The 1153433-nt window shown below is 43.0% G+C and overlaps 2 protein-coding genes, 1 non-coding gene and 3 pseudogenes across 3 annotated transcripts; 3 read left to right on the forward strand and 3 right to left on the reverse strand.

Moving 5' to 3' along the window:
• Window positions 1-22570: 22570 nt before the first annotated feature.
• Window positions 22571-31203, reverse strand: LOC126184108 (uncharacterized). The gene is made up of 2 exons (XM_049926471.1): window positions 31200-31203; window positions 22571-22980 (listed from the first exon to the last, which is right to left on the reverse strand). The coding sequence occupies exons 1-2, from the start codon at window positions 31201-31203 to the stop codon at window positions 22571-22573; spliced, it is 414 nt and encodes a 137-aa protein (XP_049782428.1).
• A 9822-nt stretch (window positions 31204-41025) lies between these two features.
• Window positions 41026-946045, reverse strand: LOC126183546 (uncharacterized). Its single transcript, XM_049925619.1, has 13 exons — window positions 946024-946045; window positions 683794-683891; window positions 575411-575552; window positions 487731-487795; window positions 374592-374843; window positions 333927-334202; window positions 313413-313548; window positions 124659-124796; window positions 105827-105891; window positions 83075-83155; window positions 66901-67101; window positions 61729-61938; window positions 41026-41522 (listed from the first exon to the last, which is right to left on the reverse strand). Exons 2-13 carry the CDS (start codon window positions 683867-683869, stop codon window positions 41401-41403), a joined length of 1764 nt encoding a protein of 587 aa, XP_049781576.1. The 5' UTR covers window positions 683870-683891; window positions 946024-946045; the 3' UTR covers window positions 41026-41400.
• On the forward strand, window positions 73263-73380 carry LOC126185597 (5S ribosomal RNA; annotated as a pseudogene).
• Window positions 392940-393057, forward strand: LOC126185898 (5S ribosomal RNA; annotated as a pseudogene).
• Trnat-ugu (transfer RNA threonine (anticodon UGU)) lies at window positions 456557-456631 on the forward strand. Its single transcript has one exon. It is a non-coding gene; the product is annotated as a tRNA-Thr (tRNA).
• A 148659-nt stretch (window positions 946046-1094704) lies between the features above and the next one.
• On the reverse strand, window positions 1094705-1094822 carry LOC126186117 (5S ribosomal RNA; annotated as a pseudogene).
• Window positions 1094823-1153433: the final 58611 nt, after the last annotated feature.

Here is a 1153433-nt window from a genome sequence, read left to right on the forward strand (position 1 = left end):
GCGATTACTACAGTCAACATTGTCAAAAGCTTTCTCTGAGTATACAAATGCTAGAAATGTAGGTTTGCCTTTCCTTAATCTATCTTCTATGATAAGTCATAGGGTCAGTATTGCTTCACGTGTTCCAACATTTCTATGGAATCGAAGCTGGTCTTCCCTGAGCTCATCAACTACCAGTTTTTCCATGTGTCTGTAAAGAATTTATATTAGTATTTTGCATCCATGACTTATTAACGCAAAATGGTTAAGCATTGTTAATTTTCACACCTGTTCACACCTGCTTTCTTTGGGATTGGAATTATTATATTCTTCTCTAACTTCACCTGTCTCATACATCTTGCTCACCAGATGGTAGTGTTTTGTCATGCCTGTGTCTCCCAAGGCTATCAGTAGTTCTAATGGAATGTTGTCTACCCCCAGGGCATTTTTTTTTACTTATATCTTTCAGTGCTCTGTCAAATTCTTCACACAGTATCATATCCCCCATTTCATATTCATCTACATGCTCTTCCATTTCCATAATATTGCCCTCAAGTACATTGCCCTTGTATAGACCCTCAATATACTCCCACCTTTCTGCTTTCTCTTCTTTGCTTAGGGCTGGTTTTCCATCTGAGCTCTTGATATTCATACGGGTGGCTCTCTTTTCTCCAAACGTCTCTTTAATATTCCTGTAGGCAGTATCTATCTTATCCCTAGTGATGTATGACTATAAGTCCTTAGATCTATCCTCTAGCCATCCTTGCTTAACCATTTTGCGTTTCCTGTGGATCTCATTTTTGAGACGTTTGTGTTCCTTTTTGTGTGCTGCATTTACTGCATTTTTATATTTTCTCCTTTCATCAGTTAAATTCAATATCTCTTCTGTTACCCAGGGACTTCTACTAGCCTTCATCTTTTTATCTACTTGATCCTCTGCTGCCTTCAATTTCATCTCTCAAAGCTACCCATTCTTCTTCTACTGTATTTATTTCCCCTTTATTTGTCAATGGTTCCCTTGTGCTCTCTCTGAAACTCTCTACAACCTCTGGTTGTTTCAGTTTATTCAGGTCCCATCTCATTAAATTCCTACCTTTTTGCAGTTTCTTCAGTTTTAATCTACAGTTCACAACCAACAAATTGTGGTCAGGGTCCACAACTGCCTGTGGAAATGTCTTACAGTTTAAAAAATTGGTTGAAATGGCACTGAGCAGTATGGGAATTAACTTGTGAGGTCATCAATCCCCTCTTACAGTTTAAAACCTGGTTCCTAAATCTTTGTCTTACCATTATATAACCAGTCTGAAACCTTCCAGTGTCTCCAGGTCTCTTCCATGTAAACAACCATCTTTCATGATTCTTGAACCAAGTATTAGTTGTGATTAAATTATGGTCTGCGCAAAATTCTACCAGATGACTTCCTCTTTTATTCTTTTCCCATAGCCCATATTCACCTACTACTTTTCCTTCTCTTCCTTTCCCTGATTTTGAATTCCAGACCCCCATAACTATTAAATTGTCATGTCCCTTAACTATCTGAATAATTTCTTTTATCGTATCATACATTTCTTCAATCTCTTCATCATCTGTAGCACTAGTTGGCATATAAACGTGTACTATTGTGGTAGGCATGGGCTTTGTGTCTATCTTGGCTGCAATAATGCATTAACTATGCTGTGTATAGTAGCTTATCCACACTCCTATCTTTTTTTTCACTATTAAACCTACTCCTGCATTACCCCTATTTGATTTTGTATTTATAAACCTGTATTCACCTGACCAGAAATCCTGTTCCTCCTGCTACTGAACTTCGCTAATTCCCACTATATCTAACTTTAACCTATCCATTTCACTCTTTAAATTTTCTAACCTACATGGCTGATTAAGGGATCTGACATTCCATGCTCCGATCCATAGAACACCAGTTTTCTATTTCCTGATAATGATGTCCTCCTGAGTAGTCCCTACCTGGATATCCAAATGCACGACTATTTTACCTCCAGAATATTTTACCCAAGAGGATGCCATAATCATTTAACCATACATTAAAGCTGCACGTCCTCAGGAAAAATTACAGCTGTAGTTTCCCCTTGCTTTCAGCCATTTGCAGTACCAGCAGGGTAAGGCCGTTTTGATTAATGTTACAAGACCAGGTCAGTCACTCATCCAGACTCCTGCCCCTGCAACAACTGAAAAGGCTGCTGCCCCTCTTCAGGAACCTGTTTGTCTGGCCTCTCAACAGATACCTCACCTTTGTAATTGCACCTACAGTACGGCTATCTGTATTGCTGAAGCTTTTTGTAACTTTGATCTAATTCATTAAAGGTGGCTGAGAGCTATATAACTTGCCAATTGATTGTCATGAAATCAGCAATTTTATTCAGTCTGTTACCATTAGTTTTCAAGAAGTTCATTAAACAATGATCTATTCATCTTATTCTTTAATAACTGCTGATATGTGGCAAAGGTATCTATCATGTGGTTTAGTCCAGTCAATGTGACAGTAACCACAAGAACTTGCTCTTCGTATAATGATGATATCTGCTTGGATGAAACTTCCATTTTATCAATGTGTTGCTCATAAAATGAAGTGCCTGCCTCATCCAAAGTGCAAAATAGAATTTTTAATTTCCCCAGCAAAGCTGAAACCATATCTTCTAATTCAACTATCATGTCATGTGAGGAGCTCCACTAATAATTGAGACTGCTCCAACTATGTTTTAAATCTTTCTATTTAAGTGCCCAGCATCTTACAAGCTGCTACAAGTATATTTCAATTTATTACACATTGGAAACATTGCTGTACAGCTTGCTCCTGAATCATTTCTATTTTGGTCAATTTATTTTCCAGTTCCCTTAAGTTAATGTGTGTAACAATACTTTCCAATTAGTACTTTGTGATATCGGCTTGCCCTGTACATTGGTAATGTATCATATTTGGTGAATGATTAATCAGTTTTCATTCTTTTGGCTCTTGCATAGTGATTTCATATAATTCTTTTATAAATATTATTGTCCATAGTATCTCCCTGAGTAATCTCATCATGGAACTGTAATTAAAACATGTTGCTTTAACCTATTTTCATTTCCATGGAGTATATTGTTTCTAATTTTAATTTAATATTTGCTTGGTTTTTCATTTATTGCCTCATATGATTCTTGCTCTTGTGAATTTAGTTTTTCTCTTCTCACTATTTTGTCAAGTGATGTAACTTTATCATTAATTTTAAGATTTATCACGTTTGTGTCTTATTACAGTTTTCCATTTTTTCCCTTTGCACACACTGCATTTTCTATGTTGTTGTCCAAGTTTTCTTTATCTTTTGCTTATAAATGTAATCATTGTAAGAGCATCCAATTCCATTTATTTCCTTTTGAAGTATTATAGGTATGTTCTATACATTAGTTCAAACAGCATATACATGTAAATACATACATACTTCATGTGGCACCATACTGGGCATAGCAGAGGGCTACCTTGTACTACTGCTAGGCACACCCTTTCTTGTTCTGCTTGTAAATGAAGTGAAGGAGAAATGACTGTCTATATGCCCACCATATGAGCCCTGATTTCTCTTATCTTGTCTTTGCAGTTCTTATGCAACATGTACATTGGTGGCAGCAGAATTGTTCTGCAGTCTGTCACAAATGCCAGTTCTCTAAACTTTATCAATAGTGTTTTGCAAAAAGAATTTCATTTTCCTTCCAGGGATTTCCATAATACTTATGTGTCAATTCCAGGAAGAATGATTGTTTGAGTGCCTCTGTGCATGCTGTAATTATTTTAATCTTATCCTCATGATACCTATGTCAGCAATATGCAGGGGCTTGTTATATATTCCTAGAGTCATCATTTGAAGCTGGTTCTTGAAACTTTGTTAACAGACTTTCTTGGAATAGTTTACCTCTATCTTCAAGAGTTTGCCAGTTCAGTTTCTTCAGTATCTCTGTGACACTTTCTCACGGATCAAACAAATTGTGACCATTGATGCTGCCCTTCACTGTATATGTTCAATATCCCCTGTTAGTCCTGTCTGGTATGGGTCCCACACAGTTGTGCAATATTCTAGTATCAGTCACATGAGTGATTTGTAAGCAATCTCCTTTGTCGACTGATTGCACTTCCCCAGTGATCTACCAATAAGCTGAAGTCTGTCACCTCCTTTAATCACAACTGAGCCTATGTGATCATTCCATTTCATATCCCTGCAAAGTGTTACACCCATGTATTCGCATGAGTTGGTTGACACCAACAGTGACTCATTGATATTATAGTCACAGGATAGTATGTTTTTTTCATTTTCTGAGGTGCACAGTTTTACATTTTTGAACATTTAAAGCATGTTTCCAATCTCTGCATCACTTTGAAATCTTATGAAGATCTGACTGAATACATATTCAGTTTCATTCAGACAGTACTTCATTATAGATAATTGCAACATTTTGCAGAAAGTTTGACATTATTATTAACATTGCATGCTAGGTCATTAATATACAATATGAGCAGCAATGGTCTCAACACACTTCCCTGTGGCACATCCAAAGTTGCTTCTGCATCTGACAATGACTCTCTATTAAAGATAACATGCTGCATACTCCCTACCAAAAAGTTTTCAATCCAGTCAGCTACACTTCCCTAGAATTCTCCCAGTAAACTGAATTTGACCATTCTTCTTACCTACAAATGACCTTGTGTTCTTGTTTCATTTCATATTGCTTTGCATCATTACCTCTAAATATTTAATCAATGTGATTGTGTCATGCTGCATATCACTTACATTGCAATTGAATGTTACAGGATTGTTTTTGTTATTCATCTGCATTTATTTACATTTTACCACATTTATAGTATGCTGCCTTTTATCACACCAAAATAAATTCTGTGCAATTCATCCTGTATGCTTCTAGTCACTCAACAACAACAGCACTTTCTCACATACTACAGCATCATCACCAAGCAGTCATACCTTGCTTCTCACCCTATCTATCAAAAGATTTATGTACTAAGAGAACAAGAACATCGTTATCATGCTTCCCAGGTAGTACCTTGATCTCTGATGAACATGTGCTATCTAGGACAACATACTGGGTTCTGTTACTTAAAATGTCTTTGAGCTGCACACATGTCTGAGAACCTATTCCATATTCTTGGACTTTCATTAACAATCTGCATTGTGGCACTGTATCAAACACTTTCTGGAAATCTAGAAATGTGGAATCTGCCTGTTGCCCTTCATCTGTGGTTGGCAGCATATCATGCTAAGAAAGGGCACTCTAATTTTCATGAGCAATGCTTTCTAATTCCTTGCTGATTTAAGGACAGAAGCTTCTCCATCTCAAAGAAATTTATTATATATGAGGTGGAGTGGAGTATGAAGTATTCTTTCACTTTGTTTGTGAACATCTGAGGATTCCAGTTCTGAATCCAAGATAGGGATGCATAGTGTATATGGAAATTGTTTTTACTTCTAGCAATGTGGTCATGCATTGCACAATTCATCCTAAATTTCCTTGTCTTATTAATCACAAATACTATTAAAGAGCCTAAGTATTGACATATGCTTGTAAGAATCCCTAGGTTTCTGAAAAAGTTTTAGCAAGATATTCAGTAATCAATTTTACACAATATACAGGGCTACTATAAATAATTCATTCATTTTCAAAGCTCTATATTTTCCAAAGTATTCAAGTACAAGTATTGTTAATGGATGAATAGAACTTTAAACTCACTGAGTTTGCATTTTGCATCCTACAAATGTCCTACAAGTAGGTTTCTGGTCACATGTCCAACCACTAGTCGAGTTTGTTCAGTACCTTATGTAGCAATAACCTGTCAATGGCCATAACAGCAGTACTAACGAGTTCTCCAAGTTGTTCCAGTTGTCTTGGGGGGGGGGGGGGGTACAAAACACAGTCCTTAATAATGTGCCACTAAAGGAAAAAGTCACAGGGCATTAGGTCAGGTGATTTTGGGAACAGAGCCCCATCATCTTCACCACAATGCACAATCCAGTGATGAATAAGTTAGTCATTTAGGTAGTGACCAACATTAATGCTGCTATAATGGGTTGCCCCATTTTGTTAGAAGGTGAAATTCTCAGTATCAGTAGTCAGTTGTGAAAATAACAATGACAGTTACACACAAGGTAAGAGGTACTTGTGACAGTCTTCTCACAGGAGAACTTTTCCTCATTCTCTCCACAGTTGCATCTGGCTCACTTGCTTGACCAGTACTTTTCTGTTTGCAGAGACTGGTGTCCCTAAATTGTTGATACCAATGCACAAGGCTCTGTTTACATGATGGTTCGCTTCCATTATTCCTTCAAAATGCACGCTGCACAATTTAACAGATAAACATCTAGCTTATTCCAATACACAAAAAGTCTTTTCTTGCTTTGTCACCATTTTGTCAGCTATGAAAAAATGGCATCTCCTCTACACTTTTACTTGAAGTAAACTTCATTGTTTTGTGACTACCTATAGTGTATCATTTCCTAAATCTACTTAACCAGTTTGAAGAAGACTTCAGAAATGTTCATCTCAGTTGCAATTTGGAGGAACCAGTCTCATGGATCTCCCTTGATAATGGTGCATTGCCTCTTGTGAGCAGCCCTAATGATTCATATCTCAAGAAAACTCCTCTTAAGAACTGTTGTTCATGTTGTTTATTCAGGTTCAGAGGTTTATGTTGGTAATTAATAAGGGATAATGGAACTGTGTGGCCACCCTAAATACTAAATCTTTTGGATAGTTTTACTTTCACAGTTTTGCAAATTTCACTTTGGCATGTGTTTATTAATTTGTGTAAAACTTTCTTCCATTTATACAGGTCACACTCAAATTTTGTGAAGCAAAACTAGGTTTACACACTGCTTAAGATTAATTGTTAAACATTCACTCATACCTGTTCTGGTCCAGTTCTTCAGTGAAAGTTTGAATAAAGGTGTGTTTCCATCTGAATTAAAATATACAATAGTCAAGCCATTGCACAAAAAAGGTAGTATTGACAAAGCCAAAAATACTGACCCATTAGCTTAATTCCAATCCTAAGCAAAGAATTAGAAAAGATTATTTCACTATGGTTAGAAAACTTTCTTGTCAAAGAAAAAGTGCTATGAGAAACCCAACATGGTTTTAGGAAAGGCTATTCAACATCACCTGCCATATGTGATGTAGTACATATGATACTTATGAAATTAGATGAAAAGGAAAGGGTGGCATGTTTGTTCCTAGATTTATCACATGCATTTGACACAGTATCCCATGAGCTGCTACTTTAGAAACTGGAAACTTATGGTATCAGAGGAATAGCCAAAAGTCTCATACAATCATACCTAAAAGACAGAAATCAGGTCACACAAGTCACACACAAAGTGAAAATCACACACAAAGTGGGCAACATTATTAAGAAGTCCAGCTTCAGTCCAGCTACAGTAAAGTATGGTGTGCCCCAAGGGTCAGTTCTGGGTCCTTTATTGTTCTTACGATATGTTAATGATCTGCCAATAGAACACAACAGCAAGATACTTAACTATGTGGATGACACAACCATTGTTAACTGGGGAACCAACGAGAATCATTTGGCCCAAAATTGTTCTGGTGCCTTATTTGGATTCAAGAATTACTTCCAAAACAATCACTTAAGCTTAAACATCAATAAAACAAATCTAATGGAATTTCAAATACACCAAAAACAAGATGAAATTCCATGGAGTGTTGTGTCTTATGATGGTTCATAAATAAAATTGAAAGATAAAACTTCCTTCCTTGGTGTAATATTAGATGAGCATCTCTCTTGGGAGCATGCTTTAGTGTATCCATACTTCACATATGGAATTGAAGTAAGGGGATGTGCTCCTGCCAAGCATGTAAATAGGGTATTAATCCTGCAAGAAAAGGCTGTTACAATCATGTGTAAGCTTAGATATAATGAGTCCTGCAAAGCAATTTTCAAAATTAAGAAACTACTAACACTCTCATTGTTATATATTTATAAAGCTGTTCAGCTGATGCTAAAATACAAGCAGTACAATCACCTAAATAGTGAAGTGCACATGTACAATACTAGGAGGGACGATTATCATAGTATTAAGAAATTCCTCTCAGAGGAGTAGAATACTTACAATGAGTAAACTATCCAAAACAAATCTGTGTATTTATCCATGGAGAATAAATAAATAAATAATAAACAATGAATATTAGTTCAGTTTTAATTCCATTGTGGACACTCGTGCTACCAGAAAAGCAACTGGTTATTACTAAAGATATTAAATGAGTTGTAAATCTGAGTGAACAGTAACTTTGGATAATTGTTTCAGAGAATCTATCAATGAAAATTGAAATTTGCGTTACAAATTATGATCACACCAAGTCATGTTATCTGTTTACTGATGCACGAATGACCAACGATATGCACCAGCCATGTTGTGCGTGTGCACTCTGCTACAGCACCAGTAACATGTACAATTTTTCAGCTGCCTGGTGAGGTACAAATCTGGCGGTTTCCAACATTTTTTTAAAAATAATTACAGTGCATCTTACGAGTTAAAATTTTGGCAGGATCTTTCCTTCATAGAATTCTTCCTGTATTAAAAATTTCAGTGCATGTTTTGAAATGACAGATTGGACCATTCCCTTTTGAGTTCATGAGATCAAATACTGTTTTCTCAGTAGAGATGACTTTAGAAAGCTAAACTGAGCAGTTATTACACGCTTATTATCAAAAAGTGGTTAAGTATTTTGATGTCTATTACCTTCTAAGAACTTGTAGATGTCAGAGCAGTTGTTGTCATTTTAAATACTGGTTTTATCTTTAATATTTGCTGTTAGTGTATCATTGTTAGTCAGTTATGTATTCTCAAGTTGTCTTTCAGACTTTACTGTCTTATACTCATTATTTTCTTTAAACATCAAATGTTAGTTGTGTGACTGGGAATAGGATGACTCTTTCACTTGACTTGTAAATTAAATAGCAGTCCTTGCTACTTTGACAATATGTAGTATTAAGTGGCAAATATTAGCATATGGTTGGTCAGGTTGTATGTGTGAGCCGTTTCTAAGGTAGCTATGGGTCTGAAGTTATACAGTTTTTTTAAATATATTATGGTATAGTCTTTTCTTATCGTTCTTTTTTGTGTTTGTCTGAAAATTGTAATGGTTCCTCTCTTCAGTGTGCATTTGGATTTTAAGTTGATTTAAATGCAGCTAAATTTTGTTTTAGCTATCAAAGACATGACCCCCACCACTACTTTACATTGAAGCCACAGTGCTCAGTTTTCCTAAGTAGAATTTTGTGATCTACACAGTCAAAAAAGGTCCCAACTGGTAATATTTTGTTGTTTATCGCTTTGAGAGGTTGGATGACATAAGAAAAAATGGGCTGTTCAGTTGAAATACCCTTTTGAAATCCAAACTGATTTTTATTAATGTTAATGTGTTTATTAAGATGATCCATGATTCTCTTGTACATAGTTTCTCTTTGATTTTTGGAAAGACTTGTTAGCAATGAAATCTGCTTGTAGTTGAAAACATCAGCTTTATCACCTTTTAAGAACAACAGTCTGACAATTGATATTTGAGTGTATTAGGGGCAGTATCTTGATTTAGAGACTCATTAAATATGTGACAGAGAATTGTAAGAATAAATTTACAGCAGAGCTTCAGAACTTTGATAGATATTATATCATCCACACCAGTGGCATTTTTGTTTTTTATTTAACTTATTACATTCTTAATCTCATTGTTTGTGATAATGGTTACATTCATCTTATTAATTTTTTATGCTCTGCTTTTTGTAGAAGGTTCATCACCTCATTCATACACCCTTCACAATCAATTTGATCAACTACTGTCAAAAAGTGGTTGTTAAAGATATTGGCAACTATTTCACCTTCATCTACCATACTGCGATTATGACACACTTCAATACTGTCTGTATCCTCTGAATGTTTTCCCATCTCCTTCTTTAGCACCTTGCAAATTGTTTTTATTTCATTGTTGGAGCTGTCAATTTCAGATTTAACGAACATGCTCTCTGAATTTTTCATCACATTCCTTAGGATGCTACAGTATAATTTGTAGTGCTACCTATTACAAGGTTTATTAGAATTTCTGAGTTAAGTATAAAGCACTCTTTGTCTTACAGGATTTTTGTTTCAATTTATGAGCTATTGCCTCCTGCAACCACTCATGCTGGTAGTTTTTGAAGTTCTCTTAGAAAATACAGCTTCAATTCATTTAGGAATCAGTTAAAGTTATCATTGACATTTTTAGCCTGATATACCAAATCCCATTCCGGCTTCTGCAAATGCTTTCTGAATATTTCCAGATTTTCACTGTTGAGTAATCTAAAGGATCTATTGACAAAAATTACTCTAGTTAGCAGGGCTTACAGTGTTGCCTGGACAGATGAGTTCCGACTTTAGTTGGTAAGAGCTATGGAATGAAGTTGTCAACAAGGCATTGTGCAAGCTGGTGATTGAGCCATAATGGTGTGGGCTGTGTTTACATGGAATGGACTGGATCCTCTGGTGCAGCTGAACCAATCATTGAGTGGAAATGGTTATGTACAGCTACTTTGAGACCATTTGTAGCCATTTGTGTACTTCATGTTCCCACAAAATGACAGAATTTTTATGGATGATAATGCACTATGTCACCATGCCACAGTTGTCCTATTGCTTTGAAGAACATTCTGGACAGTTCAAGCAAATGTTTTGACCACCCAGATCACCCGACATGAGTCCCATTGAACATTTATGGGACATAATTGAGAGGTCAATTTGTGCTCAAAATCCTGCACCAACAACATTTTCGCAGTTATGGAAGGTTATTGAGGCAGCATGTATAGGGACAGCATGGCTCAATATTTCTGCAGGGGACTTCCAGTGACTTGTTGAGTCCATACCATGTCAAGCTGCTGCACTACCCAGGCAAAAGGAGGTCTGACACGATTTTGGGACATATCCCATGAGTTTTGTCAGTGTAAGTTTGCTTCTTATTATTTCCCCAAGTGTTATAGTGAAAATGCTTCAGCTGTTTTGTTTATTGTAGAAGACAAGCTGTTTGTGGAATTCAAAAGAAGATTTCTGTGACTTTGAGATTCAAAAGCTTTACTTAGGTAGCATTTATACTCTTTGGGATTCAAATGAAGGAAACAATATTTTCAGCTTTCTTCACAGTTGAAAAGCCTTATCTGGAGCCATACTGAAAGTAATCAAGAATGCTATTCACTGATAGAGGATTACAGATTTAGAGATGCAATCAGTGCTCTACTACTTTTGATAGGGTTGATATTAAGGAAATAGTGCCATATACAGTACAGTAGGAAGATAATGATGAAATCTGTAGTGATGTTGGAGTGTATAGAATGCAAAATTTAGTAAACACCTTTGGCAACAACAATGGCTCAGCCAGCTGGGCACAGAGTTGAAATGAGACTGGATGACAGATACAGATACAGATTAGTGGTTCAACTTCATGCCGAAGTTCACCAATCATAGCAGCTGCTAAGTGATGGCATGGCAGTCTCTCAGCAGTGCACAATGAGATGTTTTCAGTGGGTGACAGATCTAGAGAATAGGCTGGCAAGGGAAAGAGCTGAACACCTTCTGCACCATTCTCTTCAGAGCTTCCATACATGGATATCTCCACTAAATGCTGTTCACAGAACTGAAACTCATCTGAACAGATACCACTTCTGTGTCCAGTGCTGTCATTAACCACACCACTGTCAGTACACCCCTCTCATTTGCCACATCTTGCGAAGCTGCAACAGTGGTCACTGTGCTGTCAGTGGTACTCCAGACCTCATTGCACTATACATGTGCATACTTGTCTTGCTGCAAACAAGCCCTTTTCCTCATTCAAAACATGTGATGTGGCTGTATACATTCCTTTATGGCAAAGTGAACATGGCACTAATCACATGAGGCCATCAAGATCCTGCAGCGTGTCAAATATGGCTGTCTTGAACTCGTCAGTTCCATATTCACATCATAGACCCAACCAATGTGATCCAGCAGTATCGTGGAACAATCAACCACAATCTCAGGGGGCAATGCCCCTGCTGTTTTCAAGTTCTGATGTATGCTGGTAGATATCTCTCCTTCTTACACAAGGTACAACACAATATTCTTACAAACAGCCAACATTCAAATGGTAAGTCAGGGTGTGAATCGGACATTCAAAGAAGCGAAGATTCCCCTTGAAAATGCCCTCTGCAGATGGAGATGAAACGTTGGGCTTTAAGATGACATCCATTCAACTGTGGCATAATAGCCCGGAACATTTAATTAATTGTGACATTTCCAGCTGTGAAAGTTTACATTTTACAATTATTTTTCAATGTTACTTATTTGCACCTCTTCCCATTTTTAGCAACCTTGTGCCAAGGACATGCATATTGTGTTCCAAAATTTTTGTTGCTTTTAGTGGGATATGCTGATGCTACAGTATGTAACTATGAGCAAAATCCATGATTTTCACACGTTTTTGTGTGACCGCTTATGCTGTCAACAGAAACTCCAACATGATTTGCTGCAAGGCATACAGTGCAAACACAACAGATCTGGCCCCAGTGGCAGTGAGGATAACACATCAATGTTTGCATGCTGGGTAGTGGGTTCTGATGGGACAGAATTGCACCAATGCCATACAGGAACATGCCATAGGCCATGGTTACAGATTTACCCAGTGTAAAAGAAGCAAAAACCAGGCAGGGAGCGCAACACAGATACTTCCTGAGGGACTGAGAATCTCATTGACAATCCACAGACCAGACAAACTTAATGCCTTGCTGAATGATCTTAGCATAATATGAAATCTTGTCTGAAAGACAGTCAAGTTCCTTCAGATGCTTGGGCACTGGCAGCTTGATGACAGCTTTGATGAGGTCATCAAAGGGATAAGACCATCTTTCCTAAGCATATGTTTCAAAAAATGCACCTTTGAGGAGAGAAAACTGCACTTTTACAGCTTGCAATGAAGACTATTCTTCAGAAGGGACTGGAAAACCATCTGCAGGTTTTGTAAAGCTTCCTGTCATGTAGAGCCCCATAACCCACATGTCATCAGGGTAGTTTATGTGACAGGGAATGTACTAAATCAACTGTTCCAAATATTGTTGATAAATTCCCAGTACAGATGAGATTCTGAAAGGCAAGTTATTAAACTGATAAAGCCCAAAGGGGGGTGTTGAGTACCAAGAATGTCTGAGAAGCTGATTCCAAAAGCAGCTGCAGGTACGCATTGCACAAGTCCACTGGCGTCAGCAAAATATGCTGGGGTGACACATGCAGGCTGTTGGAGGTGGCCCAGTCCAGTAAAAACACAGGGGCTTCCAGTGACTGATCCATAGCTAATTGTCTCACAAACAGTTGCTAAATGGCCTACCTGATAGTATAACCCATGCATGGCCTTCAAATGCAGGCAGTCTTGGCAAACATGTACCAGCAGACAATCAGGACAGAACTGCTAGCTTGCCCTGTGAGTGAAAGGACAACAATGCTGAAGGTGCCAAAGACATAAAGATATCACAAACAAACATTACGATACCTCACCTCAATTGACACAAACTTGCTTAGCTCGACTTGGGTGAAGGCAGCAGTGCCACAATGTCACTCTACTGGAATTACCAATGGTGTCGATGCATGGTGACTCAGTGGACAGAAGGCAGCTTTTTACGATGCGCACCTACTTGTGCTGCCTGCCAGCTGTTGGAAAGGACATACCCTGCCATCGCTGCCACCATAAGCTCATTCAATTCTACAGTCTGAACAACGTCAGCTAAAGAAGGGTTAGATAAGGTCAATGTCCTAATTAACACCTCAGGTTGTTAAAGAGACAATGATGTGCTGAATTAGTGAGTCTGCATATGCAGTAGCACACTTGAGTCACTCAAAATAACACTTACACAACAATCTCTGCAGATCAGTGATCCAGGTTGCATTCGGTTGCCCAAGTTGCTTGTGGTGATGGTTAAACTGCAATTGTGCCACCACCATGTTCGTTTGATTTTGAAAATACTGTGTAAGATGAGTTTCTTGGGCTCAGTGATGGGCTTCAAATTTTGCACGTCATGTAAAGCTGCACTGCTGGACAATAACAAGGTGACTTTATTAACTGGATTAATGATACGCCTTACCTGGCAGTGCAGCAAGAACTACTGCAGGTAATTTTCCCACCTTTCTGTAGACTCAGTGAAACTGGCAAATGGTGTCAGGAGTCACTTGTGTGGCATGGGTACAAAGGAATTCTGCATCTGGTTTAGCAGCCCCTGAATCTTCTCATACTGCTGCTACGGCTGCTCCTGCCAGCAGTTCAGGTCAATGGTGGCTCAAAATAACAGTATGAAAAGGGAAGGAAAAAAATAAATGTGTCACAGGCATAAGAACATCCTCGTCACCATTTTAGTATCCGCACAGGTGTGACAATGCCACTTAACAATGCTGTTAGCATAGTGTACAGGTTGACAGAGACTCAACAACAAGCCAGGGAACAAAATCCTACAGGTGGAAATGAAAACTTGCCATGGAAGTCAATCTATAGGGAAGCAGAAAGTCCAAAGAAAAGAAAATGGTACAGGTGAGGTCTGCAGTAGTTGAACACAGCATTAGTATTGCTGCACCAGGCTTACTGTCACTATCCCCCCTCCCCCTCTCCCCATGGCAGTTGCCCACACTAGTCCACTCTGCTACCCATGCTAGCTCATCTGTCTCCATCGGTGTGTCCACTAGTTGGATTCTGAGAAACTACTGAAACTGAAGAAAGCTGCAGAGCACCTGTCAGATTCTATAGAGAATTTGTAGCTGATAAACAAGTATTTGAATCACAATATACCAAACATTCCTTGGACAAAAAACTATGCTGAGTAGTTGGAAGAAAGCACAAGTTGCATCCATCTACAAGAAGGGTAACAGAAGTGATCCTCAAAACTACCATCCAATATCCTTGATATCTATTAGTTCCAGATTCTTACAACATATTATGATCTCAAATGTAATGAGGTATATTAAACAGAATGGCCCCACTATGTCAGCCAGCACAGATTCTGAAAACATCAGTCATGTGAAACCCAACCTGCACTTTTATCACATGAAATCCTGAAAGCCAGAGATCAAGGCATTCAGGTAGATGCAGCATTTCTTGACTTCCAAAATGCATTTAACTCAGTACCACACTTATACTTATTATTGAAAGTGTAATAGTATGGCTCATCAAGTTAAATTTGTGACTGGATTGAGGGTTTCTCAGTAGGGAAAATACAGCATAATATCTCGGACAGAGAATCATTGACAGATGTAGAAGTAACTTAAGGCATGCCTCAGCAAAGTGCATTGGGACCCTTCCTGTTCTTGTGACAATTTTAACAGAAACCTCAGACCTTTTGTGAATGATGCAGTTATCACTACTGAAGAACTGGCTGAAAAATACTGCTCATGGATTCAGCCAGATCATGATAAGACTCCAAAGTGGTACAGACATTGGTAACTTGTTTTAAATATTCGGAAATGTAAAACTGTGCTCTTCAGAAAATGAAAATATGTTGTCTCTCATGATTACAATTTCAAGGAGTTATAACTACAGGGTGTTTCAAAAAGGACTTTACAACTTTGAAAATTCAAATAAATTAATTCATGGTACATAAGGAAGTGATTGTAGTGCCAATTTGTAGGGTAATACATCAAGTTTATTTATTTATTTTATCCACCTTTCAGCATTAACATACAATCGATGTCATCAGAAAAATTACAGCTATTTGTACATTATATTTTACATAACAAAATATTACATGGTAAAAATATAGCAGTGTTGTACCCTATTAGCTTACAAATGCCTCTACACCCATGTCTATACATAACAATAAGCCTTAATTTATCAGTAAATTAGGTCATCTTTACCACTATTCTGAAAGTATTCTATACTATAGAAAGTATTTTCCTTCATCCACACTTTGGTTTTAGTTTCGAAAATATCCAGTGAAAACAATTGAGACTGTAAGGGTAAAGCGTTGAAAAATTTTATGCTTATGTATTCATGGCTAGATTTGGTTTTCTTAAGCCTGGTTGTGGGTATATCAATCATATTTGTTTGTTGAGTATTGTGTTGGTGAACAGATTTCCTTATAGTGTAGTGGTTTAAGTTTTCTTTTACATTTAATAGGCAACAATATATGTAAAGACATGGGTCTGTGAGAATATTTAAGTCTTTATCCCTTAGTTATAGGTGGAGACTTTAATCTAGCATCCATTGACTGTGAAAATTACAAGTTTATCACAGTGGGCAGAAGCAAAGATTCGTGTGAAGTTCTTCTAGGAGTGATCTCAACATACAACCTTGAGCAGTTGGTTAGAAAACCAACTCAAGATGGGAACATATTAGATATCTTGGCGACAAACAAACCTGATCTTTTTGAGGAAGTTAATCTAGAAGAAGGTATTAGTGACCATAATGTCGTTGTGGTTTCTATGTCAGTGGAAGTTGCAAAAAAACCAAAGAAACAGCGTAGAGTTTTCTTTTTTGGGAAAACAAATAAAAGTGTCAGTTATGAATATCTTCATAGTCAGCTCCAAGCATTCACCATGGGACACAAAGATATTGAGCATCTTTGGTCGGAATTTAAAGGTATTGTCCACCATGTGCTAGAAAAGTATGTGCCTAGCAAAAGTATAGGGGAGGGAAAGGATCCACCTTGGTACAACAAACATATTAGTAAGTTGCTGAGAAAGCAGAGAATTTTGCACAGTTGTTTTAAACGTAGTCACTGCCCCACTGACAAACAGAAATCTTGCAAAATCAAAGTAGCTGTCAGAAGGACAATGAGATATTCTTTTAATGAATTTGAAAGCAATATTTTATCTGCAGATTCTAAAAATAGCCCCCAAAAAAATTTGGCCATACTTAAAAGCTATGAACGCTACAAATAATTCAATACCTTCTCTTGCTGACAGTATGGGTAATGTAACTCATGATCATAAACAGAAGGCCGAAATTCTAAACCTAGCTTTCAAAAACTCATTTACAGTAGAGGACTGCTGCACTATTCCCCATTTCAATTATCAAACAAATGAAAGGGTGGTTGACGTAGTGTTTAATGTATCTGGGATTGTAAAACAGTTAAGATCTCTAGACACCAGGAAGGCATCTGGCCCAGACAGTATCCCCATAACATTTTGTGTTGACTATGTTACAAATATAGCACCATTCTTATCCATCATATATCAGAAATAATTGAAACAGCAGAAAATTCCATGGGACTGGAAGAAGGCCCAGGTCATAGCAATCTATAAAAAGGGTAGAAAATCAGATGCACATAATTACCGGCCAATTTCACTGACACCGATTTGTTGTAGAATCATGAAACATATTTTGTGTTCAGACATAATGACCTTTCTAGACTCTGAGAAGCTTATCTGCAGAAACCAGCATGGTTTTAGGCAACAGCGGTCATGTCAGACACAGCTGGCCCTCTTTGTGCATGATATACACTCCTGGAAATTGAAATAAGAACACCGTGAATTCATTGTCCCAGGAAGGGGAAACTTTATTGACACATTCATGGGGTCAGATACATCACATGATCACACTGACAGAACCACAGGCACATAGACACAGGCAACAGAGCATGCACAATGTCGGCACTAGTACAGTGTATATCCACCTTTCACAGCAATGCAGGCTGCTATTCTCCCATGGAGACGATCGTAGAGATGCTGGATGTAGTCCTGTGGAACGGCTTGCCATGCCATTTCCACCTGGCGCCTCAGTTGGACCAGCGTTCGTGCTGGACGTGCAGACCGCGTGAGACGACGCTTCATCCAGTCCCAAACATGCTCAGTGGGGGACAGATCCGGAGATCTTGCTGGCCAGGGTAGTTGACTTACACCTTCTAGAGCACGTTGGGTGGCACGGGAAACATGCGGACGTGCATTGTCCTGTTGGAACAGCAAGTTCCCTTGCCGGTCTAGGAATGGTAGAACGATGGGTTCGATGACGGTTTGGATGTACCGTGCACTATTCAGTGTCCCCTCGACGATCACCAGTGGTGTACGGCCAGTGTAGGAGATCGCTCCCCACGCCATGATGCCGGGTGTTGGCCCTGTGTGCCTCGGTCGTATGCAGTCCTGATTGTGGCGCTCACCTGCACGGCGCCAAACACACATACGACCATCATTGGCACCAAGGCAGAAGCGACTCTCATCGCTGAAGACGACACGTCTCCATTCGTCCCTCCATTCACGCCTGTCGCGACACCACTGGAGGCGGGCTGCACGATGTTGGGGCGTGAGCGGAAGACGGCCTAACGGTGTGCGGGACCATAGCCCAGCTTCATGGAGACGGTTGCGAATGGTCCTCGCCGATACCCCAGGAGCAACAGTGTCCCTAATTTGCTGGGAAGTGGCGGTGCGGTCCCCTACGGCACTGCGTAGGATCCTACGGTCTTGGCGTGCATCTGTGCGTCGCTGCGGTCTGGTCCCAGGTCGACGGGCACGTGCACCTTCCGCTGACCACTGGCGACAACATCGATGTACTGTGGAGACCTCACCCCCCACGTGTTGAGCAATTCGGCGGTACGTCCACCCGGCCTCCCGCATGCCCACTATACGCCCTCGCTCAAAGTCCGTCAACTGCACATACGGTTCACGTCCACGCTGTCGCGGCATGCTACCAGTGTTAAAGACTGCGATGGAGCTCCGTATGCCACGGCAAACTGGCTGACACTGACAGCGGCGGTGCACAAATGCTGCGCAGCTAGCGCCATTCGACGGCCAACACCGCGGTTCCTGGTGTGTCCGCTGTGCCGTGCGTGTGATCATTGCTTGTACAGCCCTCTCGCAGTGTCCAGAGCAAGTATGGTGGGTCTAACACACCGGTGTCAATGTGTTCTTTTTTCCATTTCCAGGAGTGTATAACAGGCTTTAGATACCGGCTCCCAGGTTGGTGCCATATTTCTAGACTTTCAAAAGTCATTCAGCGCAGTTCCACACTGTTGATTGCTACAAAAAGTGCACGCTTACGGTCTATCTGATGCCATATGCGGTTGGATAGAAAGTTTTCTAACAGATAGGGAGCAGTATGTCGTCCTGAATGGGGTGACTTCAACAGAAACAAGTGTAACTTCAGGTGGGCCCCAGGGTGACGTAATAGGTCCTCTGCTTTTTATGATTTACGTAAATGATCTGGTTGATGGTATTGACAGCAGCCTTAGACTGTTTTCCGATGATGCTGTAGTCTACAGGAAAGTAGTATCACATGAAAGTTGTTAACAAATTGAGAATTTGCAGAAAATAAATGCGTGGTGTAATGACTGGCAGTTATCTCTCAGTGTTAGTAAGTGTAACCTACTGCATATAACAAGGTGAAAATCCCCATTAATGTATGAGTACAAAATAAATGCCCAGTATTTGGAAGCGGTAACGTCCGTCAAGTATCTGCACGTGACTATTCAAAATGATCTCAAATGGAATGATCAAATTACACAAGGGTAAGGGGAACTCTAGATTGTGGTTTATTGGTAGAATTCTGAAGCGATGCAGTCCTTCAACAAAAGAAATTGCTTACAATACGTTAGTATGTCCAGTCTTGGATTATTGTTCATCTGTATGCGACCCTTACCAATTGGGTCTGATTCAAGAGATCGAGAAGGTCCAAAGAAGAGCGGCAAGATTCGTGACTGGTACATTTAGCCATCACAAGAGCCTTACAAATTTCATAGAAAGTTTGAAGTGGGACACACTTGCAGATAGATGTCACGCTAAAGAGAAGGGGATGCTCACTAAATTCAGAAATCCAACCTTCACCGAGGATGTAGAGCATATATTATTACCAGAGAAATAAGAGCTCGTACTGAGGCAATCAGATAGTAGTTTCTCCCTCGCACGATCTGCGAGTGGAACAGAAGGGGAGGGGGGGGGGGGGGGGGGAATATGACTTTGGCACGAATTGTGCCCTCCGCCACACATGGCTTGGACTGCTTGGTGGCTACCAGAGTATATATGTAGATGTAGATGTAAGGTCTACATGGGGTCTTGTTGTCAGTGATTCCATAAAGACATCTAATTGCTTTTTACTGCCAAGTGAAAATTTGTTTGACTCTCGGGGGTGTTACCCCGTAAAGAATGCCATATTGTAGATGGCAGTGAAAGAAGGCGTAGTATGACTGAAGTAATAAATCTTGTGTAAGACATGTGTGTAGATAGGCTGGTAGGTACATAATTCGTGATAACTTTTGACGTACATAATCTGATTGTGTGTCCCACATTAATTTTGACTCAATGTGTATTCCTAGTAGTTTAACAGATGATAACTTAGTGTTACTGTTTGATAGACTGAAGATTATCTTGACAGTCTTTTCATGATTCATAGTTAACTCATTAGCTTTAAACCAGGCAGATATTTTGAGACATTCTTCACTTTCCTCCATCAGTTTGTTTATATCCTTTCTGGAATTAGCTAATGTTGTGGCATCAGCATAGAGGATAGATTTACAGGGTAAGTTACTCAGAAAGTCATTCACAAATAATATAAATAGTAAAGGGCTAAGCACTGAGCCCTGGGCAACACCTCATTTTATACTTAAAGTCTGTGACTTTTGGCCATTATGCTTTACAATTTGTTTTCTATTGCTGAGGTATGACTCAGTTAGTGAGAGTTCAGAGTGTTTGATTCCATAGCAACACAGTTTATCTAATAATAATTTGTGGTTAACTGAGTCAAAAGCCTTACTCAAGTCAATTGGAATGGCTTCTGCAGATAATTCTGACTCGAATGAGCTTATTACAAGAGAGATAAGGTTTTCAATTGCTTTGACTGTTGATAAGTTTGACCTAAATCCATACTGAGAAACATTAAATATATTATTGTGTGATAGGTGTATGCATATATGCTGCAGTATGCAATATTCTATTATTTTTGAGAGAATAGGCACAAGTGGAATTAGTCTATATTTATTGATACAGGACTTGTCACCCTTTTTGTAAAATGGTATGACAACTGTCTTTTTGAGACATTCTGGAAAGTGTCCACTAGGAACATCCAGTGTATCAGTATGCAAAGAGGATATGATATGAGATCTACATTTTTTTTTTTTAATTACAAAGTTTGACATGCCATAAACAGCTTCAGATCTGGAGTATCCTATTTTAGAGGGTGCTTTAATTATATCAATTACTTTTACTTCTCTCCATTTATAAGCTGGCACTATGTTTGTAATGTTTTGTTGAAAATATTTGCCAGATGTGGGGTGAAAAATAGGTGTATGTGTAGAACCCAATTCTGGTTGCCCTGAGTTGAGAGGCTAAGTTTGGCAGAGTTGACAAAAATGTGACTGAAATCATCAGCAGTGATGTTAGCAGCATTTGTGTTTTCTTTATAGTTTATATCCATACCTAACTCTGCTTATATTGCTTTCCATGCAGCCTTACATTTATTGTGTGATTTTTTAATTAAATCACCATTTGCCTTACACTTGGCTATTTTAATTTCAGATCTGTATTTTCTTTTCAGGTTTTTTGTAAGTTTCTTTATCTACTGCTCCCTTTTTGACCTTATCATGACAAGTAGTTACCAATAGTCTCTATTTTTGTAATTGAGGTGAAAACCACTTCTGTAAAGTTGAGTGGCTAGGTTTCCTGACTTTTTTTAACCAGTGGACAGCATGTAGGGAAGATTTCAGAAATGATTTTGAGGCATGTGCTGAAGGCGTCATCAACATTTCTGGAGGAATGCATAACAGTATTCCAATCTATAGACTTAAGTTCTTCTCTATACTTGCTAATATTACTGTCTGTAAATAGTCTCACACACTGAGTTTGTTCCTGGTCTTCTTTTGGTTTTTCAGTAATTAGTTTTACCCATATACCTCTTTGGTCCAACAGGTAATCGACATTAAATAAGCCTAGCTCAAAATCACATTTGTATACATTTGTTATTAGATTGTCAAGACAGGAGAAATGTCTTGTAGGACTTTCATTAGCATAAAAGAGATTATAGGATCTAATCATATGTACTAAATTAACATTTCTGGCTGTCATTTTCCTAATGTCTATGTTCAATTCCACGAAAATTAATATTTTGTATTTAGTATACTTTTGTATACTGATTGCAAGTTTTTTCTAAACATTCTATAAATTGTTCTACATTACTTTCAGAAGTGTGATATAAAGATACAGTTATGAGCTGTATACTAGGTATAATCAAAGCAGCTGCTTCAAAAACACCTTTAACACATAAGTCACTAACTTCAAGAACAGAAAACTTTAAGTCTAGATCATTGATAACATATATGGATGAACCCCCATAAGATTCACTAGGTCTGCAGTAGTATGTAGCTAATTTGGAACCTGATGGTACATACAGTTTTATATCTTCTTCGATTAACCAATGTTTTTTTGTACATAAAATCAGTCTTTTGTTACTTTTTAATAGTATACCAAGCTCATCAGCTTTATTTTTTCAGAGACCTGACATTGAAGTTCAGGAATAAGATAGAGTTTTTGTCACAGCAGGGGAGGAGTACAGTATTATGGGGCAATGGAGAACATTTAATTGTTTTTCTTACCCTGGAATCTATGTTAGGTGGTGGTTGGACTTCCTAGGAATAATCCATAAAAACATCTTCATTTCTCTTTTGTAATTTTTTGGGTCTGCTTGAAACACAGTTGGAAGTTTCTTTCACTTCACTGTCAACAAGTTTTATAAGAACATGTTTTCCCAAATCATTTGGTGCCACTTCATCATGAGACAAAGGTGATACTTTACTTACTGTGACTGATCTATTCTTTTCTGCTACCCCTGAAGATGATGGAGGAGGAGCTGGTTCTGTTTCTGCTGGTTGAGAAGTTGGTTTAGTTGCTGCTGGTGGAGAAGTTGTTTCTGCTATTACTGGTAAAGGAGTTGGATCTACTACTGCTGGTGTGGGAGATGGCGCTGCTGCTGTAGGAACTGGTTCTACTGATGGAGGAGTTGCTTCAGCTGTTGCTGATGGTGTTTCTTTTGCTATTGCTGGTGAAGGAGTTTGTTCTGCTACTGCTGGGGAAGGTAGCTTGCTAGTGCTGAATCGTACTCTAAGGAGCACTAGTGGCAGTTGAATTAAAGATGGCTGCCTTCACTGGACCCGATCATGCTAGCAGTGTGTTTTGGTTTGAAGATTCAAAGTCGGTGACCACAGTTCAGCATAATTTCTGTACCAAGTATGCTACAGGTCCTCCTCGTAGGCTCACAATTTATGAGTGGCATAAATGTTCTGTAGAAAAAGAGTGCTTGGTAAGACATGGAAAATCATCAGGTTGTCCAAGCACATCTAGTGATGTCATTGAATAAGTTAGATAATGTTTTGTCAATAGCCCTACGAAATTGATCTGGTGTGCATTTTGCAATCTGCAAATCCCACATATGGCTGTTTGGAGTGTGTTGAGAAACCATTTGCATTTGAAACCATACAGATTGATGATCGTACAAGCAATAAAAGACACTGATAAAATTGCTTGCAAGAACTTCTGTGTGGATATGTTAAACTGATTGCATGAGTATGAACATTTCTTGGACAAAATCATCTTTTCTGATGAGTCGACTTTTCACTTAAGTGGCAAGGTTAACACACATAACTGTAATATAAGTGGCAGTGAAAATCCACACAAACATTGCAACATGTTTGTGATAGCCCTAAACTGAATATTTTTTTATGCATGAAGCAAGAACAGTGTATGGCCCTTTTTTTCTGTGAGAGAACCATCAATGGGATAGTGTATCTGGATATGTCACACAATTTTTGATACCACAGATCAGTGTGGATGACCAAGAATGATATGTTTACTTTGTGCATGATGGTGCAGCACCCCACTATCTGGCTGATGTCTGGGGATTTTCTCAGTGACCACTTTCCAGGTCAATGGACTGGCCATCATGTGCTGACTGCATGGCTCCCATGTTCCCCAGAACTGGCACCGCTCGACTTTTTTTATGGGGATTCATGAAGGATATCGGGTTTTTACCTCCTGTGCTGGCTTCTTTACCTGAACTCAGAGCAAGAATTAACACCGCCACTGAGTGAGTTGCACCTGCAATACTACAGCGAGTTTGGGAAGAAATTGACTTCCGATGGGATGTGTGCAGGATAACCAATGGAAGTCACATAAAACATCTTCAGTTTATGGTGAAAAAACTTGATATGTTTCCCTACAAAATAACACTAAACCCAGCTGTATATTTTCTTTCAATACTTTTTTTAAGTTGTAAAGTTCTTTCTGAAACACCCTGTAGAATCAGTCAACCCATGTTAATACCTGGCTGTAAAAATTTGTAGGGGTATGGAATGGAATGATCAATCATAGGTAAAGCAAGCGGAGATTTTAATTGATAGAATACTGAGAAAATGCAATCAGTTCACAAAGAAAATTGGTTACAAAAAATTGTGCACTCCCCATCCTGCAATATTACAGTGTTTGTTGGACCCATACCAGATAGGATTAATAAATGATATCAAATGTGTACAAAGAAAGGCAGCACAGTCACAGGGTTGTCAACCCCTTGGAGACTGTCAAAGAGATGCTGAAAAACCTGTTCTGGCAGATCCATGAAGACTGATGAAAACTATCCTGTGAAAGTTTACTTACAAATTTTCAAGAACTCACTTTAACTGAGGGATGTAAGCATATACTACAACAGGCTGTGTGTGTCTATCCTATAAGGATAACAAAGATAAGATAAGACTAATTACAGAGCATACAGAGGCATTTAAGCACTCATTTTTCCTGCTGAGTGTAGGTGTAGATGCAGAGAAATTATATTTTTTAAATGTTACAAGGAATTGTCTGCATGTTTTTGTGTACAGTATTGAATTTTGTCAACTCAGTTCCAGTGGTGCATATTGTATCACCACCACTCATAAGATGAATATTCAGTACATCTGGTGTTTTATTAACATTATCTGGAACACTTCTCCTCAGTTTAGTATTCACAACATTCTACACAGCTATACCTTTATTGTGTGAGTTGTCATTATCATTGACCCTACACTTGGCTGATCTAGTTTTGGCCATTTATTTTCTTTTTCACTATATGTATATCATGTTACATACATCACGATTCTCATATTTGTTATAATAAATCCAAACTAATACATATTCTATATCTTTGTAGGATAGGCGTGAATCACTAATACATAGACATGGAGCTATGTTTACTGTAGTAGATTGCCTTATTTTGTTTTTGTAGCATAAAGCAAAAAAAAAAAATTTAATTTCTGTGAGGCTACAGATACAATAAATTTATCTTCAACATTTACTGTAGCTATTGTACGAGGAGGTACAGGAGTACCTAATGTTCCTGGACTTGAAAGCTTTGTTGATAGAGACATTATTGCTTACCGTACCTACCATACGGCTGAACTTGCAAATAAAGACTTTGGTAAATCTGCCTATATGTCTACCTCTGCATTGTCATTGTATACACGTAACAAAAGAAAAATATCTGTTAATGAGTCTGTATTCATTTGGGTTAAAGGTAAAGGAGTATGTGAATATGTAAAATTTGTTGGTGATTGTACTTTGTATTTTCATAAATAAAGTGATCTGTAGCGTAGCTGAAAACCGGACAAGGGTACATCTAGGATCTGTGAATTAATATGACTTTTACAGGGTTGGGCCAATAAAAGTGGCCCTGATGAGTGGATACGATTGGATGTGAATGTATGCATATAACCACACTCTGTTACTTCCAACATGATGGAGCAACTGCCAAAACAGCTAGGCAGATCTTGGAGCACATTTACACACTCTTCATGCCTGACAGAGTTGTTAGCAGAGGTCAGTCTGGTCGTGGTCCCAGCTGGCCACCCTGATCACCTGACCTGTCAGTGTGCGATTACTTTGTGTGGGGAGCCCTCAGGTCTAAGGTGTATCACACCAAACCTCATAGTCTTCAAGAACTGCAGCAGAACAATTTGGATGATATTGCAGCAATTCCAGCAGTCCAACTTTGATCTACCTTCAGTAATTTGCTGACAAGGGTCCAAAAAGTCCCAAGAGATGACTGGTAGTCACTTTCAACATCTGTGATAGTCAGGTTAATACTGTATAAGGGTTACCCAAAAAAACTGGAATTATTTTTTAAAAGCTATATATTTTAAAATTTTTGCGAAAAAACCTTATCCCCTTGAAAATACTCTCAATTACAACTAATCTATTTGTCCCGTTGGTGCTTCCACTGTTCGAAACATTTTTTGTAGTCACCTTTAGAAATGACTGACAGATCCTCCCTCATTTTTTCCTGACTACTTCAATGTTGTTGGATCAGCATCCTTTCGTGACTCTTTTCATGTGTGGAGATAAGAAAAAGTTGCATAGAGCCAGTTCAGGCAAGTAAGGTGGGGTAGCAGAGCCATGCCATTTTTAGCCAAAAACTGTCTAACGAAGATGGCTGTGTGTGCAGGCACATTGTTGAGGTGGAAGAACCAATCTCCTGTCTGCCACAAATTGGGTCTTTAATTCACTGAAATGGGCTCCAAGATAACCCATTAATCTCTGACAGTTTATCAGTTGTTTGTCAATGGTCTGTGAGCACAACCTCTCAAATTTTTTTCAATATTTTTGTCGATTTGGGAAACCAATGGACGTTCAGAATGAGGTTCATCATCAATCAACACGTCGCCATTTTTAAATGAAGCAACCACTCATACACTTGAGTTTTTCCCATAGTGTCATCTTGGTAAGCTGTAACATTAAAACAGTTTCAGCAGCATTTTTACCAAGTAGGAAACAAAATTTCATCGCTGTACACTGTTCATTTAAACTTACATCTTAAAAAATAAAATAAGACAAAATAGCAGTAGCAAAAACAGTCACTGCAGATGAACAGAACAAGTCAGGCCAACAGCACAACAACACAGGCAGCACTGAACTAACAAAACTTGCATTATACTCACCTAGTGGCAGAAATGTTTACTAGAGAAGTATTATTCCCCCCCCCCCCCCCCTCCCCGGGTATCCCCTCATATTCCTTTCCTCTGCTTTGTTTCTTTGTACACTGGAACTCTATTCTCTGCTCTCACCCCATCCTGTATGTAGTTGCTTAACTAACTCCTGTTATTAAGAACGTTTTATCAGTCAGGAGCCTTATTTATTTTATTTTTATTTATACCATGCGATCTGATGGTACTCAGTGTGTTGCAGATGTTGGAAAATATCAGTTAACATTGTTAACATATATTAACGTAGGACTATAGTATCCTAATGTATTATATTGCTCAATGTTTTCAATTTAACACAAACAGCAAGATTACTATTCTAAGTATTCATTTACAGAGTAAAAACAGTGACACAACAAATATGACTTCACGGCTTTGCTAAATTTTATGTTGTCTTTGATGGACTTAATACTATTGGGAAGATTGTTGAACAGTTGGAGGCCCATGTGGAAAGCTCCCTTTTTACACAGTTGAGTGTTTGTACGTAAAACATGCAGATTTGTGTTTTTCCTGGTGTTGTGTTCATTTATTTCATTATTTTTTACAACTCTGGAGTCAGTTGGCACTATGTGGTTTCTGAAAAATTTTAGAGTCACGAGAATGTAAGGATTGCCAACTTTCTGAAGATGGGTTTGCAGGAGTCTCTGGGTTTGCTCCCAGTAATAATCTTTATTGCTGTCTTCTGGATTCTAAATGTGCTCAGAGCAGTTGGAGAATTTCCCCAGAATATCACATCATATTTTAGGTGGGCTTTTATGTAAGCATAGTATGCGCTGGTTAATGTTTTCAGGCTAGCACACGATATCAGTACACTCAATGCATAACAGCCAGTACTAACTCTGGCATTTACCTTTCCTGTATGTGTATTCCATTTCAGGTTATCTTGAGCCCACAGACCCAGGAATTTGAAAACAGTGTCGGTATCTATTGGCTGGTTATTTACAGTGACAAATGGCTGAGAGGAATTTGCATTTTGTATTGTGTGAAAGTTCATGGAAGCCATCTTTTCGGTGTTGATAGTTAATCTGTTGATTTTTGCCCAGTTGCTGAGTTGTTCAGTGGCCAAGTTCACAGATTTTTGCACAGCCTCTGTATTCTTCCCTTTGAGGAGTGCAGTTGTGTCATCAGCATCAACATTCAGGCTCAAGTCATTAATATACAGGAGGAAAAGAAGGGGTCCCAATACTGAGACCTGTGGAACACCTTGCTTTACAATTTTATTACTTGATAGTATTTGGTTATCGAGTTGCTTTGTCTATTAGTATATTTCATGCTGACTCTCTGCATCCGATTGGTTAGGAATGTAGCAAGCCAAATATTGTGTTCTGTGATACTGTTAGATATGTGAATATTAATTTTTAAGTTTAATCATTACCTTTATAGTTTGATAGGAAATCACTATTGAATATCCCTCACATTTTCAAAGAAAGATAATTGCCTTGTATGATTGTTATGAACACAATACAGGTCATGTGATCTTAACACAATGAGGAGACGAAAATGCTTCAGTGCTGCAGCCTGATGCGAATGTTCATATCCCCATAAATTAAGATTGTCATGTTACTTAATTTTTCACTGTATAAAATCATTCTCTCTAAGGCCTGTGTAACTAGTTCACTGTCAATATATGGAGAGAGGTATGGGTCTACTATTTTGAGTTTTAATGTGTGCAGTAATGTGGCAGCTGCTTTGTGAACATTAACTACACATTAATGAAACTATACTGTAAATCTATTCCATTAGCTATTACAACAAATTGAAGCACCATCATGCTTTTTAAAAAAATTAATTTAGTTTAACCCATAATTAAATCAAAGTAAGGTAGCATATATAATTATGACTGATTTTCATATAGCCACAGTTCATCAATATACATATACTGTTTTCATTACTTTCTAACACAACACGAATTCATCAGTCTTATAACAGGAATTATTGAAGTGCAGTGGCTGGAAGAACAGGTTACTGTCAGATGAGTAGAACATTATAAACACAAAATCAAATAGGCAAAAAGCAAGAGTAGGTCTCGTAATGAATGAGATTATATGGATGCAGTTGCATTATTATGAACAGCATAGTAAATAGATTATCATAGCCAAGACAGACACAAAACCAAGACCCACCACAATGCTACTAGTATATCTACCTGTATACTATATAAATATATATTGTGATGAAGGACTGGAATTTGATAGTAGAATAAGGAAGAGAAAGAGAAACAGTTGGAGAATGTGGACTGGGGGAAAAGGAATGAAAGGGGTGCCTTATATATAAATTTTGCATTGAGCACAATTTATTCTTTACAAATACTTGGTTTAAGAACCATGAAAGAAGGACATATAAGTGGAAGAAACACGTAGACATCGGTAGTTTACAGATAGATTATACAAGGGTAAGACAATAATTTAAAAACTACATTTACAAAATGACAGAATGTCCAGGGGCAGATGTGGAATCTGGCTATAATTTCTTGGTTATATGCTGCTGACTGAAACTTAAAAAATTGGAAGTAGTAATAAATTAAGAATTGGGACATGAATAAACTGAAACAACTAATACTTGTTGACAGTTTCAAATGGAACATTAGGTAATGACTGACTGAAATGCATGAAATAAGTAGATTAGAAGATGAATGTGCAGCTTTGAGAGATGAAATAGTGAAGGCAGTAGAGGAACAAGTAGGCACATGGCCAGGCCCAGTAGGAATTCTTTTGTAATTCATGAGACACCGAATTTGATTGGGAAAAGGAACAAATAATATAAAAATTCAAGTGAAGCAGGCAAAATGGGAGTACAGACATCTGAAAAATGAGACTGGCAGCATATGCAAAATGCCAAAGCAGAAGCAGCTGGAGGAGAAATTCAAAACTGTAAAAGCATGTGTGACTGTGGGAAAGGTAGATGCCACTTACAGTAAAAATAAAGAAACCTTTGGAGAAAGAGAAGAGATGAATGAACATAAAGGGCTCAGGTGGTAAGCAAGACTAAGCAAATAAGGGACAGCTGAGAGGTAGCAGGAATATCCTGAAGGGCTAACTTGAAAACAATATTATGGAAAGGGTGACAGAGGGAGATGTGAGATATGATATTGTGAGAAGAATTTGACGCCGTAATAAAATACATAAGTTGAAACAAGGCATCTAGAGTAGATGACCTTCTCTCAGAATTATTGAGATCCTTCGGGGACAATACCATCATGAAACTATTCCACCTGGTATGCAAGATATAATTATATGTGGGGAGAAGTTCTAGTCTTCCAATGTTTTGGGAGAACAGCAGTGTTACTCCTGGTGTCATGGCGTGAAGAGCTGTCAAGTGCAACTGCAGGTCATGCAAATCTGATGGCACAACAGTACCTCATGGACATCCTGTGTCCTCATATGTTGCATCTCGCGCAACAGTAGTGTGATTCCATTTTTCAGCAGGACAATGCTCATCCATTCATTGCACTGGTCTCTATGAACTGCATGTGTGATGTTGAGGTATGCCCATGGCCAGCAAGATCCCCAGATCTGCCTCTAATATAACATGTGTGGACCAGCTCTGACATCAACTATGCCCTAGTGCCAGTATCTGGGAAGCCAAGGACGAGTTAAGACAACTTGCCTCAGGAAAGGATACAACAGCTTCATGATACCCTTCCCAACCAAATCAGTGCATGCATTCAGATCAGGGGGTGCAACATGATATTGACACATGGGCTCACTCCATCAAGTTCTTTGTAAATTTGACTTGATTTTATAATCACTGACAAATTGTCTCATACACTCTTAACCTGTGAAGTTTAATTTTGTTTATGCCTTCCCCTTTTCTGTGTGCTTCATTTTCTTTTGTCAGGCAGCATATTATATGGATCAGGTATGTAGCTTCTGGAAGTATAGTTCTCAATAATTTTACTTTAAAAGGTCATTATAATACTCTGATAGCATATGTTACTGGCACACCACAGTAAAATCTTTTAACTGCATATTCTTGTGCAAAATTTTAGTGACTCACATAAAAATTTTGAAAAGCCAGAAACAAATTAGTACCTTAGAAATGAACTGGATATGATAGGCAGCACAAGGAACAGTGATTCAATAGAAACATTCAATATCTATAAGAAATTACCAACAACTTGAGTTTAAAAATTCCACTTTATTTGATGATTTTTCTTTATTTTTAAAGTGATATATTGCTCAGTACACTGTAGGACAAACTTTCCTTTGTGCCAATAACAATAACGGATGACACATCAGTACCAAATATTTTTTCTCACCCATGTTCAGACTTTGTGATCTTGCAGAACAAACTGCCACATTTCTGATTCAGTATTTATGATGATATTGGGAAAAGAGAAGTCAGCCTCCTGGGATTACATAAGTGATTTAAAACAAGAAGTGGTTACAGTGTTAATTTGTACAATATTAGCAAATATCAAGATTTGTTTTTAAAATGAGTAGAATAGAACACCACAAAAAATTTTGTGTAATTCACAGGCTTTGACATGGATGTTTACTTTTGCATCATTTATATCATTGAATAAAGGCTAAAAATGGGCAAGTAGTTTTCAGTCTCTAAACAGAAATGTGCAGCAGTAAAATTATTAATAACAGATTATTGTGAGCAATTTAAACACAGTTTTTTCTGATCATTTTTAACTTACAGGAAAAATATAAAAGTTGCAGGCTGTTCCACCATGAATTCATTCAGCATTTGTTTTACTCTTCCTACTCTCCTTTTCATTTCACAGGGATGATGATGTCAATAAAACATAATCACAGAATTTGACAGAAGACAACAATATTTTTACAGAACTCTCTTCTACTGTTCATATGAAGATTATTTATCCATCAAATAAAGTCACTAAAATTTATTAATACTCTTTCAATAAGAGTACATACAATTGTATGACAAACGTAAGTATAAATTAGATAACTTTATGCAATGGTAACAAATACAGTACTGATAATCACAGGAGCCTCACATTGATGTATGCAAATTGCAGTAGGTATGGTGATTGTGTAATATGGTGTGGCATGTCTTTTGACTCAGTTGACAAATTTAAGACTGATGTGTGGATATAAGTCATTACAATTTGAAAGTAATTCTGCTGTAACTATGCTCATGTTATACCACTCTATTTATATGAGTTTCACAGCAGTACATGTGGATGACTTTTCTAACAAGAAGACACATAGAACAGTAGGATTAAATGTGCAGATGCTTGTCATATGATGTACTGTAGAAACAGTTCTATTTTACAGTTAATTTATTTCAAAGTCTGATTACCAGGTGCCCAAATGTTCTGAGGTACTTCTACTATTAAAAAAATAAATCTTGTGAAGCACAATACTACCTTGTATGAATAAAAATCTGTGCATGTCTTATCATCTTTATCATACTTCTTAAATTACTGTTCTCCATTTAAGCTGATTGCCAAGCAATTCCATCACTTAAAACTGCAACATCAAAAAATATATTCATTCTGCTGAATTATAACAGAGTATGGGCTTGAGTTTATGAACAATTCAGCAACATTATTTGCACAACATATTGTTTATAAGCATTAAGTGTTCAAAGGAAATTTAAATCAATATGTTATAGAGTAAAGAAAGCATTCATAATTTGCACAACTATAGTGATGCATTTGCATGAAGCATCTTGTTCATGTGGATAAAGTCTCCACAAAACTCTCTCACAAAATATATGCACACATACATTGTTTCAAATAAGATAACTTTAACACTGGATCAAACCATGTCATGCAGTGCATTGTTATGAAGCTCAGTAACAGTGTTATCCCTTCTGCATTACACCAGAAATGTGCTTAATTTTGTACAAAAATTCATGCGTACTGCAAAGGTGAGTCATAGTGTCCAAAAGTAAAATGATAAAATTTTTATATTGCTTTACAAGCTCATGCTTAATGGGTCAGAGCAAGAGAATTTTTAAAATACTCAATGGGACATAAATATTAGGTGTTTGTGTTTGAAAAATATCAATTCAGAAAAGAATGACACTGCTAAAAAAGCATACCAAAAACTCCAGCAACAGAAGCGTAGACTATATTGACAGAAGACAGAAAAAACTAATTTTCTAGTATTGCGTTATGGTTTCTCTGTCCACAGCTGACAGGATAATATGAATGCAGGGAGGTTCAGAAATATGGCAGATGTAGTATAGAGATTATGTCACTCACATATTCAAGTCAACAGATGTCTGTGAAGCATAGAATCAGTGAAAATGAAATGAAGCTGTTATTTTTATAAATTATTTTCCCTCCTTCTATTTATATGGTTTTTCCTCAATCTTGTGTCTCCTTTAGTGCTGAACATAGAACTTGGACTTCTGACAGTTCATTACTAATTTGGAGTTGGTGATTGTTACAGTTTCAATAAACCACATGAATGGAAAAATTACGAGTAAGATCTGAGTGGTGCTTGTTGTTATAGTATTCACTAATATGTTTTAGAATGCAGTTTCTTTTTTTAAAAAAGAAAGTGAGGCATATGAGGGTCATGCAATGGAAGCAAATAACTTTTTACATAAATTGAATGGATAACAACAATATTCTGCAGTATGTTTCAATAAAGTGAAGGATACCACAGTTGTGTGGCTGAAATATGACTGTTTCTTTACAATGATATCAGGACTCATTGGAAAACTGCTTGATGAGTTTTTAAGAAACACAAGTGTCTATTTCTGCTAGTACATTAGTGGTAGCAATAGTGTGATACCATAAATAGCTCATTTTACTGTTATGTCATACTAGGATAAACATTACTCTTTTTATCAGTGTGTGATGATAATTTAATTTTGCAACAGTAGTATACATGATCTTCCAAGGGTGCTATTGTAGCTGCAGCAGCTGTGAAATATCAAAATGATGAGGACTTTTGTCAGTGATGTGATTTCTTTAGTAATTTGTAATGAATGGCTTAAGACCACAATCATAATTTATAATATCATTTAACCTATATGCAGATGTTCTTTGTTTCCAAGTTCAGTGACTAGACAGCAATGTCATCATGTACACTTTTCTAAAAAAAGGAATCATATAATATTGCAGAGTATACCAATAACACTGTGATTATTTCAAAATTGGGCTAGAAATGGAGTTTCACTGTCCATTACATTGACATTCAAGTACCTTAAAATCAGATTATATGATAAATCAGATGAATTTCTTGACAAGAAATTGTTGCTGAAGAGAATGAATATGTGAAACACAATAACTATTAAAAATTATGAAAATTTGAGATGATATGGAGTTCACTATCATTTTCTGATGGTCTCAGCATGATAACCAGCAAGGATGTGAATGAACCAGTGTTGTTTCTGTAGGCCACAAAGCTTGATTTCCAATTCATGTTAGAAAAGGGGGAAGGTAGTTAGCATCTATTGCACTACATTTAAATGTGCTCATGAAATACAAAGGAAGAAGTCCACTGGCTGTTGTAATATGAAAGCAATGTCTTAGTAAAATATTGCTTTCCTATGTAGAATGTATGACTATAGTTTTTATGTTCTACAATTCTGTCAAAGGCACTATATCTAGACAAAAACCTGTGAAGATTTTTCACTTTCAAAAAGTTATTTGTTTGCTTGAATATTCATCATAGATTGCAACTATCTGCTGGACAGAGACTCAAAGCTAGGAATGACTTTGAGATGCCATGACCTTCCAATTTGACAAACAAAATCAGAGGAATGCAACTATCTTGGTCCAAATGCTAATCTGGCACATAATTATAAATTGTGATGAGTATTCAGTGTAGAAGATAATGGGATGTACCATAAATATCTAATAACATTTTAAATATGTTTCAGCTTCAACCAACCTTCATTGCAAAAACAGCAAACTGTAGATGATTATTAGAAAATTACTAATATAAGTAAAACATAGACTCACAATTGTGAATACATATATTTGAATGCAAGAAATGAAGTAATTACCCCCACTGAAAGATGAGACCAAATTTTTTAAGGAAAGAACAACATGATTTGACATCAACTGAGAAGGAGCACAAAAATGAACTATGGAAAAATATTAAATTATAGGTTTTAGAGCTTGCATGATTTAAAAATGGCTCTGAACATTATACTAAATAGAGGAAGCTCTATACAAAAGGGGATCTAGCTTTTATATTTAGGACACTTACAGACAGTTATTTCAGCAGCACTTGAGAGATGTAGTTAAGAAAGTACACAAATATGGATATTTGGAAAAGATGTTTGACTTTCAACTCTCAAAGGAAATTGTAATGTAAGTATTCGTTTCAAGAAATAGGGAAATGGAGAGAGATGTGACTGCGTTTGTACACTGTAACTAGGGAAAAATCATTTTTATGCAACAGAAATCATGAAGTTAATCTCAGACACAAAGAAAACTTGCCTGCAACATCCAAATTTGAACCTATTGCCATTAATATTTTTGTTACTTCCTGGCTATTTGTTCACACAGAACTACCAATAAATGAGAAGCAAAGAGCTGTTTCTAATTTAAAGAACTGCACAAACCAGGTTTTTTTCCCTTAGAAGTTGAGTTAAAAATCTTATAACTGTTGTTCTAGGTAGAGTTTTGGTAAAATTTTAGTTTCACTCAAGAATCAATTTCCATATACTGCTATTAGAAAGGTGCAAAAAGAAGATGTACATCTGTTTAAGACTCACAGGTTTCATCATCTGAACACTATTAAACTTTTGTTATTCTCTGTATTTCATTATACTGCATGTAAACAAGATGAATGAGTACAGTTCTTCCTGTATGTTTTTGTTTTAAAAGTTTACTTTTAATTGTATAGGAATTATTAAGACTGAATTTTTTTTAATATTATGATTGTTGCATATTTAAAAAGAAGCTTGAAGCTAAAACATAAGTTTTATTATAAATTAATTTCACCTGCTCGTGACAGCAATAGCAATAGCATTATTATTCACAACTGTTCGTCAACTTCTGTCATCAAGATGTTCACGAAATCTGCACTCTGCATTCCAATGTGTAGAGCATGGCCCTGTCAGTGTGCATATTACAGGACTGTAACACTACCCCACCATCTTCATTTGTTTTATTAAGGGGAGTTAAAAGAAATGCCTGTATATGCTAAGAAGGCCTCTTTTGGTTATAAGTTGCAATAATTGCACTTAATGCCTTTTTGTGACTAAATTTATGTACAAGTGAGCAACAGTACTTACAAACATGTAGAATTAAGATATATTTATATAATTTTAAGAACCTGAACATTTAGACCAAAGTAATAAATAGAAACTGCTCTTATAATTTCCATGTATCTGTTTGAAACCAATAATATATCTGCTTTTCAAATGCTATATTTTCTTGGCAAAAAACTGCCTCAATTCATACCATTACACTTTAGTTAGACAAAAATCAAACAAGCAAGTTTTAAATATGAAATGTGATAGATAAAAATGTCATGGTCTTTGGCAGATCCATTTAATAACCAAGCAATATTTTCAATTTTTTGAATATTGTGAAACTGAAGGATTAAATGGGGTGGGGGAATGAATGCATGTTATGTAATATGGTAACAAGGCTATTTCAGGTGCAGGGAAAAACAAACAAAGAAATAATAAGTTCAGAAGGCTATGAAAAGTAGGCCTATGTTGTTAATCAAATAGTCAGGATATATTACATGCCTGTAAAATTACAGAGATACTAAGCAGGAAATGAGAGGTGTCATGAAGAGAAGAAATAGGAAGGTAGAATATACAAAAAGAAAATACCATGCCAGAAGAATAAACATATAGACATTTATACATTTGGAAATATAACACCACAGATAGAAAGAAGGCATAGTACAAGTACAAAGCTGAGGACTCATATGTGTGAAAAAGAAGAGACCTGAAGTTGGGAGAGAGGTGGGAGGTGGAGGTGGGGTGAAGAGCAGTGACATGTGTGTATACAGTATAAATGGAGCAAGCAAGCATACATGGATGAGCAATCACAGGGGAAGAAGACAGTGGATTGGAATTGAAGACAACTGAACAATGGAAGTGAACAGGAAGGGTATGGCATATACATATCAGTAAATACTGAATCCAACTCCATATTGATGGTTAAGTATGTGCTGCAGGCAAGTTAGAGACCAGGAGTATCTGAAGTACCAAATTTTGATTCTTTCCTCACCTGTAACAGAGCTACTAGGGAATACATGAGCTCTTACCCATATTGGACAGAAGTACAAATGATGTTAGCTATACACTTCACTGGAGACATCTGTAACTTTGGTGATCAGTACCACTAGTTAAAGTGAGAGTCTGGAAACTGTGCTGGTAATGACAGGGTACATGATACTCTATGAAGGAGTAACATCTATATTATGTCATAAATTTTTTGAAGAAATTTGCATCTGAAGTCATTGAAACATTTTGCTACAGTTGCCATGTCTTCTGGTACCATACTTGAGAAAATTTTGAAGGCAGACTTCACACAAATGTATCAGCTCTGCTTCAGTGACCATGTATCATTGTCATAACTATTATTGTCAACAATAGGTATTTAGATATTTTCTTGTTTATTCCAGCTTCTTGTCCAACCTCTGAATACTAATATTCATACATTTAAAATCTCTGACCATGTAAAATGTTGCACCCATGGCATAAATTCTTTGCTGTTTTCTGATTATTAAGTAAAGTTAATAAAACAATAGCTGATATCAAGAAGAGAATGTCATATATTTTGCAATGTATCTTTACCATCATGCCTGTTTCATTTTGCATCAGCATAACATCACTGGTGATTCTTATAGTACAATGTTCGCGGTTGAACATTGGCTGTAGAAATGGAATTGCCACAAAGATATTACAAAACCACAAATTTAAAACAGAATAAACATGTATTACATACATGAATACTCTACGAATATGATTCAAAATGTTCTAGCAACAAAACCTGCATACCGAGCAGATAATATGACATAACATACTACATTACCTTCAAATAACAAAGACAAATATCATGCACATAAACAGAAAAAGATTATTAAAATGCTAGGCTATATGTTTTGGTCCATGCTCAATGAACTGACATTTAACTCCATTAATAAAGCAGCCTACATATTTGAATTTGAAATGAAGTTTCAGAAGAAACTAGGAATGCGGGTTTGAAAAAGGAGGCAGTAAAACTGAGATGGGACATTTTAGTAAAATTGTAATCCAAATATCTTTCCTTCAATGGCAGAGACATCAGGCACAATAATTTATTTCATTGTGCTTGTGTTTACTCATTTTGAGTTAAATCACACAGTGAGATTAGCTTTCAAAAATTATCAGTACAGGAATTTAGTGAACTGAATATGGGCTCCACCTCTCAATGTTAATGAAACACTCTGTTCAATGTACACATATAAAAAATGTAGATTTCACACAATATAATGTTGCCTATGAGTAGAACATACATTCTTGTCCTCAAAATCAGATGTGCCAATCTCTTTCCTCCAAAAGGGTAGCCAACTAAGTTGTCTGCCTGTGCTGAAACACCTAACAAACAAACCACTTGGTGTGTCAACTTAAAATGCTTGCACCAGCCGGTGTGCCACATGTGTTTATGCTTTCAGTATTACTATCACTAATTCTGTCTTCAACATCATGGCATTGTAGTCACAAAGCAAAGTAAGTGCAGGGAGAGTACTTCAGAGTCAGGCACATGGGATTATCTGTAATGCCACTAAATTTGTATTGAATAAAGCAAATTAGAGAATTCAGCACATCCCTCACAGTGAGATCCTCACAATTGCTGTCCCATGTGCAGCCACGGGGCAGCTAAAGGGCATGTTATATTACTTTTAGTCTACAAAAGCTTGCCCAAGAATGATTTCTTTCATATGGTATTAAACCTCAGTGTTTGTTACTTTCTGAGTTAGCTGCTAGCATAGGTCTTGTAGCCAGTTATCATGCTTGATTGTCATAAAATAGTCTTTCATATGTATGGCCACACAATATTCAAGTAATTGCAATTTATAACACAAACTTGATGTACACTGAAATGAATTCTGGGAAATCACTATTGCACATTTATATCAGCATGATACTTGCCGCGTTAAACCAACACTTGTACTTTACAATAAGGAAGTTACATTCATGTTTTGAATCCAATTACCATTACTACTGCATCTAAAAAGACACACTTTCTCATGTATAATGCTGTACAGTAAAAATAAAATGAACTCTCCTTCTTTTATTGAAAGATAAAGTTTTACATCCATGAAGAAAGTGTACGAAATTTAAACTGTTTCTTCATAACATAATTACAGTGCTTCGTAAACACACAGCTGTGTTGTTTCAAGGCACAATAGGTAATTTACCTATGCAGAAACATTGGATATTAGTTTCCAGCAATGAATTTCACAATGTATTTCATTCAGACAGATACTGACAGCAGACTCTGATAAAAGACAATCTTATTGTACCTAACACATTGGTTACAACAAATCTTAAAATTAAGTACACTCAGAAAAGAAAATGTTTGTAGAATCACTTTGAATATAGGTGGAAAGCAGTGCTGAAACTTGGTGTTTGTATTACAAAAACCACTGAATTCACAGCTCATCCCTTATTACAAACAACATAATTGTTCTACATACATTTCTGGTGAAAAGAGCTGAGAATGGTGCTCAGATGTCTTGTGCACTGTGGTATACACATGAGAAATCATCATCTGTAATCTACAGTACATAAAGGAAATTAGTTTTACTGTTAACCACAGCTGCATGTAGTACTGAAACCAGTTGCTTAATGTTACACAATGATTCTGTTTCATATCATGAAGCAACTGAGGAGAATCAGTTCTTTACATGCAAGATATGACCTGTACATCATGATCTAAACATTCCTGTGGGAGGTCAGCATAAAACTGGTCTCATTCAACAACCAAGGACAATTAATTCTCTATATACAAAATGCGACCAATAAATCTTGATTAAAACATTTATGCAGCATTACAGCATGAAATGTGTATGGCTTGCCTCCTTAATACTATGATATGAGAGGGCTATGAAAGCTGGATGTACAGACTCTGTTTACTGACGGTCAAGAGCTTGTGAAAAATTCCATAATAATTACAGTTGCAGAATGAATTTGGTTTAATTTTGACAATGGGGCGAAGAACCTGTTTTGATGTTCATAGAGCACTTTTTAAAATGCAAAAGGAACATAAATCACAAAATACAATATGGGTTATACACTATTCTGTCTACAAATGTGTTATTCTATAATGAAAAACAAATGGGATGAAAAAAATTGAAAGTACTCACAGAAAAAAAAAAATTCCATTTAATGTGGCAGTGTGTGTACAATGAAAATTCTAATGTGAAACGACTTCAAACTTACAAAGCAAATTTTATTAGAGCACTGTTCACAGATTTTTGCTCCAATGAATGTTTGGTTTCTGTGATGACATATTTTCAGTGCAAGGTACGAAAGTTTTTGCAAACTTGTGACACAGTTTGGTTACATACGGCCCTGACAAGCATCTTGAAAGTTATCTTCTCAGTAAGCATATACAGTAAATAGTAGGGAGTTCACCTTCTTAGAAGAGTATGTTCTGGGGTTATTAGAAAATATGCCCCAAGCAAAAATCATGTCAGTCTTGCAATTGTTTTTCAGTCATTCAGGTCACACCTTTTATGTAATGCAGCAGAAGAGCTATGCCTAAATAACTGATCTTTTTTTTTTGTAAATATATTCTTCTTTCTATGATTGATTTATTCCATTTAAAGTCTGCATTTTTGTTAAATCCAAACAAATACGGAATGTGCTCAACAAAGCATAGGTCAAATAACTCACACAAATCTTATAATGTTAATTACAATCTTTTGTATTTACATTTGGTACTATTTAACAATAGACTATTGCTGCAGTGTGTGTGTATATATGCTATCAGACAAACAGCACTGTACACAACTGATGTAAAAATCAGCTTTGCTGACAATTACATTTCATTTTTTGTTAAAGACATTATTTCTCATTCATATTCCTCACTTTCTTTTATTCCCACACCAATATTTGCTCACCCCTTTCCCTTCTCTCTCTCTCTCTCTCTCTCTCTCTCTCTCTCTCTCTCCCCCCCCCCCCCCCCCCACGCACACGCACACACACACACACACACACACACACACACACAATATTATATATTCTGTAGAATCACAAAATTTTGAGTTCCAGGAAGAGAAAAGCAGCAAATAGTCTCCAGACAAATTATTATCAACTTCCATACTCAGCTAATTATGTTTTAACACTGAAAAAGTGGTAATCAAGTTCATGTACAATGCCCTTATTTATTCACTCGCCATAATTTGTCACCTGTTTTTACACATTTCTATGTTGTTCAGCAGAAGGTTGTCCATAAAAAGAAGGGTATCACATCCAAACATCCACATATTTTTAATTGCCTTACATAAGTCACTTAGCTTTCTGAACCTTCACCTTATTATTTAAAATACTAAATGTATATTTCTTGATCACCTCTCATCAGAGTACTGATATACAGCAAAAATTCCAAAAACACCTGTGGCCAAAAGTGTGGGTAGCGATAATGATATAACCACTGTAGATGGAGCTGAGCTTGTTTCAAGACACCTTCCTGTAACAGAGAAAATATTAAATATGAAGTGAGCAATATATGTGGTCAAACTAGTAGTCTGCTAAAATTTTCTACGCATGCGCTGATAACAGTACTTGTTATTCAACATTTTGTAAGTTACTAATTACAATTAAAAACAGAGAATATATGTGTACTTTTAACTAAACTTTTATCTTTCAAACAATTCAAAACCCATTACTTGCACAGAATAAGCATATTTACACACAAGGCAACACCATAGAGTTTCTTTCATTTTTATGTTTATTTTCTTATGACTCCCAGTTTTTCAGTATCACAAGTCTGTTATAAGGCTGAGGGCTTTTGTGGTTGTTATCATTTATAAAAGTTCCTATACTTTATAGAATGTCATTCTTCCTATGACTTTTTTTTATCAATATTTCAATTTCTCTATGTGAACCTCCTTCTTGGTTAGCATTTGCTATAATGATGTGTTTTGTCACTTTCCACATTATTTAAAAGGTGATTTTTCCATGTTTTTTGGTTCACTGCAAGTCCAGTCAGTGCTGAGTTCTGACTGTTCTGGTTGACACACAGGCAGTCAGAATGGAACCAAGATTATCTTTTCATAATTGTAGAAGCTGTCTGCACTGCCTACAATGGGATTTGATTGTAGGCATTAGGACTTTGCAACACATAGCCATGTAGCTAATGAAGAAATCTGTGATAGCTGAAGATATCAAAGAATGCATGCAACGGGTCAATTTCCTTCTGTTCTGGAAAAATGAACAAGTCTATGGAAAATGAAACTTTCATATAACCAGTTCATCCTTTCATTTGTCATTTTATTAGAATGGCCATTCTGTCTCTTACTTCACAGACTGGTTTCTTTCATAACACAGACACCTTTAACTAGCTACAATAGCATTAGAAACATGGTGAGGAAATTTCTGACAGAATGTAAATAATTTAGGAGTAAAGGTGGTCACTAACTGAATAGTAGAAGCATTGAGTTGGAGCTGCAGTCAACCATTGTACTGCTCTACTGGATTCATGGCTTACAGTTACTAGACTACTTCTTAATGCAAAGAAGACTGTAGGCCTAACATTTCTTACAGTCCAGAACAGAAATCCCCCCATCCCAACTATACAAATAGGTGGAAATAGTACTGAACTGGAAAATGTAACTAAATTTCTTAGAATATCTGTTTCTGACACTATAAGCTGGAAGAGGCACACTGACAGCTAGCTATAAATTTAAGTAAAGTATGTTTTATGCTTCAGTGAGTCAGGGAAGTCAGGAGTATAAAATCCTAACATCAGTGTAACATGATCTTTTTCACTCAATCCTAACATATGGCCTCATATTCTGTGGCCAAAGTTCTGAGTCCAATAAAATATGTAAGCTCCAAAAGAAAGCTGTCAGGAAAATGTTATTTAAAACGCAGAGAGACTCATGTAAACAACTATTCCAAAAACTAGATATTCTTCCACTTCCATACCAGTACACATTGGAGATACTAAGTTTTACCAAGCTAAATACTGGCAACGTGAAGCAGAATCTGGACTACCATCAGCACAACACTAGAGGGAAATACTTGGTGACTACTGGGCAACAATCCAGCATGTTTTAAAATAAGTCTTAAATTAACATTGTTGAAATACTCTTTTTATAACTTACATGAATATTTTTAATGTGATTTTTTAATGTACTATATTTGCACACTTATCTTTCTGTACTATAATTTATCTTCGAAATGTAAACTTCAATAAGGCCTAGCCAACTGTTAAAAATTGATCTACTTGTATGCACTCATTATATTTACGTAGTAAATCTTAACTACTGTATAAATTATGTAATGCTTATCTGTACTTAATCTGATTTTGAATGTATCCTCAAATTTTAATTTTAATTAGGCTTAGTTGACCTTAATTTTTGAACAACTTGTGAGTATACTAATACTATAACTTGGAATCTATAACTATCATACAATTGTGTAAGTCTAGGTGTATTTAATTTGGTGTTATGTATTTTTAAATGTTTAACTACTATAATGACTTGTCCCATATCATGTACTACTCTCTGTACACAAAATGATTCAGTGGATCAATAAAGAATGAATGAACAGGTACACAAAAAAGAACAAAGTTTAGCTATTTTTTCATTCATTTTTATGTATCTGTCAACGATACAATGCTTCTAAAATAGCAATGAGTAATGCCTGTACAAGACATAGTGGTACACATTCCAACCAAATATTTCTTGACAACAAATGTCATATTGGTGTTTACCTCTGAATAATATTTGAAAAAAATCATTTTATATTGCATGAAAAAGGCGGATGTCACTCTAGCAGCACTGTTCAACAAAGATTTTTTGCACCAATCATGGATGGGCCACTGAAAGAAAGAATGTGTACTGGTATGTAAACTAGTAAGGACAGCAGTTAATATACCCAGTACGGAAAAGAACATATTTCTTTATACATGAAAACAATAGCACATAGAAAAAGTCTATGGAATTGCATCAGACTTGGCACACAGCTTCCACATCAGAAGACATTCCAATGATTCTGACTTGGTTGTGTACCATTCACTCGCACTTTACCAAGTTTGACAGTTACACAAGAGCATTCTGTGACATGGATCTGACACAATTGTCCTTGCATCTGCTGAGCAGCAGCTTTGCCACTGAGGAAGACTGACATGTAATACACCTGTGTGCATTCAGAGGGAAGCACATAAAGTTGTGGCTCCTTTTGATATATTTCACAACATGTAGGTCATTCAGAAGTAATCACTGCACTATACTGGAACCTGTGAATGAGAGAAGATGTATGCCATCAACAGATGGGATCAGAAAGATTTGCATGGATAACACCAACAGAGTAATCAGTCATTGAGCAGAAGGATGTGTATGACCCATCATCCTCACTCGCAGAAGTTCAGAGAGTAGATGAGCACTCAATGAAATGTCCCAATAACCTGTAGTATGACTGTTGTACATCAAAATGAAGGACTATGCAATGTTGATCATTACAATTGTTATGCTAGGAATGGTAACAAATAGCAAATTTTAACTTATTGCATATATATAGTACAGTAGGAAGATCATGTCATTTTTGGGGTGTACAGGGTGCAAAATTTGGTACACAGAGCTGCAATCTCTGGCAGAGACAATTGCTTTCATACAGATAAGCATTGCATCAAACCAAATTTGGATGACAGATATGGGTACATCATTCTGTGCTGTGTCATCTCTGTGCCAGTGTTCATCAAATGATAGTGGCTGATGAGTAATGGTTGTGGCAGTCTCTTGGCAACCCATGACCAAATGTTTTCAATGGAGGAGAGGTATGGAGAATGTGCTGGTCAGGGCAACAATCTGACACCCTCAGTATCGAGGTAGATCAGGACGGCATGGGAAATGTATGGTCTTGAGTTATCATGTCAAAAGATAGACATAGAGCCTTGGATATAAGACACAGCCACAGACCCTAAAATACCATAAATATTATGGCGTGTTGTACACATTATCAACTATACAAACCACAGATGATTGTACTGTGTATCCATTGTCACCTCATACATCACACTATAGTCTGATTTAAAGTAGTTGTCACTTGACAGGCAACGGGCTGCAGGGCTCCCGCTACCGATAAACCAATGGCAGCCGGCGCTGTCGGCTGCCACTGCGTTGCCACTTCGCACTGCTGAGCTGACTGAGGCATTGTGACAGCCAGTCCTTAGCGAGCCGTTGTAGACGTGCGGGTGAGAGATTTGAGTGACTGATAGCTTCTCGTGTTTACAATGTCTGATGAAAGCAGTCACAAGAGAGGGAGGCCAAGGCTACACACTCCTCGGAAACCTCCAAAAAGTGGCGGACATGGCATCGTTATACGCGTGAATACGTGTGTTCCCTAAGAGACTATTTTGAGAGAGAGAGGGATGCAGGGGGGGCTCTCGTTCCTTTGGATAAGGTGGTGGAGCGAATTGCAGCTGCTCTACAAGTTAACGAACGAACAGTAATAAGAATCTGCAAGCAGAAATTCAGGAAAAAAGGCTCAAGTGAATCATCTAAATTGGAGACACCTGGGAAAAAGAGGAGCTAGGGAAGAGGGTCACAAAACTTGACTCTTTTCAGGAAGATGCCATTCGTCTTCAAATATACACATTTTATTCCAGGAAGTAGTATCCAACACTCAAAAAACTACATGCCACCCTCACAGCGGCTGACCTGTTCCAGGGTAGTAAATCGTCTTTGTTGCGACTCGTGAAAATGTTAGGATTCCGCTATAAATCCATCTCTGGCAGAAAGTTACTAATAGAATGCTAAGATATTGCAGCCTGGCGATGCCGCTTTCTTAGAGAATTAGTGGGGACAAATTTTGATGATATCGTTTGGCTTGATGAAACGTGGGTGAATGCAGGACACAGTTTAAACAAAGGCTGGACAGACGGTACCATCAGCGGTAGTATGGCAGCTCCAATCGGCAGAGGAAAAAGGATAATTGTAGCACATGCCGGAAACTCAAAAGGTTTCATTCCAAATTGTCTGCTGCTATTCAGTTCAAATAAGACCTCCGACTACCACGAAGAGATGAACCACAATACTTTTGTGAAATGGTTTGAAGACTGTGTGCTCCAGAACTTAACAAAAAACTCTATCATTGTTATGGATAACGCTCTTTATCACTCAGTAATACAAGATAAAGCACCCAAAAAGGCGACGAGGGAAAACGACATTGTTAGCTGGTTATAGAAACATAAGGTACAGTTCGACAGTAATTTGACAAGGGCAGAATTATTAGAACTTGTATCGCAACACAAGCCAAAGAACTCGATTTACATTGTGGATGAAGTAGAAAAAGATTGCGGGCATAAAGTGCTCAGATTGCCTCCTTACCATTGCCATTTCAACGCAATAGAGCTGTTTTGGGCTCAGGTTAAACGGCATATCGCTGCAGAAAATGAGAAATTCACATTAACTGAAGTGGAACGCCTTTTGATGGAGGCAGTTGAAATTATGACATGGGAAAACTGGCAGAAGGAGTGATACAGGACGCATGGAACAATGAAGGTATCTTATAACAAAGTGTCGAAGACTTGATTGTATCTGTCAATACGAGCAGCGACACGAATAGTTCCACTGACTGTGACTCTGAATTAAGCGGTGTTTTCGCATTGTCTGATTAGTGTGTAGTGTACTTACTGCCATTAAATATTGTGTTTGTGAATTTATTTCGATTAATTCTTATTCTTGTTGTGAGACTAAGAAATACTGTTTGGCCAGCTCTCGTCACCTCCTTACTGTAAGTTAGACTGTATTTTAATTCTATTTCATTTTGTATATACACCAAGATGTTATTCAATGTGTGTAAGAGTTTTCGAGATTTTCAATCTAAAGAAGAAAACTTTTACGGAAGCGAAAATTTCTCACACTTCAATAGTTAATGTAACAACGGCCCTAATTAAAATTAAGGAAAGATATTTGATATGCTTATAGATACCACTGAGACCGATACTGTACGTAAATTTCAAAATATTTACATAATATTTATAGGAGATAGAGTTTTTAAACATCATACTTGTTTCGAGTTCAGTACTGATAGGGTTGCTTAAAAACGCTGTTTTCAGAAATTTATATACAGGAAACGTAATGCACTATGAAAACTTTTAAGGGTTCTTTGCTGAGTGCATTATTTTGGTAATGAATGGAAAAAATTATTTTGCTGTGACACCAATAGTTTTTCAGTAATGACGTGATAAGTTAGAAGCTGTTTGCGAAATCGAGAATTTAAATGGTTTCAAACAAAATAACGTAACTCTTGTCCTAATTAAAATTAAGAATAGATATTTGACAGATTGAGAGACATTGTAGAGATATACATCATATGTGGGTTTGAAATGTTTAACTTACTATTTGTAGAAGATACAGGCTTTAAAACGATTTTCTATCGCCGGGGGTAGCGATGCGCTGAGGCGGCTGACTCCAGCCTGTGCTTGACGTGACAACGCCGCAACTTCGCAGCGCAAACGTCAAGTGACAACTTCTTTAAATCAGACTATAGGTGCTGGGCCAGTATGAGCATGATGAATGCAGTCATATGGATACATTCATTGTACTGTACTCAGAACTAAGACTTATCTACAAATAACAACACAGTGCCAGTCCTGCGTCCAATGATGTCATCGGGAGCATCACTGCTGGTGTGACCTTTTTTGCTGTTGTGTCAATGGAAACTGCAACAATGGTTATCATACCAACAGTCTGTCATGCTCCAGACATCATTGCACTGCCTATTTGAATACTCATCCTGCTACAAACAAGCCCATTTCCTGACTCAAACTGCATGATACAGCTGTATGATCCTGCACAGTGAAGCAAATAACATCTCTACACTCTCAGGCACTATTTACATGGGGCCATTGAGATCCTGCAAGATATTCAGTACAGCCCTTCAGAACCCATCAATTTCATATTCATGTGACAGTCCTGTGATCCCATCCAACACAAGTAGCAATATCACATAACAAAAAATCAGTCTCAATAGCCCACACCTATGCCTTTGTCAATTATGGCATGTACTGGTAGACATTTCTCCTTAAACAATGCATAACACAATCTTCTGACAACCAGCATTCAAATCTGATTTCTCAATGGAAACCTGCTACATAATTCTTATATAAAGAACATAGATGGTCTTAATTCTACCTATGCTGCCCAGTTACACTGAAATGCTTATCATTTGCACTTATAAACATGTAGTACATTACATGCCAATTTGATCTTTGTTCCATGGTGTTCATGGTATTGTAATTTTAGTGACCAGCAGAAGCCTGATTTGATGCAGCTCTCCACACTAGTCTATCCTGTGTAAGACTCTTCATCTCTGCATGACTGTTGCAGCCTACATCATTTTGGACCTGATTACTGAAACCAAGGCTACTGGTCTCTGTTACACTCGCTCATTGTGACAATAAGCAGTAAATAATCAGCAACCACATAATGCAACTGAATAAGAAATATTTTATTACTCAAGTAGTAGCTCTTCGATTAATTCTGCTATGTTCAATTTCAACTCATGCAAGCACAAATAGAATAAAGACATTTAGTGATAGTTAATCATTAATACAATTTATAGAACTAGATCATGGGCTCTGAGTGTGACTCTGACATTATGTCAATCTCTGAAGGAATTAATGTCTGACAGCTGCATCTTCCTGGCAACATATACCTCAACTCATTGTGCATTGCTTAATATTCTCTGCCAAGATCTGATTACTTGAAAATGATGACTGAATGAAAGAGATTAGCATGTCATTGCTGCCAGTAAGTCCAGGCACTGTAACTGCATGATACTTCAAGTCAAAATATTGAGGAGATCCTGATCTGACTATACAGTAATGTATCAAGATGGTCAGACCATAGAGATAAATCTATCTGACTGCAGATAATTTCTTTAGTCACTCTCAGTGGATTTGCAGGAAGTTACTTGCATACAACTAGACACTGATGTGTTGCATAAACTCACTTACATATTACAAAAACAGGAAAAATGCAAAAAAAAAGTCTACATTGGAAAATTAATATGCAAATGAAATATGCTGAAAAACATTCACATCGCTATTTGCAGATTTCATCACCTTGTTTTGAAAAACAAAATTATTTCAAATGTCTAGCATTAAACTATAATTTAGACAAATTCAAAATACTAGAAATGTGAATCATTAGGCAAATATTTGTCCCATGAAACACTACAGAAGGTTGGAAATTAGGTAGTAATGACAAAATTTACCAAAACACAGAGACCATCAAAAGTAATAAGAAAGGGAAGACTTGTATTTTCAGATATTTATTTCACATCCATGCCAGCAGATTAACCAAAAAGATCTTCAAATATTTGTAGAATAAGAAGTCAACAAGAAGTAGGATCTATGAAGTGAAAAGGATTTAGGAAAAAATAATCTGAAGGCTGAAGAAACAGCTGACACAGAAGTATTTAGGGAAAAAGTATTGGGTATAGAAAGATTCCAAAGCATACGGGTGAAAAAAACTGGTATGAAGTGTTCAGATGACAGGAAGAAAAAAGTAAGTGAACAGGTGAAATAGTACTGGAAGAAAAAAAAGAGAACCATGAATAAGGAATTGACACTGACCCATCTGTGAGGGGGGAGGGGATTCTTATGTCAGATTCTGGATCTTTGGAGTTTAAGTGAAGTTTAAGTCATGTGCCTATGCACTCTTGTAAGCAATTACCTGTTACTCTCGTACATTCTGCAGCCACACTGCACATTCCTTCTTGAATTAATGTTCCAGATTTTAAAACCATGTGTTGAACAAACCTAAATGTCATTCTTATGGTAATCCATATGGTGAAAAATTATGATTGCAATTCAGGTGACAGGTGGTAAACAATTTCTTAGAGAAACAATACAAACGAAACTTACTGCACTATCCCTGAAAATGAAATCACTTGTCAGTGAAGTAGGTCTCACTTTGTTAACCACATTGCACAATAGTGTTCAGTTTTCAGAAAATACTTGTATGTACACTGACCATTCCTGTGAGCCCTTAGTGGCAAAATGTCAACTTGCAGCTCAAAGGCAATATAATGAAAAGTTTCCTAACTTAGAACACATTTTTATCTTTACATGAATGTGAACAGGTTTCTTGCAGTTTTTAAATGACACTGCACATGTTTACTCTAGGGCAAAGTATTTGGAGATACACTCCCAGAATATTGGGTGACATCATCTCCAATCACTGCTTAACTACTGTATCATAAAACAAACGCTAGGTACTTGGCAGAATACTAACTGATGAGACATGAATGGGCTTGGCCATTCTAAACTACTAAGGAAAAAGCTGCCATGTTGACTACTGACTGTGCTGTCATGTATTGTAGGCAGATACTCTCAAATACACCACTCCTTGAAGCCAAGGACTTAATTCCTGCACACTGAAAGTTGCTGCAAAATTTATGATTTTGCATACCATTTTTATCAGTTATTGTCTACAACATTTTCAATTTACTAGACTGCATTAACACAGAATCTAAATACTAATACAGAACATATTTTTGTCCTCCAAGTGATTGTGAAGCTTGTCGCTCTAAGCGCATCCATCTGTTGCACTGTCAGTAGAGCAGGACATGTTCTCCTATTGGAGACAGACAATTGTAGCTGAACTTAATGCTGTGGGTGTGGAGGTGCTAACAGAATCACACTCCTCCTACTGAGACAATAATTAAGACTGATACAAGAAATCTATAAGGTTTGTTACATAAGCTTTTATTAAAAAACTATCTGCAAGATTACAAACAAGAATAGATTCAGACAATTCATTTATGAGACCTACCAACCTAAAACTCATTGATTATTTTTGAGATGTCCATATTTTCTAGCACTCATGTTGAACAGAAAGTTCAATGTTATTTGTCCCACAATGACCTTGACTTCATTCTTAATTCCTCTTTATTTTGAAAAAAGAATGTTCACAATTTGCAATTTCTAATCATATGAGTGAGAAAAATCTTCATTACATTTTCTACATGAGCAAAACAGCAGCCAAAAGAATTATCAACCATGAGGTGTTATAACCTCAATTTGTTAGTGTTATGAGCACATTCTGAATCAGTTTCAGCTATTCCAGTTTTCAGAAGTTCAGTTAATTGGACCACTTTCTACTCAAAATTATTTTCAATATTTCTGGAGTGATTTTGAATAAATTTAGATGCAACAATCTTGATTTTGTATGGTGGGTGTGTACCTAAATGAAATACAAATGTAGCCTTTAGTTTAGAGTATGCTTCTTTTTTCTTGATGATTCATCTTTGATTACAAGGAAAATTTCAATTCACAATTTTATAAAGTTGGCTAAAGATTTATAACATCATAATGATTCAAACAATCGTTGATCAAGCTTTTGATCATACTGCTTTTGCCATGAAATATCCACATGATAGTGAGTCATTGATAGCCAGAGATGTTTTTACCTTTGTGCTTAAAACTAGCAAATACTTGTATTGGATCTATGATGTATGCATGTAAATGTTTGAATAACATATCTGAAAATTTAAAAAACTGAAATGAAACACAGATGGCCTGAAACAGCAGCAGTATCTTATTCCACAATAAAGCCACAGTTCCTGTTTCCAACATTTTTCTGGTGTTCAATAGCCCTTAAGTTGATGGAAAACATTCTTTATGCCAGTATGTCAGTCACTGACATCTGAAGAACATTCCTTCTAGTGTCAGATAATCTTCCAGGAAGAAGAAAGTGATAGTCACAAATTGACAGTGTGTTAGCTGGAAATTCTCATTAATGGGTAGAAGCAGAGAAGAATGTACACTGATGGGAAAATAATTGCAGGACCAAGAAGGAGTTGTGCGACATAAGCAAAAGTCAGTACCCGTGTTGCTACATCTGAAAGACAATGTCTACTCAGATTTCACACCAGTCGCATAAGAATGGTGCTAGTAGCACTACTATAAGGATGCAAATCAGGTTTGTTTTAAGTACACACTGTAATGATCAGTAGGGTTAGTTACCTTTGAGATTACATGTGACGAGCTGACATTAGTCAAGAATGCCCTTAAGGTGACAAAGTCGCCATTATCAACAGCTAACTGATTTTGACTGAGTTAATGTAACAGGGGTATGAGAAGCTGGATGTTACTCCTGTGGTATTGCAGAAAGAGTTGGCAGGAATGTAGCTGCTGTATATGACTGCTGACAGCAGTGGTCAGTAGAATGTATGGTCACAAGAAGACTGGGCTCCAGATGGCTATGTGGCACTACCAAGAGGAAAGAATATTGTCTGATGTATGGTTCTGGTACATTATACTGCATTGTAGCAGCAATCTGAACAGAAATTGGCACCTCAGTGACACAACAAACTGTTACAATTTTGTTACTTCATGGATAGCTCCAAGCCAGATGCCCTATAGCCTGCATTCCATTGATTCCAAACCACCGCCATTTGCAACTTCAGTGGTGTCAAGCGAGAGTGCATTGGAGGGCAGGGTGGTGGTCTGTAATGTTTTCTGATGGAAGCTGTTTCTGCCTTGGTGCAAATGATTAGCGTGTGTCAGTTGGAAGGACGCAATGGAGGGTCTACAAGTTATCTGCCTGCATGCTAGATGCACTGGACAAACACCTGCAGTTATGATGTGAGGTGCAGTTTCACATGAGAGCAGGAGCACTCCAGTGGCTTCCCATGTACACTACAAATCTGTACATCAATCTGGTGATTCAACCTGTTGTGCTGTCATTCATGAACAGCATTTCAGGAGGTGTTTTACAACAGGAAATGCTCACTCACATATCACTGTTGTAACTCAACTTCCCCTACAGAGTGTTGACATGTTGCCTTAGCCTACTCCATCACCAGATCTGTTTCCAATTGAGCACACATGGGACATCATCAGATGACAACATCAGTGTCATCCAAAACCAGCGTAAACCATCCCTGTAATGACTGACTAAGTGCAACAGGCATGTAACTCCATGCCCCAAACTGACATCCAGCACCTATACAACACACTGCATGCATGTTTGCATGATTGTACTCAACATTCTAGCAATTACACTGGTTATTAATGTATCAGCATTTCCTATAGTTTATCATGCACTTACATTATCCTGTAATCCTGCAATATTAATCACTTAAATAGGTTCCTAGACAAATTTATTCCAAAAATTTCATTACTCTACATTATTTTTTGGTGTTGTGATCTTTTTTGCATTAGCATATAGAGACTTTAATAATCATTAAAAAATAATACACACATCTTCTAAATAACTATCAGCTGTACATTTACTTACCAATATCAAAGGTTCAATGACTATAGTATCAGTGAGACACAGTTAGAGTCGGTCAACTATACAAATACCTGAGTGTAGTAGCAGTTTATACAGGAATAGAATGCTCATACAAGCTTAATCATGGGTAAAGCACGTGGTAGTCTTTAGTTAATTAGTAGAACACTGGGGAAGTGCAGTCAGTCCACAAAGGAGATAGCTTACAAATCACTCATGCTACCCATCCTAGAATATTTTTCAAGTGTATGGGAGGTGTACCAGGTAGGACTAACAGAGGATACTGAATGTATATGTAGAAGGGCAGCACAATTGGTCACAGGTTTGTTTGGACCCTGGGAGAGTGAAAGGTTTCAAGAATTGGCTTTAACTGATACTTCTAGGAATGTACTGCAACTCCCTAAATATCCTAAATACTGCTCCCATATGGATCATGAGGACAAGATTAGAACAATTACAGCATGCACAGAGGCATTTAAACAACCATTCTTCCCATGGTTGACATGTGAATGGAATTGGAAAAAGCCCTAATGACTGGTACAGTGGGATGTTTCCTCTACTATGCAGTTCACAGTGGTTTGCAGAGTATTAGTGTAGATGTTTATTTATTTATTTATATCCCATAAATCCAATACTGCGAGGCGTCCGCATGGATGTAGGACATGTCAGAATTATTACAAATAATACAAAAGGAATACACAAAAGTACCTCTTGCAAGAGGATATCTGGTATAAGACAAAATGCACATTAATAGGTACAGAAAAAATTAGATTAAAAAATATGGTAGATCTTAGTAGATAAATGAAATACACTGTAATGTTAACATTGATTGTGAGTATCGTAATGCACAGTAGCACATCAAATTAGTAAATGAAAAAATGAATTACAGTTAACTCTAATGAAATATTCTTCTACCAAATAGAAGGAATTATCTAATAAATACTGTGTGAGCTGTTGTTTAAATTTGGGAAGCTCATGGATAAGTAATTTCAGTGATGGTGGGAGAGCATTGAACACCTTGCAGCTCATGTAATGGACTCCTTTTTGTACAATAGTAAGGTTTTTTGATTCGTAATGGAGGTCTATCTTCCTCCTGGTATTGTGGGTATGGTATGAGTCATTGGTTTTGTACAATTGTCCATTTTTACCAATGAAACATAACAGGGAGTAGATATATTGGCATGCAGTTGTCAGTATCCCTAATTTTCTGAAAACATTCCTACAAGAATGTCTAGGCTGGACTCCACTCACTATCCTAATAACTCTCTTTTGGGCAATGAATATTTTTTTGGATAGTGGCGGATTACCCCAGAAAACTATGCCATACAGTAATAATGCATGGAAATAGCTAAAATAAGCAGTTTTTGTGGTGTCTTGGTCACATACAGTGGAAATAATATGAACAGTGAATGTTGCTGAGCTGAGTTTTTTGTGGAGGTGCAAAATATGTTCAGATCATTTTAGACTGTTGTCAATGTGTACACCCAGAAACTTGGTTGACTCAACTTGTAGTAACTCACTACCATTCAATGTAATACTTAATTGATCCTCAACTTTTTCCCTTACTTGGAAATGCACAAGCTGGGTCTTATCAACATTTAGTGATAACCCATTATTTACAAACCAATTACATACTTCACTAAAGACAATATTCGCCAATTCCGCAAAATTGAGGTTGGGAGTTTTGTTGATGAAGATAGAGTTGTCATCAGCAAAAAGAGTAAAGTGAGTTTTAAAGCTAGTATGCAAGGGAAGGTCATTGATAAAGATGAGGAAGAGAAGGGGGCCAAGTACAGAGCCCTGAGGAACACCGCAGCCAATAGAGCCCCAGCTAGAAGACACAGAGTACCCCTCAGAATTGTTCAACATGACCTTCTGCTTTCTTCCAGCTAGGTCGGATTTAATCCATGAGCCAACTGAGCCATATATACCATAATATTCAGCCTCTGCTAAGAGGGTTGGATGATGTACCTGTGTCAATAATTAAGAAAATTGCTCCATGTGTTGTCAAATCTATAGTGCACATAGCAAACTTGACCCTTAGTGAAGGGATATTTCCGGATAAACTTAAAATCTCTAAAGTGCTACCTCTATAAAAAAATGATGACAGCCACAAAATAAAAAATTACCGACCTATATCTCTCCTCCCAGCCTTCTCCAAAATACTTGAGCAATTAATATCTAGAAAAACATAAACTAATAAATAACAGTCAACATGGTTTTCGAGCAGGGCACAGTACAGAAACAGCCATATTGGACTACACAACAGAAATAGTAAGAAATTTGGAGTCAGATAAACATATTGTTGGAATTAATCTAGATTTATCCAAAGCCTTCGATACTGTGAACCATGTAATATTACTAGGGAACTTGAAGCAATAGGCATCAGTGGTACTGTTAAAAAATGGTTTGGATCTTATCTGCAAAACAGGTCACAAGTTGTTGAGCTGAGGTCATCCAACAATCTTCACAATTTTAAACTCATATCTGAACCAAAACAAATTGAAATAGGTAGATTAACAGTATGAGAGAAAACACTAAATAGATATTTATACAGAATAGAAAAAAATTAGATTTTTATACCACTAGTTGAAAGTAGTCCAGGTACACATTTTTTTTTTTTCTCTTTGGTCTGAAACTGTGAATAACACTTGATTTCTGTCTGCAGGTTATGTCCAAACTGTGACATATCATGGAACATAATCTGGTTAACAATGACAAGCCAAGGTACACAGGATCACTGAGATGGAAATAAGTACTATGCGCACAGGACAAAGTATTCTGTTTTCAAGGGGGAAAAGCACAGAAAGAAGAGAGAAGGTCTTTACAGTTATGCAAGGCTGTTCAATAATAGAGTTATGACCATTGCTTCAACAGTGTTTCTGAGTGAGATGGATAGCACAAACAGGTTTAAAGTGGATACTATCATCTTTTAACAACTCAAGGACTAAATAATGGATAATCACATAAAAGTTGCACATATAGTACATGAAGGAACATGAGCTGTATATGCAGAGAATGAGTTGTAACATGTCAAGATCATGTGCCTCTTTGAATCTGAGTTTCTTTTCAGAATTGTAACACAAAATTAATATAATGATTTATACATTATACAACAGCAGTAAGACCTGTGGTTTTTGAAAATGAGAAAAAACAGAGATTTACACCAGTCAGCTCATAATCTTACTCCTACAAAATAATGACCTAACAATTACTTGTGAAAAACAGGTGATCTCATTTAAAATTCTGTAACTGAACATTTTTAGTGATCTCATTGTAATCCTATTGCAAACACTCCTAAGGAGTAAGATCATGAGTTTCTGCACATTATCTAAGTATCAGGCACAAGGAATATGAGTTGTTTATGTCTAGTATTAATGCACAAGCAGTTACACTGTTCTAAATACAAGTGACATGTCACAAAATGTCACAGACAAATGACAAGAACCTGCCATACTGACCTATCTATACTGGTTGTCAAATGGGAGATTATCAATGTTGTTTTTCCATGATAATCTACCACAATTACTGTAATGTCTGTATCACAGAGCTTTCTCAGTATGTGGCTTTGTGACATATACAAAGCTTGCATGACTTTGCCAAAAAAATTTACTAATGCAAGAAATGATTTATTTTGTGAATCCAATAGGTGCTCAAAATATTGTCTTGGTTTCAACATTGCATATGAGTAATTACTTTCTAAACATTTTTAGTTTGTTAAAAATTGAAATACTCAATATTCATGTCACACAATAATATTTATTTTATATTTCATTGTGAACCAGCTTCCAGCTTTCTAGGCCATCATCTGACCTAGTCAAAAGCCAGTTCACAGCAAAATGTAAAACAAATATTACTGTGGAATGTTAATACTGTGCATTTAAGTTTTTAATATGTTCATGTTCCTCAAAGTACTGATGCTATATTCCATTAATATTTTACATTTATTAAGCACCATTAAATGATTCAGTAATACAGCTCAATGCATAAGCACATGGGCTTCAATTATGTTGATTTCCATGTTAAGTGAAATTATACTGAAGATATCATACTCAAATTTTCTAAGTTACATTAGTTTGACTCCAGTTTTTCTGAATTAACTATCAGAAGTTCCCCAGTACCTAAGGAATTGGGTAACTGAGGGAATGCTGGAAGAAGGACAGAGCTTAAAGCCACAACAGTGATTCAGACTATTCAAATTGAAGAAATCAGTTCTTTAATGCTCAACATATGTTTGGAAAAAAATTGAAGTAAATAAATTGCACACTTAGAATTTAAGTTCCCTGATATAGTGCTCACATGATCTAACAACTACTTATGAAAAACAGTAGTTCTTCTTTCAAATTCTGTAATGGGACTTTTTTAAATGGTAACATTGTAGTCTTATTGCTACAACTCAGCACTCTGTTCATGGCTTACAGCACATTCTTGTAAATATTGAAGAGAACCACTATTTCACCCACATTACTTGTAGTTGGACTAGCATTAGCACCAGTCCTAAAAGTTCGTTCAGCTTGCATTTTATGAATAATAAATATCTATATCATAAAATTAAAAGATTTTGGGCCACTATATACTTCTGCCATGAAACTGTCCAAGTGACCAGGATATTGTCAATCTTGATTTCAATAAATTGGAAGAGTAATGTAATCACTATTCCAGGATTTTACCATTGCTCAAATTACTAGCATACAGAACTACTAGCTGACTGCTGTTGCAGTGATGACTTGCACAGATGTTTCAAAATTAATTATGAATCATTATAGCTCCCATTAAGAAGAAGAAGAATGTGTCATACTAAAAACCTACAATGTTTATATTTCTGTAAGGAAAAAAATTACATGATGCACACCATAGGACACATTTAAAATGTCAATACATACTGATTGGGAAAGCTGGATCTACATTGTATTTAGTAGTGGAAGTTGGAAACTAAAAATTTCAGCATTCAACTACAGAGGAAGATCACACTGACAAATCCAAATGGGTTAAACATTAGACCATGAAAACTTCACAGAAATTTGTTGAGACACTATGTAAAGGTACACCATGGCTCAACCTAAAAGTAGTGAAAGGAGCATAAAGCAGGTTTCACAAGAACAGCACTAAGTAGGCTAGATTATCACTAATCTTAACTCAACTGAATTGCTGCTATCAGATTTTAAAATTATTCTCATTGTCAGACAGTTTCACTATTTTTTGTTTGGTGTGAGCATGGAACCAAGATGTAAACAAAACTCATGTCCTTTTGTACCACATTCAATTTGTTTAATAAACTAGAATTACAATGAATGTATTCTTCAAACATTTGAAAATATGCACTATTTTATGTTAACAAAATATTATCCCCAGTGATTTAAAAAATGCTGCAGAATCATGTGCATCATTTAAATGATATTATTATTTTCAATTAAAAAGTACCAATGGGCAATTCACTCCATATTAGCTGTGGTGCTCGTGATGGTGCAGGGTCCATAGTATGTGCAAATATGAATGAATTGCCTCTAAACTGTAATCAACATGCATTACTGATATGCTCTTCCTTGACCTAAAAATTAGTTCCTTCTGGAAGTGTCATCATCAATGCAACAACTTTTTTGTCAAATAATGTATCTGCACAAGCTCTTTGGCTTGACAACTGTGACCAACATATTCCATTCAACATATCTGCAGTTGTTTAACTTTGCTTGTACCATAACCAGATAACATACTTGGCAGATGCAATACAGTCTTCCAACATTCTGGTCAAAGAAGTTGTCATTTGTGAGTGATTTCTAATACCTCCATACATTTTATTAGATTTAAGAATGTTTCCATATCTTGAAAACTCTTATTAAGTACAGAAGCTAAGTTACTAAAAGATTTTCATAAATAAACTTGTTTTAAAGACAATTTCCTTTAGCAGAGAAAATATGAAACACAAAATGGCTAATATCAGTGATCAAATTAGTAACTTGCCATAAGTTTATAAATTATTTGCTGATAATGGTATTTATTATTTAACATTTCATAAATTATTAATTATAACAAAAAGCAAAGATCATGTAGGCTTATCTCTCCACCATTATCTTCAATGAACAGTTTGAAAATACACATGCAATGGCAACAGCTTAACATGAAGCAAATAAATGTCCTTTTTTTCCATGCCACTAATAGGATTTGATTTCTTTGAGATCTAACAGAATTATTTTCATTCAATTTACTCAGTACTGTACCATCTCCAAAAAGAATATTCTACCAATGGCTGGCACTGCACAAACATATAATGTCCAGTAATCCTCTACATTATATATGGGACAAACAAAAAGTTTCCATTTGAGGACATTGCTGCCATGTATATGCAACCCAGCACAACTCTGATGTGGATATATAAGCACCAAAATGTAGGTAAGGGGTTAGTGGAGCTGTCAAATGAGAATTTTTTCATCACCCCTTAAACTTAAGTTAAAGATATTGTAATAAATGGTCTGAAAATTATAATAAAAACAACAACAATAATACTTTCCAAGAGCCAATCAGTTAAAACAGTCCTCATTTGTTGATGATATCTGCACCACAATGGCCACTGAAGAAGTGAACTGATGAATGTTCTCAAAAAACTTAATTTTTTCATTCAGTAAGTACCTTCTTTCCATATGGAATACTTGCTACCATTTGATCTTGGAATACATGGCAAATGTACCTTTTCTGATTGAGATTCTTGATGCAACCAGCCTCATTACCATATTTCTGCCTCTCATTTATCCTACTAGTGCACTTCACAAACAGGTTTACTATATTATTAAACACTGTTTGAAAATTGATAAATCATCTCAAATACATCAACACTTAGGACAAAATAGAGGCTTCCACAAATTAGTTCGTTATTGTTTACTCACTGCCACCTGTCAATCTGATATGTAGATCTTTTTTTCCTACTTATGTCTAGATGAAGTTCCATTTTTTAATTTTCATTTAGATAACTGTAATTGTAACAAATATCACTGTTACTGTTTATGGTTAGTGAATGTACCATAATGAAGTGAAAAGCTTTTGTATTGCCAGAGAAACCTGTTCTAGGTTAAAAGTCCACTTTTTTCATATAATCTTTTTCAGGTTAATGCACTTGGACCAACTTTTTTTCCAAGGAATAGATTCTTTTCCTGAACCGTAATTATGGACTCTTTTCAACAAGTCACTGTTGCCATCTTCATTTTACTAAAAAATGTTTTCTGGGCACAAATTAATTTAAATATATCAAAAGCTTAAAGCCATAGGTTGGTTAATCTGGTGAATAGGGTGCATGTTCCTACAATTTTTATTTCAAATATTTCAGCTTTCTTATTGCCAAAGCATTTTAGAGTGTAGGTACATTTTTCTAGTGAAGATGTTTCTTTTCACCCAATTGATCTTACAGACAAGTATTTGTCAGTTACTGTTTTCCTTTTCAGAGTAATCAGTGCTAACAACTCCTCAGTAACACAAAATAATTAGTCAACATATCCAGCATGTGTAACTGACTTAATCCTTTTTAGTGCCAGGTCTCTACCTTGCAGCCAGCATTTTGATGGCCATTTTATTTCTGGCATGAAGTGGTGGATGCACAAACAAACTTATGCACAAAATCAATTGGATTCTGCTCAAAATGATCTAACAACTGTGAATAAATAGTTTCTGCATTTTCTTTCAAACAGCATTCAACAAAGCTTTCTCATAGTTAATTCTTCAAAATATACTACAGTCTTTCTTCTGAAATGCCTGCTCTATCAAATACTTAATGGATCCTTAATAATGTATTATCCAGTACTATCTTACAACTTTTCTCATTATTTTATCTATGGTTGTAGTTCAACCCAGTTTTCCGAAGTTGCTTTAGGCAAATGCTGGGATGGTTCCTTCATCAACGCCATAAGCAACCACCTGTCCTATGCTGTTAAAGCATACTTATATATTTCATGTATATTTATGTTTGTTGTATTATAATGATAAATCCTATATCGTTTTAAACAACCCCTAAATGAATTTATGAATAAATAATTTTAAAAAATCAGGCATCTATTTATTAACTGTTGGAAACAAAGGCTTTGGGCACAATCAACCTCAACTTTATATGCATTTATATTCATAATAACTATTAAAAACAAAGAATTCTGTGACACTGCAGTATTTCAGCTTATTCTTTCAATGAAACTGCACATAATATAACTACTAAATAAAAATCATATACAAGAATATATGGCACACACAAAATTAACAACAGACTTACATCATTGATGAATATGTACTAGCATAACTTCATATGTACCAATCCTGTTTCTATGTTAGGTGCAGCAATTTTCTTGTTCACCTTGTATTGCATAATTGTGTTCAGGTACATTTCTGAATTCTGTCTTTGTGATGCTGAAATCACCAATTAGCAGAGTTACCACATAAATGGTTGATTACCTGTGCTGGTGACATTGAAGGCTAAAGAACCACCAATTCCAGGTGAAACAGCACGTGTGCAACTATCAGCACTAGATGAGAAGTGAACAACTCCATCCACCTCACGGTACATGAAGCAAAGCCTGCGAGCACCATGCGATGTGCGGCTTAGAGGTGTAGTTATCAGGAAATTTGTTCCATTGTCTTCCCAGTGTCCATGACATGAATAGGCTAAAAAAAGGATCAAACTGCATTTAGTTTTAAACAAAAATTAGATCTTTCATAGCTAAAAAGAAAATCAAAGAACAAAAAAATGAAATTTTCACTCGGCAGTGGAGTGTACACTGAAATGAAACTTCCTGGTAGATTAGAACTGTGCACAAATGAGATCCAAACTCAGGACCTCTGCCTTTCATGGACAAGTGTTCTACTGACTGAGCTACCCAAGCATGACTCATGACCCAGTCTCACAACTTTACTTCCACCAGTACCTCACCTCTTACCTTCCTAACTTCAGAGAAGTTCCTCTGCAAACCTTAGAGGACTTCTGGAAAAAAGGATACTGGAGAGACATGGCTTAGCCACAACCTTGGGAATGTTACCAGAATGAAATTTTCATTTTGCACTGGAGTGTGTACTGATATGAAACTTACTGGCAAATTTCGAAAAATCTGTGAAATTTATGTTTGATGCATTAGAATCAGTTTATCATTCTTGCTATATTTGTATTATTTGACTGTAATAACAACATAAAGCTAATCAGATATTTAGATGAAATGAAGCATACATGGATCTTCAGCACACATACAATTTTACACAATAAGTTATGTTGTTTTATGAATTTTAGCTGTTACTGAAATACTGATCTGAAAAAGCAGCATGAGAGCAATATTTGAATATCTTCCCTTGTAATACACAAGTTGAACTAGGGCTATGGTTCTATCCAAGACATGCACAACAGTCGTACAAGTTATAGAGGCCATGTAAAAACACCCTTGTCTGCCAGCGAAAACAGATAAAATAACTTTTAATCAAATGACTTATTAAGCAAAGATTGTAATGCTGTGAAATTTATGCAGACACCTCACATTAAGAAAGTTTTATCAGCAACTATCAGCATTTGAGAACCTGTAAGTCTAGAAATGGTGGTAGCAAGTCAGAGTGTGCTCATTGCATACCAACAACTTGTTAATTGCCCTGACTGACACTTTTAACTTCCTAGAATTCCAGTCTTTTCCATTCTTGTTATGTTTCATTCATTTGCAATTTTTGGTACCTTGCCTGGTCGATTTCTTAAGAATATCTTTTCTTCTTATTTGCAGTGTAGGAAAAGATAGATACCCACATATTGTAAAGACAACACGTTAAGTTGCAGACAGCTTATACATAAGCTTTTAGATGCAGCCTTCATCAGAAAAAGAAAGACAAACATAAACCATTTATTCACACAAGCAAAACACCTCTTGCACGCATGATTACCAACTCCGGCATCTCAGATCATAATACTGATAAAGTATGGTCTGAAAGCTTATGTGTAAGTGTCTTTTAATTGTGCCTGTCTTCAACTTAACATGTAATCTTTAGGAAAGTGGCACTGTATCTTTTCCTAAATTGTTGATATCCGAACCTGGCGTTTCCATTGTTTTCTTCTTATTTGTTAAATCAAGGAAATTAAAACTCAAAAAGCTACCATTTTGTCACCTCTCATTCATATGTTTGTCTTTTACCATGGTTTGGTAAGTAAAAGTTCTTTTTACTGCCCTTGTTCGACTTTACTGAGCAAAGTGGAACAATTGTTACAGCATTGAAGAAATGACACTTCATTCAAATGCCCATCTGACTACTCAGATATAGGTTTTCCATTTCTTTCACAAATCATTTACGGTAAATGTCAGAATGGCTCCTCTGAAAACAACATGGTCAATTTTCTATCCCATCATTGTACAGTTAGAGCACTTGCTTGGTCTCTAAAGATTTCATCACTAAGTGAACATTAACACTAATCTTTCTTACTTCCTTTTGATTTAACTTTTATAATGATTCTACGTTCAAAATATCTGAGAGAAATTTTAGGCCTTGATAATACTCTCAAATATATACACAATAAATGCAATTAAAATTTACATTAGTAGCATACTGGTATTAAAAAAGTGAGTGAGAGGAAGTTTGTAATTTGCAAATAAATTATAAAAAAGATTCAACATCACTGAAAAATTCTACTGCATCTGCCTAGCTGCCAAAACCTTGCACCATCAGATTTCTATTTATAAGGCAACTCAAGGTTTCATTTTATGGTGTCAAGTTTCCCACAATGATAAACAAAAATAAATGGGTAAACCTGGATTACTCTTTAAAAACCATGAAATTTCTACAACCTCCTCAAAACTGCATTAAAATTTCCCCTGTAGATAATCCTGGCTCATTCATGAGATTATGAACCATAACTTATTATCAAACTCCAGCTGAGAGCTTTTAAGTCACTCTCATATCTGATTTACATGTATGCTACTTGTGTTGAACCGAATCTGAAGTAACAGAAGGTTTGCAGTAACTGACTGTTCTGCTGGTTCTTGGTAGAATATTTTATACATTATGACTGAAGAGGCACACGGCACTGGTATACTATTTTACAATACCGAATATTACATCAGTGACATGCATTTTTAATTCATAACAGTGAATTTATTTTGGGTCCCTAGTAATATGGGACACTGAAATAAATATCTATGAAATGGATTACCAAAATTGTCTGAAGCTATTGGAATTATTGTTTCGAAAAGAAAGCACAATAGGGAATATCCTTTCACAGCTTAACAGCTGCAAAACATCTACTTTAAAGACACACAAAAAAACTGATTTTTGAGCACTGTACTCAAATAAGAAGTAGCGGCATGAAGATTTGGAAAACTGACAATTGTCAGGACAGTGGTGTGCTGATGCCATGCCCTTCCATACCGTGTCAAAATGATACCACTCACAGGATGACCTGGCAGCTGGTCCACATCAAATGGCCTGTCAGAGTCAGAACATGTAGCCAGTACATCAATATAATTACTTAATTAATTCTCATATGATTCAGTCCTGAATAAATATTACTTTTCTGTCTCTTATGTATGTACAGTATAAGTTGAATGACGTCATAATCACTGAAATAGGATTCCTGTTATCTTGTTCATAAAACTGCCAATTGTTTGTTGAGAACAAAGATTACTTACATTCTATATAAGACTCTTTGAGGCAGATTAGAACTCAACCTGAACCCTTGACTGCCACAGGCAATGTTCTCATTGACTGAGTCATCCATACACAGAGTCCAGCTGAAAATATCACCCTGGTAGTGCTTATTGAAGGGCATGTGGGCAGCTCTCCAGTCCTCTGGCTGTTAGTGTCAGCTTTCCAAATCGGAACCACTACTGCTCTTTAGGGTAACTCTTTAGTTGTTTTTGCAAGAACCAGTCACGGGTGTTCCAGTCATAATTTCAAACTTGGCAGTCAGCACCGCTATGCACTTGGCTACATAGGCAGACCTAATGTCACAAAATTAATTATTAAACTGTGTTACTCGGTGTTCACAAATATCTTTACAAACTTTGGCTACACAATGCTTACACCAAATTAAAAAAAAGTTCATGTGATAATATGTTCAAAAACGTTCTGTTCTTGAGTTATTAATGAAAGTTCACAGTTTAGGTGATAGGAGCTCATTAATACATGAACTCATGATAAATGCTGAAAATATCCTCTTACTTCTAAACATACATACACTCATTGAATCATGGATTGTTGCTCACTTCCAAATACATCTTGATGGTTTCGAATGGTTTTGAAGGCTACCATGGCTCGTCAGTGAAGAGTTTATGCATCTGGGTGGTCTACTCCCCAGAACAATTACTAAAGGTAATCCAAAAGACTGAGATTGGGGCAACATGCAGGCCATGGATCAGGTTCTCCTCTACCTATCCATCTGTAATGCTAGAGGCCAGCCACTGCATCTTGAACACTTATACTGAAATGTGCTGGAGTTCCATCACGCATAAACTACAGGTTTCTTCCTATTTACAGGGGCACATCTTCTAGTAGCTCTTGAAGGGTGTTCTGAATAAAGTCCCCGTAGACAGCACCTGTAAGATGCGGTGGGAGAATGTATGGTCCTACTAGACGGTCACCTACGTTTCCAACCCAGTCATTAATCTTAAACTGATGCCGATGTCTTGCCTATACTGTAGCATAAGGATTGCATTAGGCCCACATGTGTTGGTTATGAAAATCTGTTATTCCATCTCTTTCAAATGTTGCCCCATTTGTAAACAAAACTGAAGATAAAAACAATGGATTGGCAGTTTGTGTAACAAACCATCAACAAGTGTAAGACCTGCACACATTGAAGATGAGGCAGATATATGAGCTGCTTGTGAAGTATCCTCCATGCTGAACTTGGACATGTACCACATGCCAGGGCCAGACGTTTTGCACTTCTTGGACAGGTCATAAAATATGCTCTTCCTGGACAGGCGTATGAGCAAAAAATAATCTTCCTTGATTGATAGTCTGTGGTGATAGAGATCCTACCTTGACAATGCAATGCAATGCAAGGTTGGATGGCTTGGCTATCTTCAATCTGGAAACATCATGTTATGCAGCTGTGCAGCCTCATCTCCATTACTATTTGTGTGGCCATACATAAAAACTATGTCATCCAGTTCACAAAATTAATATCTGACACATTTGAATGGAACACTTTTAGTTATTCAATACCTATGCACACGTACACAATGGACATGCTGAAGACAGATGAATGACAAGTTTAAACAAGTTTTGCCTGGCAACACAAACCCACCTAGGATACAATGAACATGATGTTTTTGGATCGTATCTGGAAAACTGTTGATCATCAGCTTTCATGTGAAAATGAAAGATTTTCAGACATATGTTAACATGAACTTTTTTCTTGTTTTGGTATAAAGAAACTGCCCAAAAGTTTGTAAAAGATTTTGTATGACAAATGAATGTATTTCTTTGGGGTATAGGAAGAAGGCAATAAAGGCTTTGACACACACACACACACACACACACACACACACACACACACACACACAGAGAGAGAGAGAGAGAGAGAGAGAGAGAGAGAGAGAGAGACAGACAGACAGGCTAACAAGCAGATATTAATGTAAGTTCTCCTAAAATCATACTTACTAGAGACAAAGTCTTCATCAGCACAATCTGATCGAAACTCCATGGTGTGCCCCGCACTGCAACCAACTACAAGGCTGGTGAAGTCAGTGTCATCCCCATCACAAGGGCTGTCCGGAAGGTCCCTCTGGGTGCGCAGCCTATTGACACCCGTCACCGTGAACTCTCCCTGGTATGGGCACGCTCGCTGCTCTGGGAACGCCGCTGCAGACAGACAATCCAGTCATCAACTGTGGCTGGTAGTTTGATGTATTCACATATGGAGAGAAAAGCTGATCTCTAATATATACCTCCAACAGAGTCCCTTAAGTGTAACTCAGTGGGTAAGTGTGAGACTACAAATCTTAAGCTTCACAACTCTTGGTCAATTCCAAGATTTTTCTGTTCCATATAGCTTTTTTCACCTCTGTCAACTGTCTATTTATGTGAAAAATGCCAGTTTGCACCATGGTACAAAGTCTGTGCTAAGTTGTAGGACCACCACTATTGGCTGGTAAGCCCAGCTCAGAAGTTTGAGGAAGACTAAGTCAAATGACCACCTTTAAGATTATGTTTAATAAAGTACCAGGATAAACTCAAACAAAACTTTGGATTAAGGATGGAATTACTTTGATAAATAACAGATCTCTCAGAACCTCTAATTGTCTTGGACAAGTAGATGCATTCCTGATTATACATGACCAGACTTCTAATATTGTAATCATGTCTGACTGCTATTTTGTGTATTTTAAATGAGTTTAGCTCAATATAATGCATGTAACTCTTCAGCAAGAGCAGGTTTAATTCTCGAGAGAAGCAGTTTGACAACACCAGTTTCAGAATAACTCGACAGGGAGTGTGTGGTGTAGTTAACCTGAGGCAGTTTTACTGAAAGACAAATCTGTGTATTTGCCTCTCGAGTGTTAGCTGCTACAGGTAAAGATCAAATTTTGAGAGCCGACATGAAACACAGTTTTCACAATATGTGACACATTATTCAAAAACTGAATTCACATAAAAAAAAAACATGTTTTTGGCGTGAATTTGAGGCTTCATACAGAGACACTCTCACTGAATGCATTTCTACTCAGCACTGGTATTTACCGGTGTGTGTTGACATCTGCTGACAAAACACAAATTTTAGATATAATATACAGTAGCAAAACAATGTTGCATGTGGCTGCAAGGTCAGTTTGATATTAATGTAAGGAAAAGGGGAGGAGGACCAAGAGAAAATTGAGCCAGTGTGGGTGTAGGCCTAATATTCATCAAACTTTCCCTGACCACTCACAGTAGTGGGGTGTGAACACAGGAACAGTTATCACCAGCACATAGACTGTCCAAGGGAGATATGCTATGCCTGCTATCCCAACACCACGCTAACAGTGGGATGACCGATATTTGTCCCTAGGACTTAGCTACTCATGCTGTGCATGCACACAGTGCACTTTCCTCCTATTGTACCCTCATCCATTTAACAGAGGACTTCTCTTGGTGTGACCATAGTACCTCAAGTGTGCAGTCCCAAAGCAAGTGTAACACATACTTTGTCAAAGTGCCTTATTGACATTTTCGTTTTTAAAAATGGCACTACAAATTTCTTATCAACTCTCATAGTAGCATTCAGCAAGACTACTAATGTTCTGTTACTTCTATGCCGTCTTTCCCACATGCAGATGTGTGGTAGTTTCCATACATCACTAGTTCATTCAAGACACTATTTTTTTGAGGAATGTGCAGAGCACCAGTTCGTCTCAGCGGACAGTGGTCTACGTTTACACCCACATCTACAGTAGACAAGGCACCCCTGTGGCAAAGGTGTCAGTCTCTTATTTCACCTTCCCTGTTCCATTGACAAATGGCGTCTAGGTACAACAACTGTCAATAAAGCTCTGCATTAACTCTATACTGAGGTGACAAAAGTCATGAGATACTTCCTGACATCGTTCAAAAAAATGGCTCTGAGCACTATGGGACTTAACTGCTGAGGTCATCAGTCCTCTAGAACTTAGAACTACTTAAACCTAACTAACCTAAGGACATCACACACATCCATGCCCGAGGCAGGGCTGGAACCTGCGATCGTAGCGGTCGCGCGGTTTCAGACTGTAGCGCCTAGAACCGCTCGGCCACTCTGGCCGGCGCTGACATCGTATCGGACATCCTTTTGCTCGATGTAGTGCAGCAACTCTATCTGTATGGCTGGGATTCAACAAGTCGTTGGAAGTTCCCTGGCGAAATACTGAGCCTTGCTGCCCCTCTAGCCGCCCATAACTGCAAAAATGTTGTCGGAGCTTAAGTTTTTGCACGATTGACCTCTAGATTCTGTCCCATAAATGTTCGATGGGTGGCCAAATCATTCGCTCGACTTGTCCAGAATGTTCTTCAAACCAATCGCGAACAGTTGTATCCCAGTGACATGGCGTATTGTCATCCAAAAAAATTCCATCGTTGTTTGGGAAAATGAAGTCCATGAATGGCTGCAAGTGGTCTCCAAGTAGCCGAAAATAACCATTTACAGCCAATGATCGGTTCAGTTGGACCAGAAGGCCCAGTCCGTTCCATATAAACACAGCTCACACCATTATAGAGCCACCACCAACTTACATAGTGCCTTGTTAACAACTTGGGTCCATGGCGCAGGGAGTTTGCGCCACGCACAAATCCTACAATCACTTATTACTAACTGAAATTGGGGATCATGTGACCAGGCTACGGTTTTGCAGTCGTCTAGGGTCCAACCGATATGGTCACGAGCCCAGGAGAGGTACTGCAGGCGATGTCTTGCTGTTAGCAAAGGCACTCGTGTCGGTCGTCTGCTGTCAAAACCCATCAACGCTAAATTTCGCCGCACTATCCTAATGGATACGTTCCTTGTACGACCTACATTGATTTCTGCGTTTATTTCACGTTGTGTTGCTTGTCTGTTAGCACTGACAACTCTACACAAACGCCGCTGCTCTCGGTCGTTAAGTGAAAGCCATCGGCCACTGTGTTGCCCATGATGAGATAATACCTGAAATTTGGTATTCTCGGCGCATTGTTGACTCTGTGGATCTCAGAATATTGAATTCCCTAACGATTTCCGAAATGGAATGTACCATGTGTCTAGCTCCAACTATCAATCCATGTTCAAAGTCTGTTAATTCCCTTTGTACAGCCATAATCATGTCGGAAACCTTTTCACACGAATCACCAGAGCACAAATGATAGCTCCGACAACGCACTGCTCTTTTATACATAGTGTACGCAATATTACCGCTATCTGGGTATGTGCATATCGCTGTCCCATGACTTCTGTCACCTCAGGGTAACTGCTCTGATTTTCTCGCCACCATCATTTCGCAAGATGTATATGGAAGAAAGAAATTCGTTACCCGACTCTCCGCCTCTGGGTAATTCAACAGTAAAGCTCCCCCTTATGCAGAATGCCTCTCCTGTAGTGTTTGTCATTGGAGTTCGTCGAAAATTTCCGTAACGGTATTGCGCCGAGTAAACAATCCCTTGACGAAACAGGGAGCTCCTTGTTGGATCTTCCTTATCTCCTCCGTTAATTCATTTTGATAAAATTCACAGACCGACGGTGTCTTTGTCGACCGCACTCGGCAATCCGCTCCCCCTCACTGCTCCGAGGTAGGAGAAACATTTAAACAGGCCGCCAGCGCGCCATGCTCTTCAAGGCTCACCGTCTTCCTATGGGAGGTGCTACGGACGCCGCCACCGGACACCGTCTTCTCATCCATCCACAGTCCGCCCCCAGTAGATGAGTGGTCAGCGCGACGGAATGTCCATCCTAAGGGCCCGGGTTCGATTCCCGGCTGGGTCGGAGATTTTCTCCGCTCAGGGACTGGGTGTTGTGTTGTCCTAATCATCATCATTTCATCCCCATCGACGCGCAAGTCGCCGAAGTGGCGTCAAATCGAAAGACTTGCATGCGACGAACGGTCTAGCCGACGGGAGAACCTATTCATACGACATTTACATTTATTTCCATTCACAGCACGGAAATGTATCCGTCCGCGCGTCTTTTAAGACGCAACATACCGAGCTCCGCCCCAGATCTCGTAAGACTTGCAGTAAGAGAAGTACTTACTAGCACGACGGTATTGAGTTTCAGTGTTTGAAATTGTTAGCAAGTGATCAACAGTACTGCACAGACAATTCAGTGACTGATGTGTGATAACCAATGTGGAACAATCAACCCAGAAATCTAAACTGTGTATAACGTACGTTACTTTGTACATAGCGTAAATAAATATATAAATGTTTTATTCATGTAGTGAATGCCTGCAGTTTTCCACGCGACCCCGTATCAAATATGAATACAACAAACCATACAGAAGAATCTTTGCGACATTTCTTTTGTGTTTTAAATGACATCATTTCGCTTTTCTCTGTTACTGTTTTTATTTCACTACTGCAATTTCGTGAACTGCGCCATTTTCTAGCACATGATTTTATATTATGTCATAGAAATAGGTTGAAAATAACCTCAGTGTGCGACTGTATTACTGTTGAAGGTAATATAGCCATTGGTCGTCATTAATGACGCTAGCAGACCTGTTAACATGGAGGTTGACGTGTGGCAGAGATAATAGAGAAAGGTCTTACGTTAATTTACTTTTTTGATTAAAAAGTAATATTCGCAGGAAATATAAACAATGGCAGGCGTCTTGGATGAAAGTGATGGGCCTTTACGCAACGGATATGAACATTTAATTTGATAGCATCGTTGTCGCGTTTGGTCAACGGTAACAATTTGCATACAGTTTAACTCTGAAGGAAAAAACGTGAGTAGGTAGATGTGAACCAGCGACGTAAGGTACAAGAAAATAATGAAATACCCATTCATTATCAGTGGCACTAAGATGCGTTAATATATGGATGAATAATCATAGGCAACAATTTGAATGCCAGGAAAACGTAGTATACCCAGAAACAATTCACTCGCACTCTAAACGTACTAGAGCTGACGCGAAAGAAGTGGAAACATCTGTCATCTAGCCAATCGGTTTCTTGTGTGAGTACTAATGTACACCAACGAAGAGAAGGTAGGAATGCTATGGAGAATATATGTTAGCAGAACAGTAATGACCAATGTTCATTTTTCTTGTGTTTTTATCCGTTTACTGTCACTGCAGCAAGTGGTCGAGTCACGTTACCCTAGATACCTGCACTGTATGCTAGCACGGGAGACTCAAAGTCAGTTTTTTTGTTACGTTTCTTATAACGTCATGTTTACGTGAACGGTACACTGTGATACGCTTCTGGAAAGGCTTGACGAGAGGAAGTGGACTAGCAAATAAAACAGGGTGCTATTTAAAAGAGACATACTGCTGTTCATGTCTTCGTAACGAACAAAATTGTAAGAAAGGCAAACATGCCGGTTAATGCTCCCCTGGTAGCTAAACAACATTTGCTTGATACATTTTTTATTTTGCTCCTGGACAAAAAGCGATTTGTGGTGGCAACATAAATGGGACGCTCTGTACTTCTACAACATTCCTGTCAGTGATCTATTACCTCAGCAGTGTATATCCGTATACTGAACTTTGACTAGCGACTAGGCGCCGTCCTATTGGTGGTAGTATGCCCGTCCTTCCTCCGAAGTTATAACGCAGCTAGTTTATAGGTTTGGCATTCTTCTTTCACATTAACAAAACACTGCCAGAGGTGAAACGCGCGATAAGTGGTAGAAAAAAAAAATCACGGAACCATCAGCGAATCGAACAAGGGACAGTTGACAATGCAGCCCGGCACTTCATTTCTATTACATTCTATTCAATAAATAAAGTTATTTACACAATCACATCACAGTAACAAGAATAAACTCATTTAATAGATTATGTACGCTGTAAAGCATTTACACTTAGTCTTCGGCATAAAGGTTTTGTAACAAACTTAGATCCAGTCTTGAGTAAGGTCCTCGGTGACTAGTTTGTGTGTAAGGCCCTTCAAATGTAGACAAAAGTTTCAGCGTCCGTTGTAGAGGCAATACACGGAAATATAATTCCAGTCCAGTACAGGGGATAATTCTTTCTCGAGTGACTAGTCTGTTGTAGGGTTACGGTTTAGTTGACAGTTAAGTCTTCGTGACAGGTTATTCGCACTAAGTGAGCCACGAAAGCAGCTGAAATCTCTGTAACTGGATTTAACTACAAGCACAGTCCAGTCAGGAAGATAAAGGACTGGAACATTTTATATAGGCTTAGGCAGCTTTGACAAGCCACAAAATATACACTGACGAGCCGAAACATTATGACCATCTCCTTAATAGCGTATTGGTCCACCTTAGGAACGCAGTACTACAGCAATTCAGCCTGCCACGGATTCGGCAAAGCCTTGGTAGGTTTCCGGAATTATGAGGCAGCAGGTGTCTACCCACGGGCAAAGGCCTTGCCGCAGTGGATACACCGGTTCCCGTCAGATCACCGAAGTTAAGCGCTGTCGGGCGTGGCCGGCACTTGGATGGGTGACCACCCGGGCCGCCATGCGCTGTTGCCATTTTTCGGGGTGCACTCAGCCTCGTGATGCCAATTGAGGAGCTACTCGACCGAATAGTAGCGGCTACGGTCAAAGAAAACCATCATCACAAGCGGGAGATCGGTGTGCTGACCATACGCCCCTCCTATCCGCATCCTCAGTTGAGGATGACACGGCGGTCGGGTGGTCCCGACGGGCCACTTGTGGCCTGAAGACGGAGTGTCTACCCACAGATCACGCGATTCCCGCAAATTACGTGCTTGTGGTTTGTGGGTGTGTACCTGGAAGCCGATAGCGACCAAGATGTTTTCAAATCAGGAGAATTTGGCAGCCAAGACATCAACATGAGTTAACTACCACGCTCTTCATATCATTGTTTTTAATTGTGGCGTTGTGAGACAAACAGTTATCCTTTTGGACGATGCCAAGCTGTCGAGGTAGACATCAAACATGAAGGGATGCAGGTGTTCCGCGGTAATGTTCACGTAGTGCACAGCTGTCGTGGTGAATTCGATTACTACTACAGGTCCCATGGAAGTCCAGTCGAATGCATAACATCGCCCCACGTTTTCTACCCTACTCTGCGTAAGTACTCGTAGAACACAGTTTATGATCACTCTGGCGGTGATGCAGAGACCAGTGGAACCAACAGGCGGTCCCTAAGATCGATGTTGGCGGCATTTACGAAGTTAAAGGCTAACCAACAATAGGTCCAGAGCGTGGCCAAGTCTCTTACGCGTACGCAGCATTCCAGGGCGCAATGCAAATCACAAACTTAATGCAGACAAAGTCACAACTCTACTGTTCAATGGCGCGTAGCCAATGCTTCCAAGACTGGCAAGAGACTTGGTGGCAATTGTCGAGCGGCAGAATTTACAGGCGGTTTCGCATCAGCGGACGGCTCCAAGTGATATGCTTGCCGCGGCGGCTCCTCGCGCGGGAGCAAGCTCCGGTTGGAGTACATTGCCCAAGTATCTCAAATGGCTCTAAGCACTATGGTATTTAACATCTGAGGTCATCAGTCCCCTAGACTTAGAACTACTTAAACCATAAGGCCTGCGTCCGCAGCGCGGTGTATGTTTTGGACAGCTGTTCGCGTGAATGATGGCATACGCGGATGCGACCATCGACCTAGTGTAACAAGAAGCGTTATTTACCCTTCCAGGTGACACGTTTCCTGTGACCCACGGTCCAATCACGTTGATCCTGTCCTCACCATAGCCATATATAATGCGCAGGCTATCTAGCATGCGGCCATGGGCTCGCACCACAAACATTTAATATAAAAATAGTAATTGTGTTAATAATTTGGTGCGGGTCCTGTTATAATCGTGAAAGACGGAAACATTATTTTTTGCATGGGATTATTAAGCTGAATTGTTCAGTTAACAGCTGTTACGAACCAAGTCAGCATCCGCCTCTGAAACTCCGCTCTGCCTCGCGTCAAATTCCCAGTCACCCCATCCAACACGTGACACTTCAGGTGACAATATCACTAAGACTTTTCAAAAAATGGTTAACGGAATTTTAGTTTGAAGTAAGTTTTATCTTGCGGAAAGCCAATTTCTTCCATAATTCGTTTCATACCAGAAAAACTCAAAATTTTATTTAAATTCCTGTCGTGAGACCCGGATTCTTCAGTTCGTGAAGCTGTGGAAAACCATTTTCAAGTAACTTTGTTCGTTAATAAGATACTGCTGGAAAGTACTGTAACTGAATTAAGTGTTTTTAAAATTTGGTTTTTGTTGCATCTCATTCGTTATCTGGCATTTGCTCAACAAATATGTTTGCTTACAGCTACAATCTGTTCTTTTTTAAAATCAAACAGCGTACTAATTTTCGTATGGACATGAACTTCAGCTTTTTGTTCTTTTTTTAATATTGTATAGTTGTCCATAGCCGTTGATAAATCATGTTGAATGGTTTAATGATTTCAGTTCTTCTCATTTCTTAACCTCATCAGTTCATTAAATCATAAAGAGGGTAGTAAAACTTTGTAGACGTAAATGGAGAACCTTAAGTGATGCCCTATAGACTTCTGCTGCAAAAATTTGCCCTGAAATGCTATTTCTTATTGCTTATTTATTACAAATTTATCCCCAGTAGGCCTGCATCACAAGTTCAGCCCAGACGTCTGCAGACCCTGAAGTACGGCTGTGGTGCCCATGACGATGTCGTTTAGTTAAAATGGTTCAAATGGCTCTGAGCACTATGGGATTTAATATATGAAGTCATCAGTCCCCTAGAACATAGAACTACTTAAAACTAACTAACCTAAGGACATCACACACATCCATGCCCGAGGCAGGATTCGAACCTGCGACCGTAGCAGTCGCGCGGTTCCGGACTGAAGCGCCAAGAACCGCTCAGCCACCGCGGTCGGCTGTCGTTTAGTCAACGTGGGAACACGTAGGGGTCATTTGCTGTGGAGCTACCTGTTCGACATTTCGCGCTGAACGGTGTGCTTCAACGCACTTGTCCCTGCACAAGTATTGTACTCTGTCGTCAGATCTACCACTGATTGCCGCCTACCCTGCTTTACAGAGCGGGCAAACCTCCTACCTCCACGTTCTGTTTTGACAAACAGTTTCGGAGCCTCATCGGCACCATCTTCAGGCCCCTCAGATTTGGTATGAGGCGTGGACGTCAAACATCTTGTTGCCTACATGTGGTTTCACCGTACTTGAACCACTTCCCACAGATGCTCAGGACAGAAGCAGTCGGGCAGACAACCAGATTTACCATTAGCAGTTTCCTAGATGCTTTTCCCAGGTGCCGCGCCAAAACAGTTTGCCCTTTGTCAGTGTCACTTACGTCAGTGTATTTCTCCACTTCTGGTCTGTATCGTCGTCATTACGTATCCCTATTCATATGCTCCGCTTGTACAGGGTGTCCCAGAAATGTTGCGACGAACTTCTAGAGCTTGTAGAGGGTGTCTCGCGCAACAAATCGAGGATAGACACCCGTGTTCGGAAATGTCATCTAACGACGTTACAGAGTTTCGAAGGTATAGGCGCCGGCGGTAGCACCAGCCACTAAGGCAGCCCTTCGGCAGCAAACGTGATTTTGTACGTTGACGGAGCACAGTCGGAACGTCTCGTAATGCTGTTTATTATTCGGTGATAGCGACTGATTGCCACCATCGTCAGTGGTGGAAAAGATGGAGCTAGCTGCTGCGTACAAAAGCCTTGTCTCCTATGAAAGCTATAGTCTGTTGCCTCGGAGGATGACGTTTTAGGACATGGGTTTCCATCCACAGTTTATTTTCCTTCTTGAAACCTCTAAAATCTCCAATGTCTTTCGCTATACAGGAGGAATATAAACTGCGGATGGAAACCCGTGTCTGGAAAATTCTTTCACTGAGGTAACAGAATATCGCATTCGTAGGAGACAAGACCTTTCTATGAAGCAGCTAGCTCCATCATCTCCACCGGTGATCTTGCCAGTCAGTCGCGATCACTGAATAACGAACGATATTGATAGACGTTCCGCTTACGGTTCGTCAGCGTACAGTCACGTTTGCTGCCGAAAGGGTGGCCTAGTGACAGGCGCTGGCGACTTATGACTTCGACATTCTGTAGCGTCGTTAGATGACGTTTCCGGACACGGCTTCCTGCCATCGATTTGTTTCTCAAGACACCCTCCACAACCCCTCGAAGTTTGTCGCAACATACTGGGACACCCTATATACTTTCATTGCGGCGCCACCTGGCTGCGTCGTCATCAGGGCGGCATTCAGTCTCGCAGTGGGCAGTGATCGTAATGTTTGTGCACATGAGTGTACATCCAGAAGGAGTAAATTTAGTGAGGTGCGTTTTTCTTTAAGTTATAGCGCGCAATGTAGGTAATTTTCTGACCTATACAAGTAATTTTTAATATTTTTAGGTACTGAATCATGACATCGATTTTTCTTTAAATCCAACTGTATACTTTTCTTCTGAGGCATCAGAAAGAGCCTCTGAAGAAGACTTCAGGGACACAACATGTATGGACTTGAGCAAACAGTAACAAGATAACACCGTCCGCAAACCACTGCCTCACTTTCAGGAGAAGAGATCTTGCTAATGTCTGGCTTCCTGTACGAAATGTATGGAAACACGTACGTCAGGTACTATATGTGTGTATGTTATTAATACACTCACACCGCGCGCTCAAAAGGTTGACCTTGGACATACAATACTGCACCTTGAATGTCGTATGGACACAGGTCCATGTTATACGTCATTTCATGTCTTCAGGAGTCGTCGGTTTTCCTCACAGACCTCTTGTTTTAATCTTCTCCGCAGATAAAAGTCCAGTAGAGTCCGAGCCTGGCGAGCGTACGTGCCATTTCGTATTTTCAGAGCTACTGAGCCAGCGGCCCCCAAAAGTTCTGTTAAAAATATATGTATAATCAGCGAAGAAAAAGTTTAAGTTCGAAAGCTGTACACTCGAAAATCGTTATGCCAATCAGGCAAAATATCCATGAGCATTGAGGCAATCATCCTACCGATACACTACGTTGAAGATACCTGTTTGGTAAAACACCATGTCCTGCTGTGTGATAAAGTTCGTAACTACCTGCCGCACATCCTCGTTCGACATGAATCGTCGACCCTTCCAAACCTTTTTAAGGGACTGAAGACTTGATAATCACATGGGCGAGATTAAGACTACGGTGGCGGGTGTGGGAGGGGGGGGGGGGTGCTCAGCTCAAGTGCCACCCACTTGAGTTGGCGTAATGGATGGGGCTGGCCTCCCAGATCGACCGGCGTCTTGTGTCGAATCGCAACTTGGCACACCATACCACAACGGTGATGGGCGATGCACATTACTCATTCTCTGATGCATGTCTACTAGTGTTTTTCCTTTGGTAGCCAAGAAAAGAATAACAGCACGTTGGTCCTGTTTGGGCGCAATTTTAATAATATCGCCACCGTTCACGTTTCTGCATTTGCCGCACGCACTGTAACGCAGCAAATTATTACGAATTGTCAAATGGTTCAAATGGCTCTGAGCACTATGGGACTTAACATCTATGGCCATCAGTCCCCTAGAACGTAGAACTACTTAAACCTAACTAACCTAAGGACATCACACAACACCCAGTCATCACGAGGCAGAAAAATCCCTGACCCCGCCGGGAATCGAGCCCCGGAACCCGGGCGTGGGAAGCGAGAACGCTACCGCACGACCACGAGCTGCGGACAATTGTCAAATCAAATGGCTCCTAGTACTATGGGACTTAACATCTGAGGTCATCAGTCCCCTAGACTTAGAACTACTTCAACCTAACTAACCTAAGGACATCACACACATCCATGCCCGAGGCAGGATTCGAACCTGCGGCCGTAGCGGCAGCGCGGTTTCGGACTGAAGCGCCTAGAGCCGCTAGGCCAAAGCGGCCAGCTACGAATTGTCATATTGCATGGAAAATGAATGATCGTATGACATTGCCGGCCGGGAGGCTCCATCCGGGGATGTTCGGCCGCCGAACACCAGTCTTATTACAGTCGACGCCACATTGGGCGACTCGCGTGCCGGTGATGAGGATGAATTGATGATGAGGACATCACAACACCCAGTCCACGAGCGGAGAAAATCTCCAATCCGGCCGGGAATCAAACCCGGGCCCGCTGCATGGTAGGCAAGCACGTAACCACTCAGCTAAGCAGGCGGACATCTCGCATGGAAAGCGTAGCTTGCCTTGGAGCCGGGAGGAGAACAGATTTGGTTCTGACGCTGGCTACTGAGCACAGCGAGCCGTGTACTTGCTTAATGCTGTGTGCAATACGTTACACATACGCTCTATGACTCTGAAGAAGTACTATTAAATATTAATCGATCTTCTTCGTACTTTGTATACCAAATTCTGTGGATAACACAACTATGCAGCTAAAATTGTAAATCAATAACTTCGGTACTTTCGGAGATATAAGTTTCTACCTAAAACACATAAAAACTGTGGAACGGAGTTAGAGACTGTAGTGTATTCATGTATAATATCAATTGAAACTACAACCAAGAGGATAGGTTCATATAATCCAATTTTCTGGAATATTCTTTGGTTTCGTTATCATATATTCCTGACCTAATTAAAAGTACTTTGGAAAATTATTATTTTATCGTGTTTTGGTTGTGTGAGTGTTTTGGAGACACAGAGGCTGAATGAAGGTCATATATAAAGTGAGAATGTGATATTTTAATAGAACTATGTAACTGTATGCGTGAGAAAATTGTTGTGCAAGAGGGGAATTTGTGTCGTATGTCAGAGTGAGCTTGATTTTGTAAAAGGCAGCCAGAAGGGGCGTTAAGTATTAAATTTTTAGTAATTTATTTTGTGAAAAGGAATCGTATTTTGTTTTCATTAAATTTTATTTAGTTTCGGAATTGCGGAATTTCTAATCAAAATTACTTGTGTAATCCGATTGGCTGACATTTGAAATTCCGCGAGTATAGAAGTGCTCGTGATGATCTAACTGGCTGCCAATAGGAATTCAACATTTACCGTGCGTTTGAGTAAGGCTTTATGCCTCAGGCCTACGAGTCCAGATAGTCGTTCTGTAGCCGACTTCTAGTACACACCTACGTGAAACCGCGCTGATTAAATTTGTACCAAAGTGAATAAATATGCACGTTTGAATGGTTCTCGTGTCACTGACGAAATATGTTTCCAGTGTTGAGTAATTTGTGAAAGTTTGAGCTTTGCGAGTGGTTTATTATAGAAGATATTCGCGTGTGAACATTTCACGTCGTCCAAAAACTCAGTGTGGCGTGTTTCGTGCAAATTATGAGACATTATAGCGAGCACTTCTTTACAAGAAGCACACTGAACGACTGAATGTGTTAACTCGCAAGTAGTCATGGGTCAGTGACTGTTTATGACGTTCAAAATATCGGGTAGGACTAAATGGCGGCTTTCGGGTGTGAACTTGTCACAGAGACAGTTAGTAACATTGCATAACTGATGCTGAGGTGTTAAATACGGACTTGATAGCCATTTTCCGTATTTTAAAGACAATAAACCATCTTAAAGGAAATTTTAGACATTTTTTCAAACGAGTCATGCAAGAATCCCGAACGCTCAATAGTTTAACCAACTTTCAGCTGCTTCCGCGGTGGACTGGAGTTACTTAGCCTTTGCGTGGTAGGTATTTAGTCGAAGTTTCGTCAACGCAGCTTTTGTTGGATAAACTAGTATCTACAATCGCAGAGTGAATGGGCTTACATACCACAACGGAGTCGAGCTACGTAGCATATACAGCTATGCCTTCGTACGGAAACGCTTTAATGGCCCCTTACAATTATCTGTGTGGAATGGACAAAAAATTCACCACGTTGGTCCCACATGTCCAGTGTAATGTGTTTCAGTAACACTGACAGGGTATCTGTTACGAACTGTAGCTTCAAATGGCTCTGAGCACTATGGGACTTAACATCTGAGGTCATCAGTCCCCTAGAACTTAGAACTACGTAAACCTAACTAACCTAAGGACATCACACACATCCATGCCCGAGGCAGGATTCGAACCTGCGACCGTAGCAGTCGCGCGGTTCTGGACTGAAGCGCCTAGAACCGCTTGGCCACCGCGGCCGGCTGAACTGTAAGTACTTGCGACTATTTACAACCTCATCAATAAAACAGGAACCAATGCTGAGATTCTTGAAAACCATACACTAATAGGCGAAGTCTGTAACTTATGCACTTATGTCATCCAACGTGGGTCTGGAAATGGCTAGTAGTGCATATTCAAAGATTGATTTGTTCATGTATTCTAAATGATGGAAATAAGTGGTAAGTACCTATGGGACCAAACTGCTGAGGTCATCGGTCCCTAGGCTTACACACTGCTTAACCTAACTTAAACTAACTTACGCTAAGGACAACACACACACACACACCCATGCCCGAGCGAGGACTCGAACCTCCGAAGGGGGGAGTAGCGCGCGAACCGTGGCAAGACGCCCTATACCGCGCGGCTATATATAATGTTTCATCCACAAACAAGATCTTGTGTAAATAAACTGCATAACTTTGGAATAACTTTAACCGATTTGGAACGTCGTTGCCATGAAGCAGTTGATGGAGTGAAATGGGGAAAGGATGAAATGCGTTCGAGTGTAATCTTCGCAGAACACTCCTGTGGCTGATCCCACACATACATTCAAGCCACTTTTAGTGACATGTGGATTGTGTATCGCCACTGCTAAAATGTTAGCTGCATTTCCTCCACAAACTGCTGTTCTTGGTACATTTTATTCTTCATATTTCCAGTTTTCTTGAATTTTGTTTCGTTAATAACGTTTCCCAGGTCCGTGAGGGCTTGCCACTATCAGGAGACCTTTCAGAATACAACTACACTGCTGCTATAACAGTTTGGCTGGTTTCACCATAAAGGAAAACCATAGCCCGTTTTCGACTGTCGGCCATATTGTGGAAGTTTGAATAGTTACAACAACAGAGCACAGAATGCTGAGTTTCAGGTGCCTAGCAAAATAAACGACCCATACCTCAGTTGCGTGTCAGCTTACATTTGGTACAGTACAGCAGATGATGTGGGACCGCTTATCCTGACAGCGGTCAGTGGTTTGCTGTGATGTTATCTTATAACTATTTGATAAAGATCCACACACATTATGTCAATGAAGTCATCAACGAGGGCCCTTTTCAGGGTTACGAAAAAACTGACGTAATGCCTATGGAAAAAACAAATTTGCGTCATAATTCTGCATCTAAAACATTTAAAATTACTTGCAGGACAGAACATTCACCACACTGTCCGTCATAACATAGCGAAAACAACAGTGCGATATGTTTAAACCCCATCCCGATATGTTTACACCCTCTGAATATATTTGAGGTCTTAGCTGCATCATCCTGTATTCTGCCACTGAATTTTAACAAATCGTACCCAAAACGAAGAGTTTTTTGATGGATGTTCGATGCACTGGCTGCTGGAAACAACATTTTTTTCATTGGACGCAAAATATAACAAACAAAAAAAAAAAAAAACACACACACAAAATACGAAACGTTATCTTCAGAATGACGAGATCAAATCTGACGTCCGTACGGTTTTTTCTCCATCAGCCAGTCACAGCACACCGCCAACAGTGCGTATAGAGTCAGGCGTGATTAGAACGACAGTAACGAATGGCGATTACTTCGTAACGGGCTGTTCCAGTTCGCGTGCCCACCGGCGGGCACCCTGGCATCCACGAACGCAGGTGGACAAATAGTTGATAACGCGGTCAGACAGCCTACCTGCAGCAAAGCCTCCTTGGTGCTGGTGGGCCATCGCATGCGCAGAACGCATGCATTATAGTCGCCTGACCGGTAGCCTACTCAACATACGTCTGCCCGCTAGCAAGCGGATGGTCGCCCGGAAGTACCCCTTCCCTATGAGACAGCGATGGACTTTCAGAATAACGTAGCCGTTACTTTTACAGGCCTATTGGCTGCACACTGGCAACAGTGTCCCTCACCACTACAATTTGTTAATCACAAAGTTGTTTTATTCGAGCTCCGCACACAGTTTTGCTATTGTTGGGTCTGTAACGGTGGTAATGGAAGGGGACAGAACGCAAGTATCCCAATACTCTGATCGTTAACAGACCTCTGCCGATCCAGAACTATGGAACGCAGCAAACAAGACATGTCTGACAAATTTATATACAAGTATTTAATGCCCAGGTCTGAAGTATCCACCAAATGATGCTGCTGCGGTATACTTACTGACAAGAGTGACGTACGGAAGAGACGATTTGTTGAAGTGAGACACAGAGCAAGCATCCTCTGGCCTCCGAGAATGGCCTCCTGAAACATGAAAAGGTACGGTCACCATTATCTTTTCAGTGACCACTGCAGATAGAAAATTCTAAATGGGACCGGAAGCATATAGGGTTCAATAATGATAACCATAATGACTGGCACAATATAAAGTAGAAGAATGGTGATTATTCTGCGGGACTTGTTTAAACAGCCATAACTTTGTTAGGTAAAGAAGACTTAATTCGATTGGTAATTTGTTCTTCCTCTAATGCAAATACAACGTTATTGCAACTGTTTGTTCAATGCTACACGTAGTTTTTTTAGAGTGTTGTACATTTTAGACTTTCGCCCCTAGCCAGATCTGTAATAGAAGTTTATCATATTTTCTTAATCCATTTTGAAATGGTAACACTCACTTTATGTGTGCTGTAGTCTTCTTCTGAAATTATTATAATTATTTCAGAAAAGTAAGATTATACAAAATGTGAAAAACTGTTCACGTTACAAAACCATGTACCGAGGAACAAATTGAACTCAAATTTAAAAGTGTTACAACCAAGGAAGTATTGTCAGCACTGTTTTTATTAGACTATGTGTTACTTTATTTCTCTACTACACACCGATAGCGAGTAAGTGAAATTAAATTAAGAAGCAAGTAAAATCAATTTAAGAAGAAATATTATCAAAAACCAGTTACAGGTTAAAAACATATAGGAAACAGAAGCTATTGGCAGCTAACACAAATTTACAGTTTCAAGACACTGAAAATTGTTAGGTCGTTAAAGAAACTCAATTCATTTACACATTTCACGTGTTCCGTTGTAGAGCACTTCCTTCCGTTTCAAGGTACAAAATGGTGAACGACCAACGAAATATAGCATAATTGTCCACACCTTACGTACTAGTTTTTACAGAATTTTACTCACCATAAAACCTTGTAATGAAAAATTAACAATATCCTCGAAATAGTTGTTATATGTTACACTGAACTTAAATATGTAATATGAGTAATATTTACAAACTCTGCACAAAGCACAGTCTCATGTTCACAACAACAAAACAGTACAAAATTTAGGAAACTGCTGATGGAGATTTCGAAGGGTTGGCTCTGAGCACAATGGGACTTAACATCTGAGGTCATCAGTCCCCTAGAACTTAGAACTAGTTAAACCTAACTAACTTAAGGACATCACACACACCCATGCCCGAGGCAGGATTCGAACCTGCCGACAGTTGAAGAGGGTCGTAATGTGTAATAGGCAGACATCTATCCAGAGCATCGCACAGGAATTCCAAACTGCATCAGGATCCACTGCATGTACTATAACAGTCATGCGAGAGGTGAGAAAACTTTGATTTCATGGTCGAGCGGCTGCTCATAAGCCTCACATCATCCGGTAAATGCCAAACGAAGCGTCGTTTGGTGTAAGGAGCGTAAACATTGGACGAGTTAACAGTGGGAAAACGTTGTGTGGAGTGACGAATCACGGTACATAACGTGGCGATCCGATGGCAGGGTGTGGGTATGGCGAATGCCCAGTGAACATCATCTACCAGTGTGTATAGAACCAACAGTAAAATTCAGAAGCGGTGGTGTTATGGTGTGGTCATGTTTTTCATGGAGGGGGCTTGCACCCCTTGTTTTGCCTGGCAGTATCACAGCATAGGCCTACATTGATGCTTTAAGCATCTTCTTGCTTCCCACTGTTGAAGAGCAATGGCGATTGCATCTTTCAACATGATCGAGCACCTGTTCATAAAACACGGCTGTGGCGGAGAGGTTACACGACAATAACATCCCTGCAATGGACTGGCCAGCACAGAGTCCTGACCTGAATCCTATAGAACACCTTTGGGATGTTTTAGGACGCCGACTTCGTGCCAGGCCTCGCCGACCGACATCAATACCTCTCCTCAGTGCAGTACTGCGTGAAGGATGGGCTGCCATTCCCCAAGAAATCTTCCGGCACATAATTGAACGTATGTCTGCGTGAGTGAAAGCTGTCATCAAGGCTAAGGGTGGGCCAACACCATATTGAATTCGAGCATTACCGATGGAGGGCGCCACGAACTTTTACGTCATTTTCAGCCAGGTGTCCGGATAGTTTTTATCACATAGTGTATTTACGGAAACAAGTTAGTGAGGCAGTGCAGAATCACAAACTTAAACGTGGAGAACATCTGCATGGGTACTCTGCAGATCACATTTAAGTGCCTGGGAGAGGGTTCATCGAACCACTTTCACAGTAATTCTCTATTATTCCACTCTCAAACACCACGCGGAAAAAACGGACACGTATTTCTTTCGGTGCGAACTCTGTTTCTCCTTGTTTTATTATGATGATCCCTTCTCCCTGTATAGATCGGCGTCAACAAAGTATCTTCGCATTCGGAGGAGAAAGCTGATGATTGAAATTTCATGAGAAGATCCCGCCGCAACGAGAAACGTCTTTGTTTTTAAGATGTCTACCCCAAATCCTGTATCATGTCCCTGACACTCTCCCCCTGTTTCGCGATAATACAAAATATGCTGCCCTTCTTTGAAGTTTCTCGAATTACTCCGTTAATCTTACCTGGTAAGGATCGCACACCGCGCAGCTGTACTCAAAAAGAGAACGGACAAGCGTATTGTGAGCAGTCTCTTTTGTAGATCTGTTGCTTCCTGTAACTATTCCTCTAATAAAACGCAGTCTTTGGTTCGCCTTCACCAGAACATTTTCTGTGTGTCCTTTCAAATTCACGTTGTTCGTTACTGTAATTCATATGTATTTAGTTGAATTACGCTCTTCATATTTGACTGGTTTATCGTGTAACCGAAGGTTAACGGGCTTCTTTTAGTACTCATGAGGGTGACCTCAGACATTTCATTATTTAGGGTCAATTGCCAATTTTCGCACCATACTGATATATTATCTAAACCATTTTGCAATAGCTTTCCATTTTATGACGACCTTACAAGGCAATAAACGACAGTATCATCTGCAAACAACTTAAGACGACTGCTAAGATTGTATGCTAAATCGTTTATAAAGATGGGGAACAGTAGAGGGCCTATAACACTACCTTGGTGAACACAAGAAATCACTTCTGTTTTACTCCACCACTTTCCGTCTATTATTACGAACTGTGACCTCTCTGACAGGAAATCACGACTGCAGTCGCGTAACTGAGACGATGTTCCATAAGAACGCAATTTGATTACAAGCTACTTGTGAGGTATGGTGCCAAAAGCCTTCTGGAAATCTGGAAATACGGAATCAATTTGAAATTGCCTTTCTTCAATATTGGTGACCTGTGCAACTTTCCAGTAATTGGATACGGATCTTTCATCGTACGAGCGGCTGTATATGATGGTTAAGCAGGGAGCTATTGTATCAGCATTCTCTCAAAGGAACCTAATTGGTATACAGTCTGGACCCGAAGACTTGCTTTTATTAAATGATTTAAGTTCCTTCACTACTCCAAGGAAATTTGTTGAATATTTACTTCGTCTTCTATGGGGATGGAATTTCGGAAGGATGTGTTTAGTACCTCTGCTTTACGAGGTGCATTCAAGTTCTAAGGCCTCCAATTTTTTTTTCTCCGGACGGGAAAGAGATAGAAACATGTGCATTGTTTTAAAATGAGGCCGCGTTCATTGTCAACACGTCCCAGAGATGGCAGCATCGTACGGCAGATGGAATTTTACCGCCAGCGGCGAGAATGAGAACTGTTTTAAATACTTAAAATGGCGACGTTTTCCTTACTTGAACAGCGTGCAATCATTCGTTTTCTGAATTTGCGTGGTGTGAAACCAATTAAAATTCACCAACAGTTGAAAGAGACATGTGGTGATGGAGTTATGTATGTGTCAAAAGTGCGTTCATGGGTGCGACAGTTTAATGAAGGCAGAACATCGTGTGACAACAAATCGAAACAACCTCGGGCTCGCACAAGCCGGTCTAAAGACATGATCGAGAAAGTGGAGAGAATTGTTTTGGGGGATCGCCGAATGACTGTTGAACAGATTGCCTCCAGAGTTGGCATTTCTGTGGGTTCTGTGCACACAATCCTGCATGACGACCTGAAAATGCGAAAAGTGTCATCCAGGTGGGTGCCACGAATGCTGACGGACGACCACGTGGCTGCCCTTGTGGCATGTTGTCAAGCAATGTTGACGTGCAACGACAGCATGAATGGGACTTTCTTTTCGTCGGTTGTGACAATGGATGAGACGTGGATGCCATTTTTCAATCCAGAAACAAAGCGCCAGTCAGCTCAATGGAAGCACACAGATTCACCGCCAACAAAAAAATTTCGGGTAACCGCCAGTGCTGAAAAAATGATGGTGTCCATGTTCTGGGACAGCGAGGGCGTAATCCTTACCCATTGCGTTCCAAAGGCCACTACGGTAACAGGTGCATTCTACGAAAATGTTTTGAAGAACAAATACCTTCCTGCACTGCAACAAAAACGTCTGGGAAGGGCTGCACGTGTGCTGTTTCACCAAGACAACGCACCCGTACATCGAGCTAACGTTACGCAACAGTTTCTTCGTGATAACAGCTTTGAAGTGATTCCTCATGATCCCTACTCACCTGACCAGGCTCCTAGTGACTTTTGGCTTTTTCCAACAATGAAAGACACTCTCCGTGGCCGCACATTCACCAGCCGTGCTGTTATTGCCTCAGCGATTTTCCAGTGGTCAAAAACAGACTCCTAAAGAAGCCTTCGCCGCTGCCATGGAATCATGGCGTCAGCGTTGTGAAAAATGTGTACGTCTGCAGGGCGATTACGTCGAGAAGTAACGCCAGTTTCATCGATTTCAGGTGAGTAGTTAATTAAAAAAAATGGGAGGCCTTAGAACTTGAACGCACCTCGTAGCAGCACTGTCATCGATAGTATTTTCATATCTGTCACACAGAGAAGGCACTAATTGTCTTGCCGCTAGCGTACTTTACACATGAACAGAATTTCTTTGGATTTTCTTCCAGGTTTCGAAACAGAGTTTCGTTGTGGAAACTGTTACAAGCATTTCGCATTGAAGTTCGCGCTAAATTTCGAGCTTCTGTAAAAGATCTTGGAGATTTTGCATTCGTTGAAATTTGGCAGGCTTTTTTCGTTATTTCTGAAACGGTGTTCTGACCTGTTTCGTGTACCATAGGAGCTCTCCGTCGTTTGTTAATTTATTTGGTATAAATCCCTCAATTGTTGCCGATACTATTTTTTTGAATTCAACCCACATCTGGTGTATATTTACCATTTTTAATTTTGAATGAGTCGAGACTGTCTCTCAGGAAGGTGCCAAGCTAATTTTTATCTGCTTTTTTGAATAGATATATTTTCATTTATTTTTGGTGGATTTGGGTTACGGCATTCAGTTTCGCTACGACAAATGTGTGTGCACTAATCCCTCTATCCGTTTTGATGCTTGCTATTAGCTTAGGATTATTTGTTGCTAAGATATCAAGTGCCTTTCAACAACCGTTTACTATTCGAGTGGGGGATCGTGAACGAATGCTCGAAGTTATTTTCAGAGAATGCGAATGATGTTTTATGTGTACCTCCGGATTCAAACATATATTTTCGCCAACATATCGAGGATCCATTGAAGTCATCACCAACAGTAATTGTGTGAGTCGGGTACGTGTCTGAAATTAGACTCAAGTTTTCTTTAAACCTTTCAGCAATAGGGCAGTTGACTGTTTTCTGGAAATTCTCTCAAATGATTGATTATGTCATTTTACGGTCCAAACATACTTTTTTCCTGTTGAATTTCAGTGTTATTCTATAAAAACAGCAATGAAATTCAAATAATTTTAAAGCCCGCTAAAACGCCCCATTAGAAACATGTGATGCCTATGATGTCACTGGCTAGCTTGCTGCTCCTACTGTCATAATGCTAATTCACGGTGATGTCTTGTTTTGGAGTATACATTTCGGAAAATGGGTTACAAATGATGTGTAGTACTATACTGTACAAATACATCTATAATAACTCCTCCTGAATAGTTGTTTTTGAGTGTTGCAGAGAATGAGAAGATGCACTATGTGGGTAAACTGTCACCACATAGTCGCACAAGTTCACTAATTTAATTAAAACTGTGTTGCGCTGTGAAGTTAACATTAACGTACCTCCGAGACAGGAGGATAGTGTCATTCAACGAAATGACAGTCTCTCATATGAAAACCAAATCACAATCACGTAACTTCACCACACCGATCAGAAACAGAATATTGTTGTGTTTTCCTTGCTGTTTACATCCATTTACATTTGCAATCTCTGTTCGCGCACTTTACGTTCAAAAAGATATTTTCTAGTTAATGTGACCACACATTTTTTGCTTTATTATAAACAATGTTTTTATCTTCGTATCGTCCAGCTAGGACTCTTATTGCTTAAACGTTTGCAATTTCGTCATCTTACACAAAAGATGAAGTAGGTCTGCTTCAGACGCCAACGTTAGTTTACACTCACAGACATCGCAGCCCTTACGTTCGTGTCACCTGCATGTTGTACAAGCTTCGTATCTCTCCATATAACTTCATCGTCCTGCACCTCGTTGTACTGTGAGCGTATGGTAATTTCTTCAGTACTAGCAACGCTTTCCAAAAAGGTGAATTGTTTGTTCGCAAAGTAAATGCGTTTATCCTCCGTTGTCCATTTCTCAGACTAACACTAAAGTGAAGCTCTATATATAACACATCCAACAATCGAAACAACTGTTACAATCAGTTTTTGGAAACACTGTTTTCGTATTTCGTGTAGAACTTTAAAAATATATGACCCTTAGAAGATTCGAACATGATCTTTTTATTTGCAGACGGATGTGTTATCCGTTGCGCCACCGAACGCCTGAAAGAAAGAAGTTTCTGCTGAGTATCTTCTAGAGAGGAAATCAGTCCAAAGTTTCGCCTAGAATAATTTTATTGTGCTTTGGGTCCTAGCTCATGACTGATAGTCGACAATCTAGCTATAATATACGGACCCATTTGCAAAAGTTCTACAATTACTTATTTCTGAGGGATTTTAATGATATTGCAGGGATTAGGGAGAAGAATGTCCGTCGTTGCACATATCGCCGCTCTAAATGGGTGGAGCATAAACCCATCAACTTTCGCAGGGCTTCCACTATCACTGTTCACAAAATTCCTTTCTATTGTTACTTAAAAGTTATAATTGTGTTTTCCATCACTAAATAGCTAAACGGTTTGCAGAAAAAGTACGTAAAAAACTCAAAACTTTGGCTAACGCTCCTGTAACACCTGTATAGCTTAGTCTTGCTCCTAGCCTGTGACGTCACCAGAACATCAGCCAATAACAGAGTATTTTGATCACGTGACCAGGTGTTGATATTTAATGGTTTTTAAGCTTTAATTACATAAAAATAACAGAAATGTTGTGAAAACATTGGTCTAAATGCTATTTAAATGTTATAATCAATCAGAATAGCAAAAATACGAACCACATTTTTAACACAGGAAAACAGCCTATTGTATCATCTGAGTTGTGGGTCTGTAAAAGGATCGATTATTATTTTATTCCAGTTGCCAACAATGACCTCTACCCATACTAACTCACAGGAGTACTTCAATTTCGCTACAAGATAAACTACTCGTGACAGCAACAAACACGTCACCCCCAACTGTACTTAGCCCATCCTTTCTTAACACTGTCAGGTCTTTCGCAAAAATGTTGGCTGATTTTTATCTCCGGCTTTAGCAAGCTTTCAGTGTCAATAACGATTTGAGCATCAGTGGTTTCTATCATCGCTTGGAGCTCTGGTGCTTTCCCAACACAGCTACGACAATTTACAACTTTTATACCGTTGGTTCATAGATCTACTTTCTTCCTGTGTTCGACCTGCACCCTTTGAGACAGACCCTTTATGTGTTTCCCCGAAATCCTCTAATCCTCTAGCCCACGCCATACAACCCTGCTACCCGTGTAGTCGCCTCCTGCGTTTAATGTACCCTGACCTGTTCTGATCCTAGATATCTTACGATTTTATATCCGAAGTTTCCTGGAGAAAATGCGTAGTTTAGGAGTGATGATGTCTCTGCCAAAAGTAAATCGTGATTATTTCTGCCCGGGTTCACGGGTTCGATTCCCGGCGGGGTCAGGGATTTTCTCTGCCTCGTGATGACTGGGTGTTGTGTGATGTCCTTAGGTTAGTTAGGTTTAAGTAGTTCTAAGTTCTAGGGGACTGATGACCATAGATGTTAAGTCCCACAGTGCTCAGAGCCATTTGAACCATTTGATTGTTTCTGCACTCCATGTATTTTGAACCCACACGTAAGGAAAGATACAATTTATACACCATATTAGGCAATGACAACACTGCCGAGAAGTTTTTTATTGGTCGCGTAACTGATTACACAGTCAAATTATCTCTTACATATAAAATATTCTGCGGCAGGGTGCGATGTAATACCATTCGCAGATTAAAGGTATCATCAGCGCATTAACTACCCACCATAACGGACAGTTTCAGTCATTTCTTTGAGACACGTACATTCCCACTTACTTTTTAGAGTGGCCTAATAAAACTTTTACCAAAGACAGAAACAAAAATTGATCTATTGATTGTGCACCAATATATCTTCTTCCAGGATCCGAAGGCACTCGAACACGTAGTGCCTCATAAACATTTTACCAAGTGCTTAATGACGAATGAACTATTTGACTCCCATCAATAAGTTTTGCAAAATCATGAAGACCGCAGTTGTCCCGTTCAGAATGATCTAAGAGATGGTACTGTCCATGACTCACCAACAATCTACTATACTGACCCATTTAGATTTCAGCAAAGCCTTCTATTTGGCATACTAATTGCAAAAGTGAAGCACTTATGATTCTTTGCCACTGCTCAGGAACGGTTTAAATTGTATCTTACAGGGTACCAGATTTTTATAACGAATGGAAAGGCAATATGCGCAACTGAGAGACATAACATGAAGTGCCCCACGAAAATCAGCATTAGGGTCGTTCTTATTGTCCTGTATATTAGTGACAAATACTGATGAGCCAAAACATGGCGACCACCTGCTTAATAGCATGGTGGTCCACCTTTGGAACGCAATACAGCAGCGATTCAGTGAGACATGTATTCGACAAGTCCTTGGTACGTTTCCAGAGATATGTGGCTCAAGATATCTATGCACACGCAATTCCCGTGGATAGTGGGCGTGGAGCTGGCGCACGATATAGTTTCAGATGCGTTCTGTCTGGTTCAGACCAGGCGAATTTGGAGGAGAAGACATCAGTGTGAGTTCACAATCATGTACTTAAAAAAATGTAGCACGATTATACCACAGGTCTTCTGGATACCCAGTTGAATGTCCCCCCCCCCCCCCCCTCCAATAGCCCCCGCTGGTTTGCATCCGTGGCACAGTGCATATTTTGAGGCGACATGTTTCCACTGATCCCGTGTCCACTGCAGTTGTTATTGACGATCTTGTTGGTCAACACGGGAACAAGTAGGGATCTCCTTCTGCAGAGTTTCGTGTCCAACAATGCACGATGAACGATATGCTCTGTAATATTTGTATCTGCCACAACGTTGTACTCTGTCGTCAGATCTGCCACAGATCGCCGCCTGTCCTGTTTTACAAGGAGGGCAAGCCTCCGAGCTCCACCTTCTGTGATGAACTTGGACGTAACACCTTGTCGCCTACTCGTGGTTTCACCACTCTTCAACCACCTCCCACAGATTCACACACCAGTTGATCAAGTACTGCCGAGGTGCTCGGTCGCAGGCATCAGGCTATACCAATATTCCCTTTGTCAAAGTCGTTTACATCAGTGGATTTTCCCATGTGCGGCCCATAATGGCGCTAGGGTGATTTTCCATTCATCTCTGCTCATATACATGGTTATTCAGCAATGTTTCGACGAATTTCGAATGATTGTAGAGGGTGTCTTGAGGAACAAATCGAGGATAGGAACCCGCGTCCGGAAACGTTATACAACGACGCTACAGAGCAGCGAAGCTACAGGCGCCGGCGCCTGCCACTAGCCCACCCCTGTTGGCATACAAAGTACCGGCCGCTGTAATCGAGCGGTTCTAGGCGCTTCAGTCAGTAACCGCGCTGCTGCTACGGTCGCAGGTTCGAATACTGCCTCAGGCATGGATGTGTGTGATGTCCTTGGGTTAGTTAGGTTTAAGTAGTTCTAAGTCTAGGGGACTGATGACCTCAGATGTTAAGTCCCATAGTGCTTAGAGCCATTTGAACCATTTTTGCATACAAAGTAACGTTCGGTGCCAAAAGGGTGGCCTGGTAGCAGGCGCCGTCGCCTATAGTGTTATCGGTCTGCAGCGTCGTTAGATGACGTTTCTGACAATGGTTACCACCCTCGATTTTTTCCTCAAGACAACCTCTACAAGTCCTCGAAGTTTGTCGCAACAGTTCTGGAACATCATGTATACACTTTGTCTACTGCATCACGTGTCTGCATCGCCACCAGGCGGCATTCAATCTGGCGGTGGGCAGTGGCGATAATGTTTTGGCTCATGATGATACGAGGGTAATCCCAAAAGTAAGGTCTCCTATATTTTATAAGTAGCCAGCCGGAGTGGCCGTGCGGTTCTAGGCACTACAGTCTGGAACCGCGTGGCCGCTACGGTCGCAGGTTCGAATCCTGCCTCGGGCATGGATGTATGTGATGTCCTTAGGTTAGTTAGGTTTAAGTAGTTCTAAGTTCTAGGGGACTGATGACCACAGCAGTTAAGTCCCATAGTGCTCAGAGCCATTTGAACCATTTTTTTTGTAAGTACAGAGGCCTGTTTATTTCTACAATGGTTTACATCAGATTACAGCCTCAACATTTAGCTATTTTTCGACATAATCACCATTTCTGTCGATCCATTTTTGTAGACGCTGTGGCAGTTTTTGTATGCCCACGTCATACCAGCTCACCGCCATGCTCTCTTCTTTCACCTCGTCGTCGGAGCTGAGTCGCTTTCCGGCCAAATTTTCTTTTAATTTAGGGAACAGGTGATAATCACTGGGCGCCAAGTCAGGACTATAGGGTGGGTGGGTGATTATGTTCTACTGAAACTGGTGCAGGAGAGCAACGGTTTGCCAAGCGATGTGTGGGCGAGCGTTGTCATGGAGAATGTGTACGCCTTTGCTCGACATTCCTCTTTTACGGTTCTGAATAGCCCGTTCGAGTTCTTTCAGAGTCTCACAGTACCTGTCAGCGTTAATTTTGGTCCCACTGGGCATAAAGTCGATCAGCAATACCTCTTTCCGATCCCAAAAAACGGTTTTCATGATTTTACCGGCAGACTGTGTTTGTTTGAATTTCTGTGGCTTTGGCGAAGAAGGATGCCGCCACTGGCGTGATTGTTGCTTGGTCTCAGGTGTATAGTGGTATGCCAAGGTTTCGTCACCTGTGACAGTTGAGTCCAGAAAGTTGTCCTGTTCCGCTGCACAGCGGTGAAGAAATGCGAGCCGGCCGGTGTGTCCGAGCGGTTCTTGGCGCTTCAGTCTGGAACCACGCGACCGTTACGGTCGCAGGTCCGAATCCTGCCTCGGGCATGGATGTGTGTGATGTCCTTAGGTTGGTTAGGTTTAAGTAGTTCTAAGTTCTAGGGGACTATGACCTCAAATGTTAAGTCCCATAGTGCTCAGAGACATTTTTTTGAAGAAATGCGCGGTAAGCACCAACTCGTTGCCGCATGTGGTCCTCAGTCAGCATGCGTGGCACCCATCTTGCGCACATCTTCCGGTAGTTCAATGTTTCCGTCAAAATTCGGTGATTCGGGAAACCTCAGGAACCAACGTGCAGAGATCATCCAGGGTGATCCGCCGATCTTCACGCATACTCTGCTCACCCTTCAACACTGTCTCCTCAGAAATTTACGGTCTCCCGCTCCTTTGTTGGTCGTGAATTTCGGTCCGACCAGTTGGAAACTCTCTACACCACTTACGAACATTTTTGACACCCATGCACGACTCACCATACATTTCCGTCAATTGGCGATGGATTTCAATCGGCGCAGTGCCCTTTGCTTTCAAAAACCGAATAACTCCGCGGAATTCGCACTTAGTGGTAATATCCAACGGGAGCTCCATTCTCAACGGCTGCCAAACCAAGACTGAGCGCCTCAGCGCGGCGTGCGCATGTTTACACAGCGCGTGAAACTCTCTTTATAACAGTGTGACCAACTGCTACACAAACAGAGTTCTGTACTTATAAAAAAAATAGGAGACTTTACTTTTGGGATTACCCTCGTATTTCTCTTTGGGGAAGATCATAAAACGTTATTCCACCCAGAGTGTTAAGTTGCCGCTCGTGCTGAAGTTGACTCTCCGCGTACAAATGTATTTTTTTTTCTCGTCCGAATTCTGCAAATCGGCCTGGAACGCCGTACATTCGTTCGAGAAATTATCTGCAAGAGTAGCTAAAGTGGGGATATATTGCAAGTATTTTCAATATGGAAACATTTATATCTTTACTGTTCCGGTGCGACCAAAAATTTAGGAAATTTACAGGAATGACGTTCATTACTTTAATTCGCATCTGCGAAATAAATTTAGTTTTTCATAGATCCACTATCTGCAACAATAAAAATATTTATCTCTCCTAAAACAGTACTGCATGACCACTACAATTTCTCTTGCCAAATTCTCGGTATAAACATTAGTTTATGCTTCATCGTTACTTCGTCGACGATACATTGTCAATCCGTAAAGTCTGTCAGTGATACGCTTGGAGGTGAGAAATAGGAACGGAGATATTTAACTTTAAAATAATATTCGATATCATTCAAAACAGTGCTGTCTTGTCACAGAAATAAAAACAGGACAGTTTGGAACATAGACGACGGAACATACACGCGTAAGTAAAAACATAAACAGCATCATATGTTTTATAGAAAGTAGGTTTCGCTATAAAAATATAGCTTTATCGTTTCTGGAGAACAGAGATTCACTTGACTGGACGACGTCCTGGTATAAAATATTCTTGGTTTTCTTGTCGCGTCAAGTCTGGGGATTTTGTATGATTGACTACATTTTTAGTTCAATAGCTCACACAGACAGACTCAAAACTGACTGTTTACAGTAAATATGGTCGACGTGCAATGGTGGATGGTGTGAAATGGTTCTGAGCACTATGGGATTTAACTTGTGAGGTCATCAGTCCCCTAGGACATAGAACTACTTAAACCTAACTAACCTAAGGACATCACACACGTCCATGCCCGAGGCAGGATTCGAACCTGCGACCGTAGCGGTCGCGCGGTTCCAGACTGTAGCGTCCAGAACCGCTCGGCCACTCCGGCCGGCTCATCGATTTAGGGAAACCACAATAAACACAAATCTAGATTGCCAGACGAGGCATCGAACAGGTGCCCTCCCAACTGGGAGACTAGCGCTCAAACCCCTGCATCACCTGGATCGGAATGCTAGGAGATACGATTCGAGCTAACGAGAATGTAACTGATAGGAGCTTCATGTACCATTTTTACGTTCTATGTTGCAGTTCTAAATCATTTTCAGTCTATGGATCGCTGCTTCCAATGGGTCGCATTTAAAGATTTTTCTATCAAATGGAAGTCTTCAACATAATGTGCGTAATGGGTGTTGTTTGCTGCACTGTCGCCAGACCTGATTTTACTGACGATTTGATGAACTGTTACTGCTTCAACTAAACTACTGTATATGCGTATTTTCACGATATCCATGCAGGGTGTTATGGCTGCTAACAGAGTGAGCAACAATTCATACATATGCAACGCATCTCAGATTCGATTTAAATTTTATAGTCATTACGTGGTTTCATTTTACATAATTTCTGCGGCCGGACACAGATATTTGCTCCGTAAAACCGATTCTAATGGCGTATCATTAATCGTTAACCACTGATTATGCAATATCCCGAGGAGAGGCGGCAAAATTAATAAAGTTGGTTGGAGTACACGGACGCTCAACGGTGCAGCCACGCGAGTAAATATAATATTTCAAAGCGGTCGTTGAAGAGCCTATGAAGCCCCTAAAGGCTTTTTATTAATTAACTCGCACAAGTGGTTATCCAAAAGCACTGAATGTAGAACGGCTTTTTTTTCGGCTCACGAAAATAAACACGACAGAAGTAGGACCTCGGGAAACCTCTCATTGTCATCGATGGGTAGGCAGTGATGTCTGAAAAAGAGCAGCTAATAAATGGGAGAGGGCCACAGCGCACCTACACCGCTGAAAACGGCCGCGCAGGGCGCGCGCGCACTCCCTCACACTCACACTCACTCACTCACACACACACACACACACACACACACACACACACACTAATTCATCGCAGTGTTGCCAAGTTGCTGCGTATTACGCGTACTGCTCTCATCCTTTTTGACAGCTAGGTCATTACCGATGGATAAACTAACTTCAAAAGTTTACGGGCAGAAAAATTTTGCGGCATGTCTATTTTAGTGAAACATACAAGTTTCTCATAAAGGTACTATGTGTCCATAAATTAGTATCCAGAGAATAATTTTGCAAGAAAAGAAAATTTTCGATTGGAAACACGCTTCCTCATGCTAACGAGCGAAGCACCACAAACGAGGACTTTTTGTATGCAATTTACAGCCCTGTATACCCTTCATTCATTTGGAGAGGACATTAAAAATAGCGAGCTTTGAAGATGGGGCTATGTATCAGCTCAAGTCGTAAGAAACGAAATTCTCCGTGCTGGTTTCACATGTCTGCCTGTTCGGGTAAGCATGGCTCGTGTTGTGTGCCCTTCCCCCCAAATGCCCCAACGCAGAGCGCGACGGCACGCGCAGCGTCGCTGCCTAGCGGTATGTGCTGAGAGGCGTGGGCCGGGAGCGTGTATCAATGTATCGTTCTACTGAAGTAAAAAAATGGTTCAACTGGCTCTGAGCACTATGGGACTTAACTTCTGAGGTCATCAGTCGCCTAGAACTTAGAACTACTTAAACCTAACTAACCTAAGGACATCACACACATCCATGCCGGAGGCAGGATTCGAACCTGCGACCGTAGCGGTCGTGCGGTTCCAGACTGAAGCGCATAGACCCGCTCGGCCACACTGGCCGGCTCTATTGAAGTAGCTGAACATTATACAACGTGTAAATTGTACTACGTATACATCGTGCACGAATTTCAATGAATTTTTATGTTCACTGGTGTAAAAAGAAAGACGTGTATCGTTCAAGATACGAAAAGTTTTCTGTTTCTTGAAAAACTTAGTCATTCAGATGTATACGTTCTCTCAAACTCATCAAATTAGTTACATCAGTACTGGAGATTTTAGAAACCCTGTCACATCTGGGATGAATTTCTGAGGACGCCCATCCCTCCGTTGCAATTCATCATCTATACAGTCGAAACTTCGAAGGCAATTACAGCCGGAGGGTGTGGCCGTGCGGTTCTAGGCGCTTCAGTCTGGAACCGCGTGACCGCTACGGTCGCAGGTTCGAATCCTGCCTCGGGCATGGGTGTGTGTGATGTCCTTAGGTTAGTTAGGTTTAAGTAGCTCTAAGTTCTAGGAGACTCATGACCACAGATGTTAAGTCCCAGTGCTCAGAGCCATTTGAACCATTTGAAGGCAATTACAGCGTCAGTTTGTATATTATTTTTACGAGTTGTATACAGGAGCGACTTATTTTCAGTTGTTTGCGTGGTTACTATCTTGATTTTTAAATTTCTTGCGTGTTTGAGCACTTACTGAGCAGTTTCTTCCGTTTTAATAGCCGTGTACCGTACTCGTCGTATTGAACAGGCCTTTGTTTGTTTTAGTTAGAATAGATCAGAGTCAGTTAGACCGTCACAGAGATAGCTCCGTACGTTCCTGCAACAGATAGTGCAAGTACAACATTTTTTGTGAATTATTTTTACGAGCTTCAAATAGGAGCGACTTGTCTTCAGTTATCTGTGTCGTTACTATTTGAGAGTACATTTCCACCATCTTTAGTATGGACAGGAGCTGTGACTGCTGTATTCAGATGCGAGCTGAGTAGATGATCCATCGCCCATAGCTCAAGGCAGTGTAGCTTTAGCCACACAGCTTGCACCTGTTGCCAATGAGCATCACTGTGAAGGGCCGGACGTGGGGATCCAAGGAACGTGCAGCATGCCTCACGTGTCCCCTGATCGGTACATTATTGTGGCTGCGTCGGGTACTGCCCGCACTGACGTTCACCCCTCACCCATGATTGAATGGGGAAGGTCATTCCAAGGTGTGACAGGCAGCGAAAGGCTTTCTTGGGGGGGGGGGGGGGGGGGGCTTTGGAGGGCCTCCCTGAGTCGTCTGACGAAGAGGTTTCGGGCGCTCTCTGTGGCTGACAAAAGTCCCTAAGCCAGTTGCAGCCTCAGATGCGTAATATGGGGATATGGCTGCCAAGGAGGGGAAGGAATCCAGTGTGCACTCTGTGTGTATACTGAGAGAAGTCATCCCAGATGCGGAAAGGCTGCTTCTGGATACCATGAAGAGCACTGGGTGCAGCCAACTGCAGGTGGTGCCTCACGTCGATACTAATAATGTCTGTCGCTTTGGGTCGTAAGGGATTCCCTGTGGTTTCGGGCGGCTACTGAAGTGGCAAAGACTGCCAGTCTTTATTCCGACATGAAGGCGGAGCTCACCATCTGTAGCATTGTCGACAGAACCGACTGTGGTCCTTTGGTGCAGAACCGAGTAGAGGGTCTGAGACAGAGAATCAGACGGTTCTGTGACCGAGTACGCTGCTGATCCCTCGACTTGCACCTTTAGGGTGGTTGGTTTCCAGGCTCCGCTTAAAAGGATAGAGGTACACTACACACAGGAAACGGCTACACGGGTAGCGGGAGGTATGGGGAAGAAACTGGGCGGCTGTTTGGGTTAGACGGTCTCGGGAAACTACAGAAAAGGGTGCCAGTCTAAAAGGGTCCGGGGAAAACACAGTACGAAGGTAGACCTAGCAACAATTGGTTTTGTAGTTGTAAATCAGAGCTCCAAGGGCTAACAGAAAGCCTTGAAGCTCAAATTATTATAGGTATGGAAAGCTAGCTAAGGCCGAAAATAATTTCAACCGAAATTTTTACAAAGGAATAACCGTGTTCAGAAAATATAGATTAAATATAGTTAGTGGTGGAGTGTTTATTGCCGTCAGAAGTAGTTTATCTTGTAGTGAAACTGAAGTAGATAGTTCCAGTGAGTTATTATCGGTATGCGTTGTACCTGAGAGCCGGAAGCAATTAATAATTGGTTCCTCTTATTAACCCCCGACAAAGATGATACACTTGCTGAACAGTTCAAGGAAAACTGGAGCATCATCTGAAATACGTACCCCACTCATACAATTATAGTTGGTGGTGACTTACATCTACTCCAGAAATGTTGGCGAAAATACATGTATAAAGCCGGTGGTAGGACGAAATCGTAATGAATGGCTTCTCAGAAAATTATTTTGAACAATAAGTACAGAGACCCGTTCGAATAGTAAATGGTTGCGAAGACATACTTGACCTCTTAGCAACACATAATCGTGAGCGAATAGGGAGCAAGATGAGGGATACAGGAATTAGTGACCACAAGGTTATTGTAGCGAGACTGAATGCTATAACATCCAAATACACCACAAATAAACGCAAGATGCATCTATTTAAAAAAGCAGAATTCGCTTGAGCTTTCCTAAGAGACAGTCTCCACTCCTTCCAGTCTGACTATGTAAGCGGAGACCAGATGTGGTTTGAATTCAGAGAAATAGTATCGATGATAATAAAGAGAGATACACGAAATAAATTAATGACAGATGGTACTGATCCCCCATGGTACACAAAACAAGCTAGAACACTGTTGCAGAAGCTACTAAAGGTAAGGCCTCCAATCCTGATTGTATACCAGTCGTGTTTCTTTCAGAGTATGCTGACACGATAGCTCCATACTTAGCCATCACATGCAATCACTCGCTCGTCGAAAGATCCGTACCGAAGACTGGGTAGTCGCACAAGTCACGCCAGTATCCAAGAAAGAAACAGGAGTAATTCAGTGAATTACAGACCCATAAGACTAATGTCCATTTGCAGTAGAATTTTCGAACATATACTGTGTACCCATATGACTAACGTCGATTTGCAGTAGGATTTTCGAACCTGTACTGTGTTCAAACATTATGAATTACGTCGAGGAAAATGATTTATTGGCAAACAGCCAACACCGATTCATAAAATATCCTTATTGTGGAACACAACTAGCTCTTCATTCTCAAGAAATTATGAGTGCTATCGATCGGGGCTTTCAAATTGATACTATAATTTTAGATTTCCAGAAGGTTTTTGACACCGTTCCTCACAAGCGACCTCGAATCAAAGTGCGTGCCTATGGAGTATCGTCTCAGTCGTGTGACTGGTTTAGTGATTTCCTGTCAAAAAGCCACACTTCGTAGTAACTGACAGAAAGTCATCGAGTAAAAGAGAAATAATATCTGGCGTCCCCCAGAGAAGTGTTATAGGCCCTCTGTTGTTCCTGATGTACATAAACGATGTAGGAGACAACCTGAGCAGCCCTAGGGATTGGGTTGATTTGGGGGAGGAGAACAAACTGCGAGGTCATCGGTTTCATCGGTTTCGGGAAGGAAGTCGGCCGTGACCTTTCAAAGGAACCATCCCGGCATTTGCCTGAAGCGATCAGGGAAATCACGGAAAACCTAAATCAGGATGGCCGGATGCGGGATCGAACCGTCGTCCTCCCGAATGCGAGTCCAGTGTGCTAACCGCTTCGCCATCTCGCTCGGAGCAGCCCCCTTAGAGTGTTTGCAGGTGATGCTATCATTTACTGTCCCGTTAAGGCATCAGATGATCAAAACCAAGTGAAAAATGATTTAGACTAAGTATCTGTATGGTGCAAAAAGCAGCAGTTGACTTTAAATAATGTTAATGGAAGATGAGAGGTCATCCTCATGAGTACTAAAAGGAATCCGCTAAATTTCGGTTACACGATAAATCGCACATATGTAAAGGCTTGCCCCATTTTTAAAGCCATTAACATACATACAAAAACATCCTTGTTGGTTCTTCACATTTGATGTTTTTTTCTGTGTGCCGGTGTTTCGAACCGTTCTGGCAGATGGCAGAGCCGTAGTACAGCGTCAAAATAACGTCTACATACGACTCACGTTACAAGCAGCGTGCTGTTATTGAATTCTTATGTGCAGAAAAAGAAACCGTGGTGAACATCCTTAAACGTTGGAGTGCGGTGTATGGCGATGCTGCAATTGATAGGATACAGTTGGGCGATGGGTAAAGAAAGTTACATCTTCAGGAAATGCAGAAACAGAGCTCCATGATCAGCCATGCTCAGGACGTCCTGTCACAGCCACTGCTACAGACATGCTACAGTTGTCGGCCAGCATTGTAAGTGCGTCTGCAATGATCGAGATTCTCGGATATTCAAAGAGATGCTCACGATGGGTTCCACGAATGTTCACAGCGGACCACAAGATTCAAAGAAAGGCCGTTTCATCTGAATTATTGGAACGTTTTGAGACTGACGGAGAGAGAGAGGCCTTTCTGTCACGGATCGTTACGGGGGACGAAATCTGGGTGCACCACTTTGCACCGGAAACAAAAAGGCAGTCCATGATGTGGCACAACAAAAGAAGGAATTCAAGACAACCCCCTCTGCCGGGAAGGTCATGGTGACAGCCCTCTGGGATTGTGATGGCGTCATTCTCGTGGATGGGATGGCAAGAGGATCAACCATCAATTCATAGGCATACTTGAAGACTCTGAATAAACTCAAGAACCGTTTCCGACGTGTTCGATCGGACAAGAATCCAGCAGAAATCTTACTCCAACACGATAATGCACGCCCACACACATATCTGAGAACCCGAGAACACATCACCAAATTCGGTTGGACGTCATTGCCTCATGCACCATACAGTCAAGACCCTCGGACTTCCATCTCTTTGGGCCGCTTAAAGATTCTCTACAGGGAACAGACTTAGAAGATGACGAGAGTGTCAGTCATGCAGTGAAAACATGGCTACGCCTACAGGACAAGAGCTTTTACCAGCAGGAATACATGCTCTTATGCTCTTCCACAACGTTGGCGTACGGCCGTAGAATGTGATGGAGACTACGTAGAAAAATAGACATGGACAAGACATGTTGATGTATATTGTCTCCAAATTGTGACTCTTAAAGTAGATATGTTCTGAGAAAAAAATGTGGGGCATTACTTAGTGAACGACCCTCGTACTTATGGATTAAGATTACGAATACGTGAACTGGAATGATAACATAGATAATGTTGTGGGGAAAGCAAACCAGAGACTGCGATTTATTGGCCGAACACTTACAAAATTCAACGTCTACTAGAGAGACTGTTTACATCACGCTTGTCCGCCATCTTGTGGAGTACTGCTCTATGGTGGAGATCCGTATCAGAAGGACAGCTCGTTTTGTATTATCGCGAAATAAGAGAGATATGCCACGGCCACGTATATGATCCTCGAATTTGGATGGCAATCACTAAAACAAAGGCGTTTTTCGTTGCAGCAGGATCTTCTGATGAAATTTCAGTCACCAGTTTTCTCCTCAGAGTGCGATAATATATTGTTGCCGTCTACCTACATATGGAGAAAGGGCCATCATAATAAAATAAGAGAAACCAGAACTCACAAGCAAAATTTTAAGTGTTCGTTTTTCCCGCACGCTGTTCGAGAGTGGAACGGTAGAGAAATAACTTGAAGGTTGTTCGATGGACTCTCTACCAGTCACTTAATTGTGAATTTCGGAGTAATGATGTAGATATAGATTTAGATGTATAAGGATCCAGTTCAGAACATTTTCTGCAAAGTTGGGTCGAATACTTTCAAGAAATTGGGAACATGGTACCTCACAGGGAAAGACAAGTTCAAATATTTCGGTGAGATTATTTATCCGGCATTGGTAAATTGGGAAGTTAACGAAGGAATAACTGAAAAATTACAATGAGCAAACAAATTCAACTTGGGCAGATGTAATAAAAAAATCCAGTTTCAAAGTGATAAACTACTACATTATAATTTAGCTGTTAAAATAGAAACATTTTATACATCTGAAACTGCAATAATTAGAGGCGTATCTTAAATAAAAAAAATCGAAAAACATGAAAGAAAAATTTTAGATACATCTTAGAGAAAAAATGTGAAAATGTGATTTAGATGATGAAGAAATTAAAGGAAGTCTACGTAGCTAGTGAAAAATCGCAGATAGAATCCCGAAATAGCGACTGAAATTTTATGGTCGCTTACATAGAATAAATACAAGAAGCTACCTAAAAAGTTCTTAACTTCGCGTTATCCCAGTAGAAACGAAAACAACAGATTAACAGAAATACAAAAGGAAACTGGCATACATTAAGATACCTTTCAACACAGAACATAATTTCGAACCATAACTAACAACCAAAAGCTTGATGGAAAAGAAGTGCTACATACATTCAAATGCTGTCTTCGTTGAACACAACGAATTTTTAAAAAATTAAAAAAGAATATAGGTCACCTTCATATACCATCAAATCTATCCGAATTCGGGCTATAACATAGTCAGAAGTTAACAGTGCAAAAGGCTGTGACAAAACGGCTAAAGCTATACAAATTTCTGGTCTTACAAGAAGTCCAACTGAACTATAAACCAAATCATGTTAAATTTTCGTCGGGCACAGTAACCAGGAAAGATAAAGATTACAGTTCCTTCACCCCCTTGTTTTTAGCGATGTATATTTTAATTTCATTCCGATATCATAAATAGCTACTATATCTGGAACTGGGTTTATGAGGATCCTATTCTTCTAGGCGAATATCTCAGCTATAAGAGCATGTAACCGCAGCTCTCATGTCCAGCAATGATGTGCTAACAGCGTATAATTTCCTTGATGTCATTAAACTGCATTCTAAAGCGAATGATGTGGAATGTAACTGAAAGGAGAAACGTCACACTGGTTATCGAAAGTCAGTCAGTTTCCTGATGATAATTTCCCAGATAGGAAAACAAGGGCAGAGGTTTAACGGCCTGATATAATAACGACGTGCAATTGAAGAGGCTGTACCACCTGTAACAAGAGGACTTGATCCACAACACACTGAGTGAATTCATTATTAAACTCGAAACTGTGATATTTACATGAGATTCCCATATAGAACTGTACTGAAACAAGTAAAACTACCTCGGAATCAAAGTCTGAAGGTAGGAAGACCAGGGTTTAGCGTTCCATCGACAACTAAGTCATTAGAGATGGAGCGAAAGTTCGGATTGGGAAAGATGGGGAAGGAAACTGGACGTGTCCTTTTCGAAGGATCTATCCCTTAGGCGATTTAGCAAAACTGTGGAAAACTTCAATATGGATTAGCGGACTGGTATTTGAACCGCCGTTCTCCCGTAAGCTACTTCAGTATTTCAATACTGCGCCACTTCGCTAGCTATCAGTGTATGATATGCAACAAAACGTGTCGCTGCATGTTTTGCGCGACTACACTGATGTTACAAGTACTTTGTATTTTATTAACGAAGAAAATATTTACAGACAAGTTCTCAACGCTTCACAGTGAATAAGATTCTAGATCATGATTCAAGTAAATTTTTGGTAATGCCAGGACGATATGGCGTATGAAATAAACAGGGAACTGAGAGGAGTACAGAAGAAGAATTACTGCCAACCATTCTTCAAATTGAGACTGAAGCTGATACGATTCCTTATAGTTCCCATTTAAATAGCTTCCATTTAAATATGGAATCTTGTTGTGTACTCACCTGTCTGCAGTTCAATGACGTGCGGGTCCCTCCGGTAGAACTGCATACACATGTAGCCGCTCTGGCTGCAACACAGAAACACGGGCTATTATTAGTTGTCATAAGCCAATATACCACCAAATCCACCTATAAAAGTATTGCAAGTACATAATTATCTCGCAGAACAACAGGATGACTGGATGCCACAGGAGGTACACAATAGGAAATGCGAAAAATGTTTTCTTAATAGCCGGCAAATATTTTGACTGCGGTATCTTCAATAATGTATGTAAACTGAGTCAGTTGTGAAGGAAACAACGGGGATATTTGGAAAGGGATCTGAAGTTCAGGAACAAGAAATTAAAACTTTGAGGTTTGCCGACGATATTGTAATTATACCAGAGACAGCTACAAAATTTTGAGAGCAATTGAAAGGAATGTATACTGTCTTGAAAAGAGGTTAAAAGACGAAATTTAACAAAAGTAACACAAGGGTAATAGAATGTATACGAATAAAATTAGGTGGTGCTGGGGAATTAGGTTCAAAATGAGAGCCTGTAAGAGGTAAACGATTTCTTTTATTCGTACAACAAAACAAATGAGGTTGACCGAAGTAGAGAGGATATAAAATGGTGACTGACAATAGCAAGGTAAGCATTTTTGAAAAAGATGACGTTATTAACATCGACTACAAATTTAAATGTTAGAAATATTTTCAGAAACTATTTGTTTGGAGTGTCTCCTCGTACGTAAGTGAAATTTGGGCGATAAGCAGTTCAGACAAGAAAAGAATAACGGCTACTGAAATGTGGTGCTACAGAAGAATTCTGAAGATGAGATGTGTGGATGGGATACCTAATGAATAAGTTGTTGTTTTGTGGTCTTTAGTCCGAAGACTGGTTTGATGCAGCCGTCCATGCTACTCTATCCTGTGAGAGCCTCTTTATCTCCAAATAACTACTGCCACCCAGATCTTTCTGAATCTGCTTACTGTATCATTCTCTTGGTCCCCCTCTACGAGTTTTACCCCACAAACTTCCCTCCAATACTAAATTGGTGATCCCTTGATGTTTCAGAAAGTGTCCCATCAACCGATTCCTCCTTTTGGTCAAGGTGTGCCACAAATTTCTTGTCTCCCCAATCCTATTCAGTACTTCCTCATTAGTTAAGTGATCGAATCATCTAATCATCAGCATTCTTCTGTAGCACCACGTGTCGAAAGCTTCTATTCTCTTTTTATCCAAAACGTTTATCGTCCACGTTTCACTCCCATACATGGCTGCACTGCAAACAAATACTTTCAGAAAGGACTTCCTAACACTTAAAGAATTTCTCTTCTTCGGAAATGCTTTTCTAGTCATTGCCAGCCTATATTTTATATCCTCTCACTTCCCCCACCATCCGTTATTTTGCTGCCTTAAGTGTCTCGTTTCCTAATCTGATTCCCTCAGAAACACCTAATTTAATTCTCCTACATTCCATTGTCCTTGTTTTGCTTTTGTTGATGTTCATCTTATATCCTCCTTTCAAGACGCTGTCAATTTCATACAATCGCTGTTCGAAGTCCTTTGCTGTCTCTGTTAGAATTACAGTGTCATCGGCAAACCTCAACATTTTTATTTCTTCTCGCTGAACTTTAATTCCTATTCCAAATTTGTCTTTTGTTTCTTTTACTGCTTGTTCAGTGTACACTAGGTAGCCGCACGGTCTTGGCGCTTTGCCACGGTTCGAGCAACTCCTCCCGTCGGAGGTTCGAGTCCTCCCTCGGGCCGGGCATGGGTGTGTGTGTTGTCCTTAGCATAAGTTAGTTTAAGTTAGATTAATTAGTGTGTAAGCTTAGGGACCGATGACCTCAGCAGTTTGGTCCCATAGAACTTACCACAAATTTCCAAAATTTCAGTGTGCATACTGCATAACATCGAGGATAGGCTACAACACTGCCTCACCCCCTTTTCAACCACTGCCTCCCTTCCATACCCCTCGACTGTTGTTACTGCCGCCTGGTTTCTGTAGAAGTTGTGAATAGCCATTTGCTCCCTGTATTCTACCCCTGCTGCCTTCAGAATTTTAAAGAGAGTATTCCAGTCAACATTGTCGAAAGCTTCCTCTAAGTCTACAAATGCTATAAATGTAGGTTGGCCTTTCCTTGACCTATCTTCTAAGATAAGTCGTAGGGTCAGTATTGCCTCGCGTGTTCATAAATTTCTTCGGAAAACCGTAAAATAAATGTAAATGTCGTGTAACTAGGCTCTCCCGTCGGGTAGACCGTTTGCCGGGTGTAAGTCTTTCGATATGACGCCACTTCGGCGACTTGCGCGTCGATGAGGATGAAATGATGATGGTTAGGACAACACAACACCCAGTTCCTTAGCGGAGAAAATCTCCGACCCAGCCGTGAATCGAACCGGGGCCCTTAGGATTGACAGTCTGACGCGCTGAACACTCAGCTACCGGGGGCGGACTCCACAACCGTTGTAACTGGTTCTTGATATCCTGAATTCTGGCACTGAGACGGACTTGACGTCCGAGCCGGTCCCACACATGTTCTGTTGCCGCCAAATCTGGTAATCTTGCTGGCCACCGGAGTATCTGAACATCGCGCAGACAGGTCTCAGAGACACATGCGTTGTGTGAACGAGCATTGACCTGTTGAAAAATGGCATCAGAATGCTGTCGCATAAGAGGTAACACATGAGGACGTAGCGTGTCCGTGATGTACCGTTGTGGGTCTGAGTTCCCCCAGTCACTACCAACCATGACCTGCGGTCATGCCTGAAGGCTCCCCACACCATTATTCCAGGAGTAATTTGCAATAACGAGACTTCTTCTCAGGTCACCGCCGTGCTCGCCTACCAGCCGTCTGTTTTGGTGTTAAAAACAGCCTACGTTTGGGATGGTAATTCCCTAGTCTGGCTGCTTCTATTGTCCCCCCTAATGGTGCCGGATGACATAGAATGTTGCAGGGAGTCAATTACCTTTTCTCGAATGGCACGCGTAGATGTGGAGGAGTTACGATGTGCTTAGACACAATACAGCAGGCCTCCCTAGGGGTCAGACGTGATCTACCATAACCTTGACGACGACTATGCTTACCTACACGGCCCAAGCAGTTCATCACCGGGCCACTGTCACATTCAAAGGACCCCACAAATGTGGATATATCAGTATTCGATCAGCCGCCCAAATGGAGACCCACAATGAGGCCCCTTTCAAACGCTGTCAGGTGCTGAAACGTTGTCACTAGTCTGAAACTAGTGTCAAGTTCGTGTTGTGATGAAGACGAAAAACAATGAAGAAGCTGTAACCTGGTGCAGGGCATATAGCTCGAATAGGGCCAATAAGCCCGCCAACTTCGACGTCTATGCATGATGTCGGATCACTAGTAATAGTGTCAGAAGTCATAAAACACTGTTGAGAGATTTGGAATTTAATTAGGATAATCGAGCAAGGTCTTGATATTAGGAACTTTACGCTATCATTTATTCTACGCTTGCCAATCAATACTGGGCAAATAAGTTTTCTTTTACCACCAGTATTAGATTCGTGTACCTCTAGGCCGAGCACCGCTACACAAGTGTTCATTAGTAGTCACAGAGGTGGACGAAATACTAGTAATGGGTAATGGCAAAAAACGGCTACATAGCGTGCCACTGAATGTTTGTTGGGTTAGGGATTTCGCTGAAGTGAAATGAAGCCCTAGGTAAAGGAACTTCGGGTTGTGAGGGGGCCAGAGAGCGGAGATCACGCCTGCGGTATTATGCAGAATGCGGGCTGCAGTGTGGTCTTAGCGCCCTTTGCATACAGACCGTAGGCTTTGAAAGAGAAGAGTTCGCTTTAGCAGCGCTTTGAGTTGGAGGTTTTGGTCTCTTGCCGATCCAGCAGGCCGACAAACGCAGATAGGTAATGACTGTATGTTTTCATTTCTGGCCTTACAACTTTCGCAGCCGCCGGCGGGTGCGTGCTTCGCGTTTTTGTGCCAGAGTGAAAGGGAAGTAGATGCCCGAATCTCTCTTTAGCCCTTCGGTAACAAAAAGCAGATAGAACTCTTCCAGAAATAGTAATGATTAGGTGTACAGCGTTTTTTGTTTTCCGTTGAGGTACAACTTGATGCACGGTTATTCATATCGTAAATGGACAGAGGTCATCCCATTAACTAAACAGCAATAGACATTTGAGACTCAGAGATAAAATTACTCGGTGCCGTTTATTATCGATCTTCAAGTTCTAAAGTTTATTATTACTGACAGTGCTCATTTCTATGATGTTCCGTGAATTCGTTTTTATCAGCAACCCGTACGAAAAGGAAAACGTAAATGATGTTAGGTTACACTTAGCTGTAACTCCTAGTAAGATGTTTTAAAGCGACATTAGTGGGGTGATAAAAGACTTCACGCACACAGTAACAAAAAATAAAATTAAGGCCACCATGAAAATATACCATAGTAATGCACATCTGAAAATCCCATGTTCCCGTGCCAACGATGTTTTACACCTTGGCTTTCGCTGAATACAATACAAAACATGTACTTCTTTTCTACATTCATGGACTGCAGTGAGTGACAACATGACAATTTGACTACAGAATAACTGAACCCTTTCGTTTGTCTCTCTCTGATTATGGTATGAACATTATCCCAGTTGCGAAATAACATCGCACCGTTCCTAAAATTTCCCCTCGAGAAATGATTACCAATCTTCTTGACCTCTAACTCACTACATCGCATTTACTCAGCTCATTGGCTGTCGGTGGATACGTGAAGCGCAAAATTCATTATCCCTGATACCGGTAAAGACAATGCGGATAGGATGTTGCTATATCGAGCCGCCATGAAAGATGAACCCAGTAAGGAAGGCTGAGAGGCTGTCCAGTATTCTCCAGTGATAGAACAACGTGTTCAGGGGATATGGAGCGTGGTGATGGTAAACTGATGCACCCCTCCGTTGTAATGCAAAACATTTTCGAGTATTTTGCGTGAGAAACTTGTTATTTAATCAAGACTTGCACCATGCTCACTTTCGGAGAAGGATCTGCAAACCGATTCGTTTTATAAGATACGGCTTTTCCGAATATACTGTCATGCTCAAAAGTATCCAAACAACCTGAACTACGTTCCGCCTGATTTGTATGCAACCCCAATAACGTAACAGCCTGTCTTCTGCTCTGTTTTCGGTACAGTCGTTTGACTGTACAAAATAGGTACTTCAAGAGACCCCTGGAGAAAACTGCCCCGTGTGGTTATTCATCCAGACGTAAATTTATACCACGATGATGAAAATATGAAAAACATGTTATTAGAGATGACACTGCTTTAACGCTTGTAAATGAAATTTATTACCAAAAATGCCATTTCAAAATGCAAGTATCAACTCAAAATTGCGTGACGAAATTTTTTGTACTGGAATGGCACACGGAACTCCAATCCAGCAATTATTCTCCCGGTTAACTAACCACGACAGATCTTAAATGTGTTTCTGTCAGAAGTAATAAGGTGTGCCTATGTTTAAACTTGAAATGACGTGGCATAAAGTTTCTTGTTGGACGGGGATTCAGAACCAGCAATTAGTCGTAGTAGCTCGTACCTTTCTCAACAGTCTTCAGTGAGGCACCATGTCAAACGCTTTCCGGAAATCTAGGAATATGGAATATGCGTGTTGTCATTCAACCATGGTTCGCAGGATATCATGTGAGAAAATGACAAGCTAAGTTTTGTTCGATAATTGCTTTCTAAAACCGTGCTGATTTGTGGGCAGAAGCTTTTCCGTCTCAAGAAAACTTATTATTTTCGAACTGAGAATATGCCAAGGATTCTGCGCCAGACCTATGTCAAAGATATTGGACTGTAATTTTGCAGGTCTTATCTTTTACCCTTCTTGTACACAGGAGTCACCTGCGCTTTTATTCCATTCGCCTGGGACTTTATGTTGGGCCAGAGATTAGCGATAACTGCAAGCTAAGTAAAGCGCCAGCGCCGGACAATACTCTCTGTAAAACCGAAATGGCATTCCATTCGAACCTGGGAACTTATCTGTTTTCAACTCATTCAGTTGTTTCTTTACAGCAGGGAGGCTTATTACTACCTCATCTGTACGGGAGGCCGGGCGATGGCCAAACGACAGACTCCTGCGGGAACAATTTTTTTAAACGAGAAATTTAGAACTTCGGCTTTACTTCTGCTATCTTCTACTGCCACAACAGCCTGGTTAACGCGTGACTAGATGGAAGCCTTAGATCTGCTTAGCGATTTTATATGAGGCCACAATTTTCTACGATTCTCGGTCACATCTTTTTCTAAGGTATGATGGTGAAGTTGTTATATGCTTCACTCATCGATCTTTTTACAGACGTACGAATCTCTACTAACCTTGGGCTGTTGTCATTTGCGCGTTCTCTTTTGAACCGAGAGTGCAACAGCCACTGCTCCCTCAGTATTTTCCGATTTTGTTATTAAACTTGATGGGTCTTTACCGTCCTTAATCCGCTTACTAGGCACATACTTCTCCAGAGCACTGTTAACAATCTGTTTAAAATTTGCCCAAAATTCCTCCACGTTCACCATACTGGAACTAGAGATGTTAATTCATTGTCTAAGTGACATGCTGACAACTGTTTATCTGGCCTTCGTAGCAAAAATACTCCCCTAACCTTCAGGATGGGTTTATGAACTTTGGTAATCATTGTCGGTGACTAACCTCTATCTCTATAATGACACTTCCAGTAAGGTCGGGCCTGTTTGTTGCTACAAGGTCTAAAATATTACCTATGCGTGTGGGCTGTCGAGCTAGCTGCTCTCGACAGTTTTCGGAAAACGTCTTCAAAAGTACTTCACCGGACTGTCTGTCCGTACGACCTGCAGTCAATCCATAGACGTTCCAGTCTATACTCGGAGGGTACACTCGCCTCCAACTACTATTGCATGATATTGAGATTTCCACGCTACTGAGCATAGACTTCCTTCCTATGGTTCCAAAACTGTCACGGCGGAATCGTGTGGCCGGTAAAAACATCCGATAATTACCTACACCTGTTACACGTGTCCAAATAACTTCACAGTCAGAAACAATGTCGATCTCGATACACAGAACATTTCTGTCGTCTGTAATGAACAGCCCCCTCCTATCGTGCCTAATCTGTCTTTTCGATGTATGTCCCACGCCTCGGTAAATATTTCGGAGATTTCTACTTCGGGTTGCACCCAGCTCTCGGTTTCGAGAATAATTTGAGCGCACAACTTTCCTGAAGGGCAATAAGTTCGGGAAACTTGTTAAAAATACTTTGAAAACTACTGTCAAATTTTTGAGAGTCGAATTGGCTTCACTTTGCACGCCGTCTGATTTCGGTCTCTGTGTATCGACTGGCGAGCGTTCATAAGAGGATCTCAAATTACCGCCATGTGTGCTCCACAAGTAACCTGTTACTTGGATAGCTGCTTCCTTTGCGTAGTGCACCCTTGACCTATCAAGGGGAGTGTTACAATTTTCCACACCATAACGCAGGTTCAGGAATCTGCAGCCAAAACCGTCACAGATTCGACGGAGTTTTTGGTTGAAATTCGACCCTGATCAGCTCTGTGAACGTCGCTGCAAATTGTGAGCTCTGCTTGCACCCTGTGCGCGAGGCCAGCAGTCTTCACCACTTCCGCTGGCTGTCCGTACGAACCCAGCATGGCCTCAGAACGCAAGCGACAGACGTCGCTGGTGCCGACGTGAGGCACAACCTGCAGACAACTGCACTCTGCATGTTCGATAGCCGTAGGCAGGGCCTCCTTCAGATGTCGGATGAGGCAGACGCTACTTGCCTAAGGGGCTCCATAATGCGCCTAAAATTGGAACTCCCGATAACGAGAAACCCCTCCTGCAATATGCTTGCTCGGGCCGTGATGAAGGGGCAACCAGTCCACACAGAGGGTGAATGGTTAGTATAGACGGTCAGCCTCCACAGTGATCCTCCGCCTCGAGCGACGCGATCGATTTACCACCCGGCACTCACACTGCGGTGAAGGCGGATCCAACACGTCGGGTGCACTGTAAGATACCTCAGCAGCAGAGCCCGTTGGCGAAACAAGCGGTACCTGGAGTATTCTGTGCGATGCGCGAGATTCTCAGCCAGCGCTACACACTGAGGCAGCAGCCTGAAGGCTGACCGTGGCCAAAAGCCTCTCCAGCCGTTAGCGAACTGCGGCCAGCTCCTGCCGCGTCCGCACACAACATGCACACAACCTACCCATCCTAGTGCTACTACCTTAAGAATAACCTGTAAAAGCACACAGAGAAAGCTAAATCTATAACTTGATACCCTCCTGATGTGTCACCAACCGAGGCTAACTCCTTACTGAACTGTGTAGCTGACTGTTCAAAAGCAATACAACTGCTCTACAGACTGCACGAATATACACTTTACAGTTACTAAAACGCAAAATTACACCTCTTAAATACAAAAATACGCAAGAAATTTAAGAATTAAATTATGAAGAAACGCAGAAAAATCTAACGTTTGCTGCTCAGCTGGTGCGTCACAGGCGGCAGCTGAAGCTCGAGGCGCTCTCGAAGATTCTGCGATTGTAAAACTCTTCTCCGATTAAGTCCAAGTTCCCCTTCTATCTTTCCATCAATGGCTACTTGCATAAAGCTGTACTTCTTGTTCCGATAGATGGTAGTTATGACATCAAGAATTTTATCAGCGTAGTAAAGTATCTCGTGATGGATCACATGAACAACCCACGGGGTCTTTATCAGGCTGATATACATTCACTATTCAAACAACTTCAGTCTGTCCACGAATGAAATTTTGTAACTGTCCAAGATTCTACTTAATACAGTAGTATCCATAACGGAGCACTTCACAATTCGCCAGCGTATGGTAAACTGAAGGTCGCAGTTACATGTAAAATATTTAAGTTATTGAAATGCTACGCGTGCAGTGCCAATTTTAGTTTTTATTTTTCCATCATGATCTCATTTTCCTGTCAGCCGGCAACCTCGATATTTGATGAATGATGAAATTGATGTAGGTTGCAGTAGTTACTTGGAGATGAAGAGGCTTGCTCAGGCTATACTGGGATGGAAAGCTGCATCCTGTCTTCGGAATGAAGACCACAACAGCAACAGTGATGACAACATGTACATCTGCACTCCGCAAGCCACCTTGCAGTGTCGGACATAGTGCACATAGTGTACCAATCTTATCTCTCTCCTCCACTTTCGCTCCTGGTCCCCTCCACACAGCATTCACGTATGGCAGGCGGGAAGACAGGCCGTTGGTAACCCGTCGCTTGCACCCGAATTTGTCCAATTTTAGTGTCGAGGTCTTTACACGAGCTGTATGTTGGCGAATTAATGCGTTTGTTGACCCATTTTCTTGTGTGGGTGATTCGAATTTTATCAATACGGCTCTCTGTGATGTACGTGCAGTCTGTTAGGAGATTCCGTGACAATTTCAAAGTGACTCAACAAACCCGAGACGAATCGTGCATATCTTCTTTGAATCTTTTCTATCTCTTCCGTTAATCGAATATGTTAACGGTCTCAGAGCGATAAACATTGCAGGGAGAAAAATGGCTCTGAGCTCTATGGGACTTAATATCTGTGGTCATCAGTCCCCCAGAACTTAGAACTACTTAAACCTAACTAACCTAAGGACATCACACACATCCATGCCCGAGGTAGGATTCGAACCTTCGACCGTAGCATTCGCGCGGTTCCAGACTGAAGCACCTAGAACCGTTCGGCCACACCGGCCGGCCTGCAGGAAGATTCAAAAAGATTTATCCAATTTAACAAGGCTATGTCTTCAGCATGAATTAAGATAGAAAGCTGGATTGAATACTACATAAGACTAGAAAGTTTTTATTGTCCAAAAAACCATCCTGTTTTACAATGATCTAGGTTTTGCACGTATGCATACACAATCTTGAAATACTCCAAGTTCAGAACGATTTCACGAAACTTTATACGTTTGTAACTTCCAGGAAGATTATAAATGTATGCCGGACCTGATCTCGAACTTAGGAACTTTGTCTTTCGTGGGTATACGCTCTACCAACTGAGCTATCCAAGAACGACTCACGACTCGCCCTCACAGCTTTATTTCTGTCAGTACCTCATCTTGCACCTTCCCAACATGTTGCTGTTTATGACCATCATGGAGGACTTATAGCAGCTCAATCCTGTATGGTTTGAAACACAAACGTCGCCACGAGGCAAGCAAGACAGACACACGAGGAATGGCTCAATCTCGGCAGGCACGATGAGTAGACTTCTGAAAACTACAAGCTGAACTCTTTTGAATGCGCCCCTTGTCTTAAACGAGCACACAGATCTCAACCTACACAAACAACCAGTGCTTTCAAAGTGTTGGTACCATTGGCAAATGATTTGAACTGTAAGCGTTCATGTGCTCTCGGTGAAAATCATGCCTCATTGTGAAACTGAATTGCACCCGTTAAAACGGAGAACTCGACAGGGAGGCTCATTTCGGCAACGATATGAAATTACAATCGTGTCCAAGGTATACATTTGGTTTAGATGCGCAGGTTAAAATACACGTCATGCTCCTGTCTTCATTCATGCAGAAGATACAGCCTTGCGAAATCAGATAAATCTTTTTGAGACACCCCTTAAAGTTATTTATATTTGCAGTCAGCTGCCAGATTTTGCACCATACACAAGTCCCTTTCGATTATGTAACACTTTTAACGATATTACTTCGTTGAACATAACTGCGTTGTCTACAAGCAGCCTATCAGGTATACGGACGTTGGCTTCCAATGCATTTATATATGTCGTGTGCCGGACGTTGTGTTGTTCCTTAATATTTCAGACTACGGGCAGAAAACAGCTGCGCTAATATGAAAATGGAGCCTAAACTGACTGAATTGCGAATCGCAGTCCACTCCGACGCTGGAGAATTACCTGGCATAGCGAATAAACGAGAACGGAAAGGTGCCTTGTCTGTACGCAGTACCGCATTCCGTCAATTACCTGGGAGTATCGAGACTCGCTAAACCAGTCGGCCGCAGAAACCCGGAGACCATACCGCACTATTTCACAATGCACTCGTCCAATGCAATCTCTGTTGGTATTTTGTTAGTGCTGCTTGCCTTATTTACCAATTCCACTATGTTCCATTGTACGATGCTATCGAAGTTTTCCTACGAAGTCGACAGGAGTGTAGCGCCACACCTTTTCCGGAGTTAATCATTCTTAATCCACGAACCACGGATATTGGCGCGTTAGGGTTGCTAACTTACTTCAAAACACGCATTGCCGTACCGTATCTGAAGCCATATTGGTAGGGTGTTATGGAGAGGAAAAACTAACAAATATGGTTCCTAAAGAGGGGCAGCAGCCTTTTCAATAGCTGCAGGGGCAACAGGCTGGATGATTTACTGATCTGGCCTTGTAACATTAGCCGACATTGCCTTGTTATGTCGGTATTGCGGACGTCTGAAATCAAGGAGAAACTCGAGCGGTTATTTTTCCTGTGCAAATTCAGCACTATCGTACGGTCAATAACGAGGGCATTCTCGTGAGTAAAGGATTCCAGAGGTAAAATGGTGAGGAAGAACATGCGAGTATGTAATTACAGAATTGTCAACATAAAACCAAATGAGGGTAATCCAGGAGTAGGTCGAACAACAAAATGGGAATGTGGGTAAACTACTGCGAACATCATAATGAACGGATCATTATAGCCAAGATTGGTATGGAGCCAATACCAACGATAATAGTATAAGTATACAGTGTGTGCCTACTAGCTCCACGGATGTTGAACAGTTTGAAAATATTGACGACAAGATAAAATAACTGGAAGCTTTCTGATACATTGTATAGTGGGAAGACGGAGATTTAATAACTGTATTTTAAATTGTAAAATAGGTCTGGACACTGAACACGATTTAGTAGTTACAAAATTCAGATTACTTGCGAAGAACTTACAGAAAATTACAAAATTAAGGAAATGGGTATTGCGAAAGTTGAACCAATCAGAGATTGTTGAGAGTTTGAAAGGGAGCATTAGACGACTAACTGAAATAGCGAAAGAAGTAGAATAGAAGCTGAGTGGATAGTTTTGAGAAATGAGATACTGACGGCAACAAAGTAATAACTAGGAAAAAAGAAGCAGTTCAGTATGGATCCTTAGACAACGCTTGAGATCTTCAATTTAATTGATGAAAGGAAAACTGATATCGTTGAAAAGTACAAAACTGCAAAGCACGAATGGTTAGCAGAGAAACGATAAGTTATAAAAAAAAAGCAAACATGATAATGGAAAATATAGAGGCCACTTACAGGAAATTAAAAAAACACCTTTGGAGAAAAGAGAAGCAGCTGTGTGGACATCAATAGCTTATACCGTAAGACACTACTAACCAAAGACAGGACGCCTGAAAAATGGAAGGAATAAGAGAAACAAACTTGAAAAAATATCATCGAAAGAGAATAGGATACAGGCGAAGATGTGATAGAGGACGTGTTACTGCATAGAGAATCTGGAATAGCACTGAAAGACGTAAGTCAAAACAGGGATTGGGGTATGTAGCATACCCTCACGATTATTAAGATCATTGGAAGGACCAACCGTGATAGACTTGCTCCAATCGGTGTGTAGGACAAATGAGATAGGTGAAATATCCAGAGCCCTCATTAATAATATAATAATCTGAATTTAAACAAAATGGTTCAAATGGCTCTAAGCACTACGCGACTTAACATCTGAGGTCATCAGTCCCCTAGACTTAGAACAACTTAAACCTAACTAACCTAAGGACATCACACACATCCATGCCCGAGGCAGGATTCGAACCTGCGACCGAAGCATCAGCGCGGTTCCGGACTGAAGCGTCTAGAACCGCTCGACCACAGCGTCCGGCTCAATTCCAAAGAAGGCAGATGCTGACATACGTGCATCAGTTAAATACCGTACCATCAGTTTAATAAGTCCTGCAAAATATTAATGCGAATCATCTTCATAAGAATGGAACCCCTATCAGAATCCTACCTGCAGGAAGACCAATTTGGGTTCCGTAGAAATGCAGGAACTCGCGAATCAATACAGACCCTACGACTTACGTCAGAAGATATGTTGAAGAAAGGCAAATTAACAGTTACAGCTCGCTTCCCACGCCCGGGTTCCCGGGTTCGATTCCCGGCGGGGTCAGGGATGTTCTCTGCCTCGTGATGACTGGGTGTTGTGTGATGTCCTTAGGTTAGTTAGGTTTAAGTAGTTCTAAGTTCTAGGGGACTGATGACCATAGATGTTAAGTCCCATAGTGCTCAGAACCAACCAACAGTTACAGCATTTGTTCATTTAAAACAAGCTTTTTCCAATGCTGAACGCAATACACTCTTTGAAATTGGGAAGTTATCAGGGAAAGAGTAGAAGTAGTGAAATGCTATGTGCAACTTGTACAGAAAAACCAGACTGCAGTTATAAGAGTCAAAGGACATGAAAGGGAGTACTAAGCAAGGAAGGGAAGGCTGACAAGTGGAAGGATTAAGAGAAACGAACTTGATAGTCAGAAAAGCTATCTCGTCAATAATAGACATTATGAGAACCATGACCATAGAATAATTATGAAATCGGTAATTTGAAACGACAACAAGCCGAAACCTACAATAAAACGTAGGATGGTAATTGAGAAGGCGGTGAGACGGGTTGTAGCCTATACTCCAAGTTATTCAATATGTATATTGCATAAACAGTAAAGGAAATCAAGGCGGAATTTAGATTTCAAGGAGGAGAAATAAATACTTTTAATATTTATCGATGATATTATACTTCTGTCAGAGATAGCAAAGGGCTTGGTGGATCAGTTGAACAAAATGAGTGCTGAAACTTCCTGGCAGATTAAAACAGTGTGCCGGACCGAGACTCGAACTCGGGATCTTTGCCTTTCACGGGCAAGTGCCCACGAAAGGCAAGGGTCCCGAGTCCGAGTCTCGGTCTGGCACATAGTTTTAATCTGCCAGGAAGTTTCATATCAGCGCACACTCCGCTGCAGAATGAACATTTCATGCCGAAATGAGTGCTTTCTTCAACAACATCGGCAAAAATAGAAGAAGGGCAGTGGAGGGGGTACAGCCGAATTAAATCTGATGATAATGAGAGAATTGGAATAAGAAATGAAACTCTCAAAATAGTAGAGGAGTTTTTTTGTTTGGAAAGCAAAATAAATGACGACGACCGAAATAAAGGGGATGTAAAATGCAGACTGACGATAGTCAGAAACGCTATCTCGTCTAAAATAGACATCAAAAGCGCCGTGGCCATAGTATAATCATAAAATCCCTAATATGGGACGGCAGTCAGCCACAACGTACAATAAAACGTAGAATGGTCGATATTAAAAAAGTTTTTCGAAGATTTAACATTACTCAAACAGTGCAAGTGGCACATTGTGGAAATTTTAAAATATGTAACGGAAATACGCGATGAATGCGTTATACGGAAATATAGAATACGTAAGCTGTCGCCACATTTCACCTTTTGTTAACCTTAAGACCGTATCACGCACGTTTGTGCTAATCGGAAATAAATCTGTCCTTTAGAGTTTAACGAATTTTAAACATTTTTAAAGATTTATCGTAGTACATAAAACCAATAACTACTACTAAACGGGGCCACAGAAGAAAAGTAAGAAAGTCTCTGACAGCCATCTCAAGATGGATTTGTAAGAAATTCGAAACCGTTAATGGTTTAATTTAAAAAAACTTTTTTAAACCATACTTGCGGCTGGTTGCTGTTTCAGATCGTAAACCATACATGTAAGAAACTCGTTCGTGAAAAAGAAGTTCGTTACGACGTTACGACTGAATATAAATTTAAGTGTTAAAAAGTCTTGTCTGAAAGTATTTAGAGTGTTGCCTTACACGGAAGTGAAAGGAGCACGATAAGCAGTATAGACAAAAGTAAAATACAAGCTTTTGAAATGCACTGTTGCATAAAAATGCTGGCGATAAGATTAGTAGATCAGATAATTAATGAGGAGGTACTGAACAAGATAGGGGAGCAAAGATACGTGTGTCACAACTTGACTAATAGAAGGTCCCGGTAGACAGCACACAATCCTGAGTTATCAAGGAACCACCAGTTTGACAATGGAAGGAAATTTTTAGCGTAAAAATTATAGAGGGAGACCAAGACTTGAACTCTGTAAGCACGTTCAAGTGGATGTGTAGGTTGCACTAGTTACGCAGAGATGGGTAGACGCACAGGATAGACTATCGTTATGAGATGCATCAAACCCGTCTTTGGACTGAAGACCACAACAAAAGTCTATAGTAGTTAACTGTCAAATGTAACTTGTTTACGTAAGAATTATGAATAAGAAACAAGAAGTAGTTTTGCTCTGTCTAGAAAAAAATTTTGCTTAAAATGTAATTGCATTTGTGCAACCAACACAGTGACGTCAAAACAGTATGGAACAACGTTCAGTTCAAGTGTATCGACTGACGGTGACCAGAAGCAGCAAGAGGAACTGTTCGTGATAGCTCAGAGGTCAGGGTTCGAATCTCCAGTCTAACACAAATTTTCATTTGCCATGCCGTATTCGCTACCTTGCGACTTCATTATTTCTGGATGGATTTCACAGTTATCATTTCGTATCATTATACTTCATCTTCATTCTAATTGAAAATTCAATTGATATAACGCAGTAACATATGAGTGTGCCCTCGGAGGTACAAGAATGTAGTTGTTGGATATCGTATGTATTCGTTACAGTGTAAAAAATATGCCCCAAGACTGGAGGTATCGTTTCGTTACTGCCTGAAACGTTTAGTTACTCATACGTTTTCTTCCCTGCGCACGGTTCAAGCCCCACTCGGGCCGAGTCAGTACTTTTCGTTTACGGTCAAATATGTGAGCGGAGCGAATCAGAGATTCCGTAGAAATTACGCAGTGGCTTTTTACCCGAATGTTTATGGCCAAACGAAGGATGGGAGATGGACAAATGGGGGATCAAATTGAGCTCCGTGAAGTCAGTTTTGCAAAAAAAGATTTAATTGTTTGAAAGTAATCATGGTAATTAAGAAAAACTCAATTAGTGGTTTGAGGGAAAAATGAAATATTTCACGTATAGCTGCTACTAGTTATCTAATTGAAGTGTATATTGCATCAAATCACAGCAATAAACCGCAACTTCTCTGTTTTCCCTTGATCTATATATACCGATCAACATTTAAATATATTATAATTCTTATTTTTTGAACAAAACTTAAATTAAAAGAAATTGTAAAAGAGTGGTCGAATATTTTGTAAAATGAGTCCTCTAAAAGTAAGAAATAAAACAGATCAAAGAAACATTAACGTGCCTTTCAATGGTGCTCGAGAGTATCTACAGTAAATGAAATGCCGATTGAGAACGTAAAGGTCAATGTTTCACTTAGAATTATAAAGGGTACTAGAGGATATGTGTGGTGGAATTTCACTCAATGGTTTCCTTACATCAGTAACGTATGAGCAGCTCAGCTACTGTACACGATTTCGAGCATCATTAAACGGCGTGTCATGTTATTCTGGCTGACTTTTAGACAAATCATTTCACACAGCATTTGACTTTTTCTTCGGTTTTTTAAATTACAGTAGATAATTCATTACTCTCCGCGCACCTAGAGGGATAGAAACACTTCGTCACTCACGTATCTCCTTCCCCAAATATAATTCATGCCGACTTGGTAGTTCTCGAACTCCTCCAATTTCTGATTCTCAGCAGGCCAAGTCGGCATTGACGCAGATTAGCGAATACATTTTGTCACTCTCCATGTTTTCTTTCCTGCACACAGTTCGCGTTCTGCTCGACGCGAGTCGGCAGTATTCGTAAGCTTCCAATTCCTTACCCACAGGTACATTTCGTTAGTCCTGTAAATTTAAATTGTCGTGTGCGCACAGTAGATAAGAGTGAGTGACTTGTGCGTGAGCTGTATGCGTCAGACATCAATTATTTCGATCTGCTTACGTTTGTTACAAAGTTATCAGCTCGACTGTAAAATTGATTTGATCTGTGCCGAATGGAGCTATTATTTCTATTTTACAATGATTCGTTATACTGTTTATACACTACTGGCCATTAAAATTGCTACACCAAGAAGAAATGGAGATGATAAACGGGTATTCATTGGACAAATATATTATACTAGAACTGATATGTGATTACATTTTCACGCAATTTGGGTGCATAGATCCTGAGAAATCAGTATCCAGAACAACCACCTCTGGCCGTAATAACGACCCTGATACGCCTGGTCATTGAGTCAAACAGAGGTTGGATGGAGTGTACAGGTACAGCTGCCATTGCAGGTTCAACACGATACCACAATTCATCAAGAGTAGTGACTGGCGTATTGTGAAGAGCCAGTTGCTCGGCCACCAATCACGGGACGTTTTCAATTGGTGAGAGATCTGGAGAATGTGCTGGCCAGGGCAGCAGTCGAACATTTTCTGTATTCAGAATGGCCCGTACCGGTCCTGCAACATGCGGTCGTGCATTATCCTGCTCAAATGTAGGGTTTCGCAGGGATCGAATGAAGGGTAGAGCCACGGGTCGTAACACATCTGAAATGTAACGTCCACTACATCTACATCTACATCTACATGCATACTCCGCAATCCACCATACGGTGCGTGGCGGAGGGTACCTCGTACCACACCTAGCATCTTCTCTCCCTGTTCCACTCCCAAACAGCACTGTTCAAAGTGCCGTCAATGCGAACAAGAGGTAACCGGCACGTGTAACCAGTGGCACCCCATACCATCACGCCGGGTGATACGCCAGTATGGCGATGACGAGTACACGCTTCCAATGTGCGTTCACCGCGATGTCGCCGAACACGGATGCGACCATCATGATGCTGGTAAACAGAACTTGGATTCATCCGAAAAAATGACGTTTTGCCATTCGTGCACCTAGGTTCGTCGTTGACTACACCATCGCAGGCGCTCCTGTGTGTGATGCAGTTTCAAGGGTCTCCGAGCTGATAGTCCATGCTGCTGCAAACGTCGTCGAACTATTCGTGCAGATGGTTGTCGTCTTGCAAACGTCCCCATCTGTTGACTCAGGGATCGAGACGTGGCTGCACGATCCGTTACAGTCATGCGGATAAGATGCCTGTCATCTCGATTGCTAGTGATACGAGGCCGTTGGGATCCAGCACGGCGTTCAGTATTACCCTCCTGAACCCACCGATTCCATATTCTGCTAACAGTCATTGGATCTCGACCAAGGCGAACAGCAATGACGCGATATGATAAACCGCAATCGGGATAGGCTACAATTGGACCTTTATCAAAGTCGGAAACGTGATGGTACGCATTTCTCCTCCTTACTCGAGGCATCACAACAACGTTTCACCAGGCAACCCTGCTTAACTGCTGTTTGTGTATGAGAAATCGGTTGGCAACTTTCCTCATGTCAGCACGTTGTAGGTGTCGACACCGGCGCCAAACTTGTGTGAATGCTCTGAAAAGCTAATCATTTGCGTATCATAGCATCTTCTTTCTGTTGGTTAAATTTCACGTCTGTAGCACGATATCTTCGTGGTGTAGCAATTTTAATGGCCAGTAGTGTATATGGTCGCTTTGACGACAATTTAGCAAATTTTCTCATTGTATAGTGCAATAACCATGTAGCGGAAATGAAACAAACAGTTAGAGTTTTACAGAGAAGATCCAGAAAAAATCCAAACGTGGTTTGTGTCGAGAGTCATCTTCAGTCATAGGAGAGCCCACAACAAATTAAAAATACTGTTATACGTAATGCAATTCAGTAACGAAAGAAACGAGTAACGAATGCTTTCTATAATACTATACAAAATTTGGTCGTTACTTTGACAGTCCTGTAGAAGACAGCTTGCTTACCATCCGGTGGTGAAGTGAGCGACGATCTGCGCCGTGTCGTGCGTGACTGCGCGCAGCTCGCTGCAGACGACTCTCATCTCGTGCCCCGGCTGCGACAGCTCCATGGACAGCGACGGACCGCTGCTGGGCGCCGGGAACCTGCAACCATCACTGCTTACTACCCATACACGGAAAAGTTAGCCGACTTCACTATCTTAATACTGCCATTTCGCTCGCTGACACTCACAGCCAGAAGTATGCGTGGATAACAGAAATTCTGTCTGCATCCACATCGCATTTCAGAGTGCGTCAACTGCTTCTGCTTCAGCAGATATTAAAATTTTGTAAACCATTTTAACTCTTTCTGCACGCTTTAGATTTGACGGTAGGCTCGTGCCTGGCCTGAGCTTTCTCTACTGACGTTGGACCTCGTTATTTACATTCCACTGACTGAGGACATAGAGACCAATCACGACCACAGTTAGATACAGCATAGACTGTCATATTCTTAATACGTTCCATAACTAGCAGTTTTCTGTTGTAGGAATCAGCTTGGGTTTCGAAAAAGACGATCGTGTGAAACCCAGCTCGCGCTGTTCGTCCACGAGGCTCAGAGGGCCATAGACACGGGTTCCCGGGTAGAAGCCGCGTTTCTTGACTTCCGCAAGGCGTTTGATACAGTTCCCCGTAGTCATTTAATCAACAAAGTAAGAGCATATGGACTATCAGACCAATTGTGTGATTGGATTCAAGAGTTCCTACATAACAGAACGCAGCATGTCATTCTCAATGGAGAGAAGTCTTCCGAAGTAAGAGTGATTTCAGGTGTGCCGCAGGGGAATGTCGTAGGACCGTTGCTATTCACAATATACATAAATGACCTTGTGGATAACATCGGAAGTTCACTGAGGCTTTTTGCGGATGATGCTGTAGTATATCGAGAGGTTGTAACAATGGAAAATTGTACTGAAATGCAGGAGGATCTGCAACGAATTGACGCATGGTGCAGGGAATGGCAATTGAATCTCAATGTAGACAAGTGTAATGTGCTGCGGATACATAGAAAGAAAGATCCTTCATCATTTAGCTACAAAATAGCAGGTCAGCAACCGGAAGCAGTTAATTCCATAAATTATCTGGGAGTAGGCATTAGGAGTGATTTAAAATGGAATGATCATATAAAGTTGATTGTCGGTACAGCAGATGCCAGACTGAGATTCATTGGAAGAATCCTAAGGAAATGCAATCCGAAAACAAAGGAAGTAGTTTACAGTACACTTGTTCGCCCACTGCTTGAATATTGCTCACAAGGGTGGGATCTGTACCAAATAGGGTTGATAGAGGAGATAGAGAAGACCCAACGGAGAGCAGCGCGCTTCGTTACAGGATCATTTAGTAATCGCGAAAGCGTTATGGAGATGATAGATAAACTCCAGTGGAAGCCTCTGCAGGAGAGACGCTCAGTAGCTCGGTACGGGCTTTTGTTGAAGTTTCGAGAACATACCTTCACCGAGGAGATAAGCAGTTTATTGCTCCCTCGTACGTATATCTCGCGAAGAGACCAAAAGGATAAAACCAGAGACATTAGAGCCCACACAGAGGCATAGCGACAATGTTTCTTTCTACGAACAATACGAGACTGGAATAGAAGGGAGAACCGATAGAGGTACTCATAGTACATATGGATGTAGATGTAGATGTAGAACTGGAATGTTATGAATTTGCCTGCGAAACATTTCCGCAGCATTGGGAAGACAAATGAACGGAAACGGAAAACTCTGTAAGGTAAGTTTGCTTCCGATGGGCCGACTCGATTTCTCTGTGGGTATTGACGATAGGCGTATGCTAGCGGCCATTAAGTGTTCCTCGTCCTGCCAAAGATTCGCCATATTAATGGTGAGTTGTTCCACGAGACGCATGGAAACAGTGAAAAAGCTAAGATTTGCACTATGTTCTTGTAACTGACTAGTATGAATGATTGCTATATCGTAGTGATATGGTAATAGTGATTAAATTTCTGCAGCCATCATTGGAACATTACGAGTAATTCACACCATTTTGTCATATTCACAATGTAAAATTACGTTTTGTGGGCGGAGACTAGGCGCTGTTAAGCGATGCAATGTGAGTTGCCTTGAACCACCTCGAATTTTGTCTAATCTTAGACCTAGGTAGGCCACAATGAACAAGATTTAAGTAATGGTTTTAATTATATGTTTTCTAACAGTTTGCAAATGTTTTAGTAATCAGTCAAAGGTTTTTTTACCTTCGTAGGCGACTTTTTTACTTTTAGCCTTTTTGGTTTCTTACACATATTATCCGGTTTCAGATGTCAACAAAAACTCACAAAAATAAAAAAAAATATGAGGTGCGTGTAACATTTAAAAGGTATATTATACCTGATTCACGAAAACTGCAAAGCCCAATGAAGGAAACCAGTCCCCCTGATTAAGCCGAAGGCATATGTTTTTATTTTTCAAATATTTAATTAAGTCGGTATTTATGAGTTCTGTGTCTACTACAGTGAAATGCAGAAGATAATGTTAAAGTTAAACCGAAAACAAAATATTTATTACAGTATCCGAGTTTTTTTTTTTTTTTACTAATTTTCTGCCGACCAGAGTGGCCGAGCGGTTCTAGGCGCTACAGTCTGGAACCCCGCGACCGCTACGGTCGCAGGTTCGAATTCTGCTTCGGGCATGAATGTATCTGATGTCCTTAGGTTAGTTAGGTTTAAGTAGTTCTAAGTTCTAGGGGACTGATGACCAAAGAAGTTAAGTCCCATAGTGCTCAGAGTCAACTAATTTTCTTTAGGTAGCCCATTGATAGCAACCTTTCCCTACGTGCCAAATCCAACATTTCACAGGACAGTGAAAAAAATAATGTATCTCTCTTTGCACATAACTGATTTGTATCCAAAAATTGAGAAGCTATTCTGAAACCGCAGATTTATGCTGCTCACAACATCACCGCAAAACGTAATGAAAGAAATTAGGAAGTAAATACTTTATTAAGAACGTTCTAAGTGCCATACCAGGGAGCTGACTGATTGTAAGTGACAATAAGAGTGTTTTTACAAGTTAATTCTTGAAAAGAATAAAACAACGACCAGCCACTGTTAATAATGCTATTTAGTTACACAAATAGAGTCGTTGCTGGTTTCGAACCGACCGGTTCATCTTCAGACGGTTGTTCGTGTTAATATTACATTTGCTGTTTTTTCTTCAACAACGAATCTAAACAAAAACAACCGTAATTAGAACGTGATCAACCGTCTGAAAACGAACCTGTTGGTTCGAAACCGATAACGACGCTTTTTATATAAAAGTACGGTGCAACTCCGCATTTTACTCATTAGCAAATCACTTGCAGAGGTGAAAGAAGCGGTAAGTGACAGGGAAAAACCTGGAACCGACTGGGGATCAAATTCCAACCTTTGGCAGTCTCATACCTGCTGATTCACACTCAGAATACACTCATATATTAAGCAGCGACATACACATATACTGAACAGATTGTCACCATGACAAATACAGAAGTAACTATCTATTATAATAAAGTCTCACAGAGAATCAATATAATTCTTAACAAAGCAATAATCTTAGGAAAACTGCTGGCAGTTTATGGATGATGTTTCTGACAATTGAATATCACACTACAAACAATGTAAATTTTGGCAAATGTATGAACAAACCAAAAAAATCTGATTTCAATGGACTCCTACAAATTAAAACAATTCTAAATGTAATGTTAATTTGCACTGCGAGTGTGTAATGCATATATGAATGAGATTTAAGACAGGCATTTATTAAATCCAACATAGCACACAATGATTTCACTGAGCGTGGTGTACTTCCTGATAGTAAACCAATTGATTCGTGAATGGAGGGAGATACGGTTTCTTATACACGTTGAAACATAATTTCGAAATTATGCATTTCTTACGCTGCAATGTCTAACCTAAAGTGCACCCAACACAAAGTATCTATCGCACAAATTTTATAATGCAAAATAGAATAATTACATACAATTGGTCAACTAATTTCCAAACAACACAATAACTATGATAGGTCAAGGAAAGATAATCAATTCATCAGGAACCTGCATTGTGAGGCTGAAAGGTATGAAAGAGTAAATATTTTTAATTTAGTGGATCGAGAAACAGGGCAGAAAGAAAAAAAAATCAGGCAGAATGGAAATTGTGGTATTCAACCTTTTATACAAGAACTGTGATACTTTCTGAAATGATAGCTTCAGAAATAGATGAAGTCTTGTTCTATTTGTAAATAATACTTTTTTTATTGGTGTGATGTGTGTTTTGTATTGTGTTGTGGTGAAGCTTAGTCCTTTAGAACTTCGATGATGAATGTTGTTTGCTCCACGTCCCACCGTGGGAACGGAGGACCAGTCACATCCTAAAAACCCTGGATATTTCACGATAGGCCAACGGCAACATGCAGATCCACAATGATGTCCATTACAGACTCTGTCAGCTGCTGGTAGTATTGTCTCATATGTGACGACGGCATTCTCCGTAACCATTGATGCCCAGCATGTATATAACATGGCGAACGCACATTATATACTTTATAAGAACACGCCATAACAACACTAATGGACTTGGTGGCAGTCTTAGCCGTCACAAATAATTTACTTACCTGTTGTAGGCATCTGATGTACGACCATTATGGTCTTGGTATATATATCATTGACTATCGAGATAATGACAGGTATAGGGAAAGAACTATTTTTGTGAATAACAGCAAAATTGTAATTACAAATAAAACACAACACTTTCTGATAAATAAAAAATTAAACTCTCAGGGGTGTTTAAAATTCATTAGGAATTAGAAAACTGATACTGAACGTCAAGAAATCAAACAACATGAATTTCAGTTTGAAGATGGAGTGTAGTACGGTAACATTAAATGTAGATGATAATTCGAGAGATCATGTCATTAGCACAAAATGTTTAGGGTTAAATACTGACTGTCGGCTGAAATGGAATAGAGCCCTGTCGTCTGGGTGTAACAGTGAGTGCCTCTTAGTTACGCACTCAGTCCTTAGCTATGGTATAATTTTTTTAGAGCAAGTGCACAAAATATGGTCAAAACAATTACAGCTATAAAATCATCGGGCTCATTCTAAAAATCTGTTTAAATAATTAGGGATTCTAAATGCACCATTTGAGTACATTTAACAGTCCATCATCCACTTTAAGAAAATAACTGTAATTATTACACTAACGGGCCTGTTCATGGTAACAAATGATATACTGAAGTTTAAAAAACTCAAAACAATATTTTATACCAGTAATCAGACTGCACATTTAATTAGAAAGTAAATTGTTACGGCGTAAAGTCAGCACCAGCACGACAAAGAAGAGACGGCTGTGAGAAGAGGTCAGCCAATTTCACACTGACCGACCTCCCTTCCAGGACGGCAACGCGACAGCAGCGGCCCCTACGTGAAGAGGACATACCGGTAAGCGCCGCGCCCGGCTGGCGGCAGCTCACTTTGATAGCAGCGTCAACGTTAGCCACTTCGTTCGGAATCTCTATGTAGCACAGACTTGGGTTTGTCTATTCTGAAGAAGACATTATTTTGTATGTCGCCCTTTGCTTGCGACATATCTACCAAAGTTAATTATTGTCTCTTGTCTTATTGCAATAAAACTCATTAATACGAGTTGTTTGATTGTTTGTATAGCGAACCGAGTATGCAGGATTCCTACTGTAGACACAACATAAATGAAAGGGATAACTGATACCGGCATATTTCAAAATGTAGTTAAAGCATACCTCTTAAGTAATAAACATTATGTAGTAAAATACTACTTAAATAAATCAGGGCTTTGTAAAAATATTACCCTTTCATCTCTCAACATAATTTCACAGTTTAAAGCATATTACTGGAAAACTATATGCCAAAAAACTATAATGGAAACTGATACACGCCTTTCATCTTTTTGAGCTCAGTATGTTCTTCATCATCAAGTGATTCTGTCACAGTTGTTGCGCATACTCACAGGAACTCACAAAGAACCAAAAAAGATAATGTAGCGGCAGGGTACAACCATCGTTTCAATTTCAGACAAAAGGATGTATGTGTAGTGGCACGTAACAAGATCTGAAAACGTAGTGTTAACAGTAGTTTTGGAATTAACTTGCCTTCAAGCGAGGAAGAGTCTGTGTGTGGGATGGTACATGTTTAGGTGCCACATGATTAGGTGGATGCATAAAACTCCTTGTTTTTTCACGAGTAATTATGAATATGGGGAGCCATGAGATTCATAGAGGTCATCACACCACTATGCTTACGCGCGTGTCTTCTGTGTTTTGCACGATAGTCCAAGTATGGAGGTTTGATAGGAAGGAAGGATGGAAGATTAGTGTTTGACGAAGGGAGAAAGGAAGGATGGAAGATTATAGTTTGACCTTCTGTCGACCATGAAGTCATTGGAAATGGAGTATAAGTTTGGGTTGGGGAAGGAAATCGGCCGTTTCTTTTCAAAGGAAGCATTCCGGTATTTCTCTCAGGTGATTTAGGGAAACCACGGAAAACCTAAATCTGGACGGCTGGAAAGCGATTTGAACCGCCGTACTCACTGATGCAAGTCCAATTTCTTGCTGTAATGTCACGTAGCTCGTTGGATGACTAAACGTCCTTGTGCTATTCTTGTTCTGTGTGGTTACCGACGAATATGGGATCAAATGAAGGGGTGATACCCGGCGCCTACACCAGCAGGAGCACCCAAACAGTCGTCGAGCTTAACGTTCCCCAAGGCATGGAGACGGGTTTGCTGCGATCGAGAATGTCACAGACCATCACAACATGTAACACGGCAGAGAGATTTGTAATTTAATCCTGGCGACTGGCGCAAGGTGTGGCTATCAGGAACCTCATCTCTCTCCCGTCCTATTGCTAGCCAAATACTGACGAAACAAAAACTATCCTCCACCACAATACGAATTGGCTGCCTCTGTGGTTTTTGCCATGATAAAATGTACTCGTATTGTTTTCCGAGGCGAACTGGCTCACAACTATCGTTACCGGCCTTAGGCATACTGAATACTGTCAACGGAATGGAGTTTACGTTGGAGAACGTCGCGCAAATGCTCTATCGGCGACATATCAATGATTCTTACTGGCCAAGGAAGGACCTCAACATGACGCAAGTAGTCCGTAGAGACACATACTGAGTGTTGAGGAGCGTTGTTCTGCTCAAAGGTGTTACCAGGATAATGTCACACAACAGGTAACATACGAGGACACAAGGTATCTGAGACGTACGTCTGTGTCGTCAGAGTTCTCTGATTCAGTACCAAAGCCGACCTGGAGACCTAGTGAGGTGGCGCAGTGGCTAGCACACTGGACTCGCATACGGGAGGACGACGGTTCAATCCCGCGTCCGGCCATCCTGATTTAGGTTTTCCGTGATTTCCCTAAATCCCTCCAGGCAAATGCTGGGATGGTCCCCTTGAAAGGACACGGCCAACTTCCTTCCCCGTCCTACCCTAATCCGATGAGACCGATGATCTCGCTGTCTGGTCTCCTTCCCCAAACAACCCAACCCCAACCTCGACCTGAAGTCATACCGGATAACTACCAGCCAAATAGAACGGGTATCTCTCACCAAAACATTGGCATGTCCTCTCCGCTGGGAGTAGCCGTACTCGCATACGATGGTAATCCACGTTTTTCAGAATCGAAATCTAATGCTGAAATGATGCGATGCCACTCGTTGCCAGTCCATGCCTTCTGGGTACGGCTCCACACCAAATTCAGTCATCTATGTTGTTGGTGTTAACATCAGCCTATGCGTGGGACTGCTGTTGAGTAATTGAGCCTCTATTAGTGTCTGACCAATGGTGCGGTACGACATGGTATGTTTTAATGAGTGCACTACCTGTGCCCAGACTGCGGAGTGAGGTGTCGAACGGTTACGATGTGCTCCGCACACAGTTCAAAGATACACCAGTGGTGTGATAAGGTTTGGTCGACCAGAATGGGAAGATGGTTGTAATAACCGAAACCAGTAGAGCATAAACATACAGTACTACAGCTGAAGGCACAAACATATTTCTTTCAAAATACATACATCAAAAAATGTTCTGCATCACCTCGGTTCCCAGAACTCGGGAAGAAAGACGTTGACTATGGATATTGTAGCACACACACACAGTCCCTTTGACTGTTCAGAGATGTCACTAAACCCGCCCAAAGATTTAAACAACCATGCATGAGCAGCGCCTACTACGCGGAGGGTGTCCAACAGCCGATCAGTTCCAGTCATTCCACCAGGAAGAAGCTACACGGTTCGTGTTGTCTGTAGTTCAACCATGCCTAGACGGTCAATACCACGGCTCGATCGCGTCCGCATTGTTACTTTGAGCCAGGAAGGGGTCTCAACAAGGGAAGTCTCCAGGCGTCTCGGAGTGAACCAAAGCGATGTTGTTCGGACATGGAGGAGGTACAGAGAGACAGGAACTGTCGATGACATGCCTCGCCTAGGCCGTGCTACTGGGTATTAGGGGTACCGGTGTGTACAGAAATCTGGATCATCACCTTTGAAGGTCTTTTAAATTTCATGTACTGTTAAAAAAAATAAGAATTATAATATATTTAAATGTCGATAGACTTCCTATTGTTATTAAGAATATTCACACATCAAAAGTTTTGCATCACATCGGTTCAAATGGCTCTGAGCACTATGGGACTTAACATCTGTGGTCATCAGTCCCCTAGAACTTAGAACTACTTAAACCTAACTAACCTAAGGACATCACACACATCCATGCCCGAAGCAGGATTCGAACCTGCGACCGTAGCAGTCGCGCGGTTCCGGACTGAGCGCCTAGAACCGCTAGACCACCGCGGCCGGCTCACATCGGTTCCTAGAGTTCCGGAACCTGTACAGAAAATTGGAGTAGAGATCAACATAATCATCATTTCCGCTCTTTTCATTGCTCATGGAAACAATACATTGCATGTTGTACCACCATACAGCGAGACCTTCAAAGGTGGTGGTCCAGATTGCTGTACACACCGGTACCTGTAATACCCAGTAGCATGTCCTCTTGCATTGTTTCATGCCTGTATTCCTCGTGGCATACTATCCACAAGTTCATCAACAACACCCATATCCCCATCGAATGTCTCTCCCATATCCCTGTCGAATGTCTAAATATCTTGCAGTCAGGAATGTGAGGTGTTGTATGTGGAACGCAAAATGTGTAGCCCAACTGCGGATTTAGCCGCTACACTAACACACGTAGCGCAATTCAATAGGTCAACGTAGAAACCTTTGATTTTAAGACGTTGATCACGCCTATTTTATTGTTCTTCTTTCCAAACTGTTACGCACCTCTTGACTTCCGGTCATGGCTGGCGAAATCATTCCACTAAACAGAAAGTAAAGTGTTTACTTTAAAAACTAGTTCACGCAGACCAAACATAAAAGAAAAGTACACAAATACCATTTTGCAGCAGCAAGTCACACGCTTCAGTCTCCAGGTGGCACATTACCAACATTCAGGTGGTAGGCCCGCAAAGAAAGCACAATGCCCACATTGTCACTACGTCCAGCCTCTGAAGCATAGGCTTACTAAACCTCATACCGATAAAATCATACAGATTTAGTTACGAATTGAGTAATAATTTTATACAGTAAACCACAGAGGGAGTAATGGGTATAAGTGCAGATATTTTTATATGTGGTACCTTAATAAGTACACACATAAATGTGTTGGTAGTTTTTTCTCTGTGTCGAACAGTCTTCCCGTAAAACGCGTCACATAATTTACTACCGGATGTTTTCTGCAAGGTCGTAACTGCACCACTAAGTGGACTACATCTTTCAGTATAGATTACCCGTTTTGCGCCCACACTTCAACACCTGACTTGCTGCTCAGTGGAAAATAAGCATTGATGACTTGCTCTTGCCACGTATACTTGCAGGTACTAACCGACCTAAAGACTTGTTACTCTTATTATTCATCTGCAAATGACGTAAATACTGATGTATTGTTCAGTACACCATCTTCAGTCACCAATAGAAATATCTGCATACCCGTTACACCCTGTATAAGGAGGTGACGACAGGCTGAAATCAGACCCTGTATGTGGCATGTAGTAAATATCAGAAAGAAAGGATCTTAAATGTAACTTGGATAAAACAAGTGTCCTTGTCCATTCTTTAATCAATTCAATTAACGTGCGTATTTAACATTTTTACAGACCAAATATGAGCACACAGATTTCTCGTTTTTCCCCTTATAACGTCACAAGCTAATTTTTACTTCAGAAATTACGCAGACCACCGGCGCGTTTCCACGAAACAATTAGGAAAAACTTTTTCAATTTTTCGCACCGGCCTCGTATGGTTATGCATTTGAAGCTGTTTTAAATTCTGTCACTTGTGACGGCACCCTTCCCCTTTTCCAATAACCCAAGCGCTCCACTGAATGGTCAGCAGATATGTACAACTTGCACATTTTTATTTTTATTACAGCGTTGGAGCGCTGGTAAATTCTGTATGATTGAATTCTGCGATTTGATGCATAAGTGAGTGCCTTATTTCCGTGACCCATCGTCTGTAAAGTCACGATGTTGCATGAACTTCGCCATATCAGAGAGACGGAACTGACAGGAAATATTGCAACGGAGTTCAATACAAAAACTCCAATAATAAGTTTTACAGTAAAAGAGATATCAGTGAACCTCAGTTATTTCGACGATCAATAAGAAGCAGCCTCATGAAATCAGGCTAGAAGGCTTTGTGGCGGTAACTTCTCTACTTAGAGCAGTTTCTATTTCTGATTTCGAAGAGGGGATGGCGAAAAAGGGAAAGGTACTGTGGGAGGTCGTTACAGTGTTGTGTATGAATTCATTCATTAAATCGTTAACGCATATGAAGGACATTTCACATACGTGCCCTTTCGAAAATATTGCCCTTATTTTGATTATTTTTGGTTTTATTTTACAATTAAGTTTTTTTCAGGTTTACTCTTTCATTTCCTGCTAGTCTTGAATGTAAGCCAACAAACGTTAGCAGATATGCAGGTGGGGCAAATTTATTTTGAGTAATTTATTACATTTTATCGATGTTGCCTATTATCATGCTTGTTGACTACTGATGCAAAACAAAGCGTGTTAGCTTTAAGTAGGTGATGTTGCCAAAGAACTACAGTGAGGGTGGTGTTGCGCATACTAGGTACATCATCACTTTCCTTCCCGTCCCAAAAGCGTTCAGGTCAGTCGAAAATACTTTTGTCTCGTGCGGCTCCTGATGTGTTTCAACATTATGTAGCTCTCCTTTGATGTTTTCCGATATTTGTTACAAAAGTTGATGTTTATGAGTTGTTCCACTGCTTGATAAAACGAGTGTTCCATTCACTACGTTCAACTGGCCGTACACACAGATTTGCCTCAGGTTAGGAAAGTAGATGCTAGGTGGTGCTTCTTGACACATCTGTTCACGCGTATGTGCATCTACATATTTTAACACAATCCGCCATTTGAATATCAGTCCATTCTTAGAAATTCTTTAATGCACCGTGTGCATATAAAACCCTTATCAAGCAAATTAAATTTTTGAATCGAAATGTAAATAGAATCTTCAGACATGGAATTGCATTCTTAAATGCTGTCTTTAATACTGTTTTGAAGCACTCGTAATTATGTCTACCTGCCGTAGCAATCCTGTGTAATGAAGATCATGCATTCTGCATAAGGGCAAGTTTGAACTGGATTGCGCCTAAATATTATCGCACGTAAGATCAAGTCAGTTTGAAATGTAGACCTAGCCCTGGTGGCAGCACTGGCGTATTTATGCCCGAGATGCACAGGGTGTGCGAAGTAAAACTCGCCAGGACGATATTACGTGCACCTTACGATAGGCAACCTAACATACATTATCCACACCCGCGGTAGATGATGTAAGTTCGGTTGTCTGTCTTAAAGTACATGAAATATTTTCTGGGCCAGTTTTATTTTGCCCACTCTTTAGTAACAGCATACACTCCAGCATTCTTACAAGTGAAGCGCTCACTCGGTACACGTCTGTACGCCTGTGCCCTGCACAGTACAGTGATTAAAGGTTGGCTAGCATTTTTGTTTTGGCACACTACTGCTGTACACAGCATTTATTCCCAGTGTAATGTTTATGAACCCATGTTTCATCCGAAATAAATCGTTGGCCTCTTTAATTCTCATGCTCAATTTTTTCGTGAAAATCTCACGAACCTAATCCTATAGTCAAAAAGTTTTCTCAGAGTATAGTTGCTAGCCTTGTTCTGTGATATAATTTTCACAAAGTTTGTATTTCGTTCTATTGTTCGTAACAGCAGTGAAATTGCTGCCTAACAGCAGTTACACGTAGCGTCTATGGGATATTTATCCTACGCATGTTGCTTCTTCCCAAGTGTTAGCCCAGCTCGACAGTGCTTAACTTCAGTGATTTGACTGGAACCGGTGTTACCACTGCGGAAAGGGCGTTGGCAAAAAACTGTAATTATACAAACTCAAATTCTGTGACAGGGCAAGTGAAACTAAAGGTACTGAAATAAACGAAAAAAGGGGCATGTAGGTAGGAGTTGTAATTTACAACGTGGTCTCCATGGCATTAATAGCAGTATCTGCAGTTGGAAGCGGCCAGCAAGGGAACTCTGTCTTGATGATTGAGTACTTGGTTCAAATGGCTCTGAGCACTATGGGACTTAACATCTGAGGTCATCAGTCCCCTAGAACTTAGAACTACTTAAACCTAACTAACCTAAGGACATCACACACATCCACGCCCGAGGCAGGATTCGAACCTGCGACCGTAGCAGTCGCGCGGTTACGAACTGAAGCGCCTAGAACCGCTCAGCCACCGCGGCCGGCGAAGATTCAGTACTGAGCTTGGGCAAACGGACACGTGTTTAATAAATTCTATCATTTCCAGATAGTTCATCTTCCTCCCATCGTGACCCTTACGTAAGAATTGATGTTGTACCTTCTGACTGTGGACGTCTTTACGGAGGTAGCCTGTAGACAGTACCTCATTTTCTAAGTCTGCTATTTCTTGTTCCTTCAAGCGAGAAGATATTACCCTTCCAGAATGTCTTCATAAAGTAAAAAAGCTTCAGTTTATTATTGTGGACACTATTCTAACGTATAAGGTAACTGTTTTCGGCTTCTGCAGAAGGACGTGAAAAAGAGTCTCCACGAGAGCTTACCATCTATCCTCAGTCCCAAAGGCAGGCGTCTGGTGCTTCGCTAGTGGCGCCACCACTGCACAGCACCGCGAACCTAAGGCCCGTTGCAGAGTTACACGAATGGTCCGCGCTCCGCGATTTTTATGATATTTTATCTGTTTATTTGGCCTTGCTAGTAGCATCTAGATTTAGCCATCAATAATGCATAGTTACAGTGTACATAGAATTGAATAAAATAATACAGAAACGCATATTTACAAGTAGAGAAACCTCAAACCGTCACAGCTGTGTCGACCATATTTCTGCAACAGTTGGTTTAAAATGTAGTTAACATTGTATTGAGTTACAGTTCACACCATTCCTGAAATATTTTCAGAAGCAAGACGGAAAAATGTAATACGTACGCCATACGTACGCCAGATTGCGCGCAATATTATTAAGGAACTTAACAAACACTTTACAAAGGAGAATGTCTTTGGTAAATAAAAGAGAAGTAACTGATTGAGGAAGGTGGTATCCCATTCTCAGTAATGTCTTCAGAAAGTCCAACTGTTCGCAGAAAAATCTGGGACACACAAACAATATATGGTTGACATCAGCTTCCGACTCAGGATCACACTCACATGCTGGCGAAGCGTAAACGTTGATCCGATGTAGAGGTTAAGGAAAAGAGGCATTATTGAAGCGAAATCGTATGATAGCAGAAATCGTATCTCGGTCCAAATGTGTCCTTATGAACCACGGCTGTGAAGGAATCCGAGGTTGGAGCACAGCCTAATAACCGCTTTTAATTTGCTGGGAAACGTTCCATATCTCTTGCCATTGTTGGTTTGCGTGACCATTGACCTCACATATGTCGTCTGTGTAAGGTAATTTGAGATGCAGGACAGTGCGTAAAGATGTCGCTCGCTTGGATAATGCATGAACTTCCTCATTATATAGGATACCTACGTGGGAAGACATCCACAGCAAACGGATTATCCGCCCCATTCGTGTACTTCGAATACGTTCTGAAACCACATCCGAGATATAGCAGTTAGTTGTTTTGTTCCGTCACCGGCGTTGATTATTTTTAAGGACACTTCGAGAGCCGGACAGAATTAATATCCTGGGGAAGGAAGTGGAAGAGACTAACTTAAGAGCTTCCAGAAGTGCCACTGTCTCCGCCGTGAATATAGAAGATCTTGGGGGCAGTTTGAAGGTTTTCCGGATCTGAACCTGAGGGCAGAGAAATGCACATTCGGTATAGTCTTCCTGCGGAATTTTGGATCCATCAGTAAACACACAGAGAAAACAAGGCCACTGAGCTGCAACGAGATGACTGAATCCACTACTGACATTAGCACTTCCCAAACATTTTATATTAAAATAACAGACTGGAGTATGACAGCCGAGTGTACGAAGATAGTAGTCAAAAAGACGCAAATGCGATGAACATCGTATAGAATGTATGAGAGGTGACGAAGTGCCAAACTGGTGCAAACGGCAGGAGCTTTATTCCTTCTGTAGGAGGCAGTCCATAGTCGGTAAATGCAGTCTCTACTTTGGAAGATGGAACTGTCAATCCTCAAGGGTTTTTCCCTTGCTTCCACTAAAAGAGCGTTGGTGGGCTTCTATCGCATAGCCCCAAGACAGGTACGATTGGCTTTGTACTGAAGAGTACCTATGCTTTGTGGTACAGTTGACAGCCATAGTTTTATGTTAGCAGAAGAGCCAACACCGTGTTACGGGTGGAGGCCGAAATGCACGCGTTTTAGCTCACGCAGGTTGGCGTGAGGAGGGAAGAACTATACTGACGTGAGGTCTGGAACATGACAAGGAATGGCAATTCAGAAAGCGGACGTAATTAGTTTGATACTTAAGTTTAATCTATTAATGATGAACGTCGCTCTTGACGGTACATGATTCACAATATTATCTGTTCAGAATACATTCTTGAAGATAGTAATTATAGTAACTGAATATGGCGCCTTGCTAGGTCGTAGCAAATGACGTAGCTGAAGGCTATGCTAAACTGTCGTCTCTGCAAATGAGAGCGTGTGTAGACAGTGAAACATTGCTAGCAAAGTCGGCTGTACAACTGGGACGAATGCTAGGGAGTCTCTCTAGACTAGACCTGCCGTGTGGCGGCTCTCGGTGTGCAATCACTTATAGTGGCGACACGCGGGTCCGACGTATACTAACGGACCGCGGCCGATTTAAAGGCTACCACCTAGCAAGTGTGGTGTCTGGCGGTGACACCACACATAGTCTAGCCGAGATCGAATAACCCCCAGTACTCTGGTGCGCTCCTCACCACACAGGGGTAAGTGATCGATTTACATTTAAGCCTTCTTTACACTTGGTAAGAATGGATCGGATGTGAGGCGCCCAGCTTAAACGAGAGTCAAAAATCATCCCCAGAAATCGTGCGTGAGATTTTATGTGGGTAGTGTACTTTCCACACATAGTGTGACTATCAATGCGAGCCGATGTCGACTTGTAAAAGCGGACGACTACTTATTTCTCAGCAGAAATCTCCAACCCATTAGTAAATGGCCACTCGTCAATGTATGCAATGGTTGTGAGTAATGCCGTTTTGGCCCGAAGATACGAAGCAGCAATACAATAAAGACAGACATAAGTCACCATACTGCAGTATTTTTGTTGGGGAAGTGATTATATGCTACAGACCATGCGTATACATGGTACACTGGAGGGGGCTTAGAATTGCACCCTGAGGCAAGCCCTGGGAAACAGAAAAAGGTCCGATCATGTTTTTTTTTGCAACGGACGTAGCGCTCTTTGTTCCATGCGGTTGGTAGACAAATGTTCGAAGAAGGCTTCACACAGTTGTGCGGACGGTCCGTGCACGACGGAGCCGTTCGCATCAGTTACATACATAGAACCAAGTTATTGCGTGCACAATGCTGCGGATACCGCGCGCAGCAGAAAACAGAATATCTCATTTCAGCAGAAGCAGTCCACTAGCGTAACAATACAAGTATAATGTGAGAAATTTCCAGGATGTCTAGTCACGTCGATACCGACATAATAATTAGTCATGTTGAAAGTAGAGCTGAAGTATGGGATTCATCGCATGGGGGCTGCAAGAGCCGTTTGAAGGCCTGGCAAGAAGTCAGTGCAAATATAATGCTCAGCATTGAAGTTTTGAACGAGGCAGATCAGAAGAAATGTGGTAAATAGACATATGTTTTACTTGTACTTTGACTGTCTTTCTATAAGAAATACAAAGCATTAAAATTAAAGAATTACATTTACAAGTTCAGTTTCTGCATAGCACAATGGATAATTACGTAGAAAAATTGCACACAACCGCATATGTCTGTCTTTGAGATAGGTGGCCTGTGTCAGTGAAATTATGGCTCTAAGCACTATGGTGCTTAACATCTGAGGTCATCACTCCCATAGACTTAGAACTACTTAAACCTAACCAACCTAAGGACATCACACACATCCATGTCCGAGGCAGGATTCGAACCTGCGGCTGTAGCAGCAGCGCGGTTCTGGACTGAATCGCCTAGAACCGATCTGCCACAGCGGCCGGCCAGTGAATTTTTGATTCCTGTCAGGACACAGTTCCTGTACCAACAAAATGTTCTGCAAACTTATCTCGTACAGTCTTATCCAATCTACTGACGGGTGCAGTTTCCGCCACGTCTTCGAAACCGGTTACATACAGGGTGTCTTCAAAGCTGTATCTATCTCTTACTCGAACAAAACTACGCAAAAGGGAAAACGTTTTCACCATAGATACTGTTAGATAAAGAATGACATTCAGAGGTCGGTGAAAAACCCTCCACTTATGACTTAACATTCCGGGAAATCAGGTAATTAAAAACCTCCCTTTTTGTGAGTCATGATTTTTCGCGCATACAACCTTAACACATGTTGCGATAATGCGAAGCCTTCATATATCACAAGAATATATGGCACTAGGGAGTCGTGTTTAGCTGGTAGTGGCTTTGGTGGGGTAACACTAATGTACCTTGTCCCATTTTCCCCCAAATCACGCTGTTTTTAAAGACATTTGAATCACAGTTCCTTCAGTATCCTCCGACATCAATTAATGTGAAAGAATAGTTGCTCACAGATGGCCATGAGAACAATGGAGAAATAATTCTAGTAACTGAAGAAGAGTGACCACTTTTGATAGGTTTTACAGGACGGCAATGTTTTCCATCTAGAGCCCTGATGCAATGAGGAAAATCGGCGACATTAAGAAAACCACTGCTAATATCGTTCCATTTGTCTCTTCAGGGCTATGGCATGCATTCTTCTCTTAACACAATCCAGATAGTGGCACATACTTGCCTCGTAATCTGTGCAATTGTTGATGCACCCATTAAATAAGAGTAATCCATCCATGTGTTTCCGCTTCCAAGATACCTGTAACGTGTAGGGGTGGGGGGTTAAAGGGACCAGTAACGTGTAGGGCATATATTTGATACTCAAGTACGTTCGCAGAGGAAAGTAAAGTTAAATTTAGATGCTATGTCGGCTAAGCTGACATAAAATCTTAGATGTTATCCTCTGCCGGCTGGAGTGACCGAGCGGTTCTAGGCTCTACAGTCTGGAACCGCGCGACCGCTACGGTCGCAGGTTCGAATCCTGCCTCGGGCATGGGTGTGTGTGATGTCCTTAGGTTAGTTAGGTTTAAGTAGTTCGAAGTTCTAGGGGACTGATGACCTCAGCAGTTAAGTCCCATAGTGCTCAGAGCCATTTGAACCATTTTGCTATACTCCTTAAAATAACAGGTGTATGTGTCCTTAGTAATAAAATACATATTGGAGTTGTTCTTGTTATTTTAGTTGACAAGATCCAGACGAGATGGAAAACTGCACGGGATGCCTATTTTAAAAGCCGTAGTAAAATAAATCAAATGCGGTCCGGATCAGCAACAACTAAGAGACCAAAATACATCTACCGTGATCAACCACATTTTCTTGATTTCACCGTGAAGCACCAACAGAGAATAATTTTGACTTACAATCGGTAGTGCAAGATAAAGATTATAACAACGATGCAGTCGCAGAAAACAGTCGAGATGAAACCCTTGAAGAACAAACGGATGACGTCTGACCGGACGTCAACGCCGCAGAACTGTCCTCCAAGAGAAAGAGGCCTACCAAGAAAACAAAATTTGAAGATAATTTGCTAACAGTATTGAAAGAGAGTAAGGAACTGGAGGAAGTCGATGACCAAGAATTCTTAGCGTCGCTGTTACCCTCTTTGAAGACTTGAAATCTGGATCAGAAGCTATTATTCCATAGCTAGGTACTTCAACTGCTTATGTCGATTAAGCAAACAAATCATACTAACTTAAACATACCCTCCCCCCCTCCCAGCTCTTTCTACTATCCACTGACCTCTTTCACCTATGTTCCATCTTCAATACACTAACAGTATCTTAATCTGTCTATGCTATATCACGAAGATCCGTCCGTACAGACGCAAGTTACGACTCCACATCCCCCTCAAGATCAATCAACGTCGACATCATCTTGGGAGACGACATAATAATTATAGGAATCCAGTTGTACTACAAGTATAAAATTGTATACTACCAAATGTAATACATAGTTGTAGTAAAGCTTTGAATCATTAAATATCTTGTTGCTGATACTCGTTCTGTCGAAGTAAATGGTATCTTTTCGAGATTTTCAGGTGTTAAGTTGTCTTGTAGCTTGTACCGACAAGCTAGTCAAAGGAACGAATAGACATACGAAAACGCGTACAAAATTTGTCTTCGTCGTTGCGCAAATCGGAATTCATTGTGACGAACGCTCCTTTCGTGCATCTTTGTTCCACCATAGGATGCACTCAAGACCTTCTCTCTCTCTCTTTTTGTGTATCAGATAGGCTGAAATGACGTAATTGCAGCAGGCTTATTTCTGTGCATGCGATCAAACAGAAGGATGTGCTAGAGCACACGTCGCTCGACTATACAGAACCGTGAGTATCCGCTCTTCAGTGTAAACCATTGACGGGGTTCGCCAACAGCGTGCGGAGCCGCATCATCCAAGTGTGCAACAGGCCTGTCTGCGTGAAACTGGGGAGTTTTGTGTTTTTTTAGGAATTAAGATTTTTACCTATTACATATGATCCAATATTTGCTTCTCTGCAGATTGTGAATCCCTACTGAGTAATATATGACTGATTTACAGGAATGTGAAGATTGCCTTTCCCACACCAGAAAATTTAGGCATCGGAATACTGCAGAGTGAAGAAATGACGACCTTTTTCTACAAACAGAGGTGTACCAGTATTCTTTAAACAAACCAACTCCCATGTATGAAACAGCATAAAATCTGATTACAAATTAGCTGATGTGTTAAATATTTGCCTTTAAGAAAGTAAGCGAGAAAAAGTTTACAAAAGATTTGAAATTATACTTCGGTGATGTTTAAAGTTGCTAAGTGCTCTCAGTATGAAACAATGGATGAATATAAACTGGGTACATTTGTGCGCCATTTTAAGCAAATACTAGTTTTTCACGCATCTCAATGTTTACGACGTCGTATCTCGTGAACTGTGTGTTGCACAATGACATAATTTTGCAAGTAAATTCAGTGATATATATATATATATATATATATATATATATATATATATATATATATATATATATACTAAATGCACAGTGTGTTACGAATAGTGTTATTAGTAAAGAAGTAATAAATTAAAAAAGCCTTGCCTGATACAGCAGTTTGACTGCACGAACAGCGAAATGCAGTAAGCGATAAACTTTTTTTCTTTCATCATTTTGTGGAGGATGTCAGCGAGAAAATGTTTCGTAAATGTTTGAAATTAAATATACAGTTTATTGGAAACCACTAAGTGCTCTCATTCGGAAATACTGGATGAATGAAGTCCGTGTACTTGCGCGCCGTCAGTTACGGTGCCTCGAAACACACACACTTTCCAAATGTAATACTTGTCTTATGGTGTTAAGGGACCTGTACACGTTCAACATTTACTGACAATACTAGTTTGTTAAACGCTGAATATACTGAAGTGACCTCACACTATGAATGACATTGATGAAAATTGTCAGTTGACATGACAATTTTACAAGGTTAAGATATCGAACACCCAAAAGAAAACGTGTGCTGCAATTATATTAGCTATAGCTTGCAGTCAACAGTAAACAACGAAAAAGAGGAAATGGGTCCGCGACTGGTTGAAAAAAGGAGCGACTGGTGACATGTTAATTTACTGACTGAAATCAGAATCACAGACCCGAAAGATTTCATAAATTACTTGCCGATGAGTTCTGCATCGTACGACAAGTTATTAGTGTTGATACGAGATAAAATAAAGAAGCAAAATACATTAATGAAAGAGGCAGTCACATTAGTCAAAAGATTAGGAGTAACTTCGAGATGTCTGGTGACGAACGGGTCATTCTATTGTTCGAAGTTTAGTTCTGTAATGTCAGCAAACACAGTAAAATTATATGGAAACCTGCGAAGTAGTTATATCTGCCTGGCAAGGATCTGTTCAGGCAATTGCCATAAAACTTCTTTTTTTACGTTTAGTGATAACTTGGGTGAAACTACCATGTATTTCGCAAACCTCTTACTTGTCACCGCAGATATACGACGCATTTTTCGAAATGGAAACGTTTTTCAGGTTCACAGCAATCTATATTATATTTTCAAATTAATGAAGTAAGCAGTGTCATAGAGAATCCTCAGTTAACCATTCCAAAGTAGCATATACAATGATTACCCTTGTAAAGGCCTAATTAAAAATCTTTTGTGATAAAAGACTCATCAAAAACTGAATCTGACGTATCATATACACAACGACGAATCTAAAAAATAAATAGGGCACACTAACGCCGCGTGGCTGGTTCCTGAAGTTCTGTCATCATCTGAATGGACAATATTGTCAAAACGTCAATAATTGACCTCACGCGTTCAGTATGTATTGAGAATACTGAAAATATTTTGAGGTCCACTTATACTGCTCATCAATATTTCTAGTATTGACAATAAGACAATATGAGCCCTCACATGATCAATATGTTGACAGTTTGACGATATTATTGAACGTGTGAGGCCCCTTTAAACATTAACTTAAGATTATACCTCTCTTAATCATTATATTATGACAGCATTTAAAGTTTTAAAATTCTGACAATAATTACGTGAAATACTGAAAATCGAATTTTTGTTGCCCCTACGATGCAACTGGTACCTTGTTCCGAATTCCAGGTTCCGGTATAACGTTTTAGTAACACAGATAAGTGCAAAATGCAGGACGTGCTCACAGATACAGTGACTAGCCAAAACATCAAGACCACCTGCTTAATAGCATGTCGATCCACGTTTGGAACAAAATACAACAGCGATTCTTCGTGCCACGGACTCGACAAGTCCTTGTTAGGCTTCCGCAGGTATGTGGTACCGGAATTCTACGCACAGGTCCGTAAATTACGGATCTGTGGTTTGTGGCCGCGGACGTGGCGCCAGACAGTGTGCCACATGTGTCCCAGCCGTGTGCCAGAATGATGACGTGTCCGGGAACGACCATCACCCTAATGTACAAGAAACGTGATTCATCCTACCAGGCGACACGTTTTCATTGATCTACGGTTTAATCTAAACATTCCTCTATCCACTGTAATCGTAACTTACCATATCGTTGGGTCAACATGGAAAATTGTAAGGGTCGTCTGCTGCGGAGCCCCATGTTCAAAAACGTGCGCTGAGAGGTTTGCTCCAAAACACTAACGCATGAACTAGTAATGTAATCTTGCATCAGATATGTCATCGTTCGCCTTCTATCCTGCTTTACAGATTGGGTACCTCCACGCTGTGCGAAGAGGCGTTTACGTCCAACAATATCTTGTTCCCTACTTGTAGTTTTACCAAGCTTCAACCACCTTCCATATACGCTCCCGACAACAGGATGCGATCAGCAGAGTACCTTCGCCGTTTCCGAGATGGTCGTTAATAGGCTCGGGGCCATAACGATCTGCCCTTTGTCCAAACCGATTACGTCAGTGGATTTCACCATTTCTTAATGATCTTTGCTTCGTGGGGGACCACACTCATACAGAATTCATTGAAAGAAAATTCCGCCATTTGACTGTTAACTGTTCATTTATTTTACACTCTCGTGCTTTCGTCTTAGTAGCCATTCCCAAGTGGATGTCGAAGTATTAAAATATGTCTGACCTGTCTGTGACATGTCATCGTCAAAAAAACATATTTCTGCTCTTTCATACCAGTTGTCGTGTTACAGGATCCGGGACATATAGATGATGATGATGATGATGAAGATGTGTGGTCTGACGGGCGATCAACTGCGCGGTTATCAGCGCCCGTACAAATTCCCAACTTTTGCTCAGTCCAAACTCGCCACTTTCATGAATGATGATGAAATGATGAGGACAACACAAACATCCAGTCATCTCGAGGCAGGTGAACATATGTAAGATATGTAATATGGCTGACACTGCGCCCAATGAGAAACCATTAACATACAGTATGTCGTATAACAGCTAATATATTCCTGTGACCTGCATTCATCACTTCCATTCATCAACAGTGAGTTGATGAACAGAAGCGATGAACGCAGGTCACAGGAATATATTAGCTGTAAAATTCGCAAGACTGCATATCAGTGGTATCTCACTGTGCACAGTGCTAGCCACATGATGTACCTTCGATATGTGTTCGTATCCTGTAATACGACAAATAGTCTGTTGGTGATGTTGTTGTCGTCTTCAGTCCAGAGACTGGTTTGATGCCGCTCTCCATGCTACCCCTATCCTTTGCAGGGTTCATCATCTCGAAGTACCTACTGCTACCCACATCTTTTTGAATCTGCTTGGTGTATTCATCTCTTGGTCTCCCTCTACGATTTTTTTCTTCCACGCTGTCGTCCAATACTAAATTGGTGATCCCTTGATGCCTCAGAACATGTCGAACCAACTTATCCCTTCTTCTAGTCAAGTTGTGCCAAAAATTCCTCTTCTCCCCAATTCTATTCAGTACCTCCTCATTAGTTACATGATCTATCCATCTAATCTTCAGCATTCTTCTGTAGCACCACATTTCGAAAGCCTCTATTCTCTTCTTGTCTAAACTATTTATCATCCATGTTTCATTTCCATACATGGCTATACGCCATACAAATACTATCAGAAAAGATTTTCTGACACTTAAATCTATACTCGATATTAACAAATTTCTTCAGAAACTCTTTCCTTGCCATTGCCAGTCTACATTTTATATCCTGTCTACTTTGGCCATCATCAGTCACTTTGCGCCCCAAATAGCAAAACTCATCTGCTACTTTAAGTGTCTCATTTCCTAGTCTAATTGCCTCAGCATCACCTGATTTAATTCGACTACATACCATTATCCTCTTTTTGCTTTTGTTGATGTTCATATTATATCCTTCTGTCAAGACACTGTACAATCCGTTCAACTGCTCTTCCAGGTCCTTTGCATTCTCTGACAGAATTACAATGTTATCGGCACACCTCAAAGTTTTAATTTCTTCTCCATGAATTTTAATTTCTAATCCAAAGTTTTCTTTTGTTTCCTTTACTGCTTGCTCAATATACAGATTGAATAACATCGGGGATAGGCTACAGCCCTGTCTCATTCCCTTCCCAACCACTGCTTCTCTTTCATGCCCCTCGACTCTTATAACTGCCATCTCGTTTGTGTACAAATTGTAAATAGCCTTTCGCTTCCTGTATTTGACTTCTGTCACCTTCAGAATTTGAAAGAAAATATTCCAGTCAACATTTTCAAACGCTTTCCCTAAGTCTAGAAATGCTAGAAACGTAGGTTTGCCTTTACTTAATCTATCTTCTTAGGTAAGTCGTAGGGTCAGTATTGCCTCACGTGTTTCTGTAGAATCCAAACTGATCTTCCCTAAGATCGGCTTCTACTAGTTTTCCATCCTTCTGTGAAGAATTCGTGTTAGTATTTTGCAGCTGTGGCTTATTAAACTGATAGTTCTGTAATTTTCACACCTGTCGACACCAGCTTTCTTTGGGATTGGAATTATTATATTTTTCTTGAAGTCTGAGGGTATGTCGCCTGTCTCATACAGCTTGCTCACCAGATGGTAGAGTTTTGTCAGGGCTGGCTCTCCCATAGCTATTAGTAGTTCTAATGGAAAGTTGTGTACTCCCGGTTCCTTGTTTCGACTTAAGTCTTTCAGTGTTCTATCAAACTCGTCACGCAGTATCATATCTCCCATTTCATCTTCATTTACGTCCTCTTCCATTTCCACAATATTGCCCTCCTGTACATCGCCCTTGTATAGACCCTCTATGTACTCTCTCCACCTTTCTGCTTTCCCTTCTTTGCTTAGAACTGGTTTCCCATCTGAACTCTTGATATTCACACAAGTGGTTCTATTTTCGCCAAGGTCTCTTTAATTTTCCTGTAGTCAGTATCTATTTTACCCCTAGTGATATATACCTACACATCCTAACATTTGTCCTCTAGCCGTCACTGCTTAGCCATTTTGCACTTCCTGTCAATCCCATTTTTGAGACGTTTGTATTCCTTTTTGTATGCTTCATTAACTGCATTTTATATTTTCTTCTTTCATCAGTTAAATTCAATATCTTTTCTGTTACCCAAGGATTTCTACTAGTCCTCGTCTTTTTACCTACTTGATCCTCTGCTGCCTTCACTATTTCATCTCTCAAAGTTACCCATTCTTCTTCTACTGTATTTCCTTCCCCAGTTCTTGCCAATCTTTCCCTAATGCTCTCTCTGAAACTCTTTACAACCTCTGGTTCTTTCAGTTTATCCAGGACCAATCTTCTTAAATTACTACTTTTTTGCAGTTTCTTCAGTTTTAGACTACAGTTCATAACCAATAAATTGTGATCAGAGTCCACATCTGCCCCTGGAAATGTCTTACAATTTAAAACCTGGTTCCTAAATCTCTGTCTTACCATTATATAATTTATCTGAAACATTCGAGTATGTCCAGGCCTCTTCCACACATACAGCCTTCTTTCATAATTCTTAAACCAAGTGTTAGCTATGATTAAGTTATGCTCTGTGGAGAATTCTACCAGACGGCTTCCTCTTTCATTCCTTACCCCATTCCATATTGACCTACTACTTTTCCTGTTCTTTCTTTTCCTACTATCGAATCCCAGTCCCCAAAGACTATTAAATTTTCGTCCCCCGTCACTATCTGAATGATTTCTTTTATCTCATCATACATTTCTTCAATCTTTTCGTCATCTGCGGAGCTAGTAGGCATATGAACTTCTACTACTGTGGTAGGCGTGGCCTTCGTGTCTATCTTGGCTACAATAATGAGTCCACTACGCTGTTCGTAGTAGCTTACCCGAGCTCCTATTTTGTTATTCATTATTAAACCTATCCTGCATTACCCCTACTTGATTTTGTATTTATAACCATGTATTCACGTGACTAAAAGTCTTTTTCCTCCTGCCACCGATCTTCACTAATTCGCATTGTATCGAACTTTAACCTATCCATTTCCTTTTTTAAATTTTCTAAACTACCTGCCCGATTAAGGGATCTGACATTCCAAGCTCCGATCCGCAGAACGCCAGTTTGTTTCTCCTGATAACGACGTCCTCCTGAGTAGTCCCCGCCCGGAGATCCGAATGGAAGACTATTTTACCTTCTGAATATTTTACCCGAAAGGACGCCATCATCATTTAACCATACAGAAAAGCTGCATGTCTCGGGAAAAAGTACGGCTGTGGTTTCCCCTTGCTTTCAGTCGTCCGTTCGCAGTACCAGCACAGGAAGGCCGTTTTGGTTAGTGTTACAAGGCCAGATCAGTCAATCATACAGACTGCTGCCCCTGCAGCTACTGAAAAGACTGCTGCCCCTTTTCAGGAACCACACGTTTGTCTAGCCTCTCAAGACTATCTGTATCGCAAGCCCCTCCACCATCGGCAAGGTCCATGGTTCATGGGGGGCGGGGAGGGGGCGGGGACAATTAGTTTAAGACCAGAAATATGTTTTTTCGACGATGGCATGTCACAGACAGGTCAGACGTATTTTAACACTTCAACAAGCACTTGGGAATGGCTACAAAGTAAAATAAAATGAACAATTACCAGTCAAATGGCCGAAATTTCTTTCAAAAATTTCATCATTCGTGGACCGTATCATCCTTAGAATGATTCTGCGTTTTTGTCTGCTCCATTTACATACTTCTGCTACCGCATCACGCGCCCAGAATGCCAGGAGGTGGAATTAATTCTTGTGGTGTGCAGTGGTCATAATGTTTTGTCTAATATGTGTATATGTTCGTCAGCCTGGAGGGAGTTCTAGAATATAACACAAAGAAAACAATGATAGTAGTAAAGCCAAAAATTTAGTTGTGTAACGCATCTCAAAAACGTAGGCAATTTGAAGGCAGGAAAGGCGAAAGGATAGGAACAGATTACTTACTTGAAGAGTTGAGGAGATGAAATATTTGCTGCCAAAGCGGAAACATGAATCACAGCAGAAGTGCAAAATGAATAGTTTTCATTCCCTCTTTCAGAGTCTGCTGTAGACAAAAAAAGTAAGCCTTCAGACTCAGCATGCAAACACGAGCCACAAAAAGATATTCACATAAACTACTCGTGTGCTGGAACGCAAGAGACGCACGGCCATGATATCTTTAAGTGTGCACACCGGAGCCGCATAAGCAAATGCAGCAAGGCACCTACAAACGAACGCCATTCTCCCTACATCCAAGTATTGTAAGAGATATCATTGAGTGCAGAAGCTAACACAAGAATAGGCAGCAGCACTTTATTGTTGATTAGCCGACGACGTTTATTGACTTAAGGTGAAATTTTAACCCTACATTTTTATTACGAATACTATAATTTTAGACTGAGGTTCACAATACATAAGGGGTAGTGATAGTTTTAATTATTACATGATTAATTATGGAACTTCATTTCATCGAGGTGATAACTGAAACTATATGACTACCCCATATAACTCTTAGTAAAGTCAGTGCGACGAAGTGGTGGGTTCAACGTTATTTTTATGCATTCAGCCAGTTAAATTACAGATGGAGAGCGCTTACGGAGTTCGTACTTTGGTGTCAGTAGCAACAGATTTTGTCTTGTACGAAACTTATAAATGTGTACTTCAGATCGAAAACCGCCCCTGAATTAATTTTAATCTGCAACTGAGACTGCACACTACACACTACGAATAGCGACATTATTGTTGCCAGATATGAATCTGTAAAATCCACGCTTTTATCATCTGCTACAGTTCCAAATTTGGTTTACTGTTAACATCGTCACAATAACAGTGAAGATTAGTTGCAAGCTATAGAAGAGGAGATGGGGCGTTCTTCGCGGTTAGAAATACAGAAAGTTATACGGATAATTAATTGAGTTCTTCTCAGTTTCCACTTTAAATTGGAATAGAGGTGCAGCTTTCTAATGTACAGGCTAGCAGTGATTTAATTAGCCCAGAGTATCTAATGGCAGCCCGGCTTTAATTACACGTCGCACGGCACTCAGAATCTATCCGCTCCGGGATTATTAAAACCTTGACTACTATTGTTCTGTTGTTTCGAATCAATACGGCTGCTATTATGGCGGGTGGTTGGGGAATGAGTTTTTTTGTAGTCTCTCCGTATAAAATCGCCAGCGGGGAAAATAAGAGCTGTTGCGAGCAGCATTGCGCCACCGAGATGCGCCAAGGCGAAAGCAGCGGCCCTCTAGTGCTACGTGTTTAGTTTATTTCCGTGCATCATAACTGCTGCCTCTCGTCAGGATGTCGAACGAGCCAGTATAAAATTATGTCTTCTCAGGAAAAATATCATGACACGCTAATCATTTACATGACTGTCTTTTACATTAATCTTACGCCGATTTTGATATATTTAACTACATGGGCACAATTCTCTCTCTCTCTCTCTCTCTCTCTCTCTCTCTCTCTCTCACACACACACACACACACACACACACACACACACACACACAATGGATAGTGTAAATCGTTTCTTCTTCTAGTATTATATTTATGAATGTTACTGTTCGAACGTTGATGAAATGTTAAAAACAAACTTCATAAGAGTCTAAATGTACTGTGAACCTGTTGTCAGTGAGTCCAGTTGTTTAAAGAACTGTCTACAAGAGGACTTGAGTGCTTACTACAAGATTACCACAAGAAAATGCGGAAGGATACAAACATATTTTACAACATTGTGTGCTGCGTGCAGTAGAGAAACAGTTCGGAGACTATGACTGTTTGCATCAGCATGACAATACACCTTTTAATAAAGCAGCATTTGTGAGGCAATGGTTTGTGGACACCAGCATTTCTGAAATCGACTGACCGGCCCAGAGTCCCTACTTGAACCCAATGGTACACCTCTGGAATGAGTTAGAACGTCGACTTCGCTCCAGACCCCAGGAACGAAGATCCCTACATTCTCCGGTTTCGGATCTTCACGAAGAACGGACTACCATTCCGTCACACACATTCAAATACATCACTGAAAGTGTCCCCAGCGGATTTCAGGCACTCATAAAAGCGACGGCTGGCCACATCCCATATTAATGTTCACTAACAGAGGAATGAAACACAAAGAACTACATAGCTGTCAGCCTGATCTCCGTAATATGCTCAGTACTCACTACGATAATAGTTAAAGGCGTATAAAAATGAGATTGTAATCAAGTAAAGGCACAAGATGGCTTTAAAAGTGTATATAATCTAATTTGAGGCATGTACGCAATTATAGAATAGAGCTACGAGTGTAATTTACCGCTCTGTTTGAGGTTCAGAGATATTGAGAAATCTTTGGACTCGGTTTTAACGAATAACAGTGAGTGTACTAAAGAAAATATAGGGTGTAATGGGTATAATCATAGATGTTTCTGCTGGTGACTGAGGGCGGTGTACTGAACAACATGACATCAGTTCAAAAAAGGGTTCAAATGGTTCTGAGCACTATGGGACTTAACTTCTGATGTCATCAGTCCCCTAGAACTTAGAACTTCTTCAACCTATCTAACCTAAGGACATTACAAACATCCATGCCCGAGGCAGGATTCGAACCTGCGACCGTAGCGGTCGGGTGGTTCCAGACTGTAGCGCCTAGAACCGCTCGGCCAACCCGGCCGGCTAATGACATCATTATTTACATCATTTTTAGACTAATAATTACAGCATATGTTTTTAGGTTGTTTAGTGCCTCCAAGCAAATGTGGCAAGAGCGAGCCATTAATGCTTATTTTCCCCAGGACAGCAGGTCAGGTGTAGATGTGTAGGTGCAAAACGGTTAGTGTATACTGACACAGTTACAAAGGGGAGGGGGGGTCTTCAAAGGGCTCTGAGCACTATGTGACCTAACATCTCAGGTTATCAGTCCCCTAGAACTTATAACTACTTAAACCTAACTAACCTAAGGACATCACACACATCCATGCCCGAGGCAGGATTCGAACCTGCGACCGTAGTGGTCGCGCGGTTCCAGACTGATGCGCCTAGAACCGGTCAGCCACACCGGCCAGAGGTGCAGTTACGACCGTGCAGGAAACATCAGGTCATAAGGTTTGCGACGTGTTTGTGAGAAGACGGTTCGACGCAGAGAAAAAAACAACCAACGCACGGATGTGTTTTGTGTGTGTGTGTGTGTGTGTGTGTGTGTGTGTGTGTGTGACAGAGAGAGAGAGAGAGAGAGAGAGAGAGAGAGAGAGAGAGACTGCTATAGTAAGGAACTGGAAGAGGAGCAAGGCAGGGACATTCCGTATCATCGAGACTACAATCAACATTCCTTGAGCAAATTTCTAGATCCATGAAATGGGTTAACGACAACGTATCTGATCCATCTTCATTTTGCTGACGTCACTGTAGTGTTTCCCTCTAGTGCAGATAAAACTAAACAACGAATGGAGGAAGTATGTAAATACGAAAGAGATTTATTTTGCAAAGAAATACTGTTGCCAGAATAAGAGTGGCCTGGACGTTGTGCAACAATCTTAAGATTATACAACGACTATTTAACATACTGACGAGGCTTCTCCGGTCCATAAGGTGACACTGTAATACGTTCACACGTTCGGACAGGCTGAATCAGACGTAACCCGTGCTGTATAGGCCGTTATCTGATCGGTCGCACTTTCGAATACGCGCGCCGTCAGTTACGCCACCGCGGCACGAGGGCGCTGCCAGGAAAAATTACGCAGCTGCCAATGAGATAGAAGCATCGCCACTCCGGAGCTCCGGCGGCGGGTGTACTTAAGTTCGAATGCTCATCCACTGACACCATTTTGTGTCCCTTTCAGTTGAATAACATTTACAGACTTTCACGGTGGCCAGGGCTCGATATATTCTGAACAGACATTGTATTGATTAGTGACAGATTTCTAAATTTTTTGTATCTGTATATGTTTCTACATTCAGATCCAGTCTTAGTAACTGACGCTGCAGTTTCAGCAACAAAGTAATGTATTATTTTTGCTGTTTGAAGTTAGATGTAGAACAAATCAATATCTGAATTTTCTGTTCATGACCGGTATCTGTTCCTCGCTCCTGTATTAAAAAAAGAATCACACAACGTGCAAGGAAGTCATAACAGACTAGCGATGCCTACAAAATCACAGGTGAATGACGTCACGCATTTTTTTCATTAGTAGGAGTGTACACCTACCACCTCCTAGTGAAATTACTTCCCTCAGTAAGCCCCAAACCCAGCACTGCGAAGTAGTAATTGCAAGATTGGACGAAGTTTTTGAGAGTCAACCACACGTTATTGCTGCAGACATAATTTTTTCCGGCCGCAACGTCGTAGTGATCAATGCTATAAAGAATGGATTACGGAATTGCAGGGCATGCCTAGAGACTGTAATCTCAGTTGTGTCTGTGGTGCAACTTTTCAGGATGAAATACTTCGCAATGCTATTATTCTGAATCTGTCAAATCAGAGACTGAGGGCTGAAATTCCAAAGCGTCGCAACGATAGCCTTAAGGAAGTGCTTAAAGTAAACGCTACACGCGAAGTTCAAGATTTAGGGTAGCAAGATTTCTGTCTACCAGTTATTGTTTCACTTGATGGAAACATCCCACGCCACAGCCACAGCGCCGGGCCCAGGACTCGTAAGTCAGCACCGCGTAAACAAGACCAGCCACACTACATACAGAGTTTGCCGCCCCGGCGCAACGTTGACTACATTGCCCCAACTCCGCGCAAAGCGAAGTCATGTGGGAAATTCTATGCAACTCATGATCGGAAGAATTGCTTCTTCAAACAAGCTCAATGCAAATTTTGTCATCGTACGGGACATACAAAACCAGTCTGCCTGCAAAAGACTAGAAAGCACTCATCTGTTTCACGCCACAATAACGCAAAGCAGGAAGGGATGGAAAGCAATGTAATTTCGTGTTCAGATTCTGCGCCTCCTGCTGCTCAACAATAAGACAAGCGAAGACGCAGAAAACGCGCACACACGCGTTTAATGCAAACACTAAACACTTCAAAAGGACTCTCCCAATCTCCAAATTCACGAAAGCGCCGTACTGCGCAGGTGTAAACAGTTTTCCAAACACAGAATGGGCAATTGCATTCAGAACATGCATCGCAGACTGTGGATTACATTGCAAATTTATAACCAGTCATTGCCTTTTCAACTAGATACCGGCTTCTGCCACGTTGCTTAACCTAGATACATAAGAAAAATTGGCCAACCGCCTTTACAAACATCTCGTATGCATCTCACTGCCTACAACGGAGACAGCATTTCAGTGCTTGGTACGTGCCGCTTTCCTGAAGAATACAAAACGCGACTAAGGAAGTCCCTTTCAATGTAGTCCGCTCCCGCATGAGCCTAAATATTTTCGGCATGGATGCGTTTGATTCCTTCGGATTAAAATGGTTCAAATGGCTCTGAGCACTATGGGACTTAACGTCTGAGGTCATCAGTCCCCTGGAAGTTAGAACTACTTAAACCTAACTAACCTAAGGATATCACACACATCCACGCCCGAGGCAGGTTTCGAACCTGCGACCGTAGCGGTCGCGTGGTTCCTGACTGTAGCGCCCACAACCGCACGGCCACCGCGGCCGGCTGCAAATCAGTAACCCTGTGACAAGTATCAAAATTTGTTCGATGGTACTCTAGGATGTGAAAAGATTTTTTCGCTCATATTATGCTGAAATCTAATGCGCAACTCAAATTTTGCCTCGCACGCCCTGTGCTGCATGCATTACGCGAGACTGGAATCCGTCGGCGTCTTAAAACCTATTTCAGCAAGTCAGTGGGCATCACCCTTAGTCGTTCTTCGTAGACCAAATGGGAAGATTCGTCTTTGTGTCGATTTCAAACACACGGTAAAATCACAGGTAGTCATTGATTCTTGCCCGCACGTACTTATGGAGGAAATTTTGAAGCGCCCAGCGGTAGAGCAGTTCTCAAAAATTGAACTTACAGAAGCCTATCTTTAATTACATTGGACAAAGAGACAAAGGAAATTTTTGTTGTGAGTACTAATATCTGCTTGTGTGAATATTAACGCCTACCTTTGAGAAGTGCTTCCACGCCTGCGTTGGTTCAAAAATATCTCTAACAAGTATCGTGCAAGGTAGTTTTAACTACCTTGACGACATAATCGTCTCCAGACTAATACCAGGGCACCACCTTATAAATATGTACTGTTTTTTTTTTAAGTTTTAACTGAGGCGGACGTCAAATGTAACTTGCAGAAATGTTCTTTTTCAACACAACGGTTGAATACTTAAGACATATGATGGATGGCAATGGTGTTCGTCCTTCGACCAAACATTTTCAAGCAATTCAGTAGTTGCCTTCTCCTAAGAATTTAGGTGAACTGCAAGCTGTTCTTCGAAAATTGACTTACTACATAAAGTTCATTCCTAATACGGCGCAAATTGCCACGTCTCTGAACCACTTCAGACTTAAAAGTGTTCCGTTCCATTGGACAAAACACTGAGATCAAGCTTTTAAAAGACTGAGAAACGCATCGCTTTGTCAACTTTGCCTTATGCACTACGATCCGCTCAAACCACTTGTGCTTGTAGCTGATGCCTCGTCCCATGGCATCGGGGCAGCTTTATCCCACAAAACTGGCAAAACAGAACGCCCCATCGAATTTGCTTCCAAAATTTTGAACAGTGCTCATATTAATTATAGTCAGCTGGAGAAGGAAGCACTGTTTGTAATATATGGTGTCACCAAATTTCATCATACCTGTCTGGCCGAACATTTTTCCTGGCCAAGGACCATAAGCCTTTGACTGCACTGTTTCATCTACCGAAACAAGTTCCCGACCGCACGAAGCAAAAGCTTCAACGATGGTCTCTATCACTGTTATATTACCAGTATAAAATTCTGTATTGCCTGATGGCGTAACACGCAATCGACGAGACATTGTTTCCTTACCTGTCGGCATGGATGCAGCATTCGACGCATCGGAAGCTGCTTGTTTACATATTGATTCTTCTGATTCGCAAGCACTGGATTCTTTTCCTACTGATTAACGGTGGAGCATAACCAATCACTACGTGCTAAAAAGTTACATTCGCAAAGGTTGGCCGTGCTCTCAGAAATGTATTCCCTATCGTTTAGTGCGAAGATACTTCGTCCACGGCAACAGTTTATCTCTTCCGAATGATGTGATTCGGCTTCACATGGCTAACGAACAGACATGAGTGTCAATCCCAGCCTCGTTGCAAAGGCAGGTGTTAAGTCTTCTACATAGCGGTATTGGGGAACAATTCGCCCTAAGCAACTAGTGCGCCAGCCTTGGTAGATAAGCAAGTAGAGCGTGTGACGGCAAAGTGTCACCCTTGCGCGGACGATCAGGCAGCTCTCCGCCAGGAATTTTTCTGCTGACGACATTCAGATACTCCATGGCAACCCCTCCATATAGACTTTGCTGGACCCTTTTTGCAAACATGTTGGTTAGTTATCGTCGATCCTTACCGCAAATACCCTTTTGTTATCTCTAGGCATTCGTCGAATGCCGCTAACACTACCAAGGAGCTCGCTTCTGTATTTTCTATCGAAGACTTCCCACAAACAATTGTTTCTGACAATCGACCTGCTTTCTCTTCAAAGGAATACTCACAATTTTGCCAACAAAATGGATTACAGCATGTCAGGGCGGCATCTTTCGCCCTACAGTCTAACGCCGAGGCCGAACGTTTCGTTCGAACGTTCAACACGAATGTCAAAACTTCGAGCTTCACATTCGCGTCAAAAGACCGTAATGATTTTCTTGGTTCATATTGTACTCTGTATGCTCCTGTCATTTCGCCAGCAGAACGTTTGCATGGCAGATGCCATCGCCCCGTGCTGCATCTGCTTCGTCCTTGCCGCTCTGCTGCAGCCTCAGGCTTCACCACGAAGTTTCACCCGAACGCCAGAGTTCAATATCGAGTGTACAACAAGCCACGTTTATAGCAATCCGACACTGTTCTTAGATCAGCTGGCAGAACGCGTCATACTATTCCCGGGAGCGCAGGCACGCATCGGCGTCACCAAAACAGCTACGGCTGTGTGAATTGAGTGATCCTGCTGTAGATCAAACTGTTTGTTTTCTTCACTGTACGACGCCCGACTGCCGTGACGTAGCCACATCCGCCCGCTGCAACGCAGCCTCCTACGTAGCTTACCGAGCGTGGCCGTTTCGCCGTTGGAAGTCTACGCCTGCCCACCTACGACGCCGTTGCAGCCAACGCCGCAGTCCGTCTCTTCCAGACACCGACGCCGCCGCCATCGGCTAGTCCCTGGCAGCACCTTTCATGTTCCTACCTGTGCCGTCGAATGCGCCCTGCGCCTGATTTTCCGGGGCAGCTTCCCTGGAGCTCGCAAGACGCAATGTCGGGAAGCGGGTTGGTCTTCTCAGCCCCAGCCAAGCAACTAGCCTCATCACTATCCCCCGTACCATCCGAGTTGGGTGGGGAGAGGCGCGGTATCGGCCATTACACGGTCGCCCGCACCGTCAAGTAAGCGCGCTGCCAGTTACCCCGCTGATGTTTCGTCACGGCGGGTGTACTTAAGTTCGAACATTCATGCACTTACTAACGTTTTGTGTGTTTGCCCATTGAATAAATTTACAGACTTTCATGGTGGCCAGGGCTCGACATCTTTTGAATAGACGTTATATTGAAGAGTGTCTATCTGTATCTATCTGTATATATTTCTACATTCAGACTAATGTTAGCAACTGACGCAGCAACTTCAGCAACAGAGTTATGTATTATTTTTACTACTTGATATTAGATGTAGAATAAATTAATACTTGAATTCTCTGTTCATGAACGGCATCTGTTCCTCTATCCTGTGTCCACTACAGAACCACACAGCGTGCAAAAGGAAGTCATAACAACCTGAAGAACGTAAAAACTGAGGATCCAGATATCCCAATACCGCTCAGATCAGAAACAACCAGCAGAACTGAACACACGAAAGGGCGGAAACTGTCACTCGAACAAAACAGAAAATTTGTTACGGTAAAGATGCAGCTGCTCTTTGTTAATATTCTGAGACAACGCACTTCTGATTTTCATTTGGTCAGCTAACAGACGTTGTGATTTAGTCAGAATTTTCTGTATACTATCTCATACGTAAGCAATTTTTTCTGGTGTTTGGATTCGTTTTGCGTAGTTAAATAATGACTTACGAGATATGATATTGTGAGAAGAATTTGACAGACCTAAGCCGAAACAAGACCCCCGGAGTAGACTACAGTCCTCCTTGGGAGAGCAGGCCATAACAAAACTATTCCATCTGGTCCGCAAAATGTATCAGACAGGCGAAATACCCTGAGACTTCAATAACTACGTAATAATTTGAATTCCGAAGAAAGCAGGAGCTGACAGGTGTGAATTTCACCGAAATATCAATTTCATAAGTGATGAGTGCAAAATATTAACACGAATTATTTACAAAGGAATGGAAAAACTGGTAGAAGTCGACTTCTAGGAAGTTCAGTTTGGGTTTTTAAGTAATTCTAAATTCTAGGGGACTGATGACCTCAGCAGTTAAGTCCCATAGTGCTCAGAGCCATTTGAACCATTTTTGAACCAACGAAGAAGTACTGAATCGAATTGGCGAGAAAAGAAATTTGTGGAACTGACTAAAGGAAGGGATCGGTTGATAGGAGACATACTCAGACATTAAGGGATCACCAGTTTAGTACTGGAGGGAAATGTGGCGGTTAAAAATTGTTGAGGGAGACCAAGAGGTGAATACAGTAAGCAAGTGCAAAACGATGTAGGTTGTAGTAGTTATTTGGAGATGAAGAGGCTCTATGCTCAGCATAGAGTAGAATGGAGAGCTGCATTAAACCAGTCTTGGGACTGAAGATCACAAGAACAACATCTAATGATCGCTCTTATGCTTAAATTAAGATTCCACAAAATACCGAAAATACACTGACGGAAAAAATCGCAACACCCAAAAAATGATTAATGTTGAGATAAGTCACTGCAAATGGACCTGCTGGTACATTAATAACCGATGAAACCGCCAGAATGTTGAATGCAAGCATACAAACGTGCATGCATTGTATTGTACGGTGCTGGATGTCACTTTGTGGAATTCAGTTCCATGCCTATTGCACGTGGTCGGCTAATATAGGGACGGATAATGCTGTTTGGGGATGGCACTGGAGTTGTCGTTCGATGATGTCCCATATGGACTCGACTGAAGACAGGTCTGGCGATCCAGTAGGCCAAGGAAAAATGTCGACACTCAGTAGAGCATGTTGGGTTACAAAAGCGGTATGTGGGTGGGTGTTATCCTGCTGGGAATCGCCGCCTGGAATGATGTTCATGACTGGCAGCACAACAGGTACCATCAGCAGATTGACGTACAAATTTGCAGGCAGGGTGCGTGGGATAACAACAAGAGTGCTCCTGCTGTCATAAGAAATCACATCCCAGACCATAACTCCAGATGTAGGTGCAGTATGTCTAGCACACAAATTGTTTGCAGGCCCTCAATTGGCCTTCTGATAACCAACACACGGGCATCGCTGGAACCACGCGGAACCAGCTTTCATCATAAAACACAACTGGCACGACCCTGCCCTCCAATGAGCTCTCACTTGACACCAGTAAAGTTGCAAATGGCGGTGGTTTGGGTCAGTGGAATGAACGCTACAGGGCGTCTGGCTCGAAGCTGTCCTTGAAGTAATCGATTTATGACAGTTTGTTGTGTCACGTGGTGCCAACTGCTGCTCAGATTGCTGCTGCAGATGCAGTACGGTGCGAAGGAACCATACGCCGAACAGATGATCTTCCCTCTCGGTAGCGCTAATTGAGCGTCCGGAGCCCGGTCTTCTTGCGGCAGTACATTCTCGTTACCACCGCTGCCGCAATCATGTACTGTGGTTGCATTCCTGCCAAGTCTTTCCGCATTATCGCAGAAGAAACATCCAGCTTCCCGTAGCCCTACTACACGACATCGTTCAAACACAGTGAAGTGTTGATAATGGCGTATTTGTCGCCTTAAAGGCACTCTTTACTAACATCAACTCTGCACATCCATTACATTATTTAAAGCAAATCTAATTTGCATCCCCATAGTGGCGCTACTAGTGCCACTCTTATGCGACCGGCGCGAAATTTGAATAGACATCACGTTTCAGATGCACAAACACGGTCACCAACTTTCGTTTATGTCGCACAGCTCCTTCTTGGTGTTTCAATTTTTTTCCGTCAGTGTATTTTCCAAGCCAGTCGTATTTTGGCCACCCTGTACTTTTTGATGCTGTACTGCAGTGTGTCTGAAGCCTGTTGCTCATTACGGATACTTACTGTAATGTCCCGAATCAAAAAACATGCTAATGCAAGCAAATCATGACGTAACAAGCTCATGTCATGAATTTTCCTACCTGCAGTACTGCAGTCTGTTTCACGTCCGAGAGTTTGATGGATAGCCGTATCCATTAGCTGGCATAATCAGGCACATTACGGCCGAAATGTGTGTTCAATTTGATTTGCTGCAGGTAACAATTAGTCATCAATTGCGCTTCGTTGAGTGCTTTGAAATTCGTCGTTTTACTTTTCGTGACGCTCATATTTTCCTTGGTGCATTATCATAATGACAGCTATTATGTCCTCTCTGTCTGAAGCATCTGCTGTGATAATATTAGAATAATATATCTACGTGCAAGCAATGAATGTGTATATTTCATATACTTTTTTTACGTAAATAATGTTCTTTTTCTTCTGGGATCGTTCGCCATGTGGAAAAGTGGGCTAATCATGGGCAATCAAACGTCGGTAACGCGACTGGAAGAGTCTTGTGAACCGTCTGTGTGGGATTCGTGTCTACTCTGCTCTGTGCGTATTAGTATTTTAACTGATGGTCTGTTTTCTTTCTCAGATGTAGATAACGCACCTGCCAGGCATTTGCCTGCAGAAATGTGGGAAACTACTTAAAATCCTGTTAACCATTTCTTGGTTAAAACTCCTTTTGCATGTATTTAAAAAATAAGTCATAGTTGTTTGAGACTTGAAAAGGAATCTGGAACCATATAACTTCATTTAAAAAATAAAAGAACAAAAATTGTCTTCCTTGACGATCAGTATTACACTTTCACCAACAATTTCTTTTAGTTTGACTGATTTTGAAAATGAACGTAGCTAGCTCGATGTTTCCATTTGAACCTAGGATTTCCAAAGTTAATATTTTGTTTGTAGAAACATTTTGTTATTATAGAATGGAAAATATGGAAAAAGTGGAACAAATCAGTATCAGAACATATTTGTTGAAAAACATGAAATAATTCACACAAATTTTCGACATAAATTAAGAAAGCTTTTGACAACGTTGACTGGCACACTCTCTTTCAAATTCTGAAGGTGGCAGAGGTAAAATACAGGGAGCGAAAGGCTATTTACAATTTGTACAGAAACCAGATGGCAGTTATAAGAGTCGAGGGACACGAAAGGGAAGCAGTGGTTGGGAAGGGAGTGAGACAGGGTTGTAGCCTCTCCCCGATGTTATTCAGTCTGTGTATTGAGCAAGCAGTGAAGGACACAAAAGAAAAATTTGGAGTAGGTATTAAAATCTATGGAGAAGAAATAAAAACTTTGAGGGTTGCCGATGACATTGAAATTCTGCGAGAGACAGCAAAGGACTTGGAAGAGCAGTTGAACGGAATGGATAGTGTCTTGAAAGGAGGATATAAGATGAATATCAACAAAAGCAAAACGAGGACAATGGAATGTAGTCGAATTAAGTCGGGTGATGCTGAGGGAATTAGATTACGAAATGAGATACTTAAAGTAGTAAAGGAGTTTTGCCATTTGGGGAGCCAAATAACTGATGATGGTCGGATTAGAGAGGATATAAAATGTAGACTGGCAATGGCAAGGAAAGCGTTTCTGAAGAAGAGAAATTTGTTAACATCGAGTATTGATTTAAGTGTCAGGAAGTCGTTTCTGAAAGTATTTGTATGGAGTGTAGCCATGTATGGAAGTGAAACATGGACGATAAATAGTTTGGAAAAGAAGAGAGTAGAAGCTTTCGAAATGTGGTGCTACAGAAGAATGCTGAAGAGTAGATGGGTAGCTCACATAACTAATGAGGAGGTATTGAATAGGATTGGGGATAAGTTTGTGGCACAACTTGACTAGAAGAAGGGATCGGTTGGTAGGACACGTTCTGAGGCGTCAAGGGATCACCAATTTAGTATTGGAGGGCAGCGTGGAAGGTAAAAATCGTAGAGGGAGACAAAGAGACGAATACACTTAGCAGATTCAGAAGGATGTAGGTTGCAGTAGTTACTGGGAGATGAAGAAGCTTGCACAGGATAGAGTAGCATGGAGAGCTGCATCAAACCAGTCTCAGGACTGAAGACCACAACAACAACAACAACAACATGATACTGATATAGCACATACCATTTTCGTTTCATATTGTATGAAGTATGCTGGGGCATGAACAGGAGTTGGACGAAAATATGAAAACATCTCGAGAAATACATGCGTGAACATAAATCTAGATTTTAGCCAAGCCTGTAGGTTGCGCTGTTGTATTTGACCATGAACGGTATCTGTGCTATGTCCTCAATGCGTTACAGGCACCACTCGTGGTCAGAATAGTGTTCTGTGTAGTTGTGAGTGCATTATGTCGGGTCTAAGTGAATTCGAACGTGGGTAAATTGTTGGTGCTCGTGTGGTGGATGTTTCCGTAACCAAGGGAGTCGAAGTGTCTGATCATTCAAGAGGCACCGTATCAAAGATTTATACCGCATACAGGGTAAGCTGAAAAACATTATCCGGTAAGTCACAACGCGGACGACAATGTGTGTTGAGTAATCGAGACGAACGGTCGTTGAAGAGGATTGTGAGGAAAAATGAAGAGGATGAGAGCTGGAAAAGTCACTGTAGAACTGAATGTCGCATTTGCAAACTCTGTCAACATCAAAATAACACGAAGGGAGCTCCAGAAGCAAGGATTTGCAGGGCGAGCTGGATTTCCAAAGCCACTCATCAGTGATGCAAATGTCAGTAACGTCGTGCCGAAGCCATAAAACTTGGAGCAATGGAAAAAAGCCATTTGGCTAGATGAGTCTTGGTTCACAGCGTCGTAACTCTGGCCGGGTTTACTTACGAAGAGTGAAACATGGAGTGAGTTCGATGATAATTTGGGCATCCATACCGCGGTATTCCACGGGTCCCATGGATACTCTGAAACGTAGCATTACTGCCAAGGATTATGTGACATTTTTGGCTGTTCAGGTCCATCCGACGGCACAGTGTTTGTTCCTCAATGGTGTTGCTGTGTCCCAAGACGACAGGGTCATGTTCATACAGGGTGAAAAGTATTTAAACCGACAAACTCTGGGAGGTTGTAGGGGACATCAAAACAAATATTTTTCCCTAATGTCATTTTTTTCCTATGAGGATTATTTAAACCGGTGGAGGCCGTATTACGCTCATCAGTTGCTATTACGATCTTCAGTTGTTAGAGGGCGTATTACACTCTTCAGTTGTAGGCAAATGCTGTCCACCAGTGTAGTAGTGCATTGTCTCTGTTTAGTAATGGAGCGATACACCTGGAGTGAGTACACTGATATGGTTGGTGCGTACTACGTAGCGCACCACAACGGACGAGCTGCACAGCGGATTTATCAACAACAATATCCTAAACGCCGTATCCCGCATCATACGACCTTTGCTGCTGTGTACCAACGTCTGCGTGAGACCGGATCACTTAGCAGATTACCTGGGCAGGGACGCCGTCGCACGGTAAGAACGCTGCAATTTGAGGAAGCTGTCTTGCAGCATGTGGAGCGGGATCCTTGAATCAGCACTCATGCAATTGCACGTAACATGGGGACGAATCAGACGAATGTAAGAACAGTCCTTAGAGAGCAATTGTTACGTCCATTTCACTTACAGCGTGACCACAACCTGGAACCACTTTATTATCCACCCAGATCACAGTTTCCGCAGTGGTACCTGGAACAGTGTGAAATGCATGCTACATTTGCATCCTCTGTGTTGTTTACCAATGAAGCAACGTTCGTGCGTGATGGAGTCTTCAACATGCACAATTCTCATGTTTGGAGTGAGAATAACCCACATGCCACAGTTACCAGCGCTCATCAAGTGCGGTTTTTGGTTAATGTGTGGGTCGGTGTTGTTGGGGACTGTTTAATTGGGCGGTATCTGCTACCTAGGCCATTAAATGGCAGGCACTATTACAATTTTCTCTCCAGAGCATTGCCAGAATTGCTGGAAGACGTCCCGCTCCCTATAAGACAACGCATGTGTTTCCATGACGGGGCGCCGGCACATTTCAGTCGACGTGTGCGTCGATTCCTGGACCGACGGTTCCCAGAAACGTGGATTGGCAGAGGTGGTCCTGTACCATGACCTGCTCGATCCCCAGATCTCCCCCCTCTGGATTTTTTTGTGTGGGGAGAGATGCGCAACCTTGTTTACGCAACTCCTGTTGCATCGGAAGAGGATCTGGTTGCCCGGATAGTAGCAGCAGCAGCAGGAACAATTCAGGATACTCCTGGGGTTTTTGCCCGTGTCAGACAGTACATGATCCGACGGTGTAACTTTTGTTTATGTGTCAATGGAGGAATTTTTGAAAATCTACTGTAATTGAAATTGGGTTGTATTAATTTGTTGTCTCTTGGTGATAAAAAAATGGAAAAGTGTTTGTTGGTTTAATTAATTTGCCGCCAGAGATATCTTCGTCTACTGGTTTGAATACTCCTCATAGGAAAAAATGACATTAGGGAAAAATATTTGTTTTGATGTCCCCTACAACCTCCCAGAGTTTGTCGGTTTAAATACTTTTCACCCTGTATAGCTTGCGTCGTCCAGGAGTGGTTATGTGAACACGAGGATAAGTTGAGGCGTCTCTCCATGGTCACTACAGTCACCAGATCTCAATATTATTGAGCCTTTCCGGTCTACTTTTGGAGAGAAGGGTGCGTGATCGCTGTTCACCTCCATCGTCTTTACCTGAACCTGCCACTATCTTGCAGGAAGAATGGTATAAGAGTCTTCTGAATACCATACAGGGCCTGTATTTATCTATTCCTAGACGACTGGAAGCTGTTTTGAATTTCATTTTTTTTCCTACACCATTTTAGGAATGGCAATTTGTTGTTTTTTTGGAGTTCCAACATTTTTGTCCTCTCCCTTGCACTTTACTCTGGCTTCAAAAGAAGTACAAACCAGCAGAATTACAGAAAAGAATAGTATTGTTGCAAAATAATGTTTGTGAGGTATAAGGAAAGACAATTACTCACTTCAGACGGTCTTGGAACAGAGAAGATGATGATTTGCTTTGATTTTCGTGAAACAGACGCATTGTGACAGCCATCAAAGAACGCCGCCGTACTTGATCGTTCGCAGCTTCTTGTATAACCAGCCCATCTTCCGTAGTAGTCTCTTTCAGGCACCAAATAGATGTCGCTAGATGGTAAGCCTCAGTGCACAAAACCCCGAAGTACTTTCGTAAGGGATATGTGTCCCATCAACTACGAAAGGGTTCACATGTTTGAGGTCGTTAAAGGTGGAAGTTCATGAAAAACACACATTATTTAAAAGGTGCACCAAATCCACAATTTTGAAGGCACGGCACTGAGATTTTGTACCATGCTTTCATGAAGTTAGCGCATTTACTGTTAATTTCCTAGGATTATCTATATTTAACTTTTCATGAAATTTAAAAATTTTATTTTCAACAAATAATATACGAGAGCTATTCGGAAAGTATGGTCCGATCGGCTGCGAAATTGAAACCGCAGTGAAAATGAAAAATGTTTTATTTGCAACAGTTTGATACACCTTCCAGCTGTTTGCCTACATAGTCGCCACTCCGACTTTATACATCAGTCGTAGCGTTGTATCAATTTCTCGCAATACCCTCCTCATAGAAGGCAACCGCCTGTGCTTTCCGCCACTTCTGTAAGCTGGTCTGCAGTTCGTTGCCTGTGCCAACATGTTGTCCTTATAGCCACCGGTTCATGTGAGCAGAGATGAACATCAAAGGGAGCCAAGTCCGGGGTAACTGGTGGGTGCTGAAACACTTCCCACGGAAAACGCTGCAGTGTGCGTCGAGAATTGCCACGAAGAAGAGGGTACGGGTGCGGTAGGTGTAGTTGCATGAAATCAGGCGAAAGCTCGCAGCGAGTACCCATTCTTGTCGGGAGACACTATTGTGCTAGGCATATTTACGTGCTCACTGTGCGCTCAGAAATGAAAAGAGCGATGTGACGCGATCGACAGGCATACTACAGACACTGCCCAACACATCTGTGCAAAGTTTCATCGGATTTCCACTGTCGTTTCCATTTCGAATTCTATCGGACCTTACTTTCCGAACAGCTCTCGTATGTACCTTTTCTCAGCTACTATTCAAGAGATCGCTACGAAATTTTCTCTGTTTCATCTCTTTGCATACTGTCAGCTTCTGTCGTGAGGTTTTTTGAGTATAACAAATACGAGAATTTTAATAAGTTTTAATTATAATTCTTTAAGTATAATCCTCTAAATACAATAAAAGTCATACAAAATTTCAAGCAATTTGTCCCATATCTCAGCTTGCGCTCAGAATTTCAAAATTTACTCTTTAGACAATATTTACTGGGTTTATAGAAATACGTGTAGAAAATTTCAGAATTCTATCCTCCATAGATTCTGAGAAAAAGGCACATAAAACATTAAAAAAACGTAATTTCAGGAAATGCAATTTAAAGTTCAACCTAATGTTTATTCTTCTATCACCTTTTTAGAAGAGGTCGCCTTGCTCTTCAAGGTTTCTCTTCTGGTTTATTGTTTTCCTTTACCATATCTTCACCTGACTTTTCAGCTGCAGAGGGGCCTATAAATTTATTTTTCTTACAGCCCATTCTCTCGAATAGCTTCATCCTCCCTACGTTCCCGTCATCAAATACAAGATCTGCATCATAAGTTGCAATTCTCACAACTGCAGCAGATGAAAATGTGGTTGTAGGACATCGTTTCCATATGAGTGAATTAAGAGACTCATTTGGATTTTGGATTTTGCCATGAACACACTTTTTTATTAGTTCGGGATTAACAGCCTTCTAGACGTATCCCATGTAAGTTTGCTTTTCCCTGAGCTTGTATTGAAGTGTTGTTTCAAAAAGTAGGCGTGACTGGAATGTCGCGCTATACATTTAATTATTTTTCAGGCTCTTCGGATGCGATTTCATTATTGAAACTCTAGGAAATTATTGTCCACGAGTTCTACTCATAAATAAAAAATAAACTGAAGATTGACGTTTTCAGTCAATTTCATGGATGTCCCCCATTAATAACAGGAAGAAGTATTTTTGTAATAATGGTTCCATTCCATGCTGGGCGCCTGATACAGGACCGGTTATGAATTTCTTGAAGTAAGACAGTCTCGGTTTTTTTATTTATAGGGAATGACGCATTTCGCCCTTTTAGGGCAGCATCATATTGATGTAAAGATTAATGTGGAAATTCAACATTCGTCCATTAATGCCGACATTTCCTCTAAATAAAAGAGATTTTGCAACCGAGACTGTCTTATTTCAAGAAATTCGTAACCGGTTGCTATACCAGGCACCCAGCGTGGAATGGAACTATTATCTTAATGACATATGTGGGCATTAATGGACGAACGTCGGTTTTCCACACAAGTTTTTACGTGAATCTGATTGTGCCCCAAAAGGGCGAAACGCGTCATTTCCTGTATATAAAGAAGATTTTGCAACCGAGACTGTCTTATTTCAAGACAGTATTTTTGTTTTGCATTTGGTAATGTTTACGCGTTGTTAGAGACGCTAGGCATTGGTCGTTTGTCGAGGTTCGTACCTCCGACACGCCGATGCCATCATCCATCCATCGGAGAGCATCGCTTCACTTACTAATCCCGCGTTTGCCACGTTGCCAATCGAGCTGTATTAGCTCTTTTTGTGCTGTTTGGTTTTTTGCTAAATAAGCCGTAGTCAGTCAGCGCTCAGATAGCTGCCCAAACCCTTTACATATCCGCGTGTAGTCGGACGCAGGCGCGAGTTTGGAGGGAAGCTACAGTCGCGGCCGGCTGAGTGGCGGCGTTAATCTGTGCGAAGCAGCTTTGGAGTGGCCAAGTGTAAGGACTGGGCACTTGTATAATCCCGCACGGCAATGTTTTCGCCCGGCCGCTGGAGGTGGCTGCGAGGAAAGTACGGTCGCACTAAGCTGTAGGAACAACCCTAGCCCGCCCCGGTCCGGCTCGCCTGCCGTGCTGCGATATAAAACTCTCGCATGCCATTAACGTAAATTCAAACTCCTCTCCGGAAACTTCGTGCTTATCGGATTCATTGTGGGGCTAGAAATTTCACTGCACGATATTCACAGTTGCGAGACTGGCAAAGTTATTGTGGAAAGAGAGAGGAAGGGGGATGGGGTGGTGGGTGAGGGAGAAACAGGGGGAGAAACAGCAGGGGAGTGGTAGTCCGAGAAAGTTCAGCTTACAGTCTTACAGATCTTGCTGATAGTCGCGGGATTCTCTTCCAGCGTCTATGCAAAACAGTCATATCCTAAAGAAATTTGTTGGCAAACATACTTCTCACTCTGACGTGTTGACATACACATTCACAGTGTATTCGCTGCTGTTTCAAGAGGTAACTCTCAGTTTCTCATTACAGGGTGGCACACGAATAGTTCACAGTTTTTACCTCGAATAAAAATTGTACCTTTTGTTATATTTCATTCAAATTTCGCTCCAACGTGTTCCGTTTCATGAAAATGTCTGTAGATCTCACGTTACTGCAATATCGCCAGTCCCTTGTTTCGCAATTAGCTTTTCGCTGTGGCTAAGCATGGACGTCTATCTGTTCAGCAGCGTGTTAAGGCAGTTGTCTTTTATGCTGAATTGAAAAGTGTCACAGCAACGCAAAGGGGCTTTAGAGCAATATTCCCCTCTTTGGGTTCCATCAGGGAACAAAATTCTCCGATTAACGATAAAATTTGGAGAAGAAAGGAAACGACCTCGGGCACCGGCTGTTCGTGGTCTGGGAAACATCCCAGCGCTACGAGTCACCATTCAACGAAATCCAAACAAGTCATCTCAGCGAGCAGCAAAGAAAATGGGGATATCTCGTCGTTCTGTAGAAAAAATTTACAGAGTGATCTCAAGTTCTTCCCTTACATAATGACACATAATGACTGTGTTACAGAAGCTGACTGAGCAGAATAAACAGAGAAAACTGGAGTATTCATTATAGGCAGAAGTAAAATATTAAGTAATGGAAATTTGTGGTAAGGTCTTACTGGGACCAAACTGCTGAGGTCATAGTTCCCTAACCTTACACACTACTTAATCTAACTTAAACTAACTTACGCTAAGGACAACACACACACCCATGCCCGAGGTAGAACTCGAGCCTCCGACGGGGGGAGCCGCGCGGACCGTGACAAGACGCCTCAGACGGCGCGGCAACCACGCGCGGCGTTTAAGTAATATTCAACACATGGTTCTCAGAAGAAGCTTATTTCCACCTCAGTGGAACAGTAAATAAATAAAATGTTTAACTTTGGGTAGAGAAAAACCGCAAAGTGTTCATGTTCGAGAAAAAACGACAACGTAACAACGTGGGTGGCTTTGTCCAGTTATGGCCTAATCGGACCAGAGTTTTTCAATGAAACTGTGAATGCTGACCGATGTAAGACAATGTTGGAAAAATGAGTTTGCGGCACATCTTCTTGCCACCAGTCTTCCAATGAACACACAGGGGTTCATGCAAGACGGAGCAACACCTAATGCTGTACAGGATTTTCTACAGGAAATATTCGGCAGTCGTGTGATGTTCCACCGTTACCCGCACTGCCATTATGTGGGATTTTTTTGGCCTCTTTCAAGTCCAGATTTAAACCCACGCGATTTTTTTGTGGCGATATCTGAAAGAAGAACTGTTCCCTTTCAGATCACAGAATATTATGGAATTGCGTGCCCAGATAAACAACACGAGATATATGAAGACTTGAGCCGCAAAGTCGTAAGGATATGTGTACTCGTCTTCGTGAAGTTGTCCGCTGCAGTGGAGGACATATTGAAAAAGTGATGAAGTGAAATGCATTCCCATGGCTCATACTACCTGTGTGTAAGATTTGAAAATTTTCATTTCTGAAATAAAAGTGTTACGCCAATATCAAACGTGTTAGCTATTCGTACGCCATCCTGTACTACTTATCGTGGTAATACGACTCAAATACTCTTCAACCCCTTATATTGCAGTAAAAAACATTCCCGCTTTTCTATTCGGATCTAGTCTGCGTAAAACATCGAGGTTTCCACGAAATCCTTCCTCGTCTTCATCAGGAACAACTGACTGTAATAGCATCTGCTGTGACCATTTATAGCCCATACACTGTTTGTGAGTGGCCAGCGTACATCATCATTATGTAATGCTGTCAAGATTGTGTTGATGTATGCACTTGTGGTGCCACAAGTCTCGTAGCAAAGCAAGCAATGCTCCGTTTCCTGATCTGGTGAGCCAATAGGGACCGACCGACCGCCATGTCATTTTCTGCCAATCGCGTCATTGGCTGCTGTATGGGGGGCCGCTGTCGGCATTCTTCACGTCGGAGCCGATACTTCTCACTCAAGTAGGTCCTCAATTGGCATCACAAGACTGAGAACACCTCGTTGCAGTTACACCACAAAGGAAAAAATTCCTCGCAGTATCGGAAATCGAACCCGGGTTCTCCACACAGCGGCCAGACACGCTGACCATTGAGCTATGGAGGCGCACATCATTCTCGGAGGAACATAAAAAAATTAAACCCACTTCTCTGTGCCTTTTCAACGCCGAAAGCTCGTCTTCTGCAATACTAAAATTATAGCTGCTGTCCCAGCTGAAAGTGTTCTCGCAGATTCTTTAAGTGGCGATAGAAGTATTTCAGTTTGAGGGCGTTGCTGCAGCATATATGCAACGTAGCGCGAATCCGATGAGGGTATATAAGCAGCAACATGTAAGCAAGGGACTACTGTGACATTCGTGTCTTTCTGACGTGCGTGTGGTAAATACGGAAATGTAAACGATGGTAACATTATTACCAAATGCGTCCAAACAGAACCAACGTGCTGTTATTCTTTTCTTGGATGCCTAAGGACAAACACCGGTAGACATTCATTGGAGATTGAAGAATGTGTATGGCGTAACATGTCTGTCGAAAACCACTGTTGTGAAATGATGCGCCAAGTTCCTTGCTGGACGCGATTCGACACAAGACGCTGGTCGACACGAGGGGCCAGCCTCATCCATTATGCACCAACTTAAGTGGGACACTCTCGAGCACCCGTCCAATATTCTCTCTCTCCCCCCATGCGATTATCACGCCTTCGGTCCCTTAAAAAAGCCTTCAGAGATCGGTAATTCCTGTCGGACGAAGATTTACAGCAGGCAGTTAGGGACTTCTGTACGCAGCAGGACACGGTGTTTCACTAAACGGATACCTTCAGCCTGATGCGTCGGTGCAATGATTGCCTCAATGCTCACGGCGATTTTCGCTGATTGGCATAATGATGCTGGATTGTACAGCTTTTGAATGGAAACTTTTTGATCGCCTCATATCTTCTATAGCTTACTTAATGACAATGCCAGCGTGGGACAGGATTTTAGTTTCATCAAACATTAGTTTATGTTTATTTGTGAGACTGTGCTCAGCTACCCCCGAATTCTCGATTTTTGATCTGAGTTTGGTTTCTCAGCGGTCGGTAATGAAACGGACCGATTTATTGCTACAGAACTCACAAGGAATCTCATAAATTCCAGGGATCCTGCGACTGAGAATGTCCTTAAGGAGGGGCAGCACCTGCTTCTTCTTAGGTGGTCTTACGCTCTTCTGCGAAGGACCTTACCTATCTGTTAGCAAACCGTGTGCTCACCACCTACAATTTATTTTGAGTGTGAAATATGGCTAGTGGACATCTAGAAAAATTGGAAACGAGAGAAAACATTATTAAAGAATGGTGTCTCGATTACTTAGTCTTTGGTAACACAGTCACTACGTTCCGTCTTAGAATTCGTAGCGATGTTCAGTTTAACTCCAAGGACTGCCTCAATTTCTTCTGATGAACCGTGTTTCTGTCAGTGCCACGTGGAAGGTTTTGTTAGTTGTGTCACCTTCTGCGTTTTCTCTACGGCCTGAACATTTCTTAAACAAGATCCGTACAAGAGTTTAGCAAACGTTAGCTTCCATTGTTGAGAGGGCAATTTGAGGAAAAGTGAATACTTGTTGTGGAGACGTGATAAAAGCATCACGATAAATCTTCGAATTTCTCCTTCATCGCTCCGCTACGATCAATAATGTTAACCCAGCTATTTCAGGGGTGTTCACTCCCGGCAACGAAATCTTAGAGGTTGGTGTGCTGCATGTTGCCAGTAATTTCTGTGTTGTGTCCTCCAGAGGACACGGGACACCGCCTACGTAGATGAGCGCCGAGCTGCCTATGACCCAGGTCCAACATAGTAATCGTTACACTCTAGAGAGGTCGCACACGACAAGTACTACGTTACACATCCGCCTTACGTGACACAAATAGTTCCCAAGTGGATGTGCATCCGCTAAACGTGAATATAAGCGGACACATGACTCCACTCAGGGGGTAGTACCTCAATACCGTCGTCAAACAATCGTCTGACGCTATCGCGATAGTGTCTCAGCGAGCGGGTCAGGGCTCATAAACAATATCTGCCAAGAAGAGTTAAACTGGACATTATACAAGGAGTAGTAATGGTTTTACTGGATTTAGGACTATAGTGGTGTTTAAAGAGAGATCGGTGAAAGGGAACATTGAACTATATTGCCACCACAATCTTCATACTCCAGTCAAATATTGTAACATTTCTGTCAATAAATCACTGAAATCACTGAAATATTCAGGTACAATAAAGGAAAGGTGGACTACTAAATTCACAAAAGCGTGACCAGTACTAAAACAGCACATGGTGAGCTCAAAATTGGCTATAACACAGAATTTCAACACGTAGATGAATACTTCATTGAAATTATAGCGAAAATAAATACATTGAATCTAGGCTTCAGAACACAAAAACTGCGTTTCAGTAGCCTGAAAAATCTATATAAAAAAGTCTTTTCGGGAATTGTAAAATCCGACATTATAAATCAATGATCAAACCACAAAGAATCTATTCACGAGAGAGAATTACTCTCTCCAATACAAAGATTTGCAGAGTAATTATAAGTACAAGAAAATAACAATATGAAAAAAAATTTGGATCAAGAATTAAAGATTTAATAAATTTCTGTAAGGACAACGCAGAAATCTACAGGTAAATCTCTACAGTCAGCGTCAAAATGCGTAAGCGAAGAATAGAACTCATGGTACACACAGAGAGAATAAATAGACTCAGGCTAACCCACCAGATTCACAGGTTTTGGTTATGGAAGATTACTAGGTCCAACTGGAATGAACAAACAGAAATCAGGACCGAAATCAACCAGAAAAGTCATACAAACACAGAGTCTGGAGAAAGAACACAGGAGACATAGATTAAGCAGTGGTAACATACTTACTCGTTGCATATGAAAGAATAAAGGACAAAACTGAAACCAACCGCTGTGGCCGAGCGGTTGTAGGCGCTTCAGTCTGGAACCACGCGACCGCTAAGGTCGCAGGTTAGAATCCTGCCTCGGGCATGGATGTGTGTGATGTCCCTAGGTCAGTTAGGTTTCAGTAGTTCTAATTTCTAGGGGACTGATGACCTCAGATGTTAAGTCCCATAGTGCTCAGAGCCATTTGAACCTTTTGGTATGTGTAGGGGTAACGCGGTAAACAGTGCAGCCGTTGTTACAGTGCGGGAACGGAGCGATTTATCTGACGTCCGAAAGGGCATGATCATTGGCTTTCAGGCCAAGGTAGGAAGCATTTCCGAAACGCCTAAGTATGTAAACCGTTGGTATGCCGCCGTCAAAGTATACCGTGCATGGCATAATGGCGCTATCCAAAACGGGCGCGACAACCCTTGTGGCCCACGGGCCATAGACGACAGGAGTGAACGACGGCTGCGGAGATGTTTACGGGAGAATAGACTTGCAACTGTAGAACAACTGACAGGCCAGATGAACCAAGGGGCTACCAACAGTGTCTTCTCAACGACCACTCAGCGGACGCCGCTGCGTATGGGCCTCCAGAGCGGGCGCCTGGTTTATGCACCCATGCTGACTGTGCCGTTCATCAGCGACGGAGGCTTCACTTTGCACGTCACTTAGTGATGACCTGCGGCATTTTCAAGTGAATCACGTGTTATGCTCTATCGGACAGATGGCGGCTGGTGCGTATGGCGTGAAACGTGTGAAAGCAAACACCCTGCAAAAATTGTCGGAAGGGTCCAGGTTAGAGGGTATTCCCTGAGTGATCTAGTCATTCTGGAAGGCACAAGCCTGTATCTATCCTTGTGGGCCACGTCCACCACTACAAGCAGATTTTTTTCTTGGCACGATGTCATCTACCAGCAGGAAGATGCAACGTGTCACACAGCTCGTCGTGTACGTGCGTGGTTCGAAGAGAACCAGAATAAGTTTACGGTACTTCTCTGGCCACCAAACTCACAGGATTTAAGCCCAGTCGAGAATCTGTGGGACCACCTCGATTAGGCAGTTCGCGCGATGGATCGTCAACCGAGAAACCTACAGCAGCTGGCCACGGTATTAGGGTCCACATCCCTAGCGGTACCTTCCAGAACCTCACTGACTCTCTTCCTGGACGCCTCGCACCGGTCCGTGGTGCAGAAGGAGGTTATTCAAGCTTCTGATAGACGGTCACATTAATGTGTGTGGACAGTGCATTACGAAGGGCGTAAAACGAGACTGTGTGTTGCAGTAATACTGAACGCCCACCATTGTGGGTGCGTAAGGAAGCGTAATAAACTAATAACGTTCTTACTACAGCTAAGAAATTTATCGTATAGCTTCAGCAGCATTCTAAAATGGTTCAAATGGCTCTAAGCACTATGGGACTTAACATCTGAGGTCATCAGTCCCCTAGACTTAGAACTACTTAAACCTAAGGACATCACACACATCCGTGCCCGAGGCAGGATTCGAACCTGCGACGTAGCAGCAGCGCGGCTCCGGACTGAAGCGCCTAGAACCGCTCGGTCACAGGAGCCGGCTAGCAGCATTCTCAGATAGTTCACTGACAATTTCGTTGTCCACATAAATGTATTGCCACTTGGTTTACTGAATTAAAACTGTGTTTAACGTGAATAAATAACACTCTATACTTAATCTCAGAAAGGAGTGAACGGACTGTATCAGATTACAAAATTTTGAAACTTGTGGTAAGATCTTATGGGACCAAACTACTTAGGTCATCGATCCCTAAGCGTACACACTACTTAATCTAGCTTAAACTAACTTACGCTATGGACAACACACACACGCCGGCCGGAGTGGCCGAGCGGTTAAAGGCGCTACAGTCTGGAACCGCACGACCGCTACGGTCGCAGGTTCGAATCCTGCCTCGGGCATGGATGTGTATGATGTCCTTAGGTTAGTTAGGTTTAAGTAGTTCTAAGTTCTAGGGGACTTATGACCACAGCAGTTGAGTCCCATAGTGCTCAGAGCCATTTGAACCATTTGAACAACATACACACCCATGCCCGAGGGAGGACTCGAACCTCCGACGGGGGAAGCCGCACGGACCATGACAAGGCGGCGTAGACCGCGGGGCTTACAAAATTTGCGATAAACTTACGGAACCCGTCACAATGTTTTCGTATCTAGGTTAATAATATGAAATGAGTTGAACATCTGACATAAGTAGCAGAGAAGTAATTAAATTCGTTGGTAGTGTACTGGAAATGTTTGGCGCATCTACAAAGGAGCGGCGCGCGGAGTGACCACGCGGTTTCAGGCGTCACGACACGGACCGTGCGGCCCCTCCCGCCGGAGGCTCGAGTTCTCCCTCGGGCATGGGTGTGTGTGTTGTTCTTACCATAAGTTAGTTTAAGTAGTGTGTCAGTCTATGGACCGATGACCTAAGCTGTTTGGTCCCTTAGAAATTCACACACATCTGAACATTTTGCAAAGGAGCGCCACGGAGTTGCTCATTCAACTCCAATGACAGACGCATCAAGAGAGGCGTTATACATCACGAAGAAATTTATTATTAAAATTCGGTGAACGTATGTTCCAGAAAGTCACACATATATGACTTGCTCCCAAGCACATTCCGTAAAATTCATGACAGCAAAATCAAAGAAATTCGAGCTCAAACAGGGGCTCACCGACAGGCGTCATTCCCGCGCGCCATTCGCAAATGGAATAAAAGAGATTAGTTCGCAAGGCCTCTCTGACGACGACTTCATTATAGATGAAGCACAATTTTGGATTGGACAAAGGTAGGGAAGGAAATCAGTCATGTTACCTTCAAAGGAACTAGCCCGGAATTTACTTTGAGTTTTTTACGGAAACCTCAGAAAATCAAAACCTGGGTGGCTGAAAGGGGATTTGATTGCCGGTCCTTCCGAATGCGAGTCCTGTGCATTAAACACTGCGCCGTCGCATCTGGTGTAAAAGGAGAGGGGAAATGATAATGTAAATGTCGTGTGACTAGGGCCTCCCGTCGGGTAGACCGTTCGCCAGGTGCAAGTCTTTCGATTTGACGCCACTTCGGCAACTTGCCCGTCGATGGGGATGAAATGATGATGATTAGGACAACACAACACCCAGTCCCTGAGCGGAGAAAATCTCCGACCCAGCCGGGAAGTGAACCCGGGCCCTTAGGATTGACATTCTGTCGCGATGACCACTTTTTTTTTTTTTACTATAATGAGGATGAATGATGTTGTTGAAGACGACACAACAACACCCAGTCATCTCAAAACAGGAAAAATTCCTGACCCCACTAGGAATCGAACCCGGGACCTCGTGCTTTTTTTTTATTTTTTTATTTTTTTTTAAATGTCCCAAAAGAAAAATCATATATAAAAAAGAAGGAAAAGAAATATAGGACTGAAGTGACATCCTCGTCACTTCACTGGGAGTACATCCTATCCCTCGAAACAACGTAAACCTGGGACTCCCCACCGCTTCGGGGGGTTATGAAACATGCTGCCTAGAAAGTTCGCAAAATTCGTTTTATATTTAGAGTGGCGTCGGATGATTTCGTGTTGTTCTAGTACATAATGCCAATAGTCCATGCCCGATATCAATGTCCGCGAGAGCACGTAGTGCGATGCGTGTCCACCAATCCATCGGATTGCCGAAGTTTTTTGTGAGGGGAAAAACACAGCGTCAGGGAAAAATAAAGCGTCCGTCGTGATCGTTGATTCGTCGGTGCGTCTGAGGAGGGCCATGATGCGTTGCGTCAGCCGCCAAACATCCGTTGCCTCACCGCACTGCAGAGAATGTTCGTCGGTGTCCTGCATGCCACATATAAGGCAGAGCGGGGAATCTACCATGCGAATGTCGTACAATCGTTGGCGGTTGACTGTCTTGCGGTTGATTAGTGTATACCATGACGATCGCGCTGCTGTGGTAAGGAGAGGTGTATGGACAGCTCGCCAAATCTGTCGCCAGTTTCGTGTTGGGTATTTAAGTTCGACAACTTTGCTGCCACGATGACGCCGCAAGTAACAATATATCTCACGGGTAGTGGGGAGTCTTGTAGAAGGTATCTGTAACTGAACATAACTAAAATCAACAAAAAATCGCGCGACGTGAGAAAAAGAGGGCGAGATTGTGCCTACCGCCACCGGTGGTTCAAAGGACGCGGGAAGAAGCACATCCAGGATGGCCGACGTGATGGCGTGTCGCCGTTGGTTCCAAGTGCGTAGCGTCGCTCGCAGGTATAGAGCTAGAGCCTTGTTCCGCACATCCGTGAGGTTAAGTCCTCCAGCATGGTGTGGGAGAGTTAAAGTCTTGTATTTGACCTTAAACAACATTCCTTGGCTGACATAGTATCCAAAGGCCGCCATTAATCTGTCAGCAATACCATGTGGCATTGGCAGTACCTGTGCCAGGTGCGGCAGTCGCGAGGCGAGGTGAACATTAGTGTAGTCCACCCTTTGGAGCAGGTCGTGCGTTCGGAGTGAATTGTTGCGTATGTGCAGTCGGACGTTCTGGAGGAGACGTCGATAGCTCGCCGCCGCTGATTTCCGTAGCGATCGGGTGAACAATACACCTAAGCATCGCAAGATGTCCACCGTCGTAAACGGACTGTGCAGATCGTCCAGCCCTCGACCGATGTGCATGATCTTGGTTTTATTCATGTTGACCCTGCTTCCCGCAGCTACTCCGTACGTAGTAAGAAGGGTAACCACCTGACTGACTTCGTTCTCCGACCGGACGAGTATCATCAAGTCGTCGGCATATGCACGACACGTGAAGGAGCTCGCACGGAGTCGGACGCCTGTGAGAGTCCGTCTAAGAGTCTGCATCAATGGTTCGAGCGCTATTGTAAACAGTATCATCGACAAGGGACATCCTTGCCTAACTGAGCTGCAAACAGGAATCGGTCCTACCTCCCTGCCATTGACTCTCACCGTCGAAGAAGCGCCGCGAAGGAGGCGCATGAGGACGGTAATAAAATCCTGTGGTATCGCCATGCGTCGCATGGTCGAGTCAAGGAAATCATGGTTGATCCTGTCAAAGGCACGATCAAAGTCCACCGATACGAACGCCGCTCGCATGCGACAAGCTTCCGTCAGGGAAATTACGTCACGGTATTCGCCGAGGATAGAATGTATGTTGCTCCGAACCCCTAGACAAGCCTGGTCTGGTGGTATTGTCTTGGATATTACAGTCTTGAGCCTTGCCGCCAACATTCGCGCAAAGATCTTATAATCAGTATTGAGCATCGTGAGCGGTCTAAATTGATGGGCGCTGACACTCGCTGTCGATTTCGGTATTGGTATAAGCAGTCCCGCCATGAACTGCGACGGAACGTCCGTGTCAGGGCTCAATAACTCATTATACATCAACACCAACTGGGACATCATTAAATCCGCAAATGCGCGGTAAAATTCGAGTGTCAACCCATCTGGCCCAGGGGATTTATGCACCGCACCCTTCGCGAGTGCGCCCCGGATGTCATCTTCCGTTAGGGGTTCCAATAGCGCCTCTGCATCCGGACCATCCACCTCCGTTTGCATCTGTAGCAAAATTTCTTCTCCTGTCCGATTGTCCGTCGGCGTCCCAGTGAAAAGGAGGCGGTAATGCTCCAGAAACTCAGCAGCAATGTCCTGTTGTGACGTCAAGGGCCGACCATCGTCATCATGGAGGACTGTGATTAGGGATCGGCGATTACGCGCATATCCCTTGGACACATGATGCATGCCAATACGTTCTCCATCGACGTTGTCCAAGCACCGAGGACGGATCGAAAGTCCCTCCAGTCGACGTTTTGTGATCGATAAAATGCAGGCCTGAATGCGATGGACTTCCGCTTGACGCTCGAGCGATGGGGCCATGGAGGACAGGTCGCGGAGCACCATGTAGTAATAATCAAGTGTATCTCGGAGCCATTTCGCTTTTTCCTTGCCATACGTGATGAGAGCTCTTCGTATCGCCGGTTTTGCACACTGCAGCCACCACGAAAGAACCGTACGGTGCAGCGGCAGACGGCGAGTGCAAGTCTGCCATGTTTCTTCGATCCGCTGGCGACATTCGAGATCCACCAATAAGGATGAATTGAGTTTCCAGGAACTACGACTCCGCCAGACCCTCTGCCGTGGGAGGGTTAACGTGCATAAATATGCAAGGTGATCCGTAAAAGCTGTGGGCCAACGTTCAGCAGCCAACACGTGATCTCTTAATCCGTCAGAAACATAAATCCGATCCAGCCTGCTCGCCGAGTGGCTAGTAAAATACGTGTAGCCCTCTCGCTGCCCATGGATCTTTTCCCACGTGTCTATAAGGGCCATGTCCCGGCAGATCGTGTTTAATGCGTGGCAGGAGGCTGGGTGAGTACACAGTTAAAATCCCCCCCTACCAAGATGTGGTCATACCTCCCATGGAATAGGGGGGCAATCTCCTCCGAGTAGAATCGTGCACGCGCCTGTCGATTGTCAGATCCGGAGGGTGCATAGATGTTGACGATACGAATGCCGTTCACGGTCATAGCCAAACCCCGAGCCGAAGGAAGGTATTCGAGGTCACACATCGGAATCCCTTCCCGGACTAGTATCGCTGTGCCACGTCCTCCATCTGGAGTCGGCGCTAGGTAAGTGTTGTATCCGTGCACGTCGGGAAAAGCAGCATTGCAGGTTTCCTGCATCAGCAGAATATCAACGTCAGTGGCGTAAATCATGTCCCGGAGAAGTTGCATCTTTGCAAGCGAACGTGCAGTGTTAATGTTCACTGTGCCCACCTTATATGCTTGGTTCATTGTCGTTGTCATGCTCGTGTCATTTCATTGAGAACTCCAAGGGCGTTAGTCCACTATTCGTGCTCAGAGGGGTGCCCGCCAACGGGCTGCCCTCCTTTGTTGTCGTTCCGTGGTGAGTGGTCATCATTAGGGGGGTGGCAAGTCCTGTATGTCCTCGACTGGTTCCGCCCAGTCGCAGTGGTCATCCATCCGAGAAACGTCCTCTGATGTATTTCGACGAGGCTGCTGGGACATTGGTATCCCTGACTCCTTCGTCGGCAGCGCTGGGTCAGTCGGTGTCAATGAAGAGGGACCATCTGAAAGGCAGGACATCCGGTCTCCATCTGGCGGAATCCTGTCAGCGTCCTCTAAAGGCACGTGTTCTGTGTCAGACAGTTCTTCGGCTAGGATACCTTCCGTGTCCCCTAGGCTAGGGGGGGACGTGTCACCCGAACTATGGCGACGCTTTTTGCGACGCTTCGGCGATCGCTGTTTGCGTGCCCTGCCCTCTGCTGCCTCACTGTGTTCGTCGATCGTTCGTTGGTCCGTTGCCGGCGCCACTGTCTCGACCTCTACTTCCACGCCGTGTGCTTCATGTGAATTTTCGGAAGTTTCCTCCCTCACCTGACGTGACGTTGGTCTAGGGACATTCTCCGAGTCACCTCCATGCTCCCGTAACTCGGTCGGCGCTTGCATAAACACGTCCTTGTCACGCTCCGAACTGGGCAACACCTCCCGGCGAGCCACCGACACGTACGTCATCGGCAGTTGCGTGAGAACTTCTCGCTGAGACGCGTCACCATGTGGCAGTTGCACGACGCGGCGTTGTATGCACTCCGAGCGGATATGTCCTTCTCCACCACAGCCAGAACAAGTGCGTGGCTGGCCATCGTAGATCAAAATAGCTCGACACCCGCCAATGTATAAATAAGACGGGATATGTTTAGTAAGGACGATCCGCACCTGTCGCACGCCGTTTAGCACAGGATAGGTACTAAAACTTGCCCAGCGTTCAGGCGTATGACTAAGTACCGTTCCATATGGTCGCAGCGATTCAGTAACCATCGATTCTGGCACCTCAAACGGCAGTTCAAAGATCCGAATCATCCTCACACCCAATCCTGAAGGAGCTACTGTTACATCGCTGATATGGCCATCAGAGTGTCGAAATTTAAATCCTCTTTGAGCAGCGGAGAGAGTTCTTTCACACGCAGCTTCATCGGTCATCTTTACGTACATTGTACTGCTTACAATGGACAGGTGTGTTCCAATTATGTCCGTAGCAGGTAAACGAACTTCTTCCCTCAAAAAACGCTCTATTTCGAAAGCTTTGGGTCTGGCAAATTCGTCGTCGAACGTAAATTGGAGCGTAGTCTTTCGAAAATTGTGTGCCATGGCGATCGAGTCAGACAACAACACGCGCGAGTACTGACGGTGTAAACACTTCCTCGTCCACGCGCGCCCGCGGCCGGGACAGCAGGTCCGTGCCGCGCCACCGCCTAAAGGCCGGTTCCCACTAGAGCGCGGCAGCGCGGCGTGCGGCAGCGGCAGCGGTAAGCGTTTTCCGCGTTGACGCGGCGGCTCGCGGAATTGGCGTTCCCATCTGGAAGCGGCAGGCGTTAGCGGTAGCCAATGACGGACAGCCACTGAGGTACGGGGCAGGACCCACTGAAACGCGCGGTGCGTTTGATTAACTATATCTTACACCTACATGAAGGAAAGACGAAGTTGGGTGAAGACATACCAATTTTTCATTTTCTGTACAATGTACTCTTTCACATATTTCATTATTCATGATTTCTCATTTCACCATGAACAGATTTCATGACTACCGTTCACGATTGTTCACTATCTCCTAACACATTGAAACAATGTACGACAAAAGAAATTATTCAGATAGTTAAGCGAGACAAAAATTTAAAATGTGATACGGTAGCAGGTACACGAAACAGTAAGAACACAAAGGCTAGGTGGAAGGGATGAAAGTGGAAGCCACCTGATAGAACTTCGCACAGAGCATCATTTAATCATCGCCAGCACCTTGCTTAAGAATCACGAAAGAATAATATATATTTGGAACAGTTTTCGAAACCAGATTTTAAATTGTAAGGCATTTCCTGGTGCAGACGCAAACCTGACTGAAGACTGTCAATAGCAAGGAAAGCTTGCTGAAAAAGAAAATTTGTTCACGCCGAATATAAATTCTAATGGTTGGATACTATTTTACAAAGGTATTTGTGTGGAGTGCAGCCTTGTATGTAAGTGAAACTTGGATGATGAACAGTTCTGTCAAAAAGACAATAGACGCTTTCAAAACGTGGTGATTCATAAGAATCCTGAACATTACATACGAGGATCGTGTGACTAAAGAAGAGGTACGGAATTAAATAGAGGAGGAAGAGGAAATTACGGCACAACTTTGACCACAATAGGGGTTAGTTGACAGGACGTATTATGGGGCGTCAAAGAGTGAGGACAAAGGGGTTGGGTGATACTATTCTGATAATAATCATCTGTTGAAATACTATTCTACTATTTTATCTATTAATGTAAGCAGTGAATTTACTCTTCCATGCACTCCTCCACAAAAAATTTAAACCGAAACTGAAATCAGCTGAACACCAAATCTTTCAACCACTGTCTGACAACTACTGGATTCACTTTCAACCTTCTATAACTATCACCGGCTAGCCACACACACATACAGATATAAGGAGAACAAAAATAAACAAACATTAGTTTTCAGCATATAATTCTGCAGTTTGGCAACATGTACATAAACAAACCAGACAGGAAGGGACATGAGGCGAACACACTGTAGTTACGACTTCAAATCAGAGTTTTCAGTAAAACGTCTACTGCTAGAGTGACAGAAGAAAAAAGAGCGAACATGAAAATGTGCTATGTTCCATAATCTAAGTTTTAGTTCAACCTCCAGCATGTGACCAGGTGAGGGGAAACGTATATGTCCGCCAAAAACTCGATTCACTGTAAGTAGTCAGTCATTCACGTAAAAAAAGATGTGAACTGTTTTATAATCTGCAAGTATCACATATCAAAACAAAACTGAATCATTCTAGATTCCACCGAAGATGCCTTAAAGTAAAAGGCGAAACGCGTCTTGAATCAGTAAAGTACACTGGATAAAGAAAAAAGAAAGGAAATAATCAATATCTCTACATATTTAGTAAATTACATCTTATGACATACCAGAAAATTAGTTTCGGTTTAACTTCTCATTCGACATGCTATTAATGCCGTTTAAAAAAATTCATCTATCCTTTCTGAAAAACTGTAGTTACTTTCATATCTCGGTAGATAAACAGATTTAGGATATTTATCATGCGACGAAATACATGACTTTTCACAAGTTATCGTTTGCAAAAAAACACGTTTCGATTTCTTGAAACGTTTACGAAATTTGCGGTTGATACAACCACATGGTTTACGACGAGCAGGACGATGTATCGGTCGCGTCGCGAGCAAGCCGCCTGCGGTCACGGCACAGCCCGTCCGCCGACATATCATCCAATATCTCGAGAACGGTGATAGCTATCGATCTGCTCTCAGCTTTAAAAACAATTTCGATATGTTGACTAAATTTCATACGCAATAATGTATAACCTAAAATGAACTGTACGCAAAGTCCACGCAATGCGTTTTCACCTCTGCACACTCATTAAAATTTCGTGTAAAGGTTTACGTAAATGCGATGCAGCAAGTAACCACGACGAATAACGAAAAGAAATTCGGTCCTTTATCGAGAGAAGATATCAGGCTGTAACATGGCCAAGAATCAAATTTTTCTACCGAATAGTTTCCTTGGAATCGGATGATATGTTTTTCATAGCTGCCGCCGCGTCCGCGCCAGCGTTTCGGCGGAAGTTCGTGAGGCCCGGGGTGCCGTACCTGACGTCACGCTCAGCGGGTACTGTGATTGGCGGCGCGCACCTGGAGCGCGTCACGCGGCAGCGGAAGCGGTTCGACATGGGCAAACCGCGACGCAGAGCCCGCCGCGCCTTGCCGCTGACGCCGTTTCCATGGCAACCACGCCGCTGACGCGCGGTTTTGACGCGCGGCAGCCCTAGTGGGAACCGGCCTTAAAGCAGACTGCGGACAACACAACACCCAGTCCCTGAGCGGAGAAAATCTCCGACCCAGCCGGGAAGTGAACCCGGGCCCTTAGGATTGACATTCTGTCGCGATGACCACTCAGCTATTGGGGGCAGACGGGAAATGATAATGGCGCCCGAGGTACCGTCCCATACACATCTTAAGGTGGCTTGCGGAAAATAGCAACAGACGTGGAAATGTGTGTGACTTCCATCTGTTTAATTACTCATACACACATAGAATAAGTACTAGTAGGTACTATAGAGCCGACAGTATAGCCTGGAAAGTTACTGTAATTTTTCAGAGTAGCGGCTTGTAAAGCAGGATATTCGTGTGTGGGTATTTGAACTATTAAGGGGGCAAAGCAGAGACCCTATAATGTTAAAGTATAAGCAGAAGAGATAAGTGAACATTATTTTCGATGCAGACGAGCTAGCAACAGCTGCTCGTGTTCGTAGCGACAGGTATCGTATCAAAACACACACAGCGACATCGCAGCTACAATCGCACAGCAGTACCTGATTGATAGCTAACCAGCAAAGACGTAGGTAGGCAGGTACGGAGGAACGGAAGTAGGCAGAAGAAATCAGGCAGTGTGGCTGTTGTACAATAAAGCTGAACTAGTCGAAATTAGAACAAATTTTAAGTAGTTTCTATAGACTCGAGATTGGCACTTTGAGATAAAAGTCTCTAGCCAAGGGGTAAAGCATTTGCTGATTAGAATTATTTCAAATTTTAAATGGTCACATTCGAACGAAAACTCCATCACTTAAACGCAAAAACAATACAGTTTAACAGTGATACTTGCCTATATAATTTCTCGGCTGATGCGGCTTCGCAGTAAAATCCTCACAAAACTTTTAACACACTTGAAACCATGCTATTCTCTTCTTAACCTTATCACGGTTCTCCTTAAAGCAGGTGTGCCATATTTCGGTGAAAACCGTGGCAAGATGACGGCAGTTGCTTTTAGGGTTGCGAAAACGTGTTTACTGCTCAATTAGCCCACAACGACTGTTGTTTCGCGGCGATCGGCGAGATCAATGATCGTCGAACAGCAGTAAACAATTATCTCGCCACTTTTTCGCTGTGAGTTCTCAGTTTCACTGCCATAGTGTGCTTGGATTTATTTTTTCACACTAACTCCTTAAGAGCTCGACAAAATAACGCTCCAAGCTCGCGATGATGAATTGCTCGTGTGCGTGGAGCCTAAATCTGCATGTTATTTGACGCTTCTCAGGTGGAGCAGCGGGTTCGTCACACAGACTGTCAACTCCTGAGCGGCTATGGTGACAGAGGAGGCAGGACACCACCAAAGTTTTGTTACGTTAGGGTTTCCTGGAGCAATGCTAGCAGCGCCCCCGTGGAATGCGAAAGAAACGCACGGGGCTTTGTCAGCAGCTGGTTTTAATTTGGAAATTTGTGATAAGGTCTTATGGAACCAACTGCTGAGATCATCGGTCCATAAGCGTACGCAACAACTTAATCTAACTTAAACTAACTTACTCTAAGTACAACACACACACCCAAGCCCGAGGGAGGACTCGAACCTCCGAAGGGGTTAGCCGCACGGACCGTGACTAGGCGCCCTAGACCGCGCGGCTGGTTTTAAGTAGCCAATGGGAAAACGGTAGGCAGATGACGTATTCTATAGCAATTAATTTAATCTAAAATTATATCCTAACGCAACAAAAACTTCGCGATGTGTACTTGTTCAAGGAAACAGCTGTGTGCAACACACGAGCGCTACTGCAGATTGTAGCATAATCCTTTATAAAGGAGTGGTATGGAGCGTTATCGAGAACAGTAACTCAGGGACTTTCTAAACAGAATTTTTAAACCAACTAAAATATGTCACAGTTTACTTCTTCGTGGCACTCAGGCGTTTCCTTCCGTATGAAGGAAGCAGTTGCCAACAACTAAGAGGAATAACAATTTTCCCGGTGCCACACCTTGTTCCCTGTCACCAGTCCAACTTTATAAGCAGCATGACGATCGGTTAACCGTGTTTTGTCGATTCAAACTGTGTCCTTTAAATGAACGTCTTTTACATCTCCGCTAATACCACATCGCCATGTGGCTGTATCTCCACTCCCCTTCAACATTTTACGGCCTAAAATAATATTGTGTTTCAAACAGAATGCACTGAATACTAGTCGCAACGACGGTTTACTTTCGTCAAAAACCTTGGATGCGTGCAATATGATAAGAAGCTTATCTAAAGTAGGGTAATTTTTATTAAGACATTGACAGTAAACGTGGCGCTGAATCGCGTCCTGTGCGAAACTATCCATATTTGTTATGCGTTTCTAACAAGGGAACCTCCCCATCGCACCCCCCTCAGATTTAGTTATAAGTTGGCACATTCGATAGGCCTTGAAACACTAAACACAGATCAATCGAGAAAACAGGAAGAAGTTGTGTGGAACTATGAAAAAATAAGCAAAATATACAAACTGAGTAGTCCATGTGCAAGATAGGCAATATCAAGTAAGGCATGAGCTAAGGAGCGCCGTGGTCTCGTGGTTAGCGTGAGCAGCTGCGGAATGAGAGATCCTTGGTTCAAGTCTTCCCTCGGGTGAAAAGTTTACTTTCTTTATTTTCGCAAAGTTATGATCTGTCCGTTCGTTCATTGACGTCTCTGTTCACTGTAATAACTTTAGTGACTGTGTTTTGCGACCGCACCGCAAAACCGTGTGATTAGTAGACGAAAGGACGTGCCTCTCCAATGGGAACCGAAAACATTTGATCGCAAGGTCATAGGCCAACCGATTCCTCCACAGGAAAACACGTCTGATATATTCTATACGACACTGGTGACGGCATGTGCGTCACATGACAGGAATATGTTGTCGACTCACCTAACTTGTACACTTGGCGAATGGGTAAATAGGTTCTTCTACCTTGCCCGATTTAGGTTTTCTTGTGGATGTAATAATCACTCCTAAAAAAGTAAAGAAAACATAAGCGTATGTCACATAAACTGAAAATAAAATGTTAAAATTTTCTCCCGTGGGAAGGCTCGAACCAAGGACCTCTCGTTCCACAGCTACTCACGCTAACCACGGGACCATAGCAACCGTGAACCTACTGTTTCCTTGTTGTTGCCTATCTTGGGCATGGACTACTCAGTTTGTATATTTTGCTTATTTTTTCACAGTTCCACACAACTTCTTCTTGTTTTCTCGATTGATCTGTGTTCAGTTTTTCAAGGCCTATCCACTGTGCCAACTTATAACTAAATCTGAAGGGGGTGCGATGGGGAGGTTCCCTTCTAAGTATTTTTTGTTCTAAATTATTGAATATGGTGTATAGAGACACGAGGTTCTGCTTTACGTCCTTCCTTCCTTGTACTTTTCCTTGCTAAAACGACCCGTGGGCATTCTATTTATACCCGTTGAGTCCGCTGTTCACATCAGTACTATGTAAACGGTAAGATAAGTAGAGAGGTCTGCTGTTCTTCATCCACCTCTCAAAGTAATACCGCACATTGCACACGAACTGACGCGATGGGGTATTAATTACGTACTCGGTTTTCGTTGTTGTTGCGTTTGGATCAAAACCCTGGGTCTGCGCCTTCCCTGTTTTAACAACATGATATTCACACCGAGAGCAACAGAAATAAACAAAATGGTATTAACACACAATGTTGATAGCGGAACACTCACGTTTCATACAAAACACTATAATTTGTTCAGCCTAAGTTCAACCCTAGTGTAACCAAGAGCACGCTCAGCGATTGTTTATCGCCCGCGATGTACACGCTGTAACGTCCCTGGACTTTTACACTGCTTATGATTAGGTATTCCGTTACTATTCCAGCACGAATGATACAGGGAGGCAAGCTAAATCATCGGAAGCCCTTCATTAATTTTGCTAATCATTGTGCTAAACTTTTACGTCCTATACTTCTTGATTCAAATTTCAGTGGACAATCGCTTTCTCTGTCCTGTTGCTCATTCTCGTGTGTTCACTTTCGTATGCGCTGTGAAAATGTCGGAAATTGCTTCGTTTTATGCAGTGGAACATAGGGGTGGAACACCTATAAAATAACGAGAAACAGATAGTGCTTGACATTTATAAGATATTATTAGAAAAAAAAACGTCGCTACCAATAAGACAGGCTGCAACGACAATCGCACAGCAGTACCTGATTGGTAGCTAACCAGCACAGACGTAGGTAGGTACGGCAGGTACGGAGGTGCGGAAGTAGGCAGAAGAAATCAGACAGTGTGGCTGTTGTGCAATAAAGCTGAACTAGTCGAAATAACAAGAAAATTTTAAGCACTTTTTATAGACTCGAGATTTGCACATTGAGATAAAAGGCTCTAGCCGAGGAGTAAAGCATTTGCTGATTAGAGTTATTTCAAATTTTAAATGGTCACATTCGAACGAAAACTCCAGGATTAACAACTGAATTTAGTAAAGTTTCTGTGTCGACGATATTAGGTGCGCGATAAGAAAGCTGAACACGAGTAAACTGTCCATTCCTGGCAAGACGAGAAAGACAGCCGGCCGCGGTGGTCTCGCGGTTCTAGGCGCTCAGTCCGTAACCGCGTGACTGCTACGGTCGCAGGTTCGAATCCTGCCTCGGGCATGGATGTGTGTGATGTCCTTAGGTTAGTTAGGTTTAACTAGTTCTAAGTTCTAGGGGACTGATGACCACAGATGTTAAGTCCCATAGTGCTCAGAGCCATTTGAACCATTTTTTTCGAGAAAGACGATTATCGTATAGCTGAAGGCTAATCCTCTCTTGGCGCTGATCCAAGCCACTGGTGGGGAGGCCAGCGCAGGTTAATGCGCCAGTGAGGCGATGTGCGAGACCAGAGGCTGCAAGATTAGTTTACGTTCTAAGGGAAGCAGAGCCCAGTGACGTAACAACAAACGCTGAGGAATGCATAATGCAGTCTTGGTTTCTGTGTTATACTTACGATGAACAGAGTATACTCGACACTGCAGGCGAACTGCCCCTTTGTTTTGACATAATGAGAGGCAACGAGATCGCGGGAAGTGCTTCGGGCCTAAGGCGCCAGTCCAGCGGGAACAGTTTCAGACCGACCACCGGGCAGCAGCTTCTAGAGATGTCTTTCTCGAAAAAGTCATTGCTGGACGGGACGGAGGCACTTTCTCCCGCCAACTACCCACTGCGAGCAGGGAGGTTTTCAAACTGGCAGCGTAACCATGGAACGGAACAATGCCACGAGATATCGTTTCCTAAAATTACAACAAGTAATTAGCACAGTAAGTCATCGGTTTAATAAGAAAGTAGAACGAAAATTGAAGATGGGGGCTCCTATTAAAGGGAGACGCATAACTTGACTTGCAAGTAATAAAGTATAAATTATTGTATTGCAAAAAGGGCAAGAGGCATGGGTTGTGGTGGGGGGGGATTTGGTGATCGCCTACTGCTCCAGTTCGAAATCGCGTAGTTGAGTGTAGTACGGACTCGGCATGCTAAAAACCGTGGTACAGGACTTCACTCCCGGTTGCGACTACGAAGACGAAGGATGTGGCCCAGACTGCTTAACACTGGTTGCGTAATACTCTATTTAATCGAATGTATAAGAACACACATTAATGGAGGTGTGTCCACCCTTCACATTTATGACAGCTTGAAGTCTGCTAGGGAACATTTTCAGTGAGGTGTCTCAATGACTGGCCGGCCGGAGTGGCCGTGCGGTTCTAGGCGCTACAGTCTGGACCCGAGCGACCGCTCCGGTCGCAGGTTCGAATCCTGCCTCGGGCATGGATGTTTGTGATGTCCTTAAGTTAGTTAGGTTTAATTAATTCTAAGTTCTAGGCGACTGATGACCTCAGAAGTTAAGTCGCATAGTGCTCAGAGACATTTGAACCATTTTGTCTCAATGACTCTATAGAAATGACAGTCCATTCTTCCCAAAGAGCCGCCACCAGAGAAGTTTGTAATGTTGGACGCTGAGGTCTGGAGCGAAGCCGATGTTTTCACTCATCCCAAAGTTGTTCCATTGGGTTCATTTCGGGATTCTGGACAGGTCAGTGTATTTTAGAAATGTTACACTCCATAAACCATTGTCTCACAGGTGCTGCTTCATTACAAGGTGCATTGTCATGCTGGTACAATCATCATCTCCCATCCGTTTCTCTACTGTACACACCGTTTCCTTAAGCGCAATAAGGGGCGACGCTCTAAACACGAAAAATATCCTCATATCGTAACAATAAAAATGGTTCTAAGCACTATGGTACTTAACATCTGAGGTCATCAGTCCCCTAGACTTAGAACTACTTAAACCTAACTAACCTAAGGACAGCATACACATCCATGTCCGAGGCAGGATTCGAACCTGCGACAGTAGCAGCAGCGCGGTTCCGGACTGAAGCGCCTAGAACCGCTCGGCCACAGCGGCCGGCACCGTAAACTACCTTCTCTATAATTCACTGTTGGCACTACACATAATAGCAGGTAACACTTTCCAGACATTCGCCAAACCCAAATACTCTCTTCGGATTACCACAGTGTATACCGTGATTCATCAGTCCAAATCACTCGTTTCCAGTCATCTACTGGGCAGTGGCGTCGCCCTTTACACACCACCTCAAGTTTCTCTTACCAATGACCACAAAAATAGCAGGAAACTTTCTTCGGTGTTCTGTTCTCTTAAAGTAGTAAAAATTCCTGTTATTTATTGGTAACAAATGTTTTACTGTGTCTCGCGATACAACCATCGTCATAACTGTTTGTAGGATGCAATTTCACTGTTCGGACTTTGATATGAATATCCTCAGAACTTTGATTCTTTTCTAGGTAATAACACCTAGTGGAGGAGTCTCTTTTTAAATTTTTATATTTAATATACAACAATATTTCAGAATTACCAGTTGACTTCGTAAAGTGCCATAATTAATTCACACTCCGACAAGATGTAGAGCAATGTGCGAGGGAAATGAAGGTGCGCAGGCAAACCGGACATGGTACTCACACCCCTCCCCCTACAACAACAACAACCAACCCCACAACAACAACAACGATGGACAGTTGTCACGTGACGGCAAGAGCTCTGATTCGAGAAAATCAGTTTCAAAACACGTAGTGTCCCATAACATTAGCTAACGTTTACGTTCAGTGTGTGACACTTTTTTACAAGTGCAATAAAACAGTAAGAATTCGACGGTGAGAAGTAAGTTAACGAGACTGTAACCTAACACGAGCAACTGTCGGCAGTCGCTGCGACGTTTGTGTGTGCCTTAGCCAGCAGAGAGAGGCAAGTCCTGCCGACTGGGGTTTCTCCCCGTAAGACACGAATATCCGCTAGGCGCTAGGGGGCGATCGTCAGAGATGCGACGCAGGGGAATTGGTGAGAGATACGGCGGGCACAATCGTGGAATTAGTCGCGCCTGCGGCGCACGCCAATGGCCGGAGCAGCATTGTGCGGCCGGCCAGACCTGTGTAATTACGAACATGCCGCAAACGCGCTTTCGCCACTGTCTGACAGTATCACAACACACCAGCAAGAACTTCCCAACTCCTGCAATATCGGGCACAATGAGCAAAGGGCACAAGAACGTTATTACCCTCCCCTGCGACCAGCTGTTTGACTGTGTGAAATAATAGCAACAAAATGTCACATACAGGGGCATTACAAATTATTGGACGAATTCGTACGGTTATATTTTCGTCGACAGTAAAGAAATACCAGCAGATACCAAAGGAGATTAATGTACTAAAGCAGAAACGGGTGCAGGAGCAGCCACAGCAGCAGCAAGTCATGAAAAGGCATCTAGTCTCTGGGTCGTAGCAGCTAAAACAATCATTACGGTAATAAACTACATTTAAAAACAATTAAAAATAAAATCAGAATAGAACTGGCAATTTCGGCTGAAAAAACAAAATTAATGACAAACATCAAAAATGCACCAAAATTCATAGAAACACAAATAGATAAAAATATCTTGAAGAAACTATACAACAGAACTGACTAGAAAATTTTGCAACAGAAGTAAGAGTTAACAAAATGGAGAGAGCATATGGTCTGACAAAGAATATTTATAACAAGAAATGCATATAAAAAAAACTAAAACACTACACCCATAGTGGTACGACCAGAATGTTTACACCCATGTAATGCCTGACAGTGAACTATAAGCTGGACAGAATAGAGGTACTTAAATGACGGATAGTTACAAAAATACTAGGTTCAATACAAACTACATATGGCTGGAAAATGAGAAGTAATTAGGAAATCTACAAAAATATGGAGAAAATATCAGAAGTAATGGCAAAAGGAAGAGCAACCCTTTTTGGACACCTCTGACGAACGAATTACAACAGACTCAGGAAACAAATATTCCTGTATTTCCGTAAGAAGAAATCGACAACAGCATTTATTACAGAAATAAGGAAAGATCTAGAAAGAAACAACATCAAAGAATTGGAAATAATAGATAGAAATATTTTCTAGAAGAAAATATTAAAATTAGACAGCTTTCAATGCAGAAGAAATAAGAAGTCGGGACCAACATCGACAGAAGAAAGGAAAGACACCATGGGGAGAAGATGTAAGAGTACTGGGAAAACAGAAAACAACAAGGAAAGAAGAGGATTGAACTTGTTACGTGATCCTAGTTGGTCAATACAAAAATAACAAAAAATCGTAATATTAGATATTATTTCATCTATCAATATGCAGTAGCCAAACAAAACAAATTAAAATAGTAACATCACTAATATGGTAGGATAAACGTTTAATATACCTAAAATACGAAATTTTACATTCTGCCAATACATAAGTAAACAACAAGAAACTAAATGTAAACCATTTCAATCCAGTAAATGTGTAATTAAATTTTTTTGGTTCAAATGGCTCTGAGCACTATGGGACTTAACTTCTGAGGTCATCATTCCCCTAGAACTTAGAACTATTTAAACCTAACTAACCTAAGGACGTCACACACATCCGTGCCCGTGGCAGGATTCGAACCTGCGACCGTAGCAGTCGCACGGTTCCAGACTGTAGCGCCTAGAACGGCTCGGCCACCTCGGCCGGCACGATATCCGGGAAATGCGTTTTAAGAGACAACAGGACCACGGGGACTGGTTGTGGTATTCTAGATAGGGAACATCTTGAGACTGAGAGTTCAAAGAGATTCGTTAGCTTATAATACGCTCTAAAAAAAAAAAAAAAGAGAGACGCACTACGACGGAATTGTCCGAGTAGGACGGAAAACAGTAGACAAAAAATGATTGCAGTTTCAGAAAATGTGGATTAATTATTAAACAGAAAGAGATTCATAAATTGAGCAAGTCAATAACGCGTTGGTCGACCTCTGGCCATTAAGCAAAAAGTTTCCTGGCTTGGAATTGATTGATAGAGTTGTTGGATGTCTTCATGAGGAATATCGTGCCAAATGCTGTCCAGTTGTCTTGTTAGATCGTCAAAATCCCGAGCTGGTTCGAGAGCTCTGTGACCAATGTAGGGTTTGGCAAGCACGAACACAAGCAGTCGGAACTACCGCCGTGTGCGGGCGGGCATTATCTCACTGAAATCTACGCCCAGGATGGCTTGCCATGAAGAGCAACAAAACGGAGCATAGAATATCATGGACTCAGACCATAACTCCTCGTCGTCGACTCGTATGTCGGGGCGACAGTCTGGTTTCCCACCAATGTCCAGAGCGTCTCCAGACACGTCTTCACTGGTCATCAGAGCTCAGCTCGAAGCGGGACTCATCACTGAAGACAATCCTACTACAGTCAATGAGATTCCAGGCCGGAGGCGTGTCTGGAGACGCCACAGACAGCGGTGGGATACCAGCCCGACTTTCGCCCTCCATATGGCGCAGTAACCAGTAGTGATGGTCCGGGGTGCCATTTCTTTTCATAGCAGGCCCCTTTCGTTGTCATCCGTTGCACCCTTACACCACAGCGGTACGTCGACGATATTATACTCCCAGTTTTGTTGCCCTTCGTGGCATGCCACCCTGGGCGTACATTTCAGCAAGATAATGCCCACCCGCACACGGTGAGAGTCCCTACTGCTGTCTTCGTGCTTGCCAAACCCTGCCTCGTCCAGAAAGGCCGTGGGATCTCTCCCGAACTGAGAACGTTTGGAGCATTATGGGCATGGCCCTCCAACGATTTCCGGATTTTGACGATCTAACGTATCAATTGGACATAATTTGGCACGATATCCTTCAGGAGGATATCCATCAACTTTATCAATCAATGCCAAGCTGAGTAACTACTTGCATAAGGGCCATAGGTGGATCAAGGCGTTATTGACTTGTCAATTTGCCGGCCAGTGTGGCCACGCGGTTAAAGGCGCTTTAGTCTGGAACCGCGCGACCGCTACGGTCGCAGGTTCGAATCCTGCCTAGGGCATGGATGTGTGTGATGTCCTTAGGTTAGTTAGGTTTAAGTAGTTCTAAGTTCTAGGGGACTGATGACCTCAGATGTTAAGTCCCATAGTGCTCAGAGCCATCTGAACCATCTGCACCAACTTGTCAATTTGTGAAAGTTTTACTCCTGAAGAAATCATCCATTTTTTAAAAAAAAATTTTATCATTCGTTTGTATGTACCTATACATCGCATCTACCAATGTCAGTCCCATTCGGATAATTCCTTCGCGGTGCGTCTTTTTTATGTCTTGAAATGTATTTGTTTGAATATAGCTCTCAGCTGTCTTATGTGTGTTCAAATGTTCACTATGTTCTTGAATTAAGACACCGTGATGTTTGACGTTACTGATATGTGCAGTTAGCCCTGCAAGATCCCTTCGTGCACTAAACCTGTATAAATATTTCTCAGTCTAGCGACGAGTCAGTAGAAACTGAGATAGGCGAAGTGCAGTAAGACTGGTCGTTCCTGCCCACTCGAGATTGCAAAATTAAAGTTAGCCGTTTCCTGGATTACCTTTGTACCTGCTCCGTGTCGTACTCTTACTGACGCAGACCGTAGTAGCAGATCTAGTAGCGTACTGGATTCGTTCGGAGGTGCACAGTCTGTTTGGGTATGGTTAGAAATGCGAGTAGCTAATTTAAAAAAAATGGTTCAAATGGCTCTGAGGACTATGGGACTTAACTACTGAGGTCATCAGTCCCCTAGACTTAGAACTACTTAAACCTAACTAACCTAAGGACGCCACACACATCATTGCCCGAGGCAGGATTCGAACCTGCGACCGTAGCAGCAGCGCGGTTCCGGACTGAAGCGCCTAGAACCGCTCGGCTACAACGGCCGGCGAACCGTCTTCATACTCGTCGATGTAGCACTGCTTAAGAGAGTGAGTTATTTATCTTTACTGCAACGTTCCAACAGAGCGTTAAAAAATAACACATAGATGGTGTCCAGACTAAGAGGAAGCTCATACTATGAATCTACTTTTAAGAGTTTTAATTACATCCATTACATACCTATGGTGTATGCCACGAATGCTGACATGAGCCACAGAGGCTAACACTCTTTTTATTAATGTTGACAACTGATAAGCACATTTAATTACTTGAAAATGGGCTAAGATCGAAACTGCAGTCCCGGAAATTCTAATAAAGAATGCAGTCGATGACGAATGTGATATCATTTAAAGAATTTACGAGACTGTATCCCTCAACAAAAACAATTGTGATTATTCAGCAGGTAGGATGTAGTCCTTGAACAAGCACAGGCAGAATTTCTGCACGGATCGGTGTCCCACATTGCGGTGTCCAGCATTGCGAACATTACGTGTGAACAGTCTCTATCCTCATCATTTACCGCGGATTCAGCACCTACCAGAAGAAAATGAAGGTAGACGACTGCAGTTTTGTCGTTGATAATCGAAAATCGCCTAGTAAATCCATTAATACTGTTTACTAATGAAGTCACTTTCACTCCAGACGGTATCAATACCACTAGTAATCGCTGATACGAAGAAAGTCCACATGCATTTGTGGAGTCATATTTTGTGAGTAAATGTGTGGTGTCGTGGTGAGGTATGACAGGCACTCAGTTGATTGGGCCTGTTGTGTTATCGCATTGTCTTACAGTGTCCCCTTTACGCAGTCTTTCTTGAAAACGAGCTTCTGGTATTACTGGAAGAGGTTACTTTGGCTATAAGGATGCGTGTGTTTTTTCAGCACGGTTGGTCCCTTGCACATTCTGGACCTTAGGCGAGACATTATCTAACCCTAATATTTGCCGGAAGATGAATCGGCAGAAATGTTCACGTTTCTTGTGCACCAACGTCCCCGATTCTTGTCTGTGGGGATAGTTGGAGGTGAACACTTGAGAAAAATTGATCGTTCGGATTACGAGCAGTGCTGCCCTCATAAAAGAACGCCACGAAGACGTCAGAAAAGCTACACGTGGTGTTATCAAGTGAATTCGGAACTTCATTGAAATGGGAGGTGGAATTTATGAAAATAAGCTTTGAACTTAATCAGTTACCTTTGCTTAACATCATCTGTGAGTATTCTTTGGGTTACTTTCCACGACTTTTATATCTGTAACCAAATAAATTGGACACATATCATACGGAATATTTTATTCGAACTTATCTACACTAACATCTCCTAAAATGTTTACTGTTTTTCCTGAGGCCCCCTGTAAATGGTATAAGTAAATATGGCTGAACGCGCAAAACGGCTATATGGAAGGATGGATCACACAAAACTTCGTCTGCTTGTATTGCGCGAACTACGTGGAGACAAAGAAGTTTATTGGATTAAAACTGACCACACAGGATACCGCATAACGTTCACTCAAGAGTTTCAATGAAACAAGCCGTAAAGAGCGCGTAGCAGCGGTGGTAGTAAAGCAGTTCAATTAAAAGCGGCGCCATGGCTGTGAAGGGAGGCGCTAGCGCTGGTCCCCTAGGGTGATACAATCCGCCTGGGGGCAAATAAATTATGATTGATGAATGCGGTAGGGAGGGGGTAGACTGATTCCCGCACGTATACGTCCTGTGGGGGAGAGACAAGGCGCCCGCTCTCACAAGAGATTATTTTTCTCTAAGTGCCGAGGGATAAGCAGAAATCTGGCGAGGAGACGCCAGACCCTGCGACCCACGAGTTTTGCCATACTACTGAAAAGCAACCCCTGTCGAAAGGTTTAGATCACTACGCTTCTGTTTTCGAAGAGATTTAGATCAGAGGACATTTTATTTATGCTTTGCAACTTAAACTTCTAATGATTGTTTTACACTACTGGGAACTGGGAAGTGTGTAGACTTCGATTCAATGAGAATAAGGAAGGAGAGAATAAGATAGGAGGAGGAGTTGACTATCGTAAAAATGTTCAGAATCCGAGGTGATTCTGCAGCCTCAGGTTGACGAACAGGCATCCAGTTCCCTCACTCCGTGCTCTGAAGGTGGGACATGGGACGGCCACATTCTACCAAAAACACTTCGTAGAAGCCTTTTAAGCAAGATAAGATATTCTGGCCAGTTGTCACTTCACATACTTTAGCGTGTGAATCTTCGTCAATTCAGGGGTGGCAAAACGAAATAACACTCTGTTTGAATTTTAGTTTCCAGCATTCTGATTGCTTCTTACTGTTATTTTCTGCACAGCACGCACTTTTTCGGCCGTGCCTACGTGTCAGCCTTCTCATAGGCCGTTTCCAAAATTATGCCATGTAGTGGGAAATGTTTTCTGCCTTCCTCCCCACCTCAGAGCACTATTGGTCGGAAATTGCAAAAATCCGTAGGAATAGGAGTTCGGTTAACATCTTTACTTAAGTTTTACTGAAGTCGCAATGTCAGCCACTACTGGACAGAAAGTTCCAGCTCTAGTGAAAAACAGCGAAGTTACAGAGCTTCCAGAAAGTGATCACTTCTGGCTAGGAGCTTGCAGAGTAATGACTTCTCGCTAGTTTACAGACGAGTAATGACAGAGCCTGCCCGAGGACTGATGAGGCGAGTCTTGCGGTCGCAGAGAAGTACCTTTTCACTCGAAGTCTGAGGACAGAAAGAGAGCTGAACTTGCGTACCTAGCCGCTACCGTTAATGCCTTCCACATTACGCTAAGAGTTTGGTCAGACGCGCCGTAGTTGCGATCGGTGATTCGGTACGGATGCGATATTCCTTCAATCCCTTCGGGAGCCAGTTATTCCATATCAATACTTCGCAGCCAGTCAGCTTGCTTTCAGTATGCACTTTGGCGATGTGACTGGTGTTCGATGCTATTTTTCGTGTTCTTCCTGTAACTTACTAACCACGCTTAGTCACTGTTCGTATTTGTGTATTACTCGCATAATTTTGGATTTATCGTGCCCTCTCACCTGTGCCAATTTTGTAGCTCACCATCAGAACCACTTGCCCAAGTATTTGACGTTCAGTTGTTTATATCAGCATGTAATTCATACGTTTACTTTACGGTAATAAATCTGATTGTTATAGTGACCATTTGTTTGTGTTAGGTGCCGTTGCCAGCCCTCAGACGATGGAGCAGCTGCAAGGCAGCACTCAGCTGAAAGGTTGACGAAGTCTCTGCCAGGTACATTTTTAAGGTGTTCAAAAAAGGTGTGTGGGTGACACCAATGGTGTGCCGAAGTCGGGAGGTGTTACATGGATCTTTTACAGTTTTATTCATTCAAATGTCAGTATTGCATCCCTCCATAATCACGCCACAGGAGGGTGCGAGATTTGACGGTCAAAAAAGCATAAACATCCTTTGCTGCTCGGGATTAAGTTCAAATTTCGTCAAATGGTTTTGAATGGTCTCTAGTGGTTCCACCCTGTATAACAGCAAAAAGTTGCGGTCGCACTACACTTCAAAGGCATCAGATCACATTCAATAGGGTTGCAGCTCAACGATGTCCTTAGAGTAAGGTTGAATCGTCCGGGGGTGTCAGCAGAGTCGAACGTTGTCAAGAACGTTATACTGATGCTCATCGCACTGCGAACTATCTTTATCGACCGAGAAATGTGCGGTAATCAACTCTCCAAGGGAAGGGGTAGTTTCACTTACGCTCTCATATCATCCCCTTAGGGCTTTTCGTGTCGATTTTGAGTGGCGGTATGTCTGAAACGTTTTCCTCGGTTTCCCGTAAGGAAATCGCGAGATTCCAACGTTCAGTGTCGCGGTTCTGACCTCCATCGCAGAGGTTTCAAAAAAAGGGGTGAAATGTGGGTAAGAGGAGGTGTGACGACCTTCCAATCATGTGACACGTTCATGATGGCGTTGGACAGAATTTTGGGGAAATTTGGTACCAACGTGGCACCATTAACCCACCTCACACCTCACATGAACGCCTGAGCTGTGACTTTTTTTTCGCATGTTTGGAGCGTCGCCGAGCCCGAGGGTGACGTCACAGGGCGCCACGCTTCTGCACAATTAGAGAGGAAGGTTGTACGTAAAACTTATGCTTCGCAGTGGGAGACAATTACGGGGCTTCGTAAAAGTGACGACTTTTTTTAGAGATGTAGATTAAATGATCCCACGTCTCCTTAATATGTCTAAGTGCGTTGGTGTAGTACCCATCTTGACATATTTTATTGGTCCACCCCTACTAATTATCATTCAGTAAGACGTTTCCGTTGTTATTTCCTTTAACTTGCACGATCGTATGGGATGCTTCCCTACTCTGTAGGTCACCAGAGAGCGTACTTTAGAATCACAGGGGTAAGCAAAACAGCACAACGGACGCCCCACAATGGCAACGCAATCCTCTGCCGAAATACTGCGTACACTGGACACTGAAATGTGGCCGTTCACCCGTAAATTATTTCGCAATAAAATAAGGCATTCAGATGGAAGTACTGATACGACGGCAAGGATTTTGCATACCGAGGCGCCCATAAATTAGTAACGACCATTTTTATGTTAATGGACAAAGTTAAAAATTAACTCGATAGAGAGAAATGACGGAAGAGGTATTAGAAGAAACGAGAAAAGGAGACAGTGAAAAAATATATATCGTGTTAAAATCAAGCATTTCTAGTTTTATTTTACAGTGACTGTTCCGGCTCCTTTGTCCTCAACATGTATCTGGCAACAAATTTTTGTCCCGCTGACAGACAGCCTTAACGTACGACGAAAATTTCTTTGGGTTTTGCAAATATCCTGTGGTAGAGTTCTACTGCCGTAGTTACAGAAGGCTTGTTGCTACTGATAGCCAAGCGCGTTTCAGCTAACTACGACTTTATACATCGCCCTGTAATAATAATAATAATAATAATAATAATAATAATAATAATAATAATAATGGCATCCGTCCATCCTCGAGGGATGATGGTGTAGCATGCTTGGTTCAGAGTCTGCAGCGTCTGCTGTGGCTAAAAAGTCCCACTCGAGAGTGGCAGTCCCTACTGCAGTTTGGACATGTGAAATTTGAGGGACTTCGAACAGAAGCCGCTCTGTCTCTTCGCTTTGTCCTCTTCCTGATTTGTTCCTGTGTGCGTTCGTCCTCTGAGAGCTTGACGCCGTTGCGCACAGTTACTCGCCACTTGACACGGTCATCTGCAATGCTTTCCCAGCGACTTGGATTGATTCTGGTCTTGGTCAGGTCTCTCTTGCAGACATCCTTGAAACGAAGATGCGGTCGTCCCACAGGCCTCACACCTTCCTGAAGTTCGCCGTACAGCAGCTGTTTCGGTATCCGTTCAGGATCCATGCGCCTGACATGCCCCAACCATCTTAGACGTCGATGACTCAGGAGTGCAAAGATGCTGGTTGTGCTTGCACGATGAAAGACTTCGGTGTTGGGTACTCTGTCTCTCCAAGAGATCTGAAGGATCTTCCGGAGACAGCGGAGATGGAAGCTGTTGAGTCGAGATTCATGCCTAGAAAGACTTTTCCATGTCTCACAGCTATAGTGAAGGGTGCTTATAACACAAGCGTTGTAGACTTTTAATTTAGTTTTTGTGGTAAGCAGTCCGTTGTTCCACTCTCTGTTTTTCAATCTAGCCATGACAGATGATGCCTTTGCGATTCTGTTAGTAAGTTCAGTGTCCATGGACAAGTTGCTACATATTGTGGATGCCAAGTAGGTAAAGTCATCAACTATCTGGAGAGGATTGCCATCAGTGCTAATGGATGGAAAGTTGGTAGTGCTCTGCGCCATGATCTTAGTCTTTTGAAGGCTGATGAGTAGACAAAATTTTTCACAGGCATTTGATAATTTGTTGATAATATACTGCAGCTCATCTTCTGTGTTCGCTACTAGAGCTGCATCGTCCGCATATAACAACTCACGGATAACAACTGTATTTCCTTTGGTCTTGGCCTTGAGGCGAGCAATGTTGAAAAGCCCTGTACGTGCTGTGCAAAAATCTTTGCTTCTTAAGGAGCTTCCTGATATTGTTTCTATAGGGTGTCCCATGAGTAATGGGCAATATTCGGGGATATGACAGGCAAATCGTTCGAAACAAAGAGGTCTAGTAAACATAGGTTCTAAAATGCTTACTTTAACAGCTATGAGCACTGCTTCACTTTCGATAATTTGAAACAAATCTTTTCTTCTGAAAGGTCTTTGATTTCTACGTTTTGAGAGCTGGTTGTGCGGACCAAAGTAAGAAAAAACTGTCCAGTAAACATGGGCTCTATAGTGATACCTTAAAAGCGATTAACACTGGTTCATCTTTGACACTTTGGTTCACACTTCATACACTGAACAAGTGCTCATAGCTTTTACAGTATGTAATTTAGAGCCCATGTTTAATTGACTATTTTTTTCTTGTTCTGGTCCATAGTACCTCCTTCCAACACACAGAAAGCAAAGAGCTTACGATATAAGACATTTGTTTCCCAGTATCTAAGATGAAGAAGTGCTCATTTCTCTTACGGTATGCATTTTAGAGCCCGCGTTTACTACACGTTTCTGCTTAGAATGAGTGTTCCTGTTACATCACTGAATACTGACCATTTCTCCTGGGACACCCTTTCCATTGTTGTCTATCTATACCATCATTAATTATAGCTATACGCACATGTTTTTCTAGAACTTGATCAACTATTTGCTTGAACTTACACATTTGCCATCAGTCCCCATTAGGTGAGTTAAATAAGTGTAACTCATGCCTGAAATGAGATGAGCTGATGAATATGCAATTCTTTCTGCTTACCTTCATAGCACTTTGTATTTTGATGTTAACTGTTGCTAAATCGCACCGCTGTGACTGATCTCAAAAAAGATACAAAGAAAGATTAGGTGTTTACTTTACGTTGACGACTATGTCACCACAAATGATATACAAGTTCCGGTTTGATATGCTTTGGACAGATAACTAGCCGTGGCCTTAGGAAAAGAAATCGTACCGACATCCGCCTAAAGTGATTAAGGGGTAGCACAGAAAACGTAAATCGTGATGGCCCCTCGGAGCTCGATCCCATCCCCTAGCGAATGCACTCCAGTAACCTGAACGCTGTGTCATCTCGCTCGGTTCACTGATTCTACGCGGCAAGAGAACAACCACAAAGTGATCACATCTGTTGTCCATCATTGTACCTAAGAAATTCCGTTGTTTTTAGTTGATTTAATTTATTATTATTATTATTATTATTATTATTATTATTATTATCTTGGACATGTGGTCCTACACACATAATAAATATGTATTACCGGTCACTGGGTAATTTTCGGACAAAGTTTCGTAGAGAGTTTTCTCTAACACTAAGCAATTCATATTTTTCTATTCTATTCTCCCCATTATGTCATGACCGGAGAAAATGCAAGTACTAGTCATCTTATGTTATCCCCGAATTTATTTATTTATTTAGTTTCTTTTTTACTTCTGCAGATGAATGTGGCGGTCGCTAGAAGGATCCATCTATTTCTCGTAGCCTATCTTTGATAGTCAGTGCTTCCTAAACTTATCCTCATGCAGATTTAGTGTCTACCTCAGTTGATTGAAGACTTTTATCTACGTCTTGTTTGGGCAAACTTGTTTCGAATCGGATAATTTGGCAGAATCCTGGCTGTACCATTTCTGCTGATAACAGAATTGCACATCACATGTCAATGAATTAACACAATCATCCTGTTTATCAGGCTGAGCTGTTTAATTTAAGGGCCCTTACGCATGGTTTCACTGTAATTACGGAGATCAAGTGCTGGGGGATGGACGTCTCTAATTAACACGAAACCATCCATAAGGGCTCTTCTGCAGGGCAGCACGGTTGTATTGATTAATCACGTGTCTTAACTAAGGAAAGCCTCTTGCGGATGTTTAAATACTTAACTCAACTGAAAAAATACTTGTATCAGCTAGAAAAATTCACCACGTAACTCTAAAAAATGCCAGTTTTCTTATTAGTTTCGAAGCATTACAGCTACAGTTCCAATACAACTGAAGATGAGACAAAAGAGCAGTAAAGGTCATAACGTCAAAATATTATAAAGATAAAATAAATTAAACGATACTCTCTACTGATTAGGAACGCGCTTCACTCGTGTACATGTGTAATTTATAATAGTAACACATTTTCAGCTTCAGCGATGTTAATTTTATAGTATATATTAGTACGACGCGTTTCGGCAGCATCAGACGCCTAACTGTTACTTGTACATCGTTAATTAAAGATTCATCTGAAGTGCGATAAGATTTTTTGCTGTGCATTCCAGTGATGTTTTGGTCCGAAATGTTGTTGCTCTAACTAGCACACACAAAAAATAATCTGCTCGTACTTCCCATAAATCTGTAATTAACAACTGGTATACAAATAACAGGCAGGCGTCTGATGCTGCCGAAACACATCGTGCTCATGAATATTGCAAAATAAACGTGACTGAAGCTGAAAAAGCGTTATTTTACAAATTTTATTACACAGTCGGAGACCTCAACGTATTCCATCTGCATGGGCAAATTTATACGTAATCTGTTTTATTCTTTTGCATAGGGTGCAAGTACTCTCTTTCAGGATTGCTGATGGGATATGACGTGGAATTTGTACACTACTTGTAGCAACTCCAAATGAACTGCGTAAACTGTCTGTACGTAATAAAATCAATATTCCTTTTTTTAACATCTAAAGTTTGGATGCAATAGCTTAGATTGTTCTTTTGTCTCATCTACACCCAAATTTATATCATTACACCAGAATCACATTTGTTATTCAGGTACCACTATCTTTTCTTTCCTTTCCTGCTCCATAGACGAATGGCATGTGGGAAGAATGATTTTCAGTAACACACTATATGCCATCTAATTTCTCTCTGCTGGATATCTCCTATCTATTTTTATTAATCCCACTTGGTAGGCGTGCCGTACGAAGAACAATACTGAAGAATCAGTCGAAATAATGTTTTGTAAGCCAGTTCTTTTGTTCATGGAGATGTGGTTCGTCTAATGCTGCTAAATGAAAGGCTAATTGTATTGTACCAAATACGTTTCGGTTTTTTTATTTGTGAAGAATCCTCAGTGGTTGTAATAGATGTTTTTGTATATAGTACCTGTATTATATAATAATTACAGACATGTTACTAGATCACAATTTTTGTTATTTTCTTGTTGTTAAGTGTGAAAACAACTTTTTGTTGCACAAGTTTAGTGATATTAAATTACTATTTGTTTCTGATTAAGATTTGTGACGTTGTTAGTGCATATACAGGGTGTTACAAGAAGGTACGGCGAAACTTTCAGGAAACATTCCTCACACACAAAGAAAGAAAATATGTTATGTGGACATGTGTCCGGAAACGCTTACTTTCCATGTTAGAGCTCATTTTATTACTTCTCTTCAAATCACATTAATCATGGAATGGAAACACACAGCAACAGAACGTACCAGCGTGACTTCAAACACTTTGTTACAGGAAATGTTCAAAATGTCCTCCGTTAGCGAGGATACATGCATCCATCCTCCGTCGCATGGAATCCCTGATGCGCTGATGCAGCCCTGGAGAATGGCGTATTATATCACAGCCGTCCACAATACGAGCACGAAGAGTCTCTACATTTGGTGCCGGGGTTGCGTAGACAAGAGCTTTCAAATGTCCCCATAAATGAAAGTCAAGAGGGTTGAGGTCAGGAGAGCGTGGAGGCCATGTAATTGGTCCGCCTTTACCAATCCATCGGTCACCGAATCTGTTGTTGAGAAGCGTACGAACACTTCGACTGAAATGTGCAGGAGCTCCATCGTGCATGAACCACATGTTGTGTCGTACTTGTAAAGGCACATGTTGTAGCAGCACAGGTAGAGTATCCCGTATGAAATCATAATAACGTGCTTCATTGAGCATAGGTGGAAGAAACTAAAATGAGCTCTAACATGGAAATTAAGCGTTTCCGGACACATGTCCACATAACATCTTTTCTTTATTTGTGTGTGAGGAATGTTTCCTGAAAGTTTGGCCGTACCTTTTTGTAACACCCTGTATGACATCCTGGAGTTGGCTGCGAACCCATGATGTCCGATTTTCTGCCGTTTACGGACAAATTGAACTTTGTACCTTATTTCCACTGTTTACAGTGTTTTGGTTTGGTGCGTTCACAGTATGTAGTGTTTCCAACTGTCATTCGATGTTTCTCGTTCGTCTTTTGTTTGTACTGTACTGTCTGTTTGTTGTTTAATATGTCTACATTCTTTCGTTTGTTGTGTGGGGGGGGGGGGGGGAGGGGGATGGATACCGGGTTTATTATTTGGCTGGTTATGTTCCACATCTTCGTTTGTTGTTGATTTAGTGGCTAACATGATCAGCGAGCTGTTACTTATATTGACTTGGTCGTTTATTTATTTCTTATTCACTTAAAGGGCTCTTTGTATACGAATTTTTTTCTGTAATGTTAGGAGTTTTCTGTTGTGAATGGTTGCACTAACAGTTTTCATATCATATTGTATGTTAGATGGTTCATGTCCATTCGTTAGTAGGAGTTCAACAAAGATAGAATGGCAATTTCATGTTTCGAGCTTACTATGTGCTCCTTGTATCTAGTTTTGACATTTCTGCCAGTTTCTCACAAATACACAGATTTGCAGTCTTGTCATTCAAACCGGTCTATATCAGTGCTCTGGTGTTTGCCTATTTTCTCTACAGGTGTTCGTAAATGTGAATGGAGAGTGTTTCTTCATCTGTATGTTATTTTTCAGTATATTTGTTATTCTGAGTGTTAATTTGTGTCTGTATGTTCTTGTGCACCATTGATTTTTGTTACTTATGTGATGGGTGTGCCTGTTCTGTGTGTACGTGTCTACTTTACAGTTTGTAGAGTTTGGTGGTTCTTATTTCCTCTGTTTATTTTCATTTTTATTTAACTTTGTTTTGATTCTTTGTTTGAGTCTTTGTATTTTGTGGGTGCTGAGCTGTATTGTTTTTAATACTTTTTAATAGTTTTCTCGTCGTTTCTGAAAGTATTTGTATGGAGTGTAGCCATGTATGGAAGTGAAACAGGGACGATAAATAGTTTGGACAGGAAGAGAATAGAAGCTTTAGAAATGTGGTGCTACAGAAAAATGCTGAAGATTAGATGGGTAGCTCACGTAACTAATGAGGACGTATTGAATAGAATTGGGGAGAGGAGGAGTTTGTGGCGCAACTTGACGAGAAGAAGGGACCGGTTGGTAGGACACGTTCTGAGGCATCAAGGGATCATCAATTTAGTATTGGAGGGCAGCGTGGAAGGTAAAAATCGTAGAGGGAGACCAAGAGACGAATACACTAAGCAGATTCAGAAGGATGTAGGTTGCAGTAGTTACTGGGAGATGAAGAAGCTTGCACAGGATAGAGTAGCATGGACAGCTGCATCAAACCAGTCTCAGGACTGAAGACCACAACAACAACAATAGTTTTCTCTGCTGAATGGGACTTTATTCTGCCTGAGTATCATGCGTTGGAAAGCTTGTAGTTTGTGGTTTGATGTGGTGTGTATAATTGTGTGTGTTCTGTTGACTTTCTGTACATTTTAAATTTGTGCTTATTGTCATCTTTCTTTGTTGCCATATCCAAGATGTGTATTTGTTTTTGTGGTTCTTTTTCTATGGTTAATTGGTATTTTTATGTCTACTATTTATGTTTGCATTAAGGTGATTTATTTTCTCTACTGGTTCACTTACCATAAAGATGATAATATCCACAAATATATCCCAGCAAACAACTCTGTATACTTTCTTTGTGGTGATTGTATCAAAGATTGCATTTTATATGTGGTTGATGAAACTGTCTGTCAATTTATTGATATATGGGATCCCACAGGAAGGCCATCTTTTTATGAGTAATATTCCTTTTTTCAAATTGGAAGTAATTTAGAGATTTAATTATTTTAAGAGTTTTGAGTCTATCTCTTGTATTATCTATGGGTATTTCGTTGTATGGTAGCAAGTTCTCTTCAGTTACTTTTATTTTACTATGTCTGCAGTTGGTATTGAGGTGAACATGTCCTCAATGTCAAAGGAAATGAGTGAAGCTGTTTTTGAAATGCTTAAATTTTTTATTTATAAGTTCTTTTATGTTTTTACTGATCTGCTTTTCTTAATTTCATAATGTTGTATTATAATTTTGTTTATGTATTTCGGCACATAGTATGACAGTGCATTCATGAAATTTACAACAGTCTCATAGAAATATTGGTTTGTGAATTTTGGATTGGCTTCTGAGTGATCGAGTTTGTAGATTCTTTTGTGTGATGTGTTGTTTCCATTTGTCTGTGAATAGGTTTGATGTCTTTGAGATTGTTTCTATATGTGCCTGGAAATGTACTGTTGGATCAAATTTCAGTTTGTCATGTCTGTGGAGATGAATTCTTTGGTTTTTTCCATGTATTGTTCTTTATTGATCAGCACTGTGATGTTCCCTTTATGATGATTGTGATGTTACTGGAGTGCAGTTTTTCTTAGTTTTTTGTGGTCTTATTTTCTAATTGAGATTTCCAACTCTGCTCTTTTACGTGGTGATTATGTTGTTTATTTCATTCTTCACCTGTTCTCGTGTTATCCACACATTTATAATGCTATTCTTTCGTTCCTCTTCCTCTATCTCGATGCCATCTGCCTTTTTAATCAGATTTCCTGTCTAGTGATTGCCTTTCTTGGTACTGATGTTGTGTTTGAACCCTTTTCCTAATAACTGTGTTTATTTCTTTGTTAATTCTGTATCTGTGTGGTTTATTAATTTGGGATGGAATGTGTGGTGACATGTATGTTCCACTTCATTGTGTTTATGTAGAAATTTTTGTTTACTAGTGAGTGTTTTAATTTTGCATATGTGTTTGTTCTGTTTACAGGGTGATATATCCAGCGGGTACAAATTCTAGGAACTGATCGATGAGAGGGTATGGAACAAACAAGGTTTAATGAACTAATGTCCGGAAATGCTTGGTTTCCATGCTAGAGACCATTTACTCAATCTTACTTTGTTACAGACACTGCGGTCTAACAATCGCTGTACCATGCTGCCACACCCACAGCATGCACGATTTCTTCCCAGAGGGTGGTACTGTTTCCTCATACGTCATGCCCCAGCGCCCTGTCCTGTCATAGTAATTGGCAATGTTGTGTCTGATTCAGTTCTCTTGCTGACTCACCTTGTAGTGGATGTGATACAGCATTGTACACAATGATTCCGTATTCTAATCGATCGGTTGCCGACTTGGTGTTTACTTGCGGAAAGGCAAATGGCAACGGGCTGCGGGCAGCAAGGTTGTAACAGGAGACCTATCCCCGCCGACAACAACCACAGCAGTCAATGTTTGCAACAATGTTTCGTCGTTTGTCTGACAGGGTCGATTCAGGAAGCAGGAAATCATGAATGACGTACCCGAAATGTTCAGACACCAGACTTGGAGGAAAATGTAATTAACATCGTGGAAGGCGACTGCCGTGTCAGTAGCAGGCAGTTGTTCCGCCACTACTAGGTAAGCCAGACGACCGTGTGGAACATTCTCCATGACAATTGTTATTACCCTTAACACTTACATCATGAGCAGGGCTTACTAGCGACAGACCTTCAACATCAGGAGCAGTTTTTTCACTGGTTTCTTCATCAGGCAAACACGATTCTGGGATTTGTGTCATCCATCATCGGATCTCAACCCATGCAATTTCTGGTTTCGGGGCCGTCTCAAAAGTACCGTGTATGCAGAACCCATTCCAGATGTGGAGACACTGGAGCAGCATATTCATGCTTCCTTTGACACTGTTCGTATTCAGCCTGGCCGGTGTGAACGTGTGAGACAGAACATGCTGCAGCGTGTACACACATGCGTTGAGGCACAAGGAAACCATTTTCAACACATACTGTAACTGTGGATGCATGGTACAGTGCGTATTAGACCGCAGTCTCTGTAACAATGTATTATTGAATAAGTAGTCTCTAGCATGGAAACCATGCGTTTACGGACGTAAGTTCATTAGACCTTTTTTTGTTCCGCATCCTCTTATCACACTATGGAAAAAAAATCACCTTGTACATTCAGAATTCTTACTGTGTATTGTCCAATTCTCTGTACCATTTTATCATCACTGTTTTTTTTTTTTTTTTTAATAAATGCAGGTAACATGAGATGTATTATTTTCTTGTTGTTGGCTAAAAACAACTTTTTTGTACTATAAGCTCAGTGAATGTAAATTAATATTAGTTTCTATGCATTATTTGTCATATTACTAGTGCCTATCTACCGTCTTGAGTCGTACCTAGGTCGTTTCATACCCACGATGTCCTTTTTTTTCTTTTTTGTGTTTTATGAATACATTTCAACAAGTGCTTGAGTTACAATTCCTTGAGTGTATCCCAACGAATCGTAGTCTAACATCTGATTTTGTTTTACGTGGACATTTTACAGCAGTTAATGTTTCCACTGATTTGTTACCAGTAATATAATCGAACAGTACTGGATCTCTTCGCTTGTTTATGTGCATTATTTTTAGGTGCATTGGATGTTAAATTATAGAGCTCTGAAACAGATACATAAAATAACTTATTTCGTAGCTCTATTGTAAAACTTTTTTTACACTATACAATGAAGATCAGAACTGTAAGCACCCAGCGATATGTTTCAAAAACTATAAAGATTATTTCACGTTTTATGAACACAGTCATCTTTAGATCATGTGTGCTGGCTTATTATAAAGAAAAATTACAGAAATACGATTCTAGCGAAACAGACTAATAAGACCCCCTGTAGTGCTAAACATCTATAAAAGTTTCCCAGTCTAGCCATGAGTCCCTAGAAAGTGGTACAGGCGACACAAAGTCGCCGTTCCTTCCTGTTTGACACTGCAAAAGTTAAATTAACCCTTTCCTGGATGAACTTAGAGAATTGACCCTTAGAACTCGTCCCTATCGGTTTGTGTAGTTCCCTCACTGATGTTATCCCTTGAATCAGTTCTTGTACACACTGGATTCTTTCGGAGATGCAGACAACCTACCTATGTGCTGATTAATTAATATGAGGACAGTTAATCTACTTTAAATAAATCCTGGTACGCAATTACAATGCATTTACTGACAAACACCGTAAAACAGTTAACAATCCCAATAATACCCAAATAACTTCAAAATTGCAGCAAATTGAGAGCATGACTTTCACAGAGAGCATGTCTGGATTGCATCCTAACGCTGACTGAAGAGCTTGTCACGAAACATAAATCTTTAGTACATTTCACATAACTTCGGAACTGTTCGTAACGTTGTCGAGATATTAATAATAGCCATTTGTTCCCCTATGTAAATAGTTGGCTGGATATTGGCGCGGTAGCGGCGTAGATATAATGACACTGAGACTCCTCCCAGCATTTAATATGCTCGAGGTGGCTTTTAATAATTAATATTTGATAAAGGAAGTCTTAGTTTCGCGCCGAAATATTGGAGGTCCCCGGTGTGCATAATCTCCGAGTAGGGCTCACTCTCACGGGTTGATTTGGTTTGATTCGATTTGAAGAAAGGGATAAAATGGTTCAAATGGCTCTGAGCACTATGGGAATCAACATCTTAGGTCATAAGTCCCCTAGAACTTAGAACTACTTAAACCTAACTAACCTAAGGACATCACACACACCCATGCCCGAGGCAGGATTCGAACCTGCGACCGTAGCAGTCCCGCGGTTCCGGACTGCAGCGCCAGAACCGCTAGACCACCGCGGCCGGCAAAGGGATAAAAGGAACAGCGGTCATGGACCAGTATTGCCCACATTGAAACAGGGTTTGTTATGTGGTTGCACTCTCTGTGACTTTAGTATGGCCAACCAGTACCCTTAAAGAATAGTAGGAGGCCCTTCACTATTTCTTTACTAGAAAAATTTCTTCAAGACTTGATGACCCCAATATTCTGTGTCTTTTCATCACCAACTCTTCGCACTGAAAGATCAGGTGTGATGCTGTTTCATTACCCTCACCAAATAGCCTACACTTAGGGGCGTCTTTGGCCGCGCGGTCTCAGGCGTCTTGTCACGGTCTGCGCGTCTCCCCCCGTCGGAGGTTCGAGTCCTTCCTCGGACATGGGTGTGTGTGTTGTCCTTAGCTTAAGTTGATTCAAGTTAGATTAAGTAGTGTGTAAGGGACCGATGACCCCAGCAGTTTGGTCCCATAAGACCTTACCACAAATTTCCAAAATTGGTGCATCTTTCTCTGTATCCGTCTTATGTAGGTGTAATGGGTTACTCATAGTTCTCCACACCACTGGCGTACTTCAGTGCCACTTGGTGCTGCCAGTCTCATCTCCTGTGTTCCGAACGTGAGAAGTCGTTTCGCTCGTCGCTGTAGCGTCCTCAATCGCTGCTCAAAAAAGCGAATTATTCCTGTTAACTATAGCTTCCAAACACAACGTTAAAATTAGCAAATAAAATGGTGTCTGTAATAAAAAGAACGCCACAGATTCAGTACACGTAATATTATGATCACGCATCTGCTGTGGGAACGAAAGCGTGTAAACGACAAGCGGGACAGGTGACAAGAAATGTACGGTGTTTGCAGAGGGATGGTAAATATTTTAGGAGGTGGTAGTATAGACTAATTTGAATAAAACTTTCCGTAACACATGTCCCCAATTTCTATTGGTTACAGTGATACAGCCTTTAGAATGTAATCCAAACAAATACTCACAAACGGTTTTGGGGAAAGACAGCTGATTTAGTTCAAATCCGATTTTCATATTTTCCATCTATGTAGTTCGGAATTCTCTTGACAGACCCACGTGTAGCTCTTCTGAGATCGCCTTGACGTTTTTTTATCAGAGCAAAAAATGGTTCGCCACGCGGGATTAGCCGAGCGGTCTAAGGGCGCTGCAGTCACGGATTGTGCGGCTAGTCCCGGCGGAGGTTCGAGTCCTCCCTCGGGCATGGGTGTGTGTGTTTGCCCTTAGGATAATTTAGGTTAAGTAGTGTGTAAACTTAGGGACTGATGACCTTGGCAGTTAAGTCCCATAAGATTTAACACACATTTGAACAAAAAATGGTTCAAATGACTCTGAGCACTATGCGACTTATCTTCTGAGGTCATCAGTCGCCTAGAACGTAGAACTAATTAAACCTAACTAACCTAAGGACATCACACACATCCATGCCCGAGGCAGGATTCGAACCTGCGACCTTAGCAGTCCCGCGGTTTCGGACTGCGCGCCTAGAACCACTAGACCACCGCGGCCGGCACTATTCATAATCCGAACGATCAATTCGTCTCATGTGTTTACTTTTTCTTTGATGATTTCAACTTTCAGCCATCTCCACAGGAACAAATATAAAGCGCTAAGATCCGGAAACCTTGATGACCAAGAAACGTGACCATTTCTGGCGATCCATCTTCAGGGGAATGCTAGGTTTAGATAACATGCCATCCGACGACTAGAACGTATAGGGGACCCTCCATTCTGGGAAACATACCCGCCCTTATTGTCTAAGGAACCTCTTTCAATAATGCTGTAAATAAATTTTCAAGGAAGTATAGGAAAGTCGCAAGATAGAAAGATATAGATGAAATGGCCAACAAATCAGAATCACAGCCACAGTTTAAAAATTCAATCATGTAAACTCAGGACAACTTTACAACCTCAAAACAAAATCGACAGTCGATAAATAAATCCGCAACAGCTGGAGTTTCAACGCACTGTACAAAATGGTAGAGACAACGTTGGAGAGAAGTAAGATTTTATTCGGTCAATTCCGTGTGCAGCGAATAGCGAAAACTGCCGCTGTAGACGACTTTGGTAAAGAGCAGATGTGATCGCTCACTGGCTGGGAATTAGTCTCACAGAAACAGCGGGACGTGACGGTTATGAATGTGCTGCCGACATAAAAAACTGTCGAAATGGGATTAAGATGGTGAAACAATATCAGATCTCCATGCTTCAACAAAGAGCGCCATTTTAGGCGGAGCACGAAGCTAATAAGGGTCCAACTGTTCAGGAGCTCACCATTAAACAAATATTCTTGTCAGTGTGTTTCCGCAGCAGATCCATATACGTACTATTCTTGAAGAAACTACATTATTAGCAGCAGTTTATTGTAGGTCACAAGACGGAAGTGAAATCATACGAGACTGGAGGAAGGATCAGGTCAATGCCGATTTCATGTAGGGCCGTCTGAAAGCTGAACATTGTAGGTGGAAAACTGTTGATGTTCTACAGTATTTATTTCGTTAAACAGTTTTCGATTTACAAGGCCATCATTAGACTTCAACTGAGTATCACTGTCAAAGAGGAAACAATACTAGTGAACAACACTAAGAAGATCTTTTTTAATGTTGTTCACCAGTACTGTATCCTCTTTGACAACGATGGTCAGCTGAAGTCTGATAATGGACTTGCATGCCGAAAACCGGTTAACGTAATAAATTACAACTGTAAAACATCCACAGTATTAGGCTTTTCATGTATAATACTGAAGCTATTTTACAGGGAAGCGGCGGGAAAATCACTTAATATAATTATAGGCCTATATTTCTGAATTCCATTCCGTGTAATGTTATGGAACACATTTTTGCTCGCGTACGTAAGACCTTTAACTGCGTCCCTCGGATGTCTGTTTCTTGATAAATGTCGGATTCTGAAAAGGGCAACGCGAATATTTTATAGAAGTTTACGAAATCGACCGTTCTGAGTGATAATTTTATAATTAGTTTGAATGTGACTTGCAAAATCAAATATGTCAGGTTTCTTGTATGTTTTTGTGCGCCATCTGCATAAAATACCGCGTGACAAGTGAAGTATTAAATCTTTGCCCTTTTAAACCGAGAAAATTTAGTTATGAACTAACTGGCCCATAATTATTTCAAGTAATAGGACAGAACATTGGGACATTCTCAGATTTTCAAATCCGAAACATCGCAGATGGTATTCATTCTACAGAAGGGTTTGCTTTTGATGTTGAACTTCCATATTTTATTACAAATTACCTTACTGCAGGCACTGTTCTTCAACAGGCGGAACTGAGATATCAACAAGTGGATTAAAGATTACACGCAATTTTTTTAGATTGTTTTCAGATTACCTGCTCGAGTGAGCTGCGCGCCCTTGTTCCGTGGGTGGGAAATAAATTAAGCGAGCAAATACTGTAGGAAGTGAAGAGTGAATATTGACCATAACAAACTACGTGAAGGGAAGAGTCTGTGGTTGTGTTGTGCGTTGTTGAACTCCTAACGGATTTTACATTTCCCGCAGTGAGATACAGAAATGCCGATGCAAAAAACCACCCACCGTCCTCATATTTACGTTCTCCGTCATTTCTCAAGGTGAATGTCGAGTTAGTTATTTAATACTCTCCTGTCGATATTACATTCACTAAGTCATTATAGTAGATTCAGATATTATATTGCGGTCATTTGTACTCGACATGATTAACCATATTATGGTTCGCAGCTGCATACAACTGTTAGCACGTCCATTAGAAATGATTATTTTGTGAACGATTATAGTTGTTTGTAACCAATACTATGATCAAAAGCAAAGCCGCTTCTTCGATTACCAGCCTTTATTATGTACTGTTTCAGCACTTTGTGTCACGTTTGGTACGTTTATAGGTTTCTTAGACAGACTTTAAGTCACCTAGACAGAGGATGAAGTGTGTTATCTCATAGGTAACACTATTGCATGTTATTCGATATAAAATTAATTCTTTCCTCAGTTACTTCATTTCAATATTTTTTTGTGCCATGGCCAGTTTCGGGATTTGACCCTGACCTCTACATATTGAATTCAAAGATATGCGTCAGAAGATGGCACAAGCCGAAATATTTAATAAACGAACAGTAATCTAGGAAATAACGTACTGTAGAACACCTAATAATAGCGGACTTGTACAGGTAATTTATTTCATTAATTAACAAGGGAAAACTATTACTGACCTCTACCACATATCAATTAAATGAACCAACTTTTTTCTGAAAATAATACAAAAGCCACTGACCATCATCCACAACTTAATAGCAACGTTTTCCATGGCGATTCAAGATTCTTCGGATCCCAAAGATGAGCCTACGTAGATATGTCTTCATATTATTTCTCCACGAACATCAATACTCTGCAAACCACTGTGAAGTGCATGGAAGAGGGTACCTTCACTAGGTCTTCTTCCGGTTCCATTGACGTATGGAGCTTGAAAAGACTTATCACTTAAACGACTCCGTGTGCACTATAATTAGTCTTCTGTTTTACGAGGGGAGGGCTGTGGTGTATCCTTAGACTCATCACTTAAAGGTGGTTCATGAAATGTTGTAAGTAGGGTTTCACGGTATAGTTCGAGTCTATCTTCAAGCGTCCGCATTTCAGTTTTTTTAAATTCTCTGTTATGCTCTGCCTTGGGTCAAACACATATGTGACCATTAGTGTCGCCCTTCTTTGTGTTGTTACTCTTATGGTCTTCAGTCCAAAAACTGCTTTAATACAGCTCTTTGTGCTACTCTATCTTGTGCGAAAAACTACTGCAACCTACATCCTCCTTAATCTGCTTACTGTGTTCATCTCTTGGTCTCCCTCTACAATTTTTATCCCCCACGCTTCCTTCCAATACTACAGTGGTGATCCCTTGCTGCCTTAGAATGTGTCGTATCAGCCGATCCCGGCTTTTGGTCAAGTAGTACCACAAATTTTTTGTCTCCCTAATTCTGTTCAGTACCTCTTCATTAGTTACGTGATCTACCCATCTACTCTTCAGCATTCTTCTGTAACACCACATTTCAAAAGCTTCCATTCTCTTACTGTCTAAACTGTTTACTGCTCACGTTTCACTTCCATACATGTCTACACTCCAGCCAAGTACCTTCAGAAAATAATTCCTAACATTTAAACCTATATTCGATGTTCACAAATTTCTCTTCTCCAGAAAAGCTTTTCTTGCCATTCCCAGTCTACATTTTATGTCCTTCCTACTTCGGCCATCATCAGTTATCTTGCTGCTCAAATAGGAAAACTCATCTGATACCTTTAAGTGTCTCGTTTCCTAATCTTATCCCTTCAACATCAACTGATTTAATTCGACTACATTCCATTATCATTGTTTAGCTTTTGTTGACGTTCGTCTTATATCCTCATTTCAAGACAATGTCCGTTCCATTCAACTGCTCTTCCAAGTTCTTTACTCACTGACAGATTTACGATGTCATAGGCAAACATAAAAAGTTTTTATTTCTTTTCCCTGAACTTTAATTCCAACTCCGAATTTTTCTTTGGTTTTCTTTACTACTTGCTCAGTGTACAGACTGAATAACATCGGGGACAGGCTACATACAACCCTGTCTCACTGCCTTCTCAATTAAAACTTTCCTTTCATGCCCCTCGACACTCTATAACTGTTGTCTGGTTTATGAACATGTTGCAAATAGCCTCCCTCTCCCCATATTTAACACCTGATACCTTCAGAATTTCAAAGAGAGTATTCCAGTCATTATTTTCAAAAGCTTCCTATAAATCTACAAATGCTATAAACGTAGGTTTTCCTTTCCTTAACATATCTTCTAAGATAAGTCGTAGAGCCAATAGTGTCTCGCGCATTATTACATTTCTCCGGAATCCAAACTGATCTTCCTTCCATTCTTCAGCAAAGAATTCGTGTTACTATTTTGAAAACACGACTTATGAAACTCACAGTTCGGTAATTTTCACAACTCTTAGCAACTGCCGGCCGCGGTTGCCGAGCGGTTCTAGGCGCTTCAGTCCGGAACCGCGCGCCTGCTACGGTCGCAGGTTCGAATCCTGCCTTGGGCATGGATGTGTGTGATGTCCTTAGGTTGGTTAGGTTTAAGTAGTCCTAAGTTCTAGGGAACTGATGACCTCAGATGTTAAGTCCCATAGTGCTTAGAGCCATTTTTTTTGCTAGCAACTCATTTCTTTGGAATTGGAATTATTACCTTCTTCTAAAGTCTGGGGGTACGACGCATGTCTCATACATCTTTCACACCAGATGGAAGAGTTTTGTTATGGCTGGCTCTCCCAGGCTATCAGTAGTTCTGAAGAAATGTAGTCTGCTCCCGGGGGCTTGTTTCAAGCTATATCTTTCAGAGCTCTGTCAAATTCTTTTTGCAGTATCACATCCCCCAGGTCATTTTCATCTACGTCCACTTCCGTTTCTATAATGTTACTTTCAAATATATTTCCGTTGCATATACCCTCTAGATACTCATTTCAACTTTCAGTTTTCCCTTCTTGGATTAGAACTGGTTTTCCATACGAGCTCTTGATATTCATAGAGCTGCTTCTCTTTTCCCCAAAGACCTCTTCAACTTTCCTGTGGGTGGGATGTATCTTTCTCCTAGTGAAATATGCTTCTAAATCCTTTCATTTGCCCTCCAGCCATTCACGCTTAGCCATTTTGCACTTCCTGTCAGTCCGATGTTTTAAACGTTTGTATTTCCCTTAGGCTGCTTCATTTGCTGCATATTTATATTTTCTCCTTTCATCATTTAAATTCAATATCTCTTGTGCTTTCCAAGGATTTCTACAAAGCCTTGTCTTTCCATCTCTATGATCCTCTGTTGCCTTCACTACTTCATCTCTTAAAGCTACTCATTCATCTTCTACTGTATTCCTTTTCCCCTGTTCCAGTCAACCTTTGCCTAATGCACTCTCTGAAACTCTCAGCAAACTCCGGTTCTTTGAAGCTATCCATGTCCCATACCCTTAATTTCCTAACTTTTCCCAACTTCCCAATTTTTTCAATTTTAATTTACAGTTCATAACCAATAATTTGTGGTCAGAGTCCACATCTGTCCCTGACAATGTCTTACAGTTCAAAATCTGGTTCCTAAATCTCTGTCTTACCATTGCATAATCAATGTCAAACCTTCTTGTGCTTCCAGGACTATTCGACGTATACAGCCTTCTTTTATGATTCTTAAACCAAGTGTAATCGATGATTAATTTGTGCTCTTTGCCAAATTCTACTAGGCGGCTTCCTTTTTCATTCCTTTCCCCAAGTACTTATGCACCTACTATTTTTCCTTCTCTTCCTTTCCCTACTATCGAATTCCAGTCCCCCATCACAATTAAATTTTTATCTCCTTCAAATATCTGAATAGTTTCTTTTATCTTATCATACATTTCTTCATCCTCATTATCTGCGGATCTACTTGGCAATATAAACTTGTACCACTGTGGTAAGCGTGGGAATCATGTCTATTTTGGCTACAATAATGCGTTCACTAAGCTGTTCATAGTAGCTTACCCGCATTCCTATTTTCTTATTCATTATTAAACCCCCACCTGCATTACCCCTATTTGATTTTGTCCTTTTAATCCTGTATTCATCTTACCAGAAGTCCTGTTCCTACTGCCACCGAACTTCACTAATTCCCACTACATGTAACTTCAACCTATCTATTTCCCTTTTTAAATGATCTGTCTTAATTGCCCGATTAAGGGATCTAACATTCCACGCTCCGATCCATAGAACCCCAGTTTTGTTTCTCCTGATGACGACATCCTCCTGCGCGGAATGGGAGACTACTTTACCTCTGGAATATTTTACCCAAGAGGACGCCATCATCGTTTGACCATACAGTAGAGCTGAATGCTCTCGGGAAAAATTACGGCTGTAGTTTTCCTTGCTTTCAGTCGTTCGCAGTACCAACACAGCAAGGCCGCTTTAATTGATGTTACAAGGACAGAGAACTCAATCATTCAGACCGTTACCCCTGCAACTACAGGAAAGGCTGCTGACCCTCTTCAGGAACACATGTTTGTCTGTCCTCTTAACATATACCCCTCCGTTGTGGTTGCACCTATGGGACGGCTATCTGTATCGCTGAGGCACGCAAGCCACCCTTCCGACGGCAAGATCCATGGTTTGTACACGTTCAGTATCCCCTGTTAGTCATACGGCTCTCACACACTCCAGCAGTATTCCAAAATGGGGTACACGAGTGATTTTTAAGCAACCTCCTACAAATGAACCGAAGTGTGCCACCTGCTTTATCTACGAGTAAGCTTATTTCATATCCCCAGAATGTTTGGCACCCACTTTTTTGTATAAGATGTCCTATATCAGTTATCACTCGTCGCTTTTAGTTATAGGATACTACTTCTTCCATCTTTTGAAGTCCGAAGTTTTACATTTTTGAACATTTAAAGTATACTGCCGATCTTTGCATCACTTTGAAATCTTATTAAGATCTGACTGAATATTTGTGCAGCTTTGTTCAGACGGTACTTCATCAAACATAAATGCATCATCTGCGAAAACCGAGAGGTAACTATTCATGTTGACTACAGGATCAATTAATGTTCTACATGTATACCAAGGGTCTCAGTACACTTCCATGGATATCACTTGAAGTTACTGCTACTTCTGTCGAGGATCTTTCGTCCAAGAGAACAGTGTGCAATGTATTTCTTGCCAAGAAATCTTCGATCCAGTTACACTATGTGATCAAAAGTATCCGGACACCCCCAAAAACATACATTTTTCATATTAGGTGCAGTGTGCTGCCACCTGTTGCCAGGTACACCATATCAGTGACCTCAGTAGTTACGCGAGATTTCCACACTCCTAAACATTCGTAGGTGCACTGTTTCCGATGTGATAGTGAAATGGATACGTGAAGGGACACGTGCAGCAGAAAAGCGTTCAGGCCGACCTCGTCTGTTGACTGACAGACCGCAGACAGTTGAAGAGGGTCGTAATGTGTAATAGGCAGACATCTATCCAGACCATCATACAGGAATTCCAAACGAGGATTCACTGCAGGTACTATGACATTTAGGCGGGAGGTGAGAAAACTTGGATATCATGTCGAGCGGCTGCTCATAAGCCACACATCATGCCGGTAAATGCCTAACGACGGCTCGATTGGTGTAAGGAGCGTAAACATTGGACGATTGAACAGTGGAAAAACGTCGTGTGGAGTGACGAATCACGGTACACAATGTGGCGATCCGATGGCAGGGTGTGGGTGTGGCGAATGCCTGGCGAACGTCATCTGCTAGCGTGTGTAGCGCCAACAGTAAAATTCGGAGGCGGCGGTGTTATGATGTTGTCGTGTTTCCATGGAGGGGGCTTGAACACCCTGTTGTTTTGCGTGGCTCTATCACAGCACAGGCCTAAATTGATGTTTTAAGTGCCTTCTTCCTTCCCACTGTTGAAGAGAAATTCAGGGATGGCGATTGCATCGTTCAACACGATAATTCGCGGCCTGTGGCGGAGTTGTTACACGACAATAACATCCCTGTAATGGAATGGCCTGCACAGAGTCCTGATCTGATTCTATAGAACATCTTTGGGATGTTTGGGAACGCCGACTTCGTATCAAGCCTCACCGACCGACATCGATATCTCTCCTCAGTGCAGCACTCCGCGAAGAATGCGCTGCCATTCCCCAAGAAACCTTCGAGCACGTGATTGAACGTATGCCTGCGAGAGTGGAAACTGTCATAAAGGCTAAGGGTGGCCAACACCATACTGAATTCCAGCATTGCCGATGGATGGCGCTACGAACTTTTAGGTAATTTTCAGCCAGGTGTCCGGATATTTTTGATCACATAGTGTACATAGTTCTTTCGATACCTCATATAAACGTACTTTCTATATTAACCGTAGGTGTGGCAGTGGGTCAAATGCTTTTCGGAAATCGAGACATACTGATGTACCTGACTGTCTTGATCCACAGCTTTCGGGATATCATGTGAGAGAAGCGCGATTTGGATTTCACATGGTCGATGTTTTCGGAATCCATGCTGGTTGACATGGAGGAGGTCATTCCGTTCGGGATACCTCGTTATGTTTGAGCTCGGAATATAAGTTCCTACAATAAATGGTTGTCAAAGTTACTGGACGATAATTTCGTGGATCATCTCTGCTACCCTTCTTCCAGTCACTGGGCACGTTTTTTTATTCGAGGGATCTTCAGTATATCACCGTTGAATGAGGGGCTAATTCAGTCACCAATTCGGTGTAGGATTTGATGAGGATTCCGTCGAGTCCTGGAACTTTGTTTTATTTCAAACAGTTCAGCTGTTTCTCAAAGCAACAGACACTCTATTTTGCAGTGGTGCGAGAATTAAATTGTAAAGGAACATTTGAAATCCGAATTCAGCGTTTGTGCTTTTGTTTTGCTACCCTCAATTTCATTTCCTCTCTCTCCCATGAGTCTCTGGACACCAACTTTGGTGCCACTAACGTCTTTAAGTATGACCAGAATTTCTTCGAGTTTAGTGAGGAATCTTTCGTTAATACTCTGCTATGGGAGTCGTTGAAGGCTTCACGCATTCTGCTCTTGACAGCTAAACGCGTTTCTGTACAACCACATGTTGTTTTAGTACGTCAACAGCAAATTGCCGTGTAATAATGTATGTAAGATCATCGGTTTTGATACCAAAAACTCTCAGGCAATGTCCCTGAACATCCTGTGAAAGTTTTATCAACTTGCCCTTTTACACGCACTCTCACGCGCGCATTTGTGTGCATAAGACAAAAACAGTGCAGTGGCGTTCAAAAAATTTCAACATCCGGGAGGCACAACGGGGAAATCTTGATAGCTCGCGAGAGGAGCGTAGGCTTAAGACCCATCAGTTGGGTGTCAGAGGGCGGAGCTGCGGTGTGCGGCTGGGGTATTTTAGCCGCTCTTTCAGACGCTGCGGCGCAGCCCGGGATCCCCAGCTTTTGTGACAGTGTTATATTTTAACCAAATAGCCAGCGCCGCAAGAAATCGATGGCGGCAGCTAGGCGAGGCAAGGCAAGCACGCGAGCCGGCGCGCAGATAAGACCATCCGACGCGTATTACCACGCAACAGGCAGGGCGCACGATAAAATCGACGCCCGGAGCAGCCAGTAATCGCAGGAACGCTCCCAGCTCACTAATCCATCGACCACCGAGGATTTGTACTTGTTCTCTTCGCCTTTTTTTAATATAATGCCCATGAATACTCGCCAAAAATATTTTGGAGCGTGTTCCGGAACAAGTGACAGCCCAACTTTATTCGTACATTTCTTCAAGTCTTTCTTCGCAAATACCTGTTTTCGTGGCGTATTTCCTCATATATTGTCAAAAGAAACCACGATAATTGTTTGAAACTTATCATAGAAGTGCGAGTGAAGCCAAAAGGAACAAATTAAAGTAGGACACTTGTGGTCTATTAAGCCAGGAAACAACCTGAAATTGCTCCAAAAATGTCACATAAGTTACAACGCATCCGCACCGCGTGAGATTTTGGCTAAAGCAGTTCTAAAATATTAAAAACCTCTTGTTCTTGACCTTACAAAATGCAAACTTGAAGTTCTTGTAAATTTTACCTCAAAATATTGCGGATTTCAGCAGATTAAAATCGACAGTTGAGTCTCATTTGTCTGGCGTTCTTATTACGAAACTACTATGGTTGAAAGGCTTCGGTTTAGGCCGAAATATAAACGTAGCTAGTTTTTGCATAACGTTCATGAAAGTCTTTTTTCTTTCATTATCCTCATGGAAAGTTTAAATAAGTAATGTTAACGAAACAGCTGACTAAGCCGTTGGTGTAAGAGAGCGAGAGGATATGCGTCTTAGTTCGGGTGGCTTTTGTAGCTCGATTTGAGGTTATTTTACAGCTTGATAGCCCGCGAGTCTCACATATCAAATTGTTCATCTCTACGTTCCCTGTGCCACTGTGGTACGCTGTAAACAGTTATCGTTTACACCCCGTAAAATGGCAGCTCTCTTTTAACGTGGATAAATGCAAGAATATACGAGTACCTGTACCAATGGGTTTGTTTATGAATAACTTTCTGCTACGAGTCACGATTTTCTTTTATTTATATTTTACACGACGCGTTTCGTGAAATGATTCCCATTTTCAAGTGCGTATTTCTTTGTACTATGCCATTTTTTCGTAATGTTTTCGATGTGCGAGGTTCTGCGTTGTTTTGTTGACTGTACTGCAACATATAAAGAATCCGCAGTTTTTAGTTGTCGATTTTTGCATGTAGTTAGTGGCGAAATTTGGAAGAACTTGTACTTACCGTTTTCTTAAGATCCATTTGTGCAGAGAGTCACATATGTTAAACATCACTCGCAACTTTCACCGCACAGTACACATCGAGAATAGCTTACATAAACAGACCGTTACAAAGATAGTTTTAGATGTAGCTGACAGAAATATAATGTTACAGGTCCCCCAGAGATATGCTTTTGTACATAGGTTATTTATCTTAACAATATGGATTTGCTTACATCTGTTTCAACGGTGTTTATTTCTGTGTGTTACTACTTTTATTTAAGTATATTGTCGAAGCATCTGAAGAAGTTTTTCGTTTAGTATTGTGTCTTTGTATTTTCTGTAATGTAGATATATCTCCAGTTCTTTAACAAATCCATTTCATGCCCTTTATTCAGTTGGTGGAATACTTTGACATTTTGCTCCACTTTTCCAAATGGGTGTCCTGCACTGTGTATGTGTGTAGCTATTGCTGATGTTGTGTGTGTAGGTTTTAATGTGCTCTGTGTACCTGGTGTTGAAATTTCGGCCTCTTTGTCCTAGGCAGAACAAGGAGCATTCCTGATACGTTACTTTGTATATTCCAGAGACTGAGTATGGGTCATGATTACACTTTATTTCAAGTATTAGTTTTTGTTGTAGTCTATTTGATGTAGAATACCCAACTTTTACTTGGTGATTTTTGAGAATATTTGCTATCTTCTGCGATAAATTGCCAATGTATGGCATGCTAGATATATGTTTATTTTTGTCTTTTTCTTCTGTGGTGCACTTTGTGTTTGGGTCTTTGTTTGCGACTGTGTCTACCATGGAAGCATTATAATCATCAGGAACTGCGATCTGTTTCACTATGTTTATTTCTTATTGCATGTTTTTCAGGTTCATAGGTATTTTAGTTGTTGTATGTAGCACTGGTCCGTATGCTTCCTGTAAATTTTGAATGTGCCTGTGTTGTTGTTTCTTGTAATCTTTAGGTTCAGGTAATTTATTCTTTTGTTTTTTGGTTATGTTCCACTGTAAATGGCATTTTCTCATGTAGGTTAGTGAAGCAATTCAGAATGTCTGCTATGTCTGTGGCACCCCCTTTCACTAACAGTAGTGTGTCATCTACATATCTCCTATGAAATTCAACTTTCTTTAGACAGGGTTCTTGGCTGCCAAATAACTTTTGGTCCCAGTGATTTACGTATGTGTCAGCATGGTACCTGATATACATGATCCCTTTGCTAGGCCATCTGGTTGCTTATAAATTTTGCCATTAAAGGTAGAGTAGTTGAAACTTAGAGATAGCTGGATGGGTTCCATAAATTAAATGATCTCCGTGTATGCAAATTTATCATGTTTCACAAGGTTCTTTTGCATTTAGTTATAGCTTCTTGTATGGGTATGTTTGAGTAAAGGTTGGTAATGTCAATTGATAAGAACCGAGCATCTTGCGGGAGTTTTTTGCCTTTTAGTTCTTCATCTGGCCTCATGCTATTTTTTATAGAATAAGTTGTTTCATATGTATAATTTTTCTCATTATTTTATTCAGTTTTTGTGACAGTTTGTAAGCTGGGCTATTTATAGAGCTTACCACGAGACGTATCGGATTACCTTCTTTGTGTACCTTTGGCTGTGCTCTTAGGCGTGTGCCTTTGGATTCATGCATGTAAGATATTTCTTTTTAGTTTCTTTCAATAGGAAATGTGTGTTTTTTAGTTGGTCTATTATTTTATTTTGGAATAGTTTTGTTGGGTCTCTTTCAACGTGTTGAATATTATTAGCATCGAAGAATTCTTGTGTTTTGTCTATGAATTCCTTTTCTTTAATCACAGCTAATGAACTGTTTTTGTCTGATTTTGTGAGTATGGATTGGTTGTTTCTTAGTTTATTAGTTATAGATTTTACTATTTTGTATCATTTGTTGTATATTTTGATCTAAATGCACCTTTCTTCATTTCTTTCTCAAGCAGCTTGCTTACTTTGTGACCTATTGCTGCTTTTGTATTAGAATTTAACTTTGCAGCATGTGCTGCATTTTTAGTTGCAACTGTTATATGTTTCCCTGTATGGTTATTAAGTTTAGGCTTTATGCTGTATTTTAGTCCTTTTTGAAGTAGATCATCTTCTGTTTTGTCAAATTTTGTATCTATCTTGCTCACCACTCTGCTGTAAAGTGAGTGTGTGTGTTTTTATCAGTTATTATAAGGTTGGATTTGTTGTTTTGTTTGGATATTAAGGTCTGCAACTTCTTGTTATATGTATTGGAAACAGTCAAGTACTCCTTGTCGACTATGTCTTGGATGTGCTTACGTAAGTTATTCTCGATGTGTGCTATGCGCTGAAAGTTGTGAGTGATGTTTAACATGTGTGAGGCTCTGCACAAATGGACCATAAGAAAACAGTAAGTACAAGTTCTTCCAAATTTCGCCATTAACTACATATAAAAATCGATAAGTAATTAAAAATTTCGCGTTTTTTTATATGTTGCAGTAAAGTCAACAAAACGAAGCAGAAATTCACACATCAAAAACATTACGAAAAAATGGCATAGTACAAAGAAATATACACTTGGAAATGGGAATCATTTCCTGAAGCGCGTCGTGAAAAACATAAATAAAAGAAAATCATGACTGGAAGCAGAAAATTATTTATAAACAAACTGACTGTTTTCACAGTCGCAGGCTTCCAAGAAAACCATTTATAACGGACAAAATCAGATACCTGTACCAAACAGAAAAAATCCGACAGGATCCGATTAAAAGAGTGGTGTTGAACATGTTGAGCACATTACTTTCGGAAAGTTTTAAGGTTAATAAAAAAACACAGTTAATAGAATGTACAAGAGCTCCCACCAGGGTAGCTGAGAGCGCTAACGCGCTGCTTCCTGGACTCAGGTAGGCGCGCCAGCCCCGGATTGAATTCGCCCGGCGGATTAACGACGAGGCCCGATGTGCTGGCCAGCCTGGATGTGGTTTTTAGGCGGTTTTCCACATCCCGCTACGGGAATACCGGGCTGGTCCCCATGTTCCACCTCAGTTACACGGCTCGCAGACATCTGAACACTTTAGCACTATTCCATGGATTACACTAGTCGCAGACAGTTGGGGTACACTAATTCCTTCCCGAGGGGTGCGGGGTGGCGGCAGGAAGGGCATCCGGCCACCCTTTCAACTAACATTGCCACATCCGATTAACCATGCCGACCCCGCGTATCCGCGGGAAAACGGCACAAGCAAAAGAAGAAAGAAAGAACGTCGACTTCGCTCCAGACCCCAGCGTCGAACAACACTGGCTTACCTGGTTTCGGTTCCTGAGGAAGAATGGACTGCCATTCCTACACGGACATTCAGACATCTCACTGAAATTGTTCACAGCAGACTTCAAGCCGTTACGAAGGCGAAGGGTGGTCACGCCCCACATTAATGTCCACTAAAGATGAGCAGATACTTTTGATTTGATTGTGTATATACTCCTTCAGCTAATGCTGAGTGCGGATTCGATCCGGGGCCGGCGCGCCTACCCGAGTCCAGGATGCAGCGCGTTAGCGCTCTCGGCTAACCTGGCGGGTCGAAGTCGACGTTCTATCTCAACCAAAAGGAGTTCCATTGGGTTCAGTTCGGGAATATGGACAGGCCAGTTCTATCCACAGACCATTACGTCACAGATGTTCGCCCGTCAGCGCGACAGAATGTCAATCCTAAGGGCCCGGGTTCGATTCCCGGCTGTGTCGAAGATTTTCTCCGCTCAGGGACTGGGTTATGTGTTGTCCTAATCATCATCATTTCATCCCCATCGGCGCGCAAATCGCCGAAGTGGCGTCAGATTGAAATACTTGCACCCGGCGAACGGCCTGCCAGACGGAAGGCCCTTATCACACGACATTCACATTCATTCACCTCACAGATGCTGCTTCACGACAGTCTGCATGGTCATGCATCGTCTCCGAACTGTTCCTCTAGTGTACGCAGTAGAAAATGCTGTAAAATGTGTTCATATCCTTCCACATTTAGTGTTTTCTAATGCTCAATAAGGGAACACGCCTTAACCACGAAAAACACACCCATACCTTAACATTAGCGCCTCCGTACTTTACTGTTGGTACAGCACATGATGGTAGGTAACTTTCTCCAGGCATTCACCAATGAAAAACCTTCCGTCGGATTTCGACAGGGTATAGCACAATTCATCACGACAAATCACTTGTTTCCAGTCATCCACTGTCCAGTGGCACAACCTCATGCGTAGCTGCTGCTCATAAATTTGGCTGCTTTGTGATGTTTCCGTCAATAAAACCTCAGAATGTAAGAACAGAAAGTTGTAATTTTTTATGGGATTGTTTCGAATGTTTAACAGTATATCTCCCCCTTTTTATTAGTATATTTTTGTGTTTTGTTTTGAAAGGTGTTAGGGACATTTTATGTATACTCACGTAACATATGATTCTCCACTGACTCTGTGTTTGTTTATACTAACAAGCATTTTGAGAAATAGATGGAAGATATTAAGGGCGCAGCCGAAGTCATATTTAACTTGCCGCATACGCGAATGGAACGGACTAGGGAATGGCTCTTACGGGTATGAAGTTCCAGCCGTCATGCACTGTACAGTGACCTGCGGAGTGTTACACATAGATGCAGGATGAAGCAATATATGACAAAAAATTGTCAAAGTATTTATCTTGGGATGACTTTCCATAGGAAAGCTCATTATTTGTGTCCATGTTTGTCTGAAGGGTAAATATATTTTAGGGATTTCACTTTAAGCAAAACACAGTCTCTTATTTTTCTTTTGTTTCATTTTTACCCACATATATATCGGTAATAACACACAATAATCAGTGAGTGTACCTTTATTTTACGTAACAGCATACTTAGTTGTTCATACTGCCTGTCTTCTGCATTACAACCGATATTTTAACATAATACTTCAGTTCTGTTGTTGGTAGTAGCGATTTTCACGATGTCACAACTTCACTTGAATGAAACAGTGCGTGCTGGATATGCAGTTCATAGACTGATGCAACGTGCAAACTAATATAACCAACAACAAAAATGACAATCTCTGTCAAAATATTGGTGGTAGTGCAGAGCAACATGAACAACAAAATGTGCTGTTAAGTAGAACAAAGGAAAATAAACTGTTGATAGTGTAACATTGGCGAAGCAGGTAAAAGAGCAAAATAAGAAACTGTAGTGTCAGAATGTGGTTCTAGGGACCTTCTGCCAAAGCACGTGTGAGTTGTAGAGTAGTCCTGTAGCTGAAGGCGGAAACTTCAAAATACGTTGAGCAACTAAGGTGTTTACTGTGACTGTCTTCGTGGCATCACTTTGAGCAAATATTAAAATGTTCTGTTTATCGCTCCTATTCTAAACGTTTCCGTGGCTACTAACAAATGAAGAAAAAGATATTCTAAATTGAAGCACAGCGTAAGCGAGTAGCACTAGTCCACCAGTTAAAAGTCTCAAGCATGTAATAGCTTTTACCACTTAGTTGGCCGCTAGAAGTGGAATGAGGAAAGGGAAGACTGGGTTCCAGTTAAGTAATTGGAAAGCTGGCTAACCGACACGGTGGTGCGAACCACCGCAAACTTCACCGGTCGACGAGCCGCCGCCGCCGCGGCCGCTACTGCCGCTGCCGCACTTCGGAATTCCAAATCCGCCCCCGCCGTACGGAAACCTCATCCGCCGAGGTTCGTGCTCCTCGCGAAAGCTCAAAAATAAACTAGGAAATGAAATGAGCAACGCTTTCAAAACTTCGGACATTTCACAGTACCAGGTCCTCCCTCTCCGGATGTACTCAGCAACTGCTGCACTAAAAAGTTCCCAGGGTGGAAGATGTCGGGTTCAGATCGGAGGCCGGACATTCGGACTTAGGTATTTCCGCAGATCGCTTGTTCCAGGCGCCTGTCACAATGCTTTCATACATTCATAGGCAAGGTCAAAACTCACAGCTTTCTTAACTATGTCAAAGCTGACCTAGCATTCATCATTTAAAAAATAAGGAAACCTAAAGAGATACCAACGCATACTACTAATTTTCACGAGTAGGGGTTCCAGTCATTTCTTACCTCTTCATTGCCATGAAATAACATCGTCTTAGTTACGGTACACTACGTTACGTGTACCATATTCCACAATTCACTCGTTGATGTACCTGTAGTACGTGCATGAATCAGAAATATGTACAATGCGATACAATGACTAAAAATTATGAAATATTGCAATGTTAAAACAATTAATAATTTTTTCATAATGCGGGGCCACAGTCATAATGTATTTCTTCAAATGAGCAGCCAACTTTATTGTATACTAAGATAAACAGGTACTGCAAAGATGTAACAACTACCAAAGAAAATAAATTGCTTCTAACCTTTTCTATCCTACCGGTCCTGAGTCCAAAGACTATAAAAGGTCACCTGCTTGTGACAGGAATTTCTTTGCCCAAGACAATTTGACACTTAGCCAACTGTCATTCAGTCAAGGTGGTGTACTCAGTAATGAAACAAATTAGTAGGCTCTGCCAGAAACATCGACTCTTAAACAATGTGTCTAATAGTGTATTTTAATACGACAGTATGCCATCTTAGGCAATTTATAACACTTGTAAGTAATCATTACCAATATGGATTGTTATACGTTTATATCACTTTTTATTTATTTCACTGTTGATAATGGCACTTTGAAGCCGAAATCATTATTGTGTAAGTGTATGAAACATTAGAAGGAGAGAATCTGTAATATTTTTTGCGAAAATTATGTGAAACATAGCCTACAGAAAATGCTTAAATTCATTTTTAAACTGTACTGTTTTTCCCATAAAAAATTTAATACGCTCTGTCAATTTGTCGAATACATGTGTATACTTTTCTCTTATTTCTTTCGATACCAATTTTAAAATCTGCGACTCGTCATAAAGATTAAAAACATTATTTGTAAGGATCGTACATATCCTTACTTTATACGACATTCTCTGTAACTTATCACTCCTTTCCCCTTCGCAATGAAGTATTAATGCGAAAAATGCCGAGTCGCACTCTGGTTAGTAATCTTTGTCAGACTGTAGATCTCCCTATAACTGTCTCGGTAAATCAGTTCAAAGGCAGGAGGAATTCAAAGACATACCATCTTCAATACAGCCACACGCTGTAAAGCTATAGTATCGTGGCCAATTTTACTTTTGGACCCAAGAAGCTGAATGCGTCTTGTTCTTATTGAGTGATCTTTCGCTTGCATCTTAAGTTTATATTTTCGAGAATAAACTTTCTGAAATGGCTTTCAACAAGACAAATTCTTCATTTCTCGTAGGTTTCTGACTCCACCTGCTACCAATGATTACAGCTCTAGTCGTGCGGGCTGTCATTCGAATAAAGAATGAAGAAACAAATGAATTATAGACATTCACTGCAAGCGGGCATTGATTGAAATCAATGGGGAAAGCTGACAATTTTTGCCAGATCGGGATTCGAACCCTGGTCTCCTGCTTACTAGATAGATGCTCTGACCAGCTATCCACCGGACGCAGTGGTGATTACAACCGCACGAAAACTCATTGTCACAGCACATCTTCCGTCAGACGCAAATTCAACACATGGAGACAGTACCAAATTTAAAAGTCAAAATTCAACAAAGAAAGAGTAATACTCACGAAGTGTCCATAGTATAAATTCTGTTCGGGGTGGTTCTCCAATGGATTTTCCACTGTATTAATTTTATCTGCTAGTACGGAACTATGTGTTACAGAAGAGGGATATTGTGGCCTGAACACACATAGGGAATTAGAATCAAAGGCATTCCCGACATACTTCGAAATCAGCGCTGGAGGGAAGGCACAGAGAAATGGGAGGGGGGTGGGGGAGGGATGGAGGGAGAGAGCATTTTTTCAACAGGCTATACTCCAACGATGTGTAGCATGAAACACGCTGCTTACCGCTGGTGGAGCAGGCAAGTTTAAAACGCTAATATATTGCACTGTTATGTGTTATGCCTAATGTTCGTCATTCTGGCAGATGCCCGTTATTATTGATGCTTTTATCTTCAAAGGCTGGCTTTGGAACATCATCAGCATACATTTCTGATCCGTAATGACGAATAGCTACCGAATCTCAGCTCTGGTTTTTAACGAATCCATTATTGTGTATTGACTTTCTTAGGTGATGACACACAGCTGAAACAGATTCTCTGTCTTACTATTTGACTAACATCACGTATACGAAGACAGACATTAGCTGTGCTTCATACGTCCGTATATCGATCCGGAAACAGTTGACAACAATTTAAATGATGCAGGATTAAATCTGTTACGATTCTTGATTAAATGTATCTGAAATATATCTTTTATATTAACGACTAATATCATCTAAAATGTAGTGTACAATACTGCACTAAACAAAGCAGGAAAGGAACGGTTTCCCTTTTCTATGTGTGGCGGTATTGTACACTTCGTTTTAGGTGAATGGGTACGTTTACCCAGCAGTTGCCCCAGATTTAATCCTGGCACGTTTACAATGTTATCAACTGTTTCCGAAAATATGTAAGGACCAATGAGGCACAGCTAATGTCAGTCTTTGAATACGTTATTGTAAGACAGACTATAAAATAAATGCTTCTTACACAGCTGAGTGATTTTACATAACGAATTTCAGAAGAAGCTATTATTATTGTTTGAATAACTAAAATTTAGTTGGTGGGCCGAAATGAAGTTGGTAGGGCCTTTGAACAGAACTGAAGTTTGGGGCTTTTCATTAGTCGGTCAGCAGCCATTTCTAGAAAAAGTAAGTTACTTACAACGTAAATTAAATTTTGGAAGTTAATGAAAAGTTGGGAAACAGTGGTCTCTACTCACAGTGTATTGATACTTGTACACTGACTGATTACTGTTTTAATTTTGAAGAACCAAAATTGTTAAAATTTTGAAAGCCATCTTGTTGCAAGTTGAACATGTTACACATACTTAGCAAGCGACAGTAAATCGCATGGCGGAGTGTTTTTTGTAAAGCTGTTAGTCGCTGTCTTCCCCATTCCACTCGCAAATGGAGTAAGGAAACAATGCTTGCCTGCATGCCTCTGTACGAGCCGCGACTACCTTGTTTTATCTTCATGTCCTTGCGCGAGATGAACATCGGCGGCAGCAGAATTGTTCCAGAGTCTGTGTCGCAAATGCTAGTTCTCTAAACTTCTTCGATAGAGATTCGCGAAGAGGAATTCTTCTTCCCGCAAAATATTCGAACCTTAGATCACGGCACATTTCCGTGACACACTCTTACTGATCGAACCGACTGGTAATAAGTGTAACGGTTCGCCGCTGAGTTCCTTTGTTGTCTTCCATTAGTCCGACCTGGTGGGGATCCCAAACACTAGGGCAGCAATCAAGAATGGGTAGCATAAGCGATCTGTACGCGGTATCTTTTATACACAGTCCAGTCACAATAATGTGACCATCGCCTATGTTGGACGTCAACTTGCAATAACCACTCACAGACGGCAGGTGGTAGCACTAGCAGTGAAGGGTATATTAACGTAAAAGGTGTTGGGGGTGGGGGACGTGGATAAAATACAGTCGCTGTCGTAATGCGGAAAAAAGCGGTACATCTGACGTCCAAAATGGCATGATCATTGGCTTTTGGCCAAGAGTGGAAGCATTTCGGTAACGATTAAATTTGTAAATTGTTCGCGTGCCTCGGTGGTTAAAGTATAACGTGCATGGCAAAATGGCGCCATTAAAAAACCGGCGCCGAAGCAACTGTGGCGCACCACGGGCACAGGGGTGAACGACGGCTGCGGAGATGTGTGCGGGCGAATGAATAGATCGTGTAACAGCTGAGTAACTGACCGCCCAGATGAACCAAGGGGCTACCAACAGTGCCTCCTTAACGACCGTTCAGCGGACGTTGCTATGTATGGGTCTCCGCAGCAGCCGCTTGGTCCATGGGCCATGCATACTGCTGTTCATAGAGAAGAAGGCTGCGGTTTGCATGCCAGTAGCGCAACTGGGCGTCCACTGAGTGATAACAGGTGCTCAAGAGATGAATCAAGTTTTATGCTGCATCGGACAGATGGCCGTTGGCGTATATGTCGCTGCAGCATTCGACCAGGCCGGAGGAGGTAGTGTCACAGCCTGGGGAATAGTTCCGTGGCATTTACTGGGTGATCTCGTCATTCTGGAAGGCATAACGGATCAACACAAGTATGCACCTATCCTTGAGACCATGTCCACCCGTAGAGGCAGTTTGTTTTTCCTCGGCGCAATGGCATCTAGTAGCATGACCACCCATCATGCCACACAGTTCACAGTGGCATGATGGCATGATGGGTGGTCACGCTACTAGATGCCGTTGCACCGAGGAAAAACAAACTGCCTCTACGGGTCTGCATCTGGGCGGTCATCTCCGCAGCCGTCGTTCACCCCTGTGCCCGTGGTGCACCACAGTTGCTTCGGCGCCGGTTTTTTAATGGCGCCATTTTGCCATGCACGTTATACTTTAACCACCGAGGCACGCGAACAATTTACAAATTCAATCGTTACCGAAATGCTTCCACTCTTGGCCAAAAGCCAATGATCATGCCATTTTGGACGTCAGATATACCGCTTTTTTCTGCATTACGACAGCGACTGTATTTTATCCACGTCCCCCACCCCCAACACCGCCGGGCATCAAACTCACCAGATTTAGATCCTATCTACAATCTGTGGGACCATCTCGATCGGGATGTTCGCGACTTGGATTCTCAACCGAGAAACCTAGTGCAGCTCACCACAGCACTGGAGTCGGCATGGCTGCTCGACCCTACCGGTACCTTCCAGAAATCATTAACACACTTCCTGCACATACGCGCTGCAAAAGGTGGTTATTCAGATTTTTGACAGGTGGTCGCTTCAGTGGGAATGGACGGTGTAGACGCACTACAGTTTCCCAGAAAGCTTCCAACAAACCGTTGTCGGCCAGTCGCCTTCCCACAACTAACTTTAGGCGCTCGCTCTATTTCACGTTTATTTCACAACGTTACGCCTAGATATTTAATCGACTTGACTGTGTCAAAGCGTACTGTCTTAATACTGTACTCTAGCATTACACTCGCGTTTCGACCACCCTTCCGCATTACCTTATGTTTAACCACATTTAATATAAACCGTTATTCATCAAATAAAATCTCAATCCAGTTCAAATAATCCAAAATACCGTTACGGTAAAAAAAAATGAAGTGAGCGTGTGGCATTGTTGGCCGGGAAGTTCGGTCGCTGAGTGCAAGTTTTATTTCAGTCGACGCCACATTAGGCGACTCGCGTGCCGGTGATGAGGATGAAATGATGATGAGGACAACACAACACATAGTCCACGAGCGGAAAAAAATCTCCAAACCCAGCTGGGAATCGAACCCAGGCCTGCTGCATAGTAGGCAAACACGTTACCACTCAGTTAACAGACGGACTTTCGGTCAAAGATAACCCGTTTCCCATATTCACCACCGTAATCAGCAAACAGTCTTAGATTGCTACCCATGCTATCCGACAGATCGTTTATGTAATCTGACAACAGAAGCGGATGCATCATACTTCCCTGACGACACGTGTGTTTCTTATGACTAGCAACCAGATCAACAGACTGGGTTTTATTGCTCAAAACATCTCCACGACAGTCATACGTTTGATAAGCACTAAGTCTTCAGGCCGCAAGTGGCCCATCTGGACCATCCGACGGGCATGTGGTCAGCACACCGCTCTCCCGGTCGTTATGATGGTTTTCTCTGATAGGAGGCGCTACTATTCGGTCGAGTAGCTCCGCAGTTGGCGTCACGACGCTGAGTGCACCCCGGAAAACCCCACCAAGTGCCGGCCAGGCCCGACAGCGCTTAACTACGGTGATGTGACGGGAACCGGTGTATCCACTGCGGCAAGGCCGTTGCCATACATTTGATAACCAATTTCATAAAACATCCTTGTAAATTAAAACCGTGTGCCGGGCCGGGACTCGAAACTGGGACCCTTGCCTTTAGTGGGTATGTGCTCTGCCGACTGTGCTTTCCGAACACGACTCACTTAAGCGAGTATCTCATATCCAACCTTCCAAACTTCATAGAAGTTCTCTTTCATACCTTACTAGACTAGCACTCCTGGAAGAAAGGATATTGCGGAGAAGTTGTGAGGGGAGGTCGCGAGTCGCGCTTGGATAGCTCAGTTGACAGAGAACTTGTCCGGTAAAGACAAATGTTTCAGGTTTGAGTCACGATCTGGCTCATTGTCAATCTGCCAGGAAGTTTCAAATCATTGCACACTCCGATGCAGAGTGAAAATTCATTCTGGGAACCCCTCCATGCTATAAACAATCAAAGAAATAGTTCGTAGGATATCGGTTGTAAAAAGGGCGAGCTATGTTTCACACGAACAATGGTTTTAACTGCATACATAATTTTCTATTTGACAGAAAAACGAATGGGATGGTTCTACAGGAACATTTTCGAAGGTATCGAGGGGACGACAGAGAACATCCAGCTTAAAAAATATGATCAACGAGACAGGATGTTCTTAATATATGATGATGAAGAGGACTGCTGAAGAGAGGAAGCTATGGCTGTAGAGATTTTGAAAGATGAAGAAAGATTACTCATCATATTTAAGATCAGAATATGCTAAAAGATACTGCAGCAGGCAGATCTTCAGGATACTGCAGTACAATTTTGTGCAACAGTTATGATTTCCACGGTCTACCTGAGAGGGCTATCACTATTGCTCTATAGGTATCTATCGCTCTGCTGCGTTATGCAGCGAGTTTCAAGACTTCACCGACAAACTTTGAGAGATAAGTCACACACATGGAATAATTTTTTGTCAAGAATCATATCCTTTTTAACTTGCCATTTAAGACTTATGCTCATGATACGTCTGTAAGGTTCTGAAATTAATAGCAACGATTGTGCACACATGACACTTTACTAAAAGCAAGTTTGAAGCCATTTATGACAGCCTGCTATTCTGAAATTAATGGCTGAAACCTTCGTAGCAATGAACGCCAAACTCTGTCGAGTGTGGCAGGATTCGGTTAGTTCTCATGGCGCTTGGAGTAATGTAAACCACAGTCTTGTCATGATATCAGAGAAGAAGAAACAGTATTTTACACCAGGCGAACAAGGTGGCTTATAAAAAGTGCTATCGGAGCTACCCGGTGACCCAAGTGAAGCAGTTAGCAGTGCTTGCACATTAACACTGAAATGTGTTGGGACTCCCCTCATGTTGGAACCAGAGGTTGGTCCTACATCCAAGCTTAGGTGTGATGTGCAGAAACTGGTGATACGTTACATTCCGTTGCTTTCCGGGTGTGCATCTGGGATACTATGAATTCTTTTTCTGATATTTCATCTGGCAACTTTACAGTCATTGTCAAGGTGTGTCGCTTGCAAGATTTTCATCTTACACAATACTGTGAATTAGCCGCACACGCTCCTGTTGAACTTGCTCACTGAAGTACAGGTCTTACAGGATTGCTTACAAAACGCTTCTGTGACGCGTCCTAGAATATTAGTGTAGTGTGTGGGATTCATACTGCGTAGGAGTAACAAGGGGTAGTAAACGAAGACGTAGAAAAACAGTACATATGATCACAGATTTGTTTGACTCGTGGGGAGCGTCAAGCAAATGCTGAAAAACAAGTGCTTGAAGACAGATGCCACTTGTCACGCGAATGGCTGTTTACAAATTTTGAAAGACCAGTATCAAGTGAGGAATCTAGAAATATACAGTAAAGGCTCCTTATGGATCACCAGCGCGAGCACCCCAAGACGAGATTACACTATTTATAACGCGCACAGACATATTCAAGCAGTCATTTGTTCCACAGGCGAATGGAACAAGAACAAAAACATAGGCGTGGTAGAATGGCACATATCCTCTGCCCCACACTTCATAATGATTTTCTGAGTATAAATCTAGACGTAGATAACCAATCACAATAGCGCAAATGATGATAGAAAGTCATTGTTTTCAAGATTCAGCAGCAATCGTATGCGGGTTTTGTTGTTTCTACGGGGTGAAGTAGCTAAGACACGTTACCCAAAATATATCCAGAACGAGTAAATATACGGAGTTTCGGTTTCCACTGATCTAAGCGGACAAATGGAAAATTTTCTAGCGTACGTAAGTAATATTTAATGTCTATAGATGCCGGATTACGACATCAGTCTTTTTTAATGGAACTATATGCTCTTTCTGTGGCAATGCAAAGCTCCTTCGAAAAAGACTTCCAAGACATAATGTGTGGAACTTGATCAGAAAGCAACAAGATAAGAGCGCGGCAAACCCCATGTTCCGCCATCAGGAAAAGAGGCCTTTACCAAATAAATGTAAGCTAGGTTTTATGAGACGTATCAGATTGGTAGACAGCCGGTCAATGGTCGAATGGCAACGTGACTGGGGCGCGAGAAACACAGCACAGTGGGAGCAGGAGTTTTCCCAAGAATCGTCGAAAGACTTCAACTAAATTATATATACCCTTCCAAAGGGGTGATATACAAGGGATGGAAACACCACAAATCCAAAACGTTACAATCAACGGTTACAGAACGCCGTGTCTTGCACGCCTCAGATATTGAAGAAAAGCCATTTTAAAATATTTAACAGCAAAGTTTAATTTTTTTATTTTAGTTTCAGGCTTCGCTTATTTTCACAGGCCACGTATTCTGTATTTATGGCACGTTTGGTGGGGATAGTTCTATTCGTGTCCTCACACTTAAATGTGTCTCAGATCTACGTTATCCAGCATTATGTGATCCACATGAAGACGAAATTTTATATACAATGGAGAAATTATAAGGACATAAATAGTATTATCCCCGTCAAACATATAATAAATAAAAAATACGAGGCTTGTGAAAGTGGGAAAAAATGGCTCTGAGCACTATGGGACTTAACTTCTCAGGTCATCAGTCCCCTAGAACTTAGAACTACTTAAACCTAACTAACCTAAGGACATCACACACATCCATGCCCGAGGCAGGATTCGAACCTGCGACCGTAGCGGTCGCGCGGTTCCAGACTGTAGCGCCTAGAACCGCTCGGCCACTCCGGCCGGCAAAATGGGAAAAGCCCGAAGCTTGTCACCCAATAAATAACTTTTGAAATGTCTTTTCTACAACACTTTACCATGCTTACAACAACGTAGAAAACCAGTTGGTATTCAAAACAGCTTCCAGTCGTCTTGTAAAGCACAAATACAGGTTCTGTATTGCTTTCAAAGGAATCTTGTGGCATTCTTCATGTAAAACAGTGGCAAGTTCACGTAACGATGATGGCGGTGGATGGCGACCAACCACCCTTCTCTCGAAAGTAGACCAAATGCGCTCAATAATACTGAAGTATGGTGATTGTGGTGGCCACGGGAGATGTGCCAATTCATCGTCGAACTCACAAAACCAGGCCTGGACAACGCTAGCTGTGTGAACAGGGCCGTGTCATCTTGGAACACAGAGTCACCATTGGGGAACAAACATTGTACAGTGGGATGGAGCTGACCAACTCAATTGGCCACATAATCCTTGGCAACAATGGGACCTTGCAGAATAACGTTGGGCCCCTAGAATACCACAATATGGTGGCCCAGCCATTGCCGAACGCCCGACATATGTCAATCTTGGGACGTAAACTCGGAACCCATCCCAGGTAGAATAACAAAACATGTAAGTACAGTTAACTCAAATGTTAAAATGTGTGAATTCCTAAGGGACGAAACTGCTTAGGTCATCGGTTCCTAGACTTACACACTACTTTAACTAACTTAAATGAACTTATGCTAAGAACAACACAAACACCCATGCCCGAGGGAGGACTCGAACCTCCGGTGGGAGTGGCCGCACAGTCCGTGACATGAGGCCTCAAACCACGCGGCTACTCCGCGCGGCTACAATTGACTCCTTCCTCTTATAATTTATTGCTATTTTACAATTTAGAGTTAATTTGTTGCAATTTTACCAGTTTTACACAAATACTCAAATCTCCTAAGATATATGTGTGGTGTGCGTACTGTAAGGCCTTCGGTACACATACCATCAGATTATTTGACCTGTCGCTCTAACGAAGTAGGCGAGTGTCAGCAATATGTCTCGTGGTCTTATCGTGGCGTGTTTATCTTCTGCCGTTAGGTCAGACGATAGAAATGCCACGTGCACGCTTAGAGTAGCAGATTGATGGTGACCAACTTTAAACAAAACCTGATTAATTTTTACACACATTTATTAAAATAATAACAAGCATAAAAATTACTTAACTTGGTTCTGGATGCACAATTGACAATCTGAAGTTCCTTTGGTATTGGTACGTTAATCTTATTCTCACATCTATCTCTGATACTTGACAAAAGTGTCTATACATTTATCTTCATGGCTATGTACAGGAATATGGTAATTTTATCAGGTGCAGACTGAATCTTGTCTATAGACTGGTACAGACAAATGTAGAACTAGTACAGACTGGTGCAGACTGACTAATCGGAGGTCTGTACACTCGTTATAATACCTCGTGCGTTCATGTATCACTGCGCGAGTGTGATCTGCAAGGAGAAAAGGTTCTACGTTAGCAGCAATCTCATTGGCTGCGTTACATATTAATACGCAGATCGATGGAAGCAGAATTTGGTCCATCTCTATGGCAGCGCCATCTCGTAGTGCAGAGATGGACTAGCGCTGCGCCTGCGCTGTTGTGAAGAGTGGGGCGCGCTCTAGTGGGAAAGTTGTGTATGCGCTGACTACGCGGAACTACGTACACAACAATATGTAAATACAATGCTAAACAATTTCAGTAATAACGAATATGCTATCGCTGAGACTTTAAATGCCAAAGAAATACCACAAGACTGTAATTAAACACATAAACTCTTGCTACATACCCAATCTACGTCATCCCAACATTACTAGCGTATGTGCTAGCATAAAGTATGTGTCATGGCATATTCTGAAAAATGGTGGAAAATTTTTGAAAAACAATTGTCCAGTAAGGTAGAAGACTCCAACAAACCACGACATTGTTTCTACATTTGATGCTCTCGATTTACTAGAATTTTTGTTTTTCAGATTCTGCGAAAATGGCGGAATATGTTAGTCCTTCATTCATCTGGGCGAATTGTGTGTGACTGGCTGCTATCCTACTTAACAATGGTAGACATTATTACCATAATTAATAGTCCAAGGCCGGCCGGTGTGGCCGAGCGGTTCTAAGCGCTTCAGTCTGGAACCGCGCGGTCGCAGGTTCGTATCCTGCCTCGGGCATGGATGTGTGTGATGTCCTTAGGTTAGTTAGGTTTAAGTAGTTCTAAGTTCTAGGGGACTGATGACCTCAGAAGTTAAGTCCCATAGTGCTCAGAGCCATTTGAACCATTTTTTTTGAACCATTACTGAATAATCCAAAATGGTCGTTTCTTATCTGAATTCACAATTAACGGCGAAGTATTAGGTATTCTCAGCAATATGTTGTAATTTTAGCTGATTTTTCCACAAATACCCGCTCTAAGTATACGACCAATGCAAGAAATAAACCATTGGCACGACGAAACATCCACTTGCTCTCCCCCACCCCTCCATGTTTTGGAAAAATTTAACGTCCCATACATTCCTGCTTGCACCTTCTGCAAGCTCACTTATGAATGATCACATCCCTTCTTTTCTGTTTGCTGGTATGTTGGATGGCTGACGAAAGATTGCCTCGAAATGAAAGACTTTGTTAGGTCCCTTCCGTCCATGGGAATCCAACCTCCCCCACCTTTCTCACTGGACCCATAAGAATTAAGCTCCCACTTCCCTCTCCTATCCAGATTTTATTTCTAGAGCAAATGGGTGAGTTGCATCTTTCTTATTCTGCTCACCATAGGGAGTGGACCATCATGAAACACAAGCAATGGCAAGAATCACCAGCACCCCTTAGACAGAATAAAAAGAATAAGAAGATTTGTATGTACAATTAACATTGCACAACACGATATTTAAACAAATAAACTCTTACTCCATATTAAATGTTTTCTGTATGTACGACGCATGATCCCCAAGCACTATTCCAGAACACATAAGAGACACATGAATGCATAATAAATTACGTACTGCATTATTTAACAACAGTTCTCAAACACTAAGCACCATGCCTACATTATTCCTGCATTAATATGTGATGACATAGTATTAAAAACCAATGGCACAATATAGAAACACCTATCACTATTTTACGTTATTTTGACGATCTCCTACGGTCTCAAGAAAACATTTGGATGAACAAGTTACACACATTGCAGTAAACAAACAAAAAGACTGCTTCTACCAAGCGCCTGTACTGACGCGCCGTGCCCACAGCCGCCGCCGCCGTGTCGCGTATAGCACGCGCTCCTAACCAGTCGTTCCTGTCTGAGCGTATATGGTAATTGTCTAATTGGGTGAACCAACGCCACGGTCTCAATGTGTGGACGCAACATGCACGTTGGTTGCCAGTAACAGCCAGAAAAATATCTTCCGCAAGAACTGATAAATGGGGAATTGCTGATCTGTCTCCCTCTTCGTAACGGTCAAGAATTCCTTTAGCTGACTGGGAAATCGCACCAGCCTGCCTGCTTCCTCCAGATAACATTCGCACCGCCTCTTAAAAGGCGCCCGCCCAGCAGCGGCGCCCACGTTTGTGAAATTATCGCTCGCCGCCGGAAGGAGAGGACGCGATAAGACGACACCAGCTCAGCCCTGGCGCTCAATAGTCAGCGGACGCAGAAAGCAGTCAGCCTTCGAAACGATCTAAACTGATTTTTATTACACGGCTCATGTATTCCTTTCAGCGCGTCTGTGAACTGGTGGATTTGCCCATACAGTATTATCAACAAAATACGCCGATATCCTGCTTTAAACAATTTTCACAGATGCATTTTTATAACAAAAACATTCCATCATGTACTTGCTAGTTCCCTCCACTACAATAAAATCATCAGTTTTAAAAGCGTTGGGCGTTAAATTTTACAACGAGTCCTCCTCTCTTGGTTCTCATGTGTCTTTTTTTCGTGCCACCGGCCGTTGTGGCCGAGCGGTTCTAGGCGCTTCAGTCCGGAACCGCGCTGCTGCTACGGTGGCAGGTTCAAATCCTGCCTCTGGCATGGATGTGTGTGATGTCCTTAGGTTAGTTAGGTTCAAGTAGTTCTAAGTCTACGGGACAGATGACCTCAGATGTTAACTCCCAGAGTCATCAGAGCCATTTGAACCATTTTTTGTGTCGTTGGAACAACAAGACTTCCGCCGACGTCTGTTCTATGACAGTGTCATTCAAAACGAAGCACAAATCGGCTAATATGTGAGTCGAATTCATGTTCATGCCTGATGTTGCTGAGAGGAGAAGGGTCTATAGATAGGATATTATCTATATATCTCTTATTAAATCTTTTTTGTCGTTCTCTTGTGAGGTGGTAAATACAGCACTTTGCTTGGAAGGTGTCCGTAGTCATTGCATGTGATGATTTCCTCTTCCTCACTCCTCAGTGTAATTTTTGGGGTTGCATGGTATTATCTCCCACATCTATTAATCCAACCTGGTAAGAGTCTCAGAATCGTGAGCACATCCCGTAACCTGATGCGCTTTTTACGTAGCACACTACAATAAACGCGTTTGAAAAGTGGGATCATTTCCCTGAATCTGTTACGCAAGTGATAAGTGTGATGTATAGCTGTTCTTTGGATTTTCAGATTTACTCTCACGAAGGCAATGATTTTTACTGAATATTTCCATATTGTTAACAATGGTGGTGTTGTTTCAACTCGTCTCTTAGTCAGTGGGTTGCTGAACTTTTAAGGTGTGCATATAGAATTATATTGGTGTAACGGGGTGATGAGAGCTGATGGAATGTGATGGCGTGCAACCTAATGCGAAACTAACTGTCGTGGAGCTTATCGTGAAACTGGCTATCCTCGAAGATGAAGCTGCAGATAGTGCGATAACATGTTTTATAGGCAAGTAAAAACAAACATCCAGAGGCTGAATTTGTCGAATAGTTCCAGATGGTATGAACTGCAATGACATACACTTTTCAGGAGGGATTGTTTGCTCCAAATGAGTATGGTCTTTATACGCAGACGAGGAATCAAGGGGAAAAAACGTCCGTTTGACCAGCTACTGGCCAAAAGCAGTGCTCATATCATAGTCGTAGTTCTCTTACGCCCATTCTTCCCACTCTTGCTTGCTGGGACGTAAATATTCCCTACTGCCTATGCAAGATCATGCACACGAGAAAGAATCGTAGTGGGCAGAGCACCTCCAACATCTTGCAGCACAGTAAATAACTTTCTAGCCAATTATTAACAGTCGGCATATTCGCATACGAATGCGTTAAGGCATTGATGTTAGTTGATCTTGATACGACTCTCTTGATACCTCTAATTTCCAGGGTTTCTTTCACATGCATTTCGTCCTTAAATCCCAGTTGGTCGGAGCTGAAAACAGATTCTTTACCGAATGATGGGATAAGTTTGTTTGTCTCATATACAAACTTTCGGGCCGGTTCCGCAGTTTGCCGTGCACCGTGAAGTCGACGCTTTGTTTGAAATTTTGCTACCTTACACCTTCCAGTTCTGTAGCAGTGTTTGAAGTTATGCAACCATCCCATGCTTTCTTTGAAATCACTGTAATCTATGTCGCTCGCAGTTTGATGTGCGTAACATAGTAGGTCACTATCATGCACATCCTGTAAATTGTATCGAGCAACCTTTAAATGTCCCGACATCAGTTTTTGTAAAAAATGCGCCTTTTCGTCCCTTGAATGTCCGTAGTTTGTCTTATTCACAAAACGATCATATTGATGCGGATGTATTCGAAATCTGTTCGTAATTGTTTTTCTTACCACGCTGCGGATGATCTTCCATGTAAGTTCAAATCGTTCAAATGGCTATGAGCACTATGGGACTTAACATCTGTGGTCATCAGTCCCCTAGAACTTAGAACTACTTAAACCTAACTAACTTAAGGACATCACACACATCCATGCCCGAGGCAGGATTCGAACCTGCGACCGTAGCGCTCACGCGGTTCCAGACTGAAGCGCCTAAACCGCACGGCCACACCGGCCGGCTTCCATGTAAGTAATTATATGTAGTACCCGCTCCTTGGACAACGGTTGGCCTTTACCACGTTTCACCGGAGACGATATTTATGTCTCTCTGTCCGAAAAGATTGATGAACTACATGGCTCGACATCTGTTTCAGTATCACTTTCACTTGTTAAGCACGTCTCGTCATAATTGTACTCCTCGTGTATATTTTCCGCACGGGCGAGAGTATACGACACCACACATTCCATTGACTCACCTTGCTGAAACGCCAATATTTCGTCTACCACTTCTTTCTCACTCTGCAAAATTCCTTTCTAACGGAATGTCAACTTCGGCAACTGTTGTTGCAGATATAATGCAATGTTAGCCTAGTTTATCGTTGCCATTGTTCTGCTTTGTATTAACACCAACAGCACTGTAGCAATTTGTTGTGAGTTAGCAAGCAGTCCAACTACGCTCCTTAGCCTCATGCTGTGCTCGCCATACGATACGTTCAGTTCCACTCCCTGTTATCTCTAGCAGCCAATATTGTCATTGCGTGACTTACAATATGTGGGGCGTCGAGTGCCCTAAACACCACTAGCCTTTCACGGGCTCGCGCTCAAGGGGTTCCTTATGAGTACTGTTATCAATGTGACCCACGCGATCGGTTTCTTACATGTGATGAAATGTGGCTCCGGGTTCTACCGTCGTCTCCCCGTTGGTCATCTCACGCGAATTCTTTCAGGATATCTGTGACGCCGTCCCCATCGACCCATGTGCGCCACTTGGACAGGGCCACGACCGTTGATAAGTTAATTCACTTACTTGTGTGTGTATATGAAGGAAGGAAGGAAAGAAAATTAGGGCGTAACATACCGTCGACTTATAGGTCATTAGCCCGCCGGGTTGGCCGTGCGGCCTAACGCACGGCTTTCCGGGCGGGAAAGAGCGCCTGGTCGCCGGCACGAATCCGCCCGGCGGATTTGTGTCGAGGTCCAGTGGTTCAAAATGGTTCAAATGGCTCTGAGCACTATGGGACTTAACATCTGTGGTCATCAGTCCCCTAGAACTTAGAACTACTTAAACCTAACTAACCTAAGGACATCACACACATCCATGCCCGAGGCAGGATTCGAACCTGCGACCGTAGCAGAGGTCCAGTGCACCAGCCAGTCTGTGGATGGTTTTTAGGCGGTTTTCCATCTGCCTTGGCGAATGTGGGCTGGATCCTCTTATTCCGCTTCAGTTACACTATGTCGGCGATTGCTGCGCAAACAAGTTCTCCAACGCGTACACCACAATTACTCTACCACGCAAACATAGGGGTTACACTCGTCTGGTGTGAGACGTTCCCTGGGGGGTCCACCGGGGGCCGAACCGCACAATAACCCTGGGTTCGGTGTGGAGCGGCGGAGAGGTGAAGTGGACTGCGGTAGTCGTCGTGGGGTTGTGGACCACTGCGGCTGCGGCGGGGACGGAGCCTCTCCGTCGTTTCTAGGTCCACGTTTAACATACAATACAATACAATGCAATACAATACAAATCGTTGGAGACGGATGCGGAAGAAAATCGGCCGTGCCCTTTCAAAGGCACCATCCTGGAATTTGTCTGGAGCGTTTTAGGGAAATCACGGAAACCTAATTCAGGATGGTCGAACGCGGATTTGAACCGTCGTCATCCCGAAAGCAAGTCCAGTGCACTAAGCAGTGCGCCATCTCTCTCGGTGTGTGGTCATAATGTCCACAGATAAAATTTAGAACTTCGTTCAGGGATGTATTCTGGTAGAGGGGGTCCATGGTCACTGTTGGTTCCTTACAGAGTAATTATAATTCATTTAATTTTCGTGAGACATATTTAGCATATCTTTGTATCTGTACCACACGGAAAATATCTGCAAAACAGTGAAAATAATGACGACATGAGCTGTGTGTCTTGTTTGGACACAGTGCATCCAGATGACAAGAGTAATGCTGGCTGGCTCTGAGCATTATGCGACTTAACTTCTGAGGTCATCAGTCGCCTAGAACTTAGAACTAATCAAACCTAACTAACCTAAGGACATCACACACATCCATGCCCGAGGCAGGATTCGAACCTGCGACCGTAGCGGTCGCTCGGTTCCAGACTGTAGCGCCTAGAACAGCACGGCCACTTCGGCCGGCACAAGAGTAATGCTGTTTTACACTTCGCTCTCAACGTTGTATTCACTACTGCTGGGTTCCGTCTTCGGTTTGTTTATCCTGCAGTGTCAGTTGTACGTTAACAGTAACACACAGCATTATAGACAGGTTTACTGGTGAAGAGTTGCCGGTAAGGACCTCGCATGTGGATTCAATGAAGGCAATGGAAGAGTGGCACGACGGCGCTGTGCTGAGTTCTTCACGCAGTTAAGACAAATACATCACAGTCTTGCAGACGAGAGTTGTGTTGTACAGGATATTTCAGTGATGTGAAGGTATTTTTACAAAAGCGAAGTTAACAGGAGTAACAGACCGAGTAAATCATAACTGTGTTGTTATTCTGTAACGAGCTACCGGAAGCCACGGTTTCCCTATACCAGAATACTCAGAAAATACCGTTGAACAACCTCAGAACTTTTGTCTCTAGAGTTCGGGTTCACACTGTATATTAATGTTGCAGAATTCGGCAAACTGAATTAAAAAATAAAGAAAAAATTTTGAATATACAATTTTTTGTATCAGTATCATTAATTATGCTCGTAGTAAAACTATGAGTCTCTTCATAAGTCAGAATGCTGTTTTAAGATGGAGGGTGGCATTGAGAAGAGTGGGTGATAATATTGCGGCCTATCCCCAATGTTATTCAGTTCGTACAATGAGCAAATTTTAAAGAAAACTGACTAGAAACTTGTAAAGGGAACTTAAGTTTAGGGAGAAGAAATAAAAATCATAAGGTTTGCTGATGAAACAGTAGTTCTGTGACGGACGGTAAAGCCGGCCGGAGTGGCCGTGCGGTTCTAGGCGCTACAGTCTGGAGCCGAGCGACCGCTACGGTCGCAGGTTCGAATCCTGCCTCGGGCATGGATGTGTGTGATGTCACAAGGTTAGTTAGGTTTAATTAGTGCTAAGTTTTAGGCGACTGATGACCTCAGAAGTTAAGTCGTATAGTGCTCTGAGCCACGTGAACCATTTGAACGGACGGTAAAGGATTTCGAAATTCTGTTGAAAGGAGTGGGTGGTGTCGAGAAGAAATGTTATAAGTTGAAAATAATCTTAAGTACAACAACAATAATGAGATGCAATCCAATTACGTCAGATGATTCTGACGAAATCGGATTAGGAAATGAGACGGTGCAAGTAGAACACGTGTTACGCTATCTGGACAGCAAAATAACCGTAGAGAGAATACAGAATGTAGAATCACAGTAACAAGAAATAATTTTCTGGAAAAGAGAATTATTGTAACATGGAATATAAATTCAAGCGTTAGCAATTATTTTCTGAAACATTTGTGTGAAACGCGTACGACTAACAGTGTACAGAATAGGACAATAGCAGCTTTTGAAACGAAGTGCTATAGAAGGTTGGATGCGTAGATAGAATAACTAATCACCACGTAATGAATCGAACTGGAGAGAGAAGACGTTTATAACACAGCTTGACTACCAAAAGGGATAGGTTGATAGTAGACATAGTAAGGCAACAGGGAATAGTTAATTTGGTAATAACCTTGCATCAAACCAGTATTTGGACTGATGGCCACAACAATAACAATGAGATAATCCATACATTACATTTTCAAATGACTTTTACAACTTTTTGTCTGACGCTACATATAAGTCTCGTCGTTCTCTGTCCCTTCCGATGCAGCAGTCTTAACGGTACCCAGGATTCTGCCGAGACTTCACTTGTTCTATCAATGTTTAAAGCACAGCAAACATGTGAAAGGGATCCCATGTAATCATGCCGTCGGCCAACGAAGAGAAGTCTTTGCACTTACTGTATACACCAACGGAGATTTGATACTCAAAGGGAATGATGGAAACTTAAATGAGGGCGCACCAGTGCTAAGAACGTAGTTGGATTCTGAAATGTCATGAAACAAGGAAGGACTAACAGCTTCAAAGCGAGGCAGAGTTAACGCCGTGCGCAAACATCGGCTTCCAACTCGCTACATGTCGGGCGCGGAACAAGAATGTGACTTTTCCTAGTAATCGTCGCATGGTATCTAACTGTTGTTGTTGTTGTGGTCTTCAGTCCTGAGACTGGTTTGATGCAGCTCTCCATGCTACTCTATCCTGTGTAAGCTGCTTCATCTCCCAGTAACTACTGCAACCTACATCCTTCTGAATCTGCTTAGTGTATTCATCTCTTGGTCTCCCTCTACGATTTTTACCCTCCACGCTGCCCTCCAATACTAAATTGGTGATCCCTTGATGCCTCAGAACATGTCCTACCAACTGATCCCTTCTACTAGTCAAGTTGTGCCACACATTTCTCTTCTCCCCAATCATATTCAGTACCTCCTCATTAGTTATGTGATCTACCCATCTAATCTTCAGCATTCTTCTGTAGCACCACATCTCAAAAGCTTCTATTCTCTTCTTGTCCAAAGTATTTATCGTCCATGTTTCACTTCCATACATGGCTACACTCCATACAAATACTTTCAGAAACGACTTCCTGACACTTAAATCAATACTCGATGTTAACAAATTTCTCTTCTTCAGAAACGCTTTCCTTCCCATTGCTAATCTACATTTTATATCCTCTCTACTTCCGCCATCATCAGTTATTTTGCTCCCCAAATAGCAAAACTCATTTACTACTTTAAGTGACTCATTTCCTAATCTAATTCCCTCAGCATCACCCGACTTAATTCGACTACATTCCATTATCTTCGTTTCGCTTTTGTTGATGTTCATCTTATATCCTCCTTTCAAGACACTATCCATTCCGTTCAACTGCTCTTCGAAGTCCTTTGCTGTCTCTGACAGAATTACGATGTCATCGGCGAACCTCAAAGTTGTTATTTCTTCTCCATGGATTTTAATACCTACTCCGAATTTTCTTTTGTTTCCTTCACTGCTTGCTCAATATATAGATTGAATAACATCGGGGAGAGGCTACAACCCTGTCTCACTCCCTTCCCAACCACTGCTTCCCTTTCATGCCCCTCGACTCTTATAACCGCCATCTGGTTTCTGTACAAACTGTAAATAGCCTTTCGCTCCCTGTATTTTACCCCTGCCACCTTCAGAATTTGAAAGAGAGTATTCCAGTCAACATTGTCAAAAGCTTTCTCTAAGTCTACAAATGCTAGAAACGTAGGTTTGCCTTTCCTTAATCAAGCTTCGAAGATAAGTCGTAGCGTCAATATTGCCTCACGTGTTCCTATATTTCTACGGAATCCAAACTGATTTTCCCCGAGGTCGACTTCTACTAGTTTTTCCATTCGTCTGTAAAGAATTCGTGTTAGTATTTTGCAGCCGTGACTTATTAAACTGATAGTTCGGTAATTTTCACATCTGTCAACACCTGCTTTCTTTGAGATTGGAATTATTATATTCTTCTTGAAGTCTGCGGGTATTTCGCCTGTCTCATATCTTGCTCACCAGATGGTAGAGTTTTGTCAGGACAAGCTCTCCCGAGGCTGTCAGTAGTTCTAATGGAATGTTGTCTACTCCCGGGGCCTTGTTTTGACTCAGGTCTCTCAGTGCTCTGTCAAACTCTTCACGCAGTATCGTATCTCCCGTTTCATCTTCATCTACATCCTCTTCCATTTCCATAATATTGTCCTCAAGTACATCGCCCTTGTATAGACCCTCTATATACTCCTTCCACCTTTCTGCTTTCCCTTCTTTGCTTAGAACTGGGTTTCCATCTGAGCTCTTGATATTCATACAAGTGGTTCTCTTTTCTCCAAAGGTCTCTTTAATTTTCCTGTAGGCAGTATCTATCTTACCACTGGTGAGACAAGCCTCTACATCCTTACATTTGTCCTCTAGCCATCCCTGCTTAGCCATTTTGCACTTCCTGTCGATCTCATTTTTGAGACGTTTGTATTCCTTTTTGCCTGCTTCATTTGCTGCATTTTTATATTTTCTCCTTTCATCAATTAAGTTCAATATTTCTTCTGTTACCCAAGGATTTCTACTAGCCCTCGTCTTTTTACCTACTTGATCCTCTGCTGCCTTCACTACTTCATCCCTCAAAGGTACTCATTCTTCTTCTACTGTATTTCTTTCCCCCATTCCTGTGAATTGTTCCCTTATGCTCTCCTTGAAACTTTGTACAACCTCTGGTTCTTTCAGTTTATCCAGGTCCCATCTCCTTAAATTCCCACCTTTTTGCAGTTTCTTCAGTTTTAATCTACAGTTCATAACCAATAGATTGTGGTCAGAGTCCACATCTGCCCCTGGAAATGTCAGTATCTAACTATACTGCTCCAAACAATTAAATGATCGCATTATCGAAACCTTGTAGTTGTCTTCCATTGCAACACGTAAATTTGAAATCTGGCTCAAAGGGACCTACAACCTTTTTCTGTAACAATGCAGAAGAATGGCACCCTGTGACGTCAACCTTGGGCTCAAAATGTTCAAATATGTGAATTCTTGACTCTTTGGTACTGATGACGCCACCCGGACGATTCAACCGTACTTTAAGAGCATCGTGGGCCAGCAACAATACTGAACCCCATCGCATCCCTTTAGAATCCCGTACGACCGCAATTTTGCTCTGATGTATAGAGTGAAATCACTAGGGACCGTTCAAAACAATTCGACGAAATTTAAACGTGATACAAAGCAGCAGAGGGTGTTTATCCTTTCTCAGACCTCCTGTTCCGCGCCCTCCTCTGGCGTTGTCACAGAGGGCTGCGAAATTGATACAAGCATGAATAAAACGGGAAAGGGTCTTTCTAAGACCTTCCCAGTTCAGCAACACCTTCGCTGTCACCCACCTGACCTCGTTGAGCACTTGCTTGTTCCCAAGAGATAAGTGGGATTCTTAGCCACATATGTAATAGCTCTCTGAAGCATCGTATTTTCCCAGATAGACTGAAGTATGCCATTGTTAAACCACTGCATAAAAAAAGGGATACGTCTGATGTCAACAACTACCGCCCAATGTCTCTTCTGACTGCCTTATCCAAAATTCTTGGAAAAGTAATGTATTGCACAGTAGCTTCACACCTTTGTAAAAATAAAGTTTTAAGAATATGTCAATTTGGTTTTCAGAAAGGTTTTTCAACGGAAAATGCTATATATACTTTCACTAATGAAATATTAAATGCTCTGAGTAACCGGAATTCACCCGTTGGGATTTTTTGTGATCTCTCAAAGGCTTTTGATTGTGTAAATCATGGAATACTTCTAGATAAGCTGAAGTACAGTGGTATGACTGGGACAGCGCTCAAATGGTTTAAATCATACCTAACTGGAAGAGTGCAGAAAGTTGAAATAAGCAGTTCACATAATATGCAAAAAACTGGTGATTTCCCAAACTGGGGAACAATCAAGAATGGGGTGCCGTAAGGTTCGGTCTTGGGTCCTCTGCTGTTCTTAATATATATTAATGACTTGCCATTCTGTAATCACGAAGATGCAAAGCTGGTACTTTTTGCCGATGATACAAGTATAGCTATCACACCCAACAGATAAGAATTAACTGATGAAATTGTAAACGATGTTTTTCAGAAAATTATTAAGAGGTTCTCTGCAAATGGGCTCTCATTAAACTTTGATAAAACACAGTATATACAGTTCCACACAGTAAATGGAATGACACCATTAATAAATATAGACTTCAATCAGAAATCGGTAGCTAAGATAGAATATTCAAAATTTCTAGGTGTATGCATTGAGGAGGTGTTGAACTGAAAAAAAAAAAAAAAAAAAAAAAAAAAAAAAAAAAAAAAAAAAAAAAAAACACTGAAGATCTGCTGAAACGTTTGAGTTCAGCTACTTATGTTATTAGGGTCATTGCAAATTTTGGCGATATACATCTCAGTAAGTTAGCTTACCACGCCTATTTTCATTCTCTGCTTTCGTATGGCATCACATTCTGGGGTAACTCATCATTGAGTAAAAGAGTATTCATTGCATAAAAGCGTGTCATCAGAATAATTGCTGGAGCTCGTCCAAGATCATCCTGCATACACTTATTTAAAGCGCTAAGGATCTTCACTGTAGCCTCACAATATATATATATATATATATATATATATATATATATATATATATATATATATATATATTCACTTATAAAATTTTTATTAACAATCCGAACGAATTCAAAAGTAATCGCAGTGTACATGGCTGCAACACTAGGAGAAAGGATGATCTTCATTATTCAAGGTTAAATCTAACTTTGGCTCAGAAGGGGGTAAATTATGCTGTCACGAAAGTCTTTGGTCACTTACCTAATAGCATCAAAAGTATTACAGATAGCCATATAGCATTTAAAAGGAAATTAAAAGAATATCTGAATGGCAACTCCTTCTACTCATTAAATGAATTTTTGGATATATTAAGTGGGTAATTTCCCCACCCCTACACAAAATAATTAAAAATATTAAGTGTCATGTAATATTTTGTCTAATGTGATATCTTGTATAGACACCTTTTATTAACCTGACTCGTTCCACATGATTACGAAGTTTCGTATTCATGATCTATGGAACAAGTACTAATCTAATCTAATCAAAAATCTGCCTGAACAGAGAAAACATGTGACAAAGTACTAGACACATGCAGACAGGCAACCTCTTCGACACTCCTCCGATTCATGGCCTATGAGCAGGTGCAGGAGCAGCAGGGTAGCCGCCTGCAGGCTGCTAGTAGGACTCTCTTCACTGATTACATCTGTACAGTACACTTTTACAGTATCCAGCAAAATTGGGAGGGCAATATCAAAGATGTTGCTGAACTGGTGGCTCTTAGAAGGACCTTTTGACGTTTTATTAAAGCGTGTATCAATGTCACACACCTCTGTGATAACGCCACAGGAGGTCGCGAAACAGGAAGGCTGAAATAGCATAATCACCTTTTTGTGCTCCGGATAATGTACAAATTTCGTCAAATGGTTTCGAACGGTCACTAGTGGTACCAGCCTATACAACAGAATAGAAATAGTGGCCGCACTGTACTCCAAAGGGATGCGATCGCTTTCTGTAGGGTTGCTGACCCACTATGTTCTTAGAGTACGGATGACTCGTCCGTGGGTGTCAGCAGTATTGAACATTGCCAGGAACGCCGTCCTGTTGCGAATCACACTGCAAACTGATCATTTTGATCCGCGAAATGTGTGGAAACCGCAACCCCAAGGGAAGGGTGGATTTATGGACGCCCTTTATGCCTCCCCCTAAGGTATTTGCGTGTCAATGCTGAGCGGCGGAGTGTCTGAAATGTTTTACACGGCCACCCATAAGAAAACCGCGTTATTTCAACGCTGGACGTCACGATACTGACCTCCACGTCTGAGGCGTCAAAAGAAGGGACAATTCGTGGGTAAGATGGGGTGTGACGACCTTCCCATCGTTTGATACGTCCACTGTGGCGTTGGAAATTTGATGACATTTTGCGCCGAAGTGACATCATTAACCCACCCTAAGAGCACATGAACGTCTGAGCTCTGGCCTTTTCTTCGCATGTGTTGACACCTCGCTGTTTGAAGCGTCGCTGAGCCCAAGGGTGACGTCACAGGGCGCCACGATTTTGCACCATTAGAAAGGAAGGTTGGAGACACCTTTCAGACAAATTTCAAGCTTATGCGTTGCAATGGAAGACATTTACGAGGTTTCGAAAAAGTGATCTTTTGATTGAATTGCGCAATGTAAAATGATGACACGCCCCTCACAGCTATGTATTGAACAACGCACAGTTGGAGATTAAGCCTTGTATCAGTAATTCTGGAAGATTCCTCATAAATCAGCCGTGCTCCATAGTGGTGTACTGTCGTTTGGAAATCGTATGTCCAGATCCACGAAGTCATCAATTAAAATTTTAAACTGGAAAGAAGATATCTTTAGTTATACGTACAGTTTCTCTTTAAGAGAAAAGGGTTAACACAGAGGTTGTAGCAGCAACACAATATGTCTCATGTTACACAAACTAGTGGAAAGGTAATATTTTTATCGCCGGCCGTGGTGGCCGAGCAGTTCTAGGCGCTTCAGTCTGGAACCGCGCGACCGCTACGGTCGCAGGTTCGAATCCTGCCTCGGGCATGGATGTGTGTGATGTCCTTAGGTTAGTTAGGTTTAAGTAGTTCTAAGTTATAGGGGACTGATGACCTCAGATGTTAAGTCCCATAGTGCTCAGAGACATTCGAACCATTTTTAAAATATTTTTATCAATGTATGCTTAATTTTTTTTCATGCTGATGACCTCTGTAAATGATTGATTATGGTTGTATTTTCTAGAATTTATATGTACATATTGCGAAATTATTCTATATACTGTAAATTGGGGTGCTGCTGATGCATGTATAGGAGTCGACAAACATAAATGTTGGAACAGGTAGAAGAAACACGGAGGGACGTCCCTCTTTGGTACGAGTGTACGAAAGGAAAAGGTGGAACGCGTGCAGGGAGAGACCGCGCCCATCAAATGCATTCGGTGAACCGAACGGGAACAGCCAAGCCGTCGGCAGAGCGAGGCATCATAGGTGCTAAAACAGGGGAAAGAGATATCGGATAATGAGTTTTTCCATGTCATGGAAGATGATTAACGCGACGTAAGCTCTATGGGATATTGCTAATGCTGAGAAGAGCCAGGTTTGAGCTGTTTACGTACTGGAAATACGCGCACGGCGCGGCCGACGCTAACGACGACCCGCATAATTCATCCTCTCCACGCAAAAAACTGACTCAGCATTGTAATACATGGACCAGTTCTTTAAATGTGTTTCTTGTAACCTATACATTGTGTTAACTTACATGTTTGTGGACGATGAATTACGTATTTCTAAAATGGTTCAAATGGCTCTGAGCACTATGCGACTTGACTTCTGAGGTCATCAGTCGCCTAGAACTTAGAACTACTTAAACCTAACTAACCTAAGGACATCACACACATCCATGCCCGAGGCAGGATTCGAACCTGCGACCGTAGCGGTCGCTCGGCTCCGGACTGTAGCGCTTAGAACCGCAAGGCCACTCCGGCCAGCACGTATTTCTAGTGCATGCTAATAATTAAGTTTTAATGTGATATTGTTGAGTATAAGCTGCGAGTACTGTGCAGCTATACCTTCACGGAACTGCTCTTCAACGATTCAAGGAGTTGTTCCGTAATTAATCTTTAGTTTCGGACAGTATCTGCTATTATGAGATGACGATTCATTACTTTTTCATTATTAAAACGAAGACAGATTCAAAGTTTACATTTACATCGTAATTATACTACAATAGTGTATATCCGTCTTGGACTGGCGACCGTAATTTTACTTGTCATAATTTGTTCCATTCCTCCACGTAAACATTGCACCCTTTGGCTCATTGCTTTTTAGCTATTTTGATTATCGGATTCCTTTTCAAAATTGTTTCCGTGAAGTCCGATTGCTTTCGAAAATTCTTTAAAAATAATCACAAAATACATAACGATTTAATTTTGCAATTCGTTCCTCATATTATATTAGCTGCAATATGCACATAAACAATTACAGAGGTGTGTTACCTTGTGACATCTTTCCACTCTTTAGCGGAGTATACGATCCGATAAACATATTCTGGCATATTAGAATTGTGTGCCTGTCCGGAACTCGGACATGGGACCCTTATTTTTGCGGGCGGTGATAGTGCACTGTCAGTGAAAGACAGCGATCTGGATTCGAATCCAGGTTCGGCACACAAATTTAATTTGTCAGTAAGTGTGTTGCATACAATTAAATTTAATGAGGTAGCTCCGTGCGATGAGATCCAAGGAATAACACCTTACAATACGCAATTTGACCCGCCCCCCCTCTTTCTCTTTCATTTGAGAAAATATATGTTTATTTACTTGTAAAAACAGTTGAACCTACAGAACTGTTGAGGCTTTCGTGACTCTCGAATTTGCCACAAGTAATGGAAGTCTGACCTGCGACAATGCATGTCACCTGTGCTGGTGAAACGTCAGGAAAACCATTACACAAACGTCGGCCGAAGATCTCGGAGGCAGAAACCCACAGGGAATACGTCAGTTGAATCCAAGTTAATAGATGCACAGCGAGGAGCATAGGATTGTTGTGCACTTCATTTCACATACATTGATGTCTATTCAATCGATAACCTGATCATAGCTTGCACCCAGGCATGCTGAGCTATCACTGGCAGCGCTTACGCACAGTTTCACTGCTGCCGCTTGTGTGCATCTCATAATTGTACAAGATATGTCGTAACGAAAGAAGTATCACAGCATCTTTTCTGACACCTGAGAGGAGGAACGTCGCCGTTATTAACATTACTATTATTATTTACCATGTTTTATTGCTTTACGCAAACATATGATGCCGCAGAGGTCATCATCATCATAGACTCAATCAATGGATATCGTTTTCAGATAAAATGAACTAAACATTAATTTGCGATAGATGATCTCACTTAAAATAACTCCGTGCATTCAGCAATGCATCCTCAGAGATACAGAGTGGACAGAAATAGTTTGTACAGCTTGTTAGGGTGTAGCAGGGTAGGTTGTCTTAAGAAATATTTGTTAACAAAAAATTCGATACGTCGCAACGTTTTAATCAGCTCGTTGCGCGCGCAAATTCAAGCGGCCCACCAGGTACAATTAGTTTCAGTTGTACTCTAAGTGCCGGCTGGAGTGGCCGCGCGGTTAAAGGCGCTACAGTCTGGAACCGCGCGACCTCTACGGTCGCAGGTTCGAATCTTGCCTCGCGCATGGATGTGTGTGATGTCCTTAGGTTAGTTAGGTTTAAGTAGTTCTAAGTTCTAGGGGACTTATGACCACAGCAGTTGAGTCCCATAGTGCTCAGAGCCATTTGAACCATTTTTTGTATTCATTGTGTAGATGACAGCACAAGAGACTGGTCAGCCTTTGCCTCGGGTTCGACCTTTACTAACGTCCCACGTCCAATTTTTGTATCGCCCTCCTGTTCGGTTTTAGGAAACCCAGCGAAGGCCACGTTTGGCGACGCCATATCTGGCGAGCCGCTTGAAATTGCGTGCGCAAAAGCCTGATTGGCTATCTACAATGCTAATTAACTCTGAAACGGCGCAACGTATCGAATTTTTTTCTTAACAATTATTTCTCAGCACAATCTACTCTGCAGCGCCCTTAGAAGCTTTCCAGACTTTTTCTTACCGTCCCGCATATAGTAAATAAATTTCATCGCGAAAACTTTTTCAATAATTCTGCACTGTACAGAATTGTAGAATTCGTTACCGAAAATTAAGTGCAGCTCATGACGGTCGTGCCCTCTTCAGCCATATCATTCCCACATTCACATAAATCTATTTACGAAAAGCGCGGGAGCCCAAATCTGGATGCCTCTATCCTGTTGAAACTTGTCCATTGTGTTAACTACGGTACTGCCTCGGCCACTCTTTCTGTATCCATTTCTGTATCCAATTTACAGATACGTCGTAGCAATTCTTCAATTTTCATATTATTATTATTATTTACCATATGTAACTGATTAAGGACAATGTGTGAAACTGTGGTTGTCATCATCATCGTCATCATTATCATCATCATCATCATCATCATCATCATCATCATCATCGACTCTTGCAGTGCAAACTTCAGTTTCAGGTAAAATGAACTATATCACGCAAATCGTTTACCTCACTTAAAATTCTGCATTCTGCAACATTTATACTTCTTTATTAATGCTACGAACATAAGAAATAGCTAAAAATAAAAATTAATTACATGCAGCGTATGATGATCCTATAATTAGAGGTTGTAATGGTTCTCTATTTACGTGACCATTACGGCACTCCAGCCCCAGTTCTCGATACCTGTAATATCGTACTACTTTTCTGCGAAGTAACAGACATATTTTTGTGACAATATTCACATTTGGTTTTATTAATGTATAGGTACTCCGATGTATCGATATATTACAGTGATATGGTTCTTGTGTGTATTCATTTTTGTGAGACTGTCATAATCTTTGACTTAGTTGTAACCGTTTTGGCGCGAATGCGCACAGAGCAGTCTTTGTTTCACTTTGCAGAAGTTAAGTTGTTATTTCGCTTAGTAAAAGAACAGTCAAGTCTTGTGTTTGGTTAAAGTGGAAATTAAATATATGAAGATTGATAAAAAACTGTTTTCTTGATGATGTGACAATTAAGAAGAAGTATATATGAATTTACAAGAAGTTTAATAAAAATGTGGATCGTGAACACCAAGTCAAAAATTACTTCTACCATACCATTGTTCTGATCTGGGATTGTTTGATCATTAAGAATTTCCTGAAAAAACGCATTAGTTAGGTCTTCAAATATTGCTAAAATACAGACCTGGACCTTCTAGCAGTCAAAGTGGAATCACCTTAGAATCAACAAGATGAGCCATAACGTCTTCGACGAAATCTACGAGGGAATCCATTCAACATAAGTGCCAAATTAATGACTTTTTTACAGTGACCTCATTATTTCAATTCGGACGATACCATCCACAGTCAATAACTTTGTTGTTGCCCGATAAAGCGAACATATGCTGCGTGAGCAACATTATTAATCTGATTTCTAACCTACTTTGCAAGTGGTGGTATTGTTAGAAGGTTACTACTGAATAGACCCGCCTTTTTAGAAGTGAAATGAGAATCATGTAGAAAAATCAAGCCTCGTGCACCACATTCAGCAGAGAGTAGTCCTGGGAAACAGTCCAGTAAAATGTGAGCCATTGCTTCTCTTTCAGGGCACAGACAAGCCGATCCAGGAAAGGAGACGTCGTTTCCAATACAGGCATATGTGCCACTCAGCTCGGCTTCGCTCGAATTGTGCCGCAAAACACGACGGCGCGTAGGAAGCAACGGGAAGGGGGAACCGATTGGAAAGATAGAATGTTGATGGTTAATTTCTGCGTGAAGCAAGCCGTTATAACGAGATCAGAAGATGCACAGGAACGAGACTTTTGAGAGAAAATGCGATGTAGCGCTACCGATGTGGCGGCCCGCTGACTACTGGCTGGGAAAGGAAATAGCACCAGAAGCTTTGAGGATTGCTATTTCTCTCCTCCTCCGTAGCCAAGAGACAAGATGGTGGAGGAAAGGGCGTTCCGGTGTCTTTTGATGCGGCTTGAAACGCTTTCTAACACGAAGAACAAGTCTATAGATCAAAAGAGCGAATTAAATGGTTATGTTAGCAGCAGGGACACTCCACAAAACCTTATTTTTCTTTACTACGAAATCGCCACTATTTCATTCACTGAATGAATCTTATAGTTGTCGCAGAATGTTTCGAAGGTACCGCTTCGACAGATGTGACCATAATTATGTTTCCTGCTCTTCTTCATGCACAGCGTACCAATTGCTACTACTAATGTAATTCTTACAACAGCGGACGTTGCAGTCATGTTGTTGTAACAGTTCGGTACACAGTAATTTAAAATTGGTAGTTAGGTATTGGGTTAGATAATACAGCTAAATAGGACGCACCAGTAGAGGTACAAGCGTGCATGCCAGTGTAGAGAGGTAAAGTTTTCAGTGACACTTTGTACTCGCTCTTAATAAACATGGTCAAAATGCGAAACTGTAACCGCCAAAACGCACTTGTTTTTAAGGAAAACTTATGTTGTAGTAGGGTGCTACACTACAGAAACAGTCTAGAAAAACTGAATAGCTCTAGATACACGTTTAAATAATGTATGCAGTAAATAAATCTTATCACGACGATTATATTACTTAGTAGCCACAAAACATACACTCTAGATAACTTGTCAGTACGTTAGTACTGCTTAAAAGCAGATTCAATTATCTGTGAAATAAGTAGTTAAGGATGAAATGAAACGGTGTAAACTATTTGCAAGGCACGTTTAAGAAGTTCGGTAGCAGGACCGATAATTATGAGAACGAAATGTATCGCGATGACATCCATGCATAAAAGTTCTCGGCTTACTTTTCGCACCACATCTGGGGAAAATATCGAGATTTAGACAAAATCGTCTATCGTCTTCGGCAGGAGCTACTAAATGTTGTGCTTGCCGTTGTGGCGACCATTTATAGCCCATTAACGTCTTCTGATTGGCTGGTGTACGTCATCATTACGTCACGCTGCCAAAGACTGAATCAGTATGTGCATTGGTGGCGCCAGTGCTCTCGTAGGAACGTAAACAATTTACCGCATGTATCTGTGCCTTCTCAGCAGCGGGAGTTCGCTTCAACACACCATTAACATTATAGTCGCTACCCTGGTTGAAGTAGTTCTCGCCAATTCTAATTTCAACTGATTCTTTAATAAAAGAATGCTAGTATGTAGAAGCGTGGGAAAATATTTACAATTCCATCAAAAATTAGTCTCTGTTTAGTTGTGAGACTGTGCTATGCGACTGTCGATTATTGATGTTCTCAATTTTTAATGTACTTTTGGTGTTCTGCACATCGAGATTAATCATATGAAGTGTGTGTTCCGAAAGAAAGGCTACGGTGTTTGTGGTATAAAGTTAGTGCTCCGCAAGAAACGAAAGCGAGAAAATGCTGGACAATCACGTGACGTTCTACTTATTTTACTTTATCCTGTCAGCAGTGCTACGGCTAGCAAAATAGCTAGGGTCCGGGGAAGAAGATGTGTAAGACCTATTTTCCGACCACCCAACATGATAAAGGAGGTGCTGCACCCTGCTAAGGATAGTCTCTGTCGCTGGGATTTATGAGATCTCTTGGGAGCATAACCTTAGTTGCGCGTGCAAGCGAGCTGTCGACGCTGAGAAGACACAGAAATGTGCTGAAGTGTTTACGATCCTGCGAGAGTGCTGGCACCACTAATGCAGACTGGGACACAATCTCTGGGAGCATGACCTAATGATGACGTATGCCGACCAATCATAAACCCTCTACAGTCGATAAATGATCACCACAACAGCAAGCACCATAGTCCGTTGTTGCTGAAGAAGATGATAAAGAATTTCGTCGAAAGCTCGCGAGTTTCCCCAGATTAGACGCGACAAGTAAACTGAGGAAGTTTTTCAGGCTACACGACCTCACGGCATCATAATACAGCGTCTTTTGTAACTCGAGAGGCTATGCAAAACTGGAGTGTCGAATCGACTGAGAGAGGGCGTAAAAAATATTTAGGTAAATGGTGGACCGGAATGCCTGAGAATGGACGTGAAAGCAAGGGGAAAATGAGGGAAGTAATCATACGACGAAGGAATAAAAGGAAACCGCGGAAGAAAATAGGGGTTTTATGTCCAGCCGACGGCAAGATTTTTTTTTTTTTTTTTTTTTTTTACTTTCATTCCAATTGATCCGTAGTGAGGAGGTCCTCCAGGATGTGGAACATGTCAGAAAAACAACAATACATGACAAATATTTACAACTAAAACAAATAAGCTAATGTACCATTCCACAGGTCCCAAGTGGAATGATCGTCATTTTTTAATGAACACTAAGAGTCATTTTACAAATACTATTGCACTGAATTTAAAATAAAAAAGTTTTTTATTTATTTATAAGGTAAGAAACATGTAATACAACTACTGTAATACTTATTTACAATGAACACATTACTGCACTGAAATGGTGCAGAAGTTAGATTATACTTACACACTTACACACTCACAAGCACACACACACACACACACACACACACACACACACACAAATTTTCAGTGAACACATTACTGCACTGAAATTGTGCAGAAGTTATGTTGTACTTATATACAAATCAGTTGGTTTTACTAAGAAATTCATCAATGGAGTAGAAGGAGTTGGCCACCAATAAATCCTTTAGGCTTCTCTTAAACTGAATTTCATTGGTTGTTAAGCTTTTTATGGCTGCTGGCAAGTTATTGAAAATGTGTGTTCCTGAATAATGCACACCTTTTTGTACAAGACTAAGTGACTTTAAATCCTTGTGAAGATTATTCTTATTTCTAGTATTGATTCCATGAATTGAGCTGTTGGTTTGAAAAAGTGATATATTTTTAATGACAAATTTCATTAAGGAATAAATATATTGGGAAGCTGTAGTTAGTATCCCTAGTTCCCTAAACAGGCTTCTGCAGGATGTTCTTGAGTTCACACCACATATAATTCTTACTGCACGTTTTTGTGCCCGGAGAACTTTAGCTTGGCTTGATGAATTACCCCAGAAAATAATCCCATATGACATTATGGAATGAAAGTAAGCATAGTATGCCAGCTTTTTCATTTTTATATCCCCTATGTCTGACAAAATTCGCATTGCAAACAGAGATTTGTTAAGACGCTTCAGCAGTTCTGTGGTGTGCTCCTCCCAGTTGAATTTATTATCAAGCTGTAATCCCAAGAATTTAACACCGTCCACTTCTTCTATCTTCTTGTCATCATATGTTAGACATATACTCTTGGGACACCCCTTACAAGTTCTGAACTGCATGTAGTGTGTTTTTTCAAAGTTTAGTGACAAAGAATTGGCTAGGAACCAGTGATTAATGTCCACAAATATTTTATTGGCTGATCTTTCTAAGACTACACTTGATTTGCTATTTATTGCAATGTTTGTATCATCAGCAAACAAAACAAACTTGGCATCTGGTAATGTTACTGATGAAAGGTCATTGATATACACAAGAAAAAGTAAGGGCCCCAAAATGGAACCTTGTGGGACCCCACATGTAATTAGTTCCCAGTTGGATGATGCCTGATAGCTTGATACATGTCTCTTTCCTAATAACACCCTTTGTTTCCTGCCAGAGATATAAGATTTGAACCATTTTGCAGCATTTCCTGTTACACTATAATATTCTAGTTTACTTAAAAGGATATTGTGATTTACACAGTCAAATGCCTTTGACAGATCACAAAATATACCAGTTGCCTGTAATTTTTTGTCTAATGAATTAAGTACATTTTCACTGTAAGTGTAGATAGCCTTCTCAATATCAGAACCTTTTAGAAATCCAAACTGTGACTTTGACAGTATGTTATTTGAGATAAGATGGTTATAAAGACGACTGTACATTACTTTTTCGAAAATTTTTGAGAATGCTGGCAACAGTGAAATTGGACGGAAATTTGATGCTATTTCTTTACCTCCCTTCTTAAACAGTGGCTTAACTTCAGCATATTTCAGCCATTCAGGAAATATTCCACTGATAAACGACTAGTTACACAGATAGCTTAATATGTTACTTAGCTCAGAATCACATTCTTTAATTAACTTTGTTGATATTTCATCATACCCACTAGATGTTTTTGATTTTAAAGATTTTATGATGGACATTATTTCCGTTGGGGTAGTGAGGGTCAAATTCATATTATGGAAGTTACTTGAAATGTCTGGTCTAAGGTAATCCATAGCAGCATCTACCGAACCTGACAACCCCATCTTTTCAGTAACAGTTATAAAATGTTTGTTAAAATGTTCTGCAACACTATACACATCTGTCACCAATGCATCATTTACTCTTAATGCTATTTGTTCCTCTTCATGTCTGGTTCTACCGGTCTCCTCCTTCACTATATCCCATATTGTCTTTATTTTGTTATCTGATATGACTATCTTTTCCTTGTAATATATTTGCTTTGACATCCGTATTACAGTCTTTAATATTTTGCAGTATTTCTTATAATGTGCTATAGCATCAACATTGGAAATGTTTCGGATTGACAGATACAGGACAGAGGCGAAGCACAATATCTGATTGGGAAAAGATGAAGAAGGAATTTGGCCATGGCCTTTTCAAAGGAAGCATCTCGGCAATAGATTAACTGATTTAGGGATATCATAAACCCATGTGCAATACGGAAGTTTTAAACCGGCTCATCCCGAATGCGAATGGAGTTTTCTAACTATTGCGCCACCTCGCTCAGTACGAACAAGCGGGACAAGCTGGAAACAAGAGATGCGATGGAAAATGAAGACGGGGGGCAAAAGGCAAAATACGGAACAGGAAAGTAAGAGAGAGAGATCAATGAAATTTAAAAAAGGCGGCAAAAGAGAACTGTGAAGAGGGAAAAGTTAGCGGAGATGATATATGGCTCTATAACAATCGAAACAAGTTACCGCTACGCTGTCAGCTAGTTACGATGCAGGAATACGTAACCAAAAATTAACATTACTTTCTGCAGTGTGTAGATAAAACTTGGGATAGTAGTAGGTACCGAAATACAGGTAAAACTCGAAAAAAAAAAGAGATTCGCATAACATGGGTATGGACGTCAAAGGCAATGCTCTAACTAGCTTATGTAGAGATTCATCTGGTTTACTTTATACGGGAAGCAACGAGTGTATTCAGTCTGTGACAAGTCTCTATGTATTCTGGAAGTAAACTTTATTATGTTGGTCCAACATAAAGCGTAAGGGGTAAAGTACAGGATAACACAGGATTCTCCTCATTGTGTGTTGGAAGTCCGACGATTGGTAACCCTGTTAGTACCCTGTAACATCTGTTGTAAGAGCTGTATAACGATAGCATGCAGACATCGTAAAGCAAGTGCAAATCTACACTGTTCTCCGACAAATGACATGCTGCGCTAAAGCATACTACATTGTATTTGCACTTGCTGTACAACTCGAAAAGTGACAGCTGCTAGACTGACCACTGTTAAGTTCATAATACGAATACGCAAGATTCATTATGGGAGTGAACTAAGGACAGAGACATACATCTGGTAGAAATATAGGTAGGTCGAGTGGACAGCAGAGTACTATTGTGGCTAGAATGTGGGCATTTCGAACAGCATAACTGAAATCAAAAAAGTTCTAAAAGCAGCGGAAAATTGTATGCGGTATGAGCATCATCAGAATAATTAAAAGTATTACTCATGGCACTATAGCTCCTTAGATAAAATATACGCGAGAAAGACTATATTGAGGATGGTCTACAGCTGGTCAATTTGCGTAGTTCCCTCGATAGGTTGGTAACGGAGATGCGTGCTTAAGTGTCAAGAGAAGAAGAAGAAGAAGACGAAGAAGAAGAAGTAGAAGCAAGATCAGGGTTTTATGTCCCGTCAACGATGAAATCATTAGAGACAGAGCGTAGTGTGGTCAGAGGATGGATGTCCTTTTCAACGGAAGCATCTGTGAATATTCAAGCGTTCGTCTAAGACCGACGGGTACGACTGTTCCTCTCACTTGCAAGTTCGTCTACCCAGTCGCTCATCGAACATATACGGGGTGTGGTAGGCCAGCAAGTTGTTTTTCAGGGTCCCCCAGGAACCACTGGTGATGCTAAATGAAAAGGTATACAGCCCGCGTGCGGAGAACTCCCTCCCCTGCCCCCAGGAAAAAGTCAAGATCGTCTTTGATTCCCCACGAGCGGAGTAGCGCAGTGATGGGACAGAGCGACTCGCATTCTTCACATCCCCGTCCGACCACCCACATTTAGATTTTCCTTGTTTTCCACTAATCTTTTCGCGAGAGACGCCGTTATGGTTTATTTTAGTCATATGTATCGCATTTTTCACATACTGCACTGTATTTCCAAAAAATATGAGCAGGATACATGGAGATACTTCGAACGACGAGCACGTTAGCCTTCGTTAAAGAATAATTGAATGCATAACACAAAAAAGGTTTGTTGCTGGCCGTTAATAGTTCTTCAAGCCCTGTAAACAGATATCTTGCCAACAGTGTAGACGAAGAGATAGAAATTGGCCTTGCCGTAGATTTGCACTGTGACACGGTCAACTTCCATCCCCATCCTTCTCAGCTCGAGCTTTTACTCCATCTCATATGTCCTCATCGTCGACAGGACGTTAAACCCAATCATTCTTTCTTCCTCCTTTCTTTGAATCGCCGTCACGATATTCAGAGTCCCTGGCTGAAAAACATGCGAGGTTTAGACTACACCGAAATCATAATGTTAGACATCACGTTCAGAACTAAAAATCAAATCGGACGCATCTGTGTGCGTGTGTGTGTGTTGCGTTTGCGCGCGCGCGCGTAGTACGTAACAGAACTACATGACGCAGTGGTTAGCCAGCCGGAGTGGCCGTGCGGTTCTAGGCGCTACAGTCTGGAACCGAGCGACCGCTACGGTCGCAGGTTCGAATCCTGCCTCGGGCATGGATGTGTGTGATGTTCTTAGGTTGGTTAGGTTTAATTAGTTCTAAGTTCTAGGCGACTCATGACCTGCGTAGTTAAGTCGCATAGTGCTCAGAGCCATTTGAACCATTTTGACGCAGTGGTTAGCACTATGGATTCGCATTTGGGAGAGTAGAGGTTCAAATCCTTGCGCGGCCAGCCAGATTCCTGTTTTCCATGATTGCTCTAATCCGCTTCAGGCGATTGCTGAGACGGTTCCTTTGAAAGAACACGGCTGCTTTCCCTCCCTAGTCCGAAATTGGGTCCATCATTAACGACCTCGTTCTCTACGGGACTTAAACGCTATTTTTTTTACTCTCTGTCGTCACAGTGACTTATCCACAAAACGGAAGAATCACATAATGGTAGTTTCAGCCTAGTGCAGGGCTTCTTTCTTTAGCGTTCCAACAGGAACAACCGTCAGACTGTCAGAAACGTTCGCAGAGGGATTATAAGTAAATGGTATTTAAATAAAGAATTTCCTTGGTAATTTAATTATTAAAACAACTGTACACTGGAATAAAGACATCTTACTACTAGCTTTCCAGTCTGCTTTAGATCAATGATTCCTCAGACTACTAAATCCACAAAGCTACACTTAGATTACAGAGCTATAGTTAACAACGACAGTTCAGGAGCCTTCCATTTCTCACGGACAATAGTCAGATCAAAGTCCAAGACCTACATTTACCTTCCTTTTTCATAATATGTGGTATATAGTTTATTTTGCATTTTTCACAGATGTCATGTATTTTTCCAAAATATGATAGGGTCAAGTTACGTGGAAATATTTCGAACAGCATTTAGTCTACGTTAAGGAATCATTACATGAACGAACAATGCGGATATGGCGTGTTGCTTTTTTGCTGTTCGATTTTTATGTCCAGTGAACGGAAATCTTACCTAAGTTTAAGGTGGAAGAAGCGAAGGAAGACAGACACTAATCTTGTCGAAGAGTTACGCTGTGACATATGTAATGTTTGTTGCACGGCAATTTTTCTTTGGTCTGACCGTACATAAGGGTGAAGTCTCATCACTTGTTAAGCCCTGTCTCCACGAAGCATTGCCTTGGACGTGGTGACTTACTTGCTGCAATCCCATCCCGGTCAGGCTCTTAATCTAGTTTATCCATTGCAATAGAGCACGTCCTCTAGGTCTTCGGTCATCGACTTTTCCCACTATGGTTGTTCTTTCCATTGCTTCTTGCTTTATGGCAATGTGGCCAAAATATTTTAACTGATTTTAGTTGGCAAGTGTCAAGGTTTGACAAGTGTTCTGATGCCGAGCTGCCTCAGGATAGATTCGTTAGTTCGATATTCCATGATATTCGAAGTAATCTTCTATAGCACCACATTTCCAGAGCATCAATCCTGCTACAATGCATGGTCTTCATCGTCCGAGTTCCTGCTGCACAAGGCATGATGGAGAAGATCAGAGTTCGCACGAGGGTAAGCTTTGCCTTGGCAGTGATGAAGGTGTCCTATATGTGAGTAAGTTTTTCTCAGTCGAGATGCACCTACGGTTCTCAGGCTCGCATTCTCCACCATAAGTGTCAACACATACTAAATACTCGGAGCGACTGACGACCTCGCGTTCAGCAATTCTTGCGATGTCAGGTCTGTTGTCATCAAGACCATCTATAATCATCACTTTGGTTTTTGTGTTGTTGATTTCAAGACAATATATCCTGCTTCGTTCGGCCAACTTTTGCATGATGGCTTCCACCTGATGTTCGTCTGTTGCAATTATCAGAGCGACATCTGCATACCTGAGATTATTAAGTTTTCTGCCACCTGAAACGATGCTGTCATACCAGCTCTGGAAACCTCCCTCATGCATTGAACAATAATGGAAAGAGAATGCAACTTTGAGTCACGCCGCCATTAGTAGGAAAGATGTCTGAAAAGGTGTTTTTGACTATGATTATCACTGTGTTCGAAGAGTACAGTTGTTGTCTCAGTTATGCCAGGTATCTCGGGGTACCCACCTCCATGATGATAGTTCATAAGTTTGACCTTTTCACTTTATCGAAAGCTTTCTTGCATTCCACGAAGCACATGAAAATCTTGATATTACATTCCCTTGGCCTTTCTATGAGCTGCAGGGCATTTATGATCTGCCCGTGGGTTCCCTTACCTGGAATAAACCAAGTTTGTTCATCTTCAGCCTCTCATTCAGTATAGTGAGCACGACTTTATTGGAATGGGATACAAGGACTATCGTTCGATAATTTCCACAATCGGCAATTACTTCCCATAACAATGATATGGACAGATTTAACTGTATGAAGATGAAGCTTTACTGTGCTAATATCGCCGTGGTTTAAACGAGAATTTATTTAGATAACCACCACGCCCTTAGTATCTTAATAATTTACTAGCACGATACTTTCGGAATCATGCTTCCGTATCAGAACCCCTTACAGAAGCCACTGGTTTTGATAGGTAAAACGAAAACTGATCTGCGTTATTGGTCATTCAATAATGGAAAAGCCCATGCCACAAATCTTCATACTTTTAGTATTGTTCTGAACGTGCATTTACCCTCTCTATAGGAACCTGAATCGAACGAGTTCATGTCGGTTTGTGACAGAGTCTGCTGTGGGCACGGTTTACTCTTGTTCGTTTTTCCCTAGCGTTTGGTCTTTATCTGGAAAGATAATCTTCCCCTCTTGCTGCATGTTATGTAATTACTGCACCACACCCAGGCTACCACTGGCTTGCCATGTTTGCCGTCGTACTACTGCTACGAACTGGGGCCAGAAAAATTTGCCACATGTGTAGATGCGTTCTTCTCCTTTATAATTGTTTTAAATGTTAACGTAGGGTTTTTCAGAGGCAGAAATATAGATATAAACAAATATTCACAATTATTAACAAGCTCTTAGTAAATATATCTCTTTTAAACTGTTGTATCATCATAATTCAAAATGTGATTTACACTCATCAATTAATACCGACAGAGATACTAATTTTAATCAGTCCGATTTCATAACAAAGAACAACAAATATATAAGTCTCTTAATTTTTCTTGATTGCGACAAGGAGAAATTATTGATTTGACATCAGCTTGTTCCACGTTTTGCTTTACTTACTATTTTTTGTTACCAGTCGTCTGCTGTTGTTCATTCTGCTGTAATATACCAATTGCTGTTTGTCAGTATCTTCATTCCTCAATAAAATTTATTGTAAATAATACATATCTGTTTCAAACCGATATTTCAGTTCACGTAATCCACCAGGAATAAAATGAATCTTCATAAAGAATTGTAGTCACTCACTTTGGTCCAGGAAGATGCCAACCAGTCAGGAAGACACATTATTGTTTTTTTGCCGTCACACACAAACGTTTACCTACTAAAAAAGTATAGTTTAAGTGAAGCCTGAAGAACCTATTAGTAGGTCCATTGAAAATATTATTAGCAGAGTCCATTGCACACAGTTTCTCGGTGTTCTAAGTGACACATATGACTTCTGGAGCTCTTCAGCGTAGTATGGTTATCTATGCAAGCAGGCACTGGAACCTATCCGGGGACATCGCCTTGTCGAAGTACTTACCGCGTAGGTGGAGAGGCTTGCATGTTCGTGTGAAGCTGAGGACTGTGCCGGCTGTAGTGAGCTAATGGCAAGGTCTCCCATGCCCGACAGCCGCGCCGAACGAACCGGACGAACAGTGAATCACAACGCCCCATCTCTCCCATATTCACTACCATAGTTCCTCCCCAATTTCTCAGATACCCATCCCAAGGAACGATGCGATCCGTGCCGAGGGGTGAGCGGCACATGGGAAGATGTGTCAGTGACGGAGCCTAAGGGACAGCGAGCGATCTCCCTCAGTAATTAGCCTTGCACCGTGTGGTGATCCGCGCAGTCGACAGATTTGATTCCCAACCTTTGCTCAGTCCAATCTCGCTACTTTCATGAATGATGATGAAATGATGAGGACAACACGAACACCCAGTCATCTCGAGGCAGGTGAAAATCCCTGACCCCGCCGGCAATCGAACCCGGGAAGCTGCGCTCGGGAAGCGAGAACGCGACCGCGAGACCACGAGCTGCGGTCGGGAAGTTGGAGCAGGTCAAGATCAAATCCTTGTCTGGGGTTCAGAAGAGGAAACCTCTCAAAGAACGGAAAGAAAAGGAAGCAAAAAATGGCTTCCTAAACTTAAATGGAGGGAACAAAAAGTTCTTGAACGTAAGACTTCCAAAAAAAAAAAGACTGTCTCCGAGTGAAGGGGGTAATCAGACCCCTTCCACCTCTAAGACAGTGTAGAAGAGGAAACGAGAGGAGTCTAATACTCCCAATTCGCAGAATAAACGGACCCAGAAAAAGCCGATGCGGGAAACAGAGAAAAAGACCTATAGTAGTGCAATCTCGGTTTTCAGTATGACTGCTATCCAACAGCGAAATCCACTGGTCAACATCACTTCACAGCAGATGGAGCTTGTTCAGATGGTTCTCTCTGAGAATACTGGGGTGGGAGGACACGTGTCCACGACCCGAATTTAGGAGGGGCTATCTGGCCAAAGGTGCTCTTATTTTTTTGAGGAGGCGGGAACAGTGGAGTAATGCGAGAACAGAAGCTGCAGTTTTACTTAGAGTTCTCGCAGTTTGCCGTCAGGATAATCAAAGACATCGGAAGTGACACTGGCGGCAAGCTGGAGGTTGCAAGTGTTGCAGATAAACCTGCAACATAGTAAGGGGCAACTGATTCCCTGATTCGTCTTCTTAGAAGAGAGAAGGTAGACGTGGCCCTGATCCAGGAACCGTATCTACACTACTGGGCGTTAAAATTGCTACACCACGAAGATGACGTGCTACAGACGCGAAATGTAACCGACAGGAAGAACATGCTGCGATATGCAAATGATTAGCTTTTCAGAGCATTCACACAAGTTTGGCGCCGGTGGCGACACCTACAACGTGCTGACATGATGAAAGTTTCCAACCGATTTCTCATACACAAACAGCATTTGACCGGCGTTGCCTGGTGAAACGTGATTCCTCGTCTAAGGAGGAGAAATGCGTACCATCACGTTTCCGACTTTGATAAAGGTCGGATTGTAGCCTATCGCTATTGCGGTTTATCGTATTGCGACATTGCTGCTCGTGTTGGTCGAGATCCAATGACTGTTAGAAGAATATGGAATCGGTGGGTTCAGGAGGGTAATACGGAACGCCGTGCCGGATCCCAACGGCCTCGCATCACTACCAGTCGAGATGACAGGCATCTTTCCGCATGGCTGTAACGGACCGTGCAGCCACGTCTCGATCCCTGAGTGAACCATCTGCACGAACAGTTCGACGACGTCTGCAGCAGCATGGACTATCAGCTCGGAGACCATGGCTGCGGTTACCCTTGATGCTGCATCACAGACAGGAGCGCCTGTGATGATGTACTCAACGACGAACCTGGGTGCACGAATGGCAAAACGTCATTTTTTTTGGATGAATCCAGGTTCTGTTTACAGCATCATGATGGTCGCATCCGTGTTTGGCGACATCGCGGTGAACGCACATTGGAAGCGTGTATTCGTCATCGCCATACTGGCGTATCACCCGGCGTGATGGTATGGGGGTGCCATTGGTTACACTTCTCGGTCACCTCTTGTTCGCACTGACGGCACTTTGAACAGTGGACGTTACATTTCAGATGTGTTACGACCGGTGGCTCTGCCTTTCATTCGATCCCTGCGAAACCCTACATTTCAGCAGGATAATGCACGACCGCATGTTGCAGGTCCTGTGCGGGCCTTTCTGGATATAGAAAATGCTCAACTGTTGCCCTGACCAGCACATTCTCCAGATCTCTCACCAACTGAAAACATCTGGTCAATGGTGACCGAGCAACTGGCTCTTCACAATACCCAAGTCACTACTCTTAATGAACTGTGGTATAGTGTTGAAGCTGCATGGGCAGCTGTACCTGTACATGCCATCCAAGCTCTGTTTGACGCAATGTCCAGGCGTATCAAGGCCGTTATTACGGCCAGGGGTGGTTGTTCTGGGTACTGATTTCTCAGGATCTATTCACCCAAATTGCGTGAAAATGTAATCGCATGTCAGTTCTAGTATAATATATTTGTCCAATGAATACCCGTTTATCACCTGCACTTCTTCTTGGTGTAACAGTTTTAATGGCCAGTAGTGTATATGAGGGGGGCGTTTCAGGCCTCCGAGGAACTGGCGCAAGTCGATTTTGCTAGAAATTTAAAGAACTCCAGAACATGCATTCATATTTAAAAAAATTTCGCTCAGGTGGATGATGGACTTCTGTTCGAGGGACTTTGTGATCATCAGGATGAGTGATCATTAGGATGAAACAACGTGAGGAAGGAAGCACGAGGGGAATTGCATTGGTCTCAACATGATAAGTACTTTCTGTCTGCAGAGCACCAAGTAACTGTGATCAGCCAGGGCAAAAACAAATTACAAAATGCACATGCACACGCGATGTCTGCAACAATGATGTCACTTCCACTTCCGTACGAGGACAGTACTTCTCCTACCCAGGACGTGTGAAGACTAGTAGATAGCTGCTCACTGCAGAATCAACTAATGCTGGTTGGTTGTGATGCCAATGCCCAAAATCTGGTGTCGGGAAGCAACGAAACCAACAGCAGACGTGAGCATCTACGCGAATTCCTACTAGAGAATAATTTGGAAATCATGAATAGGGCTAGGGAACATACCTTCAGGAATAGGAGAATTGACATTCACCTTAGATTAACTGTAATGGGTAATTATGTCAGACAATGGCATGTGGCGATGGAACCATCCTTATCCTTGAAATGGGCGTTAACAGACCATGGCGTATAGGAATCCTAGAAAAACCGACTGAGATTCACACATGAAAAACCTAAACCCACGCTCGTCTGGAGTCAGAACTTCGATAATGAACCCAGTAGATTCTGAGGAAATGTCAGCCATTACAACCTCACATTTATAAAATTGCCCGATCACCAACAAGTGCACATGCAGAAATGTACTTTGGTGGAACAACAATCTGGAAGTGCAAAGGAAGCATGTAAAAAGACTGTCCAAATGGTTCAAATGGCTCTGAGCCCTATGGGACTTAACATCTGAGGTCATCAGTCCCATAGAACTTAGAACTACTTAAACCTAACTAACCTAAGGAAATCACACACATCCATGCCCGAGGCAGGATTCGAACCTGCGATCGTAGCGGTCGCGTGGTTCCAGACTGAAGCGCCTAGAACCACTTGGCCACACCGGCCGGCTAAGACTGTCCAATTTTGCAATAAAGAAAGGACAATGGGCAAAATATCGGCAGGCCCTTGTCAAATACAACCCTGCGATCAATCAAGCGAAGCCATCATCCAGAAAGGTATTCTCTAAGGAAGTGGAAGGTACAGCTACTTGCGCTCGATTTCCTACGATTCTCAGTAGAATACCGACTGATCCAAGAGGTAGTTTAAGGAAGGAGGATGGTGGGCATACATGGACAGTGAGTGAGCCGCTGAACGTGCTCCTCAACAGTGACTTCCCTCAATGCACTCTGGCAGACAACATAGACCAGGAGCCAGTCCGTGATAGGCACTGGTTAACAGTTAATCAAAAGGAAAACTGGAAATCCACCAGAGAATGGGCTAGTTTCAAAAAAATCGAGTAGGCGGTGTGAACGTTTCAAGCAATCAGGTCACCCGGCCCAGATGGTATCTTCCCAACTGTACTGCAGCAAGAAGGGCAGGCTTCAACTTTGTAGACTGTTTAGGTGCAGCCTAGAAGCAGGAATCATTCCTAATGATTGGAAGACAGAGAGGGTTGTTTTCATTCCGAAGCCAGAGCATACTGATCATACCAAGACTAAGGATATGAGATCGATCAGTCTGTCCTCCTTTCTTCTAAAGATATTACAAAAACTGGTTAATGCCCACATAAGGAAGAAGAGGTTAACTGAGGTTCTTCTACTTGTAAACCAAGACATGTATCAACCAGGCAAATCATGTGCAACAGTACTTCACCATATTTTTGGGAAACTGGAAAAAAGCTCTATACTTTCAGGAAATAACTCTCTGCATCTTCCTGGATATTGAGGAGTCTTTTAGCAATGCAACCTCCGAGTCCATGGTTAGAGCTACAGAAGAGCATGGTTCTGAGACAACAACATGCAGGTGGATCAAATGGTGCTAAATAGAGGAAAGGTAGAAGCCTCCATGTTGAATGAGAAAATAGCGATCAACACCACCAGGATGTGTCCACAGGAATGGATTTTGTCCCTACTACTGAGGAACCTAGTGGCGAATGAACTTATTGAAGAGTTAAATACTAGAGGCCACTTTTGCTAAGGATACGCAAACAATTTAATCCTAATAATACCTGACAAATATGCTAGTACTGTTAGAACAATGGCACAATGTGCTCTAGATATTGTCGAAAACTGGTGCAGAGAACATGCTCTAAAAGTCAGTCCCAAGATGACTTTTGTAGTAACAATTAAGAGAGAGCAACTTCAGCATACATAATGGAGTCTCAAGCTTCTCGATGAAATTCTACCACTGGAGAATGTAGTGAAGCGTTTACGGTAACCCTGGATGTGAAATTATCATGGATCACGTTCCAAGGCGAAAGGTACCCGTATTATCACTAGAAGGACTTGTGGTGAAAGCTGGGGTCTAAACCTCAGGAGTATGAGTATGTACTGGACGTGTATCCCTGGAACAAGACCTATTATGATAATTAATGGAGTTCCAGTAATGTAGAATAAAGTAGAACGCAAGGTGGCTGCTACGGAGCTTGGCAAGGTATCGAGATCGGCCTGCTTAGCCACAGTCAGCGAGATTAGCAGCACATCCACTGCTGGGATGGTTACCATGCGAGGCATGTCCCCATTACACCTTTGGGTTACACTTGAGGCTGTAGCAGGGGAATACGGGTTAAAAACTGGAAATAACTGGATTCCTTTAGGATATCCAGAATATCACACCAGTATAGTGAGTGTGGTAAATATAGAAATGATCGGAGAAATTCCGTCTGACTATACATTAACTTTCAGCCGCTTGAGTAAACCCTTCAGTGTAAGGGGGCAGTGGAAAAACAAACCACGACATCGTTCAGAAGCACAACATAGTTTACTGACTGGTCGAAACAAGGTAAAGGCGCTGTGGCTGGAGTATACTGGTTACAGCCTAGAGTAGAGAGCCGGGTCTCTCTAATGAGGTTGGCCCCAGTATTCGAGATGGAAATATCCGCTAACAGTATGTGCACGGAGGAGGATCTCCGTAGGTGCTACAAGGATCATAGCATCTTCTATCAGTCCTTGTAATGAGATCAAAGATTGTTTCAGTATGCCATGAAGCTCTTGGGAGTCTAGGCGGAAGCAATACGGTAAACCTGCTGTGGGTCTCTGGTCACACAGGAATTAGTGGCAATGAATAAGTTGGTATACTGGCCAGAACAGGGCGCCGACTTTTTTTATTGGATCGGAACCTTTCCTAGCCGGCCTGTGTGACCGAGCGGTTCTAGGCGCTTCAGTCTGGAACCGCGCGACCACTACGGTCGCAGGTTCGAATCCTGCCTCAGGCATGGACGTGCGTGATGTCCTTAGGTTACTTAGGTTTAAGTAGTTCTAAGTTCTATGGGACTGATGACCTCAGATGTTAAGTCCCATAGTGCTCAGAGCCATTTGAACCATTTTTTGAACCTTTCCTAAACATCACTACGCCGATGGAAAAGTCAAAACCACGTAACTGGATCATGAGGAAGCACCTAAGATATAGGACCACAATCCAAAAACAAAAACATGGGACGCTAATGATACCGAATCCATGTTCCAAGAGAAGTTCTGTAACCCCGAACTCCAACAGGAAACAAATTAAACTCATGTAAGACTTATGACTGGCCATAGGAACTATAAGGAACACTTACGCACGATGGGTATAAAGGAAGTAGCCCCCAAGCGTAGACTTTGTGACGAGGAGGATGAAACCGTGCCACATCTAATCTTACAACGCGAAGCTCTGGAGGGCAAAAGACACAGAAAATTCGGGTCATTAGAGTCTGAAGAACTCGTGTCTAATAAGGAACTAGCAAAGGGTCCCCTAATACTTCTCAAGGTGGCAGCCCTCTATAAAAATTTAAAAATCGATTTTTTTGTTTCTCAAAATGTTCCCTGAAATGTCTACTTTATTGTAATGCTCATTCCGAGTTCGCCAGAAACTCCTTTATCGACGTATAATGCGATTTTTGAAAAAGTGTCTCGATAACCATTCACAGCGGAGAAAAGAAAGTCCTTATGTTATTTCAACGGCGGCCTAACAGACATTATGGATATTATGTTACCACTTCTGCGCAAAGGCGGAAGAAAAACGTGTGGGGCGAGCAAAGCAGCGGATGACAGAAGCTGGAAAACAGACTAGCATGACAACCACGGTCACGAAGAAGATGGAGGAGGGCCTCCTTTTCGATCTGGAAGCATTTCTGTATAGTCCAGCGATCGCTGACTAGAGGTATCTTTAACGCAGCTGCAAAAAGTGTAACATAAAAATTTAAAGGCGTTTTCTTCGAAATCGAATTTTTCAAATTGGCGGGAAGCGTAATATGAGAACGCTACATACTATTTTATCATAATTTGATAACAGTACGCGTAGCCATTTTGCGACATCTTCAAAAGTCATTTTCGGTGCACGCATCGTCTCGATTTTGTGGGCGATGAAAATTACATACGCTTCAACACATCACTATTTTGTTGGAACTCAATATTTTCCACTGTCCTATGTATGCTAATGCCAAAGGCCTTGCCGCAGTGGCAGCACTGGTTCCCAGCCGCGCGGGATTAGCCGAGCGGTCTGGGCCCTGCAGCCATGGACTGTGCGGCTGGTCCCGGCGGAGGTTCAAGTCCTCCCTCGGGCATGGATGTGTGTGTTTGTCCTTAGGATAATTTACTTTAAGTAGTGTGTAAGCTTTGGGACTGATGACCTTAGCAGCTAATTCCCATAAGATTTCACACACATTTGAACATTTTTTTATTTATTTACTTTTTTTTTTTTGCACTGGTTCCCGTCATACCACCGACGTTAAGCGCTCTCAGTATTGTCTAACACTTGGATGGGTGACCGCCTGCGTCTGCCAAGCGCTGTTGGCAGGTGGGGTATTGTATGTTAACCGGGGATCTAGAAACGACGGAGAGGCTCCGTCCCCGCCGCAGCCGCAGTGGTCCACAACCCCACGACGACTACCGCAGTCCACTTCACCCCTCCGTCGCCCCACACCGAACCCAGGGTTACTGTGCGGTTTGGCCCCCGGTGGATCCCCCAAGGAACGTCTCACACCAGACGAGTGTAACCCCTAGTTTGCGTGGCAGAGTAATGGTGGTGTACGCGTACGTGGAGAACTTGTTTGCGCAGCAATCGCCGACGTAGTGTAACTGAGGCGGAATAAGGGGAGCCAGTCCGCATTCGCTGAGTCAGGTGGAAAACCGCCTAAAAACCATCCACAGACTGGCCGGTTCACCGGACCTCGACACAAATCCGCCGGGCTGATTCGTGCCGGGGACCAGGCGCTCCTCCCCCCCCCCCCCCTCCCGGAAAGGTGGGGTACACCCAGCCGTTGTGAGGCTAACTGAGGAGCTTCCTGAATCAGAAGTAACGGCTCCGATCACGAAAATAGACAACAGCTGGGAGAGACCCCATGACCCTCAACATCCGCATCCAGTGGCGCCTTTCGGCTGAAAGTGACACGGCGGCTGGTCGGTACCGTTGGACCTTCCGAGGCCTGGTATGACGTCATATGTATTTTGATAGCAAATATACTAAAAATGACGCCTACAAAATTATTTTGTTACAGGTCCAATAGGAGGGCCATTGAGAAGTATTCCGGCTGCAAGGGGTCCTTCCACTTGGTGTAGAGAAGATTACAGAGAGCGTCCGCCGTGGACACAAAAATGATTTCTTGAAATCAAAAGTGTAAGGAACAAAACTGTATCATTAAACTTAGCATTACTATTTATTTTACTTGAAAAACAAATCACGTAAATCGCCTATTTATCGCCTATATTATACCAAAGAGGGCTACCCCCTGTAGGGAAACGATTCATTTTACTAGCGGCACAGGGAGCGAAACCGCACAATAAACACAGTTTCGGTTCGGGAAACGGTGGGCTAAGACCACTGTTGTATTTTCTATCTGCATTAATCAAATCAAATAAAATCAAGCAGCGGAAAATGTTTTATTTTACAATGCTTGCCTATAATACTGTACGAATAATCATGTATACTTTAGTGCGTGTAGGCTGACATGCTTGTGATTGATTTTATGAGTTAAAATAAGGACATTACTTTTTACTTCTTTTATGATATTCATGACCATTTCACTCATTGTCTTTGGTTGGAAAATTAGCATAGTAATTCCTTTTTAAATTTGAATATGTAATTTTTCTGACACGTTCCACGTATTGAGGAAGGAATGACCGTAGAAGATTAGGGCTTAACGTTTCGTCTTCAACGACTTCATTAAAGATAGAGCACAGTCTCGGAATATGGACGGACAGAAAAGGAAATCAGCCGTGCCCTTTCAGTTGAATCATAAGAGCATTTACCTTAATGGGCTTAGACCTAAATCTGGAAGACTAGAGAGATATTTAACTCGCTATCCTTCAGTGTCTTGGTACTGCAGAACTTCACTCAGTGGCACACCTTCGAGGATTTACTTATTATCTGTCTAAGGAACGATCATTGTATATATGTATACTTCATTCTATACAGACACCCTGACTGACAACTGTATCGGAGATTACAACATCAGACCTGAGTAATGTCTCAATACAAAGTGCAAGATAGCTCCAGCCTAACGTATGCATGTATTTTAGAGATTTAGTGTCCAACACAACGGTGGCGATACAGCAACTGACAGTCGTTCCCTTAGCACTAGCAAAATGATTTGCTCGTTCTACGTATCTTGTCATTAGACAGGTATCGCAATGTCTAGCTTACGTAAGTTACAGCTTACGCAATTCCGCACGCTTCCCTTCTCCTTTTTATTAGCTTGTTTAAGCTCAGCCATGATGAGTGTAGTTCCCTCGTCTGTAACATTCCTTGTGTTACGCGCATCTTATACGAGTGACTACAGAATCTACGAAGATAGTGTTTTTTAAAAGTATTAATGGTATTAAACTATGAGTCTATGTACTAGCAAAGCGATTTCCAGATTTAATGTATTGCAACTTTTGCTAGTACCCTCCAGCTACATAAGAGAGAAATGGATGTTACTCAGCAATTATAATCTTATACAGATGGATCTTACGTAGTAATTATATTTTAAGTTATATTTCAGATATTTCCCCGATTCAGCGGATTCAAATATTGCTTGAAATGCTTGTTGTGTGTGTTTTTTTATCACTTTTACCATCGAAAATCTATACAGTAACAAAGCTTATCTCGCCTGCCACTTGAGTGCAGAACAGCTATTAAAAATGCTTGTGAATCGTAAGAAACGCCCAGAAGTCAGAGCATTTTTGTCAGAGAGTCTGTTGCTCGGTGATAGTTTCGAAGGTGAAGATTCCTTCCGTTTAGGGTAGAGATTCTCAAAATGCAGGTCATTATCCCTTGGGGAGGTGGGGGAAAACGAAATTTTCTAATGGATAAAAAACAAACATTCGATGATAATTCAGTGGCGCCTATACATTAATTTTTAAAAGTAATCCCTATCACAATCACTTCGTTAGACATGACAGATACAGTACATCATCATCATCATCATCATCATCATCACCATCACCATCTTCATCTCATATCCAGCCATTTGTCATGGCTTGGTGGGTAAAGGTCTCTTTTGGCTTCCGCGTGCAGTGTGATCTTCAGTGAAACGCATCCTTGTTATTCTGTATATTTTCTTATGTAATATACAATGATGAGCCACATAATTATGACCCTCTGCTTAATAGAGTGGTAGTCCACTTTTGGACTGCATTACAGCAGTGATTCTGCGTTGGATGGATTCGGCAAGTCCTTGGTACGTTTCAAGAGGTATGTGGAACCAGAAGTCTACGCAGAGATTACGCAATTCCCGTTATTTACCTTCCGGTGATTTGTGGGCGCTGGGCTGGCGCCCGATAGCATGTCAGATATGTTCCATGAAGTTCAAATCAGGCAAATCTGCTGGCTGAGACATTGACGTGAGTGCGCTACCATGCTCCTCAGACCACTTAGCACGATTATGGCCACGTCACACTGACACTTATCCTGCTGGAAGATAACATCGCCGTCAGGTTGAAATGGTTCAAATGGCTCTGAGCACTATGGGACTTAACGTCTGAGGTCATCAGTCCCCTGGAACTTAGAACTACTTAAACCTAACTAACCTAAGGACATCACACATATCCATGCCCGAGGCAGGATTCGAACCTGCGACCCTAGCGGTCGCGCGGTTCCAGACTGAAGCGCCTAGAACCGCTCGGCCACGGCGGCCGGCTCACCGTCAGGGAGGACATAAAGCATTAAGGGATGCAGGTGGGTCCCAATATATAAGCGTAGTCCATCGCTGTCACGGTGCCTTCGATTACTACCACAGGTCCCATGGAAACCCAGGTGAATGATGGATATAGCATTGTACGGCACATACCGGCCTGCGTCCGTGGCGTAGCGCACGTTTCGAGCAACCATGTGCCTGGATGACAACGTATCCGGGTGTAACAAGAAACGTGATTCATTGCACCAGGTGACATGTTTACATTGATCCAGAGCTAAAGCTCTATGATCCCCTGTCGACTTCAATCGTATGTGACGATGTCGTTGGGTCAAGATAGAAATACAGAGGGGAAGTATGCTGTGGAGCCTCACTGTCAACAGTGTCCGCTGAAAGACGAGCTCTAAAACACTTAATACCTGCAGCAGCATCCTACTCAGTCGTGATTTGCCACATACCGGTACATCTCGCCGCGCGGGATAGCCGAGCGATCTAGGGCGTCTTGTCATGGTCCGCGAGGCTTCCCTCGTCGGAGGTTCGAGTCCTCCCTCGGGCATGGGTGTGTGTATCAGCGTAAGTTAGATTAAATAGTGTGTTAGCTTAGGCACCGTTGACCTCAGCAGTTTGGTCCCATAAGACCTTACCACAAATTTCCAATTTCCGCTGCATCTGCTGTAAATAGTCGGGCAGCCTCTGATCTCCATATTATACGATAAGGCGTAGACGTCCAATAACTTATCGGCTACTCGTAGTTTCGCCGTCCTTCAACCACTTTTCATAGCTTCTCAAGACAGTGCCAAGCGAAAAGCCGACCAGCCTTGCCGTTTCCTAAACGCTCGTTCCCACGCGCCGAACTATATCAGTCCGTCCTATGTGAAAGTCCCTTATTGTCAGTGAATTTTCCCATTTGTGGCCCATATCCTCGCTAAAAGGTTTTCCCATTCACCGTTGCTTCTCTCATATACTATACTCACCGCGTCGCGTGCCCGCCACTCCACCAGGTCATAATATTTTGGACGATAAATGAACTTGCGTTTTACTAGATCGTTTTCTCGGTCTTTTCTTTTCTTTTGAAGTACAGAAAATAAGTTCTTTGGTACATCTGCGATCCATTCACTTGGCTAAATGTCCCGCCCACCTCCCATTCATTTCCGTTACACTATTAACTAGGCTTTCCTCTCCGGTGTACTCCTTAATCGATTTTTTTTTTTTTTTGTCTTGCGTCTCCTAGAAATTTCCATCATGCTTGTCTCTAGTGGTCGTCAAGGAACCCTCAGTGTTTGAATGGTTTCCGGTAAAATCCATGTCTCACTGTCACAAATCAAAACTGGTAATACACATGCACTGCAATCTTTCAGTGTCAGACACACTGGAAGCTTCACTTTGAAAACTTATTTAGTTAGGAAAAGTACTTCTGGTCATTTTTACGCTGCTGTTTCCCTTTTTTGATGTCCACAAAGCATAGTGGTCTCCCTTCGTCAGCGTAATAAAATCTGTCAGCAGCTATTATTCCTGAATTGACAAGTCGATAAGTAAATGACTGATTGTTAATACCATATAAGTGAATGGCAAAATATTTTCAGAGCAGAAATTAGAGCCCCAATACAATTTCTTGGACTTCGCGAAGACAAAGTTTTAAAAAGATATTTACATGAAAGAGAGCTGATGTTTTTTTCTCGAAAGATCATTGGTTGATTTTCATTATTATTACTGATTACATTCGCCACAACTTATAGGTATGAAAGTAGACTATCAACTATATTAGCAGTGGAAACTACAGCAGGCAACCGCGTGAACGTTGACTATCATGTACGATATGCGTTGGGAACACCGAACAGAATATAAAAACGACTGTTAGAAATAATTAGTACCACAGCCTTACTGACTTATTATTTTTTGAATTAATAGAAAACTACAAAAACCTTTTTTAGTTGCCTGGCTGTTAAATAAATACAGGTGTTTGGAAAGGTTCATCTGATTTGACAAGACTGTATCGTCTACATGAAGGAAGACAGAAACTTGAGATTGGTTTTTTACTGACACATAGCACTTTAAACGTTTGTATCACAATGAGATCATTCAGTTTTACATGGATATATCTTTTACATGCATAAATGGCTTACGACTAATTTAATCCTGTGGCCCCTTTGGGGTCATAGGACATCCAGGAAAACTCACCACCCATCTCTATCTTTGGCCATTTCCCTCAATTCCACCCAGGTCTTTGTAACTGTCCTTGCTTAACCTTGCACCGTCCTCTTCCACGTACCTTTAGGCCTGCCTCTCTTCCCTGTTCCTTTGGGATTCCATTCCAGTTCCTCGCCCGCATATCGTGGTCGTGCGGTAGCGTTCTCGCTTCCCACGCCCGGGTTCCCGGGTTCGATTCCCGGCGGGGTCAGGGATTTTCTCTGCCTCGTGATGGCTGGGTGTTGTGTGTTGTCCTTAGGTTAGTTAGGTTTCAGTAGTTCTAAGTTCTAGGGGACTTATGACCACAGCAGTTGAGTCCCATAGTGCTCAGAGCCATTTGAACCATCCCAGTTCCTCTTGTCGACTGCTGTGTCTTGCTTTCTCAATGTGTGCCCCAGCCATCTCCACTTTCTCTCATGTATCTATCCTTCTACAGGTTTCTGGTTTGTTTTTCTGCAGAGATTCGTATCAATTATTTTTTCCGTCCATCAAATATTCATTACGCGCTGAGACACCAATTTACGAAGCTCTGTAACTGTGGAGTTATCTTCTTGTCTATTTTCCAACTGTCACTGGCGCACAGGAGGGTAGTCTCCATATTTGTATTATAAATACGAATTTTAGTTTTCTGTTTCTGCATTTGGATACAACTGTATGGTTCGTGCTTTCTTTACGCGATTCTTCACTTCTCTGGCTATCTTATGTCACCACACTACCCAGATACAGGAATGAACTGACAGTCGCCGACCGGAGTGGCCGAGCGGTTCTAGGCGCTACTGTCTGGAACCGCGCGACCGCTACGGTCGCAGGTTCGAATCCTGCCTCGGGCATGGATGTGTGTGATGTCCTTAGGTTAGTGAGGTTTAAGTAGTTCTAAGTTCTAGGGGACTGATGACCTCAGCAGTGAAGTCCCATAATGCTCAGAGCCATTTGAACCATTTTGTTGGACTCGTTGTTACCTATATTTTCTCTGCGAGATTTCCCTTGCATAGCACACAACGTTTGTAGCCTTCATACAGATCTTTCATGATGTTTAGACTCTTGTGTGCTATATCGTATCTCCATAACACCTGCCACAGCACTTGATGTTTCACGGAATCTAATGTGTTTTCAGAATCACTGAATACTTGGAGCATGGTTGCCTGAAATTCTTTGCTTTGCTTCAATATGAGGTAAGACTATTAATAAGATCAGCAATTGCACTGTGCTCGAAAACCGGCCTGATCTTTAAGCAGTCGATTTTCAAGTGACCCTTTAATCCTATTTAAAATAACTCTGGTGAGGACCTTAGTGGGCACTGACAGCAAACACACAGGGTGGCTATAATTAAAGTTTCGCTGCTTGAGCCAGTGTAGCCGGAGAACTATTTACCATATGGGAATCCAACTTTGCAGGAATGATGTTGAGACTGTATACTGCAGGATTTGTGTTGTTAGTAGTATTATTGTCACGGCTTGCCACTAGGCGCCGGTATTGGTACGGCGAAGGAGGGCTGAAACACAAGCATCAATGTGCGTTATAGTAGCAGTCAACATGGGTGTGAACAAAGTGAGCAGGGTTTTACCCGTAAGGTTGTTTTATCAAAACAACAGCAACAGTGCTGAAGCTCTTCGCGAGTATCGACTCATTAAAGGAATATGTAGAGGCCCTCTTTCTTCACAGGGGTTGAAGAACATGATTCGGAAGTGCTAATTAACTGGCGATTTGGGAAATGGTCGTGGGACAGGCCGACGGCCAGTTGCGCCACAGATTGTTGAAGAAGTTTCTGCTGCCATGGCTGACAGTGCTAGACGCAATGTGCGATCTTCAAGTAGTGCAAGAGCTGTGTCACGGCAGCTGAACATTCCACGGTCCACCATTCGAAAAGTTCCGCGAACAATTGTGAAATAGTATGTCTGGTGCGGTTCCAGGCTGTCGTGGATCCAGCTGAGCAACGTTTGTAAGATGGAACGTGAACTTGTACGAAATTAACAAACGTTACCCTCTCATGTGGAAATTAAAATGTGTTTCTTCCAATGATTTATTCGTTGTTTCTCGTCCGCGTGTTCTTACAGATGTTTCCACAAAGTTTCGTTGTCCTGCGATCACTCTTTTTGACGGGGGCTCCATCAAGTACCGAAAGCTTTATTATAACCGCCCTGTACATACATACACCTTGGGGCATTCTTTGCAGTTACGTTTAGGATCGAAGCTTTCATTTACCTTTCAAAAACGTTCACTGTACCCTCCAACGGACGCATGACAAACATAAAGACGATAGCCAAACTCGTCCCATACTTTAGCGCACATGTCTGGAGTTCTGCATTCACTGCCGTTGCTGCGCGGCGCCGCAGTTCACACATAGGCACATAGACGGAGTCTTTCACAAGCCTTCTCAGCAACAAGGGAATGAATCAAATACATCACATACCGTGAGATCAGGCGACCCTGAGGGCCAATGGTGTAATTCAAGATCCATATGCCCTCTACTGTGTAGAAGATGCAGTGCCCTGCTCTTGAGGAAAATCACATTGCACAGTTGAAGGTGAACTGTAACTGTTGAAACAGGGAAAGCAAAACGTCTGTTGTTGATGTGTTATCGCCATCTCGCCTCGAGGCATATTAAGCAATTAACGAGTGAACGAGAGAGAGAGAGAGCTGCGCCAGGGAGATTCCTACCACCAAACACAAAATCGCAAACTTACGCAAATGGAGCCCACATAAATATTAATTTCGATTCCAAAGTTAAAATTCAGTCAAAGTTTGTCTTCAATCATGTAGAATATGTAGTTGCGTGAAATCGGATGAATCTTTTGTAGACGCCCAGTGTTATTCATCTTTCATACTTTTAATAACGGGACTGACAACTTGTTTCACTGTCTAAAGATTAGTTAAGCGCCAAACTTTGTTGGGGAACATCCTCACATCTGATCTCTTCTGGGGCAATGGTCTCACAGACAGCGGCTACCGCTGGTCTAGAGAGCTTGTTATATAGTCACCTCTGAGCGACGGAATGTGACACTTCGGAAGTGGATTGTAGTCTGTTCTCGGAACTCATCAAAAAATCATGTAAACTACAGGAACATCACAAACGACAACAAGAGCTAGCAAATGCAGTATCTCTTGTACGGATTGAAGGAAACGTTAGAGCCGTGGCTGAGACTCTGGAGTCGTATAATGCAAGAGCATGCTTCAAATTTCTGTCCGGCTATTGTGCTTTAGGTTATATTGTTGGATGGTTACTGCGGTCCTCTCGCACATCCTTGACGCCCTGAGTGCTCCGTCGCTGATAGCCTCGATGTCGACGAGATGATAAACTCTGTTTCTCCGAATAAGAATGGACATTCATTGCCATTGATCCCAGGTAGCCTCCACAATTCTGCTACCGATCTTCCAATTTCATTTTTAAATTCAAAATGGTTCAAATGGCTCTGAGCACTATGGGACTTAACATCTGAGGTCATCAGTCCCCTAGAACTTAGAACTACTTAAACCTAATTAACCTAAGGACATCACACACATCCATGCCCGAGGGAGGATTCGAACCTGCGACCATAACGGTCGTACGGTTCCAGACTGAAGCGCCTAGAACCGCCCGGAGACACCGGCCGGCTTTTAAAATCAATAGTCTACGTTTTTTAAAGCTCGTCGGTAATGAATATTTGTCAGCACTCCGCACAGCTCTAGCAGTTTGCTTTGAGGTACCACAAAACATCATCTTGAGGTGTTCGTGCTCGGTTTTCTTGTAGTTCTTACATAATGAAGTGTTCGTGATGGAATTAACGTTACGCAGCAATCCATTGTATAACACTTCCTCGTACGTGCACAGTCATGCCCTCTGTTTTACCTTGGAACGAGACTGCGACAGGCATCCGATGTTCCCTGGAGTAATATTTTTTCTCCGGATGGAGAAGTCTTGGAAAATTTGTGGAGTTTAAACATCTAAGTGCTATGTCAAGGAAAGCAGCGTATGAACGTTACAAGGAGGAATGTTGCAGCATGCTTGATTTCTGGTTGATTTTCTTGAATACATCGGGCAATAATGACGACTTTGGTTGCCGAAGGCGGCCGGCTTTCTTTAGCAGAATTCAAAACAAACTAAGTCCCTTCATAGAACTGTTGTTGTTGTGGTCTTCAGTCCTGAGACTGGTTTGATGCAGCTCTCCATGCTACTCTATCCTGTGCAAGCTTCTTCATCTCCCAGTACCTACTGCAACCTACATCCTTATGAATCTGCTTAGTGTATACATCTCTGGGTCTCCCCCTACGATTTTTACCCTCCACGCTGCCCTCCAATACTAAATTGGTGATCCCTTGATGCCTCACAACATGTCCTACAAACCGATCCCTTCTTCTATTCTCTTCTTGTCCAAACTATTTATCGTCCATGTTTCACTTCCATACATGGCTACACTCCATACAAATACTTTCAGAAATGACTTCCTGACACTTAAATCTATACTCGATGTTAACAAATTTCTCTTCTTCAGAAACGCTTTCCTTGCCATTGCCAGTCTACATTTTATATCCTCTCTACTTCGACCATCATCAGTTATTTTGCTCCCCAAATAGCAAAACTCCTTTACTACTTTAAGTGTCTCATTTCCTAATCTAATACCCTCAACATCACCCGACTTAATTCGACTACATTCCATTATCCTCGTTTTGCTTTTGTTGATGTTCATCTTATATCCTCCCTTCAAGACACCATCCATTCCATTCAACTGCTCTTCCAAGTCCTTTGCTGTCTCTGACAGAATTACAATGTCATCGGCGAACCTCAAAGTTTTTATTTCTTCTCCATGGATTTTAATACCTACCCCGAATTTTTCTTTTGTTTCCTTTACTGCTTGCTCAATATACAGATTGAATAATATCGGGGAGAGGCTACAACCCTGTCTTACTCCCTTCCCAACCACTGCTTCCCTTTCATGTTCCTCGACTCTTATAACTGCCATCTGGTTTCTGTACAAATTGTAAATAGCCTTTCGCTCCCTGTATTTTACCCCTGCCACCTTTAGAATTTGAAAGAGAGTATTCCAGTCAACATTGTCAAAAGCTTTCTCTAAGTCTACAAATGCTAGAAACGTAGGTTTGCCTTTCCTTAATCTTTCTTCTAAGATAAGTCGTAAGGTCAGTATTGCCTCACGTGTTCCAGTATTTCTACGGAATCCAAACTGATCTTCCCCGAGGTCGGCTTCTACTAGTTTTTCCATTCGTCTGTAAAGAATTCGTGTTAGTATTTTGCAGCTGTGGCTTATTAAACTGATTGTTCGGTAATTTTCACATCTGTCAACACCTGGTTCCCCTAAATCGCTTCAGGAAAATTCCGGGATGGTTCCTTTGAAAGGGCACGGCCAACTTCCTTCCTCATCATTCCCTAATCGGATGAGACCGATGACCTCGCTGTTTGGTATCCTCCCCCAAATCAACTCCAATCTTCGGTTTGGTGACGATCACGAAATCTGCGACCCAGGAAGTAACTTGAAGCTCTTGTTTTCACCTCCCAGCCTTTTGAAGGTACTTTAACCATAAGAGATGTCTCGACGATGGGGAGGTAACCAAGACTAGACAAGATCAAATTGTACATGGAGTAATGGTCACAGTACATGCCCACGAAAACATTCCTCAAGTTATAACGCAGTCTCGAAACGCATAGATATCTTCCAGCAATGGCTACAGAATATTTGTTTCTCGATGTCTCCCAGCGTATACGCAGACGTCAATTCATTCGTGTAGTAAAGGTTAAGCTACCTTAAACAGGAAAGCTGATTTGAACATCACAGTGATTTACTAGGTATGGTCCTGTTAGAGGTTCTTGCCTTCCTTCGACCTTCGAACTGAATTATTCATCCAGTTATAGGACAGACAATTTAACTAACCTATATCAAAGAGATGTAAAAGAACATATACGCAAAATAACATACTGAGGTGCCTGATGTCAGTTTACTGAAGAATTTTTTAGCATATTCTAAATTTCCTTGAGAGAGAATAGCTTTTGTCCACAAATCTGCTCGGATTAAGAAAGCATGTTTGGTGTGAAACTCAGCTTGCATTTTTCGTGGACAATATCCTGTGAACTATCGATAAAAGGCAACAAACTGATTCCACAGTACGAGATTTCCGGAAAGCCTTTGACACAGGGTGACACTGCAGACTGTTGACAAAGGTCCGAGCATACGGGTTAGGTTGCCAGGTATGTAAGTGGCTCGAATAGTTTTTCAGTAATTGAACCCCGAAATTTGTCCTTGAAGGCGCGAGTTCATCTGAGGCAAATGTATCGGTAGGACTGCCTTAGGGAAGTGTGAGAAGACTATACATTAATGATCCGACGGATAGGGTGAGTAGTAATCTGCGGCTGTTTGTTGATGATACCATAGTTTATGGGAAAGTGTCGTCGCTGAGTGACTGTATGAAGAGAGACGATGACTGGGACAGAATTTTTGTTTGGTGTGATTCATGTGAAAAAAATTAAGTTAATAAAGATGAGTACGATACCCAATCACGTAATGTTCAAATGCAGTACTAGTGGTGTGACGCTTGATACAGTGCCTAGGTGCAACATTGAAATGTGACGTCAAATGGAACGAGCACGTACGACTGGTTGTAGGAAAGGTGAATGGTCGACTTCGGTTTACTGAAAGTATTCTAGAAAAGTTTAGTTCCTCTATAAAGGAGATAGTGCACATAATCCTTACGTGAATCATTCTCGATTACTGGTTATGAGCTTGCTATCCCCATCAGGTCGGATTAGGGAAGACGTAGAAGGAATTCGGAGGCTTGCTGGAAGGTTAGTTACCGGTAGGTTCCATCAACACGCGAATATTACGGAAAAGCTACGTGAACTCAATGTGAATCGCTGGAGGGAATACGTTCTTTCCGCCAAACACTGCTAAGAAAGTTCAGAGAAAAGGCAATCTGTGATAGACCGCAGACGATTCTACCACCACAAACATACATCCTGCTTGAGGAGTGTGAAGACAAGATAAATCAGGGCTCTCAAGGAAACATATAGACAGTCATTTTTCCCTCACCATGTGCGAGTGGAAAATGTGTGTGAAATCTTTTGGGACTTAACTGCTAAGATCATCAGTCTCTAAGCTTACACACTACTTAACCTAAATTATACTAAGGACAAACACACACACACCCATGCCCGAGGGAGGAACCTCCGCCGGGACGAGCCGCACAGTCCATGACTGCAGGGCCCAGACCGTTCGGCTAACCCCGCGCGGCTGTGCGAGAGGAAACAGAAAGGGAATGACTGTCGGTTGTACAAGGTACCCTACGCCATGCACCGTATCGTGGCTTCTGGAGAATGTCTGTAGCAGACGTACTTCCTCCCGCATACGTCTCATGGAGTGGCAACGATGAAAAAAAATCAGAGAATTTAGAAATCACTTTTCCCACGCGCTATTCGCGTATGGAAGAGTGAAAATGGGGGTTGAGAGTTGATGGGGGAGGAGAGGAAGGGAGTGATACCAGAAGTACCCTCCATGACAAACCGTAAGACAAACCGTAAGGTGGCTTGCAGAGTATAGATGTAAACGCAAATGTATCGTGGACTCCGAATCAGGGGCAACTTATCATTCTGTACATATACAAACGATTGACAGAGGGGACAGAAGCGATAAGTGACAGGAAAAGTTTATGCTTCGAACCACAGAGATTTGCATTTCTTGTCTAACGTTTACCTGTGAGTGAGAAAACCTGATTCACTGGAGTAGATTACTCATCGCCCACATCAGTTCAGTTTATTCGCTTATAAGCTGAAATATTTTCGGACAGTTCATCGTCGTTAGCAAGTGGGCAAACATCATTCGTCTGTTTCGGATCACATAGTTAAGTGAGGCAATACAGTGGTTAAGACAATTGACTCGCACTCTGGAGGACTGTGGTTCAAATCCCCATCCAGAAAGTCATATCTCCGGGATAATTCCTTCGTAAAAGAAAGGCCGATTTCATTCGCTATGTCTCCCCAATCCGAACTAGCTCGGTTTCTAATGAGCCGTTGCCAAAAGGAACTTTAAGTGTCCTCGGAGTCTCGAAAGAACACTCGAGCTTTTGACAGCTGCCTCTGCACCGTCATCAGGAGTAAAACCAATGACTGCGGGGGCTAGCACGGTGTTTCGCTTATACAGGCGAGATGACAGCGCCTGGAACCTGCCGGAGATGGTCGAAATGACTCATACGTGGGCAGGGGAGTTGGACAGCTCATAGCAGCTCCGGCCCGCCGCGGTACCTAGGGACGTTAGACGGCACAAGGTGCCCGCGCGAGTTTTGAAAGTTTTTCGCTTCCGCCTCCCGACAAGCGTCAAGCATCTGTTTTTGATTTCGCCGATATCCAAAGTCCGCCATCAAGCCCTAATATGTGTGTCTGTTAAACCTGTTGCAATTTGTTGTAATCCCGGCCGCCACCTTTATAACGGAATCCCAAGATGATGATGCATGAGCCAAGACTCATATTTTCAAGTTGTATTTCGTGTCCCTTTTCCATGCAATGTTCAACTACGGCCGACTTCTCAAGCTTACTTGTTTAATGATCGCGTGTCTCAGCACAACGTTCAGCAACAGTGCGAACAGTTCGATCAGTATAGATGCTGTCGCATTCGCAGGAGACACCATGCGCAATAGGCACTCGAAGAGCAACGTCCTCTTTAACAGAGCGTAATGTATCTTATATGTTGGAGGAGAGCCAGAACACTGTCTCCGCAACACATATCCTATCTTGCTGCTCGTTGCTCCTCTCACGCCGATTGACGGTGGAGCCTGAAAATGTTTGCATTGTCTCCCTTATTGTAAAAATTTTCTGTCAACACGTGTCTCAGACTCTGCAATCAAGACTGTAGGTCGTCGTCGTCAGAAACATTCTATGCTCTGTGTACTAACGTCTGCAGGACCGCTTACTTGGGTACAGTATTAGGTGCACACATCAATAAAAGTTTTGCATCACCCCGGTTCCCAGAACTCCTGAAGATAGTCGTTGACTGCTCAGAGATGTCACTAAACCCACCCAAAGATGTAAACAACCATGCATGAGCAGTACCTATTAGACGGAGGGGTCCGACAGCCGATCAGTTCCAGTCCGTCCACCAGGAAGGAGGTACACGGCTCGTGTTGTGTGTAGTTCACCCATGCCTTGACGATCAATACCGCGGTCCGCTCATGTCCACATTGTTACTTTGTGACAGGAGGGGCCTCCAGAAAGGGAAGTGTCCAGGCGTCTCGGAGTGAACCAAAGTGTTGTTGTTCGTTCGTGGAGGAGATACAGCGAGACAGGAACTGTCGATGACATGCCACGCTCAGGCCGCCCAAGGGCTATTACTGCAGTGGATGACCGCTACCTACGGATTATGACTCGGAGGACTACCTACGGATTATAGCTCGGAGGAACCCTGACAGTAACGCCACCATATTGAATAAAGGTTTTCGAGCAGCCACAGGATGTCGTGTTACGACTCAAACTGTGCGCAATAGGCTACATGATGCGCAACTTCACTCCCGACGTCCATGGCGAGGTCCATCTTTGTAACCACGACACCATGGAGCGCGGTACAAATGGGCCCAACAACACGCCATATGGACCGCTCAGGATTGGCATCACGTTCTCTTCACCGATGAGTGTCGCATATGCCTTCAACCAGACAATCGTCGGAGACTTGCTTGGAGGCAACCCGGTCAGGCTGAACGCCTAAGACACATTGTCCAGCGAGTGCAGAAAGGTGGAGATTCCCTGCTGTTTTGGGGTGTCATTATGTGGGGCCGACGTACACCGCTCGTGGTCATGGAAGGCGCCGTAACGGCTGTACGATACGTGAATGCCATCCTCCGACCGATCGTGCAACCATATCGGCAGCATAATAGCGAGGCATTCATCTTCATGAACGACAATTCGCGCCCTACCGTGCACATCTTGTGAATGACTCCCTTCAGGATAAAGACACCGCTCGACTAGAGCGGCCAACATGTTCTGCAGACATGAACCCTATCGAACATGCCTGGGACACCTGTTTATGGATGACGTGACCCACCAACCACTCTGAGGGATCTACGCAAAATCGCTGTTGAGGAGTGGGACAATCTGGACCAACAGTGCCTCGATGAACTTGTGGATAGTATGCCATGACCAATACAGGCATGTATCAATGCAAGAGGATGTGCTACTGGGTATTAGAGGTACGGGTGTGTACAGCAATCTGTACCACCACATCTGAAGGTCGCGCTGTACGGTGGTATAACATGCAATGTGTGGTTTTCGTGAGCAATAAAAAGGGCGGAAATGATGTTTATGTTGATCTCTATTCCAATTTTTTGTACAGGTTCCTGAACTCTCGGAACCGAGGTGATGCAAATTTTTTTTGATATGTGTATTTGCGTTCAAGTACAAGTCATTGTCACTTGGTTTCCTTTAGACTGAATGACCAAGCCTGCCTCACTTCCAGTCGCTGGTGTGTATAGTGTTCCCTGCGAAAGTGAGAAATGTATACTGTCTGACCAAAATTATCCGGATATCAGCTATTAGTGGTGTGTGCATCATTCGCCTTTATGGCGGCTTCAACTCCGCTGGGGACACTTTCGTTGAAGTGTCTGAATGTTTGTGGATGAATGGCAGCCCATCCTTCCTCAAGAGTCGAGACCAGACAAAGTGGCGATGCTGGACTCTACGGTCTGGAGGGAAGTCGACGGTCTAACACGTCCAGAAGGTTCAGGTTGTAGCTCTGGGCAGTCCAGTCCAAGTCAGGAATGTTATTTTCCACAAACCATTGCCTCACACACGATTCTTTCTGGCAGAATGCATTCTCGTTTATTTATTTACACGTCAAGTTCCGTAGGAGCAAATATCCAAGGTCATGGAACGAATCAGTACATGAAATTACAACATAAAGGTAATAACAGATAAAAATGAAATGTTTATGAACCCTAAAAAAAGTCAAGCCATACGTTTAAGTACACGCAATCAACAATATAACATAAGAATCAGCTTAATTTTTGAAGGTTCAAAAAATGGTTCAAATGGCTCTGAGCACTATGGGAATTAACATCTGTGGCCATCAGTCCCCTAGAACTTAGAACTACTTAAACCTAACTAACCTAAGGACATCACACACACCCATGCCCAAGGCAGGATTCGAACCTGCGACCGTAGCGGTCGCGCGGTTCCAGACTGAAGCGCCTAGAACCGCTCGGCCACTCCGGCCGGCTAATTTCTGAAGGAACTCCTCAACAAAATAGAAGGAGTGACCCATGAGAAAACTCTTCGATTTAGATGTGAAAGTGCGTGGATTACTGCTTAGAGTTTTGAATACTTGTGGTAGCTTATTGAAAATGGATGCAGCAGTATACTGTACACCTTTCAGCACAAGAGTTAAGGAATTCCGATCCAAATGCAGGTTGGATTTCTGCCGAGTATTAACTGAATGGCTTTCCACGCTGGTACAAACGAATGCAAACAACTATCATTTTTCTTCACTTGGAGTTCTCTTACGTGCACACCCTTACCACGAAAAGCAACATACCGTAACACCGCCACCTCCGTACTTCATTGTTGGCACCACAGTTTACGGCAAATGACGTTCTCCAGGCATTTGCCAAACCCAAACCCATCCATCGGACTGCCACAGGGTACAGCATGATTCATCACTCTAAATCACTTGTTTACAGTCATCTGTTGTCCAGTGGAATCGCTTTTAACACCATCTCAAGCATCGCTTAGCATTGTCTATGGAAATGTGTGGCTTCTGAGGAGCTGCTCAACCGTTGTACCCCATTATTTTTATCTCCATACACACAGTCTTTGTGCTACCTGGACTGCTGTTAGTACTTTGGAACTCAAAGGTGATTCGTTCCACTGAAATTGGGCGACTTTTTACAACCACCTTCCGCAGCCTTGACGGTTCCTATCCGTCAGTACACGAGGTCTGCTTTGTCTTGATTTACCTGTGGTTGTTCCTTCGCGTTTCCACTTCGTAATCACATAATCAACAATCGACTTGGGCAGCTGCAGAAGGGTTGAAGTGTCCCTGATGGAGGGACTCAGATTACATTCAATGACTGTTCTATGTTCGACGTCTCCTTAGTGACCCATTCTGCTCTTACTGTTTCTCTGCTGACCACACAGTATTCCCCGCCTCGGTTTATACCAACCGGTCTGCTTCTCATGATATATAGTGTTCGACTCCACATTACATAGGGGGTTTCCGAATACTTTTGATCAGATAGCGTCTGTGGAAAGAAGCAATAGAAAAAATTCATTAGTCGATGTTTTCCATGTGATGACGTGTTCAGTATCTACAACAGAGTAGTAGCGACCAATTTGGTTGTGTTACTTTTGCTCGACTCATCTGCAATGTACACTACTGGTCATTAAAATTGCTACACCAAGAAGAAATGCAGATGATAAACGGGTATTCATTGGACAAATATATTATACTAGAACTGACATGTGATTACATTTTCGCGCAGTTTGGGTGCATAGATCCTGAGAAATCTGTACCCAGAACAACCACCTCTGGCCGTCGTAACGGCCTTGATACGCCTGGGCATTGTGTCAAACAGAGCGTGGATGACGTGTACATCTACAGCTGCCCATGCAGCTTCAACACGATACCACAGTTCGTTAAGAGTAATGACTGGCGTATTGTGACGAGGCAGTTGCTCGGGCGCCATTGACCAGACGTTTTCAATTGGTGAGAGATCTGGAGAATGTGCAGGCCAGGGCAGCAGTCGAACATTTTCTGTATCCAGAAAGGCCCGTACAGGACCTGCAACATGCGGTCGTGTATTATCCTGCCGAAATGTAGGGTTTCGCAGGGATCGAATGATGGGTAGAGCCACGGGTCGTAACACATCTGAAATGTAACGTCCACTGTTTAAAGTGCCGTCAATGCGAAAAAGAGGTGACCGAGACGTGTAACCAATGGCACCCCACACCATACACCAGTATGACGATGACGAATACACGCTTCCAATGTGCGTTCACCGCGATGTCGCCAAACACGAATGCGACCATCATGATGCTGTAAACAAAACCTGGATTCATCCGAAAAAATGACGTTTTGCCATTCGTGCACCCAGGTTCGTCGTTGAGTACACCATCGCAGGCGCTCCTGTCTGTGATGCAGCGTCAAGGGTAGCCGCAGCCATGATATCCGAGCTGATAGTCCATGCTGCTGCAAACGTCGTCGAACTGTTCGTGCAGATGGTTGTTGTCTTGCAAACGTCCCCATCTGTTGACTCAGGGATCGAGACGTGGCTGCAGGATCCGTTACAGCGATGCGGATAAGATGCCTGTCATCTCGACAGGTAGTGATACGAGGCCATTGGGATCCAGCACGGCGTTCCATATTACCCTCCTGAACCCACCGATTCCATATTCTGCTGACAGTCATAGGATCTCGACCAACGTGAGCAGCAATGTCGCGATACGATAAACCGCAATCGCGATAGGCTACAATCCGACCTTTATCAAAGGCGGAAACGTGATGGTACGCATTTCTCCTCTTTACACGAGGCATCACAACAACGTTTCACCAGGCAACGCCGGTCAACTGCTGTTTGTGTATGAGAAATTGGTTGGAAACTTTCCTCATGTCAGCACGTTGTAGGTGTCACCACCGGCGCCAATCTTGTGTGAATGCTCTGAAAAGCTAATCATTTGCATATCACAGCATCTTCTTCCTGTCGGTTAAGGTTTGCGTCTGTAGCATGTCATCTTCGTGGTGTAGCAGTTTTAATGGCCATTAGTGTATTCATCGCTCCCCAGAAGAAACCAGACATTTTTATATGCTGGAAGGTAGCTGTACACAATGTTAGGTGGGTGTTCATATCATTGTGTGTGTCTCTCTGAGAGGGAAATCACAAGACAAGATTTAACTTCAATCTTACTAATAGGAGAGATGCTGTAACCCGAACCGTAGTAACCGGCTGGTGTGGCCGAGCGATTCTAGGCGCTACTGTCTGGAACCGCGCGACCGCTACGGTCGCAGGTTCGAATCCTGCCTCGGACATGGATGTGTGTGATGTCCTTAGGTTAGTTAGGTTTAAGTAGTTCTAAGTTCTAGTGGACTGATGACCTCAGACGTTAAGTCCCATGGTGCTCAGAGCCATTTGAACCATTTTGAACCGAACCGTAGTACATAGCTTCGTGCCTTGTACTGGTGGGTAAACAAGGAGCTATACCAATTTGTCGGCACTGAAGTATATCCGAACATGACAATCTAGCTTTCAGTGTTGTTTCCCAATCCTCTGAAAACAGGTCACCAAGAGGCACACTGGTGTAATTTATACCCAGGTGTCTATCATGGCCTAAATGCACACTACAACAGATGGAGGTGGGTTAAAGAGAAGTCGTCAAAGATAACACGAAATCTGCTGGGTTACTCTTGTTACTCACACACACACACACACACACACACACACACACACACACACACACACACGCACGCACGCACGCACGCACACGCACAGAGAGAGAGAGAGTGGGAGAGGGAGGGGGGAGGAGGGAGGGAGAGAGTATATGATGGTTTTCGAATCAGTCAAATTTTCTTAGATTTGGGTCTACGACAAGCGAAGTCGCACTAATTGCCAGATGCAGGAAACTGAGTGGGACACTTATTCTCAGGTTCAGTCTTGTTAGGGAGAGTGGCACAAAACAAAATTTACAACTGCGCAAAGGCTATATAAATTCTTGCGAATATTACGAACTGCTCACGCACTCCGCTGCTCGACTCGCTGCGGCTCACATCGTTACCGTCGCTCGCGCACGTCAGCGCCACTAGCCCAACGCCAAGCCGAGAAGTAGGAATGGAGGAAGAGGCAAGATTGCTGTTGCTGTGGAGCTCCTGCTAAACGCAGTCGGGAGCAACGGTTGCGGCAACAAGAAGAAGACGCGGAGGCCTGTGGCACAATTACAGTGCTATAAGTGTCAAAAGCTTGGACACATAGCCAGGGAATGCGACGGTGTGGTTGCGTGTGTTAAGTGCGGGATACCGCACGACACGCGCAACTGCACCAAACCAAAGGGTGCTGCAGCGGTGTGCGTAAATTGCGGTGGCTCGCACGCCGCAAACGCGCGCAGCTGCAGTTACCTGAAGACGTGGAAGCAGCAGAAGTTGGCCAACAAGAAGAAATTGTGGTCACCCCGCCCTCCTGCCTTAGTAGGGGAAGCGGGCTGCGCCACCAAGACGACGTGGACGCCTTCCGCCAAGCACTGCGGGAAGCCAACGAGGACGCAATCACCGCGCTCAAATCCGCCATGAAGGGTCGCCTTGTATCTCGCGTCCCGCACGACGACGGACGTGGCACCGACCCCCACCTGTACGGGGGTAGACGCGGCAACACAAACGACCGCCTCCCTGGCCGACGCGGCAATGCAGGTCGCTAGGGAGGTGGTCATACAGTCGGGGAAAACCACCGACAACAAGGAGACGGCCCCCTCGGAAGCAGTCGTCACTCCGGTCTCTGCGGAAACGCAGACGACACAGGAAGTGCCGATGGAGACCGAGGGAGAAGAAGAAGACGAGCCGTTTGAGTGCCTCCCCCTCCCCAACAAGAACTGTGTGAGGGAGGTGCTCACCAAGATCGCCGATTCCCTGCGAGACGGTAGCTACCCCCATCATGATCATCCTTACCCTTTCACGGTAGATAACATCCCTCCCCTTGCTCACAAACCCTATCCTTTCCACTGGGGGTGCGAACCCTTGAACCAGAAGCTGCACGGGAGGGAACTCGTCAGGCGTGGAGATCTGGAGACCATAAACAAGCACCCGATCTTCACGGACGAGGACTGGAGGTACATGACTGAGCAAGCAGTCAAGTACATCCAAACACAGACGCCGCCAGTGGACTACTCCCGCCTGAAGAAAATAGAATTCGGGCAGTCAGGAAGCAGTAAGAAGAAGAAGAAGAAGAACAAGAAGCCGCCGGAATCAGCCGGCGGATAAGCTGCTGCATCCACAGAAACCACAGGCCAGACCAACACGCGAAGAAAAACATTCCAAACAGAGAGGATTTCAGGAGGAACAGCTCAGACAGCTTAAACTCCGCTACCTCGGGCCAAGGTAGGCCCGTCAATAAATTGAGTGAGTAGTGAGTGAGTGCGACAGTTCTTTTTCCTTACGTAAAAGTACGGCTGGTAAGTATTGTTACACAGCTTCTAACGACCTTGATGCTCATGAAGAGCAAACCTCCGACAAAAAGCAAGTGATATAAAAGGAATGCGATATTTCTTTATTAAAACAAAACAGAAGTTACGGAGGTTGAAGACAGCATTCCGTGACATGGTGCAAGATTCAGTACGATCTAACGCAGAAATGAGCAAAGGAATGTTAAAGTCCATACCAACAAGTTTTTTCTTACAGCTGCAAGTAACGAACAAAATGACTGTCTCCTTTATAAGTCTCGCACAAATAACACCTTGTTTTGCTCGTAGTAACAACGCTTCAGAAGTGGGGGCGACAAAGTGCATCTAACAAAAAGGAAGAGAGTGTTATTACCAAGGGGTTGCATTATTTTACAATAATGACTCGGAAATAGGATATGAAATAGTTTCTTGGACTGCACTCTGTTCTTTTACGGACGTTCTGCGCAGTAAATTAGAGCTTCAGACAACAGCAAGCGCTGTAACTGTTGGTACAATACTTGCGGCAGAATATTTGTTTCTAATCTTGCGTTGCATATGGGCCTACATATTTGCGCTCTGATCACAGGTTGGAATGACACGTACGCTACGTCGTTGTCTCGTTTACATTAATAACGTCAAGTGTCGTTAGAAGATCGTAAGAAAATACATTAAGATTTGGACAAAATTTCCACTTGGTGTAATGAACGGCAGTTCTCTTTAAATATGGACAATGCAAGATCATAACTATAATCCGGCAGTATCCTATCACAAGACGAGAGGCAAACATCTCGAACAAATACTAACAAGGGGAAGGCCTCAGACACGATCAATCGACTCGACTCATATGTGACAGGTCGTGTTTACAACTTAAAATGTAAGACTGTAAGATATTATGTCTCGGCATCCCTGAGGTTTTTAGAAAACCACCTCTAAAGTTCAAGACGCCCAGTCGACTCAAAATTGAGACGATCGACAGATAATTGAAAACTGAGAGTTTTTCATTATCATGCGTTGGGTCCGCAAACTCGTACTTCCCTAGAAATCGAGGAAACAAACTGTTGAGACTGCTGATAATGTTCTCTTAAGATAAAAGCTGTTCTATGAAATCGCCGCTTGTGTAGCGACCGCGGCATGTTGCTAGGGAGCAGGGAACCTGTGTTCGATTCTCTAATGCATTCAACAATTTTTTATTTATATTTTTTCCGTATCGAAATTGGTTGGAATAGGAGAATTAATAGGGGAATGAATACGGAATAATAACAAGATAGGCAAATAAATTATTCATCATTTCTATTAGTAACGAATTAAAATTTTAAGACTCGTTTTATGATAACGATTCCGGGTAACAGTGTATGTTTACGTACGTAAAGAAATGTGTAGTGCTGCAAAGGAACCTGAAAATACGGCAAAGGTATTAGTGCCAAATGGAGGAATCCCCCTAAAATGAGTAAGCAAACAACAGTTTCAGATGTAAGCGGGAAATACAACCAATAATAACGTTTTAAATCAGTGAAATAAGACGCGTACGGTAACATAAGTACGCAATTTTCAGTAGTTGCAAACAAGGATTTTGATTACCTTCAATAATTGCAGGCACTATGGCCACACAAACGAAGAATTTGTTTTTTTATAGATACATATGTTCAAATACATATTTTATTGTTTTACCTCTCTTATTTGCTACTAGTTACTGTTATAACTAGTCATTACTAAATATTTTTCAAAATTATAGATAATTTCAGTAGATATATTATGAGAAATAAAACAGCGGCTATAGTATCGAAGTCGTCCGTGGGAGAGCCATTTTTTGTTCTGCTGGAACACAACAGTGTTGATTCCTGTAGCGCCTTTTATGCGTCCAGGCAACTCAGAAAATTAGGATTTAGACTTTATAGAATAACTGAAAAATTTACTGTCGTCTGCACTTACATCGTACCACTGAGTGTGGACATATGACATTGTCGACGACGTTCTTAACTTGGAATTAGTGCGCTAAACGCAGGAACCCGCTGGGTGCTACGTGTATTCGAGAGGAGTAGGTTAGGTGCTCCAAATCGCCAGCTATATGAATTGATAAACGGAAATACAGAAGTTTCATACACCTGCCCAGTAGAACTGATCCTTTTCACAACTTCATCACTACCATGTTGTCTGAAAAATATTAAGAGGCCTAGTGATGTTTTAGTTTTTTTTTTTTTTTGTTTTATCAAACGAATGTGAAAAATTTAAGATGTGCCACTTTGACAATACGTAGATTAAAGCTCTGGTTTCCTGCGTGAAACGGGTTCCACAAGTCCTTGGTAGATTTCTGGGGTATGTGATACTAGATACACACTCAGAGACCATGCATTTCCCGTAAGTTATTGGCTGGTGGTTTGTGGGGGTGGAGCTGGCCCTTATAGTGTCCCAGATGTGTTCCGCCAGTTTCAGAACAAGCGAATTATGTGGCCAAGACAACAATATGAGTTCACTATCACGCTCGTGAAACTAATATAGCGCGATTCTGGCCTTGTGACATGGGCAGTTATCCTACTGGAAGATGTAAAATTTGTAAATTTTTGGTAAGATCTTACGGGGCCAAACTGCTTAGATCATTGATCCCTAAGCTTACACACTACTTAATCTAACTTAAACTAAGGTACGCTATGGACAACACACACACCCATTCCGGAGGGAGGACTCGAACGTCCGATGGGGGTAGCCACACTGACTGTGACAAGACGCCTCAGACCGCGAGCTGAAAGATGTAATCACCATCAGGAAAGACATCAAACTTGAATGGGTGATGGTGGTCCACAATAAGGGTCATTTAAGTAGTACGGTAATACTCTAAAACTCGTTCTGGCACATTTTGTTTGTGTGGGTTGCACACATTCAGGGGCAAATTAGCTCCCTCCTCTAAACCTATTGTTATGCTAATATATTTATGATCACCTTGGTCTATTAATTGATTTTATTATCCCCTGGTGGTTGACTTATGACCCCCTGGAGATAATCTGCCTTTTGAGAATCCCACCACTCCTCCTCCTCCACATCTTCCTACACACCCCACTGGAAAAAGGGGCACTATTTTATGTCACCACTCCCCCATTCATTGCTGAGAAACTTTTCCTCTCCTGGGAAATTCTGCAGCCATCCCCTCCCATCACCCATCTGGAAATTGGCAGGAAAAAGATACAGTCTATGCTGAGCTGATCGAAAATACGTAGGGTAGTCTCCTTTCTTTATTTTGGGTGCTATCCTGTCGGAATTTGGCAGGAAAAGCTCAGCCCCTACCCTTCTCTCCCCCACCTGGAAAAATCGCTTAGTCTGTACTGATTTGTTGGATTGAAAGGTGAAAGTATTAACCTACCAGCAACTAGATGTCCCAATTACATAATTACACTGTTCGAGATTGAAGGTGTTATCTTGTTGGAAAATTTTCGTGTGTGTGCTCACCTTGATGAGTAGGTATTGACGGAACTAGTGCACAGTGCCACCACCAGAGGACATGCCCCCACTCACCACCCCAGTCCTCCACTTTGAGAAAAAACTGGCGGGAAAAATCGCTCAGCCTCTGCTGAGCTGCTGGACTGGAAGGCGCCCATGACAGAAAATTCAAGCCATTGCAGAGGGCATAATAATATACTGCTTCTTTATAAAATTCAATTTGCATAGCAATTTGCAGGGTTGGATCTGTTTGGCGAAGAAAGCTGATCATTCTTTGCTGTTGGAAGCTACAGGGCTTGTATAGTACCTAAAAAAAGTAATTAAATATGTAAGTAGATCGCTTTTTGCCAATCGAGCAATGAGTACCATTACGTAGTCAGTGTCAACAAAAAGCACTCGACACATGTAATTACACTGTCACAAACCGTGCTATACATATTTGACAAAAACTTTTCAATCACGTCTTCCCGCATGCCGCCCTGCATACATGCTCTGGACTACCAGCAACCCCTTGGGTCTTGAGCGCTAGACTGGGATGCGCCGGTCGCCTATGGAACAATGTGTGATACTGGATGTCAGCTTCCTTTGTAATTTGATACAGGACTCACTTCTTGTATTGTTCCCAAACATACACCTTCCACACTAGCTCATTGGAGGCAGCTGCTCTATGTGCTCACCTTGCTGTGCTTGTACTGACTGAGTTAGGTCAGAATATCATCAACAGAGGACGCTGGGAAAAATATCCTTCCTATCCCTCCTCCTTCCAATTCCCTCCTCCCTTCCCTTTCCCTCACCCTCTAGTTACTTCTTGTTCGACAAAGCATCAGGTAGTGGCAACTCTTTGATACTGATATCTGGGAAATCCGTATTGAAACACATGCACTCTCTCTCTCTCTCTCTCTCTCTCTCTCTCTCTCTCCACCTCCATCCTTTCTGTCAAGTGGTTACTTCCCGACCAGTGAACATCTGTCACGTGCCACCAGAAACCACACTAAACCCTCCTTCGTCCTCTAAAAAGTACTGGGTACCTAGTAAATCTCCAGCCCTACCCAAAATTTTGGGCTGTGGATGATTTGGAAATAGTATATCTCCACTACCCACACTCAATTACATTGACTGACTAATCAGTTAAATCGATACCTTCTGTGTGGGACAGTTTTCCTTGCTTCCTATTGGTGGATAATAGGACTGACATATTTGGCGGGAAATTCTTGGGCTATCCAGAATTCGATCTCACAACTGCCCGATTTCTGAACCCTACCCTTCACCCTTCTGGATTCACCTTTCATCATATTGGTGGCGACGAGCAATGTTATTTCGTCTGGTGGGAAATCCATTACATTGGAGGCATCTGAAAATGGTAGTGAGAATTTCAAATTTCAGCTTAGTTGCGCTATGTCGCTAAACAATTTGCAGGAGACAGGACAGCGGTTTGACTGGAGTATCATCGCAATACCACTATTGGAAACAAGAAATTGATCAATCGAGAATTTGATGTCATGATTGGAAACGGTGCTGTATGAAATAACACTTGTTATATCAAATTTCGGGGCGGGCAATTTATGCCGTCACGGTTGTATAATTCCTGACCACCTGCAGGTTTGCTAAGTGTATCTTTTAAAACACTATACAATTCCCAAGTTGGTTTTCTCTGCAACACCAGAACGAAAAAGGAGGGTAAGGGTATACTGCATAGTAGGATAGTAACAACAACAAATCCACCTTTGTTGAAACAAAAACCAATCCACTTTTCTGCTGCAAGAGAGAGTCCACTGGGATGTACTGAGAAGGGTCAACGCCACACACAGCAGCCATCGCTAAGTGGACAGAGCACTTTGTAAACACATACACTTCAACCACAATCCATTCTGTCGTAGTTGCCATGGTTAGATATCAAAGATCGCAGAAACTTCCGTAGGCCACTGCCGCTGGTCGTCTTCACACGATCTCCAGGTATTCACACATTGGTCGTATCAGATGCTCTGAGGCCAGAGAGACTGTCTCCGTAACTTCCCAGCCGTCAACAGACCAATTTACATGGGGGAATAATCGGCCAGCGCAAATACCATATTGAATCTTCTCACACAACATACACACAATCGATCAGGCTGCCCAATGCATACTGAGTATTAGCTTGCTATTCACTTGCCCAGAGGGTGACACAGTTTGGTCTACTTCACCCACATACTCTGCCTCACCGGTTCAGTAGGCTCAGCAATAGCTCCCGCCTTAAGCTGGAAATGTCCGTTCATTCTAACTACAATCTACCTCCGCCATGCACTCAGACAACAAGCAGAGTCGTCCTAGGGAACAAGCCACATATTTATCAGTGTAACTACAATTAAATATTATGATCACAGCGCCAATCTGGTGACATTCGACAATGAGCGAAGTATCACGACTACCTGTTTGTGACAACTGTGGTTCTGGAAATATTCTGGAAATATTAGTTTCCCATGTAAATCTACATCCTCCTTATTATTTGATGTAATTTTCCAGATTAAACCTTTCTTACCTCTTACAGCTACTGAAGTACTGAAATTGCAGTTTTCCATGTAAGAAACCGAGAACTTGTACCTCCCTTACAACCACACATCGTCCCGCCCACAACATTTTCTTTGCGCATGTCGGAACACTGACCACAGTAAATTTACATTCCAACCCATACGCATTCCATACAAGCAGTGTAACTATTGTTTATATATGTACAGCGTCGAAAAACGTTGTGGAATGTCTATATTGACACCAGCTAGGTGTCTGGTTTCTCCTCAATTCTAAGTAATTATTTGACATTACGGTCTTCCAGCCAATCAGATTCAAGAACAGCTTGGATATAGCTTCAGTCAGAATTTCCGGAAGGTGCTGCATCCCACCAAGACTCTCTTATATGGGAAAGAAATGACGGCCGCCTTGCCTTCAACTACCTAATTTCAACTACTTTTCAAGGCCACTCAACTATCCACGTCCCATACATGCAGACCATCGTAAATGGGAGTCTCTTTCTTTGTGTTTTCTAACAGGGTAGCGTGAATTTGAAAACAAATATTCTTGCACAAAAATCTTTATTATCTTCTGCATATACATTTACACTCTCTCTTCATTTTTGCTTGCTGTGATTTTCTGAGTGTAAATGCACATATACCGAGTGGCGCAAAAAGAACACATGTCCTGTGAAACAGCAACAATTTTTTGACGTACTGCAACTTTCATGTCATTGTGTGTACGGGGTTTGTTCCAATAGACTACTTTTTAGGTGAGCCCATAAGAAGAGGCCAAAAAGCTGACAAATCTGGCGAGCGTGCTAGCCAGTGGACATGGCCGTAACGTGAGATCACGTGTTGGGGAAGCATTTCTCGAACAACTAACACGGAATCATTAGCCGCGTGGGCTGTGGAAAAAAAAAGAACACCCAACGATTCCCACTTTGGACACTTCACACAACATAGTGACTTTTGAACTCTGCAGTAGGTTTTGATGCACTTCTTGTGGGTTGTCTACTGCCAAAAAGCGACATTTTTGTTTGTTTGCATACCCGACTAAGTGAAAATGTGCTTCATCGCTCAGCATCAACATAACATCATCAGCAGCAGGAACATCAAACATTCTGTGACAAAACTGTCTCCATTCATTATAATCACAATCGTGAATGTTCTGCGCGATCATAATTTTGTAAGGAAGAAAATTTATCTGGTCCTTCACGATGCGCTGCAACGAGTGACGAGACAATAGAACATACGCTCTTACTCTATAGACATTTTTCCTGCGTTGGCACCGTGCGACGACGACCAGGCAACGTCTGCTTCATTACTGATCCACTGTTGAATTGACAGAGTAATTACTTTTGAAGAAATGTTCAACAGTGAAAACGCGACAATGCACGGCCCATTGCGCCTTTCTATTGAATTTGGACGCTCTAACCTACGAAACAACAAGTGTCCAACCGCGCCATGCCGCTCCCGCCACTGATACTACCCAAGTCGAATCCGTGCGTTCTTTTTGCGCCACCCTGTATAGTCTAAGGTAATAATGATTTTGCACAACAATAATTGTTTTCAAATTCTCTCTACCATGCGGAAAAAAGACAAGGACTTCTATTTACAATTATCTGAGTGTATGGATGTGGGTAGTTGGATGACCTTGAAAAGTTGTTCAGACTTGGTAGTTGAAGCCAAGGCAACCCTAGTTTCTTACCCATACGAATATCGTCAGACTGGTGCTGCAGTGGTAATATTTAATTGTAATTAAACTGATAAATATGCGGTTGGCTTCCTAGAACGACTCAGCTTGGTGTCTGGACACGTGGCAGAGGCAGCCGGTGGCCAGAACAAGTAGAGCCGCCACTGAGCTTCCCGAACCGGTCAGGTGGGATACGACGGTGCAGTTGACCTAATCGTGTCACTCTCTGCGCAGATGAACAGAAAACTAATACTCACTTTGTGTTGGGTAGTCTTCGCGATCGTGTGTGTTGCGAGTATTCTCCGATTTTTACGTGTGGCGAGTGTCTGCACTGGATGATTATTCCCCTAATGTAAAGTGAGTGGTTGACTGCTTGGCAGTCACAGCAGCAACCTCTCCGCCCTCTAAGCACCCAGTACGACCCGTGTCTGGATGCCGGGAGGTGGCTGGCAGCTGTCGGTATGGCTGGCGCACAGGGACCTATGAGAGTATCCAAGATCTGTGACATCTAACCGTGCGGGCTACTATGGAAAGGATCATGGGTTATGTGTATGTGTTTACATAGTGCCCTGTCTATATGCGACAGTTGCTGTGTGTGGCGTTAAGTGCTTCTCATTACATCCCAGTGGACTCTGTCTTGCAGCACAAAGGTGGAGTGGTATTTGTTTAAATAAAGGTGAATTTGTTGTTACTATCCTATCATGCGGTAAGCCCTTACTCTCCTTTATCTTTCTGGTGTACCACAGAGAACCAACTTGGGAATTCTATAGCGCTTTAAAAAATACACTTAGCATACCTGTAGGTGGTCGGGAATTACACAACCGTGATGGCATAAATTATGGGCGAAATTTGAAATTACAAGTACCATTTTACACAGCAACCATTTCCAATCGTGACATCAAATCCCTGACTGATCAATTCACTGTTTCTGATAATGGTATTGCGAGCACATCCCAGCCAAACCCCTACCCTGTCTCCTGCAAATTGTTTAAGGACATAACGCAACTGAGCTGAAATTTGAAATTCTCACTACCATTTTCAGATACCTCCAATGTAATGGATTTTTCAGCAGACGATCTAACGTTGCCTGTATCCATCAATATGAGGAAAGGTGAATCCAGAAGAGGGGAAGAGTAGGGTTTGGAAACTGGGCAGTTTCATCGAATCCTGAATAGCCCAAGAAATTCCTGCCAAATATGTCAGTTGTAGTATCCAACCATTGGAAGCAAGTAAAAACTGTCCCACACAGAAAGTATAGATTTAATGAATCAGTCAATCGATTTGATTGAGTGGGGTTAGCACAAATGTAATATTTCCAAGACATCCAGACCCAGCAATTTGGGTAGTGCTGGGGGTTTATCAGGTATCCGCTACTTAGTTCAGGACAAAAGAGGAGTTAGTGTGATTTCCAGTGGCACATGCCACACGTTTGCTGGTCAGAAAGTAACCACTTGAGAGAGAGAGAGAGAGAGAGAGAGAGAGAGAGCACATGTGTTTTGACAGTAATTTCCTAGCTAACAATAGCAAAGAGTTGCTGCCACCTGATGCTTTGTCAGACAGGAACAAACCAGAGGATGAGAGTGGGGGGGGGGGGGGGGGTAGGATGGGATTTTAGAGAGGAGGGGTAGGTAGGTTATTTCTCCTAGCGTCCTCTGTTGGTGCTATTGTGAACTAACTTAGTATCTGCACTGCAGGGAGAGCACATAGAGCAGCAGCTTCCACTGAATGGCGTGGAAGGTGTATGTTTGGGAACAAAACAGGAAGGTACTCTGGTGCCAACTTTCAGAGGAAGCCGACATCGAGTATCACTAATTCCCGTGCAGGAGACCAGTGCCTCATAGTCCAGTGCTAGGGACTCAAAGGGTTGCTGGCAGTATGGCGTGTGTGGTAGCGTGCAGCTAAGTGGCCAGTGTGTGGGTGGGCGATAACACAATGTCCTGGTTAGCATAGTACCCGGCACATCTGACCTGGGGTCGTTGCGAAGATGTGATCGGAAGGTTTCCACTGGATATAGGTTGTGGTGGTGGGCGAGGGTGCGAGGGTGCTTGTAATATCATGAAATGGTGCATACAAGACCTCAGATATAAAACGAGGTTTTTCCCACAAGTTTCAATATTCCACACAGTCAATCAGTTTGATGAGATATTTGCCACTAAATATGCACGTCATCAATCATAAGTGTGTCATTATTTCCGGGGAACCGAGATGTTGTGGGATCAGGGCCATAAGGAGTTCTCCTAGTATCTGCCAGTGACATCACAAGAGTGAAAGTACAATGATTGAGCTATTTCCCACCAAGGAGGAGCCCTGTCTCCCACATATTGATTAAGTAAAGTGAATGCAAATTGAATTAAACAATATATTATTACATTGATCTGAATTTTGTGCCCTGAGATCCTTTCTTTCCAGCACAGACTAAGACCTTTCCTCACCAATTTCCAGATGAGGGGGGAGAGGGTAAGTGGGGGAGGCGAGAGGAGGCCATGGTGATTTCCCAGAAAGGGGAAAAGAGGCTCATATTGGAACTGGGGAGGGGTGACAAAAAAGTGTACCTTTTCTGGATGGGGGGAGGGGGTGGGATGGGGGATTGTCGTAAGGATGGGTTATCCCCAGAGGATCATAAATCAACCACTAGAGTGTCATAAATCAATTAGCATTACAATAGGTTAAGCGGAGGAGGATAATTTGCCACCGAATGTAAGCTTTCCCCTGACTGTATGCAACCTGCACGAAGAAAATGACCCAGAAGCCTCTTTACTCTACTAATGGTTCAAATGGCTCTGAGCACTACGGGACTTAACATCGGAGGTCGTCAGTCCCATAGAACTTAGAACTACTTAAACCTAACTAACCTAAGGACATTACACACATCCGTGCCCGAGGCAGGATTCGAACCTGCGAACGTCGTGGTCGCGCGGTTCCAGACTGGATCGCCTAGAACCGCTTGGCCACCCCGGCTGGCTCTCCAAGTAAATGAACATAGAACTTTTAATATAGACTATCAACATTTCTAATTATGATGACTGTTTCGATAGTATTTGCTACATTATGTGTATTGTGATGATCGTTTTGACGTTCCATGTAAGTGTGTAAGTGTTCCTGGTGGTCTAGCAGTTGGAGCGCTAGACACTGGCCCTGGAGGTCCCGGGTTCGGTCCCGGATAGGAGCCGGGATTATTCCCATTCCAACCTCTTCAGGACCGCAGCAGGTCCGCTCAGCCTGCTATCAGACTGAGCACCAGCGATCTTTCCTGGGGACAGGTCTTTAATCTACTAATCACGTAGTCCACAGTTGTGTCTTCGATTAGTACTACAAGAACCACGGAAGCCCAAGTGCTTTGTGCCTGCAACAGAACTGTACTCTGTTGTCAGATCTGCCCATTATGTTTTACAGTGCTGACGAGCCTACGGCCTCCACTTCCTGTGATGAGGCTTGGAAGCCCGACATCTTGTAGCTTACTCGTGATTTCACCGTCTTGCGACCACTTTTCGTGGATAAGCACAGAAACACCTGACCAGCTTTTCCATTTTCGACACGCTCGTTCTCAAAAGCCGGGCTATAATAATCTGCCCTTTACCAGACTCGTTCATCTCAGTGGATTTCCGCATTTGCGCTCGATGTCGTCGCCAGAATGATACCACATTCGTCTCTTCTTTCCTTACCACGTCACTTGCCCGTAACGCCAACAGATGGCATTCAGTCTCGCGGTGGGCGGTGACCATAATGTTTCGGCTGATCGTCGTATACACTATCGGATCCTTATCACTCCAACCGAAAATGATTCTGCGTACTGACACAATGAGAACTAACTGGATGACAATATTAAAGGGCAAATTTCTATTGTGTATCATCAGTATACTCGGTTGTAAGCTGCCATCGTGATGTGGTGCTAGTAAAATATTGACAGAAAGTCAAAGGAATCATACTTTGCAAATAAGCTTTTTGTGTAATCGCGTATCGTGCAGATGCAGGCCACTTACCCAGCAGTGGAGACGTTGGCGATGCGCAGCGTGGTGTTGCGGTGCTTCAGAGAGTAGGCCCTGCGATAGTCGAGCGTATGCCAGTGGTGCGAGCTCGTCAGCCACGACGGGAACCTGCACTTGGCCGGCGACGACGCTGCAACACGCGCCACCAGCTCACATCTACTACTAGTCTTCCAACCATACTGTAGTATAAAGACAGACAAAAATATTGTTAACGAACTCTTTTACATCAAACTTCCCCGGCAGAATTAGACATCTTAAAGTACCAAAACTTATAAACTTTCACAAATTCCTAATTACAAATTATTTTTTAAAAAATACAGTAGCTCTTCACGCTACTGTATCCTGTGCAAGTCCTTCATATCTGTACAGCTGCTACAGCTTACATCCTTTTGCACCTGTTTACTATAGTGAAGCCTTGGAGATCCCCCTCTTCCATTTGTACCCCCGACCCACCACCCCCACTTGCTTCCGTTAACAAATGAACAACTCATTTATGCCTCTGAGTATGTCCTACAACCTAATCCATTTTTAGTCAAATTGTATCATAAACTTTTCTCCCCAACACTATTTACTAGCTCACGGTTAGTTACTCGATCTACCCACCTAATGTCTGATAATCTTTTGTAGCACCAGAATTTAAAAGCTCCTATTATGCTCTCGATATGTACTGATTATTAGACTTATATTAATACCTTCTGCTGCTAACGGGCGTTGATATATATCGACGGGGACTCGAACCCGGGATCTCCTGCTTACATGGCAGACGCTCTATCCATCTGAGCCACCGACGGCACAGAGGGTAGCGCGACTGCAGGGACCGTCTCGCGCACGCCTCCCGCGAGACCCACATTCTCACCTTTTATGTCCACAGACTACATTCGTAGTGTCCCACCCCAACACACTCATTACTCGTGGAAGACATTCTTACCAAGTCCCGTAAGATTTCGGGGAATATGTGTGCATCTGCACAGAAGAAAAAGGTCACGGCCGGTGTTGCCAGAACTATATACTTAAATGGATATGATGTCTGTTCTTTCGGACATGTCTGAAAGAACAGAAAGAACAGACACCATATCCATATAAGTATATGTACTGATTATGTCCACTTTTCGCTCCCATATAAGGTTGTGAATTTTCCCACGCTTCTACTGACTTAAAGAGTCCACTATGTTAACAGCTCGCTCAATACGACCAGAGCAATATTTCCTCGAAAATACTTAAGAGAAGGTGGAGATATACGTTGTATAAAATAACTGCGTTTTCAAAAGGTGACTTCAGTTGAGACGTCCTTTTCTATGATATTGGTAGATACTGTTGATTCTTGAGATTCAGCGTTGGTAGTAACGCTGACTTCGCCAGGTGCCGGCGTTAAAAGCGGTTAAACGTTACTACTCATCCAGCGCTTACTACTTGGCTATAATATCGAGAACTATTCACTATTTCACACGCAGGTAAAGTTGGTATTCGATCTCTACTCTCTAATATGCATATCCAAAGTCTGGGATGCGTTAGCCTTTTCATTAACGAAGCAGGTATGCAGTATGGTGGAATCCTACGTCAGAAATTAAGTTGCTACTGTTGGAAAAAGTGTAAGGAGGTCACTATATTTAATTAACACACCCTAATAGATCAGTAACATTGTACCGGTGATATAAAAGGCTGGAGAATTGTTGGGGATTTAATTAAGATAATTATCAAGAAGTCCTCTGGCGGAACCGCATTTTACTATGTCTCATACTCGGCCGACTAAGTATCAGTAATAAGAAGGGTGAGGGGATTGATTGTCATATCGCGTATTGTCTTGACCCAGCTGCATGTTGAGACTTCCTGCCAGATTAAAACTGTGTGCTGGACCGGGACTCCAACACAGGACCTTTGCCTTTCGCGGGCAAGTTTCCCACCAACCGAGCAACCCGAGCAGGACTCATGTACCGTCCTCACGGTTTTACTTCCGCCAGTACCTCATCTCCAACGTTCCAAATTTTAAGCAAGTTATCCTGTGGAAATTGCAGGACTAGCACTACTGGAAGAAAGGCTATTGCGAAGACAGGGCTCAGCCACGGCCTGAGGAATGTTTCCAGAACGACTCTTTCTGTCTGCAGTGGTGTGTGCCCCGACATGAACCTTCTTGGCGGATTACAACTAAGTGCAGGACCGAGACTCGAAACCAGGACCTTTTGCCTTTTGGCTTTTCTGCGAAGTATGGAAGGTCCTGGCGGAAGTAAAGCTGTGAGGCCGGATAGCTTGGGTAGCTCAGTCGGTGGAGCACTTGCCCGCGAAAGGCATAAAGTTCGGGTTCAAGTTGTGTCCAGTACACAGTTGTAATCTACCAGGAAGTTTCATATCGGTGCACTCTGCTGCAGAGTGAAATATTCATCCCACTTACAAGTTTCTTAATATTGTGTTACATAATATGTAAGTTTATTATAACTAGTGAGTAAACTGTCCATCGAAAATGAATACGGTTCAAAATGGTTCAAATGGCTCTGAGCACTATCGGACTCAACTTCTGAGGTCATCAGTCCCCTAGAACTTAGAACTACTTAAACCTAACTAACCTACGGACATCACACACAACCATGCCCGAGGCAGGATTCGAACCTGCGCCCGCAGCGGTCTCGCGGTTCCAGACTGTAAAGCCTAGAACCGCTCGGCCACTCCGGCTGGCAAATGAATACGGTTTCATAAGTGTTTTTGACTTGGAACTCTTCTTCAAGTTGTGTCATGCCATCGTTTCTGTATCTCTCACGTAAAGATAAAGAAATAACGGTTAACGTTCCAGTACTGCACAGGAGGTCTGGCACTCCAAACAACATTAATACCCCATACACTGTTATGGACAGGTTTTCGGGCACGTGTACATGAAATACCAAAATACTGTATTTTGATTTAGAGACCGAGAAAGAATCAGATATATTATATTTCTATGTTAACGACGAAAATATTTCTGAGACCTCACTCATTATTTCATTGGGAGCTTGCGAGTACAATAAAATAAGAGAAATAAGAAGGAAAAATGTATATTCACCTAGGGTAATAATGTAGTTGGTTGGTTTGGGGAAGGAGACCAGACAGCGTGGTCATCGGTCTCATCGGATTAGGGAAGGATTGGGAAGGAAGTCGGCCGTGCCCTTGCAGAGGAACCATCCCGGCATTTGCCTGGGTTGATTTAGGGAAATCACGGAAAACCTAAATCAGGATGGCCGGACGCGGGATTGAACCGTCGTCCTCCCGAATGCGAGTCCAGTGTCTAACCACTGCGCCACCCCGCTCGGTGTAATAATGTAGACCTGAGTACTGTAATTTCCTGACTATGAGAAATACCTTGCTTCCAATGCTAATATGACTACTACAGGATTCTGTCTTTGAAATGGAAGATCGGTGCTTACATAATGATATCTTGCCCGGCAATAAGTTCAGCTCCACATGTAAAATGAACAACCAAGACACGAGGCCAGGAGACAAAAAAAAATTGAATTCCTGTAAACTGATTCGGAAACATATTAAACGAGGAGAACCTTCCATTTAAGCGCATACTTTAGTCAGTGTCGTTGTCGCTCACCTCCTCCAGGCTTAGTAATCCCGTGATGTTGGTCACAAGGTAAATTCTGCTTTAAGGGCTGTTAATTAATTTACGGGAGAAAGGCGTAAAACTTTATTAAACGAAGGGGAAGAAGCTAATTAATGGAAATGTTTTCTGTTCAGTGAAGCGGATCTTCATTTGACAGCGCAAAAATTTTGGGTTGGAATCTGGCTATGCGATTTTACTACAAGATGAGCGAAATTGTAGCAGTACATAGCTACTACAGACTTTGGCGAAAAGAGTAGCGTATGAGTTAAAATAGGGGACACAATAGAAAATTCACTTATAAGTTCGCGACATCCATTACTGTAACTGTGTACTTATCCAAGGTTTCATATTACGGTGGATATTATTCATAAAAGTACTGCAAGGAAGTTACGGTTCTTGGATGTGAATTTAATTTATAGATTATGCATATGCTAAATGTTAAATTTTCATTTACATTAATTTTTTTTACCTCTTAGGAAACAAAAACTAAAATCATACCCTATTGCGGTTAGAGATTGCAAAAGATTTGACATGGGATTGTTCTGTTTGTATGAATAAAATTTGCAGTGTTTCGAGACACATATCATCAAAGGATATATAGTAATGCTGTTGCATAAAAGCTTGGGTTTGAGCATCATGAAAAGACACTCGTTGGCAAGAGCTAAAGCTGAAATTCGAGGTACATAATGGTTTAAAGGCATTCCTCCCGAATTAAACGAATGAATCTCTCCTTACTGACCTTCTTAGCAGGTACTCTCATAAACTTTTATAATTTAAACTAACTTTCTGTACAATATATAGGTAACCTTTGCCCAGTAGTCCTTAAAACTCTTCGTCGCGTATTTCGTCAGTCACTTCAGTTATGGATGCGGGTCTAACCAAGACACTCGTGGTGCTCGGCCTGGATGGCGTCCTGGATGTGACAGATGATATCATGGTCCACACAAGCATTAACCAAAGCTCAATCGGCGCCCAAAACACATGACTCTGGGTCTGGATGGCGTCCTGATCTCAAGGTCCATACAAACACTCCGATGTCCTGCAGCGCCCCTCAAAGCATTGTGACTCAATTCTAGAAAGAAAGGTGGACCACTGTTTCGCTGAAAGTACAGGACGTTTGCAGGGGGTGTTGCGGGCGAACAAAAGGATGCATACAATGTACGAGGGACATTCCGAAATTGAATTTCGTCACTGTTTTTGAAAGAGGAGATTGTACATCAGGTGACACAAATAAACGCCATATGAATCCACTCCAGCTGCTGGTTCAACTACGGAAGGGGCGTGAGCAGATAAGGAAGAACGCATTCGCAGGGCACCAAAGAAGAGAAAGAGTATCAGCAGACTGTCGTAACCTAGGTTATTCCAGTGCACATCACGATTGCCGATGGATTTATACTGACCACGTGGTCGCCAAGTGTGTGCTGTTATCCCGTATGAATGGGCACGTGGGACTAGTGTGTCCATCATCCACGAACGCCTACAGACCGTGTACGGTGGAGAGGTCATGTCTCCTCAGATGGTTGGTCGCTGGTGTTACATGTTCTGAGAAGGGCTTTCACCTCTTCCCTGCACTAAATGCAGAAATCTCTGGATGTCACTTCCAAACTAATGCTGCAGTGGAGCAGGCTGTGTGACAGTTCCTTGCATCGCAGGGCACCATGTCATACCAGAGTGCTCGCCCGGCTAGCCGCGCGATCTAACGCGCTGCTTCCCGAGCGGGAAGGGGTGCCGGTCCCAGGCACGAATCCTCCCGGCGGATTAGTGTCGAGGTCCGGCGCGCTGGCCAGCCTGTGGATGGTTTTCAAATCGGTTTGCCATCTGCCTCGGCGAATGCGGGCTGGTTCCTCTTATTCCGTTTCAGTTACACTATGTCGGCGATTGCTGCGCAAACACAGTCTCCACGTACGAGTACACCATAATTACTCTACCACGCAAATATTTGGGGTTACACTCGTCTGGTATGAGACGTTCCCCGGGGGGGGGGGGGGGGGGGGGAAGAGGGGGGTATCCAGTGGGAGACGAACCGCACAATAATCCTGGGTTCGGTGCGGGGCGGTGGTGAGGTGGTGACAATGTCCAAAAATAGTGCAAGGTGTATATTTCATATTTGTATTGGGCAATAACATTTCTGTGTGAAAAATTGTGACGGAACTTGCGTTCGGAATGTCCCTTGTCTCAGACCATTGTGACAGACGACAAAAAAAGGTATCGCGGTCCCGATTTTAATTTCATGCAAACATCCTCCATTCGAAAATATCTCTGCCATCTGCCTGAGAGAATACCCAGTTTGCCAATCGGGCTGCAGTGCTTCAGGTTGTTTTCTCCAGCAACATGTGACATACAGATTGTGTCATAATTCTTTTTTATTTATAAAAAGCTATTCTCAACTCCGTAACTCCCGTGGTTATACTTATCGTGTTGGTGTTCAGGGCTGTAGTTCACCGATCCATCTTATGTCAGAAGGGATCTTAATTTTATAAATAGTGAACACTTTTTAGTAAGGTTTTGTTTATTATTGTTCAGTACAAAAACAGACAAAAAATGGTTCAAATGGCTCTGAGCACTATGGGACTTAACTTCTGAGGTCATCAGTCCCCTAGAACTTAGAACTACTTAAACCTAACTAACCTAAGGACGTCACACACATCCATGCCCGAGGCAGGATTCGAACCTGCGACCGTAGCGGTCGCGCGGTTCCAGACTGAAGCGCCTACAACCGCTCGGCCACACCGGCCGGCTTGATATCTAGCACCACTTGCACATGGCTTAGACAGTGTTGCCAATATACTATTTAATAAAATTTGAACATCGGGATCACTGGCCAACTAACTCAACACTCTATCACTATCCTAGCAGAAACTCAAACACAACTCCACAACTTAAACTTCAAAACAAAGGTGACAAATCCACAGCAACTGGAGCACAACTCGCGAAGTAAAAACTTATGTTTGTAATTAGCTGTATCTCTGTAAACAATAAAAATTGAACAGATGTTATTTGGAACGTTTTACTGGAATTAGTCTATTCAACTACCTCCTAAAATATTTACCATTCCTCGTGAAACACCGTGTATAGTTCTATTTACAACAACTGCAGCTGACCCTGCATCTGTGTGGTGTAAAGTATTTCCCAAACGAAATAAATTTTATTTTGTTAACGTACACCTATCTTCTAGGTCCATTTAATGACAGAATCTCGCATGAAAGTCGTGCCCCACGGAGTTTACACGGAAACGTCCGATTCTGGTCTCCTTGCCTTCCAAATTTAGTACATGTCTCAAATCTTTTTGCGAAAAGTTTCAACGCCAAAATTAACGAGCGTTGGATCACTGTGCTCGTCTTTTCAAGAGCTTTTGAATCCCGTTTCGATACCTTAACAGTTTTCGAAATAAAAGGGGTGTAAGTCCCACATCATTCACCCTGTACACTGCGCAAGCAACCGTACAGTCCGCGGCAGACAATTTCAAGAAACTTCGTGTGAACATAAGCTGTCGTATCACACCCACCTGACAGTCCAGAGTTGTACATATAAGGGACTTAATTATGGAGACCGGCGAAATATTTTTAATTATCAGATGCAAAGATTTAAACAGTACTTCACGAAAGTATATGAAATTGTAGTAGCATTCGTTTACAGAGAAAGAATACTTTAGTTTTGCTTGACACATGACAGTTCCAGTTCTGAAACCATTAACAGGAATGCGTCAAAGACGTTCAACAATACTTCGCGAACGTATATCACATTGTGGTAGCGCTCGTTTACGGGGAAAGAACACTTAGTTTTGGCTAACACACGACAGTTTCAATTCTTCTCGTGCGCGTACCTGAATGTATTGACACGAACGCGCCGAATACAATATATCGTGTGGCCTTTTCGCAGAATGCTTAACGGTGGAAACATTAAACGCAATAACGGCCGGAGCATCGCGCACAAGAGACGAGCGAGAGAAAGCAGAGCCGATCGACAGGCTCCCATTTACTAAATTCCCTTAATAGCCGCCTGCCGCGTGGCAACAATTAAGCGCCGGCCATTTAAGTATTTAATATGTGCTAAACGGCCGCGCCGCGCTCGGATATGACACGCCCCGCGCCAGCGCGCTCCATAACTTTTTTTTTTAATTTGGGGGGGGGGGGGGGGGGGAGAGGACGTGGGTTGGTCCAACAGTGTTAAGTGCAGCTGCCGCGCCGAAAAACTTCATTAACAAACACTAGCCACAGGTACGGCTAAAAAATAAACCAAGTTATGGCGCGTTTTGGACGTCTCACACGCTTCTAATTTGTTCAGCATGTGCCGCCCATGGATATAATTTAATAAACACCACACAATATTTACGTTTTTCGATATCCAGCCTGTTGGTATGGGATTCTGAGCCAGTATTATTACCAGGTCACTCAACTCTGTGGTACAACTATTTTTCTACGTTCATTTATCGACAGAATGGTAAAAGACGAAGTTCTACTACCATTGTGCGTAAAGCAAATCCTAATGGAGGAAGTAAATGCTTTGGGCGGGTTATTAACAGACCATTTGAGCCGAATAAAACACCGAGTAAAATGTTCAATTCACATTTATGTCTTTCCAGATGGCGCAGTGGCTCTGTTAGAAACGAATGGAGGAGGAACTCTGACTTCCTCAGCGAGCGTAGTCTGACCTCTTGTTAAGAGGGCAGATATTATCCACACATGGGCGACAGCCTGAGGTCGATGTGGTACCAGTGCCAATACGACCGTCTGAGCCGTCCGTAGATAGTCGCAGGAGACGAATCCCAGAAAATAATTACTTGAATCGGGTTTAATGATATTCATCTGAATTACTACTCAAAGAAAGCACTGGGGTAACTAGCATATGAGGCCGGGGCGCGAGTCCTGGTTGCAGCTTCCGCGAGGGCTGTTTTGTGACAGGGGAAACAGAAGAGGAAGAGTAAAAGCAAAACGAAAGAAAGACGCGGGAGATAAATAAGGAAAATGTAAAGAAGAAGAAGAATTATGGAGTGGACTGGAGGCCACTAAAATGGGAAAGGGGCAGAGATGTATGACAGGGTGTAACGAACAGATACGGCTGGTTGGTTGGTTGGTTGGTTGGTTTGGGGAAGGAGACCAGACAGCGTGGTCATCGGTCTCATCGGATTAGGGAAGGATTCGGAAGGAAGTCGGCCGTGCCCTTTCAGAGGAACCATCCCAGCATTTGCCTGCAGTGATTTAGGGAAATCACGGAAAACCTAAATCAGGATGGCCGGACGCGGGATTGAACCGTCGTCCTCCCGAATGTGAGTCCAGTGTGATACGGCTGGGCTGTGTTGGTCAATAATTCCATAAGACCTACCTCTCCCTCGTACACAGACTCTTGTTTCTCGTTTTCAGCTACTAGAGTGAATCACTCTCGTTATGCCAATTGAAATACGCAACATCGGCAGTTAAAAAAAAGACAAAGGAATCACGTTAGGGAAAGAAACTTCCAGGTAGATAAACCTGTGTGTCGGACTGAGACTCTGAACTGGGATCTTTTGGTTTCCTGGGCAAGAGCTCTGCTACTACGGTCCAGTTGTCACTCACTCCGTCTTGTCCCAGCCCTCGCTTCCCGCTCATTTTGCTCCTAACGCCCACGCATACTCCCCCTTCCCTGCCCAAAACGAAAGCAGTGACAATGACCCATTCATATCGTTCCCATGCACACCTAATACGTCTCCTATCCTTCCCATGCGTACTGGCACTTCGTCAACCTGTGTAACTCCAAAAAACACCAGTCTTATCTACATCAGATTCCACCAAACTGAATAGCTTTTTGTAGAATTCTAGCTCATCATTTAATAGCGTTAATTATAAAATTCTTAGGACGAAGAGGCAGCAGTGTGTCTGCTACCACCGCCAACTCCAGGGAGACCCGTCTGGAGGTCGCGATGTTTTCATGGCTACCCGGTGATCCACTAAGACGACGTAAGCGGCGCTGGCAATTGGGTGCAGAGCAGCGTGGGCGTCGCAATGAACGAAGCGCCGCTAATTGTATTTGGGCCTCGCCGCTGACAGCGGGCGCGTTCTCACTGCCAATCACTTGCCACCCGGGCACGACAGCCAAGTACTTCGATATTTAAACGTAATCCTGCTAATTGGAGGAGACCGCGATTAGTTGCTATCTGGTGGGCTTCTCGAACACTGCCGCAGCGGCGGAGTGGTGTGAAATCCTGCAGCCACTGGAACGAAGCTGTCAGCAGCTCCTAGCGGGGAACGGTGCAGATTGCGGTATTCCTCTTTTATAGTCCAGCCTTGCCCCTAAATGCACATATGTCTATCTCTTGTGTTGCCAATGTGCCTCTCACAAGGGGAAGGCCTGAGACACGGCCAACCGATTCAGCTCAAATTTGGCAGGTCGCTTGTGTACAACCTACAACGAAGGAATCTAAGATATTTTGGGTCAACACCCCCGCAATTTTGAAAAACTCACCCCTAAAGGTTATGACGAGCAATCGACTCAAAATTGGCGGGATCGATAGATAATTCTAAATAGAGCATTTTTCGTCATCAGGTATAGGGTCCGAAAATGCATACTTTTCCAGAAATCGAGGTAAGAAACTTTTACAACTGCCGCTTCTGTACCCACATGGTAAACGCTTTTCGCCGACAGCACCGATAGCGCAACGGCCAAGGTAACTGGCTGGGACTTGGAGAACCCGGGTTCGAATTTCGAAGAAACCTAGCGGATGCTGTTCTATTCGTTTGTATTTTTCCATATCTCAGTTAATAGGGATAAGAGGGCTAATAACGTGAGTATGATTATCATTCCTAATTGATTTACTTATATTATTAACCCTCCTATCCCTATCAATTGAGATATGGAAAAATACAAACGAAAAGAATAACATCCGCTACTTTTCTTCGAGATTCGAACCCGGGTTTTCCGATTCCCAGCCAATTACCTTGGCCATTGCGCCATCGGCGCTGTCGGCGAAAGGCGATTACCGTGTGGGTACAGAAGCGGCAGTTGTAAAAGTTTCTTTCCTCGATTTCTGCAAAAATTTTGCGTTTGCGGACCTCATACCTGATGATGAAAAATGCTCTATTTACAATTATCTATCGATCCCGCCAACTTTGAGTCGATTGCTCGTCATAACCTTTAGGGGCGATTTTTCAAAATTGCGGGGGTATTGACCCAAAATATCTTAGATTCCTTCGTTTTAAGTTGTACACAAGCGACCTGCCAAATTTGAGCTGAATCGGTTGGCCGTGTCTGAGGCCTTCCCCTTGTCAGTTAAGTAATTCAATTATGTTACACGCGCACCGCGTCTTCCCCTGTACAACTTCGGAAAAAGTCTTATAAATTAGCGTTAGTATGAAAACAAAGGAACTCTTCCTTTTAAACATACGTCTTTACATTCACACGGGAAGAATAAGGAAGCAGACGAAGTATGGACTGTGCAGCCAATGAGAGGATCCACATTAACACCCGGAAGATGCTCGTCTGCCCCCACATCTCCCATTAACTTGATTCCAAACACCCCACTGTATGCCTATCCTTCAAACAATGACCTGTTGCCACCCTTCAAACAATGACCTGTTGCCACGCCTATATCAGCACATCTCTCTAATCCCAAGCACCCCACACCCATTCCAAGGGTAATTTTAATTGTCTTTCCCACCATATCGACTCATTCATCCCTTCCCAGATGAAATCTCACTTCTCTCTAAACAGAACCTAACTCTCCCGACACCCTCAAGTTGCCAGATCCGGATGAAATCACAATTCGGGTTTACAGAAAGTATCCATCGGCATTGGTCTCTTACTTAGCTCGCATTTATCTTCCACCTAGCGCAAAGTCCCAGTGACTGACAAAAAGTTCTAGTGACTACCTTGTATAAGATGGGTAAAAAAAAAAAAATGACCCGCAGCATTTCAAATCAATTTCATTAACGTCGGTTTTCTGAAGAAGTCTACCGAATATTATAAATTCGAATTTAATACATGAAGACGGTCGACGAGGGCAAAGTAGGGTATGTAATACAACACCCTGCAGAAAATAATCAAGCCCTGTATTCTATATCTAAGAAGGCAAAAGTGTATTACGCGGAAGCCATCGCAGTTACGGAAGCAGTAAAATACGGTGGATCTTGCACACGAAGCAATATGGTGGTGTTAACCGATTCCATAAGTTTACTAAAGAGCCTTAAACAACAAAATGGAACAAAAATGTGTCGCCTATAATTATAGGCATTATTAAACAAAGCGTTACAACTAGCAGGCGTGACTAGTAACATATCCGTTATTGATTCCAGGACACAGTGGCATCTTTCATAATGAAAGACGTAGTATATCGCTTTGCGAAGAGAGCAATGAACTGCAGCTAAATCCTAAATTGCCGACTTCATTATAAAGAAATGCTGAACTTAATCAATGAAAACGTAATAAACAACTAGCAGGCGCAATGACATTAGAACAAGATATCAAAAGAAGTACAATATGGCCCGATGCAACCTAAAATTTCATTACCCCGTGATTTACTGATTGGTACAGAAGCAGACGATATTTGACGATTATGCACATACGTTTAAATCAGAGCAAATTACCAACCAACCTGTTCCGAATAGGACTGAAAGACTCTCCTTTAGGTGATTTAAGCAATGAAAAAGGAGACGTGAATCATCTGCAGTTCTGGCTCAAAACGGCTCTGAGCACTATGCGACTTAACTTCTGAGGTCATCAGTCGCCTAGAACTTAGAACTAATTAAACCTAACTAACCTAAGGACTTCACACACATCCATGCCCAAGGCAGGATTCGAACCTGCGACCGCAGAGGTCGTGCGGTTCCGGACTGAAGCGCCTAGAACCGCTCAGCCACCGCGGCCGGCAATGATTATATACACTTCTGGCCATTAAAATTGCTACACCACGAAGATGACGTACTACAGACGCGAAATTTAACCGACAGGAAGAAGATGCTGTGATATGCAAATGATTAGCTTTTCAGAGCATTCACACAAGGTTGGCGCCGGTGGCGATACCTACAACGTGCTGACAGGAGGAAAGTTTCCAATCGATTTGTCATACACAAACAGCTATTGACCGGCGTTGCCTGGTGCAACGTTATTGTGATGCCTCGTGTAAGGAGGAGAAATGCGTACCATCACGTTTCCGACTTTGATAAAGGTCAGGTTGTAGCCTATCGCGATTGGGGTTTATCGTATAGCGACATTGCTGCTCGCGTTGGTCGAGATCCAATGACTGTTAGAAGAATATGGAATCGGTGGGTTCAGGAGGGTAATACGGAACGCCGTGCCGGATCCCAACGGCCTCGCGTCACTACCAGTCGAGATGACAGGCATCTTTCCGCATGGCTGTAACGGATCGTGCAGCCACGTCTCGATCCCTGAGTCAACAGATAGGGACGTTTGCAAGACAACAACCATATGCACGAACAGTTCGACGACGTTTGCAGCAGCATGGACTATCAGCTCAGAGACCATGGCTGCGGTTACCCTTGACGCTGCGTCACAGAGAGGAGCGCCTGCGATGGTGTACTCAACGACGAACCTGGGTGCACGAATGGCAAAACGTCATTTTTTCGGATGAATCCAGGTTCTGTTTATAGCATCATGATGGTCGAATCCGTGTTTGGCGTCATTGCGGTGAACGCACATTGGAAGCGTGTATTCGTCATCGCCATACCGGCGTATGCCCGGTGTGATGGTATGGGGTGCCATTGGTTACACGTCTCGGTCACCTCTTGTTCGCATTGAGGGCACTTTGAACAGTGGACGTTACATTTCAGATGTGTTACGACCCGTGGCTCTACCCTTCATTCGATCCCTGCGAAACCCTACATTTCAGCTGGATAATGCACGACCGCATGTTGCATGTCCTGTACGGGCCTTTCTGGATACAGAAAATGTTCGACTGCTGCCCTGGCCAGCACATTCTCCAGATCTCTCAACAATTGAAAAGTTTGGTCAATGGTGGCGGAGCAACTGGCTCGTCAGAATACGCCAGTCACTACTCTTGATAAAATGTGGTATCGTGTTGAAGCTGCATGGGCAGCTGTACCTGTACACGCCGTCAAAGCTCTGTTTGACTCAATGCCCAGACGTATCAAGGCCGTTATTACGGCCAGAGGTGATTGTTCTGGGTACTGATTTCTCATGATCTATGCACCCAAATTGCGTGAAAATGTAATCAAAATGGTCCAAATGACTCTGAGCACTATGGGACTGGACTTCCGAGGTCATCAGTCCCCTAGAACTAAGAACTACATAAACCTAACTAACCGAAGGACATCACACCCATCCATACCCGAGGCGGGATTCGAACCTGCGACCGTAGCGGTGGCGCGGTTCCAGACTGAAGCGCCTAGAACCGCTCGGCCACTCCGGCCGAACAAAATGTAATCACATGTCAGTTCTAGTATAATATATTTGTCTAATGAATACCTGTTTATCATCTGCATTTCTTCTTGGTGTAGCAATTTTAATGGCCAGTAGTGTAGAACCACGGACATCATCGTCATCAAAATGGGAAGCACTTAATCATCACTGTTTCATCATATAACTCTTGGTGTATGCCTGTAAATTGTCTTCATCAGTGGCTGAACAGCAGCAAGTAGGTCTCTTCCACCCCACCCCCAATGCATATTATACATTCAAGCCTCGCCGCATTTTTCTGTCTGTATGAGAGGGCTGATGTCAGATTATGGTTTTTGCTAACAGATAGACTGATTCACCAGGAAGATTTGTGTATATAATGTATTACCGGTACCGCCACGCCAGGCAAGTCGTCCGGCCATGGATACTTAGTGAGCCGTGCGACATAAATAGATGTTATTTCAAAATAAGGGCTTTACTTTTTCATAGTTGTTTGTAGATTCAGAACGAACGTCTTGCAGAATGTTGAAGTTTTTAACTTTCTAATAACTAAAAAGGGGCTAAGAAAGCATGTGTATGTACACGTTGCCCAACATTTTAAGCGGAGGAATAGCAGTCTTTTTCATTCACACAAATTATTTTACCCCTGCCAGCGAGGTATCCCGACTAAAAAGTGTGCCATTATGAATCTAATCAGAATTTAGAATATGCTGCAGGGATCTGGCAGTTTATTTGAGAAATGTTACGACACTCTTCCTTTCATCTGCAGTGTAATAACCCTAACTGATATTTGATCTTACTTGTAATATGACGGCTTGATATCAATTTACACCAACAATACGATTTATTGAATGCACGTACGCTGTTAAATAGTGGCAGATAGTCTAGTCTTCAGTGTACACAGTTAAGAAATGCTTTTACCATCACGTCTGTTTGTAAACTCTGCAAGTTAGGAACATTTTCACGTCTGACAGCTATACCGTAACAGGTTTAGACGCGAATAAATAAAATATTGGCGCAAGAATAGGGTGTCTGTTAAGATGACGTCATCCAAGATAAACTCAAGAAATACATGGATGGAATCAAATGTTCTCTAAAACCAAAAGAAGTTGGAATCAGCCCGAGGACTGGTTCGTTGCAGCTCTCCACCCAAGTCTATCTTGTGCAAGTCTCTACATGCACACGTAACTACTGCACCCTACATCCACCTCAACCTGTTTGCTGTACCAAAACCTTGTTCTTCCTCTGCAGTTTTTACAGCTTACACTTCCCCCCACTATCACATTAACTATTCCTTGCCACAGCGGGATGCGTCCTGTCAGCCGATGCCTTCTTTAACTCAAGATGTACCATAAAGATCTTTTCTCTCCGGCTCGGTTCAGTACTTCTTCAGTGGTTATGAGATCACCTATTTTATCCTCAGCAATCTTCTTTAGCAGAACATTAAAAAGCTGTTCTCGTCTCACTTCTCCAAAGGCTACATTCCTGACTAATACTTTCATAAAAGACTTCTTGACACTTAAATTTATGCTAGAAGTTACTGCTCTTGGTCAAAAATGCTTTACTTGCAATTGGCGTTCTACATTTTATATCCACTTTACTCGTGACATCACCAGTGATAAATATCAGTACTCATCACTACGTTTAGTGTCTCATTTCCCTTAACATCGTTTTACTCAATTCGTCAACGGTGCATTACCTTTGTTTTACCTTCGTTGACGTTCACATCAAAAAATATTTTTAGGACACTATCCATTCCATTCAATAGATATTTCAAGTCCTTTACCATTTCTAACAACGTTATCAGCAAACTTTAAAAACGTTATTTCTTCGTCCTAAACCTAAATTCCCTTTCCAAATTTCTTCTTTATTACCTTTACTGCCTGCTCTATATACAGACTGAATCGTTTAGAGGATAGACAACATCGTTATGTCACTCTTTCTCATTGGGTTTATCTTACGTGAGAAACAATCTTTAGGAACTGTATATTGACTCCAGGTTAACAAAAATCTTTTGGTATTATTTTGTTTCAGCAGTATCACTAGTCACAACAGATAACTTATTAAAAACAGTTTCGTACTAGAGAACCCCTGGAAAAGTTTATAGGATGTGTTTATTCAGGAAGAGGACATGATGCCGAGAAAATTGTACGATATAACATTGGTCAACAACCATTTTACATCTCGTGTTTGTTACAGTTCATATGGTTGTGGAATCGAATGTACTCTCGAAATGTGGTATTACTTAAAGCTTTAGAGATATTTAAAATTATGTATTTTTTCCCTTTTCAGCCCATTTATTTTATTTCTTTATACAGGGTGTTTCAAAGATGACCGGTATATTTGAAACGGCAATAAAAACTAAACGAGCAGCGATAGAAATACACCGTTTGTTGCAATATGCTTGGGACAACAGTACATTTTCAGGCAGACAAACTTTCGAAATTACAGTAGTTACAATTTTCAACAACAGATGGCGCTGCGGTCTGGGAAACTCTATAGTACGATATTTGCCACATATCCACCATGCGTAGCAATAATATGGCGTAGTCTCTGAATGAAATTACCCGAAACCTTTGACAACGTGTCTGGCGGAATGGCTTCACATGCAGATGAGATGTACTGCTTCAGCTGTTCAATTGTTTCTGGATTCTGGCGGTACACCTGGTGTTTCAAGTGTCCCCACAGAAAGAAGTCACAGGGGTTCATGTCTGGCGAATAGGGAGGCCAATCCACGCCGCCTCCTGTATGTTTCGGATAGCCCAAAGCAATCACACGATCATCGAAATATTCATTCAGGAAATGAAAGACGTCGGCCGTGCGATGTGGCCGGGCACCATCTTGCATAAACCACGAGGTGTTCGCAGTGTCGTCTAAGGCAGTTTGTACCGCCACATATACACGAAGAATGTCCAGATAGCGTGATGCAGTAATCGTTTCGGATCTGAAAAATGGGCCAATGATTCCTTTGGAAGAAATGGCGGCCCAGACCAGTACTTTTTGAGGATGCAGGGACGATGGGACTGCAACATGGGGCTTTTCGGTTCCCCATATGCGCCAGTTCTGTTTATTGACGAAGCCGTCCAGGTAAAAATAAGCTTCGTCAGTAAACCAAATGCTGCCCACATGCATATCGCCGTCATCAATCCTGTGCACTATATCGTTAGCGAATGTCTCTCGTGCAGCAATGGTAGCGGCGCTGAGGGGTTGCCGCGTTTGAATTTTGTATGGATAGAGGTGTAAACTCTGGCGCATGAGACGATACGTGGACGTTGGCGTCATTTGGACCGCAGCTGCAACACGGCGAACGGAAACCCGAGGCCGCTGTTGGATCACCTGCGTGTTGCCCTCTGTGGTTGCCGTACGCGGTCGCCCTACCTTTCCAGCACGTTCATCCGTCACGTTCCCAGTCCGTTGAAATTTTTCAAACAGATCCTTTATTGTATCGCTTTTCGGTCCTTTGGTTACATTAAACCTCCGTTGAAAACTTCGTCTTGTTGCAACAACACTGTGTTCTAGGCGGTGGAATTCCAACACCAGAAAAATCCTCTGTTCTAAGGAATAAACCATGTTGTCTACAGCACACTTGCACGTTGTGAACAGCACACGCTTACAGCAGAAAGACGACGTACAGAATGGCGCACCCACAGACTGCGTTGTCTTCTATGTCTTTCACATCACTTGCAGCGCCATCTGTTGTTGAAAATTGTAACTACTGTAATTTCGAAAGTTTGTCCGCCTGAAAATGTACTGTTGTCCCAAGCATATTGCAACAAACGGTGTATTTCTATCGCTGCTCGTTTCGTTTTTATTGCCGTTTCAAATATACCGGTCATTTTTGAAACACCCTGTATATTCAAAATATATGTGGTGTCACTATAAAGTTACGTTATTATTTTTTTTGTTACATATTGTCATATTTAAGAACAGTCGATAGGTGCCGAGAAAGTTTAATTTGTCAGATTCTTTGCCACAACATTTAGAGGTAATGATATAAGTTTGAATTCAAAGATGTGTAGTGGCAATAAACTTCCTCCAGTACGTTTGGTTTATTCACTAAATATGAAGGATAAACATGAAAGCATTGTCTTACTACTGGAGGCCATCAAATGCATAGAATATGCTTTGATGATCTGCTGTCGTTTAAATATTGCTGCGTAACTTATAGGATTACATGTTAGTTTCACAAAATACTGTTTTCTGTATTTTTGGGGCAGCCGAGACATAAAAAACCACTAAATCGTTAGGGAATGGCCTAATTAGACAAATGTATTGAAGGAAAGGAAAATGATACGAACAAACCATTGGCTGTGTTACATTAAGTCATACTGCCCCATTCTACATTAACGTAGACCATATTAAGTATTTTTGCAAAGCCTCTTGATAAACAGGATCGCTTTTCAATTCTTTTAAGCAAGCTTTTCCCAGTGTCAGTGAGATCAAGTTGAAACAAGATATGTTTTTTGGGCCACCGATAAAAAAATTGTTCACGGATGAGAGCTTTGAAGTTAAACTAACGAATGTCGAGTTACATGCTCGGACTTTTTTCAAAGCCACTGCTCAACGCTTTTCGTCCAAACGAAGATAAGAGACTTATTCTCCCATAGTGATGAAACTGTTGGAGAAGTAAGACGAACTGGAGTGTAAAATATCATTAAATTACACTTCTTACATTCGCCCCTTACTTGTTTCCGTACAGTTTGTGTGCTGTTAGTGATAAACATGGTGAACGCTCTCTCTAAGACATTCTTACCCTTCGAAATCGCTATCAAGGACGCTAGAACCCTTCAGTGATGAGCGATTTCTCTTGATTTTTGCATAGAGTGATTGATGAGACATTTTAGAAAAAAAAAGAATCCTCATTTCATTTCTCCAAGTAAATGAACATAAAACTTTTAATATATCAACATTTCTAATTATGACGACTGTTTTGATAGTATATGCTACATTATCTGTAATGTGACGATTGTTTTGATGTTCCATGTAAGTGGGTAAGTGTTCCTAGTGGTCCAGCAGTTGGAGCGCTAGACTCCGGCCCTGGAGGTCCCGGGTTCGGTCCCGGATAGGAGCGGGGATTTTTCCTGTTCCAACCTCTCCAGGACGGCTCCAGGTCCGCTCAGCCTGCTATCAGACTTGAGCACCTGCGATCTTTCCCGGGGGTAAAAGGCTGTCAGGGCGCTGGGCTCGCCACATCCCCCTCCTAGTGCCAAAGCGAACCGGAGTCCGCAGTCTATCAGCAATAACGCAGGAGCCCGTTCAAGCGTTGAGCTATACAGACTTTGCCTTTATGTTTGTAATATTCTTTGGTTTATTATTTTGTCCATGTCGGATCCTCTTGAAGACAGTGGCCGTTAAGGGTTGTTGTTGAAGAACGCCATTACCGGGTTGGGCTACCATGCCCATCTTCAGATGCCTAACTGAAGCAGTTATGTTCGTCAGCAGCCTACTGTCCATTCCCGTACTCGAGAATATTAGAGTATTTAGCGTTAGTAAAATGTATTCGCAAATTGCGAAAACGATTATACACGTGCTTTACGAATGATTAATGACAAATGAAAATTTGTGCCGGAACAGGACTCGAACCCGAAATTCCTGCTTAACGGGAGCGGTCGTCTTAACCTGTATTTCATACCAAAGCAAGGCAAAACGACGAGAATAACCAAGTCCCTCCGCGTGCGGCAGTCAATGGAACATGTGCGAGCATGGGACGTAGACACTGTGACGTATGGAAGTTTGGGTCGGTCCAAGAGGTACGCGTAGATACCCAAAGTGGTTAAGCCAACTGCTAGCATTAATCAGGGTTCGAATACCAGTCCGTCAAAATTTCCATTAATCATTGCTTATTTATACATCTGGTGTATAATCTGCCAATACATTTCGTTACTTTAACCCGGCTGTAGATATTCGGCGTGAGCCCTTCATGCATGTCTGAAAGACGTTACATTAGACTATACAGACAATGAAAAATACAAACTTTGTCAACCAGTATTTAGCGTTACTTTGTATGTAGTGTAGATAGTATAAACATGTCAATGCCTGAATTTGAACAATTTAAGTGTATATCACTTTTTTGCTTCATATCTTATCAAATCAGGTAGATTAGCACGATTTTTGGTATGCACACAAAATATAAAGTGGCGCTAAATATTCTACCGTTGTTACGCACTACAGGAGCGGAGGGCATACTGCTGACGAATATACTCTTGTAATTAAAGAATTTTGCTGCCTCAAGACTGAAATCAGAGCTCGAATTCGGCAAACATGTCAAAATGAAACTTTTGAAAAGTTTTCTGTTGGTTGCATTCATCAGAAACAATACTCCGGTTTTATTAATGTTAACCATACGCTGGAAACAAAATCGATAGATTATTTTTATTAGTTTGCATCTCAGAAATTTGAAATAATAGAGAAAATGTGGTTGCTCTTCTGGATCCAGCGTCCAAACATTGGATAAATCCATCCACAGACGCAGAAGAAAAGTTTCAATTCGTCGAGCAGTGTTATTGGTGTAATGAAATGGTGTAGGCCGCGGCTGCAGACGAGGCGGAAATGCGCTGCGCTGCGGGAGGAGAAGAAAGGCGGGGGAGGCGTACCCCTGGTGAGCGTCATTGTGCGCGAGCCCTCGAGGGGCGTGAAGAGCCCGTTGCACGTGGCGTCGCCCGACTGCGCCACGCGGTAGTCGACGCCCTCGTCGTGGTGGCCCGCGTCGGCGGCCAGGTCGGCGCCCGGCGTGCCCGCGGCGCTCGTCTTCTCGTACACGAAGCAGCGGTAGCGCTCCTCGTTGGAGCTCGCGTGGCTGTGGTGCACCTTGCCCACCAGGTAGCGCGACGAGCCCTCCTTCCACGTCGCCAGGCACTGCAGCTCCTCCACTGTGGGAACACGTACAGACTCGTTAACGCAGTTTCCTGAGACAGTATCACAGACTTACCAAAATAACTAGACTGCTCACTGGCGCTAGCGTAGTGTTTGCATATTGAAGCTGCCATTTGCAGGACAGCGCTGAGTTTGCTCTAAGTAAATAATGTCAGATATCTGATAAAAATTTGCACACACAACGAATCAGTAGATGTGAACGACGTTCATAATGATTCGGTATCCCTGTTAGAAACAAGTGTGAAAAAGAAATGGCTACTCTAAGTAGGCTGTTAAGGTTTTTATGTTGGTAACGCCACATAGTGCTCTGTATGAAAATCGCTTACTGCGCTGTGTGCAGTCTGTGGCTGGTTGGACTCATTGTTGGAATGTTCGCTTGTGTAGTATTGGGCAGTTGGATGTGAACAGCGCGTAGCATTGGGCAGTTGGAGGTTAGGCGCCAGCAGTGGTGGATCTGGTGAGCGAGATGTCAGAGTTTTGAGCGGACGATCTGGACGTGTGTCCGTCAGAAAAAGGAAATATGTTTAATTGGATGTCACAAAATTATTTATATATTATGAATTTTGAACGCATTTAAGGTATATACATTGTTTGTTCTCTATCAAAATCTTTCATTTGCTAACTATGCCTATCAGTAGTTAGTGCCTTCAGTAGTTAGAGTCTTTTATTTAGCTGGCAGTAGTGGCGCTCGCTGTATTGCAGTAGTCCGAGTAACGAAGACTTTTGTGAGGTAAGTGATTCATGAAAGGTATACGTTATTGTTAGTAAGGGCCATTCTCTTGTAGAGATTATTGAAAGTCAGACTGCGTTGCGCTAAAATATTGTGTGTCAGTTTAGTGATGATCAGAATAAGTAAAGAGAAAACTATGTGAGTACGTTCAGTTTTACTCAGCTGTTCAAAAAATGGCTCTGAGCACTATGGGACTCAACTGCTGTGGTCATAAGTCCCCTAGAACTTAGAACTACTTAAACCTAACTAACCTAAGGACATCACACACATCCATGCCCGAGGCAGGATTCGAACCTGCGACCGTAGCGGTCGTGCGGTTCCAGACTGTAGCGCCTTTAACCGCTCGGCCACTCCGGCCGGCAGTTACTCAGCTGTTTCTGTATCAAATAACGTAAGAGTTTTTCCAGCACAGTCAGTCTTAATTTTTCGAAGGGGACGTTTCACTGCTTCAAGTTATGTTCGAGATTAGAATTATTCAAGGTCATGCTAGATGAAGGATAAATACGAGGGTTGGAACTTTAATAGTGGCAACTATTTATTTACAGCTCGTACAATACAGATACGTGTTTGAAAGTTTTACTGACCTTCAAAGTAGTCATCAGCATTGAGTATAACCCGTTGCTAGCGATGTGGAAGTCGTAGGATACTCTTAGTAGTGCCAGTTGTGTTGACAGTTCGAGCGGCGCGGTCTATTGCCGGACGAATTTGTAGCATTTCTGAAGCGAATGCTGTGAAGTGTTTCCTTCAGTTTATAAATCGAGTTGAACTCACGAGGGCTTAAGTCAGGGGAGTGGAGTAGGTGGTATAGCACTTAGCAGCCCCATCAGCCAAACAAATCAGTAACAGCTTGCACTGTACGTTCTTGAACATTTTCCTCCAAAATGATGGTCGGGTTCTGCAGAAGGTGTCATCACTTCTGTCTCTATGCTGTTCATTTTTGGAACACGACCTACGACCACCTTAGAGACAGATGTGATGATACTTTCGGCAGGACCTGGCCATCATTTAGCAGGACAATGCTCAAGCACTTAACAGTGCTTGTTACGGATTTGTTTGACTGATGGGGCTGCTGGGTGCTGTACCACCTACTGCACTCCCCTGATTTAAGCCCTCGTAAGTTGATCTCAGTTTCTAAACTGAAGGAAACACTTAACGGCATTCGCTTCACAACTGCTACAAATTCGTTGTGCAATAGACCGCGCCGCTCTAACTGTCAACATAACTGGCAGTGCTAGGAGTATCCTACGACTTCCACATCGCTGGCAATGCTGGTGACTACTTTGAAGGTCAGTAAAACTTTGAAACACGTATATATTTTGTATGAGCTGTAAATAAATAGTTGCCACTATTAACGTTCCAACCCTTGTATAATAAATTGTAGAAAGCAAGGTAGATGAACTTGCCCCATACAAAAATAAATTAAAGACTGATAAATAAGTGCGAAAGACAGTCGCAGAGCATGTGACAGGAAATATTAACCAAGAACCGAAAGTTAAAATCCTATTGTATGATAAAATAATTTCACTACCTGCTGCTTCGTAAGTTTCATGCAACTATTTTGAGTCGATAACTTGTCGCAGTTTTGCTCCTACTTGTAAGAAACGATACAGACCTAATACAGGGAACTAGGGAACTACATTCATTTAAAACAGACTTGATTATTTAGTAGGAATTGTGGAGAGCACATTCTTTCATTTTTTCTTCAGTTTCCTTTCGCGGTCTCCCATACCCTTCAGATAACCAGGCCAGCCATGTTCACTCCCTGCAAATGGCGGCTTCAGTTCGAGAACGTCTCTCTGACTTGTTGGCTACGGCATTGTAGGAGCTTGGACAGTACTGGGTTGTATCAGTATCAGTACTTAAAAGTGTATCGATACAGCGTTAGTTTCTGAACAACTCCATCAATAATCGATAGCGACAGTATCGCAAGATATCGGTTGCAGGCGCGGAACTAAACGGCGGTTGAAAGGGGGGTGGGACGTGTATCATTGGGACCATCCCCCCCAAAAAGGATTTAATACATGCGTTTATATTTTTACATGTATTAATTTGCGTATTTCTCAACAAATATTCAAAGAAGTACCATGAAAACGAAAAGTCTCGAAACTGGTAATGACTGCCCAGCTTGATTGAGGGGCCTCCACAAATGGATGAGCTTTGGGATCTGACCTGCCAGATAAAGGCGCACATTTAAAGGCTGACAATACCTAATGCCAATAACAAATCCAACGTGCTTCTTGGGTCCAACTGTACAACCGTGAACTACAAGTAGCTTCGTAAAGCAAGACAGAAAGGGAAAGACTCTCCACTATGAAAAAAAAAAAGAAGAGTAAGAATGACTTTCCTAAATGCAGGCAGAAACGACTCTAAGTAACAGCATTTCCTTCATCTACACACTCGCTTAGCCATAGTCTGCAGTTCTGGGTTCACTATCACAGTGCTTAGTGAAATACTAATAATGGTTACAGTACACTTATATTTTATATGTTGTAAATTATACCATTGTCAAAGTTGTGACAGTTTATTGCTAATATAGTTCTTTAATCAATTACGTGACACGTGTAAAATTTAATTTTTCAAGCGAATGCTTTCCAAACTATCTATTTCTCTGAGATGTATGTTTCTCAAATTTCCATCTGTCTGTCTGAAAAAGTTTGTCGACATCCCTCCACGTGTGAACGTGTTGTTGAGCTCAGGAAAAATGAAAGGAAGGTAGTATATTATCCACAACAGATTATGTATCCATTGCTTGTGACACATATCAGCTTTCTGGGGTAAGCTTCAAAGCGAGCACTAGAAAGTACCGTGTTCCTACGTACAGAGATTGCTTAATTTGATGACGTCGCTGGTGTTTCGAAACATCAACAACGGAGGACACTGCATCCGATGTGGTCGAATCTTCTTCCTAACATTGAATACTACCTCTTGACCCACAAACCGTCGTCTCTAACGACCTTGTTGTCGAAGGAACGTTAAACCGTAACACTCTTTCTTACTTTTTCTTCCGTAAAGAGAACTGGCAAACTACTGTTTCTTGGCTCTTCGTCTGGCATAGAGGACACGGCACATCTGTGGCCCACTATTTGCCTCCGTATACTCGTGGCGGTGCGCGATCAGTAACATGAAAAGTTGAGTGCCACAAAGTACGCCCTATTCATGGTGTTACCGTTCTTTTCATTAACGTTTGTACTCTTTGTGTAATGATTCCGTCCCATAGCGCTCAGAGCCATTTGAACCATTTGTAATGATTCAGTTTCTAGTTCGACTGTCACTTTTGTTTGGAAATGCCTAGTGTCACACTTCATTTTGCCGTAATATATAGAGGACGATAAGATGTAACAGAGAGCCTCATCGGCCTAAGTGTGGCTGAAAAAAAAATCGTCATCATCAGCAGCAGCATTGTCGTAGTCGTCGTCATCATTGTGCACCAGCAATATTAGTTATCTTCCGTCCTGCGACAACGCGAATTGTTTAATCCATCAACCCTTCCTTCTTTAGGATCCGTATCGGAAGTCTTACATGGCATAATATTCTGGTGCCATTCAGATCGTTACAATTTACTATTCATACTATCCCTAAATGTTAGGTCGCTATGGGAAGGAAAGAACCTCAACCCGTGAGCTGTCTGTTTTGGCCTTATTATTTGGTGAAGTGTCCAGAATTTATTCCCATATACAGGGTGAACCAGAATTCCGACAAAATGTCGGAGGTTTTTCAGAAATTTTTCTGAGTATTTTTGTGTAAGAGACCTCTGGCCTCCGCTATCTCGTTACAGAATAATAACTGTCCAGCATTTACTCCCATATGTAGGGTGAACCAGAAGTCCACCGACAAAATTTCGGAAGTTGTTCAGGAATATTTTCTGAGTATTTTGGTGTACGAGACCACTGGTCTTCGCTGGCTCGTTACAAAATGATAATGTAATTATGATTTATTCGGCTATGTTACCCGAATTACCTCTGTTTCTGTGAAAATACATTCCCTAGTTTTGAATAGCGTGTACTGCGCGATCACCAAGACGTAGTAATGAAGGATCCGGTTATTCGTGGGCGTTTATTTACGGATAGAAAACTACTGTGATGAGGTTGGTTGAAATGGCTCTCTGCCCGCATCTCGTGGTCGTGCGGTAGCGTTCTCGCTTCCCACGCCCGGGTTCCCGGGTTCGATTCCCGGCGGGGTCAGGGATTTTCTCTGCCTCGTGATGGCTGGGTGTTGTGTGCTGTCCTTAGGTTAGTTAGGTTTAAGTAGTTCTAAGTTCTAGGGGACTGATGACCATAGATGTTAAGTCCCATAGTGCTCAGAGTCATTTGAACCATTTTTTTGAAATGGCTCTGAGCGCTATGGGACTTAACTTCTGAGGTCATCAGTCCCCTAGAATTTGAAACTACTTAAACCTGACTAACCTACGGACATCACACACATCCATGCCCGAGGCAGGATTCGAACCTGCGACCGTAGTGGTCGCACGGTTCCAGACTGTAGCGCCTAGAACCGCTCGGCCACCCCGGCCAGCTGATGAGGTTGGTGCCCCTGCGGGAACAGCTGAGCATAGCACCGTCGAGCTTTTTTCCCCACTGAATTCAGTGAATCTATAGATGAGATGCATATCGGCCGATTCTCCATCAGTAAACCAGTACATACTGCTGTGTATCACTTTAACGTACAACTAAAACAGCCTTAAAAAAATAAAAAAACCGAGACAAGACGGACCAGTACTGAAAAGCACGCTTGAGGCCTACGACTAAGTAGGCGTTATTGTTGTCAACAGCAAGTTCCGTGAGTGAATGGATCAAGGTTGTTTCGAAACGAGACTCACAGCGCTTACCGTCAGCATCTACACCGTTGTGCACTATTTTCACTACAATACAGGTCAGAGGTGTACAGATCAGAGGTGTACAGTCTGCCTGCCCCACCTCTGTCGAAACCGCTAAAGCAGCTCAACCTGCTGAAACGGAGACGCAAGAGTACATGTGTACGGAAGCACAGTGGTTAAGGTGGCCAACTTGGGTTTCCGCTAGCCTGGCAAGCTTCACGGGACCCTTTCAATGTGCTGCACTTGGCAACAGGTTGCGCTAACAATCCAACGTGAGTAGCCAGGTATACGTTTACGTAGGAATTTGCACTGCAGCTCATTTATAATAACGGCGGGAGCATCAAAATGAACAAACCAAACTTAAAGGAGATTGAGAAGAATTTAAGAACTGAGGAAGATATACCAGTCACGAAACAGAGCAGGGGAAAAGTTGTTATTTGTTTACGAGGCAGCCTCAAGTAAGTCCGTAGGTGTCTCGCAATGCAAATTGTGAAAGAAAGTTACTAAAAACTCATTCGGAAACTTCGAGTATGTTATGCCATGCTTGTAAGTTTCACTAGCAGTTTACTCACTCCACAAATACGTTGAAAGAGGACAAAGACCTAATGACTGACAAGTTTGTGGTAATGTGTGCTAAGGGTTTGAGGCCATTTAGTAGTATGTAGTCTTTCAAAATTTAGGCAAAATTAGGAAAAAAATATGCTTCAGTGAATATTAAAAACCACATTCTGTTGGTATGTAACGTAGTGGTACGTAAGAAAAGTTTCTTTTTTCACACATGTTATTTTTAAATTAACATAATATGAAAAACATACTTCGTCTTTGCTAAAATTCATCCGGGGAATTTAGAAAGAACTATTTTGGTCGCTCAGAATGAACTCAGCGAACCCGGAAACACATCCTGGAAGAAGTAATATAAACTGGTATAACTGTGATCATATTTATCTGGAACAGACTAAGGTTACAGAGAAACCTTGCTTTAGCTGGTGTTACAGTATAATAGTCATCTTAAGGTTTATGGTGCAAAGGATCTCCGCTTTCAGAGATGGATCTCCTCTTCTTACTACAAAATCATGTATTAGAGGTGATATAACGATGGTTCGAATTTAGTATAGCCAGCACTAGTCGAAAGAGGGTGAAGTTGCAAAGAAAACCAGTCATATCGAAATAAATAGATATGCCCGAAATACACCGAAAAGGAAAAAGACAAATAAAACCACCATTTTCTGGCCTACAATAACCCAAAAACGATAATATATTTCATTGAGGCTCGTCTTGTGATACTCTGGTATTTTCATCAATTTCCGAACCCTACTCATAACACTACAATGAAAGCGTACGGAATAAACTGCTACGTAGCGTGGCACAGAGGAAAGACGGGCAAGCAATCAAGACTCATTAAGAGTGCTTGGGTTGGACGTGGGTTGGCTTGGATGGGAGTAAAGCAGCCTGCCCGTTCTGCTGCTAACGTGCGGCAACTTGCCATCCTGGCAAACAGGCAAGCATGGGCAGGATAAAAATAAGCAGCTGTATACCTCTGATAAAAAGGTAATTGGGATAAGAAACCAAACGAAAGGCAATAGCTCTGTAAATAAACCGCAGGAGACCGTGGGTTCCTGATACCAAAATAATCAGAACGCATGCCTGAAAAAATCTCTGAAAGTTTGTCGGCGTTTGGTTCACCCTGCAGAACAGCCTTGTTTGACATCACATTATGAAATACGAGCTGTATTTTTTTTCTCATTTGTTTGCCAAAGTTTCCATTTAATATTTAATTTAATTTATTACATTTTGTTACATTCTCTGTGTATAGTCAGTCTCTAAATTTCGTAATAGGGCTAAAACAGTATACAAAGTTTGTTACCTCCTCTACTGCTTTGTTATCGATGAAACAAAATTTTCTAGTTACAGCCCTTGCCTTAGTTTTAGTTGCCGAAATTATCTTTGAGAATTTTTCGAATTCTGTAAACAGATTTGGATGAATTATACTGAATTTCAGCCGCTAGTATATGATCGTTTTCAAATGAATTTTGAGCAACGTGGTTTGTTAATTTTTAGACCAGCTGGGTTTCTTTCTTTCCATTTCTGGATTAAATGGTTCATGTGGATAGATGATAGAAAAGGATCTGATGTATCACAGTTAAGTCTCTCGTTAATTTCACCGCTCCTTGACAAAATAGATACATAAATTTAAAGAAACAAATACTGTAAATAATTCTGAGAAATTTTATTAGCAGTATCGCGGAATCGCCAAAGTTGCACAATATTCCTAGAGAGTCTCTCGATTCGGAAATGTATCGCGGCGCGCCTTTTGAGAATAAATGGACCATAGCACGTTTAAAAACAAATCCCGCACGAATCTCGGAAAGTGTTACAACAGGTACAGCACAGCAGGGAAGGGCGAGGTAACATTCAGCAGTTAGGGGCGGTGACAGATCACTGGGTTTTCAAAAGAGGATTAGAAGCGGAACATCTGCTTACTGGTTTCCATCCATTGGACATGACAGGCAGACGGAAACAGAGGAGCGAGCCATCCGGAAAGGTGCGCACCACCTGCATTATGGCGGCTGTTTGGCTGACGCCGGATTACAAGAGCGCTCGCCTCGTGTTGCTTCTGTCAGCACGGATTCCGCGCTGCCGCTGCTGCCGTACATTTAATCCATCTGCGTCATTCTGATTCTACACGCAGCGCCCCTTTAAGGACATTTCAAGGCTAGTCTGCTGGCGTTTTCAGTTATCGTAGACTGAAAGCAATGAATGGTACACCTTCATGGTTGCTAGATTATCCATGAATTCTGAAATGAAATTATCTGTGATAAATTTTTGGGGCTACAGGTACATCACAATCCTAAGTGGTAAACCCACACCCTAAAATTAATCAAAATTATCTCAGCTACATTTGTTGCAGGTATGATTAATGTTATTAGAGAGCCATAATTGAAGCAATTAGTTGTTTATCGCGTACTTCCATTCACTTCTTTTTCTTTTTGTTCCTCCTTTTACACTACGGCCTCTGTAGAAGCACGGGTGGCACCTTCATGGACTACATTTTGTCCTCATCCCATTGCCCGTTCACTCTTTCGTTTCTTCTCTCCCGCCTTCTTCCGAGATCTTTACTATCCTCGTCTCTTTTCTGCATACTCTGCCCTTTTCCTCTATCTGTTTCTGTCGTGGATCTCTTGCATACTGCTCGCTTTGTACCTGCTTGTCCTATTTTCGTTCCCTTCTAACTTGGCCTTCAATTCTGACAATGCTTCCGGAGTTCAACAACCGACTTGGTTCCTGTCTTTCCTCTTGTCCTTCCCGTTGTTTCCCATTCTCTTAACGTTATACTGTCCCTATTCATACTTTTCACATTTCCGGCAAATCTTGCACTTTACATAGTGCTTTTCCCTGATGTTGCCCTCATGTTCCAGTACAGTTCTTTCCCAGTCCTTTGCACCGTCTCTCATCACCTCTTTCAGGGCCCCGTATTTTCTTCAGAATTTTTCTCCCTTCTTTCTTTAGCCTTTTCGCACACCATATCCCTAGTGTTATCCACTCAGCTGCAAACAATACCGCATTCATCACCGTTGCCTTGTAGTATCTGAAGTTAGCGTCAGCAGATATGTTCTTTTTATTGTACTAACGAGTCCGATAATGCTTCGCAACTGCTAAATATCTATGGGAATTGGATATACATCCAAATATCGTTCTCCCCCTTCTCTCTGTCCATCTCATCCTCCTCCCTCTGTCTGTCCATCTCCTCTTCCCTTTCTCTCTCAGACCTCGAGCTTTGTTTACTGTTATTGCAAACAAAACTTTGAATGAGAATGGGCGTCGCTTAAAATGGATGAGTAAATCGGTTGCGATAATTGGTATACAGGGTTTGAGAGAGACTCTCCAGCTGCTGGATTTGTGAGGATAGAAACTTCAAAGACAGTATTTCGCATAGTTTTAATCTACGAACAGGTATGGTTACAAAGTTTTGGACGATTCAGACTCCGTAGTAGTAGTCTAATCTTACGCCGATGAACCATAAATAAAACTTCCTGTTTTCTATTAAAACGCACTCAGAGGAAGAAACCAAAAGAGCATATTGTTGTGTATACAATTTTTGTTTAACGTTATAAGGGGTGGTCAGAAACAGTCTGAAAAGCTTGCAAGGGTGTTGGAGGGTAGATTGTGCTGAGAAATAATTGTTAACAAACAAATGGATACGTCGCCCCGTTTCCGAGTTAATAAGTATTGAAGTTAGCGTATTAGGCTGCTGCACGGAAACTGAAGCGACCTGTCGGATACCATTTACGTCGGTTGTTCTCACAGCATAAATGATAGTGCAGGAGACTGTTCAGCTTTTGGCTCGGGTTCGATTGTTATTATCGTCCCATGTCCATTTTTTAAAATTATTCTCTTGTTCGCTTTTAGGAAACCAAGAGAAGAACATGTTTGGCGACATCGTCTGTTGCGGGTCGCTTGAATTTGCGTGCAACGTTGACTTCAACGCTAGATAACTCGAAAACGGCGCAACGTATCGAATTTTTTACTGGATATTTATCTCTCAGCAAAACCTACCCTGCTACAAGCTCACAAGCGTTTCAGACTGTTTCTGACCACCCTATGCGTAAGGAGAAACAATATATGCAGAATAAATAATTTGTGTAATTGTTTACATACCTAGCTATCATAGTTAAGACTGACTACAAGGAAAAAAAATCACAGCACAGAACTTTCTTTCTCTCATTCTGTTTTAACAGAAAAACTGTACATTGTTGTTTGAAAAATATATAGCCAATGTCAGTCTGGACGTTTGTTAGAGCGTCGCGTGAAACTTGGAAAGTACCCCAAATCAGTCCAAATGTTTTTTGGAGTATCGTGTAAAAATTTACAGTAAATCGTTCAGGAACTTTTTGTTTTATATATTGGCCGGCCGATGTGGCCGTGTGGTTCTAAGCACTTCAGATTGGAACCGCGTGACCGCTACGGTCGCAGGTTCGAATCCTGCCTCGGGCATGGATGTGTGTGATGTCCTTAGGTTAGTTAGGTTTAAGTAGTTCTAAGTTCTAGGGGACTGATGACCTCAGAAGTTAAGTCCCATAGTGCTCAGAGCCTTTATATATTGTATATATATTTATATAATACATATATTAAAATATAAAGCTTATACCCAAAATCAATCCAAACGTTTTTTGGAGTATCGTGTAAAAATCTGCCGGTCGGTCAAGTTCTTTACTAGATATTTGGTAACACGTAAAGCACGCCTTGTCTTTATATAGTAGTGTAGATATACTTCTGGTCATACAGAAGGCTGACCACAGCTTCTTCATCCTCTCTAGAATTCCATCACTGAGTTACAGAACCTTGTTTCGGTGAAACGAAACTTATACAAATGGTTCAAATGGCTCTGAGCACTATGGGACTTCACTACTTTGGTCATCAGTCCCCTAGAACTTAGAACTACTTAAACCTAACTAACCTAAGGACATCACACACATCCATGCCCGAGGCAGGATTCGAACCTGCGATCGTAGCGGTCACGCGGTTCCAGACTGTAGCACCGCTCGGCCACTCAGGCTGGCGCAACTTATATAAATAGTAGTTTTAATATACAGGAAAGTATGATAAAATCTTCTGGTTTTAACTCAACAATATTTCCACAACGGTTAGTCCACACAGTGTTTTGAAGCGTCCTGGCAGATTCGAACTCCGTGGCGAACCGGAATTCGAACCAGAAATCATAGCTTTGGCAAATAATGTTTGGGTACCTCAGCTGGTAAGAACATTATCAACGAAAGACAAAGTTATGGGTTCGAATACCAATCCAGTACACAGCTTAAACTTCCAGGAAATTCCAGTTATAGAAAATTCTGCCGTGGTGCGTCCTTTGTAGTTACCAATATTTCTCTTCCCACGAAAAAATTAGGACAAAGCATGAATGTGACAGTAGGACCCAAAGTAACCTGTGGGTTGACAAGCGATTCAGATATACGTGAATTCAACAAAATGATACAGCATATGAAATGCCTTGCAGAATATGTAAGGGAATTTACCGCTGAATTTTATATATATATATATATATATATATATATATATATATATATATATATATATATATATATATATATATATGTTCAGCAACTCTTCATTCTCCACTGAAGAGTATTACCATAGAAACTTACAATTAATGTTTCAGGTTGTTCTGTAATCAGCATTATCACTGTAAAACGTTATTTCATATCTGTGTACTACGCTTAAATGAAACGTCCATCTTTGATTTCCTTCTACGTCCCCGTGGGATCCCTCGAATACAACAAACGTAATGTAGAACACAGTTTTGAGATTACTTATATCGACCCTATTTGCAGCAAAATTTTAGTTTTATGCAAGACACGATTAATCTTCACACACAAAAAAAGTTCTGTTTGATCTCAGCTGCATGTATGAAGTGTAATTATTTGAACAGTGCGTTACCTGCCTGGTAATGTGTGTCTAGACAGTACCTTGAAAGGCATCTTAAATAATAATAATAATAAAAACGTGCAAGCTACTACTTTTACTGAGTATTTTGTCGGTAGATGACATTCTGAGGGTTACGTAGTTCAACAGCAGGATACATTTAAAAACATGCACCAACAACTAGTCGAGGAAATGTTTTTAAAACATTCTATTGCTTAAAAATGGTTCAAATGGCTCTGAGCACTATGGGACTTAACAGCTGAGGTCATCAGTCCCCTAGAACTTAGAACTACTTAAACCTAACTAACATAAGGACATCACACACGTCCTTGTCCGAGGCAGGATTCGAACCTGCGATCGTAGCGGTCGCGCGGTTCCAGACTGAAGCGCCTAGAACCGCTCGGCCATCCCGGCCACCTTATTGTTTAGAACACTTTGTTCATCATCAGGTGGTTGCATTACACTTACAGGATGAATTATTGATCAACTCAAACTATTTTATATTCTGGGCAACCGGAGCCGTTGAAAGGCAAGATGTTAGGAAGAACGTGGCTAAACGCTGGTAAAATTGTTCTTTATCTGCGTGTATTGGTCAGGTGCTTAATGTTTAGAGTTCTTTGATGCTCTACAGAGAAAAACTATTTTAATCGGATGATTACTTGAGATAAAAATAAAAATCCAATGATTAACTCAAGTTCAAGACAAGTATAGCTCATGTGCTCGCAATGAATGTGTCCCAGTTATTTTATATTCATTAGTTAATTACAGTTATTAGATCTCCAATGGTATGTTTCATGCCAAATTAACTACAAATTATCCTGTTCTGCATCCTACTACAACTATAAATTTTATATTGGTTAAGTAATCTAAGGTTAATTAACTTATCACTGTGTTGTGTGATATTGTCAGCGCACGACAAATGCAAGACGACAAAAATGTTCATATCCGGGATGGGAAGAACCAATAAAATGTTTTAAAAATTTGTAATAAATTTAGTTTGTAGTGGCTGTTTTAAAACTATCTTTATCCACCTTCAAAATAGTGAACATAGGCCTCTATAAACTTTTGGCAAAGCCTATAACGCTCCTCGAAGCAGTCATTGTTATCTAAATTGGAGAACTGTTTACGTCCTCGCATCAAACAACAAGTGTAGCAAATGACACTTTCTCGTCTTGACGCTGCTAACTGCTGTATTCTTTCAGCTTATCGTGTTTTCGTCGTTTTATCCCTGCTTGTTAACCAATTTTGTATGTTGTGCGTAATGTACCTGAAATATAAACACACGTAACTCTGTTATAAATGAATTTAAATGGCCAACCCTTGATTCATTTTTACTTCAGTTCCTACAATACGTCAGATTTAGACGTTCCTGATCTTCGAGTATCCTGCAGTTCATAATTCAAACATCGTCATATCAGTATGTATCGCTTTCGAAGGGTTTTTATTTAATAATAACGACTGATTGAGAGATGATTGTGTCGAAAAGTGATTTGCTCATAAATTACACTTACTGAACAGTTGGAGAGCAGCTTTCATTTCCATATGCAAAAAAAAAAACATATCTAACAGCACCTTCAATATTCTCTTAATTTATCACTGCGAACACGTCGTGATGGTTGCCATCCATATGCAAGGAGAGTGTACTCAAAGAAGAAGATATCAAGTCTTATTTGAACGACTTCCTTGCAACACATTCGTTTTTCTCTGTGCAGTATTACTGAGTCCTGAAATGCAGCACACCTATGTATATACCTATTTCTCGTGTTTTTTATCAAAATTTTAATAATTATAATTTTGGTAACTCATTCGATGACCAACTGCTTCATACTGCCTCACGGACCTGGAGAAAACAGAATCATCGTCTTTCTTTTGCATTCGTCGTTTCTGTGGCAACATCTGCAAATGAAGGTCAATTACTCATCCGAGATTTGATAATTCTTCAGCCTGCTTCGTTTCTTGTGGTCACAGATACGATACCTCGAGGGGGAAAAGTAGTCCGCGACATCTGTCTGTGAATTACAACACCACGTTCTGCCTCTATTCATGTGTTGTGTACCTGAGGCGGAAACGCTGGCCGGTCTGGCGTTTGCCAAGACAACTGTGGATAAACCGCGAGGGGTAGCCGCTCGGTCTGGGCGCCTTGCCACGGTTAGAGCGGCTCTCCCCGTCGGAGGTTCGAGTCCTCGCTCGGGTATGGGTGTGTGTGTGTGTGTGTGTGTTGTGCTTAGCGAAAGTTAGTTTAAGTTCGATTAAGTAGTGTGTAAGCCTAGGGACCGATGACCTTAGTAGTTTGGTCCCGTAGGATCTTACCACAAATTTCCAAACTTCCAAACTGTGGAGAATCAACTAACACGCATACACTGTGACTGTGAGGTTCCAGGCCAACGGTAGTTAATCCGGTGCTGGTGTCTCGCCTGCCTGCGAGTTATGCTACACGAGCAAGTAATCTACATAATTAAAAAAAGTTAGCTATACATTTAGTATTCATTATAGAATAATACAAATAGTGTGACCGAGTGGTGATATCTTTTTAAAAAATGTACATGTGGCCCTATATGTAGATGATTTTCTTATTCGGAGCAGGCAAAACTCGAGAAAGAGAGAAGTATACGAGAAACCAACGGGGTTCAAAATAACGTCAGGTAGGTGAAAACGTTAAAAGAAATATTTAACTTTTCCTTTTTTATTTATTAATTAATTATTTTCAGTTCTGTTTATTCCTAATCAACTACAATTTCTTTTTTAGTATATTTATTTTTAAGTTGAATAGTAAAAACAAATATCTTTAGTACGGAATAATTAGAACTAATAATAAGAAATACCACTATGTGGGGAATATTCGATAAACTGAATTATTGTACCACTTGCTACGGCCAAAGCAGAGAGCAAGTTTACAGAAAGCAATAAATAAATAAATTTAGATTTGTCGAGCCAAGCACTTGTTATCGAGATCTGTTGCATTTATGTGTAGAACTAAGGTTAAGACCCTAAATATAGCAGTGAGGATGTTGGAACATCTGTGAATAAAATAAACACAAAATAGTGGATCTTGCATAAGATAGAGAAGTTTTTGCTTGAAACCATGAGACCAAAACAGATGTAATACCGAAAGAACGATTGTTTAGAACGAAAGTTTTGCCTGTGTATCATTCAACCTTATTAGATAACGTACACAATCACATCATGTGTGTTTAGGAAATACGAATTACCAGAAGAATATCTATGAAGCACATCGGTCTTAGACTTCGTCTTTCGTACCTAATATTCAAAAACACTGTGCCACTGATAGGCGTCACACTTCTTCTATTTAGCATTTGCATATCGCAGGAATGAGACGTGCCGTCCTTCCACTTTCCTTTTAGTATTTTCGTTGCAAGAACGTGTTTTCACCTTGCTCAGGAATTGATGTGTTTCCAGCCGAGATTTAGTGACTTCCTGCACCCATTTCGAAATCTTGCGTGTGAGATGCCTTAAGTGCAACTGTTTAACGTAGGTGACTGATTTATGCGTATGAATGCTGTTATCGGGTAGTGTATGAGTTCGTTAACGTTCGTATGCAGGTGTAAATCGCTCTGACCGATGTCAAGCGATTGGAAATTTTTGCGATGGGTGTTTAGCGAGGGCTACTGAGATACATTTACCTGAGCTACCGAAGGTACCTCAAGTACTATCCTGTCCTGTGGATACTATCTCCTCCAGAAGAAGTACAATAGCGCGATAGAAATGGAAGCTACAGGTGAGATTCCTTAGACAGGACTCATTATTGAGGCTGGGCATAAACTCATATCTGCATCCTTCTGTTCACCCCCAGATATTACCGAAGACTTCAGAGAAACAGCTTGCTGGTACATATGTTCCCCAGTCACAATGTCATTATTGGAGGGGACTTTAATCATTTAACTGTTGATTGGTATATTTACAGTTCTGTAAGCAGTAGGCGGTACAAGGCTATCGTCGAAAAAATACTAAATGCTTTCTCTGAAAACTACTTAAAACACACAGCTCGGAATCCCAGTGGCGATGGAAATATATTGGATCTCATCGACACAGCTGGACCTAACCTTCTTGTGAGTGGCCTCACTGTAATTAGTGTCAGTGAGCATGAGGCTGTTGTAGCAACAATGATTACAAAAGTACAAAGGACAACTAAATCAAGTAAGAAAATTATATGTTCATTAAACTCGATAAAAAGGAAGTAGTGTCATATTTCAAGGATGAAATCGAAAATTTAGCTGTGGACATGAACCTATTAGGACAGTTTTTGGTGATAGCAACTTTCCATGGTCTATAGTCTCTGTGAAGAAACGCCTAAAGAAACAGCGATTGCTGTACAATAGTTGTAATACAAACCATAAGCAATGTACGGAGATAGAGAATGAAACGCGTTTGTTTGCCAAGGGGGCAGTGCGTGAAGCTGTCAGTAATTACCGTAGCAAAATCTTACCGTTTGACATCACATGAAACACAAAGAAATTATGGTTATCTGCAAAGGATGTAAGTGACGAAAAACGTTAGTGTTCAGTCACACAGTAACTGAAATTGACGGGAGCAAAGCGAAAGCAGAAATGCTCAACACTGTTTTTGTATGTTTACAAAGGAAGTCCTGGACTGCTGCCTCAATTAAATCCTCGCGTCACTACACAGACAAGTTCAAATTCAAATGGTTCAAATGGCTCTGAGCACTATGGGACTTAACATCTGAGGTCATCAGTCCCCTAGAACTCAGAACTACTTAAACCTTTCTAACCTAAGGACGTCACACACATCCATGCCCCAGGCAGGATTCGAACCTGCGACCGTAGCGGTCACGCGGTTCCAGACTGAAGCGCCTAGAACCGCACGGCCACACAGACAAGTGATGGAGATAATAGTGTCATAGTTTTAGGCTTAGTTAGATCTTATTTTAATCATAAAATATCGTAGATCCCTCGAACAATAAAAATGGAAGAAAGTACAGGTCACTTCCGTCTGCTAGAAATGTAACAGAAGCGATTCACAAAACTACCGTCCAATATCATTGGCACCCATTTGTTGTTGAATATTAGAACATATTCTTAGATCAAACGTAATGAAACATTTCGATAACATCTATCATGCGAAACCTAACTCTTGTTTGTCTCACAGCTCATTCCGAAAGCCAGGGATCAAGGCAATCTGATAGATGCAGTTTCCTTGACTTTCGAAGAGCATCTGAGTCTGTATCACACTAACGCTTAACAACGAAACTACTACTATTTGGGTATCAAACGAAATTTGTGACTGGACGGAGGTTTTTTTAGTAAGAAGGACACAGGACATTCTCTTGGATGGAGGTTGACTTCAAGTGTTCCCCGGGGTGTTGGGGCCGTGGCAGTTCATGTTGTAGGTTAATGACCATATACTTTTTCCAGGCAATTATCTGTAATGAATTACTATCAGACTAATTCTACACAAATATTCAATCAAAATAAGAGAAGATTTCAAAACTGTGCTTTAAACGGTCAGAAATGTAGAACTATACAGTTCAAAAAACCCAAAAACGTAGTAGCCGATGACTACAATATCAGTAAGTTGCAATTGGAATCAGTCAACTCATATAGATATCTGGGTTTAACAGTTTGTGTAGATATGGAATGGAATGAACACACAGGCTTAACCAAACAAAAGGTAAACTTCGGTTCATTGGTAGGATCTGAGAAAACTAAGTCAGTCTGTAGATTGCTTACACGACAGTTGCGCGTCCATCCTCAAATACTGCTCAAGTGAGTGATACTCAAACGAAATGGGGCTACCAGGGGATACTGAACTTGTACAAGTAAGGGAAGCACGAATGATACAGATTTGTTTGACACGTGGAAAGTGTCATGGTAATACTGAAAAATGTGGATTGGCAGACGTTTCAAGATACACGTTAGCTATCTCTCGAAAATTTACTTACAAATTTTCAAGAAACAGTGTTAACTGAGGAATGTAGGAACGTATTACAATTTTCTACGTATCACTAACGTAGGTACTGCAAAGAATAGTTACACTAAACTCGACACGCACAGTGGTATTTATGTAATCATTTTCCTGCGTTTCATACCACAATGGAACGACAAGAAACCTTAACACGTGGTACAACAGGAAATAACATCCGCCATTCACTTCAAAGTGGTTTGCAGAGTATATAGATGTAAATGTAGAATGTCCCTTCCCGACACGCGATTCGAAGTCAACAGTGTCTCACGTCTTTATTCCATTACACGTTGCGGAGGAAATTGGAATTTAACCCAGCGCTAAAAGTATGGTGATACGAAAATATATGCCAACACCACCACTTGTACACATGGTAGCCAAATATTTCCCATGGACATGTTTACCACCAACAGGGTCCGAACCGGTTACATCCGTGTCTAGCGCCACTGCAATGATGTACTTCACTAGTGAGAAGCCAATTTCTGGATATTAAATACCACCAAATGTTTATCTTGAGGACTGATTAACAGGTTTGCCAACAGACGTTAAAAGATTGTTAGAGGTACTAACTCACTTCATGGTACTCCATTACAGCAGTTAAATATAAACTCATTAGGATGAAAACAGAATACCAGATTTCCGTTTCCCAGCGAGCAATATTTTATTTTGTCACGTTATTACAGTTCAATAGAATATTGGAAATTTAGCAATATACTCCACTCTGAATTGCACCTTCATTTGAAAACACAGAACGGTCTCATAATCGCTGACACATTTGCTCCATAAACACAATAAAAGATTTCATTTAAAGCAACACAACGAGTTTTTAATGGTAATGGAGCAGGGATTTCGCGTAGCGGTAAAAACCGTTTAAAAATTGCAAAACAGGGCGATTTTTTGCAGCGTTCGATCTGTAATCGGTCCATTAAAATCGACAACAACGGTGAAGGACAGGAGTTTGTAATACATCTCACTACCTGATTTCGTCGAAACCTCTTACCCGGAGGAGCCTAAAACAACCGGTACTTAAGTAAGGAAAAAGAAAGAATGTTTAGGATGACGAAGCAGGAAGGAAAGGCGAAAGATTTGGTTTTAATGTCTCGTCGACGACGAGATCATTAGGGACAGAACGCAAGCTCGGATTAGGGAAGGAAAGAGAAGGATAGGCTGTGTTCTTTTCAAAATGAGCATCCTGTCACTCACCTTAACCGATTCACCGAAACCACTAAAACCCCAAATCTGGGTAACCGTTCAAATGGTTCAAATGTTTCAAATGGCTCTGAGCACCATGGGACTCAACATCTGAGGTCATAAGTCCCCTAGAACTTAGAACTACTTAAACCTAACTAACCTAAGGACATCACACACATCCATGCCCGAGGCAGGATTCGAAGCTGCGACCGTAGCGGTCGCGCGGTTCCAGACTGAAGCGCCTAGAACCGTTCGGCCACACCTGCCGGCTCTGGATAACCGAACGAGGTTTTGAACCACCGTCCTCCTGAGTGCGAGACCAGTGTCGTATCACTGCGACATTTCGCTCGGTACGATGATGATAATGAAGGAAACGAACCGTGTACTTTACGAAGGAAGCATCCCGCCATTCGCATTAAGCTGTCTACGGAAACCTAGATCACGGTGTTTCGAACCCAGCTATTCCAGAAAGTTAGTCAAGAGCCAAAAGCCCTACACAACCCGGTACCGATGGTAAGTGTGTAATTTTAAGCTTTGCGTACCTGCTTTTACGCCAGTTAAGCAAACGGATAACTAGGAAGTAACATGTCTTTCGGCTTGTTGGCTGTGACCCGTCATTTCGAGTTTATAAGGATCGGAGACACCTTCAAATTTTATGCAAGCATCGTGGATGAGGGTTCTGATAAGAACTTTGCCGGATGCACACAATATCTGACATTCTAATCGTTTCCTCAAACAGAGATTTTACTTGCCTCAGTTGTTAAACCGTTGTTGTTGTTGTTGTTGTTGTTGTTGTTGTTGTTATTGTCCTCAGTCAGAAGGCTTGTTTGATGCAGATATCCACGGTACTCTACCCTGTGCAGGACTTTTCATTTCTGTATAACTACTACAACCCACAACCATTTGAACCTGCTTACTGTATTCAAGCCTCTGCCTCACTCTAAAATTATTACACCTCCCCCCGCCCCCCCACCCCCGCCCCAACCTTTCCCTTTATTGCCTCACTAGATGAGTACCCAACGCCCGCGTATGTATTTATTCCAATCTACTGTTAGTCTCTCTCTTCCTTGCCCTCCTGTCCACTGTCCATCAGCTACCCCTCCCTCTCTCTGGCCATCATCTCCTCCCCGTATCTCTGTCTTTCTCCTTATCTCCCTTACATCTCTGTTCACCCCCTCCTCTCCCGCCTCTCCCAATCTTTTCCCTTCGTCTTTCCATTTTCTTCTCCACCTCTCTCTGTCCACCCCCTCCGCCCCCATATGTGCGTCCACTCGTCCTTCTCCCTTTGTGTCCATCTCCTCCTCCATATCTGCTCTCGCCACCACCCCTACGACAATAGCAGGCTGGTGGTTCGTACACCTACAGTATTTATTTCCAGATACTAATAAGTGAACGAAGTATGGTTGAAATCGATCCAGGGATTTGAGAGGGGATTTTTCTCCAGCGTGTTTGCCAAAGTAAGCATGTGTCACATATATTTAACATATGTCACACACATTTGTACATATATTTCATTTTGATCTGTACAGAATTTCGCCATGCGGTTTCCTTTTCATGCAACTCAATGTTTATGACGTTATATCTCCTGAAGGATGTTTCGTACATGATATAATTTTGCAGGTACATTCAGAGGTATATTTGGATACTGTCTGCAAAATCTGTTGCAAGTAGAGTTGGTAGTAAAGACGTAGCAAATTGGCTGGTTCAAATGGCTCTGAGCACTATGCGACTTAACTTCTGAGGTCATCAGTCGCCTAGAACTTAGAACTAATTAAACCTAACTAACCTAAGGACATCACACACATCAATGCCCGAGGCAGGATTCGAACCTGCGACCGTAGTGGTCGCTCGGCTCCAGACTGTAGCGCCTAGAACCGCACGGCCACTCCGGCCGGCACGTAACAAATTAAAACGTTATGCATGATCTCACAGTTTTCCACGCATCTCAGTGTTTAAGACGTTATATCTCCTCATTTGTGCGCCACACAGCGATGAAATATTGCAGGCACATTCAGTGGCATGTGTGAATACTGTATTCAGAACGTGTCGTGAATAAATGAGTAGTAAAGGAGTAATAAAATAAAACGTAATGCCTGATGGTGGTTTTACTTCAGGAACAGCGAAAATGTAATAAGCGAAAACTTTTTTCCTTTCATTAATTTGTGGCTGTTGTAACCAAGACGAAGTTTCATAAGAGGTTGAAATAATGTTTGCTGCAAGCCAGTAAGTACTCTCATTCTAAAATAATGGATAAATAAAGTCCGCGAATTCACGCGTTGTGAGCTACACTTGCTTGTCACCCCTACCGCCGACCCTTTGAGAGGTATATAGTTCTTATTCCACAGCGATTATTTTCAGACACGCGGTACGTGGAGCATACATACATACACTAAGATGACAAAAGTAATGGAATAGCGATATGCACAAAAGCTGATAAGCCAGTACATTATGACCGCTGACCTCTTATCGATATAACCCCGTCCTGGCGATAGCAGCGTCACCTGTCAGACAAACGCACGGTGCATGTAGTGTCAGTGTGCTGTCCGTCTGTAGAATGGGGAAGGCGCGCGAACTATCTGAGTTTGTCCGAGGGCAGATTGTGATGGCCCGGAGGCTCGGCACGAGCATTTCGGAAACTACACGACTTGTTCGAGGAATACTGTTGTGAGTGTCTTCAACACTTGGAAAAATCAAGGTGAAACCACGTCCAGACGTCGTGGGGTTGGGTGGCCTCCCCTCATTGCAGATGTTGGACGTCTTAGGATCGGCAGACTGGTAAATCAGGACAGGCGGCGAACTGCGGCGGAACTAATATCAGACTTTAGTGCTGGGCAGAGCACGTGTGTGCAAATGGTTCAAATGGCTCTAAACACTATGGGACTTAACATCTGAGGTCATCAGTCCCCTAGACTTAGATCTACCTAAACTAACCTAAGGACATCACACACATCCATGCCCGAGGCGGGATTCGAACCTGCGACAGTAGCAGCAGCGCGGTTCCGGACTGAAGCGCCAGAACCGCTCGGCCACAGCGGCCGGCAGCACGTGTGTCTGAACACATAGTGCACCGAACACTCCTAACGATGGGCCTCCATAGCCGACGACCCGTGCATGTGGCAAAGTTAACACCACGACTTCGACAACTACGACTGAAATGGGCACATGACCATTGGCACTAGACATCGGTGCAGTGGCAGAGTGTTGTATGTTCTGATGAACCCCGATATCTTCTTCATCATGCCATCTTCCAGCAAAAGTACACCAGTACTGCGGGACGGAGACAAGTTTGCAGCGGCTCCATTATGCTTTTGGGAACATTCACGTAGCTGTCCGTGGGTCCATCGGAGCTCGTGCAAGCCACCATGACGATCAAGGAGTATCGTACATTGGTTGCATATCATCTACACCCCTTCATGACTCTAATGTTTCCCGACGGCAGTGGCGTTTTTCAAGAAGATAATGGGCTACTTCACAAGGCAAGAAGCGCGATTGAGTGGTTGGAGGAACACAGTGGCGAGTTCCAATTGATGTGCTGGTCCCCTAACTCACCAGATCTGAAGTCGATCGAGCACATCTGGGATCTGATTGAACGTGGCATCAGAGCTCATCCCCCCCCCCCCCCCCCCCCCGCTCCCGGAATTTATGGGAATTAGGTGACTTATGTGTGCAGGTGTAGTGCCAACTTCCTCCAGCGACTTCCCAAGGTCACATTGCTTCCATGCCATGACGCACTGCCGCTTTTATCCGTGCCAGATGTGGACATACCGGCTATTAGGTAGGTGGACATAATGACCTGCCTGATTCGAGTGTACAGATGGCGGTTGTATTGGTACACAAGGTATGGAAGGCCAGTGCATTGGTGGAGCTGTCATTTGCACTCAGGGGATTCATGTGAAAAGGTTACCGACCTGGCTATGGCCGCACGACGGAAATTCACAGGCTTTGAATGCGGTATCGCATGGGACATTCCATTTCGGAAATCGTTAGGGAATTCAATATTCCGCGATCCACAGTGTCCACGAATGTGCCTAGAGTACCAAATTTCAGTCATTACTTCTCACCACGGACAATCCAGTGGCCGATGGCTTTCTCTTAATGACGGAGAGCAGCTGCATTTTCGTAGAGTTGTTAGTGCTAACACTGTGTCAAATAACCGCAGAAGTCAAATTGAGACGTACGACGAACGTATCCGATGGGACAGTGCGGAAAAATTTTGCGTTAATGGGCTATGGTTGCAGACGACAGACGTGGGTGCCTTCGCTAACAGCACGACATCGTCTGCAGCACCTCCCCTGGGCTCGTGACCATATCGATTGCACCCTAAACGACTGGAAGACCTTGGTCTGTTTGGATGGGTCCCAATTCCAGTGGGTAAGAGTTGATGGTAGGGTTCGAGTGTGGCGCAGACGCCACGTAGCCCTGGACCCAAGTTGTCAACAAGGCACTGTGCGAGCTGGTGGTGGCTCCATAATGGGGTAGGTTGTGTTTACATGGAATGGACTGGATCCTTTGGTCCAACTGAACTGATCATTGACTGGAAGTGATTATGACCAGCAACCATCTGCAGCCATTCATGAACTTCATGTTTACAAACAACAATGGAATTTTTATGGATGACAATGTGCCATGTCACTGGGCCACAATTATTCACATTTGCTTCGAAGAACCTTCTGGCCAACTCGAGAAAATGATTTGGCCACTCTACAGCGCGACATGTATTCCACCGAACATTTATGGGACAAAACTGAGAGATCAGTTCGCGCAGAAAATCATGCTCCACCAATATTTTGCAATTATGGACGGCTATGGAGGCAGCACTAGCATGCCTGAGTATTTCTATAGGGGACTTCCGACGATATGTAGAGTCCATGCCACGTCGTTTTTCTGCTCTGCTCTGGGCAAAATGATTTGCGACAAGATTTACTCTGTCTGACAAAAAAAGTGAAACATTCCGAAAGGGAGGAGGAAACAAAACGAACCTTCACGAGTTGAAAGGCTATGTGATGTTATTTCACTGACTACTAAACTGATTTTATTTAAGTTTACAAAGAACTTGGAAGTAGGAGCCCACTTATCAGTATGATGTTGCTCTACATCTGCCCTGGATGCTGCGACGGTACCTAACGGTTACTGCTGAGTGTTGTTGCTTTCCCAAACAGCAGTCCATATGAGCAAACCAGTTGCGTCTTTACCTGCGGTTGCTCATAGTTTAGGTACTGGGGCTATGCACGCCTCTCTTTACATAAAATGGCCCGTTGTAGTCAAAGGGTCGAGCCACGCACATCTGCTTTCATGCCCCGTAGCTAATTCGCTGCAAATAATAGCCTGTGGCTGTGATCCTGCGGTCAAATAGTCTATGCACTGGCTAGAATTGCTATTTAATAAAATACACAGAAATATAAAAGGTAAAAGAGTAATTTAATAAAAATGGTTCTATCCCAACGTCTTGATTTGATGAAGACGACAGAGAATTATGTTGAATAATGTTTATTCAAGAAAGGACATCTCAAATAAACGGGAAGTGGTACTACAGTATTCAATTAAAATACAGACAGGAAATACCCTTATCAAATGCAGTAAAGTTACATTTAGGGCGTTACGAGAATTGTAACAAAATTTCCAAACTAAATGGTCATCAAAGACTCGCGAAAGCTATGTCCATTTCGTGAGCACAGTACACAAAAAATTCACCAGCACAAAATAGTTCTGAGTTCAACCTGATGATTTATAAATTATCACGCACGATACAAAGAAAAGTAACTCATACTCAGTCTATTCTCAATTACGTAAATCAAGCGGAAACAGAGTCCTACTCTGGAGCACTTTCAAACCTCTCGAAGTCTAAGTCCCTTCGGAAGTTAAAGTATAGCAGCGGCCATTCACCTCCCAGAATCAATCACCTCCCTAATCGAAAGCCACTCGTTGCCACAGGCAGGTCTGCGTCTTTAAAGAATTCACGTAAAAGTGTCTAGAATTGCTCCCTTGAGCTCTTCATTCCAAAAGTCCCCTTCTCCACGTGACTCCCACAGTGTTTGTTACTGTCTGCTTTTTCCATTGGCTGAAGACTATCCCCACTAAATATATATCGTCCTTATGCTCTACAGACATGATACGATTCAAGTTGACCACTTCCCACAATAAACGAATATATTACAACAATATTTAAATAAAGAAATGTCAAACATGCCGTTACACTCATGTCATTAACAATAAATGTAAGTAATAGTTGGTTCATTAATACATAAGTCAGTCTTCTTGCGTAAGTGGGCTCACGTTAAATGACTACAGACTGTCGCTATATATTATTTTAAACAATTTTTTTATGCCTTCTTAACAGAAGCGTCTTTCGGTTCTCTTTTCATTCGTGGTGTCCGCTAACACCTGCAATTGACCACTTTTAAACTAGCGCAGTTTTTTTTTTTTTTGTAGAACTTGCAATCAATATTTAAGTAAAGTTACTGGCAAAATAGTAAACTGTTCATTAAATAACAACGCAAGTATGACAATAAGTGATGTATTCATGCTGTATTCATTAGCTGTGTAAATGTGGAAAATAAGACGTTCTGAAAAACATCTTCGTAATAAAAAGAGATGTAAAAGACGTAATAAATCCATAAATAAAATACATACAGATACGTAAGCTTTCAGGGATAGTGGATGCAGTGCAATGCTCTCATCTGAGATATCGTTTTTTTAAATCGCACGAAGCGATTAAAAGTTGTTAATTCACAGGTTTATTGTGTAAAACGTTATTCGTTGTGAATTACTAACTTCTGTGGTTTTAAAGATATTCAGATATTGTTGTGTCACTGGATGTGCCTCATTTTTCTGAGACTGCAGATGTATTCAAATTCCCTTTAATGTTTAACTGTGATTTATTGTTGAGGTTCAGAGAGCTGTAAGTTAGCCGACTTTAAGATTGTCTGAGACACCGCCATTTCTTGGTGCATTGTCTGTCCTCCTACGCGACTGTCATCGCCAAAATTCCCTGTGCTGGGACTTACACTAATCCGGTCCTTTGCTGCTAGTCTTTATACTTACACTCCCTCGTATCTGTTACCTAGCTGGAAGCCGGAACTGCAGCAGCACGTCCTGTGACCTGAGCCCGCTGGCGGTCACTTTACCTCATACCAGTACTGGGCGGTCGATTAGCTAACCTAAATACATATAACCTTACAATTCAGTTGGGAAGCGTGTAATAAAGCCGCTGTATCCTTTCCTGAGGCCAGCTGTCCCACAGAGCTGTTGTAACTGGTCCTCAATATCCTGGATACTGTCACTGGAACAGCGTTGACAACCGAGCTGGTCCCACACACGTTCTACCGCGGACAGATGGGGGGTCTTACTGGCCACGGGAGTATCTCAGCATCACGCAGACAGTTCATAGACACAGGTGCTATGTGTGGACGAGCATTGTCTTGTTGGAAAATGGCATCATGACGGCGTCGCATGAGAGGTAACACATGAGGACACAGAATGTCCGTGATTTACCATTGTACCATCATAGTTCCCTCAATCACAACTAGCCATGATCTGAAGTCATACCCGATCACTCCTTACAGAAGGACACCAGGAGTAAAACAACTGTGCCTTTCCAAAACATTATAAGAATGTGATCGCTCCCCATGTCGCCAATGTACTCGGCGACGATGGTGATCTGGGGTAGTGCAGAACCACAATTAATCGCTGGACACAATGAGACACCACTCATCAGTATTCACTCCCCGGTCACGGCACCACTCCAAACGTAGCCATTTGTGATGTAGTGTTAAAAGCGACCTAAGCACAGGACGGAAATTTCACAGTCCGGCTGCTGCTAGACTCCGACCAATGGTGCAACATGATAAAGATTGTTGCAGGGAGTTCATTGTTTGTTCTCAGAAAGCAGGTGCAGATACGAAGGGGTTACGATGTTCCTGATGCACAACACGGAGATGATCCCTTGTGGTCGTCAGTCATGGGCGTCCGGAAACTTGATGACACTTCTGCCTGTCCTCACGTTCCTATACAAATATCGGGACACTATCACATCCCCATCCTCCACAAATCTGGCTACTGCGTAATTCGACAATACCACCAAATGGAGACCCAGACTGAAGCACATTTCAAACTCTTCTGGCGCTGGTAATGCTGTCCCCCATGAGTGTGGGGAATCTCCACGTTCTTCACAGTGATCATTCAACATCTGATATTGCTCATGCCCCTGATATGCCCCACCACTAAATACGAACGACACTAATGCACTCTGGTGGCCATTGTACCTCACTGAGAAATACAACTCTAATGATTTATATACCTGTCAATGATGTGTTTGCGTACGAAGCTACATTGACATTCGACCATGTCTTCCAGGTGATTCACTTTTTCTATCTGTCAGTGTGTATTCGAAGTTAATAATTTTTTCTGTCGCAAACGCTTTTTTCCTGTTGCCAGTATGCATTTTTATCCTCACTATTTCGTCCATTGTCAGTCACTTTGCTGCCAAAATAGAAAAACTCCTCTAATACTTTTGGTGTCTCATTTCGAAATTCTATTCTACAAACATCTCTTACTTAATTTGACTTCATTCCATTACACTTGTTTTACTTTTGCTGATATTCATCTTCCAACCTCTTTCTTAGTCACTATCAATTCCGATCAACTGCTCTTGCAAGCCTGACAATTACAATGTAATGGGGAAACGGCATAATTTTTATTTATTCCAATTACAAATTTATTATTTATCCCCATTACAAATTTCTCCTTGGTTTCTTTTACTGCTTGTTCAGTGTAATAGTTTACAAAAATGTCTCACTCCCTTCTCGACTGCTTCCTGCCTTCCAGGGCCTTCGTTTCCTGTAACCGCAGTCTGATTTCCGTACAACAGAGGCGGCCAAGGTTTCGGCTCGCAGGCCGTTCTCGGGCCCGAGTGCCGAAGCCCTCGGCCTAGCTGCACATTCCCCCACCGCCATGCCACGCTGCCTGATCGTGAGGAGGCGGAAGAGGGGAAAACTGCGAACACGTCGTATTTAAACGACAGTGCAGTCACGCTGCATACGACTTGGCTTTATATTTCACATTTCTCAACAACATATATTTTCATTATTATTTATTTTTGGTGCCCTGAAGACATAATATAATTTTTATATGGTACAAACTGCCAGCATATGGACAGAGGCAAACAATTTCAGAGTTTCACATTCAAGCTGACATGTAAATCTTGACTTATTTACTTTCATAATCGAAAAAAGGTCTTTCACACAAATATGTAGATGGAAATATTGTGCCCGCATCTCGTGGTCGTGCGGTAGCGTTCTCGCTTCCCACGCCCGGGTTCCCGGGTTCGATTCCCGGCGGGGTCAGGGATTTTCTCTGCCTCGTGATGGCTGGGTGTTGTGTGCTGTCCTTAGGTTAGTTAGGTTTAAGAAGTTCTAGGGGACTTATGACCACAGCAGTTGAGTCCCATAGTGCTCAGAGCCATGTGTGGAAATATTGTAGCACTTTTGCAACCTCATTAAGGAGACTTGGAAACTCTACCTGAGGAAAGCAATGTAGATGTCCAGGACAGTTTTAACGAAAAAAGATTTGTCATTAAACCTGGAATTGCTTTGCAAGTCAGTCAGTTACATCAGCACCTGCACAGGCGTACTTTCAACTGAAACGGTAAACGGTCTCGAAAACAGATGCAAGATTGACGGTGTCCTCAAAACTTTAAAAAAACTGTCCTTGTAATTTTTTAAAGGCCTCAATGAATTCTTCAGATCTCACGTTTTCTTTAACGCTTGCGAGCTTAAGTATTGGACTCTCTTTGTCAGAATGTGTCCCCTCTACAATGCGATTTTCTTTTTTAAATGCATCCCCATCAAATCACAATGAATTTACATTGCAATGTCTTACTTTGGGCAACGTGCGGTCAAGTCCACTTAAAATACGAAGTCTGCAACCCATCCCGGATGTTATAATTTTCGTTCCTACTCTCCATTTTCCTTCATAAATTCAAGAGTAGCTAGTTTTAAATCGAAAAATCGTTGCGGGCATGCCTCTTGACTTAACCAACGTACTTTGCAGTAATATATGAAGGCTCCATCGTCTTCCTTCAGTTCCACTGAAAACTGTTGCAAATGACAATGGTATAGTCCGTGCGACTTCAGAAATTTTACTGTTCGTACTACTCAAGTGCTCCGTGCCTGCAAATTTAGCACAAAGTGCTTCTTAATGTGCTGAACAACGAATCCCGTCTGTCGATTGCAGTCATTATTTGCTCTTTCACTGTCAACTAACACTTAAAATACTTCTAAATGGGACTGTAATGTCGTTTCATAGCAAATATGCTCTACCCGACGCTTGTGTGAATTGAGAATTCTCATCCCTCTCTTCTGTCATTGACTGACAACGAAGCAATACAGTCCCTTTACTCCCCGAACCAACCAACCGACTAACCAATCATTCCCTTTCATTTTAAAGGACTGTGACGATTGATAGACTGTCTCTTATTGAGCAAACAGCCACTGGACCTGTGAATGCCCTTCATACCAGAAACAAATGGCGAAGGGTAAACAACGATGACAGCACGATTCTTCCGAACACAGAGTTTTGCCGACCGAAACATGCCGTACCACAATAGGAAATGAAATGAGGCGCTGTTAAGGGTACTTACGAGAAGGACTGAGCAAAGCCGAATGACAGGCCGGGCCTGGCCTGCACATGGCTCGCAGCACGCTACACGGGTCTAGTTTGGCATGCCGTCGCCGGCCATGCTGTACAAGGTAATTCTTCCCTCCCTGTAATTTGTTCCTCCTACTTGAAAAAATTCGAAGAGTGTATTCCTGCCAACATTGTTAAAAGCTTTCTCTACATTCACAAATGCTAAGAACTTAGGGTTGCCTTTCATTCGTATCTCTTTTAATAAGTCGTAAGGTCAGAATCACCTTGCGTGTTCCTACATATCCCCGAAACCTAAACTGTTATTCCCCGAGATCAACGTCTATCAGTTTTTACATTCTTCTGTATATAATAATGAATCAAATCGCTTCCACTGCAAGCTCTTTCCTTTCCATATTTTGGGAAGTGGTAGTACGGACTAATACTAGAATAAAAGTCCAGTAAACATGTGCCCTCAAACGCATGACTTAAGAGCTATGAGCACTTGTTCATCTTCGCTATTTTGAAACACAATTCTTGTAATGAACTAGTGCTCATAACTTTTAAGGTATGCATTTTCGAGCACATGTTTACTAGACATTTTTTCCTGTTTTGGTCCATACAACCACTTCAAAATGGTTCAAATGGCACTGAGCACTATGGGACTTAATATATGAGGTCATCAGTCGCCTAGAACTGAGAATTAATTAAACCTAACTAACCTAAGGACATCACACACATCCATGCCCGAGGCAGGATTCGAACCTGCGACCGTAGCGGTCGCTCGGTTCCAGACTGTAGCGCCTAGAACCGCACGGCCACTCCGGCCGGCACGGATAGAAGAGTTTTATCGTCAAGCTGAAGCTTTGTCATTATTTTAATTTTCGATGATTCCCTCCTTGTATTCTTAATGACACGGCTAGTGATCCACAATGTGTCTTTTCTATTCTTCACAACCGTGCTCGGCACATACGCGGCTATAGCGTACTGTATAATGTCATTTAATTTTATTCATCGACACTCGATAATTTTATTCACAGCGATGAATGTTTTTTACGTTGACGACCTGCTTGTACAGCGTAATCCGTTGCGCGCTAACTTGCGATACAGGGAGTTAATTCAGAGTTGGATCCTATTCGCGCAGCGAATTGTACATCGGCAAGGCGCGGCGGATTGCACATCGGCAAGCTTGAGGGTGGTTTACAGGCGATTTCCGACACCGTGATAAGGTAAAGGCTGTGTTCGTACCAAAATTCTGCTTTGGAGAACACGATACACGAACAGTTAAAACATGATAACACACATTACTAAGTTCACATAATTCTCAGACAGCTGGTACATGTGACTTCCTTCCTGTAGGTTCCCTTGACGACTTTGGCGTCAAGAACGACATTCGACCAACAAGTTAAATAAAAAAAATTGTCAAATATTGGCAAATCTAACCCCGTGCTAGAGGCGATAAACTCTAGGGAAAGAAGGCGAATGCCGCTTCTGTAATGTGCAATCTGTTTTTATCGCACTTCCTATGCAGAAATATCTTCCTACCCTTTACAACATTCCTTTTGATGCCTATAGTCATTGATCCTGTACAACTCTATTGTCTCGAACTGTATTCTCTGCGATAACTGTTTCGAAAACTTGTGTCTGTTTGTCAACTGGAAGTCCAATATCATGCCCACGCGAGTCGTTTCTGTAACTCACCGCTCACGGAAATTCTCAGAAAAGATGTGTAGTGAAAAAAATATGCGTATCTCTGTTCCTTCCATATATTAGGTTCACGTAAGTATCTCAGTCTATCGGTGTTAATTTGAAATCTAATATTACTGTAACATGGTCAGAAATTTTATCGCTATATTCACAATCATTTCCTGACCCTTTCTGTCACTACAGCACTTGAGGCAATCTCTTACAGCGTTAGACGTTTTGCTTCCACAAAAATTTCTCATTTCTAGTCTGCAATAACTAAACTAAATGTTACCCATAATTTTTATAGTAATAAATACGGCTCCGGTTTTGGCGATCTGTGTATTTCGTTTGTATACTTCAATACTGTAATTTAAAATTTCAATGATATCTACTTCTAGATGCAGCTTCTTTCTTTTTCTAGTAAACGTGGACATTATTACTGTTAATAGTGAGACTGATTATGGTAACCTACAATGGGTCTCATAAAGTTAACTAAAATCATATTAACGTTTTCTTTTTGTGTCCTGCAACGACGAATGTTCCATCAGTAATTAATGTACGTTATTTACTCCCGTTTCAGAAAAGCCACGTAACTGACCAAGTCGATGGAGAATTCTTTTTGTTTTTAACGACCATCCCCCTACCCCTCGCAGATGAAACACATGTGTACGACCAAAAACGAGTATCCACTTTCTGCTTGTAATTCACGCCTGACCTATAAAAGGGACCCTACAATTCTCCATCCAATAGCCGAGTTCAAGAAATCGGCATCCAAGCTCCAAGATATTTACAGAATCGTCTGAGGTTAAATCCACACTCTTGGCTCCGAAACAAGAGGTCTTAAGTACGATGCTGCAAATAGCAACCTATTCTTCTGTCCTGCGTGTGAGGTTAATACTCCTCGTTAACTCAGCCAGCCACTTGTAGAAATCGGATTAAGGAGGGATCGGGAGGTTAAATCGGCTGTGCACTTTCAAATGTACTATCCAGGCATTTGCCTTATTCAGGGAAATCACGGAAAATCTAAATGTAGATGGCAGGACGGGAATTTGCCCCAGCTCTAATGACCTCGTTGTTGTTGAGACGTTTAACCCCAATATTCCTCCCTTCTTCTCATGCAAAAAGCTGGCGGTCCCGAAATGAAAGTTTGTAAACAATCGCCATGTTTGCCGGGAGGGGTGTATTGTCCTCCCGAGTGCGAGTCCTGTGTGGTTACCATTGCACTATATGGCTTCATGTTTGCCTGAGAGGATCCATTTCGGGCCAAATCCTGGAGCTCCCGATGACTAGCATGCTAACTCTCTGTGATTGTACCAACACACCAGCTTCTGTCTCAAAGAAGGAGTCTTCTCTACCCCCCCATTCCCCCCCCCCCATCCCCCCACTGGTTCACCATGACAGCTCAAATATACTCTATGCAATGAGCGGCCATTCATATCTGTTGCTAAACAGTAAGAGAACAGTCGTAAAGCTGACACAAAGCCGGCCGGAGTGGCCGAGCGGTTCTAGGCGCTACAGTCTGGAAACGGGCGACCGCTACGGTCGCAGGTTCGAATCCTGCCTCGGGCATGTATGTGTGCTATGTCCTTAGGTTAGTTAGGTTTAAGTAGTTCTAAGTTCTAGGGGACTGATGACCACAGTCCCATAGTGCTCAGAGCCAATTTTTTGACACACACATTTACACATTTGCCTTTCGCTCGGAGAGTGTACACCCCGCCAGTGTCAACCTCTCATCCTGGGGTGAGTACCAACCTATCAGATGAGCCGTGTCAGAGGACACAGCGGCATAATGAATTAAGGTGACGCCAGAGGCAGCAGAGGTGCCACAAACTTGGTCCGCGCTGTTCCAACACGGTGCAACTCAGGGGAAGTTGCCTGAAGTCCGCTGACAGGAATCTTCGCAGATCCTAAGTGTTTCCACACGATAGCCAATTTAACCAGCATCCGTACAACAAATACGACTTCAGTTCATCTTTCACTGTTTACTAACACGAAACAAAGTACAAACCGAGGCCAGTTTAGCTTCTTGACAACTGGTAACACAGAAAAAAAAACTACAACAATCGTTGTAACTACAGTGACGAGTCAAAAACATTGTTATCACTGCCCATCGCGAGACTGGTAGCGGCCGGCCGCGGTGGTCTCGCGGTTCTAGGCGCTCAGTCCGGAATCGCGCGACTGCTACGGTCGCAGGTTCGAATCCTGCCTCGGGCATGGATGTGTGTGATGTCCTTAGGTTAGTTAGGTTTAAGTAGTTCTAAGTTCTAGGGGACTGATGACCACAGATGTTAAGTCCCATAGTGCTCAGAGCCATTTGAACCATTTTTTGACTGGTAGCGTTGCGGGAATCTGACGTGATAAGGAAAGTACGTAAGCGATAAAGAGACGAATAGAGAATCATTCTAACGAGAATAAAAGCTGCAGATGGGGAAACGTACTGACATAAAGGAGTTTGACATAGTGTCAAACTCCTTTGACACCTGGTCGGCTGTTCCCGTGTAGTGTTATGAGCACCTACTGCAGGTAGTTGAAAGGTGTTGGAACCAGGTGAAGCGGCAAGGTGTTGGACGTCCACGCATCATCAAAGAACTTGGAAGACAACCCTATACGTTACCATGTTGATCCAGCACATCAACAGTTATGTTTGCAGTGGACGCGGGACCATGAGAATGAACCGTGGGTCAATGAAAACGCGTCACCTGGTCGTACGAATCACGTTTCTTCTTAAACCGGGCGTTTCCGGGTACGCCGTCATTCAGAGGAAAGGCTGCACGGAACATTCGCGGCTCCACGAACACAGATCAGTGCGGGGAAGTATTATGCCCTGAGGGACATTCACCTGGGCTTCCATGGGACCTCTGGTAGTAACTGAAGGCACCATAACAGCTGTGGTCTACATGCACATTACTGCGGACCATAGCATCTCTTCATGCTTGATGTGTTCCCAGACGGCGACAGAATCGGTTAGCAGGGTAACTGTCGGTGTTGCAAGATCAGAATCCTGCTACAGTGGTTTGAGGAGCATGATAATTGGTTGGTTGGTTTGTGGGATTGAAGGGACCAGACTACAAGTGCCATCGGTTCCTTAGCATGATAATTAACTCACGTAATTTGCATGAGCTGTGCGTAAACATGTGATGCCACATATCTCCGTAAATCAACCAAGTCTTGTCGAATCCATGCCAGCGAGAACCGCTGCAGTATTGCGTTTCGGAGTCCCCTTGTAAATGCAAATCTATTGGAGGAACTCCATTGGCTGCCAGTTCAGATGGCATTTAAGGGTAGAAACAGTGTGTTGTTCTGCAATGTTTCGTATGGTGAATAATTTTTTTCGAGGACAGTTATGTGGCACCAGAGAGACTATAACCATGGATGGGCAGCTGGGCAACAATTATCAGTAAAATGGGAGTAGCACGTCAGAAATGAAAACAGAAATCTGCACATGGCATTAAGGAAATCATGCAAGTAGTACGTTAATGAGAGAATGTCGGCGTATAGCCCAAACGACAAATAGGGACATTAACTTACGTTCAAACAACATAGTGGAATTTTATAATAGTTCAACAGTGAAACAGATTCTCGCAATTTGCAGTAATTTATGGAGTTACAGTTTCTTTTTCACTAGGGCTAATACACCCATTCTGCTTCTTTAGCAATAAACTTCCCTCGGTGGGACTACTTCATCAAGCCATGAACAAATGTCAAGCACCGATAGAAACTTGGTAATCCTGGTGATAGAACTTTCGCTTAGACAACTAAGAAACCGAAAAACAAGCAGCTCAATACTTGTATCCATAAAATATATTCCTTCCGCAGTCTCTGTGTGCTATATGAAACGATTTTGGACCTGTTAACACACTGACGGGACACGGAAATATCGATAGACAGCCGATCACCTCTTTTGATGGAGTACTACTTCTCCAGGTTTTAAATTAAATTAAAAAAAAAAACACGCATATGGACAGGCTCCATCAATCTTCACTGGTTGCTAGACTTCTCAATAAATAGTGAAAAACGATAAAAATAGCCGGAATTCTAAAAATCTGTAAGGTTTCCGTGGCCAACAATCAGTGTTAAGATATCCGTAATAGTTCGTTATGAAGACTTCACTTCGGAGTCCAATGAAAATGCATGAACAGAGCGAAGCAGCACAGACAGTGAAGCTCTGGAAACATATTCAGGAGAAGCAGGATTCAAATTCTTGTTCAGCTATTCTCGTCAAATCTGGCAACGTTTTCTACCACATAAAGGAAGTAGAAACCGAAGAATTCCAAGTAAAATAACAGGTAATTTCTGAAGCATACCACTTGCGTCGCTAGAACTATCGTATGTCTCGCAGTTTCCACAATAAAAAAGTAGACTATTTTCCTCTGTGAAGTTACTGTATATTGCAGTTTATCCACTTAGTTGCCGTAAAGACACGCAGGTAACTGATTTTCGATGTTTTCGGGTAAATGGTGTTCAAGAAACGCCACAATATTTTGTTATGAAATTTGTTAGAACAGTTTCACGCACCCAAAAACCTAAACTTAATAAAACATCAGACCGTCGCGCCTGTCAGGACTAAATTACTTCTCTTCCATGTAGTTAAATGCAAAAGCGGCTCCTTGTTATTAGTCTCAGGCGTTATATATGGAAGTATCACGACGAAATTCCTTTACTGCTCACAAGGGAGCTATTTTAGAATTTACTGGGCACATGTATCACATCACACAGCCAAGAGTAGCTCCAAACGGTCTTTAATGCATAAAAACACGAGCTTTTAAATGCTAATTCGTAAACTACAGTTTTTAATCAAAATGAACCGCGTATTTTAGTCTTCCAGCGCAATTTTAGTTGTGAATACACACAAGTCTACAAAAAAATGCTGTCTGAAAAGATATAAACTTAGAATAGAAATAAGTGCTGAAAGCTGCACACATCTTTCCCCTCTTTAGACATTCGGAGGAAGTAAGAAAACACATTTAAGGGATGTACTGCTATTTAACAGGTTTTGCTTGAATTTTTTTGTCAAATGAGTATGAAGGTTTGCAGATGAAACAACGCCTCATTTGCATAGTGTAGTGTGGAAGAAAGGGGAAGGGTTGCAAATTCGTAATTCTATTTCCTACATAATTTTGCTTGGTGGTGGATATACGTAATCACAGTTTTTTATACTACCTGTCAGATGTTGTTGTTGTTGTTGTTGTTGTTTTTGTGGTTTTCAGTCTGTAGATTGGTTTGTTAGAGTTGTCCACACTAGAGTGGACTGAGCATGTCTATTCATCTTTGCCTAACTACTACAACCTGTATCTCCATTTCAGCTTTCTTACTGTATTCAAGCTTTGGTCTACATTTACAAATGTTACCCCCGTACTTATCTTTTTTGCAAAATTAACTATTTCCTGATGCCTTTGTGAATTGTTTTCCCTTTGATATTTGTGTAAGTTTAGATTTGGTTTCGTTAACCAGTAGTGCAAATTTCCTTTCATCAAAAATAATGAAGATCAAAAACCAGTTTCTTTACAGAAATTAGATTTTTTAGAGAAGCCTTGTGTGTCAACACTACAGAGCTTTTACAGAACGAGTATAAAAATATCAGTTTCTTTTTTAGAACATAACAATTTCGTTTATAAATAAGAATCATGAACTCTTTTAGATGTGAAGATAAAATATGTCAAAAATATTATATTTTACGTACGAAATATCGTCTGCATTGACATCACTCATGCGACATAATTCTCACCTTTTATCCAAAATAAGTCCTTTTCTGCTGTCGTGCAATGCAAAAGTCGACTAGGAGGATAAATCAGATATCGCAGAGGTATTCGAGTCGTCAGCATCCGATCCTTCGCTGGCCAGGTGATGAGACGACGTTTCCAGGTAACGCCCCTAAGTAACCTAATGTGGCGACCTCACACTTTGACAGCCACTCTCCGTCATTTTATAAAGCTATACGTCACGCCCCATTCAGTATTTATGGTCCAGCACGGTTATGTCTTACTGTCTTGCTTTGACTTTTTCTTTGGCTGTTCTGTGTTTGGCTGACAACGAATTGTGCTTCACACTAATTTATGATTCGTCCGCTGCTACCTTTCGTGAATCAATACTTCTTTTTCGCAACCGGCTGTGGCGGTCGCCAGCTCTCTGGTAGCCGTTGCGTTTCAAACTTTACTGTTCGCGGTTCTACCATTGCCTTCAGTGGTCCGTCTTCAAACAACCACGGCACCGGCGTTTCCCATTACTTCTGTGTGATTTTATCTTGCAGATAGTATACTGTTCTGTTACAGAAAAGCTTCAGAATTGATGAAAAGCAATGAATATCTTGCGATATTGTTGATGTATGCGCAGAATTTTGGATATTAATCTTAGCACATGGTCTCGTAAATATAGGAGAATGGTATTAGAAATTACGGATTAAAGATATCTACAGCATTTGCCATTTGCTGATGACCAAGTAGTCATAGGGGCCGGCCTGTGTGGCCGAGCGGTTCTAGGCGCTTTAGTCTGGAACCGCACGACCGCTACGATCGCAGGTTCGAATCCTGCCTCTGGCATGGGTGTGTGTGATGTCCTAAGGTTAGTTAGGTTTAAGTAGTTCTAAGTTCTAGAGGACTGATGACCTCAGAAGTTAAGTCCCATAGTGCTCAGAGCCATTTGAGCCACAAGATAGGGGAGGATGGATATTACTTACGTAATTAGTTAGCAACTGACTGTTAAAACTGAGGTATGAAAGTTAACTATCAAAATACAGAACACCTTGCCAATGATCAGACGAATTGAGCATAGATGGAAACAAAATGAAAAAAAATACTTTTTTTACCCGGGTTCAAATGGCTCTGAGCACTATGGGACTCAACATCTTAGGTCATACGTCCCCTAGAACTTAGAACTACTTAAACCTAACTAACCTAAGGACATCACACACACCCATGCCCGAGGCAGGATTCGAACCTGCGACCGTAGCAGTCCCGCGGTTCCGGACTGCAACGCCAGAACCGCTAGACCACCGCGGCCGGCCTTTTACCTGGGGTCTAGTTTAGAAACAGAAGGAAAATCGGATGTTGAAATTAATAAAATAATTAGTAACGGGTGGAAAGTCACTGAGATGATTAACTCAATCTTGTTGAGTGGAAATGTGAAGAACAGAACTAAAAGAATCATGCTGAAGTCGATATCTGAGCAGAGGTTGAACAACTTATCTAATGGTTCTAATGGCTCTGAGCACTATGGGACTTAACATCTGAGGTCATCAGTCCCCTAGAACTTAGAACTACTTAAACCTAACTAACCTAAGGACAGCACACACATCCATGCCCGAGGCATGATTCGAACCTGCGACCGTAGCGGTCGCGCAGTTCCAGACTGTAGCGCCTAGAACCGCTTCGCCACTCCGGCCGGCACCAACTTATCAGAAACATGCTAATAAGCCGAAAGTATTAGAGATGGGTTTTGGAGAAAATTACCAAAATTTTCAAGATATAAAAAATAAATAACAATGAAGTATTGTAGAGAATGTAAATGAAAGAGAAAAAATTTCATGCGTTGTATGGAAGGAAAGTGTAGTGGGAGGGACGTGAAAGAAGAATGGAGGTAACACAAATACCAAACCTTACAGGGTTATTACAAATGATTGAAGCGATTTCACAGCTCTACAATAACTTTATTATTTGAGATATTTTCAAAATGCTTTGCACACACATACAAAAACTCAAAAAGTTTTTTTAGGCATTCACAAATGTTCGATATGTGCCCGTTTAGTGATTCGGCAGACATCAAGCCGATAATCAAGTTCCTCCCACACTCGGCGCAGCATGTCCCCATCAATGAGTTCGAAAGCATCGTTGATGCAAGCTCGCAGTTCTGGCACGTTTCTTGGTAGAGGAGGTTTAAACACTGAATCTTTCACATAACCCCACAGAAAGAAATCGCATGGGGTTAAGTCGGGAGAGCGTGGAGGCCATGACATGAATTGCTGATCATGATCTCCACCACGACCGATCCATCAGTTTTCCAATCTCCTGTTTAAGAAATGCCGAACATCATGATGGAAGTGCGGTGGAGCACCATCCTGTTGAAAGATGAAGTAGGCGCTGTCGGTCTCCAGTTGTGGCATGAGCCAATTTTCCGCGGGCTACGCGTCAAACTTGCCCGCACACGTTCAACCATTTCTTCGCTCACTTCAGGCCGACCCGTTGATTTCCTCTTACAGAGGCATCCAGAAGCTTTAAACTGCGCATATCATCGCCGAATGGAGTTAGCAGCTGGTGGATCTTTGTTGAACTTCGTCCTGAAGTGTCGTTGCACTGTTATGACTGACTGATGTGAGTGCATTTCAAGCACGACATACGCTTTCTCGGCTCCTGTCGCCATTTTGTCTCACTGCGCTCTCGAGCGCTCTGCGGCAGAAACCTGAAGTGCGGCTTCAGCCGAACAAAACTTTATGAGTTTTCCTACGTATCTGTAGTGTGTCGTGACCATATGTCAATGAATGGAGCTACAGTGAATTTATGAAATCGCTTCAATCATTTGTAATAACCCTGTATATTGGGGTAAGAAACTGAAGGAAGAAAGAGATGAAAACATGCCTTCATGACTCCAAAATGTGCACTTAATAATGGTAAGACGGGTGCAGAAGAAGCAGAACACACCATATAGAAATAGACGGAGGAACATCTTGAACAGACAGCGTTGAATACTTATGCAATTATATTTTAAAATTTGTTCGTTATTATCACGTTTGAGTGAAAACAACCTGTGTATTGAGGAAATCTCAATTAAGAATAATGTTCGATATAGTTTATATTTTCAGAGATACCAAATATTGTATCGAATCTGGTACTGGAACGTTCCTACTCGAGGAGGAAGGGCTTATAATGAGGTGTCTTTATTTCTGGACAAGGTGTGGTCTCGATTGGACGTAGTCATTAAGATAATAAAAGGAGCTTGTAGCTGGAGAAATGAGACGGCAGTGATGCCTCGGACGGTACTTGCCTGTGCTCTCGGTGCCGGAGATGTCGGGGCAGGCCTGGTAGCGCAGCAGCAGGCGCGAGTCGTCGGTGCACGAGTCTATGGAGGAGACGGGCGTGCGGCACTCTCCGTAGCCGCGGTTGTACGTGAACGTGAACGGTCCGCGGAACGGACACGCCTCGGCCGTCGCGTCCACGCGGAACATGGAGTAGAGCAGCGCGTCGCCCGTGATCAGCGAGCACAGCGACGACAGCGCCTCTTGAGTGTGGCAGAACGCTGAAACACATAACAGCACACTTCTAACACGAGCAGCTTAATAGGGCCTATCGATTTATAGGGTGAAACTATGGTAAGCGCCCTATGAAGTGCAATTTTGTGGTAGCTATCGTGAAAAAATAGTACGTTAGAGCAACTTTTGAATTAGAAGATGTGATGCAGCATTTCCTGTCATTATTTAAATGTATACGTTTTTATTGTTAACTTAAGATTTTACGAAATAATAGGTTTAAAAGAAAGGAATGAAAATTAGAAAGATATAAACACGATTTATTAACGTCGTTATGAATAACTGTATTTTAAAAACAGAAAGCAGAGATTTATGTCCTTGCCAAAATCAGTATTCTAGTTTTAAAAATAACGTATTGTATCTAGAAACAAGCAGACATTATCGCGAAATTCAAGATTACAAACGGAATTTAACACTTGTACTTATATATACAGGGTGTTGGAAAAAGGTACGGCCAAACTATCAGGAAAAATTCCTCACACACAAATAAAGAAAAGATGTTATGTGGACATGTGTCCGGAAACGCTTAATTTCCATGTTAGAGCTCATTTAAGTTTCGTCAGTATGTACTGTACTTCCTCGATTCACCACCAGTTGGCCCAATTGAAGGAAGGTAACGTTGACTTCGGTGCTTGTGTTGACATGCGACTCATTGCTCTACAGTACTAGCATCAAGCACATCAGTACGTAGCATCAACAGGTTAGTGTTCATCACGAACGTGGTTTTGCAGTCAGTGCAATGTTTACAAATGCGGAATTGGCAGACGCCCATTTCATGTATGGATTAGCACGGGGCAATAGCCGTGGCGCGGTACGTTTGTATCGAGACACATTTCCAGAACGAAGGTGTCCCGACAGGAAGACGTTCGAAGCAATTGATCGGCGTCTTAGGGAGCACGGAACATTCCAGCCTATGACTCGCGACTGGGGAAGACCTAGAACGACGAGGACACCTGCAATGGACGAGGCAATTCTTCGTGCAGTTGACGATAACCCTAATGTCAGCGTCAGAGAAGTTGCTGCTCTACAAGGTAACGTTGACCACGTCACTGTATGGAGCGTGTTTCCGTACCGTGTACAGCGTGTGCAGGCACTATCAGCAGCTGATTGGCCTCCACGGGCACACTTCTGCGAATGGTTCGTCCAACAATGTGTCAATCCTCATTTCAGTGCAAATGTTCTCTTTACGGATGAGGCTTCATTCAAACGTGATCAAATTGTAAATTTTCACAATCAATATGTGTGGGCTGACGAGAATCCGCACACAATTGTGCAATCACGTCATCAACACAGATTTTCTGTGAACGTTTGGGCAGGCATTGTTGGTGATGAAACTTCCTGGCAGATTAAAACTGTGTGCCCGACCGAGACTCGAACTCGGGACCTTTGCCTTTCGCGGGCAAGTGCTCTACCAACTGAGGCGTGCCGAGGTAGTCCGGGCAGTTGCCATGACACTGTGTACCGCATGGCGCAGTGGTTAATGCGCCTGCCTAGTACGCACGAGGTACCGGCTTCGTATTCCGGTCCGGTACACACTGCCACTCGTCGCCGCTGATTCCGCTTAATGTCCCGATGCAGCTGACATAAGTAATCCCTATTCTTTCTCCCCCCCTCCCCCCCGTCCACCTTCAATTTATATGTAATGGATTTTATTTCTTTCAGAAGCGTTTCGCCTTTTCTTTATGGCATCTTTAGTGGAATCTAGATTGATAGTTTTGTTTTGATATGCGATATATGTAGATTATAAAACAGTAGACGTCTCTTTTTTTTAAATAAATGATTATTTACAGTTCTTCGCGTTTCTGGTTGGTATCTGCGTTTCCTCTCATCTGGTCACATCCTGGAGGTCGCTCTATAACTTCACTTATGGAACATAAGTACTTTTCATGTTACAAACTATTTTCTTTACAATTCTCATATTGTTTGCGCTGATTGCTGTGGAGCACTATTAGTCTTCTGTCACTAGTTACAGATATTTTACCGAAAACTATGATTTAAAGTCGTAACTACTGTGTGATCCATTTTATGTCCCATCCCGATTTTTTTTTTTTTACTTGAATGATGCCATCCTAAGGAAGTATGTGATGAAAAATAACGTCTATCTTGTGTGTGTGCTGGTGGGTGGGTGGGTGGGTGTGTGTCTGGTTATCCAGGGCAAGTTGAAGAAAGCTGAAAGTGAATGTAATAGGTTTCAGAGAATCGTTGAAAGTTTTGGTGTTCAGCTGACTTGGGTTTTGGTTTGAATGTTTTATGGAGGGGTTCACAGACAAGTGAGTGGAAAGATGTTGGGTATTATTATTATTATTATTATTATTATTATTATTATTATTATTATCCTCTGCTGGATTGTTACTCTATTATTTTATCTATTAGTATAAACAGTGAGTTGTTTGTCATGTGTATTTGACCATTCAACACAGTTTTCTTTTCTGCTTCCGTTTTCTGTACGTAGTTAATTTCTTGCAGGTTTAGGATAGGAGGTGTTTTTTATTGCTGATTGTAATTATTTCCATATCTTATTCTCTAGAGGCTGGTTTGTGATTGTGTTCTCTTAGGTGTTCTACAAATGTTGAGTAGTTTGTCCTATACTTCCAGCATCTCGTGCGTTCTTTGTATCTAACATCAAATGTTCTGCCTGTTTGTTCTATGTATCTGGCATCACAAGTGTTACACTGTAACTGATATATACCTGCTTCTTGGTATATGTCTATGTCTTTTGTCAGTTTTGGGATGTATTTTTGGATAGAACTGTTTGTTGTGCAGGGTATGTTTATAGCCTGTCTTTTGAAAATGATGGTGATTTTATGTGTGAGTTTGTGTTTGTATGTCATTGTGTACCACCTAGTGTTTTCTCTTATATTTTGCTGATTATTCTAGGTAGTTATAATGATGCTGCGTGTTTGTGATTCTGTTGCGTTGTCATCTATGGTTTTGTGTTTTCTGCTTTTATTTTACTGTTAATTTTGTTGTTTAGCTTTGTGTCTATGTTACTGCTGTAACCATTATTTTTTTTCCTATCTGCATTATTGTGTCAAGTTCTTTTTGGTACTTTTCTTTGTTGAGCCGTACTGCATTGGGTCTTGCTTTTGTACGTGCGAAATGATAATGTCAGTTGCAGTGAGTTCATGGAGAATTTCGAACATACGTTTATTATTTTGTCTTTTGATTGTTATATCTCGTAAGTTAATTTGATTATTCTGTTCTCTTTCAATTGTGAATTTTATATTTTTGTGTAACTTGTTGATGTTAGTATATAATTTTTCAGTTGTTGTTTGTGGCCCGTCTATTGAGCAGAGGATGTCATTCATATACCTGAAACAATATAACATCTTGTATTCTTTTGGTAATATTTTTTAAGAAAATGTTTTGTTCAATGTGGTTTATAAAAAAATATTTGCTAAGGCTCCTAAAACTGGGAACTCCATTAGTAATCCATCTATTCGTTAGTTAAATGAAAGTAATTTTGTTCTGTTATGAACTTTATTAATGTGAGTATTTCATTAATTTGTTCATCAGGAACTTGAATACATGTTTTCAGATTTTTATCTGTGTGTTTATTGTTTCTGGTACTGGTATGTTGGAATATATGCTTTCTATATCAAGTGAGAGGAGTGTTCCTGTGTCTAGGATTTTTGCATCTTTTACTTGTTGTATTAGCTGTGTAGTATTTTCATGGTTCTATCTTCTTGTGCTGTGAAATTTTGAGGCAGTTATTTTAACATATCTCTTGCAACTTTGTACGGGAGGGATTTTCTGAAATGGAGTGTCAGCCTCACAGGGAGATTCGGTTTGCGGATCTTTAATTGACTTCGGAGGTCACGTTCAGTGGGCTTAATCTGTGCCAGCTTTCTTTTATTCGTGTTACCCACTATGATGTTTATATTTTTCAGAGTGTTTCTTTACTTTTCTCTGGAATTTGTTTTTGTAATGTTGCTTTGGAGATGAATTGTCGTGTTTTTTCAATGTAGCCTATTTTTATTTGTCTATAAGTACTAGTGTGTTCCCGCTGTCTGCTTTTGAAATGATGACTTTCATTTTGAAGTTGTTTGTGTTGTTTTTCTGTTGTGTTTTCATGTTTGTTATTATAGTATGGATTTCTTTTTTTAGTAATTCTCTAGTTAATCCAATACTGATACTGCCGCTTTCTCTCCGATTTTGCCTTGCCAACGCACTTCCTGCCTCCATAATTATATTTTCTATGTAATCTTCAACTACGTCTGAATTTACTTTTTATTTCAATCCTTTCTCCTTCGGTTGCCTTTCTTTGCTGTTTATTTGTGTGACTGTAAGGTTCATTAATCTTTAGAATTTGTGTGTGTGTGTTTGTTGGTTGGTTGTGTTTAGAGTTATTGTGTTGCGACTGGAGTCTTTCGAGGTGACTAATCTTTCTTCTACGAACAGTTTTCAGAAACATTAATGTATCGTTATTTTAATTAATGTATTTGTCATAAGTAACAATATGAAAGGAATATTTGCCACCGTTTACTTTTCAAAGGGGTTGGGGTGGGGTGAGCGACATACAAGATCATTTATAAGTACCTCCAGAGTTTCAGAAGACGACTGCGTGAAATCTGCAAGACACTCTGAAAACAGGCACACATCAGTGGACGGAGCGTCTATCCAAGTTTCAAATATACATTATAGGTGTTCACTATGTGCTTCGTTTCTGGTGTCAAATCGTGGGTGCAAGTCGTTGACGCGATGAGTCCGGCAAGGAGCGAAGACAGCTCGCTTTGCGAATCTGGTAATGGGGTTGCCAATCTGCAGGTGCGAACTAATTCGATGTGACGAAACGGAGACGAGGGCTAACAATATAACGTGTGTTTATAAGAATTCTGCCTACCATTAGTAGGCTTTTCTTTACCAGTGGGACACGGATAACTATAACATGCAAAAATTCCAACTGGTTCTCTGATAACCTATAGAAGGACACGTATGTCCCGTTTGGAGTCAAAGGGTTAAGATAGGCAATCCAGCTCGCATCATCTACCTCTGGTGCGAATGATCTTAGTACGGTTGCCTATCTTAAGGCACCTGAAATATTTTCTGAGCCAGTTTTATTTTGCCCATCCTGTTTAGATGTCTTGTTAGATCGGGTTAATGTTTTGGAAACACTTTGCATTTCAGGATAATTCGTCACTACAGTCCCTGCATTCGTAGGAAGCGTATTCTAGTTGCTTTTGGTCGTACCCCTCACCACCACCCCACTCCCACTCCCACCCCGAGAATGGTAAAATAATTCCTTTTTATCTTTAGTGCGGTGTTTATTGCTTACTTAACACGTAGAGCTGCTGCAGGAGACTGGGTGCGGTAGCGGCGCTTTAATGGCACACTGTAGGCGATCGGGCTGATTACATCTTGCACGTGTAGCTGCGCATCCCGCTGATTGGCCATGCTAATCGTGCAATGTGGACACGGAACATCGGATACCTCCCGGCCACACGCCGCACCCGCAGGCCAGACGTAAACGTCTCGCGCCAGTTGTAACCCAGAGAACGCTCTCTCCCTACAAAATGTCTTAAAGCTGTTTAAAAAAAATTGGTATTATTCGACAAGTGGTTTGGATATTATCTGTATGTTTCTGCAATCGACCGTCTTCCGATAGGTGACTATCGCATTCGTACACACCTAAGCGGAAGAAACACTCTGTGTGCCATAACGGAATTATTGTACACTTTAGGTCTTCTGCTGGTGCATTCTGAAATGTACTACATCAACGTGTACTTTAAGTCTGAAATTTATCAATCTGTATTTAATTATATAGGGAGGAATAGTTGTAGACTCTTTTAATGTACTTATAAATGACTTACGCACATGTCACGTGACTACGCGAAAAAATTTATCCACTCCACATCCTTATTTTTTATGTTAGTTAAGAAGTAGCACCCTGCGGCTCCATATAGGTGTAAATTCATAACATTTTCGTGTTATTTCTGCTACCCATGACAAATGTTTGTAATATCGCAGTTGCGTAAAATCGTAATTGTTGTTCCCTTTTTCTCCCAACCTAGAACTGAAGATGATCTGCAGGGCTGACTGCAGCCGTTAGTCGGTAAATAAAAAGTTGTGATCAACTATTTACTAGAACAGAACATCATGGTTCCTAAGACATGACGTCAGTTATCAAGTTATCAGTTATCAGTTATCAAGTACCATTGTACGTGAATGCTTGTATGAATGAATTTCATTTATTTATTCTTAAAGTGTAATACCATAACATACCCAATGTTCGTGTAAAAGCAACCCACTACTACTACTACTACTACTACTACTACTACTACTACAAGATTAGTCCGCAGGACTGGGAATGAATTGAATGTCAATGACTAGAGTAGGCTTTTATTTCACACTGAATTGTTTTCTTTATTTATTTATTTGTCTATCAGGTTCCGTGGGACTGCGAGCTAGAGCTGTTTGGTAATGGAACGACTCAGTTCATGGTAACAGAATGCTGTTTTGAAAATTTATAAACAACAGAATTAATAAAATACGAAGAAATTGCGAAAGAGTATGTAGATAAATAACATGCTACAGAGAAATTGTCTCAACTACTGTCAGGGAATCGTGTACAGAATAGGAGCGTGAAACAAGCAAATATTTCAGCTTGGATCTGAATAACTGGAGTGTATCACACAGTTTTTGTTAGTCCTGATGGAAGTCAGTTGAAAATGAAACCTACTGACTAGGGCTCACCTTTCTGTACAGTGATTAAGGAAGTGTTAACAAAGTGCATGTCGTTTTTCACCTAGTGCCCACTGCATCAGTGATGCGTTTTCTTATGAATGAGTCAATACTGGCAACAACAAATTCCACGACGGAATATCTGAACAGAGGTGGCAGGGTCAAAACTCCGGAACACCTGAACACGGCCTACGCGAACTTCGCGAACTGACAGCGCAGATCAGACTGACCGCCATTCTCAGCTAATAATTTTCTTGGAGAGAACAGAGTTGCCCCAAAATAATCACCATACGAAATAATATCCTGGTGACGACAGCAGCATTGGTTGGTTACTTGATTGGTTCATTTGGGTGGAGAGGACCAAGTCGGCTGTGCCCTTTCAAAGAACCATCCAGGCATTTGCCTGAAGCGATATAGGGAAATCACGGAAAACCTAAATCAGGATTGCCGGACGCGGGTTTGAATCGTCGTCCTCCCGAATGCGAGTCCACTGTGCTAACCATTGCGCCACCTCGCTCGGTAGCAGCAGCATTCAGTTTCTGTATGAGATTCTAAAAGTGATACTTCCGAGAAATCTTTGACCTACCCTCATGCCTACGAATTTGAACAGTCCACTTCACTCACTGTTTGACAACTCTGTGGCAACAAAGTTCCGTTTTTACTAGAGTTCCATGTTAGTAATTGTATTTATTGTGTTTTGCTGCAGTTAAGTGTTAAGCCGTCTTCACAAGGGACGTGTTTCTCATCGTTAAGCTCACCAGACGTAATTTCCATCATGATTGGCGCACGCTTAGAACATGCTGGTGCATCACACGAAACGTGCTCCTCATCGTGATTTTGGTCTGCAGCGCTCTCCGGCGGCAGTTTTCGGGTGTACCTGGCTCGCAGTCTACACAGTTTGTTTACGGAAATGGACGTGTGTATAATTCCTTCGTTAGCTCTATTAAAACGCACGTTTCCTCCGTTGTCCACATGCTAGTCATGCTGTTCTGCATATATTACACATAAATAAAAACTACGCATGAATATATTTTAAGGAAAAGTAGAAGTTAGTAAGGACATCTAGTCCAGTTAGTAAGGAGATCAGTTAGTTCTACCACAAACACTGCGACAGAAATTTACAGTGGTCTTCCACATGAAAGTAAAATTATTTCATCATTATCTCTTTGTAGTAAAGCCCTAAGATCATTCCTTTTAGATTACAGCTTCTTTTCAGTAGTAGAGTTTGTAGAACATGTGAAATCTAAGACTTAAAGAAGGAAGTGTCAATACCGTGCTGCAAATCGCGCATGCTTTCTTGAAAATAAAGACAAAAGAATCTTTTATCTATTGCATTATTACTGTTACGTTTCCTGTACTTCATGGAAAAGTGTGTGTGTATGTGTGTGTGTGTGTGTGTGTGTGTGTGTGTGCGTAGTGATGTAGAAAGCATTCTTGCAACTCATTGATCGATGTTCTCTGGGACGTTCAAAAAATTAAATAAACCTACTTCTGAGAGAGAGAGAGAGAGAGAGAGAGAGAGAGAGAAATTAAAAAGAAAGCCCCAGAACCTGTTGGAAATCCATGTGCTGGTGTTACTGCCTACATTATTAGCAACATCATTTATATTACGTTCCAAGTCTTTCACAATAACGCTAGTCCTCTCCAACGAGAAAGATTTTTGAATAACCTGTTCTGTTTATTGATACAGAATTTATACAAAGTAATTTTTATTAACACAGTTACTACAATAGTTTCAACTTGCTGTCACACCCGTATCCATGTGCAGGGACGTTGTACGACCAGAGGAGCTGCTAGCCTCACTAGAGACGCAAAGAACACACGTAAAGCACGGCGTTTCCAGCTCACCCACTGAACCTTTCCTTCGCCCCTGCAATACCACGGACACACTCATTAAAATATCGAAGGAGTCCCTCAGAACGGAGCGTGTCATTAAGGGCCGCGAGAGGACGTAATGAGAATTACAGGGGAGTCCGCTGAACGAATGCGATCAATGCAGGGCGATCTCTTTTGCAGTCCAAAGACACAGGGTCCGGAAAGAAATCTTTTCATCCAATTCTCCATGAAAACTGATATGGCAGCGCGTCTGTTTGCAACACGAGCACGTTTTGAATTAATACAGGCGGGTGGTGCGGCACAATCTTTGCGCGGTCGGAGGCCTGAAATGCAAAACGCGAGAAGTCCGCTGATGCATAACGAGATTTCTCTCTTCCAATTACAGAGTGCTCACACGTAAGGAGTGAAGTAGGTGGCACTCGTAATTACATGCTGGGGACACGAATATCTGACGGACCAAACAACGGGAGTGGCGCGCTTGCGCGCGGCCGTTTGAAGACCAGCTCCTCATTAACCTTTTCTCTTCAACACGCGGCGACACCACGCGTGCCGGGGGGCGGAAACTTGTTTTAAATACCCTGCTCCTGTAACTGACCCAGCAGAAAGAGTCGTCACTAGTGACTCCGTATCATCACTCACCATAAATATGCCAACCACCTCAGAACATCAATTTGGCATACAGCGTAAGGAAAACTGTTTACGGTGTTTAATGTTGTTTAACGTCACATAGGCAAACAAATCCTGAGAGAAAGGAACGCAGTTATATTTACGAACGGTGGTGAAGGGATCGGCCTTTATCAAAAACTTCTCATACTCTCGACAGACTTGAATAGGCAGCATAACGTTTCCTGTATTAGGCTGACTTAATTTTGAGACAGTGAGCTCCATTACTGGTGAAAGCTGTAATTCTCAGCGACATCGATTTAGCCACCCAGGTTATCAGGAGTATATAAATTTTAATACTATCTATTTCACGTAGTTTACTGATACAGACGATGTTAAATCAGCTGTTATATTTATTTAGCAGACAATCCAGGAATAAATCGATGTTAAGACACAACTACGGGTTTAAACAGACGCGCCATTGTCATCTGGCGGTTCGTGATTAAATCAGCAGACAGAAGTGCTTGAATTTTCAAAGCAGGAATTACAAAAATAATGTTATCTCTGTGAAAGTCCTGGTCATACTTGTTGCATTCATGTGACGTCGTCACTTAATACTCACTGGACAAAAACTAGTTGATTAGAAAGCAGCTCATGTGATAACAAGTGAATACTTCGAAGAAGGGATTTTCGGTCTACATCGACCTTCAACCTTTTCATGTGCCTTTGTACCGCATCGGTACAGGGTTATTAACGGAGTTATCACGGTTAATGTGGATGCCCTCCCTGTCGCCATCCTGTTACTCCTGAGACAGAATAGGTGTAAAATGGTTCAAATGGCTCTGAGCACTATGGGACTTAACTTCTCAGGTCATCAGTCCCCTAGAACTTAGAACTAGTTAAACCTAACTAACCTAAGGACATCACACACATCCACGCCCGAGGCAGGATTCGAACCTGCGACGGTAGCGGTCGCGCGGTTCCAGACTGTAGCGCCTAGAACCGCTCGGCTACCCTGGCCGGCAGAATATGTGTACCCCAACAGCCTACATGTAGTGTTATTCATGTGAAAGTGAGGATAAGTTTTCTAAATCCTTGCGAAATTTGATAATGATAGATATAGTCAAAATATCCGTCTTGCGAATTTAAAAATCGCAGTTAGAATGTCGACAATCGTGTCTTAGAAACATCGTAACACTGTTGTTAACGTCAAAATATCGACAATCGTTGTTAAAAAAAGAGGTTACTTTGTAGGACCGTCAACAATATTTTCGTCTACATCTACACGACAGCTCTGCAATTCACAGTTAAGTGCGTGGCAGAGGATTTATCGAACGACTTTCACACTATTTCTCTACCATTCCACACGCTACAAGTGCACGCGATAAACGAACACTTACATCATTTAGTGGGGGCTCTGATTTCTCTTATTTGATTACAGTTATCATTTCTCCCTACGCAGGTGGGTGTATCTTTCGCTTTCAGAGGAGAACGTTGGAGATTGAAATTTCGTGAAAACATCTCGCCACAAAGAAAAACATCTTTTTTATGATGGTCACGCCAGCTGGTGTATCGTATTCGCTCCCATATGTCGCGATAAGCAAAACAAGTTGCCTTTCTTTGAACTTTTTCGAAGTCCTCCGTCAATTTTATCTGGTAAGGATCCCATACTACACAGCATTATTCAACCAGAGGACGGGAAAGTATAGTGTAGGCGCTCTCATTAATAGACGTGTTGCATTTTCTAAGTGTTCTACCAATAAAACGCAGTCTTTGGTTTGCCTTCCCCATAACGTTATCTAAGTGATCGTTTCAGTTTAAGCTGTTCGCAATTGTAATTCCTAGGTATTTAGTTGGATTGACAGCCGTTAGGTATGTCAGCTTTGTAGTGCAACCGAAATTTAACGGATTCCACTTAGTTTCTTCATGTGGATGACCTCACACTTTTCATTATTTAGGGTCACTTGCCACTTTTCGCACCATACAGATGTCTATTCTAAGTCATTTTGCAATTGTTCTTGATCTTCTGATTACTTTAATATACGGTAAAATACAGCATCAACTGTAAACAATTTAAAAGGGCTGCTAAGATTGTCTCCTAAATCGTTAATTTACATTATAAACTGCAGAGGGCCTATAACACTTCCTTGGGGAACGTCAGATATCAATTCTATTTTACTCGATGCCTTTCTATAAATTATCACGAACTGTGACCTTTTTGACAGAAAATCACGAATCCAGACTCACAACTGGGACGATACCCCACAGGCATGCAATTTCAGAAGCCGCTTGTGAGGAACGGTATAAAAGCCATTTGAGTATCTGGAAATATGGAATCAATTTGAGATACCCTCTCCATAGCACTTATTAATTCCTAAGAATAAAGAGATAATTGAGTTTCACAAAAACGATATTTTCTGAATCCGTGCAGACTGTGTGTCAACAGACCGTTTTCTTCGAGATAGTTCATAATATGTGAACGCAATATATGTTCCAAAACCCTGTACAAGTCGACGTCAGTGATATGGGTCTGTAATTCATCGGAATACTACTACTTCCTTTCTTGAGTACTGGTTGACTTCGGCAACTTTCCAGTCTTCAGGTACGGCACTTTCATCGACCAAGCATTTGTATATGACTGTTAAGTACGTATCTATTATATCAACACACACTGAAATGAATCTAATTGGTGTACAATCTGGACTGGAGGATTTGCCTTTTAAGTTTCTTTGCTACACTGAGGATATCTAGCTTTAAATTAGTCATGGTGGCAGCAGTTCTTGGTTCGTATTCTGGAATATTTACTTCGTCTTCTTTGGTGAAGGAATTTCGGAAAACCGCATTTAGTAACTCTGATTTATGTCGCTCGTATTCTACTTAATTTTCGAGCGCATGCTTAATAATGGGTGAAATAAATGATTCCATATTTGTTTTTGTCTCGTATAAAACAAAAGCTGGTTTCATCACATGGTGTCCTGTGGACTTACACATATTTTTTCCTGGTTACGAACCGTGACTGAACTGTTCGATTTAAATGTATTGTTAAGTTGTTGTTGTTGTTGTTGTGGTCTTCAGTCCTGAGACTGGTTTGATGCAGCTCTCCATGCTACTCTATCCTGTGCAAGCTTCTTCATCTCCCAGTATCTACTGCAACCTACATCCTTCTGAATCTGCTTAGTGTATTCATCTCTTGGTCTCCCTCTACGATTTTTACCCTCCACACTGCCCTCCAATGCTAAATTTGTGATCCCTTGATGCCTCAAAACATGTCCTACCAACCGATCCCTTCTTCTAGTCAAGTTGTGCCACAAACTTCTCTTCTCCCCAATCCTATTCAATACCTCCTCATTAGTTACGTGATCTACCCACCTTATCTTCAGCATTCTTCTGTAGCACCACATTTCGAAAGCTTCTATTCTCTTCTTGTCCAAACTAGTTATCGTCCATGTTTCACTTCCATACATGGCTACACTCCATACAAATACTTTCAGAAACGACTTCCTGACACTTAAATCTATACTCGATGTTAACAAATTCCTCTTCTTGAGAAACGCTTTCCTTGCCATTGCCAGTCTACATTTTATATCCTCTCTACTTCGACCATCATCGGTTATTTTACTCCCTAAATAACAAAACTCCTTTACTACTTTAAGTGTCTCATTTCCTAATCTAATTCCCTCAGCATCACCCGACTTAATTTGACTACATTCCATTATCCTCGTTTTGCTTTTGTTGATGTTCATCTTATATCCTCCTTTCAAGACACTGTCCATTCCGTTCAACTGCTCTTCCAAGTCCTTTGCTGTCTCTGACAGAATTACAATGTCATCGGCGAACCTCAAAGTTTTTACTTCTTCTCCATGAACTTTAATACCTACTCCGAATTTTTCTTTTGTTTCCTTTACTGCTTGCTCAATATACAGATTGAATAACATCGGGGAGAGGCTACAACCCTGTCTTACTCCTTTCCCAACCACTGCTTCCCTTTCATGCCCCTCGACTCTTATAACTGCCGTCTGGTTTCTGTACAAACTGTAAATAGCCTTTCGCTCCCTGTATTTTACCCCTGCCACCTTCAGAATTTGAAAGAGAGTATTCCAGTTAACATTGTCAAAAGCTTTCTCTAAGTCTACAAATGCTAGAAACGTAGGTTTGCCTTTTCTTAATCGTTCTTCTAAGATAAGTCGTAAGGTCAGTATTGCCTCACGTGTTCCAACATTTCTACGGAATCCAAACTGATCTTCCCCAAGGTCGGCTTCTACCAGTTTTTCCATTCGTCTGTAAAGAATTCGCGTTAGTATTTTGCAGCTGTGACTTATTAAACTGATAGTTCGGTAATTTTCACATCTGTCAACACCTGCTTTCTTTGGGATTGGAATTATTATATTCTTCTTGAAGTCTGAGGGTATTTCGCCTGTCTCATACATCGTGCTCACCAGATGGTAGAGTTTTTTCATGACTGGCTCTCCCGAGGCCATCAGTAGTTCAAATGGAATGTTGTCTACTCCCGTGGCCTTGTTTCGACTCAGGTCTTTCAGTGCTCTGTCAAACTCTTCACGCAGTATCTTATCTCCCATTTCATCTTCATCTACATCCTCTTCCATTTCCATAATATTGTCCTCAAGTACATCGCCCTTGTATAAACCCTCTATATACTCCTTCCACCTTTCTGCTTTCCCTTCTTTGCTTAGAACTGGGTTGCCATCTGAGCTCTTGATGTTCATACAAGTGGTTCTCTTCTCTCCAAAGGTCTCTTTAATTTTCCTGTAGGCAATATCTATCTTACCCCTAGTGAGACAAGCCTCTACATCCTTACATTTGTCCTCTAGCCATCCCTGCTTAGCCATTTTGCACTTCCTGTCGATTTCATTTTTGAGACGTTTGTATTCCTTTTTGCCTGCTTCATTTACTGCATTTTTATATTGTCTCCTTTCATCAATTAAATTCAATATTTCTTCTGTTACCCAAGGATTTCTATTAGCCCTCGTCTTTTTACCTACTTGATCGTCTGCTGCCTTCACCACTTCATCCCTCAGAGCTACCCATTCTTCTTCTACTGTATTTCTTTCCCCCATTCCTGTCAATTGTTCCCTAATGCTCTCCCTGAAACTCTCTACAACCTCTGGTTCTTTCAGTTTATCCAGGTCCCATCTCCTTAAATTCCCACCTTTTTGCAGTTTCTTCAGTTTCAATCTGCAGTTCATAACCAATAGATTGTGGTCAGAATCTACATCTGCCCCAGGAAATGTCTTACAATTTAAAACCTGGTTCCTAAATCTCTGTCTTACCATTATATAATCTATCTGAAACCTGTCAGTATCTCCAGGCTTCTTCCATGTATACAGCCTCCTTTCATGATTCTTGAACCAAGTGTTAGCTATGATTAAGTTATGCTCTGTGCAAAATTCTACAAGGCGGCTTCCTCTTTCATTCCTTCCCCCCAATCCATATTCACCTACTATGTTTCCTTCTCTCCCTTTTCCTACTGACGAATTCCAGTCACCCATCACTATTAAATTTTCGTCTCCCTTCACTACCTGAATAATTTCTTTTATCTCGTCATACATTTCATCTATTTCTTCATCATCTGCAGAGGTAGTTGTCATATAAACTTGTACTACTGTAGTAGGCATGGGCTTTGTGTCTATCTTGGCCACAATAATGCGTTCACTATGCTGTTTGTAGTAGCTAACCCGCACTCCTATTTTTTTATTCATTATTAAACCTACTCCTGCATTACCCCTATTTGATTTTGTATTTATAACCCTGTAATCACCTGACCAAAAGTCTTGTTCCTCCTGCCACCGAACTTCACTAATTCCCACTATATCTAACTTTAACCTATCCATTTCCCTTTTTAAATTTTCTAACCTACCTGCCCGATTAAGGGATCTGACATTCCACGCTCCGATCCGTAGGACGCCAGTTTTCTTTCTCCTGATAACGACGTCCTCCTGAGTAGTCCCCGCCCGGAGATCCGAATGGGGGACTATTTTACCTCCGGAATATTTTACCCAAGAGGACGCCATCATCATTTAATCATACAGTAGAGCTGCATGTCCTCGGGAAAAATTACGGCCGTAGTTTCCCCTTGCTTTCAGCCGTTCGCAGTACCAGCACAGCAAGGCCGTTTTGGTTAATGTTACAAGGCCAGATCAGTCAATCATCCAGACTGTTGCCCCTGCAACTACTGAAAAGGCTGCTGCCCCTCTTCAGGAACCACATGTTTGTCTGGCCTCTCAACAGATACCCCTCCGTTGTGGTTGTACCTACGGTACGGCCATCTGTATCGCTGAGGCACGCAAGCCTCCCCACCAACGGCAAGGTCCATGGTTCATGGGGGGGTATTGTTAAGTACGTTGCTCAAATTCTACTTTAGTTTTGTTGGCATCCATTTTTGGTACTTTCTTGCATTTAATGGATAACTCCAAAATTTCCACTGGACTGGGAGGATGGTTGTAGTACACTGATTGCTGCTAAAATGTACATTTTTAGTACCCAGTAACAAGGCATAAACACATTTGCATAAATACTGTTGCATTTTTAGCATTTGCAAAGTAGAAAGTTCTAGTCACCAACAACGGGACTCAGCCAACTTTTATCATATGAAGGGCTTGGCTAGAAATGAAAGTGACAGAAATGGGAGCTCCAGATGGCTATGCGTTTAGAAAAAATAGCATTTTTGGCACGAGTCACCCGCGGTATGAGCCATTTATTTTAAGGTAGCTTCCAGGCAGCCGTTGGCTCAGAGGAAAGAGGACATACCGGTAATAGTACAAAATTTTTATTTTATTTTCAATTTTTACATACTTAAACTTCAAATAAATCTTAATATGAACGTATACGGCGCAATATGCTATAATTCTCTCTGAAAAATTATTACCAACAGTCAACGTATACCATTCCGAACCGAGGATTCAAATAATGATGGATGTACACGTGCCAAAATAGAAGATGTCGTCATTACTTCATCAAAATATGGAAAACAACAGAGTTATACAAAAAATTTCTGACCGATGTAAAGAAGCCCTACATGCAGAAGAACAAATTTCTTCTGTTAATTGACTCCTGTGGGAAACAAACAAATCCACAACTGTGCGGCGAGACTTTCAAGATGGTGGAAGATTGCCACCTCGCAGTATTAAAGTGACTACCCCAAATGCACTCCGCTAGTGCAGCCCTGCGACGTCTGTTTTAATCATCAGATAAATAATTTGATCAGCGCTTCAAAACTGCTTTTATCTGATCGAGAGGGAAAGAGAAATCACATCTTGAATAGACTGCATCAAAATCCATTCCACTATACGTTACCAGTTATCTTTGCCAGTATTTGGCGAAATGATGTGTTACCTGTGGTTTGCTGCCAAACTCTGCGATGAGACCGAACCTTTTATGGATGAAAACACAGTTTCTTTTTCTATAGAAACGTTAAAACAAATATGTAATTGATGCGGAATTTATAACTTGTGCAAGGTAGCTAGAAGAGTACTACTTCCCTCGTTTTCACGATGAATATCACCCCAGCATGTGTAAATTTCAATTTAAAATAATAAAAGTATATTGTTTTATATATGAAGTTTTCGTCTACTCTTTATAATCCCTTCCTGAGGATTTATTTCTACTCTCAAAATTCTCTTTGTCTTTTCTTTTCATGCCTTTTACGAAAATATTAGTAAATACAATACACATAATATTTTTATTCAAGGTGTCTTACAGTCTTCATAGAGTTGATAAACGACATTTTTAGTTGTAAATAAAAAAGAGACGGCCTGCTTATTATACATATTTTTTTTAATTTACCGGAGCGGTATCAAATATATGCTCACAGTCAACGGTCTTGTATTTCACTTTTAAGTCGTCGTAGAAGTTTTCACAGATGTTCTATTAATTTTATATGATTTCTAGTACATCCTCATGTTAGTTTGCAAATGATGGTAACAGAGCTTTATATCAGAGACGTATTTTTTAGTCAAGGACAAAGACCAAACATACAACGGGGAGGAAGGGAAGACTCGCTTTCTGTCTCCCGACATCTTGTTGCTCATAATCCGCTGACCGGAAAGTAAAGTCATGTCTTTGAGGGTGAGTTGTTGGTCGTCAAACGCTGGTAAGTTGGCTCTCCGCTTCTAAAAACTTGGAAAATGAGCTAATTGCCCAAGAGTAGCTGGAAGGATGGTGATGGAGACGAGAGAAATATATTCATTTCCATGAAACGTTGCCTAACAGTGCAGCGTAAACTTTCCGGGAAACCGAAGTTCTCGTCACAAATGAACCCACATGAAAATTACGTCTGAGTTTTAGAATATCACACACTGGTGAACAGTCTAAGTACCTGGAATTTAATGAATTTTAAGCTGTTTTTAATCATTTTCTTCTCATAGAATTATTTGAAGGTGTTAATGTCGATAGGGAAAATACTGTTTTACACGTTCCGCAATACCATAAATGGTTCAAATGGTTCAAATGGCTCTGAGCACTATGGGACTTAACAGCTGTGGTCATCAGTCCCCTAGAACTTAGAACTACTTAAACCTAACTAACCTAAGGACATCACACACATCCATGCCCGAGGCAGGATTCGAACCTGCGACCGTAGCAGTCGCGCGGTTCCGGACTGCGCGCCTAGAACCGCGAGACCACCGCGGCCGGCAATACCATAAATTAATGGTTGATTATTGCAACCTATCTTTGTAAATAAAAAGCATAAATCTCTGCAGTGGAAGAAATTTTCTTTTCTTTTTTCTCACGAAACCTTGTTGCTTGCTCTTCATTCTCAGCCCAACACAGATTGTAAGTCAGTTTCCATGTGTACACGTGGTTGAAATCTCGTGTATACAAGCTCACTTCACCGTGTGTACTGCATAGTTTTATTTCTTTGTATTTGGTGGTGGTGGTGGTGGTGGTGGTAGTAGTAGTAGTAGTAGTAGTAGTAGTAGTAGTAGTAGGAGGAGGAGGAGGAGGAGGAGTCCAACGGCCTTGCTGCAGTGGTAACACCAGTTCCCGTCAGATCACCAAAGTTAAGCGCTGTCGGGCTGGGGTAGCACTTGGATGGGTGACCATCCGGTCTGCCGAGGGCTGTTGGCAAGCTTGATTGAGAAGTAGCGGCTCCGGTCTTTGTAAACTGACAACGGGAGAGCGGTGTGCTGCCCCTCCACATCCGGAACTAGTGACGCCTGTGGGCTGAAGACGACACGGTGGCCAGTCGGACCGTTCGGCTTTGACGGCCTGTTCGGACGGAGTTTAGTTTTAGTAGTAGTAGTAGTAGTAGTAGTAGTAGTACTTGTTGTTGTTGTTGTTGCTATGTGCTTCGTTAATACTGTCAACGTGCCATTCAATATTTCATTTACTATAAAAAAAACAGTTTTTTCCGAAGTACTCGCTTATTTGAGGCCGCCCGGTTAGCCGTGAGGTCTAACACACGGCTTTCCGGGCGGGAAGGAGCGCCGGTCCCCGGCACGAATCCGCCCGGCGGCTCTGTGTCGAGGTCTGGCGAGCCGACCAGACTGTGGATGGTTTTTAGGCGGTTTTCCATCTGCCTCGGCGAATGTGGGCTGGTTACCCTTATTACGCCTCAGCTACACTATGTCGGCGATTGCTGCGCAAAAACCGGCCGCGGTGGTCTCGCGGTTCTAGGCGCGCAGTCCGGAACCGCGCGACTGCTACGGTAGCAGGTTCGAATCCTGCCTCGGGCATGGATGTGTGTGATGTCCTTAGGTTACTTAGGTTTAAGTAGTTCTAAGTTCTAGGGGACTGATGACCACAGCTGTTAAGTCCCATAGTGCTCAGAGCCATTTGAACCATTGCTGCGCAAACAAGTTCTCCACGTACGCGTACACCACCATTAGTCTACCACGCAAACATAGGGGTTACACTCGTCTGGTGTGAGACATTCTCTGGGGGTCCACCGTGGGCCGAACCGCACAATAATCCTCGGTTCAGTGTGGGGTGGCGGAGGAGTGAAGTGGACTGCGGTAGTCTTCGTGGGGTTGCTGACCACTGCGGCTGCGACGGGGATGGAGCCTCTCCGTCGTTTATAGGTCTCCGGTTAACATAACATAACTCGCTTACTTGCCTTTCTCTCCGCTTATATCCCGTAGGATCCCTATTAAGGCGAAATGAGAAATAAAGAAGACAATCTGTTTCTGCCTCTGATGCTTAAAAAGCTTTTTGATACATCTCGCACATATTTCACGCTATATCTTTACAATAACACAAATTAAGCATGTGCACTCCGCTGCCTTAAGGAATAAATTTCCGCTTTTTTACATTCAGTCAGACATATTTCGTTGTAATTGTACTACAGTCGTCAATGGTATTACTTTATTACTATAAAACGCATGTTACGTCATGTAGAGTTTCTGATCAAAAGTATCCGGACACCCCAGTGTAATGCTGAATAGACAACTAGATCTGAAGAGAGGCAGATCGACTAGAATAAAAGGAGGCGAAGAACGTTGAGTTATTAGTAGAGAAGCACTAATAGCAGAACGGCTTGGTAAGGAGAGCACAGTGACTTCGAATGTGGACTGAAAATCCATCAGGGATACTCCAATCCTTCTAAAGCTGCACAAACCGACTATTGGTGGTGGTGTTGTGAAGTGGAAACGTGAAGGAACAACCACAGCTAAATCAAGACCAGACAGGCCTCATCTATTGACGGACAGGCACCGTCGGTCATTACAGAGAGTTGTTGTAAAAAATCGCAGGACATCACCGGAAGGATGCCCTCGTGAGCTCCAGCTCCAGCTAGCACAGAGACTGTGTGTATGGAGTTAAGAATACTCGAGTACAATGGTCGAGGAGCTCCTCGGGAGTCACACATATCTGTAGTCAACGCTAAAAGACGCTTGACGTGATGTGAAGAGCGACGCCATTGGCCAGTGGGTGACTGAAAACGAGCGATTTAGAGTGGTGAATCACGGAAAACCCTTCGGCAATCCGATGGAAGGCGTTAGGGTTTGGCAAATGACTGGAACGTCACCTGCCACCATGTGTAATGCCAGTAGGGAAGTACGGAGGAGGTAGTGTTACGGTATGGGGGCGTCTCTCGTGGACCACTGATGCTCGTCAAATAATTCTGATGAATGTGACGGTGAAAACAGACACAGCAAAAGTATTTATTTTATTAATTTAACTACGTTCTTTAAATAGATCGATATGGTGCTCGCTTACAAATGAATTTCAGCGACGAGGTAACTTCTAAAAATACTCTATGGGCATGGAAGGAGAAAGAGAGAAACAGAAGTAGAAAAATCTGAACTATGGCAAATTTCTGTCGCAAAAGTATATTTACAAACGTCCAAGAACCAAACACCAATAAGAGAAGGTAGGATCATCATGATGACCCCTAAATACTGCTGCCGTAGGGATAGTGGAGACAAAATTAGAATATTTACAGGTTCTTAAATAGACACAAACGCAGATGTCATTTCCATGCTTTATTCATGTACATCCAGCATAAGTAGTTCATAGCTGTGCACTATACCAAGCATTGGATATTGATCTACAGAGATTAAAAGTAGATATAAAAAAGAGTAATTCCGTAATAATCTCGCATATGATAATATTCCCACTCAGTTATTTTAGCTAAATGAAACTATTTTTCTCCTGCAAGGCTGAATGTTGTGAAGCAAAATTTTATACTTTACGACCTCGATTTTGTAGGTTTCAGGTGCGCCAAGACTCACACGAGAGTATGATCATGCATGATGTCTTACAAGATCTTCTAGGAAGTCCAAAACATACGGCATGTGTCACAAATGAGTCCCGAAAGGCCCCAAGACCATTGCCGTTGAATGGATTCGATTAACGCTCCGAGACACAGCGCCTGACGAACACTGCGGACAACATATTGAGCAGAATGCTTGATTATACACGTGTGGTGAACTTTTAAATGACATTGGTCTCGAAATTGGCCGTTCTTAAAGGGGAAAAAAGTTCTATAAAATTCAGCAATGCATCTAAAACGTTTTATATAATATATTCATGTTGGTTTTTCATCCATGCACATACGTAAACAATAAATAGTTGACTATCGCAATTAAGCATGAGGAAAGAGAGGAAATAACAAAACATAATTTATAGTGCACATCTTGTTGAAAGAGAACGTCACTGAGATCTCGAGGATATTAACACGCCAGAAATGTAACACCTGCTTTATAAATTTCCGGCTGTGGGAACCAATGGTGATAGTGCTCTCTACCAAATCGTACGTTATACCATGATGCAAGGTGCTGGGGCCGTATGAGGATAGTGGACCTTCCTCTGAGCATCATTGTCGACACAAGTCACTCTTCACTCTATTTTCTGGCTCTTTTGTGGAAAGGAGCCCCACCTCTGCTTCTTTTCGCTGCAGGATGGCTGCACTACACAATGAGAACAGGACCTCAACTATCGTTATTGTAAACTCATACGAATATAGTAACGAGTTGTCGTAAAACAGAACTAATATCTCGATTCAGTGCACATCATAAATTAATATTACAGCCAAACCAACATTTTGTAAGAAATGTAAGTACATCTGAATAATTGTTGTTGGAGAGGTACAGTTCCCAAACGAGTCACTCACGCCATCTGTTGCGTTCGGCGTCTGAATTCACAGGACAACAAAACGTATGTGGGAGTACTGGAGGCTTAGGATTACACTCGGCCCGAGCGGGACACCAGCTGTATGCGGGAGAGAAAACATGGTGAGTGACAAAATGTGTTTGGTACTCATTATCACTGCCGACTTGGAAGTTGGAGGAAACCTAGAACTACCGAGTCGGTAAGAACTGTGCACGGCGATGAAGAAGTGAGAGTAACGAAACTTTTCGGTTACTCCGAGTCCACTGAGGGTAACGAATTGGAGATACGCGAAAACTACCGACTCGGCAGAAGTCGGGCACAAATTGTATGCGGGGAAGAAAACATGCGAGGAACGAAACCCTACAGCCAGTAACGGAACGGTACTTCGAGTCTTGTGGCATATTCGTTACGCAGTAACGAATACATACGATATACAACAGCTCCATCGCTGAACAATGAACCACAGTCTCGAAAAGCTACGATCATCCCGCCGTCGAAATACGACACTTGATCATAGAAGTTTCTCCTTACATGAGTCTTACGTAACACGGTTCTCTCATAAAGTGTACATATGTCATATTATTACCTAATAGTTCGACAAAAGCTGCTTGTGGTAGTATTTTATTTCAGCGGACTAGTTTCGGGGTTCCCTACCATTATCGGTATCTGTATTACATAAAAGACAAATATTTCTTATAATAAGTTACTTACAGTGTATATTGTAGTGTTTTATGCGCATGTGGTTTTTGATTTCACTGAAGTTAGATATGCCTTATATGTGATGCTCTCTAGCGCATCCCAGTGACAATATTTCGTAATGTTCTTCTAATATTAATTCATACATATATGTAATGGGTACAAGAATTTTTTTACGAAATGTATGCGTGGCTCGAATACTTCTTAAGTAACAGAACCCAATATATTTGTCCCTGAAGGCGAATGTTTATCAGAGACAAGGGTATCGTCAGGAGTGCCCCAGGGAAATGTGGTAGAACTGCTATTATTTTCTATATACATAAATGATCTGGTGGACAGGGTGGGCAGCAATCTACGGTTGTTCAAAAAATGGTTCAAATGGCTCTGAGCACTATGGGACTCAACTTCTGAGGTCATTAGTCCCCTACAACTTAGAACTAGTTAAACCTAACTAACCTAAGGACATCACACACATCCATTCCCGAGGCAGGATTCGAACCTGCGACCGTAGCGGTCTCGCGGTTCCAGACTGCAGCGCCTAGAACCGCACGGCTACTTCGTCCGACTACGGTTGTTCGCTGATGATGCTGTGGTGTATGGGAAGGTGTCGAAGTTGAGTGATTGTGATGTCTCGAGTAGAAAACTGTTAAGTTAATGCGAATGAGTAGGAAAAACAAACCTGTAATGTTTGGGTACAGAATTACTAGTGTCCTGCTTGACACAGTCGCGTCGTTTTTGTATCTGGGCGTAACGTTGAAAAGCGATATGAAATGGAACAAGCTTGTGGGGATTGTGGTAGGGAAGGCGAATGGTCGACTTTAGTTTATTGGTAGAATTTTGGGAAAGTGTGGTTCATCTGTAAAGGAGACCGCATGTAGGACACCAGTGCGACCTGTTCTTGAATACCGCTCAAGCGTCTGGGATCCATAACAGGACGGATTACAGGAAGACATCGAAGCAATTCAGAGGCGGGCTGCTAGATTTGTTACCGAGAGATGCTTCGGGAACTCAAATGGGAATCCCTGGAGGGAAGGTAACGTACTTTTTGAGGAAAACTATTGAGAAAATTTAGAGAACTGGTATTTGAAGCTGACTGCAGAACGATTCTACTGCCGTCAACATACGTTTCTCGTGAAGACAACGAAGATAAGGTATGAGAAATTAGGGAACTTAACGGAGGCTTTCTACCTCGCTCTGTCTGTGGATGGAACAGGAAAGGAAATTACGAAATATATATATATATATATATATATATATATATATATATATATATATATATATATATATGATGCTACTTCTAAGCTGTATTATCTCTGTTATCAGAACAAAGAAATGTGTTTTCATTAAGTATATTAGCGAAATTTGCTATGTTTTTTAAAATAATGTGAGGATGTTTTGTTAAATATGTGAAAATTTCTGTTACTTCCAGAATAATTACTAAACTGCCTTTCTCGGTAATACGTAAGACTCATAGGGTTTGTGTCATGTCAATTGTACGGTGAAGTAAAATACTACCACAAAGCAGCTTTTGTCGAAGGATTAATTAACAAAATGATATATATACACTATTTCTACAAGTTGCAGAGCACCAAATGTACAAGACGTTCTTCTCACACACGACCAACAATTAGATGAGGTTGCTGAATAACAAACAATCTACGTAATATTACCTTATATACGAAATGTAGATGGGTACTCCTACCTACTTTGTGTGGCTGTGCTGAAATGTTAATCATCTGCATATGCAAGTATATCGAACACTTGATTCCAATACCACGTTCGTTGCCGCTTTAACAGCGGTGTAATTTTAGTAGCGAGCAGTTCAGTTATTCTTCTGTATTCCAGTTCAGATTCTTCATAATTTGAAAACAATACCTCACGGATGTGGTAACGCTATGATCTTCAGAGGGGAGGTCTCATATTCATCTTCAGTGATCCAGGTTAAATTACCTAATCAAAATGTTGCAATTACCTTATGTGATCATTTCCTTTCATAGATAAAAGAAGAGCTGTTCTTTCATATTTTTGTTACTTTCATTTGGTTAGCTATGTTCATAGTAGCCACCTGTTTCAACAGCAGTTAATTCCATTATTAAGCCCGACTTATTAACTCGACTGAAGCTCTTTATAATGACCTCGACGTTAACACGATGTAGGACAGTTAGCTTGCTCGTTTATTGGGCAGCAGAAGGAGAACTAAATACCTACGCGACTTGGACAAAGCAGGATCTACGGCTCCTCCGTGCTGACCAGCGTGTTCTTTTCCAGGAGGGCCTGCGCCGCCCTTGGCGAGGCGTACGCACGTAACGCTCACCGATTTGTCGTTGCAGCCGCCCATTAAACTCCATTACCGTAAGCTGCACGTCCAAAGCCTCTTTTAATCACGCCAATTAATCGCCTTGGAGATAGGAAGCTAGCACCTTGAAACAGTTTCCGGCTGGGGCCGGAGAGATGAAGTTGAGAAGAAGACAGCAGAACATGCAGCTTTTAAATCACCTGTCCGATTGCAGGTCATAAACAGCCCTTCACTTGTACTGCAGCGTTCCTTTCTATCTTACTTCTCTATATTCGTGCGCAAGTACAACTCTTCTTCTTCCTTCAAGTGTTAGGCATCTGCTTGATACGTTCTCCTGTTTAGTGCCTCTATTGTCTTTGATTAGTTTCTATTTGATCTCTGCACCTCCTTCTTGGTCTACCTATTTATCTTTTCGTCATTGGTAAATAATTCGTTATCACTTTCGACATTCTTTTTTCGTTCATTTTTGGTGATTTGATCCCTCCATTTATTAGTCCACTCCTTGATGTGTTCATTTTTGCTTTAAGACTTAGTCTTTGTCTGATAGTTATATTCGTTACCATATCAGATAATCTATAGCTGCTCTTCTTAAAAATCTCATTTCAGCAACTTATATACTTCGTTCTTTCCAGTTGCAATCGTCCAAGTCTCACTGCCATAAAGTAATGATGGTATTGTAATTGTTTTTTATAGCTTTATTTGTTTTTCTTTCCTTACCTTTTTATTCAGTGATTTGTATATGGTCCCTTTAGCCGAAGAGAGACGGGTAATGGTACGCAGTGGAGAATGGTACTCATCACGAAAAGTCAGGTGTTTCCAGTTCGTAGACGCAAGTGAGTGCAATGGCATCTAGTGACAGATTCCCCAAGTAGAGGTAGTAAGCCGGGATTGCTTCAATGAGAGTCATTTGAGATGTGATTCGATTTTTCTCTTGCTACATTTGGAAATTTGTGGTAAGGTCTTATGGAACCAAACTGCTGAGGTCGCCGGTCCCTAATCTTACACACTACTTAATCTAACTTACGATAAGGACACAACCACACGCACCCATGCCCGAGGGAGGACTCGAACCTCCGACGGGGGGGGGGGGGGGGGTGAGGGAGGGGGGGAGCCGCACGAACCGTGACAAGGCGCCCGTGAGACGGATCGGCTACCCCGCTCGGCTGTTCTGCTACACATTCTTCTCAGAAGGTTTCGAAGTTCTAAACAAGGTAAGTAGAAAACTATTATTTTGTCGTGTAGGCAAAGTGCCTAATGATATTCTGTGAACTGTGGGCTGCAAAATGCTTGCTTTGCTTCGTTAGTTATTTGTTCTGTTAAAGTGTGGAAGCGAAAAAAACGAGGTGGTGCGACCTGGTGTGATGGCACGATAGACGAGAATGGTGACCCGTGCTGGATACCATTACCCGTCGCGTAATTAACAACTGTTTGACTTTTACGGAGTTTTTTTAAAAAACTAGTAATATTATCTAAAATTTGTCTTTTTGTAAGAGAATCATTTTATTTTCAGATCGTTCGGAATTATGCCCGAAAAACTTTTAAAACCTCGTGGACAGAAAAATCATTAGCTGCAGCCGTGGTGCAGTTCGAAACGGAAAGAAAATGAGATAATACTGGGACGATAGTTTGGTATTCAAGAGGCTACATCTCGGGAAACGTTGAAGATGGGTGTCACAGGTGGTTCAAAAATGGACACAAGAACAGTGTTTAGTGAACAACAGGAAAATGAACTTGCTGACCATCTGCTGATATTGGTGAAATTGTTTTATGGTGTAAGTTTCACGGAATCAAGGCGAAATTCTTACGAATATGCTGTAGGAAACAAGTTAAAACATGAGGTCAGCACTGAAACTAAATTGACCGCGAAAGACGGGTGCAAGGATTTTTTAGGTGGCATCTAAATCTAAGCGCGAGGAAAACCTGAGCCAACAAGTCTGAACAGAATTCTTACATTTAAAAAACAAGAGATACAACTGTGTTACAACAACATCATGATAGTTGCTAAGAAGTATGAATTTCCATTATCGTGGATTTACAATGTCGACGAGACGGCAATGTCTACAGTACAGAAACCTCATCAGTCATCATCGGTCCGATAGAACAGAAACAATTACGGACTGCTACAAGTTTGGAACATGGCCGAAACGTAGCTGTATGTAGACATGCTTGTGACACCCATGTTTATTTTTCCCGGTGTGAGGATGTCGACCGTATTAGTACATGGAGGACCTGGAGGAAGCATTTATTGCTGTTCAAAGTCAGTGTGGGTCATTTACGAATTGTTTCTGAGACGACTGAGACATTTCGCGAAACAGACAGAAACTTCACTTGCAAGTTCAACCCTTCTACTTACGGACGGTCGTTCCTGTCACAAATCCCTAATTAGTTACTATTTCTGCAAAGAAAATAGCATTATAGTGGTCTCCTTGCCACCACACACTTTCCATCAAATGCAGCCATTAGATGTTTCTTTCTACGGACCACTGAAGGCTGCTTACAACAAAGAATTAACTCTGTTTGTGAGAAGTCATCCATATCAAAGAATCTTAATGGCAGACGACCCAATTTTATGTCATGCTGCCCACACCAAGGTTGTAGGAAGTGATAAAACTGTTTATGGTTTTAAAAAGGTGGGAATCTTTCCTCTTACTCCAGATGTATTCTCAGAGGAGGAATTCATTCCGATGAATGAATCACGTATGGAGTTCCAGACGGCTGAAAGAAGAGACGAATCAAACGAAGATGATGAACATTGTTGCAGCGGAGCACTGGTGTTTATTCTAGACATTTCTACAATGACAGCAAACCCATCAGGATCAAACACATCAAGGCTTAACAATTCTAATGTCCACTCCAAAAGTTTTTTGGAAGAAGCGAAGGTGAGGAAAGACAATAAGAAATGTCCTATTAACGTAGCAGCAGAAAAGGAAGTGTTAAAAGGAAAACAACAAAATAAAAATAAAAATACTTTTTTTAACGACAGCAGTTCGTCAGATAAAATTGATAATTAAGCGGAACCGTGTCAAGATAATGAAATGGATGACATTGACACTCATGAACTAGTCTCCAGTTTGTCCCAGACAAATTACACATCTGACATATACCTTTTATGTGGAGAATTTGGTCGTGATGGAGAACTGTGGTACCGATGCAGCCTGTGTTCTGGGTTGGTTCATGCAGAATGCAGTGCAGCCAATGCTGCAGCAAACTTCAAATGTAATTACTGCCGTAGTAATAATTAAACAAAGCCAGATCTATTCAGAAATAATGATTAGCATTACATTTCATTTATGAACACTATTTTTATATAACTTTTTAAGTTACTACTAAACACGCCTTGTTATCATAGGTATGGATTTATTGAACTTGATTGTTTCGGGATACCATTTAAGTATGATTTAAGTGTATGATATGCGGGTCAGAAAATAACTGTCTGTTTACTATTACCCCAAGTGAATGGGGAATGGTATGCAACCTCTCTTTTTTGTGTGTATTGCTATACTGTTACAGAGAGGCATATATATGATCCATTCATGATTTATTCTTTAATTCTTAATATTTTATCACCAATCGGTAATATTAAAAGAGATTCAAAGTTAAATGCAACCCATTGCCCCACTTACCACTATAATTGAATTTTTCAATTTTTTTTGTGTGCCTTTTTCGTTTGAGAAAGATATGGTATTTCCTAAGAAGCTCAATTCATTCACTCTATCTTCTGGTCGATCAACCCTCTGCTTCATGAGGCTCAATAGGTTACCGATGCGCCTATTGTTCGCTGACTGGAACTATAGATAACAAACTTATGATCTGGTAATCCTTCTTCCTATTCTTGGCGTTTCATCATCATCAAATTTCTGCACTTCTTATTATTAATGCACAGGGTTGGACAAAAATATGGAAATACCGTAAAAAACGCATGCTTGAACATAAATGTAAACGCTAACCAAGGCTGCAGGTTGCGCTGTTGTATCTGACCACGAACGCCACCTCTGCAATGTCCTCAGTACGTTGCAAGTTTTAGTCGTGAACAGAATAGAGTTTCTTACAGTTGTGAGTGCATTATGTAGAAGCTAAGTGAATTAGAACGAGGGTACATTGTTAGTGCCCGTATGGAGGGTGGTTCCGTAACCAAGGGAGCCGGTGTTTGCTGTTTCAAGGGACACTATAGTGGCCGGAGTCGGACAAGCCCGGAAACGACTTGAAAGCCCGCGGTGTCTGACCGACTGGACGAGAATGTCGACAACAAGTCACCACGGAACAACAGGTGGACGACACGAGAGAACGACACACAACAGAGACGGCACGGCAGAATAACAAATCCAAAAGGCAAACAAAGATCGAATTCAGAACCAAGACAACGATGTTCAAAAAAATGGTTCAAATGGCTCTGAGCACTATGGGACTTAACATCTATGGTCATCAGTCCCCTAGAACTTAGAACTACTTAAACCTAACTAACCTAAGGACATCACACAACACCCAGTCATCACGTAACAACGATGTCTAGCGAGATGTATACGGTAACGCAGAGAAATCACAAGTAACTGCTGGAGCTTTGTTTTCCTTTTTTTGAAGTCCCATCGCTTCGTCAGCGATCTCTGCTTCTCGGTGACAGATTACGTTTGCTTTTCACCACTTGATCACACTTGGGGAAGACTTGTAAGGGCCGCAGGTCCGTAAGTCTCTTCTCCTTGGCATTGTTACAGAATCTTCATATTCAACTAACGCCCTGGGGACTCTGTACCAATGCCAAGGTTCTCATCTTGTGGTACCTACTTCTCAGATGTGTCGTATGACATGTCAGAGTTGGTCTAATTTCTCATGAATTTTTTGGACCTGAGTATGATTATTTCTACAAGAGGTTCCATACTGAGCTACTCATGCAGTGACTGGATGCGCGTGTATCGTAAAGCCCGAAGTATCCACCGAAGGACTTCATTTTGTAATACCTGGATGTGCTGCGCTTGAGTCTTGCTAGTAAGGCCCCATGATGTGCTTCCATAAAGGATTTTTTATAGTACAGTTGCCTTACAGAGTCTAACTTTCATCAAGATGTTGAGCTCCCTACTGCGGAATAATGGAACCAGTTCCTTCGCAGTGACAGAAGCTTTAAGCTTTAGGTCTTGCACGTGTTTATATATATAAGGAGCTCAACATGGAACCTGTTTTAGAAATAATCAAAATCAGGTCCAAAATATTCATGACAAATTAGTTGAACTCTGACATGTTATACATCACATCCGAGAAGTAGGTACGACAAAATCAGAACCTTGGCATTGTTACAGGATCCCCAGGTCGTTAGTTGAATAGGAAATTAGAAATGAAACACTACAAATAAAGAAACAATCCTTCGGCGAAGAGACTTACGGACTTCATATATATAAAGGTTATACATGCTGCGCCGAGCGTGGGAGGAACTTGATTATCGGCTTGATGTCTGCCGAATCACTAAATGGGCACATGTCGAACATTTGGGAATGCCTAAAAAAACTTTTTGAGTTTTTGTATGTGTGTGCAAAGCATTGTGAAAATATCTCAAATAATAAAGTTATTGTAGAGCTGTGAAATCGCTTCAATCATTTGTAATAACCCTGTACGTACACCAGAATTGTTCCACGGCGCTTCATATATCCTCACTTACTTTCCAGACGTTTCACCGATTCTGGTTTCTGGGGGAATTTATTAAGAGGCTGATTGCATACACAAGCAAAGCGATCGAAATGATAGATATGCAACATGCCCAACCTACAGTAACGCAGTTACAATCTTAACTGACCAAGACCGTTAGTAAAACTACCGTAGTGTACACTTGCTTACGATAGTCTTCGGTAGACAACGGTAGTTTAGCAAGTCTGGTTCTAAATGTTCGCGTAGCATGTATCTGAGGCAGAACATGGGAACCAGCCCGGTATACACCTAGTTTAATGTGGGAAACCACGTAAAAACCACATCTAGGTTGGCCGGCACACCGATCCCTCGTCGTTAATCCGCCAGGCGCGTTCGATCTGGGGCTGGTAAACCTTCCCCTCCCGGAAGCTGCCGGGTTAACACGTCCGTCTACCCGGGCGGGTTTGCTTATGATGACCAACAAAATAAAAAAATGGTTCAAATGGCTCTGAGCACTATGCGACTTAACTTCTGAGGTCATCAGTCGCCTAGAATTTAGAACTACTTAAACCTATCTAACCTAAGGACATCAGACACACATCCATGCCCGAGGCAGGATTCGAACCTGCGACCGTAGCGGTCGCGCGGTTCCAGACTGAAGCGACTAGAATCGCTCGGCCACACCGGCCGGCGATGACTAACACTTCTGATTAAAGAGAGTGTAACAAATGGCAACAGTTTGATATCTGGGAATAAATATCACGGAAACCGCGAAGCTCGTCGGAAAAGCGACTCCAATGACCTTTTCGCTGCAGGTTGAACATTAAATTTTGCTTTAGTGGAAGGTCACGTGTTGCTGTAACTGCTACCAATCGAACGGCGACAAAAGAAGGTGAAACACTCGACAGATAACAAGATGTTTCACGTCCATGCCTGATCTTGGAGTGTAGACGTCGTATTCAGCTCGTTCCATTACGCATGTTACATCCACCCCTAACACAATGGCCGGCCGAGTTGGCCGAGCGGTTCGAGGCGCTTCAGTGCTGAACCGCGCGACCGCTACGGTCGCAGGTTCGAATCCTGCCTCGGTTATAGATGTGTGTGATGTCCTTAGGTTAATTAGGTTTAAGTAGTTCTAAGTTCTAGGCGACTGATGACCTCAGATGTTAAGTGCCGTAGTGCTCAGAGCCATTTGAACCATGTTGTAAGTCACAGAGAAACACCTTATCTGAAACACTCTGTATACAAGCCGAGGTAACTAAGTCAACCCACCTACAAATTTATCGAGAACGAGTAAATAAATAGAGTTGCTGTTTTGGCTAAGTTATGATCGATAATGCGGTGAAGTTTGTGAGCTACCTACGCAATTAATTTTTAACGTTAATTGCTGCCGAATTATGACAAAGCCTTTCTTCCAATGAAATTATATACTTTTATCCCACGCATCACCATGGACCTTGCCGAGAAGGGACAGCTTGCGTGCCTCGACGATACAGGTAGCCGTAGCGTAGATCCAGCAACAACAGAGGTGAGAGGCCAGACTAACTCGTGGTTCCTGAAGTGGGACAGCAAGTTTTTTAGTAGTTGTAGGGGTAACACGTCATACGATTGAGTGACCTGGCCTTGTAACATTAGCCAGTATGGTCGTGGTACATTTGTAGCACGAACAGCTGAAAGCAAGCAGCTCTACAGTATGGCTTAATGATGAAAGCATCCCCTTGGGTAATACAGTCCGGAGCTGAAATAGTTCACTATTCAGGTCATCGGGCGGGGCTACTGAGAATGACGTCATTATCAGGAAAAAAATAATGCTGGCATTCGAAGGGTCGGTACGTGGAATGCAGAGCCCTTCATTGGGTAGGTGGACTAGAGAATTTAGAAAGGGGGACAGACAGGTTGAAACTAGATATAGTGGAAATTAGTGAAGTTTTCTGGCAGGATCAACAGGACTCCTGATCAGGTGAGTACAAAGAAACTAAATGGGTGTAATGTAGGAATAGTACTAATAATGAATACGAAAACAGGAATGCTGATAAGCTGATATGAAAAGTATAGTGAACAAATTACAGTAGCAAAGACAGACACGAAGCTAACACACGTCAGAGTAGCACACGTTTTTATGCCTACTAGCTAGGCAGATGATAAAGAGACTGAAACAGTGCGTGATGAGATAAAAGGAATAATTCAGATAGCTAATTTAGACGAAAATTTAATTGCGAGAGAGTACTGGAATTCAATAGTAGGAAAAAGAAGTGAAAGAAAAATTATCGGTGAATATGGACATGGGGAGAGGAATGGAAGGAGAAATCGCCTGGTAGGTTTTGCACAGACAATAATTTAATCATCGCATACGCTTCGTTTAAGAATAATGAAAGAAGACTATACATCTGGAAGAGACCTATTGATCCTGGAAGGTTTCAGACTGAAGACAGAGACTTCGAAACAAGATTTTAAACTGTAAGACTTTTCAGGAGTAGATGTGGAGTCTGACAATAATTTACTAGTTATGAACGGCAGATAAAACCTAAAGATATTGCAGAAAGATAAGCAGTTAAGCGAAACGAGAAAGCATAAAAATAAAGCAAATGAAACAGGCAAAAGCGAATACAGGCTTCCAAAAAATTTGTGACATGTAGTGCAAAATGGCTAAGCAGGAATGGGATCGCTAGAGGAAAAGTGCGAGGCTGTAAAGTTCAGAAGCTTGCATGAATAGAGGAAAATAGATGTTGCCTACAGGGAAGTTAAATATACATTTGGAGAAAATAGAATCAATTATATGAGAATCAAGTGCTAAGATGGCAAGCCAGCACTAAGCAGAGAAGCGAAAACTAAACGGTGGAAAAAGTAAACAGAAGAGCTGTACATGGGAAATGAACTTCAAGGCGATTTAGGAAAGGAAAAGGAAGTAGGCGAAATGAGATGGGAGTTTTGATTCTACGAGAAGAATTTGCTAAGCACCAGCGCTGATCAGTCGTTCCTGGGACAGTAGCTATTCTTCGTGTTTTAATATCCCTGTTAATATATACCGATAAAACGAATATCGCAGCACACTAATTTGGTACCACCTACCGAATGGGCAATAAAAATTCAGCTTCAGATATGATTTTGTTCTTAACACGAAAAAAAACGACGCTTTCCGTCGACACTGGAAAGATGTGATGAGTAGTATTTGACTCCAGCTACACACTGCAAAAATCAAACTCCGTAATGACTACAAGTGTAATAAGAAATGCCAAGAAAGGATGGAAAATATATTTGCTTAACAAGAGTGATAGGGCACAAATCGCAGAATATCTGAGTGACCACCATCAAACGTTCATTTCTGAGGAAGAGGATGTGGAACAAAAATGGAAAAAATTCAGAAACATCGTCCAGTACGCCTTAGATAAGTTCGTACCGACTAAGGTCCAAAGCGAGGGGAAAGATCCACCGTGGTATAACAATCATGTACGAAAGGTACTACGGAAACAAAGAAAGCTTCATCATAGGTTTAAGAGTAGTCGAATCATAGCTGATAAGGAAAAGCTGAACGAAGCGAAAAAGAGCGTAAAGAGAGCAATGAGAGAAGCATTCAACGAATTCGAACATAAAACATTGGCAAACAATCTAAACAAGAACCCTAAAAAGTTTTGGTCATATGTAAAATCGGTAAGCGGATCTAAATCCCCTATTCAGTCACTCGTTGACCACGATGGCACCGAAACAGAGGACGACCGAAGAAAGGCAGAAATACTGAATTCAGTGTTCCGAAACTGTTTCACTGCGGAAAATCGTAACACGGTCCCTGACTTCAGCCGTCGCACGGACGCCAAAATGGAAAATATTGAAATAAACGATATCGGAATTGAAAAACAACTGCTATCACTTAGTAGCGGAAAAGCATCCGGACCAGACGAGATACCCTTAAGATTCTACAGTGATTATGCTAAAGAACTTGCCCCCTTTCTATCAGCAATTTATCGTAGATCGCTGGAAGAACGTAAAGTACCTAGCGACTGGAAGAAAGCGCAGGTCGTTCCCATTTTCAAGAAGGGTCATAAATCAGATGCGAATAATTATAGGCCTATTTCGCTTACGTCAATCTGTTGTAGAATAATGGAACATGTTTTGTGTTCTCGTATTATGACGTTCTTAGATAATACAAATCTCCTTCGTCATAACCAACATGGATTCCGCAAACAGAGATCATGTGAAACTCAGCTCGCCCTATTTGCCCAAGAAATTCACAGTGCCGTAGACACTGGCGAGCAGATTGATGCCGTATTCCTGGACTTCAGGAAGGCATTTGATACGGTTCCGCACTTACGTTTAGTGAAAAAAATACGAGCTTACGGAATATCGGACCAGGTTTGTGATTGGATTCAGGATTTCCTAGAAGAAAGAACACAACATGTCATTCTTAACGGTTCAAAATCTGCAGATGTAGAGGTAATTTCGGGAGTACCGCAAGGAAGCGTGATAGGACCTTTATTGTTTACAATATACATAAATGACTTAGTTGACAACATCGGTAGCTCCGTGAGGCTATTTGCAGATGACACGGTTGTCTACAAGAAAGTAGCAACATCAGAAGACTCGTACGTACTCCAGGAAGACCTGCAGAGGATTAATGCATGGTGCGACAGCTGGCAGCTTTCCCTAAACGTAGATAAATGTAATATAATGCGCATACATAGGGGCAGAAATCCATTCCAGTACGATTATGCCATAGGTGGTAAATCATTGGAAGCGGTAACGACCGTAAAATACTTAGGAGTTACTATCCGGAGCGATCTGAAGTGGAATGATCACATAAAACAAATAGTGGGAAAAGCAGGCGCCAGGTTGAGATTCATAGGAAGAATTCTAAGAAAATGTGACTCATCGACGAAAGAAGTAGCTTACAAAACGCTTGTTCGTCCGATTCTTGAGTATTGTTCATCAGTATGGGACCCTTACCAGGTTGGATTGATAGAAGAGATAGACATGATCCAGCGAAAAGCAGCGCGATTCGTCATGGGGACATTTAGTCAGCGCGAGAGCGTTACGGAGATGCTGAACAAGCTCCAGTGGCGGACACTTCAAGAAAGGCGTTACGCAATACGGAGAGGTTTATTATCGAAATTACGAGAGAGCACATTCCGGGAAGAGATGGGCAACATATTACTACCGCCCACATATATCTCGCGTAATGATCACAACGAAAAGATCCGAGAAATTAGAGCAAATACGGAGACTTACAAGCAGTCGTTCTTCCCACGCACAGTTCGTGAATGGAACAGGGAAGGAGGGATCAGATAGTGGTACAATAAGTACCCTCCGCCACACACCGTAAGGTGGCTCGCGGAGTATAGATGTAGATGTAGATGTAATGACTCTTAGGAGAGACACCATGTGTAAGACAGGCGATACACCTTCAGATTTCAAAAATGGTTCAAATGGCTCTGAGCACTTTTGGGACTTACTTCTGAGGTCATCAGAACTTAGAACTACTTAAACCTAACTATCCTAAGAACATCACACACACCCATGCCCGAGGCAGGATTCGAACCTGCGACCTTCAGATTTCAATAAGAATATAACAATTCCAATTCTAAAGGAGGCAGTAGCTGCTAGGTATGAATATTATCGAACTATCAGTTTAATAAGTTCCCGTTGCAAAATAATGACACTAATTATTTACTGAAGAATGAAGAAACGGGTAGGGAGATTTGGGTTCCGGCGGAAAGAAGGAACACGCGAGGCAATATTGACCCTACAATGTATCTTAGATGAGTGACTAAAAAAAGGCAAATCTAGGTTCATTGCATTAACAGATTTAGAGGAAACTTTTTACAGTATTGACTGCAGTACACTCTTTCAAATTTTGAAGCTATTGTGGATAAATTACAAGGAGCAAATGGTTATCCATAACTTCTACGGAAGCCAAACGATTTTATGGAAGCCAAACGGCAATTTAACGAGCAGAACGCTATGAGAGGGAAACGGTAGTTGAGAAAGGAGGGAAGTTTATGGTTTAACGCCCTGACATTGAGGTCACTGGAGACGGAGCAGATGAAATGAAACATTTTTGTACTCTATCCCCAATGTAATTCAGTCTGCGAACTGAGTAACCAGTAAATGTCACTAAGGAGAAATTTGGAAAGGGAATTAAAGTACAGAGAGAATAAATTAAAACTTTGAGGTTTGCCGATGACAATGTAATTCTGTTGGAGATGGCAAGTGATTTGAAAGAGTAGTTGAACGGAAGGGATAGTGTCTTGAATACAGCTTACAATATTAACTTCAGCAAAAGTTAAACAAAAGTAACGGAACATAGGCAAATAAAATCACGCTATGCTGAAGGAATTAGATTAGGACATGCGAAACTAAATTCAGTAGATGAGTTTTGCTATTTGGAAAGAAACAGAGATGATGGAAAATACAGCTAATGTAGCAGGAAAAGCATTTCTGAAAAAGAGGAATTTGTTACGATCTGATTTAACTTCAAATGTTCAAATGTGTGTGAAATCTTACGTAACTTAACTGCTAAGGTCATCAGTCCCTAAGCTTACACACTACTTAACCTAAATTATCCTAAGAACAAACACACACACCCATGCCCGAGGGAGGACTCGAACCTCCGCCGGGACCAGCCGCACAGTCCATGACCGCAGCGCCTCAGACCGCTCGGCTAATTACGCGCGGCTGATTTAAGTCTTAGGAGGTTTTTTAAGGAGGTATTTGTCTGGAGCGCAGCCTTGTACGAAAGTGAAACGTCTACAACAAGCAGTTCATACACAAGGAGAATAGAAGAACTGAAATGTGGTATTAGGAAAGAGTGCTGCAGATTAGATGTATAGATCGAATAGCTAAGGAGGAGGTACTGAATCAATTTGGGGAAAAAAGAAATTTATAGCACAACCTGGCTGAAAGAAGAATTGGCTGACAGGAAACATCTTGAGGCATATCAAGGATCGTTAATATAGTAATGGATGGAAGTGTTGGGGGTGGGGGTAATAGCTGTAGAAGTAGACCAAGGCTCTAATACAGTAGGCACGCCAAATGGATGTAGGCTGCAGTAGTTATGCAGTGATGAAGAGGTTTGTGGAGGATAATCCATTACACGAAGAACTGCAGATGAATGTCTTTTATTCTGATACAGAGGGTGAATGAAGGAAAGGTATCAAGGACAATTATTATTGTTATTGTTGTCACTTTTATTCGGAAGAAATCATTCATTTGCTTTTAGATTCACTGGAATAATTGGAATAACTCTACAAGTGGCTGTGATAAGTTGTTTTTTTCTTATGCAACTGCTTCTACGTGGCAGATGTAGTGCCAGTAAGCGTTGTTAATGTCTGAAACTACAGATAAAACTATTGAAGTTATGTTTTAGCCTTAGTTATTGTGATGATAGTACTTATATTTCCGATGATCAAGGCGTAGCTTTGTTGTCGCCCTTTGATCTATATGAGTATATGACTCACGCGTTTGCGTAATGTGTACATGGGTTGGACAAAAATACGGAAACGCCAAAAATATACCATGCGTAATATGGTGTAGCAAATCCGCTGGCTTTCATACAGCTTACAATCGACTCGGAATGCATAATTACGCGCCCCGTACGCTTTTCAAGGGAAGCGTATACCATTCGCCCCGCAAAACAGTGGCCATTCAGGTAACGATGACGGAAGTGGATAGTGATCACGCTTCCTTTTCTCCAAAATAGACCACAAACACTCAATAATATTGAAATATGGTGACTGTGGTGGTCTGAGCTTATGCGTCAATACGTCCTTGATTTACCAAACCAGTCGTTGTCGATGCGAGCTGTGTGAACAGCGGTCCTGTCGTCTTGAAAGACAGCATCACCATGCGGGAACAAACATTGTACCATGGACGGAACTAATAAGCCAAAATAGTCTATAATCCTTGACATCAATTCGCTCTTGCAGAGTAGCCATAGGGCATGTGGAATTCCGCGATATGGCTGCCCAAATAATCACCGAGCCTCCTCTAAGGTTCACTCTTGGAACGTAAGTTCGGCCGAAGTTGGAAACAGTGTTAAACAAAAGCCATCCAACCAAATGACTTTCTTCCATTGCTCCGTAGTGTAGGTTTCATGGTTCCGGAACCACGTTATTCTGTTACTGACATGTTCATCACCGTTGAGGTTTCTTTTTCGTGCTGACGGGGTTCACAAGTGTGACATTCATTTCTGCAGTGACGTGCCTCTTGAACCAACAATTTGACCACGTTCGAATTCACCTAGCTCCGACATGACGCGCACATAGCTACACAGAACATTCTTCTGACCGCGACTGACACTTACAACGTTTTAAGGACGTTGCTGAGGTACCGTTCGCAGTCTTATACAACAGCGCAACCTGCAGGCTTGGTTAGCTCCTGCATCTTCAAGCGTGCATTTCTTGCGGTTTTTCCATATTTTTGTCAGCCCCCTGTATGAGAAGCTAACCTTGCTACGGTCTGTATTATAGACCACATAACCAATCGAAGATGTATAGCACACTAGTGAGGGACACACAGCACACATGTAGAACAGGCGCATTAAAAAAAATATATATCGCAATCGAACGAACGCGTTCAGTTACTCTGCCGAAGAGAGCCGACACTACATTCATTTCCGCTAAGAAATAACTGTACGCAAAGAAATCAGTGTGGGTTTTATGAATCGAGGCCAGTGCATTAAAGAAGATGGCTGGAGTGTGACCTGTAAGCATATCTCGTGTTTTACGACGACTCGGGCGCTTCACCGCCTCATCTCGGTACTCAATAAGCGGCTATAAAGAGCGCAGTTTTCAAGCCAGGCGCATTCATATGCCGTAAAGGTTTTACGGAGGTTTCTGTAATCGCTCATCTGTAGTAAACAAACACTTTATCGCTTGCAAACAAGCAATGAAGTCCTCCCACGACTGCCTTTGAACGAATGTGCTAGACAGTTTTATCCTGTATAAACCCTACAATAGAAAATAACATTCTGGCCGTCAAAGAAACTGTTTTCTACAAAGTTATTATCAAAAATGTAACTTTAAAGAAGTTTCGGGAAGGATCTCTGTCGGACAGAAAAGTATTAAATAGTGCAGTCTGTTACATACTTCATTTTTATATGAGCGCGTGTTGTCTGTCCTTTCTGACATGTCCGAAAGAACACACACCACGCATTCATATAATTGATAAGCCTAGCTGGGCAATGGATCCACTTTCTTCAGTGCGGATGCATAAATACGTCCGACATTCTGTGGGAATCTCAGAGTAGTGAATAGTTAGTAAAATGGACAGGGACTGCGAGAAAGTGGCGCTCGGTGGGAACGTGGATCGGCCGTGAGGCCTGCAAATATAGTCCGCGCCGTTGCAATAACGCTGTGTCGCGAAGAGCACAGTGGTAGCCGGCGCCGTAGCTCAGCGTCTTCGGTCAGAGGACTGGTTGCTCTCTGTAATAAACGAAACAACGATCAAAAAAAAAAAATGGTTCAAATGGCTCTGAGCACTATGGGACTTAACATCTATGGTCATCAGTCCCCTAGAACTTAGAACTACTTAAACCTAACTAACCTAAGGACATCACACAACAACGATCAACTTGAGCGGATGTCCTGTGATGTCCACGCAGACCAAAACTAACGAATAATACAGAACAAAATGAACAGTGGTTAACGCAACTGCCTAGTAGGCAGGAGATGCTGGGTTCGAATCCCAATGCGGTACACATTTTCGCTCGTCGCTGCTGATTCCGCGTAATGTCCCGATGCAGCCGACAGCAGTGATCCCCCTTCAGTTTAGATACTTCATTTTTATTTCACTGATTGTCTGTTATTATTTGACAGAGATAAATGAAGACAATTTTCAGAAAACTAAATAGTAAGGTGAAGTGCAGTGTTTATGAATATTATAATGAAATTGTGACCCAGTGGGGTGCCTGACATAGAAAAATAAGGTGACATTTATCTGCGATACCATTCTTCCAAGAGCACTATCTCAACAAGATGTAAGGGAGACCGCCTTAGAGGAATTTCCTCAACTGAAGACGTTTTACTAGTATAAACGACATAGTACCCAACAGAACTGCATCAGCCTGCAAAAAATGCAGGTTTTCCAAAACTAAGACGCGAACGAGTTTGTAAAACCTCGGCAATTCTGTAACTAACGACATTACAATGTCAAGTGTGTGGAAGAAGGTGAAGAGCTTCGAGAAACCTTCGGTACCTCGCCATTACAATTCGCTGCCAACGAGCTGTGTTATAGGACAGATGTTACAAAAGCAGACAAATCTCTCTGTCATTCGCTCTCCCAGCACAGAAGATCCAAAACCTGAAGACAGTGGCCTTCTTCTACAGCCATTATGAATGGTCGAGATGCAGAGAACTTTCTTCTGTGGTAAAATGCTGCTCCGGGCCCTGATAATATCCACTACAATATGCTATCATTTGAGTCATATTAAGGACATAAATACTGTGGTGTCGTCCGAAGAGTGAGGCCCCAAGTTACAGCTGACACTTCACGACGGCACCAGAAGCTAGAGTCGCTGCCAGACACAGCCACGAATGAGAGATACCATGTTACAGTGCCTGTCGTGGACGCGTGTTTGAGGACGTATTGGGTCCGGCCGTGAGTTGTGCAAGGATGACCAAATGGTAAGGCAACCGCTCGCGATAAGCGGGAAATCCGCGTTCGAGCCCCGGTCTGGCATAAATTTTCACTGTCGTCATTCCACTCTACAGCTGATGCTTGTACAAATTCGCAATTGCGAACACATTTAACGAAGGAGAGACGTCAGCGAAGACATGCCCTCAATAAAAATTCAAAAATTCAAATGTGTGTGAAATCTTATGGTACTTAACTGCTAAGGTCATCAGTCCCTAAGCTTACACACTACTGGCCCGCCGGGGTGGCCAAGCGGTTCTAGGCGCTACAGTCTGGTGGCAAGACGTCCCAGGCCGCGTGGCTACCCCGTGCGGAAACATTTTAAAAAACCATATGCAAGAAGGCAAATAACTGAAGTTCTAAAATTTAAAAGAATATAAAAGAATAATATAAAAATAAATAATATGAAACATTAAAAACTTATGCACGTGTCAATGTATGCCGTATTCTAAAATCATCTACCGCATACACACGCAAAACGCCTAATTGAACATTCAAAGCAAATTTTGTAAAACTGTGTTGCATAGAAGCAAGTGCTCATATTAAACTACTCATAAATGTGCAAATAAATGACTGATGGAACTATTATGAAGACCTTTCTATAAGAACACGTGTCATTAATGAAAATGTAACCACGAAAGAGTCAAAACAAAAAAAAAACAAAAAAAAGGATTGAAAACGTTATCTCCACGATAAAAAGATTTCAAATAGTCGTCACTAAAATTGTTAAAATGAAATTTCAATGAAATAAAATGACGTTATGGGATCAGCGCAATCTACTGGGCCGTTCGGTAGAGATGCATTGCTGGTGGCAGCGCTGCCGCTGTGTTTACTTCTGTGTTGTCAACAGCGTGCCTTAGGCCGATATACATTTATTGAAAAATGTTAAATGAGTCAGTGATGGTCAAAGTGTCTAACTATATTCGTTTATATACCTATACGAATTAAGCACATCTGAAGATGGCAACTACTTGCCGAAACCGGTAATGTGAATGTTTCTGCTAGATAAGAGACCTTTACGTAATAAATTATTATTCAAACATTCACAAAAGGCGCACACTTCCAATGGGCGATATTTCGGTTTAAAAAATTCCCTACAAAGTGTTGGAAAGAATGTTCAAACTCCGGTTAGAGTGGTGGTCTGAATACCCAGACATATTCCCTAGTAATCAGAAGGGGTATCGCGTAGGGAAGGGTACTATATATGTTTCCATGCATCTGGTTAGTAACGTGCAGTTCTGTTTCAGTCGAAACGCGCATCTATTAGCTTTGTTTATAGACCGAAGCAGAGCCTACAAGACGTAGTACTCCCAGTGCTAGCCACAAAACTAAAGGAATAACTAATACCCCACACATCTGAGAACTACGAGTAAAATATGTGGCTACGAAATGCGATATGACTGTCAACATATTCCGAGTTACGGCAGGATTTGGGTGGGGATTAACGTCTGCACAGCACTAACATTTTAAAGCACGATGATACATCGAATTATTGATTATGGGGGCGGCTGTTATGGATCTACAACTGACAGTTACTTCAACAAAATTAATAAATTCCAACATAAAGCGCTGAGAGCTTGTTTGGGAGCAATGCCCTGCATTCTTGTTTGAAGCTATGAACCTCCAATCCGCCTGCGCCGGCGGTATCTCTGTGCCAAATTTCTACTTAACAGGAACCAATGTGAATCCGACAATCTGAAATCTATCGCCTCAAACCCAACCGTGCAGTGCTTAACTGGACGCTTCTATATCACTAGAGCTCCTCCTCCCTAGTATTTAGATACTCAGGAGATTTTAAGGAAGGTCTCTGTGGCACCTAGACTACATACTTGCAGCGTCCCATTCCCACTAAAATTGCCTGAAGTGCACCAACTAACTAGCATTACCTTTGACCTTGAGGCTCACATTAAAACTTTGACTCAGGTCTTAAGACAGTATCCAGAGGCAATATATAGCTATACTGACGGCTCCAAAACCAGTGACTCTGTCGGAAGCGCGTGTTGCATACCGCGTTTCCTGAAGTCTGGGCTACTCAAATTACGAATAGAGGATAGTATGATGACAGCGAAACTTGTTGCGATACTACGTGATACTCTTATTGGGAGATATTCGCAGAAACACTTCGTTTCTACTCGCAGTTGACAGCGGCTCTGTATTTCCTACTCAGTGAGTCTTATCTGCTCTAACAGCACTTACGTCTTTTACCTCCTATTTGCCTGAAAAGCCTATTGAATACAGGATTACAGAGGTGTTGGAATCTCTGCGTGAAGACGCCCATTCCGTTCATTTCGCTTCGGTAAAATTGCACAGTGGGATAATTAGCAATGAAGGTGTCGACCGCGTAGCCACAGAAGCTGCTGTGATAGGGCATACCGACTGGACTGCAATCACATATCCGGATTACTGATATGTCCTACACAGCCGCATAATAGAAGAATGGCACAGGTAATGGTAGAACATAATAACATACAAACGCAAGAAGCACGCAACAGTTCACACGTCGGTCCCGCATTCCGCGTAATTTACCACAAATTCAGTGCCTATGCACCTTGCCCCTATAATAGCCAGACGCAACTTCAGTCACGGATGTTTCCGTCGACACATTCAGACCGCACATCGTAGACACACCTTTTTGCTCTTCTAGAGAAGAGGGCGCAGATCATTTTTTCTTTGGGTGCCCCAGACTACACGGAAGTGCTACGACCCTCTTTCAGCTGCTGTTGCCACACATACATTATTGCTGTAGCAGTACGTTCAGTACAAACCGAAATGTCAGGATACAGCAAAGACTTTTCCTGGAGGTCGATCACCTACTTACGTTAGAATCACTCCTACGCTGATATTTGCGCTCTTTGGCACTGATGAGACATAGTTTCGCATTTTCACTTCGTTTGACCACTCTCGACTGATCTTAACTGTTATGCATGAGTGCGTAATTTATTACTGTTTTTCTTCTTGATCGTTAATTCATGCACCTCGCACCATATGATGACTAGCCTGGGGCTATCAGCCGCACACACGTTCTGATCTTTAACATGTTTACATATACATAAAATCTATTCGATATACAGGTGAAACTTTTATATTTGTTATTAGAATTTTTAAAAATGTTTTCATTGGTAGTATGAAAACATAACGGTTAACTGCATTGTTTTTAAATTAATAGAAGATATGGTTCAAATGGCTTTGAGCACTATGGGACTTAACTTCTGAGGTCATCAGTCCCCTAGAACCTAGAACTACTTAAACCTAACTAACCTAAGGACATCACACACATCCATTTTTGAGGCAGGATTCGAACCTGCGACCGTAGCGGTCGCGAGGTTCCAGACTGTAACGCCTAGAACCATTGGTCTCCAATCAACAATAAGAAAATAATTTAGCACCGTTGTCTGTTGGAGGGGGGGGGGGGGGGGGCAAATGTGTCTAGTGATATGGAATATGTACTGTCTAGCACGTTGTTATCTTATGATACGACAGAGGCTGCCTCAAAACATTTTGAATGGCGGGGTGTGTCGGCGAGTAGCAGAGATGTGAGAGCGATACAGTTGTACATTGTGAATTGAGTCAATTGGCAAGGAATTCTAGAACTTTCTAAGAATATTCTGGGACTGGAAATTACAGGCGATATATTGTATATTGTATAGATTTCCCGCTGAATAATATTATTTGAGCAACGAATAAAAATCAATAGTTTGTCGCTAAAATGCAAAACGTAGGAGAGTGTTTACGCCACCTCCAACAAACTCACAAAGAGATAAAGCGCAAGGGAGAAACAACGCAGAACAAGAATGAGGAAGACGAGCTACTGTAATTGGAGACGGAGTGCAACGATTAAGAGAAGGTCGAATTGAAGAACATCGTGACGATATTACAGAAGAGGCAGGAATTAGAGCAAGTTCAAATCGAAAAAGCGCATCTAAAGCATAAAAATTGAGAAAGGCATGAAACATAGGAAGGTTGAACACTCTTCGCGAAAATCAACGAGAAGATGCGCGCAGGAATTGTAGTTTGGAACTTGCGATATACCAGTGAGATCCCACGAAAGAATACAGTCAACATTCAAGCATCATCGGAAAAAATGGACAAGACACTTAGTAACAACCAAAAAACTCTCCTATTTGATAATCTTTCTTATCTCTACCCATGCGAAGCTGGATAATGCAACACGTAAATAATAGGGTCAAGTGGAATGTCGTAAGTTGAGGAGGGTAGGGGAGAAGGTGCGAGAGATGATAGGGTACAGAAGTGGAGTAGAGGTATGGTGTGTTGACATGCCTTAGTATGAAGGGAAAAGGAAAGGGAGAGTAGGGGTGTAAAGTGCGGATGTGAAGTATGGTATTGAGGGAGGCGTAGAACTAATGGACTTCACTGTCTATGAGACTGAGTCAGTTGAAATATTGTTAGTAGATGGTATAGAGTATGTTCAGGTGCGCGGTTATTGAGATACCTCGGTGTAGGTCCTGCAGCGTACCAGAATTGGAAATTGGAGGGAAAACAACGGTGCTGTTGGAGTAGATGGTTCAAATGGCTCTGAGCACTATGGGACTTAACATCTGAGGTCATCAGTCCCCTAGAACTTAGAACTATTGAAACCTAACTAACCTAAGGACATCACACACATCCATACCCGAGGTAGGATTCGAACCTGCGATCGTAGCAGTCGCGCGGTTCCAGACTGAAGCGCCTAGAACCGCTCGGCCATTTCGGCCGGCTGTTGGTGTAGAGTTTGCGGATAGCGTAGGACATACGGAGGTGTTCCGCACGGCGATAAGAAACGGCATTTGGATTATGTAAATAATGTACAAAGATGGCATTTGAAGATATGTGGCAAGCAAGGCAGAGTGCGTGGATTTGAAGGGAGCGACAGAATTCTGGTAAAGTTAACATCCAGGCAACAGTGCCGCAACAGGCAATAGATCAGATCAAGATTTTACAGGTATGGAGCATAGTGGAGAGGCGCTGTCTACTAGTATTGTAGCAGCTTTAGTCTATTGTGGGCTATCATTTCTATTGTTAGTATGGGGATTACCATATTAATTACTAATCGAACGTTAGTCCTTGGTGAGTTTGTGTGTTAGTTAACAGGACAGCAGAGTAGTAAATGTTTACCTGAAAATCACATACGCGAAGGCTACGTGTGATGTGTCCTATAGTTAATGCCGATTTTTGTTAGGGTACTATCTTTTATCCCCCATTTCTTATGATATCATGTTTAATCCTTTCTGGATATGTTACCCATTATTCACGCTCCCCCAATAGGGGTGTGGGATGACAGCGGCCGTGTTTACTCAAAGTATTAAAATACGTAATTAAAACATGTCTGGAATAAAAGCGATTGTCTTAAGCCTGATGAGCTAATGTGTACGATCCTGGAATATGTAAGGATGATAGTGCTGTGGGATAACGTTTTATAGATAAGGGATATGGATACTTATGACATTAGAGAGGAAAATGATACGATGAAGGATATTAGACGAGTATTGGGAAGGGCTAGACGCAGGTGGCAGAAGGCGTGTAGGATTCCAGTTATGCAGGGAAAGCGTGATACGGAACCTACACTTGAAGTAGACGAGGTAGGTTGCGGCACGGCAGGTCAGATGAAATTACTATGGGAAAGGAAACGGAGTGAGTGGGGATGTAAGGAAGATGGGAAGTCGTGACAGAGGCACGGTAGCGGGGCAGGGGCCTCAACGTGGAGGATACAGAGGAGTGCTGGCAGTCGATTTTCCGGAAGATACTACTATACGATCAAAAGCAACCGGACCCATATTAGTGTATATTACCGTGGAATGTGCCCGCCCTTCGCCTTTATAACAACTTGAACTCTACTGGGAGTACTTTCACACTATCTATCGCTTGCGCCCTGGTCCCGCAATGTGCGCAGGGTTGGCGTGGTTAAATCGGATTTGGCATGTTAATGTGAAGGGCTGGCCGGATGCCCATTCTGCCGCCACCCCGTATCCCCCAGGACGGAATCAGAGTACCCCATCTGTCTGTGTCTAGTGTAAATCATGGAAAAGTGCGGATGTGTGTCAAATGTCTGTGAGTCGTGTAATTGAGGCGGGACGTGGGGACCAGCCCGGTATTCACCTAGAGGGATGTGGAAAACCGCCTCAAAACCACATCCAGGCTGGCCGGCACACCGACCCTCGTCGTCAATCCGGCGGGCGGATTCCATCCGGGGCCGGCACGCCTACCCGAGTCCATTAGCGCTCTCGGCTAACCTGGCGGGTACTGGGAGTACTTTCAGTGAAGTGCCCAAATGCCTGTGGCCAAATGGCAGCCTATTATACCTTAGCAGCCGAAACCAGAGGAGGTAGTGATGCTCGACGTTGGGATGTGGAGCTAAGTCGTCGTTCTAACTCAACCCAGAGATGTCCCATTGGGTTCAAACCGGACTCTGGGCAGGACAGTTCATTTCAGGAATCTTATTATCCGCAAACCACTGCCTGACAGACGCTGCTGTATGACAGGGTGCTTATCATGCTGATTCAGAGAACTGTTCCTCTACTGTAAACAATACACAATGCTGTAAAACCTGTTCGAATGCTTTCGCATTTAGAGTATTCTTAAGCGCAATAAGGGGTCACACCCTAACAACGAGAAACACCTCTATACCGTAATACCACGACATCCGTACTTCACTGTCGGCACTACACGTGTTGGCAGATAACGTTCTCCAGGTATCCGCCAAACCCAGTCGCCTTCCATCGGATTACCCACAGGTTATAGCGTGATTCATCACCCCGAATCACTCATTTCCAGTCACCTAGTATCCAATAGCGTCGCTCATTACACCACCCTTAGCGTCTCTTAGCATTAACTACAAAAATATGAAGAGCCGCTCGACCATTGTACCCCCTATTTCTTTTTCTTTTTCTTTTTTTTTAACTTGCTACTCACAGTAACTGAGCTGTTTGGCCTGTCCGGCCTGCTGATACGACTTTAGAATTCACGAGTGACTTCTTCCGGTGATTTCATGTGATGTTTTTACAACCATCCTCCGCAATGTTCGACGGTCCGTGTCCGTCAGTATAAGAGATCTGCCTGGTGTTGGTTCCTTCGCATTTCCACTTCACAGTCCATCATCAACAGTCGACTTAGGCCGTTTTAGAAGGTCTGAAATGTCCCTGATAGCTTTGTCACTAATGTGACAGTCAATGAGCAGTTCACGTCTGAAGTCACTGAGCCTCCTGACCAACCTATTACGTTGCCACTGCTTCTCTACTAACAACGTCAGAGTCTGTAGCGTAGCGGTAGCGTTACCGCCTACCACGCAGGGGGCCCGGTTCCCGATTCCCGGCAGGGGACTGGGTGTTGTGTGTCCTTCATCATCACTGACTCGCAAGTCGCCGAAGTGGCGTCAATTAAAAAGGTCTTGTAATACGGCGGCAGAACTCCCCCGAATGGGGCCTCCCGACCAACAGTGCCATACGATCATTTCATTTTCATTTCTGCTGTCAACGGAATACTCCCCGACTCCTTTTATTCTGACGGGTCCGCTTGTTGTGACGGTTAGTGACGAATTTCGCATTACATGTGGGCATCCGGATAGTTTTGATCAGATTGTGTAGGACTGGCGAAGATAGTCCTAGTGACTGAGGAGGCGTGACCACTTTATCAGCTCGTACTGAATACTGTTGGCGAATGTAAACGGATACAGAAAGTGAGAGGTAGTGCATGAGATCGAGAATTGGGACGGAAGGGGAAAACATGATAGGGGTTGAAATCTGTGCGACATTTGCGTATGTGAGGATGTATTGGTTCAAATGGCTCTGAGCACTATGGGACTTAACTTCTGAGGTCATCAGTCCCCTAGAACTTAGAACTACTTAAACCTAACTAACCTAAGGACATTACAAACATCCATGCCCGAGGTAGGATTAGAACCTGCTACCGTAGCGGTCGCGCAGTTCCAGACTGTAGCGCCTAGAACCGCTCGGCCACCCCAGCCGGCGAGGATGTCATGGATGACGGTCTTTCGCTACGGACAGGGAACACCCATTTGGTCAATTAATTGGCACAATTAATGTGTGGCCCGAGCAGACGAGGAGATGGTGTATCGACGATTAGTAGAAAAGTGCATCAGCAGTCTACTAGAGGCAAGACGTTATGTGCCCGTATCGTTTATCAAATGCACTGCTGCAGTAGGACTCCACACTGCTGAATGAAAAGATGCAGTTACAGACTCTGTACTGTGGTCGGAAAAGGCCACACTGCATTTGGCGCACTAAGCGACTCCTTCCATCCATCACCAAGACAAGGAAACTACCAACGTAACAGGACTTCGGTCCTCCTCTGAACTCAAACTATCCAAACGCACGAATTCCGTGCGAATAAGTGTCCAGTAGTACCGAAGTTTGATACACCACGTCAAGAACTGAGCTGGAAATTGACCAAAATAACTTTATCTTGTACGAGAGCGAGGGAACGTTCAGAGGATCTCAATCTCGCAAACTTAATGAATAACTGCCAAAGAGGTAGGCTTTTCTTGTAGTAGTCGTCGACGGTATAACTTGTTGGGAAGATGTGGGTCAGGATCGTGGAACATGTAATCGACTACTAACTTACTGTCAATAGCTAGGGCAGCAACGATTATTTCAATAGTCATCGTAGACATAAGTTAATTAAGCTTGTTTCACAATCGTTAATATTCGAGTTTTGCAAGTTGACACATCAGGCCAGCGAATCAACGGACTATCTAAACATGCGCGCACCGTTTACTTCTTTGATGAACAATACCACCTAGTTGATACGAGTTGACATTACTTCCAGACAAAGTCTGGTAGGGATCCTTTTGAGTTGCTAAGTATTCTAGTTTTCAGTTTTTACAAACTTGCTTCTATCTGAATCCTTTGTGTTGCAGAGGCCAAACAGAATTAAGATTCATCCAAGGGGTAGTACGCGAGACGGACCACGTTGAGCCGCAACCAGCAAACCACATACAATGGTTTGTAGCCACGCAGTGCTTATTATAGACGGTTGATTTAATCCACACGTCTGGCTTAATGGTAGTTTTATTCTATTGCAGACTTTCTTTTGCACGGTTAGCACATGGAGGTTCCAAGTTACCTTTCCATTATCGCCTCCGCAGTCTCAATGACTTACAGCTAGTAGGCGGTTCTGACAGTCCTTGGGTTCGGATTCATTAGGGCAGCCCTGTCTAGGTGTCGCACTACTCGCAATTGTTATTGCGGTGGCCTAGAGCTGTGGTAGTAAATTTGAGTGCTGGGCCCGCGTTCGCCTTAACTGGCGCAGCCTTTGAGCAGCGGCGGGCGCTGTTGCTGCGGTATGCGGAGCAAGGCGGCCGCTGCCAAAAATCGATGCATGGGCCGCCTGCCGCCTGCCGACTGCCGACTGCGCCACTGCAACAATTTCAGCCCGCTACGCCAAACAATGCCTGCCTCCCCCCACCCAACCCATCCATACAAATGAGCGTTTTGTATAGAGAAGCCCGCCGCCCCCAAAAAAGGTACGATAAAAAGACCCGGCGCGCATTAAATCCGAAATCCCCCGGTTTTATTCAAATAACACGTTAAATTTCGATGATATTTGTTTTCACATTCATTTCGAATTTGCACGGCACATATTTCTCCCCTGCACCTATTACGCGATCTCTAAACGCGGACGACAGCCACATGCGTTTGTTTTAACCCATTCAGCAACAGACGGCTAGTCAAGTTCCAGTCGACACAACCGGTGGTCTTCCCTTGTGTATGGGGCGTATTACTCCCTATGTTTATCCCAAATTCGGGCGAAAGTAGCACACTTTGTGCACTTCGTTTCTAAAAGAGGTGCGAAAATACAGCTGCCGTCCTCTCTCTGAAAAGTTTTTGGCTAAATATCCAAATTAATCACCCAATTAAAGGTATTAATTTTAAATTACCAGAACAGCTAGGCACCCCAGCAAACTCTCCCCCACTTCTCCTGTCTTTGCTTGAGGGGCGACACTAACAAAAATCTATACCAGTAAATGGTAATGTTACAAGCAAGGCCAGGAAAGCTGCCTCGAAAGCCTAGGTTGGGAAAAAAGGCGTCAATTTCAACCTTTACGCGGAGGGATACTCTACAGTCTCAACAGCCTGGAGCCGAGCGCCTCGAACACTATATTCCTCCGCTGCCTTTGGCACTTGTTGTACGTTGTATGTTAACCGGGGACCTAGAAACGACGGAGAGGCTCCGTCCCCGCCGCAGCCGCAGTGGTCCACAACCCCACGACCACTACCACAGTGCACTTCACCCCTTTGCTGCCCCACACCGAACCCAGGGTTATTGTGCGATTCGACCCCCGGTGGAGGCCCCCAGGGAACGTCTCACACGAGACGAGTGTAACCCCTATATTTGCGTAGTAGGGTAATGGTGTTGTACGCGTACGTGGAGAACTTGTTTGTGCAGCAATCGCCGACATAGTGTAACTGAGGCGGAATAAGGGGAACCAGCCCGCATTCGCCGAGGCAGATGGAAAACCGCCTAAAAACCATCCACAGACTGGCCGGCTCGCCGGACCTCGACACAAGTCCGCCGGGTGTATTCGTGCCGGGGACCAGGCGCTCTTTCCCGCTCCGGAAAGCCGTGCGTTAAACCACTCGGCTAACCGGGCGGGCCGCCTTCGGCACTACTTGGCCAAGTTTTGCCAGCTCTAGAGGATTCTCGCCATTGGCTTAGACTACGAAAGAGTTTGAGTTCTTTCAGGTCACTCTCGCTTGTATGGTACCTGTAGCCCAGTAGTGAGGGCCATGGTTAACGGAAAACTCGAACCGCGAGTCTATAAAACCACCAGCATACCGTTATCCTCTGTCATTTTTCGCTCAATTTTCAGTAATCATTAGTTGAATTGCGTGACCGACTGCAGTCTGTGTGTCGGTGTACCGACATGTGATCAGCTTCTACGAGATGTGCCATCCTGCTATTACCCCCCGCGTGCTACATATTTTCCACTCGGATTAGGCCTAGCTATAGCTGCAGTGACTAGATGCAGTGACGCAATGTGTTTCGACTCGATTGCCTCTATAATGCTTGTGTGTGTCTATTTTATATTGTTTCATTCAAAATGGGAGAACCTTTGCTTTAAATACTAAACATGGTTCTGATAATCCAGCTATATACTCTTTGCTAAACTCAGCAATAAACTTCTGGTACTTGTCATTCAATGACAAATTTATCTTCTTTGTGTGTTCAGTGACAGCGATAGAGAGGTGTAACGTTACCTCTTGCAAAGGTACGGTCACTAACAATAGTATTGCAAGTACGAACCCCTCCTGCAAGTAGGGAAAGAAATTATTTAATCGTATTAGCTGCGTGTGAATTAATTTCACTTGCATAACATCTCGGCCGTTGCTACCACCCACATAATCGATTTCCTTCTCCTACCACCCCCGCTCTACTGCATCGTATTGCATTCGTTATTTTGTTTGAAGGATTTTTGATGTTTCGCTCGCTGGAACCGAAGTTACACATAATGAGCAATTAATAATGGATGAAAAAAGTTAAAAGTCAGTTATTGGAAAAGTACTGAAAGTATTGCGATGCAATATTCGCAGAAATAACACTGAAACACCTATTTAAAAAAATAATGACAAAACGTACTGCTGTTATACCCACGTTTTCATTGATTGACATTTGCTAAGCCAGTTTAATGCTCTATAACAGTTCACAGTTTTATGCATTAACCCTTGTATTACGTGGAAAGTGTGCCTTCCATGTCCACAGCATGGGTAACAGCAAGTTAGCATAATTTTTCCAACAAATCTCTTTACGTGCTGATGCACTACTGTCCCGATACAACTACATTGTCAGACTCAGCTTCTCGTTGCTAAAATCGTATGGCTCTGCTCAAGGGACTAATTATTTCCGTTCCTTTACTTTTTTTATTTCCTTGGAAATATCCATCACTTACGGCTGTCATAATCATCATTTAGACAGTAAGCCAGCAAGAGGAAATTGAACCGAAGCTTCTGAACTTACAAAACAATTTTAGGATAACTGCTGAATCACAGGAGTGTCACTGTGAGCAATACAGATGCCGTCATTTAACGTTTTCGCTATGCTGTGCAACACTGCTCCATTCCGCTTCCAACACCGAAAGCAGTTGCAGCGTATTTCATCCTCTCTGTCGATATATTTGAGCTGGCATCGCGTTAATGGACTTTTAAAACGCGTTTTAATGGCTGTTAGTCTCATTAGCTGCAGTGCGTGAAATAGCGTATGCTTTAAATCAGACATTTCTATTTTAAAAAGTTTCAGACAGTCATAACACGCAGCAGTCAAACAATTTAAGGCCATAACAGTAGCGTGCATGGTATGCTACTGAGACCGTGCACCAAGGAATGAAACTTTATAGCTCTCTCTCTCTCTCTCTCTCTCTCTCTCCCTGTGTGTGTGTGTGTATGTGTGTGTGTGTGTGTGTGTGTGTGTGTGTGTGTGAGAGAGAGAGAGAGAGAGAGAGAGAGAGAGAGAGAGAGAGACATGGCAACCATATGCGAGTTTTAAATTTAATTTCTAATTTCTTTAGATTTAACGTTTACATTGAGGGGAATAGGAATAACAATAACAATAATAATAATTAAGTAATAATCCATGTCTCACATCCTTGTGTTAGAATCCGTGTTGCCAATGTTTTATAAAGTATCAGTCTAATTTGTTTGCGGGTATTCTGTCGTTCCACATTACGTTTGTTTTTCTTATTGTTTACTGGGTGTATCATAATTAATGGTGTAAACGCATACTGTCGAAATTACGGGATACTAGAAGAAAAAAAGTCTCAATAAGCATGGGCTCTAAAATGCATACCTTAAAAGTGTGGACCAAAACAAGAAAAAAATGTCCTGTAAGCGCGGGCACTAAAGGGTATATGTTAAGAGCTGCGAGCAGCTGTTCAGTGTGTGAGATGTGTTTCACAGTAGGAAAGATGAAAAAAATGTTCATACCTCTTAACGTATACATTTTAGGGCCCATGTTTACGGACACTGTTTTGCATGTTTGCTGATACTATTTTGCTTCTAGTATCGTGTACTTTCAATTTACTGTATGCGGTTACGTCATTAATTATGATATACACCCTGTATATCTTTGTGAGTTCGGATCCTAAAAAATTAAAACGGTTCATCTGTTCCAATGATCAGTCGTCTGTCACTATTTTGGTTCTTACTGGGTACTTCCCCGGCGAAAACCATCATCATAATTCTCGTACTCGGTATCTCGAAATCAAATTCAGCCTATCATTCGATTTTTTAGAGATAGTATGAAGTTGTCGTTTCAATTTAGATTACCAGTCCGGCTACTTCCAGACATTTTATGGTTGTTTCCGACTGAAGTGATATAACATCAACAGTGTAATCGGAAAGTATCCATCGCTAGGTTGAAGGTCAAATGCCAGTTCCATCACCAAGTATAGATCCTTTTCAGGTCTTCCTGCACATCTCTATAGTTTTCTGGCGCTGTAGCTGTCTTAGACAGGCTGAGTTTGCTAAATGGGGACAAATTTCGGGGAAGGATCCCTGAGAGGATAAGAAGCAAAAAATGTGATACGGGTATATGGCCAGAAATGCGCTCCAACGGGGGTACACATAGATCTAAAGTGCACTTAAGAACCCACCAGGCCAGTGGGAATGTTCTGTCTTTAGTAACTTTTTAGCTCCATACTAAACAGGGAAGTGAGCTGGAGCAGCCATGTTACCCTCCAGATCGTCAAAGGCACGTCTTCCAACAAGAGAGACAATGTTACTAGCGGGAAGTGGGACGTACTGGTGGATGTCCAGCCACACATCGAGACACAACTGGTGCTTATGGTTCGCCGCCACAGTGCCATGAGGCTTCTCCGTAGCCCACAGGTGGGTGTTGTGAACGTTGAAGATACCACCCATCGTAAAGGCAGCCTCATCTGTGAATCGGATGGATGACAGAAATCCCAGCGCCGTGGTACCGTGTGCGACGAAGCAGCGACGATACCATCGCCGCGGAGGCAAGTCTCTAGGCGATAAGGTCTACATGCGTTTTAAGTGATGCGGAGAGTGGTGACCTAGAGGAACGTTCCACACCACCGTCTCATTACCCCATGCTAGCCTACCACCTGTCTGGTACTGATACCAGGGTCACTGTCAAAGATCTTTTACCTCCACCTTCAAGCGAGTGTACCTCACTTGGAAGGCATTCCTGGTTATATTCCTTTTCTGCTCCTTATGCTTTGAGGGATTATTTACTGCAGTTTGTCCCCATTCAACAAAGTCACCCTGAATACAACACCGTCATCCGCAAATAGCCTCAAATATCGTCCAACATTATTCACCATGTCATTTGTACTGGGTGATTCAGCTGTTTCCTACCGACGCCGTTTTACACAAACCACACTCTTATATCTGGCCTTCAAAAACCACGCACGAGATTTTTGTGTTTTCTCATTCACTACGCTCTGTTAGTCCTACAGAAAAAAATGAACAAGATCATTCTGCAGGAAATTTAATGCTGTTAAATTTTGTACTGGGATACGTTTTCGCTGGAGGCCATGGTTTTCTCGTTATTCAATAAAAACGTACAGAAGTGGCATACAGACGCACCTCCAACCCCCACAATCATCCCTCACCACTCAGGATTTCTATTACGTTTTTCGTGGTGCACCATCCTACCATTTTACAAAAATTTCTGACTGCCTGAACTGTTCCCGATAGTCGACCTTCTTTTGTCTTACATGGATATTGTGCCTGTTCTTTCGGACATGTCCGAAAGAGCAGACACCATATCCATGTAAGGTCCGGCCGGTGTGGCCGAGCGGTTCTGGGCGCTTCAATCTGGAACCGCGCTGCTGCTACGGTCGCAGGTACGAATCCTGCCTCGGGTATGGATGTGTGTGATGTCCTTAGGTTTGTTAGGTTTAAGTAGTTCTAAGTTCTAGTGGACTGATGACCTCAGATGTTAAGTCCCATAGCGCTCAGAGCCATTTGAACCATCCATATATATCGTTCTGGCAATACCGGCCATGACCTTCTTCTTTGCGGATGCACACATATTACGCGAATTCTTACGGGACTTGGTAAGAATGTCTTCCACGAGTAAGTAATGATTGTGTTGGGTAGGGACACTACGAATGTAGTGTGTCGACATATAAGGTGAGAATGTGGGTCTCGCGGGAGGCGTGCGCGAGATAGTCCCTGCAGTAGCACTATTCTCCGTGCCCTCGGTGGCTCAGATGAAAGCCTGCACGGTAGCTCAGCGTTTTCTGTCACACAGCTGGTTGGCCTCTGTAATAAAAAAACTGAGTGAAGGACCAACAACGAACTTGAACGGATGTCGTGTGACGTCCGCAACGACCAAACACAACGATCAACAACGAACAAAATGCAAAAAAAAAAAAAAAAAAAAAAAAAAAAGATGGATAGAGCGTCTGCCATGTAAGCAGGAGATCCCGGGTTCGAGTCCCGGTCGGGGCACACATTTTCACCTGTCCCCGTTATTACATATCAACGCCCGTCAGCAGCTGAAGGTATTAATATATAATTTTAATTTCGTTCTTTAGTCTTTGTCAAAATGGTTCAAATGGCTCTGAGCAGTATGGGACTTAACAGCTGAGGTCATCAGTCCCCCAGAACCTAGAACTACTGAAACTTAACTAACCGAAGGACTTCACACACATCCATGCCCGAGGCAGGATTCGAACCTGCCACCGTAGCGGTCGCGCGGTTCCAGACTGTAGCGCCTAGAACCGCTCGGCCACTCTGGCCGGCCGCTTGGAATCCTTAGTTAATCCAGCAACTTTCGGTGAATTGCTGCTACATGGACGCAACTTCTTTCGCATAATGTGTATAAGATTGCACACTTATCTCATCACGTCCAGATGCCTTTCTACTGTCGTGAGTTTTTAGATGATTTTGTATTCCGCGACCATTTCTCTCAGTATCCGTCATTTCGGCGTTCGTGAGACGACTGAACGGCTGTACACAACGTTCCGTAGTGAAACAATTCTGGAGGGCCGAAATCAGTATTTAGACCGTATCTCTCTTAATCTTCAGTTTCGATGCCAGTAGGAACATTAGGTGATTCGACAGCTGACTTTTCATCCACTTAATGATTTTAAGTAATTAAAAAATCTTACTGTTATTTTCGTGAGGTCTTTCTACATAATTTTACTTTCGAATTCATTGAACACATCTCGCATTGATCTCCTTACTCTAGGTTTGGCATCTGTATCTGCATCTATTACACTGCAAGGCACATTACGGTGTGAGGCGGAGAGTACTTCAGCTGATTCCTATTACAGTCGCGGATGGTGCGTCAGAAGAAAGGCCTATGTAAGCATCCGTGTCAGCTCGAATCTCTTTAATTTTACTTTTAAGTCTTTTCACGTAATAACTGTAAAAGGGAACAATATTTTGGCTTAATCTTCAAGGAACGTACGTGTTCCACATTTTGAGTGTAAACCACATGTTGATAGAGAACGCCTCTCTTGTAGTGTCGCCGGCCATTGTGGCCGTGCGGTTCTAGGCGCTTCAGTCTGGAACGGCGTGACCGCTACGGTCGCAGGTTCGAATCCTGCCTCGGGAATGGATGTGTGTGATGTCCTTATGTTAGTTAGGTTTAAGTAGTTCTAAGTTCTAGGGGACTGATGACCACAGAGGGAAGACGGGCGGAGCCGGGCGGGCCGTGACAAGACGCCCAAGACCGCGCGGGCCGCGACAAGACGCCCTAGACCGCGCTTTAGAAGATGAGGTTTCTGACACAACGGAAACTCTACATTTTTTTAACAACATAAACGTCTTTAAGAGAAACAACAGTGTCCTTCCAGTGAAGACAAGGCAGAACATTTTACTTAGCATTATACAGCTTCAATAGGCTTCCACAACAGTTGAATGCTAATTCTGAGAAAATACCGCTTTAAAACCAAAGCTGAAAACATTTTCTCCTGGAAAACAATCTGTTCCTTGCACGAATAATATAGGTCAAAATAAGTGTGCTATTAGAATATAATTTACGAATATAAATTGAAAATTTGGAAGAACTGGAAATGTAGACTATTGCTTACATGATGCAAGTGGATGATAGGATGGTTCCTATTAAGATAACATGGTTTTTTCTGGTATATTAGTAAGGGTTTGTAAACTAGAGAAAAGTAAATTTTATGCGGTATATTTATTATTACTGTTTTCAGTGTTATTTTCATACTGACAATATGTAGTAGCATGTTTTACTTTTATGAACTTTTTTAATTTTAAATAATATGCACATATTATGACGTGTTATATGTGTCATTGACCCACATCCCATTGCATCCAAAATCTTACAAACCAATGAAATAAACGACGATTACATCAAACATGTAGCCATGTAGTTGGGCCAGTAAGCAGATATGTAAAAACTTCAAATGTTTCCCCCCGTTCTGTAGTAGACAGAACAGAAACTGAAGGGAATACAGTAAATCGTGTCTGTAAATGGTGTGTGTGTGTGTGTGTGTGTGTGTTACAGCGAGCAATGCCTGAGGGAGTAGCGGATAGCTGTCGGCGCATCTTTGGGATTAGCTTCGCTCGGTAACGGGCTTTTAACGGATTAAATGGCTCATTCTGTATATAATGTGTCTTTCTGTAATTACGTTTGTTTACTACCTAAATGACGATCTTCTCCTGCATTAAATTTTACGTGGCGGTAGCTTTACGGCTGTGTGAACTGAAGGTATCCTCCCTTACGACCGCTGACTTCCAAAATAAAAGGGGCAGGCGATTTTTACTTTGCACAACATAAAACGAGATTAACAAACACTGTGCGCAAGGCTAAAGACAAATAGTTCGCCCCGTAGCTTGTTGTCAGGCTAACGCCCCATAAAGTCGCTCCTGCGGGCTGTTTTTATTCGTCTTGTTTACGCCCTCGAGATTCGATACCGCCGCAGGGCACGGCTGACATTTACTCAATAACTTTACAGTTCTTGAGCAAAATATTTTTGTAACGCCTTATCGACAGCTTTGTTTACAGTTAAATCTTTCGCATTTACAGTTAACTTCGTTAGACTAACACTGTCGTCAAGACGAAATTTAAAAACCTAAGGCCTTAAAGCAGAAAGCTAATCTTTACCCAAAACATAAATATCATTATTTATGCTCGTGATATTCTTTAATGCTCTGGATGCAGTCGTATTGTTCTTGTTGTGAATTTTTTGTCCAAAGACTAATTCGATGCGACTCTCAAACATGTTCTACCACGTGCAAGTCTCTTCATCTCCGAGGATGTAGTGCACTCTACATCCTGTAGTCAAACCTTGGTCTCCTCGTACAGTTTTACCCGCTACATTTCCCTCCATTGCCAAATGTACGATTCATTGATGCCGCACAATGTACAGGGCTACAAATGATTGAAGCGATTTCATAAATTCACTGTAGCTCCGTTCATTGACATATGGTCACGACACACTACAGATACGTAGAAAAACTCATAAAGTTTTGTTCGGCTGAAGCCGCACTTCAGGTTTCTGCCGCCAGAGCGCTCGAGAGCGCAGTGAGACAAAGTGGCGACAGGAGCCGAGAAAGCGTATGTCGTGCTTGAAATGCACTCACATCAGTCAATCATAACAGTGCAACGACACTTCAGGACGAAGTTCAACAAAGATCCACCAACTGCTAACTCCATTCGGCGATGGTATGCGCAGTTTAAAGCTTCTGGATTCCTCTGTAAGCGGAAATCGACGGGTCGGCCTGCAGTGAGCGAAGAAACGGTTGAACGCGTACGGGCAAGTTTGACGCGTAGCTCGCGGAAGTCGACGAATAAAGCAAGCAGGGAGCTAAACGTACCACAGCCGACGGTTTGGAAAATCTTACGGAAAAGGCTAAAGCAGAAGCATTTCTTAAACAGTAGATTGGAAAACCGATGGATCGGTCGTGGTGGAGATCATGATCAACAATTCATGTCATGGCCTCCACGCTCTCCCGACTTAACCCCATGCGATTTCTTTCTGTGGGGTTATGTGAAAGATTCAGTGTTTAAACCTCCTCTACCAAGAAACGTGCCAGAACTGCGAGCTAGAATCAACGATGCTTTCGAACTCATTGATGGGGACATGCTGCGCCGAGTGTGGGAGGAACTTTATTATCGGCTTGATGTCTGCCGAATCACTAAAGGGGCACATATCGAACATTTGGGAATGCCTAAAAAAACTTTTTGAGTTTTTGTATGTGTGTGCAAAGCATTGTGAAAATATCTCAAATAATAAAGTTATTGTAGAGCTGTGAAATCGCTTCAATCATTTGTAATAACCCTGTATATTATCGACCAGTCCCTTTATTTAGTCAGCTTGAGCCACATAGTATTTTCCCTCCAATTCCATTCAGTACCTCCTAATTAGTAATCCGAACTAACCAAATAATCTCCAGTATTATTCTGTTGCATCACATTTCAAAAGTTTTTTTAATTTTTGTCGGTACAGTTTATTGTTCAAGTTGTTCTTTCAGACAAGGCAACAGTCCAGACAAATACCGTGAGAAAAGACTTAAATTTGTATTTCATGTCAACAAATTTACCGCTTTGAGAAACTATTTTGTTGCTATTGGAGTGTGTCTTTACTTTGGCCATCATCCGTAATTTTCTGCCCAAATAGCAACATTCATCTGCTGTTAATCTAATTGCCTCACCATGGGTTGATTTAATTCGACTATAGATGTATTCATACTGATAACTGTGTAACGTTTCCCATTGACCAAAATAATTTATCAGTAAGCTCACAAACAGTTATGTACTGGCTTTTAAGGTAGCCGCAGTGTTCTATTTATACAGTTGTTCATGTAACCATGAGCTGTTTCAGTTTTCAGAATGTAACTTTCAGGCTTCAGTGGTATTTATTTCATATAAAACTTCCTGACATATAAAAACTGTGTGCCCGTTCCGTACGCAGATCAGAACTCAAAGCTATCCAGATCGCCTAAAGGCAAAGGTCCAAATCTAAAGAATGATCTGTCACATCGTTCCACTTTTCAATTGTCTGTATGGAATCGTTAGATGTGCGTACAAACAGAAATACTGACGGACATAAAATATGCTGTTTTTAGTAAAATATTCGATAATAATTAATACTGTAGACTATGAAAAATGTCCACGAAATATTTTTCAAACATTTACGTTCAAAAATGGTTCAAATGGCTCTGAGCACTATGGGACTTAACTTCTGAGGTCATCAGTCCCCTAGAACTGAGAACTACTTAAACCTAACTAACCTAAAGACATCACACACATCCATGCCCGAGGCAGGGTTCGAACCTGCGACCGTAGCGGTCGCGCGGTTCCAGACTGTAGCGCCCAGAACCGCTCGGCCACACTGGCTGGCAAACATTTACGTGATATTAAAACCATGCAGTTGTATACCATCCAGCCTTAGAATCCTCAAACGTCAATTACATGCAAGGACGAGAACCGTAGATATTAAACGATTTATAGATAATATTTATTATCATTTCTATACCAGCTCGCGCACAAAACGCATAAAACAAACAAATTCGCAAACACCTTCTCTGTTGCTGCTGCCCGCCTCCGAAACAAACTACCCTGTGACACTTAAGAAAAATATTATTCTGAAGAAATCAGGTTCGCCAAGATTTATTGTAAATCTTTTTGCTGATTACCGGTTTCAACAGATCTGTGCAGCGATCATCGGATCTTGTAACATCAAACGATGAGGGCAGCAGAGATTTCTCGAAATCAGTAATCAATAAAAAGCAAGCGATCTTGGCGAACTTGATTTTTTAAGAATAATTTTACAAATCAGAAATTGGAAATTTGTGGTAAGTTCTATGGGACCACACTCCTGAGGTCATCGGTCTCTAGGATTACACCAGACTACTTAATCTAACTTATACTAAGGACAACACACACACACACACACACACACACACACACACACACACACACACACACATACCCGAGGGAGGACTCGAACCTCCCACCGGGGAAGGGGGGGGGGGGACGCAAACCGCGGCACTGCGCTTCGCGCCCGAGACCGCACGGCAACACGCGCGGTTGCAATTCAGATCGCCCCCAACAGTTGACACAATGTCAGACAAATATAATCAACAAAAAGCTGAAGTACTTTTTTCTGTCAATCGAATAACATTCCACCCCAGAAATTAATGTAAAAAGCCTATTTCCTCTTTCAAATAGTAAAGAAAAGGCTCCCATCTTCTCTCAGTTATGCTGCTTTCCCTAAATTTGTCCATCACGCCAGTTTCTTACCCTGTTTGTACATTACTTGTGTTCCATCACGTTCCTGTTTCTCCCCGTCTTCCACTTGCCTGGAATTTCTCTTTGTTGTTCCAATTTTCATGATGCAATATAAACTAGTTTTTTCTGTTACAGCTACTTCTGTTTCCACTATATAGTTCGTAGCTGATTCTGAATATTAGGTTCTATATTATATGAAAGACTACTAACAAAATTAAACTTCGTGGAATGTTAAAACTGTGTCCCGGAATAATACTCGAACTCACGACCTTTGCGTTTCACGGACAACTGCTCTACGATTTTTCTTATTTTTTTTATTTTTTTTATTTATTTGTTAAGAAAGGAGCGTTAAGATAGTTTCAACTATCCATTTCTTGTTTCTCTTTTTTCTTTTTGTTTATTTTCTGATTATTTTCTGAATTTTGCATCACATCGGTTCCGAGAGTTCCGGAACCTGTACACAAAATTGGAATAGAGATCAACATAAACATCATTTCCGCCCTTTTTATTGCTCATGAAAACCACACATTGCATGTTGTACCACCATACAGCCATACTTTCAGAGGTGGTGGTCCAGACTGCTGTACACACCGGTACCTCTGAAACCCAGTAGCACGTCCTCTTGAATTGATGCATGCCTGTATTCGTCGTGGCATACTATCCACAAGTTCATCAAGGCACTGTTGGTCCAGACTGTCCCACTCCTCTACGGCGATTCGGCGTAGATCCCTCAGAATGGTTGGTAGGTCACGTCGTCTATAAACGGCCCTTTTCTATCCATCCCAGCCATGTTCGGTATGATTCATGCCTGGAGAACATGCTGGCCACTCTAGTCGAGCGATGTCGTTATCCTGGAGGAAGTCATTCACAAGATGTGGACAATGGGGGCGCGAATTGCCGTCCATGAAGACGAATGCTTCGCCAATATGCTGCCGATATGGTTTCACTGTCGGTCGTAAGATGGCATTCACGTATCGTATAACCTTTACAGTGCCTTCCATGACCACCAGTGGCATACGTTGGCTCCACATACTGCCACCCCAAAACAGCAGGGAACCTCCATCTTGCTGCATTCGCTGGAAAGTGTGTCTAAGGCGTTCAGCCTGACCGCGCTGCCTCCAAACACGTCTCCGTCGATTGTATGGTTGAAGGCATATGCGACACTCATCGGTGAAGAGAACGTAATGCCAATCCTCAGTGGTGCATTCGGTATCTTGTTGGACCATCTGCACCGCGCTGCATGGTGTCGTGATTGCAAAGATGGACCTCGCCATGGACGTCGGGTTGAAGTTGAGCATCATGCAGCCTATTACGCACAGTTTGAGTCGTAACACGACGTCCCGTAGCTGCTCGAAAGGCATTATTCAACATGGTGGCGTGGCTGTCAGGGTTCCTCTGAGCCATAATCCGTAGGTAGCGGTCATCCACTACAGTAGTAGCCCTTGGGCGGCCTGAGCGAGGTATGTCATCGACCGTTCCTGTCTCCTCCATGTCCGAACAATATCTACATCTACATCTACATTTATACACCGCAAGCCACCCAGTGGTGTGTGGCGGAGGGCACTTTACGTGCCACTGTCATTACCTCCCTTTCCTGTTCCACTCGCGTATGGTTCGCGGGAAGAACGACTGCCGGAAAGCCTCCGCGCGCGCTCGAATCTCTTTAATTTTATATTCGTGATCTCCTCTGGAGGTATAAGTAGGGGGAAGCAATACATTCGATACCTCATCCAGAAACGCACCGTCTCGAAACCTGAACAGCAAGCTACACCGCGATGCAGAGCGCCTCTCTTGCAGTCTTCCACTTGAGTTTGCTAAACATCTCCGTAACGCTATCACGCTTACCAAAGAACCCTATGACGAAACGCGCCGCTCTTCTTTGGATCTTCTCTATCTCCTCTGTCAACCCGACCTGGTACGGATCCCACTCTGATGACCAATACTTAAGTACAGGTCGAACGAGTGTTCTGTAAGCCACCTCCTTTGTTGATGGTTCACTCCGAGACGCCAGGACGCTTCCCTCGTTGAGAGTCCTTCCTGGTACAAAGTAACAATGCGGATGCGATCGAACCGCGGTATTGATCGTCTAGGCATGGTTGAACTACAGACTACAGGAGCCGTGTACCTCCATCCTGGTGGAATGACTGGAACTGATCGGCTGTCGGACCCCCTCCCTCTAGCAGGCTCTGCTAATGCATGGTTGTTTATATCTTTGGGCGGGTTTAGTGACATCTCCGAACAGCCAAAGGGACTGTGTCTGTGATACAATATCCACAGTCAACGTCTATCTTCAGAGGTTCTGGGAACCGGGGTGATGCAAAACTATTTTTGATGTGTATATAAAATTTATTTAAAAAAATGAAAAAAATACAGCGATTCAGCTGATAACGTAAGTCCCGCAAATTCCGTGGAGGGGCCCGTTGATTTCTGACGCCACGTTCAATCACATCCCAGATGTGTTCGATCGGTATCAGGTCTGGCTAGTTGGGGGGCCAGCACATTAATTGAAACTCGCCTCGAATCACTTCATCACACTCCTCCCCTTGTGACATGGCGCACTGTCTTGCTGAAAAATGCCATGACCATAATGAAAGGGTGTACGTGGCCTGTAAACAGTGCACTCCTTGGCCGTTAAGGTGCCTTGCACGAGCTCTACTGGACCCATGGGTGCCCACGCGAATATTCCCCAGAGCATGTTGATGTCGCCGCCAACTTGTCTCCGTCCCGTAGTACATGTATCATGGAGCTGTTCCCCTGGAAGATGACATAATTAAGAAGGTATTGACATTCATCAGACCATTCAACATACCGCCACTGCGCCAACGTCCAGCGTCAATGGTCACGTGCCCATTTCACTCGTAGTTGCCGATAACGTGGTGTTAACATTGGCACATGCATGGGTCTTCGGCTGCGGAGATCCATCGTTAGGAGTGTTCGGAGCACTGTGTGTTCACGCACTCTTGTACCTAGCCCAGCATTAAAGTCTGATGTTAGTTCCGCCAGTTCGCCGCCTGTTCTGTTTTATCAGCCTGCCCAGCCTACGACGTCCGGCATGTGTCATTTGTAATGAGGAGTGTCCGCCCAACCTCGTGAAGTCTGGGCATAGTTTCACCTTGGTTTCGCCAAGTGTCGAAGACCCTCATCACAGCACTCCTCGAACACCCGACAAGTCGTGCAGTTTCCGAAATGCTTATGTCGAGCCTCTGGGCCATCAAAATCTGCCCTCGGTCAAACTCAGATAGATCGCGCGCCTTCCTCATTCTACCCATAGACAGCATGTACACTGATAGTACATATATCGTCTGTGTGTCTCGCCAGGTGACGCTGTTATCGCCTGGACGGGTTTATATGGATAGCTGGTCGGTGGTCATAATGTTCTGACTGATTTGTGTACGTTACTGAATTGAGTTGGCCACACATACCGAAAAAAAAGAAAAAAAGAAATCTGGAGTATTAACCGTAGGGTGAATACGGCAAAATCTGCCGTTGAACCTGCATTGCGGAAGCCACTTTTCAATGTGTGTCGGAGAATACATTCCATACTTCACGTCTGTTTTTTCCTGTTTCACTAGCAACTGGTGCGCGGTCTGAAATTAATGGCCGAATTCCATTACTGTTTCCGTAAGGGGCCTTCAAATATAAGCTGAAGCATGTAAGCAAGATTTGTAGCGAGACACAGCATCTTCCTTGAGGATATCGCATCGGTTTTGTTGAACTTATCCGCAATGCTCTCGTGCAACCTAGACCAAGAATGCAGTTCTTTGGATCTTTTTTATATCTGTCGAAGTAAGAATCCTAAACCAAGGAAAATTCCTCAAAACTTAAACTCATAAATTTATGATTCTCTCGCTGAACTGCGGTCTTAAACTTCCGTTTCTCACGGTTAGATACCTGTAGTCGTTCCACCTTACATTTATCATGACAGATACTTCTTGACGACTGGAGCGGATTTCAGGACTTGTCGCCCATCGTGTAAGAAAACACTATCGGATTTTTTATCTGCTTACTCGCATTACATTACAAATGAGGATAAAATGAAAGAATATTGAGAACGCAAGAATCACCATGCAAAGGAGAGAAACAGAAGATGTGAAATGTTGCTCTTTGGCAAGTACAGAACTAAAAGAAATGTTATTGCAACATTGGCGAAATACTAGTTAGTTAGTCACTTTCATGTTCCATGGATTATTTTGTACTCTGAACATCACTATTTTTTCCCAGAAATGAAAACAAGTTATACAGACTGTGTTAGTAATTCCTAACCACCACCTTTCACACATTACAAACATAGAAATTCTTCTAAGGAATAGAAGGAGTTGCCAAGGAGACACTTTTTCAACTTACTTTCAAATTTTACCTTCTGTCTGTTAGACATTTTATATCACTGGGTAAGTGGTCAAACATTTTTGTTGCAGCGTTGTGCACTCCTTTCTTTGCTAAAGACAACCTTAATGTTGAGTAATGAATGTCATTTTTTCTTCTAGTATTGTAATTATGTACCTCATTGTTCCTTTTGAACTGTAGTGGATTATTTACAACAAATGCCACGAGGGAATAAATACACTGTGAAGCAGTAGTTACAATGCCCAACTCGTTAAACAGATGTCTACAAGATGATCGCGGGTAACACCACATATTTTTCTTACAGTACGTTTTTGAGCAATGAAGACCTTCTTCTTTAAAGATGAGCTACCCCAGAACATAATTCTATATGACATTACTGAATGAAAATAAGCAAAATATGTCAACTCACTGATTTCTCTCTCCCCAAAATTTGCTATGATTCTAAGTGCAAATGTGGCTGAACTAAGTTGTTTTAGGAGTTCCAAAATGTGTTTTTTCAAATTTAAATTCTCATCAATATGGACACCTAAGAATTTTGAAGTTTCCACGCCACGCATCATTTCATCACCATGTGTTACACATAACACTGGTACCCCTAGAGGTGCCGAACCGAATATGACGTGTCTTAGTGACATTCATTCGCAGAAAAACCAGTCAACGATACTTCTGAGAACTTTTTTCACCATTTCTTCCATTTCTGTATGTATACTGGGAGTGATTACAACACTGGTGTCATCTGCAAAATGAACTAATTCCGTTTGTTGTACATTATACGGTAAATCATTTACATACATGAGAAACAGTAGTGGACATAATATTGAGCCTTTGGGAATCCCGTACGTGATTTCTCCCAAGTCAGAATTGTGTCCCTGGATTCTGTTGGTTGAATTACTTCTAAGTACAACTGTCTGCAATCTTTCGGTTACATATGAAATGATCCACTGGTTGGTTATACCATCAATCTCATAAACCTTCAATTTATCCGGGATTATACTATGATTCACACAATCAAATGCCTTGGATAGGACACAGAAAATACCTTACGGTGCTATATTTTATTTAATGCTTGTAATGTCTGGTGTGTGAGCATGTAAACAGCATTCTCAGTAGATCAATCCTTCTGAAACCGAAACTGTGATTTGCTGAGGATTTTATTGTTGCCAAGGTGATATACTATCCTAGAACACATTACCTTCTCAAAAATTTGGAAAATGATGTCAGCAGAGAAACAGGTCAATAGTTACGTACGTCTCTCTTATCACCTGTCTTAAAGAGGGGTTTAACAACGGCATATTTTAGTCTCTCTGAAAAAATGCCTTGAGTTAGTGCTGCATCACATTTTGGACATTACTGAACTTATTACATGGGAACAAATCTTTAGTACTATATTGGAAACACCATCAACACCAGAAGAGCTTTTATTCTGGAGATAATGTATGACCATCTTAATTTCATAAGTAGAGGTTGGTGGCACATTCATATGATGTAATTTAATGAGAGTGACTTCTTCAACATATTGCTGTGATCTTTCTCTTGAACTGTTGGTCCCTATGCTTTCTGCAATGTTTAAGAAATGATTATTAAATACATTTGCTATCTGTGACATGTCATTTACAACCATTCCATTCAATTCAATAGTAATGTTATCCTCTTCTGTGGTTGGCTATCCTGTCTCTTGCTTCACTATATTCCATATTGCTTTAACTCTGTCAGACGTACTGATTTCTGACGTTATGTGCATGTTTCTTGATTTTTTAATATCCTTTGTTAGTAACTCTGAGTAGTTTTTCTAGTGAGCAACTACGGCAGGGTCTCTACCTGTTCTTGCCAAAAGATACACTTCCCTTTTCCTTTCACAAGATACTTTAATCCCCTAAGTGATGTATGGTTTTCTTACATGGCTGTTTAATGTCCCTTCTTATTAGCTTATGAGGAAAGGTATTTTCAAATAATGATATGAATTTATCATGTAATAGACTAAATTTTATATTGGCATTTGTTTCTTTATAATTTCATCCCAGGTTGTTTCTTGTAAACTACTCTTAAAAACATCTGACCTGTAGTCATTAATGTTTCTGACTGACTTCCACTGAGGTCTATCCACACTGTAAGGCACTATGTCATTTATCCTAACTGTGCATCATGATCAGAGAGGGCATTTGTTACTGGGTAAACAGTTATTTTCTTGGTTTGTGCCTCATCAACGAAAACATTATCAATTACGGATCTACTGTCTTTATCCACCAATGTTGGAAAGTTAACTACTGAGAGAAAATTTTAGGATACAAATAAGTTTTCCAGATCATTTTTCCTATCAAAATCCGTTAGAAAATCTACATTCAAGTCACCACAGACAATTAACTGCTTGCTGAAGTCTGACAGACAGCACAGTAAGGAATCCAGGTTCCTAATAAATAATTCCAAATTTCCCAGTCGGGGTCTACATGCTGTTACATTTAAAAGTGAACTGTTTTTCAGCATTAATTCACAAGCACACAATTCTATTAGCTGATCACTACAAAATCTACTTGTGTCAGTGCTTTTGAACTTGTGTTCTGTCTTAACATATGCAACAAATCCTCCTTTTCCCATATTAGTTCTGCATGAATAAGCGGCTAGGCTATCATCTTCCTTCTGTAACTTACCTAACCATGGGTTATCTGGTGCTCTGACAGGCACAGGAAGCCTATCTTTTCCTCAAAATTTTGCAAGCAGGCAAGAAGCTCTTCTACCTTATTACTCAATCCTCTAATATTTTGGTGGAATAATCTAACTTTACTTTTCTGTGCATTCCGTTGGGTTCTTCTGTTGCAGTGACTTCTTTCAAAACAGGGTGATGAGACTTGATTCTAACCTAAAAAAGGTGCCCCTCCGACATCAGTAAACACAGGGATCGTACATTGTGTGATGGTGGCCCCCGTATATTTCCTGCAAGATGTTCAGCCAACCTATCTTTCCCTCTCCTATTCAGGTGCGGGCCATGTCTAGTATAACCCCATATCCAAATTGCAGCAACGGGCACTGCACTCATACGAGAATTCATTTCAGTTAGCAGTAACCTTCTCAACCAGTAGTTAACATGGCTCATAGCAGTATTAACCTAGGGCTGGTGAAGGCGCTGCAGGGCCTCCATGAAACTCACCTTTGAGTGTGTAGTTGCTACTCCCATTTTATCCAGGTCACGCCTAATGCTGTTCCTAGCCAGGCTATTTCCTGCTCCAAAAATGGCTCTAAGCACTATGGGACTTAACAAAATGTTCAAATGTGTGTGAAATCTTATGGGACTTAACTGCTAAGGTCATCAGTCCCTAAGCTTACACACTACTTACTGTAAATTATCCTAAGGACAAACACACACACCCATGCCCGAGGGAGGACTCGAACCTCCTCCGGGACCAGCCGCACAGTCCACGACTGCAGCGCCTGGGACTTAACATCTGAGGTCATCAGTCTCCTTGACTTAGAACTACTTAAACCTAACGAACCTAAGGACATCACACACATCCGTGTCCGAGGCAGGATTCGAACCTGCGACCGTAGCAGCGCCGTTCCGAACTGAAGCGCCTAGAACCGCTCGGCCACAACGTACTTTCTGCTCCACCGACTATAATAACCTCATCCTCTTTGCCAAAACCTTTGCACAATTTTCCTACGTCCTCTGTCACCTGGCTAAGGCTAGCACTTGTGATCTGGTACCCTGCTCCTAACTTTTCCTGCACCATCTGGCCTACACCCCTCCCATGGCTACTACCTAGCAGCAAGACTCTGTTCTTCCTACACTGAGTTTCTTGGCTAGAAGCCTGCTGCATCCTACTGTAACCTACAGCTGTATGAGACTCTTCCACTCCTACTTCAGGTAGAAAGCCAAATTTATCCGATATTGATACCTGAAATGTAGAAGTAGTTGATGAGCTGTTCCCCTTTCGCCCATTGCTTGTTACCTTTACCCAGTTCCCACGAACTTTTTCCCCCTTCAATCAACGTATCTAGTTCCAATTTCACGTGATCTAATTCATCCTGAAGCACACAAATCTTTGCCTCCTATTCAACGATTCTCTTGTCTTTTTGCAGAGCCTACAGTTCCATGGGAGAGCCTTATTGACTCCCCCATTCATTTCCCCATTACGATCACTCCAGTGAAATTCCCTCTCACAGTCTACACATACCGCTCCCTCTTTGACTATCCTACAGCAGCGTCTACACTTATCAGGCATTGCAAGACAGATTACACTCTCACACTCTGAAAAACCCTAATATATAGAGGGTTATTGATAAGTGCCTCAGAGTTTCAGAAAACGGCTCGAAAAACACTCGACATACAGGAAAATGACACATACCCGTGGATAGCGCATCTCTCCAAGTTTCGAGTTGTAATACGCGTCGTGGGGTAGAAGCAGATGCACCGTTAGAGAATATATAGACAGATCATCCGATCCGTATTCTCGCATCGAATTAGTTCCCACCTGCAGATAGGTAATCTAGTGGAGATACTTCCATAATAAGCTGCTGCAGCGAGTTCGCTTAGTTGCACGCTCGTGCGCTTCTGTCCGTACCGACGTCTGCTGCGTTGCAAACGTCGCTCATTCTGTAGTGTGAGTTAAAAACTTGCAGAGATGCTCTGTCTGCTGCATTTGTTCATTTTCTGTAAAGCGTAAGATTTTCACGCAGTTGTCTTCTGAAACCCCGGATATACTGTACTTATGAAAATGAAATATCGTGTGGCGACGGCCTCCCGTCGGGTAGACCGGTTGCCTGGTGCAAGTCTTTTAAACCACTTCGGCGACTTGCGTATCGATGAGGATGATATGATGATAACACAGTACGCAGTCCGGAGCTGAGGAAACCTCCGACTCAGCCGGGAATCGAACCCGGGCCGCTCACGCGGCATTCTGCGCGCTGTCCACTCAGCTATGGCGGCGGACGAAAGTACCTATGAATAACCCTGTATGCACGTGTAGATATATACTGTACATACAACCCAGTCTTTCACCGCTGGTATTATCCTCCACCTTGGCTGACTGGTCGGCGCGTCTGCCTGCCATGCAGTGAGCCCGGCTTTAGTTCCCGGCTGAGTCGGATATTTTCTTCGCTGGAGGACTTGCTGTCGTATTGTTCTCATCATCATCGACACACAGGTCCTCCAGTGTGGCGTCAACTGGAAAGACTTGCAACTGGGTGGCCGAACTCCCTGCCATCAATGCCATACAATCATCACCACCACTGGTATTTACAGTACACTTTTATTCGATTTTATTGTATGAACGTAAGCCTGTCGTCTAAGACAACTAATGCCAGTATAACAGAAACCACTAATAATATAGTGGAGCCTTACAATTTGGTTTAATGTGGGTTAAACAACTTACGAAGGAATACAGTACAGTTTCCTACCAGAGTGATGCACTCACCGTTCGTGTGACACTGTTACTGATACGATGAAAACTCATTTGGCGGATGTTTCAGGCAAGATCACCACGATTTGATAAGCAGCTTCCCTTTTATACAGAAGGCAACGAGAATCTGCTCCCACTTACATGACGCTCATAAATGAAACTTTACGACAGATGTACATTAACTGCAGCATGTTTCGTCAGCTTTATGCAGTTGGTCTTTCGGTACGTAGGATGATCAAATTGTCCACAACAAACTTGTTTTTAGTACTTATTCCTTGCAGTATTAATAACAACGCTCCTTCCCTAACCTGTATTCCATTTTTATAATTAATTCTTCTGTAAACGCTGGTCGTTTCTCATCTTCTAACACTGTTCATTGCCGCTGCACAAACACAGTCTCTTGACCTCACAATACACAGCAAGTTGTTCATAGAATAGTGCATATCTGTATTTAAAATTTATCAGACCGTTTCGCCATATCACTATCGGTTTCTAAATAAGAATAATTGTACACGTCTACATCTACATCTACATTTATACTCCGCAAGCCACCCAAAGGCGGGTGGCGGAGGGCACTTTACGTGCCACTGTCATTACCTTCCTTTCCTGATCCAGTCGCTTATGGTTCGCGGGAAGAACGACTGCCGGAAAGCCTCCGTGCGCGCTCGAATCTCTCTAATTTTACATTCGTGATCTCCTCGGGAGGTATAAGTAGGGGGAAGCAATATATTCGATACCTCATTCAGAAACGCACCGTCTCGAAACCTGGACAGCAAGCTACACCGCGATGCAGAGCGCCTCTCTTGCAGAGTCTGCCACTTGAGTTTGCTAAACATCTCCGTAACGCTATCACGCTTACCAAATAACCCTGTGACGAAACGCACCGCTCTTTTTTGGATCTTCTCTATCTCCTGTCAACCCGACCTGGTACGGATCCCACACTGATGAGCAATACTCAAGTATAGGTCGAGCGAGTGTTTTGTAAGCCTCCTCCTTTGTTGATGGACTACATTTTCTAAGGACTCTCCCAATGAATCTCAACCTGGCACCCGCCTTACCAACAATTAGTTTTATATGATCATGCCACTTCAAATCGTTCTGTACGCATGCTCCCAGATATTTTACAGAAGTAACTGCTACCAGCTGCTACCAGTGGTTGTTTCGTTCTCATATAATGATACAATAAAGGATCCTTCTTTCTATGTATTCGCAATACATTACATTTGTCTATGTTAAGGGTCAGTTGCCACTTCCTGCACCAAGTGCCTATCCGCTGCAGATCTTCCTGCATTTCGCTGCAATTTTCTAATGCTGCAACTTCTCTGTATACTACAGCATCATCCGCGAAATCCGCATGGAACGTCCGACACTATCTACCAGGTCATTTATATATATCGTGCAAAGCAATAGTCCCATAACACTCCCCTGTGGGACGCCAGAGGTTACTTTAACGTCTGTAGATGTCTCTCCATTGAGAACAACATGCTGTGTTCTGTTTGCTATAAACTCTTCAATCCAGCCACACAGCTGGTCTGATATTCCGTAGGCTCTTACTTTGTTTATCAGGCGACAGTGCGGAACTGTATCGAACGCCTTCCGGAAGTCAAGGAAAATAGCATCTACCTGGGAGCCTGTATCTAATATTTTCTGGGTCTCATGAACAAATAAAGCGAGTTGGGTCTCACACAATCGCTGTTTCCGGAATCCATGTTGATTCCTACAGAGTAGATTCTGGGTTTCCAGAAATGACATGATACGCGAGCAAAAAACATGTTCTAAAATTCTGCAACAGATCGATGTCAGAGATATAGGCCTATAATTTTGCGCAATTGCTCGACAGCCCTTCTTGAATACTGGAACTACCTGTGCTCTTTTCCAATCATTTGGAACCTTCCGTTCCTCTAGAGACTTGCGGTACATGGCTGTTAGAAGGGGGGCAAGTTCTTTCGCGTACTCTGTGTAGAATCGAACTGGTATCCCGTCAGGTCCAGTGACTTTCGTTTGTTGTGTGATTTCATCTCGTACATGTTTGTTAATCCTAGACGCAGCGTGAAATGGTCCTTTTCTCGTTTAAAATAGCATTTAGTGAGGTTCGAAAAGAGTTTGTCGCGTGTTTTGATGCGTGATTTAACAATGTTAATTAAGTATAATAATACCTGAAAGATAGGTCAGTCGTTCTGAAATTACAACACTGTGGCACTGAACTAAGTGACTTCCGTATTTCACGGCTAATGTCTAAATATAGTGAGCCCCTGAAGTTTTTTCAGCTTTCCGTACTTCTGTCCACTCAGAAATATATACCAAACTACATCCCTTATACACATACATGAAATCACTTTTAGTTTTAGATAGACGGTGAGGTGCACCCCAGGATGACAAAAGGCATATTTCCACGGACTGCAGGAGTTTGTTAAGCCTGTCGTAAGACCTAACGAGTTTCAGGCGTTTTGATTCGGGAGTTGTAGCTGTTACCATCAACCAGTGAAGGTATTGGGACTATACTATTTTATTCTAAATTGGTATCGAAGTTGTAGTAAATACATTGTGGTATTGGCTTTTGAGTTTCTGTTTATTAAAAACACCTAAGTGATAAAAATTGCTTTAGCTCACATTCCTTTCGTTAAGGGCTTCTGTTTTGTTTGACCTAGACTAAATTCGTGTTCTGAGTAAACTGACACTAAGACGTTTATTACAGCATACTAATAAGCAAATGAAAAGTCACACTTTCCAGAAACAATCACAAATGTTACTAGGCCGCTGAAAAACATGCAGTGGAGTTCCTCTTGGCTCCCAACGGAAGTAAACTGCTAAATATTGTGGCGAAGCTAGTAGAGAGGTTTTTAATTTCGATGCCATTCCCTGTCTCGCTTTCCGCAGTTGCTAGCAACCTTCCTTTAATACAAGTTGACAACAGGCGTGTCATCTCTAAAGCGTCTCGCCTTAGCTCTTTTCTCTGCCGCTATATTCCCAAGTGACATCTATGCTGTACAAACACACACAACGGCCAAAAAGCGCAAACAGTTCTGTCCGGAGTTGTGTGTACGGCAGATTTTGCGTGTTTGTGCGAGGCATCTCTGCAACGTGAAGATAAAATCCCGGCTTTAAAGAGCGCCTTCTATTCCCCCATAAACTGTACCGCATTTCTTCGAAAGAGTTAAAAATATGTTGCACGTTTTTCTTACATTGCGATTTACATTAGATTAAAATTTAACGCTTCGAATCTGGTGATAGGTATTTGATGCACAGTATAAGTCTACACTGCGTAACACAATTAAAGGATCACTTTTTCGAAACTCCGTAACTGTCTCACGTTGTGAAGCATAAGTTTGAAATTTGGCTCAAAGGTTCCTACAATCTTCGTCAGTAACGGTGCAAAAGCGTGGCACCCTGTGGCATCACCCTCTGGCTAGGCGACGCTTCAGACAGCAAAATGTCGACACGGACGAAAAGAAGGCCACAGCTCAGAAGTTCACGTGAGCTGTAAGGAACCAAATTTCACCACAATTCTGCCCAACACTACCATGGACGTGTCACACGATCGGAAGGTCATCATACCCCCTCTCATTCACTTTAAATCCCTTCTCTTGACGCCTCTGCAGTGGAGGTCAGAACCACGCCACCCAGTGTTGAAATCAAGCGATTTCTTTTATTGGTGGCCGAGGAAAACATTTCAGACAAGCCGTCACTCAGAATCGGCACGAAAATACCCCAGGGGGCAGCATAAAGATTGTCAATGAAACCATCCCTTCCTCTGCCACCCTGATTCCCACAGATTTCGCCTTTGAAAACGACTGTTGCAGCCCGATGAGCAACAGGTCGATGTTCTTGACAGCGTTCGACACTGCTGCCACCCCCTGGTCGTTTCAACCCTACTCTAAGGATAATGTGCGGCTGGAACGCCTACTGAACGTTATCTGATCCCTTTAGAGTATAGTGCGACCGCAGTTATTGCTTTGATATACAGGGCGGAGATCGTTAAACACCATTCAACAAAATTTAAACGCGATTCGAAACAGCGAAGGGTGTTTACGCTTTTTTATGGCTTCCTTTTTAGATCCCTCCTGTGGTGAGACGGGAGGGGGAGGGGGGGGGGGGGGAGCGTGCAACATTAACATCTGCAACAACAAAAAAGGGTCCCACTAAGGTACCCCAGTACGAAAACACCCCCGGTGCCACCCACGCACCTCTGATGAGCAGTCTAAAAATATGCCTGTCAGGAACTTCTACCTTACTTGTGGTTTGTCTACCTACAGACTGCTACAGCAGCCAGGAGGCTGAATTCATTGTCGAACCTCTCTTATCGCGGGCAATGGTCTTGCAAACGGAGGTACCTACGCAAGACTCGCGCGTTAGAAAAGTCCTAGTCCAGCTAAGCATGCTGGAGATCTTCTGTGAGGTTTGGAAAGCAGAAGAGAGGTTCTGATAGAATTAAGGTTGTAAGGGTCAGCTGTGAGTCGCTCTGCGGTAGCTCAGTCGGTAAGAACATTGTCTGGCACGTAAAGGCAACGTTCTGGGTTCGAGGCCTGCTCCAGCATACAGTTGTAACCTACCAGGAAGTTTCAGGGTCTGGATATGATCGGCAGACCAATCGATGCGTTTCGTGTAAGAAGTATCTTCATGATTCATGTAGTGGTTTGAATGTTGAACAAAGATGGCGGTAGACCCACACACTATGTGTAGGCCTGCTCCAGCATACAGTTGTAACCCGCCAGGAAGTTTCCGGGTCTGGATATGACCGGCACGCCAATCGATGCGTTTCGTGTAAGAAGTAACTTCATGATTCATGTAGTGGTTTGAATGTTGGACAAAGATGGCGGTAGACCCACACACTATGTGTAGGCCTGCTCCAGCATACAGTTGTAGCCCGCCAGGACGTTTCAGGGTCTGGATATGACCGGCACGCCAATCGATGCGTTTCGTGTAAGAAGTAACTTCATGATACATGTAGGGGTTTGAATGTTGAACAGAGATGGCGGTAGACCCAGCCACCATGTGTAGAGCCTGTAGCCAGCTAAACCGAAACAGCCTTAGCACTTAATCGCTTAAAGAATGTCACAGATAACATTAACAATGTTGTGAACTGCGAAAACATCCGCCCGTATTAACGCGGGAATAGCCGAGAGGCGAAATCATACTGGCGAACTGATGAAGACACTTAAGAAACAGAAACGGTCTTTCCTTGGATCCCACCTGGGGCGTCGTCGGAAGACTGAGGTGCCATGGTAATGTTGGTATCTCACGACGGAGCCACAAGCCAAAGAGATTTGCTGTCATACGCAGCCACGACTGGGAGATATCGACAAAGACACACCCTCAACGAGTTCTGCACGCCTCCTCTGCACGGAGTGAACTTATACGTCAGACCGCAGCGCCGCTTGCCCATGCGGAAGCAGCCTCGTCACAGTTCAGATCCAGCAGCGAGTTATAGGGGACAGTTTGTTGAATGTGCGCTAACATTGTATTATGTATTGTTAAAATGGTTCTATATAATTGGCTTCTGCCTAGTTAATGAAAATATAATTTATATAATACAAATATCAAAGAAAAATAAAAAATGTGATGGAATGAGTGCAGCGGTGCTGCACCATCTACGTACTTCTTGTAGAGATGCTATTTTCTCAAAGACAGAATACACGTAACTGTTGAACAGCAGTAGGTATTTGGGGTTACCCTTTTCCCGCAGTTTCCTCAATTATCCAAGTCCATTTCAGGCGTCCCTAAAGTAGGACACACAAAATTTTCAGCGCTAACCCTATGGCAGAGGGGTGTTGACGCCTAAAGATGACACACAGACCTGCTGGTCACAACAGGATGATAAACCGTCGAAGCAGTAAGTTCATAATCAAGTTTTTCCTTTGTCGTTAGTAGACAGCTTTATCGATGCGAAACATGAATTTTACGAAACCAAATTGATGGGTGACTGGGACAGTTTTCTCCATACAGCAAATTATCAGTTTCTCCACACAAATGTCGTAACATTAGCGGAGAGGGTTTCATATTTAATAATACAACGGCTGTGAAGTTTGAAAGAGAGAGGGAGAGGGAGAGAGAGAGAGAGAGAGAGAGAGAGAGAGAGAGAGAATTTAACTTGTAGGGCATAACATTAGTACTCCCTTGATAGCTGATCCGGTAAATGCATTACTCGCGTTAAGAGAGATTCGAGGTTTAAGTCCTGGTATGGTACACTGATTTAACCTGCTAAGATGTTTCACGACATCCATCAGTAGAGAACCGTCAAGATGTAATACACTCGTATTAAGCCGGTAGCGGTGGTCGAGCGGTTCTAGGCGCTCAGTCCGGAACCGCGCGACTGCTACGGTCGCAGGTTCGAATCCTGCCTCGGGCATGGATGAGTGTGATGTCCTTAGGTTAGTTAGGTTTAAGTAGTTCTAAGTTCTAAGGGACTGATGACCACGGATGATAAGTCCCATACTACTCAGAGCCATTTGAACCATTTTTGAACTCGTATTAATTTACAGCATTACACCTGTTGCTAAACAGTACTACTAGAACCAGCTGCTTTTTTGTGACACTGGGAGGAATTATTCATTCCGTCAGTGAGCACCAGTTCCACACCCTCAAATACCGTGTCACATGTTGTCATCCGTGAATCGCTGACATTCTAATCTCTCGGTGCCTGAGGAAAAGACTGCTCCTTCATTTTTTAAATTCTTGTTTACTTATTTCGGCTTTAGGCATTATCTACCATACAGCCAGAAACAGTTAACTATATACAGTTAACATAAAAGTTTGAGTTAAATTAGCTGACGGAATAAGCTGACGGATAGTAAAATGTACTACGGACACTTCATTATAGTCGTGATCAGGCGCCACTCGTTGTGCACAAACTGGGGAACAATGTGACATTTACCAGTCGGAACTATGATGTCAGGGTTCTCTGAAAAGTTTGATTTATAAACTCTCTTCCTTTACATAATCAACTACTACGTAACACTAAAAGCTAACTCCAGGACAAGATCCATAAGTAGCACATTTAGCATCAGACATCTCTTCTGCCGACAGTTCATCACAATAATCCGTATTAAAATGATGCGTTTTCGAGAGAGCTATACTGCAGCCTATGTTAGCTTCCTTGCATGTGTAATGTCAGCCCCGCTTTCAGTTACGAACTTGAGACGTTTATTGTTTAGTGTATATTCAAACCATGGCGTCCACGGTACGCTGCGCTTATTCACGAGAAAATGAAACTCACAAGAACTCGGGCACAATACATTTTAAGAAAGAAACCTGTCAATAACGCAGAGTATCCTGTAAATGCTGCCAGTAAGCAAGAAAATTCCTATGAACTGAAGGTGACGGTACATGTTTCGCGCCCTTGTTTCCACTAATTATTTGTGAAAATCTCATTGGGTGGGAACACTTACTAACCTAAGTATTCTAGTGCACTCTAGCAACACATTTTCAAAATTAGCTGGCCTTTCCTACAGTGATTAGTGTTACCAACTGCAGAAAACAAAAACTTCAGCACCATCAAAAAATTAATAGTAAACGTCGATTAATGAAGCAACATTTCTGGGACCGTCTCTTAACGTGGCAAGAATTTGTCGAACAAGGCTCTTGTAAGCGACGTGTTCTGTGCGTGACAAACTTCCTTAGGGTTATCCAAACGAAACTCAGCCTGGCGTCTGCTTCTCCATGGCTAGATTTATGTGGACGTTCCACGCTAAATCACTTTCCGCAAAAACTCCTACAAACCTGCCGGTTTTGACTAATCCCAGTGACTGATCGCTGACCGTGCAGCCAAACGATATCGCACCTTTGTACCCTGCTAAGCGCATTACATTATATTTATTTACATGTAGGGCCAGCAGGTAATTTTTGCACCAGGCAAGTATATAAAGCTGCAATCTTCCTGGGTATAACTGCAGAATGCATTAGTATGTGATGGAGTCGGGAGCAAAGTGCACGACTACTGACGCAGCTTCGGCTGCGCACGCGTCGGGACTAGAGGACAGCAGCACCTCCGATGTGGCATGTGGAGAGCGCTCCCCTTCAGGTGTAACGTGGGCGCGTCCGTTGCTTAAGGAGGGTAGGACGTCAAATGGGCCGACTTGGAGCAGGACAGGCACCACAGGACATTTTAATTTCCACTGTCTATACTTTTACAAATAAATTCATAAAACTTTGCCAGCATGATCAGGAAGGATTCAGGATTCACACTCAGAGCAGTGGAAGTTGAAAAACATAACAAAATAAATTTTTCTACATATGAAATTTCATAATTTTTTCACTTACTATTGGCTGCATTTGTTGTTATGGATACACTTTTCTTCATAAGTAAGAGAGATTCTTCGATAAATTTTGCACAGCATACAAGCCATACTCACAGGTGTGTGAAACTCTAGAATTAATTTAATTTATGAAAAAATGAACGAGCTGTTACATTTTAAACTTCATGTTTAGAAAAAACTTAAATTTTATAGTTATTTATTATTATCAATTTTTACCACAGTTTTTAATAGATGTGGAAAATTATACAGTTTCATACACCTGTAAGTATAGTTTGTATGCCGTGCAAAATTCATCGAAGAATCTCTCTTACTTATGGAGAAAAGTGTACCTATAGCAACAAATGTAGCCAATAGTAAGTGGAAAAAATTATGAAATTTGACATGCATAAAAAATTATTTTGTTATGTTTTTGAACTTCCACTGCTATGAGTGTGAATCCTGAATCCTTCATGGTTATGCTGACAAAGTTTTATGGATTTATTTGTAAAAGTATAGACAGTGGAAATTAAAATATCCTGTGGTGCCTCTCCTGCTCCAAGTCGGCCCGTTTGACGTCCTACCCCCCTCAAAAGAGCGCTGAATCAACAACAGGGTGTGGAAGATTGCCAGCCGACGAGGCCTGCAACGCCAGTGGCCTCAGCCAAGGTCACACTGCCTGCTAACACGGACATGGACGTAGATGACTCATCTGAGATACACAGCGACGCGGACGACGCCCCTCCTGCGCTTCGCCGAAACTCCAGCCTTTCCGTGGAGGTATGGAAGAAAAGTGAGGCGGCGGTAACACTCTTCCGCCTAGGCCAGGGACAAAGAAGTCTCTCAAGGACGTAAGCACACTATCAGCAAGAAGTCACGATCACTCGCGGTCTCTACGACAGGCGGGAAGAGAGGACTGTGGCTGAGACGAGCGTGGCTAGCCGAGTAAGGACGTCTGTGGCGGTCAAGAACGCCATATCCCGGGAGTCTGTTACAGCTGAAGCAGGCGGAGAAGATGGCTGGACGAAGGTGAAGAAGAGGCGTGCGGGTCGTTCCGCGCGAGCCGCAAAAACTGATGCGTCACTGAAGACATCTGCCAATCACTTCATTGCGTTGACGGATCCTGATCATGCGCTGGAGCAGCCACAAAACCGGCAGGTAAACAGAGCTGCAAATGAAGAATTGACCAGCTCCGAACCGCCAACGACAAGTACACGTCATGAGCTGGAACCACCATCAGTCGAACTGAGAGTAAAACACGATTACAAAGGATTCCTGGCTCGTCTGAAGCAGTGGACAACAGCAGACTTCACTGTGCCGACCTGAGTATACTGCTGTCCAACTGTGAATATTTTCTACATGATGATGGTACCTGTTCTTTCGGAGATGTCCGAAAGACATGGCCGGTTAGCCTAACTATATGAAGATGGTATCTGTTCTTTCGGACAGGCCATTGACCTCCTTCTTCTGTGCGAATGCACACGTATTGCCCGAACTCTTACGGGACTCGGTGAGATTGTTTGCCGCGAGTAATGAGTGTAATGGGCAGGGGCACTACGAATGTAGTGTGCGGACAGTAAGTTGGGAATGTGTGTCTCACGGGGAGCGTGCAAGGGATAAGTTCCTGCAGTCGCTCTATCCTCTGTGCCCTCGGTGGCTCAGATGGATAGAGCGTCTGCCATGTACGCAGAAGATTCTGGGTTCGAGTCCCAGTCGGGGCACACATTTTCAACTGTCCCCGTTGATGTATATCAACGCCTGTCGACAGCGTAGGTTCTTGATTTAATTATCATTTCAGTGAAGATTTTCGGCGGAAGACGGAGGAGATGTCGGATCTGTCGATGCCTTTCTACACACATACCACCGCGCTGGAAGTCTTCAAGGGATTTCTGCGATCAGCAACCCCAGACTTGTTTGGAAAACTGTAGGACCTCTGCTTCGTGCTGTGTACTGTATCGACGTGACGGGCCTGCGATCACAGAAAGAATCGCCGTCTCTCCTAGTTATATAGTCATCAGAAAAGTGCTCCATCACCTCGGTCCCAAACTCTCCTCAACATTGACGTTGAATATGTATATTGCACCTATAACACAGTTCCTTAGATTGTTCGTAGATGTTGCTCAAACCGTACAAAGATGTAAACAGCCATGCATGTGCAGTACCTATACAACGGGGAGGGTAAGACAGCCGATCAAAAAATGGCTCTGAGCACTATGGGACTTAACCGCTGAAGTCATCAGTCCCCTAGAACTTAGAACTACTTAAACCTTACTAACCTAAGGACATCACACACATCCATGCCCGAGGCAGGATTCGAAACTGCGACCGTAGCGGACGAGCGGTTCCAGACTGTAGCGCCTAGAACCGCTCAGCCAAGACAGTCGATCAGTTCCTGTCATAACACCAGAAGGAAAGTAAACTAATTGTGTTGTCTGCAGTTCCGCCATGTCTAGAAGGTCAATTCCGAAGTTTGATTTTAGCCGCTTTGTTACGTTGTGTCAGGAAGGGCATTCATCAAGGGAAGTTTCCATATGTCTCAGAATCAAAGCGATGTTGTTCGACCATGTAGGAGATAGAGAGATACAGGAACTGTCGACGACTTGCCTCGCTCAGGCCGCCCAAAGGCTACTACTGCAGCTGATGGCCACTACTTACGGATTTCATTTCGGAGGAACCCTGAGAGAAACGCCACCACGCTGAATAACGATTTTCGTGCAGTCACGGGGTGTTGTGTTTCGACTCAAATTGCACGAAATACGCTGCATGATGTGCAACTTCACTCCCAAAGTCCATGGGGAGATCCAGCTTCGACACGTAGACACCATGCAGCACGGTACAGATGGGCCCAACAACGTGCTGAAGGGACTCCTCAGAATTGACATCAAGTTCTATTCACATATGAGACCCGTGTATGCCTTCAACCAGAAAATTGTCGGAGCCGTTTTTGGAGGCAGTTTGGTCAGTCTGAACTTCTTAGACATACTGTCCAGCGAGTGCAACAGGTAGAGGTTCCCTGATGTAGTGGGCTGGCGTCATCTAGGGCCAGCGTACGCGTCTGGAAGGCAATCCGACAGCTATACTATACACGTATAATGGAACCATAGCGGCAGCATGTTGGAGAGGGATTCGTCTTAATGGAAAACTGTTCTCGCATTCATCGTGTACATTTTGTGAATGCGTTACTTGATTATATCTAAAAATGGTTCAAATGGCTCTGAGCACTATGGGGCTTAACATCTGAGGTCATCAGTCGCCTAGACCGTAGCGGTCGCGCGGTTCCAGACTGAGGCGCCTAGAACCGCTCGGCCACTCCGGCCGGCAATGATAACCAAATTGCTGAATTAGTGTGACCAGTGTGTTCTCCAGACATGAACCCTATCGAACATGCCTGGGATACATTTAAAAGGGCCTGTTTTGGGACAAGATGACCCAACAACCAATCTGAGAGATCTACGCCGAATCGCGTTGAGGAATTGGACCATCTGGACCAATAGTGCCTCAGTAATATAGTGGACAGTATACAGACATACGTCGCCGCGTGGGGCAGCCGCGAGGTCTTAGACGCCTTGCTACGATTTACACGGCTGCCCCCGTCGGAGGTTTGAGTCCTCCCTCGGGCATGTGTGCGTGTGTTCTCTTTAGCGTAAGTTAATTTAAGTTATATTAAGTAGTGTGTAAGCCTAGGGACATATGACCTCAGCAGTCGGGTCCGATAGGAACTTACCACCGCACAAATTAATGCAAGAAGACTTGTTTCTCGCTATTAGAGGTTTATGCTGCAGTCTGGAACGCAAATTCAGAAAGTCTAGATTGTACAACTTACAATTTTTTGTGTTCATGAGCAATAAAGCGAACTGAAATGTTGTATGTGTATATCTCTATTCCATTTTTGTGTAAAGAGTCAGAAGCTCCTAGAACCGTGGTGATGAACCCCTTTTTTGATTTGTGTAGGTTTGGACAACTTTGAGAACAGGGAGCTCTTGCAGTTGACGAGACTGGCCCACACAGCAGTCACTGTTGAGCCACTATGACAGAAACGAGGAATTGTTCAGTCATTTCGCTGCCAGCGGAGGGGTAGGGAATGCGGCTCACCAGTGCTCCTTCCCGGACACATACGTTCAAGTGCACGGGCAGTCACATCGGCAAATTATGTCCGCTGTCGAAGGCGCGCCAACCGAAAAGCAAGAATTGCGACGGCGAGCACGTGGCGAAATATCGTCCTCGTCCAGGCGACCGGGCAGTGGAGGGGGCGAGAACCAACGCAAAGAAGACGGACAGCAAGACTATGAACTCTGCCTCTGCCTCAGGAAGCGGAAGAAGGCGGCGTCTGCGCGCCAGAAAGCGCGCTCGTGATGGTACGCCGGACGGCCTCCGAATCGACCTCGCCGCGAAACACAAGGTACCAGCACCGCGGCAGATGACAAGAACGCTCGCGCTCCGCCCACCAGTCGCACTGGTGCCGCACCACGTCGTTCAACAGTGGCTGCTGAGCTGGCGGCGCTCAAGCAGCCGCTGTCACTAGTGGACACCTGGTTGCACTCATCTCGACTCTCACTACGGCCCTCAAACGGGCCACACATCTTGCCGGCATTGTTCTCAACGAAATGAAATAAAATGTGTGTGAATTCCTAAGGGACCAAACTGCTGAGGTCATCGGTCCCTAGACTTACACACTACTAAAACTAACTCAGACTAACTTACGTTAAGAACGACACACATCCGTGTCCGAGGGAGGACTCGAACCTCCGGCGGGAGGGTCCGCGCGGCCACTCTTCTCGGCACTAGCAAAGAGAAGACAAATCTATCTGAGGAGGGTAACATGAAGACACGAAGAGATGTAAAGGAAAATCCACACAAACAAGAAGATATAGAAGGAAGAACAGAAACTGTTTAACCTCCGCAACAACCACGCATGAGGGGCGACCCTGATGAAGATCCTGTCTGTCTGACCGTCTGTCCGGGTAGAACTGCTTCGTCTGTGAACAGCCGCGTTGACTTAAGGCAGGGAATCCTGGTAAAGAAACCACCACAGCTACTAAACACCTTTCTTTATTATTGTTTACAAGCACAACCATCAATTTCCAACGAAGTAATTTTCCTCACGATTAGGATAAAAGCACTCATCGTCTTTAGCCGTGTAGAAGCCATTCACATGTGGTGGCATCAAAGTCGCATTCTAGTGGCACATGCCACCCGACAGAACTACTTCAACCTCAGAATGTAATTTCCGACCCGTACTTGTATGTTCAATAATAAACAATACTTGTGGCATACGATATGATTCCCTTCCCACGATTTCCTGTACCAGTTTATGGTCGAACAGAAAGAAAATAAATTTTGTTGATTTGTCTGAAAGCCCCATGATCCTTGTAGAGCCACCAGTTACTTCCAGTTTTGCGGAAAATCAGCTACCAGTTTTGTGAGGTCTAGCGTTTTTGCATTTAACTTTAATAACGGCATGCTTCATTCATACACTATATTTTGAAAACAGTAGACGCAGGTAGACAAACAGATTGCGCCTTCTTCGGTTTTCAAAAGGCGTTCCAGACTATCCCTCATCATCGAGCACTGACTAAGATAAAAACCATACGGAGTATCTTCGCAGGTATGAGAAGGTCGAGATCTTTTTGACTAATATAACCTAGAAGTTACACTGGACGGCGCATATTCAACAGAAACGAAAGTAACGATGGGCATATCCCAAAGAAATATCCAGATAGAGCCATGAGCTCTCTCAGAATGCTCGCTGACGATGCTAGTGTTTCAGGGAGAGTATCGTCATTGATCGATAGAAAGGAAATGCGCAAATACTTGGTGTAATCAATGACAGATCTCTTTAAATATGGATAAATGAAAGCTAATGCTTATAACTAAGAGAAATAACCTGACAATATCCGATTACAATATTAGTGCCGAACAACTCGACACGTCATAGAGGAGATGGACAAAAATATGCCTGTGTGGATGCATGTCCGAAGGAACATTTCATTGTAATTCGGAATAACACAGACACTGCAGTGTCATATTTATCCGCCGACACCGGGCAAACTATTTTCAAATAAAATGTCTTCCCCGTACGGGAACTTGCGTAATGGATATACAAATACAGGTTGTGGACACATGGTTGACGACATATGGAAATCTGGTCGTATGGGAAACAAGGTATTCAGTAAAAAAGGTGGCGAAATTCAAGCAGCAAAATACTACGGACTACTTGTAGATTCAACGGTAGACACGGCACACGAAGATCAGCTAGCTGCTGTAGTAAGGTACTGTTTCGAGGGAAGAGTTCACAAAAGATTTTTGTGTTTTTTCCCCATACACAGTCGCTGATAAACTACAAGCAGAACTAAAGAGCGAGAAGAAAATTATTGCGAAGTTGTCGATCTTTTCCGACCTTTAACGAAAAATATACTGAAGCAAGAAACTAAAGAACTCTTAACAGAGACTTCGAAACTTTGTGATAAATACTGAGTTGACCTTGATGATGAAAGTTTTCGTTCTGAACTTCTTCATTTTAGTTCATATTTGAAGTATTGGCTCTGAGTACTATGCGACTTAACTTATGAGGTCATCAGTCGCCTAGAACTTAGAACTAATTAAACCTAACTAACCTAAGGACATCACACACATCCATGCCCGAGGCAGGATTCGAACCTGGGACCGTAGCGGTCGCTCGGTTCCAGACTGTAGCGCCTAGAGCCGCACGGCCACTCCGGCCGGCATTTGAAGTATTCCCTCAAAGAAAAGGCTGCTAATATTTCACCAGCAGAATTATGTAAATTAATGTTCGAAATTATCTCGGTGAAGTTTTTTCAAATGTAATGATTGCTTACCGGATTTTTTTCTCAATACTGAATTGTGAAGCTGAGAGAGGATTTTCCAAACAAGCGCTTATCAAGAAAAAATTGCGTGCTACCACGTGCTTCCTCTCAATACTGAATTGTGAAGTTGAGAGAGGATTTTCCAAACCAGCCCTTATCAAGAAAAAGTACGTGCTAACACGCAAGAAGAACGCTTTTCCACTCTCGGCTTGTTATCAACTGAACTAGGACAAGAACTGGGGAAAGAATGTTTTGAGGTACTCATTTTTTTGAGGTATTCATTTTTTGTTTGTTACATAGTCTCACAGAAATGTACGTGAAGTCATGAGGGGTCGCACACCATTTCTAGCCCCGGGCTTCCACATGGGTTAACCCGGCGCTGGAAATTATGGATGGCAATATAAACCCTTCCAAAACTTTTACTCCACCATTGGAGGTGTGCATATCCAGTGACTATTTACAATCGAAAGAGTTAATCTGGAAGCGTCGCTAAGAAATGCGATTTATCTGTATAACTTAAAGTAACAGAATTACAAGATTTATGGCGTAGACCACTGAACACGACTAAAGAAGTAGGATGAATCATGTCGGTCTAAAAACAAAATAAAATTGAGTTTCAATACACGAGAAACAGATAAAAGAAAGCTGTGGGAGTAATCACATTTTTTTTTAAACTAAATCGTTGAATTGGTGGCAGCAACGTTACGTGGTAAGACTGTATGCAACCATGAAAGAAAAAAAATTCTTTTCCGACGGAGATATATGCTTCTCCGCTTTGACTTCGTCGTGAGTGACAAAATTCGATTCTGCTAATTTTCCAATGTTGCCTGTAATTATACTTCACTAAGGAATCTAAATAAGGACGACTGGATAAGTATATGAGTCTCTGCCGTCCTGAATATTAGCCCCGTTGTGTAAACACTTCTTTTGTTGAACTCAGGAAGTAGTGAGGGATACACAGAGAGATAAATACGAAAACAGACGCGCTTCTGACCCCCCCTTCCCTTTGAAAAAGAGACGCAGTTAAATTACATTTAAGAATGAAATATAAAAGTTCATTAAATGTAAAAATAATCGCAAGTTATAAAGATATTTTGATGAAGTATTTATAGATATGAAAAGGAAATTCAAGTTCTTCGAGAAGTTTAAAGCGTCCCGAAAGCCGGACGCTGGCAAATGCTTCTTTGTGATGTATACCGTTAGGAAGTCGTGCAAAAAAATTCTTCCGTCCGGACGATTACACAATAATAATTTCAGCTTTCGAGTAGTTAAGAATGGTAATATGACAATACACCTGTTAATGAAGAAATAATTGCGAAACATTACCTAATTACAGAGAGTATCCGAAAAGTTTGAAATATACCTCCTTCGAAGACGTCGTCCCCCTTGGCTTTCCGCCTTCTCAGAAACTGGAATCGACTTTTATAAGAAGCAAAAGACTTCCACGACGCAGAAAAGATGAAAGAGGAAGCAGCGAGGCAAGTGTCTTAAGCTTCTGCAGACGGGTCTGGAGAAGCTCACAGATGGAAAGAAAACGTGCTACAACCATTCTTCGTGAAAGCATTTTATTTATTGATCTGAGAATATATTAACTTTGCTTTAAATAACGTTCCCTTTTATCTAACACAATGGTGGCAATATGTTTGATTCCTATGAAAATGTGGGCACAACTTCACAATTTCCTTACAGGCTATGGAACGATTAAAACAAAACTTCACTGTTGGGATGGCAGCAAATATCCCCTACGAAACTGTGCTGTTGACTAGACCAACACCTTCTTAGTGAAAGAAATAGCTGCGCGCCGTTATATCAAGACAGTTACGCCACGTTCTTTGGTTAAATATCACATACATCGTCAGTCTCAAAATTTGCGCCGGCCGGGGTGGCCGAGCGGTTCTCGGCGCTACAGTCTGGAGCCGAGCGACCGCTACGGTCGCAGGTTAGAATCCTGCCTCGGGCATGGATGTCTATGATGTCCTTAGGTTAGTTAGGTTTAAGTAGTTCTAAATTCTAGGGGACTGATGACCTCATAAGTTGTCCCATAGTGCTCAGAGCCATTTGAACCATTTTTGTCCTCATTGCCCCTGCAATGGGCGGCCGACAACTGTCATGAAGAAGGAACTACATGGTAGTTACATTATGTGGGGTTGCATGAAATAAGCCTGAGTCTCTCGGCAGGGACCCATACTTGGCGGGAGACGCTATTTTCTAGGCAGCTTTACGTGCTCACTTTGCCCTCAGAACTGAGAAGAGCGATATGACACTATGTACGAGCATGCTAGAGACATTTCCCAACACATCTGCGCAATGCTTCATCAGATTTTCACTGTGATTTCCAGTTCACGAACGATCGTTCTTTACTGTCCGAATAGCCCTCATGGTTTATTAAGTTATTTTCCAGGGAGTTACAGTAACTAACTATAAATTATTAAATAGAACATTACTTTTTCTATAATGTAGGTGATGTATTTAAACCAAATGTGTACAAAACAATTTCAATCAAATTTCTATTAATTTTAGTTAGGCAGGCAGAAATGTTACGAATTTTAGAGTCGGATCGAACATGCTGTACATAACTGGCTGCGTTCAGATGGAGTTTATGCTGGTGGTTTGTTCATGTAAATGAGATGTTCAAGTGCGAACACACCTTCGTGAATGCACAATTCAGTGTGCCTTCTGAACTATCTGCGGGCGGGATGGACAGCTGTTGGTGTCACTGAGTGACAAGCTTCTTCAGTGAGCTGTTTAAAGCCATTTGGGTTTGTGGTTTCAGTCGTATGGGCACGATTGTATTTGTTTATGTGTTCCTACCTGCCTTGTATACGGCAGTGTAAGGACACAGTCTAAAATGTAACGGAAAGTGATTTCAAACAGCGCATCGAAGACGCCTGTCACTCCGTGTTCCAGCAACTTTACATCTCGTCCACAGATCGTTTAGAAGACGCATGGAGTTGTGCATTCAAGAAAATAGGGCACTCATTGGATTATTTCGTTTAAATCAGCATTTAGTCACCAGAATATCCAACTGAACACGTGCAATTTGCAATTATATACATGTTTCATCCACTCATGAATCTTTGAATGTTTCTAGATACCTAACTAAAATTGATAGAAATGTGATTTAAATTTATTGGTTCACTGTTGGTTTAAATACATCAGCTGTATAATAGCAAAAATAATGTTTTTTTTTAGTTACAACTCATTGCTCTTAACTTTTTTGAAAACAACTAAACAAACTTGGCTCATATATCCGCAGAAAGAGTTACGCTTTCCACTTAAAGAGAAAAAAACGTTGTACGAAACACTTTAAACGTAGGAGGAAGCAGTACGTTGGATGACCATTCTAGGAATGTCTGCTCTCGCAGTTTTAAAAGTAAATCGCCCCAGGTAACTTTTGCCGCTAGAGCTGAACGAACATCTCAATGACGCTTTCATGCTGACTAAACCAATTCGTGACGAAATGCACTACTGTTCTTTGGGGCTTCTCTATATCTTCCACTAATTCTACCTGGTGATGATCCATGCTGTGGTCCAACGAGAATTTCGCAAGCTACCTCTTTCGTCAAAGGCCTACACTTTCTGAGGTTTCTACTGAGGTATCTCAGTCAAGCATTCGCCTCTAAGGCAGCTTTAAGAGTCTGTTTTTACAACTTGTTCCTCTCCTTTGCCCGAAAGAAAAAGTACTATAACAGACTGCACATGCACATGAACTGATATTTAAAAAATGATCAAGGAAAGGTGATTTATATGTTCTAGACCACGACACATGAGTTCACGCGTACAAACGGTCAGGAATTTAGTGGCTAGACTGATGACTATGCTGAGTTTGGAAGCAAGCGGAAATGGTCTCCGATATACATCCAACAACATCCAGCAGCTGAGGGAAAAAAAAAACCATCGGGAGCTGTCATGCATCCAGTCAACAGTCTATACAAGGTTGCCGAATTTCAACTCAAAACCTTAGTGGAATTGCACATAAGACAGATGCACGCAATGTTAACTTGTAAAAAATGTTCAGTGACAGGCTTGTCTGACTGCGAGAGTCAAATGCTGCAAAATTTGAATCCTCAGATGCTCTAGGAAAGGCATCTATATCACGCGAAAGACAACTGAATGAATTTGAAGAATTGTGCGGACTACGAAGACAAGCATACAAACAAGAAACATTCCTTAGTGGTACCATTCTTATATACCCCACGAGAGACCGTCTGGTTGTAGTCTTCGAAATAATAGGTGTGACACATCGCTCATGACCGAGCGAGGTGGCGCAGTGGTTAGCGCACTGGACTCGCATTCGGGAGGACGACGGTTCAATCCCGCGTCCGGCCATCCTGATTCAGGTTTTCTGTGCTTTCCCTAAATCGCTTCAGGGAAATGCCGGGATGGTTCCTTAGAAAGGGCACGGCCGATTTCCTTCCCCATCCTTCCCTAATCCGAGCTTGTGCTCCGTCTCTAATGACCTCGTTGTCGACGGGACGTTAAACAGTAATCTCCTCCTCCTCCATCGCTCATGACTGCTCTACAGATCGGTCTGTCATTACACTTCAGTCAAGTGTTGTGGTTCGCAGTCCGGAGACTTGACCGATGTAACTCTCCAGCCTATTATATCCCACCGCAAATCTCTTCATCCCTGCACTCAAAATCAACAGCGGTTATAGGACGACAGGGTAAGAGAAATTCATAGAAGACAGTTTTATTACTCGACAAGGGGGACCATAGACCCAGCGGTAGCGAGAGCTAAGGTAATGTGCCAGGTTCCAGTTCAAAGTAGTGCGCGATGCAAGCACGGCAAATGATCATAGAAAATGCTCTCGGAGGAAGCTGCAACAGCTTGGTATTTACGTAATTTACATTGATTGACGATAGAAGGACAAAGGAGAGACATTGATTACGGGAAAGGTGACGGAACGCGCAAACGAAATGTTGAAGTTGAGTTTATTGATAGTGTAAATTACGCCTGGAGAGGCAAGAGGCTGAACGGACAGGAATATGAAAACTTACATAAAAAATATCTCACTGAAAGTATTTATACCTTTATTTATGATTATTAGCAGCAGTGTCTGCAGAACACTGAGGAAAAAGTTATAGTGTATAGTCGTACTTCTATTTTGTCTACTGGCTGCCGGTTTCGGTACGAAATACTATCATGAGGCCATCCTACGATCAAAAAATCACACTGCGTAATTAAATAACACTTTCAGAACGTTTAAAAGTTTTTCTCCCTCTATGATAGCAAATGCATGGTGTAGAGTGCCACATCAATAGATAATAATAGCAGTACATACGAAAAACAGAAATTGTTTATACTGAAAAGTTGTCCAGAATCCAGATGGAATAGTGACTCAGTGTGGCCATTTACACTACGAAACAACGCAATTGGAGGGTCACTTTTTCAAAACCCGGTAACTGAATCCCATTGCGCCCCACAAGTTATAAATTTGGTTCAAAGATGTCTACAATCCTCCTCTCTAACGGTGCAAAAGCGTGAGGCCTTGCCAAGTCATCATCGGGCTCCGCGACGCTTCTAACAGCAAGGTGTCGATACACGCGAAAGAAAGGCCAGAGCTCAGAAGTTCATGTGAGGTGTAAGGCGTTGGGTGAGTTAATGATGTCGCAGTGGCGCCAAACGTTACCACATTTCTGCCCACCATTCCTAACAACGTTTAAAAAACCTCCGACTCGGAGACAAGTAATTTAATAAGACACATGGGGTCGCAAATGTCCGGAAATACCCCCAAAACTGGAGGACGAATGTTGAACATGCGACGTCACCAGATGAGGTACCTCACCGCACGTGCAGCGCTTGTGCCTGACGGTCTGCTGGATATGATCAGTCCAGTCCGAGGCAAGTATTCATGTCGCGCGGCTTTTGTGCGTGGAGCTCAGGGTTCGAGCCTTGCGTCTGGTAGGCGGTATTTTTTTCGTTGCATTAGACAATTGTGTGTTCGTTTTATGGTACTAGTGGTCAGCGCGGCGGTCTGTCACGGCAAGGGGCCCGGGTTAGATTACCGGCTGGGTCGGAGATTTTCTCCGCTCAGGGACTGGGTATTGTGTTACCATTTCATCATCATCATCATCATCATCAGAGGAAGGCAACGGAAAACCACCACTGGAATCACTTCCCTAGACGCTCATGCTGTGGACCTATCTGACGAGGCTTCCACCATGATAAGTCCTGTCATAAGGCAGAACACAAAGTATTTTTTATGGTATTATCTATTGTTTATTAATTTCCGGTCTCGCTGTCTCCTCTGGTTTATTGCAAAATACGATACAACAAAAACCTACCTTACTGAGTCACAAGTAGATGGTACAAGCTTCCAAATTCTATCGTTAGCAGTAAATGACCTACATTTTGTTGACTTAATAATGCCTGTACACAAAAAAGAAATGATAAATGGAATAAAAACACAAAATAAGAAAAGCTTTTACTTGGTTACAGCCAGGACAATAATTTTGTGAATTCTTCGTTTACAACAGATTACATTTACAAAAGCTGTTCGAAATTAGCACCGTTTCTCGAATGCAGGTATTCATCGCTCATCTTCGCTTCACGCCCAGGCCCAACCGCTGCATGTGCGGCGAGGTATGTCATTTCTTGACGTTACATGTTCAACATTTCTCATCCATTTTTGGGGCACTTCCCCACATTTGCTACCCCATGTGTCTTTTATTGAATTACTCATCTCAGTGTCATCTATGTAGCTTCAGAGTTTTTATAAAGTTAATAAGAATCACTCTGTATGTATAAAAACGGATGTAAGTGTGTATGTATATATGCTCCATATCTCTTCCTAAACTACTGGATCGATTTCAGCTAAATGTGGCACACATACCACTTATTGCCTCGAAAGATGTACTGTGAGGGTAAGTACCACCTAGCAGTGATAGGGGTAGCAGTGGAGTCAGAAAAGTTTGATAAAGCCTGACATTTAGACTGCCCTGCACAATATCTGTGTTGTGTGGGTAGTATCTGAATATGTTCCAGGTCATATATGTGCAGGTGGGTGTCGCTCAGCAGGGACAGGGGAGAGGAGGAGATGGGTAATGAGAGGGGTGAATGAGACAGACAGAGAAACGGGAAGGAGGAGATGGCTGGAGGGAGGGAGTGGACAGAGAACAGGAAAGAAAGAGATGAACAGAGATACCAGGAGGAGGAAATGAACAGAAAGAGGGGCGATGAGTAGATGGACAGAAAGAGGGGAGGAGGAGTTGAATATAGAGAGGGCAGAAATGGAGTGAGACAGAGAGAGGGGAAGAGGAGATGGACAGAACGACGGGGAGGTGGATAAGGAAAGTACGAGAGCGAGGAGGATGTGTGTGCAATATATGTACTGTACACATACACAGGTGAAGCCATGGGTGAAAGGCTAGTCTATACATATTATTAACTGAAGTCCTCCCACAGCGAAATTTTGTCTGTATGTTGAGTCTAATCTTAGGAGCTACTGTAGGAATTTTGATACAGTTTTCATTAATAAATAGAATGATTCACGAGGAAGTTTTGTGCATATCACTAAATATCATGAACAAGTCGTTGGTCCCTAAGTCAGCCAGGACTGGTCACTTCTTAAGTATAAATTTACTGTATATTAGCATTTGCAAGGGCATCTATTTCTCAGTCTAAAGAGAAAAGTCATTTTTACATATTTGGTACCTGAAGTGTTGCTGGCCGACGAACATTTTTCATAGAGTGACGCACTGCAAACGTGGCCCTCTATTTCTGTCTACATTTAGCACTTGTGGTCTATTTTCACAACTGTGGTACATACTTAAAAGTTACAAGCAGTGTATTTCGGAAATGGTATTGCAAATGGTTGTCAATTTACTGCAGAATACACACAGTGAAGGTAAAACGCACACGTAATAATTCTAAAGCACTAAATACCTTTGGCAGAAACAAAATTATAGTAGAGATTGTAAAGTTTGTAGCTTACATGAGACAAGGAATTATTGTGTTTATATGTGCGTGTTCTAATGACGTATTACAATTGAAAGTTGGCCGGCCGCGGTGGCCGTGCGGTTCTAGGCGCTCCAGTCCGGAGCCGCGCTGCTGCTACGGTCGCAGGTTCGAATCCTGCCTCGGGCATAGGTGTGTGTGATGTCCTTAGGTTGGTTAGGTTTAAGTAGTTCTCAGTTCTAGGGGACTGATGACCACAGCAGTTGAGTCCCATAGTGCTCAGAGCCATTTTGAACAATTGAAAGTTGTTCTGGTAATCCCATGCTTCAGATCTCGTTACGGTCTATGACGTAAGGTTTCTTACCACAAATAAGTAAGCAGTCTTTAGTCACATAGAGACAGTTCAGAAATTTTTGCTTAACTAAAGTACGGCGTAAAATCCAGATGACAGTAGTATCAGAGACCAGAGTTATACATCTGCACTGTCTGGCAAAAAAAAGTGAAGCGCCCCGGAACGGGAGGAGTGAACGAAACAGGGGTGAGAGAATAGTGTGACGTTGCGCCCCCTTTAGACCTGGATGTACGCACTGATTTTGTTGGGAGGGACGTCACGAAGCCGTCTAGTCTTTGATATCATGGATGCTGGCACTAGGACGGAGCTGGTCCCATACATGTTCTATTAGGGGCAGATCTGAGGATCTTGCCGGCCATTTAAATACCTCGAAATTACGCAGACAGTTCACAGAGGCATGTTACTAGGGGCGTTCAGTAAGTAATGCAATACATTTTTTCCTCGGCCAGTTTCGTTTAAAATAAATGTGGAGGGACTCAGTGTGGAATATTCTCCCTTCAGTCCCCATAGTTTCATGAAGTTCCGATAGTCGGCGGTGCTATACGTAGCATTCAAATTGGCGTCTGTAACGGAGCTGCGTTCCAAGCAGAGAGCTGTCACTGAGTTTCCTTTGGCGGAAAACCAGAGCATCTAGGATATTCATAGGCGCTCTCAGAATTTCTGCGGAAGCGTGACAGTGAACAAAAGCACAGTGTGACGCTGGGCAGGGCGTCTGTCATCATCGCAACTAAGTCGCGCCAACCTGTCCGATCTTCCGCGTGCCTGCCGGCCGCACACAGCTGTTGCTCCTGCAATACTGGAGAGTGCCACAAAAATGCAAACGATCTTCCCCTTCACGCGACAACATAAGGTCTCACACAAGTCTGCGTAGCCGAGAGGAGCTCAGAAAACTTCACTGAACTGTTCTTCCTCATCTACTCTACGCTCCTGATATCGCACCTTTCGACTTCCCCATGTTTGGCCCAATGAAGGACGCTCTCCGCGGGAAGCAGTATGTGGATGATGGGAAGGTTACTGATGCAGCAAGACATTGGCTCCGACAATCGACCAGCAGAGCGGTAACGTGCGGGCATCCAGGCCCTCCCAGTAAGGTGTCTTAAGACCGTCACTTTGTACGAAGATTATGTTGAAAAATAAGGTTTTATGGCCAAAAGTGTGGCGAGTAATATGGTGTATCGGAATCTCAAATAAAACCAACCAGCATTCAGAAAAAAAATGTGATTCATTACTTACTGAACGCACCTCGTAAATGAGTGGACGAGCACTGTTCTGTTGAAAAATAGCTGTACTGTATGATACATGAGATATGAGAACGCACGACATCCACGACGTACCACTGTGCAGTGAGAATTCCTTCACAACGTAGCAGAAGTCATTCCCGGTGATTCCTCACACCATGACGCCATGAATAACACCGCCGTGCCTCTCTAAAACAGTAGAAGACTAGGATCTTTCCCCAGGACGCCGACTCATTCGAGAAGTGCAGAACTGCGATTCATCACTGAACAAAATGCAACGCCATTCATCAGCAGACCATGCCAAATATGTCTGTCTGTGCTGTGGTGTTAACGGCATGGGACGGTAATTTCGTAGTCCGGCTGTGGCTAGTGGCTAGTCTTACAAGGGGACCCTCCATACTGTAAATCAGGGATTTTGATGCACTTCAAATATGTTGTAGAGGACTTACCCTGAGTACCTGGCTATCCGGTTTCTTAGCGACGGGCCTTGGTTTTTGACAAAATCGATTCTGAAATTCGTTGTGCGCTTTGTATACCCGTAACATTACATGTATTCCGAGCAAGTCAGCGTCGCACAGAGGTAAAGGTTCACGGCTTCAGCGCTGAAGGTACCGTATTCGAATCCTGTTCCAATGTTTTTTATGTATGCAAGAACCGTCCGGAAAATTTGGTCCTAACGTTCAAAAACGAGTAGACGAATTAACTGGGAAATTCAGAAATGTAGTCGTGTCCTGCACGAAATCCGGGAAGTTCACGAAACTGGTGTACGAAGAATTTTTGCGTTCTGTAATTCTTCCGTACGTGGGACAGAATTTTTTTTGTACTTTATCGATTCGTGGAGATGGCAAAGCGATTAAACTTTATACGATCATCTGTTCATTCATGAAAGGAAAGCGAGCACCTGCACCCTAAAAGTGGTCCCACCAAAGTGCATTCCTTATTGCCAGCCCTGCGATTGTAATTTTACCGAATGGTGAAAATCTTCACGAAAATTATTCAGAATGCTCCAGACTTGATGAAAGACAATAGAGAGATCGCTTCTAGGGAAGATTCGATAAAACTGCATTCGCTAATCCTACATCAATTCAGCGCACCTAATTTTGAAAGCATGGTTAGATACGCATGGTTCGCATCGAAATTAGCGGATGAAAGAGAAATCCTTTTGAATGCAAAAGAATTGTTTTTCTCGGCATCGCTCTTGAAGAAACCGTGCGCCTGCAAGACGGTTGCTTTCATAAAATGCGCGTGGTGCTGCGAAAATTGGTGCTTCTGTTGTTTATATGATAAGTATCACCCACAATGTTGTTCTGGCACGTCAAGCAATATGGACGATGAAAAATAATATTCTGTAATATTGTATGACAGAAAAAATTAATAACTGAATATATCTTTATAATTTCGCACACCTTACACTGTTTGTTGATATTCCTCGAAACAAAATTGAAAACTTCGGTGAATTTTGAAAAAACAAAGTACAAGAGCAGGACTCGAACACGGTACCTCCAGCGCGGAAGCAGTGAACCTTTACCGCTGCGCTACGCTGATTTGCTAGGAATAAATGTAGTGTTACGAGTATACAAAGCACGCAATGAACTTCAAACTCGATTTTATCAAAAACCAAGGCCCGTCGTAAAAAAAAAAAAATCGATAACCATGCCCTCAGGGTAAGTGCCTATTACAACGTATTTGAAGCGCATCAAAATCCGTGATTTACAGTATGGAGGGTCCCCTTGTTAGACCAGTGGTGTGAGACGACACAAAATTGTTGCAGAGAGTCCATTACTTGTTCTCGAATGGCAAATGCAGATGTGAAGGATTACAATGTACTTGTTGCGCAATAAGGCGATCCTCCCTTGCTGCAGTCAGCCGTGGTCATCTGGAACCTTGACGAGGAGTGTGCTTACCCTCACGTTCCCATGTAGTTCAACATCGAGCCACTGTCAAGCCCTATGCCCACAAAACCTGGATATTTCACGACTCAACCAATCCGTCAAATGGCGACTCTCTTTCACACTTAGTCAGGCTCCGCTAATGCTAACAAGTTTGATTGTGTGGCCATCCTCCGCAGCAAGCATACAAATACTTGTTTTGTAAATAAAACTGCCTGTTCCTGGTGCTAGTTACTTTATTTATTCCATACGCGTTTCGCCTTCTCCTGTTCTAAGGCATCATCAGTGGGATCGCCGGCCGTAGTGGCCGAGCGGTTCTAGGCGCTTCAGTCTGGATCTGCGCGACCGCTACGGTTGCAGGTTCGAATCCTGCCTCGGGCATGGATGTGCGCAATGTTCGTAGGTTAGTTATGTTTAAGTAGTTCTAAGTTCCAGGGGACTGATGACCTCAGAAGTTAAGTCCCATAGTGCTCAGAGCCATTTGAACCATTTTGATAAAAGTGGTAGTGCGACTTCCAGACCAGATGTCATGCTGCGTTCTGTTATCTAGGAACTCTTCAATCCAATCACAAAATTGGTCTGATAGTCCATATGCTCTTACTTTGTTCATTAAACGACTGTGGGGAACTGTATCGAACGCCTTGCGGAAGTCAAGAAACACGGCATCTATCTGGGAACCCGTGTCTATGGCCCTCTGAGTCACGTGGACGAATAGCGCGAGCTGGGTTTCACACGATCGTCTTTTTCGAAACCTATGCTGATTCCCACAGAGTAGATTTCTAGTTGGCAGAAAAGTCATTATACTCGAACATAATACGTGTTCCAAAATTCTACATCTGATCGACGTCAGAGATATAGGTCTATAGTTCTGCACATCTGTTCGACGTCCCTTCTTGAAAACGGGGATGATCTGTGCCCTTTTCCAATCCTTTGGAACGCTACGCTCTTCTAGAGACCTACGGTACATCGCTGCAAGAAGGGGGGGGGGGGGCAAGTTCCTTCGCGTACTCTGTGTAAAATCGAAATGGTATCCCATCAGGACCAGCGGCCTTTTGAGCGATTTTAATTGTTTCTCCATCCCTATGTCGTCTATTTCGATATCTACCATTTTGTCATCTGTGCTACAATCTAGAGAAGGAACTAAAGTGCAGTCTTCCTCTGTGAAACAGCTTTGGAAAACGAAATTTAGTATTTCGGCCTTTAGTCTGTCATCCTCTGTTTCAGTACCATTTTGGTCACAGAGATTCTGGACATTTTGTTTTGATCCACCTACCGCTTTGACTAATGGAAAATTGTACTGAAATGCAGGAGGATCTGCAGCGAACTGACGCATGGTGCAGGGAATGGCGCCGGCCGGAGTGGCCGAGCGGTTGTAGGCGCTACAGTCTGGAACCGCGCGACTACGGTCGCAGGTTCGAATCATGCCTCGGGCATGGATGTGTGTGATGTCCTTAGGTTAGTTAGGTTTAAGTAGTTCTAAGTTCTAGGGGACTGACGACCTCAGAAGTTAAGTCCCATAGGGCTCAGAGCCGTTTGAACCAGGGAATGGCAATTGAATCTCAATGTAGACAAGTGTAATGTGCTGTGAATACATAGAAAGAAAGATCCCTTATCATTTAGCTACAATATAGCAGGTCAGCAACTGGAAGCAGTTAATTCCATAAATTATCTAGAAGCAGGGCATTAGGAGTGATTTAAACTGGAATGATCATATAAAGTTGATCGTCGGTAAAGCAGGTGCCAGACTGAGATTCATTGGAAGAATCCTAAGGAAATGCAATCCGAAAACAAAGGAAGTAGGTTACAGTAGGCTTGTTCGCCCACTGCTTGAATACTGCTCAGCAGTGTGGGATCCGTACCAGATAGGGTTGATAGAAGAGAGAGAGAAGATTCAACGGAGAGCAGCGCGCTTCGTTACAGGATCGTTTAGTAATCGAGAAAGCGTTACGGAGATGATAGATAAACTCCAGTGGAAGACTCTGCAGGAGAGACGCTCGTCCGCAGCTCGTGGTCGTGCGGTAGCGTTCTCGTTTCCCGGGTTCGATTCCCGGCGGGGTCAGGGATTTTCTCTGCCTCGTGATGACTGGGTGTTGTGTGATGTCCTTAGATTAGTTAGGTTTAAGTAGTTCTAAGTTCTAGGGGACTAATGACCATGGATGTTAAGTCCCATAGTGCTCAGACCCAAGGAGAGACGCTCAGTAGCTCGGTACGGGCTTTTGTCGAAGTTTCGAGAACACACGTTCACCGAGGAGTCAAGCAGTATATTGCTCCCTCCTACGTATATCTCGCGAAGAGACCATGAGGATAAAATCAGAGAGATTAGAGCCCACACAGAGGCATACCGACAATCCTTTTTCCACGAACAATACGAGACTGGAATAGAAGGGAGAACCGATAGAGGTACTCAAAGTACCCTCCGCTACACACCGTCAGGTGGCTTGCAGAGTATGGATGTAGATGTAGATGTAGATGTAGATGTAGAAGACCAAAATTTCTTAGGATTTTCTGCCAAGTCAGTACATAGAACTTTACTTTCGAATTCATTGAACGCCTCTCGCATGGCCCTCCTCATCTGAAAGTTTAATCTGCCGATGGTGTGTATGTGTACCAAGCTACATTGACATCCAAGCACGTCTTCTGGGTGCTTCGCTAGTTTGCCTGTCAGTGTAGGAAGCACAGAGATAGCCGGGGTAGAACATAGCGGGGCAGCGGAACGAGCGCCAGCCGCAGTGGATTCCAAAGAGCTGCGGCTTCATTAGCGCGCGGAGTGGGACACGAGCAATAACACGCGGCCGCTGCCGCCGACTACCGCAGTCGCAGCGGCCTTCTTCGGCGCAGGTGAGGCCGGGGCACCGGGCCTTTAATTTTAATATAAACCGGCGAGCGGCGGCGGGGGCGGTGCCGGTCGCAACTTTCAATTAATATAAATTAGCGGCGGCGGGCTGGCACGGCGCGGCGTGGGCCAAGTGTCGGCCCGAGACTCCAGAAGCCGCAAGCTGCGATCAATAGCTGAAGCCAGGCCCGCGGCCCGCGTGCCCACACAACGCGGCCTCCTTCCGGCACGGCTTTTACTGTTTTCCTCTGATGACGGTCTTATCGCGACTCGTTACAGGAGAGCTTAGACCAAAAAATATTCCCAGCAGCTAGTAGAGAACGAACTTTCTGACGACGACCCGCCTGCATCAAACATTCTCGGTTTACTGGCCGCGTCACATCTGGATAACCTCTCCAGCTTCCGACGAAATCCTCATCGTCGTCTTCAGGAATAACCGACTGCCGTGCGTGTGTGTTTTTTTTCTTATTTTTCCCTTTATTGTTACTTCGGTTCCCCACGAGGGGGCGTGATGGCAGCGGATAAAACGGGCTCTTCAGCGAAAGGTTACACAAATTGTAAATAGGTTTTAAAATACAGCCGGCCGGAGTGGCCGAGCGGTTCTAGGCGCTACAGTCTGGAACAGCGCGACCGTTACGGTCGCAGGTTCGAATCCTGCCTCGGGCATGGATGTGTGTAATGTTCTTAGGTTAGTTAGGTTTAAGTAGTTCTATGTTCTAGGGGACTGATGACTTCAGAGGTTAAGTCCTATAGTGCTCAGAGCCAGCCATTTTTAAAATACAAATGAAAAACACAATATCTTGTACGTTCCACAAGATTAATTTTTTTAGTTAATTAGTTTATGGCTTACAAGACCATCAGCAGACTTTTCCTGATTATCGTCATCAATGCAGTTTCAATACTTGCAAACAACATTGGAAAAGTTCCTGGCAGGTTAAAGCCGTATGCTGGACTGTGACTCGAACTCGGAACCTTTGCCTTTCACGGGCAAGTACTCTACCGGCTGAGTTACCCAAGCACGACTCGCTACCCGTCCTCACAGCTTTACTTCCGTCAGTACTTCACCTCCTACCTCCCAAACTCAAGAGAAGTTCTTCAGCATACTTTGCAAGAGTACCATTCGTGGAAGAAAGGATGTTAGGGAGTTTCCAAAACTACTTTTAGAAGAAATGATGTTAGAGAGACATGGCTTAGCCACAGTCTAGGGTATGTTTCCAGAATGAAATCTTCACTTCGCAATATCCTTTATTCCAGTAGCAGTCTTGCAAGTTTCGCACGAGCACTTCTCTAAAGTCTGGTTCAAATGGCTCTGAGCACTAAGAGACTTGACATCTGAGGTCATCAGTCTCCTAGAACTTACAACTACTTAAACCGAACTAAACTAAAGACACCACACACATCCATGCCCGAGGCAGGATTCGAACCTGCAACCGTAGCAGTCGCGTGGTTCCGGACTCAAGCGCCTAGAACCGCTCGGCCACCGCGGCAGACTCTAAAGTCTGGAAGGAAGGAGATTAGGTACCGGCGGAAGTAAAGCTGCGAGAAGGGGTCGAGAACCGTGCTTGGGTAGCTCAGTCGGTAGAGCACTTGCCCCTGAAAGGCAAATGTCCCGAGTTCGAGTCATGGCCCGACACACAGTTTTAATCTGCCTGGCAATTTCATGTCAGCGATCACTCCGCTGCAAGACAAAAATTTCATTCTTGAAACATTGGAAAAGATGTTACTCGTCTAGATTGAGGTACGGAGACAATGAAAAACACCTTTGACAATGCAGTGCTAATGTAATTAAAAAGTTAAAATGTGAACAATAAATGAATATAGGGAGAAAACCAGGAAAAAGGCTTCAGAGTAATAGCGGACGTCCCAGGACTTCATTATTGACCACGGTACTGATACGATCCGGAGTATCATAACTTCTAGTATTAAAGGCGACAGCATCAACACGCTACAGTTTCTTAGGAATCTGTAACACGCCTACCAGCCACCGAACTGATGGGATGTTTAAATAACGTTATTCATTGTTACTGCCAGAGGAAAACAAAATGAGTTAAATACTACTTCAGTCAGGTAACTGGATGATATTTTACAATGCCCTCGTCACACATCCTCAGCCACGCTCAACATATCTTTTCAATGAATGTCTGTAGTACTAGTTGAATAGTGAAGAAAGTAGTACGCCGCGGGGAAAGAGCCGGTAAACATGAAGTAAGAAGCTACCTTCAAGAAGCAGAATCAAAAATTTTATTTATTGATTAAACTTATAACCGTCACGGTAATTAGAAACAGAACACTAGCTCGGATAGGTGAAAAATCTAAATCTGCGTCGCCAAACGGGGATCTGAACCACGCACTTCCAGAATGCGAGTCCAGCATTTTCAGCACTGCTTCACATCGCTCTTTAGTAAGTTGGCAAAAGCCTAAATCTATTAGACACAAACGCAGTAGTTAAAAGATTTCTAGAAACTTAAAATACGCCATTCACATACTGTACGATCAGTTAAAAAATTATTCCTTGTATGCAACTAAACGCGAAGCTATTGGCTATATGCCGTGCGTAGTTGAGTTCAGTTGCTGCCTCTGATAGCATTGTCGTCGAAGGATACTACATAATTTTAGAAAAAAAAGAAGGTTCATTTACGCGTCGCTACTGAGCAGATCTTGCAAACTGTAATTAAAACAGTAATTGATTGCAAACGCATTTCATCGTCCAAAGATTAATACATTTGTCATGTAATTAATAATACACGAATTGATGGGATTAGGCGAGAGCTAATTGCTACTATAATCACAACAGTTACTTAATTTCCCCGAATCTGGTTTTCAAGCTGGATGAGACAGCGGGAAAGGAAAACTAATAAGCGGAATATGTATGATATATTTCGTTTCTTCAAATCATATGCATGACGTGTGCAATAAAAATGGAATATATTAAGTGGCAAATGCAATTTGCGTCGATAACGAACTGGTAAACCAATATGTGACATGTTCAGTCGACTGATCCGCCGCTAAATAATTAGATATAACAGAATGTTTCCCTCACTCCAGCACCTACGAGCAAATCCTGATACGGATTTTGATCCAGTCTTTATTAGTGGCAATAGCACAGTGAGGTATTGGGAAAGGGTGGTGGGAGTGCGACAACCCCTCTCCAGCTGAAAGGTGATGCTGTACAGCTATTCTTGCCCTATATGAAATGTCGACGAATCGTTGGCAACCAGGATTGTCAGCATTCAAAAACAGGAAAAGCCAATCCGAGTCTTCGCTTTCAGCATGCATTGATCGCCCTCGGCATAGAAGGTCTTCGCAACAGCTAATGCAATTGTTCAGAACATAAGTCCAGGAAAACGAAATAATGTCGGGTACACCGTCAGCAGCAAGAAGTAAGAATACGTTCGACGTTTTCTATAATGCTCTGAGAAAGCATGAGAGCCAGATTCTCAGATACTTGAGAACGTCTCTGAGATCATTTGGTGAACTGCTGAACGAGTTGAGATTATCCATTCATGACCAGGAAGAAAATTTCAGTTGTTGCTCATATGGGTGACTGTAAGGTAACAAGTAACAATGTAACACTTAGAGCTACACGACTGAGTGCCCTGTACGGGGATTTGTTAGCTGATCTTTTTATGCATAAGAGTAAAACACAGATGCAGAAGATTACAACATAAACTCGTTTCATTTCATTTTTTCTCATTGATTTCACTTTAATTAGTTGTATTTTAAGTTTAATGTTGTTAAAAAGCATATTATTCAGTAGGTGTCGTTAGTTGTAGTACGGATTTATCAAATCTGCTGGAAAGAAGCGAAACAGCGAAGATTATTTCAAGAAATATATTATTATAAAACAGCGAAATAATGGTAATAATTATTCCACGTAAAAAATAATCACACAGATATTTTAAGCTGAGTTACGCAAAGATTACAGATATTTGCATGTCTGTTGAATAAAAGTTGCATCTAAATAAAAACCATTGCTTACCTAGTTCCCTTTTTACTTCATCATCCAGTTGTTCACCCGCAAAGATATTAACTATTTCCTCCCACTCTTTCTACGCCTATCGATCTGAATATTCAAAGCGAGAGACGTCCCATATCACCATATAACGGCGAAGAAGCGCTTTTTATGAAACGTCATGTTGTGAAAACAGCTCATAAGCAATATGACCCCCCGCCCCCCACACTAGTTGCCTCACTCCTCGATAGAAGGGGCTGTTCGCTTATGTTGAATCACTGTCGCATTTTTTCAAGAGCCGTTAGTACAAATTTCGTTAAAAACGAATGCGAAATTTTCTCAAAAAATCTATAAATCCCAGACAAAACGGTAATTCATACGATTGTTCAGCCCCATAGTTGCGTTCACGACTTGAAAACGGTACGGACTTACAACAGCCAACCTTTTTCCTATAACTTATTATAATGTGTATTTTTCATTTTGCAGTAATTGTGATCGGTTTATAGTTTACTAGGAGATCCTTTTCTATTTGTCTTTAAGACTCTTAAAACTGAAATAAACGCATAAAAATGGGCAAGAAGACCATCGTTGTGGTTGTGTACGCTCGAATGAAACACACCGCCGCAGCGCTCTGGCGTGGACTGTAAACAGTTTGTTTGCCTCAAATGACAGAAAACGATGAAGTATGGAAACGATGAACTGATCAATATGGTTTTCATTTAGAATCAAGAAGCCTTAGGTGGTAGCCGCACTGTCTTAGGCGCCTTGACGCGGTTCGCGCGGCTCCCCCCGTCGGAAGTTCGTGTCCTCCCTCGGGCATGGATGTGTATGTTGTCCTTAGTGTAAGTTAGTTTAAGTTAGATTAAGTAGTGTATAAGTCTAGGGACCGATGACCTCAGAAGTTTGGTCCCACAGGAAGGTACTACAAATTTTCAATTTTCAAATACGATCAGGGAGATCAGAATTCTGGTGCTCCTGTTGCTGTCTGTATGTATACTGCGTGTTGTCCTGGCAGACGACATCCCACTGCAAGTAACACGTCGTTTGAGAGAGACAGGTCGCTATGCACATCTGATGGTCAGATCAGTCCATGGCGAGCAGCTAATCTCTGGGTACTAGTATTCGGCAGCGTTCCACAGAATGCAGAAGCGCCTCCTGGATCTGCCAGGCGTCGTCGCGGTCCCCCAGCATTGACTATCGCAGGTGCATCTCCCAAATGAAGAGTTAGCGACCCAAATGTTCTTGGAGTGGGATGTCGTCTGCCAGGAAGACGTGCAGCATGTGAACGAGCAGCGGCAGCTGCAGGATTTTGACCTTTCTTATCGTAAATCAAAGCCATATAGGTCAATTCGTCCTTTCCATAATTCGTAGTCTTCTACCAACCACAACAACTGATTGTAAGCAGGCCTCTGTGGCCGAGCGGTTCTAGGCGCTTCAGTCCGGAACCGCGCTGCTGCTACGGTCGCAGGTTCGAATCCTGCCTCGGGCATGGATGTGTGTGATGTCCTTAGGTTAGCTAGGTTTAAGTAGTTCTAAGTCCTTGGAGACTGATGACCTCAGACGTTAAGTCTTATAGTGCTTAGAGCTTAGTTCTTTGAACTGACTGTATGTTTTCAATCCATGCGGCGCAGTGGTTTCTTCGTGCACACACTACCACGAAGTTGCCTCATAAACAAAGCTTTTCCGGCAATAAGTTGCAATAGCACTTTTAGTTTCTTCTCTTTTTTTTTTGTTAGTATGAATTCCACTAGCAATCTTTGAAGTCAACAATTACTGGTCACCCTGTATGGTGAGATACTATCAAAACGGACAATTATTAATGAAAACGAGACCGTTCTAAAGCACAGTAGGTACACCACATGCCACTGAAGATCATACTTAAAAAATAATACGAAACGCATGTGGCAAGACAAATTATATTTATTCAGTTGCACACAGACCTGACCTCAAAATCACTAACGTAAATGTAACTCACAAATTAGATATTTTGAAAAGTTTAAGAGTGATCTGTCACCCAGAAGATGAGTAGCCGGTACCCAAGGCTATGAACTCTGCCGTAACAAGGTCGTGGCGTGTGACATTATACACCATAAAAAAAAAAAAAATTGCTTCACCTCGGTTCCGAGAGTTCCGGAACCCGTACAGAAAATTGGAATAGAGATAAACATAAACATCATTTCCGCATCTTTTGGTTCAAAAATAGTTCAAATGGCTCTGAGCACTATGGGACTTAACTGCTGTGGTCATTAGTCCTCTAGAACTTAGAACTACTTAAACCTAACTAACCTAAAGACGCCACACACATCCATGCCCGAGGCAGGATTCGATCCTGCGACCGTAGCGGTCGCGCGGCTCCAGACTGTAGCGCCTAGAACCGCTCGGCCACTCCGGCCTGGCCGCATCTTTTATTGCTCATGAAAACCACACATTGCACGTTCTACCACCATAAAGCGAGACCTTCAGATGTGATGGTCCAGATTGCTGTACACACCGGTACCTCTAAAACCCAGTAGCAAGTCCTCTTGCATTGATGCATGCCTGTATTCGGCGTGGCATACTATCCACAAATTCGTCAAGCACTGATAGTCCAGATTGTCCCAGTCCTTAACGGCAATTCGGCGTAGATCCCTCAGAGTGGTTGGTGGGTCACGTCATCCATAAACAGCCCTTTTCAATCTGTCCCAGGCATGTTCGATAGGGTTCATGTCTGCAGAACATGCTGGCCACTCTGGTCGAGTGGTGTCGTTATCCTGAAGGAAGTCATTCACAAGATGTACACGATGGGGGTGCGAAATGTCGTCCATGAAGACGAATGCCTCGTCAATATGCTGCTGATATGGTTGCACTATCGGCCGGAGGATGGCATTCACGTATCGTACAACCGCTACGGCGCCTTCCATGACCACCAGCGGCGTACGTCGGCCCCACATACTGCCACACCAAAACATCAGGGAACCTCCACCTTACTGCACTCGTTGGACAGTATGCCTTAGGCGTTCAGCCTGACTGGGGTGCCTCCAAACACGTCTCCAATGATTGTCTGGTTGAAGGCATACACGACACTCATCGGTCAAAACAACGTGATGCCGATGGCTCAAATGGCTCTGAGCACTATGCGACTTAACTTCTGAGGTCATCAGTCGCCTAGAACTTAGAACTAATTAAACCTAACTAACCTAAGGACATCACACATATCCATTCCAGAGGCAGGATTCGAACCTGCGACCGTAGCGGTCGCTCGGCTCCAGACTGTAGCGCCGAGAACCGCACAGCCACTCCGGCCGGCCGTGATGCCAATCCTGAACGGTCCATTCGGCATGTTGTTGGGCCCACCTATATCGCGCTGCATGGTGTCGTGGTTGCAAAGATGGACCTCACTGTGGGCGTCGGGAGTGAATCTGCACATCATGCATCCTACTGCGCACAGTTTCAGTCGTAACACGACGTCCTATGGCCGCACGAAAAGCATTATTCAACATAGTGGCGTTGGTGTCAGGGTTCCTCCGAGCCATAATCCGTACGTAGCGGTCATCCACTACAGTAGTAGCCCTTGGACAGCCTGAGCGAGGCATGTAATCGACTCTTTCTGTCTCTATTTATCTCCTCCATGTCCGAACAACATCGCTTTGGTTCACTCCGAAAATGGTTCAAATGGCTCTGAGCACTATGGGACTTAACATCTGAGGTCATCCGTACCCTAGAACGTAGTACTACTTAAACCTAACTAACCTAAGGACATCACACACAGCCATGCCCGAGGTAGGATTCGATCCTGCGACCGTAGCAGCAGCGCGGTTCCGGACTGCAGTGCCTAGTACCGCTCGGCCACAGTGGCTAGCTGTACCTCCTTCCTGGTGGAACTGAGTACCGAGCGAGGTGGCGCAGTGGTTGGCACACTGGACTCGCATTCGGGAGGAGAACTGTTCAAACCCGTCTCCGGCCATCCTGATTTAGATTTTCCGTGATTTCCCTAAATCGTTTCAGGCAAATGCCGGGATGGTTTCTTTGAAAGGGCACGGCCGGTTTCCTTCCCTATCCTTCCCTAATCCCAGCTGATGCTCCGTATCTAATGACCTCGTTGTGGACTGGACGTAAACACATCTCCTCCTCCTCCACTGGAACTGATTGGCTGTCGGACCGTCTAATAGGCGCTGCTCATGTATGGTAGTTTACATCCTTCGGCGGGTTTAGTGACATCTCTGAACAGTCAAAGGGACTGTTTCTGTGATACAATATCCACAGTCAATGCCTAGCTTCAGGAGTTTTTTGATGTGTGTATATGCTCAAACAGGTGTAGAAGAGAACAACTACAATCTTTATTTTGCTTCCATATTATTTCTTGAAATGTAGGTGAAACAGGCTGATCTGTTGAGGAAACTGTGCAGCAGCTTGAAGTTTCCACACTCTTTCCGTAACCATATAATTTAACTGCAGTATTTTGAACACAAAATTACACACAGTAAAATGGGTAACGAAAACGGAAGAAGTAACGGTTCATTTATTCTGAGATATGGCTTTATGGTCTTCCTTTCCCCCTTCTCATTTGGTTACTTTAATTTTGAAAATGCTGAAGAGAAATAGGAGAGGACTTTCGGTCTACCATACAACCAATCATCATTACTATAAAATCAAAAATTAAAAAATAGACTTGAAACACGCAAATAAACAAGTTGGTTTTAGAAGCGAGTGTAGCACAATGCACTGTTTGCAAGTCGGGAAAGAAACTGAGGAAATGAACAATGACAATGAAGTAACACACTGAGATTCATAGATTTTGATAAGGCTTTTCACTCAGTTTCTACGTAACCTGTACTAACAGCCACAGAGAAACAGGGCAGTGATTCAGTTTAGGTTAGTATACTGAAAAAGATATTCCCCAATCTGATTTTCTCCATTATAAGAGGGTTTTTTTTTCTTTGAAAGCCTGCGACTGGGAAAACAATGGGTTTGTTTATAAGTAACTTTCTGCTATCACTCACGATTATCTTTTATTATATTTTACACAACGCGTTTCGGAAAATGATTCCCAAATTATAGTGTGTATTTCTTTGTATTATGCCATTTTTTGATGTTTTCGATGTGTGAGGTTCTGATTTTTTTTATTGACTTTACTGCAGTATATAAAAAACCTCAATTTTTCGTTGGTTATTGATTTTTATATGTAGTTAGTGGGGAAATTTGAAAGAGGCTGTACTACAGTCTTCTTATGGTCCATTTGTGCATAGTCTCACACATGTAAAACATCACTCACAACTGTCACTGCACAGTACACATCGAAATAACTTACATAAATATACAGTTACAAAGATGCTTTTAGATGTGGTTGACAGAGGTAATGTCACAAGTCCTTGTATGGAAGGTATTCATCTGAACAATGTGTATTACAATTTTCTTACATCTATTTTACAATAGTATTTGTATGTATTTTTATGTTACTACTTTTATTCGAGCATATTGTCGAAGCTTCTGAAGAAATTCACCAATTCACTTTCAAGTTTTTCATTTTTCTTCGTGTGCTTCGACAATGTACTTAAAAAAGGTAGTAGCACATAGAAATAAACACTATTGTTAAACAGATATAAGCAAATTGTACTCCAGATTGTTAAGATAAATACCTTCTGTGCAAAAACATATCTGTGGTGGACCTTTAACATACTCTCTGTCAACTACATCTTTGTAACTGTTTGCTTTTGTAAGTTATTTCGATGTGTACTGTGCACTGACAGTTGTGAGTAATTTTTAACATGTGTGAGACGCTGCACAAATGGACCATGAGAAAACTGTAACTACAAGTTCTTCCAAATTTCTCTACAAAATGCATATAAAAATCGATAACCAACAAAAAATTGCACGTTTTTTATGTGTTGGAGTAAAGCCACAAAACAAAGCAGAACCCCACACATCGTAAACAGAACCAAATATGTCATAACACTGAGAAACACACACTTGAAAATGGGAATCATTTTCCGAAACGAATCGTATAAAACGTAATGAAGAAAGATCGTGACTGGTAGCAGAAAGATATTTATAAACAAACCCATCATATTCCCCAGTGCTGCAGCTTCCACTAGACAGCATCAGAAAAGAATGGACTTTCAAATTGAAAGAGGATACAGACAATGAGATTTCATATTACCCAAACAATTCCACAGGAAAGTGGCAATTTGGTTCTGAGTTGAAGACAGTGCGCGATAACTTTGTTGAGGTGCCGCACTAATCTGCATTGTGGTCAGAGGTTGAGGGAATAGTTTCGTTGTTATTTTGATAGCGTCATGAATCAAATCAGAACTTTTCTTTCAGTGGGTTCATTATTTCCCACAATACGATCACCCTGATATCCATTTAACTGCGTCACAGGTGCTCGCTTATGCAGCCCAAACTTATGTTCACGACTCTGACATAAGGGGAACAAACCGAGTGCATAATATTTCTTGCAGGTCGATTTTATGGTGCATGTATGGTACTGGTGTGTTGCTAGTCTGAGGAAATTATAGAAAAAAAGGACGTGAAAATAAGGTATAGAGCTAAATAAACTTACAATATGTGCTGCTATTTGGAACAAAACTTTTACCGAAATTCTGCAGGAAAAAAAAAGTTCAATTATGTCTGAATACCTAAGGGACCAAACTGCTTTGGTCATCGGTCCCTAGACTTACGCACTACTTAAAGTAGCTTAAACTAACTTATGCTACGAACAACACACACACCCATGCCTGAGGGAGGACTCGAACCTCCAGCGGAAGGGGCCGCGCAGTCCGTGACATGATGCCTTAAACCCTGCGGCCACTCCGCGCGGAACTGTAGGAATTTTCGACACATTGACCTGGAGTGATTTTTGAGCACTATAACGGCTGAAACTGTATTTCATAAACCATCGTTCCAAAACAGTATTTTTTTCGCTTAGCACGGTAGTCCCTGTTAATGCATAAATCGTCTGTGAACCCTTATTGGTGGCCGCCAACGCATCGCTGATCGAATTAGATTTACTGCCTTTAACACAGGCTATAATTGGAACAAGTTTGTGTAAAATATTTACAGATGGATGTAACAAGGAATCCCATGTCTCAATAGAGGTCAAACAGTCATCATCAGCTGAAATGAAATTAACAACATAATTAAGCTTACAGCTCTGCTTCATCAATGTGCGTAGCTCTCGAAATTAATTGACCTGATGTAATAAAATATTTAAAAACTGATACCACCCCCCCTGCCCCTCTGATATATTCGGTGGAAACCCACTGCCAAGAGCGTGCCTACGCTGCCGCACTCAGCATTTCAAAAAAAAAAGTTCAAATGGCTCTGATCACTATGGGACTTAACATCTATGGTCATAAGTCCCCTAGAACTTAGAACTACTTAAACCTAACTAACCTAAGAACATCACACAACACCCAGTCATCACGAGGCAGAGAAAATCCCTGACCCCGCCGGGAATCGAACCCGGGAACCCGGGCGCGGGAAGCCAGAACGCTACCGCACGACCACGAGCTGCGGACACTCAGCATTTCGCGCGCGCACATATACACATACAGATGCACACAAAAGAATACGCATTTTTTTTTGTGTTGAGGTTTAACATCGCAACTGTCAGACGGCTGTTCTACACCCTTCTACTCTCAGTTCGAGTGAAGCGTTCTGAGATGTGTAGAATGCTAAAAGAGACAAAGGCCTCGACCCGTTGCATGTTAGAATACACAGAGTGGTTGCTGAAAAGCCGCGATCCGCCGCCGACTGGGGCTGAGGGCATCTCCACGAAGAGGCAAGTGTGGCGTGAGGTCAAGAAGAAAATAAACCGAGATACTGTGTCGGTGCTAAGAATAAGAGATACTCACTCTCCTTGTACTGCAGAACGTTGTGGTGCTTTTCGTGAATGACTACGCAGCGGAAACAGCCTTTCCTGGAACAAAAGGAAAAAAAAGTGTGAGACACTCCGTTCAACCTTAAAATTTGTGGATAGACAGGGCAGTACAGAGAAAAATATGCTACATTCGAGACAAACACTGAGCTGTTTACATATTTCATAGATCATTTGTACAATGTATGTCGAAATGATGTGCAACAACCAATTTACATGCTTCATATATATGATTTGTTTATTACTATTGCTACACGGTGGCTATTTAGAGATTGCTAAATACTACACTGGCTTCATATTAATAAGAATGAAATTTGTTAATACTGTTGACGTAAGCAGTGATACACTTAAATTTATATTTTGCCTTTTTTAGTTACACACGATACCAGTTGTAACTAAAATTCATTTATCGAACAGGAGTTCTCCAGAAGAAAGGTTAGGCTAGTTTTTTTTTTTTGCCTTTCCGCCTGTTAAACACATTACGATATTCGGCAAATGATCGAAAAATTTTGGCTCCACACTGATCTAATTTCTGAGCTACTGACGGGTTTAGTAATGAGGAATAAAACTCATTTTTTCTTGTAGTGTTGTACCTGTGGACTGCCATGTGGTTCTCAAATTTTTGATAGAGTGTTTCTGAAGAATATCGCCGTTTGGAAAGGCATTAGTCATGAAGCAGTGCAAATCGTTGACAATAATATTAACGCAGTGCCTGCTATTACTTCTGCGTGTCCCATGGAAGCCCAGGTGATTGTCTCCATAGCATAATACTGCCCTAATTGGCCAGTGTCCGAGGCACGGTGCGTGTTTCGAGTAGCCGTTCGCTTGGATTGGACACGAACATCAGGCTGGCTTGACAAGAAATATGATTCATCCTATCAGCAAACACATTTCCATTGATCAATGATCCATTCTGTATGGTCCTGGGCTCTGCAGTCGTAACTGACGACGTCGCTGAGTTAATGGGAAAACTTAGGGGTAGTCTGCTGTTGAGTCCCGTGTTCGAAAATGTGCGTTGAACGGTGTGCTCCGAAAAACATGTATCTGCAGTAGCATTGCCCTCTCTCGTCAAATCTGTGACGGATCGCTGTGTATCCTGCTTTACAGATCAGCAAGCCTACGACATCCACGTTCACTTTGTCGCTTACTCGACGACAGTAGCACGCAATCAGCCAATCGACTTCATCATATTCGAGATACTGGTTCCCAGGCACCGTGCCACAAAAACTTATCCTTTGTCCACGTCGATTATGTCAGTGGATTTCCCAATTTGCTGGCCGAATTGTCACTAGAGTGAATTCCCAGTCGTCTCTGCTCCACGTATGTCAGGTGTCACACAATTCCTATTATACGTTTCTATGGGTTGTGGAGGGGACTTCAGAGATAAAATTTTTATACGGAATCCATGGCCGGAAATGTACCGTTTGGATATAAAACAAATTTTAAGAGTAGATCACTTTTGTATCTCCCGCTTCACGGTACAGTACACAATGACGATGTTAAGCTATAGTCTTACAACAGCCTTTTATGTCAGAAATAAATAAATTAATATTGTAGTGCGTCCACAATTTTGACTTTTTCATTTATAATTGTGAAGTTACTACGCCACGCAACGGCGGAAGAATGAATCTATATCACGAACGATAGTATAATGAAAATCAAATACATACGCGAAAATAATGGCTCATTTTGCATCCTGTGATATTTATATTCAAGCAGTTAGTATTGTGGGATAAAGGAATCAATGTTGGAAATGAACAGTCAAGGTAGTGTGAGATCTAGAGTGAACAATGCGTAACTCTCGTATTTGTAAAATGTTTATGCTTTTGCATCGACGTTCGCGGCGTCACACAAAAATAGCTCACAATCGTTTGTGATTTGTCCACGATGAATTTTCTTCTGTGGGACTACACAACGTCACTGATGTATAAAAGCCCAGCAAATACTGAACAGTAACAAGTTAGTAGGATTCTAGCATCCTGTCTGATTCTACAACAGATAACACCGATAGCTGAGAATCCGACATAATTTTATGTGGCGTTGTAATGCATGCGCTGCAATTAGTGGGCGTTGCTGTGAACAGCTGTTGTGAGCTGAAGTTAGTATTAGAAGGAGTAAAATGTCGATATCAATAAAGAACTAAATATTCATTTTCGACCATTATTTAATTATTTATTTATTTGTATATTTATTTATTCATTTGCCTCACTTGGTAAGACTGGGTAATTCAAAAGCTAACCAGACGTTCTTCGCGAGATCATCATTATAATTCTGCTCTTTACTCTTTCTTTGAAGACTTCGCCTTTCAACCATTCCCACAGGTAAAAATCTAAGGGAGTAAGTTCCGCGGACTTCGGTGGCCAAAAAACGTGACCATGTCTTACGATCCATCTTCCGATGAGTGATAGGTTTAGATGGTTAGGTGATGTGCCACCTTACCACGAGAATGTACACGGAGGCCTCGTTGTACTGGAAACCATACCCAATAACATTGGAGGCTCGTTTTCAGAACAGTCTAGGTAACAGGGCCCTGTGTGCGGTAACACAACAGGCCCAATACACTGATTGCCTACCATGCCGCACCAAACATTTACAGAGAAGCGTTCTGGAAAACTTGGCTCTACGAAGGAATGTGGGGTTTTGTCGGATCAGTAATTACCGTTACAACTGAAAGTGGCTTCTTCAGTAAACACAGTTAGAGGGATCGGACCTTGCCCCTTGAGATTTTTGCCTGTGGATATAGCTGAAAGGCGAAGTCTACACAGAAAAAGTAAACATAAGAGACAAATTGGTCCTTAGGATTACGAATAGTGCTGTCTCAGTAAGACAACACCAAAACGACCTCAGAATAGCTACACGTGGTGTTGTCAACAGAATTAAATTGGTTCAAAATGGTTCAAATGGCTCTGAGCACTATGGGGCTTCACTTCTTAGGTCATCTGTCCCCTAGAACTTAGAACTACTTAAACCTAACTAACCTAAAGACATCACACACATCCATGCCCGAGGCAGGATTCGAACCTACGACCGTAGCGGTCAACAGAATTAAAAAGTGCATTTAACCCAGAGGTGAAATTTATAAATTCATTCATTTACCTTTATTTAACAACTTTTACGGGCACTTGTTTGGTCTACATTTTAACCGCTGTATCTCTGTAATGAAGAAAAGCTGAACACCTGTTCCATGGAACGCTAATACGAATTAGCTTATACTGCCACCTCCTATAATATTTACAGTTCCTCTTGAAACACGTTGTATGATTATAATAAAAATCGTAATAATAATAATAATAATAATAATAATAATAATAATAAACCCATGAACAGTATCGAATATATGAAATTATTATATAATTAATTATATTAATTGTGTTGAGCAACTTATTTATTAGGTTCTACTCAAATGTAACGAAATTTCACGGAAATGTAAGGCAGCAATCCAGAAGGAATCAAATGTAGAGAAGAAGTTGATCAGTAAGATTAGCAGATGAGATGGCAGGAAGAAAATGGAAATTGGTAAGGATGAAAAAGACGTGGGCGGTTTATAATGTGACAGATACTGGTTCACATTTAGAGAGAAGAAAAACTGATCGGCTACGCCGAGACGGAATCTACGCCAATGATAATAAAGTAAAATTTAATCCCCTATTGAACGGAGATTGTTTTGAATAAGACGCAAGCTACAGGGTAGCTTGTTTCAGAATTTTATGGCTGCATGGAGCGAGAGATTACGAGATATTCAGCATTATGCAAAAGTTCAGCCAAGATGCTGCGAGTGGTGATAGGTATAGAGGAGACGGGTGACCAAGAAAGAGATTCAGAGGGTAACTGGTAGGTTTTCTACCGGTATGTTCGATCAACACGTGAGTGTTACGGAGATGCTTCGTGAACTCAAGTGGAAATTACTTGGTTCAAATGGCTCTGAGCACTGTGGGACAACATCTGAGGTCATCAGTCCCCTAGACTTAGAACTACTTAAACCTTACTAACCTAAGGACATCACACACATCCACGTCCGAGGCAGGATTCGAACCTGCGACCGTAGCAGTCGCGCGGTTCCGGACTGAAGCGCCTAGAACCGCTCGGCTACCGTCAAGTGGAAATCCCAGGAGGGAAAATGACGTTCTTTTCGCGAAACAGCAGTGAGAAAATTTAGAGAACTGGCATTTGATGTTCACTGCAGAACCATTCTGTTGCAGCCAACGTAAATTGCGAGGAAGAACCATAAAGATAAGACAAATTAGTCCTCATGCCGAAGCAAAAAGACAGTCGTTTCCCCTCGCTGTATTTGCGAGTGGAATAGGAAAGAAAATGATTAGTAGCGGTACGCCATGCACCAATGGTGGCTTGCGGGGTATGTATGTAGATGTAAATGTATATGTAGATGTAAATGAAGACAACAGAGCGAATCGTCATTCCGGTCGTAGCCACACTAACAGCACAGAAGATTGACGTGATGAAACGACCGAATATCACATGCCGTACGCAACCGTTTGACAGGACTAAGGCCTGGACTAGTTTTTTTTTTTTTTTTTTTTTTTAGTTTCAGCTGGAAATATTTTTCGAAATTTTTAGATTGCGTGTAATCAAAAGAGGAGTTAAGAAATAAATTTTGTGTACTACCAAAATTTAAGAGTAGATTCTCGGGCTGTTATGGGTAATAGTATTCAGTCATAATACAGTGAGTGGTCCGTTGTGAGCAAAATAGTGCTCATAGCTCGTTTAAAAGAGTATTAACTTTTCCTGGTATGGTCTCTGTTCATCTTTATCCCGAAAAAATCAAGTTCGGTAATAGCATTTCACACTCAAGGCGTCTCTGCTTTCTACAGAACTGAGATAAGGCAATGAATAGTTGTGCAGACAGGCGCTGGTCGAAAGAGTATTGGCTAAAGAGTTACGGGATACTACTCACGCCCTAGAAATGACGCATATTAAGTCGGAATCAGTTCACGTACACCATCGCTACCGCTATTACGTTCGCCTGCAGCACTTCGTCGACAACTCTCAAAATTGAGGTAGCAAACTTCGTAAGTGTGTAAGCACTTCCAGGTGCCACCACAAGTGTCAAAATACGACGAACACTTTAAACGCATCAGCCACTGCATAGAGTCACAAGTTATGTCAACAATGGAAGAAAGAAGATACTTGAGAAGTAATGAGAAATTTTTTCGGGTACCAGATAACTGCCACTGAGTTTTAGTGATAGAAAAATTATTATTTAACACAAATAAAGAAAAATTCACGGTATTTTAGTGACCATCGATGAGACTAAAAACTGATTTTATGGTAGGGTCGCCACTTGTTCTCACGAAGCTAAAAGGATCCTCACTGAAGTTCTCCCACCAGAGAGAAATCGTTGCCAGCGCCGGAGACAGAACACGAATCCTTCACATTGCAGCACGATGGATTAACCGCTGGTTTTGGATGTGGGTGCATACTGACGATACTGCGAAATGCAAAATGTAATAGGTAATCGAATAAAACGCATTGTGAATAAAACAGAGATTTTCCCGCAAGTAAATACTATACAAGGCAAAAACATGTATGTAAACAGAAAATTATGTCCATGTAGTATGAAATGGGAGAGGGAAAAAGCTGTGAGGCCATGTTACAGATATGACAGCCAATTTGTAAGCCGCCATCGTAGATGCAACTCGTAATTTGCAAATGGAAAGACAGTCATGTAATATACGGAACAGACAGACCACTGGAATATTTTCATCAGAATAGTCAGAACGGGAAATCAACTATACTTACTGGTAATAAATGATGATTTCACTCTGTTATTTTACAGCAACCAGTAGCACTACGAGTACATCATAGACTCTACGATTTTACGCGAGGCTCAACTTACAGATTTAGGTACCTATAACAACAGACGCGAATATTACAGGGTTTGTGATGATGACGATGATGATGTGTATATTGTGGGGCGCTCAACTACGCGGTTATCGGCGCCCGTACAAATTCCCAATCTTTTCTCAGTCCAGTCTTGCCACTTGCATGAATGATGATGAAATGATGAGGACAACACCAACACCCAGTCATCTCGAGGCAGTGAAAATCCCTGACCCCGCTGGGAATCGAACCCGGGACCCCGTGCTCGGAAAGCGAGAACGCGACCGCGAGACCACGAGCTGCGGACTACAGGGTCTAAGCAATTAAACTACGAACCTAAAAAGTACATAATTGCCATGTGATGCTCGTGAGTTTGGAGCCGTGATTTGAAACTGCTTAGGTTTAATTGTGTTAGGTAGATATTTTCATACAATGCCATCCGACTGAAGGTGTAATTATTCTAAAGACGCTATTGTCCATTGACAATTTTCCGTGGGGAAACAAATATTTGCTGCATCTTCTGGGTCATGGATGAAATATCAAAGCGTTAAAATCGGTTTGGGAATCTGTAACTGTTACCATACGAAATAAGGAAACATACGAAATGAGTGACAACATCCGCACTCAAAGGGTAAGCAGTTGTGTCATAAAACTCGTACACCGAGACGTAATTGTAGTAGCAGAGATAAAGTTACCTATAGCTATAATGAAACTGCAGGGGCCAAATAACATGGTTGTGAATGGGACTATAAATTTGTCGTATCAGTCTACATGATAGCTGCATGTAGGTGTGACAGCTGTAATAAAGTTGTAGTTCTGAGTAGGGTGTTTAATAATAATAAACTGTTATAGCATCCGACGCACTTTGGAGCTAAAGCTCTACTGTTGAGAACTACAATTCATGTTTTCTAATTAACATCTCTGCCAGTTTAGCTCCTATGATCAAACTCATCGAGACAGTTATTAATATTGTGAGTTTACTGTTTCAGACGAAATTTAATGTAAAACTAATTTTCGAATAAACTTTTGATGTTTATCTTCATTCTGCCACTGAATATTTGCCATCTACATCATTGCGAAACCTCCTTTAGGGATATACACTTTTCGGAATTTGACATTTTCGATACGTACTGCAAGTCTCAGGTGACTGCTTACAACTTGTTACTTCCAATACCACGTAGTTTGTTTCTCCATTTATGGATTCTATTAAGAAACAACGTTCAGATTATTTTTATTCATGCTTACATTTATACTGAAATAAATACTGTAGACGGCGTGACAAGGCAATTTGAATGTAAATATCGTAACTTCACATTCACAACTATTTTTTACATTAAATTTCAGCAGATGTTGTATCCGTGTAAAATTAACAGCTATATTGTTACGTTTAAAGCTAGATGGAAAACTGAAGCAGATGTAAAGCTGGAAACTAGAAAAATAGCTCTTGAAAATGGAGTATGAGCTCCGAACCGTCTCGGATGTTAAAAGAATAATAAACAGACTGACCGGAGACGTTATCCTAACCTAAGAGTTACATTCACGATAAGTCCGCCGACAAATATGGTAGTTAAGAACGTAAAGCTATAGCTACCTACCAAGGTTTATTAATTATTATTTTGAATAACAAAAAATATCTTTCACTTTTCCATGTTCTCTGTCCTTTTCTCTCTCTCATATATATATATATATATATATATATATATATATATATATATATATATATATATATATAGGGTGAGTCACCTAACGTTACTGCTGGATATATTTCGTAAACCACATCAAATACTGACGAACGTGAGGAGAGGGGCTAGTGTAATTGTTTAATACAAACCATACAAAAATGCACGGAAGTATGTTTTTTAACAGAAACCTACGTTTTTTAAAATGGAACCCCGTTAGTTTTGTTAGCACATCTGAACATATAAACAAATACGTAATCAGTGCCGTTTGTTGGAGTGTAAAATGTTAATTACATCCGGAGATATTGTAACCTGAAGTTGACGCTTGAGTACCACTCCACCGCTGTTCGATCGTGTGTATCGGAGAGCACCGAATTACGTAGGGATCCAAAGGGAACGGTGATGGACCTTAGGTACAGAAGAGACTGGAACAGCACATTACGTCCACATGCTAACACCTTTTTATTGGTCTTTTTCACTGATGCACATGTACATTACCATGAGGGGTGAGGTACACGTACACACGTGGTTTCCGTTTTCAATTACGGAGTGGAATAGAGTGTGTCCCGACATGTCAGGCCAATAGATGTTCAATGCGGTGGCCATCATTTGCTGCACACAGTTGCAATCTCTGGCGTAATGAATGTCGTACACGCCGCAGTACATCTGGTGTAATGTCGCCGCAGGCTGCCACAATACGTTGTTTCATATCCTCTGGGGTTGTAGGCACATCACGGTACACATTCTCCTTTAACGTACACCACAGAAAGAAGTCCAGAGGTGTAAGATCAGGAGAACGGGCTGGACAATTTATGCGTCCTCCACGTCCTATGAAACGCCCGTCAAACATCCTGTCAAGAGTCAGCCTAGTGTTAATTGCGGAATGTGCACGTGCACCATCATGCTGATACCACATACGTCGACGCGTTTCCAGTGGGATATTTTCGAGCAACGTTGGCAGATCATTCTGTAGAAACGCGATGTATGTTGCAGTGCTCTCCGATACACACGATCGAACAGCGGAGGAGTGGTACTCAAGCGTCAACTTTAGGTTACAATATCTCCGAATGTAATTAACATTTTACAATGCAACAAATGGCACTGATTACGTATTTGTTTATATGTTCAGATGGGCTAACAAAACTAACGTGGTTCCATTTAAAAAACCGTAGGTTTGTGTTAAAAAACATACTTCCGTGAATTTCTGTATGGTTTGTATTAAACAATTACACTAGCCCCTCTCCTCACGTTCAGTCTGTGGAATCGGTTCGTCAGTATTTGATGTAGTTTACGAAATATATCCAGCGGTAACGTTAGGTGACTCACCCTATATATATCTTTCTGACACACACACACACACATACACACACGCTCACTTTTTTCCTCAGTCTGCAACCATTTTACAAAACTAGCCATTGATTTCTTGGGTTCTACTGTTAACAAGTTAGCTTTAGTGTTTGCAAGAAAATAATAAATGAGAACACAGTTTCCTCTGAAAAAATAGTCATATGAAACAAAGTGTGGCAAAGAGGTTTCCGTTTCAGTAGTGAAATATCAGCGTGTCCTTCATGATTTACATCGATTCAGTCTTGTTGGGGGCCATAGTTCATATTAAGGGCCTACCTTACATTATTCAGGCATTAGCGTTATTCCTTCGCCATGATCACAAGTTTGTCTTAAAGAACGGTGATTTAAACAGTGGTTCGGAGAAGTGCACTTTACGTTTTGAATTCGCCAATTGGGTGATTTTTTCCAAACAATAACATTTAGAAGGACGGTAAGGAAACAATACGAAAAGCCTTTATTGGTGCCTTTGTATTGGAACCAGCAGCTTGTCCCAGGAGGCGACATAGGTAGCCGGGAGAAATATGGATGCGCGACGACGTTGCAATTTTTCTTCACGGAAGAAAAATATGGCCACAATTTCCGCCTGTGGGCGGAACGCTGCTTGCAAGAAAATCTACTGCTTGTCAACAGCATGGCAGGATCTTCTGGGAGTCTTCCGCTACCAACGTTCAGTATGACGTCACTACCCAGTTCGTAAAAAACTACAATTCGAGGAACGTTATAATGCCGTAAGGTTTTTGAGTACTGAAAACGCAAGTAAAAAGAGAAAGAAGACCATTCCGGTAACCAACTGTAGAGCTTTATGAGAAAACTGGAGAATATGAAGCTGGACAACCGGAACGGGATTTGAATATTGTTCCTCCCGGAGACGAATGAAATCTCTTAAACTATTTCTACATATATCAAAGAAATAACAATCAGAAATATGAGTTCCGACACATTGTCTTTCATCTTATTCATAGCGGAAAATACAGACTGAAAACTTCTAAAAAAATGGCATATAAACAGTACTAATTCGAACAGTACTAATTCATTTTCAAGGATTCTATCACATTTGTATTAATAACATCATTATTAATTATATTATGTTTAATTAATATTTATGGAGCACAAATCTGATGAACGGTAATGGTAGGGATTAATAAAGGGATTTACATATTTTACTAATTTAGTTGTTGGTAGCTGTTTCATAATTCATTTTACCATACACCCACAGTACCGTGGTACCAAGACGTCGCCAACTGAAATATTGGCTTGATTTTCAAGTTTACCTGAGCACTGCTAGAGGACGTTAACGGTAGTGATTCATTGCGCCAGGCTGAGAAATGTGGCGCAGTAGCAACACTGTGAATTCAAATTCGGGATGACAACGGTTCAAATTCCCGTACAAGCATCCATATTCAGTTTTTAAGTATTTTTTCTTAAATTTATAAAATACTAAGATAGTTTCAGACTTAGAGAAAGCTTTTGACAATGTTGACTGGAATACTCTCTTTCAAATTCTAAAGGTGGCAGGGGTAAAATACAGGGAACGAAAGGCTATTTACAATTTGTACAGAAACCAGATGGCAGTTACAAGAGTCGAGGGACATGAAAGGGAAGCAGTGGTTGGAAAGGGAGTGAGACAGGGTTGTAGCCTCTCCCCCGATGTTATTCAATCTGAGACAGGGTTGTAGCCTCTCCCCCGATGTTATTCAATCTGTATATTGAGCAAGCAGTAAAGGAAACAAAAGAAAAGTTCGGAGTAGGTATTAAAATCCATGGAGAAGAAATAAAAACTTGGAGGTTCGCCGATTACACTGTAATTCTGTCAGAGACAGCAAAGGACTTGGAAGAGCAGTTGAACGGAATGGACAGTGTCTTGAAAGGAGGATATAAGTTGAACATCAACAACAACAAAAAAAAAACTAAAAAAAGAGGATAATGGAATGTAGCCGAATTAAGTCGGGTGATGCTGAGGGAATTAGAATACGAAATGAGACACATAAGGTAATAAAGGAGTTTTGCTATTTGGGGAGCAAAATAACTGATGATGGTCGAAGTAGAGAGGGTATAAAATGTAGACTAGCAATGGCAAGGAAAGCGTTTCTGAAGAAAAGGAATTTGTTAACATCGAGTATAGATTTAAGTGTCAGGAAGTCGTTTCTGAAAGTATTTGTATGGAGTGTAGGCATGTATGGAAGTGAAACGTGGACGATAAATAGTTCGGACAAGAAGAGAATAGAAGCTTTCGAAATGTGGTGCTACAGAAGAATGCTGAAGATTAGATGGGTGGATCACATAACTAATGAGGAGGTACTGAATAGAATTGGGGAGAAGAGGAGTTTGTGAAAAAACTTGACTAGAAGAAGGGACCGGTTGGTAGGACATGTTCTGAGGCATCAAGGGATCACAAATTTAGCATTGGAGGGCAACGTGGAAGTTAAAAATTGTAGAGGGAGACAAAGAGATGAATACACTAAGCAGATTCAGAAGGATGTAGGTTGCAGTACGTACTGGGAGATGATGAAGCTTGCACAGGATAGAGTAGCATGGGGAGCTGCATCAAACTAGTCTCAGGACTGAAGACCACAACAACAACAACAACAACAACAACAACAACGATAGTTTCTTCTGAAGGGCATGGATGATTTATTTCTCCATCAATCCCCAGACGCAGCATCCGCTCTGTCCCTAATAATCCCGTCGTCGCTTGGAAGACAAACACTAATTTCCTTTGTTCCATTCGTGAATGGTGCGTGTGAATAGTGACAGTCGGTTACACTTCCGAATGAAACTAAACTTCTCCTAGTTTACTGCTATGGTCATTTCGCAAGAAATCTGGCCTGGAGTACGAGCGACTGGAGTACAGTTGTCTTTAGTGATGAGCCTGGCTTCGAACTGAGCCCGATGACCAACGAAGGCTTGTCTGGAGACGAGCCGGACACCGGCGAGATACAAAAATGGTTCAAATGTCTCTGAGCACTATGGGACTTAACATCTGAGGTCATCAGTCCCTTAGAACTTAGAACTACTTAAACCTAACTAACCTAAGGATATTACACACATCTATGCCCGAGGCAGGATTCGAACCTGCGACCGTAGCAGCAGCGCGGTTCCGGACTCAAGCGCCTAGAACCGCTCGGCCACAGCGGCCGGCCCGGCGAGATACCTGCCTTACTGTCGCCCGCCATAGGGCCCAACAACGAGGAGTGATTGTCTGGGGTCCCATTTATTTTTGTAGCAGGTCTTCATTGGGTGTAATCCGCGGCATTCTTACAGCACAACGGTGCATGGACGATATTCTACGGTTCGTTTTGTTGCCCTTCATGGAAAGCCATCCTGGACTTCCATTTCAGCAAACTAACGCCCGACTGCACACGGCGAGATCTTCTACTGCTTGTCTTAATACTTGGCCAGCGAGGCCACATCTCTCCCCAACGGAAAACGTTTGGAGCAATACGGGCAAAGTCCTCCAACCAGTTCCGGATTTTGAAGATATAACGTGTCATACCCTCAGGAGGACACCCAACTGCTTTATCAATCAATGACAGGACGAATAATTGCTCACATAAGGGGCAGAGGAGGACTGACTTTTTCAGTTTGTGAACCTTATTCTCTTGAATGAATAATTCCGTTTCTCTCAAATTGTAATCATTTGTTTGTTTGTATATGTATATTACATCTACCGATTTCCGTCCCATTTGGATAATTTCTTCGTGATGTGTCGTTGTTTTTGTCTTAGAGTGCATTTGGGAGGACGTGGTATGTGTCCTGACTCATTTTGAAACCTAATTTCTCGGAATTTTAACGATAAACTACTGTGTTTTATGACGAACGATATTTTTAACACGTCGAGACCAACGTGATTGCCATGTTTGTTGAAATCATTTTCACTCCGGACGCAATCTCGTTCGTATTTATACTGAGGTGATAAAGTCATGGGGTAGCGATATGCACGTATACGGATGGCGGTAGAATCGCTTAGCATTGGCTGAGCTGTCATTCGTACTCGGGCGATTCATATGAAAATGTGGCCCACGTGATTATGGCCACGCTTTGGGAATTAACAGACTTTGAACCCGGATGGGTAGTTGAAGCTAGAAGCATGGGACATTCCATTACGGAAATCGTTAGGAAATTCAGTATTCCGAGATCCACATTGTGAAGAGAAGGCCGACAAATTTCAATATTCCGAAATCTACAGTGTCAAAAGTGTGCCGAGAGTACAAAATTTCAAGCATTATCTCTCACTACGGACGAGGCAGTGGCCGGCGGCCTTAGCTTAACGACCGAACGCAGCGCCGTTTATCAGTGCTAATAGACAAGCTACACTGCGTGAAATGACCCCATAAATCAATGTGCGAAGTAAGATGAACGTATTCCTCTGGACACTGCGGCGAAATGAATGGCCTTAATGCGGTGTGGTAGCAGATGACCGACGCGCGTGCCTTTGCTAACTGCACGATATCGCCTGCAGCGCCTCTCCTGGGCTCGTGACCATATCGGTTGCACCCTAAACTAATGGAAAACCATGGCCGGGTCAGATGAGTCCAGATTGCAGTTGGTAAGAGCCGATGATAGGTGGTGAAGACGATGTTGATGATTTTGGTTTGTGGGGCGCTCAACGACGCGGTTATCAGCGCCCGTACAAATTCCCAATTTTTCACCGTCCAGACTCGCCATTTTCCCGAATGATGATGAAATGATCAGGACAACACAAACACCCAGTCCACGGGCGGAGAAAATCCCCGACCCGGTCAGGAATCGAACCCGGGACCCCGTGAAGCAGACGCAGCAACGATAACCACTAGACCACGAGTTGTCGATGCCGATGACAGAGTTCGAGTGTGGCACATACTCCACGATGCCACAGACCCAAATTGTCAACATGCACTGTGCAAGCTGGTGGTGGCTCCATAATGGTGTGGGCTGTGTTCACACGTAATGGACCAGGCCCATCTGACGCAACTGAACCGATCATTGACTGGAAATGGTTATGTTCGACTGCTCAGAGAACATCCGCAGCCATTCACGGACTTCACATTCCCAAACAACGGTGGAATTTTTATAGATGACAATGTCACTGGGCCATAATTGTTCGTGACTTGTTTGAATAACATTCTGGACAATTTGTGTGAATGATGTGGTCACCAAGATTGCCTGACATGAATCTCATCCATCATTTATGGGACATAATGGAGAGATCAGTTCGTGCACAAAATTCTGCAGCGACACACTTTCAAAAATATGGACGACTATAGAGGTAGCATGGCTCAATATTTCTGCAGGGGAATTCCAACAACTTGCGGAACTGATGTGTCGTCGAGATCGTGCACTACACTTTGCAAAGGAGGTCCGACACCATAGTAGGAGCTACGCCATGATTTTGGACAACTCTGTGTACATTCCCAGTGTCAATTATATCATTCACGAACCATTGTTTAACAGATGCTGCTTTATGACAGGGTGTAGTGCCATGCTGATATAAGCAATCCGAAGCCGGCCGATGTGGTAGAGCTGCTCTAGGCGCTTCAGTCCGGAACCGCGTTGCTGCTACGGTCGCAGGTTCGAATCCTGCCTCGGGCATGGATGTGTGTGATATCCTTGGGTTAGTTAAGTTTAAGTAGTTCTAAGTCTAGGGGACTGATGACCTCAGATGTTAAGTCCCATTGTGCTCAGAGCCGTTTGAACCATTTGAATTTTTTTAAACAATCCGAACGTTTCCTCTGCTGTACACAGTACACAATGTTGCAAAATATATTCATATCCTTTGACATTTACTCTTTCCCTAAGCGAAATAAGAAGACCACACGGTGCGACAATATATAAATAAACCTAGCCGTAACACTACCTCCCCTGTACTTCACTGTTGGCACTACATATGATGGCAGGTAACGTTCTTCAGGCGTTCGCTAACCTCAGACTCTTCCATCGGATTCCATAGGTCGTAGCATGATTCACTATTCCAAATCACTCGTTTCCACTCATCCATCGCCCAGTGACGTCGATCTTTCCGCCACGTCAAGCGTCACCTAGCACTGACATCACTGACTGCAGAAACATGTGGCTTACGAGGAAATGCGCGAGCATTGTGCCCCATTATTTTTAACTCTCTAAGCAAACTCATTGTGCTACCTGGACTGTTGGTAGTATCTTGGGACTCTAGAGTGATTCCTTTTGCTGATTTCACGTTATTTTTTAGAATCGTCCACCACAAAGCTCGGCGGTCACTGTACGTCAGTACATGAGGTCCGCCTGTTGTTGGTTTAGCTGTCGTTCTTCCTTCGAATTTGCATTTCACAGTCACTGTCACATCACCAACAGTCGGCTTGGGCAGGTTTAGAAGGGTTCATACGTCCTTAATGGGTTTGTCACTCAGGTGACATACAATAACGAGTCCACGTTCGATGTCACGGAGCTCTCCTGACAGCCTTTCCGCTTCTGTGGTGACAATACAATGTTCACCGCCTCTTTTTATACTGGCAACTCCGCCTCTCGTAATATCTAAATGCCAGTTCTGAATTGCATATTGGTGTCTGGATGCTTTTTATCAGGTAGTCTAAATCTCACTCTTGATATGTGCTTTTCGCACGGCTACTTTTTTGTGTTCCACATTATGTCTCTCCGGAAACATAGTACCAGGTACTTTACTGTTTTTACTGTTTGGGTTAGCACCTTATTTCGAAAACCTTGTTTCTAAACATTAAATTGGCATGCACAAGAACCATTTCAAAAAGAAACAGTTGTTACTCCCACAAAAAAAAATATGTATACAGATGAATAAACTTGGGACTGATTTTATCAGAGCTGATAAAAATGTTAAGAAATTATGTATTTTAAGATTAGTTGTGCCATAACTTCTTTAAATGTAAATGAGTATTTTAATATAAAATAAATCTATACTGTTATTGATTGCCTTGGACATTATACTGCTCAAAAGACGAAGGCTATCTTTCGATGAATTAAATAATGTAAAAAAAAATGGACTGTGGCTTCGAGTTCCTCTCAGACAGATGGTCCCGTATGTGTAAGTGACATGCAAGCAGTGTATTGCGTTGTGGGAATCTTTAGTTATCCACGATTATAAGAAGAAAAGAATCTGTAAGTGCTGAGAGCTGGTATCAGACCTACTTGTTTTATTCGCAAACTAAATATGCTCTTTTCGTAGATGAGTGTGAAAACACCGGACATCGGGAAGCGTAATAAAGTTTATCTGATCAACTGAATAGTGACAGGTTGCCGCGAATCCTTCCACAGCAACATCTAAATCTGCATATAAACTCGCAAGCCACCTTGCGGTGTGTGGCGGAAGGCACCTCTTGTACTACTATCATTTGCCCCCTTCCCTTCAGGATTCGCGAATGGTGCGTGGGTCGAACGACTCTCAATAAACTTCTGTATAACCTCTCATTCATAAGACTTTTGTCGCCGTGTCACTCCGCGAGATATATGTGGGAAGAAGTAATACGTTACCCGACTCTTCTTTGAAAGTACGCTCTCGGAATTTTAACAGAGCCATCTCTGTTATACACAATGTCTCTCATGCGATGAATGCTACTGGAGTCACTGAACATTTTCGTAAGAGTCTCGTGATTACTAAACGATCCCGTGACAAAACGTGCAACTCTTCGCTGGTTCTTCTCCGTGTCTCCCGTTAATCTCAGTTGATAACGCTTCAAGATTGAAGAACAATACTCAAGAATCGTTCTTACAAGAATTTAGTAAGTCACTTCTTCCATGGATGAATTACATTTCCTTTAAGATTTTTCGGATGAATTCCTGGCATCTACTTTTCCTAAAACCAGTTTTATGTGATCTTTTCACTTTAGGTCACTCTGGACGGTTACTCCTAGGTACTTTACGGTTCATATTGTTTCCAGTGAATTTTCATAAATAGCGTAATCGAACAGTAATGCATATCTTATCCTAATTTCGCACAATGTGTAACATTTATTTACATTCTTGGTCAAATGCCAGTCCCTATACCAGCAGGCCTTCCTGCACTTCGCCACAGCCTTCTGGCGTTGCAACCGCCCTGTATGCAACAACATTTTCTTCGAACAACCCCACGGAGATTCTGACGCTATCTGCTAGATCATTTATGTATACTGTAAATGTTAGTGGCCTTACAACGCTTCTCTGGGGTAATTCCGAAATTGCCTTTACATGAGTCAAAAAAATGGTTCAAATGGCTCTGAGCACTATGGGACTTAACTTCTGAGGTCATCAGTCCCCTAGAATTTAGAACTACTTAAACCTAACTAACCTAAGGACATCACACACATCCATGCCCAAGGCAGGATTCGAACCTGCGACCGTAGCGGTAACGCGGTTCCAGACTGAAGCGCCTAGAACCGCACGGCCACACCGGCCGGCTTTACATGAGTCGATTTCGCCCCTTTAAGAACAGCATACTGAGTGCTACCTTTTAGAAAGTCCTGATTCCAGTCAAAAACATTGTGGAACACTCGATAAGATAGTATTTTGTTCACTGAACGTCACTGCTAAACTATATCAAGTGTCTTCCGGAACGCATGGAAGGCGGTGCTCTGTGTATCGTGGACGCACGGAGATAACTGTGTTTCGCATGATGACTGTTTACGGAATCTGTGTCGGTTTTTATAGCGGAGGTTTCCGTTCACTACAAACGTCATAATACATGAGAATTGAATATGTTCGATAATTCTACAACAGATTGATACCAGTGATACAGGCCTGTGATTATGTGCATCAGTTCGACACACTTTCTTGAAAATGGGAATGACCTGTGATTTTTTTACAATCACTTGGTACCCTTCGTTATAGCTGTGACCTTCGATAAACTACTGCTAAACTACTACTACAGAATCTCACAAGAAATCTGAAAAATGGAACAATTATGGGTCTTTCTGTTGCTTTACTCCTAACATGTACACATATTCTTGTTGTGGGTCAACTGCCTCCACTACGACAGCATTATTTTCTTGCGGAGTAAGAAGACTCATTCGCTTATGTACACTGGTGTGACGGAAGTCATGGGATACCTCCGAATATCGTGTTGAAACTCATTTTGCCTGGCTTCGGCAGCAGTTCACGTGGAATGGAATCGAAAAGTCGTTGGAAGTCCCTTGCAGAAATAATAAGCCTCTATAACCGTCCAAAATTGAGAAAGTGTTGCCGGTGCAGGATTTTGTGCACGAACTAACCTCTCGATTATGTGCCGTAAATTTTCGATGAGATTCATGTCGAGCGATCTGGGTGGCCAAATTATTCGCTCGAATTATCCAGAATGTTCTTCACATCAATCGCTAACAGCTGTGGCCCGGTGACATGGCGCATTGTGATCTATAAAAATTCCATCATTGCTTGTGAACATGAAGTCCAGGAAAGACTGCAAATGGTCTCCAAGTAGCCGAACGTAAACATTTCCAGTCAATAATGGGTTTAGTTGGACCAGAAGAGACGGCCGGGGTGGCCGAGCGGTTCTAGGCGCTACAGTCTGAAATCGCGCGGCCGCTACGGTCGCAGGTTCGAATCCTGCCTCGGGCATGGATGTGTGTCTACATCTACATCTACATTTATACTCCGCAAGCCACCCAACGGTGTGTGGCGGAGGGCACCTTACGTGCCACCGTCATTATCTCCCTTTCCTGTTCCAGTCGCGTATGGTTCGCGGGAAGAACGACTGTCTGAAAGCCTCCGTGCGCGCTCTAATCTCTCTAATTTTACATTCGTGATCTCCTCGGGAGGTATAAGTAGGGGGAAGCAATATATTCGATACCTCATCCAGAAACGCACCCTCACGAAACCTGGCGAGCAAGCTACACCGCGATGCAGAGCGCCTCTCTTGCAGAGTCTGCCACTTGAGTTTGTTAAACATCTCCTTAACGCTATCACGGTTACCAAATAACCCTGTGACGAAACGCGCCGCTCTTCTTTGGATCTTCTCTATCTCCTCCGTCAACCCGATCTGGTACGGATCCCACACTGATGAGCAATACTCAAGTATAGGTCGAACGAGTGTTTTGTAAGCCACCTCCTTTGTTGATGGACTACATTTTCTAAGGACTCTCCCAATGAATCTCAACCTGGTACCCGCCTTACCAACAATTAATTTTATATGATCATTCCACTTCAAATCGTTCCGCACGCATACTCCCAGATATTTTACAGAAGTAACTGCTACCAGTGTTTGTTCCGCTATCATATAATCATACAATAAAGGATCCTTCTTTCTATGTATTCGCAATACATTACATTTGTCTATATTAAGGGTCAGTTGCCACTCCCTGCACCAAGTGCCTATCCGCTGCAGATCTTCCTGCATTTCGCTACAATTTTCTAATGCTGCAACTTCTCTGTATACTACAGCATCATCCGCGAAAAGCCACATGGAACTTCCGACACTATCTACTAGGTCATTTATATATATTGTGAAAAGCAATGGTCCCATAACACTCCCCTGTGGCACGCCAGAGGTTACTTTAATGTCTGTAGACGTCTCTCCGTTGATAACAACATGCTGTGTTCTGTTTGCTAAAAACTCTTCAATCCAGCCACACAGCTGGTCTGATATTCCGTAGGCTCTTACTTTGTTTATCAGGCGACAGTGCGGAACTGTATCGAACGCCTTCCGGAAGTCAAGAAAAATAGCATCTACCTGGGAGCCTGTATCTAATATTTTCTGGGTCTCATGAACAAATAAAGCGAGTTGGGTTTCACACGATCGCTGTTTCCGGAATCCATGTTGATTCCTACATAGTAGATTCTGAGTTTCCAAAAACGACATGATACTCGAGCAAAAGACATGTTCTAAAATTCTACAACAGATCGACGTCAGAGATATAGGTCTATAGTTTTGCGCATCTGCTCGACGACCCTTCTTGAAGACTGGGACTACCTGTGGTCTTTTCCAATCATTTGGAACCTTCTGTTCCTCTAGAGACTTGCGGTACACGGCTGTTAGAAGGGGGACAAGTTCTTTCGCGTACTCTGTGTAGAATCGAATTGGTATCCCGTCAGGTTCAGTGGACTTTCCTCTGTTGAGTGATTCCAGTTGCTTTTCTATTCCTTGGACACTTATTTCAATGTCAGCCATTTTTTCGTTGGTGCGAGGATTTACAGAAGGAACTGCAGTGCGGTCTTCCTCTGTGAAACAGCTTTGGAAAAAGGTGTTTAGTATTTCAGCTTTACGCTTGTCATCCTCTGTTTCAGTGCCATCATCATCCCGGAGTGTCTGAACATGATGTTTCGAGCCACTTACTGATTTAACGTAAGACCAGAACTTCCTAGGATTTTCTGTCAAGTCGGTACATAGAATTTTACTTTCGAATTCACTGAACGCTTCACGCATAGCCCTCCTTACGCTAACTTTGACATCGTTTAGCTTCTGTTTGTCTGAGAGGTTTTGGCTGCGTTTAAACTTGGAGTGAAGCTCTCTTTGCTTTCGCAGTAGTTTCCTAACTTTGTTGTTGTACCACGGTGGGTTTTTCCCGTCCCTCACAGTTTTACTCGGCACGTACCTGTCTAAAACGCATTTTACGATTGCCTTGAACTTTTTCCATAAACACTCAACATTGTCAGTGTCGGAACAGAAATTTTCGTTTTGAACTGTTAGGTAGTCTGAAATCTGCCTTCTATTACTCTTGCTAAACAGATAAACCTTCCTCCCTTTTTTTATATTCCTATTAACTTCCATATTCAGGGATGCTGCAACGGCCTTATGATCACTGATTCCCTGTTCTGCACTTACAGAGTCGAAAAGTTCGGGTCTGTTTGTTATCAGTAGGTCCAAGATGTTATCTCCACGAGTCGGTTCTCTGTTTAATTGCTCGAGGTAATTTTCGGATAGTGCACTCAGTATAATGTCACTCGATGCTCTGTCCCTACCACCCGTCCTAAACATCTGAGTGTCCCAGTCTATATCTGGTAAATTGAAATCTCCACCTAAGACCATAACGTGCTGAGAAAATTTATGTGAAATGTATTCTAAATTTTCTCTCAGTTGTTCTGCCACTAATGCTGCTGAATCGGGGGGTCGGTAAAAGGAGCCAATTATTAACCTAGCTCGGTTGTTGAGTGTAACCTCCACCCATAATAATTCACAGGAACTATCCACTTCTACTTCACTACAGGATAAACTACTACTAACAGCGACGAACACTCCACCACCGGTTGCATGCAATCTATCCTTTCTAAACACCGTCTGTGCCTTTGTAAATATTTCGGCAGAATTTATCTCTGGCTTCAGCCAGCTTTCTGTACCTATAACGATTTCAGCTTCGGTGCTTTCTATCAGCGCTTGAAGTTCCGGTACTTTACCAACGCAGCTTCGACAGTTTACAATTACAATACCGATTGCTGCTTGGTCCCCGCATGTCCTGACTTTGCCCCGCACCCGTTGAGGCTGTTGCCCTTTCTGCACTTTCCCGAGGCCATCTAACCTAAAAAACCGCCCAGCCCACGCCACACAACCCCTGCTACCCGTGTAGCCGCTTGTTGCGTGTAGTGGACTCCTGACCTATCCAGCGGAACCCGAAACCCCACCACCCTATGGCGCAAGTCGAGGAATCTGCAGCCCACATGGTCGCAGAACCGTCTCAGCCTCTGATTCAGACCCTCCACTCGGCTCTGTACCAAAGGTCCGCAGTCAGTCCTGTCGACGATGCTGCAGATGGTGAGCTCTGCTTTCATCCCGCTAGCGAGACTGGCAGTCTTCACCAAATCAGATAGCCGCCGGAAGCCAGAGAGGATTTCCTCCGATCCATAGCGACACACATCATTGGTGCCGACATGAGCGACCACCCGCAGATGGGTGCACCCTGTACCCTTCATGGCATCCGGAAGGACCCTTTCCACATCTGGAATGACTCCCCCCGGTATGCACACGGAGTGCACTTTGGTTTTCTTCCCCTCCCTTGCTGCCATATCCCTAAGGGGCCCCATTACGCGCCTGACGTTGGAGCTCCCAACTACCAGTAAGCCCACCCTCTGCGACTGCCCGGATCTTGCAGACTGAGGGGCAACCTCTGGAACAGGACAAGCAGCCATGTCAGGCTGAAGATCAGTATCAGCCTGAGACAGAGCCTGAAACCGGTTCGTCAGACAAACTGGAGAGGCCTTCCGTTCAGCCCTCCGGAATGTCTTTCGCCCCCTGCCACACCTTGAGACGACCTCCCACTCTACCACAGGTGAGGGATCAGCCTCAATGCGGGCAGTATCCCGGGCAACCACAGTCGTAGTCCGATCGGGGGATGCGTGGGACGAGCTGGCCGTCCCCGACAAACCCCCATCCGGACCCCCACAGTGATGCCCATTGGCAACAGCCTCAAGCTGTGTGACCAGAGCCAACACTGCCTGAAGCTGGGAGCGAAGGGATGCCAACTCAGCCTGCATCCGAACACAGCAGTTGCAGTCCCTATCCATGCTAAAAACTGTTGTGCAAAGAACGTCTGAACTAATCTACAGAGAGCACAAACAAAACGACACAAAATTGAAACGGTTATTAAAACACAAGATTGCCTAGTAAATGCAGTAATGCTGCCACTTGTGCACTGCTGACACACTGCTCGGCGGCGGAAGGAGAGTACGCGATTTTACACTATTCAGGTACTAAAACGCGATGCTACAACTCTCAAATACTATAATACGCCCGAAATTTATGAATTAAACAATGCAAGTACCAAAAACACGCAAAGAAATTAAGAATTAAACTATGTAACAAATGAGTGAGCTAGGAGTATACGACTTGCTGCTGCAGCTACTTATCCAACGGCGGCAGGGAGCACACTGACTGTGACCAACCGACACTGGCCGTTCAAAACAAAAACAGGTGACAGACGACTACGCGAATTTACACTATTCAGGTACTAAAACGCGATGCTGCAACTCTCAAATACTATAATACGCCCGAAATTTATGAATTAAACAATGCAAGTACCAAAAACACGCAAAGAAATTAAGAATTAAACTATGTAACAAATGAGTGAGCTAGGAGTATACGACTTGCTGCTGCAGCTACTTATCCAACGGCGGCAGGGATGTCCTTAGGTTAGTTAGGTTTAAGTAGTTCTAAGTTCTAGGGGACTGATGACCTCAGATGTTAAGTCCCATAGTGCTCAGAGCCATTTGAACCATTTGAACCATTTACACCTTGTGTACGCGACCGTGCCGTCATATTTATATGTGCATAACGCTATCCCGTGACATTTGTCACCACAGTGTATTTTGCATCCTGAACTACCTATCTTTGCTATTAAATGTGAAAAACTATGTTTATGTAAATGGAAAACTGTTTCGTTCTTGTATTCTCCTTTATACTGGTTAATAAACACGTTCATGTCCCTGCTGTACTTCCTTCTGCTGTTTGGAAAGGCATCCGCATCGGTCGTCTTTTGCCGCAGCCCGTTAACGCCAAACTTCGCCTCACTGTCTTAACGAATACATTTGTCGTATGTCCCACATTGATATCTACGGCTATTTCACGCAGTACTGCCCCTATCTGTTAGCGCTGAGAAGTTTACGTAACCGCCGCTGCTCTCGGCCGTTAAGTGAAGACGTCGGCCACTGCTTTGTCCGTGGTGAGAGGTAATACCTTGAAATATAGTATTCTCGGCACATTCTTGACACTGTAGATCTCGGAATACTGAATTCCCTAACGATATCCGAAATGGAATGTCCAATGTGCCTAGCTCCAACTACCTTTCCGCATTCGAAGTCTGTTAATTCCCGTCGTGCGGCCATAATCACGCCGGAAACCTTTTCAAGAATCACCTGAGAACAAATGACAGCTTAGCTAACGCATTGTCCTTTTATATCTTGTTTGCGCTATAGTACCGTCATCTATATATGTGCATATCGCTATCCCATGATTTTTGTCACCTCAGTGTAATACAATCGAACCCTCTGCTAGGGAATTAAATGTGATTTGCAGAGTATCCACGTAGCTGTAGATGTACTGTCAACGGCACATACGCAGTGTTGAGTGGTACAGCGGGTTTTGTCCGCAGTGCTGTACCGCGGTAGGCGTGAATCCTCGATTACAGTGAGTTAGGGGGGCGCAGACGGGGCAGGTTCTCAGGGATGTGATCCATAACTGTGACGTCACGTGGAGAGCGCCTGCACCCCCTCCAGGACGCTTCGCCCGCGGCACTCCGCACGCCAAACCCCCACCCTGCATACACGCCGCCTCGCAGCCCTGCCGAGGCAGGACTTTTCTCTTTGAGGAAATCCTCTGGAGTACTAGGTCGCGTTATTTTATAACGCTAAAAACCAAAATAAAACCTAACCGACGTTTCCCCTCTGTTCTAGCGGTCCTCTTCACGGCAAATGAACTGCACACTTCTGACAATTGTCTAATCTATATAACACAGGCGGCCACAACGCTGCTTGCGCCTCAGTCCAGTGAACCTCTTGTAGACTTCACAGTGTTATACAACAGCTACCATCTTGTCGTCTTGATACGCTGTACACGGAAGACATTCTCAATACCCGAGTGTTATACAGACAGTTCTAAAAATTGACAACTAAATTCGCTCAAATGCTAGAACACACTGACCGTTCTAATTCCTCGTTGAAGAAACGTGCAATGACGAGCTTCCTGACACATCTTGGCATTGCTTAGAGAGATGGCTATCAATAGCCAATTTTCTTGACAGAGCCGACCTCAGTGGCCGAGCGGTTCTAGGCTCTTCAGTCTGGAACCGCGCGACTGCTACGGTCGCAGGTTCGAATCCTGCCTCGGGCATGGGTGTGTGTGATGTTCTTAGGTTAGTTAGGTTTAAGTGGTTCTAAGTTCTAGGGGACTGATGACCTCAGATGTTAAGTCCCATAGTGATCAGAGCCATTTTTTTCTTGACGGACTTTCCCAGTTACTGCATCCGGTCAAACGATTTCTGGAAGTAAAACATTAAATGTTTCCTCCAACTTGATGACCCACACTGGTTGTCCGATACGGCATTTATTGCCGATGTTGTTCAGCATTGACAAACTCTAAACCTATCGTTACAAGCGAATGGATACCTTATTTCTCATTCGATGCAGTGTCTGTTTAGCTGTTTTTATCATCAACCGGCACCTGGTAATGCAAACAATATGGGCATATAATTTGTTCTTTTGGACATAGAATATACAGAAAAAATTGATAAACGTGGCAAATATGGAAAACAATGGACAAAAGTTAAAAATATAGAAAATGTAAAAAATTATGGAAAAACGGAAAAAGCGTGGAAAAATATGGGCAAATATGGGAAAAAACGAAAAACATGAAAAATGTTAAACACAGCAAAATCTGGATGCAAAATGATAATACAACATATTAGTATTTATGCATAGGAAGTTGTGGCATAAGGAGTAGACCAAAGTGTCTGGAGATCTCTTGGATACTTTCATAGGAAGCTAAAGGCCCACATATTTCCGCTGGCGTGGCGGGAGCTGTTTAGCCGCACGGGGTAGCCGCGCGGTCTACAGCGCCTTGTCACGTTCCGTGCGGCAACCCCCGACGGAGGTTCGAGTCATTTTGTCATTAACGAATACCCACACACTGGTCTTCTCCCTAGATCTCAAATGACAAAACTGATAGAATTGTAATAGTTTAATTTCTTATTATTTATAAAAAATACCAAGACTCAAACAAAAAAATGATGGTCCCCTCCCTATGGTGCACAGACCTCGAATGGTGCATCCCCAGCAACTGCTCTATTAATAAAAGGGTTTGGGCGAGGGGAGCTTTAATCTCATTCGTCCAGATGGGAGGGGAAGGTGAGGGTTGCATAGGCAGGATGTGTAACCTGAGAGTCAAGGTCACATGTATCTCAAATGTCGAAGGCCATTTGTATTTCATATCCTCAAGTCCATTTGTATTTCATATCCCTAACGCTAAGTGTGACCTAACACCAGAAACCCTTCTCAAGTGCGTGGGTAGGAGGCAGGTGTGTGGTGACCTTGAATGTACCACATAGAATATTGTGGCTACGATGGTAGTCACCCTGGGTGACCTTGAATGTAACTTGCCCAAATGTGTAACCTGATGTTGGAAGTATCAATGGATACTCAAGGTTAACGTCATTTGTACCCTGAACAACAGCTACTGACCTTTTTCTTGTTTTGGTCCATACAAACAAATGGTTCAAATGGCTCTGAGCACTATGGAACTTAACTTGTGAGGTCATCAGTCCCCTAGAACTTAGAACTACTTAAACCTAACTAACCTAAGGACATCACACACATTCATGCCCGAGGCAGGATTCGCACCTGCGACCATAGCGGTCGCTCGGTTCCAGACTGTACCGCCTAGAACCGCTCGGCTATTCCGATCGGCCCATACAAACAACTCTGAAAGTTTGTCGGTGAATGTCTGTTTCACACTGTAGAACAGTTCATAGATGAAAAGGGGAGGAGGAACTGCAAAGAGTAACAGATTACACCAGCTGGAAAAATTACCTTCCATACATTCTCTGGAAGCAACTTCAGTTGCAAGACTAACAGCGATTGGAAAAGTCAAGCTTGTTGCAAAATATATTAAAAAGTTGCAAAGGGCTTGCAAGCCATTTTTGGCAGGTCTGGGAAGGTAATATTGGGAGGTGACGTGAATTCAAAATACACATCTTGTAATTTATGGCGCATAACTGTAAAGAACAACAGCTACTGGAATTGGAAAACGATTTACGTGCATCAATAATTGGACCCTGAGATCCGAAGCCTAGGCTTAATTTTACGAATCAGATTCCACGTATGTTGGATATCTCAATAATCAAGAATATTGACCCTAATTTGCAACTACCGATGATAAACAACCTGCCATCAGATCACAAAACTGTAGTTGCAATAATCAAATGGGAGTAGTCGGAGCCGACGCCTCAGTCAAGAACTGTAAACTGGGACTAATTCGAAACATACATCAGTAGCAACATTGTCTGAACCAATCTGTAGATTTGAAAGGTGGCAAGTGATGAAGGCTTCCGTCCTTACATTTTTAATTAATTCAGTCTTGAGTATGTAAGTATTTAAAGCACAATTACCTTAATAGGAAAGCTTTAGGACGGTACGACATTTAATAAACAGGTTCCGTCAGCGACTACCCACTGCTTGCCTTGGCATATGCTTGCTCTGGGTATTACAGGTGACAGGTCTTTCTTTCTGCTGAGCAATCTTGGGAACTGTTTGTATGGGCACAGTATGCGGAGAAACAGGCTGCTCGGAGAGTCACCGCAGGTATGACTTAACGGGCCGCAGTTGTGTGAATGTGGAAGTGGAGGAACTTGGATACAGTGCCAGGGACGTGGTGGAACCGGTTGCTGCCTTCGCATCACAGAGGTGGCCAGCTCACGAGAAACGTCCTGCGATTAATGTACTATGGTGAATTGCTCCCGGTGATAGCCACAGGGCTTTTTACAATCCTCAGGCTGGCCGGCCAGAGTGGCCGTGCGGTTCTAGACGCTACAGTCTGGAACCGAGCGACCGCTATGGTCGCAGGTTCGAATCCTGCCTCGGGCATGGATGTGTGTGATGTCCTTAGGTTAGTTAGGTTTAATTAGTTCTAAGTTCTAGGGGACTGATGACCTCAGAAGTTAAGCCCCACAGTGCTCATAGCCATTTGAACCATTTTGAACAATCCTCAGGTCTTGACACACAATGGATAGCGCCCAGGAAATTGTTCTCTGTGAGCAGAAAGAACTGCTTCAGAATTTTCAGGTGTTTGTGGGCCGTCTTTCAGACGACCTTTTTTGAGAGAAGGGTATCTGTTCGGCTTGGAAAACATTTCTCCTCTATGTCTTAAGAAGCCCTGCTCTACTAGGTGCCCGACACTGTGTAGCCATCACCCGGTGTATTTCCTAGAGCTCTTTCGTTTCCTACGCCAAGCAATTTCCTGGGAGCACAAAAGCAGCCATCGTGAATGGAAATCAGATGGTGACGTCAGAAGACGTACAGTGCGCATCTGTAATTTTTAGCTGGCGCTCTATTGCGAGGAGTGATTTTTCCCGTCTCATGAAGGGGGCTGCGCGTCGGAATATGTTTATGCGAGTGGTCTAGAGAGAGTCTGCCGCATGTCAGTTGGTAGCGTGAACTTTCCGTGGTGCTCCACAATGAGTGTTGTACGCGGGAGTACGTTCTTACAAGAGAATTTTGGAGAGAGTTCGTTCAGGGACGCCAGTCAGGGAAGTTGGTCGGTGGACAGCGTGGAGATAGGCTCAAAATAGCAGTGGTCGTCTGGCGTGCAGCCTCCACAGCGGAGTCCATCGTTGGAGTCCGCCTAGCGCCAGCGGCGCGCTAGTCGCTTACTTGCAGATATGCGATGGCGGGCCCGGGTCTACTCATGAGAGCAGTTGAAGAGAATGAGCATCTTTGCAGCCTGGCACATTAGGAATTTTACAGGTGTTCTGCCACCCTCCAAAGTGTGTCCTTTTGACATGCAGCAGCAGTTGTTTAGGTAATGCATGTACTTACAGCTTAGTGCTTCGCACGCACTGTTGCTGTTGCTCAATATAGAAACAATTAGACAACGTTAATGTTGATACTCTAAAAAGGGAAGGCGTCTTACAGCTAGTTCCATCTATTCATGACAGCTTGGTCAACCTCTTTAGTACTTATATTTTTATGATATACAGGTGCTTCAACTCCATATGTGCTTTTTTGTTTTTGGGTTTAAATGTCATATTACTTTCACGCTGCATTCAGTAAATCCATTATCACGATGAATAACCTATCATTTCATATAAATTAGTATACCCTGACCCTGACCCTGACCATAAACAGCATAGTGAACGCATTATTGTTCCAAGATAGACACGAAGCCTACGCCTACTACAGTAGTACAAGTTTATATGCCAACTAGCTCTGCAGATGATGAAGAAATAGATGAAATGTATGATGAGGTAAAAGAAATTATTCAGGTATTGAAGGGAGACGAAAATTTAATAGTCATGGGTGACTGGAATTCGACAGTAGGAAAAGGAAGTGAAGGAAACGTAGTAGGTGAATATGGATTGGGGCCAAGAAATGAAAGAGGGAGCCGCCTAGTAGAATTTTGCACAGAGCATAACTTAAGCATAGCTAACACTTGGTTCAAGAATCATGAAAGAAGGCTGTATACATGGAAGAACCATGGAGATACTAGAAGGTTTCAGACAGATTATATAATGGTAAGACAGAGATTTAGGAACCAGATTTTAAATTGTAAGACATTTCCAGAGGCAGATGTGGACTCTGACCACAATCTATTGGTTATGACCTGTAGATTAAAACTGAAGAAACTACAAAAAGGTGGGAATTTAAGGAAATAGGACCTGGATAAACTGACTAAACCAGAGGTTGTACAGAGTTTCAGGAAGAGCATAAGGGAACAATTGAATGGAATGGGGGAAAGAAATACAGTAGTAGAAGAATGGGTAGCTTTGAAGATTGAAATAGTGAAGGCAGCAGAGGATCAAGTAGGTAAAAAGACGAAGGCTAGTAGAAACCCTTGGGTAACAGAATAAATATTGAATTTAATTGATGAAAGGAGAAAATACAAAAATGCAGTAACTGAAGCGGGCAAAAAGGAATACAAACGTCTCAAAGAATGAGATCGACAGGAAGTGCAAAATGGCTAAGCAGGGATGGCTAGAGGACAAATGTAAGGATGCAGAGGTTTATCTCACGAGAGGTAAGATAGATACTGCCTACACGAAAATTAAAGAGACCTTTGGAGAAAATAGAACCACTTGCATGAATATCAAGAGCTCAGATGGAAACCCAGTTCTAAGTAAAGCAGGGAAAGCAGAAAGGTGGAAGGAGTATATAGAGGGTCTATACAGGGGCGATGGAAATGGAAGAGGATGCAGATGAAGATGAAATGTGAGACATGATACTTCGTGAAGAGTTTGACAGAGCACTCAAAGACCTAAGTTGAAATAATGCCCCGGGAGTAGACAACATTCCATTAGAACTACTGACAGCCTTGGGAGAGCCAGTCCTGACAAAACTCTACCATCTGGTGAGCAAGATGTATGAGACAGGCGAAATTCCATCAGACTTCAAGAAGAATAAAATAATTCCAATCCCAAAGAAACATGTGTTGACAGATGTGAAAATTACCGAAATATCAGTTTAATAAGTCACAGTTAAGTTGGAATAGCAGTTGAACGGAATGGATAGTGTCTTGAATGGAGGATATAAGATGAACATCAACAAAAGCAAAACGAGGATAATGGAATGTAGTTGAATTAAGTCGGGTGATGCTGAGAAAATTAGATTAGGAAATGAGACACTTAAAGTAGTAAAGGAGTTTTGCTATTTGGGGAGCAAAATAACTGATGATGGTCGAAGTAGAGAGGATATAAAATGTAGACTGGCAATGGCAAGGAAAGCGTTTCTGAAGAAGAGAAATTTGTTAACATCGAGTATTGATTTAAGTGTCAGGAAGTCGTTTCTGAAAGTATTTGTATGGAGTGTAGCCATGTATGGAAGTGAACCATGGACGATAAATAGTCTGGACAAGAAGAGAATAGAAGCTTTCGAAATGTGGTGCTATAGAAGAATGCTGAAGATTAGATGGGTGGATCGCATAACTAATGAGGAGGTATTGAATAGAATTGGGGAGAAGAGGAGTTTGTGGCACAACTTGACTAGAAGAAGGGATCTATTGGTAGGACATGTTCTGAGGCATCAAGGGATCACCAATTTAGTACTAGAGGGCAGCGTGGAGGGTAAAAATCGCAGAGGGAGACCAAGAGATGAATACACTAAGCAGATTCAGAAGGATGTATGTTGCAGTAGGTACTGGGAGATGAAGAAGCTTGCACAGGATAGAGTAGCATGGGGAGCTGCATCAAACCAGTGTCAGGACTGAAGACCACAACAACAACAACCCTGACCACTTAACAAATTTTGATCTCCTGTGGGAAATTAGATGTTATTTATTGTTTTATCACAAGTTTGCCATCTTAGGACTCAGTACTAGCTCCAGACGCTCCCATTAGTCTTTCTTAACGGTAGTTCTGTGTCGACGATCATTCCGGGGCAGAATCACCATACCACCGGACACCTTGTAAACTCCGTGCAGGGCATTGACATACCAGTAAAAGCACTAACTACAAAAATTCAAAGAGCAACGAAATGAGCGGCAAAGGATATTTTTCTACCGAAACATTTCCACTTTACCTAAAACTAATACACAAAGAAATTTCCAGAACAAGATTTCCACTCCGCAGCGGAGTGTGCACTGATATGAAACTTCCTGGCAGATTAATACTGTGTGCCCGAAATGATGTTTATGTTGATCTCTATTCCGATTTTCTGTTCAGGTTCCGGAACTCTTGGAACCAAGGTGATGCAAAAATTGTTTTGATGTGTGTCTTTCCCTCTCATGTTCCTCTGAAAGAAAGAAAAAAGAAAAAAAGGAGAGAAAAATCAGAAAATAAACAAAAAAAGAAAAAAGAGAAACAAGAAATGGACAGTTGAAACTACCTTAACTCTCTTTTCTTAAAAAAAATGGTAGAGTACTTCTTCGTGAAAGGCAAAGGTCCCGAGTTCGAGTCTCGGTCCGGCACACAGTTTTAATATTCCAGGAAGTTTCACAAAGAAGTTTTCACACATGAAGATGGCAACCCAGTCTTAACCCCAACTACTGGCGACAGATGTACCAGCTATCACAAGAGCTGCGCCAGTAGAGGCATGGCATGAGAAAATCCAATGGACAACCTTCTACTTGCTGCCAAAGAGGAAAGGAAGCTCGCGAAGAACCTACGTCAACCAGAACCACTCAAACATGTGATAAAAACAGATGGACTCACATATCACCCGTTTGGCCAAGCTGAGCTCTATGCAACACTGTATGAGAACCAGATGTCGGCTCCCCCACCCCAGGGCGATGCGGACACACAAGAACCGGACGGAATTGAGTGGCGTATTGCAGAACCTTGACGAACACCAACGTTAAGGAGGCCGCTATTAACCACAAGGAGACCGCTATTAACCAACGCCGCTGAAATCAGAAAGATTATCAGAAGAGCCAACAACTCTGCACCAGGCAAAGATTACATTACCAATGCACAATTCAACCACCTTCCATGAAAGTCATTAATACTATTAACTAGAACTGTAAACACCTGCCTAATTAACAAATACTTCCCAACAGGACGAAAAACGAAGACATCTCCCATTCCGAAAAGGGGGAAAAAGCTTAGCAATGCTGGCCAGCTATAAAATGATCAGCCTTCTACCCTCTCTCTGGAAAATTCTTGAAATAGTCCTGATTCGTAGGTAAAAGGACTATGTGCAGGAACAGGATATTACAACCCAGATGCATCGACTATGAGCCGAAATCATATGCTCCGGATTAAAGAATCTATACAGATCAACCTCAATAGATGAAACTCAACGGTAAGAGGCTTCCTGGACACTGCAAAAGTGTAAGATAGATAAGAGCGAGAAAAAACAATAATAAAACTGTGTCGTCAAACCACCATATCGGAATGCTATGTTAAACTGATTGGTAATTTTCTACAAGTTGAGAGACTATTTGTACACTGTGATGGAAAGAAATTCGAGTGGAAGATTACAACAACTGTCATCCCACAAGGTTCTGTGATAACGCCATCACTGTTTAACATCTATATGAACGACATCCAAACGATTATTCAACATGTTACTTCGAGTCTGATAATACAGCCTTCTTAGCCACCGGAAGAACTGCTAAACAGCTAATACGGCGGATGCAGACACAGCCAGAAGAATGGGGAAATACTAATACACTCACCCTGAACCCAAAAAAGCAGCGGCGGTACTCTTTACAAAGAAGAGCCCAGAACTAAGGACCAATCTAGACAATGAAAATCAACGAATACATTGGTCTAAGACGGTAAAATACCAGAACACTTATGACTCAACAGGTCTACTAAAGAGACTGCCTACACTACGCTTGTCCGCCCTGTCCTGGAACACTGCTGCGCGCTATGGGATAGGATTGACGAACGACATGGAAAAAGTTCAGAGAAGGGCAGCTAGCTCAGCTCGTTTTTTACTACGCGAAATAGGGAAAGTGTGTCATGTGTATGATAAGGGAGTTGGGGTGGCAATCATTAAAACAAAGGTTTTTTAGTTGTGGCGAGATCTTTTCACGAAATTTCACTCTCTAACTTTCTCCAATGAATGTGAAAATATTTTGTTGACATCCGCCTACAGAGGGTGAAATGATAATCGTAATAAAATAAGAGATCTCAAAGCTCGCAAGAAAAGATTTAAGTGCTGGTTTTGAGAGTAGAACGGAAAAAAAAAAATAGCCTGAAGGTGGTTCGATGAGCCCTCTGCCAGGCATTTAGTTGTGAAATGCAGAGAAGTCATGTAGATGCAGATGTAGATGTAGATGCAGATGTAGGGATCCTACTGGATAAAAGACTGGCGCATACACTCCACAGTCAAGAAAAGAAACTGAACAACACGAAGATGGCAGAGTCCTCATACCTTCCTTCACAAGCAGAGCCCTCAACCAAACAACTAAATTAAACGTAGCAACGGTACAACCATCAACATTATAGGGATCACTGCCATGGGGTACTACTTGCGTATCAATCATCCGAAAGTTACAGCTACTACAGAATAAATTACTAAAGTAGAGCCTGGGAGCACCATGTGGCAGAACGCGAGATATATGTGAGTAGTTACGAGAAGAATACAACATCGACAAAAATCAAACATCACGCGAGCAGTTTATTGAAGAAAATCGACAATAGTAAAGGATTCATACGGCAACTCTAACATGTAGGTCGAGCCAACCCACAGAGCTGACATACACAGGAGCCGGCCGCTGTGGCCGAGCGGTTCTAGGCGCTTCAGTCAGGAACCGCGCTGCTGCTACGGTCGCAGGTTCGAAGCCTGCCTCCGACATGGATGTGTGTGATGTCCTTAGGTTAGTTAGGTTTAAGTAGTTCTAAGTCTAGAGGGCTGATGACCTAAGATGTTAAGTCCCTTACTGCTTAGAGCCACATAAACAGGAATTGCTTGGAGGCACCATGGAAAAAATACTCGAAATTCCAGAATAAGGTTCTAATGGTACTGAGCACTATGGGACTTAACTACTGAGGTCATCAGTCCTCTAGAACTTAGAACTACTTAAACCCAACTAACCGAAGGACATCACATACATCCATGCCCGAGGCAGGATTCGAACCGGTGACCGTAGCTGTCGCGCGGTTCCAGACTGTAGCGCCTAGAACCGCTCGGCCACTTCGGCCGGCCCAGAATAAGGGAGTAGTCCCGAAGCCATATGTCCAGCAAGACATATCTATAACACCAAATGACAAATAATTAACTAATCAGGGCCCCTATAAAACCTTCACATAACAGACGAATGCAGCATACATACGTGTGCCCAATTACTTTCGAAAATTACCAATTAAACAAAGCGAAATCTGTAAACTGCCTGACACTCCGGAAGAATAAGCAGCTACAGGCAACCGCACTTCGGCGATATTTAGTGTGTTGAGAAAAAAGTATTTCGTATTTTGAGGGGTGGTAGCATGAATCAAAACAAGGCAGAAATACCCAATAAAAACTTGGCACTAAAACGCATCCCTTATCGGTATGATACTTGGTCATCTTCACTAATGTAAATGACATCCCTTCTACTAAACAAGTGCTCGTAGGTCTTAAGACATGTATTTTGGAGCCCATGTTTACTGGACAGTTTTTTCTTGTTTTGTTCCATACTATCACATCTCAAAATATGGAATATTTTTTAACGCCATGTATATTATACGAGAGCATGCTGAAAACTAATGCCTCCTAATTTTTTATGGGAGAACTCTTAAAGCTTTTTAAATAAAACAAATTTTAACAATATTCTACATCTTTATGCTTCATGTCTACATATTTATTTCTCAACATAGGCACCCTAGCGACGAACACATTTCTCTTTCTCCCAACGAGATACCAGTTTGTTGATACCGTAACTGTAGAATGTTTGACTTTTGACGGAATTACAACCTCACCTCTGCAGATGTCACAGCTTTCGTGTGTGGTCTGGCTTTGTAATGCTGAATGACAGGATACTCCTTGTGTGGACGAACTCTTCGAATTCGTGCTTTCAGTTTTCTGAGAATCTCTCACGCAAAGGCATAGTTACGCCACTCACGGCCAAGCAGACACTACAATTCGGAGCCCTCTAGCGGCGCAGGGTTGCACCTTCCGTCAGCGAAGCGGGAAGTCGACAGAGTAATATGTATGACATGTAGTACCTCAACCGATTTTGAGAACAGAATAAAATATTGGAAGGCCTTATTTTTCAGCACTCCCTCGTACGTATACGAAGAAAAAGATACATGGCGCACGGAAACACGGCAGCTTAAAGATTATTACTTTAGAAAGAGGGCTACACTTTAACGTCTAGTTGACCTCGAAGTTAATAGCGACAGAGAAACAGATGAGATGGACAGCCGGCCGGAGTGGCCGAGCGGTTCTAGGCGCTACAGTCTGGAACCGCTATGGTCGCGGGTTCGAATCCTGCCTCGGGCATGGATGTGTGTGATGTCCTTAGGTTAGTTAGGTTTAAGTAGTTCTAAGTTCTAGGGAACTTATGACCACAGCAGTTGAGTCCCATAGTGCCCAGAGCCATTTGAACCTTTTTTTTTTTTTTGAGATGGACAACACTATGTTAACTAAACACCCATGTCCTAAATGTAGGCGCCATTTCCTTAAGTGCCAGAGTCGTTTTGAGAAACCAAAGAAAAAGTAAACGATGATCGGTCATGGATTTGAACACCTTTCCTTCCGAATACGGGCACAATGCCTTAACTATTGCGTGTCTTCGTTTAGTTTACAGACACTGGTCGTGTCTTTTGACCCTTTATGCTGTTAATCCGTATGAACTTTGCAGAGATGAGACTCGTATTACTTAAATACAATGAAAATCCTTTCGCTATAATTGTACAAGGATCTTACGGGGACCGAAATCGACCAAAAACCGAATACACAAAAAACGGCACACTTTTTTATCACGAAGCCGATAAATCGATGCTATTTCAGATTGTGTTTAATTGTTACACTTAATGAGTGAGGTTTTTATAGGTCCAAATACTACTTTTTACTTACTTACTTACTTGCAAAGGGAGGGGAAAACATATGACGTGTTCTGTAAAATAAGTAATTAATTTTGCATTTAAAGGTGCCTTAAAAGTGTGAAATTCACCATTGAAGTACGACAGCTTTAGTGATAAATTCTCCCTTCTATACTATGATGTTTGACGACACTCTGCTTCCAGACATTTCCAAGAATAACCTAATGAACTTTTCCAGCTAAGAGAAGTTCTGCGTTAGTCAGCGGTTTTCTCAGTCGTCCTGCGGATGCGGATCACAACAGCGGGAGTTAACCTGAAATTCGGCACAAATAACTTTTTCCTGTTTGCAGAATTTCCGGCATTATTTTTTCAAGTACTCGTTAAACGCGACTGTGAATATAACAGAACTTATATCGTTGACGCAGGAATAATTCGCGAAAAGAACTTTTATGGAATCGTGGCGTATTGTGTCATTCTAGCGGGCGAAACGTCCCTGTATTTCTCTGTGAAACCAGTTGCGTCACAGACCGAGTTTATTTTGTACTGCCAGTCGTACGAAATATTCTACCGATTTTCAACTGGAGCTTCAGTTCAACAATATGTCACCGACGATTTTTAAACATTATTGTTGCAATGTAAGGCTGAGACGTCAAGCTCATTAGCGTAGAACTACAAGGAACTTTTCTGAACAGCTTTCGATTGTGTAGCGTCCCCCTAACCGCACAAAGCAATTTGTGGACGAGGGGAAATAACAACCTCTATTCGGGCTAACATACACTAAAACATCTACGATTTTTCCCGCATCAGCAGGCTGTAACTAACCTGCTGAACACTGAAATTACAACGCCACGAGGGATAGCCAAACACGAAATTATACTTCATATTCGCATGCAGAATAATAGGAACAATACACGATTAAATTTTCAGGTGAATTGGAATGTACAATAGGCAATCAATAAGTAATGCAAGACTTTTTTTTCGACCAGTTTCGGTTGAAAAATGCGGGATTTGTTGTGGGACATCTTGAAACATTCTCGATTCAGCTCCTAAAGCTTCATAAAGCTCCGATAGGTGACGGCGCTAAACATAGTCTCCAAAATGACGGCTGTAACGGAGATACGTTACAGGTAGAGTTTCTTTTGGCGCAAAACGACAGCATAGCAGATAGTCACAAGCGCTTGCAGAATGTCTACGGAGACCTGGCAGTGAACAAAAGCACGGTGAGTCGTTGGACAAAGCGTCTGTCATCATCGCAAAAAAGTCGCTAAAACCTGTGCGTTCTCCCGCGTGCCGGGCGACCGTACACGACTGTGACTCCTGCTATGTTGAAACGTGCGGACACTCTCATTCGAGGCAATCGATGGATCGCAATCAAAAACCTCTCGCTGTTCAACTGGACGACTCTATTGCTAGCGCTGACACACTAGTACATTAGTCGGGGTGCTCAACCGTGTGTTCCTACTGGGTTCCTCGCCGCCTAACAGACGACCATAAATTACAGCGAAAGACCAGCAGTGCGGAATTGCTTGCGCGTTACGAGGCTGACTGTGACAATTTTTTGCCGAACATCGTTACCGGTGATGAAATATGGATGCGTTCAGTACTTCGATCCTGAAACAAAACGGCACTCCATGGAGTGGTGCCACACCACCTGTCTTCCGAAGAAAAAGTTCAAAGCCGCATCCTCCGCCGGTAAAGTTGTGGCGACGGTCTCCTGGGACTCTGAAGAGGTTATTCTATTTGCTGTCCTCCCTCGTGGCGCTACGATCAACTCGAAAGTGTATTGTGCTACCCTCAGGAAAATGAAGACATTACTTCAGCGTGTACGCCACCACAAAAATGCAAACAAACTTCGTCTTCTCCATAGCATCGCACGAAAAGTTCACGAAACTTCACTGGAATGTTCTTCCAAATCCAAACAACAGCCCGGGTCTCGCATCTTTCGACTTTCATCTTTCTGGCCCAGTGGAGGATGCAGTCCACGGGAAGCAGTACGTGTATTATGGGGATGACATCTGTAGTACGACGTTGGTTCCAGCTCGACCAGTGAAGTGGTACCATGGGGTTTGTGACACTTGCACAGAGTGACACTTGTATGGAGAGCGAATGTGTTGACATTTTCTCGGAGCCCAGGACACTGTAGGTACTGGACAGCGTGTTCGAGAAATAGGATACACTGGCCGATCCGTCGCTACCTGCGACGTATTCTGGGAGAGGGCATGCTGTGTACATAGTTCCGCATAGTCAGCGCGTACACAACTTTCCCACTAGAGCGCGCCCGGCTAAGCACAACGGCGCAGGTGCAGCGCTCGTCCGTCTCCGCACTACGAGATGGCGCTGCCACAGAGACGGACCAAATTCTGCTTCCGCCGATCCGCGTATTGATATGTGACGCAGCCAACGAGATTGCTGCTAACGTCGAACCTTTTCTCCTCGCGGATCACACTCGCGCAGTGATACATGAACGCGCGACGTATTATAACGAGTGTACAGACCTCCGATTAGTCAGTCTGCATTTGTCTGTACCAGTCTGTACGAGTTCTACATTTGTCTGTACCAGTCTATAGTCAAGTTTCAGTCTGCACCTAATAAGATTACCATATTCCTGTACATAGCCATGGAGATAAATGTATAGACACTTCTATCAAGTATCACTTCTATCAAGTATCAGAAATATATGTGAGAATAAGATTAACGTACCAACTTCAGATTGTCAATTGTAAATAGCATCCAGAACCAAGTTAAGTTATTTTTATGCTTGTTATTATTTTAATAAATGTGTGTGAAAATTAATCAAGTTCTGTTTAAAGTTGGTCACTGTCAATCTGCTACTCTAAGCATGCAAGTGGCATTTCTATTGTCTGACCTAACGGCAGTGGCCGAGCGATTCTAGGCGCTACAGTCTGGAACCGCGCGACCGCTACGGTCGCAGGTTCGAATCCTGCCTCGGGCAGGGATGTGTGTGATGTCCTTAGGTTAGTTAGGTTTAAGTAGTTCTAAGTTCTAGGGGACTGATGACCTCAGAAGTTAAGTCCCATAGTGCTCAGAGCCATTTGAACCATTTGAACCTAACGCCAGAAGATAAACACGCCACGATAAGACCACGAGACATATTGCTGACACTCGCCTACTTCGTTAGAGCGACAAGTCAAATAATCTGATGGTGTGTGTACTGAAGGTCTTACAAGTACGCACACCACAGGGCAAAAACCCATTTCTGTGTAAAGTGTCCTGCCCCTCATCAGTTCTCAGTGTGCGTCGCTTTCTCTCAGAGTTCAGTACTGAATTCGACCTCTGACTGGCAAGTAGTGTTCCATGTTTTAGTCCTGGGGTAACGGAGTTCACCGAGACCACAAAAAGGAGGCCTTTACTGATTTACAACGGACATCGGTATATTTTGGACTATACAAACAAACAAGAAGTGGCTTACTGCCATTGTGTAAACTTTAAGAAGAATAAATGAAAAGGAAGACTCTCCACAAAAAAAAAAAACAGTTTTAGCGGAAGGTAGCCATATTTGTATTCCAGATCGAGAAGCAAATGTAGTGTGAAAACATTTTGTCGGTCCAAAAAAACGAGCAAAAGAAACAGACGCTACAGTTTCATCAGTTTATGTTGAAGTAGGGCAGCTCTGCAGTCGAGATTACGACTAAGCAGCATCGTTACCATCAAACGGAAGAGCGACAAAAATCGTTACATCTCATTAGACGATAACATATGGGAATTAGACAAGATCTCACGGATTCTGGAGGAATATTCTTCCAAGAAAATAATTTACTGATGGTAGCAATCGTTTATCTGCAGATGCAACAGGGGACCGAAGGAGAGAATTCCTGTGTTTGCCAACGAAAAGGGAAAGCTATGCCTATCAAAGTGCGAACCATTCCTTATGAATGGAACGTTCCAGAGTTCTTGGGAGTAAACAAACACCATTACAGTTGTTTACGCTTTGCTGCCAAATAAAGAGCGAGAAACATATGAAAGTATTTTTAAATCCATTAAAGCTAACGTTCTCGGATGGATACCTGCATCTCTGATGATGGGCTTCGAAACTGCTATCGTACAAGCAGCTAACAGTTCGTTTCCCGGAACGGAAATTACTGGTTGCTATTATCGTCTGAATCAATTTTTTTTAAAACAAGTTTAGTGTTGCTGCTTCGTTCCAGAATATACTGTGCGGCTGATCCCGGCGGAGGTTCGAGTCCTCCCTCGGGCATGCGTGTGTGTGTTTGTCCTTAGGGTAATTTAGGTTAGGTAGTGTGTAAGCTTAGGGACTGATGACTTCAGCAGTTAAGTCCCATAAGATTTCACACACATTTGAACATTTTTTTACAGAATATAAGGAAAACGAGGAAATACGCTGTCACATAAGAATGTGTTCAGCCCTAGCACATCATCCCCTGGAAATGATGGACGATGGCTGGCAGTATGTTCAAGAGAGCACGCAAACCAGGACTTTTAAAACTATTTTTGGACCAGTGGCTCGATAACGAACATATGGCAAGCGAGGTGTCGAATTGCAGTGGAAGGTGCCATCGCGCCAGCAACGTCTCAAAAGGATGGAACCGAAGAATAAATAAATTAATATCAAAAGTTCATCCGAATGGTTACGCATGGGTGAAAATTCTTCGAGAAGATGCGGAGTACCACGGCCAGCAGTTTGACCGACTAATTTTAAACTTTGCTGGGGAAAGAAGAAAAAGGTCAGCAATGGAGACTGACGAAACGAATACAAAGGCTTAAAAAGAAACTCCAAGCTAATGAGATCTGAAAACCATTTCTGACTTGTGTGGCCTTCATACAGAAGCAACAATGACGAAGAAAACGTCAGAATCATCAAAAAATTTATAAATATTGAAAAAAGTAGTTTAATGTAATCATTGGTAATCTTGTAAGTATTGTAAATACATTTAATGGGAGTCTAAAAGAGACTACCACCTCGTTCTGTTTCCTGGAATCGACACAAAGTCGGCGAAATGTCTCCTGAAATTTGTCACATATTCCCTAACACAATCTCAAAGGCCAAGCCTTTTCTAGGGAAAATTCGCAGCATTTGCCTCGAGCGGTTCCTAGAATCAAAATCTGAATGGGAAGACACCGAACACAAAATCTTTGCAGCGGAAACGCAGACAAATTATATGCAGCTAAATCCATACTTTGTCCCTCCCTTAGAAGATGAACAAACCAGCATGAAACCAGTAAAGACAAAATAAATTATCATAAAAGAGTGACTGGTCACAGTTTTACAGCCTTTCAGACAGTGTTAAAACTAATTTCTAGTCACCCATGTGGTAGACTACAGCAGGCCTGTTGATGCAGGTAGGGGTGCAAGAGCGCTCACGCTCACTTGCAGCATGGATTGCGGGGACTAGCGAGAAAATGGGACGGTCAAACGTCGTTACGTAGAGCAGCAATACGGACTGGTAGCGCAGGAGAAGTGCAAGCAATGCGCTGCCTTCAGAGGGATGACAATAATTAGGTTTGGCGTAGCCTTAGATACGAACAGCCGGCCAGAGTGGCCGAGCGGTCAGTCGGCTCTCAGCCGTGGCAGCGTGCGGACGGCCCCGCGCGCCGGCCAGTGCTCCGCTGCAGGCGTTGTTTACTTCCGCGTCGTAGCTTCAATGCTTGTGTCCGTCCACCATGAACAACATGTCGAGCGCTTACCGCCGTGCGACCCTTAAAGTTTCCTTCCCAGCTGAACATGCGCGACCTCGTGCACATGAAGTTGAAACGTTCATACGTGAAGAAGTTCGTTTAGATCCTAACCACGTTATCGGAATCCATTTTTCGATCATGAGTAGTGTCGTTTATATTAAAATGACAGCCCGCATCTCGTGGTCGTGCGGTAGCGTTCTCGCTTCCCACGCCCGGGTTCCCGGGTTCGATTCCCGGCGGGGTCAGGGATTTTCTCTGCCTCGTGATGGCTGGGTGTTGTGTGCTGTCCTTAGGTTAGTTAGGTTTACGTAGTTCTAAGTTCTAGGGGACTTATGACCACAGCAGTTGAGTCCCATAGTGCTCAGAGCCATTTTTTATATTAAAATGACAAACACCGAGGTGTGTGAAGAAGTTATTCGCCGCCATGCCAATGGACAAGTTCAAATACTCTGATGGTCACGTCGGAGCTGTAACACTTGAACTCGCAGAGTACGGTCAACGTACGATTAGGGTGTTTGAACTACCTTTTGAAGTGCCGAAGGACGAAGTTGTCTCTGTGTTACAACCATACGGTAACGTCATCGGTTACGTAGAGGAAAAATGGCAAACCTTCACGACCTACCACGTCCTTAATGGTGTGCGTCAGGTGAAAATTGAACTGAAGAAACAAATACCATCCTATCTGACAATTGGCGGGGTGCGAGCCATTGTCATGTACGACGGCCAACCCCGAACATGTGCGGGTTGTGGACAAGAAGGCCACGTCAGATCCGCCTGCACGCGACGCCGCCTGACCCAGACGCCGGTCGGAGAGGAACCGTCCCCAGCGGTGATCACTCAGATCCCTGTCACATATGCCAAGGTTGCCAAGGAAGGTAGCATCTCTCCACAGGGTCTTCCTGCTTCGTTGCCATCGTCTGATCAGGTAGATGCAATCGCTACTGAGAATCCTTCTGAGGTGCCACAGACGCCAGATCCTGACCTGCCGAATCTTCGCAGCAATGTGATTGAAAATGCTACTGAGATGGACGTTGATCCAGGAGTGGTACCTACTTCTGCTTTCCTTCAGACTGGTCCGGAGTCAGACGAAAGCCATCCGCAATCAGACTTTGAACGACATGTTCGAAAACAAGGGACGACACGAAAGAGAAAGAAACGTAGCCGTACACCCCCTGATGAATCCATTCTACGGATGGATACCAGGGATGCAGACCCGAAGATGGACGGCAAACCGCTCTTTGATGACCAAAAGTCTGATGCGAACGACCCGCCACAGGCGACCACTGGCAACGACCACCCCTCCTTACTGGTGCCGTCGCCCCCACAGGTCGACGTTGAAGAGAGCCTATCTGCTGAGCCGAAAACTACGTCTCCTCTCCACGTGGATGATGTGCACAGCCGATGCCCTACCGCAGAATCAGTCTCCTGGGCAGACGACGTGGAGATCGACGGGACTGGGGTGGACGGTGCTGATGATGGGGCGCCCCCATCGGTTGCGCCCGCGCCCGCAAACTCTCCACAATAGCAGCCTCTTCAGTGGACCGGCAAGATCGGCGACCTCTAGTTCCTGAAGAAGAAGCCCCACCTGTGCCTGTGGGACTCCAACACCAGCATTATCGTGTCGCAACGATTAACCTCGCGACCATTCGTGCGCCCCACAAACTAGCGCTGTTCCGCGATATGATTTATGATGCGGACATAGATATTGCGCTTTTTCAGGAAGTGCATGTTGCCGATTTTTCACCACCACATGGCTTCACGGCGCATCTTTCTCCCGCTTCGGACACCGGTAGTGGTGTTGCCATCATCTTACGCGAAGGTCTTCCTGCCGAAGATGTCCTATACCTCCCCAACGGCAGAGGTATGGCCCTTACTCTCTTTGGTGTACGCATCGTCAACATTTATGCGCCGTCGGGCTCCAGCTACCGTCGTGAACGCAATGCCTTCTTCGCGAATGTAGTTACATCCCTTTTTATGGGACCACACGATGACTGGGTCATGGGTGGAGACTTCAATTGCACCCAGCGACCTCAGGATCAATTGCCGCGTCACTCACCATGCGCAGCTCTGGAAACAGTCGTCACGCGGCTACAATTTGTTGACACGTGGAGACATGTTCACGGTGATCTTTTGGGCTTTACGTACTACACTGCGCATTCCTCTAGCCGACTGGATCGCATCTACATCTCGCGATCCCTTATTCAACACACTCGACAGGCTGAAATCTGGCCTGTTGCTTTCTCAGATCATGAGGCTTACTTCTGTGATGTTGTTCTCACAAGACAGGCAGTCTGGCACGGACGTGGTTTATGGAAACTGAACACGGCACTTCTTAATTCACCTGACTGTCGACTTCTAATAGAAGACACTTGGATCACATGTAATAGACGCCGACCCACGTACCCGTCTACCATATCCTGGTGGATCCAGTGTGCAAAACCTGCTCTCCGAAAAACTTTGATCCGGTATGGCAAAGATGTTGTCGCCTGGAGGAAGAGCACTATGGACTTTTATTACAGGATCCTACGAGAATGCTCCACGATGCCAGCCTCCCCTGAACGCCATACAAGGGTGAACCATGCTAAGGCCCAAATCTCCAATCTCATGCGAAGGCATTTGGAAGGAGCGATAGTACGATCTCGTACTGCTGATCGCATGCCTCATGAACATCCGTCGATGTACCATATCATCCAAGAACGCCAAAATCGACGCCGAAAATTGATTCACGTCCTAACAGATCAAGAAGGGCGTCGCTACGTAACCCAATCTGCAATAGTGAATGTGTTTCACGCCCACTATCAGCAGCTATACGCCGGAATTCCACATTCCCCAGAGTTGATCGAGGAAGTCACACAGCTCAACTTCGGTGGTATCCCAGGCGATGCGGCGATTGACTTGATGTCAGAGGTGACTGATGAGGAAGTCCGCGATGCGATCCGGGCAGGAACCATCAATCGCTCCCCAGGACCCGACGGTCTTCCCCTCGAATTTTATCGCACCTTCCGTGATTTGTTAGAGTCCACCTTCACCTCCATCTGTCGGGAACTGATGTCTCCGGAAGTACCTGTGCCGGACGCTTTCATGGAAGGAATTATTATTCCTGTACATAAACCGCATGGTGGCAACAATATCAGTTATTATCGGCCCCTCACCCTCCTTAACAGTGATATGAAAATCTTCACTCGCCTTTTGGCAGCACGACTTAAAAACGTTTCCCGCTATGTTGTGTCGCCAGACCAAGCATCTTTGGGAGGGGATAATAATATCCGCACGGCTTTATGCCGCTACAGGGATATGATCGCCGTTACCCAGGCGCAACGCCTCTCTGGGGCACTTGCGTCTTTGGACTTTGGTCAAGCTTTTGATAGGGTTGACCATTCGTTCCTTACGGCCGTTCTCCACCATATGGGTTTCCCAGTCGCCGTTATCACGGTAGTGATGCGCCTTCTGCGGGGTGCCTCGTCCAGGATTGTGTACAATGGCAGACTCACTCCACCGATAAAAATAGGTCGATCCGTACGTCAAGGTTGCCCTCTATCAGCGATTTCGTACGCATTTTCCTTGGAATCCTTGCTATGTGGACTAAGACAACGTTTGGTAGGGTTGTCCATAGATCGCTACCGATTCTGTTGCACGGCCTATGCTGACGATGTAGTCATCTGTTTACGTAATGCCGACGAGGTTCGAGCTGTTTTGACGTGGGTAGCGACTTATGGTGAGGCGTCGGGTAGCTCTTTAAACGTACGTAAGTCACAAGTTATGTTCATTGGCACGGGACTTCCCGTGGAGTGCGTTACACCTCTCACCACCGTTGATACCACTCGCTGTTTGGGAATAGATTTTTCATCTGATCTCCGGCGTTCAGCCACCATCAACTGCCGACGCCTCCTTTTAATGATCAGAGCAGGTCTTATGGACCATCGCCTTCGATCCCTAGATATTCTCCAACGAGCTCGATATGTCAATATATACACTCCTGGAAATTGAAATAAGAACACCGTGAATTCATTGTCCCAGGAAGTGGAAACTTTATTGACACATTCCTGGGGACAGATACATCACATGATCACACTGACAGAACCACAGGCACATAGACACAGGCAACAGAGCATGCACAATGTCGGCACTAGTACAGTGTATATCCACCTTTCGCAGCAATGCAGGCTGCTATTCTCCCATGGAGACGATCGTAGAGATGCTGGATGTAGTCCTGTGGAACGGCTTGCCATGCCATTTCCACCTGGCGCCTCAGTTGGACCAGCGTTCGTGCTGGACGTGCAGACCGCGTGAGACGACGCTTCATCCAGTCCCAAACATGCTCAATGGGGGACAGATCCGGAGATCTTGCTGGCCAGGGTAGTTGACTTACACCTTCTAGAGCACGTTGGGTGGCACGGGATACATGCGGATGTGCATTGTCCTGTTGGAACAGCAAGTTCCCTTGCCGGTCTAGGAATGGTAGAACGATGGGTTCGATGACGGTTTGGATGTACCGTGCACTATTCAGTGTCCCCTCGACGATCACCAGTGGTGTACGGCCAGTGTAGGAGATCGCTCCCCACACCATGATGCCGGGTGTTGGCCCTGTGTGCCTCGGTCGTATGCAGTCCTGATTGTGGCGCTCACCTGCACGGCGCCAAACACGCATACGACCATCATTGGCACCAAGGCAGAAGCGACTCTCATCGCTGAAGACGACACGTCTCCATTCGTCCCTCCATTCACGCCTGTCGCGACACCACTGGAGGCGGGCTGCACGATGTTGGGGCGTGAGCGGAAGACGGCCTAACGGTGTGCGGGACCGTAGCCCAGCTTCATGGAGACGGTTGCGAATGGTCCTCGCCGATACCCCAGGAGCAACAGTGTCCCTAATTTGCTGGGAAGTGGCGGTGCGGTCCCCTACGGCACTGCGTAGGATCCTACGGTCTTGGCGTGCATCCGTGCGTCGCTGCGGTCCGGTCCCAGGTCGACGGGCACGTGCACCTTCCGCCGACCACTGGCGACAACATCGATGTACTGTGGAGACCTCACGCCCCACGTGTTGAGCAATTCGGCGGTACGTCCACCCGGCCTCCCGCATGCCCACTATACGCCCTCGCTCAAAGTCCGTCAACTGCACATACGGTTCACGTCCACGCTGTCGCGGCATGCTACCAGTGTTAAAGACTGCGATGGAGCTCCGTATGCTACGGCAAACTGGCTGACACTGACGGCGGCGGTGCACAAATGCTGCGCAGCTAGCGCCCTTCGACGGCCAACACCGCGGTTCCTGGTGTGTCCGCTGTGCCGTGCGTGTGATCATTGCTTGTACAGCCCTCTCTCAGTGTCCGGAGCAAGTATGGTGGGTCTGACACACCGGTGTCAATGTGTTCTTTTTTCCATTTCCAGGAGTGTATATCGCATCCCGAGTTCCCCATGTAGCACAAGTTCTACCTTTCCCGCTTACTGTGGCACGTCGCATGTTGGCAGCGATGGCATCTTTCGTCAGCTCTGGGCTGTTGTTCAAAGTTAACTATGAAACCCTTACTCTTCCCCGTGAACGAGGTGGGATCGGTCTGTTTCACGTGCCGGATAGAGCTCGCGCCCTATTTGTCAGCTCCCAGATGACGGTATGGACACGTTGCCCAACGAGCCTCACTGGTCTCCTCCTGTCAGCATATTCGCCGGTCTCACTGTCAGCCCCAGTGATGATCTCGGATGTTCCGGCCCAGTTCCATTATATACGGTACTTCTTTCTTGAACTCAGTTATCTACGCCTCACCTTACCAAGACCGCTTTTACTCAAGACAAAGGAAGTATACAATGTCCTCCAATTAGGTCGTCCACCTAACCCGATTGAACAAAAGTTCCCCCAGGTTGACTGGCGTCATGTATGGCGCGCGGTGTTCGCCTGTTACCTTGACACGAATGTTCAGTCTGTCTGGTACCTAACTGTCAATGGTAAGCAAATCAACCAATTTCGCCTTCATCGTATCCACCTCGCCCAGTCACCTCTATGTTCCACGTGTGGAGTGCCAGACAATGATGAACATCGGTTTGTTTGCGGACCGGCGGCGGAGGTTTGGCACTTGGTTCGACGTATTGTGGCTTTTCTAACGCGGGACATTCCGGATCGGATTACTCCCCTTTCATTATTATTTCCGGAACGTGACTATTTTCCTCGGACAAAGACCATTGCTGTGAATTGGATTCGAGGACATGCCATTCACTACCTATTTGGACAAACTGTAGACTCTGTACTCGATTTTTGGACATACCTCAATGACCGTCATTATGTCGTTGTCCGTCACCCAAAATACAGACAATTTTTCTCGAACTTCCTTGGGAGTGCTTTCCACGACCCGCCTCGCAGCTGGAATGTGTTAAGCCAAGAGAGAAGAAGGTTTCCTGTTTGAACCACTGAACATTTCTGAACAATTCAACGGAACACATCAATTTCGAGAAGACGTGACTCAACATATTACCAGCGGGGCGCAGAAGGCCTCTGATCAAATACGCAAAAGAAACTACACAAAAAAATAAATAAATAAATAAAATAAAAAAAAATAAAAATAAATTAAAAAAAACGAAGATTTTGTTGTTTGTACGGATAGCCCTAACCTTGATTTCCCGTATTTCCCCTGGTATATAGGCAGCTCTCTGGAGTAGGTTTAGCCAGGAGCCAACGCCTCAAGTGGACCAGATTTTTTTGTTATAGGATGAAAAGTGGCGGTGGCACTTAGGTTTTTTAGTTCCGTTTAAAATAAAAAATACAGAAAAAAATAAAAAACCAAAAAAATAAAAAATAAAAAAAAATTAAAATAAAAAGAAAAAATAGGGGTAGCGTCTTTGATTAAAAAACATAAAAAAAGCGGTTAAAGGCGCTACAGTCTGGAACCGCACGACCGCTACGGTCGCAGGTTCGAATCCTGCCTCGGGCATGGATGTGTGTGATGTCCTTAGGTTACTTAGGTTTAAGTAGTTCTAAGTTATAGGGGACTTATGACCACAGCAGTTGAGTCCCATAGTGCTCAGAGCCATTTGATTTTAGATACGAACATACAGCATATACGGCGCAGTGCTTAAGCGAAGACTCCTTCGAAAAATTTAACTTTTCTGCTACTTTGCAACCAAATTTTAAAATCCTGTGTATTATGTAAATATGTAGTATATACAAGTTTTGAAGTCCATAACTTCATCGGTTTTAGACTAATTAATTTTTAATATGATTCTAATGCCACTCCCGAAAACTAACTTTTGATTCACCAAAATTTTCATATACCGGACTTTGCAGGTACATTCACAAGACATAGTTTAACGGTTCTGCACTTTCATTGTATGAGAGATATTAATAATTTGGTTTCAGCGTTTATTTAAAATTTCAGCTTCTAATTTTCTTTGATTGTTGTTGTTGTTGTTGTGGTCTTCAGTCCTTAAACTGGTTTGATGCAGCTCTCCATGCTACTCTATCCTGTGCAAGCTTCTTCATCTCCCAGTACCTACTGCAACCTACGTCCTTCTGAATCTGCTTAGTGTATTCATCTCTTGGTCTCCCTCTACGATTTTTACCCTCCACGCTGCCCTTCAATATTAAATTGGTGATCCTTTGATGCCTCAGAACATGTCCTACCAACCGATCCCTTCTTCTAGTCAAGTTGTGCCACAAACTCCTCTTCTCCCCAATTCTGTTCAATACCCCCTCATTAGTTATGTGGTCTACCCATCTAATCTTCAGCATTCTTCTGGCGGCTTCCTCTTTCATTTCTTGGCCCCAATCCATTTTTCTCTCCCTTTCTCCCTTTCTCTCCCTTTTCCTACTATCGAATTCCATTCACCCACAACTATTAAATTTTCGTCTCCCTTCGCTATTTGAATAATTTCTTTAATTATCCGTACATGAATGTGATGATAAGGTAAACAAATTACATTTTCGATATTATTAAGGAATTGAAGTATGCAAACACATCAATACTACTTCCTGAAAAAAATTTCGTTCAGATTGGTTAATATTTCCGATAAAAATGGTTAACTCTGAGCTTCGAACAACAAACTTATGGTAAAATGGATTTTAACACCATATCAAAAAATGAATGTTACTAAGACACACATAGCCAATAAAATTGACCGATACCATAACGTTTTTCCTTCCTGATTATATGAGGCTGCTTCTTGTAATTTCAAGGTCAGGGTAGCCTTTTTCTGGAATTTTCTGAATGAAAAACTACTCACAGGCTTCTTGAGGGCCGGCCGGAGTGGCCGTGCGGTTCTAGGCGCTACAGTCTGGAACCGAGCGACCGCTACGGTCGCAGGTTCGAATACTGCCTCGAGCATGGATGTGTGTGATGTCCTTAGGTTAGTTAGGTTTAATTAGTTGTTGAATGGTTCAAATGGCTCTGAGCACTATGGGATCTAACATCTGTGGCGTGTGACATTATACACCATTAAAAAAAAAAATAAAATTGCTTCACCTCGGTTCCCAGAGTTCCGGAACCCGTACAGAAAATTGGAATAGAGATAAACATAAACATCATTTCCGCATCTTTTGGTTCAAAAATAGTTCAGATGGCTCTGAGCACTATGGGACTTAACATCTGTGGTCATCAGTCCCCTAGAACTTAGAACTACTTAAACCTAACTAACCTAAGGACATCACACACATCCATGCCCGAGGAGGGATTCGAACTGCGAGCGTAGCGGTCACGCGGTTCCTGACTGAAGCGCCTAGAACCGTGCACGGCCCCACCGGCCGGCAGCCATTTGAACCATTTGAGTCAAGCCTTCTTGAGGAGGTGCAGTGGTAGGGATATTTGATTATAAGTCAACGCCTATTTCCTTGGATCTTGCTGATTTTACTGTACAGGATTCAGCATATTCCTTGGCTTCGTATTTATACAGTCAACAGGCAAAGTAATTGATTTCCAACGACTGGCTGCCATTTGTTTCGCTTCAGTCTTCCTGAAAATCAATTTGTTTTTCCCAGTTCGAGTTTATGCCAAGTTCGGAGTAAAGATAGATCTGTTTAATGGTGATAGAAATCAGAAATTGTCTTTGGCATCTTTTGGTGTACCACAGCCCCTTACGCAGCCCGTATTTCAAACACATGTCAGACGTACATGTAATTCGAATACAGGCAAATCGTTTTGGGATCTAAGACTAAACACTCTAAAGATGTGAAATAGTCATCAATTCATTTTTTAAATAATTGAAGTTTTAGGGTGATGTCTTCCCTTAAAATGGAGAGTAGCTGTTTTTAAAGGGATCAAAAGTAGCATGATGGTCGGGTTACGGACTCAAAGCGATCACACACATAAACATCAACGTACATTATATGATCAAAAGGATCCGGACACCTGGCTGAAAATGACTTACAAACTCGTGGCGCCCTCCATCAGTAATGCAATATGGTGTTGGCTGACCCTTAGCCTTGATGACAGCTTCCACTCTCGCAGGCATACGTTTAATCAGGTGCTGGTATATTTCTTGGGGAATAGCAGCCCATTCTTCATTGAGTGCTGCACTGAGGAGAGATATCGATGTCGGTCGGTGAGGCCTGGCACCAAGTCTGCGTTCCAAAACATCCCAAACGTATTCTATAAGATTGAGGTCAGGACTCTGTGCACGCCAGTCCATTACAGGGATGTTATTGTCGTGTAACCACTCCGCCAAAGGCCGTGCACAAGGCACAGGTCGTGTTGAAAGATGCAATCACCATCTTCGAATTGCTCTTCAGCAGTAGGAAGCAGGAAGGTGCTTAAAACATCAATTTAGACCTGTGCTGTGATCGTGCCACGCAAAACAACGAGAGGTGCAAGCCCCCTACATGAGAAGTACGACCACACCATAGCACCACCGCCTCCGAATTTTACTGTTGGCACTACACACGCTGGCAGATGACGATCACCGGCCATTCGCCGTACCCACACCTTGCCATCGGATCGCCACATTGTGTACCGTGATTTGTCACTCCACACAATGTTTTTCCACTGTTCAATCGTCCAATGTTTTCGCTCCTTTACCAAGCTAGGAGTCGTTTGGCATTTACCGGTGTGATGCGTGGCTCATACGCATCCTCTCGACCATGAAATCCAAGTGTTTTCACCTCCCGCCTGTCATAGTACTTGCAGTGGATCCTGATGCAATTTTGAATTCCTGTGTGATGATCTGGATAGATGTCTCCCTACTACACATTACGACCCTCTTCAACTGTCGGCGGTCTCAATCAGTCAACAGACGAGGTCGGCCTGTACGCTTTTGTGGTGTACGTGTCCCTTCACGTTTCCACTTCACTATCACATCAAAAACAGTGGACCTAGGGATGTTTAGGAGTGTGGAAATCTCACGTACTGGCGTACGACACATGTGACCCCCAAGCAACTGACCACATTCGAAGTCCTTGAGTTCCGCGGAGCGCCCCTTTCTGCTCTGTCAGAATGTCTAATGACTACTGAGGTCGCTGATATGGAGTACCTGGCAGTAGGTGGCAGCACAATGCACCTAATATGAAAAACGTATGTTTTTGGGAGTGTCCGGATACTTTTGATCACATAGTGTATCAGTGCAGGATGCTTAGTCTATATGTTTATTGTATGCGATAGTGTCTTGATACGCTTAGTGCTTCAAAACTTTGAACATAACGAAAAAATTCAGTTTACAACAACATCGCAATAGATTCCATGCGAAAGATTATGAACACATGGAAGGTGAACAGCGCGAAGTCGACGTGAAATAAAAGGAAAAAGAAAAACAGCTTTTAAGCGATATAACATATGCGACTGAACAAAGTATTCATCATATGGGAGCAGAGAAATAAACTTCTCAAAAATTTTCCCAATATTTTCACTATGAAAATATATTTTTACTTTCAGGAGGAACACTCAATGAAATTCAACGAATGAATGTGCAGTTAGATAAAGTTATCATTCTGCTTTTCAGTTTGCAAAGGGCTGCCCAGACTCACTGATTTTCGGGCTATGCTGACATTGTGCAAACTTGGCCACAGTTAGAACTTATACACCTACTGTGTGACATTTTCGTGATTAGTTTTATAGAAAAACTTGCCAAGTAGATTTTTGTTTCCTGAACGCGAATTTTGACGACTTGACAAGTCTGCAGCTACGATTATGTCGATATTCGGACTTAAATACACATGCTGCTTTCTTACGCAATAAAGAGAACGAAAACCATCCACAGAAGTTCACTAGCAGACTTCAGCTTAAGAGCTTGTCTTCGAATTAGCACTACTTGGAAAGTGATATCAGGTATTGATCCTTTAGTGAAAAGCAAAACAAGTAATAGTCATCGAGGTTCTGTGTTTTTACGTTTATCGTTGAATTAAAATGGTAACAAAACATAAATTTGCCAGTTTAAATTTCGTCCCAAAACGGCAGTCATCATAAGACTGCAACAATCGTAAGAAATACCATGTTTCGTTCTTAGCTGCCCCCCATTCTTTGCATCATCAAGATATTAAAAGAGATGTTGAATGTCATTGTCAGTTCCCATTAGTACAACAGTATTAAAAATAAATTTGCCATGAAACGTGGCAAGAGCCCCAGGCTCTGTGCAAGTGTCACTTCGTGCAAATGTCACTCCGTTTAAGTGTTCCAACCCTGGTACCATGTGGACATACAGGCCCTCCCAATAAGTTGGCGTAAGACGGTCACACTGAACGCAGATTATGTTGAAAAATAGGCTTTTGTAGCCAAAAGAATGGAGAAAACTATGATGCATTGGAGTTCTGAATAAAATCAATCTACTTTCAGGCCAAACAAAATATTTTGCATTACTTGTTGAACGCTCCTTATACAATGTGCGAAATTTAGAACATACAGATGCCACTCTTGGCATTAACAGTGGCTTGAAACCCTCTGGGCATCATGGTGTGGTGACAGGTATGAGTAAGTCATTCCGTGCTGCTCCTAATATGTGCCGAAGTTCAGCAGTTGTATTGGCTGGCGACTGGTGTCGTGCCAGTCTCTTGGCAATTCATGACCAGGTGTTTTCAATGGAGTAGAGATCTGGAGGAGGTGCTGGCAGGCCAACGGTAGAACAACTTCTGTATAGTGGTGCGTCAGGACAGCACACGAAACGTGTGGTCTTGCATTATGTTGTTGAAAGGTAAGAATTCAAAGATAGGCACATCCGCGGGCATTAACAGCCATAAATGAAATAGTTGCTACTAACAAGTCCATTTCGTGACTCCAGATAAGTGACGTGGGCTTACAGCCTCGCACGGCCTGGCGAACGAAGTTTCTATCCACTCAGGCGGTAGAGGCGTGGAGCTGTTCAGACCTGCATGGTGTTGAGTGTCACCATCCTAAGTCCATAGATTCCATATTCGCATGACAGCCACGGGATCCTGACCAAAGCGAGCAGCAGTTTCGCGGAACGATAAACATAGTCTCGATGTGGACTATCGCTCTTGAATTTCAACATGTTGAGGCAGATATTTCTGCTTCCTACACGAAGGATAACACGATCTTCTCACAAACAACTAACATCAAATGCTATTTCTGAATGAGAAACCTGCTGCGAAATCTTTCCTCATATACAGAATGTAGATGGCGTTACTCCTACCTATTTTGTGCGACTGCACTGAAATGCTAATCATGTGCATATCCTAGCATGTAATATTCTTCACGCCACTGACGTTTAATGCATCCCACCTTCATAGTGCTAGAGTTTTACATCACTAGGCGGTACGACGTTTTTGTATTCAAAATTAGGACAGCTTTTCGTCTGTAACAATACGAACAATGTGATTTCGAACCTCTACAACCCCTTACCAGATCCGTATGTTCTTGTGCATATTGCAAACCGTACTTCTTACGAGATGGGTCAGATTTATATACCTATAATGAAAGAGGAGATGCATCGTCATGGTGACCTGATAGCGTAGCCCAAAAGGACGTTCAGTCCGGAACGGCGCTGCTGCTACGGTCGCAGGTTCGAATCCTGCCTCGGGCATGGATGTGTGTGATGTCCTTAGGTTAGTTAGGTATAAGTAGTTCTAAGTCTAGTGGACTGATGACCTCAGGTGCTAAGTTGGTTCAAATGGCTCTGAGCACTATGGGACTTAACATCTGAGGTCATCAGTCCCCTTGAACTTAGAACTACTTAAACCTAACTAACCTAAGGACATCACACACATCCATGCCCGAGGCATGATTCGAACCTGCAACCGTAGCAGATGCGCGGCTCCGGTCTGAAGCGACCGCCTAGAACCGCTCGGCCACAGCGGCCGGCTCCACCCTTGTCCGAAGGCCAATGATGTCAGATAAATCATTCTGTGTTTCCGCATTCCAACAATAACTGCACTATTTTCCGCGTCCCCACGACACACTTCATACACCCTCCATTGCTAGAGCTGCCACGTACCGTCTGTGAGTGGTTATTGCATGTTGAGGTCTAACAGAGGCGATGGTCACATTAATGTGACTCGACCGTGTAGTAATGCTCATCACTAAGGTCATCTGATGAAGAACTAAATGCTTAGTGACACTGCCACCTGTTTGAGTAACTTCACTAAGAAGTGCTGTAGGCCTCTCAGCGATAGATCAGGGGAATGGAGCTGACGAGTGCTGTGAGGTGCAGTGATTTTCATTATAATTCACAACTGCTGAAGTAGAACCTATTAATGCAGTTTTTTTAACATTCCATCTACTTGACGATTCTAAAAACTCGAATCTTGGTATGCGTGATGGGCTCTTCCACGGGCTTAGCCCTTGTTTCAAAGAATCTGTCGATTTTAGCCTCTTGTGGTGGTGGTTTCGATAGATCTCCCAGACAGTTTTTAAAGTGGAGACTGTCTTATTCGTGTTCATTTAAATATCTGAGAAGGGCTTCACTTTCCTTCGTCTTTTCGGCAGGAGGAGATTGGTGTGTGACTAAAAGAGGTGGTCCGGACGTTTGCTGAGATTCAGAGGAAGGTGGTTCACATTCAGTTGTTTTCGGACAGCTATCGTCAGCGTTGCTGCAGAGGCCACTACTGTGTTCCGCTGCTACGTTAGGGGAATTTTCTATATTTTCGCTGTCCGGTGTGAAGTGTTCCTTTCATATTTTACTCATGTTAGAAATCTCAGCCTGTACTTGCAGCTGGCTCTCGTGTGTTTTGCAGCAGACCCTGGGATACCTACTCCTTCTTTCCTCTAGGTTCTCTGGTGATCACGGATATTGTTCTGCTATCTTTAGCACTCATTTACTATAACGCAGCGTACGACGCATTAGACTGGTCCAGAACCAGTTGGCCAGTCACGTCGGACGTAAAGCGACTGCGCACTTCGCATTACGCTCTGTCGGAAAACACTTTCACTGTTTTGTCAGTGTTGAGTGGACGACACAGTACGCCGGGCGCATTACGTACTACGCACCGCAAAACTCTAGGAAGACCCGGCTTTATGACAAAGTCAAGTTATCAATTTTAAATAGTGACAATAAACAGAATTTGGCCTGCATTTCAATTCTTTCTTCCCTACATCACTGTATTTTTAAAATGGGGATAACTCCACCAATTGCCCGAACCGTGTCCTGCTGTCAAGCAGGATGCATCCGCTCGCGTGTTTCTCTAAGTACAGAGGCGTGCTGAAAAGTAATGCCTCCGATACTTTCATGTGAAAACTCTTAAAGCCTTCTAGATTAAAAAAAACGTTATTAATATTCTGCACCTTTATCTTCACATCTAGATATCTGCACCCCTCTGCCGCTAGAGGGCTCCGAATTGTAGCGTGTAACATGGTGGAGTGTAACGCAAATATGTCGACGCGTGGGAAACAGCGTGCTGCAATCGGGTTTCGAATTCGAAGAGGTCGTACACACATGGAGCACCCCCTCTTCAGCACGACAATGCCAGACCACACACGAGCTCTGCGACTTCTACAGTATTCCGGCGCCTTGGGTTCTGGGTTCGCTGTCATCCATTGTCCTCCATACAGTCCCGACTTGGCCCCATCTGGTTTTCATCCGTTTCCAAAACTTAAAGATCACCGCCAAGGACTTCACCTTAATAATCATGAAGCGGTGTAAGCAGAGGTGAGATTGTGGCTCCGTCAACAAACATTCTACAGTGATGGATGGTATCAACAAACTGTTCTCTCGTTGGGAGAATTGTGTTCGTCGCCAGGGTGAGTATGTTGAGAAATAAATGTACAGGCACTAAGAAAAAAAGTGAAGAATGATAATAACTATCGTTCTATTTAAAAAGCTTTAAGTATTTTCACAAAAAAATATTTGGAGGTATTACATTTCAGCGCACATCTACATCACTACTCTGGAAGCCACATGTCGGTGTGTGGCGGAGGATACTTCTAGTACCTCTTCCTGATTCCCCCTTCCCTTTCCTACTCACGAATGCCACGTGGGAAGAATGAACGTCGGTTAGCCTCTGTATTAGCTCTATTTTCTCGAATTTTCTCGTCGTGGACACTTCGCGAGGAGTATGTGCGGGGAAATAGCATGTGTCCAACACTTCCTGGAAGGTACTCCCTCGAAATTTCAGTAGTAAGTCTCTCCGTTATGTCACATCCTGGCTGATCGGCACGTCGATCCCCCGTCGTTAATCTGCTGGACGGATCGATCAGGGGCGGACGTACCTCCCCGACCCGGCAGCGGTTGCGTTAACACGCGCGGCTACTCGGGTTGTTGCTATTAAGGAAAAAAGCTTGTAACGTCATCAACTGTGATGAGTTTATTGCAAAACAGTGATTGTGATGGTTACGCACTGATCAGAAATAATAGCAGACGCATTCATCCGCTAGGCGGTGTCGCAATTGATAACACTGGTAACAAGTAAGGCAAAAAGTATCAGATGATAAATTGCATCGAACAATTTACATAATTTTAATAGTCAGTCGTGATGTTAATGGCCAGCCAGGATGGCCGAGCGGTTCTAGGCGCTACAGTTCGGAACCGCGCGACCGCTACGGTCGCAGGTTCGAATCCTGCCTCGGGCTTGGATGTGTGTGATGTTCTTAGGTTAGTTAGGTTTAAGTAGTTCTAAGTTCTAGGGGACTGATGACCTCAGCAGTTAAGTCCCATACTGCTCAGAGCCATTTGAACCATTTTTGTTGTTAATGGGATATTGACAGTCACTGAGCACCTGGCAATTTGCTAACCGCAGCGGAAGTGTTGTTGCATTTAAATCGTTAATGGGAATCTAATCGACTAGCTCAGTTTCAGGCAGCCCTAGAAGTGTATGACTGCAGAATGAGTTCATCTAGTTCCAGTCAATTTGCTCCCGCAGGAAAACAATTACCGAACTGAGACTCCGAAGCTACCGCGTAGAAGTAGGACACGCAACGTGAAGCCCTTTAGGACACCATTTAAATACAGCCTTCTGATTGAGACTCAAGAAAGTCTTGTCCTCCTTACGACTTTAATTTCTGACAAGAATTATCTCTCTCTCTCTCTCTCTCTCTCTCTCTCTCTCTCTCTCTCTCTCTCTCTCTCTCCTGGTCTCCCTGTCATCTTCCTGTCATGAAAGAGTTTCCTGTCACTACTGGCTGGATTAGACTATTGTATTCGCACTTTACACCTTTACGTATTTACACAGCAGTATCTTCTCATTACGCGTGGTACAAGACTGACAAGAGAAAGCAACGTATATCTATATAAATACTACGCAAAAAACTGTGAAGTGCACGGCAGAGCATATTGAAGATGGTACCGCATGTAAAGGTCTTCCTCCCATTCCAATCGCGTATGAAGCGCGGAAAGAATGACTTATTAACCACCTCTGTACGTGCTGCAATTTGCCTTATCATCGGCGTCCAGGTTGATGCCGTGATCCTTGACTCTCGTAAGACGTTCGATACTGCTCCGGCCTGCTGCATAATGAACATAATACGAGAGTGTGGAATATCAGACTAGCTGTGGGACTAGATTGTAGAGTTTCTAGCAAACAGAGCACTGTATGTCATTATGAACAGTGTGGAAGTTTCAGACATCAAAAGTAGCTTCGAGGATGTGTTATAGCACCATTCGTCAAGACAGATCGGAGAAATAAAATGTTAGTTGGGTTGGGTTGTTTGCGGGAAGAGACCAAACTACGAGGTCATTGGTCTCACCGGATTAGGGAAGGACGGGGAAGGAAGGCGGCCGTGCCCTTTCAAAGGAACCTTCCCGGTATTTGCCTGGAGCGATTTAGGGAAATCACGGAAAACCTAAATCAGGATGGCCGGACGCGGGATTGAACCGTCGTCCTCCCGAATGAAAAAGTTAGTATAGCATTACTTAGCTGCATAAGCGTCTATGGAATTGTTCTGGAACTGTTATCACCTACAAGCGGTAACAATGCCCACATAGTAATAGGGACATAAACCTGGCTGAAACCGGTTGTTAACAGAAGTGAGATACTAAATTCAGATACGGATGTATATCGCAAAGACATACTGAACACCGGCAGTGGAGGCGTGTTTACAACCCTAAGCAATACGATAACATCTAGTAACATAAATGCAGATTCCGAATGCTAAATAATTTACGTGCATATAAGTGTTACAGATAAATCAAACATGGTCATCGGATGCCTTTATAGGCACCTTGCCTCAGAAGCGGCAATCGCGGAATATTGTACGTGGAATTTCGAGAATATTTCGCGTAAATTTCCTGGTAATGTTTTAGTGTTAGGTGGAGATTTCAATTTACCAACTATAGCCTGGGAGACTCGCGTGATTAGCGCGGGCAGTGGAGACAGGAAAGCGTGTGAAATTGTTCTAAGTGCCTTGTACGACAATTCCCTTGAGCAGGTACCAGAGTAACAACTCGTGGAGATAACGTATTAGATCTCATGGTAAACAACAGGCCCGAACTTTTCGACTCAGCGTAGAGCAGGGAATCACTGGTGGTAAGGTCACTGAACACGCCGGTTATAGAACTATAAAGAAAGGTAGAAAGATAATTCTGCTTAGCAATAGCCACAATAAACAGACAACATGAAAATCATCTCTAGCAGTGACGACGGTGAGTATCAATGGACAACGTAGCCAAAGCCTCACAGTTGAACAAAAACTGAACGAAGCCAAAATTAGCGTACGAAGAGTCATGACTGAAGTGTTCGAGGAATTCAAAAGAAGAATTCCATCTACCGACTTGTCAGAAAATTGTAAGAAGTTTTAGTCTTACATTAAATCAGTGGAAGGATCGAAAGCAGCTGTCCAGACATTCTGTATACATAATCGCATAAAAGTGAAAATGATAAAGAAAAGACAAAATACTAAAAATGTTTTTCCAAAACTGTTTCACTGAAGAAGATCGCACTGTATTTCCTCCTTTAAATAGCCACACAAACTTCAATATGACATATCGAAATAAGTGACTACGGAATAGAAATACAACTAAAATCTTTCAACATATGAAAAGCCCCTGGACCTGATGCAATACCAATACGATTCTACACAGAATATACGAAAGAACTTAATCCGCTTCTAGCAGTAGTTTGCCGTACTCTCCGGAGGAGCGAAGCGTTCCTAATGATTGGAAAAAAAAGCGCAGATCATTACCGTTGTCAAGAAAGGACGTAGAACACACGCACAAAACTATATCTCCGACTCAGATTACTTGTAGAATTTTGGAACATGTTTTATGCTCGCGTATTATGAAATTACCGGAGACCGAGAATCTACTCTGTAGGAATCAACATTGATTCCGAAAACAATGATCGTGTCAAACCCAGCTCACTCTATTCGCCCACACTCGCAGAAAGCAGTAGAGACAGGCGCCCATGTTGACGCCAAGTGCCCTGACGGCTAATAACAAAATACGAATGTACAGAATATCAGACCAGCTTAAAAATAGTCTAAAGATTTTCCAGCATACAGAACACAGCATGTCATTCTCAAAGAATACGAATCTTCGTATGTGAAATTAACTTCAGGCGTACTTCAAGTGAGCGTCATTGAACCATTACTTTTCACAGTACATGTAAATAACCGCGAGGATACTGTCTAGAGTTCCACGAGTCTATTAGCGGATGATACTGTTTTATAAAGAGAAGTCGCAACGCTCGATAATGGTAACGAAATGCAGAAAGACCTGCAGCGCATCGGGTGCAGGTAGTGCTAACTGATCCTCAACATAAACAAATTTAACATGTTGCACATAAACAGACTGATATTCATTGGAAAAATCAACAGGAAACTTAGTCCACCCACAAGCGATGTAACTTACGAGACACTCGTTCTACCAATACTTGAATTTTGCTCGTCAATCTGGGATACATACTAGATAAGACTAACAAAGGAAAGACAGAACATCCAAAGGACAGCGCGTTCCCTTACAGTTTCATTTAGTAAGCGCAAAAGCGTTATGAATATTCTCAGCCAACTCCCGTGGCAGACGCTGCAAGAGAGGCGTTCTGCATCACGGTGTGGTTTACTGTTAAAATTCCAAGAGCGTACGTTCCGAGAACAGTCAACCAATATATTGCTTCCTCACGTGTATGTATCGCGAAAAGACCATTAAGGTAAAGTTCGAGAGATTCGGGCACGCATGCAGATTTAGCAGCAATCAATCTTCCAGCGAAACACTCGCGACTGGAGCAGAAAAGGAGGGAGGTGACAGTGGTGCACAAAATACCCTCCACCACACGCCGTAAGGTGGCTCGCTGACTTTAGATGTAAGTAGATGTAGATGTAGATTATTACTTCTCGCAGTGTATCTTGTCCACAGCTCGTGACCTAGTGGCTAGCGTTTCTGCCTCTGGATCACGGGGTCCTGGGTTCGATTCCCGGCCGGGTTGGGGATTTTCTCGACTCGGGGACTGGGTGTTTGTGTTGTGCTCATCATTTCATTACCATCATCATCATTCGTGACAGTGGCTCGATTGGACTGTGTAACAAAAACGGACTGTGTAAAAATTGGGACTTTGTACGGGCGCTGATGACCGCGCAGTTGAGTGCCTCACAAACGAAAACATAATCATGATCACAATGTACCTTATCTGACCAAAAGTATACGGACATGCTGTGTAATGCGGAACTGTTCACTAGATGTAATGAGAGGCGGAACCGCCAGTGTAAATGGAGACGGAGAGTATTATGTGGTCTGCAGAGAAGCAGTAACAGCACTATGAGCGTTCAGTGACTTCCAACATGGACTAGTCACTGCACGTCATCTGAGTGATAAATCCATCAGGGTCAAAAAAATGGCTCTGAGCACTATGGGACTCAACTTCTGAGGTCATTAGTCCCATACAACTTAGAACTAGTTAAACCTAACTAACCTAAGGACATCACACACATCCATGCCCGAGGCAGGATTCGAACCTGCGACCGTAGCGGTCAGGCGGTTCCAGACTGCAGCGCCTAGAACCGCACGGCCACTTCGGCCGGCCCCATCAGGGTCAATTCAACTCTTCTAAAACTGCCCAAGTCAACTGTTCGTGACGTGATGTGAAGTGGAAACGCAAAGGAACAACTACAGGCAAACCAAGACCATGCATACCTAATGTAGTGACGAACAGAGATCAACCATAGCGGAGGGTGGTTGCAAAATATCGCGTGGAATAAGCGGAAGAAATTACTCGTGACCTCCAAAGTAGTACCAGCAGTCCAGCTAGCACAATGATGTGCCTACTGATTCAAAAAGAGTGGGGGACATTGGTCGAACACCTCCTCCAAAACCAAACATTTCTATTGGCTGTGCTACGCGACGCTTGACGTGGTGTGAAGAGAAACGCCACTGGACAGTGAATGATTGGAAACGAGTGATTAGGAGTGATGACTCATGTTATGCCCTGTGACAATCTGGTAGAAGGGTTTGGGTTTAGCAAACGCCTCGAGAATGTTACCTTTATGTAGTGTAGTGCCAACTGTGAAGTACGGAGGTGATGTTACGGTATGGGAGCGTTTCTCGTGTTTACAGTTTGGTTCCCTCATGTGCTTAAGAAAACGCTAAATTCGGAAGAGTATGACCACATTTTACAGCATTGTGTGCTTGACAGAGATGAGGAACAGTGTGAAGATGATGGTTGCTTGTATCAGCAGGAAAGTGTATCCTTTCACAAAACAGCTTCTGTCTAGCAATTGCCTGTGGACAATAACATTCCTGAAATGAATTGGTCTGTTCAGAGTCCCAACCTGAAGCTAATGGATAATGTTCCCGATGTTTTAAAGAATCGGCTTCTCTCCAGACCCCAGTGTCTAAAAGCACTGCTTTCTGGGGTTTTAGCTCTCGAGGAAGAATGGGCTGCCATTCCTACACAGGCATTGATAGTGTCTCCAGCAGAATTCAAGCCCTCATAAAGGCGAAGTGCGGACGGACTCCATATTAAAATTCGCTAATAGGGGACCGGATATTTTCGATCAGATGGTGTATGTAAATGACGTAGTGAGTAACGTCAGAAGTTCCATGAGGATTTTTGTGGGTAATGATGTTGTGGACAGGATCGACACTTGGTGCAGGGATCGGCAGTTGACCCTCTACATAAAGAAATGTAATGTATTTGATGTAAATAGACATGAAGATCTATAACGGTATAATTAAACACTTGCCGAACAGTCACTTGAAGCAGTCACAGCCATTAAATATATGGAGATAGGCATACGGAGAGATTTAGAACGAAATGGAACGACCCCTTAAAACTAACCGTTAGTACGGCATTTTCCAGACTGAGATTCATTTGAAGATTCCTAAGGAAGTTAAGCAGTGAGAATCGTGGTTCTACGGATATCGCTCCGTCTGCCGCCAACAGCAGCCATAATGGCCGTGAAAAGCCTGAAGATGATCTGAGGAAACGACCGAAACCGGTTGCTATCAAATGTAAAATTTGAAAACACGATCGAGACTGTTTATGTTTGACTTTTTGGCAGCGATCCGGTGTGGCCGACCAGTTCTAGGCGCTTCCGTCTGGAACCGCGCGACCGCTACGGTCGCAGGTTCGAATCCTGCCTCGGGCATGGATGTGTGTGACGTTCTTAGGTTAGTTAGGTTTAAGTAGTTTTAAGTTCTAGGGGATTCATGACCTCAGATGTTGAGTCCCATGGTGCTTAGAGCCATTTAAACCATTTTGAACGTTCGTACCACCATTCTTTCATTACGTTCAATACCCTCTGTTAGTCCTATACTATATGGGGCCCACACACTTGAGAATATTCTCAGATGAGACGCACGAATAATTTGCAAGCAGAGTTTTTTCTAAACTGACTGCATTTTCTCAGTATCCTATCAATGAACTGATGTCTGATATTTGTCTTATCTACAGGTGAGCCTATGTGGTGTTTCTATTCCATATCCTACAAATTGTTGACTGTTGGGGATTGGCAAGAGAGCCTACCCGGTTTTGAGAGGAAGCCGAAAGGCACGCGTTTTAGCTCACGCAGGCTGGCGTGAGGTCTGGAACAGGACAAGGAAATTAGACAAGCAAAAAAGGACGTAGCTGTGGAATACTTAACTTTAATCCATAAATGGCGAACATCGCTCTTGAGGGTACATTATTCATAATCTCAATAGTAACCGGTAATGGCGCCTTGCTAGGTCGTAGCAAATGACGTAGCTGAAGGCTATGCTAACTATCGTCTCGGCAAATGAGAGCGTATTTTGTCAGTGAACCATCGCTAGCAAAGTCGGCTGTACAACTGGGGCGAGTGCTAGGAAGTTTCTCTAGACCTGCCGTGTGGCGGTGCTCGGTCTGCAATCACTGATAGTGGCGACACGCGGGTCCGACGTATACTAAAGGACCGCGGCCGATTTAAAGGCTACCACCTAGCAAGTGTGGTGTCTGGCGGTGACACCACATTGACTAAATCCAATAGCGCCTCATTGATGTTGCGGTTGTAGGATACCTATTTTTCTGCGTCTGTGAGGCCACAATTTAATATCTCATAACATTAAGGAAAAAGAGAAGTATTACGAAGATCTGACTGGATTTTTCTGCAGTTTTTTCAGGTAGTATCTTATTACAGATAACAGTAACTCATACAGCAGCTTCATTTATAACTGACAGATGAACGTAAGCCAAAGACTCTTGTCGATAAATCAGCTATGAAGTGAACTAGAGCCCTTGAAGATCCAGACATAGTAATCAGAACTAATCGAAATCGAAGAAATGAATAATCCAAACTTATTACAAAATAAAATTGTTGCAGAAAGTACTAATATTTCATTAGTCACAAGCAGATTTTTTTCAATCGTTGGGTAGTTCCTTCACAGTTCATTGTTCATTTGATCATTCGATCACAGCAAGTAGGTCTATTTTTCCAGTGAGGAATTACTAATCCTCAAAAAACCGTCCAAAATGGAACTGTAGAATAATCAGCAAGAAGGAAATTTGAGAATAACTATTTTACGTTACAGAAGCACAAATAAATTTATCTTTTCAACTGATATCTGACTACATATTACTTAGAAATACATCTAATTCACACGGTGAATTGCGGAACTGGGGCAGGTGTAGATCAGAGTTTTCCCACCACAATTAATGGCATGTATTACTAATCCAACGGGACTCAAATCCTGCTCGGGTGCAACGTCTATTGTTCTCTTCAGTGATACAATACCACCGTATACTAGCTTTTGTCTTACTACTACAAGTGACAGAAATTGTGGTAACCTCTTGAACTATGTGTGACAGAGAATGTAGGGTCGTACACGCAATGAAGAGATTTAACTGATTTCTGAAATTTGTTTTTGAAATAGAAGTTCTATAGCTACACTTTACTGTTCTTAATTTTTTATTTATATTTCATTCTTCGCGAAAATGAAGTTTAACTGTGGAACTTATATCTGAAAAATTACTTCATCAGCTACGGAACCGCAAACGGAATTCTCCTTCAAAAATAATGGAGGAGATAGTGAAAACAAATCTTTTTCTCGTGCTGCCACTGAGTACAGCTGTGTAATCGGAGTTACACATTCGGGTTTTTCTTCATATATCGGAAATAATTACGTTTTTTTCCACAGAGAATAATAAATTTCTTAAATTCCCTCGTTTTATTTTTTCTATCCACTCAATTATATTTACTATTTTCCAGTTTACCTGCTATCAATTTCAAATCCAAATGGTTCCATCTTTAGGCATAAGGATGCGCGATAAAATATATTATTATCTGATACAGAGCATGAGGAAACTCTTCTGAAATAAGAGCGTACTGAATGAGGACTCTGATTATGATAGTAGTGCACGCCAGTAAGATGAAAAAAGTATCTGTTATATGAATCATCCTTTCTTCTAACAATATACTTCATTTCTGGTTGAGGTTAAGAGTTCCAGTCTCACCCTGAGTAACATGTTGATTTTAAACGTACCTTTGGTGTGTGTCTCCCACATAAACGGAAATAAAATTATTTAAATGTGTGCTCGAAGCTTTCGACTGGAAAATATAGTCTAAATGTGCTAGAATTTAGTCTGTAAAAACCATAAGCTTCAAACCTCACGTGCCGATGTCCACTAGATGGACGAAGAACTGTGAGGATCCAGCCAGATACAGCTGAACGTCAAAACTTTAAAAAACAGACGCGGCGCTGTGCGCGCGTCTTTTTGTGACAGAAGAAGGAGGTGCGACAGAGCGCGCGACGTATCTGACAGTTGAGAGGGCGGACTGGCTGTGCTAGGCTGGACTCGGCGCGAGAGTCACAGCATTCGCCAGTAGATGGCGGCAGTGTTGAGTCCCTTAATAGGGGCTATCAAACCCGTCAATCATGGATTTGGATGAGCCTGAAGCATTTTGTAGACAGACCTGTCCTGAGTACCTGCCTAGCAGCTTTTCGCGCGACGGCGCCTGGTTTCCGAGGAAACTGATGTTGAAGAGTTTTGCGTATCTCCTATATCCAAAACATTAGTTATGTTCTGACCACGCTAGCGTAGCGCTGCGGCTACGGTTAAAGGCTACCATACTGGAGGAATGTGTTCGAATCCTGCCCATGTACTCGTGTTTTCTTCTTTTTTTAAATTAATCGCACAGAATATCACTAAATAATATGTGTCACGCAAAAATATTCAAAAATAGTCACTTCTGCCACAGTACTTTCATTAATAAATCAATCACTACAGCACACTTTCTTCAAATGTCTTTTCCGTTTGTAGTTCGAAGTTCAAATATTTGCACAGCTCCCAAGAGATCGCAACAATGGACGAAGTATTAGCAGTTGCAGAAGAGTTCCAGATACAGACGAAAACAGTCATCCATAATTTTGACCTCGATAATGAAATTAATACTGATTAAACCGAGTGCAAGTACTAATAGATGTACAATAGATCCCTTGCAGAACAAGGAGCGAAAGCTGTCCCCGTGGAGACAAAAGAGTTGAAGAAGATTAGGCATTCCTTCACAGCAGAGTATACTGTAACTGCATCAGAAGAGAGAATCCCTCTCGTTTTTCTATCTATACAAGAACCATTCGGGAATTTGGTCAGATTGTTCAAAAGTTCAAAAGAGGGTTGACAAGTTGACTCACAGATTTTTAAAAAAATGTAATTGTGACCCGCACGAAATCAGGAAGGTTCACGAAAGTGCTGCGCGAAGATTTTTTAAACTCTGCCATACTTCCGAACATGGGAACAAGGAAAATTTCTTTATCGTATTGATTCGTGGAGAGGGCAGACTGATCAGAGACTTTATGATCAAATCTTTGCAGTTGAAAGAGAAACATGCGCTTGCAACGCATGATGGATCTCACACCTATCCACTCCACTTTTGCTAGCTGCAGGCTGTAGACTTGCTAAAGACTACCAGAAAATCGTTTCGAGGGAAGATTCCATAAAAATACGTTCTTTAATTCTCCATCAATTTGGTGCACCTGTGCGTGGTGCTGTATGACTTTGTGATTCGATTGATTCTGCGACAAATGCCATGCAGAATTCTGTTTTAGCACAGCAAGTTATGCACGCAGTTATGCGAGTAAGTGAGCTCTGTAAGCTATTCTGTAACAAACGGAATACACATTTGAAAAGTTTGCTGTAATGACTGATTTATTAATGAAATTACTGCGACGAAAATGACTGTTTTGAATAATTTTGCGTGACATACACTATTGAATGACTTCTGTACGATGAAACTGAAAAAAGTAGGCAGAATCGATTTGAACGCGTACTGCCGGCGCGATAGCCGCGAATCTTAGCCGTTGCGCTATGCTCGACATATGACTAACGTTAAGGATATAGAAGGTACAGATAAAACTTCAGCATCGATTTTCTCGAAAACTAGTGGCATTCGCATTAAAAGCCGCTAGCCAGGTGCTCAGGACAGGTTCCTCTAGTCTACAACATACCTAACACTTATCGAAATCCCTGATTAACAGGTCTAATAGCCACCTTGTTAGCGGAGCAGGCGACACAGTTCCGTCTTCGTGAATGGCGGATACAGTTTTATGGCGGCAGGAGGGCAGAAAATGAACTGTTGGTTTGGCACATGAGCCGAAAAAACTCGGTGGTGCTCGGCCATTGGAAAGGAATATGGAAGGGTTGGCCGCCATAGCGGAAATAAAAAGCTACTCTACTGACCAGATAGACCATCATTCTGTAAAATGTGATCCAAGACAGTTATAAAATAAACGGACACATCTACAGAGGGGGGTATATAAGACGTGTGTATGCACGTAAACGTGTCCTCAATTAGACCACTAATTTATTATTATCTAAATTTTGAAAACAGCATTAACTCCAAAGCTTTATATCTTTCCAACACCTACTGCGATTTTGATGAACTACAGAGTGGTTATAATTAAACTTTCGGTAGTTGAGCCGGTGTAGATGGAAAACTGTTTACCGTATGGGTACCCAAGTTTATAGGAATGATGTTCAGACTGTGCGCTGCAGGATTTGTGTTGTTAGCAGCGTTAGTATCATAATTTGCCGCTAGTCGCCGGTATTGGTACGGTGACGTAGGGCTGAAATACAGGCATAAGTGTCCATTACAGTTGCAGACAGTTGACATGGCTCTGGACAAGCCGAGCAGGGCTCTACTCATAAAGCTGTTTTATTAAAACAACAGTAATAGTGCTGCTGCTCTTTCTGAGTATCGACGCATAAGGAATACAGAGAGGTCCCTGTTCCGCGCCGGCCGCGGTGTTCTAGCGGTTCTGGCGCTGCAGTCCGGAATCGCGGGACTGCTACGGTCGCAGGTTCGAATCCTGCCTCGGGCATGGGTGTGTGTGATGTCCTTAGGTTAGTTAGGTTTAAGTCGTTCTAAGTTCTAGGGGGCTTATGACCTAAGATGTTGAGTCCCATAGTGCTCAGAGCCATTTGAACCATTTTGAACCCTGTTCCGCACTTGATTCGGAAGTTCGAATTTACTGGCAATTTGAGAAATGCTCCTGGGTGAGACCGACGATCAACTGCGCTACAAATTGTTGAAGTTACGGTTGTCATGGCTGAGACTACTGGATACAGTGCGCGATTTTCAAGCAGTGCACGAGAGCGTCACACTAGGTGGTCGGCAATTCGAAAAATGCTGCGAACAATTGTGAAATGGTATCCGTAGAAACTTCCAGCCGGTCATGAATGCAGATGATGGTCACACTGAGGAACGTTTGTAACCAGAAACGTAAACGTGATATGCAATTAACAAACGTTACCTCTGGCGTGGTAATTAAAATGTGTTTCTTCCAATGGTTTATTTGTTGTTTTTCTCCTCGTGTACTTACAAACGTCACCACATATTTTCATTGTCCTATGACCACTCGTTTCTCATAGGTGCCCTCTGAAGTAGCGTAAGGTTAATTGTAACTATCCTGTAACTCGTATGTGCCAATTAAAAGAGCTCGAAGAACGTTATCAGAAAATACCAGTGAAACTTTTTTAAGGATTATATCATTTGAACTTCGAGCGTACGCCAGATATATATTCTGAGTCTTAGAAGCGTCACTTTCTCACAAAATAAAAATAAATTTATAAAAGTAAAGACAGCGTAATTAATGAGGTTAAGGCAGTCATTTGTAAACATATTTACTTCTGTATGTTTACAATTTTTAAACAGCATAATATAGTAAATGAACTTTTGCACTGAGCAAACTGCAATTTATGATACAACTGAAAGACTCAACAAACAACTAAATCATTATGGGAAGCTGAGAAAATTTCACTCCAATTTGATATGTTTTACGGGAATTTTCACAACAACGTACCAAGTCCTTAAATAGTCGGCGGCCATCTTTGGCCTGGAGAGTCGATCTCGAGAGCTGGAGCAGAGCAGTCGTAAGTATTTATGAGCGGCGAATGTGTCGGGAATTGTGAAATTCTGACTCGTCGGTAGCGAAAACTTTGAAGATTTTCTGGAAAAGTTGACGTGGGCTTGCAAATTTCAGCGTGTTAGTGAGTGTTCAGATGCTGGACAGAGTTGAAGTTACAACATTTCAGCGAGTTAGCGTGTGTTGTAGCTACAATAAATTCATGCAATGTAGTTACTGTAGAACTTTCAAGCTTGAAACCAAACGGTTGTACTTAGATTAATTTAAGTAGTTTGCCAGAACGTGGTGCGTTGCTCTGGTCTGTGAAATTAGGAAGTATTAGTTCCGCCGTTGTGATAATTCAACCACAAAAGGGACCAATATATTATACTTATTTTAAAACCGAAAACTCAAGTGAGCTGTAAATTTAAATCCTGGCAGCATTTTTGTATAGAAGTACTGAACAATATCACGAAGATCAATAGGGTGCTGCGACAAATGCGTTGATTGTCTCCTAGACGATAAACTAAACCAAGTAATTTCAAAGAAACCACGCATCCGGACCAACAACAACAGTTATTGAGAGATTAATATTTACCCTAAGTCCGACAACTCGTGCCAGAAAAGCCGCAAGGAAAAAGGAACCAATTCCGTTCGACATGCCTAACTGCTGCTAAGCCACTATACTAAGTGTATCGGGACGTATTGATAACTGATTATCTCCAATATACGGCCAGCTCCCACTCTGTAGCCTGGGGTACGACCAGGCATTAACAACGAGCGCCCTCTCTATCAGGTTTCGCGGTGAAGCCGCTGTGACGCACCCTTTGATCATTTACATTTCCCCGGAGTTGTGATGTGTAATACTGATGCAACTGACGAGTTCTGCTTAAAGCGAATTCCGTGTCCATCATTATATTCCGCGACATCGATGTCTATCAAACTATCTTACCTGAGAGTACTCTGTCTACCGGCACCATTTCCACCCAGTACTAATCCGCCTGAACAACGACGGATGAATATGTCAAGTTCTCATTTAGGAAAATATGCAAAATTCAGGGATAGCTGCAGTGTGTCGACGATGTGTGTAGGAACTGAGAGCGGTCCCGCAACGTATAAGGGTCGATAAGAAAACGTTTCTGTTTAAGGGTGTTGCTGCAGCGTATATGCAACGTAGCGCGACTCCGATGCGGGTATACAAGCACCGACATGTACACAAGGAATTAGCGTGGCGTTCTTTCTGACATTTGTGCAGTAAATGCGGAAATGAGAACCATGGCTACGTTATTACCAAATGCTACCAAACAGAACCGACATTCTGTTATTCTTTTCTTGGCTGCCGAAGGACAAACACCGATAGACATCCATAGAAGAATGAAGAACGTATATGGGTCAGCATGTCTGCCGAATACCACCCTTTTGGAATTGTGCCCCAAGTTCCCAAGGGGCGCTGCTGCTTCCTGACAGCGCACATCCCCATATCGCAAATGTAATGCATATGTTATGCCAACTTAAGTGGGCGACGCTTGAGCACACTTCCTGATCACACCACATGTGGTTACTACTCTCCCAGTCCCTTAAAATAAGGCATCGAAGGGTTCGACGATTAGTGTCGGACAAGGATGTGCACCAGGCAGTTACGGACTTCTTCACGCGCAGGACCGGTGTTTTACCAAACGGTTATCTCCAATTTGGTGCGTCGGTGAGATCACTGACTCGATGCTCATGGCGACTTTACCTGATTGGCATACCGATTTTGGAATTTACGGCCTTCGAACGGAGACTTTCTGATCGCCCCATATAAATAACAGAGACGTCATCGTCATTATAAGCTGTTCAGCTATTGGCATGTTCTTGACACTATTTCTATTTCAAATGGCTCTAAGCACTATGGGGCTTAACATCTGAGGTCATCAATCCCCTAGACTTAGAACTACTTAAATCTAACTAACCTAAGGACATCACACACAGCCATGCCCGAGGCAGGATTCAAACCTGCGACAGTAGCAGCAGCGCGGTTCCGGACTAAAGCGCGTAGGACCACACGGCCACAGCGGCCGGCCCATTGCTATCTCCATTTGATCCTGTTCCAGGCCATCTGCTTATTAATCTGGTATCTTCCTCTTTCCACTTTATCCAGTATTTTTTTCCTTCCACTGCACCTTCGATAGCCGTTGTTAGAATCAGTTTTCCTCACAGTCTTTATCCAACCCAGGTAGTTTTCCTTATCTTATCGAGGTTTAGGAGAGTTATTTGTATCTTTAGTCTTATGTTATCATATGCGATGTTCTCCACAGATCAAGTAAATGCAGAAAACTAACATTACTGTAAATTCTCGTTGTCATTGTTCTCACTGTAAGATGAGATGCTTGTTGTAAATTGTGTAACTGCACCCCAATTTACAGATTGCATTTTTTTCTTCCTCCTGTCTGCCCTTCCCTCCCTTTTTTTCCTGCTCATCGCATTAGTCGACTTACGCACTTTTCTCCATGCACGATTGTAATCTTAGCCAGTATTCACTTCCTGTACTGTTTTGATATACAGGGTGTCCGAGAAATGTTGCGACAAACTTCGAGTGGTTGTAGATTGTGTCATGCGGAACAAAGCGAGGTTAAGAACCCTGTGTGGTAACATCAACCGACGACGCTACAGAACGTCGAAGTTGTAAACGTCGGCTCCAGACATTAGGTCATTGCTCCCGCAGCAAACGTGACTTTATACGCTGACGGAATGTAGGCGGAACGTCTCGCATGTTATCTGTTATTCAATGACAGCGACTGATTGCTACGATCGCCAGTGGAGAAAATAGATATAGCTGCTCCGTAGAAAGACCTTGTCCCCTACGAATGAGATGCTCTCTTTTCTCAGTTGATGATGGTTTTGGACACAGGTTTCCATATGGAGATTATTTTTCTTCTGGAACCCTCTAAAATCTCCAGTGTTTTTCGCTATACAGCACAAAAATAAACTGTAGACGGAAACCTGTGTCCGAAACCATCATCCACCGGGACAACAGAGCATCACATTCATAGGAGATTGGGGCCTTTCTACGCAGCACCTAGCTCCATCTTCTCTACTGGCGATCGTGGCAATCAGTCGTGATCACAGAATAACAAACAACATTGCGTGACGTTCCGCCTATGGTCTGACAGTTTACAATGTCACGTTTGCTGCCAAAGGGGTGGCCTACTGGCAGGCGCTGGCGCTTATAGCTTCTAGGCTCTGGAGTGTCACTGGATAACGTTTCTGGACACAGGTTCCTATCCTTGATATGCTCCTCAAGACACACTCTACAACTTCTCGAAGTTTCTGGGACATTCTGCATGTATTTCTATACTTTAAGTCTTTGAATACAATGTAGAATAAGGTTTATTTGCACCTAAATGCTTAGTGTGTTTTGCAATATCATTATGGCAGTTTATCAGTTTATGTTTAGTTTACAATCTTGAACTAATATCTGTGTAAGTTGTGTAGTACAACATATTTAGGTCAGTCTTCAGGAGGTTTAGGGATTTGTAGTCGTATCTTTAGAGCCCAAAACGTTCAGTATATCATAACAAAGTATTTATTGTTTTATACTCATCTTAAATTTGAGCACTCCAGTTTGTTTTTCGTATGGATGTATAAATCTTTAAATTGTCACATATATATGGAAATGAAAGTCTTTGTATAGCTAGAAGCTCTCGCTGGTGTTGAGATCGGCTGTCTATGCCGTCTCAAGTTGTCTGATGTTGGCCTAGAAAGCAGAAAGCTGATTCACAAGAAAATATAAAATTAATGCTACTGTCGACCACTGATACTGTGTGTTGCCGTTTTTAATACTTTATCTTTCCATAACGTCTGTCGCAGGATTACATCTCTATCATAGGCTGGATTTTATTTTAAATTAAGGTTATATAGATGGTCTGAGTGTACGACTTTCTAATCAGTCTGTGGCACTGTCTTCAGTAATTGCAAGCTACATTTCCGAATCGTACACACATTACACAATTTTTCACGATTGAAAGACTAGGAGATTCACCAGTAGGCATTGCTGCATGTATATTGGGCTGACAAATATTAATTTGAAACGGACAGACCGCTCGACACATGTACGAATATGTATGAAGATTCACCGTCGGCAGCCGTTCAAGGACGTGCATAAGTATACAGCGTCGCCAAAGTGTAATTTTCTGTGGAAGCAGACATTATGTGGGGCACACACTTACCCCTCATATCCAGCAAGAACATATTATTGAGGTACACCCATCCACAAGCACGAGAGATATTGCCAATAGAGTAATGACTGCCAGACAGATGAAGCCATATTAGTCTAGAGCGGCCTTTTGAAACGTAAGAGCTAACATATGCGTGCACATATGATACTCTGCGTTCTATGCATTCACATGAATAATTCTCTTACAGTGTGTGGGAGGGTACTGCTATTGCATCGTGCATCTTATTTCTTCGTTCGAACTGCTACACGTAAGGTTTCTTCCTGAAAGGGGATATGGCGAATTGCTGGTGGATGTTCATACATCTATGCGAAAACGCATGTCACCATCGTTGTTGTGCCGGCCGAAGTGGCCGCGCGGTTCTGACGCTGCAGTCTGGAACCGCGAGACCGCTACGGTCGCAGGTTCGAATCCTGCCTCGGGCATGGATGTGTGTGATGTCCTTAGGTTAGTTAGGTTTAACTAGTTCAAAGTTCTAGGGGACTAATGACCTCAGCAGTTGAGTCCCATAGTGCTCAGAGCCATTTGAACCATCGTTGTTGTGCACCTGCGCTGTTTTCCGAACAAATATCGAATTAGTTTGGACGACACGTATCCCCATCGCTGCACTGGTCCAAATGGCCCACTACCTCTGCCATCACGGTCACTCGATAGTCTTTTTTGGATTTCTTGTTGTAGGATTTAATGATATTATCGTCAAAGCTTAGGCAGATGTCAGGATGTGTCACGGGTGGTGGCTGAATAGCTCAGTCGGCGAGAACGCTGCCCACGGCAGGCGAGGTACCGGGTTCGAGTCCCGATCCCACACAAAGTTTTAATCTTATAAGAAGGTTCAGAAAGCGCACAGTCGAAGGAGTCATTCTGCCAGGCAAAGAGTTGTTCTTAAATTTTAATGTTATATGGCACCAGTGCCCTGAAAGAGCCAGGATTGCTTTTAGCTACATATTATCGACTTTTAAAAAACATCAGGAAAGCAACTTGACGTAAACCAGCTAGTGACTGTATTTAGAGGATTTTGTATTGAATAAGAAAAGGCAAACGTAGATGAGATTTTTCCCGCTGTCCGTTCTACTGACAGTGAAGTTTTTTATGCAGAAGTATAAAGAAATCCTTCTCGTTACTCATAAAATATGAGTAAGCGTACTAGCTGTAATTCCCTCGTTGCTGAGAGAAAGTTTAGGCCTAACAAAGAAATTCGCGACGAATGGAGCTGTGGCTCACATCGATTCATCTTCCTCGACAAGTCTCGTTACATTACTGCAGTTCGGAAGTTCAGGTAGCAGAAATCTTAAAACTCTGCAGATTACAAACTGCGAGTTCGTGATTGGCAGCAGTAATAAAGACTATAAAATGAGAAGCGAACTTCTGGGCTTCAGGTGCAGTTTGGAGCATTTCTTCTCCGCGCGGTGACAAAAACTACAAAGAAAGATCTGTTAATAAAAGAGGGGAGGCTGCAAACAAACTTTGAAAGTTACATTATACTGGTAGCAGGGTGCGAATTAAGTAAAAGAATTCCGAATGTTCGGTGCAGAAGTTGTTTCCACCCGCACTGAGATGCAAAAAGTGGCCACTGCGGATACTCTCGTCCGGAGCCACTGCGATTAAACAGCAGCCATTAACGGGCCTGTGCTCACATTAACATCGATGCGCCCAGATTCTAGTCCGCCACTGATTGCTTAAATGGGGACATTTACCGTGAGTCGGGCCAGCTGTGACGTCAGCACGCTCTCGAATGCCGTCGCTGGATGTCGGTCATTCGAAGGTAAAACACAGCTCTTGCTTTGAAAATGGTGCGCACACACACAGAAAGAATTACGCTTGAAAAGGCTTCTCATTTCCTACATAAAGTGCTTGCTGTCACCTGTAAATTAGAGCACTTCATCAAGACACATGGGCGTTCTGATAGATTTGATATACGTACATACAGGAGGAGCCAAAATTTTTCACCTCATGGAACGTTTTATTCCTTGAAGACATTTGTTTTGTCTTGCCGCCCAAACAAACAGCGATGAACAGTTCATGTAAGAGAGTCCAATGCTTTTTTTCACCTTCATCAATCACGGACATACAGATATCAACTTTATTCTTCAAATAGAGTCGTGGAATTTTTATGACAGAATAATGTATCTGTATAAAAAAAATCTGTGATGTAACTTTCTTCTTAGTATTATAAGAAATTGAGGATTAAAAATAAGTAATCTTCATGTGAAATGGATCAACAAGTTTCATGTAATTATTAAAGATGGTCGTCCCAAATTACGACTGTATAAAATAATTTTAATTTATTGCGATCGCAATTTCCAGTCTTTTCTTCGCTAAATTTAAAATAAAAAATATGCACGCAGGCAAGCGGAACCAGATGAACATGAGGAATATGTTATTGTAGTGGTTTTCTTGTGGTTTTGTGTTTGTTCGTGCACAGTATGACTGAGAGGCCGTCCGTACTCGTTTGATTTTTGGATTAGCGAGGGTATTTATGCTGGTATCCATAGCTGCATTTGATATTTCCTGAAGACGAGTAATATTTGAATTGCAGTCGCAATAATTAAAAATTAAGTAAGTTGAAATGACCAACTTAAATAAAAATACATTGAATATGGGTATTTTGTGCTGCTTTTGAGCCGTTTGAATGACGCGCCTCCTGGAACTGGAAATTTACGTCAATCTCCACGGAAACTAGCGCCATCGAGATAACGCAGTACGTGATGCTTACACTGCTCTCTGTGGAGAGTGGAGAGGGAAGTAAATTGCTATGCACATAACTGCGAGCTCCAGTGCGTGATTATTACGTAGATCTACACAGATAAGAAAAGAATGGTTTGGTGGCAGAAGAGAGCCAGTGCTTTCTGGATTCAAGTCTTCGGTTAGGCAATGTATTCTACATAACTAACTGTTGGGTATTGATTTGTATTTACCGAATAAAACTGCGGTCTCATTTCCGTACATCCCATTATTGAAGCAAATACTTTGGCTACAAAAGCAGAGGAAATTCAAACTTCCGTGTACTGAATTATGATAGTGTTTTCTGAAACGTCCATATGATTTCAACACTGGCACTAACTAAATGTAGAAGTTGATAAAACAGGGAATTATTTTTGTACTATGAAATTCTGTACGTTGTCATTTGAAATATTTCCGACCAGTTTCAATAAAGTTAGCATATTTTAAATAACCAGTCATGCCTCTGTTTTGTTCATTTGGCTGATTTGTTTTCTAGCAACGACACGCAACGAATTATACGTCGTAATTTATTAGTGACACCCGATCTGTAGCGGTAATCGCGGTATAATTCCGCGGTTTTATAGCTAACGGGTGCCTGAGAGCTTTCATAAATAACAATAACATCGACACTGGCGTAACCACAGGAATTTTTTTTTAACTGCACCCCTCGCCAAACAATTAGCACTTGGGTGCATCATTTCTCTGCGTCAAATTTTCTTGGATGTGTACTAAGTGAACGTGGTACGCTTTTTGTTTTATTTACAAACAAAAGCTGAACAGTGAAGTTGGCTTGTAAATTTGAGAAAAAACTGAGTAATGGTAAAACCAAGTCTCTGATTCTGACGCATAGAGTGTGTAGAAATAGATGTTTCTCAAAAATTAAAACCCCAGCCTACAGAGAGAGATGTTTGATTTTAGGTCACCCTCTATGTATGTTTGTAATCAGTTCTCTGACGTATCATTTCGTCCTGGGGTTAATTTTAACAGGCTTCACGTGAGAGCGTATACAAAGTTACACACGCAGAAGTGTTTCACGTCCATCCCAGTCGCTAGGTAAGTGATCCCCGAAGAAAGATTCTAGGGCTCTGATAGTCGTGCGAAACCCCATTTCAATTTTTCAGGAAAATACTCCTGTAGAAAAAGAAACCTTACTGAAACAATGATCTGAAACGAATGAGACTTTAGTCACATATTATACAGAGTGGACAAGGAACATGTTCGTGATCGCAATATAAATAATTTCTTCTAGGGAGGGGACGGGGGTGTCATTTAATTAAATAAGAAAGGTTAAGCGAATCTTCGCCGTACCTACTTGTCCTGCAGTTGCTAGTTACGCAAACTCAACAACAAACGTGCGCTAGAGATAGGAACGAAAGTTAGTACACCATCCTGTCTTCATATCACTTAAAAAATAACCTGCAACATAGCAGAGTTACATGGGACTGGGCCAAAAAGTGAAATGAGTAGCACGGAAAGTGAGTGGAAGACTCAGATTTGGAAAAGGTGAAATTCGTCCGATAAGAAATCGCATCCAAGCTCCAGTAGAATCTGTTCTTATGTGTTCCTTTCGTGTTTCGGACACGTACTTTGTGAACTTGGCCTGAAAAAACACGTTGAAGGAATTTAGACACAGATCAATATGGCCCTATACAAGTGAAACAGACACACTCAGGTAACTTTATGAGTACCTTTGAAAGAAAGGCTACGATGTTCTCGTGATACCATCTAGGGAAATTACGAGAGTCGATATTCGTTTAACTCTGTGTAACAAATCCACTGTCTCCTTCATCATCGTCATCATCATCATCATCATCATAATCATCATCATTGTCATCATCATGATCAGCCATTTGCCAACCTCTGTTGAATGAAGGTTATTCCTAACTTCTTTGTGCTTTCAGTCTTCAACGGCACGCATCATATTCCTTTTGTGTATTTTACTGTGTCATCGGCCTATTTTAAATGTGAAATTTTTGATTGGGATTTACTGTGACTGTTACTGATAGCGAATGGAACAACAAATTAACTGTTGCCAGTCAGTGTTTATTTATTCCACAACGTGTTTCGAAGGTTAGAACTCCATCATCAGGTGGATTTATGTGTATTAATATAGCGTGTGTGTGTGTTGTGTTACGACTTACGAGAAACCTGTGGCAATATCTCCTGTGATCACAAGCTCCTTTCCATATTACGTTACATCGCATACACCATCACACTTTGTAAACATTGAGGTAACAAAGATGGCCTAGTTGCAGTTAGCCCAGCGTTTCTGTCTTTTCTTATTTCTTGGTCCGTCAACTGGTCCGTCAACCGTTAATTCGCCTGACTACCTGTCGTGTCCATCTAAATTTCCTTTCCATTATAGTTATGTCTTCGACTTCAATCTGTTTTTCCCCTGACACATTTTTTTTTTTTCTGTTTCGCGCTGTAACGTTCAACATGCATCTCTCCAATATTCACTGTGCAAAGCAAACCTCGTGTTGGTACATGGAAGGAAATGGTTCGTTCGTGCGCATCTCTGTTTTGACGGCGTTTCCAGTTTTCCATTGTTATTGAAGCGCCTGCGCGCGCACACCGGAACTTCGTTGTGCACCTACGAACACTCTGCTCCAACCTGCGCAGTTCTGCGCTGCTCAAGGCGCTTCTTCGCTACTGTGCGCCGAGCGTTTGCGCGCGGCTCGGCGTAGCGCAGTGCGTCGGGTCTGGTGGGAGCGCTGCTTCACGTTTCGAAATGCTTTCGTAGAGAAATTCCCTGTCTTACTGTCTTAGGTCCAAACTGAAGATAAACACCAGCTGATCACTTTCCTTTTTTGGAACTTCAGAAGTTGAAAACTGTATTTAGTTTACGAAAAAGCACACAAGATCACCATCATTCCTGTGAACAACCGGATGAACAGGAAAAGAAATATTATGTGCTATATATGTAACAAGGGCCCGGGAGTAGACAACATTCCATTAAAACTACTGACAGCCTTGGGAGAGCCAGTCCTGACAAAACTCTACCATCTGGTGAGCAAGATGTATGAGAAAGGTGAAATTCCCTTAGACTTCAAGAAGAATATAATAATTCCAATCCCAAAGAAAGCAGGTGTTGACAGATGTGAAAATTACCGAACTATCAGTTTAATAAGTCACAGCTGCAAAATACTAACGCGAATTCCTTACAAAAAATGGTTCAAATGGCTCTGAGCACTATGGGACTCAACTTCTGAGGTCATCAGTCCCCTAGACTTAGAACTACTTAAACCTAAGGACATCACAAACAACCATGCTCGAGGCAGGATTCGAACCTGCGACCGTAGCATCAGCGCGGTTCCGGACTGGAGCGCCTAGAACCGCTCGGCCACCACGGCCGGCCGAATTCCTTACAGACGAATGGAAAAACTGGTAGAAGCCAAACACGGGGAAGATCAGTTTGGATTCCGTAGAAATGTTGAAACACGTGAGGCAATACTGACCCTACGACTTATCTTAGAAGAAAGATTAAGGAAAGGCAAACCTACGTTTCTAGCATTTGTAGACTTAGAAAAAGCTTTTGACAATGTTGACTGGAATACTCTCTTTCAAATTCTGAAGGTGGCAGGGGTAAAATACAGGGAGCGAAAGACTATTTACAATTTGTACAGAAAGCAGGTGGCAGTTATAAGAGTCGAGGGGCATGAAAGGGAAGGAAGTGAGAGAGGGGTGTAGCCTCTCTCCGATGCTATTCAATCTGTATATTGAGCAAGCAGTAAAGGAAACAAAAGAAAAGTTCGGAGTAGGTATCAAAATCCATGGAGAAGAAATAAAAACTTTGAGGTTCGCCGATGACATTGTAATTCTGTCAGAGACAGCAAAGGACTTGGAAGAGCAGTTGAACGGAATGGACGGTGTCTTGAAAGGAGGATATAAGATGAACATCAACAAAAGCAAAACGAGAATAATGGAATGTAGTCGAATTAAGTCGGGTGATGCTGAGGGAATTAGATTAGGAAATGAGACACTTAAAGTAGTAAAGGAGTTTTGCTATTTGGGTAGCAAAATAACTGATGATGGTCGAAGTAGAGAGGATATAAAATGTAGACTGGCAATGGCAATGAAAGCGTTTCTGAAGAAGATAAATTTGTTAACATCGAGTATTGACTTAAACGTCAGGAAGTCGTTTCTGAAAGTATTTGTATGGAGTGTAGCCATGTATGGAAGTGAAACATGGGCGATCAATAGTTTGGATAAGAAGAGAATAGAAGCTTTCGAAATGTGGTGCTATAGAAGAATGCTGAAGATTAGATGGGTAGATCACATAACTAATGAGGAGGTATTGAATAGAATTGGGGAGAAGAGGAGTTTGTGGCCCAACTTGGCCAGAGGAAGGGATCGGTTGGTAGGACATGTTCTGAGGCGTCAAGGGATCACCAATTTAGTACTGGAGGTCAGCGTGGAGGGTAAAAATCGTAGAGGGAGACCAAGAGATGAATACACTAAGCAGATTCAGAAGGATGTAGGCTGCAGTAGGTACTGGGAGACGAAGAAGCTTGCACAGGATAGGGTAGCATGGAGAGCTGCATCAAACCAGTCTCAGGACTGAGGACCATAACAACACATATATGTAACCTAAGCTAATGGCCTCGCCACAGTGGTAACACGCGTTCCCGTCAAATTACCGAAGTTAAGTGCTGTCGGACTTGTCTAGCACTTGAATGGATCGCTTTCCGGGTCTGCGTAGTGCTCTTGGCAAGTGGGGTGCCCACAGCGTCTGTGAGGACCGTTGAGGAGCTACTTGACTGAGAAGTAGAGGTACCGGTCACGAAAATTGACAACAATAGGGAGAGCAGTGTGCTGACCACATGCTCCTCCGTATCTGGTGACACCTACAGCCTGAGGATGACACGGCGGCCGGTCGGTACCACTGGGCCTTCAAGGCTTGTGTGGAAGGTGTTTATTTGTTTTCATATGTAACATAAAGAAGGAAGAAAATGACTATAATGACTACCTAACAACCATCTAGGTATATGCCTATTGTATTTGAGTGAACACAACGAAAATGTAAGTCATTCTGTCGTGGAAGAAATTTGAGGTCTTCTTGCGATGGACATGAGTTCAGCATTTTACCCATCGCAAAACATCACTAGCTGCTTTGCATACTTTCGAAAAGTGTGACTATGTTTACGGCAGATTTTTTGAATTGGTAAAACGCAACGCACTAACAGTAGAAACTCAGGTCTCGTCTTGAGCTAGATACATATTTTTATTCACTAATAATATTTCATTGAATTTCATCGCTGCATCGGTCTTATTGTGAATTATACACACATCAAAAAAAGTTTTGCATCACCCCGGTTCCCAGAACTCCTGAAGATAGGCATTGACTGTGGATATTGTATTACAGACACAGTCCATTTGAGTGCTCAGAGATGTCACTAAACCCGCCCAAAGATGTAAACAACCATGCGTGAGCAGTGCCTATTAGACGGAGGGGTCCGACAGCCGATCAGTTCCAGTCATTCCACCAAGAAGGAGGTACACAGCTCGTGTTTGTAGTTCAACCATGCCTAGACGGTCAATACCGCGATTCGATCGTGTCCGAATTGTTACTTTGTGCCAGGAAGGGCTTTCAACATGGGAAGTGTCCAGGCGTCTCGGAGTGAAGCAAAGCGATGTTGTTCCGACATGGAGGAGATACAGAGAGACACGGATTGTTGACGATATGTCTCACTCAGGCCGCCCAAGGGTTATACTGCAGTGGATGACTGCTACCTACGGATTATTGCGCGGAGGAACCCTGACAGCAATGCCACCATGCCGAATAATGCTTTTCGTGCAGCCACAGGACGTCATGTTACGACTCAAACTGTGGGCAGTAGTCTGCATGATGTGAAACTTCACTCCTGACGCCCATGCCGAGGTTCATCTTTGCAACCACGACACCATGCAGTGCGGTACACATGGGCCCAACAACATGCCGAATGGACCACTCAGGATTAGCATCACGTTCTCTTCACTGACGAGTGTCGCATATGCCTTCAACCAGACAATTAGTGGAGACGTGTTTAGAAGCAACCTGGTCAGGCTGAACGCCTTAGACACACTGTCCACCGAATGCGGCAAGGTAGAGGTTCCCTGCTGTTTTAGGGTGGCATTATGTGGGACCGACGTACGCCGCTGGTGGTCATGGAAGCCGCTGTAACGGCTATACGATACGTGAATGCCATTCTCCGACCGATAGTGCAACCATATCGTCTTCATGGACGACAATTCGCACCCCCATCGTGCACATCTCGTGAATGACTTCCTTCAGGATAACGACATCGCTTGACTAGAGTGACCAGCTTGTTCTCCAGACATGAACCCTATCGGACATGCCCGGGAGAGATTGATAAGGGCTGTTTATGGACGACGTGACCCACCAACCACTCTGAGGGATCTACGCCGAATCGCCGTTGAGAAGTGGGATAATCTGGACCAATAGTGCCCTGATGAACTTGTGGATTTTGTGCCATGACAAATACAGGCATGCATCAATGCAAGAGGACGTGCTACTTTGTATTGGAGGTACCGGTGTGTACAACAATCTGGATCACCACCACTGAAGGTTTCGCTTTAGGGCGGTACAACATGCAATGTGTGGTTTTCAAGAGCAACAAAAATGGCGGAAATGATGTTTAAAAAATGGTTCAAATGGCTCTGAGCACTATGGGACTCAACATCTGTGGTCATAAGTCCCCTAGAACTTAGAACTACTTAAACCTAACTAACCTAAGGACATCACACACATCCATGCCCGAGGCAGGATTCGAACCTGCGACCGTAGCGGTCGCGCGGTTCCGGACTAAGCGCCTAGAACCGCTAGACCACCGCGGCCGGCGAAATGATGTTTATGTTGATCTCCATTCTAATTTTCTGTACAGGTTCCGGAACTCTCGGAACCGAGAAGATGAAAAACCTTTTTTGTTGTGTGTATGAACTGAAGGAAATGGTGATTCGTTTAGAGCAAATCAACTTGTTATTACATCCAAATACTCCCCCTCCCCTTCTTTCCTTCTTTTTTTCCAAACGTTTTGGAACACCTCATTTGTAACTGTAAATATTGAGTGACAAAGAAGAAAAGGAGAAAGGAAAAAGAAATTTGGGTCTTGTCGCTGTTTTTAGTCTGTTGTAGCATCATGGAACACACTTTTTGGAGTCGTATTAAAACATTTATAGAGAGCTAAAATCGCCTCAGTAGAAATTAGCATGAATTTGCCAGCAGAGTTATTCTGATACTCAGCACCCAGGCTAATGGCGTGTTTCATACAAATCGAGGTGGTGCAGGGTGTCAACACTGGCTTCCCATTCGAGAGAACCGTGTTTCAGATTCCAGTCCGGTTATCCATATTTAGGTTTCCCTGAATCGCTTGTGGCCAGTGCCGGGCTGATTCCTGGGAACGTTACCGTGGACCGCCTTCCCCAATCCGAGCTCGTGTTTCGACTCTTATGACTTCGATGGATAGCGCTGGAAGCGTCGCGAGGCTGTTCCCCTATGATGCTGGTGCGTACAGGTAAATTTCAACGGCAGAAATTTCAAGCGAAACACGGTTGGTCCCCCAGAGGATCAACTGCGTTGCAGGGACTGCCAGCTGACCTTCAACGTATACAGATAAATTCATACTCTGCAGACTACTGAAGTGTCCTGCAGAGACCACTTGCTATTGTACCAGTTATTAGGGCTTCTTCCAGTTCCATTCTCGTATAAAGAACAGGAAGAATGATTGTTTCGGCACCTCTGTGCGTACTCTAATTAGTCTAATCTTGACCCATCGATGCCTACGGGAGCCGTACATAGAGAGTTGGAGTATATTCCTAGATGCATCATTTACAGCTGGATCTTGAAACTTACTAAGCAGGCTTTCACGGGATTGTTTGTGTCTACCTTCATGCGTCTGCCAGTTCGGTTTCTTCAACATCTCAGTGACACTCATCTACAGATCAAACAAACCTGTGACCATTCGTGCTAACCTTCTCTGTATACGTTCAATATCCCCTGTTAGTCTTACCTGATGCGATTCCCACACACTTCAGCAATATTCTTAGATAGGTTGCATGAGTATTTCGTAGGCAACCTCCATTGTAGACTGACTGCGTTTCCATAAGACTGTACAAATGATGCGAAGATTGCCACCTGCTTTACCTACAACTGTCTGTGAGATGGTGCCATTTCATATCCCAACAAACTGTTACACGCAGATATTTGTGTGACTTGACAGATGTGTTGACAAATGTAGCGTATTACTAGCAGGAAAGAGCCATTACTGTTAGACTAGACGATTGGTGATCAATCACTGGAAACAATAATCCGCAAACTATGCAGGAGTATCCGGCGGGGAAGAATCCTAAGGGTGCATAATTCATTTAAGAAGTAAGTCGCTTACAAATCATTCGTCACAACGAGTCTTCAGTACTGTTCGTCAGTCTGCTAGCCTTAATAAGCAGGATTGATGGAGGAGAGGGAAAAGATCCCAAGTAGAGTAGTGCATTTCGTCACTGTTCTGTTCGGTAATATTAGAGGGACATGGAACCGCTCAATAAACTCCAGCGGCAGACGGTACATGAGAGGCGTTTTGGCTCACAGATACGTTTACTCCTACCAAGAGTCAGCAACGTATTACTTCCTCTCATACACCTACTGCAAACTGATCACAACGGGAAAATAAAATCAGAGAAAATCTGGCTTACCAACAAATGTTCTTCCCACGCACGATTCATGGATGGCACAGGAAAGGAGGAATGTCATCGTAAGCTACATCTACATACGTACTCTGGTAGCAAATGCATATTGCATGGCGGTGGGTACTTTGTGCTATTTCTAATCATTCCCTTCCCTATTCGACTCGCAAATGGAGCGAGGGAAAAAGGATATCCAGTATTCATGTGTACGAGCGCTAATCTCCCTTGTTTCGTAGCCACGGTCGTTGCACGCCTTACGGTCACTGCGCGCAATGAACGTTGGGAGAAGTGGTATCGTCGTGCAGTCTGTCGCAAATGTTGTTTCTCTAGACTTACTGAAAAGCGTTGCCTCTGGCCTCCAACAATTCCCATCTAAGCTCACGAAGCATTCCCATAACACTGTCGCATTGACAGAACCGACCCTTAACAAATCTAGGGGCGCTGCTTTGAGTTGCGTGGATGTCATTTTTTAATCCCATCTGATGGGGATCCCCGTGAAGGCATCCAGATTTAGGTTTCCCGTGATCATTTAAGACAAATACCGTGATGGGTTCTGCTGTTTCCTCTGGAAGATACTGAGCACAGTCTTATAGAGAACAGCGCCGACCACTGCCAAGTACTCAAGTGCAACTGAGTTAAGGGTGGCCTCCAACAGAGGGTGCTGAATGCAAGACCAACTTCACGCTTCCATCGTACGTCACTCAAATAATTCGGAAATGGACATCCATCCGCAAAATGTGGATATAAGCCGACAAACGGCTCTACTGAGACAATATCAACGCAATATCGGCAGTATCTTAATACAGCATCAGGACCGCGCCAAAAAGAGCCGAACTGGACGCTTCAGGTGATCTTACTTATCGCTTGCTGGATCCAGGACTATGCCACTGTTAAAGACAGATTAGTGTAAGAGATCTCTGTACTTTTGCCACACACAATCATCATAATACAGTTAAGTATCTGTAAGGTTTCTCTGATTAAATTATTGTAATTTATTGTTAATCTGTGTTGCTATCATTTTGCCATAGCTGTTGCGTGACCCTGTTTGACCCTCTGACGAGGCTGTATAGCTTCTGTGTACAAGCACCCCACCTCATAACAGCAACTACTTTCGTTTGGGGGTGGGGATCTCTTCTTACCACATGTTTAACACCAAAAGCATCTGATGGATGCAACATGAAAGCAAGCGCGTGGCAGATTCCTCTTCCTACCCCGCACGAATTCGAGCTTGTGATCCGTCTCTACATCGTCATAGCCTGACCGTTAAACCCTAGTCTTCGGTCTGTGCTTCCTCCTTTCCTTCGAACAGTACTGAAGAATGGGTCGCACACGCGTTCTGTACTCCCCATCTTTTATAGGTGCAGTACACTGTCCCATAACCCTCCCAACCAACAGTAGCCAGCCATTCGCCTTCCCAACAATTAGCGTTGTGTGCTCGTTCCTGTTCATGGCGTTTCGTAACTTTACGCCTACATCATTAATGGACGTGAATGAGTCAAGTAGCACACCATTACTACTGTATTCGAACATTACAGGAGGCGCAGGGATTACAACACTGGATTAGCATTCGGGATAACCGAGGTACAAAATTCCGTCCGGCCATCAAGATTTATGTATGTTTCCCGGCGATGATCTGAATCACAAGCTGCGACATCGTCGCGAAAAAACACAATGACCCGGATATGTAATAAGTTTCCTGTAATTTACGTCTATGGTCACAATCTTTTTCGTTTAACAGATTACCGGTTTCGGTCTTTAATGACCATCATCAGATCTGTTTCATAAAAACAAAGTCCTAATGTACTGCAGCCATAATGGCATCGTCAAATTTAACATTTAACGATGCCACTATGTCTGCAGTACATTAGGACTTTGTTTTTATGAAACAGATCTGATGATGGTCATTACAGACCGAAACCGGTAATCTGTTAAACAAAAAAAGATTGTGACCATAGACGTAAATTAAAGGAAACTTAATGATCTGAATCGCCGGGCTGATTCCCTGAAACGGTCACGATCGTTTCCTTACGATCCGAGCTCGTACCTCGTCTCTGTTGATCGACGTGATGTTATATCGTTTTTTCTTAAATGTTCCGTGAGTTTTCAACCCATTTGGTTTAGCTTAAATTTGTCCATATTTAAAGCTAGCTGTCGATAATAATAATGGTTCCTTAAGGATGGCGGTACTTCGGGCGACAGAGAGAGAGAGAGAGAGAGAGAGAGAGAGAGAGAGAGAGAGGGAGAGAGGGGGGGGAGGGTGGCGTTAGACGGAATTAATTGATTATTATTGTATACAGTACGTGTCGCATTTTCTGATTCGTTGCATTTTTCTGTAAACATTCAAGGCGCTCACTATACACTTTCCTTCACTCAAACTCATTTATTACGTTTGCGTCCAGTTGCATGGCGCGAACTGAAGACGACTGGGTGCAAATAGGAAAAAGTAGCAGGTATACTCACTCGTCAACGACGACGAACTTGTCGCCATCGGAGCGCAGGCAGCGGCCCTTGCTGCTGAGGCGGCTTTGCTCTATGCTGATGGGCTGGCGCACCCCTGACTGGAACCACGTCCCGTGCCAGCGCGACGGGAACATACACGCCCCTGCAACATCACAAGTCAGTCTGAAAAACGTCTGAAAAAAGCAACAATTTTATGGGCGATGTATAGAAACATATCTCTGTCGACATACGTAAAATATCTATATGACTGTTTGTTACTGTCAGTTTCTATTTTTAACGTGTACTGTACTGTGGACTGTCACATGTGCAAGTGTTGTATAATATGTGTGAGTTTCTGCTTAAGAGGACAATAAGAAATCCGTGAGTAATAGCTATTTCCATATTCGCCATTATCTATAGAGATGAATAAAAAAAAAGAAACACTATCGCGGTGGCGTAGTGGTCAGAACACTGGACTCGCATTCGGGAGGACGATGGTTCAAATACCACTCTGGACATACACATTTAGGTTTCCGTTATTTACCTAAATCACTGCTGGGCGAAGTGGCGAAGTGGTCAGAACGCTGGACTCGCATTCGGGAGGAAGACGGTTCAAACCCGCGTCCGACCATCCTGATTTAGTTTTTCCGTGATTTCCCTAAATCGCTTCAGACAAATGCTGGAATGGTTCCTTTGAAAGGGCACGGCCGATTTCCTTCCGCACCCTTCCCTCGTTCGATGACCTCGCAGTTTGGTCTCCTCCGCCATATCAACCAACCAACCATAAATCACTTAAGGCAAACACCGGGATGGGATCGTCCGACTGCCTTTTTCATCCTTTCCTAACCCGACCCTGTGCTCCATCTCTAGTAACCTTAAACTCTGATCTTGATTCCTTCCCTCTGCAGAGAGAAATTCGTTACTAATAATAAAGTTGTGTTTGTTTATATATGTTACAACAAAAGTACGAGACTAAAGCAACAGCACATACATCGCAAATTTCTGTCATTAATGTCATAATACAGTGAAGCATAGTGGATGAGATTTTAATTTGTTGCAATAGAGACGTCATTCCATCTAATATGAATGCTGAAGTACACTGATAAGCCGCCGGCCGGTGTGGCCGAGTGGTTCTAGGCGCTTCAGTCTCGAACCGCACGACCGCTACGGTCGCAGGTTCTAATGCTGCCTCGGGCATGGATGTGTGTCATGTCCTTACGTTAGTTAGGTTTAAACAGTTCTAAGTTATAGAGGACTGATGACCTCAGATATTAAGTCCCATAGTGCTCAGAGCAATTCGAACCATTTTGAATTGATAAGCCAAAACATTACGACCACCTGCTTCATAGCTCGTTTGTCTGTCTTTGGAACGAAATAGTTTGTTAGTAGGTTTGTGGAGGTATGTGGCATTAGACGTTTACGAACAGGTCATGTAATTCGCGTAAATAACGGGTCGCTGATTTGTGTCCGCGGTGATGGCGCGACAGCGAACCACATGGATTCCATAGGATTTACATCAGGCGAATTTGGTCGCCGAGACATCAACTTGAGTTCACTAAAATGCTCCTCAAACCACCGTAGCACGGTTCTGGCTCCGAGAAACGGACAGTTATACTGCTGATAGATGAAATCGCCGTCGGGGAAGACGTCAAGCATAAAAGGATGCAGGTAGTTGGCAGCTGTCAGCGTGTCTTCGGTTACCACCGCAGGTCCCGTGCAAGCGTAGTAGAATGTCTCCCATAGCATAATATTGCTCCCACCAGCCAACGTCCGTGGCGCGCTGCACGTTTTGAGCCGCCGTTCCCCTTGATGACTGCACTTGTGGAGACGACTGGCGACCTAGTATAGCAAAAATGTGATTCATCGAAGAGCCGAAACGTTTCCATTGATCGACGGGAATTCCGGTGGCCCCGTGACCACTGCAATCATAACTGACGATGTCGTTGGGTCAACATGTGAACACTTAGGGGTGGTCTGCTGTGGAGATCCGTGTTTGACAATGTACGACGAAAGGTGCACTCCGAAACAATTGTGTGTGCCCCAGCATAGTGCTCTTTCGGCAGAGATGCCACAGATCACCATCTATCCTACTTTACAGAGCAGACAAGCCTCCGAACCCCACGTTCTGTGAATAGTCGTGGACGTTCAACCACTTAGCGCCTAGTGGTAGTTTCACTGTCCTAGCTCTCTCCGTAGATGCTCACGACAGTGGCACGTAAACAGTCGACCAGATTCGCCGTTTTCGAGACACACGTTCACAGCCTCTGTGTTATAATAATATGCCCTTTGTCAAAGTCGCTTATCTCAGTGAATTTTCCCATCTGTTAGAGTGATCCTTCTTTCATGTCTGCTCACATACTTTTGCTACCGCGTCACGAGCTCGCAAAACTACCAGGCGGCATCCAGTGTTGCTGTGAACTGTGGTTATACGGTTTTGGCTTATCAGTGTAGTATCATATGGGAAAATCCTACCGTAGAGCACTGTTTATTAGGCACTAACGCATACCAGACAAATAAACGTTAAGTAGTGGGTCATAAAATACTCTGATTACTGTTAAAGTATTTTTAGTTCCAAAAAAATAACATTGTCCTACGGTATCGTAGATTGCTATAATACGAATTTCAAAAGAAAGAAACTGATAAATTCCTGGAGAGGCAAACGCAACACCTTGCTATTAGACTCATACTGAGAATAACGAAACACATACCAAACAAGGACCAACGAGACAGGAGGTAGTATTTACATTTCGACTGGGTTAAGAAATTGTGTAAAAGAGAGACTTTTTCTGCATATCTTGCTACTTTAAACGCAATCAGAAATTTGCTTAGTGATTATGTATTTCAAATCCTTCTCGTTGCAGAGATTTCATGCCTTAACATCGACTATACTCGGCTGAATATCCGAGAAGTATTTGAATGTCCGTTACTTTATTTGAAATAAAAAATTACTTTGCACTATTGGCCCGTTTCAACGCCTATATGATTTTCTAGTGTATACGAGCTTCCGACCTTTTATAATGCCTCGACAGATCGCATGTAATGTTAAGTACGATGCTCAGTATATGTAACAAGCATCTGAATCCTAAGAGCTCACTACACCTTTCCCATGACGTAACAGCATGTAACGGAACACTCATGTATACCCCGATGTTCAGTGACGCACCAAAGGTCTCATATACATTTGGAAATTACCAAGGTGTAAAAACTGGTCATTTATTTGAAGTTATTATTTATTTCAAGTACAGTAGCTTATTCTGCAGGAAAATGGTTCCACTTAGCAGGTTCATGAAGGCTGCATATGTCAGTTCAACTTTTGTGTCGATGTAGCACACATCAATAGCCACCAGTTCCCTACAAGCAGCAACGGGAAGAGAGATAAGTAAAATCGTAGAATAACGTAAAATATATTGGAAGAAATTTGTTTGTACGCACCATCCTTCGAACACGATCTACTGAGAATGAGATTTTCACTCTGCAGCGGAGTTTGCGCTTATATGGAACTTCCTGGCAGATTAAAACTGTGTACCCGACCGAGACTCGAACTCGGGATCTTTGCCTTTCGCGGGCAAGTGCTCTACCATCTGAGCTACCGAAGCACGACTCACGCCCGGTACTCACAGCTTTGCTTCTGCCAGGAGAGCTTCTGTAAAGTTTGGAAGGTAGGAGACGAGATACTGGCAGAAGTAAAGCTGTGAGTACCGGGCGTAAGTCGTGCTTCGGTAGCTCAGATGATAGTTGGCCTTTGGCTGTGCTGCGGTGAGGACGCGCTGTTTGTGTTCCTGCCGCGGAGCGAGCGCTCGTGTTGTTTACACAGTACTCGGCCGTTTTAGCGCGTGCCGTACTCAGCATATAGATCACTATGGCGCACCAATACAGAAAATCGACGCTCAAATTTACGTTCCGCAACGAATTTGCACGGCCCAAAGCACTCGAAGTCGAACGATTTCTACGAGAAGAAGTTAAAATCCCGGCGACCGACATTCTCGGCATTCACTTGTCCATTGTGAGTAGTATAGTATATGTCAAGATCATCAACGACGCAACATGTGAACGGATCCTTCGGGACACGAAACAGGGCCTCCGTTTCTGCCATGCTGATGGCAATGTGGGGACTGTGCACGTCGATTATTCTGGCATGGGACTTCGCACGATCAGAATTTTCGAACTTCCTTTCGAACTACCGGCGGAGGACGTCGTGACAGCGCTGCGCCCCTACGGCACGGTCCATGATCATATTGCGGAAAAATGGACGCAATTCCAGACATATCCTGTGCTGAACGGCGTCCGCCAGGTTCGAATAGAACTTAAAAGACATGTATGTACCTTCATATCTGAATATCGGTGGCTGCCGTGCCATCGTCATCTACGATGGGCAACCGAAGACCTGCTCTGGTTGTGGGAAGGAGGGACACCTCAGATCAGAATGTATGCAACGTCGCATCACTCAACTGCCGCCGGCTGAAGCGGACCCGCCATCGCAGCCGACGCTGCTTCCTGTGACTTATGCAGCAGCCCTCACGACAGCTACCACTTCACCACGACAGCCGACATCCACTGTTGGGTCGCGGCTCCATGCTCCAATACAGGGCGATGATGACACACCCGTTCCACAAGATACGGATTCAACTCCGATGCCGCCGCCCCCGTCGACTGATAACAACATACATGACGATAGCATGGCCGTAGACTCGCTTATTGTGCCTACGGCTGCCTTTGTGCCGGAACGTCGTGAATCTTTGCCATCGTCTGACACAGAAAGACACACCAGGAAGCAACGTTCTCCGAAGCGACGGAAGCGAAGGCGTAGAGCAACTTCCGAACGGGATGCGACACAGCCTCCAGAGGATGACGATTCCACCTTCAATGACGACGCTACCACAGAGGCAGCCGCCATTTGCTGCAGTGTGGCACCATCGAACGCAACTGAGGACAAACCACATGTATCTACAGTGGCAAAATCGGATGCCGAGCTGCAGGACAGATGCTGCCCACCACCTTCTGGAATGCAAGCACCCATGCCGTGTCCTGAGGAAGCTAGGGAGGCCGATCTTACTTTCAGTTCCCCGACGTGGGCGGATGACCACGACGACAACGGAACCATGCAAGTTACGCCAACAGGGCCCACGCCATTGGCGCCGGCTCTCTAGCAAGGACTGCCGGTGAGGTTTGGGGGGGGGGGGGGGGGGGGTGCGGAGGTGTCAATACAGTCAGAAGCGTCATAGGTAATTCCAGTCTTAATGGATAACTTAACACCTGCGGTTCGGCAACAAGCTTATCGTATCGCCACGCTTAACCTCAACACGATACGAACGGCAGTGGAGATCCAGTTGCTGCGTGAGATGCTTCGTTCTTCGGATGTTGACATTGCCCTGTTGCAAGAAGTATATATAGCGGCCCTCCCCGTTTTCTACGGTTATGCGACATATGTGTCACCGGCGGACCGGAATGGCAGCGGTACGGCAATACTAGTGTGCGACGGAATTGCCATCGACGAAGTGACTTACCTTCCGTCAGGAAGGGGGCTGGCGATCACAGCACTGGGAACGCGCATCATTAACATTTACGCTCCATCAGGAACTGACCAACGCCGCGAACGATCGCTGTTCTACTCGGAGGATATCGCCCCCCTCTTTATCAGCCGCTTCGAGCAATATATCTTCGGGGGCGATTTTAACTGTGTGCTCCACCCCAAAGACCAAGTCCCACATTTCTCGACTTGTCAAGAACTTCGGCTCCTGGTTCGAGATCTGCTTCTCACCGACACGTGGGAGACAGTGCACGGTGAACGTCCCGGGCCGACATACCTTACTAGTCACTCCGCCAGTCGCCTAGACCGCATTTATGTATCAGGAGCTCTAGCGCCGGGAGTTCTGGACGCCGAACGTTGGCCGCTTGCCTTCTCCGATCATAGCGCTTTCATATGCACACTCACTCTACAACAGCAGCGGATATGGCGCAGCCGAGGACCCTGGAAGCTGAATGTGGCACATCTTCAAGCCCCGGAATGCCGTCAGATTATCGCCAACACATGGCTGGATTGCGAACGTCGTCTTCCCCGATACCCATCGACTCTAGCATGGTGGGTGGACTGTGCAAAACCAGCTTTTCGGCGTGTGCTAACACAATTCGGAAAAGATATCGCAGCTTGGCATCGTCACACATTGGATTTTTATTACACGATGCTTCGCGAACTCGACAGCCAACCACCATCTCCAAACCGACAAATGGAAAGCCGCCGAATTAAAGGTAAAATATTGTCTCTTACGAGGAAACGTTTGGAGGGGGTCGTAGTGCGATCGCGACGTCAAGACCGAGTGGAAGGAGAAAACCCGTCTATGCATCACATCGGGCTCGACAGCCGCCGACGCCGACAGCAGCTGATCACGGACCTCGTATTGCCAGGTGGTAGGGTCGTAATGACTCAGGCGGCAGTTACAGAAGCCTTCGCAGATCACTATCGCCGGTTTTACGACGAGGTGAATACAGAGGACGAGGAAGCGGACGATCACGACATACTGCAGCATGTGTCGCACACCCTCGACAATGCAGCAGCGGCGACGCTGTTAGGTGGGATTACACGAGACGACATCGAGGACGCGCTTAACAAGGGAGCACTCAACAAATCTCCCGGGCCAGACGGACTGCCGCTCGAGTTTTATCGTACTTTCCGCGATCTCATGATGCCCCGATGGATCATCATGTACCAAGAACTGATGACCCCCGGTTCTCACGTGCCACCTGCATTCGTGGAAGGTTTCCTAATACCGATACACAAGCCTTCCAGAGGTCGGACGGTCGAGGACTACAGGCCAATTACAATGCTCAACTCGGACTATAAAATCTTCGCCCGACTACTCGCCAGCCGCATAAAGACGGTTCTGCCTCTACTCCTCTCAATGGAGCAAACGACACAGGGCGGAGTGACCAACATGCAAACGGCAACCAGTGAATGCAGGGATTTAATAGCCATCGCCACATCCTGTCGCCTTCGAGCTGCTCTGATCTCCATTGATTTCGACCACGCCTTCGATAGAGTTCACCACAAGTTCCTTCTGTCCTTTATGGCCCGCATGGGCTTCCCGCCTGACTTTCTCGACATCTTTCAGCGCCTTTTCCGTGGAGCTGCATCCCGTGTATTGGTGAATGGACGGATTGCGGGTCCCTTTCCGATCCGACGGTCAGTTCGCCAAGGATGCCCTCTCTTCATGATCCTTTACGCAATCGCACTCGAACCACTTGTCGGAGGGTTGAAAAACAGGCTCTCGGGCATGTCATTGAGGGATCACACGTTTCACTGCAGGATATATGCTGATGACCTTCTATTACTTGTCCGATCTGGTGACGAGGTACGCTCGGTGATACAATGGATCAATCGCTATGGTTTGGCAGCGGGCAGCCTCATGAATGTTGCCAAGTCGGCAGCGATGCCCATTGGGAGAGGTCTACAGGAGGACGCTTTAGCCCCACTCCCACTAGTTAACAAGATCCGGTTCTTGGGCATAACATTTACACAGGATGTGCGCCGCACGGCTACCATGAACTATGCACGATTACTACAGGCAATACGCACAGAAGTTCGCCGGAACTTACTTCGACGGATGGACCTCCTACAGCGTGTGGAATACCTCAACCTTCACGTGGCAACTAAGATGATCCACATGGCCCAGGTCCTACCGATACTTACAGCGATGGCACACAGACTGCAAGCAGCGTTTGGATATTACCTTACCGCCGGACACCTACTCAAAGTCCGCTACGAAACACTCACCCTCCCTCCGCTTGATGGCGGACTGGGACTTATAAATGTACGAGCGAGGGCTACAGCATTACACTTGTGCACAATGATGAAATTGTGGACCCACAACGATGCTTCCCTGACGGGTCGTCTGTTAGAGGAATTGCTGCCGGCGTCTCTTCTGCCACCTGTCACGGTTGCGCCCATTACACCCTCACTCTCGCACCTCTCGGCATTTATTCTTGAGTATAGTTTCGTGCACCCAGACCTTCCCAACACTCGCCCTCCTAAGGCGAGGGACTTTTACAGACTGCTGCTAAGGTCCATCCCTCGCAATGTGATTGAGAGGAAGAGCCCTACGACCCTATGGCCTGCAGTGTGGAGAGCGGTCCAGAAGTCGTTCCTCCCCACGCGGGTACGAGCCGCGTGGTAACAGGTGGTGAACGGGAAGGTTGTAACACGACAAAGGCTGCACGCTATTGGGATGGCGGATTCCCCCCTTTGTCCACATTGCCACCTCGTGGATACTGACGAACACCGTTTAACATGTGGATCGGCGTTAGAGGTATGGCTGCTAGTGCAGAAGATCCTCGCCTGCTACCTACGTATCGCGCCTCGCACAACTGAGCCACGGCTCCTCCTTTGTTCAGAGGATAGTTATTTCCCACCTGCGAAGACTCATGCTCTCACATGGTTTAAAGGCATGTCCATATACTAACTCTTTCGAGATGATGAGAAGATGGTGCTTGATTACTGGCAATTTCTCCAGGACAGTCATAGCACACTTGAGTGTACACTCCGATACCGACAACTATTTGCCAACTATTTACGCAGTGTCTTCGATAACCCCCCTCACAGTTGGGGAGTACCGGGCAGAGGATGACCGCCGTCATGGAGCTCCAAACGCTGCGAAATGTTGTACCAATTTGGAACATGGAATCTGTACGCAGATGGGCCATGCACATGGAATGGCGTGCGGGATTTGGTTACGTTTTTCTTTCTTTATTATCTATCACCACACTATTGGTTTCAAATTCTCTTTCATAGTTTAGAAGAAACTCTTGTTCTGTTGTTGCTACGGATGTACATTCTAATTTTGTTTGTCGTAACTGAAAGACGCCTTTTTCCATCTATATATAAAAAAAAGGTTGGCAGAGGAAAAAAATAAAAAAATAAAACAAAAAATACAAAAAATAAAAATAAAATATAAAAAGTAAAAAGAAAAAAGAAAAATAAAAAAAAGATAGCTGAGTGGTCAGTGTGACGGATTGCCGTCCTACGGGCCTGGGTTCGATTCCCGGCTGAAAAAAAAAAAAAGATGGTAGAGCACTTGACCGCGAAGGCAAAGGTCCCGAATGCCGGCTCGGTAGCTCAGCGTGTTCGGTCAGAGGGTTAGCTGCCCTCTGTCATAAAAAAACTGAGTTTACCGATCAACAACGAACGAAACCGGGTTTCTTACGACGTCCACCCCGAGCAGATACAACGAACGAAAGAGAACAAAATGAGATTAAAAAAAAAAAAAAAAGCACACAGTTTTAATCTGCCAGGAAGTTTCACGTTCTACTGAGTTCACAATGCACTCACGATATTTTTGTTTTGTTACGTTCGCACATGTTTGTCTACGTAGCTGAGTGGTCAGTGCAGATAGCTGCTATGCAGAAAACCCAGGTTCGATTTCCGATTTTTTCTTGGTGGGAGGACTGGACCGCAGTGCACTCAGTCTCGTGATGCCAATTCAGGACCTAGGCCTACCTGATTGAGAGGTAGCGGCTTCAAGCTCTAAACAACGACAACGGCCGGGAGAGCGGTGTGCTGGCCCAAGCCCCTCGGTCCGCAACCCGTTGTCAAGTGGCTGCCTCTGGATCACGAGGTCCTGGGTTAGATTCCCGACCGGGTTGGAGATTTTCTCTGCCCGCGGACTGGGTGTTTGTGTTGTCCTCATCATTTAATCACCACCATTCGTGACAGTGGCTAGATTGGGCTGCGTACAAAAATTGGACTGTGTAAAAATTGAGACTTTCTACGGGCGCTGATGACCGCGCAGTTGAGCGCCCCACAAACCAAATCATCACCACCCAAGCCCCTCCATTCCGCATCCTCATTAAGCCGCGTGGGAGAGGATCACACGGCGACTGGTCGACATGGCATGATCTGCAGGGCCTGATCGCGGAGATTGGTTTTTTCGTTTTCGTTTCTGTTGCTGCTTGCACCCGCATAGATTTCGATACTGCCAGAGATGGAACAATGATTGACAGAACAATCGTGGCATTACTTTGGACCAGTTTTGAGAACGCAATGCTGTTTTAAATGAAGAATTCCAACCTTGATCTGATAGCAGTAAGGTCTAAACATTTCACTCCTCCATTGTGTTTCTCGGTGAACACACGGCTGTACAGAGGACACACATTGCTGTATTCTTGACGATTCGACCGCGTGCAAATTGTTATCTTGTGTCGTGTCAATCATTGACAGGCTAGAGCCAAATTTGCTTGCATGCACGAGCATGGCGTACAGGTATATAAAGAGAATACGCTACTGCCGCAGTCTTACGCTGGACCTAGTATTTCTGGTGTTGCGAGAGCCTTCCCCTTACTTCGTCTAGAACAATCTTCGTCATACTCGGGGATGTTCTTTCGAGGCGCGGCGGCAGTAACGAGATACGCAGGTGACATGAATTGACTTGGAAACTTTAAAACAGAAGCCCATTCGCTGCTCCGCTTGGTGGAAAAAAAACAGTGTACCGGAAAATAGGTCAAAGAAGTAGATAGTCTGCAACACATCCCTTGCAGTTACGAGTAGAATACTAAGACCAAAAGCTGCATCATTCTGTTTGTTCCGTCAACTTCGTATTATTATTTAAATTTTTAAAGTTATTTCAGCAGAGTTTTCATTTCGTAACTATTAATGGACCACTTATGTTTCTTTAATGAAATAAAGCAATCGAAACCTGTAGAGCTTTTTCATGACCTATTCCAGCTAGACCACACCAATATGCTCCTCGTAGCAAGACTACCGTCTGATAACTGCATGAAGTGACAGACATTTCACTGGGTTGTAAACTTGAAAGTCTTTTACGAAATGGCAAGAAATTCATGTGGAAAAACTACTGATACTTTACTGGGAAGGGAAACTCCCCACCAAAACCTCCTCAGATTTAATGATAAAATGGCACAGTGGATAGCCTGTCAAAATTGAACATAGATCAATTATGAAAATTGGAGACCGTGTACTGTTGAACTATGAGAAAAGAAGCAAAATAGAAACAGTGAACGCTCCAAGCTCAAGATGTGCAACATCGAGCAAACTGCAAGAATCACGGCATCGTGATTGTGTGGTCACGGTGTTGGGCTACAAAGTGGGAGATCCGTGTTCAAGTCCCCTCGTGACCCTTATTTTTTTTCACAAAATTATGAACTTACCTTCCGGATGTTGATGTGTCTGTTCTCCTTGTCTTGGCAATTGTCATATTATGCATTGCTTATAGATTATGAGTCACGTGGTAAGAATATTTTACCGTCGCAAGTAAATATGATGAATAGTGAGAGCATCCGTGATGCCCCACAGACCTCTCGCAGAAATGAGAACAACACATAAACCGTTAGGGTTATACCTAGTAATACTTGTGTCGAACAAATAGGAGGAATGTACATCTAGATGTCCCTTCCTTACACCTCGCTGTTGCAAACGGACGTTACACAACGACACAGACACAAACCTGAATACAGCGGACACACACTTCAATGACTGAACGGAAAGTTCGTTATTATGTGAAAGAAAATGGGGCACAACGGAGATCTGGACACGGCTCTCCCCCTTCGCAGTCCAACATCGTGACTACATAACTACGATGCCTTGGCTATTTAGGTTCGTTCCATGTCACTCATTTTGAGCTTGGATTGTTCTCTGCTTCGATTTTGCTTCTTTTATCACAATACGGTACACCTTCTTCCTGTTTTCACGCTTGATCTGTGTTCGGTTTTTGAGGGGCTGTCCACTGGCCATCTTACTAATATGGTTCAAATGGCTCTGAGCACCATGGGACTTAACATCAGAGGTCATCAGTCCCCTAGAACTTAGAACTACTTAAACCTAACTAACCTAAGGACATCACACACATTTATGCCCGAGGCCGGTTTCGAACCTGCAACCTTAGCGGTCGCGCGGTTCCAGAATGAAGCGACTAGAACATCTCGGCCACAACGGCCGGCTCTTACCAATAAATCTGAAGGGGTGCGATGGGAAGTTTCCCTTGTGAGAAAACTGTAACGCTGACCGAACTATGGGATGTCACCTCTGGTAATGGGAAGAGGAAAATTGAGATTATGAACGTACTACTTCTTCGTTGATTTATCGTTCACTCTGTTATTGTCATGTGTAACGTGATTAGTTTCATTTATTAAGTTCTCAGTCTCTCTTCGACTGATTATTAACTGATTCAGCACTGGGTGATTAGATCTACAGCCGCCTCTTTTGAATATTTCCAACCAGTATAAAAATCGTCAAGTTACTATTTACACAAACTTCTTGGGTTGCCGTCTCAAATCTAAACGAACCGCGAAACTTTCTAGCAAATTAAAACTGTGTACGGTCTTTGTCTCGAACCCGCAGCCTTGATTTTCCCGGGAAATGCTTTTACCGACTGAGCCATCGAGGTACAAATCACGACCCTCATCCACAGCTGCTTCCCTGCTTTCCGAAGTTCATACAAGCTCAACAACATAAATTGCTCGGCTTACACTTTTAGAAAAAGTGTAGCCACAGCTAGGGTTTGTTCCCAGAATGAATCTTTCACGCTGCAGCGAAGTATGCGTTGTTTCGAAAGCTCCTGGCAGATTCAAACTGTGTGACAAAATGAGTCTAGCACCTCGCAACTTGGTATGTTTCGTGCCTGGGAGGGTTTCTAAAGATCACAGTCAGGTGTGGAAACAAGTAGACTATACAGGCAGATCTCGTATCATTATTTTTGTTTCTCTCTGTAATTAGAGAGAAACAGTTTGACAGACCAATTTACGAAGCGTTTCAATATTGTTCGGGAAGAGTATGGTAGACTAGGCTCCATAGGACATGTGACACGCTGAGTGGGCTACATCTCAGCATGAGGTTATCATCCTTAAAAACGCAATCCTGAAATGCACAATAAGTAGTCAGAAACCTCCTCTAAGCATGCCGTTTCGCCTTCCCATAACTTATCTAAGTCCAAGTCAGAATTCCTGAAGACAGAAGATTAATACTCCTCCACGAGTACCATTTGATAAAGGATATTGTGCCAGATGCAAAATTTGATTTACTATAATCAATAACGAACACTGTGGCAGAAACTGAGTTTTAGTTACTGTTTGGGAAGGCGATGTGGCATTTTGGGCTTCACGCTTAGCGTATGTTCTCTCGCTCCTAACAATGGAACAGTCCAATCCGACATGTTGAAACCTGCCTTGAATTTTTTTATGCAGTAGGAATACATTGAAAGAAACACAATTTCAAAATTTTAGCTGATAAGCCACACTGCAAGTATTTTTTAAAAAATGTTGAAAATTGCCGAATTTGTAGCTCACTAGGCAGCCCGAGAAACGAACAACCCTACCATGGCTGTATCTGACAGTGCATGCGCAACTCGGCAGGCTCATAGCCTTGGCTGGTGGCGCATTGGTAAAAAGATAACACGGCATAACGCGATAGTAATTTGTAAAGCGAACTTCAGTTTCTGTTGATAATTTCTTTGACACAATTGTTCATAGCTGCTATTTGCTGGAACTGGCAATTCATTTAACATCCATAGTAATTAGCAGTTGCCTTTGCGGTATCCACCGCCGACCGGAGTGGCCGAGCGGTTCTAGGCGCTTCAGTCTGGAACCGCGCGACCGCTACGGTCGCAGGTTCGAATCCTGGCTCGGGCATGGATGTGTGTGATGTCCTTAGGTTAGTTACGTTTAAGTAGTTCTAAGTTCTAGGGGACTGATGACCTCAGCAGTTAAGTCCCATAGTGCTCAGAGCCATTTGAACCATTTTGAACCTTGTGTTTTCTTCACTTATTCTTGCTAATAACATCTGTCTTTATGTAGATTCCAGAGTTTCACACCAATGTGGAATCCAATTAATGTTTTCAACCTTCCATAGATGAAATATGAAGAATGTTGCATGCAACCGATATCACTTACTTCTCCTGAAGACCAACATATGCGTTATTTATTAATTAATTTCTTGGACATTCATTCGAATGATGTCGACATTTCGTTATAAATTGTGGAAACATCAGAAAAAAACAGGAAATTGACGAGTCTATGAACTGTGGTTCGAATGATGATTGTTGTTCTAATAAAAGTCCAGAACAAAAATACAGTATCATCCTAGCCCAAAGAAAACATGTGCAGTAATATCTTTCAATGACAAAGAAAAGCCTAGATACTTGTGGTTAAACGAAGGAAGGCGGAAATGGTTAAACAATTTGCATAGCCGGTTTCGTTTCGTAAAATCTGAACGTGAATTGTATAAGTGGAAGAAAAATTTACATGAAGTATACGCCAAAATTGAACTCACAAAACTGTGAAATAAAAACGGTTCGAAAGATCTAGAACTGTTCGTGAGAGTTAGTGCACCATCACTGAGAAATATCTGTGAGACTGGGCCCTCTGAACTGCAAGTGAGGTGAACATCACTGATTTCCTTCTTTCTTCGACCTAGTTAGAGTCAGCAAATTATACTGTAAAGGAAGCCGCAAAATTACGAAGTTTACTTCAAGTAAACCTGTACAAGACATACCGTTAATAGGTAATACTATAGAGGTATTTATAGCTGGTGTGAAGATGACGCTTCTTGTTATCGCCTTAAATTGCTCTGTACAAGGCCAGTCAGTCAGGTTTCACACAAGAACTGCATCCAAACCGCAGTTTATCATTTTGTGTGAAAAAAGGCTAAGTCGATTGTGCAATTAGTGACTGGTATGACACATTCATACACAACAATTCCAGTGATAAACATCTGTGAATTACTGTTTCTGCAGCTTTATATCTACCTACAGGAAGCTCAATGCAAATTAAGACCGAAAATATCAAAAAAGGACAGTTTAGTTGCAAAAATCTTGCAATCGACGTAGCAAAATCTCGAGAAATGGGAGAGAATAATTTTTAACGCTACATCCAAAACGTCTTCTTACCAACTACAGAAAATAATTCATTATTTTTGTTGAACCCATGGTCTGAACATAAGGACACCTCTGTCTTTAACAGACAGGCGACAACACTGTTAACATAATTCGGATTCCACCCAGAACTAACAGTGTAAGTCAGCCTCTTGATATAGAATTTTTTTCAACAGTATAAAGCTTTTTTCAGGAAATTGTCGGATAATTTCCGATAGCTCTTAGTCATTTTAGGTTTGTCAGCGTTGCAGTATTGTTAAATTTCAGTTATTTGTGCACTGTCAGTTTGCATTACCAAGTTTTACGAATTTTAAAAAGTATGTAGCACGATACGCGGAACACCGGCCACGACCATTTATTGCTCCTACATGAAATGTTTTCGCAGTTGCCAATATTGAAACTATTAGCAGTGTAATGGAATGGCGACAGTGGAATGCCGACACTGGGCAAGCGACTTTCAATTGAAATATCTCCCCTGTACGGAATATACCTAATGAATGTACGTGTTCAGGTTGTGGACACATGGCCGATGGCATATGGAAGTTTGGGCCTGGCTGTGCGGCGTTCTCGGATAGGCTAAACGTAAGGCGACCGTTCGCGGTTAAGTGGGTAATACGAGTTCGAGTCCCGGTCCGGCACAAATTTTCACTGTCGTAATTTCATTATACAGATGATGGTTGTCCTATTCGCAACTGCGGATACATTTTATGTGTTTCATAACGGCAGTGGTCGCCACATTGCCTGTTCCTTCGGATATGCACGCAAGCCCGGAGGAACTTCGGATCACATTTCTGAACATCACAGGCACTGCAACAAGACAGGCACTGCTACATCGTATCGTATCCTCTACAGCCTGCTTTCCATATTCTAGTCGCGGTGTGCCCCTACTCCTCTTTGTTTTCCTCTTCTAGCGCCACGTTAATTCAAAAAATGGTTCAAATGGAACACATCTGGAACGCTATAAGGAACCAGTGCCGCTTCCACAACTACCGGCGCCTAATTTACGGGAGTTGCCTCATGATCTGTGCGTTGATTTCTGGTGGCACGTACGTTCAGAAACCTACCAAGCACTTGTCCAATCGATGTCACGCAAAATTACTGATGTATTGCGTTCCATAGGTGGACCAACATGCTATTAAACAAGTGGTCGTAATGTTTTGGTTCATCCGTGTATGTAAATCCCGATTCCCAAACGATTCGCAAAAAATTAATTGTAAATATGTAGTAAAATAGTACTGTTTGGTAATGGAGAGAAAGACATCGCTACAGTCCAGCTTCCAAAACATCTGTTTAGTTTTAAAAGCGAAGAGGAAGTTCTCTGTGTTCGCGAAGAAAAGCCCTGTAGGAGGGGCTGCGTGAGTCAGGAGCAGCCCGAAGTGCGTCACCGCCGTCGTGCAGTCTTTGGAAACGATCGTTCTTTCAGTGTTATTCACCGGCGTGGAGCGAAAGTAGAACGGAAGAAAGAAAGAAGCCAGAGCGGGCATTTCCCGCGTCTCAGTCCGCTTCCAGCGCTCAGGTTTTGTTCCTTACTATACTTGCCTAAAGCTGGACAAACCGTATTTACTTTCTACAGCGACGTAATTTACTAAAAACATACAAACAAACCCGAAAAATTTTAAACATCGCTTCATCATCTTACTTCATATTAATATACATCGACGTACTTTCGTTTTTTCTTATTGAGGAGCATTCTCTACTGTTGCTCAGTTCTGCACAGACAACGCAATCACAAGAGTGAAAAAACAGATAGCCTCGAGAAAAGAAATAGGTGCTGACCCCGGTAAGGAAGTAGTTGATTTTATGAATCACACATTGCATTTGTCGACTTCAAAAAAGCATGTGGCAGAGTACACCGAAAATCTCTCCCTGGAATTATGGCTGAAACTGGATTAGATCAAAAGATGACAAATTTAGAAAAGGAAAGACCTACAGAAACAATGAAAAGTGAAATTTATGGGAGAACTGAGCAAAAAATTTAAAACAGGCACAGGAGCACGACAAGCGGATGGTCTCTCCGCACTACTATTCAGCTGTGCCCTTTAAATAAGTGTGAGAGAGCGGATAGAGCCGATGCACCAGCAAACCGACTAACACCTAAAGTCAAAGATGCCATATCACTAGTTGCTTATAACGTCAATGAGGCGCAAAAAGAACTAGAATTAGTGTAGAAACAAGTAGGGAAATCTCTAAAACAGCGTTTACAGTATGTAAACGAAGAATCCGCCTAATAGTACACTTAACAAGTATGGGATGAGACAAACTGAACCATTAGGTGCAGACATTATTTACAAAAAAGTAAAAATACTGAACGCAGCCGATACAGTAAAAGACCACACGGAATCAGGCGCGCCAAATTTGCTGTGCCAAGATGCAATCAAGAAAGTCACAGAAATACATCGTTTTCAGGAAGAAGCGTGAAGTACCAAACAAAACACTTTAATGGAGAAGTGGACACACTCTCATTGTGGATGGAGGATTTCTAGAGTAAAAAGAAGGCCAATACTTGTGGAGTTCGCGTGGTTTTATGCGACCGATTGGCGAAAGAAGAAGAAATGAGTGTACACGAAAAACAGATCCAATATTTCCACGCATCTTGTTTCACTGTGACAAGTAAAGTTTCAATAAATTAACTTAAAACATAAAGTGTATCTCTTTCTTTGTAGGGTTCTTAATATACTTGTACAGCTTTGCGCATCTCTGTGAGAATTCTCCACGACAATAAATAAATAAATATAATACACAATACCCATCATAAATGAGAGAAAAAAAGGAAGATCTGCACTAGAAAAGGAAGAGTCATTCCTTAGGTAGCCCAAGTAGCATTTGTCTGGAAATGGTGATGAAATTCGGAATATCTAAAACACTAGTTTTCTTTTTTAAATTAACTTTTCACAGTGTGACCGCCACCAACTAACTGACGTCAGGACCTCAGTCATCTTGAATAAACTGTACTCATTTCAGTTATTTTCAATGCAGTTACTATGCATGAGGGAACACACAGTAACGGAACATACAAAATACAATTCAATACCCGAGATGGAACTCGAAACTAACTTGAGTGCAGAAAATAATTTATTTCCCAATGCAGTTACAATTCCAGTACGAAATTATTAGTTTTGGGGGTCACCAATCATCTTCAGATGGTGTGACAGACCCTTGATTCACACCCACCACTGAGGAAACCGTACGTGCAGGAAAATAAATTGTTTGTAAAATGATTATTGATAAAAATAATTTTTTAAAATAAAACGTTTTTAAATTGACTAAAAAGTATAAAATAATTTCTCCTAGCCCCTGACGGATTCCTAACCCCATACAGATATTTCTGTAAATTTGTGATAGTGAATTTTTATTAGCAATGAAAATTCTTGTAAGATTTGTAATGACAAATGTAGGGTGCAAGCACTACATAACTGCAGTATGAATAGCTCACCTTCTAACTGTTATCTGTTGCATGTGCCCCGAATTTTTTGTTATAAATCTGAATCTTACAAGTATATTCATAGCTACTAAAAATTCACAATCACAAATTTTCAACACTTTCTGTATGGAGTTATTTTATAATTTTCAGTCATATTTAATATCGTTTTATTAAAATTTTGTTTTTATTTAAATAATTATATTCTGCTTACTAGTCGTGTGTGATAAATTCCTCAATGGATTTTAAACATTTTGATGAGGTTATATTATTGTTGCAAACTACTGTGACCGGGGTCTGCCTCGAAACAATACAAAGAACTAAGAGAGTGAGGCTGATCGGCCAGGGTTGGTCAACAGCAGTTAGTCGAGTGTGAACAGGAGGACATCAATAAGGGGAAAACGAACGACAGAGATGGCATGGCAGAATAATGAAGTTCAAATGAGTGATTCAAGAGCAAGAACCTAAGTCTTAGTGGACGTGGTACCAAAGCAATGGCGTGTAATGAGAGTGATATGAGAGCGAGGGCAGAGCTGTGATGTACCTGTAGCTGAGTCGGCATAAGTTCATACCTGACAACTGCAGCGGGCTGGGTGCGGCATCTTCGCGAGCCCACCTCAACCAATATCATAAAGCGATTTTGCAAACATCTCTGTACCAATGCCTCAGTGTTATCACACCTCGGTGGATGGGTACTGTTTTTGTCTGCGCCGGCCGGTGTGGCCGTGCGGTTCTAGGCGCTTCAGTCTGGAACCGCGCGACCGCTACGGTCGCAGGTTCGAATCCTGCCTCGGACATGGATGTGTGTGATGTCCTTAGGTTAGTTAGGTTTAAGTAGTTCTAAGTTATAGGGGACTGATGACCACAGATGTTAAGTTCCATAGTGCTCAGAGCCATTTGAACCATTGTTTTTCGTCCGCAGCTCGTGGTCGTGCGGTAGCGTTCTCGCTTCCCGCGCCCGGGTTTCCGGGTTCGATTCCCGGCGGGGTCAGTGATTTTCTGTGCCTCGTGATGACTGGGTGTTGTGTGATGTCCTTAGGTTAGTTAGGTTTAAGTAGTTCTAAGTTCTAGGGGACTGATGACCATAGCTGTTAAGTCCCATAGTGCTCAGAGCCATCTGAACCAACCATTGTTTTCGACTGCAACCATTAGGACTTCGCATTTGAAAGCGGGCAACAGTGCTGCGAGCTGTCAGGGACCTTCTTATGCCATCTCGTCTATAGCTTTATATTGTGGTCGCCACCACAAATTGGCTAGCAACGCGGGCGTAGCCCTGCGGCGACGCGAGGGCAACGCTACAGAGGCAATACTACTGCTCGCACATGTAGCAGTGCCGTGCAACGACCATCATCGATTTCCATGTATACTGCCTGGGATGCATTCTGCTATTACCCGCACAACACACCGGCCCTGCTCGGAAGCCGAGTTATCTGACGTAACCAACCTTTTCACCTCACCCCCAACCTCTATGGTAGCTACGTGGACAAGACAGACAGATAGACAAGAAAGCAAACTAGTAAAAATGTGTTCATTGGCAAGCAGCCACTGGCGTCTCCAGGAAAGCTGATGTCCAATCATTTCCTAGTTTTATAAAGCTACTTCCAATACTTTTAATACAGTGCTGACCTGATAATGGATTACTTACTATCGCAACAGACCCCAGTATGCTTCTTGGAGAAAATGATTCAGCAAAAACAGGCAAACGAAAACTTGATAATTTTATTCCTGGGATAAAGCCGTGATGCCTAATCCCATTATTTCTAGAGACAGCTGTCTATTGAGGTTGCATAAAAAAATAATTGCTATACTTATTTGAATGAAAAACGCACATGGTATTTCTTACAGTTGACAATAGTGCTGGAGAGCAAAAAAGATGCTTTATTCCGTAAAACGCTCCGTTTTCTTTTTCTGTCGGCATTTGACCATCGTCATACAACATTTACAGTAACTGCATAGAATCGTTCCAGAGAAATATCATAATAAAAATTTTCATTATTTAAACTGGCAGAGTTGTACAGTGCTACAATAGGAAACTGGCCATGTCCTATTCAAAGGAATTCTCCACGAAATTTCCTGAAGTAGTTTAGGGAAACCACAGAAAGTTGCAATTTGGATGATCGAACGACAGTTTGAATCTTGATCTTTCAAAATGAAAATCTACTTCCTTATCCACCACACCACTTCATTTGATGCTAAATTTATATTGTCAAATCTTCAGGGATTCTTTGAGTTATTTTGGTCGCGATTTTATTCTTGCACGATTAATTCCTTCTGGTTCAATTTTTAAAATAGTGTATGATCGTGTGTATCCTATAATGAAAGCAGTGTTACATTACGCAGTGTGTATACTGACACAGATATTCACCTACCATTCGTAGTATGTGACAACAATTTTGTGCGTCTTACGTGACTACTGCGAGTCTCCAGTGTCAGTGTTATTGATCGCCCTTGAATAATCTTCTGAAATTTCTCTCAAAACTACCGGTCAATTACATACAATATTTTGTGTGAAAACATAAAAAATTAATAAAATTAAGCCAATGTTTAACTTATGGTGATGCAACAGAATGATTTTTTACAGAGCAATAAAGCTCTATTTTGTGTAAAAACTCACGATTTTTGTAGCCCCCAAGTTCTATACAAATGATGCACGCCGTGGTTTCCAATCAATCTTTGATTGCATCTCAAGAAGTGACATTCCAGGTCACGTCAATACGAATCCAAAATTCAGTCGTAGTGACCGCTGGAATAGCGTCACGAACTACTCACTGTCAGCTGAAGTCTCGTCCATGTTTAATGGGTGACATATCAAGGTGAGCAGGCGGATCAGAGAGGAAGCAATGATTACGTTTCGGAGACCGAGTCCAGAATATTCAGTTTAACATACGGAAAACCACTGAACTAGCGAAGTATGGCTACAGGAACAATTGAAGCGCGGGATAATTAGGAATGGGACACAAGAACCCATGTGGTGAGAATCTCGAAAAAGTCCCTACACATTTTTTGACAAAAATTTTTTCACGAGACTTTCGATAAGGTAAACATGTTCCTTACACTCACAACGACAACACACCACTCCTTGCCCGATGAGGCCATAGGCTGAGTCGCAAATGTAGCATTTGCTTTCTATTCTCGGTGAACAGGACATATGAAAACTGTTAGGACTAATGCTGTAGAATGCCCGAGGTAGAACTCGTCTTATTTCTCTTCAGCGCGATTGTTAGACAGACGTGAGCAAGAGGAACGTGAGTTGGTTAACGAGTGCCTCCATACACTGTAGACTAAGCGTCGTTGCCCCTGGTAAGACGAATAAGGTTCATTTATTGGTAACCAGATTAGATTTTTTATTCCGTGAAAAATTTGTGAAATTGGATACCTCTGGCGTTTGAAGACCAAAAGAAAAGCTGCTCCTGGAAGTAAATGAGGAAACTTTTGAGCAAGCTGCTGAAAAAGCGCCGCATAAGTAGGACTGCTCCAATCTGGGACCACACGTTATAATCTATACAAATTTTTACTTAATACAGTATTTTACTGCATATTATTACGTACAAAAAGTAAATAGTGGGCCTTTGACAAAGTCTAAAAAAATCAGCTGCTATGTTACGTCGAATTCAAGTTTACTAACTACTTACAGAAAAAAATGAAGTATAATGTAGATATGTATAAAATATTCTCTGTTTGCACCGTGAAATCTGCTTCTTTGTCTCTGACGAAGGCGATGGAAAAATTCTTCGACCGGTCGAGATTTTACTCAGATCTGGTATGGAAAGGATACCAAGAATCTTTTATATTAGGATGTCGTCACGAGAGACTTCAATCTCAATAGTGTAGACATTATATTCATTAAGAACTACGTTTTTAGTATAAGGTGTTTTTCTGACTACGTAGCTATACAGGAAGTTTTCGAATAAACGATACACAAAACATCCAAATTATGGGAAGTCTAATACATAATGTTACTGATTAAAAATTATAGTTTTCCAGTATTTATGAAGATCATCAGAACTAGGATTGATTCTACATTATTATAAGTAGTTTTATTCGCGATAACTTGAATGTAAAGTTAAAGCAGAGCCAAGGCAAATAAACATTAAATTCGGTCTTTTACATCAGACTGATTGCCGCGATTTCCAAAGGACAGTTCTCATTCTCATAGGTACCTAAGCCAGTGCAGCACTATCGAATTTCCGTCAAGAAGCTTTGTAAGATTCCGGAGGACCTAACTATTCTCTGGAGATTTTCGAGCGAGAGAAGTTCCCATCCCCAGGTTTGCCTATTACTAATACCATATCCCTGTTTCCATCTATTGAAATATGGCATTTTTATGGAAATTTAATAGATAACGTAATTTCCTGGCTCACATTTCACTATCAGTCTAAAGCACTTGTAATGAAACGAAATCATCCTAGCAATGCTTTATAACTTTACTAACCTGATTCATATGCTTCTTTAGTCTCATTAAAGGCCATCAGTCTTCTTCCTGCGACTAAACTTGTTTCTTACTCTTCAAGAGTGATTGTTAAAGATTATGTTAGTTATTTCCATCTACATGTCTGCTACGCAAGATCTAAACAGAACAAGGAGGAGCGTACTTCGTTAAATTTATCGGTTTTCTGTCCCATTCCATTCACATATCGAGCGAATATGCCTCTGCACGCGACTTAATATCTCTTTTCTTCTTTTCATAAAGGCTGAAAATTCCGAAATAACACTCTAGAATTAATCGCAGTAATGTCATGTATGCGACAGACCTTACAGTTTTGCTGCACATTCGAAGAACCATTCAACAAATCCCAGCCTAACATTTGTTTTCGCCACTACTGCACTGATTTCATAATGTCATGATATTTCATATCGCTACTTAACGTTACTTCCAAATATTCTAATACACAACTAAATATTTATATGATATATCATGTTGCATATGTTCACTACTGATATTGCCATCAGTTGCTCACGGTTGTTTAACTTTGTTGTGGGGAGTGGTAGAAACCATGTACATTCCTGAGAACTTGCCGTACCAAGTACGGCATCTTCACAAATATCAATTTTTCGATTACTGTCCATCTTGTAGATAAGAATAACTATCAACCTTCTTTTATTGTTGTTTGTAACAAAACATGTTTCATCTAGATTTCTTAGATACCTTCATTGTCATAAAGTAAATATAAGACATAACTGTTTGTTTAGCTATACTTTTTTGTTTTCAGACAGGTAGTTTTTCGTTCATAACAGCTAATTTTCGTAATACTTAAATATTCGCATCATTTACAAATAGAGGATGTACATTCAGCACTTTTATGTCTGCCATGTTTTATATACAGGGTGGTCCACTGTTCGTGACTGGGCCAAGTATCTCACGAAATAAGCGTCAAACGAAAAAAACTACAAAGAACGAAACGTCTAGCTTGAAGGGGGATACCAGATGGTGCTATGGTTGGCCCGCTAGATGGCACTGCCATAGGTCAAACGGATATCAACTACGTTTTTTTTAAATAGGAATCCCCATTTTTTATTACATATTCGTGTAGTACGTAATGAGATATGAATGTTTTAGTTGGACCACTTTTTTCGCTTTGTAATAGATGGCGCTGTAATAGTCACAAACATATGGCTCACAATTTTAGACAAACAGTTGGTAACAGGTAGGTTTTTTTAATTAAAATACAGAACGTAGGTACATTTGAACATTTTATTTCAGTTATTCGAATGTGATACATGTACCTTTGTGAACTTATCATTTCTAAGAACACATGCTGTTACAGCGCGATTACCTGTAAATACCACATTAATGCAATAAATGCTCAAAATGATGTCCATCAACCTCAATGCATTTCGCAGTACGTGTAACGACATTCCTCTCAACAGTGAGTAGTTCGCCTTCTGTAATGTTCGCACATGCATTGACAATGCCCTGACGCATGTTGTCAGGGGTTGTCGGTGGATCACATTAGCAAATATCCTTCAACTTTCCCCACAGAAACAAATCCGGGGACGTCAGGTCCGGTGAACGTGGGGGCCATGGTATGGTGCTTCGACGACCAATCCACATGTCATGAAATATGCTATTCAATACCGCTTCAACCGCACGCGAGCTATGTGCCGGATATCCATCATGTTGGAAGTACATCGCCATTCTGTCATGCAGTGAAACATCTTGTAATAACATCGGTAGAACATTACGTAGGAAATCAGCAACACTGCACCATCTAGATTGCCATCGACAAAATGGGGGCCAATTATCCTTCCTCCCACAATGCCGCACCATACTACATTAACCCGCCAAGGTCGCTGATGTTCCACTTGTCGCAGCCATCGTGGATTTTCCGTTGCCCAATAGTGCATATTATGCCGGTTTTCGTAATCGCTGTTGGTGAATGATGCTTCGTCGCTAAATAGAACGCGTGCAAAAAATCTTTCATCGTCCCGTAATTTCTCTTGTGCCTAGTGGAAGAACTGTACACGACGTTCAAAGTCGTTGCCATGGTGCATAGAAATATGGTACTGGTGCAATCGATGTTGATGTAGCAGTCTCAAGACCGTCGTTTTTGAGATTCCGGATTCTCGCGCAATTTGTCTGCTACTGATGTGCGGATTAGCCGCGACAGCAGCTAAAACACCTACTTGGGCATCATCATTTGTTACAGGTCATGTTTGACGTTTCACATGTGGCTGAACACTTCCTGTTTCCTTAAATAACGCAACAATCCGGCGAATGGTCCAGACACTTGGATGATGTCGTCCAGAATACCGAGCAGCATACATAGCACACGCCCATTGGGCATTTTGATCACAATAGCCATACATCAACACGATATCGACCTTTTCCGCAATTGGTAAACCGTCCATTTTAACACGGGTAATGTATCACGAAGCAAATACTGTCCGCACTGGCGGAATGTTACGTGATACCACGTCGTTATACGTTTGTGACTATTACAGCGCCATCTATCACAAAGCGAAAAAAGTGGGGTAACTAAAACATTCATATTTCTTTCCGTATTACACGAAAATGTAATAAAATATGGGGGTTCTTATTTTAAAAAACGCAGTTGATATCCATTTGACCTGTGGCAGCGCCATCTAGGGGGCCAATCATAGCGCCATCTGGTTTCCCCCTTCAAGCTAGACGTTTCGTTCTTTGTAGTTTTTTCGTTCGATGCTTATTTCGTGAGATATTTGATCCGGTCACTATCAATGGACCACTCTGTATATCGATTGGTCCTTATGTAAGCGCTGCTGTGTCAACCATGTTTGGTAAATTTTCAGTTAACCCCATGTAATAAACTTTTGTTAACTGTAGATAACCTTGCTGCTATGTTAGCTTTAGTGAGGACACTATGGTATTCGTCCATGCGTGTGCGTGTGTAGGTGTGTGTATGTATTCCTTTCTATAAACCGTGTGGGCAAAAACCACGCGCATCTCGTGGTCGTGCGGTAGCGTTCTCGCTTCCCACGCCCGGGTTCCCGGGTTCGATTCCCGGCGGGGTCAGGGATTTTCTCTGCCTCGTGATGGCTGGGTGTTGTGTGCTGTCCTTAGGTTAGTTAGGTTTAAGTAGTTCTAAGTCCTAGGGGACTTATGAGCACAGCAGTTGAGTCCCATAGTGCTCAGAGCCATTTGAACCATTTTGAACAAAAAACCACGACAAGGTTTTTCCTACTCACAGCTGTGCCGCATATGACACATGAACGTTCGAAACAGATGTGGTGTATGGCATGAGTTTAGACACGATATCTGAGCAGTCTTTTACAGGTAGGGGTGACGTCAACTTTTCAGTACGTAAGTAGTAGGGAGTTGGCGTTTGTAGCGCAATTTTGATATCAAATTGATATACAAATTAATTAAACTGATCAATTAATCACTCTCACCTTCGCCCACACCCGCCGCCGAACACTCCCACCTCCTTCCCCAGATGACATCACATGTTTCCTCAGATGCACGTCTGCCCACAGAAATAGGGACTAATTACACAACTATATGCATAGCACTACGCAAGTATGGCATAAAAGCACAATACACTGCAAAAACTGACGATAGCATACAACTGGTGACATCCTACCAGAAAAATAATTCGCAATACCACTCGAAACTAGCGACAGACACACTCAAACTCTACCCTAAACCTGCAAGCAGGAGGGAGAAGCCCGCATCTCGTGGTCGTGCGGTAGCGTTCTCGCTTCCCGCGCCCGGGTTCGATTCCCGGCGGGGTCAGGGATTTTCTCTGCCTCGTTATGGCTGGGTGTTGTGTGCTGTCCTTAGGCTAGTTAGGTTTCAGTAGTTCTAAGTTCTAGGGGACTGATGACCATAGATGTTAAGTCCCATAGTGCTCAGAGCCATTTTTTTTAGGGAAAAAGGCTGGGGTGTAACGTACTATCTTTATTCTTTTTGGTGGGATATACCTTCAACTGATGAGATGTTGGTGTTGCACAAAGAGGAGTTTAAAAACTGTATTACCTGTAAGCAAACAGTATCTATCGCTGTTTGATCTCAGAGTTTGCAACAGATGCCTGCTCAAAAACCATCCTGCAGCCCAGGTAACTGAAGCCAATACACAGTACCACCACTAAGGAGAAAAAAATGCGTCACGGTTCTAACTACACTTCGAAATTGTCGTGAAAAACCAGCGCTAGTAATGAATGGGTCATAATGCAGCACATACACAGGGGAGAAATCGTCGTCCTAAAAGACTGCTGAGTGCAGGAGGGGTGGTAGTTGTACATGCGTTCTCCTCCATAGGCGTCCGCAAACTGCCAAAAATCGAGGCCCCATTCCTTCCTTCCTCCCTCCCTCCCACCATCCATCCACCTACGGGGGAGACACATGCTCCTTCAAGCGGCCAGCTACTCCACTGACTGCCTCTTGGCACGGGCAAGCCACTGTCCGCCCTTTGCTGCCACCCTCTGCGGCCGCTCGCCGTACTCGGCTTTCCACCTTAAGGTGGTGGTCCAACACGACACAAAAGGGATAATTATGTAGCATAACGCCGCCCATCCAGAGAACAGTCGCCCATACAGAAAATGGTCCAGTTGGCCTACAAAACTCGGCCTTCCGCCATCTGCCTTAAGGCCACGCTCCTATACCAGTAGCATGTATAGTCAACTAACAAAGTAAGAGACAAAAGGAGGACCACCTCAAGTGCAACTTGTTCATCTAAAATACCCTCCCCCTCCACCCCCACCTCCTCCTCGCCTCTAGCAGCCTGGCGTTTGGCAATGGAGAATAATTGCATTTGACGTCATTGCATCTATAATCAGGTATCTATTAAAAAAAGCAAAACACATTTTCGACCATAAAAAATGTTGTCTTTCCACGAAAATAGGTAAAGCCCATTTTATTTTAGTTTTGTGAGCAAAACTGACATAGTTTTTACATTCGACTGCAGCCGCATCTCTCTGCTTTGTGACGTCCAGCGTAGAGTACCGCTACCGATCACAAATCGTCGGCAGAGACATGCCCATCCAGAGTAAAATAAGAAAAAAAAAACTTCGACTATTTTGATGCGAGAACTACCGATCATCAAAGAACCGTCATCAAAGTAAAGAAAAAGCGAGAATTTAAACTCCAAAGAAAAAAATCCATATTAAACAATTTCTTCCAGCTTGTTGAACAAATTACACATTCTGAGACCATCTCTCGCGTTCAGTGTCTGCAAATAAACTCTCATTAACATGTGTATTACAAACATTTCAGACAATCTTTCACGACATTGGCACACATGTCAAAAAACAAACCACATTAATTTAACGTTTGACAACAATAAACTATAATTCAAGATAACATAGCTGTTTTGTACACTAAGACAGGGTCCCTTTTACCAATGCGATGCTATATCATACTAGCGTTTTCGAAACAAATCGTGAGAGCCTGTCTCACCCTGTGTAGGTTGGAGGTTGAAATTTCGTTAAAAGATATCGCCAAAACGAAAAAAAAGAAATGCTTGTCAAGAATCATTCCATGGTGACCTAGCCATCTCTTCCACCCGCCAGGAGGTACGTCATTGATATCAGTTTCATAGGCTAATTAATTAAATTGATCAAGGGAGTCACTTTGCATGGCGAATATATTTTTTTTCAGTAGTCGGATTACACTCACCTATTAGGACAACTGGGAATCCATTCGAGGAACACTATTGAGAAATGACATTTGAAGCTGACCACAGACGGATTCTACAGCCCGCAACATACATTTCGCGTAAGAACTGCGCTCTTAAAACACGGTCATAACGCCTATGTTACCGTCACCCTGCATAAAAAGCGGTGTTGAGTCTACAAGCACACACACGAGTCGCTGATAGTGTTACAATTTCAGGTAGAAATGCTGTCTGCGATTTGGAATCAATTGTGTTTACCACATTCGGAGGTTGTATACATGCTACTGGCATAGGAGCATGGCCTTAAGGCGGAAGGCTGAGTTTTGTGGGCCAGCTGGACTGTTTTGTGGATGGGCGACTGTTCTCCAGATGGGCGGCGTTATGCAACTTAATTTCCTTTTGTGTTGTGTAGGACCACCGCCTTAAGGTGGCGGTCAAATGGTGGATAGCAGAGTGTGGCGAGCGACCGCGGAGGGTGGCAGCAAAGGGCGGACAGTGGCTTGCCCGTGCCAAGAGGCAGTCAGTGGAGTAGCTGGCCGTTTGAAGGAGCATGTGTCCCCCGTAGTTGGATGGAGGGAGGGAGGGAGGAATGGGGCTTCGATTTTTGGCAGTTTGCGGACGCCTATCGAGGTGAACGCATGTTCAACTTACCTTACATCCCAGCCTTTTTTCTGCCAGCTTGTAGGTGTAGGGTAGAGTTTGAGTGTGTCTCTCACTAGTTTCGAGTGGTATTGTAAAATTTTTTCCCAACAGGATAACACGAGTTGTGTGGTATCGTCTGGTTTTGCGGTGTATTGTGCTTTTATGCCGTCCTTGTGTAGCGCTATCATATAGTTGTGTAATTAGGATCGATCTTCATGAGTAATTACATAATCAGGATCTATCTTTGCATCAGTTTCCCGACCAAACCTTCCTCTCCCCAGGGAAGCGTCCTGGGACCTCTGCTGCTCCTGATCTATATAAATGACCTGGGTGACAATCTGAGCAGTTCTCTTAGGTTGTTCGCAGATGATGCTGTAATTTACCGTCTAGTAATGTCATCCGAAGACCAGTATCAGTTGCAAAGCGATCTAGAAAAGATTGCTGTATGGTGTGGCAGTTGGCAGTTGACGCTAAATAACGAAAAGTGTGAGGTGATCCACCTGAGCTCCAAAAGAAATCCGTTGTAATTCGATTACTCGATAAATAGTACAATTCTCAAGGCTGTCAATTCAACTAAGTACCTGGCTGTTAAAATTACGAACAACTTCAGTTGGAAAGACCACATAGATAATACTGTGGGAAAGGCGAGCCAAAGGTTGCGTTTCATTGGCAGGACACTTAGAAGATGCAACAAGTCCACTAAAGAGACAGCTTACACTACACTCGTTCCTCCCCTGTTAGAATATTGCTGCGCGGTGTGGGATCATTACCAGGTGGGATTGACGGAGGACATCGAAAGGGTGCAAAAAAGGGCTGCTCGTTTTGTATTATCACGTAATAGGGGAGAGAGTGTGGCAGATATGATACGCGAGTTGGGATGGAAGTCATTAAAGCAAAGACGTTTTTCGTCGCGGCGAGATCTATTTACGAAATTTCAGTCACCAACTTTCGCTTCCAAATGCGAAAACATTTTGTTGACCCCAACCTACATAGATAGGAAAGATCATCAAAATAAAATAAGAGAAATCAGAGCTCGAACGGAAAGGTTTAGGTGTTCGTTTTTCCTGCGCGCTGTTCGGGAGTGGAATGGTAGAGAGATAGTATGATTGTGGTTCGATGAACCCTATGCCAAGCACTTAAATGTGAATTGCAGAGTAATCATGTAGATGTTGATGTAGATGTACATGGATAGTTTCCTTGCATTATGGGCTGCACTTGGGCTTTCCGCCCAGGAGGAGCAATGTTAGAGTCCCAGAAAAGATACCGCCAATTTTAATTTCCCGCCAAAATTCAAAATTCCCGCCATTATGGCAGGTTGGGGGAGGAAGGTGTGGGGGAGGGGGAGGAGGAGCTGGGGCACGCGTACAGCTGAGAATACTCATAACGTCATCTCGTTGCGGGGATGGGCGTGGTAGGAGAGGGGGTGGGGGTGATTAATTGATCAATTTAATTAAGTTGCAGATCAATTTGATATCAAAATTGCGCTCCAAACTGCAACTCCCTACTACTTACGTAGTGAATCAGCTGATTTTGAACACGGGATGATAATCGGTACAAGGCGTGTAAGTTGTACCATGTCTGAGTTTGAGAGGTGGCAAAAGCCCCCTCTCATATTTCTATCTTACTCTGAGTAATTCGATTTTCCTCTCTAATTGCATGCGGTGAAAAGTTGCTATTCCTTCACACGCGAACTTCCCACGCAGCGTCTCTAGTCACCCGGGTGGTCCGGTGACAGGCGGGCTCTGCTGATCTTGAAAGGGTTAAGCCGACGGGTGTAAGGGAGTCGAGTGAATGCTTTCCAGACGCCGACATTGTCATAATAGCGGCGGAGACACGCCCGCAGGGACCTGAAGGAGCGGCTGGGCTAGAGGTTGCATTACTTCGCAGAAACTTACCGAAAACACTTTCTGGCGGACTACCAGCGAGGCGTGGGAATGACTTGTGTACCCAGGCGGTCTTGGCGGGCAAATTACCGCGTTTTCTGCAAAATCGTAACTGTGATTGGCTTGCTCAGGGCATAGCTCCGTGGCGTAGCAAAATTGGCGCAGAAATTGGCGCCAAGAATCTCCATTGGTGGAATGGTAGTGCTTCGGCAATAGAGTGGAATTTTCCGCCAGTTTTCGAGTTGCTGATTGGAACGTTTAACCACGGCCACTGTCGTGGGGGCGGGAATGTTCTGTGTTTGGTTTGTATGGGTGCTCTTGTGGGAGTCGGCTCTCGCCTTTCGGTCGGAGTAGGTTACAAGACTGAGCTCTCGCTGCTCTGGACAGCCTGCCTTCCGTTGGCTGTCTAATATACTTTCATTTGATTGTAACTGTTTAAAGAAGTTGCTGAGGTTTCGACTTCAACGTAACTTTCCGAGTACAGTTGGCAATTGAGCGTTCTGCATACATGCGGCCTATGTTGTCTGTCTTGGGCAGTTTTGGCTAAACTTGACTGTATTGGAGTTAATGTGTGACTTCGCTTGTTAAAATCAATCACTGTACCGTCAGTGATTGTGTGGCGAGCCCTCTTCATCTCCCTCAGAGGCGCATTTGTATTGATAGGAAGTCTTTAGTCTGGAACAACCTGACCAGGACAATTTGTTTCGGGCTATACTCGCGACATTATCATCACCACGACGGGACATCGAAGCAACCAGCCATCGCTTCCGGTACGCCAGATCGTGTCCTTGCAGTTAAGAAGACAGCTTGGTAATGTATGTCCGCAGCACCGGGAGATTACGGAATTTGCACTGTGATAATCAGAGCTCAGCAGAGCGAGCCTGTTCGTCTTTTTCTAACTTTGTTCTGTCTTGGGTGTTCATTGTCTGAGTTCTCACTACTGTAGCAACAATTAATGTTGGGTTAGTTGTGTGTTTCTCTTAAGAGTTGAGTTGCAAGGGATTGGCTCCACATACCACATCGTCATAAATGTCACAATCTAGTTTATGGACAACTTCACCTTCACAGCATTTATTTGAGTATCCAATTTGATCCATTTTGATGTATTTTGTTTATGATGTGTTTTGTTTATGATTTTGAGTTTAGTCATAATGAATCAAATTGTTATTTTGGACAAAACTTTCATCCTGTTAATCGGTAGAGCAACCCTTTCATTTCTCACTACGTTACTGAAACTTTCCTTTATTTAATTAATGTCTATCAAATTAAATTATTGCAGGTGCCAAACTCTTTTCTACTCCACTTGCAGGGTCGATTACAGTCATTTCGCGTTTCTTCTTAATCCATGTGCAACAGCAAAAGTAGGAGTTAGAAAAGGGGGGGGGGGCTTAGAGCATCATTTCCATATGAAAATTCGAGAAGAATTTAGTGTTAAATACACTGCTAGCCCCGGCACCTCGCAAGTTTACACAAGAATTTGGGTTTACGAGATCAACAGTGTGTACGATGGCTGTTAAATATCGTGTATGCAATGTTTACACACGGAACGACCGAGAGAGACCGGATGGACGGTTCGTCGCCACCGCAGAGCCATATGGAGTGATCGACGCCCTATTGAGATTCAGATCGCCACCGACTTCAATGTCGATCGTCAGCAACACATTTCTACCACAACTGTACAGATACAACTCGTTTCAGTAGCTAACGACAGTTATCACTTCCAAGCACTAACCGTCTCGTGACTTTCGGTGACTCAGTATGCAGTGTGTTACTTTTTATTTTTATTTTATGGTAAGCTGTGAGTCGGTATTTATATTTTTCTTCTGTTTGTGATTTTTCGGTCATTCTCGAGTTATTTGGAGAGCTGAACGTTGTGAACAGATATTTGAAAACTGAATTATAAACATTTCCTGAACAGCCTGAAATGTATGAGAAAATAATGATGTATACAGGATTAGAACAGATATTCTCATTTTTCCCCAATAATCCCCAGCGGTTAACTGTCCGTTCACTGTAAAGAAACTGGTGGATGGTCACCAACAGTTATAGTTGACAAACATAAAACAATGTAATATTGCTTACTGCCAGCTCAGCATATTGTTTGAAGATAACTGGCTTACCTGATTGGATCACCTCTTCATCTGCACCCAGTGAAACTCGTAAATTAATTCGTTATTACAACGGTACATTCGAAACCAGCAACCTTGCCTGATATGGGCTGACACCAGATACTTAGTCTTCACAGTCCGCTCTGTCTCGCTGGCGTAAAAGTGACATGTTGAAAGACTTATTCTCAATTCACTCAGAATTTTTATCTTAAAATCACACAAAGAATGGACTGGTTCAAATGGCTCTAAGCACTATGGGACTTAACATCTGAGATCATCAGTCCCCTAAGGAGAGCACATACATCCATGCCCGAGGCAGGATTCGAACCTGCGACCGTAGCAGGCGCGCGGTTCCGGACTGAAGCGCCTAGAACCGCTCGGCCACCACGGCCGGCAAGAATGGACTGTTTTTGCTCGACTTAACTACTGAAATAAGCATCCTCGCTGCTGAAAATAGTGAAGACCACTTAAAGCCATGAAGACTGCCGGTTCTGACGGAATTAATTTTAGATATCACGCTCAATGTGCTACTGAATTAGACCCATGCCTAGCTCGTATTTATCGAGAATGTCTTGCACAGCTAACAGCTCCACATGGCTGGAAAAGAACGCGGATCAATAATGTTTACAATAACGTTAAAAAAACGGATACACGGAATTACAGACTACTTCTAATTTCTGCTCATTGAAGCTTCCTACAACTTGTTCTGAAATCGAACATTGTGACTAAAACAAGCTTATCTCAATGAATACCCGTGCTTGTTAATGCCCTGCTAGCAGGACGGGGATGTTCGCCGGCCCTGTATCTAATCCGCCCAGCGGATTAACGATCTCCCACTCGGCTGACCCCTGCCTCGTGAAGGCTGTTCATGAGATGGGGGTGTGCTCCTCCTTTACTGTCTTCAGATTGTAATGGGACACTCTCCTCTAACATTACCTTTTTCTTATAGAAATAACCAATACCATGTATACTGTCGATTATTGTGTAGGTGAACATTATATCAGTTGTTTAACTGAATGTACTTCATATGATTTTTATACGATCTATTATATTTCACACTAAAATGTATAAAAAGAAATTAATTTGTTACACTTTGTATGTACAGTTAAAATTATTCTTCTTTCAGAAATATTTGAAATTACGAAATTTCTGGTATACTTAAAATCCATATTATTAATTGCACAATCTAACGACAATTATTAAATTTATTTCTGGATTCATTTATAAAATTATGTTATATCTTGGTGGTGATTCTTCTTTTATAAAGAAAATTAGTAAACTCTTTGGAATATTGTGAGTACCGCAGAATGTGAGGGGTAGTGGAGATGCCTCTGACGGAGACAGACGTATTTATGTGATCGACAAAAACAATGCAATTTGGAATATTAAGTGGAAATTGTAAACACTGTGTGATATTTAATAATGTGAGAAAGAATAAAACTCAAGAAATATACAGGCAAATCTTCATCAGTTATTTAGTCATCAGAAACCCACAACGTCAAATCAAAATTTCAGCCGCAAGAATGTACCCCTAAACGCAAGACAGGGAGCCAACAACAACAAAGAGATAATGAAGATAAGTAAAAATTTTTCTTTTGTATATCTTACGCCTCTCGAAGCTTTCAGTACTTGTGCAGAGACAGAGTATTTTAATAGTGATGTGTGGGAGGGTAATATTACAAGATGGCGAACCCATAGCAGAAACATTGGCTATGTTGCTGGTGCTGGATCCTGTCACGATGCTGCACAGCCTTCAAATTATGCTGCAGAGCGATGAGAGGCATTCGCCTTCCTTACGCAACATCGGCCGCAAGCATGAGTGTTCCATCTCTCCCCTGAAGCCTGAACGCATGTGACTGCTTCCTGAGACGTTCATTGGTGCCTGGCCGCCCACACGATCTTTCACGACGATCATCAGGCGTCAGAAAAATCCTGCACCTGTCAGTGTAGAGAAGTTGAACCCAATGATAAAAGGTAACATTTCAGATCTTCCTTTGCCCACATTTTTTGCTCACAACGGCGTTGTCGGGCTTGTACCACTGTTCGTAATGGTTGCCTAGAGATCAAAGTGATCGTGTGGAAACGGTTGCGTTCTGTATAGATCGACATTACCATCCGAGTTCCCTTTAGCAGACAGCTTGCAATTCTTTTACATTCTGCTCGAGCTACCTACGAGCCATAATGTGTGTAGTTGACGGAGGACTACCGCTACGATGCTTATTTTCAATGTTTGTCTCTCTTGATAGCGGGTGAATGTTCGAATAATGTTGTGGCATACGCCAATTCTGAGGGCAATTCCCCGTGCTGGCGACCCTTGTTGCCGTAAAGTGACTATGCGTGTACGCTGTAAGCTTGAAATGACCCTTGAAGGCATGTTATGCACTGAGCAATGTACGCGAAAGGCATTGTCCCATCCACAATTGGAAACACAGCGCACCTTACTGACATAAATTCAGAGTTTTGGTTTACTTTTACTTCCATTACACAGTTGGCTCTACTTATCGATTTCCAATGGTGAAAAATTTATTGAAAAAGAGATTTACGACCAGAAAAACACGTACTAAGCAATTCACATAGGTGATACAAAATGTTTTTGACTAGTTTACGAAAATCAATTTTTACGACGAGCTAGCAGCATTGACGCTAGTGTTGTCTGCAGGTAGGAATCGATGCTGGACGACGGTAAGCAACAGATGAAAGTACTGGCTAAAGTTTTCTCTTGGTGTGTTCTGTACGTCACGGGCTGCCGGCAGAAAAGTGGAGCGAGAATCATACTCATCGTTAACGTCTAGCAAAACGGAAGCGTGCATCGTTTATTTGAGACGCATAAATAATGCAGGAGAGTCATCGCAGCTGTCTACGGTAACAGATGGCGTCCTCTGAAGCCCAAACCGCGGAACTTTTGCCGTACTACAACACGTATGAGGCCGGTCAATACGACTGGCATTCACGTACGCCGTGCCGCCTTCCAGGTCAGGGGACGCAGGTTGACTGCTTCCATCAAGCTAAAGAATGACACAGACACCTAGCAGAATCAGTTATAATTTATCATTTTCTACACGTACTGAAAAAGAGACTAATTTCGCCTGTTGATATTTCCTCTCGGTCTCTTACGGTTGTCTATGGTCTTTATTTGCATTCTTTTTGCCAAAAGGTGGCTAATCATCCCAAATATTTCAATCTCTAAGTGCAAAATTTTAATACTTTGTGTTAACTATTACTTTCCACAATTTTCAGGTTGTTCCTGCATTCTTTTTGCATTAACTACTGTATGACAAATATGAAATATGAACAAAAACTAACAGATTGTTTTTCTGTCACAAGCACAAGGATTCCGCTGATTATGTTTAAACTTTCTGTCACTATCTTTGCGTACATTTTAAAGTTCCACTTCTTTTACACGTGACTACGTTTTTTCTACCTGTTCCAAAGGCGATCTGTAATTAGCAACGTTTAACGTGAAAAATATAGCCAAAAGTTTTAACTTGATAATATCTGTAACAGAAACTAAGGCAATAATGAGCTTTCAAGGGGAACAACGTTTGAGACTAAGATAGCTGCAAATGATTGAATTATAGAGCAAGTATGCAGATTCTATCAATTTGAGATAATTAATCTTACTAAGAGACAATGAAGTTTACAAACGAAATCAGCTGATATCAAAGAATTTGTGGTGCAGCAGTTGTACACTAAATGAAACACTGAGTCAACAAAAATGAAGTTCTTAAAGATGTTGGCAGTCCCCGTGTTAACTGGACAATAAGTAGATCAGAGAATGGGAAATTAGAACCTGCAAAGATGAGATTTTTAAGTTCTGTGCCAAGATTTACAGTTCTAGAAAAGAAGTAATGATATACGAAACCGAGAAAGATTTTCATTATAAATTACAGAAGACGTAGCAATAATCTAAAATGGAAGGAGCATATGAACGAATGGAAAACAACAAGATTCTAAAGATTTTTCTGTAGTATAGCTCAACAGGTCGATGAAATGTTGGAAGACACCACACCAAATGGTAGGATAAATTCCCTCGAAGAAAGAACAGTCTCATAGATGTAAACTTTGGTGGTGGTGGTGGTGGTGGCGGTGGTGGAGGTGATGATGATGATGATGATAATGGATTGTTTTATGTCCAATCGTTTCAGTTGACTAAATAACGGAGACGCCCTCACTCTGGAACTGGAAGTAGCCGGTTTCGGTTACCGATAATGTAAGTGCAATCTCACTACTGACCATAGTGTCTTGCGTAGCGAAGACTAACTGATGCTGGTAATCCGTATCTGAGTGGTGAAATTACACTAAGCTACATCTCGAGCAGTCATAGGATAGACAATTTGTAACGAATTTTTCAAAAGAACCATCCCGACATTCACCTTATAATTTTCAAGGCAACCGTGGAAGATCCACACCTGCACGGCCAGTCTGATACTATTCCTCGCGAGTACGGGTCCAGTGTCCACTATCCCACCACACTTAATCTTTCAGACTAGTTGAATATCGTCAACAGGCAGCGACATACGGAAGAAAAGAAGGAGAATGAGGTCATTTGTTGTTGTTGTTGATGATGATGATGATGATGATGTTGCTGTAATCTCCAGTCGGACGACTGATCTGATGCAACTTTCCACGCTAGTCCGTCCTGTGCAAATCTTTTCATCTCTGCATGACAACTGCATGCTACATCCACTCAAGTCTCGCTGTATTCAAGTCTTTGTCTCCCTCTCCCGTCTCTTTTACTGAGGCGACCATTCTTTGATGCTGTATGACGTGTCGTATCAACTGAGCCTTTCTTTTAATCAAGTTGTGGTTGAAACTTATTTTCTAGCCAATTCGATTCAAAATTTCTTCAGTAGTAATCCGAGGTACCTACTGTAACTGCAACATTCCTCTACAGTAGCACATTCCAAAAGTTTCTAATTGAGTCGCCTTAATGGACTACGAATCCACGTTCAACCTGCTGCGGGAATCTCCAATTACCGAGCATGGAGGATATGGGCGGGGATTTCAGGTAGGTGGCGCTAAGTGGGAGTGTGGGTCGGCCAAGGGACTGACCGACATAGTCCGCGCAACTGCGATGAACATTGAGTTCGGGTGGTGCAGTGGTTAACGCAACTACCCAGTAAGAAAAAGATCCCGCGTTCGAATCCCAGTCCGGCACGCATTTTCACTTGGCGCCGCTGACTCCGCATAAAGCCCCTATGCAGCTGACATCATAAATTCCTTCCCTTTCCTTTCCTCCCCATCTAGATTCAGTTTACATAATATATACTGTATATATTACAGCTGTGGATTCCGTGTGGGGCGTCCGAAGTGGCCGTGCGGTTCTGGGCGCTACAGTCTGGAACCGAGCGACCGCTACGGTCGCAGGTTCGAATCCTGCCTCGGGCATGGATGTGTGTGATGCCCTTAGGTTGGTTAGGTTTAATTAGTTCTAAGTTCTAGGCGACTGATGACCTCAGAAGTTAAGTCGCATAGTGCTCAGAGCCATTTGAACCATTTTTGATTCCGTGTGGTGTCTGTTATTTCAGACATGACCGAAAGAACAGGCACCACGCATTCATATACTACAGCTTGTATTGTTAATACGTGAGAGCTCTTTCAACCAAAATGATGCGTCCAATTTTCGTAATAGCCATGCCTGGACTGAAGAAAATCTACACGCCACGCTCGTTTCATATCACAAAAAAAATCTCTTAACTATTACGCTGTAATTGTACAAAATCAACTAAAAGGACCTTGTTCGTTGACACCTAGTTTGAATGGTGCACATTACTGGGTATATATTCGAGATGAACTGCCACAGTTATTGGAATTGTTATCTACGATCGGGTGGAGTTACAACATGATGGGGCAGAATCCCACTTGAATGCTACTGTCAGTGGGCACACAAATAACACATACCCTCACCAGTGGACTGATACGGGAGGTACTGTTTCAAAAGTCAGCGGTATCGCCAAATATTGCGGAGTTAGTCCAGAAACTTAAGAGAGACAGGTTGGTAAGGTTCTAATTGCCTATCGCAGTGTAAAACACGGTACGGGGTTTTTGTTGCGAGGGCGGCGTGCATGTACTGAGATTATCAGTTGTCGCTGTGAACTGGTGCTATGAGGTTAAGTGGTTTTAAGTTAAGAAAAACCCACAACTCAGTGACATCTCGATAGATTATTTTCGTCAGTTTCTAATTCCAATGATGATTAGCATAAATAAGTAAAATTATTTATTGGTCTCCGTAGCAGGCGCCTAGTTCGTGTACCCATCCTGACTGCTGTCCATCGGCGACCAAGGCTGGAATCCAAGCGGTTCTAGGCGCTTCTGTCCGGAACCGCGCTGCTGCTACTGTCGCAGGTTCGAATCCTGCCCCGGGCATGGATGTGTGCGATGTCCTTAGGTTAGTTAGGTTTAAGTAGTTCTAATTCTAGGGGACTGATGACCTCAAATATTAAGTCCCATAGTGCTTAGAGCCATTTGAACCATTTGAAGGCTGGAATTTGCACGTCAGTACCAAATCTGAACGTCCACTGAGTGACGACAGGTTGGCTTTCAGATGAATCACGTTTTATGCTACTTCGATCAGACGGTCGTTGGCGTGTACGGCGTCAAAAGCCTAAAGCGAACAAGCAGAATGTGTTATGGTTTGCGGGATGTTTTCGTGGCATTGCATGGGTGATCTCGTTATTCTGGAACGCACAATAGATCAACACAAATATGCATCTATCCTTGGTGACCATGTCCAGCCCTACATGCATTTGGTTTTCCTGGAAACGATGGCATCTACTAGCAGGACAATGAACAGTGTCACACAACTTGCAGCGCACGTGCGTCGTTCGAACAGCACGAGGATGAGTTTACCGTACTCCCTCGGTCACCAAACTCCCTGTACTTAAGCCCAATCGAGAATCTGTGGGATGCTCAGCCGAGAAACCTAATGCATCTGGCCACGGCACTGCAATCGGCAGGGCTCCACATCCCTGTCGGTAACTCCATAGCTTCATTGGCTCTCTTTCTGAACATCTCGCGCTGCAGAATGTGGTTACTCAGGCTTTTGACAGGTGTTTACATTAATGTGACTGGACAGTGCATATTTGCAGGTATATTCAGTGGTATATTTGGAGCTGTCTGCATAATGTGTTGCGAATAGAGTTTGCAGTAAAGACGTAATAAATTAAAACGTCATGCATGATGAGGCATATTTTCACGTATTTCATGGTTTATGACTTAATATCGTTAGAATTATATGTTTTGCAATGATACAATTTGGAGATGCATTCAGCTGCATATGTGAATACTGTCTGGGAAATATGTTTCGAATAGAGCAAGTAGCAGAGAAGTAATAAATTAAAACGTCTTGTATGATGTGATAGTTTTTCACGCATCTCATAGTTTATGACTATATATCTATTGAACAATGCCGCGCGGGATTAGTCGAGCGGTCTAGGGCGCTGCAGTCATGGACTGTACGGCTGCTCCCAGTGGAGGTTCGAGTCCTCCCTCGGGCATGGGTGTGTGTGTTTGTCCTTAGGATAATTTAGGTTAAGTAGTGTGTAAGCTTAGGGACTGATGACCTTAGCAGTTAAGTACCATAAGATTTCACACACACACACACACACACACACACACACACACACACACACACACACACACACACATTCTATTGAGCAATGACCGTAAAATGATATAATTTTTCAAGTACATTCAGTGGTATATGTGAATACTGTTTGCAAAATGTGTCGTGATTACAGTTGGTAGTAAAGAAGCAATATACTGAAACGTTATGCTCGACGAGGCATGAATAACAAAAACGTAACAAGCGAGATATTTTTTTTTTTCATTTTGTGAGGGTTGTCAGCGAGCGAAAGTGTCGTAAAGCTATGAAACTACGTGTGAAGTTTGTTGCTAATCACAAATTGTTCTCATTCTCAAATACTGTATGATTGAAGTCTGGGTATTGGAGCGTCGTGAGCTACACTACTTTCTCACTCCCACCCTTTCGATAGGTACCATGGTTGTTACCCCCACAGCACTTCTTCTCCGACAGTAAGTGATATGTGTACCAAGTTTGGTTGAAATCGCTCCTAAACGGAGGAGATGAGGGAAATACGTACATCCATTTTTATAATATCTACGGATGCATGGATTAGGTTCGTCGACAAAGGCCGCGTGACAGCAAATATCAGTTAATCGTAGATTCTAAAGTCTAGTAGCAAAGTCAAATGCAATTTTGTACAAATTCAAAGAACAATAGCAACAATAAAGTTCCACAAGACAAACTCAAAGTCATCGTTAATCGTACGTCGTAATACTGAAATTAAACAGAAACTGGAAAATAACTATTAATGCTGAAATTTTATCTAAAAAAATTGTCAGTTTACCAAGGAACATCGTCCTCATCAGTCTCATTAGCAGCCAGTGACCTCTAGACCTTACCAACACCGGCTGTAGACATTTTACACATCACACAGTGGCTCGAAATATGAACCGGCAGCGTGGAGAAACGGTCCGAAAAGCGATATTGTAGGAGCTACACTGAGCATCGCACCATGCGCTGCGTTTTTCCGGCCGAAAATCGAGTTGCCTACATTGGCGTGCGCAAGTTAATTATCGTCTAATCTAATGGAAATCGTTCAGAAGGTGTGTAATAGGCGGAGTAATTCCATCGAACGGAGGCTGTATGTCAGCCAATCCGGCCTACGTGGCAACTCTAATGTTTTCTCCATCGCCACTACGTATCCGCTGTAACAAATTTTTTCACACACGTCGAGCAGTTTAGAGTTCTCTATCATACAAGACAAGTTTCTGACGTACACATCGGTCTGCGGTCCTCAAAGCAGAAATACTACAAATTTTACAGAGCAAAACAGCAGTAATGTTCTAGTACTGGCATTTGCAAAAATGACACGCGACAAGAACCTCTAACACAACGACCTAAAATATTTTATATTTTAAGTATATATTATTATTTAATAAAACACACTTTTCATCCGAGCCAAAATACGATCTAGCACTGTCACAGTACAGCTTTCCCAAAATATATACTGATAAGGGCATTGGCACTATTAAAGCTGCTTTTGCTGTTGTAGGGGTTTTATAATCACCGCTATAGGTGTAACATAAATGTGAATCTATTCGATTATGTTTACAAATGTTAAGATATTCATCGTGTTCTATCCTTAGGCTGAAACATCCAGAAATTTGTGTTTTTTTATCAGACTTTGCACGCCTGTAAGCGAAGGAACGGTCTGCGCAGCATGTCTAGGTCAGTAACGTCCGTTGTGAATCATCGATGACAAAAAAGCAGCAAGAACCGTTACTGATGAAAAATATTAAGACTTCCTCTATACTAATAGCATAAATCTCATAGACTAATACCAGTATTAGTTTTGAGCTGTTGTGTCCCCAAACAATACTTTATACATTTAACTGCACACCATTGTTACTCTCAAATTATCCACACATTAATTGTAAATATGAGGGGTGTTTTTAAATAAACACTAAATCTTTTAAAGGTTTGGTTTATAATTGTAACCGAGAATGTATCATACTAACTCGCGCCAAGGAAAGTGCGATTTCCTCGCAAGTCGCATAACAATGTGAAATAATGTAGGCTATTATGCTGCATGTGTTAGGTGGAAGATAGATTCTAATCTACAGCGACACTAATAATTATGAATGCTAGTAACTAACTAGCTACATCTATATTTTTACTCCGCAAACCACGTTATGTTATTTGGCGTAGGGAACTGTGTGTACCACTGTCACTTCCCCCCCTCTTCTGTTCCAGTCCCAAAAGGTCCGCGGGAAGGGCGATTGTTGGTAGGTCTTGGTGTAAGCGCGAATCATACTAATCTTATATTTTAGCAAGATAAACGTAAGAGAAAGGAATAATCAGTTGAATTATCTAGAAACGTACGCTCTCTGCCGGCCGCTATGGCCTAGCGGTTCTAGGCGCTTCAGTCCGGAACCGCGCTCCTGCTACGGTCACAGGTTCGAATACTGCCTCGGGCATGGATGTGTGTGATGTCCTTTTAGGTTTAAGTAGTTCTAAGTCTAGGGGACTGATGACCTCAGTTGTTAAGTCCCATAGTGCTCAGAGCCATTTGACTTTCCGTATGCTCTCTGCACCTTAACAACAAACCACGCCGTTATGCCGATCGCCTCTTTTACAGCATCATCCACTGCAGTGCGGTGACCATCTCCGTGTCTGTGAAGTTTTCGGGTGATCTAGATGAATCTGTGAAGAAACACACTGCTCTTCTTTGGATCTTCTCTGTTTTCTGTTTCAACCCTATCTGGTAAGGATATCAGACTGATGAGCAACATTCAAGTGTAGGTCAAACGAGTTTCTTGTAAGATACCTCCTTCGTGGATGGACTGTATTTTCTAAGGAATGTTGTGATGACTCGCAGTCTGCCATCTACCTATCTGCGAGAAACTTTATATGGCCGTTCGACTTAAAATCGCTCCATACATATACTCTCAGATATTTAATGGATGTGTCTGCTTCCAAGCAACTCTTCTGAAATCGTATAATCACATAATAATGAGTGTTTCAGTATAGTTAAGCGCTATACGCTACATTTGTTTGTCTTGAGCGTCAGCCACCGATGCATGCACCAAACGTACATTACATCTCCTGCAGGTCTTCCTGCATTTCGCTACGGTTTTATACGGTTGCGACTTGTCTCCATGTAACAACATAACGCACTAAAGCCTCAAGGAACTTCTGACGTTATCGACTAGTTCGTTTACATATATATATTATGAAATGTAATGGCTTTTTAGTACTCCCGGAGTTACTTTTACGTCCGAAGATTTCTCTTCGTTAAGAATGGCATGCTGCGCTCTGTTTGCTATGAACTCTTTAATGCACTCACAAAGATTGTGTGATACTTCTTAAACTCGTAGTTTATTCATTAGTCAACAGTGTGACTAGTCATCCCGTCTATATGTACAGTGTGGTCTACGCGCGGGATTAGCAGAGCGGTCTAGGGCGCTGCAGTCATGGACTGTGCGGCTGGTCCCGGCGGAGGTTCGAGTCCTCCCTCGGGCATGGGTGTGTGTGTGTGTGTGTGTGTGTTTGTCCTTAGGATAATTTAGGCTAAGTAGTGTGTAAGCTTAGGGACTGATGACCTTAGCAGTTAAGTTCCATAAGATTACACACACACACACACACACACACACACACACACACACACACACACACAGTGTGGTCCGAAACAGTCTGAAAAGCATGTACGAGTAATGGTCTTTCAGGACAGGTTGAGCTGAAAACAAATGGCAAGAAAAAGATCCGATACGTTGTGCCGTTTCCAGGTTATTTAGCATTGAAATTAGACAATCAGGTCGTCGTGCACACAAATTCAAGCACTTGTATGCCCTAAAATGAGGTAATGCACACACATCTGTGGATCCGTGAATTGGTTGTTTCGGGAAGGAGACCAGACAGCGTGGTCATCGGTCTCATCGGATTAGGGAAGGATGGGGAAGGAAGTCGGCGGTGCCCTTTCAGAGGAACCATCCCGGCATTTGCCTGGAGTGATTTAGGGAAATCACGGAAAACCTAAATCAGGATGGCCGGATGCGGGATTGAACCGTCGTCCTCCCGAATGCGAGTCCAGTGTCTAACCACTGCGCCACTTCGGGATCCGTGAATTATCTCATGTTGAAACACTCATAGCCGGTCAAAACGTGCCTTTTCAGGAAGTGGCAGATTTAAGTTAGCTGAGCAAAAGCTACATTTGTTTGGTTTGAGAAAACCAGATGAAGAACACATTTGGCGAAACAGCCTCCAGCAGGCTGCTTGAATTTGTGTGCACAACGACCTGATTATAGACGTTAAATACTAAATAATTTGGAAATGGTTCAATGTATTGAATTTTTTCTGAATTGTTATTTCTCAGCGCAACTTACCCTGAAAAACCCTTACAAGCTTTACATACTGTTTCTGACTACTCTGTATAATAAAGCTGATTGTGAGAATGGATGTATATATGCCCAGGATCTCCTCCCAAACCCGTGGATCGATTACAACCAAATTTGTCACATAAATACTAAACTTCATGAGCATCAGCACTGTAGCATTTATATCTTCATAGCTCCAACAGGAGCAGAGTGAGGGGAAAACGACATCTTCCAACCCCTGCCATACACGCTACCCTGTACGATAGGTATGTTGTGAATGTAATAGCAGTCTGCTTTATTGACCTGTTTTATACATGCCGCATGTGTGGACGGGAATGGCTGAGTTAAGGTTGAGATGGATAGTGAGGTGGTGGGGGGGGGGGGGGGGGGAATGGACACACACACACACACACACACACACACACAGAGAGAGAGAGAGAGAGAGAGAGAGAGAGAGAGGAGGAGGAGGAGGAGGAGAAGATAAACAGAGAGGGGGGGGAAGATGGACAGATAGAGTGTGAAGGATGATAAGATGGCCACAGAGGGAGAGGTGGGGAGGTAGTACACAGAGATATGGGCAAGGAGAGGCTGTGCAGAGATGGGTGAGAAGTGGATTTAACGAGAAAGGAGGGAGTAGGAGATGGAAAAAAGAGGGGGAAGAGGGAATGGAAAGATAGAGAGAGTGGAAAGCAGGAGATGGACAGATAGAGTTGAGAGGATGAGGTGGAGAGAGCGCCAGGGGGAGGAACAGGGCCACAGAGAGAAGGCAGGGGGAGAAGTGTGCAATATATGTGTGTCGACCGTGTACGCGAGTGAAGCCGCAGGGAAAAGACTAATATAATGATAAGGCTCATTGTTAACTGTTTTTTTTATGTTAACACACAACGGAGGTCATCCGTCGAATAAGCAACTCCGAGTGAGGGGCATGGCACGTAAATACCATCCATTAGCATTGAATTTTGTTACCACGTTGGATATATGGTTATAAATGTAGTACCCATCAGAGTCATAGTAATTTGACATTGCTGTTTCATCAAACAGATATGAGGATGAAATTCATTATTTCATTTGTTTTATTCCTCCTGCAGCTCTGAAGCTGTTACTGGGTATGGGTTCCAATTTGTAAATATGCTCCATTGAAAGTCGTCAATGTGTGGAATGGGAGTTAAGAACTTCCTGTATAAAAAATTTGCGGTTAGCTATAAACGTAAAATAAAGATGAGATATGCCTCCAGAAATGTATCAAACTACGAAGAAACATCGACTGAGTACCAGAACCGTCTGTGGTACCCATTATGGTATTCCCTGACACATCATTTCGTTTAGAGATTCAGATGAAGCAACTGTTGCGGAAGACCTTTGAAGAGAGATGGACTTAGTTTTTTTTTCTCCATCCGTGATCTCTCTCTCTCTCTCTCGCACACACACACACACACACACACACACACACACACACACAAACATACACAAGCACGATGTAATTCTACATCGTAGAATTGGTGCACACTCGCTTCATTTCCGACCAAGCTTAATATGATGTGAAGATAACCACGGTTGAAAGTAAAACTAAAGTATTTCTTTAGCATGCTAAAACTGCCCGCACCTCTTCACAAGGCACAGAACGGGTGCGTATGAAGGAATGAGGTCAGCGAGTAACTCTATTCTCGGCACGGGAAAGTAGAAGGTACAATTTGTCCTTTTATAAATCCGAAAGGACGCTGCTGTGGTGCAAGCATCACATAGGTTGTTGTTCTGCACGACGCCACGATTTAATGAAGGCACATCATTAAAATTAATGCGAGTGGCTTGTTTGTACAGGTGCTGTTTCGTTTACACTCCGTAACGGCGGGGACGAAGCCTTTGACATAGGCCACAGCACGTAATGTGAGTTGCATACAAGTGCGCTGTTCCACCGAAATTTTCACATCATTCAAACGATGCACGACGGTCGCTTTTGAAGCTGTCGCTAGCCAACTCCGTACGCCACGTACTGGAATACGCTCTCCGCGGAATTCTCATTTCTGTTATAAATGCCACTGAGTGGATGTGATGACACTGTTGAAAATACTTTGGAAGTCCGGCATAACGCTGCACCAAATTTTCTCTCTCTCTCTCTCTCTCTCTCTCTCTCTTTCTCCCTCCCTCTCTCTCTCTCTCTCTCTCTCTCTCTCTCTCTATATATATATATATATATATATCTGCCCCCCTCCCTCAATGCGCGCACACACACACACACACACACACACACACACACACGACGCATGCTATTCTGCTTTCCAAATAGGAGGGCAGTTATAGTTTTATAATGTCTCCATGGCAGCGAGGAACACGACAGATTTTTTTAAGAGGGCAGATATGCACGTTATACTCTGTGAAGGCAGAAACTGACCCCCACTCAACAATGTCTCAATACTTAACAAAATACCGACTCATGATTAGCAATTTCTTACTGTACGCATGTATTTTATACGATACATTTCGTATATTGAATACTAATCCTCTGGGTACAGATTCGTATGAAGTACTTCAAATGCTGCTGGCTGTCTCAGAATGACGGGCAAACAGTTGGTGGTAGTACAAAAAATTGTAGAGTTATAATTTTCACATAAATGTGTGTCTAGTTTTTAGTAGATTTTCCATTACAGATGCTTAATCATATTAGTGTGGTTTTGAAGCTCTAATAGCAGCCTAGTTTGCAGATTAAATTATGGGAATTCGGGTTCGCATAAATTGCAAGCAACTATTGTTTATAATATCCAAACATGTTCAGACACGTTTGTGCCAACATTAGTGAGTACTTTCATTCACTGCTGTAAAATGAAAAACCTATTTTATGTAATAACTGTGGGAATGAAAATACACCTAAAAACATTTTTTGTGACTATTACCTTACCCTCTATAACGTTACTTTCCATTGGACTTCCATACTTCATTGTACAGATTGCCATCTGCAAAAAAATGATGTTTTTGCAGGTATGCGGCTGGTTTACGTGTTCACAAATCACTTTATCTTCAAACGTAATTTCGTTTACTGAAAATATTTTGCGACTGCATTTTTTCGATCACTTACAGCTAGTGGCGTTGTAACTGTCCTCACCCGCATGTTCATCAGTCGCAGAAATACATACGGAAATACGATAAATGCCTTTACCGAATGCCATTCGAAAGTTAGCACTTCGAACGTTGTGTTAGAATAATGTAATACAACAGACATAAATTGTTTTAGCCGTAATTTTCATTCCAGTAATTATTACAAGAAAAGTATTTTGCAGTTTACAGAACTGAATAAAAGTACCAACGAATGATGGCACAAGTATGTCAAAAAATGCTAGGGCATTAAATAGACTAGCTTTTTACGTTATAGACGAATTTAAATTCCCATAATTTACAGCTGTTTAAATTTTCTGCATGAAAGTAACGTGTCAAAAATATTCAGTCAATAGTACAGAAAGAACTTATTAAAATAATTTGCTGATGCAAACAAACAAGAACGATTTACAAAATGTTGAATTAAATTTTCAATAATTTTGATACCGAACCCGATAAACTGTTCGACTCTCCCTGTAAAATTAGGCGTAGCCCTTCTTAGGGTGTCTCCGTGTAGTTTTCATAGCGCGATCAACTAATCCAGTACGAGTATTTACTTCTTTTCTGCAGACGTCGCTTTTTTCCATCCTCACAGACAATAACTCATTTCAATAACGCCCGGAGACGTACGTGGGCAACCCATCGGTCTGAAAAAATAAAGTAACATTAGGGTTTCACAACCCGCAAACAACGAGGTCTGAAGTATTACATGCCATTCTTGTTACTCGGTCGACTTTCCCGCTTCCCTGACGCAAGTTGCAACCCTCTGCCCCTAGAGGCCTCCGAATTGTAGCATTTAACATGGAGGTGTGTAACATAACTGTGTCGGTGAGTGAGAAGCAGCGTGCTTTAATAGAGTTTCGAATTCGAAGAGTTCGTCCACACATGGAGCACCCTCTCCATCCGTATGAAATGGTTCAAATGGCTCTGAGAACTATGGGACTTAACATCTGAGGACATCAGTCCCCCTAGAACTTAGAACTACTTAAACCTAACTAACCTAAGGACATCACACACATCCACGACCGAGGCAGGATTCGAACCTGCGGCCGTAGCGATCGCGCGGTTCCAGATTGAAGCGCCTAGAAGCGCTCGGCCACAGCAGCCGGCTCCTTCCGTATGACAATGCCGCAACACACGAGAGCGCCGCGAGATCTACAATAAATCGACACTTTGCGTTCATTGTCATCGATTATCGCCCATACAGTCCCGATTTGGCATCATGCGATTTTTATATGTTTCCAGAACCTGAAGTATACGTTCGAGGACTTCAGTTTGAAAGTGATGAAGCGGTGCAAGCAGAGGTCAGGTTGTGGCTTCGTCACCAAACATTCTACACCGGTGGTATCAACAAGCTAGTCTGTCGTTCAGAAAATTGTATGACTATATTGAGAAATAAATATGTTGACATTAAAAATGAAGATGTAGATTGGTAATAACGTTTTTTTTTATTTACAAAGCTTTAAGAGTTTTCACACAATAAATTCAGAGGTATTACTTTCCAGCACGTCTCCGTACTTGCGACGGTCCCAAGACGATACTTTCTTGTGGGCAGTAGCATCGTCGGGAAATAATCTGATGATGCTACTGACCCTATCTGATGGGCCGTTTATGTACACGATGGGCAACATAAAACTAGTGCGTAAAATATTCACAGCAAGACTGACGCGGTATTGACCCTTGTTAATGGGCATCGTTGTTTTTATTCGCTGCAGAGGTCGTTTCGCGCCATTTTGCTACTACGTTTTGCTTTTCAGACTTTGCTGGAGATATTGCCAAAGCAGTTTCAGTCTTAAACTCTTGCGCAAACAGTTCCGCACGCGTTTTACAGGAACTACGCTTGCGGAACACTCGACAATCAACACACGCTGTGTTGCCGTAAGCACCATTTTGTGTTGCACTAAACTATTCATTAAATGTATCTTCTCGTCTCACTCACTTAACGTGATGACACAGCGAAGTACTCGGAAAAGAGCATGCGAGAAATGTGCATGTGCTGAGATGTGACAACAACTGATTTGTGATTCGAAATCACGGTTTCCAGCATTTTCTGTGACAGGCAGTCCTCTTCATCATTAACAAAGGTTAAAGCTGCATCAGTATTATAAATACTTTGCTGGCCAGTTTTATTGCCCCATCATTTACATCGACAGTGTTAGAGGTCATATTACGCTGTTTTAGGAAACGCTCGATGTTACTTTCATCTCTGTTGAGTATCCATGGTCCAGTGTAACGTACTGGATTCTTAATCATGTGGTTTCCACTTGCGACTGTCAAAATATACTTTATTATTTTGTTTACTGCGATCCCAGTTCCGAACATTACTCATTTTCAACAATCTGGAAACATACCACATATCAGTACATACAGTGGTTAAAAGAAAGAAGCAGTGTCCTACATTAAGTACCAGAAAGAGTGGGTGAACGCTACTTAAAAATCTCAAATGCAATGTGCACAGGGGAATAAACACAGCCGAAAGCTGAAACTTCAAAAGAATACGAACGATGTCCACGAATACATGCACTATGTGATCAAAAGCATCCGAACACCTGACTGAAAATGACTTACAAGTTTGTGGCGCCCTCCATCGGTAATGCTGGAATTCAGTACGCTGTTGGCTCACCCTTAGCCTTGATGACAGCTTCCAGGCATACGTTCAATTAGGTGTTGGAAGGTTTCTTGGGGAATGGCAGCCCACTTCTTCACGAAATGCTGCACTCAGAAGAGGTATCGATGTCGGTCGGTGAGGCCTGGCACGAAGTCGCCGTTCCAAAACATCCCAAAGGTGTTCTATGGGATTCATGTCAGGACTCTGTGCAGGCCAGTTCATTTCAGGTATGTTATTGTCGTGTAAGCACTCCGCCACAGGCCGTGCAGTATGAACAGGTGATCGGTCGTGTTGGAAGATGCAGTCGCTGCCGGCGAATTGCTCTTCAACAGTGGGAAGCAAGTAGGTGCTTAAAACATCAGTGTAGGCCTGTGCTGTGATAGTGCCACGCAATACAACAAGGGATGCAAGTCCCCTCCATGGAAAACACGACCACACCATAACGCCACCGCCACCGAATTTTACTATCGGCACTACACATGCTGGTAGATGACGTTCACTGGGCATTCTCCATACCCACACCCTGCAATCGGATCGCCACATTGTGTACCATGATTCGTCACTCCACACAAAGTTTTTCCACTGTTAAATCGTTCAATGTTTACGCTCGTTACACCGATCGCGGCGTCGTTTGTCATTTACCGGCGTGATGTGTGGCTTATGAGCAGCAGCTCGACCATGAAATCCAAGTTTTTTCACCTCTTGCCTAACTACCATAGTACTTGCCCTAATGCAGTTTGGAATTCACATCGGAAACAGTGAACCTAGGGATGTTTAGGAGTGTGGAAATCTCGGGTACAGACGTATGACACATGACACAAGTGATCCCCAAGCAACTGACCACGTTCGAAGTCCGTGAGTTCCACGATGTCTCACGATGTCTAGTGACCACTGAGGTCGCTGATGTGGAGTACCTGGCAACAGGTGGCAGCACAATGCACCTAATATGAAAAATGTATGTTTTGGGGATGTCCGGATTACTTTGATCACATAGTGTATAAAATCACACGAAAACCACGAAAGTTACATTTTCTCACATTTGTATGGTCCCGCTTGACAGCTGGATAACTACTGTGACAAATGGATGCTATAGAGACACTTCAGAGACTTTATGACCATAACGGTGTGAAGACAATATCAAAGTGCACATATTCGCATTTGAGATTTAGAAGCACCATTTAATGAGTTTCTGGTACTTTATATAGAGCATAGGCTTCTTCCTGTGAATCACTGCAATAAATAAAATTAAGGTCGTAAGCGGAAATGACACAGTTTAATAATTAGATGAAGGCTGTGAGCGTATCCCATATGAGGCTACTGAACAGTATTTTATTAATAAAAATTGAATGAGCCACTTGCGTATCTGCGAATACTGCGAATGGTGTATCTTGAGGACTAGTCGTGTACACTGTCGAACAATTTTCGGAAATCTAGGGAAACGGTTACGACCTGTGCAATGAAACGTCTGCGTCAGTGACCAACAAAATCTCAGCCAACTAATAAATATACTGCTAGTGTAACATAATTTAATTAGAGTAGCTATTGTGTATATAACTTTGATGCAAAGCAGAACGGTATACGACTGGGGCTGTTATTAATAAAACGGGGACGCGAGGTGTTGGGTGCGACCAGAATCCGCCAACACGTAAATGCCTGGCGGCGACGCAGGCGGCCGCCCCAGTTAATTTGGTTATTTGTTTGCTTTAATAACTGTTACGTAACGTGGCAGCTGAGTTCACCGGCTGAAGGACTTCATGCACAGCGGAAATTGCAGATTCAGTTATATCGCCTTACTTGGAACTGAGCTGCCCTTTGTAAACCGCGGTGTGTGTAGCGCGTCTCCATGTTTCTATTCGTAGTGCCTCCGAAGCGACCTGTTCACATTCGCGACAAAGCAAACGACGAAATTAAAGTTATTTAAATCCACGCGTCGACGGTAGCAACGGAAATTAAGGCAGCTTATTTAGAACGGGACGCTAAGTTTTACTTCGTTGCTGAAATACAGAGGACTTGAGTTATTCAGTTGTAACGTTTGATAAGTACGTGCTTCTGGACGGTGAAGCGGCCGGAATGGGCAACCCTTTCATGTGAGCACCTAATTTTGCGTTTCCTGGGCGTTTCCTGTTGTCCTTATGTCGTCTGTTCGAAAACAAACAGGGACGGTTTTTAACTTACTCATGCTGTGGCTTGTCGTTACGTTATTAATTAGTTGTAGTATGTAAAGTTGTATGTCTGCCATAATGACCTGTATTAATAACGCTTCCAGTTTCGAGGGATTAGTGCTCCATCTTTAGACATCAAAATGGTTCAAACTGCTGTAAGCACTATAGGGCTTAACATCTGAGGTCATCAGTCCCCTAGACTACTTAAAACTAACTAACCTAAGGACATCACACACATCCATGCCCGAGACAGGATTCGAACCTGCGACCGGAGCAGCAGCGCGATTCCGGACTCAAGCGCCTAGAACCGCTCGGCCACAGCGGCCGGCTTTAGACATCAGAAAGCTTAGCACCATTGGCTCATAGTTCACACACCGACGGTGCAGCACAATATACTGTATTATTTTCGTAAAACTACATTAATTTTGGACAAGAGAGACGGCAATTTATCCTGCACTCTCTGTGTGTGGGTTACCGATTCTAAACTAGCTTATACCTAATTAATTCGTCGAAAGTTGTAGTATCATTAACAAAATGCACTGTTTCAGAAGGCAGTTATTGTTATTACGAAGCCGGATTTTCATTTGAACAAAGAATCCGAAGATATATGTAAGTAGACTTCGTCGGTCTGTGCCAATTTCCTTAAAATCCACACTGATAAGACAAAACATTTTGACCACTACCACAAAGAGACTGACTGTCGCTTGGTAGAGGTGCACGCACGTGACGTGCTGAAGAACGCATATAAGCGGAACAGAAACAAATGGGGATTCAATCCCAACGACACGGAGCGCAAACTCTGACCATAACCCAACCTCAGAACTCCTTACCGGAGTTTATTATGAGGTGATGTTCAGCAGGTCACCGCAAAGCATGTAGTACACCTCATGCCAGTTTTACGTTTTTTGCATACCGCCTTCATTGTATTGCAATTTTAATGAACAGCCGTACAATATTTTGGCAGTTCTCCTCAACGCTAGACCGAGAGGGCTTCACTTCTAGAACCCGCATCCAATGACATGTTCGCTTCTATCAAAGTTTCGGGAGAAACATCCATACACAGACAAAAATGCCCTAAAGGCATGCCCATGAGTCAAAGTTTGGGGGAAGAATAGCTTACCCTTGAAATGGTAACTTTCCTGAGGTAGACCAACATACCTGTCATCGCATCCTCATAAGGGCCTTCACGTAACCCAAAAGGCGATCTCAGGTCCACTGAACGATACAGCTGGGATAAGCCTAACCATACTGAAAGAGGCTGAAAATTTCCCACGTGGTATATCTGAACACTAAAGTTTTATTTGTTTCGTCTCAATAATTTAGGCATGTGCGAGCCAGTATTTCAATAGTGAATCTAAGAAAGCCGACGAGTCTTATTGACTTTCCCGTCACATGAGAGGGGTATGTCTTGATAGGACATTCTATACGTTAATAATCTACAGGCGTATACTTCATAATTATTCGTTGATGAGTTTCCTTGTAGGCTGTCAATTTTAGTGTCGAATATTTGTAAGACTGACTGTTTTTATTGTACAGTAAATGATGCTCTATTTTTCATTTGACTGTAGGAATCTCGGAAGACTCGCCGAAGGCAGTGGAATAAGAAAATAAACTGCCAAAGTTTTAATGGCCACATGGACTGCATTTTTGTAGCACGGAACAAAATCAAGAGACAATTGAAAATAACTTTACTGTCACTCTTCAGATCTGATTCACTGCAGCGAGCTTTGCAAGTCGTTCAGCATTTTGCAGCCCAGCATTAAAAAACCAGTGGAAACCACGATGCACTCCTGTTTAAACTAAATGCTTTCTGCATTTAAGAATGGATCTGATGGTACGTAATGTAGCTGTGGCAGACACACTTGTGCGTCTTTTATTGTTCATGGCGTCGCATTACAAGTGCGAAGTACGTATGAGATAATTTCGCTGATAAATGCTTGTACAAAAAATTCTTGATAGGCAACGTTACTGCGAATGCAGAATCTGTGCAAAGATATAAGAGTGATGCCATGTGTGAGTCAGGGCAGTATTATACGATTCCTGATGTTCATATTCTATAATAACGACTTAACATTGCCTACAACCTGCGAGTGCTGCGAGTTATCTGTAGACAGCAGAGACGGGCAGACGATAGTAACTTGGTTGCTGTCACGCATGCCAGGCACACAAAGGAATGGAATGTGCAAGCATAACGTCACCACAGCTAAAGGAATGCTACGGACAGCTACACATATATATTCAGCATTCTCAGCTCGAACATACGTTCTTCAGTAGGTCTAACTATTCCTACTCTATGGAAGGTTCCACAGGTTCTACTGGCAGTAGCCAATTAGATCTATAAGTGAAACACAACCACTATTCTGTGGCACTGCCCAACATCTGTCATGCGAATAGTAGTCAGTTTGAATTAGTGACGTCTTTTGAATTAATGTACTGCTCCCGCTACGAGAAGACCCTAAATGACAGCCTTCGCCAGATTTATATCCGCAGATAAGGTATATATATGTTTCCGTACTTAATAAACGCCTTTGCGTATTTGTATCAAAGCTGTCACTATACAGTACTACGCAGAGTCTACACCGGAGACTCTTCCCACCGCAGGCAGGCATAGAACAGTAACCACCAGTAGCAATAATAGTGCAAATATAGTTTCAAACAAAACTGGTCCTTTTCTAGCGACAGATTTCTCGTTATATGTTGCAACAGTGTACGTTATTCAGTTCAAAGTACTCAATGACGCTAGGGCACCTTACTCCTCCCGTCGTATTGTAAACGTACCTTTTATTGCAGAAATATCGCATACTCAATGACAGTTGCAATCACCCACTGCAATTTCTAAATTTCGCATCGTTCTTGTACGAGTGGTTTGCTCTAACAACTCAGACTAACATAGAACACAGCACTTAGCCAAAAATAATACGAATACTCACAAAACACGATGTAGAAGGATCTTTGGCAACCAAACAAAACAGCATGGATCCATTAGGGGAACAATGCATACATATCTTGAATACTGGCGCTTTGTACCAATCCTAGCATAAAAATTCTTCCAGTTCTTAAAAAGACGCTGGAGCAGGTTAATCAGCTTAGGTTAGGTTAGTGTTATTTAACGTCCCGTCGACAACGAGGTCATTAGAGACGGAGCGCAAGCTCGGGTGAGGGAAGGATGGGGGAAGGAAATCGGCCGTGCCCTGTCAAAGGAACCATCCCGGCATTTGCCTGAAACGATTTAGGGAAATCACGGAAAACCTAAATCAGGATGGCTGGAGACGGGATTGAACCGTCGTCCTCCCGAATGCGAGTCCAGTGTGTTACCACTGCGCCACCTCGCTCGGTAGCAGGGTAATCAACATTTCCATTTTCAAACTAGGCCGCAATGCCTCGATAATATTAACATCCAGCAATTGTTGTTGTTGTTGTGGTCTTCAGTCCTGAGACTGGTTTGATGCAGCTCTCCATGCTACTCTATCCTGTGCAAGCTTCTTGATCTCCCAGTACATACTGCAGCCTACATCCTTCTTAATCTGCTTAGTATATTCATCTCTTGGTCTCCCTCTATGATTTTTACCCTCCACGCTGCCCTTCATTACTAAACTGGTGATCCCTTGATGCCTTAGAACATGTCCTACCAACCGATCCCTTCTTCTAGTCAAGTTGTGCCACAAAATCCTCCCCAATTCTATTCAATACCTCCTCATTAGTTATGTGATCTACCCATCTAATCTTCAGCATTCATCTGTAGCACTACATTTCGAAAGCTTTTATTCTCTTCTTGTCCAAACTATTTATCGTCCATGTTTCACTTCCATACATGGCCACACTTCACACAAATACTTTCAGAAACGACTTCCTGACATTTAAATCTATACTTCTTCAGAAACGCTTTCCTTGCCATTGCCAGTCTACACTTTATATCCTCTCTACTTCGACCATTATCAGTTATTTTGCTCCCCAAATAGCAAAACTCCTTTACTACTTTAAGTGTCTCATTTCCTAATCTAATTCCCTCTGCATCACCCTACTTAATTCGACTACATTCCATTATCCTCGTATTGATTTTGTTGATGTTCATCTTATACCCTCCTTTCAAGACACTGTCCATTCCGTTCAACTGCCCTTCCAAGTCCTTTGCTGTCTCTGACACAATTACAATGTCATCGGCGAACCTCAAAGTTTTTATTTCTTCTCCATGGATTTTAATGCCTACTCCGAACTTTTCTTTTGTTTCCTTTACCGCTTGCTCAACATACAGATTGAATGACATCGAGGAGAGGCTACAACCCTGTCTCACTCCCTTCCCAACCACTGCTTCCCTTTCATGCCCCTCGACTCTTATAACTGCCACCTGCTTTCTGTACAAATTGTAAATAGCCTTTCGCTCCCTGTATTTTACCCCTGCCTCCTTCAGAATTTGAAAGAGAGTATTCCAGTCAACATTGTCAAAAGCTTTCTCTAAGTCTACAAATGCTAGAAACGTCGGTTTGCCTTTCCTTAATCATTCTTCTAAGATAAGTCGTAGGGTCAGTATTGTCTCACGTGTTCCATCATTTCTACTGAATCCAAATTGATCTTCCGCGAGGTTGGCTTCTACCAGTTTTTCCATTCGTCTTTAAAGAATTCGCGTTAGTATTATGCAGCTGTGACTTATTAAACTGATAGTTCGGTAATTTTCACATCTGTCAACACCTGCTTTCTTTGGCATTGGAATTATTATATTCTGGTTGAAGTCTGAGGGAATTTCGCCTGTCTCGTACATCTTGCTCACCAGATGGTAGAGTTTTATCAGGACTGGCTTTCCCAAGGCTGTCAGTAGTTCTAATGGAATGTTGTCTACTCCAAGGGCCTTGTTTAGACTTAGGTCTTTCAGTGCTCTGTCAAACTCTTCACGCTTTAGTGAGCAGCACCTTCCGTTTAGGGCGTCATCTGTCTGCAAGTGTGTCCCACTTCAAACTTTCTATGAGATTTGTAACGCTCTCGCGATGGCTAAATGTACCACTCACGAATCTTGCCGCTCTTCTATAGACCTTCTCAATCTCCTGAATCAGACCCAACTCGTAAGGGTCCCATACAGACGAACAATATTCCAAGACTGGGCGAACCAAAGTATTGTAAGCAATTTCCTTTGTTGAAGGAATGCATCGCTTCAGGATTCTACCAATAAACCGCAATCTAGAGTTCGCCTTACCAGTTACTTGTCTAATCTGATCGCTCCATTTGAGATCATTTCGAATAGTCATACCCAGATACTTGGCGGATGTTACCGCTTCCAAAGACTGGGCATTTATTTTGAACTCGTACATTAATGGGGATTTTCGCTTTGTTATATGCAGTAGGTTTACTTACTAATATTGAAAGATAACTGCCAGTCGTTACACCACGCATTTATTTTCTGCAAATCCTCATTGATATGTTCACAACTTTCGTGTGATACTACTTTCCTGTAGACCACAGCATCATCGACAAACAGTCAAATGCCGCTGTCAATACCATCAACCAGATCGTTTATGTAAATCGTAAAAAGCAGCTGACCTATTACGCTGTCATGGGGCACACGTAATGTTACGCTTGTTCCTGTTGAAGTCTCCCCATTCAGAACGACATACTGCTCTCTGTTAGAAAACTTTCTATCCAACCGCATATGTCATCCGATAGACCGTAAGCACGCACTTTTTGGAGCAACCGACAGTGCGGAACTGCGTCGAACGCCTTTCAAAAGTCGAGGAATATGGCATCAACCTGGGAGCCGGTATCTAGAGCCTGTTGTATATCATGCACAAAGAGGGCCAGCTGTGTCTCACATGACCGCTGTTTCCTACAACTGTGTTGGTTTCTGCAGATGAGTCTCGAAAGGTCATTACGTCTGCACACAAAATATGTTCCATGTTTCTACAACAAATCGATGTCAGTGAAATTGGCCATTAATTATGTGCATATGATTTTCTATCCTTTTTACAGATTGCTACGACCTGGGTCTTCTTCCAGTCCCGTGGAACTTTCCGCTGTCCCAATGATCTCTGATAGATTATGGATAAGAATTGTGCTAATCTGTAGCATAGTCAACACAAAATCTTACGGGGATACTGTCTGGGCCACATGCCTTCCTGGCGTCTAGGGATCTTAACTGTTTTACAATCCCAGCCATCCTTGCGTTTGTTCGATAACTGAAATGGGCAATGGTGCTGCAGTCCTCTACTGTAAACGAGTTTTTGAAAGCTAGGTTTAGAATTTCGGCCTTCTGTTTATCATCATCCGTTACATTACCCGTACTGTCAGCAAGAGAAGGTATTGAATTATTTGTAGTGTTCATACATTTTACGTACGACCTAAATGTTTGGGGGTTATTTTTATAGCCTGCTGATAAAATATTGCTTTCAAATTCGTTAAAAGGCTCTCCTCTCATTGACCTTTTGACAGTTGCTTTCATTTCGCATAATTTCTGTCTGTCAGCGGGGCAGTGACTACGTTTAAAACGACTGTGCAAAATTCTCTGCTTTCTCAGCAACTTCCTAATATGTTTGTTGAACCAAGGTGGATGCTTTCCCTCCCCTATATTTTTGCTAGGCACATATTTCTCTAGCACGTGATGGAAAATACCTTTAAATTCCGACCAAAGATGCTCAATATCTTTTTGTCCCACGGTGAATGCTTGGAGCTGACTATGAAGATATTCAATAATGATTCTTTTATTTGCTTTCCCAAACAAGAACACTCTACGCTGTTTCTTTGGTTTTTCTGCAACTTCCACTGACATAGAAGCCACAACGACATTATACCTTCTTCTTGATTAACTCCCTCAAAAGGTTCAGGTCTGTTTGTCGCCAAGATATCTAATATGTTCCTATACCGAGTTGGTTTTCTAACCAGTTGCTCAAGGTTGTATGTTGAGAGCGCTCCTAGAATAACTTCACACGAGTCTTTGCTTATCCCCGCTGTGATAAGCGTGTAATTTTCCCAGTCAATGGACGCAAGGATTAAAGGCTCCACCTATAACTAATGGATAATTTGGATATTTATTTCCTATGTACTCAAGACTTTACCTGAAACGTTCTGCGATGTTTGTTGCGGATGCTGGTGGTCTATAAAGACATCCTAATACAATGGTCACTCCTTGTCTGATTGACAGCTTTACCCAGACTATTTCACAGTCCGACACAGTATCGATCTCAACTGCGTTTAAACAGCTTTTAACTGCAATTGAACACACCACCTCCCATAGCATCAGTCCTATCCTTCCTAAACATTGTCCAATCCGGGTTCAAAATTTCACTGCTATTTATGTCTGGTTTCAACAACGCTTTGGTACCTAATACAATATTGGCATTATTACTGTTTATTTCGGAGAGTAACTCTGTGATCTTGCTACAGACACTTCGACAATTTACTAACATGAGATTCAGCATATTTAAATCCTTTGGAATGACCTGTTTAGGCGAAATAACAATTTTTACAGTTGGCACACCCACACCAACGTCATGAACTAGTAATTTTTCAGGCCAACGGTCTGTTTCCCGTGGGGAGGAAACTAATCTAAAAAAACCCCATGTGCACGCCACAAGTTCTGTGCTACCCATGTAGCTGCTTCCTGTGTGTAGTGCACCCCTACTGATATATCGAGAGGCATCGTACAACCTTCCAACCCAGGGCGTAGGTCGAGGAATCTACAACCATTTTCGTCACAGAGTTGACGTAGCCTCTGGTTTAGATTCTCCACTCCAAACCAGAGGACCCTGGTCCACGCTGGGTACGATGCTGCAGATCGTCATCTTGGCTTCCACTCTCGAGACATGGAGACCGCCTTCGCCAATTTAGCCAGCCGTCGAAAGGACCCAAGGATTTCCTCGGAACCCCAACGACTTGTGTCGTACGTGCCGAAATGTGCAACAATCTGCAGCTGGCTGCAGCCCGCACGCTCGACAGCCGCCGGAAGAGCCACATCCTGGACAAGGCCCCCCGGCAAACACACCGAGTGTAAGTCGGACTTCTTCCCCTATGTTCCTGAGGGGCTCCATGACCCGACTAACATTGGAGCTCGCAATAACTAACAAATCCTAGCCCCACGTGCCTGTCCGGACGTTGCTGAAGAAGCGGCCACTGTTCTGGCAAAATGTGCATTCTGATCAGACTCAGCCTCCTCCCCCCCCCTCCCCCCAGCATCAGATAGCACACTGAATCTATTAGCAAAGTGCATGGGCTTTGCAGGAGCCTGCGTTCCCCATGTAGCCTTCGCCTTGAGGTCCACCACCCACACTGAGGTGAGAGTGGGCCGGCCGGCTCAGTCGCACCTGAGGTCGGCTCAGTGACAGAGAGCTGTGACATCCCCCCCCCCCCCTGCACATCTAGTAGAGCAGAGGCTGTCCCAGGCACCCCATCCCCATCGATTACTGTAGAGGGTTCGAGTCATATTTATTTGATCACAGAGATCCTACGTTTTGAATATTTTTCAATATTGGTATAACATATGTTCTACAGCACATCTTTTAGTCGAAAACGCTTCTGAGAATGAGTGCATATATGTGGTACCTTCTAGTTAAAAACACGTACCGCTTAAACCTGTCGAATTTTATGCTCTTGCGAAAAAAACTAATGTTTTGATATAGTATTAAAGTCCATTTCAACGTTACCCCTTAGTGTAATCAGATATAAGCTAGTACCCCCTTTCCCCTCCATCAATCACCACCATCACGTTTAGCTCCTAATTTAACTTTAAAATGAAAATAATTTTCTTTGAACAATTTATTTTTTAAAATGACGAAAGATAAATGATATAAAGTTTTGTAAATCGTCAACTAATGAGTCAATGAGACAACTGGAATTACTTATTCTTTCTGAGAAAAGAAAGCTAGTTATCCACATTGAGGGTAGACATTTGTTACAAAATACACTCTTCTCTCTAGTGTCATTTGCTTCACCCACAGCCTGCACCCCCGTATAAAATCAACCAAATTAAAATGTGTGCACAATACTTACGTCTGCGGTTCGTAAATCTGGACTTCTTACATTTTAACTGACAGAAACTGGAAGACTTCAGGTTTACATTGCTTTGTTTCTGATCACTGCCACAAATAATAACAGTGTAATCCAGGCCCAGCAGCAGTCTAGTACCCATTACATAGCTGCTGTTCTATTGTGCTGTTAATCAGTTCGCTTACTGTCGAGGTCTAATGCGGGAATTATGTACAACTTGCAGAAGAATCTTCATGCGATATTTAACTATTTGTGATGTATATGTCTCAATTTTACTGTCATAGATGAAGGGTGCTATGTAGAAAGTATCCGTGAGGGGGGAGGGCGGGGGGAGGGGTGAACTATGTGAGAAAGATGTTCATACATTTGTCTCACAAACTGTAACCACGCATTTTTTTTTTTCTGTAAGCGGGTTGGTGTTATCCAGAATTACAGTACAACATATTATTCCCCTCTATTTTGATTACAAAACACTATTTTTAAGCATCATCTCAGTTCAACGCAACGGCGTTACGCCGCTTTACTGAGAAGGCCTGTATGCCTGCACGGTACCACTCTGCTAGTTGACATCGGAGCAACGTCTTGCTGCCTCTGTAACCTCACCATCATCCACGTACTTCTTCCTTCATTGCGCCAGGCAGATGAAAGTCGGAAGGTGCGAGATCCGAGCTGCAAGGTGGATGAGGGGGAGAACAGTCCAATAAAGTTTGTGAGCTGCTCTAGAGTTCACAGATTTGTGTGAGGCCTTGCGTTTACACGGAGAAGTTGAAGTTCGTTTGAATTCTTGTGACCACGGACCCGCTGAAGTTGTTTCTTCAGTTTCCTGAGAGTAGCACAATACACTTCAGAGCTGATCGTTGCACCATACGGCACAACACCAAACAGAATAACCCCTTCAGAATCCCAGAAGACCGTCGCCACGACTTTACCAGCTGAGGGCACCGGTTGGAACTTTTTCTTCGGAGGACAGGTGGTGTGCGCCATTCCATAGACTGCCGTTTTGTTTCCGGCTAAAAGTGATGAACCCATGATTCATCGCCTGTAGCGATGTTCCATAAAAAAAATTCACGATCAGCCTCGTAACGCACAAGCAATTCCGCACAGATGGTCCTTCGTTGCTCTTTATAGTCTTCTGTTAGGCGGTGGGGAACCCAGCGGGTACACAGCCTTGAGCACCCCAGCTGGTGGACGAGTGTGTCGGTATTACCAACAGAGACGTCTAGTTGAGAAGCGAGTTGTTTGACAGTGATCCGTCGATCACCACGAATGAGTGTGTCTGCGCGTTCCAGCATTGCAGGCCGGCCGGCACAAGGGAGATCGGACAGATTTACGCGACCTTTTTGCGATGATGACAGACGCCTCACCCAACGATTCACAGTGCTTTTGTTCACTGCCAGGTCTCCGTAGACATTCTGCAAGCGCCTGTAAATATCACAGATGCTCTGGTTTTCTGCCATAAGAAACTCAATGGCAGCTCTCTGCTTGGATCGCACCTCCGTTACAGACGCAATTTTGAATGCTGGGAATATCGCCGCCACAATCGGAACTTCATGAAACTATAGGAGCTGAAGTGGAAATATCTCACAGCAAGTTCCACATTCCATCTACCGAAATTGGCCGAGAAAAAATGTGTTGCATTACTTTTGAACGGCCAGCCGCGCGGTCTAGGGTGTCTTGTCAGGGTCCGCGCGGCTCGCCCCGTCGGAGGTTCGAGTCCTTCCTCGGGCATGGGTGTCTGTGTCGTCCTTAGCGAAAGCTAGTTTAAGTTAGATTGGATAGTGTGTAAGCGTAGGGACCGATGACCTCAGCAGTTTCGTCCCATAAGACCTTACCACAAATTTCCAAATTGAACGGCCACCATAGTATTTGAAAAAAAAAATTAATTACTGGTAGGTTTTGTAATCAGTATTATATTCTTACAAACACTGACAACAGTAACGATTTTTTAAAAACTTTATTTCATGCCTATAATACTTTTCTATTCCTCAGAAAACTTCATTTTCCCCGTCAGGGGTAATTACCCCAAAATGGGAAACACTGCTGTATTCGAAACTTCCTGGCAGTTTAAAACTGTGTGCCCGACCGAGACTCGAACTCGGATCCTTTGCCTTTCACGGGCAAGTGCTCTACCATCGGAGCTACCGAAGCACGACTCACGCCCGGTCCTCACAGCTTTACTTCTGCCAGTATCTCGTCTCCTACCTTCCAAACTTTACAGAAGCTCTCCTGCAAACCTTGCACAACTAGCACTCCTGAAAGAAAGGATACTGCGGAGACATGGCTTAGCCACAGCCTGGGGGATGTTTCCAGAATGAGATTTTCACTCTGCAGCGGAGTGTGCGCTGATATGAAACTTCCTGGCAGATTAAAACTGTGTGCCCAACCGAGACTCGAACTCGGGACCTTTGCCTTTCGCGGGCAAGTGCTCTACCATCTTTTTTTATTTTTTTTATTTTTATTTCTGTTTTGTTTTTTTCTCTTTTTTATCGGCGAAAGAGAAAAGAAATATAAATTCTGGTTAAAGAAAAAGAAAGGAAAAAGGAAAAGCAAAAAGAAATAAAATCAGCGCAATCTGCGACGCGCTCTCCCATCCGCGGAGGTCAGAAGTAGAATAGATCGTAGGCGGTTGAAACTCGGACACCGCCGGGGGAGGAGGGGTAGGTGCCCTCTGAGCCTGGCACCCTCCAACTCAGTGGAGGTCTAACAAAGACCGCTCGAAGATAGTTAGCAAATAATGTTCGGTTACGTGGCGTGTTTTCTAGAGCTGCATGGGCTGTTCCTAAATAGGTCCAGAAGTCGAGGCGGGATTTAGGTCCCTCATGAAATACTGTAGATAAGCGACCGCCCACCGTTTGACCCACGTAATAGCATGACATTTGGCGGCGGGAAAATGTCGGTCCTCCGGGTATAGAAACATTCGAGGTTCGATTGTGTCTGGTGGCACCCGGAGATAGCAGGCAATGATTTGCTGCACGAAGTGCCATACATCTTGCGATGAGGCGCTTGTCAGACGGTGTTCATCAGTGTCCAGTTGCTGGCAAAGGAGACAAAGAGGGGATTCTGACAAGCCAATGTTGTGCAGGCGCTGCTTCGTGGCAAATTTCCTGTTGACTATGTGATACCACAGTGCCCGGACGTTCGTAGGGAGGAAGGGCTGGTGAACGGTAGTCCACACTATGGGTCACTGGATGGAGGGAAGTTTGGTCTCCATCACATTCCGGGGAACACAGCGCAGCAATAGGCTGTAAAAATCCTTAGTCCTGGGGGGGCGTGTATCTGGGAGACTGGTATGTATGTAACTGTAGCCGACGAAAGAGGCAGAAATATGGGACAAATGAGGCACGATATGGCCGACAGACGCCGGTGGTGAGGTGGAAGCAGGTAGGAGGACCCTGACCCATCCACTGTTTTCTCATGGTAGTCATGTACAAGGCTGCAGCTCGCATACGGACATTGACGAGCCCGACGCCACCATACCGTGAGGGCAGGGTAAGTGTTTCATAACGGACTTTAAACATTGAACCAGCCATGAGATAATAGCCAAAAGCTGCCTGAAGGTTGCGCCCAATTGCAGTTGGCAGAGGGAGAACTTGCTCGATGTGAACCAATTTTGATGCCACATAAAGATTAAGAAACTCAACCCGTTGAAGTGCGTCCTGGTGGCGCAAGAGGTTCTGGCGGACGTCGTTGCAGATGACGTGTAACAGGCGACGGAAATTCGTTGCCGCTGTGCGTGTGACCGTGGGGGTAAAGGTAATGCCCAGGTACCGGAAAGTCCGCACAAGCGGCAGGGGTGCCACTTCACCCTCCTGGAGGCCTCGTCCAATGTGCATTGCAGAAGATATGGCGACATTCATGGCACTGCCAGCGGCAGCCCCATAACGGGTAATCAATTCGAGGACTTGTCGAATCTCAGAGCCGGAGCGAATGAGGAGGAGGAGGTCATCAGCATATGCCCGACATCGAAAAGTGTGTTGGCGTAGGGTGAGGCCAGAGAGCTTGGTCGTCAAGCCCCCAATAAGGGGCTCAAGGGCAATGGCATACAGGAGGGTAGAGAGGGGGCACCCCTGCCGTATCGAACGGCAGATAGGTACCGACCCTGCTAAACATCCATTGACTTGGACACGTGAACTGGCACTGTCGTAAAGGCGCCGGATGACGTCGAGAAACGGAGGGGGAAGGCCCATTCGGGCTGCCACCGAAAACAGGAAACGATGACGCATTTTATCGAAGGCGATGTCGAAGTCTATAGCAACGACCGCTGCACGGAGTCTGCAGGCCGCCGCCATCGCAATTAAGTCGCGGCATTCCCCTGTGGCAGTCTGTATGTTAACCTGTCCTCCAGGCGTCGTTTGCTCTGGCGAGAGGATATGAGGGAGTATTGTTCGGAGCCGCATTGTCAGTAAGCGCGCGAAAATCTTGTAATCGGCATTGAGTAGGGTGAGCGGTCTGTAACTCGTGACCATCGAACCACGGGCTGGTTTGTGGACTGGTATGATGATGCCCTCAGCAAAGGCGGGTGGGATTGCTTGGTCAGATGTCATCAGTTCTTGATACATAGTCGTCCACCGTGGTGCCATGAGGTCCCGAAAGGTACGGCAAAACTCAATTGGTAAGCCGTCAATGCCGGGCGATCTGTTGACAGCACCCTTGGAGATTGCGTTGTTGACTTCGTCTAGCGTGACCGCCACTGTCAAAGCATCTGCCTCCGTGTGGGGGAGGGTGCGCGTGACGTAATGCAAAATGGAGTCGTCTGCTGCAGTTTCAGCCTCTTCTTCACTATAAGTACGACGGTAGTGCTCGACGAATGCGTGGTCGATGTCTTTCTGAGTGCTCACCTGCGTGCCATGAGGCGTGGTCAGAGTGCTGATGATCTGTCGACGACGCCGTCGTTTGTCGGACACTATATGATGCATAGATGGAATTTCTAAATCCGCGTGATCGTGGCGTCGCGTCCGTATCACGACCCCTTGCAGTTTCCGGCGTGCCAGTGCACTTACCTTCGCCTTAGTTCTTTGCCGTTCCAACTGGTTGTCCGGGGTTGGCGGTTGAGCGTCCAGATCTCGGAGAATCGCATAATAGAAGTCAACAGTGGTGCGATGCCAGTCGGCCATGTCCTTCCCGTATCTCATCAGTGTCCTCCGGATCGCCGGTTTGGCGCAGTCCAACCACCATGTCAATGTCGAGTGGTAGCGGGGAAGGCGTCGTTCGCAGGCTGTCCACGTTTCAGTGACTTGTTGGCGACTCTCCAGGTCATGCAAGTGTGAAGTATTGAGTTTCCATGACACACGGCTGCGCCATACTGATTGCGGCGGAAGAAGGACCGTACAGATGTAAGCGCAATGGTCGGAAAAGGCCAGCGGCCAACGTTCGGCGCCCCGTATCGCAGATCTAAGAGTTTGTGAGACATATATCCTGTCTAGTCGGCTTGCGGAATGATTGGTAAGAAAGGTATGGCCAGAACGGTCGCCGTGTTGAACTTCCCAGGTATCGTGAAGCAGGAGGTCTCGCACCACTATACGTAGTTCCTGGCATGTAGTATAGTGGGGAATCTGATCTTTAGGATGCAGAACGCAGTTAAAATCACCTCCTAGTAGGCAATGGTCATAACGCCCTAAAAACAGGGGAGCGATGTCCTCCGAATAAAACTGGGCTCTTTCATGCCGTCGGTCGGTGCCTGAGGGAGCGTAGACATCAATGATGCGTGTCCCCATGGCAGTGAGTGCCATGCCCCGAGCTGATGGAAGGAAGGCAACATCGGTCACAGAAATCCCGTGGCAGACGTAGATGGCCACTCCGCGGCCCATAGGATCACTCGCGGAGGCATAGGCGGTATAGCCATTGATATCCGGGAGACAAGCTAAGTGAACTTCCTGCAGAAGGGCGAAATCAATATCCGAAGCCCAGAACATCACGTGCATGAGGCGGATTTTCACCCTGGAACGGATGTTGTTGGTGTTGATGGTTACTATCCGGTAGGCCTCGTGTCGGATTGCTGAAGGCTGGTCCACTCCGCTGTCCGCGCAAGGGTGTGGGCGTCGCAGCGGAACGTTATCCCGCTGGCCCGCAGGGGAGTCTGGGGTGAGTATGATTAGTGGTGCGGCCGTGACGGCGCAGGGTCCCGTAACGGCTCCTGCTCCTCGACCTCCTCGTGCCACGCCGTGGAAGCGGACACTGGTGTATCTTCCATTTTGTCTGCAGAAGATGTTGTAATGGTGCGTGGTGTAGTGTCGCCTGTGATACGTTCATGATTTAGTTCAGCGTCAGCACGGGGCGCAGGCACACCGATAGTGCTCTACCATGTGAACTACCGAAGCACGGCTCACGCCTGGTTCTCACAGCTTTACTTATGCCAGTATCCTTTCTTTTAGGAGTGCTAGTTCTGCAAGGTTCGCAGGAGAGCTTCTGTAAAGTTTGGAAGGTAGGAGACGAGATACTGGCAGAAGTAAAGCTGTGAGGACCGGGCGTGAGTCGTGCTTCGGTAGCTCAGATGGTAGAGCACTTGCCCGCGAAAGGCAAAGGTCCTGAGTTCGAGTCTCGGTCGGGCACACAGTTTTAATCTGCCAGGAAGTTTCATATCAGCGCACACTCCGCTGCAGAGTGAAAATCTCATTCTGGGTACTGCCGTATTCCTTTAATCCGACCTGATGGGGATCCCAAAAATGCGAGCAGTACTCAAGAATGGTTCGCGAAACTGTTCTGGATGCGGTCTCCCTTATAGGTGAGCTACACTTTCCTAGATGCTCCCAATAAACTGAAGTCGACCATTCTCCTTCCCTGCAACCGACCTTACGAGCTCGTTCCATTTCATCTCGTTTTGCGACATTACGTCTGGATATCTATCCGACCTCACTGTCTCAAACAGCACATCACTAATGCCGTGTTCAAATATTACAGGTTTGTTTTTCCTACTACTTGCGTTAATTTACACTCATCCGCATTTAGAGTAAGCTGCTATTCATTACACTAAATAGAAATTCTGTCCAAATCATCGTGTATACTCCTACGATCAATCAACGACGACACGTGTCTGTACACTGCAGCGCCATGAGTGGACAGTAGCAGATTGCTGCCCACCCTATCCATCAGATCATTTGCGTATATTGAAAACAAGAGCGGTCCTATCACACATACCTGGAGCACACCTGATACTCTGGTCTCTGATGAACAATCGCCGTCCAGAGCAATGTACTGGATTACATTACTTAAGAGGTCTTAGAGTCACTCACGCATCTGGGCCCTTCGTTAACATCTGCGGTGTGGCAGTGTGTCAGACGCTTTCTGGAAATCTAGGAATATGGAATTTGCTTTTTGTCCCGAAATCCTAGCGCGGCGCTCCGCGCTGGGGCAGCTCGAGCCCCGTCTGTTTGCCTGGCTAGAGGTCTCTAACCATCTCGTCACCCGAACGATGTACTATATGAAATGAGGAAACATTCAGTTAACGAAAGCACACTAAACAACCTGTTTACAATACCTGATCAATGACTTCGTCATGCAGAAGTAATATTTTTGCAACTTCGACTATTTTGAGGATTTTACAATTTTGATGGCCCAGGAACAGTCTTCCCCTTATCCTACTGAGCCAAAATTTCATACCGCTCACTTTCGCTAAGAATGGAACCGAACTGGCGGAGGGCGGGGAGGGAGTGTTGGCCCAAGAAAAGTTCTAAATAATTTTAAAAAGAACCATGTAAGAACTATCCTAGGCAGCACTGATGGCTTCTACATCTCACACAATGGGCGTTCCATTAACTATCGACGGTCGACGACTCTGGCGTCTCAACTGTTCATCTTGGCATCTGAAGACGGCTTCAAGATTTGTCGCCGAAATATTGCGTCCATTTGATTGTAGCATTTGGCTGAAAACCCGACAAACATACCATCAACAACCATGCAACTCTCTTGACCTACTATCGTAAGCTATAACGACTGTAAGAGACTAGGGAATCATACGTGTATTTTCTGTGTACCTGGTGCAGTGCATAGGAGTTGCATTTAACTTACGTATAGTAGCCAGCCACACAACTATCATGATTTTTTAAAAGTATGAATGAATCCTTCAGCTATAGTATAAGATCTTGTTTTATTTGTTATCATTTTCGGCGCTACAGTGGACGTGAAATATATCGATAATATAGTACACGAAATTATAAACCGAAGTGATGTCTTCTCGTCAAGATAATAGCCCTGCTAAACCTGTTACGACATAAATAATGATTCTGTCTTACGTTTGCGGGTATTACTACACGACTAAGTAACATAACTATCTTGGCTGTCTGTCATATTTTCTGTTTTTGTGATACAGTCAGATACGATCTCACTTAAGGTCGCGTTACCCGTCACATCATTTAGGTCCCGTATCTGTCACAGATGAATGAGAACTCTAGCCATCCTCTTACTTTCTGATATAACCCAGCATGGTTCTATATCTTATCGGCTGATCCCTTAATACGTCCAGTATTTCACAGTTTTGGTTCAAATGGCTCTGAGCACTATGGGCTTAACATCTGAGGTCATCAGTCCCCTAAAACGTAGAACTACCTAAACCTAACTAACCTAAGGTCATCACACACATCCATGCCCGAGGCAGGATTCGAACCTGCGACCGTAGCAATCGCGCGGTTCCGGACTGAAGCGCCTAGAACCGCTCGGCCAACGTGGTCGGCATTTGTGAGTTTTCAATGCTTTTACCTAGTAATACAGTTATTTCAGAAGGCCGATAAACTTTAGAGCGATATACACCGACCAAAAAAAGAAGCAGCAAAAAAAAAGTAAGAATTTCGGGAATAGATTTGTCTAGGTAACATATTTCAGTGAGTAACGTTGCAAGATCACAGGTTAATGTAAGCGCGAGACAAGCCACTGCAAAAGTGAAAGCCGTATAGCCGTAAGAATTTTGAATGCAAGCATGCAAACGTGCGTGCCTTGTGTTGTAAGATGCTACATGTAAGTTTGTTGTGAGATGGAGTTCCGTGCGTGTTGCACTTGTCCGGTAAATACCGGGAAGGTTGCCGGCCGCTGTGGCAGAGCGGTTCTAGGCGCTTCAGTCCGGAACCGCACTACTGCTACGGTCGCAGGTTCGAATCCTGTCTCGGGCATGGATGTGTGTGATGTTCTTAGGTTAGTTAGGTTTAAGTATGCACTGATGACCTTAGATGTTAAGTCCCATAGTGCTTAGAGCCATTTGAACCAGGACGGATAATGCCGTTTGTGGGTTACGCTGGAGTTGTCGTCCGACGATGTCTCCCATACGTACTCGATTGGAGACTGATGTGATGATGGAGCAGGCTAACGCAGCATGTCGATACTCGGTAGAGCGTGTTGTTTTACAACAGCGGTATGTGATCGAGCGTTATCCCGCTGGGAAACACCTTCTGGAGTGCTTTTCATGAATGGCAGCACAATAGGTCGGATCACCGGATTCACATACAAATTTGCAGTTAGGGTGCGTGGGATAATGACCTCTGAAGTCACAAACGGCGATGGTTTGGGGTCAGAGCTGTCTTTGGAGTAACCATTTTGTAACAGTTCGTTGAATGTCTGTGGTGCCAACTGCTGCTCAAATTGCTGCTGCAGATGCAGTACGAAGCGCCAGAGCCATACGCTGAACACGATGGTCTTCCAACTCTATTGCCACGTGGCCGCCCGGTCTTCTTGCGAGCGTACTTTCTCACAACCACCGCTGTCAGCAATAATGTGCAGTGGCTACATTCCTGTCAAGTCTTTCTGTAATATTACCCCTATTGGACGACCTCATTAATAATGGCGTCTTTGTCGCCTTAAAGGCATTCTTGACAAACACCAACTCACCACGTGCAGCCTCAAAGCTAACTAACGTTCAAGGCCGTTATAGTGCGTATTTAAAAGAAACGTGATTTGCATCCTCTTAGTGGCTCCACTCTTATGCGACTGGCGCAAAACTGGAATAGACATCATCTTTCAGATATAGAAGGACGCCTACCAAGTTTCCTTTCTGTTGCAAAATTCCTTCTTGGTGTTACGATTTTAGGTTCCAATGGCTCTGAGCACATGGGACATAACTTCTGAGGTCATCAGTCCCCTAGAACTTAGAACTACTTAAACCTAACTAACCTTAGGACATCACACACATCCATGCCCGAGGCAGGATTCGAACCTACGACCGTAGCGGTCGCGCGGTTCCAGACTGTTGCGTTTAGAACCGCTCGGCCACACCAGCCGGCACGATTTTAGGAATGGAACCTATCGAACCACACAGAGCTATTACGTTTCAGTCTTCAGAGTTTCGAGGCGGCTCTCTTTTTTTCTGCGGAATCTTTATCTTCCTTCGGTCCACTTTGTCCCTGCTCTGTTGGTGACTTCATTCTCTGGAAGTACTATCCATTTGCTAATTTCTTGTCTGTGTAGGTTTCTGTGGAAAATACCTGATGGAGCATTTTCTGAACCTTTTTGAACTGCTGTATCCAGGATATGATTTTGAGTTGTACTATGTGCGTCGCAATTTTCTCCTGAGTCTTGTTGTAGGAAGCCCGTGGATATGTCGATAAAATTTCAGTCTTCTCTTTCTGACGTCTGCTGCGATATTCGGGAGTTTTTCGGGATTGTCATCTGTATCCATATTCTATTCTTATGGGGCCGAGTAATTTTCCTTGAATTTTGCATTCTTCCCTTAGGATACATTCCAGATCACCTTTTCCGTTAACTGTAAGCTCTTCGATAGAGCACAAGATATCAGGTTGTCAACTGTTATAGTGCTTCGTTTTCATGTGCACTCACATTTTCTGTGACTCCCTCACCCCCCTCTCCCGCCAAGCCCACTCCCCGCCACCTGTTGGTTCAACGATTTCCCCTAAATTCTTGAAGAATGGAACTCTCGATTTTTCCATGCTCTGTGATCATTTGTTGAGTCGGACGTTTTGAGCTGATGTACTCGGTTTTCTGGAAGGGTATTTGGAGACCAACTCTCTCAACGCATTACTTGAGAGCCTATCTGTTTAACTGCTGTCGTCCCGTCGACTGCAATTACTACCACATCGCTAATCCATGACTTTTTCTTCTATTAAGTTACTCCGGCCGGAGTGGCCGTGCGGTTCTAGGCGCTACAGTCTGGGGCCGAGCGACAGCTACGACCGCAGGTTCGAATCCTGCCTCGGGCATGGATGTGTGTGATGTCCTTAGGTTGGTTAGGTTTAATTAATTCTAAGTTCTAGGCGAATGACGACCTCAGAAGTTAAGTCGCATAGTGCTCTGAGCCGTTTTTTATTAAGTTACTACCACTTTGGTTATTGCATGGCATATATTTAAACTAATACTGTTTTAGTTTAATGTAATTAATGCATGATCAATTTTAGGCGTAATTATAGACGGTTTGATCTCCCACATTAGGTACAGATATCACAACACGATGGTGGATATACGAAAATGAGGATGATTCTGCGAACTGATGACGAGTTCACAGGAACTCGTTAGAAACAGAGCAGTTTTTGGCCTGTTGCAGATCTCGTACCTTCTCATTGTACACACATATCGTCTCACTTGATAATTCCCGTTCAGTTACGGTTGCAAATATAAGCGTATATGACGGACTCGTCTTTGTAGCCGAAGGACGTGAACGTGCACACCGAGCGAGCGAAGTGCAGTGACGAGAAACCTGTCTGCGCCCGTCACATTGGCTGCGGACGCTCCGCGAACGCCAACGCCAACTAGATTGGTCAAGGCTATTACGTTTCGGCGCTGATACGTCCTTTGCAGGGCAGCGCGTGCGCGAACGGCCCGGTATCGGATTCGATTTCCACCGCTGCCGCCCTGATTTGCGTTTCCAACGGTTTCGCTAAATCAGTCCATGCAAATGGTCAGCACATCCATTAGCGCAGCGTTGAACCTGAGGGTTTACCTTTCTTCCGTGGAATAGGTCCACCGTACAGTTGTGATGGAATTCGCTGTACCTAGGTAACTTCATAAGGGCAGGTCCTATCTCGCTCAGTTGCAAATGTGAGGGTTCATTACGGCTGACGACATACGAGACGTTTACGCGAAACCAGCGGCCGTTATATCAACACAATTTGAGGGTTAATTGTGACCATGTCGGCTGCTTGTTATCGACACGACTGAGGAAGAAAATAGTTGTAATACCGTTTTCCATTTGTTTAGTTCTAGACACAAAATTCAAAATCACGATTTTATTATGCAGCATATCTGGCTTAGCTGCGTCTCTAGAAAAAAATGGCTCTGAGCACTATGGAACTCAACATCTTACGTCATAAGTCCCCCAGAACTTAGAACTACTTAAACCTTACTAACCTAAGGACATCACACACACCCATGCCCCAGACAGGATTCGAACCTGCGACCGTAGCAGTCCCGCGGTTCCGGACTGCAGCGCCAGAACCGCACGGCCACCGCGGCCGGCTGCGTCTCTAGAAATGTTATCTCTACAACTGTACATACAATAATACATAAGGCATTTAAAGTTCAGAGTTAATTTGGCTTACGTATTATACTTGTCTTAGACGTAGATATCATTAACAGGATTTGGGATGGTGGTGTCTGCCTGATCTTTAATTGCTGCATACTGACTTCACGATGTAAAAAAGAGTAAAGATCATATAAGCACTTCTTTACTCTGTACTCTAGGAAACTCATTATTTATTACATTTTCATTCGTATCAGATCGTGTATAGTAAGTCGATGCTATGGTCTAAGGATTTTGATACCTGAGACACGCAGCTGGGCTTCCTCCTTCACCACTGTTTAACCAAAATTGCGAGTATTATTGCTAATAGTTCTACTCTAGCGCCAGGAACACTGCATATACTGCTATTTGACGTTCTTAATTTGTCGCTGCTCAAAACACCATTTCCGCCTCACATTATGTGTCTTCGCTGTCAATATTTATGATTATATATCGTACAGTGTTGTGGGCAACATATGGTCGCACAGCGACTACGTAGTGCACGTATTTCTTTGAAGTTTATAGGCGACGCAATTACCGTGTTTACATGTGAATGTAAGAACTCCCATTCAAGGCAGCCATCCCTCAAGGAATTAAAAGGTCTGAAGCTGTATAAAACTATACAAAAATAACATCAAACTTTCGAAAATTAGGATAATTGTAAACACAAATCACTTGTGTGATCCGCGATGCCTGCATCTAACTCGTTTTGCATCTACGACTATTAAATACTTTATATTTTTGTAACTTGACACTGAAACTACGTCAGCCTTAAAAAGTTTCCTCTCTCAAAATTTTCCACGCTTTCATATTTAATTTTCTCCAGCAGCACTAGATAAGTCTACTTACAGAATTCAAAAATGGCTCTGAGCACTATGCGACTTAACTTCTGAGGTCATCAGTCGCCTAGAACTTAGAACTAATGAAACATAACTCACCTAAGGACATCACACATATCCATGCCCGAGGTAGGATTCGAACCTGCGACCGTAGCGGTCACGCGGTTCCAGACTGAAGCGCCACTAACCGCACGGCTACACCGGCCGGCTCTTACAGAATTACAATGTTATTGTAAATAATGTCAATTGTGGTCCAGAGCAGTTCTTCGGTCTGCCTGAGCACGTATCTGTGTTGGTCACATGTCACATTTTAATCAAACGCAGCAACTAAGCTGGCCTTTACTTAAAAGGAAATGACTTAATACAAAATAGAGAAGCTCAAAATTATTGTAGTCGAAGTGGAAAAGGAAGACAATAGTAAACATTACAATAAGCTTTGTTCGGAATATTTCTGATGTCCTCAAATAAATCGCCTAGACTGGCAACTGAAAACAATGCTCTTGTGTACGTTACAGAGGCGCCCTGCAGCCTTTTCGTGTTTGTGCTCCCACAACAGTCGTCGTAGTTCAATCACTTTGTGACATTAACTTTAAAGGGCAAGGTAATGACAAAAAGAGGGGAATAACTACTACTCTGAGCTGTCTGTGTTGGCCCAGAGTAATAAATCATTCCTAACTCTGGCAAGTTGTGTCTCTGCGTGCGGTCGATACGAGTGATTGGCCCGCTATCTGAACTGGTTCACCGTTATGCCGAGCGACTAAATTTCCTAGTCTAAACGATGCACATAATCATATCACAGACACGCCACACCAATTATAGTCAAGCTTATTTATACAACTTTAACTTCATACTGAAGTTTTTCTGATAAAATTAATGCTGCTAGTACAGTATCACAGGAAAGGCCAGAGAGATTTTCTTTACGAATGAATTTCAAAAGATTGTCACTTACAGCTTTTACTAACTATTGTAACTGGTGTGAGGAAATTCCCGGAAAATACGATCTCGGAGCGCAAAAGCCTCTGAAGGTACAAAAGAAATTAGTAGCACAGTTCATAATGTTGAAACAATAATCTACAAACAATAAGTACGTGGAACTTCCCTATAAACGGCTTCAGCTTCAAATAAAGGAAATGCATGGATTTTATGCAATGTTCGTTACAACAAAGAAGAAGGAAAATTAAAGCTTTAACGTGCCATCGTCGTCAAAGCCATTAGAGCCTGATTGAGGGCAATATGCACTAACTCAGATTGGAAAAGACGGAGGCAGGCAATCGGCTACTTTTTTTAAACCGTTTCCACATTCGCCTTAACTGATTTGCTGAAACCAATGAAACGCTAAACAATGCTCGCCGAACAGAGATTTGAGTCTCGCTCCGCCCGATTACAAGACTAGTATCTTAAGGTATAACACTACTGAAGAATTTTCAAAAAAAAATTTTTTTATTGCCTTAAAAGATGCTTGAGCTTTCTACAATGTGAGACAAAAAGCCAATTTCCAGAAAAAATTGTTCTATGCAATTCCGAGCTGCTCCTCTAGTGCCGCGGATGAGCCGAAACAGCCTTCTTGCGCCATCTCGATACCCCGTGTAGAGTCTGGGTACAGTTAGAAGCATTTCAGAACAATAATGCGATAGCCTGGCGTCAGTAACCGTCAGTACGTATACGAAAAAGACACTTCATTCGCCTCGAATCTTCATTTTTTGAGCGCCGTATTGACTTTTAATACTTTATTTGTATTTCAAGAATGTGTCGTAAGAAAGTGTGCTCGGGCAGAAAAGGTACGAAAACATCGAATCTAACGGGACGTCTAAGCAGTATGTCATCAACACATCCAAAGAATAGATAGGATAAATTGTTAAGGCTTTCGGGGCCACTTGTTGACGAACTACTTGTTGACTTCTGTCTTGGGTTCTTCGGCCGATGTTTGTTTGATGATTTTTCTGACGTTTCGCCAGCACGAGTGGCATTGTCAAAGCTTCACCCTCCACTGCTGGTGGCGAACTGGAGTCGAGCTCGCGGCCACAGATTCTATGCACCTCGCGCGTCAGCGTCCAAGGGCTTTTCCATGATCATTTCCGGTGCGATTCTCCCCTAACTACCTGCAACGGTCGTTCACTGCAGCACGGGAATCCATGATCCGTTCACCGTGGGGCTAACTTCTTTTTTGTTGAAAGTGTTGTCATGTTTGTGTATTTCTGTAACTTCTCTGAACAGGCGGGTGTGACAGCTCTTCTCTACAGCAAGAACTTCAGTGCCGGCGAATTTTACTATGTGGTCAGTGTAACACAGTGCGTGATCTGCCACGACCGATTTCTCCACTTGGCCAACCTGCAATTACGTTCGGTGATCCTAGTGTTGACTGATCGTCCAGTCATTCCGACACAGACGTTTTCGCATGTACATGGCATGCGGTATATTCCCGATATTGCAAGAAGGTCCCATTTCATTTTTCCGATCTGAGATACTCTTTGATCTTCTTTGTCGGTTTATAAATAGTGTTTACAGGCGATTCTGCCCGTCAATGTGGGAAAGGCCGTACCCGCCATTTCTTTTCCCGATGTGTCACTTTGCCGAGTGTTTGACTCTGTGACACTTCTTATGTAACTGGTTGAATACTCATTTCTCCTCAGAACGCTTTCCAGGTGTTGCATGTCGCGTCTGAGGCGCCGCGGCTCACATATTCGTCTTTCTCGCGTTACGAGTGTATTAATCGTGCCTCTTTTCTGGCTCTGGTGGCGATCTAACAGTGTGTGCTGGTATCGGTCCGTGTGCGTCGGTTTCCGATACACTCTGTGTCCCAGGTTTTCGCCATCCCTCGTGAACAGCACATCTAGAAAGGGTAGCTGTTTGTCCTTTCCTACCTCCGTGGTAAATTTTATGCTGGAATGGAGACTGTTCAAGCGACTTAGGAAGTCACCGAGCTGTTCGTTCCAAGGCCCCATACAACGAAGATGTCTTCAAGGTATCTGTACCACACCTTAGATGTACAAGGTGCCAGGTCCAGTGCCTGTGCTTCAAAATGTTCCATGAAGAAGTTGGCCACCACTGGACTAAGTGGACCACCCAAGGCGACACCTTCCAGCTGTTCATAGAAGCTGCCATTCCACATGAAAGAGCTCGTCGTCAGACATGCATGAGCTTGGCGACGTCTTGCGGGAAAATATAAAGGACGTGCTCCAGATCGTCACTGAGTGGCATTTTGGTAAACAAAGAAATAACATCAAAACTAACCAGGATGTCGTTTGGTCCAAGTTTTAATTCCTTCAGGTTCTCAATGAAATGTCCTGAGTCTGTTACGCATGTTTCAGTCTTTCCCACATGCAGCAGGAGCACAGAGGCCTAGTGTTCCGCCAGTTTATACATCGCTGAGCCAAGAACACCAACAATCAGTCTTAATGGAACATTATTCTTATGGATCTTTGGTAATCCATACAGCCGTGGTGGTAGGGCTTCTGCGTTGCGCTGGTTCCTCTGTATGTCCGCCGAGACAGAAGACGCCTTGATTATTCCGTGTGATCCGCTGCGTCGGATCTGCGTTTAGTTATCTGCACGTCGTCGAATCTAACAGGTCCCGGATCTTCTGTTCATAATCTTCGGTCTTCATTACGACGGTCAGATTTCTCTTATCGGCAGGCAGTACGAATATACAATACCCTTGGTAGCTTGTATGTCTTCTTGCAACGCTAAGAAAAAAGAGTTACAAGCTAACAAGAGTCTTAAAGCCGAAAGGAGTATATTGGATTTTCTCGAAATATGATTTTTCAGAACGGCACGTAGCATAACTCCAACAAATTTTTTGGTGAACACTGAATGACTTTATTTACACACTGGCCAGTTACACAAAAATCAATGTTTCCTACGCTGTTCACTAGCTACACTCATGCAGATTACATAGACTTTTTGTTCCAGATCCAAATACGCACCAGTTATAGTGCGTGCCACAGATCGCCTAAAATTCGACATGAGTCGGAGAATTTCTGCAGTGTCGTCATTTTGGAATATTTTCCGACAAATTTTTTTTAATGTACTTAAATATATCCTCAATAAGTACCCCAAGCATTATTTCTCTGCCGGCCGCGGTGGCCGAGCGGTTCTAGGCGCTCCAGTCCGGAACCGAGCGACTGCTACGGTCGCAGGTTCGAATCCTGCCTCGGGTATGGACATGTGCGATGTCCTTAGGTTAGTTAGGTTTAAGTAGTTCTAAGTTCTAGGGGACTGATGACCTTAGAAGTTAAGTCCCATACTGCTCAGAGCCATTTCAACCATTTTATTATTGCTCTATCACCTTTCCTCCCACCCCAAAAAAGTCAAGAAAACGCTTTTTTTATGCCGCTACAGTGGTGTTACGCCTTACCCACCCCCCCCCCCCCCCCCCCCCGCCCCCGTATTACTGTAACAGAGGATCAACACGTTTACCACAGACTTCTTGTAGAACACTTGGTTTGGAAGCTACTTACCGAGTGATTATGTATTTCCGGCAACTCGATAGCAAAGTCATACGAGGCAGAACTTCTTACACCTACCACTCAGAACCACAGTTCTCGCTAAGCAATTCTGTACATGAAACTCAACATTCCTTCGAAATTTACACTGTCAAATGCGGACACTGCAATAACGTATTTCTTATCAAAACCAAAGCAACCTGACGAGCAAAATAAACAAGTCTCCCCCTATGCGGGAATCAATAATTGTGCCAGCACTATGGGAAGCAGACTCGGGGAAATATGGAGAGGATAGGCGTGCTCGGATGGCCAAAGTCGTTAATCAAGCGGGAAATCTGGGTTCGAGTTCCGACCCGGCACAAAATTGTATATGTTTCCAGTAAATCGTATAGCTATTGTGGTATCGTATTCGCCACTGATTTGATGATAGTTCTTCACTGTTAGTGCAATATCACAACGTATTATATAGCCCCCTGCCTAGTTTCTTTCTGCCTGTATACGATGGCTAAAATCAGAAACTACTGAAGGAATTTTGTTACGTTTTTCACTAGCAGATAGAATGATTCACGAGGAAAGTTTGTGTATGGGCTATGATTACATTTGACGATCACGTCGTGCATCTAGAAACTTTACTGGTGTGCGCTGCTTGAATTGCTTAAGTTATACTAGAGTTTGGAGTTAATATTATGTTATCTAACTTTGTTCTCTGAGGCTTAATTGTGACTTTACGCAGTGGCCCGTAAACAAAATTACCGCTGCGCCAGACACCTCACTCGGCAGTAGATACTGAAGCTGCTTCCACACCACATTTTAACGGCAATGCAGCAGCAATTCTGCTTGGCCTCGATTCGACAAGACCTCAGTGCGCTTACGGAGACACGTGACAACAGATGTCTACGCACAGCTCACGCGATTCCCGTAAATTACGGGCCGGTGATTTATAGGCATGGATTTAGCACCCGATAGCATCTTCCATTGGGTCCCGATGAGGCGAATCTGGTGCCTAAGTCATTAACTTAAGTTCATTATCATGTTCCTTAAATCACTGTAACACGATTCCGCTCTTGCGACACGGACAGTTATCCTGCTAGAAGATGACACCGCCGTTGGGATGTGATTAAGCGTGAAAGGATGAGGGTGGTCGGCAATAATGTTCACGTAGTCCCCAGCTGTCATTGTGCCGTCAGTAACGACAACAGAGGTGAATGTCCCCCATGGCATAATACAATCCCCAACAGCCTGCGTTCGTGGCACGTGCATGTTCCGTTCGCTTTTATGACAGCATATCTGGAAACGACCACGACGTGGCGTCACGTTTTCATTAATCCGCGGTCCAGTATCGATGATCACGTGCCCCCTACATTGGTAACTAATGACGTTGTTGGGTCAACATGGGAACACGTTGGGATCGTCTGCTGCGGAACGCCATGTTCAACAATGTGTGCTGAACGGTGTATCCCAAACACATGTGTCTGCACCAGCATTGTAATCCATTGTAAGATCTGCCACAGACTGCCACCTATCCTTCTGTACAGAACGGGCAAGTCTCCGATCCCTTCATTGAGTGCTGAAGCGCGCATGTACACCACCTTGTCGCGTGCTTGTGGTTTCACCGTCCTTCAACTACTTTCCATAAACGGTCATGACAATAGCACGCGAACAGCCGACCAGGTTCGCATTTTCTTAAATCTTCGTTCCCAAGCGTCTGACGGAAACAGTGTGCCCTTTGCCAAAGTCGCCTATGTCAGTGGATCTCACTGTTTGCGCCCCCCCCCCCCCCCCATTGTTCCTAGAATGATTTCCCATTCGTGTCCGCACCGCTAATATACTGTACTTTCCTTGTCTCCACAACGCAACCACGCGCCATAGTGGTCATAATGTTTTTGGTTCATCAGGCTATGTTCGATTCCAGTGTAGTCTAGAAATGTCATTCCAGTTTAACTAGAGACTAGAATACATAGCACATGAAACTCAGATATTATGTATTATGTTCAAGTGTATTTAGAGCACGAGTACAAAGAATTGAGTGATCTGCTTGTCTAGCTTAATGCACAGGGCACTAGCTTGTGAGGAGGAGGAGGAGATTAGTGTTTAACGTCCCGTCGACAACGAGGTCATTAGAGACGGAGCGCAAGCTCGGGTGAGGGAAGGATGGGGAAGGAAATCGGCCGTGCCCTTTCAGAGGAACCATCCCGGCATTTGCCTGAATCGATTTAGGGAAATCAGGGAAAACCTAAATCAGGATGGCCGGAGACGTGATTGAACCGTCGTCCTCCCGAATGCGAGTCCAGTGTGCTAACCACTGCGCCACCTCGCTCGGTCGCTAGCTAGCTAGGGCGTCTCTTTAACGATGCCTGCTCTGGTATGTATTCAAGCCAGTGTGTGGTTTGTAGGATTTTCTTTCTGTTTTGTCGTTCCATCCCCCTCGTACCACATGAGTGGCAATGGGCTTTCCGCTCTTCAGCCATCGAGAATTAAATAAATAAAAAGTTATTTAAATCAACATAAAAAGATATTAAAATACATATGGTTAAAATATTGATTGACTCCTATGAGTTTTTTGTTAATAGATAAAAGCTGAATTTTTTATGAAGACGAGATGTGTAGATAGGCTAAGTGACAGAGAGATACTGAATCGAACAGTAGAAAAAAGAAAGGTATGGCGCCAACTGACTAAAAGAAGGCATCTGTTGATAGAACACATCCTGAGGCATCAAGGCATCGTTAGTCTGCTAATGGAGACAAAGGAGAGAGAGAGAGAGGGAGAGAGAGAGAGAGAGAGAGAGAGAGAGAGAGAGAGAGGAAAAGAGAAAGAGAGAGAGAGAGAGAGAGAGAAAGGAAGTGTGTGTGTGTCTACAGGAGAGGGAGAGAGGAAATGCAAAGGGAAATCAATGTTTGACTATACTATTAAAGTTTAAATGCGTGCAGGTTGCAGTAGTTCCTTCTGCCGCGAAGAAGAGGCTTAGTACAGGATAGACTAGGGTAATGAGCTGCTTCAGACCAGTCTTCAGGGTGGAGATCCCAATAACAACACATTAGTAAAACTGATATTCCCCACTGCTGTTTAATATTATTGGTGTTGAAGGATGTTTGTTGAGCTGAGAAGGGAATGTGCACTAGGTGAGGAGAGTTTTCGTGGGAGAGAATTTTGAAAAGGATGTGAGATGGATATTATGGTGGATGAGGATCAAGAAGCAAAGCCTTTGAAAGGGAGAGAGAAGCTGTATTATATTAAGGCTGAAAAAAATAGGTAAATGTCTTCCGGGATTTCGTGGGCAGGAAGTTCGTTGTGATAGGATGTGGAGAGTATTTCGGTGTTACGATGAGGGATGCGCTGGTATAAGCGCGCCAAAGTACGAGAATTTTTTTTGAGCTTCGTCTCCGGCACTCATGTAGGCAAATGCCAGGCTGGTCCTGAATCTTCGCCTCATAAAACACCACACACAAACAGATGAAATACGATCACACACAGAAGACGAGCCACAGACGTTTCGGACAGACTTCCCACCTGAGGTTAAATAACAACAGTGGCCAGAAAATTAGATGGTTCAAATGGCTCTGAGCACTATGGGACTTAACATCTGAGGTCATCAGTCCCCTAGAACTTAGAACTACTTAAACCTAACTAACCTAAGGACATCACACACATCCATTCCCGAGGCAGGATTCGAACCTGCGACCGTAGCGGTCGCGCGGTTCCAGACTGAAGCGCCTAGAACCGCTCGGCCACACAAACCGGCGCAGAAAATTAGAATAAGTACAGTGGAACCTCGTTTGTCCTGACCAAGTTGAACCGTGTGTTACCCTGTTTATCGAATATACTTATTATCCAGAAATTCAGGAGAAAATTGGAATGGCATGGTTTAATTGCTATAAAACATACGTCATATTTATTTTCATGTGAACACACAAATTGTACAATATTTCCACATGAATTTTCATCAGATATTGAGAAAAACACAGCGGTTTTTATACCGTGAAATAATTAGTACGTTACTTTTGAGCAAGATTCGTATACAGTGCAGCGCAACGACACATGCGTTTCACCTAAGTTGTTTTCTCCTGGCCTTCCAAACAAAACATTATTTTGTCCAACTGCGTTGTAGCCTTTGTACGTGTCGTAATGTCCCCAGATTGAGAGCAAACTTCGTCAGCTTGTCAATCTTCACTATAGCCGTTGTCTGTAGACGAACAAATGGTGATAATTTCGTAAACTGAAATCATACCATAGCCAGCGTTGTGTCATTTCGCAGTCAGTCATTTACATCATTAACACCTATGTCTGCGCACCATAGAACGTCGTGCATCTAACTCTTTGTCCGTGAACACTACCATCACCTGTCCCTTTGATACCGTTTTACACTCGCAGGAAACGGAAAGAATACAGTATTCTGCAACGCCATGTCAACTCGTTAACTGACACGGTGTCAGGATCCATTACGGCGGTTGGCTAAATTTAAATTTAATGATTGTCACCGTCAACTGTTGCTGCAGTTACATCCCGAGTATCAAATAATGTACAGTTACTGTACTTAAAACATTAGCCGTTTGAAACGGAGATCCAGAACAATGAGGGCCGGATAAAAGAAGTTCCACTTTAAACACCAAATCATGATATAGCAAAAACAGAGAATCCTGTGACCAGTGAACAGTCGCTAGAAACACGATGACAAGGTAGCTCTCACATGCATGTACGGACTCGAGCTCGCGACTTTCGCTTACGGGTCAGCGACACAAGGAAATGGGAGATAGCACCCCTAGACTGCCTTGACGGCATGTATGTTGTTTACAAAATGCCGTTTACTGTATAATCATCAAATTATGAGGAGTTCAAGGCTGATCTTATGATACAGAAACAGAGAAGGACACTAGTGCTTCTAGTGGCCTGGCAGTGTACTTCGAATAAAGGAAAATATAATGCGAAAATCCGTATTCTTTCTTTACGAAATACGAGTATTAGATGACAATATTTTTCATTTATACGTCGTGGGGTCTGGTGGTGAAGTGTGTAACTCCAAACGTTTTTGTTACCTTGCAAAGTAATATATTCGAGAAATCTCAACAGAGAATCTGAGATGAACTTCTCGTAACTGTAAAATTTTGTAAATTATGTCGTGGTTGCATTTGACTATAAAACTATTTATTTGTAAAACACAGTATTGCAATTTACTCCGTGTGGCCATTATGAAGTGGAAATAATTACGCTTTAAAACTTTTCAGAAAAATCGCACAGTGTTCCTGATTAAGGCCTCTAAAGTGTATTGCAATCTTTGACTTGCATTCTAAATATGTTGCTCGTGTTCTGATTAATATTTGCTCGCATTCTTAATGCTGAGTAGTGGAGGTCTCAAAAAATAAATACTGGGGCTTTAATTTCTGCTAAAATTTTTTGTCTGTTAATGCATTTTCAGCATTTGGAAGGAAGAATGCTCTAGTCACTAAGACTATAGATCATACTCGTCTACAGCTGCAAAACATTGGGAAACGCATGGCCCCTTGGGGCAAGGAGCAGCACCATTCAAGGCAGAATAGCATATTCATTCCCTGAAAAGATGCAATAAAGTTGAATACCAATTCTGCCAACAGATGTTAACGTGGAGTTTTCCATTACATTTACATCTACATCTACATTTATACTCCGCAAGCCACCAAATGGTGTGTGGCGGAGGGCACCCTTTCCTGTTCCAGTCGCGTATGGTTCGCGGGAAGAACGATTACCGGAAAGCCTCCGTGCGCGCTCGAATCTCTCTAATTTCACATTCGTGATCTCCTCGGGAGGTATAAGTAGGGGGAAGCAATATATTCGATACCTCATCCAGAAACGCACCCTCTCGAAACCTCGACAGCCGGCCGCGGTGGTCTAGTGGTTCTAGGCGCGCAGTCCGGAACCGCGGGACTGCTACGGTCGCAGGTTCGACTCCTGCCTCGGGCATGGATGTGTGTGATGTCCTTAGGGTAGTTAGGTTTAAGTAGTTCTAAGTTCTAGGCGACTGATGACCACAGCAGTTAAGTCCCATAGTCCTCAGAGCCATTTGAACCATTTGAACCAAACCTGGACAGCAAGCTACACCGCGATGCAGAGCGCCTCTCTTGCAGAGTCTGCCACTTGAGTTTGCTAAACATCTCCGTAACGCTATCACGCTTACCAAATAACCCTGTGACGAAACGCGCCGCTCTTCTTTGGATCTTTTCTGTCTCCTCTGTCAACCCGACCTGGTACGGATCCCACACTGATGAGCAATACTCAAGTATAGGTCGAACGAGTGTTTTGTAAGCCCCTCCTTTGTCGATGGACTACATTTTCTAAGGACTCTCCCAGTGAATCTCAACCTGGCACCCGCCTTACCAACAATTAATTTTATATGATCATTCCACATCAAATCGTTCCGTATGCCCACTCCCAGATATTTTACAGAAGTAACTGCTACCAGTGTTTGTTCCGCTATCATATAATCATACAATAAAGGATCCTTCTTTCTATGTATACGCAACACATTACATTTGTCTATGTTAAGGGTCAGTTGCCACTCCCTGCACCAAATTCCTATCCGCTGCAGATCTTCCTGCATTTCGCTGCAATTTTCTAATGCTGCAACTTCTCTGTATACTACAGCATCACCCGCGAAAAGCCGCATGGAACTTCCGACACTATCCAACGCGAGAAACTATCATTAAACGCGAGAAAGTTCGAGAAACGGATGCAAACAAAGCTAAAGAATAATAAACGCAATATACATACAATCGAGCAGTAAAAAATAACAAACATACATAAGCTCACACAACGCATGCGACGAAAGCAGCTTCTGTTCTATGTGAAAGCAAGGTAAGTACACATTCATTTACTCCGCCCAAGCCGGCCGCTGTGGCCGAGCGGTCACAGGCGCTTCAGCCCGGAACCGTGCTGCTGCTACGGTCGTAGGTTCGAATGGACGTGTGTGATGTCCTTAAGTTAGTTAGGTTTAAGTAGTTCTAAGTCTACGGGACTGATGACCTCAGATGTTAAGTCCCATAGTGTTACGAGCAGAAACCAAGCAAAACATGCACATCTTACTTACAATGCAATTAGAAGAGAGCAATGGACACAAGAAGTAATCAAAAACACCATCTCATGAAATTAGCTTCAGTCTACTGCGAAACGTAAACAAACATGGAAGACTTTAAGTCACCCAATAAGAAAACGATATGATGGCTTGATAAAGTTGCAGCGCTCAAAGTGGCCTGGCAGCGAGACAAGATCGTGTTACCGGAAGTTCCCATATGAATTTCACCCCCGTCAGGAACAAATACTGGACCACGTGCGTCGGTACCAGGAGCGCGGGTGCGGATGATTAGCCCTGCGTTATCTTTACTTCCGCCGGCGCGTCCTGTCGCTTGCGGCTGCAGCCGTATACGCGCACCGCCGTAACAACAACACTGCTGCAACGGCTGAGATAACTCCCACATAAACAGGCTCCACAACAAGACTGCGAAAACAAGGCGTTTCGTAACACGCCGCAGCCGCACCCACTGCGCAAATAAAATCCCAGTGCTGTCTCCTCCCAAGTAAAAAGTTGAAAGCGACGCGGCTGGTGCCCGCGGCCGTTATCTCGGCGTTCGGTTATAACTCGCGCCGCTGACAACGGGACCTGACAGCGGCAAGTGGCTCTCTCCTCGCGGTGAATGTCTCACTCGCACACAGCCGACCACTTTGAGCCTCCCATTTAATAGCTTCTGCAGCCACACAAATACCGAGGGGACTGCCATCAAAAGACTGTAAACAACATAAATGTTGAAAGCGAGTACTGCAAATATTTTCTCTAACTGGAGAAGAGGAGGCAGCGTAGCAAATGTTGCGCAGTCAAATTTGTCCGCAATACATCTGTCAAGAGCTTTGGCGCTACTAAATGGGAGCCGCACACAGCAGAACTTAGGTTAATATAGCGCAATCTACATCCGTAATTTGCGAACCAGTACAACGTGATACGCTGTGCGTACTTCTTCGTATTGTATTTAAAAGTTTCCTCCCTTCACATTTACGGATAGAGAGTTGGACGAAGCTTCTTTATGAGCTTTTATTAGAGCAAGGGAGCGATGCGTAGGAGACAATGTGAAGAGCGGTTCTTGCAATTTCCTGAGTTTTTTTTTTTTGAAAAAAATGGCGCTGAGCACTATGGGACTTAACTTCTGAGATCATCAGTCCCCTAGAACTTAGAACTACTTAAACCTAACTAACCTAAGGACATCACACACATCCATGCCCGAGGCAGGATTCGAACCTGCGACAGTAGCGGTTGCGCGGTTCCAGACTGTAGCGCCTAGAACCGCTCGGCCACTACGACCAGCGCTGAGTTTTTCGCGCTATATTTTGTAGTCTTTTTACAAATGTCTGCCGATTGAGGTTATTCAGCTTTAATTATAAAAAAGAAAGCCTTCCGCAAACTCATGGTTGATTTGAACATCGCAGTGCTTTACTAGGCATGACCTATTGCAAACGGTATGCCTTTGCCCTACTCCGACCTTGGGACAGAGCTACCCAGCCAGCTTTAAAGCGGCTGGCAGTTCAACTCTAGCTACCAGTTTTCCCATTAGCACGTCATTACAAGACGGGAAAGAATCAATAATCAAGGGGAAAAAGTCCTTGGACCAACAGAGAACTGAAACCCGGCTTTGTAGTCTGACCACAATAAGAAATTGGGCATGTCCAATTACCTTTCTCATTCTTTGTTTTACGAGCTTTTGATATCAAATAATGTGAGGAAGTGGGTATGTATTTGTGTGTCTGCTTCTTAGAATAGCTACCTGGTATCAGTGGCAGTAACTGTATCTTCTCAGTATAGGTGGCTGCTGAGAAAGCAGCATTTAGTTTTTGAAACCACAAATCACATTTCGCACACTTATCACTATCTTCAGGTTCTGGACCAAGTGCATTTACATTATGCACTTTACAAAGTTTTGGAGATGTTGCTTGGGTCAAACTGGTTTCCAATTATTCCACTTTTCTTTTTACATGCTGTTTTCTTCTTGTGCTTGTTACCTCTCCTGAACGTTTAGCGGACGATATAGTAGGGGCTACAGGAGATTTGCTAACATTCAACACATCAACAACTTCACACCTAGGACTATAAAGATCTGCACTGTCTTCTTCAATATCACATTCAGGTAATAGTGATCCTTCAAGTGGGTTAACACTAAATTTCTTCGCGTAGTGAGTAAAGCAATTCCTGCACAATGGATATGAAGCCAATACCGTCACTTGAGGACCAAGATATTTCTGCAGTACCTGTGACCGATTTCCAGCAACTGTAAAGTGTTTTTCACTTTTCTTAAATACCATCTTTTTGTGTCTTTTTTTCATAATCAACACACCTCACTCTTTCACTACTAAATTTACTCACTAACAGTGAATCTCGCAAAAAGTTTAGACCAAAAACATAACTCCATGCGGAATGGTTTATGTGCAAGTTATCACTCGTTTGCTATAAACAGAAGAGCGCTGGAAACAGTGTTGCCAACATGCATGTTTTACACTAGAAATTCAGTTATGCGAAATATGCAGTACGTTGAAAAATTTTTAACACTTTACACAAAAAAATATTGCCCACTGTGTTTCCACTGACTACTAACATATTAACAAAACAATATTTTGTGTAAGTCTGAAAATTTTTCGGATGGGAGTTTTCGAGTAAATAATTCGTAAAAACACGTTAAAATGCAATTTTTTTCCATTTTTAGTAATACATATTTACGTTATACAGATAGCTGGCGCAGAGAAGATACTGTTTATACACTGAGCGCCAAAGAAACTGGTATAGGCATGCGTATTCAATTACAGAGAAATGTAAATAGGCAGAATACTGCGCTGCGGTTGACAACGCCTATGTAATACAACAAGGGTCTAGCGCAGTTGTTAGGTCGGTTACTGCTGCTATAATGGCAAGTTATCAAGAGTTACCTGAGTTTGAATGTGGTGTTATAGTCGGCGCCCGAGCGATGGGAGACAGCATCTCCGAGGTAGCGGTGAATTGTGGATTTTCCCGTACGACCGTTTCGCGAGTGTACCGTGAATATCAGGAATCCGATAAAACATCAAATCACCGACATCGCTGCGGCCGGAAAAGATCCTGCAAGAACTGGACTAACAACGACTGAAGAGAATCGTTTAACATGACAGAAGTGCAACCCTTCGACAAATTGCTGCAGATTTCAATGCTGGGCGATCAACAAGTATCAGCGTGCGAACCATTCAACGAAATATCATCGATATGGGCTTTCGGAGCCGAAGGCCCACTCGTGTACGCTTGATAACTGCACGACACAAAACTTTACGCCTCACCTGAGCCCGTCAATATCGACATTCGACTGTTGATGACTGGAAACATGTTGCCTGGTCGGACGAGTCTCGTTTCGAATTGTATCGAGCGGATGGACGCGTACGGGTATGGAGACAACCTCATGAATCCATGGATCCTGCATCTCAGCAGGGCACTGCTCAAGCTGGTGAAGGCTCTGTAATGGTGTGAGGCATGTGCATATCGGACCCCTGATACATCTAGATACGACTCTGACAGGTGGCACTGTACCCAAGTATCCTGTCTGACCACCTGCATCCATTCATGTCGATTGTGCATTCCGACGGATCTGGCCGTCCAGAATTACTACAGAGTGTCTCCAGGAATGCTCTGGCTTGGTTCAAATGGCTCTGAGCACTATGGGACTTAACATCTGAGGTCATCAGTCCCCTAGAACTTAGAACTACTTAAACCTAACTAACCTAAGGACATCACACACATCCATGCCCGAGGCTGGATTCGAACCTGCGACCGTAGCGGTCAGGCGGTTCTAAACTAAAGCGCCTAGAACCGCACGGCCACACTGGGCAGCCAGGAACACTCTTCTGAGTTTAAACACTTCCGCTGGCCACCACACACCACAAAGATGAACATTATTGAGAATATCTGGGATGCCTTGAAACATGCTGTTCAGAAGTGATCTCCACCCCCTCGTACTCTTACGGATTTATGGACAGCCGTGTAGGATTCATGGTGTCAATTTCCTCCAGCAGTACTTCAGATATTAGTCGAGTCCATGCCACGCTATGTTGCGGCACTGCTACGTGCTCGAGGGGAGCCCTACAGGATATTAGGCAGGTGTACCAGGTTTTTTGGCTCTTCAGTGTAATTACATCAGTAGTATCTGGTAATACGACAGAAAAGATAGCGTTCTGTGACATTCCAAATTAGAAAAAGAATTTTTAAGTGGAAAAATTATCTTAAATGTCATATTTTCGTCTTAATTTTGCAAGTTAAAGGAAGCCCAAAGTTTGCGGGTGTCAACTAAATTTCAACACAATAGGAGGGAGCTTTAACGCAAAACATCTATCAAGTCTCCAGGACTTTTGGTTTATTAGTTATATAGTTTTTTGGTTCTCTACTGTTTTAAGAGTTATTTACAAAATATACATTTTTCGAAGGCCCGTACGATTTACAAAAATTCATACAGAGCTAAAATACTTTATTTCTTAACACCTATGATATAGAGGTCTAATATATATATTTTTCCAGAGAAATGTATGATCACGAGTTGACATGACCTGCATGATTTGAGATAAAATCGCCGGCCGCTGTGACCGAGCGGTGCTAGGCGCTTCAGTCCGGAACCACGCTGCTGCTACGGTCGTAGGTTCGAATGCTGCCTCGGGCATGGATGTGTGTGATGTCCTTAGGTTAGTTAGGTTTAAGTAATTTTAAGTCTAGGGGACTGATAACCTCAGATGTTAAGGCCCATAATGCTTAGAGCCATCTGAACCATTTTAAGATGAAAACACCCAGTTTATTTAAAAACGCTCGTGTTGATTTTTTTTATACAAAATTCCCTTCTGAATGAAGTGTGAGCGCAGTACTTCATTTTTGAAGTGTTTGAAACTAATTGGCTGTTAGTGTCAATAAAATTCTTCTGGGCTGTTGACCGCATTGTCAGCATATAAAACTGTCAAACGCTTCGGTACTATCGCAAGTGGTCTTCTCAGGGCCTTGTGCTGAGATAACTGTTGAATGAGAGAGGTTCTAGATCTTTTATAGTACCGGAGGAAGCTGTTTGCGTAATTTGACAGGGCATTTGAGGATAGGAGGAGGGGTCTTAGGCGTTCTTTGTAGGTCTTTTTATTATTATTTATCATTGGTGGAAACAGGTGAATTAGAACCGCGCGGTAGCTGTGATCTAGCGCTGTTTACTTGTTGCCAGATGCGGGCAGCGGTATGCCTGCGTTTTTTGTACGTACGACCATCGCTGTCTTCCGCGTGTCTGTGTGAGATGCTTTGAGCGCGCTGTCCTCCCGTGCGTTGTCACTGCAGGCAGTCAGGACGCCGGAAGCCAATACCCGTCCCCTCTATTCATGTTGGTGGGTCGCTTGGCTATTTCTGTCGCTTCTCTAATCTTCCCTTCACGGAATATTAACAGCCCAAAAGAATTTTGTTGGCAGTGACAACGGCTGCGGAAGCCTACGCTTACATTTAACTAGCACTTAGTTCTCAAATTCGTGCATGTGCGTGAAAAAAAAAGACCATGAAATACAGTGAAAACAATAACAGCCATCCATACCATAAAACTGCACACTACTTGCTTCATGTATTCCAAATCAGTTAACACGTCCTGTCAATCTTCAGTTTCTGCAGATTTGCACTGGATCACACAGCGCATTTTCAGTTTTTCCATTTTTAAAGATATACGGCTGTCACTCAGGATAGTCTCGTACCTGTAAAAGCTCTTCTCCACATCACAGGGTCTCATAGGAGCGTATTTGAAGGTGGGAAGGTCGCTGCAGACCACATTTGGTTCATTTTCTTCAAAAGCTCTCGCATTCCTAGAAAGACTGTCACTAATTTTGCACATTGTAGAGTAGCCAGTTGTCAACATTGTCGATCACGCGACCATGAAGTCTACTCACTCTACACATGCTGCACTATATACAGGCGTCGCACAGTCGAGTACTAGCAGCTTCCACTCGTTTGATGGCTTTTGATACCACTTAAAAGTTTGCATTGATGTAGGCCAAGTTTCCCGACAAGGTATCTATAAAAACTTCTTTTACAGTTTTCAACGGCATTAAGCCAAGAACCTCATCGTGTAAGAACAGGCTGAGGGGGGAGGGACATTGAAGGTGCTTGCTCTTTAAATTTCTGTACCCGTAGTGGAACTTTAAAATAGATTTTCCTGCCACAAAAAATTACCTTGGCCACATCGAGGTAATTTGATCGTACCTTTTATGCAACTCTGCGTAATTCATGTGCAACGCAAGTGACGTACACTGAACTGAGATGAAGAGTCTGAAGGCCTTAGACTGCATAAGCCATGAATGAAGCACCATCTGTTACAGGCAGCAAAACGTTGTCTCTATTCACATAAAAAAATGGTTCAAATGGCTCTGAGCACTATGGGGCTTAACTGTTGAGGTCATCAGTTCCCTAGAACTTAGAACTACTTAAGCCTAACTAGCCTAAGGACATCACACACATCCATGCCCGAGGCAGGATTCGAACCTGCGACCGTAGGGGTCGCGCGATTCCAGACTGTAGCGCCTAGAACCTCTCGACCACTCCGGCCGGCTATTCACATCATCCAGCCACAGTGGTAGCTTCATAGAGTTTTCAAACAAAATGGCATGTGTCGAGTTGCGTATTCTCTCGAAAGCTTTACATGTTAAGAAGAACATTTCTCCAGGTCTGCCAATTTTTCTAACACAAATAACAACACTGACAACATAGCGCCCACACATATTGGTGGTTTCATTTATGGACACCCAGCCTTTTGGTCAGCAACACTAATTCGTATGTTTTTGGGCACCTTGCCGTAACACACGGATAAATAGTTCTTTTTGACTGTAGATTCATCTGGAACTGGACTTCTTATGTACGTCCCTAAAAACTTTGTGAGAGGCATGGATCTTCAGCTTCACAAATGCAATGTCGCAAGACACCATCATCTCACCCAAGGATTGCACGGTTGAAGATCGACCTGTCTGCGTTTGTCTGTTGTTATTTTCAGCACTTCTGTTCGAAAAAAATGGTTCAAATGGCTCTGAGCACTATGGGACTTAACATCTATGGTCATCAGTCCCCTAGAACTTAGAACTACGTAAACCTAACTAACCTAAGGACAGCACACAACACCCAGCCATCAAGAGGCAGAGAAAATCCCTGACCCCACCGGAAATCGAACCCAGGAACCCGGGCGTGGGAAGCGAGAACGCTACCGCACGACCACGAGATGCGGGCACTTCTGTTCGCACAGCTGCTGTATTTGTCGGTATTACAATGTTATTGCAGTTTAAGCGTTACTGTTCACTATCTTAAACTTCACGTAATTTACAAAATAATATTTCTCCGTCAGTACTAAAGGACTGCTCTCCAAACCACATAACCTCACAACTTCATGCTATTGCAGCACTTTACTTTCGGCATGCTGAACCAGACTCAAACTGAATAGCGTGACCACTTTTGTGATGTTAATTACGTCGGAAGCCCCCTTTGTTGCCTTCGAGAGCGTTCTGACGATCCCGCGCAACAGTTTCTCACGTCAGCGAAACGTCTACTGTGTTACGCTGCTTGTCTGTAACAGGCCTGTCAAATTAAGCTTTTTAGTAATTGTTGTGTTTATTTGTGACAATATCACCGGAAACATTGACTTGTGAGCGACATTTAGAGGTTTTTATTCTTGTGTCCTTACATATACAAGTACATGCATTTGCGGCGAAAGTTGATCGAAATATGACGTGTTACTGTAAAAGATGTAAATATGACCTTATATACAATAGAAATACATTGTTCCTCACTACAATACCTGGATTCGTGCATAAATTATTGTAAAATCCACCCTACATATGAGGAAAAAATATGACTTGTCATTAAAATCTGGGTCCTACTAATGATTATTATTAAACAATATACCGAACTATTTCGAGAACGCTAACATACACTCCTGGAAATGGAAAAAAGAACACATTGACACCGGTGTGTCAGACCCACCATACTTGCTCCGGACACTGCGAGAGGGCTGTACAAGCAATGATCACACGCACGACACAGCGGACACACCAGGAACCGCAGTGTTGGCCGTCGAATGGCGCTAGCTGCGCAGCATTTGTGCACCGCCGCCGTCAGTGTCAGCCAGTTTGCCGTGGCATACGGAGCTCCATCGCAGCCTTTAACACTGGTAGCATGCCGCGACAGCGTGGACGTGAACCGTATGTGCAGTTGACGGACTTTGAGCGAGGGCGTATAGTGGGCATGCGGGAGGCCGGGTGGACGTACCGCCGAACTGCTCAACACGTGGGGCGTGAGGTCTCCACAGTACATCGATGTTGTCGCCAGTGGTCGGCGGAAGGTGCACGTGCCCGTCGACCTGGGACCGGACCGCAGCGACGCACGGATGCACGCCAAGACCGTAGGATCCTACGCAGTGCCGTAGGGGACCGCACCGCCACTTCCCAGAAAATTAGGGACACTGTTGCTCCTGGGGTATCGGCGAGGACCATTCGCAATCGTCTCCATGAAGCTGGGCTACGGTCCCGCATACCGTTAGGCCGTCTTCCGCTCACGCCCCAACATCGTGCAGCCCGCCTCCAGTGGTGTCGCGACAGGCGTGAATGGAGGGACGAATGGAGACGTGTCGTCTTCAGCGATGAGAGTCGCTTCTGCCTTGGTGCCAATGATGGTCGTATGCGTGTTTGGCGCCGTGCAGGTGAGCGCCACAATCAGGACTGCATACGACCGAGGCACACAGGGCCAACACCCGGCATCATGGTGTGGGGAGCGATCTCCTACACTGGCCGTACACCACTGGTGATCGTCGAGGGGACACTGAATAGTGCACGGTACATCCAAACCGTCATCGAACCCATCGTTCTACCATTCCTAGACCGGCAAGGGAACTTGCTGTTCCAACAGGACAATGCACGTCCGCATGTATCCCGTGCCACCCAACGTGCTCTAGAAGGTGTAAGTCAACTACCCTGGCCAGCAAGATCTCCGGATCTGTCCCCCATTGAGCATGTTTGGGACTGGATGAAGCGTCGTCTCACGCGGTCTGCACGTCCAGCACGAACGCTGGTCCAACTGAGGCGCCAGGTGGAAATGGCATGGAAAGCCGTTCCACAGGACTACATCCAGCATCTCTACGATCGTCTCCATGGGAGAATAGCAGCCTGCATTGCTGCGAAAGGTGGATATACACTGTACTAGTGCCGACATTTTGCATGCTCTGTTGCCTGTGTCTATGTGCCTGTGGTTCTGTCAGTGTGATCATGTGATGTATCTGACCCCAGGAATGTGTCAATAAAGTTTCCCCTTGCTGGGACAATGAATTCACGGTGTTCTTATTTCAATTTCCAGGAGTGTATTTACAGTGCTGATACACCGCAGCAATTTTACCAGCCGTTTTACTACCGGTCTTGTATCTTTGATGTTTAAATAACTCTGTTTCAAAATTGCAACAATAGCCACGTTGCTCAAGAGAAAAATACGGGGATTCACAGAAAGCACGAGAAATTTTTAAACATGGTTAAATGAAATATACATCGTTAACTCCATACGACTGTTTCAAAACTGTTGATATCATTGGTTCTCTAGTCTGACCTACTTATAATACGCTGGGAGAAGTTATGTGAATCACACAGTTCGAACAAACAGCAGAGAACATTACATCATTTCAAGATTATCAGTTTTTTTTTTTTTTTTTTTTTTTTTTTTTTTTGCTTTAAATGTGTACTGCGGAAGTCAGCAGAAATGAACGTTTGACTCTGTTCGAGAACTTTCGACTTTTATTTGGTCAGTGATGTCAGCGTCCCGCCACACCTGCACACGAGCAGCGTTAAATCTCTACGGCCGGACGACTTATCGGGCGAAACGCTAATACAGCAAATTAGATACACAAACCTTCCTCGTAAATCAGTATGTATGTTAGCGAAGAGCGTATTAAAACCCCTACAGTAATTCCTGAGGTTATCTTTCACATATTAACGGAAGAACACAGTGAATGGCTTTAACTGATAATATGTAAAGACGATTGTTAATATATTCGTTTTATCCACCGCCATGTGGCATAAGCATCTTTCTCTCCTAATGGCAGCATAGTGGTGTTGCAGGTGTATTCAAGAGTGTATGTTATGACAATTAATGGAGTCACATACTAACAATACAACTATGAGGCTATCTAGCTTAATCACTGAGCGTACATCCGTTGGGCGGTACTGACTTTGAATATGTCCTGACAAATGAAGACATATGTCAAGGAAGATTAGGGTTTAAAACATCGTCCACGGTGATGTCATTAGGAAGGGAACACAAATTCGTATTTGAGAAGGATGACGAAATCAGCAGTGACATCGTCACACGAAGCACGCAGTAAAACGATTTCGAAAAAAAAAACACGAAAAATTTAAATTTGGATGTCCGGAATGCGATTTTAACCGTAGTACTCCAGAATGTAAGTCCATTGTTTTAACCATTGCGCCACCTCATTCGGTTTTGTACCGAGCGAGGTGGCGCAGTGGTTAGACACTGGACTCGCATTCGAGAGGACGACGGTTCAATCCCGCGTCCGGCCATCCTGATTTAGGTTTTCCGTGATTTCCCTAAATCACTCCAGGCAAATGCCGGGATGGTTCCTCTGAAAGGGCACGGCCGACTTCCTTCCCCATCCTTCCCTAATTCGATGAGACCGATGACCATGCTGGCTGTTCTCCTTCCCCAAACAACCAACCAACCATTCGGTTTTGTGCAGACCGGGATTCGAACCTGGGTTTCGCCTAAGTCTATTACACTATCAGAGAACGTCTGAAAGGCGCAAACATCCAAATAAATAGTCGGAGGCTCTCACGTCCATCATTTACGTCACTTTCGAAGTAACATTTCCTGGTTCAAAATGGCTCTGAGTACTGTTGGTCTTAACATCTGAGGTCATCAGTACCCTAGAACTTATAACTACTTAAACTTAACTAACCTAAGGACATCACACACATCCATGCCTGAGGCAGCATTCGAACCTGCGACCGTAGCGGTCGCGCGGTTCCCGACAGAAGCGCCTAAGGGGGGGGGGGGGGGGGGGGAATAGAGAGAAATAAAGAGTTGAAGTGAGTGAGAGCCAGTGATAATGAGAGACAGAGTATATGAGAATGACAACGAGGAAGAGAGAGATAGTGACAGTGAGAAGATACAGCAGATGTGGGAAGGAAGGAAGGAATGAGATAGTAGCAATAAGAGAGAGAAAGAGGGACACAGTGACTGTGAGAGGTGACTGTAGTAGTAGGACAGAAGAAAGGGGATTGTGGCTGTGGCACAGGAGACAATTACAGAGAGACACAAAGAGATAATAAGCTTGGTTGAACGAGTGAGTGAGATAGGGCAATTGGGAGTGGATGAGTTTGAGCGACTTACAGCGACAGACTGGTGGGTGTAAGTGAGTTACAGTTAGGGGAGTTCATGGGAGTTTGAGGCGAGTTGCATGTTAGCAAAAGCGTGAATATGCTCTCATCCCAATGCTTTTTTAAAGGTGCTGAGAAAGGTAAAAGGAGGCGGCTGGAAATCCACTTTTCAGCCACCGTTTTTTAATTTAAATAGACAAGAGCATATTCGCATTTTTTGTGCTCCAGTAGGAACATTTTTACGCTGGTAATAAACTAGTGAAAAATGTTGTGCAGCACCTGCATTTCTGCACACGTGTGAGGACTAAATTCAAAGCGTGCGGGGAATGAAACTAAGAAAATAACTTCACTGTTAGATTAAAACAATATAATGACCAAAATAAAGAATTTCTATTCGAAACCACACATTCTTTCACAGCTGTAAAATCGAGATACCTTGCTGTGTAACATTCATTACCGTGTTGCTTCACTCCATGCGTTGTAAGGTGCTTGGATCCATCTCGGCATGCAGTATCTGGCCACCTCCATACTCTTCAACGACTATCGCCCGTCAAGAAAAGAATCCTGCGCTCGTCGGTTAAGAGAACGCGACGGTACTGATACAAGTTCCACTCGAGGTGCCTGTGCACTTAATTAACCTACCACGATGCTGAGGATTTTTAACGTCGTTAGTAACGGACGCCTAGAGGCCACACTGGTCATGGGATGGTTGCGAAGTGTCTGGTTAGACAGGCGCTCCATGCCAGTTGCCACCAAAAGACGCAGGTTAGTTGAGTTCTCATGGGGGCACCTACGAAACATAATATGCAGTCCAGTAATATTAATGTGCCCACCTGTCAAATGCTTGAATAACCACCTTTTGCAGCGCAGACCGCTTCGAGAGGTGCAGGTTCAAATGGTTCAAATGGCTCTGAGCACTATGAGACTTAACTTCTGAGGTCATCAGTCGCCTAGAACTTAGAACTATTTAAACCTAACTAACCTAAGGTCATCACACACATCCATGCCCGAGGCAGGATTCGAACCTGCGACCGTAGCGGTCGCTCGGCTCCAGACTGTAGCGCCTAGAACCGCACGGCCACTCCGGCCGGCGAGAGGTGCAGGAAGAGAGTCGTTATGTTCGTGAAGGTATCGAGAGGCATGTGGGGCCAGTGCCGTGGCGGGCTGCGCTATGTTTCTCGGTTGATGATCCATGGCGCGAACAGCCCGTTCGAGATTGTCCCACACATTCTCTAATTCGATTAAATTCGGAGAGTTTGGTCATCACGGGAGTACGGTAAACTCATTCTGGTGCTCTTCGAACCACGCACGTACACTGAGAGATGTGTGACACATTGCACTGATCTACTGGTGGATGGCATCGTGCCGAGAAAAACAAACCGTATGTAGAGGTGAACATGATCCCCTGGGGTAGGTGCATATTTGTGTTGATTCACTGTGCCTTCCAGAATGACGAGATCACCCAGGGAATGGCACGAAAACATTTTCCAGAACATAACGCTCCCTCCTCTGGCCTGGACCTGTCCGACGACTGTTGCTGGGTGTTTGATTCAGAAATGTCGCTACGTACTCGGCAATGGCCATTTGTCGCCTGTAAACCCACGTGTCACCATTCAGTGGACATCCATTTGCGATACTGCAGTGCAAATTCCAGCCTTCGTCGTGAAGCATCCCCAACTCTCTTGTGGTTCCCTTTTTAGGTACTCTACGTCGACGTCTGTTCGTAGATACGTATCGTCGGTAGGTTTTCCGGCTTTACTTCCTGACGCGACAGCGACGACTCTCCGATGAGGTGCGGGCCTTTTGTTTTGCTATTACTGCGAGTCTTGTATATATCGCTTTTGATTTAGTAATTTTCCCGGCTAAAACTCTCCCTTTTCATGATTAAGACAGCCTGCACCACCTTTCGGAGGGAGTGGGGGCGTCAAAGAGTCACAGAAGTTCATATTAAGCAGTCCGTAAAACGCGTAAACGTTCACTTCAGTTAGCGTGTCAGTTAATGCCTACGCTTTCCGCTAGATGGTACTGACATACTGCTGAACAGCTTTGGTTCCGTAAAACCTTCACTGATTAGTACTAGGTAAATGAAATAAGTACAACACTCTTGTATTTCACTTTCACTCTATATTTAAGGATTAAGATGGTGATGGATGATGGTCTATTTAAAAGGTTCCTAGCCTGGAGGAATCTAAATAGTCCGCAATGTCGATATGCACGCGCTCTACGTTCAGATTCGTACACTACATCACTTTTAATCTTCGTAATATTACAACAGTTTATCGTGAATCTTAACACGATAAAGTCCAATCTAATTATTGTCTCGCTGACTGACACGGGTTCCCCGCCCTTTTACGAAACAATCAAGGAAAAAAAGGCGGCAATAATGACGATCAGGCCTTTTTATAGGTTTTTCATCACTAGAGTTTAACGTCATTGCCTTCTCCATGACGGAGCTTCCGTGGCTTTGCTGTACTTAGACGTTAAACTACTCGCTGATACACTATAATTTTGATCTGCAATTGCCGAACTCTGATTCTACACTATTTTCCCCTCTAAAAATTCTATTCTTAATTTTAAATTATTTTTCTATAGCTTTTATCACTGTAAACTGAACCGAGGTGTTACAGTCGCCGATGAACGGCAGGCGGCATTGGTGCAAGAACCAGAGGGAGGCTTGTACGCAGCAACGTTCGCCGAACGGTCGTAGAGGAGACACTGTTGGCATCCCCTCGGTTCATCTGGGCTGTCAGTTACTCAATAGTTGCACGTCTATTCGCCCGTACACATCTCCGCAGCCGTTGTGCATACCTGTCTTCTATGGGCGCGGTGCACCATAGCTGCCTCGGCGGCGGTTTTCGATAGCGCCATTTTGCCATGCACGGTATACTTTAACCACAACGGCATGCGAACACTTTAAAAACTTAGCCCTCTCGGAAATTCTTCCGTCCTTGGTCCTAAAGCGGTTCTGGGCGCTTCAGTCTGGAACCGCGCGACCGCTACGGTCTCAGGCTCCAATCCTGCCTCCGGCATGGATGTGTGTGATGTCCTTCGGATAGTTAGGTTTAAGTAGTTCTAAGTTCTAGGGGACTGATGACCTGAGATGTTAAGTCCCATAGTGGTCAGAGCCATTTTTTTCCGCTGCTAGTGCTGCCACCTGCTGCCTATGAGTAGTTATCGCACGTTCACGTCGAGCATAGGGGGTGGTCACATTAATGTCAGTTGACCGTGTATGTTAGTAGTGGTTATCAACTAGTTTTTTGAGCGCGAGCGACAGTTCATCGATGTTTTGTGACTCAAGATACCGTTGAATGCTCGATTGACGTCGATGTGGTGGACTCCATTAAGGAGAATAACTTCCGTGGTGCTAAATCGTCTCGCCGTAAATGCCGTCAATGCATGCACCGTCTAAGCTGAAAATCACCCCTCAAGAGGCACGTCGGTTTACAGAACAGCGCGCACTAGCTGCACGATGGGAGACACCGAAGTAAATCTATATTCCTAAATCTGTACTCCTAGTGGAATATAGATTTACTTTTACGTCCACTACATTGGTGGCTGTCTGTTGTGATTTGCTGTTGTCAAAAGAGGACTGAGAATGAGATTGCGACCTAAGAAATGAAGTGTTATGCGAGTCATAAGGGTAGTTCAAAACCGTTTTTGAGCAATTCAGAGCCGGCTGGTGTGCCCGTGCGGTTCTAGGCGCTACAGTCTGGAACCGCGTGACCGCTACGGTCGCAGGTTCGAATCCTGCCTCGGGCATGGATGTGTGTGATGTCCTTCGGTTAGTTAGATTTAAGTAGTTCTAAGTTCTAGGGGACTGATGACCACAGATATTAAGTTCCATAGTGCTCAGAGCCATTTTGAGCAATTCAGTTACGTAAAGTCAACATGCAACACGGCACCAAAATAACAATTCGGTATACTTGTTCTATTATGCATTGTTTTTGGCAAGCAAAAATTATACCAGAATAAGGAGAGGTAATTGGAAAGGAAGTGAGATAGAGAAGGGGTTGAGAGGAAGGGATGGATAGACGGGCGATGAGGTGTGCTGACAAGCCTGCGGGGAGCTGCAAGCATTGCCTTTATGTGCATTAGCTGGCCCCCTCGGCTCTAACGAGCTGCTAATGGAACTCATCGGCGTCCAGAGTAATACAAATCAGAGGTCAAATATTCAGTACAGGAACAAAAGAATTCACAAATTATTTCCTTCCTCAGGATTCCTCGTCTTAAGATCTTTCACAAATAAATTTCTCTGTCAGAAAGATGAAAAAATTACTTTAATTTTGGTTTCCCACCGATGCATATTTATCGTTAGTAAGACTAGGTTGACTGTATTTTGAAAGCTGCTGTTTTATTATTCATTTTTTAAATTACTTCTTGACCTTTTAGCTTACACTGTGCAGCCAAAACGCTGCAAATGCACTGAAAAATAAAACAATTAATTTACTCACCACGATTTTGGAGTAGCATTCATTAGTCTAATTTACGAATAACTTTGACTCCTTGTTGCGTTGTTTTGTTCATACCAATTATACACACCACCACACATGTGGGTACACAATTACAGCGCACCGTTCGCTGTTTAATCGACTTATGCATTCACACTGAAGAGCCAAAGAAACTGGTACACCTGCCTAATATCGTGTAGGGGCTCCGCGAGCACGCAGAAGTGCCGCCACACGACGTAACATGAACTCGACCAATGTCTAAAGTAGTTCTGGAGGGAACTGACACCATGAGTCCTGCACGGCTGTCCATAAATTCGCAAGAGTACGAGGGAGTGGAGATCTCTACTGAACATCACGTTACAAGGAATCCCTGTTATCCTCAATAATGTTCATTTGTGGTGAGTTCGGTGGCCAGCAGAAGGGTTTAAACTCAGAAGAGTGTTCCTGGAGCAACTCTGCAACAATTCTTGACGTGTGGACAGTCGCATTGTCCTGCTGGAAATGTCTAAGTCCGTCGCAATGCATAATGGACATGAATGGATGCAGGTGGTCAGACAGGATGCTTGCGTACGTATCACCTGTCAGAGTCATATCTACACGTATCTGGGGTCCCATGTCACTCCAACTGCACATGCCCCACACCATTGCAGAGTCTCCACCAGTTGCGGTTCTAGGCGCTACAATCTGGAGCGGCGTGACCTTTACAGTCTCAGGTTCGAATCCTGCCTCGGGCATGGATGTGTGTGATGTCCTTAGGTTAGTTAGGTTTAAGTAGTTCTAAGTTCTAGGGGACTGATGAACACAGCAGTTAAGTCCTATAGTGCTCAGAGCCATTTGAACCATTTTTTTCTCCACCAGTTTGAACAGTGCCCTGCTGACATATAGGCTCCGTGGATTCATGAGGTGTCCTCCATACCCGTACACATCCATCCGCTCGATACAATTTGAATAGAGACTCGTTCGTCCAGGCAACATGTTTCCAATCATCAACCGTCCAATGTCGGTATTGACTGGCTCATGCGAGGCGTAAAATTTTGTGTCGTGCAGTCATCAAGCGTACACGAATGGGCCTTTGGCTCCAAAGGCCATATCGATGATGTTTCGTTGAATGGTTCGCACGCTGACACATATTGATGGCCGAGGAATGAAATCTGCAGCAATGTGCGGAAGGGATGCACTTCAGTCATGTTCAACGATTATCTTCAGTCGTTGTTAGTCCCGTCCATGCACGATCTTTTTCCAGCTGCAGCGATGTCGGAGATTAGATGTTTTACCTGATTACTGATATTCACATTACACTCGTGATATGGTCGTACTGGGAAGTAGCCACTTTATCGCTGCCTCGTAGTTACTGTGTTCCATCGCTCGTGCGCTGACTGTAACACGACGTTCAAACTCACTTAAATCTTGATAACCTGTCGTTGTAGCAGCAGTAACTGATCTAACTGCGCCAGACACTTGTCTTACATAGGCGTTGTCGACCGCAAAATCGTATTCTGCCTGTTTACATGCCTCTGTATTTAAATACGCATGCCTACACCAGTTTCTTTTGCGCTTCAGTGTATGTAGATGAATAAGCATTTACATAGGAGATAGCTTACGAAATCCTCATTTGACCAATAATTGAATGCTGTTCGTCAGTATGGGATCAGTACTAGATACGATAAACACTATACGAGGTGTAAACGATAACTGTTTACAACGGGAAAGAGTGGTGCAGATGAAGACGTGACTAACAATTTGATACAGGACACTTGTCGCCTGTCAAGTTGGGAAACTATCTCGAATATGCCTACGAAAACCATCTAAGCTACAGCGCACGCACGTCTTGCGAAATTTTCAATATTTTCTAATTCTCTTCGCGCAAACTATTACTCCAAGAGAGAAAATGAACACTGCCTTTTTTGGATAAGATTTGATTTAATTTAATTTACTGGGATAAGTTTCCACCAGTGGCAGCAGTTGCTGAGTTATTCAAGAAAATCGTGCAGAACTGACCTTCAAACGCAACCTTACCACCACACTCCCCCCCCCCCCACCCCACCCCCACCCCCCAATCTCCTCGTCGCCCTGACTATCAGGGTTTATGTTTGTAATATTTTGTTCATGGCCCTCCCTCATAGTACCGTACAATTATTTGCGACTACACGAATTATTTCCCACATTGAAACTTCCTTTATCTTCATTGACTGGGCTATTACGCCACCGTCACAGTCTGCAATTTCGTTAACATTATTAATCTAAACTTACCCCTTGCAAGCACAGTTGTTTCGTAGCAAGAAGACCAGGCAAACAAAACGATTTAATTTTCAATTTTATCCAAATACAATTGACAACATTGTGAGGAAAAATTTACACAAATGCCAATTTTACAATTTGTAACCCTTGGATGAATGAGTGGCTGGACTCAAAAAAATACATGAGAAGTGTAATGAGACGCCAACCCCAGAAAAAAGAGAAAAAGCTAATATATAAACAATATTATGAAATTATGATCGGTTTGATGGCACGGCATGAATAAGAGATTATTTATTATTATATTATGACCTTCATTTTACTATGTGAAATACAATATCACGAATTATATTATAATTATATAATAATTATAATTATATAAGAATTAATAATAATTATTATAATTATATAATAATTAAACAGCAAACTTCAAATTTTACTGGACGTACATTAGAAATTCTCCTCATTTACTTTACAAATAATTTGCCTATGTTTTTGCAAATATTTCTTGTGCGTTTGCTACATGTTTGGTCACTTCTGTCTAACATATGTGGGCACATGGAACATGTAGTTTTTGGTGATCTTCCACTTCGTATCATCTTTGGCTGTTGGCGAGTAACTCCACAACGTGCCATTGCTTTTAGAACATTCTTTTGGAGTCGTGGGTTGTTGCCCCTCTTCTCCATATGAGAACGTACCTCTTCTTGTCCTGATTCCTTGACGAACATTTACCTTTCATCAGACTGCCTTCATAGTAATTTGGGATGTTCCAGTGAAAATAAACACAAATTAGTTAGGGGTGCTGCATCTTTTACACATGTGCATAAATCTCTCTTGACTGTATTTTACGTCAGCTCTTGACTTAGTTTTATTATTGAACAGAATTATATCTGGCTGCTTTTTACGACCTTTATCTACTGTGGCAGAGTGGTGCAGGGAACTGAGCAGTATGACACATCTGTTCTATTTGGGTATATGGCCTATAGCTGTAAAATGGTCATCAGAACGGTGTGATGAGGATGAAACAGCTCTAGATTTGAAAGCCGTCATTTCTGGTGAAATTTACGTGTTGTTTTGTCTCGAAATTCCCATTGCTACAATCCTTCCCTGCAATATATTTTGCAACAACCGCACACTTGTGAAAAATTATCTACTGTAATATTTGTTGAGGGTCCTCCCAAGGGCTTTATAAGTGTCTTTACTAGGATAGAAAGGACACTGGTTTTATTTTTGGCTGATCAGATTCCATAAATTGCATTCGTTTCCTCAAAGGTAGCGTTCTGCGAGTTTTTTTCCTTGATACTAGCAATGCGCTCACCTTCTAAATGAGAACAAATCGCATTGTTAGAGTGACAGTTACACTACTTGTTACTGATTCAGGTGGAATTCGCATGACGCTGTGCTCTCTAATTGTGCTGCAAGTTGGCTGCGTCTTACTCCAATGAGTTCCATCAGGATCACCACTTCTGTATTCGGTCTTCACTTGGAATGTCAGAAGATGCGGATTCTCTACGCGGGGCACACGTTGAGGATGATGAGAGCGCAGTTCATGCTGTAAAAAAATGGCTACGAACCCTGAACAAAAACTTATATCAACAGGAAATACATGCTCTCATACAGCGATGGCGAAAGAAACGCCCTAGAACGTGATTGAAACTATATAGGGAAATAGTGCATGTAAAAGAAATGCTGACTGATGCTGTCACGAAATTCTAACTCTTGACAGTAAATATGTTCTGAGAAAAAACTGTGCGGTATTACTTACTGAAAGACCCTCGTACATCTAAGCTTTGGAGATGCTAGCTAAAGACATCTGACTAAAGAAAATTAAAAAAAGGAGGATCACGGACACGTCGAAAAGTCACTGGTGATGGAACACAAGCTCTCGAAGGACACTATTGAGAAGGAGTAATTCCCATTTATTTTCAACGGAATCATCCTGGTATTTAAGAAACTTAAATCTGAATCTGAATACCACTCTAGCTGAATTGGAGTGCAGGCCCTTAACCAAGATGACAATTTGCTTGGTACGTGCGACGAGACCAGTGTGAATTGCGTCTACAAGTGAGAAACACGTTGTGTGGTCTATGAGCTCTTCCTTGCTTGCGTTGGACAGAAACTTGTGTAACACAAGGTAGGCAAGCCAATTTTGACTTGATCTGATGGGAAGAAGTTCACTGTTGAATGAAAAGTCAGAAATAACTTCTACTTTGTGGTAATATTGCCAACAGTGACGTTCAATACTGGACGTCTTTTAAAGTCGCTGAAGTATTATTGTCTTTTTCTCGTGAATTCTGTAAATGAACTTTAAGATGGTGCTTACGATATGGAGAGAATGCTAAGAGTATGAAATGTGGCTTAAGACTGATGGGAAAACAGTCGATTACATTTTACAACGGTGTTACCGTGGAAGGAAACTATCCCCTCCAATCTCCCTAACGTATTGCATCTGGTATGTCTCTCAGCGCGGAAAGTTTTCTCAAAATTAACAGTAAATAATGATAATTACAGTGTCCCTAATTTATCGAAACGCAAATTTAATTTAGGAAAGAAAAATAGCAACCTTCCAAGACGAGTTATGAAACATCTAACTTTAAACGCCCTGATAAATTAAAACTCTGTGCTGCATTAGGATTCGATCCCAAAACTTGGTGTTCCGAGGCTAATTCTCTTATCCGATGCTGCTCACAGTTTAAATCTGTTACGAAATTGCAAAACACGCTACAGAGTCAAAGACTGATCTTGGAAAACACCCGCTGCCCATAGGCTATGGCTTAGCTTCATGTCCGCAATATCCTTTTTGACAGGAGTACTAGTCAAGCAATGAAGGCAGTAGAGCTTCTGCCAAGTTTAGAACGTAAGATAGAGGTACAGGCACCATTTCAGCTGTGAGGAGGGTAGGGGTCGTGTCTGGCTAGCTCAATTGGTCAGAGCACGGCCTGTGGAAAGCAGGATTGCGTATTCGAGTGTTGGACCCAAACTCAGTTTGAAATCGTCGATGAATTTGAAAGTGAAGTACAATCCGTTGCTGAGTGAAGAATTCATTCTGGAACACACAAATTCCTCCCAGGAACTGCAGCAGCAACGGCAATTTTCCCCAACAATTAGAGAAATTTTTGCTTGTATGGAAGACGTACCGATGATCATCTTTGAAGTACTCCGTTTGCGAATGGAAAAGGAAGTAGAAAAGTGATAGTGGTACAATGGACTCCCTCGATCACACCCCGTATGGCGTCTTGCTACACTACGTGACCAAACGCCACCCCAAACGTTTAACGCCTAGCGTCGTATTTAGGGTACGTAATAGGATGCACAAGGTATCGATATCACAGCTTTGTTATCCGTCGGAATGAAACAACCGAGAGAATACGACAGATCGTAATTGGAACTGCCCACAAGTTGGAACACCGTCAATTTTCACAGCTTTTGTGTGTGCCTAAGTAAGCTTTAGTGATTTTGTGACCAGGAAATTCAGGAAAGCACGCAACCCAATTATATCTTTGTTAGGCCTAAAAAATTAGCAAACTATGATTATCTCAACTTTAAAACTCTTTCTGCCGTCATTGGGCTACGGGCAATGGAGCTAAATTTTTAGTTTTTTTATTACTTAAGCAGATATACTGTGTTGCTGACAATACAATTCTAAAAATTGTGTGGTACAGATAAAGAATTCCGGACACAGACTTGTAGTGTGGGAGGTAACAGGAGAGCGCCATTTTTTAATTAGAGCTGCTCATCAGCAACGAGATCCTTCGCTGGCATGATTACAGAATTTCCATGCCGCCACAAGATCAGTAATTAACGCGGGCTATTAGCGTCTCTTCTCAGAGATAGCAGTTTATACGTGGAGAGGAATCACCACGGATTCTAGCGAAATCAACTTACCGTCTTGACGGGCAGCTAGCAAGGGCCACACTAGCGCCACGACCAGCGTCGTGGCCACGAAGGGAACCAACTGCATTGCATTCAGCTCATCCAGAAGCCTGCAACAAATGAAGCGAAAATAAAAAAAATTATACACTGTTTGAAACCTCACATTTTGAAAAAAGATGCAAAACACTTCTCAATTAAAGGGCAGTTTCAACTCAAAAAGATTATACGGAATGATTACACAGTTGTTCATGAGCTCATAAAATACTAAAATTGAGATTGTGGGCTAATCTGTTGATTGAAAATCTTTCACATCATCTCTCATAAACATTGCCACAACAGTGGTACATATCTAACAATTGTTAGTGTTTTCATTCCAATAAGGTCACCTCGTGCTATTAAAAATGAAGCATGAAGTAAGCACGACAGGAATTTACTAGCAAAATCTGGTTACACATCTACGCTGCACGCTTTTTCGGGTAAGATGGTAATCGTATCAATAAGATAACGTTTATGCTGCCGATTTCCTTCCCTATTATTCCCCAATCTGAGCTTCTGATTCGTCTCTACTGATCACGTCGACAATGGGAAGTTAAACCTTTACCTTCCTTCTTTCCATGAAAGAATCGTTAAGCAAATAATTAGCCGTTTGTTTTAATCTGTAGCCTGTGTGCTGTATATGAGACTGTGACAGTTGATTAAAGATCCTGATTTTACAGTACTTCCACTCATTTTACCTGACAAGTAAAGCATCGAAACAGAACATCACCTTTGCTGTCACTACCATAATAGGTATGGTTGTAATATATGCTGTGGAATCATGCATCTAGCTTTCTCCACAGACAAAAGGAATGAGTGATGCAGCGTATATTTCGTAGTGAGGACAAAGAGACATGTAGATATGTAGATATTTCAGCAAGACAATGAACCACCGAGCAAGGCGTCGCACTGGAGTCGCATTCGGAAGGACGGCGGTACAAATGCCCGCCTGGCCATTCAGATTTATCTGCTTTTGACTCCCTTAAATCGTTTAAAGAAATTTCCCGGGTGGTTTCACTGAAGTGACACAGAAGATTTCTTTCCCTTTCAGTGGCCAATCCGAGCTTCTGATTCGTCTCTAGTGACCATGTCGTCTTCGACTGGACGTTATAAAGAAATAAAGAACCGAAGCTACTGTAGAAATGAGCTGGCGATGGTTACTTTATATAATACAGCAATTGTCACAAACAGGTTCACATACGCTGGATATTTATTTAGTTGAGTACTCGTAGCCAACAGTGGAAACAGAAGTCCACAGTGTGAATAGTAGCTCAAAATAAAAGTTCATACAACCCCTCTCAAGAGTCTACAGCAACATGAAGCAAGATGAGACAACTACCCTATGGAATCAATATCTAACGCTCGGAAATATAGTGCAACCAACACGAAATTAATTTGCTGTATATAAATGGACGTGTTTGATGTGAAGAGTACTTATTTAGTTTTTAATGAAAAAGCAATTTTATTACACGAAAAATGTCGTAACTAAATGCCAGGTTCAGTCTGATTAAAATTTAAGGGTAATGTGATACATGTATTGCTTGTGTTGCAGAGGTTGAAATATCTTGAGATCACTTAGTATAAAACTCTTCGTTCCGAAATCTTGTGGAAGTGAACATGCGTTTGGACGCTGTGAAAGATCATCGAAGTTTGGGTGAAATATTCGTGTCAATGTGACGAGGAATAGCATGTCCTACAGTTCTGGAAGACATGACTTTACTACAGCTGGAACGGCCCACTCAAGACATGACTGTACTACAGCTGGAACGATCCACTTGTCGGCAGTAATTAAACGCTAAGTTTAAGTTTCTTGATGTTAGTTTCAGAGTTACTGGGTTGACTCGTCTGTCAGAGGTTTTTCTATTGGTTACTACGTCAGCAGATTGGTTGAATCTACCTTCACCAGACGCTGACTCTGATCTATGACGTGATGGTGCTGCTGCTGCTGATGATGATGATGATGATGAAGATGACGAGGTGTGTGACGTTATTCGTGTGCGAAGAGAGATAACAATATTTTTTTGCTTCCATGTTGTTTTCAGGAACGCAGGTTGTGATGACAGACCCGAGATCTAGGTTAGGTTGAAAGGTATCTGTAAGTCAGCGAAGCAGAAGAATGTAATATCCCGAAAATAACTATAAGTCTTTTAATGGTGAAAATTATACGCGTATTGGATTTTGATGAATTGTTTATGTCCACCATTTTGACAATGCCATAGGTCAAAAAAGACGCGAGGTACTGATAGGCTCAGTAATCCCTTAAAGGGTTTCCGTTAGTGGAAGACGGAGGAGAGCTACTGGAAATATCCATGACTTGGCACAAGGAAATAAAACAGTTGCTATAGCGCTGACTGACGGAAAGACTGAAGTGTTAAGCATCTTCCATGGAGTCACTGTGAACTGCATGTGTAGAGATTCGACTGCGGATTTTCTCAGAGAGAAGCTGTGAGTTGCTCGCACGTCCTGGGAAATGAGGAGAAGGAACAATACTGTACTGTAGGTTTTGTACGTTATACTCGTGGTCTAAATGGATTGGCGCACATGTGAACCAAAGACGTAAAAAGTCCGCCGCTCGTGGTCTCGCGGTAGCGTTCTCGCTTCCCGAGCACGGGGTCCCGGGTTCGATTCCCGGCGGGGTCAGGGATTTTCACCTGCCTCGAGATGACTGGGTGTTTGTGTTGTCCTCATCATTTCATCATCATCCAGGACAGTGGCGAAATTGGACTGAACAAAGATTGGGAAATTGTACGGGCGCTGATAACCACGCAGTTGAGCGCCCCACAAACGATCATCATCATCACCACCACAAAGGCGTAGAAGGAGCATGAATTTGCTGTAACGGATCTTTCGGAGAGCGGCTAAGTTTAAAGGACACTTGGCTGTGTCTGTCCAAAGCGCTAAACACTTTTCAGGGGCAGACCAGTATAAGAATGTGGTATAATTAACTAATTTCAGGATGCAAGGGTAAAAAAAGAACAGATTTATCAAGGTTTGATTAAAGATCATAAGCTAAACTGCAGAACCCAAGAGTTTTTCATCTGACATAATTCACATACCTGTCAGTTATTATGCGGCAGACTTTTCTCCTCATAGTTTGAAAGTCCTTTCGTTGGACACCAGTAAAGGAACCAAAGGAGACAGCAAGCGGCGTTTCATCTTCAGGTTCAGTGTTCAAATCTCAGGATTTCTGGATATCGATCAAAGTGCTACAGGTCCCGTATTAGTTGCTTAGGGCTTTTCTTCCTTTTATTTCCAGTCAAAGTAAATTTGGCAACATTTTTGATAACAGTTTTAGACGAACAGGAAATTGATTATGATCTGTCGTTTTAAGTTTTACTAAGCGAGTGTGGCATAGGTACGAGGAACACCTAACTCGAGCCCGCACCTCAGATGGCAGTATCAGACGTTCCTTCATCGACTACCGGAAGAAAACGAGCAGTTGAAACTTGTAGCACAGCTACATTTATATATCGAAACAGAAATATGTTATTAACAATCGTTGACATGTAATACATCCGCTGCGCAACATGTCCTGTCAACAGTTGGACAGCAGCCAACAGAAAATGTACGAGGTGCATTCAAGTTCTAAGGCCTCCGATTTTTTTTCTCCAGACAGGAAACAGATAGAAACATGCGCATTGTTTTAAAATGAGGCCGCGTGCATTGTCTATACGTCCCAGAGATGGCAGCACCGTATGGCAGATGGAATTTTACCGCCAGCGGCGAGAATGAGAACTGTTTTAAATACTTAAAATGGCGACGTTTTCCTTACTTGAACAGCGTGCAATCATTCATTTTCTGAATTTGCGTAGTGTGAAACCAATTGAAATTCATCGACAGTTGAAGGAGACATGTGGTGATGGAGTTATAGATGTGTCGAAAGTGCGTTCGTGGGTGCGACAGTTTAATGAAGGCAGAACATCGTGTGACAACAAACTGAAACAACCTCGGGCTCGCACAAGCCGGTCTGACGACATGATCGAGAAAGTGGAGAGAATTGTTTTGGGGGATCGCCGAATGACTGTTGAACAGATCGCCTCCAGAGTTGGCATTTCTGTGGCTCCTGTGCACACAATCCTGCATGACGACCTGAAAATGCGAAAAGTATCATCCAGGTGGGTGCCACGAATGCTGACAGACGACCACACAGCTGCCCGTGTGGCATGTTGCCAAGCAATGTTGACGCGCAACGACAGCATGAATGGGACTTTCTTTTCGTCGGTTGTGACAATGGATGAGACGTGGATACCATTTTTCAATCCAGAAACAGAGCGCCAGTAAGCTCAATGGAAGCACACAGATTCACCGCCACCAAAAAAATTTTGGGTAACCGCCAGTGCTGAAAAAATGATGGTGTCCATGTTCAGGGACAGCGAGGGCGTAATCCTTACCCATTGCGTTCCAAAGGGCACTACGGTAACAGGTGCATCCTACGAAAATGTTTTGAAGAACAAATTCCTTTCTGCACTGCAACAAAAACGTCCGGGAAGGGCTGCGCGTGTGCTGTTTCACCAAGACAACGCACCCGCACATCGAGCTAACGTTACGCAACAGTTTCTTCGTGATAACAACTTTGAAGTGATTCCTCATGCTCCCTACTCACCTGATCTATCTTCTAGTGACTTTTGGCTTTTTCCAACAATGAAAGACACTCTCCGTGGCCGCACATTCACCAGCCGTGCTGCTATTGCCTCACCGATTTTCCAGTGGTCAAACCAGACTCCTAAAGAAGCCTTCGCCGCTGCCATGGAATCATGGCGTCAGCGTTGTGAAAAATGTGTACGTCTGCAGGCCGATTACGTCGAGAAGTAACGTCAGTTTCATCGATTTCTGGTGAGTAGTTAATTAGAAAAAAAATCGGAGGCCTTAGAACTTGAATGCACCTCGTATTGGATGCAAATCGCAGGCGAAGTCCTTACCTCAAGCACCCATACATGTTTAGAAGTAAGGATGATGTCCACGTGTTTACACAAACAGTTTATGTGTAAACAGCTGTGTATCGTCACCAAACTAATCGACTGAACGCAAACCGTTACATTCCAGAGTTTAACTGCCTCCAGTGCAAAACAATCAAGAAAAGAGTCAGGTGTGGGCAGATATCCCTCAGTACGGCAGCGTAGCTTGCACGTAGGTACATTCGCTAATAAGAAGTTAGATACGATACTTCTGTTTGGTGACGCCGAACTCTTGTGTCTCATTGCTTTCTTTAGTAGGACCATTCAGTAAATAATGACTCAAATTATTTTACGACCATTAATATACACGGTAATTCAGCTGCCCATACCGATGTCGTTTTATGCAACCCTCAGTGTTATATCTGGCTTTTAAAAACCACACGATGTTTTCATATTCTCTCGCGCAAACTATTAGTTCAACATAAAAAATGGACAGGTCCTTTTTCTGGAAAATGTAATGCGGTTAAATTTTGTACTGGGATACGTTTGCGCTGGAGGCCACAGTTTTCGGGCTATCGGGCTATTCAAGGAAAAAAGTACTAAAGTGACCTTAAAACGCACCTCTTCCCCCCCCCCCCCTCCTCATTTCTCACCAGTCAGGATTTATATTGTGTTGTTCGTGGCACTCCCTTTTTCCACTGTACACAATTTCCGACTACAAGTACTATCGTCGATATTCCATCGCTTTTGGTCTCTATTGATTGGGCTATTACACCACCAGCATAGTCGACTATTTCATTAACATTATTAAATTAAAAGTGCCAGTGAGGGTAATGAAAGAAAAAACCACTTTTGCAAACGTTAAGCTAAAACGAATTACGTTGGCATTTCGATCCAAACTTAACCCTTACAAGCACAGTAGTTGCGTAGGCAGAAAGCCTGACGAATACAACGATGTAGTTGTTTATTTTACGCTGCTAAAAATCACAAATTTGTTAGGTAAAACTTACACAAACCTCAATTTTACTATTTGTAAGCTCTCGATTGAGAAGATGGCGTAATAAATCTAGTCAATGAAGACCAAAAAAGGTAGACTGTGGGAAATAATTCCTTCAGTCACAAATCTTTGTACAGTGGGAGCAGGGAGTGCCATGAACAACACAGCAGAAATCTTAACCGTGGGGGTTGAGTGTACGACTGTGGGAACGTTTGAAGGTCGCATGTGCACGTTTCTTTCGAATAACTCGAAAACTACGGCCTCTAGCTAAAACGTATCCCGGTTCAAAATTTCACTACGTAAAATTTCCTAAAAAGGTACGTGTTCATATTTTCTGTAGGTCTAATAGTTTGCACGAAAAAATATGAAAACGTCGACTGTGACTGTTGCAGATCGAATATAACATTGCGGGTTGCATAAAACGACAACCGTAGGAGCTGCTGAATCACCCTGTATGTATAGCAAAACTTCTCAAATTTCGAACAATTCAAACAGATGGCAGAGCCATAGTGAACCACCAAAATAGCGTCTAAGCAATATACTCGTAACAAGCAACACGCTTTAATTGTTTTCTTGGTTGCAGCAAAATAAACCGTTGTGAACACCCATGAACATTTGTTTGTAGTTTACGGTAGGATTTCATTAGATAGGAGTACTGTTTTGCGATGGGTAAAGAAAGTTAAAGCGTCAGGAAGTGCAGAAACTGAGCTCCGTGGTTGCCCACCTTTGGGACGTCCGCTCACAGTCACTGCTTCCGACAAGGTGAATCGTTGCTTATTCATGCAAACCGGCTCATCACAGTTCGATTACTGACATAATAAGTAGTGCGTGTGCAATGACTGAGACTCCTGGATACTGAAAGGAGTGGTCAAGTTGGGTTTCACGAATGCTCACAACAGACCGCAAGATTCAAAGAAAAGCCATTTCATCTGAACTGGTGCAGCAGCTGCGGCCAATGGAGACACTTTTCTGCAACTCACGCAGTGAAAACATGGGTACGAGGACACGACAAGAGCTTTTACCAGCAGGGAATACAAGTTCTTACACAACACTGGCGTTCAGGCCATATAGCGTGATGGAGTATATGTAAAAAAATAGAAAGGAAAATAAATGTTGATCGGTATTTTCACAAAATTATAAGTCTGAAGAATAAATATGTTCCCAGAAACATATTCTGTGGGGTAGTATTTACTGAATGCCCCTCGTGGCTAATGTTACCTAGGGGACTTGCATGCCTGGTGCCGTAACTATAACTGTCTCTGGTACGTGGCGATGGACAGTACATTGATGTGTTTGTGTTGTTGATTATGATGAGAGATGGGAGGGAATGAAATCCGTTGTCGACACATTGCCATCTCTGAAAAAGCACCATGGAGGCCGGTGAGCGTAAAGTCCACATCCAACACATGGATCAGCATCAACAGTCACACATATCCCAACTCCACAAGACACTGCAGAAAAACCTTTGAAATTTACCACGGACATTGGCACAAAGTCTGGTAATCAAAAACAGAACGGCACCATCTCTCTGTTTCGCAGCCTCAGTAAAAGGGTTCAGGAGAAATCCGAGCACCTGTATAGTAAACAAGTATTATGAAATAATTATTTTCTGATGGAATAATGTGAGTGGCTCCTTCACTCTGCAGAGGAATGTGGCGGAATGAGCGCTGTTTTGAAAATTCATGGTAAATTAAAACTGCGAGCCGCACCGGAACTTGAACACTGAATCCTACCTTTCACAGGCAAAGCTCTTACCGCCTGAGCTATCCGGGAACGACTCACAAACGGCCGGGAAAGACAAGGCTCTGTGCTCAAGTACCGTTCCAGCACAATTTTAAGCTTCCATGTAGTTTCCGAATACAAAGACTGAAATTTCGCGGCACCAGATACGTTCGTTCAGTCGAGATTGTTTACAACAACTAGGAAAAGCGTATTTATATCACAGTACGCATCCCATTTATTGTTTTAAAATGTTGTCTTTAGTGAATGAAACAAAACAAAATTGAAAATATTAAATACGTTCATTCCAGACAACTGACAATGTTTTAAATCAAGAGAACGAAATAAGTATAGTGATATAAACGCACATTTGCTAGAAGTTGGAGAAACATATTTTAAATAATTTTACTTGTTAAATATATATCAATTGTTAAATATACATCAATTCGTGCGTTCACCCCGATTTACTGCGAAAACTAAGTGAAGGACATAAGGCCACTAAATGAAATAAGTAAAAGTTTTGAAGACGAGACTTCGGAAGAGCTCATTTCCCCTTTTGATTTTTCTTACTTTTAGTGAAGCAATCTACGAACTGCTAACGATGTTTCTCCGAATGCAAACATTTAAAACGTAGTTTCACTAGCTGACGTCTTCTGACAGCTAAGAAAAATATTCAGCGCATAAACCAATAACAACCTACTTCCTAAATACTATTAAAAATTAAACGTTTCAACAATTTGAGCCATTCGTTAGCTTTTCCTCCTGAGGAAATCAATAAGAATGTTAGCTCTTGCCATCCCGTTAGCGAGCAGGCAGCAAGTAATCAAAGCTGGCGAGTTCAGGTAACGCAGTGCGGATAAGCGGAAATATTTGGTTTCGTTTGGTTATAAACGCAGTATTAATGCTAAATTGATGTAGTGTATGACGCACCATTGAGAGTGAGGTAGAAGCACTAATACAGTTGGATGATGATGATGATGATGATGATGATGATGATGATGATGATGACCGGTTTGGGGGCGCACAACTGCGCGGTTACCAGCGCTCGTGCAAATTCCCATTCTTTACACAGTCCAGTCTCGCCACTTTCCCGAATGATGACGAAGTAATGAGGACAACACAGACACCCAGTCCCCGGGCGGAGAACATCCCCAACCCGGCCGGGAATCGAATCAGGGACGCCGTGATCCAATTGTAGAAGTATGCACGAGGAAACTGACGGAAATCTTATCGAAGGAACCAGCCTGATATTTGCTAGAAATAATTTTGGGAAACCATTAGTCTAAATCATGATGCCCGGACGGGAATTTAAACCCCGCTGCCACTGAATGCTAATACTGGGTCTAAGACCACTGGCCGGATAAAGGAGAGATCAAACCAAACATTGGGAGAACTAATCCGAAATGCAAAAGATAGGGAACAATGGAGACAGACTGTTCAGAGGATTGTGTTGGGGTAGCTTACCAACTGGAAAGTAGGAGTATTGATAATGAAGCTCACTTCACGAACTCACCCGGTATTAATGCTGAAAATTAGTGTCTCAGGTAAAATATCTCACATGCGAAACACTTATCCTTTTACGTACTCTATTACAGATGCAGCAACATTTAAATTGAAGGCCGGTGGACTGACGGTACAGAATGCGTATCTTCAGATTGTGCCACGTATAGAGATACGCTGTCGGGACATACAATGAGAATTAAAAAGTACTCTCCCCGCAGAACAAAGAGTCGAGACACATAGAAGAAATTTACTAAGGGCGCCTAAAATGTGTTGTGTGTTAAGCATTGTGTGAGCTATGGATAATGATATGAAATATTAGTAGAAAAAAGTATGTAAGGTTAGATTTAACGCTCCGCAACGACTAGGTTACTACAGACAGCGAAATACCAGTGGCATTTAGGGAGCATGACGGAAATATAAAACAAAGGCAGGAAGACGAAAATTGTGCGCCAGCGTATTACTGCTTCAGTAGGTTTCCCAAGATTTAACGTGTTGTTTTCTCAACAGCCAGAGAATATAATATCTTCTTTTCTGTCCAGTAGGAATAATGTCTTAAAATATTTCTGAACAGTATTTAATTAACATTTCATATATTATTAACTGTGGAAGAACTATCATCTTGAGACACAATGCATTCACGTGTTACTAAAACTCTAAATTCTGCTCCTCTGTTCCCTTTTTCTTTGTGCTTGTTTGGGTGAGCTTATTACCAGGTCTATCTTCTATCGATAGCTGTGGTGTGGAAACGCTTGCAAATTACGAAAGCTGTTTAAGAAAATGTAATAACAGCTGCTCTATTAAGATACTGATTAAGAAAGTTAAAAGAGAATGTGTCTCTTGCCAGGAGTCGCTTTTCGGGTCAGTTACCGGAACCAAATGGATCGCTGTTTTGCAATATGACCATATTTTTGCTCTTGTTTTCTGGGTTTCACGTAATTAAGCTGAAAGTCACAATACCTTTGTTATAACGGTCGTCTGAAGAGGTTTAGGAAGGCGTTTTACCCCTGCGTTTTGTAACTCTAAATTCCGATTCACAGTTACAAGTACTGTTCCATGCCTGAGGGGAAAACTCCCTAATAATATTAGTGGCCCCACTCCTCTTTACGTTCATGAGATGCGTTAAACAACACTCACACGTCTGTAAAACAGCGAAACATCAGAATAAAATTTTCTAGAAATTATTTGTCTGCAGAAAGAACATTATACAAACGTTATAAGAAGTAAGGCCAAATCTGTTACAGCACTCTGGCAGTGAGTATCTTAGGAAACTTTCGGGGAGATGTTACGTACAAGTTTGTAAAACAACATTGGCTCTCTTTCCAGTTAAGAATACAGAAATATTCATCCATCTTTCATGTTGGCTTAGTCGCTTCAGTCGCGAGAAAGCTAGATATTTGCAGGCAGAATCATAGCCTAATAACACAGCGCGAACATAAACACTGTTGTCCCGATCGATCGGCGACAGCGATAGCAAATTTTTCAGACGGGTGAATAGTGGTAAGAGGCGACACACAGCCAAACTCTACTTGACCGCCAAGCGATGAACAAATATTCAAATGGAAAAATGAAATTCCTAAGCTCTATTTGTAACGCCCACGAAAGAAAATAAGTGTCCTCTGAAAAAGGGCACAAATTAATTTCTAGATTTTCACAGTAGATTAGCAGATTTACACAGTAAAAGAAGCATCACAGCGAAAAAAGATTTAAATACTAAAATTCAGTACTTCAAATGCTATGTGTCACCAATTACATCCTCGCATGGCCAAACGTTTAATCGGACATATTGTTACTTGAAATAAAAGACAGGTTGAAACTACATTTCTGTTATTATCGAACATAACTAAACGTTAACAGAAAGGAAGCATTTACTGCTGAAAAACAAATGACAAACCTAGCGAATTTAGGAGATCATCTGTTATTGACGAGTGCATTCTATTATCTCCGGCTGCGTGTAACGTCAAATGGCGAATGTTACTGTTCTGTTGTATTCGCAGAGAGATGCCCTTCGACCTGTAGTGAACTGAACATCTGGATTTCACCCAGTAATTTGGCGATGACATATCAGCATAGATTAATGAGCAAACTATTCAGACAGATCTTTCTAGCGGAGTGTAGCGTCTCATTTTGTCCTGTGAATGGCGAGCACCCGCGTGGCTTGTACTCAAAACGACAGCCATTTTGGAGTGGCGAGGTGGGCGAAATGTAGATCCATAACCCTACAATAAACAGCAAAAAGTCACAGATATTTGTCGGAGCAGGATGTATTAAGCACGTGATCAGGTGGTATCAGGATATTAGGAATTGGTCTTTTATCTACGAGGTTTCCGTACAGTACGCAATTCAGTAGCACGGGAGTATTCGAAAGTTTGGAAATTTGTGGTAAGGTCTTATGGGATCAAACTGCTGAGGTCATAGGTCCCAAAACTTACACACTACATAATCTACATAACACATATGAACTGTTAGGGTCCCCATGCCTGTCTAAAACTGGCACGCACCTGACGGGTTATAATTGACAAGATATTCCTGTTCTTGGAAAATGTGCTTTACCTGCCATGTATTGCTCGCATACGCGAACTATGACTTTCACTGTGCTACAATCATGTGATTGTGAGAAAATATTTGGCCTTGGTTAGTTTGGCTTTAAAATTCTGGGTAATGTGTTGTCTGTGACTGCATTCAATGCCAAAGACAGTATAGCTAGCTTGCTGAAAGAATTTCCTGAACTCTTTTCTGAAGGTTTAGGCAAAGCTAAAAATTTTGTTGCACGTATTACGATGAAAGACAATGCTCAGCCGAAATTTTGCCGGGCCAGAACTGTTCCCATTGCATTACGGGACAAAGTGGCTGCTGAACTTAAAGAATTGCAAGTTAGCGGAGCTATTGCGCACATACAAGCTAGTCAATGGGCAACTCCACTAGTTTTACTCCCCAAACCTTCATGTCGCATTCGCCTCTGTGTCGACTTTAAGTCTACAGTCAACACACAAACTGTGATTGCTACTTATCCATTGCCACGTCCAGAAGAACTCATGCATAGATTAGGCGTTGGTCGCTACTTTTCAAAAACTGATTTGTGCGATGCATATCTTCAAATACCACTAAATGAAGAATCTAGAAACGTGTGTTGTAAACACTCATTTGGACATGTTTAAATGCCTGCGTTTGCCTTTAGGCAGTGCTTCTGCACCCACCATTTTCCAGTGCTGTTTGGAACAGTTGAGTGGTCAAGTACCAAACTGTTCACACTATTTGAACGATACTGTCGTAGCAGGTCGTACACCTGAAGAACACTTTGCAAATTTGCGTGCTTTGTCTCGTGTGTTATCTGATGCAGGACTAAAGTGTAAACAGGAAACGAGTGATTTTTTTAAACCTGAGTTGCAGTATCTTGGTCACGTCATCAAGGTGTACATCGTCTTCAGTCACATTTGTTAGCCATACGTGATCTGCCAGTTCCTCGCAATGTCACAGAATTGCAGTCAGTCTTAGGGAAATGAACTATTATATTCCGTTGCGTCGCAAGAACGTCCCCTTTGTTTGGACAGATGAGTGCGAAGAAGCTTTTCAAAAACTTAAAGATGCATTGCTCAGTGATCAATGCTTGGTTCATTTTGATCCTGACAAACCAGTTGTGTTGCAAGTTGATGCCTCCCCTTACGGAATCGGTGCAGTGCTTTTGTACAGATTTTGTGATAAAGACAGGCCTATTGCTTTCGCATCAAAAGTGTTGTCCAAAGCTCAGTGTAACTATTCACAAATAGAGAAAGAGTCATTGGTTATTGCGTATGTTGTCACTAAATTTCACCACTATTTGTACGGCAGAAATTTCTACTTAGTAACGGATCACAAACCAATGCAGTCTTTGTTTCATCCGATCAAGTCGGTTCCTGTACGAACTGCCCAAAAATTGCAATGATGGGCTTTGTTGTCTCAATACGAGTACGAGATTGTGTATCGTCCGACAGCTCAACATGGTAATGCGGACGCACTTTCACATCTTCCGATTGGCTCTGATACAGATTTTGACGCTTCTACTGCGTCTTGTTGTCACATCGATCCTGAGGATTCTGAATTGCTTCAGTCCTTTCCCCTGACTATAGGAAAATCGCACAGGCCACGGAGGCTGATTCAGATTTGAACATACTGCTACAATACGTTCGCACATCTTAAATTCGCTCTTTGCATAGCATAAAGAATTCCGTAGTGCACCGATACTCTGCACGTCGGCATAGCCTCGCTGTACAGCAAGGTGTGATTTTTGTTCAAAATGACAGTGGACAGTCACGTGTGTTGATCACCAAAGCTTTGCAAAAAGAAGTGTTGCAGTTACTTCACCAAGGACACTGGGGGGTTGTTCGTAGGAAACAGCTAGCGCGTCAACACCGTACTTGGCAGAGTATGGACACCCAAATAGAACAGATGACGTCACAGTGTCACGCATGTGCGGAAAATCAGTCCCCTCTGCCACAAAAATTCTCTGCTTGGCCTAAGTCGCAATCACCATGGGAACATGTGTACATATAATTTGCGGGACCTTTTTGGAACACTCGTTGGTTCATTGTGGTAGAGTCATATAGCATGTGTCCTTTTGTTGTGTCAATGAACTCGACAAACGAGCGGTCTAAGGCGCTGCAGTCATGGACTGTGCGGCTGGTCCCGGCGAAGGTTCGAGTCCTCCCTCGGGCGTGTGTGTGTGTGTGTGTGTGTGTGTGTGTGTGTGTGTGTGTGTGTGTGTGTGTTTATCCTTAGGATAATTTAGGTTAAGTAGTGTGTAAGCTTAGAGACTGATGACCTTAGCAGTTAAGTCCCATAAGATTTTTTTTTAAAAAAAGAAGGAGAAGAAGAAGAACTCGACAAAGCTATGTAGCTCGATATAGGCGTTGTCCTCTATTTTTTGCCTCGAAGGTTTACCTTAAATCATAGTGTCGGACAACGGTCGTCCGTTCACGTCAAATGAATTTGAAACATTCTGTGAACGGAATGGCATACAGCATCTAACTAGTGCACCGTTCCATGCACAGTCAAACGGCGAATCGGAACGTTTTGTCAGAATCTTCAAGCAGCATATGGCCAAACTTCGCGCCACCCACACCAGGGATCAAGCATCGCAACTGTTTCTCGCCTCGTACCGTTCGCATCCACGGGATGGACCGTCGCCGGCGGCACTGCTTCACGACCGCAGCCATCGGACACTGCTGCACCTGCTCCACCCTCCTCAGCATCCGGCGCAAGTATCACTTCGCGTCGCATGATATTGTGTCTTTCAGGGTTTTTAGCGGCAGCAAACGGTGGGCGTGAGACGGGTTCCTTCGTCGAGTTGGCGCATGCATGTATCTCATTTCAAGCCGAGACGGATTGCAACGCCGACATCACAATCAAATTCGCCACTGTCATGTGCACGGTGATCCTTCTGTATCTCTTCTCCAGATTCACGGATCCCGAGTACAGCGCTGCTACAGCAGCCGCCAGAGGGTGTCGTTACGATACCGCGGGACGACCCCATGGAGATGGAGACGGAGACTTTGCCTCCTCCGCCTCCTCCCGTCCTACCGATGGAGCTGCACCCACCCACTCCGCAGCAACCGACGCCTTCTACATCTTGTTATGGGCCTCAGGAGGTGGGCGCGTACCCTTCCAAGCGTTTTCCGGGGCACGCTTCCGCCAGAGTGAAGGCCGTATGGCGGGGCACAACTGGAAGTCTGACGTCCCCTGCAGCCACAGCTTCCAGTCCCTCAGAGCGTCCACGCTCCTGCCTCCCCCGCGGTTGTCGTGCTCCCTTTACGGCGACAGTCCGTCACTTGGGTGGGGGGCGTGGTGGGGGCAGGGAGAGGAATGTTACGGCGTAAAGTCAAGCGCCGGCACGTCAGTCGGGAACGACAGAGAAGATATGGCTGTTAGAAAAGGTCAGCCAATAGCACGCTGACCGACCCCTCTCCAGGACGACAACGCGACAGCAGCGGCCCCTAGGTGAAGAGGACATTAAGCGCCACGCCCGAGTTGAAGTGCAGCCTCAAGACCAGCGACTTAGACAGAAGTGTCAACGCTCGTTACATCGTTCGTACTGTATATGCAGTATATGTTATACTGAAGAGATTTCTTATTTTGTCTGTCGCCCTTTGTTTGCGACACATCTGTGTACACAAAGTTCAGTATTGCATTTTATTCATTTTATAATGAAACTCATTAATACGATTTGTTTGATTGTTGTCTAGCGATCCGAGAAAGCAGGTTTCCTAGACACCCAACATTTGATGACTAGGCTGGATTTAACAATAACGACTTTTTGTATATCTGTTGTGGTACTTTCTTCTATAACACATCGTTATCACTGTCGTTGTAGCACCATCGTAATAAAAGGTCTTTGACTACAGCAGCGTTTTGGCTTACTAGAAGTATAATGTCCTTACAAGACATCTATAGCTCTGCAGGTCCAGAAGAATTCGAAAAGAGTGAATACCCTGGTCTTGATGATGATATCGCTGATAGAATAGTAAACCATAATTATCCTATCTTATTCAGTATTACTACACGCTATTTTTTCCCATGTAAATAGTTGTAGCCATAAAATAAAATTTTCAACCTCTCCATATCGAGAAGATCATTCTTTAGAAAACACAGATCAAATCAGGTAGCGCTCGGTTGTTTCCGATACGACAATCAGCAGGCAAACGTCAAACTGGGAATTCCCCTAACCACTAGTGTCACGAATCTTATTCGACAGCCAAAATTCTATGTCCATTTCGCGATATATTTTCAAGAGAAAAATCTTCATTTCTACATTACAAGATGTGAAGATACTGATCCAGTGTGACCACAATATTTGATTTACTGCACAGGTGTAGCCAGGTCAACTGATGTCAGAAGGAGAAACTGTAAGCATTAGTCCTCAATTGATAATCTGTTCGCAGCGTTTACACCTAGTCCCTGTTAGTCATTTATCTTGAATGAGGAACCCCGTAATATTTACTGCAAGTGACACGCGACTGACAGTTATTAACAATGAAATCACTACTGTATACTCGATAAGGAAAAAATATACACATACGGACGTTTATACGTTCGCGTTATTTGTACGTGCAGTACGTAGTTAAGAATAAGAGAGCAACATATCGAAACTTCACTGTAAATACATGAAACAATTATGTAACTTATAAACATATCAACTTACAATGTAGTTGATTAAATAGTTAGCAGCTAGAACCAAATTTAAATTAAAGAAGCTGGGTTTCAGAAGGAAGAGGGAACAAAGAGGCTTTGTCCTTCTAATGTAACCGTCCCAGCACTCGAAAGCACAGATTTGAAGAAGCTACAGAAGACCTAAATCATATAATAATATAATGTAGCTCATTTCTTACATAAAGGGAAAGTACTGGAACCTGTATCCTTATCTTACGAATTGTTAGTCTCACAATATTCATTTCGACAACACGTCAAACAATAATGTGAACTAAAGGAATTAAAATTCATTATTCTTCTATGTAACTTAGCCTTATACACTGAGGCGACAAAACTCATGGGATACCTCCTTTTCTCGGCGTAGTGCAGTAAGTCGACGTGTCATGGACTTCACAAGTCGATGGAAGTCCCCCGCTGAAATATAGAGCCACGCTGCCTCTTTAGCCGTCCATAATTGCGAAAGTGTTGCCGGTGCATGGTTTTGTGTACGAACTAACCATTCAATTATGTGCCATAAATGTTTGATGGGATTCATAGCAGGCGATATGGGTGGAACAGATAATTCGCTCGAAATCTCCAGAATGTTCTTCAAACCAATCACGAACAATTGTGGCCCGTTGCCACGGCGTACTGTCAGCCATAAAAATTCCATCGTTGTTTTGGAATATGAAAGACTAAAAATGGTTTCCAAGTAGCCGAACATTACCATTTCCAGTCAATGATCCGTTCAGTATGACCAGAAAACCCAGCCCGTTCCGCGTAAATACGCCTCACACCATTATGCAGCCACTACGAACTTGAAACTTCCTGGCAGATTAAAACTGTGCGCCGGACCGAAACTCGAACTCGGGACCTTTGCCTTCCGCGGCAGAGTGCTCTACCACCTGTACTAGCGGAAGTAGGGCTGTGAGGACGGGTCGTGAGTCGTGCTTGGGTAGTTCTTGCCCGCGAAAGGCAAAGGTCCCGAGTTCGAGCCTCGGTCCGGCACACAGTTTTAATCTGTCAGGAAGTATCATATGTGCACACCCCGCTGCAGAGTGGAAATTTCATTCTGCACTACGAACTTGCACAGTGCTTTGTTGACTACTTGGATCCATGGCTTCGTGCGCCACAGTCGACCCCTGCCATCAGCTCTTACCAAATGAAATCGGGACTCATCTGAGCGGGCCACGGTTCCCCAGCATCTAGGATTCAACCGATTTGGTCACAAGCCCAGACGATGTCGTGCTGTTAGTAAAGGCACTCGCGTCACTCGTCTGCTGCCGTAGCCCAGTAACTCCAAATTTCGCCGCACTGTCCTAACGGATACATTCGTCGTACCTCCCACACTGATATCTGCGGTTATTTAACGCAATGTAGCTTGTTGTAAGCACCGACAACTATATGGCAAAAGCCGCTGCTCTCGATCGTTACGTGAAGGCCGTCGGCTACTGTGTTGCCCGTGGTGACAGGTGAAGCATGAAGTCTGGTATTCTCGTCACACTCTTGACAATGTGGATCTCGCAATATTGAATTTCCTACAGATTTTCGAAATGGAGTGTCTCATTTCTCTAGCTCCAACTACCATTCCGTATTCGAAGTCTGTGAATTCCCGTCGTGCAGCCATAGTCACGTCGGAAACCTTTTCAATTAAATCATCTGATTTCAAATGACAGCTCTGCCGACGCACTGTTCTATTATACATTGTGTACGCCACACTACCACCAGCTGTATGTGAGCATATCACTTTAATCACCTCCCGGTCGCAGGTTCGAATCCTGCTTCGGGCATGGACGTGTGTGATGTCCTTAGGTTAGTTAGGTTTAAGTAGTTCTAAGTTCTAGGGGACTGATGACCTCAGATGTTCAGTCCCATAGTGCTCAGAGCCATTTGAGCCATTTAATTACCTCCGTGTAATTCACATCTACTTATACATACATACTCCGCAAACCACTGTACAGTGCATGGGAAAGGGTATATGGTACCAGTTTTATCGATTTTCTGCTCTATCCCATTCGTATATTGAGCGAGGCCAAGACTACTGCTTACATGCCACTCTGTGCGCCCTGTATCTGTTCCTGGTGAGCCCTCGTGAGAAGTACGGTGGTGGCAGCATAATGGTCCCACAAGATTCATCGGATACAGGTTGGCTAAATATACCTAACAGAATTTCACGGTAACTTTGTCGTCTGTCTTCCAATAATTCTGATTTAAGTACCCCGAGTATTTCGTATGGGCTACTAACGGACTTGGTAGAATTCTGGTAGTTCCTATCCAAATTCGTTCAATGTCTACTGTCTTGCCTATTTGAGAAGGACTCCAAACAGTAGAACGATACTCCACAATTCATCACATTAGGGTCTTGTATGGGATTTCCTTTACAAATGCATGAAACTTTCCCAGAGTCCTTCTAAAAGATTTAAGTCATCCATTCGCCTTTCCTAATACTGATTTTACGTGATTGCGCCATTTCATATTTCTAACAAGTATTACCCACAAATACGTCTATGATGTGACGTGCTCAAAACGTTCATCAGTAATCTTGTAATCAGGTACTAACGGTCTCTTTGTTGTAGATATTACCTTATTTCTTATCCAACTTTAAAGAGAGCTGGCATTCATGACACTAAGTGAAAATTTTGTCCGAGTTTTTCTGCTGTTCCTTACGAGCGTCCAACGACGATACATTCCTTTACGCAACACCATCGTCAGCGAACACGCGAACTATCATCTTGCGCTGCTAATCCTATATGATAAACTGTTTATGTACATTAAAACGTTAGAGGTCCTGCCACCCTTCCTTGATATCAAACCCGATGTTACTTTCGTTTCTGTGGGACATTCGCCGTCCTGAATGATGTACTAGGTTGTACTAGTCAATTATTCCTAGAGCCAATCACATATTTGCGAAGATACTCCGTATGATCGTATTTTGGTTACTAGTCTACATTGACGGAATCTACCTCTTCACCTGCATTCACTGCTCACAGGATGTAGCGTCCGAATAAAGCAAGCTGTATTTCACACCAATGGTTTCCCCTGAAGCAGTGCTGATTCTTTGATAAAAGTTTTTGTTTACCTCCAGAAACGTCATAATGTTTGATATTAGAATATACTTTAGATTCCTACAACAGAAAGCGTCAGCAATATTCGTGTGTAATTCTGTTCTTCCGATCTTTTACCCCTCTCCCCTTCCGTGTAAATAGGAGTGACTTACAACATACTCTTCATGCACCAAGGAACTATTCGCTGGCAGGGGATTCTCAGTAAGTATGAGCTAGAGAAAGGGATAATTACTCAGCGTATTAACTGGAAAATCTAACTGGAGTTCAGTTTTTAACTTAATAGAGTACTTTTTCATTATAAATGCATTGGTAAATGGAAGTATTCGATTGTTTCTCTTCGATTGTTTCTCCGCAGGTGGCTCCTGAGGTGAAGCATGCTGCGACTCGATGTGACGATGTAGAAGTCGTTCGATAACTAGTCCGCGTTGTGCTTCGTTAGACGGAGGAGCGGACTGCCTATTACGGCTGTGGCAATTTGAGGACGCATTTAGAAGAGCGCCGCGACCCCCGTAACCTTGCAGTGGGTGGCCTGTGGGAACTCCGACGGTTCCTGCTATGCGCACGCCGCTGCCAGGAAGTGTAAATGATGAACACATCGCGCGCTACCCTCATTTTAACTGAAAAGCTCGCGTTTTTCTGTTCGCAGATGTTCGAACGAGGCCAGCGTTTCACACATTGCTGCGTTTGTCATCCTGACGAGCTCATCACAGCATAAAATTTCTTGTTACGAGCAATTCACGCGCTAAAACGGTCACGTGCAGCCGCCATTATTGTATTCCTGTGCTTGCCGCAACCACCATCAAGCACGATCATTCGTAATCAAATTGCAGTACGTTTCTCATTGGCTTTCTGTTCCTGCTAAAGTTGTCTTCTCCTATACAGAACTACGTTTTCTAAGAATTCAGAGGTAATTACTTACACAGGTTCGTAATTATTGTTTACACAATTTAAACTATCGCATAAATAGAACAATCGCAAATGACAAAATATAACGTACCGTACATAACTATGTGGAAAAACCCACATGGAACCAGTTCTATGGGAAGCAGATGCCAAGCGGAGATTCGTTGGTTCAAATGGTTCTAATCACTATGGGACTTAACATCTCAGGTCATTAGTCTCCTAGACTTAGAACTAATTAAACCTAACTAATCTACGGACATCACACACAGCCATGCCCGAGGCAGGATTCGAACCTGCGACCGTAGCAGCAGCGCGGTTCCGGACTGAAGCGCCTAGAACCGCTCGGTCACATAGGCCGGCGGAGATTCGTTGGAAGAATCCTAATGAGATATGTGAGATGTGTGTGAAATATTATGGGACTAAACTGCTAAGGTCATCAGTCCCTAAGCTTGCACACTACTTAACCTAAATTATCCTAAGGACAAACACACACAGCCATGCCCAAGGGAGGGCTCGAACCTCCTCCGGGACCAGCCGCACAGTCCATGACTGCAGCGAATGAGATATAATTCATCCACTAAAGAAATGGGTTACGAAACACTCGTTCGACCGATTCTCGGGTGTCGTTCACCTGTCTGGGACCTTTACCAGATAGGTTTAATGGAGAAGGTGGAGAGCATCCAAAGAAGAGCAGCGTATTTCGTTTAGTAATGGCGAATGCATAATTTAGATACTTACCAAACTTGAACTGCAAAAGCTACAAGAGAGGTGCTGTGCGTTATAGAGACGCCTGCTCTTAAAGTACCGATTCGGCATTCAATCACGCGGTGGGGAGTGGTAATAATGTTTTGACTTATCAGTGTATTTTTATTGGTTGTTTCTGTTGTACTTGCCTTCACTGAGCTTTTTGTGGCTAATTATGTGTGTTACAGAATACAAAGTTCCCAGAAAACAATCTACAATATCGTCATGGTAACAAGAATTCTACTCGTAGACTTGTGTATTAACGTCAGTCACACCAAATTTAGAGTCAGCTCTCAACGGCGATTAAATCGGACACGTTATTAAAAATTTAATTTTTATAATTCAATAGCTGCAATCTGAACCCAGAAACTGAAATTAACTATCTACGGCAGCAGAATGAAATCCTTCAAACTAATTTTCAATTTGCAACATGGCGCGAAGGTTCAGCAGAAGTTAACGCACAACCAGCGACGTAGATACATAATTAATTAATTATAAGGAGATATTGTACTTATTATTGTAGAATTTTTACTGCAGTCTATTGTCGCATTTTTCTTTATGGACAATAGACTGCAATAAAGAAAGTTAGAATAATAATTCAGTTGCCGTGGATTAATGTCCACTTGACATATTGTCAAGCTTCCATAAACTGCAGTTAATTTGATTATGTTTTGCAAGGAGAAACGAACGACCTACTCCAGCTACAGAGAGAGAGAATCTCACCGACTGGAAGCTTCCCACTATGAGACGCATGCAACAAACTCTGATGTCCAACTTGCCAATGATGCAACCCTATAGTGTATAGGTATACTAAAACATATACAAGGAACGATAATGGGCATCCAACAGAATTTTAAAATATCGTCAGCATATGGGCGTAATATAGAAAGTTTACGGAAACATGCTAATTTGAAGTAAATTGTAACACAACGTACAGCTATATAGTGATATATACGTGTTTTGCAACCACGGCACACAAGAGTCAGTGACTGGTGACTTCGACCGATAGAATATGGGTTTCTTATATACATGAAACATTAATTAAAAATTTTTGAAACAATAAAGGACACAGAAACCTCTCAAAAGTTATACAGTAATACGTATTTCCCCTTTAAGTTTAATATAAGTAGTATCGAGTGACTGCTAAGAAAATTTAAAAAATGAGAAGTTAATAGCAACTATTCTTTCTAGAATAGCATACTTTCATTTTTTCTGAGTATACGCCTTTTCTGTTTGGTGTCATCTCTTCCAGCCCTGCGCGTCCCCCATCCGCACCTCAAAATAGCTAGTGAAATTATTATTACTTATCATATAAAATATAAAAACCAATACGTCTTTAAGTAGCCTAATACTGTTAAAGAATAGAGTCACCTATTGATTTCAAATCGTATTTTTACATAATTACGTACGGACTTAGTTTCACGTATTAATCTATGTTACGAGGCCTATATCCTGCAGTTGTCTGATGATAGCGTATTAACTCACGCTTAATTAAACCGCGAGCGAGAGTCGTGCGGTGCGCGGATGCGGCACGCGGGTCGTGACCAAGTGTGATGACCCGAACGGGCAGTCCATTGAGGGCAGGCGTTGTTCACGGTCTATACTGTGAATTTTTCGTAACTAGCTTACTTGTATTTAAACTTTACACTTTAGCATTTTTAATTGTATTCTTTTTTTATTTCATTTACTGGGCGGTCACCCGACGTGACTACGCTTAGGTCGCAATATTACTACTTATATTAAACTTAAAAGGGCAGTGCACATTATTTCTTTACTTTTTAGAGCTTTTTCGTATCAGTATTTTTTCAAGGTTTTAATTAAGTTTTATTTTATACTTTTTAACTTTGTATTTTACTAGTAGACACGGTACGATCGACTCTCTATCCCCACATTCACGCAAATACTTTGTAGAGATCAGTATATGGATTAGTGTATAGATTAGTAAATATTTAGGTAACTTAGGTAATATAAGCAATAAGCAGTGACGATACATCTAAATCAAGTCGGAAGAAAATGGACTGCCACTGTGATCTCTTGCAATGCAGTAGGCTGCTAAACTGTTGGAGAAAAATTATTTTATTTAGTGCTGAATTGTACACCTCAAAAAGAAGTAAAAAAAAATCTGCGAGAGCGTGTATTTATCTTTACAACTGAATCACAACCACCCTTTTCTGCTTTGAAGACGCTGAAACGGGCGACTTCGAAACACACACACACACACACACACACACACACACACACACACACACACAAAAAAGGTTCAAATGGCTCTGAGCGCTATGGGACCCCTAGAACTTAGAACTACTTAAACCTAACTAACCTAAGGACATCACACACATCCATGCCCGAGGCAGGATTCGAACCTGCGACCGTAGCAGCCGCGTGGTTCCATACTGAAGCGCCTAGAACTGCACGGCCACCGCGGCCAGCTTTCGAAACACAGAAATCATCATTGTTGGTCAACCATAAAAGAAAACATATGATCAAGCGGACTATTATTTAAATCTTTTTGAGCTCTACAGTCAGGTACTACGTAACTTAATGTTATTCTTATGTATTACGTAGCTTATATTAAGAGAGCACGCTGGCGGAAATCATTGTTACTTAATTTAGCTTAAGGAATTTAAACGGCTGAACAGACTTTCATGGAAGTAGCTAAGAACCATCCCGATTAACCCAGCTTTCAAATAAAAAAATTTCATTAAAACTGAACGTTTCATTTGGGAGCAACGATGCCACAGACAGATACACACGTTAAACCTGTAGCATCCCTCTGTTTGCATCGGGGATAAAAAAATTTTAAGGCAACGCGCACGTGTGTGTGTGTGTGTGTGTGTGTGTGTGTGTGTGTGTGTGTGTGTGTGTTTGTTTTATTGAGAAACAGTATTCATGACGTCATTCTGTATTCTGTGACGGAAGTCACAATACGATCGATTAATTTGATTTCCTGGCGGGAACGCTTTTAAGCTGCAGCACTCTCAGATGTTCGTGGATGCCCAATGCACAGCTCTAGCACTGTGCGAAGCAAGTCTTTCTAAAGTCATATCTAAGTGGAAAACTTTATATGAGGAATGAGAGATTCAAAATGTGACCGTGACGTGACAAAGAAAATAATCGAGACGCTAAAGCTTGTCCTATGGTGTGCTGGTCGGAAGGTGAAAACATGTGCTTAATGAAGACATCCGTTATTTATTGGGAAACAAGGTGATTTATTAATCACCCATTTTTATAATTTGTGTTCTGTCGGTACTGTTCCACATTTTGTAAATATTTGAAGAATGTTATAATTAACGACCAAAATGCTGCTGCAACGATATGTTCTTCACGGTCGATACTAGCTTTGGTCAACAAATGACCTTCAGTCGAGACATACAGGTAACGAAACAATAACTCTGTTCAGTGTCATTACAAATCAATTGCTGTGATGTTCTGTCAAATTACAGACGCTATGACGCAAACTTATAAGAGACATGACAATGTTTTTTCTTCACTACAGTATAATTTTATGATTTTTTACTACAATTAAACTTCCTTGTATGCGCTGCCACAATAATAATTTTTGTGAGCAATCTTGAATCGTGACTTATTCAGATAAGGTCAACCTATACATTTCTGTATTTGTGAAGTCGACTGATGATGATGTTTTATCGAAACAATAAAGAATACAGGATGTATTGTAAGTAATAGTGTAAACTTACGTGAGTGAAAGTGTACGACAATAGAAGCAAAAACGTTCTAATAAACATGGGTTGTTGCGACAGTTTTATGATTTTGTTAGTAATGAAGTTCTTCATTTATAATTTGTGTCGGTACTATCCCGAAACTCTTTGACACTACTGGAAAACTGCCACCCCAGCATTGGAAGCTGGGCTACGACTAAGGATGATACTTCCTAAGCTTGCTCTAGCATCATATCGCCGAGGTAACTAGCCTCGACTCTGCAGCGCCAGGCACAACTGAAGGGCTCTTGTCTTCGCAGTCCTTGCGCGAGACGTACGTTGTGGCAGAATCATCGTTCTACAATCTAATGCAAATATCGATTCTCAAACTTCCTCTCGCCCATCCCAAATTCACAAGCAGCTGAAGGAAATCGCAGGTGACTGCCGTATGTAGGAAGAAGGGTAATAGAGCGACCTGCAAAATTACAGACCAGTATCCTTAAAGTTGTCTTGGTGTAGAATTCTTGAGCATGTTCTAAGTTCGAATGTAATAAATTTTCCTGATATAAAAAAGCTTCCATCCACAAATTAGCACGAATTTGGAAAACACTGCTTGTGTGCGACTCAGCTTGTCCTTTTTCCGCACGATGGCCTGCGAGCCATTGATAATAGGCAGCAGGCAAATAGCATATTTCTAAATTTCCTTAAAGGGGTCGACACAGTGCCGTAGTGAAGACTGTTAAAAGTTAGTGGCTAGAAGACTATTTAAGTATTAGAACACAGCACATTCTCCTGGGCGGTAAAGGTTCATCGGAGACCAACGCATTGTCTGTAATGGCCGAAAGAAGCATGATAGGACCGCCCTTGTAATCCGTATACATAAAAGATCTAGCAGATAGGGTGAGCAGCAGTCTGCGTCTGTTCGCTGATGACGCTGTAGAGTACGAGAGAGTATCGTCGTTGCGTGATTATAGGAGAACACAGGCTGACTTGGACAGAATTTCTATTTGGTGTGATGAATGGCAGCTTGCCCTCAATGTGTAAAAATTATACTGTAATGTTCGAATACAATATTACTGGTGTGCTGCCTGACACAGTCAGATCGATGAAATACGTAGGTATAACGTTGCAAAGCGACATGAAATGGAAGGAGCAAGTTAGGTTGGTTGTAGGAATGGTGAACTGTCGACCTCGGTTTGCTACGAGAGTTATAGGAAAATGTAGTTCATCTATTAAGGAGACCACCAGGAAAACACCTGTGCGACTCATTCTTGAGTACTGTTCGAATGTTTGGGATTCCCACCAGGTTGGATTAATGGAAGACATCAAAGGAATACGGAGATGTTCCGCTATATTTGTTACCAGTAAGTTCGATCACCACGCCACTATTACGGAAATTCTCCGTGAAATCAAAGGGGAACGCCTGAAGGGAAATAAAAGTTCTTTCCGAAAACATCATTGATGAAGGTGAGAGAACCGGTTTTTGTGAGAGACTGCATACTGAATCTACCGCTGCAACAGCAGTATTACAAGGTATCCTCCATCATGCACCGTACTGTGGCTAGCCGAGTATCTATGCAGATGTAGCTGTAGACGTAGATGAATTGTGTAACGGTGTTTTATGTAGATGCTGCTTCGCGAGTCTACAGTACAAGAGGAGCGGAGTGTATGAGGTAGCTTTACACAGGACAAACTCCGGCTGGCATGGTACGGCGAACCGTAATTACAAGAACACATAACACCGCTGATGTTTGGTGTGACAACACTTAACACAGCGTTGAGCTGGCTAGGGCCTGAGGTACAAAAGTCGTCCTGCATGTTCGCGAGGCTATCTCCGTAACTATCGCATCGTGTGCAGCTCGGCACGCACTTTCGCATACTGCTTTCGCTAAAACGGCCTAAATGAGACGTTCCAGCCACGTCGAGGATTTCCGTCTTTATTACTCGAATCCTGTACATCACTGCGGGTGACAGTCCTTCGCTTCTGGTGGTTCTATTGGCAACTCAAAAATACGGTAGTGAAATCTGAGAAGGGAATACGTAAAGGAAGCATAAATTCCATTGTTAAAAATATGGGGAGTGGTGCTAATATGCTGAGGAAAAATAGAAGTAAGCGAGTGTGGCAAGAGACAATATATGACACTGAACATGAGTTTAATTTATGATAGATCAATGAAACTGCTCAATTTTCTCCAAGGACTCTACTGAATTTCTCAGTACAGTTTTCTACAATTAACTAAAACCTCTTCAGACGTGATCGTACAGCTTAACATGCAGGTCGCCGCTAGCTTTTGACTCACGCATGCGAGCTTGACCCGGATCGAATCTGCGCAGTGGATTAACGACCATTGGTCTCGTACATCAGTGAACCTGAGTGTGGTATTTAGTCGGTTTCCCACGTTCGTTTGGGAAAATGCTGGGGTGGTACCTAATTCCCAACTCAGAAAATGCGATGCACAAAATACGATAACACACAACAAAATTTACAGATGACACACAAGACCTTGCTACCTTAGCTTAACTGACGAAGGAAGGTCATACCGCCACAAAGTTGAATAAAATAAAAAAATTGACAAATTACAAAAGCAAATGTCCCCGCATGAGGGGATAACGTCTAGAAAATATGATTATCTGTTCACTCTCAAGCGATATTTTACATCGAGGAAACCAGGATATTTCTGGAAGTTATCGGCACCATAACCTGTGAGCGTATTTGCCAATTCACTTGCAACGGACGGATTTGCTTCCCCCCCCCCCCCCTGCACACATATACATACTCTCGCGTACCAGATAACTGTAATTGCGCGTATGTATCACACCCTTCCAACAGGAAGAGCTAAGCAGTGTCCTACGCACGATTTGTCTCTGACGGGTCCGCAGCTCGTGGTCGCGCGGTAGCGTTCTCGCTTCCCGCGCCCGGGTTCCCGGGTTCAATTCCCGGCGGGGTCAGGGATTTTCTCTGCCTCGTGATGACTGGGTGTTGTGTGGTATCCTTAGGTTAGTTAGGTTTAAGTAGTTCTACGGGACTGATGGCCATAGATGTTAAGTCCCATAGTGCTCAGAGCCATTTTGTCACTGACGGAGCTCCTAAGCGGAATCACCGCATAGGCCAGCCGTATGCAGGCCCATGCTGAACAGTGCAGGATGTATCCTGAACACGAACTGTCTCAGTCTATTGCCGTTCTTGCAGCGTAAGAGACATGTTCTCTTCCAACATTATAATGCCCGTGCTCAAAACTCCCGCGTTACGCATTCTCCAAGATGTTCCTCAACTTCCCTGGCCAGCACGATCATCAAACCTGCATGTCATGGGTGGCACGTGATGGGAAAGGTGGGCATTAGCAACAATATCCGTTCACCAATTTGTGATAACAGGCGCACGTTGCGTGGAAAACGAAGAGAAGGAGGAAGGAAGATTAGAGTTTGAGATCCCGTGGACGACGAGATCAGTGGAGATGAGATGAAGCTCTGAATCAGCATAAATGGGAAAGGAACTAGGCTATAAACTTTTCAAAGGAACCATCCCAGCATTCGGTTTGATCGTCTTAGGTAAACCAGATAAATGAGGGTGGCCAGAGTGGGGTTTCAGCCCCAATGCACCCGAGTGTGAGGCTAGTGTGCCACCTTACCATTTGGCGTGAAACAACAACTCCTTGGATAACAACCAATATCTTTGTCACTACTTCTGTGTACGACTGCATGATTATATTGAATTAAATGAAATTATAGCCCAAGACAATCTTTCCCTATGTATATCATTCTGTTACTATGATTAAATACAGCGCATAACATTTATTCTGGTTGTCGTTCAGGATACCTATTTTATATTTTCTACCAATATATTTTAAATATAAATAGTCAAAAGGTGCTACTGATCACACAATTAAAGTTCCATTTCTTTCTGTTGTCTGGACATAGAATTTCAAATACTTTGAGTTACAAGGCTCTTAAAAGTACATTAACTCATATGAAATGTTTATACATTCTAGTTTCATTGAGCAGAACAATACACGCAAATTTCTCGAATTTGACGCCTACTCGTAGGTTTTAGTGGACTAAAACGTGAGACAGGTCTGCGTGCACCTCACCAATACATTGAAAGATAACAGACGAGCATGCCACACAGCCGTATGCGCGTACAGGGGAGCCAATATTGCGTTGCTCTTTGTGTGCACCAAATCGACTCCTGGAGCGTTTTTTCAGTTCAGAATAATTTGTTTCGAGCTACCGAAGCGAATGGCACGATTCCAACGTTTGTCTCTTGACGGAGAAGAACCACGTGTCACTAGACATTTGTCTGGAATCTGTGTTCCTTTGTATGTCGCAAACAAATGGTCTGCTAGTAATGGTAACTATGCGAGTAACGTGTTAAATTCCACTCCACGGATCGTGGAATTCGTGCTGCTGTTTCCGGAATATGTACGCTTGTGCATCTGTCAGCAATTTACTTAAATGTTAGTTGCCTCTCGCTTAAAACGTTGTTTCGTTCCTCTGTTACAGTTGTGTAAACTTGTGTCGCTGCACAAGACCGTCACTGATCGGGAAAGAACGTGGGGACAGTGACACGTCACGCACCCTAAAAGCTCACCGGCAGCCAACCAATGGTAGGACACAAACTGCACAAACTGTGCTGCAGGCACGGTGTCACCATTTTTAATTACAGTTACTTTTTATGGGCTGGTTTACGGCTAACGTGAATTTCAGTAACATCCTTTTCGGCATTAGTTCGCGTCATTTTGGAGCCCTATAAACAACTATAAAATTGATGGTTCGACCTTCTTCGCAGCGGTCCACTTCACGACAATGAACTGCTCGGTCAATTAGGGAACCGCTGTAAAGAAGGCTGAAACGTGTGTAAAATGATACGACCTAATATCTAAAATCAATTTAATCATTCTACTTTTATACAACGTAAATGGTACATGTATCTATCAGATTATTCGTAAGATGAACAACCATCCAAGTAAATAAACCAGAATCACACACAACTGGTACAGATAACGAACCAAATTGCTAAAACAACATTAGTAATGATGTTATAAGAACAAAGACAAAAAAAATCATGAAATAACGCACTGCGACTATACAAAATTAGTTAGTTTGCGTCAATTAGTAAATCTCTCTCTTTTCGCTTCCGCTAGGATGGAGTGAAGTTCTTTGTACACTGCAAAATCTTTGGTTGCTAATAATGTGCACACAGATGTTACTGACTGGTATTTCTTACTCACAATATTCCTTAGCAACTTTGACGTGTGGTAACACCAGTTGGTGCATCCAAAAAGTATGTCATGTGTGTCTTCCGGCCACAGTGACAAAGTTGGGATAGTGCTACGCTTATGTGGTGTAGGTGCCGTGCAAAGTGGTTGAACCTCAACCGCGCTATGGTAACTGCAGATTTCTGTGTACACATGAGTCTATGATACCAAAGTCTGGTCGTCAGTACCCGTGTTATTTGTGGGTAGTATTTTCGTTTATTTGTCTAAGAAGCTTGCCATTCTTTGTCTCAATCATTCCGAGTCCACTTTCTCAGAATCTCTAATAGATTCTCCGCTGGAACGTAGGCATTACTGTTCTCCACCTGAGATCATAGATTCCTTAACAAAAGAATTAGCGATGTAGTTCTCCAGTTCCCAACTTTCGTCCAACACACAGACACACTGGGGCCATTCATTTATGTTTAGTCTACATATTTCGTTACCGCATGGACGATCGGGTTGTTTTTATGCAGCAGTGAATCTGTGAAAGTGATTGTGACTCTAGGCTATAGAAAGAATTAACTCAAATTTTGTTTACATTCATTTGTCATATCATCCTTTTCTTTCAGTGTCACTGTCAGTGAAGTTTTCCTTCTACTCTACAGCGGTATGTAATGTTTCTGTTTTTAAATATTTTACAACTTAGTTATATTTTTTAAGTTTTGAAGTTTATATAGTGTGTCGAAAATAAATTAATTCCTCATTTAGTTCTGTGTTTACTGTATATATGTACGCATTTTATACATAAACAAGTTACATGCTGGCCGGTGTGGCCGAGCGGTTTTAGGCGCTTCAGTCTGGAACCGCGCAACCGCTATGGTCGCAGGTTCGAATCCTACCTAGGGTATGGATGTGTGTGATGTTCTTAGGTTAGTTAGGTTTAAGTAGTTCTAAGTTCTAGGGGACTGATGACCTCAGCTGTTAAGTCCCATAGTGCTCAGAGCCATTTGAACCATTTGAACAAGTTGCATACACAAGACGGCGGATACTAAAATAAAACTCAGTAATAAATAATGAAAAATAAAATAATAATATAGACACCTGTGAATCACGACTACCATCCATACACGTTTTTTTTATTTTCATTTTTTGGTTCGTGAAGAGGTGCTTTGGCTTACGTGAAAACAACGTTGTAGTGACATAATATAATGTGCCTATGCGCAGTTTAGTTGACGTACACTCAAGAGGCATTTCTGTGACGTTATCCCTTGAGTAAGACAAACCTTTTAATATTCGTACCATCCATCCACATATATGTCAATATCCTTCATTAGTCCTATCTGGTAAGGTTGCTATACACTTGAGCAATATTCTAAGTTAAGATGCACAAATGTCTTGTGAGTAGTCTCCTTTATAGATTGACTACATTTTCCCATTATCCTGCCAATGATCAGACTACTTCTACAACCTGTCTTAACTACGAATTAACCTATGTGAATATTCCGTTCCATGCACCTACAAATTTTTACACAAAGGTATTTGTCTTAATTGAATGATTCTAATTTTGAATCACTGACACTGCAGTCACATGATTCACTATTTTGCGTTTAATGACATTTCTGAACATTTAAAGCAAGTTGTCTATCTTTACACCACTTTGAAACTTTGTCAAGATATTACTGAACATTTGTGTTGCAGTATAAATAAGTGGATCATTTGTGAAAAATCTGAAGTTACTATTAATACTGTCTGCAAGATTGTTAACACATTACACGAACAGCAAGGGTCCTTGCACACTTCCTTTGGGCACACCTGAAGTTACTTCTATATCCGTCGGTGACTTTCAATCCAAAATAACTGTGTACTCACAATCTTAGCCCTTACACAAATTTTGCTTGATATCCATGCGATAGTTACCTTCGATAATAAGCGTACGTGCGGTACTGAGATAAATGCTTTTAAGAAGTCAAGAAATACTACATTTACCAGACCGCCTTTATCCATGGCTTTCAGGATATCGCGTTAGAAGAGAGTGAGTTGGACTTCGCATGATCGATGTTTTCAGAATCCATTATGTGTGGTACGGTGGAGGTCATTCTGTTCGAGATACCTTATTATGTTTGAATTCACAGCATGTTGCGGGATTCTACAATAGATGAACGTCAATGAAGTTGGACGGTAGGTGATAGGTTTGTAAAAACTCAGATTATGTCTTGTAGTCAACCTGAATCGCTTTGGGTAAGAACGGAGACGATGATATACACAACCTTATGCAGTGCAGTTTTTCGAACCTTGTCAGATGCTAAAGTACATACGGCTAAAAAACGTCGAAACATGTCTCTCTTTCCCATAACCGAGCGAGGTGGCACATTAGTTAAAAAATCGGGCTACTGTTCGGAGAAGCGTAGATGAAATCCTTGTCTAGACATACAAGGTCTGTTTTTCCCTTATTTACATGACTCGCTCAAGGTGAATCTCGAGCAAGTTCTTTCAACGAGACGACAGACTACTTTCTCGTCATTTTTATGCATCTGTGTTATTGCTCTGTCTATAATAACAACACTGGCATTGGCGGAACGTGTTCTGTCATTTACCTCGCCCGACTCTCAATGTATACACATAAACTAATACTGAGTAAATCGCATTCATGAAGCAGAACACAATAACTGTTCACTATAGCGTCTCTCGTGCTGCTGCGTGCAGTTGACTGCGTAGTGAGGTCGCTTGCCGGTTATCAAGATTCCGCATCGGCGATGTGGCCAGCCTACGCTGATTGGGAGCCTGGAAGCGCCGTCGGCTCAAAATCTAATTTCCGCAACTACATGTCGTGTTCTGATGAACAAAGCAAAGCCTCTCCACAAATTTGCGTTGTGCAGTAGATTCGAGTATCAGGGCTCAGCTACAGTTCCTCTGACGTATCCCTCGTTAGACTCATATTTACAGCAACGTTTCTGGGAAAAAACGTGCCAAGCAATGAAAGAAAGAGAGATCTGTTTATCACTGCCTATAATATTCACTGACCTGCATAATATTGTTTATTTAGAGAGACGTATTACTTTATTTACTGTACTGCCGATATACAGCGAGATGTTTGAGAATATTACCAACTGTTTCGAGAAGGGGTAGGGGCCCGTGATGGGATTTCGGATCGAATGACGTTTTATCGATGGCTGTCACACAGGAGAACAGACTTCGCATTCCTTAGTAGGCACTCAGTTCAATGGGAATTTCAGACAGCAGTCGCAATAACAACTCAATTACATATTTTGGCTTTATTTCTTTAGTCTCGATGACTGAAAAAGACGACGATCGTATCAAAAAAGACGGAAAATTAGAACTGAGAGTCTGTTGTCAGCTATGCCATTGTAGGCATAAGGAAACTTACCAGCGGCCGATGTCACACCAGAGCAGTTCTACAATTTCAAATGGATCCACTCAAATAAGGTAGTGCTTCAGCTATCTTTTCATAATAGGGTGAAAACAAATGCATCACTTAGCAGACAATATGTGTAATACATATTCATGGAGCAGAGTTTTCTTTCTTGGAAACATCACGATTCGTACAGCATTAGCTACGCACATTACTGTACCGCGTACACGAACTCTTAGACATTAACAGCTACGTAAAGGTAATGTCCTAAGGTACTGCTGGCTGGAATATTCTCCAAGGATTCAGTAGCTTAAATTCGATGTACTTCATTTATTGGTCGACAGTGAGCCTTTTGCCATTGGAAACTGTGTTACTTTTCGCGTAGGTGACATGTCTGCATTGCTGATTTATTTTATTGTGTTATTTTTATTATATTTGTCTGGAAACAATACAACCATTTGAAAGAACACATTAACATGCACTTTACAACATTAGACGACCTTTTATCATTAAAAATGTATTCATTCAGCTTATTTCTAGCTGATGTCACTTTATCAATGAAAGAAATTAACGAGTGTGGTTAAACTTGAGATAGAGGTGACAAATAATTAACATGTAGGCCTCAAAGATGCTCACTTATTTGTCAGTTATGAAAAATACTATCCGTCGTCATCAATAGTGCTCTCTAACTTTGGTTATGACATAGAATGGAAAACAAGTTTACTGTTACCAGTCACATTTTATTTATGTTCATAACGCCTTTCAAAGGTTTAAACCCTCATGATCAGGTGGATTCATGTGTGTTAATTTGACGTGTGTGTTCCGTTACGACTTTCGGGTAACATGTGGCACTGTCTCCAGCGGTCACAGGCTCCTTTCTCTTTCGTAACACATCATATATAAACTCTCACACTTTGTAAACAAAGATGATGTCTAGAAACTAGTTTTTAGAGACCATCTTTGTTTACAAAGTGTGAGAGTTTATATATTTACGCACTTTTATCGCTTTATACGAAACGTCCGTAGCACATGGCTCTCCTTTTAAGAAAGAAAATTAAATTTTAGTATTCCATGAGCTTCAGAATTTCAACTGATTTATACAGTACTACGTCTAAAAATAACATTGAGTGGACACTCCTCTTCAAGTACAGAGTCGAACGGTTCTCCGTATAAATAGAGAAACTTCTCCCGCGAATGCATTTCCATGCAAGATGGAGTACCAGTTCATTAGCATCTGAATGGTTGGCGTTGCCGCAATGGCGCTCTTCCACACACTTCCGATGTTCAGAAGGTGATTCTTGCTGTGTAGTTTGCATGAGACACAACCAGATCATCCTCCTTTTCATTTCTTTTCCCCTTGATTTTGAGAGGATAGACAACAGAAAAACATACTGTTAAAAATATAAAAAAAACACATGACAGAAGTATCAACAGATAAGAAAATGGGTTCACTTTGGAGAAACGCAAGTGAAGAAATCGCCTTGATTATTGCTAAAACGGACCAGTCTGTCGCCGGCCGTTGTGGCCGAGCGGTTCTAGGCGCTTCAGTCCGGAACCGCGCGACTGCTACGGTCGCAGGTTCGAATCCTGCCTCGGGCATGGATGTGTGTGATGTCCTTAGGTTGTTTAGGTTTAACTAGTTCTAAGTTTAGGGGACTGATGACCTCAGATGTTAAGTCTCATAGTGCTCAGAGCCATTTGAACCAACCAGTCTGTCATTCGACTCTAATGATTTAGAAAAACAAAAGCTTGTATTATATGGAGCAAATGGGAAACGATACTGGTCACTCACTATTAAAAGATCGCATTTTACACTGCACAGCTCTGCTCAAGGATTTTATTATATATTTCACCTAATTTGGAAAAAAATGTGTGAGTTTTGATCACTTTTTTAAAAATATTTCCCGTCCTGTGTATGGAAACTGTGAAACCTGTGAATGTATACAAAACATTTAATATTTTTTCCGTGCCAGTCATTTGTTTATTATTTTTATGCTATTTTATCGGCACTGCCTCCTTCGAAGTCATATTCTCACCTCAGGTGTCTTTTACGCTATATTTTATTTATGTGCAGGCTGCTTCCTCAGCTGTTTGCCACTCTAAGTCTTGAAAAAGTCACAATGGCATTGAAAACTAATCTATCTACATCCACATCTGCATCCATACTCCACAATCCACCTGACGGTGTGTGGCAGAGGGTACCTTGAGTACCTCCATCGGTTCTCCCTTCTATTCCAGTCTCGTATTGTTCGTGGGAAGAAAGATTTCGGTATGCCTCTCTGATTTTCTCCTCATGGTCTATTCGCGAGACATACGTAGGGGAGAGCAATATACTGCTTGACTCCTCGGTGAAGGTATGTTCTCGAAACTTCAGTAAAAGCCCGTACGGAGCTTCTGGGCGTCTCTCTTGCCGAGAGTGAGAAAGATTAAATAAGTGAGAAAGATTAAATAAGATAAAAATTTTATGAAGATATTTTTCACTTGTGTGAGGCATCAACATACGCACCTGTTGTCACATGACTGACCATTTAATTTTCTTCACAGCAACTACATTTCACGCAGTTTACTGTTACATTTAAAGATTTTCTGAATAGAAAAATTTATTAACTTCGAACATGAATTTGACTTGAAACGTGGACCATAAACAGTGCAGACGCGATGCAAAAAGAAGCTTTTCAAATGTGGTGCTACAGAGCAAAGCTGAAGATAACGTGGAAAGCTCGAGTAAGTGTTGAAGACATACTGCATTGTGTTGAAGACAAAAGAACTGTATGGTACATCTTGGTAGAAAGAAGGAATAGATTGATAGGACACATCCTGAGGCGCTCCAGAGTACTGAATTTGACTGTAGAAGGAAGTGTGTGGGTCAAAAATAGTAGAGACGTCAGACCAAGTGAATGTACGTTGCAGTAGTTACGAAGAGACTTGCGCATGGAGAGCTGCATCAAAACGGTTTTCGGAATGAAGTCCAAAACCACCACAACGACGACAGTTTCATACTTATTCTACCGGGGTGCAGGAATGGAAAGATAAAGTTAACGCTGTTTTATTTTGATTAATACTACGTGGATAGTACATTTTTTAGAGCTACACTCCTACAATTATTTCATTAACGTTCCCTTTTATTCTTTTTTCCCAGGTTTTACATCTGAAGATCATATGTTCATGAAATCGAAACGCATAATAAAATTATAATACAAACGGATCCAGGCGAAGTTCTTTTACAATATAGAAAGCATCTTTACAATTACGCCGTCTACAAGTGTCAACATACGCCTAGACGAACAATATCCAGCTTTAACAATTCTTCCCTCCTACCAAATGACTCAAGTTTTAATGTAGATTTACATCTGTAGAACCATCCAGTCCATTGTGATATTTTCGTGAACTCTTCGACAATCACTTTTCAAGAGCTGTTTGGACCACTACGACAACATGGCATGATCCGTGGAAAAATTTCACACAGATGCTGAAGAAACTGAACTGGTAGGCTCTTGAATGCAGACGCAAAATATCCCGAGAAAGCCTGCTTACAAAGTTTCAGGAAGCGCCTATAAGTGACGAGTCCAGGAATATACTACAATCCCCTACTTATTGCTCCCTTAGGCTTCATAAGGACGAGATTAGATTAATTACAGCATGCATGGAGGCATTTAAAGAAACATTCTTCTTGCACTCCGTACTTAAATGGAACGGGAAAAAAACCCTAGTAAGTAATGTAGAGGGACGTACCCTCTGCCATGCACTTCGCAGTGGTTTGCAGAGTATAGATGTAGACTCCAGGCACCCGTGGGGACGTATCAGCATATTACCGAGTCGCTTTCGTCTTGGCCTGGCAACTTTATGTGCCGGTGAGGGCGTCTGTTCCGAGTACTGGGAGGTGACAACAGAACTACGACTTTTTACTGTAAGAGATCGAGGTGGAAAAGAAGCAAGACATTAGAAACGCATCTGGGAGATTGGCGGATCTTATTCTAATTGTAGTAGACCGTGATTGTGGTGGTCATGATGACGACGTCGATAATAATGATAATAATAGACTTGTTACTACAACCAAGTGTAAAACAATGAATCAGGAGAACAATGCACTATCTGTGTGACGCTTGAGACCTTAAACATCGTCCGCAGCTCGTGGTTGTGCGGTAGCGTTCTCGCTTCCCACGCTCGGGTTCCCGGGTTCGATTCCCGGCGGGGTCAGGGATTTTCTCTGCCTCGTGATGACTGGGTGTTGTGTGATGTCCCTAGGTTAGTTAGGTTTAAGTAGTTCTAAGTTCTAGGGGACTGATGACCGTAGATGTTAAGTCCCATAGTGCTCAGAGCCATTTGAACCTTAAACATCAACAATAAGCTCGCTTAAATGCGACAGGAACAATTCGGAATGCGTGATACAAAAACAGCTGTTCGCGAAACGTGCCTCTTTTAGTCTCAACAAAACAGGAAACAAAAACTGACTACCAGTGGAGAAGGCGCACCCACTGTTGAAAAATGCTTTGCATTTTTTCAACTTAGAATAAGATATTTTGCTTCAACTTGGTATAATTTGGATCACTTCGGTCCAGTGATGAGTGACACTAAATAAGACAGTCAGAATTTCTTTTCAACACGAATCCTGCAGCAATGCTTACGCTATGCTCAGCGGTCAACTTTGCTCGCACAAACGATTCCGATTCCACGGTGCGTTTCGCACCCCTGCTTCCTGCGACAAACAGCAATTTCGCTACGAGCGCGGAGTGCGTACTGCTGTTTATTGCGCAGGAACGCCTAGCGCAGTTTATTGCACGCAGCCTCGCGCCCGGCTAAATTTACTCGACAGCCCCAGGTGAGGCAGACTGTCGGAGAAACGTGTCAGCCATTTCTCCGTCGCGGAATAATTTAGGCTGGCGTGATTTCATGCGTCCCGCCGGACAGTCCGCTTATTAGTCACCCGCAAACTTGCGTGATTAGCGTTGCTGCCCCTTCCGCGATAAAAAAGAAAACACCGCCCCAGCGACTCGGCGCGGTTCATTAAAAAAAGGCGCTGCCACTTACAGCTTTGTAAGTTATCTCATAACTCTATCAAACCCTGTAAAAGTTCCTTCGGTAAAAAATCGGAGCCAAGTTTCCGAACATTTCTGGCACCAAGAGACTTCAGAAACTCTCGCGGATTTTCGCATAAAGCTCTAATATTCAGAGTAGCACTATTGCCCATTATCTGAAAATTTCCTTCACAATAAACATATTAAACAATGAATTTTGAAAAATTGGCCACGTAGAGCTCGTGGTCTGAGGGCTCCGTACATATATCATTATGTACATATAGACAGTTCATCTATCCCAGGATCCTCTTATTTCCTGTTACCGACATTGACAATGGTAAGGTATCGATCCCGGGAATTCCAAGACTTTTAATTTTGATTCGGATAACAATGGCCAAAAAATTTTTTTTTGTGTGATATAATAACAAATTCACAATTTTGGGATTTTTTGCTTTACTTTTGCTGTGAAATCTTGCTTCTTGGAAAATTTCATGGTTCGAAGCCAACGGGAAGTACCTTATAGGTTTTGATGAGTGAGCTTGCGAGTATCAAAATATGTGACATAAATGGTGATATTTTTTAATTGCACTGACTTAGGAAGCTTAATTCCTTACACCGCCAAGATACCATAACGCTTAGTATTTGACATAAATTTAAACTTGATGTCATTGGAGACAGAGCACAACCTCGTCCCTTCCGGAGGGACCTTCCCAACATTTACCTTAAGTCATTTAGGGAAATCAAGGAAAACCTTAATCTGGATGACAGGACGGGGATATAAACCGTCGTACTCCCGTGTGCGAGTCCAGTGTGCTAACTACCGCGCCACCACTCTCGGTCGTACCTTTGTGTGTAGTTAACTACGATGTGAACAATGTGGCAAATGTTCGAAGCAAATCGGACGTGATTAGACTTACTTCATGATAAAAATTTACTGGAAGCCTGGTTATAGCCTCCCTGATAACGGCTTTCAGATTTTGACTCTCACAAGATAAGTATCCAAGCTCGAAACACTAAAACCGGGTAAAGATGATTTTAGAATATGAAGATATGCCTATTCTGCCACTTGTCAAGGCCATTAATCTGTAAAATTCTGTATTTCTGTGTAATCTGTATTTCAGGTTAATGAATACAAAATATAGAACACAAGTCGTTAAATAAACATCACGTAACAGACAAAAAATGGCTCTGAGCACTATGGGACTTAACATCTATGGTCATCAGTCCCCTAGAACTTAGAACTACTTAAACCTAACTAACCTAAGGACATCACACAACACCCAGTCATCACGAGGCAGAGAAAATCCCTGACCCCGCCGGGAATCGAACATCGAACAGACAATTATGACCATATGAACGAGGTATAATTCGGCAGAAAATCTAAACAGTAGGTGAAACAACATACATACATCAATAGAAGTTTTGTATCACATCAGTTCCGAGAGCTCCGGAACCTGTACAGACAATCGGAATAGAGATAAACATAAACATCATTTTAACCCTCACGAAAACCACACATTGCATGTTGTACCACCATACAGCGAGACCTTCAGAGTTGGCGATCCAGATTGTTGTACAGACCGGTACCTCTCGGTTCTAGGCGCTTCAGTCTGGAACCGCGCGACCGCTACGGTCGCAGGTTCGAATCCTGCCTCGGGCATGGATGTGTGTGATGTCCTTAGGTTAGTTAGGTTTAAGTAGTTCTAAGTTGTAGGGGACTGATGACCTCAGAAGTTAAGTCCCATAGTGCTCAGAGCCATTTGAACAGGTACCTCTAATACCCAGTAGCACGTCCTCTTGCATTGATGCATGCCTGTATTCGTCGTGGCATACTATCCACAAGTTCACAAGGCACTGTTGGTCCACATTGTACCACTCCTCAACGACGATTCGGCGTAGGTCCCTCAGAGTGGTTGGTGGGTCACATCATCCATAAACAGCCCTTTTCAATCTATTCCAGGTATGTTAGATACGGTTCATGTCTGGAGAACATGCTGGCCACTCTAGTCGAACGATCTCGTTATCCTGAAGAAAGTCATTCACAAGATGTGCACGATGGGGACGTCGAATTGTCATCCATGAAGACGAATGCCTCGCCAATATGCTGCCGATATGGTTGCACTATCGGTCGGAGGATGGAATTCACGTATCGTACAGCCGTTACGGCGCTTTCCATGACCACCAGCGGCGTACGTCAGCCCCACATAATTCCACCCCAAAACAGCAGGGAACCTCCACCTTGCTGCGCACCTTGACAGTGTCTACGGCTTTCAGCCTGAGTGGGTTGCCTCCAAACACGTCTCCGACGATTCTCTGGTTGAAGGCATATGCGACACTCATTGGTGAAGAGAACGTGATACCAGTCCTAAGCGGTCAATTCGGCATGCTGTTAGGCCCATCTGTACCGCGCTGCATGGTGTCGTGACTGCAAAGATGCCATGGAAGTCGGGTGTGAAGTTGCGCATCATGCAACCTATTGCGCACAGTTTGAGTTGTAACACGACGTCCTATGACTGCACGAAAAGCCTTATTCAACATGGTGGCGTTGCTGTCAGGGTTCCTCCGAGCCATAATCCGTAGGTAGCAGTCATCCACTACAGTAATAGCCCTTGGGCGGCCTGAGCGAGGCATGTCATCGACAGTTCCCGTCTCTCTGTATCTCCTCCATGTCCGAACAACAACGCTTTGGTTCACTCCGAAACACCTGGACACTTCCCTTGTTGAGAGCCCTTCCTGGCACAAAGTAACAATGCGGACGCGATCGAACCGCGGTATTGGCCGTCTAGGCAGGGTTGAATTATAGACAACACGAGCCGTGTACCTCCTTCCTGGTAGAATGACTGGAACTGATCGGCTGTCGGACCATAAGCGCTGCTAATGCGTGGTTGTTTACATCTTTGGGCGGGTTTAGTGACATCTCTGAACAGTCAAAGGGACTGTGTGTATGATACAATATCCACAGTTAACGTCTATATTCAGGACTTCTGGGAACCGGGGTGATGCAAAACGTTTTTGATGTGTGTATGTTATTTGAACAGAGTTATAGTTCCGAAAATAGAAATTTTCGCTGTTGTACGTTATTCCATTATACATTATGTTAGTGCAAATGTGGAGTTTCAGTTAAGTCATCTGAAGACAGCGGAATGAAATAATGTAGCCACGGATCCATTGTATTCCATTGGCGTACTGAGCGAGAAAAATACGACTGCCTTTATACCTCTGTACGTGTCCGAACTCATGAGCTCTACGCGAGGTATCGATGGTGGATGCATTATAGTTGCACAGTCTCTTTCGATTATAGGTCCTGTGAGTTTACCCAAAAGGATTCCGCGAGAGCAACGTCGTCGTTCTTCTAAGGATTACCATTTCATTTCCTCATGCACTTCTGTTAGATTTCAGGGTGCGATGTAGCGACCTGATACTATCCAAACAGGCTGTCTCTGAATTCGTTCGGTGTCATTGTCAAGTCTATTTAATAAGGACTCCAAAGAGGAAAAATACTCTACAATGCGTGTCACACGTATACAATTTCTTTTGCAGATGCAGGGCACTTTCCCACAGCTTATTTTACATGATCGTCCCATTTCATATCAAATTCAAATGGTTCAAATGGCTCTGAGCACTATGGGACGTAACATCTATGGTCATCAGTCCCCTAGAACTTACAACTACTTAAACCTAACTAACCTAAGGACAGCACACAACACCCAGTCATCACGAGGCAGAGAAAATTCCTAACCCCGCCGGGAATCGAACCCGGGAACCCGGGCGTGGGAAGCACACAACAGCCAGTCATCACGAGGCAGAGAAAATCATTTCATATCATTTCTTAGTATTACCCTTATATATCTACACGACATGATGCACTCAAGATGTTGGCCACTTTATTACAGGAATTCTCTTACACTTGACCACCACGTTTAATGACAACTACTATTTATAACACCGCGTGGAAATTTTGTCCAAGCCTCACTACAGTCCCTTACGATCGTCCAACGGCGATACTTTTTAGACAACTGCATCCTCAGCGAATAATCTCAAAGTGCTGCTGATGCCATGTGATAAATCGTTTATGCACGTTGAGAACATTTGAAGTCCAATTACTCTTTCTTGTGGCACGTTCGATGCTACTTTCGTTTCTGAGGAACGTTCATTGTCTAGTATAACGTACCGAGTGGTTATAAATTAAGTGCAGCTACTCACAGAAGTCCAGTGTGGGCTTTAATTATCAGATAGCAGCAACACTTCGTACATATTCTAATGCGTTAATGCGGAACCGATTTTCGATGGAAAAAGGATTAGTTCCAATTTTTGCCACCTGGTCCAGGTTTGGCGCTATGAAAACAAGAAAGACGTATAGATATGTTTGCATACGTAGTGGATTAGGGAAGGGACGTGAGCAGAAACGGTTAAACAAGTGAGAAAGGCATATCTGTTTTTATTATTAACCGCTGCTTACACAATTTGTTGCATATAAGCACCGGGATAGTAGACGCGATGCTGCACCCTCAAAACAACAAGATAAACAGTTGGTCGCAGCAGTTCCGCTGGAATCTAAGCAACGTGTTTCTGTATACTGGCGTTCAGATCAGGTGGAAACCAAACATGTGCCTGGTAAACGCGTTCTTTTGGATATGCACAGAGCCCAATGTCACATGGATTCAGATCAGGTGATCCTGCATCTGAAAACCCTCTGTAAATAATACATTCGCGGAAGGTTGCATTAAGCAGATCTCTCATTGGGGAGCGAAATGACGTGTTCCCCCTTCTTGCATGAAAACTAGTTTCCACACATTTTCGCTCTTCCAAAGCAGGATCACATGCTGTACAATTAGGTTTTGGTAACGTGCAGGCGTGACAGTACACCTGAGAGGGCCTCGGAGTGTGTTCTCTTCCAAGAATAACAGGCCGAGAATAAAGGCGCTTGTGAATCTTAACCACGCAGTCACATACGGCGAGTGCAATGGTTCTTCGTGCACAACACGTAATTTTAACAGTACACCAAATTCGGCAGTTCTGTGTATTCACTGAAACCTGTACTATAAAACGTGCCACGTCACTCCATAGAGTATTGCCCCGCCACATGTCATCAACATCTATCCGTGCCAGGAACCGAAAAGCAAATTCAGAAAACTGCTGTGGATCATGATGTTTCACTTGTTGCACCGTTTGGATCTAGTAAGGGCACCAATGTAAAATAGACCGCAAAACTTTACGTACTGTTGACCATGGGGTGGACAATTCTCGTGACAGTGCACGAGTTCCAGAACTAGCTGGGGCACGTATTGCATGGTCAGTTACAGCAACAGCAACCTCGTCAGTAACTTCCACTGGGACAGGACGCCTTCCTCTTTCAGGTGCTACACCAAGCTCACCCCTTTTTCCAAATTTCATGATCACCTTCTTTAAACTATTTAATGGTAGTGGGCCTCTTCTCAGACGTTTCAGTCGGTGATACTGTCTCAATTCAGCACTCTAACTGCTACCATTCACATAAAACAGCTTTATTAAGAGCGCGCGGTCTCTCTTCTCCATAGCCCTACTGTTGACTCACGTTATGGCTTGTCAAATGACAACGTGAATGTCATTCTGTTTTCTAGAATAACTTGGTTCCACATTAACGCTTTAGTATATTTACCGAGTTTCGCTGCCGTTCGATAGTTACAGCCCACACTGGTCCAGCATGAGTAGCTGCACTTTAATTATAACCACCCGGTACCCGTGCGATAATAGCCAGCCAGCCCCGTCACAGTCATAGGTAGCAGCCGCAACTTGTGACCGCACCTTTTCACGCCAGAAACTGAAAAATTCTTAATTAAAATTTGCCCGACATTCTTGAGATCATGAAGTTTATACCACAATCCTCCCTCAGGCAATGAGTTGGAATAAAAATATGTTACAGCTAATGACTGGAAGTATAAGGACATTGAGCAGAAGATGGGAAACATGCTATCACCCCTGTTTATGAAACGGAAATTTTAAAAACATAAAACCCACGTGCACAGTAAGTGGTGTGAGAAATTCCACGTGTGGCGCCACGCTATCTGACTGTGACGTCTCGCCTGAGGCAGTGTAAGCCAGCCGACAGCTCGTCACAAATCTCGCGCGCGCCGACAGTGTTTCGAACCACAGAGCGTTATGCACCGACAGTTCATTTTCCTGCGATTTTTATGCACCAAACTGTTTTTGGGCGAACTGCACTTCTGGCTTTCTAGTTTTACAATGCCCTGTCTTGTGCCACTTCTGCCACAATGCAGGTTCTCATTTTATTTAGCAGTAAGAAGCAATAGACAGGATTACCCACTCTACATTGTCAGATGGTCAGTATCCCTGTAACAAAAGCAAGCGTAAGCTTAAACTAGTGGAAGATGTCCGTGGGCAAGCAGAGACAGCGGACACTTCCATACATATAGACAGCACTTTGGAGAACCCTAAACTCGAATTATTAATAAAAATCTATGGCGACCATATTCGAAACTTCATTCTATATCTGCAGTATTATTTCGGTAAATTGCCATTTACAAAATAAACAGTAGAATATCGTTAAAATCACGAAAGTCGCCGGAGATAGTCGATCATCAGCGAACCGCACTTTACGCGGGAGCATAAAGCGCCCTGTAGACCATCAGTATTATTGTTCAATTACTGATGTTCTCCCCAGATTACCTAATGAAAATATGCAATAATACTGTTCAACATTTAGTTTGGTTTTAGATTTTGAATGTTCAAGACGCACCTGCTAAGGTAATTGCTCTACTTTGTCGCCGACTTCGGTGGACGAGCGGTTCTAGGAGCTTCAGTCCGCAACCGCGTGACTGCTACGGTCGCAGGTTCGAATCCTGCCTCGGGCATGGACGTGTGTGATGTCCTTAGGTTAGTTAGGTTTAAGTAGTACTAAGTTCTGGGGACTGATGACCTCAGATGTTAAGTGTCATTGTGCTCAGAGCCATTTGAACTATTTTTTCTACTTTGTCGCAAACAGAAGGAAAAACAAGAAGGGAATGAAAAACATTGACCGTCAAAAATTCATGAACTTTGTTCTTAAAGACATCAGTTTATCCTGCGATTAAAAAAAAAATCTTCTCACGTAGCTGTAGTTAAGCGCTCTATGTATTTAGTGAGCAGCAACTCTTAAGAGTCATGCTTAATTTTCTGGTTCTAATACAGACACACAAGCGCGTGGCAAGGAGTAGTGCAATATATTTCAAATATTTTTGAGTAGCTCAGTATTCTTGCGCAACCTCTGAACCTAATCCACATACGTTCAAAATTATTTTAGATTCCGAAATATTGAGCAATGATATTGACCGTCTAGGGACTACAGAACTTGCGGAAGTATTGTTTAGGCAGTCTAGTACATGAACAATCGTGGGGTGTCGACATGTGGAAATCAAGGACATAGAATAAATGTCCACTTGTGAAATATGCTCATGCGATATTAAGGTTATTACAACTTCAGTTGTAAGTGCAGTTTAAAAATGAACAACCAATAAAATAAAAGAACGTGGCACCCGTCAGTAAATTAAATTATAGCACCAATACAACTCGCTACACTTATAATTAGTGTTCATTTTATACCGGGGAAATCCAGTGAGACAAAGACATCTTTAGAAGGTATGAGGTAAGCAAACCTCTCCGCAAGTGCTCAGCGAACCAGCGAGTGCAGACTGTTGGGATCTACTTTTGGTTTATCTAACGTAGTCCATCATACACAACTCTTCGTGAGGGAAAACTTATCAAGTTACTCTATTTAGAAACAGTAATGTTTCAGGGTCGGAACAGAAGTGTTACGGTCTCTTTGCGAGAAATCTTAGCCTATGGAGAAGCTTCAAAAATTGTTTATTGCTGTTGTGCACATGGGCCAGACAAGGAGGTACTCACGTGTTTTTGCTAAGTGATTTAAGATGGAAAGAAAATATTTTAATGACGTCACCCAAAAAACTAAACCAGTGGAACTGTTTTAATGAATGTCATTAAGTGTTGCCGACAAGGAGAGGGCACATGCAGTGACCCACTGGTGTTGCGAGCTCTGGCGTACGACAGAAGAAGAGCCGTGACAGTTATAGTGGGCTTGGCACGTCTCCCATAATCAATCACGCAGCGCGATTTTGTGTACGTCCCTATGGCAACGCCTCAGTGTTGCTCAGCCCTACGGTCGACATCGGTATAGATTTGCCGTTGAAAACTGGCAATAGCGTTGCCATCCGTTACGGCCCTTCTTTCGCTGCCTTAAGTACTTTCGAGGAGACACTCAAAAGTTGACGCTGTGAAAGGGTTTAGGTCATGGCGCTTCCGTTTTGCAAAAAATGGAGATAAAATGAAAGGAGACAGTTTCCGTTTCGGACCAAGTGAGAACGTTATAACACTCAAAAATAAGGAAATTTTCATGGATTTTTGGAGGTGGATTCCGTCTTTGCAACGAAACGAAGGGCAGTTTGCTTTTTTGCCATATGCGTATCGCTTCTTTTATTTGTGAAGCATCTACATGTTTGTTGTGTGTGTAATAAATGCGTTCAACAGTGATTACAAATATGATATTATATTACGTTTTATCTTGTTTCTCTAGCTTTTCAGGTTAGAATCAAGTTTTGCAGCGCATGTTTCGTGAGTGCAAATTATCATCTGATGTTACTTACGATTTCTGTTGTCAGTCCATGCGTGTCGTCCTGGAGATATATTTATTTAATCTGCAAACTTCAGATAGCCGATTTTCGGTGTTTTTTTCGACCACATTTACTTGAACACTTCACTTCCACTTTGCACTGTGTATTGACTGTGTGTGTTTAAAATGTGCCAGATGTCGTTGTATATTTATTTTTCGTCCTTTGTGCTGTGGTGTCTACGTGTAGTTTCATACTTACTAATTATATATATATATGTGTGTGTGTGTGTGTGTGTGTGTGTGTGTGTGTGTGTGTTTTAGAGAGAGAGAGAGAGAGAGAGAGAGAGAGAGAGAGAGAGAGAGGAAATTTCTCGTACATATCAGGCCCGCAAGACATTTTTAAGTGTTTGGGAAGCCTTTTTAGCGAACAGAATAGAATGGTAACTGAGATTAAGGCAAGGATCGCAGTATGAAATGGAGCATATTTTTTACTTATGAGAGGTATTCTGCAGTTGAGCATTTTCGAAGAGTTTTATAATCAGACTATAGATCGCAATTCTTTCAGGAGCTCTATATGGGCCTAAAACATGTGCGTTAAGAAAAGAGATGAACAAAAACTGCTAGCCTTCGAGAGAGGTATTAAGGGAAATATTTATTGGATTGGTCATTATTAAAAAAAGAATCAGGAACTGGCAGACCGATACTCAAAAGCTAATATTGGCCGAAGGATGCGGAAAAAAGACTGATGTGGGCAGAACACTTAGATAGGATAAAAGAGGTAAGACCACCTCGAGTAGCAGTCTCAGGATCCGTGGAGGGCAGAAGGGACAGGGGAAGGCCACGGACAAGATTGAAGGATGATGTCAACAGGGATACGGAAGCGACAGGCCTGAGAAAAGGAGAATGGGCCACGAATGCCAGGAAGAAAAATGTGTGTGTGTCAAATCATATGGGACTTAACTGCTAAGGTCATCAGTCCCTAAGCTTACACACTACTTAACCTAAATTATCCTAAGGACAAACACACACACCCATGCCCGAGGGAGGACTCGAACCTCCGCCGGGACCAGCCGCACAGTCCATGAATGCAGCGCCTTAGGGAAGAAAAATTATTGTTTGAGAAATGTATATAATGTTATGGTCTCCCAGGAAAAAGCGGCAATTAAAAAGAAGAAGAAGAGAGAGAAGAAGGCCCACAACCAAATAATTTCTAAAAAATTGAATAATTAGTGATTTCGATACTTTACGCATATAACTGATGAGGAAAGTGGTTGCTAACGGAGCCTGTGGCCAAATTTCCAGAGAGCACTTTCAGGGAATAGTCAGAAAACGTACTACTTTGTCCTACATCCATATCGCGAAATGACCGCGATAAGAAAAATCGAGAAATTAGCGCTACTTCAGAGGTTTACCGAGAATCATTCTTCCCACGAGCCATTTGTTTGTGAAACAGCCAAGGAGAACTCAGTTGTACCAGAAGAACCTTCTGTCAAGCACCGTTAGGTGCCTTGTAGAGAATGATATAAATGTAGATGAATGGTCTTGGACGCATTCGGAGCTCCATCCGAACGGCTTCGAATTGTGTCTCTTGAAATATGTTTTACTCTTTGGCAAAAGAATGAAGGTTGATGCTAAATTTATATCTTGTTGTTGTTGTGGTCTTCAGTCCTGAGACTGGTTTGATGCAGCTCTCCATGCTACTCCATCCTGTGCAAGCTTCTTCATCTGCCGGTACCTACTGAAACCTACATCCTACATGTCCTCCCAACCGATCCCTTCTTCTAGTCAAGTTGTGCCACAAACTTCTCTTCTCCCCAATCATATTCAGTACCTCCTCATTAGTTATGTGATCCACCCATCTAATCTTCAGCATTCTTCTGTAGCACCACATTTCGAAAGCTTCTATTCTCTTCTTGTCCAAACTAGTTATCATCCATGTTTCACTTCCATACATGGCTACACTCCATACAAATACTTTCAGAAACGACTTCCTGACACTTAAATCAATACTCGATGTTAACAAATTTCTCTTCTTCAGAAACGCTTTCCTTGCCATTGCCAGTCTACATTTTATATCCTCTCTACTTCGACCATCATCAGTTATTTTGCTCCCCAAATAGCAAAACTCCTTTACTACTTTAAGTGTCTCATTCCCTAACCTAATTCCCTCAGCATCACCCGACTTAATTCGACTACATTCCATTATCCTCGTTTTGCTTTTGTTGATGTTCATCTTATATCCTCCTTTCTAGACACTAGCCATTCCGTTCAACTGCTTCTCCAAGTCCTTTGTTGTCTCTGACAGAATTTCAATGTCATCGGCAAACCTCAAAGTTTTTATTACTTCTCCATGGATTTTAATTCCTACTCGGAATTTTTCTTTTGTTTCCCTCACTGCTTGCTCAATATACAGATTGAATAACATTGGGGATAGGTTACAACCCTGTCTCACTCCCTTCCCAACCACTGCTTCCCTTTCATGTCCCTTGACTCTTATAACTGCCATCTGATTTCTGTACAAATTGTAAACAGCCTTTCTTTCCCTGTATTTTACCCCTGCCACCTTCAGAATTTGAAAGAGAGTATTCCACTTAACATTGTCAAAAGCTTTCTCCACATCTACAAATGCTAGAAACGTAGGTTTGCCTTTCTTTAATCTAGCTTCTAAGGTAAGTCGTAGGGTAAGTATTGCCTCACGTGTTCCAACATTTCTACGGAATCCAAACTGATCTTCCCCGAGGTCGGCTTCTACTAGTTTTTCCATTCGTGTGTAAAGAATTCGCGATAGTATTTTCCAGTTGTGGCTTATTAAACTGATTGTTCGGTAATTTTCACATCTGTCAACACCTGCTTTCTTTGGGATTGGAATTATTATATTCTGCTTGAAGTCTGAGGGTATTTCGCCTCTCTCATACATCTTTCTCACCAGATGTTAGAGTTTTGTCAGGACTGGCTCTCCCAAGGCTGTAGCGTTCTCGCTTCCCGAGCACGGGGTCCCGGGTTCGATTCCCGGCGGGGTCAGGGATTTTCACCTGCCTCGAGATGACTGGGTGTTTGTGTTGTCCCCATCATTTCATCATCATCCAGGAAAGTGGCGAAATTGGACTGAGCAAAGATTGGGTAATTGTACGGGCGCTGATAACCACGCTGTTGAGCGCCCCACAAACCAAACATCATCATCATCTCCCAAGGCTGTCAGTAGTTCTAATGGAATGTTGTCTACTCCCGGGGCCTTGTTTCGGCTCCGGTTGGTATTTTAAATTAAATACATTGCCTGACAAAAAATTGAAGCACCCAGAAGGGGAGGAAGAAACGAAACTTCACGGGTTGAGAGGATAAGTAGTGTTCTTTCAGTGATTTGAAAGCCGACTCAAATTTACAAAGAACTTAGCAGTATGAGACCATATGACATTGCACCACCACTGGTCTGTGTGCATGCACTGATTTGAATAACATGGGTGTCATAAAGCCGTGGTATGCCCTCCTGAGGCAATCTGGCCCACAGTTCTCGTAACTGGTCCTTGATGTACTGGATAATACTGGCCCTGAGACAGACTTAAAGTACGAGCTAATCCCTCATATGTTCTATCGGTGAGAGATCTGTGGATCTTGCTGGCCACCGAAGTACCTCAGTATCACGGACACAGTTCACAGAAGCACGTGTGGACAAACATATTTCTATTGAAAAATGGCACCACGATATTACCGGTTGAGATGTAATACATGAAGACGCAAGATGTTGGTGACGTACTATTGTGCCGTCAGAGAACCCCTCAATCACCTGAAGTCATGCCCGATAGCTCCCAACACTACGTCGCCACGAGTAACATCACTGTGCCTCTCCTAAACATAGGAAGAATGAGACCTCTTCCTCCATACTCGCCGACGATGGTCGTTCGGGGTAGCGCAGAACCGCGATTCATCGCTGAACACATATGACGCCATACGTTAGTAGTCCCTGCGATCCACGCGTTTGTGTCGTGATGTTGCAGCCTACACATGGGACGGTGATTCTCTATCTGGCTGCTGCTAGTCCCCGACCAATTGTGAAGCTGACGCAAGATGTTGCAGGGAGTCCATTTGTTCTCGGAAGGCAGATGCAGACGGGGGGGATTACGATGTGCTTGGTGCACAATACGGCGATCCTCCCTTTTAGTGGTGAGATGTGGGCAATCGGAAGCTTGACGATACAGTCCAACATGGGGCCACTGTAACATCCAAATACCCCACGAATCTCGATATTGCACTATTCAACCAGGCGGCCAAATGGAAAACAACAGTGAGACCCCTTTCAAACTCTGTCAGGTGCTGGTAACGCTGTTTCACACGAGTACGCGGCATCTGTATACCCTCCACAGTGATCACTCAACATCTGACGCCGTTCAAGCCCCTTACATTCCCTACAAAACCCGGTAAGAACATTAAACACAAACAACACTAATGCACTCTGGTGGCCGTTCAATCTGTCACACAGAATTGCAGCTCTAGTCATTTGGATACCGACCGATGGTGTGTACAAGTACGATGTTTCCTGGGCGTTTAACTTTCTTTTCAGGCAGTGTATACTTTATTGTGTACAAGAAAAAGAGCGATCAGTGTACATACCAACGAAATTTGACAACACGTATTCGGTGCACACTGAATGTTTTTGGGCTTTCTTTTCTCACAGCACACGTTTTACATCTTTTTTTTTTTAGGAAATCTGAAGACATAAAAGCGACCAGGTGTGTTGCACGTTTGTCGCTAGAATTTCTCTACCTCTCTTTCTCTTCCTCTCGTCTCTTCCTCTTTCTTGAAGACGAGCTTATTTTTATCATGTCATGGTAGGCCTTCACAGTGTGACGAATGGTATACTTAATATAAGCAAGGAAAGTAGAAAAATCTTCTGCACCAAGCACAATGGATGAAAGACATTTTCGTGCATGTGTATAGTGCCTACATAGTATGTGATGGAAAGCAAACATAGTTGATGTTAATTAATACACTTCTGAAATTACAATGTAATGAACACCCTTAGCTGCTTACAGCCGTTGACATACGTCAACGGGGACAGATGAAAATGTGCGCCCCGACCGGGACTCGAACCCGGAATTCGCTGCTTACATGGCAGATCCCGGGCTCGAGTCCCGGTCGGGGCACACATTTTCATTTGTCCCCGTTGACGTATGTCAACGCCTGTAAGCAGCTAAGGGTGTTCATTTCATTGTAATTTCATTCTAACGAGCTGCATGGTCACCGATGGTATCTGTTCTTTCGGACATGTCCGAAAGAACAGATACCATCTTGATATATAATACACTTCTCTTGGCCATGCCGAGCGGGGTAGCCGCGCGGTCTTGGGGCCTTGACACGGTTCGCGCGGCTCGCCCCAACGGAGGTTCCAGTTCTCTCTCGGGCATGGATGAGTGTGTGTTGTTCTTGGCGTAAGCTAGTTTAAGTTAGATTAAGTAGTGTGTAAGCCTGGGGACTGATGACCTCAGCAGTTTGGTCCCACAGGAAATTACCACAAATTTCCAAAATTCTCTTCGCCATTCATTTCAATGTATACCATATGTACCTGTAAAATATTGAGGCCGACAGCTTATTATCTTCAAGCCTATGGATCTTTATGGCATCAGCTCCACGATGCACTGGTACACGTGTTTAGAGATCAATCTCACAGTTTTATTGCTTCGTAACAAAGTTATAAACTTGGCGACAGAAATATCACATGACTGGCATACACGTAGGCTGATATTTGTTTCCATTATTCACAATAATCTTTATTTCATTTAAAGTAGCGTAATATAAATTTTATAATATATTTCATTCTCTTTTCAAAGATAAAAAATGGAAATGCGAGTCGAGCTCCTAATACGGGAATGATTTTGTGGAAGGAGGCTGCATGATACTAATGGGATCGGATAAACTTTTCTGCTTGCTGTACAATGACAACGTAATCAATAATTTGAAGTTGAAGTGACTGTAGAAGTCCCTTTTTCAGATCCAAAGGGCAGAGCTTTTTATATTTTTGGAGTTTGAGGAGAGAACATGTCTTATTGCTGACTCAACTCTGTTTTCAGGCTAGTTTAAGTTTTCGTTTATAATTAGTGTTGTACATTTCCCTCAGGAGTCAAGATTTATGTTTTTCCATCTAGGACGTCAACTTTCAGACCAATTAGCCTAGACCTAGGCAACCACAAATATTTGAGTTTTTTACGGATTGATCTTTAACTTTATATTTCTTGTCCATTGGGACGATACTCACAGGTCAGCATTGATAATTTTGAAGACGATACTCAAGTTAATTTGGTTTTTTGACGAGATAACAGAAGTTTGTCAGCATAAATTTGTTATTTTCAGTGTGACGGAACTGATGGACAGTCACTTACGTGCGATGAAAAGAGTATCGGATCTAATACGGAGCTCTATCGGACGTCTGGTGATATCTACATATCTCCGCTGCGACTTAGTAGTCCCTCGGTTGAGGTACGAGCAAAACATTGTATCGCTTTAGTAAAACTAAAGTAGGCTACTAATTTTGGCAAGGAAAATTATAAACTAAAAGAGTCAAAAGTTTTGCAGAAATCTTAATACGCGATAGTCGACTCTGAACTAATTTAGATTGCCTGCCTCTCTTAGTAAACCAGATATCGTGTTACAAGGTTCGTGAAAGCCCGATTGATGTTTGTCGTTGGATAGGCGGTACACTGGTACTGGAATACATTCCATGAATTTGGACGCTGCCGAAAGAATGCAAATTGGGTGGTAGTCAGCAACTACTCTAGCGGAATCCCTCGGTATTGGTTCGGCAAGGCCATTTGCAGGTCGCTGGCACAAGTTTGCAGTCAAGGAGTATTTGAATTTATGTGTTACTGTGGACATGAAAGAGTCAATAATAAATCTGATCATGCCTTCGTGCCCAGTAGATGCTGATTTAGTGTGTGAGAGCGAGTTTTTAACATTGTTGTCAGTAATAGGCTTATGATAGCATTTTATCGTGGCCACAGTCTTTTGCGTCAATGAAGTAATCAATTTGTTTCATTATGGTTTGGTACGCGATAACGGTCGCCCTTAATCTGAAGTATTGGTTCTATTCCTCGACCGGGACGAAGGGTTTAACCTAAATTGCCGAGTTGTCTGTCCCTGAAACACGCATTTTCTTCCATAGAACATACAGCCTGCGCCTGTTTCCTGTTAATGTATGGGCTTGTCTGAGAAAAGCGTACTTTACAGACAGACTGAATGGGCTCCGTAGCTGCTTGTAGGCAGCATAAATTTACGAAGTTGTGGGTCCTTTGTATGCCTTGAGTCTCTGTGCTAAACGGACAGCATGTAGCCACACACGCCATCAGTCACGTGAAGTATCCTGTAATCTGGCTCTCGTATATACCGGGTGATCAAAAAGTCAGTATAAATTTGAAAACTCAAAAAATCACGGAATAATATAGATAGAGAGGTACAAATTGACACACATGCTTGGAATGACGTGGGGTTTTATTAGAACCAAAAAAATAGAAAAGTTCAAAAAAAGTCCGACAGATGGCGCTTCATCTGATCGGAATAGCAATAATTAGCATAACAAAGTTAAGACAAAGAAAGATGATGTTCTTTACAGGAAATGCTCAATATGTCCACCATCATTCCTCAACAATAGCTGTGGTCAAGGAATAATGTTGTGAACAGCACTCTAAAACATGTTCGGAGTTATGGTGAGGCATTGGCGTCTTGTCTTTCAGCATCCCTTGAGATGTCGGTCGATCACGATACACTTGCGACTTCAGGTAGCCCCAAAGCAAATAATGGCATAGACTGAGGTCTGGAGACCTGGGAGGCCAAGCATGGCGAAAATGGCGGCTGAGCACACGATCATCACCAAACGACGCGCGCAAGGGATCTTTCACGCGTCTACCAATATGCGGTTTTTTTTCGTTCTAATAAAACCCCATGTCCTTCCAAGTATGTGTGTCAATTTTTACCTCTCTATCTACATTATTCCGTGGTTTATTAAGTTTTCAAATTTATAATGACTTTTTGATCACCTGGTAGTTACGATAAAAGTCGTGTGATTTCACTTTGGAAAATGAGTTAATTATCTAATGAGGCTCCACCTTTCTATTACCGTTTTTTTTCGATGTTCATGTACGCTATTCTTTTCTGTAGAAATCATTTTGTTGCCACTGCCAGTCTACATTTTACATCCTCTTTAGTTCCGCTATTGTCACTTATTCTGCTGACCAAGTGGCGAGGCCCATCTACTGCTTTTAGCACCTCGCGTGCTAGCCATTAGCGGTTAAGTGCTGACTGGCTATGTGCGAAACCAATATTCGGAATCTTAGTGCGCGGGCCGCGCCTGGCTAGCGACTGCAACCCGCTGTGGGGTCATTAATCGGGCGTCAAAGTGACGGGCGCCGGTGTGGCTAGCGTATCGCGAAATCAAAGGCCGCACCGCGCAGCGCCAGCCATTAAGCGCCTCTCCCACTCCGCGCTACAACTGTCAGCCGCCGCCCAAATGCCGCGCAGCCTCTCTGCGTTCTGTCGCTCATACTACGAACTTACTGACACTACTTTCTGTAGCGTGTAGTGTTCAACGCTTCGTGTCGCTTCCGATGAAAATACGCAGAGCGCCTTTAATTATTACGAGTATTTCAGGTATGTTAAGCAGCGCATGTTTGAATATTGCGACGCGTTCAGCTTAAGCACCCGTTTACCCACTTTTGAAACTTCTATCTTCTTTAACCAGGGCCATTCCAGCCATTAACAAGGGGCCCGTACGAACTTCCCACACCTATTTAATCCGAACTGACAGGGTGTGTGAGGAACAACACGTGCAATAGGGACGCTCAACTCTCAGCCGTTTTTGAGGAAATCGGGTTGAAAATTACGAGGTGCATTCAAGTTCTAAGGCCTCCGATTTTTTTTTCTCTGGACTGGAAAGAGATAGAAACATGCGCATTGTTTTAAAATGAGGCCGCGTTCATTGTCAATACGTCCCAGAGATGGCAGCACCGTACGGCAGATGGAATTTTACCGCCAGCGGCGAGAATGAGAACTGTTTTAAATACTTAAAATGGCTACGTTTTCCTTACTTGAACAGCGTGCAATCATTCGTTTTCTGAATTTGCGTGGTGTGAAACCAATTGAAATTCATCGACAGTTGAAGGAGACATGTGGTGATGGAGTTATGGATGTGTCGAAAGTGCATTCATGGGTGCAACAGTTTAATGAAGGCAGAACATCATGTAACAACACACTGAAACAACCTCGGGCTCGCACAAGCCGGTCTAACGAAATGATCGATAAAGTGGAGAGAATTGTTTTGGGGGATCGCCGAATGACTGTTGAACAGATCGCCTCCAGAGTTGGCATTTCTGTGGCTTCTGTGCACACAATCCTGCATGACGACCTGAAAATGCGAAAAGTGTCATCCAGGTGGGTGCCACGAATGCTGACAGACGACCAAACGGCTGCCCGTGTGGCATGTTGCCAAGCAATGTTGACGCGCAACGACAGCATGAATGGGACTTTCTTTTCGTCGGTTGTGACAATGGATAAGACGTGGATGCCATTTGCCAATCCAGAAACAAAGCGCCAGTCAGCTCAATGGAAGCACACAGATTCACCGCCACCAAAAAAATTTCGGGTAACCGCCAGTGCTGAAAAAATGATGGTGTCCATGTTCTGGGACAGCGAGGGCGCAATCGTTCCAAAGGACACTACGGTAACAGATGCATCCTACGAAAATGTTTTGAAGAACAAATTCCTTCCTGCACTGCAACAAAAACGTCCGGGAAGGGCTGCACGTGTGCTGCTTCACCAAGACAACGCACCCGCACATCGAGCTAACGTTACGCAACAGTTTCTTCGTGATAACAACTTTGAAGTGATTCCTCATGCTCCCTACTCACCTGACCTGGCTCCTAGTGACTTTTGGCTTTTTCCAACAATGAAAGACACTCTCCGTGGCCGCACATTCACCAGCCGTGCTGCTATTGCCTCAGCGATTTTCCAGTGGTCAAAACAGACTCCTAAAGAGGCCTTCGCCGCTGCCATGGAATCATGGCGTCAGCGTTGTGAAAAATGCGTACGTCTGCAGGGCGATTACGTCGAGAAATAACGCCAGTTTCATCGATTTCGGGTGAGTAGTTAATTAGAAAAAAAGTCGGAGGCTTTAGAACTTGAATGCACCTCGTAGAGGCGTGCACATGCTTTACGTATGCTTTACAGTGGCGCTAGTGTCTACAAAATCTACAGTCTAGCGAGTTAACGGTTAGTTTCATAAACGGAGGCACGTGACAGTACTACTTTTTCTTGAGATATTTGGACCAACTTTCGGTGCCATGCTTCGATATGTGTGGTGCGCCGCGGAACAGTGTGACGGATGAGAACCGTTTCTGAATGAAAACCAAATTTGTTTTGCTATAGACACATTGAAAAATACCATGGACATGCGATCATTCAGTGATCATTACAACTGCTGTACGTCGCGATAATTATTGTTTTCCATATTTTACGATCAATATCATTCTGATTCGTGCAGTGCTTCATAAGTTACAGATTATACTTGTTACAAATGCAAATACTGTAATATAAATAAAATGACTATACTGATTTGACTGAAAGGTCTCGTGTATCTATTTTCATTTCCTGTCTCAGTAAAGGCCGGCTGGAGTGACTGAGCGGTTCTAGGCACTTCAGTCTGGAACCGCGCGACCGCTGCGGTCGCAGGTTCGAATCCTGCCTCGGTCATGGATGTGTGTGATGTCCTTAGGTTAGTTAGGTTTAAGTAGTTCTAAATTCTAGGGGACTGATGACCTCAGTAGTTAAGTCTCATAGTGCTCAGAGCCATTTGAACCATTTTTTTGTCTCCTAAAAAAATTCTTGCTTTGCCATGTTAAAGTTTTGGAAAACAGTAAGCGAAAAATTAAATATTGATACTTTGAATGGTCACAAAAAATCTGTCGTTGGAATTAAGTGGAAATGAAAACAATACTACCGACAGCGAGATTCGCTCCAGAGTCCTCACGCTTTTGAAACTATGCACTTACTTGCGCGGCTGCTAACCCCGTGAACATTGGCAGCTCTGTACAAAGCGTACAGCATAAGCAAACAAATAATTCTCAAACTCGATTTTTTTTCAAAAACAGTGGAGAGTTACGTCTTCCTGTCTGCATACGTTAGAGTCCTAGCCGTGTCCAGCACACCACATTAACATAAATCAAATCGGTGAGGGGAAGTTCGTACGGTCCTCTTGTAAGCAAGATTAGGAGACCGCCTAGGGTGGCAAAATTTTAGGGGCATCAAAGGACAGAAAAAATTGATTTCTAATCAAACAGGGAAAATATCGAGAAAATGAGAAGGAGAAAAATTTTAAACAGGTAAAATTAAAACACCGAATTGCTTCCAAAGCATACGGAACAATTACTTAATAAGTCATGACTTGCTTTGACGAAAGTAAACACAGTGCGTCTATCTACCTCAAAATTAAAGCAGCCGATACTAAGTACGAAACAGAAACAAACGTGACCTTGATTCATCTCTGTCGAACGCTGGAGCAGGACATGTGAGATGGCTTGCGATCATGGTGCGACTTGATACCATATGTCCTCAGGCCCTCTTTTTGTTCTTGGCTCTGCAGATCATTTGTCAAGAGTCAGTTGTGTTGGGTGATTCTGTTGATACTTTTAGCGTTACCATTATTTCCTGTGGGTAATCGATCACGTTTTCAAAAATTTGGTTTTGTACTTCTCGTTCAACATATCTAAAACAAACTTAAAAGTAAGTGCAAAGCAGTAAAAGTTAAGTGCAGTTCATCATATCCAAACATAAAAATGAGTTGGTCTCTGTCTGTATGAGTGACTGTGTGTCTGAGATTCGCAGTACGAGAAGAGAACTACACTGTAATGCTATTACAATTTTCTAATAGAATATACAGAATTATTCCACACAACGTTCAGAAGTATTACTGTTTTTTAGACAAACACACTATCTATGCCTCACCGGGATTCAAAACCGGACTCATCTCGGACGAATGATTAGAAATCAATCGCTTGCACCACTGTATCACCATGATGGTTAATAAAAGTTGTAGATCTCTCAATAGAAAATACAAACAAGGCTTCACTTATTTATTTAATCGCAAGAAAGCGGATGCTGAGAAAGATAAGATTTATTCCTCATTCTAAAAATATTTCAGTTAAATCAGAAACGACATAGCACCACGATTATCCATATGACCTAGTTTGATGGTTCGGCATGTCTTCCATCAGTAAAGCATCATTTCTAAATTCAAAGTAAAATTCATTCACACCAGAAGATAGTTCCACACGTTCTTTTGCAATTAGACTGCAGAGCCAAACAAACTGGTGCACCTCCCTAATATCGTGCAGAGCCCCCGCGAACACACAGAAGTGCCGCAACACGACGTGGCATGGACTCGACTAATATCTGAAGTAGTTCAAATGGTTCAAATGGCTCTGAGCACTATGGGACTCAACTGCTGTGGTCATAAGTCCCCTAAAACTTAGAACTACTTAAACCTAACTAACCTAAGTACAGCACACAACACCCAGCCATCACGAGGCAGAGAAAATCCCTGACCCCGCCGGGAATCGAACCCGGGAACCCGGGAACCCGGGCGTGGGAAGCGAGAACGCTACCGCACGACCACGAGATGCGGGCTATCTGAAGTAGTGCTGGAGGGAACTGACACCATAAATCCTGCAGGAGTGTCCATAGCTCCGTAAGAGTACGGAGGGATGGAGATCTCTTCTGGACAGCTCGTTTCAAGGCATCCCAGATATCCTCAATAATGCTCATGTTTGGGGAGTATGGTGGCCAGTGGAAGTGTTTAAACTCAGAAGAGTGTTCCTGGAGCCAAGCTTAGCAATTCTGGGCGTGAGGCGTGTCGCGTTGTCCTGCTGGAATTGCTCAAGTCCGTCGGAATGCACAGTGGATATGAATGGATGCAGGTGATCAGACAGGATACTTACGTACGTGTCACCTGTCAGAGTCGTGTCTAAGAGTATCAGAGGTCCCATATCACTCCGACTGCAGACGCCCCACACCATTACGGAGCCTCCACCAGCTTGAACAGTCCCCTGCTAACATGCAGTTTGCATGGATTCATGAGGTTGTCTCCATACCCGTACACGTCCATCCAGTGGATACAATTTGGAACGAGACTCGTCCGACCAGACAAAATTTTTCCAATCAACAGTCCAATGTCGGTGTTGACGGGCCCAGGCGAGGCGGAAAGATTTGCCTCGTGCAGACATCAATGGTACATGAGTGGACCTTCTGCTCCGAAAGCCCGTATGGATGATGTTTCATTGAATGGTTCGTATGCTGACACTTGTTGATGGCCCAGCACTGAAATCTGCAGCAATTTGCGGAAGGGTTGCACTCTATGTCACGTTGAACGATTCTCTTCAGTCGTCATTGGTCCCATTCTAAAATTCAAATGGCTCTAATCACAATGGGACTTAACATCTGAGCTCATCAGTCCCGTAGAACTTAGAACTACTTAAACCTAACTAATCTAAGGACATCACACACATCCATGCCCGAGGCACGATTCGAACCTGCGACCGTAGCAGCAGCGCGGTTCCGGACTGAAGCGCCTAGAACCGCCCGCCTACAGAGGCCGTCTGGTCCAATTCTGGCAGGATCTCTTTTCGGCCGCAGTGGTGTCGAAGATTCGATGTTTTACCAAATTCTTGATATTCACGATACACTCGTGAAATAGTTCTACGGGACAATCCCCACTTCATCGCTGCCTCGGAGATGCTGCGTCCTATCGCTCATGCGCCGACTATAACACCATATTCATACACTCAAATCTTGATAACCAGCCATTGTAGCACGAGTAACCGATCTAACAATTGCGCCATACACCTGTTGTCTTATATACTCGTTGCCGACGGCAGCGCCGTATTCTGCCTGTTTACATTTCTCTGCATTTGGTTACTCATGCCTATACCAGTTTCTTTGGCGCTTCAGTATAAATAAAATAAGTAAGTGACACCAAATTTGGTTGTACTGGTATATTCAGTTGAGTTCTACTTTAAAATGTTCAGCACATTCTTCCTATTTCAATCAATTTGAGAAACTTCAAAAACTGAGGGCATTTGCAAATGGTAGGGGAGGGCGTCATTTTTTTGTTTTTCGCCTTGGGCGGCAAAACATCTATCAACGGCCCTGCCTTTAACCATTTTGTCGCTTGCCCTTTTACTTCGAGGCTTTGTACAATATTTCTTCTTTAGTTCTGCCTTAAACCAATTGGTCACCTCGCCCACCTCAAATACATCTACATACATATTCTGCAAGCCACCGTACATTGCACGGCGGAAGGAAACCTGTACTACTACTAATTATTTCCTTTCCTGTTCCAGTCGCAAACAGAGCGATAGAAAACTGGCTGTCTATATGCTTCCGTATGTGTGGTTCTGAGGGGGGCACCATGATGACAGTAGAATCGTTCTGCACTCAGCTTCAAACGCCGGTTCTCTACCGTTTCTCAGTAGCGTTCCTGGAAAAGAAAGTCCCTTTTCATCCAGGGATTCCATGTGCGTGTTGTTCGAAGCAAACGGTAACAAAAATAGCAGCCTGCCACTGAACTGCTTCGAGGAAATCCACAGTTGATGGAAATCACAAATCCTTCAATTTCTCGGAAAATATCAAGGTGCGGGCCTGATATGTATTATTTTAGAGTGTTGCAACGACTGCCTCTAGTCCATGATGGATGTTGTATAACAACATTTGACCTCGATTTTTGTTTCGAAAACGGAAGCGTAGAAGCCTAAACGCTTCCAGAAAAGGTACTTCCGAGGGAACCCTGACTAGTATGCGCAAGATAAGTGGGTCTCAATGTCTGGCATCTCCTTGTACCTCAATCTTAAATGAAAATTTCCCGCCACAGTTCTACTTTTGGGCCATGGAGTATTAAATCTACTCTCACTCATGGCGTTTGTTCCGTCGTACTGGTTCCTCTGTTTACAGGGTTTGACACATTAATTTCATTTTTCACTTTGTGGCCACAGTTATTAGTTAACCTGAAAGACAGCAGATGTCAGCGCCATCTGTCCGCGTTTGGTGTAACCTTTGTTCTTTATCTTCCGGCGTTTAGCTGTTCGCGTTCCGTATTTTCTGAGGCGGTGACTGAGGACAAGCCCAGCAGTTGCCTAAAAGAGCGTGGGAAAGCAATTAAAAATCACACTCAAGTTGGTCGCTGTTCCAATCAAAGGTCGTTAATCCTTAACGCTGTTTCGATCCGGGTCTCACTCCCAGTTTCGGATGCGTGCGCGCTGCACTTTACTAGTGACCACTGAAGGAGGAAATAGCACGAGTATGTAATTAGGCCTAAACGTCTATATTTTTATTGATAAATCATAGCATTAAATTCCACGGAATATTGATGTAAAAGTTTAGCAGTGTATGTGAATGCGTTTCTTCAGTGTGTTTCAAAGGAAAATTTTTCTCCTTAAAGTTACTCCCCACATTTTAATATTGAGAACAACCATGAAGGCCGGCCGCTGTGGCCGGGCGGTTCTAGGCACTTTAGTCCGGAAAAGCGCTGCTGCTACGGTCGCAAGTTCGAATCCTGCCTCGGGCATGGATGTGTGTGATGTCCTTGGGTTAGTTAGGTTTAAGTAGTTTTAAGCCTAGGGGACTGATGACCTCAGATGTTAAGCCCCATAGTGGAAAAAAAAATGAAAATTTTAAATAATTATTTTCCGAACAACAATACGGGATGAACTTCTAAGTACGCTATCGGATCAAAAGTATTCGGAAACCACTGTGTAATGCGGAACTGATCACGAGATGTCACAAGAGACAGACCCGCCAGTATAAATGGAGCCAGGGAGTATTATATTGTTAGTAGATGAGCACTGTCAACAGAATAGGTCAATCAGGACACTCAATGGACTAGTCATTAGGTGCCAACGGAGTAAGAAACCCATCAGGGACATTTCAATCCTTCTAAAGCTGGCCATGTCGACTGTCATCGATGTACGAGAAACGTTCAACAAGTAATGCAACACTTTTTTATCGACCAATTTCGCTTGAAAAAAATGCGGATTTCGTTGTTGGACATTGTGGAATATTCCAGCTCCAATCTCTATAATTTCATGAAGTTCCGATAGGTTGTGTTCAAGGTGGCGTCTGTAAAGGAGGTACGTTCCAAGCAGAGAGCTGTCACTGAGTTTCTTTCTCCGGAAAACCAGAGCATCACAGTTGTTCACAGAAGCTTGCAAAATGTCTACGGATACCTGGAAGTGAACAAGCGTCTGTCACCATCGCAAGGAGGTCGCGAAAACCTGTCCGATCTTACGCGCACCGGCCGGTCGCTTCTGCAATGTGCGGACACTCTCATTCGAAGCGATCGACGGATCACAATCGAAGACCTCGCTGCTCAACTAGACGTCTGTTGGTTGTACTGACACACCCGTCCACCAGTTGGGGTATCCAAAGGAGTGTGCCCGATGGATTCCTTGATGCCTAACAGAAGACCATAAAGAGCAACGAAGGACCATATGCGCGGACTTGCTTATGATTTAAGACGGTGATACTGACAGTTTTTCTCGAAGAATCTTCACAGGAAGTGAAACATAGGTTGATCACACTGAATCGGAAACGAACAAGAATCCATGGAGTGGTGTCACACCACGTCTCCCCCGAAGAAAAAGTTCAAAGCCGCGCCTTTGGCTGGCAAAGTCATGTCGACGGTCTTCTGGGACTCTGAAGGGGTTATTCTGTTTCTTGTCTTCCGTCATGGAGAAACGACAAACTCTGAAGTGTCTAGTGCTACCCTCAGGAAACTCAAGAAACAACTTCAGCGTTTGGTTGCCACAAAAAATGCAGACGAACTTCTGCTTCTCCAAGACAACACAAGGCCTCACACAGGTCTGCGCTCCCGACAGGAGCTCACAAAATTTCACAGGACTGTTTACTCCTCATCCACCCTACAGCTCGGATCTCGCACCTCCCGACTGCCATCTGTTTGGCCCAAAGAATGATTCAATCTGCGGGAACCAGTGCGTGGATTACTGGGAGGTTATTGATGCTACAAGACTTCGGCTGAGATGAAGACCAATAGAGTGGTACCATGGCCGCATACAAACTCTGCCAATAAATGTGGCGTAAGGCCCTCGCATTGAACCGAGATTATGTTGAAAAATAGGGTTTTGTACCCAAAGGAGTGGGAAATAACACTGTGTACTGGAATCCTGAATAAAACCAACGAGCTTTCAGAAAAAATGTTTTGCATTACTTATTGAACGCCCCTTGTAATTGTGAATTGTAAAGGCGAAGGAACAATCAGGGATAAACCAAACCAAGGTAGACCTCACGTACTGACGAACAGGGACCGTCGAGCACTGCGGAGAGCGGAAAGAATCACTCGTGAGTTCCGAAGTTTTGCCAACAGTCCAGCTACCGCAATGATTGTGTGAAGTGAATTCAAAAGAATGGAGTATAATGGTCGAGCAGCTTCCCATAAGCCACACATTTCTGTGGTCCGTACTAAGCGACGGTCGCTGTTATTACGTCAGCGGTCTGCAGCTCTTAAATTCGTATTTTTCATGCGCGGTGGTTTCGTAACTTGTCAGCAGCTACCGAATACACATGAAGTCCATTATATTTTCAGCTAAGCCAAAGTAAGTCAGCATTTTTCACAACTTTCCCTTCAAATAATTTTCTTTTTTCAGTAATAGCGGTCTACAAACTTCAGATATTAGAGGAGTAAGATGACGACAACTCAGTGCATACACCACTCTCAACTTTCACCACGGATCAAATGAACATTCACGGATAAATTAACTCTGACATCGGTTACTTCAATCTAATACTATTTTTAGGACGTTTCCAGCGTTTCCTTCCATTACAAACAATCGGCATTACAGATCAAATAAAATATTTTAAAGGTCAATTTGATAATTACGTTACTATCATTCAAACAATGAAATCACAGATCTAACTGGTGTGGAATTTTTTTGTATTTAAAACTGTTGAAAGGAACGACCTGCCGGCCGAATTGGCCTTGCGGTTAAAGGCGCTGCAGTCTGGAACCGCAAGACCGCTACGGTCGCAGGTTCGAATCCTGCCTCGTGCATGGATGTTTGTGATGTCCTTAGGTTAGTTAGGTTTAAATAGTTCTAATTTCTAGGGGACTAATGACCTCAGTAGTTGAGTCCCATAGTGCTCAGAGCCATTTGAACCATTTTGAAAGGAACGACCAGGTGAAAAAAAAAGTGAAATTGTCTTGGCGTGCTTTGGCCATTTTCCAAAACTAATTTTCAAATGTATCTCAAAAGAAAAAATCTGTTATCAGTGTGTATCACCAGTTCTGAATCATGACGGTATGGAAGGACTTTCGATGAGAAAACCACTCAAAAACTCAGGACTGCTCAGGCATCAGGGGAGGAACAGGGAAACATATGGATCGGGGAATAGTCCGAATTAATTATTAATTCAATAAAAATTAAATGAAGGTAACGAGGCTTTTAGCCAGCCGTATGTCTCCTCGATGGGTCGCGGAAGCACTCTGGTGGATTCCAACAGTTAAGAAAAGACGTAGGAGACAGCTTAATGGAAGATGCGTGTACGACATCGGATAACGTGTAGAAGGTTGACAGATGAGCCAAAATATTAACACTCCTTAACAACAAATTCGTCCACCTTTGAACCGCAATGCAGCAGCGATTTTGGCACGGATTCGACAAGTCCTCGGTTGGTTTCCGGAGCTTTGTGGCAACAGATGTCTACGCGCAGGTCACGCAAACCCGCAAATTACGGGCCAGTGCTTAGTGGGGGCGGAGCTGCCGACTCTCCCTCTCCCCGTGCCACCGTTCCACCGATAGCGTCGCAGAATTGTTCATCGGAGTCAGTTCAGGGAATCTGGTGGCCGAGACATCAACGTGAGTTTACTGTCGTGTCCCCATACCACTGCAGCACCAGTCTGGCCTCCTGACACGTACAGTAACTTGCTAGAAGATGCTGTCGCCTCCCTGGTAGATGTCAATCATGGAGGTATACAGGTGGTCTAAATAATGTTCTCGTAGACCACAATTGTCATGGTGCCTTCGACTATTACCACAGGTCCCATGGAAGCAAACGGGAATGCGCCCCATAGCATAATACTGCCCTAAAGGCTTGTGTCAAGGGCGAAGTGCATAGTTCGTGCAGCCGTTCGCCTGGTTCAAATGGCTCTGAGCCCTATGGGACTTAACATCTGAGGTCATCAGTCCCCTAGAACTTAGAACTACTTAAACCTAACTAACCTAAGGACATCACACACATCCATGCCCGAGGTAGGATTCGAACCTGCGACCGTAGCAGTCGCGCGGTTCCGGACTGAAGCGCCTAGAACCGCTCGGTTACTGCGGTCGGTCGTTCGCCTGGATGAGGGCGTATTCTTATACGGCCGTCTACCTGGTGAAACAAGAAACATGATTCATGCGACCATACGACACGTTTAAATTGATCCACGGCCTGATCTCGATGATTCTGTCCCCATTACAATCGTAATAGAAGCTGCTGTTGGGTTGGCAAGGAAACACGTAAGCGTCCTCTGTTGCGGAGCCCCATGCTCAATAATTTGTCCTAACGGTATGCCTACACCAGCATTGCACTTTGTCGTCGGATCTGCCACAGATCCCCCCCACCTGTCCTGCGTTACAGAGCGACCAAGCCGCCGACCTCCACGTTCTGTGATGCGGTGTGGACGTCCAGTACCTTGTTTCCTGTTCCAGTTTCACCACCTTTCAAAAAAATGGTTCAAATGGCTCTGAGCACTATGGGACTTAACATCTATGGTCATCAGTCCCCTAGAACTTAGAACTACTTAAACCTAACTAACCTAAGGACAGCACACAACACCCAGCCATCACGAGGCAGAGAAAATCCCTGACCCCGCCGGGAATCGAACCCGGGAACCCGGGCGTGGGAAGCGAGAACGCTACCGCACGACCACGAGATGCGGGCACCACCTTTCAATTACTTTCCATAAATGCTCACGACAGTAGTACACGAACAGCTGACGTCCTTCTCCCTGTCCGAGATGCTCGTTCCTAGGCGCTGGGCCATAAGAGTGTCCTTTCTCGAAGTCGTTTATGTTATCGGATTTCCCCACATGCAGCCCGTATCTTCGCAGTAATGATTACACATTCGTCTCTGCTCCGCTTATAAACTTTCTTTACCGCAGTGTATGCCTCCAACGCCACCAAACGACTTTCAGTCTTACTGTGGACAATGGTCATAATGTTTTGGCCCATCAGTGTGTCTGGATTCATACAGCTGAAAATCCTTATATGTGGTGAAGTAAATGGCAATGTAAGACGCTATATTTTTCGTTTGTATTTTATCATACGCCTACAGTTAGCCATTAGCTATGGGATATTAGTTGATCATCGGCTGCTGTTTTGTTTGGAGAGCCATCCGTTGCTGCGTCTGGGCTAATTATGGGAGGCCACCATGCTGTCAAATATGGACATGATTTGGGGCTACTAACACTAGTGTTCAACATTCACAGACCCAGAAAATGAGAAACTATCAATTCCAGTGCGTTCCATAGAACGGTGGATAAGATTGCGATGGCAGTATCCGAGACGAATACGAGCACAGTTGTTCTGCTACACCTGCTCTGCCTCTGTAACACTTAATGGTGTGTTGTGGAGGGTCCTTTGTGTACTATTGATACTTCCCTCCTTTCCTGTTTCAGTAGCGAATGGTGCGCGGAAAGAACCGATTGTTGGTAAGTTTCCATATAAGCCAGAATCTCTCTAATTTAACCTTCATAGTCTTTCCGCGGGATATACGTAGTGGGAAACAATATATTTGTTCACTTTTTTGGAAACATACGCTCACGTGCGCTTTCGCGATTACTAAGCGAACTTGTGACGAAACTAGCTACGCTTCTTTGAGTCTTCCCTATTTCCTCTAGCAATACTTTCTGCCACTGGTCCCAACATGCAAGTGTCGGTCGAACTAAGGTATTGTAAACTATTTTTCTCGTGTGCTGGCTATATGTCCTGAGGATTCATCAAATAAATGTGTCTGGCACCTATCTTTTCTACGGTTAGTTTTAGGTGGTCGTTAACTCCTCCGTACGCATACTCCCAGATATTTATTGGGTGTGTTTACTTCCACCGCGTGTTTGGCAATCGTAAAATCATGTAGTAACGGGCGCTACCGCCCGTTTATGCTAAGTACATTGTATTCGTTTATGTTGAAGTATTATTTTTTGTTCTGGTGGAAGTTATCAGTTCTCATATTTATTTTCTTCCTGTTGCCTCTTATTACAGGAATTCGGGGAATAGCTTTATCGTGTTCTACAAAAGAGAAAATTGCATAGGAAATTGTGTTTAATGTTAACCAAACGCAAAGCAGCCACTGGCGACTGAAAATTCTTCGAATTACGTCAGTGCACGACTTAATTTCTAGTTATCTTAATAACTATGACCAGATGAGAGCCAGTTTGTTAATTAGTGGCGATGTGAGACTATAATTAAGCAAAGAATCAAGTTACTAAATAGTTTCCTTCATATGCGTCAGAATGAATGGATAGCAAAATAAATCTATTAATCAGAAAAAAATTCCCTTAGTGGCGCATCAGATGACAATATTTAACATTATGGATCCAAGTACGCTAGACACACACCCGGTAACTGAAGACATTACGAGGAGAACAAGCTGTGTGGCAGAACCGTACGCTTCGCCTCGTTGCTAGGCTATACTCATAGAAGTGCTCGGTTCTCGGACGTCTGTTCGACTCCTTTTGTTTTCTGACAACACATCTCCATTCTGGCCACCTAACTGCAGTGAGCGTCTGTATAGTTCTAGAACGACCTTAGCGTCCCTGGATCTCGGTATCTGCCAGACAACGCATCTGTGATCATCTCTCTAACTTGATTGTTTCGAAGCGGTCTCAAACGTTATTACCGGCCGTGATATAGGTAGTTAATTTCCATCAGGATACATCGTATCTGTTGAACGACCGGACAAGGTTATCATCGCGAGCGCTAGGTTCGGACCTCCTTGGATGCACAACGTGGTAATCTCGGCACACAAGCTCTTCTGCTCTCCTATCTTGGCACACTTTTCTGGCGTTCTTCGACGCTGACTGCGTTAAATGTGGAGTTTCTAGTCCTCAGGTTGAAACGTCCCCTTAGAACAATTTCTGAATTACTGTGCTGATAAACCTCTTACACTATTTGCTTTTCAAACAGCTGAGCAAAACTGAACGTACTCAAACATTCACTAAAGTGACACACAATATTTTTAGCGCAACGCACTCTGACTTTCAAAAATCCCTACAAAAGAATGGCCCTGACTAACATTAACCTATACCTTTCACAAATCACTTACCTCACAAAAATCTTCGTTACTCAAGCTACAGCAATACAGCGAGCGCCACTACTGCCAGCTAAATAACAGATTCAAACTACGGAAGGCACTAACTACTAGTAGGCATAGTTAGCAAATAAAAGATTTTAGTAGAGAACAAACCATGTATTTACCTTAATAGTCATCAAAAGTCATAATATATAGAGCAGTTCATGACATCCATTTTTACAAACTTTCAAAACTCCGCCATCTCTCTCCCCACATCCACCACTGCTGGCGGCTCACCTCCAACTGCGCAACGCTACGCGCTGTTCACATCCAGCTGCCGCTGCCCAACACTACAATGGCAGACAACAATGCAAACTAGCCACAGACTGCACACAGCACAGCCAGTGATTTTCATACAGAGCGCTACGTAACGTTGCCAATAAGAAAACCTAAACAGCCTACTTACAAGGTTCTGCCACATATGAAAATACAGCTCGCATGACCCGAGAAAGATAAGTTACTCATTGCAGATGAAGTATGATGCTTCAAATTTCACAATTAATATATTTTTTATATTTCTGTAATACTACAATTAAACATAACAATTTCATGAAATACGAGTGCATCAGAAAGTATTCTCTCAGGTTTTTGAACAAAACTATATCAAACAAGGTACGGTTCAATCCCTTTGAGGTTATAAATACCGTACTTATTAAAATATTTCTTTTTAGCAAATGACTCAGGAAACTAATACTTTTCTTGGATATAAAGATTACTGGAATTATAGGCACAAAAGGGGACAGGTCAGTACGCTGACATATGTGGCTACGGCAGATGTCAGGTTTCTAATTAAATTGGCAACATTGTGAATAACTTAGCAGCTATCTGGGGCTGTCGTCTGTAAAATTTATAACGAAGTAATACAAATAAAAACAGTGATAGTGAATTTGTTGTTGTCGTTTATAGTTTGGGGGATCTTGTGTCATGGCGACAATGTGCTGCTGAAGTGTGGCGGGGACATCAGATGAATTGAAGATATACACGGTCTGGAAATACTAGACCACTTATTGTCCCCGTAATAGTATCTGAGGACATATGTGGAAAGAGTGATTCTGACGCATGTTGTAGGAATTTGTCAGGCGTTATTCGAATAGTAGCGAATCAAGTAGGCACAGGAAGCATGTTTGGATGACATTATGTGTTGCCAGATGACTGGATGTCGGCTGTATCTTCGTTTCACGGCTCTGAAGACGATTCCAAGTGGGCAGAAACATTCAACGGCAATAAGAGTAAGGTTGGTGAAGCACTACAATCCAACTGGAATCGGTATCTTTAACTAAACTGTACTAACGTCCACGTTCAGACGGTTACAGTCTCATGTTATACATCACAGCCGCTTTGTTGCGAGAGAAATAATTTATATTTGGTTCAAATGGCTCTGAGCACTATGGGATTTAACATCTGAGGTCATCAGTCCCCTAGAACTTAGAACTACGTAAACCTAACTAACCTAAGGACATCACACACATCCATGCCCGAGGCAGGATTCGAACCTGCGACCGTAGCAGTCGCGCGGTTCCGGACTGAAGCGCCTAGAACCGCTCGGCCAGCGCGGCCGGCATTTATTTTTGTCACGGTCATTTTCAACAGAGTCGAAGAAACTCTTCAGAAAGCCAAGTACACGCAATACTTGCCAGTTACTGCTTGTCAGCCAAGAGAAGTTGATCGAAATTGGAGAATTATGTGCACTCAAGTTTTAGACTCAGCGTTTACCCTTTTCGATTGCCTTCGTTTTGCATCTCATGTCTAATTTTATTTTTATACAGTTTAATGAACAAAACTGGGCAAATCATTTTCATGTACAGAATAAATTTAACATATCGCTCGTATCATTAACAGAAGTATCACATGTTTATCTTCTTGTAATACACGTTAAATTCTTATTTTAGGAAAAAAACGTATGTTGCAATTGTTGCAATTCTGCTGTTTAATGTCTCTAGTTTACACCTAAATGAAGTTTAAAGAATATATTAATACACCATAAAGAAAATGTATTGTAAGAAGATCTTAAAAACAATTTATGTTGTATATACAAAAATATTTTTGGGGAGAGAATATTTAACTGCTACGGTTCGTTACTACGACTACTACTACTACTATTGCTACTATTGTTATTTTATTATTATTATTATTATTATTATTATTTGCAGTAGTAGTAGTAGTGATAGTAGTAGTAATTCCTTGCTTAATACAAATAATTTGAAAGCTATATTGATAATGTTTGAGCTATATACGAGGGATATTCGGAAAGTAAGTTCCGATCGGTCAAGAAATGGAAACCACTGTGGAAATCTAATAAAGCTTTGCATATATGTGTTCGGCAGCGTCTCTAGTATGCCTGTCGGTTGCATCACTTCCCTCTTTTCAGTTCTGAGCGCATGGTGAGCATATAAAGATCCGTAGAAAATAGTGTCTCCCGCCAAGTATGAGGTCCTGGTGAGAGATTTTGCCTGATGTTATGCAGCCCACATTACAGAACTGTCATACGGTTCCTACTTCGTGACAATTCTCGGTCGCAATCCGCAGGGCAATGAAAATGCTCCTGCAGCGTTTTCGATGGGAAGTGTTTGATTACCCGCACTGCAGCCGGTAATTGGCTCCTTCTGTGTTTCGGCTCTGCTCACATTAACTACTGGCTATTAAGACAACATTTTCGCACAGACAACGAGCTATAGATGAGCGTAGAGAATGGGCGGGAAGCATAGGCAGACAAATGTCTAAGTCGGAGTGGTGACTATGTAGAGCAGTGGCTGGAAGCTGTAGCTAACTGTTGCAGGTAAAATATTTCTGATTATCATAGTGGTTTCCATTTCACGATCAATCGGAACTCACTTACCGAATAGCCCTAGTATCAACATTTGTAAAATAATGTTATTCATTACATTTCACTTCAATAATACACTATGTTTTTAAAAAATAGTTAAGTAGTCAGTGCGTCTGACTGCCATGCGGAAAAACCGGATTCGGTTCCTGGTGCTGCAACGAATTCTTCCTCGGTGGAGGAACTGGAAGAGGTCTACGGGGCACCGTGATATCAACTGAGGAGCTGCTTGAATAAGAAGTAGCGATTCCGAAGGTCTGGAAAGACGACAACGGCCGGGAGGGCCGTGGGCTGACCTCATGCCACTCCATGCCGCATCCGAATGACGCCGTATAGTGGCGATCGCTCGGCAATGCGCCATTCTCTGGGCCTGATCGTGGAGCTCAGCTCCTTTTTTTATTCCCCTTCTTCATAGTCGAAAACTGGAGTGCACGTAAGTCGTCGATTTCCGTCAAGTTTTCATCGTCATTCGAACCGAACGTTCCCTGTGTCGAGCGCCACCGCAGTATTATTCTCCAGCAAATTACGCCGTACGCGGATGTACATTTTGGCCAATTTTTATTGTTATCAAATATTATGATAAAATCTTTTATATAAAAAAAACGAGAAATGTTTTTGAATAGTTCGCCTTGTCCAATACCAGCAGATCCGTCTTTTCACTGTGTCGCCATGCCGATATTAGGCAATGCCACGGAGTTGTTGCTGTTGTCAGTCTTGCAATTGTGGTCTCAAATTCGTGAATATATACACTGAGGTGACAAAAAGTCATGGGATAGCGATATGCACATATACAGATGGGGGTAGTATTGCATACGCCAGGTATAAAAGTGTAGTGCACTGGTGTTGTCATCCGTACTCAGGTGATTCATGTGGGAAGCTTTCAGACGTGGGCTAACAGACTCTGAATGCGGAATGGTTCAAAAAATGGCTCTGAGCACTATGTGACTTAACTTCTGAGGTCATCAGTCGCCTAGAACTTACAACTAATTAAACCTAACTAACCGAAGGACATCACACACATCCATGCCCGAGGCAGGATTCGAACCTGCGACCGTAGCGGTCGCTCGGTTCCAGACTGTAGCGCCTAGAATCGCACGGCCACTACGGCCGGCTGCGGAATGGTAGTTGGAGCCAGTCGTATGGGACATTTCATTTCGGAAATCGTTAGGAAATTCAATATTCCGAGATCCACTGTGTCAAGAGTGCGCCGAGAATACCGAATCAGGCATTACCTCTCACCACGAACAATGCATTGGCCGACGGCCTTCACTTAACGACCAAGAGCAGCGGCGTTTGCGTAGAGTTGTCGGTGCTAGCAGACAAGCAACACTGCGTGAAATAACCGCGGAATTTACGACGAACATATCCGGTAGGACAGTGCGGCGAAATTTGGCGTTACTGCGCTATGGCAGCATACGACCGACTCGAGTACCTTTTCTAACAGCACGATATCACATGCAGCGCCTCTCCTGAGCTCGTGACCTTATCGGTTGCACCGTAGACGACTGAATAACCGAGGCCTGGTCAGATGAGTCTCGATTTCAGTTACTAAGAGCTGATGGTAGGGTTCGAGTGTGACGCAGATCCTACGAAGCCATGGACTCAAGCTGTGTACGATGGTCGTGGCCCCTTAATGGTTAGGGATGGGGGTTACATGGAATGGACTGTGTCCTCTGGTCCAGCTCAACCAATCATTAACTAATAATGATTATGTTCGGCGCTTGGAGACGATTTGCAGCCAACCAACGATCGAATTTTTGTGGATGACAACGTGCCATGTCACTGGGCCACAATGGTTCGCAACTGGTTTGAAGAACATTCTGGGCAATTCGAGCAAACGATTTGGCCACCCAGATGGCCTGAGATGAATCCCATCGAACATTTATCGGGCCAGATCGAGGTCAGTTAGTGCATAAAATCCTCACCGTGAAATGATCCGAAATTATGTTCGAAATGTTCAAATGTGTGTGAAAATCTTATGGGACTTAACTGCTAAGGTCATCAGTCCCTAAGCTTACACACTACTTGACCTAAATTATCCTAAGGACAAACACATACATCCATGCCCGAGGGAGGACTCGAACCTCCGCCGGGATCAGCCGCACAGTCCATGACTGCAGCGCCTCAGGCCGCTCGGCTCATCCCGCGCGGCCCGAAATTATGGACGGCTATAGAGGCAGAATGACTCAATATTTCTGCAGGGGACTGCCAACGACTTGTTGAGCCCATGACACGGCGAGTTGCTGCAATAAGTCCATGACTTTTGCCACTTCTCAACTGGTTTCCGAGTTTTCTCTCAGTGCTTTCAAGCAAATGCCCACGTGGTTCTACTCAAAAGGATACGCCCGATTTCCTTCCTATTTCCCTTGTCCAGTCAAAGTTTTTGCTCCTTCTACGATGGCATTGACATGACGTTTAAACCCCCTCCTGCCTTCCTTATTTTTCGTGAGTGTAATGGTAAGAATCCGCCGTATGAGTTGACTCCTGTCTGTAATGGATCGTTCCTAGGACTTGATATAAAATGGCTACAATTACTGGAAAGGAAAACTGTAATGTCCACAAAGTGATTAAACGCGACAATTAGTTTCCCTTTCTTTTTATAAGTCAAAGACGAAAGTGTGAAAAGATTAAAATTTAAATGAAGTGTTTAACTTATTCTTTTGGCACAATGTATTATGCAGGTTTCAATGAAAAAAGTTCCTCTCGCGTGATCCATTCGGCTGCTTACGTGTAAAAACAATTTCGGCTGGCTGATGTAGCACGACCCAACAAAGTTTGGTCACTGTTTCAGCCACGAGCAACAGCCAGCTTACTGCTACCTCCTGAATGAGGAATGAAAGGGACCCCTTGATTCACTGATTCATAAAATATCAGTCTTCGATCGGTTTTGTCTTATAAAACGATCAGGACAGCTAGACACAGATATAACCAATGGAACACTGTTGGCAGGGCGCATCACATGGCAAGAGGTAATAAACTGAGATTACTCGGATACTGAAACGAAATGAGCACATTTTGAGGTTAAAAAGACTGATGTATTCTCACTTATCTTTCACCAGCGTGGGGCAGCTCGAACTTGCTACACTGTGCTTCAGTTACTAAATAAACAATGAAATGAATGACTTTGAAATACAAAGAGTCGACACTTGAAACGATCAATGAGGAAAGCTGTGATAAAAGTTTAAGTTAGCCCAGCGAAGCTAGCAATTGTCCGTCAGAAAAATTCTATGTGAATACATTCTTATCGGCTGAAGGAACAGTTCACAAAGGACTTAATGCGTCTATTACCCGTGCTGATGGTAATATAAAGATCTCGTAGCTGAGGTTTCTGGTTCGAATCCCGACAAAGAGAGGAGAAGTGATGGCTACAGTTCTTAATCACCAGTCTCTGCGTCAATGGCGTGCGTTGAATTCAGATCATTTCCGCATTGTCCCAAGAGATGAGGGTGTGTGGCACTGTTGATGGCGATCTATGAACCGGATGGGGACATTAAGCTCGGTTTCCCCATCTGTGGTTTTAGAGAGATTATGTGCCGGCACCAGGTTTCACCGGATCATCATCATTATTATCAGCATCATCATCATAAACAACAACACGAAACTAGAACTACACACGCTCTCGTCACAGTCCCGTGTACCCATACCACGCAACATTCACACTTCATGAAAGTAAGGGCCAACGTGGGCGAAGAAAGAAGAACATTTCTACAAGCGGATGGACTTTCCTCTGAGCTCAGCAACCGAACTGGGTATGACTTTCATTACTGTCAGCCATAAATGGATTAAAATAAACGATTCGACGCATCCAGATGACTTGTATTTCTGATTGGAACATATTTTTCCAAAATATACTTCTTAAATTAGACAAATTATACTGGGTAATACGATAAACACTCACATAGCTAAATGCAATTTTATTTAAAACATTCAGAACGTAATTCTTCACGATGAAGAATCAGACAAGTTAATGGATGTACACTGGTCCGTGAGGAAAAAGGGAGGAAAAACGAAAATAACTGTGGCATAGTTCTGCAACCATATATTGTAAACAAAAGGGGAAAAAAGGAAACTTATAGGAACTTTTGTAATATGTACATGTACAGTTGCTTATAGATCGAAATGATCTATATAATTAAACGCTGATAGTCCTGATATGAGACATATTTCTCTGTAGTTTCCGTGTATCAAAAAGGAAAAAATAACGAAATAAAAGACAAGATTTCGGTATTCAGACATCTGGTGATGAGAAATACATGTGTTAAAGCCACGGAGCTTTTCGCAATGGGTGGACATATAAAACGTGTCGGTGAACATCTCGCAGTTTTCTACATAACGCTCCGAGCTTTCGACTATATTTACCATTGTCTTCGTCGAAAGCAATTGACTCTTAAAGAGGGGGAGGAATTCCACAGATGTAAATGATTTAGAAGAGTCTCCAGCAACCAGAGATTAAATACGGGCCACAGATGATAGGTCTACCGCAGCGACATTATTCCGATCAGGAACTACAATGAGTGGTCGAAAGTCATGGAGAGATACTGTATGTGATGACAGTCGTCAGCGGCCGAAGACTACGAGGTACATTAGTGGTAGAAGTGGGTTCATGTCACCGAACATTTAAGTTGTCAGCTATCTGATACACTTACACCACCGATCGTCCGGTATGGCCCTGCGGAGGTGACGTGATACCAGTTCGTCAAATTCTTGTGGTACTCCTGTGCGACGGCATACACTCTGCGATACTGAACGCCGTCAGGTAGCGGACGGCACGGCTCGTCGCTGCGTCGCACCTCTTCAACCCCTGATGATGGAGTTACCCCCCACAGCGGGGCTCAACTCCAAACGTATCGAATACCAACGATCAACACTAACAGCATTAGCTCCCGAGTGAAAATTCAGCTGCTGCGAGAGATGATATGGGCATCGAACGTCGACATCGTACTACTACAGAAAGTACACTTCGCCACACTTCCAGATGTCGCGGGCTATAACACTTATCCCTCCCTCCCCTGGTGACCAATTAGGACGTGGAGTAGCCATCTACGCCCGCGAGGGCATCTCGTTAGCTGATGTTACATACCTTCTATCAGCCACAGGCATGGCGATCACCTGCATGCGGACGCGTATTGTCAACATTCACGCTCCGTCAGGCGCCACCCGCAGACACGACAGCGCACGCATCTACTCAGAAGAAATATCCCCTTTATTTTTTGGGCGCTGTAATCCTTACTTGCCTGGCGGTGATTTTAATTCTGTCCCGCACTCTAAGGATCAAATGCCCTACTACAAAACCTGTCGAGAACTGCGCTTTGTGCGCTTGTGACCCGTTGCTCCGCGACACTTTGGAAGTTCGGCACTTGGACATACATACTAGACGGTTCACTCCGCGAGCCGCCTAGACAGAATTGAGGACTCTCGGGAACTGGCTCGCCACTGAGATCTACACCTGTCGCGCCTATCACGTCACTTGTTAGGCAGAAATCGTCATCGCCTTTGTATATCACTACCGCACAAGGTATCAGCAGGAGCTGCCAACACCTGTGCTGAGGAGGTTGTGTTATCACACGTCGCACGCGCCCTCGCCGCTGACGGAGCCTGTTACATGCGACGAGATCCACGATGCAATTAAAAAACGTGCTTTGAATAAGTTACTTGGCGTCGATGGTTTGCCGATGCAATTTTATCGTGCCTTCCACACGCTAATGACGTCGCGGTTTCATGAACTGTTGACGATGGTCACCGCCGTCATCACCAACCTTTGTCACGGAAATTATTACACCACCCACAAACCGGCACCGTGAGCGACGACAGCACCTTCCGCCCCCTAACTCTGCTTCATGCAGACTATAAAATTTTTGCACAACTCCTGGCGCCGCGTTGCCGCAAAATACTCCCTTGCATTCTGACCACAGAACAGACAATTCTACATCTGCATGGTTACTCTGCAATTCACACTTAAGTGCCTGGTAGAGGGTTCATCGAATTCCGGGTGGCTCAGTTAATATACAAACAGCCACAGGGGACTGGTTGGTTGGTTGATATGGGGGAGGACACCAAACAGCGCGGTCATCGGTCCCATCTAATTAGGGAAGGACGGGGAGGGAAATCGGCCGCGCCCTTTCAGAGGAACCATCCCGGCATTTGCGCGATTTAGGAACCGGACTCGGGTTTGAATCGTCGTCCTACTGAACGCGAGTCCAGTGTACTAACCACTGTACCACCTCGCTCGGTGTCACAAGGGAATGTTGCGATTTAATCGTACTTGCAGCAGAATGCAGACTCCGCGCCGCGGTGGTTGACATTGATTTTGACCGGGCCTTCGACAAGGTGCGGCCTCGTTTTCTATTGTCCGTAAGGGATCGAATGGGTTTTCTACCCTCCTTTATTGCTATCATCCGGCGCCTGTACAGCAGCTCCGAATCCCTGTTTCAGGTCAATGGCCTTGAGGCGGGACCACTGACTATACGCCGCTCCATAAGGCAAGGCTCCCACTTTCGACACTACACTATGCCATAACCCTGGAGCCACTCATAGGGAGCCTCAGGACCCATTTTTCTGGTCTCAGTTTGTGACAGCACACTTTTCATTCTCGTCCTTAGCGGACGACCTCCTCCTCTTAGTACACTCACGGACTGAAACACAGAAGGTACTTGATTTGACATCAACGAATGACACTGGAGCGGGTAGTACCATTAATGTTGCTAAATCCTTGACGATGTTAATTGGACGTGGCCTCTCACACGACGACTTAGCACCCTTACCATGCATACAGAACATACGGTACCTTGGTATCATTCTCGCATCCACCATGCGCCGCTCTGCTGGCATCAGTTTTCAGCGTACTCTCCAACTCATCCGGACGCGAGTACGACAAAATCTCCTCCACCGACTCGATTCTCTACAACGTGTCGAATACCTCAGCCAACTTTTGGCGTCCAAGGTGGTCGACATATCACAGGTACTGTCACTGCCTCCAACTAATCGACGCATCCTCCACGTCCCGTTCCGATAGCTTCTTACGGCCGGTACGTTCTTTAAGGTCCGTTGGAAAACGCTCACCCTACAACCACAAACGGGGACCCTCAGATTTTTCACTGGGCAACTCCGATCGGCGTCTTTGCTCATGGTCACCATGCAGAAGCAGTGGGATGGGGCATCTCCCTTACACGCAGCTTGCTTGGACATTCTTACGCCCGCTACCATATTCCCGCTGGTGCCAGTATGCCACATCACGTTCCATCTGCCGCACATATCTGACACCATCGTTGACTTCAGTTACTCTTACACTCACTTACCAAGCACGCGCCTATCTCGCACCAACGACTTCTACACCGCACTACTTCGTTACATATCCCGCAACAACGTCGGACTAAAACATCCCACGATTTTGCGTCATGTCCACCAGCCTTTCCTTCCCTCCAACGTCCAGGCAATATCGTACCATGTCGCACGTGGAAAATTCGCCACAAATCAACGTGTTCACGCAATCAATACAGTTTGCCATCTCGTGGACGACAATGCCCACCAGCTGACACACAGCCACTAGTGGCGTATGGAAACTGGGTCGGCAGGTTGTTGCCTGCTACCTACGCGTTCCGCCGGACTCGATTGATCCATGGAATTTTGTCCATCCTGAGGAGACTCATTTCCTCGCCACCACAGATCATGCTATTGTATGGGTCAAGGGATGGACGATCACTTACCCGTATACGGGTGGCGATAAATCACGCCTTGATTTCTGGCAGTACTTACAACCCACCCACAATGAAAGCGAGCATCGACCGCGCTACCACACCTTCTTCGCCAGTTACCCTCGCGCTATCTTTACATCACCCCCGCTAAGCTGCATGATGCCATACGTGGACAGCACTCTCGCCCCCCCCCCCCCCCCGCCCCCTCGCCGCCACCCCGCCTCCTGCTGACGCCTGTAACTCCCCGCGCTACATTTCTGTACCGTACCTCACAGCGCAGGTAGCCACGTGAAAACGTGCCTCTTTCGTTTATGCTCTATACCAGACCAAACCAGTCATTACCCGACTCTACTGTCCTCTCCTCCTTGGCTTTCGCCCTCCTTTTGTGCGCTTCTGCCCGGCAGTGGTGCCGGGGACACCGTGGACCGGTCTCGCATGTCGAACCCCGCCCACTCTGCTCCCGAACGCCATCTGCCGAACAGGAGGAAGCGTGCTAACCTTACCGTGGCCTCCGCGCCTTCTTCCCTCTTTGTCTACGGCATCACACCTCTTAGCTTGCTATGAGTTTCTTTTTCCCATTGCTCCCACATTTTGTTAATAAAGACTTTAGCACAGCTTGTTCGATTGTTATGTCTTATGTTGATTCCGCCGGAAGACGGGCCTTTACATTGTATTTATGCTTGTATCAATACATATCTTTTGTTTAACCTGATTTCTATTTAAAAAAAAAACTGGAGGAGAATGATTCAGGGACGGGAAGTGGGATGCATAATGGCCAGGCCTCGGGTTTCGCGACGCATCCCCATCCTACAGCCTGTCTCCACCGGCTCGAAAAAAAAAAAAAAAAAAAAGAAAGAAAAAAAAAGGGGAGGAGCGCCGGCCCGGATCGAATCCGTCCGGTGGATTAACGACGGCATTCGGTGCGCCAACCTGGATGTGGTTTTTAGGCGGCTTTCCACATACCAGGTCAATACCAGGCAGGTATCCTAGTCCCGCTTGAGTAACACGATTCGCAAACATTTAGAAAACTTTCGCTCACTTTCACATCAATTGCCCTGCAAGCAGACAGATATACTGGGTGGCAACATGTAGGGCATTCGACCACCCATTAAATTAAACCATATCGATCCTGCGCTGATGCGAGGCAAAGGCACAACAAAAAGAAGTTAAAATTCGTTTAACTCGCGACTTTTCATCATATATCGTATCTTGACTTGCACCATAAGTCAGTTCTAGCCGCACAATTCGGAGGTATACACGGACAATTGTCAAATCAGACAACCAACCGTGATTTTTAGTCGCTCATTTAATAATCTAGATCATATTTCTTTTAGTCTCACAATATCAAGCATGGTTTTAACACGTTACTGAGTGACTAGCTGGTACCTCTTGGACGACTGAATCCCAGTAATTTGAACCATAGACTAAGATATAAAGCTGCTCAGTCACCATATGAAACCTTATTGCTGTTTCACGCTTGAAGATGTGAAAATTTAGTACCGCACGGGAAGAGCCGAAAGCCATACAAACTTAACAAAAATATTGTAAACAGTCTCAGCTCAAAGGTGTCACAAATGATAATTAGTTTCGTTCAAAAAAATGGTTCAAATGGCGCTGAGCACTATGGGACTTAACAGCTGTGGTCATCAGTCCCCTGAAACTTAGAACTACTTAAACCTAACTAACCTAAGGACATCACACACATCCATGCCCGATGCAGGATTCGAACCTGCGACCGTAGGAGTCGCGCGGTTCCGGACTGCGCGCCTAGAACCGCGAGACCACCGCGGCCGGCTAATTAGTTTCGTTCACTTAATGTTTATCTTCAGATCTAAAACTAAAATATAACATCAATAAGCATCCAGGTAGATCACATAAATTTAAAATTTTAAATTCTTAAAATTGTACCTGATTTATCACAAGTTACGAAAAGTCAAAAAAATTTAATGATGTAACATAATCATAAGCCGTAAAATAAGAAGACTTATTCAACATTCAGTGGAATTCAACATTTTACTAATCCCACTCTGCGTCGTACAGATCCATGCATCAGCTTGACGGGTGGGAGGGGGGGGGGGGGAGAGGGTGTGAGAGGAATGGCTATACAACCAATAATTTGTGATATTAAAATGTAACATAGTCGTCCAAAAAGTGTTCGGAAATTAATTTCAAACTGTTAATGTATTTGGATAAATGCACGTAATATTCATACATGAGACATCTTGTCAGACTTAATAATTACATTAAAACATTCTTCCCAAAGATTGAGTGAACACTGTTTGCATCAACGGGCTTTTGAGGTGTGTGTTTCTGCTTGTGTACATTGGGCTAAGTCTGCCCGCGGCCGCGCTGGCATGATGCCTTCAAGTTCGGCGCGCTGCTGGGGTCGCCTTCCGCCCAGTGGGGCTGCAGCAAACACGGAGAGTTGTTCGTGACTGGGCCGCCTGACTATGTCGTCAAAATTCTTGAAGTTCACACAATTTTAGAACGTACTCTGGAGACTGAGTATTTCAGTTGATTCATTCAGGTAATGTCCACAGATGTTTAAGAACAATGTTTTAATTTAATTATTAAGTTTGACAAAAAGTCTTATGAATGAATATTAGGTGTATTTGTCCAAATGGCTTCTCAGTTTTAAATTAATTTCAATTAATGTTTTAGAGAAATATCTTGTTTACATTTTAATACCGCACGTAATAAGTTAACTAGCCACTCCTGCTTTCATCTTCTTGTCAGTGGCTGCATACTGAAACGACACAATCTCAAACCCAGAAAGCCGGCCGGTGTGGCAGAGCAGTTCTATGCGCTACAGTCTAGAACCGCGCGACCGCTACGGTCGCAGATTGGAATACTGCCTCGGGCATGGATGTGTGTGATGTCCTTAGGTTAGTTAGGTTAAAGTACTTCTAAGTTCTAGGGGACTGATGACCTCAGATGTTAAGTCTCATAGGGGATCGCCGGGAATCGAACCCGGGAACCCGCGCGTGGGAAGCGAGAACGCTACCGCACGACCACGAGCTGCGGACCGTCATCGTTCTGCCATCACATCACTGGTAAGCTTGGTAGTCTACATCAAAAGGGTCGTTTCGCACAGTAGTCACTGGTAAAGAAGGGGCCAAATGGCATTTCTGCTACGCCTACGGCTGTTACAGGAAAGCTTTTCGAATCTATCACAGAAACGTGGTGGAGTAACTGGTCCTCCTTTTCTTTTTGCAGAGTTGTGTCTTTATTAGTTTTCATATTGTCTCAGATTCCTGCGATCAACTTAGAACGCTTTCTTATACTTTTTTGCGTAACGAATATATTAACATCGGTATGTCTTTTTAAACAGAAAGCTATATTTTTTGTTTTAAAAAAATGGTTCAGATGGCTCTGAGCATTATGGTACTTAACTTCTGAGGTCATCAGTCCCCTAGAACTTAGAACTACTTTAACCTAACTAACCGAAGGACATCACACACATCCATGCCCGTGGCAGGATTCGAACCTGCGACCATAACGGTCGCGCGGTTCCAAACTGTAGCACCTAGAACCGCTCGGCCACTCCGGCCTGACCTCAACAGTTTGGTCCCATAAATTAAAAAAACAAAAACAAAAAAAAAGCATTATTGCAGTTCTGTGCTGCTAGTTTACAGCCTCCATTGACAGTTTCTACCTTCTTTTAGCTGCTGTACATTGTACTGACACAAAAATCTAGTTCCAGATGAATAAAAAATATAGGATACTATTTAAAAAGGACGTACTACTTTACACATCTTCGAAACGAACACAGTTACAAGTAAGGCAGTCATGTTGGTTAATGTACCCTGAAAAATATTTGCTTGATATGCATTTTATTTTGCTAGTGAATAAAAGTTATTTCTGGATGCAAGGTAAATGGGACACCCTTATAATACAGGTTTCATTTAGTCTTGTTTTAAAATACTGTTCGACCCATGTAAGTAACGTGGAACCATCTGTTGGTGTGAAAACAGTTTTGACAACGCGCAACAAAGTTTAGAGTAAAGTTTCACCCGCAGCAGCGGCGGCGCGGGTTAGGCGGTGCAAGTAATTGGATGGAGCAATTGCGCAGCCCGCTCGGCGGTGGGAGCACTCGTGCTTAGCTGGCGCGCACTTAGTGGTTAACGGGATCGAAGCTGCGCTGCGGCCTCAACTAGCACCCGCGTCGTTTCTCCACCTCCCCTCACCCCACCACTCTCTCTCTCTCTCTCTCTCTCTCTCTCTCTCCATCTCAGCAAAGAATTGGATCAGCAGAAGTCATTCTTTGACTCTGTGTCATCGCGCTGACTATATGCCGTAATAAGAACTCGACTAGTAACATTACGAACTCGGAAGGACGTAATTCTACACAACGAAAAATTTGACAAAAATACATTGCCGTGAACGTTATTATTTGCAGACGCCCGGATATTACTGGCTGAAAATGAAGATGATTTACAAAGATCTGAATCAAAAATTCAAAACGTTTTCACGAACATACAGGGTCATTCATAAGTACCTCCGAGGTTTCAAAAGACGACTGTGCGAAAACTACAAGACTAACAGAAAATAAACACGTATCAGTAGACAGAGCAGCTCTGCAAGTTCTCAACTCACATTACAGGTGGTCAATATGGGTACCATGTGTGACAGGGCAAACGTCAGTACCGGCGGAAGAGCACGCGCATGTTCTTAATTGAAGTCACTGCAGCAACCCACTTTGAAAATCTGTTTATTGGATTACCTATCTGCTGCACAAACTGCGACAATACGGAGCGGATTACGTCTGTACGTGTTCTGATATACCTAGCCCCTAGTGGCGTGCTCTGCAACTACGCCAGGGCGTGCATTGTGAATCCAAACTTGGAGAGACACTCTATCATCGTTATCTCTCTTGTAGATTTCGCGCAGTAGTCTTGTGGAGCCGCCCCATATGTATTTATCTGTAACCAATTACAATACGTAAATTTCGGAAACTCAAATAAACTGGGATAAAATCTTTCAAGAGTGAAATATTTCAAATAGTAATAAAATAATAGAACAGGTCAGAGACTTAATATACAGGACACGAACGTCCGGGGGTTGTAGAGGGTGGCTAAAGGAACAAATTGAGGATGGGAACCCGTGTCTGGAAACTTCATCCAAAGGCGCTACTAAGCGGTTAAAGAATAGGCGCCGGCGCTTACCACTAGGACACCCCTTTGGTAGCAGACGTGACTTTATACGCTGACAGAGCGTAGGCGGACGTCTCGTAATGTTGTTTGTCATTTTGTTATCACGATTAAATGCCATCCTCTATAACCTCCAGAGTTTTTCGGCATACAGGATAAAAATAACTGCGGATGGAGACCCGTGTCCGATGCCATCATTCACCAAGGCAACAGAACACCGCATTCATAGGAGACAAGGGCTGTTTACGCATCAGCTAGCTCCATCTTCTCCACTGGCGATCGTGGCAATCAGTCGCGATTACTGTATAACAAATAACATGGCAAGACGTTCCGCCTACAGTCCGTCGGTGTACAAAGTCACGTCCGCTGCCGAAGGAGAGGCCAAGTGGCAAGCGCCGGAGCCGATGACTTCACCGCTCTGTAGCGTCTCTGGATGACGTTTCTGGACAAGGGTTCCTATCCTCGATTTGCTCCTCAAGACACCATCTAACACCCCTATAAGTTTGTCGCAACATTTCTGAGACACTCAGCACTTCAGTAGCCAAATTTCGCAATTTATAAACCAGACAGACACAGAGAAAAATACAAGTATAATAAAATGGAATATTACAAAGAACCTTTGCCAACCAACCAAGAAAAGACACACAACTCAGATTTTATAGTGTGATTCAGATATAAAAACCGACGATCCTACATGGTAGTGAATGTTGGCCTCTACGCAGAAATGATAAAGTCCGAATATACTGCACACAGACGAGATTCTTACGTTCCCTGACCGACTGAACTTTGAAAGACAGAATAACGAGTGAAAATATAAAAGACACATGCTGCTGTACAAATGTACCAAATTAAGTGGCATCTGCATGTTATTAGTCGCAAATTAGGTTGCCGTGTAAAGTGTTCCAATATTAACCGCAATGAAGAAGAGATCTAGATAGGCCATATGATTAATGGAATGAACTTTCTGACGACTCGCATGATAAGAATAATGATTATGAATACAGTGCGCGAGGATAAATTTGTGACGTGAGACCTATTACACTTTAATATCATCGGAATCGTAAAATATGATCATCGATTAGTATAACCCCTGTGCTGCGCATCTCCTCTGAGTAAGAAGAATAAAACCAATAATTTTCCACGTGGGAAAGAAGGCACTGCGTGACGTGACTGGCGTCTAACAATGACAGCTAATTCACGATAGAACGCTTGAAGTAATTGAGTATTCTTAACCATTTTACCAAATCACGTGGAATATTACAGCCTGTAGTCAAAGGAAGCTTAAGAAAATTTTAATGTCAACAGAATCCACAGTATCTGCAAGCTGTCTAAACATATGGTCCCTAAAACATTTTACAACAGTGGCTGCCATTTGATTAAGCAAAACTTCGATTTATTTTGTTTTCAAAACTGTTGAGTTTCGGTTGCGAAGCCATTTTCGCACGTTTCAGTAAGTGCAACCCACCTTACTGCGCATAACTTGGTCAGAGTCCAAAAACACCTCAAACCGGGTAAATACGAAATGTGTTTAAAAAGTAAGGGGAATTTTGTGTTAGTCGATTCGTGCGATGTTTTCGTTCTTGTGTTGATAGGCACGTCTGAAAAGGATCTGTGAAAGTTAGCCATATCGAATATTCAGTCAGATGTCAGCTGTCAAAAGGCTACACGCGTCTTCATAGTATAAGAGTTTATTTGATTCAAAAAATGGTTCAAATGGCTCTGAGCTCTATGAGACTTAACATCTGAGGTCATAAGTCCCCTAGAACTTAGAACTACTTAAACCTAACTTAACCTAAGTACATCACACACATCCATGCCCGAGGCAGGATTCGAACCTGCGACCGTAGTGGTCGCGCGCTTCCAGACTGAAGCGCCTAGAACCGCTCGGCCACACCGGCCGGCGACAGAGATAATTTATCTTGTATAAAAATCGATCAGAGAATTCGTATTAAATTTTGATATAAGAGCGGAATACAGAACAGCAAAGTTTCACAAATGTTAAGTATTGTTTTTGGTTAGTCTGCTATGACTAAAACAAGGCTTCAAGAGTGGTCTAAGTGTTTCAAAGAAGACCGTGACTAGGTTGAAGGTGACGAGAGGCCTGGACGTCGCAGCACATCATTAACCGACGAGTTCGTGATAACAGTGAAAGAAATGAGTATCAATGTACGTCGAATCACAATCAGAGAAGTTTCGGATGATGTTGACACTTCAATTGACTCTAACTATGATGTGTTTCCGGATGCTTTTGGTACGAAACGTGTGACGGCAAATTTGATAGTTGAATTTACAAAGAAAATGGCGACGAATGTAAGTTGCTCAGGAGACGCTATATCAAGTAAAATACGATGCAAAACTACTGAAAATTGTATAATAGGTGATGAAACATGAGTTTACGGAAATGACCTCGAAACTCAAACTCAATCGTGACCGTGGAAGCATTCTGAATGGCCATGGCTGAAAGACGTTTGATAAATTCGTTCAGATGTGAAAGTTGCGCTCGCTCTGTTCTTCGTTTCTAACGGCATAATCCACCAGCTCAGATGGAAATCCAGTTCTAAGCAAAGAAGGGAAAGCAGAAAGGTGGAAGGAGTATATAGAGGCCCTATACAAGGGTGATGTACTTGAGGGCAGTATTATGGAAATGGAAGAGGATGTAGATGAAGATGAAATGGAAGATATGATACTGCGTGAAGAGTTTGACAGGGCACTGAAAGACCTGAGTCGAAACAAGGCCCCGGTAGTAGACAACATTCCATTTGAACTACTGACAAGATATAAGATGAACATCAACAAAAGCAAAACGAGGATAATGGAATGTAGTCTAATTAAGTCGGGTGATGCTGAGGGAATTAGGTTAGGGAATGAGACACTTAAAGTAGTAAAGGATTTTTGCTATTTGGGGAGCAAAATAACTGATGATGGTCGAAGTAGAGAGGATATAAAATGTAGACTGGCAATGGCAAGGAAAGCGTTTCTGAAGAAGAGGAATTTGTTAACCTCGAGTATAGATTTAAGTGTCAGGAAATCGTTTCTGAAAGTATTTGTATGGAGTGTAGCCATGTATGGAAGTGAAACATGGACGGTAAACAGTTTGGACAAGAAGAGAATAGAAGCTTTCGAAATGTGGTGCTACAGAAGAATGCTGAAGATTAGATGGGTAGATCACGTAACTAATGAGGAGGTATTGAATAGGATTGGGGAGAAGAGGAGTTTGTGGCACAACTTGACCAGAAGAAGGGCTCGGTTGGTAGGACATGTTCTGAGGTATCAAGGGATCACCAATTTAGTATTAGAGGGCAGAGTGGAGGGTAAAAATCGTAGAGGGAGACCAAGAGATGAATACACTAAGCAGGTTAAGAAGGATGTAGGCTGCAGTAGGTACTGGGAGATGAAGAAGCTTGCACAGGATAGAGTAGCATGGAGAGCTGCATCAAACCAGTCTCGGGACTGAAGACCAGAACAACAACAACAACAATCCACCATGCGTTCTTGTCACAAGGTCTAAAGATCAATAAAGAGTACTATATACAAGTTCAACGCCGTTTGCGTGAAGCATTCCAGAAAAAAAATTATGGCCTTTGCACTACAATAATACATACACCTGCCCACACTTAGTAGCTTTTTCGTGAATTTTTGTCCGTAAACAATACTATGATGATGCCCAAGCCTCTATATTTGCCAGACATGACCCCATGTGGCTTTTTTCTGTTATCAAAAATAAGGAAAACCTTAAAGGCCTACAGTTTTACAAGAATAGATGAGATAAATAAGCATCACAGGGAGATAAAAGCTGTCTCAAAGGCATAGTTACACATGTGTTTAAGTGATCGGAAAAAGCAAGTGTTTAATACCGTATCTTATACGTGCCATTTTGAGGGGATTGACATTGATTTAGAGCAATAAATGAAACAATTTATAAAAACAAAAATTCCCCGCATTTTGGAACACAACTCTTAACATTGTAAACTGCGAACACATTAGAGGACTTCCCAATCAAATATATGATAACAACTGTACCTAGACAGATAATATCGAAGAAATCAGCACATTTCTATAGGTCACGAGACGTAAGTAAAGTGAATTATGATAAACTCTACTGCCGGCCACGATGGCCGAGTCTTGTGGAGGCGCCTCAGTCTAGGCGCCTCAGTCCGGAACCGCGCGACTGCTACGGTCACCGGTTCGAATCCTGCCTCAGGCATGGATGTGTGTGATGTCCTTAGGTTAGTTATGTTTAAGTAGTTCTAAGATCTAGGGGACTGATGACCTCAGATGTTAAGTCCCATAGTGCTCAGAGCCATTTGAACCATTTTCGAAACTCTACTTGGGCAGTTTTCTGTTACTGTGAGTGCACAGCCCGGAGCAGCCTTCACTTAAATCTCTACCGAATGCAGTGATTGTCTGAGGGCCAGAGAGCAAATGCTCCATCAACCTCGAGAAGTGAGGAGCTGTAGCAGCGGTTTCATTGAACTGCCTGAGTTATAGCTGGCAGGCAATACGTCTGAGGAATTTATGACTAGCGATAAGAGCGGTCTTCGCGTCGCGGTTGAAGGTGCTCGAAGCAAACAGAAAGGTTACTGGCTGAACCACACACCATATGTACTGCACTTCACACTACTAGTCCTCCTTTCCATTATATAGTTTTTTAATTTTCTTCAGTTATAATGTATTTCATAAATTCTATATCGTTCGTTGCTAAATAAGAAAGGGAAAAAGATTTGAAAAACCATAAGGTTACAAAATTTTATCTTGTATTCGTTAAAGGATTTAAGAAAATATCTACAATCACACAAGCAGGCGGGAGTACTGTATAGCAGATCACACGTTTTAATAAATTGCGACAAGGTGACGCTTTATCTGCAGTCCTTCTCAGTTGTGTGCTATAAGAATAATAAGCATTTGAATCTAGAGAGTAAAAGAATTTCGGCCGCAGCTCGTGGTCGTGCGGTAGCGTTCTCGCTTCCCACGCCCGGGTTCCCGGGTTCGATTCCCGGCGGGGTCAGGGATTTTCTCTGCCTCGTGATGCCTGGGTGTTGTGTGATGTCCTCAGGTTAGTTAGGTTTAAGTAGTTCAAAGTTCTAGGGGACTGATGACCATAGCTGTTAAGTCCCATAGTGCTCAGAGCCATTTGAACCAATTTTTTAGTAAAAGAATTTCAAGTATCACAAATAAAACTGAGAAGAAGGAAAGAATGTACCAAAGTAAATGCCCGTCATTTGTGAATGATTTCGCTGTCGACATAGATATACAAATCACTCTCTTGGAAGACGTAGACTGTAGAGCAGGTTTAAGAATCTGGGCAGGGTTCAAAATGGTTCAAATGGCTCTAAACACTATGGGACTGAGGTCATCCGCCCCTAGACTTAGAACAACTTAAACCTAACTAACCTAAGGACATCACACACATCAGTGCCCGAGGCAGGATTCGAACCTGTGACCGTAGCAGCAGCTTTCAGTTAATACTGACAGCAGAAATTTTCCTTAAAAACTTTTTTCAATGTTGACCGACAGTGGGCAAAAAAAAAGAAAACAACACAGATTTCGACGTGATAAGTCTGACCTTGTAAGTATGTTATCAGGAAATCATGGCACATGCAAGTGGTATTGATCTTGAGAACACAGTCATTCATTAAGGAGATTCTGTTTCTGTTACCCAGCTTCCGTTTGACTTTGTTAGTTTTGGAACAATACTGGCCATTAAAATTGCTACACCACGAAGATGACGTGCTACAGACACGAAATTTAACCGACGGGAAGAAGGTGCTGTGATATGCAAATGATTAGCTTTTCAGAGCATTCACACAAGGTTGGCGCCGGTGGCGACACCTACAACGTGCTGACATGAGGAAAGTTTCCAACCGACTTCACATACACAAACAGCAGTTGACCGGCCTTGCCTGGTGAAGCGTTGTTATGATGCCTCGTGTAAGGAGGAGAAATGCGTACCATCACGTTTCCGACTTTGATAAAGGTCGGATTGCAACCTATCGCGATTACGGCTTATCGTATCGCGACATTGCTGCTCACGTTGGTCGAGATCCAATGACTGTTAGCAGAATATGGAATCGGTGGGTTCAGGAGGGTAATACGGAACGCCGTGCTGGATCCCAACGGCCTCGTATCACTAGCAGGCGAGATGACAGGCATCTTATCCGCATGGCTGTAACGGATCGTGCAGCCACGTCTCGATCCCTGAGTCAACAGATGGGGACGTTTGCAAGACAACAACCATCTGCACGAACAGTTCGACGACGTTTGCAGCAGCGTGGACTATCAGCTCGGAGACCATGGCTGCGGTTACACTTGACGCTGCATCACAGACAGGAGCGCCTGCGATGGTGTACTCAACGACGAACCTGGGTGCACGAATGGAAAACATCATTTTTTCGGATGAATCCAGGTTCTGTTTACAGCATCATGATGGTCGCATCCACGCATGGCGACATCGCGGTGAACGCACATTGGAAGCATGTATTCGTCATCGCCATACTGGCGTATCACCCGGCGTTATGGTATGGGGTGCCATTGGTTACACGTCTCGGTCACCTCTTGTTCGCATTGACGGTACTTTGGACAGTGGACGTTACATTTCAGATGAGTTACGACCCGTGGCTCTACGCTTAATTCGATCCCTGCGAAACTCTAAATTTCAGCAGGATAATGCACGACCCCATGTTGCAGGTCCTGTATGGGCCTCTCTGGATAAAGGAAATGTTCGACTGCTGCCCTGGCCAGCACATTCTCCAGATCTATCACCAATTGAAAACGTCTGGTCAATGGTGGCCGAGCAACTAGCTCGTTACAGTATGCCGGTCACTACTCTTGATGAACTGTGGTATCGTGTTGAAGCTGTATGGGCAGCTGTACCTGTACACGGCATCCAAGCTCTGTTTGACTCAATGCCCAGTCGTATCAAGGCCGTTATTACGGCTAGAGGTGGTTGTTCTGGGTAGTGATTTCTCAGGATCTGTGCACCCAAATTGCGTGAAAATATAATCACATGTCAGTTCTAGTATACTATATTTGTCCAATGAATACCCGTTTATCATCTGCATTTCTTCTTGGTGTAGCAATTTTAATGGCCAGTATGTATTTACACTGGTGTGCAAAACGTAAAGATGAAAGTAACTTTCGCGTGACATGTCGCAGTCAAGTAGCATAGATCAGTGGAACTTGGACCATACGTAGAAACAACTGCTACAGTGTGATGCAGAAGGTCTCGAAAGAAATACTCACTACGCAATGAGACGAAGTAAAATGACAAATTTATTCAAAGACAATGATTGCGCTTACGTCACCGTCATTCCTAATGGCCCCCTGTGTATTACAAATGGCGGAACGTGATACTGGCAGCCGCTGTGACCGAGCGGTTCTAGGCGCTTCAATCCGGAACCACGCGGCTGCTACTGTCGCAAGTTCGAATCCTGTCTCGGGCATGGATCTGTGTGATGTCCTTAGGTTACTTAGGTTTAAGTAGTTCTAAGTCTAGGGGACTGATGACCTCAGATGTTAAGTCCCACAGTGCTTAGAGCCATTTGAACCTTGTTTCTGAACACGGTACTCAGAAGGTTGTGTGGCCACCATGGACGGCAGTGCATGCTCTGCACCGTGTTCCCATGCAAGCCAAAAGGTAGGTAAGCAATTGTTGTGGTAGGCCGTTCCTTTCTTATCCAGCACGGTTGACAAGTTCTGGTTAGCTGGTACATGCTAGCGTGCTGCACAACATCTCCCAACGCATCTCAAACGTGCTTGGTGGGATTTAAGTAGGGGAACGGGCAGGTCAGTCCGTTCGCCGAATACGTTCTCGTTCCACGAGCTCCTACACCTGCACAGTTCGATGTTGTTGTGCATTGTCATCCACAAGAATGAAGTTAGGGCCGAATGAGTGTACCGGTTCGAAGATTTGGAGGTCAGTACGCCATGCAACATTATGTCTCCCCACATCACAACACCTGGACCACCATAACGATCACGTTCGACAATGTTCGAAGGTGCATTACGTGTTCCCATGTCTCACAATACGAGGGTACGTCCTACACTGCCGAACATGATCGTTTCGTGGTAACTTCATCATAATTTTTATCTATGAATAAAAGAGTCATGTCTGTTCATCTCATTGCATATGTCTTTCAGTTACCGTCTTATACTGTAGCAGTTCTTTCTATGTATGGTATACGCATGGTACTAGTTCCATGGAGCTATGTTACTTGGCAGTGAAACATTATGCGAAAATTTCTTCCGTCCTTAAGTTTTGCACACCAGTTTATATATAAAATATAGCATTTTTATGTCGTAATGACAGCCATGACTGCTGCGTCAACAGCCAATTTTTATTTAGCCATGTAGCATCGCCGTGCTTTTTAAAGTATAGCCAGTTTAGGACTTACAAAGTGAGATTGAACAACTCCTGTGTAGGGATCAACATGATACTCGCAGTCCTCGACCATGTGAAACCCAGCTTGCTATTTTCATTTCTGATATCGAGAAGGCAGCAGATCACGGAGTTTCGCTTGACTCCGTGCTTCCTGACCTCCAGAAATCACTCTATGCAGTTCCGCTCTGTCGCCTAGCGAACAACATACGTGTGTACAGAATATCCGAATAGATATGCGACTGTATTGAAGGCTTCCTTGAAAACAGAGTAAGTATGTCATATTTAATGGAGAGGCTTAACCAGGTACGAAGGTAGTGTCTGGCGTGCCTCAAAAGAACTGTGTTAAGGCCACTGCCGTTCACTATGTACTGTATATAAATGACATGGCAGAAAAAGTCTGTTGCCTTCGAGGCTGTTACCCGACGACGCTATTTGTGTAGAGGGAGCTAAAATAGTTATGATGTTGATACAAAATGCAGAGATTCATACAGATGATCTGTGTATAGCGTAAAGCTTGGAAACTCGCCCTCGGTGTAATGCAATGCTCTTAAGTAGACGAAAGGATGCAATATCGTTTGAATACCAGCTCGGAGATCAATAATGTAATCAGGAATGATGTTTACGTACTTAATTGTGAAGTGATTATCACATAAATCTAGCCATGAGGAAGATAGATGCCAGACTAAGAATTATTGTGGAAATTCACGCACCAAAGTAGTCGCTTTCAAAACCCTTATTTGACCAACTCAAGAGCATTTTTCGTTTGTCTTGTTCGAAAAATTCTTGAGTATTTTTCCTCGGTCTGAGACCCTTACCAAAGTTGAGAAAATGGACGAGATAAAAAAGATTCAGATAAGAGTTTGCACCACTCCTCATGAGTTTGTTTAGTACGAGGATTCCTGTGATACACTCACGATATGAAATGCACTGGGCAGACGTTATAATAAAGACGCTCTGCGTTGCGGTGAGCGCTACTCACAAAATTCCGAGAGCCCATGCGCCAAATCATATCGAGAAACATATTAAATGGCGCAAAATATACACTGATGAGCCAAAACATTATTACCACCTGATTAATTACGTGGTGGTACACCTCTAGAATGTAATACAGTAGCGATTCTACTTTTCCAGCAACAGAATATGAGTTCACTATTAAGCTCCCCAAACGATTCTAGCTCGATTCTGACCTTTTGACACTAACAGTTGTCCTAATGGAAGATGCCTCTGCCGTCGGGGAAGACATCAAACATGAAAGGATACACGTGATCCGCAATAATATTCACATAGTCCGTAGCTGTCATGGCGTTTTCGATTACTACCACGGGTCGCATGTAAGCTCCGGTAAATGTACTCCATAGCCTAATACTGTCTGTGTCTGTGGCGCAGCGCATATATCAAGCAGCCGTTCACCAGGATGACACCACATCCGGACACGACTATCCACTTGGTGTAAAAAGGAACGTAATTCACTCGACTAGGCGACACTTGTCTACTGATCCAAGGTCGAGTCTCAGTGATCCTGAAATCTCTGCAATCGTAACTGACGATGCCGTTGAGTCAACATCGGAAGACGTAAGGGTCGTCTGCTGCGTACAACAATATGCACTGAACAATGTGCTCCGAAACACTTGTGCCTGCACTCTGTCGTCAGAACTGCCACAGTCCGTCGCCTGTTCTGCTTTACAGAGTAGGCTGGCTTCCACCTTCCCCGTTCTGTATGAAGTGCTGAACTCTAGTACTTCGTCGCCTACTCCTGGTTTCACCGTCCATCAACCACTTTCCATGACTGTTCACGACAGTACAAGACGAACAGCCGACCAACTTCGCTGTTTCCAAGATACCCATTCCCAGATGCCAGGCGATGAGAATCTGCCCTTTGTCAAAGTCGCTTATGTCAGTGGGTTACCCAGTCAGTAGCCCGTATTGTCGCTATGACGATTCCTTATTCGTGTTTCCATATATAATAAAATTAAACTTAATTGTTCGTACTAAAGGTTCTCATGGCTAATACACTTACTGCTGAATAACCTTCGAATGTTTGTGGCGTTTATTCAATAACAATCACATCGGTGGATAATTGGTCCAAACCTAACTCACTAAAAGAGTTGTAGTTCATATAAAAATACTGATTCGCTGCCACGAGGTTCTTGTACAGATTTCTGACCAAAAACAACAAAGGCTTCCACGAAGCCTTCACAAATCATGTTTCACTGAGTGCCAAGAATCAGAATCCAAAACGTCACGCACCATTTAATACCGAGCACCACTGATTACCATATTACACACCGTGAACTCTGTTAATGCTCATATCTCTCGCCTTGTTAGATGTACCAGCGTGGTTCCGACGTCTGCAAGAATTACAGGTATGTCAACGTTGATGTTACTAATAGGTAACTCAAAAATCCTATTTCTTTATTTGATTTTGCGTAATTCTACCTTGCGCTTTTATATAAAAAATACAATATGCAATTCAAGCAACTTTCAATTATTGCATTTCTAAGAGGAAATGTAGTACCTTAAATCAGTTAGGTGAATAGTCAGGCAAATGTCTACTAGCGAAGAGAAATTGTTAGAGCTCTACGTTATTGTGCAATTTTAATTATCAAGCTCATTTTTAATATTCGTGTAAAAATTTCTCAACAAAACAACCTACGCTATAGGAACCATCGATGCATAATTGAACTGCCTGACTAATAAGAATTTGGAACACATAGCTGTCGGGTAATTTTGATATTAAGTATGTAAGTAGTAGTCCGAAAGCAAGTTACAAAAAGGAAGAAAAACAGCATTTACTTAATCTAGCAGCGATACCACATCATGTGGAGATGTTTGACTCTGCTACGTTACGTGTCTCTCTCAACCGCTAGTGTTACGTGAAAGAATTCGACGCCAAGCTTGACGGGGCCCTTAAACCCAAGCAAAGAGGTTATCATGGTGCTCTCTACGTGCGATCTCTGTCCGAACATGACCTGATATGATGGTGTTCTATCCAGAAGTACCGTGATAATCACACAAAACTGGATCGTTGCCCAACCAGTTCATTCAAAAACTCCTAGGACACAGGTTATGTTTTACTGGAGTTATAGTAAAAGGCTCAAGTTTCTCGTCTCCCGTGCTATGTACTGCAACCCGCAGAACAATAAAGAAATTGTCTCAAAATATTCGAGAGAGAACTTCAGGCTCAAGAAATCCATATACGGGTTATACAAAGCGTAACTAAACTCCCTTTACAGACTTGGAGGACAGGTTCCTTGCACCAAAACAAAACAAAAAAAATGTATTGTAACATTGTACTCGAAAGTGCAGACCTTAACAGCTATGAGCACTTGTTCAATTCGATACTGTGAGCACATCTCTTTCACTGCAAGCTCTTTGATTTCCGTATTTTGAGAGGAGACAGTATGAACCAAAACAAGAAAAAAGTGTCCAGTACACGTGGTCGCTAAATGCATATGTTAAGAGTTATGAGCACTTGTTCACCAGAAGAGATGCGCTTCATAGTTGCTAAGATGAGAAAGTGCTTGTAGCTCATAAGGCATTTTAGAGCCTCTGTTTATTGGATATGGTTTTCTTGTTTTGGTCCATATTACCCCCTCCCAAAATATGGAAAACAAAGATCTTGCACTAGAAGAGAGGTGTTTCACAATATCGAAGAAGTGCTCATAGCTCTTGAGGTATGCATTTTAGAGCCCGTGTTTGTTAGATATTTTTTCTTGTTTTTGTTGTGGGTACCTGTAAAGAGAATTTAGTTACACCATGTATAATGAAAGTGCCGACATATATTCCGCTTCGAAATTGATGTAAAACGCCTCAAAAAGCTACTCCATTAGTAAATATAATTATAATATGAATAAATTATGTCGTTTCGAGTCTGCATATCTCAAAAACTACAGCAGTATGGTGGCTTATCAACAGAGATACAAGCTTTTCATCCATACATGGGGTGTGGCGCCCAACATTTCCATCTCAAACAATTTTGAGTCGTTAAAGATATTTTAATATTTCTTCGCCCGGACAAATAGGAACAGGGCCTCATGAAACAGAGACCATCGCTGTTTTCTCCACTTAAGTAATATCCGAGATACAGGCACAAAATTTGTTTCTTTAAATGAAACAATGGTATTTTTACACTAACGTAACAGCCCTGAATGAGACAGAGTCCGTGATAAATATATTATATGGACCTACAAGAAATTACGAAGTAAAGATACGTGTACTCTGAGGAGATTTGGGCTGCTGTTGTGGCCTTTTGAATGACATGGAAATCATAATTTACTCCATTCCCTACTGGAAATGATGTAAAAATAAAATATCGCTTTCCTCGGTGGAGCTAGTTTCCACGGTGGACAGGCTAGCAAAGAACGCGACCATTCAGGGCAGTCACGTATTATAGAAGGTCTGGAACTTAGACTTCGTTGCGACTTTCAAGGCGTCTCTAAGAAACCATTAGCTCTAGGGTGCAGTCCTGTAGTGAGTTATATCACTGTGTCCTCACCATACAGCGGTATTCCAAACAAAAGATCCTACGCAGGCTGTATGAGACGGTGACACGCCTGAAATTCAACCCCTGACACTACAAAAAGACATCTGAGCACTATGGGACTTAACTTCTAAGGTCATCAGTCCCCTAGAACTTAGAACTACTTAAACCTAACTAACCTAAGGACATCACACACATCCACGCCCGAGGCAGGATTCGAACCTGCAACCGTAGCGGTCGCGCGGTTCCAGACTGTAGCGCCTAGAACCACTCGGCCACCCCGGCCGGCTGCATCGACTCGGAATGACGGATTACTACTACTGCGAATCTGGAGAGGAAGAAAACTTTAGCCATGTTATACGTGGGTGCTGACTACAGAAACAAGCGACGGACGCCCTAACCCTGCAGCTGAGAAGCATTGGATACACACTACGTGAAAACTCCAGTGGCAAGAGTAGATGTCAATATTTCCAGACAGTTGTTGAATTACCTTGCGGCGTTGGAAGCGGAACTCTGACAGCGCCTAGGTTTTCCATAGGAGAGAGACCAGACCTTAAAGAAGATTTAGTTTATTTACTCGTTTCTGATGTTTATGATATTGCAGGTCTTTATAATTTATTTCTGTTGTTGTATTTGTACAAGATGTCATGAACCTTGCCAGCGTTGTTCAAGTACATCACGACAAACTCGCCAAGCGGATTTGTAAATAAAACGGTGCGTATGACTTGAATATGTCTTACTGTGATTATGCGAGAAACAAGAACATTTTACAAATATTAAATATATCTGTATCATTGTAAAGCGCAAAGCCAGTAAAATAGTTTGATTGCCGTGAAGAGTGACTTAAACTTCAGGGCGAAGCACCATCCAGATGGCCGCGGCAATAATATAAAAGTCTTCATTTTCAATTAATTGTCACTGATTTCTTTTCAGATCCACAAAAGGATGTTGTTACTCAACGTGTGTAGTGCTGACCTACCATTATAGTGAAAAATCATAGAGCTATTCTTAAAAGTAAATTTAATGCCTGCGTCTCAGTGAGTAATGAACTTGTGAATACGTTTTGGTCTTTACTTCATGAGTCCCAGTCACTACTCATCTAGCTGAAAAGAGATTTAAAAAAACTGTGATTTTTAGTTAACATAAGACGCAAATTGTCAATGATTTTTGACATGTTCACAAAGAATCCGCAGAATTTAAACTGAAGACAATCTCTTCACTCACTTAAGATTTACACAAATAACACATTTAAGAACGGCGCGTACAAAGCGATGTGATCAGAGAAAAATTCATGTTTCATATGTTTGCGTGCTTTCTTCGTGGCAACGACTCACAAGTGTGTCCATCTTCCGCTACACTGTGTTAAATAAAATGACCTCTTTCAGCAAACATCTTAATAAAAACTAGTGCAGCCGACTTGCAGCATTAACATTTGAGGTAAATCGAGAACGCTCATTTGCATCCCTTGCAGCCAGGCGAATGCGCAGTGTATAATTTTAGGGAATTAAGATACGAGCTGTATTCACGCCACGAGCCGATTGACCTCTTGAGAGCGATGCAGGTCGCCGCTCCCTGTGGGGTCGACGGTTTCTTTATCTTACAAGATCGCCGCCGGCATTCTTCCCGCTACCGCCAAAAAAAGCGGACGCAAGGACTTGCCGTTGGCGAATGCGAAATAAAAGGAGGGAGCCTGTCCTAGAATACCAACTATAGCACAACGGGCATCATACAAGCGAGAAGGTTCGCTGCAGCAAATCACTCTTTCAAATCGTCGTAAGAAGCAGCTGCATTCTCCATCAACAATCCTTAAAATATTCTATTCTGTGGGATACGTAAGTACGTCGTTACATTAAAAACTGGTTAGCCATTTATACCTTGAGCAGCATCTGTTGCCGAAGACCTGCTATACGCAACTACTGCCCATTCGCAAGAATGCTCGCAGCTCCAATGTTGACCACTATAAATGATCAGCCTCCAGATGTGACGTAAAAATAGACTTGCAATCTAATCTGATTTATGAACTAGTAATGCATGCGCTGGCTGTTCACTGACTTTCTGTGAGCTGTTTGACCACCGTCTTACGATATCACCGCCACACTATACCAACGTAACAGCATGGAGAATTTCATCATGATTTTTGTGTTGCTCCACATTCAACTGGTAAAAAAGACTGTATAAATGTTGTGCGTGGACACAACCTGTTTGAGGATATCTGCATATCTCGCAAGGGGGTTGCTTCACTAGAAATCAGCAGACTGATGCGAAATTTACGAAGTACTATGTGAACATTACATGGATACACTTACTGCGGGACATGAATTCGGTCAAGGTCGAGCTTTATGAGAAACGCTCAATAGTTTTCGCGGTCAGCAAACGATGCTCGTATGGACCAGTGAAAATCAACTTTTACAGTATGAATGAATGAAGGAATTGCTTCATGACATCAGTATGGGAAACAAACTGAGGGCACATGTAAAGGTGTTCGGAGATGGGCAGCCACGGAAACTTTTGGACACCGGAGATTTGCGGACACAGCCGGCTCACGGAACGATTTACCTGCTTCAAAGGAATGTGTGCACCCGTCCCCCTGCCCCCACACTACCTTACCACTTCCCTCTCTGCTGCTGCACAAAAACAATGTTACACTTATGTTCAAATGGCTCTGAGCACTAGGAGACTTAACATCTGAGGTCATCAGTCCCGTAGACTTAGAACTGCTTAAACCTAACTAACCTAAGGACATCACACACATCCATGTCCGAGGCAGGATTCGAACCGTAGCAGCAGCGCGGTTCCGGACTGAAGCGCCTTGAACCGCTCGGCCACAGCGGCCGGCTACACTAATGTATATAAAGCGTTTATGAACAACAGTTCGTTCTAATCAATTTTGGCCAAGTACACTTGATAAATACTAATATTTATGACTTTACTGCTATTAAATAAACATATAATCAATAAGTCTGAGTGCTTTCTCCCTTTGGGATATGAATTATTTTACCATAAAGCTTCCGTTGCCGTAAACTCCTGATATTAACTGATATTTATCTTCCTAATTCTGCACTAAATAACGTCAATCCATACTTTCTGCTTATAATGAACTATTGCGACTCAGCGCCTCTAAGGCTTGCCAGTTGATGCTGCAAGGTAAAGTGCTTTTCATACCATATTTTCAATACGTCAACGTATTCATTGTGTGAAAGTGGAAACTTATGCACTGTCAGTACCAGGAATTCTGACGAGCAGCACTGATGGCTCGAAGAATATTTTCACTATTGTCAATTCCTGATGTGTGTTCGTCGTCCACTAGCGAGCTTCGTAAATCAGCCACTCGTGTATTCTGTTTATGTTTTCATTGTCCGTACTCGTCTTATCACTCTTCGAATTATGATCGTGTACTTCGTTTATGAGTCTTACTTTGTAATATGAACTAAGACATAATGCCTCAGTTTACTGAGTGCGACAGAAACAGTCCGTTGATGTGGGAGGAAAGGAATATTGTAAAAAGAAGCCGAATGTTTCGTTGCTGTTTCCAGAGCGAAACTAAATGCGATGCAAGTTACAGAAGTTATGTTTGTTTCCTATTTAGCTTAAATGCGAGAGGCGTTCAACAAGTAATGCAACAAATTTTTTCTCGGCCAATTTCTGTTGAAAAAAAGAAAAGCGTAGACGTGGAATGTTTCTGCTTCAGTCCCTATATTTTCATAAGTTCCGATACGTGGTGGCGCTATACGTAGCCTTGAAAATGATGTCTGTAACGGAGGTGTGTTCCAAGCAATGATCTGTCACTGACTTTCTTTTGGCGGAAAACCGGAGCCTCGCAAATATTCACAGGCGCTTGCAGAATGTCTACGGAGACATGTAAGCGAACAAAATCACGGTGAACCGTTGAGCGAAGGTCGCGCAAACCTGTCCGATCTCTAAGTCTGCGCACACGAGAGGAGCTCACAAAACTTCACCGGACTTTTTTTCGTCATCCACCCTACAGCCCGGATCTCGCACCTTCCGACTGCTAACTGTTTGATCCAATGAAGGATGCACCCCGCGGGTAGTGGTACGTAGATGATTGAGAGGTTATTGATGCAGCAAGACGCTGACTCTGACGTCGACCAGAAGAGTGATACCACGCGCGCATACAGGCTCTCCCAGTAACATGACGTAAGACCGTCGCATTGAAAGGAGACTATGTTGAAAAATAGGGTTTTGTAGCCAAAAGAGTGGGGAATAATGTGATGTATTGAAATCCTAAATAAAAGCAACCTGCTTTCAGAAAAAAAGTGTTGCATTATTTATTGAACGCCCCTCGTATGTCCATGAAGTGGCCTATCCCCTAATCATTTTTTGAATGTTTACTTTTCATATTTTTCGATATCTATGATACTTAATTGTATTATTGTGTACCTTTAGTAGGTTTCCGTTTAACGTGAATTATATTTTCACTAGTTACTCCTGGCCTGTTTTCTAAAACTGCAGTCTTATCTACCATGTTATGTTAGTCGAAATAATCGTTATCGCCGCTAAACTGTTACCAAAAATGAACGGTGGCGTTTAACATGAAAAAGGCAATTTTTTCAAATAATAGTTAATCTTTTGTAGTCTATAAACAAGTAGAAGGGGTTGATTGTCCTTGGAATATGCCTGACGTAACAGTGTATGCATTCATAAATGTCATCTTACTACACATTTAAAACAAAAAAAAAACCTGTTTCCTCAGAATGAATTTTTTGATTAGTATCTTAATACAAAATTATTATGTAGTATATGCCTATGCAATACTAACTACACAAAATTCCTACGTTGTATACGTCTATGCAATAATAACTATATTTATTGCTTCAAAATGTGGTTAATAAGTGATTATCTTTTTGCTTTCATTTTAAATATTAAAACACAGCTTTAGTTTGTCGAATTAAATGGCAGAAATTGCTCACATTGCACCTGCAGAAAACTGCTTCCATTCTAACAGTACATCGTATTTATACAATAACTTGTAATCTGTAGAAACACGTCAGCCTCATTAAATTATCGAAAAAGATTACGGAATCTGCAAATCAAGCTGTGGCAATACTCAATTACGTGCTGATCAAAATTAAAAGCTGCGTATTTTTATTTTAGATTTTTATCCCTATTTGTGTATATTTGCATATTACTCTACAATAGCATTGATAATCATGCCATACGAAATAATCATCAAGAAACACGAGAAACTGTTTCTTTACTTTTCTGTAATTAACTAAAAATTTATTTCACGACAGATATAATAGCTTTGGAGGTTTTCATGACAATTGCACTCCTGACGACTGCTGATATTACAACACTAACCACTACTCAAATAACCTTCTTGCGACAAAAAACCTCAGTTATTCCTAACCTATTTTCAACTGCAATTTCCTGTCCAGTTACTATTTTTCCTTTCTCTATTCTGTCCTCTAACATTGTTAACACTTGTTCACAAGCCTCAAGATACATCGGATTTCAGTGAACAAATTAACATGGAGAATGACATTCCTTTTTCTAAACGATTAACATATTCATTCCCCCCCCCCTTTTTTTGGCAATAACAAGTAATAAAATCGCAGAAGCAACACTGAATCGTTCTAGGACATATTGGATTCTTGAAACAGCGTTGCCAAATGGAAATAGTAACGTAACTATTAATGGGGTAATAGTGGCTTTTTTTTGCAAATATAATTTTTTAAATAGAAATTATAAGAATAGAGAATGATGCAAATGTTACTTATCCTTAGGTACTTCAAATTCTTTCTTCCTTTTTCGGTGGTTGAAGAACTAGATGCTACATGGTTACACGGAATTCAGTACTTCCCGCATGACTGAACTCCCATAATATCCAACTCCTCATAATATCCAAAACACAGACGTTTAACAGTAACACTCTCCAGACATCGCGATTTCCCTACCTAACACCGTCACATTTTTGTGGGAGGCTGAATGAAGTCGGAAGTTTACAGATATGCGAAATAACGTGCTTCGTCCCGTTATGGGCACTGCTGCCCTAATAGACGGCCGTAGAGATGAATTAAGACAAGTGATTTGAAACTGATGACGGTTTTCTTTTCAAAATTTATTGTAAACTGGTAAAAATGCTTACTCTTAACTCTTTCAATATGAGTATATGGTTATGATGTATGATTTTGTAAAACTAAAAGGCAATGTTTCAAGTGTTTCCTCGTAGCTTCTCATTAGGGTGACCAAACTGCAGGTTTTGATTATTGTCTTCCCGTTATGACGCCCTATTGACGCCTAGGAAATATTCCGTAGGTTTTCTCCACGTAGCAGTCTTTTACAATCTTCATTGTGAATGCGATTACATCTATGTTGGCGAAACTGGTAGACCGACACATCACGTGTCGGAGTAATAGTGTTATGTGCCGTTGGGACCACACAGCAAGTCAATAATAGGCAAGCAGTAGACTTCCGTGCGACGACACCGCCACTGGCGCCTTCACTGTGGACTATTCAATGGCGTTCCAGAACAGCAACATCGCTTGTCGCATGGCAACCGAAACAGGATGGTATATGAGGAAGGCTAACAGAAACCAGCACTTTTATCGCCCTGAAGAGGAGCTCTGCAAAAATGTTCGATTTTATTCAAATTGCCGGCCGGAATGGCCGAGCGGTTCTAGGCGCTACAGTCTGGAACCGCGCGACCGCTACGGTCGCAGGTTCGAATCCTGCCTCGGGCATGAATGTGTGTGATGTCCGTAGGTTAATTAGGTTTAAGTAGTTCTAAGTTCTAGGGGACTGATGACCTCAGAAGTTAAGTCTCATAGTGCTCAGAGCAATTTGAACCACTTATTCAAATTATAGTTAAGGGTTCAAAATAGGTGTTTCAGGCCTGTAGATGTGTAGCCCACTACCGAAAATGTATTTTGTGTTTTAATGAATAAAAATAACATTTTGATAGTACAAGTAGTAACAGACATTTACAAGAGTAAACGTAAAGGAGCATTAGAAACAACATATAACAACTTTTCTGTTTCGTTCCGAATGCTCATTTCTGTACTCCCTGGTATAACGTTTCCCCCTTGGACGCACCTAGCGAGGTGGCACGTCGTTTGCACACTGGACTCGCATTCGATTGAATGTCGGTTCGTACACTGTCTGGCTATTGACATTTAGATCGTCCGTGATTTCTCTAAATCGCTTAAGATAAATACCACGACTGTGTCCCCTGAAAAGGACAATGCCTATTTCCTTCCTCAATCCAAACTAATGATCTCACTGTCGCCCGGTCGTTAAATCCCCAATCTTCCTATTTTTTCCAGTGGGACAGCCTCCCTGTAGTTGTACATGAGACAGCGGAAGAGGAGCATGTGCAAGATCGCTGCCAGTAAGTCCCTCTCGCGGATGGGCGCGGAAGGAGCGTCCCGCTGCGCGGAGGCCGGGCCAAGTGAAAGCGGCTGGTGCAGGCGGTGCATTTTTGCAGGGAGGCTGAATTAGCCAGAGAGCAGCCCTGCCCGGCGCTCCGCCAATCGATGCAGCGGCACAGGCCCTCTGCTCCGCTCGCTCTGCCCGCCCCCGCCCCCACCCCCACCCCCGCCCCGCCGCCACTGCCACCGCATTTCCCAAATGACTCACTGGCCGGCCGCCGGGAATTCCTGCGTGTTTGTTGTTTAGCCTGTCGCTACACTGCCAATGCCACTCGTTACACAATAACACAGATAAGGAGATGTTCCCTGGCGGCAAAGCCGTAACCGCTGCCTCAGGGCTTCCTGCGCCGATGCCAGCAGAGGTGCCAAAATACACTCCTGGAAATTGAAATAAGAACACCGTGAATTCATTGTCCCAGGAAGGGGAAACTTTATTGACACATTCCTGGGGTCAGATACATCACATGATCACACTGAAAGAACCACAGGCACATAGACACAGGCAACAGAGCATGCACAATGTCGGCACTAGTACAGTGTATATCCACCTTTCGCAGCAATGCAGGCTGCTATTCTCCCATGGAGACGATCGTAGAGATGCTGGATGTAGTCCTGTGGAACGGCTTGCCATGCCATTTCCACCTGGCGCCTCAGTTGGACCAGCGTTCGTGCTGGACGTGCAGACCGCGTGAGACGACGCTTCATCCAGTCCCAAACATGCTCAATGGGGGACAGATTCGGAGATCTTGCTGGCCAGGGTAGTTGACTTACACCTTCTAGAGCACGTTGGGTGGCACGGGATACATGCGGACGTGCATTGTCCTGTTGGAACAGCAAGTTCCTTGCCGGTCTAGGAATGGTAGAACGATGGGTTCGATGACGGTTTGGATGTACCGTGCACTATTCAGTGTCCCCTCGACGATCACCAGTGGTGTACGGCCAGTGTAGGAGATCGCTCCCCACACCATGATGCCGGGTGTTGGCCCTGTGTGCCTCGGTCGTATGCAGTCCTGATTGTGGCGCTCACCTGCACGGCGCCAAACACGCATACGACCATCATTGGCACCAAGGCAGAAGCGACTCTCATCGCTGAAGACGACACGTCTCCATTCGTCCCTCCATTCACGCCTGTCGCGACACCACTGGAGGCGGGCTGTACGATGTTGGGGCGTGAGCGGAAGACGGCCTAACGGTGTGCGGGACCGTAGCCCAGGTTCATGGAGACGGTTGCGAATGGTCCTCGCCGATACCCCAGGAGCAACAGTGTCCCTAATTTGCTGGGAAGTGGCGGTGCGGTCCCCTACGGCACTGCGTAGGATCCTACGGTCTTGGCGTGCATCCGTGCGTCGCTGCGGTCCGGTCCCAGGTCGACGGGCACGTACACCTTCCGCCGACCACTAGCGACAACATCGATGTACTGTGGAGACCTCACGCCCCACGTGTTGAGCAATTCGGCGGTACGTCCACCCGGCCTCCCGCATGCCCACTATACGCCCTCGCTCAAAGTCCGTCAACTGCACATACGGTTCACGTCCACGCTGTCGCGGCATGCTACCAGTGTTAAAGACTGCGATGGAGCTCCGTATGCCACGGCAAACTGGCTGACACTGACGGCGGCGGTGCACAAATGCTGCGCAGCTAGCGCCATTCGACGGCCAACACCGCGGTTCCTGGTGTGTCCGCTGTGCCGTGCGTGTGATCATTGCTTGTACAGCCCTCTCGCAGTGTCCGGAGCAAGTATGGTGGGTCTGACACACCGGTGTCAATGTGTTCTTTTTGGCATTTCTAGGAGTGTATGTGTTTCCATTCCATGATTAATGTGATTTGAAGAGAAGTAATGAAATGAGCTCTAACATGGAAAGTAAGCGTTAACGGACACAGGTCCACATAACATATTTTCTTTTTTTGTGTGAGGAATGTTTCCTGAAAGTTTGGCCGTACTTTTTTGTAACACCCTGGAGGCACCGAAAATTTATATATATAAAACTATACGTGACAAAGGGCATCATTAAAATGACAAACGTTGTAAATATCAACTCTGTGACTTTATTTGTTTAAAGGATATAGTAAATTTAAATGATCAGTATTCTCAGTTAAGCATCAGATCATCATTTCCTCCACAAAAAACACATTGAACGATGACAGCATGACAGCGTGTTGAATAATTAGGTAACAGAATATTTGTTGTAAAGTTTAGTGCATAATAGTTACATTTGTTCTTTATTTATTTATTAGAAAGCACAATGGTGCAAGGCTACTGGCCGTGGCATTCCAAGTTAAGAAGGAAATTTTACTGGTTTTATGCAAAAGAATTTAACAGTGGATATTGTTGTTACTCTATTCAGAACGTGTAAGTGGTCAAGCTTTGATTATTTAAACATTTTACAACCTAAAATAATGTAGAATAAGCTGTAGCCAATGAGACTGACGGCTTCAGGAAAGGGAACTGCGCTAGTCAGTTCAGCGAAGAAGTTCGGCGCGCGGAAAATCGCGGCCGGGGACGGGCAGAGGAACAGTTCGGCTGGAGACACCAAAGGATACAGTTCGGATTGAGACGCGAAAGCGGACAGTCGGTCTTTAGGCAGCTAGGAAGTGAAACGACTTAGAAAATTTCGTGTTGTGTGGTATCGCGGGACTTCGTCTCTGAGCGGCGAGCAGCCGCGCCTCGTGTGAACTCTTAATGCGGGTCCACACTGAGCGCGCCGTGCTGCGCAGTCCTGCTGCAGCCCGCGCACAGCTGTAACCGAGAGGAGTGCGCCGTCCGCGCCCCGCGCACTGCGTTCCAGTTGGAGCGCGCGCATCGTCTGCAGATGGAGCCAGCCGAAGCCCCGTCTAAACTGAGCGCGCGCAAACGCGCCACTTCCTTTGAAGTACCGACAACAGCTGGAAAACTGCGCGGCGCGGCACGACGCGACGCAGCGCGGTTCGCCGTCCACACAGAGCGTGCAGAGCCGCGCACAGCCGTTTTGCGCAGCGCGACGCGGCACGGCGCGCTCAGTATGGACCCGCCTTTTAACATTTCGCGTAGATAACATGTATTTCGCGATGAGATTGTGAATGTTGTAAGTGTGTCAAATGGATATGCGCTCGACTGTAACAGTAACTCTAAATACGACCACTTTCGCTATTAGTTGGCTTTCTGAATAAACATTGTTCTTACCAAATCGCATTGTGTGGCCTACATCATTTATGGTTCGTTAATTTAGTTCCCGATGTTATTATTACTGCTGTTATTATATGTTACGTTAACTTTGTATTTCGCAAACTTGCCATCAGCCAGACAATTTAACGAAAGGGTCATAAGTGTCTAATTTAGGGCGTGTAATGCGACACGAGCGGTTCAACCCTAGACAAGTTTGAGCCAAGACATTTCGATGAAGAGGAACCGCATGTGAGCCCGAACATCTTCGGGATGTTAGCTCGCACGCTCCAGGGGAACAATTTTCTATGATTCTCGTAACAGCTTTTAGGTTGCAATTATCTGTCTCTAAATAAATACAGTTTTCTATAATGATAGTACGTTACCTTTTATGCGGTAGTTCAAATGGCTCTGAATACTATGGGACTTAACTTCTGAGGTCATCAGTCCTCTAGAGCTTAGAACTACTGAAACCTAACTAACCTAAGGACATCACACACACCCATGCCCGAGGCAGGATTCGAACCTGCGACCGTAACGGTCGCGCGGTTCCCGACTGAAGCGCATAGAACCGCTCTGGCCACTCTGTCCGGCTATGCGGTAGTCATTTTTTTATAATTGCAAATGTCTCTCTGCTGCTTTGCTTTTTTGTTACATAAAAATCACACGTTCAAACTGCTCCACAAGTGTTAGTTGTTGAAAAACTCAATAAACTAATAGTGCAATAACCATCTTAAAATTGTCATTAGCGCTATCACACCCAAGACAGATATAAAGCCAAAACCCACCACAGCAGTACAAGTTTACATGTCTACTAACGTCACAGGTGACGAAGAGATTGAAACAATGTATGATTTGATAAAGTAAACTATGTAGTTCCTTATGGGAGACAAAAACTGATTTGTTACGAGAGACTGAAATTCAGCAGTAGGAAAAGGAAGAACAGGAGAGGTTCAAATGGCTCTGAGCACTATGGGACTTAACTTCTGAGGTCATCAGTCCTCTAGAACTTAGAACTACTGAAACCTAACTAACCTAAGAACATCACACACATCCATGCCCGAGGCAGGATTCGAACCTGCGACCGTAGCGGGCGAGCGGTTCCAGACTGTAGCGCCTAGAACCGCTCGGCCACTCCGGCCGGCGCAAGAACAGGAGAAAGAGTAGTGAACATGAACTGGAGGAAATGAATAAAAGTGCCGCCCTGTAGCAGTCTGCACAGAGTCGACTTCAGTCGTTAATAACACTTGGTTTAAGCATAATGAAACAAGACCACATGTGTGGAATATACTTGAAAACACCAGAAGGTTTTATGTTCAAATGTGTGTGAATTCCTAAGGGACCAAACTGCTGAGGTCATCGGTCCCCAGACTTACACACTACTGGAACTAACTTACGCTAAGAACAACACACACTCCCATGCCTGAGGGAGGACTCGAACCTCCGGTGGGAGCGGCCACAGAAGGTTTCAGCTGCATTGTATAATAGTGTGACAGTTTTCGAACCTGAACGTTAAACAGCGAAACAGTTCCAGTTGGAGACGTGGACAGGGCATAATTTATTGGCTATGAATTGCGGATTGAAACTGATAAAATTGTAAAATGATAGCATATTAAGGAATTGGGAACTGAGTAAATAGAAGCATCCAGAGGTTGTCGAGAATCTCAAAGAGAGCATTAAGCAAAAATAAGGATACACTACAAAACGAATGGGTAGGTTTGAGAGATGAAATAGCGAAAGCATCCTAGTACCAGAGTGAGGAAAAAGGTGCAGCAAAAGCCTTTGGATAACACATCTGAAACTGAATTTAACAGACAAAAGATGAAATTATAAACATGGAACGAATGGGGTAGGTAAAAGGGAATACAGACAACTAAAAATGAGATTGACAGAAAGTGCACAACGAAAAGTAAGTATGAGTAGAGAAAGTATAAAAGACTGTACGAGTAGAATCGTGCATGGAGAAGATAGATGCCGCATATAGGAAAATTAAAATTAGAAAAATACCTTTGGAGAAAAGTAAAGCAGTTATGTGAGTATGGGATACAGGGTAATCTACAACTTTTACTGAAACCAGATTGCTGTTATAAGAGTTTAGGGACACGAAAGGGAAGCAACAGTTGAGAAGGCAGAAGAGGACAGGAAACAAAATGCAGACTGGTAACACTAAGAATTGTGTTTCTGAAAAAGAGAAATTTGTTCATATATAAATGTTAGGAAGAACTTTCCGAAAGCATTTGTCGGTAGTGTAGCTTTGCATGGAACTGAAACGTAGAGGATAAACAGTCCAGTCAAGAAGAGAACAAAGGCGTTGGAAATGTGGTGCTACAGTAAAAAGGCTATATATTAAATGATTAAATCGAGTAACCGAAATGATCATATGGAAGTATTGACCGGGAGATCCAATTCGTCTACCTGGTGGAAGCCTTTCTATTTGATGCCACTTTGACAATTTGCGCGTTGATAAAGATGAGATGGAATGATAGGGGCAACACAGATGCTCAATCCCCGAGTGAATAATATCTCCGATCCAGCGGGGAATTGGCCGTGACGCTAACCACTAGACCAGGTGCTGTGGACATCGTATAACTAATGCAGAGGTACTAAATCGAACTGCGGAGAAAACGAAGTTATGACAGAACTTTACTAAAAGAAGGGTTTGATTGACAGGAGTATCCTGAAGGATCAAGGAAGCGTCAGTTTGCCAATGGATGCAAGTAAGTGAGAGCATAATGGTAAAAGAAGACTAGAGCTTGAGTACAGTAAGCAGGTTCCAATGGATCTCGGTTGCAGTAGTTTTGCCGAGAAAAATAAGCTTGCACAGGATGCATTAACTTGCAGAGATGCATCGAAAGACACTTCATACTGAAGATCACGACAAATAAATAGTGGGACAAATAGTCTTACTAGTTATTGTAGCCTAGGCACATCTAACAATACCTTTGGTTAGCCAGATTGGTTGCGTATCCTTGACAAAATTTACAATTTCTTGTAGAGTCTCTAGCACACATCATTTGTGATTTGTACGTTGTATACATTCCTGTTACTGCAAACAGTGTTATACTGTCATAAAACTAAAGAAAAAAATGGCTCAATAGGTACTGTCCAGTACAGAGTTAAGCAAATGCTCTTTACATAAATTAATTGTTCTGCTAATGATCATCTAAACATGTGTAGTTATACAAATTCTGCTATTGAACATATGATGTGCAAATTACTTCTGCACCTGATCCAAATCGTTGTTACGTTACTTTGATTTATTGGATTGTGGTATGTTATAATAAATAACAGTGTATAAGGCTACTCTCGTCAACTTGTAATGTATTTTACTTATTTTCAACAAATGACTGTTGTATTACAGTGTATATCACTCTACAGTCTGTAGCCTTGTCCACAGGACATGACGAACTCTGTGGGATGTCTTCTATTATCATTTCCTTTCTGAACGAAAACCCAATAATTAATTACGTATTGTTGATGACTTCAGAATGACTGGCAGTTCTTAAAATGTATAGGAGTCATCGATAGCAAAATATCATAATGCAGTGTTTTGCAAGTACTGCCATATGGATTTATGTAGAGGAGCTTTTTCTGCTGACTCAAAATATCATGCAGACATATGCAGGTTGATCAAAGGGCAAATTAATTTCACATGAAACTATTTTTAATTACTATCTTTCTTGGGGATACAAGTGAATTAAAAGTTCATCCACTGTGTTGGCAATCAAGTGGCGAATCTACCATCGTACCATTACAGTTGAAGAAAAAACGTTAAAGCTAATTACTGGCTAATTACGTGGTTCTAACTAACTACTAGACAATCTCTGATCGGTCGGAATGGTCATCTAGTATACTGTATTGTTCTACTTGACGTGTAGATTCTGAAGATGTTGACAGCCCATTATACTTGGTACTTGGCGTCACAGGATGATGCCAACAGAGACCTACAATATTTCTGAAAAATAAGCTGAATTGGATGATCAGGACCTGCTTATGAAGATTATTTCAGTAGCTGTGTGAGAAAAACTAGTTGATAAGCTAGTGCCATTCAAACGGTAAGAAACAAACAAAGAATCTCAACGTAAACTGAAATAGTTAAACCTTGTAGTTACTTAGGGATTACATCTTGTGACATAACAAAAAACAGGTTTAGATTAAAACTGATTATCCTGCACACAACATCGTAAATATTAATATATGCCATATCACTGTATTCTTCTCCGGCGAGATATTAAATGCTGTTAAAGAAAGGTGGAAAGTGCCATCAAAAAAATAGTTTGTTCGCTTTCATATCTCGATAGGTAAAAAAGTTTCAAGTATTAATCACACGATAAGATACATTCCTCTTTGTGTGATATTATTTGCGAATAACTTTGTTTGGACTTTGTGAACCATTTATGAGATATGAAGGGTGTTGCGACCACATAATTCATGTTGTCGCTACCCCTGCATAGACATACAAACCAATGTCTCAACTTTAAATACAATTTTTATGTATCAGTTAAATTTCGTACTTGGGAGAGTATGACCTAAAATGACCAAAACGCAGTGTCTAAGCAATGCGTTTTTACCACTGCAGACTCTTAAAGTTTCGTACGGTAAGTTACTTAAATTCGATGCAGTACTATAACTATAGCGAATAACGAAATTAAATCTAGTGCACTGTTGAGAGAAAACTAAGGCGCAAGGCGCGAAGGGATTAAATTTTTTACCGAATAATTTCCTTAAAATCTGATAAAAAAATTTCACAGTTCCCGGCATGTCGGCTCCAGTGCTTCGCTGGCAATTCGTCTGGCGGGAGGGTCTATACCTGACATCACGTTCCACGTCTGTGTGTCACTAAGAATACGTTCTGCGACGGGCAGAGTGAATAGTCGGAGTGGCATGTGGCAGAAGAAAATTTCGACATCGAGGGACCGTGACGCGACGCTTGACACGATCTGCTGCAGAAGGTGTCTCAATGGCGACCGTGCCGCTGTCGCGAACTTTTCTGCGGAGAATGCTCTGGTGCGAACCGGCCTTTTACTAGCGCATTTCACCTGCAGCTGCGCTGCCCTCGCCGCCGCCGGATTTAGCCCAGTCCACAAAGACCAAAAAATGTCGAATGGAGGGAAAAAATTCGTGTAGCCGCAAATTTTTGTACAGTGGTAGGAAAGAGTGCCGTGAACAATATAATAAAAATCCTGACCGATGGGGTGTAAGAGTAGCGGTGGGGTGGGCTGAGGGAGGGCGTTTAACGGTAACTTTTTATTTTTTTCTTGAATAATTCGAAAACCGCTGCCTACGGCGAAAATATTTCCCACTACTGCGACGCAGTGCGCTGACTTTCTCAGGAGGTGTTTATTTTACACAAAGTGCGTTAACACGAGCTGTTCTAGGCGCACAGTCTGGAACCGCGCGACCGCTACGGTCGCAGGTTCGAATCCCGCCTCGGGCATGGATGTGTGTGATGTCCTTAGGTTGGTTAGGTTTAAGTAGTTCTAAGTTCTAGGGGACTGATGATCTCAGCAGTTAAGTCCCGTAGTGCTCAGAGCCATTTGAACCATTTTTGAACAGTGATTGGCAAAAGCACCGAAGACTTTCAATGTTTTATGGTGCCTTGTTGTGCTACTCACCATAGAAATCCATACATATATATATTTGGTGGCCCATTGATTGTGACCGCGCCAAATATCTCACAACATAAGCATCAAACGAAAAAACTACAAAGAACGAAGCTCGTCTAGCTTGAAGGAGGAAACCAGATGGCGCTATGGTTGGCCCGCTAGATGGCGCTCCCAAAGGTCAAACGGATATCAACTTAGTTTTTTTTTTTAATACGAAGCCCCAGTTTTATTACACATTCGTGTAGTACGGAAAGAAATATGAATGTTTTAGTTGGACCACTTTTTTCGCTTTGTGATAGATGGCGCCGTAATAGTCACAAACGTATAAGTACGTGATATCACGTAACATTCCCCCAGTGCGGACGGTATTTGCTTCGTGATACATTACCCGTGTTAAAATGGACCGTTTACCAATTGCGGAAAAGGGCGATAAGGTGTTTATGTATGGATATTGTGATCAAAATGCCCAACGGGCGGGTGCTATGTATGCTGCTCGGTATGCTGCACGACATCATCCAAGTCTCCGGACCGTTCGCCGGATAGTTACGTTATTTAAGGAAACAGGAAGTGTTCAGCCACATGTAAAACGTAAACCACGACCTGCAACAAACGATGATGCCCAAGTAGGTGTTTTAGCTGCTGTCACGGCTAATCCGCACATCAGTAGCAGAAAAATTGCGCGAGAATCGGGAATCTCAAAAACGTCGGTGTTGAGAATGCTACATCAACATCGATTGCACCCGTACCATATTTCTATGCACCAGGAATTGCATGGCAACGACTTTGAACGTCGTGTACAGTTCTGCCTGCCATTGGGCACAAGAGAAATTACGGGACGATGGCAGAATTTTTGCACGCGTTCTATTTAGCGACGAAGCGTCATTCACCGACAACGGTAACGTAAACCGACATAATATGCACTACTGGGCAACGGAAAATACACGATGGCTCCGACAAGTGGAACATCAGCGACCTTGGCGGGTTAATGTATGGTGCGGCATTATGGGAGGAAGGATAATTGGCCCCCATTTTATCGATGGCAATCTAAATGGTGCAATGTATGCTGATTTCCTACGTAATGTTCAACCGATTTTACTGTCAGATGTTTCGCTGCATGACAGAATGGCGATGTACTTCCAACATGATGGATGTTCGGCACGCAGCTCGCGCGCGGTTGAAGCGGTATTGAATAGCATATTTCATGACAGGTGGATTGGTCGTCGAAGCATCATACCATGGCCCGCACGTTCACCGGATCTGACGTCCCGGATTTCTTTCTGTGGGGAAGTTGAAGGATATTTGCTATCGTGATCCACCGACAACGCCTGACGGCATGCGTCAGAGCATTGTCAATGCATGTGCGAACATTACGGAAGGCGATCTACGCGCTGTTGACAGGAATGTCGTTACACGTATTGCCAAATGCATTGAGGTTGACGGACATCATTTTGAGCATTTATTGCATTAATGTGGTATTTACAGGTAATCACGCTGCAACAGCATGCTTTCTCAGAAATGATAAGTTCACAAAGGTACATCTATCACATTGGAACAATCGAAATAAAATGTTCAAACGTACTTAAGTTCTGTGCTATAATTTAAAAAACCTACCTGTTACCAACTGTTCGTCTAATATTGTGAGCCATATGTTTGTCACTATTACAGCGCCATCTATCACAAAGCGAAAAAAGTGGTCCAACTAAAACATTCATATTTCTTTACGTACTACACGAATATGTAATTAAAAATGGGGGTTCCTATTTATAAAATCGCAGTTGATATCCGCTTTACCTATGGCAGCGCCATCTAGCGGACCAACCATAGCGCCATCTGGTTTCCCCCTTCAAGCTAGATAAGTTTCGTTCTTTGTAGTTTTTTCGTTTGACGCTTATTTCGTGAGATATTTGGCCCGGTCACGATCAATGGGCCACCCTGCCTGTATACATACGTGTGCATTCAGATATTGAATATGGGAACAATTGAAAAATATAGAAAATTGGAAAAAATGTAGCAGATATGGAGAAACGTGGAAAAACAGAAAAATGTTGAAAATGTGGAAAAATGTGGAGAAAATGGAAAAGTTTGAAAATGTGGATAAACGGTAAAAAATGAACAACATGTGGAAAATTTAGTGAAATCCAGACAAGAGATGATAACACACTGTATCTGGGTTTATACTTAAAAACTGCAGATTCCTGGGGAGATGGTCTGGCGGAATATTGTGCAGACAGGTAGAGCTCTCTTTCACAATCCTGGGTCATTCGCAGCCAGACCCTATGCCCTCTACGCGGCAGCACTCGAATTGTTGCATATTCTACAGACAGTGCACACCCCACTTTTGACTCGTAGCATTTCCTGAGGCTGATGATGGTGGTACATACTGTATTTACGTGCTTCTTGGAAATGGGTAAACCTCATAATTTTGCTATGACGTCATAAATTGTTAATATTTGTGCAATATGTCAAGACGTCTTTATTCTACCAGTAGGAGAATGTGATCATTTTAACACACATACATTATGACGTCACAAGCATCAGTAAAGCAGAAGTGACGTAGCAAGAATTTATTTGTTTATATAAAGCACAGTGATATTTCTTTAACATTTGAAGTCTTTTTAAGAGTGTATTTGAAGTTAAATATTATGTAATTTGTTTATAAATCGTGCTGTGGTATTTGTTTGGTATTTATAGCCTATGCAGCTGCATATTTATTGTTGTTAATTCGTTGCGGTAGTTTTCAATAAGAGCGTATATATTCTTGCACATTTACATACATACTATAGAAAATATGGAAAAATATGCGATAATATGTGAAAAAAGGTAAAATTGTGGAAAAAAACTGAATATGGATAAAATGTAGAGAAATACGTACAAAATGGTAAAGTTGCACGTCTGCCTAGGGTGATGGTTGATCTCTACGAGCATCTTGAATGACGAAATTCACATGATTGTAACAATAACAAAAATAATTCATAACAAACGCCAACATTTTGACCCCAAACAAATATGATGGTGCACAAACCTCGAATGACGCATCCCATGCAACTGCTCTAGTAATAGAGGGGTTAGGGATGAGGGAGCTTTAATCTTATTGGTCCAGTAGGGAGGGGGACAGTATGCGAGCAGGATGTGTAGCCTGGTACTGATTCTTAAGGCTGTCTTGAACCGAAAGTGCCTCAGGTGTATGGGCTGGATATTATCTATAATATCAAGGGCAAATGTAATCCGACACCACAAGTCCTTATCAGTTTCCTAGGTGAATAGGCAGGCCTGGAGGATGGGGGACGGGAGAGAGACCCTGAATATATAGTGTGAGATAAGGTCAAGCCGAGTTTCGTAAGAGGGATGCGTGTAATTATGGACAAAAGCTTCTCTCCCTCAAGGAAATGTATTATACTCGAGCATAGAATATGCTGAACAACTACCCTTGTAATCGGACACTATCGGGTCCGTTCTGTGTTCTTACAATTATTAACTTACAGTGATATGGAACTGACAGACTGTAAGCCTCCACTGTATCAAATACTAGTGAGCATAATTGAGCAGTCTCGTCGCCAGATTCCGTTGCGGAACGCAACGGCGACGAAAGCGAAGCGAGGACGCACTGCAACGGTGAAGAGCGCTCGAGTTCGCCGCACGTCCAGCTGAAACCGCAGAAATGTGTGCGCCGGGGTGTGCGTGTTGGCCGTAAATAGCGCGCTCAGGACAAATGGAACCACCTCTGTGATCACGGCTGTGCGGCGGCAACGAACCCAGAGAGGCGCTTGCAGCGCGCAGAAGGGACTGCCGCGAGCTCGCGCTAATAACTACATATTTGGTGACAGCGGCAAAATGAGTTAAAAGTTACGGCAGTGGCACCCACAGCACCTGCACTGGCAGAGACCTTCAGCTTTCTGGGGAAGAACTACGTCCGACGACTTGTTAACTCGAAAGTTGACGTGTGCAGGACAACAGCGGGATACTGCGATGACAGTTGACACACTCGTGTTTACTGAGGTTTTGTTTGTGAATACACACTCCCATCTTAACTTTTCTACTGATAATGAAATCCTATATCTAATCCTCCTCCAATAGAAAGAACACTTTTCCTCGTCCTCTGATACAAAGTGTATGAGCTTGTATTACTCTCTACCCTCCCGGTCACACCGCACTAGTACGCACTTCCAGTCATTTACATCCGTCTGATTGCATCCTTTCGATGTAACAATAAAGAACACCCACTCCCGCGTTTTCCACACAACTGCATGCGTGCCCCAACGATCCGTTCCGTCACCGTCACTTTATATGCTATAAATAGCTGATGTTTCTGTAATGTCACGTCTGGTGAAACTACTGCAATATGCAGATGACACCGTTTTCCTAACTGTCCATTTCACGCTGTTTTTGTCCCAATCCTGCAATACCAAAGCAATAATATAGGAGGAACCCCTCAAGCTTCTGTCCTCAAGAATTGTCTAATTAACCTAACTAAAATACCTTGGATAAATACTCGATCAAAGCCTTACTTGCAATTCACAGCTACTAACCATCCAATGCAAATCCCTCAGTAGATTATAACTTATAATCAGCTGTACACTGGGACTAAATACTTTGACTATCATATCTGGGTGAGTCACCTAACGTTACCGCTGGATATATTTCGTAAACCACATCAAATACTGACGAACCGATTCCACAGACCGAACGTGAAGAGAGGGGCTAGTGTAATTGTTTAATACCAACCATACAAAAATGCACGGAAGTATGTTTTTTAACACAAACCTACGTTTTTTTAAATGGAACCCCGTTAGTTTTGTTAGCACATCTGAACATATAAACAAATACGTAATCAATGCCGTTTGTTGCGTTGTAAAATGTTAATTACATCCGGAGATATTGTAACCTAAAGTTGACGCTTGAGTACCACTCCTCCGCTGTTCGATCGTGTGTATCGGAGAGCACTGCAACATATCGCGTTTCTACAGAATGATCTGCCAACGTTGTTCGAAAATGTCCTACTGGAAACGCATCGACGTATGTGGTATCAGCATGATGGTGCACCTGCACATTCCGCAATTAACACTAGGCTGACCCTTGACAGGATGTTCGACGGGCGTTTCATAGGACGTGGAGGACGCATAAATTGGCCAGCCCGTTCTCCTGATCTTACACCTCTGGACTTCTTTCTGTGGGGTACGTTAAAGGAGAATGTGTACTGTGATGTGCCTACAACCCCAGAGGATATGAAACAACGTATTGTGGCAGCCTGCGGCGACATTACACCAGATGTACTGCGGCGTGTACGACATTCATTACGCCAGAGATTGCAATTGTGTGCAGCAAATGATGGCCACCACATTGAACATCTATTGGCCTGACATGTCGGGACACACTCTATTCCACTCCGTACTTTGAAAACGGAAACCACGTGTGTACGTGTACCTCACCCCTCATGGTAATGTACATGTGCGTCAGTGAAAAAGACCAATAAAAAGGTGTTAGCATGTGGACGTAATGTGCTGTTCCAGTCTCTTCTGTACCTAAGGTCCATCACCGTTCCCTTTGGATCCCTACGTAATTCGGTGCTCTCCGATACACACGATCGAACAGCGGAGGAGTGGTACTCAAGCGTCAACTTTAGGTTACAATATCTCCGGATGTAATTAACATTTTACAATGCAACAAACATCACTGATTACGTATTTGTTTGTATGTTCAGATGTGCTAACAAAACTAACGGGGTTCCATTTAGAAAAACGTAGGTTTGTGTTAAAAAACATACTTCCGTGCATTTTTTTATGGTTTGTATTAATCAATTACACTAGCCCCTCTCCTCACGTTCGGTCTGTGGAATCGATTCGTCAGTATTTGATGTGGTTTACGAAATATATCCAGCGGTAATGTTAGGTGACTCACCCTGTATACCTACAAGACGCTTATCCGTTCCATCCTCACACATGCAAATGTTGCATGCATCTACACCACTCTCACTCGCTCCAAAACTAGAAAGTTACGCACTCTCTTTCGTTTTCCATATCCGTGTATCCTCCCCAAACCGTTTCTCATACCGGCCATAAAAATTTCCACACCTCTTCAAACACCTAATATAACTTCGTCAGTCTCATATCTCTCCCAAAATTGGCTCTTCACACCGCATTGCATCCTACATTCTTGAGATGCCTGTCCTGGTGGTGGGCCTCTGTCACCATGTCCCACCATCCTTACATATCCACTTCAGGTACTTTGCCAGGCTAATTTCAACAGCCTTTCCCCTCAGACCACGAAATAATTCCTGAGGTAAGCCCGTTATATCAAGTACAACTTACCCTACCACTTCCATTCCAAATAAAGGTTCCAAACCATCATTTCCCCAGAGAACTGTAATCTACTCGTCTACCACCGGCAACATACCGTTTCTTGACGTTTCCGTCCTTTATCGGATCCCTTTCCTCTCTAATTCCATTTGCATCCAAATCCCTCGCGTATGTTTCCAGGAGCCCACAGTGCCATAATCCTTAGTGATTCCAAGATCGTACTCATCACCTCATCAAATTGAAGATGATCATTTTTATTCCTAGCAATGTATCTTTTTACATATTCTAAATTTTTAATCAAAATCTTAAGTGCAGCAACATGGCAGCTGCCAGTTCACCTTCCTACTGAGCAAATCTAAATAAGGCTAAATAAAAGAAGCCGGCCACTGTGACCGAGCGGTTCTAGGCGCTTCAGTCCGGAACCGCGCTGCTGCTACGTTCGCAGGCTCGAATCCTGCCTCGGGCATGAATCTGTGTGATGACCTTAGGTTAGTTAGGTTTAAGTAATTCTAAGTTCTAGGGGACGGATGACCTCAGATGTTAAGTCTCATAGTGTTTAGAGCCATTTGAACCATTTTTTAAATAAAAGAAAGTTAAGAACACAGCTAACACTTGGGTGGATAGTACCGTATACAATGTAAACAGAGGACACAAACATGCTAATTTAATTTTCTTTCATAGTTTTCTCCACTGGCCGTATGAAATTATTGCACACACTGATAGCAGCAGTTCTAATCCCTTTTGATGGTGGTCTGCCGAAAATATACATCTTCGCCACATCTGCAAATGAAATCACCATCCTGGTCGCCTTTTGCGTATCAGTGAATACGTGTGGTACAATATTTCACTTACTCACATCTCTGTAACTGATAGCGTGGACGCAGTCCCTGCTCATTGTCAGTTGCACCGATCTCAATATTGGAAACGGTTTACAACGTCGTGCGTGCTGGCAGTACACCTTTACTTGGCGCATGTTCTTTTTCATTCCATCACTTTATCAGACATTAAAACATCTTGTACTTTCTTCACACTGTATGAGTCTCTGTCTCCGTTTTATGAAAATGGTAATAAAATTTGGTTTTTATGAGATACTCTATTTCATTCTTTAAGCACTTTGCGTAATATATTTACATATAAAATATCTTCACTAGCAACAAGTGAACTTGCCGATCTAATTAGCAGGTGACGCGCGCACCCCCAATTGAATCACGAAAACGAGAACTCTTAAGCGGAAAGGACTGATTCGCAGCTATTACTGATGCGAAGTATCACTTTACACATTTCAACAACTCTTCAACGTCTCAATTCACAGTCTGAAAACTCATTGGTTTTTAGCCCTGTATCTGCTTTTAAAATTTTATGTTCCTAGCACATTACTAAAAATTTGAAATTGACATGAAATTTTGCTTCCAGCATGGGCCTAATATTTGCTACGCTAGTAACGCTTTTCAAATATGCTTTCCGATAGTTTATTTTCATATTCATTAGATCTGAGTGCTTTTATTTCTAGTACTCTCAACAATTTGCTTCATTAAAAAAAAAGATTTTTTAATCACCTTCGTTCCACGTTTGTTGTGGTATTTAAACTTCCATTATTTTTCTTTCTTTATTCCTCACACTCTTTCGCAGGTCTATGTAGGTTTCGCTCTTACTTCTCCACTTTTTCAATTTCCCTCCTTCTGCCGACTCTAGACATTCGGGTGCATATCAACATTCTGATTTTATTACTGTACAGTAAAAGTGAGAGCTTCACTTGGCCGGCCGGAGTGGCCGTGCGGTTCTAGGCGCTACAGTCTGGAACCGAGCGACGGCTACGGTCACAGGTTCGAATCCTGCCTCGGGCATGGATGTGTGTGATGTCCTTAGGTTAGTTAGGTTTAATTAGTCCTTAGTTTTAGGCGACTAATGACCTCAGAATCTAAGTCGCATAGTGCTCAGAACGATTTTTGAGCTTCACTTGGCATTGTGTTGATCTTATGCTGTACACGTATTTAGTTAATTGATAGGAATTTTCCATTTTATCGCCTTTACATTATCAGCATTTCCAACACAAATTTTTCTTGTAGGTTCGCGAAGATTTTTAAATTAAGCGTCTCTGCAACTTCATCCGAATACCGTATACGAGGCATCTGTAGCGTCGTATATTCGGCACGAATTTTTTCTGTTGAAAGAAATCTGGATACGATTTACAGCTCCACAAGAAATAAAATCATCTGCAAATGTCAAAAGATTGATCCCTAGTTTCTTGCTTTTACAGCTAAGCGGCAACTTAATTCTCAAATTTTGATTTCGGGCGAAAGCCTTTATGAAAAGCTTATTTCTTGTTACTAATACTGTCATTAATTTAGTTTATTTCGTTATTATTCATTTGACATAACGGTATGTTCCATTTTTGCCAACGTAGCGGCAGACCTGCGGAATAAAAAGGAAAGGAAAATATAAATGAATGTAAAATTCGACTGTATGAATGAAGTACTTAGCTCACTTCGAATTTTTACGACATTCAGCCATGTCTGCGAAATTCTGGAATCAGCCTTTGCGAACACAATCACGAATTTACTTTCGTCTGGTTACATATTTCAGAGACGCTGGCATATATTTCAGTCAACACGGCTAGTATTCCCCTCCATATTTATTTTCATCAGTGCAGCTGAATAATCTAGTGTGCACAATTGCTTTGTGCATGGTCTCTGGTTGTTTTGGTCACGTAACTAGAGGCATAGAAGGAAACATTTGCGGTCTGGGAACTTCAGGCCATATATTTGCAGAAGACGTACCTCAACGCCTGACGGGTGTGATCAATACGGAGAAGCGCTACAGGTGGATAGGCACAACTGGCAGGTCGTCACACTTCTTAGTAAAACCTCTTCTTAGCATTTATGTTCAAGGGAAAGCCATCGCAGAAAGCCGCAGCTTCTGAATTCAAGGACTTCTCCAAGGCTCTGCGGTCATCTTCAAAGAAACAGAATGTGCTTATGGAAACTAGAGTACTAGAATGCGCTCAAAACCCATAGCAGTGAAAACGTCCCTTTCTATGTTAAAAACACATATGTGACCCGCCCTTCAAATTTATTTTTCGGATGTTTTGGCAAAAATTTTGAAATATAATAATAATAATAATAATAATAATAAGGGGATTTATCGACATAAAAAACCTACATTATGAACTGGTAGACAATTTAAGAAAATTCTTTCTAGATCGAGCAGAAACTAGCAAAATACACAAAGCAATCACTCACTCATATGAATACATCGGCTACACCACTGCAATTTCATAACCACTTCTACAACCCTTTAGATCACGTAACATCAACAGATACGAAGAAAGTAAATTGGAAAAAGGAAACACTACATGGCAAGCACCCGTATCACCTAACACAGCCACACGTCGATCAAGACGCATCCAACACATGGCTAAGAAAAGGCAATATATACAGTGAGACGGAAGGATTCATGATTGCAATACAGGATCAAATAATAAACACCAGATATTACAGCAAGCATATTATTAAAGATCCCAGTACCACAACAGATAAATGCAGACTTTGCAAACAACAAATAGAAACAGCAGATCACATCACAAGCGGGTGTACAATACTAGCAAATACAGAATACCCCAGAACACATGACAATGTAGCAAAAATAATACATCAACAGCTTGCCTTACAACATAAACTTATAAAACAACACGTTCCCACATACAAGTATGCACCACAAAATGTACTGGAGAATGATGAATACAAATTATACTGGAACAGAACCATTATAACAGATAAAACAACAACACATAACACACCTGACATCATACTCACCAATAAATAAGAAATTAACACAACTAACCGAAATATCCATACCCAATACAACAAATATACAAAAGAAAACAAGAGAAAAAATTGAATAATACATCCAACTGGCTGAGGAAGTCAAGGACATGTGGCATCAGGATAAAGTTGACATTATACCAATTATACTATTAACTACAGGAGTCATACCACACAATATCCACCAGTACATCAATGCAATACAGCTACATCCGAACTTATATATACAACTACAGAAATCCGTAATTATTGATACATGTTCAATTACCCGAAAGTTCCTAAATGCAATATAACATATACCGTACAGTTAAAAGGAAGTCACGCTTGATCAAGGTCCGCGTCACTTTCCATTTTTGACCAGACATAACGTCTGAGAAAAGAAAGAAAGAATAATAATAATAATAATAATAACTTACTGCATAACTACAAAACTAGTACGACAGAAAGATGATGCCAAAGCTGTGTGCCTATCAATTACAGACGACTTCACCATATTAGCAAATGACGTAACCACTGAAGTCGAATAGACAGACTCTCAAAGAATGCGCTGAAAAAGCTGGCTTCCACATTCCCTTTGAAAAAACTAAAATTCATAAACTCAAACCTTTACATCTAAAAATTGTACACAAATCGGGAGAATACTGTAGTTAAAGTTGTTACTACAATTCCTTGATCCTACTGGGGTAGACAAATAGCCCAGAGAATTCGCCTACAGAGACTGAAGAGGCAACCGAGGCATTTTTCTCCATGCCCACAAAAATCAGGCAATACAACACAGTTTTCAAACCAAAATCCCTGTGTGCCAGATAAACTTTCACATTTCACCTCCTAAACTATAAACGGCAAATTATGTGAAAGATTCCCTGCTCAAAAAGAACGGAAAATGGCTTTAGCTAAAATACGGGGGAGCAACAGAAAAACTGTCCAACCTCAGCAGAAACACTGGAAAAAAAGATTGAAATATTGTAGACCCATTTATAGACTCCCAGCAACAAACTTACGTAAAAAATTTTAACGCGCCCGGAAAGACTGAAAACTATACACTGAATTCAACAAGTCGAAAAGATCTAACGAGAACATAGATACATTTCTTGTAACATTTAAACAGAAATTCATATGGACAAAGTAGTTGGAGAATGAAACGGCGAAGGAAACAGGGATGAAAACGAGAATTCGCACAGAAAAATGAAAGTTGCATGAAAACCACAAAACTGAGTCATAATGCTTTGAGTGATCCAATAGTGTCCAATAGCACCCAATAAAACAATAATAATAATATTTTTATCATTGTTTGGTTAATGTTTAGTATCGACATGCAAGTCAGTTTACTTTTTCATTCAATAAGGTCTGATTGTGGATGTTGCTCGCAACACAAGCCTTTTGAAGAATCATGTTTTTTTCTCTAACTCTATGAAAATTGTGACCTAGAATTCTGTTTAAAATGGGATAAACTAAAGACTGGTCAGGAATTTACCTTGACCGGTAAAAAGTGCTGTACTCTCAACAGCTTTGCAAACAATATATTGTAAAACTTCTAGCGAATTATCAAATTGGAAGGAAATCAGGGCTATCTTAAATGAAGGTCTAATATTACCCGTCATTTTTTCGCTTTTGGCAAATGCAGAGTTTCAGTGTAACTCACTTTTATTCATTTTTAGGACTTCGTGAGATTTCCTGTTTTTTTTTTAAACGATAAAGGGAAATAATTTGTACGGAATGGTATGACTATAGGTTATGATAGTTAGTTTACCATGGCGATGGAATTAGAAGCAGTATCGCGTATGTCCAGTCACTCAGTCGGTCTGGGCGCAAAGAACACGCAAGAATTGCCATCAGGTACACGCCATGTACCGTGACGGGGCAGACACACCCATGCACAGTTTTACGAAAATTACCTACTCTCCTCAAAGGCTAATTACAAAATAGCGTCCCTTGCGAACTGCACAAAAGTACGTTTCAAATAAACCAGCATCTTGCGTAACTAACATCTATAATATCGAGATTCTCGATTTATCTGACGCTTTACCGAATTTAATGGTTCTGAAACTCAGTTTGCTAACATATGTAGCTTGTAAGTAGTAAATAATTAATCGTTGTTTGTACCAACTATAATTCTTTCTGCCTTGCAACGAAAGAGTTTATTTAAATAAATAACGACCTGGTTGATTTGTTATTTTAGGGCTAAACAAAACAAACTTTTTTAAAATATCTGTCATTTTGGTTCAATGTGTGTTCCGTTTTTTCTCCCCTAATCCCATTCCATCCATTGTCACTTTCGTTTGGAATTCCAGTGACTCCGTCGGTATTTGCGACTGAACGCGTTATGCAAACAGTGAGCGTGCAAATCGTGGACATCAGAGATTGAAGTTGTAACAAACATCTGCTCCTTAGTAAAAACGAGCCACTGACCATGGTCTGCTAATCTAACTGCGGAGTTACAAGGTTCTTAAGCATTTTCAGGACACACTATTTATTCGACACAGACGTAAAGAACTCTTGGGCGTCCTCATAATTTTTGTTGTCTGACATAACGAGAGATAGCTTTGATAATAGAAACACATCCCAGCTTGCTTTGAAGCAGATACCACAACTAGTATAAAACTTGCTTTTGAACTACTGTAGCTGTACCGACGAGGATATTCGGCACCAGTGAAGTTTCCGTGTTAACCTCCAGTAGGTGCGACTCAGTTCATGGTCAGTTTTTACAGCTAAATGGCGAGTTAATGCCAATACATGGGACGGAACCACGCGGAAAGAGTTCTGAGTATTCCATCCTCCTTGATATGGCTTTGGAGTGCATCACATGAAGTTTCTCGTGACAGCGTTCTGTCATTGCTTCAACCAAGGAAGGTTTCGACAACACCATTATCAATTACAATGGTCTGAGTCACCACTGTGCGTCAACACTGTAGAGGAGGACACTAACCACATCACCACATCGTCATCAGCAATAAAAAACTGGGAGAAATACAAAGTCTTGTGAAGTGTGGACTGAAGTACCTGCTAGTGTGGAAACTTTGTTAACATCAGTTCAGATGACACACACAACCTCAGTTTTTTAGCCACTTGGCAAATAACGTGATATGCCCTTTTTTTAACGCTAGATTAAGGACTCTCTCTCTCTCTCTCTCTCTCTCTCTCTCTCTCTCTCTCTGTGTGCGTGTGTGTGTGTGTGTGTGTGTGTGTGTGTGTGTGTGAGCTCACTCGACTGCGGTGTTTACTTGTTCTTTGTTGAAATCCAGAGCCACAGAACTTTTATGATTACTCCAGTGGTCTAATACATGGACGAAGTAAGAAAGGGTCATTGCCTTTATAATCGCGCAGACACGGTCTATGAAGTCATTAAAATCTCAGTATTGCTGTCACCCACGTGAATTTTCACGACATTTCCGTATTTACTTCCGTGATTAACAATACGATCTGTTCCAGTAAGTCAAATTTCGTTCCTTTCCTTTTCTTTCAGAATGCAATATGTCAAAGTTCTCCTAAATTCACCTCAATGTAGTCGAGGCCAACAGCTGAAGAGAAGGACGCAGACTGGTGTGCAAGTGCAAGCTGTTATGGGACTGATCAAGAGGACATAACTGGACCTTTATAAAGCAACACGAGGACTTTTTGCTCAACATATATCATATTATCATGGCTGCAACGCAAGTTTTAGTACTTTTGGAAACTCGTTGCTGCGTCGTGTGAACATTCCTGAAAAGTGTGTAGAATGTTATTAAGTTATAACGATTGAATATCACATCCAATAGCTCACCTACCTAGAAATAGATAACATTAAAAGGATTTTCTTTTTCACCCAAATTCGCGAAAAAAAACAGGTTTCTTAAGTTTCTTGGTCGCTTCCGATATCCACATACTTCGTTATAAGGGTAGTTTCGATGTATTCTCGGAACACGATACCGCTGGCGTAAACACTAAGTTGCCTCGAATCCACGCTAACTTTCAACTGCGTATTCTCATGTGTAACAGAGAGATCGCCCGTGACAGTTCACGTTACAAATTAGAGAGCGAACGTTTCCCTCAGGCCGTAACGCTGGAATTCTCCACCAAATTCACTTTCCGGCTTCTACTTATCAATACAAATTCAACATAATTATCTCCGATTTCGTAGCTTTATCACATGTCGAGCACACAGTTACATTATACTGTTCATTTTTATAAACACGGTACTAGTGTTTGCAGCAGAAAAACTATTTATTCCGATTATTATTAGGATACCAGTGTCGGTGAAATGACTATAGTGAGACGACTTCTTAAAAAGCCACCAGTATAACGCAGCCACTGAACGGGATATTAATATCTAATTGGTCATGAAACTCCAGCTGTTTCCCAGAGTTTCAAGGACAATGACTGTATACTGCCGTACTTCCGACACAAACGAAAATGACGAGCAAAGTTTTCCACGAAATCTGTTTTATCTTGCGGATTTCCATAGCGTTCCATTAAATTGGATTACCTTTAGAACAGGGCTTAACAACTGGCCGGTTTTGAGCGCGAGTACTCGCGTCTGCTCAGGCACGTGCTCGCGAGCAGGTGCAAGGTCGCGGAGTAGTGAGGGAGGGGAGGGAGGGGAAATGCGTGCGCACGTTTGAATATGATCTCGCGTTCTTACAAGGGAACCTCCCCATCGCACCCCCCTCAGATTTAGTTATAAGTTGGCACAGTGGATAGGCCTTGAAAAACTGAACACAGATCAATCGAGAAAACAGGAAGAAGTTGTGTGGAACTATGAAAAAAATTAGTAAAATATACAAACTGAGTAGTCCATGTGAAGATAGGCAACATCAAGGACAATGCGAGTCAAGGAGCGCCGTGGTCCCGTGGTTAGCGAGAGCAGCTACGGAACGGGAGGTCCTATATTCAAGTCTTCCCTCGAGTGAAAAGTTTTATTTCTTATTTTCAGTTTATGTGACAAACTGTTATGTTTTCATCACTTTTTTGGGAGTGATTATCACATCCACAAGAAATCCGAAATCGGGAAAGGTAGAAGAATCTTTTTACCCATTCGCTAAGCGTACAAGTTAGGTGGGTCGACAACATATTCCTGTCATGTGACGCACATGCCGTCACCAGTGTCGTATGGAATATATCAGACGTGTTTTCCTGTGGAGGAATCGGCTGACCTATGACCTTGCGATCAAATGTTTTCGGTTCCCATTGGAGAGGCACGTCCTTTCGTCTACTATTCGCACGGTTTTGCGGTGCGGTCGCAAAACACAGACACTAAACTTATTAAAGTGAACAGAGGCGTCAATGAACGAACGGACAGATCATAACTTTGCGAAAATTAAGAAAGTAAAATTTTCAGTCGAGGGAAGACTTGAACCAAGGAGCTCTTGTTCCGCAGCTATTCACGCTAACCACGGGACCATGGCGCTCCAGGGCAGAGGCTCTGCTTGATGTTGCCTATGTTGCGCATGGACTTCTCAATTTGTATATTTTACTAATTTTTTTCATAGTTCCACACAACTTCTCCCTGTTTTCTCGATTGATCAGTGTTCAGTTTTTCAAGGTCTATCCACTGTGCCAACTTATAACTAAATCTGAAGAGGGTGCGATGGGGAGGTTCCCTTGTTAGCAGATTTAACTAGCCATCTGAATGCTTTGAACATTTTACTACAAGGTAAAGATCTGCTAATTACTCATTTCATAGATCGAATACGAGCTTTTAAAATGAAATTGACACTTTGGGTGAGTCAGCTGGAAACAGGAAACCTACCTCATTTTCCTAAATTATCATCCATGCAAGATGTTCACAAAGACTGTGAACGTTATTCACATAGTTTAGTTGATCAGCGCTTTCAAGATCTGACAGCACTAGACACTGATTTTGATCTGTTCTCTCCATATTCAGCGAATATTTAAGAGATTCGAACCTGCGACCGTAGCAGTCCCGCGGTTCCGGACTGCAGCGCCAGAACCGCTAGACCACCGCGGCCGGCTGTGACAGAGAATACAGAGAGAAAAATTTCAGAACAAGAAAAACATTTTGGAATTCTACAGACACTTCCCTCAGGATAGATTTCCTCGTTTGCACAAACTGGCGGCTACAATAATATCAATGTTCGGTTCCACGTATGTTTGTGAACAACTGTTCTCTGCAATGAACTGTAACAAGACGCGCCTGAGAAACGCATTGTCTGATCGAAATTTAAACTGCACGCTGCGCCTAAAATGCACAAGAACAATTACTCCGAACATAGACGCAATTGTAAAGGGCAAAAAGTACAAGATAACCGAGAATCCCACACTTCAGTGACACCTTTTATTGTGTAACAGTTAACACATTAATGCGAATGTAGAGGCATACACTAAGCTAATAAAATTATGTGGCATGTGTACATTCTCCTTTATTTGTTTCATTTGTCACAGTAATAATTCGTGAGTGATATCCCTGCAGGTGCACGGGTTCCCGGGTTCGATTCCCGGCGGGGTCAGGGATTTTCTCTGCCTCGTGATGGCTGGGTGTTGTGTGATGTCCTTAGGTTAGTTCGGTTTAACTAGTTCTAAGTTCTAGGGGACTGATGACCATAGATGTTAAGTCACATAGTGCTCAGAGCCATTTTTTATCCCTGCAGGTGGCCGCGGATTTACATTGACTGGCGGCAGCTGTTGTGTGCCCCACGTGACTTTCCCCACTCTCCGCTCTGGTCCGGTAGTGGTGTTATCGTGCTCGCGCTGCTCCGTGCTCGCGCCTTGCTGCTCACAGCTTGCTCCGCGAGCACGTATGTTGTGAAGCCCTGCTTTAGTATAATCTTATGCTCAGAAATTAACTGTCCAATCACTTTCACTGACCACAACAAAAGACAGTTGCATAGAGTCCTTCATTTTCTGGAAGCCATTCGCTGAAGAATACATCACACGGAAACGAAGAATAAAAACATAGAAATAAACGTGAAAGACAAGTAAAGGGCGCTAACACTGTGTAAACGCAACAGGCTAGCCTCACTGTGGCTAGTACTTACCTTGTGCATGTGAACAACGGTGTGTCATAGGTAGGCAACAAAATCTAGTCTCCACAGTTTTTTCGAGGATCGGAAAACAGATGCGCGAAATAAAAATATATATCATTTACAGCCATGTGTAACATCATCTCAGTAGTAACAGGGAAAATTCTGATCCTTTATTTTATCTTATTTTCCTTTTTATGTGTAGTATAGTGTGTACCAAAAGATGCAGCTTGAAATGTTACCCATACTGGCATAACAAATTGTTAAGATCTACAGACGATTGACGCCTGGTAAAGGCACAGGCATTTGACACTCAGTATAAACAGATATAACATACTGTCCGTAATTTAGCGGAATGACCTATCATAGTAAAATCATATCACTGGTAACAGTCACAAACGTTAAACATCTAGGAGTATGCATCTAGAGAGATTTTTAATAATAAGACCACATAAAACTAGTTGTAATAAAGGTTGTGATTCATTGCAAGGATCTTAAATGAGGGTGATTCATTCACAATGGAGGTAGTTAAGAAAACCGTCGCTGCTATGGGATAGTTATAAACTGTGCGAGTAGGGTAGGGAGGGAGCAGAGAGAGAGAGAGAGAGAGAGAGAGAGAGACAACGTAAAGAGAAGAAATCCGAACAGCCATGGCCTCGTTAAGAAAGGTAGCGAGCGTCACAAAAATGTTCTACAATGTGCATTGGGTGTCTCTAAAGCAGGGTTTCACAACATACGCGCTCGCAGAGACAGCTGTGAGCAGGAAGGCGCGAGAACGGAGCAGCGCGAGCACGCTACCCCCACTACCGGACCAGAGCGGAGAGTGGGGAGATTCACGTGGGGCACACAACAGCTGCCGCCAGTCAATGTAAATCCGCGGCCACCTGCAGGGATGTCACTCACGAATTATCACTGCGACAAATGAAACAAATAAAGGAGAATGTACACTGCCACATAATTTTATTAGCTTAGTGTATGCCTCTACATTAGTATTAATTTATGAACTCTTACACAATAAAAGGTGTCACTGAAGTGTGGCATTCTCGGTTATCTTGTACTTTCTGCCCTTTACAATTGCGTCTGTGTTCGGAGTAATTGTTCTTGTGCATTGTAGGCGCAGTGTGCAGCTTAAATTTCGATCAGACAATGCGTTTCTCAGGCGCTCAAAAATGGCTCTGAGCACTATGGGACTCAACATCTGTGGTCATAAGTCCCCTAGAACTTAGAACTACTTAAACCTAACTAACCTAAGGACATCACACACATCCATGCCCGAGGCAGGATTCGAACCTGCGACCGTAGCGGTCACGCGGTTCCAGACTGAAGCGTTCTCAGGCGCGTATTGTTACATTTCATTGCAGAGAACAGTTGTTCACAAACATACGTGGAACCGAACATTGATATTATTGTAGCCGCCAGTTTGTGCAAACGAGGAAATCTATCCTGAGGGAAGTGTCTGTAGAATTCCAAAAATGTTTTTCTTGTTCCGAAATTTGTCTCTGTATTCTCTGCAGGTCAATAATTTCTAGTTGCAGCTCAGGACAAATCTCTTCAATATTCTCTGAATATGGGGAGGAGAACAGATCAAAATCAGTGTCTAATGCTGTCAGATCTTGAAAGCGTTGATCAAATTCTTCCTTAAGGGCAACTAAACTATGTGAATAACGTTCACAGTATTTGTGAACATCTTGCGTGGATGATAATTTAAGAAAATGAGCTAGATTTCCTGTTTCCAGCTGACTCACCCAAAGTGTCAATTTCATTTTAAAAGCTCGTATTCGATCTATGAAATGAGTAATTAGCAGATCCTTACCTTGTTCAAAGCATTCAGATGGCTAGTTAAATCTGCTAAGAACGCGAGATCACATTTCCATGAAGTATCTTTCAATTCAGGAACACACGTGTTATTTATTTCCATGAATATATTTATCTCATCTAATAGGCAAAAAAATCGATTTAATAATTCGCCACGACTAAGCCAGCGGACCTCGCTGTAATAAGGCAGGCTACCATACTGGCTTTCTACATCCTCAAGAAAGCTTTTAAATTGCCTGTGTTGTAGCCCATGGTTCCTTATATAATTGGTTGTACGAACAATAACACTCATCACATTTTTTAGAGTGATACTCTTTGCACATAAGTTTTCCTGGTGGATCACACAGTGAACGCCCCTTATTTCATTCGGCACGGTCAGTTTTTGTATTTTCTCCTTCAACATCGCAACGAAACCTGATTTTTTTTTTCCCTGTCATCGCTGGTGCACCGCCTGTAGACACTGAAACTAAATAATTCCACGACAATCCTATATTTTCAACACTTTCTTCAACACTACTTAAAATATCACCTCCGGTTGTAGTGTTCTTCATGGCTACTACATCGAGGAGCTCCTCCCTCACCTGAAGATCTCTATTAACACCTCTAATAAATATGACAAGCTGCGCTGTTCCCGTGCGGTTCTAAGCGCTTCAGTCTGGAACCGCGGGACCACTACGGTCGCAGGTTCGAATCATGCTTCGGGCATGGACGTGTGTGATGTCCTTAGGTTAGTTAGGTTTAAGTAGTTCTAGGTTCTAGGGGACTGATTCCCACATATGTTAAGTCCCATAGTGCTCAGACCCATTTGAACAACTTTTTTGCGCTGTTCCAGTGATATCAACACTTTCGTCCAGAGCTAGAGAATACGCCATAAAATCTTTATAGATATTTGCAAGCTGGCTCTGGACGTCGTCTGCCATGTCCTGTATGCGACGCTTGTAATGGTCATGTTAGATAATGGCACAATCCGAAACTGTTCGACTTGAGATGACACAAATGTTCCGCTGCAACTACCAAACATTCTTTTATTAAATCGCCATCAGTGAAGGGGCGCAAGGATTTTGCTAAAAGCAAAGCAATTTTGTAACTCACTCTGAGAGCTGCCTCAGTTGATTTTTCTTCGTCGTCCAGATCTTCTTCGGATAGCTTCCTTTTAAGTTTAATAACTTCCTGTGTACGGTCTGTTCCATCACATTTTCCACTTCCGTAGTCTTTCGCGTGGTACGACATATAATGTCGCTGGAAATTAAATTTACTAAAAGAATTCAGCGTTTTGTGACATACTAAACATTCTGCAACACCATCTTTTTCTCTAAACAGATACAGTTCCTCCTAATGGGGGTTGAACTGCGAAAGCATGGTTGGGGTTACACAACGGCGACTTGACATGATTCTTAACCAGCGAAGTGACTGTTAGAGCTGATCGTAGTACTTTAAACGTTACACAGTCGGCGTGAATTCAATAGGCACGCTGCGGCCCTATTCAAAAGTGCGCGCGCATTTCCCCTCCCTCCCTACTCCGCGACCTTGCACCTGCTCGCGAGCACGTGCCTCAGCAGACGCGAGTACTCGCGCTCAAAACCGACCAGTTGTTAAGCCCTGCTCTAAAGGAAAGACGTTCTCAGTCACAGAGAGATTTACTATTGGCAGTTGGAGAACGTAACTTCCATGAAAAGTCAACCAACATACTGCTTCCTCACATATACATGTATCGCGAAATACCTATGTCAGCAAAATCACAGGAATTCTAGCTCATACGGAGACTTACCGATAATCTCTCTTTCCGTCGTTGGAACACATATGCAAGAAACGAAGTTGTACGAGGAGTAACGTACGCCAACATAGAAACGTGGCTTTCGGAGTATGCGTAATGCCACACCTTCCACCGGCGGCAGAGTATTATCGCCACATCACAATTAGGGTAATTAGAGATTAACAAGCCTTTGAGGCAAGCAACGGTATTAATTAATTTTGACTATAACTTGATTAGCGCTTTTTTTGTGTTGCGAGTGCGTAAGAGAGATACCAAATAGGCAGTAGTGATGCTCTAGTATAGACGTATTGCCCGAATTTTTGCTGGTGGTAATTGCAGTTAATTCAGAAGTTAATCATCTTCGCAAAAATGACTTTTTTTCTTTATAAATGAGCTCTTTGTGCTAAGTTTAAACAGTCCTTTGCGCACGAATACACCAGAGAAGCTCCAAATAAGCGGTTATGGACTTAGAAGAAGTCAGTGTCTGACAACCTAACTCAAGTAAGCTACCTACCTAAAACCGTGCAGATGAGAAGAGTTCGGTTGGTTATGAAAAGTAGTGCCCCCTGCGCAAGTGGCCGTTTTCTTCGAAACTCTTGGTCTTAAGCAAGAGGTATGCCTCACTGGAATAAGAGTTCTGCTGCCGCCAAGACACATTTCCGTGTCTGGTATACAGTCAGTCTCCAGACCACATCAGCCTATCGCTGAGATAGTGTAATTGAATGCTATAGGCACCAAAAGTCACGATAATAGATTCCTGGTTAGTCGAAGAAACAGTCGATCATCTTGTTGCTAGCTAGTTGCGACAAACAAATCACCCGGAATTATGATCAGATCCAGACCGTCAACGGCTTCATACCGGCGCTGAGCGAGTCTGCCACGTCCTACTTCATGTGCCATAATTCGTATCTCTCATGCTAGCCCTCAGTAACGTGTCCTCTGATTACTTATGTGTGTGGTTTTGCTTGATTTGTTTACCGGTCCAGTCGTAACTTCCCGGTATCTAGGCACTTTTGGCACCTACTCGTATTTCAGTGTCTTTTTACCCTGTTCTATCTACGAGCTTCCATGTTAATATATTTGCTATTCCTCATGAAAATGTATATGTTTAATTGAGAGTGTGGTTGACTTTTACTTAAAAAGAGTTGCGCTACCATTTCCGTCTTAAATTCAATCACTGTGATTGTGAAGACAAGGTCGAATAACAACTGTAGTAGGAATTGGATGCTTTAGGCGCCGTCGGGGCAGGCAGTAGGGTAGCGGGTGCTCGTTTCCAAGTCCCACAGCTGGTAAAGCGGTTTCACCTTTTCACATGCGGATGCAGATAATTTCCCATGATGAGAAAACCTGCAGTAATCTAACTTTCTGATCACAGTTACATCCAGAAACCATGCACTACGGTACAGTTTTGCCTTAATGTGGACTCAGATCATGTATTAACTAACAGTTTATGAAACTTCACCCAATAGCTTAATCAAGTTTCAACACTGCCATAATAAGGTCACCGGACAAACTTATAGTCAATGAAAAACTGTATCAGTTGCTGTTGAAAACTTTATTGAGTCCACTACCGGCTTTGCCGGCCGGTGTGGCCGAGCGGTTCCAGGCGCTTCAGTCTGGAACCACGCGACCGCTGCGGTCGCAGGTTCGAATCCTGCCTCGGGCATGGATGTGTGTGATGGCCTTAGGTTAGTTAGGTTTAAGTAGTTCTAAGTTCTAGGGGACTGATGACCTCAGATGCTAAGTCCCATACTGCTCCGAGCCATTTGAACCACTACCGGCTTTGTCCTTTATATCAGTCAATTTTCAAGTGTTTCTGAAAGCTGCCATATATATATGACAGATATATAAACATTGATGCGCTGGGGTGGCAGTAAGCGCGGGCCAGAACGCTGCTGGCTCAGTGATGGATTACTGGTTATTCCTCGTAATTGAATGTCCCTGTTAATACAGATCGATAAATCGAATGTCGCACTAGACTAACTTGGGAGTGCTCTATCAAATGGCCAAGTAAAATTCCAGTTTAAAAACCATATGACTGAGCTAAAATATTCTGAGCACTGCCTACCTCGAGACTGAATGTCAAATGATGGCACTGCGGGTATGTGACGCAACTGCGTTATTCAGAGAAACGGGAAATTTCGGAGTTTGTGTTCATGCTGAGTAACATATAGAACTCAGCTTACACCAACTTGTCTTTTAATTAACATGATTACTTGAACAGCGCGCAACGTGTTTTTGCCATCAAAGTGTTTGACATAAACAGTAGCAGTAGGGAGGCTGCACGTAGAATACTCCGCCATCACTTTAACTTGAGCCGCCACGATCACGTTTATCAGCACATTCAATTAACACGTGGATACATAATTTTGAGGAAAGATGGTCAGCAATGAATAAGTAACCTCCAGGCCGTATGCGAACCGTTCCTACATCAGACAATATGGAAGCTGTTCGAGCTGCTGTCATAAGGAGCCCAATCCGTCGTCATGCATCATCTTTACAGTTGTATACTTCAAGTGTTCAAAGAATATTGGTATAGGACTTGCGTTAAACTTCACGCAAGTTGCCACACATCCAGAAATCGAATCACAACGATCACGTGATGCGACGACAATTCTGTGAACGAATGCATGCCGACAGTGAATTTGTTAACAAGCTATGAATGTTGGACTAAGCCTATTTCCATCTTAATGGATTTGTTGTAAATAAAATTTTCGTTATTATGTACAAGAAAATCCCATCAGCTACACCAACGTCCATCGCACAGCAACGAAGTTACCGTGTGCCATCATATGAAAGGCCAGCGGAAAGAAGCAGGTAAGTTGATTTTTATGAAACTAGAGAAAAAGCGATTTTAATGTTTCAACTGTAATTACATAAATATATAAGAACGCATATTGCTTTTTATTTCATAAATTAAACATCTTGAGCGCATAAAATGTGGAAATATTGTTGTTGGCATCCTGAGTGTTCTCATAATGAAATAATTTCCCAAAATGCAGTCAAAAGGCACTCTGTAAGGGGAAGGAACTACGTAAGCCCAGCAAAACAGATGCTGTATTCCATAACAATCACGACAAACGAATTTTTGGCTCTGATATTACAGCTATAATAGCCATAGCACCAGAACGGAAAAACTTCTATGGGGCTTCGAAAACTTTACATTTTAGCCTGGAAACTGGAAGGCGATTATTTGATTAACACTGACTAGAGTCAAAGAGATGGCTTACATCTGATTTCTTTTACCATTTCCTCGAATTCTTCAGGTGTTTCCAGGCCAAGCACATTGAATATAATTTTGATCTTCTTCAGGCCACTACTTTGATTGAGAGTTACGTAACGAATGAAGGAGAAGACATGAAGCTTTTATTCTGAGCACCAGCAGAACCACGAGATACACAAATGTCCCAGGAGTAATGATCAGTGTTCTGTGATATGACGAAAATGATCATTCGAACATGAACGTATAATAAACATGGGGCCTAAAGTATTTATCTTAAGAGCTATGAGCACTTGTTCATCTTCGCTGTGAACCAATTTTCTTTTACTGAACAAGTAGTGACCATGCTTACTAGGCAATTTTTTCTTGTCTTGGTCCCTATTATTTCCACCCAATATATGCAAAGCAAAGAGCTTGTAGTAGAACGGATTTGTTTCACAGTCTCGAAGATGAAAAAGTGCCGATAACACTTATGGTATGTATTTTAGAGCCCATATTCACTGGACGTTTTTGCTTCGAATGATCGTTTCTGACATACCTCTGATTATCGACCCTTCCTCCTGGGACACACTTCATTGATCCCTTCATTGTCCTCATCCAAAGAACGAGTGACGAAGTGAAAACGGAATGACGTCACTTTATTTGCACTCTTTTTCGCAATGCATTTAGCATAAACATAAAAAAAAGATTCGGCTGTTGCAAGAATGTGGATATTAAACGAATACATCTAAAGTTGCTGATTGAAGTAAACGTCACTGATCGTTATATTTGGCAGGGATAAATTTTTTGCTAAGTCTATGCAGGCAGACACTTTCTTTTTGTTTTTCCTTTCCTCCAATTTACTGGGGAGGAGAGATTCCAAAAGAATTCTGATTGCTGTGCGCTCTCGTGACTTGATGAGTCGTCACTGACTTGCTCGCTTCTTTCCACTGAAAAATTGATTTACCTGGTTCTTTCTCCTTATAGGAGAACATTGAATGCTAGTATCTCAGTACTCGTCGGCTTTTTGCCAGTTTTAGCCTCTCAAGAGACGCATATGATCAGTCTGAATACAGCAGTAACTTAGTTTCGAAAGAAGATGTTGTACCAGGGTTTTTCCACTGAACCCTTCATGGCATAATAGGCCCTTATTCCTGTGAGGACGGGAATGGCCTTGCGATAACTGTCACACCGGATCAGTACGTTGCCAAGCTCTAAACTTTTGATGAGTAAAAACTACATAAATTACTACTAATTATTGATAATGGAAGGTTTCAAGAAGATGGAGCAATGTTACACACAACACGAATATCGATGGCTACCCGACACCAATTGTTTGGCAAACGTATCATTTCGGGAAAATATGGCATTCCATAGCTTCCTAGATCCCCAAATCTGTTAGCGTGCGATTTGTTTTTGTAAGGTCATCTTAAAAGCAAAGTGTACCGTAGTCAGTCTACAACAACATAAGAATTGGAAGCTGAGATCCGGTAAGTAACTGCCGAAATTCCTGTTGAAATGTTACTTCAAGCCAGGCACAATATATCAAACAGACTGCACGAAATGTTTGCTCGAAAATGGAGCTCATCTTCAAGATGCCATCTTTAAGATATGAATTTACTTTATACGTCCTCAAATTGCATGTTTTTTTACCATTAAATGACACAAAATGTTATATAAAAACATTTTTCCTATTAATATTTCATTTTTTTCAGTTTCCCGTTTTGTGACTCACTCTGTATGTAAAGAGAGCAGAAACAAAACGGGAATCAACTTAGCGAAGCAAATGGGGAACTTCCTGACGTATACGACTCTGACAAAAGCAGATTGTTATTGCATGGCGCCTGAGAACGGGCATCTCGTAAGCAGGGAAGATGGTCTGCTGTCAGCAAGATACGGCCGTGAAAACACTACACGACACTGTGTTGGACGTTGACGACTCGTCACAGAACATGGAAGTCGCAGGCTTGCGAGATCTGTACAGCGGCATATATGGCAGATCTGACGACGGAGTACAATTCTGGTGCAGGCAAAGGCATTTTGTAGTACAATGTTCTGTGCAAATTGGTGAACACGGTGCTCCGCAGCTGACAAGCCCTACGTGTTCCCATGTTGAGGAAAAGACATCGTCAGCTGCGATTGAAGTGGGCACGGGACCATCGAGACTGAATTGTGAATCAATGAAAACGTGTCGCCTGGTCGGATGTATCACATTTCTTGTTACGCCAGGTCGTAACCTACGTCCGGGTACGTCGCCATTCAGGAGAATGGCACCTACAAACATGCAATTTTTGTCGAACTCTGACCAGTGGCGGCATTATTGTTCTATGGGGGACATTCGTCTTGGCTCCCATAACAACTGTGGTGGTAAGAAAAGCGTCTATGACAGCGGTGATCTACGTGAATATTATTGCAAGCCACTTATATCTCCTTATCCTTAACGTCTTATCCAATGAAGATGACATCTTCCAGCAGGCTATCTGTCCGTGCTACCTTGGTTTGAGGGGCATTGTGGTGAACTCGCTTTCATGTCTTGGCCACCCATTTCACTTGATCTGAATCTGATGGAAGTCATACGGGTCATTATCAGGCCTACCTCTGCGCCCACAAAACGCCGGCACGTAATTTACGGGAATCGAGTGACTTGTACCTAGACATCTGGTGCCTACATACCCCCGGAAATCTGTTTCCGAATTTAAGACACCCATATGCGAGAACCGCAACTACATTGAGTTCCAAAAGTGGACCGACAGGTTGTGTGTATCTGCATAGTTCAGGCTGCAGGTGATACTGTGCTGTTTTGGGGTAGTTTTTCATACCACGACTTGGGTCCGCCCATCCAGTTTACGTTGAACATGTGTGTGTGAAATCTTATGGGACTTAACTGCTAAGGTCATCAGTCCCTAAGCTTACACACTCCTTAACCTAAATTATCCTAAGGACAAACATACACACCCATACCCGAGGGAGGACTCGAACCTCCGCCGGGACCAGTCCATGACAGCAGTGCCTTAAACCACTCGGCTAAACCCGTGCGGCTTACGGTGAACATGAATCAGGATGTTTACGTCAGCATTATTGGTAACCAAGTGCCGTCTTTTCTTCTGCACCGACCACTCACATTAATGTGGCCACCTGTCAGAAGCTTTAATAACGACGTTACGCAGCGTGACGTGCGGGAACAAGCCAATGAGGTTCTGAAAGGTACCGTCGGGGATCTGGAGCCATGGTACTAACAAATCTCTCCTCTATCCTATCATGTTTTTATATTCTTCTTAAAAAACAAAATTTTATTTATATTTCAACCTTAAATTATTGTTATGTTGAAAAGTATAATCCTTTGTAAATGTAGTAGATAAAACAAAAGAAAAGAAAACTGTAAAAAGGTGAAAAACGAAAATTGTAAGATGTACGACCTGTTTTAATCATCAGGTAACAGGTCTATAATTTGGCAATAAATAAATAAATAAATAAAATACACAATCTAGAGCCATGCGTTAGGTCTCTCGGTTGAGAATCCACGGCGTGAACAGCCCGATCGAGGTGGTCTCACATATTCCAGAATGGGTTTCACTCCAGGGAGTCTGGACCCCAGAGAAGTACTGAAAACGGATCCTGGTTCTCTTTAAACCACGTATGTACACTGCGAACTGTGTGATCCATTGAAGTGTCCTTCTGGTATACGCCACAATGTGGAGGAAGAAACAAACTGCATGTAGGGGTGGACATGGCCCCAATGATAGATGCGAGCTTATGTCGATCCATTGTGCTTTCCAGAATGACTAGATCACCCAGGGAATGCCACGAAAACATTCCCCAGACCAACGCCCCTTCCTCCGGCCTGAACCCTTCCGACGATTGTTGAATGGCTGTACACGCCAACGGCGATCTTTCCGATGGAGCATAAAGCGTGATTCATCTGAAAAGGCCACCTGTCGCCACTCAGTGGACGTCCAGTTGTGGAACTGGTGTGCAAATTCCAGTCTTCATTGTCGACGAACAACTGTCAGCGTGGGTGCATGAACCAGGCGCCTGCTGCGTAGGTTCATACGCTCAACGCACGTCGAGCCCCTTTGTTCATCTATTCGACGGTACACATCTCCGCACACGTCGTTCACCCTTGTCCTCTGTGGCCCGAAGTGAACCACAGTTGCCTCGGCAGTGGTTTTGGACGGAGCCATTTTGCCATCCACGGTATACTTTAACCACGGCGGCAAACTAACAGTCCGCTTCCGAAATGCTTCCACCCTTGGCCCCAAATCCAATGATCATGCCCTTTTGGACGGCCAGTAAATTTCTCCGTTTCCGCATTACGACAACGATTGCAATCTTCAGGGTCCTCGTCCCGTGCCCCCACCACGACATGCTTTATGTACCCACCGCTGATATTGCCGCCACCCGCCATCTGTGAGTGGTTAAGTGGTTACCAATCATATACAACCGCTCGCTCACCGATAGATCTGTACCTGCAGATTGGAAAATTGCGCAGGTCGCGCCAGTGTTTAAGAAGGGTAGTAGGAGTAATCCATCGAACTACAGACCTATATCATTGACGTCGGATTCCAGTAGGGTTTTGGAGCATATGCTGTATTCAGACATTATGAATCACCTCGTAGGGAACGATCTATTGATACGTAATCAGCATGGTTTCAAAAAACATCGTTCTTGTGCAACGCAGCTAGCTCTTCATTCGCACGAAGTAATGGCCGCTATCGACAGGGGATCTCAAGTTGATTCCGTATTTATAGATTTCCGGAAAGCTTTTGACACCGTTCCTCACAAGCGACTTCTAATCAAGCTGCGGGCCTATGGGGTATCGTCTCAGTTGTGCGACTGGATTCGTGATTTCCTGTCAGGAAGGTCGCAGTTCGTGGTAATAGACGGCAAATCATCGAGTAAAACTGAAGTGATATCAGGTGTTCCCCAGGGAAGCGTCCTGGGACCTCTGCTGTTCCTGATCTATATAAATGACCTGGGTGACAATCTGAGCAGTTCTCTTAGATTGTTCGCAGATGATGCTGTAATTTACCGTCTAGTAAGGTCATCCGAAGACCAGTATCAGTTGCAAAGCGATTTAGAAAAGATTGCTGTATGGTGTGGCAGTTGGCAGTTGACGCTAAATAACGAAAAGTGTGAGGTGATCCACATGAGTTCCAAAAGAAATCCGTTGGAATTAGATTACTCGATAAATAGTACAATTCTCAAGGCTGTCAATTCAACTAAGTACCTGGGTGTTAAAATTACGAACAACTTCAGTCGGAAAGACCACATAGATAATATTGTGGTGAAGGCGAGCCAAAGGTAGCGTTTCACTGGCAGGACACTTAGAAGATGCAACAAGTCCACTAAAGAGACAGCTTACACTACACTCGTTCGTCCTCTGTTAGAATATTGCTGCGCGGTGTGGGATCCTTACCAGGTGGGATTGACGGAGGATATCGAAAGGGTGCAAAAAAGGGCAGCTCGTTTTGTATTATCACGTAATAGGGGAGAGAGTGTGGCAGATATGATACGCGAATTAGGATGGAAGTCATTACAGCAAAGACGTTTTTCGTCGCGGCGAGATCTATTTATGAAATTTCAGTCACCAACTTTCTCTTCCGAATGCGAAAATATTTTGTTGAGCCCAACCTACATAGATAGGAATGATCATCAAAATAAAATAAGAGAAATCAGAGCTCGAACAGAAAGGTTTAGGTGTTCGTTTTTCCCGCGCGCTGTTCGGGAGTGGAATGGTAGAGGGATAGTATGATTGTGGTTCGATGAACCCTCTGCCAAGCACTTATATGTGAATTGCAGAGTAATCATGTAGATGTAGATGTAGATGTAGATGTAGATGTAGATGTAGATGTAGATGTTGACGTCGAACATAGGCGGTGTTCACTTTAATGTGACTGGATCGTGTTTATCTTCATGATGTGTATGCTGTGAATATTTCCGTCTTCCAAGACGACTGCAACCGTATCCACAAAGCTGAATGCATACGTTCCAGCTTTTACAAACATGCGGGCACCATATCGCACATCAACGCCCGCTAAATAACTCGATGTTCATCCAACAGAAAAATTCTGGGAATATCTGGAACAGTGGGTGAACCTACCAGGCAACATCCACGCAATTTGTTACCTCTTCTGGATCTAGTCATTAATGAGTGGCTGCAGCTGGATATGGCATATCTGTAGAAATTTGTGAACGCTTTTTTCACCCAAGTGAAGCTGTTATCACGCCTAGAGACGGTGTTACATGGAATTAGCCAGATGTCTCCTGGGGGGATAGGGGCGGGAGGAGGTGAGGGATTGAGTAATATTTGTCGGTTGTGCTTAAGAACTCTACATAACGCTAGAGGAAAACAATTTGGCTCTGGGCACTATGGGACTTAACATCTGAGGTCATCAGTCCCCTAGACTTAGAACTACTTAAACCTAACTAACCTAAGGACATCACACACATCCATGACCGAGGCAGAATTCGAACCTGCGACCGTAGCGGTCGTGCGGTTCCAGACTGAAGCGCCTACAACCGCTCGGCCACAGTGGCGCGCCAAAACAATTTGCAGCCTTTCTTACGCTAAGGACTTAATGGAGCACAAAGGACGCTTTCGAATAGGTTTGTTTTTCTGGTAGATATGTGAGTGCAATTAAGGTAAAAATGTCTGTAGAAACAGTTGATGGCCTGGTGCAAAATTGAGTAATTGCAGCATGTGTCATTCATTCCTGAAATTTGAACTAAAAGGAAATATTTAACCATACATTAAGTAATTACCGCTTGAGATATCGCGTTAACACCTTATTTGTGCAACCTTACAGCCGTCTGGAACGTAGGTAATCTATTGCGACGTCGCTCAACTGTCAAACGAAAGGTGCTTCACAGTGTGTTTGTAAGTTACACGTTAATAAATTATGACACCGCCAGAGACAGTGCAGTAACAAGACACGTGTTGTGTAGAAAAGAGCATCATGTCTCAACACAAACACACACACACACTCACACACACACACACACACACACAAATAAGTTACTCTCACAATTTGGTGCCAGCTCCCACTGAATGCGACTATAGCAGTGAAAGAAGGAATTATGAGCCTTTAAAAAGTAGGTAGCTAATCAAAGAGAAAATTATAATATAAATATAGAAAATCTGAAAGTTGATCATGAAATCGCCTGTTTATGTCCTAGCCAGCCGTTGTGGCCCAGCGGTTCTAGGCGCTTCAGTCTGGAACTGCGCGACAGCTACGGTAGCAGGTTCGAATCCTGCCTCGGTCATGGATGTGTGTGATGTCCTTAGGTTAGTTAGGTTTAAGTAGTTCTAAGTCTAGGGGACTGATGATCTCAGATGTAAAGTCCCACAGTGCTCAGAGTCATCTGAACCATCTGTTTATGTCCGTACCGTTATTACGTATTTTCTGACAAATATCGTCGAGTCAACGGTAGACTCATCTTCGCAGCGCGAAATCAAATTAAATTCTTGATAAACTATTAAGAATATGCTCAACGGTATTGAATTTCTTCATGGAAGTCATTTTCTTGCACGAAGCTCGTTTTTTGTTTGAAATTAAACTTTATTGCATTGGCTATTACCTGATTTCGCTCCCTTGGGTACTATCAAGCGACATCACACATAAAATTATGTCATGTCCTTCCGTTTGTATGTATATCATGATCCACACAGCAATGTGGAAATATCAGCATTTAATGGTGTCATACATTACAATCACAGATATGATGTTCTGTATCTCTAAGGAAAAAACGCAACCTCTATGCGTTTCCAGCATACATAGCACATTAAAATAGGTCCGTATACGTGGATGACTTTATGTGCTGTGTGTACTGGAACTGCGACTAAACCAGCATATGTGTGGCACGATTTTCGTTCTAGACACAGAACGTTACATCTGTGATTGTAAAATATTACAGCATTCTACGGAATATGGGACGGCATTACTCACTAATGACAAATGCAAGCATGACACTCTTTTTTTTCGTACTGTTTCATGATATTGTCCAAGAGAATAAACTAATCGTGAAAGTATTTATTCAAAACACATAACAACCTTTCGCTGGAAAATGAATTTTCCAAGAAATTTAATGCATTTGAGAACCCAAGCATCAAAAAGACTATTGTATTTAATCACTTCGATGTCTCCGTTACTACCTTTCCAGCCTACAAAAGTCTACAATTTGTTTCAGACTCTCGCTTTCTCGTTCTTCTATTAACAAACTCCCGCGCCCGGGCTCCCGGGTTCGATTCCCGGCGGGTCAGGGATTTCCTCTGCCTCGTGATGACTTGGTGTTGTGTGATGTCCTTAGGTTAGTTAGGTTTAAGTAGTTCTAATTGCTAGGGGACTGATGACCATAGATGTTAAGTCCCATAGTGCTCAGAGCCATTTGAACCATTTTTTTATTAACAAACACCATTTTCCTTCGCTCCGTATGCGAATGAAATTGAGCAGAGAACCCATCACATTGGTACTAAACAGCATCCATCTTGTACTCTCCTGTGCTACTTAAACCTAACTAACCTAAGGACATCACACACATCCATGCCCGAGGCAGGATTCGAAGCTGCAACCGTAGCGGTCACGCGGTTCCAGACTGTAGCGCCTAGAACCGCACGGCACCCCGGCCGGCTCCTGTGCTTCGTGTGATGTAACTGTTGATGTAAACTCAAGAGGACGGTTCGACAGTTCTTGGTCTACTGGTGGAGAGAACGTGATACAGAGGTGAGAAAATGAAATCTTTAAATATTATATACTGTAATTTCACTAGTCGACATCGATATTAAGCACTGTAAGTCAAGTTATTTCAGTTCCTCGCTTTTGAAGACTTTCAAACTGAAGCATTTTCCTTAGCGAGGCTGATTTCAGTCCCCAGCTACCAAAACGCTCGATATTCTAAATACTTACGATGAATTCTGATAACGACTTTGGCATAGCTTACAGTATCTGTAAGGTTACGCATACGTACATAAGTGCAGTTCGGTTCTAGTTATGAAAGGTCAGCAGTTTACCTAATTCAGTTCCAAACTATCGCAGCACTGTGGTAACGGAGCGACACCGAGCGTTGGATGCCTTTCCTACAGATTACAGCAGCAGTTCAGGAAAAATTATGGCTTCGAAACATGCAGAGCAGCCATTTAGATAACAATCAAATGAAGGGTATAAAAGGCAATTATAAATTATCAGCCTCACTGCAATGATTTATTCTTCAAGTTTCACACAAAAATGAAGACTCACTATGCCTCAAGCGTTTCTCCGAACAACAAATATTTTCAAATATACAAAATAATCTATACTATTAGTCATCGTATAGTGAGCGAACAAAGAAGTGCTGGATAACATGCATATTTCAAGAATATGGGTACAGGCGCTCTTTATACACACGAAACAACAAAAATTTAAGTTTCGCCTAACGCATTAAGTTTCTGTTGCTGCCTCTCCCTACAGTACCAAAAGGATAAATTCTTTTCTGACAAATGAACTGTTAAATAAATATTCTACATGAGCATTCATTGAAGCATGAGAGTTTATTGGTGTTGAATTACGAACGAGTTATCCATACACATCATAATTATATCCATAAATGGTTTTTGGGCAGTATCGTAATTTATATCAATACTGACCGTTAAAACTTCGGAGACTCATAATTATAACGCCTGTTTTGCACTGTGATATTATTACATCTACAATATTTGCCGTGGAGCTATTATCACGTAAGAGTATTGTGTCTGACATGTTTCTACCACTGCCAGTTTCAAAGCAGATGTCAAAGGGCACGAGAAGACGTATCTGCACTATTGTTGCAGTTATTCAAATGTTTCAGAGAAATTAACGTCAGAAGTCAAAATGTGGCGTTTACTGAGGCCGCGTAGTAGTCCTTTATACAAAAATAATTTACATAATACTATACACTGCCTGAAAAAGTAAGCGAAGCACACAGAAGACACGGTCAGATGTCAATGTAACTTTGTACACGTACATACCATCGGCGGGCATGTTAATTACTGGAGTTGCAATTCTCCGTAACAAAACGGCCACTAGTGTGCATTAGTGTTGATCGTATTTAGTGTTGTTACCAGAACTGAGGGATATACACACACCTCAATTTCTGAGTATCACAGAGCCTACTACAATGACTTCTTAGAGTACACCCACTGAGGTTTTTACAATACTTTATTAACAAAATAAATCTAATTCCTTCTGAAAACAATAACGATTTTGGTTAGTTACAAAAAATCATTAAAAATCAAAGCTGGCTCTCTCCTAAGTGTACATCTTGAAAACAAAAACAGTGAAAATCTGTATCTCATAATGATGTGTTCGTCCACTCCGCGAGGCATGCATTGGATGAGACCATCAAGTTCATCTTGGGGTATGAGGTTCCACTCCTCAATGGCAGCTTCAGTGAGATCCTGAAGCCGGTCATATGGATTCGGACTCTGTGCAATGGGCACCTTCGATGGACCCCATGCATGCTCAATTGCATTTACACTATGTGATCAAAAGTATCCGAACACCTGGCTGAAAATTACTTACAAGTTCGTGGTGCCCTCCATCGGTAATGCTGGAAATGAATACGGTGTTAGCCTTGATGACAGCTTCCACTCTAGCAGGCATACGTTCAGTCAGGTGCTGGAAGATTCCTTGGGGAATGGCATCCCATTCTTCACGCAGTGCTGAACTGAGGAGAGGTATCGATGTCGCTCGGTGAGGCCTGGCACGAAGTCGGCGTTCCAAAACATCCCAGAGGTGTTCTATAGGATTCGGGCCAGGACTCTGTGCAGGCCAGTCCATTACAGGGATGGTATTGTTGTGTAACCACTCCGCCACAGGCCATGCATTATGAACAGGTGCTCGATCGTGTTGAAACGCGCAATCGCCATCCCCAAACTGCTCTTCAACAGTGAGAAGCAAGAAGGTCCTTCAAACATCAATGTACGCCTGTGCTGTGATAGTGCCACGCAAAACAAGGGGTGCAAGCCCCCTCCATGAAATACACGACCATGCCATAACACCACCGCCTCCGAATTTTACTGTTGGCACTACACACGCTGGCGGCCGGAGTGGCAGAGCGGTTCTAGGCGCTACAGTCTGGAGCCGCACCACCGCTACGGTCGCAGGTTCGAATCCTGCCTCGGGCATGGATGTGTGTGATGTCCTTAGGTTAGTTACGTTTAAGTAGTTCTAAGTTCTAGAGGACTGATGACCTCAGAAGTTAAGTCCCATAGTGCTCAGAGCCATTTGAACCATTTGATCTACACACGCTGGCAGAAAAGGTTCACCGGGCATTTGCCATGCCCACACCCTGCCATCGAATCGCCACATTGTGTACTATGATTCATCACTTCACACAACGTTTTTCCACTGTCAGTCGTCCAATGTTTACGCTCCTTACACCAACCGAGGCGTCGTTTGGCATATACCGGCGTGGTGTGTGGCTTATGAACAGCAGCTCGACCATAAAATTCAAGTTTTTTTCACCTCCTGCCTAACTGTCACAGTACTTGCAGTGGATCCTGATAAAGTTTGGAATTCCTGTGTGATGGTCTGGATAGATGTCTGCCTATTACACATTACGACCCTCTTCAACTGGCGGCTGTCTCCGTCAGTCAACAGACGAGGTCGGCCTGTACGCTTTCGTGCTGTATTTCACATCGGAAACAGTGGACCTAGGGATGTTTAGGAGAGTGGAAATCTCGCATACAGACGTACGACACAAATGACTGCCAGTCAAATTACCACGTTTGAAGTCCATGAGTTCCGCGGAGTGCCCCATTCTGCTCTCTCACGATGTCTAATGACTACTGAGGTTGCCGATATGGAGTATCCGGCACTAGGTGGCAGCCCAATGCACCTAATATGAAAAACGTATGTTTTTTGGGGTGTCCGGATGCTTTGGTCACATAACGTATGTCTGGGGATTGTATTGGTCAATGAATTCGGTTTGATGTTGCATCTTTGAAGATACCGAGCTACTGCATTATCATCGACTAGGATGTAGTCGTCACAGACTTCACGTCTGTAAGACCTTACCATCGTTCGTGCGGGAAGTATGGAACGCTGGCGAATGCCGTCGCACTGTGTCCTGTGATGAATCGGGGTTGTGAACTACACCGATAACCATGGTCGGCGAGTATGGTGGAGTCCTAGAGAGAGGTCCCACTCACCCGATACTTTGGAGAGGCACAGTGGCGTTAGTTCTGGCACCATGGCGTGAAGAACCATTCAGTATGACTTCAGATCACGGCTGATAGTGACTGACGGAACTGTGAGGGCACAACTGTTCACCACGGACATCCTGCGTTCTCGTGTGTTAGGTCTCATGCAACAGTATCGTGGTGCCATTTTTCAACAGTAAAATGTCTCTATGAACTGTCTGCGTGATTTTGACGTACTCCCGTAGCCAGCAAGTTCTCCAGATCTGTCCCCGACAGGACATATGTGGGACCATCTCGGACGACAGTTTCTTACCAGTGGCAGTACTCACGACATCAAGGACCACTTACAACTGTAGGCTCGTTTGCCTTAGGAGAGTACGCTACGGCTTTATGACACCCTACTCGACCGAATCAGTGCATGCAAGTAGGCCAGAAATGGTGCAGCGTCATTTTGATAACTGGGGTCATACCGCCAAGTTCTTTGTAAATTTGACTCGATTTTGTAATCCCCGAAAGAGCATCACATACCCTCTCAAACTGCGAACTTTCATTTCGTTTCCTCCTCCTCGCCCGTTTGTCCACTTTCTTTGGCAGACAGTGTATATAAGCGCATTTTTAGGGACGAGGCCGTAACCGTTTCTAAATCTAGCGAGAAAAAATATTGTCAGCAATTCAAGTTGAACGGTAAGAAAAAGAAAATTCAGTTTTGAGCAATATCAGATTCAAAGGCTTTGAGTTATTTCTTACAAAGAACGAGCAAACAGAAATATTTGTTTACAAAAATTTGTTAAATGTTGTTTACTGCGATATATCCATTTTATTTAGTTAAATGTGTATAATAATCGTTTCATAATAATGGTGAAAGTAGTTTCTAAGGCAGATGATGTTATATTGCAGCATTTAGAACTCGAGGAGGACGATGACATGGAAACAATTCTTGACTGAAGGACTAATATTGCTTGAGTTTTACATTGTGTGTTACTCCTAAAATCTGTGCTAATTTTGATAAGCCAGATATACCAACGATTGTGAACTTGATCACTCGCTTGACGTTCAGTCGTCTTGGACTTTATCTTTACGAAAGTCTACGAAAATATAAGCGAAAGAGAGTCGTTTAGAAACTATTAACATAAAAAGAGAACAGTAACTGATCTAGAGTGTATCCCTAGGAGATCCCCATATTTTAGCTCTTGATTATAATCTATTTGTTCCGAACTGAAGATACAGCTGATGACCTGTAAAGTACGAGCGAAGCCTCTTCGCAGCACATGTCGATAAACTTTTACTTTCTTGTTTGATACCGGGTTCCCGGGTTCGATTCTCGGCGGGGTCAGGGATTTTCTCTGCCTCGTGCTGACTGGGTGTTGTGTGATGTCCTTAGGTTAGTTAGGTTTAAGTAGTTCTAAGTTCTAGGGGACTGATGACCATAGATGTTAAGTCCCATAGTGCTCAGAGCCATTTGAACCATCTTGTTTGATAGGCATGACGTCAAAGTCAGCAATACTGACAGAGGTCATCAAATAACAGCTGCTGCCGCTCTGATTAAAATTAGTACCACGCCAGAACATTTTTATTGTGAAATTGGTCGATCTACTATACCCACCGAAAAACTGACTAATATTCGTCTGGAAGTCTATCTGTAGCTAATCAGCCAGTACATTGGTGGTGGACTATGGGTTATAAGGACTTTTAAACTTTGGATTATGGCTACTTCGTATGGCAGTTGCTGTCAGGATGCAAGTAGAGATATTTGATGTTGTGTGTGGACATAATAATTTCCATTACAGAGTTTTGCATCTGCCGAATGAATTCGTACGTTTGTTTGGCTCACAGAATTGATTGTTACGTATTTATGAGAAATAGTTTGAATAGTTTGCACCTAATTTAATGCGCATCGCAACAGATGGCTTCTGTCCTTATTTAAGAGTCATGGAAAGTGCTGCGGTGAGGTTCTGCTATACTTTCCTAATAGATGTGCAGTAAATTTTAGTTTGAACATCACAGCCACCGTAGTTTTCTTCAGCAGGACAATGCATCTGTAATCTTTATCAGTTAACATGTGCCGGCCGCGGTGGGCTAGCGGTTCTAGGCGCTCAGTCCGGAGCCGCGCGACTGCTACGGTCGCAGGTTCGAATCCTGCCTCGGGCATGGATGTGTGTGATGTCCTTAGGTTAGTTAGGTTTAAGTAGTTCTAAGTTCTAGGGGACTGATGACCATAGATGTTAAGTCCCATAGTGCTCAGAGCCATTTGAACCAGTTAACATGTGAGCAGATTTAAGATTTGCGGTAATCATAGGCCGATTTTCTTGGTTGTTGTCAAAATGTTTTTCATAGGTAGCTATTAATTTGTGTGCACAATATGCTACTCGTCTAAGATTCGTGTTTTATGTAATCTACCGGCCAAAATGCAGGTTTCCTACTTACTGTTACGGTCTCCACCGTAGCAGGTTTTTCGAATAATCCAATGAGTCTCTCAGCGTGCTCACGTTCACTGGCTTTGTCTGCCATGTAACAACGGCTAATTAAGACACATTCACACACACGGAGCGAGGTGGCTCGGTAAATCAGAAATTGGGTTCGCATACGGGAATAATGCCGCTCAAATGTCCATCCGGCCATTCAGATTAATGATTTTAGCGGCATCAGTAAATCACTTCACGTCGCTCGTAAAACTAGGGATTATGGGTACCAGTAATTATTCAGTCCATACTTCAGTCCGTAGAGTACTTTTATGTGCTACACATGCGGTGTGGCTTCCGTTGAGACGACCGTGAGGATTACGCCTGTTTTACAAGGACGACTTCCTGGTCAAAATCGGCTACTTGTGTTGGGCTTGTATTACACGGTAGTGTGTAAATCGGCTGCCAAACACTTCGCGAGTAGGTCACTGACATCAATAATCAGCTGACTGTACCGAGTATAGAGCCCCAAAGTCCTACGTATGCTGAAAACTGTGCTTGCGCAGAGCCACGGAACAGTGACTTAGTTTCTTGACATAGACACTCATGTTATAGTACATAAATTTTATACTTTTCAAATGGATGAAATGGCTCTAAGCACTATGGAACTTAACATCTGTGGTCATCAGTCCCCTAGAACTTAGAACTACTTAAACCTAACAAACCTAAGGACATCACAGACATCCATGCCCGAGACAGGATTCTAACCTGCGACCGTAGCAGCAGCGCGGTTCCAGACTGAAGCGCCTAGAACGGCTTGGCCACAGCGTTTTATGCTTTTGCGTCTTCTTAATCTGTATTTTCATATCTACTTTGTTTTCGTAACACACTGCAAAAGTTGCATGGTTTTCCTACGAATCTCCAACAAAAGTTACCAAATATGTGAAAGCAAATACTTATTCAGGTTTTACACCTGCTGCTAACACAATTTGTTCAATTTGAGCGCAGGAGACGTCGACGAGGTGCTATATAGCGCCAGGTCTCCACCTGGTGGCTAAATTTGGATCTAAATTTTTGGAGCGTAAATCGTTTCCGCATTAACGCACTAGAATGCTTTACCAAGTTTCGCTGCCATACGATAATTAGAACCCACACAGAATTTCCTTGAGTGGCCGCACTTTCATCCAGTAGATCCTCACTACCTCACAGCTCGCAGTAAGCGTTTCTTTCCAGCTGTGGTGAATTGGAAATGAGGGCAACTGGAATCCACAGTACAGGTCACTCATTTATGGCTATTGTCAGGTTTCCTACCTCAGTAGTTTACAGAAGCGTGTTGCGTTGTAGAGAAAAAGTATTAGGATAAAAGCGCATAGATTAAAAGTGAAAATTTTTTACAACTTGCCCTACAATATGATCATTCCGCTTTGCATCCATACAAATTGTGACACCGAGGTATTTGAATTAGTTGACTGCTTCCAGTTTTTCCTCATTGCTGTCTTAGTAGTAGTATATTACGTTCGTTCGTTTTGTGAAGTACATGTAGCCACATTTATGAACATGTAAAACAAGTTGCATGTCTTTGCACCACATTGAAGTCTTGTCGCAATATGACTGTAGTTTTATGCAGCTTTTATTCCAGATACTACGTCGTTATAGACGACTGCAACATCTGCAAAATGTCTGAGATTACTATTGCTCAAAAGCGAACGTTTATAAGGGCTGTTTTACTTGTTTTCGTATGAGTTACGCGCTGGACGAATACAAGCGTACATCGTGCATACACAAAAACGTAAACAGGTGTAAAACTTTTTCTAACGAAAATTTTTCCAACTGTTAAAAATTCAGGTGTACTAAATGAGAAAAATAGTTTTTAGTATTATTTGGCACTCGGAAGGACAAGAAGACAGAAATGATGAAGTAAAAAGATGCTATAAACTGCATCCTAAATACTGCTTGGTGTGTAACTTCTGAAATTTTCCCGGCGTATTTCTTCTTTCAATAATTTTCGGGTGTGCAGCCGAATCCTGTTGACATTCTGCCACGATATTTCGGCCCAGAGACGTCCGACCATCTCCAGGAGAGTAGACAACTACTGAAGAATCAAGCGGCATCCACCTGGGCTTTTCAATAGTGTCTACTCACCTGAAGATGGCTGGACGTCTCTGGGCCGAAGTACCGTGGCAGAATGTCGACGGGATCCGGCTGCGTATCAGAAAAATGCTGTAAGGATTGTTCTGTGTGTTTGTATATACACTGCCTGCCAAAGAAAGTAAAGCCTCCAGACGGGGAGAAGGATACGAAATGAAACTACGCGGTTTGAGAGCCCATGTGATGCTAGTTCGGCGATCAAAAAAATCAAGTCAAATTTACGAAGAACTTCGCAGTATGAGTCCCCTTATCAGAATGACGCTGCAACCTCTCTGGTTGCATTCATGCACTTATTCGGTTGAGTAGGATATCATTACGCCGTTGTATCCTCTCGTAAGCCAAACTGGCCTACAGCCGTTGTAACTAGTCCTCGAAAGACTAGATACTAGCACTGGCACGGCATTGTCCGAGATTGTCCACTAAATGCTCAATTGGGGACAGATCTGGACATCTGTCTGGCCACTAGGGTACCTCAACATCTCACAGAGAGTTCATAGACACACATGCCGTTTGTGGACGAGTATTTTCGTGTTGAAAAATGGCACAACGAAACTGTCACATGAGACCTAACAGACGAGAAGACACCCGTCCGTAGCGAACAGTTGTGCCTTCAGAGTCCCTTCAGTCACTATCAGCTGTGACCTGAGGTGAAAGGTCTCAGCTATTAAATGGGCTCTTGGTTACTCATTACATATTTCAGTGAATATCTTCCCATGATAGCGCACGGACGCGCCACGACGAAGTCGCCTGTTACGTTCAACAAATCACACCAACATGCCAGGAGGAAGCACCTGACACGTCTATTTCTGCCTCCTGCAGACCACCTATGTTCGTACCATAAACCTCCTCGACAAATCAACTATTCAGATATGTGAAAATAACATTTCTGATTCAACTCACTTAACATTTGTTGGAAGAACTGTTTCTCGGAAATTTCTACCTGGTAGCTGCTTTGAGAGATAAGCACTCTTTCATATACTTCATTAATATTGCCCCGGTTTTCAGCGTATACTCGAAGCACAGCCTGCCAGTAAATTAGGGCTTTATTTTTGGAAGTACGCTAGCTTGACACTCAAGAGGACATCGCAGAGCTTCTAATCACACGGCAATCTCTTAGTCGGAAACTTTATACACACCAAAGACGGGTAACTTCAGCAGCGGCGTTAGCTGAGGCATCATTGTTCCACGTGCGAGGCCTCACGGAACAACAGATAGTTTATTTCCGCGTCACTTTCTTGGCAGCTGTCTCTTGCAAGAAGATGTCTGCGCGGCGCGACAGACAAGGGAGGATGGTAAATGATGCACAGTAGCTAACAGCAATAAAGCCTCCGCTCTACTTGCAGCCACCTAAGAGAAGGCTGCATGCGTTTCGCTCACAGTAGTGCTCACAACCTTTCACAGGGATGAACGAGTCTACGGGGTAGATACTAACAAATTCAAAACGTACTGTACGAAGGTTAGTTCCTTTTCAGAACAAGAGAAGTTGTCAGGAAAGAAATTCTGGTATGGTGCTCACTAATGGAAGGCAGAATGAATAAACGTCACGATATTTTATGATACAAAACCTCAAGCCGGCCTCACCCCAAGCTGAGAAGCGTAGATGAGCGTTCGCGCGAGGTCAGGTAAAAAACAAAGAGGCCCATTAATTAACCTTAGGTTTATAATGATCCTATCGTTACAATTAACGCACTGTTGTATTTCATTGCCGGCCGCTGTGGCCGAGCGGTTCTAGGCGCTTCAGTCCGGAATCGCGCTGCTGCTACGGTCGCAGGTTCGAATCCTACCTCGGGCATGGATGTGTGTGATGGCCTTAGGTTGGTTAGGTTTAAGTAGTTCTAAGTCTATGGTACTGATGACCTACGATGTTAAGTCCCATAGTGCTTAGAGCCATTTCAACCATTTTTGTGTTTCATTTTTATACTAATTTTTCTTCGGTTTACGTATTACGTTACACGCAGACTTCCCCCTCGAAGAAAACTCACGGAGGAAAGAAATAATTATGTCTTTTAATCTCCAGATTCTTTACATACTCCGAAGCAGTATTTCGGCATCTGATCTACGATTATGAGAGAATTTAATAATTTCTGTAAAACGGCGACACCTCTGAGAATTCATTGAAAATCTGAACGGCACTTCCTTCTTCAAACATGTGTCTTGATAAAAAAAAGTCCTCGTTTGTGTGTGTTGACACCTAGACAGTATGTGAAACCTCTGAGGGACGAAAGTATTATTTTCTTCTGTGTCCCAGCAGGCAGAACTTGGCCGCTGCCTTTCCCAGTAGTTGATAGCAGACCTGTTTTTTGACGTCGGTTGTTTATTGAGCACCAGTCACTCCAAGGTCATAAAACTCCTGGATGTGGCCGTTTCCCCCGCAGTCTCCTTACTCGGACATAAGCCGTTGCATCTTCAGACGACGCCAGCGGCTTTCGCTGTCGCCTCCAGGTACTTGCCGCTCAGTCTCATTATGGTTTTGCTGTTCATTATCTTGGGAAGAGACGCATAAATACGCATGTAATAAAGCATTTTAATGCGGAGCAAGCAACGCTTTCGAGCAGGAGAGTTGTGACAGCCTGATGAACACCGAAGGCCTTGTTCTACATCGTCAAGTGTTGACAACACATCGTAACCATATACTTTGTAGCCTCAAACAAACTTTCGTAAGTGATCTCTCTGATGTCAATCTCATCTCCGATTGATTTATAAATAAGGCTTCTTCAAAACAGTATCTGCACTGCAGAAATTAAATTTAGCTTCTAGAGTAACGGCACATTGTTCGCGTCTCTGTAACCACTACCTGTTTAGTCATTTATTAGCTGACGAACCCGGCATTGCCTGCGTATTCATTTTGATAATTTTCTGTTGGAAGAGAAAACGAAAAATGAACTATGTTTGTAGTGTAATATCGAAAAAAATTTCATTTAGATGTATTTGTGAAAACGCTTTTTAAATTATGAAACAAAGAAATATGCATAGTCTACAAATGTATAAGTGCAGTGTCCCGGAGAGTTCCTGTAAGCTGGATGCAGCTGCTTCTCTTGTCTACAATGCGATTTTGTAAAAGTCTTTATGGTAACGCCATTTCATAGCTGTGTAGAGGACAACTGTTTTCGCCTACAGCCGTTTGTGCTTCGCAGCTGAAAGCTGTCAAAAGCGCCGGCAGGCGTCAGGGATTTCCTTAAGTTCGACTCGACTGTAGCACTGTCTTAGTAGTGAGGCATAAGCGTATTAAAACTTCATGCATGTTGCGGTATTTTTTACGCATCTCTGTGTTTATGACGTCAAATCTCTTGAACTATGTGGTGTACAAGGATACATCTGTGTAGTTACATTCAGCGGGATCTATATCGACATGGATACTCTGCAAATCACACTTAAGTGCCTAGCAGAGGGATATGTGGATATTGTCTGCTAAATATGTCGCGAACAGAGTTAGTAGCAAAGACGGAAAAAAATTTAAACGTAACGCACAATCCAGCAATTTTTTACGCGTTTCAGTGTTTATGACATCATATCTCCTGAATTATGATAGATAGGGTGTTTTGCCGCCACAGTAATTGTTGCCTGATAGTAAAGGATGTGTAAACCAAGTTTGGTTGAAATCGGTCCTGTGGATTAGGAGATGTGGAACATAGACGCATACATCCATCCATTTTTGTAATATGTATGGATTAACAGTGTCTGCTTCCTTTAGAATGTTTATGTTTTGCTTGTGGCTGTCTGCAGTGAATACCTGTGAACAACCGTACTTTTATGCAAGCTGTCTTCGGCAGTGTGAGAGTTCTTTGTTTTTAACATACGAATATTTTAATGATAACCCTTTTTAATGGGTGTTGTAGCCTATGTCCATCTCCTGAATTCTTAATTACCTAATTTAGTACCCTGTACAAGTAGCGACAAAATAGATTGCCTTATAGGGTCAAGACTGTGACCGGAAACAATAATGAATTTTCCTACGTATAGGGAACAAGGTGGAGACAATCCCCTATTATCACTTAAACAGAAAGAGACAACTTTCACAGCCCAGTAACAGTCTTCCTAGCATTTACAGATCTGGAGAAAGCCTTCGACACTGTAAAGTAGAATAACACGTTCAAAATCCATAGACGCTTGAGCCTAATGTACACGCAGACGAATAATGTGTAGTATCCACAAATATACGAAGGGTTGCGTCTGACAGGATATACATGTAAAGAGTATTGGAGTGTACGCTGTTAACGTAGTTCAAAATAAAAACAAATAAGCGAAGCAAAGACGAAGTTTATGAAGACTACTAGAAAGAAAAATAAAGATTTGCTTAACACACAGATCAAAGACAAGCACAAAACAGTAACAGAAGCAGCACAGCATAAAACCAGTTCAGAAACTGCCAACTTCAAAGGTTCGCTTGATTTAATGTTTTATTTATAGTTCTGTCTTACGTAACGATTCAGTTCTTCTGCTGAGAACGGTTACAAAGTTTCATGCGCTGTTCTAAGGAGAAAAATGGACGAAGTTTAGAGCCTACCGTCCTGTCGACGACGTCATTAGAGACGAAGCCCAAGCTTCGGATTAGGAAAGGATGGGAGAGGAAATCGACTATGCCCTTATCAAATGAATCATCTCGAGAGTTGCCCTAAGCGAGTTAATGAAATCGTGGAAAACCTAAATCCGAATGGCTGGACGGAGATTTGAACCGCCGGCCTCCTGAATGCCACCTCCTCAGTGTTCACTCCGAATTCTACAGTTCTTGTCGTTCTTATTAGTTTTAGTCTGTCTAGACATATTAATGGATAACAGACGAACACGAAAATACACAGAAACACACACACACACACACACACACATATATATATATATATACACGTGTTCTTCAGTATCTACACATATAGTTCCCACCTCGACAAGGTGGAAACTATATGTGTGCACACTACAGAACACGACAACATTGTGCTTCACGTATTCATTGCGGTATCGTACAGGACGAGACTAGTTACATGGTTACAGCACGCCACACATACAGTTGACACGTCGAAATCGGATCTAAAGGCCATCAAAGTAGTCCCCTACAACGTTCACCACATGTTGCCAATGGTGTGGGAGACAATAAATACCATCTGCGTCACCATTTGCCGCACAATGTCTGAATCGAATCACCTGTTGTCACACAGCATTGGTAATGTCCACTCGTGTTGCAAACCGCCTACCACGTAGTGGTCTTTTAGCTTTCGTATGAGATCAGTGTCGCAGAGTGAAACGTCAGGAGAGTACGGCGGGTGCTCCAGTTCTTCACATCCCCAGCGTCGTAGTTGCCGCCGACACTCTCTGCTTTTTGTAGTTTGCAGTATCGTTCAGTGTGGCTGCACTGTCAAAAGGTCTGGACGTTTCTCCCCAGCGCCACATCGTACCTGCCACACCAGTAAGTCCATGTAGTACTATGCTATCATTGTTCTGTGATGTGGAACGATGTGTCACATAATGATCCACCTGACGTCATATGCGATGATCATCATCAATATCATAGCTGAAGGATTCTCACAGAACTTCCGTCACTTCGGTGATGTGATATGGCGCCGACCGACCGATGTTTGAGTTCAAGTCCATATTCCCTGGCCCAATATTCATCGACGGCAACTGTCCATGACTTGAAGTGATCGCCGTCCTATTGCCAGTGTGTTAGGTGGTCGGAGCAAATTGCATATCGCATCAACTACTGAACTTCCGTCAGTTCATGCGGTACCCAGTGTGATGCGATTTTGCGCAGCTGCAGCTCTCTCCACTATATCCTGTGGATGTTGCGTTTCTCGATGCCACTTACCCTTTATAACTCAGTAGCGTCCACTGTCCTCTTCCTCTAGGTGCAATTCGATGACGGCACGTGCTACGTCAGTCAGCATAGTGATAGGTCGTCTCGAACTTTGCTGACCACCGGCTGCCACACGTCCTTTCTGAACATTTCCTACCCACCATGTTACTGTACAGTATGGGAGGACATTATTCCCAAGGATTCCACCAATTCATCGTGACATTCTCTGGTATTTCTCCCTCGGAAAACGGCTATTTTGACGTTTAAATGATTATCAACACAGGTTACTTCCAGCTCGCATGACGCTCGCCACACAACTGATTTCGCAGCAAAGTCTGTCCTCAAACCAGCAATCACAGAGTCATTTATTGTTATGGATACCCACTATTCCCGCATAACTTCCACGCAACAAGAAATTGGTCGCAATCGCTTTCGCTCCAATCCTATATACACTGAAGAGCCAAGCACATTGGTACACCTGCCCAATGTCGTGTAGGGCCACTGCGAGCACGCAGAGGTGCCGTAACACGACGTGGCATGGACTCGACTAAGGAGCCGAGGGCTAGAGCCCTTGACTCCTCCTTGTGAATGGCTCCCTGTAGGCGCCGCTCAGCAACACCGGTACTGGAGGAGCAGTAAGAAATGCAAAAGTCATTCGCATACAGATAAGGCGAGATGGATGGCCCTACAGCTGCCGCTAGACCATTAATGGCCAATAAAATAGATAGACACTCAATATGGAGCCCTGCGGGACTCCGTTCTCCTGGATATGGATGGAACTATGGGAGGAACCAACTTGGACATGGAAAGTACCAAGCGACAGGAAATTTTGGATAAAAATCGGGAGCGGGCATCGGAGATTATACTCGTATAATGTGGCAAGGATATGATGTCACCAGGTCGTATCATACCGACACAAGCGCACGCACACGTTATTGTTCGAGTCTAAGGAAATGATAAAGAATTGTTATGATCACCAACAATATTATAATATATGGATACTGAGGAGCTGTAGTGTTAGTGATTCATTTGTCACGATAACCGGCGATCAGATCTCCTCAAGAGGCCCCCTGCGCATCCTGCATTTTGACTCTGCAGGCAGTAATTGTGCTGCGTTTAGAAAAGAACAGTGTTTGCAACATTCGTTCTAGGGTACAACCATACCCCACTGACGTGTAGGTGCACTCCTGTTGGTCAGCTCAGCCATTTGAACGGGGTCGCATTGTGGGCCTGTGGGAAGCTCGATGGACATGTCGACGGATTACTGCACACAGAATCGGTGGTGCGTCGCTACTTTCAACAGTGGTCTGTGGAACATTCCCCCACCTGTAGACCAGTTTCTAGCTGCCGCATGGTACAGACGCACGCCAAGACTGACGCAGGCAGCGCTAGCTACCGTTCGTCATCCAGGGTTGTTACACCTGCTGTGTCATCAGGGGCCACTGAGAACGGTCTGCTTGCAGCAGGATTATGACCACGTGTGCCTCTCTCCAGGCTGGCATTATGACACCGCCTAGCCTGGCTTCTCTGGTCGTGAAAGAGTTGACCGTAGAATGGAATGGCGCTTTGTTGTCTTCAGTGATAAGAATAATTTCTGTTTGTATGCGAGTAATTAACGTACACGTATATGGCGCAGACGTGGTGTGGTCTGCCTATTCCAGAGCACATTGGCCCGCGTCAAACTGGTCCTACGCCAGGCGTCATTTTGTGGGGGCCCATCAGTTACAGCTCGCGGTCGTATTTGTGTTTCTGCTGTATGAAGTAACAAGTGCCCGATACACTGCACAGTTTGCTATCGCCGTGCACTGCCATTTCTTCAACAGGTACGTGATGTCCTTTTCCAGTAGAACAGTGCACGTCCACGTACGACTGCTACGACAGAACGTTCTGTTCATGGTATACAACAGCTGCCCTGGCCAGCAATATCACCAGATCTCTCAACAACTGCCCACGTATGGGACATGACGAAGCGGGAACCTACTCGTTCTCCAGGACCTGCAAGAAGCATTGGGGGATGCAATTCGGCACCTTTATTATCGTTTGCATGCCAGAATCAAGTGGCTCTGAGGACTATGGGACTTAACTTCGGAGGTCATCAGTCCGCTAGAACTTAGAACTACTTAAACCTAACTAACCTAAGGACATCACACACATCCATGCCCGAGGCAGGATTCGAATCTGCGACCGCAACGGTCGCGCGGTTCCAGACTGAAGCGCCTAGAACCGCTCGGCCACTCCGGCCGGCTATGTTTGTTTCATTTGGTCTGAATTTGTTGTCACATACTTCTACAATAATGAACTACCTCTAACCTTATTTGTCAATAAAATGACATTGTCCTTGAGGGTATTTCATTTTTTTTTCCGGCAGTGTATTCGATAAATCACTGATCTAGGTTTTCTACAGTTGTATTTCATTTAATGTAAGGTCTCAGTGTTCTGCAGCATCCACAGTAGATAAGCTTAATTTTAATATATAGTCTCATCATCAGGTTTCAGATACCTCAAAAAGTATTGCAGCAATAATAACAATAACAATAATAACTATAATAATAATCACGAGTTTTGGTCGAGAAAAGAGTGTCACCGCTGCTGCTGTGGATACTCAAGGGGCCATGGGCTTGCCCGTGGTGCACTGCCGTACGTTCCTCAACGGTTCACCCTCGTGGTCTACCGGAAGCACGACTGAAAGGTCGGGGGATTGAATCCCGGTCGGACCACGGAATATTACAGTCATTTTTTAATCTACCTTCAGCTCTCAATGATGTGAATATTCGCCAGGAACAACAGGTGGCTCGGACTCCACGCTGAACTGTAGGTCCCCTATCACCGCTAACATTATTGGGATAGATTAGAGACCTGCACATCGCCGAAGTGGCGACCAATTGAATAATTTATACCAGGCCGTTGAACCACTCAGAGTTATCATAGTACCATAGACAGTCGTACCGTAGATGCAACCTCATTGGAGAGGTATCTCCGGAGAGGACAAAAAACAAAAAGGGCTCGGAAATGGGACAGCAACCTTTTCAGTAGCTGCAGGTGCAACTGTATCCTTGACTGACTGATTTACGCTTGTGCTGTCAGCCAATGTGGTTTTGCTGTAATAGCAAATAATGACAATGATAGGTAACAGTGACAGTTATGTAATGGAATATACTTGTAATATACAGCAGAAACCAGCTACAATTTTGTCTTCGTCTCTTTTACTGGGAAAGGACCGCTACCTCTTTTACTGGAAAAGGACCGTTACCTAATCAGAATTTACACATGGTACGTTGATATGCAGGATGTCTCAGGAGGAATGGCTAATATTTAGGGATGTGACAGTAACGATCGTTCGAATCAAAAAATCCTACTAAACATGGGCTCTAAAACGCATACCTTAAGAGCTACGAGCATTTGTTGATCTTCGCCGCAGTGAAACAGCTCTTCTCCTGAACAAGTGCTCAGAGCTCTTAAGGTACAAATTTTACAGCCCAAGTTTACTGGATTTTTTTTCTTGTTTTGGTCCATACTACCTCCTCCCAAAGTATGGAAAACAAACAGCTTGCAGTAGAGGAGATTTGTTTCACAGTATCGAAGGTGAAGAAGTGTTAATAGCTCTTAAGGTATGCATTCTATAGTCCCTGTTTAATACAATATCAAGCTTCAAATACAAGTTCGTGTCATATCCGTGAATATTGACCACTCCTCCTGGGACCCCCTGTATAAGTGAGTCAAACGGTCATTTCACGGGACAGTTATTGTTAAAGTAAGCTTTTCATAATGATTAAAATACTGTCTTCGGTATATTGATGGCAGCAGATGTAAAATACGGAGGTAATCCCAAAAGTATTGTCTCCTATTTTTTATAAGTACATAGACCTGTTTATTTCTACAATGGTGTACATCAGTTTACAGCTTGAACATTTAGCTATTTTTCGACATAATCACCATTTCTGTCGGTGCATATTTGTAGACTCTGTGGCAGTTTTTGTATGCCCATGTCATACCAGCTCGCCGCCATGCTGTTCAGAACGTTATGAACCTCTTCTTTCATCTCGTCGTCGGAGCTGAATCGCTGGGATCACAATTAACGCCGACAGTTACTGTGAGACTCTGAAAAAACTCAAACGGGCAATTCAGAATCGGAGAAGAGGTATGTTGAGCAAGGGCGTACATATTCTCCATGACAACGCTCGCCCACACATCGCTCCGCAAACCGTTGCTCTCCTGCAACAGTTTCAGTGGGACATAATCACCCACCCACCATATAGTCCTGACTTGGCGCCCAGTGACTATCACCTGTTCCCTAGGTTAAAAGAACATTTGGCCGGAAAGCGATTCAGCTCCGACGACGACTTTCTGAACAGCATGGCGGCGAACTGGTACGACATGGTCATACAAAAACTACCACAGCGTCTACAAAAATGGATCGACAGAAATGGAGATTGTGTTGAAGAATAGCTACATGTTCAAGCTGTAAACTGATGTAAACCATTGTAGAAGTAAACAGGTCTATGTACTTATAAAAAAGTAGGAGACCTTACTTTTGGGATTACCCTCGTACCAGCAGCGAAATGCTATTTACAACATGTACAGTAACCAGACAGTAGTTACGAAAGTGGAAGGGCATGTGGCGAGGCTGTAGTTGAGAAAGGAGAGAGACAGGGCGACAGCATAGATATATCTAAGTTATTCAGTCTGTACATTGAGCAAGCAGTAAGGAACACCACAGAAAATTCTGGAACTGGAAATAAGTCCAGGAAAAAGATATGAAAACTCCTACTGACAATACAGTTCTGTTACAGACGGGAAGGGACTTGAAACGTAAATTGGAGTAGATTGAATCTTGAAAATACGAGTATGTCCTAAAATGAATATCAACAAAAGTAAGACTAGGGCAACCAAATGTAGAGTGCACTAGGCTGACAGCACACGTCCTGAGGCATCAAGGAATAATCTCTTTCGTAGCGAATGAAAATATTGCGTATATATATGAATTTATGAATCACCTCGAAGGGAACGATCTATTGATACGTAATCAGCATGGTTTCAGAAAACATCGTTCTTGTGCAACGCAGCTAGCTCTTTATTCGCACGGAGTAATGGCCGCTATCGACAGGGGATCTCAAGTTGATTCCGTATTTCTAGATTTCCGAAAAGCTTTTGACACCGTTCCTCATAAGTGACTTCTAATCAAGCTGCGGGCCTATGGGGTATCGTCTCAGTTGTACGACTGGATTCGTGATTTCCTGTCAGGAAGGTCGCAGTTCGTATTAATAGACGGCAAATCATCGAGTAAAACTGAAGTGATATCAGGTGTTCCCCAGGGAAGAGTCCTGGGACCTCTCCTGTCCCTGATCTATATAAATGATCTGGGTGACAATCTGAGCAGTTCTCTTCGGTTGTTCGCAGATGATGCTGTAATTTACCGTCTAGTAAGGTCATTCGAAGACCAGTATCAGTTGCAAAGCGATTTAGAAAAGATTGCTGTATGGTGTGGCAGGTGGCAGCTGACGCTAAATAACGAAACGTGTGAGGTGATCCACATAAGCTCCAAAAGAAGTCCGTTGGAATTCGATTACTCGATAAATAGTACAATTCTCAAGGCTGTCAATTCAACTAAGTACCTGGGTGTTAAAATTACGAACAACTTCAGTTGGAAAGGCCACATAGATAATATTGTGGGGAAGGCGAGCCAAAGGTTGCGTGTCACTGGAAGGACACTTAGAAGATGCAACAAGTCCACTAAAGAGACAGCTTACACTACACTCGTTCGTCCTCTGTTAGAATATTGCTGCGCGGTGTGGGATCCTTACCAGGTGGGACTGACAGAGGACATCGAAAGGGTGCAAAAAAGGGCAGCTCGTTTTGTATTATCATGTAATAGGGGAGAGAGTGTGGCAGATATGATACGCGAGTTGGGATGGAAGTCATTAAAGCAAAGACGTTTTTCGTCGCGGCGAGATCTATTTACGAAATTTCAGTCACCCACTTTCTCTTCCGAATGCGAAAATATTTTGTTGAGCCCAACCTACATAGATAGGAATGATCATCAAAATAAAATAAGAGAAATCAGAGCTCGAACAGAAAGGTTTAGGTGTTCGTTTTTCCCGCGCGCTGTTCGGGATTGGAATGGTAGAGAGATAGCATGATTGTGGTTCAATGAACCCTCTGCCAAGCACTTAAATGTGAATTGCAGAGTGGTCATGTAGATGTAGATGTAGATGGATAGTAGAGAGTGATAGAGGCCTGGCTAGAATAAGCAGGTTCAAATGGATGTAGGATGACATCGTTATGGAGAGATAATGAGACTAGCACGCGACAGACAGGCTTAGGACGGACTATCATTGAGTTCTGCATCAAACCAATCTTCCACTGTTGACAACAGCAGCTACTGCTGTGGGCAGATGTTGTTCTATTGACAATAATGCACGCTAAATTTGCCACTTCGTTTGATTCTCTTACGCCGGTGTCTTGTACTGGATGAACGCTTCTGGTGTTTTTGCGCTCGATTTTTGAGGTACGTTTGGTACATGATCAGAGTACTTCGTGTTACGGTAGCTTGTACTTCAATTGAACGTAAAAAAAGAATTGTGTGATACGGCTGCATGGAAAAACTCACACTGTTACTGAAACAAAATATTTGGTGTGGAACCATTAAATTTGACAAACTGCGTATTTACCGCAAACTATTACACTTTCGCTGACGTACATTATCTCAAACGTCAATGATTGCTAGTAACCTCATTCGAAGCCTCGTTGTTTCTTGCCATGGCAATGCAATTTCCGCAGTATAAATATACTGGGTGGTTCATTGATAGTGACCGCGCCAAATATCTCACGAAATAAGCATCAAACGAAAATACTACAAAGAACGAAACTCGTCTAGCTTCAAGGGGGAAACCAGATGGCCCTGTGGTTGACCCGCTAGATGGCGCTGCCATAGGTCAAACGGATATCAACTGCGTTTTTTTAAAAATAGGAACCCCCATTTTTATTACATATCTTGTAGTACGCAAAGAAATATGAATGTTTTAGTTGGACCACTTTTATAGCTTTGTGATAGATGACGCTGTAATAGTCACAAATGTATAAGTACGTGGTATCACGTAACATTCCACCAGTGCGGACGGTATTTGCTTCGCGATACATTAAACGTGTTCAAATGGACCATTTACCAATTGCGGAAAAGTTCGATAACGTGTTGACGTATGGCTACTGTGATCAAAATGCCCAACGGGCGGGTGTTATGTATGTTGCTCGGTATCCTGGACGACATCATCCAAGTGTCCGGACAGTTCGCCGGATAGTAACGTTATTTAAGGAAACAGGAAGTGTTCAGCCACATGTGAAACTTCAACCACGACCTCCAACAAATGAAGATGTCAAGTAGGTGTTTTAGCTGCTGTCGCGGCTAATCCGCACGTCAGTAACAGACAAATTGCGCGAGAATCGGGAATCTCAAAAAATTCGGTGTTGAGAATGCTACATCAACATCGATTGCACCCATACCATATTTCTATGCACCAGGAATTGCATAGCGACGACTTTTAACGTCGTGTACAGTTCTGCCACTGGGCACAAGAGAAATTACGGGACGATGACAGAATTTTTGCACGCGTTCTATTTAGCGACGAAGCGTCATTCACCAACAGCGGTTACGTAAACCGGCATAATATGCACTATTGGGCAACGGAAAATTAACGATGGCTGCGACAAGTGGAACATCAGCGACCTTGGCGGGTTAATATATGATGCGGCATTATGGGAGGAAGGATAATTGGTCCCCATTTTATCGATGTCAATCTAAATGGTGCAATGTATGCTGATTTCCTACGTAATGTTCTACCGATGTTACTACAAGATGTTTCACTGCATGAGAGAATGGCGATGTACTTCCAACATGATGGATGTCCAGCACATAGCTCGCGTGCGGTTGAAGCGGTATTGAATAACATATTTCATGACAGGTGGATTGGTCGTCGAAGCACGTTCACCGGATCTGACGTCCCCGGATTTCTTTCTGTGGGGAAAGTTGAAGGATATTTGCTATCGTGATCCACCGACAACGTCTGACAACATGCGTCAGCGCATTGTCCATGCATGTGCGAACATTACGGAAGGCGAACTACTCGCTGTTGACAGGAATGTCGTTACACGTATTGCCAAATGCATTGAGGTTGACGGATATCATTTTGAGCATTTATTGCATTAATGTGGTATTTACAGGTAATCACACTGTAACAGCATGCGTTCTCAGAAATAGTAAGTTCACAATGGTACATGACATGTATCACATTGGAACAACCGAAATGAAAGTTCAAACGCACGTACGTTCTGTATTTTAATTTAAAAAACTTCCCTGTTACCAACTGTTCGTCTAAAATTGTGAGCCATATGTTTGTGACTATTTCAGCGCCGTCTATCACAAAGCGAAAAAAAGTGGTCCAGCTAAAACATTGATATTTCTTTACGTACTACACGAATAAGTAATAAAAATGGTGGTTCCTATTTAAAAAAACGCAGTTGATATCCGTTTGACCTATGGCGGTGCCATCTAGCGGGCCAACCATAACGCCATCTGGTTTCCCCCTTGAAGCTACACGAGTTTCGTTCTTTGTAGTATTTTCGTTTGACGCTTATTTCGTGAGATATTTGGCCCGGTCACTATTAATGGACCACCCTGTACATACGACTACTATAAAGGAGAAAACCAAAAACATTTTTAATAGCCGACCAGACCTGTTAATTGTAAAAACGTGTTGTACGCAGTTTCTTTACAGCAGCAAATCAATGTATAATTTCATTAGCACGCATTTTATTTATAGAGGTATTTTTTACTGGACAGTGTCAAGGAGGTATGATTTCATTTCTGCATCGCGTTCAGTAACGGGCCCTACTGTGGCACGTGTACCGACGACGCAGCAGCGAAAGAACGAAAGAAGATACGTTGGAGAGCGTCCATTCGTCGCGCGGTATGATGCAGCGAAGCAGTTATGCAAGCGAGTGTGAACGCGCACACAGAGTGAAGCGTGGCAAAAAGATCGGCAGCTAGGGCAAACAAGCGCAGCCATGTTTGCAGGCGCCGCCGCCATAATGAGGCGCATACATAACAGCGTGCTAATGCTGACCGACACAGGGAAACTACAGGTGCGTGGCGTGGCATCTGTGCAGTCTATATGAATGTAATATAGTGGACTTAATACCTAATCTTCTTTTATCTATTCTGCGATCGGAAAGATTTTTCCACCGTGATCACTTTCAGATATTGCTCTTACACGAATGAAGATAGAAACGTTAGCTAAATTTTTACACACGTATCGGAACTAAATATTTACATTGGCGCCAGTTGTAAGTTGATGGCTCATTTGGTTACCGTTAGGGGTCTTCCTGGTGCACCTAAGTTGCTAGCTCGCCCGTTCGTTCGTTACCCACGTGCGTAGAGTCTAAATGGCGCTAAAAGAACAACAGGTGTTTTGCGTTATAACACGTGCGATTCATTTACAACTGTGGGGAGTGATTTTCGTCGAGATCATTACGCTACATCTCCTGCAGCTCAAAGCATTCGACGATGGCTCCTACTGTTTGAAGACACGGGTTATTTATATAATGGGAAATTCACAGTTCGCCCTCGCGTGCTCTCGTTCAAGAGGAAGCGCGGATTTAACAGAATTTTGCAAGTAGTCCCGGGTAGTCTACGCGTCGTGGCAGCAGAGAATTAGTCATTTTCATGTGTGAGCCTGTCGTGGCTTGCAGTGACGTTTGTGTTTCAAACCACACATGATTCAACTGCTAAAAACCCTACTTGATGGTGATGAGCAACAACTTTTTGTGAATTCATTCTGTGCATGGAAATGGAAGATAAAAGCTTGCTTCACGTTATGTGTCCATTCATAAGGCTACGTTCGCTTTAAGTGGAAAAGTTAACCGCCGCAAGGGAAGAATTTGGGGAACGTAGGAGCCATATACTACAGTCCAGTATGAGAAAGACGCTACACAGCTTTATGTGACATGCGCTGTTTCGCTTTTTTGCGGAAAATGCGGTTAAAGAATGCCCTTACCTGTGAATATTGGATGTATAGCTTTTACCAAAAATGCAAGAACGCGAAAAAAGTTTTAATTTTCCAATAGGACGGACAACCATCGCACTGGCACCAAAGCTATGGAACGAGTTTGACTAGCGTCTTGATGTTTGTAGTGTGTCCGGTGGAGAGCACATCGAGCATACGTAAAAATTTTAATTCTAATCTTAACTGTAAAAACTGCCTCAACCTTGCATGTGAATACATTTAAAGGACGTATCCTTGTAAAATCGGACGGTTCTTTTGTTAGCAGCCTGTTTTCTAATCTTGCTACTGAAGATGCAATGGAAATTTTAACAGAATGGTTACACAAACCAGAACAAATCAATGCAGACAGAACATATAAGGATGGTAACTGAAACGTGCATAAAACAAAAATATTTCCAATTTCAGCAGGCTCTGTACAGTGAGTCAGATGGGTTAGCAATGGGATCCCCACTGAAGTTCGTGCGGCTCTTCCCGTCGGAGTTTCGAATCCTCCCTCGGGCATGGATGTGTGTCTTGTCCTTAGCGTAACTTAGTTTAAGTTAGATTAAGTAGTGCGTAAGCCTAGAGACCACTGACTTCAGCAATTTGGTTCCATAGCCCTTACAACTGATTTTTCCCACCTGAACCACTTATTAGCTGAAACGTTTATGAATAATTTTGAGCAAACATTTTTAGATAAAGAGACTCTAAGTTCTAAAATACAGTATTGGACTAGGTATGGTGATCATGTACTGTGCTGGTGGACAGATACCAGCAGACAATTAAATAATATTTTCAACATTTGAATTCACACCACAGTTAAATCAAGTTTACATGGGAGGAGACTATCAACCTCTGAGACCTCTCTACTGACATCAGTAAGAAACAGCATTTATTTAAGATATACAAGAAAGTAACCTCAACAGATATAGTAATACCAGCCGGTACCTAGGATCCCATAACACACCTACATGCAGCCTTCCACTCCATAGTGCACCGCCTACTATCTATACCACAAAACAAATCAGATTTTGAAAATGAATTGAAAATAATTAAAAAATAGCACACAGGAATGGTTATAGTCCAACACTAATTGACAACATATTCAGGAAAAATAATGGTCAGTGGATAACATCACTCCTTTATCCACCTTAGACAGCAAAAAATCACAGTGATAACAAATGAGCCCCGTGCTATATGTGGGTAAGACTTTTCAGGTTCTTAGCAGGAAACAAAAATCCAGGAAATATACTTCGGCTTTTTACACTAGCAATACTGTTCGCCACCTTCTGTTCAACAGTAAAGGAAAGATTCCACCTTTAGAACACAACGGAATTTATAGAATTTCCTTAAATCTGTGTGGCAAATTAATGTATATCAAACAGGTAGGGCTATAGCTCCTTGAATGACTGGGCATAGAGGGAGTTGGAGAGTGAAAAAGAAAGATTCCTAAAAAAAAAACAAAAAAATTACCCACTTGTAGAACATTTTTGGCAAATATGTTCACATTGTTTTAGTATTGGAATATACTGCAATACAAGATGTCTTTGTTCAGAGCCTCATTAGGTATTGCTTTAAGCTTGTATTTTGTATCAATATAGCTATAAAAATCACAGATCTCTGCAGAGAAATCTGTGTGCAGGTATGAATTCTCGCTAAAGTTTACTATTAAGTTATCTGACGATGCCCTAAGAAGCCGAAAGGCTGTTCATAACGAACTATTAAATAACTATTATTGTGGAACATTAATACTATGTAGTCAAGATATTAATATGGCTATGTTCCATGAACCGACGGAATCTTCCGTAAATATTAACAAATTATTATTATTATTATTGTATTAAAACATTTCATACATTTTATTGTTGTTACGTTAAGCATTTGTGTTACACTTAAGGTGAGAGTGACGGCAAGCTAAATGTAGGGGGAAGGGAGTCGGAATAGGTGTCCACACCCAAAATCAAACCGCGACCCAATGCCTGGCCTATAGCGTATTTGGTGAATCGTTACAGTTCAACCATCAGAGAGAAAAAGACACAGGAACGCCAGCCAGGAATACTGTTTTTATTGGCAAAGGCAGTGAATCAAACGCGTGTGCTGTACCAGTGACGTACACTTCTCCACACACTCAAATTATGTCTGTAAACCTTGCATGAATAACTACAGTACCAGTCAGTAAGAAGTACTCAAGTCCGGAAAACCCCTTGTGGTTTTACAGCACGTGCGATCACGCTAAACAGAAGAGGCAACTGGAAACGCCACTACAGTTGCATAGCCGGAACGATGTTATTCACATCTCTTTAAGCACACTTAGTAGTCTAGCTTATTTATTTTGAGTGGTTTGCGTGAAAGACTTTTATGAACCTATAATAGCAAACAACAAAGTAGCTAGATTCTTCTTTTTGGTCCATAGTACGAGGAAAAAATATAGTCATAAAAATTACTAAACTTTTATATATTTTCAAATTTCATTCTCACCTTTGGAAATAATTTTTCAGTTTGAACTAGGTTTTATAGAGGCACAAATATAAAAACACCACATTATTACACTGTAATTGTGTCCACTGGCTTGTATTTCTTCAAAAAAATGGTTCAAATGGCTCTGAGCACTATGGGACTTAACATCTTAGGTCATCAGTCCCATAGAACTTAGAACTACTTAAACCTAACTAACCTAAGGACATCACACACATCCATGCCCGAGACAGGATTCGAAACTGCGTCCGTGGCAGTCACGCGGTTCCGGACTGAAGCGCCTAGAACCGCTCGGCCACGTATTTCTTTTCTCTTGAAAGATCTTATACAGCATTTTCTTGAACGCCTCCGTGAAGTGAACACGATATTCTCCTACATCATATTGGTATTCCAACAGCCCTGGAACTGCGTTCCATCATTTTCATGACTTCATGTCTTATGCCTCACTAACATTACCCAAATATTCTGGAGGACAAAAATCAAGGTGACTGTTCTAAAGTGAATCTTGGGGCTCATCAAACAGCCTAACAGCTTGAAAATCTCCAACATGTTAACTGCAGCAGAAATATAAGGTGCTCCTTTTTGCTTCCGAAGAATTTAGTAACAACACCATTGAATGATACCCAACGCTTCCTCTCACTCATTACCGTCTTTGACTTGAAGTTTAAATCGAAAATAATTTCTGTAATATCAGATCCAACAAACATGCCTTTTTTTCAATTTGGGATTTGATAGACTAAGAGTGTTCTCGCATAAAGGGCGGCACGTTGCAAAAGTCGAATTACGGGAAGTGTACAGCAGTGAAGTGACGGAGTCATGGAAAAGCGACATGTGCATATACAGAAGATGGTAGTAGCGCGTACACAAGCTGTCATTTGTAATCAGGTGATCCATGTGCAAAGGTTTCAGATGTGATCATGGCCGCACGATGGAAATTAACAGACTTTGAACGCGGAATGGTAGTTGAAGCTAGAGGCATGGGACATTCAGTTTCGGATATCTTTAGGAAATTCTGAATTTCGAGATCCACAGTGTCAAAAGTGTGCTGAGAATACCAAACTTCCTGCTTTACCTCTCACCACGGACTACGCAGTAGCCGACGGCCTTCACCTAACGACAGAGATGAGCGGCTTCTGCATAGAGTTGTCAGAACTAATAGACAAGCAGCGCTGCGTGAAATAACTTCAGATATCAATGCGGGACGTGCGACGAACGTATCCGTTACGACATGTGGCGAAATTTGGTGTTAACGGGCTTTGGAAGCACACGGCCGACGTGAGTGTCTTTGCCAACAGCATGGCATCGCCTGCAGCACCTCTCATGAGCTTGTGACCATATCGGTTGGATCCTAGACGACTGGAAAACCATGGCCTGGTCAGATTTCACTTGGTAAGAACTGAGTGTGGCACAGACCTCACGAAGCCATGGACCCAAGTTGTCAACAAGGCACTGTGCAAGCTGGTGGTGGCTCCATATCGATATGGACTGTGTTTACATGGAATGGATTGCGTCCTGTGATACAACTGAACCGATAGTTGATTGGAAACGGTTATGTTCCGCTACTTGGAGACCATCTGCAGCCATTCATGGACTTCCCAAACAACGATGGAATTTTGATGGACGACAATGCGCCATGTCACCATGCCACAACTGGTGGCGATTGGCTGGAAGAACATTGTGGACGTCTCGAGGAAATGATTTCGCCAGACAGATCGCCTGACATAAATCCCATCTTACATTCATGGGACATGACTGAGAGGTCAGTTCGTGCACAAAATCCTGCACCGCCGGCCGGGGTGGCCGTGCGGTTCTAGGCGCTACAGTCTGGAACCGAGCGACCACTACGGTCGCAGGTTCGAATCCTGCCTCGGGCATGGATGTGTGTGATGTCCTTAGGTTAGTTAGGTTTAATTAGTTCTAAGTTCTAGGCGACTGATGACCTCAGAAGTTAAGTCGCATAGTACTAAGAGCCAAAATCCTGCACCGGCTACCCTTCCGCAATTACAAATGGCTACAGAGGCAGCATGGCTTAATATTTCTGCAAGGGACGTCCAACGACTTGTTGAGTCTATGCCACGTGGAGTTGCTGCACTACGCCGGGAAAAAGAAGGTCCAACACAATATTAGAAGGTATTCCACGGCTTTTGTCACCTCAGTGTATCTTTCCCTTGTCAATATTGATAATCATATGCTCGTGGTCTTGCGGTAGCGTTCTCGCTTCCCGTGCACGGGGTCCCGGGTTCGATTCCCGGCGGGTCAGGGATTTTTCCTGCCTCGTGATGACTGGGTGTTGTTGTGTCGTCTTCGTCGTCATCATTCATTCCCATTACGGTCGGAGGAAGGCAATGGCAAATCACCTCCACTAGGACCTTGCCTAGTACAGCGACGCGGGGCTCCCGCATCGTCCCCTACGCTCCTCCGAGTATGGGACATCATCATCATCATCATGGACAGCTATATAAGCCTTTAAAAATTTAAACTCCTGTGTTTACAACAGCGTAAACGTCTGACTGCTTTACAAATCAGTTAATATGTTCAATATTTGACTTCAAATATGTAAGCGGGAAAAAGTTTAGAAAAAGTTTGAAATTATGCTTAAAGTTAGTTGAAAGTCGCTAGATGCTGTCATTATGAAACACCGGATGAATATAGTATGAGTAATTTGCACAGCATTTTAAGCAAAAGTTAGTTTTTCACGCAACTCAATATTTATGACGTCACATTTTCTAAACTACTTGTCGGACAATGATGTATTTTTGCAGGAACATTAACTGGTATATGTGGATACAGTCTGCAAATTGTGTCGCGAATAAATTAAAATATCATGCCCGATTTTGAGCAGCAAAACCGTAGTAAGTGTTAAACTTTTTCCCTTTCACCATTTTAGTGCGGGGTATTAGCGAGAAAAAGTGTCTTAAAGGTGTTAAATCACGTGTCAAGTTTGTTGGAAGTCACTCTGAGCTCTCATTCTCAAATACTGGATGGAATGTAGTTCAGGTATTTTCGCGATGTCAGCGACGCAGCCTCAAGAAAAAGATACGGGTTCTAACTGTAACACTTGGCTTATTGCGTTTAACTTTTAACATAAGACTGTATCTCTTAATATGTAAATCATGGTAGAATTTTAAATTTTTAAATGTGATCAATAACTACATGAAATACAGAAAATTAAATTTTTTTGAAAATTAAATTTTTGTTGCCCCTGGAACTCACTAGATCAGCAACGTACAACTGGTACAGGATTTCGGGTTCCAGCATAACAGTTTAATAATATAAATACAGAATATTGTTTTCATGTTTTGAAGTCAGCAGTGGAGAACGCGCTTTTGCGCTGCAAATAATTGATTCGGCACAGCTGAGTAAAATTAAGTCTCCAGCCACAGCTAATGCGAGAGGCCGCGTAAGCGGGTCGGACCAGAGCTGACCGAACGTTATTACATCAGAGGCTGCTTGCTGATACACGAGGAACTGCCGTTACGATGTCGAGCAGTTACCACTTCGTCAGGCGCAGCCGAGAGACCAAAGTTGAAATACCACCGATGCAGCAGGAAAGCAGAGTCACTGCAACAATAGTGTCTCAGTTACGCTACATCCGAGCCACGGATTTGTTGTGGTTTACGTAATGAAAACTGATGCTGCAGGAAATCAGGGGCAGGCCAATACCATATACACTCCTGGAAAAGGAAAAAAGAACTATTTGACACCGGTGTATCAGACCCACCATACTTGCTCCTAACACTGCGAGAGGGCTGTACAAGCAATGATCACACGCACGGCACAGCGGACACACCAGGAACCGCGGTGTTGGCCGTCGAATGGCGCTAGCTGCGCAGCATTTGTGCACCGCCGCCGTCAGTGTCAGCCAGTTTGCCGTGGCATACGGAGCTCCATCGCAGTCTTTAACACTGGTAGCATGCCGCGACAGCGTGGACGTGAACCGTATGTGCAGTTGACGGACTTTGAGCGAGGGCCGGGTGGACGTACCGCCGAATTGCTCAACACGTGGGGCGTGAGGTCTCCACAGTACATCGATGTTGTCGCCAGTGGTCGGCGGAAGGTGCACGTGCCCGTCGACCTGGGACCGGACCGCAGCGACGCACGGATGCACGCCAAGACCGTAGGATCCTACGCAGTGCCGTAGGGGACCGCACCGCCACTTCCCAGCAAATTAGGGACACTGTTGCTCCTGGGGTATCGGCGAGGACCATTCGCAACAGTCTCCATGAAGCTGGGCTACGGTCCCGCACACCGTTAGGTCGTCTTCCGCTCACGCCCCAACATCGTGCAGCCCGCCTCCAGTGGTGTCGCGACAGGCGTGAATGGAGGGACGAATGGAGACGTGTCGTCTTCAGCGATGAGAGTCGCTTCTGCCTTGGTGCCAATGATGGTCGTATGCGTGTTTGGCGCCGTGCAGGTGAGCGCCACAATCAGGACTGCATACGACCGAGGCACACAGGGCCAACACCCGGCATCATGGTGTGGGGAGCGATCTCCTACACTGGCCGTACACCACTGGTGATCGTCGAGGGGACACTGAATAGTGCACGGTACATCCAAACCGTCATCGAACCCATCGTTCTACCATTCCCAGACCGGCAAGGGAACTTGCTGTTCCAACAGGACAATGCACGTCCGCATGTATCCCGTGCCACCCAACGTGCTCTAGAAGGTGTAAGTCCACTACCCTGGCCAGCAAGATCTCCGGATCTGTCCCCCATTGAGCATGTTTGGGACTGGATGAAGCGTCGTCTCACGCGGTCTGCACGTCCAGCACGAACGCTGGTCCAACTGAGGCGCCAGGTGGAAATGGCATGGCAAGCCGTTCCACAGGACTACATCCAGCATCTCTACGATCGTCTCCATGGGAGAATAGCAGCCTGCATTGCTGCGAAAGGTGGATATACACTGTACTAGCCCGCATCTCGTGGTCGTGCGGTAGCGTTCTCGCTTCACACGCCCGGGTTCCCGGGTTCGATTCCCGGCGGGGTCAGGGATTTTCTCTGCCTCGTGATGGCTGGGTGTTGTGTGCTGTCCTTAGGTTAGTTAGGTTTAAGTAGTTCTAAGTTCTAGGGGACTTATGACCACAGCAGTTGAGTCCCATAGTGCTCAGAGCCATTTGAGCCACTGTACTAGTGCCGACATTGTGCATGCTCTGTTGCCTGTGTCTATGTGCCTGTGGTTCTGTCAGTGTGATCATGTGATGTATCTGACCCCAGGAATGTGTCAATAAAGTTTCCCCTTCCTGGGACAATGAATTCACGGTGTTCTTATTTCAATTTCCAGGAGTGTAAATACCGGCCACTTTCAATCAAATGTATCGCAGTATGCCAGCCACCAATCCTATGTGGGTCTACGAGTCTGGTATATAACTGAACCAGTCAGTAGTAGGGAGATGGAGGCATGAGTGCAATTCTGATATCAAACTGATATGAAATTAATTAAATTGATCAATTAATTACCCCCAACCACGCTCCCCACCACTCCCCACCCCAAGATGATATGTGTTTTGCGTGAAAGACTTTTATGAACAAATAATAGCAAACAACAAAATAGCTAGATTCTTCTTTTTTGTCCATAGTACGAGGAAAAAATATAGACATAAAAATTACTAAACTTTTATATATTTTCAAATTTCATTCTCACCTTTGGAAATAATTTTTCAGTTTGAACTAAGTTTTATAGAGGCACAAATATAAAAACACCACATTATTACACTGTAATTGTGTCCACTGGCTTGTATTTCTTCAAAAAATGGTTCAAATGGCTCTGAGCACTATGGGACTTAACTACTAAGGTCATCAGTCCCCTAGAACTTAGAACTACTTAAACCTAACTAACCTAAGGACATCACACACACCCATGCCCAAGGCAGGATTCGAACCTGCGACCGTATCGGTCGCGCGGTTCCTTATTGTAGCGCCTAGAACCGCTCGGTCACCCAAGCCGGCAATCCTCCAAACACCCACATTCCAATTTACTCTACTTTTAGTGTGTTAATGTCAATAGGCATTGCTCCACTTATAAAACTAGCATGTTTGCACAAAAACACACTTTCTAAATATTATTACAATCCGTTTATTGGCTAAAAATACGAGCCCCTGACTGACAACCCATTCTCTGAGAACCGCACGTTAAAAGCACTTTCCATTTCCGCAATATTTGCGGTGAAAGTTTTAGGTGATTCACCATATACAGCACTAGAAGTGGTTGGAGCAGCTATATAAAGTTTATATTATCTATATTATGTTCATATGCCTGTCCTTTCTGTTAGTATGGCAAGAATCTTATGTACATTACATGTACCATATACTGATCCACGGGTATGAATAATATTTTATTTTAAGTTTATTTTAAACTATACTTTGACAAATGGAAGAGATACGATTTTTAACTTGCATGTTTTTGGCTTGGTTTTTGATTTTTCTATTAAAGTTTGTGAAGATCTAGTCATACACAAAACAGTTGCGACTTCGACACACAGAAAATTTAATTATAATGACATCTAACTGTAAAAATTTTCGACGGTACACATCTTCTTCGAGCATCTCCAGCGCTATTCATCAGTACTTATAATGAAATTAAAAGTTGCATACAAGCGCTCGGCTCTTGTACATGCCGGGCAAGTTGCGCAGCTCGGACAGGTGATAAGCATACCTTTCGTCGACGTCTTCTGGGCGCCAGTTTCAGTGGCCGCAGTTTATAAGTCACTGCTGACATAACTATACAGAGAGTTTTGATTGTTGCCTACGTCAGCACGCCCTCCAGATCTCACACCCATCGGTAAGATTTGGTCAGAGGTTGCCGAGAGACGTGGTTAATGTCCTCTGGTATAAAATTGAAGCAGCATACAATAACGTACCCGTATCTGTCGCCCAAGTTCATATGGACTGTATGCCCAGTGGGGTTAGAGCCATTGTTTTTGGCAGAGCTGCTAGCTCGCGCCACGTATACCCCAGATTAGCTACAAACTTAATCATATATTCTTTCTGTTATACTGTATACGCACTACAAACAAAATTTCGTTGTCTGCTGCCTTCCCTGGTATTGCAATTTTAATGGCCAACAGTATATTAACCAGTGGAGTTCTACCACTGATAGGCGGCCGGGGTGGCCGTGCGGTTCTAGGACCGCTACGGTCGCAGGTTCGAATCCTGCCTCGGGCATGGAAGTGTGTGATGTCCTTAGGTTAGTTCGGTTTAAATAGTTCTAAGGTCTAGGGGACTGATGACCTCAGAAGTTAAGTCCCATAGTGTTCAGAGCCATTTTCTACCACTGATATTTCTACTTCATATTCATATTAATTGGAATAATGTGTGTGAATTCCTAAGGGGCCAAACTGCTGAGGTCGTCGGTCATAATTGGAATAATATCTGAATGTATACGTAATTAATATCGAGAAAATGTTTTTTTTTTTAATATTGTGTCTTAACAGTAAAAACGTTGGATGATACTTCTTTGCTATCAAATTAGGATTCAGCTCAAGAACAAGCCACTTGCATTAAAGGAGTTATTTCATCGTCAGCATGTGTTAGCGGTGGTCCAATGTACCCTACGAAATCCTCTGTGTAATGGCTTACGGCGTGTGTATGCAGGTGTAGAACTCCCCTGAACCGAGTGTTTGTAATCTATCGTCTTCAAGTGAATATGTTTCACCACTGCACGGCATTCTTCTTTATGAATTTCAGCGAAACATGTGAAACCAACTGCTTAGATAGCTACCAACAAGCAAAACGCACTGCGCACGTTTGGAAGTGACGATCGTGACGATCACCTACATCAATGTCGCCCAGAGTTCTCAACGCCCCGTGGTGGGCGTCAGGCGGGCGCCTAATGCGTGCACAGCTTAACAGCGAGAAACAGCTCGCAGGTTTTTGGTGCGAGCTGAATGGTAGACAGAGCGCGCGACTTGTACGGCTTTCGGAGAGTGAAAGTGGGTGGAAGCCACGACGGACGAACACAGGGGGCGGGGGAAAGAAGTGCGGAGTTGAGAAGGGCGACAAAGCGCGAGGCGGGCCCAGGCGCGCCACGCCGAGTCGATAGCGCCCGGCTCTAGCGCCCGCTCCTGCCGGCCTGGCCGCATTCACCACGGCCCGCGAGTCTCTGCTGCTAAATGCTAATCTGTCGCAGAAAAACAAAAGCCCACAGCTGCAGCCGGGCGTGTTCATCTGTATCACTTTTGTACGGCTGCAGCTGCTTCCCTACAGTATCACGCAGAATTTTCGACAAAGACTGCGTACGCAATGTTCGCCTGCAAGTCTCTGGCTCCTGAGATAGTACATTTAGCTTTTGAGAATTTCGTACGAGAGGACCCACTGCTGGCTATCTCGGAACCAAACTGGGTCAAGAGAGCCATGAGAGCTGGTTCAAATGGTTCAAATGGTTCAAATGGCTCTGAGCACTATGCGACTTAATTTCTGAGGTCATCAGTCCCCTAGAAATTAGAACTACTTAAACCTAACTAACCTAAGGACATCACACACATTCATCCCCGAGGCAGGATTCGAACCTGCGACCGTAGCGGTCACCCGGTTCCAGACTGTAGCGCCTAGAACCGCACGGCCACTCGGGCCCTCAGCCATTGGAGCCCCACCGATAAAAATTTAAAAAACTTTCTGCCAAAACCACTTATATTTGTACATACACTGATAAGCCAACTGTCCGCAGCTCGTGGTCGTGCGGTAGCGTTCTCGCTTCCCACGCCCGGGATCCCGGGTTCGATTCCCGGCGGGGTCAGGGATTTTCTCTGCCTCGTAATGACTGGGTGTTGTGTGCTGTCCTTAGGTTAGTTAGGTTTAAGTAGTTCTAAGTTCTAGGGGACTGATGACCATAGATGTTAAGTCCCATAGTGCTCAGAGTCATTTGAGCCATTTTTGATAAGCCAACTACATGCTTAATGGTTAGTAGGTCTATCTATGGAGCGCAATGCAGCAGTGATCATGCATGGCATCGTTTGGAAAATCCTTTGTAACTTCCAAAAGGTATGTTGCGCTCAGTAGCGTTCCTTCGGTTTCAGATGAGGCGAATTTATTGAGTTCACTAGAATGCTCCTCAAACCACGGTATCATGACTCTGGTCTTGTGCTGCGGACAGCTAATCTGCTGGAAGATACCATCGATTACTACCAAAGGTCCCCTGGAAGTCCAGGTGAATATCCCCGTACTATAAATACCGCTCCAAACTACCTGCGCCCGTGACACGTAGCATTTTCCGAGCAGCCCTTACCCTGGGTGACGGCGTACTCAGATACGACAATCGACCAAGTGTAACAAGAAACGAACAGGCGACAATCTCGATGATCCCATGTGCAATGCTATCGTATTGACAATTTCGTTGGGCTAACATGAAAACACTTAAGTTTCCTTCAACAACTTTCTATGCATTCTCACGAAAGTAGTACGCGAACAGCCTACTATCTTCACCGTTTCCGATATATTCGTTCCCAGACCCCGAGCCATAGCGATCTGCCCTTTGTCAGAGCCATTTATGTCAGTGGATTTTCCCATTTGCGGCCTTTCTCATCGCTGTAATTATTTCCCACCCATTTATGTTCCACGTACGTACATTCCTTACCACGACACGTGCTCGGAACGCCGAAAGGAGGCAGTAAATCACATGGTGGCCAGTGGCCATAATGGGTTTAATGGGTTCCTCATCGACACTCAGAGGCTAAGGTTCTAAAATGGCCCTGAGAATTATGGGACTCAACATCTGAGGTCATCAGTCCCCTAGAACTTAGAACTACTTAAACCTAACTAACCTAAGGACATCACATACATCCACGCCCGAGGCAGGATTTGAACCTGCGACCGTAGCGGTCCCGCGGTTCCAGACTGAAGCTTCTAGAACCGCTCGGAAGGCTAAGGAGTCACAGAAACTAAGAGTCTCGAAAATAGCAAAGATTTCTATAAAATTAAAGGTTATGTTTAACCATGATACTTTTCAGTTTCTTGATCACTTCGATTCACTTGCGCTAGTGGATAACATTCCAGGCAGGAAAAGCCGCGCATTCATACGCTCACTACGCCTGCTGCTGCCGACAGCAAACCCGACAAGGTTAGATAGTCCACAGATAGTGCCGGCAAACTGCACCAAGCTGGGGAAAGCAAGTCAGTTAGGGAAACACCCTCCACTGAAAAAAAATCTAGTTTTACCGGACGTAGACAAAACGACTCAAACAAGCAGCATTCCTCTTATCTACACGCTGGAATAGTCATAGTCTACAGGCTTCCCTCATACGTAGAATCTTCAGTGTAAATGAAACTTTGAGTCAGTCCTGGAGGCATGCTTAGAGAGCATAATGGTTTCGACGATTGCTCAAAGTAAACAGGAGATCCGGGTACGGGGCCCTGTCTGGCACACATTTTCATTCGTTCAGATACATTCATTACAATAAGAAACTTTTTTTTTCTCGACAAAAATAGTGGGAAACATTTACTGAGAGGGTACATGGCACTGTACGACAGATATCACGACCTTTACATACGCTTCACAAGCTGCAGAAGAGCTAAGAATGTAGGTAATATTACATATAAGGCTAATGTAACGAAGAAAGCTTTTGGAAAAATACCATATTAGTTATGAAACAACGCCAATCAGAGATGCAGAAGAGGACATTCTCGCACGATGATACTAGATATATAAAAGCTGTTCTCGTCAGCATTAACACTGCAAGTTACAAAAATTGTTTGATGTGGTACATTCCTGACACCGAGAAAGCGGTAGTGGTTCTGCATCGTGATTGTTTCGGTGACCAAAACTGTGCGTTTTTTTTAAAATAAAGCTGCCTAAAGTAAGGCAGGTACTGATACACCTGGCTGAAAGAAAGCAAAATTTCTGACACCTAAGTCATTTCGATTCAGAAACATTATTTCTATCTTTTTATTATTTAAGTAACACGTCAAGTTGTATCTCTAGTTTTTAACTTCGTTATCAACAAGAATAACAGCTACACAGCTTCAAAAAGGACGGTTAAATCATCGTTTAGTGGGGACCTTCGTTTCAACTGTTTCTATATTTCCTTTATAAACTTCTAAAAATAGAGGAGACATGGAGTAGATAATGGCATGAGTATGTGCCCGTGTCTGGACACTTACTGTTTCCCTGACGTAGGAACATACATGCAAAATAATGTGCTGCCCTCAGCGCCTTCCGACTGAAATAGGGCCAGTAATTTACCGTCACTGTAACAGTTATTACCTTCGCAACCAAAAGACTAATGTGGTAATAATGCTCAACCTGTGTTGTCGGGGTAGCCTAAGTAGAGGAGAGAGAGTGTGTACAATGTGACGAATTAACGCTGTCCTTTTCATGTTGACTGCAGCAGTAGTTATTAGTTACTTGGTTACCAGAAATTGCCACAACTAAAGGAAATTAATATCGCTCTGTCACCAGCATACGTGAAAGAGTGGAACCCGTCGTTTTACGTGTTTGCACCTTTAGCATGAAAATTTATTCGTCTCCAGATACAGCTTTCTTTTCGAATCTTCGTCTACTTGGTACCGCTTACACGTCATAAGAAAGGAGATTTAACAACATCCTGTTTATAAGTCTAAAGGGCTCTTTGGAGGTCACTGGTCAGTCTACGAACACGTTGTAGCTCTACAATTTTAATAATTTTTATTTCATGCTCTGCTATGAACTTATTGTGCGTACAGCTAGAGCAGAGTGGTATTTATGTTACCAGTGGTAGTGAAACATTTCTTTTCGGAGTTAGTCCACGAAACTTCCTTGATGCAATTTTAGCTATCTCCTTTCTTGCGGCGAACGAAGTTTCGACTTTTATTAGTGTGAGACATCTGCGGGAAAGTGGATGACTTACCGTGTTTTCTTTCATGGTCATTTAACACTCCTGACTTTTCCCCGGTAAAACAAAACTCTCACCACAGATTACTCCTCGCTAACTTGCTTCTTTACAGTTTTCATACCTCTGAGAGATACCTTCCTTCATCCCTCACCAAATTACCCCACCAACTCAATTACGAAAAAAAAATGTGTGGACAAAGGCATAAAAAATGCAGCGAGCAAACTTCTGTGTGTGCCGGATTACAAACTACACAACTGCCATAACTGAGAATCACAGTACAAATGGTGGATGCTACGAAGGTACATCGCAGTAATAAATGTACGCATACACTCCGTACTAGGTTGTCACGCTGCAAGTTTCATTTTCTGCTTAAAGTACACTGCTCTGCAAAACTTAAGGACGAGATAGATAACGTAAAATAATATGTTATATACTCCGTGAAAGTGAAAGAAAGCGCGAGAGCATGTTGCCAGAGGCCTTCCAGTCAAACACAGAGAGCTGGACGTCACGTATCGTGACGTCAGCGTGACTAACGCCAAATGGGGCCCGCCCAACGACGCGAAGCATTTGAAGGAATGGGACAAAGTGTGTATCAATCAGCGAGCAGTTACGGTGAACTGTGGTATTCTTCATTACAACACGGTCTGGAACAACATTTGGATGGCTTTACACGGGAAGAATCATCGGGAAACTGGAAGGAGGACGAAGCTTCACGAGTGTAGCTCAGAAGTTTGGTATTACTCACAGCATTGTTTCACGTGCATGCACAGCGTTCCGAACCACAGACACTGCTGTCCGAAGGAGAGGATGTGATCGAGAACGGTCCACTACAGCAGAAGATGACCACAACATTGTCCAACAGGCATAAGGTTCAAATGGCTCTGACCACTATGGGACTTAACTTCTGAGGTCATCAGTCGCCTAGAACTTAGAACTACTTAAACCTAACTAACCTAAGGACATCACACACTCCCATGCCCGAGGCAGGATTCGAACTTGCGGCCGTATCGGTCGCGCGGTTCCAGACTGTAGCGCCCAGAACCGCTCGGCCCCCCGATCGGCTGTCCAACAGGCAAGGAAGATTCCATCTCAAATGGCAGGTGAAAACGTAACCACACTTAACATAACTGCAAGGCACGCAAATTCACGCTCCACAGTGGCTGATACTCGCGCATCGGCCGAGATATTTGCTATTGCGTCAACAGCACAGGGACAGGATCAACGACGACTGCGGTCGCGTGCTCTTCTCTGCTGAGAGTAGGTTCAGTCTGAGTAGTGATTCTACGAGTACCCTCACATGGCGAGAGATAATAATAATAATAACAATAATAATAATGAGCGTATGGCATTGGTGGCCGGGTGACCCTTCGCGGGGCGGTTCGGCCGCCGCTCCACAAGTTCTTTAACGCCACTACGGCGACTTGCGGGTGAATGAGAATGAAATGATGATGAAAGACACACAACACCCAGTCATCTCGAGGCAAAAAAAATCCCGGACGCCGCCGGGAATCGAACCTTCTTTTTTTGTAACCATATATATTTATTTAAATATATTAACAACGATACATTTAAAAAAAGATATTTTATTCTTTTAACCTATTATATTCCTAGTGTTGGTTAATATTACTGTCATTTTATATGTTTTAGTTTTTATATTTTCCTTTTTCGTTTTTCTCTTATTGTTGTTCCCTTTTACATGGCCATTTCTCGTCTTTTTTTTTTGAGGGGTAGACATTGCAGGACAAGCATAACAGTTTATATTTGGCATCGATGCATTGATTATGAGTTTATGTTTCTGTATGTGATGCCACAGGCACATTGTGTATTCTGGTTTGATCTCTTCCTCTAGTTACACTGTTAAGTGGGACAGTATGAGGGAAACGTCACCATGATAGGTGGAGCAGAAGTGGAAGAAACTTTTTTACATATACCACAGAATATACCTAAATTGAAGAGAACGCTACCGCAAGACCACGAGCCGCGGACATGGTGTGTGGTGGTCAAGGTGTTATGGTGTGGGGAGGCATAATGATGCATTGACGTACTGACGTACTCCAAATTTTTGAACATGGTACATTCACCGGTCAACGTCATTGTGATTCTTCCCCACGTTCGTCTTTTCAGAGGTAGATTCACTTTAATTAATGATAATGCCCAGCCGCATCGAACTGCGCAGGTAGAGAAGCTCTTGGAACGAAAGGATATTCGGCGAATGGACTGGCCTGCCGGTTCAGTCGACTTAAATCCTTTCGAGAACGTGTAGGATGCTTTGAGAAGACGTTCTGCAGCATGTCATCATGCAGCAGCGACCATCTGACAGCTGTCAACGGCGCTGGATAGGAATGGAATGGCCCACCACACAACTCCTTCCCAAACATGTCGCAAGCATGAGAGCACGTTGCACAGCATAAACGCACCCTATTAAGAACCTTTCGTATTGTCCAGAGAACAATCATCAATCGCAGTGAGCTCAGTGTAACTATTTTCTTTGAATAAAAGTGCAATTTCTATTCGTTCCATTGCTTATTTCTTTCAGTTTCCTTCAGTACTACAATGTAAAGGTTCTTCTTACGTATGGTCCGAGTTGTATCGATCCACGTTATTGGTACTGGCAAATCATGCGAAAGTTACATTTGCCCTCAAGTCTTGCGCGCCAGTGTATTGGAGCTAGAAGTCATCATCATGATAAGAAATACACTACTGGCCATTAAAATTGCTGCACCACGAAGATGACGTGCTACAGCCGCGAATTTTAACCAACAGCAAGAAGATTATGTGATATGCAAATGATTAGCTTTTCAAAGCATTCACACGAGGTTGGCGCCGGTGGCGACACCTACAACGTGCTGACATGAGGAACGTTTCCAACCGATTTCTCATACACAAACAGCAGTTGACCGGCGTTGCCTGGTGCAACGTTGTTGTGACGCCTCGTGTAAGGAGGAGAAACGCATACCATCACGTTTCCGACTTTGATAAAGCTCGGATTATAGCCTATCGCGATTGTGGTTTATCGTATCGCGACATTACTACTCGCGTTGGTCGAGATCCAATGACTGTTACCAGAATATGGAATCAATGGGTTCAGGAGGGTAATACGGAACTCCGTGCTGGATCCCAACGGCCTCGTATCACCAGCAGTCGAGATGACAGGCAACTTATCCGCATGGCTGTAACGGATCGTGCAGCCACGTCTCGATCCCTGAGTCAACAGATGGGGACGTTTGCAAGACAACAACCATCTGCACGAACAGTTCGACGACGTTTACAGTGGCATGGACTATCAGGTCGGACACCGTGGCTGCGGTTACCCTTGACGCTGCATCACAGACAGGAGCGCCTGCGATGGTGTACTCAATGACAAACCTGGGTGCACGAATGGCAAAACGTCATTTTTTCGGATAAATCCAGGTTCTGTTTATAGCATCATGATGGTCGCATCCGTGTTTAGCAACATCGCGGTGAACGCACATCGGAATCGTGTATTCGTCATCGCAATACTGGCGTATCACCCGGCATGATGGTATGGGGTGCCTTTGGTTACACGTCTCGGTCACCTCTTGTTCGCACTGACGGCACTTTGAACAGTGGACGTTAGATTTCAGATGTGTTACGACCCGTGGCTCTACCCTTCATTCGATCCCTGCGAAAACCTTCATTTCAGCAGGATAATGCACGACCGCATGTTGCAGGTCCTGTACGGGACTTTCTAGATACACAAAATGTTCGACTGCTGCCCTGGCCATCAGATTCTCCAGAAGAGTCACCAATTGAAAACGACTGGTCAATGGTGGCCAAACAACTGGCTCGTCACAATACGACAATCAATACTCTTGATGAACTGTGGTATCGTGTTGAAGCTGCATGGGCAGCTGTACCTGCAGACGCCATCCACGCTGTGTTTGACTCAATGCCCAGGCGTATCAAGGCTGTTATTACGGCTACAGGTTGTTGTTCTGGGTACTGATTTCTCAGGATCTATGCACACAAATTGCGTGAAAATGTAATCACATGTCAGTTCTAGTATAATATATTTGTCCAATGAATACCCGTTTATCACCTGCATTTTTTTCTGGGTGTAGCAATTTTAATTGCCAGTAGTGTACAAAACTGACCTTCTCAGCTTCATGGGAAATGAGTAGTGTTGGATTACCATTTGGAATCACATGAGCCGCCATAAATACGATAAATGCCGATCACGTTTTGCCACCAAATTAAAATTTTCCCTGAGGCTAAACGGAATGTCTTTGCATAGTTTGTTGGACATTTGACTTTTTCTCGCCGAATTCAAAAGGCCACCGCTACACAGGAAGTTACTAAAAGGTACGGCCAAACTTTCAGGAAACATTCCTCACACACAAAGGAAGAAAATATGTTATGTGGACATGTGTCCGGAAACGCTTACTTTCCATGTTAGAGCTCATTTTATTACTTCTCCTCAAATCACATTAATCGTGGAATGGAAACACACAGCAACAGAACGTACCAGCGTGACTTCAAACACTTTGTTACAGGAAATGTTCAAAATGTCCTCCGTTAGCGAGGATACATGCATCCACCCTCCGTCGCATGGAATCCCTGATGCGCTGATGTGGAATCCACATAATACCTTTCTTGAAAGAAAACTGAAGTGGTACAGCGTAACGCGACATCGTGGGAGAAGATGCCCAATGTGAGTCATGTTAATGTGTTTCCGATGATTTGTACGCAACGAGACGCTTTAATCGTAAAACGTGGAGTGGCAGGAATGGAGCAGTGTGCCCTTGGTAGTGCACTGTACCTTTGCGAGGGCAGAGGAGAGCCAGCGGCCAGCGGTGGTACGGGAGAGGACAGGCTGTTGCTCGTCCCGGCCGTAATTTGCGAATGACGGCCGCCCGCGCCTGCCCTCATCCCAGGCGGCGCACTTTTTCGTGGCCGAGGAAAGTGGAGAGCGCTGGAGCGGCCCGTTATCGTCGATTACATAAAGTGGAAAACCTGAGAGCGAAACGGACCGAAAACAAAAGGCGGAAGTTAAGGAGCTTATTCGGCGGGCAATGAAGCGTCCCGACAGGCACTTTCGTTGACCGTAAACGCATTATGGAAAACGACTTTGTGAGTTCTTAACCGGAGAACCTACTTTCGTCCCCTTCCGAGTACCGTAAAGAAGAAAACGTCATTACCGAGTCTTTCGTTTCGATAGCGTACTCGCTTCTCTGGATAATTCTTGATTACCAGTTTTTAATATCGCAAACTGTAGTCAGTCCCTTTTCTTTCGCTATCTGCTGAACCTCATAAATCTGCTGCGAGTTTTATTCATACAGTTATTATCTTTCCTTTATCATTCTCTCTAAAGTCTATCGGAACACAGGATAACGTACAGCGACAAACGTGTATCCCAAAATTTCAAATTGTCTTAGCTACACTACTTATTGCCTGGAAATTCCTTACGCGTTTCGATCTGCATAATTTTCAAAGACATATGTAACGGCCTTCATATTAAAAACATCGCATATACTGAATGTATGTATTAAATACAGCCACGTCGTCAAATATGAGGAGTCTAGGAATCCTACGTACTCGGTTCACTAGACAAACAATTCAGACAAATCGTATTAATAAGTTTTATTACAAAATGAAAAGAGACAATACTTGACTTCGCGATTACACAGATGTGTTGCAAGTAAAAGGCGACATACGAAACAATCAAGTTACTTGAGCATAACCAATCCCAAGTCTGTGTTACATAGACAGTACAAGCAAGTGATTAGAGTTGACATTTCTATCCAATTTGCTAGTCTTGACGCTGCTATAGAACTGGCCGCGACGAGTCGGGCGCGGCGCTTACGTCCTCTTCACACAGAGGCCGCTGCTGTCGCGTTGTCGTCCTGGAGAGGGGTCGGTCAGCGTGCTATTGGCTGACCTCTTCTCACAGCCATCTCTGCTCTATCGTTCCCGACTGGAGTGCCGGCGCTTGACTTTACGCCGTAATCGTACGGGTACATACATACGTCCTAAAATCCTCACAATACCTTTCCTCAAAGAAGACTCAAGTGGTAAAACTTAACGCGACATCGTGGGAGAAGATGCTAGATGTGAGGGAAGTTAATATGTCTCCGATGATTTGTACGTCTTTTGGATAATAGATGACTACGTACTACGTGCCCATACGTTTAGTACATGCAGTGTTTTTAATGTTAAGGCTTTTATATATGCCTTTGAAAATGATGTATAATCGAAACGCGTAAGACAGTTCCAATTAATAAACATTGTGGCTAAGACAATTGGACATTTTGAGTGCAACATGGCCGCCACGTCTCATACTGCATTTTTGCAGATCATTAACAAACATTTATACAAATATTTACGTGTCGTACTTAATGAGATTAGTGATGTACCTGTCAAACATGAAAAAGGTTTCAGCTGATATTCTACAGAGAATCTCTGCCTGTATTTCAAATATAGCCGAAAACCTATGATTTAACGTTCTGACAACGTCAAGGTCATTGGAGGGTTTGGTTGGGTTGCTTGGGGAAGGAGACCAGACAGCGAGGTCATCGGTCTCATCGGATTAGCGAAGGACGGGGAAGGAAGTCGGCCGTGCCCTTTCAAAGGGACCATCCCGCCATTTGCCTAGAGTGATTTAGGGAAATCACGGAAAACCTAAATCAGGATGGCCGGACGCGGGATTGCACCGTCGTCCTCCCGAATTGGAGTCCAGTGTGCTAGCCACTGCGCCACCTCGCTCGGTCAAGGTCATTGGAGGCAGAGAGACGTCGCTTGGGAGTGGATGAAAAAGGATGTCGACTGCGAAGTATTCTATAAGTACCATCGCGGCAGCCGCTAGAAGTGATTTAAGGAAATCACGGAAAAACAAAATCTGAATGTGTGCTTCAAACAACTCAATATGAATACGAGTCAAGTGCTCAGTTTCTTTCTCGGCATGCAGCCAGGCTTTCGTTAATACTTTTTCCGATATCTCGATGGCTATGGCCGTAAAGTTTCTAGCTAAGTACATAGGGTATCTAATTCGCCTAGTAAATTTCGAAAATCACGGGACTATCGTGTTAGCGATCGTTCCTACGACTGTCTTCCCAGCGTAAGTAACACGCATGACAGAGGTAAATGGTAACACCACTGTCCTTAATTTCATTCAGCGTCAGACTGCAAGAATAATTGACATCTTCAACTTTTGTAGTCCTGTCTTCCGCAGTTGCCTGTAATATTACGGTATATTGATAATTTTTACTTTTGGACCGTCTGACAGCAACTAAATAAAACACAATTTTAGTGCCATACGCGTTTCGCCTTTATTTTCTGCAAGGCATCATCAGTGGCAGGTTGCGTGGTCAATTTCTTACATATTACGCTCCTGTTGCATTTTTGGTGTTGTTCTTCTTCTTATGATCGCCAATTTGCGGTTTTTTCGACATTCCACAGCACTATGCACTGAACGCTTGTTTTAATGCAATGTTTTGGTTTCTGTTGTTCAAATTTGACGGTCGACAACAGAAACCAAAACATTGCATTAAAACAAGCGTTCAGTGCAAAGTGCTGTGGAATGTCGAAAAAACCGCAAATTGGCGATCATAAGAAGAAGAACAACACCAAAAATGCAACAGGAGCGTAATATGTAAGAAATTGACCATGCAACCTGCCACTGATGATGCCTTGCAGAAAATAAAGGCGAAACGCGTATGGCACTAAAATTGTGTTTTATTCAGTTGCTGTCAGACGGTCCATAAGTAAAAATTATCAATATACCGTAATGCAAGAATAATGTCTGCTTATATGCTGTCACCCATGCTACACTTTCTGTAACTCTACCGGTCTGCGCCTTCTATGGTTTTTACAAAGAAGTACTTGTATGTTTGAGCAGTCCCCTCGAAATTATAAGTCTCAAATTCCGTAGTAATTTCTGGCGTGAAGAGTCACGCACCCCATGTGTCTCCCATTCCGATGACTGACAAGCGAGGTGGGGCTGTGGTGGGACACTGGACTCGTATTTGGGAGGACGACGGTTCAAATCTCTGTACGACAATCCTGATCTAGAAACTTCCTGACAGATTAAAACTGTGTGCCGGACCAAGACTCGAACTCGGGACCTTTGCCTTTCGCGGGCAAGTGCTATACCATCTGAGCTACCCAAGCACGACTCACACCCCGTCCTCACAGCTTTACTTCTGCCAGAATCTCGTCTCCTACCTTCCAAACTTTACAGAAGCTCTCCTGCGAACCTAGTAGAACTAGCACTCCTGAAAGAAAGGAGGGGGGAGGTGCGTACACCCAGGTTTATGAGAGCAGAGGAGGAGTAGTAGATGGATGGTGAGCCTGTTCGCCCTTTACTGCAATGCGTAACGCATGATTAAGGTAATTATTCTACGGTCATCGCCAACATCTGTTTAAACAATGATGAGAAAATAATATGTGCAAATGGGCCGCTCACGACCATGGTCCCCAGTTAAGTTTGTAGTTAGCTTCGTGTGCATCCGTATGTGGTGTCACCGTCAGACACCACACTTGCTAGGTGGTAGCCTTTAAATCGGCCGCGGTCCGTTACTATACGTCGGACCCGCGTGTCGCCACTATCAGTGATTGCAGACCGAGCGCCGCCACACGGCAGGTCTAGTCTAGAGAGACTCCCTAGCACTCGCCCCAGTTGTACAGCCGACTTTGCTAGCAATGGTTCACTGTCTACATACGCTCTCATTTGCCGAGACGACAGTTTTTTAGCATAGCCTTCAGCTACGTTATTTGCTACGACCTAGCAAGGCGCCATATTCAGTTACTATGTCTTCTGAACAAATAATATTGTGACTCATGTACCGTCAAGAGCGACGTTCATCATTACTGGATTAAAGTTAAGTATGAAACTAATTCCGTCCGCTTTCTGAATTCTAATTCCTTGTCATGTTCCAGACCTCATGTCAGTGTAGTTCTTCCCTCCTCACGCCAGCCTGCGTGAGCTAAAACGCGTGCATTTCGGCCTCCTCTAGTAACACGGTGTTGGCTCTTCAGCCAACACAACACCGTAATGCAACGTAAGCAAGTGGTTGATACTTGCAAGAGAAAAGAGGTGATGATAAGCTTAAAACCTTTTACTAAGAAGACGGTGAAATTGAGATTGTGACGGGCCAAAATGAGAATAATTCGTCATGTAAGTAAGATGTCACATAGCCTTACGTATAGTTAAATGTTAGGCTGAATACTAATGAAAATACCGTTGCCTCAATTATGCGAATTGTGATTTTTTTAATATGTTGGTAACTAATGCGAATTTTTTTATACTGTTATAGGAGTTTACGGGGGAGAAAGGCGCTAAAAATTGTCTGAACTGAGAAATGTTGGAGTACACGCCGTGGGTGCTAAAGAACACCCATATACCGAAGTTGCCCGCTACAGAGCTTACAGATGGCCATAAAATACGAATGTGAATGGTTAATAAGTGCAAATGACTCTGGGCCCTTTGTGTTTTCGTAATTCATATTGATGATCAGAAGGTTTTTAAGTTAGCTGAGTTTTCAGATTTTAGTCATCGGGGTATATTGGTTGACGGAGTACAATCATCTTATTGGTAACAGGAAAGCAGTTATCTTTAGGAGGAGTTGAGTACATTTTATCGAGTTCCAATTAAGATTTAATTCGTGTAATGAAGTAATATATTCGGGAAGAAACGGCGAACAATAGTTGATCGCGAGGTAAATTACATCTCGAATAGCTTTGGAGGAATTGTTTAATATAATATTGTACAATCGGTAAACTATACGGAATTTGTAGGTGACCCATAGCCAGCACCATGTCTAGTGAGAATGGTGACTGTTCTTGTTCTCTGTGTTGGTACTGCGAGATTATGTTATTTTGAGTGCTAAAGTAGACTCAATGATATTTGTATAGTGTAATGGATGCTACAATAAATGGTTCCCGTATAGTTCGAGATGGTGTAGTACACGTATAATACTGAAAGCGACATAGAAATGTTTGCTTACTGATATCCGATTCGGAAGTAGATATCTTAGAAGTATAGGAAGCAAGGGATAACATTATTTACTACTTAAAGAATACGCTGCTTCCAGTATCTACCACTTTTTGTAACCACTTATTTCGGATATTTACGAGTATTGAGACGCCAACGTATGCAGTGTGCGAGTTTTTTGCTTCATTGTTTAAGAATTAGGGTAAAATTGGCAGTGGAAACAAGATCTTTTTTATTTTCAAGAAAGGCCAAGATCAGATTTTGTTTTATTTTGAGGAAAGGTCAAGATCAGTTTAAGACCGGGAATATTTGCAATTAGACTAACTTCAGGAAATAACTGGAAAATAATAAAAAAATATGTTTACTTTCCTATTTAAAGTACAGCAAGAAACCATAGTATCTATTTAAAAACCTATAAGACCATTAATTTAATTCACGTACTATGGAAAATTTCAATATTGAGTTACGTTTATGACGAAAATCATTGCATAAAAAAATTCTAACTTGTCAGAAAAAAATTATCTTATAACTGTGCAAAGAAAATTATGGAGCAGAACTTGATACAGAGGAGTAATCTCTGAATGAAATAACATTCCTGCCCTGTTGGTAAAATTTAACTGACAAAATAAGGGTGATGACAGATAAAAGGAGCTTTCCCTGTAACTTAAGGAAGAACGAAAATTTCATTAATTCATTCACTCATTCATTTGAAAGTAACAAGTAGAAGACATTATTAGATTCTCAGATTTATGAGAGAACCTGAATATAAGATCAGATTTTGATTTTTCAGGATTACCGGTAAACACGTTGAAGTTGTTGGTATACCAGTACGATAACTTCAGATCGATGAAAACAAAGAATTTTTGCAGTCCTTGATTTCATTAGTTGTTCAGGAGTAATATTGTTTCTTTTATTAATTATAAGTGAAAGGACTCTTAGCGCAATACTACGCTATTGATGATACAATATTTTGTAATTACTGTTCACCTGTGCATTGCTTGTCCTACACATGGTGATCCTCACGAAGAACTAAGAGAAGTTGAAAATCTCAGATCGATGGAGAAAATGTTATAGATATATTTACTTAATTCCATTTATGCTATCAAATCTAGAATGTAATTTATCTTTTATTTTCTGTTTTCAATAAGATCTACGTCAAATTTGTTATTTAGTTATTTAATCCGCTTCCTCTTAAAATCAAACATACCTTCGAATCTCCAGAATAAGGCCTGGCCAATATGTTGAGCAGTTACACTCAAGTTAGGTGACAATACCTTTCACATGTCCTGCGTATAATACTCCCCAATCAGTTCGTAGATGGACAACCTTGCTCTAAAATCTAAGTCAAACTAACCACTGCAGTTGTGACAACATACTATTACTATGCTTGGGTAGAAAAAGCGGTGGGATCTTGTGGTACTCGATTGGAGTGCCCATTTTCTGGTCAAGCTATATTTAGGAAATCCAAAAGTAAGTTTGATTTTAAGAGCAAAGTGAATTAAATAATAAATTTGACAGAGATTTTATTGGAAACGGAACACAGATGATAAATTATATTCTAGATTTCAGCGCATACTTGGAATTAAATGAAATTTCGTAAGAGCTATTAGCATAATGTCCATAAATGAAGAGAAAGCCGATGCTACTAAAAAATTAAAGAAGAACTGAAGCATAAGTCATTTAAATGATAGATATCTATCTACCTTAGTATTAAATTCGATGCTCTCAGTCGCGAGATGGGATGACAGAAGCACGAGTAGCGACCTCCGCTAGCAAGTCCCTCCACCCCACACTTGTCCACTGCCAGCACCGCGAACGACCACCACCGGAAATCCGCGCTACGAGGGCGCTATGGTGGTCTGCAATTGTGGACCCAAGGAGGCTGCTGGGGGGGCAATGCGCAGTGGCTGGGAACAGCGCACCACGTGACACTACAGCCATAGCGTCATTCTCTCGCGTCCGCCCGTACAATGCGCTTTAGGGTGCCCGTAGGACGCTAGGCGTCGATTTTTATGTTAGTTTAGCTAGGGCGATGGTACTTAGTCACTGTAGTGATCATTTTACAGGGCACAAACCAAGCAAGACAAGTATTACGTTAACAAGCGACGGTAATGCAGCATTTTATGTGGCCTGGTATACATGGTCTCCGACCTGCATTCTCTACCAAACGACATATACTATTTCCACCGTGTAGTTCAGACGTCTTAGAGGCACGATTCTCGCACGTTCACCTGGATTTAGTAGAACAACACCCTGCAGCATTTAACAACCGGTACCGCCTCACGGTGATCGACTGATAGAACGGGTGCTCGGAGGTATTATCACTGTAAACACAAACTGCCGCGAATGTGGCGAGAGCGTTCACCTACAGTTGGATTTCACGTTTTCGGCTGTCCCCAACAAGTGATTTCAGGCCGGGGTCCGCTGTAAAAGGCACTAGTATTTCGTACATTGGCCCGACTATATGGGATACTCATAACAAGCGCTTCAACTCTACATGCGCAGCCGTAAATGGTATTGTGGAACGCTTGCAGTTGAAGGCCGCTATGACGTTGCCCTACGGCGGATTAGTGGATTACGCTTTTCCAGTAGTGCTATTGGAATTGCGCAGTGCACTAAAAAAGATATGCACGCTTCCTCAGCGGAGCTGGAGTATGACGAACTTCTGTGTCTATCATGAGAGTTTTTCAAATCACTTCGCAGCCTCCCGCGCTCTACTCGAAGTTTAGTCACGGAATACTGGATGAAAACGGAGGTTTTGCGACCGACTGTAACTACACTGCATAGGAAACAGGTTACGTTTGTCTACAACGTCCGGGCCGTGACAGACCCCATATCCCTCCGATGCGGCCCACTGCGCATATCGCAGAAGCCGTCCTAACGAGGCCCGTACATATTTGTCGAACGAAGTGATAGGACACTCACTCTCCACATTAAGGGGTAGGTGCAATAGTGTCCACCATCCGGTGCGGTCTACTTGAATGCAGAGGACAGCACCAAAACGCAGACACAGGCAAAACAGGACACAGAACACCTTCGACTCTGCAGCCGCCGGCACTGTGGCATCCATAACAGTGCAGGAGGATTGCTAACCGAAGGGGCCCAGGTTAGATTCCTGGCTGGGTTGTCCTTACCTTCGCATCGGCATAACTGACATTCCACTAGTGACGTGGCTGAATGGGCACGTCCCGAATCCCAATAAATTAAAGAATAATACACTACGTCATCAAAAGTATCCGGACACCTGGCTGAAAATGACTTACAAATACGTGGCGCCCTCCATCGGTATTGCCTTAATGCAATATGGTGTTGGCCCACCTTTAGCCTTGTTGACAGCTTCCACTCTCGCAGTCATACGTTCAATCAGATGCCGGAAGGTTTCTTGGGGAATGGCAGCCCATTCTTCACGCAGTACTGCACTGAGGAGAGGTATCGATGTCGGTCGGTGAGGCCCGGCACGAAGTAGGCGTTCCAAAACATCCCAAAGGTGTTCTATAGGATTCAGGTCAGGGCTCTGTGCAGGCCAGTTCATTACAGGGATATTATTGTCATGTAACCACTCCGCCACAGGCCGTGCATTATGAACAGGTGCTCGATCGTGCTGAAAGATGCAGTCGCCATCCCTGAATTGCTCTCCAACAGTGGGAAGCAAGCAGTTCCTTAAAATATCAATGTAGGCCTGTGCTGTGATAGTGCCACGTGAAGCAACAAGGGGAGCAAGCCCCCTCCATTAAAAACACGACCACACCATAACACCACCGCCTCCGAATTTTACTGTTGGCACTACACACGCTGGCAGATGACGTTCACTGGACATTCGCCACACCCACACCCTGCCATCGGATCGCCACATCCTGTATCGTGATTCGTCACTTCATACAACGTTATTCCACTATTCAGTCGTCCAATGCTTACGCTCCTTACACCAACCGATGCATCGTTTGGCATTTACCGGCGTGATGTGTGGCTTATGAGCAGCCGCTCGACCATGAAATCCAAGTTTTCTCACCTCCCGCCTATCTGTCATAGTACTTGCGGTGGATCCTGATGCAGTTTGTAATTATGGTCTGGATAGATGTCTGCCTATTACACATTACGACCTCTTCAATGTCGGCGGTCTGTCAGTCAACAGACGAGGTCGGCCTGTACGCTTTTGTGCAGTACGTGTACCTTCACGTTTCCACTTCACTATCACATCGGAAACAGTGAACCCAGGGATGTTTAGGAGTGTGGAAATCTCGCGTACAGACGTATGATACAAGTGAAATCCAATCACATAACCATGTTCGAAGTCCGTGAGTTCCGACGAGCGCCCCATTCTGCTCTCTCACGATGTCTAATGACTATTGAGGTCGTTGGTATGGATTACCTGGGACTAGGTGACAGCAAAACGCATCTAATATGAATAACGTGTGTTCTGGGGGGGGGGGGTGTCCGGATACTTATCATCACATAGAGTACTAGCAGTGCAGCCCTCCCACCTGGAAACCGACCGGCTACTGCCCAACTAGGCACGGGCACAACACGACGGGACCCACCTACATTGTATCACAACGAAAACTTGTAATGGACGAGAAGTGTGGTTCCGTTTCGACCAAAAGTCGAACTTAGCGTTATAGAGCAAATTTTCCCCTTTGTGTGTGTGTGTGTGTGTGTGTGTGTGTGTGTGTGTGTGGCTGAGAGGTTATAGCGATCTCAACTCGCCGGTCACGTCACTCCATCTTATCCGTTGGCAACGTCACGAATGACCACCGCCAGAAAGACCGCACTCTCCAGTAGCCATTAAGGTGCGATTACAGTGTGGCGGTAGCCGTGCGCCTGTCAATTGCACTTGTTTGATGTAACTGAATGCAGTCCTATACCGAACAATCAAGTAGCGCCACGCTGTCGTGTGTCTGCTCAAGCGCTACTACATATGCTCCTTTGCAAGGTGTTGCGTTCAGCTGCAGCGCTCGTGCCACTGGACAAGCGGACGGGTACTGCCGCGTGGTTCGTGTCGCCACAGCCGCTGCAATACAATCGCAGCTGCGGTCCGCTACGTGCCAGGAGGCCAGCATCGAGGTGTGTGCTGTTGTCAGACGCATGTTACGTGCAACAAGCAGCGGGACGATTACTGTACTGCAGTAGTTATTTTACTCGTTAATACTACGAACCTATTATAGACAATTTACTAAGTGCCTACAAATCTTTTTAGTGTGATCGAAGTCATATTTTGCCAGTAATTGATATACTAAAAGAGAGGACTCACTGATGTGTGATTCAGTGACTATTCAGTTAATCATCGACGACCTGACATTCTTTGGTGAGGTGCATGGCACAGCGCGTCGCTCGCAGACCGTGCGAAATGACACACTTTTCGGTGTGCTTGACGTAGAGCGTCCCTTACCGTTTTACACCGACTGGAAAGTCACTCCATTGACTGTAAAGTTGTGAATGTACTATGGTGTAAAGCAAAGATAGGGTCTGCTGTCGCAGTAATACCTTGCTTGTGGAATCGAAACACCAGTTCGGTAGACGTCTAGTGACTTTCGGGACGGATGAGTAACGTATCGATTGCGGCGAACGGAACGTAGAAATTGTGTCATTTGAAGAGGTGATAAACACGTTTCCTACAAGGTACGTATTAGTTATTTCCGCAGTGTTAATTCACACGTAGAGCGCTGTAAATGAGAAACCTAAGATGGCTTTCATGAAGATAATCGACGCTTTCACGCCAAGTGATTTCTTTTCAGATTTTCATGTACTTCGGCTGCCATTGGTATGGGCTGGACTACCATTAGACAGCACTATAAATTCAGCGTACTGTGAGATGAAACTGTTTCTGTCATCATCATCATCATCATCATCATCATCATCCAACGATACTTTAAGACATTTTGTGCTGAGAAAAATATTTCGACCTCGTATCCCCAACAACAGATACAATAATGAATAGGATCTATATAGCTTCCTCACAGAACCGCAATGTACACAAATTCTCGCTACCTTACAAAAAAAAAAAAAAAAAATTGCTCTGAGGTCATCAGTCCCCTAGAATTTAGAACTAATTAAACCTAACTAACCTAAAGACTTCACACACATCCATGCCCGAGGCAGGATTCGAACCTGCGACCGTAGCGGTCAGGCAGTTCCAGAGTGTAGCGCCTAGAACCGCTCGGCCACTCCGGCCGGCTTACAATACAAGTCACGCACTTTTGTGCCTATGAACACCTCAGACTCGTATATTATAAAATATCTTGGTAGCAGCACCTCTAATTTTGGGTGTCATAGTACCTAAGGTAGTTGTATGGTGCCATCTTCTTTCGTACGGAACACAACCAGCAGCTACCAGGGGACAAAGAAAACCTTCTTAGACCGGCTACGAGAATCATGGCATACATCGAGAGTAGGAAATTTCAAAAAGATGCAGAGAAGAATATGACAGAAACGATCATTACATCAAATGAGCTACACAAACTATATTGATGCGCCATAGAAACTGGTACAGGCATGTGTATTCAAATACAGAAAAATGTAAACAGGCAGAATATGGAGCTGCGGTCGGCGCAGTTGCTAGATCGGTTACTGCTGCTACAATGCCTGATTACCAAGATTTAAGTGAATTTGAACGTTGTGTTTTATTCTGCGCACGAGCTATGGGACACAGCATCTCAGAAATTGCGATGAAGTGGGGATTTTCCTGTACAAATATTTCACGAATGTGCCGTGAATATCAGGAATCCGGAGAAACATGAAATCTCCGAAATTGCTTCCGCCGGAAAAAGATCCCGCAAGCGACGACTGAAGAGATTCGTTCAACGTGACAGAAGTGCAACCGTTCCGCAAATTGCTGCAGATTTCAATGCTGCGTCATCAACAAGTGTCAGTGCGCGATCCATTCAACGGAACATCATCGATATAGGCTTTCGGAATCGAAGGGCCACTCGTGTACCCTTGATCACTGCACGAGACAAAGCTTTACACCTTGCCTGGGCCCGTCAACGCCGACATTGGACTGTTGATGACTGGAAACATGTTGTCTGGTCGGACGAGTCTCGTTTCAAATTGACCGAGCGGATGGACGTGTACAGGTAAGGAGACAACCTCATGAATCCATGGAGCCTGCATGTCAGCAGGGGACTGTTCAAGCTGGTGGAGGCTCCGTAATGGTGTGGGGCGTGCGCAGTTGGAGTGATATGGGACCCGCGATACGACTGTGACAGGCAACACGTACGTAAGCATCCTGTCTTATCACATGCATCCATTCACGTCCATTGTACATTCAGACGGACCTGGGAAATTCCAGCTGAACGATGCGACACTTCACACGTCCAGAATTGCTACACAATGGCTGTAGGAACGATCTTCTGAGTTTAAACACTTCCGTTGGCCACCAAACTTCCCAGACATGAACATTATTGAGCATCTCTGAGATACCTTGCAACATGCTGTTCAGAAGTGATTCCACTCGCTCGCACTCTTGCGGATTTATGAACAGCCCTGCAGGATTCATAGTGTCAGTTCCCTCCAACACTGCTTCAGACATTAGTCGAGTCCATGTCACGTCGTGTTGCAGCACTTCTGCGTGCTCGTGGGGCCCCAGGACCTGAAGTGCAAGCAGAGACACTAATATTTTAGAAATGGACCGTGTGTATGGCACTATAGGCCGGGAGTTCCCTACAGGGGATTTCGAACGCCGGGAGCCAGTCTTTATGTTTCATGCTACTTCGGTGGGTTGCGCGTCGATGATGATAAAATTATTATGAGGACAGCACACAGAGTCACTCGTGAGCAGAGAAAATCCTCCCACCAGGCCGGGAATCTATTCCGAAGCCCCGTGACCGAGAGACAACAACGCTAACCACGTGCCCACGAGCTGCTGGCAATATTTTAGAGAGAATAGATAACAGAAAAGGTCTCAGAACTTAGCTGAAGAAACTAAGTTAACGACAAACATAAAAAACACACGAAAGTAAACAAACAAACAAACGTCGAGGAGAAGCCATACAGACGCTGGATTAAAAAGAGCTGCAATAGATACGAGAGATAATAAAGTAAAAGAGCATAAGGTTTAACTAGAAACATCTACAACTCTACAACAAGAGGGACATTTCTAGAAATACAAAACTAAAACGCTGTAGCTAATATACCGCCACTCCAACGTTATGGTAACTGATTTCGAGAGTGACGACGGTAGTATCTGCAGCAGACAGGTTAGCTTACCGCGGCCGCCACTCAGAACGGTGCGGTAAACGCGTCACTTGGAGAAGCAATTAACAGCCGGCCCTGCGGCTCTGGATCAGCAGTTCTTATTTCGTTGCTGACTCCAACGTTTCTCTGATATCCAAATACAATTTGTAACATAGCATTTCCTGGCCATCCATATATGCTAAGCCTGTCCGCGATCGTAGTTGCCTCTGTCAGTTTCCAGACACAGGGGAAGGGATTTTTTGTATGGTCTTAGGAAGACGATGGGCTGGACTTTCCCTAATACCAGCGGAGCCCACAAGGCACATTTTACGAGAGAAAAATTTCTCCATGACGTCCGGCGTCCAACATCTGCTGCAGAAAAAGTTCTTAAAATCGTACTAGAAGGCAGAATCTTACACAGGAGCAGGAAACTGCTATGATGATGTCAACATTCTGGTCCTTATTCTAACTGACTAAATGGCATATATATTAAATAATTTCGTGGAGCGATTTTTGGAGATACCGAAATCGAAGAGTCGGACGGCAGTCCTCGTGGAATGTAGAATTCGTGTGCCCTCTGTGGCGGTAGTGATGTTTTCATTTTCGTATTTCTGAAGTCACGTACCGGTGATCATTCGTTATCTATCACGTTAGTTAGTGCAGTACGGAAGACTGAGAGAATCCGACTGCCTTGCCAGCGCGAACAAGGAATTATGCTCAGGTACTTTCCCGATTTGTCGCGCTTGCACTTGGTCGGTAAAAGGAGAGACCTCCGAGCCTAGCGTGTAGCCATTAGCTAGCTGAAGGTGGTGTTGGCTAAGCATTTGTCTGCATGTAAATTTAAGAGTGATGTTTATGTGAAACTCTTTCCCTGTTGATCTTGAACTGTATTCCTGTTTTGTTCTTGTGGCGATTATCGGCGAGAGTTACAAGTTGTCAGTTGGAGGACGTGTATAGAACTAACATCGGTGACCATGTTCCGGCCCAGATGTCGAATCTAGGAATCTTTCCTGAAAGCACAGGTTGACAATAATTGAACTATATAAAATAAAATCGTCTTAACTTCTGAACGGTTTGCTTTAGGACGTTCAAACTGAGTGTTTGACCGCGGGTTGTGATGGGAATTAGTATGAGCATTATGGTTTGTTTAGCGACGAAGCCCACTTTCATTTGGATGGGTTTGTCAATAAGCAAAAATGGCGCATTTGGGGGACAGAGTCAGCATTTTGCGATCGAGAAGTCTCTTCAGCCTCAACGGGTGACTGTGTCGTGTGCAGTGTCCAGTCACAGAATAATTGGTGCAATATTCCATGCAGGCACGGTGACTACCGGACGGTACGTGAAAGTTTTAGAACATGATTTCATCTCTGTTATCCAAAGTGACCCTCATTTCGACAAGATGTGGTTCATGCAAGACAGAGCTTGACCCCATCGAAGCAGGAGAGTGTTTGATGTCCTGGAGGAGCACTCTGGCTCTGGGGTACTCAGAGGCAACTGCCATGGGCCTCGATTGGTCTCCATATGCGACTCCTTTTTATGGGGCTGTATTAAAGACACGGTGTACAGCAATAACCCCAAAATTATTGCAGAGCTGAAAACAGCCATTTAGGAAGTCATCGACAGCATCGATGATCCAACACTTCAGCTGGTCACGCAGAATTTCGCTTGTCGTCTGCGCCACATCATCACCAATAACGGCAGGCATATCGAATATGTTATAACCTACATCTTAATTCCTGTAGTGGCGTGTGGACCTCGTAGTTTGTAAGTAATTTAAGTTTTTTTCATATAGTTCAATAATTGCCACCCTGCAGGTACATAGCTAAAGGGATTTTGATTATTGCCTTTAGAGATGTGAAGTTTAATCTCGCCACAAGGGTCAAAGCTGGGCTGGCAACCCTTACTTAGACTGATTTTACATGTTTAACAGTGTAATGAAGTATTTCAGGTTCGATAATAAAGTTTTGTGATTAATCTGCGGAGCGGGACGTCGCATAGTTTGTCTAGCGTGCAGCACATCGCCAACACTGGTTGGGCAAACCACGAGTGTGATTCTGCACGACGCCACCGAAGTTCCGTGGCACCAGCGAAAGGAACGTCTCGAAATGTTACCTCGTTCACTGGACTTGAATATCGAGTGCCGGGTTCTGGGTGTGTGTTGTCGTTGTTTAAGACGATTTTGGCTTCGTTCATCGGTATTGATTTGAACTCACGTTACTTGCAGTCGTAACGTTCACACTACTATAGTGAGCACAGTAAATGCAACGGTTCAAAGAGTTGCCAGCTATCCTGTAGACTGGCTTACAGAGAAGTGTTCCGGCTTGTTGTATAAAATAGTCAACTCTATAAAATTTGCACAAGTTGAAGAATAAGAGTGAAATACATAAAGCCCAATCAGTCTAGCACGACGCGCCATTCTCGCTGAGTGCTAGGCTGGTTGGGCTTCTGGCACTCACTTCTATTCTTCAGCTTGGCAAATTTTGTAAAGATGACTACTTTATACGCTAAGCTAGGCCACTCCTGTGTAAGACAAGCTATGGGACAGCTGGCAACTCTTGTAAACGTTGCATATACTTTTCTCACTACAGTTCTTGCTGCATAATTGCAAACAGTGGGCTTTTGATGCAATTTTTACGAATGTAACTGGCCATTCGCCTTCCTTATTACCGTCATCTTGCGAGGTTTACAACTTGGCTCACTCGCGATGAAATTTGTAACAACATAATGTCATGGCCTTGTTGGCCAACAAATCGAGCGCATTTAACTCCATGATGACAGCTAATGACGATAGCTTTTATTGCATATTCACCGCTTTATTTCAGGTGGTCTATATGAAGAAGGTTGTAGAAAGCAACCTACACTAGTTATCATGCTTTAATTGTTTAAGGAAAAAAGTATATGCGGTCTAGACATTGAAAAACTTCGGCAATATTATCAGCCGTAAGAAACTACATGACGACCTGGTGGATAGGAATACAGAATTTTTACAATATCTTCATCTCCAAATGCACTGCTCAAGTAGGAGGGAAATGGTGGACACTTTTACGCGATACACACTTGTCGTATCCTAGCGATCCGACACGAACTCAGCAGTTCAGAAAATGTCGAGGAAGTGTCCCCTAATAACCCTACGAGAATTTCGGAACCTGCTCATCAGGCAGAAGAGCACATATGTATATTAAGATGGACGAGAATTTTGCGCTTTGGAGGACGACAAGTGTGTGTAAGAGTTTTCATTCTCGTTTTAACCCTTTGTTTGAATCAGCTCACACTCTCATTTACTTTGAATTTTTCTAAGCAGCTCGAGAACAGCGCAAACGGACTCCTATATTTGTTTAAATAGTATCGTGTCGTTTCAAGAGCGAAAGCTGACAAGACAATCGCAGAAAGACAAGTATTCATCAGAATAAATGGTTCAAATGGCTCTGAGCACTATGGGACTCAACATCTGAGGTCATCAGTCCCCTAGAACTTAGAAAGAACTTAGAACTACTTGAACCTAACTAACCTAAGGACATCACACACATCCATGCCAGAGGCAGAATTCGAACCTGCGACCGTAGCAGTCACGCGGTTCCGGACAGAAGTGCCTAGAACCGCACGGCCACCGCGGCCGGCATCCGAATATAATGGTGCAATGGCAACGTGGTGAACGGGGCAGACTGCACTTGTTGAAGTGTGTTTCGTGCACAGCTTAAATGAAAGTACTTGTAATTTGAGATAGTTTTTATACAGGGTGAAAAGTATTTAAACCGACAAACGATGAGAGGTTGTAGGGGACATCAAAACAAATATTTTTCCCTAATGTCATTTTTTCCTATGAGGAATATTTAAACCGGTAGAGTAAGATTTCTCTGGTGGCAAATTAACTAGACCATCAAACACTTTTCCATTTTTTTATGACCAAGAGGTAGGTAGGTGGTTAGCGTTTAACGTCCCATCGACAACGAGGTCATTAGACACGGAGCGCAAGTTCGGGTTAGGGAAGGATTGGGAAGGAAATCGGCCGTGCCCTTTCAAAGGAACCATCCCGGCATTTGCCTGAAACGATTTAGTGAAATCACGGAAAACCTAAATCAGGATGGTTGGAGACGGGATTGAACCGTCGTCCTCCCGAGTGCGAGGCCATTGTGCTAACCACTGCGCAACCTCACTCGGTGTTTATGACCAAGAGGCAACACATTAACACAACCCAATTTCAATTACAGTAGATTTTCAAAAATGCCTCCATTGACACGTAAACAAAGGTTAAACCGTCGAATCATGTTCTGTCTGACATGGGCACAAACCCCAGGAGTATCTTGAATTGTTCCTGCTGCTGCTACTATCCAGGCAACCAGATCCTCTTCTGATGCAACAGGAGTTGCATAAACAAGGTTGTGCATCTCTCACCACACAAAAAAGTCCAGAGGGGAAATATCTGGGGATCGAGCAGGCCATGGTACAGCACCACCTCTGCCAATCCACGTTTCTGGGAACCGACGGTCCAGGAATCGACGCACACGACGAATGAAATGTGTCGGCGCCTCGTCATGTTGGAACCACATGCGTTGTCTTGTAGGGAGCGGGACGTCTTCCAGCAATTCTGGCAATGCTCTGGCGACAAAATTTTAATAGTGCCTGCCATTTAATGGCCTAGGTAGCAGATACGGCCCAATTAAAGACTCCTCAACAACACCGACCCGCACATTAACGAAGAACCGCACTTGATGAGCGCTAGCAACTGTGGCATGTGGGTTATCCTCACTCCAAACACGCGAATTGTGCATGTTGAAGACTCCATCACGCCAGAACGTTGCTTCAAATGGCTCTGAGCACTATGCGACTTAACTTCTGAGGTCATCAGTCGCCTAGAACTTAGAACTAATTAAACCTAACTAACCTAAGGACATCACACACATCCATGCCCGAGGCAGGATTCGAACCTGCGACCGTAGCGGTCACGCGGTTCCAGACTGAAGCGCCTTTAACCGCACGGCCACACCGGCCGGCCCGAACGTTGTTTAAGCGGTAAATAACACAGAGGATGGAAATGTAGGATACATTTCACACTGTTGCAGGTACCACCGCGAAAACTGTGCTCTGGGTGGATAATCAACTGGTTCCAGGTTATGGACACGCTGTAAGTGAAATGGACGTAAAAATTGCTCTCGAAGGACTGTTCTTACATTCGTCTGATTCGTCCCTATGTTACGTGCAAAAGTACGAGTGCTGATTGAAGGATCCCGCTCCACATGCTGCAAGACAGCTTTCTCAAATTGCAGCGTTCTTACCGTGCGACGGCGTCCCTGTCCAGGTAATCTGCTAAATGACCCGCTCTCACGCAGCAAAGGTCTTATGATGCGGGATACGGTGATTAGAATATTGTTGTTGATAAACCCGCTGTGCAGCTCGTCCGTTGTGGTGCACCAACCATATCAGTGTACTCACTCCACGTGTATCGCTCCATTAGTAAACACAGTCAGTGCACTACTACATTGGTGGACAGCAGCCGGCCGCGGTGGCCTAGCGGTTCTGGCGCTGCAGTCCGGAACCGCGGGACTGCTACGGTCGCAGGTTCGAATCCTGCCTCGGGCTTGGGTGTGTGTGATGTCCTTAGGTTAGTTAGGTTTAAGTAGTTCTAAGTTCTAGGGGACTTATGACCTCAGATGTTGAGTCCCATAGTGCTCAGAGCCATTTGAACCATTTTTTTGTGGACAGCAGTTGCCTACAACTGAAGAGCGTAATACACCCTCTAACAACTGAAGATCGTAATACGAGCCGGCCGCGGTGGCGGAGCGGTTCTAGGCGCTTCAGTCCGGAACCGTGCAACTGCTACGGTCGCAGGTTCGAATCCTGTCACGGGCATGGATGTGTGTGATGTCCTTAGGTTGGTTAGGTTTAAGTATTTCTACGTTGTAGGGGACTGATGACCTCAGATCGTTATACGGCCTCTAACAACTAAAGAGCGTAATATGGCCTCCACCGGTTTAAATAATCCTCATAAGAAAGAATGACATTAGGGAAAAATTTTTGTTTTTATGTCACCTACAACCTCCTAGAGTTTGTCGGTTTAAATACTTTTCACCCTGTATTCTTTCTTTTCTTTAAACACTTTCTCTTCATCCTTCTGTCAGCGTATTTACGACAGTTATTTACCTTTTCTTAATTTGTGCAATAAGAAATAATAATACTCTTAGGTATATGAAGATGCATCTGTTCTTTCGGAGTTGTTCGAAAGGACAGATACCATCGGTGACCATGCAGCGCTCTAGAATGAAATGATAATTAAATCAAGACTCCACGCCGCCGACAGGCGTTGATATACATCAACGGGGACAGTTGAAAATGTGTGCCCCGACCGGGACTCATACCCGGGATCTCCTGCTTACATGGCAGACGCTCTATCCATCTGAGCCACCGAGGGACGGAGAATAGTGCGACTGCAGAGACTTATCCCTTGCACGCTCCCCGTGAGACCCACATTCCCAACTTAATGTCCGCACACTACATTCGTAGTGTCCCTGCCCATTACACTCATTACTCGCGGCAGACAAGTTAAGGCTAACCGGCCATTGACCTTCTTCTTCTGTGTAGATGCACACGTATTGCCCGAACTCTTACGGGACTCGGTAAGATTATCTGTCGCGAGTAATGAGTGTAATGGACAGGGACACTACAAATGTATTGTGTGGACATTAAGTTGGGAACGTGGGTCTCACGGGGAGCGTGAAAGGGATAAGTCTCTGCAGTCGCACTATTCTCCGTCCCTCGGTGGCTCAGATGGATAGAGCGTCTGCCATGTAAGCAGGAGATCCCGGGTTCGAGTCCCAGTCGGGGCACACACTTTCAATTGTGCTCGCTGATGTATATCAACGCCTGTCGGCGGCGTATGGTTTTGATAAAATTATTATCATTTAATACTCTTAGGCATTGCTAAAATCCTACAATATGGGTTATTAAAGTGTTGCGGGGAGTAGGCAAGAGAAATCACAGGTGTGGCTATCTGTGGAGACAGGGTACTGGCGGGAAGGGCAGATTTAGGCAAGTTGAGTATTTCGGATGTTGAGCAGGTAAAAGTTGTGGTGTTCGAGTGAGCCGATCCTGCCCCTTGGACTATGAGTCAAATCGGTTAGTTTACGTGATCACTCAGTAGACAGAAAATGGCACATATCAAGGGAGACAAAAAATAATATTCGGATGTAACTGTCATTTTCCGTTAAGAAAGTTTTAAATTTCCCACCAAAAATTTGCTTACAATCTGCGCTTGGCGAAACGCTTTGTCGGTGCTATAAACTTTGCCTGCTGATTAACTTGGGAGCATGATATATTCGTTTAAGAAGAGATAGAGCTCGGAAGAGAAGCGCAACGTTGCGTTTGCAGAGTGTGGGGAGGAAGAAAATGAGGAAGCGAAAGGGCACGACAGCTAGCCAATATCGGTTGACGCCAGGGGGCGGATCCTGGGCGCCCAAAATTAAAAACCGTAGGCGGCCAGACATCTGGCTGCGTCATTACACGGGCTTCGCCTCTCTGTCCCTTGTTCTCGATTAATTTCCTAGCTACACGTACATCAGTGACGAGCGAGCAACACCTCGTACAAAGCTGCGTATTCTTCTGAAGCGCTCCCGTTACCTCTCCGTACATTGACTTTACCACCTTTGAAAATGTTTTAGTAGCGCATAAAGCTAGCGCGCGAGACTAGAGTTACAACCCGGGTATTTCATTTGCGCACGTAAGAGGAGGATAGTTTAGAGTTCAAAGTCCGTCAACAACTAAGTGATGAAGAACATGAATTATCTCGGACTGTGTAGGTAAAAATTAGTTCTTATTAAAGGAGCTACTCCGGCTGACCGTAATTTGGGAAAACGATGAAAGAACTGCATCAGTATTGCTACATGGAGTTTGCAGCCCTGCTCTCCACGATTACGAGAGCAGCGGTTGATCGCTGGGTAGATGAGATCCAGTCGGTGGAATGTGAACAAGTAGATCACAAAAATAAACAAAAAACATTACAACCAGCCAAAGCGAATTCAAGACCTGGCCAGGGTGGGTGCACACTAGTGTTTACGCCCGAGAAACAGGGAGGGAAAGTTGTAGCAGCGTACATTCAAATATTCTTACGAGTGGAGTCCTCACGAGCTACATGTCTATATCCTACGCCGATCCATACAGAGCACAACAGCTCACCATTGTGCGGCACTTTTGTTTGACACTACTTCTCGCAAATTATTTTTGAGACAACATTTGAAGAGTGGAAATGTCGAACATTCTAAGAGCCAAGCCTCACATTTGTCAGGAGAATAAGGAAACTACGTATCGCTTTTGGTTCATAACTCGTGTCCAAAAAATTGATACCACAGAATTATGTTGCTCACGTCGTCACTGAAAAATATTACGAGACAAACTAAAAATGGCTCTGAGCACTATGGGACTCAACATCTTAGGTCATAAGTCCCCTAGAACTTAGAACTACTTAAACCTAACTAACCTAAGGACATCACACACACCCATGCCCGAGGCAAGATTCGAACCTGCGACCGTAGCAGTCCCGCGGGTCCGGACGAGACAAACTAGAAAATAAATAATCTATTAAGAACGTTCTATGTCTTATGCCAGGAAGCCGACTGATTCTAACTGGAATACGAAAGCTGTGGTGTAAGTCCCATTAATACTGAGGCACTATGTTTTATTTGTGATAGTGTAAATTACAGAAACACAGAGTAATATTTTAACTATTAGAACTATATTAATCAAAAGTTATTTCTCTTATCTTCTACATTTTTGAACTCCAGAAGGATGCACTGCTTGGTACAAAGACCTTGCGCTATCGAGTAATGAATGTTGGAACCATTTTTTGCACGATATAGTACTTGAAACAAGTCTAAGGACATGCAACAGAGTATCGAGAACACAACAGCACTGAAAACGCATTTGTGAAAATATGGTACTCTGACATTATCTACTCTTCATTTATGCACAGGGTAGTGTGTATGAATCCATGTTTCGTCTGAATAAACCATTGGCCGCTTTAATTCTGATGCTTCAGATCTTTGTAAATAGCTAATAGTTTTTGAAGCTATACCGTCTCGTTCGCACACGGTGAGTCATTTATTCTGACATATTGAAAAACCAAATCCCATAAAAGAACATTTTTCCTCAGTTTGAAGTCCTGTTCCACGAGATATAAGCTGCAAAGTATTAGTATTTCGGTGTACAGTTCATAACAGTGCAAAAGTTGCTGCCTAATAACAAATGGTTCAAATGGCTCTGAGCACTATGGGACTCAACTGCTGAGGTCATTAGTCCCCTAGAACTTAGAACTAGTTAAACCTAACTAACCTAAGGACATCACAAACATCCATGCCCGAGGCAGGATTCGAACCTGCGACCGTAGCGGTCTTGCGGTTCCAGACTGCAGCGCCTTTAACCGCACGGCCACTTCGGCCGGCGCCTAATAACACATCCAGCCACACAATAAATGGGATATGCATTGTGTGCGCTTTTGCTTCTTTTTCTTATTCTTCTTCCTATCTGGGGAGGTACCTGAATGTGACTACGCCCAGCATCGTGTCCCTCATACCATCATCTGCCCACCATCGACTTACTAAGTTTTAACACTTTACTTGCACATTTTGTCACCCGTTCCGTCGCACTGTCACTCCTTCATACTTCTAATTATCCACAAATGTAATGAGGTTAAGAGTAAGCCGTCGCATTTTGTGCGATGACCTCCCTTGCTTCTTCTGTCTACTGCTCTGAAATGTACCTAGTCACGTGACCAGGCTAGCCCACACTAGGTCCGGAGTCACAGTTCACTTTACTGAGCAGTACTACAGTTTTATTCTGCTGTTAACATCTGCAGTCAGCTTTCCTCAATCCCTATTTCAGTTCTTTTATAAGAACAGCTATAGCTCGTCTCTTTGTTTTTCACCAAACATGTTTAACCCAGTTGTTTTAGGCATCTTCAGTGGCTTTTGTGAGTCTCATCATTTATGTTGGCTCTTATGTAACCACTAATGGAGTCGAGATCCTTTGCCGGCCGGTGTGGCCGTGCGGTTCTAGGCGCTTCAGTCTGGAACCACGTGGCCGCTACGGTCGCAGGTTCGAATCCTGCCTCGGGCATGGATGTGTGTGATGTCCTTAGGTTAGTTAGGTTTAAGTAGTTCTAAGCTCTAGGGGACTGATGACCTCAGATTTTGAAACCCATAGTGCTCAGAGCCATTTTTGAACTAGAGGTACACGTTACATGGGGTGATCCTTAAGAAAATTCCGCTGATGAAGCCTCCCGAGCCGGATGACAGCGCAACAGTGTGTTTAGTGGCGAGATCTATTGTGGTCTGCATAGCCGCGGCCAGTGTCTTCACTTCCTTTGTTAGGACCATTTTGAAGACCTGCTTGTCGTCAGCAGCATTATGCTGACAGAATGGTGGTGGCAGGCGTTGACAAAGCTGCAGTCTCAAAACAGCTGTGGTTTGTGATACATCTTGGCGCCTCTAAAATTCCAACAGCTCCCCAGCTTTCTTGTGGTAAGGTCTTATGGGACCAAACTGCTGAGGTCATCGGTTCCTAAGCTTACGCACTACTTAATCTAACTTAAACTAACTTACAGTAAGAACAACACACACACACACCCATGCCCGAGGGAGGACTCGAACCTCCGACGGGGAAAGCCGCGCGGACCGTGACAAGGCGCTTCAGATCGCGTGGCTACCGCGCGCAGCAAAAATTTGAGCATGTAGTGGTTGACATACGAGTACACTGATGTAATACGTTGATGTTTGTATTTGCGTTAGGTATAATTCTCATACACCGACATAGGAATGGCGTGCGATTTATCACACAAAAGCAGTTCGCTAGTACGAGTAGTTTTTCTGGGATCTTCCTGTTCGCTGTTTGTCGGCGGGTGGCTTGGATTACTTAAGTCCCAGGTGATCTACATGGACAGGAAATGTCAAAGATGCCACTAGAAACAGCAATTTTATGTTAACCTGGCCATCACAGAAGACATTTTACCATGGTCAGAAGCAAGCGGCAGTCAACAACTGAATTTCCGTTCGCAATGTATTCCAGGGGAGAACGCGTATGGCGAACGACAGCTATGATATTAAGACGACTTAGTGAAACCAACGAGTCTCTATCGGCCGACCCGTTGGCAGCATTCCGTACAACGGATGAACTAACGACAATAAGAAAGGGGAAAAGAAGAGCAAGGAGAGGATTACACTTTGTGGAGAGTGGTGTTCAGTTGGAACCTTGGAGGAGAATACTGTGCCAGATAATACTGTTGGGTTGGAGTATTGGAGAAGAAAGCTGGGGAGCTGTTGGAATTTTAGAGGCGCCAAGATGTATCACAAACCACAGCTGTTTTGAGACTGCAGCTTTGTCAACGCCTGCCACCACCATTCTGTCAGCATAATGCTGCTGACGACAAGCAGGTCTTCAAAATGGTCCTAACAAAGGAAGTGAAGACACTGGCCGCAGCTATGCAGACCACAACAGATCTCGCCACTAAACACACTGTTGCGCTGTCATCCGGCTCGGGAGGCTTCATCAGCGGAATTTTCTTAAGGATCACCCCATGTAACGTGTACCTCTAGTTCAAAAATGGCTCTGAGCACTATGGGATTCAAAATCTGAGGTCATCAGTCCCCTAGAGCTTAGAACTACTTAAACCTAACTAACCTAAGGATATCACACACATCCACGCCCGAGGCAGGATTCGAACCTGCGACCGGTACCTCTAGTACTGCACAGGCAAAATGCTCTGTCGACAATCTGGGAAGTTCGTGTGTTGCTACGAAGTACTTTAATTTCTGACAGTCTGCTTTACAGAATAGAAATAGCTAGTTGCATATTTCTTGTGTCGTGTGTGTGGCAGCGTTTGTGATTATGACATTATGATTGCTATGAGTAGCACCGTCGTGTACCTCTCATGATGTGTTAAGGCTGACTGATTTTATATTTGCTGTTGTGATGTTGCTCCTCTGTGTTGCTGTACGTATGTGGTTGCCCCTCGTTGATAATTATGTATAATTAATAATAACGGTTGGCCACATCTGTTATTTCGAAGCAATATTAGCCATTATCTTTCCCATCCATCCGTGAATAGAACACGAGAACAAATTATCTATATATACATGCTGCCGAACGTGCCCGTACACTCTGATGACGAAAGTCCTGGGATAGTGAGATGCACATATGCAGAAGGCGGTAGTATCACGTACACAAGGTATAAAAGGGCACTGCATTGACGGAGCTGCCATTTGTTCTCACGTAATTAATGTGAAAAGGTTTCCGATGTGATTACGGCCGGACGAAATAAATAACAGACTTTAAACGCGAAATGGTAGTTGGAGCTAGAAGCTTGGGACATTCCATTTTGGAAATCGTTAAAGAATCTAATATTCCGGCATTTACAGTATCAAGAGTGGGCCGAGAATACCAATCTTCAGGCATTACCTCTCACCACGGACAACGCAGTGGCCGACGGCTTTCACTCAACGACCGAGAGCAGCGGCGTTTGCGTAGAGTTGGCAGTGTTAACAGACAAGCAACACCGCGTGAAATAACTGCAGAAATCAATGCGGGACGTACGATGAACGTACCCGTTATGACAGCGCGGAGAAATTTAGCGTTAATGGGCTATGGTAGCAGGCGACAGACGAGAGTGCCTTTGCTAATAACACGACATCGTCTGCAGCACCTCTCCTGGGCTCGTGACCATATTGGTTGGACCCTACACGACTGGAAAACCGTGGCCTGGTAAATGAGTCCCAATTTTAGTTGCTAAGAGCTGATGGTAGGGTTCGAGTGTGGCGCATACCCCCGCGAAGCCATGGACCCAAGGGCTCAACAATGCATTATGCAACCTGGTGGTGGTTCCATAATGGGGTGGGGTGTGTTTACATGGAATGGACTGTACCCTCTGGTCCGACTGGATCGATCACTGAACATTTTCAGCCAATCATGGACTTCATGTTCCCAAAAAACGATGGAACTTTTATGGATGACAAGGCGCCATGTCATCGTCCCGCAACTGTTAGCGGCTGGTTTGGTGAACATTCTAGACAGTTCGAGTGAATGATTTAGCAAACCACTTCGCCCGACAAGAATCCCATCGTACATTTATGGGCCATAATTGAGAGGTGAGTTCGTTCACAAAATCTTGCACTGGCAACACTTTCGCAGTTAGGGAGTGCTATAGAGGCAGCGTGGTCCAATATTTAATGCAAGGCACTTCCAGCGACTTGTGGAGTCTTTGTCACGTTCAGATGCTGCACTACGCCGGGTGAAAGGAGGTCCGACATGATATTATGAGATATTCCATTACCTCAGTCACCCCAGTGCTTGTCTCATAGCATGACGACATAGCTCCTGTGAGTGAGAAACTTGCTCCGCATGGACAGCAAATTTGTTGAGAGGTCTACCTCAGATATTGGTTGTCAGAGTTTACGAAATGTGGGTTCTCGATATTAACGTCACTTTTTTTCCAACGTTTCTCATGTTTGTTCCTGAGGATCTTCATTACATTTCAATATGGGCTATATCATCCTGTTACAGTCCTAGTAGCGTTTCTGCATTCTTCCAACGGCTTTTCTCAGGCTTTCCTAATGAGGGCCTCGAACAATGGAACAGTGTTCTAAGATTGTTCACAGTGCATCCTTTTATGCAGTTTCTTATCAGAGGCACTACGTAATTTCGTAGGTTTCTGCAGCCACAGTCAGTTAATGTAGACGTTTAATATGACACGGCACAACACCAAGAAAACTTTTATCGTAAGAAACACTGCAGTTTTCCATAATCCTTCCAAAAATCCTAAGTTCTCTTTTCACTCTCCCTGTCACTCATTCCATGTGATCGTTCCATTCAACATCACTTCATTAATTTACATCTAGGTATTTAAATGTTTACCGATAATCTTGTAACCTGGTGCTGTTCTCTATTGCACACTTCGACATTTAAGAAGATTTGATGTTGTTTGAGTGGAAATACTATAGGTCGTTCGGCATTCCTTTATATGACTAAAAAACGTGAACAACCTTAGAGTGCTGCTGGTCTCCTGTAAAATTTCTTTTTTGTGCGCTGAGAACATCAGGAGTTGTTTTACGCTTCCATGTGGCGCACCCGATGTTATTTTCGTTTCGGTTGAAGTCTATGTCCTGTGTAACATACCAGGTACCGTAAGTCAAAATTTATTTCGAGACAGTGACACTTTCGCTTATCCGAGAAGATCCCCCTTTCTATCAGTTATGAATGGATACAGTACCAATCACCTTTCGAAAATTTATAGTGAGGGTACTGGTTGATCTTTATCAACTAATGCATATCCTGTGTGAAAGAATGAGCTGTGTTTCACATAAGGTGTTTCTTTCAATTCGTGCTGACTGTCTGAGACAAATTTTCTTTTTCCCTACAGGAATTTCATAACAGTCGACCTTAGAATGTGGTTTAGGATCCTGTAGCAAAGCGAGATAAGACAAGGAATATTAACCTTTAAATCGCTCTAAAGAGGACAGGCCGCTGGACCTGATGGGATACCAGTTCGATTTTACACAGAGTACGCGAAGGAACTTGCCCCCCTTCTTGCAGCGGTGTACCGTAGTTCTCTAGAAGAGCGTAGCGTCCCAAAGGATTGGAAAAGGGCACAGGTCATCCCCGTTTTCTAGAAGGGACGTCGAACAGATGTGCAGAACTATAGACCTATATCTCTAACGTCGATCAGTTGTAGAATTTTGGAACACGTATTATGTTCGAGTCTAATGACTTTTCTGGAGACTAGAAATCTACTCTGTAGGAATCAGCATGGGGTTCGAAAAAGACGGTCGTGTGAAACCCAGCTCGCGCTATTCGTCCACGAGACTCAGAGGGCTATAGACACGGGTTCACAGGCAGATGCCGTGTTTCTTGACTTCCGCAAGGCGTTCGATACAGCTCCCCACAGTCGTTTAATGAACAAAGTAAGAGCATATGGACTATCAGACCAATTGTGAGATTGGATTGAAGAGTTCCTAGATAACAGAACGCAGCATGTTATTCTCAATGGAGAGAAGTCTTCCGAAGTAAGAGTGATTTCAGGTGTGCCGCAGGGGAGTGTCATACGACCGTTGCTATTCACAATATACGTAAATGACCTTGTGGATGACATCGCAAGTTCACTGAGGCTTTTTGCAGATGATGCTGTGGTGTATCGAGAGGTTGTAACAATGGAAAATTGTACTGGAATGCAGGAGGATCTGCAGCTAATTGACGCATGGTGTAGGGAATGGCAATTGAATCTCAATGTAGACAAGTGTAATGTGCTGCGAATACATAGAAAGATAGATCCCTTATCATTTAGCTACTGGAAACAGTTAATTCCATAAATTATCTGGGAGTACGCATTAGGAGCGATTTAAAACGGAATGATCATATAAAGTTGATTGTCGGTAAAGCAGATGCCAGACTGAGATTCATGCAAAATGCAATCCGAAAACAAAGGAAGTAGATTACAGTACGCTTGTTCGCCCAATGCTTGAATACTGCTCAGCAGTGTGGAATCCGTACCAGATAGGGTTGATAGAAGAGATAGAGAAGATCCAACGGAGAGCAGCGCGCTTCGTTACAGGATCATTTAGTAATCGCGAAAGCGTTACGGAGATGATAGATAAACTCCAGTGGAAGACTCTGCAGGAGAGACGCTCAGTAGCTCGGTACGGGCTTTTGTTGAAATTTCGAGAACATACCTTCACCAAAGAGTCAAGCAGTATATTGCTCCCTCCTACGTATATCTCGCGAAGAGACCATCAGGATAAAATCAGAGAGATTAGAGCCCACACAGAAGCATACCGACAATCCTTCTTTCCACGAACAATACGAGACTGGAATATAAGGGAGAACCGATAGAGGTACTCGGGGTACCCCCCGCCACACACCGTCAGGTGGCTTGCGGAGTATGGATGTAGATGTAGAAATTGGCCTCACAATGGGAAAACTGAGTGTTCAGAGTCAGAGAAATATTTCAGCTTATTTTAGCTTCATAAATTAAAGGATTCAGTATTACACGGAACGAAAGGAAATTTGGAAATTTGTGGTAAGTTCCTATAGGACCAAACTACTGAGGTCATCGGCCCCTAGGCTTACACACTACTTAATCTAACTTAAACTAACTTACGCTAAGGACAACACACACACCCATGCCCGAGGGAGGACTCAATCTCCGACGTGGGGAGCCACGCGAACCGTGACAAAACGCCCGAGACCGCTCGGGTACTCCGCGTGGCGCGGAACGAAAGCCGACAGTGGAATGTTCATACTAGTAACTGACACTGCCATAAAATTTATTTGCTGAAGAAATATGTTGCATAGTGGTCGTTTTACGCGTTGTACCCACGTGATCTCTTAATAGTGATGGATCAAGGCAGTCAGATAGATGTAGTATTTACTGACTTCCGAAAAGCGTTAGACTCGGAATCATACGAACGCTTATTAACGCAAAGACGTACGTATATAGTAGCAAACGAATTTTGTCACTGAATTGAGGATTTTTTGGTAGGGATGACGCAGCACTTTATCTTGGAAGGAGAGTCATCGGCATATATTGAAGTAACTTCAGGTGTGTCCCATGTAAGTGTTTTGGGGCTCTCCATGTGCGTGTTGTATGTTTATGACCCGACCCACAATATTAATAGCAACCTCAGACTTTTCACATACGATGCAGTTATCTATAATGAGGTACTGTCGAAAAAGTTGCACAAATTTTCAGTCAGGACGTGATAAGATATTGAAGTAGTACAAAGATTGGCAGCTCGCTTTAAGAGTTCATAAACGCAAAACTTTGCACTTCACAAGACGAAGAAACTTAATATCCTATGATTACAATGTCAATGAGTCTCAGATGGAATCAGTCGGCTCATATAAATTACCTGGGTATAACAGTTTCTAGGCATATCAGATGGCGCCATCACAAATGCTCACTCGTAGGTGGAGCACTTGACAACCAGTGTACAAAGGAGATTAGTTACACATCACTCGTGCGAACCATCCTACAATTTTACTAAAATGTGTGGGACTCATTCAATTAGAGACAACGGATGATGTTGAAACTATACAAAGAATGACAGCACGTATAGTCTGTTTGACTCCCAGTGGCAGAATCACGGAGGGTGCAAAAACTGAACTAGCACATGCCTGAGTGTAAACGCCAAGTATCTCGCGAAAGCCTAGTTAAAAAATTTCAAGAATCAGCATTACGTCGGAAATCCGGAAATGCAACCATAGGGCCAACGAAGGCAAGATTACACAGAATGTATATGCGGACAAGGAAAAAAAAAATTCCTCGATTTTTCCCAGATATACCGGTTAAAAAATATACTTTTTCCTGAGCAAAAATACACTTTTTCCGTGTTAAGTGACAGTATGTTTTCTGTAGATTTTCCCTCTGATCTGTAAAACTTATCAATCGTTTGATTAGTTAAGGTTATATACTCTGATATAGAACTTCCCGGCACTTTAGGGGAAAAAAAGGGAGATAAGTTTTGGAAAAGTCTTTGATGTGCAGCAACATATTTGCTGCACATTTTTGTATTACGAAAGTATAAATTCGAATTCCACCGAACATAGCACGTTAGTTTCTGGAGCATTGAAATCGGGATTGTGATGCCCTTTTGTAAACCAATCGTATCTCATGCCACATGATCTCGCCAGCCGACGACAGAAGATATTCAGAGCATAGGACACGTGTTGTAGTCAGCCAACAGCAAGATCACTGTTAAGTAGCACGAACACACAAAAAGGGAAAGTTAATGGTTTCCATTGATATACACAGTGTAGTTACATGAAAAGCAAAGCTATCACATATAATATTGGTACCGAAAATTAATAAGCTACAAGAGAAGCTAAGCTTTCACATGTCATATTGATTTTTTTGTGTGTTATACTTTAAGATAAGTCATACAAATTTGCCAGTAAATTTAAAATAATGACATAAATGTCTGATCTTCTGGGCTCGAAATTCCTCTGAGTGGCTGGTCCTTAAAGTGTTAAGTTTTAAACGACAGTCAAACCTTATGTGATTTAAGAAATTCATCCCACATTCTCACACGTTACATAATTTATCTAGCGCAAAAGGAAATTTACTTTGAAAGTAACGCTTTTCAAACCACCATCCGCAATACTTTTCCGAGACTGTTACAAATAGGTTCGTTTTAGCAGCTGCCAGATAGCGTCAGAGAATGGGCATTGATGCGCGTATCCCAGCTGCGGTAATGTAGGAAGCCCGCATGTTCGTATGTTTAAAGCATTAAGATATCTTACATTACGCCATAAAATAAACAGGATATCAGAGGATACTCCAAGAGCTTCGGAATTTCGTAAACCATACTAAAATGCATAATTCAGCTTGAAGTGAACATCGGTTTGTCAAGATTCACAATGAAGAAGGCCCCACCTGATATTAAGCCTTTCAGTGTGGTTTTTGGGATGTAAATTTTCTTGGAGTACCAGTACTGTACTATCTCATGTTTGCTTCATTACTATGGCATAATGCCATACATGGCAGAAGGTAACAACGTTCACTTGCAGTTCAACGAACAATTGTAATTGGCCAATACTGTGGAATGAAACACTTCATTTCAAATAAATTGATTGCCTCAGCGGAAAGGCTCAATAAAGCCAAATTTCTTTAACAAACTGACAAAAATAGCTTCCTTGTTCTGCAAGGCGATTAATGCTTGACTGCCAAAAATGTGGAAATAAAATAAAATCAGAAAACTGAAACTAATAACAAATGTTTGTCTTCCGTATTTATGTGAATGTATTTTAATTCACTTGATAACTCCCGCGCCACAGAAATCCGTTTTGTTTTCATTTGACATGGGAGCTGTAAACGAAGAGGAAACAGCGAAATCACTTAACGTAAACGCGGGTCACGTGGAGACAATCCCCCTCCCCACTACAATCCAGACAACTCTGCGCATGCGCGAATCTGGCAGCTAGGGCGCGCGAGAAGAATTTTTCTCGTTAGCATCTGGCTGCTTGCTGCTACTGCCGATACAGCTAACAGCCACACTTCAAGCAGCCGGAAGCGGGAGTAGGTACTGCTCATACGCGAGTCAACTTCGCATGTGCATTAGCCTGCTGGCAGCTGCTCAAACGAACCTAATGTGAACAGTTACGACGTCACGCTCATAGAAAGCAGTTCATTGTTACGAAGTATTGGATAGTCTTTGCCCTAAGGCCTTTGACAAATTTTTGCTGTTTGCAGATGCTTGTGCGCGCACGGTATTTTGTTGATGTAAATGGCGCATTTCCTTTGTATCTTAAATTTTTTTGTTTTTTTTTTTTCGTTTATATTTTATTGCTGCAGTATTATTCTCCAGTAGTAGGATACAGTAACATTCTTCGTTAGTGTATCAGTTATTACCAGTCAAAACTAAGGAAATTTAACTCAAAACTAAAACAATGAGAACTCACCGGAATTCCGAAAAATTTCCCAGTTTTCTCCCGGATGAAAAAATTCCCGGGTGTTTCCCGGATTTCCCGGTTGTCCCGGGTCGTATACACCGTGATTACAGCGCCCACAGAGGCTCTTAAGCAAATCATTCTTCATCTGCTCGCTACGCGAATACAACAGGAAGCAGTCCTAGTAAATGATACAAGCTGAAGTTCCATTTACCACGCACTTCACAATAGTTTGCATAGTATACTGACAGGGTGGTCAGAAACAGGCTGAAAATCTTGTAAGGATGTTGCAGGGTAGGTTGTGCTGAGAAATAACTGTTAAGAAAAAAAATTCGATACGTTGTGCATTGAACTTAGCAAAGCTCGCAAATTCAAGCGGCCCGCTAGATACAGTTAGTGATAGTTGTTCACATAGCGAAGATGACAGCGCGTGTGTCTGGTCAGAATCTGGCTCGGGCTCGATCCATAAGAGTACTACCGCCCCATATCCAAATTTTGAATCTCTCTCTTGTTCGCCTTCAGGAAATCAAACGAAGCACACGTTTGGCGGCACCGTCTCCGGCGAGCCGCTTGAATTTTAGCGCGAAACGGCCTGACTCTTTAACATCGGTACTAATTAACTCTGGAACAGCGCATCGTATCGAATTTTTCTTAACAATTATTTCTCAGCACAAGCCACGTGCAACACCTTTGCAATCTTTTCATACTATTTCTGACCACCCTATGTATGTTGAAAAATGTTCCTTCTGCAAAGGAGATCTCAGTGTTTACTTGTAATTCCACTATCTGCAGTTATAAATAACTGTGATGTCTAACGTTATGGAACATACCGCTGTAGGCGTTTTATTTGAGGTTATGTTTGAGAAATTATGCGCCATTAATATAAACTTTAAAATCTATGTTTCCTTAAGTTGTAGGTTTGCAGATAACTGTGGGTGGCAAATGTGATTTATCACCGAGAAACGAAGAACAAATTGAAAAGTCTGTTGCATGACTTATCTTGGCGAGGAAAGTTTCCCAGATCAACACAGGCTGTTCTGCCTACTACTGAACCCAGATGTAGACCTACTGTTGTTTCCGGACCGACGGCGCACATGTAAGACAAATGTTCTCCGGCAACAATGGTTATCCATCTTGATGGAGTTTTTCGCAGAATTTCAACACAGCACTGACAAATGCGGCTGTCGGCCTGTGCAGCTTCCGCGGCGGAAACTTTCCGCTCTGGCGAGTTCTGCAGACGGCACGAGGATCTGCTGCAAAACCTGCCTGTCAACAGGCTGCCGGCTCTCAACGTAACAGACCGTCTCTCGCGATTTAAAACAATGAAGAAGTGGGCATCGCAGTTAACGCACTTGCCAGGAAGTGCGCACATGCCTCATGAAAGATAGTATTAATGTCTTATGCCGTAAATTGACGTGGAAAGTCGTAAAAATACTGGTTAATTCTTAGAACAATATGAAAACCACGTAATTTTATTAATGAGCAGACTGAGTTAGTCAATTCAGTCTTTGAACAGAATTTGGTCCAGCCACTTTCTACGCTTAAACATACATAAACAACTCACACTCACAACAAAAACATGCAGACATTTCCATGCCTTCAAACATAAGAGCATGGAACATACGTTTCATAAATTGATACAATAGTTACATTAATTTAAACTTTCAACAACCTGTCATAGGCTTTCTTTAGTATCAGCTGTCATAACATCTATGTACGTATGACTATATCTCATCACTTTTCTATTACTCAGTACAAGACAATTATCAATATTTATCACAATGCAAATTGTCAACAAACTCTCACATCTACTTCAATAACATTTATGTATGCAGATCTCTCATCATTATTTGTGTATTCCTTTCATCTTTCGCAAAATTTAACAGAATATTTATTCTTACAGCTCGAGCGAGATGGTGCAGTAGTCAGCATACTGGACGCGTAGTGGTTGGCATAGTGGATTCGCATTCGTGAGGACAAGTTCGAATCTCCGTCTGGTCATCCAGATTTAGGTTTTCGTGAGTCCTCCAAAACGCTCCAGGCAAAGGGCAGGATGATTCCCTTAAAAAGTGCACGGCCGATTTTCTTCCACATCATTCCATAATCCGAGCTTGTGTTCCGCCTCTGGCCACCTCATTGTCGACGGGACGTTAAACTCTAATCTTCCTTCCATTCTTAAGAAATTTTTATAATGATCTGGTTTTCTTTATTTGTTTATACTATTTATATTTAACGTTCATACAATGTACCATTGTAACATTTACATACATATTGTAGCTTCTCTGACAGGCGCTTACTTTGACACCATTTTGTCTTCTTAAATCACCATCTTTGGGTACAAATATACGCGTGGCCGCAAAATTTAAGTGTGTACGTGGTGCTTTACATTGTCTGTATCTTCAAAATTCAGAAAAGTGTTAAATATTGCTTACTATTCGATGAAATATGAATTCCTTCAAAAGTAATCAATGATGCTATATGAAGACGCTGTATTTTCCATGTGAGTTACACAAAAATAATTCAACTCTTATCTTAGATATTTGTTAACGTTGATTTGATTCATAGTTAGGTCCAATTACTGTTATGTAGACCTTTTTGTTACATCTCCTTTATGTACGACACCACCACCCCAAAGAACCTTCGGCACATCGAAAATCAGCGAACATCTCATATGTAATTTTAAATGGAAACCAATGATGAAACTGTCAGTTTGTAACAGGTAACTGCGCTTTTTATTCATAGCAAATTGCATTATTAGCAGCGGCTGGTTTTACTTTATCGTAATAATTAATCTGTAGATAGTATCAACCGAAGGTCAGATCTGGCTACTCTAGTAATAGTATTTTCATATGCAGACAGCCATGGTTAAACATTTGGTACAGTAAACATGGGAAGTGTTTGAATACGATTGTGTGTAACATTAGGAATAACGACTTCTTAAGACAGCAAGGCACGAAAGTATTTCGTTTATTTGAAGTCTGTTTGTTTATCTGCCGTGAATAAGCACGAGTAACGGCAAACAAACGTTAGCTGAGACACAGAAATAAGGATACAAAGCTTGCACATGTCACAGCACTTAACACACCTGGTTTAACCCTCTCCACGTAACAGACAGAACATTCCATATAACAAAAATAAGAGCGTGAAAATGAACTGATTAAAAAACAACCACCTACAGCGAAAATAATGACTGGATTAGAAGTACAACATTTACGCAACACTGTCGGATATTGGGCATAATTAATGCTCATATGGTGTTAAGTCATAGGGAAGCTTCTCTTCACTACATGGGAAGCGGAGAGTGACTCATAGACATAACTGTCGCTAATGATTTATTTTACTGCCTATTTAGAGTACGAAAACTGCCATTACAATAAAAATCTGTTCCTTTTTGTCTGTGGAAAACAACATATTCCACAATGGAAAATGGAGGCAACTATGGTGTTAACATTATTTACGTCAGTAATCGGTTTGTTGGTTATAAGGTCAGCATTACGATCCAGCAGAATTTCGTCGTCAAAGGTGGTAACACAGGTAAAGCAACAGATGATGATGATGATGATGATGTTTGGTTTGTGGGGCGCTCAACTGCGTGGTTATCAGCGCCCGTACAATTACCCAATCTTTGCTCAGTCCAATTTCGCCACTTTCCTGGATGATGATGAAGTGATGAGGACAACACAAACACCCAGTCATCTCGAGGCAGGTGAAAATCCCTGACCCCGCCGGGAATCGAACCCGGGACCCCGTGCTCGGGAAGCGAGAACGCTACCGCGAGACCACGAGCGGCGGACGTAAAGCAACAGAGATATTACAGTCTACATCTACATCATCGTCCTCAAGCCACCTTACAGCGTGCGGCACAGGGTACTTCTAGTACCACTAACTGAACTCCGTTCTTATTCCACTTGTGAACTGCGAGTGGGCACATTGATTGTCAGTAAGCCTATGTATAAGCTCTGACTTCTCGAATTTTTTCGTTGAGGTCATTTCGTATGCTATAGGTGGGAGGAGGTACATCAACATCTACATTTATACCCGCAAGCCACCCAACGGTGTGTGGCGGAGGGCAATTTACGTGCCACTGTCATTACCTCCCTTTCCTGTTCCAGTCGCGTATGGTTTGCGGGAAGAACGACTGTCTGAAAGCCTCTGTGCGCGCTCTAATCTCTCTAATTTTACATTCGTGATCTCCTCGGGAGGTATAAGTAGGGGGAAGCAATATATTCGATACCTCATCCAGAAACGCACCCTCTCGAAACCTGGCAAGCAAGCTACACCGCGATGCAGAGCGCCTCTCTTGCAGAGTCTGCCACTTGAGTTTGCTAAACATCTCCGTAACGCTATCACGGTTACCAAATAACCCTGTGACGAAACGCGCCGCTCTTCTTTGGATCTTCTCTATCTCTTCCGTCAACCCTATCTGGTACGGATCCCACACTGATGAGCAATACTCAAGTATAGGTCGAACGAGTGTTTTGTAAGCCACCTCCTTTGTTGATGGACTACATTTTCTAAGGACACTCCCAATGAATCTCAACCTGGTACCCGCCTTACCAACAATTAACTTTATGTGATCATTCCACTTAAAATCGATCCGCACGCATACTCCCAGATATTTTACAGAAGTAACTGCTACCAGTGTTTGTTCCGCTATCATGTAATCATAAAATAAAGGATCCTTCTTTCTATGTATTCGCAATACATTACATTTGTCTATGTTAAGGGTCAGTTTCCACTCCCTGCACCAAGTGCCTATCCGCTGCAGATCTTCCTGCATTTCGCTACAATTTTCTAATGCTGCAACTTCTCTGTATACTACAGCATCATCCGCGAAAAGCCGCATGGAACTTTCGACACTATCTACAAGGTCATTTGTATATATTGTGAAAAGTAATCGTCCCATAACACTCCTCTGTGGCACGCCAGAGGTTACTTTAACGTCTGTAGACGTCTCTCCATTGATAACAACATGCTGTGTTCTGTTTGCTAAAAATTCTTCAATCCAGCCACACAGCTGGTCTGATATTCCGTAGGCTCTTACTTTGTTTATCAGGCGACAGTGCGGAACCGTATCGAACGCCTTCCGGAAGTCAAGGAAAATAGCATCTACCTGGGAGCCCGTATCTAATATTTTCTGGGTCTCATGAACAAATAAAGCGAGTTGGGTCTCACACGATCGCTGTTTCCGGAATCCATGTTGATTCCTACAGAGTAGATTCTAGGTTTCCAAAAACGACATGATACTCGAGCAAAAAACATGTTCCAAAATTCTACAACAGGTCGATGTCAGAGATATAGGTCTATAGTTTTGCGCATCTGATCGACGACCCTTCTTGGAACCTTGCGCTCCTCTAGAGACTTGCGGTACACGGCTGTTAGAAGGGGGCAAGTTCTTTCGCGTACTCTGTGTAGAATCGAATTGGTATCCCGTCAGGTCCAGTGGACTTTCCTCTGGTGAGTGGTTCCAGTTGCTTTTCTATTCCTTGGACACTTATTTCGATGTCAGCCATTTTTTCGTTTGTGCGAGGATTTAGAGAAGGAACTGCAGCGCGGTCTTCCTCTGTGAAACAGCTTTGGAAAAAGGTGTTTAGTATTTCAGCTTTACGCATGTCATCCTCTGTTTCAATGCCATCATCATCCCGGAGTGTCTGGATATGCTGTTTCGAGCCACTTACTGATTTAACCAGAACTTCCTTGACATCGTTTAGCTTCTGTTTGTCTGAGAGGTTTTGGCTGCGTTTAAACTTGCTGCTTGGTCCCCGCATTTCCTGACTTTGCGCCGCACCCTTTGAGGCTGTTGCCCTTTCTGTACTTGCCAGAGGCCATCTAACCTAAAGTAATTTGTTGTCCGACTCTTCCCGGAAAGTGCTTTCTCGAAATTGCAATTGTAAGCTTCTCCTGATAAACAACGCTTCTCTTGTATCGTCTGCCACTCGAGTTTGTTGGGTATCTCTGCAACGCTCCCGCACCGACTAATCGGTCCCGTGACGAAATGTGCTGCTGTTCGTTGGGTCTTCTCCATTTTTTCTATCAGTCCTACCTGGTAGGGGTCCCAAACTGATGAATAGTACTCACGAACCAGTCGAATAAGCGCCTTATAAGCCACTTCTTTCGGAAATTAGCTTCATTTCCGTAAGATCCTTCCAATGAATCTCTGTCTCGCATCTGCTTTTCCTACTGTTTGTTTTGTGTAGTCATTCCACACTGAATTTGGATAGTTATTCCTAGATATTTAACGGTAGATACTGTTTGCAGCAATTTTTCATCAACAGTGTAGTTGCACAGTAGTGGATTTCTTTCCCCAAATATGTGCAAGAAGTTACATTTATTTACGTTCAGGGTCAACTGCTAGAGCCTGCACCATCCAGCAATTCTCTGCAGGTCATTCTACAAATCTACGAGTATACTACCTTCTGGCGTTGCTACTTTCTTAAAGACAACCTCATTATCTGCAAACAGTCTTAAAGAGCTTCCAACGCTTAATACTAGATCATCTACATGAATTTTAACCAGCAGAGATCCTATCACTTCTTGGAGTATTCCGGAAATTACATTTACATATGTCGATTTTGTTCCGTTAAGAGCGACGTGTTGAATTATATATGCAAGGAAGTCTTGACTACAGTAGCAAATCTAGTCCTATACCCGGTAAGCTTTTTTTTCACTAAATGGCAGTGCGGGACGGCGTCAAATGCCTTCCTGTAGTCAATCTGAGCGCCGTTTTCTACAGCACTATGGATCTCATGGAGAAACAGAGCGACCTGAGCTCCACTGTTTGTACAATCCATGTTGACTTTATAGAGAAGACTTTCGTTCTCCGAAACGTCATAATTCTTGAACACAAAACATGTTCCATAATTCTTCAACAGATTAACGTCGCCATAGAGATCTATAATTATGTTCATCTATCCTACGGCCCTTCTAGAAAACGGGAATGACCTGCGCCTTTTCTCAGTCGCTAGGTAACCTTCGTTACTCCAGCGTTCTACGATAAACTGCTGTTACAATGGGAGTAAGCTCTTTCGCATAATCTTTCTAGAACCTTATAGGTATCTTATCTAGTCCCGTTGCCTTTCCAGTACTAAGCGATAGTAGTTGCTTTTCCATTCCGCGATCGGCTGTCTCAATATCTACCATTTCAACTTTCGTTCTATGGTCGAAAAGAACCATCGCGTTAGGACCTTCCGCGGCGAAGCAGTTTCGGAAGACCGAATTCAGTATTTTGGACTTCTCTCTGTTATCTTCGTTTTCGGTGCCAGTATGGTCACTAAGTGATGAACAGAGGATTTCGAAGCCGTTACTGATTTTACGTAAGACCAAAACCTCTTAGGGTTTTTAATCATGTCGCGTGACAAAATTTTATTTTTAAGTCACTGACTACTTCTTTCATTGCTCTCCTTACGCTTATTTTTACTTCGTTCAGCTTTTGTTTGTCTGCTAGGTTTTGACTTCTCTTGAATCTGTGATGAAGCAGGCTTGTAACACGGCTATTAAACCACAATGAGTCTTCCCCATCCCATATACTGTTGCTAGGAACATACTTGTCTAAGCCATATTCAACGATGCTTTTGAATTTTTTTCCATTTGTGTACCACTTTTTCGCACTCAGCACTGAATATTTGATGCTGACTACTAAGATACTCTGCAATTTGAATCCTAAGCAAATGTATCTTGCTACCTTTCTCAACAATCCTCGTAAAACTCGTGGTCATAGTTGCTATCACAGCCTTGTGATCACTGACACCTTCCTCTATGTTAAATAATTCGGTAAGTTCAAGTCTGTTTACTGCTACGACGTCTAATACGTTACCGTCTCGAGCTGGTTCTCTGATTACCTGCTCGAAGTAATTTTCGGAAAAGACATCCAGTATACACACAAATCGCTCTCTCTGGCATCAGTAGTGATAGCATGACTCTCCCAATTTATAACTAGCGAGCTGAAGTCACCACCTATTACAACGGCATGATCAGGAAAATGACTAACGATATTCTTCAAATTCTCTCCGAAGGGCTCTATCATTACATCTCCTGACCAAGAAGTGTACAAAGACATCCGATTACCATTCTTGACCAATCTTTGATCCTTAAGTTCACTCAGATTGATTCACAATCGTAATTCGTGATAATCTCGCTGTATATTATCGAGTTCTTTACTGCAATAAATACGCCGCCACCAATGGCGACTAACCTATCCTTACAATAAATATTCCATTCTAAACTTAGGATTTCGTTGCTATTCTCTTCTGGTTTCAACCAACTTTCTGTTCGTAATATTATCTGGGCATTACAACTTTCAACAAACGATACTAATTCTGGGCCGGCCACTGTGGTCGAGCGGTTCTAGGAGCTTCAGTTCGGAACCACGCTGCTGCTCCAGTCGCAGGTTCGAAACCTGCCTCGGACATGGATGTGTGTGACGTCCTTAGGTTAGTTCGGTTTAAGTAGATCTAAGGCTAAGGGACTGATGACCTAAGATGTTAAGTCCCATAGTACTTAGAGCCATTTGAACCATTTGTGTGGTCATCATCAATTGGCTGATCAACATCACCGACCATTTCTATCCTGCAGCGTTGTGGTGACGAAAAATGGCGTCTTTATGCTAACACAAGGAAAAGAAAGGAATGGTGAGCCCAAACAAAGCAGCAAGTCCTCGTAAAAAGAACCATTTTTGAACTAACTCTGGGACCTGTCCTTGGCTGCTCCAGCAATTTACTAATATCATACTAAGCTTTTCTACAACCGATCTGCGAGGATGAGAATTCTCTGAGAACATTGTGGCTGCTGTAACTTCTGTTTTGGCACGAATTTCCTCTCTGATCCCAAGAAGGAGGAGGGTTCTCTAACCTAATAAAAACCCATTTGCACGCCACACGTACTCTGCTACTCTTGTAGCCACTTCCTGCGTGTAATGCACTCCTTACCTATTAAAGAGAACCCTAAAATTCTCCATCCAATAGCTGAGGTCGAGAAATTCGCATCCGATACCGTTACAGAGTTGTCTGAACCTCTGGTTTAGACCTTTCAACCTGCCCCCAACCAGGGGACCGTGACTATGATGCTACAAATAGTCAGCCTAGTCTGTATTCCGCGTAAGATGCTAGTTGCCTTCTCTAAATCATCCATCCGCCGAAATGTGCCGAATGTGGCCTCAGAACGCAAGCGCTACGCGTCATTAGTGGCGACATGTGCCACTATTTGCAGCCGGTCGCATCCGGTGCGCTCGACAGCTGCCGGGAGAGCCTCCTCCGCGTCGCGGAAGAGACCTCCTACAAACATACCGAGAGCACACTAGCAATCTTTCGCAATCTGCACGATATTTCCCTCGGGGAAATGACTAGCATACTCGCCCTCTGCACTTCTCCGAACTCGGCAGGAAAATCGGCCGCTTGCCCAACAGGAGAGGCATCCAGACCTCCCGTGCTGATTCAAAAGTATTATCAACACTGGGTAGCGTCTTGTACTTGTTGCTAAGGTGTAAGGAGCCAGCTGTGTGGTCAGTTCGTTCTTTCGCCTTCTGCCCAGTGACACGTGAAAAAAAAGTATAAATGTGTGTGAAATCTTAGGGGACTTAACTGCTAAGGTCACCAGTCCCTAAGGTTACACACTACTTAAACTAAATTAGCCCAAGGACAAACAAACACACGCATGCCCGAGGGAGGACTCGAACCTTCACCGGGACCAGCCGCATAGAGTGAGACGTGAATCCACGACTGTCTGCCACTCACTCTTGAGTGAGTGTTTCAGCCAAATGAAGTTTCTTGGCGTTGAATTTTCATTTATTATCCAGCTCAAGCTTAGATACAAGATAATTTAGTGAAATTACGTGTTTAAGGTATGTGGACATTATCTCACGACAGTTGCAACAAAAGTGAGATGCTTAGGATCGTTCTAACGCTAAACGAGCTTTATATCCGTTCTTAAGTGAAGGATTATCAAGTAAATGTTAAACTCGTTTTCGATTGACAGTTCTTAATCACAAAACAGAAATCTCAGAAAACGAAGGCGAAACTTATACAAACGAGAGAAACAATATCTTGGAAGGTAGGAGACGAGGTACTGGCAGAAGTAAAGCTGTGAGTACGGGGCGTGAGTGGTGCTTGGGTAGCTCAGTTGGTAGAGCACTTGCCCGCGAAAGGCAAAGGTCCTGAGTTGGAGTCTCGGTCCGCAAACAGTTTTAATCTGCCAGGAACTTTAATATCTTTAAATGTTAAAAGCTACACTGCGTAGAATATAAATGTAAAAATAAATATCGTATTCAGCAAAAAAACTCTAAGCAACAATATTTAGAAGTTAAAGCATTCACTAAGACACATAGCACAGACAAAATGAACTCATGATTACTGGATTAATAACAGGCTTTTCACAAATAAATACTGATAGACAGGAGATAATTGACGGCATATTCTTCACATGGAATGAATATCTATGGATTACTATACTACCAAGATATCAACAACACCGCGATAAGGTTATTTTACACTAATGTTGACTTTCGGCACGGATAACGACGCCGATGCGGCGTGGCATGGAAGCAATGAGGCACTGGCGGGATCTGATACCACATATGCACACGCGAGTCACCTAATTCCCGTAAAATTCCGGGGAGGTGGGCGATGAGCTCGATGTGTTCGATCGAGTAAGCACTTACAATAATCAGGTAACGTAAATACAATATTTTTAACATTGAAACCACCTGGGCTTGGCGTAACTAGCAGACTTCAAGCAAAAATTTAAGTAACCAAGAGTGTGTATTACTTAAAAAGAGAAGAAGCTAGACGGGGTCTACAACAAACTCAACTAGCAAATTAAAAAAAAAATGGTTCAAATGGCTCTGAGCACTATGGGACTTAACATCTGTGGTCATCAGTCCCCTAGAACTTAGAACTACTTAAACCTAACTAACCTAAGGACATCACACACATCCATGCCCGAGGCAGGATTCGAACCTGCGACCGTAGCAGTCATGCGGTTCCGGACTGAAGCGCCTAGGACCGCTTGGCCACCGCGGCCGGCGGCAAATTTAAATATCGATAACCAGCACCTAAATCACATGGCTCACTGAAGTCTTTAAATTTAAGAAGAGGTTTTTCAGTTTCATTACTTCGCAAACACTGAAACTAAATCTATATTTGCTAATGAGGATGGCGAACTTCACACAGTCTTACTTTGACACGTACACTACTGGCCATTAAAATTGCTACACCACAAAGATGAAGTGCTACAGACGCGAAATTTAACCGACAGGAAGAAGGTGCTGTGATATGCCAATGATTAGCTTTTCAGAGCATTCACACAAATTTGACGCCGGTGGCGACACCTACAACGTGCAGACATGAGGAACGTTTCCAACCGATTTCTCATACACAAACAGCAGTTGACCGGCGTTGCCTGGTGAAATGTTGTTGTGATGCCTCCTGCAAGGAGGAGAAATGCGTACCATCACGTTTTCGACTTTGATAAAGGTCGGATTGTAGCCTACCGCGGTTGCGGTTTATCGCATCGTGACATTGCTGCTAGCGTTGGTCGAGATCCAATGACTGTTAGCAGAATATGGGATCGGTGGGGTCGGGAGGGTAATACGGAACGCCGTGCTGGATCCCAACGGCCTCTTATCACTGGCAGTCGAGATGACATGCATCTTATCCGCATGGCTGTAACAGATCGTGCAGCCACGTCTCGATCCCTGAGTCAACAGATGGGGACGTTTGCAAGACAACAACCATTTGCACGAACAGTTCGACGACGTTTGCAGCAGCATGAAATATCAGGTCGAAGACCATGGCTGCGGTTACCCTTGACGCTGCATCACAGACAGGAGCGCCTGCGGTGGTGTACTCAACGACGAACTTGGGTGCACGAATGGCAAAACGTCATTTTTTCGGATGAATCCAGGTTCTGTTAACAGCATCATGATGGTCGCATCCGTGTTTGGCAACATCGCGGTGAACGCACATTGGAAGCGTGTATTCGTCATCGCCATACTGGCGCTGGCGTATCACCAGGCGTGATCGTATGGGGTGCCATTGGTTACACGTCTCGGTCACCTCTTGTTCGCATTGACGGCACTTTGAACAGTGGCCATTACATTTCAGATGTGTTACGACCCGTGGCTCTACCCTCCATTCGATCTCTGCGAAACTCTACATTTCAGCAGGATAATGCACGACCGCAGGTTGCAGGTTCTGTACGGGCCTTTCTGGAGACAGAAAATGTTCGACTGCTGCCCTGGGCAGCACATTCTCCAGATCTCTCACCAACTGAAAACGTCTGGTCAATGGTGGCCGAGCAACTGGTTCGTCACAATACGCCAGTCACTACTCTTGATGAACTGTGGTATCGTGTTGAAGCTGCATGGGCAGCTGTACCTGTACACGCGATCCAAGCTCTGTTTGACTCAATGCTTAGGCGTATCAAGGCCGTTATTACGGCCAGAGGCGGTTGTTCTGGGTACTGACTTCTCAGGATCCATGCACCCAAATTGCGTGAAAATGTAACCACATGTCATTTATAGTATAATATATTTGTCCAATGAATACCCGTTTATCATCTGCATTTCTTCTTGGTGTAGCAATTTTAATGGCCAGTAGTGTATATTCAGAGCAGGGTAGTGTTTACAAGTAATAAATTTATCACTGCGTACTTCATCGCTAGCGCTGTAATTCGATTCCCATATACATTAACACAATTAGAGGCCCATCCAAAGCTGACTGTGTTCAGCACCCTACTGGTAATAACTTGTTCCGCAAGCTGTATCTGGAGCGGTGCCTTCAATAGGAAAGAAACAGCAACTGCATTTGCCGAAAGCGCAATCCACGCTTGAAACAAAGCCAAGTGAACACGCGCCGAGTGCAGACACTGCGCCTATATGTATTTCGTTTATCCTGGCAGAACCCAACACCGTCACATACATCAGCCAGTACCAGAGGACACAACACAGCCTGCGACCTACGGCTAGTTCCACGGCGGCCCCACCTCTTCTCTCCGCGAGGAAGCATTCGCTCTCCGGTCTCACTCTACCTTCTGACGGCCGCGATTTTGAACTAGCCGCGTCAGGAGTTCCTCTACGAGGTGCATTCAAGTTCTAAGGCCTCCGATTTTTTTTCTCCGGCCTGGAAAGAGATAGAAACATGCGCACTGTTTTAAAATGAGGCCGCGTTCATTGTCAACACGTCCCAGAGATGGCAGCACCGTACGGCAGATGGAATTTTACCGCCAGCGGCGAGAATGAGAACCGTTTTAAATACTTAAAATGGCGACGTTTTCCTTACTTGAACAGCGTGCAATCATTCGTTTTCTGAATTTGCGTGGTGTGAAACCAATTGAAATTCATCGACAGTTGAAGGAGACATGTGGTGATGGAGTTATGGATGTGTTGAAAGTGCGTTCGTGGGTGCGACAGTTTAATGAAGGCAGAACATCGTGTGACAACAAACCGAAACAACCTCGGGCTCGCACTAGCCGGTCTGACGACATGATCGAGAAAGTGGAGAGAATTGTTTTGGGGGATCGCCGAATGACTGTTGAACAGATCGCCTCCAGAGTTGGCATTTCTGTGGGTTCTGTGCACACAATCCTGCATGACGACCTGAAAATGCAAAAAGTGTCATCCAGGTGAGTGCCACGAATGCTGACGGACGACCACATGGCTGCCCGTGTGGCATGTTTCCAAGCAATGTTGACGCGCGACGACAGCATGAATGGGACTTTCTTTTCGTCGGTTGTGACAATGGATGAGATGTGGATGCCATTTTTCAATCCAGAAACAAAGCGCCAGTCAGCTCAATGGAAGCACACAGATTCACCGCCACAAAAAAATTTCGGGTAACCACCAGTGCTGAAAAAATGATGGTGTCCATGTTCTGGGACAGCGAGGGGGTAATCCTTACCCATTGCGTTCCAAAGGGCACTACGGTAACAGGTGCATCCTACGAAAATGTTTTGAAGAACAAACTCCTTCCTGCACTGCAAGAAAAACGTCCGGGAAGGGCTGCGTGTGTGCTGTTTCACCAAGACAACGCACCCTCACATCGAGCTAACGTTACGCAACAGTTTCTTCGTGATAACATCTTTGAAGTGATTCTTCATGCTCCCTACTCACCTGACCTAGCTCCTAGTGACTTTTGGCTTCTTCCAGCAATGAAAGACACTCTCCGTGGCCGCACATTCAACAGCCGTGCTGCTATTGCCTCAGCGATTTTCCAGTGGTCAAAATAGACTCCTAAAGAAGCCTTCGCCGCTGCCATGGAATCAGGGCTTCAGCGTTGTGAAAAATGTGTACGTCTGCAGGGCGATTACGTCGAGAAGTAACGCCAGTTTCATCGATTTCGGGTGAGTAGTTAATTAGAAAAAAAATCGGAGGCCTTAGAACTTGAAGGCACCTCGTACTAACCAGAGATTCGATTTAGCGCGAAACATCAAACCAAGATTACCCCTGAAGCAAGGTCGATCGCGTCACGGCTGAGATTTAACTACGTTGAAATTGTATACAGCACCCGGACTCGAACCGGGAGCCTGCCATTTCGCAACCAATTACCAACATCTGACTGATCCAGACGATACTCATTTCACTCATTTCTCTACAGGCATCGTCGTAGACAAGACGATAAACCCTAAACTCAATTTCTTAGTGCACCTTGCTGGACTAGGGAGAGAAAGGTTATCGCAGAGAACTCCTTAGAAGCAGCATACTTCTTGATACCATATTGTATCATCTGGTTTGCAGTGGAACTTTTGGAAATTCCTATGACGACACCATTCTCCGCGAATTACTTTCTCCTGGGACGCTAGGCGGAAGAGATGTGCAGGAGAGCGTCTGCGAAGTCTCGAAAGTAGGCGACACGTAGTACCGCTACTGAAGCTATGAAGGTGGGCTGCGAGTCATGCCTCACAGAGCAACAATAATAGCAGCAAAACAAAAGTGCCTGAGTTAAATAACCAGTTCATACATTGATCAGAAAATTTCATAATAGCGCGCACTCTTCACAGATTCTTTATGATGGAAGGAAATAGCTATAGGCATTCACAAATATGGGTCACGAATTGACCTTGCCAAGGAGTCACGTTCGAATATGAGCTAAGTAATTTAAAGAAAATCCAAATAAAAATAGCCTCGTGGACAGTGAACCACGCTTCACCCGAACACTACACTACCTCATTAAGTGGGTCTCGGTAATTGCGGAAGACAAGGGTAAATACTTCTGGTTATTACTCATATTTCTGTCTTCAGCCACTTTATTTCATGACGTGGATTAATTACTTTCTGATCTCCGACCTTGAACACACACACATCCGCGCGTGCGCATGCATACATGCACACATACTTAGCACCTCAGGCCGCCTTCTGCATGAATAACGGCTCGGTCGCAGGGCACTGGCACGGGCGCGTATACAAGATTCACTCCACCTTGTCGTTCCAAGCACAACAGCATCATTAAACATCCCGTCTGTCTTTTTGCTGCAATTACTGTCCCGCAACTGCAAAGTACCATGAGTGACTTCCATACTAAACTAGCCAATGGTGCAATGAAAAAGGGGAGCTGTCAGCTTCATTGGTCACGCACAGTCTTCTTTTTTACTTTTTAGTATTTTCCGATACAGCGTAGTATAGCATTTGTAGACTAAGAGAAAGCTTTTGACAATGTTGACTGGAATAAATTCTTTGAAATTATGAAGGTAGCAGGGATGAAATACAGGAAGGGTAATGTTATTTAAAACTTGTACACCAACGAGAAGGCAGTGATTAAAGTCGAAGGGCAAGAAAGAGACGCAGTGGTTGAGAAGGCAGTAGGATAGGGTTGTTGCTTATCCCCAGTGTTATTCAGTTTGTACACTGGACAAGCTGTGTAGGAAACGAAGGAGACATCTGGAGAATGAAGTTCAGGGAGAAGAAATAAGAAGTTTGAGGTTTACTGATGATATTGTAATTCTGTCGAAGACGGAAAATGACTTAGAACAGTAATTGAATGGAATGGATACTATGTTAAAAGTAGGATATAACAGAGACATCAACAAAAGCAAAATAGCAGTAGTGGAATATAAGAGAAATGAATCAGGCGATGCTGAGAGAATTAGCTTAGTAAATAAATTACTAACAGTAGCATATCAGTTTGCGATTTGAGCAGTAAAATAACTGATGATGGCTGAACTAGGGAGGATATGAAATGTAGACTGGCAATCTCAAGAGAAGCGTTTCTGAAGAAGAGAAATTTATTATCACCGAATATAAATTTAAGTGTTAGGAAGTCTTTTCTTGAAGGTATTTGTCTTGAGCGCAGCCTTGTATGGAAGTGAAAAGTGGACGATAATCAGTTCAGAAAATGAAGGGACCAGTTGATAGGACACATTTTGACACATCAACGAATCACCAATTTAGTACTGGAGGAAAGTTCGTGATGTAAAAATAATAGATGGAGACAAAGAGATGAGTACAGTAACCAGGTCCAAATGGATGTAGCTTGCAATAGTTATCCGGACATGAAGAGGCTTGCACACGACAGAGGAGCGTCGACAGCTGCATCAAATCAGTCTTCGGTCTGAAGACCACGAAACAACTCACACATGGTATAGTTTTAGCTGGCCGGGTGGCCGAGCGGTTCTAGGCGCTACAGTCTGGAACCACGCGACCGCTACGGTCGCAGGTTCGAATCCTGCCTCGGGCATGGATGTGTGTGATGTCCTTAGGTTAGTTAGGTTTAAGTCTCTCTAAGTTCTAGGGGACTGATGACCTCAGAAGTTAAGTCCCATAGTGCTCAGAGCCATGGTATAGTTTTGACCGTCCGATTGCATTAGTTACCAAAATATTTTATTCACAGTGATGTCAAAATTTGTAACTACAGTATCACGAGAATGACTTACATGAACCATTTAAAGAAACACAAAATAAAAATACTTTACAATAGCGCAGAGCTGTAATGAATTATTTAATGTACATCTATAATTATGCAGTGCAGAGGATAACACTCTGTTACCATTGCCTCCCCCCCCCCCCCCCCCCCGCCCACCGCCCTCTTTGTGCCATTCGTGGATGACACTCTGGAGGAGTTACTGAAAGTAAACCTCCGTATTAGCTTCAGTTTCTCGGATATTCTCGGTGTGGTCATTTAGCAATGCGTATTTGGGAGGATATAATATGTTACCCGATTCTTCTCGGATCGTATTTTGAGGAATTTCACCAGTAAACGTCTCTGCGATGCACAACGCCTCTCCTGTAGGGTCTACCACTGGAATTTATGAAGCATCTCTGCCGACTGAGCGATCCAGTGGCGGAAACTGCCTCTCTTCGATAGATCACCTCTATTACTTCTGTAAGTCAACCTTGCAAGGGTCCAAGATTGATGAGTAATACCCAGGAGAAGTTCGGAAAAGTGTTTTGTACGCCACATCTGTCGTGGATCGATTACATTTCCTTAAGATTCTTCCACTGAATGTCAACCTGGCATCTACTCTTCTTACAATCTTTCTACATGGCCATTCCCTTTTAAATCTCTCCGGATGGTTACTGTTAGGTATTTTACGGTAACTACTGTTTGCCGGCCGCTGTGGCCGAGCGTTTCTAGGCGCTTCAGTCCGAAACCTCGCTGCTGCTGCGGTCGCAGGTTCGAATCCCGCCTGGGGCATGGACGTGTGTGCTGTCCTTAGGTTAGTTAGGTTTAATTAGTTTATGTCTATGGGTCTCATGACCTCAGATGTTAAGTCCCATGGTGCTAAGAGCCATTTGAACCATTTTTTGAATTACTGTTCCCAATGACATTATATCTAAGTTACAAACTGTATTTAAGTTACAATTCTGTCTGATCAAAAGTAGTCAGACATCTATTACTGAACATTAATATGGAGTGTGTCGATCCCTCTTTTTTTTAATGACTTGAGCTCTGCTGGGGAAACTTTCAGTGAGGTGTCTGAATGTTTTTAGAGGAATGGTAGCCCATTCTTCGTCAAGAACTGAAACCAGATAAGGTAGTGATGTTAGATGGTGCGGCGCGGTGTGGCCATGCGGTTAGAGGCGCCATGTCACTGACTGCGCGGCCCCTCCCGCCGGAGGTTCGAGTCCTCCCTCGGGCATGGGTGTGTGTGTTGTTCTTAGCATAAGTTAATTTAAGTAGTGCGTAAGTCTTGGGACCGGTGACCTCACCTGTTTGGTCCCTAAGGAATTCACACACATTCTACATTTTTGTTAGATGGTTGGGTCTGGAGAGAAGATGACGCTATAATTCATCCCGAAGCTCTTCCGTATGGTTAAGGTTGGGACTCTGGGCAGGTCACTCCACGTCAGAAATATCTTCACATATAATGCTTTATGACATGGTGCATTGCCATGCTGATACAATCATCATCTCCGAACTGTTAGTCACCTGTGTGTAGTACAAAGTCCTATAGCGTGTGTTCATATTCTTTCGCGTTTACCGTTTTATTCAGCGCGTTAAGTGGACCACACCCTAACTACGGATAATACCTCCATATGGTAACAGTACCTCCTCCGTACTTCATCGTTGGCTCTACACATGATCACAGGTAACGTTCTCCAGGAATTGAGTGGCGTCGCTCTTTTCACCACAATAAAGCGTCGCTTAATATTTAACTATAGGGAAGTGCGGCTTATGAGGAGCCTCTCGCTATTGTAGCCCGTTCTTCTTAACTACATACGCACAGTCACTCTGCTATCTGAACTGCTGATATCACTTTGGAACTTACGAATGACTCCTTCCGCTGTTTTCATGCAAATTTTTACAACCACCCTCTGCAATGATCGACGATCCCTGTCCGTCAGCACATGGGGTTTGCCTGGTCTTGGTTGAGCTGCTGATGTTCCTTCGCGTTAGTACTTCACAAATGGTTCAAATGGATTTGAGCACTCTGGGACTAAACTGATGAGGTCATCAGTCCCCTAGGACTTAGATCTAATTAAACCTAACTAACCTAAGGACATCAACTGTAGCGCGTAGAACCGCTCGGCCACTCCGGCCGGCAGTACTTCACAATCACATCACCAACAGTCGACTAGGGCAACTTTCGAAAGGTTAAAATGTCCCTGACGGATTTCTTATTCAGATGACTTCCAATGACTAGTCCACGTTCGAAATCACTAAGCTCTCCTGACCAACGTATTCTGCTGAATGAATGAATGTCGTGTGACTAGGGCCTGCCGTCGGGCACACCGTTCGCCAGGTGCAAGTCTTTCGATTTGACCCCACTTCGGCGACTTGCGCGTCGATGGGGAAGAAATGATGATGATTAGGACAACACAATATCCAGTTCCTGAGCGGAGGAAATCTCCGACCCAGCCAGGAATCGAACCCGGGCCCTTAGGACTGACACACTGTCGCGCTGACCACTCAGCTACCGGGGGCGGACAACGTATTCTGCTGATATTGCTTTTCTACTGACAACACAGTACTCTCTGTCTCTTTTTGTGTTGACGGGTCTCCCTGTTGTGACACCTAGTTGTGAATTCCGCCTTACATAGGAGAGTTCGGATACTTTTCATCACATCGTGTATTTCTGAGGTAAGGTCACGTCGCAGATGAAGTAGTCACCGACGAACGTTGTAAATAAAGTTCGCGTAAATTGTTTGCGACCGACGGTAGATCTGTGCTAGCTGGGCTGCATAGCATTACTGGGTGACGCCGTTACTAATGATGTCTCTTCACACTGTGGAAAAGCGAGCCACCAGTGGAAGGTTTGGTGTCACTTGCTACGCAACCGCCGTTACGTCTGCATATGTTGCGCTAACCAGTGTTGCTGGGCGGTGACAGTATGTCGCATATTGATGATGACAGATGAATAAAACATGTCGGAATACATTCCGTATCATGATTCATAACAGAAGAGATAGACTAGCAGGTTAAAGAGGAGTAAAAAGTAAGTTGCTTCTTTTTCCATCATTTTCTACAGCAACCATCACAGACAGTACCTCTACAGCCTTCTACGACACAGTATTAACAGCCGCCTCCTCCATCAATTACTGTTGACATGGGCAGCGCTTACACTCTGCATTCTCCTCGGACTACACGCCTAGTCGCTTTATGGAACTCGAGGGAGGGCCATAGCCTGTTGGCAGTATACCAGTGAGCGACACTTATAGAAAGAAAAACCGGTAATTTCTATGGACTGAAGGCTTGTTAGCTAAATAACTAAGAACGTCATTTCTAACGGGGAGAAATAATCAGACCTGAAACTGAATTCAGACGGTACAATTTGTAATATACTGGGAGTGTCAGGTAAGGTATTTCTCTGTAACTGACAAAATAAAAATTGAGACAAATATGAAATTTTTATGTGATGAACGACCACTGCGAGAAACAGGTAGTTCGAGAATGCATGGCGGTAATAGATGAAGGCCAGCAAGAAGTTAGGTTATGGAGGTGTCTGGTTTGGCTGCAGTTTGTAAGGTGGCTGATGTTTTGGTAATTGAACTACTACTGTAAACAGAACCATCAAACTCTAATTGGTGATACTATATCTTGTTAAAAACAAACTCGTGACCAAATAATGCATTAAAAGACCGCTATCTGACTACGATAATGAAAACAACGTTAAATGAGCAGCTCACGCTTACCTAAACCACGCAGTTTAAAATACGGCAGCTATAGTATGAATAATACGACATCAGTGAACATGAAAATCACTCGTTACATTTTATCAAAATCACCGGATTGTGATAGCGAACAACGTGTAGTCGAACTCTCTGTAATGGGAATCGAGCACCCGTTAATGCTATCACAGTGCTCAAATATGAAAAGAGGAAAACTGGTAGCAATTCGACTCAGAGTCGATTGAACGAGGTTGCCGTTACACAGCGTCCGTGAACAAACGTAAATTTAAAAACTATTCACAAGCATGGTCTCCCAACCACCTGCACTGTGACTGGCCAATTTCCCATAAACTAGTGATCAAAAATGGCTCTGAGCACTATGGGACTTAACATCTGAAGTCATCAGTCCCCTAGACTTAGAACTACTTAAACTTAACTAACCTAAGGACATCACACACATTCATGGCCATCTACACTGTATACTCGTATATCGATACTGGTTACAGTAAAGTCTTTGCAAAGAATCCGCAACACATGTTCACAATTTATATCACTGAAACATTGAGAGTGGCCGTTTAGCAGGCAGTTTTCTATTCATCATGATCCTCATTTCAGTTAAGAAGCTGCTGCAGTCACTGACATCAGCATTAAATCTGTGTGGCGAATATTACACGGTCTCAAGTGGCGAATATTACACGTGCCACTGAGACAGCAGCTCCGTGGGAACGATTTAAGTCGGAGAGTTATTTTCTGTGAATGAGTCATAAATAACCTCAGTCAGGACGTCTTATAAAGTGTTAATGTCTCTGACGAATCCACGTTCACAAATTATGACGCAGCGAATGGTCATAACATGCATTAATGGGCAATAAAAATATCCTATGTGGACACTTCACGTCGATCGTCAAAGAAAGTGCTTCCCTAACGCATGGTGTGGAAACCGAGGAAATGAAATCATAGATGCACACTACTTCACAGGTTCTCTGACAAGTGGGATGTATTGAGTTCTTATCATTGACAGTTTAGGTGATCTTGAAAATGTCACTCAGGACAATAGTACCCGATTGTGGATGCCGCGCGATGGTCTCCCAGCCCATTCTGCGCATCACATTGTGCACGAACTGAAGGATGTTTGGAACGCCGAGGTTCTCAGTAATGGCCGAAATAGAAGGAAGAAGGAAGGAATATAAGGTTTTAACATTCCGCCGACATTGAGGTCATTAGAGACGAAAAAAAATTTAAATTGTTTTGAAGGATGAGGAAGAAAATCGCCCGCACCCTGTGAAACGGACCGTACTGGCATTTGCTTAGAGCGACTACGGAAATCATGGAATACCTAAATCTGGATGGCCGGAGGGGGATTGGAACTGATGTCCTCCCGAATGCGAGTCCAAAAGGCTAACCATTGCGCCACCTCATTCGGTGGCCCGAAAGGTTGCCAGATTTAATTAGATTTTCTTTTGTTTTTGCAGATATGTAAAGAACCGTACTTATGCCACCGAAAGCCACAACCCAAGACAATTTCATATAGCGCATCGAGGGAGCTCGTCGCTCCGTGACATCAGCAAATTTACTTCTCGTCTGCAGGTCATTTAGAAGGCGTCTTGAGTTGTCTATTCCGGAAAATGAACACTTGTTTGAACACATCACTGAACTGAACAATCCACCATCAAAACATCCACATCCACATCTCACGCTCACCGATAGATCTGCACCTACAGATTGGAAATCTGCGCAGGTCGCACAAGTGTTTAAGAAGGGTAGTAGGAGTAATCCATCTAACTACAGACCTATAACATTGACGTCGGTTTGCAATAGGGTTTTGTAGCATATACTGTACTCAAACATTATGAATCACCTCGAAGGGAACGATCTATTGATACGTAATCAGCATGGTTTCAGAAAACATCGTTCTTGTGCAACGCAGCTAGCTCTTTATTCGCACGGAGTAATGGCCGCTATCGACAGGGGATCTCAAGTTGATTCCGTATTTCTAGATTTCCGGAAAGCTTTCGACACCGTTCCTCACAAGCGACTTCTAATCAAGCTGCGAGCCTATGGGATATCGTCTCAGTTGTGCGACTGGATTCGTGATTTCCTGTCAGGAAGGTCGCAGTTCGTGGTAATAGACGGCAAATCATCGAGTAAAACTGAAGTGATATCAGGTGTTCCCCAGGGAAGCGTCCTGGGACCTCTGCTGTTCTGATCTATATAAATGACCTGGGTGACAATCTGAGCAGTTCTCTTAGGTTGATCGCAGATGATGCTGTAATTTACCGTCTAGTAAGGTCATCCGAAGACCAGTATCAGTGGCAAAGCGATTTAGAAAAGATTGCTGTATGGTGTGGCAGGTGGCAGTTGACGCTAAATAACGAAAAGTGTGAGGTGATTCATATGAGTTCCAAAAGAAATCCGTTGGAATTGGATTACTCGATAAATAGTACAATTCAACTAAGTACCTGGCTGTTAATATTACGAACAATTTCAGTTGGAAATACCACATAGATAATATTGTGGGGAAGGCGAGCCAAAGGTTGCGTTTCATTGGCAGGACACTTAGAAGATGCAACAAGTCCACTAAAGAGACAGCTTACACTACACTCGTTCGTCCTCTGTTAGAATATTGCTGCGCGGTGTGGGATCCTTACCAGGTGGGATTGACGGAGGACATCGAAAGGGTGCAAAAAAGGGCAGCTTGTTTTGTATTATCACGTAATAGGGGAGAGAGTGTGGCAGATATGATACGCGAGTTGGGATGGAAGTCATTACAGCAAAGACGTTTTTCGTCGCGGCGAGATCTATTTACGAAATTTCAGTCACCAACTTTCTCTTCCGAATGCGAAAATATTTTGTTGCGCCCAACCTACATAGGTAGGAATGATCATCAAAATAAAATAAGAGAAATCAGAGCTCGAACAGAAAGGTTTAGGTGTTCGTTTCTCCTGCGCGCTGTTCGGGAGTGGAATAGTAGAGACATAGTATGACTGTGGTTCGATGAACCCTCTGCCAAGCACTTAAATGTGAATTGCAGAGTAATCGTGTAGATGTAGATGTAGATCCATCTCAATAAAAATGGTTCAAATGGCTCTGAGCACTATGGGACTTAACATCTGAGGTCATCAGTCCCCTAGAACTTAGAACTACGTAAACCTAACTAACCTAAGGACATCACACATATCCATACCCGAGGCAGGATTCGAAACTGCGACCGTAGCGGTCGCGCGGTTCCAGATTGAAGCGCCTAGAACCGCTCTGCCACTGCGGCCGGCGATCTCAATGCAATCAATCATATGCAGCATGCTGTATCCATCATGAAAATCTTGAACGTTCTTGCTCCCTAACCAAAACTGACGGAAATTTGTACACCGTCGGTTTAAATACATCAGTTACACGATGAAACTAATATTATCATTAAAAAATTAAACGCGTTGCTCTAAGTCTTAAAAAAATAATTAGGAAACTACATTCACAATTCCGCAAAAAATGTGAAATTTTTCTTCCATTTATGTACTTAAATAGGTAATAAATCATAAATATTCATTTCGTATATTATTTTGTAAGCTTTAGACAAAAACATCTTATATGAAGCACCTTGTACATAAGTGAGTTGCTGGATGTCGTTGGAAACTCAGTGAGGGTGTTCGTGGATGATGCTGTTGTACACAGAAAAGTGGCAGGCCAGAAACGTGCAGCGAAATGGAGGAGGAATTGCAGAGGATCGATGCTTTGTACAGAGACGAAAAGTTGACATCCAACTTAAGTATATGTAACATACTATAAATAAACAGGTGGAAGCACCCATTATCGTTTGATTAAAACATTTACGGTCACTATATGGAAAATGCCATAATCGTTAAGGCTAATGCCACATCGAAATTCATTGGAAGAACCCCAAGGAAACTAATTTATCCACAAGAACAGAGATCATAAAATACTCATTTAGTAAGATTTTGAGTACTGATCGATAGTCTCGGGCACTTAGTGAGTAGGATTAATAGAAGAAGCAGATCTGATCTGAAGAAGGACGAGTTCGTTTAGTAAGCGCAAGAGCGTCACATACAGTGAGTGAAAAAACACGTAAATACTGCGAGAAGTGCATGTTTTAACATGAATGCAGATGATAGCCAAGCTGCAGGTTGCACTGTTGTATTTGGCCAAGAAGGGCACTGTGTAATGTCCTGAATCCACAGAAAGTGTCAGTAGTGGTAAGAACGGTGTTCTGTGTAGTTGTGAGTGCATTATTCGTAAATAAGGGAATTAGAACATGGGAAAATTGTTGGTAGCCGTTTGGTGGGTCCTTACGTAACCAAGGAATTCGAAATGTTTGGTGTTTCAAGATGCACAGTATCGAAGGTTTATACCGCATTCAGGGAAAGCGGAAAACATGAACCGCTAAGTCACAACGCGAACAAAAGTGTGCGTTGAGTGACCGTCACAGATGCTCACTGGAAAGGATTGTGACGAAAAATAAGAGGACGACAGCTGCAAATGTCACTGCAGAATTCAACGCTGCACTCGTGAACCTTGTCAGCTCGAAAACAACGCTAAGGGAGCTCAATGAGCAGGGAATTACAGAGCGAGTCAGAATTCCATAACCACTCATCAGCGATGATAATGCCGATAACAGAAAAACATGGTGCAGAAGCCACAGAATATGGACTATGGACCAATGGAAGAATGTTATTTGGTCGGGGGAGCCTTTTTGCACACAGTTTCCAACTTCTGGCCCAATTTCCGTCCCAGGAGTGAAACATGGCGCAGGTTCGGTGATAATTTGGGCAGTCATATCGTGGTATTCCATGGGCCCCATGGTTACTCTGCCAATGATTACGAGATTGTTTTGATTGCTGTGGCAGATTCCATGCTACAGTGTTTAACCCCAAATGGTGGTGCTGTGTTCTGAGACGGCAGGGCCCCTGTTCACACAGCTCACATCGTCCAATACTGATTCTGTCAGCACGAGGATGAGTTGTCGCATCTCCCCTGGCCACTGCAGACACGGGAGCTCACGTTATTGAACCTTTGTGGCGCACTTTGGACAGAAGTGTGCGTGATTACTATTCACCTTCATCATCGTTATCTGAACTTACCACTGTTTTGCACGAAGAATGGCATGAGTATCCCTTGAAAATCGTACTGGATCTGAACTTATTCATTCCCAGACGACTGGAAGCTGTTTTAAATGCCAACCGTTTCCCTACATCTTGTTAGGCATGGTAAAGTGTTGTGTTTTTGTTGTTTTTCTATTTTTAACCACTGCATGTAGATACTTGTACAAGTGCCGACCAGAGTGGCCGAGGCGCTACAGACTGGAACCGCGCGACCGCTACGGTCGCAGGTTCGAATCATGCCTCGAGCATGGATGTGTGTGATGAACTTAGGTTAGTTAGGTTCAAGTAGTTCTAAGTTCTAGGTGACTGATGACCTCAGAAGTTCACTCCCATAGTGCTCAGAGCCATTTGAACTTGTCCAAGTGGAAGAAGCTACAAGACAAGCTTTGTGCGTCACTAGCAGAGTTACAATACGAATGAAGCAACATTTGACTTCCACCCACATGACCCTCTCGAAATGTTTTTCCCTCACACCATACGTGAATGTAACAGAACGATGGGGAAATGATATTTGTATCCAACGCCGCTGAGTGTCTTAACGGAGTATGGACGCAGATGTAGCTCTTTTACTTGCAAGGTACATAGAATGTAGTATCCATCATCTACAGAAATACACTGTTAAGCCGGCCGGGGTGGCCGAGCGGTTCTAGGCGCTACAGTCTGGAACAACGCGACCGCTACGGTCGCAGGTTCGAATCCTGCCTCGGGCACGGAAGTGTGTAATGTCCTTAGGTTAGTTAGGTTTAAGTAGTTCTAAGTTCTATGGGACTGATGACCTAAGAAGTTCAGTCCCATAGTGCTCAGAGCCAATACGCTGTTAAGAGACCCTATGAGAGTGTGAGATCGCAACAATTCTGTTGCTGTCATTAACCTGGAGGACAATTTATGCAGTATATGATAACACCATGTGATGCAGCAATTTTTTAAAATCTGTTTCTTTTTGTAGTAAATTGTACATCCACTTTCACAGACTTAATCGATACTGATAAAACTTGTCACAGTGTGAGAACAAGTTCCAGGTAAAAAACCTGAAACTAATGAGGCACAATAAATGGATCGTTAATAATGCGAACAATCTCTTTTCTTTTGAATATTGAATTGTACTACTGTCTGCTATGTATCTACCAAGAGGGTGCGCTTGTTGTGAGCCAAAAAACACTGGGAGAAAAATAAACACTAAAAATATTACCGACCGGGATCGCTTTTATTCAGTGAGAGAATCTAAAACCCTCACAGAACAGGATCACTATGAAAATAAGGACGCAAAAGTCGGCTGTTGTCAAACTGTTGGGACTAAGTGGGAATATTACCTTGCTGTCCTGTGTTTTCCGTCCAATGAGTGATGTCTCACATGTAGCTTTATCTTATGTTTGACACTAACGAGGACTCGTGGTCAGTAATTTTGTGTTTTTATTTTTACGGATGACTGTGTGTGAAAGAAAGGCAGTGAGTGAAAGCCAACGTCTCTCGCAAAGCACCAACTGCCCTTCCCACATGCCGGATGGATCATATGACGTCGCCGGATACACCGGTTTATAGCTTTTTCCCCTTTCAACAGCCTCGGAGCATAAATCTCGTAACGATTGTTCTCCAATAGAAAAGGTTTGCTTTGTAGCTCCGTCGGAACGATTTTTACGATCTAGTAGCGGCATAGTGTTGAACGCTGTTGCATACACGCGCCAATGCTGCTGTATTCTGCCGTGCCCATTACAGTATTCACTCGATGGACCATGTCAGTAACCGAATCATGTGCGACATTATTTATAGTTTATTACTTTCTTTTCAATGACTAGCATCCGTTATAATAACTAAAAAGTCCAACTAGAATATGGAAGGTAGTTTTTAAGGGATGATTCTGTCAGTATGTGAATAGCAATCAATCATCTAAAGTGTAAGATGTAGTTCAGGCAATCATGTTTTCGAGTTGATTTACATACCAAGATTTGGGTCCGTTCATTCAAGTTGCCGTGAACATAAACTAGGGCTCTTCTTTCAAGATTCTCGGTGACTAAGAATTACCATTTCTTTTACACCTTCTTAATAAATACAGTGACTCCAAAAAGTATTCATTGGACCTTAGCGATTAGAATATAACCAGCACAGATATAAAAATTTGTGAACAAATCCACGTTATTTTAAATCCCCCCCCTGCCCCCAGCTGATGTCAAACAAGTATTCGTCTAGTAAACAAGATCACAGCTATACTGCTGCACTGACGCACGCCCCTATCCCTTTCCTTATACAGTTGTGTTTCATCCACTTTAGAGCATAGTTTAGAAAAATGGTTCAAATGGCTCTGAGCACTATGGGACTTAACATCTGAGGTCATCAGTCCCCTAGAACTTAGAACTACTTAAACCTAACTAACCTAAGGACATCACACACACCCATGCCCGATGCAGGATTCCAAGCTGCGACCGTAGCGGTCGCGCAGTTCCAGACTGAAGCGCCTAGAACCGCTCGGCCACACAGGCCGGCAGAGGATAGTTTCCTCTCTGTTTTCAAAGCCACTGTACGATATTGCCGGCCAGAGTGGCCGAGCGGTTCTAGGCGCTACAGCCTGGAACCGCGCGACTGCTACGGTCGCAGGTTCGAATCCTGCCTCAGGCATGGATGTGTGTGATGTCCTTAGGTTAGTTAGGTTTAAGTAGTTCTAAGTTCTAGGGGACTGACGGCCTCAGAACTTAAGTCCCATAGTGCTCAGAGCCATTTGAACCATTTTTTGTACGATATTTAACAAATATGAGTCGAAAAAGTCGTGAAACTACAAAAGTAGAGAGAGAAACATGCAATCAGGTTGTTTCGAAAAGGAAAGCCTTTCCACGAACTCGTAAAAACCAGTGGCAGACCTACCAATACAGTGAAGACTATTATATACAGATTTAATCAGAACAAAACATACGAAAACCAATCACGAAGTGATCCTCCTGCAGTTTTATCCGAGATGGAAAACGACAGCTACTTAGAGAGGTTAAGAAAAATCCAAAAGTAAGAGCCCCAAATCTTTTTACTGCAGTTCGAATGCATACGGGGAAGTCAGTTTCTGCACATACTATAAAAAATGTGCCTTATAAGCTGAGTATGTAGGATGAACAGCCCGTAGAAAACCATACATCAATAAAATCAACAGAAAGAAGCGATGGGTTTCATTTCTGGAAGAAGATAGAACTTACTGACGAGAGTCCATTTGAGCTGTTTAAGTCAAATGGAAGAGTAAAAGTAAGGAGAAAAACGAATTGTGAACTTGAAGAGAGAAATACAACAGCCTCAGGTAAACACGGAGAATGGCTGCTTGAGTATAAACGGAGGGTGGGTTTTTTGTTTTATTGATGCAATTACGGCCCTCAAGGTTTGCATAAACAACATAAAAGCACATATTTCCAGAAGAAAAATAATATGAGTCTTTCTGTGGATTATAATTTCAAGATAATGATCCAAAATAGATAGTTCTATATGCCAGGTTGTGGCTCCTGCATAATACTTCCCGCTGGATGCCGACAACACTGCAATAGCCAGACTTTACTAAAACAGAAAATTTGTGGACTGTACTCGACAAAGATGTGACGACTCATCAGATATTCAAAAGAAATAATATAAAGAAAGATCTACTACATAACTAACGAAAAATCACAACGCAAACAACGGAATCTCTGGTGAAATCTACATCTATATCTACATCCATACTCCGCAATCCACCTGACGGTGTGTGGCGGAGGGTACCTTGAGTACCTCTATCGGTTCTCCCTTCTATTCCAGTCTCGTATTGTTCGTGGAAAGAAGGGTTGTCAGTATGCCTCTGTGTGGGCTCTAATCTCTCTGGTTTTTATCCTGATGGTCTCTTCGCGAGATATACGTAGGAAGGAGCAATATCTACATCTACATCTACATCTATACTCCGCGAGCCACCTTACGGTGTGTGGCGGAGGGTACTTATTGTACCACTATCTGATCCCCCCTTCCCTGTTCCATTCACGAATTGTGCGTGGGAAGAACGACTGCTTGTAAGTCTCCGTATTTGCTCTAATTTCTCGGATCTTTTCGTTGTGATCATTACGCGAGATATATGTGGGCGGTAGTAATATGTTGCCCATCTCTTCCCGGAATGTGCTCTCTCGTAATTTCGATAATAAACCTCTCCGTATTGCGTAACGCCTTTCTTGAAGTGTCCGCCACTGGAGCTTGTTCAGCATCTCCGTAACGCTCTCGCGCTGACTAAATGTCCCCATGACGAATCGCGCTGCTTTTCGCTGGATCATGTCTATCTCTTCTATTAATCCAACCTGGTAAGGGTCCCATACTGATGAGCAATACTCAAGAATCGGACGAACAAGCGTTTTGTAAGCTACTTCTTTCGTCGATGAGTCACATTTTCTTAGAATTCTTCCTATGAATCTCAACCTGGCGCCTGCTTTTCCCACTATTTGTTTTATGTGATCATTCCACTTCAGATCGCTCCGGATAGTAACTCCTAAGTATTTTACGGTCGTTGCCGCTTCCAATGATTTACCACCTATGGCATAATCGTACTGGAATGGATTTCTGCCCCTATGTATGCGCATTATATTACATTTATCTACGTTTAGGGAAAGCTGCCAGCTGTCGCACCATGCATTAATCCTCTGCAGGTCTTCCTGGAGTACGTACGAGTCTTCTGATGTTGCTACTTTCTTGTAGACAACCGTGTCATCTGCAAATAGCCTCACGGAGCTACCGATGTTGTCAACTAAGTCATTTATGTATATTGTAAACAATAAAGGTCCTATCACGCTTCCTTGCGGTACTCCCGAAATTACCTCTACATCTGCAGATTTTGAACCGTTAAGAATGACATGTTGTGTTCTTTCTTCTAGGAAATCCTGAATCCAATCACAAACCTGGTCCGATATTCCGTAAGCTCGTATTTTTTTCACTAAACGTAAGTGCGGAACCGTATCAAATGCCTTCCTGAAGTCCAGGAATACGGCATCAATCTGCTCGCCAGTGTCTACGGCACTGTGAATTTCTTGGGCAAATAGGGCGAGCTGAGTTTCACATGATCTCTGTTTGCGGAATCCATGTTGGTTATGATGAAGGAGATTTGTATTATCTAAGAACGTCATAATAAGAGAACACAAAACATGTTCCATTATTCTACAACAGATTGACGTAAGCGAAATAGGCCTATAATTATTCGCATCTGATTTATGACCCTTCTTGAAAATGGGAACGACCTGCGCTTTCTTCCAGTCGCTAGGTACTTTACGTTCTTCCAGCGATCTACGATAAATTGCTGATAGAAAGGGGGCAAGTTCTTTAGCATAATCACTGTAGAATCTTAAGGGTATCTCGTCTGGTCCGGATGCTTTTCCGCTACTAAGTGATAGCAGTTGTTTTTCAATTCCGATATCGTTTATTTCAATATTTTCCATTTTGGCGTCCGTGCGACGGCTGAAGTCAGGGACCGTGTTACGATTTTCCGCAGTGAAACAGTTTCGGAACACTGAATTCAGTATTTCTGCCTTTCTTCGGTCGTCCTCTGTTTCGGTGCCATCGTGGTCAACGAGTGACTGAATAGGGGATTTAGATCCGCTTACCGATTTTACATATGACCAAAACTTTTTAGGGTTCTTGTTTAGATTGTTTGCCAATGTTTTATGTTCGAATTCGTTGAATGCTTCTCTCATTGCTCTCTTTACGCTCTTTTTCGCTTCGTTCAGCTTTTCCTTATCAGCTATGATTCGACTACTCTTAAACCTATGATGAAGCTTTCTTTGTTTCCGTAGTACCTTTCGTACATGATTGTTATACCACGGTGGATCTTTCCCCTCGCTTTGGACCTTAGTCGGTACGAACTTATCTAAGGCGTACTGGACGATGTTTCTGAATTTTTTCCATTTTTGTTCCACATCCTCTTCCTCAGAAATGAACGTTTGATGGTGGTCACTCAGATATTCTGCGATTGGTGCCCTATCACTCTTGTTAAGCAAATATATTTTCCTTCCTTTCTTGGCATTTCTTATTACACTTGTAGTCATTGATGCAACCACTGACTTATGATCACTGATACCCTCTTCTACATTCACGGAGTCGAAAAGTTCCGGTCTATTTGTTGCTATGAGGTCTAAAACGTTAGCTTCACGAGTTGGTTCTCTAACTATCTGCTCGAAGTAATTCTCGGACAAGGCAGTCAGGATAATGTCACAAGAGTCTCTGTCCCTGGCTCCAGTTCTGATTGTGTAACTATCCCATTCTATACCTGGTAGATTGAAGTCTCCCCCTATTACAATTGTATGATCACGAAACTTCTTCACGACGTTCTGCAGGTTCTCTCTGAGGCGCTCAACTACTACGGTTGCTGATGCAGGTGGTCTATAGAAGCATCCGACTATTATATCTGACCCACCTTTGATACTTAGCTTAACCCAGACTATTTCACATTCGCATTCGCTAATAACTTCACTGGATATTATTGAATTCTTTACTGCTATAAATACTCCTCCACCATTGGCGTTTATCCTATCCTTGCGGTATATATTCCATTCTGTGTCTAGGATTTCGTTACTGTTCACTTCCGGTTTTAACCAACTTTCCGTTCCTAATACTATATGCGCACTATTTCCTTCAATAAGAGATACTAATTCAGGAACCTTGCCCTGGATACTCCTGCAGTTTACCAATATTACGTTAACTTTTCCTGTTTTTGGTCTCTGAGGACGGACGTTCTTTATCAACGATGATAATGTCCTCTCTGGTAAGCCGTCAGGTATTGTATCGTTTCGCCCAAGGGGGGGTCCCTCTAACCTAAAAAACCCCCGTGTGCACGCCACACGTACTCTGCTAACCTAGTAGCTGCTTCCGGTGTGTAGTGCACGCCTGACCTGTCTAGGGGCGCCCTACAGTTCTCCACCCAATAACGGAGGTCGATGAATTTGCAACCATTATAGTCGCAGAGTCGTCTGAGCCTCTGGTTTAGACCCTCCACACGGCTCCAAACCAGAGGACCGCGATCGACTCTGGGCACTATGCTGCAGATATTAAGCTCAGCTTGCACTCCGCGTGCGATGCTGGTTGTCTTCACCAAATCAGCCAGCCGCCGGAAGGAACCAAGGATGGCCTCAGAACCCAAGCGGCAGGCGTCATTCGTTCCGACATGTGCTACTATCTGCAGCCGGTCACACCCAGTGCGTTCAATAGCTGCCGGAAGGGCCTCCTCCACATTACGGACGAGACCCCCCGGCAAGCACACCGAGTGCACACTGGCATTCTTCCCCGACCTACCCGCTATTTTCCTGAGGGGCTCCATAACCCGCCTAACGTTGGAGCTCCCTATAACTAATAGGCCCGCCCTCTGTGACTGTCGGGACCTTGCCGGAGAATCGGCCACTGGCCCAACAGGCGAGGCATCCTGTGGTGGCTCGGAAACGATGTCATCACCACTAGGAAGCACCCCGTACCTGTTGGAGAGGGGTAAGGCAGCTGCCACGCGGCCAGATCCCACCTTCGCCTTTCGGCCAGGCACGCGCGAGCCCACCACTGTCCGCCATTCACCTTGGAGTGATGGCTGACCGGTAAGATGCTCACTGCCGGAAGACGCAGCGACATCAGGGGTTCCATGTGATTCCAAGGCCACCGAAGTAGGCATAGGTCTCACCACAGTTGCCCCAACGCCACTACGAGCCGACGCCTGCGCCTCGAGCTCGATGAGCCTAACAGACAAAGCCTCCACCTGCCCCCGAAGAGTGGCCAATTCTCCTTGCGTCCGCTCACAACAACCACAGTCCCTACACATGACTATGTTTACCCTACCCTATACGGTGACAAATTCCCAAGATAATCTTCTGATGAGCTACTCTGATAATCAAGAAACACTCACTGAAATACGAGACGCGAAAACTACGCTAGGTTTTCCCAGAAAAACTATTTAAAAGCTAAGCGCAGCAAATAAGTACAAAAACGCTTTATACAAACAGTACTCGCTGCTGCTGGTGCTCTCGCTCTGGCTGTCACAAGACAACTGCTGATTCAAGTGACTAGTGGCTAACGGCCGCGAAACAAACAAAAGACGGTTTTAGGGCGCTTTCTGTTCTAAACGATCAAGAAAACACTAAGAAATCTAACACGAAAACTACGTAAAGTTTTATCAAGAACTGTTAGTTACTATGCAGAGCAGATAAACACAAATAGAATCCCTTCCTTAGTGGAAGGTCGTAAACAAAATGCAAAATAAACGCTTTATACAAACAGTACTCGCTGCTGCTGGTGCTCTCGCTCTGGCTGTCACAAGACAACTCCTTGACTCCTCGGTGAAGGTATGTTCTCGAAACTTCAACAAAAGCCCGTACCGAGCTACTGAGCGTCTCCCCTGCAGAGTCTTCCACTGGAGTTTATCTATCATCTACATAACGCTTTCGCGATTACTAAATGATCCTGTAACGAAGCGCGCAGCTCTCAGTTGGATCTTCTCTATCTCTTCCATCAACCCTCTCTGCTACGGATCCCACACCGGTGCGCAGCATGCAAGCAGTGGGCGAACAAGCGTACTGTAACCTACTTCCTTTGTTTTCGGATTGCATTTCCTTAGGATTCCAGTACCACGCCAATGAGAACGCAAAAGATTATACAGATGACAAGACGAACTACTAAGTACTAACCGTAACATTCTACGTCAGAGTGTCATTTTCAGTACTTCAGACGAATACTTACAGTGAGGTGACAAAAGTCATGGGACACCACCTAATTTTCTGTCCGACCTTTTTTATCCGGCATAGTGCAGCAACTCGACGTGGCAGGGACTCATCAAATCAATGGAAGCCCGTGCAGAAATATATAGCTATGCTGTCTTTATAGTCGTCCATAATTGTGAAAGTGTTGCCGGTGCAAGATTTTGTGCACGAATTGACTTCATAAATGACCCCATAAATGTTCGGTGGGATTCATGTCGGGTGATCTTGGTGGCCAAATTATTCACTCGAACTGTCCGGAATGTTCTTCAAACCAATCGCGAACAGTCGTGGCCCGGTGACATTGTGCATTGTCATCAATAAAAACGCCATCATTGTTTGAGAACATAAAATCCACGAATAGCAGCAAATAGTCTCCAAGTAGACGAACATAATCGGAACTCAGTTCACTCCACGTAAATACAGCACACACCATTATGGAGCCACAGTCAGATTGCAAAGTGTCTTGTAGACAATTTGGGTCCATGACTTCGTGGGGTCTGCGTCACACTCGAACCCTACCATCGGCTCTTATCAACTGAAACTGAGACTCATCTGACCATGTCTCAGTTTTGCAGTCGTCTAGGGTCCAACTGATAAGGTCACGAGCACAGGAGAGGAGCTGCAGGCGAGATCGTGCCGTTAGCAAAGGCACTCGCGGCGGTCATCTCCTGCCAAAGCTCATGAACGCCAAATTTCACCGCACTTTCCTAACGGATAGGTTTGTCGTACGTCTTACGTTGATTTCTACGGTTATTTCATGTAGTGTTGCTTGTCTGTTAGCTCTGACAACTCTACGCAAACGTCGCTGAAATTCAGTATTCTCGACACTCTCTTGACACTGTTTATCTCGGAATATTGAATTCTCTTATGTTTTCCGACATGGAATCGCATGGCTCACCCGAGTACAAATCACAACTCCGCCAGTGCATTGCCCATTTACACCGCCGGCCGCGGTGGCCGAGCGGTTCTAGACTCTTCAGTCCGGAACCACGCGACTGCTACGGTCGCAGGTTCGAATCCTGCCTCGGGCATGGATGTGTGTGATGTCTTTAGGTTAGTTAGGTTTAAGTAGGTCTAAGTTCTAGGGGACTGATGACCTCAGATGTTAAGTCCCATAGTGCTCAGAGCCATTTGAACCATTTGAACCATTTACACCTTGTGTACGCGACCCTGCCGTCATATTTATATGTGCATAACGCTATCCCGTGACATTTGTCACCACAGTGTATTTTGCATCCTGAACTACCTATCTTTGCTATTAAATGTGAAAAACTATGTTTATGTAAATGGAAAACTGTTTTGTTCTTGTTTTCTCCTTTATACTGATTAATAAACACGTTCATGTCCCTGCTGTACTTCCTTCTGACGACTTTCCACTGTCTATACACCCTTAAACATAAGCTCACGTACTAGACGATTACTTTTTGAAGTATGTGTATGCTGTATGCACTACCATGGTGACAGCAGCCATTTACTGAGGGCGTCCAAGATGACAAATCGACTTGCCCGCTAAATAGCTTGAGCTTAATCTCACACGAAATGTCTGCGACTATTAGGGTCAGCGTGTGAAACTGAGGAACCATTGCCGCAATTTAGTAGTTGTACGGAATCTGTTCCTCAATGAGCTGCTTCAGCTGGTTGTAGAATGCCTGAAGAAAATTGTGGACTGACTTCGTCACCGAATTGAGGCCCTTATCAGTCCTAGAGGCTGGTTACACGGTATTAGCGTCATGTCTCCAAGTGATGTCTAATTTTTGTTCAGTTAGCTTATAATAGATTTGAATACGGGTGGTAGAAGAAATTATCATCATTTAGATTTGGTTTGAAAGTGGAGAAGTGTCAGCATGAAACTGATGATCATTAGATTGTGTGTGACTGTCCTGAGCTAAATTCCAAAACTCCTCACATTTTGTTTTGGTGTGAAGACGTGTGCCAAGCAAGATGCCAATCCGCCTGTGCATGGGACGTTAACACGTTCCGTTCACTGCCACGGGGTCGCAGGCGGACACAGCAGAGCTCCGCGCGTGACGCCGTGCCCGCCGGCGGTCACACCCTCCACTACGTTTAGTGCAGTATGCAATGCAGTGCTGGTCATTAACACCTTACGCGTGGAACCGATTTCACTGGGCTTCCGTTGAGGCGGCAGTCCCGGTGACCATTTGTCGTTTATCAAAAACCAACCATTGTTACTGAATGTGTAAGTAGGCTGCTTAGGTTTCTATGTTGGTGACGCCGCGTAGCGCTCTGTATTAAAATCGCTGACTGCGCTGTGTGCTAACTGTGGCTGGTTGTACTCATTGTTGGATTATTCGCTAGTACAGTGTTGGGCAGTTGGATGTGAACAGCGCGTAGCGTTGGGCAGTTGGAGGTGAGCCGCCAGCAGTGGTGGATGTGGGGAGAGAGATGCCAGAGTTTTGAGATGTTAATATGAGGGGACGATCTGGACGTGTGTCCGTCAAAAAAAGGAAATTTGTCAAAATAGATGTCAAAAATTTATATATATATATATTTATATATATATATATATTTGTCAAAATAGATGTCAAGAATTTATATATATATAATGAATTTTGAACATTATTAAGGTAAATACATTGTTTGTCCTCAATCAAAATCTTTCATTTGCTAACTACATGTCTATCAGTAGTTAGTGCCTTCAGTAGTTAGAATCTTTTATTTAGCTGGCAGTATTGGAGTTCGCTGTATTCCAGTAGTTCGACTAACGAAGATTTTGGTAGGGAAAGTGATTCATGAAGGGTAGGTTATTGTTAGTCAGGGCTATTCTTTTGTAGGGATTATTAAAAGTCAGATTGCGTTGCGCTAAAATATTGTGTGTCAGTTTAGAAATGATCAGAATGAGTAAAGAGAAAATTGTCTGAGTACGTTCAGTTTTACGCAGCTGTTTCTGTACCAAATAACGTAGTAGTTTACCAGCACAGTCTTTCCTTACATTCAAACGGGAAGTGTCAAATGGAAAAGATGTTATTTACCATTCTGATAAAACGAGTGCATATAGCAGTCAAAGGAGAAAGACAGTAAAATGGTATCGAAAAATAGCATTCGATTAATTTAGGACACCGCTATTGTAAATGTGTTGTGCGTATTTCAGGATGCGACGGGACGGAAAATGACAACTTTTGAACTAAGTGTTTTTTTTTGTTTTTTTTTTTAGCTTTACGTAGCATCAAAATATAAGCTCTACTAAACATAGTGGAGCGTGCAACCGCTGGCGGGTACAAGTCGTCAGGCGTGAACTTTCGCTGTGTCCGCCAGCGGCCTCGAGGCGGCGAAGTGTTGGGCTTCATATCTAACTTGCTGCTATACGATATGAGTCAGCTCCGTGGTAGTGCTGCTTTACAACTTACTCTTGGTCTCTAATAGTTATCAAAACCACGAACACAGCCTTTAAAACACGGTATAAACACACTGCCTGGGGATGTGACCAAACAGCGCGAAAAGTAATTTCTTCTTCATTTGTGTGGCCATATTGTGTGTAGTTGCTTTACAGTTCCTGAGGGTATTTTCGTTCCGTCGTTTCAACTACAAGAAAATGCGTGTTTTTCTCACCAGTTGCGTTTCGCTTTGTTGACGTAAAGCATCATAAGTGATCTGTAATTAAAGATATTTAAAAATTGATTTGTTTTTAAGATCGAAAAACAGTTCGTTAAAATTTTGTTGGTTTTTAATTACGGCGATTTGTGCTTGGTTTCTCGCCTACAACTGGAAATGGCGTCTGCTAGCACATCTTTGGTGTCTTTTTTCATTAGACACTCATATTTAAAAAAGATATATATCATTCCATCACATAACCTTCATTACTCTTACACAGTAGGGTCTATATAAATACACAGCAACATAATTAAATAGAATAACACAACATCATTAACTAAAAAGATTATAGGTCAACGACAGACTAGTGGCAATGTTACATTGGCAACACTAGAAACATAAGCCACACTGAGAAGTATAAAAATAAACGGTAAACATTGATGTACGAGAGAGTTTACTGTTAAAACGTAAAAAATGCATATTTCTGCAAAGCAGCCAAACATTAGGCTATAAATATCAGTGTCTGATGAAGAAGGGCACCAAAGTAGTCCTAGCAGACAGAATTTTCTGATGTAGGCGAGAAACCAAGCAGTAATCACCGTAAGTAAAAACAAACTGATAACCAACTGTTTTTCGATCTTCAAAAACAAATCAAATTGTCAGTATCCTTAATTTTAAAAAAAATGGTTCAAATGGCTCTGAGCACTATGGGACTTAACTTCTGAGGTCATCAGTCCCCTAGAACTTAGAACTAATTAAACCTAACTAACCTAAGGACATCACACACATCCATGCCTGAGGCAGGATTCGAACCTGCGACCGTAACGGTCGCGCGGTTCCAGACTGTAGCGCCTAGAACCGCTCGGCCACCCCGGCCGGCCATCCTTAATTACAGACCACTAATGGTGCTTTCAAAGGTCTTGCCGCACTGGTAACACCGGTTCCCGTCAGATCACCGAAGTTAACGCTGGATGGGTCTGCCGAACGCTGCTGTGGAGGAGGGTACACTCAACCCTTCAGAGGCAAATTGGGGAACTAATTGACTGAGAAGTAGCAGCGCCGGTCACGAAAACTGACAACGGCCGGGAGAGCCGTGTGCTGACCACACGACTCACGACCCTTCATATCCGCATTCAGTGACGCCTAAAGGCTGAGGATAACACGGCGGTCGGTCAGTACCTTTAGGGTCTTCCGAGAACCGTTCGGACGAAGTTTAGTTTAAATGATGTTTTACCTCAGTAAAGCGAAACGCGTCTTGTGAGAAAACACGCATTTTCTTGTAGTTGTAACGACGGAACGAAAATACCCTTAGAAATAATCTGTCCTAATTAAGACGCTAAATCCACTCCTCGATGTTTCCGAACAAGCACTGTCATACGATTTTACTCAGATTTTGTATATTCAGCGTCTTATTCCCTCAGTAACTCAATATGTTCAAGCTTGTAATTTAACGCTGCGAAGAAGAGCGGGTTTAACTAATGACATCCATGCATAATGCGGCGCCACTACCGCTTCCTCTGACGGATAAATTCAAGGGATGACATTTCCTCCAGCGGTGGAATTAGAGTCTGTTGCATCAGGGACAATTAAATCCATTTAGCGACTTAGAAAGATGACATAGGCCTGGATGTATTGGTTATTTTAAGAAATACAGCAACCACCAAGTTTTTTCTAGACTTTTATTTATGCCAATAGGATTTTCGAGCTTTCACCCACCTTCAGTTGGCTAAATACTTATTTCAACCTTCAGTTACTACAAAGTTAAAACACCGAGTGCAATTTGGATGCTGCAGCTGGCCTGAGCAAGATAACAATTTTGTTTAGCTACTATTCATTGCGAGTTGTATATTTATGATATAGTACCCGTAAGATGTAATTACTTTTCTCTCTGCTTGTTGTTGTTCCGATTTTCGTATTTATAATCGTGGCCCAAACACTTTTTCATCTGTATGTTGCAGAACAACAGCGCAGTATCCGATATGTTCCCGATTTACGTCTTCGGTTACATCGGAAGATTATGTCTCCGTGTTGGTGCCATTTAAATTTGAACTTGAATGTTAGTTTTTTTACACTCATATCATGCTATCTTCATTATAAGTAGCGTGATTTACGATACTCATTATAAATTGTTCTTTCAATGGGAATCATTTTTACGAAGTCATCTCCCTTCCCCATATTACAGCCATGTGTTAGTGTATGGTGTAGTCAGAATAATACTTTATGTTTTAAGAGAGCTACAGTTTTGATTTCCATAAACTTGGTCCAACGTATATTAAGTTAAGTGTACAAAAACTCACCAAGAAACACATCACGGATGCACGCTGTATACTAGATTTCCAGTACCTGAAACATAAAAGAAAGTTTTAATTGTCAAAGAGAGTCTATTTATTTATTTATTTACACGTCAAGTTCCGTGGGACCAAATTGAGGAGCAAATCTCCAAGGTCATGGAACATGTCAGTACATGAAATTACACCATAAACGTAATAACAGTTAAAAATAAAATGTTTATGAAACCTAAAAAAGTCAGTCCATAAGTTCAAGTAAATGCAATCAACAATACAGCAAGAATCAGTTTAATTGTTCAAGGAACTCCTCGAGAGAATAGAAGGAGTAACCCATAAGGAAACTCTTCAGTTTCGATTTGAAAGCGCTTGGATTACTGCTAAGATTTTTGAATTCGAGTGGTAGCTTATTGAAAATGGATGCACAAGAGTTAAGGAATTCCGATCCAAATGCAGGATTGATTTCTGCCGAGTATTACTGAACGTTGAATCTTTTTCATCAAATAAGTTTGCTATTCTATGTAATTTAATGTTATTGTTGATTCTGGTGTGTAATCAGGTGCTCAACATACAGGGAGCTTTTAAAAATAATGGATAGTTTCTTTCTCTATAAAATAGATATTATTTAACACCGAAGTGACAAGAGTAATGGGATAATACTATGCACACACTAGTTGGAAATAGACGCATGGGACATTCCATTTCGGAAATCGGTAGGGAATTCAATGTTCAAGATCCACAGTGTCAAGAGTGCACTGAGAAAACCAGATTTCAGCCATTACCTCTCACCACGGAAAACGCAGTGACCGACGGCCTTCAGTTAAAAACCGAGTGCGGCGCCGTTTGCTAACAGACAGGCAACACTGCGTGAAATAACCACAGAAATGAATGTGGGACGTACGACGGACGTATTCGTTAGGACACTGCGGTGCAATTTGGCGTCAATGGGCTATGGCAGAGGATAACTGACGCGAGTGCCTTTGCTAACAGCACGACCTCGCCTGCAATGTCTCCTCTGCGCCCATGACCATATCGCTTGGACCGTGAACGACTGGAAAACTTCGGTCTTGTCAGATGAGTCCTGATTTCAGTTTGCAAGAGCTGATGGTAGGGTTCGAGTGTGGCGCAGACCCCACGAAGCCATGGACCCAAGTTATCAACAAGGCACTGTGCGAGCTGGAAGTGGCTACATAATGGTGTGTGCTTTGTTTACATGGAATGGACTGGGTCCTTTGGTCTAACTGAACCGATCATCGCTATGTTCGGCTACTTAGATACCATTTGAAGCATGAACTTCATGTTCCCCGACAATGATGAAATTTTTATGGATAACAGAGCGCCATTGCACCGGGTCACAATTGTGTGCGATTGGTTTGAAGAACATTCTGGACAGTTCGAATAAATTAGTTGGCCACCCAGATCGCCCGACATGAATCCCATCGAACATTTATGGGACATAATTGAGAGGTCAATTCGTGCACAATATCCTGCGCCGGCAACACTTTCGCAATCATGGACAGCTATAGAGGCAGTGTGGCTCAATATTTCTGCAGGGGACTAGCTGAGTTCGTGCCACATCGAGTTGGTGCACTACGCCGGGTAAATGAACGTCCGACACGATACTAAGAAGTATCCTATGACTTTTTTCACATCAGTGTTTCTGCGTAATGTGCATGAGACGTCTGACATGGGCAGCACAGTACTGACATGTCGCAAATAAAAATTAACCGGGTTGGATTAAATCATGTGCAATTACAAGCTACACAACCGATCCATCTTGACATATCAACTGTTCTCAGAAGTCTACAGTTAGTTATTTTCATTCACTGACACTGAAACATGTTACAGCTTCATCATTCTGGAGCCAGAGTCGGTATAAGTAACCGTGTCTAATAGTTTCGTCTGTGTGTTATGCAAAAAATGAAGTAATCAGCCTTTCAATACTGGCGCCTGTGAAACTGCTGCAGTTTCTACGTGGAGAATAGGACTTCGTTTTTACTTGCAGGGTTAATTAGGCCCATTTATTACTAAAATAAGACGGAGTCCGGTATCAGATCTTATAGAGGAAGTCAATGCTACAAGCGACAGAATGATGCACAGCCGTAATCAAAAAATGTTCAAATGTGTGTGAAATCTTATGGGACTTAACTACTAAGGTCATCAGTCCCTAAGCTTACACAAACCTAAATTATCCTAAGGACAAACACACACACCCATGCCCGAGGGAGGACTCGAACCTCCGCCGGGATCAGCCGCACAGGCCATGACTGCAGCGCCATAGGCCGCTCGGCTAATCCCGCGCGGCAGAGCCGTAATCGGTTTCAATAAACTACAGTATATCCTACAAAACATACACAACTAGGCAGCAACTTTACAAACTTCAGTGGTACGAAAAGAATACCAAACGTACCGACAAAACAATCAATATGAAAGAGAAACCAAAATGAGAGTAATCAGTTCCTTAACCCTCCCGTGATCATTAGCATTCGTGCTCGGGTGGAGGGGGAGGGGGGGGGTTGAAGGTGTATGGACAGAGCGACAGCATTTAGGGATAAGTAAAAGGTAGACACCAAGAGCGTTGGAGAAACATATGTAGTTCTTAATGAAGACAGACCGAGCAACATATTGAACTAAACTTTGACTGGTAGAGGCGAGACACCGGGATACACTGGAGGGGTTAGCTGAGGCTGGATGGCAGCGTAAGAGACAGCAAACTTTTTCAGTTCGTGGAGTATCTTAGGGCACCTGGACGTTGAGCACGCGAAGACTGTCCTGGCCTCTTAAACAAGCACGGGTTGGGACCTAACGAAATGCCAGCGGGGAAAGGTACTATTTTTCATTAAGAACAGTTAATCTGTGTGCCAGCAAAACAGGACCACTACGACAACAGTAATCCTAAAAACACATAAAGCATTCTGAAGCTTCCACTCCCTGACTACCCTATCCACCGAAATTTTCCCTAGCCGTTGTATCCTCGTGCTGGCGGGAAACAGCTCACAAAAGTAGTTGGTTATGACGTTCATGAATCATCTGAAGTAAATTATTAATTTCCATGCTCGGAATAATATTCTAACTCTAATTATAACAATAAGTGAGATTCAGTGGTATACCTCTCGGTTCGCGCTTGTTTAGGGAACATGTTGTTGTTGTTGTTGTTGTGGTCTTCAGTCCTGAGACTGGTTTGATGCAGCTCTCCGTGCCACTCTATCCTGTGCAAGCTTCTTCATCTCCCAGTACCTACTGCAGCCTATATCCTTCTGAATCTGCTTAGTGTATTCATCTCTTGGTCTCCTTCTACGATTTTTACTCTCCACGTTGCCCTCCAATACTAAATTATTGATCCCTCGATGTCTCAGAGCATGTCTTACCAACCGATCCCGTCTTCTAGTCAAGTTGTGCCACATGCTCCTCTTCTCCCCAATTCTATTCAATACCTCCTCATTAGTTATGTGATCATGTGTTAGGGAGCATGCAGGAAACAAATTTTAGCGTCAACATACAGTTTAAAACTGAATTAATCTGAAATTTACGTGTCCTAAATTGCTTTAGTTAAGCGTGAATGCAGGCGTAAACATACCACGTGATCACTATGTATTCCAGCTCAAGCGTTCACAGAATACCTTTATTGGTGAGATATAGATGAACTGTCTGCGAGTTCTCGTCGTAGCACATGACGTTATTTTGACTCTTGAAATAAATGACACGCGTAAAAAAGCCTCATCTGTGAACAACACTTACTTGTGGATGGCATTAGGATTTAGATGAAGGGATCACTGAACGAGGTGCGAGATCGCCTATACGAAGTGCGAAACCTGATCGTTCCAGACGGCTACGTGACCGGTGCCCACAGCACATGCCGAAACACGTGTAATGGTTGATGGTGTTTCAATAAACCTCACTGCCGTGGTATTATCCTCAAAACTCAGTGTCCTCGCATCACGTCTTCTACTAGCAAATCGCTCACAACTAAAATTTCCTGTTCCGAAGGCACCGCTTAACTGCAGTAAAGTTATCGTGGTGTGGCAGGCCCCACTAATTCTCGCCCCACCGTAACACACAATCGTCCCAGCGAGCTGAAACGAACCCTTACGCGATGTGGTTTCCAGAACTTCATATGTAAACAACTGGTATGGCCCCCTGAATACCTACAAGCACGACAGCAATTCTTAGGACATGTGGGATCCAGAACGCCATATACAAACAACTTGTATGGTCCCCTGAAGGCCTACAAGCACGACAGCAACTAAATGTTAGGAGGAAACGGGACGTTGCTAAACTGTGCGCCTTCTTCATGTGCGTTAACTTAAACGGCGGATTAGACTTTCCATGGTGCGGGGGGAAAAAAATTCGTTTCGTGTGGTTAAGTATGGTTGGAAAGTAGTGAAATACCTATCAAGTGACTGTTAAAACGTGTAGACAACATTCTACGCAGTTTGTTGTAAGCTGGCGTCAGTTCATGACGAGTAGACAAGAATAGAACTCATTATCTCATACAAAAGAGGTGACACATACTGCTTTCTTCTACCGTCACTTAGTGTTCAAACTTCAACAGATATATCACAAAACCAAAGGAAACAAGTAAGAACAATATTGCAGCCAGTCGTGACAGTTGTCACTTCAACTGAAATCTGTTTCTTTCTCTACTTGCAGGAAAATTACCTCCGAGACTAAAAAATACTTCAGATAAAAATTTCCGACGAACAATTGCGAAAAGAGTGTAAGTCGCACATCAGCTCCTAAGCTGATAGCGTTCAGATAATTAGGTGCGGGGGAGCAGCATACCACCGGTAAACCTTCAGCTGAAAATATTCATAAGCATAACTCACAATCGATTATCCAGAACTGATACAGAAACGTTCATCCAACGTGAAATTACTATTTGTAAAATAAAATAACTGTATCGTCTGAGCTGTTAGGATGAATAACGTATTATAAAAATGGCCCAAATTTTCCAGATTACAGTGAGACACGATCGTACTATTGTCTAATAGTAGTTGCAGCTGCAGAAAACAACGTATATTTATGTACGATTTTTTCACCTTAACTGAAAACTACCGGCTTTCCATAAATGGAATCTGTTGTATTTTAATTTGTGTGTTAGTTCAGATTAAACATCACTCTGATCTTGATAACTGTGTTTTGTACAACAAATTCAAGGATATATCAAAACTTTCTCGGTAAAAACGAATAATTTATAAATGTGTGCTTCTGGATCCTTGCTCATAATTCTAATCCAACGAAGAAGAGACAAGATTACAACAGAGGGCCATAACAAGCAGAAGCGTCTGTCTGTTCACGACTGTTGATCGCTGCTCCAATTCTATGGAACCAGTGCGCGCTGCGAGTAGCAACACCAGTATGTCGCGTCACCAGGGAAATCCCACAGAACTTGGAACTTTCGCCAGTGCAGATAATGCGGACGCTATGCAGCAGCGAGAGACGAACATGTGCAAAAACACGCGAAAACGTCATGTCCTTTCGTCGATACTGTATCTTGACTGAAATCAGGCCAAACGTCACAGAGCTTGACCGCGTCACGAGGAAAAGCCCAGAGAAGCTTAACTTTCCTAAGACCATTCTTGCGGACACACTGTGGTAGCGAAGCAAGACGTGACGTGGAGTGAGGGTTGTCCAGGACGACTGTTAGGTGGATGAAGAGGTCAGAATACAACACCTTCATCGCCGGGTACAGCTGTGGATCATGGTTTTACAGAAATGGTGCTCGGATATATTTGGAGATACACCACGCATTCCTTCTTAGCTTACTCTAGCTTATTTTCAGTTAGTACATAATAATGAATTTGGGACGGCTTGAAAAACTGCATGTGAAAGGCATTCGAATTTCACTACTCACGAAAATCTTTTCTAGCCATTTCACAAAGGCTTTGGTTCAAATGGCTCTGAGCCCTATGCAACTTAACTTCTGTGGTCATCAGTCGCCTAGAACTTAGAACTAATTAAACCTAACTAACCTAAGGACATCACACACATCCATGCCCGAGGCAGGATTCGAACCTGCGACCGTAGCGGTCGCTCGGTTCCAGACTGTTGCGACTAGAACGGCACGGCCACTCCGGCCGGCGACAAAGGCTTTCTGTTGACTTTCCCACGCAGAACGGTCACTAAATATACGCATCCACGTTCCTTCTAATGTCATCTACCTATAATCCATTACGCTATTCTTTCGGATTTTATATGTTAGAAAACAGTAAACAGCATCCTTAGTCCATCTAAAATCCACTAACCTGCCTACATTTTCCGCCCAGCGACGTTTCATCTTCTAGACTGTCACAAATGATCTCCTGCTCCAGTCTATTCCCTGTCAGTCCTGGTGATTCCCAACACACTTCGTTCCCTGCCTCTCTGAGCAACCTTCAAGTTTTGGATGATTTTTGCGTTGAAGGTCCATGTCTCAATGCCGTAAGTCAGAACTGGCAATACGCTCTCCTAGTAGACTTCCCACTTCAAACATATTGGAAGCTTAACTTTGAAACCCTTATTGCGTTTGCTGGCCGGAGTGGCCGAGCGGTTCTACGCGCTACAGTCTGGAATCGCGTGACCGCTACGGTCGCAGGTTCGAATCCTGCCTCGGGCATGGTTGTGTGTGATGTCCTTATGTTAGTTAGATTTAAGTAGTTCTAAGTTCTAGGGGACTCATGACCTCAGAAGTTAAGTCCCATAGTGCTCAGAGCCAATTGAACCTTATTGCGTTTATGAAAAACAATTCCTGCCATTAATAACTCTCTGTTTACTCCCTTAGTCATCCCTCCAGTCACTGATTTCTACTATTTTCTCCGCTCAGGGACTGGGTGTTGTGTTATCCTCGTCATCATCATTTGATCCCCATCGACGCTCAAGTCGCCGAAGTGGCGTCAAATCGAAAGACTTGCATCCGGCGATCGCTCTAAAAAATGGTTCAAATGGCTCTAATCACTATGGGACTTAACATCTGAGGTCCTCAGTTCCCTAGACTTAGAACTACTTAAACCTAACTAACCAAAGGACATCACACACATCCATGCCCGATGCAGGATTCGAACCTGTGACTGTAGCAGCAGCGTGGTTCCAGACTGAAGCGCCAAGAACCGCTCGGCCACAGTGGCCAGCACATTCCTACATGTGAAGAATAGTATGAGTACGTGTAATGTTGCTGCAACGTTTCAGGTGCAGTAAAACAGCATGCCCGGAGGACATGCATGTGTACGTGCAGCTTGTCCCCGTCTTCCCGACATCGAAAAAGTATCGAGAGTATCATACCGACAGTGCAGTAATTGCGGAAAGGGTGATGACGAGATAGACTCAGGACAATAGTGTCGCAAGGAGAATAGATACGGGTCCGTCCAAAAGGACTATGTCACCAGAAGATCGTGGGATTTTTGGACTAGGTTTGACGAACAGGCCGATGCCAAGAGCTCATATACGCCCAGAGTTAACATGAATATTGTTGCCACCCACTATCGGTAACAGATTCCCGCAAGCTGAGATTCAGTACATCATATGCTGCTGAGCCAACACCAACGCCTACAAAGACTTGCATGGTGTAGACTCACAGTCAACTTTGAGAGGCATTCTATAGTGTTCAGCGATTAGCCTCGTTTCTATTCAAGGCGTTCAGATTGACCACAATGTGTGTGTAGATGACGTATGTGTAGATAGAAGCAGAGGTTCTAGAAACCCACAACTATTCAACTATAGAAATCACGCTCTGGTGTGTTACTATATATAACAACAGTAATTACTTGTTAATCGTTTAAGGAAGTCTAGATGTTCACCAGTATATGGTAAGAATAGTGAACCCAGTTGGCACACCCCCAGTGAGCATGGCACAAAATGGCATATTCCAGCAGGACAATGTAAGCAAGGTCCCACACTACAGTTTATTCCACAAACGCGTTAATGAATTTAGAGATCCTTAACTGGGCTGCCCGGTTCCTTGAGTTGTCATCCATACAGCATGTCTGGAGTGCATTGGAAAGACAAATACTTTACTGTCAGTCACCAACGAGAAATATTCATACGCTGACACAGCATCCGTGATTCAGGCATGGCAAAAAATTCCTTAAGATGACATTCGATATCTGTTTGCTTCCACGCTGCAACGAATATAAGAATGTTTGTCGTGTCTCACACTCAAGTTGATGATGGACCTCCGTTTCAAGTGGACTGAAAGTTTCATCCTTTACTAGTCGTTATATGATGAATATCACCACAAAGTTTGATAGATATCGGACTGGTAACTCACGGTGTAACTCTTTCCATTTTGCAGAGTAACGAACAACAAGTTTTCGGTTTTAAATGTGAAATGAACAGTTCAAACTTGAATATGAACGACCAACTGCCAGGTGATGAAGCTTTAAGCGTTATACAGACAGAAATTGCGATGCACGTAATTATATCTTGCCTAGAGATGCACGTTAAACAACGATAATCTTCTTGAGACAGTCTTATGAAAACTCAAAGAATTGTATTTCTTTTTAATTGATGATATCTGTAAATTGGTATGACGATTGGGAACTTGCTTTAATTGAAATGGAATGAGCACATTAGGTTAATCGTAGGTAAAGCAGTTGACATTTGTAGGATACTGGCAAAATGCCGTCAGTCTATAAAGGAAATTGTTAAAAACACTCGAGTCACCCTTCCATGAATTTTGCTCAAATTTGTGGGACCCATGTCAAATAGAACTAACAGCAGATACTGAACGTAGGCAATAAGGACAGCACGAATGGCAATAGGTTCGTTGGACTCATGTGTGAGTCAAGGAAATGCTTACAAAAAATGAACTGTCACAAGCTTGGATACAGACGACAGTTACCCAGCAAAGCGTGCTTACTTCGGTTCAAACACCAGTACTAAGTGAGGAATATACAAGAGTCCCCTTAGTAGCTCTTCGGTAGGTACTGCGAAGAAACTGTTGGACTAGGTACAGGGTTAGAATCTTGATTCGAGACACATAGTTTTAATCTGACTGTAAGTTTCAAATTAGCGCAAACTCCACTGCGGAGTGAAAATTCATTCTGAAAGTAATTCACTATGTTGTAGCTAAGTCGTTTCTCCGCCGTCCTGTGTGGCCGAGCGGTTCTAGGCGCTATAGTCTGGAACCGCGCGACTGCTACGGTCGCAGGTTCGAATCCTGCCTCGGACATGGATGTGTGTGATGTCCACACCACTTGGTGTGGTTCGACTGGAGTAGGCTACGTACAGGGACCGTTCTCTCCCTTCTTTGCCGCTGTTGTCAACAAAATAAATACGAAACTAAAGCTCCACACGCACTTATCACAGTCACTTAGCCGGCAGGAGTGGCCGCGCGGTTCTAGGCGCTACAGTCTGGAACCGAGCGACCGCTGCGGCCGCAGGTTCGAGTCCTGCCTCGGGCATGGATGTGTGTGATGTCCACACCACTTGGTGTGGTTCGACTGGAGTAGGCTACGTACAGGGACCGTTCTCTCCCTTCTTTGCCGCTGTTGTCAACAAAATAAATACGAAACTAAAGCTCCACACGCACTTATCACAGTCACTTAGCCGGCAGGAGTGGCCGCGCGGTTCTAGGCGCTACAGTCTGGAACCGAGCGACCGCTGCGGCCGCAGGTTCGAGTCCTGCCTCGGGCATGGATGTGTGTGATGTCCTTGGGTTAGTTAGGTTTAATTAGTTCTAAGCTCTAGGCGACTGATGACCCCAGTAGTTAAGTCGCATAGTGCTCAGATCCATTTGAACCATTTTGAACAGTCACTTACAAAACGTACACTTAAGACCCATCAAAAATATCAGGAAGGTTAGGTGTCAACGTGCACAAAGTAAGAAAATCTTTGCAATTAGGCGGCTGAATTCAACCCCTGGGTCTCCCAGCCAACAGTGCCACATTACTTTACTGAGTTTACTTTAACCTTCATTCCGTAGCGTAGTAATTGAGAACTGTTTGTATATCTGTCTACGGACACGACCCGAGAAAACCAGCTGTATGATGTTCTTCTGTTACAAAGTTTCCACATTCCGTATTTATTCGTGCTTGTATTACTAGCACACCACAACATGCTTCCACTTTGACGGCTCGGCTCGCACAGGGCAACGAAATAATTCAGGTACACGGCTGTCGGTAGCTGATGATCCGACGAGCTAAAACAGAAGCTGTAGTCACCTCCGTCGTTTGTTTGTTTCTCCGTCGAATCTGATATGTAATTAACTGTAGCGCTGACAGTTGTAGAGCCGGTTTTCGTTTTCTGGGGAAATCCACGCGCGTCAGGCATCTCCATTACTGATACTCATTAAAGGCGTAATTAGAGCGAAGGTGATATCCGTTCTACAAACAAGACTGGTTCCAGATAGCTACTGCAGCTACCTGGCGCTCTCGTCTCGTAGCAGAGGAACAGTCGTATTAAAAGGACACTGGTGCTCTGGTGAACAGGCGTATAGCTAGAAAAACGCAGTCTGCATTCGAAACACTCGTAAAATGGAACAGTTTCAGCAACGAAATAAGATTCAACTGGGCTATTACACCAATTTTTTTTCTATGAGAATATTTTAAGCGAAGACATTAGAGAGTGCGATTGTGTTGTCTCTACCGATACTGGAAGTCAGCTCTGATTTGTCACGTAATGCACTGCGGAAAAAGATATATAACACAATACTAATACCATTTCTTTTGCTTCTTTATTATTATTATTAGTAGTATGTGGGTTGTGGTGGAAGACTGATCTGTAGCGTAGCCCAAGGTCTAGGCTATCTTGAAATGTGATGGTTTGGTCACGGTTTCGAGAAACCAACGATTGTTACATCATGAAAATAATTACAATTCCTATTTGGCACATATTTCATTCTGATGATTGGTTTATGTCAGCAATTTTGATGACGTTCAGGGTGATACTGTGAGATTCAGTATTGCCAGTTCTGCTTATTACTCAATTCAAACGAAACCATCTCGCTTCAGCCGAGTGTATATACTCGTTAAACATCGTGATAGGTTAAAAAGTGTCCGACTATTACTCTAGTTCGAACTCTACCGTTTCGCGGGCAGTGACAACTGATTTATCACGGTACACCACACGAACAGGCTCAACTCCCACCTGGCAGCAACTGTCCCCAAACTCTGCATAGGCTTCCCTGCATACCACTGGAGTGGCACCTACGTTTACACTCTCGGATCAGCAAATTTATGGACACCACTGTCGTGTACATGGGAAATTAACGAAAGCTATGGTCTAAACGTGGCTCTTGGAAGGAAATGGAAGGTAGATTATGCCCAGAATGGATTTCGACTCCGCATCGGAGCGTGTACCGACTTCTAAATTCCTGTAAGATTAAAATCGTATGCCGAACAGCGACTCTAACATAATACCTTTGCTTTATGCAAGCAAGTGCTCAACCGACTGAGCAGTCCAGGCACGACTCTCGACACTACCCCTCCCCCCCTTCCCCACACAGCTTCACTCGTGCCAGTACCTCAACTCCTACCTTCCGAAACTAATTATTTCTGGAAACAATCCACAGGTTGTGACGATGCCTTGTCTCCGCAATATGTTTTCTTCACAAAGTGCTAGTCCCGCATGGTTCAAATGGCCCTGAGCACTATGGGACTTAACATCTGAGGTCATCAGTCCCCTAGAACTTAGAACTACTTAAACCTAACTAACCTAAGGACATCACACACATCCATGCCCGAGGCAGGATTCGAACCTGCGACCGTAGCGGTCGCGCGGTTCCAGACTGAAGCGCCTAGAACGGCTCGGCCACTCCGGCCGGCCGCTAGGTACTTCAAAACAGCTACATCACGGTGACTATACTTAGGCAACGTAAAAGCTGTCGCCTAATGGGACAGGAACCGGAATACAAGCAGTACGTCGCTTCCAAGGCCTGTATATTTTGGAGAGCAATGGATTCCAAAGCAGCAGTAAGTCATCTGCACATGAGGCATCCATCAGTGTTTTCCGGAGACACTGGTCGCTACCCATCGAAATGGCTGAGAGAATTTGACCGAGTCGCCTTATCCAACATGAGGTATGACCTGGTGTACTCGGAAATCTTATAATTTTGCTGGAACAGTGCAACCCAGCAGTGGTTCGAGAACAATGAAGAGAAGATCGATAGCTGTGACAAATTCCAGGCCGAACTGAAGAAAACATTTGGTGACAATCAGTAGCAAGTCTGCTTGGCAGAAGAACAATTTAAGAACAGGGCCCAACGCCATGGGAAAACGATAAAATTACGGTGCTTTGGTCCTATGCTTCAATGTGAGTCCGGATATGACGGAGAACGAAATCTCACACTTGAAGAAAGAAGTCGCATAAGACAAGTACCAAGCTCTTCTAGCAGAAGATACCAAAGCAACGGAGGAATTCGTCAAGTGGCGCCAGCAAATTGAGGAAATGCTACAGGAGAAAAAATATTGGACGAAAGAGGTATGACCGACTACCGAATGTGCTCGCTCTGACAATTGTGGAAGATGGTCATCAAATTGTTCAAATGGCTCTGAGCACTATGCGACTTAACATTTGAGGTCATCAGTCCCCTAGAACTTAGAACTGCTTAAACCTAACTAACCTAGGGACATCTCACACCTCCATACCCGAAGCAGGATTCGAACCTGCGACCGTAGCGGCCTCGCGGTTCCACACTGCAGCGGCTAGAACCGCACGGCCACTTCGGCCGGCAAGGATGGAGAAGGAAAGCAACTGTGCCCTTTCGAAACGACTATTCCGGCATTTCCTCTAAGCAATTTATGGAAATCACGGAAAACCTAAATCAGGATGGCCGGACGCGGCTTTGAACAATCGGACTCCCGACGCGAGTCCATTGCTCTAACCACCACGCTGCCCCGCTCGGTCAGTTGAGTCGGTCCGGGCAGCGTGAACGGATAGTCGAGGTGGTTGAGCCGACAGCTCGCGTTGAGCGGAAAATCCTGGTTCATGTGTCATTACTGGGTAGTAGATCTATGGCTAATGCGGCTGATGTCAAGGAATTCTCAGTCAGCGAGTAAATATCGAAGTATAAGCAGTTTGCGTGGCCAAGGATAATTTTGGATCATTAATTGTCACGGGTAGCCACAACTCGCCCCTAAAGATAATTGCGAAAGAACAGCCAAACCAGTCGAGAATGGGCAGCTCAGTGACATCAACAAAGCATCTTGCTGCACTACAATTACTCCACAACGGAATGGAGTAAGCTACTGTCGAACTACCAATACGATCGGGCCTGTCCGAAGAACAACGGCGGTACGTGTTAGCCCTTCAGCAACAATTTTCGTATGCTTTCAAATCTAGAGTGGAGAAAGGGCACACGAAGCTGACCATAGTAAAAAGATAGAGGTAATCCAGCAATTAGCCAGTGCTCGTACAGGGTTCCGCCGGTTGAATGAAGTATAATTAGGGAGGGAGCGGAGAAGATGCTGCATATGACATCACTGAACCTTCAAAGAATCCTTTTCCTCTCCCGCGACCCTTTTAAAGAAGCAGACGGCACATGGTGTTTCTGTATCGACTAGCAAAGGCTGAACAAAATTAAGAAGATAAATGTTTGCCCATTTCCACGCATTGATTACACCCTAAATTGCTCGAAAGGAGCAAAGTATTCCTCACACATGGGCATACAGAGAGCTGCTGGCGATTTGAGGGTTGACAATTGCCTTCATAACCGCTGACGGCACTCATGAGTTCAAACTGACGCTATTTGGACTATGTAACGCTCCAGCCGCGTTCGAGCGTATGATGGACAACATGCTTCGACAGCTTAAATTGACGACCTGTCTTTGCTATCTGAATGACACTGTCCACACCGTGTGCATGTTTCGAGTAGCCATTCTCCTAGATGACAAAGTATCCGGACACGGCCATCGACCTGGTGTAACAAGAAACGTGATCCATCCGATCAGGTGACACGTTGTCATTGATTCACGGTCCAATTTCAATAATTCCGAGCGCACTAAAACTGTAACTGACTATTTCGTTAGATTAACATGAGAACACGTTGGGGTCGTCTGGCGCGAAACCCCATATTCAGCAATGTGCGCTGAAAGATGCCCCTTCGATACAATTGACCCTACGCCATAATTGTATTCTGCTGTCAGATCTGCCACCAATTGACACCTATCCTGCTGTACAGAGCTGCCGAGCCTCTAACTTCCATGTTACGTGATATTCGTCCTTGCTGTGTTTTACAGTAAATCTTTCTTCATCTAACAGATACAATAAAAAGTCAACACAGCATTTCTGAATACGTCCACACTTCAACTAAGAATGTAACAGACTGCGCAGAGCCAAAGAGTGTGCCACAGGAAGACCAGCGATTATTTAATAGTAACATAAATTGCTCTCTCTTGGACGTATACATCGATGACTTACAAAAATCAAAATGACATGCCCACAGTATATGTGGAGGGATGCCGATTCCACTGCCGTGGCCAGCTGCGCTATGTTTCTCGGATGAGGGTCCATTGAAAGCCCAAGGGAATATAAATTGTGAATAATGTTTATTTTTTTTCGAAGAGAAGAAGTTTGAGGTACTATTGCAGCACTGTGCAGCTAGTTTTACGGAATTATTATTTTCGGCTAATTAATTTTGTTCACTTGCTCAGAGCTGAGAGAGAGAGCGCTGCACTTACCTGAGTCATGCATTAACATATCAACTGACTAAGCTGGTTGGTTTTTATAGAAATTCTCTGTTAACTTTATGCCCTTTTTAAATCATTGTTCATTTGTTAAGCATAGTATTGTTTAAACCAATGCTGTGTGTGTGAAGATCACGCGAAGTTTTACTCTGTCTTTTTGAATATATACAGTGTGATCAAAAAGTCAGAATAAATGTGAAAACTTTAATAAACCACGGAATAATGTAGATAGAGAGGTAAAAATTGACACACATGCATGGAATGACATGGGGTTTTATTAGAACAAAAAAAAACAAAGTTCACAAAATGTCCGACAGATGGCGCGTGAAAGATCTCCTGCGCGCGTCGTTTGGTGATGATCGTGTGCTCAGCCGCCACTTTCGTCATGCTTGGCCTCCCAGGTCCCCAGACCTCAGTCCGTGCGATTATTGGCTTTATCCGACGCCAATGCCTCACCATAACTGCGAACATGCTTTACAGTGCTGTTCACAACATTATTCCTCGACTACAGCTATTGTTGAGGAATGATAGTGGACATATTGAGCATTTCCTGTAAAGAACATCATCTTTGCTTTGTCTTACTTTGTTATGCTAATTATTGCTATTCTGATCAGATGAAGCGCCATCCGTCGGAAATTTTTTGAACTTTTGTGTTTTTTTGGTTCTAATAAAACCCCATGTCATTCCAAGCATGTGTGTCAATTTGTACCTCTCTATCTACATTATTCCGTGATTTATTCAGTTTTCAAATTTATACTGGCTTTTTGATCACCCGGTATTTCATTGTAAAATCGATGTCTTGAAACATACTTTCATAGGAATAGTTATTTTCCCATTCCACTATTTAAAGAAGGTTCATGATCACACATTACCACATTGCGCCAAATGCTATGCAACAGTCTGAATATTGTTTGGAAATTTTATTTAAAAATAGAAATCTAGCATAGCCACTGCCTGATTGTTGTGTGCTGTTGTGCTTTCGAAAAATCTGCAACAATGTAGTCAAGAGGCGAAATGAGGGGAAATTTTTATTAGGGCCAGACAATATTTTTCGTTCAGTTGCGCATTTAATATAAAGTATTCAGACCAGTTACACATCAATTCAAATTAGCTTCTGTTTAGTCAAAGGTTGGCATACCGGTTTGAGTTGGATAACAGCTCGTGATTATATAGTTTGGGTAATACATAGACTTTTTATAGAGTGGGGAGTAAATTTGGGTTGAATTTCATACAGAAGCATGTAGTAGGAAATTTACACATATCTCTATCGGTATCTTCCAGAACCTCACTGACTCTCTTCTTGCACGTCTAGCAATGGTCCGCGCCGCGGAATGTGATTATTTAGGCTTTTGACAGGTGGTCACAATAACGTGATTGGACATTGTACAAGTAAAAGTGGTTGACTTGCAGTGTTCGATGAGCCAGAAAGTATAGGTTCTGCACACTACAGACGGCGGTGGTGAGGACGCCAATGTATCGGCGTCTCTTAATAAGTCAAGTCGCCCACATAGCGAATGCTTCAGTGCATCAGCGAATCTAAAAGTGTGTGTACCCTTTTTCCTAGAATTTATCCACTATCTACAAAGGGTGGGCATGTTAACGATAGGATTTGTCAATGTTACTGGTAGTAGGTGGGCAAAAGCACTTCCTGTGACCTCCCTTCCCCTCCCCCCAACTGTTTGCACATAGTGTTATTTCATGTGAAAGTATAAGAACGTTTCCTAAATGTTTTTAAATAATGTAACTGAAGCGGTTCTTGGGTAGCAGCCCAGTATTCACCTAGCCGGATGTGAGAAAACGCCTAAAATTCATATCCAGGCTCGTCGGCACATCAGCTCTTCTTCATCCGCCGCCTCAGAGCCCGCGCGCCTCCTCGAATCACGAAAGCAGACTGCTAACATGCGAAACTATCCAGTCAGGTTTGAAAGTGTGTGCATAATGCATATAAACTCGAAACAAGAAACAAAATGTTGCAGATTCAACGGCAGCTGCAGGATTCAAAATGCAGTGGACGGAAACGTTGCTCTGATGAAGATATAACTGTCTTACGTCAGCTGAAGATGGATGAAAATTCGAAACGTGTCTTGATATAAATAAATCTGTACAGAATGTGCTGGTTGATGTATTTCTTCGAGTAATTTAATACACAGCTACGGAGCCAACCCATCATCGTCATGGATAAATTAATTTATGGCCTTGGTTAGAAACTTGCAAGAGGCTGTATTCTGAGACTCGCATAGAGTTGGCCAGGGTGCTACACACGCAAATGGTTGGACAGCGTAAACCCAGTAGTTGGATCAAGTGTAAGAAGCACCTTCAATAATAATTACTCGTCACCGTGCCTTTAAAACGCAAACTTTATAAATGTCACCGTGTGGAGGGAAAAAACTGAATTCCTAGCGGAAACAATGAGTACAAACACTGCGATCAAATTATTTTAAATATTTAAGCATTTGGCTATACAGCTTTTAATGTTCACTGGTATGGCCTTGGTCACCAAAAATGGTATTATTACGTCTCTGAAATGAGTATCTAAGGAATGAAGTATCGTCACCCACGTTTCTAATTACCACCAACGATTCTCTATCAAATATCTTGGCGTATTTTATCATTTTTGCCATCAAAACCTGTAAGACGAGAGGAACACTGAAGAAAACAGGAAAAATTGACAATTCAAAGAGCAGACAGAAAGAAAATAGTTTCACAAGTACAACTAAAATATGGTGCAATTCTGAAAGAAGATCTTATGCGCGAAAGACTTAAAAGACTTTCTGATACATTCACTAAAAGATACACTATGTTAATGACTAGCATTCATGTTTGGAGACGATATGGAAAAAAAATCTGATGATGAGATTGCTTTTCAAAGTCGTGATACAGCACATGTCTTTTAAACAGTAATAGCTCCACAGTGATACAGCTTTCTTTAATGCAACAGTTTTTTACCCGACACGTGTCTTCGTGACGTCAGTAAGATGTTACGCTTGTAAGTGCAGTGATGACAGTTCTTTAACTTCTTTTTGCCTCGAGTTTAAATTCTTACGAGAGAAAAACAGAATACTATGGCCGTTTATAATCGATTTTTCACGTTTGTAATAATGTACTATGGATTGCCTTTGAATGCGATAAACATACCGTATTCAACGCGTGTTACTCTTAAGAACGTCTTCTTTCTATTTTCCTCGCAGATGATATCTGCAAAGTATGCTTCTAGAACCTTCAAAAAGTGGGTGACACTTACAGATATGAAAGAGACGCTGCCCACTGGAAACATAACGACAACGGCTGGTGAATTTTTTAATAATTCCGTGTCTTTTATCTACATAAGAAGTATCCAAATTATCTGCGATCTGGAGATTCGAACCGAAACATGACCTGGGTTCCTAAAAACTCCTTCGACAAAACTAAGCTGACTACTGAATAAACCGAATAGAGAAATGTTCTCAGAAGCAGCAATCCGACTGACGATGTTGTAGGAAGTTTACGACATTATCTTGATGGCTGCGTAAATACTAGGTATGCAAAATGGTGTTTCATGCAATGGAAGGCCGAGTTTTCGAATACAGTTAAGGATACTACAAGATAAGGCCACAGAAATCAATAATGATACCCTCTTTTTATACAAATCGCCAGGATCTGCTATAAGTCTCCATTCATAATGATGGCATTTATAATTCGAAATAAGGCAATTCTTAGCACATTCCTAAGTTAATATGTTTTTGTTGGAAACATGATACATCAACTGTCAGTACTCGTAGTTAAAGATGGATGTGATAAAAATCAAATTTGGATACAAATATCTGGAAGTTGACCATTTACTTTTGCTTGCACGATACTTTTATGTGCATGGTTACGTTATCATCTGAGCAAAGTGGATGTTTTTTCGTTCAATGTAACAGACGAATAGGGATACGATTTGGCGTAGTGATCCAATTTTCCCATGCATGTCGTGAAACGGCAAAGAGAGAAGAATATTAAGCGTGTACGTCATCAGGAAAAGTATGCAGAAGTTTTTGTTTGAAGAAAACTTATAAAGATCATAATAGCTATTGTTTGCAGATTTCGTGCTACATAAGCTAGTATCTGAACCTCGTATGGAACTAGAGACATCAACTGGCGTATTGCTCCAACAGTTAGAATTTTCTCCATCACAAGCAGCAATCCCTTATCAGTATGATGGCAGGCGTAAGCTCACTTGTCGAAATGATGTAGCACTTGTCTTCAGTTCGCTGTGTCTACTTCTACTACCAACGCCTACGACTTCACGGCCGTGTTGTGAATTACTATTCTTTATACACTTCCTGTCGTAATTGATTTTAAATCTCAGCATAGTACTTCTCTTTTCTACAAAGTAAGTGACTTTTAATTCCACCAATTGCTAACGTATTTACTAACCACATTATTCCGTATACTGAGTCCCCATGTTTCAATGACACGAAACCATTTTATATAGATTGTCCCTCGGTGTGGTCATTTGATATTGTTTTCGGGTAACGTCACTGCTGATTATCGCGGTTGCAAACCTAATAATATATTGTTGTCCATTCTTATCGTTTTCTTATAAATTTAATACGCTTAAAAAGGCGAAGCTGATATTCTTTCATGATAGTTGACAGAATGCTCACGTTGTTGCAAAAGTTGCTTGTGGATCTAACTACCCCATCATTAGTAAACGAAATGAATTCTTGGACTACGCAGGTGATAATTACGAGTTTTACGAATAATAGTGTCAAGATTGCTTAACTAATTTTTATTTATTACATTATTTCATTACATGTTTCGAATATTGCTATCATCAGACGTGTCACTGAGAATGAAAGTAATGCAAGAATGAAAAGTTCTGTACGTACATTACTAGTGAACAATAGCAAATTCAACCCACTAAGCTTTGAAGTTACGAAACGAGGGGTAGTATCAATATACGAGGGCGTATTGAGAAGAAATGCCTCCCAATTTTTTAAATGTGAAAACTCTTAAAGCTTTTTAAATAAAACAAACACTACTATTACTCTACATCTCTATTCTCCGTGTATACATATTTACTTCCCAACAGTCACCCTAACGACTAACACTGTAAAGTGTTTAACTTTGTTAACGGAGCCACAACCTCATCTCTGTTTTGACTGCTTCGTCACTATCAAAGTGAAGTCCTCGAAGGTGTTTTTTAAGTTTCGGAAACAGATGACGATTGGATGGGGCCAAGTCGGGACTGTATGGAGGCTGATCGATGACAGTAGACACAAGGCGTCGCATTATTACAGATGCCGCAGCACTCGTGTGGGGTCTGGCACTGTCTTGCTGTAGGAAAGGGTGCCCTGTGTCTGGACGATCTGTTCGAATTCGAATCTCAATTACAGCACACTGTTTCTCATACACCGACGTAGTTATGTTACCCACCTCCGTGTTACACGCTATAATTCGGACCCGTCTAGCGGCATGGAGCTGAAAATATGTAGACATGAAGAATAACGAAGTAGAATGTTAATAACCTTTGTTTTATTTAGACAGTCTTACGAGTTTTCACATAAAAAATTCGGAGGTATTACTTTTCAGCACAGCCGGCCGCGGTGGCCGAGCGGTTCTAGGCGGTTCAGTCCGGAACCGCGCGACCGCTACGGTCGCAAGTTCGAATCCTGCCTCGGGCATGGATGTGTGTGATGTCCTTAGGTTAGTTAGGTTTAAGTAGTTCTAAGTTCTAGGGGACTGATGACCTTAGAAGTTAAGTCCCATAGTGCTCAGAGCCATTTGAACCAACCCATACTGCTCAGAGCCATTTGAACCATTCTGAACTTTTCAGCACGCCCTCATACAGTAACACCTAAGCTGAACTGGGCTCTTCACTACCAAGTCGGCTTCAAAGTTTCCACAAATACAATTACCAGCAGCGAGGTGGCGGAGAGGGGAGAGGGAGTGATTGTACTGGAAGTTAAATTCCGAAACGCTATCTGAAAAGGTGCGATTTCACAATTATTAAAAATGGTGTGGATGTTAATCGTTCAACTACGGAAAGTCTTGTATACAGTTATTATGCACTGTAGCTATAGATAATAACACCAAGTTCCATTTGCAGGAAAGCAAGTACATGTAACTTCGTAAATGATTAAAATTGTGCATACGGACAGTTGAAAACTGAAGGAAACCATAATGAGCATAAGAGCAACACTGCGAATTCGAAAGTAAAATTTTGGTGACAGATCTGACTAAAACTTCATGCACCAGAGAGGTAGTTCACAAAATCCTAGTTTGGCTCAAACGGTCCAAATGACTCTGACCACTATGGGACTTAACATCGGAAGTCATCAGTCCCTTAGAACTCAGAACTACTTAAACCTAACTAACCTAATCCCGCGCCCGGGTTCCCGGGTTCGATTCCCGGCGGGTTTAGGGATTTTCTCTGCCTCGTGATGACTGGGTGTTGTGTGATGTCCTTAGGTTAGTTAGGTTTAAGTAGTTCTAAGTTCTAGGGGACTGATGACCATAGATGTTACGTCCCATAGTGCTCAGAGCCATTTGAACCATTAACTAACCTAAGAACATCACACACATCCATGCCCGAGGCAGGATGCGAACCTGCGACCGTAGCGGTTGCTCGATTCTAGACTGAAGCGCCTGGAACCGCTCGGCCACAACGGCCGGCAAAATACTAGTTTGGCCGAATACCACACGTCAGTTCCCCAATGCTTACCACGTACTACTAAAACGTGGATAGAGAATATTCAAAGAAGAGCGGCGCGTTTCGTCACGAGTTGGTTTGGAAAGCGCGAGAGGGTCACGAAGATGCTCATCAAACTCCACTGGCAGACGCTACAAGAACAGGTATAATGTTCAAATTCTGGAAACGTACGTTTCAAGAAGAGCCAAGCTACATGTACATCTCGCGATATGAACATGGCGTGAAAATCAGAGAAATAAAAGAGACCATACGGAGACCTACCGACAAGCATTCGTTCCGCGCTTCACTCACGACTGGAAATGAGAATGGCGTATATCACAGTGGTACTAGAAGTATCCTCCGCCCCACAAAGGAAGGTGGCCTGTTGGGTAAAGATGTAAATTATTCCGTCTGTGAATGGAGCAGAAAAGGAAATGGTGAATTTTGTACGACGTTCCCCCTGCCATACACTGTAAAGATACTAATAGCGTACACATCAGCCTGTGTGAATATGGAATGCTGACAATTAAAACTGCAGTCCCACGAAGGCGACTTGTAGCAGACACCAAACTGGCATAAAAAGTACAAAATGCTTGGGTATGCAAATTAATAGCATTTCGGTGCTACCGCACAAACCAGGAGTAACTCCACGTGTAACACTAGCCTGCCGTGACAAACTAATGTTACCCCCTGGGAGGATTTTGAGTTTTGACCGTGCGTGTGTCTAATGGATGAAGGTATCGGACTATAATTTTGAATACAGTGCAATTAACAGAAAAATCAAACATACTTTAATTTTGGGGTTAATGAAATTAGTAAAATTCATATACGAGTGAAAACTGGAAGGTCGCCAGCCCAATTAGGCACATTAAATTGTAAGAATAAGTTTAAGAAAATTGAATATGAGTTACTGAAGTCACTTTCATTAGTGTTCCCTTTGAATAGCACACAGGATACAAACGGACGCAGGGCACTATGAGCTGTCGGTCGCAGTACTTACCAATTATGCACATACTAGTAATCATAGAAAGCAAAATCGTATCAAACTCACATTAATAAGAGCTACACTCATTATTGTTACTTGGATCAGTACTTACTGGAATGTTACTCCAAGAAGTGCAGAACTAAAATTAGCGAGAAGGGGCTTCCGACTTAACTGACATATAAATACCACAATTAAAATAAATAATACCACAATCACACTGTTTATACCGCCATTTATAGAAATATATCAGATTTCTTTAATAGTAATAATAGTCCATTTATCTTTTAAATATGTGAAGAATATGACAGGGATCCATAAACTGGTACGGTGTCACTAGTGAAGCTCTAAGATTACTCTAAGATTACTTCAATAACAAAGACGATTTCAAACAAAATCAACTCTTAACTTCACCTGGAATAATTTATATGTTTACTTTTCAAGGCAAATTATTCAATACTAAGTTCAATTAACTTCAAAATTTCGTTCATGATAGTAATCAAAACTAAATTAATTTTAAAATGAGTATAACTTATTGGCCTTTTTTCATCACCTGTGAAGCAGGTATTTTAGACAGTAACATTTACACAGTCTAGCACTGAATTTTTGCAAAACGATACTTTGCAATAAGCTGAGAGCACTTTAGCAACATTCCTAATCCTTGCACATTTGACAAACATAAATAAATCACTAGTTCATTAGAAACAGGATACTCGATTTCTGAACACTTAGGAGGGGATCCTGCATAGGTTCCTGTTTAGAATAAAAGATTTGGTTCTAAACACAGGTTTATAGCACTTGGATTATTATTGAATCACTCACAGAAATTAATTGGTCCATGCTCTGATACATATCTGTATGCATGAAGTTGGTGGAGCACTGGCGAAATTGTGGTGGCAAGCGACATGGCGGCTAATTGTACTCACGGCTCTTGATGTTTGAATGCTCTATAAATTTCTCCTTGGTGACGGATTTTTGTCGAGTTAGAGCCATTCCTTATTGCCGAGAGTACCATGCAACAGACAACTCTGCATCCGAGGCAAAATTCCTTGCCTCCCTTATCACTGTCACTGTGTACTGTGCAACGGCTAGCCATGGCTGCGTATCGTTCCCACCAAGTAGCCGCCCAGTTCGACCGCCAAAACCACCTTTTACACTGCACTGAGCCACTTCCGTTGCGGAGGGACTTCCCCACGTCATTTACATATTACAAACGCAAAGCATGAACCAGCTTCCATATACAATGTTTTCTTCTAAATACACACACTATAATAAAATTTCATTATTTTAAACATCATTTAGCTTTTTCCATATCTACATTACAACACTTTAAAATTCCTGCCACGAATCATTGACCTTAATCAACAAAGAATGCACACTTCGTAATTGCAGATACACAGTTACACAATATAAACCCACTTCTAATCGATATAAATATTACACACGTACATTTTGTATATCCGGAAAGATTATCCGGCGGTGATCTCATTCAGATGTCGCATTTGAATGTTGGTTGTTTGAGCAATATGACGTGTCTAGAAGGAGAAATGTCTACCACAACGAGTCGGAATTCGACAGTGGCAAGATCGAGACCTACCCACACTGCGGTTTATTGTGCCGCAATACTGCTCCTTGCGCTGGTCGGGATACCACGACCGTCATCCGCATGCGGAATTGATAGCTTCACGATCGTCACACCCAACGCTATGCAAAATCTCAACGGTCTCATGCGACCTGCCGCCTCAAGGACAGAAGTAACAGTTCGCTCGGTCGTGCTGGATCGCACAAGCGCGTCACGCAACTTGAGTCAGTAAATGGGCTTGTTTGCAGCAAGACAATTATCCACACGGACAGTGTGACGGACTGTCAGCAGGGCAACTACTGCTGCGGCTTCACTTGACGTGGGAGGAGGGAGGGTAATACAACAATGGTGAGTCCAACGACAGTTGGAGGAGCGACATCTTATCGTCTTTTCCGGCGACTCTCGCTTGTATGTACAGCATCACGACGGATGTATGCGCGTACTGAGGTTCCGAGGAGAACGAACGTTTCCAGTTTGCATTCGTCACAGTCACTCGGGCCAAGCATCTGGTGTGACGGTACTGGGTGCCATTTGGAAACAAAAAATGACCACTTCTAAAGGCGTAGCTTGGAATTTGGAAACAGGCGTACATTTCTGACTGGTTAAGGCAGCTGGGTTATCACAAGTGTGACGTCTTCGTTGCGTTATCTTTCAAGAAAATTACGCAAAACCACATGTGTGTGCTCTTCTGACTTGTCTCGACACACGAAGTGTTCTACTGTTGCCGCGGCCAGCACTTTCTCCAGGTGTCTCACTCATGGAAAACATTTGGCCATTGGTTGCCAAAAGTCTGGTACACCATCTTTCGCCATTCACCATGACTGATAAACTCTGGCATTCAGCTGAAGCAGTAGAGAATGAAGTACATGTACCTCTCATCCAGGATCAGTTCGAGACGACCCCCAGCCGGGTTACAAATGGCTCTAAGCACTATGGGACTTAACATCTGATGTCATCAGTCCCCTAGAACTTAGAACTACTTCAACCTAACTAACCTAAGGACATCATACACATCCATGCCCGAGGTAGGACTGAACCTGTGTGTGTTGCATACCTATCGAGCGTTACCTCATAACGATCGCTTTCTTTATGTATACGATCAGTGTCTTACTAGATTCCCCTAAAAACCGGAAACGGTGAACCGCCTAAAACTGAATGGTTCAAATGGCTCTGAGCACTATGGGACTTAACTGCTGAGATCATCAGCCCCTAGAACTTAGAACTACTTAAACGTAACTAACCTGAGGACATCACACACATCCATGCCCGAGGCACGATTCGAACCTGCTACCGTAGCGGTCGCGCGGTTCAAGAGTGTAGCGCCTAGAACCGCTCGGCCACTCTGGCCGGCTGATGACCAAGCAGGAGATGCACATAAGGTCACCCACTGATTTTTATGATTTTGGCTTAAAGCGTGCGTTACCCATACACCCGATATATTAACGTTCCACACAACACGCAGATGTCACACGATGGTGGAATGGTCCACTCCATTACATTTGCCAATTCTCGAGTACACTGATATGATCATTGTGGATTAATATGTTTAAACGATCTTCATCAAACGCCGAAAGTCTTCCTGAGCGTGGAGAGTCACAAATGTCACAACGGTCCTCCTTAAAACGAGAAAACCATTTTCTTGCCGTGCTCTGTCCAACATCATTATCCCCATACATGGCGCAATGTTTCTGGTTGCCTCCGCCACTGTCACTCCTCAACAGCCCTCAAACAGAAGTATATATATCGGAAAGGTTTCGATTTTTCCACTTGACACTCCACTTTCTAGCGTCCATAGCTCCACTCACTATCTCCAAATGACAAAATGACAGCACGTAAACTCAAACGGCGCGGAGTGGCCACACGGTTAGAGGCGCCATGTCACGGATTGCGTGGCCCCTCCTCCCGGAGGTTCGAGTCCTCTCTCGGGCATGTGTGTGTGTGTGTGTGTGTGTGTGTGTGTGTGTGTGTGTGTTGTTCTTAGCATAAGTTAGTTAACGTAGTGTGTAAGTCTAAGGACCAATGTTCTCAGCAGTTTGGTCCCTTAGGGATTCACACACACCTGAACATTTGTAAACTCAAAAAACAACAGTGAACTACAAATAAAAAATGACAATCGATAAATAAACCCATAGCAACTGGAATACCAACATGCAAAGCAAATACGCTGCCACCTTATGCACCAACCTAATATTTATAATAATCATTCGCTTTAAACTAACACAATCCGGTTCATAGTAAAATAGTGCCATTAAATTGTTTTACACGGAAGCTGTCACTAACAAGAAAACGAATCACGCTAACAGTTTAGCCTTGACTCTGTGCTTGCTTTCACAGGCGTCCTATCAAGTAAGAGCAAGCGAACATTCTCCTTAGGATAGTATTATGTAATAGATGTAACTGTACAGTTATAGCAGAAAATTACTTTGGCTACTAGCAAGGACGTGCTGTGCAGGATGGAAAACCCAAGAAAAAAGGAAATGCTGTGTGCTCCATGCTCTCGGAGTGTGTAATAGAGCCCTCGCCTCGCGTTACGTAACATGTTGTTTGAAGTTCAAGCTGTTCCACGCATTTCGTAACTTTTACTTGGAATGCCCTGCGCAGTTTAGCGGAACGGACGAATGTCAGTGCCACGCAGCCGCAACACCGGGCCCAAGCTTCCGTAGCTCGTGTTTCCGTCTGCTGTTTGCATCATGACTGACCATACCGTATGCCACCACTGAATCTGTGCCATTGCTTTACAGTGGTTAGGAAAACTTAAAAGGAAATAAATTTACGTATTACGCATATGATTTTCAAACTGTGACAATTTTGATAAGTCAACTTCCCAAAAGACTCGTAAGACTGAGCACCCAATGTAGCATTTTCTCTATACGTCACCTTCTTGCCTTTCACATCCTTCTATCGTGACCATCATCGGGTCTTGGAGTAGCCTTGCAAAATAATTCTGTCAAAATCAACTACCTACATTACGTATTTCACTATTTCGAAATGTTTCCTCTTCACTAGGGCCTAACTGGAATCGAGCAATTATACCCATCTGTACATTGTTGGGTTTATTTTCATACAGTCCACTGGTGTAGGACATGCATATCGACCTTTTTTTTGAGATAATTAATTTGATCCAGTTTTAACCGCAGTGTTTTCATACAGCTAAATCAAACCCTTTTGTTAGTATTTTTAATAAATCGTTCATCACGTTTCAAGCTGGAAAAAATCTTAGGTTTCTCGCTTGGACACCTGCATTCTTATTAACATATTAAATTTTCTAATATAGTTGCGACTTGTGATTTGAGATTTTCTCTAGTTACCAATCCCACAAATTCCTAAGTCGAATACAGAAAATCATTGCTAGGCGACAGTTTATCTAGCCGTACTTGTTCCAAAGAAGTACTCGTATTAAGCCAATTGTCAATAATGTTCTCTTAGGTCAAATCGCACCCATAGTTTCTCACATGATACAGCTGTATGGAGGTATTGACTTTGATGCTGGAATATATGACATTTATGTCTCCTAGACGATGTAATGCTTTTAGCAACATAACACCTTCTGCAAAGCTGTATTGAAAAATATTTCACGGTTAGATCGACATCTGATGGCCACGAACGAATTAAAAGGATTAAAAATTGATTTTGAATTGAAGGCTTAGTGTTTGTTTTCCAGAACGTTAGTGAAAACTAAAAAAATACAGTAAACTCGAACATTAGAACACATTTAAGTCGGCTTTCATTAGCCACTACGTTTTCCAGTAACTGACATTACACGCGAAGCACATATAGCGGCACTTCATTCCCTTTCATTTGTTACTACGCTACTGGACATTAAAATTGCTACACCAAGAAGGAATGCAGATGATAAAAGGGTATTCATTGGACAAATATATTATACTAGAACTGATATGTGAACACATTTTCACGCAATTTGGGTGCATAGATCCTGAGAAATCAGTACCCAGAACAACCACCTCTGCCTCGTGATGACTGGGTGTTGTGTGATGTCCTTAGGTTAGTTAGGTTTAAGTAGTTCTAAGTTCTAGGGGACAGATGACCATAGCTGTTAAGTCCCATAGTGCTCAGAACCATTTGAACCAACCACCTCTGGCCGTAATAACGGCCTTGATACGCCTAGTCATTGAGTCGAACAGAGCTTGGATCGCGTGTACAGGTACAGCTGCCCATGCAGTTTCATCACGATACCACAGTTCATCAACAGTAATGGCGTATTGTGACGAGCCAGTTGCTCGGCCACCATTGACCAGACGTTTCCAATTGGTGACAGATCTGGAGAATGTGCTGGCCAGGGCAGCTGTCGAACATTTTCTGTATCCAGAAAGGCCCGTATAGGACCTGCAACATGCGGTCGTGCGTTATCCTGCTGAAATGAAGGGTTTCGCAGTGATCGAATGAAGGGTAGAGCCAGGGGTCGTAACACATCCGAAACGCAACGTCTACTGTTCAAAGCGCCGTCAGTGCGAACAAGAGGTCACCAAGACGTAACCAATGGCACCCCGTACTATCACGCCGGCTGATACGCCACTGTGGCGATGACGAATACACGCTTCCAATGTGCGTTCACCGCGATATCGCCAAATACGGGTGCGACCATCGTGATGCTGTAAACACAATCTGGATTCATCCGAAAAAATGACGTTTTGCCATTCGTGCACCCAGATTCGTCGTTGAGTACACCATCGCAGGCGCTCCTGTCTGTGATGCAGCGTCAAGGGTAACAGTAGCCATGGTCTCTGAGCTGATAGTCCATGCTGCTGCAAACGTCGTCGAACTGTTTGTGCAGATGGTTGTTGTCTTGCAAACGTCCCCATCTGTTGACTCAGGGATCGAGACGTGGCTGCACGATCCGTTACAGCCATGCGGATAAGACGCCTGTCATCTCGACTGCTAGTGATACGAGGCCGTTGGGATCCAGGACGGCGTTCCGTATTACCCTCCTGAAACCACCGATTCCATATTCTGCTAACAGTCATTTGATCTCGGCCAACGCGAGCAGCAATGTCGCGATACGATAAACCGCAATCGCGATAGGCTACAATCCGACCTTTATCAAAGTCGGAAACGTCATGGTACGCATTTCTTCTCCTTACACGAGGCATCACAACAACGTTTCACCAGGCAACGCCGGTCAACTGCTGTTTGTGTATGAGAAATCGGTTGGAAACTTTCCTCATGTCAGCACGTTGTAGGTGTCGCCACTGGCGCCAACCTTATGTGAATGCTCTGAAAAGCTAATCATTTGCATATCACAGCATCTTCTTCCTGTCGGTTAAATTTCGCGTCTGTAGCACGTCATCTTCGTGATGTAGCAATTTTAATGGCCAGTAGTGTAATTACTAAAACAACTGGAAATACGACTTTTTTAAGAAACTGCCACCCATTCGAAGTACTGTATTACGTTACCCTATTGAGGCAACACGCTATAAATTTTTAAATCAAGTGAACATTCTCGATTATCTTTTGGATGAGACGGTGTCGGTTGAGCTTCTTGGTGCTCCATTCACTCTGTAACTAGGCCCAAATCACCGTTATTAATGAATAGGAAAAAAAGTAGTTCCTAAGAGGCAAAACGTGCACTTGGTGAATCGTAGAATGGCGTACGCCTATCACCTGACGACAGTAGGGGTCGTATCATCGTTCACTGGACGCTGCCTAGATATACCGAGAGAAATCGCACAGCGATTTAAGTATTGGTATTCGTGAAGAGAGGTCTTGTAACGTCAATCTGGTCTTGTATCTCCATAGTTATCTCATATTACTTTAGGAGAAATCTGGTATTACTCCGTCCACGTCAATTCCTTCTCCTACCCTTCCCCCCCATGAAACATGGACCTTGCCGTTGGTGGGGAGGCTTGCGTGCCTCAGCGATACAGATAGCCGTACCGTAGGTACAACCACAACGGAGGGGTATATGTTGAGAGGCCAGACAAACGTGTGGTTCCTGAAGAGGGGCAGCAGCCTTTTCAGTAGTTGCAGGGGCAACAGTCTGGATGATTGACTGATCTGGCCTTGTAACAATAACCAAAACGGCCTTGCTGTGCTGGTACTGCGTACGGCTGAAAGCAAGGGGAAACTACGGCCGTAATATTTCCCGAGGGCATGCAGCTCTACTGTATGATTAAATGATGATGGCGTCCTCTTGGGTAAAATATTCCGGAGGTAAAATAGTCCCCCATTCGGATCTCCGGTCGGGGACTACTCAGGAGGACGTCGTTATCAGGAGAAAGAAAACTGGCATTCTACGGATCGGAGCGTGGAATGTCAGATCCCTTAATCGGGCAGGTAGGTTAGAAAATTTAAAAGGGGAAATGGATAGGTTGAAGTTAGATATAGCGGGAATTAGTGAAGTTCGGTGGCAGGAGGAACAAGACTTCTGGTCAGGTGACTACAGGGTTATAAACACAAAGTCAAATAGGGGCAATGCAGGAGTAGGTTTAATAATGAATAGGAAAATAGGAATGCGGGTAAGCTACTACAAACAGCATAGTGAACGCATTATTGTGGCCAAGATAGATACGAAGCCCACACCTACCACAGTAGTACAAGTTTATATGCCAACTAGCTCTGCAGATGACGAAGAAATTGAAGAAATGTATGATGAAATAAAAGAAATTATTCTGATAGTGAAGGGAGACGAAAATTTAATAGTCATGGGTGACTGGAATTCGAGTGTAGGAAAAGGGAGAGAAGGAAACATAGTAGGTGAATATGGATTGGGGCTAAGAAATGAAAGAGGAAGCCGCCTGGTAGAATTTTGCACAGAGCACAACTTAATAATAGCTAACACTTGGTTTAAGAATCATGATAGAAGGTTGTATACATGGAAGAACCGTGGAGATACTAAAAGGCATCAGATAGATTATATAATGGTAAGACAGAGATTTAGGAACCAGGTTCTAAATTGTAAGACATTTCCAGGGGCAGATGTGGACTCTGACCACAATCTATTGGTTATGACCTGTAGATTAAAACCGAAGAAACTGCAAAAAGGTGGGAATTTAAGGAGATGGGACCTGGATAAACTGAAAGAACCAGAGGTTGTAGAGAGTTTCAGGGAGAGCATAAGGGAACAATTGACAGGAATGGGGGAAAGAAATACAGTAGAAGAAGAATGGGTAGCTCTGAGGGATGAAGTAGTGAAGGCAGCAGAGGACCAAGTAGGTAAAAAGACGAGGGCTAGTAGAAATTCTTGGGTAACAGAAGAAATATTGAATTTAACTGATGAAAGGAGAAAATATAAAAATGCAGTAAATGAAGCAGGCAAAAAGGAATACAAACGTCTCAAAAATGAGATCGACAGGAAGTGCAAAATGGCTAAGCAGGGATGGCTAGAGGACAAATGTAAGGATGTAGAGGCTTATCTCACTAGGGGTAAGATAGATACTGCCTACAGGAAAATTAAAGAGACTTTTGGAGATAAGAGAACCACTTGTATGAACATCAAGAGCTCAGATGGAAACCCAGTTCTAAGCAAAGAAGGGAAAGCAGAAAGGTGGAAGGAGTATATAGAGGGTCTATACAAGGGTGATGTACTTGAGGACAATATTATGGAAATGGAAGAGGATGTAGATGAAGATGAAATGGGAGATACGATACTCCGAGAAGAGTTTGACAGAGCACTGAAAGACCTGAGTCGAAACAAGGCCCCCGGAGTAGACAACATTCCATTGGAACTACTGACGGCCTTGGGAGAGCCAGTCCTGACAAAACTCTACCATCTGGTGAGCAAGATGTATGAAACAGGCGAAATACCCTCATACTTCAAGAAGAATATAATAATTCCAATCCCAAAGAAAGCAGGTGTTGACAGATGTGAAAATTACCGAACAATCAGTTTAATAAGCCACAGTTGCAAAATACTAACACGAATTCTTTACAGACGAATGGAAAAACTAGTAGAAGCCAACCTCGGGGAAGATCAGTTTGGCTTCCGTAGAAATACTGGAACACGTGAGGCAATACTGACCTTACGACTTACCTTAGAAGAAAGATTAAGGAAAGGCAAACCTACGTTTCTAGCATTTGTAGACTTAGAGAAAGCTTTTGACAATGTTGACTGGAATACTCTCTTTCAAATTCTAAAGGTGGCAGGGGTAAAATACAGGGAGCGAAAAGCTATTTACAATTTGTACAGAAACCGGATGGCAGTTATAAGAGTCGAGGGACATGAAAGGGAAGCAGTTGTTGGGAAGGGAGTAAGACAGGGTTGTAGCCTCTCCCCGATGTTATTCAATCTGTATATTGAGCAAGCAGTAAAGGAAACAAAAGAAAAATTCGGAGTAGGTATTAAAATCCATGGAGAAGAAATAAAAACTTTGAGGTTCGCCGATGACATTGTAATTCTGTCAGAGACAGCAAAGGACTTGGAAGAACAGTTGAATGGAATGGACAGTGTCTTGAAAGGAGGATATAAGATGAACACCAACAAAAGCAAAACGAGGATAATGGAATGTAGTAGAATTAAGTTGGGTGATGCTGAGGGAATTAGATTAGGAAATGAGACACTTAAAGTAGTAAAGGAGTTTTGCTATTTGGGGAGCAAAATAACTGATGATGGTCGAAGTAGAGAGGATATAAAATGTAGACTGGCAATGGCAAGGAAAGCGTTTCTGCAGAAGAGAAATTTGTTAACATCGAGTATAGATTTAAGTGTCAGGAAGTCATTTCTGAAAGTATTTGTATGGAGTGTAGCCTTGTATGGAAGTGAAACATGGACGGTAAATAGTTTGGACAAGAAGAGAATAGAAGCTTTCGAAATGTGGTGCTACAGAAGAATGCTGAAGATTAGATGGGTAGATCACATAACTAATGAGGAAGTATCGAATAGGATTGTGGAGAAGAGAAGTTTGTGGCACAACTTGACCAGAAGAAGGGATCGGTTGGTAGGACATGTTCTGAGGCATCAAGGGATCACCAATTTAGTATTGGAGGGCAGCGTGGAGGGTAAAAATCGTAGGGGGAGACCAAGAGATGAATACACTAAGCAGATTCAGAAGGATGTAGGTTGCAGTAGGTACTGGGAGATGAAGATGCTTGCACAGGATAGAGTAGCATGGAGAGCTGCATCAAACCAGTCTCAGGACTGAAGACCACAACAACAACAACCCTTCCCAGCCAAAGCAATAGTCTATCTCTGATTATGTCGATGGAACGTGAAACCATTACTATCCGTCGTCCACGTAACCTTCTTGGAATGGTATGATTTATCTTTACGAAACCCGACAACAGTACCATATAGCAGTTTCGACATCTTCCTGAGTTGTTCCTTATCTTTTGAGACGACGCATTAAATGACCATTGTTTGTCCGTTCGACCGTAGGCCAACATCCATTTTCTGATTCAGTCAGTACAACAAGTTTCGCAGTAGAAACAATATAATTTGTAACATCACGTGAATCATAATAGCATCGATGTGAATACTTGCTATCCTTTTTAGAAAACACAAATTAATTTATAAATCTTTCGCTCGTGTCGGAAAGATGCGTGGAATAGTAAACACAACGTTTGAAGGCAACTGTGAACTTGTGAATAACAGATCCGCAGACAAGTCTTGTAACAAATAAATTTTCAATTTCGCCAGACGCCCGTTAGTTTTCGCGCTCTTGGAATGTGTGATTTGCGTAAATGAAAATTCCATTATATATGCGCGAAATGCTTTGGTCCCGAGCTTTTAATGTAGAATTTGAAGAACAAACCTAGCTTACTGCGGAGGACACTGACACTTGTGTCAATTTCCTACTTTGTAAACCTAGGAATATGAAGATCACGGTAAGCTACATTGACAGATAGAATGCTTGTAATCAGAAGTTATAAACTAGCACAAAACTTGTCTGTCCGGTTTCCGAACGTGTCTAAGTTGGCATTCAGAACAACCTACCTTCACTTCCGAGAAGTCTTCATGCCAATGCAACGCAGTTACCTAGTGAAGAAAACAGAATCTCGCGACGTATACATGCAGGTTTTTAAATTTGCCGAAGAACAGGGAAAGTGCCCCTGATTCGGAGTAGAAAGTCAGTAAACAAATATACATCGTCTGTAGCCACACAAACCACACAGGTATAAATAATGTGTTTGAAGCTATTTCGTAAGGAAGTTGTGACTGCTGTTAGCAAACATATCATTGAAGTTTTCTTTACGCTTCCATCTTCATGGCGACATAAATATCAGAATAAATTATGAGAAGCTATTCAGACACTTAATGAAGGTTCTACACAACTGGGGAACTAGTAATTTCAATAAAACAAGGACCCCCTGATGATGATAAAAATCTACGTAAACTCAAAACTAACGTAATAAGATATTGTAGTTTCCAAAAAATAGGCGGAATTCAATATTATTAATTGTTCCGCAAACACGTCTACTTCTAGAGCTTCGATAAAGCCATAGGATCATTAAACATAAAAAAAGTCTGAATACGCCTCAGGAAACGCAATTGGAATACTACTGTTCACGCTCTATATTAATAGTAAGATATCAGTTCTATGGTTGAATTTTGGCAACTCACTTTTTTTGTATCTTTGTGTTGCTGCAAGGTGTTAACGTGAATAACCAGTCGGAAGGATCAGATTTAAATGTATTCGACTGAATCTTGGGTTCCCAGGGACGAAGTCGGACGGATCGTCAGAGAATGACAACAAAGAACGTACGGCTATCAGTTGATAGTTTGTAACTGTCATTGCAGTGACATTCCGATAAAACTGAATTTCCCCATGTGTTCGCACATGTGTCGTGGTTTGTTCTTACCTTGTGACGCTCGTCCATATTTGCCACTGTAAGTTGTAGGCCAAGTTTTTTTGTGATACAGAGAATTTCGTAGGAACATGCCGGCGTGGATTCTTCGCCTGTTTTTGCCACGCTTCGGTGATGTTGAAATTATCGACAGGTAGTTTCCTGCCCTCTAATCACGGAAGGTCGTCGGAGCGCAGACTGTCGATGTCCAAATCTTCGGATAGTTAGAGCAAAGAGTCTTCCTGAACAGAGTATGGTGCCTCCGACTTTGGGTGAATGTGGGTGAGCGTAGGAAGCGAATATTTAGGCGTACACATTACTATTCTAAATGCAATCGAATACATAAAAAACCTATATGTTTTTGACACTTGTGAGTTATACGCTCTTTAAGTAAGAACGTGATCGGCGTTACACACAGGTGGTAAAAGATATCGCCTTCGTTCTTTCACAACCCAATAGAAGGAACCTGTATCCTTCATGCAATATCCATAAAGCATTAGTTTGCTTTGACTTCTTGAATGATATACATAAGAAGAGACAGGAGTGCAGCTTACGCGTCGCGTTTATCAAAGACGTTTGACGCTAACCGCCAAACATTAGTTCATCGACAAAAATGAATACTGGATACTGCAAGGATCGGAAGCAGCGCAGCAGGCTTCGCAGCGACTGGGGAAAGGAGAGAGAGGGTTGCAGGTACTGGATTGGCCCTCACAGTCGCCTGACGTTTACCCTACTGAAAATGTACGACCTTACGTCAACAAGAAGTTGCAAGGAAAAAAGATCATCACTTTAAAACAACTGTCAACGCAAATTCGACTCATTTGGAGATCTCTGCCACGTGAATACGCGGAAAACTTTCTTTCAAACATGCTTCAGAGGTGCCAAGCAATTATCGACGCTGCGGACGATTGGACATATTATTAATTGTAAATGCATTTTTCTCTTGTTCATACATGATGTATACATTTTAGTTTGTTGTCAAATACGTTTTTCTAATAATTAAACCAACTATGATCTTACTTAATGGACTGTGTATCCTTTTGTTATTATATGAGCATTTTTTTTTTTTTTTTTTTTTTTTTTGGAAACCATTCTTTGTATCTTACACACATTATCATATGTGATTTGCTGTGTCAAATGTAAAATACAATAAAATGGCAAGTTACTGATATGAACTCCTTACTAAATATAAAAATATAGCGTCGTATAAATCCGTAAAAGTAACATTACATGAAGACATTAGATAATAAATTCACGCAAGGTCAACTGGGGTGAAATATATGTGACACACTGGCCAGACACATACCTGAACCGACGTCCTTCCGAATACGAGTCTAGTGCGCCAACCACTGCGCTCTCTCGCTCACGTGGACTACGAAGCCTAATCCACCGTCTTGAAGAGGTAAAGTCCAAAAAGCGATGTATGTCCAAAATTAAATGCGCTATGGCTCAATCATGTAATAAAAACAATGTCCGAGCAACTGCTAAGTGCACAGTGTCCAATCCTAAAGGCTGCAGTCCCCAAGATGATCATATGACGTGGTCCACTCCTGCGTGAGGTTGGCATACATGCGCTGATCAGGTTATAAAGGTCAACAACGCTCTACATGTAGAGCCCAAATCGATGTAGTTGATTAGCGTGAACCATATCGTGAGAGTAGCACCTTCCCATTTGCGCTATGTATGGTTACCTATCCGCATATTCCAAATGGGGGTCGCAGGTGAACAAAATGGACAATAGAAACATCATTGTAGTGCTCATGTGAAAGAATTACCATCTTCATTAGATACTTTTATGGAAGGAAGCCTCACTTCCTATCTGTACCATTTGTAGGTTGTTAGGATATAAGACGTAATTATTGGAAGAGAAACAGTCGTTCCGTCTATGGAGAAAGGTGATGACGTATCTCACACTTCTTTTTATTTTTATTATACACGACAGAATATGATAACCATTCCCAGTTTCGACTGTACGCTGGTCATCTTCAGAATTGTGTAATTGGGAAAGAAGGTAAAATGTGGACATTTTCTCCATTTTCTCACTGTAGGTTATAAAGACGGTCAAATCGGTAACGGTTGTAATCATATTATGGGATTGTCTCTAAAAGAAAGAAAAAGGAGTCACGCAAACTGTGTCCCACGCTTGACTTTTATGCATTTCACAGTTCACATATCGTGTACAAGTACCTGGAACATTACTCACACGTTGTGACACACCATCTTCTGTGGTTCGTGTTGTACACAGCAGATCGACCACAAAAGGTAGTACTTGCCCTGTTCCACATACGCAAAATTACACTACTGCAAATATCTGTATCATCGTTTCTGCCTGTGCAGAAAGTATTTCCTTAGCTTTATCATGTTCGCGTACACACACACGCGCAAGAATCCTTTTCAGTGGTCTCCAAAACTGTAAAATACACACAGCAACGGCATATTTAAAACTCTAGGAGGTAGAATGTACATGTGTGAATTACGCAGTTGAAATATTTGTCATGAAACAATGTGCACAGGGAGTCGGAGTAGCCCTGCAGGTTCCCTGTTCTGAACTCTCTCGTCAAAATCCACAGCAAATATGTTCACAAATATCTTTCAGCAAAGAGCAACATCCCACAAGAACGATAGTTTGGTAACGGCATCACGTTACAGCTAAACAAGATGATTTTTCTACAACACCAATCAGATTTAAGTTTACACGCTGCACCTTTACACAAGGACTGCAGAAGAGTCGCCCACTGCTACTTATAATAAAACTACAGAACATCCCTCCATAGTGATTTATTGGCAATGCGGAAAACTCGTAACAGCCTGCAGTAAAGCTGCATTCTAACCGCAGTGAGGCTGATTTCTCAGTGATGCGCCAACTCACGTATCGTGTCTTGTATTCTCAACATCCGCCGCATAGCTGCCTGCGCAGTGGCCTTGGGAAACACATTTCCTACACAAACGTTACGTCTCTCACATCCCTGTTTTCATCAATGTCGGCCTTCGGGCTGAATCAAGGTGCATGGCATTCACCAGTAATGCATGACATCGTCACATCTTTTTGCTATACATAAATTTATTTTTTTAATGCTTGAAAAGTCTATTTTCACTTACCTTTCGGCAACCAAGTTTATTTCAACCACTATGAGACACACAGGGTGAACTAAATAACTGAAACACCAAAAACACAAAACATTACCATACCTAATACGGCATAGGAAAACCATTGGCTTTCAAACAAGCTTCTAGTCGTCTGAGACTGGATAAATACTGGTCCTGTACAGTTTTCAAGGGTAACATATGTCACACATCCTGCAAAATAGTGGCAAGTTCAGGTAAAAATGATGATGACTGATGTCGTGTGACGAGGGCCTCCCGTCGGGTAGACCGTCTGCAGGGTGCAAGTCTTTCAATTTGACGCCACGTCGGCAACTTGCGCGTCGACAGGGATGAAATGATGATAATGATCAGGACAACACAACACCCAGACCCTAAGCGGAGAAAATCTCCGACCCAGACGGGAATCGAACCCGAGCCCTGAGGAATGACATTCTGTGGCGCTGACGACAGAGGTAAAAATGATGGAGATGAATAACGATCACGCACTCTTCTCTACAAAGGAGACCACAAAGACTCAATAATATTGTGCTGCTGTGACTGTAGTGACCAGGGGAGACACGAAAATCCATCTTCGTGCTCACAGAACCAGTACTGGACGAAGCGAGCTGCGTGAACAGTGGCCCTGTCCTCTTAGAGCACAGCATCACCACTAGGCAACGAACACTGTAGCACAGGGTGGACCTCATGAAGCAAAATGGTCACATAATCCTTGATAGTAATGCAACTTTGCAGAATAACCATGGGGCCCATGGAAAACCACTATATGATTGTCGAAATCATCACCGAACCCCCGCCATCTTCTACGCTTGAGACGTAAAATCGGCCGTAAGTTGGAGACAGTATAAAACAAGACTCATCCGGAATGAGATTTTCACTCTACAGCGGAGTGTGCGCTGATATGAAACTTCCTGGTATATTAAAACTGAGTGCCGGACCGAGACTCGAACTAGGGACCTTTGCCTTCCGCGGGCAAGTGCTCTACCATCTGAGCTACCCAAGCATAACTCACACACCGTCCTCACACCTTTACGTCTGCCATTATCTCGTCTCCTACCTTCCAAACTTTACAGAAGCTCTCCTGCAAAACTTGCAGAACTAGCACTCCTGAAAGAAGGGATATTGCGGAGACATGGCTTAGCCTGGGGGATGTTTCCAGAATGAAATTTTCACTCTGCAGCGGAGGGTACGCTGATATTAAATTTCGTGGCATATTAAAACTGCGTGCCGGGCCAAGACTCGAACTCGGGACCTTTTCCTTTCGCGGTCCCGAGTTCGAGTCTCGGCCCGGCACACAGTTTTAATATGCCAGGGAGTTTCAAGACTCATCCGACCACACGACCTATAGAGGAGGTTCTATGGCATCGGCACCACGTTTTCCTAATACGGACATTTGCGTCACCCGTAAGTGGTTTGGAGTTCCAGGTCTCCCTGCTTATGGAGGTCCCTTCCTGTTGTTTTCGTGCTGACAGGGTTCGCAAGTGCGACCTTCAGTTCTGCAGTGACTTTTGCAGCTGTTTTCTTATTTTTCATCACAGTCCTCTTCAATTATGGTCCATCCCGGTCATTCATTACGCATTAGTAGTAGGGTAGGACACATTCTAGGACAGGTAAGCATAGCCCGAGGCATCACTTCCGCTGATAAGAGAATGCTGCAGCTGATAGGTAGTGGGCATATTGGACCAGATAACAAAGTTATCTCAAGGTCAGGAGTATCAGGTTACACCTGAGGCAGTTCGACGAGTTATATTCGTCACCGAGTGGAAGCACTATCTATCCATGAATCCGAAGTAACACTGCGAAGTATATTCAAGATCATGACGTAACCCGATACTGGCCACGTGGTCGCTGGGAACTGGTGTGATATGAAATTAACGGCAAGTTGACGACAACTTGCCTTGTTAAGCACGATTCAAGCTGTCTCCTCCCCCTCCTCATCAACTGTAATTAGAGCAATTGCGTAGACCTCTTCATTCAAAATCTGTATACCATAGGGAGAAGTTCAGGTTTATTATAAACTAGTTATTATTCACAATAATTTTCTCTGCGGTTCATTTATATTCTGTAGTGAAATGTTCACGAAATAATAACAATGATATAAAACTTACATCTGGTTTACTAATCACAATTGTTTGTAATACAATTTTTACAGTAACGTTGTTTATCAGCAACTTTTTCCTTTATGGTTTTATTTACAAAGTTATTTTACAAAAAATAATTTTTCGCTGATGATTTTTATACATTTTGAAATCATCAAGTACATTTATACACTAAAAACTAGTAGAGAGAAGAAATTGAATACTAAGTTTCCCATTGAATTAGCACTTTGTAATCGTTTTTCTCCATTCTTTATACAACTCATACATTTCTAATAGTTTCTTTCTGATCATTTTGGTATACACTACATCGTAAATGGGGACTACCAGGAGTGAGTGAATAAGAACCACACACAGAGACACACAAACACAAATATATATATATATACACAATATATGCACGAACACATAATCGTGTATACAATTTGCATGTACACATAGTGTGTGATCATCCATCTATACTCAAACACACATCTACTGACAAACGTTACATCAAATTATTCCGCATACACAATGAACCGTGAATTTACTTTCTAAACCTTAGAATTTACTTTATTTACTAGGGATTCATCAAGAAAATTAACACATTTAATCACACTATGTGAGCGTGGAAGTAGTTGCCAGTGGGCAATCGATGGAAACAAATTAAATTTCAACAAATGGAAATTTTATTCCTGAAAATCCTTACTTAAAAAAAAACCGATTTAAAAATTATAATCAGATATCACTGTGTAAATATCAAGCTACAATTTATTCAGAGGCAGAAATAACAATTTTTTTTCTTCACAGTATGAGCTTTCGGGCTGAGAACCTTGCCGCTCCTTTTTAACACGGCCGTAGTCACGACCGCTAACAACAACCTCTGAAAGACTACACTGGTGCAAATCTGCAACACACCAGATTACTTTACACTAAATATTTTAACAACTCACACAAACACATAAACTATGCACCCCGTAGGAGGGATGGAAATGGTACAAAACACTCACATTAAAATTACTTGCCACCGAAAGTGCAAGTTGTTTTTATAAGAAAACTCTTACGGTGGAAGGGTGGCAACTTTATATACTAAAATGCAGTCTTACATAAAATGTACAAACATGTTCTACATTACACATATACCGCCTCTCAAGATGATAGGCATGATAAAACCCATATATCAGGAATTCGGCCTTTACACCTTAAGCAATAAAATCGTTAACATCGAATCCGACAAACATGACAGAGGCAGCTATTAACGTACAGCAGACCGACAGACAGACACTAACTACCTAACAAATGCGGACGGGAGACAGACGAGCAAGCTGGGGACGAGAGACTGACCAAGAAAACAAATAGAATTTAACAAGTAAATGAAACAACATATCACGAATCACTTAACTTCTAATAAACTGCGATGTCTGGCGAAGACCTGGCGTAGCACCCCCAAAACGCTCTCCCGAGCCGTCCGCTGCCAGCCGCTTCAACGGACGCAGGAAAGCTCGCCGATCTCCCGTCTCACGGCGTCGCAGCTCGCACCGGCTAGACCGATGTCGTGGGTTGACTCCTGTTGCTCTCGCGTCGGCCGCGAAGCCACTACCCCTCGCTATACGGCGCGGTCCACTGGACTGACGTGGCGACCTAACATGCGCCGACGCTCTAGGTGGACAAGTCATCTTGTGTCCCAGTGCGCGACCGACCAGCCGATCGATCCAACCGCCAATGACCATTGCCTGAACAAACTGAGACTGGCGGCTTAACACATACTAGCACCCCGACGACAGACAGGCACTGAGTGCCTCACACTGACCCGGCTGACCAAATGACCAGATACGCCGAGACTGACAGACTGACCTCCTGCAGAGCTCATAGCGCCCCTTAAATGCACGTGAACAGGCAACCTTTCCCCTTTCCCACCAGAGGGAGACACCAAAGCTGCGATTGGCACAGCGGCGCCACCGCCAGAAACGGAGGGCGACTGCTTTACACTACGCGCTACAGCGCGCTCTTCAAAACAGCAATTTTTCCACGGCTCACACAACCACTATTTACAAATAAAAAACCATCCACACACTCAATCGTTCTCGAGTGAATAGAGTGAGTATGGGAGGCCTCGATCTCATCCCTACACGCCGCCCATATGTCGTCATGAGGCACAGCCCACCTATCAGATCCACTGGAGTATATATCCTGTCTCCTCAACGTCCGTTCAGCGAACGTTGCTGTGTATGGGCCTCAGCAGCAGGCGTTTGGTTAAAAATCACATGGTGACTGCTGTTCATCGGCGACGAAGGCTGGAATTTGCACGCCAGTACCGCCATTGCACGTCCACAGAGCGGAGACAAGTGGCCTCTTCAGATGAATCACGTTTTATGCTCCATCGGACAGATGGCTGTTGGCGTATACGGCGTGAAATATTTGAAGTAAAACACCATGCAACAACCATCGGAAGGGTCCAGGCCGGATGAGGGAGCATTATGGCCTTAGGAATGTTTTCGTGGCATTTCCTGTGTGATCGTGTCATTTTGGAAGACACAATGGATCGACACAAATATGCATCTATCCTTGGGGACCTCGTTCACCCCTAAACGCAATTTGTTTTACCTCGGCACAATGGCATCTACGAGCAGGACAATGCAACGTGTCACACAGTTCGCAGTGTACGTGCGTGGTTCGAAGAGCACCAGGAAGAGTTCGCCATATTCCCCCAGCCACAAAACTTCCGTGATTTACATCCAGTCCAGAATCTGTTGGACTACCTCGATCGGGCTGTAAGCGCCTTGAATCCTCAACTGAGAAGTCTAGCGCAGCTGGCCACAACACTGAAGTCGGCATGGCACAGCACCCTTGACGGCACCTTCCAGAACTGTGAGTCTGCTCCTGCATGTCTCGAGTAGTCCACGCTACAAAAGGTGGTTATTCAGGCTTTTGACAGGTGGTCACATTAATGTCACTTGACAGTGTAATTTAAAATGGCCTACTTCCCTCACTGTTTGACCAGCTTGGGAGAATATACTTTTACAAGAGCTCCATGAAAGAGTTCTCTTTAAGACATGTGCTGATGTTACTGACCAGACTATTAAATGTATCGTTTATATTACTTTCCATGTCTTTCACAATAACATTTTTGTTGTCTTCAAAGAGAAATATTTCTGAATCATGAGTCATGTTTGGTTTTTGGGGCGCTTAACTGCGCGGTCATCAGCGCACGTACACTTTCCCAATCTGAACACAGTCCAATATCGCCACTTTGGATGAATGATGATGTAATGATGAGGACAACACAAACACACAGTCTCCGGGCAGAGAAAATCTCCAACCCGGCCGGCAATCGAGCCCGGGACCCCGTGATCCAAAGGTAGCAACGCTAGCCCCTAGACCACGAGCTGCGGACGAGCCGTGGTCACTGGTAGGGGTATATGGATATTTTTGTGCTGCTGCTGCAGCCGTTAGAATGGTGCACCACCCAAATGTTTATATATGATTGAAGATGTTTTTATACTTATACACTCTTATGTACTAAAGCATAAAAGATCTACTGGAAGTTTATATAAATAATAACAGACAGCTGACAACGAGCTAAACATTTTACTGCAGTGATAATATCCGCCCGACATCTATAACATTAAGAGATGTACGGAGGAAGGAGAGTAGCGCTCCGTCAAAATCTGTGTCAAGTAACGAGGAATGAGGCACTTGTGGCCGAATACGGGTCCAGTGTCAAGTACCTTAGTATAGGCACCGTTCTACCAGAACGAATAGTGTTCTGCGCACAAGAAGCACGAATTAAACTGTTTTAAGGTCGCTTTCAGGAATAAAGGAAAAAAGGTTATAGTGGTCTGCAATAATTGTGATGCAGACAACAGTGGGTACTTCAGCGATAGCAATTGCCTAACTGCTTTTTGTGTGGATAGTAAGTAAGCGACGCTCGAAGTGCGGGTCCGACTGCTATGGCCTTTTGTCTCTCTACCGAGCGCCATTGAAACGGCGGCTTTCACGGACCTGTATACCCCTAACAGCAGCGCTCTGAAATTCACGAGCCGTAAAACACCAGTGTGTCATGTAAGCAGTGAACGAGCTAATGAGTAGCGCTTGATTAAAGCTGATGAATTTTCAGTGACATGCATCATTCATGGGACGCGAAATGCCGCGATAAAAGGTCCTCAGAACACGCTTAATGAAATATTGTCTTGACAACTTTCAATTGGAATACTGTGAATATTTAACAGAGGCGCAAATTTCTCTTTGCACCATTCTCAGCCACGGAAGGTCAATAGGCTGCGGTAAAGCGTATTATACAAAATTTACAATCCAACTTAATCCGGCATACTGAACTTTCACCAGTCATACGAGAGCTTCTACACGAGCAATCGATGTTTTCCATGAGGCATTAGCTCATCGAGCGATCATTAATTCAAAAAAAAAAAAAAAAAAAAAAAGAGAACAGTCATACGGATTTGAAAATATCGGAAAAGTAGCAGACTCTACATCTACATACAAAGGCTGTTTGTTATAAATTTCCGGGGGGCTTGTAGTGCTGATCGAGCAGATATTATTTAGAATCGGAAATAAAACCTGGAAACGTAAATTTGGTGTTATAGTGGCACAAACATGTAAAATAATGTATTCCGCTCTCCCAGATTTGTTACCCGAAACAGCCATAGTAATTCACTGTGGCCGGCCGGAGTGGCCAAGCGGTTCTAGGCGCTACAGTCTGGAACCGCGCGACCGCAGGTTCGAATCCTGCCTCGGGCATGGATGTGCGTGATGTCCATAGGTTAGTTAGGTTTAAGTACACTCCTGGAAATTGAAATAAGAACACCGTGAATTCATTGTCCCAGGAAGGGGAAACTTTATTGACACATTCCTGGGGTCAGATACATCACATGATCACACTGACAGAACCACAGGCACATAGACACAGGCAACAGAGCATGCACAATGTCGGCACTAGTACAGTGTATATCCACCTTTCGCAGCAATGCAGGCTGCTATTCTCCCATGGAGACGATCGTAGAGATGCTGGATGTAGTCCTGTGGAACGGCTTGCCATGCCATTTCCACCTGGCGCCTCAGTTGGACCAGCGTTCGTGCTGGACGTGCAGACTGCGTGAGACGACGCTTCATCCAGTCCCAAACATGCTCAATGGGGGACAGATCCGGAGATCTTGCTGGCCAGGGTAGTTGACTTACACCTTCTAGAGCACGTTGGGTGGCACGGGATACATGCGGACGTGCATTGTCCTGTTGGAACAGCAAGTTCCCTTGCCGGTCTAGGAATGGTAGAAAGATGGGTTCGATGACGGTTTGGATGTACCGTGCACTATTCAGTGTCCCTTCGACGATCACCAGTGGTGTACGGCCAGTGTAGGAGATCGCTCCCCACACCATGATGCCGGGTGTTGGCCCTGTGTGCCTCGGTCGTATGCAGTCCTGATTGTGGCGCTCACCTGCACGGCGCCAAACACGCATACGACCATCATTGGCACCAAGGCCGAAGCGACTCTCATCGCTGAAGACGACACGTCTCCATTCGTCCCTCCATTCACGCCTGTCGCGACACCACTGGAGGCGGGCTGCACGATGTTGGGGCGTGAGCGGAAGACGGCCTAACGGTGTGCGGGACCGTAGCCCAGCTTCATGGAGACGGTTGCGAATGGTCCTCGCCGATACCCCAGGGGCGACAGTGTCCCTAATTTGCTGGGAAGTGGCGGTGCGGTCCCCTACGGCACTGCGTAGGATCCTACGGTCTTGGCGTGCATCCGTGCGTCGCTGCGGTCCGGTCCCAGGTCGACGGGCACGTGCACCTTCCGCCGACCACTGGCGACAACATCGATGTACTGTGGAGACCTCACGCCCCACGTGTTGAGCAATTCGGCGGTACGTCCACCCGGCCTCCCGCATGCCCACTATACGCCCTCGCTCAAAGTCCGTCAACTGCACATACGGTTCACGTCCACGCTGTCGCGGCATGCTACCAGTGTTAAAGACTGCGATGGAGCTCCGTATGCCACGGCAAACTGGCTGACACTGACGGCGGCGGTGCACAAATGCTGCGCAGCTAGCGCCATTCGACGGCCAACACCGCGGTTCCTGGTGTGTCCGCTGTGCCGTGCGTGTGATCATTGCTTGTACAGCCCTCTCCCAGTGTCCGGAGCAAGTATGGTGGGTCTGACACACCAGTGTCAATGTGTTCTTTTTTCCATTTCCAGGAGTGTAGTTCTAAGTCTAAAGGACTGATGACCTCAGAAGTTAAGTTCCATAGTGCTCAGAGCCATTTGACCCATAATTCACTGTGACTCGGGATATTATTACAAACATAACCAAGCAATGTGGTAACTGTATCCAGTTAACTCCTGTTGTGTGAGGTGGAACGAGATGCGTTCCATCAGAGGAAAAATATACACAGAGTGTAATACGTAACGGAGATTACTGTGAGTTCTGTTTCTGTCTTACAAAAGAACCGAGAACTGTTGTCACATTCCGTAACTGATTATGGTTCAAATGGCTCTAAGCTCTATGGGACTTAACATCTGAGGTCATCAGTCCCCTAGAACTTAGAACTACTTAAGCCTAACTAACCTAAGGACATCACACACATCCATGCCCGAGGCAGGATTCGAACCTGCGACCGTAGCGGTCACGCGGTTCCAGACTGAAGCGCCTTGAACCGCACGGCCACACCGGCCGGCTGGCCTTTAAAGCAATAACCACCTAAAAACATAAGACTTTTAACAATTATTAGTCCGCAAATAATGTAAATACTGACGTAATGTTGTTCAGCACACAGTCCTCAGTCGTTAAGAGAAATATCTGCACTTATACCGTTACACCCTGTATTTTATTTGAGATCCATTATGTATGTACATGGCTGACTCTACTCACCCGAAAACCAGTATAAAATAAAAATGAAAAAACTCCTTTGATCTCTTTCTTTAAATCTACTTTGTGAGAATTTCGAAACCGCTAATATTATGAGGTTCTTACAAATGAAACCTGGTCAGTGCGTCTACCTTTGTCATACAGGTAAGGTGGCACCACGTAACTACAGGAATGGTGGCGCCACCTGTGGTAGAGTGACTGACGCGTGCGCAGCGTTTGATGTTGCATAGCGCCAGTGTGGCTTCACGCCGAAGAGAAGGTGGTCACACAAGTTATCGCCCACTACCTAACATGCAGGCGAGTAACCAGGAACAACGAGGAGTGATTCGATTTTTGGCGGCGGAGGGAGTTTGAGGACATAAAATGTATCGGGGATGAAGGCTGTATACGATGAGTACAGTCTGAGCCGTTCAAGTGTTGTGGAATGGCGCAAACAATTCCTTGAGGGGCACGAGTCACTGGAAGACGATGCTCGTCCGGGACAGTCTCATCATGTCATCGCACCGGAAATGGTTGCGGAAGTGAATGCTTTAGTTTCGGACAACTGCAGAATCATCGTGGACGAGATCCATAGGTTACTGGCTATTAGCGTGGGCACCGCCCACGCCATAATGCATCGAAAAATCTGTGTGCAGTGGTTTCCCCACCAACTGACCGCCGAACAGCGCAATACTCGAATGGCACTGTTTTTGAGTCATCAGCAACGTTTACATGAGGAGGAATACGTATTTCTGTCGCGTATTGTCACAGGTGACGAAACATGGTGTCATCATTTTGAACCGGAAAGCAGGCGTCAGAGCAAACAGTGGAAACATGCGACTTCACCACCTCCATAGAAATCAAAGACCGTGCACACCAGTGAGTAACGTAATGATGTCCTTCTTTTGTGACCACAAGTGCTTGTCGAGTTCCTGGAACGGAGGACCACCATCAGTGCTTAGCATTATCAAGCCACTTTACAGAACGTTAGACAAGCCATCAAGTCGAAAGACCGAGGCATGTTGTCCAATGGCGTTATCCTCCTGCATGATAATGCCCGCCCACACACGGCCAATGTAGTGAGGACGACGTTGCAGCAGTTTCGGTGGAAAACGCTCGAACATCCACCGTACAGTCCCGGCCTTTCACCGTGTGACTTTCATGTGTTTGGAAAAAATGTTCAAATGTGTGTGAAATCTTATGGGACTTTACTGCTAAGGTCACCAGTCCCTAAGATTACATACTACTTAACCTAAATCATCCTAAGGAAAAACACACACATCCATGCCCGAGGGAGGGCTCGAACCTCCGCCGGGACCAGCCGCACAGTCCATGACTGCAGCGCCTCAGACCGCTCGGCTAATAATCATGTGTTTGGACCTCTAAAACAAACAGTTTGCGAGCATCGATTCGCAACGGACGACGAAGTGTGTGACTGGGTTCGGGCCTGGATCCGACAGCAGCCTACAAGGTTCTTCAAGGATTGAATCAACCGGCTAGTGTTACAATAGGGTACATGTGCCAACAGTTTTGGTGACTGTTTTTGAGTATATGTACTGTGTATAACTCCACTTTTGAGTTAATAAAATCGTTACCGTTACTTTACACTAGTGACCGGCTTTCATTTGAAAGCCCCTTATACTTATACATTACTAACATCCGTACTCAGTATTATTTGTAATATGCATCACATTTTCCAAGATTTTTCTCCAATAAATACTTATTTGTCATTCCTTTAACTAATTCCGTGTGGTTTACTTCATCCTACTCCTTGGTAACAAATGGTTCAAATGGCTCTGAGCACTATGGGACTTAACTTCTAAGGTCATCAGTCCCCTAGAACTTAGAACTACTTAAACCTAACTAACCTAAGGACATCACACACATCCATGCCCAAGGCAGGATTCGAACCTGCGACCGTAGCGTTCGCGCGGTTCCAGACTGAAGCGCCTAGAACCGCTCGGCCACCTCGGCCGGTCCTTGGTAACAATGAATCTGCACAATAAACGGATGTGAGTGAGTCCATCAACACATCAAAAATGCATTATTAAGAAGTCATTTTTGTCTCGTTCTTATCTTCAACTTGCTTTTGTTCGCATTTAAACCAAACGGCCATGAACACTTAGTGGATATGGTGTCTAACATTTTCTGAATGTGAGTGCATTGTGTGCACTCCTAAATCATTGACGGCACAATGACCAGCGTAGCGCCACGAAATGGCATCGAGAAGACGCTGATACGTTTGCCAATGGGTGAGTGGACAGCGCCACACCTTCAGGAAGAGGCGTTTCAGTGCGCCGTTTCAACCTTGCCTCAACCAGCCGCCCATCGCTGGTCGCCACCAGATCGGTCGCAGACTTCACGAGCATCAGTACAGAGTAATAGGAATACGATAGTAGCATCCGTTCTGCGTGTAGTAACAGTGTATAAATGTAATTGAACGTAGGAGGCACAAGAAGCACCTCAAGCCACCTTGTAACAAGAACTTATGATTCTTTTCTTTTTAGAAATAAAGTGTCCTGTTAACTAGAAAGTTTAATGTACAGACCATTTCGGATTCCTGCCACCGGCCATCGAAACTTCTCTCTTTCCCTGTTTGTGTCCGTGCAGACTCCCACAGTAACCAATACATCTGGCACCGCAGATAACAGAGCCACCATTGCCCTCGCTCTTCGCCGCTTGTAAGGTGCCTCTTACGTGAGGAAGACATTTTTACCAGTTTTAAACAATTATTGTCTCTTATTGATGTATTCGCAATAGTTAGGAAGCGCTGTAGTCCGTAGCCGGCCATGAGCCGGAGAGCACTTTCCACGCTGGCTGGCTAGGTGACGAAGCGACCATATGTCGCGCGTAGTGGGGGGGGGGGTCTCGGCGCTGGACCGTAGCAACAAGCGTCAGCCTGGGAAATATACATGACAGGAAGTACCGCCATCTTGGCGCCAAAGTCACCGATATTGTTTATTTATATTTAATAATTAAAGTCATTTATGACAACATGAATACTAGGAGGAGCCTCTGGATGTTTAAAACTATTTATCATAATTTTCCCTCGTTAAAATTCACACCCGTTCGTTAACAAATGCATATCTTAGTAAGTAGCAACTTGATCGGAAATCCACGAACTATGACGAAATTAGTAAGAGATACGGACTGCGCGCCAAAGTCGGCAGTCGACGTTAAGAGCTCTTCCTGTCTTGTTCGATGGTAACCATGCTCTCGGTTACGAGTAGTTTGTGACATGAGTGTTTCATTATTGATATAATAGGAATAAAAGTGATATTGCGGCATTCTGAATGTTAATTTCGAGTAAATAGATACCCCAACGTTGATCGACAGTAATTTCAGGTAATTAGCTTCCACCGACAGAGACATCCAATGCGTCAATGAAGAACCTGCACGGGACGACATTTACGAGAGCTGCACCGCGCACAGGTAGGAGGAAATCCGACGACACGACCCACCAAGGCGGATCAAGGAAGGTCCGACTTACATTCACAAATTCCGGGTGGAAATGCTGACCAATTACACTGTACGTCACATATACCACCCTCTACGGACTCGCGGCTGAGTAATAACAGTATCAGTTTAGAAGCGAGGGGATCTTGTACGCTCCATTACAGCGCATCACTAATCTTTCTTTTCGGAGGAGCATAGCTACTAATTGTGTTGTTTCTTGCAGACCAAACGCAACGCTTGCGCTATTTGTTTATTTGGACTGCTTATAATGAAGTTATTGTGGCGCTACTCTCATTAAAATGGCCTCTAAACCAAATCCTACACCACCTGCACCTACGCTTCTGGCTGCTGCTGGCTTTGATGTAACGCAGTTTATTCAGTTTCAGAACCACCAAATTTCGCAGTTGATGACGGCAGTCCAGCAGATTATTAATCCACAAGCAGCCGCTACATCAACTCCACCACAATAGCCAGCCACACATCCACGGCACCGCCTCTGCGCGTTCCACCGTTACGAGCTTTCAGTGAACAAGAGGAATGGAACGAGTGGTACATTCAGTTCAATGCTGACTGCGCTACACTTCAAGCGCAATGTATTGTGAAACTTTCTTACTTCTTCTCAACGGCTGGCACAGAAGTTCACCGCCTTGCTCAGAAGTTATTCCCAACCAGTAGGACGGAGTTGCTAGTTTTTGAAGATTTAGTTCCTGCCCTCACTAGGTACCATGAGCATCAGGTTCAGGTTGCTGCAGCTCGTTACAAGTTCTTTCGAGTGCGGAAAAAGCCAGAACAGACATACCGTCAGTGGTCATTGAACTTCAGGATTTGACACTACAGTATCGTTTCCAATGTAAGTGTGGCCAGTGCAATAGTGACACAATGATTCATGATGCACTTACGTACAATGTGCCAGGCAGTAGGATTCATGAACAAATTCTCGAACTCAGATCCTACTTTGAAACAAATGTTACAGATTATTGAACATAAGGACTTGTGTGACAGTGCCATGGAAAACTTTGAGGTAGCTCCCGTCTGCAGTGTAACGCAAAGTCACAAACAGGAATGGCGTTATGACTGACCACCATGCACCAACAGGCCAGCGCGCTCTGGACAGATTCAACAAGTGTCAACGCATGTGTTTTCTGTGAAATCATGTCCCCGCTGCTTTTCCACGTACGAAAGCCAAAACTGCACTTCGCGGAACACGACTTGCTTTGCTTGTAAAAAGCCAGATAATGTAGAGTCTGTGTGATTGCAGCTTGATAAAGCTCTCACAAGTGCGGAGCACCTTCTCACTCAGTAAATGTAGCTTTTTCAAAATGGTTCAAATGGCTCTGAGCACTATGGGACTTAACATCTGTGGTCATCAGTCCCCTAGAACTTAGAACTACTTAAACCTAACTAACCTAAGCACATCACACACATCCATTCCCAACGTAGGATTTGAACCTGCGACCGTAGCGGTCGCGCGGTTCCAGACTGAAGCGCCTAGAACCGCTCGGCCACACCGGCCGGCTGTAGCTTTTTCCAAGCCAGCTTTTGATACTAGTGATGACCAAATTCAGGATGTGCCTTCACCACGCCCAAGTGTTGTGCAACGACAGTCAAACAAACTGTTCGTGAACTTAGTCATTCCTGATCACTGTGTGCGACTTCAGTTGGACACTGGTGCTTCCATGACATTGTTAAATCATGCCACTCATGAACAGCTGGGCTCGCCACAGTTGAGAAAATCTTGCACGCAACTTACTGCGTACAGTGATCAGCATATTCCAGTTCTTCGCACGTGTGGTTTGCAGCCACATTCTAGTCTCACCCCAGAACAGAGAAGTCTGCAATTTTGCATTTGCGGGGTTATGAAAATAGTTTTGGGTTGGATTCATTTGATTTGTTTGGTCTTCGTATTCAGGACGATGTACCAAAAAAAGGGTGTTTTTATTGAGGAGTTTCCTGATTTATTTTCTGAAGGACTTGGCAAAAGAAATAATTTTGTGACGCACATTAGAATGAAGGAAAATATGCAACCTTAGTTTCTTTTGGCACTTAGAGACAAAGTTGCAAGGGAACTTATAGAATGGCAATGCAGTGGTGTTATTGCTCCTATCTAGGCTAGTCAATGCATTTCTCCCCTAGAAATCTTACCAAAGACTTCTGGAAGACTTCGATATTGTGTTGATTTTAAATTCATTGTGAATGCACAAACAATAATTGATACTTACCCGTTGCCTCGCCCTGACGAATTAATGGACAGGCTTGGTACAGGCCGCTATTTTTCAAAAATTGACTTACACGATGCGTATCTGCAAATTCGGCTAGATGAGAAGTCCCAGAAAATTTTTTGTGATCAACACACATTTTGGGTTGTTCAAATTTTTGCACTTACCCTTTGGCGTCGCTTCCGCGCCCGCCATATTTCAATGCTACTTAGAACAGCTTACTGAAAAGTTCAGTTCAGTTCAAATTGCTTGGACGATGTTGTGGTGTTACGACGTACACCGGAGGAACATATCAGTAAACTTAGTACGCTTTTTCAAGTACTTTCAGCTGCAGGTCTGAAGTGCCGGCTGGACAAATGTGCCTTTTTTCACACTGAAATTCAGTACTTAGGCCATATTCTTAACAGCCAAGATGTTCATCCCCGTCAATCACATTTTCTGACCGTTCGAGACAGGCTGATTGCTTTCGCTTCCAATTTGTTGACCATGACTCAATGTAACTATTCCCAAATCGAGAAGAAAGCACTGGCTATTATCTATGGCGTGACGAAGTTCCACCTTTATCTGTTTGGTCGGTATTTTTACCTAGCGACGGACCATAAGCCACTCCAGTCTTTGTTTCATCCGTCCAAACCCGTTCCGACACGCACGGCTCAGAAGCTGCAACGTTGGGCTTTGTTACTGGCACAGTAGCAGTACAAAATATTGTACCGGCCCACGTCGCAGCATGCAAATGCTGACGCCATTTGTCCCCTTCCATAGGAAAATTTCACAGGCCACAGCATCAGATCCTGACTTGAACCTTTTGTTGCACTACATTCTTACTGTTTAGCCTCGTTCACACATTCAGAATTCTTTTATGCGCCGATATTTTGCTCGTCAGCATATTCTCTCCGTCCGGCACGGTGAGATTTTATTGCAAAATGGCTCTGGACAATAGTGTGTGCTTATTTCTAAAGTGTTAAAAAAGACGTGATGCGATTGCTCCATCAAGGACATTAGGGCACTGCACGCAGAAACAGCGCGTCGGCACTGTACTGGGCCGAGCGGGAAAGCCCCCACTGAACAGATGACGTCACTGTGTCTCGCTTATGCTGAAACTCTACCGGCCCCGCCGCGAACTTTTTCAGCGAGGCCAAAGTCTCAATAGCAGTGGCAACGAGAGTATACTGACTTTGCTGGTTCCTTTTGGAACGCTCTTTGGCTTACTGTTGTGGACTCTAATAGCAAATATCCATTTCCAGTGACCATGAACTCGACTACGTCGCGTAGTACCATTCAGGCTTTGTCATTTATTTTTTGCTTGGAAGGTTTGTCTGAAGCGTTAGCTACAGACAACGGACCACATTTTACGGCTCACGACTTTGATCAGTTCTGTGCAGCCAGCGCTATCGCTCACCTTATCAGTGCTCCGTTTCATCCTCAGTCGAACGAAGAAGCTGAACGATTTGTGCGTACGTTCAAGCAACAGATGAACAAACTACGTGCCTCTCACGCACGTGAATAAGCGCTGCTGCTCTTCCTCGCAACGTATCGCTACCAGCCCCGCGACGGCTCGTCGCCAGCGGAGCTCCTACACGACCGGCGCCACCGCACAATGCTCCAGGTGCTGCACCGATCGCAGCGCACGGCGCCTTCCACGCACCGCAATTATCGCTTTGCGCCAAATGGCTCTATTATCTTCAAATTTTTGTTCGCACTAGACGTTGGGAGAGTGGATCGATTCTTCGAAATTTTGGCGCTTGTATGTACACTACTGGCCATTAAAATTGCTACACCAATATGAAATGCAGATGATAAACGGGTATTCACTGGACAAATATATTATACTAGAACTGACATGTGAACACATTTTCAAGCAATTTGGGTGCATATATCCTGAGAAATCAGTACCCAGAACAACCACCTCTGGCCGTAATAACGGCCTTGATACGCCTGGGCATTGAGCCAAACAGAGCTTGGATGGCGTGTACAGGTACAGCTGCCCATGCAGCTTCAACACGATACCACAGTTCATCAAGAGTAGTGACTGGCGTATTGTGACGAGCCAGTTGCTCGGCCACCATTGAGCAGACGTTTTCAATTGGTGAGGGATCTGGAGAGTGTGCTGGCCAGGGCAGCAGTCGGACATTTTCTGTATCCAGAAAGGCCCGTACAGGACCTGCAACATGCGGTCGTGCATTATCCTGCTGAAATGTAGGGATTCTCAGGGATCGGATGAAGGGTAGAGCCACGGGTCGTAACAAATCTGAAATGTAACGTCCACTGTTCAAAGCGCCGTCAATGAGAACAAGAGGTGACCGAGACGTGTAACCAAAGGCACCCCATACCATCACGCCAGTATGACGATGACGAATACACGCTTCCAATGTGTGTTCACCGCGATGTCGCCAAATACGGATGCGACCATCATGATGCTGTAAACAGTACTTGGATTCATCCGAAAAAATGACATTTTGCCGTTCGTGCACCCAGGTTCGCCGTTGAGTACACACCATCGCAGGCGCTCCTGTCTGTGATGCAGCGTCAAGGGTAACCGCAGCCATGGTCCCCGATCTGATAGTCCATGCTGCTGCAAACGTCGTCGAACTGTTCGTGCAGATGGTTGTTGTCTTGTAAACATCACCATCTGCTGACTCAGGGATCGAGAAGTGGCTGCACGATCTGTTACAGCCATGCGGATAAGATGCCTGTTATCTCAACTGCTAGAGATACGAGGCTGTTGGGATCCAGCACGGCGTTCCGTATTACCCTCCTGCACCCACCGATTCCATATTCTGCTAACAGTCATTGGATCTCGACCAACGCGAGCAGCAATGTCGCGATACGATAAACCGCAATCGCGATAGGCAACAATCCGACCTTTATCAAAGTCGGAAACGTGATGGTACGCATTTCTCCTCCTTACACGAGGCATCACAACAACGTTTCACCAGGCAACGCCGGTCAACTGCTGTTTGTGTATGAGAAATCGGTTGGAAACTTTCCTCATGTCAGCACGTTGTAGGTGTCGCCACTGGCGCCAACCTTATGTGAATGCTCTGAAAAGCTAATCATTTGCATGTCACAGCATTTTCTTCGTGTCGGTTAAATTTCGCGTCTGTAGTACGTCATCTTCGTGGTGTAGCAATTTTAATGGCCATTAGTGTATTTCATTCAAGGTCCTGCTGGGTTGCTGCGTCACCATCTGAACCAGAATAGTGCTTGCCGCTTGCGGGATTCTTCCGCAGATTTTCTATCCCCAGATTCGCAACCTACCGGGATCTTGCGCCCGTCACCGCCTGCGGAACCGATGGCGCTGGACCTATCGCCTTCGCCGCCGCAGCAACTCAACTTCCCGGGGCTCGTCGCGGCGCCCGCCGTAGACCCTGCCCCGCCGTCGTCGTTGTCGTTGATGTCGTCGACGTCAACATCATCGGCGTCGCCGCGCCGTCGTCACCGCTGCCCTCTCGGACCGGATCAGGAAGAGGGTGGGCGCTCTTTGAAGGGTTATCAGATAAACGTTCCCCTCGGTGCGCAGAACGGATGTCGGGGCGCGGCTGCTCCCGGCTACTGGGGCCAACGAGCTTCCTGCCCCCTCCCCCCCCCCCCCCGTGGTCGTAAGATGGCCGCCGGCACGACAACGGTGTGGCATTTTGGGGGGGGGAGGGGGGGAGGAATGTACAGTCCTAAAGCATCGACTGCACACCGACCTGCGTAGCGCCGCGAAATGACATCAAAAAGGCGCCGACCCGAGCGCCAATGGAAACAGCGAGCAGCGCAACACCTCCAGGAAGACGAAGTCCAATGGACCTTGTCAACGCTGACTTAACCAGCTGCCCATTGCCGGTCTGCCTCAGTTCGGTCGCAGACTTCAAGAGCATCAGTACTAAGTTATAGGAAGATGATAATTAGCCTGCGTTCTGCGAGTTGTAGAAGTGTATGAATGTAATTGAACGAAGGAGACACAAGAAGCACCTCAGGGCACCCGATAACAAGAAGTTATATTTCATTCCTTTTAGAGATAATGTGTCCCGTTAATTAGAAAGTTTAATTTAGAGATCATTTTGGATCCCTGCCACCGGCCATCGTAACTTCTCTTACTCCTACAGTAGCCGACACAACATATTGTTCAGTAAGAACGTTTATGTATGAGGTGAGGCACTTAATTTCTTTACTTCAAATAAATTTTCACTCGTGTGTTAGTATTCTGCTTCACACAGCCATACCTTAGGTGCACACATAACGGAATGTTATCTGTGGTTCCTGAAGAGGGGAAGCAACCTTTTTAGTAGTTGCAGAGGCGACGTTCTGGATAACTGACTCTTTTGGCCTTGCAAGATTCGTCCACATGGCCTTGCTGTTCCGGTACTGAACTACTGAAAGCAAGCGGAACCGTCAACCATTACTTTTTCCCCGAGAACGTGAAGCTGTACTGTATGGGTTAGTGGTGAACCTTCCCCCTGCGTAAAATATTCCGGAGGTAAAACACTGTCCACAGCTCGTGGTCATGCGGTAGTGTTCTCGCTTCCCGCGCCCGGGCTCCCGGGTTCGATTCCCGGCGGGGTCAGGGATTTTCTCTGCCTCGTGATGGCTGGGTGTTGTGTGATGTCCTTAGGTTAGTTAGATTTAAGTAGTTCTAAGTTCTAGGGCACTGATGTCCATAGACGTTAAGTCCCATAGTGCTCAGAGCCATTTGAACCATTTTTTGGTAAAATACTCCCCCATATGGATCTCCAGGCTGGGACTACCGAGGGCGATGGTTTCGTCAGAAAATACAAAACAGGTATTCTTGGGTAGGAGTGTAGAATGTTGGATCCCTTAATCGAATAGGTTGGTAAGAGAATTTCAAAACGGAAATGATAGGCTGAAACTGTATATAGTAGGGATTAGTGAAATGCGGTGGCAAAAAGCTCAGGACTTCTGAATAGGTCAGTAGAAGGTTATCAACATAAAATCAAATTGGGGTATTGCAGGAATAGGCCTACTAATGAAAAAGAAAATACGAATGCGGGTAAGCTACTTTGAACAGTATAATGAAAGCATTACAGTAGCCAAGATAGACACGAAACAAACATCTACCAGAGTAGTACAAGTTTATATGCCAAATAGTTCCGTGAGAGATGAGCACACTGAAACAATGTATGACGAGATAAAAAAAATATTCAGATCGTTAATGGAGAGAAGAACGTAATGGTAATGGAATATGATACTAGGGAAATGAAGAGAAAGGAATGGCTAGAGCCGAAAGGCCATAGGAATATGTAACACGATGGGAAAGATAGATACTGCCTACAGGAAAATTAGAGAGACCTTTGGAGAAAAAAAATAGTAGCTTTATGAATGTCAAGAGCTCAGGTAGCAAGCCAATAATAAACAAGGAAGAGAAAGCTATAAAGTGGTCGAAATATACAGAGGGGAACAAACTTGAGGACAATAATATAGAAACAGAAGAGGAAGTACATGACGATGAGATAAGAGATATGACACTGCAAGAAGAATTTGGCAGAGCACTGAAAGACTTTAGTGGGAACAAGGCTCAAGGAACAAGACAAAATCGTTCCATCTGGTTTGAATGCGTGGGGCAGATTAACGACCACTGATCTGGTGCACTGACCAGCCTGAATCTGATTTTTGGGGCGGTCTTACTCGCTTGTTTACGCATATACTGTCTGGACCGCAAACTTGCATTATGAAAAATGAATAGACAAATATTTAAAATGCAATAAATGCCTGATATCCAGTGGTCTCGGATATAACACAAGGGATCACGGCATCGTGCGAACATTTAAGGCTCATTCGCCTTGAGCTACTCTCTTCAGTAGTAAATTAGTATGAGGAAATGGAAGTGTTCTTGAAGTCTGCAGGTCTGGCGTGAGAAAGCATCATGGCTGACTTCCTTCAAACAGTGCAAGAATGAGCCTACAGCAGCTTTCAGACAACATTGTGAGCAGCAGTTTATTCTAATGTATAAATTATATACCACAGTGCAGTACATTATTTTACTTGGACTTACTGTAGTGTCTGTATTTGGTCACTGTTTGAATGAAATTGATCTAACTCCTCTAACTGGTGAGTTTTTTTTTTTTTTTTACTTTTCTACTTCTAATGTTCTTTAAATTTAAATACTGTACAATATATAGTGCAGTATAAAACTGCATTTATGTGTTTTTACTAACTTTCCGTGCATACTTTGTCATTCTACGGCTCATTCTCGATATAGCGCAGTTACGCTATAACGCAAGGATAAAGCATGTCCGCCGACAACGTCTTTATCGCGCGCTGCTTCTGTACGATCACACACACAAATCGATGTGTTACGGCGTAAAGTCAAGGGCCGGTACGACAGTCGGGAACGAGAGAGCGGAGAGGGCTGTGAAGAGACGTCAGCCAATCGCACGCTGACCGACACCACCCCAGGACGACGACGCGACAGCAGCGGCCTCTATGCTAAGAACACATACGCGCTGCGCCCTACTGACCGCGGTCCATTTCTACTGCAGCATCAAGATTACGCACTTGCATAGCAGCTATTTAGGAACTGTATATGCTGAAGAGATTTCTTATTTGCATGTCGCACTTTGCTTGCGCCACTTCTGTGTTATTGTCAAAGTTAAGTAATGTATTCTTCATTTCGTAATAAAATTGATTAATAAGATTAGTTTGAATGTTGCGTAGCTATCCGAGAAGGCAGGCTTCCTAGACTCCACACATCTGACATCAAGGCAGAATTCAACACAAGGTTTTCATGATTCACAGACAGAAGGCAACAATGACTTCCCATCTTTGGTTAACTCCTGTTCGCAACAAATAACCCCAAAAATCAGTAGGTAATCGCTGAAGATGTTTTGCATAAATGAAATTTTGAATAAAATTCACTCATCCCAAAATCAAGATTTCATTTTAAATTTATTCATTACTCTTTGCGATAGATGAATATATAAAAGTGCAGGAATAACTTTCAGTCATAAACTTATTTTTCTTCTTTATGTGTTGTGAAATTTTGCATCCCTTGGTGCTATCTTCCGGTTTATGGAGTTTTCAACTATATTTCACTGTTAAATTGTTGCCACTGTAGTTATGAAATAGCGTAAGTGTAAATTTAATGCCTCCGTAGCTTAGTGGTCAACATGTCTGGCATCTCTGCGAAAGGACCTGGGTTCGATTCCCGGAATTGCACGGGGTGCACTTCGCCTCGTGATGGGAACTGAGGAGCTACTAGAGTGAGAATTTGCGGTTCCAAGGTCAAGAAAGCCGACAACGACCAGGAGAGTGATTTGGTAACCCCACGTCCTTCCATAACGCATTTAATGACGCCCAGAGTTGCGCTCTACCAAAATTACGGTTTTGTAGTTTTGGTATACTACATAAATGACTTAGTACATGGCAGGATTACCGGAAGTATGCGTAGAATTGTTAGGGAAAACAACATAAATGAATGTGAAAGAGAGAAAATGGGTACTGACAATTTATCTTTGTTTTTTTGTTTGTTTAGTTGTTTGTTTTATACATAACTACAGCCGCACATCTTTCAGTGTTAGTCCATTGTGTATTTTATAACCTTACAGAACGTAGATAGCATTTTATAATTAATAATAATTACTTGATCGCGTAACTTCTGCGCTTTTACGTAACCAAAGCAATTACAATTTATATGCACAAACACAGAAAAACATATAATTATTGTTCTTTTGTATTCAACAGAACTTTCATCATAATCAAAGACAAGAGTTTCCTGTTATTACTGGTATATGCGAAAGTTGTTTGTGAATGACAGATATATGTTTGTGTAAGGTCGACGAAGTAATGAAGCGATGTTTGACATGTTTTTGTTTGGTGGTTTTCTTATTTTACGTTTCTGTTGAGGAAATTGCGCTTTCTAGGCTATGTAATAAATCTTATGATTTCCTTAATTTTTACAACAACATCCCTTCGTTTTGCGTTACAAATCAGTAATTCTGGAACAAAACCTGAACTAAATATTGACAATTTCAGTTTTGCTGCAAATGCTGATTATTCTTAAGTAACCGACAGGAGGATAAACATGCAGAACAAAAATGTTCTGAGTGTTACCCAGCCCTTTATATATCCTCACTCAGTTTGTAGGCCGGCCGCAGTGGCCGAGCGGTTCTAGGTGCTACAGTCTGGGACCGCGCGAACGCTACGGCCGCAGGTTCGAATCCTGCCTCGGGCGTGGATGTGTGTGATGTCCTTAGGTTAGTTAGGTTTAAGTAGTTCTAAGTTCTAGGGGACTGATGATCTCAGCAGTTAAGTCCCATAGTGCTCAGAGCCATTTGAACCATTCAGTTTTAGGTGGTTCACCGTTTCCGGTTTTTAGGGGAATCTGATCGTATACATAAAGAAAGCGATCGTTATGAGGTAACGCTCGATAGGTATGCAACACACACAACTTACGGGTAACGTAGGTGTAACGTTAACTGACCAATGCTACTAGGGAAACTTCGTTAACCCTTTCGGGACGGAGCGCGTTTCCCCAAAGCGGAGCAATTCGGCGGCGCTTTGCGGGTTCCATATCCCTTAGGTTTTTTTCGTCGCTCATGAAATCTACAGTTTTTGATTTATCGGTGTAATTTTTTTGTTAATGAAGCTTAAAACACGCTCTTTTCTGGCATACTATTTTCATTATTCTATATCGCGCACTTTTTGACTTGACGGTGGTGTCAAAATAGAAAAAAATGAAAAATTTGATTTTTTTTTTACTTTTTTTTTAGTTGAGAGGTGATACATTGAATTAGACATATTAATATTAGTTGTATCTTATTCTTTAAAGTTTTGCTTTAAAACGACATGTAAAATTCAATTTTATCTCTTGTGAGACGTCCGTGGGAAGAAAAATAAAAAGTCAATTTTGAGGGATGAAAAATTTGATTTATGACAATGAACTACAAAATTTCATAAAATTTTCTTAAAACAAAATTTACAAATTTTGCATATCGATTTTTCGATAGGCAACCAAATTTTACAACTGCTTTCGGTACTTTGCTACTTTGTGATACCTGTTGAAGCACTCAAGGACATGAAAAGAAGGGCTGGACGGACAAGATTCGCAGAAAAAAGGGGGACCGTTATCGCCCTCCTGGCTTGGAGCGATCACTACAAACGACACAGTCATCCTGTTTTCCGGTGTCCATTCTTGCGATAGCGTGCTACAGGCCGTCCATCCTGTGTAGTTCACCAAACTCAGAGCGTGGCCTCTTCCTCCATGGGTTGGTTGAGCCCTGACGTTGCCCACAAGCTCCTTGACGAGACTCTTCCGAAACTGCAAATGACTCTTTGGTGTCTCTCCTCTTTTCTTTGCTATGATGACATATAGCAAGTTAGCGTCTCGACGATCGCCACCTGAAATTAGCCAGAATAATTACCCTTTTGTCAGGATGCGCCCAGTCCCGTGCCGATACTCAAGGCCAGTACCTAAATACAGCGCTGGGTGTGTGACGCGATATTCGGGCCACGTATACGGGCCTCGCATCCCATAGCGACTGCCGCGTCGGGCCACGTATACGGGCCTCGCGTCCCGAAAGGGTTAACCCACGCTCACTTATAGCTATCTGGAGTAGGTTCACAATTCTAATGACGCCACTGCCAGAGGATGACGTGGCGGTAGGACGTTCCCGACTGACCCATCTGCACCAGAACGCGGAGCTTCAATTTTTTTCCGTTTAAGCCTAAGCTAGTCCCGTTCTCAAGAAATAATCAGTGGAGTCAGATGCGACCTAGTGCAGGTGGTTTGCCGTTGCCTTCCACCGACCAGTTATCACCAAATGTTTCAATCGTGTGGGCTACTTGATGAGTGTTGAAACAGGGTAGTGTTGTGTTGGTGGTATTACGAATGAAATGAAATGAAATAAAAGGGGTGGGGGTTGAAAAATGTGCCGGCATATAGCCTACTTTTCTAGAATAGCATCAAGGGATCACAAGTCTTGACTTCTCCATCCGATGGTCGGATCACTACAACTATGTCACATGTCCTCGCCTACTGAGAAACTGCGAAGAAATTTGGACATTAATCCAGGACGGCACAAAGTCTGGTGATCAGGAACTTCACGCCCCGAACTCCCTCCCCTCCATTGAGTGAGCTTCACGGCACAAATGTATGTTAATGATTTTACAAATAACTTTTACTTACGGAGTTCTTGTTGCACTGATGCGCAGATACTTACACATACCTGCATAAGAGAAATCTGACAGTAAAATTTATTTCCAAATTCGCCATTACGTATCGAGAAAGTTACATCAGTAATTACAAAACTGTGCGTATTTTAATTACAAGAAAGTAGCCAGAATTATGCAGCAACTCACAAATTGCAAACATCACATCTAAAACTGGCACAATACACGAAAAACACACTAGATTGTGGGAATTATTTCTCGACACATATTGCAGAGAACAAATAAAGGAAAATCATAACTGATGGTAAAATTGTTATTTTATAGCAAACAAAACAATTGTGTTTACAGTCGCAGGCTTTCACCAACCCTTTCATGTGGATAAAATTTAAAAGAAATAAAGATGTAAAAGACACCATAATTTCCAATATTTGTGCAGGGGAAGAAGACGCTAAACACTCAGAGAGAATGCAACTTAACAGCAACAGCTCCAGTGTTTTGTAGAGAACAGAGACAGCCGATTGGACTCACGTAGCAGTCAGTTATTCCCGTGCCCCCTCTGCATGCAAGGCCCGCACCGTGCGCCGAGAGCCGGCAATCATAGCAGTCGGGTCAAGGTTCTGCAGGCGAGACCGCACTCTAATTACCGTCTCTTACGACGAGGCTCACAAACTAGTTTCCGCTCTGCTGTAGATATACGGCGAATTCCCCTCCGGTAGCGTGGATTCTTTAACGCAACCTCTCCGATGATTAAAGGGGAAAGATCACGTAACAGCGTTGCGTTGTCTGTTATGAGCGCGGAGTAATTGTTTCCTCGAGTATTTATAGCGTTAAGTTTACACAGGGAATAAGGGAAGGCACTCAAGTAAACGAACTACGGCTGTGAAAGGGTAGCTACGAGTCCGGTGAGAAAATATGACGAATCATAAATAATCTCACCTTTCATCGAAGGTCTGCTCAGAGTGCTACTATTGGATCAACACGCTTATTCTTGTCAGGATGCTATTTCAAGTCTCTGTCAGGTTTTACGTACCTCGCTTTGTAAGTTCGTATTATCTATCCTAAAGTCATCTTATTTACGAGTTAGTGGTAATACAGGGTGAGTCATAAATCTCCATAAAAATGGTGAAAACGTTAACTAATGTCCACTTTATTCATACAAATGGTATCACACGATGCTACAGTTACAGGATATCTTCCATATGTACCCTTTTCATGTTAACGTATGATGACAGCCACTCTAATCAATTTTGGTGAACACATGACAATGTTTCTCCTGTTATTTGTGGCGAGCTAATGTGATTCTTCTTTCAAGACGGAACACATTGTAGACTTCCAGCTGGTGCACAACCCATTTAAGTGTCCTCACACATAAAAATCTACTGGAGTGAGGTCTGGTGAGCCGGATGGTCACTGAATCGGACCATGTCGACCGATCCAGTATCCAGGAAACTGATGGTCCAACCATTGGCGCACTTCAAGGTTGTAATGCGGTGCTGCCATGCCTTGCTGGAAGAACGTGGGAAAGTCCCCAATTTAGTCCAGGATTGACACGACGACGTCACTTTTCGCAGTGTAGAGGTAGACCCTTGCATTGAGGATTCCTTGCATGATAAAAGGACCAGCAATCATTTCACCTCAAATCCCACACCACACGAAGAGTTTCTCCGCTCCTTAACTTTACAGTGAGACAATCATTGTGGATTTCCGTCCCTCCAGTACATGATATTCTGTTTACGGGTTATCTTCGTTCAGTCCGTTGCATTGAAAGTACGCGCTATACGATGTCTGGTACCACTCCCAGCCAATACAACAATGTCACTCCGTTCTTCCACCGTTAGTGGCATTTCTTATTAATTAATTTATCTTCCTGAAGACTAAAAATAAATTAGATAAAAATTTCACCATTTGTATGGAAGCTTACGACTCTCCTTGTAAGTTAACGATATCTTCCTGTAACTTGTCGCCCATGGGTCTTCTGTCTTTCGTGACAGTGGACAGCGATAATCAGAAAGTCGTATATTTTCAGAGCCATATTTCTTCACGATAATAGTATCACTTTAATCAGCCCGCCCGGTTAGCCGTGCGATCTAACGCACGGCTTTCCAGATTGGGAAGGAGCGCCTGGTCCCCGGCATGAATCCGCCTGGCGGAGTTGTGTCGGGGTTCGGTGAGCCGGCCAGTCTAAGGACAGTTTTTAGGAGGTTTTCCATCGGCCTAGGCGAATGCGGGCTGGTTCCCCTTATCCCGCCTCAGCTACACTATGTCGGCGATTGCTGCGCAAACAAGTTCTCCACGTACGCGTACACCACGATTACTTTACCACGCAAACACAGGGGCTACACTCGTCTGGTGTGTGACATTCCCGGGGGTGGGGGGGGGGGGGCGGCACCGGGGGCCGAACCGCACAATAACCCTGGGTTCGGTGTGGGGCGGCGGAGGGGTGAAGCGGACTGAGGTAGTCGTCGTGGGGTTGTGGACCACTGCGGCTGCGGCGGGGACGGAGCCTCTCCTTGTTTCTAGGCCCCCGATTCACATACAGTACAATACAATACGATCACTTTAATCTAGAAGTGTATCCCTTCCCTGCCAGTGCCTTGGCCTATGTTAATCGTCGGTATTTATCCAGGTATTCTATCGATGTTGATAATTACCGGTTCTACATTGTACATAGCCACTGTCCTTGTCCATCTTTGTTTACTAGTCTTTTTCAACATTCAGTGTGGTTGGAGTTCAGATTGGCCAGTATCATCGTCCTAAAAAAGATTGAATCGTAATATTCTGCCCAAACTATGAATTTATCACTGAAATCAACAAAACAGGTGTCCACTTATTCAGCTTCCTACTTAATTTCAACCATCTTGATGTGTTTATCGGTACTGGGACAAGTTTTGTTTTCGTTCTGGTCGAACTTAATTCTGTCTTCTCCACCTTTCCTAAGAACCTCTCGTGTTGTATGGAGTTTTCGACCGAGTTCCTGAATTTCTTTGTCACTCAACTTGCGCGTCGGGTTTTCTGATGTTGCAGGATTGGCAGGTTTGGGTCTATGCCGTCCTCGGATGCTTGTACGTCATAAGCCACAGCATGAAAATGTGCTCTAGGACGGTGTGGATTTATAATAAATGCCATGCTCGTTAAGTTCTATGTCTGCAGTGCGTCTAGGTGGTTGGAGGATTGCCTTAGCGTGGTTCCGTACATCTCGCTTCTTTCCGGTAGTTGCACATGTAGCTGCCTTGCGAATGCGCCGACACGTTCATCAGTATATTTTCCTAAGGAGTTAGAATTTTTCTTGTCTGTTTTGCTTCAATTGCGATCAAGATGCTGATATTTCTTGTAGGGTTACTCTTGAGCTGTACTTAAATATTATGTATGAACCAAGGTTTGTGCATGTATACAACGATCGTCCAGTATCGTAATTTACTAAGGAATGTCCTTTTTCAGGTCTACTTTGACACTATAGACATCATTATCTACGTTAAAATGTATGTTGCTATTTAATTTTACTCCTTATATTTTTAGCGTCGATCCATATTGTGCAACGGTTTGATGAATGCGCACATGCTCGCCGTTAAACTCTCTGTTCTGGGACACAATCTTGCGTAGCGTACAGCCCTGTCGGGGACATGGCAGCACACACATGGACCGAGGAAAGGACAGGGAATGAAATCGGCTGTGTCCTTTCGAAAGCAACGATTCCAACAGTTGCCTTAACAGAGTTATGGAAACCACGAAAAACCTGTATCTAGAGAATCAGGGGAAATTTGTACAGCCGTTCTCCCGAACACGAGTCCACTGTGCAAACCACAGCGTCACCACGCTCTGCGATGTATATGAGTCATTATTCTAAGGCACAGATCATCACTCACTTCGACAAATACTCAGTTTTCTAAGACGTCAAGCTGTGAACAGATGAGTTCATTTGATACAATCCATTTTTACCCATACAAGGACTCCTCTGCTACGATTATCTTGGTCCCCACATAGCTGCTGGCAAACTCCTGATCTGCACGTCTCAGCGTCTTCTGTACTTGTAAAAATTTACTCACAGTTCCAGCAAGCTGCAAGTGCCAAAGGCCACGCTCGTGGCTTGCAACGCCGATGCGTCTTCTCTTGACCGCTGCCGCGACGGAACAAACTATTGAACGGTTCGCCCAGTGCTTACAGTCATGAGTACTTAGACGACATGGAAAAATCCTGCGGCGATTTTCTCAAAATCTACACTCTACTGAGATGAAAAATGGTTAATTGATAAATTTTGTGCAAAACCATGATTTACAGTTGGCAGTCCTCTATTATGTCATTCGTTCTGCACCCTAGGCTACAGGGATGCCAGTACAACATTATTAAATAAGGTCACCGAGAGAATAAAATCACTTATTATCTTCACGAGTGCCCACATACAAAATAAAGGGAGAGGGATCAATGAGCAATTTAACACTATCACCATTATCACAGCAGACAGGGGAATCAATGTTCGAAATATCGTCTATTACAATGTGTACACGGGGCGCACAGGGATGCTACGTGTGATTTACCTATGAAAGTCCAGTGCATCCGCCCGCCCACATCTCGTAACTGAATTGTAATCCACTTGCTTATATCGTGGCTCTTAGACGTTGCACCATTTGGTTTCTTCTCCGTCAGTCGCGAGTTTTAACGCTTGTGAAATAAGTAGTACATGACAATGTGACAAGTAGGTTAGTTTAAATGCTAAGCATAATGGGAATCGCAAAATGTTAAAATGGTGACTAATTTTGTTTTATTTTTTAATCGTAAAATTAGTAAAACGATTTCTAGAGCTAGGCTATCGTTAATATTAATAACACGATTCCCGAACATTACTCATTAGTTTTCAAAAGTCACAAAATGCTTCAAACTATCTTAGAAACCACATAATATCACGCAAATATGTCTACCGAGGCAATTTTGACAATTAATTCGTCTTTACGGACAATTAATTCGGTCTTTACACGAATTTGCACGTAACACAAAGGGTCATGTGTTGCTACCTCGAAAATAGATCTTAGACTCCCCGAGAGCTAACTTTACAGTTTGGCGACTGCCTTTCACGGCGCACTTGTGATTAGTCCATCCTTTTCATCAATAAGCACTGACAGCAACTAAAATTGGTAACTAGCATTTCCTGATGAAATGGGTGATACTGAAATTATTATTAACAAATTCTCAGAGCACGTAACGTCATTAGCATGGTTGGAGTTATATATTAACAGTTATACATTAAATAAAAATAATACAATATTCGCCTCTTGGCACCCAGAGTGTCAGGTGAATCCATACTGTGTCTCTCTGTTCCAATACGATACAGCTCTTGCTCGCCCGGCCGTTCTCAAGCAATGAGAACATCTGGCGCGTCGTTCGAGAGTCTTTCTTGTGATCCTATCTACTTGCTAGCCTCCCGCAACAAAATCCTCCTATATTGTGCACTAAAACAAGGCAACAAATATGTAATAAACATGTGTAGGGATGTGGAACAAACGCCACAGAAACAGCTAGCTAGTACAGTGATTAAGACATTGGACTTGCATTCTGGAAGACCTTCCAGATTTACTTGTAGGCTTTCTGTGGTTTCCGTAATTCCCTTAACGCATCTTTATCTACATCTACAATTATATGAAGCAGGTCACCTAACTATTTGGCAAGAGTACCGCTGGTACATCTACATCTACATGGATACACCGCAAACCACACTTAAGTGTCTGGCAGAGGGTTCATCGAACTACCTTCACTATAACTCTCTTTTATTCCATTCTCGAACAGCCTGCGGAAAAAACGAACACCTGTATCTTTCCGTGCGAGCTCTGATTCCTTTTATTTTATTATGATGATCGTTCCTCCATATGTAAGCGCCGATAAAATATTTTCGCTTTCGGAGGAGAAAGCTGATGATCGAAATTTCTTGAGAAGCTCCCACCGCACCGATAAACGCCTTCGTTTTAATTATATCCATCCGAGATACTGTATCATGTCCGTGACACCCTCTCTCCTATTTCTCGATAATACAAAACGTGGTGCTCTTCTTTCAACTTTCTCGATGTACTCCGTTAATCCTATCTGGTAAGGCTCGCACACCGCGCAGCCGTACTCCAAAAGCGAAGTGTAGACTGTCTCTTCAGTCAGTCTGTTGCACCTGCTAAGTGTTCTGCCAATAAATCACAGTCTTTGGTTCGTCTTTGGGTACTGATCTTTCGTCGAGCGAGCAGTTGTATATTATTGTTAAGTATGGGACTATTGCATCAGCATACTCTGAAAAGAACCTAACTGGTATACAGTGTGGACCGGAGAACTTGTTTTTATTTGGCGAAGAGTTCTCGGGCTTCCAGCCGGGTGGCAGGCACACCGCTGGTATAAAGGGACCGGCATCCGCAAAGTCTCGGCACTTCGCCAGAAGATGATGAGTATGTCACTCGTCGAAACGTCGCAATTTGAAGACACCGCCACCCGGCTGGAAGCCCGAGAACTCTTCGCCAGCTGTATACGCCGGGAAAGCATACATTCACACTTGTTTTTATTTGATGATTTAAGTTGCTTCACTACTCCGTGGATATATACTTCTACGTTACTCATGTTGGTAGCTGTTCTGGATCCGAATTCTGAAGTACTGACTTCGTCTTGTATAATGAAGGAATTTCGGAAGGCCGTGTTTAGTAACTCTGCTTTAGAGCACTATCATCGATATTTCCAGAATGAGATTTTCACTCTGCAGCGGAGTGTGTGCTGATATGAAACTTCCTGGCAGATTAAAACTGTGCGCCTGGTCCCGGCGGAGGTTCGAGTCCTCCCTCGGGCATGGGTTTGTCCTTAGGATAATTTAGGGTAAGTAGTGTGTAAGCTTAGGGACTGATGACCTTAGCAGTTAAGTCCCATAAGATTTCACACACAGATTAAAACTGCGTGCCGGACCGAGACTCGAACTCGAGTTTCATATCATCGATAATACACTCCTGGAAATTGAAATAAGAACACCGTGAATTCATTCTCCCAGGAAGGGGAAACTTTATTGACACATTCCTGGGGTCAGATACATCACATGATCACACTGACAGAACCACAGGCACATAGACACAGGCAACAGAGCATGCACAATGTCGGCACTAGTACAGTGTATATCCACCTTTCGCAGCAATGCAGGCTGCTATTCTCCCATGGAGACGATCGTAGAGATGCTGGATGTAGTCCTGTGGAACGGCTTGCCATGCCATTTCCACCTGGCGCCTCAGTTGGACCAGCGTTCGTGCTGGACGTGCAGACCGCGTGAGACGACGCTTCATCCAGTCACAAACATGCTCAATGGGGGACAGATCCGGAGATCTTGCTGGCCAGGGTAGTTGACTTACACCTTCTAGAGCACGTTGGGTGGCACGGGATACATGCGGACGTGCAATGCCTGTTGGAACAGCAAGTTCCCTTGCCGGTCTAGGAATGGTAGAACGATGGGTTCGATGACGGTTTGGATGTACCGTGCACTATTCAGTGTCCCCTCGACGATCACCAGTGGTGTACGGCCAGTGTAGGAGATCGCTCCCCACACCATGATGCCGGGTGTTGGCCCTGTGTGCCTCGGTCGTATGCAGTCCTGATTGTGGAGCTCACCTGCACGGCGCCAAACACGCATACGACCATCATTGGCGCCAAGGCAGAAGCGACTCTCATCGCTGAAGACGACACGTCTCCATTCGTCCCTCCATTCACGCCTGTCGCGACACCACTGGAGGCGGGCTGCACGATGTTGGGGCGTGAGCGGAAGACGGCCTAACAGTGTGCGGGACCGTAGCCCAGCTTCATGGAGACGGTTGCGAATGGTCCTCGCCGATACCCCAGGAGCAACAGTGTCCCTAATTTGCTGGGAAGTGGCGGTGCGGTCCCCTACGGCACTGCGTAGGATCCTACGGTCTTGGCGTGCATCCGTGCGTCGCTGCGGTCCGGTCCCAGGTCGACGGGCACGTGCACCTTCCGCCGACCACTGGCGACAACATCGATATACTGTGGAGACCTCACGCCCCACGTGTTGAGCAATTCGGCGGTACGTCCACCCGGCCTCCCGCATGCCCACTATACGCCCTCGCTCAAAGTCCGTCAACTGCACATACGGTTCACGTCCACGCTGTCGCGGCATGCTACCAGTGTTAAAGACTGCGATGGAGCTCCGTATGCCACGGCAAACTGGCTGACACTGACGGCGGCGGTGCACAAATGCTGCGCAGCTAGCGCCATTCGACGGCCAACACCGCGGTTCCTGGTGTGTCCGCTGTGCCGTGCGTGTGATCATTGCTTGTACAGCCCTCTCGCAGTGTCCGGAGCAAGTATGGTGGGTCTGACACACCGGTGTCAATGTGTTCTTTTTTCCATTTCCAGGAGTGTATTTCCATTTCTATCTCGCAAAGAAGGCATTGATTGTGTCTTGCCGCTAGCGTACTTCACACACGACCAGGATTACTTTGGATTTTCTGCTAAGTCTCGAGACAAAGTTTCGTTGTGGAAAACATTATAAGCATCTCGCATTGAATTCCGCGTTAAATTACGTGCTTCTCTAAAACATCCCCAATCTTGGGGTTTTTGGGCTCGTTTAAGCTTGGCATGCTTTTTTCGTTGTTTCTGCAACAGTGCTCTAAACCATTTTGTGTACCAATGGGGGGGGACCAGCTCCATCGTTTGTTAATTTATTTGGTATAAATCTCTCAACTGCTGTCGAAACTATTTCTCTGAATTCAACCCACATTTGGTCTACATTTACATTGTTAATTTGGAAGGAATGGAGATGGTCTCCCAGGGAGGTATCAATCGAATTTTTATCTGCGCTTTTGGATAGGTATATTTTTCGTTTATGTTTGGAGGATTTTGGAATGACGGTATTCAGTCCCGCTACGTAAACCCTGTGTTCCGTAATCCGTGTATCCGATGCTTGTACCACTGTCCGATCCCTGTTCTATTTGCGCGTCGTGCGTAGGAAGAATTATTGTCGGTAAACCTCAGTGTTAGCTCTAATTTCACGAATTTTTTCGTTGTGGTTATTTCGCGAGGTGTAAGTAAGAGAAAAAGGAAGATTAGCGTTTAACATCTCGTCGACTGGGCGGTCGTCAGAGACGGAGTATGTGGGGGAAAGTAACATCATGCCCGACTCTTCTCGGAACGTATTCTCTTATTCTCTCAGAATTTCAGTAACAAACATCCCCAGCATGTACAATGCCTCTTTTTTACCGTCTGCCACTGGAGTTTATTGAGATCCTCCGTAACACTCTTTCCCCTACTAAACGATCCCGTGACGAAACGCACCGGTCTTCGCTGGTTCAAATGGCTCTGAACACTGTGGGACTTAACGTCTGAGGTCATCAGTCCCCTAGAACTTAGAACTACTTAAACCTAAGTAACCTAAGGGCATCACACACATCCATGGCCGAGACAGGATTCGAACCTGCGACCGTAGCGGTCGCGCGTTTCCAGACTGAAGAGCCTAGAACCGCTCGGCCACTACGGCCGGCACCCGCCAACAACATACATCCAAACAAATAAAGGGCAAGCTGTTGTGTGGTGCAAGGTAGAGGGCACATTGTACCAGTAATATCGATTACCCTTCCCTCCCACTTTACTGGAATATAAAATAGCGATTGTCTGTATACCCATAAGTACCCTGATCCATCCTTATGTTTTGAGAGAAAATACTTTGTCTTTCCCACAGTTCTTTCCCGTTTCATATGATTAGTGTGTTGAAATATGTGTTGAAGAAAAAAGTTTAAAAAATGACATGGATGTAACACAGATTTTGCACATAGTTCCCAAATGTCTTTGTCCTGTTTAAGTACAGTAATGCTGTGTGTGGTACCCCTCCCACCATTAACAAATGTTCTATTAAAACTACAGTTGCCTACGGCGCATACAACCATTCTCATCCCATATGGCTTCTGAAATGTAGTATCAGAATCAGTATGGGGTTTCGCCGGCGATAGCAGGTCTCAGCCGGTTACACAATGACCCTCCGTCTTTACACCTAATGCAGCCCTGTGCATGCAGGGAGATTGGAGGATTCTGCTTATGTTATTTCATGTGTGGCTGGTTGGTTCAAATGGCTCTGAGCACTATGGGACTCAACTGCTGAGGTCATTAGTCCCCTAGAACTTAGAACTAGTTAAACCTAACTAACCTAAGGACATCACAAACATCCATGCCCGAGGCAGGATTCGAACCTGCGACCGTAGCGGTCTTGCGGTTCCAGACTGCAGCGCCTTTAACCGCACGGCCACTTCGGCCGGCGTGTGGCTGGTGCTGGCTGCCCTTGGCCGAGACGGTGCCATACCCAGAAACAAGGAGGCATCCATAATGATACCAACACAAGCGCTCTGGAGCGATCGGTGCGGCGAAGGCAGGCGTGAATCCAGGCAAACAGCGTATTCTGCGGCGTGATTGAAGACAAGCGTCACTCCCGGTAAAAGAGCGTGTCTGTGGGGCGATAGAAACACACTATGCAGTGTACGGGAGCTAATTTTTTGGTTGTTTTTAAATAAAGTGCGTAGTTCTCATATTTCCTATTCTCAGTGGTGGTGCTAGCAGCAGCAAAAGTGTAGCTGCAGTAGTTATTTACGAATGTCCTGTTTCGTATGTGTCTTCTTGAAAAATGAGAGAAAATAGGTAAAATAGCAACGAATCGTCCTAAATCTGTAAATAACTTCATATGTCAGTATGCTTGCAGAGCATATTCGAATATGGCAGCTGTTAAACAGATACAGATCGTATTTACACGCGCGTTCTTGAAAAATGGGAGGAATCATCAGTATTGTAAATGCAAATAGCCTCATATATTAAGGTGACTGGAAGGCATGTGTTGTAGTTGTATTTACAAATCTTACTAACGAGTGTCTTCTTGAAAATTCTAGAGAAAAAGTCAGTAAAACAGCAACGAAACTCATATTTACATGCGTCTTCTTGATGAATTTGTAAAATTTCCCCAAAACCATAAATAGCGCCATATATTGCAAGCTATCCCATTGGAAAAGATACTCTGCCGGAAATTACGAAAGATTCTGGAGCCCCTAATGCAGTCGGACGGGGGAGGGGGGGGGGTTCACTAATGGTGGAGGGTAGGGGCCATTTTTTGGCTCATAAATTATCATCATTAAAATGACAGCTAACACTTTAGGTTAAAACTATTTTATCATTATCTAACAACAGTATAAACATGAGCGCAAGTGGGTTACTTAGTGGTCATCTTGATCAAAAATATGGCAATTGTACTGCCATTTACAGCTCATTAATTGAAACTTTAATGACAGTTGAAGCCCACTAATTATATCCTAAATACACAAAACAAGGGACCAGGTATGCAGTTTGTTTACATAAAGGGAGCTAGGGCAAGTGGCCAGTTTGTTTACATAATGAGAACAAATTGCCCTTTGTCACCATATCGGTATAGCCCCCCCCCCCCCTACTACCATTTATTTCTTATGCTAATGAATTGTGCAACCGGAAATTGGCAATAATTTCACGGCAAACCAAGCGTAACGGATCACTTTTCCGAAAACTGGCGCTTGCAACTGATTATGAATCAAGAAACACTACAGAAATTTCACCGAAAACAATTTCAAATATTTTTCCCATTCATTTACTTTTTTATTATATTTTTATGCACTCACCAAACTTACAGTTAGTAGACGAATAAGGACAACGTTATTTTCGTATACACTGGAAAACATTCGTGTAGTAAGCTTCTACGGACATGGATAGATAAAGGAAAAACAAAAATAAAACTGTTAACCGAGTTTCTAACACGGTGTGCAACAGTGTGATGCCGTGACGCTAGCCACTGCATCACCACTTCGGTTGCACTATTTATTCACTAAAAGGCACACAAAGTACCTCGTTTTCGCAGAAACGGTCGAGTATCTACGAATAAACTAGACACATGTTCGCTTATTTGACACCCCCCCCCCCCCCTCCCGCCGCCCTTTCTATTGAGCAAAGTTTCTGGAAGATCGGGTTATGGAACTTGTCGTGTTCTCGTAAGTACGTATACATTTCTTATTGTACTTCATCATATATTATATATATATAACGACTTTTGATCAACTCTCGCCCTCTTTATATCTTTGCTCTTGTTTTCTCCTCTACAATATGGTCTGTATTCGATGTAGTAGTTCATGTGCACTGCAGACGCTGCGTGCAGTTCAGGTTACGGTCTGATACTTTCTCATAAGCATTTTATAGTTCTTCATTTTCGAAAACAATTGAAATAAAATGAAATGAAACGATCGTACCGCATTATTGGCCGGGAGGCCCCATCCGGGGAAGTTCGGCCGCCGAGTGCAAGTCTTATTTCAGTCGACGCCACAATGTGCGACTTGCGTGCCGGTGATGAGAATGAAATGATGAAGAGAACAACACAACACCCAGTCCACGAGCGGAGAAAATTTCCAACCCGGCCGGGAGTCGAACCCCGGCCCGCTGCATGGGACGCAAGCACGTTACCACTCACCTAAGCAGGAGGACTTTGAAAACAATTATTCGCAAACGTATGTGCAATTGAAACTGATATTACCCCTGCAGCCATCGTGCGTGAACGAGGAAACCGATCCTTGTAGAAAACCAGATCGTTTCCTTACTATTAAATTTGTATTTATATTCCTTGTCCCAGTGTAGATCAATTACTGGAAACTGCAGATCAGCGCGAATGCCATTAGTACTGACTGAATATAGAGATGAAAAACTTCCTCTATCCCTCTCACATCCTTAAATCTAAACTTGCATTCTTCCTTAAAACTACGTAGAATAGGTGGATAGCATTCGAAGCACGTGTTAACACCACAACCCTTCGATGAAGGCCATTTTGAAAAATAAACTGTATTTCCTTCGTCCAACTGATTCTCCCAAAGTGAGAATTTCAGTTTGAATGCTCGTACACGGTCGATGAAACGCGTCATCATAAAAATCCTTATTCTGAAATAAAGTTTCAAATAGCTCAGATGACTGGTCGTATCGGCAAGGAAGGCGAGGTCACTTTGCAATGAAGGCTATTTCATTTCTGGAACACACACGTTACTCATTTCCATAAACATATCTATCTCATTTTTTCTGTCCTCAGTCTTTCCTTAGTTGTTTTAAAATTCGTGGAGGTATGTTCCGTTTATTGTGTGACACAGCGACCATTGGCAACGCTACACATGGGAAACACACATTTGTTTATCACAAAATGGAATGTGCAAGTGATATATCCGATGTGTTGAATCAAATGTGGGTGAAAGAACGCCGAAAACTGGCCAGCTGGAACATGGGAATTAACGAATACATCTCCAGGGCCACACGCATGAGTTAACAGCGCTGGAAATTGCCACTGAAGATGCTTCACAAGTAAAAAATGCGAAACGGGTATAGCAATAAACGAACTGCCTCCAACTAGGTTGCATAGACGCAACATACCTTCACGAACGTCTATCTCATTCGAAAAGACAAAAAAAAAAAATCGATTTAACAACTGGCCTCGAGTAAGCCATCGCAACTCAACATAGTAAGACTTCCTGGCTGGCGGTCGATATCTCTAAGAATGTGCCCAAACTGGCGTTGTCTAAGTTCATTCAACTATATATTATTAGTAATACAAAGCACAATACTCATTAAAATGTGACATTCATAGCATATAAAGTCTCCTGGTGAGTCGTGCACTGAACTCCTCTGATTTCGTTGAGTACTGGAATTTTTTTTCATTTTTTGAATCACCTGCGCTAGGAATTCTGATTTATTTCCAATAAGATTGGCACTCCTTCCGCACACACAAGGGCCATCCACAAAGAAAATAATAAATTCCACGATAAATCTATTTTTGTCTATACTTCCTTCAACGCTGCTTGCAACGTCCTTCTCTGCTCCGAAGTCTGGGACGTTTTCTCTGGCCTCAAGTTCGCTGCTTACGCCTCTGATAAAAATGGTTAGCTGGGCGCAACCACCTCTTAACGAAGATTTACATGCTGACTCTGACCATCGTCTACAATACACCGTATCGGACGCACGAATGTCATGTATGATAACGGGACCATGTGAAACTGTTCTGTCCGAGGATTCCATCCACTGCGGATTGAAGTGCGAAGACAGGACTCTTAGTCACTACTGCTATTAGGCGGCGCCACTGTCAGAACTGACCCTCTCCTGTTTCATAGGTGGCGTTTTTCCTGTGCTGTGACCACCGTGTGCGCGCTCCTATCCCCCACTCTTCACCACACCTACACTGCTGTGTTTCGCTGCGGAGCAGCGGCCTGCGCAGGCACCAGTTCTCATCTTCAAAATCAGCGAGTTGTTAAGTGTGCGATATTGTATGTACACTGTGGAGTATATACAGCACTGTTCAGGAATTTACACAGCTAAATTATCTCATTTCTGTTACTTATTTTTTACTTTCCTCCTTTCATCGTGACACCGATGTTTCACCGTAACATATTTACCAAAGGTGGAGCAACACTTCTGTAGTACGCGACGTACGTAATTTTTCTTGATTTACACTGAAGCGCCAAAGAAAATAGTATAGGCATGCGTATTCAAATACAGAGATATGTAGACAGGCAGAATCCGGCGCTGTGGTCGGCAATAACTATATAAGACAACAACTGTCTGGTGCAGTTGTTAAATCGGCTACTGCTGCTACAATGGCAGGTTGAGAGGTGGCAGAAGCTCTCTCTCATATTTCTATCTTACTCTGAGTAATTAGATTTTCCTCTCTACTTGCATGCGGTGAAAAGTTGCTATTCCTTCACATGCGGACTTCCCACACAGGTCTCTCGTCACCCAGGTGGTCCGGTGACAGGCGGGCACTGCTGATCTTGAATAGGTTAAGCTGACGGGTGTGAGGGAATCGAGTGAATGCTTTCCAGACGCCGACATTGTCATAATAGTGGCGGAGACACGCCCGCAGGGGCCTGAAGGACCGGCTGGGCTAGAGGTTCCGTTACTTCACAGAAACTTGGCGAAAACACTTTCTGGCGGGCTACCAGCGAGACGTGGGAATTACTTGTGTACCCAGGCAGTCTTGGTGGGCAAATTCCCGCGTTTTCTGCAAAATCGTAACTGTGATTGGCTTGCTCCGGGCATAGCTCCATGACGTAGCAATCTCCATTGGTGGAATGGTAGTGCTTCAGCAATAGAGTGGAATTTTCCACCGGTTTTCGAGTTGCTGATTGGAACGTTTAACCACGGCCACTGTCGTGGGGGCGGGAATGTTCTGTGTTTGGTTTGTATGGGTCCTCTTGTGGTAGTCGGCTCTCGCCTTTCGGTCGGAGTAGGTTACAAGACTGAGCTCTCACTGCTCTGGACAGCCTGCCTTCCGTTGGCTGTCTAATATACTTTTATTTGATTGTTTAAGGAAGTTGCTGAAGTTTCAACTTCAGCGTAACTTTCCGAGTACAGTTGGCAATTGAGCGTTCTGCGTACAAGCTGCCTGTGTTGTCCGTCTTGGGCAGTTTTGGCTAAAGTTGACTGTATCGGAGTTACTGTGTGACTTCGCTTGTTAAAATCAATCACTGTACCGTCAGTGATTGTGTGGCGAGCCTTCTTTGTCTCCCTCAGAGGCGCATTTGTATTGATAGGAAGTCTTTAGTCTGGAACAACCAGACCAGGACAATTTGTTTCGGGCTATACTCGCGACATTATCATCACCACGACGGGACGTCGAAGCAAGCAGCCATCGCTTTCGGTACGCCAGATCGTGTCCTTGCAGTTAAGAAGACAGCTTGGTAATGTATGTTCGCAGCACAGGCAGATTGGGGAATGTGCACTGTGATAATCAGAGCTCAGCAGAGCGCGCCTGTTCGTCTTTTTCTAACTTTGTTCTGTCTTGGGTATTCATTGTCTGAGTTCTCACTACTGTAGCAGCAATTAATGTTGGGTTGGTTGTGTGTTTCTCTTAAGATTTGAGTTGCAAGGGATTGGCTCCACATACCACTTCGTCATAAATGTCACAATCTAGTTTATGGACAACTTCACCTTCACAGCATTTATTTGAGTATCCAGTTTGATCAATTTTGATGTATTGTAAATGTTTCATGTGTTTTGTTTATGATTTTGAGTTTAGTCATAATAAATCAAATTGTTATTTTGGACAGAACTTTCATTCTGTTAATCGTAGAGCAACCCTTTCATTTCTCACTACGTTATTGAAACTTTCCTTTATTTAATTAATGTCTATCAAACTAAATTATTGCAGGTGCCAAACTCATTTCTACTCCACTTGCAGGGTCGATTACAGTCAGTTCGCGTTTCTTCTTAATCCATGTGCAACAGCAAAAGTAGGAATTAGAAAAGGGGGGCTTAGAGCATTATTTCCATATGAAGATTCGAGAAGAATTTAGTGTTGAATACACTGCTAGCCCCGGCACCTCGCAAGGTCTTCAAGATTTAAGTGAGTTTGAACGTGGTGTTATAAACGGCGCACGAGCGATGGGGCACAGCATCTCCTAGGTAGCGATGAAGTGGGGATTTTTCAGTACGATTATTTCACGCGTTTACCGTGAATATCAGGAATCCGGTAAAACATCAAATATCCGACATCACTGCGGCCGGAAAAAGATCCTGCAAGAACGGGACCAACGACGACTGAAGAAAACTGTTCAGCGTTACAGAAGTGCAACCCTTTCGCAAACTGCTGCAGATTTCAATGCTGGGCTATCAACAAGTGTCAGCGTGCGAACCATTCAACGAAACATCATCGATATGGGCTTTCGAAGGCCCACTCGTGTACCCTTGATGACTGCACGACACAAAAGTTTACGCCTCGCCTGGGCCCGTAAACATTGGACTGCTGATGACCGGAAAAATGTTGCCTCGTCGAACTAGTCTCGTTTCAAATTTTATCGAGCTGATGGACGCGTACGGTGATCTAGGACCCCTGATACGTCTAGATACGACTTACGTAAGCATCCTTTCTGATCACCTGCATCCATTCATGTCCATTGTGCATTCCGACGGACTTGAGAAATTCCAGCAGGACAATGCGACACTCCTACACGTCCAGAATTGGTACAGAGTGGCTCCAGGAGCACTCTTCTGAGTTTAAACACTTCCGCTGGCCACCAAACTACCCGGACATGAACATTATTGACCATATCTGGGATACTTGCGACGTGCTGTTCAGAAGAGATATCCACTCCTTCGTACTCTTACGGATTTATGGACAGTCCTGCAGGATTCATGGTGTCAGTTCCCTCCAGCACTACTTCAGACTTTAGTCGAGTCCATGCCACGTCGTGTTGCGACCTTCTGCGTGCTCGCGGGGGCTCTACACGGTATTAGGCAGGTGTACCAGTTACTTTGGCTTTTCAGTGTAATTTCAATGTCTGCTGTTCGGTCTCGTACTCATTCTGAAATTTGTTTAATTCATTAGCTACGTCATCATAATTCGCTATTTTGCGAGGGCCATCCAGAAAGTACAGAAGTTTTGGTCTTTCGCGACGGTGGGCGGAGCTACGGCCACCATCTTGGTGCCATAACGTTCCAATATTCAGCACACATCCAGGGGTGGTAACGAGTAGTGTGTGTCTCTGACACTTTGCTTCCTGTGACGTGTTAAAATGTGCGCTGCAACAGAAAATCCCACGACTTTTGGGGTGCATCCTGTGATTAGGTGCTTGTTGCCAAAAAACTACAAAGCAATTGAAAATTATCGCGACCTTTGTGGTATGTACAGAAAAGGAATAACGTCTGAATGCCGAGTGAGGCAATAGAGCAATGATTTTAAAAATGGCTGTATCAGTGTTCACGATGAGGACCGCGGCGATAGGTCTGTGACTGACGAACTGTCAAACGAAAATCAAATGCAAAATTCGTGAATATCGTCGTTTCACGATTACGGAACGTTCGCAACATTTTCCCTAAATTTCATGGAAAAGGATATAGAAAGGAAGATTGGGTTTAATGTCCCATCGACATCGAGGTCACCAGAGACAGAGCACAAGCTGGGATTGTGTGAAGAATGGGGAAGAATATTGGCCTTGCTCTTTTAAGGGAAACATCCCAGCATTTGCTTGGAGCGATTTAGGGAAATCACGGAAAACCTTGATCTGTATGACCGGGAACTGGTTTGAACCCTCATTCGAATGCGAGTCCAGTGTACTAATCACTGCGCCATATCGCTCGGTAAATTTCACGGAGTTAGGTGCATGAAACTGTGACGGAGGAGCTTCGTTACCACAAGTTTTGTGCTAGGTGGATTCCCCAACTCCTAACAGAAGACCACAAAAAGAAAAGAGATTGGCTGCAGCGCTGAGCTTCCTCGAAGATTTCGAGAAACATGGTCACAAAGTTATCGTAACTGGTGACGAGACTTGGGGGAAACACGTCAGTTATGAAGCAAAACGGCAGTCGATGGAATAGGAAACATAAATTCTACCAAGGAAGTGTTTGCAAACGGTGCAAGCAAGAAAGATTATAGCTACTGCGCTTTGGGACTCTGAGGGAATGAATCTCGTTGATTTCCTTGATAGTGGCACAACAGTTATCTCAAAGAAGTATTGTCAAACACACAAAACTAAGACGGGCGATACAAAATAAGCGGCAGGGAAAACTTAGCGCAAAAGTTTTTTTCCCCACGACAGCGCACGTCCACACACGGCCATTCGTGCCCGAGAGCTCCTACGGGGTTTTAGATGGGAGCTGTTCGACCATCCACCATACAGCCCTGATTTGCCTCCGAGCGACTACCACCTCTTCCCACCAATGACGGCATGGCTCGCTACATAACGCTTTGATACTGAATCCGAACTGTATGCCGGTATACACCAGTGGCTGCCAGTCACACGCGGCAGATGTCTCCAGAGACGGTATTGAAAAACTTGTGCCACGGTATAAACGCCTCAATTTCAATGGCGGTTATATACAAAAAAAGCTTAAGAATGTATCTTTAAATTGTATATAATAAAATATGGTTCCTCCACATCGTTAACTTTTTATTTCAAAACGTCTGTTGCTGTCTCGATAGCCTTGTATGTCTTAAACACAGTACACTTTTGATTACCCGCGGAAACCGGGAACTTGTAACCACGGTTAATCGAATTCCGCGGATAAATGGTTCAAATGGCTCTGAGCACTATAGGACTTAACATCTGAGGTCATCAGTCCCCTAGATCTTAGAACTACTTTAACCTAACTAACCTAAGGACATCACACTCGTCCATGCCCGAGGCAGGATTCGAACCTGCGACCGTAGCGGTCGTGCGGTTCCGGACTGAAGCGCCTAGACCCACTCGGCCACAACGACCGGCTCCGCGGAAAATCCGTGATTAAAGTACACAGTAATGTATTAGGGTTGTTCAAAAATAAAATCAATTACATTGTCATAATTAACACAACTAATGTAATTTTATTTTAATCATCATAGTGTATGGTGAAAATTTGGTAGCTACAAAGGATACAGTACATTCCAGTTTCACATTACATTACACTACTTTGAAACAAAATACAGTCTAGCACTTACAGTGTTCGTACAGCACATTGTTTACAACAATTGTGTTGCAAAGTGAGATTATCGTTCAACCGCGACCACTCCCGGTTTAAAGCAAAATTTTCAGCAGCAAAAAGAAGTGGTAGAATAGGCCGCGGTTAATCTGCAATGCGGATAATCTGCAATGCGGATAATCTGCCGTCATTTAGGCACTTTGAATTTGCTGTTTCTTTGGCACATGTGAAAAGTTTCCAACAATTCCAACGATGGTGCAGCCATAATGAACCATCAAAATGGCGTCTACACAAAAAAAGATCCATCTATGTGCTGTAATTGAGTCCTCGGTTGCGGAAATAGAAACCGTGGTAAACATTCATTAATGTTTGCGTGCTCTATATGTTAGTAATACGGTTCAACGTCCAATGTCTTTTCCGCTGATATTACTTCTCCGTTGTCCCCTAGATACCTGCAACGGTCGTTCGCTGCAGCACGAGAATCCAGGATCTGTTCACCCTAAGGCTTTCTTCTTTCTTGCTGAAGCTTTTGTCACGTTTGTGTATTTCTATAGCTTCTCTGAACAAGTGGGTGTGATTGATCTATGATTAAATTTGCAGGTTGCACCGACACCTAGACCAACGACGGGAGAAGAATGGGCGATTGATGTCCTCTCTCGCCAATCTGTCGCGGTGGCGGGAAGAAGGGGCCACACCGAAGTTCTTGAAACGTAAGCGCCAAATCATCACCTATCACGCACATCGTACAGGATGACAATTATTGAACTATGTAAAATAAACGTAAATTAGTTACAAACTACGGAGTACTCACACCTTATTCAATATGTAAACTTTACTACAGATATTCGGATTTATGTTATGACATGTTCGATATGCCTGTCATCATTGGCGATGATGTGGCGCAGACGAATAGCGAATTTCTGCACGACCCGCTGCAGTTTCGGATCATCGATGCTGTCGATGACCTCCTGAATGGCTGTTTTCAGTTGAGCAATGGTTTTGGGTTTATTGCTGTACATCCTGTCTTTAATATAGCCCCACAAAAAAGAGTCGCATGTGTTCAGATCCGGAGAACAAGGCGGTCAATCGAGGCCCTTGCCAGTGGCCTCTGGGAACCCCAGAGCCAGAATGCAGCCCCAAAGTGCTCCTCCAGGACATAAAACACCCTCCTGCTTCGATGGGGTCGAGCTTCGTCTTGCATGAACCACGTCTAGAAATCAGGGCCACTTTGGATAATGAAATCATCTGCCAAAACCTTAACGTACCATTCGGTAGTCACCGTGCCATCAAGGAACATCGCACCGACTATTCCGTGACTGGTAATCGCCCACACATGGTCACCCGTTGAGGGTGAAGGGACTTTTCGATCGCGAAATGCGGATTCTCAGTCCCCCAAATGCGCCAGTTTTGCTTATTGACGAACCCATCCAATTGACAGTGGGCTTCGTCTCAAAACCAAACCATAGTACACATACTAATTCCCATCATGCCCCGCGGCAAACCGTGCAGTTTGGACGTCCTAATGTAAACCGTTCCGAAGTTCTGACAATTTATTTAATATGGTTCAATAACTGTCAAACTGTATCTATAACAGAATGGAACGAGCTTTTCTTCGTGTGCGAATTCATGCACATGGAGATACTTGGCAAGAAAGGAAGAGGAACTTTTGGATATTTCATATCAAATAAGTAGCAACATGCATCGAGATGACTACGATAAAGTCGGCAGCATCACTCACAGGAGCATGAAAAACGAACCCGACCGCTGCGTAGACGACAGAAGAAAAAATTTGCTAGATGTGGGAAGCAGAATGAGGGGCGATTCCCGACATGTCGCACAAAGTGGTCAGACTCAGTGAACGACAACTGACCAAAAGGGACAGTCAGTCCTTCAAAAAGAAGGGAATTATGCTATCATCCTGAGAACTATATCTGTCGAGGATATCATTGCTAATAGCGAAGCGGCCATTCGGACTCTAACATGTGAAAGAAGAGAGTTACAAGCTATCAAGAGTCTTAACGCCGATAAGAGTGTATTGCTACCGCCTACCAATAAGGGTAATGCTACCATCGTTATGAGCAGAAGATCCGGGACCTATTAAATATGACGACGTGCCGAAAATTAAGCGCAGATCCGATGCAGCGGATCACATTGAATATGAATCGGTTAATCAAGGCAACTTGTCTCTCGGTGGACATACAGCGCAACCAGCCCAACACAAAATCCCTACCACCTCGGCTGTATGGATTACCAAAAATCCATAAGAATAATGTTGCATAAAGACATTCTTAGCGCTCCTGGCTCACCGATGTATAAACTGGCGAAACACTACCCCTCTCCACTGCAGCCGCACGTGGGAAAGACTGACACGTACACAAAGGGCTCAGGATATTTCATTGAGAAGCTGAAGAAACTAAAACTTAGACCAAACGAAAATTCTGGCCAGCTTTGAGGTTGTTTCTTTGTTTACAAAAGTGCCACGTAGTGATTCGCTGGAATCTCTTTCATGCACGTCTCACCACGAGCTACTCCATGTGGTTAATCCAGAGGAAGCCATCTTCTCCGTGGTTAGTCCAGTGGCAGCCAATTTCTTCATGGAGCATTTCGAAGCACAAGCGCTGAACTTGGTACCGTGTAAACCTAAGGTGTGGTTCAGACAAACTGAAGACACCTTCACTGTGTGGAGCCATGGTGAGAACAGCTCGCTTACTTCCTAAGACACCTAATCAATCTCCATTCCAACACGAAATTGACTATTGACGTAGAAAAGGACCAACACCTACCCTTTCTAGATGTGCTGGCCACGAGGGATGGTGAAAACCTGGTACACAGCGTGTATCGACAACCTACACACACGGATAGATACCTGCACAGATTGCCGTATCAGCACCCGAGGCAGAAAGAGGCATGATTAATACGCTCGTAACGCGACCGAGACGAACATGTGAGCAGCAGCTCCTCAGACGAGAGATACAACGCCTAGAAAGGGTTATGAGAAATAATGGGTACTGAAAATGTACATAAGAAGTGTCAAAGAATCAAACATTCGGCGAAGTGACACATCGAAAAAAAAAAGAAAAAAACATCGGGCTACGGCCTTTCTGCCATATACTCTCAAAAAGAGAAAAGGGACTTATTTGTAATGTCTGGAATATACCGCATACCATATACATGTGGAAAAGTCAATGTTGAAATGACAAATTAAAAGAATTTCTGAATGGGAACTCCTTCTACACAACAGATGAAGTTTTAGGTATGAAGCACTAAGTGTAATGAAAACTTATGTTAAACTGACACGTCCCACAAAATTACGAAATGTCGGATTCATGATCTATGGAACAAGTACTAATGTATTAACTGGACGAACAAGCAACACCAGGATCTCCGAACATAAACGGCGCTGCAGGTTGGGGCAGGTAGCGAAATCGGCCGTGGCGGAGCACGCGCATTGTGAGACCTACCACATAGTGAAATTCGCCACCACAGAAGTTCTTGTAGAGAAGAGCTATTACACCCGCTTGTTCAGAGAAGCTATAGGAGTACACAAACATGACGACAGCTTAAACAAAAAAGAAGAAAGCCTCAAGGTGAACGGATCCTGGATTCCCGCGCTTTAAGTAGTAAGGGGAGAACTGCAGCGGTAATGACCACGGAAAAGCCCTTGGACGTTGGCGCGTCAGGTACATACCCGTATAATCTGTGGCTGCAAGCTCAGTTCCAGTCCACCATCAGCAATGAAGGAAACTACTGTCGGCCGAAGAACTCAAGACAGAAGCCAACAGGCAGTTTGTCAACAAGTGGCCACGAAAGCCTTAACAACTTTTACCTTAAATCGCTTAAAGCATACACCGGAATTGTGAGGACAAGGCCGATTTCTGGTCCTATTCTTCCTCATTCAATTTCCTAGCGAAATGCAGGAAGACCTGTAGAGGATCTGATACTTCAAGAAAATAAAAATTAATAATTTGACATCACTACATAGACGCAAAGTAATTCCGGCAAAGAACCAAAACGTACGAACAGAATGTACGCGTAATATATTTATCAACTTAGAGACGGTTTTACGTGTTAACTAGAATTATAATACAGAACGACACAGTTCCAGTGGTTGAAACTCTTGGATATATATTAGGTTGGTGCATAAGTTCGTAGCGGTTTTGTTTTGCATATTCATTTTCCCGTTGGTGAGGATTTATTTATCGAATGTCATTTCTATTTGTAGTTCACTGTTGCTATTTGAGTTTAGATACTGTCATTCTGTCATTTAGTGACAGTGAGTGGAGCTGTGGACGCTAGAAAATGGAGCGCTGAGCGGAGAAATCGGAAAATTTCTGACATATTCTTCTCTTTGAGTTCGATAGAGGGATGACAGCAGCGAAGGCAGCCAGAAACATTTGCGCCGTGTAGGGGTGTAATTCCATTGGACACAGCACAGCAAGAAAATGGTTTTAAGGAGTATCGCTTTGACAATAGTGATTATACACGTTCAGGAAGACCTTCGGTGCTAGATAAAGATCCTTTAAACGCATTAGTCCACAACGATCCACGTCAGCGTACCCTAGAAATGATTGAAATGGCTCTGAGCACTATGGGGCTTAACATCTGAGGTCATCAGTCCCCTAGAACTTGGAACTACTTAAACCTAACTAACCTAAGGACATCACACTCGTCCATGCCCGAGGCAGGATTCGAACCTGCGACCGTAGCGGTCGTGCGGTTCCAGACTGAAGCGCCTAGAACCACTCGGCCACATCGGCTGGCCGTACTCTAGAACTGGCAAATGTGACGAACTATGATCATTCCACCATTGTGTAAAATTTGCATGCAATGGAGAAGGTTCAATAATAGAGTCTATGGGTACGGCATGCTCTACACCAAAATCACAAAAGACAGTGGATGGCCGTATGTGCATCTGTGCTTGCTCGTCATCAATTGGCTCGTGAACAACACCGACCATTCCTATCCTGTATCGTTACTGGTGACGAGAAATGATGTCTTTATGCTAACATGAGGAGAAGCAAGGGACAGGTGAGTCCAAACAAAGCAACAATTCTCCATACAACGAACTATGCGCATCCACAAAAGATAATGTTGTGAATCTGGTGGAACCGTGACGGTGTGATATACAACGAACTGCTTCAGCAAGGGGTAACTATCACTGCTGACATTTACTGTCAACAACTGAAACGTCTTGGAGACGCAGTTCAAGAACAACGACGAGGAAGACTGCGTGAATTGATGGTACTCCACGATAACTCCCGCCCGCATTCTGCTAGACTGACAAAAAACGTTATACAGGAGTCGGGATGGGAAATCGTTCCGTTCACTTGATCTTGCGCCCTCAGATTTTTACCTTTACCCCTCTCTATCATGGAGAAGAAATAAAAACTTTGACGTTCGCCGATGACATTGTAATTCTGTCAGAGACAGCAAAGAACCTAGAAGAGCAGTTTAACGGAATGGACAATGTCTTGAAAGGAGGATATAAGATGAACATCAACAAAAGCAGAACGAGGATAATGGAATGTAGTCGAATTAAATCGGGTGATGCTGAGGGAATTAGATTAGGAAATGAGACACTTAAAGCAGTAAAGGAGTTTTGCTATTTGGGGAGCAAAATAACTGATGATGGTCGAAGTAGAGAGGATATAAAATGTAGAGTGGCAAGGGCAAGGAAAGCGTTTCTGAAGAAGAGAGATTTGTTAACATCGAGTTTAAATTTAAATGTCAGGAAGTCTTTTCTGAAAGTATTTGTATGGAGTGTAGCCATGTATGGAAGTGAAACGTGGACGATAAATAGTTTAGACAAGAAGAGAATAGAAGCTTTAGAAATGTGGTGCTACAGAATAATGCTGAAGATTAGATGGGTAGATCACGTAACTAATGAGGAGGTATTGAATAGGATTGGAGAGAAGAGAAATTTGTGGCACAACTTAACTAGAAGAAGGGATCGGTTGGTAGGGCATATTCTGAGGCATCAAGGGATCACCAATTTAGTATTGGAGGGCAGCGTGGAGGATAAAAATCGTAAAGCGAGATCAAGGGATAAGTACACTAAACAGATTCAGAAGGATGTAGGTTGCAGTAGGTACTGGGAGATGAAGAAGCTTGCACAGGATAGAGTAGCATGGAGAGCTGCATCAAACCAGTCTCTGGACTGAAGACCACAACAACATCAAACAACTTTCAAGGCACTTCGATTTTGGATGAAAATGCGTTCCCAACATGGCGCGACGATCTCTTCGCCTCAATGCCACATTTATACAGTCGTGAAATCGACAAGCTGTCCAGCATTGGCAGATTGTTGTAAGTAGTGAAGCAGAATATTTTATTGACGACTAAAGTCTGTGAATGTGTATTTGTTGTGTAACTTATGGAAAAAAGTTACGAACTTATGCACCAACCTAAAACATAATTCTAAATTCCGTCGTTGTGTGCATGTCTGCAGGGCAGGGCACAGACGCTGCAATCACCTAGGTTGTGTTGCCTTAGAGCCCTTAGAAACAGAATGAGGAAACCGTCAAAGGCTGACAAGGCAGCTGCCAGGTAGGGCGTAATTAATAATGGCGAGGCGACAGAATTTCCTGCGATGCCACACAGTCCGTCAAGCCGTAAAACTCTGTGGTCCGTGTCAAACCAAGTGCAAGTTGCTCGCGTTTCACAGCCGAATGCACGTGTCCACTGTATACTCCGACATAGCATTCTGACCAACTAAACTTTCATGCCAATACTAACCGAAGTTACTTTATCCAAATACGACCTCAGAATCCTTTGTGACTTTTCTCTATGAGATTGCTATTCAAAGTAACCACAACACGAAATAAACTTTCTGAGATAGTATTTGAAGTTTGAATATGTTTTGGAGGGAGAGCCAGTAACTGTGCGAATGTGTACTTTACCGATGCAAGTCAGGTTTATCAACAGCTACAAACTAACGCACGTACTAGTTCACCTAAGATTAATGCACTGCTTCTATAACGGGGTATATCTTTAGTTGCAAGAAAATCGAATCGAGAAAGCTTACTTATAAGGGAAACAACGACAAGTAGCCGCGACTCGAAAAGTTCCAGATAGTTTGTGACAACGCTTCGACAACATTACTTTGTTTGGATTCCAACCGTTTTATTTATGTTATGCAAACAGCAAACATATTACGAATTTAAAAGAAATTTGGTTTCTAGTTAAAAGTTTGATAGTTAACCTGAAATTTCTTAAATACTGTATTACTTGTAATATTCGACAGTATCAACGTATTCAGTGTGGAAATAGTAGTGAACGCTAAAATAACATGTATATTTACCCCCAGATTTAATTTACATTCCTTACTGGGTTTGTTTCGGCTTTATAATCGTTGGTAACATTTCTATGGTCGGTTTAAAAACAGAAAAGGAAAAATAGTTTATTATCCTGTCAATACCAACATCTTTAGAGAGAAAGCGAAATCTCGAATCGGCTTTCTCACTGTTCATAACTGCAGCCAGTATGTCGCTGTTATCGTAGTCTTCAGTCTGAAGACTGGTTTGATGCAGCACCCACATTAGTATATGCTGTGCAAGTCCCTTCGTCTCTGTGTAGTTACTGCGCCTACTTTCATTTACACTTACCGTATACAAGCCTTGATCTCCCCCAACAATCACCCTTCTCCCTCCCTTACCCTCCCGCTCCTCTTCGCCCTCCGTACGTATACACTTACACTTAACTCCACTACCAAATTTTCGGTTTCTTGATGCCTCAGTGTGTGTGCAATCAAAGAATCCCTTCTTCAAGTCAAATTGTTCCATAAAGCTCTTTTCTCTCAAATTCGATCCAGTACCTCTTCACTATTTGCACGATCTGATTATCTAATCGTCAGCATTCCTCTGCAGCAGCACATCTGAAAAACTTTTATTCTGTTCCCTTCTTGTTTGTACTGTCACTGACATAAATCTGTAACTCCACTACACAATATCCACGGCTACATATCAGAGAGAAAGCAAAATAATTTGAAGCCGTTAACTGGTGTTTCATCATTCACTCCACAGAAGCTTGATCGCCATTACATATTCAACCGTAGATCGCAAGCCTCGGCATTTCTCTGTGAAATAAGTTTAAAATTTCCTCCCTGTCCTTACATGAAATTCTACAGGATATTCCCAAATTCATTCAGTGAAATGGAATACGAATGTCATGGCACGTTCTAATACAGATGGGCTATCGCACCTCAATGATAAGGCATTTCTCGGCAATTTCCATTTAATACCTTAAGCATTGCAGCACCCTCTCCTGCGGTTTGAGAATCGGTATAAGTGGAAAGTTTTACAATCTGGCGAAATGGCGTAACTACTTCAAATTCTTTTGTTTCGCGGTTTTAACACATTAAATTGTGTCTTTTTTTATTTTTAAAGCTTAGAAGAACTAAATCTCCCTACGTCTTTGTTTCAACATGGCATCAGTTTCCATTTCACACTCTACATCTACATCTACATCCATACACCGCAAGCCACCTGACGGTTTGTGGCGGAGGGTTCCTTGAGTACCTCTATCGGTTCTCCCTTATATTCCAGTCTCTTATTCTTCGTGGAAAGAAGGATTGTCGGTATGCCTCTGTGTGGGCTCTAATCTCTCTGATTTTATCCTCACGGTCTCTTCGCGAGATATACGTAGGCGGAAGGAATATACTGCTTGACTCCTCAGTGAAGGTATGTTGTCGAAACTTCAACAAAAGCCCGTACCGAGCTACTGAGCGTCTCTCCTGCAGAGTCTTCCACTGGAGTTTATCTATCATCTCCGTAATGCTTTCGCGATTACTAAATGATCCTGTAACGAAGCGCGCTGCTCTCCGTTGGATCTTCTCTATCTCTTCTATCAACCCTATCTGGTACGTATCCCACACTGGTGAGCAGTATTCAAGCAGTGGGCGAACAAGCGTACTGTATCCTACTTCCTTTGTTTTCGGATTGCATTTCCTTAGGATTCTTCCAATGAATCAGTCTGGCATCTGATTTACCGGCGATCATTTTAAATCACTCCTAATGCGTACTCCCAGATAATTTATGGAATGAACTGCTTCCAGTTGCTGACCTGCTATATTGTAGCTAAACGATAAGGGATCTTTCTTTCTATGTATTCGCAGCACATTACACTAGTCTACATTGAGATTCAATTGCCATTCCCTGTACCATGCGTCAATTCGCAGCAGATCCTCCTGCATTTCAGTACAATTCTCACACTATGCAACATTTAAACAGCCTATTAAAACCTCATACTACATGGCTTTGCAACGGACCTTTACTATATAGAGAGACGATTCTTCTTGAATCGCTCTCCCATGTGTACCAGCAGGATTGGGACTTATACTCAATATTCAGGGCAATATAAATCTACAGCCAAACTCCGCACACCACGCTGCGGTGTGTACTGTGTAGCAGACGGTACTACCACGCGCACGCTTTGCTGTTTCATTCGTGAATGGTGCGCAAGAAGAACGACTGTTTATGAGAGTCCGTATGAGCTCGAATTTATGTTATTTTAACGTCGTGCTTACTTCGCGAGATGTGTGTGGGAGGAATAAGTTTAACAGCGTACCTCTCCTCGATGCACAACGCCTTTCTTATAGAGATTGGAGTGGAGTTTAATGAATGTCTCCGTAGCGCTCTCTCGCGTCCGAAACGAACCCGAGACGTAACGCGCCGCTTCTCTTTGAATATTTTGTGTCTCCCTTATTAATTTTACCCAGACTGTTGAACAATACACAATACTAAAGATTTCGTAAACTTGGGTACTGTAAGTTGCCTCTTTCGTGGGTGACTCACATTTTCTTAGGAGTCTTCCATCAAATCTATCTGGCGCCTGCTTTTCATACGACTACAACTAAATACTGTACTCATTCTGCTACATATTTGACAATCGTGATTTGTTTGAGATTGGTGTTATGAATCAGCTTGAAATGGCCCAGTGGTTACCACGCTGGACTCGCATTTCGTAGGACGACTATTCAAATACCCGCTCTGCCATCCAGATTTAGGTTTCTCGTGATTTCCCTAAAGCTCTCCAAGCAAATTCTGAGGTGGTTCCTCTGAAAGAGAACGTCCGATTTTCTTCCCCATCCTTTGTCCAATCCGAGCTTGAGCTCCGTTTCTAATGGCCTCGTTGCCGACAGGACGTTAAATTCTGATCTTCCTCATTTTTCTCTACAGGTCTTCCTCAAATACCCGACAGTTTTTTGGAGATAGTATTTTTCTATAGACAACAGCATCATCTATAAAGAGCAACACGGAGCTTCCCACGTTAAGGACTCACCATTTAATGCAACGTACAGTACCAAGTTAGTTTCAATACAGGAGATGCTTGTACAGGAGATGCCTGTAGGTAAAAACGGTATATGCTATCTGTGTTTTCCCACATCAACTAGCGCTCTGTACTGAAAATACTTGCTGTCCTCAGGGAACAATAATGGAAAGGCAGACTTACCAGATACCGACTGACGTCACGGAGAATTCCGTAACAATTGTGCGCAGCATCGGAGTCCAAAGGGAGGAGCCGTGAACTTTTCAAGGTAGGCAACCACCTGTCCAGACCTCTGTCCACCGCATATGGAGCTCAACCTGCTCTAGGGAAAATCCCACCGTTGCCAGGGTCAACGCCGACAGCTTCAAGGCTGTCACTTCTCAAATACGCGTGTTTCCACACACTGCTGAAACCTTCCTCGCACCATAAATATAAGAAATAATTCCCTTCCCATGAATGGTCCATCTTTGTCCCTATCACAACTCCCACAAGCTGCAATTATGGAAAATTCTTCATCCCGCGGTTCTTTGTTAAATGTTATGCGTGTAGAAAAATCATCAACAGGCATAGGCTGTGGGCCAATGTACAGAAATAATGAAAAGTAAATAACACATATCAGTACAATGCATGATAGGGACAGAAACTGTATGCGCGGTTAGTCCCGTACTTACATGTAGATCTAGTTTTACGCACAATAAACTGAGTATATGGATTTCATTCATTTAATAGAGACTGCATATGTCAGTTTAACGAATGCAAATATGAACTTGTTGTAGTGTATAAAACTGTCAAAGAAGTAAACTACGCCGATAGATAGCGTAAGTAATAACCAAAGACAATTCGGATCGACGAGCAAATATACTAAGATTGCTTTCTCTGCAAAACGAAGTAAGAATTTTTATGGAAGAAGATATTTTAAATGCCATCGACGGGCCTAACTTAAATGACAATAAAATGTACATCGAAATATAACAGTAACACAGTAGGTAAAAACTGTTTTTCTTTTTGTATGCCTGGACAATGGTAAAAAAAATGTTACAATATATAGAAACTGTTTTAAATTTTAAAACAAATTGTAGGCAGTAGTGACAACCGTATATTAACTGTTTATAGCGTGAATGTTAGTGTTGGTAGCAGTAACAACAGTCCAGTAACTGCGTTTTTTACCTTTGCGGTCAAAATTTTTCCATAATTACAATTTGTGTCAAATCTGGATGGTCCCCTACGTCTGCTATGGAAGAATTCCTGGCTTAAGTAATATCACAACTGTATAGGTTACGGTGCTTTCTTAGTTTACTGTTCAGGGAAATTTTTTAATGTTCTGTGGCCTCTCGTGATTCTGATACTGAGTAATTTTTAACACATTGCGGAGTGTTTAATCCACCGAATTTATTGTCTTCACTATAGTTCCATCTAGTATTACGAAGTTAGTTATGAAGTTTCCTCTACACAAGTATCTCTATACACTGCGGATACAAAAGTCATGGGATACCTTCTAATATCGTGCTGGACCTCCTTTTGCTCGGGTTAGTGCAGCAACTCGACGTGACATGGATTCAACAAGTCGTTGGAAGTCCCCGGCAGAAATATTGAGCCACACTGCCTCTATAGCGGTCCTGAATTACGGAAGTTTGCAGGTGCAGGATTTTGTGCACGAACTGACCTCTCTACTATGTCTCATTCTGTCCCATAAATGTTCGATGGGATTCATATCGGCCGATATGGGTGACCAAATCATTCTCTAGAAACGCCCACAATGTTCTTCAAACCAGTCGCGACCAATTGTGGCCTGGTGACATGGCACTTAGTCGTCCATAAAATTTCCATCGTTGTTTAGGAACGTGAAGTCCATACATGGCTGTAGATGGTCTCCAAGTGGTCGAACATAACCGTTTCCAGTCGACAATCAGTTCAGTTGTACAGGAAGACCAAGTCCATTCCATGTAAACATAGTCCACACGGTATGTCGTTTCATGCCTCACGTGTGTATATGGTTTTGGTATGGAATTCACAGTCTTATTCTGAGGTAATAAAGATAGTTTTGAATTTTATACACAGATGTTTAAGAACAAGTTGTACGTCATCAGTAGGAGGGACAAAGGAAACTTAGGGTTAACATACCGTCGACGACAGTATCTTTGGAGACAGAGCACAAGCTGACACTGGGGAAAGATGGGGCCGTACACTCACGAAGGAAACATCCTGTCATCTGCCGTAAGCGAAAAATCAAATTCTGTAAGTTCCGCCCGTGCTTCGAGCCACAATCTTCCTGAATGTCAAACTAGTGTCTTATTACTGGGCTACTCTGCCCGCCCCGTTCTATGAGGGGGAATGGGAGCCTTAATTCAGAAGGGCAGGCAGCACGAGTGTGTGTGTTCCCACGAGTAGTGTATTCACTGTTACGTGTCTCCTCGCGTTTGGCATGTTTTTTACAGCGCAATGGGAAGTCTGAAATGGCAGTACAAAGTCAAGCCAGTGAAAGGATCAGCTTTTATTAATCCTTTTCAGTTAGAAAATGGTTCAAATGGCTCTGAGCACTATGGGACTTAACATCTATGGTCATCAGTCCCCTAGAACTTAGAACTACTTAAACCTAACTAACCTAAGGACATCACACAACACCCAGTCATCACGAGGCAGAGAAAATCCCTGACCCCGCCGGGAATCGAACCCGGGAACCCGGGCGTGGGAAGCGAGAACGCTACCGCACGACCACGAGCTGCGGACTTTTTTCAGTTAGATGAGCAGTGAGTAGCGACTTATTAAAAAAGACCAACGCATTTTCGTAACTTTATTAATAATCAAAGGAAGGAATGAGGTCACTAGCGACGAAGCACAAGTTCAGATTGTTTCAAGGATGGGGATGGAAATCGACGGTGCCTTTTCAAATGGACTATCCCGCCATTTGTTTAGGAAAATCACGGACAACATAAATCAGGATGGCCGGATGCAAAAATTTGAACCGTCGTCCTCCCGAATGCGAGTCCATTTACTCACAGAGATATGGGCATTAACTTAGTCTGCCTCAAGGGAGCTACAATATCTTTCTGCAAAATAGCATATCCGCAACAGAAAAATTCAGTGATGTAACTCTTACGTATGTATGAAAAGAAATTACAGACTACAGATGCTGTTGTGGCCGTTTGAACGGCACTCCACTCGGAAGACTACCTCGCTCCTCACTAAAATTAGCGCCGCCGAGACAAGCAATACGCGATGCTTATACCACTCTCGACAGAAACCTACTCCATCGAGAAAATGTATACTTTATCAGGCAAATATATAGTATTCTTTATAAAAATATATCGCACCTCGGCAAGACCGCGACCCAACACAAAAATGCAATGCTGAGCAAACTTGATTTAGAGAATGAATTCTATCAAACTTATATTGAAATAGTATACGCTTCCTTTAAATTCAAAGTAAGTATTGTTGGCAGTAAATTCCATCGAATTTTTCGTGCAGGCTGGGGCACTTCACACCTATGTTTCAGTGACAAAAACTAGACGCCGGTTTTCAACTTGGGTCACGTTTCTAGCCGTGGTGCGATATGTTTCACCTGTTCCTGTATGCTCTCTTTATTTTTTACAGAAATTTGTTCCTGAAATTCAATTCAACTGTAATAGGTATAGATGTACTACCTAGAGTGGCCCGCCCGGTTGGCTGTGCGGTCTAACGCACGGTTTTCCGGGCGGGATGGAGCGCCGGTCCCCGGCACGACTCCGCCCGGCGGATTTGTGTCGAGGTCCGGTGAGCCGGCCAGTCTGTGGATGGTTTTTAGGCGGTTTTCAATCTGCCTTGGCAAATGCGGGCTGGTTCCCCTTATTCCGCCTCAGCTACACTATGTCGCCGATTGCTGCGCAAACAAGTTCTCCACGTACGCGTACACCACCATTACTCTACCACGCAAACATAGGGGTTACATTCGTCTGGTGTGAGACGTTCCCTGCGGGGGCCACCGGGGGCCAAACCGCACAATAACCCTGGGTTCGGTGTGGGGCGGCGGAGGGATGAAGTGGACTGTGGTGGTCGTCGTGGGGTTGCGGACCACTGCGGCTGCAGCGGGGACGGAGCCTTTCCGTCGTTTCTAGGTCCCCGGTTAACATAACATGACGTAACTACCTAGAGTGACATAAGAAAATTTTTGCCAGACCGGGACTTGAACCCGGATCTCCCACTCATCGCGACCTGTCTCCTTACCACTTACGCTATCCGAGCACGATTCCCAAGATCACAAACACGGGCCTATGACGAAAATGACAACGGTAGTCAATGTTTTCTCGTTGTCTTTATTCTAAAAACTGCACAGGAATCAAGAGATGTGCGAGTGGGGTAAATGAATTAATAATCTATGAGAAAAAATAGACGGGTGTGTGACGTGGAAGTCTGGGTCAGTGAGGAGCGTGCTTGGATAGCCTAAGTGGTAAGGCGACCGCTCGCGATAATCGGGAAATCCGAGTTGGAGTCCCGTTCAGGCACAAGCTTTAGTATGTTTGTGGTGGTGGTAAGTTCCTATGGGACGCTGAGGTCATCGGTCCCTATTTCATATGTTGCGTTAGGTCGTACATCTATACTCATTACTGTTCAGTTGAATTCCAGGAATATATTTCAGTATTTGAAACTTGTTTATCATCAAATATAAATTTTTATTTCTTAAGCTTTTTTTTTTTGTTTGTTTGAATGATTTCTTGAAGCCTTCAGCTGCCATTCTCCTTATTTCCTATACGATTGTACAATTTCGGCCTTAGGCCATTTTCAAGTATTTTATGGATGATTTTTAGTAGCAGATTACGTTATATACGTCGTTGCTCCTACGACATCATGTTATGCTCATAAAATAATTCGACGTGTTCACGCTATTTTAAGAGCACGTTACTTTCGAGAAGTTGTTGCAAATCTTTTATATACAATATGTTATTGCTTTCATTCCATCTTCAGACAAACATGTGACAGTCCAAACAATCTATTCAGAAATACAGCGAGCCAACTGAATAGCTTATACAGAGAATATGCTTTGTGCAGGCAAAAAACGTTATGTCAGACAGGCATACGTATATCGACAGCAGTATACTGTGGTTTTCGCAGTTGCTTCACTTACTTGTTTCGTAACACCGTGACTGTTTGTCAGAGGTGGACATGTATCTTGACATCAGTATATCACTTGGTAATGTCTTCTTTGTTTACTTGCACATCAAGTGGGCTTGCACAATCTAACTTCTGCGAGTACGTTATATGATTTGCGCGCTGTGATCCGTGGTTAATTGATTGGACTGTCGCATGGACATCTGAAGGTGGTCTTATATAGCAGTGAAATGGATGACATATTATACGTAAAAATGGCAGACATAAGGTCAATTGTTTGGAATACTGTAATGGAGATGAATGCCCAAGAATTCCGTTCGTCAAATTTGTCGCAAGATAACTTTTCTTTGCAACAAAAAATATTTAAACCTCTGAGAAATCTGACGCTCAGGCCTGGGTTTGTGTCTCAACAGGTATCACTAGTTTCCACAGAGATTTGCCTAATCTTCAGGCGACACGCCATTCTATCCGATACGAAAAGAGCACAATAATATCAAAACAGCCATTCTACAATTGCTAAACACTTTAATAAACAATGGAACATAATATGAAAATTATTAGAATGAACAATCGCAACAGAAATCTCTTAATATTATAAGAAAATTTTCACATACAAACAGCGCTTCCAATGAACAATAAAGTACTAAATCCCCAGACTGATACAAATAACAATTTATTGACCATATTAGCCACTAAAAACATAACAAACTGAGCTGTAGAACATAACCAGGTTAGATAACAACTTACTTACTCTCCTCATCAGTGACACTTCCCAGACGAACAAATATTAAACTGCATACGGACACCACAACACAAAGAAAAGTCGACTGAAAAACACCGAAAGTTGGCAACACCATAGACAGTAAACACATGCAAGCAACACATGTCTTTAAAAAAAGAAAAGAAAGAAAAGAAAAGAAAAACACTGAGACATTACGTGTTTATGTGAAATGTGCTCACAAACGCCGAAGATCAAACACACTACTGTTGAAAGGAAAAGCAAGGTACGATTGCAGAGCGAAGCAACATCACCAAAAACCTAAGTAGGACTATACATTAATTTCATCTTATTAGACTTGGCACTCCGAATAATCTTTTATTACCTAAAAAAAACAGAGAATAAAAAAAATGGTTCAAATGTCTCTGAGCACTATGGGACTTAACTTCTGACGTCATCAGTCCCCTAGAAAGTAGAACTACTTAAACCTAACTAACCTAACGACATCACATACATCCATGCCCGAGAAAGGATTCGAACCTGCGACCGTAGCGATCGCGCGGTTCCAGACTGTAGCACCTAGAACCGCTCGGCCACCTCGGCCGGCACAGAGAATAAAGAAAAAATTATAATATAGTAATATTTAGGGTAAAATTATAAAAATATTTACTAAATGCGTTCAGTAAACAAGAATTATAGGTCAGCGATGATGCGTGGTAAATAACCGGAAGTGAAACGCGTATGGCACAAAAAACACGGCCTTTCATTTAGTTGCATAGACGGAGCACATCTCCAAGGGGACAATAATAAGAACAGCACAATAATCGCCGTAACCAGTGTATTTTCTCTCCGTAATTTCTTGTTAGACATACAAAAGAGAAGTAAAATTAAATCTGTCTGTTACAGACCCGCTGTTCAGGTGTCAAAAATATCGCGGTTCTTTTTAAATAAAGTCAGTGCTTCTACCTACGTGATTAATGGAGTTGCTAAAATGCGTTGATTAGGGAGCTGACAACCTTACCGTTGAATGCACTGAAAGCAATATCATCTACGTGGAATAATTCGTCTAAGTAGAAAAAGACGACAATTATTTTTAATTATGCAAAAGCTATGTGAGGTGAACAAGTTAGGCGTGCCTCACTCTTTACTTAACTAAGGTACTAAAATCTGTTATTTTAAGGTGCCGCACGTACTTCAGTGATAACGCTGTTACTACTCAATGAAGGATTCGAGGGATGCGATTCCTGATGTAGCACACTCACCGTTCCGCCCCTAGTCTGGAGATTTTGCAAGAAAGACAGGGAACCTCTCTCGCGCTCTGCTTCCTCCAAACGGCTCAAACATTTTACAGTGTTACAGCGGCAGATGCAGTTAAAAGAAAAGTAATACTATCTGCATGAGAATAAAATTGTTAAACGTCTCTCAGGGCTATGACGCGCGTATGTGTTATATAACCGTTCACGTAATAATTACCGATGCCATCGTACAAATATCATAAATCTGCACTCAGTGTTTCATGTAAAACAATCAGTTGAGATCAGTTTATTAAGACTTAACTGTCCAATGTCATTTCCTTGTTGATTTAATAAAAGAGTTAGCGTGCGTGTCGTAACTTTAGTGCTATTACTTACGTCCGAAGGTTATTTGCCATGTACGTTCTCCAGATTACTGCTGCTACACAGCTTTCACGTAGGTTTCGTTTTCAAGAGTAAAACTTCTTTTACAATCGTTAGGAAATTTCGTAATAAAGCTAAAGGGAAAACAGTAACTCTCACACGAAACAAAAATGGTTTTAATGATACTTTAACTGAAGGATATTCATCTACAACCTTTCCCCTTACAGTACATGTTTTCATTCTGTCAAATTTTAATACCACTTGTTGCGCCACCATACAGCACTGTTCATATTGCGTTACTTGCCCAGATTGAAATAGGGGATGAGGAATTTACAACAAGTTCTTTTATGAGGGTCAGTCAAATTAAAAGGAGACAGATTGCAAAACGGTTAGTAAGCTGTGTATTCTTTCAAAAGTAATCTCCATAACTGTTAATACATTTTCCCCACTGAGAATCAGGACGGTCAATGCCTTCATGGGAAAATGCTTGCGGTTGCCTATTGAACCATGATCGTACCCAGGTATTCCACCTCTTCGTCCATCTTCTTCGTGGATTTACTTCCTTTAGTAACTATCGTTGCTGTGTAAAAATCAGGACCTACATCTAAATCTACATGGGTACTCCACAAATAACACTTAAGTGCCTAGCAGAGGGTTCATCGAACCACCTTCAAAAACCTCGAACAGCGTACGAAAAAAAAAGAACACTTGTATCTTTCCGTGCGAACTCTGATTCAACTAATTACATTATGATGATAGTTTCTCCCTAAGTCTGTCGGCGTCAACAAAATATTTTCGCATTCGGAGGAGAAAGTTGTTGACTGAAATTTCGTCAGAAGATTCCGGCGCAACGAGAAACGTCTCTGCTTTATTGGTGTCCACCCATGTCCTGTATCATGTCTGTGGCACTCTCTCCCCTATTTCGCGATAGTACAAAATATGCTGCTCTTCTTTCAACTTTTTCGATGTACTCCCATCTGGTAAGGGTCCCAAACCGCGCAGCAGTACTCCAAAAGAGGACGGACACGCGTAGTGTAGGCAGTCTCTTTAAAAAACCTGTTACATTTTCTAAGTGTTGCGCCAGTAAAACGCATTCTTTGGTTTGCCTTCCCCACAACATTTTCTGTGTGTTCTTTCCAATTTAAGTTATTTGTAACTGTAATTCCTATGTATTTGGTTGAAATTACGGCCTTTGGATTTGACTGATTTATTGTGTAGCCGAAGTTTAAATGTTTCCTTTTAACACTCATGTGGATGGCCTCCCACTTTTCATTATAAGGGTCAATTGCCAATTTTTGCAGCATAAAATTATCTTTTCTAAATCTTTTTGCAATTTTTCTTATCTTCCGATGACTTTACTACGCGATATGCCACAGTATCATCGGCAAACAACCTAAGACGGCTACTCAGATTGTCTGCTAAATCGTTTATGTAGATTAGGAACAGTAGACAGCCTATAACACTACATTGGGGAACGCCAGAAATCAAATCTGTTTTACTCGACAACTTTCCGTCAATTACTACGAACTGTGACCTCTCTGAAAGGAAACCTCGAATCCTGTCACTTAATTGAGACGATATTCCATAAGCATGCAATTTAACTATAAGCCGCTTGTGTGGAACAGTATCCAAAGCCTTCTGGAAATCTAGAAATACGGAAACATTTTGAAATCCCTCATTAATAGCATTCAACACTTCGTGTGAGTGAAGATCAAGCTGTTTTTCACAAGAACGATGTTTTCTAAATCCGTGTGACTATGTGTCAATAGACCGTTCTCTTCGAGGTAATTCGTAATGTTCGAACACAATATATGTTCCAAAATCCTGCCGCATATCGATGTTGATGATATGGCCTGTAGTTTAGTTGATTACTCCTGCCACATTTTTTGAACATCGGTGTGACCTGTGCAACTTTCCAGTCTTTGAGTACGGATCTTTCGTCCAGCCAGCGATTGTATATGATTGTTAAGCATGGAGCTATTGCATCAGTATACTCTGAAAGGAATCTAACTGGTATACAGGCTGGACCAAAAGACTTGCTTTTCTTAAGTGATTTAAGTTGCTTCACTACTCCGAGGATGTCTGCTTCTAAGTTACTCATGTTGGCAACTGTTCTTGATTCGTATTCTGGAATATTTACTTCGTCTTCTATCACTCTGCCTGTACTGACACTGTCGATAAGGTCAGGCCTGTTCGTCGCTACAAGGTCTAAAATATTTCCATTACGTGTCAATGAGTCGTGGACTTCCAACACCTGATCACCTATTCGTGGGTTCACCATCCTTTAACCAATTTTCATAGATGCTCGAGACATCAGCAAGCGAACAGTCGACCAGACACATTGTTTCCGAGATGCTCGTTCCCAGGGAGCGGACCGTAATAATCTTCCCTTTATCGAAGTCGCATTGCCCATTTGCGGCCCATGTCGTCTCTGGAATGATTATCCATTCGTCTCTGCCCCCTCATATATGCTTTCCTTACCGCGCAACGAGCCCAAAACGCCACCAGGCGGCGTTCCATCTCATGGTGAAAAGTATTCATTATGTTTTGGGCCTTAAGTAAATGTAGTGTATAGAATTTAGTATTAGCATTAGGATAGTGGCAACACGTACGGGCGAACGAAGACTCGAGTACTGCCGAGTCACGTAGCAACCGGAGAGTGCCGAGTGCGTTACATAAAATGTAGTTACTTAGATTAAAGTTTACGTCAAGGGACTGCAAAGCTCAGAGTCTCTCGGAGATATTCATGAAACTTTGAAATTGCGTAGAATAGAAATAAATTTTTAGTATGTAGATGGGGTTTGGTTTCTTATCTTTAACAGGCGGTGGGCTTTTTCTTACAGAGAACAAAATCAACACACTAGTCAGAGAATCTCAGAACAGTCACGCAACAAATATTTTTGACTTTAAAGTCTGCTATGATGTGTTATAATAAATTGAACTTACATAAATTTATAATGGAAGTAATCTATTTATGATGTCAGTCGTAAATAAATTAAATCGAAACTCTCATAGGGAGCAAACTCCTTGCTCTCCCCCCCCCCCACCTCCCCCCTCCCTTTGGGTACTCCAATGCCCTCAGCTACTTATTTAACTGTGTAGATGAGCCAATGCTCTGTACACATCATGTGATTTATAGCATGTACTCTGATGGGCCTATCATATATTATCAAAACTCCGTTGTCACTTAGTCCTCTAAAAGCCTCATGAAGGTAGTTTGTCTTGTAGTCCTTAATAATATGGTCACCCATATACATTAAGTATTTTTTTCTGTTAGCATCTTGTTGGACACCCTACCTATAGCCTTCGCTTACATTTCACATTTCAGATCTATGTTGGAAAATGAGTGATATTTTTGCCTAGTGGATAATCTTTGCACTGTAAACAGAAACATAAATTATGGTCACCCATATACATTAAGTATTTTTATCTGTTATCAGCTGCAGCTGACGAGGAGAAATTTGTTAAGTGCTTATGCACCACACTTATTTGTATGATTAAATATATGTACGCCATACGAGAAATGCAGCAGGTGAAGAACGAGACGAAACGACGTTCGCTAGAACAAATATAACGGCTTATCACTCTTTGATTTTAAATGTTAACAACTGCAGCAAATTAGCATATTTTTTTGTATTATTACTAAAGGAAATAAAATGGCGCTAACTAAGAAAAAATTCTTACGCAGTGGAGAGCTCGATGATATTCTTCTGACGAATATAGTGAAAGAATTTTAGCCATCTGAATCCTGGGCTGTTTGACAGCGACGTCACGAAACTGTTGCCCGCCGTTGTTTTTTGATGTCGTCGGCCAAAGACGTCACCACCTCGCTCCTGAGCCAATCAGTAGCACCAGCATCACGCTACGAAATAGACCCATACAAAACACGTAATACTCGGAGCCATTTATGTTTTGAACACACTGAGCAGCTTCTATAAACACATGAATTATTTCCAAATTTTTAACATTTTTTGTACGAGTTATAACCACATGTATCATATGGAGACCTCACATTGCGCAACTCTCGGGTGAGGCCAGGAAAGTAACAGCGTGACAAGACACACATCAACTGACTGATGCTGACTCCTTGAAGAAGGCAATGTTTCATTAAACTCTTATCTCTCCACATCTTTATCTCGTCACTGAACGAGGTGATGCAATGGCTAGCATCTTGGACTCGCATTCAGCAAGAGCAGGTTTCGATCCTCGTCTGGCCGTCCTGATATGGGTTTTCGGTGGTTTCGTTAAATTGCTCAAGGTCAATGTCGGAACGGTTCCTTTGAAAAAAAACACGGGCGATATCTTTCCCTGTCCATCCCGAGCATGTGCTATGTCTCCAATGAAAAAGTCGTCGACGGGACGTGAAATACTACTCCTCTAACTTTTTGAAGGAAACCGGTGGTGGTAACTGGGGACAAACACAGTGCCTGCGATGCAATGATATGCAGAGGGGTCACAACTCGATTCCACAATTATGCATCTCAATGGCGGCCACTTGGCAGTGAGTCATTGCTTACTGCAAAGTAACATATTCCTTGCATCCCAAGCTAAATACGGATGAAGAGAAAAAAACGAAATTTTTTATCGGGAATGAATCAGAGTGGGATGTTGTCAAGTATCAGATGTAAATAGTTGCAGGCTTTAATTACAACGTGCTTTAATATAGTGATCGCATCGTACACAGCAGGAAATAGAGAAAGACTGCATCTATATAAAGATTCTTTCTCTTCTTCGATGTCTTCTTCCGTTTCCATTCCATAGATTCGTTGCCGGGGTACCCTGACACCTATTTTCACTAGTATTTTTTTGCACGGCTCTCCATTTCATCGTATATTCTTTATTATATAACTTCCGTTATCTGCTTCAGCGGTTTGAATGTTATTTACAGTAGGGACTTTCCATTTGCGGGACGGAGTGAGATCTCTAGAAGAGGTACCTGAATGGAACCAGCGGCTTCAAGGGTCGGAAAAGTGACAACGGCTGAGACAGCGGTGCGCTGACCACATGCCACCTCATACTGCACTCAAATGACGGCGTTGGCAGATGATGATGCGGCAGCCGGAATGCATCACGTGATCCCTGAGGACTGACCGTGGAAGGTTTTTTTAGTTTTATGCTTGATTTAGTGAAGCCTTATCAATCCTCGTGATATTTTTTCCTGGTATTGTTTTCATAATGGAAGCACACTGTCTGTACAGATATCTAATACATCGATCCCTTCGTTCCTTTACAGTCTTTCACGGTGATCTCGTCTCTACTATGTTACTAAAGACTTCTTCGTAAGTCATTCAACCGTCTCTAAGATTTTCAGGACTCTTCTTAACACCACTGCGTCAAAGAGGCCTATAGTCCTTGCAGTTCTAACTTCGCTACTATCCACGACTATGAAGCACAGTGGGGGACATGTCTGACGTAACACTTTACACATTGTTTTCTGGCTTCTAAACTAATATTGTTCTTTGCTAGGTGTCTGATCAGCTTATCGATAGCTGTTTAGCTCGCGCAGTTTTTGATATAATCTCCAGACAAGATGTACCATCCTCTGCTACCTAGATAATTGTAGGTGGTGATGGATTTCAGATTCTCTCCGTCCGGATTTACGCTTGCTGCTGCTTGCACTTTTCTGCATACCAAGGCTTCAGTTTTCTTCGTATAGATTTTCATATTATTTGTTCCAGATAATATCTTGTTCATGTCTTCCATGCCATGAAATTTATGACACATATTACGAATAACGATATAAGTGAGCGATTGGGGTATCGTGTCACTAGGGACTCATCAGTTATCTGCGAAGATATTACGAATGTATTTCTGGAGTATTGAGTGTTACGCAGGTTCAGCTGTAGACCATCATTTATTGACACTTATCGTTGTGGACCTCCTGGCCAATTTCCTATGAATAAAAGTAAGTCTGTTGGCGTTACCGGCTGGAGACCACATGATGATGGTTGAACTGGTGGTGTTAGTGATGTTGGCGTGATGGTGATCATGGAGGGAAATATGATAGAGATCAAAGAATGTGATACCCTAGCAGTGTCACGTGCCCTCGCTCTACGATAAAGTGCGGAGAAGTTTGCAGCCTAACAAGGGCATCGGAACATAGTTTGATAATGAGAAACTTCACGTCGCACTCTCTTCCCATCAGAGTGCACATATCTGTCAAGTAATTGTGTTCTATGGAATATTTGCTGCTCCACGATACGAACAACACCTACGAAGACTATATTTCCCTAATTCACGCTGGTATCTCTGTTCAAGAGGGGCTTTAAAAATATGGTAGATTTACTTCACCACGTCCACGATTCTACGGGATCATCGAGCATATGCGATGAGGAAATAGGATTCAGAATTCCTCTTCATCATCGCTGATGGAAGTAAGAGCTGCAATGCCGGGCAGATTGCAGAAATTTCTTCTGTAAGCGATTTACGAGTTGCGTACGACCATTACGCGGTAGTTAGCAGGTGTACGGTGGTCTAAAGGTGGTATTAATCATGCTTGTCCAAGTGGTGAGCTAATCATCTGCAAATGCCCTCCAGCAGGTTTCCACAGCATTCTAAGTGAATGAGCGACTTTTTTTACAAATCGTAAAACATGCCGTAATCGGAAAACCAGATCCTATATGAAACGTCGCAAGCTACACGTAGAAGAATGTCGGCACAGCAGCTTCATCAAAGTCCAGGGCGGTATCTTTCAAATGTGAGCTACTTTTTGTAATGACAGCTTGCTCCACAAGGTGCTAAAGCCTCAACAACAAAGCATATTACCTCAGCGTCAACTGAATCCTGGGAACATATTACAAAAAATGAAATTACAAATAAACTGTATTAAAACTTAATGTAACGAGATACCATTTCACAGTACGGACATTGGATTGTCAGTGGTAACAAAGATGCCTATATTCACTAATGTGTTAAACTGCACAGTGAATATGATACACTATAATGTACGCTGCCCTGTTTAAAATAAAAACATTATTCACATATCCATTTAATAATAGATGTACCGCTGCGTCAGCAATTAGAAGGGGATTAAGCTCTTTTGCGTAAATTTTATATTACGTTGTAGACTCTTCATCAGGTCAATATTATACTTGATATCTCCATTCCGTGTTCACTCATCTTAATTTCTGGCATTTCGACCCTAGTGTGATCACTAAAAAGGTGAACCATACAACAATCTTCTGCAGTGAAACAATTTCGGAATACCGAATTCTGAAACCCGGCTTTTTTCTGTCATCTTCCATTTCAGTGCCAGTATGATCACTGAGCGACTGCAGAGATGAATCTGAAACGCAATCTGGTTTCACGAAAGACCAGAAGTTATTAGAATTTTTAGTCAGATTTTACTTTCAAATCCACTGAATGATTCCTGCAAAGTCCACCTAATACTTATTCTGTCTTCGTTCAAGATTTTTAATCACCCAGTCTTTGAACTCGCATATATCTATGATCAAGATCTCTATGACATCCTGACACTGCTTTCTGAACCAAATTATTTTCCTACTTTTGTTAACATTCCTTGTAAAAACTGTATTCATAGACACTATAGCATCTTTTGATTCCTCGACGTTAAAATGACAAAAAACTTTATTATTTACCTTCATCCAGATTACTTCGACTAGATATTGTCGACTTCCCTGCGGCAATAAATACGCCACCACGATTGGCGTCCAGCATACACACTGTTATGTGAGTTTAGGATTTCGCTGCTGTTCACTTTTAGTTTTGACCAACTTCCTTTTCTTACAAATGGTATAGTTCAGCAAATCAACCAAAAATTCAAAAATGGACAACTGTTGATGAGCCGCCATATCATCCGGAAGCACGTACTTGCAACAGGGTACACAGACTACCGCGCCCCGTAGATACGTCACAGGGTACAGTGATTATCATGGCTATACTTACATCGCCACTGAACGCTGTAATTACAGAGGAGGTATTTTCGTGTGGAGAGAGAAGAAATGGAATGAGATGGGGACTTGCGTCGTCTCTCTCTCACGAACTATTTATTTCTTTATTTATTGCTGTTACACCTAACTCCGCCTCCTTGTGATTCTAAGATCGGTTCAAATGGCTCTGAGCACTATGCGACGTAACTTCTGAGGTCATCAGTCGCCTAGAACTTAGAACTAATTAAACCTCTAACCTAAGGACATCACACACATCCATGCCCGAGGCAGGATTCGAACCTGCGACCGTAGCGGTCGCTCGGCTCCAGACTGCAGCGCCTAGAACCGCACGGCCACTCCGGCCGGCTCTAAGATCGGGTCGCTATATTCTTTATATTCTATATTTCTTTCAGTATGATACTGAACATACATTATCGGTCTTGATGCCCTCTTTTACAAAAGCGTACCGGAGATGAACACGGCAGCGCCAGAATATCTCACAAAAACGACGTGAAATGTGGAGCACCACAAACGCACATCCGCTTGGAGTGGATAAAACATCTGTTCAAGTAGGATATATTGCAGCGTTGCTACTGGTTAAGTGGAGGCAAACCCCACCGAGTGCAAGTGATTACAGAGGTAAATGTCGATAGCAAAATCAAACGCTTGGCATGGAGAACAGATGATTGGCAGTCGACAGGTATGATACGACCACTGGTAGGCGTGTGTATAGCTTTTTCTTAAGCGTTAAAGACAGACTACGGCAATCTTTGGAATGTCCCAGCTAAGCAATTGGTGCACTTCATTAATCGACATTGAGCTTACCCCGTTCACCTACACAGAATAGGAAGACAGGCAACAACTACCTGCGGCTGCAAACAAATAGGGGCCTGAAAACGTCGTGTTTCACCGTAATTTACACCAAGTGGAAAGGGGTAATAGACTGGATAATAGAACTTGGACAGAGTTAATCAACTTTGCGGCCAATAGAATATCAGGAGCACTGCAGTATCAGTTTTGCAATACGGAACATAGTGATTCTATGTCGGAAGTATGAGGCGTATCCGTACAAGAAGAACAGCAGCAACAGAACCACTTTGAGAAAGAGTTCAACAAGGAAATAATGATGGGAAGGTTTACCAGTCATTCTAAGTTCAGATAGAAATGGTGATGAGCCCGGGTTTGATACTATTTATAATGTGTTCACTTCGAGTATACAGTTGTTTAAACAACACATACAATGTTAGACATAGCAAATTAAATACGAATGCGAAGGCCCGACTGCTCCGGAGCCACGCAGTATCTTTGGCAGTAGTTTACCATAGGTGTAGAGAGATGCAAGGTCAGCAGTCTTCACTAGTTCCAAGATTACTGATTAACGTTGTAACAGAATAGGGTAATAGGGTCCTGTGTTTGCGAGTTTTCCTTTCTTTTCTACTTAATTCTTCTTCACTTCTTTCATTTATACATTTTGTATTAATACGAGGTGCATTCAAGTTCTAAGGCCTCCGATTCTTTTTTTCTAATTAACTACACACCCGAAATCGATGAAAATGGCGTTACTTCTCGACGTAATCGCCCTGCAGACGTAGACATTTTTCACAACCCTGACGCCATGCTTCCATGGCAGCGGCGAAGGCTTCTTTAGGAGTCTCTTTTGACCACTGGAAAATCGCTGAGGCAATAGCAGCACGGCTGGTGAATGTGCGGCCACGGAGAGTGTCTTTCATTGTTGGAAAAAGCCAAAAGTCACTAGAAGCCAGGACAGGTGAGTAGGGAGCATGAGGAATCACTTCAAAGTTGTTATCACGAAGAAACTGTTGCGTAACGTTAGCTCGATGTGCAGGTGCGTTGTCTTGGTGAAACAGCACACACGCAGCCCTTCCCGGACGTTTTTGTTGCAGTGCAGGAAGGAATTTGTTCTTCAAAACATTTTCGTAGGATGCACCTGTTACCGTAGTGCCCTTTGGAACGCAATGGGTAAGGATTACGCCCTCGCTGTCCCAGAACATGGACACCATCATTTTTTCAGCACTGGTGGTTACCCGAAATTTTTTTGGTGGTGGTGAGTCTGTGTGCTTCCATTGAGATGACTGGCGCTTTGTTTCTGGATTGAAAAATAGCATCCACGTCTCAACCATTGTGACAACCGACAAAAAGAAAGTCCCATTCATGCTGTCGTTGCGCGTCAACATTGCTTGGCAACATGCCACACGGGCAGCCATGTGGTCGTCTGTCAGCATTCGTGGCACCCACCTGGATGACACTTCTCGCATTTCAGGTCGTCATGCAGGATTGTGTGCACAGAACCCACAGAAATGCCAACTCTGGAGGCGATCTGTTCAACAGTCATTCGGCGATCCCCCAAAACAATTCTCTCCACTTTCTCGATCATGACGTCAGACCGGCTTGTGCGAGCCCGAGGTGGTTTCGGTTTGTTGTCACATGATGTTCTGCCTTCATTAAACTGTCGCACCCACGAACGCACTTTTGACGCATCCATAACTCCATCACCACATGTCTCCTTTAACTGTCGATGAATTTCAATTGGTTTCACACCACGCAAATTCAGAAAACGAATGATTGCACGCTGTTCAAGTAAGGAAAACATCGCCATTTTAAGTATTTAAAACAGTTCTCATTCTCGCCGCTGGCGGTAAAATTCCATCTGCCGTACGGCGCTGCCATCTCTGGGACGTATTGACAATGAACGCGGCCTCATTTTAAAATACTGCGCATGTTTCTATCTCTTTCCAGTACGGAGAAAAAAATCGGAGGCCTTAGAACTTGAATGCACCTCGTAAAGTCACATATATTTAACATCATCTAGTATCTGATTAAATGTATCGGGACACACCATGTAATGCGGAATTGACTGCTCGATGTCGCTAGAGACAGACCGGTCAGTATAAAAGCAGGCAGGAGTATTGTGTTGTCAGTAAAGAAGCAGCAAATTGTGTACCGTGGTTCGTCACCCCACACATCGTTTTTGCACTGTTCAATCGTCCAATTTTTACGCTCCTTACGCCAAGCGAGGCGCCGTTTGACATTTACCGGCGTGATGTGTGGCTTATGAGCAGCCGCTCGACCATGAAATCAAAGTTTTCTCACCTCCCACCTAACTCTCGTAGTACTTGAAGTGGATCTTGATGCAGTCTGGAATTCCTGTATGATGGTCTGGATAGATGTCTGCCCTCTTCAGCTGTCGGCGGTGTCTGTCAGTCAACAGACGAGGTCGGCCTGCACGCTTTTTTGCTGTACGTGTCCCTTCACGTTTCCACTTCACTATCACATCGGAAACATGGGACCTAGGAATGTTCAGGAGTGTGGAAATCTCGCGTACAGATGTATGGCACAAGTGACACCCAAGCACATGGCCACGTTCGAAGTCCGTGTGTTCCGTGGAGCGCCCCACGCTGCTCTCTCACAATGTCTAATGACTACTGAGGCAGTAGGTGGCAGTAGGTGGCAGCACAATGCACCTAATATAAAAAGGTATATTTTTGGCGGTGTCCGGATACTTTAGATCACATAGTGTATTAACAATAACGTCCGACTTTTCGCAGATGATACAGATATCTGCAGGGAATTAAGAGTCCGAATGAAGCTGCACAAATAATCAGTCCGATCTTGATAAGATTGCGAAGTGCTACACGGATTAGCAGATTGGCTTCAAGTCTTCAGAAATGTAAAACCGTAAATTCGCAAAACGAGAAAACGTATCTTATGACTACAGTATCACCTAGTCATAGCTCATAGCTGGAACTGGTGAAGTCATGCAACATTTCGTAGGGTCATGAAATGGGACGGTCACATAGGCTCAGTCATGTATAAAACCAGGTAGCCGGCCGCTGTGACCGAGCGGTTCCAGGCGCTTCAGTCCGGAACTACGCGGCTGCTATGGTCACAGGTTCGAATCCTGCCTCGGGCATGGATGTATGTGATGTCCTTAGGTTAGTTAGGTTTAAGTAGTTCTAAATCTAGGGGACTGATGACCTCAGATGTTAAGTCTCATAGTGCTCAGAGCCATTTGAACCAATTTTGAAGATAGTTGTAAAATGTCCGGAAGAAGCCTACTTACAAAGTTTCAGAAACCGACATTAAATGATGACTCTAGAAATATACAACTATATTTCGCTCCCATAGTGACCGTGAGGATAAGATTAGATTACTGCAGCACGCCAGAGGTATTTAAACAGTCTTTCTTCCCGCGCTCCATACGTGAATGGAATGGGAAAAAGCCCTTATAACTGGTACAATGAAAAGTACCCTCTACCATACACTTCACAGTGGTTTGCAGTGTACAGATGTAGATGTAGACAAACTATTCAGGAACCTATGTCCGATGATACATATATGTTTGTGTTCACACTACCAGATGTGTCCGAAATGATTAATGAATTCTACGCGTACTTATGGGTGTTCGTGTGCACCGACCTCCCATCAACCCCGTTCCTCCTCCCCTCCCCCCCCCCCCCCCAAACAACGCTCTCGTTCGCAGCACACTTCATCTCTCTCCTATTTTTCGAACGCCGGAAAGCAAGATGTATGTATCTTGTATGTTTTGTAATGACCAGTTCTGCGGGTGATACGCAACGGTTTTGCGGTCATGGATCAAGGCTTCCTAACGCTATCGGTGAGTAGTGGAGTGTTAGGTCGCGTCTTCGCTGTCTTCAGGGTGATAGTGTGTGGTACGCGCTACTTTCGGTATAGTTGCGTCTAATTGATTTGAATACGAGTTTCTTTGCTATTATTGCGGTCCTAAACGGGTGGTGTAGTTCATCCCTTCGAAAGAAACCACCTTGGCTTTGAAGAAGAAAGGTCGCCAGTAACGGGTGAATCAACTTCCTGCTGGAAAGGCACATATCACAACCGTTCATTTGTGCACTGGCCGATACAACAATTTTGAAAGGACACGCACCGAAACAAACACAGAAGGCGGCATTTAGCATTTTAACGATGTGAAAACCCTGGCAGTGTTGCCCTAGACCTTGACTTCTCACGGTCCATGTTGCATGTATTGTATAAGAAGTGGATAATCTGGACGAGATTAACAGGTTTGTGGTGTCCTCTTTATATAACTGCCAGCTTCTTCGTTGCGCAAGTCTCCTACCTACGTAGCGCAGAGTTGTTGGTTTCTTTTGCTGGCGCGGTTACTGGAAAGCTACTGTGCGGTGTGCGTGGCACGAGCCTAGGATGAATCACTGGGCTCTCTGCTAATTATCAATCCACAGCCCACGTTTTCTGGTCGGGTGTGATAGCGTGTCGTGGTGGACCAACAAGAAGAAAGCGTCATTTACTGACAAAAGAGGTACACCATACAGTAGATTTTCCACTGGTCTCTCAGTCTTTTGGCGTTCTTCACCAGTCAACACTTAAATAAAAACGTCGAGGACCGTCAGACAGAAAATAAAGGCACGTATGCTGAGCTTCCATTTTAAATAAGCTGTAAAAAGCGGCAAGAGAATTTATTAAGTTCTTTAAAAAATCGAACGGCCTATAATCTGGAAATGCTTGTACCGTTCACTGATATTCTGAAGGCTTTGCAACAGTACTCTGTTTTAAACTGTGAAACAAATTATGAAATGAGAAGGAAGAAGCCATTTGATAAAGACCATTAAAACTAAAGCAACACGTATATAATAACATAAGCTGATGATGATGATGAGGAAATACAGCCGATAAATGTAAACCCAGGCGTTAGTTCGTAGTGTTACATGCCATACGATATGTTCAGATTGTGGAAGTCCCTGACAAACTAAAGCTGTTTGTCGACATCACAGCTGCGAAAGTGCGTCGTAGGTCAGGATGGTTCAGTTGGTAGCAGCACTGACCGCGGAAGGTAAGATTCCGGGTCCGACTCCCAATTCCACTTACAGTCTTGACCTTCCAGATAGCCTGAAAACAGAGGAAATTCGTCGGCCGAAGTTGCCGTGCGGTTAAAGGCGCTGCAGTCTGGAACCGCAAGACCGCTACGGCCGCAGGTTCGAATCCTGCCTCGGGCATGGATGTTTGTGATGTCCTTAGGTTAGTTAGGTTTAACTAGTTCTAAGTTCTAGGGGACTAATGACCTCAGCAGTTGAGTCCAATAGTGCTCAGAGCCATTTAGAGGAAATTCCCGCTGCTGAGTAAACGATTAATTCTGTTAACATAGTATTTAGATGAGTTAATAAAGAAATGGAAGAGTGAAATACCTAAAGGTGTAGAGCCACAGCAACGTATGTTACTGAATGCTTTCCATCCCTTCACTTTTTTCACAAAAGAGAGGAAAGTAGGTAGGTATGAAGGAAGAAAAGGTCACACCGACGACGAGATGGTTAGGAAAGGAGCTCAAGCTCGCATAGAGGAAGGAAGTGGGACCCTTTTGAAGGACCCATCCCAGCATTCCTCTTACGTCACTTACGGAAATGACAAAAAATCTAAATCAGGATGGAGGGACGGGGATTTGATCCGCCATCCTTCTGAACGCGAGTCCTGAGTTTTACCACGGCGCCACTTTGCAGGTGTATGTCAATGAAGTAACTACACCGGTCCCTTGGCAACAACAAAAAGATAAATAACAAGGTTAGATCGTTATTCTTTCTATAGCCTACCAGACCTGAGCGTATCTAATAAACTCAGTCCCTGGCGAGCAACGGACTTCAAAAAAAAGGGCAAAATCAAGTCACGCTGCGACTTACGGTTGTATTCAACCGCCAAAATCTGTCTAGGACAGTGTATGCCTGCATTGTGAGGCAATGAATATCCCAAAGTCACAGTTCTAATTGTCACCCATAATACTAATAAACTTATAATTTCTCTACATGTACATCCATATTCTTCAAGTCACATTACGGTATGTGGAGGAGGGTGCTTTGTGTACAATTGTTATCTTGCCCCTTTCCTGGTCCATAAGCGAATGGTTCGTGGGAGAAAGATTGTTGGTAAGCTGGCTCTGAGCACTATGGGACTTAATAGCTGAGGTCATCGGTCCCCTAGAACTTAGAGCTACTTAAACTTAACTAACCCAAGGACATCACACACATCCATGCCTGAGGCAGGATTCGAACCTGCGACCGTAGCGGTCGCGCGGTTCCAGACTGTAGCGCCCAGAACCCCTCGGCCACTCCGGCCGGCAATGTTGGTAAGCCTCCGCGTGAGTTCGAATCAGTCTAGTCGTACTTCCACCATCTTTTCACGAGATATACGCTCTCGAAACCGTAACGAGAGACCAGACCTATGATGAAAAACACCCATCTTGCAGTGTTCGCCAGAGGAGTCGGCTGAGCATCCCCGTGGCGCTTTGGCGCTCACTAAATGAACCTGCAAAGAAATGCGCTGCTTTCCTTTGCATCTTCTCTATTTTCTCTATCAACCCTATCTGGTACGGATCTAAGACGAACGAATAACATTCAAGTCTTGGTCGAACGAGAGTTTATTGAACTACTTCCTTTGTGGGTAGACTTCAAAAGGGTTAATTAAAATAATTTCAGTCTGGCATCTGCCTTACCTGCGATTGATTTTATGTGTTCGTTCCACTTTAAATCGATCTGTGCGCATGCTCCTAGATGTTTTATGCATGCGACCGCTTCCTGTATTTGTTCTGCAATCGTGCAATCATACCGTAATGGGTCTTTCTGCCTATATATGCGCAATGTGCTAAATTTTTTTATTTTTAGAGTGAACTGCCAATCCCAGTACCAAGCATAGATCCTCTGCAGGTCTTCCTGCATTTCAACACAATTTTCTAGTGTTGCGACTTCCGTGCATATAACAGCACCATCCACGAAAAGCCTGATGGAACTTCCGAGTTTCTCAGCTAGGTTATTTATACGTAAACCAGAAACAACATGGTCCAATACTTCAGGTGTTGATGGGATAGTACTCAACTCTCGTTTCAAGTGGGAAGACAAAATGTCAATTTGGAACATGAAAGGGTTATCAAAAATTAAATCTATCCATAACTTAGTTTGCTTTTGTTATTTCTACAGGTATTTACTCTGCTAAATGTATATTCATTTTAAAAGTTATCAGTACATTTTTATCAGCAGATGACTCCTGTTGGCTGATAAATGAAAGCTAACTAACGAAACGAAATGTAAGTTGACAATGTAAACAGTGATGTTACGAACAGGAATAATGGAGTTTAGCTGGTGTTGCTTATGATGATAAGTAATAGCAAGTATCTAATCGTCCAACGTGTGGAATCCATAGCTGTTACCAATTAATTCTGAACTGACAAGTGATTTTTTCCTTATGTATCGAACAACTTAAGGGGGGGTAGGACGTCAAACGGGCCGTCTTAGAGCAGGAGAGACACCACAGGACACTTTAATTTCCACTGTCTATACTTTTACGAATAAATTCATAAAGCCTTGTCAACATGACCAGCAAGGATTCAGGATTCACAATCATAGCAGTGGAAGTTCAAAAAAATAACAAAATAATTTTTTTACATATTAAGTTTCATCATTTTCTCACTTCTATTGGCTGCGTTTCTTCATAAGTAAGAGAGATTCTTCGATGAATTTTGCACAGCATACAAACTATACTTACAGGTGTATGAAACTCTAGAAATTATTTAATTTATGAAAAAATGACTGTGCTGTTACATTTTAAACTTTATGTTTAGAAAAAACTCAAATATTATAGTTAATTATCTCAATTTTTACCGCAGTTTTTAATATATTTGGAAAATTCTAGGCTCATACACCTGTAAGTATGGTTTGTATGCTGTGCAAAATTAATCGAAGAATCTCCCTTACTTATGAAGAAAAGTGTGCCTATAGCAACAAATGCAGCCAGTTGTAAGTGAAAAAAGGTGAAATACAAATGTAAAAAAATTAATTATTTTCTTATATTTTTGAACTTCCACCACTATAAGTGTAAATCCTGAATCCTTTCTGGTCATTCCGACAGAGTTTTATGAATTTATTTTTAAAAGTATAGACAGTGAAAGTTAAAAATTCCTATGGTGTCTCTCCAGCTCCAAGTCGTCCCGTTTGACGTCCTACCCCCTTAACGTACTTTACTGATTTTTGGTGAAGTCCATTGGAGGCATCCAGGGCGTTTCTGTACACAGGATGTTTCAAAATGGTACTCAAAATTGTGAGGTTCTGTAGAGAGTGCAGTTTGAATATATTAAGATTGGCAACCCTTGCCCGAAAAATCCATCCAGTTACACAACGGAGTAAAAAAAACGTAATGGAACCAACACTCAATGGCAAGAAGTCTTTCTCTTGCAGAGAGAGAGAGAGAGAGAGAGAGAGAGAGAGAGAGAGAGAGAGAGGAGGCGGTGGGATTAGCGGGGAGGGGGGCGGGCCGATGTTCAGACAGAATGAAAGAGGAATGACTAGTTCTACATTAATATCTATGATTTCTTCCACAAATAGAGGTTGATGCCTTTCTTAGTTTCTAATGGACGTCAATAACAGCTTCGACTATACTGACTTGTTCTCCTAAAAGATATTAAACTACAATGATTATGTTCCTAAATAGTTTTCCGTTTTCGTATTAAACCTAAAGAACCAGATGGAAGCAGTACAATGTTGGATACCTGTGGCTTCATTATGCTTATACGTGACGATGTCGTTCGAAATTATAAAATGAATTCGAAACACGATTTTGTTTGTGGCTAAAGACGATTATTATTGTTTTTTCATAAAAGCACCTTGTTTACTTAAATGGTATTACAGTCACATTTAATTATTCCTCTAATTACTGGGAGAGTGGTCTTGCCCATTTCTCCACAGATACAGTATTCGTCTTTGTGAGATATTTGTACTACCTACAATTCACAATTGTAGGAAAGGTAGCAGTATTTACTCGCCCACAGAATTTAAACGACTTGAGTCAAACACTTATACAAGCCCAAAATTATTGCTTGCATAACTGTTACCATGAACATAGTACCTTCGTTAATTTCAGCGTTTCCGACAGAAATTTCGAAATACTGTGTTCTACAAACACGTTTTGAGATATTTTCAATTCACGAAAGCATCTCGGACTCCTTAAGAAACAGTTTCGAATTACAGTAAGAACCTCATCACAAGTCATCCCCTAATACAATAACATGGCTATATTTGTTTCGTAGCGAAGCAACCTCGGTAACCGCATTACGTGAGCGATATTACGTATCCGCTATTCTATCCGTTATATAACTACTGTGGAATAGTGATGCTTAGCTCAACCTGTTTTAGCCGTCCGTATCCGCATTTGCTTCCAGCGTTATATGACTATAAAACTCATAACGCCCTTCTCTTCGGCCATGAAATTATGTTTTTGTGTTTACAACTTCGACTACAGAAAAAGGAATGCTAGCTCACAATGTTTGAACGATCCAGCAGGAAATCGTGATAACATCATAGAAAACATGCGAAGGTCACAAACTGTTGGGATTTTGCCGATACTTGGCACTAAGTCTCCCAGAAATCAGTCGAGCTACAGCCGTATATTACTGCAATGACTCATAAGGGTCAGAAGACGGGCGTTCAACGCCTGCGTCACAGCTGGAATGAGACTTACGTAACAGGTCGTCGCCATTAAGTCTTGGTTACTTTTTTGCTACCTGTTTATGGCACGTCCAGCACACAAACTGTTACTTCTATTTACATCTGCAAAACACAAGATGATGGGGCAGAACGCAAACGCGTTGCACTTATCTACATTTATATCAATACTTCTCAACTCACCTTACTTACGATATATGACACCTTCCCAATTTCCTGTTATATTTGTGAATTGCGTGGGAATAGAGATTGTCGATTGTTCTCCGCATGTTTTATCTGACTCTCTCGTCGCGGCCATTTCTAGAGATGTGTGTGGTAGGAAGTAGTATGTTTTCTGACTCTTCTTAAAACGTACGCTCTCGGGTTTTAACAGTAAAATTCTCCAAAATTCACAACGCCTCACGCTCTCGTGCGTACTAAAATGAACTGGCGGCGAATCGCGTCTCTCTTCTTTGCAGTTTCGACCAACACTTGAGAATGACGGAAACGCTCCCTGAACTCAAAGGGAAAACTCTAGAGGAAGGAATACAATCTTTTCGTGAAACATTATTGAGAAAGTTCAGAGAATCGGCATTTGCGACAGACAACTGAACGATTCAATTGTCGTAACTGTACGTATAGCGTAAGGAACGCGAAGGCAAGATAAGAGAAATCAAGGGTCGTACAGAAGCATAGAAATAGTCGTTGTTTCCTCATTAAGTTTACGAGTTGAACTGGGAAGGAAATGATTAATAGTGGTAACGTACGGTGGGTTGCGGGGTATGTGTGCAGACGTAAATCTTCTCTAGCTCCTCTATTAATCTTACAAGTAAAAGTCCCCTACTGACGAATAATACTCAGTAATCGGTGTGTTTTATAAGCCACTTCTGCAGTGCATAAACTACATTTTCTCAGGATTATTCCAGTGAAACACAGCCTGGCAACTGCTTTCCCTACAACTATTTTTATGTGGCAATTCTCCTAGGTAGTTTAGGGCTGTTACTATATCCATTGATTTATTGCCAATAGTACAATCGAGCATTAATGGATCTTTCAGCCTATTTATGCTCAAAAGGCTTGAAGGGACTGGAAACGTAACAGCTGGATCAGTGCCTTGACGACATCAAATAGCTCCATGACATCAACGGCTCTCATTGAATGTGTTAAACACTTTGCCACGTATAAAACGGTTGGCCGGGCTTTGTTGATTTTTGGTGTTGCTTCACCTTATCCCGATGCAAACATTGCTGATACAGTACAGGATGATAATATTACTGTTTACTCTCTGCCAAGCAACACAACTTACGCCCTGCAGCCAATAGACAAGTCTACGTCCAAGCACTTCGAGTCATTTTGGGATGACGAAATCTAGCGATACTGGGAAAACAACCCTGACAAAAGAATAACAAAAGTATCAATTGGGAATATTTTCTCAAACGTGTGGCCAAGAGCTTTGACACAGAGCAATGTAATTGCTGGGTTCCGGAGCACAGGGATTTATCCCCAAGACCCCAGTGTCACCCCTCATGAATTTTTTGATCCTAGTGAAACCACTGAGGACAAAATCCTTCAACTCCGCAAACAGCAACTGGTAGCGTGTAAGAATTCATGACAAGGGTAATGGAGGAAGATGTCTCCCTAGATGGTGATGGAAAGGCTCATGGTCTGCCTGATGGATATGAGAAGGAAGCTATGCTTGCTATGGAATCTGATGGAGCTTATCTAGCTGATGGAGTGGAAGTCAACGAACCGATCTCACAAAATCAAAGTGAAATGAAACCCCTCCTGAAATGGAAACTTCGGCCCCTTTCATTATCTGGCGGGATGTTCTTCACCAACATCTTAAAAAACCCTTAAACTAAGAAGAATCGCACCCAGAGCAGAAAAAGGTTTGAATAACGCGGGGAACAAAGTAACCTGAAGTTTATTCCAAAAGAAACCTCGAACATTAACATGAAGACAATGGAAGACACCGTCAAAAATTAAAGGGGAAAACCTCTCAAGCAAGTCCTATAGCCTCAAAATTGGATGCTTCTATTCGGTGGTATTGTTTCATCTGCAGTGAGAACTTGGTAGAAGATTCCGAAATAGTGTAGTTCTAGTTTCCGTCTGAAAATCTGAGTTTTATTCTTGCTTTTTTTTTAATATGTAATAAACATTTACTGAATTTTTATTCATCATTTAACTGTCTCCAATCCTTCCTTTCGGAGAGTATGGCCTTATTGGGGTACATGAGGTGCCGTTATTAGGCACCACTTGTACCCCAAAAAGGCCATTTACAACATTTTTGAAATTTCAGTTTAGAACATACTTGAACTGTTTTGAACGAGCAGCAAATTTTTCCTTTGTGGCTTAAGAGCTATTCTAAGGCCATGCAAAGTTTAAAGTTAATCTGCTGAGTAGATTGCCGATAAAAAATCGTCAGTCAAACATTAATGTGTCCTTATTTGGTGAACTCACATTATACAGCGTTTGAAATTGTTTAGTTTCAGTTAATTTATGTACCTGTCTTGTCACATGAAACCAATCTTCAATACCTTAACAGAAAATAATGAATAACTTGTGTGTAACTTTGGACGAGCATCTCACATGTGCAGAAAAAACTGTCGCCACATGCAGGAAGACTTCCGCTTGCTTCTATGCCCCTCCCCCCCCCCCCTCCCCCCGAAAAAAAGTTACGGAACCCATTTCCAAATATCCAAAGGATGCGAAAGGTACATTTGTGCAATCACTCGTTCAGCCGAACCTCTGCTATTGCGATGTAATCCAACACGGCACCAGTAGTGAGAATACTAGGTGATTGGAAATAGCAATGAGTACCTGTGTGCACTACTTCTGCAACAACCGTTTGTTTGACTTGTCACTGATTCATACGTCCACAAAGGTTAGTTGCGCCAGGAGTATATCTACAGGGATACGAGCGTAATTAAAGATCGAGGTTTAAGGTCAAGATCACGGGTCTCCGTGCTGAGTTACATGTCCTTCAAGGTCGATGGTCAAATTCCTACTTTGGACAAGGGGTCGTTGCCCTCCCTTATCTCTCATAAAAATGTCAGTTATAATTATTTATAACTCGTCATTCTTGCAATCATTACACAGGGTGATACCGTGACGATGTTACAAACCTTCAGTGACGATGGAGAACGGAAAAAATATCAATTTGAGGTGGGGGACTCTGGACCTGAAGCGACTGAATTGAAAATTATAAGCGAAAATCGTTCTGAAATCTCTCACAGTCGACTTCTTGAACTGCAAGCCTTTTTCATTCCCTATTTCTGGAGGAGATAGTACGGACCGAAATAAGAAAAAATTGTTCAATAAACATGGGCTCTAAAATGCATACCATTAGAGCTATGAGCACATGGTCAGAAGAAGACATGTGTTTCACAGTAACAAAGATGAACAAGCGATTATAGCTCTTAAGATATGCACTTTAGAGCTCATGTTTTCTCAAGATTTTTTTTTTCTTTTTTGAACCATACCACCTCCTCCCAAAATGTGGAAAGCAAAGAGATTGTAGTAGAAGAGGTTCAGTGTTAGAGGTACCAGATCACGGTTCCTTCCCCCAAACTGATACGGTTATTCTTCTGTGTCATCTCTGAAACTCTGTAACATAATCGCGAAACCATCCTGTATATTTCTTAACTAATAACATATCGCTTTTATCATCTTTATTAATGACCTATCATTTTTATCATCATTATTAATGACCTGTCACCATTATTTAACACACTATTATAATTATTTATTACCAAAAAATAATGATTTTCCCCCACCAGTCCAATGCTCACACTATCTCGTCACTACTGTTCCGTTCACCGCAGTGGAAGGCTCATGACTAACCATCAGACAGAGGACTCGTCACTTGTGCTCTGCCTCTTTGCACACCTGACATTTGCCTGAGGCTTTCAAGCAGTTTTGTTTTCTGCCATTTGCAAAAAATGGCTCTGAGCACTATGACTGTAGCGCGTAGAACCGCTCGGCCACCCCGGCTGGCTCTGCCATTTGCAGCAGAGCAGTGTGCCCAGTGACATTTTTGCAAGCACTCTATCGGATAACAGTCGTCCTCCGTTGCTATCTACAGTTCTGGGGCTATCTGGTACAATTTTGATGATTTTCCAAAAAATACCCACTTTTGAGTTTGTAAATAAACGTTTAACAAATACCGCAGTGCATTATTTAAGCAACACGTTTAAACAGTTAACAGCCTACTGTGGTCTTGGAATTTAATACGTGACATCGACTGGATGTTTACTAACCTGGTGTTTACGTGTGTTTAAAACAAAGACATCGTACGGTAAGAAACGAGATTTTCTCTGCATCCACATTCATAGTTTCGGCTAGTTTCAAAGTCATTCAAGTACCGACTTTTTAGTGATAAAAGCAGAAACCTTTTTTTTAAAATGTAAGGAACTCCATCTCACATACTTAGCTACGAAACGACGGTTACACTATTTTCAGCTACCTAGTTTCACCTACTTTTCAAGGTCATTCAACCATCCACTTTCAACTATGTTCCAGTGTCACCCAATTAGTTCTGAAAATCGTCTTCCAAGGACACATATATATAATCGCAATTACGAGACTTTTAATGTTTTAACAACTGCTGTTGCGAGAGTGTAGTAAGATGGGGTAGTAAGGGACTTTTATTCATCCATATCAAAATACCGATCCGCTGTCAGGCAACGACTCAAGACCCCGCGTATGCTGGGTGCAACCACTACGGTTAAATGCGACCAATCTCCAAATGGCTCAAATGGCTCTGAGCACTATGGGACTTAACTTCTGAGGTCATCAGTCCCCTAGAACTTAGAACTACTTAAACCTAACTAACCTAAGAACATCACACACATCCATGCCCGAGGCAGGATTCGAACCTGCGACCGTAGTGGTCGTGCGGTTCCAAACTGTAGCGCCTAGAACCTCTCGGCCACCACGGCCGGCGACCAATCTTCATTGGAGAGTTCTCGGGTGTGTGCGCCGCGGAGCCGCAGACATCCCGAGGGCAGTCAGCCTCAACGCGGCAAGTCTGCCTTACATCCTGACCTCCACCCCGCGCCTGAGGTGCCACCATACAGGGACGCAACACCCCACACACGATGACGACATGCTCCAGTACGGTTTCTCTTGTCAGAAAAAAAATTACTTCTGAATTGTACCGTAAAACAACAGTAAACCTCTGCATTAACTTTAATTTCTAGGATTTTCTCGTTGCTGCGGAGAATACCCTACCGGCCTTTAAAATTGCTTCACCAAGAAGAAATGCAGATGATAAACGGGTATTCATTAGAGAAATGTATTATACTAGAACTGACATGTGATTACATTTTCACGCAATTTGAGTGCATAGATCCTGAGAAATCAGTACCCAGAACAACCACCTCTGGCCGTAATAACGGCCTTGATACGCCTGGACATTGAACCAAACAGAGCTCGGATGGAGTGTACAGGTACAGCTGCCCATGCAGCTTCAACACGACACAACAGTTCATCAAGAGTAGTGACTGGCGTATTGTGACGAGCCAGTTGCTCGGCCACCAATGACCAGACGTTTTCAGTTGGTGAGAGATCTGGAGAATGTGCTGCCCAGGGCAGCAGTCGAACATTTTCTGTATCCAGAAAGGCCCGTACAGAACCTGCAACATGCGGTCGTGCATTATCCTGCTGAAATGTAGGGTTTCGCAGGAATCGAGTGAAGGGTAGAGCTATGCGTCGTAACACATCTGAAATGTAACGTCTACTGTTCAAAGTGCCGTCAAGAGGTGACCGAGAGGTGTAACCAATGGCACCCCATACCATCACGCCGGGTGATACGCCAGTATGGCGATGACGAATACACGCTTCCAGTGTGCGTTCACCGCGATGTCGCCAAACACGGATGCGACCATCATGATGCTGTAAACGGAACCTGGATTCATCCGAAAAAATGACGTTTTGCCATTCGTGCACCCGGATTCGTCGTTGAGTACACTATCGCAGGCGCTCCTGTCTGCTATGCAGCGCCAAGGGTAACCGCAGCCATGGTCTCCGAGCTGATAGACCATACTGCTGCAAACATCGTCGAACTGTTCGTGCAGATGGTTGCTGTCTTGCAAACGTCCCCATCTGTTGACTCAGGGATCGAGACGTGGCTGCACGATCCGTTACAGCGATGCGGATACGATGCCTGTCATCTCAACTGTTAGTGATACGAGGCCTTTGGGACCCAGCACGGCGTTCCGTATTACCCTCCTGAACCCACCGATTCCATATTCTGCTAACAGACATTGGATCTCGACCAACGCGGGCAGCAATGTCGCGATACAATAAGCCGCAATCGCGATAGGCTACAATCCGACCTTTATCAAAGTCGGAAACATGATGGTACGCATTTCTCCTCCTTACACGAGGCATCACAAGAACGTTTCACCAGGCAACGCCGGTCAACTGCTGTTTGCGCATGAGAAATCTGTCGAAAACTTTCCTCATGTCAGCACGTTGTAGGTGTCGGCACCTTGTGTGAATGCTCTGAAAAGCTAATCATTTGCATGTCACAGCATCTTCTTCGTGTCGGTTAAATTTCGCTTCTGTAGCACGTCATGTTCCTGGTGTAGCAATTTTAATGGCCAGTAGTGTAGAATATACATATTTATATAAAACCAATAGCTACTAAATGTAATACACCCTTCGGCAGCTTACACTATAAAAAGGTGTATATAATAGGGGAAGAAGTGTCTTGTAGATGTAATAAGACTCTTGATGTCTACAACCATATCACAGAACTGTGCTGGTTCTCTCAGAACCCCATCATGTTGCGGCAGCACTGTTCCATTAGATTGACTCCCACATTTTAGCTGGTGTTTCGGCAGATATTTGCAATTTTTAACCGTATTCAGCACGGAGAAATATCTCACATCGCGTCTTTAATGTGACAGAAAGCGTTGTTCGTTTCTTGCTACAAGTGTAAGATTGTGGTTGTTCGATATTCGTTCAATCTGTGTGTATTAACAGAAGTGTGCTGAAGCCTAATCCAACGTCTCATTACAGTTAAGAGCCCATGGCATGAAGTCAAGCTTTGATTAAACCATCATGCAGTATACATAGCATTGATTTCCTCCATTCCACGTTCCATAAAGCTTCTCCCAGACGATCCCATTGTCTTTATCGAAAAGTAAATATGCAATATCTGTGCATCACTTTGTGGCATGTAGTGTTACTTCTCCTTGCCATGATTTTGCGACATGCACGAACTACAGGACTGAATTAGTGTCACCCCTCATCGAACCTACTGTTAACATGACCTGGTAAGAGTCCCAGACTGACAAGTAATACACAAAAATCGCTGGAACAAGTGTTTTGTACTCCAATTCTTCCGTAGATAAGTTACCCCTCACTATGCATCTGTTTCTTCTACTATTTTCTGTGTGTCGTCACTATACTTCAGATCGCTATGGATACTTACTTTCAGAAATTTTAACGATTGCAGTTGTTTCTAGTGATACTGTCAAGAACGTAAAATATCCGCAGAGGGTCTCTTCACCTATTTAGGTTGAATAGTATCATTTATTTACGTTCAGTTCCATGCGTTAATCCTCTGCAAATCGTAACACCCCACTGCTGTTGCATCCCTCCTATAGATAACAGTCTACATCTGAAAGCATACCGACAAGCCACTGTTCAGTGCATGGCGAGGGGTTTATCGTAACAGTATTATCCATCTTCTCCTCTATTTCACACACGCACTGAACAAGGAAAAATTGATGATCTATTTGTCTCTGCACGTATCCTAATCTCTTTTTGTGACCACTACGCGGGATGTGCAGAGATGTCATTGGGCTGAATACTGTGCTGTAAACTACAAAAAACGAAAGTGCAGGAAATGTTGAGGCATATGTCAGGTGTGCAAATAGGCAGAACACGGGTGAGGATTCTGTCTGTCATGGTTAGTCATGAGCCTTCCACTACGGTGTACTAAACATATGTGACGAGTTAGTCTGAGGGTTGGACCAGTGGGGGAAATAATTTTTTTTAATAAATCATTAAAACTGGGTGTTAAATAATGGTACAGGCCAGTAATAATGATGATCAAAGCGACAAGTCATTAATAATAATAATAAAAGTGATACATCACTAATTAATCAATATGTAGTAGATGTAAGAGTGATGGATAGTAAATAATTATAACTGACAAATTTTATATAAGGGAGAACAATGGACCCCTTGTTCAAGGGAACTTTGACCTGTGGCCCTGAAGGAGGACATTGACCAGCGACCTTTGAGGACAAGTGCCTCAGGTCTGTGACCCATGACCTTGACCTTAGGCCTGCCCCCATGACTGCGCCCGTGTCTCCCTGGAAATACTACTTGCAGCCATAAGAGATACATAATTACAATAAACTACGTCTGCTCCATACAATTCTCATTGCGCATGTGCCACAGTACCTCAAATCAGAGATTAAGTACTGCTCGTCTAATTATAGTCGAAACACGAGTTGTCACTTACCTATCATAGCTGTGACCATACATAAAACAAAAAATCCGCGATCTCCTTCTCCGCTGTTGCCGCCCGCCTTTGTATTCTACGCAAACTTCGATGCCCTGTTGCTTTTAAAGCGAAGCTTTAGCACGATTTTCTGTCATCCCCAACACGTTTCCCCAGAGTTAACGTGTATGACCAGTTATCCCTTTGTCGGACAGTGAAGTAAATTTTCCCTATTACGTTTCTTTCTCTTTTAATTTCTGGATCACTCACTTCTCTCTTTTCGCGACTCTGTACTCATAACAACACTGCAAAACCGTAGTGTCTGTAGATTGAAAGTATTTGCAAAAAATTGTTTGCGGGTGATGTGATGCACGGTATGTAACAGAATACAATAAGAATATGTTAAAAAACTCTGCCTGTCCGTTTGGACACACATAGCTCCAACTTGAGCGTAGCTTGGGGCAACATAGAGGCTATATTTCATCAAAATTTAACCATGATAAAAATAGATCTTAAGAAATTGGTTTGCTTCTTTCGATAGCTTTTATTTACATATCTGATTTATGTCTGTTACCTTCTGCGCTATAGTATAGCAGATCTTTCTATGTATGGTTCACGTGGATTCATCGAGCAGTGTTACTTAGAAGTGACATGTCAAACGAAAATTATTTGTTCCGTAAGATTTGCACACCAGTATATCTTGACTGATAAAAAGTATTACATATCGTGAACGTTATTTTCTTTACATATTATGACATTATTTTACATCATCGCGTTTATCACCTGGATCGCATTACCACAGAAGCAGATGTCACATCATTTTCACGCGGAAAGTTTTAAACTGCTGCAGATGCCTTACAAAAGAATTCTTTGAAATTGGAAAAGGTTACTCACACACAGCACATGTATCTATGGAAGACAACGGTCAAAGAAACGATCATAACAGCAACAAGATCTCAGTTTGCGAGCTAAATACGAAGATTCTGACTTCCAGCGTTTCTGCAGCTGTACGAGGATTTTCATCGTGCTCTATGTTATCTCCGCACATATGCGACTGAATAGATGAATTCATGACAAAGAAAATCGTGTGCGTTATACTGGACGTAGAATGTTCAATCGTAACCAAAGTATCACTGGGTGTGTGCCATGGAAGTGTAATATGACATCTAATGTTGTCCGTATACATAAATAAATTGTCAGGGAGGGCCAGCAACTCGAGTAGATTATTCGATAGTATTATCTTTCGACGATCTTTAGGAAATACAGAAAAATTTTTTCCTTGGTGTAGTGAAGGGGAGCTCTCTTTGAATGTTGGTAAAACGAAGACAATGAACCCGATATTATCCGATTACAGGATTACTGGCGAATATCTGTAGCACGTCACATTGTATAAATATTTAGAGGAAATATTAAGAAGCCACTTGAAATATGAAGAACACGTAAAATCAGCAATAGAAAGACGAAAGCAAAATTCAGATTTGTTGGTGGGTTCTAGGAAAATGCAGTGGACCTGTAAAGGGAATCACACGCAGAAGGCTAGTGTAACAAGTTCCAGGGTTCTGTCCCGACGTGTGGAGTGCTTATGACGTATGAGAGTCACGTATGTACCTCACATGTCATAATGGTGTATCAGTCTATTGCGTAATGCGTCCGCCTCCATAGATAAGTGGTCAGCGCGGATGCTGCTATGCAGAGGACCCGGTTTCGATTCCCGGTACAGCCAGGGATTTTTCCTTTGTGGGAGGACTGGGTCGGTGTATACTCAGACTCATGGTGCCCACTGAGGAGGTACTTCACCAGGCAGTAGCGGCTCCAGGTAACGAAAACTGACAACGGCCGGGAGAACGTTGCGCTGGCCCCCACGCTCCATACCGTGTCCAATGACGCCACTGGTGGAGGATGACATGGGGGTCGGCCGGTACCTATGGCCACGTCAGGGTTTGTGGACAGAGTCTGCGTATGCGTTATTGTATAATCTACCTATGTATGTGGAATGTGGAATATTTTTATAAATTATATACTTACAGTGTACATTACTGTCTCTTTTTGGCCTCAATAATGGGTCTGGATTGGCGTGCGCCAGCGCGAGTGTTATGATGGACTATGCATGAGAGTGAGTCAGTGAGGCTGTACACGCTTAGTAGAAACTTACACTGTTCTGGCGCGTTTATCGTCCAGTACGTTTCGCATTACGTGTAGGTCTGTTATTATACACTACTGGCTATTAAAATTGCTACACCACGAAGATGACGTGCTACAGACGCGAAATTTAACCGACAGGAAGAAGATGCTGTGATATGCAAATGATTAGCTTTTCAGAGGATTCACTCAAGGTTGGCGCCGGTGGCGACACCTACAACGTGCTGACATGAGGAAAGTTTCCAACCGATTTCTCATTCACAAAAAGCAGTTGACCGGCGTTGCCTGGTGAAACGCTGTTGTGATTACTCGTGTAAGGAGGAGAAATGCGTACCATCATGTTTCCGCCTTTGATAAAGGTCGGATTGTAGCCTATCGCGATTGCGGTTTATCGTATCGCGACATTGCTGCTCGCGTTGGTCGTGATCCAATGACTGTTAGCAGAATATGGAATCGGTGGGTTCAGGAGGGTAATATGGAACGCCGTGCTGGATCCCAACGGCCTCGTATCACTATCAGTCGAGATGACAGGAATCTTATCCGCATGGCTGTAACGGATCGTGCAGTCATGTCTCGATCCCTGAGTCAGCAGGGCATTGCAAGACAACAACTATCTGCACGAACAGTTCGACGACGTTTGCAGCAGCATGGACTATCAGCTCGTAGACCATGGCTGCGGTTACCCTTGACACTGCGTCACAGACAGGAGCGCCTGCGATGGTGTACTAAACGACGAACCTGGGTGCACGAATGGCAAAACTTCATTTTTTCGGATTAATCCAGGGTCTGTTTAGAGCATCATGATGAACGCACATTGGAAGCGTGTATTCGTTATCGTCATACTGGCGTATCACCCGGCGTGATGGTATGGGGTGCCATTGGTTACACGTCTCGGTCACCTCCTGTTCGCATTGACGGCACTTTCAACAGTGGACGTTACATTCCAGATGTGTTACGACCCGTGGCTCTACCCTTCATTCGATCCCTGCGAAACCCTACATTTCAGCAGGATAATGCACGACCGCATGTTGCAGGTCCTGTATGGGCCTTTCTGGATACAGAAAATGTTCGACTGCTGCCCTGGGCAACACATTCTCCAGATCTCTCACCAATTGGAAACGTCTGGTCAATGGTGGCCGAGCAACTGGCTCGTCACAATACGCCAATCACTACTCTTGATGAACTGTGGTATCATGTTGAAGCTGCATGGGCAGCTGTACATGTACACGCCATCCAAGCTCTGTTTGACTCAATGCCTAGGCGTATCGATGCCGTTATTACGGCCAGAGATGGTTGTTATGGGTACTGATTTCTCAGGATCTATACTCCGAAATTGCGTGAGAATGAAATCACACGTCAGTTCTAGTATAATATATTTGTCCAATGAATACCCGTTTATCATCTGCATTTCTTCTTGGTGTAGCAATGTTAATGGCCAGCAGTGTAGATACTTAGATCATTTGAACGATTCTTTTATCGAAACGATATGGAACGAATCAGTTTACACATGTATACGTATTAGTGACATGTCGTCTTTAAAGAAATGAAGAACTATCACTATGATGTTTACAGTAATGAGTCAGAATTATTAAAATAATTCCGTTTTTGAAAACTTCTTTGCTAATATTCGACTATCATAGACATTCCTTGAACTTGTCAGAACAGAATGCTGCCATCACTTAACAGGTGTAAGATCGTCTCCTTTATATTTTATCGCTGAATATAATTCCGATCCTCTTCCTAACGTGCGAGCTGCACAGGAAGTGAGCTGATACACATCCTCCATCGTAATACTCGCTGCACGCTGGCGTGTGCAAGACACGGCCTGTTGGTAAGGCTGGAAACAAAGAATAATGTACTCTTACAGAGTATGTTATTTAAAAAAAAAAACTGGAGGAAATCCCACATACGTATGTACATTATGCTATAAATTGACGTAAAATTGGAACTTGTGAGACACACACAAACTACCTAACAAAAACTGCGAAGCACCTAGCAGAGCGGTTTCTAGGCGCTACAGTCTGGAACCGCGTTACCGCTACGGTCGCAGGTTCGAATGCTGGCTCGGGCATGGGTGTGTGTGATGTCCTTAGTTAGGTTTAAGTAGTTCTGAGTTCTAGGGGAGTGAAGTCCCATAGCGCTCAGAGCCATTTGAACCATTTTGAACCTAGTAGACACGGTCGGATATTAAGTTAACTTCGTAAACTTACGCATCAGCAGCGGGTCTGTAAATGGATTAGAGATGCAACTCTCTGCGACTGATAGAGTGGTCACCAGAGCACCTTAGTGTATAGTGTAGTATATATGGGTGCGTAAAGCGTCAGAAGTTGAATGATCACTGTGAAGGACACGGAGATGCAGCGCACTAATGTGAAATAGCGTCATCAGCGCCTTACAGAGTTTGGAAAGGGCCTCACTTTGGGTCTCCATTTGGCCGGCTGGTGAATCGTGCAATATCAACATTTGTGGGGCATTCAGAATTGACAGTGATTCGATGTGGAATTGGATGGGAACGTGAGGACAGGTAAACTTGCCGTCAAGGTTTCACTCGTTTACGTCTGGTGACCACAAGGGAGGCTCGTCGTATTGTGCGCCTAGCATATCGTATCTCCCGCGCCTACCATCTGAGAACTAGTACTAGACTCCCTGCAACAATCTGTCATCCCACACCAACAGCCAGCCAAGGGAATTACCGTCCAAGGCGTAGGCTCCTGTTAACACCACATCACAAAGGTTGCGTTTGGAGTGGTGTCATGCTCTGAAAGCATGGGCTGCTTTCTCTACATATATACTCTTGAAGCCATTATGTACTGTGGGGTGAACTAGAGCGACGGAATGAGTACATATGCGAATGGCGTCGCTCTGTGTTCAGCGATGAATCGTGTTTCTGCACTACCCCGGATGGCTATGGTCGGCGAGCACGACGGCGACCTGGAGTGAGGTCTAATTCTTTCAGTGGCTCGGAGAGGCGCCTCACTGTGTTAGTAACGATGGTGTGGGTGACTCCATGTCGCGACTGGTAGTGACTAAGGGAACTCTGACGGCATAATGGTACGTCACCGACATCCTGCATCCTCATCTGTTACCTCTCATGCGACAGTATCGTTGTGTCATTTTTCAACAGGACAATGCTCGTCCACACATTGCACCTCTCTCTATGAACTGTCGGCGTGATGTCGTGGTACTGCCCTGGTCAGCAATGTTACCAGATCTGTCCCCGATAGAACACGGGTGGCACCAGCTCAGTCGTCATCTCTGTCCCAATGCCAATATCCAGAATATCAAACACCAGTTACAACCGTTGTTGGTCGCCATGCTTAGAAGAGAATACAACTACTTAAAGACACGCTGCCCAACCGAATCTGTGCGTACATCCAGCACAGGAGTGCAACGATATATTGATGAGTGGATTAATACTATCCGATTATTTCTATATTGAACTCGATTTTATAATCACTATTATAACATCATAAACGCTCTCCAGCCGTGAAGTTCCACTTCGTTTCCTCCTCCCCTCCTCCTCTGTACTTCAGTTCTTTTGTCCTGTGCTGCATATATCACAAGTAAACACGACAACTAGCGTCGAACAAATTCAGAGACGCGGTGCCAGGATTATAACAGGACGATATCATCCATACCGAAGTGAAAGAGAGATGACTGTGGAACTTAAACACGAAACTATGAAGGAAACAGGACGTCGACCCGTCGAAACTCTGTTGCGTTAATTTAGACTGTCAGTATTCGAAGAAGATTGAGCAACAATGCTTCTGCTGCCACCACTTATCTTGATTAGGGATTATGAGAATAAGACGAGAGAGATTGGGGTGCGTACAGGGTCATACGTACTCATTCCGTCGCTCTAGTTCACCCCACAGTATATAATGGCTTCAAGAGTATATATGTAGAGATAAAGAAAATGTTTGTAACTGTTTACTGTTTTCGTACTGCGAGCTACGACGGTTCTTATCCACCGAGACATATTTTCCTATAACGTAGATAGGGTCTCGTAATAACATCCCTGGCGGTGTGAAAGTTGTAGCGCACGAGTCTACTGCAGTCAAACTTAGACAAACGTATACACGCAACAACATTGTTAAGAGTGGTCATGGTTTGTGGGAGGGAACTGGCAGCTTACCAGCGCCCCCTCCCCCTCGCTCCAGTCCATCTCCCTTCCGACATTCTGTTCCCGCATTAACATTTGACCTTCACTCCTAGCTGCAGCTCCCGTAACTGTATTCCAGTTCAGTGCGGATTTTTCAGTTTCAGAAGTAATACACAAAAACTTTACTTTTGTGTAGACGCGGCACTGAGTAGCCGCGCGGTTATAGGCATCATGCACGGACTGCGCGGCCCCTTCCGCCGGAGGTTCGAGACCTCCGTCGGGCGTGTGTGTGTGTGTGTGTGTGTGTGTGTGTGTGTTGTTCTTAGCAAAAGTTAAAAATGGTTCAAATGGCTCTGAGCACTATGGGACTTAACTTCTGAGGTCATCAGTCCCCTAGCACTTAAAACTACCTAAACCTAACTAACCTAAGGACATCACACACATCCATTCGAACCTGCGAGCGTAGCGGTCGCGCGGTTACAGACTGCAGCGCCTAGAACCGCTCGGCCACTCCGCACAAGTTAGTTTAAGTCTAGGGACCGATGACTTCAGCAGTTTGGTTCCTTACGAATTCGCACACATTTGAACATTTGTGTAGACTTCAAGTGATTGTCTCGGTGCCAGGTACGCCGATGACACTAATTCGGTCACAGATACCGAAGTACATGGAATATGGGTTTAAATAGTGGGTTGGAAAGAGGTTGTGACATGAACATCGATAAAAATAAATTGCAAATATTGGAATGTAGTCGAATTAAGTTAGGCGTTTCTGAGGGAATTAGGTTAGCCAAATAACTGATGACGCCAGAAATAAAGAAGACATAAAACGTACGCCAGGGACAATTAAGAATACACCACGCGATCCGTGCCATAGCACACTGCCTGACTGCACACTTATTTCATCACCACAGCACGCTGTGTCAGGGGGAAGGCTCAAAATGGCTCTGAGCACTATGGGACTCAATTGCTGAGGTCATTAGTCCCCTAGAACTTAGAACTAGTTCAACCTAACTAACCTAAGGACATCACAAACATCCATGCCCGAGGCAGGATTCGAACCTGCGACCGTAGCGGTCGTGCGGTTCCAGACTGCAGCGCCTTTAACCGCACGGCCACTTCGGCCGGCCTCAGGGGGAAGAGGGGGAAACAGAAAATGTGCCTATTTAAATGGAAATGCAGTCGTACTGCATGCGACTTGCTTTATATTTCACTTTTCTCAAAATACACAGATAACAAACAAAACAAATTTTCATTATTATTTAATTATTTTTAGTGCGCTGAAGACATAACAGCATTTTATCTGGTACAAACTGTCGGCATACGGACAAGCGCAACGGTTCCACATTATACAATACTGCAATACCCGTCTGTTTCCGAACTACGACGTAATGTACCTTCAGACATGCATACATGTTCGAAGGAACAGGCGCCGCGGTGACTACAGCCATTATGAAATATATAAAATGTAATCGCATTTGCCCGCGCGGCTTCCTCCCTCGGGCATGGGTGTGTATGTTGTCCTTAGTGTTAGATAGTTTACGTTAGATTAAGTAGCGTGTAAGCTTAGGGACCGATGACCTTAACAGTTTAATTCCATAAGATCTTAACACAAATTGCCATTCTATTCGCATTTGCGAATATGGACTACCATAAACTGTATAATGGGATGACGACAGTGAAAAGTTGTGCAGCAGCGGGACTCGAACCCGGATTTCCTGCCTATCGCGAGTGGTCGCCTTACCATTTATTTATCTCATTTTGTTCGTTAGTCTTCTATGTATTTTTTATCTCATTTTGTACGTTATTGTTCACTGCATTTGTTCGAGGCGGACGTCCCATGACACCTGTTGAAGTTCACTGTTAATTCAAGTCACTCAGCTTTTTTACTTTTATTTATTTATTTTTTACAGAGGATAGCTAACCCTCTGACCGAACACGCTGAGCTAGCGTGCCGGCACAATTTGGCTATTCGAGCACGACTCACGTCCAGACCGAGACTTCCATATGTAGTCAACCACGACTGTACAACCTGGACTCGTACATCCATTATGTATATTTCCGCACAGGGAAGTCATTTTACTTTAAATTACCCTGGCCGGTGTCGGCAGATAAATACGATACTGCAGTGCCTGTGTTATTTCGAATTACGATGCAATGTTCTTTCGGACATGCGTCAGGTACATAATGGACGTACGATTGCAGGTTGTAGGAACATGGTTGACGACACACGAAGTTTGTTACTGGCCGTGGCTCGTGCTCCAATAGCCAAATGGTAAGTCTGCTTTCCGCAGTCGTGCGGCTCAGTCGTCTGTTTACGTCCCTGCCGCGGAACTTCGCGCGCACACGGTTGTTTACTTCGTGTTAGCCTTCGCTAGTGCTTGCACTTTCGAACTGGAATGGCTCATTCGTACCGATAATCTACTATCAAAATCTGCTATAATAATGAATTTTCACGACCGAAAGCATTTGAAGTAGAACGATTTATACGTGAAGAAATTACAATTGAACCACAAGATATAATTGGCATCCACTTTTCCATCACAAGCAGTGTGGTCTACGTCTAACTGATCAACGACACGGTGTGTGACAAGATCGTACACGACCATAAGATGGACTTAAATTTAAACTTTCTGACTGGCATGTCGGAATGATAGATATTGATCTTGCGGGGCTTGGATTAAGTATTTGAGCTAATATTTGAGGTTGCGGCTGGGATCGTGGTTAACGCGCTACAACCCTATGGTCGGATACTTAGTCACATAGCAGGAAAATGGACAACCTTTACCACGACCCCGGTACTTAATGGTGTGCGACAAATACGGATCGAACTATCAAAGCATGTGCCGTCTTATCTCACAATTGGAGCCTGCAGAGCGATAGTCATTTACAATGGTCATCCGAAAACTTGATCAGGTTGTGGTCGGGAAAGCCACGTTCGCTCAGCGTGTCTCCAACGAAGAAGTGCACAAATACTGACAGGCGCAGCTGTAGCAACACTTATGGCGAAGTCTCTCCCTCTCACATACACAAATGTGTTCCGGAAGGACGCCCCACTAAAGAGTGACAGCTTCCAACAACTGGACAGGCCAGACGAAAAGCCGAGGGTGGCGGATGACGACACGAGCACGGTGACGCCCCCCCCCCCCCCCGCCCCCACACCGAGCAGCACCGACCGCTACCACCAGTACAGAGATCGGAAGAGCAAATGGTCACCGACAGTCGAATAGTGCCAACGGCAGCCTTCGTCTCAGTCTGCAGTGGCGACAGAGACACTCGCCCACATTCGGATACGGGAACGCACACGCGTAAGCAATGGTCTCCGAAACAGCGCAAGAAATGACGTCTAATCCTGTCGTACGACTCCTTAATACGTATGCAGGGCGACGATCGAGAAACGACCGAGGAATACGGCCACCTTACAGATGGTGTAGAGACTCTTCATCCAGCACCACCGTCTCAACAGCAGCATACGTCAAGAGCGACCTTGACAACGCACGGCAACCAGCAGTCCACTGCCACTCCCAGGCAGTAGAAGAGGAGCCACAGAGAGCTGGGGCTATCGAGCCCCGGCCGACGGAAAACTTGTCCCAAGGAGACTGGGCTGCTGATTGCGAAGTCGCAACAGGCGACACGGCGGGGGCGGCGCCCCTCTAAAGTTAAACTTATAATCAACGACAGCGGGCAGGACGCAGTCACGTAACGTGCCAGTAGAACAGCAGACGACGTAAGATCCCACGGCCGATATACATGTGACTGAACGAAGACAAGCATATCGGCTTGCTTCTATCAATATCAATAACATACAGTCGCAGATTAAGATGTCCTTACTCAAAGACATGCTACAAACAGCATCCTCCTACAAGAAGAATACGTCGATGAATTTCCTGTTATGTATGGGTACGAATCCTACATATCACACGCCTCCGAAACTGGCAGCGGCATAGCTTTACTTCTTAAAGAAGACATCACGGCAGATGATGTACTCTACCTACCGTCGGTACGGCGATTAGCAATGACAGTACCTGAAGTACGACTCCTCAACATCTATGCACTGTCCAGTACAGACAGGAGGCGAGAGGGTTCCCGCTTCTTCGCAGACGAAATTGCCCCGCTCCTCCAATGTCGACACGACTGACTAATCCTGGGCGGCGATTTTAACTGTGTACTTGCACCGCAAGATCAATTTTCTCGATGTACACCGTGCCCAGAACTACGAATGTTTGTGCAAAGTATGCATCCGGTTGACATTTATGACCATGTCCACGGTCTTCATTCTGGATACACCCATACAACGAGTCATTCCCGCTAGCTGTCTCAACCGAATATATGTAACATGCAATTTTAACCCTGACGTCCTGAAAGTGGAGCTGTGGCATACAGCCTACACCGACAATACAACATTAACATGTACAATCTCCCTCCGGATGATGATGATGATGATGATCGGTTTGTGGGGCGCTCAACACAGTGGTTATCAGCACCTGTACAAATTCCCAATCTTTACTCAGTCCAGTCCCGCCACTTTTATGAATTATGATGATCAAATGATGAGAGCAACACAAACACCCAGTCCCCAGGCGGAGAAATCACCAAACCGATTGAGAATCGAACCCAGGACACATTGATTCAGAGGTAGCTACGCTAGCCACTAGACCACGAGCTGCGGACCTCTTCCTCCGGCGGCAGCAAGTATGGCGTAGCGGCGGTCCTTGGAAAATCAACGTCGCCCACTTGCGGGACCCAGCTTGTCAAGACGTCACTGAAGACATTTGGAGATCTTGCGAGCGACGCCTTAGGGTCGTATCCCACGACCCTAAGTTGGTGGATGGGATGCGCCAAACAAGCGATGCGCCGTGCAGTGAAGACATATGATTATGAGCAGGCAGTGTGGCGACGTCAGACGATGGACTTCTATTTCACTATGCTACGGGAATACGCCGAACAAATGCCTTCTCCGGAGCGGCAAGAGGCGATACAACAAGCAAAGGCCAAAATTCTATCCATCATGCGACGTCACCTCGAAGGTACAGCGGTCAGAGGTCCTATGCTGTATCTTTCTGCCATTTTGCCTATCGGTTCGGTACATGAACGCACCGAACGGTCTTCTTTTCGAAACAGAGCGCCAACATTATTCAGTACGCATTTCGAAAGTGATGCCGAATGGTCCTAGCCAACCGAAACGCTGTTGTCAGTTCTCCTCGCGCCAACCAATGAAAAGCAATCTGCCTAAGGTCGGCGCATGCGCACTGCAGCCTCACAGTGGCACGAATTCGAAGAGGCTAGCAGCCGACACAGGCATGCCATTCGGCCGCGCAGGGTAGCCGTGCGGTCTGGGGCGCGCCTTGCCACGGTTCGCGCGGCTTCCCTCGTCGGAGGTTCGAGTTCTCCCTCGGGCATGGGTGTGTGTGTTGTCCTTAACGTAAATCAGTTTGACTTAGATTAAGTAGTGTGTAAGCCTAGGGACCGATGACCTCAGCGCTTTGGTCCCATAGGAACTTACCACAAAAAAAAAAAAAAAAATTGCATCCCATTCTTCACAGTACCGAAAAGTGTGGTTAGACTACGTAATAATGTTCAAATCTCGCTGACCACGGGCTTCCCTGAATGCATGATAACGATAGAATATTGACTGTGTTCTGGAAACTGTCGTAAATGTCACATTATGTCATTTTACTCACATTCACATCGACGTCTTCTTTTGTAATTTACGCTTCGGAATACGAGTTAGGAATAGAGTGTAGCACCACAGTGTACAAATACCCGTCGTTGCTTAGTTGCTTTAAAATTCATGGAGGTACGTTCCGTCTATGCAACTAATTGAAGGCAGTTCGTTTATTGCCATACGCATTTCGCTTCCTTTATGCGTGACGATGCTTCACAAATAAAAGAAGCAAAACGCGTATGGGAATAAACTGTCTTCAATTAGTTGCATAGACCGAACACATCTCCAAGAGCCAGAAAAATTGCTTAAGAGTGTCAACGAATAAGAAGATGCATAGAATGTGGTTGTAGCTTGCTCCTAGAGATCGAAATCATGAAGTGATCTACTTCCTTATATGATACATCAACGATCTGGTTCATAAAAACAAAATTTTAAAAATCGCCTTTTCGAGAGCATTGGTGAGTGCAGCTATAGAAATTCGTTGTAGTTTATCACATACATCTGGTGAATCAAAATGTTTCATCTGTGGTGGTATAGTCTGAAAATATTGTGACGGGAACCTTTCATCTCTGTCTACTGTCGTTAACGATTCTATCACAGATAAATACTTGAGATAAGTTAAAGTATAAAGACGATTGCTGCTAGTCTCATTTGCAGTAATTTACGTTGTGCTCCTAGATTCCTGTCTGACCACACTCTCGAAAATCGCTACGTATTCCGAAAAAAATGGTGAATTATTTGTGACAAGAAGAATTATAAATGTCACTGTCAGTTGCTTCACGCACAGTAATTTCATCTTTCATTTCTTGAACATATGGAAGTCACGAAAACGGAGATACTCGTTACTGAGAAAGTGCGCTCTTACGTGTAAATTACAACGAATATTTCAGAAAAATGCTTAACTTTGACGATTAACGATGTCTCAGAATTCGTTGCAAACACGAAGAGGATATAGGGTGAGTCACCTAACATTACCGCTGGATATATTTCGTAAACCACATTAAATATTGACGAATCGATTCCATAGACCGAACGTGAGGACAGGGGCTAATGTAATTGGTTAATACAAATCATAAAAAAATGCACGGAAGCATGGTTGGTTCAAATGGCTCTGAGCACTATGGGACTCAACATCTTAGGTCATAAGTCCCCTAGAACTTAGAACTACTTAAACCTAACTAACCTAAGGACATCACACACACCCATGCCCGAGGCAGGATTCGAACCTGCGACCGTAGCCACGGAAGCATGTTTTTTAACACAAACCTACATTTTTTTTTAAAATGGAACCCCGTTAGTATTGTTAGCACATCTGAACATATAAACAAATACGTAATCAGTGCCGTTTGTTGCATTGTAAAATGTTAATTACATCCGGAGATATTGTAACCTAAAGTTGACGCTTGAGTACCACTCCTCCGCTGTTCGATCGTGTGTATCGGAGAGCACCGAATTACGTAGGGATCCAAAGGGAACGGTGATGGACCGTAGGTACAGAAGAGACTGGAACAGCACATTACGTCCACATGCTAACACCTTTTTATGGGTCTTTTTCACTGACGCACATGTACATTACCATGAGGGGTGAGGTACACGTACACACGTGGTTTCCGTTTTCAATTACGGAGTGGAATAGAGTGTGTCCCGACATGTCAGGCCAATAGATGTTCAATGTGGTGGCCATCATTTGCTGCACACAATTGCAATCTCTGGCGTAATGAATGTCGTACACGCCGCAGTACATCTGGTGTAATGTCGCCGCAGGCTGCCACAATACTTTGTTTCATATCCTCTGGGGTTGTAGGCACATCACGGTACACATTCTCCTTTAACGTACACCACAGAAAGAAGTCCAGAGGTGTAAGATCAGGAGAACGGGCTGGACAATTTATGCGTCCTCCACGTCCTATGAAACGCCCGTCAAACATCCTGTCAAGGGTCAGCCTAGTGTTAATTGCGGAATGTGCACGTGCACCATCATGCTGATACCACATACGTCGACGCGTTTCCAGTGGGACATTTTCGAGCAACGTTGGCAGATCATTCTGTAGAAACGCGATGTATGTTGCAGTTGTTTGGGCCCCTGCAATGAAGTGAGGACCAATGAGGTGGTCGCCAATGATTCCGCACCATACATTTACAGTCCACGGTCGCTGTTGCTCTACCTGTCTGAGCCAGCGAGGATTGTCCACGAACCAGTAATGCATGTTCCGTAGATTCACTGCCCCGTGGTTTGTAAAACCCGCTTCATCGGTAAACAGGTAGAACTGCAAAGCATTCTCTGTTAATGCCCATTGACAGAATTGCACTCGATGATTAAAGTCATCACCATGTAATTGCTGATGTAGCGACACATGAAACGGGTGAAAGCGGTGACGATGCAGTACGCACATGACACTACAGTGCTATTACATATGATTGAAGCGATTTCATAAATTCACTGTAGCTCCATTCATTGACATATGGTCACAACACACTACAGATACGTAGAAAAACTCATAAAGTTTTGTTCGGCTGAAGCCGCACTTCAGGATTCTGCCGCCAGAGCGCTCGAGAGCGCAGTGAGACAAAATGGCGACAGGAGTCGAGAAAGCGTATGTCGTGCTTGAAATGCACTCACATCAGTCAGTCATAACAGTGCAACGACACTTCAGGACGAAGTTCAACAAAGATCCACCAACTGCTAACTCCATTCGGCGATGGTATGCGCAGTTTAAAGCTTCTGGATGCCTCTGTAAGGGGAAATCAACGGGTCGGCCTGCAGTGAGCGAAGAAACGGTTGAACGCGTGCGGGCAAGTTTCACGCGTAGCCCGCGGAAGTCGACGAATAAAACAAGCAGGGAGCTAAACGTACCACAGCCGACGGTTTGGAAAATTTTACGGAAAAGGCTAAAGCAGAAGCCTTACCGTTTACAATTGCTACAAGCAAGCCCTGACACCCGATGACAAAGTCGAACGCTTTGAATTTTCGACGCGGTTGCAACAGCTCATGGAAGAGGATGCGTTCAGTGCGAAACTTGTTTTCAGTGATGAAGCAACATTTTTTTCTTAATGGTGAAGTGAACAGACACAATGTGCGAATCTGGGCGGTAGAGAATCCTCACGCATTCGTGCAGTAAATTCGCAATTCACCAAAAGTTAACGTGTTTTGTGCAATCTCACGGTCTAAAGTTTACAGCCCCTTTTTCTTCTGCGAAAAAAACGTTACAGGACCCGTGTATCTGGACATGCTGGAAAATTGGCTCATGCCACAACTGGAGACCGACAGCGCTGACTTCATCTTTCAACAGGATGGTGCTCCACCGCACTTCCATCATGATGTTCGGCATTTCTTAAACAGGAGATTGGAAAACCGATGGATCGGTCGTGGTGGAGATTATGATCAGCAATTCATGTCATGGCCTCCACGCTCTCCCGACTTAACCCCATGCGATTTCTTTCTGTGGGGTTATGTGAAAGATTCAGTGTTTAAACCTCCTCTACCAAGAAACGTGCCAGAACTGCGAGCTCGCATCAACGATGCTTTCGAACTCATTGATGGGGACTTGCTGCGCCGAGTGTGGGAGGAACTTGATTATCGGCTTGATGTCTGCCGAATCACTAAAGGGGCACATATCGAACATTTGTGAATGCCTAAAAAAACTTTTTGAGTTTTTGTATGTGTGTGCAAAGCATTGTGAAAATATCTCAAATAATAAAGTTATTGTAGAGCTGTGAAATCGCTTTAATCATTTGTAATAACCCTGTACTTTGACTCAGTCCACCGGCTCTCGCAATGTCCCGTGTACTCATGTGTGGGTTCATGGCAACAGCAGCTAACACACCAACTGCACCCGCTTCTCCTGTAACGGGCCTGTTACGGACCCGTTTGCGTGCTACGACCATACCTGTTGCATACAGTTGGCGGTAGATGTTTTGCAATGTGCGGCACGTTGGATGCTCTCTGTCCGGGTACCGTTCTGCATACAGCCTGCAGGCTTCAGCTGCATTTCGTCGACACTCGCCATAGATGAGTATCATCTCCGCCTTTTCAGAGTTCGAATACACCATGGTCACAGTTCCTACAACACTACACTATCACAGACGTCTGGTAACACGGTGTACTACAGTTGGTCTGCGTGCGGAGACGAATGCAGAATAACGATAGCAGCAAGCGCTACATGCGGATACTGCGACAGCTAGACCAAACCACAACAGTGCACTACAGCCACATTCGTAAACACGGTCGTCATCGTAAACACGTCCCTGCAGATGCTGCTCGCCTACCGTGGCCCGTGTTTGTTACAACATGCAACTGAACCTCGGAGGTTTCAAGCGTCAACTTTAGGTTACAATATCTCCGGATGTAATTAACATTTTACAATGCAACAAACGGCACTGATTACGTATTTGTTTATATTTTCAGATGTGCTAACAAAACTAACGGGGTTCCATTTAAAAAAAACGTAGGTTTGTGTTAAAAAACATACTTCCGTGCATTTTTGTATGGTTTGTATTAAACAATTACACTAGCCCCTCTCCTCACGTTCGGTCTGTGGAATCGGTTCGCCAGTATTTGATGTGGTTTACGAAATATATCCAGCGGTAACGTTAGGTGACTCACCCTCTGACTTCTTTACCGAATGATGCGAACGCAAGCCGTAAATACACTACTGGCCATTAAAATTCCTGCTCCAAGAAGAAATGCAGATGACAAACGGGTAGTCATTGGACAAATATATTATACTCAAACTGACATGTGATTACATTTTCACGCAATTTGGGTGTATAGATCCTGAGAAATCAGTACCCAGAACTACCACCGCTGGCCGTGATACGCCTGGGAATTTAGTCAAACAGAGCTTGGATGGCGTGTACATGTACAGTTGCTCATGCAGCTTCAACACGATTCCACAGTTCATCAAGAGTAGTGACTGGCGTATTGTGACGAGCCAGTTACTCGGCCAACAGTGACCAGACGTTTTCAATTGGTGAGAGGTCTGGAGAATGTGCTGGCCAGGTTAGCAGTCGAACATTTTCTGTATCCCGTACAGGACCTGCAACATGTGGTCGTGCATTATCCTGCTGAAATGTAGGGTTTCGCAGGGATCGAATGAAGGGTAGAGCCACGGGTCGTAACACATCTGGAATGTAACGTCCACTGTTGAAAGTGCCGTCAATGCGAACAGGAGGTGACCGAGACGTGTAACCAATGGCACCCCATATCATCACGCCGGGTGATACGCCAGTATGACGATAACGAATACACGCTTCCAATGTGCGTTCACCGCGATGTCGCCAAACACGTATGCGATCATCATGATGCTCTAAACAGACCCTGGATTAATCCGAAAAAATGACGTTTTGCCATTCGTGCACCCAGGTTCGTCGTTTAGTACACCATCGCAGGCGCTCCTGTCTGTGACGCAGTGTCAAGGGTAACCGCAGCCATGGTCTCCGAGCTGATAGTCCATGCTGCTGCAAACGTCGTCGAACTGTTCGTGCAGATAGTCGTTGTCTTGCAATGCCCTGTTGACTCAGGGATCGAGACATGACTGCACGATCCGTTACAGCCATGCGGATAAGATTTCTGTCATCTCGACTGATAGTGATACGAGGTCGTTGGGATCCGGCAGGCGTTCCTTATTACCCTCCTGAAACCACCGAGTCCATATCCTGCTAACAGTCATTGGATCTCGACCAACGCGAGCAGCAATGTCGCGATACGATAAACCGCAATTGCGATACGCTACAATCCGACCTTTATAAAAGTCGAAAACGTGATGGTACGCATTTCTCCTCCTTACACGAGGCATCACAACAACGTTTCACCAGGCAACGCAGGTCAACTGCTGTTTGTGTATGAGAAATTGGTTTGAAACTTTCCTCATGTCAGCACGTTGTAGGAGTCGCCACGGGCGCCAACCTTGTGTGAATGCTCTGAAAAGGTAATCATTTGCATATCACAGCATCTTCTTCCTGTCAGTTAAATTTCGCGTATGTAGCACGTCATCTTTGTGGTGCAGCAATTTTAATTGCCAGTAGTGTACATGAAATTTTGGAAGGTTTCCTCTAACAAGCTTCACAAAATTCCTTTGCATTGTTACTAAAAAGTTTTAAACGCGTATCGATAGTTAACAGAGTAAGTAAAGCATTTGCGGAAAAGGATACGCGAATTCACAGGTGATTGCAGCTAACATTCATGTAATATAAGCAAAGCCGATGTCCAGATATTTAATGATCTTTAAACTCTTAATTGCAGAAAATAGCAAGCAATTTGAGAGAATATCGACCGAAAACGTTTAAAATAACAAATTATAGCTGTAAATAAACCATAGCCAATCGAACGACAGGGCCATACCGAAATCCAAAAACTCTCGTTGCAGTTGTCGAAAAATCGGCGGGAGGACCGTTCGGTAACAGGTCTCAGAAGCTTCCTTAATAGGAAATTCAGATAAAGAACCGAAAATGACGTCACTACCGAGACTAACGTACTGCACAGATCGGTATGAACGATACAGGATAGGACCACAGTACGTGGACGCTAGATCGGGTTGCAGGAGAACACCGATCGATGTATCATATTATCAACGAAAACAAAAGACAACGAGGAGTCCTAGTACATGCTGTGGTCACGGATGATGGCAGACACGTAATATCGCAACAAGAAATGTCTTTGTAGAACATTACACTCAACTTTACACCGCAATGGATACCGATATGGCGGCCATTAACGAAGTTACACATACGATTTTCGGCACCATTGAACCAGAGGCGGAAGCACTACTGATGGAGGAGACAGCAGAGGAGGCAGTGATAGAGGCCATTGGTAGGGGAGCGGTGAACAAATCACTGGACAAGATGGCCTCCATCTGGAATTTTTACAGGAGCTTTAGCTATGTGATAACACCACGATGGACTACTGTCTGCCGCGAATTAATGCCTCCTGACTATTGCGACTGACAGCAAAATAATGCGTGCGACATAAGAAAATTTAGCGTTCGTACCACCAGTTTCGTCACCAGTCCCAGGCCTGCACTTTTAGCACAAAGCGCTTCTTGATTTGCTGGACAATAAATTCCGACTGTCGATCGTTGTAATTTTTTGCTCTTTCATTTTCAACTAAATATTTTAATACTTTCTGAATGGTGTTGTAATTTTGTTCCGTATCATATCTGCGGTACCCGTCGATTAATTTTACAGGCTTGTGATGATGTACCGCTATACACTGAGGTGACAAAAGTCATGGGATACATCCTGATATCGTGTCGGACCTACTTTCTCCCGGCGTAGTGAGCAACTGGGCGTAGTATGGACTGTAGAAGTCATTGGAGGTTACCTGCAGAAATATTGAGCCACGCTTCCTCTAAGGCCGTCGATTATTGCGAAAGTTTTGTGGGTGCAGGATTTTGTGCACAAACTGACCTCTCGATTATATCCATAAATGTGAAATTTAAAATTTTCCCAGCGAATTAAATATTCAGAGAGATTTCTGGATTGCAGCCGGTTGTCGTAAACTTCACTCCACGATATTTCGACTGGTCGCCTGCCAGTCATCTTCATGTGAACCATCGAAGACTGACGAAGACATTCTCCGCTCCGCCTTACTTAGGGCGCTTGGAGTACTGCCGCGCATGCGTCAGTCATCGCGACAGAAGGACCAGACCGCCCGGCGGCTGCGCCCTCAATGGTGAAACAGCAGAGATCAGCAGTCTTCGGCCTTGCCATTCACAGCAGTCATCGGAGTATTCTGGGGTGTTTGTGAGGAGAAAATCTCGAAGATGACGGGATTCCACGCATTATCCAGCACATAGCCGCTGTCACGGTTCATTACATTTTCCGGGACTCGTATTTCAACGGATTCATTGTACCACAAGATGGACCCGTTCAGCCAAATTGGTCGCATTATCCGTAGCAGTAATGTGACCCTGCAGAGCAACCATGGGACCCATCGAATAACACGATATGGCTGTCCTAAGCATCACCGAACCCCGCCATGTTTCACGCATGGACCATAAACTCGGCCAGAAGTTGAAAACCGTGTGAAACAAGACACGTCTGACCAAATGACCTCCTTCCTTTGCTCCACAGTTCAGGTTTTACGGCTTGGGAAACACGTTTTCCTGATACGGATATTTGTGTCACTGATGAGTGGGTGTGGAATTACAGCGCGCCCAGCAATTTTCTGCTTTCGCAGCTGCCTCCTTGTTGTTTTGGTGCTGACAGGGTTCACAAGTGCGACGTTCAGTTCTGCAGTGGATTTTACAGCTGTCAACTTCAAGTTCTGCCCTCACTGCGACTTAGCGGACGATGTTTTTACGCTTTCCCTGTATGTGGTATCAATATTCGACACGTGTCTCATGAAACACCAAACACTTCAGCTACCTTGGGTACGTAAGCACCACCATACGAACACCACGTTTGAATTTATTTTGCTCCGACATAAAGCACCCACATCTACACAGAAAACTGTTCTGACCACGACTGGCAATTGCATCTTATTGAGGACACTGCACAGTTGCCGTTAGTGGTTAAACGTAACAGGTTTTGCTAGCATCTGCATTTACCATTAAACATGTATTTCTCGCGGTGTTCCCGTACTTTGGCCCAGTCCCAGTAGCTACACAGTATACGAACCGCTTGAAGCTCTATTCGTAGCACTAACCTCACGGTTCATAAGCACTACGGAACAAAGCAAGTCCATCACTGACAATAAAAAAGTCTGAGTCAGGCCTGGACTCGGATAACCTAGTAATTAAAGTAGCAGCTGGAATTTTCAATTCTCAGGACATATTAATAGTATTAAACTGCCAGAATTCATTCTGCTTACATTCCATTTACAGGGAGTGAGATAACTTAGGTCATGACGTAAGCTGCAGCAGTTTGCCTCTTTTGTTCCGAACGCGCTCGTCCTATATTGCCCCAAATTTCCTGATGTCCTTAAGTAATGTGGTCTACTTTTTGTGCTGTCTTTAATGTAATCAAAAGTGAGGACAATAAAGCTAACTACCCACTACATCAGAATTTACCCTTAATTCTGAGCCACAGGAAAAACAATATGCGATCGTCTCTCTTTATTTCAGAAACGAAGAATAGTACTTCGGCAATAGACGGTGATGCGGTAACACGCTAGACACAAGGTCTAGCGAACTTAAGATCGGCCAGAATGCGGTAACTCTTGCGTTGTGTCCCTCATTTACGGAGATGAATGCCTTGACAGCTGCATGAGTGAAGCCGTATACGTTCTATCCTTGACCAGCGTTGGTAGTTACCTCGTTTCTAAGGACTTCACTGTCGAAGATATGTTAAGCGATAAAGGAAAAAAGAAACAACTAGCAGACCTGCGAGTGATGAAGGAAGCTTGCATCACCGTCAGGTAGCATGCAATTACAAGCTAGTGTATTTCCCATCGAATACGGACTATATAATTCCTGAAAACATTAAAGGAGCTCCAGATAATGTATGCGCTTTCCGTAAGACAGGTAACACGGAAAATTTGTATGCAGAGTCGTTTAATGAATGCTATGCAACATATCTTTTTCTAAATATCTGGTAAATATGCAAAATGTAAAATATCTGGCTTTTTGTCTAGAATATCGTTGCAGCAATCGTCACCCTATGATAAATTCACAGATCGGCTACAATAACAACCAGTAACTTCGATCAAATCTTTCTGCAGCCGCCAATATGGAAAATTCTTGGCGTAGAAGATACATATATAACAACAAATACTGTAAATCGGGTTGAATTTTTTTTAAATAATGAGATGGAAAAACTTGATGGCTCCACAGCATCAACGGCCATAGACATATTATAGAAGTACACAAGAAGAACTGAGCTGAGCAATAGTTCTCGTTTATAAGTTAGTAACCACCAGACAACGTCGTCAAAATGGAGCACAATGAGGAAAAATCGACGTTCACGCGATAGTACGAAGCCAGATGCAACTGTAACAAATATTTAATTTTTCTGGTGATCCATTACTGTCGATATAATCACCAGGTAATCGCGCGCCCTGAGCGTATACGACGAGTGAGGAAATCACGGTAATAATATATATTTACCAATAAAATACTATTTACTTCACAATTTATGACTGCGCATGGTGTTCAGATAGGTTTAACTGACAATGAATTCATAGAATCAGTAGCGAATGTTTGTATTTAGGGCAGCTGGAAATAACAGATGTATGGACAGTGCAGGAAATACATAGAAGAATAAAGTTACTTTATAGCCCCGTTGATAAAATATTTAGGGTTCTCAAAACCATCCTTTTTTCTGCACTCATATGGTTTGTCTCGGGTATAAGCACTCCGCCTTCAGGCCGCGAGTGGCCTACCGGAACCATCCGACCGTCGTGTCATCCTCAGATGAGGATGCGTATAGGAGGGGCGTGGAGTCAGCACACCGCTTCTCCCGCCCGTAATGATGGTATTCTTAACCGAAGCCGCTACTATTCGGTCGAGTAGCTCCTCAATTGGCATCACGAGGCTGAGAGCACCCCGAAAAATGCAACAGCGCATGGCGGCCTGGATGGTCACCCATCCAAGTGCCGACCAAGCCCGACAGCGCTTAACTTCGGTGATCTCACGGAAACCGGTGTATCCACTGCGGCAAGGCCGTTGCCTTGGGTACAAGCACAGCACGTTTTATGGTTTTGAACGAAGGAATCTTCTTCTTTAAAACATCACACTTCCGAGCCAGGAAAATACACGTTTCAACAGCACATTGAGTCTTACCATTGGTTTGTCTGTAAGTTATTCCTCGTACGTCCATCACTTTCAAATGCAAGGTAGACTTCAGTATTTCTGTAGAAATCCGCCTGAAGTTGTAGGAAAGCCAGTCTTCTCCCCAGACCTGTGCCTTTCCAAATTTCGCTAGAATATTCCTGTATTTACAAGGTGACGTGATTTCTTCTTTCTGCCGATATTCCTTCTCTCTATTAAATACACGATCCGGTAGCATGAAACTATGTCCACGAATAGGAAAATAGTGGCTATGTTCAGGAAATACTTTAGCGCGTTCCATAAAATGTGTCAGCATACAGAGAATTATAGAATTCTTGTTCTGGTTGGTCCATCAGTCTGAAAAAAGATCAAGTTCAATCCTCTCTTACCAATATCTCCAGTCCTCTCATTCAAATAATGTAAGATGGTTCACATGGCTCTAAGCACCATGGGACTTAACATCTGAGGTCATCAGTCCCCTAGACTTAGAACTTATTGAACCTAACTAACCTAAGGACAACACACATATTCATGCCCGAGGCAGGATTCGAACTTGCAACCGTAGCAGCAGCTCGGTTCCGGACTGAAGCGCCTAGAACCGCTCGGCCACAGCGGCCGGAGAATAATGTAAGAGAAAATGTTGTAGCGCATATGAGATTTCATTTGCATCTCTTCCAGCTTCTGTTTCACACCAAGTACATTGAACAATGTTATCAGTACCTTGATTTGGTTAATGTATCACCCAGTCACGTTACAGAACGATACTTGTCGTGTGTAAAAACCTTCTCCAGAAGAGAACTTTGGAAGGGGTTGATTTTCCTGCATTTCATTGACAACTTTTACATTGTGTTCGCAGTATTTGTTTATGATGCTATGGAACTATTTTTTGCGGGCTTTATGCAAGCGCAAGTTATCTTTACAAACTTCATGGCATTCTTGTTTCTGCGATCATTGTTTTCAGTTCGAGCTCCTTATATGTTGTACAGGTATCACTGTGAGGGCTACCAAACCTGAGATTAAAATTCTTATAGAACACTGTCTTAAATTTTGACACAGAACCTTTTATTGCCTGCTTGCTTTTGTCCTTTGCAAAAATTTTCCCACCTTATAGTTACATTTAATGTCGGGGGCAAATGTGACCTGCTCATTTTCCCTCTGCTATGATAACACTCTCTACATTTATTCTTCAAAATGTGCTCCTTCACTTGTTGGGCTATAAATCTGTCGGCTTAGGTTGTTCTAGAGCCACCTCTTTGTTCCTGTAGTGCAGTCTCATGTTCCTGAGAGTACCGTGCAATCTGGGCTAAGCGATCCCGCGATACTCCTGTTATTTTTTGAAATTTAGCAGCAAAAATTGGTACTTAGGATCCACCTTGATGCTTTATCTTACACTTGATAGGCACAGATTTAGAAGCCTTAGCTTCAGTGGGATCTAAAACATATCCAGCTGGTACTGAGATATCCATGTATGACAGAAGGAATACATCTTACTTGCTTCTATCTCCTGAAGAGTGAAATATATTATCTAAATATGATAAGTCAGCAAAAGAGAGTTTGCCTGCATAACAGTCTTCCACTCTACCGTTGCGTGCATCACTTCTGTCAGAGCCGGCCGCGGTGGTCTAGCGATTCTGGCGCTGCAGTCCGGAACCGCGGGACTGCTACGGTCGCAGGTTCGAATCCTGCCTCGGGCATGGGTGTGTGTGGTGTCCTTAGGTTAGTTAGGTTTAAGTAGTTCTAAGTTCTAGGGGACTTATGACCTAAGATGTTGAGTCCCATAGTGCTCAGAGCCATTTGAACCATTTTGAACTTCTGTCAGCATGCTGGCGGTCATTATTTTGAGCAAGTCTAGTCTTCTAGGCTTAACTTCCACTAAAAGGAGGTAACTGGCAACCAACTCTTACAACAGCTATCGCCAACAAACGTAGTTTAATACTGCCCATGCAAAACAAATAGACACCCGGCTCGGTGGCTAATTGGAGCTCCCATCAGCCACCACGCCGGTTGTCAGTTTTGTTGGCAGGCACAGTAGTATGCCCTGCCATCTACCGCCAAGCAAAATGTTTATGCCAGGAGTGCCATAACACAGTTAAAAAAGTACTTTTTCTGACATGTAACACACATTAAATAAAACATGGGAAAACCCAGCAATACGTCAAACAGCTTTCGCAAACTAAATAGCATAAAGCAAGTTTTGCAAAAACGGGCAGAATTCTCCGTGTAACATTTGCGGAATAAAGCAAATTTTACCCAAACTGGATGAATAGGCTTGTAGAGGAAGCTGAACAGTACCTGTTAAGAAAAAAAAACTTTTTGAAAACAAAGTGAGTTTTGTGGAAACAGTCCTAATTTGTGTACCGCATCTGTCTGTGTCTAGTCTTATTCCATGTAAAAGTGAGCGAACGTTTTCTGGATGTTTGCGAACCTTGTGACCAAAGCAGGACATGGGTGCCAGTCCGGTATTCACCTACTGGGATGTGGGAAACCGCCTAAAAACCACATCCAATCTGGTCGGCACACCGGCCCTCGTCGGGAATCCACCGGGCGGATTCGATCCGGTATCAGTTCGTCTCCCCGAAGCGGCGTGCTAACGTGTAAGGCTATCCACGATAGTATTTACATGTGAATAATGGCAAAACTCCTTTTCTACATTTATTCCGATTCTTGAACGAGATTTATGTTGGCTACAATGCAACATTTTACTAATATCTGCAAAGCATTCCTCTATGATATGGCACGGAATTTCATGTGGTGCGTTTGACGATATGCTGCCCTAATAATCAATCAATGTTCGTTTCATCTATTCATAAATCCAAATATGATTGATTCATACATCGTGTTTTTGTCGTACATCAAGACTCATGTTTTCTCTCTAGTTAAGGGGCTTTCCTTTCTTAGCAGTTACTGAGCTAACACAAGGTGCTTGAGGAGAAGGTGAGAATTTGCCTATCGTGCGTATTGTGTCCTGGCCTTTAATTTTTGTTACCATTAATCAGAGGTACTGTTTCTGTTTCGTGGTGCTGATGAACCATGAGATCAATGGTATGTATTGAGCTGCACGAAGTTTTTGTGCTGTATAGCTACTTGCACTGACCCTTCAAGACGTCTTCCCATTTTTTAAAGTCAGATTGACACTGATTCTGTGCAATTTTTGACCCTGTCTGACCATGCTGAAAGCGCGTGTCTCCAGCTTGTATGACGCGCATGGGAAATCTTTAACAAATGATTACCGTGTTTTGAGAACTTAAAGGTATTCTTTACCTGTCATTAATACGAACATCTTCTTCGTTACATAAGAAATCAGCAAGAGATTTTGAATTACAATCCGCTGGTAGTCCACTCTGGACGCTCTTTGGGAGAGCCATCAATTAGTCAGTCGCTCATCCACGACCATCAGACCTCAGCTTGCCTCAGGCACATCACCGGTACTGCTCCTTTTCTATTTCGGTTATCGTGATAATCAATATGTAACGTGTTTCTTCACTGTGTTGCGGACTATGGTTGGAAGGAGTAGAAAACATCTCGTATAGCAGATAAAATTATTCTGTAATGACCGAACGACAAAGCGCTGTAGTTAGCACATTGGATTCGAATTCTGAAGAAATGTACTTCAAATCTCCGTCCAGACATCATAATTTTGGCTTCAGTGGTTTTCTCTAGCTTGCTGCCCGCATCTCGTGGTCGTGCGGTAGCGTTCTCGCTTCCCACGCCCGGGTTCCCGGGTTCGATTCCCGGCGGGGTCAGGGATTTTCTCTGCCTCGTGATGGCTGGGTGTTGTGTGCTGTCCTTAGGTTAGTTAGGTTTAAGTAGTTCTAAGTTCTAGGGGACTGATGACCATAGATGTTAAGTCCCATAGTGCTCAGAGCCATTTGGACCATTTAGCCATCTAGCTTGCTTACGTCAGATACCACGATGATGCCTCTGAAGGGGAGACGGCAGAATTTTTCCCCATGCTTCCCCAACCTGTGCTTGTGGTGTCTCAAATGACGTACTCTCTATTTAATGCTGTCTGTACTCTAACCATCAACGACAGTTAACCGACCTGATCTAGTAAGCTCGCGCCGGCCGGAGTGGCCGAGCGCTTCTAGGCGCTGCAGTCTGGAACCGTGCGACCACTACGGTCGCAGCTTCGAATCCTACCTCGGGCATGGATGTGTGTGATGTCCTTAGGTTAGTTAGGTTTAAGTAGTTCTACGTTATAGGGGACTGATGACCTCAGAAGTTAAGTCCCATAGTACTCAGAGCCATTTGAACCATTAATCAGCTCGCACAGATTCTCACCTACAGCAGTCATTATGAATAAATCATCGCTCTGAAACGTATTTTTCGTAAGTAAATAGGTACGTGGTTTCGGTGAAGCTGTTATTCGGCGTGAATATAAATCCGCAGAGCAATTTTCTACAACCACATCTCCGGCTATATTCCGCAAGCCACTTTTCGGTATTTGGTGGAGGGTACTTTGTGTACCAATGTTACTTCCCCCTTTTCGTGTTGCAGTTGCGTACGTTTAGTAAGAAGAACGATTGCTGGGTTAGAATCTCTCATGGTGCTTTCGCGAGATATACGTAGGAGGAAACAATATAATGGTTGAATCTTCTGGGAACGTACGTTCTCCGGATATTAACAGCAGACCACACCGTGATGCAGAACACATCTGCAGCGCCTGCCACTGGAGTTGGCTGAGCATCTCGTTGACGCTTTCGCGCTGACTAAATGAACTTGTAACGAAACGTGCTGCTCTTCTTTAGATTTTCTCTATTTCTCTATCAATACTATCTTGTACTGATTCCAGACTGATAATCAAAATTCAAGTATCGCCCGAACGACTACTTTCAAAGCTACTTCCTTTCGTTTATGGACTACATTTCCTGACGATTATTCCAATGAATCTCAGTCTCGCCTCTTCCGTACCCGCGATTAATTTTATGTGGTCGTTCCACTTCAATCGCTCCGTATGCACACTCCTGTGTGTTTTGTCCAGGTAACTCTTTCAGTGCTTAAGGACGGTGCGAGAGATCGCCATAGTTTTGTAACGGACATACTGATGTCAAAGGAATGTAGCGTGCGAAATTAGGATTTAACGTACCATCACTGCCGAGATAATTAAACACGAAGTGCAATCTATGTCAGGATAAGAATGGAGCCTTGCCATTTTCACAGGAACAATCCCTGAATCCGTCTTAACTGATTTAGACAATGTTTTGGCTCATCAAGGGCCACAGTGTTATGAGGATGGAGCGGGTATCGGCCATAGATATGATGACGAAGGACTCAGTATTTCCAACAATGCTTTAAGGGTACAACTGAAAATCAGATACTGTATGACCGGACGGGGTTTTGAACTCCGCCTCTACCGCATACGAGTCACTGTTTCAGGTAGTGCGCCGTCGCACTCTGTAGCTACAGCAGGCTACATTGAACAAATATAAATAAAGTTTACGAATACTTGTTTTGCAAATCAAACTGTCTTTTCCTGCTGCTAGTTATTTTATTCATCCCATACGCGTTTCGCCTTCTCTTGTTCTAAGGCATCATCAGTGGGATTTGTAATGATACAGTTTTGTTAGTTATAGATTATCAAACAGTTCACTTCGCGATTTTTTCTAAAATTGTAATTACTTAAGATTTGCTGATCTGCGTTTCCTCACATCTGGTCTGGAGGTCGCACTACCACTTTTATCACTGTTCTATATTCACATATTTGTGTTTTCGCCATCCACACACTGCTCACCATGTTTCTCCCTCTTTTTTGTCGTGGGATATCGTTCTTCTGTCACTCGATCCAACTATTTCGTCGTACACTTCTTTTCACAGCGTAAATATTGCTACTCCATTACGTGTTTCATCGTCTTTGGTATGTTTACCTATTTGTTGCCAACCTAACGAAGTATATGTTCGTTAATAACTTCTGTTTATGATGTTTATACCGCGTATGTGCGTATGAGTGAGAGATAGGGGGGGATAGAGCCTTTTTTTGGGTGGGGGGAGGGGGGTTAGCGGTTGTACTAGCTGTTAGCGAGTGGCTGAAAACTTTGGTGACAGCTGTTTTGACTTTTCGTTTCAATATTCTGGGGAGGGGTCATGGATGAGTGAGTGTCAAGATGTTAGGTTCTATTATTATTACATTGGACAGTAGTATAGTATTACTATATTTATCCTTTTTGCGAACCTTATTCTATTATTTTATCTATTAGTGTAAATAATGAAATGCTTGGCATGTGTACTTGGTCATTCAACAGGATTTTCCCCTCTGCTTTGGTTTTATGTATGTGGTAATTCTCTTCCATGGTCAGAAGATGCTTTTTATTGTTGATTCTAATTATTCTCATGTCATCTTCTCTAGTGGTTGGTTTGTGGTCATTTTCTCTTAGGTGTTCTGCAAATGTGTAGTGGTTTGTCCCATATTTCCATGCTCTCATGTATTCCTTATATCTGACATGAAATGTCAGATATAAGGAATACCTGTGTATGTGCCTTCACAAGTGTTACATTGCAACTGGTATATACCTGCTTTCTGGTATATGTCTCTGTTTTTTGTCAGTTTTGAGGTGTATTTTTGTATAGTTTACGAAGATGTCGATGATGTATGTTTTTGGGGGGAGGGGAAAAGTCTGTTTGTTCTCTGGAAGATAACAGACGACTGGGTTCTGCAGGTCACGTTGCACCGTAGACAGGCAGGCGACTTCCTAATCACGTGCACCTCTGTTGGCATACTCGTGAATCTTCGAGGTGACTCCAGTACGTCAGCCGTGAAACAAAACGGCGTGCGACCTGCAGACAGTGACAGCCTAATGAGCTTTTCGGGGCCCGACAGACTCCCGGGACAAGCGCTGAGCTATGGCACTCCGCAACACTTCCTCCCATTATACACGACGGAAGTCTAGAGAGGTAGAACAGCGTCGGCAACGCCTCTCAAGTATGAGAAACGCATTCCTGAGGCTGTTCCATGATCATGCGAGTCTCTGACTGCTCTGTGGCCTCACGTGGCGTAGGTACATCTATTTCTCTTTACTTCCAATCTCTTCTCCCATTTCTAAATTGAAGTTTCTTTGAGCCTCGAAGAAACACTGTAGTGCTTTCTCCATCATTTGTTCTCCATGCCCGTATTACTTACATTTATCACTTGTGTAACGTGCCTCAGCAATGCCTCTGCGACGTCTAGGTTAGGGTCGTCGCTGGCGGCGCAGTGTACCTGTGTACAGGTTGTTAAAGGCCATTGATATTGATTTGGCTAGGCAATTTTCCAAACAGCAATTGATTGGAGGACCAAGTGTTTTCGTGGACAGCGTCTGAACTTCACTTGTGATGTACAAGCTGTGTTTGGAGGCTCGACATGGCTTACCTTGGCTGTTGTTTGGGGGATCGTGCAGACTATGGTGGGCTAGAAGCATTTCCTGATGCTAACATTTTCGCTTGGAAGACATGGAGTATTGCAGAGACAGCAGGGATACTAGCAAAAGTTCCCTATGGCACGCTTGTTCCTAGCATGCCATTTGTTTTGTCTACCAGAAGAAAGAAGAAATTAAATGCTGATGAGTATGTGTTTATATGGGCCAAAGTCGGAAATGGCAATTGTAAAATAAAGATCAACGGTGACTGTATGTTGTATTATAGACAATTAAGTTCCTTATCTCCTTTTAAAAAAAATATTAACAATTATCATACATGTAGTGTGGACTTGGTTTCGTGCTATGCACCGCGTGTCCTTGAAACTGCACGTAATATCTCTGACTTTGAGTATTTTATCTTTCGCGCTCAAGCTCTTTGGACGAGATGGCGGCGCCCACGGGTCACGGGGCGAAAAAAACAGACAGAACTGATGTTCATATCCCTGTCCATTCTTCATGTTGGGACTGCCTGTGGTGCCGAATTTAGTTTATCTTTGCGCCCTGTGCTCTTCCTGTAGCCAGAGTCGTCAGTTGAAGATTGGAAATGGAATACGTGTTACGGGCGATTATTTCACAAAACATATTTTTGGTGTTGTTGTGTTCTCGGTACACACTTCCATGCCCTAGAATTGGTGCAGGTGCCAAATCATTACAGATGCATTAGAAGATGTCACGTGGTCTGCGAGTAAAACAGTGCTTCCCTTAGGAGTTCCAAAATTTAAAAGGTATGAGTAATGGTTTCCATTGACCACAATCCTAAGAATCGCAAACTTACTGCTGTATTCCTATACTTGTATTACCACAAATAAAACGTAGTGCCTCATTAATAACAGGGCTTGGAGCAAAAACTTTCTTATTGGCACTTAGACCTAGTTCCTAGTATGGCGCTTAGAACGTTCTTAATAAAGTATTTGCTCCATAATTTGTCTCATAATTTTTTTGCGATTATACGGTGAGCAGCACAATTCTGGTATCAGAATTCCTTCTCAGTCTACAAACATGGACAAATTGTTTTTTCATTCCCCTGATACATGTGAGATTTGGCCTTTAGAACTTTTCCATTCCCATTATTCAATTAAACTAAAAGTGCCCCATCTGTCTATGAATCGTATACCCTCTCTGCTGTGTGCATCGTGTTTTCTTGAGAGGAAGATTACAGACCAGCCCAGCATTTGTCTAAACAAGTGCAGAGAATCATCTAAAATTCACACTCAGACTGGCCGGTGTTCCAAATCAAAGGTCGTTAGCCAACAACACGGACTCGATCCGAGTCAGCTCACCTCTACGTCCTGTTAGCTAGCACCCTGAACGGTACGCTATATGAGTCGGTGGAAAGTGTCCAAATACACCGACCTGAAAGAAACTTAACTGTGCGTGTCTCTAAAACGAGCTAGATGAATGGGAAGCATATCGCAAATAGGACCGTATGTAGTACAGCAACTTGTATTTTTGTTTTGTTTTTGTTTTAATGTACTAGTAAGTAATTTGCTTAACTGTGAACAGACGTGTCTCTCATAAATGCAAGCGTGCGCTTCCGCAACCGTTGTCACTATCAATAAAATTCTTCTGGGCTGTTGACCGCGTTGTCAATATAAAAAATTGTCCGACATTTCAGCCACTTGGAATAGTGGTCGAAACGTCGGACAGTTTTATGTGCTGACATTGCGGGCAACAGCTCATAAAAATTTTATTGACAGTGTTCAAATGGTTCAAATGGCTTTAAGCACTATGGGACTTAACATCTGAGGTCATTAGTCCCCTAGACTTAGAACTACTTAAACCTAACTAACCTAAGGACATCACACACATCCATGCCCGAGGCAAGATTCGAACTTGCGACGGTAGCAGCAGCGCGGTTCCGGACTGAAGCGCCTAGAACCGCTCAGTCGCAACGGCCGGCTATTGACAGTGTCTCACATTGTTAGCATAGTAATTCCTGTAATGGGTAAGTATAACATCTGACGGTATCAAAAGTACTTTGAAATTATTTATTCGCGACGCTGTTCTCTAAAATTAAGCATCATTGCTGGACTAGTACATTTTCACTCAGTATCCTGATTCGCCGCTGTCCTTAAATATGGAAAAAATACGGCGATAGGCATATACAAGATGACGAACATCAAAGAATCAGATAGCATACGCATAGAGTCTGTCTCCTAGTGTAAATTCCGACACTTCGAAACAATATGAAATGGAATAAACACGGAAAATCAACAGTAGGGATGGATAATCTAAAACGTAAATTTACTGAAAATATTATGAAGAAGTGCAGCAAACCTGTAATGGAAGTTCATAAAACACAATAACGCAAGCTATTATTGAGCAGTTCTCCAGTGTTTGGGGTTCTTATCGTTAGTATATCAACAACTGTTGGTAAATATGAGCACTTAGTCAGAGGCCCTCCATGATTACGTGGCTTTATGTTTTACTTTGCATCAACACCTGTGGAAGACCACGATTGCAGAACTGGGTTACCAACGCGGTTGTTCCAGTATATAAAGATATTATTGATACGCTGGTAAATTCAGAACGACTGATGTAATTTACATATTTACACAGTATTAGTAGTTCCAGAAACTATTTAGTCTTTCGGAAATTACAAGTGCGTCCATACGCTGGATAAACATTTGTGAACTTGTCCTTGACGTTCTTGTAAGTTAATCTTTGACGATTTGTTAATTATTTCATCGGTAAACCTTAGACGTTTTTCTTTCCTATGCAGGAGGGTAAATCTTTCAGAGGGCAGTAAAGAAATAAATGTCCGCTTCTCTATTGTGCTAGATAACGTATCACCTGAGCGACTCCCACGCGGTACTACATCCAATTTACGCTCTCTTTGCAGATAATGATGGTGGCGCTTTAAAACCATCGGCAGCAGTAATTGCCACTGCCTCTTTAATCATCACCCATCAATAAAGGCGTCCCGCAGTATTTTCAATTCAATAATGGACGGATTTAATCACTTGATTTGTAATATCATTCTCGACGGGACCAATACCTAACGAACGTAAATTCTTCACAGCGATGTGACCCGCTTGCTGCGAGGGAGAGGAATTTTTTTTTTTTGTCTCCTGCGGCGGCATGGTGCGTCCTATTGAAAACTGCACCAGTGGCCAAACAGAGCGTAATTAACTGCTTCCGTGTGCAGCGTGGCCGAATTTATTGCGGCCAATAGCCGCGGGCTGAGCGCTTCCTGCGGCGGCGGCAACACTGCAGTTAATCGAGGTGTCTCCGCGAGTTCTCGCGCACCACCACCTCCGTTTGTGGCCAAGCATACACCCGTGAAACTGGTGCACTAACATCATCTACCCCACAACTACATATTTTTAAGCTTTATTCGCAGACCGGTTTCGGGAACTAATATTTACATTATCAATGTTGTACAACGAAAAAAAAAGTGTTATGTCAATAATCTGAAAATGGTCATGAGTCCTACAGAAGAATATGGTACTGTTGTTGTGTTCTTCAGCCCGAAGACTGATCTGATGCATTTCTCCCCACTCCCTCTTTGGCACTAAACAAAGAAAAGTGCGAGGTTCAAAGACGTGTGTGAAATCTTATGAGACTTAACTGCTAAGGTCATCAGTCCCTAAGCTTACACACTATTTAACCTAAATTATCCTAAGGACAAACACACACACCCATGCCCGAGGGAGGACTCGAACCTCCGCCGAGACCAGCCGCACAGCCCATGACTGCAGCGCCTGAGACCGCTCGGCTAATCCCGCGCGGCAAAGTGCGAGGTCATCCACATGGATACTAAAAGAAATCCTACAAATTTTGGGTATACGATAAATCCCAGACGAGGTACTGGCAGAAGTAAAGCTGTGAGTACCGGGCGTGAGTCGTGCTTCGGTAGCTCAGTTGGTAGAGCACTTGCCCGCGAAAGGCAAAGGTCCCGAGTTCGAGTCTCGGTCGGGCACACAGTTTTAATCTGCCAGGAAGTTTCAACGAGTAACTTAAATTGGAAAGACCACATAGATATAATACTGTGGGGAACGCGAAACAAAGTCTGCGCTTTGTTCGCAGAACACTTAGAAGGTGCGACAAACCCACTAAACAGACAGCCTACATTACACCTGTCCGTCCTCTATTGCTGCGCGGTGTGGGATCCTTACCAGGTAGGATTGACGAAGGACATCGAGAAAGTGCAAAGAAGGGCAGCTCGTTTCGTGTTATCGCGCAATAAGGGTGAGTGTGTCACTGATATGATGCGCGAGTTGGGGAGGCAGTCACTGAAACAAAGGCTGTTTTCTTTGCGGCGAGATCTGTTTACGAAATTTCAATCACCAACTTTCTCTTCCGAATGCGAAAATATTTTGTTGACACCCATCTACGTAGGGAGAAGTGATCATCATAATAAAATAAGAGAAATCAGAGCTCGAACGGAAAGATTTAGGTGTTCCTTTTTCCCACGCGCCGTTGAAGAGTGGAAAAGTCCGCCCCTGGTAGCTGAGTGGTCAGCGTGACAGAATGTCAATCGTAAGGGTCAGGGTTCGATTCCCGGCTGGGTCGGAGATTTTCTCATCTCAGGGACTGGGTGTTGTGTTGTCCTATTCATCATCATTTCATCCCCATCGACGCGCAAGTCGCCGAAGTTGCGTCAAATCAAAAGACTTGCACTCGGCGAACGGTTTACCCGACGGGAGGCCCTAGTCACACGACATTTATTTATGTAGATCTAGATGTAGATGTAGTCTGTGTGTTTCTGTGCACGCGTCTTCATCTGTGCTTAATAACTACTACGTCCTACATTCATTTCATCCTCCTTAATTATTCGAGTCTTGGTCTCGGTCTACATTCCCATTCCCCCTCCCAAAGACACACCGCTCTCCATTACCAAACTAACCCATCCCTTCTCTCAGACAAGTTGCACATAAATTTCTTTCTCCCTAATTCGATTCAATTTATTTTCATTACTTACTCGATCTTTCCATCAAATCTTCAACATTCTTCTGTAACACCACATTTGGAAAGCTTTCTATTCTCCTCTTGTCTTAACTGTTAATTGTCCACGTTTCACTTCAGTAATTGGTTACACGCCAATGAAATACGTTCAGAAAATACTTCCTAACATTTACATTTACATTCGATGTTAACAAACTCTTTTCTTGCTGTTGCCAGTTTGCACTTATATCCTCCCTACTTCGGCCACTATCAGTTATTTTGCTGCCCATACAGAAAAACTCATCGAATACTTTTAGTGTCTCATTTACTAATCTAATTCGCTCAGCATCGCCTGATTTAATTCGACTACATTCCATGAACCTTCTCTTATTTTTTTGATATTCCTCTGATAATACTTTTTCGAGACACTATCCACTTCGTTCCACTTCTCTTCCAAGTGCTTTGCTGTCTCTGGCAGTATATAATGTCATCGACAACCCCAAAGTTTTTATTTCTTCTCTCCGCTTTCGAAAATTTTTCTTGGTTTCCTTCACTACATGCTCCATAGATACATTTAATGATACAGGGGAAAGACTAGAAACCTGTCTCACTTCATTGAATCAAACACAACGAGGAACTGTATCGACATCTACAGTGCATTCCAACAGCAACGAGAAAGAAGAAAATGTTTCCAATGGTTCTGAGTACTATGGGACTTAACTTCTGAGTCATCAGTCCCCTAGAACTTAGAACTACTTAAACCTAACTAACATAAGGACACCACACACACCCATGCTCGAGACAGGATTCGAACCTACGACCGTAGGGGTCGCACGGTTCCAGACTGTAGCGCCCAGAACCGCTCGGCCACTCCGGCCGACGAGAAAGAAGAGGCTAATCTTGTATGGCCGTGAAGTTAGGACGGGCAACTAGAGAATCACGTCAATTATCTGAAGTACTTTCTCTCTAGAGGGAAAGTGTACAGGACCAGCAACTAAAAATTGACAACAACGATATTCTCGACAGAGATCAGTACAGAATCCTCATCAGAACATAGATCCTCTACACTCACTAACAGATTAGAAGTGCGTTCGACATGAAATAGAGTCAGGAATGGAAAAACACCCATGGTGCTTACTAAATGATCCTGCTCTTCTTTGAATCTTCTCTATTTCCTCTATCAGTCCTATCTAATATGGATCCCTAGAATGACAACCTATATTAAACTACTGGTCGAACGTGCTACGTCTTTTGTGGGTGGACTACATTACCAGGGGATTCTTACAATGAATCTCGGTCTGGCATCTGCCTAACCTGCGATTAGCTTTCTGTGGTTGACCATATCCAAATGAAAAGAGGTGGGCTGTAGCTCATATCCATAAGGACCGAGATGAAAATTGGTTTTGGTGTTTTTGAAGGAAGCATTTCAGAATTTAACTGAGCAATTTAGGGGAATCACAGAAAAAGTAAGATTTCGACTGCCTGACGGAGACGTCAGCCATGCTACTACCCCATTCGTCGCTCAGTTATGATGTGTACTCTCCAACAACATTAAAAATATCTTGTTTCTGTCGCTTGTAAAAAGTGACAGTGAAACTTACTTAGTGGAGGTTTCGCATTGAAGATAATGGAGTAACCAGAAAAAGTAAGTGAAGCATATTGCTAACACACACACACACACACACACACACACACACAACCTTCCACATATAATTAGTTAATATTAATGCGTAACCCTGACATTCCCAGTCGTAAAATTTCGAAGCAGATAATTGTTCTACCTTAAGTTCTACATGGTTGCAGATGACAAACTGTGAAAGAAAAAAACTGCAGTTAAAAATATAACACTCCAGGAGAATCACAGCATGAGGCAACATAATATACATACAAAACTTAGTCTGTTTTTCAAATCTGTAAATGTCTTAGAAACTCAGAGGTATACGTGTACAAGTAGTAAAGAGCATTTTTACTGTATTTTAAAAAGATAATAAAAGCTCAGTAATGATGCGGAAACTTCAGCGAAACATGTCTGGGAAATTTAAAAAAAATTGTTTTGCTCAAGGCGGACCCTCTCCAAAAAAATCTATTTGTAAGTAAATGTGGACAGAAAAGCTTCAACCTCAAGATGATTACATTACAATATTCGAAGCTCAAAAGAAGAGCAAATGATCGGTGATGGAAATGTGTGGCAGTTTTATTAAAATAATAAAAGGTAAAGTTGTCATCAAGCTGTAGGTTGGTTGGAAGACTTTACTGGTCGTGGTCGTATTGGAGATGGCATGCTACTGTCTTTCTCTGACCTTTGAACTGAGTTATCTAGCAAATTATATGAGGACTCACAGTTCAGCGTCGTCTCGAACTTTGAAATCAGCTCTGTTTCCCCGATGTATCAACTTAAAAAAAAAGAAGTACCAAGAGGAAGCAAGAGATACGCAGATATGGAAAATAGTAAATTGTGAAATAGCTCTATGATGTAGAGGACTGTCGACAGGTGAAGTAAAATCTAGAGCGGTCACTTCAAGTGTCGTGTCTACGTATGACCTTCAGTGACGACAGGCTTTGCTGCGCATTGTATTACGTAACTCGCGTGCTGTGAGCTCTGGTGATGGAAAAGCGTGCAGCAGCTGAATATAACGCATTGTATATATGAATCTGTACTTGTTACTTGTAAAGTAAGAGAAAATTCCCTAGCGAGTAAGTTAGCAGAGTGGGTTCAATTGCAAAACCATTTTTTATATTACTTTGTAACTTGTCTTGACAATTGCACAAGTATATTTTACACTGAAAGAAAATCAAATTTTCTTCTCATGTATGAAAAGAGATTTGTAATTTCAAGAATCAGTAGCAAACAGTGACCATAACGTGATACTCAAAAACCACCTTTACTACTACCAACCATGAATAAAAAACTTTGAACTATGTGGGCAGGTCGTAGACTCGGTGAAAACGAGGAAGCCTCGAATCGGTAAGGACATGAAAAAAAAAGCTAAACCAAGAAGACAATTTCAAACACGGTATCCCATGCAATTATGGGCGGTCAAGGGAAATGAATGAAAAGAAGTATGTCGTTGCAGGAATGGAGAAAAGGGCTGTGGTAAGTGCAATGAAGTTGCCCTAGAAGTTCAAATATTTTCTATCACACTGAAATGGACTTTCACCTCTTCCAGACTTGGCTGCAGGTCAAAAATATTAGGCTGCATCGCGTTTATGATTCTATTTGCCAAAATAGTGACCTGTATAGTCAGAGTATCAGTATCTGGATTGAAGATTTACACTCACTTCGAATACATGCAATAAAAATTAAAAACGAAGCAAGATGCCTTTCCTATTTGTTATTTCTCTATATGCCAAAATCAAACTGATACGCGTTACACTTGAGATAGACCAGGCGACATTCAGTAGTAAGGCTCAGCATCCAACCATTATCTCAGTACTGCAGCGTGCGTAACTGTGTCAGAATTCTTGCATAAGATGACACATAGATGAATCTTACCACACAAATTGTAAGTTTCAAGAACGCCCCACTTCAGTTTCTGAGAAAGATGAGCTGGCAAGTTGTAAGATTAGCTAAATCATTAACAAATAACGGTCAAGTAAAGTATACCTGGAAGTACAATGGGGTATGTCGGAAGTACAAGACGGTTGTAATGAAACTTTTGCTATTTGAGAAGATCCCCATGACAAGAAGGTGTCCGTAGGACAATGAAAATTTTTGAAAATTTTTTTAAGGACATGCCAAAGAGAAAGAATGAATAAATGATTGAAAGAAACACATTTTAATTTCTACGTGAGCAGCTAACATTTATTAATTGCGTACCATATTTACGTTGCAGAGTACAAACGTTACTGAGTGTGACGACCATGTGCATCCAGGACAGCTTGAAACCGCTAGCCGCTAGGGATTACTCTACTGCTGTTAAAAACAACGGTGGACCGTGTAAAGTTCACTTGTCGTCACACAGCTGGTGCACTGTTTGAAGATCGCACATTGCGTCCAGCATTCTCAGCCATGTCAACAGTAGCTTCTTCAACAACCTGTGGCGCAATTCCTTTCGAGGAATAGATATCAAATCGGCATTTAATGCGAACTGCCGAATCATGTTCTTCAACACCGGTGCAGAAAGAGGACCTCTCCGCACTCCCATAATGCGAAGATACTCACGAAGAGCAGCAGCAGTATTGTTGTTGTTTTGGTAGAGCAGCTTTACGAGTATAGTCCTGCTCACCTTGTTCAAACCAGTGTTGACTGTCTCCAGCTGTAATGATGCTGGTGTTTCAACTCTACTTCGCCGTACCAGTACCGGCATCTAACGGCAAGTTATCACACTAACACTACTATCAACACAAATCCTGCAGCGCACAGTCTGAACGCTGTCTGTGATGTCGGTAAATAATTTTTCGTCTACACTGGCTCAAGTAACTAAATTTTAATTATAGCCACCCTGTGTTTCAATTGTAGCGTTACCAAATCATCTTTAATCTCCTCCGAGAGAGGTAGCGTAGCTGTTAGCATAATAAATTACATTCGGGAGAAGTGGTTTGCCTGAATTGCTTCAACCAAATACTGGATGGCTGCTTTGAAAAGGAAGAACCGACTTCCTTCCCTAATCGGAGATTCTGCTTGGTCTCCTATGGCCTTGTCACCAGCTCTAATCCTCCTCCTCCTTTCATCCTCATTTTCTTGTAAGCACACCGACAGAAAAAGTAATCACCATCACGAGACATGACACTAATAACGTGCAATATTGCCTCTAGTATTCATAACCGCCTCAATTCGTTGAGGAAGAGCGTCCACAAATTTCTTCAGGTGTTCATATCCAGCTGAGGTTGCTCGTCGATCCCGTAGACTGGTATAGAGCTACCTCACTGCGTAAGTGTTAACTGCTATGTTTGATCCGACGTTCCAAATAGTCGCAAAAATTTTCAAAGGGATTAAGATCGGATGAATAATCGGGCCACACGAGGTGCAGTAGACTGTTGAGTGTTCGTCACGCCAGGAACGTGCGCGTGCGGACCTGTCAACACCGATGTTGTCGTCATTTTCGAAGATGGGAGTGTCTACAGTATACTCATCACGAAGATGAAGATGTTGAAGACTGGGCAACATTTGCTAACCAAGAATGTTAACGATGACCAAATTTTCTACGCCCCAATCATCGTGCTGAAAAGACCCCCCCAAATCTTCACAGCCTTCACAGACCACATATAGCCTGAACTAGCCCGCCCGCCCCCCCCCCCCCCCCCGCGGTTTATCCACTCCAGGTTAAAAGACTCATTGGCCTGTCGGTGCACTCGACGCATTGCATTAACTGAAAAAGAGGAAAAATTAGCGACTATTCGGACCATATTACACTAACCAGCCAGCTACCGTTGTTTCTTCGTCGTTTGGCCCAAAGAAGATGTGTAGCTTTACCTACCGCTGCGAGCCCGACATCAAACGCTCATAGAATGCAGTTCCCTTCGAAATTTTCGCTCGAAAACCTCCTGAGATGAATCTACATTCACTAACAGCCGCAATTCCTCTCTGGTTTTTAGTCGACTGTCATTGACAAGGCGTGAATCTCGTTTCCCGTCCCTGTCGGTAAGGATCTTTTAACAACTACTGTTCTTACGTCATGTTACAAGACTCCGGGCGGTACTCCACTTCTAACAGACACGATGGGCAATAACGGCACAATGACAAATCGGGCAACTTCATTCACGGCGTGGTCATAGGAACGTTCAAACAAGGTAACTCCTTTCTGTCGTTCCGTCATGTCTTCACGTCGACCCAGGTTAATGTGCTGTTCCCACGACCGACTGTCACATTCACACCACAATAGAGCCATGACACGTCAGAGGGTGAGATTTCGTACAATAAGTCTAAAACTACACTGATTACACTCAATACGCAGATAGCTACATCAGTCTCCCAAAAAGGCACATCACGACCGTGTGGCGCTATGATCGATATGTACACGAAAGGTCACGCATAAGTTGAACAGCTGAAGCGCTGAAAACACCAACACGAAACTATTGGTGCAGTCAGAATGTATGAATATTAACGTGCCGAGTAAGACTATATAGTGCACCGGGACTCCAACCTGCACCACTGCAGTTCACGGGTAACACTGTTATCAGCTGAGGAATACGAGCTTGCTGCAGACCTTGCCCCAAACTTTGATGTCAGAGTTAATACCGCAGAATTAACGACTTTTTCTATATTGTGGCTATCAGCTACGATCTAAATATACAAATTATATCAACACACACACACACACACACACACACACACACACACACACACACACACACACACACACACACAGGCGCGCGCGTGCGTTCACAAATTACTTACGACCCATTGTAACGTTCCAGTTTGGGAGTTATTCCGAGCAGAAGCTGCAGACATCGCTCAGTACCAGACATTGAAAACATTTAATTAGTACAAATATACAAGGCTGCATCAGTCCGTAATAAGTAGGACACTACGGTGGCCTCGAGTATCGAGAGCAGAGCGATAAGTATCGACCATTGCAGACATGCTGCACAGCAAAGTGGTATCACGAGGCGCTAGGAAGCCGTGCCACCCGCAGTTCGTGGCGTCACCGCCGTTCCTCTGCCCTGAGATAGCGCTGCCAGAGGCCAGGAAGGCAGTTCTGTTCGAGGTCGGATCCTGCCCATTTCCAGGAAGTTCCTGTCGGAGTAACGTCGTTGTGCTGCCTTCTCGCCGTGACACAGCCCGTGTCAACTGTCGAGGACTGAAGACACTTTCGTCTCTCGTGAACTGTGCCTACGCACCAAAGCTGTCAAAACTGTGTCAACAAGTGTCTACAAACTTGTGTTTGGTAGCGACTGTAGTGAAGCCATAGTACGACCATTCTGAACTTACACTACTGGCCATTAAAATTGCTACACCAAGAAGAAATGCAGATGATAAACGGGTATACATTGGACAAATATATTATACCAGAACAGACATTTGATTACATTTTCACGCAATTTGGGTGCATAGATCCTGAGAAATCAGTACCCAGAACAACCACCTCTTGCCGTAATGACGGCCTTGATACGCCTGGGCATTGAGTCAAACGGAGCTTGAATGGCGTGTACAGGTACAGCTGCCCATGCAACTTCAACACGATACCACAGTTCATCAAGAGTAGTGACTGTCGTATTGTGACGAGCCAGTTGCTCGGCCACCATTGACCAGACGTTTTCAACTGATGGGAGATCTGGAGAATGTGCTGGCCAGGGCAGCAATCGAACATTTTCTGTATCCAGAAAATCCGTACAGGACATGCAACATGCGGTCGTGCATTATCCTGCTGAAATGTAGGGTTTCGCAGGGATCGAATGAAGGGTAGAGCCACGGGTTGTAACACATCTGAAATGTAACGTGCATAGTTCAAAGTGCCGTCAATGCGAACAAGAGGTGACCGAGACGTGTAACCAATGGCACCCCATACCATCACGCCGGATGATACCGAGCGAGGTGGCGCAGTGGTTAGCACACTAGACTCGCATTCGGGAGGACGACGGTTCAATCCCGTCTCCAGCCATCCTGATTTAGGTTTTCCGTGATTTCCCTAAATCGTTTCAGGCAAATGCCGGGATGGTTCCTTTGAAAGGGCACGGCCGATTTCCTTCCCAATCCTTCCCTAACCCGAGCTTGCGCTCCGTCTCTAATGACCTCGTGGTCGACGGGACGTTAAACACTAATCACCACCCCCCACGCCGGATGATACGCCAGTATGGCGATAACGAATACACGCTTCCAATGTGCGTTCACCGCGATGTCGCCAAACACGGATGCGACCATCATGATGCTGTAAACAGAACCTGGATTCATCCGAAAAAATGAAGTTTTGCCATTCGTGCACCCAGGTTCGTCGTTGAGTACACCATCGCAGGCGCTCCTGTCTGTTATGCAGCGCCAAGGGTAACCGCAGCCATGGTCTCCGAGCTGATAGTCCATGCTGCTGCAAACGTCGTCGAACTGTTCGTGCAGATGGTTGTTGTCTTGCAAACGTCCCCATCTGCTGACTCAGGGATCGAGACGTGGCTGCACGATCCGTTACAGCCATGCGGATAAGATGAATGACACCTCGACTGCTAGTGATACGAGGCCGTTGGGAACCTGCACGGCGTTCCTTATTATCCTCCTGAACCCACCGATTCCATATTCTGTAAACAGTCATTGGATCTCGACCAAAGCGAGCAGCAATGACGCGATACGATAAATCGCAATATCGCGATAGGCTACAATCCGACCTTTATCAAAGTCGGAAACGTGATGGTACGTGTTTCTCCTCCTTACACGAGGCATCACAACAACGTTTCACCAAGCAACGCTGGTCAACTGCTTTTTGTGAATGAGAAATCGGTTGGAAACTTTCCTCATGTCAGCACGTTGTAGGTGTCGCCACCGGCGCCAACCTTGTGTGAATGCTCTGAAAAGCTAAGCATTTGCGTATCACAGAATCTTCTTCCTGTCGGTTAAATTTCGCGTCTGTAGCACGTCATCCTCGTGGTGTATCAGTTTTAATGGCCAGTAGTGTATATCATTCGTCACGCAGTAATCGTAGCTCATTTAGTGTGTTCTGAACCGCAGTCCACCTGTGCAGTTTCATAGCTACAGCCGGGCCTGGCAAGCAAAGATAAGTTTTGTTGTGATTAATAAAGTATTACTTATTCAGAGTGTTCTAATTAACTGTATTATTTCCAGCAACCTCTGTGGCCAAGAAATCGGGCACAACAGATACCACTTAGTTTTGTAATACAAATGTATGCGGGCTGCAACAGTTATTGATGAACAATATAGACTGATGTGGCACAGAAAACATTCTTTATTGGTAACATGCGTACACTTGAATACACTGATTTTGCGACACTGAAATTTTTTTTAATCCAATGAAGGCCTCACATGGGCCAGGCTAATAAACGTCTTTGGTCGTCATTCATTTTTCACGATCAACCAATGATTTAGATATTTAAAAAAATAATATTTCTCCATGTCATAAGTTCTTTTTTCCTTGAAGTTGTGTATCAAACAATAAACTATTTGTCTTTCCAGTCATAGAGATCGAAAAAATCCAAAGCAAAGAATTAATTACATGGAAAGTGTTATAACAAAAATAATATAACAATAGATTAACTGTTACGTTCCTGAAAATTTCACTATGTTGCGTTATTACTACTACATGAGGATCCAAAAACCCGCCTTCAGAAAGTACGACAGCGAAGTGGCGCTCATATCAGAAGCAACTGTTTCGCACACAGGTGTCGGAAAAAAGTTCACCAACAGAATTTTGTGCAGCACTGAGAAACAGACACTGTTGGTGAACAGGCTCTCGTCACCAAACTGCATGCCAATGTCTTGTAATAATCAGGAATGCAAGTTATCTCGTAACGTGGAAAAAATCGGTACTACCATTTTTTATCCGGTCTTCGATTAAGAAAGCTACTTTAGGCGGTCCTGTTAGCATTTTCGAGACACGTGGAGTCCACTTCCAAATCAAAGACGGTTACGACTTAAAGTCACGTGGAAGAGGGTATCATAAGAGTTGTAGCAATTCCACGATCGTGGAAGCATGGGAATAGCAAAATGGTCGTACCTTTTCATAGGAACTATTCTGAAATTTGGCTTTAGGCACACGTTTGAGACGAGTTGACTCTAATTCCAGCGCTAAACCCTTGAAGTTAAAAATTCGATGAAGAAATTTACGTTGCTCCGTCGTTCCGTTATCAAACTTCACTACAGCAAGACAAGTAACCTAGACAACACAGTATGAGTTTCTCTTATTTTTCTTTTAACAGTACTGATCTGGTACTTTAGTGACACACTGCACTTACTAGATGTTCTCAGAATGTCTCCTTCATTAGAGAATGAAGAAAAATCTGCGTACAAAATAAATAATGATAAAGTGTAATGGTCATTATTTGCTTGTAACTGGGTAATCGATAAGGTTACACCATGTGCTGGAAAAAAATCATTTTTTTTTTTAGAAAAACCATCTGTCACTATCTGTATCCACAACGAAATCAAAGAGAGCCGATATGTTCCGTCATGAATACGAACGACAGTCATAATATACGTTGTTAACTAAGTAATTGTCAGTGTGCCTGAGTGGTACAATGAATTTATAAAGTTTCTCGGTACAATGAATAATTTGTTTTCCACTGCAAAAAGGAAGAAAGGTTAGGGGCTAACGAGATTGTTAGAGACAGAGCAAAGCTTGAACTGAGGTAAGACGGGGCAGGAAATTGATCATGACCTTTCCACAGTAAGCAACCCAGCATTTACCCAAAGTGATTTAGGGAAACCACGGAAAAACTAATTCTGGCTGGCCGAATGACTCAGCAACGCACCGAACTAGGTAGGCACCATGTCAACTACTGAGACCATTGTACACTAGCAGAAACACAGGTCTAAAATGGCTCTGAGCACTATGGGACTCAACATCTTAGGTCATAAGTCCCCTAGAACTTAGAACTACGTAAACCTAACTAACCTAAGGACATCACACACACCCATGCCCGAGGCAGGATTCGAACCTGCGACCGTAGCAGTCCCGCGGTTCCGGACTGCAGCGCCAGAACCGCACGGCCACCGCGGCCGGCAAAACACAGGTCTCAGACGGCCTCTACTGATAACAGCGTGCACTCAGTGATTAAGAGCAATGTTTTCATTTAATTATTAATTTTTAATAAGAAATATTATGTATGGATGTTAGGTGTATTTACCCAAACAGCTAGTCAGTATTAAATTAATTTTAGTACACGCTTCTGACACTTCGAATTATGACATGTCTATCATAATACGACAAATCAGTCTGGCCAGTTTAAATGAATAAATAACTTTGTCACATTTTAATAACGCACATTTCTAGTTGTGTAGCCAGGTCCCCCCCCCCCCCCCCCCGCCCCCCATCATCCACCATCTGTGGGTCTGTGGGACTCAGAGTGGGGTTAGTAATATGTTGGTTACCACTTAATGCTGTTAAAAGTCTGCTATGGAGCTATACCTCTTATTTTACGACATGTGACAGAATTATTTTACATAGTATTTTTGAGTTTTCATAACTTGTGATTAATCAGGTATGATTCTATTTTAATTTGTAAAATTGTCCACTACTTAAAGGTTTCATTTCTATTTATATAGCAGAATATGATCAGCAATTGAACGAAATTAGTAATCATTTCTGACAATTTGTAACAAACTGTTAAAATACATATTTAAAAAATACAGTTACATCTCTCATGGCAATATGTCAGATAATATTAATATAATTACCGCAACCAGTCACTTGTGATTATTCGTAATTGTTTATTTAAATCCTGTAACTAATTTCGAGTAAGTGGCCACTCATTATCAGATGGTCCGAAAATGTGTATTAATATGTATGTTCAACAACTCGCGGTAATAGCCATACAGCTGCGAGAAAATATGGAGTAAATATTATTCCGAGCGGAAGGAATTAAAAAATATCTATCAACGTAAACACACGTACGAGCACTTACAGTTTATTGTGTTTATTTCTGAATAGAGATGACGGCAATGCAAAACGTAGCGTTGAGTATAGACGGAGTAGTTGATAGGTATAATGATGAACGTTTTCCAGTCTAGATGGCCGAGCTGTTCTAGGCGCTTCAGTCTAGTCGCAGGTTCGAATCCTGCTTCGAGCATGGATGTGTGTCATGTCCTTAGATTAGTTAGGTTTAAGTAGTTCTAAGTCTAGGGGCCGGATGACCTCAGATGTTAAGTCCCATAGAGCTTAGAGCCATTTTTTTCCAATCTAGAAACATAATGACAAATCTTTCTTAAAGCTGGATTGAACGAATATGACAGTCAGAATGACCTTTATGTAGTGTTAACACGTGACAAGGTGAAACAAAGTACGTAAAAGATGGAATGTACTAAAAGCCTTCAACTACTCTACGTTCCCATCCATATCTCAAGATAAAGCAGACACGAAATTCCCTGTTTACATGCCGTTGCACTAAGGAAATGTGGGAATTAAAAATTCTGTGTCTGTACTTTTTTCACTGGGAATCTTTAATGTTTGCAACAGTACAAATTATGTAACAGGATAATCAAATGTTCATCTCAAATTCAGTATATCCCGGTTTATTCATTTTGATGGTGATGTATACTAGTTCCTTTTTATCTTCTGAGAATAACTTTTCTCCTGACACCGTTTAATTTTTTGACAGTTCTAGACAACGAATTTCACTTTCAAGTATCTGATAGTGGGGAGGGGCTCTCATTCACTATAATGTATCAAAAAACTACTATACATTTTTTCACGGGTTAAATTCTGACCTGGCAGAGCAATCGACAGGCGCTATGCAACTCCGGCAAGCACAAACGGTGTCTCACACGTAACAACGTATTTGATTAAGGTGCAGTGCAGTGCAGACTACCAACTAAACTGTTGAGGAAAGTAATGAAAGAAGTCTCTTGGGAACGTGTAAGCACTGCGCACTGTGGATGATAAGACACCGTGTTACATCAAGTACTGCGTTCACTTCATCTAAACACTGAGGGCATTTACTGTTTTGGCAAAAGCAGATCTTTGTGCAGTTTAGTATAACGTTTAATTGTGATTTCTACCTGAGTTAATAATAATAATAAAACTTAATATTACTTACGAGTGAATGATTTCAATAGTGTTGTGCTGTATGCTCCGTTTACGTCTAATGCCCGCGCAGTGTTAACTCACCTGAAACAAGAACAAAACAACTTGTAACTAACGGAGAAAGAGCAGTGGAAAGTGAAGGAGGTGTCGTTACCTGAAATTATTTTCCTCCAGAACTTACCGACTAGAAAACAATTTGTGAAACAGACCAACTAGTGCGACTGTACAATCCTGTATATCCGAAAGTCATATTGTCGTCAGTCGCACTTATGACTGATACATAAAACACGAACATTCGGCGCACCTTCACATACATGTGCTTAGCAAAAGAATTTTTGACTAATAGAACCCAGTACATTAAACCGAGCTGTGAATGATCAACAGAAACAAATATCAAATGTGACTCGAGGAAGCGTATTAGGGTGTTCTCAATACGCATAAAAGATTCTTAAGAAGGGGCAGCATCTTTGTGTTGTGTACAAGAAGTTATAATCGTTGGTTGATCGTAAGGGAATGCAGAAAGACTAAAGACAGTATTCCCAATTAAAGTATCGAATGACAGATCTATATGAATGCAAGATAAGGACTATTCCAAAAAGAGAGAACCGAATTGTAAACGTCTTGAGCTTCACAATTAATATAAAAAGCTGGTGTGGATTGTTAGTAACAGTACGAAGCAATATGAAACCAGTGGTAAACAAGGTTGCTAGAAGACTTAGATTTGTTAGGAGGTTTCTGAGACAGTACGGTGGATCTGTAAAATAATCCGCATGTAATATGCTAGCGTCAGCTATTCTCGACTACTGCTCCAGTAGGCCTTACCAAATTAGCCTGAGAGCAAACGTCGAAACAATTCAGAGCCGTGCTGCGATGATCTTAACTGGTCGGTATAGCCCGTATTAAAGTGTAGCAGAGATGCTAGGGGAACTTACATGTGATACTCAGCAAGGACGAAAATCTCATCAAATCCTGTTGAGTTAATTTAGAGAACCGATTTTCAAGGAAGACTGTTTAACAAATCTGCTGCCTCCACCGCACACCTCACGTACCGACAAAGCGAAAAGGATAAATGACATAACAGCGCATTCGTCATTAAGCTTCCTATCTGTTGACGGATCGTTAAAAATAATTATGGTAACGCGTTATTATGGAATCTATTTATTTGATCGGTTTAGTGCACGGATATGTTTCGTTCGGTTTGCGGCATTTGGGGGACAGATGGCCAACAATGTAACCTAGTGGCCTGGTATACGGATCGAGAGTAACACCATATACAAATAATTGCTTGCGGCACGGATGAGAACTAACGATATGTGCTGCAGTGGATACGAGAGATGAGTGAGTGACTTACAAAGAGAGATAGGTGTAATCTCTGCACACAGCACTAGTCACTACCGCACTCTGGCTTACTGTTTACTACACAATACTTACTGCAGAATTTAGAGCTATGTCTAGTATGGAAGACTAGGGCTTAAGTGTCTTCAGTGACGAGATCATTACCGACGAACCAAAAGCTCTGAATGGACACGAATGAGCATCATGTTCCTTGACTTCCAGAATGCTTTCGATACAATTCCATACCACCGCCTAGTAAATCTAGTACATGCGTACAAATATACTAACAGATGTGCGGATGGACTGAAGCCTTTCTTGCAAACGGAACTCAGTACATCGTTCTTAATGGAAAATCATCTCGAGAAAAGATGGTAGTGTCTGCCTTACCTCAAGTTAGTATGGTAGAGCCGATGCTGTTCAAGATATAACCAAATGATCTGCCAGTTAAAGTTATCCCATGAGGCTGTACGCTGGAGGGAAAGCGAGCACGTCATCATCGAGTTTGAATTACATACAAATATCACCGAGACAGAGAGAGAGAGAGAGAGAGAGAGAGAGAGAGAGAGGGGGGGGGGGGCGCTATTGATAAACGATACTGTCTACAGTGTAGTTAGTGAGAGTGTGTTATATGAAGTGCTAAACAGGTTACTAGAATATGTGTCGCAGCATGAATTGGAATTGTCCAACAAGACAAGACGCAGAAAACAGTATAAGTGAGATGGCATTAAGACTAGCCAAGGAGAGGAAGAAGGGCATCTGTGGCAAGTAGGAACGACCCATATACCGTCCAAGGGGATGGGAGGAATGAAATATTTCAAATGAAAGACTTAGCAAGAATGAGTTAAATATGCTGTTCCGCTGAATCGGAGGATGATATTGTCTGTATAACTCCTCAGTTTCCGTACATTGTACTACATAATTTGTAGAATTTTGGAACACGTATTATGTTCGCGTATAATGACTTTTCTGGAGACTAGAAATCTACTCTGTAGGAATCAGCATGGGTTTCGAAAAAGACGATCGTGTGAAACCCCCTCGCCCTATTCGTCCACGAGGCTCAGAGGCCTATAGACACGGTTTCCCAGGTAGATGCCGTGTTTCTTGACTTCCGCAAGGCGTTCGATACAGTTCCCCACAGTCGTTTAATGAACAAAGTAAGAGCATATGAATGATCAGACCAATTGTATGATTGGATTGAAGAGTTCCTAGATAAGAGAACGCAGCATGTCATTCTCATTGGAGAGAAGGCTTCCGAAGTAAGAGTGATTTCAGGTGTGCCGCAGGGTAGTGTCGTAGGACAGTTGCTATTCACAATATATATAAATGACCTTGTGGATAACATCGGAAGTTCATTGAGGCTCTTTTCGGATTATGCTGTAGTATATCGAGAGGTTGTAACAATGGAAAATTGTACTGATATTCAGAAGGATCTGCAACGACTTGACGCATGGTGCAGGGAATGGTAATTGAATCTCAGTGTAGACAAGTGTAATGTGCTGCGAATACATAGAAAGAAAGATCCCATATTATTTAGCTACAATATAGCAGGTCAGCAAATGGAAGGAGTTAATTCCATAAATTATCTGGGAGCAGGCATTAGGAGTTATTTAAAATGGAAAGACCATAAAAAATTAATCGTCGGTAAAGCAGATGCCAGACTGAGATTCATTGGAAAAATTCTAAGGAAATGCAGTCCGAAACAAAGGAAGTAGGTAACAGTACACGTATTCGCCCACTGCTTGAATACTGCTCACCGGTGTGGGATCCTTACCCGATAGGGTTGATAGAAGAGACAGAGAAGATCCAACGGAGAGCAGCGCTCTTCGTTACAGGATCACTTAGTAATCGCGAGAGCGTTACGGAGATAACAGATAAACTCCAGTGGAAGAATCTGCAAGAGAGACGCTCAGTAGCTCGGTACGGGCTTTTGTTGAAGTTTCGAGAACATACCTTCACCGAGGAGTCAAGTGGTATATTGCTCCCTCCTAAGTATATCTCGCGAAGAGACCATGAGGATAAAATCAGAGACATTAGAGCCCACACAGAGGCATACCGACAATCTTTCTTTCCACGAACAATACGAGACTGGAATAGAAGGAAGAACCGATAGATGTACTCAAGTTACCCTCCGTCACACACCGTCAGGTGGCTTGCGGAGTAAGGATGTAGATAAACTGTAGGTAATAAGGAGCACATCACATTGTACGTAACATCATCGCACTCATTTATTCTAAGTAGTATGTAAGCTGTAAGTAATAATGTGCAAAACAAAAGTTTATGAAATTGCCTAAGTTGCGTATAATTGGCAGCGTTTATGGATGTGAATATACAGAAAACACATTGCGGGTTTCTCCGCTGCCTCTCCCTACACGTTTCGGATATAAGTGTGAAACATGATGGCGGTGTCTTATTTAGGAAGCAGGCAGCTAGAACTGGAAAAGGAGAGCATTATGTGGGCGCCTCTTGGAGGACGCAACGCGCAAACTGGTACCGAGGCGTGATAGCCTCCATAATGCAAGACAACCATTGTGATTTGTTTCAGACCACTAAAACTAATAACAAGGAAGTAATTATTATATAGAAAAGAAGATACGTGGTACATAACAACAGGTATCACATTAACGAGTCAGCCTCCGTAGCTGTGTCAGCACGCTAGCGGAGAATGAGAGTCGTCTTGGTGTAACGAACAGACCGCAGGCTGATGACCATATCCAGGAAGACTTTGTTTGGATAATCCGTTTTTATTTCCAGAATTTATTTGTTATGTAACTAGCGTAATGTTTCTTTTCCTTTTCTCAGTTAGATCACATAGTTGTGCAGAGAGAGACAGCATTGTTTGAAAGTTACTATGTAAGTAATGAAAAGTTTCTTGTAGATGGCTATTGCCTGGAGCAAGGATTCCCAAATGCCCCTCAATGTAGTGCATGTAAACAGACAAAAGGATCCGACATGGTTTGGCTGTGCTACAACCTTCAAATACCTAGGAGTTTCTGCGCATGGTAATATACAGTGGATTGACTACATAAATTTAACCGTGGGGAAGACAGCTGCCAGATTCAGATTTGTTGGAAGAATCCTAAGGAATCGTAATCCATGCGGGGAGGAGGACGTTTATGAGACTCTCGTTCAACCAGTTCTTGAGTATCGTTCGTTGGTTTGCTACACTTACCCACTTAAATGAACGGAAGAGATAGAAAAGATTCGAAGAAGAGCCGTGTCATTCGTCACCGGTCTGTTTAGCTAGCGTGAGAGAGTCGTAGAAATACTTAACGAACTGCAATAGGAGACGTTCGAAGAAAGACGCTATGTATCGCGGAAAACGTTACTTAAATGCTTCCATTAGCTCACGTTCCAAGTTCAGTCAAAACACGGTAATGTCCGTGATTTAACCTGGGGAGTGACTTAACTCTATAAATTTCGGATGGCTTGCTGTCGGGTCATGAAGTGTTCGAAAGGATACCTACCATTGTATTAAACCTAAGTCTTCAGTTATGGAATTTCATGCGATCAGTCACATCAGAAGTGTATGCATCTATTACACGAAAGCAGTTAAACCTACACTATGTATCTGCAGAAAAACGAAGCCCACAGAATATGGCCCACATATGGCGGAACTAGGGTAGCCAGGCGTCCGGCTTCTTACGGTCGTGTCCGACCAGATATATTCAAGTCTGATCTGCCCAGCTTTTGTTAGGCTTTTTAGAGGTGAAGTACAGAACGCACAACAATGATCCATTCCGATTTAATGTGTAAGCGCGAGCACCAAGTGTAAGAATGAACAGCGAGATACACCATATGGATATATGGGTATACCTACAATGCTACTGTTATGTCCTATTTTTTCCGATCAAACGAGTCTAACAACACTGTCACAACCACTCGACGCACAGAGAGTGACGCAAGTAGAACGTGCCGATCACCTGATGACAACTGGCCCCAATCCGCCACAGTCGCCCTTCGTTCCTACCCGTGCTGAGACACGCAAGGGCGTAATGAAGAATTTTATTCGCTATTATTGAATTTTGCAGAATATTACTCAGCAGTTACAGGCCACAGTGCCAACGCCGAGAAAGTGTTCAGTTTCATGAACACCCAATGGATAAAGGAACGCAATAAATCGCACACCGACAAAATCACAAATATGAAGTTGTGCAGTTTAAAATTATCCTGTCAAGAGTTCCACGAAGTGATTTTCAAGGAAAATAACGTTCTCGATAAACTGGATTCAAATGACAAATGTTATTACTTATCTACAGATTACTGCTATTTCTTAATAAGCCTTATTAAAACGACAAAAGTTATTAAATATGTTTTCATTTTTCGTCCAAGTAAGAAGACATCAACTCGGGAGTATCCGAGCGGTCTAAGGCGCTGCAGTCATGGAGTCCTCCCTCGGGCATGGGTGTGTGTGTTTGTCCTTAGGATAACTTAGGTTAAGTAGTGTGTAAGCTTAGGGACTAAGTTCCATAAGATTTCACACACATTTGAACATTTTTTGAGACATCAACTAAGCGGACTGAGCACTTCCTTGTTATCGTAACCGCCAAATTATAAGACTGTTTACTGAATGTTCCTTTTATTTATTTGTTTTAAGCACATTTAAGTTTGATCTCGCAAAACGTAACTGCAACTGGATACTAAGAAACGACTTAAAACATCCAACTGATTGTATTTCTATTTAAAATAGCTAGTCCGCCTTCTGGGGCAAAATGTCCAGCTAAATGCAACGCCTAGTCTGGCTTTTCTACTTTTGGAACTGGCAATCCTAGGCGGAACAAGTTTGGGCAATGGAGGAAAGAAAATTTTTTTTTCTACGTTACGAACTGTCATATTGTTGTTGTTGTGGTCTTCAGTCCTGAGACTGGTTTGATGCAGCTCTCCATGCTACCTTATCCTGTGCAAGCTTCTTCATCTCCCAGTACTTACTGTAACCCACATCCTTCTGAATCTGCTAAGTGTATTCATCTCTTGGTCTCCCTCTACGATTTTTACCCTCCACGCTGCCCTCCAATGCTAAATTTGTGATCCCTTGATGCCTCAGAACATGTTCCACTAACCGGTCCCTTCTTTTTGTCAAGTTGTGCCACATACTCCTCTTCTCCCCAATTCTATTCAATACTTCATCATTAGTTATGTGATCTACCCATCTAATCTTCAGCATTCTTCTGTAGCAGCACATTTCGAAAGCTTCTATTCTCTTCTTGTCCAAACTAGTTATCGTCCATGTTTCACTTCCATACATGGCTACACTCCATACAAATAACTCGCTGTTAACAAATTTCTCTTCTTCAGAAACGCTTTCCTTGCCATTGCCAGTCTACATTTAATATCTTTTCCACTTCGACCATCATCAGTTATTTTGCTCCCCAAATAGCAAAACTCCTTTACTACTTTCAGTGTCTCATTTCCTAATCTAATTCCCTCAGCATCACCCGACTAGATTCCATTATCTCGTTTTGCTTTTGTTGATGTTCATCTTATATCCTCCTTTCAAGACACTGTCCATTCCGTTCAACTGCTCTTCCAAGTCCTTTGCTGTCTCTGACAGTATTACAATGTCATCGGCGAACCTCAAAGTTTTTATTTCTTCTCCATGGATTTTAATACCTACTCCGAATTTTTCTTTTGTTTCCTTTACTTCTTGCTCAATATACAGATTGAATAACATCGGGGAGAGGCTACAACCCTGTCTCACTCCCTTCCCAACCACTGCCTCCCTTTCATGCCCCTCGACTCTTATAACTGCCATCTGGTTTCTGTAGAAATTGTAAATAGCCTTTCGCTCCCTGTGTTTTACTCCTGCCACCTTTAGAATTTGAAAGAGAGTATTCCAGTCAACATTGTCAAAAGCTTTCTCTAAGTCTACAAATGCTAGAAACGTAGGTTTGCCTTTCATTAATCTTTCTTCTAAGATAAGTCGTAAGGTCAGTAATGCCTCACGTGTTCCAACATTTCTACGGAATCCAAACTGATCTTCCCCGAGGTCGGCTTCCACCAGTTTTTCCATTCGTCTGTAAAGAATTCGCGTTAGTATTTTGCAGCTGTGACTTATTAAACTGATAGTTCGGTAATTTTCACATCTGTCAACACCTGTTTTATTGGGATTGGAATTATTATATTCTTCTTGAAGTCTGAGGGTATTTCGCCTGTCTCATACGTCTTGCTCACCAGATGGTAGAGTTTTGTCAGGACTGGATCTCCCAAGGCCGTCAGTAGTTCTAATGGAATGTTGTCTACTCCCGGGGCTTTGTTTCGACTCAGGTCTTTCAGTGCTCTGTCAAACTCTTCACGCAGTATCGTATCTCCCATTTCATCTTCATCTAAATCCTCTTCCATTTCCATAATATTGTCCTCAAGAACATCGCCCTTGTATAGACCCTCTATATACTCCTTCCACCTTTCTGCTTTCCCTTATTTGCTTAGAATTGGGTTTTCATCTGAGCTCTTCATATTCATACAAGTGGTTCCCTTTTGTCCAAAGGTCTCTTTAATTTTCCTGTAGGCAGTATCTATCTTACCCCTAGTGAGATAAGCCTCTGTCATATTAACACAAGTAAATAGTTTTACAAGCCCTTCAGAATTCAACGAGATGTGTTAACATTGTGTAAAACTGTGTATCTCTACACTTTAAGCGTAACGTATTTAGTTCGATGTAAGATAGAGCCCGAATGTCCTATGTTAGCTGGGGTAAATAAATCAATAAATAAGTAAAATAAATGAATTAATACAGTTTTTCCTTTGTATCTCTCTGGGCCATATATGGAGTAAACTGTATTTATCTCTGATTATAGATTTCATTACTAACTTATGGCGACTTTTTAAATTAGCGGTTGTGGTGACGGATTGTCAGTATCAAAGTACATCAGCATATTTGCCTACTGACAGCTAGCGCAAAACCTGCAAGCGAAGAGCAAACATTATGTGAGCGTGTACTGACAAAATTGCTGTGCCGAGTGTCGGCGTGTGACATTTGGCAGTGCGCGACCGCAGGCGGAGCGGGAGGTTGTACCTGAAGTGACGCAGTGGCTGCGCAGGCCGCTCGGCCTCCCCTCCCTATTCCCACCGGTGCAGGGGAGGGGGGCGCAGCTTTTGTCTGCCAGCTGCCGCGCGGCGCACGTGTGACTCACGGCACACTCTCCCTGTCGCAATGTGCTATCGAGATTCCCCCTGACTGCGCTTTGTGGCGTATCTGGGTTACGGCAGAGAAGGGGCACGGGTAGATGTGGAATTATCTTTGTACCTTCCGAGAATAAAACCGCAGCTGTAAAGCTACATTGCTCCCAATAATGGACCTCAATTCCCTCATCTCATTCTCCCTTGAGCCAATTTAACTTGACGTAAAATGGAATGATCTTCGGAGTAACGGTGACGGTTTGGTGTTTCCCCTCGCCGTAAACTTGGAGGTCACTATGTAATGTTGAAGTTGTTCTGTTGTGTCAGATAAGGTCTCTGCCAACCAGTGTTTCACGCAGGACGGCATATAATCATGTCTAGGTGTAATCGCTGTAACATCGTAACACAATGAAGAATGATTTTTAAGATGTATGCAAGCGATTTATTTATTTTTTTCTCTGTCTACAAGCAGATATTGGTAAATGAAAATATATGTCTTCTGAAAAGAAACACAAATAATAAGTAATATCTTTGCCGTTCCCACAACCTATACGCATATCTTTGCTAGTCTCACATCACCGGTGTTCTGTAGCCTAATGCATGTCGAAATACTGCTATCTGAGCACGGAGGTATAAGAGGCGGAGTTGTCATGACACAAGGCCGTAGCCAGGATTTTGTCAAAGGATGGGTCCGATTTGTTGGAGAGAGCTCATTAGTATAAGTATAATAAAAGCGCAAATTAAATATTTTTTTCAATATGATGACTTCACTGTATTACCAGATGAATTAAAATTGTAATACAATGCATTACCTCTTTGCTAACAAAACACAGTTTAATGTTCTAGTATATGGTTTAGCGTCGTACAGCAGAAAAATCTTAACATTGCATTGAATTACTTATAAAGTTAAATGAGTTCAAAACCCCCTTGAAGATAAGTATCTTCTCCTACTACAATTTTGTATTAAATTTACGGTTTATCTAAAATGAAGTCCGAAGTCCTTCAGCACATCAAAGCATCCCACGTTCCTCGATTCAATCGTAGATTTTATTCCAGTATCTTTCATTTCATTACAGTTCAATTTCTTTAAGTGATCAATTCCATTTATTATAACATTTCAAGAGCCAAAATAGATTTTGCGAAAGGAGAGAGGTGGTGGGGCTGTTGAGCGCAGTCGGCTCGGACGAAATCAAGTAAACCGCTCAAAAAATCTTTTAGAAACGAACTATAGAATGTACTGTCATCACATACCCCTTCCACTCTCCGCACCCCTTCCCCCCCTACCCCTCTCCCCATCGTTCCGTATCGCAACTGGTTTTCATAATTGACTACCGCCCAGGTGGACATATTGGGCGAAATTTTGTCATTTGGGATAGTAGTGATAGAACCTCCCCCCAATAACCATGGACCTTGCCGTTGGTGGGGAGACTTGCGTTCCTCAGCGACAAACACAGCCGGATCGTAGGTGCAACCACAACGGAGAGGTTTTTGTTGAGAGGCCAGACCAACGTGTGGTTCCTGAAGAGGGGCAGCAGCCTTTTCAGTAGTTGCAGGGGCGACAGTCTGGAAGAATGAATCATCTGGCCTTGTAACATGAACCAAAACGTCCTTTCTCTGCTGGTACTGCGAATGGCTGAAAGCAAGGGGAAACTACAGCCGCAAATTTCCCTAGAGCATGCAGCTTTACTGTATGATTAAATGAAGATGGTGTCCTCTTGGGTAAAGTATTCCAGACACAAAATAGTCTCCCATTCAGATATCCGGTTGGGGACTGCTCAAGAGGACGTCGTTATCAGGAGAAAGAAAACTGGTGTTCTACAGATCAGAGTGTGGAATGTCAGATCCCTTAATCAGGCAGACACGTTAGAAAATTTAAAAAGGGAAATGGATAGGTTAAAGTTAGCAATAGTGGGAATTATTGAAGTATGATGGCATGAGGAACAAGACTTCTGGTCAGGTGAATACAGGGTTATAAATACAAAATCAAATAGGGGAATTGTAGGAGTGGGTTTAATAATGAATAAAAAAATAGTAGCGCGGTTAAGCTACTACGAACAGCATAGTGAACGCATTATTGTAGCCAAGATAGACACGAAGCCCACTCCTACCACAGTAGTACATGTTTATTTGCCAACTACCTCCGCAGATGATGAAGAGATTGAAGAAATGTATGATGCAGTAAAAGAAATTATTCAGATAGTGAAGGGAGACGAAAATAGTCATGGAGAACTGGAATTCGATAGTAGGAACAGAAAGAGAAGGAAAAGTAGTAGGAGAATATGGAATGGGGGTAAGTAATGAAAGAGGAAGCCGCCTGGTCGAATTTTGCACAGGGCTTAACTTAATCATAGCCAACATTTGGTTTAAGAATCATGAAAGAAGGTTATATACATGAAAGAGGCCTGCAGACACTGGAAGGTTCCAAACAGATTATATAATGGTAAGACAGAGATTTAGGAACCAGGTTTTAAATTGTAAGACATTTCCACGGACAGATGAGGACTCTGACCACGATCTAATGGTTATGAACTGTAGATTAAAACTGAAGAAACTGCAAAAATGTGGGAATTTAAGGAGATGGGACCTGATAAACTGAAAGAACTATAGGTTGTAGATAGTTTCAGAGAGAGCATTACTGAGCGATTGACAATAATGGGGGAAAGATATACAGTAGAAGAAGAATGGGTAGCTTTGAGAGACGAAATAGTGAAGGCAGCAGAGGATCAAGTCGGTAAAAAGACTAGGGGTAGTAGAAATCCTTGGGTAACAGAAGAGATATTGAATTTAATTCATGAAAGGAGAAAATATAAAAATGCAGTAAATGAAGCAGGCAAAAAGGAATACAAACATCTCTAAAATGAGATCGACAGGAAGTGCAAAATGGCTATGCGGGGATGGCTAGAGGACAAATGTAAGAATGTAGAGGCATATATCACTAGGGGTAAGATAGATACTGCCTACAGGAAAGTTAAAGAGACCTTTGGAGACAAGAGAACCACCTCTATGAATATCAAGAGCTCAAATGGAAAACTAGTTCTAAGCAAAGAAGGGAAAGCAGAGAGATGGAAGGAGTACATAGATGGTCTGTACACGGTGGATGTACTTGAGGGCAATATTATGGAACTGGGAGAGGACGTAGATGAAGATGAAACAGGAGATATGATACTGTGTGAGAATTTGATAGAGCACTGAAAGACTTATCAGTTTAATAAGTCACAGCTGCAAAATACGAACACGAATTCTGTAAAGACAAATAAAAAAAACTGGTAGAATCCGACCTCGCGGAAGATCAGTTTGGATTCCGTAGAAATGTCGGAACACGTGAGGCAATACTGAACCTACAACTTGTCTTAGAAGATAGGCCGGTCGCTGGTTCTAGGGAACTGATGACCTCAGATGTTAAGTCCCATAGTGCTCAGAGCCATATGAACCATTTGAATTAAACCCAGACTGGGAAATAATTACATCTGTTTAAAAGGGTCAGCTCGTACCTTACGTCAATATAACCTTTTTTTTAAAAAAAAAATTGAGATGGGAGCCGGCCGCGGTGGTCTCGCGGTTAAGGCGCTCAGTCTGGAACCGCGCGACTACTACGGTCGCAGGTTCGAATCCTGCATCGGGCATGGATGTGTGTGATGTCCTTAAGATAGTTAGGTTTAAGTAGTTCTAAGTTCTAGGGGACTGATGACCACAGATGTTAAGTCCCATAGTGCTCAGAGCCATTTGAACCACTTTTTTTTTATTTGAGATGGGAGGAGGAGGAGATTAGTGTTTAACGTCACGTCGACAACTAGGTCATTAGAGATTTGGATGAGTTCAATCTACAAATGCAGTGCAGTATGTGTTGCTAGGGATCTACTTCTGTGCAACTCACAGCACTAATTCAGTCCTAAAGGGACAAAAAAAAAATTGAATAGGAAGTGTAATCAATAAAGTTATAATATTATCACCTCGAAAAAATAACGTTATGTAATTTTTGTGTTTTAATGCATGCACGTGTCTTCATTCCTGGAACACGCTGGAAGACCCGCTCCGCAGTAACCGCTGCACGCCGCTAGACGAGTAAATACAAAATGACACAGCCCACTAATAAAATAATTATTGTTAGCGTTCTACTATCCCTGTTAGTACATATCGATAAAACGAATATCGGACTAGACTAATCTGTGATCGCTCTATCGAATGAGAACGTAAAATTACGCTTTAAAAATCATTTCGTTTATAACCAACAAAAAAACTGACGCTTTCCGTCGCCACTGGGCTTCACATGAAAGACGTGATGGGCACTATCTGTTTGGACTGACTCCAGCTACACAATGCGAAAACGAAATCGCGATTATCTGCTGAAACACCAGAGAAAATGTGCTTGATGACTCTTGGGAGAGAGACCCTGTATACACCACTCTATGTCAAAGGTTGCAGTCTGGTTTTAATATTAAATAAAAATTTTGATATGCTGTTGGTATTATGAAAATTCAGGTCTGCAGTTGCGGAACTTCAACTTTTGGCAAGGTTTTTATAACTACTGACTGGTTCCTGTTGGTCAGCATACAAAAACGGTGCAATTTTACCGATTTTCTTCCCTCCCTCTCTTTTTTTTTTGGATATTATCAATTAGGGCAGAGCTTTAGACATTACTTGAAGCGGTATGTTTGATGGTCTGTAGTTCTGTCCAATATAATTATCTGGGCTGTTATGCCGTGGTCGGTTGATGAATTGTGTGTCAGTTCCCAACGTTTCGTCCCCGTCTGCGGAGGATATCTTCAAGGGCGTCTGCAGCTCGATGGAAGGTCCAACACACCCACTGGCTCGCTACTGACTGCCGCTAAATTCTGTGTCCGCGCGCTCCCGCGCCGAGGCGTGACGTCACGTGTTTTGAAAACGTCAGTGCAATTGTCCGCTGTCCGCTGCCGTCGATCGACGTTGCCATCACCCAGTGGTGGACGGGTGGTACACATCTTCTTCAACAACGGCATCCATATACCCTTCCATTTCACGCCCTCCTCCTTTCGATTGAAATTATTGTGTGTTTGGCAATTACGATTGCCTCCCTGTAGAGACTTTCGTAATATCCGCTTGTGGCCGCTAGTTCTTGCGTCTCCTCGAAACGAATATGGTGGTTACCTGGCTGGAAAGCATGCTCCGCAACAGCTGATCGTTCCGTTTCTCCTCTTCTACAATTGCTCTTGCGCTCTTCCAAACGTTTTGAAACAGTTCTTTTAGTTGTACCCACATAAACATCTCCACAGCTGCCTGGGATCCTATACACTCCAGCTATTTCCAATGGTTTGCGAGCGTCCTTGGCAGGCTTAAGGTATTCCTGTATCTTCCTGGTGGGCTTGTAAATTACGGTAATATTCCGCTTCGTCACGATCCTCCCTATTATTTCCGTTACATTTTTAACAAACAGCAGGAAAACCTTAGATTTTGCAGTAGCCTGTACGTCACTATGGTTTTTGAGTGGCTATCTCAACGCACGTTTTATTTCGGCGGACGAATATCCGTTCTTCATTAGTGCATTGTGGAGATGTTCCATCTCAGCGTCGAGCAACTCAGGTTCACAAATATTTCTAGCTCTGTCCGCTAACGTCTTGATAACACCCAGCTTCTGTTGTGGGTGGTGGTTGGAATCCCGGTGCAAATAACGGTCCGTGTGCGTGGGTTTGCGGTATACTGAGTGGCAAAAACTACCATTTTCGTTTCTAAAAACAAGCAAATCGAGGAAATGTAATTTGCCGTCTACCTCCTCCTCCACTGTAAACTGAATTCTCGAGTTTATACTATTCAGATGTTCGTGGAACCGGCTTAGTTCCTCCCTGCCATGTCTCCACAGCACAAACGTGTCATCCACGTATCGGAACCATACATTTGGTTTTTTGCTGGCAGTACCTAAGGCGTGTTCTTCGAATTTCTCCATAAATAAGTTTGCAATTACGGGACTTAGGGGGCTTCCCATAGCCATGCGATCCGTTTGTTCATAAGACTGTTCATTCCACTTGAAGTATGTGGTCGTCAAACAACACTTACACAGTTCAGAAATATCGGCAGGAAAAATTCGATCCAGCTGTCCCAATACATAATCAAGTGGAACCATGGTAAACAGCGATACCACATCGAAGTTGACCAATATGTCCTCCGGCTGGACCACTATGCCATTCAATCTGCTGATGAAACGTGGTTCGCCCACCTACTCGTTAGCCAAGTTTTTGACTACGCTGTTAAAACCACATGTGGGCCGTTCGGGCTCTTATATAAAGAATTCAACACATTTTTGCTCCGCCCCCGGTAGCTGAGTGGTCAGCGTAAGACTGTCAATCGTAAGGGCCCGGGTTCGATTCCCGACTGGGTCAGAGATTTTCTCCGCTCAGGGACTGGTGTTGTCCTAATCATCATCATTTCATCCCCATAGACGCGCAAGTCGCCGAAGTGGCGACCAATCGAAAGACTTGCACCAGGCGAGCGGACTACCTGACGGGAGGCCCTCGTCACACGCCACACACACACCACTGGGTGATGGCAACGGCGATCGACGGCAGCGGACAGCGGACAATTGCACTGACGTTTTCAAAACACGTGACGTCACGCCTCGGTGCGGGAGCACAGGGACACGGAAATTAGCGGCAGTCATTAGCGAGCCAGTGGGTGTGTTGGACTTTCCATCAAGCTACAGACCCCCTTGAAGATGTCCTCCACATACGGGGACGAAACGTTGGGAATTGACACAGAATTCATCAACCGACCACGGCATAACAGCCCTGGTAATTATAATGGAGATGCCGGCCGGGGTGGCCAAGCGGTTAAAGGCACTACAGTCTGGAACCGGGAAAAATATGAAGCGATGCACCATTGAATGGAAAGCTGCGTATTGGTGTCTCTGTGGGTGCTGGGACGTTCCAGGGATTACTGTGTCTATAGCCACGGTTTTATTGTAAATGCTAAGTGTGTCTTCGTAGCAGTATATATATTAAGTCCCAAGAAACTTACGGAAGAGCCTGCCAGTTCTATTGTGAACAGAATTTTCTTATGTAGTCAAATATAATTTTGCAGAACACTGGGAAGTATTTCCATTTCAATATCGTAGTCATGTTCTGCCAAACACCGACGGAAAATTCAATTAATTTTAAAAAAAATACATATCAGTGGTAAGCAATGAAAATCTCCCAACTTCATCTGTCTGTGAAAACCTCGGAATTCCAGTTACCAGTAACTTCATTATCAAAGAGAGATTTGTAAGTGCATGAAATTTTCTAATCTGTCAATAACTAGGCATCCACTCTATAGTTACACATGTAGCAACTTCATGTGTAACACTATATTATTCTTAAAAAACAGTTTTTGCTTCCCTGTAAAATGTAACTAAATGGAGTTACGAGGCTTTTATTGCCTACCATCTATATATAAGTATTTTTTGAGGTGAAAATTAAAGCTTCATAACTATCCAGCGTAATCACGCTATGAGGGAAGTGTTATCTTGAGTCCGAATTCAATTAGTCTAAGTGATTCTCAAGAACAAAATAATATCTTCAGTCCCTTTAGTGGCCAATATCGTATAAAATAAAAATACAATTGACTAGAAATTTACACATCTGCCGGGCAACGCTTGCATCCTTGTTTTACAATTCCTCTCTACAGCTGATCGAAACTAATCAGTGTGTTTCTAGAAAACCGCCGTTCAAAAATAAAGCTCACTGGTTGACATATAGTCGAATTTGGGACAGAGTGTATGCTTAAAATTGGTATTACAACAAGTTACCACTCAACAGTCTTTCTTAGAGAGGGGTCCACAGCCGCTACTAGTGTTTTAAAAGAAGTCATTTTTATTTGAAATGAACAGCCTTCGCAGGATAAGGACTTCTTTTGATAAAGATGCCTCATCTTGATGGTAATTTGCGCTAGATGATGTTTTAATAATATGACAGAACAAACTGCATTGCCAGTAATTTATTGTGTTCAGACAACAGCAGTGTGGTAATGTTCGGAAAGAACAGCTACCAACTAACATTTAGAATCTTACAATTTTTTCGAACACCACATTATGTCACGCCTTTAGCATTAGCGTGTCTTCTTTTTCCATCATTGTTAAATGCCAGAAACGTTAAAATTGCGCACTATTGATTCCTCCAAACGCACTACAAAGAATACTGAACTCTAGTTAAAAGCAATCGATAGACTGTTCGAGATAAACAATAGTTATCCCTCTCAGTGACAATTTTATTTTCACATTTTTCCATTTGAAAACTGTATGTCAACGGAACTTTAATTGAATTTTCCGTTCGTGCTTGGTAGAACATGGTAACAACTTCAAAAAAGAAAATTAATCTTTTCCTTTAATGAACGTACTCCAAGATATTACTCACCATTGTCTGCTGACTGAAGTTTCAAAGGGTTTTCTGTGGACGTCTCTCCACTTTTATCTGGGATCTCGTATGTGTCTCGTATATTTGACGGTGAAATATTCGCACCGTCGTTGATCTCATTTCTCGGCTGAGAAGGATGCAAGCTACGTCAGTCTGCTACGAAATGAGCGTCGGGTCATTCATAAGCAGACAGAGTGAAAAGGTATACCCGATGCTGAAGGGTCGTCTTCAGAAGATCCTTTGTGCCCTAAAGCTTTGTATACAGAGATCAGTGCCTCCATAACAACGTCAGGTGCTGAAAAGGCAGGCTTATTACTTCGTTCTCATACATATCCGGGCGTGGTTAACGAGATGATAGAACCCGCAGCGCTGGTCTTACGCCGTCACAGAATATTCAGAAAAATTCCTCGTTTTCCATCTATAAAGTGCCTTGCTTGACAACTGCTAATGTAGCGTCACATGTTTTGATGTATAACATGGGCACTGAGCTGTCAAAAGATCATATGAAATTCTGGATAAAATACCTGCTTTAATTAAATTTTACAATCGGACGTTTCCAACAGCGCACCAACATAAAAAAAAACAAAATACAGAAACCTACAATCGTAGAAATATCGTTCGATGTCCTCAGTCCTCAATGTCTTTGCAGCGTGTGTTGTTTTACATTTACAGCAATGTTATTATGTATTGCATATATCTGGAACACAATTAACTACGTGGTATTTATCATTTCGTACTGTACCGTAAATAATTACATTCGTGAAAGCTGCAACACTGAGCAGCGCACGTTTGACTGAAATCAGTTTTGTATCGTAGGTTTGGTGCATGACAACATAATAAATACTTAGTAAAAATGTGTGTGAAATCTTATGGGACTTAACTGCTAAGGTCATCAGTCCCTAAGCTTACACACTACTTAACCTAAATTATCCTAAGGACAAACACACACACCCATGCTCGAGGGAGGACTCGAACCTCCGCCGGGACCAGCAGCACAGTCCATGACTGCAGCGCCTTAGACCGCTCGGCTTACCACGCGCGGCAAAATAGTTTCCGTCTGAGGGTGTTGACACAGGTTATATGTAACGTAACGCGATTCCGATGCGAGTGTACAAGCAGTGTCACGTAGGCAAGGGATTATTGAAGCATTAGTGTCTTTCGGACGTGCGAGAGGTAAATGTGGAAACGCGAACCATGTCGAGGTTATAGTCAAATGTGCCCAAACAGGACCAAAGTGCTGTTATTCTTTTTTTGGCTGTCAAAGCACAAACACCGGGAGACATCCATCGGAGAATGAAGAATGTGTATGGGGCAGCATGCTGTCGCAAACCCAGTTGTCAAATGGTGCTCCAGGCTCCGTGCTGGGCGTTGCTGCTTCATGACGACGCACGCCCCCATATCGCGAACGTCGTAACGCAAAAGTTTCGCCAACTAAGTGGGAGACATTCGAGCACCCGCCCCATTGTTCTGATGTCTCACTATGTGGTTATCACGCCTTCGGTCCCTTAAAAAGGTCCTTGAAGGTTTGACGATTCCTGTCACACGAGGATGTGCAGCAGGCTTCTTCACGCAGAAAGACACGATGCTTTACGAAACAGGCACATTCAACCTAGTGTGCCGGTGAGATGATTGACTTAATGATGAAGGTGATTTTGCCTGATTGGCATACCGATACTAGACTGTATGAGTTCCGAACGGAAACTTTTTGATCGTCACCTTATACGGTACTCAAGCAAGGAACGATGCCTGCGGAATGCAAAGGTAAAGTTTTGTGCTTTATCAGCATCTTTAAGATGTTAATGTTAAGGGCATCCATTAAAGAAATAGTGACAAAGTAAGGGAGACAATTCAAGCCTCTGAGATGCTTCAGATGCTGGGAGAGCTGAGGATGGGGTGGTGTAGCGGTGACGGTAAGGTCGTATGGGACCAAACTGCTGAGGTCATCGGTCCCTAGGCTTACACACTACTTGGTCTAGCTAAAACTAACTTACCCTAAGGACAACACACACACTCATGCCCGAGGTAGGACTCGAACCTGTGACGGGGAGAGCCGCGCGAACCGTGGCAAGGTGCCCCAGACCGTGCTGCTACTCCGCGCGGCTGAGGTGATGCATTTCGTACCCCCTTATACTGTGAGACGTATTCCAGCCAGTGATAGTGGAGACAATGAAATCGACATTGTCGAATATATGTGAACAGCATGTTACACTTGGCGCTCTTCAGTGTGGTAAACTGTTGACAGCTCCAGCTGCTGAAATTTTTTACATAATAGCTCACGTAACACCTGCATATAAGTACGCATTTAATAAACGAAAAGTAACTTCACTACATAAACACGTGCTCAGTGAAGTCATTTTGCCTACTCACATAAGAGAACTGGACAGGAACTGCTGGCGACTTGTTGTCTGTCAGTAAACTTCAAAGCAAGGGAAAGGGGGGGGGGGGGGGGGGGGCTGCTGCTGTACAAGTTGACTAAGAATCAATTTACACTCCAGCAGTGCAGCACCGTGTGCAGAGACATGCAGATTCTGTCCATATGCGTTTCTTGCCTTAGTGTTATTAGTAACTCATATCTGTATTCCATGTAATGTCCATGAAAGTACTTTGTAAAAAATAAACACCCCCGCCCCTCGGGCTTGTCTGAGCACTGCGGTCGCCAATGATTAATAAGGCGCGATGCGGAGGGTCAGCATAAATTCGTGGAACACCACCCCTAAGTTGTTTCTTGTGATGTGGGAGGGTTTAGATATAGGGGAACCACGTGCTCGCTCTTTAGTTTGCAGACCTATGAAGGAGGAAATTCCATGACGACAATCCGGCGGCCTACCTTTCCTCGCGTTTCTACCCACCGCCCCCTGCTCCTCCACGCTTTCATCCTGTTACACACCAGGAACACAGTGTATCCCTTACTCGCGTGCCCCCCCCCCCCCCTCCCCGTCGGAGGTTCGAGTCCTCCCTCGGGCATGGGTGTGCGTGTTGTACTTAGCGTAAGTAATTTTAAGTTAGGTTAAGTAGTGGGTAAGCCTAGGGACCGATCACAAATGTCCAAATATCCCTTACTACGGCGCTGCTGCACTTAGACGTGGTACACACATTTAATATTTGATCTTAACCCACTTCATTTAACAGTAAACAGTAATTTTATACCATTAACACACTATTTTCAAAAATCCGCGGGTTTTCCATCCCTTGCAAAGGGGAAACTGTTAGTCATAGAGAAAATATGAATAGAACCTTTGCTGTAGGAAATATTTTCTCTAGAAGCCGTGGTTTATGAACTGTTCACGAAAAATGTAAAAGAAGCCTTTAAACCAGTCCCCACCCCTTACGCTTTTAACGTTACAAGTAGCTGGTTCGATTGCCGCTGGGCGTACTGGATCTGACAGGTCAGCTGTGGGCCGACGTGAATGTTTGTTGTGCCAGCCAGCTGTCGAACGCATTGTGTCTGGTCAGCTGAGCGCAGGTAAAGGTGGCTAGCAAGCCACGACGCCCAGCGATTATTGGCGTCTTCTCGGGCGGAAACAGGGGTGTGTTCCGGCGGCAAAGCGAATATGGAGGGACCGGTGACTTGGAATATAGAGTCAGTAATATAATTTTAATGAAAATACGTAAAATGCCTTACAAGCATACTAGAAAGACATCAACGACAGCTTTGGAACCATGGCAATGGGACGAGTTCATTGAACAAAAAACCATGTTTGAAGCTGTAATATTTAAAAAGTTATAAACATTATTGCCGTCATTGCTTATAAGAAATTGTAAGAACCGAACTCATCACTAAAGTCACACTAGCAAAACATCAATCTGATGGATGGATGGATGGATGGATGGTGCCAACAATATAATGAACAGAACACTTTTCTAATCAAACAAATATACAAAATGTTATTAACAATTTCATTTATTTACGTAAATAGTGCTATAGCTATAGAATCCTCCACAGAGACCCAAATGTTCTTAACAGCTTGACTTTCCTTCCTTAAAATTCCAATAACTTTCAATTTATACTTATTAATTATTGTTGCAATTTATAAAATAGGACAAGTCAGTATTTCGACTCAAGTGTCGAATATGGCGATTTATATGTTTGAGATTTGTTTAAAATTGTTGAATTAAGACATAAGTTATTTTATTAAGAGGTCTCCAACTAATCACAGGGATTTTCTTTATGTTTCATCATAAGTATCTATATGAAATTATTGTGAAAATTATGAATGGTGGTGAGGATGATAGTAAGTGCATTGACGAACCTTTAAAGAAACGTGCAGGGCAGAGCTCGTGGTCTTTCGTCTGTCATCTTGAGTCTGGAGTTTTTGGTTTCGTCTGGAGTCCGTTAAGTTATGAGCGGTGTGTACGATGCATATGTTACGTTCGTGTAGCGGGACTTAGAATAATTTTGGACGCGTGTGATGATTTGGAAATCTGGGGACTCTGATTTCAAGCTTTAGAGGCAGAGATCTCGCATGAGCCGACTTTAGTTTCTGTTGTATATCATTGCAGTTGTGAACATGTAAAGACACGTGGTTCAACAGATTTATATTGTGACTGACTTGAACTCATTTCGTTGCAACAGCACTAGAGACTATAAAATTGAGATTCGCTGTGAATGATAAAACCCATGCTATAGAACGTTAAGAGAGAGTTCAGATTTTCAAGAGTTTATTGCACTGATGTACTTTATTATTTAGCGCATGCTGCTGGGTGTAAATGCTACACCTGCACAACGTAATTCCAAAATTTTTGCTCCGCTGATAGATACTGAACAGTTGCTCAATGAATTATTTGTATGTGACCATCATTCGCATACATTTTGCATTTCTGAAAAATAAAAGGGATTTATATCAAATTTAAAATGAATCTGTTTTGAGTAATATTATTAGCCTTCAGGATTTCAACCAACAGATCCAACCTCGGTTAATATTTTATTTAATTATTCGCTAATGTGTCTCACTCTTTGTATAATGGTTAGGTATAAACATTATTATATTCAGTTGTTGGGCTGTAGAGCGACGGTATAAGGCCACCCCCTATTGATGATAACGAGCAGCATTCAAAGTTAGTTCACGGCCGCACATTGTCCAGACTTTCGCTGAACTTACTGCTGCATCGTAATTGTCTGTATCGAAAGGGGGGAGGGGGGTGGTACACAACGTAAGGAGTCGGAGAAGGAAGCTGGAGAGTAACGTCACACGCTCCATCCTTCCGGCGGGGGTTTGTTCACGAAACGCGCTCCTACCACTGTACAAAAATTGGCGACTACACTATTTTTTTCTCCTACTGGACCTTTTTTGGCCTACGTTGATTGGGCAGTTGCGGCTCCAGTAACCTACGATAGACGACTGCTAGAAATGGTGCAAGTTATTTCGCACAATCGCCGTAGAATCTCACAGGTACCACATACGGTCTATTTGCCTTCCCACTTTTGAACGATTAATTTTCTATTCCGCAATAACTTATCTCAATACCTGCAATTTCAGTGTTCGTATGATCATTGAGAGGAGGAGTCCTGTTACAATCTTCTGCTGTGAAGCAATTTCGGAAAACGAAATTTAGTATTTCTCTAAATCACCTTCTGTTTCGATTTCACAGTTTTTGGTATTATGCGTCAGAATATCACGATCGGAGAGAGTGAGGGGATCCTTTTGCATTCCGAGAAAGGAAAGTCTGAGATACTGTGGGGGGAGAGTGACAGTTTCGAGTGATGAGGGAGCTGACGGAAGCACGCTACATGGAAATCGTAACGTCGGTTGAGACCATAGAAATGATGTATAATTAAGTAAGATAGATAGATAGATAGATAGGGAGAGGGAGAGAGAGAGAGAGAGAGAGAGAGAGAGCTACATGATGGTATATTTGTTTTCTGAATCTGACGTCCGACTATTCCTTATTGCGAAGACAGCGTCTTTCAAAGAGCGTCAAGTCATGTGGAAATTGTTTCAAGTCGCATCTGTTTAGAATCTTTTGGCTCCAAATAAACGTACCAAAAATCACAAATTTTTGAAGGTGAAATTATTTATAGTATATCGTTTTGATCAAAGTACGTGATATAATTGCAACCATTACAAATGTGTTACTTGAATCTGAAGCACATATTACGGCTGTGTGTGGTCAACCGTAAGACGGACAGTGGGCCGAAGTTCTTGTTTTAGTCCATGCACAGTCCCGAAGTCCTTTGTAGACAAGTGTGCAAGGGCGTACAGCATTGTGATATCATCACTGAACAGACTGAAGAGTTTACTTTATTACCGATTTTTAGAAAACTCAAACGTCTTGCTGTTTTTGGTCAGATTAGTTCGAAGAACTTTACTTTCGAATTCATAGAACACCTCTCACATTGGTCTCCTTACGCTCATTTTGGCTTCTTTCAGTTGTTGTTTGCCAAAAAGACTTCTACTTGGCCTGAAACAATAGTGAAGTTCTGTTTGGTTCAAATGGCTCTGAGCGCTATGGGACTTAACTGCTGAGATCATCAGTCCCCTAGAACTTAGAACGACTTAAACCTAACTAACCTAAGGACATCACACACATCCATACCCGAGGCAGGATTCGAACCTGCGACCGTAGTGGTCGCGCGGTTCCAGACTGTAGCGCCTAGAACCGCTCTGCCATTTCAGCCGGCGAAGTTCCGTTTGCTTCCATGGCTATAGAACTATAGAGAATCTTTCACATACCTAACAAACTTGTTCGATATGTTCTGTTTTAAGACCTATTGTAGCCAGAGCAGGCCTAAACTGCAGGTGAAACAGCGACTGTTGAAATTAAGATTTTCAGGACTGTCACAAGTCGCGCTCAGTCTCTTTGCTGGCCGGTTTTGGTCAATTTAACAAGAGCACCGTCACAGACGGTGTAATTTACAGTTCATAGTAGTTGGCTGATTAGATTGTGCAGTGGTTTTGAATTTTATCTTGTTGTACTCCGCATCTTCGTCCGCAAGTTTGCATATTTGATATTGACTGCTCACTTAATTTACCATTTGTCTTCTGATAATCTTTCGAAGTAAAAATATGTACCTACCCTTATAAACATTCCTTGTTGATAGTCATTGTTACTGTAACTGCTTTACCGTCACTTCTTTCCTATTCTTTGTCAACTGGTTCGAAAATTTCGAGTCTGTTGGTTACCAAGAACTCTAAGACATTGTTCTCACAAGTCGGTTATCTACTTAACATCTTGTCCTAGTCCTCAGGAGAAAGTTCAGAACAATTTCACATGAATCCCTATCTTTGGCACCAATTTTAATCGCAAGGATCTATTGCTGCCCAATTACTCGCGATATTCTCCAGGGTTTTTCGAAATCGCTCAGCTACTACTGTTCCTCAAGCATATGGTCTATAATGTCATCCGATTACCATGTTTCATCCACCTTTGATGCCTATCTTTCCCCATATTATTTCACATTCGGTATCAGTAATAACCTCAGTTAGGAAAAAAATTGTTTAAATGGCTCTAAGCACAATGGGACTTAACATCTGTGGTCATCAGTCCCCTAGACATAGAACTACTCCTAAGGACATCACACACATCCATGCCCGAGGCAGGATTCGAGCCTGCGACCTTAGCAGCAGCGCGTTCCCGACTGAAGCGTCTAGAACCGCTCGGCCACAGCGGTCGGCCCTCAGTTAGTAGTGTGGAGATCCTAACGGGAATAACTAAAGCGCCGCCATTAGTGTTTAGCCTACTCTTGCGATATATATTCCAATTTTTAGTGTAGGATTTCGCTGCTATTCGCCTTCGGTTTCAGCCAGCTTTCTGTTCCTGTTACTACGTGGATCTTATTGCCTTTTATAAGTGCGACTATTCTGAATTTTCAACATGTATGCTCCTGCAGTTTACTGGTACCACATTAAAATTTTGTCGTACTGGTCTGTAAAGTCATATGATCTTCTGCGACATTGATGTGACTGATCTTTCTCCGGTCACAGCAGGCAACTCATCACTGATCCTATGTAGAGGTTGCTCTCATCTGACACCCCCGCCCTTGAGTACATTACACGTATATTGCTACGAGAGTATGAGCTTCTGACTAAACTCTTCGGCTGCAAATCAGAAGACACGGGACCGTTTTTGGGTCAGATGCTCCAAACATTCAGCCGTGCTTCCACTCCTCCTCACCAATGCAGCCATTATTTTAAAGTAACAAGCAGGGTCTCGGATCCAGCGCGGCAGGACATCATTCGTGCAGACATCAAATACAATTTTCAGTCGGTTGAACCCAGTACGTTCATGGATAGCATTCCAAGAATCTTATCCTTCAACCTCTGCAGTATTTTATATGTGGGAATGACTGTTTCAAAATGGTTCAAATGGCTCTGAGCACTATGGGCTTTAACAGCTGTGGTCATCAGTCCCCTAGAACTTAGAACTACTTAAACCTAACTACCTAAGGACATCACACACATCCATGCCCGAGGCAGGATTCGAACCTGCGACCGTAGCAGTCGCGCAGTACCGGACTGCGCGCCTAGAACCGCGAGACCACCGCGGCCGGCGACTGTTTCACAGGAGACGTGGACTGACACATGAAATGTATTCCCAGTTGTGAATATGAGCGACCAGCAGCTGTATAATGGAATAACGACAGTGAAAATTTGTGCTGGACCGGTACTCGAACCCGAATTTCCCGCTAGTCGCGAGCGGCCACCTTACCATTAGGCTATCGGAGCAGGACTCATGGCCAGACCCAAACTTTCATATGTCGTCAACCATGTGTATACAACCTGTATCGTAAATACATTACGTACACTGATCAGCCAAAAAATTATGAGCACCTATCTAAATTCGGTAACAGTGGCGACGCTTCGTGGCATGCAAGCAATGTGGCTTTGGTAGGTCTCTGGAGGAATTTGGCACCACATCTGCACAAACGCACACTAGTCCCTAATTGCCATAAATTCAAGGAAGGGGAGTTATGAGCTCTGGTGCCGCATTCAATTATATCCCAGATGTGTTCAATCAGATTCAGATCTGGCGACTTGGGAGACCAGCACATCAACTGGAACTCCTCGAACCACTCCATCACATTCCTGGCCTTGTGAAATGGAGCATTATATTGTTGAATAATGCCACTGCAGTTGGGAAACATGATCATCACGAAGGGGTGCAATTGGTCTGCAACCAGTGTACGTAATCCTTGGCCGTCTTGTTGCATGAGCTCCATGGAGGCCCACGTGAATGTTCCCCGGAACATAATGGAGCCACCGCCAACTCGTCTCCGTACCACAGTACGGCTGTCAAAAATCTGTTCCCCTGGAAAACGACGGATTCGCGCCCTCCAAAAAATAGTTTAAATGGCTCTGAGCACAATGGGACTTAACATCTGAGGTCATCAGTCCCCTAGAACTTAGAACTACTTAAACCTAACTAACCTAAGGACATCACACACATCCATGCCGGAGGCAGGATTCGAACCTGCGACCGCAGCGGTCGCGCGGTTCCAGACTGAAACGCCTAGAACTGCTCGTCCACACAGGCCGGCTCGCGTCCTCCCATCGTGATTCATCAGACGATACAACGCTCTACTACTGCGCCAACGTCCAGTGCCGATGTTCGTGTGCCCATTTCAGTCGTAGTTGCCGATGTCGTGGTGTTAACATTGGCACATGCATAGCTCGTCGGCTGCGGAGGCCCATCGTGAGGAGTGTTCGGTGCTCTGTGTGTTCAGACACAGTTGTACTCTGCCCAGCACTTAAGTCTGATGTTAGTTCCCCCACAATTCGCCGCCTGTCCTGTTTTGCCAGTCTGCCCAGCCTACGACGCCCGACACCTGTAATGAGGGGTGGCTGCCCAACCCCACGACGTCTGGACATGGTTTCACCTTGGTTTCTCCACGTTTTGAAGACAGCACAGCACTCCTCTAACACACAAGTCATGCAGTTTCCGAAATGCTTCTGCCGAGCCCCCGGGCCATAAAAATCTGCCGTCGGTCAAACTCAGACCGACCGCGCACCTTCCCCATTCTACATACGGACAGCACGCTCACTCCAGGTGAGCTGCTATCGCCTCAACAGGTTTATATCGATAGTATGTCGGTGGACATAATGTTCTGGCTAGTTTGTGTACATTCACGTGCTGGGGGACACTTTAACAGAATGTCGCTTGACCATTGTCAGCGGATAAACACGGTATTGCGTCGCTGCGTCGCACTTCTGAACAACATAGGCACTGCAATATCGTATGGACTGATACTGTTAGCAACAACCATAATCAAGTAAATGTATGTTTTGCAACTTCTTTAAATTGTTTGACATGCATTCTTGGAACTGTATCTTCACTTATATGTCTTTCTTTTTTTTTTTTTTTTTTTGCAGTTAAAGACCAGCGTTCAGATGCGCTCAAGAACGTCTGCATCTACATGATTGCTCTGTAATTCACACTTAAGTGCCCTACAGAGGGTTCTTCGAACCACCTTCACTCTATTTCTCTACTGTTCCAGTCTCTAAAAGCGCGTGTGTAAATCTGCACGAGCTCTGATTTTTCTTATTTTATTACGATGATCGTTTCTCCTTATGTAGATCAGGAGAATAAAATAATCGCACATTCAGAGGAGAAAGTTGGTGACTGATATTTCGTGAAAAGCTCTCGCCCAACGAAAAACGCCTGTTTTAAATGTTTGCTATACCACCTCGTTTATCATTTCCGTGACACACTCTCCCTTATTTCGCTATAATACAAAACGAATTCCTCCTATTTAGACATTGTCGATGTCTTCCGTCAATCCTATATGGCAGGGATCCCATACCGCACAGCAATACGCAGTGGACGGACAAGTGTAGTATTGGGAGTCTACTAAAGAGACCTGTTGCATCTTCTGTTCTGCCAATAAAACGCAGTCTTTCGTTTGCCTTCCCTCCCCCCCCCCCCCCCACATCATCTATGTGATCGTTCTAATTTAAGTTGTTTGTAACTATAATTCGTAAGTTTTTAGTCGAACTGACAGCCTTTAAATTTGTGTAGTTTATCGTGTAACGGAAATTTAACGGATTTCTTTTCGTATTCATGTGGAAGATCTCACACTTTTCCTTGTTCGGAGACAACTGCCACCTTTTGCACAACACAGATATTTTGACTAAATCATTTTGCAGTTGGTTTTGATCTTGTTATGATTTCACGATATGGTAAATGGAAGCGTCATCTGCAAACAAGCTAAGAGAGCTGCTCAGATTGTCTCCTGATCGTTTATATAGATTAGGACCGAGCGGGGTGGCGCAGTGGTTAGACACTGGATTCGCATTCGGGAGGACGACGGTTCAATCCCGCGTCCGGCCATCCTGATTTAGGTTTTCCGTGATTTCCCTAAATCACTCCAGGCAAATGCCGGGATGGTTCCTCTGAAAGGGCACGGCCGACTTCCTTCCCAATCCTTCCCTAATCCAATGAGACCGATGACCACGCTGTCTGGTCTCCTTCCCCAAACCAACCAACCTATATAGATTAGGACAAGGGGCAGGTCTATAACATTTCCTTGAGGAACGCCGGATATCACTTCTGGTTTACTTCATGATTTTCCATCGATTACTGCTACAGTGACATTTCTGACAGGATATCACGCATCATATCGCCATCAGCTTTTTAGAGCTATCGAATACTGTTGAAATCAGTTTTAATATTACAAAGGGTACCTGTGAAGTATTAAAGTAAAAGACTAGGTAAGGTACGTGCCCACAAATTTTCAGAACATCGTAGGAAAAACAGTTATGTAGGATATGGCAAATTTTGTTTCTGTGTTCTGATAGCACCAGCAATGATCCAAGTAAGTCTGTGGTGTTCGGTAGGCGTGGTCGGGTGTATGTGAACAATACGACGGTCAGACAAATAAATGAACTGTGCACGTACTTGTCATCAGTTTTTGACATTTAATAACAGGAGTTCATTAGATGTTAATTTTTTTTAATTTACGCTTTTCGGGCGTGGTTCATCAGAATATCAGAGGAAAAAACGTAATTCAGAGTACCATGTCAACTGGTACCTGTCATAACGCTGGTGCACAAAAAAAGTTTTATTTACTACGATGTGTTGTACTGTTAAATATTCTTATAGCTTTAACTATTAAGAGCGAGGTGCAAAGTAGAACAGAATATGATTTCCGGTATAGAAAATGCAGCGTAGAAGAGTTACTCCCACGGCTGCGTAGACCTATTGCCCACAAATATTCCTACCGCTAAATGTACATTTTTGTTACGACTACAAAGTCATACAACGTATTTGGCGTATGTACCATAATCTGCATCTGCGTCTATATTCTACATGCCACCATGCGATGTGTGGCGGATTGGTACTACGTGTACCACTCCTATCCAAGTCGCTAACAGTTCCCAGATTCAAATGGTTCAAATGGCTCTGAGCACTATGGGACTTAACATCTGTGGTCATCAGTCCCCTAGAACTTAGAACTACTTAAACCTAACTAACCTAAGGACATCACACACACCCATGCCCGAGGCAGGATTCGAACCTGCGATCGTAGCAGCAGCGCGGTTCCGGGCGAAAGCCCCTAAAATGGTTCGGCCACAGCAGCCGGCAATAGTTTCCATGAAGTACGGCTGCCGGTAAGCCTCCGTGCGGGCTCGTATTTTTCTAATTTTATCCTCATCGTGTTTTTTGGGAGGTATACATAGGAGAAAACATAATATTTTTGTTGATTCTTGAAGGGAAGTATGCAGTCGGAGCTTTAACAGTAAACAACACCGTGATGCGGAACCCCTCTCTTGTAGCGTCTGTCATTGAAGCTGGTTGATCATCTCTGTGACGCTTTTGTGCTTATTAAATTAACCTGTAACTATACGTGTTGCATTTCTTTGGATCTTCTCTATTTCCTCTATCTCTCACCGACCCCCTCAGACGAACAATATTGATGTATTGGTTGACCGAGGGCTTTGTAAGCTACCTCCTTTTTTCATGGGCTACATTTCCTGAGCACTCTTCCAATTAATCTCATTGTGCCATTTGTCTCTTCTACCATTAGTTTTATGTGGTAGTTCCACTTAAAATCATTCCGTACGCACACTCTTGGATTTTTTAAAATGGGAGTAGCTGCTTCCAGCGGTGGTTCTACAATCGTGTATTCATAAAATAATGGGTCTTCCTCTGTATGTACACGCAATACATGACATTTGTTTGAGAGTCAAATGCCACTCCCTGCACCAAGTTGGATCCTCTGCAGGTCTTGCTACAATCTTCTAGCGACGCGACTTCTCTGTATACACTATACTGCAGAATTAACAGCGAAAAGTCTCATGGAACTCCCGATGTTGTCTATTATGTCATTTACATATATATTGTTAAAAGTAATGGACCTATTACACTCTCTTGGGGGTAGGTCCGAATTCGTTTCTACGTCTGAAGACTTCTCTCCACTGAGAATGACGTGCTGTGTTCCGTTTGCTAGAAACTCTTCAGTAAAAATCAGACAGTTGGTCTGATATCAAGTACGCTCGAACTTCGTTCATTAGGCAGCGCGGAACAGTATCGATTGCCTAACAGATGTCAAGGAACACGACATCCATCTGGACATGTACCGCCTTTTGGGTCTCGTGGACGAACAGGGGAAGCTGGGTTTCACACGATCGTTGTTTTCTGAACCCATGTTCATTCCCAAAGAGGAGATTTTCGGTCTCCATAAATGTCATAATACGTCAGCGTAGAACATATTCAAAAATTCTACAGCTGACAGTCGTTAGAGACACAAGCCTACAATTTCGTGCGTCTCCTTGGCCACCTTTCTTGAAAACGGGAATGTCTTGTACTTTTTCCATTCAGCGGGAGTACTTTGCTCCACACCTGCCGCACATTTCCGCTAAGATGGCCAAGTTCTTTCCCATACTCTGTTTAGGTCAGAACTGATATCCCGTCAGGTCCAGTGGCCTTTCCTATGTTGAGCGATTTGAGTTGATTTCGATCCTATGGTCACTTATTTTTTCCTTCGTACGACGATTGAAAGTAGCCACCACAGTGCGATCTTCCTCTGTGAACAGTTTTGGAAAAAGACGTTTAGAATTTCGGCCTTTTCTGTGTCGTCTTCCGTGTCATTGCCATTATGTCACAGTGTCTGGGCACATGGCTTCGATCTGTTTCTGATTTAACGTAAGACCAAAACTTCTTAGGGTTTCCTGTCAAGCCGGCGGACAGAATTTTACTTTTGAATTTGTGGAACGCTTCATGCAGGGTTCTGGTCACGCTGACTTTAGTTTCGTTTAATTATTGTTTGTGTTTGAGGCTTCGGCTTCGTTTAAATTTGCAGTGAAGCTCTCTTTGTTTTCGTATCAGCTTTCTGACATGGATGTCGAATCAAGGCGGGTCTTTTCCATCTCTTACAAGTTTTCTCGGTACAAACCTGTCTAAAGCGTATTTTACAAAGCTGTTGAACGGTGTTCATCGACAGTCAACTTTGTAAGTGCTGGAGAAGAAATTTCGTGTTGATCGATCAGATAATCTGTTTCTTGTCGCTCTAGCTAAGCAGAAAGATCTTTCTGCCTTTCTTTGTACTCCTATTTAAGGCCGTATTCATTGATGGTGTAACGCCATTACGGTAACTGATCCCCTATTCTACGTTAACTGTTTGGAAGTTCGGGTCTGTTTGTACCAGCAGATCTAACATGTTACCTTCATGAGTTGGTGCTCTGATTAACTGCTAAAGCTAATTTTCGGATAAGGCATTTAAATCGATTACACACCATCCCTTGTCCCTGCTATCCGCCCTAATCACTTGTTTCCTACTCTCGGCTCACCCCGTCGGAGGTTCGAATCCTCCCTCAGGCATGGGTGTGTTTGTCTTGTCCTTAGCCAAAGTTAAGTAGTGTGTAAGTCTAGGGACCTCAGCAGCTTGGTGCCCTAGGAACTTACCACAAATTTCCAAATTTTCTCCCACTCTGTATCTGGTAAGTTTAAATCTCCATCTAAAACTACACCACGACCAGGAAATGTTTGCGAAATATTCTCCAAGTTTATGTTCCGCCACTATTGCTCCTCAGCCATGGGATTTATAAAATCATCCGCTATTCTTATAAACCCCTGCCTCTATAGACTGACATGAAATGTTAGCAAAACGAGAAACTGATGCTATTTAGTATGTAGCACACAGCCCCACATGTGCCTCAAACTTTATTAACAACCCGTTTAGGTAGTCAAGCGTCGATTTTCAATTAGCGACGAAGCCACCGCTTCTCTGCAACGAAGTAGTGGCTTCATCGCTGTTTGAAACTTGAAAATGGAGGCTTGACATCGAAACCGGTTGTTAATAAAGTTTAATGTGCATGTGACACTGCGTACTATGTAACATATTCTGCCCTGCTGTTGCAGGTCTGTATTCATGTTTTTGTTAGAATACGAATGCTATCAAGTGTTTACCCATTTCTAATTGGCTTCTGGCGTTTCTTTCCGGACGGAAATCATGTAGCGGGGTCAGTCCGGAATTCTAGCTCTTATACATGGATCCGTACTGAAATAAACTGTATATGTGATTGGAAGAAGAATACTGCCAGCTATAATGTTGCAGTGGATGCAAATTACGAAAATTCGAAATTGAAAATAAGTGAATGTTGTGTAATAAATTTGATAATGACCTGACGCGAAACTTCTCATTATTGTTTTCTAAATAAACAATTTGTAGCTATAAGTTCCGATGGTAAAACGCATGCAACTTCTACTAATTTTTTTAACAACAGAAAATAAGTATGGCCGGCCGGAGTGGCCGAGCGGTTCTATGCGCTACAATCTGGAACCGCGCGACCGCTACGGCGCAGGTTCGAATCCTGCCTCGGGGTCGGTCTGTGTGGCCGTGCGGTTCTAAGCGCGTCAGTTTGGAACCGCGTGACCGCTACGGTCGCTGGTTCGAATCCTGCCTCGGGCATGGATGTGTGTGATGTCCTTAGGTTAGTTAGGTTTAAGTAGTTCTAAGTTCTAGGGGACTGATGACCTCAGAAGTTAAGTTCCATAGTGTTCAGAGCCATTTGAACCATTTTTTTAAAAAGAAGTATAGCAACGTGAATTGTGGTGAGAGGCATTTCAGAGAAAACTCTAGCCCAGTTATGATAATGAGCTCAGATTAAACTAGGGAATGTAGAACCGAGGCGAGTGTAAAACTTACCTTAAGACTTTGGTATTTTGCAAGTAAGTACACCAGTGGCACCGACGCCCCGACTTCAAATGAAGCTTCACTTAAGAGATGAAGACCAAATCTTAAGTTTTCACACAGAACTCGTGGGACCACGGTATAATACGCGAGAAAAATTTAACATGTCTAATACGCAAGAGCAGAACACGTACGAAAACAAATTGATAGAAGACTCAGAAGTAGAGAGAACTGAATGCAGTGAAATTAAATAGTGTAACACCTTGTACGAAGCAACGAAATACTTTCCAAATTAATACCAATTTATAAGCGAGAAAGGAAGATTAGGGTTAACATTCCGTCGACAGCGTCGTCATTGGTGATGGATTACAATATCGGATTACGAAAGGACGGGTAGAAATCGTCCGTGACCTTTTAAAAGGAACTATACGGTATATCCCCGTTGCGATTTAGGGCAATCACGTAAAATCTACATCTGGATGGCTGGACGGTGATTTGAACAGTGGTCCTCCAGAATGCGAGTCCAGTGTGCTAACCACTGCACCACGTCGCTCGGTAACTTATAAACAGACTGATAGAAATGACGGAGGAAAGTCTAAGACGACATGGGCAGACAACTGAAGGATGTAAATGTCAAACGTTGTAAGTATCAAATCTCACATTTGTCAAGATATTCAAAATCAATGTATCTCTGTTTGAAGATAACTTATTTGAAACCAAAAAATTAAGTGGTTATTCTGATGCC

Source organism: Schistocerca cancellata, chromosome 4 (assembly GCF_023864275.1).
Source record: "Schistocerca cancellata isolate TAMUIC-IGC-003103 chromosome 4, iqSchCanc2.1, whole genome shotgun sequence".
In the NCBI taxonomy this organism is placed as follows: domain Eukaryota; kingdom Metazoa; phylum Arthropoda; class Insecta; order Orthoptera; family Acrididae; genus Schistocerca; species Schistocerca cancellata.

Excerpts from the sequence above, each read along its gene's own strand:
- LOC126183546 (XM_049925619.1), bottom strand. The coding sequence starts at position 683,869 with ATGCAGTTGGTTCCCTTCGTGGCCACGACGCTGGTCGTGGCGCTAGTG. Across the intron at positions 124,797-313,412 it reads GCCAACGTCTCCACTGCTGG|GTTCCCGGCGCCCAGCAGCG; the intron begins GTAAGTGGCCTG and ends TGATGGTTGCAG. Across the intron at positions 41,523-61,728 it reads CTTCAATGTCACCAGCACAG|GAAGGTGTCTTGAAACAAGC; the intron begins GTAATCAACCAT and ends TCTCTGTTACAG.